General features: G+C 47.0%; 2 protein-coding genes and 1 pseudogene across 2 annotated transcripts; 2 read left to right on the top strand and 1 right to left on the bottom strand.

The window, feature by feature from the left end:
• The first annotated feature begins 138,899 nt into the window (after window positions 1-138,899).
• Window positions 138,900-660,618, top strand: SYCE2 (synaptonemal complex central element protein 2). Its single transcript, XM_086936443.1, has 5 exons — window positions 138,900-138,980; window positions 248,355-248,469; window positions 369,121-369,334; window positions 472,809-472,946; window positions 659,904-660,618. The coding sequence occupies exons 2-5, from the start codon at window positions 248,360-248,362 to the stop codon at window positions 659,991-659,993; spliced, it is 552 nt and encodes a 183-aa protein (XP_086792569.1). The 5' UTR covers window positions 138,900-138,980; window positions 248,355-248,359; the 3' UTR covers window positions 659,994-660,618.
• Window positions 506,267-532,836, top strand: LOC147748476 (uncharacterized; annotated as a pseudogene).
• A 127,197-nt stretch (window positions 660,619-787,815) lies between the features above and the next one.
• On the bottom strand, window positions 787,816-1,014,842 carry GCDH (glutaryl-CoA dehydrogenase). The gene is made up of 12 exons (XM_086962197.1): window positions 1,014,721-1,014,842; window positions 993,849-993,964; window positions 930,364-930,399; window positions 927,389-927,529; window positions 916,645-916,707; window positions 915,817-915,987; window positions 851,846-851,975; window positions 834,009-834,225; window positions 791,214-791,317; window positions 790,531-790,656; window positions 790,009-790,169; window positions 787,816-788,413 (listed from the first exon to the last, which is right to left on the bottom strand). The coding sequence occupies exons 2-12, from the start codon at window positions 993,949-993,951 to the stop codon at window positions 788,340-788,342; spliced, it is 1,326 nt and encodes a 441-aa protein (XP_086818323.1). The 5' UTR covers window positions 993,952-993,964; window positions 1,014,721-1,014,842; the 3' UTR covers window positions 787,816-788,339.
• Window positions 1,014,843-1,016,591: the final 1,749 nt, after the last annotated feature.

The following is a 1,016,591-nucleotide window of genomic DNA, read 5'->3' as shown; positions in this document are numbered from 1 at the left end:
GGAAATGCCTTCTATGCAGGAACGTCTGCCAAGCTCCTGAGATGGCTGCAACGCATCCAGAACGCCTCTACACGCCTGACCCTCAACGTCCCCCTCCGCAGCCACATCACACCACACCTGACAGACCTGCATTGGCTCACCGTCAACAAGAGGGTAACCTTCAAGCTCCTCCTCCATGCACACAAAGCTCTTCACAACACCGGCCCAGCATACCTCAACAAACGACTCAGCTTCTACACCCCCACCCGCCAGCTCTGCTCCACCGCCCTTGCCCTCGCCACAGTCCCACGCATCCGAAGAATGACCACCGGCGGCAGATCCTTCTCCCACCTCGCCGCCAAGACTTGGTACACCCTCCCCACCAACCTACGGCAGACCCAAGACCTACGGGCCTTCAGAAGACTCCTCAAGACCTGGTTCTTCGATCAGTAGCAGCACCCCCCCCCCCCAGCGCCTTGAGACCCACACGGGTATGTAGTGCGCTTTATAAGTGTCTTGATTGATTGGGCACCAGAGTCAAGGGCACTAATCAAAAGGAGGCGCAAAATGACTCGGCTGCAGCCCGCACCAATGTATCATAGCTAACGCTTCAGGTTTTATGTTATTTATTTTGGGAAGTTTTCCAATTGTATGGTATTTTTAATTTTTTTAAAATTTCTGTCTGTATTTATCCAGATTTATTTTTCGGCGTCTTACCAATAGTTATCCCTATTTGTTTTGTGAATAACTGAAATGTATGATTCCTACATATACAGAGTTATCCGATAAATGTGCACTCATACTTTGCTGCCCATCAGGTTTTACCATACTACGCAGCCAAATATAATTTAAAAAAGTAAGACACATGAACATGTTGGCATTACAGCACATACATGTTGAGAACTGTAGCCATTTAAAGAAACCTCATACAGTTTTTAACTCTCCATGCTGTCAATCAGCACAATTATTGCCATGTAATACTTTAATGGCAACATGTAGTCAATCAAAAGACAGTTTCTGCATTTTTCCGCAGTTAAAAATAAACAGAGGAAACATACTGTTTTATGTCTGTATTTATAAAAATCAGTAAAAACGGAAAACTGGGAACCTTAATCATAACTTTTGGACACATTGCTCCTTGCTCAGCTCAAATTGTGCCATGACCCCCCAACTTAACATTGCTTCCTCCTTGGCCACAGAGTGAGATTATGGTGCGAAAGATATAACAAAGTGATGGAGTCTGAGGACAAAATGTGTATGTGTTATATGTTAGTGTTTGTACAGCAATGGGGGTTTAAGGGGTCACATGGGCATTAAAGGAGGCGCCTGGACTGTTGTGGATATAAAAACAGGACAGGAAAATCTAGGAAGACCAAAAACTCACTATTAGGAGAGTGAATGTTCTGTTTGAATGCTTGTTAGTCTCCTTAGGTGGCAGTGCTGATGCATATGTGGGGTATAAAAGTAGCTCCCTTGCAGTAGGAGGGCAGTTTGATGGACTACATGGGCAGTACCTGTAATGTGATTAGCCAACTGATGGACAGGTGTGTGTGTGAGACCTGGTTCGGAGAAACCCAGGGTAATCAGAGATTACTGGGCTCCATTTGTGAAAACTGAGATAGTTTAAGACTGGTGTTCTAGGGGACACCTTATTATTGCATCTATAATTGATCACCAAGTAGCATCTAATAGAGACTTCTAGCAGCAATTTCTTTACATAGAATAGATATCCAAGCAATACCTTGCCGGAGGCAGGGCTGCAATATGAATTATATTAACAAGTCCTATCAGACCTATTAAGAGCATGAATCGGGAAGATCCATTCGGAATCTAAAACGCCATACAACACCCACTCCACTTTCTTATGTACGACTTCTACTAAATACTAAGTTCTAAACATGATAAAACGTATCCAAATACTATCTATACAACAAGTGTTTAAAACCCACCCAAAATACATAAAAATGCAATGGTAGCGGTTGGATATGAAAGGAGCATTTGTGCTGTACGCATTTAACCAATGCTTCATTCTAAGCATATAGTTGACATTTGAAAAAATGCTATCTGAATGAATCATGAAAATACATTCATGAAAAGGCTCATAAATACAGAATAAAAAGGTGCCAAAACTATTTCATGTCATATTACATATAACTGTTGGTATGAGGACAAGGTCAAATATTGTCTCTGGAAGTTTTTCAAGGAATTCTAGTTCTCTATGAATAGTTCTACTTTAAGCAGATTACTTTGTGCCCAAAAATGAAAAATACAAATTTGGAAAAATTAATAATTATAAAAAAAAAGAGTTCCAAAGTTCGAACTTTGTTTTTGAAAAAATCAAGGTAGAATTCAGAGTCTCTCAGAACACTGTGTGCCAAATCAAAAGTCAGTGTTATTGTTTGGAGAAAACATCAAATCTTCTAAGTCTGTAAAGAATGTGTCTATCATTTTGTAGGTGAGAGTTGGATTACCTCGTTAAGAAGATCAACCGCACAAAGATGTGAAGCATCGCCATCAGCATTGGTCGCATTAGCAATGTTCGTAATGGATGGTAGCTATGCACCTGTTTCCTCTCGTACCTCACCGTCAGCATTTTGCTTCTGTGAGATCTCAATGAATGCTGTCATCAGAATTGGTAGCCGCTGGGGACAACACAGTGCATGGGCCAATACTGGTTCAAGCAAAGTATCAACATCCGTTGGCATGACTGATGGGAGTGTAAGACATGTGTCTAGCATGCATTCTTCTCCGCATAGCAGGCAGCGCAGAACATGTAAGATGCAATCTTGCCAAATTGGTCTGAATGATAGAAACCATGTGGTATTCAATTCTCTTAGACGAGGTAGTCTCAAAATTTGGACGATGCGCTCACGACACTTCATCGCCAGTGGAGTTGTCACCATGGTGAACTGGGTGTCGCTTTTGGATTGACTTGCCATATCGCAGCAGTAGGAGCAAAAATAGTATCCCTGCAGCGAGTCCCAAAATGAGAGGCAATCCGACAAACACAGAGTGCACAAAGTTTGGAAATATTCCTAAGACTGCTTCAAAAGGTGCTAACAGTCCAGAAAATACTGTCTTAAATACTTGTTCAATACCACTCGTATCAGACATGTTTAAGATACGACTTAACATTTCCGAGAAATGTATAGGGTAATTTGTAGTTAAGAGGGCATGTATCTCTGCAGAAGTCCTCGTGACTTGCAGATTATAGGTTTCTTTGGCTGAGGTCAGTGGCACAGTTTTCTGTAAAAGAATGGCTTTCATTCTGCTTAAAGTATCAATTCGTATAGAAGAGATGTTCAGTGAAGGCCATAACGGCGACTCCCGGTCTGTCTTGGTTTTTGGAAACAATACTTGCATACAGCAGGTGACCCTGGCTGACACAGTAACTAGATAGGGTAAACCTAGCAACATGCCACAGCAGCTGTGATCGTTCAACATAATGTAACTTCCATTTTAAAGTTGTCCAAAAAGTGGATCAATCACTGCAGCCGGAAAACCTTGCAGGTGGCAGAATAAGTTGTTAGAGGAACCATTGCAGGCCCTGTGTAAATTAAAACCCTGACAAAGGAGAGAACCGCCTAGTGCGTTTTCACAATTATTACTACTAAGAAACACTTCTCTTCCCCCACTCCAACATCTGTGTGTGTACGGTAATTCCCAGGATGTCTTGATGTATTCTTTACCCAACCTTTCATATGTGCCTGCGGGTATGTGTTTTAGGCAATACTGAAAATGGAAAATTGTAACTGGCAGAGTGATTGTTCCATGTATAACCCATTCAGTGGCTGGCTTTTCAGGAACTGTAAATGGCAATCTTTCCAGTTTTTCAATGCTCAGCACCATATAGTCTGCCCCCCTCTGTGCCAGTTTGATCTGTTTATCAGTGAGATTGAATTCTGAAAACAGTGATGTCATATTGATTAAACGCCAAGGCACATAGCCTGAACGTAGGTTTTGTAACGTCCAGCCTAATAGCATGATAGAACGTAATTGCGACTGACCATGTTGCAACATGACCAAGTCCTGTTGCATGATGCCTATGGCAGAGGATACTATGCTGTCCCAAGAATATATCCTGGATGACAGAGTCGTTAACACATTCTCAACTACAGAGAGAGGTTTCTCTAAATTAATACAATCAATTTCTCATATTCTTTCTGCAGTCTCTGCTTGCGTAATCTTCCATGCTTCCTTATAAGCAGCATAGATACCGGCATATATAAAACGTTCATGATGCAGTTTTCTTGGTCCTGGCAAGAATTCCCTAAGATCAGCACCATCTTTAAGTAAAGATAAGTGTTGCTTTACATCCTTAAGTGTATATCTATGTAGCCAATCAAGGCACAGCGTTCCTACACTGTATGTTGTTACCATTCCTGGATGCTGTCTCTGAACATATCTTGGATCTGGCCTAGTGAATGTAAAACCCTGTGTTTTGTTCAGGAATCTATTTTGACAGTTGTTCGTGTCTGTGGGCCAGATTAACCATTTTTCCCAATCTGGATCTGTTCTGTTGTGATGCAAAATAGTATGTACATCGACCTCCCCCTCTGAAGTGTTATCACTAACAGGTGTAGGTGTAGGTATGGACGGACTGTTTAGGTCTTTTGTCTTGGATAACTCAAGACAAGATGTCTAATGGACAGTGTCATTCAAAAAAGTAATTTGCTCTGGGAAGATGCAGGCTCTAAATTAAGCTTCTATCCCCTGCATTTGCCAGTCTTTTGTGCCCCAGACAGTTTTTCTCTAAATGTGGTTATTCCAAAAGTCAAAACCTAGTGAAGACAGCTGAGCATAAAAGGCTGCAGAATACATTTGCTTGGTATTTGTCAACATACTTTTCATTCCTGTCTTATTAACAATGTCAAAGTAAAATGATTCCGGATTGGAAATATTAAAACCTGAAAAGTATGGACATTTTCCCAAAAATGTTTTTTAGCTACCCTTTGGTGGCGTAAGACAATGTTCCCATTGGTTATACATTAATACATTTCTAGGCATTGTTGATTTGTGCAAGAAATGGTGACCATAATGATTATAACAATACATTTGTTCATAATCTGATGAACCTTGTAAGTATTCATGATTTGTAAATACAGCAGACATTTCTAAGTCTGACATCATATTATTAACAGTCTCGAAGTCCCAATCATCAGAAAAGACACTAAATAAAACAAAGTCATTCAAGGAAATCTTGAACTGGTGTAGAATCTTCAACAGCTCCGCAGGGCCAAAAATGTCATAATCAGTTCTGTCCCAAGCTATACCCCCTGGAATAGGAACGGCTGTGATGTTCACTGATGACAAATCTCTTTGTTCACAATGAGATGATTTGTGTGGCTTGAGGAGTAAATTGATGTTCTTACTTGCTGTGTCCTTTTTAACATATCTTCCATTTATCAGCATTCCCAAAGTTAATACCAGAGTCAATCAAAGTAAAAGAAAAAGCACACCCAACACAATCCAAAGTTCAATCCATGGTGAAACCCGATAAGTCTTTTCCAAGTGATGAAAAAGGTTTGTTAGTTGTTCATTCAAAGTTCCCTTTACTGGCGTCATTTCAGGTTCGCTGGGATCCTCGGAAAACGTTTCAAAGTTAATGAAATAGCCAGAGGCAGTTCTGTCAATTGTTGGGATTGCATCAGGATTCGTTGAAATCGCTGGAACCACTTGATCACTTGATACATTCGTGTAGTCTGATGCTACTTCGTTGTATACAGGTGTTTGACAAACTGTTATTTGGGTCTCAAGAGGAACAGGTTCCTTAGCTTTGTTGCATATACCTTCATTTCGCGCTGCAGATTCGTCAAAGGTGATGAGTCTCTCAGTTTGAACCTCTTGGATAGTAGCCAGAACTAGGCGTCTGCTACATTGGCGGAGTCCACTTGGCCTACTGCTTATGATCGGTCAGATGATGTGGTTTGACCAGGTTGATGGTTCTCCTTTGTTCTCCTTTTTACCAGCAAGGGGCGGCAGTAATACTGTTCTTGAACCGTGGATTGCTAGGACAGGTACTCGTTGTTTGTAAGAAGGCCCAAATTCCTTCTTGTCCGCGATCTTTTCTCTGACCAGATCACCAAGCTTTGGGATCCAGACAGGCCTTTCTGGGACGGTTGGTTTCTCTTCAGTGGTGGTTGGCTTCAGGAACACGTTACTTTGTTTCGTTCTTATTTCATTTAAGTCCTGTAAAACAGCCAAACGGTCTTTGATAGCAAAGGGTTTTTGGTCTACCACTAAAGTCTGAGAATCGAGATCCGATACTAACATTCTGGTCCCAAAAAGAACTTCATATGGAGTGATACCCCCTAGAGAACTTCTTGGCAGATTGTTAAGACTACGTTGGACACTTATTAGATGTTTGACCCACCTGTCACCCAAGCCTAATACTCTAGCTGTTATAGATTGCTTTATGTCCCGGTTTTTTCTCTCCACTATCAAATTTCCCTCAGGATGGAATGGACTAGAGTACTGTAATGCAACGCCCAATTTGGACATGGCCTCCTTGTAAGCTCCAGAGCTAAACGCAGGACCCTGGTCAGAATGTAGCGTGCCGACTGAGTATGTGCCAATAAAGACTCGCAAATCTTTTATCACAGTTCGAGCGTCAGCCGATCGCTGAGGCCACATCCAAATGCATCTTGAGCACGAATCCACTGCGACCATGATATATTTATAGTTATCATCCCTTTGTAAGGGACCGCAGTGATCCAGGTAAACGCAAGCTAATGGTTTATCTGAAATTAACAGGGGCGTCAGCACAGGACGTTTCACTGTAGAGACTTTCATCTTTTGGCAGATTTTACATTCCAAAACATAGTTTCTGGGTTGTTTCCTCATGCGCAGCCATCAGTATCTCTGTTTTAATAATGATACTGTGGCGGAAACACCTGCATGTGCGGAGGCAATCCCTTCATGTGCTGCTAAGATTGGTCCTAATTGGAATTACCCTATCCCCCACTCCAGGGATTCGAGCAAACAGAACATTGTTCACATCAGTTATATATGAGTATTTGAGTGGAAAGCCTTTCGGTAATGTTTTACCACTGTCTTTGCTTGAAGCATTGACAGCTAGCATTATTTCGCTGTCTATTTATGTTTTTGAACGAGTGATTGCAGCTACGCAAGCCATTTGCACAGCTCCCTTTGCGGCTTCATCAGCCAATGAATTCCCTTCAATGTGAACGCCATCACGTTGATGACTCAGCGTATGTATCACGTGAGTGTTTTGCAGCTCCTGTCGTAACTGAACCACTTGTTCCCAAAGCAATTTAATGCTTGATTGTGCCACCTTTTGCATCTTTGTAACGGTTTTGAATCCAGTTTTGCAAGTATTCATTGTAAGATTGAACTGTAGCGGGTTGAGCTGATCCGTCAGTATAAATTATACATTCATACTGATCTAGAGGCAGAATTTCAGTAGGCAGAGGACATTCTTGTTCGTATTGTAGAAATGCTTGTGTTTTCAAATAAGGATCAAAAACGTATTCAATGTCTGTTGCAGCAAGAGAATTAACCCATTGTATCCATCTTGGATGTAAAGCTTTAGCATTTGGAATGTTCGCTTTTGTCACTGCCTCTAAGGCAGGTACAGGTGTAACGACCATAATGCGTTTACCCTGTGCGAGGGCTCTCTCTTTTGCAATTGCAGTTTGAACCGCTGTCAGAATTTTTTTCTGTTGAAGTGAATTTCATATCTGCTTGTGTGTAAAAATGTGATTTGTAAGCTATTGGTACTTTTTCATCTTTGTTAAAAGTTAAGTACATGAATCCGCATTGTCCTGGAATGATTCGGATCACTAAGTTGCGTATGTGTACGCGTGTTTGCAAATGTTTTGTTGCTAACATGTCTGTTAGCAATGAACGCTAAATTTCTGTGTGTTTTTGTGTCCAATTAACTGTTTTAAAATCAGGTTTGATTAGTTCGTAGAGATGTTTAATCCTTTCTGCCTAATTTAGAATGCATGTTCTTCCGAAATGTAGGAAACCTATTGACTGTAAGTTTTTCAGCGTTTTTGGAGGTTTGAGCAGCACAACTTTTGTCTAGAAAGTTTGCTGCCAGGCTTTTGCCTTCACTTGAAAGTTCATATCCTAGAAAGAGGACGTTTAAATGGGCAATACTAGATTTTTTGAAAATTAATTTGTACCCTTCAGAGGCGAATCTCAATAGATAGATGTCATCCACATATGATAATGCTTCATCATCATAAGTTTGCAGTAACTCTGTTACGGTATGCAACGTTTACAATGCGCGCATTACCACGACCTACCATTACCACGTGGTTGTAACAACGAAAGTTGTTACAACGAATTGGGCTGGGGGGCGCTCGAGGATAGTAAATCATTTAATTTACTATCCCAATACCTTCCCCACTATCCACGGGGACTGGTGTTGGAAAAGTAAATTAAATGTTTTAAATGTGCGCCCCCCCCAACGCAAGTCGTTGTAACGACTTGCGTTGTTACAACCGCGTTGTAATGGTAGGTTGTTGTAACGCGCGCGTGGTAACGTCATATATCCCTCTGTTACCCTTGCTGAGAATAACCCAGGACTAGTCTTGAATCCCTGTGGGAGACAACAGAAGTGACGCTGTGTCCCCATAATTGAGAAAGCGGTCAAATACCTACTTTCTGGTGCAACGTTTAGACAGAAAAAAACGTTAGAAATATCTAATGTGGGTTTATACTTTTTACGCACAATGATATTCGTTAATGCTGCACTGTGTGCATTTTGTACTGCAAAAGTTTTGCAACAAGAGTTTAAATGTCTGTAATCCAATACTAGACTATACGTATTGTCTGGTTTGGAGACGGAAAACAAAGGATTGTTCATTGACAAGGTGCATGTTTCAATCACCCCCTGGTATTCAAGTTGATCTAAGATCTCCCTGACCTGTTTTTTAGCTTCTTGCTTAACTGGATACTGCCTTTGTGCAGTTGGTTGATTTTTGTGTTGGATTTTATGGTGAGGAGAGTCCTCATCCCATCCTACATGATTTTTATATAATGCAGAGGCTTGGCCCACTGGACATTTCCTGGCATGAGTATATTTTAAATGAATTGGAATGTGGTAGGAGAAGGCTGGCATAATGATGTCTTCACCACGTGGGCCTTCCCTGACAAATTTTGGTGGCCAGTCTTGTTCAGCTCGAAGAATGTCATAACCCTTAGAGAGTCGCTCCCAAAAGAGGGCTCTTACTTTTCTTGGTATGTCCCCCTCCATCCGGAGTGTTATTTCATATAACTTATGTGGACAACTAACCCTGGTATCTGCAGTTTCAACTTGAATGAATTAATTCAAGTCCACTGTCTCCAGATGATCCTTCAAGTTCTTGCGAGCTATGGTGACTTCTGCTGCGCTGTCCAACATTGTCTGAGCCCATTCCCCATTCTTGAGTTATGTCCTCAAGATCCTCGGTATGTCTGATTTTTAGACCTGCTACTTTCTTTTTGGTGAATTGAGATTTCTTGTTTTTCTGAACGTGTTGATCGTCTTTGAACTTCACGCGTTCTTTCTTGCTTTCTGAACGTCCTCTTCTTTTGGATTTCTGTGACGAAGTCTGAAAGGTACAAGAGGAATGTGTATCAGTATCTTGATAGCTATCTGGTTTTCTCAAATTATCCCTGTTCCTGAGGTTATACCTCCTTTCAGAGGGCTCCTTTTGAGGAGACCTACCTCTGGAATGAAAACGCTTTTCTTTACAAGTTTGTTTGCTATTTTTGCAATTCTTTTTAATAGGAGTAGGAGTGTTTTACGTTTCGACTACTACGATCAATGATAGTCGGATTCCTCTGGGGCTCGGGCTGCCGACGGGTGGCCCTCAAGACCCTGATGAGGCCGAAGGATGAGGGTGGGCTTGCGGTGCCGGACTTTGAAAAGTATTATTTAGCGGCGCAGCTCCAGACCTTCACCCAGGAGATCGCCCGGGAATTCCGGGGCCCAGAAGACAGAGGGGGGACGGGTATGGCCAGGCATGTTCTCTCCTTCATAGCGCTGCGACAACGTTTGGCCCTACAGGACTTGTCGCTGGAGGAGCGGACCGTTCGCCTGTGTTGGAACCGAGCTCACGCCCGGGGCCATCTGAGAACACCGTATGCGCCCGAAATGCCTTTGGGGATGCTGACGGCCTTGCCCCATGGCGGCGATTGGTCACGATTGGCGAACTGGGAGGACGCCGGCTTACAGCTAGTATGGGACCTATATGAGGACGGGGCGCTCTTGCCCTTTCAGGAGCTCATTGATCGCTTCGAGATCCCCCGCGGCGACTTTCTGCTGCACTCGGCCCTTGTCCGAGCGATCCAGGCGCACTGGAAAAGCGGGCAGGAGGAACCCACTTTATCTCCGGTGTGCCAATACGTGATGATGTCTGCGGGCACGGTGAAGGCGGTCACTTGCCTTTACGGCAGACTGATCAACGAGGGGCTGGCTCCCCTCACTACTTTGAGAAACCGCTGGGAGGAGGACATTGGCAAGGAGATCCCGGAGACGACCTGGTCCCAGCTGGTGCGGCGAGCCTGGAAGGGCACACGCCACGCCCGCTTTCAACTGGTCCACTATTACGTGCTCCATAGAGCATTTCTGACCCCGGTGAAAATCAGGCGATATTTTGCTACGAATTCGGCGGACTGCCCCAGGTGCCCGGCCCAGGAGGCGGACCTTCTCCACATGCTGTGGGCCTGCCCGGGATTGTCATCCTATTGGGTAGAAGTGGGGAAGACCCTGGAGGAGGTGACGGGGAGGTCCTTATCGTTTGACGCGGCGGTGGGACTCCTGCACTGGTTCCCTCATACCCCCAAGAATAAAATATCCAGCAAATTCATCGACTTAGGGCTACTCCTTGCTAAACGAGAGGTGACCAGGAACTGGAAGGCACGAGTTGGTCCGACAGGAAGCCGATGGCACAGCGAACTCTTGAAGTGGGCGGCGGGGGAGAGCACGCTGAGATACCAGCTAGCTTGGAGGCAGCATAATGAGAAGGCGCAGGAGGCAGCGCTGGAGTGGGAGACGTTAGTGCAGGCCCTTAGGGATTATTGCGCCCCCAGCGACTCTGAAGGTGAGGAAGCGGCTCGCCCCATGTCCCGATAAACGATTGCACTTTCAGACCTGTTGCTTTCCCCATGGGTCCCTTAGCAGATCCTGTTGCGGTTGTTACCGTGCGCTGATGGCGGGGTTGGGTAGGGTTTTCTTTGGTTTGTAGCGTTTTTGTGGGTGGGGTTTTTCTTTCTGGGTTTATAGGCTTGTTTGGAAAAGCAGATGACGGACAGTGGATCATCCGGACCAGCTTCGACATCCTTCTGAGCCCCCATTGAATTTCACCGCCCGACCCCAGGGTTGTGGGCCGAATGGCTGTGTAAGAAACTTACGGCGGGGGGACGGAGGGTTGTATCTCATTGATTTTGCTTGTGCTATAATGCTGGTCGATTATGTAACGATTTACTGATTCCTGCAATAAAAATATATTTAAAAAAAAAAAAAAAAAAAATAGGAGTAGGAGTGTTTTTAGTAAAGACCTTTTCAGAACTTTCTGACAGTTGGGGTTTAACTGGTTTCCCACTCAAGCTGTATCTGCCTAATTTTTCATAGAATGTTTCCATTATTCTGGCCAGTTCTTGTGGTTGCTCAGTTACATCAAATTTCCTTAACTTTTGGCGGATCGCTACGGATGCTGTTTCACCTTTAATATTAGCTAATATTATTGTTGAGACCTGTTTGAAATCTTTCAGTAATTTCATACCTAGATTTAAAGCAGGCTCTGCCCGTATACATTTTGAATTTGTTTCAGGACGTCTGGTATTACCGCCATAGATGGAACACCAGGTGTTTTAGTGTAAATTGCAGCAAAGACTGTACCCCAAGTGTTGCAGTCCACCAGATGTGGTGCGATCCCCATTGGTAAACAGATTGTTAAAATTCTGTGTTTCTCATGAGGGGTAGTATTAGGAAATACTGCCTCGATTTGAGTAATTTTTTTATCGATCCAGAATGGAATTTGTTCCCGTTTTGCGGGTAATTTACCAACGACCGAATGTAGAGTCTGTGGTATAATTTTATTTGTATTCCCCTGGTGGGGGAAATGCTGTGGAATCATTATTGCCGGTTGGACTGTAAGAGTACGCATGACATATTGAACCAATTGTCTATAGATTTTGATTAGCTCTTTAAGTTGAGCTTGTAGTTCCACATCTGTCATTTCATTAATTTCAGGATGTGGGGTAAGCTGGCTAAAACCGGCCATGTTGCTCCTGGTCTACCTAGCGGACCGAGCCTGGTAATGTGATTTATATGTTTTAGGGCTCCTTCAAACCAGAGCGCATGCTCCTGGTATGTTAGTGGAATTTCAATATCCTCGAAAGGAATGTATTCCGCTGGTGGTTCATGTTCTTTGTAGAAGTGAAACACGTGTTCTTGGATCTGCTTCAGGGAAGACTATCCACAAATAGAATACCTATGTCGGGTGATATTCATGTGCCTCTATCACAAAAACTGCCCTACCACCTCTTGCTGATAGGCTTTGTTTTATAAGTTTTATAATGATGACTTTCCTTAAATTTAGAAGTATGCTTATAGCGTCCTCGTCGGTTTCTTGGAAACCTGTTATGTTAAAAGCAACCGGATCAGCTGCAACTCCACCGTTCTAGGTGTTGTTGCCGTTATTCGACATTTGTTTAATGAAAATTGCAGAGCAAGTTTCAAGGAAACAAAGATAAGCTGCACAATATTTTGGAACACTGTATCCTTCAACGTTGAACAAACCAAAAATGAATACATAGGATTTTCGTCCTACTCAGCTATGTCGAAAATTACCATTTACCCACTCCAGACGTCTATTGGGGTCTCTGAGAAAAGCACGACTGAGTTACTTTAGTATCTAGCGTTAAGTTAGTGCCTTACCAAATGTTGGGCGCCATGTAGTGTAGTTCCTAAATTCCCAATAGTCTCTTCGCATTGGAATAAAATATCCTGTAGATATGACGTAGGATTTAGGTCAGTAGGTCTCTATCGAATATACTAAACTTAATTGTGAGTGCCAGCTAGCTCAGAGGTCACTAGAAACTTTCTCGAATTCACAAGATGGGATTAGTTTCTGACAACCGCATAAACATGACAACTTTGTTTCCCTTGGACTGGAATAACTATCTTCAGAGTCGTAGAAACAATAGATAAGTATTTCACTCAGTCAATCGTGCCTGCTTCGTTTCTACAGAGTTTGCAAAAAAATATTGAGACGGGCGTTTTCAATAAAAGGTTTATTGAACAGTCTTCTTTCTCATGCAAGAGAGGTGAACTGCTACAATCGTTAGACAGAATGCAAAGTATAATGCGTACAGCGAGAATCAATACTAATATAATAAAGAGAGAGCCCAAACCTTTGAGGCGGGAAATCTCAGGAACCACAGCACCAATCACAACACCCAATACAGCTTTGGAAAGGTCAGTTGCAACAGAAGGACATAGGCTATGCAGAAGCCCACCATATACATTTAAAAGGTAAAAGAACCGTGCCAGCAAAGTAGTCTCTTGTGGACATGTCTACGTTGTGCTGTGGGCGTGTGCTGGGGGCATGACAAACGCTGGGGCGTGTGGTACGTTCAGCCCTTCATGCCATGTCTCATATCGTGTGCTAATCCCACCCTGCTCCCTTTAAATACCCCTGCACCCCATAATCGTAACCCACCCTTACTCCTTAAAATACCCCAACACCCTTAAACACTAACCCATCTTAACCCTATAAATATACCCTGTACCCCAAAACCCAAAACTATCCATACACCCTAAAAATACCCCAAAACCCAAACATAGCTCTGAACCCTATAAATAGCTCTGTACCTCAAAACCCAAACCTACCCCTGAACCCTAAAAATACCCCTGTACCCAAAACCCAAACCTAGCCCTGAACCCTAAAAATACCACTGTACCCCAAAACCCAAACCTACCCCTGAACCCCAAAATACCCCTGTACCCCAAAACCCAAACCTAGCCCTGAACCCTTAAAATACCCCTGTACCCCAAAACCCAAACCTACCCCATAACCCTAAAAATACCCCTATACCCCAAAACCCAAACCTAGAACTGAACCCTAAAAATACCCCTGTACCCCAAAACCCATACCTATCCCTAAACTCTAAAACTACCCCTGTACCCCATAACCCAAAACTATATCTGAACCCTTAAAATACCCAAACACCCCAAAACATATTCCCCTATACCCATACTTACCTTATCCAAACATTTTTAGAAAAACATGCTTTTACCATTCATGCATTTACAACGAATTTCATTGTAAATGTATTCGTGATAAGAGAATATAAAATGTAATGCCATGCGTTATAATGGCATTGCGGAGTCATGGTACTTTCGTAATGAAAGTATGCGGAGTGATGGTATGCGGAAAGAAAGTTGCGGAAAAATGGGTGTTTACCCTCCCCCGGTAAGTACATTGGTGGCACAGCGGCCCACATCTCCAGCAACATACTCATATTTTTTCACCACCCATTTGAAAAATGCACAGGTCTTTCTCATTGATGGCCAGCACCGACATACATTTTTAGACACACCTCCCGTCACAAGTTCTAGATTTTTTTTTTTTTTGTGTCCTCATATATGCCACCAGAAAGTATCAACTCTAGATGGGATCTCTCTCAGGGCCCCTGACACCAATCGATTTTTTTGATTCCGCCCCTGGATATAGTGCTAGGCCTGCAGAGGTCACCCAGAGGTAGGCTGTCTCCTTATCCAACTCCCATTACCGTTCCGATGTACCTTGTCCCTTGGGAAGACCGGACCACAAACCTCTGGCATAATCATTGGACTCTTTATTTATCCAACCATACTTTCAAAGCAGACCATACTTTAGTAGCGTCCTCTCCGCTACACAACATATCAGACTGACTAATGGCCATGATATTTCTTAGGCAATCAGCGAATCTCGGGACGGCCTCAGATTTCCACTCTCTGCATATCTCCCTCCTTGCAATGACAATAACATAGAATAGAAACTGTGTTGCACTGTCTGATGTTATATCCATGTGAGAGGCCTAAGAGAATCAATCTCGAGCTGCAGATAACTGGTGTTAATAATACCCACATGCCTCAAGTAACTATTGATTTCTGGGCAGTCCACAAACATATGTATGTCGTCAGCTGCTGGGAATTTACATCTTGGGCAATAATATGGATTCCCTGAGATCTTTGATAGTTTCGCGGGAGTCCAATATACTCTATATGCAGTGAACAGGTGGTTCCTTCTGAGGTTGGCAGGTTTTATGATCATCTGTGAGATTGTAAATGAGTCTATCCAAACCTTCGTCATCTCATCGGTATTATCGATTAAAAGTTTATCCCAAAGCTTCATAATTTCGGGCTCTACACTATCCTTTGCACCCACTAAAGAGTGGGTGCAAAGGATAGTCCCTCTATTGATTAGTCTAGGATCTGGATCTCATCCTCGTTCCCCCAACCCTGCCTCCCCCACCAAGAAGACAATTGATAATATTTAAATCTTGTGAGGGACCCCCCCGTTAGATTAGATAGAGATTCCCAGTCCATTAATTGAGAGTTGTTGCAGAGGTCACCCCATTTCATAAAACCCGCCTCCCTCAGAGGGAGGGCCAGTCGATCTAATAGACATTCAGGGGTGCCCGGGGAATCCCATATTGGCGCTTGGGCATTATAATATGGGATCCCCAGAATCTTGCATATAGACTGCCAGTTCTTAAGTGCCGCCTGTAATTGCTTCAAGCGGACCTTTATGTAGAATTTTTGATTCCCAAATTTGTAAAGGAAGAATTCTAGGCCTTGCGGCTGGTCAGATAACATTGCTCGAAAGAGACGGCCATGAGAGGAGGAGTCCAGGTTGTTTGCAAGGAGTCTAACATTTTTAAACTGAAAAGCATAACAGTAAAAGAGCAAATCAGGGAGAGCCAGCCCCCCACTTTTTACCCCCTTCTTAATTTTTTCCACGCAATCCGAGGGGATTTGGTGGCCCAAATAAAAGACCCGATCTTCCCCTGAAGACTGCCAATATCTTTGTGATTAAAGATCAGGGGAATATTATTAAATAAGAACGTGATTTTGGGGAGGATGATCATTTTGATCAGGTTAACTCTACCATAAATATTCAAGGGTAGACTGCCCCACCTAATTAACAACTTACTTATCTCCTTTACCACTATCTGCCAGCTGGTTTTTGGAACATCCGCTAGTTTCTGAGTGAGGTATATGCCCAGATATCTAATTTTTTGTTTAGCACCAGGTATCGGGGTAGGGCTATTCCAGCTCATTATATCAGTTTTTTCTTTGTTTATTTTATATCCCGACACTGTGCCAAATTCTTCTGCTAACTTAAATAGTCTGGGAATAGCCTCTGCGGGGTTGACAGTATAGAGTAGGAGATCATCAGCATATAATGCAGTCTTTAACACTAATTCTCCCATTTTAAATGGAATAATTACCAGGTCTAGTCTCAAAGAGCAAACAAAGGGCTCGATATATATATCGAAAAGAAGCGGGACCATGGGCAGTCCTGCCTCGTGCCTCTGGAGATATGAAACCAGTTGGTCAGGCCGCCATTTATCAAAACCTTGGCACGAGGGCTCCTATATAGTGATTTTATTCCTTCAGTAAAAGAAGATGGGAACCCAAACTTTGCCGTAGTCTCCCATAGAAAGACCCAATTGACCTGATCAAATGCTTTTGCAGCATCAATCGCTATGATGGTGAGCGGCAGTCCTCTCTCCTCAGCTACGTCTATTGCTCCAATCGCCTGAAATGTGAGCTCGTTTAGCTGACGACCAGGTATAAATCCCCTCTGGTCTGAGTGAATTATGGTCTTGATCACTTTAGCCAATCTAGTAGCTAATATTCCAGAGAATATCTTTAGGTCTGAATTTAGGAGGGAAATGGGTCTGTATGATTCAATCTTTTTAGGGTCTTTATTTGATTTTACTATCAGAGCGATGGTGGCTTCTGACCATGAGGGTGGAATGTCACCTCAATGTCGAAAGATTCTATTAAAGAGTGACAGTAGTACAGGTAGAATTTCCTCAAGATTATCTTTATAGGCCTCAGTCGGTAGCCCGTCTGGGCCAGCAGCCTTGCTTCTACTCATCTTGTTCACCTGTGCTCTTATCTCCCCCTCGGTGATATCACTGGCCAAGATGATCTTATCAGACTCACTCAGTTGGGGCAATTCCCTCGAATTCCACCACTGCTCCAATTCCTCAACTCCCGAACAGTTATTCTCTTGATATAATTCCATCATAAAACCTCTTGCTTCTTCCCTGATGTCCTCATCTTCCGTTAGCACCACCCCGTGTCTCGCTGGATTAAGGCGTTGATGTTATTCCTGCTCCTCTCAGATCTTGCTTTCCAAGCGAAAAGAGCGCCGCACTTTTTATCCATACTCGAAGTTCTTAAGCTTACTAATCTCCCATCTATCCTTGATTGATTTTTCAGCTCTAGCTTTAAATCGTGACTGTAGTTCTAAAAGTTCCTTTTCTAATTTCAGTATTTTTCCTCTATCTTCCAGGGCAGCCAGCTGTAGCTGTTGCTCCTTCTTTTTAATGCAGTCAAGGTCGTTGGAGTCCTTTTCCTTAATGCATCTTCTTTTATGGGCCATCAGAGAGCTCAAGATCCCTCTCATATAGGTTTTAAATGATTCCCAGACTATCTGTTCCGTGGCTGTGCCTATATTGAATAAAAAGAACTCGGATGCACTGTCCTTAACCTTAGCTATAATTTCCTCATCTAGTAGGAGTGTTCTATCCAGAGTCCATCTATAGTCTAAGGGTCTGGCCTTAGAATTAACCTTTATTTCAACCACAGAGTGGTCAGAGAGGCCTGCTGGAATATATGAGATTGAAGCTATGTCTGGTGTAAACACACGGTCCACCAGAAAGTAATCGATTCTGGAGTATTGCCTATATTTTTTACTGTAAAAGGAATATTCCCTCAAACCTCCATGCTTGGCTCTCCATATATCCTGCAGACGGAACTCCTTCATAATATTCCCCAGAGCCGAGAGAGAATTTCTTGGGACATTATACTTAGCTTTAGAGGTACGATCCAGCTGACTGTCTAAAGCTAAGTTAAAATCGCCTCCAAATATTAGTGGCGCTGTGTACTGTAACAGAACTCCCTGTAGCTTTAGAAGGAAGCTAGGATTATCCTCATTGGGGCCGTAGTATACAGCGCACGTATAAGATAAACCACCTATGGAGAGGACTGCCACCAGCCATCTTCCGGACTGATCGGTCTCCCAACTCTGGACCCTTATTCCCTTGTTTGCTTGAACAATTATGGCTACCCCCCTTTTTATACCTTTTTGCCTAGAGCATAACACATCCTGGACCCAACTGAGTTTCGCGAAGACTTGATTACATAACTCAGCTTCTAGATGTGTTTCCTGTAATAAATGGACATGTGCCTGAGTATTTTTTAAAAATTCACAGACCCTCATTTGCTTTTTACGGCTCCCCATACTGTTTAAGTTCCAGAAGAGAAATTTGATGCTTGCTACCATGCTACCAGCCATTATCGGGTTTAATCAAGCAGATGACCACTCTCAGTAATTTTATGACATATGAGGACATTTTTATTCCCCCCCCCACCCCGTGCCCCCCCCCCCCCCCCGAGGAACCCTCCCATTATATCCGGCGTTAATCTCGCCTTAGGGTGCCCCTCGCCCTCACGATGCTACCATGTGCAATGATGCCCTTCTTTTTTTTTTTTCTTTTCTCCTTTCCTCTTCCCTACTCTCTACCAGCAATTGTACCCAAGCTATCCTATTACTCTCTTAATTTAATAGCTATTTAAGAGGGAAGAAAGAAAAAGAACTAAGAGAGGAAATATATGTATTTATACATGTAACTTAAATTTCCTTATACATAGTAAGTAGTACATAGTAAGTAGGTAGGTGAATATGTAGTAGGGTTCCTGATCCTGGTTATATCTTACAGGATTAAATCTAACTATTTCCTCATTTTTAACAATAATTCGTCCACTTCTTCAGGGTGATTACAGTTGTGAATTTTATTGTTCCACATCACCTTCAATAAGGCTGGAAATTTCATTTGCACTTGCGCACCCAAAGATCTAAGTTCTGGCATTCTAGATCCCAATTTCCACTGTCTCTGAGCAGTCCGTCCCCTATATCAGATCTAATTTGATAAGGATTAGCCCGGTAGTGGAGGGAAGATCGTGCTAGACATCTGATTAGTATTAACTCCTTAACGCTAAAGGTTTGAAAGTTAACTAGGATCTTTCTAGGTGCCTTCCGATCAGGATGTAGTCTAAAGGGGTCTTTATGCACCCTTTGAATTTCAGCCTCAAGATCAATATCTGGCCGGTCCTTCAACACCCCCTCACATAAGAGTCTACAGACAAATCCTTTAATATCTTCCACCTCCTTTCCTTCTGGTATTTTTAAAATTCTGATGTTATTCCGTCGGGTTTGTATCTCCAGCCTTTCCATATCCATCATGAGGGATCGGTTTTGTGCTTTGAGAATGTCAATGTCTTTAGTGTTCCCCAAAGTGGTTTCCGAAAGCGTTGATACCTTACTTTCCAATGAGCTGGTCCGGATTGCTATATCATCTAATTTGGCTTCCAACAAATCAAATCTATCATGCAATCTTTTTTGGCTACACTCTGAGACTTCGAACCTTCCCAATAAGTCTTCCCGCAATGTTTGAAGTAGTGAGCCAATTCTGTCGCACTCGGGCAGATTTGTGGTTCTGGCTAAGTCATGGGTACCTGAACTGTTTTCAGGGAGAGACTGAGCTACAACAGGAGATTTTACCGGAGGTGGTTGAAATAGTTGAGGTATATTTTGCTCTCCCGAACTCGCCGAGGCTGAGGCCATGGAGGATGTAGAATTCATGAAGCCTGAGCCATCGGGAAGCCCTTGTGCTACTGGTGAAGGAGGAAAAGGAGAAAGAGAGACTTGGGAGTCGAAAATAGTGTCAGGAATAATGCTTGATGGCAAACTAACTCTTAGACGTTCTTGGAACTTCTGGAACCCCTGGGACCTCTGGGTCCTCTAAGCTCTCATTACCCTGGATGGTCTCAAGCGGGGCATATCTGTTCCTCAAAGTCGGGGAGGACGGAGATGCAGCCTGGTCTAATTGAGCTATATCAACTGTTTTATCCATACTCGAAGTTCTTAAGCTTACTAATCTCCCATCTATCCTTGATTGATTTTTCAGCTCTAGCTTTAAATCGTGACTGGGGGGGAAGGGATCCAGTGGGAGAGGAGATCTGCAATCGAGTCATTCGGCTCCTACCCACCCGCCTTCGCACAACTGAAACCCACATCAAAGCGAGATCGACACAACCCCCAATATCAGGAACAGGAAAAGGAATCGGCCATATTGCCGCATCTGCGGGCAGTCCTCATCTCCATCCGTTAACCAGTAGTCCGCCGAGGCAAGTCTGGCTCACCCCTGTCCTCTCCTGATCATAGCTTTAATGCGTAATAGAGTAGTAGGCAGCAAATAGTTCGGCATGGAGTGTACACAGGATCGAAACAAGTCAGGCCAAGGGTGTAAACCAGAGGACCCCAGTCTCAAACGGCAAAGCAAGCAATGGCAGCGGCAGACCAGACTTTCAAATAGCAACATCAGGAGCAGCAAACAGTCTGGGTGCGGTCCCGCCGCCCGAAAAAGCGAGGTCTCCCCCGCAAGGCAGCAGCGGGACCTCATCAAAGCAGTTCGTATAGAACATCCGCCGAGCTACCCAGTCAGACTGGCATGGACGGGCCCCGCCACAATCAAAGCTTCCTGGAGATTCAGGGCCGCAGACATACAGTCTTGTAAATGCACGGTGGCAGCACTCTTCGCAGCAGTCGAGGGGGGCAAAGCAGCACACACTACGAGTCGAGCCGCGTTCATGGGGGACGGTCCAACAGACATGGCGGCAGAACCGCTATCTTGCACAACAGCGTCGAAGGCCATGGCCGCACGTAAAGAACATAGGGCGGCAAGGACATCACCAATCGTGGGCTCACGCTCACAGGTCTCGGCCATCGTGTATTTCAGCAACCCAGGTTCGCCGCCCGAGCAGATCCGGGACTCAGGGCGCTGGCCGCCATCTTGCAAGTGCAGCCGTGACTCTCCGCGCCTCAACTTCTGGAGTGGGCTCTCAAGCAAGGCCCACCGCTGGAGTCCCCTCGAGCCCCAGTAATGGCAATCTTGGTGCAGAAAGAAGGGCCACCAAAAACGGGGGCCGCCGGCGCCACCGTCCCACGGACGCCGCCCGCCGAACTCGGGCGAAGGGCTTCAAGATGGCCGGACAAGGCAACAGAGGGGGGACAAGCCTCTTGCACGGTCTACCCCCGTCCGAGGCGGGCCGCGCCCTGCCACAGGGCCTCCAGGCCGCCAGACCGGGCCCGGTCAGTCGCCACCGGCACAACCGCACAACGGCCTCTTCAGCCGACCCCTCTCCTCCACCAGGGGCCGGCGCCGACACCCCACTCCGGCCGACCGTCACAGGCGAGTTCCCGACCTGCATGCCGCGGAGGCCCCGGAACAAGCAAGGGCACAACTCCAGATCCGCAGCACACAGGAGCCCCCGGGACAGACGGTAAGTGCGAGCAGTGTTTTACCTTCCCATTTCTTGCCGAGTGTGTTTCCCCGGGGCAGGATGAAGGTCAGGATATGCGTTCAGGCAGGAAAGTTGGCGGAGCCGAGCTACAGTGCGGCCATCGCGGTCGCAAGCTTGGCTCCTCCCCCCCCCTGTTGGTTTTTTTAAACTACCAAGGACACCACGTTAATAAAAGTACCTCAGACTGGATGCCCTTAGGTATTTTTAATTCACTTGCACGCACTACTTCACTTATATAGAAACCCTCCCATCCTCTTCTTCTGCCCCCACACCTGCATACACCATACGGCATTTTCTCTTTAAAAGATCTCCGCTAAAGAGATCCTTCGGGGGCCCGTCAGACATTCAACTGGTGCTTCTGAAATACGCCTACCTACCTAACCTAAGTCTAGTACGAGGGAGGGAGAATAAGAGGAGGAGTTTAAGTCTAGGGTTTCTTCTGCCAGGAATCTAATTCCAAGAATTCTCTAAGAGGGCTAATCAGCTCCGTACCTTTGGTTTCAGAATGAAGGAGGTCTTGTATCTCGTTCCCTGGACTCAATTTCCCAGATACCCACAAGGGTAAACTGGAAACACTGGAACTGGATTTCTCGGCGAGGAGAAATAGCAGATTCTCGCTGTGTGTCTGCTGGAGGGTCGGCTTTCCCCGGCACTTGCTGCTGCAGGGCGTCGGGCAAGTAGATAGTCGATCTGCTCCAAACCACTGTGTGTTTGATTGGGCAAATCAAGGCATATTTATACTTTGAAGGTGCCGAGTTTGACGCATGTTTGGACTTAATAACGTCACTCAAAGGCTCAATTCTTGGAAAATGCAGAGAGTTCTAGGAAAACTTAATATTCAAGCAGGGGGAAGTCCCGAGCTGCTGAAGGCGGGTTTTTCAAGAAAAAGTTGTTAATTCTTGGAGCTTAGTGAAAGTATCCCTGCCGTATTTGGGCTGTATGGTTTGGGCCAAATATGGTAATGATTTGTATGCCTTTATAAGGATATGATAAAATAGACCTATACAAGGGCATGAATCTGGATTTTTATATTAGGGTCCTAGATTCATTTACAACACCCACTCCACGATTTTAAGCTCAATAAGCTAACCATGTAGGCACTGAACATATCTAAAGCTAGTGTTTACAATCCCACCCCAAAATACATAACGTGCATTTGAACTGGTCATGCAGAAAATTATGTTTAGCATTTCTACAGCATGCAATGTACTTCAGAAAAGAATATCTAATCAAAAAATCATCAAACAATTATGCGAGCTGGAATATTCATGTCATTTACTTTTCTAAAATGGCTCTTAAATACAGAAAAAAATCGAGACCATTTTACTAACATGTCATATCAATACTTCTATAAATAGGAGACAGGGCCAAATAGTATTTCTCAGTCAATGTTCAAAATGAATTTCTTGTTCTCTAGGAATAGTTCTACCTTGCGCAGATCACTCTGTGCCACAGAAAAATCAATCTTTCTTGATAAGGAAAGAAATATTATGCAGAAGTCAAATTTTTTGTTTTGAAAATTGAACGCCGAATTTCAGAGTTCAGGGAACGCTGTGAGCATAGATCAAAAGTTATTTTCTGTGTCAGGAGAAAACATCAGGTCGTCTAGGCTGGCAAAGAAATCGTCTACCACAGTAGGTGAAAGAGGAACCACTTGATCCAGCAGATCAAATGTGCTCATATGAGAAGCATTGCTTGTTGATTCGTTAGCAATGGTCAGGTCAGATGTTACCTGTGTGCCTGTAGAATCTCGTATCTCACCTTCAGTCAGACTTAGTGGTGGGATCTCAATGAATGCCGTCAGCAGGATTTGTAGCCGTTGGGGACAACAAAGTGCATGAGCCGTTACCGGACCTAGAAAAATTTCGACATCCGATGGCAGGACTGATAGAAGTGTAAGACAGATGTCTAACACACATTCTTCTCCGCAAAGCAGGCATCATAGAACAGGTAAGATGCAATCTTACCAGATTGGTCTGAACGAGAGAAGCCAAGTTGTATTCAGATCTCTTAAACGAGCCACGCCGAGAATCTGTGTTATTCTCTCACGATACCTCTGCGCACGGACTGTTTGTTCCATGATGTTCTGGGTATCGTTGGTTACCGGACTTGCCATATCGGAGCAGAAGAAATAAAAATAGTATTCCTGCTACGAGTCCCAAGATGAGAGGCAGGCCGTCGAACACAGAGTGCACAAAATTTGGAAAAATGCAGAAGACTGCTTCAAATGGTGCTAACAGTCACGAAAAAACTGTCTTAAATACATGTGCGATGCCACTGGTATCAGACTTGTTTAAGATTTTGCCTAACACTTCTGCGAAATGTACAGGGCAGTTTGTTGATAATAATGCATGTATCTCTGCAGATGTCCTTGCAACTTGCAGATCATACGTTTCTTTTGATGATGTCAGTGGCACAGATTTTTGTAAAAGAATAGCCTTTAGTCTGCTCAAAGTATCAATTTGTATACAAGAGATATTCAGTGAAGGCCATATTGCCGTCTCACAGTCTGACTTGCGAGTTGGATACAATACTTGCATACAACAAGTGACCATGGACGACACACTAACCAGATAAACTGTCCTGGCACCATGCCACAGCAGCTGTGATCATTCAACATAACGTAACTGCCATTGGATAGCTGCCTGAAAACGGGTTCTATCCATGTGGAGGGAGTACCGTGCAGGTGGCATGGAAGGTTATTCGCAGAACCGTCGCAGGCTCCGTGTAAATTAATACCTTGGCACAGAAGTGTACCACTTAGTGAATTTTTACAATTTTTCCCACTAAGGAATACTTCCTTCCCTTTGTTCCAATATTTGTGTGTATATGGTAGAGTCCATGTTGACTTAATGTATTCTTTACCCAACCTTTCATAAAGGCCTTCTGGCATATGCTGTAGACAATACTGAAACTGGAAAATCGTCACTGGTATCATAATGGTGCCATGAATTATACATTCAATTACAGGTTTCTCAGAAACTGTCAATGGTAATCTTTCCAGTTTTTCAATGCTCAGCACTGTATAGTCTGCTCCTCTTTGTGCCAAAGAGATTTGTTTATCTGTAAGGTTAAACCAAGTAAACAATGACGTTGTGTTGATTAGCCTACATGGCACCAAAGTAAACAATGACGTTGTGTTGATTAGCCTACATGGCACGTAGCCTGAATGCAGATTTTGCAGTATCCAGCCTAGCTGCATTATAGAACGTAATTGAGACTGGCCGCGTTGTAACATTAGCAAGTCCTGTTCCATTATGTCTATAGCAGAAGATACAATGCTGTCCAGTGAATATATTCTGGAGGACAGAGTAGTTAACCCATTGTCCGCTACAGAGAGAACTTTCTCCAAGTTATACGATCAATTTCTCGTATTCTTTCTGCAGTTTCTAATTGTGTCACTTTCCAAGCTTTGTTGTGGTTTGCGAGGTCCCAATAAGAAATCTCGCAAATCATTGCGTTCTTTAAGTAAAGTTAAGTGTTGTTTAATTTCTGGAAGTGTAGAAGTTTTCAGCCATTCAAGGCATAGCTTCCCTACACTATATGTTGTCACTATCCCTAGATGTCTCTGGGAGTATCTTGGATCTGGCCTGCTAAATGTAAACCCCTGTGTTTTGTTCAGGAATCTATTTTGACAGGTATTGGTGTCTGTGGGCCAGATGAACCATTTCTTCTAATTAGGACTAGTTTTGTTGTTTGTGAAAACATATTGTACGTTTATCTCTCCCTCTGATGTATTATTATTATTCTCAGATATTGGCTTTGGTACAGACAGTTTATTTAAATCTTTTATTTTTGCTAATCCCAGACAAGATGTGTGTTGCAGGGTGTCATTCAAAAACATTATTTGTTCAGGTATAATACAGGCTCTGAATACAGCTTCTAGACCTTGCACCTGCCATTCTTTTGTGCCCAAGACAGTCTTTGTCTCTATGTTGTCTTTCCAGAAGTCGTAACCTAATGTGGACAACCTAGCATTAAAGTCTATAGAATAAATTTGTTTAGTATTGGTCAACATTGTTTTCATTCCGGTCTTATTCATATTTTTTAAATAAAACGTTTCTGGATCTGTAACATTAAATCCTGAGAAATAAGGACATTTTTCAATAAATGTTTTAGAACTGCCTTTTGGTGGTGTTGGACAATGTTCCCATGGATTATATTTTAAAACATTTTAGGCTTTGCAGATCTGTGCAAATAGTGATGACCAAAATGACTAAAACAATACATTTGTTCATAGTCTGATGACCCTTCTAAATAGTCATGTTCAGTATATTTTGCAGACATTTCTAAATCTGACATCATATTATTAATAGTCTCAAAGTCCCAATCATCAGAGAATGTGCTGGGTGTTACAAAGTCGTTCAGAGAGACCTTAAACTGATGTGGAATCCTCAGCATTTCCACCAGGCCATACATATCATAGTCAGTTTTATCCCATGCTATACCGCCTGGTATAGGGATGGCTGTGATGTTCACTGATGACAGGTCCCTTTTTTCGACATGAGATGATTTGTGAGGTTTTAAGACCAAGTTGATTTTCTGACTTGCTGTGTCCATTGTACTGTATTTTCCATCTATCATTTGTCCCAAGCTTAAAACTAATATTAGCCAGAGCAGGAGGAAAAATGCACCTAAACCAAACCAAAATTCAATCCATGGTGAAACCAGGTATATTCTTTCAAGTTGATGAAAAAGTTCTGTCATTTTCTCTTTGAGAGTTTTCTTTGCTGTTGTTTCTTCAGTTTCACTGGGATCCTCAGATAAGTTTATCAACAACAAGGGGGAACCAAGACTGGACGATATTTAACGGGGTCCAGTGTATATGTCCAAAAGACTAGTAACACAAGAGGGGTACAAAGTTCCCCGATGTGAGTGAAGAGGACAAGTGTGTGTAGAGCTTAGAAGAAGAGAAACAAGGGAGGGGAATTCCCTTTTTGGAACTAAAACCCTCACACACCTAGCAAGCTAGATGTCATGCTTCATCATATGGGTTCTGCTCCTCGTCAGACTGGCGCTGCAATGTCTGACGGGCACCCGTAAAGGGGCTCTTTATCGGAGATCTTTTGTTCCAGCCATATGGTGCATGCGGGTGAGAGGGCAAGTGAAAGTGTAGTCGTGAGATAGTGGTGAGTTAAAAAAGGTGGGTCAGTCCACAATGAACTTTTATTGGCGTGGCCGACACCCTTGATTAAAATAGTGGGAGGGGAGATATATCGTGAGGAGATTCAAAGCAAAATACCTACAACCCTCTGATCAGGTCAACATGTTTCTTGCCCAAATGGCAATTCTTCAGGACCTAGGTGTTCAGTACTACACAGTGAAAAACTAAGAATAAAAGTGTATTACAACCTTATTCCTTGAGGTCAGTCATTAAGCAGGCCAGCAGGTCCTGCCAATTTGATGCGACCCTAAGGAAAATCCTAAGGCGCTCCGCAGTCAGCTCCTGTGGGACTTGCACGTATGGGTCAGGTACCCGTTCGGCGTGCGGTCAGAGCCGATAACACCTACCCCCACCGTCTGGTCAGGACAGAGCGACAGGGCAAGAAACATGTTGACCTGATCAGAGGGTTGTAGGTATTTTGCTTTGAATCTCCTCAGCATATATCTCCCCTCCCACTATTTTAATCAAGGGCGTCGGCCAAGCCAATAAAAGTTCATTGTGGACTGACCCACCTTTTTTAACTCACCACTATCTCATGACTACACTTTCACTTGTCCTCTCACCCGCATGCACCATATGGCTGGAACAAAAGATCTCCGATAAAGAGCCCCTTTACGGGTGCCCGTCAGACATTGCAGCCGCAGTCTGACGAGGAGCAGAACCCATATGATGAAGCATGACATCTAGCTTGCTAGGTGTGTGAGGGTTTTAGTTCCAAAAAGGGAATTACCCTCCCTTGTTTCTCTTCTTCTACGCTCTACACACACTTGTCCTCTTCACTCACATCGGAGAACTTTGTACCCCTCTTGTGTTACTATCCTCAGAAAAGTTATCAAAGTTGATGAAGTATCCAGATGCTGTTCTGTCAATTGTTTGGATGGCATCAGGGTTTTTAGAAATTACTGGAACGGATCTCTCCTTCATCATATTAGTGTATTCTGATGCTACATCATTGTAGACTGGTGTTTCTGGTCGAACAGTTATTTGGGTCTCAAGAGGTACGAGTTCCATTGCTTTGTTGCTCAGTCCTTCTTTTCTTACTGCAGGTCTATCAAAGGTGATAAGTCTTTCAGTTTGAACCTCTTGGATTGTAGCAAGATTTGGCTGTTTGCTACATCTTTGGCCTACTACTTATTATTGGCCACATGTTGTGGTTTTACCAGGTTGATGGACACGACTCTGTTCTCCTTTTTACCAGCAAGGGGCGGTAGTACAACTGATCTTGTTCCTTGTATACATAAGACAGGTACTGCTTTTCTGTAAGAAGGCCCAAATTCCTTCTTCACCGCTATTTTTTCCCTGCCTAGATCCCCAATCTTTGGAATACAGACATGTCTTGCTGGGACAGGTGGTTTATCTTCAGTGGCTGTTGGCTTTTGTATTGTATTACTCAGACTTCTTCTTGTTTCATTCAAGTCCTGTAAGACAGCCAAACGATCTTTGATATCAAAGGGTTTTTGTTCTACCACTGAAGTTCGACAATCCAGGTCTTCGATTATCATTCTAGTACCAAATAGTAGCTCATACGGAGTGACTCCCCCCAGGGAATTTCTTGGCAGAATGTTAAGACTACGTTGGACACTTATTAGATGTTTGACCCACCCATCACCCAAACCTAATACCTTTGCTGTTATGGATTGCTTTATGGCACGTTTTTTTCTTTGCACTACCGCATTACCCTCAGGATGGAAGGGACTAGAGTACCACAATGCAACGCCCAAGCTGACCATGGCCTCCTTGTAAGCCCTAGAGCTAAACGTAGGACCCTGGTCAGAATTTAGCGTGCCAATTGCGTATGTGCCGATAAAGACTCGCAGATCCTTTATAACAGTTCTGGCGTCAGCCGAGTGCTGGGGCCACATCCAACTAAATTGTGTGCAGGAATCTACTGCGACCATGATGTATTTATAGTTTCCATCCCGTGTTAAGGGACCACAATGGTCCAGATAAACACACGCTAGTGGTTTATCTGAAATCAGAAGGGGCGTTTGTGCAGGATGTTTTACTGTAGAAACTTTCATTTTCTGGCAGATTTCACATTCCAGTACATAGTCTCTAGTTTGTTTCCTCATGCGTGGCCACCAGTATCTCTGTTTTAATAATGATACAGTGGCTGAAACACCTGCGTGTGCAGAAGCGAGCCCTTCATGCGCTGCCACGATTAGTCCTAACCTGTGTTCCATGTTTGGTATTGCCCTATCCCCCACTCCAGGGATTCAAGCAAAAGAAACATTGTTTGCATCGGTTATATATGAGTACTTTACTGGAAAGCCTTTCGGGAGTGCCTTACCACTGTTTTTCATTGAAGCAGTAACAGCTTGCATTATATCGCTGTCTATTTTTGTTTTTGACCGGGTGATAGCAGCTATGTAAGCCGTTTGCACAGCTGACTTCGCGGCTTCATCAGCCAATGAATTCCCAATACGTGAACGCCATCGCGTTGATGACTCAGTGTATGTATCACGTGAGTCTTTTGTAGTTCTTTCTTCAAAAGAACTACTTGTTCCCAAAGCAACTTATGCTTGATTGTGCCACCTTTAGCGTCTTTACAGCCGTTTTGAACCCAGTTCTGCAGATACTCATTGTAAGACTGGACGCAGTAATACGAAACGCACACTATTAGTTGGGGAATTCGCAATCAGTATTTTCAAGTGCCATCTTGAAAGCCTGTAGTTCAGTTCGCTGAGCTGACAAGTCTCCGAGTGATTGGGTTTTTGTGACCATAGGTCTAAATTTGCCTTCGCGCCAGCGACCTTTAACAATCGCGCACACAGCATTATAGGCTTGTTTACCCTCAATTGCGGGCTGTGTTGATCCGTCTGTATATATTATACAGTCGTAATGTTCAAGGGGCAGAATTTCGGTCGGCAGAGGAAATTCATGGTTATACTGGAGAAATTCTTGTGTTTTTAATTTCGGGTCAAAAACGTATTCAACGTCTGTTGCAGCAAGAGAGTTAAGCCATTGTATCCATCTTGGATGTAAAGCTTTTGCATTCGGGATGCTTGCCTTTGTCACTGCTTCTAAGGCAGGTACAGGTGTAACAATCATTATATGTCTACCCTGTGCAAGAGCTCTCTCTCTTGTTACAGCAGTTTGAACCACTGTCAGAATCTTTTCAGTTGAAGTAAATTTCCTTCCTGCTTGTGTGTACAAGTGTGATTTGTAAGCTATTGGTACCGTTTCCCCTTTATTAAAGGTTAAGTACGTGAATCCGCATCTCCCTGGGATGATTCTGATTACAAGGTTGCGCATGTTTTCGCATGTGTCTAATTTTGTTTTTGTTAACATGTCTGTCTGGACTGAACGTAAAATTTCTGTGTGTTTTTGAGTCCAATGTATTTGTTTGAAATCAGGTTTGATTAATTAGTAGAGAGGCTTAACCCTCTCTGCGTAATTCAGAACGTAAGTTCTTCTGAAATTCAGGAAACCTAGAATTGACTAAGTTTTTCAGCGTCTTTGGAGGTTTGAGCAGCGCACATTTCTCTAGAAAGTTTACTGCTAGGCTTTTCCCTTCACTTGACAATTCATATCCCAAGAATATGACATTGAGGTGGGCAATTCTTGATTATTTAAAATTGAATTTATACCCTTCAGAGGCGAAACCAAGTATTATGGTGTTCACCCGTTTTAAGTGTACCTCCAAATTATCATCCGTCAGATAGATATCATCGACATAAGATAATGCCTCATCATCGTATTTGTGGAGTAACTCTGTTACTCTTGCTGAAAATAACCCCGGGCTATTCTTGAATCCCTGGGGCAGACGACAAAATTGTCTCTGGGTTCCCATTATTGAGAAAGCGGTCAAATGCCTGCTTTCTGGTGAAATTTTTGACAGAAGAATCCATTTGAGATGTCTAATGTTGTTTTATGTTTTTTACGCACTATGTTATTCATTAGTGCTGCACTATGTGAGTTTTGTACTGCAAATGTATAGCAGCAAGAGTTTAGGTGTCTGTAATCCAATACTAGACGATATGTATTGTCTGGTTTGGAGACAGGAAACAAAGGATTGTTCATAGGTGAGGTGCTTGTTTCAATCACCCCTTGGTATTCAAGTTGATTTAAAATCTCCCTGACTTGTTTTTTTAGCTTCTTGCTTTACTGGGTACTGCCTTTGTGCAGTGGGTTGTTTTTTTAACTGGATTTTGTGGGGAGGTGAGTCCTCATCCCATCCTACATGATTTTTATATAGAGCTGGAGCCTGTGCCACTGCCCATTTTCTGGCATATGTATATTTTTTATGGATTGGGATGTGATTCGAGAAGATTGGCATAATTATATCTTCGCCATGTGGGCACTGCCTGACAAATTCAGGTGGCCAGTCTTGTTCAGCTAGAAGAATGTCATAGCCCTTAGAGAGCTTCTCCCAAAAGAGTGCTCTTATTTTTCTTGTTATGTCCCCCTCCATCCGGAGCGTTATTTCATATAATTTGTGGGGTACACTAACCCTGGTGTCTGCGGTTTCGACCTGAATGCATTCATTCATGTCCACTGTCTCCAGATGATCCTTCAGGATCCTGCGAACTATGGTTGCTTCTGCTGCGCTGTCTAGCATTGTCTGAGCCCACTCCCCGTTCTTGAGTTGTGTCCTCAAGATCCTCTGCATTTCTGATTTTTATGCTCGCTACCTTCTTTTTGGAAAATTTAGCTTTTTTACTTTGGTGAACGGGTTCCTTGTCTTTGGACTTGACGCATTCTTCCTTGTGTTCTGACCGTCCTCTTCTTTTCGATTTCTGCGAGGAAGTCTGAAAAGATCGAGAGGGACGTGTATCTTTATCATGATATCTGTCAGGTTTTTTCAAATTATCCCTATTTCTAAGATTATATCTTTTTTTCAGAGGGCTCCCTTTGGTGAGACTTGTTTATTACTCTCCCACTTCGTCTTTGGAGTTGTGAGATTATTTTTAATAAATGTTTTTTCAGGATTTTCAGTTAGTTGGGGTTTTAATGGTTCTCCCCCCCCAAACTATCTCTTCCTAATTCTTCATAAGATTTTTCAATTAGTCTAGCAAGTTCAAATGGTTGGTCTGCTATATCTGTTTCTTTTAACTTCTGGCGTATTAACACTGATGCTGCTTCACCTCTAATGTTAGCTAATAATATAGCTGACACCTGTTTGCAATCTTTTAGTAATTTCATACCTAAATTTAAGGCTGGTTCCAGACCATATTCATTCTGAATCTGGCTCAGAACATCTGGTATCACCGTCATGGACGGAACACCATGTGTTTTTGTGTAGATTGAAGCAAAGACTGTACTCCAAGTGTCACAGTCCTCCACATGCGGTGCAATCCCCATTGGTAAACAGATTGTCAGAATCCTGTGTTTTTCATGAGGTGTACTATCGGGAAATACAGCCTCTATTTGAGTGATTTTTTGTGCTAGCCAAAACATAATCTGTTCCCTTTTGGCAGGCAACTTGCCAATGACTGACTGTATAGTCTGTGGTGTAATTTTGTTTGTATTCCCCTGGTACGGGGTGTGTTGCGGAATTTTTATTGCTGGTTGGACTGTTAAAGTCCTCATGACATATTGAACTAATTGTCTTTGTATTTTAATTAATTGTTTCAGCTGTACTAAGAGTGCTCTTTCTGACATTTCTTCAATGTCAGGATGAGGTGTATAGCTGGCTAGTAGCGGCCATGTAGCTCCTGGTCTACCTAGTGGACCGAGCCTGGTAATGTGATTTTGATGTTTTAGGGGCGCCATTAAACCAGAGCTGATGCTCCTGGTAAGTTAGTGGAATTTCAATGTCCTCAAAAGGAACATATTCCTCTGGAGGTTTCTCTGCTTTGTAGTAGTGGAACTCTTTTGTTACTGGATTTGCTTGTGGAAAAGTAATCCAAGAGTAGAATACCTCTGTCTGCCGATATTCATGTGCCTCTATCACAAATATGACTTTACCACCTCTCGATGATACCCCATTTTCTATAAGTTTTATAGTTATGGTTTTTCTTATATTTGTCGGGATGTCTCTAGCATCCGGGTCTGTTTCTGGGAAGGTTGTGTTATCTAACACTCTTTGAGCTGCTATTCTAGCTCTCTCCCTTTCGTCGTCACTCATTTTTATTTACTGAGAGTTTTGCAGAGCAAGTTTCAAGGAGACAAAGATTAGGTGCACAATATTTTTGGAACAGTGTATCCTTCAATGTTGAATATACCAACTAATACATAGGATTCTCGTCCTACTTAGTTTTGGTGGATATTATGCCCTTTCACCCACTCCAGACGTCTATTGGAGTTTTTACGGGAAAGAGGGGTCTGTGTGAAAAGCACGACTGAGTTACTCTAGTATCTAGCGTTAAATTATCGCCTTACCAAACGTTGGGCGCCATGTAGTGTAGTTCCTATATTCCCAATAGGCTCTGCGCATTGGAATAATATATCCTGTAGCTTAGACGCAGGCGTGAGATCCCCTAGGTCTCTACCGAATATATTAGACTTAATTGTGAGTGCCAGCTAGCTCAGAGGTCAATAGAAACTTTCTCAAATTCACAAGAAGGAATTAGTTTCTGACAACCGCATAAACAAGACAACTTTGTTTCCAATTATTAAGAAAGCAATCTCTAGAGTCGCGGAAACAATAGATAGCTACTTCACTCAGTCAATCGTGCATGCTTCGTTTCACCAGAGCGGCTGAGAAATTAGAGAGACGGGCGTTTTCAATTAAAGAGGTTATTTATTGAACAGTCTTCTTTCTCAAGCATTGAAAATGAACTGCTACAATAGTAAAGCTTACTATGAAGTACAATGCATATAATATGAACAGTATTATAAAATAGTTCTGTAAAAGCATGATATGGGTGTTAAGCCATAAAGTGCATGAAAGGTATAAAATGTATAAAATACATACAGTAATAAAGGATGACTAAAAGTACTCAACTGGTGCTTCTGAAATACGTCTACCCCGGTGTACCTAACCTAAGTCTAGTACGAGGGAGGGAGTATAAGAGGAGGAGTTTAAGTCTAGGGTTTCTTCTGCCAGGAATCTAATTCCAAGAATTCTCTAAGAGGGCTAATCAGCTCCGTACCTTTGGTTTCACAATGAAGGAGGTCTTGTATCTTGCTCTCGGGACTCGATTTCCCAGATACCATCAAGGGTAAACTGGAAACACTGGAACTGGATTTCTCGGCGAGGAGAAATGGCAGAGTCTCGCTGTGTGTCTGCTGGAGGGTCGGCTTTCCTCGGCACTTGCTGCTGCAGGGCGTCGGGCAAGTAGATAGTCGATCTACTCCAAACCACTGTGTGTTTGATTGGGCAAATCAAGGCATATTTATACTTTGAAAGTGCCGAGTTTGACGCATGTTTGGACTTAATAACGTCACTCAAAGGCTCAATTCTTGGAAAATGCAGAGAGTTCTAGGAGAACTTAATATTGAAGCAGGGGGAAGTCCCGAGCTGCGGAAAACGGGTTTTCCAAGAAAACGTTGTTAATTCTATGAGCTTAGTGAAAGTATCCCTGCCGTATTTGGGCTGTATGGTTTGGGCCAAATATGATAATGATTTGTATGCCTTTATAAGGATATGATAAAATAGACCTATATAAGGGCATAATTCGGGATTTTTATATTAGGGTCCTAGATTCATTTACAACACAAGCGCTGCCTAGGCTCGACCTAAAAACGAGTGGATTATATTTTGGACAATGGGGTTAATAAAACCTTTTTCAATTTTATTGGCTGGGCAAGGTACATTAGTGAGAAAAAGTTATATTTAGGTACATTTTAGGTGTTGTACTGACAGTATGTTTAGCTCTTACAAACAATATACATAATACTTTAAAAAACTGTGCAAGATTCTTTCCAAAGCTGATCCCCACACGAGTTCCACATACATGGAGATCTGCACCACCTTCTGGAAAGCAAAGCACAACACATTCTCTGTATCTTTTAATTTTTGCTGCCATATAGTCCATAAATTCCTTCGATAACTATACATGCTCCCACTTCCATCTCACACATCACTGTTATCATCCTTGCTTCATAAGTCTCCTTGTTATGTGTTGTCCATATATCACAAACAATTGTTAACACTCACAGTGATATGTTCTTCTACCTTTCCAAATACTTCCAAATTATTGTTGCATAACACCACAAAGGTCAGTAGCAACACTTTCCCACTGCTTGATTTTACAGCATTCTTCAAAATTGCATCCATCTTCAAAGTGTCAGAAAAATACCCTGTCCTTTAACAACCCTTATGCTTTAAGCACACATTGTCCTACATTAAGTTTTAGATTTTTAACATCATGGGCCATCTGTATATACCTTTATGATAGCGATTTCTAAATAGCAATTTTTCCAGAATCGCTATTTGTTAATAGCTATTCTAAATGTATGAAAGTTTTATTTTTTATTTATCAATTCCTAGTCGGTCACAAATACACTTACCTCATTAAAATGAATGAGGTAGAATGCACTTTGAGACCCATTAGGAGTGACAACCATCACAGGTATGGTGGCCAGCTGAGGGCAACAGAACACCATGTCTGTGACTGCTTTTTAAATCAAGCATTTATTTTCTTATTAAATGCAACCCATTTTCCTTACAGAAAACAGGATGCATTTCAAAAAGAAAAATGAAAAATACAACTTTCATTTTTTAAGAGTAGGTAGTGGTCCTACTCCCAAAAATATTTTTTTAACATTCTCAAACGCGGGGGGGTCTCTTGCCCATTCATGACCGGGTTTCCACCACTTTTTTTATTAGTGGTAAAGTATTAATGTTTTGAGACCGGGTTTCAGTCGCAAAACATTAATACATATTACTGGAAATTGGTATTTGAAAGGCACACCCTAAAAAGCATCTTCCAAATAGCTAATGCAAATTGTGATTCGGTCACAAGCACAGAATCTTCTTTTGACTTTTGAACATTTAAATATGCTTTTTTAAAGTCGCAAACGGCCTGATTCTGTGAATCGGCTGTTTGCAACCTCAAAAAATCTTTGGACATCTGGCCCCATGTCTTGTATCACACTACTGCTTTTATATCACTTTTGCATTTTGTATCCTTTATTTTCCCCACCTCTTCAGGAGACTGCTTCACTAACTTAGACTCTGCCATCCATCCTGTTTTATAGACTGTAGGTCAAACATGACCCCTTATGGTGCTTAAGGGACTATGACCCCAAGTTTCATTAGGAGCAACCCAGTATTCCCATATTGCTCTTCTAAGCCCCTCTTTCCACTTTTGGTCAGTTTTGTGAGCCAACAGAATCAGTCCTTCTATTATTATTTTTTTAAACCTCTCCACTATAGCATTTCCACTATGACGGTATAAGAATTAAGATATGTGGCTTGATACCATTGCCACATAAGTAGTTATCCATTCTTCATGATTTAAATTGCACTCCATTGTCACTCAAAATACTTTATGGTAATTTGTCAATAATACACAAACATTTGTGTCATTATATTAGTCTAAATCTGCTAGGGTATCTACAAAAGTGTCTCATTTCCCAGAAGTTCTCTCCTTTTTGGTATTTATCCTGAGACCCTATGAAAGAAGGATAATCTTTGTATTTATTACCAGGGGAAATATCTTTGGTTTTCGAGCAGAACTCTACCTAGTAATGCCAAAACTTGTTGCTCTGGAGTAGGAAGAAACACACGAGGAGGGACCAACGTAAACAACAAGAGCAGAACACGGTATGCCGGATAAACAAATTCAGTATGCATACAGCTACAACAACTAGAGATAGTATTGTTCACAGTACTCTATTACCCAAATGACGAAATCCAATGACCGTGCTGCTGCAAGAGTGTTTGGAAATTACCAGAAATTAACTTCAAAGAGGTGGTAAAATGAAGTATTCATACCGCATTGTAATAAAAAGAAGAACAAGTGTTACATTTTATGTTCGATTGACATGTGTTGGTTTATGATTTTGTAACATAACCTCCAAATTGTAATACCATCACACCTTTTTTGGGTCTCGGCTAGAAGCAAGCGAAGCGCGTTATCGCCGAAGAACTATAGCTGTCGGCTCAGCCGACAAACGAGTGGAGACAAGAGCTGGCCACGCGCGCAGCATTGTCTATGACAGATGCGGATTCAGACGCGCGCCTTCGGATTGGCCGAGGGCCCCAGCGTTTCAAAGGGGGTGGGAGTGAAGGGGTTACTGGATGCAATGATAGAAACAGCAAAATACCAGTTGCTGCACATTATGGATGCTCAGTACATATTTTTTGCTTCAGTGTTTTAAGACACGCCCTTAATTACATCAGACAGGCCCCTTAGAGAGACCCCCCGTTTTTTCATCCCACTTAAAGCCTTGGAAACAACACCATGTCACAGTCACCTGAGGTCCTGGCACTGTGCATCATGCATGACTCATGACTTTCAAGTTTTCAGATTGCCTATGTACAGGGGCATAGTGAACCCTCCCCCCACCTCACCCCAACCCTTGCTTTAGGAAATACAGCAGGGGCTAAGTTCTTGATGGGCCTCTTCTGTCTGCAACTCTACAGACAAAGGCTTAGCTCGATGTGAGGAAGGACCCTTTGTTAGCCGCCATAATCATGAACTACACCGCCCAGAATGCCCTACAGGACAAAAGCGCCCTCATCCACAGCTGGGGAAAGGGAAACCAACATCCTCTCCTGTTTGTCCACAGAGGAGTCCGGAGCCAGAAGGAGGAGCCGAACCCGGAAGAAGACGCGGGACACCAATAAGAACTGCCGCAACCCAGGAAGAGGTGTCTTGGACCAGCAGGAACAGATAAGTGCCAATGAATATAGACTCAATCAGTACTATATTGGTGAAAACGTACCCAGCCGGGCAGAGGTTTTCAAAGTTTATATTTCAGTCAAGAAAATGTCAAACACATTAACACCTTCAACAAATCACGTAGGTGGGGCACAAGCCTGTACCCAACCACGAACATACATAGACAACAACATACACAAAGGGCTTGCAAGGCAAAACCAACAGTCTCTGTAAAATTCCAATTTTGAACAGAGAATTACTTGTGGGTACCATTACATAATTATGCATTGAGAGTTCCAAAAGTATATGGTACACAGTGGGTCGACGACGTTTCGGACCCCCTTGCTAAATAATGGGGTCCATCATCAGGACAAAGCAATGGTTGCCTTTTTTAGTTTTAAGCCTCTTTAGCCAGAATAATACTGGGCATGCTCAGATAAGAGCGCGCTGGAGGTTCGTTATATCCGGAAGGTAAGAATCCGGGGTGTGGGATTCTTCAGGGGTTAATTACACGTTTCAAGGGTCCAGGGGCGGAGGAGGATCGTTCCGCTTGTACCTTGTGAGCCGGAGATTGCCGGGAGCGCCGGATCGCGCTGGGGTCCTGGAACCAGGGGAGGAGCCGGATCAGTCGGCAATGCTTGACTTCCTGGTTCCAGGTACAAGCGGAACGATCCTCCTCCGCCCCTGGACCCTTGAAACGTGTAATTAACCCCTGAAGAATCCCACACCCCGGATTCTTACCTTCCGGATATAACGAACCTCCAGCGCGCTCTTATCTGAGCATGCCCAGTATTATTCTGGCTAAAGAGGCTTAAAACTAAAAAAAGGCAACCATTGCTTTGTCCTGATGATGGACCCCATTATTTAGCAAGGGGGTCCGAAACGTCGTCGACCCACTGTGTACCATATACGTTTGGAACTCTCAATGCATAATTATGTAATGGTACCCACAAGTAATTCTCTGTTCAAAATTGGAATTTTACAGAGACTGTTGGTTTTGCCTTGCAAGCCCTTTGTGTATGTTGTTGTCTATGTATGTTCGTGGTTGGGTACAGGCTTGTGCCCCACCTACGTGATTTGTTGAAGGTGTTAATGTGTTTGACATTTTCTTGACTGAAATATAAACTTTGAAAACCTCTGCCCGGCTGGGTACGTTTTCACCAATATAGTACTGATTGAGTCTATATTCATTGGCACTTATCTATTTTCTTGCCAGGGACCATTGTTGTGTTTATATGATAAGCTCCCCGAGGTCCCTCGCTGATACCAATTGGGGTCCCCTTGTTGTTTAAAATTGGACCAGCAGGAAGGCGGAGCTGAGACCGGAAGAAGACCCGCACGTGGAGAAGGACCCCGAGGATCGAATCCGGGAACAGAGCCAGGACAACGTTCCAGTTATCGAGGAAGCGGGGGAGACGAAGAACCCTGGTCGGAGGAGTAGTGGTATCCCCCGGAGGAAGCTGGAGAGCGAGCCGTGACTCTGGAGAGTTACTGCGGGCCGGTGAGTGACACGGCACCTGGGGAAACTGTTACGGGAGGTGGGAGGTACAGTCTTTATGCGGGTGAGGGGAGGGAGTGTAAGCGGGAGGATACAAACTCTTGAATTGCATGTATGTACGGCAAACACCTTACTCAGCCATACTATCCTTATGTTCTTGTACTATTCGTATTATTCAGTGTGCACAACTCTTGGCCTATGATAGTGGCATACTGTCACCCTCTGATATTGTCATACTGTCGCTCTCTGATTCTATCTCACGGATTTAAGGGAACAATTCCCCCCCTCCCCCGCCCCCCCTCTTCACACCTAGTCCTTATCTCCTCACTACCCCAACACTATCCTCTCAATTCCCTCCTGAGCACTACCGGGTGTAGGGGTCGGTTACATATCGTTGACCCAGAACACTGACAGGCTCCATTCTTTCTCTCCTTCTGGTGAGCCTCCGGGTGAAATTACGCCTTGGACGCATCAACACCCCAACAACCTCGTCTCCCAGCCGAAGAGGGAAGACCAACGCTGGCAACGCCGCCTAACCCCTCCAGAAGCGAGAAGCACCCAGAAAAAGAGACTTTTGACCCTGTAGTAAAACATAAATCTGTGTCAACTGACAATAAAGAAACTCCTATTCGTCAATACATCCAGCCTCCGCGTCTGTATATCCGCCCTGCCCTCCCACACTGATAATTAATGTGAAAAGGGGGTGAGTGAATAAGTGAAGGAATGGGCGAATAGCTGGATAGATTAGTGAAAGTATGAATGGATGAGTGAAGGGGAGAATGGAAGGATGAGGAAAAGGATGGATAGATGAGTGAATGAGTGGAAGGATGGATGAGAGAAAGGTTAAATAAATGGATGTATGGGTGGAATGGTGGATGTATGGGTGGAATAGTGGGTGGAATGGTGGATGCATGGGTGAAATGGTTGATGTATGGGTAAAAGGGTGGATGATGAGTGAAAGGATGGATAGATGAGTGAAAGGGTGGATGGATAATGAGTGAAAGTGTGAATGGATAATGAGAGAAAGGATGGATTGATGAGTGGAAGGATGGATGAGAGTAAATAAATGTATGTATGGGTGGAAGGGTAGATGGATGGGTAAAAGGGTGGATGGATCAGTGAAATGGTGGGTGGATCAATGAAAGGGTGGATGATGGATGAGTCAATGGGTGGATGGATGAGAGAAATGATGGATGGATTGATGTATTGATAAGTGAAAGGGCGAATTAATGAATAGATAGATGGATTGATGAGTGAAAGGGTGGATGTAAGGATGGATGAGTGAGTGAGGAGGGTAGATGGACAAAAGGATGGATAGAGGAGTGAAAGGGTGGATGAGTGGTCAATGGATGGATTCATGAGTGGGTGAGTAAATGGATGAGTGGGTGGATGGGTGAAGGGTGGATAGAAGGATGGGTGGCTATGTGAAAGGGGAATGGAGAGAGAAAGGAAGGATGGATAGATGGATGAGTGAAAAAATGGATGAATGATTGGCAGAATGGATGGGCAAATGTGTGCATGGATGAGTGAAAAGAAGAACATAAAGATGGATGAGTCAAAAAATGCATACATGAGTGAAAGGGAGGGTGGAGAGCAGGAAGAAAGGATGGATGGATGAGTGAAAGGTTGAATGGGTGGACGGATGATTGACTGGGTGGATGGATGAGTAAGTAAAAGGATGGCTGGATGGGTGAAAGGGTAAATGGTTGGATGGATGAGTGAATGGATAGATGGGTGGAAGAGTGGATGGATAGTGAAAGGATAGCTTGGGTGAAAGGGTAAATGGTTGGATGGATGGGTGGAAGAGTGGATGGATTAGTGAAAGGATGGATGGATGATGGATGGATGAGTGAAAGGGTGGATGGAGGGCAGGGATGGATGAGTGAAATGATGGATGGAAGGATAGATGGTGAATAGGTTTGCAAACGGTTGAAAAGATTTGGATATGGATGGGATACAGATGGAAGGACAGAATAAATGGTGAAAGAATTAATAGATGACAAAATGTACATGATAAATGGGGAGGGTTGTGATGACTTACTTTGCTTTCTTGGTGCCATAAGAGCTGTAGTTCAGAGTGGGGGGTATTTAAATTGTCTGGATACTCCCTTGCCTATGTGTTACTATTCTGTATTCTATGTGTGCTCATGTGTGGGATCTATACATCATGCATATGACATTTTGTGTGACACCCAACTGATACTTGAATGCAAAACCCGCATAAGCAAAGTCAGGTTCCATATTTTAAGTTCCACTTAATGAAACACCCATAATGTGTTCCCTATAGTGGGATCATCACAGCAATCCTCCCTTTAGTTCACTTATGCATGGTGCTTTACATCTTACAATTTATTTATTTATTTATTAAGGAGTTTGTGAGATTGGGTTCTCAGCCCTTGCGGTATTAAAGACTAAGTACCATTCAAGACTGGATGTGGAGCACAACCTGAGGATGGCAGTAGCAAAAATCCACCCACAGATTGATAGTCTAAATGTGGCTAAACACCGACACACCCGTCACATTAATGTTGGTGGTGTTATTATTAATCTATGTCCTGTGTAAAACAAAGCATCCTAGTAAAAACAATTTGCGCACATTTTATATTGGAAAATTATGTTTTGAGCTGTGTAATAAGCCTTTGTCATTTCACCACTCCCACTCCCAAACCTGCAGTTTACTAAACACTCTTATAGTGTTGAACATTATTTTCCGGATATGGCCTGTAATATGCGCGTGGCAGTCGATCATGTAGTGTACCAGATTCCAGAAATTTCTGTCAGGTGGTTGGGGGGGGGCCTAACATCTAAAAAATTCAGCTGGGGGGGCCCAACCTAAAAAAGTTTGAAGACCTCTGCCTTAGGGCATGTATGTGTGCCATATGCGCACACATGTAAATTTCAGGGGTGCATCAGGGTGTCCTTCTGACACCCTTGAAATTATTCTCAATTTGCGAGTCTCCAATTGCGAATCGCAAATTGAGAATAACTTCCCATTCATTCCTATGGGCCTCCTGGCCGACGGCAGTATGGAAGGGGTTAATTGAAATAAAATGAATGAAATGAAATTGAATTTGTAAAGCGCATGGCTCCCCGAAAGCGTCCCAGCGCTGTAGAACAAGGAGCAAACTGAAAGGGGGCACCGTTGATAAGGAGTCCTGGGGAAAGAGGAATGTTTTTAGGAGCTTTCGAACCTTCAGGTAGCTGGGTTCTGTTCGAATCCTAACAGGAAGGGCATTCCACAGTGATGCCGCATTCACAGAGAATCGACGACCCCCAGAAGGAGCCTTCCTCACTCTGATTGCGATTCGCAATTTGCGAATCGCAATTAAGGAATATTAAGAAATCGCTAAAAAATTGCGATTTTTTACATACATCCCTATTTGCAATTCTCAAATAGCGATTTCTAAAAAATTGCTATTTGAGAATCGCAAATCAGGATGTTGATACATATGGCCCTAGGGGTTTCAAGGGATGGTTGAGCTCAATGTATTAATGACTTGCCTTTTACACCTTACATGATAATTTATTTATATTCAGACATTCGTTGCCACAGAGGGGCTATGATTGCACACTGACAGCTACCTCACCCCGCCCGATGTCGTAATAAATAAGCTGTAAATGAACACCCACATGGATAAATTCTGCCTGGACCTAAAATGGCTGCTGGCAATCAAGCCCCGCAATAGTGTCACGCTCTTGGTGAATATATTTGCTGAGAGCCTTCCAATGCAACTGATGGGCATCGACTACACTGATAGCTGCCTCTCCCCATTTGATGCCGCGGTAAAGGGTTCACAAATCTTCTCGCACACCGAAGAAGTGCCTGAACCTAAAATGGTGGTCGGCAAACATAGCCATCAAATATTCCTGATTCTAGCTTACTAGAGGCTGACTTGCTGTCTGTGACGTTGATATGAGATCGCTGAACGGAGACCCACCTCGCTATAGATACCTCACTTCTCCTTTTACCTCCGTAAATGCTTTAATCTTCTGATCTTACATGATAATTTATTTACATTCAGACATTCAGTGCCACAGAGGGGCTATGATTGCACACAGACAGCTACCTCACCCCGCCCGATGTTGGGCGATGCTAATCTTAGCAGAAGTAAATAATGCTACCAGCAAACTGTTGTATGAAGGATACACGGAGAAAACCCCTGAGAAGTAAGGAACTATAGCAGTGAAGAGGAGAGCAGAAGTAATAAAATGGATAAAACCTAAAATCCTCAGGCCACCATGCCTTCACCATTACCTATCCTCCCAATCTCTCCAAAAATGCTGCAAAGAAGTTCAAGAACAGGCGAATGAAAACTCACCCTGAGAATCTTATTTCAGATCCATACTTCTGCATCAGCAAAGGCACAATATCCAATGGCTTCATCTTCCACACAAATAAACGTGCTCAGTGGAGAAATATCTTCTACTCTATGCTCTGAATCTCCAATGTGAAAAAAAAAAACATGCCCTCAAATTGTTGGTAACCGCCTCAGACTTATGCCCTGCGAATGCAACATTTCCATTTACAACAATGGTAATATCCTTATACAAGCCTCTAATTCCAATCTCGATACCATTGAAAAGATCTTCCCTAGGCTCAAGAATGCAGTTAACAGCAAGAAAATCACACTCCATGTAACTATTCAGCCCGAATATCCTGATGCGACCCCCAACTCTACTACAAAATCCAATAACTATTCAACTGAACCAAAATCTCTCCTCAGCCCCAACAAACCCTACCCCATCTCATCAGTCTCAAACACACCTAGGTCCACTAAGCTAGGAGGAACAGGGTTATTCTTAGCTACCTGGCACATCATTGTAGACATTCCACTGATATCCTGGATGCCCAGAAAGACCAAAAACCTCGACTGACTGTTGTACGAGGCAAGATGGCTGCTGACAGGCTGTAGGGAGCAGTCGCATCCTCTCCCCAGTATTTTCAAGTGCTGCTGTGAAATGCTGCTGCTTTACCCTGGAGTATGCGGTTTCTATCTAATCTAATTTAGCGCTTTCTGGACTGGCTGTCTAGAGATGAAATTAAGTTACCACACCAGCGTATTATCTCCTTAGCCATTGGAACAAAGAAGTATTATTCTGCTCTAAATCGCCGCAACTTGTTGCAAGCCATGGCGCCGAGAGGGTCAAAGCCGCAGAAAGATCAAAAAACAAAGAGAAGGACAAGGCGGCTCAAAGTGATCCTGGAGTATCGGCCCCGTTTCTGCTCCTAACCTTAGAGCAACGGTACAAACTCTGAGGCATATTGGTAAAAATCCCGACGAGACCCGAGAAGGATTTACCAGCGATAAATCAAAAGAAAAGAAGGATAAAGGGGCCACGAAAAAAGGCATTAAAACACGCCAGAATGAAGAAATCCCAGAAAAAGAAAACAATTTGCGGCAACCTACCCTGTATGAGTCTTTTCCTGTAACGCCTTCAGCAAATCCAGAGCCAAATCTAGAGGTGCCTCTCACCGAGAAACCCTGCTCAATGCGTAGGGTCTCTGGAAGGCAAGGAGAGCCGAGCGACGACAGCGCGGATGAACAGAGAGAGATTCTGACCGCGGATGCCGATACACGGATGAAAGCTCCTGAGGAGACCTAGCGGCTGGCGTTTTTTCCCACGGAGCAGTTTACAGCACAGACCAACCCTTTGGCAGACCCCTGGCAGACCCCCTGGCAGAACGGCAGACACCACAGGTACTGGGTGTTGGTAACACGGGGCCGGGGCCGGTTTTGCAATCACACATGCCTGCTGGAAATAATACGGGTAGCGAGGCGTATACTGACACAAGCAGTGGGGGGCTTACAGTGCTGGATAACAATACAACCAGCGCTGATTTGAACAATATCCTTGACACTAGTGCAGGCGCTCAGGTTAAAGAGATTGAAAATAATGATGGCACCAGAGATGCGGGGGATATAGCGGAGGAACAGATAACACAAACAAAGGAAAACACGGTCATAGCCAAAAGCAAGAGTGCCCCCATTAAAGACACGCCTCCCCCACAGAGAAAGGATCCTGCTACCTCTTTACCGGGATCACCCAGCGATGACTGTTTCTTTTCTGTGAACGATGACGATTCAGGTTCATCATCAATAGCAGAAAAGATCGGTATAGGAGACTCAGGTTTGGAATCTGACTCGTCGGCTGTAGAAAGTTCTCCAGTTCATAGGGCCTCTGCTCACCAAAAGTCTAAATATACAAAAAACAGATCTCGTAACCAGTCAAAGATGGCAGGGAGTCCGTCGCAGTCAGAGGTGGTTAAGAAGCTGGATTGGGACTACTCCGCTACCTTCCAGTTATATCAGGAGGGGGTGGAAGCAATGTACATCACTTTCATTCCACCAGCCCACCACAGGTCACCACTATGGATTTGTTATATAATACCTTGAAGCAAATGCAAGGGGAGGCTAGGTCTGAAAGCCGAAGGGCCAAGCAAGCAAATAAGAAAATACAGGGATCGCTAAGAAAAATGAACAAACTTTATGCAGACATGGCAGGCTGAGTCACTGAAGTGGAAGAAAGGACAGGGAAACTAGAGGATGAAGTGAGAAAGTGGCAGGAATTTAAGCAGGATCAGGAGAAAATCTCAGCGGATGTTCAGTGGAAACTCGAGGACTTCGAAAACCGTCAGAGACGGAATAACATTAGACTGCTTGGGGTCGCAGAGGGGAAGGAAGGGCAGGATGTGCGGGCATATGTCATTGCTTTGCTCAGGGGGGCTTTTCCTGACATAACAGCATGGAACTGGGAGAGTGAAATACAGCGTGCCCACTGGTTCCCTCTTGTCCAGAAGAAAGGATATACAGCGTCTCAGGCAGACAAGCCTAAGGCTATATTGGTCTATGTAGGGAACTACTTACTTAGAAAAGAGGTCATGGACAAGGCCAAACCTGAGGCCAGGCGATCTTACAATGGCACAACATTCTTTGCCCGTCCAGATTTCTGCCACGCCACAGTTGAGAGAAGGTGACGAATGAGACAATTAATATCTCAATTTCAAAATTTGGGGTGCGAGGCCTTTTTGATGTTTCCATGTCGTCTTAAGGTGGTGGTAAATGGCCAAGCTAGGATGTTTTTTTCTGAAATTAAGGCTCAAGCATATCCAGCTGAGCTAAGAGAGAAAAGGGGCCAAAATAGCACGACTGTTGCTTTGAGACAACCAATGCAGAAGGGTCATTAGTAATGATAAGTAGTGTTAAGGAGTTATGTTCTGATATGAGTTGATATGTTATTATGTTAGTTAGATGGAGCACTGGCATTAGCACCAGCACAGTACAAGGTTCAGAGTATATATTGGGAGGGGGGATGGGGCTTCCTGGGGCTCTAGCTGTCACATATAGGTCAGGATTGACCTATTTGCCTGTAAAGGGGGGGGTGGTCCTGAGGAAGGGGAACTGGGGGGGCACGGGTACAGAGCACGGCACATCTTTGCATTATTTTGCTCACAGAGAAGACATAACTTGGAATGTACAGAGCACATCTAATGTGGAAATAGACTTGGCTGAAGCAATAGAGGTTGAAGGAAACCTGAATACATTTTGGTTGGTTAACTGGTTAGGGCAGTCGCCGGATGTTTTTTAAATGGGTATTCGAATAGTCACACTGAATGTGTGTGGTTTGAATGATCGCCTCAAGAGACAACGACTAGCTACTTTATTGAAAACTATGTGTGTAGACTTTGTGTGTCTGCAGGAGATGCACATTGAGGGAACAAAAGGGTTCTTACTAGAACAGTTAGGATTTCACTTGCTCGCATATTCGAAACAGGGGGCTAGGACCAGAGGAGTGGCTATATTATCAAAACATAAGGACGTTACAATAAGGAAGAAGCTTGAAGATCAGTGGGGCAGATGGGTGTTGGTGGAATGTTTGCTTGATGGTGATTGGGTTACTCTGGGGTCAATCTATGGCTCAACGGAAGATCACTCTGAAATCTTTAATTTTCTAGATCTGGAATTGGCCACATGGTCCCCATGTATTGTTCTTGCTGCGGATTCTAATATTAATGGGGCGGGGGATTGGGCTTGGATTCCTATGGAAGATATCAGGGCCGGAAGAAGAGAGTTAGTCAAGCGATCCTCAGTCTCGCAAGAAATAATGCACTGGCGGATGTATGGGGAAGTTTAAAACCTAAAGATCAAGGCTTTACTTACTACTCGGCTCCCCACAAGTTGTGTGTCAGGCTGGTTTCTTTTTTTGTATCAAACTCTCTTTTATCCAAATCAGAAATTGAAAGACTCCCCAGGATCATTTCTGATCATAACCCTCTGATTTTAACCTTGGATGTAGCACCAAGATGAAGGCTGCAGCGGGTGTGGACTTTTGAGAGAGGGTTGTTGAAAGATGATAAATACACCAGACACATGACACAGTGGATTAAAAACGTCTGGGAGATTAATAAGGGTAGCACTGCACCAGGAATTGTTTGGGATGCTTTTAAGGTGGGTGTTCGAGGGGAGACAGTAAGCTTTAGTACCTTTAAACAGAAGCAAGAGCGGTTAAGGATGGTAGAACTAGCTAGGGTGTTATTAAATGCTGAAGAAGAGCTGGCCCACTGCGTGTTAACAGGTGTACAGCTGGAGCAGGTACTTATTAAAGTAGCTAGGGCAAAAGTGGAGGCAGATGAGAATATAGCTACTAAGGCTGCCAAATTCTTTTTAGCAAACAGAGAGCGCTGTTACGAGTTTAGTGAATCTGTGGGCCGTACACTAGCGGTTCGGGCTAGACAGAAAGCAGCTACAGGTGAAGTGAAGGAAATCGCTGACTCTGGTGGGCGACTCTTTACAGACCCTGAAGGGATATGTGAAGTTTTTAGACAGTTCTACCTCAAGCTATATGACGAGGCGCAAGCAAAAGACCCCTCTGAAATACAGTCATACCTGCAGGATATTCCGGTTTCTACTTTCCTTGAAGAGGATGGGAAGAGATAAGATGCACCGTTAGAGGCAGAAGAGATTATGGCCGCCCTCTTAAGTCTCCTCTCTGGCAAAGCAGCAGGGCCAGACCAGATACCAATTTAATTTTTTTAAACTTTATGGGATATCATTAGTCAGGATATAATTGCTACAAAACAGCAGGCACAATCAGTGGTATCTGTACCAGGTACCTGGGAAGGGGCAGATATAGTGATTATTCTAAAGAAAGGACAGCCACCTGCAGAACCAGGGTCATACAGGCCAATCACACTCATGAACACAGATGCGAAGATTCTTTCTAAAGCATTGGCACTTAGATTTGCAAGGATAATAGGCACATTGGTGAGCATTAATCAGCATGGCTTTATCCCAGGAAGAGGCACGACGCACCACACACGTAAGGTTATTACTTTTTTTGATACCATGGAAGTTTCAGGAGACCCGATGGCAGTTATGCCACTAGATGCCGAGAAAGCATTCGATCGGGTCTCCTGGGATTTTCTATGGTCAATTTTAGACGCGCAGGCTTCGGGGAGGGTTTCATTAAAGCAATAGAAGTATTGTATGTAGCCCCTACAGCTCGAATTCGAGTGAATGCAGGATATACAATACCGTTCCAGATTAAGCGAGGCACGAGGCAGGGCTGTCCATGTTTTCCGCTCCTTTTTGCCATGTATATGGACCCTTTAATTCACAAAATGGAGCTGAATGACAGCATTTCCCCATTAGATACCCATAGGGGACATTGCAAGATCTTAGCATATGCTGATGACGTGGCTGTCATTACCCCAGATCCCACAGAGACTATAAGACAGGTGGAGGCAGAAGCTCTGCGCTTTGGACAGGTCTCAGGATATGCCTTGAAAACTTCTAAGACGCAAATTATTAAGAATGGGAATGTAGAATGCTCCGATCCTCGTGTGGTACAATCAGGAGTTTATTTAGGGGTAACTATCACAGAGGATTCGGATAGATTAGTGGAGGCAAACATAGGGCCAATAGTCAATAAAGCTAAGAAGGCTCTGGATAGATTGCACAATCTTCATTTCTCCATAGTAGGGCATACCAACATTGTCAAGAGGATCCTCCTCCCAAAGTTTCTCTATTTATTTAGGGCAATACCGCTCATGTTCGAAACAAAGTGGTTCACTATTTTAGAACACAAAATAAATAGGTTCGTTTGGGCACATGGCAAGACTAGAAGAGCATTGAGGTACATGTTGCTTCCTAGGGAGAGAGGAGGGTGGGCTTTACCCGTACTATTGGGTAGCAGCCCTTCAATATATGACGGGAATATTGGGGGGAGCAGTGACCGAAGTGGAGGATGCGCTAGAAACTTTAGCTATATATGCATTGGTGTTGGGTGCTGCGGCAGAGAACGTCTTTTTGAAATATACTGACCCTAGCTATTTCAAAAGAACCAAATTCAAAACGGTGATTGCAGCACATAATATCTGGAAGGCTTTCATGAAAAAATTTGGCCTGGGGAGGTATAATGCTTATACTAGACTGATTGGTAACCCTACACTCCCTCTGGAGATATTCTCAGATGCTGTGTTTGTAAATGGGGGAGGCAGGGAATAAAGAAGGTGGGAGATTTGATGGGGCAGAGGGAATGATGCAATTCTCTGATATGCAGGCATCATATGGCCTTGACTCAAGGATTTCTTTTTAATTTTTTACAAGTTAGAAGTTTCCTACTGGGGAAAAAAGGTGGACCAGCTGGGTTTGGAAATAACTCAATCTTGGAAGTCATTCAAGGTGGAGTTGACTACGATAAAAAGATTTTATGCGGAACTGATGGAATGTAAGCAAGATGACTTGGTGAAATATGAAGGCAAATGGGCACATAAGTTAGGTATAGCACAGGAATGTTTTTGTGTTCACTAGATCTGGGGCAGAAAATGTTATGCTCGGCAGCCCTTCAGGCACAGCATTACAAAACACTCTACTCATTGTATTACACACCTGCAAGGATTGCGCAATGGGGAGGCACAAGTGGAATTAAATGCCCTCGCTGTGACAGCCTTGGGGCTGATATAGTACATATTTTCGCCACGTGCCCACATCTACAACCAACCCGGGATGCTATAGAAGCATTTTTTAAAAGGTCACTGAGAATAGAAATTACATTAACATCACCAACAATTTTGCTTGGGGTAAACAATGATGCCAGGCAGGTTCAATTCGGCCATTTAATATTTGTAGCTATGGCAGTTTTTCGGATGTGCATTGCCTTGGCATGGCTTGATCGACTTCCACCTACTTTTCATCAATGGCTGGCCAAACTCTTGTCGGCTTACAATCTTGAGAAGGCAATCTATGCAAGGAGGGGCAAAAGGGGAAGGAAACTAAGACTACAAATATGGGAACCCATAAAAAGTTGGAAGGAGAGCCAACCCTAGTTTGTTTATCATTTGAGAGCAACTTCTTGAGTAGATAAATGTGGTTAACATTTAAAACCATATGTGTGCTTCAGCTTTTGCATGTTTATGTATATGTATATGTACAAATGGGGGTGGGGTCGCACACTACTCACACACCGGCGGTGTCGCCCCTAAGGACTCTGGTCAATGTAGGAAAGTGTTTGCGATGCATCATCTTTCGATCTTCTGCTATCTTCGCTGTCTTCGCCATCCCTGGACACGTGTTTCGGGGTATTACCCCTCATCAGCAGGGATAGGCAGTGTTCTGGGGTTGCCGATGGCTGCCAATATCTGCCAGGTATAGTACCACTCCGGCGCGTAGGTGCGGGATCCCAGGCTCGTCAGCCCGCTGCTCAAGGGAGCTTTAAAGTTACAAATGGGGGTGGGGTCGCACACTACTCACACACCGGCGGTGTCGCCCCTAAGGACTCTGGTCAATGTAGGAAAGTGTTCGCGATGCATCATCTTTCGATCTTCTGCTATCTTCGCTGTCTTCGCCATCCCTGGACACGTGTTTCGGGGTATTACCCCTCATCAGCAGGGATAGGCAGTGTTCTGGGGTTGCCGATGGCTGCCAATATCTGCCAGGTATAGTACCACTCCGGCGCGTAGGTGCGGGATCCCAGGCTCGTCAGCCCGCTGCTCAAGGGAGCTTTAAAGTTACAAATGGGGCTGGGGTCGCACACTACTCACACACCGGCGGTGTCGCCCCTAAGGACTCTGGTCAATGTAGGAAAGTGTTCGCGATGCATCATCTTTCGATCTTCTGCTATCTTCGCTGTCTTCGCCATCCCTGGACACGTGTTTCGGGGTATTACCCCATATCAGCAGGGATAGGCAGTGTTCTGGGGTTGCCGATGGCTGCCAATATCTGCCAGGTATAGTACCACTCCGGCGCGTAGGTGCGGGATCCCAGGCTCGTCAGCCCGCTGCTCAAGGGAGCTTTAAAGTTACAAATGGGGGTGGGGTCGCACACTACTCACACACCGGCGGTGTCGCCCCTAAGGACTCTGGTCAATGTAGGAAAGTGTTCGCGATGCATCATCTTTCGATCTTCTGCTATCTTCGCTGTCTTCGCTATCCCTGGACACGTGTTTCGGGGTATTACCCCTCATCAGCAGGGATAGGCAGTGTTCTGGGGTTGCCGATGGCTGCCAATATCTGCCAGGTATAGTACCACTCCGGCGCGTAGGTGCGGGATCCCAGGCTCGTCAGCCCGCTGCTCAAGGGAGCTTTAAAGTTACAAATGGGGGTGGGGTCGCACACTACTCACACACCGGCGGTGTCGCCCCTAAGGACTCTGGTCAATGTAGGAAAGTGTTCGCGATGCATCATTTTTCGATCTTCTGCTATCTTCGCTGTCTTCGCCATCCCTGGACACGTGTTTCGGGGTATTACCCCTCATCAGCAGGGATAGAAAGTGTTCTGGGGTTGCCGATGGCTGCCAATATCTGCCAGGTATAGTACCACTCCGGCGCGTAGGTGCGGGATCCCAGGCTCGTCAGCCCGCTGCTCAAGGGAGCTTTAAAGTTACAAATGGGGGTGGGGTCGCACACTACTCACACACCGGCGGTGTCGCCCCTAAGGACTCTGGTCAATGTAGGAAAGTGTTCGCGATGCATCATCTTTCAATCTTCTGCTATCTTCGCTGTCTTCGCCATCCCTGGACACGTGTTTCGGGGTATTACCCCTCATCAGCAGGGATAGGCAGTGTTCTGGGGTTGCCGATGGCTGCCAATATCTGCCAGGTATAGTACCACTCCGGCGCATAGGTGCGGGATCCCAGGCTCGTCAGCCCGCTGCTCAAGGGAGCTTTAAAGATACAAATGGGGGTGGGGTCGCACACTACTCACACACCGGCGGTGTCGCCCCTAAGGACTCTGGTCAATGTAGGAAAGTGTTCGCGATGCATCATCTTTCGATCTTCTGCTATCTTCGCTGTCTTCGCCATCCCTGGACACGTGTTTCGGGGTATTACCCCTCATCAGCAGGGATAGGCAGTGTTCTGGGGTTGCCGATGGCTGCCAATATCTGCCAGGTATAGTACCACTCCGGCGCGTAGGTGCGGGATCCCAGGCTCGTCAGCCCGCTGCTCAAGGGAGCTTTAAAGTTACAAATGGGGGTGGGGTCGCACACTACTCACACACCGGCGGTGTCGCCCCTAAGGACTCTGGTCAATGTAGGAAAGTGTTCGCGATGCATCATCTTTCGATCTTCTGCTATCTTCGCTGTCTTCGCCATCCCTGGACACGTGTTTCGGGGTATTACCCCTCATCAGCAGGGATAGGCAGTGTTCTGGGGTTGCCGATGGCTGCCAATATCTGCCAGGTATAGTACCTCTCCGGCGCGTAGGTGCGGGATCCCAGGCTCGTCAGCCCGCTGCTCCCTTGTTCCTCAAGATAGCTAGTTTTTCGACTGTTTCATATATCTCTCTCACAGCTGAGGTCTTATGGACAATCCTTGGTTTCACAGGACAATCACATGCGTAATGTTCCCCTTTTCTACAGTAAAGACATTAATTGAGCTTTCTTCATTTTTCTCTTTCTTCCAAAGAAAGAAGACCTTGAATTCCTCCTATTTGCATGGGTTCACTACTTTCTTTACTCTCTCTGTCTTCTTTTCATTCGCCACGCAATACCACTAATCGAGAAAACTCCTTACGGGATTTCTCGCCTTTTCTTTCTCCCAGTCTATGGTCAAACTTTACAACGAAATTAATAAAGGAAGGACATTCTTCAGGAGGATCCACTATTTGGGATAAGAGATCTTTTAATTCATCTCTTAGTCCTCAATAAAACATAGATGTTCTTTTATCCTTGGGCCAATATGTTTCTGCTACCAATCGAATAAAGCTAGTAATGTAAGTAAGTAAGTCTCTTGATCCTTGTTTGAGACCTAAGAGTTAATTGTCACTTGCCTGCATAAATGTATGTTTCACAAATAAACCATCCTTCTTCTCTTTAAACAATCCTAAGTCATACAAATGGGATCATCGTTTTCTACCAATGGAACTGCCCAACTAGCAGCGTTACCTACAAGGTATGATATCACAAAAGCCACCTTAGCCGCATCATCTGGGAAAAGAAGCAAATTTACAGTGGAATTGGAGATGGCACTGATTCATAAACAAGCTGTTCTTCCTGCTATCTCCATTGAATCTTTCTGGTACGGCCAATTGTACTGGCCTGGGGATGACTACAGTTAAGTTGACAGGTTGTATGTCTCTCCCTCCAGATGTTGATGTTGCTGTGTTTGGTGCCGACACCGTGAAATGAGCAGGTTGAATGTAACTTTTTTGTTCTATTGTAGTGTACCTGAAGTTCATGAATCGGGAAGTTGATGAGCCCTGACGTTTACTAATTATGAGTGTAAGCGTTGATTCTCCACTCTATGTATTCCTACTACAGACTGCAAGTCTAACAACACAAAAGCTATTTCCATAGTAGGCTGTGTACCACTGACTGTAAGGCAGGGTCTACCATATGAGTACAAGCCCCTTCTCTATCCATCTTAGCTCAGGTGTAAAATATATAGTTGGTTTGGCTTTCTGTCAAACACAGGATAACCACTAATCAGGAATGCCCAGAATCCGTAGGAGCGAAGAGATGTCCCCCACTCTCTCAGACGACAGTACCTCTATGATATTTATTGTATGACTCAATCGCAGGCTACTCTCTTCCAAGAGACAGGGGAAGAATTCTTTATGGGACCACACCAAATAAAGACTGCTGGACTTTAGACTTCCAAAACGAGGCAAGGGTCCTTCCTCGTTCAAACTGAAACACATAAACAAAACAGCCTATTATTATGGCAAAGGTCTCCTATACTATTACCCTTGCCTTCCCTTATTAAAGTGCAATCTATATTCAGGGTCACACATTCACTCAGCATGAATTCTTCCCAGGAATACCTTCACAGAAATACAGGAGTTAAATCCCCTCCATGAAAAGCTTCCTTTGTATAAACGTGTTTTCTTCAGATCAGAAAAGTAAAGAACAAATTAGCCTTTTGAAAATGAGTAAGTCCAACATCAGAAACTATGACAACGCAACCAGAAAAAGTTTTTGTCAGTGCACTGACCTGTGCACGCCAACATCGTTCAGAAATAGACTCCAAGGAGGAGAAATGGAACCACAAAATCCAGCAAGGCACCAGGGGGAAAGTACGTAACCTAGAAGGTTACAGGGAGCAGGCTTCGTAAAGGAACCAAACAACAACAGCAATGGCACAGGAAATGCCAAGGGATTTCAGCCAAAAGCCGTTCGACCTAGAAGCAACTCTTCGCAAAGGTCAACCAGAACAGGGACAACAAACGGCAGCTGACACAAACATGGAAGCCATGAACAGAGAAACTGTGCGTCTTACAGAGACAAGGGGCGTGGTCTCTGTAATGTCGTGTCAAACAGACCAACCCACCAAGCAGTGTTGCGAGGGGGTGGTCCCTGCAAACACCCACAATGTCTCCCTAGTTAGGCTGGCCCAGCGTATGCTCGGCCAGCACGTTGGCAAATCAATAAAAGGCCCAGGGACACGGGCGTGGCTCAGCATTGAACTGGCCACTAACTTAGAACGTGTGTGCCCTTATTGTGTCTCGGTAGGCCCCTAACCCTACGACGCTACACTGGCCACGAGGTGGTCTGCGTACCACCCCGCTGTGTCTCTTTGCCACCTCGGTGCCCGCCGCTGGCACTTTCTACCCGGAGCGCCCCCTGCTCAGTCGGCCTTGCCTGAGTGTCAGCAATCGGCGCCGGCGTCCCTCGCGGGTGGAGCTGCCCCTCGAGTTGCTGTCCTGCGGAGCCTGCCCCGACATCGCCTGTGGCTGCCCGGTTGTACCGTCACCCTCCAGACGTGAAGCTCAGGCCGCGCGCAGACCGCGACGGCCTACGCACTGAGGACCGTTGCCGCGCGTGCGCAGCCGGCGCCGCCAGCTGACAACTGCAGTCTCGGCCCTCTGACGGTGCCCGTTTGGCCCGGTGAGTGCACCCTGTGGGCGAAAGACAACGGACGTTCGGGGGCAAGTTTTCTCAGTTTTTGTGCACCACCGCATGCGCCCAGATGTAAGCAGCGTGACCCTGAGGCTGCAGTAACAACGTCCAGGGGTATCTGCTCGTCCACGTGGGACTGCTACCATCCCAGCCACATGTTCGCCGGCACTACTGGTGCATTCACTCAGCATATCTGCCCTGACATTACCGAGTGGCGACCTGCTCCACCTGCCACGCCGTGTGCTTGGCCCCACCCACTGTCGCCCTGTGCACGCTCACCTACAGCGGCCCAGCCTACCACCACAGCCTGCCCGGACACGCATTGGACCTGCCCTGAGAGCCCTCTCTAGGTCATTCGGGGCGTGTTGGCTGTTACGCCCGTCATCGCACAACTGTCTGCACCATGGCCACAGTGCCCCCATTGGAACCTTTTGATGTTAATGGGCCCCGCCCTTTCAGGCGGCACGTTGGAGAGACTGGGTTGAGCGCCTTGAGAACTTCTTTGAGGCTGCTGAGATCGCCGCCCCGCGGAGGAGACACATGCTGCTACATCTGGGAGGGGCCGAAATTCATAAGATTTCAAAACGCATCAGAGAAGCTGGCCCTCCAAGGAACAACGCCACGCTACGCGACGCCGTTACAGCTTACCTTGAGCCATTCGCTAGTCCCGACTACGAACGTTTCCTACTCCGCCAGGCCCGCCAACTGCCCGAGGAGTCAGTGGACGTTTTCTACGCCAGGTTGAAAGAAATAGCAAGCACCTACACGCTTCCCAACGAAGATGATGAGATTCACGCCCAATTCATCCAAGGCTGCACGTCAGTCAAACTGCGCGAACGCATCCTGCAGGACGACAACATGCCAATGAGGGACATCCTGAGACTCGCCCGATCCAAGGAACTGTCGAAAGCCAGAGCTGCGCACATGGATCCCAAGCCAGCGGCTGTCGTTAAAGAGAAACCTGTGTGCGCCCTCAGCACAGATGTCCAGGAGCAGCGAGCCAGAACCACTCGGCCGAAAACTGCCGCACCCTCGCAGCCTTCCTGCGGTCGCCCCTGCGGTTGGTGTGGAGGCCCATCGCCGCACAATGGAGTCTGCCCGGCGCAAGGCCAAACCTGCAGTGCCTGCGGGAAAGTAAATCACTTCTCAAAAGTGTGTCGGAGAAGACAGGGTGGTCCACCAAGGAGAGTACGCGCGATTGAACCATCACACAAGTGTCCCGCCAGTAGTGACATGGATGAAGATGATGCAGATGCCGCCTCAGTACACGTGGTTTGGATGTTAAACACTCTCTCAGCTACCCAGCCGGCCACTCTGATGTGTGACGTCAAAGTACAGGACCAGTCAATCGCCCCCCTCATAGACACAGGAGCCGCCATCAACCTCATGGCAGCTAGCGTGTACAGGAGCCTACCAAATCCTCCAGCACACCGCCCCACCCGGGTACAGGTCTACGCCTATGGCACCAGGTCTCCACTCCGGCTATGTGGGGTATTCCAGGCTGATTTATCTCATGATGACACCTACCAACACGCCAAAGTGTATGTATCTCAGGAAGGATCCGGATTCCTGCTCGGCTGCAGAATAGCCCAAGACCTCAACCAGGTTGGTTTCGCGTTCACCATTCATGCTCCCAGCATGGGCAGCTTGCTGGATGGGTTCGAGAGCCTGTTCGAGGGGATCGGATGCCTGAGGGGTCCGGCGACCCGGCTGCATATTGACCGGTCTATTGCCTCTATTGCACTCCGCCACCGGAGGATTGCATTTCATCTCCACTCCAAAGTCGAAGAGGAGCTGCGCCTGCTAGAGAGAGCCGGGCTCATAGAACGAGTGCGGGGCCACACTCCCAGGGTGTCACCTATCGTCGGCGCGAAGAAGCCGAAGCAACCGGATACAGTGTGCATCTGTGTGGACATGCGAGTCCCCAACCTCGCCATCAAGCGTGAACGCCACCTGACCCCTACAGTTGATGACATCATTGGAGAGCTGTCAGGCTCCAAGTGGTTTTAGAAAATGGACCTCCGTTCCGGGTACCACCAAATCCCGCTTCACCCGGACTCACGCCCCATCACGACCTTCTCCATCCAAGCAGGGCTGTGGCGATACACACGACTGAACTTTGGGATCTCCAGTGCTGTGGAGGTGTTCTAAAACATCATCAAGTACGTCCGCCAAGGGCTGGATGGAGTTCTGAACGTCAGTGATAACATTCTCATGCATGCACCTACCGTGGAAGAGCACATCCAAGGCCTTCATGCAGTATTCACCCTCCTTCGAGACAGTGGCCTCACCCTCTACCGTGAAAAGTGTGAATTCTTACGAAGGGACATCAGTTTCTTTGGGTACCGATTTTCAGACAAAGGCATTGGTCCCGATCCGGACAAAGTAAAGGACATTCAAAACGCTCCTGCCCCTACGTCCGTGTCCGGAGTCCGCAGCTTCCTGGGCATGGTGACGTACTGTGGACGCTTCATTAAAACTCTGTCGGACCTAACAGGCCCTCTGCGGGACCTCACCAAAGCCACCAGCCACTGGATATGGGAAGCAGAACAGGACGAGGCTTTCCAGAGAACCAAGGTGGCCCTTCCTCCGATACCACCTTAGCATATTTCGACCCCCGGCATGAGTCCCAGCTGGTGGTGGATGCCTGTCCCATAGGCCTCGGAGCGGTGTTGGCCCAAAAGCAGCCATGCGGAGAATGGGCCCCTGTCGCCTACGCCAGCAGAACCCTTACTCCAGTGGAACAGCGCTATTCTCAAATTGAGAAAGAAGCTATCACAATCTTGTGGGGTTGTCGCCATTTCCACATCTACCTGTATGGACATCCGTTTGTGGTAATCACTGACACAAACCTCTTATCCCAAGGATCCTCTTCACGGCCCCCTCAGAGAATTGAGAAGAGGTTGCTACAACTTCAAGAGTTCCAGTTCACAGTAGAGTACAGGCTGGCAACCCGCAATCCCGCTGACTTCTTGTCCCGACACGCTCGACCAGCCACTGAGCCAGAGGCAGCTGAAGCCTCAGCCACAGAGGAGTACGTACGAATGATCGTTGAAAGGTCCCGGACTCTCCCCATCTCACTAGAAGAAGTCGAGCAAGCTACAAAGAACGACGATTGCCTCCAGCTGGCCAATGAGGCGCTCTCTTCAGGAGATTGGAGGTCACTCCAAAGCCCGTCATCGTTCCGCACTACCGAAGCTCAAGACACACTAAAAGCCCTCTACCATGTACGCAACGAGCTGTCGGCATCCCCGGATGGCTGTCTCCTGAGAGGTCCTCGCCTTATCTTACCCAAACACCTGACCCAGCAGGCCGCCCTACTTGCACATGGAGCCCACCAAGAAATCGTGAAGTCAAAGAACCGTGTCAGGAGCAAGGTGTGGTTTCCTGGCCTAGACCAACAGGTGGAGTCCATCATCCAGCAGTTCCCAGTGTGTCTAGCAACCGGTCTTCCCAGCCGCCCTGCACCGGTAATCACCGAAGTGGGCCCCTCCTCCCCGTGGTAGAAGGCGAGTGCAGACTTTGGCAGTCTCCCAGGAGGGAAATACATGCTGGTTGTAGTAGATGACTTTTCACGTTACCCCGAAGTAGAAATCGTCTCTTCCACAGCGACAGGAGAAGTCATCCCAAAGTTGGAAAAAATAATGGCAACCCACGGTCTAATGAAAGAACTCAAGAGAGACAACGGACTGCCCTTCACTAGCGCAGACCTCTCCGAATACTTTTCATCTCAAGGAATCAAGCATCGCCGGATAACTCCCAGGTGGCCACAGGCAAACGGAGAAGTAGAAAGGCTGATGCGAACTCTAAACAAGACCATCCAGATAGCCCCGTCTGAAGGTCAGAGTCTGGAGCATGCGATCTACCAATTTCTCCGAGAGTATCGCCTCACACCAGACTACACCACTGGGTTCTCCCCGAGCCATCTCTGTTACGGCAGAGCAGTGACTGATACCATCCCGCATCACCCAGTGTGGGCCCAGTGCCCAAATCCTCAAAACCAGTCTATGGCACGGCGCACCAAAACCAACCAGGAGGCATCTAGGCGGAGACGAGCCGAAGACAGCCCCATCGCTGTTGGGGACAGAGTACTGGTGCGTGACCGCCACCCGGGAGGAAAGTTCAGGATGCCTTTTGTCATGATCTGGGTCACCGGTAAAGCGCTGCCCTTCCTTGCACTGTTGCGGAGCCCTGAGCAAGAAAACTACCAATCCCAGCATGCCGAGCAGCACGTTGCGTCTGCAACGTGAGTCACACATCCACCGGAATCAAAACCTATGCCGGGGAAGCCGTCGCTGCCGATTATTCTGCTATTGAGTGGTTGATATTTGCTGGAAGGCGGTAAGAACTATTCCTTCATCTTGCCTTGATCTCGTTGTACCCCGTTCTGGATTTGGGTGCAGATTCCTCTGTAGTGCCGATCGGAACTCTCAGCGAGAGTTGATCTGGCACGCTTCCTGTTTTGTGTCAGGGGCTATCTCTCAGCATTCGAGCCTGCTTTCCCCGTTGGCCGAGTCGGGCACACCGCCGTCTCGATGCGGGGAGAGAAACAAGCTTGAGTAGACTCTCGTAGTTGGAGAGCCTTTCTTTTCCCGATTTAGTGGCGAGACATTGGTGGTCTTGCTGATTACCACGAGGAGTGTTTTTGGGCTCAAATCACTCGTTGGGTCATCCACAGATTACTTGGGGTCTTGGTCAGCATATAGGCAGCTGAACATATTGGCTCATAGTAGCGGTAGAACAGACGCCGTTAAGGTGTATTAACCCAGTCTGTTGTTCTTGTATGATTTTCTCCACAACCTTTTCTATCTTTGTCTAACATAGGAGAGAGAATCTAAGGGTGAATTGTCAGTGGGATTTGTCTACACACAGAAGATACTCAATCAATGTTAGGTATGTTATTGTATGAAACTCCCATGATTGCATAGCAGGTACATATTTAGAAGCTCCAATGTATTCTCTTGTTTTCCCATTACAGTCGACCAAATCCTTGGTTTCACCCTAATCTCTTCTTATATCAAGGCTTCAGTATTTTCCTTTACAGGTGGGAGTGTGGGCATACTGTACGTTGTATTAGGAGGGAGGGACAAAGAAGTTCTGAGATCTATGAGTCCTGTTGGTGTGTTCTAAGCATCTTCTATTGTCATTTCAGGTCTCCCTCCCTGCAGTCCCCTTCCTTTCCTTCCCTCACTGGAATATGCCGGCAGTCTGTGTATTTACACTTCAGACTCCGGGGCCGTCTTTTTAACATAACACCCTCTCCTGCTGTGTGCCTTTTTACTTATTAAATATTTCAATAATGAATGTACCATTTTTTCATCAAAATGTTTAACAAATTTGTCCAGTTATCCTGAGGATACATGTGGTTCTATTGTAAGAACTAAGAATCTAAAAAATAAGTGAGTAAGATTCAAAACAAAATCCCTTGTAGCTACTCTTTACCCTGATCACCGACCGCCCAAGCCTACAAGGGTATATTGGGTTTCCACATTTGTATAAACTGGGGTTAGGTAGGCATTATTGAGCTCATATAGTTCAATTAAGCAGATTCTGGCTGAGGTAGGAATGGTTTTGGGGGCCATGAGGGTATCACGCCAGTTCTCCTCCAGGGGGCCCAGCCACCTCTCCCATTGGGGCCTGAGAGAGTCGGCGTTGTTGGACCATTATTAGTTAGGGAGCCGTATATCCGTGATACTCCCCCAAGTTCCCCACATGACCTGTGCTTCCAGTGGACTAAATTCGGGAAGTGTGATGCCGGTTGATAGATGGGTGTTGAGGGCTTGTCATAGCTGTAAGCATTTGTAAAATTGTGAAGCATGGAGGGAGTGGTATCCCTGCAAGTCCTGGAATGTTCTGATGTGGTCACCCACCCATATGTCACCCAGCTGCGATATACCAATGTGGTCCCATCCTTTGAACCCTTTTAATGCTGCCATCTTCCCCAGCCACACACCCTGCCAGAGAGGTTTTTGTTGATTCAGCTTGTTATTCCACCGCATATGTCGAGTGCGAGGCCAGCAGAACCACTCGGGTCACTGATGGTAGTGCTCTGGCCACTGGACTGCGATATAGAATTGCCTGGATTTTAGGGAATCCCATGTCTTTTTATTCGGTTCTGTAGGCCGAGTCAGACCAGCCCCCGTTAAACCAGTCGTGGAGGACGAGCAGTCAGGTGGCTAAGTAATATAGATAAAGGTCAGTGACGCCCATGCATCCATTGAAGGGTGGGATCCGGCAGCGAGCAAGGGCTATGCGTGGTCTCGTTCCTCCCCACAGAAACTTTGTATCCATACTATCTAGATCTTTAAACTAGTTACATGGAAGGTTGAAGGGGGTGGTTTGAATAATATACAGGAAGCGAGGGAGGATCATCATTTTGAAAAGAGCCACTCTACCTAATGATTTAGTGGTAGTTTGTCAGTGTCTGAGATCCTCTTTAGCTCTCTTGATATGCAAGTGGTTATAAGCCCCCATTCTAGTTCGGGAAGTAATGCTATCCATATTCCCAGTTATTTAAATGACTGCTGCCTGATGGGGATGGTTGATTGCCAGTCGAAGCATTCCCTGGAGAGATGAAGGGTTACCAAGGTCAATTTTACCCGACACCTTCTCAAAGGCCCAGAGTACATCTGGGTCCGGTACGGGCCGGATCTGCCAGAAAGAGCAGAAACGAGAACCCAAGATGCATAATGCGTTTATTAAAGTGCTTAATACAAAAATGAGAGTTGACACTAAGCTCTCAACGTCTGGGATAGAGAGAGAGTGAGTTTACAAGAATAGTCTTGGTGCGACAAGCACCCTTACCCGACCTCTCCTCCGTCCAGCATCCTAATGCGTGTAGTTTCACTATAATCGTCCGGGATGTCGGCGCTAGGTCCGAGGTCTGACATAACAGCAGAACTTTACACAAGAGGGCTCATAGACAACCCTCACTCTGACACAGAAAAAAAGGTTCAATCACATTATAATCATAACACATAGTCCGCTGCTGTAATCGATTTACTTGATACTGTCATGTTAGGGACAATATTGAATGTTCTTCTATAAGGGCACGCTTGGTGTTCTGCTACAGATCACAGGATCGCTCCTGGACATCACACAGTCAGGGAGAGGCCTAGGCGAGGGGAAACATGGCGGCAGGCTGACGCCGGTCGCGGGAGCTCCCTGAAAAGCGCAAAGCATGAGCTGAAATTAAGTGTAATCTTTAAACGAAGATTCAGCCAGAAAAAGATGTAAAAACGAGACGTATAAGAACGGACAATATGGATATAATTAAACAGGACGGACCTCCAAAGAAAATAATTCTTACGGTCGGTTATATGGGTCAGGATACGGAGAGTCAGCTGGGAGGACGAGGGCAGCCTCTGTGTTGATTGGATTCTAGGCCGGGGGAGGCAGTGTCCGAATAAGACACTGGCCAGCAAGGGAGGCGGAAAAGCCAGGGAAGAGTTGAGGTGGGTGCCCTGGTGAGAAGCCCAGTCTGAATTTACAATCGGACAAACAGAGGTAATAGTAGCTCTTTCGATGGAAAGCGACTCGCTCTCCAAGACACTGCAGCACGACAAAGAGAGGGAGAAGGAGAGTGGTGACGTTATAGCCATAGAAGAAAAAGTTGGCCCACGGAGTGGGTCAGAGATCCTGGAGGGGGCAGGCAGGGACACCATCAACACATTTGCGAATAAGGGAGTCACACCAACTCAGACAAAAAAATAGAGATCAGCTAAGGTCCCACCCGACGTCACAAGTAGAGGATGCAAAAACTAGTGTGGGTAGAGAACAGATGGTTAGAGAGGTGGTACCAGTTTCCCCAAAAAGAAAAGTGACAAAATCTGGGGGGGAGACTAAAATGGTGTGGTGACAAGGGGGCGCGAATTTTGATAAAACCCACCCCATCTCTCAGCTCTTACTTTAAAATAATAGAGCATGTTGCAGCACCTAAGGGAGGAGGAAATAAGATTACCCAGCCAAACTCAGCCCCCCTACAGCTGGAAAATCGATTTGCACCATTAACGAGTGAACAAGGCGGGGATGGCCAGTGTGAAAGTCAGGGGGCTGATAGAAACGCCAATTCTCCCTCCACCATCTCCACCATGTCCACCGCGCCAACCTCAGGTGTCAGCCAACCTCAAGGTAGTGGCAGTGCCTTGGAGGGGGTAAATATGGAAAACACACAAGGAGTAGAGGTGGCAAAGAGTCAGGTTGAACTGATATATCCTCGCGAAATTTAAGATCTCTGAGATAAATCAGAAAGGGATTAATGATAAATGTGATGTCCTGGAAGAAAAGCTGGACGACATTGCACTGCAAACCGGGGCTTTGGAGATGGAGGTGAAGGTCTTGACAGAAGTAGTCGCAAAGAACACCAAAGATTTAGAGAAATTAAAAGCACAGAACAGGACCCTGCAAGAGGACATGGAGAGGCTTGAGATGCAGGCATGACGAAACAACCTAAGAGTCCTTAAAGTTCCGGAAGGCGCAGAAGGAGGAGATGTTAAGTCCTATGTATGCAAAATGTTGAGAGAAGGAATCTGTAGGAGAGTACGGCCTGCTTAGAATTTTGTGAGATGGTGCTCTGGCATGAGCTGAGCCCGTTTGCAGCTTGCGGAACCAAGTCCTAATAGCTGTTCCATGATAAAGCGTACCATATACTTTTAAGTGCATTATAATCCTCGCGGTTATTTGCCAACTTTGGTATCGCTTTATCAAAACATGTCGAGTATGGTGTCATACGATTTGGAATACTAACCCCTCGCCAATTCTGACGACGGGGTTAGCATTCCACCCTTCTAGAGGGACACGACATGTATGTAACTGTGAACCCCGGTTAAAGTTAACTGGAGCCTCAGCATCACAAAATGGATGCTGCCACCACAGACACAAGTCTGACCTCCTGCTGCTGGGAGTCCTTCCAGCGAGGAGAGTTTGGACAAAGGGTTTCCTGTCAGGGGCGGTGCTAGCACCATCCCAGACAGGGTTTTGTGTATCCCAGGTAGGCAGGGCTGAGAGGAAGGTGACTGCAAGTGGCACCCCGGTGCTCACTGTGCATATGCCGGCTTGAACCAGTTCCAGGGGCACACCAGCCCCTGAGCTGGGGAAAGTCCGGACAAAGGGAGAGGGGTGTAACCACCCCCCTTCCTGGTCCCACCCATGGGCAGGACCTAGTCGCGTGCCAGCCCCTTTCTTTAGTATAAAGGTAGGAGCGGGCCCCCTTCCCAAATTAGATAATTCTGAATCTTGATGACTTTCCACGAAAGAACTCTTGAACCTTTCTGAAGACTCTCCCTTGTGGCTAAGGAGTAGCCACCCTGCACCAGCGGGCACCATCTAAGCGCATGCAGTTTGCTGTAAGTCCATCCTCTGGATCAAGACTGCCCAGCTCGACGAGACCCGGATTCCCTGCCATCTCTGACCTCTACCTACATCATCAGCCCAGCTGAGATTCGTGGGTGTGACGAGACCCGAGGGACAGGCCATCTTCAGAACCTGCACGACGCTTATCCAGCACGACCGCCGAGGGATCCTCGAGTGAGTGCTTTGGGGTTTGAGAAGCCCTAACCCTGAGCAGCTCCAGCACCGAAGTCCAGCCCCCCAGCATCCACGAGATATGCGTGGGGCTTTTCTGCTCTTTGCTGCTCACCGCGTTGTCTGGCTACTTGACTGCTGGCTTGTGGCCCTCCTGACGACGAACCACGACACTTCCATCGCTGGTCTGGTTGCTCCAGACTGGCCCTTGCTCCCCTCCAACAGAGGAGCACCCCGGACCCTCCTGGTCCACTCCAGATGCCATCTTGAGTCCACCGCGTGGGCTTGCCTTTGCCAAGGCTTGTTGCTCCAATCCTGGTTTCAGCAGCGCCGACAGCAGACACCTTCGTGGGACAGCTCGCACCTCCATCCTGGTTGCCGACAACGCCTCCTGGTCCGAGAGACTGCAGAGCCCAGCGTCGCCCACTCACCTGGTCGAGGTGACTTCATCCGGTGCCATCCTGGTGCCCATCTGATCACTGGCTAGTGATCAAGAACTGAGTCCCCTCTGCTTTCAGGTCATCTTCAACTCCGATCCAGGCTTGGATCCCATCGAACTTCATCACTGGTCGCCTGCCAGCAACTTCTTCTTTCAGGCTCCATAGACTGTAACGAGGATTCCCGACATCTTTTGAACCCTATGCAGCCGCAGCCCCTGGGCTAGGTAACTTGAGCATTTCGGTGCTCCAACGTAGGTTCACTATCTAAGTGTCCAGATCCTTTTTCGTTTTCAGCCTAACTAGTCGGATTCGTCCGATAACACTAACTTTACGAAATCTAGCATCCATAGAGTTTGTCCCGCATCCCGCGTGAGAGTGCACACTCTGCACCCGAGTCCCCTAGGCCTCCTACTAGTAATCTGAAGGTTCAGTGACGTAGTCCTAGCGATCCTAAAGCCTCTGGATTTAGTTACTTACCTGCTAGTATTTCGCATTCCACTTTTGCAGTATATGGTTTTTCGGGCCCCTCGGGCATTTGTGTAAATTGTGCAACTTAAAGTATTTTCTTAAGAGTTTTGTTATGTGCTTAGCTCCCTGACTCATAAAGAGATCAGGGTAGACTTGTTATAAATAAATATCCTTTTATTTTCATAACAACTTGTGTGGTGTCCTTTCACTTGGTGTTCAAGGGGTATATGTGATGGTATAACAGCTGGCTTAACACGCCCTCTAGAGTTTAGCCTAAAGACTGCTCTTGTCCATGCAACTAGGATAGCTGGTCTATAAGGTTGACTTACAACCAATCATCAATAAGGGTCGTTTGGAATGATACATAGTGATCACTAGAATAGTGAGCACTGCATATCAGGCCAACTTCTCACAGAATCCTGAAGGATAGACAGGATATTGAGCTTGAGAAAGAGATCCAGAGATTCCACAGAGACCCTTTCAAGCTAAACCCGGCCAGGAAGGTGCAGAGGAAAATACTGATAAACTTCCTCACATACGCGGTGAAAGAGCTGGTACTGGGGAGAACCTTGAAGGAGACATCCTTAAAATACGAGTCATTCAGCTATCAAATTAGATCGGATCTTGGGAAAAGAACGGCTCAGAGGCAGTGTGAGCTGGGGACCAGAATGAGTGATCTGAGAAGCAGGGGTGCCCAGGTCCAAATGAAGTTCCCAGCCATGTTAAAAATAATGAGGCAAAACAAAATGCATAACATCAGTAGTCCAGAGGAAGTGGACACTTTTTTGGCACAGATGGAGGGATGAGTCTTAAACAGTCATATGAGGTTAGAAAGGGGGTATTGTCTGATACTGTGATTATTTAACAGAGAAAATTGGCTGATTCTTCATTTTCATGTTTAATGCTTCCTGCTAGGATGGGAGGGGCACGAAGGTGGGTTGAACCACCAAAGGAGTAAAAAGGGGGTTTCCTGGGGTGGTACACAGGGTGTGGGGAGCAAAGGGAAAAAAAGAAAGAATATAGTTGATCAAGTTGGGCCTTAGATTGGAGAAGTCAGGATGTTACAAGGATAAAAGCTCTAAATATGGATAAGTCGAACACAATCAAACTATTAACATGGAACGTGAATGGGCTGAGGAATAGGAGAAAGATGTTTCGGGTAACATAATTTTTAAAGAACAGTGAGACACACATTATTTTTTTTTCCAAGAGACTCATTTTGAAACCCAAGAATATAGACAAGAATACAGAAGTAAGATGGGTCCAGGAGGTGCTCTGTTCTGAGCAAATAGGAAGTACAAGGGGAGAGGCCCTAATCATAAGAAGCAATGCAGGAATAAAAGTAGTTAAATACGAGACAGATCAATCAGGAAGATGGTTGGTGCCTACTATATTGATTCCGGACAGACCCTTGGTGTGTGAAGTATATTATGGGCCGAATGAAGACAATCCAGGAGCACTTTCAAAACTTGAATCTTGCTTATTAGACAACAGCACAGATTGTTACGGGAGGGGATTTTAATTTAATTCTAAACAAAGAATTAGACCGTACCTCAAGAGTAAAATACAAGAGCCCCCCAAAACATTTGCAAGCTTAAAGAATATGATAAGAGAATTCAATTTGTTGTATATTTGGCGTAGCAAGAGATTTTACTTTTTATAGCAAAAAGTACAGACACCATTCGCGAATAGATTATTTCCTTATAGATTAGGAGTTGCATACAGAGGTGGAGACAGTAAACCATATCCTTGTGATATTATCGGATCACTCAGCAGTGACCATGACTTTGAGGTTTCAGCAAAAAGAGGGGCGGAGAAGGTGGACAATAGACAGGACTGAGGAAGTGATCTGTGATTTGGGGGAAAAAGCTGATGAGTATTTTCAATTCAATATGGGTTCAGCTAAGGATCAGATAGCTTGGGATGCTTTCAAAGCTTATTTAAGGGGGATAATCAGGTCCATAACGGGTGGAAAGAGAAAGGCTATTAAACAAGACGAAAAGAGAAAAATCAGAGAGAATAAGGAAAAAGAAGGAGAACTGCAGAAAGCATCAATAGAAGGCCTAGTTAGTTAAGAAGTTATAAGACAGATGGAGAACAAGTAAGCTTCAGCATTTCGCATATGGGGAGAAGTGCAGTTCCTTGCTGCTGTGGAAAACCAAAGCAGACAGGGCTAGAAATACGATAAGGGACCTAATAAAAAGAGGGTCAGGAGAAACTATTCGAGCGGATATGGATATTCGTAAAGAGGTTCAAAGCATTTTTGAGCGAACTGTATAGCGAAGATATAATACCAGCTCGAGAGTATAGAGAACTGGCTAAAAATGATAACACTCCTCCAATTAACAGAAGTTATTTTTAGAAGCAGGCATTACAGATATAAGGGTACAGTGCACAAAAATGGCAAGGGGAAGGCAGCAGGACCAGATGGTTTGCCAGTGGAGTTGTATTTATACATTTTGGACAGAGTGGTGCCAATTTCTAAAAACAATGTTTAATAAAATATATATATAAATGGGGAAATCCACCTAGCTCATGGGCAGAAGCTACAGTTACGCTAATTTAAAAACTGAATAAAGATCCGCAAACAATTGATTCCTATAGACCCATATCTTTATTATAGATTATTAGGTATTCTCAGTATAGTGGCATAACAGGTTGCAAAGGTTATAAAGGGGGTTGTCCACCCTGACCAGAGGGGCTTTATACCAGGGAGACAGCTCAACGAATTAACATTCCAGATAATGGGGGCTATAGATATGGCAGGAGTTAGAAAGATTCCATTAACTATAGTTGCAATAGATGCTGCCAAATCTCTTGATCATGTGAACTGGACATATCTGTGGGAGACGTTAAAAAGCTTTGGCTTCCAGAGAAACCTGGGCAAGACGGTGCAAAATTTATACCTAAGCCCTAGGGCGAAAGAAGATATAGCTAAGCTACAGGGAAAAGAACAATTGTTACTTACCTGTAAACCGGTGGTTCTCCAGTATTGGTGTTTTTCATAGATTCACATGCTTGAATATTCCCCGTCGTCGAAGTGGGAGTCCCACGGTACATAAAGATAGCAATAATGCTAATATTACCTACTGGCGGTCGCCAGTAGGTATATATAGTTAGGATTTTTTCTCTATGGAACTTTTGAAAATTCTATGTCTAATAACTTTGGCGTTTGTGGACGGAATCGGCTGAAATTATCAGGAAAATGGCACATTTTGTTTCTGAGCAGCCCCTGAAAATTTGGGGGGGTTTCGTCAAGGGGGGCCGAGAAAAAAGGGGGTCCCAAAACGCGTTTTTCCCATTCATTTTTCCATAGGGCGTTTGGCCTCACTTTTAGCTCGAACGGCTGAATGGATTTACACGAAACTTGGCAAAATTGTAGGGACTGTTAGCCCGATGTGCCTTTGCTGGGTCTCAATATATGTGCTCCAGTGGATTTCGAGAAATTAACGTTTAAAAAAACAGATATATCTGTGACAGCGTCCCGGATAGCGCTCCAGATCGCGTACTTTTCGCGTAACGGAGCTTTGCGAAGCGAAGCTGATTGGCTCTCCGGTGTCTGTCAACATTCTAAACAGTCCGGTGCGGCCGCCATCTTGTCTCTCGGTAGGATCGAGAGACAAGAGGAGGAGAAAAACAAAGGGGGAATTTAATGAAAGGGGGCAAGGTAGACCCCTCTTGACCCCCTAGGAATGATGTTGGGGTTATTAAAGGGTCCCGTGGGGCAAATAAAAAAAATTTAATTTTTCGCGGTAGAATCGCTTCCCGGTTCGCGAACCGGGTCGCAAACTGGTAGCTAAACGGGAATTCGCCATTTTGTGTTTCGATTTAATTAAATTACAAGATGGAGGAAAAACAATGTGAGAAATGGGTATAAGGGGGTACGGGAGACGTATCCTGACCCCCTATGTTTTCTGAGGGTGGTTGAGGAGGCTCATATCTGTTGATACTTGTCTTCCAGCGGCTGCGTGTGAGCGTTTTTTTTTTTTTTTTTGCTGCGTGACGTCTGTTGACGTTCGATTCGAAGGAAATCAGGAAGTGTTGACCGCCATTTTGACACTGCGAGTAAATATATTGTTAAAAATAATTGTTATAAATTAATCCGTATTGATAAACATTGTGTGCGCCATCTTGCTTTTTTTCCAATGCCACACTTTTGTCGTGCACGGCAGCCATTTTAGATGCTTTGACCAGACCCACTCTCTGCACGCTGCCGATCCTCAGCATGGCTCCCCACCCTTGCAAGCATCTCCCCCACGCACTGGTCACCCCCGCTCTCTGTCTTATGCATGGGCCATAAACCTCCCCCCATTTGCGCTGCTCTTCCCTGAGAATCACACCCTGTGCCCGTCCGACACCTCCCTTTCACCCTATTCACTACCGCACCCTCTGACACTCCTCTTCCTCTGTGTCCGATTGTCCAGGCCGGTCCCAGGCTATCACCTAGCCCTGCGGATGTAGTTTATGGCCTCAACTGTAAAGAATCACCCCTCTTCAAAGGAGTTACAGTAGATCAAGGCCCCCACCCGATGAAATCTGTCACACTACACGCGTTCCTACAATCTGATAACCATCCTGTATTGTGATTGGGGAGGGGATTCTCACTGTGAGGGTGTGTGGGACCGAGCATGAAGCGGAAGATTCCAGGGATGCCTTTTTGTAAATTAAAGTCTTCACAATTATGTCACATTAAAAATATATAGCACTCCAACAAAGTAGTAGGATTATAACACTTTAATAACTTATAAATATATACATCGCAACAAAAACAGTAAACACCTTAAAACATTTTTTATTAAAACAGAAGCAACAATGGTCAGTAGCGGTCTGTTGTGCGAATAGTCCCAAGGCAGCATATTTATCTAGAGTGGTGCTGTGTAGGACATTCTGAATGGAAATTAACCAGAACTATAACCATCTACTTCCAATAATATAACTGTTATGCCCAAATTACGCAAAGATTTAGCTAATCTGCTAAAGGGGGGAGTCGCCATTTCTTTACAATAATCAATAATGAAAAATCGACATCAATAGGGTTGTCCGTATTCCCGATGCAGCACTATAGTGCAACATACACAGCACCTGGGGTGTCAAGAGTGAACAGGTCCTAGCTGCTTTACCAATGACTGACAAATGCTATATTAAACACTTACTATGTATAATACTTGCGTTCACAATAGTTTTACTTTACAAAACAGAACAAAAGATGTCCCCTGTAACTAAACCCATATTAGCTGTTTCAGTTATTGAACATCCTAAGGTTTTATGACATGGGGAACAGTAGTGATATCCTGGGCGGGTGATGGACCTGGGTTTGTTAATGGAAAAACATCTACAGAAAAAACTATTGGTAAATTATACTTCTCCGGAAATTTAAAACTCACAAATGTTTCATTTGTGTAATCGTTTCATAAACATGTACATTAAAAAACTAAATACGCTTCACTGTTTTAGAAAATCTTTACAGTTTGCTACATCACCCTTTAAAGTTACAACTACGAAAACCTACTTACTTAAGCTGTTGAATTCGGCTTCAAATGTAAAGCATAAATTCAAGCTATCATATCATATTTTTAAAAGGTTAAACATAATTGATATGCAAATTTAAATACTACCCTTTCTTAATGGTGACACCTTATCTGTCCTATATCCCACAATTTCCATGAGCAAAGCAAAAGAAATTCTGAGGCCCTGAAGAAATAAGGCTTACTGTGGGGTTCAACTCAATCTGGTGTTTGGGCGCTTTCATGTTTTGGGGTGATATTCTGTGACAGGGTGCAGGCACCAGAAGAATTTTAGCCTAGTTCATCACATTAGAGAATGAGGGTCTGGGTAAATATCTAATCTGGTGAAGAACCATCCCTTTTTTAAACCCCATGGTGACCAACTATAGTTTATTCTCTATTTCGTTTCCTTGCCATAACAAAATAAAAGTCTTGGGTTATTTATGGAAGGGAAGACTTTTTGTTTCTTCCAATTTTTTTTAAAAAACAAAGGTTTAAGGAAAGGCAACCCTTAATGTGCATGTTTTCCACAGAAATTTGCCTTTGGAAACTAGAGGCAATAAATAAGGCCGAAATCTGTATTTTGTTTTTGGATACACGTGTTATTTGTGTCTGTGTATTCATTTTCATGCATGACTTTATATGGAATGGTTAAAATAACTTATGATGCAACTTAACAGGAAAGATCACAAACATTCCAATGAGTGCTATGTCCCAGGTTTTACACAAAGTAGTGTTTACCTAGAGTGGTGCTGTGTAGGACACTCTGAATGGAAATTAACTAGAACTATAACCATCTACTTCCAATAATATAACTTTTATGCCCAAATTACGCAATTACTCAATTTTCGATGATTAATCAAATGGCCTTTTTTCTGCTTCACTAGACATCCTTCATAGCCAATGACTGCATATTTTCCATTATTGAAAAAACTAAAGTGACAACTTCCTCATCCTTAATTTGTCTTTCTTTGTTCCTTAAGATGTCATCTGTGTCAACCTCTTCCGAGAATGCAGATGCGTTAGGGATTTCCTTGTGTTTCTTAATAGCATTGGTGTCTGCACACTTCTTTGTCAATTCTGTGAACATGACAGCTGCTTCATAGACAGACGATATCTTTGTTAAGTCATTAGTGTTAAGTGTGTCTGAAACTACAGTGACCTTCTCTGTTTTACTTTCCTCAGACACTATAGAGTTTTGTGTGTTGTTCTTCTGAGCGACAATTATTCCAGATGTTATTCTAGCGTTGTTCTAGCGTTTCACTTGCCATTCAGCGGTTTTCCGCCCGCTTTTGCTGCACTGTGTCTCGTCAGTAGCGGTCTGTTGTGCGAATAGTCCCAAGGCAGCAGAACGCGCTGAGATCTGGACGGCACCCAGGTCGTGTCCAGTAAGTTGCCGCACTGGTTTTGGTATCCTACAATGCTGTTCCGAAAAACGGCGTGGGGCGCCCCGGGGGGAGGGGGGGGTGGAAGGCGGCGTGAATGGGCCTCCCCAGGTGGAGGCTCGTCTGCTGTAGTGGGGCGCCCCTTTACCGTTTCAGTTGCCATTCCGCCCGCTTTTGCTACACTGTGCCTCTTCCGCCATTCAGCTGTTTACCGCCCGCTCTTGCAGCTACAGCGTCTCGCTCACCATGTAGTTGAGTTGCTTCCACTCTTGCGGTGCAGCGATAGGCGGCTGCCACAGGACTCTTAAAATGGCGGCCGGCTCTTCGGATTTGGGCGTGGTCCACTAAAATGGCCCTGGGACACCTTGGAACTCGGACGCTTGTCTGCTAGGGCATGGGCCCCATTCCCGAAAGCGTCCCCTCAGCCTTGAAGATTCTATAAAAGTCTTGGGGTCCCCCGACTCCCGCAGGCTTCCGGTGGGGAGCGGCTGCCATGATTGCTTGCGGAATAGCCACGACGGAGCTACGAGATGGTGGTGCTCTCATGCGGAGGCCAACTTCAGTCTGAAACATCCAGAAACACTGTAGACTATCAATTCGATGAGTTCCGGTGGAGCCCCAACGTGACCCGGTAGGGAAGAACTTGCCCTCCCCTTTTTTGAGTGATGGTTCTTGTTGCCTGTCCCCTCTGTTGTCATCTAACGGAACCTTTTTTGATTGCCGAGTGAGAAAAAAAAAGGTGGGTCTTTCATCGTTTGGGAAAAAAAATGTTTTAATCCAATGAAAAGTGTTATTTTTAGGTCATATGATCAAGCCTTCCATCATTAGGAAACCAAAAGTAAAATGAACCAATGAAAAGTTTTATAAACAAGTCACATGACCTGTTATGCGGCTTTGGGTTATAAAAAGCATACAAAACTCGTTGGCCCATGAGGCGGCGTCAGTAGCGGACCGATGTGCGAATAGGCCGAAGGCAGCACAACGCGCCGAGATCCGGATGGGACCGAGGTGGTGTCCAGCAAGTTGCCGCACTGGTGTGGCCATCCTACAATGCTGCGCCGAAAGACGGCGTGTCTCCCACTCAAAATACATAAAATGGCGAAAGACGGCGTGTCTCCCACTCAAAACATATAAAATGGGGAAAGACGGCGTGTCTACCACTCAAAACACATAAAATGGCGAAAGACGGCGTTTCTCCCACTCAAAACACATAAAATGAAGTCTAGACTAAAAGGCAATGATCATATTTTCTACTCTTGCTATAGTTGTTCATGCACTGAGGGTGCTGTAGAAAAAAATAGAAAAATGTACCCGATTCAGCACTATAGTGCAACATACACAGCACCTGGGGTGTCAAGAGTGAACATGTCCTAGCTGCTTAACCAATGACTGACAAATGCTATATTAAACACTTACTATGTATAATACTTGCGTTCACAATAGTTTTACTTTACAAAACAGAACAAAAGATTGTTTATTAGCATAGTGATTGGAGCAGTTATATACATATTCGGGCATAGCAATAATCAGAATGTCACATTCACATGTCTGCTCAGTGTTTACAGGTACTTAGTATCATTGATTTTTCATTTTCGTTCGGACCATGGTGACCAACTATAGTTTATTCTCTATTTCGTTACCTTGCCATAACAAACAAAAAAGTCTTGGGTTATTTATGGAAGGGAAGATTTTTTGTTTCTTCCAATTTTTTTTAAAAACAAAGGTTTAAGGAAAGGCAACCCTTAATGTGCATGTTTTCCACAGAAATTTGCCTTTGAAAACTAGAGGCAATAAATAAGGCCGAAATCTGTATTTTGTTTTTGGATACACATGTTTTTTTGTGTCTGTGTATTCATTTTTATGCATGACTTTATATGGAATGGTTAAAATAACTTATGATGCATCTTAACAGGAAAGATCACAAACATTCCAATAAGTGCTATGTCCCAGGTTTTACATAAAGTAGTGTTTACCTAAAGTGGTGCTGTGTAGGACACTCTGAATGGAAATTAACCAGAACTATAACCATCTACTTCCAATAATATAACTTTTATGCCCAAATTACGCAAAGATTTAGCTAATCTGCTAAAGGGGGGAGTCGCCATTTCTTTTCAAAATTTATTCACCCATCCGTAGCCTCTCTAATCTCCATTACAATGTGTTTGTTGCTATCGCTAGCTGATGAAAAAACTGAAGTGACAACTTCCTCATCCTTAATTTGTCTTTCTTTGTTCCTTAAGATGTCATGTGTCAACCTCTTCCAAGAATCATCAGCGTGCATAAATACGAAAATGTTTTTACTTACCACGTACTTGACATTTTACAGCTTTTCATATTTGCTATTAAAAAACCATTGAAATTCACTGAAAAAACCATAGGTTATAGACCATATATAGTTAGGAATTAGCATTTACAAAACCTTAATTTACTCGCACGAAACCATAGAAATTCGAATATATAGTTAGTTGCAATAACTATATATCGCGCACCCGCAATCCACTGCTGATGATGTCACATATTACATCATTCATGACATGGTCAGTGACATCACTGATGACATCACTGATGACATCTCAAATGACATCACTGATGACATCTCAAATGACATCACTGATGACATCACTGATGACATCTCAAATGACATCACTGATGACATCACTGATGACATCTCATTTGACATTACTGATCACATCACTGATGACATCATTCATGTGATAATACGATGAAGCTCTTCAGACTCTAATATAACCTTAGATACAATCAGTGTAAACAGACACTCACAGACTGTCACTCATCCATGGTGTTACTCAAACACCTAGTCAGTCATGCAAAGAATCAATCACACCTCCATTTCCTCAACTATACAGTTATACACACCTTACTTATTCAAACATATACTAACACATATTTACTCTCTTATACAATCACTGATACAAGTTCACAATGATCCATACACACATTCACTGGCTCTTATGCACAGTTATTTATATATGTCAACTCTCACATGTACTGTGTTTTACATATGTACTTACTTTGACATGTAGCACTGAGATATCCATTCACTCACCAATACACTCATGCACACAGTCAACCGCCCATGCAGCTGTTTCCACATGCACTTTTGAACCCATACATCTAGTGAATCAACTGCTCACACATCTTTGCACAGAGTCATACACCTCCCAGCCACTCATACACATACTCAGTCTCCCATACAAATACTTGGGCAACCAATGAATATCCCATATAGTTACTCATATAGCTACTGATTAACACATTCAGCAGTTTACAGAACAACAGACATAATGATGCACAAATTAAGACAGTTTAGTCACTAACCCATGCACTCAGTGAGACACATTTAATCACTCTCTCATACAGTCAGTCATGCACCTACTAAATTCTTCATCCAGACACTTATACATCCACTCATTCTTCAATATGTAAGACATATTTAAACACACAGTCACTGGATGATGTCATCAGTGATGTCATCAGAGATGTCACTGACCATGTCATGAATGATGTAATATGTGACATCAACAGCAGCGGATTGCGGGTGCGCGATATATAGTTATTGCAACTAACTATATATTCGAATTTCTATGGTTTTGTGCGAGTAAATTAAGGTTTTGTAAATGCTAATTCCTAACTATATATGGTCTATAACCTATGGTTTTTTCAGTGAATATATATATATATATATGTAATAACATAATACATAATAAAAATAGAGATAATACACACTGAAAAACCTCTACAATGGTTCCTCCATAGGAATGCATTATAAAGAGAAAAACTCATTTGTAACATATCAGTGTCATTATGTTAGTCCAAACTGCAGCCAATCAGGCTCAAGCACCCTCTAGAACCTTCTCCTCAGAAGCTCCAGTCCTCAGATTTTCGTAGCACCAAAGTGAAGTAGAGTGCATGAGGAGAAGAGAGCCTCTGAGGGGAGGACGGGTGGGTCGCATGTGAATCTATGAAACACACCAATACTGGAGAACCACCTGTTTACAGGTAAGTAACAATTGTTCTTCTCCAGTATTAGGGGTGTCTTTCATAGATTCACATGCTTGAATAGAATAGATAGCAGTAACCTCCTTAGAGCTGGGATTGCTAAACACATTCTCCAAACTTGAAGACAATAACATACAGCTTAAAAGCATATAGCAATCTCAGACAGAAATGGAGGAGGGAACAGAGGCTCACCTTATTTAAAAAGATGACGAAGCACTGCTTGCCCCACTGCGGTATCCGCTTCGTTGATGGCCTCCAAACAGTAATGTCTGGTAAAGGTGTGCCTGCTGGACCATGTCGCTGCCCGGCAAATCTGGTGTAGAGGCACCCCAGCAAACAAAGCGGTGGATAACGCCATCGCTCTCGTCGAATGTGCCTTCACTGAACACTGTAAAGGCTTGCCAGCTTGCTGGCGACAAAAGGATATGGCTGCTGAGAGCCATCTTGCAACTGTTTGTTTTGTCACTGAATGTCCCCTCCGCATCCGTCCATATGCTACAAACAGTTGATCGGATTTACGGAAAGGGGTAGTCCTTGAAATGTAAAATTTTAGGCAACGTTTGATGTCTAAAGAATGTAATCGTTGTTCTGCCGGAGATCTTGGATCCGGGAAAAAAAGTCTTTAAGAAGACAGGTTCGTTCAAATGGAAATCAGTAGGTACTTTCGGCAAAAAAGAAGGATTGGTACGAAGTGACACTCCATCGGGCTTAAATTGCAAATACGGAGGCTTGATCGTGAAAGCGTGAAGATCACTTACACAACGAGAAGATGTTAAGGCCAAAAGTAATGCAACCTTCCAGGTAAGATACTTGATGTCTGCTCTGTGAATTGGCTCAAAAGGAGGCTTCATAAGCTGAGACAACACCACGTTGAGGTGCCATGCCGGAGGAGGGCGCCTAACAGGAGGAAACTTCCTGAAGAGACCTTTAAAGAACTGTCGGATTATTCTGGATGAACAGAGAGACATTGAGCCATTGGGTCGAAAGCGCGAAATAGCTGCTAGAAAAACTCTCAAGGTGGCATGAGAGAGACCAGACTGAGCAAGGCTCAGAAAGAAAGGCAAAAGCTGCTCCGGAGTTGAGTTGATTGGATGGATATTGGATGCAGCGCACCAAAGACAGAAACGCTTCCATTTTAGCTTGTACGTTTTAATGGTTGATGGAGCTCTAGCAGACGCTAGAATGTCTCTGCATTCTTGGGGCATATCTAAATTTGCAAATTCAACGTATTCAGGTTCCATGCCGATAATTGAAGCGTGGATGGGTCTGGATGGCAAATTTGACCTTCGTCCATCGTCAGGAGGTCTGGACGTGGATGCAGATGAATGGGTGTGCATTGGGATAACAGAAGTAGTTCTGAGAACCATGCCTGTCTGGGCCAACGAGGGTAGATCAGTATTAAGTGGCAGGGTTGCCTGCGCATCTTCCACAACGTCCTAGGCACCAACGGGATCGGTGGAAATGCATAAGCAAACAGTCCGCTCCAATCCATGAGTAGGGCATTTCCGCTGGACTCTGGGTGGGGATGCCAGCTTGCGAAGGATCGGCACTTCCGATTTACTGGGGTTGCAAAGAGGTCTATCATGGGACGACCCCAACGGCAGAACACCAGGTCTAGAGTCGGCTGATGTATCTCCCACTCGTGAGTGGATGACGTGGACCTGCTCAGAGAATCCGCAAGGATGTTGGATACCCCACCGGCAGATGGACCGCCGTCAAAGAAATTTGGTGACGAATGTAGGAGAGTAGGGTCTGCAATCCTATGATCACCCCAGATTTTTGCTTTTTGCTTCACTGGTTTACGACTTCCCTGGCTGTGGGCCTGCTAAGCAGACCCACAGCCTAGCTGTTCTCTCACTAAATTGACACGTGTACCTTAGGTGCATTTACCAATTGGTACTGGGCCACCTTATCAGACCCTGTAACTCAGGGCATAGGTGCACCCAGGGCCTACCAGGGGCTGCAGCATGTATTGTGCCACCCCTGGCTGGCCATCTAAATCTGACACAACTGGCTGCACGACAGCTGGGGCAAGGTGGTGTAATCACCCTTTGCTTTAGATATAGTATACCTATATATAACCCTAAAATGGACACATATATTCCTATCAGTCACTCCTATGGCAGGCCTTGACAATCCTGAAGGCAGAGTGCTTGGAATTATGTGAGATGGTGCTCTGGCATGAGCCGAGCCCGTTTGCAGCTTGCGGAACCAAGTCCTAATAGCTGTTCCATGATAACGCGTACCATATACTCTTAAGTGCCTTATAATCCTCGCGGTTATTTGCCAACTTTGGTATCGCTTTATCAAAACATGTCGAGTAAGGTGTCATACGAATTGGAATACTAACCCCTCGCCAATTCTGGCGACGGGGTTAGCATTCCACCCTTCTAGAGGGACACGACATGTATGTAACTGTGAACCCCAGTTAAAGTTAACTCAAGCCTCAGCATCACAAAATGGATGCTGCCACCACAGACACAAGTCTGACCTCCTGCTGCTGGGAGTCCTTCCAGCGAGGAGAGCTTGGACAAAGGGTTTCCTGTCAGGGGCGGTGCTAGCACCATCCCAGACAGGGTTTTGTGTATCCCAGGTAGGCAGGGCTTTAGAGGAAGGTGACTGCAAGTGGCACCCCGGTGCTCACTGTGCATATGCCGGCTTGAACCAGTTCCAGGGGCACACCAGCCCCTGAGCTGGGGAAAGTCCGGACAGGGGAGAGGGGTGTAACCACCCCCCTTCCTGGTGCCACCCATGGGCAGGACCTAGTCGCGTACCAGCCCCTTTCTTTAGAATAAAGGTAGGAGCGGGGACCCTTCCAAATTAGATCATCTTTGAATCCTGAAACTACTTTCTACGAAAGGAACTCAAGACTTCTTCTTAAGATTTATCCCTTGTGACTAAGGAGTAGTCACCCTGCAGCAGCAGGCACCACCTAAGTATCTTGCGGTTTGCTGAAACGTCCTTCCTCCGGAACCAGACAGCCCAGCTCGACGAGACCCGGACTCCCTGCCCTCTCTGACCTCAACCTGCCTCTACAGCACAGCTGAGAACCGTAGGTGCGACGAGACCAGAGGGCCCGGCGATCATCAGAACCAGCACGACACTGAACCAGCACGACCACCGAGGGACCCTCGAGTGGGTGCACTGGGGTAAGAGAAGCCCCAACCCCAAGTAGCACGAGCACAGAAGTCCAGCCCCCCCAGCATTCACCAGATCTGCGTGGGGCCCTTTTGCTCCTGGGTTGCTGCTACATTGTCCGGTCACTTGCCCGTTGGCTAGTGACCCTCCAGACGACGTCCTACGTTTGTTTCACCGCTGGTCTAGCTCCTCTAGACTGGCCCTAGTCTCCTCCTGAAGGGGACCCTCTTCGGACCCTCCTGGTCCACTCAAGACGCCATTTTGTGTCGCCACGTGGGCTTGCCGTAGCCAAGGCTTGTTGCCTTCTTCACCGGATCCAGCATCGCCAGCAGCAGACATACGACGTGGGACAGCTCGCAGACCTCCAGCCTGGTCGACATCAGCGCCCTGGTCCGTGCAGCAGCAGAATCCAGTGTCACCTCTTCGCCTGGCTGAGTGACCTCGTCCGGTGCCATCTTGGGGCCCACCTAATCACTGGCTAGTGATTCAGAACTTGGTCCCCTCTGCTTACAGGTACTCTTCTTCAACTGATCCAGTCCTTGGATCAGCCCGGAACATCTTCACTGGTCGCCTGCCAGCAACTTCCACTTCAGGCTCCTGGTTCGTCAACGAGGATTCCCGACGGCACTTGAACCCTATGCAGCCGCAGCCCCTGGGCTAGGTAAACCGAGTACCACGGTGCTCCAGCGTAGATCCACTCTCTAAGTGTCTAGATCCACTTTCGTTTTTGACCTACCTAGTCGGGTTCGCCCGAGAACACTAACTTTTGCATTTACTAGCATCCATAGACTTTGTCCCGCATTACGCGTGAGAGTTCCCACTCTGCACACGACGTCCCTAGGCCTCCTGCTTCTAATCTAAGGGTTCAGCATTGTAGGTCCAGCGTTTCTAAAGTCTCTGAGAGTAGTACTTACCTGCTAGTAATTTCGCGTTCTACTTCCATAGTATATGGTTTTCCATGCCCCTCGGGCATTTGTGTAAATTGTGCAACTTTCAGTATTTCTTTAAGAGTTTTGTATTGTGCTTAGCGCCCTGTCCTCATAAAGAGTCCAGGGCTGTTGTGTTATAAATAAATATCCTTTTATTTTCATAATAACTTTTGTGGTGTCCTTTCACTTGGTGTTCAAGGGGTATATGTGATGGTATAACAGCTGGCTTAACACGCCCTCTAGAGTTTAGCCTAAAGACTGCTCTTGTCCATGCTACTAGGATAGCTGGTCTATAAGGTTGACTTACAACCAATCATAAATAAGGGTCGTTTGGTATGATACATAGTGATCACAAGAATAGTGAGCACTGCATATCAGGCCAACTTCTCACATCGAAGAGCCCAATCCCAAATCCTTTGAGCCAGTCGAGACAGTGGCTGAGATCTTGTGCCGCCCTGTTTGTTCATGTAGTGCATGCTGGTGGTGTTGTTTGTCTGAACCAGTACCGATTCCCCCTGCACTACAGGCAAGAATGATCTGAGCGCTAGGAAGATTGCCATCAACTCCAGCCGGTTGATATGCCAGGTTCGTTGTGTCGCCGTCCATTTGCCTTTGATGGAATGGTCCTGGAGATGAGCGCCCCAACCCTCCATGGACGCATCTGTAGTCAACGTCAGATCCGGAGACTGGGCTAGAAACGAAGTTCCTTCGTCCAGATTGGATGGTTGTTCCCACCAAAGCAAACTGTTCTTCATGCGGGACGTTACCCTCACCAGGTCGTTGAAAGACCCCGACACCTGGCGCCATTGCAGGTCTAATTCCTCCTGTATAGGGCAAGTGCGTAACCTGCAATTTGGGATCAGTACGATACAGGACGATGCCATCCCCAGAAACGACTTTAACGTCTGCACAGAAACTGACTGCTTTGACCTGATGAGCGAGACCAGACGGATTATCTTTTGATGACGTTCGAGGGAGATGAAGGCTTTTGACAGGTTCGTGTCTAGAATTGATCCCAGGAAGTTTCTCCTTTGCAGCGGTGCAAAGTGTGACTTCTCCATATTGATGGTTAACCCCAGTGACTCGAACGTCTTCTGACATAGACGTGTGTCGTGCGCCAGCCGTTGAGGAGATTGGGATTTTAGAACACAATCGTCCCGGTAAGGAAAGATCTGAACTCCCTGAAGACGCAGATGAGCCATGACCGGAGCCAGAACTTTTGTGAAGACACGAGGTGCTGATCGTAGGCCAAAAGGTAGGACCTTGAACTGATAGTGTATGTGACCCACGTTGAACCTCAAGAACTGCAGATGCCGATGGAGTTTTGGCACATGAAAATAGGCGTCTTGCAGGTCTATTGTTGTTAGAAAATCTCCGCTACAGAGAAGTCGCAAGACTTCCGATAGCGTCAGCATGCGGAAAGATTGTTGTTTTAGGAACAAATTGAGAGCTCTCAAATCCAGAATGGGCCGCCACTCTCCCGTCTTTTTGATAATGAGGAAAAACCGTGAGTAGAAACCTTTCCCTCGCTGAGATACAGGAACCACTTCGACTGCACCCTTTTCTATCAGAAGACGAACTTGATGTTGTAGTTCCTCGAGATGGGGACGTGGCGGAACTGATGGTGGAGAATTTGGAGTAATCTCTGTGAACTCCAAGGCATGACCCCTGTGTACAATGTCTAATACCCATTGGTTCGATGTTATCATAGACCACTGGGAATAAAACTGCGAGATTCGCCCTCCAACTCTCTGCAGAACTTGAAAGTCATTGACGTTTGTTGTTGGAGCCCCTATAGTTAGATTTTCCTCTATAGGGCTTGGACTGCTGCTGACGATTTGATTGCTGATTGGAGTAACGCTGGTTTCCTTGATTGTACTGGCGGTACTGGGACTGCCCTCCATGAAAAGTGCTTGAAGATGTGCCTCGTCCACGCGCACCACGAAAAGGCTGTTTTTTGAATTGCAAGGATCCAAGCGACTTTGCCATATCGGTATCCTTCTTTATCGATTCTAGTGCCTCATCGATGTGAGAGCCGAAGAGAGACTCACCGTCATACGGCATGTCGAGTATCTTCGACTGGATCTCCTGTCGAAACTATGTGGATTTTAGCCAACCCTGACGCCGGAGTGCCGCAGCACTGGCAAGGATACGAAAAACAGTACCCGCAACGTCCACAGCACAGTCAATGATCTCTTCTGATGCCCTCTTGCCATCTTGAAGGATCTGGTGCGCTTCCGCTCTGGATGTCTCTGGAATCAACGAGACTAGCACAGAAATGTCTGACCACATTTGTCGGTCGAAATGACCTAAAATGGCCAATGCATTAGCGGCACGGACTGAAGTAGACGCCATGGTTGAAAATTTCTTCCCAATCGCATCCAAACGTCGACCCTCTCTATCAGGTGGAGAAGTGATAGGAGTTGCAGGGTTACGTGCTCATCGTTGCGCTGCCTGGGTCACCACTGAATCCGGCTTAGGATGCGAGATCAAGCAAGCGGGCGAACCAGTCGGGGCCCTATATTTCTTTTCCAGCCGAGGGAGTTGAGCAGGTAAAGAGTTAGGAGCCTGCATGATCTTTATTCCCTCCTTCCACACAAAATCGATAATAGGTATGGTGTGGACCTGTTTATAAGGCTAGTTTTTAAAGTCATAGAGAAAGCAGTCTTTCTCTCGCTGCACTCTTGGTAATTTGAAGCGCTCTGCCGCCTTATCCATCAAAATATAGAAGCTAGCGATGTCAACCGGAGGTGAATCACCGGAGTCGCCCTGCTGAGGAGAGGGCGTTTGCATTCGATAGTCATCTAATTCTGCCATATCCGGGTCTAGGTCATCATCCGTATCCTGGGGAACTTCTCCTTCCTCTCTTTCCGGCTCTGTCTCATCCTCCACATCTTGTTGATAATTAGTGGGGATAGCTTGACGGAGCCCTTCTGGAAGAGCAGTCTGCTTTGAAGGTAGCTGCTGATGTTGAGTAGGCTCTGTTGTCTCAGATGTAGCCTGGCTCGGTGTACCCTGAGGCGTAGGAGGAAATCTCCTATTGTAATCATCCAGCATATGCTGGAGGTTGGAAAACAGAGATACTGGGAATGTTGCCAATGGAACCTGTACATATTGTTCCTCTTGCTGGTCATCGACCTCCTCCTCGTCATCTTCAGAACTAGTGTCCTGACACTTAATAATCAAGTCCGATGGACTGTGGGCATCACCAAAAACATTGTCGTCCGCAATGGATTCTGTTTCCTGGTCAGTAGCCAACATTGGTGAGGGTGGCTGGAGAGTAGGAGGTGGCAACTGGAGTGTAGAGTCCTGGATATTGCCCATGGAAGGCTCCGTAAATGACTGGAGAATTTGAAGTGTCCAAAGGCACTAAGTGCATAGTGGCGAAAGACATTGATCCTGATGTGGATGCTGCGTCTTCCTGCTGCGTTCCAGAATTTAAAGGCAAAACTGCAGTCGACGTAGCCGTCGCCGTCGATGATTTCGTCGACGTAGATGTTTTCCCTGGAGCAGCCGTCGACGATGATGACGTAGACACAGCTGTCGGAGACGGCGATTTTTTAGATGTATTCGACGACGACGAGTGTTTTGCCACAGCCGTCGACGGAGCCTTCGTCGACGGGAGCGTCGTCGACGAATCCTTGGGTGTTATCTTCTAAGTCCTCGACGAGCTGGTCGACTGAGCTTTCAGCGTTGACGGGACCTTGGTCGTCGATGAACTCGTCGACGGGACATGTAGCGTCGATGATGATTTCTTCGTCGACGGAAGCTTCTTCGCCGACGAGATAATAGGAATCGTCGACGAGACTGAGGAGTTTGAGGCTCTCGTTGACGTGAAAGCCGTCGACGAGACAATCGTCGACGACAACGAAGCAGACGTCGTCGTCACTGTAATCGTCGACGAAGCCACAGCAGCCAATTTCATCGATGGAATGGCCGTCGACGAGCCCGTCGACGACCGCGCTGACTGAAGTGTAAAAACACTTGTAGAGGCTGGGAATGATGCCTGAGAGCCAGGTCTCGTGGGCGTAGACACAGAAGTGACAGTAGCAGTAGGTTTTACTGGGGCTACTGTTTAGGCCAGCTTTTTCTTCTTCAGAAAAGGAGAAGGCAACTCCTGAACACTGCCACGCTTGGAAGCAGCAGTTGAAGGACCTGACTGGAAACGCTCTGCGTCAGACAAAACTGCGTCCTTGTCCTGAAGGCGCTTCAACCACAGAAGAAGACAACCTTCCCTGTCTCTGAGAGTCTTAGCAGGAAAAGTTCTACAGAACTTGCAGTCAGCCACCTTGTGTTCTGGATATAGACAGTAAATACACTTTTGGTGGGGGTCCTTCTCAAACAAACGCAGTTTCCCACAGGAAGAGCAAGGCCTAAACAAAGACTTCTTACTTGACATCTTGAGTAACAACTGAAGTAGTAGATATGAATGAAGAAAACTGAGCAGAGCTCAGGGAGATCCCTTCACACGACGTGCGGTAGAAAATCTGAGGACTGGAGCTTCTGAGGAGAAGGTTCTAGAGGGTGCTTGAGCCTGATTGGCTGCAGTTTGGACTAACATAATGACACTGATATGTTACAAATGAGTTTTTCTCTTTATAATGCATTCCTATGGAGGAACCATTGTAGAGGTTTTTCAGTGTGTATTATCTCTATTTTTATTATGTATTATGTTATTACATATATATATATTAGCATTATTGCTATCTTTATGTACCGTGGGACTCCCACTTCGACGACGGGGAATATTCAAGCATGTGAATCTTTGAAAGACACCCCTAATACTGGAGAAATAGGTAGCTTCATCTGGTCTTCGAAAGGTCAAAGAATAGCTTGGAAAAAGCTGAGAAGAGGGCTTGATGCGGGAGGATCGGCGTTACCGGATTTACTTACTTACTGTTATGCCTTCCATTTTAAACAAGCATTGGCATAGCCAATAGGTCTCACATTTGGGACCTTATAAGTGTTTAGCCATGCAACACTTGATGTTTAATCAAGGATATTGTGCTGGATAACTAAACACTTATAAGGTCCTAAAGGCGAGACCTAGTGGCTATGCATTGGGGGGCCTTATAAGTGTTTAGGTAGAGCTATTGGCTTTGCCAATGTTTCTAAGTTGTGCAGTAGAGAAGTGTGGCTGCTGTGCAGCATGCTGAGAAGTTGTAAGTAAAAAGTGTAAGAAGCACTGTGTGATGCTGTGGTGTTGTTGAGTGATGCTGTGCTGGCCCTGAGTTATGCTGTGGTGGCGTTGAGATGATGCTGTGCTGGCCTTGAGTGATGCTGTGGTGGTCCTGTGTGATGCTGTGGTGTTGCTGACTGATGCTGTGCTGTTATGTCTCTGGTTGCTTCTTTTTAAAAAAGGCATTGATTTATAATATATCAGCACACATAATAGCATTGGGATGTTACAGATGAGCAAACTGAAAACGTGGCCACTATGACATTTAGACCTCACAAAACCATTCACTTTGTTGGTTTGGTTCTCTTTAGAGCCTTCCAGGTCCTTGGTCGGACTCTTCCAATTAATTCTCTGGATGTTATTCTTCACACAGACAGTAACGTGCATACTTACCTCTAAAATCGTCACTCGCCAGACACAGTAACAGCTAATTACGTGCTCTAGTTGTTAAGTTGATGTATCTTTAGCAGTGGGCGGGCGGAGGACAGTGGGCGGGCAGAGGAGGAGGAATTCTTTCGCAGAAGGTGAAAAATATGCTTGCCCTACATCCTGCTGTCTTTCCTTTTATGTGGTTTGTCCTCCAGGAAGATTGTCACTTGGTTCACATTGTAAAAGTCCCCCATTTGCAACCATGGAAAGGAAGAGTACACTCATTTTGATCTCTGTAAGTGAACTCAAAGGAGATACAAAACCATAAAATTAACCTTAAAGTCCTCGTTTTATCATTCCCCTTTTGAACTTCTGCAGGATTATTGGAGGGGGGCGGGGGGCGGCGAGGTGGTGTGGGGTTGGCTGCACTCCCGGCACCCCACTTTTAGCGCCTCTGAATTTAACCCAGTACTTTATTGACAAGGCTCCCTCTGCCTGCGAGGCTGCTCATATTCCACTAGCCCATCCCTTCCCCAAACACGGGGAGGTTGCGCCTAAACCCACATGGTAGATGAGAACTGCAGCTGCCTGTGGCCCCCACAGGGGGCCACCTCGGAGGGCGGTCACCCTTAGTGCCATTTAGGCGCCTCCCCATTCGCTTTTGCTGGACTCCAGGAGGAGTCCCCTTACTGGGCGAGCTTGAAACATCATGTCCGACGTGCCGGGGGACGAGGAGGGGTATTTAGGCCTCCCCCGCCATTGTTGGGCCTCTTTGCTGCCCGACACGCCGTCATGCAAGGTCGTGTTGCTCGTCTGGTCGTCTCTGTCTCCAGGCCCGAGAGGCCTTCAGCTCGACAGTGAGCGCCGTCTGTGAGGTCCTGTTCTGCCTGTCTTCGCTGGGCCGCGTTTAGCGTCGTATTTGTGGTGAGTTCAGCTCGGCGACCCCCCTTGCCTCGTCCCTGGGCAGTACCAGGTTGTACAGGGACCATGGCACGTTCAGCCATGGGGGGTGTGCGAGCTCAGGGGAGGCACTTTCGCCTGCATGTTGTGTATGCCCTTGGGGGGCAGCGCGGGTCCTTGCGGGGCGGGTACACACGGGAGCTGGGGAGGGCCGGTCCAGGCCTCCGAGGGCGGTTCACTACCGGAGCATTGGTGGTCCGGTGGGTTTCGGCCGAGGCTCCCGACACTGTCTGCTCGACGATGGAGAGCATTAGGTGAACATCTAAGGTCCCTGGTTCGATCCCAGGTTAGCGGCGAGCTGTTTATTGCCTATAATGTAAAATGAACTATTACATATGTTCTAGTACATATGGCTTTAGTTATCATGGAATTTTGGCCAACCGACCCCGGCAGTAGCGCCGATGGTTGGGGAACATTAGCAGGGCAAGGCGCTGCTTTGCTGAGCTGGCGGAGAGCGGCGCTACACCCGCAATATGAGCATTAAAACCCACGCCCCCTCCCCCACCAGCATCTTTCTGAGGGGTGGGGATGGAGTAAAATGAGCCTTGTCCCAGCGTACAGTGGCTGGCTGTAGAGCCTAGTGCTGCGAGGAAGCAGCGGGCACTTTATTGCCCAGACTTGATACCCCTCCTACCGGACAATTTGTGGCCTAATTGGGCGCAGTGATTGTGAGAAGTTGGCCTGATATGTGATGTCCACTATTCTAGTGGGCACCCTGTATCACTCCAAACAACCCTTATGGTGATGGTTGTAAAGTCAACCTTATAGACCAGCTATCCTAGTGGTAGCATGGACAAAGCAGTCTTAGGCTAATACTTCAGAGAGCATGTGAAGCCAATTGTTTTACCAATAATAACCCCTTGAATACCAAATGAAAGGACACCACACAAGGTTTATATCAAATATATATGTATTTATTTCTAACACAACCCCTCTGCACTCTTTATGTGGTCAGAGTTCGAGATACAGCACAAGTTACTCAAATAGCATACTATAAGTTGCACAAATACAATTCTGCCCTAGGGGCCTCACAAACCATATACTAAAGAAGTGGTATAAGAGCCACTTCAGAACAGGTGAATAGGCCTAGGGCCTTGGGAATCGGTGGGGCTACACAGAGTAACCAAAGGTTATGAAGCAGGAGTAACACAAGATGCGTGTGTAGTGCTTAAACACACACGCGGGCTCTCATAGACTTTAAATGGGAACGTAAAGTTTAGAAACTAGTTGATTTTGGACAGTCCGGTTGGACTTACGGGAAAACCCAGTTAAAATAGGACACTTGGATAGCTATTGCCCATGGGAGCACCTGGGTACTCGAGTTACCTCACCCAGGGAAGCCGGGTGCATAGGTGTGAAGTTGTGTTGGGTTTCGTCGTCGATTCCTATGGAGAGCTGCAAGAAGATGCTGCAGGCGACCAGGAGGAAAATGTCCGGATGGATCCAAAGGTGGATCGAGGAAGTGAAGAACCTGAAAGCAGAGGGGACAGAGTCTGGGTCACTAGCCAGTGACCAGGATGGAACCAGGACGGAACCAGGTGATGTCGAAATGCAATCAGGTGAAGAGGCGAAGCTTGTCTCTGCAGCCACGTGGACCAGGAGGCGTCAACAACAACCAGGAGTTGGATACGGACTGTCCCACGAAGGCTCTCGCTGTTGGCGGTGTCGGCTTCCGGATCAGAGTCAACAAGCCTTGGCAAAGGCAACCCACGCAGGATGTGAAGATCGGCTTCTTGTACAGACCAGCAAAGTCTGTGGGGCTTCCCTTTCGCAGGAAAGCAGGAGCAAGCCCAGAGCAACCAGGCAAGCAGCGTTGTTTCAAAATGGAGTCTTCAAGATGGCCACTAGCCAACGGGCTAGCAACCGCAAAGACGCATGGAGAAGAAATGCAGGCAAAGGCCCCACGCGGCACTCGTGGATTGTGGAGGGCTGAGCTTCGGTGCACTTACTGCTCGGGGTTTGGACTTCTCAGGATCCAATGCACAACTTCGAGGACGCCTCAGAAGCTGCACAGTTAGCAAAAAGCATGTACTGCAGGTTGTCCGATCCCACGTCTCTCATGTCCACCACGGGTCTCAGCTTTGCTGTGGATGTGGGTCGGGGTCAGAGAAGTCTGGAAGTCCAGAGGCTGCTTCGCTAAGTCTTTGGGCTCCGGCGGGAGGGTCGACAAAGCAACCCGGCAAGTCACTGATGGTGCCTGTTTGCACAGGGTGGTCACTCCTTGACCACAAGTGAGATTCTTCAGTCTTCTAGTTGCAGTAGAATGTCGAAGGTCCAGAGTTTTGTTTCAGAGTTTCAATTCAGGATAATCTAAAGTCTCTAGACTCAGCTCCTAGCTTTATACAAATTAAAGGGGCTGGATTACCTGCTAGGTCCATCCTATGGGTGGAACCTGGGAATGGGGTGGTTACACCCCTTTCCCTTTATCCAGTTTCGCGCCAGAGCTGGGTATGGGGTGTGCCAGCAACTAGTTTGAACCGGGCTATGCATGGAGCACCTTGTGTGCCCCAGGCAGTGTCTCATTTCATTCAACCCACCCTGTCCCAATACACTATAGCCTGCCTGGGGAGGTGCTCGCACCTCCCAAGGCATGAAACCTATTGTCCAGGCCTCCCCTGCTGGAGTTTCGTCCAGCAGCAGGATGTCAGACTTGTGTCTGTGGCAGCAGCATCCATTTTGTGATGCTGAGGCTCTGTTTAACTTTAACCGGGTAAAGCTACAACTACATGTCTTCTCCCTCTAGAAGGGCTGAATGCTACCCCCGCCACCAGGACTGGCGGGGGGTAGTATTCCAAAGCGTATGACACCTTACACAACATGTTTTGATAAAGCCAAACCAAAGTTAGCATTAACCGCGAGGATTATAATGCACTTAAGAGTATATGGTATGGCTATAGCATAGAACAGCTATAAGGACATGGTTCCAAAAGCTGCAGACAGGCTCAGCTCATGCTAGAGCACCATCTCACATAAAACCAAGCACTCTGCCTCCAGGATTGTTAAGGCCTGCCATAGGAGTGACTTATAGGTATATATGTGTCTATATTTCTAATTTCTAATTTAAAACATTTCTAAAGCGCAGCGTACACCGTGCGGTTTCTTGGCGCTAGTGAGCAGAATTGGCAACTGAGGGAAAAGACAAGAGTGATAGGAATGAAGAGCTAAGCGGAGAAAGCCTGATTGAAAAGGAAAGTTTTTAAATCTTTACGAAAGGAGAGGTACTGGGTAGCAGAACGAAGATGGTCGGGGAGTGAGTTCCAAAATGTTGGGGCCAAGGTGGAGAAGTTGGCCCCACCCCACTTTTTACGTGTGAAGCGGGGGATCTGAAGAAGGGACTTAGAGGAAGACCGGAGCTCTCTTGTGGGAACATAGGGTTTTATTAAGGAAGAGATAAAAACGGGGGCAGTGCCCTGACGGGCCTGGAAGACCATGCAGCCAGTCTTAAAAAGGGAACGTTCTTTTATGGGAAGCCAGTGAATCTCCCTAAGAAGGGGGGTGGAATGGTGATAGCGTGGGAGGCCGTAAACCAGCCGGGCCGCCTGGTTCTGGATCGACTGGAGTCTTCGCAGACTGTTTGCTGGAATGCCATGATAGAGGGCGTTGGCATAATCCAGCCTTGATATCACCAGGGCGGCCATGATAATCTTGAGTGCCTGAGGGGAGAAGAAGCGGGAAACAGAGCGGATGGTGCGGAGAGTGAGGAAACAAGAAGAGACCACGGAGCTGATTTGTGAGTGGAGAGTGAGCTGGTGATTCATTTTAACACCCAGTGTTTTGACCGTGGATGAGGGGGAAGGTGCGGGCCCAAGAGAAGGGGGCCAGAAGAGAGAGTTCCAGGGGCTGGATGAACCACCGGTGAGAACCAATTTGGTTTTATCCGGGTTTAACTTAAGATGGTTGTGGTTCATCCAGTCCCTGATGAATGTCATAGTAGACTGGAAGTTAGAGATAGAGAGGGGAGAAGAGGACAGATCAAAGATGAGCTGGAGATCATCCGCGTAGTTGTACACGGTGACCTCCAGCTGCTGGAGCGCGAAGATAAGGGTAAAGATATAGAGATTGAAAAGTAGGGGAGAGAGAGAGGATCCCTGGGGAACACCACAAGTGACAGGGAGGGGAGTGGTAGAGAAATTGCCTAGCCGCACTGCCTGGGTGCGGTCCCTCAGAAAGGAGGAGAGCCAAACCAGGGCTGATCCCCCGATTCCAGCCGCCCTGACACGGGACAGTAAGATGGTATGGTCCACCGTGTCAAAGGCGGCGGACAGGTCAAGGAGGACCAGTGCCTGGTGTTTGTTATCATCCATGCCCTTTCTGAGGTTATCTAGGACTGAGACCACAACCGATTCGGTCGAATGTCTGGGACGGAAACCGGCCTGGCGAGATGCCAGCCCCCCATTGGTCTCAATATGGGCGCTAAGTACCGCGGTGACGTGGCGTTCCATCACCTTGCCCAAAAAGGGCAGCAGGGAGATGGGGCGATAGTTGGCCGAGATGGAAGGGTCCGCGCCAGGTTTCTTCAAGATGGGTACTATCGTGGCTGCCTTTAGTGCAGGGGTCACTACACCCTGTGCTAGGGAGCTGTTGAGGAAGACGATGGGGGGTTCAAAACAGCAGGAGTAAATTTGCTGCAGGATACGTGCCGGACAGACATCCGCCGGGGACCCCGACTTCACTCTGGGAAGAATCTCCAGAAATGATTCCTGAGTAAGGGGGGGAATGGAGGTGAGAAAGCATTGAACGGTGGGGGAGGAAGGATCAACAAATGCAGGTGAGGGTGGTGGAATATTGGCCTTGATGGTAACGATTTTATCCAGGAAATAGGTGTTGAGTTGATCACAAAGAAGCTGGGAGGGAGGGATTTGGGATGAGGTTCGATCTGAGAATGCCAGGTCATTCACTATGCCAAAAATTTCCCTGGGTTTATTTTCAGCAGACGCTATTTTAGCAGAGAAATGGGTGGTTTTTGCGGCAAGGATTGCTGTTTTATATTTGGCCAGTGATGTGAGGAAGTGAGTTTTTGATAAAGGACAGTAATTTTTCCTCCATTGCCTCTCCGCCCGTCGGGTGCTCAGTTTAAGCTCTTTCAGGTGGTCGTTAAACCATCTGTTAGAATCCTTGGGTCGACGGATGGAAATGCGACGTAGGGGAGCCATTGAGTCACAGCCACCAGCCAACCAGGTGTTTATGGCCTTGGCTTGAGAGGTAGATGATAAGCCAGAGAGGGTGGGAGAGGAGTTACGAAGCAGAGAGGTCAGGGAGGGAAGATCCAGTCTGTTCCAGTTCCGCGCCCTGGTGTTTTTGGCATGCGGGGTTTTCGATACCGGATTACGGCAATGGAGAGGGAGATGAGGGCATGGTCGGACCAGGGGCAGGGAGAGACTGCCGCTGAAGCCACTGGGAGATTGAGAGACCAGACCTGGTCGAGTATGTGCCCATGGGAGTGAGTGGGGACAGTTATATGCGGTGCAAAGTTGAGAGACAGGAGAGATTCTGTGAATTCTTTTGAGGCCGTACACTCATGTGGGTCTGAGGGCCAGTAATTAAAGTCTCCCAGCACCAAGACCGAGGCGTAGTTGATCACCAGGTTGGCCAACAGGTCTTGAAATGCCGGTAGGAACGAGGGAGAAGGCTGAGGAGGGCGGTACATTAAGAGACAAGTAATGGGCGGGGAGGATGAAAGAGAACGGACTACCAAAAAGTCAGCAGGGGGGATAGGGGGAAAGGGAAGTGATTGAAAGTTCAATTCCGACCGAGCGATTAAGGCGACCCCACCGCCAGCCCTGCCTGCTGGGCGGTCGGCACGTAAGGCCACATAGGAGGGGGGTAGGGTGGCCAGGAGAACAGGGAGGGAGGAATCACAGTACCAGGTTTCGGTCAAGAGCAGTAAGTCAGGTTTCTCTGAATCGAGTAGGACGAACAGCTCATGATGGTGTTTGACCGCTGACCTGGTGTTGAGTAGGAATACAGACAAAGGCGGAATGATGGGGTGAGGGTCGAGTGGGGGGGGGACGAGGTGACGGGGGGGTGTGCAACGGAGGGTGAGGTGTCGTGGGGGAGGAAGAGGAGGAAGCGAGGCCTAATGAGAAGACGAGCCTGCGGGTGGGATCGGGAAGTGGCCAGTGGCCTTGGAGGGCGATAAGTTCCTTTGAGGAATAAGACATCATTTTAGCATGGTGTCGTGCCCCTAGCCCCATCCGGCCGCGGATGGGCGCAGACGGGCTTGCCTTAGGCGCGCCTTCGGCGCGCAAAAGTCGCGCCCGCTGCGCTCGTCCGCTGCGCTTCCTACCAAGACACATACTTTATGCCGGTGGGTGGGGAGGTTGGGGGGGGGCGTGGCCAGCCGAGGGGGCGTGTCTCGCCTCGCCCTCGGGAATGGCGGCTGAAGGAAGGGAGTCGTTGCAGCGAGTAGCGCTGTTTCTAGGAAGCCAAAGATGCAGGTAGGTGGGGATGGCAGTTAAAAACACAGTATTCAATCACAAAATGCTTTTTAAAAATATTAGTCCCTGCTCCCGGCTTTTCGCCTCAGGAGCCAATCGTCAATGCAGCGCCTAGCGTCGGCGCGCTCTATTTGTAGGTTTGGCGGGGGGGCGTGGCCAGCCGAGGGGGCGTGTCTCGCCTCGCCCTCGGGAATGGCGGCTGAAGGAAGGGAGTCGTTACAGCGAGTAGCGCTGTTTCTAGGAAGCCAAAGATGCAGGTAGGTGGGGATGGCAGTTAAAAACACAGTATTCAATCACAAAATGCTTTTTAAAAATATTAGTCCCTGCTCCCGGCTTTTCGCCTCAGGAGCCAATCGTCAATGCAGCGCCTAGCGTCGGCGCGCTCTATTTGTAGGTTTGGCGGGGGGGGGCGTGGCCTGCCGAGGGGGCGTGTCTCGCCTCGCCCTCGGGAATGGCGGCTGAAGGAAGGGAGTCGTTGCAGCGAGTAGTGCTGTTTCTAGGAAGCCAAAGATGCAGGTAGGTGGGGATGGCAGTTAAAAACACAGTATTCAATCACAAAATGCTTTTTAAAAATATTAGTCCCTGCTCCCGGCTTTTCGCCTCAGGAGCCAATCGTCAATGCAGCGCCTAGCGTCGGCGCGCTCTATTTGTAGGTTTGGCGGGGGGGCGTGGCCAGCCGAGGGGGCGTGTCTCGCCTCGCCCTCGGGAATGGCAGCTGAAGGAAGGGAGTCGTTGCAGCGAGTAGCGCTGTTTCTAGGAAGCCAAAGATGCAGGTAGGTGGGGATGGCAGTTAAAAACACAGTATTCAATCACAAAATGCTTTTTAAAAATATTAGTCCCTGCTCCCGGCTTTTCGCCTCAGGAGCCAATCGTCAATGCAGCGCCTAGCGTCGGCGCGCTCTATTTGTAGGTTTGGCGGGGGGCGTGGCCAGCCGAGGGGGCGTGTCTCGCCTCGCCCTCGGGAATGGCGGCTGAAGGAAGGGAGTCGTTGCAGCGAGTAGCGCTGTTTCTAGGAAGCCAAAGATGCAGGTAGGTGGGGATGGCAGTTAAAAACACAGTATTCAATCACAAAATGCTTTTTAAAAATATTAGTCCCTGCTCCCGGCTTTTCGCCTCAGGAGCCAATCGTCAATGCAGCGCCTAGCGTCGGCGCGCTCTATTTGTAGGTTTGGCGGGGGGCGTGGCCAGCCGAGGGGGCGTGTCTCGCCTCGCCCTCGGGAATGGCGGCTGAAGGAAGGGAGTCGTTGCAGCGAGTAGCGCTGTTTCTAGGAAGCCAAAGATGCAGGTAGGTGGGGATGGCAGTTAAAAACACAGTATTCAATCACAAAATGCTTTTTAAAAATATTAGTCCCTGCTCCCGGCTTTTCGCCTCAGGAGCCAATCGTCAATGCAGCGCCTAGCGTCGGCGCGCTCTATTTATAGGTTTGGCGGGGGGGCGTGGCCAGCCGAGGGGGCGTGTCTCGCCTCGCCCTCGGGAATGGCGGCTGAAGGAAGGGAGTCGTTGCAGCGAGTAGCGCTGTTTCTAGGAAGCCAAAGATGCAGGTAGGTGGGGATGGCAGTTAAAAACACAGTATTCAATCACAAAATGCTTTTTAAAAATATTAGTCCCTGCTCCCGGCTTTTCGCCTCAGGAGCCAATCGTCAATATGTAATGGTAGGTATAGGGATACTACACCTAAGCAAGGGGTGATTACACGACCTTGCCCCAGCTGAGTGATCAGTCAGTTGTGTCAGTTTGGATGGCCAGCCAGGGGTGGCATAATACATGCTGCAGCCCCTGGTAGGCCTTGGATGCACCTATGCCCTGGGTACCTATGGTACACTATACAGGGGCTCACAAAGGTGACCTAATGTCCAATTGGAGATGTACCTAAAGTACATGGAGTACATTTTACAGTGAGAGCAGATAGCCTGGGGTCCTGATTAGCAGTATTCCAGGCCAACTAAGTCGAAAACCAGCTAAACACTAGGCAAAAAGTTGGGGTAACCATATAGTCAGATATCCACCTTCCTACAGTGATGGCGCAGGCCAGAGCTTTTGTGTGCATCTTGACCTCCGATTGCGGGCAACAAAGGCGCCCGCCCTCATGCAGAAAGGGGGAGTTCTCTGGGCGGTCTCCATTCCGTGCGAGCCGCCCCATTAGATCCATGCATGCCCTGCAATGAGCTTGTTGGTCAGGGAAGGGGCCGTGGGCCTCTGACGGGCATTAATCCATCAATGACCGTCACTGCATCACCCCGAGCAGATACACAGCTTTGGAGGCCTACTTGCAACTCCCACGGAGACGGTGTCATTTTCAAGGGGGCGGCACGGATCTGGCTGGCTTGGCCATGCAGCAGGCGCCATGTCGCGGCTCTCCCTAGGGATAGGCCGCTTTTTACAGCTTTTATGCCTGTGTGACGCTCGTTACACATTGGCTACCGAGAGCCTCATTACCACCCCAGGCAGGTATTGCGCGGCTCTCTTACGGGGCTAGGCCTCCATCCTCAACGCCTGTAAAGCTCGGGAGAGTAGCGTTTTCTTTCGATGCTTCGAGGGTAGCTCAACGGCTAGGATGGCCCTTTCTGAAGCCGGGGACCCCGGTTCGAGTCCGGTGTGAGGCACAAACATCGTGCGATTCACATCAAATCAATACATTAATGTGTGCCTCTAATGCGACTGGTGCGATTGGAAAGCACTCTGAGATCTCCGGGGAGTTTGCACAAAGTTTATTCTGTAAGGAATTACTTTTCAGCAAGTGATGTCTATTCCGTCATGACCAGCACCCATATGTCTTTGACGTCCTTTGGGGGACTAGGCCTCTTACACAAAGTACTGCCACGGCGCAGCGCCCACACGACTTTACGGCACTTCAATTTTGGATGAGCTAGAAGCCCAGCTATGGCGCCATAAACCGTACCAACAAGCGTTGTTGTCACCCGTGCCTGTGTTTATACCTACCTGCCCACGCCGTTACTGCTAACGACCATGACATGTTTAAGATGCAAGTGCGGGAGGACACTTATGCCAGAGCCCTGCTCCCTGCATTGTAAATAAGGCAGCCCGCTAGGGTGGTGATTAATGGTGTTGACAAGGTCGGGCACCGAGTTCGTTTCCACGGTGCTGTGGCGTGTTTCTCTGTACCATCGATGTTGACTCGGGATAGTGTTTACTATCATGGTCCCAACCTGTAGCTTTATCCTGGGACCCTGCCCAGGTAAAGCTCAATAGTCTCGACTGGTGTCCTCCCCCCTTTTGCAGTGCTGTGAGGCCCGTAAGGGTAGCTTTGTTAAATCTGTATGTACCACGAGTCGTTATTGTCCCTTGTACTGTCGTATCTCCGCCCCAGGGGCCTATATGGCGGCCCCCTCTGGGTGTTAGGCCTCACTTGTAGTGCTTTGAGGCCCATAAGGGCATCGCATCACATTTAGTAAAAGGACACTTCCGAAGAATGTTACGGCTTCCTCCTCGCAGCTCTACAGGCCCGCAAAGTCCTCCAAACACCCTGCCCCCACGCTGCGAAGTGGATAGGAGGCGCCTGATCACTTCTTAACATCAATTGTTATCAAAGTGTATGCCCCTTTGAAATCTGTGTCTGCATCCCTCACGGTTTCTAGAAGAGAGGTTTTAAACTTGGTGAAGCGTCAATTCAAACCAACAATGTGACTGCCTTCACCAGGGTCGGATTGGGATCACAATTCGGCCCGGGCACTGACGAAAAAAGTGGCCCATATTCAAGAGGCGTGGCCCATATTTAAGGGGCGTGGCCCACATTCATGGGGCGTGCCCTTTCATGAAACACCATTTGCACAGACAAGGAATGAAAGCGGGAGGATACTGTTCTTGCACGATGTAGTGCGGTTAGCACTCTAGTGGACGCACGCACGCATCCATGCATCCGCAGGCCAGGCGTGGCCTGCGGGGGTCAATAAAAGGAAGGCGTGCGCTCGGGCACGTCACTTCCGACTGAGGCGATTGTGTGTGTCTCACTGGTTGTCGCTGCGCGTTGCCACCCCTGCGCAAGCGACCGTCCAGGCCTGACCAGGCCCACACATCCCCACACAACATTGGCGACGAGCGGAGGGGGCCCAACCCTCGCCCGTACACCATACCCTGGGCGGAGCATTCTGCCCACCTCGCGGTGCATACCGCGTGTCTCCTGGCGCACTGTCCTGTGTCCCGGGAGCCGGCGTGCTCCTTCCTGCATGCCCTCTGCCAGCTACGGGACGACGATCATCCGTCCTCGCTGCCCTGCTCTGGGAGGAGTGCCCTGCGAGTGTGCCTGCTGCCTGCACCGGAGACCGCCGCCGAAGCCGAGCGGAGCGGTCCGACGGAGCGCACGTGGTGCCAACTACCACGCATCTCGCGTGGTACGCGAAGAAGCCGCCCCTGGTATTCCCCACGCATTTGGGGTGAGAAAACGGCAGAAGTCGCCAGAAAACGGGCTATCCACTACCCTGCCTCACTCCTACTGCACCAGTAGGCCTACTGCTGCCTGGCGACGCCCCGCTGTCGGTGTTTGCCCGAAGGGAAGTCCTGAGTGCCACAGTGACCACCACATCCCACGGACCACGTGACACACGACCCTGGCCAACTGAGGGAGAGACACCGTGCCGAGGTACAGTCCGTGCTGCTAACTGTGGGAGAGCTGGGGTGATTTGGAACTGTACTGCAGTAGTCCCTGCACACCACCACCATGGGGGATGGAGACGCTGTGGCCCCTATCATAAACATCCCATTCCAGCATGCTGCTGCCGGAGTACTACCGCCATTTAGTGAGGCGAGCGACCCGCCCACCGCCTCACCCCGCTGGAAGGTCTGGCTAGAAAGGCTCGAGAACTACTTTGTAGTCACAAGGGAGACGGACGACGCGGTGAAACGTTCACTGCTCCTACACTACGCCGGGGATGAGGTCTTCAGGCTCTTCAAACACCTTCCAAACCCGACAGGAGTGACCACGTATGCCGCCGCAGTCACTGCCCTAAACAACCGCTTTGACCCTCAACTCAATGTGGACTTCGAGGTCTTCAAGCTAGGGCAGGCCCGCCAGCGCGAGGGGGAGTCCATGGACCAATTCTACACCCGAGTCCGGGAGCTGGCTAGCTCCACGGACGAAGACCAGCCGAAGGCCATACGACGCCAGCTAATACAGGGATGCCGAGACAAGACCTTGAGGGGTCACATCTTGAGAAAACCAGGAATAACACTGGAAAACATCCTCATTCTGGCTAGATCACACGAACTTTCTGATGCCAGGGCAACAGCCATGGAGCAGGCTCTACATAAAGCTCCCGCCAAAACGGAAACCATTAAGGTTGAGCGTGCTGACGCAGTACGCCCACGACCACGTGGCCAGGGGAAAAAGGGGTCACGAAGAGACGCACCGCAAGGCCGCTGCGGATACTGCGGACACGAACCACACGCAGCAAAGGACTGCCCAGCCCAAGGGCAAACCTGCGGGAACTGCGGAATTCCCAACCATTTTGCGTCAGTCTGCCGCAGAAAGAGCCAACCCCGGAACGCCAAGAAGCCGTGGGCACCCACCAAAGCTGTCCGCCAATTATCTCTCACAGACCCACCCCCGGAGAGAACAGACAGATTCCTGCCAACAACCTATGACGAGTCGGATTCGGAGGACGAGGAGGCATACGTGATCTCTTTTGCCAGGGAGCTAAAGCTCAGACGCCGACCTCAGCCAACGTGCGTTGTTCAGGTGGGGGAGAACGAGGTGAAGGCCGTCATTGACACCGGGGCCACCGTCAACGTCATGGGGTTGCAAGAGTTCAACAAGCTACGCCCTCGTCCGGAAGTCCTGCACTCCAAGACCAGAATATTCGCATATGGAGCGGACACTCCCCTCCCTCTGAAGGGAAAAATCGTAATACCCATACGGGCCGACGAGGCCGAAGTGACAGCAACGATACACATCATCGACCGAGAAGCCGACACGCTGTTGAGCAGCCACACGGCGGAGGACTTGAAGCTGATCGCTTTTGCCAACCGCATCCGGGACCACCAGGTAGAGGAGCTACTGGAGCGCTTCCCCGAACTGTTCAAGGGTCTGGGATGCATCAAATGTGATCCGATAAAACTCCATATCGACAAGTCAGTCACCCCCACAGCCCTACGCCATCGGCGTATACCATTCCACCTGCGGCCGCTGGTGGAAAAGGAACTCGAGAAGCTAGAAAACATGGGGGTAATTGAAAAAGTAACGGGACCCACCCCGTGGGTTTCCCCTATGGTCATAGTCGAAAAACCCAAGCAACCGGGCGAGATCCGACTATGCATCGACATGAGGCTGCCAAATACCGCAATCAGAAGGGAGAGACACTTAACACCCACGATGGATGACATAATAGCGGACGTGAATGGATCGAGATGGTTCTCGAAAATCGACCTCAACGCGGGCTATCACCAACTGCCCCTTGCTGAAGAAAGCCGGTTCATTACCACGTTCAGCACACATCTCGGTCTCCGGCGGTACAAACGCCTCAACTTCGGAATATCCTCGGCAGCGGAGGTATTCCAGAATACCATCAGGGAGCTACTATCCGGACTGCCGGGGGTCATCAACGTAAGCGACGATATCCTCATTCATTCGGCCACTGCATCTGAACATTACAAACAGCTACGGGATGTGTTAAAAAGACTAAGCACCTATGGAGCAACACTCCACAAGGAAAAATGCCAGTTCTTCCAATCGTCGATCGAATTCTTTGGTTATGTGTTCAACCAGGAAGGGGTTCAAATTGACCCACGGAAGTCAAAATCCATCAAAGACGCCCCAGCACCGAAATCGCCAACGGAGGTGAGGAGTTTCCTCGGAATGGCCACGTACTGTGGCCGCTTCATTCCAGGACTAGCCACCCGCAGTGAGCCTCTCCGAGCACTAACGAAGACAGACGCTAACTGGACATGGGGCCCGAAGGAGCACGACGCGTTTCAGAGTATCAAAGACGCACTCCTGGAAAATGCAACGCTCTCGTACTTTGACCCAACCAAACGGACCGAGGTCATCGTGGATGCAAGCCCAGTGGGCCTAGGGGCAGTGCTGACACAAGAACGCGAGCCAGGCAAATGGACGGCCCTGGCATTCGCTAGCAAGGCGCTAACCCCAACCGAGACCAGATATGCGCAGATAGAACGAGAGGCCTTAGCCATCAAGTGGGCCTGCAGCCACTTCCATCTTTATCTACAGGGACAATCGTTCGTGATGGTTACTGATCACCAGCCCTTAGTGCCGCTCTTCAAGGGCACGGCTCCCCATCCGCCGCCACGCATTGAGAGGTGGGTGATCCAGCTACAAACATACGACATGGAAGTGGTCTACAGACCGGGAGCCAAAAACCCCGCCGACTACCTGTCGCGCCACCCTCTACCCCAAGAACCACCAGCAGCCGATGAAGGGTGCGAGGAATATGTACAGTGGGTAGCGCTCACATCATGTCCCCAGTGCATGACCGTTGAGGAGATCAAGGAGGCTACAGTGGACGACAACCCGTACATGCGGTCACTGCAAGCGGTACAAGAGGGAACCTGGACCGACTACCTACATCCCCCCAACACATGGACAGCATCGGATAAAGAGACACTCACCAAGTTCTGGCACATTCGTCACGAGCTCAGTGCCACGGAAGAGGGCATACTACTGAGAGGGAATCGGCTAGTGATACCAAGACGCCTCAGACACCGAGCCACCAGGCTCGCACACGGGGGCCACCAGGGTGCCACGAAAATGAAGGCGCGCATGCGCGAAAAGGTATGGTTCCCTGAGCTCGAGAACACTGTGGACGAGTATGTCAAGAACTGCATGTCCTGCCAGCTGACCAGCGATCCGGAACGACCGGTCCCCATAATCACCGAGGAGCCATGCACGACCCCGTGGTCGAAAGTCAGCGTGGATTTTGGAAGCTTCCCCGGAGATGGCCACACCCTGGTAGTCATTGACTCATACTCTAAGTACCCCATCGTGGAAAGAGTGCCTTCCACGGCGTTCACACACGTGGGGCCAGCGTTAGAAAAATATTCTCCCTGTTTGGACTGCCCGGCGAAATCAAAAGTGACAATGGACCACCCTTCCAGGGAACAGACTTTGCCACATTTCTGAAAACCAGAGGCATCATCCACCGACGCATCACCCCCCAATGGCCACAAGCCAACGGGGAGGCAGAAAGATTCATGCGGACCCTCAATAAAATGTTCAGAATTGCGGTGGTAGAGGAGGCCGACCCGGAACAGAGACTGCATGACTTTCTGAGAGAGTATCGCGGAACGCCCCACTGCACCACTCAGAAAAGCCTGTGGTCCCTAATGTTTCAGGGGCAACGCAGAGACCTCCTCCCCATGGTCACAAGACCGACATCGGAGAGGGGCGACATGAGGGAGGTTCAGGAACGCCGGCGCAGGAACAACATGCGAGCGAGCCACCGGCGCAGAGCGGCGCCAAGACAACTACACCGAGGAGATCGGGTCGTCATTAGGAACAGACGCCCAGGGGGAAAATTCCAAACATTCTATGAACCAGGACCATGGACGGTGACCAACACGAAGGGAACCATGGTGACTGCCAGCAAGGAGGGAGAAGAAGTCTCGAGAAATACATCATGGTTCAAGAGTGTCCCCCCTATCCCAAGCGCGAATACCGAAGCCACCGAGGAAACCATCGAGCCACCCCGAGCCGCGACACAAGAAGAAGGAGGCAGCTCACCACACGACATCGGGGAACCGGGAGCGGGAACGTCGGTCACGTCCACTCCCGTCCGGAACCCATGGCGCAGCGGGGATCGAGGATCAGGTCGCACCCCCCGATACAATCTGAGGCCCAATCCCCGCCCAAGTCAAAGACTCAACGACTACGCCTGTCAGCTGAGACCCTGAAGCCGTCATCCAAGGGACACGCAAGTACAGAGCGTCTGAAATGATTCATTGTGAACAGTTTGTTTTGAACATTGCCGAACATATGCATAGTTGGATAGAGATGTAGTGCGGTTAGCACTCTAGTGGACGCACGCACGTATCCATGCATCCGCAGGCCAGGCGTGGCCTGCGGGGGTCAATAAAAGGAAGGCGTGCGCTCGGGCACGTCACTTCCGACTGAGGCGATTGTGTGTGTCTCACTGGTTGTCGCTGCGCGTTGCCACCCCTGCGCAAGCGACCGTCCAGGCCTGACCAGGCCCACACATCCCCACACAACACACACGACACAGGGCCAAGGTGCCAATGGCCTACATGCTGAGCAACTAAAAAAAATAGCAAGGCCCATTTTTGTCACAAAATTATTCCAGCCCTCCAGCACAGGAGCACCTGAAAAGCAGCAAAGCCCCTGCTATTACTAACCTACTCAGCCCTCCCCAGACCTTCAGCTCAGGAGCACATGAACAGAGGTAAGGCCCCTGCAATTAGTAAATTAATCAACCCTCCAGGCCTTGGGAAAATGTCCTGGCAGGGGAGCACAAAACACAGCTTTCTGGGTCATCCAAGGTAGCCAGGTAGCCAGGGGGGAGGCTGAGTTGAAGCTGGTGCATGGGAAGTACCTTCCCAGTGTGTTCTGGCAGTCTGAGTATTTACCATTTACTGCAGTATTACCCTTGTACCTGTGTATGGTACCCTTTTGTAACTTGCACATGTCACTTTTCCCTTGTAACACACTGTTTGCTACCTCTCGCTTTTGTTTGCTTTAGATACTTGAACAAGTACCACCATTGCCTACGTAACGGTTGTTCTTGTGCTGGAGTGTCTGCCATTAATTGCAGTATTATACCTCTACTTGTATTTTGTACGCTTTTGTAACCTGCACACATATCTCTTTTTCCTCCTGTAATGTATCGTTTGCTCCTCTTGTATTTTGGTTGCTCACTATTGTCACTTTTGATTCATGTAACTTAACGTTTGCTTTTGTAATTTGTCCACTTGTAATTTTTCTCCTCATGTATTATTGCTGTTCCTAGTGTGAAGCACTCTGACACCTTCGGGTAAAGTCCGCTCTATATAAAATCGCATAAATAAATAAATAAAACAAAAAAATTCCAAACATCACCAGGCCCCCACAGCAAGATCCATTCTTCCTCGCCCACTATGCCCTGAATGTGAAGGGCTGTGGGCGAGGTGTTAAGACTAACACCGTTTCTGGGCTGCATGGACGCCAAGGGGCCGAGGTGCAAATGGCTCAAAGGCCTGAGAAACACCTGGCCCCCAGGGAGGCCGATTATTGCAAACAATCACCCCTCCCCAGCCCAGCCTCAGCTTGATTGCTTGGCAGGGTACGGGTGAAGGAGAGCCCACAGGCTGCTTTCATTTTCTCAGTCTCTGTCTCCGTGCACTCTGTGGGCCGTTTTTTTCCCTCCCCTTTCCTAGTCCACTCTCTGTGGACTGGGACAGGGGAGAAAACAAGCATTTACAATGCAATGGTTTTGCCTTTGGAAAAGTTAGAGCTATTGGCATTGTAAATGACAAAATTTGTATTTATGTGTTGGTTTTGAAAACAGATAAATAAATGGCATTGTCATTTACATTGCCATCTACAATGCAATGGTTTCGCCTTTGGAAAAGTTAGAGCTATTGGGCACACCAAACATCATATTAGCTCATTTTACTCCCTCTCATCCAACCCAACGCAATAGTTTCAACTTTAGAAGCATGGAGGTTTGTGCCAGACCTCATGAGACATATGAAGCGGAAGACTAGAACTCTGTGACAGGGGCACAAGGACACCAGGCGGAGCAGAGGCACCGGGATTTAGCTTCTTAAGAATGGAGCAATTAAAAAGCCCACTGTGGGCATTCGAGAGCTGTAAGTTTCCTATACACACCACTCGGCAAACAAACATGAACTACACAGCTCTCGCAGTTGCAGGCCCAAAGCATTAGCAGACACTGAATTTGTTTCATAATACTACGTCACAGCATGATATGGTGAGCTCACCCCGGATTAGCAGGCATTCTCTCGCTCCCATCTCTAGCGCACTCAACTCAGCTTCACTGCACCTCAACTAACCAGCTTCGCCTCCACCTTCCACCCCAGAACACCCTACTGAGCGGGCAGCGACAAAACGCGTTTGAGACGCTGGACTACTACTTGCAACCCTAGTGACAAAGAACATGCCACACCCTCTTACAAAAATTAAAATAATGATCCGCGTATTTTCAGTGTGATAAGATCAGATACATGTTGCTCTTTTTGTAATACGCCAGTCGTAACCTACCTACGAGCCTTCAGCGAACGAAGTGAAAAGCAGCAGAGAGCAGTGGTGGGTTTTCGTACAACATTTCATTGTGTTCTTACTTAGTATTATTATCAACCAGTAGTGTCACTGTGCTCCATTGCACTTAAGGGAACACCACGAAAATATCTATTCTTTTACCTACTTGAGAAGAACAACAGACTGAAATGCCTCTATCTGGATTTAAATACTTTGCCTGCAGGCTATTCCAGGATCTCTGCAGCGTGTGCATTAACCCGCAGATGTCAAGCAGCCCGCATCACTTGTGTCACCATTGCCACTTTTCTTTCAATAGAAGTACACTGTTCATGTTTGGACTTTTTAATTTAACCATGCTCTACTTATGGGTAATTAAGAGTATAATGGAGAAACTGCAAGTGATGGACCTGACCAAACGCGGCATACATAAAGCAAAGCCACTTAGTTTAAGTCACTGGTACCGGAACTCCCTATCTGAATAGTACAGGCAGTTCTGACTCCCTCAGTTATCGCTCCTCGCCTGGAACTCCTGAAATGAAGAGCTCGCTAAATCCTATTAGAAGTGACACTTGTGACCAAGTATGAAACATGTACATTCACCTTCCAATGTATGGTAACATTCATATAGCGCTTACTACGCCTGTGGGGTGGGGGAAGGGGCTGAAGCACTTGTCTACATGGGTAGTGTACATCGTGTAGGGTGTGTAGTTGAAGGGGTGTTTTCTTTGTTTACAACCTAAGTGTGAAGTGTTCCATGCCATGCATGGGGTCCACCGAGGTGGGGGTTATTGTGTTATTGGCCACTGCACTTAGCAGTGTGATGAATGAAGAAGTGTAGAGATAAGAGTGCAGTTTATGATCTCCAGTAAGCTGGAACCTTCGAACATCTCTGCATGTCCCAAATGCTATTACTTATTATCGCAGTACAGGAAACTGTTTATTTCATTGGGCTGTCCACGATTTTTGTTTAAAAATGTTTATGGTCTTAAGCAGGCAAGGATAGAGGAAGGGAGTAATGGTTGAGAGGTCTGCTGGGATAGACGTTGTCTCAAAATCCCAAATCTGATTGTCATTTTGAAATGTTATGTGGTCTTAGAATGTAACTGGTCGGGACAGCAGTGCTAGACTAAAATACACCAGTGCAATGTGATGGATCTCTTCAGCTATTCCATGTTGTTCATTTGGTGATAGGTGGTTTATTGCTGTGGACTGGTAGAGTGTGTGCGAGCATGTGTGTGTGTGTGCGGGGGTGGGGGGATGAACATGATCCATAACGTTTCTGTCTTGTGTGAGTGTAGAAGGATCAAGCAGTATAAGGCAGTTATTATGCAGTCGGTTTGAACCACAATTAACCGCCAGGCTGCTGAGCATCGTGGTCTTAGTATGTGTTAAAAGTCTAGAGGGTTATATTTGAATTGAAATTATTTAAATAACGACCTGGCTAGACAAAAATCAGCCCTTCATCACATAAGGATTATTACAATAGGTACTGCAAAATAATAACAATTCTGAGGTTTCAATTATGAGCATTTTCTGTTGCATTATTGTTATTGCAGTTTTAGATAGCGTGAGTACCAGTTTTCTTTCACTGAGCACCAGTTACATTACTCAAGGACACATTGATTTTTGTTTTTAAGGCATGGGGAGATTAAATGATTTGCCCAGAATGTTGAGCAGACACCGAGACTCGAACCTGGTTCCCCAGGTCCAAAGTGATGGCAGCTCTAGCCATAACGCCGAATCTCGTCCCATATCTCCCAAATCTTCCTTACTGCAGCTAACCCAACCCACCGAGCTATATTTCTGCCACGATCATAGCATTTAGGAAAGAAGGAAACAGGAGCACGTAAAGCAGAGTTCTGTTTCGTGACAATGGTGTGCCCAACACACGCTGGTAATTGCCAAGGCATCCAGAAGGGGCCGCGCCCTCCCCCTTTCAAGTCCAGCATGAACAGCAATTTAAGAGCTTCTTCTCTCAAAATGTAAAACTACGCTTCCAAGAAATTCGCAAAGAAATTGACCCCTCAAAGCCTACGGAACTCATTAGAACGCACCAACGTACACACCTTTTTCACAGTACACAAGAATAAGGGCCACTGCTCACCTTCAGAGATGTCCCTCCAGGCTTGGTCACAGGCTTTGCTGAGTGGAAGAGCAGTTCCTGCAACCTTTGCTCGAACCACGCCCTCGGGCTTGACACGTCAGATCTCTTTCTGGACGACTATTGGACAGCGGAGGCGTCCGTCAGAGACCAACCCTTGCAGCACATCCCGGAAGAGTTGTTGTGCTATTCTGTGGAGCTGCTGCAGCTGATTGTCCGCTGGGCCTGTCTGCAGTCACTCAAGAAAGAGGGGAAGGAACAGGCGCTCCCTCAGAAAGGCATAACTTTGGTTTTGAATGTTTTAACCAGGCACACATACTCACTAACTTGCCACAAGTCAGGGACAATAGGGACTAACTTCATTTAGAGGTGTCAGGTGCCCGACCGTATGCCCCCCTCGCCAGAGGATGAAGGATCGTATTCCTATTTATTCATTCATGCGTTTTTATATTGCGCATTCTTTACCCGAAGGTGTCAGAGCGCCGTACAATAGAACCAGTTACATTACATGACTCCAGATTACATGAATTACGTACAACATACGAAACAGATACATGTATCTAAATACGAAAAGAAAACGTTACAATGGTATGCACCTGAGATGTGCAATTAAAACTAATGGCGTAAATATAATCTGCCAACATTGGGAGTGAGTGAGCATAAAGAGTATTGGCGGGAAGTGAGTGGAAAGAACATAGATATAGAATAATTATATTATATAGCATAGCAATATGATTTAGACAGCTTGGTCAGTTTGTATGTCCAAAAAGCATCCAAGGGCCCCAGATCGCTTACCTGAAAGTCCTTAGCCACGGAGAAGGAGACCCGACACGTCACGGCAGGATCAAAATTCCACCAATGAGCAGCCACGGAGAAGGAGACCCGACACGTCACGGCAGGATCAAAATTCCACCAATGAGCAGGAAGGCAGGTGCCGGCAATGCCGGACCAGATTCGGGGGCGTTCCCGGCTTTTGGCTGACGTCGCGTGACGTAGCCAAAAGCCAAAAAATCTCGGGAAGCCCCCGAATCTGGTCCGGCATTGACGGACAGGCCCGTCTTCCAATGGCTAGCCTCCATTTATGGAGCTAGCCAATGAAAGACGGAGGCCGTTCCTGTCTCCCGTATTTATCTCAATAGGTTTTCGCCTGCGCGAAAAAGATGCGCAGAGCGCATCTTTTCGCCAGGCAAAACCTAAAAAACGGCCCACAGAGGGCACTGAGGCACCGGCCCTTCGGCCCATTCCCGAATGCCCGCCTTGCCAATCCGCCCCAGGCCTTCACACATGTGTACATGATAATTTTGGCACATGATTAGAAAAGGAATGTGAGCCAACGTTGAGCACCAAGTTTAGGGGAGAGGACTGCCGACTTTGGTACTGGAGACCAGGGTTCGAGCCTCGGGTCGGGTTCACATCCTGTAATTCGGGGCAAATAACTTATTCTCCCCGTGCCAGAAGGATGGATGATGTAAATACGGTGTTCATGTATGTGCTCCAACGTGTCTACATCCTGTAATTCAGGGCAAATCACTTAATCTCCCCATGCCGGAAGAATGTGTGATGTAAATAGAGTTCTCATGTATGCGCGCCAATACCCGCGGGTCGAGTTTGTGCAATATAAATATGCTTCCACCGCTGCTCTCCACTATGAGAAAAGTGCAAATGGGAGTTTTAGCAGAATCTCATGAGTAAGTATTACACTCTCTTGGGAAAATAATGCCTGTCAGAGCAGGAAATGCCTCTACTGACATGATATGCACAGAATTCTGCTGGCACAAATTAAACCATACAGTGGGTCCGATTCGGGGCATCGCGGGTTCGTCCCAGCCCCCATTCACCTATCAGGTGTATCTGTTGTGGTGCCGAATGCGCTATGGCTGCCATGGGATGAAAAAACTGGAGGGTCTCTCAAAGGGGGCATGCCCAATACAATTATGGGCGTGGCCTACAACCCACACTAAAAGTGGTGCTCAGCATAGTGTGTAATGCTGAGGGCATTACATATTTACACAACATGCATGGTCCGGTTGTCCCTCGGGCGGACTGAGCACCTACCCCTAGGGTGGCTAATTGCCCAGTGGATCCGGCGCAAGTACTAGGGGTCCGCGGTCACGATGTGCTTGCCCTCTAGGTGCTCTGTCATTGTGGGTGTGGACGCATGGGCTCCGATACAGTGCCCTCTTCATGGTTTTGTTTACGACTCCGATGCTGCCTGAGGGCAGTCGTGGCATAGATGATGGAGACGCATTTTGCGTAACAGAGAAATAACAGCAGGGCAAACAGAGGCTCTGTTCAGAACTTAAGTTGGTGGCACATAGGAGTGCCTGGGGGACCGAATCAGAACACAGATTGTGCGGGCGGAGATGTGGCTTTTGTTTGTGTCTAGTAGTTCCGGGTGAAGACTATTTAGTAGTGAGGAGTTTTGTGGATCCGGCCATTCAGGATCATGTCTCGTGTTTGATGGAGGTAAATGGTCAATATATTTCAGCCATGTTCATTGTCTTTGATCAACGATGCTTAGAGAAAGAGTTCAGCTACACCTACCGGGAGTGCTCTAGCTGGGCAGGGCCCAAGGGTGGTGCAGTCAGTTGGGACCTGCATGCATTTATTGCCACGTGCACGTGCAGGCCATGTTTAAAGGGATTTATAGGGAAAACATTCAATTGTTCTCATGGGCTAATGCTGAAGGGTCACTTGTTACTACCGCTGCTTGCTGGCTTGTACATCGAGGGACCAGGCCCCTGGGCGGGAGTCTGCATGTGGTGAGGCAGCAGCGCGCTAAGGGCACCCACCGAGAGGTACTCTCACCCAGCGGGGCTGCACCTGCTCTCCTAGGGACCCTAAGTATGGTACAGCAGGCCCATATTCAGGCAACGCTGCAGTAAGGTTGTAATTTGTGGCAAGTTGAAATAGGTTGTAACTTACGTGAAACTCATCATACATCGTGCAGTCCCTTCACAGAACATAAGAATTTTCAACATTCTTCAAGGAAGCCAGAGTTGTTGCTTAGTCAAATCATGCAGCTAATTAACTATGGATAAGGCAATTTTGTCTCCAACGCGGCGATTGTGCGCCGCCATTCCATTTTCTAAAGGGCTGCCGCTTTCTGGTTGCAGCTCCTGGCTTGTGCGCAGGTGACCTGTCTGGCTATTGCGTAAGAAGGGAGGGACTCTGGTGGTCTCTACATTGCCTGATAAACTGCTTCTAGTGGTGTCGTTTGGCTATGGCTCGGATTAGCGACCATGAAGACAAGTCTACATACGGGCTCTGCCCACACTAAAATAGGTCAGGATCACACCAAGTAGGTGATGAGAGATTGCGGTGGCAGTCACACATGTTGATTTATACTGGGAAAAGAATTAAGGCGGGCTTAATAACTCTGGCTTCTACCTGCATTGGCACGTCATGTTAGGAGTGATGGTAACATAATTTTGCACTATAGCCAGGAAAGGGTAACACCCATCCACACCAAGCCGATTGGAAGGTCACCCGGGGTCGCAGATGTCCAGCCCAGTATCCGGCCCCCATTGTGGTCAGTTTCACCCTAGTTGGAGTGAAAGTAAGGGTTGATTTAGCCAGCGTTTTGGAGTGCAATATAGCTCCCACACATTTTTGTTGTCACGGCTGTGGAATGCAGTTTTTGTGCGGTTGTGTGGTGCGAGGCAGCCTGAGGGGGTAGAAGCTGCACCCTAGTCCCGGCGTGAAGCCAATTGTACACATCACTATGGTGATAGGTGATGACTCAGTTGGGCATGAGGTACTTTGATATGAGTCCTGCTACAAGTGTTAGTAGGGGACACTGCTGATCGAGTGGATGCATAAGGTGTTATGCTAAGTTACCCTAGCCGTTCTTATATCTTTGAGGTCTTGGAATAGGCGCAAGTGTCACCCTTGCATGCGTGTCAGGGTTAGCAGTTGTGGTGTTACTATGGTTGGCAGCATGGCAGGAGCAAGGTGTGGTGCTAAAGAAGTGGTCGTCTGATGTGAGTCTTGGCATATAGTGGCACAAGTGTCAGGTTTTTCAGTCGAACTGCCTTAACAGCTCTAGGTCTAAACTTGTGTTTTACCCTGCCTTCATTTGGGGCAGTGCGTCAGTCTTGGCGGTAACCAGACAGGGTGCCCTGGGTCAGGCAAAACAGTATATCATTTTGGGGTTGAATATTCGTGTGTTGGACCAATTTGCATGGCCAGGGGGCCACAAAAGGGCAAGGCCACTTGGGGGCAGTGTTTTCCACTCAGCTGCACATGAATGAAGAATGTCTGCATTCACCAATACCAATAATGGCCATTGCTCCATCCTCAGCAAGGTAGACCAAAGCGGGTGATATGCCTTTAACTTTTAGGAGCGATTCATTCAATGCCTTTCTTTCAAGGAACTATTCTTGCCAATTTTAATTCAGTAGTTTGGATGGCGCCTATGTCTCGGATCCATCTATGTCATTGACATTCTGGTGACTGGAATTTAAGGGGGATGTCCATGTTTCTGTGTGCGGTGAAGTAACGTTTCCAGCCCACAAAGACACCTGTTTCTTAAGACTTCATGGTCCCATTGCTTCAGCCTTGTTTTAGTCGTGCCACAAGGGGGGCAGCACTTATGTAAGGTATGAACCATCGGTTGGCTACGTTATAAAGCGTGTTCTCCCACTGAGATTATCTGGAGCCTCCATAGCTGATAATTCAGAGGATAATTGGACAGTCCACTGCCCCCAGAGGGGTGGCCGCCCATTGCAGCAATAGGCAGATAGGGCATGGGTGCATGTGGCACATCTGTTAACGGTGCAGGAGGATTTTGGTTTTGCTTAGGATACAAGGATCCCAGGCCCAGGGTCTGTCTTTTGGCGGTCGGTTACCAATAATAAATGCTTTGGGGCACCTGCAGCAGTGAGGGATGCTTTCTGATTGCCTAGGACTTTAGGGTTAGTAGCACTCCCCTCCCCCAGGCTCACAGGGCTTTCAGCAGAATGGCCACAGGCTCGAGCTGGTCAAAGGGGGAGTCATGCGCAGTGCTTGTAGAATGTCACATACCATTAAGAGCATGTTGCTACTAAGTTGTCCAAGTTTTTGGGTCAAGCTGTGGGGGCAATACGTTAAGGCACAAATAGGCCACAATGTAATTTGGCATTCCCAGTATCAAGAAAGGGCAGGTATTGATACATATTGTTCCCCCCATATATGTTTCACATTTACCAACGTATGAAAGTTTTTTAGCTGAGGGTGCATAGTCTTATTCACATGCACAGTATTAATTTAATTAATCGCTGTATGGAGTAGTGCAACTACTAGACATTTACGCCCCAAGGCATCTTGCAGCGGTAAGGGTTGCCATGCTGTAAGGATATGAAGTTTAAAAGACGACTGCCAGGTCCCGTAGGGGAGTCAGCCAATTGGCCACTTTCGGGTTTCAAGCAACCTTTCTTCCTTCTGTGGTTGTAAAAATGAATTTCAGTAGCGGGGTAAGAAAGATCTCCGATCCAGCGGCAACATGCCTGCGGGAACGCTTGCACTTCAAAAATACACAAGCGTCATGCTCCAACAAGCGCTATACACATATAGCTGGGGAGGGAAGTAAGGCGGGCTGGATAATTTATTTCTTCCCCCTGCATTGGAACATCTTTTCAGGAGTCAAAGTTGCATTTCAGCCAGGCAATGTTAACACCCAGCCACTCCAAGTCGATTATTTAAGGTAATCTTGTGCCTCATATTCACAGCCCAGTATTAGGCCCTTGGGTTTGTCAGCATTGTGAATCGCTAAATTCAACTAAACAAGAGGCGTGAACGTGTTTTACACGAGCAGACATTTGGGAGTGCTAAACTCCACCTAGGGGGGTGGCTGGCTGAATTTGATGGACTAGTCCAAAGGTTTCACAGCAATTGCACGTGGGAGTGTCAGTTACTTATGCATAGTTCTCGCAGATACACCGTATAATAGTATTTTGTATGATTGCTTTAGTTGCAAGTGGTAAGCGTGAGAGAGTCTCAAATTTCAGCAACTGGTCACATTGTCAACAACGTAGCTGCCTGGGAGGTCTGGGTGCAGTCACCACAGATTACACTGAACAGGCAACAGCTTGGTGTAAAAGATGGGTGTTTCTGTCCTTACGGCGGTGTAGAGTATGCCCAGGTGAAAATTGTGTGCCACTTAAGGTTCTAATGACCAGTACGTTTGTGGTATCTTTTCAAGGGGAAGAGATAAATTAGGCACTTAAGCTCTTACAAGGTAGCACATGCAAGCGGGCGTGGTTTATTGCAAGTTGCAACAAGAGATTCCCTTAGTACGCCAGCAGCAGCGCACATGGCCAGCAATACACAGCCTGGGAATTCTGAGGGTGAATACCACAGATTAAACTGTAAAGGCAAATCACGGTATGACAGGAGGGAGAATGGCAAGTACACGAAGATTACATTGCTTAAAGTCACCTATTCCACGGCAGGATAGTCAACAATTGACACTGGGAACCTTTGATTCTAATAGTATCATTGGTAATATACACACAACTCCGTGGTCTTGTGGTGTATGTAGTCCCACTCTGGAGTGTAGAATGAAAAAGAACTGCATGGCCACTATTTCGAGTGTGACAAATGCAACAATTTGATCCTTGCCAAAGCAAAAAAAAATTCTTAAGGTCAGATGCAGATTTCTTAAGCCAGTATGTGTGCCGTGGCTCCAAGAGCGGCTGGAATAGTGTTTGGAGCACCATCACTGACATTTATAGAGCACACACTGCACCTCAGCCCAGTAGGTAAGGCCATATGCTCACGTGCAGCGTATCTTGTGGGAGGTAATATTCCCTGGAATAACCAAGTACTCTGTCATTAGTTGGGTTGAGCATCAAGGGTCACTGTGGGTTAGCAGGTATATGTGTATCTGTGAGCGAGCTTTAGTTAAGCAAGCCTGGTAGTTGCCGTAAGTTGGCTGGTCAACCATAACAAAGTAGGTGCACTCTGCTCCCAGGGCAGGTCATGGGCTGCTTCAGTGATGCATGACATGCCTCGTCCGCATAGCCAGAGTATATAGGCTGGTTGTGGAAGCGGTCTTCCTGGCAAGTGTGCTGATGTTCCATAAATTCGGAAAACAAGCATTAGGGAGCTCAAAATGCTAGAAGGGCTGCAACTACAGGTTACAGCAGGTGGAAGACACATCAGCTTGCAGGGTGACATAGCGATGTTTACGAGAGAGCGCCCTCCTGGGAAGCCATCACAGTCTTGCTGGGCATGTGATGCACTGGTACAGTCTCCAGAGAAGGATAACCCACTCCATGTGCAAGACGCTGAGCAAGGGTTTTGGCTTCAGCAGGCATGGGCTACGCCTGTCTTGGCACAGGGCCAAGTCTAATGAAGCAGTGGAGCATTCCCGCAAAGGGTGAAGAGTTCTATGTGCAAGCTCAGACCAAAAGAGGTTTTGGGTTTATCAGACATGAGCTGATACAAATGAAGGTGAGAGGCTATTTTGATGCCGATATGGTTCACTTGTCACAGGTTGGAATGGACCTGATCCTCTTGGACATACAAGAGACACTGGAAGGAGCCGGTTGCAAGTGAGTTAAGTGCTGTTTGGTTGGTGGGGTGCTCGGTAGGCGACGGGGGCTGCCTCCAGAGCTGTGGTGGAGTTACAGGGCGATCTAGAAGCAGTCTGGGTACAGGATACCTCTGCAAGAGCACAATAAGGGTGCCAGAGCCAAATCCCAGGAGCCTCAGGGGAGGGTCCTGGAACAATGACGTCGGCGCCCCATTAGTCCTTCGGGCGGTTGTGGGCCTGAACAACCGGGGGCTTGCCTTGCTGCGCTCCTCCCTGAAAGGGGCGTGAGTAATAAGGGACCAATGTGTCACGTGATCCAGTAAGGGGATCACCCCTATAAGGGTAGCGTTGATTGGATTTCCACAGTGCTTGTCTCATCAGGCGGGCAGGGTAGCATAGGTTAAGTACGGCTACCTGCCCTTGGATCGCCCGTAAGATAACCCACCATAATTTGCATACTGTTGTATGGAATAAACCTGCAGCCATGATTTCTCCAAACAAACAAGTTGTGTGGTGTATTTATTTATGCATGCCTTTTCTACTTTGGTGTGGGTGGGGATCATCCTGCGCCGGTAATGGAACTATGCGGCTGCCCGCGGCCACCGCAGGGGGCCACCTCAGAGGGCGATCACCCTTAGTGCTATTTAGGCGCCTCCCCATTCGCTTTTGCTGGACTCCAGGAGGAGTCCCCTTACTGGGCGCGCTGGGCACGTCATGTCCGGCTCGCCGGGGGATGGGGAGGGGTATTTAGGCCTCCCCCGCCATTGTTGGGCCTCTTTGCTGCCCGACACGCCATCATGGAAGGACGTGTTGCTCGTCTGGTCGTCATTGTCCCCAGGCCCGAGAGGCCTTCAGCTCGACAGTGAGCGCTGCCCAACACGCCGTCTCGCACCCTACCGCTTACCCGGCATGGGGCAGGCAAGGAAAGTTTGAGGATGTTGTAATGTTTTCTTTGTTGTTGCAGGCGGAGTTACAGGGCGATCTGGAAGCAGTCTGGGTACAGAAGGATATCTCTGCAAGAGCACAATAAGGGTGCCAGAGCCAAATCCCAGGAGCCTCGGGGGAGGGTCCTGGAACAATGACATCGGCGCCCCGTTAGTCCTTCGGGCGGTTGTGGGCCTGAAGAACCGGGGGCTTGCCTTGCTGCGCTCCGCCCTGAAAGGGGCGTGAGTAATAAGGGACCAATGTGTCACGTGATCCAGTAAGGGGATCACCCCTATAAGGGTAGCGCTGATTGGGTTTCCACAGTGCTTGGCTCATCAGGCGGACAGGGTAGCATAGGTTAAGTACGGCTACCTGCCCTTGGATCGCCCGTAAGATAACCCACCATAATTTGCATACTGTTGTATGGAATAAACCTGCAGCCATAATTTCTCCAAACAAACAAGTTGTGTGGTGTATTTATTTATGCATGCCTTTTCTACTTTTGTGCGGGTGGGGATCATCCTGCGCCGGTAATGGAACTATGGAAAAGAAGAGCTAGGTCCGGAGCTCACATGGAGCTGCGTAATTGTGGCACGAGTCGCAGCTGCTAAAACGTCTTCCACATTCTAAGCTCCCTGGAACCCAGGTGACGGTATTGCAGCATGAAGCTCGGCTGCACTAACAAGACACGCATGTGGAACTAATGGTTTCTTTCAGCATGTGCGGTTAAGGTAAAAAGTGTGCTTTTTTTTACAGACTCATTCAGGCGTTCGGAAGTGAAAGCATATCTCAGACTTTTCCACGTTTATACGTGCTTTCTGGCCTGTGTGGAACTGCCTAATGAGCTAACTGCTCCAGCTCTGGATTTGTGGATTTGTAATCATCATCATAAAATCTTTATTTCGGCAATTTTAGCCACAAAAGAAGCGAAACAGTTTAAAATACAGTATACATGGATGACAGATAAATTCAATTTACATACATAATGAGTTAATAGCATTACTGGGACAGATAAGTATATAAAAATAGGCAATTAGTACTAAGGTGTAAAAACATAAAACTTGCGATATGTTCCTTAGTTCATTTGGAGCTATATCTTACAATTAGCTACTAAACATGATTTATACAGTGGTAATTAAGCGCCTACGCTTATGCCACATAGCTTCCAGAAATTTTGATACAGCAAATACAATGGGTCTAGTTATCTCTGTTTTAAGTATTCTATAAGCTTGCGTGCAATGTACAAAACCCATGTTTTTGCACAGAGGTACAAGCCAATACCTCCTGGACTTGCAGTATGCTGGACAGAAGAAGAGAACGTGTAAATCATTTTCTAAGTCACAGTTACAACCAGGGCAATTTTTTAAAGAGGAGGAAGACCATCTACTAGTAAAGGCTCTTATCGGTAGAGTACCATATCTCCATTGTAAATACAGTTGCCTAGCTAAAACAGGGTAAATGTCATCCATGAAACACTCAAAATGATACGACTCTTTAAAACTTAAAAACAAGTCAGTTAAGGTGCCGGCTAAGGAATTATGAATAATGGCAGTGAGTTTGCTATCATAAAACAGTCTCGTTCAGTGTTTGTGTGAGACCGCGTTACAGCCGGACTCAGGATCAAACCACATCGCAGGTACTCCCAACCTCCCAAATTCATTCTTAATGTACTTAAGCCAAGGAATTTTCCCTGCATTAGGTAAGCTTAGTATTTCTTTAAGTTCCAGTCTGTAATTTAACAGCTCGGGTGTTGTCCAGAGCCTGCACCAGAACCTTAAGGGTTTGAGACCTAATTCCTCATCTATCGGTCTCAGACCCAAATCGAACCTCAGGGGTAGAAGTGGGGTACTAAGTGGTAGGGCCAGCAATTGTCTTAGGAATTTATTTTCTGTCTTGCTGATGTCAGACCTACATGCTGATGTCAGACCTACATGAATAGCTCCAAAGTTCACCACCATACATGACCGCCCTACTTGCTTGCATTTTGTAGATCTCTAGGGGTGGGCCGATAGGTTTAATGGTCTACGCATTGAAGGTCTTGAGAATGCCCCCTGCAATTTGGGCCAGTTTCAATTGGGACTTGATTTGCTTGGGGTCCCACGTCATGCTCTCATTTATAGTTACCCCAGATAATCAAAGATCTGGACCCTTTCCAATCTGGTTATACCTATGCTGGGGTTTGGACGAGTGGTGGCTGGGGGGTTGAAGATCATGAATTTTGTTTTGAGAGCATTTATCTCCAATCCCCGTCCACCACAGAATGCCTCAAATCCGTCCAATACAAGCTGTATCCCCATTGGGGATTTAGACAGCAAGAGGGTGTCACCTGCGAACATAACCGCAGGAACCCTACTACCAGCCAGTTTTGGTGCATCGGTGTTCATCACACCGTCCAAATGGGCAATTACCCCATTGACATAGAGGCAGAACAGGATGGGTGCCAAGACGCACCCCTGCCTTACCCCCCGGTCAACGGGGAAACTAGATGACAAGGCTCCATTATTTCCGCACCTGACCCGGGCGAAATTCGCCTCATCAGCATGTTCAGAAGTTGAGGCGGTATGCCCAACTCAAGAAGCACAGACCAACGTTTCCCTCGTGGGACCAAATCAAAGGCAGCGCGTAGGTCCACGAACACCATATAGAGGCTGCCACCCTCTATCCTGACCGTTTTCCAAAATAATAGGGTCAGACGGAAAATTTGGTCCATGGTGGATGTATTTTTCCTAAACGCTGCCTGATATGGGCTAAGAATTGAATGGTCCTCTATCCAGTCCTGTAAGCGATCTATAATTAACCTTGCAAAGATCTTCTGCGGTACATCGATGAGGCTGATGGGCCTGTAGTTGGCTGGGAGCAGAGGCGAACCCTTCTTAAATATAGGGACTATCTCTGCGCCCAGCCAAGTACAGGGCACCGCCATTCCTCTCAGAACTGCATTAAACAACGTCTGTAAATGGTAAATGGTCTAAATATCGATTCCAAAATATCGAGTAACCTAAATATCGAGTCCAAAATATAGAATGGACAAAATATCGACTGGACAGAATATAGACATCCAAAATATCGTTTTGAAAATAAGTAATGTAATATCGAATTAAAAAATATAGACAGTCAAAATATCGAAGTACATAATATAGGTTATTAAAAATATCGACTTTTTAATAATATCGAATTTTTTAAAGTGTTTTGTATGTTAGTATATGTGTGAAAAGTATATATTTATTTGTAATTTATTGTAAGTAATTAATTTTATGTTATTTACATTTTTGCGTAATTTAATTCTGTAGCGGGTTGTGGGTTTAAAGGGAAAAAGGGTGGGAAGTAATTTAATTATAATTAATTAAATATGTTAATTCATTAATTGGTATTTATTTTGAATAAATTGTCAATTAATTTTTAATTGGTAATTAATTAATTGTTCATTGATAATTATTTTTTAATTGATTAATTGATAATTATGTGAATAATATTTAATTTTTTGTAGCGGGTTGTGGGTTTATAGGGGAATAGGGTGGGAAGTAATTTAATTATAATTAATTAAATATGTTAATTAATTAATTGGTATTTATTTTGAATAAATTGTCAATACAATTTTTATTGGGAATTAATTAATTGATAATTTTTTTAATTGATTAATTGATAGTTATGTGAATAATATTTTATTTTCTGTAGCGGGTTGTGGGTTTATAGGGGAATAGGGTGGGAAGGAATTTAAATATAATGAATAAATATGTTAATTAATTAATTGGTATTTATTTTGAATAAATTGTCAATTAATTTTTAATTGATAATTAATTTTTATTAATTGATTAATTGATAATCATGTGAATAATATTTTATTTTTTGAAGCGGGTTGTGTGTTTATAGGGGAATAGGGTGGGAAGTAATTTAATTATAATTAATTAAACATGGTAATTATTTAATTGGTATTTATTTTGAATAAATTGTTAATTAATTTTTAATTGGTAATTAATTAATTCCTAATTGCTAATTCAAATTTATTAATTGATTAATTTATAATTATGTGATTTATAATCATTTATTTTCACTAGAGTGGGGATAGTAAAATGTACCCCTATGCTATCCAACGCTTTTTCTACCGTTGCAGTCTCTGGAGTAGGAATAGTAATTTTTACCCCTGCGCTATCCAACGCTTTCCCTACTGTTGCATTCACTGGAGTGGGAATAGTAATTTTTACCCCTACGCTATCCAACGCTTTCCCTACTGTTGCACTCACTGGAGTGGGAATAGTAATTTTTACACCTACGCTAGCCAACACTTTCCCTACTGTTGCACTCTCTGGAGTGGGAATAGTAAATTTTTACCCCTACGCTATCCAACGCTTTCCCTACTGTTGCACTCACTGGAGTGAGAATAGTAAATTTTACCCCTATGCTATCCAACGCTTTCCCTACTGTTGCACTCTCTGGAGTGGGAATAGTAATTTTTACCCCTACGCTATCAAACGCTTTCCCTACTGTTGCACTCCCTGGAGTGGGAATAGTAATTTTTAACTCTACGCTATCCAACGCCTTCCCTACTGTTGCACTCTCTGGAGTGGGAATAGTAATTTTTACCCCTACGCTATCCAACGCTTTCCCTACTGTTGCACTCACTGGAGTGGGAATAGTAATTTTTACCCCTACGCTATCCGATGCTTTCCCTACTGTTGCACTCACTCGAGTGGGAATAGTAATTTTTACCCCTACGCTATCTAACGCTTTCCCTACTGTTGCACTCACTGGAGTGGGAATAGTAATTTTTACCCCTACGCTATCCAACGCTTTCCCTACTGTTGCACTCTCTGGAGTGGGAATAGTAATTTTTACCCCTACGCTATCCAACGCTTTCCCTACTGTTGCACTCTCTGGAGTGGCAATAGTAATTTTTACCCCTACGCTATCCAACGCTTTCCCTACTGTTGCACTCTTTGGAGTAGGAATAGTAATTTTTACCCCTACGCTATCCAACACTTTCCCTACTGTTGCACTTCCAGGAGTGGGAATAGTAATTTTTACACCCCCACTATCCTACAGTAATAATATTGTGTATTTTTTATTATTATTATGTTTATATATATATATGTTTTAACAGATATGATTGTATATTTTTTTTTATAAGTTAAAATAATTATTTAATAATTTTAAGGTAATTTAAGTATTTTTAAGTATACTTTAGCAATTTATTTTTAATATTTTTGTAATTTTACATTATTTTTAACAAATTCGATATTTTTACAATGTATACATCGATAAACGATATTTTGGATTCGATATTTTTGTACTTACCTGTTTGTAGATAGGAATTCGATATTTTGTCTGTCGATATTTTGGCGTCAATATTTTGGGCAGTCTATATTGTGTCCGTCGATATTTAGTCAGTGATCCCTGTAAATATGGGGCACATATCTTTGGTTCGTGTTTGAAGAGGTCTCCCGGGAGTTTGTCCAAACCCGGGGCTTTTCCAGCTGTGAGTTTAGCAATTGCAATGCAGACCTCCTCACTCGTAAAGTCAACCACCTCATGCTGCGGGGTACAAGCCAACCGCATCAATTCTATTCCCCCGGCTACTATGCCATCCTCCGCTGAGTACAACGTGCGGAAGTGGTCTTCCCAAACTTCAGCCTTTATATTTGGTTCAACAGACTATACTGGCTCTCCAGAACCTGTACTGACTATTGACCAACATTTCCTAGAGTCTCTAGCTTCGAGGGCAGCAGTTAAGTTTGTCCACTTATCACGGTCCCACTCTGCCTTTGCATGCTTGGTCAGCTGTTTATAATCAGCTTTCCGGGAATGAATGTGAACTTTATTGTTGTTATACTTCAGGGCCTGTACTAGGTCTGCTTTGGCCTTTCTACAGGTTGCATTGTACCAGGAATTTATGTGGGCCCTTTTATTCCATTTAATCACCCGGGGGTTGAATACCTCAGCTGAAGTGCTTACTAGATAAGTATGGAGTATCTGCAACTTAGTGTGGAAATCTGGGGGAAGAGGTTGCGTGATTAAGGCACAAACCACTTCAAGTAAGGGTACGATCCTAGAGTATAAATTAGAAACTTCTTCTGGGTGTACTACCAATTTATCCCACCTGACTCTACGTCTATCGTTGGATAGGATAATCCCAGTGTCAGGATCCTCAGGTCCCATCATATTGACTCTGGTGACTTTGGGAGAGGTGAGTTCCAGGATTAGAGCGTTGTGATCGCTTTCGGCTCAAAGAGCAACCCTTAAATCAATAACTCTGGGCCATAGTCTTGTTTCCACTAATATGTAATCCAGCCTCGACTCTTGTCCAGGCTTATTGAACGTATAATTCGGTGGCATGTCCGATGGCATGCGACCGTTGCAGGCCCTTAATGAATGGTTGAGGGTTAGTGCCGTGATCTGAATAGCCAGGGGAGCCATGACCTTGGCGAAGGCACCTGAGTTGGTGGTATAGACCAGTAATCATCCTCTTCCAAGGATGCCCCGTCCCTTATGCCTGCCAGAGGCTCAAAATGACAATTCAGATCGCCCCCTACCAAAACGTGGGTGTCACTGCTGATGGTGTTTAGAAAAAGGGACAGCTCCTCAATAATTCTCGATTCACTGGTTATGCTAACTGGTCGAGAATATACATTGACCAGAGCAAGCTTGAAAGTGTTAGGCCATTCTAGAACTACACACTGAACATCATCAGAGTGAGTGTACAGTATTATCTTAGCCTTACAACCCAGGTGAGAGCCAACCCAGATAGTAAGACCCCCAGACGGACGTCCCTTCCCTCCCTAGCGTGCCGGTACATTAAATGATGCAAACCCCCGGGTAGTTTTTCCTCTCGGGCCCAAGTCTCTTGGAATAGGCATACATCATTTTTGTCTATAAAGGATCCCCACTCCGGGCAAGCCATTATGTTGGGCAGACCTGCTACATTCCAAGACAATATCGTTAGTATGCCTGTATTACCACTGCTAGGGGAACTGCCCTCCACACCCCTAAAGCCTCTTTCATTCAATTTCACACCAGTTTGGGGACCTAGTGAATTGGCCGACATATTTGGGCCTAGATCCGGGTTAATCAAACCTGTGGTGGAAGAAGGTATGGAGACTTGCAGGGCGGGTGACTTTAGAATTTCCAAGTTGCTGCCCTCAGTTCTATCTCCTTGATTATTTATTCCACTCCCACCAGATACAGTCGCTAAGTTGCTGGCTCCAGCTACTTGCCAGTGTCCCAAAGAGTCCCCTTGCGTGTGCTGCAGTCAATCGACCATTTCCAAGCAGCTATACTGATTATAAGTCGGAAAATGGGTAGATGTCTGGGGTTGTTCTAGCCTATCCCTATTTTTCCTACCCGCCCCTCTAGCTTCCACTCTCACCCAATCTGTTTCCGTCCCCCGTTACTGCACAAGGGTCCAGGTGGATAAAAGTAAGATAATGGAAGAGACTGTATAGCTGTCCCGGAATCACAATACAGCCAGTCACATATGTGAGCTACAGTCTTTGTGTCCCTAAAACTAACCAAAATATAGTCGCCGTTAATATTTTTTGGCCGATGACCCACCCAGGACACCACACGTACTATCAGAATCTCACTACTGTAGTGGCCTGGGAGCAGTCTGTTTTTATTCAGCCAATCAGCAACTTTATTTTTAAGTGACATAACGGGTTCCCTAGCCGGATCATTTAACTCGGGAACCCCAAATAGGACCACCATGTAGGGACTTGAATCTGGGGGAAGATCAATTCTGATTTGCTTTGTTGGTGCGCTAACCAATTGGGGTTCGTGTGGGTCATTGGAATGAATCTTTTTAGCCATTATTGGTGCATTATCAGGTAGAGCAATAGATAGGTCCCGTTTGGATGCCGTCACTGAAGCAGAGGCCAAGAATGGTGAAGGGGGTAGGCTTTTGTGGCAATGCCCCCCCTGAGCCTTTTTAGTCTGCCCACCACCCAGCATAGCTTTGTTGGTTTTTAAACAATCAACAGTAGCTAAGGATGATTTTTCGATTTCAGTTAGCCGTAGCTCTATCTGGGGGAGTCTAGTTTCCAGTGGGTGAAGCAAAGACCTAAGGAGAGTGACCATTTTTTGGGTGGATAATTCCTCCCTTGAAGGTGTTATGATACTAGTATTCACCTCCCGTGGAGTTGGTATGGGTGAGGTTAATAATGGAGTATTATCTGGTACTAAGGGTTCTATGGGAACCTCCATGGCCTTGCCCACACCCACAGGTTCTGGGTTCGATTTCGAATTGTTAGTGTGTTTAGCGAGTTTTGACTTCCTCCCACCAAATGTTTGAGCGCCACGCTTCCTCTTGAGTACCGCCCCCTCATAGCTGCCGGGTATAAGGCCTTTCTGGACTATCAACTACCAAGATATTAGCCGGAGTTGGTGGTATATTGGTCTCTGCTATAGGTGATAGCGATGTTTCACCTAGTGGTACTAAAGTACCCAAAGCCTGTGTAGTCTGTGTTTTGCAAATTTACCACGGCTTCGGGTACTTCGATGCGTGCATTCGCAATATGGCCCAGCGAGGATCTCTTTGCTGTCGCAATATCTTGAGAGAGCCGACGCTCCATCAGAATTATTTCGTGTTCCAGCAATGAGTTGGCTCTGATGATGAAATTGTCCAGGGTCCCCGCTACATAGCCACCCGAAGTCAATGCCTTGCTCCTACTTTCCCGCCCAGACATTTCCCCTAGAACAGATACAATAACAAGTGAGGACTTACAGAGAGCCTGCTCCACCTTGGAGTGGAAAATACGAGATGAAAGAGGGGTGGCCCGGTCCGGTCTCCTCCAGGCTACAACGGGCTCAAATGGGCCCGCCCTTGGCCCGGGCTTTGCCCGGCGCGCGTCCCCTGAAGCGGGATGCGTGCGCAAATAAATACAGCTTTTTCGGAAGGGCTGGAAGAGGCAAACAGCGTCAGGGAAACACGGGCTGATGGCCCTCGCAGTCCCGCCGATTTAAAAGCTGCCCCAGAGTCCAGAGTCCGCAACAAGCCACTACGAGCGGCTCCCGCGGAGCGGGGGCCACAAGAAGCTTATGTAGTCCCGGCGTGGGAGGGCGGGAAGAGGCACACAGGGTCAGGGAAACACGGGCTGCTGGTCCTCGCAGTCCTGCCAATTTCAAAGCTGCCCCAGAGTCCAGAGTCCGCAACAAGCCACTACGAGCGGCACCCCTGTAATCAGAAAGTGTTTGGTTTCAGAAAGTAAGTTTGAGTATGGCAGAAACCCTGGAACGGCAGAAATGCACGCTTCATTCGCACAAGCTGAAGTACAGGGCAGGCAGCACTATCGCTACCGTCACACATGCAGAACGTGGGGAACACAGGCAGGGCTTTGAGTAGGCCGTGGACTCAGTGGCATTGAGCACATTTTATGGAGGAGCTGGTTGGGGAGTGAGAGGGGCAACAAAGACACTTGAGGATTTTATTTTAAAGCTGCACTATGATGGAACACTCACCCACGTAAACAGCAAGGCCACACATTGTTTTTATTAGCAGACTTTAATTTGCTTCCTTGTGGCCTGTTAGAAGCACGATTAATGAGTCTACGACCGAGATAAGGCTTATAATATTTGTTCTAATTGGACAGCTGAAAAAAAAAATAATAATATATATATATATATATATATATATATACACAGGAGTCCTTCCCAAATGAAAAGGCAGAGGCCAACACGGGAACAGTTTCGGAAGCCTTTAATGGTCAACTCCACATCGGCGAATGCATTTCGGCATGTTTGTGCCTTCGTCAGCGCCATGGAAAATAAAAGGGACATGGATGCAGTTCGCACTTAAAGTAGTCCTGCCGCTGTTGGATTGGCTGCGGCTGCTCCTCCCCTAAATGGGCTCCGCCTGATGTAGTTAGTACTGTCGGTACTGGAACTACAGGACCCAGAATTCAGCATTCCGTTTCGAGGTCCCACGGCGTTGTTGACCGCAGGATGTGCCGCTTCACAGGACGGAGTGCGCTGTCACTTCAAAGTTCCCCCTCTTTTGTCGACTGTCAGGGCCTCCTTCTGTTCCCACCGCACAACCACTCTGCCCAGATATCAACTGCGCGGGGACATGCAGTGATACTGCTAGTCCAGCGCGAGGAACAGTTTCCTCATCACCGCGTTTCTTCTATCCGGGTGTTGTGGTAAGCCTGATACTGTCAGTTCGTGACTGGAGTAGAAAGCCGAAGCGTTGCCAGCAGAAAATCAGGCCACTAGATGTGCGGGGGCCCCCAAACACGCCACTGGCAGACGTGTGATTGATGCACAGGAGTCCTTCCCAAATGAAAAGGCAGAGGCCAACACGGGAACAGTTTCGGAAGCCTTTAATGGTCAACTCCACATCGGGGAATGCATTTCGGCATGTTTGTGCCTTCGTCAGCGCCATGGAAAATAAAAGGGACATGGATGCAGTTCGCACTTAAAGTAGTCCTGCCGCTGTTGGATTGGCTGCGGCTGCTCCTCCCCTAAATGGGCTCCGCCTGATGTAGTTAGTACTGTCGGTACTGGAACTACAGGACCCAGAATTCAGTATTCCGTTTCGAGGTCCCACGGCGTTGTTGACCGCAGGATGTGCCGCTTCACAGGACGGAGTGCGCTGTCACTTCAAAGTTCCCCCTCTTTTGTCGACTGTCAGGGCCTCCTTCTGTTCCCACCGCACAACCACTCTGCCCAGATATCAACTGCGCGGGGACATGCAGTGATACTGCTAGTCCAGCGCGAGGAACAGTTTCCTCATCACCGCGTTTCTTCTATCCGGGTGTTGTGGTAAGCCTGATACTGTCAGTTCGTGACTGGAGTAGAAAGCCGAAGCGTTGCCAGCAGAAAATCAGGCCACTAGATGTGCGGGGGCCCCCAAACACGCCACTGGCAGACGTGTGATTGATGCACAGGAGTCCTTCCCAAATGAAAAGGCAGAGGCCAACACGGGAACAGTTTCGGAAGCCTTTAATGGTCAACTCCACATCGGCGAATGCATTTCGGCATGTTTGTGCCTTCGTCAGCGCCATGGAAAATAAAAGGGACATGGATGCAGTTCGCACTTAAAGTAGTCCTGCCGCTGTTGGATTGGCTGCGGCTGCTCCTCCCCTAAATGGGCTCCGCCTGATGTAGTTAGTACTGTCGGTACTGGAACTACAGGACCCAGAATTCAGCATTCCGTTTCGAGGTCCCACGGCGTTGTTGACCGCAGGATGTGCCGCTTCACAGGACGGAGTGCGCTGTCACTTCAAAGTTCCCCCTCTTTTGTCGACTTTCAGGGCCTCCTTCTGTTCCCACCGCACAACCACTCTGCCCAGATATCAACTGCGCGGGGACATGCAGTGATACTGCTAGTCCAGCGCGAGGAACAGTTTCCTCATCACCGCGTTTCTTCTATCCGGGTGTTGTGGTAAGCCTGATACTGTCAGTTCGTGACTGGAGTAGAAAGCCGAAGCGTTGCCAGCAGAAAATCAGGCCACTAGATGTGCGGGGGCCCCCAAACACGCCACTGGCAGACGTGTGATTGATGCACAGGAGTCCTTCCCAAATGAAAAGGCAGAGGCCAACACGGGAACAGTTTCGGAAGCCTTTAATGGTCAACTCCACATCGGCGAATGCATTTCGGCATGTTTGTGCCTTCGTCAGCGCCATGGAAAATAAAAGGGACATGGATGCAGTTCGCACTTAAAGTAGTCCTGCCGCTGTTGGATTGGCTGCGGCTGCTCCTCCCCTAAATGGGCTCCGCCTGATGTAGTTAGTACTGTCGGTACTGGAACTACAGGACCCAGAATTCAGCATTCCGTTTCGAGGTCCCACGGCGTTGTTGACCGCAGGATGTGCCGCTTCACAGGACGGAGTGCGCTGTCACTTCAAAGTTCCCCCTCTTTTGTCGACTGTCAGGGCCTCCTTCTGTTCCCACCGCACAACCACTCTGCCCAGATATATATATATTCTGGCGAAGTACAGTGTCTTTAGTTGGTGTATTTTTGAAGTAATACCAAGCTGCACCACACATTTTCCTCAGATGGAAGAGTATGGTGGCCAGAATAACACATCACACCCAATTCAGGATGAGACTTGTGGAGAAAACATCCTTGGATGGGCTTTTGATTGATCTTTAATTCAAATCGGATAATAGCTGCTTTACCATTGTCTTCTGGAGCAGTTTGTAGGTTGCCAAATGCTCCAGAGCAGAAATTACTTTAACATTTTTATGTTACCTAATATAATATTTCTATTGAAGGTTTCTTATGAGAAGTTCCACACTCTAACTACCAAATGTAAATGTAAATGTAAATGTAAATGTACATGTATTTATATAGCGCAAATCGCCCACATCGCAGGCATCTATGCGCTTGCTTAGGGAACCCGTCCTGGTATTCCCCTGTGAGATACCCCGGCAGGGTATCCACAAGGTGAAAGCCAGGCATCCCGCCGCGAGGGGCCGTTGTGGAGATTAAGCAAGCTATTCCCCAGAGTCGCAGAGTGTGAACCCATGAGTCGAGTAGGCACCGGAGCGAGAATTATCGAGTCCGTGGAATTATTGAGCCTAACCCCCGTCGGGGCGGGGAATTGAACCCTGGTCCAGGGCCGATCTCAGCTTCCGGGTCAGCTTCCGGGTCTGCCGCCTCTAACCCCTGAGCCACAATTCTCCACTAACCCACCCACTTGTTCCTAATACCAACTATCTGGGGGGTCTGGGTGGGTGAGGGGGGTGAGGGGGTTGAGGGGGCACGGGGTGTGACCACGCAAGATGGCTGATCGACCGCTCTAAGCATTAGCTCTGCTGGCCGCAAATCCTATAGAAACTTTAGCAGCCCCCTCATATTCATAGCGCATTTAGTGAGCCCTGCACCCGGGCGATTACAGGTAACCGCTGTATCCCCGCAGAGCTCTGGATTGGAGTTTAGAGCTGGGGGTGAGGTGCGGCTTGCTCTGATGGCAGGCGGTGGCTGCTACAAAAGTTGCTGGCATACGCTGTGGTGTGACGGACCACAGTGGGCCCCATCTGAAGAACAGCCTTCGGAGCTCACCCAGGGCCAGGACTGAACGCTGAGCAGGGCCCCCCATGAACCATCCCCCCTGCCACCCAGTAGTATATATCGGGTGACATGCATGGAGACCTGAGAATCTGCACGTATCCGGCTAGGACAGATCTTCGACCTGCATGGTGCCTCCAGGGCACAACAGCAGAGGGTGAGACCGCACTCTGAAGGGCAACATTGTACAGACGAGTGCAGTGGCGACAAGGGACAGGCTGTAGCGGGCAGCGCCAGAAGACTGCAGCGTGGAAGTATGGAGAGCGTCCCAGTGTTGGGACCAGCAATGAAGGGGTCGACGGCGATCTTTGTCTCCCTTTCCCAAAGAGCCTACGAGTGGGGAGCCCGGGGCACAGAGACTCTTGACTCTATTGAGGACTGCCGCGTGATTTGGATGAGTGACGGCAAGGGCTGCCCAGTCCTGGATAGATGCAGCTCTGAGTTACGGGCTGCAGTGAAGGGTGGCAGCGTGCCCAGCTGGAGAGGCCCATTTGCCTGGAGGTAACTGGAGGCACAACTCCCCCTAGAAGGTGCAGGGGGGGGGGGTGGGGGTGGTATGCATCATGCACAAAAAGGTGCTGCTGTGAGGGCACGGGAAAGTGATCACGATGAGGAGGGAGAGGGAGAAGGGGTAGAGTAGGGGATTCATGCGCGCGCTGCACATCACTCCAACTGAAACAAGCGCACGCTGAAGGTGACGAGGAGGGAGTGGGAGGAGGGAGTAGGATGGGGGAGTGAGGGCGGGCACAGTGGTGCAGCCTCAGTTGTCAAAGGCAGGGAGAGGGTAAGACTAAGAAAGGATAGGGATCAAAGGGGAACAAGCGTGCGCTGAGGCTGACGAGGAGGGGAGGGGATTCACGCGCTGTAAAAAGCCAGATGGCAGCTATGCAAGTTGTGCGCATAACAGCAAGCTGGTGGCCGGTAAAGGTAGCACTTCGAAAACCCCTTACTAAAAGTCGAGCTGAACAAGCAGCGCATGCGCTGCTCTAGGCTCGACCTAAAAAGTTTGTATGTTGGCCAGTAAGACCGATAGATCATCATTGGGATTACTATTTGATGGCGTGTTAGGAGATGTGTGTCAAGATCAGCAACATTTTCTCTATAAACATGGAGATCCAAAGTTTTTTAAGAAAGTAAGGCTAAAGATTTTAAGGGCGGCCTTAGAAACCTGGGTTTTCGTAAGTAAGACATTGAAGTTCCCATACTATTCTTTGCGGGCTCCGATCTGGGAATCTCTAGGCACTCCTGAATGCTTGAGAGATCAACTTATCCAGCCTTTGAGACTGGGAGGCATATATTACTGGGCAGATCTCAAAAAGGAATCCAGTTTAGTAAGCTGGGAAGTGCTCAATAATCTTTCAAGGGGGAGATTAACCAGGTTTAAATATTATCAGCTGTTTTCTTGGTGGGTGACTCAAAACTGGCCCCAGGGGGAGGAAAACCTGAAACTGGATTGTGGCAAGAACAGATAAGAAGAAATAAATATCTTTTTGGTATTGGGCCCTTTTGGAAACCAAGGACAATGTAGAAACTGGAATTACAAAATTATGGGATAGAGAATATAGGTATTAATACATCATGAAACTCTGGTTTGATTCTTTTGGTATGTTACAGACAGTAGTAAAACCTGCATCACTTAAGAGGAACCACTTGTACACTGGCTACAGAGTCTACTGATCTCGACAAAGTTATCAAAAGTCACAGGTAACTCGTATAACTGCCCAAGGTGCCAGTATCCCGCAGAAGATGATATGCATTTGTTTATGGAGTGTCCAATAATTAAACCTTATTGGACAGGGGTGTGCAATTTTCTGGAAGAAATAATTGGGATACCAATGGAAGTAAGTACCAGTTTGATATTCTTTGAACTTACGAATGACTATTAGTTGAATGCACCTAGTGTTAAGGTAACGTTTTATGTGATAGTATTGGCGAGATTAGAGATATGCAGGCTCTGGAAATCAGAAACTCCCCCAACCTTTGCTGAATGCTTAAAGAACATTATTTATACCAGTGAATCAGACATGGCTTGCGATCCAAGAAGCAGAGACAGGATTTGGTCTGCACTGATGGTTTAGAGGGAGCAGACAAGTGAGTCCAATGATTAAGCCAAGCATGTTGTTGGTTCTGGCCTCTCCAGTAACATTCTGAGGGTACCCACAAGTGAAAAGGACATGGTAGTGGAAACGGCATTATCTTTGTGGGAATCTCTGCTCTCGCTAGCCTCCCGAGGGCCAGTACATGCTGGTATAGAGAGACAGGAGGAATCCAAACAAGAGCATTGGCATAATAAGGACTAAAAAAACAAAAGGAGAGGCCTAGGCCTCTGCGCTCATGCTAGATTAGCATGATGCTAAGGCCAAAAGAAAAGTCAGGATACCAGTTTCACATGGAGTCGGGCACTAAGGGCAAGGAACACGCCTGTATACCATCAAGGGGAGATTCCTGTTCCGGCACAGGTGATTGTCATTATCCTTATTCCTACTCATCCTCTTCACAGTAATTACGACTCACTCACCCTCCTGTGACTGCTGGCCATTAGCTGGCTTGGTAAAGTCTGGAAGTATGACGGGAAGGCTATGTTTAAGAGCCCCCTGATGGATGGAGTTTGGGCCTTCACTTTCGTTTTTTTCTCCTGTCTTGAGGTGGAGATCATCTCAGATTAAATGACTATGACGTGGATGAGTAGGAATAAGGATAATAAAGATTATTGTTCCAGTAACTGAGGCGTTATCACATTTCAGAAGAGACAATCAAATAAATAAATAAAAAGTTGCTGGCTAGCAAAGCAAAGTTAACTGGTTAGGTTTCTGTCTGCTAAATAATGTATCATTCTGTTCTGTGTGTAACTGAAACAACTAACAAAGTGACAGGAGAAAACATACCATTCGGATTCTATTCATGTTCGTTTATATTCTGTTCAAGTGTTTCAAGTTAGAGCTTCCATTTAAGGCTAGCAGCCCTGTGTGAAAACAATTTCCTGCAGCCAGAGGTTCTGCTGGAGGTACAGCAGCAAGCCAAAGGACTGGGGGAAAACATAACTCTGCAAGAGAAATTTATATGTTTCTAGTTCTGTAATCACAATGGGAATTACTTATGACATGATAATCAACCTTGCAGCAGAGTGGTTTGTAAAAATCATCAAAACTCCAGAGCATGCTAAATATTATATTTTTTCATATAACACATTTTGAAGCAGGAAAATGTATATTCAAAATAGTATTATGTAATACTGCAGTATGCAACGCTGTACAATACTACTGTCTATCCTCATTGGTTGAAATTACAGCTTATGTAATGAACACCAATTATAGAAAATAAATAATTTATAGTTATTTCATTCCAGTAAAATATTGGTAATAACAACTCTGCTGCAAGGACATTAGGTTGATCCAAAACCTAAAGTAACTTGACTTTCATCACTTATGGGTAGCTGTGATGTCACAACACTCCTAGATTCTCAGTACATGCACTTTAGACTAGTATTGTACTATAGCTACCAAGTTTTCAGAATGCTTATGTCTGTGATACTACTGTGATTTAAGTGTGCTTATATGTTTGCAATTCCATGTCTTATGTGTGACACAAAGTGAAACTTAATTTTGGTTAAATCTAAGCAAACAAAAATCCTGCATTATGATACCTATCAGAAAGAATCCCTGTTGACACAACAGGGAACTCTAGAAATAGTCTTGAAAAAGATGCAAGACCCCTGAAGTGCTTACTGTTGGGTTAAAACATTATTGTGTAGGTTGGCACAGACAGGTAACCTACAAGCAAATGCACGCTTTGTTCAATTTAACTTACTTGCACTGAGGCAGAAAGATGAAATGGACCAAATTGTTGCTTTCCCACTGTTCAATTTCCCGGTTTAGACCTTCTCCTTGGTCATCAAGTACTGACTGGGATGCTCTCTCTCTAGTTTCTAGCTATCACAGCTCCTACTTCTCGATTTATCCAAGTTGATGAGGGAGGAGTGGGACTATGGCGGTGTCAACCAGGGTGGCCAGTTCAGCTGAGCAGGGGAGTCTCGGGCATTAGGCTTGTGCTGTACCCCTCTACCACTTGTGCTGCCATGCTTACTCACTAAGGCAATGTTTCACAAACTGTAGGTTACAAGCCGATCTTTGGAGGGCCGGGAAAGTCTACGCAATACATAAAGAGGCTTTCAAATTCTGTTTTTATCTTGTCACATTTGCTGCGCTTCAAAGACAGAGGTCAATTGTCAGGCTACATCGTCTGACAAATTGGTGCTCATTATTTAATATTTGTTGCCAAACTCCTCTCACTTTGCAGTCAGAGAAAGAAAAGTAAAGTCAATTATGTGACAATCTTGTTGTAGGATGACATTTTTTGTAACACACAATACCATTTAAATACCTATAAATGAACTGTAAACATTCAGCAGTTAGGAAAGCAAAAATGAAACACACTTTTTTTGTAATTATGAAGTGTTGTTGGAAACAAATATTTTAATAGGATCAAAACACTTTACTTATTATTATTATTTATAGGTTTTATACAGCGTTAGCTAGATCCGAACGTATCAGAGCGCTTTACATATAATGCAGAAACGTTCAATTGAAGTACATACATACATACAGACCAAGAAAAACTTTGTGCAGTCAAGGTAGTTACAATATGAGGACATTAGAACAGCAAACGTTAATGGTGTGAATGACATAGAAGCTTAAACAATCAAATGACGGCCTCAAAGGGTCTAGTAGGATTGGGTGTGACCTTTGGGAACATAACTCAGTTTGTTTGCGTATTAAAGTATTTGTTGAGCAGTAGGTATTTAAGATCCCGTTAGCAGCAGGAAAAGGATGGGTTGCAACGGAGATCTGTAGGAGTGAGTTCAAATCCTAGGAGCATTTCCAGAGAATGAGGGGTCTGTGAGGATTTCTTTTTCAGTTTGGCGGTATGAGAAGTGAGTTGGAGCTTCGTAGAGCCTTGGCTCTTACTGCTTTGGAAAGTTTGGAATCTAGGTAGTTGGGGTTATGAGTACGAAGGGCTTTATGGGTGATGCAAGCAGTCTTGTAGATACATCTTCCTATGGCTGGAAGCCAATTGAGGTTCTTCAAGGCTGGCGAGATGTGCTTAGATCATTTAAAACCTGTTAGTCTCCGGGCAGCCGTGTTGAGAACTGTTCTTAAGGGGCAAGGTGAGTTTTCGGAGTTCCTGTGAGGATGTACTTGGTGTTGCACTAATGTTAAATATTCACTGAAACACAATTTTTCACACGTCATTTGTGTGATATATACAGTTTTCTCAGTAAAACTGTATAGGTTTTCAAATTTAGTGGCCATTTCAATGGAAAATGTGGTCTGTGCATAACAGTGTACTACCAAACAATGTTTTAGTTACATAAAAAAAATTGCCCACTTCATGTCCATTAAAGCTAGGTGCGTCACAAGTTTGTTATTCTAAAAGGTTGGTTGCTCATTTGGTCTCTCTGCTGTTAAGAGACATCAGCAGACCGTTAAGCCTGCTCTGTATCCACGTTGGATAAGAAGAGGTCCTCATTCTTGGAATTTATTGCAGTGTTTATTGCGCTTGATGAAAGGCCTTTACTTCCAACATGGGGGCCGCCATGTTTGAAGTCTGCATTGTAGTTATTTTCTCCTCGCGCTACTGCTAGGTTAACAACCGAGCACGAGGAGTTTGAAGTGTACTTCAACTGTAGTTTTCCTCGAGTGAGCTACTACTCGCGTTCGCTCGTTAAGGAAAATCTTTAATGAAAGACATTTATTTTTAGAAACTACCAAATCTGGTAATCTAAAGGAGAAGGGGGGTCAACCCAAGTCCAAAAATTGGTATAATAGTGTAGGGAGTAATATGGTCTACTAGCAGCAGCCATCAAAGCAAAGAACATGGATGCTATCAGCCAGGCGGAGTTACTCCAAAGCCAAAAACCAGGCCAAGGAAGAGTGGGACAATGACCACTGGCAGGATCTTCTAGTCGCCAGTAAAAACAAAAACCTGACCAAGTTCTGGCACATCGTGAAGTGGGGTAACTCTCAAAACTCACAGGTACCCGCAAACCATGTCCCTATAGACAGATGGGTCGAGCATTTTGAGTCCCAATTTTCAGGGTTAAACCTGAATGAGGCTGTCATTCCCCATGTAACCCAAGATATGGCCAGTATGGATGACCTAGTCTTCGAAAGTAGAGAAGTCGAGGAGGCCCTGAGTAAGATCCCTAGTGGAAAGGCCCCGGGTATTGACTACATTCCGGCAGACCTCTTCAAACATGATTTGGACAACTGGGTACCCTATATCACTTTTTTGGCTAATGCCATATCCAAGGGGGCTGTTATTCCTGAATCTTGGAGAGGCGCCGAGATATTGCCAATATATAAGAAGGGGGACCGTACAAACCCGGGTAACTATCGCCCTATCAGCTTGATAGATACAACCCAAAAAATCATTGCAAGGATGGTTTTGGCTCGAATACAAAGCGGGATGGAGCTTGAGGGGATTTTATCACCCCTCCAGGCTGGGTTGAGTTCATGCACCAGCACCATTGAACAAGTCCTTAGGTTCAAACTTATCTACTGGAAAATTGTCAGCCTTGGCGGTGGTACCCTGTTTGCCGCCTTCGTTGACCTTAGGTCAGCATTTGACCTTGTCCCTAGGGCCAAACTGTGGGGGGTCCTAGATAGTATGGGGATGCCCCCGGAACTTCTCAATATTGTAAAAAGTCTCCACGAGGCAAATTTCGCCCAAGTGCGATGGGGTAAGCAAGGGCAGGTCACAAGCAGATTTCCAATGTCAAGGGGTGTCAGGCGTCTTTGCGCCAACCCTGTTTCTGTTATACATTGACAGGGTTGTGCAGTACTTTTCAAACTTTTCAACTGACGCCCCCTCCCTGGGTGGGACCAAATATCCGCTATTAATGTTTGCGGATGATACGCTTTTATTGTCCCAGACGCAGAAGGGCCTGCATGCCGCCCTAGATAAGTTTGATGAATTTTGTAACAATCACAATCTGCAGGTTAATGTCTCAAAGACCAAGTTTATGGTATTGAACAGGGGTAGACCTGTTGCGGGCCACGTCACAATGAATAACATAAAATTAGAGCAGACTAACATAATGACATACTTGGGCATCGTACTAGAGAGTAAAATGAGTTGGAAGCCACAAATCAATACTCAAACTCTCAAGTTTGCCCAACTAACAGGGTGCCTGATAAAAGAACAGAGAACGTCTCAGACCAAAAGGATAGGCCCAGCTATGAAAATATATAACTCCAGGATAGGTTCAGCGATCCTGTACGGTGCAGACCAATGAGGTTTTGCTGACCTTTCCTCTTTGGTTAAGGCCCAAAACAAATTTTTAAGAAATCTAATAGGTCACCCCAGTTCTAGCCCCATGAAACCGTGATTAATGGACCTTGGGTGCCACGCCATAGATGACATTGCCCGCTTTAAACCACTAGCTCTATGGAGGAGGTTATGGTGTGCCCCGGAATTGGCTATGTATGCAAAGGCAGTGTTGGATGTACGTTCGATTATGGGTTCTGGAAATCTCCCATGGTTTAAACAGATCAGACTGCTCTTGGAGGCTATGGGATTGGGAAATTTGTGGTCTGACCCTGTTAACAGCCCTTTTCCACCAAAAAAAGCTATTTAAACAGCAGTACTGGACCATGATTAGTCAGAAACACTTCTGTCAGATGTCGGCCACCTCACTGTCCGAGAAGTTTCTGGAACTAAAAAACGACCCTCTATTAGAAGAATATTGGGATACTATTACTAGGTCCAGTGATAGGAAATTATATCATCAGCTTAGGGTTGGCTGTCTACCCATCCGTTTATTCACCACAAACTGGCGGGGACAGGTTGGTGATTCTTGTAGATGGTTTATGGATCGCAGGGAATCTATAGGCCATATATTTTTTGTGTGTCCTGCCTATGTGGCCCCACTGATTAAATGGTTAAAACCGATTTGTTGAAACCTGGGCACAAGGGTGGGATCCGAAACCTTAAGGGTCCTGTGGTATGACACTAGCGAACCTATTGTTATCGCCGTAGCAAAATTCCTAGGATGGGTATGGATCATTAGGGCCAGGCCAGAATCAGTGTAGCATTTTTTTAAAAGTTTTTATCTAGCACACAGTGTATATTGCATTTTAAATTATGTCTTACCATCGTTTATCTTAATTGCTAAGTGTCTTTTTTTTAGCTTATGGAAATTGTCCTTTTAACTATATTTATGATCTACTGTTTGTTTTCCCTGTGGTTGTACCTCCAGTACAAACTGTCTTTTATGATGAATTGAATCGAAATAAAGACATTTGAAATTGAATTGAATAAATTGAAACTACGTGGCTGCATCAGTTTAAGTCGGAGAGACCCGATGCAAACAGTTTCTCAGGTTAGTCGTTAGTTTCATGTGATGGGAGGAGGCAGAAGGAGTGGCAAGAAATCAATACAATGTTGCAGTGTCTTTTTGAAAACTACAAGACGCGGTGAAAGATCATCCTGCTCCTCGAGTGCTTCGAGTTTTCAAGCCCATTAGATGTCAACTCATTTTTAAGTGCAGACAAGTATTTTGCATCTAGTAGCTGTTAAAGGTTTAGAGTTTCGCTTAGTATGGAACAGTGTGCACACCAGAATAATCCTATCAAAAGATTGGAAGTCTAATTTGGTTGTGATGGTAAAGTTTAAATAGAAGATTCTGACTGCAGTGAGGAAAAAAGACTTTGGAGCATCTTCAAACTTGGAAACATCTTTTGTCAAGGGACAATAAGAGTCAGAGTGTTAAAAATGTTGTGCTGGAACTTTTTGAAAATACTTTAATTCTCAGCAAGTTATAAAGAAGTTTAAAGATTTAATACAAGAATACTACTATAGACAGTACAAGAGAGAGGCAAGCTAACTACCTAACTACCTACCAACTAACTACCTTTTCCAGGTAGTTAGTAGTAAAAATGTTTTAGACCAATTATAGAAGTTATAGAGTGGTCAGTAAGAGGTTGTTCAATTGTTCTTTTCATCTTCTGCAGGTGGGCAAGAGATTCCTTTCGCAATCTCAGATTGCTTCTTGCATTGCATTTAAGGAATTGCGATTCCCTAAATGCAGTCGCAAAATAGGTAATCGCAAATTTTGCGACTACCTATTTTGCTAATGGCTTTTGGGTTGATGCATCCCAAATGGCAAAATACCAGTCACAAAGGGGCCGATTCTTTGAATCGGCCCGTTTGCAACCAGTATTTTGCTTGATGCATGTGCCCAATATACCCTATTCCAAGGTATAGCTTTGTTAACTGTTAACCTCTTCTCAACCCTTTATCATCTTGTGGGCTGTAGACACTGGTAACAGCCAAATCTCAAAGTATTTTTAGCGCACTAGTAAATATTTTTTTACTCTGGCTTGCACACAAAGAATGACAGCTGCTGAGCTCAACGGACCTCCTCTAATTGCGTGGCAAAATATCCCAGTGTTGGAATAATTTATATTAGTCAAACATGTGATTCATAGCCCCTGGAAAGGATGCTGTAGCCAAAAAGCTCCTGGCTGCGATAATCTCTCAGTATAGCTATGCTTAGGACACATGCCCAGTCCCCGCTCTCAATCAATGCCCATTGGGTAAGGCCTGCAGTTGAAACCAATATGCCGTAATTATATGACCTGGTCTGCTCATAGTATACAGATTAGGTACTGGGTGCAGAATGATCCCATCAGTTGGAGTAACTTTCATTTGTTAGACATATCAAAATTATTATTGTCAGCTCATTGAAACCTTTTAGTGCTTTTCCGTTGCTACCCCATACACCTTCATTAGCTCATTTCTGCGTCTTGATAGCCCTTCTATATCCAAAATCCTGGAGTTGGGCCTGATTCAAAAGGATGAGGTTAGCGGTATACAACTTGAGTTGCCACCAACATTTTTTTACCGGTATAACCATCATTTTAATGTCCTAGCCGGTGCAAAAATTAGGAAAACTACCTCAAGCTATATTTTTTTCTACATATCAGCACGTATTTTTTAACCGTAAATATAAGAAAAAATCACTTTAAATGTTTTCCACAGCTGCCTTGATAATCCCTGACAGATAACTACGGTAAACAAAGACAGAAATGCCATGTCAACAATGAATAATTTAAATATACTTCTGTTTAATACTCATGTTTGGGCCTTTGCAGAATCTTTAAAAAAAGTGAACAAATCGCCAGTAGTTTTCTCTGGGAAAGGTGGCAACCCTGTAACATTAAAATTTTGTGGCATCCCGTGTGCTATTTCAATGAATCGTAATTCTACAAACTACTGCATATTTAAGTAACGTGGGGTGATCGCTTCTATCCCACCTGATTTGAAGTCTGCTTTAAGTTTATCTTTCCTTCTCACCAAGACAGCCTTTGTCAACCCAGCCCCAGCTTCTGCCCAGCCCAATCATAAACAAGACGCGGCGACGCAGGAAGTGCTTGTGCGCGCTTCTGCCCAGGCCAATCATAAACAAGACGCGGCGACGCAGGAAGTGCTTGTGCGCGCGCTTTGGGCAGGAGCTTGGATTCTGTTAGCTGGAAGGAAGTGATTGCGACGCGGGCTTCGGTGAACACTTACGTGGCACGTGGTGCGCGCGAAGCAAACTTTCCTCGTTGCGCAGGTAAAAAATATACGGTTGGAGGGCAGTGGTGAACGAATTTCCTGCCTCGAGGGGTCGTTTAATTAACGGTTCCTCTTGGAACGTCAAAAGGGACGTATTTGGAGATCTCCTGGCCCTTGAGAGGTAGTACTGGCTAGTTAATAGGCTGTTATCTAAGCCACTGTGTGAGATATATATATATATATATATACATACATACATACATACACACACACGAGAGTGGAAGGCTGTGTAAAATAATGTATTCAAAGTATATTACTGAAGTAATTAACAAGTAGGAATATGTGGGTGTTTCAGTAAAGCATTTTTAATTTTCGTATGTGTTTGTGGAGTTATGTTTAATAGTTTCAGAAATCGCATATTTGCTGAGTGCAACAGCAGAAGGCATGGATTTGTATTCAAATACTTTAGTTTTCCGGATTTTCCTAAAAAGCAGTGCCCAGTCTGTATTTGTAGGTCGCAGCCTACCATACAGTGCAGCTTGTGTTATGTGAAAGACATCTTGGGGAGTTTCAGAAAGCTGACCTGGGAATGCATTCTGTCCCTTTCTTGCCATTGGCTTTGTGGTTTGTAACTCATGTTTTCTTCTTCCCATTTGCTGGCTTTATTTGCTTTAGGCTGTCCACATTAAGTAATTCCTGCCCAATGAGAAAGCTGTGTTTACTGTATTCTTCCACAAACTCGTTTTCTGTCCACAGGCCTTTAACCCCTTCCATGCTGATGATGAACCCCAGCCGTCATGCACTACGGTGCTCGTGTGCTGATGACGGCTGGGGTTCGTCACGGCCCGCCCCTGTTCGTGCTGTTTACAGCACACCAGGGGAATCGCGGCCGCATGGAAAGGGTTAAATCTTGTTGTCACTTGTGCTTGGCATTCAGAGACCGAGGTCAGATGCCAAGGTGTGTTTTTGCGGGAGCCGGGTTATTTGCTTTCGGCTGCCTTCAAAGTGAGAGCATTTATAGGAAAGAGGAGAGCAGCATACTTTCTCCATGGTGGCATGCTTGTAACCTTTTTTTGATATTTTATTGTAGACATAGCCATCTCGAAAGGTATCTCGTTCTTCCTCTGCACAAAACATTTGCATGTTTTTTGCAAAATTCCTCTTCTTTGATAAATCTGTTTAATTTGTAAAACTGCCTTTTTAGGAACTAAGTACAAACCCACATTTCAGTCTGTGTCATAGTCATGGTGATCTTAGGCAATTTACACTGTTTATAGCCCATTTACTGTCCAGCACAGAATAAGATCTTTTCACAGGAAAGAGCCAGCAACATTGTAACACAATTTAACAATGCTTGTTTTTCGCTTTTATGTGTAAAGCATTTGCTTTATTTATGATGTCTGTGGCAACTCGCTTTGGAGAGTTGGATAAGTTTAAAGACACTTTTTATGAACATTTTGTGGTCATGTTTACCTACTCAATAATTATGTATGTATTCCATCTGCAACTGTGAACACATACATGGATATAAACAATTCCCTCATATGTCCTTGCAGGCACTAGGGCAATGATTTAAATGGTCCAGCAGGTGCTGTGGCATAGGGGTGAAAAGTTCTAGAAAACACACTGAACACTGATTATTGCTATATGTCACTACTAAGCAAGCAGTCACAAGTGCAGTTACCTTGCAGTCACTAGGGCCATAATTTGGATGATGCAGTAGGAGCAGGAGCACAGGGGCCAAAGACTCTAGGAAACCCACTGAACACTGATTATTGCTATATTTTACTACTGAACGAGCAGTCATAAGTGCATTTACCTCACAGGCACTACGGCGCTGATTTGAATGGTGCAGCAGGTGCAGTGTCTCAGGGGCCAAAAGCTCTAGGAAACCCACTGAACACCGATCATTGCAGTGTCGGCGGATAACATTTGAAAGTGGTAGGGCATAAAAATTGGTGGATGAGTGTTACATCGTGACTGAGCTCAGCTGGCAGGTTTTGGTGGGGTGGGAGTATTCCCCGTGAGAACATTTAGAACAAGCATTGGCATAGCCAATAGGTCTCGCTTTTGGGACCTTATAAGTATTTAGTTATGCAGCACAATATCCTTGGTGCAACAACATCAACTGTTGCATGGCTAAACACTTATAAGGTACAAGGATTAGATCTTTAGATCACAGACTGGTGGGGTGGGAACTGGTTTTCATGTGCTTTTTTTTCCAGACCCTAAACTCTAGAATGCGGTTTTGGATAGCGTCCCAATATCTTTTTGGCTCACAGGACTGCCAAATGAACACTACCCTCAGCTTGCAATCTTCTACAATTAGCACAAATGTCTTTTTTGCCACGTTATTCCCTACAAACATTTAAAACTACCTAGCCATCCATCATTATTCTGCTATAACATATACTGTACTGCTTAAACAATTAAATTGTCGTATTTAATGTTAAAGACCAACAACCGATCAAAACTGCTTAGATAATATAATTACTGCAACATGGACTCCCTGACGAAATTGTTTTTACAATAAGAGTTACACAGTCCTTAAATCACTCTTCCACAAAGGAACTCGGGGGGGAAAAAAAAACCCCACACAACTTCCCTACTGGACAGTCAGAGCGCGAGCCAATTTCCAGCGGTTAATGTAAATACTCCGTATCACCACCACGTCAGATAAAGCGAGTTCCTACACTGTGTAGCAATGAAAGTGATCCCTGTACCAGTTGAAAAAGCTTTATTCGAGTTATACACTCATAAAAGCACAGACATATAAATTCATACATTTTTAAAACATCAAACATTCAATTACAATAAAATTTATAATCGAGAATACATAATTCATAAGCATTAAAATTGTTACCAATTGGGATAAAATAAGCTTTTTCATGATATGCAAAAACTAAATGCATGTTGAGGTATAGGGACCTCCGCGTTACGGACCATTCCCGAAGTTTATACTATTAAAAACTCATACCATACATATTAGCCGCATTTTGTAATTAAAATTCATATGTATCTCCCAGTAGATGTTTGCAAGGATAAAACAAACAAAGGAAAATGTAAAATTCAAGACATATTGGGGGATAAAGCCCTCCGCCTTTATAGACCATGCCCACCCCAGATATTTTGCTGTTCCTACTACGATGGACATTTCAGTGGAGGAACAGATAATTCTCAGCCCCTCCACACCGCTTCGGACACCAAGATTCCTACATACTGGAGCCAACCAAGATTTCCTTGGAGTTACATAGGCCTCACATATAAAAAGAAAATGTGCGACGTTTTCATTGGGGGCCCCACATGACGGGCAGCACAAACCACTACTAGTTTTCCAGCTGGACGTCAGACTCCTCAGGGGGAGAGAGCCTGCCCTTAACTGGAAAAATAGTTTCCTGTCTAATGGGACAGTTATACTGTCCCAATACTTTTCTAGGGATGGTCTTTGCTTGATTTCCATAAATCTACCCCCCATGGAATCCGAGTTTGTGCTCCTCCAAAGTTTCTGGTCGATGTGATCCCAATATATTTCTTTGATATTGGATTTGCTAGGGAATACCTCCCCAAGGGGGTTTTCCCATAATTTGGAGAGCCCAAGTTCCGCAAGGACGTCCCTAAGCGTTTTTAGCCATTTAATTTTGCAAAAAACATCTAATTTGGCTAATGCTAGGAACCCCTCAGCGTAGTGTCTTATTTCCATGGTTGTCCATAGCCGTCTCCAGTAGAGGATAGGCCTCAGTCGGGCACGGTCCCTGAGCGATCTTCTGCCTAAATCAAGGCCAAGCGGTATTAGTGGGGTACTTTGGGGAAGACTAGTTATCCCTCTCAAAAACCTGTTCTCGGATTTTTGAACGGTGGTAAGATTCTCAAAGCCCCAGACTTCAGCCCCATAAAGGGTTGCGCCCAAAGCTTTTGCGTCATAAACCATAAGAACAGGTTTTATGGGCCTGGTCTTGGATTTTACTTGCTCAGCCCTGAGGGCTCCTGAGATTTGCTGATGTTTCAACACCGCCTTCTCTATGTGTCTTGACCAACCAAGTTTGCTTGATATCTCAACCCCGAGGTATGTGAAAACATTTACTAGCTCTAATTTAATATTATTCAAAAATACCCTAGGTTGAGATTGGCGCTTTTGCCCAAAGGCCATCAACTTGGTTTTATTTACATTTACCTCTAGACCCCTTTCCTTACAAAATGCGTCAAAAATATTCAGGGCTCGCTGGAGACCCGACGGGGTCTTAGACACAATCAAGGTGTCGTCCGCGAACATCAGGATAGGGACTCTGATGCCCGCTAACGAAGGTGCGTCAACCATTGCGTCCAATATCCTATCTACAATGCCATTAATGAACAGGGAGAACAGCAGGGGTGCCATTGCACATCCCTGCCGCACCCCCCGCTCAACTGGGAAATTGGTGGTGGATTCCCCATTCCTCCCCCACTGGACCTTGGCATAGTTGGTTTCGTGAAGACACATTATCAACGTGAGCAAATCAAGTGGGACCCCTATTTTGGACAGAACCTCCCACAGCGTGCACCTGGGCACCAGATCAAAGGCAGCCCTTAGATCTACAAATGCTACATAAAGGCTGCCTTTGCCCAGGAGTACAGTCCCCCACCGTAGCATGGTGAAGCGAAAAATTTGGTCGACCGTACTGGTTGCACGTCTGAATCCTGCCTGGTAGGGGGATAAGGCATTGTTGTCATCTACCCAGGCCATAAGTTTGTCGACCAGCATCTTCCCCACTACTTTTTGCATAGTAGCCAACAAACTTATTGGTCTATAGTTTGCTGGGAGTGACCGGTCGCCTTTCTTAAAAATCGGTATTATTATTGCCCCCTTCCATATATTGGGGATTTTTGCCCCTTTGGCCAAGCCATTTCCCAACAGGGTCGCATATTTTGCCCACTTGACCTTGTCATGTTTAAAGATGTCTGAAGGGATTCCATCTAGCCCGGGGGCTTTTCCCCCCTGCAGAGTTGAAATTACAAGTTCCGCATCCTTGGTTAGAAATAAATCGCCCTTACAAAAAACCATAGGGATTGGTTCTATGGCCACTATATCCCTACACTCAGCGTACTGGGGTTTAAAATACTCGACCCACAATGCCTCATCGACATTGTTGTCGGGATTATTGGGGGCACCCCCTCTTCCCCATTTCACAATTTTCCAGAACAGTCTGGAATCCTTTTGCCCTGAAGCCACCAGTAGCTCCTCCCAGTACTCCTCATCCCACTGCTTCTTAGCCTTTCGAATACTGTCGTTATAATATTTCCTGGTGGTTCTAATCGAGGCCTTGTCCCTGCTCTTGAGTGCTCTGCCCAGCCCCAATCTAGCTACCCTACACTGTTTGTTAAACCAGGTTGGCAATGTGACTGGCACTTTCCTATTAGCCTTCAGAGGCTTAGTAAAGTGCGGTTTTAACAAAGAGAAGAATGTGTCATGTATATCGGTTATTTGGACAGAGCCTGGTAATACAAGATCTACTTTTTCCATGGCGGCAATAGCATTGTCTACCTCCAAATTAATAGACTCCAAAGTGGCCAGATTAGCCAGGACATATGGCCATTTCACCCTTCTTGAGTCATTGGCCACAACAGGTACGCTCCCACTACCTGACACTGAGTTAACTCGTGCGGCCCTCCACCATGAGTGGGAGACACAGAGGGGGTTATGGTCGCTTTCTACTCTCCCCACAATTTCCATGTCGCCCACACCACACCATAACTCAAGACTAACGATGACATAGTCAATCCTACTTTTGTTATGTCCATTGTCAAATGTACAGTTACCACATTGGTCGCTTTTTGTCCTGCCATTAAGGGCCCTCAGACCATACTCCAAACATAACGCATTCAACAACAAAATATCTTTGGTCCACCGCTTCACAGGTAGGAGATTTAGGTTGGGGATGCCCCAGAGGGCATCTTCCTCTAGTCCTATAGGGTATGCAGTGTTTTCTAGAGGCTCAAATGTCCTATTCAGGTCACCAGCCAAAATTACTCTATGTCCAAGTGACTGGGATTCTAGGGAAGCGGATAGAACTTCTAAGGTAACAGAATTCCCTAGCCTCATGCCCCTGGCATATATATTATAGATGTCTATTATTGTACCCTTGGCTACAGTTAGTCTCAGTAATTGAATATCCTTGCAACTTAATTCAATCATTTTTGCCTTTGCGTTTGAGTTTTGCTTAATCCAGACTGTAAGGCCTCCCATAGGCCTACCCCTGGGGCCTCTAGTTGCCGGTATACAGAAATTTAGGTAACCCGGGAAGTGAATTGGCTCACATGCCCACGTCTCTTGGAATAGGCACATTTCAAACCCACTAACAAAATCAATCCACTGCTGTGACAACACTCTAGCCCCCAGCCCCGCAACATTCCATGACATAAGTCTCTCCAGGGTGTTTTCTATGCAAATCCCCTTTGCGTTAGGTGCTGTTGGTAATAAATCATCCTGTTTCCTACGGTCACAATCCTCACTTAAAACAATATTTACACGATTTGCATCTGTACCCTCCTTGGTGCAAAGAGTAGTTAGAAGATCCGGTTCACCCACACACCCCTCCAAACATGCAACAATGCCCCCATCCCTAACATTCGCCACTTCGAATTTTTGGCTCGTTTCATCGTGGGGTATCAATGTAACATCAGGGTTGATTCCCCCAACCATATCCTCTTCCAGTCGTAATTGTTCAACTGGTCTCTGTCAGCATCCCCACCTCGTCTGCCCCTGCCCATTATAGGGGTTAAATGCCTCTGTGTAGCAATTATTTGATCTAAATATGGGAGCAACAGGGGGGCCAGCCTCAACCCAGGTACAGAGACTGGGTCTTGGTTGCTCCCTGGAGCCCCCTGAGTAGATCACAGGTCTGGGGTAAAAGAAAGTGAGGTCCACAACCCCAATCCCACCGATATTAATGTTCCAACCTTGCCCCGTAATCAGCCCCACAACCCTTGGATCCTGGAAGTTAATTATAATACACTCACCCCCCTGTTTTTTTAAGGTATTCCCTATCCAATTGACCCTTCTGGCCCCAATTATCAGGCCATCTACTCCCCCTGGCAGTGGTCTATTGACAGAGAGCCAATGCATGGCCTTGTTTTTTAACATGTCATAAGTTTCTCTTTGACCCTCCGTTAGGGGTGGGACGTTAGTAAGTATGGCCACATATGGATAGGAGTCCGGGGTGAGCTGTACTGGGGGGATCCTAGTTGGCAATTTGGTTATTTGGGTCTGTATATGTGCTTGGTCTAAGGGAACACGACTCTGAGTGAGAGTGTTTTCCACTGTTACACAGGTGTTAATCCCATTCCCAGTACAATGAGCATTAATCCCACTGCCATTGCTAGAGTGGATTTTATCATTTCCCGCCCGTTGGACCATAGCTTTTCCCGATCCGGTCGTCAAAGGTGTGGCATTTTTGCTAGTTGTTGGAGGTGGATTTTTTACACTATCCTTGCTACCATTGTTATTGGTGTTATTGGGCTTAGGTTTCCCACAATTACTGATGGTTTTGGTGGACATTGGACCAGGTGCATTCTTGCTATTCCCCCCTTTGTTATCCTGTGCCGAAATACCACTTACGGGTGGGGATTGTAGGTCAACCAACACGGCACCTTGATCTTTATCGCCTGTCTGTTGGTGTTTCCCATTCTCACCCACTTTTTTCCCAGATTTAATTAGGGATTTAATAGAAAAGAAGTTATCTAGGCTAGCTTGTTCAAGATGGTCAAGTTGTTCAGCTAGCTTCTTAAGTCTTAGTTCTACTGGATTTAGAAGGGAACGCATTATTTTTTCCACTTCTATCAGAAGATTATGATTGGGAGATAATGACCCCGAGGGTACTATGGTAGTTTGATCTGGGACTGGCACCGCCAATGTTATCGGAGGCACCGTGATAATAGGGTCCACTTCCACAGGGGCAGCTTCGGCCTCCCCTATAGTCATTAGTACGCCATTCTTTGGAGGGACATGGCTAGAAGTTAATTTAGTACCCAACTTCCTGTACTTTCTTGCCGGTTTTAAGGGTTGTGATTTTTTTGCAGTAACTCCCCATTTCCTTTTAACACTGGGCTTAGATTTAGACGCTTCCATTTGTACACAATGATTTTCTAAAGCTCCTTTCCCTTTTATCGTTTGGCTAGGTACATCAAGATGCGCAACAAATGAGTTGGTTGCTACAATGTCCGGTGAAGAGTTAAATGCTAACTCATTGGGCAGAGACACATCAAATGATAGGTCCTGGGTGGCTGGTAAAACAATGGATGATAGTGGTGTCACCAGCGCAGGAAAGTTCAAACCTTGATTTTTGTCAGGTGGGTTTTTCAGAAGCTCAATCGAGAGCCTACGCCCGGCTCGTCTTTCCGCCAGAGCGATCTCTTTGTCAATATCCTGCGGCAAACGCTTGAAGTAGGAGTCAAGAGGGCCCATGACAGCAGGCTCAGCTTCCCCCGTAGGAGGCAGCAGGTTGGAAGTAGTTGTTGTGCAAGCCATAGTGCTAAAGACCCCCCTTCTACCCGCCTACAAGCAAGTAGTTCACAAAGCAAATACAAAAACAGTGGGTTGATCAGTACCTGGACCGTAGATGTTAATAAGGTGGCCCAGCCCGGCCTCCAGCGGCCCCGGACGGCCACAGACGGTCCCGCCCTTGTCCCGGGCTTCGCCCGGCGCTCCCGCGCAGCGAGGAGTGGGCGTTGATATATAGGGAGGGAAATAGGTGAGTAGGCGGAGCTTGCAGGGAGAGCGGCCCAGGTGTTCTCTGCCGGGCTATCAGGGACTCCTGGGATATGGAGTCCCTGACCACGCTGCTCGCAGCCCTGCAAGACTGACCAGCGCCCTCAAACACCTTCCACGTTCCCCCAGCGCACTCCTGTGTCCTGAGAGCGAAGCGGGACCCGCGGAGCGGGTCCGGCGAGGGGTAGGCGTTCCTGGTGTAGGCAACAGCGTTCCTCGGATAGGCAGCAGCTTACTCCACAGACGGGCAACAGAAACAAAGATAGAGGGTCCCAGTGAGGCTGTGAAGGCGAGGGCTTTTAGGTCCGTTGGTGAGTAGGCGGAGCTTGCAGGGAGAGCGGCCCAGGTGTTCTCTGCCGGGCTATCAGGGACTCCTGGGATATGGAGTCCCTGACCACGCTGCTCGCAGCCCTGCAAGACTGACCAGCGCCCTCAAACACCTTCCACGTTCCCCCAGCGCACTCCTGTGTCCTGAGAGCGAAGCGGGACCCGCGGAGCGGGTCCGGCGAGGGGTAGGCGTTCCTGGTGTAGGCAACAGCGTTCCTCGGATAGGCAGCAGCTTACTCCACAGACGGGCAACAGAAACAAAGATAGAGGGTCCCAGTGAGGCTGTGAAGGCGAGGGCTTTTAGGTCCGTTGGTGAGTAGGCGGAGCTTGCAGGGAGAGCGGCCCAGGTGTTCTCTGCCGGGCTATCAGGGACTCCTGGGATATGGAGTCCCTGACCACGCTGCTCGCAGCCCTGCAAGACTGACCAGCGCCCTCAAACACCTTCCACGTTCCCCCAGCGCACTCCTGTGTCCTGAGAGCGAAGCGGGACCCGCGGAGCGGGTCCGGCGAGGGGTAGGCGTTCCTGGTGTAGGCAACAGCGTTCCTCGGATAGGCAGCAGCTTACTCCACAGACGGGCAACAGAAACAAAGATAGAGGGTCCCAGTGAGGCTGTGAAGGCGAGGGCTTTTAGGTCCGTTGGTGAGTAGGCGGAGCTTGCAGGGAGAGCGGCCCAGGTGTTCTCTGCCGGGCTATCAGGGACTCCTGGGATATGGAGTCCCTGACCACGCTGCTCGCAGCCCGGCAAGACTGACCAGCGCCCTCAAACACCTTCCACGTTCCCCCAGCGCACTCCTGTGTCCTGAGAGCGAAGCGGGACCCGCGGAGCGGGTCCGGCGAGGGGTAGGCGTTCCTGGTGTAGGCAACAGCGTTCCTCGGATAGGCAGCAGCTTACTCCACAGACGGGCAACAGAAACAAAGATAGAGTGATCCCTGTATTAGAACACAAAGTTAACGTTGACGTGTGCCGGTAGGCTATTTAAACCCTCACACATACCATAATGGGATTAACATCCTCGTTCCAGTCTCCACTACCCCCTCCCTACACATAAGAAAGGTGTTAAAGCCTTGCTCTGTGTCAGAATGTTTAGATAACGCCTGCGTCGGGTCTGACCGCAAACGAAGCACAAAGAAACTATCATCCTACCAAAAGAAGGTAAAAAAAAAAACCTCTCCAAATAACTACCCCAATAACGTAATAAACGACAAATCGGTATAAATTAAGCCACCTTAAAAAAAATATATGTAATTCGCATTTAAAAATAAAAATCTATTTAACAAGTATACTTCTCTATCAGAAAGAGCTTCTCCTCACCCACATCAATCATAGTGAATTAAAAGTCCAACTATCTTTCTTTCAAATATGTTCAGTAAGGAGCATTATTCAAAGCAGCAACATTTTAACACCTGCAATGTGTCACGGAGACGTCGAATATGCAGTCCGTGCTGTAGCCACCGGTAGAATGTCAAGAAAGCCGAACGTCCCAAAAAGAAACCATACTTCGAGACAACCCACTAATGGCGCCGCAGTATTAGAATAGCGTTAAAGGCGTGCGTGAAGCGTCAACGACACAGATCTCTGAAACTGTATGCTACAATTGGGAGTAAATGCAATCTTCAATCTCGCCGTTCATCGCCCCTCTAACACATATCTCTCTCACTCGCAAGAACAAACAATACCAAGAAAAGCAAATAAGCGATGAGACCTCCAACACCCAGCTACTCCACACGATGACCGACGATGGCAACAGCCACAAGAGCACATGGAAATGACGCACGAAAAGGTGCGTGCCCGAACAACACCGTCATCATAGAAACATAGCACCTATTGGTGGAAATAAATAGGAAGTTCCCGACTTCAACATGGCCGTCCATTAATTGCGCACGGAATGTAGCAACCAAAGAAAACAAGGAGGGTCCATCCACTGCAATGCCTCCTTCCTGACCTTCCAGCAAGGAGAATGAGGCAACGCACGCACGTACACAAAATGAAAAAAGGGGCGGGAACAGGATACTGAATCCCGCCCCTCCAGGACTCCCTGACCTGCCTCATGGTTGCCAAGGCAATATTTCTAAAAATATTGTCGTGCTACCGTAAGGCAGGTCATGGAGTCCTCGAGAGGCGGGATCCAGAGCAGACAAATCTGCTAAACAGGAGCTTTTTCCAATGGCAGGCCTCCGTTTCCAGAGGCCTGCCAATGGAAAAAAGGGGCGTGGCTTCCCGCCATACTGAAATCCCCTGCTCACAATATCTCTTTGCCTGCAGCAGGGCATGCCCTGCAATGCAGGTTTCCACCTAAAAAAGGATTGGCAAATGGTGTATTTTAAAGCAAATGTGAAAAAGCAAGAAAAGCAATTGTGAAAATGTAGTCTTTAAATATTAAAACACATTAAAAACTGCCTCATAGGGTCTGGGAGGCCAGTTTTTACAATTGATTTCCGATATTAATAGAAACATTGCCTGCAGCAAGCACAAATGCATGTACTCTCCCCTACCTTGCAGCATACTGCCCCAATTTGAAAACGTTGCCCTCCTCACCCCTGTGTTTTTTAGCTATTAATTCAGTAATGGGCCCACTGTAATTCTATTACTCGTCCCAAGGCTTATTTTCTGTCTAGGTCTGACCATACCAGCTGCAATTATCCTTGGGGAGCTGCGAAGTGAGATGCATGCATTGCTAGCAGTATTCCAAGCTATATATTCTGTGACTGTTCGAGGGCTTTTAATTTCTTGAAGTTCCCATCAGTCACAATAGGATTTCATGTAAAGAGGATGAGGCTTCCTACCTGTTGCAAATGTATTTTATATTTGCATCAGGCAGCCTTGGACCGTTTTTTAGGTTTTGCCTGGGGCACGGAGCTTTAGCTCCGCCCCCAGGAGAAATCTGTAGTTTTCAGTATGGGTGCCTTGAATACGCCCTCTGTTCCATTGGCCAGCTCCATAAATGGAGGCTAGCCATTGGAACAGAGATCTGTCCGTCAAGGCCGGACCAGATTCGGGGGCGTTCCCAAGATTTTTTCCCTCTCCACCCTTTTTGCCTCGTCATCGGGCGGTGGGCGTGTTTATTTTTTTCTTCTTTCTGCAGCATCCTTCATCACACCAGCTGGACGGCTCTCCAGTTGAGGACGCAGACGAGGCCGTGCTGTCCCCCTTGTTTACGTAGGGACCTTGCCGCTATTGTTTATTTTCACCTCGAGGGAGCCCACCCCTCGGTGAATTCACTCCCCGCCTGCAGTGGCTGAGACGGGCCGCCGCGCTGCCCGCGACGACCCGGAAGCTGAGGGGGCGACCCGGAAGTCCCCCATCCCCCGCGCGGACAAGGAGAAGCAGCTGCACCCACCGGCAGGGCTCCATGGTGGAAGAGGAGCCCCGCCGCCGCCCGTGAGAGCACCCGGCCCCAAGAAGCGGGACCGGGTGAGGAAGAGCTGCTGCGTCCAAGTACCGGTGAGTAGCAAAATAGCATCGAAACGGCGGGATTCCATTCAGAACTGGTAACTCGACTTCTTTCTGCCGTGAAGAAAGGCTCTATTCCCACGCAATGGGGCGCTTTGTACCGAAGCACAAAGCAGCCCCTTCTCCGGTAACCCATCTCAAGTAAAGAGTAAATGTATGCAAACGCTGACATTTCCGAGTCAATTCGGGAAAGGACTGCGCAGATAATTCATACCTACCTGCGCATAAAACCACATTCAACCCAAAAGAAAAAAACGAAATGAACGAACTGCTCTGAGCCAAGCAACCATTGCATACCATGGTGCATCGAAACGGGGCTGTCGCGCGGAGCCGCAAGTTTAGCAGTGCTCTGTATACTTCACTGTTTTAACCTTTGAGTAAGGTGTGCTAAACGCCCCACCAACAGGCAAAAAAAATCCTAATTCAAACAATCATTCATTCATGCATTCGTGCATCCATAATTCTACATCCCTGTGTTACATTCGCGTTTGTTACTTCAACCTAAGCGCTAAAGGAGAAGGCGAATTCAAGCGGTCGCCCCCGGACAACTGCATTCTCAGGGGTCTTTTTGTTCGGCTTTTGAGTGCCCTGCATATAAAGACATGCGGGGCTGTCAAAACACGCGGGCCAGGCTGTGGGTGAGACGGGATATGACGTGCTTGACATCTGTCCAAGCACAGCGCACGTATTATTCAGGTCACTGGCTTCACGTGCTGAAACCTTTAGACCTCTTCTGTAACATTTGGAATGTTATTACTGCGGTAGGAAAAAAACCACAGAGAAAAACACATCACTCGTTATGGCTGCATCAATAGCTAATGTAGAATGAATGATCATTGTAGTACTGTCCTAGCCATCCATAACTAGACTGACTACCTATTGTATGCAAGAGCAGTGGTTCTACACCTAGGGTCCGTGAGGCCTATTCACGTGGGTCACAACGGTTTAACAAAATTAAATATGAAAATTAACACATTATAAACTATCTGTAAATAAAGAAGTAAAACTGAAAATGTGAAAACTTTCTATATTGGATTGTGAATTAGACATAATATTTGAATATTTGAGCATTTGTTTGATGTATACCTTTATGTATTGTTTTGAGGTTCAAATCATAGAAATTGCGTAGGCCGGGGGTCCTTGGCTTCTAATGAGGACTCAGTGCCAATTGGGTGGGGGAGGGGGTTCCAGTAATGTACAGTGCTGTTCTGGGTTTTTCTGGAGGTATTGTAGCAAATGCACCTTTTCACAGCAGTCTTTCCCGATTTTTTTGCCTGTTATGGTCCTCAGCCTTTTCAGATATTAAGACTGTGCACTGACAGTGTAGTTCAGTGAAACAGTGCATGTGATACATATCTAAACTTGTACTTTTTATTAGGCTCCACCCAACTGGATTGTTGAACTTTGGATTAAGGCCATGTTAGTTTGGCAGAGAAAATGCACTAATGCTGTGGAAGTCAAATGTCATATATGGGCTGGAGTGTGTATCTACACCACCCGGAATGAGCGTCGGTGCCAAAAGTTCCACTCGGACACCCCGGACTGGTGCCGTTAACGGTCAGCACGATGAATGCTAGTTTTGATTCTATCCCGTGGCTCTTTAATCCACTACCAGACGCCCTGCAACTTTATCTCTTGCAGATTCCTGCTCTCTCCCTTTGTGAGGGTGTTTCCATATGTCTCTTTTTTCCTCTTTCCAGTGGGTTTGTTTTACCCTCTCTTGCTCGTGGTCAATGTCTGATGAGGAAGAATAAGTGTCAGGCACAAAAAATGAATATCAGTGGGCTCCACCAGCAGCCACAAACTCAAATTAAGTACTGCCATCCACATATTCAACAAACGTGTGAGTCCAGAAAGCACTACTGTGCTATGGCTGGACTGCAGATTAAAAGCCCAGCAGGGTCACATGGCAAGAAACTGTACTTTGCCATGTAGGAAAAGCTGCTTTATATAATACCCAAGTCCCCCCTAGAAGCCCAACAGCACCCATTGGCATTCATTCTCACCAAGAGGCACGTAGGGATTTAGCGACGCTACGTTTAGATGTTGGTAGGAGAGGTTTGCTGCAACATCTGTCTAATGAGGGTGGCTAAGTATACTCCACCGTGTACTGCAGTGGGAAGACTGATCAACAACAGGGTGTGAACATGGCCCTTTACCATGTACAGTTACGAGAAGGAGACGCGTTAACCCGCTGAGCTACCTCAGTAACATTGGAAGCCGGGATCTGCCAGTTACACGGACTCTGTCCCAGCCCTGCGATATTTTCAGCGCTTCAGCGCTTCAGCGTTTCTGCCCCCCCCCCTCCCATTGTCACCCCCCCCCCCCTGGCTAATCACCCCTCCCCTGCCCCTACTCCTTCACTACTGCCGCCTTGATGCCGGATGCGCCCTCCCCCGCACATCTCCTGCCGAGGGGGGGCCCGCACACTGCCCCGCACTGCCTGGCTCCTGCAGCACTCTCAGCCACGAGAGGACCCCGCATCCGGCTCGATCCCTCCAGCGCCATCCAACCCCCACAAGGCGCTACACCCCCAGCACTCCGTGCATCGCCGGCACATCCTGGAGCCTCCAGTGACCCCCTCTTGCCCTGCACATCTCCCCCCCCCCCTTCCCCCCCCCCCCCCCTGCAGCCCACCCCAGACCCGCAGCCCTCTGCCCTCACCTCACACTCTGGAGACGCCACTTTTCTCCTGACAAAAATTCCCCGGACAGAAAGATCCCAGAGACACATGGACATAGAATTAAATAAATAAATACACACAGACACATCGGTGAGAAAGGTTGCTTTTATTTAAAGTTACAATTCGTGTCTCCCTGTTGCCTGCTTGTGCCTCCGTTTTCGTGTCTCCCTGTTGCCTGCTTGTGCCTCCGTTTTCGTGTCTCCCTGTTGCCTGCTTGTGCCTCCGTTTTCGTGCTGTGACTCTGTTGCCTGCTTGTGCCCCTGTTGCCTGCTTGTGCCCCTGTTGCCTGCTTGTGCCTCCGTTTTCGTGCCTGTGAGACTGAGTGCAGGCTGTGAGTGCAGGCTGTGAGTGCAGGCTGTGAGTGCCGGCTGTGAGTGCAGACTGACGGACTATGTGTACCTGTGTATGTGTGCAGCTATGTGTACAAGAGCTAAGTGATGCTGTGTATGTGTGTGTGATGCTATATGTGTATTATGCTATGTGTATGTGTGGGTCTGTAGCTGTGTATGTGTGCAGATGTGTCCAGGAGCTGAGTGATGCTTTCTGTGTGGAATGCTATGTATGTGTGATGCTATGTATGTATAATACTGTGTGTGTGTGTGTGTGTGTGTGTAATTGTGCATGTCTGTAGCTGTGTGTGTATGTAGCTGTGTATACAAAGCCTGTCAATGTGTGTAGAGGAGGAGCTCTGTGTGTGTGTGTATAGCTCTGTGTACATATACCTATGTGTGTATAAGTGCAAATGCAATAGGTCTCACATTTCGTAACCATAAAGCTATTTACTAGTAAACGACAAAGCCATTTGTTTATCTGTTTTACAAAAAAAAACATAGTTGTAAATTTTGACATTTACAATGCCAATAGCTCTAATTTTGTCAAAGGCAAAACCATTGCATTGTAAATGCTTGTCATTGTGGGCAATGAAACGCAAGTTTCTAAAATACTGCGATAAATGGGCGTTTCATTGCCCACGATGAGCAGAGGTCATGATTCATTTTGGGAAATAAGTCTGCGCCTGGTAGATTAAGACCCAATGCTGTAATGCAAATATAAAATACGGAGGAAATAGAAGCTGGAAACCAACAATGTAAGCATTCCCTAGTAAAGTGGCACACCAGGATGTTTTTACGATTTTAGTTCTTAAACATGAGAAAAGCTAGGTGCCACTTTTTTAAAGAATGCATTGCTTGCTTACCGTGATGGTTTATAGTTTCTGCTTTCCCTTGTACTACTATATTCGCATCAGGCTGCATTAAATGGTAATTTGCTCAGGCACACACTTATTGCCTGACATAATCATGTTGGCTGCTTATTGTGGCCAATGAAATGCCGAAAAGTAAATAGTCAATGTAGGGGGGGTGCAGGAGCACACCTGTATATGAATAGTTAGTTAATTTGTAAATTGGAGGTAGAATATTTTGTGGGTGTTTAAGGAAGGTGCGTGCTATTCCCAGTGGGAAAATGACCCTAATTTCCCATGTTAGGACATCAAAGCGGACTGTGGGAGAACCCACAGTAAAGGGAATGCACAGCTCTAAGACAAATTGTCTAAATCTCAGTTTTCAAAGGTAGTATATAATTCATAAGGAATGCTCTAAGGCAATCGGTTATTCATTTTATCTTCTGTTTTTTTTTACTGATGTAACAATATGCAAATCACATTTCATGAAGCATTATTAACATATACAAAAGCAATGAAGACTGTCCTTGTCTATTGTCAAAATAACATTAAACAAACAATGCATTTGTGTCATCTCTTTGCGACTAAAAAATCATAACATCCTCTGTACACAGGTCCCAATGCATTTCGGGTTACGAAAAACCCTTCGTCAGGGGAATGAGTTGAGAAATGAAAATCTTCACGTTCAATGTCGCCACTGAAAATTTAAACACAACAACATGCAGTAAGACTACTGCGCAGCTAATAGGATTTGCACCCCAAGTTGTGCACTGAAAGGAAGAGTGTGGACGAAAGTCCAAAGTAAATCCATGCATTATTGCAAAAGATGTGCTCTAAAATGAACAGAGTGAAAAAGTAAAGAACCTAAACCAGTGGAATCAAATAGTCATGTTTTTCTTGTACCTTCCAATGTATACTGGTCGGGACAGGCAGTAAAATACTGAATGTCGCTGTAGTCTGAGCAATGTCTGTAATAAAAACAAAGCAGTGCTAAGAAAAAAACTGTAACCAATGCGAGGTTCCTAAGTGGGAAAAGGTAAAGGATGTGTAAGTATACACATGAAGCTTACCGAAAAACGGACCGGGAGAGGAGTATATTGAATTCAGTTGAGGATCGTACTGCGGCGACCCAGATTGGGAAAACGATAGACGTTCCTTAATCAGTCACAAAATGTTATACCCGTGGCTGTAAGGGTAAAAGAGGGCGGACGCGAGGTTAGTGTCCTCCGTAATTAACAGTTATAACAAAAGACCGAAGTCTGAGTAAAAGTGGAGTAGACCTACCCAAAACGTGCTGAGTCCTAGGTCCAAAGGTTCTGTGAAAACCAACGATACTGGATATTGTCCAGAATGCTGTGCGCGAGAGGGGTGGATTCTATAAGAGTAATGTTAAGAGGTCTGCGTGTTATGGAAAACGGCCCTAATGTTAAACAACGATGATGAAAACGGGAGAAAAGGATGAATATCGAGTGTGAGAAAAAAGAGATGTGAAGAAGAGGTTATGAGTCCTGAAATAAACTGAAAGTAAAGCAGAGCCAATCAGTAGAAAATAATAATAAAAGATAAGGAAATTAAAAAAATAAACGTGTGTGAAAAAAATTATTAAAACGATTATTAAAAAAATCGGTACCCAAACAGAAAAGTCTGAAAGTAAATAAACAGTTGAAATGGGTGCAAATCCTGTACAATGTAGAACTGTACACAATGCGTTATATAAAACATAACATCTCGTAATGATCATTAAGCCCACTTGGGGCTACTGTTCTCAATGTTTTTATCCAATGTGTTTCCCTTCGAGCCAGTGTGATGTTGATATCTATGCCTGACACCTTTTTGACTTTTTCTAAGATAGTGAACCGTATTTGCGGTATAGTGTGTCCCGCCTTGTCCCAGTGTGTTGCCAGTGGGGATGTAGTGTTTTTGTTCCGAATACGGCTCTTGTGTTCTATAATGCGTGTCTTAATCTTTCTGCTGGTTCTGCCTACGTACACAAGGCCACATGGGCACTTGATTGCGTATATCACTTCTTCAGTGTTGCAATTGGATGTGTGGTGGAGTTTCACTTTAGTGCCCGTTTGTGGATGCATAAAAATGTCTCCTTGGATTACATTGCTGCACTGGCCGCAGTTGTGACATTTTGTCATTCCCTTGAAACCTCCTGTGGGTTTATCTTCTTGCGGTTTTAAGATTTCCCGAAGATTCTTTGCTCTTTGGTGAGCAAATAATGGAGGGTCTGAAAAGATACCACGAAAATCCGGTTCGTTTTCGATAATCTCCCATCTTTTCTTGATAATGGTTTTTATGAGAGGGGCTTGTGTGGAATGTTTCAATACAAATACCTCTCTGTGCGACACTGTTTTCACGGAGGCTTGTAGTAAGTCCTTCCTCAGTTTCTTTTCCACTTGTGCCTCAGCTTGATCAAGTATTTCCACTGGGTATCCTCTTTTTTGATATTTGCGTTTTTGTTCTTGAATCTTGTCTATGCATTGTTGGTTATCAGAGGTGATCCTTTTTATGCGCATAAACTGGGAGATTGGTAAGTGTTTCTTAAGAGAGAAAGGATGTGCGCTGGTAAAGTGCAGTGCACTGTTTACATCTGTGGGTTTTGTGTAAACCGATGTACTTAGGCCTGTGGCAGTCTTCCGAATTTCAATATCCAAGAAGTGTATCTTGTTTTCTTGGATGTTGTAGGTGAATTGAATCCTTGGATTATGCATATTTAAGGTCTTGATAGAATCTTCAAGTGTACTTTTTGGACCGTTCCATATGACAAGAATGTCATCGATGTATCGAAAGATTGATGCTGCATTGTTGATCCATATGGGGTTAGTGAGCATGTGTTGGTGTTCAAAGTGAGCCATATAGGTGTTTGCATACGAAGGGGCTCCGGGAAAGCCCATGGATGTTCCCGTCTTCTGCAAATAAAATTGATTCTGCCAAAGAAAATAACTGTGGTATAGCGAAAAGTGTAGCAGTTCAAGAAGAAAGATTGACAATTCAGATGGTATGGATGAGGTCAGCAACCTCCATTCCACTGCCTCTAGTCCTTCATCGTGTGCTATAGAAGTGTAGAGGGCCACGACATCTATCGTGCACAGTAAGGTGTCCTGGTTAATTTTGTGTTCAATGGCTTGCAACTTCTTGAGACAATCCGTAGTGTCACGTATATACGTGTCCCAGGTTTGAACTAATGGCTGTAGATGGTAGTCCACAAAATACCCGATGGCTTCATGTATCGAGTTGCACCCCGCCACTATGGGCCTGAAGGGTGGTTTCGAGGAATCCTTGTGCATCTTCGGAAGCATGTATATATGTGGAATTTTAGGTGTCTGATTTATGAGAAATTTACCAGTAGGTGTATCTATTGTACCTTCTTCTACAGCTTTGGTGACTACAGAAGTCAATAGAACAAATAGTTCTTCAGTAGGATCTTTATCCAGTACCAGGTAGGTGTCTGTGTCAGATAGGTGTGTTTTCACACTCTTGTTGTAAAATGAGGTGTCTAGTACTACAAGGGCGCCTCCCTTGTCTGCTGGTTGAAAGATAATTGACTTGTCTTTTTGTAGAGATCTCAAGGTTTTTTGTTCTTTTTCAGTCAGATTAGAGTGAGAGGATTTGGTGTATTGGATCTTTTCAAGGTCTTTCTTAACCAAATGTTCAAAGGTATCAAGTGATTTATGGGTGATAGGAGCCATGAATTTACTCTTCGGGCGGAATTTCCTTGATTCTTGACTCTGATCTTCAAGGTTGGGCAAGGTTGAAAAGAACCATCTCAAGCGTAATTTGCGCATGAATTTGAACAATGCTGTCTCGGTTTCTAATTCATTAGATGAATATGTTGGCACAAAAGAGATGCCTTTATTCAATGTGTTTAGTTCCACAGAATTCAATGTTCTGTGGGAGATGTTCATCACTAAGGATTCGGTTTCTTTACTGTTCTCTGTGGTCTTCCTGTGTCGGGCGCTTTTTTTGTTTTGTCCCCTTCTGGTGCGGGTTCTGATTGTGGTGTTGTTTTGTCCGGGGGTCCCTTGGTCAGTGGGCCAGCCTCTAAAAAAGGTTGTTGTTTGCTAGATGTGGATGGTTCTCCTTCTGTTGTCATAGTCTGAGGTGTAGTAGAGGGTGGTTTAGGACGTTGAAATGTGAGATCTTGGTCAGGTACCAGACTTTCCTCAGAAGAGTTGGTATTAGGTTTTTTAAAGAAGCGTTTTTGGGCGTAAGTCTCTGCCCATGAGTAAACCTCATCCAATTTATAGTCTATGGTGTCCCTACGGAACTTCCTGGTTTTGCGTTCGTGCACCTCTTTTGCATGTTTATCCAGATTAGTATTAATATTCTCCAATACTTTGTCCCAATCCTCGGTGTCCATTTTTTGTGAGAGGTCATCCTTAAGTCTATTGATGTCTTGTGTCAAATCAATCAGTATAGTGGAGATTTCTTCTATGATAAGAAGTATCAAGTCAAGTGAACATTTGTTCAATATGGCGTACCAGCGAGACATGAAATCTTTGTTAAATTTAAATAGCATAGGTTTTAAAGCTATTCGTAAGCCTCTTGGAATTCTTTTAACTTTGTGGTACTCAATCAGAGTGGTGGCGTGGAGGCGCTGATTTATTTCTTTCTTCAATAAATATTCAAGTTTTTGAAACATTTGGTTAAGAAAGACCTTGAAAAGATCCAATACACCAAATCCTCTCACTCTAATCTGACTGAAAAAGAACAAAAAACCTTGAGATCTCTACAAAAAGACAAGTCAATTATCTTTCAACCAGCAGACAAGGGCGGCGCCCTTGTAGTACTAGACACCTCATTCTACAACAAGAGTGTGGAAACACACCTATCTGACACAGACACCTACCTGGTACTGGATAAAGATCCTACTGAAGAACTACTTGTTCTATTGACTTCTGTAGTCACCAAAGCTGTAGAAGAAGGTACAATAGATACACCTACTGGTAAATTTCTCATAAATCAGACACCTAAAGTTCCACATATATACATGCTTCCGAAGATGCACAAGGATTCCTCGAAACCACCCTTCAGGCCCATAGTGGCGGGGTGCAATTCGATACATGAAGCCATCGGGTATTTTGTGGACTACCATCTACAGCCATTAGTTCAAACCTGGGACACATATATACGTGACACTACGGATTGTCTCAAGAAGTTGCAAGCCATTGAACACAAAATTAACCAGGACACCTTACTGTGCACAATAGATGTCGTGGCCCTCTACACTTCTATAGCACACGATGAAGGACTAGAGGCAGTGGAATGGAGGTTGCTGACCTCATCCATACCATCTGAATTGTCAATCTTTCTTCTTGAACTGCTACACTTTTCGCTATACCACAGTTATTTTCTTTGGCAGAATCAATTTTATTTGCAGAAGACGGGAACATCCATGGGCTTTCCCGGAGCCCCTTCGTATGCAAACACCTATATGGCTCACTTTGAACACCAACACATGCTCACTAACCCCATATGGATCAACAATGCAGCATCAATCTTTCGATACATCGATGACATTCTTGTCATATGGAACGGTCCAAAAAGTACACTTGAAGATTCTATCAAGACCTTAAATATGCATAATCCAAGGATTCAATTCACCTACAACATCCAAGAAAACAAGATACACTTCTTGGATATTGAAATTCGGAAGACTGCCACAGGCCTAAGTACATCGGTTTACACAAAACCCACAGATGTAAACAGTGCACTGCACTTTACCAGCGCACATCCTTTCTCTCTTAAGAAACACTTACCAATCTCCCAGTTTATGCGCATAAAAAGGATCACCTCTGATAACCAACAATGCATAGACAAGATTCAAGAACAAAAACGCAAATATCAAAAAAGAGGATACCCAGTAGAAATACTTGATCAAGCTGAGGCACAAGTGGAAAAGAAACTGAGGAAGGACTTACTACAAGCCTCCGTGAAAACAGTGTCGCACAGAGAGGTATTTGTATTGAAGCATTCCACACAAGCCCCTCTCATAAAAACCATTATCAAGAAAAGATGGGAGATTATCGAAAACGAACCGGATTTTGGTGGTATCTTTTCAGACCCTCAATTATTTGCTCACCAAAGAGCAAAGAATCTTCGGGAAATCTTAAAACCGCAAGAAGATAAACCCACAGGAGGTTTCAAGGGAATGACAAAATGTCACAACTGCGGCCAGTGCAGCAATGTAATCCAAGGAGACATTTTTATGCATCCACAAACGGGCACTAAAGTGAAACTCCACCACACATCCAATTGCAACACTGAAGAAGTGATATACGCAATCAAGTGCCCATGTGGCCTTGTGTACGTAGGCAGAACCAGCAGAAAGATTAAGACACGCATTATAGAACACAAGAGCCGTTTTTGGAACAAAAACACTACATCCCCACTGGCAACACACTGGGACAAGGCGGGACACACTATACCGCAAATACGGTTCACTATCTTAGAAAAAGTCAAAAAGGTGTCAGGCACAGATATCAACATCACACTGGCTCGAAGGGAAACACATTGGATAAAAACATTGAGAACGGTAGCCCGAAGTGGGCTTAATGATCATTACGAGATGTTATGTTTTATATAACGCATTGTGTACAGTTCTACATTGTACAGGATTTGCACCCATTTCAACTGTTTATTTACTTTCAGACTTTTCTGTTTGGGTACCGATTTTTTTAATAATCATTTTAATAATTTTTTTCACACACGTTTATTTTTTTAATTTCCTTATCTTTTATTATTATTTTCTACTGATTGGCTCTGCTTTACTTTCAGTTTATTTCAGGACTCATAACCTCTTCTTCACATCTCTTTTTTCTCACACTCGATATTCATCCTTTTCTCCCGTTTTCATCATCGTTGTTTAACATTAGGGCTGTTTTCCATAACACGCAGACCTCTTAACATTACTCTTATAGAACCCACCCCTCTCGCGCACAGCATTCTGGACAATATCCAGTATCGTTGGTTTTCACAGAACCTTTGGACCTAGGACTCAGCACGTTTTGGGTAGGTCTACTCCACTTTTACTCAGACTTCGGTCTTTTGTTATAACTGTTAATTACGGAGGACACTAACCTCGCGTCCGCCCTCTTTTACCCTTACAGCCACGGGTATAACATTTTGTGACTGATTAAGGAACGTCTATCGTTTTCCCAATCTGGGTCGCCGCTGTACGATCCTCAACTGAATTCACTATACTCCTCTCCCGGTCCGTTTTTCGGTAAGCTTCATGTGTATACTTACACATCCTTTACCTTTTCCCACTTAGGAACCTCACATTGGTTACAGTTTTTTTCTTAGCACTGCTTTGTTTTTATCACAGACATTGCTCAGACTACAGCGACATTCAGTATTTTACTGCCTGTCCCGACCAGTATACATTGGAAGGTACAAGAAAAACATGACTATTTGATTCCACTGGTTTAGGTTCTTTACTTTTTCACTCTGTTCATTTTAGAGCACATCTTTTGCAATAATGCATGGATTTACTTTGGACTTTCGTCCACACTCTTCCTTTCAGTGCACAACTTGGGGTGCAAATCCTATTAGCTGCGCAGTAGTCTTACTGCATGTTGTTGTGTTTGAATTTTCAGTGGCGACATTGAACGTGAAGATTTTCATTTCTCAACTCATTCCCCTGACGAAGGGTTTTTCGTAACCCGAAATGCATTGGGACCTGTGTACAGAGGATGTTATGATTTTTTAGTCGCAAAGAGATGACACAAATGCATTGTTTGTTTAATGTTATTTTGACAATAGACAAGGACAGTCTTCATTGCTTTTGTATATGTTAATAATGCTTCATGAAATGTAATTTGCATATTGTTACATCAGTAAAAAAAACAGAAGATAAAATGAATAACCGATTGCCTTAGAGCATTCCTTATGAATTATATACTACCTTTGAAAACTGAGATTTAGACAATTTGTCTTAGAGCTGTGCATTCCCTTTACTGTGGGTTCTCCCACAGTCCGCTTTGATGTCCTAACATGGGAAATTAGGGTCATTTTCCCACTGGGAATAGCACGCACCTTCCTTAAACACCCACAAAATATTCTACCTCCAATTTACAAATTAACTAACTATTCATATACAGGTGTGCACCTGCACCCCCCCTACATTGACTTTATACCAGACCCACTCAATTGCAGGGTTGCACCCATTAAAAATAATCCTCAACATGTCTTGGAAAGAGATAGCGGACATCACCACTAATCAAGCAACTACCAAAGCATATACAACAGAGGAAGCAGAGTCAATATACTCACTTATAAAAGAACCACGTGATTTTGGTGCCTCCACAGGAAATATTTCACAACAACTGAAACAACTTGAATATTTATTGAAGAAAGAAATAAATCAGCGCCTCCACGCCACCACTCTGATTGAGTACCACAAAGTTAAAAGAATTCCAAGAGGCTTACGAATAGCTTTAAAACCTATGCTATTTAAATTTAACAAAGATTTCATGTCTCGCTGGTACGCCATATTGAACAAATGTTCACTTGACTTGATACTTCTTATCATAGAAGAAATCTCCACTATACTGATTGATTTGACACAAGACATCAATAGACTTAAGGATGACCTCTCACAAAAAATGGACACCGAGGATTGGGACAAAGTATTGGAGAATATTAATACTAATCTGGATAAACATGCAAAAGAGGTGCACGAATGCAAAACCAGGACGTTCCGTAGGGACACCATAGACTATAAATTGGATGAGGTTTACTCATGGGCAGAGACTTACGCCCAAAAACGCTTCTTTAAAAAACCTAATACCAACTCTTCTGAGGAAAGTCTGGTACCTGACCAAGATCTCACATTTCAACGTCCTAAACCACCCTCTACTACACCTCAGACTATGACAACAGAAGGAGAACCATCCACATCTAGCAAACAACAACCTTTTTTAGAGGCTGGCCGACTGACCAAGGGACCCCCGGACAAAACAACACCACAATCAGAACCCGCACCAGAAGGGGACAAAACAAAAAAAGCGCCCGACACAGGAAGACCACAGAGAACAGTAAAGAAACCGAATCCTTAGTGATGAACATCTCCCACAGAACATTGAATTCAGTGGAACTAAACACATTGAATAAAGGCATCTCTTTTGTGCCAACATATTCATCTAATGAATTAGAAACCGAGACAGCATTGTTCAAATTCATGCGCAAATTACGCTTGAGATGGTTCTTTTCAACCTTGCCCAACCTTGAAGATCAGAGTCAAGAATCAAGGAAATTCCGCCCGAAGAGTAAATTCATGGCTCCTATCACCCATAAATCACTTGATACCTTTGAACATTTGGTTAAGAAAGACCTTGAAAAGATCCAATACACCAAATCCTCTCACTCTAATCTGACTGAAAAAGAACAAAAAACCTTGAGATCTCTACAAAAAGACAAGTCCATTATCTTTCAACCAGCAGACAAGGGCGGCGCCCTTGTAGTACTAGACACCTCATTCTACAACAAGAGTGTGGAAACACACCTATCTGACACAGACACCTACCTGGTACTGGATAAAGATCCTACTGAAGAACTACTTGTTCTATTGACTTCTGTAGTCACCAAAGCTGTAGAAGAAGGTACAATAGATGCACCTACTGGTAAATTTCTCATAAATCAGACACCTAAAGTTCCACATATATACATGCTTCCGAAGATGCACAAGGATTCCTCGAAACCACCCTTCAGGCCCATAGTGGCGGGGTGCAATTCGATACATGAAGCCATCGGGTATTTTGTGGACTACCATCTACAGCCATTAGTTCAAACCTGGGACACGTATATACGTGACACTACGGATTGTCTCAAGAAGTTGCAAGCCATTGAACACAAAATTAACCAGGACACCTTACTGTGCACGATAGATGTCGTGGCCCTCTACACTTCTATAGCACACGATGAAGGACTAGAGGCAGTGGAATGGAGGTTGCTGACCTCATCCATACCATCTGAATTGTCAATCTTTCTTCTTGAACTGCTACACTTTTCGCTATACCACAGTTATTTTCTTTGGCAGAATCAATTTTATTTGCAGAAGACGGGAACATCCATGGGCTTTCCCGGAGCCCCTTCGTATGCAAACACCTACCGTATTTTCCGGTGTATAAGACGACCCGGCGTATAAGACGACCCCCTACTTTGCCAGAAAAATTTTAGGTTTTGTGCTATACTCGCCGTATAAGACGACCCCCCACTTCCAGCGCAGCATAGCCATTCTGAGAATGTACCGGTATTTTGAACTTACCGTATTAGTCTAGTCCTCCTCCCTGTGGGTGAGCAGTAAGGCTTTATCAGTGGGCAGTGGGTACCTATAAGCGTTTATTTTACAAACTCAAAGACTGAACGCAAACAAATTGGTTGTATAAACAATCTTGCTTTACTCGGAATATTTTTTATTTAAAACCATATCAAAAACTGTCACTTCTGAATATACCGGTACGGTACGGCAAACATAAATTACGTAGTGCATGAAACAGTGCAAGTGGATTAAACGTTCCATAACTTCCCATAAATCCAAGCGATTTCTACAGGATTTACAACGTTCCCTTTAAAAGCCTTCAAAATCCTCCTCTTCGTCATCTGATCTCATAAGTAAGTCAATGAGATCTTGTGGTACATCTGTAAGGCAGTCATCGTATTGATCTTGTACCAATTCCGTATCAGATGATGTGGTCTCTTCTTCGGCATCCTCTTCACCTTCCCACAGATAGTCGTCCTCCATACCATCTAATGAATTTGATATGCCACACTTCTTGAAAGACTTTATTACAGTCTCTGCATCGATGTCGTTCCAGGCCTTTATAACAAAGGTGCACAAAACATCCAACTGTGGAGCACGCATGTTTCCTCCTTTTGTGAATGTTTTTTCACCGCTAACCATCCACTCATTCCACTGTTCTCGGATGCGATCTTTAAATGGCTTGTTTAGGCACACATCCAGTGGCTGCACCAACGATGTCAGTCCTCCAGGTATAACTGCAGCATCCGTTTTTAGTCTTGCCAGCCTTTGCTTGGTGCTGGGAGTTAAATGAGCCCTGAACATATCCCACACCAGTAGACTACGCCTTTGTAGAAGTCCACCTGGTCGCCTGCTCCATACGTTATCAAGCCATAGCTTTACCCCTTCTTCATCCATCCATCCTTTCTCATTCACATGCACAAAACAACCAACAGGAAACTTGAGTTTCGGCATTGTTTTTCTTTTAAAAATAACCATTGGTCTCAGTTTGCCACCATTAGCTGTGCATGCAAGTACCACTGTGAAACTGGACTTCTCATGTCCTGTTGTTTTTATTAAAATTGTCTTTTCGCCTTTTTGATGGACAGTTTTGTTGGCAATCATATCAAAATTCATTGGAGTTTCATCCATGTTTCCGATGCTACTTAGCGCATAGACATGTTCATTGCGCAGCCTAATAACGTAGCGATGGAAGCTATGCATTTTGGCATCAAGATCCGCAGGTAATTTCTGGGCAATTTTTGTCTTTTGCCGCAATACCAGATTATGCCTTCCCAAGAATCTGGTACACCAGGATACAGTGGCCTTAAATCTGTGGCTGAGATCTGGATTAGATTTGGCCCACTGAAGTGCAACCAATCGGATTTTATTTCGGGTCACGACATACCCGCTTTGCCGATGCTCGGCCACCATGTCTGCTACATGCTTTTCCAGTTCTGGCCAATGTGGGGTGCCTCTTCTTAGTGCACACTTGCCCCTTGGCATACTCCGCAATGCTTGCTCATTTGCTCTCCAGGCCCGAACCATCTTTTCTGTCACTCCATATTGTCTAGCAGCAGCACAGTTATTATGTTCCGTGGCAAAAGCCACAACTTTAAGTTTGTAACTGGCTTCATATTTCCTTCTTCTTGCCACTGCTGGAGCCTTGCTGAGTTCTTGACTGCCAGCCATTTGCACTGGATGCGCTGCTGGAGCCTTGCCGGGTTCTTCGCTGCCTGCCATTTGCACGGAATGTGCTGCAGGAGCCTTGCCGGGTTCTTCGCTGTCTGCCATTTGCACGGAATGTGGTGCTGGAGCCTTGCCGGGTTCTTGACTGTCAGCCATTTGCACTTGATGTACTGGTGCTGTACAGTATGAACAGGTGCAGAGACTGTCTTCAACACCACACGTACGGTACGGCAAATACGCTATCTGGTCACGAGACTGCCTTTCCTCTTCCCAACAACCAGCCAATCACGGCAAGTGCTCTACTGCCTTCGGTAACATTCGGGAACATTCTACAGTCCCCTTTCTATGCCACGCCCATGCCAAGGGGAGAGGTGCGCGTGCCAAAACGTGCCAAACGTGCCAAACGTGTCAACACACTGGGCGCTGCCTTCTTCGGCGCTGGCTGCCCATTACCATGTACCGTGTTTCGGACGTCCTGCTGCCTCGTCCTGCTGCCTCGTCCGCCTGGGGATGTGCAAGCGGTTGGAGGCGCGTGTACAGCGGCAGCGGCAGTCGAGGTAAGACTCATGGCGCCATTTGCTCGCTTGTGAAGCGGTTTGACACCTTCGAGTGAAGTCCTTGCTATGAAAAAAACGCTCACTTTCGATACTTCATGGCGCGGGGCCTAGGTGTGGACGTTGCCAGGGTCGGTGGCTGTATTTTTTGACATAAGGTGTGTTGTTTCTTGTTATTTCCTATTGTGAAGCGGTCTGACACCTTCGAGTGAAGTCCTCGCTATGACAAAAAAACGCTCGCTTTCGATACTTGCACAATTCATGGCGCGGGGCCTGGGTGTGGACGTTGCCAGGGTCGGTGGCTGTATTTTTGGACGTTGCCAGGGTCGGTGGCTGTATTTTTTAACATAAGGTGTGTTGTTTCTTGTTATTTCGTATTGTGAAGCGGTCTGACACCTTCGAGTGAAGTCCTCGCTATGAAAAAGCGCATGAAAACATACCATAAAATTTTGTACCCGGCGTATAAGACGACCCCCGACTTTCCAGAAAATTTTAAGGGGTTAAAAAGTCGTCTTATACGCCGGAAAATACGGTATATGGCTCACTTTGAACACCAACACATGCTCACTAACCCCATATGGATCAACAATGCAGCATCAATCTTTCAATACATCGATGACATTCTTGTCGTATGGAACGGTCCAAAAAGTACACTTGAAGATTCTATCAAGACCTTAAATATGCATAATCCAAGGATTCAATTCACCTACAACATCCAAGAAAACAAGATACACTTCTTGGATATTGAAATTCGGAAGACTGCCACAGGCCTAAGTACATCGGTTTACACAAAACCCACAGATGTAAACAGTGCACTGCACTTTACCAGCGCACATCCTTTCTCTCTTAAGAAACACTTACCAATCTCCCAGTTTATGCGCATAAAAAGGATCACCTCTGATAACCAACAATGCATAGACAAGATTCAAGAACAAAAACGCAAATATCAAAAAAGAGGATACCCAGTAGAAATACTTGATCAAGCTGAGGCACAAGTGGAAAAGAAACTGAGGAAGGACTTACTACAAGCCTCCGTGAAAACAGTGTCGCACAGAGAGGTATTTGTATTGAAACATTCCACACAAGCCCCTCTCATAAAAACCATTATCAAGAAAAGATGGGAGATTATCGAAAACGAACCGGATTTTCGTGGTATCTTTTCAGACCCTCCATTATTTGCTCACCAAAGAGCAAAGAATCTTCGGGAAATCTTAAAACCGCAAGAAGATAAACCCACAGGAGGTTTCAAGGGAATGACAAAATGTCACAACTGCGGCCAGTGCAGCAATGTAATCCAAGGAGACATTTTTATGCATCCACAAACGGGCACTAAAGTGAAACTCCACCACACATCCAATTGCAACACTGAAGAAGTGATATACGCAATCAAGTGCCCATGAGGCCTTGTGTACGTAGGCAGAACCAGCAGAAAGATTAAGACACGCATTATAGAACACAAGAGCCGTATTCGGAACAAAAACACTACATCCCCACTGGCAACACACTGGGACAAGGCAGGACACACTATACCGCAAATACGGTTCACTATCTTAGAAAAAGTCAAAAAGGTGTCAGGCACAGATATCAACATCACACTGGCTCGAAGGGAAACACATTGGATAAAAACATTGAGAACGGTAGCCCCAAGTGGGCTTAATGATCATTACGAGATGTTATGTTTTATATAACGCTTTGTGTACAGTTCTACATTGTACAGGATTTGCACCCATTTCAACTGTTTATTTACTTTCAGACTTTTCTGTTTGGGTACCGATTTTTTTATTAATCGTTTTAATAATTTTTTTCACACGTTTATTTTTTTTAATTTCCTTATCTTTTATTATTATTTTCTACTGATTGGCTCTGCTTTACTTTCAGTTTATTTCAGGACTCATAACCTCTTCTTCACATCTCTTTTTTCTCACACTCGATATTCATCCTTTTCTCCCGTTTTCATCATCGTTGTTTAACATTAGGGCCGTTTTCCATAACACGCAGACCTCTTAACATTACTCTTATAGAACCCACCCCTCTCGCGCACAGCATTCTGGACAATATCCAGTATCGTTGGTTTTCACAGAACCTTTGGACCTAGGACTCAGCACGTTTCGGGTAGGTCTACTCCACTTTTACTCAGACTTCGGTCTTTTGTTGTAACTGTTAATTACGGAGGACACTAACCTCGCGTCCGCCCTCTTTTACCCTTACAGCCACGGGTATAACATTTTGTGACTGATTAAGGAACGTCTATCGTTTTCCCAATCTGGGTCGCCGCAGTACGATCCTCAACTGAATTCACTATACTCCTCTCCCGGTCCGTTTTTCGGTAAGCTTCATGTGTATACTTACACATCCTTTACCTTTTCCCACTTAGGAACCTCGCATTGGTTACAGTTTTTTTCTTAGCACTGCTTTGTTTTTATCACAGACATTGCTCAGACTACAGCGACATTCAGTATTTTACTGCCTGTCCCGACCAGTATACATTGGAAGGTACAAGAAAAACATGACTATTTGATTCCACTGGTTTAGGTTCTTTACTTTTTCACTCTGTTCATTTTAGAGCACATCTTTTGCAATAATGCATGGATTTACTTTGGACTTTCGTCCACACTCTTCCTTTCAGTGCACAACTTGGGGTGCAAATCCTATTAGCTGCGCAGTAGTCTTACTGCATGTTGTTGTGTTTGAATTTTCAGTGGCGACATTGAACGTGAAGATTTTCATTTCTCAACTCATTCCCCTGACGAAGGGTTTTTCGTAACCCGAAATGCATTGGGACCTGTGTACAGAGGATGTTATGATTTTTTAGTCGCAAAGAGATGACACAAATGCATTGTTTGTTTAATGTTATTTTGACAATAGACAAGGACAGTCTTCATTGCTTTTGTATATGTTAATAATGCTTCATGAAATGTGATTTGCATATTGTTACATCAGTAAAAAAAACAGAAGATAAAATGAATAACCGATTGCCTTAGAGCATTCCTTATGAATTATATACTACCTTTGAAAACTGAGATTTAGACAATTAGTCTTAGAGCTGTGCATTCCCTTTACTGTGGGTTCTCCCACAGTCCGCTTTGAAAAGTAAATAGTGCCAGCTTTATCTGCATTTTATTGCCCATGACGAGGAGCCATCATGTTTAAATTTTGGGCAATAAGTGTGCCCCTAGTAGATTATTGTCCAAGGCTGTGATGCAATTATAAAGTATCTGGGAAAATGGAAGCTATAATCGAAGACAATGAGCAACAGCGGTATGCCCATGTCGATTCCACTGAGATACTTGCGAGGTGAGCCTTATACTACGGGGGAGTTTAGACTGGGGGAAGAACTAGCTGAGGCTTTAGACTTAGCTGTCCAGCCCTCTGTTAATAAGGCTCTTGCAGTTGCCCTTTAACCCTTTACTCGTCAGTTGCGCATGATTGTGAAGCGTGCCCCTATTCTGCCACCTCCTATTCCTCCACACGTCCTCAAGCCCTCTTCAAGCCCCTCCCAGGAGCACCACTCCTAGGCCCAAGGTGCTAAGCTCCCCCAAACTGACAGCTTTGCTTGACTCTCTCAATCCTTTTTAATGGACCGCATTTACAACACCCTTACTGTGTCCGACCCCTCCCTCTAGTACTCTTTCCCAGGACGGCGACGCCCAGTCCGACCCCTCCACTCCTCTGGATTACGGTCCTGTCCCGGCAAAAAGGAGCCGTACTGCCCTCTTGCAGGATTTGTCCCAGTCAGATCACCTTGATTTGACCCAGATGACAGAGGGCATTGTTCACCCCAGATCTAGTGACTGGACCGCACGACTCAAAGTTACTGCCTACCTACATGCCCACCTGCGCACACGGTTCGATGAGGACATAAGCGCTAGGCACAGGAATGAATGACCTCACCCGACCTTGGAAGACAGTCTCTGACACTCCTGAGGATGATAGCAACATGGGTATCCTTCTAAAAATATTCTCTAAGGACACTAAAAAGGCATTTATAGAGCCTGGTGGTCTTGTCAGGATTGCCGGTTAGATGTCACTGGACCGCTAGCAAAGATCCTTGAATTAGCGGATAACGCTATGGAAACAGGGAACCCCATTGATTCCAAGGTCTAGGCGGGTTGGGCCAGGCGTGCCATTTGCCAGGGCAGTGCTAACTGCAGTATACCTACTTAGGAAGTCAATACTGATTGCATAGACCTGAAACTTTCAGAATTAGGCTCTTACAGAAGCAGACCCTGTGGCAAACAGCCTCCTTGTTGGTAAGGATCTGGGCACATTTTTCAATACTTTCACAGCCTTGGACAAGGCGCTCCCTCAAAAACGTCTTTCACTCTAGTCTTTTTGCCAGGGCCAGTCGTCTCCAAGGTTGTTTGCCTAGCCGTGCCCACTTCAGAGGCCCCCAACGTGGGTTTGATGGTCGCCAGAGCTCCTCCTGGCAGGGTTATGGTGGTGGGACCACCTTCTATCCCCCCTGAGTCTGCTTCCACAAAGCCAGGCACAGGAAGGGTGGCTCCCGAGTCAGACGCATAGAGGAGTGCAGGTGTCAATTACATGTGATTTCTTCCTCTCTGGTATTTCTGAGGGTCGGATTTCTCTTTTTTTCACAACTGGGCTCAGATAACTCAGGATGCCTGGGTCCTCCAGACTGTCTAGGGCTATCAGATAGAGTTTTATGGGACACCATCCCAATAGGTCCCTATTAGTCCTCTTTCTTTTTCCCTTCCAAATCAAACAATCACAGACAAGAAGATTCAGAATCTTTTGGCCAAAGGTGCCATTTCCCTTGTGTCTCAGCATACAAGAGGTTTTTGTAGTTCAATCTTCTTGATTCCCAAGCGGGGTGGTGGTCACAGGCTGTTTCTCAACCTTAGGGACTTCAACAGCTGGGTTTGTTATCACCATTTAAAAATGGAGGGCATTCACCTACTCAGAAACCTCCTCAGAGAAGGTGGCTGGAGGGTCCGGCTCGACTTGAAGGATGCCTACCTCACCGTCCTGATTTTTTCTCCCCACCGCTGTTATCTACAGTTCTGATGGCAGAATGTCCAGTTCAAGTATTCTGTTCATGCTTTTGGTCTATTTTCTGCCCCTTGGTGTTTCACCAAGTTAATGAAACCTTTAGTGGAATTCTTACATGCTTGAGGGGTGCGACGACCTCCTTGACCATATCTGTTCTTCAACAGTTCGGTTTTCTTCTGAATTCTGAGAAGTTCTGGTTGATTCCTTCACAATCCATATCATTTCTGGGCTTCCAGATAGATTCAGTGATGGTGCAGTTATTATTTCCCCCTCAAAAAATCAAAGAAGTCAGGAGGGAATTGAAGTCCCTGGTATTTAAGGAGGCGGTATCACTGAGACAGGTGGATTAAATTGTGGTGTTGCTCACATCCTCTATTCAAGCAATTTTTTCGGTCCCCTTCATCATCAAGTTCTCCAGTGGCTCAAAATGCATCACCTCCAAAAGGGCCTCTCCTATTCGGCCTTAGTTACCTTGTCTCAGGAAACCAGGATGGAGATGAATAATGGCTGAGTCACATGTCGGCCTGGAATGTCAGAGTGAATTCTGATTCTCAGCCGGACATCCTCATAAGAGTCAGATGTGAGCAGGTGGGACTAGCGAGCATGCTACGGGTCAATCTCCACAAGATCCATTGGTCAGAGGAAGAGCTTCAGCTCCATATCAATTGTCTGGCACTTGTGGCGGTTTCGTTTGCCATCAGGGCTCTGTCGCCACAGGGGTTCTCTGGTTGCATCCTTCTGAGAATGGACAACGTGTCAGCGGTTCACTATGTCAACAAATTGAGGGCCACCAGATCTCGCATGCTGGTGGATATTTTCGAGGAAATTTGGCATTTTTTCCATGCAATGCAAGATCTTGATTATTGTAGAACATCTGTCTGGTCGTCCCAGTGTGATGGTGAACTAGAATTCCAGCACCCATAAGTGATATGCCTAAGCATGGCATCAATGGATCTGTCAATGTGATCCACAAGGTCATGGTTCGGTGGGTGCAGACTTATCCCAGGTAGTGAACTTCCTGTCTTCTCTTGTAGCAGATGGTATGGCTTATCGATCTGTGAACAATTTTCGTTCCGCCATTTCCGCCGGACATACTTCCCTGGATGGTAAACCCATTTGGAGAGCATCCCTTGGTTTACAGAGCTATTTGTGGCATTCCATTCTCGAAGCCTCCAAGGCCCCGTTATTTTCTGCTTTGAGACGTCAATATGGTGCGTAGATTCATACAGAGCTGGCCAGAGAACTCCCTTTTGTCACATAAGCAGTTATCGGCCAAACTGGCTACCCTTTTTTGTCTCATCTAATGCTGCAGTCTTGCAGGAAAAAGCTCTCGACGTTGCAGGTAGTATTTTCTCCAGAAGGAGTTTTCTTTCAAGCTTTCCAGGCGGACAAAAATGTTTTTATTTTCTACCTCACTTTTCCATACAATCCACAGTTGTCTCGTTCAGTGCCTTAAAGTTTACATACTGGCAACCTGATCAATCAGATGTAATCCTTTGAGGCAATTGTTGATTGCTTTATAGAAACCCTTTGGTACGGTGGCCTCTGCCACATTGGCTCATTGAGTCAAATGGTTGCTGGCAGAACCTGGAGTGGACTTGTGTGTGTTGGTGTGCATTCAGTAAGGGTAGCAATGGCATCTAAGTCCATTGTGTTGAGGTCTCGTTTGGAGGACATTATGAGAGCAGCTGATTGGTCATCAGAATCTACTTTTAAATGTTTTTACTGTAAACCTATTGTAAATGTTGCAACTGTGGTGTTAGATCAGCTTTAAACAAGCATTGTCTGATCCTCCATTTCTGACATAGAATGAAACATTCTCAAGCATCCGCTTCAAGAATTTTTAATTCAGTTTTGGACATGGAGGCGAGGATTATCCCACCCGTACAATTGATTAATTCATCACTGTATGATATTATATTGTTTGTGATTTTGCTTCCATCCTATATAGGTATTTTGTTCTGTGTGGCAGGGCTACCCGTTTCTTTTTTTTGTCAGGTTCAGCCCAAAAGCAGAGTTGAGTGTATTTGGGGCTGAAGGTGTAAAGTTTTAAGTTGCAAGTGTTGGCAAAGATCTTGTCAGTGTTTCCAAGTGTTCTTAATTTGCCTTCCTCTTATCTAGCGCTCGAGGGGGGGGGGGCTAGAGGATCTTTGGCCGTGTGGGATTTGTTGGAATATTCGGTTTCATGTATGAACTGGTGACTTGCAAGGAAAGAGTAGGAGTCCTCGAGGGTTGTCTATAATACAGGGGTGAGTTATCCCTGATTGGTGATGGCCTTCTGGGAAATGTAGTTTGTGTTTACTGCGTTTTTATTTGCTGCTGTAAGTTTTGCAGTAAAGATAGAGAAGCACAGTCCTTGCCGCCTTCATGTCCTTGATAGAGTTGAAAATTCTGGACAGGAATGCTTGAAAATATTTCATTCAATTTAAACCTAGGATAGCGATCCCTCATTAACTCAAATGGAGAAGCACCAGTGGCATTACATACAGATTACCTGTATGAGCACATAGATTCCTAATCTAAATCGTCCTATTGGCCAACTGCATAACACCATCATGAAACCTTTCCACCGGCATCAGCTATCTTGCCTCAACAGCTACAGTTGACCCTGATTTTGTGGTGGGCTGGCCCGGTGCCATACGGGAGTGAACGCGGCGCACCAAGAGGCCCTGGGTGGACTGATTTGACCCGGGTGGCGGGCCGGCCACCGCCGCGGCTGCTGTGAATCCGGCTAGGCCTACCGCAGTCAAGAAAGGCCGATGGTTAGCGACGCTGATCATGGCTTCCCGAACCGAGGTACCCGGAGATCGGGGGAAAGAAGCGACAGACTGGGCTGCGGAGGCTCCGATGGGAGCGAACTGGCGTTACCCCTTACAGGCTAGAGACGACAGCACTGTGGCGGAGCTGGGCTGGGCCACCATCTTGGGCGGACTCCCGTGGCGCCGAGCTAGACCGCTGATGGGGGCAACCTGTGTGGTGGCCTGCGGCCATTGGGGACCCACAGGGAGCCGGGGGTGACGCAGAAGCAGGCTTCCCTCGCGATCGGTCAGACTGCCTTGCTCTGGTGTCCTTTGCTGGCGGTGCAAGGCAGAGAAGAAGCTGGACCGCCATTTTGAGGCAGACGAGCTGTGTCCGGACTGGTGGACACAGCGGTACGGGTGAATGGATCGGCAGAGGCCTGAATGACCCGCTTTCCCACTGAAGGACAGAGGGAGGAGTGCGGTGCCCCTGGCGGTCCCTGGAACAAGACGGAGCAGGGGAGTTAGCCAGCTGAGACGGGACTGAGGATTAGGGGGCCGCCGAGGAGGACACCCGAGAGGGGCAAGATTGGGGCTTGTGCACACCGGCCTTGACCCACGCAGAGGCAGCTTTGCATACATTGCCAGGCGATAGTTCCCTCCGATCGGGAGGCGGCAGGGGAGTGCCCCGGGATAGAGCCTGCTGCGATTTCAGACGAGGCTTTGGGTGGCCTTGGTCGGAGCGGGCTGCCACTTCCCCCTCTTGGACTTTTCAAAGGCCCAGCGCTGCGCCAGGGGGCCGGAGGTTCCCAGGGAGAATGCCTGCTGATTCGCCGACGGAGTGTTCACGGAGCACCACCTGAGAAGGTGGTGGCCGAGCAGCCGCGAGCAGGCTGGTGTCAGTGTCCGGTGTCTGGTGCCCGGGGGACTCACTACGCCCATAGGGCCCAGAGAAACACCGGGGCCCAGGACGCGGATCTCGGCTGTGGCCGGGAGCAGACTGCGCAGCGGCTTATCGCCATCGGGGGCCGCGGCATGGACAGATCAGACCCGGCGCCCCCGGTAACAGATTGCTCTGGCAGGACTTGGTGCTCCGCGGGAGGCGAGATTAGATGGCAACCCAAGAAAGGAAAGATGGGGCCGCCATTTTGCGACGAGCCCACACCTCCCAGACGGCTGCAGGTATCAGCGTGGACCCAGGGACATCGTTGGTGAGCAGCAGGTGCCCGGGGGATACGGACCACTCAATTGGAGTGCTGGCGAGAGGAGGGCATGGAGTGCTGGTTTAAAGAGGATACACGTCCGGATCGGATGCTTGGTTTCCTGGCTGGTGCTTCGCTGGCTGGTGGACGATAAGGAGGGAGTAAAGTGCACTAGATGGCGGTGAGGTCTAGCGTGCCTCTACTAGTCAGGGGGTTCAGCTGCGTGGTCTCCAACTTAGGCCGGGAGGCTACCTGAAGTTGTGAGGAGCTGATCTGCATGGTTCCCCTCTTGGATTGCCGCCTCTGGGGTGTGTGGTGGCCATTTGTGCCGGAAGTGGCGGAGCTGGACTGAGCCGACGCTAGAGTGTCCAGAGCACAGGGCGGTAACAAGGTCCCCATATATTTCTAGCTCACCCGGGCGTACTGCCTCCTTCGTGGACCGGCGGAGTCCCCAACCAGGGTCAGCCGACGAGAGGGAGTCTACGAAAGCGACAAGGAGGGACCTCCCTAGACACACTTGCACTTAGCCGGAGAGCGACATGTCTGCCTCCAAAAACAGGAAAGAAAAGACCATTAAAGACTTGTTTGTTAAAGCGCAATCGGACCCCATGGCTTCCACCACAGCGGCAGGGTCATCAGGCCCGAAGCCAGGGAAGGAAGATGGGATGGAACCTAGGCGTTCCTCGAATCCATGTTTGCTGCTCTTAAGAGATGACATTCACACCCTCAAGCAAGAGTTCGCATCAGAAATTCGAGAGGTCAGACAAGAGGTGGACGGCATTGAAGAGAGGGTCGCTGATTTGGAAGGTAAAAGCTACGGGAAAGACGTGGAGATAGCGGCTCTGCAACAGGAGGTCCTCCAGATCCATGACCAACAGGTGGACCTCCAAGCCCATGTAGAGGACCTGGAAAGCAGATCCCGGCGCCACAATATACGCATCAGAGGGGTGAAGGTGGATGATGACTCGATGGATCTCTTCTCCTACTCCAGAGAACTTTTCATTCACATCCTGGGCAGTACTGAGTACACCGAGAGCACCGTCGGCCCCGCCGCCGGACATACTAGTCTGTGTTCAAGACTTTCGCACCAAAGAGGCCATCCTCCAAAAAGTGCGGCAGCTGCACCCTCTGCAGTTTTGGGGACACTCCCCTGTGCTTTATCAAGACTTATCCGCCCTCACCCTGCAGAAGAGGAGAACCTTCAAACCTATCACTATGCACCTCCAACAGCGCAACATCCCCTATAGCTGGGGCCACCCTTTCCGGCTGGTGTTCCGTATGGATGATAAGCTATACCAACTGCATTCTCTGTCGGAGGCTAGCAAGCTGCTGGGTGTCGACCTGCCGGAGTCGGAGGGTGGAGACGAGAATTCCAAAGAGAAGACTGATGAGTCCAGACCCGATGGCGTCTACAGGGCCGCAGGCGCCGTCTTAGGAAACCCTGAGCCACAGAAGTCATGGAGGGCAGGAGGTCAGCCTTGGAGGCGGTTTCTACTGATCTTTCCAGCACCCAGCCCAGCTGACTCTAGGCCTTTATGCCTGGCCGATTTTTTGATTTCCTACGGCCCAGGCCGTTTGCGGGAGGGAGGAGTATTCTTGTTGGTGACCCACCCCGATATTCTTTCACTGATCAACCATGGTTGATGGACAATGTGGTATTGCTTTCTTTTGTTTCCTTCACATGTTTTGTAGTTGGGGAATTGTTAGGGGGGTTGGGGGAGGGTGTCCAATGCTCCTCGTTCGCCTTTTATCAAGCGCTAGCGTCGCTCCATACGTAAGGGCTGCCCTTCCATATCTAGAAATTGCCTACATTAGCAGTACCAAGCGTAGCACCCCCAGTACAAACTTTTTCCTTTTGAATATTGAGTATGCCTGCTTCCACCCTTAGGATTCTTACCCTCAATGTGAGGGGCCTTAACAATCCAGTAAAACGCAAGGCGATATTGTCATGTTTAGAGAACACACAAGCTGACTTATGTTTACTACAGGAGACCCATTTGCTGACGTGCGACTGTCATAGGCTGCGGTCCCGCAGGTTCCCCATCCAGTACTTCTCCTCCTGCTCTACCAAGACGGCTGGGGTGGCGATTTTAGTGGCACAGCAGTTCAAGGGGGAGGTATTGCAAAAGGGTGCCGAGATTAAGGGGAGGCTCCTGACCTACCGCTTTGCCTTAGGCAGCCTGACGTTCACAGTTGGCTCCCTGTATGCCCCGAATGAAGGCCAGGAGAAGTGCCTACAGACTGCTCTTACTGAAGCCACATCCACTCCGGACCGTAACATCATCCTGGGGGTCGACTTGAACCTTGTGTTTGACAACCTTTTGGGCAGATCCAGTCAACGCACTAATCAAGTAGGTGCACTATCGGCAGAAGGACACGGGCGATTACATGACTTAGGCTTACACGACCTTTGGCGCAGTTTTCATCCCACGGATAGGTAATGCTCTTATTACTCTAATGCGCACAAAACCTATGCAAGACTGGACCATCTGCTGGCTTCGGCCCCAGTATGCCGGTTTACAACCACAGTCGAGATGGGTGTAGCCTCGCTTTCGGACTATGCCCCGGTAATGGCCACTCTCACCCTTCCACCCACATCGCGCCCATCCAAGGTATGGCGTCTTAGGTACACTCTCTTACACAGGACGGATGTCTTGAAGCATATACAAAGCACCATTACTGACTACCTTTCTCATAATGCGAACCCAGAAACGACCCTTGCAACCCAGTGGGCAGCGCTGAAGGCGGTGGTTAGGGGGGAATTTATTGCCCTTTCGGCTGCTGACAATAGGGAACGCCAGTGTAAGCGTGATGAACTTACGCAGCGCGTTCGGGAACTAGAACAAATGTACCAAAGGACCGGAGCCCCGGGAGCGTGGTGACAGCTTAAGACTATGCGCCATCAGTTGGCGGCACTAGACCAAGATAGAGCGGAGTATGCGGCCTTAAGATTAATACACGCTTACTACACCGAGGGAGACAGGTGCGGGCGCCTGTTGGCCAATAGACTGCGGGAGGTTCAACAGCAACAAGGAGTCAAGGAGATTGTCAGGACAGACGGGACTCACGTATCTGAGGACGCTGAGATAGCGGATACATTCTGTGATTTTTATGCTACTCTTTACGCTGGGAGCCCAGCTGACAGCTCTGCAGAAGTTTCCTTTTTAGACTTTTTGTTTCCCTGCCCTCTCTGACAGCGTCCCAGGTCGAACACCTGGATAGAAACATCCAAACGGAAGAGGTCATTGCTGCTAATTCTCTCGCCTAAAGCTGGCGAAAGCCCCAGGGCCGGATGGCTTCTCCGCTATTTTCTACAAGACGTTTTGCACAGTGCTTGCCCCACTCCTCTCCCAACTGTTTAACTCATTTGCTGAACTAGAAGCGATACCGAGAGACCTTTTAGGAGCCTCCATAGCAGTTATCCCTAAACCTGGGAAGGATAGAACTAAATGCGGGGCGTATCGCCCGATCTCCCTTCTCAATGTTGACCTTAAGCTGTATACAGGGATTCTGGCCGCTCGATAGCCCCTCACATGCCCGGCCTCATTGACCTGGATCAGGCGGGTTTTATACCTGAACGCCAGACGTCAGATAACACCAATCGGGTTCTCCACCTCATAGAGAAAGCTACTCGCATGCCCGGGGAATATATGATGCTGACCATCGATGCCAAAAAGGCGTTTAATCGCGTCCATTGGCCCTATTTGGAGCAAGTGCTGGAGAGGGTGGGGTACGAGAGAAATTTTGCACCTTTATTTTTAATTGCTACAAATTCCCAACGGCCGCGGTCAGAGTGAATGGATATACCTCCGCTAGTTTTTCTATTGAGAGAGGCACGAAGAAGGGGTGCCCACTATCGCCCCTTCTCTTTGCCCTGTACATGGAGCCCTTGGCCCAGAAAATGCGGCAGATTCCGGCAATTGAAGGGATCAAGTTTGGAGGCTATATCCACAAAATCAGTTTATATGCTGATGATGTACTGATCTCACTAACTAACCCGAACAAAGCCTTACCAGCGTGCATGGCAGACCTAGACGCCTTTGCCCGGGTGGCTGGATTCAAAATGAACACGGACAAATCGATAGCCTTGGATCTCTCGTTGTCCCCTACCACCCGGGAGTACCTGCAGAGAATGTTCCCCATTCAATGGGCGAGGGACACCGTCCCATATCTGGGGATGCAGCTGGCTTCCTCACTCCCTGCTATGGTTGCCACCAATTACGCCATCCTTCGCGGGAAAATCCAATGGGAGGTTGGGCGGTGGAAGCACTACCCTCTCTCCTGGTTAGGCAGGATCGCAGCGGTTAAAATGTCTATTTTACCCCAGATTCTCTACCTCTTCCGTACTCTACCTCTCCGACCGCCTGTCGGCTGGATCCAACAGACGCAATCCGAGTTGGTCCAGTTTATCTGGAATGGCCGGAAGCCGCGGATGCGGAGAGCACTAGTGACGCTTGCCCCAGAGATGGGAGGACTGGGAATCCCAGATCTCAAACTGTACTTTCAAGTGGCTCAATTGCGATACTTAGTTGAATGGAGTAGATGGGAATCAGAGAAACATTGGCAGTTTCAAGACCAAGCGGTGGCGGGAAGACCATTACAGGAAATTCCTTTCCTGCGCAAGCCCCACAGGCCCCCCAACCTGTATGCCTCGCACATAACCCGGGTTCCTCTTGAGGTGTGGGACACCACCAATATCTCTCATGACCTTACAACCTTCCCGTCTCCCCTCAACTCGTTGGTCGACAACCCTTACTTCACCCCGGGCGCAGATGAAGCGGCTTTTGCACACTGGAGGCCTGCTGGTTGTCGGTCATTGTATTACATGTATGTAGCTGAGGGGGTCGTTCCCTTTTCCCAATTTAGGCAGGAGTATGGCTTCCCGGAGACTGAACGACTACGATATCTACAGGCGAGGCATTGAGCGCTACACCCGCAGGTCCACGCTAGCGCAGACGATTATCCTCATACGAGAGATGGCTCATCACCCGCAAGACAGACGCCAAACTCATCTCTGACCTCTACAAGATGTTACAGATCACGCAGGTGTACACACATAATCAAGGCAGGGAGCGATGGGAGAGGTAATTGGGCAGTACTCTGAGCCACAAAGAATGGGGGGGAGATCTACTATAGAGCTAGACACTCTGCATACCACATGGGGCTCACAGAGACATTCACGAAAGTTGTGACTTATTGGTATTATACCCCAGACAGACTACATGCGATAGACCGCAACCAAGAGGCGACTTACTGGCGTGGCTGTGGCCAGATTGGCAATCTGGTGCACCTGTTGTGGGAATGCATGCACATTCAGTCTTATTGGGCTCAAGTGTTAGATGAAATAGATAAGCACTTTGAAACGGAAATCCCGCGCTTCTGAGCGTACGTGCTACTGGGTCTCCCTAATCCCTTGACTTACCCTCTAAAATCCCGCAGAGGCAGACAGAGCTATTGCACTAGGTTCGACGGTTCAAAATATCTTTACACATTGGCGTACCCCCATTGTATCCTCATTTGTTGCTTGGGATGGAGAAACTGTCACTTACTATGGCGGGAGAGGGATCCACATATGATGACCTGTGGCAGCCATTTCTCTCACTCTTGGCCACAGAATTCCGAGAAGTCACATGTCCCCGATATCTTAGACTGTTATGTCTCACAAAACCACAGCAGAAAGACTGTTAAATAGGTCACTGAGAGCTTGGCATAGGTGGGAGGAGGAATGGGGGGTTAGCGAGGGGAAGGAGCACTGGACGGGAAGAGGGTGCGGGGTACCTGTGAAGGGGGTTTCTTTTGTTTTGTTTTCCCTTTGTTTGTCTTTCCAATTTTATTCCATGCACGAGCAATTGGCCGACACTGTCTTGAACATTGTGCTCGTGCTCTCGGCTGGCATTGACAGGTTGTACGGTTTCGATCTCGTTGAAGACCGCTAAGTGTACATGGAAGTGCTTGCGTGTTTAAATTCAATAAAGATATTTGAACCATAAATCTTCTTGTCCTGTAAAACCATGCATTTGGCCCTTTGGTTTCATGTAGCACGGCGACAAATTATGGTAGCATTCTCATTATATAAGAGCTCTGATAATAGGTTCTCTGATTATGCCTGGGCTTCTACTATGGAAGGGTTTTAATTCTAGCAGTTCCCTTCTTTTGCCACCTTTCCACTGAACTACATCACTGGGGCTGGAGGTAGCAGTAATAGTTTCAGGGTTGGAATGCACTTTTGAATCTGTGCCAACCTACTAACTTACATCTTTTCGGGATTTTCACCAGCTCCTCTCTAATCTTTTTCTTTACTGGGAAAGGTTGAAAATGTACTCCTGACAAGGACCAAAGTAAAATTTCTTCCAGGGTTGAGACAAAATTGGTTTGAGGAAAAGTGAACTTGTAAACTCTCAACTGATTTTTGCATGAGCAAATCACACATCCATATTAGCCTGTGCTAAAATGCAGTTCACTAATATATTTCTAGGAGTACGATTTCCTGGTCTACTTCTGTAAATTATTGTGAATGAATGAAAGCCATAAATATGTACTAATGCAAGGACATATACCATGGTTGCATTTTCGTGACTTTATTTAAGAATTGGGCCACTCATTAGGTCTTGAGTTAACCAAGACTTTTTTGATTTTATTAAAATTCTGTCTATCTATCTATAGACTGGCATTAGTGTGAGTGACATCACTCTTCTCTTTCACAATGAGCATATCGGCACTCAAAGTAGTGTTGTTCAGTACCAGGGAGTTATGTGCTTTTTGAGAACAAAAAATATTATTACTTTTTGCCAATAATTGTTATGATAAAGGCCTGACCTCTCCTACAACAATACAGTTTTACTAAAGCCACGTCGAAACAAGACATGCATTGACAAAACCAAAAGGGTGACCATCAAAGGCAGACTTTTGTTGGCTTTGCCAGTGATTGTTTCTATTCATATTTTCCGTAATCTTTTAAAAACTGGTTGCACTGAATTTTCCTTTATGAATATTGTTTGGGAATACTCACATGTATCAACACATTTTACTAGATGAGCCTTCAAAGAAATAGTACTTAAAATTTCACAGTGGTTTAGCAAAATGTTTTTTTCTTTCCTAGTTGCATTTTTTTTAGAACATTTTATCTTGAAAGCAAAGACTCACTAATCCTGCTTTCAAGCTTCTGTAAGAAATAGCATCTAATCAGAGAGCATTCTGGGAGCATTTTAAGTAGCCTCAAATTGTTAAACTTTGCAAATGTGAATACACATTTTTATCCTGGAACATCTTTTAGCAGTGCAGTTTGAGCTTACAGCATTTCCTTAGAGCTCTCACCCTAATAATACACACTTTGCATTAATGAGCCATGAATTCAAGTTCAAACAGCTTTAACCTATGGACTCAAATGTTACCTTAACTGTAGACAATGCCTTTCCCTGATCCATGATGTGGTACTGTAAACTGGCAGCCAAAGGGTTTGCACTGCAGGGGATTGGGCCTACTTGTCATAAGGGCAAAATAAACATGGCTATAATATGTCCTAGGATATAGGAATTCCACACCCCTGAAATTGTGGACAATCTGTAACAGCTATGGGCATTTTCAGTGTTTATAGTGGCTTATCTGACACCTCGCATTTAACACATTCTTTTACCAAATGCTCAATGGCAATCTCCACACCAGGCCACTTATATAAACTTTCTCCAGCCACTAGGAGGAATCATACTTCCACATCTAACATTTATTTATTTGGCCAACCACGCTTAACAAACTTTAACCAAATACAAGGTTTTGTTACGCCTCTATTCAACAGCCCACATTTCTTTCTTGATAGCTAGTTCACTGTTGTCATTTACCAAGCAATTTGATTATTTACCCATTCATTACATTCACATTCTATAATTAGTATTAGCATTAGGGACAACAATCGGGCACAATATTCCTCTTTACAGGAACATATATAATCCTATATTTTAGCCCTGACATTGTTAAAGTGGTCTTACCCCAAACGTTTTGCCTGCTCGCCTCCAGGTTTGCTGAATTTTTGCTTCTTTTGCCCTTAGGACCCTGTGGCCTTTACCACTGTTAATCAGTGCTAAAGTGCTTGTGCTCACTCACCTAAACATGGTTTGATTGGCATATCCAAAATTTGTATATTTATTTTAGTTATAAGTCCCAAGTAATGTGCACTACCTGTACCCAGGCCCTGTAAAATAAATGCTACTATTGGGCTTGCAGCACTGATTGTGCGACCCTCTTAAGTAGCCCTGTAAACTTGTCTCAGGCCTGCCATTGCAGAGACTGTGTGTGCAGTATTAAACTGCCATATCGACCTGGCAAGTTAGGCCTTTTGCCAGGCCCAAACCTTCCTTTTTAGGTTTCGCCTAGCGGAAGCTGCGCTCTGCGCAGCTTTTCCGCGCAGGCGAAATCCTGTTGAGAAGAGTAGTGTGGCTTTTGTTCGGCCCTCGTCCTTGATTGGCTGGCTCCGTAAACGGAGCCTTGCCATTGGACGAGGGGCCTGTCCGTCAATGCCGGACCAGACACGGGGGCGTTCCCGACATTCTTTGGCTTTTGCCGACGTCACGGGACGCCGGGAACGCCCCCGTGTCTGGTCCGGCATTGCCGGCACCTCCCTTGCTGCTCGGGACGGGTGAGTGACCTTCCCTCCCTTTCTCCCCCTCCCTCCCTCCCTCCCTCCCGTTCTGCTCGATCCCCGCCCGGGGGTTTCTTCAGCCGGCCGGCCAATCCTAGCGCGGCCGGCCGGAAGCGCCCGTCCCCCCGCCGCCCGGGGGAAGAAGGAAGACGGCGGCCCACAAGCAGTATGGCGGGCTCCTCCAGCAGCATTGGCGGCGGCTCGAGGTTTCATTTTCGCCAGCTCGCCGCTGCTTCCTTGTTCCTGAGCTCTGGGATCCTCGGCGGTGAGTTGGTTGAAACTTACATTATGACAAGCTTAGTGCCGTTGTGTCTGGTATCAAGGTGTTATATTACAACTAGCTCCTAGATGAGTATAACATATAGTTTACTGACTGACGATGAAGTGAGCCATGTTATAGCAGAGGTGCACACTGAAAATTCCAATATCTCACATACATTCAGATGCACACGAGCCAAAGGGGCGCCGCAGATGTTACGGTGCCCATAGGTTGCTGGTCTGTGGCCAAAGCACGCTAAGAACACGCGAGTCTTAAACGAGTCCGGGACACACTCAACACGTTGTACTTGGGCCGTTTCGGATCTGGCTGGATTCTTCACGCAGATGTTTTCCCTCGTACTAGAACAAAATACGGCAAACAAAGATCTCGACTTTGTCAGTTATGCTCTACACACTCGACCTCCATATTAACACAAAGTGTACGAGAGTAGGCGTGGTTTTACACTGACGGAAAGGGAAGTCTTCTTGACCATTAAAGAAAAGCTTTTCTTCTCTTTATCGACCGGTACCCCTTTCACCATTTCTAAGTACCCCCGGGTCCTCCGCTTGTATGAGTCCCCCCAGGGTGCTGCAAAGAGTTCCGTACATTTGCTTAGTTCGTAGTCAGTTTAGCTCTGCCGGGAGTGTTGTGTAGCCTTCTCAGCCAAAAATCACTGTGGGTGTTTTTTTTTTAACATTGGTGTGTTATTTTCTTTTTTTCTCCCAAAAAAAAAAACGAATCCAAAGTAGGAGTGCAGTAGTGGAAACAACGTAACGGCAGCTGACAGTCAGCGGTTATGTTTATGATGCTGCATTGTTTGTGCCAGGTTGGAAGTTACCGGCTTCCGGGTGTGGGGCAGGACGTTCCAGAGAAGTACGATTCAGGTGAGGTACTTGCAAACAGACATCTCGTTTATGCATCTATTTCTGGGAGACCGGGCAGATTCGATTATTTGTAAAACACGATAGTAGCAGGGTTATACTTTTATAATACAACAAAAAGGCAATTGTTCGCAGCTTCGAAGCACTAAGCTTAAACTATCCTCTTGAGAAACAATTATTGTCTCGCCTTTGTGGCAGGTTTTCCGGTGATTATAGTGCTGTTCATTGAGTTGTTCGGTATTTTTAGTATAGTTGAAATCATCAAGCAGCGGTCAGTATTTCCATTGTATACGTTGACAGATGCATTTTGGTGATTACATTTTATCTTCACATATATCGAGAAGTGCATATCATCTGGACTTTAAATTGCTTCTCACATCTCTGTAATTTTGGTCAAGAAAGTCGCTTGGCAGCTTCCTGAAACCGAAATCTCCGTCTGACCAATATAGTGTAAAATGTGTGTTCCTTCGTGGCCTCTAGATTACAGGCAGCCTACCCTGGTGGTACGTATATGCATTTTTCCTGTTTTGAAAGCAGGACAAAGTGTTGTAAAATCTGAATTTAGCAGCCCACCATATCGCAGCTGATAAGGGTCAACGTTTTAAATATATGTGTTATATTACCTGCTTTGAGTAGGATGACAATGGTGAGTGGTCTCTAAGGGGGACGTGGCAAGAGTTAAGGCACCTTTATAAAAGGTGGGGCAAATACCTGTGAAATAGAATACTACGCCTCACAAATTCATAAACGGGGCTTCTGATCATAACAATAACCGGGATCAGTAAGCTCCACACTATGTAGCAGTTTGTATGGCAACTTTACCCTGGGCCATAAGCAATAATGCTGGTGACTGTAGCCTGATATTTCTGGCTTCTATTCTTCCACTGCTTACTTTTCAACCATTACTTTTTTAGGTTTCGGCTGCAAAAAAGCTGCGCAAGCAGCTTTTGCGCAGGAGAAATCTATTGAGTTACAGTATTGTGCTCGGCTGGGGACGCAGGGCACCGGACCGCCCCCTGCAGTGAGTATTGGAGGCACGGGAGGGGCGGGAAGCCCGGGTGTCGGGGATATTCATTGAGCATGGGTTTAGGGAACACGTCCGAAAAATGAGGGTGACCGATCGGTACTCTTTCTTACCACGTGACTGTATAGTGGGCCTTACTTTGCCGCCACCTCTTTGATTCCCTCACTATAATTCAATTGCTCCATTTTATTTATGCCAGTAGCGCATTCACCTGGAGCTTGCCAGTACTTATTTCTAGTAGTCACCGTAACCTACGCGATTTGTTTACTTTTTCCATGTCTATATTTCGCTGGTTTATTACACATGATTTGGGATTTAGGAGGGTGCACTTTAACTTCCAATGTGTGCCCTTGAGCAGAATTTTTTCTTAATAGTTTTATGTTCCTCTCCGGTTCCATTTGTCACGTAAGTCTTGACTAGCCATCATCGCTTTATTTTCGTCAGACTCCTGTATTTTTAAGTGTGTAGGTTTTGTCCCTTAGGCCTCGTTGTCTGGGGTTCTGCTGGCCCCATGTGTCTAGTTGCACGTGGCCAATGGGCATTCCCAATAGGAATAGATCGACCCAGATATGTACATACAATACCATATTGGACGGGTATATCCTAACTTTGTATCAAATGATTCCCCGTTGACTGCAAGTCAAAGGGACACAGCTTTGTAAGTTCTGGGATTTCCTTCATACAATCATTAGTTTCAGACGTGTTGGTCGAATTGAAGTGAATCAGGACTACACATCCCAGAATGCACACGTTTCTAGCTTCTGACTGCCCTCTACAACCAGCAGCGTGTTGCTTTGCCAGAGCCACTCACCTCCTCCTGACTCACCACCTGCAGCATGTTCAGCCGATTCTTGCCCATTTTTGTAGCATGAGCCACTTCTGCCCACCAGAGACATGCCACAAAGGGCGCTAAGATTCGAGCCGACGTCTGGGCTTCGAGTTCTCCTGTGCCTCAGTGAGAGGGTGCACGTGGATCGGTGTTACTCGTGTACACTCTGCGGTGGAGAGTTCCTTGCCTCGATTTACGCTATACATTCAGGGTCCAGTGTGAGAGCTGTGTGTGCTGTGAGAGCTGTGTGTGCTGTGAGAGCTGTGTGTGCTGTGAGAGCTGTGTGTGCTGTGAGAGCTGTGTGGGCTGTGAGTTGTGTGTGCTGTGAGAGCTGTGTGGACTGTGAGAGCTGTGTGGACTGTGAGAGCTGTGTGGACTGTGAGAGCTGTTGGCAATGTAAATAACAATGCCATTTATTTATAAGGAAAAAAAAAAAAAGAAGAAATGTCATGAGCAATGCCAATAGCTCTAACTTTTCCAAAGGCGAAACCATTGCATTGTAAATGCTTGTTAATACATATAAGTCACCCCTAGGATAGGCCCAGGATTGCCCAGAGGACAGGATCCAGCAAGAACCTAATGTCTAATTTCCAAACGGGAAAAAATAGACAACCCCTTCAAGTTTGGTGTCCATGGAATCACAATACAAAATCCTAACTTATGGTGAAGTCAGATTCAAAATTGAAATTCTAAAAATGCCACTTTTATAGAGTTGGTATTTTCTTGCTTTAGCCATTTTGTGCCTACAGCCTGTCTTTGATTACACCTCTTGAGTGGGTGACAGCTGGGCTTGTGTATTTCCCCAGACAGCCACACCCAATAGGAGCTTAGATAGATCATCCTAGCAGGATGGGAGGGAGGAGCCAGACCCAGCCTCACTTACACTTAAATAGACTGTGTCTTATCCCAACACAAACGGCTGCATACAACCATGTGATGAGCATGGAACCAGGCAGGAAGGGAGGACCTCTGTGTTCTTCAAAGGCTTGTCTTTGAAGTCTCCCCCACTTCAAAGGCACAACTGGGTATATGTTCTGGACCTCAGCCACACCACTACTGGACCTGTGGCCAGGAAGAAGGACTGCTGTGCAGATGAAGAACCGCCACTCTTTTGGACTGTTACTCTGGAAGAACAGCTACCCTCCTTGCATGGGTGAGGACTGGACCATCATCACTTAAATCCATAACCAACTGTGACTCAAAGGGCTAGTTGGCTGACCTCCTGATCTGAAGCCTCAGACTACCCTGCCAGGTGGTCACTTGGAAGTGGGCCTAAGGTGCTTCCCAGCAAAACCAATGCATCCTCTCTGCTAAGCAGCTCATCTTCCAGCCGAAGCTATGCATCTCCTCGGCTGAGCGTCATTTCATCGAGCAGAACAGATGCATCACTGCAGTTGCGTGGATTTGGTCCGGCACAGAAGGTCCTCATCGCCCTCGCAATCTTTGGAACCGATGTATCGCCGACGGCGCAGCGCATCTCCGATCCAAGGCCTCGCATCCCTCTTCAATGGTAGCTCAACGATGCCGCCGGATTCCGCATTGCAGCCCCACAGCTCCTCAGAACCGACGTATCACCTCAGCTGCTCGCTGCATCCTCGACAGCCGGACTTCACATTGGAAGCTCTGTCTAAGGGATCCTTGATGAAGAGGCACAGGGCCTCTCACCGCAGCCTCGCTGCATTTTGGAACGACCACATCGCCTTGACTACGCAACGCTTCTTGCCTTGGATCCACACAACGCTCTGCAACCAGGATTAATGTACTTTGGTTCAGCTGTCCTAACTGTGTCCCTGTAGTTGGCCCGCGCACCATCACAGTCTGCGTGAAGTTTTGACTTTGACCAGGTCCAGCGCGACCAGATATCCCAAATAGAGCTTTTTGCTTCTTGGTACTAATTTACTTACAAACATTGACAATTCAGTATCTCAAGTTCTGCTTATTGGATATTTGTCGTTTTGGTCTTGTTTTATTTATTAAATTACACTCTATACTCTTACACCAGGAAGTGGGATCTTTTTGTATGGCATTTTCACAGTTTTTACTGTTTGAAGTGTTGCACAAATACTTTACACATCGCCTCTGGTTTAGCCTGACTGCTCTGCGCCAAGCTACCAGAGAGTGAGCACAGGTTAATTTAGGGTTTGCCTAATTTAGGATTGTTGTTGCTGCTTCACCAGGGCTCATACTCCAGTCAACTAGAAACCCAATTTGTCTCTAACACTGAACATATAACCCTGTATGCGCATCAACATCCTTGCTAGTAGTGCTGACACATTCACTAATGTTTGAGTTATAAACAATGTAATTAAAGGTTTATGATCACATCTGATCTCCACTGTAGTACCCCACACAAATGTCCTAAGGTGATCTAAAGCCCACGTACATGCCAGAGCCTCACGTTCATTCCCAATATTTATTTTCCTTATGTGACCAAGAATGTGACCCAAAGGCAATAACCCATTCCTGGCCATCACTACCTTTCTGGCTTAATACTGCACCATTTCCAAATTACTAGAATCAGCAACAATGTTTAAGACATTTGGATGAAATCCTAGAAGTTCAGGTGTTTCAGCTATATCTCAAATGTACAAAAAAGGGGTTCCCCTGTCAATGGATACGTTCCTAAGTCAGGGCATGAACAACAATTGTATATATAACTATTTAGCCAACTGATGAGAATATGGGCAAATAATAGAAACTTAGATCAAAATCTATATTGAAAACAATTTATTAGTATCAAAAAGACTAAATATACAAAAATGATCAATATTCAATAAATATTTACATGATCCAAAAAGATATTTTCATTATTTTAAATACATTTTTTTAAACAATTTAGTCTTCCCTCTGTAAAATGATGGAACCAGCCTATATATTCAGCTATTCTTCAACACTCATCCTTCTATTATGAATGCAGTTAAATGCAATGGTTTATATAGGAAAACGACCTACTGAATATGCACATTCATATATGTTCTATATTTGTTTAAATAATTATGGATACAGATTTCAATTATGATAAATTATATTTTTGTGGCCTGCATGGACTCACATTTATTTTATCATGAATCAGTTTCTTTGAAGGCTGAACATTTTAATTCATTGTGGCTTGCAAAAATTAAGTGAGATAGATGGAGACTGAATTTTCATATACAACTCGGCTTGTTAGATTGAAACATGTGCAAATATAACAGGGCCTCAACAATCTGACCAAACGGAAAGTTATACTATCCTGCTTAGAGAATATGGGGGCGGATGTGTGCCTCTTGCAGGAGACACATCTTCTCCCCAAAGATTGGCATTGCATGAGGTCCAGGGCATTTCCCCAACAATTTCTCTCATCAAGACAAGAAGGCGGGGGTGGCCAAATTGGTAGCTAGGAACTTTGCGGGGAAGATAGGAGATAAAGTGGCAGACATAAGGGACGTCTCCTAGCCTACAGGGTTGAGTTGTTGGGCTGCAACCTGGTAGTGGTGTCCATCTATGCCCCTAATACGGGTCAAGAGAAAATTTTGAAGGCAGCCATATCTGAGGTCCAGGGGACGCTAGAGAAATGGGTACTCATGGGAGGGGACCTTAACTTAGTAGTGGACACAGGAGAACAGACCTAATTAACAATACGCTCAGACAGGGTCACTGTCACAGGACGGGAAGCAGTGATTGCAATCCCGAGGGTAGCAGACACCCTGTGAGTACTGGCTGTGGGATCTATGATCTTTGACATCGCGCCTGTCTTTTTTTCAGCCTTTTTAATACAAACACAGTTTAGCTGATCAAACACAAATATTATCCTCTTTGTTAGCCCTGTACACAGTCAACGCTGTTGCTGCTGTTTTTACTTATTTTAATTACGCCACTTGTATTTCTTTAGTTCTTAGTCCACCTACCTGTGCTAACAGCTGCCTGCAGTCCCTGGTCCATCACAGCTTGTGCTGATTGAACGGAGGGATGAAAAAGGCATTTACATCACTTCCGGTTTGCCGACCGGAAGTACAGTTGACGCACTAGCTCCCACAATCAGTCGTTAGCCCTACAAAAAGCGGGGCAGGGCGTGGATGCGTGCAGCGGCGCGCCGAAGGCAAGCCCATCTGCTCCCGTCCGCACCAGACCGCTGCCAGGACCCTTTCTCCTACCACACTGTCCCAGATCTCCGAACTGGTGTGTCTAATTGGTGAGTAATCAATATGGCACTGCTAAAATACTGAAGTCGAAGGTTAAAAGATCTAAACAATCTCCATTTCAGACCCTCAGTTACATTAGAAGATAAAAGCATCAGTAGGGTGCAAGGTATATCACGTCCAATTGAACCAGCTCTATCGAGCAAAACCCAAATATCTCGTGACCCAAACTTCACCAAAACTCCTAAATCACTAAGGGCAATATATTTTAACGCCCGCTCTATCCCGAAACATTCTGTAGAGATATGTAGCTTCATGGATATGGAGTCACCTTAAATTTGCTTTATCACAGAAACCTGGCTACATGAGCATGCCACTGCAGACGTAAAAATTGCTTTCCTACCTCAATATAACATAACTAGAGTAGGCAGAAAGGAGAAAAGAGAAGGAGGACTACTCCTAGCCACTATCCCTGGCGTGAGTATTACCACCTTAGAAACTATTAGCTCAGGCCAACTTGAACTATGCATTTTTAAGATAGAGGGATCATGTAGGGGCGCCTGGAGGGGAGCACTACTATATAGACATCCCGGCCCCAAAAACGATTTCTCAAACTACTTGAGACGATCACTTCGCAAGTATTGGCCTCTGACCTTTTTTTTTTTTTTTTTTTTTCAGAACAAAATTTTATTGCAAGTACTGACATTACACAGAGCATAAGGACATCGTCCCGCATCACAACGCCGGACCAATGAGCATAAGCATTTAGAAAAAAGGGTATGCATTCAGTACAAGCATTATTGCATTAAACACCCAACCCCCCAACTCCCAATTCCCTAACTCCCCTGACCCAACCCCGCCCCCCACCCAGTGTCTGCTAATCTCAAGGCATAGAGTATAATAAGAGCCAGTGTGCGTACTCCCTGTCGCCCAGGGTACAGCAGTTAAAGGTCTTCCCCAGTGTCCTGGGCCATCGGTGGTTCCAGCCACAGTCCCCTGTAGTCCGCCCATCTTTTCCATATCTTAAAATGCTTCCGGGGGCATCCCCTGGCCTCAAAGATCGGGCGCTCAAGTCCCATGCAAAAGTCCAATCCCCGTCTCCAAACCTCCAACAAAGGGGCCCTGGGGTCCTTCCAGGCCCTGGCTATATCCCGCTTGGCTACAGTGAGGCCTAGGACCAGTAAGTGACGCTTGTATATGTTGCCTCCCACCCGTTCCATAACGTGAAGCAAGCCTAGTTGCGGTGATCGGGGAAGGTCCCAGCCCAGAACCTCAGCCAAGCAGTCCCAGACCCCCACCCAGTACCTGGCCAAGTTCGCACACGACCACACAGTATGGAAAAACGTTCCAACCTCCCGGCCACATCTCAAGCATTCGGGGGAGGCAATCAAACCTGCCTTCCACAACCGCTCTCTGGTAAAGTAGGCCCGATGTAAGTATTTAAACTGAATAAAGCGGAGGCGCATCGCAATGGCCGCCCCCTTAGGGGCCTCCAGGGCCTCTCTCCAGTCCTCTTCTTCGAACGCACCAAGATCTCTCTCCCATGCAGTACGCAATCCATCAAGAGAGGAGGAACAGTGCGTGACCAGAGTTTGGTATATATTGGAGATCTTTTTCTCCTCTAGTTCCCCCATGAACACCAGGCCTCCAGGGGGCTAAACTCGGGCAGAGATTCCAAGCCCACCAGAGAGGGAGTTAGTGCATGACGTAGTTGTAAATATTTAAAGAATTGAGTTTTGGGCATGTCATATTCCTCCCTCAACATCTGGAAAGACTTAAGGGTGGTGCCCCTCACGACACAGCCGAGCGTGAAGATACCGATATCATCCCAGCCCCTGAATCCCTGTAGGGACGCCAGCACCGGGAGACGGCCGTTCTGCCACAGCGGGGTCTCCCTCGTCAATCTGTTCCACCATCCCATACGGCGCAAGGCGGCGCGCCACACCCGGAAGACCACCTGAGTGACCATGGGGAGTCGTTTCCTGATAGCCGCCGAATATAGAATGGTGTGGATCGTGTCTGGGTCCATCAGGTACCGCTCCAGGGCATAAGTCTGGTCACCCCGATCCCCATACCACCAGTCGTTGAGCACCAGCAAGTGCGCCGCCTGATAGTAAGATAAAATGTCTGAGGTGGCCAGGCCCCCGCAGTACGTAGAAAGAAAGCAGGTGCGGAGAGCCACTCCCCCAGCCCAAAGGAACTGACTTAGAGCGGCGTTCACTTGGCGAAACCACTGCGGTGCAATGGGGTATGGGTGGTTCTGCAACTGATATAGAAGGCGCGGCAGGGCCACCATTTTAAAGATCGCCGACCGGCCATATATGTTCAACGGCATTCTGGACCAGGTTTTTATGTCCGAACGCACCCTGTCCCACACAGGCCCCACATTGCGCTCCCATGCCAAGTCCGGAGCATCTGTAAGAAAGATACCAAGGTACTTGAGGCCATCCGTCGCGCTCTGCAGTGTCAAGGCCCAATCACCCGGCCCCTCCCCGCCGGCAAGAACCCACAGCTTGGACTTCCGCACATTCAGATGCAATCCTGAAATCTCCCCGAAGATTTTCATTATCTCCAGGACCCTGGGTCCAGACCTACTGAGGTCCGTGAGGAAGAACAGGACATCGTCGGCGTAGAGCGCAATACGGTCAGAGGGGCCCATGTCCCATTCCAGTCCCCGGAGTTGCGCATCCATTCTCACCCACGCCGCCAGAGGCTCCATGGCCAGGGCGAAGAGGTAGGGGGAGAGAGGGCATCCCTGCCTGGTGCCCCGTCCGATGGGGAAGGACTCGGACGCCGCTCCCGCCACCCGCACCGACGCGGTCAGGTCCGTATAGAGCAAGCTCAAGTACGAGAGGAAGACCGGCCCGAGATTGAGGCGGGACAGAAGGGCCCTAAGGTACACCCAGCTGAGAGAGTCAAAGGCTCGGTCGATATCTGCCAGGAGGAGCGCCGTTGGGATCCCGGCTGCCCGGGCTGTCTCCACCACCACCTGCGCCCGGCGAATGTTGTGCCGAGTTGCTCTATGGGGCATGAACCCCGCCTGATCAGGGTGTACTAAGTCAGTGATGTATGGGAGAAGGCGGTTGGCCAAGGCCTTGGCCAATATTTTCGCCTCGAAATTTAAGAGGGAAATCGGCCTGTATGAAGAATGCTGTTCCGGGGGCCTCCCTGGCTTACAGAAAACAACAATTTCGGTGTGTCGCAAATCCGCCGGTAGGTGTCCACTCTCCCTGGCCGCCTCCAGTGCCAACTGGTAGCGCCCCTCCAGCTGGATGTGAAAGGTCTTCATAAACTCGCATGGAAATCCGTTCGGTCCCGGGGCTTTGCCGGTGTTCAATTCCCCAAGGGCCGTGCCCAGTTCCTCCAAAGAAAGGGGAAGGTCCAGCCGATCCCTGGCCTCCTCTGGGAGTGCGCGCGGCGGGATATCCGTCAAAAATTTGTCTATATGCTCCGCAGGGAGGACCTCACGGGGGGCATAAAGATCGGCATAATACCTCGCGAAGCTGGCAGCTATGGCTTCAGGGGCCGCCAACTGGACACCTTGGTCATCCCAAATGCCCGGCAGAGCCTGGGGCCGGAAGGTGTGCTGGCAAAGTCTATACAGCATGGTACAGGATTTATCTCCCCATTGATAGATCCTGCTCTGAGTGGCCAGCCAAAGCTGGCGCGCCTCATTGTGTAGCAGGGAGGAGTACAACTGCTGTGCCTGCAGGAGCGGCCCCACCGCCTCGTCCGTGTCACTCACGGTACAGTCCCTCTCCAGGTCCCGAACCCGCCCCGCCACCTCATCCACCTCGCGCAGATGGGTCCTTCGGGCCTCCGCACACCAGGCAATGTCTACCCCCCTGAGCACCGACTTCATCGCCTCCCACTGGGTGACGGCGTCGACCTCTGGCCCGCCATTCTCTGTCCAATAATCGGAGATAGACTCGCGCAAACGTGTGCGGTATCCATCCTGCTGTAGGTGCCACGCGGATTGGCGCCAGCGAAAGGGCTGTCGCCTCCTGTCCAGCAGCAGGTCAAGGGACACGGGGGAGTGGTCCGAGACGCCACGGGGGAGTACGGCCGTGGCAGCGATCCTCGACAGCCAAGGAGTCGGTACGAACAGGTAGTCAAGCCTAGAGAAGGACTTGTGCACAGCCGACACATAGGAGTATTCTCGGCTCAAGGGATGCTGGTAGCGCCATGTATCGGTCCAACCCATGCCCTGTGCTAGGCCATGAAGCCTTGTCGGCGCCGCTGTCTGGGGTTCCCTACCGGGCCTGTAGCGATCCATCCGCCCATCCATCACATCATTCCAGTCTCCTCCCACAATCGCCAAAACATCCGGGATATCGATCCACACTTCGAACAACTTCTCGATAAGGGCATCTTGCAGCGGGGGCGGGGCATACACACTACCAAAGACCATTGGCTCATTCCCAATCATTCCTTTAACAAACACGTACCTACCATGTGCATCGACCCAATGTGTTTCGTGTACATATGAGAGCCTTCGGTGTATCAGGACCGCCACCCCCCGGGACCCCCTTGCAAACCAGGCATGAAACACCTGTTGATATCCATATCTCTGTAAACTGAGGGTCTAGGTGCCCTGAAGGTGCGTCTCCTGGAGGAGGAGTACATCCGCCCCCTCCCTCTTCCCCAGCTGCAGCACCGCCCCTCGCTTAATTTTATCCAGCATCCCCCGGACATTCCAGCTCACCACTCGCAATTTTGCCCTTGGTAGGCCTGACCGTTGGTGATCAACCATAGTCAATGGGGAGGAGATGTAAGGACCCGGGCTCTCGGAGCCACACACACACACAAGCAAGTAGCCTAAGTAATGCAGACACTGTGCCACCCTCCCCTACCCCCCCCCACTACCCCAACCCCAACCTGTCCCCCAGCCAATCTCCCCAACTGCCCCCCTCCCCCCCCCTATACCTCACCAAACATTGAAGTACCTGTCGCGATATGGGCGGCTTCGGGCCCAAAACAGAGCGCCCAAAGCCTACCATACCAATGGATCCCGAACACCCCCTTACTCTAAAGCTTCCCCCCTCCCCCTATCTACTCCCAACTATGCAGGAGGCTAGCAGCCCCTGTATCGGAGCACCCCGAACCCGTCCCAAAGTCTGAACCTGTTGTGGGACAGTTAGAAAACGTAGCAGTTAGCACATGATGCAGTCCTCAGGAATGCAAGGCACCGGTGGAGCCACTTCCACCGCTGGAGCGGCTGGTATCTGCAGGCGGTCAGGACCACCCATTGCACCTCATCCACTGCCCCCCGAATTGTCCGGATCAGCTGGCTCAGCGGTGCTGCGCCCAGTGTTGGAGGCGTTGCGGCGCCTGGACCTGGACTTCCTACTCTTCCGGCTACGGTCCCGGTGGTCACTCTGGGTTTGTGATGAATCACTCGTGTGGCCTGGATCGAGGCCCGGTTGGGGATGCGGCCTGACCCTCACTGTCTCATCTGTCCACCTGAAAACATCTTCCGGCGTCTCAAAGAAGTGAGTTTTAGACTGGAAGATCACCCGCAAGCGGGCCGGATAGAGTAAGGAGTACTGTATCTTTAGGCCCCGAAGCTTAGCCTTGGCGGCTAGGAAGGAGTGTCTCTGTTGCTGCACCATCTTGGTGTAGTCGGGGAAGATCATGATCTTGTGGGATTCAAATGAAAGAGAGTCCTTGGCCCTCGCCTCTCGCAATATAACGTCTCCATCGTGAAAGTTCAGAATCCTGGCGATCACCGGCCTGGGTCGTTCACCTGTCGGCGGTTTCTGCATCAGGGCCCGGTGCGCGCGTTCGACCACGAAACATCTGGACAGGGTATCCGGAGGGAGCCAGCTCTCCAGCCATCAAGAAAGGAAGCGGCACATGTCCCCCTTCTCACAATCCTCCGGAAAACCCACAAAGCGAAGGTTGTTCCTGCGCGCCCGCCCTTCGGCGTCCTCCACCCTAAGTGCTAGACCCTTCTGGATACTCTCCATCGCCGCCATTTTCTTCTTCAGGGGGCCAACATCATCCTCCACTACTGAGACCCTGGACTCTGCCTCCGTTATGCGCGCCACTGCGTTGCGCAGGTCCTGCCTTAGGAGTGTCACATCGGCCCCAACAGCCCCAATCTTAGTATCCAGCATGTCTCTCGACTGGGTGATAGCTGCCATCAGCGCCGCGTTGTCCGGCCCCGGTCCCTTGCCTCCCTGCGCTCCGGGGCCGCCATGTGGCTCCGTGAATTTGTCGATGGGCCCCTGCCTAGCGGGCCCACCACCCCCTCTGGTCATGGCTAAGGCTGAGCCCGGCTAAGCTGTCTCCAAAAGCGCCGGCGGCTGCTGACGGCGGGGCAACCTTCACTCCAACAGTTATTAAGGGCAGGGCACCCTCACAAGCGATGGCCTCCTCACGCCCCCGGCTGCCGTACACTCCAGGTGATAAAAAGGGGGGGGGGGGGTTGTTCCCCAGACTCGACTCCGCCGACCCTCGCAGGCCAGGTCCCAGCGCGTGTAAACCTCTCCCGGGGCACCTTCCCCTCTATGCCTGCTTACTTCGGTGTACCTCGTGTGTCACAGCGGCTGCCAGGGAATCCCCCAGGTCCGGCAGTCTGGGCCAGGCCCCCAATGACCCCCCCCCGGGCACAGCGTCTCTCAGCAGTCACCCCAGCACCATATGTGGGGGGGGGGGGCCAACACTCACGGTTCGTCGGGTCTTACTGAGGGTCGGCACCAGGTCCACGCCGGGCACCCCCAATGCGGCACGGGCCACTGCAGTCCAGGCCCCCGGGCTCCACAGCTTCGGCGATCCCCGGGTTGGGGGAAGACAGCCGACCAGGTAAGGCTCGCCACTGGCCCCTCGGTCCCCGGGGCTCCCAGGCGCCTGCACCTCCGGGCCAAGGATCTGTGTAGGCGATTCCGGGCAGGGGCCGCCAAACTCGAGGCTCCGGCTCCTCCATGGCCAGGTAGGCCGCAGCGTCGCCGAGGCACTCCTCAGCACCAGTTCTCCTCACTTGCTCTGTGTGGAAGGGCAGGGGAGCCCGTGATGGCCCGCCCGCTGCAGGCTGCGCCGGATCGTGGCAGGAAAAGCGGCGCCGCGGACCCCAGGACGAGCTCTCCGATCCGGGTGCGCCAAAATCGAGGCCCCGGCTTTGCTGACCGGCACTAGGCCGCCCGCCGCTCCAGCTCACTACACCACCAGGAAGGGTCACGGCTCGCCAGTCCCGGCACCGGAATGCACCCTGAGTCGTCCGCTATCTGTGCCCCACCTTTGATATTCTTTTCGGGTCCGGGGGCCAGGAGAATTGGTAGGATAATCGTCGGGCCGGCGGGAGCTCTAAGAAGCCACGTCCGCCATGATCGCCCGCTAAGCCACGCCCGACCTTTTTTTCTTAATAGGAGATTTTAATTATCATGCAGAGATATCACAGGATCCAGACACCGGACAGCTGATCACAAATATGAGTACACTGGGATTAGCCCAATTGGTAACAGATCCCACCCATATTGCTGGTCATACGCTTGACCTACTGTTTACGAAAACCTCAGATATCCAGAAGAGTCTCAATTTCCATTGTTATGGACTGATCATTGTTTATTAAAATGTGTTATTCCAGTACACATGATCAACACTGATCTTAGAAATGAACCAATATGGTGAAGGTCATGGCGTAAAGTCACTTTACCTCTTTTTGCAAAACATTTTAGCCCTTCCCAACAAGCAGCAACTGCCTTTGAAAAAGCAATAACGGTTGCCTTAGACAAAATTGTCCCCATCACCAGGGCTAAAGTTAAATCTAGGACTGCTCCCTGGTTTACGGAGCAACTAAAGACAGTGAAGCTCTCCTGCAGGACAGCAGAGCGGAAGTGGAGAAATGTAAAGATCCGACCGATCGCGAAACATATAAAAATATCCACCAAAGGTCTATGGAGGTCATTAGACAAACAAAAAAAATGTTTCTCAGATAGATGAGGCTTCGAACTCCAGTAAGGAGCTCTACCAAATTCTAAAAGAATTTACAGCACCTCCTACTCAGTAACTAATCTCTAACTCACAGGACTGGACCGACTCTCTCCCTAAATTTTTCGAAGAAAAAATCCTCGCAATTCATAACTCTTTTCCGCCCCAAATAATTAACAACCCTTTAGGAAATTCATCCATTGTGTCCCTAGGCCCCCCTCATATCCTGGACGAATTATCTCAATGCAATATAAAGCTAGTGGCAATAGCTATGCAGAAAATAAAATCGGGCTCGCCTATTGACCCTGTGCCACCAAAATTTCGTCCCATCATTGCACCGGTGCTGTTGGATAGTCTAACGGACATATTTAACAGGTGCCTATCGCAGGCCAGGGTCCCAAAAATATGGAAAGCTTCCAGAGTTAGGCCTATTTTAAATAAACCTATTGCTGACCCAAACCTCGCCTCAAACTATCGTCCCATCTTGTTGCTTCCTCATTTTGGGAAAATGCTTGAATCATTAGTAAATTAACAGCTGGTTATCCACATTGAGAGCCATGGACTACTGGACCCCTCTCAGTCGGGTTTCCGGGCCGCCCACAGTACAGAGACAGCACTGGTAGAGGTAACGGATAACATCATGCTAGCATCAGATAGAGGTCAGTCATCAATTCTTGTCCTACTAGATTTATCCGCTGCCTTTGACACCATCTCCCACAGCATTCTAGAACATCGGCTCTGGGAGATTGGTGTCAGGGGAAATACCCTAAAATGGCGCAACAGTTATCTAACAGACCAAGCTACAATTGTTCAGGTGGAAAATACTGTTTTATGTAGTAGACCAGTCAAAATGGGAGTGCCTCTGGGCTCTATTTTGAGTCCGACTCTTTTTAATCTCTATGTGACACCGCTTGCCAAGGTGATTAGATCTCAAAGCTTCGGTGTAGTATCATATGACGATGATACTCCGATCTTGATCACCCTTGGCCCAGATCCGGTAGCGATAAAGATGCGATTTAAAGAATGCATGTCCCAAGTCGATAAGTGGATGAGCACAAATCACCTTCAATTAAACTGAGGCAAGTCCGAGATTGTGCTTTTTGGCAAGGCTCATGTATACTGGTCACATGACTGGTGGCCCCCGAACCTTGGCCCCTGTCTAATTCCAAAACAGTCGGTACAGAATTTAGGATTCCATATGGACAATCAATTGTCAATGAAAAGCCAGATTAACCATATAATTGGCTCCTGTTTTGGCGTCATGCGTAGTCTACGCAATGTTTTTAAATGGATTCCGATGGAGGCTAGAAAACCACTAGTTCAGGGACTGATTATCAACTGCATGGACTACGGCAATGCCCTGCTGCCTTCATTTAATGAAGGCCTTCTTACAAGGCTTCAGATTCTGCAGAACACCATGGCCAGGCTGGTTCTCAATCTTCCGCCTAGATCCCCTTCGGCCCCCAGCCTGAGTTCCCTACACTGGCACCCTGTCAGAAAACAAATTTGCTTCAAGATTCTTTGTTTAACACACAAAAATATGTAAGGAACTGGCCCGGGGTATTGGGCCAAAAAGCTAAGTTGATACAAGCCTTGTAGGACCCTGAGATCTAGTAAGGAATCATTTCTTACACCACTCAGAATCTGCACCACTAGAAATGGAAGAAGCTTATTTTCTTTTGCCCCAGCTTTTTGGAACAAACTGGCCTCAAACTTAAGCACTATCACAGATCACAACTGCTTTCAAAGGAAGTCATGGCTGTTCGATAACTAAATTAGCTAGTTCTCCGAGCTGTTGTGAAGCACCATGAGACTTTTGAGTAATTTGTGCGCTGAAAAAATGTCCCTGATTTGATTTGAGGGCTTGTTTGCTTGGATCTGTGGCAAGAGGCGCACCCACACTCCTCACAATTTTCCTTTTATTCACACGCCCATGGTTCGTATGTGAGGCAAGACTATCTATGCACCTCAGAGCTGCAACGTCTCATCCAAGACGTAGACATTGTTCCAGTAGCGCTCTCAGATCACGATGCAGTCACTGTATCCCTAGAGATACCGAGACATAGACCCAGGGGCTGGCGATTGAGGAAAAATATGTTCAATAGACCAGAGGTAAGAGAACAGGTACTTGAATGCATCACAAACTATCTCACAATAAACGATTCCCCTGACGTTTACATCACCACTCTCTGGGGGACCCTTAAGGGGGTGGTGCGAGGAGAACTCATAGCGATAGCAGCGGCCAAGAACAAGGAGCGCAAAATTAAAAGGGAGCAGCTAACAGCACAGGTTCTTGAACTGAAGAGGGTGCACAGCAGGACGGGACCTCCGAGGGTCTGGCCGCAATTGAAAGCGGCGCGGGCCCAGCTGGTGGGACTGGATTTAGACAGGGCGGAATATGCTGCACTCCAGTTCAAACATTCTTTCTACATTAGGGGGGGGGGACAAAACGGGGCGCATGCTAGCGAGCAAGCTGCATACTCGCACTCAGTGCACAAAGGTACAGGCCATCAAGTCGACTTCCAAAGACGTAGAGGGGAGCAACGATGGGATCGCAGAAGCTTTTCGGGCATTTTATGCCGAGCTCTACCGGAGGGATAACCCGTCTCACTCTCATATTGCGGACAATCTGCGGGGTTCCCACACAACGGGGTTGCTCCCGGGTCAGGCAGAATCATTTGACTTCCCGATAAAGATAAGGGTAGAGGAAGTGATAGGGGGTGATCTCTCGCCTCAAGCTACTGGAGTCACCGGGCCCAGACGGCTACTCAGCTGGGTTCTATAAAGCTTTTTGCCAAGCCTTGGCCCCGGTTTTGACAAGGCTATTTAATTCATTCACAGGACCGGGGCAATCCCTTCAGAGATGCTGGCAGCATCTGTAGTGGTCTTGCCTAAGCCAGGGAAAGATGCAACGTTGTGTGGTTCCTATCGCCCAGTGTCACTCTTGAACGTACCTGAAACTTTTTACGGGTATACTTGCAGCCCGACTGGGCCCCCGTACATGCCGGGCATCATAAAACCGGTTCAGGCTGGCTTCATCCAGAACAGACAGAGTAGCGACAACACCAAACGCATCCTACACTTGGTCGATATAGCCCATCGTACGAATATGAACGCTGTGCTCTTGTCAGTCGATGCCGAGAAGGCATTTGACCGAGTGAACTGGGACTATCTAGATCAGGTTTTGATGCACTTCGGCCTCGGGACAGGTTCCGGGTATGGGTCTCGAGCTGCTATAATACACCCATGGCGACTATTAGGGTTAATGGGGTCTCACTCATCCTTTTGAGATCCAGAGGGGGACAAGGCAGAGGTGCCCACTATCGCCCCTCCTTTTCGCGCCATACATAGAGCAGTTGGCCCAAAAGATAAGAGACGACCCAGAAGTTCGAGGCATCCTGTCCGGGGGGGACAACATACAATTAGCCTTTATGCTGACGATATCATCGCATCCCTTGAAGACCCAAGACAGTCGGTCCTGGCGTTCCTAGCTACAACACAGAACCTGGTGGCAGGGATTATTGCTGCACTACCTTTCAGTTTTTAAGAACCGTTCCTTGGTTCCAGCCACAATACGCACTATTGCCCACCTCCTAAAACCAGCCACCTATGTTGGTCTTAACTATACTTCAAAGCTTTTTTACACATATGTGGAGAGGAAACGTGTACAATGCAAATTTTGGCTTCAAAAGCCGTACATAACATATAAATGGATGACAGGAGTGATGGATCTCCAAACAGATAGCGTAGTTTTCAAATGCTTTTATTGTGCTTCAAATATTCCTACAAGAACTGGACTCTTAAGACTGGTGTCGAGTTTCCGGGTCAATGTTGGGAAATCGATAGTCCTCTGGCAGAACTGACAGTGAACAGCGTTCACGCCGGGTGGAGAAACTTACAGGGGGCTACCAGTCGTGACGTCCATGCCGTACCTAGGCATCGAACTGGCGCTCTCAGTTGCACAAACCTTTAAGTTTAATTACTCCAGATTATACTCTCAGGTCAGTATGGAACTGCACCAATGGAAACACCACCCACTGTCCCTACTGGGAAGGGTAGCAGCAGTCAAAATTTCGATACTCCCCAAGACACTATACCTGTTTCAAACACTCCCAGCGTGACCCACACCGGGCATTCTTCATAAGCTACAGCAAGGAGTACTACAGTTCATATGGGCGCGGGCCCGACCCTGAATGCGCAAAGAACTGGGCCATCTCCGTCCTGATGAAGGGGGTCTGGGGATTCCAAGCCTATTGGAGTACTTCAAGGCGGCGCAGCTTCGGGTCTTCGTGGAATGGCACCGGCCAGAATCGGAAAAAAGGTGGCTGTTTCAGGATAGAGCGTTAGCAAAGCTCTCCCTCTGGAAAGTCCCTTTCCTCAAGAGAGCTGATCACCCCCCACCCCCAATCTACGAGGATCTCTCATCACTCACACACAACTTCGGGTTTGGAATGGAGTGGCCGTCCAGAAAGGGACTGACGTCCTTTCCCTCGCCTATGACTTCTTTGTTAGAGAACAGGGAATTAAAGCTGGGACTGGACGAACGGCAGTTCTTGGGGTGGAAGGGAACTGACTGCAAGGCGGCGGGTCACCTCTTTGACCTGGACGGAATAGTTCCCTTCCAGGACCTTAAAACGAGTTTTGGGCTCCCCGAATCGGAACGGTGGTGAGACAAAAGGTTGGTAAGAAGCTGACCAAATACGAAAAGTGGTTGGTGACCAAAACTTCGGATAAAAAATGATTTCTGAATTATACAATATGATACGCCCACAACCCCCTCACACCCAATGGCAAGTCAGAAGCGCTGGGCGACTGAGCTGGGTAGAACCCTTTCCCCTAAAGAATGGAAAGATATTTATTACAGAGACAACAACACTGCACGGAACACAGCTAGCAGGGAGACGGCAGTTAAGGTAGCCACGTACTGGTACCTTACACCAGTTCCCCTCAACAAAGGGAACCCAGACCGTAGCCTCACCTGTTGGGAGAGGGTGCAGGAAAATGGGTACACTGACGCATCTGCTGTGGGAGTGTAAAGAAGTGGAGGGCTATTGGCAAGCGATTTTAGACGAAGTAGATAGGTTCAAATCCCGAGATTCCCAGCTTATGTAATACTTGGGCTACCTAACCCCCTAACATACCCCTTGAGATGTAGGCGGGGAAAACAGATGGGCCTGGCCTTGGGAACTGCCCTTCAAAACGTCTTATTGCACTGGGGCACACAGATCAAACCGACATACCTAAGGTGGTTGCATAGGTTATGCTATATACTGGGGATGGAAAGGATTCAAGCCTCTCTCACTAATTCTGTGTCCACTTTTAACAACATTTGGCAGCCCATAGTGTCTCTGTTGGCCAATGAGATGAATGAGATCATGTGTCCAAGATACCTCCGCCTTACCGAGCCGACCACACCACTAACCGGCTCTTGAATCTCACCCTAGCCCCTGTCCACATAAAGATTCTTCTCCTCTGTAGGCCTCAAGCACACCAGGTTGTGGGAGGGAAGGGAGGGGGGAGGGTTCACTGTTCCTGTTTTTTTTTCTTCGTCTTGTCCTTTCATGACATGGCTGCTTTTCTAACATGGAATTCGCTGTTGGCAACCGCGGAGACTTCATGGACCTCAGATACAGGTCAAGTCTGACTTGATTCCAGAGACATTGATGTTTCAAATACTGAACCTGAGATAATTGTGTCCCGTGGGGCAGACATGCTGGGTGGGGTATGGTCACAGAGCTGTTGTAATTGCTGTTTTATTGCTGCAGAATGTCAATAAAAATAAAGTTAAACCTAAAACACGAGGTGACTTCAAGGTTTACAAGCAACCTCACCGAAAAGAGGAAGAGAAACCTGTGATGACCACGACAGACGACAGACGCCGGACACTAGGACCCTGTGGGTCACAGGGCGGTGACCAGGTCACCGGACACTACTTTCTGTGGACGGACAGGAAAGGCATTCCAGAGCAGGACGAGGACGAGGACGGACGTGCCCAGACGGACGGACGAGATACCAAAATAAAGAAGTACCTTTGCATGCAATCTGTGTCCTGTGTGGTTCCTGCTAGTCGCGCAACACGCAACACGACATCTGGCGACGAAGGTGGGTGGAAAACGGCAACACCACTGCGTGTGAACGGGCATGGGATCAGGTTGAGGAGCGCTGACGCAAGGAGCTACACGGGAGCCCACCCCGATAAGCGTCCAACAAAACGAGCAACGAGCGGTAAGGGGAGCCCCGTAAGCAGCGGCAGCGCCGGAGACAACAGGGAGATCGCGCTGGGAGGTCGCGCGCTCACAATTGAAGCGCGTGATATCGCGAGAGAAAAAAAACTCGCCGGCCATATTGAAAAGAGGCAGAGGGGCCAATAGAAACGCGGCAATAACAAGTCGGCCATTTTGAAGTCAGGCAAAAGCGAGATTTCGATCGCGAAATCTCGCGAGAGACAAGGCGGACATTTTGTGGGGGACAAAGCAAATAAACTGCAACAGAAATAAAGGGCAGCCATTAGAAGGGCAGGCAAAACACGAAGGAAAGCACCCCAGAGAGAAGTAAAGAAGCAACACTGTCACCAGAAGACAGGAATACAAAAAGAGAAATAAAGAGGAAAGACATTAACATAAAATAGCTCAAAATAAAGGAGCCAGACAAAGGTGCAAAGAGGAAACAAGAGAAATCCCAGAAACAAAGCAAAGTGCACAATACCGCAGACGGTGCCTTTCACGGTATCGGAGCCACAAGTGGGCATCCGGTGGGAAAAATGGATCATAAAATTTGAGCGATACATGAAGGCGACCGATGTGGTGAACGAAAAAAAACTGGATCTATTCCTGAACCTAGTGGGGGATGAGGTGGATGACCTCCTCATAACACTGCCACAGAGTGAATTAGAGACCTACGAGAAGCTAATAAAATGTCTAACGGCCAAATTCGACCCCCAAAGAAACATCGACTTTGAGAGATATTCGTTCCACATGGCATATCAGCAACCAGAAGAGTCAATGGATGACTTTGCAACAAGGCTGAGAAAGCTGGTAGCACATTGCGAATTTGAAAAATACGACAATGAACAGGCCCTTCGCCTCAAACTGATAGAAGGCTGCCGAGACACGGAATTTCGCACGAGGCTACTAAAAGAACCGATCACCCTAGAAAAAATTCTAGACCTAGCAAGGGCGGAAGCAAGAGCAATGATACAAGCGAGACAGATGGACCGAAAGGGAGAACAAATACATAGAATGTCAGACGCAGGCAAGAAAGGAAACTGGAAGGGAGGACAAAAGGAACAAGCGGCGAAGAAACAAAGTTCCCAATGCTACAGGTGCGGTCTGGAATTCCCTCACAAAGGCCCATGCCCAGCGTTCGGTCAGACATGCAGGAAATGCAACAGAAGCAACCATTTCGCTACCATGTGCCAAGGTGGGCAATTAAAAAATGAGCGTGGCAGGCCCGGAAGGCCAAGAACAGCAACAACAAGACATGTACGGCACATGGATGCGACGGAGAGGAGCTCATCTGGGGAGTCAGGAGGAGAAGAGGAAGAAGAAGAAACAACAAGAAAAGTAGAACGCCTATACCTCATGACCACAGATGAAGGGCATGAGGAGGAACACATCAGGCTAATAGACAGGAAGTCAATAAAGAAGACGGATTGGGTGACCATTGAAGTAGGGCCCCACCAAACAGAATTTGTACTGGACAGCTGAGCCACGTGCAACATCATGTGTGCCACGGAATATGATAAGATGAAGAGGAAGCCACCGCTACAACCATCCAGCGTAAGAGTATTTACATGGGGTGCACAAAATCCCGTAACAAACGTGGGAAAATTCACGGACACCATGACGCACAAGGGCAAGACTGTCACGGAAGAAATACACGTGTTACGAGGAGACATTCCCGCACCGTGTCTACTAAGCAATGTAACAGCAAAACTAATGGGCCTACTGAAAATGACGTACCACATGTCGGAAAAGGAGAACATAATACAGGAATTCCCACAACTAACGGAAGGACTAGGAAAGCTGAAAGGTAGACAAATAACGCTACACATAAATGAAGCTGTCAGGCCAGTAGCACAACACCACCGAAGGGTACCAATACATCTACAACCTCAAGTGGAGGAAGAAATAAAAGCCCAACTAGCACAGGACATCATTGAGCCAGCAGAAGGGCCAACGCCATGGGTGTCCCCAATAGTGGCTGTACCAAAAAAAGACACCACACAGATAAGAATTTGTGTGGACATGAGAATACCAAACACAGCCAGAAAGAGAACGGCATCCAGGGCCACATCTGGACGACATGATAAGTTGCCTGACAGGAATGAGAAATTTTTCCAAACTAGACCTGTGCAAGGGATACCACCAATTGGAGTTGGACGAACAGTCCAGATACATAACGACATTCTCAACGCACCTAGGATTGTTTCGTTACAAAAGACTGAGTTTTGGAATATCTTCAGCAGCAGAAATATTTCAAGAAACGATCAGGCAAATAATAAGACCGATAAAGAACAGTCTAAACTACAGCGATGACATTCTGGTCTTTGGGAAGTCAGATGGAGAACACGACACGGCACTAAGGGAAGTGTGCTCACGGCTAGTAGAGGTAGGCCTGACGGTAAACGAGAAGAAATGTGAACTGGGAAGGGAAGAATTAGTGTTCTTCGGACACATATTCTCACGGAAAGGAATGAGGCCAGACCGGAGCAAGATAGACACGCTAGAAAAAACGAGTGAACCAAAAGACGTCGCTGACGTGCGCTCTTTTCTTGGCCTCGCCAGCTACTGTGCGAGATATATAAAAGACTTCGCGACGGTGAGCACACCGTTGAGAGAACTAACAAAACAAGGACACACATTTGAATGGACCACAGAGTGTAAAAAGGTGTTTGAAGACATAAGAGCGTCAGTGACGGCAGTAGATCACCTAGCGTACTTCGACCCGAACTTATGCACTGAACTAACAGTAGGCGCCAGCCTGGTAGGCCTTGGTGCAATACTAGCACAACACAAACCTGGAAAGGATTCACCTCGACAGATAGTAGCATACGGAAGCAAGAGTCTGTCAGATGTCGAGAGAGCATACTCCCAACCAGAGAAGGAGAGTTTGGCAGTAGTATGGGCATGCGAGCACTACCACATGTTCATATATGGAAAACCGTTCACAATAGTGACGGACCACCAAGCACTAGTGACAATATATGGCAACCCCAATGCGAAAATACCACCAAGAATAGAAAGGTGGGGAATCAGGCTGATGGACTATAACTTCAAAATAGTACACAAACCGGGCAAAGACCAAAATCCAGCCGACTACATGTCACGACACCCGCTCCCACATCGGAAAGGTGTTACCACAATGGCAGAAGAATATCTGAACTTCATTGTGAAACAAAACACTCCAGCGTCAATAACGAGTGAAGAACTGGAGCGAGAGACAAAAAGAGACCCGACAATGAAGGCAATAGGAACGATAGTGAGGCTACAAAGATGGAGACATATTAACAGCAACACGGTCACAGAAGAAGGGGTCAACAAAGAAGAACTACTGGCGTTCAAAAAGATAGGCGAAGAGCTGTCTGAGACAGAGAACGGAGTCCTGATGAGAGGTCCAAGGATTGTAATACCACATCGGCTAAGGAAGAGAACAGTTAAGATCGCTCATGAGTCACATAGAGGAATTGTAGCGACAAAGAAGATGTTGAGAGAAAGAGTGTGGTTCCCAGGACTGGACAGCATGGTGGAGGAAGAAGTGTCACAATGCCACACCTGTCAAGTAACAGGGTCGTCTAGTAAGCCCACACCGTTGAAGATGTCGGAACTGCCATTGGCAGTATGGACTGAACTAGCAGCAGACTTCTATGGGCCACTGGAGACTGGAAAGTACTTGCTAGTAGTGATTGACGAATTTTCAAGATTTCCAATAGTGAGGGAAGTGTCATCGACATCGGCAAGTGCCACCCTACCAGTGTTAGACGACGTATTTGCTGCCTTGGGCTCACCACAAACACTGAAAACAGACAATGGGCCTCCATTCTCAGGAGAAGAATTCCGCAGGTTCATGGACTACCTGGGAATCAAGCACAGAAAAATAACTCCTCTGTGGCCACAAGCCAACGGAATGGCAGAACGATTTATGGGGACCATCAAAAGAGCCATCCAGCGAGCAAAATTAACACAGATCTCAATTGGACAAGCGCTTTGTCAAGTGCTACGAGACTATAGGAACACCCCGCACAGCACCACGGGCAGGTGTCCAGCAGAACTGGTGTTAGGAAGAGCAAGCAAGACAAGGCTACCACAAACAGAGGCCATAGCAGACACCAACAGAAGAGAAATTGCAGAAAGAGACAACCAAGAGAAAAAGAAAATGAAAGAATATGCTGACAAGAAGAGAAATGCAGCCGAACACAAGCTAAAGGAAGGGGATTTAGTAATAGTGAAGCAAACGCAGCAAAGGAAATCGGACAGCCCCTTTTCAAAAGATCCGCTGGTAGTGACTGGAGTAAAAGGGTCAATGGTGACTGCGGTCTCAGACCATCGGAAAATAACGAGAAACAGCTCACACTTCAAGGAGTTCAAGATGGAAGAAGGGGAAAGAGCGATAACAACACCGGACGTGGAAGAAAGAGAGCAAGGAACAAACGGAGAGATGACAACACACAAAGAAGAAGACGAGAACAAGCACAGAGCGGAGAACAAAGACCAAGACGAGAGTGCAAAAAGACAAAGAGACTGATAGAAGAAATGTAGAGACTATCTCTCTCTCTCTTTCTCTCTCTCTCTCTCTCTCTCTCTCTCTCTCTCTCTCATCAGCTCTTCACAGTATGGACAGTATACCAAGAATTTGTGCATGTAGAAAAGACTTTGTTGTGACAGGGGGGGAGATGTGATGACCACGACACACGACAAACGCCGGACACTAGGACCCTGTGGGTCACAGGGCGGTGACCAGGTCACCGGACACTACTTCCTGTGGACGGACAGGAAAGGCATTCCAGAGCAGGACGAGGACGGACGTGCCCAGACGGACGGACGAGATACCAAAATAAAGAAGTACTTTTGCATGCAATCTGTGTCCTGTGTGGTTCCTGCTAGTCGCGCAACACGCAACACGACAAAACCCACCAAAAAACGGTGATAAACACATTTCAAATGTTAGAGGTGAAAGAAAAGCAAAAAGGAGAGATGTACACAAGGTAGGAGCCGCTGCTAAGTAAATATAATATACTAAGGCAGCTGGAAAACCTATAATTAGCTGGCTTAGAGCAGCTGTAGTCCCAGCCGTGTTCGATGTGAACAGAGTTTACCACAGTGAACTCCCTGGGACACGTAATCTGGACAAAACGTGCGAGTCCGCTACAGGAGCCGACCATGTGGTAGCAATACCACATATGCAGAGTCGCTGCTCCAAGAGCGAAAGTTTCACCCACGGGCCAAAACAGTGCTGAGTGCCGAGTTTAAATAAAACAGGGAAAGCCCTCTATGTCGGTCACCTGAGAATCAGGTGTGTAAAGAGTCATAGACATACAAAGTTGTCTGTAAGATAACTGGTAAAATCGAGTGGGCCATCTTGGAGAGGGGATAGTTTCAGCTATATCTCTCCTGATCCTTTCAAAATCTGTTTGATATTTCTTATTCCAGTCTAGCTGCTTTCTACTTTTAACAACTGTCTAATATGAAATGTTTCCATTGAAAAATGTGAAACAAATTAAGCTTAAAATTCTGCCATACCTAAAAAAGGTCTTTACATCATCTTTGATGCCTCTACCAAATGAGTCGATTGTTTGCTGTTGTTGCCACTGACTTCAGGCCCTAAGTATGTCACTCTCTCCACTGTCATGTCATACTCATCAGTCAGACCTTTTTCTCTCAATCCACTTAATATTTTTTCTAAAGGTTCATCATATTCAAACATTTTTTTTACAGTTATCAAAATATCATCCTGAAAGAAGTAGATGCCCCAAAACGTTCCAAACAATCTCTAAAAAGCCACTGCCACAGAAGTCAGTCTGAAAAGCATACGTTTAAATTGGAAGCATTTGTGCAGAGTAATTAAATCAGTTGTGTGCCTACACTCAAAAAGAATCTGGTTATAAGCCTGTGAAGCTCATGAATGATAATTCAAGTCAATAGTTGAAAAATACTTAGCATTTTTAATCATGGCTAATATTTAAATGTTTTTGGGCAAATGGATACTATGACTATCTACAATAATATTATTGTTTAAATATCTGAGATCCTTTACAGATCTTTCCATTTCCATGCTGTGCTACCGTTATAGGGCAATCCAGTGTGAAGTTCTATTGGCTTAATTATGTCACTTTGAACAGGTTTCTCTAATTCCTTGATTCTTTCCTTAATGAAAAAGTAATATTATTTACCTTGTTTACCTTGGCCTGAGCATCATTTTTCTAAATTATTCTGTGCTGAAATCCCTTCTATGTCCCAATTCTGCCACTGAAAACCTTTTCTTAACATCTTTATTTATTGATTTTCCATGTTAACAGTTGTACACTGAAAAATCAGAGGCATAACTTAACAGCAGTTGTCCCGTTCACCCTCCAGCCACAACGGTCTCAAATTAATATCAAACAGAAATCATAATGCAGCTGACTACTATTGGCAACCTTGGTTAAATCAGCTGGAACTCAGTCTAAAGCTATTTTTTAGCGCCACAGCCATTTTGGCAGTTCAGTGGGTGTCATAACAATCAGTGACAGAAATGCAGTCAGGTGTGCCTCCCATGAAGGGAGACTCCCTGAAGTCTACCCCCACCGGTGGTATCCACCCCGACACAAGCAACAAACCACGTAGAGAGTGCCACTTCTCCAATTCTGAGTAAAGCATGGGTGACCTCTGCCCTGGTCTGCCAGGAGTTTTTCATCATGTCTCACGCTCCTGAAATGGGTTTCTTCAACCAAGGACATCTAGTTGAAAGTTAAAAGTTGAAAGGATTTGTAAAGCGCTCTGTTATCCAGCGGTTTCCTGGTGCTGAGGGATTGACAAGGGAGGGAAGGGGGAGCACCAGACAATTACTGTGAGGGAAAGGCTTGGGCAAACAGGTGGGTTTTGAGTGCTTTACGAAAGTGCTGGTAGCTGGTGATGGACCTGATGGTCAGGGGAAGGCTATTCCAGAAGCGGGGGGCAAGGATGGAAAACCTAGTGCCGCCCACTCTGGACTTCCGAAAGCGGGGGACGCTAAGGAGCGCCTGGGTGGAGGAACGGAGGTTGCGACAGGGAAGATAAGGGGTAATCATGGAGTTTATGTAAGCTGGAGCCGTGCGGGCGCGGGCCAAAAAGACCGTGCAACCCATCTTGAAGAGAGTTCTCTGCGAGATCGGGAGCCAGTGTAGGGACTTGAGTAGAGGGGTGATGTGCTGGAACTTAGGAAGGCGGTGAATAAGGCGAGCGGCCTGATTCCGGATGGACTGAAGTCGCCGCAGTTCGTCGGCAGGAATGCCCACGTACAGGCAGTTCCCGTAGTCCAAACGGGACAGAATCATTGCCAGGACAATAACTTTGAGGGCATCAAAGGAAAAAAAACGGGAAATCTTGCGAATAATTCTGAGGGACAGAAAGCAAGATGAGACAACAGAACTAATCTGAGGGCGCATGGAGAGGTCCTGACTGATTTTGATTCCTAAGGTTTTAACTGAAGCGGAAGGTACCGGGGGGAACCAAGGATGGGAGGCCAGAAGGCAGGGGTCCAAGGACTAGTAGGACTGCCGGTCAGGACTAGCTCCCTTTTGTCCGGATTAGGTTTAAGATGATTTTGATTCATCCAATTAGAAATAAAAATAAGTGTAGCTTGAAATTTAAGGAGGGAATCTGGAGAAGAAGAAAGATCAAAAACAAGCTGGAGATCATCCGCATAATTAAATACAGAGATCTCCATATTAAGCAAAGAAACAATGAGGGGGTGAATGTAAAGATTGAAAAGAAGAGGGGAAAGGGAAGATCCTTGGGGGACCCCACGGGCACCAGACGGGTAGGGGCGGTAAAACCCGAGAGCTGAACCGCCTGCGTCCGGCCTTGAAGAAATGAGGCGAGCCAAGTGAGAGCGGTCCCCCGGATGTCTGCTGCTCTGACACGGTCGAGAAGAATGGAGTGGTCAACCGTGTCAAAAGCAGCAGACCGATCAAGAAGCACCAAGGCTTGGGGAGAGTTGGAATCTGCCTTGCTCTTCAGCTCGTCCAAGACGGAAACGACCACAGATTCAGTCGAATGGGCCGGACGAAAGCCTGCCTGGTGAGAGGCCAATAAGTGGTTGTCCTCGATGTAAGCTGATAAACAAGAGGTAATATGGCTCTCTAAAATCTTGCCAAGGTAAGGGAGCAAGGATATGGGCCTAAAATTGGCAGGGAGAGTAGGGTCAGAACCAGGTTTTTTAGGGTAGGGATAACAGTAGTTGTTTTGAAAGAGGCCGGAACAGTGCCCTGGGAGATGGACGAGTTAAGAAGGGACAGGGGGGGATCAGGACAACCGGAGAACAACTCCTTTAAGATGTGTGCCGGACCGCAGTCGGCGGGGGAGCCTGACTTGACCTTTCTAAGCAGAGCAAGGAAAGATTCCTTGGAGATAGATGAAAACTGGTCAAGGGAAGAAGACAGTGGGGGAGGGGGAGGAAAGGGAAGGGGGGAGCGTGACAGAGGAATGTTCCGTTTAATATTAGCAATTTTCTCAAGGAAGAATTCGTTGAGAGAATGACAAAGGGCTTGGGAAGGGACAGGGTTGGGGTCGGCTCTGTTAGAAGCAGATACATTGTGAACAATGGAGAAGATCTTGGGTTTTTTGGCCGCCGATATGATCTTCCCAGAGAAGTACTCCGTTTTGGCTAAGAGAATAGCTCTCTTATAGTTGTTAAGAAGAGACCTATATTGAGCCTTCAGAGAGGGACAGTAATTGCGCCTCCATTGGCGTTCTGACTGTCTAAGAGCCAGTTCAAGAGTTTTTACGTCACTGGAAAACCATTTATTGGCTTCATGGAGGCGACAAAACCTGACCCTCCCGAGGGGGGCGGCCTGGTCGCAAGTAGTAGACAGCCAGCTGTTAACGGCGTCTATTTGGAGGTCAAGAGAAAGGCCAGATAAGTCAGGGGAGGAGGTCGCCAAGGAAGAACAAAGAGTATTAAGGTCCACCCGGTTCCAATTCCGGGCCAAGACGTTCATAGGCAGGGGGGGCTTATCAATAGCTCCCAAGTCAACGGAAAAGGAAATAAGCAAATGGTCTGACCAAGCACATGGAAGGGTAATTGGAGAAAGAATGGTACGGCTAGCTGACCAGATCTGGTCAAGAGTGTGACCATGCACATGGGTAGGGGCGTGAATGTGAGAGACAAAGTTGAGACAACGGAGAGTGTCAGAGAGGTCTTTAGATGTCTGGTCTTCCCTAGGGTCTCCAGGCCAATGGTTGAAGTCGCCCAGGAGGAGGACTGACGAATTGTTGACCACAAGGGTGGACAAAAGTTCCTGTAAGGCTGGCACAAAGTGAGACATAGTTTGAGGGGGACGATAAAGAAGGATGACAGTAAGAGGGACCATAAGGTTGACCGAGCGGGCAACGATGAAATCCACATTTGAAATGGACGAGTAGGAAAGGGGCTGGAACTGGAGGTTTGATCGGATGATCATAGCCACACCCCCACCAGTTCTCCCGTCAGGGCGGTCGGCACGGAGGGCATAGTAAGAATCTGGAAGTACGGATAAAACATCGGGCAGTGAAGCTGCAGAAAACCAAGTTTCCGTGAGAAACAGGAAATCAGGTGTCTCAGTATCCAGAAGGTTATAGAGTTCCAGATGGTTTGTAACCGCCGAGCGGGTATTCAGGAGGTAGGCCGAGGCCACAACCGGCGGCTGGGAAGGCGGGAAAGGGGAAGAAGCTGGGGAGGCAGGCAGCTGGGAACTGGGATGTAGGACCACTAGGGAAGGGGGGTCAGCGGAAAAGATGTCAAAGGCATGGATGCGTTCGAGCGTGGAAGAGTTAATGGGCCAGTTGCCATGTAAAACAAGAAGCTGTGCAGGTGAGTACCTCACAAAAGGAGCAGGGTCTATGGCCCCGGCTCTCGACCGGTCGCAGACGGGCGCAGACGGGCTTGCCTTTGACGCGCCTTCAGCGCGCGCGTCCGCTTCGCGGCCGGGAGGATGATGTCATTATATGCTGGTCAAGGGGGGGAGGGGCCGAGAAACTGCACCGGCAACCCCAGAGTACCCTCGAGATGGCGTCTGAACTCGCCCGTCCCCGTGACAGCAACCTGATCGGCTATGCGGAGGAGCGCTCGGTGAGTGAAGGCAGGGCAGCAATTAAAAGAATGACACACAGGTTACACAAACAAATACTTTTTTAAATGAGCAAAGTGTCGGTGCTCCCGGCTTCCGCCTCAGTAGGTCTACGGGCAATTGTCAATCATGCGCGCAGCGCTGGAAACGTGCCAGAAGTACTGGTCAGAGGGGGGAGTGGCCGAGAAACTGCACCGGCAACCCCAGAGTACCCTCAAGATAGCGTCTGAACTCGCTGGTCCCCGTGAAGGCAACCTGATCGGCTGTGCGGAGGAGCGCTCGGTGAGTGAAGGCAGGGCAGGAATTAAAAGAATGACACACAAGTTACACAAACAAATACTTTTTTAAATTGAGCAAAGTGTCGGTGATCCCGGCTTCCGCCTCAGGAGGTCTGCGGGCAATTGTCAATCATGCGCGCAGCGCTGGAAACGCGCCAGAAGTACTGGTCAGAGGGGGGAGTGGCCGAAAAACTGCACCGGCAACCCCAGAGTACCCTCGAGATGGCGTCTGAACTCGCCGGTCCCCGTGACAGCAACCTGATCGGCTGTGCGGGGGAGCGATCGGTGAGTGAAGGTAGGGCAGGAATTAAAAGAATGACACACAAGTAACCAAACAAAAACTTTTTTAAAGTTAGCAAAGTGTTGGTGCTCCCAGCTTCCGCCTCAGGAGGTCTGCGGGCAATTGTCAATCATCTCTGTTATATATGTCCTTCACCCACAGCTGGGGTACCAAGTCCCCAACCAGCTAATGGCTACTTGTTGTTTTTCCAACACAAGGGCCAGCTGAAAAAACGATATCCCATCTTCAGCATCCTGGGTCTCTGCATGATGCCCATCAGATATTGTTGTGTCGAGGCGCCAACTGCACCCCAGTGGCTTCGCCCAGTCTGGCTGTGACCAGTGCCTAGAAACATGCTAGGTCAGGGCATGACCAGGACAAATGTAAGAATGTGGCATCTGGGGTAATCTGCCGATTTTATGGGACATATTTTGCTTATGATAATAGGCCTAAGGTAGGTGCGGTGGAGAAAGTGGAAATGAATCAGTTTGAAGCGTGAATTACAAGACACCCCTTTTACCAAAGCAGAAGCCACCATCCAATCTCTTTTAGATTTGATCCCCAAGCTCTATCTCCAATGCTGGGCTTGCCCTCGTTGGAGCTTGCTTTTTATCGCAAAGCAAGGGCCTGTACATTTGAGGGATCATGTGTCTACTCGAGCCCAACTGCAGTATTTCCAGGTTCACTGTAACCAATGCTATCTCCTTGTCTCTGCCCCGTACATCATGCCGTACATGCATGAGCTTGTGAAGGTTCATGGCGGTACTACGTTCTGGGTTGAATCCGCATTGATCCTCATGAGCCAATAGACCAACTACACCTTGCTGTCTGCCTGCCAGCACTTTGCACCTGTATTGATTATTGTCGTTTGAGGACAGACAGAGCGGTATGAGGCTTTGTCGCCCCACTTTCTCTTTTTATTTTATTTTTTATTTTTATTGACATCACATAAGGATATACAAATCAATTCATAACATGAAAAATCGATATACGTAGTTATCTTTAAAGTACTTCAGACATATCCGAGTATAAATCCTAATCATCAACTAGTATAACTAATCAGATACATTCCAAATATTGAGCTTTTAAAATAAAGTCAGCTTTTTACTGCATCTTTTCAGACTTTTATACACAATAACAAAAAATAAATAAATACGTTTCTTTATCTTATTTAAGCTACATCGCAAGATCCATAGGACCCCACATTTTTTCATTCTTAACCATAGAACCTATACCCCTAGCCTTAGCCAGGGCAAAATCCATGTCATAAGTTTCTTTGACAATAGACCACCAATCCCTAATAGTTGGCGACAGCGGAGAAACTCACATCTGAGCGATAGCCAACCTAGCTACCACCATCATGATTGAGAAAGACTGTGCCACAGCTGGTTTATTCACCTTATAACCTAACATAATTTCTAAGACCGTCAAAGTAGGTCCCAATCCAAGTTTGCTATTGAACACTTGTCAGATCTTCTGCCAACAAGACTGCAATTTCGGACATTCTATAAACATATGAATGAGATTTGCAGCCTGAGTACCAAATTTAGAACATCTGGTCTTTTCCCCACCACTCCTGCCCATTTGTCAAACCTTTCAGGTGTATAATACAACATACCAATTGTACGAAATTGTTGTAATTGCAGACTCACAGAGTGGACTGAGTCCCCTATATTACCCAAAGCCTGAGTGATCATACCGGGTGTTATAGCTATATTCAGCATTTGACTCCAGCGTGCCGCTAATTTTACGCAGCCATCTACTTTTAAACTCATTAGCAGTTTATACATATTACCTATAAGGGGTTTAGTTTTCTCTGTATATAAAAGATCCCATATCAAAGATTTAGTAATCATATTTGAGTCCAAATTCTTCCGCAAGTAATCCCTTATCTGTAATTATTTGAACAGTAGGTTAGTAGGCAGTTTGTATTGTAATTGTAAAACTTCAAATGATTTAGGGCCAGATGTAGGTAATCCCCAAATACTGAGTCCTTAATAGCGATTTTTACCAAATCGCTATTAAGGACTCTGTATTTCCGATGTAGATAAAAAATCGGTAAAAAATACAGATATCGAATCGGTAAAAAAAATACCGAATCCCCATTACCGAATCGGTATTACCGAATCTGTAATACCGATTCGGTAATTAGCGATTCAGTAATTCAAAAATTCTGTAATTATCGAGTCAGCCAATCCTGTGCATCCACATGCCCTCACAACCAGGAAGTGGCCACACCCATGCAGGTGCACTGAATCTGTAGCTGTTGGAGAGACAGGGAGCAGGAGCAAGAGCAGAGGAGCTGCACAGCCACCACCCAGCTAACACAGAGGAACTGCACCATGGCCTCACAGGAGGGGAAGGATGCTGCCGGAAGGTAAAGGAAGCACAAGTTCAGTGAGAGGGAGTTGGAGGTCCTCATAGAGGAAGTTGTTAAAGACCATGACCAGCTCTTTGGCTAGAGATCACTGAACATCCCTGAGTCTCAGAAAAGGAGCATTTGGCTGGCAATCCAGCAGAAGATCAATGCGATTGGCGTCACACATCGCACAACGGAGGACTTAAAAAAGCGATGGTATGACCTAAGGGCACGTGCGAAGGAGAGATGGCTGACCGGCAGAGTTCATCAAGTTTTTAAATGCATTTTGCTTGCTCCACTTAGAGCGGTTTTTCAATATATTGGTATAGACAGCTAGATGCCGGAGTCCTTGAACATGACCAAGATTGTTTTTTTTCTTAAAAAGGGCAAAGTACCTACAGATTGTGGATCATACCGACCCATCTCCCTCATAACTACTGATGTGAAGATCTTTTCGAAACTTCTCGCAAACCGACTTGCCCCAATGATGTCAGGCTTGGTGTCCGATATCCAACACGGTTTTATACCTGGTAGAGATACTACAGCTCAAGTGAACATGGCCATTGGGAGACGTCCCCTAGTCACAGCTCCTTCGCCCGAAGGGGTATCAATTTAAAATGAGTTCCAATTAATCACAACGTTGTTTGGTTCACATTAGTTTATTTTTTCTTATTTTCAAGAATTATTCATTCTCTTAAATGTGTCTCAATTCCAAATCCAAGCGAGTTATGTTCAATAACATCCTTATAACATATCCATCCTCCAGTGCATTTCGGCTGCTAATGAGCCTTCATCAGGGATATATGTCTACAATCAAAAGAGTATGATACATGAGGTGACAGAAACTATTCGTCCAACATTTTATAAAATTACCGAAAAAGAAAAATGAAAAATGAAGTGGTGAATAGGCCAACACCCCCAGAAATAGGTTACCAGATACACAGAACCTAAATAATAAAAAGTAAACCAAATCACCCGTGACATATTAAAAAAACAGCAAATGAATGAATTCATTGAAATCGAGCATGTTCACATATTCCTATACTATAGATAACGTTTAGGGGATGTAGAGTTAAATGGCAACTTAGAATGTCATCGAGTTCAAGCAATTCAATTACGCGCTCGTCATATACCTATGAAGTAACTTAAGGAAGTCGATTACGCGCTGTAGCTGTTGCCACACAAGTTTGAAAGTCCATAAAGCAATTCGCGATTCTGAACAAATGTTCCTTAGATCTTATCCTACTAATAATAGGAGCTCTCATAAATCTTGGAGGAACTACATAAAGAAATAGTATCAATCACAGAGGAAATTAGTAAAAGCATGGCAACTGAAGATTGGGCTAAAATCTTAGAGGACATCAACATACAGTTGGCAAAACACACTCAAGAAATAAATGACCACAAAATTAGAAAGCTACGTAGACACAATGGATTACAAACTCGGGGAGGTGTACACCTGGGCAGAGGTATATGCCCGCCGCCGACAGCAAAAACCCTACACACAAAGTACAGACACATCTTCTTCTGATAGTGACCAACATTCCCGGCAGAGAACCACAGGAAAACCAAGACAACAACCTGTTACTGAACAAATATTAGTACCATCGGATCAACAAGCCACAACATCTAGCTCTAGCACAGAACGACAACAACAACAAAGAAACGGGGAGTCTTTTTTAGAGAAGAGCCACTCAGAAAGAGACGAAGCAGGAGGAGCAAAAGGAAAGGAGAAAGAAAAGGAGGCTCCAGCAACACGGAGTGTAACCAACAAGAAGAAGGACAAGCCAAAGAAAAACTAATGGAGACGAACCTAGTGATTAACATTTCGGATATTGCTTTGGATAAATTTACTGTTGAAGCATTACAAAAAGGATTATCATTCGTTCCAACAACTGAAGCAGATAAACTTGAAATGGAAGCGAGCTTCTACAAGCTGATGAGAAAACTTCACCTTCGTCACTTTTTTGATAATGTGGTAACTGATAAAAAGGAAGAAAAAGAGGATCAACTGCTGGGTCTATCACCCCATAGCACTTACATTGCTCCAATTTCACATAAAACCTTGGATACTTTTGAAAATTTGGTTAAACTTGAAATATCCAAATTGGGGTTTAGCAAGAAAAGCAGGAAACATAACTTAATCAACAAACAAAAAGACGCTCTCAAAAACATTGCTAATAATCCGGAGTTAATTTGCCAGAAGGCAGACAAAGGTGGAGCTATTGTAATAATGAAAACCTCACATTATGAACAAGAAGTTGAAGCTCACTTAAATGACAAAGCTATTTATTTACCGTTGGATAACAATCCTACAGAACTATTTTCTAAACATCTGGAAACATTGATTAACCAAGCTTATGAAAATGGTGTTATGAACGAGAGAACTAAAAAGTTTTTGATCACCTGTAATCCGTAAGTCCAATAATATACATGTTGCCAAAAATCCACAAGTCCTTAGAAAAACCTCCCTTCCGACCGATTGTTTCAACTGTGGGCAGCATCCACCAACCCATCGGACAACTTTTAGACAGGTATCTGCAGCCCTGTGTGATGGGAATGAGGACTTATGTCAGAGACACGACCCACTTTCTTAAAATCCATGAGCAAGTGAGCATCACTTCTGAAGAAGAACAACAAATTGTGATGTGTAGTATGGATGTTAAATCCTTGTACACGTCCATACCCCACCAAAAAGGCATAGAAGCCATTGAACGTGCCCTCTTGGAAACTCAACTAGATGAGCAATTTAAAGTGTTTCTTATGGAACTTCTCTATTTTACCCTGTACCACAGCTATTTTCGCTGGAAGAATCAATTCTATCTCCAACAGACAGGAACTGCCATGGGAAATTCCGCAGCTCCTAGGTACGCTAACATTTTTATGAAATCTTTTGAGGAAGAACATATCCTGAACCAAGAACCATGGAAATCACAAACTAGATTGATATTATGATACATTGATGATATGTTCATCATTTGGACAGGCTCGAAAGAGTCATTACTAGAAGCCATTACTATTCTAAATTCCAAAGATGAACAAATTCAGTTTACCTCAGAGGTAAATAGAGAGAAAATCACATTTTTAGACGTGCAGATTTCTAAAACAAATTCTGGGTTTGAAACTGATATCTACAGAAAAGCCACTGATCGCAATAACCTTCTTCATCATAAGAGTTTCCACCAAGATTCCCTTAAAAAACACCTGCCGTACTCTCAAATGCTTAGAGTTAAGCGTATTGTTTCCTCTGTGGATAAATCCGAAATAAGAATTCAAGAAATGGAAACGAGATTCAGAAAGAGAGAATATCCTGTCAAAGTTTTGGATGAAGCTCGAACACGTTGTGCAGCAAAAAGTAGGACAGAACTTCTACAAAAAACTCACAAGAGAAAAGAAACCACCAGGATGGTAGTGGTGACGAAATACACCACTAAAAGTAACACCTTCAAAAATATTGTCAAAAATCATTGGATACTGTTATCCCAAGAACCAGATTTTAACAATATATTCAATGAACTACCACTTTTCGCCTACCAACGAGCTTCCAATTTAGGAAGTTTAATTAAGGCTAAAGAATCTACTGAAACTCAAAATTTCAGAGGAACATTGCCCTGCTATAATTGCAGTCACTGCAACTGTATAATAAAAGGAAACATTATGACACATCCAAGCAAAGGATATAACATCAAGTTGAGAGTCACCGCTACCTGCGACAGTTCTAACATCATTTATCTTCTGAAATGTCCTTGTGGACCAGGATATGTGGGTAAAACGGAGCGCAAAATGAAGGTTCGCTTAAATGAGCACAAATCAAATATTCGCAACTAATCCACAAAATCTACAGTTGCTATCCATTTTCAGGAAGCTGCACATAATATCAGTCAATTTAGGTTTTTGATTTTGGAGACAACGAGAAGGAGTTGATAATAACAAACTACTTTTGAAACGTGAAAACTTTTGGATTTACAAATGAGACACTTTAAAGCCCAATGGGGTTGAGGTTTGTCCAGTTTGTTATTTTCACTTTCACGTTCCTAGGTAAGGGTGGGCCTTAGTGCGTCCATACCACCAGGGTTTAATACACCAATAAGTCCTGAAGAATGCCTGGTAACATTACACTGTTTCATGGCTGAAACATGTCGACTGATTTGTAAGGAAACTACCACTCAATTAATTGTGGACTCTTTTCCAAACACATAACATTTTAATAACCTGTCCTTAGTGATCAAAGAATAAAATTATTTCAGATACACTACTGACTTTTTAAACCCTCACCACTCACTAGTTTAATTTACTTTGCACAACACTTCTCAATCTCACTATCCTGCTCCGCAGTAGATCTGGCGTTGTAGCACACCAAAGAGGCACTCGGTCTCTTTGGTGGGGCCCGATGATGAAACATGTCGGATCTATGACAGAATTTCGACTACAAAAATATCGACCTACAAGAATATCGAGTCAACAATATCGAGGGCAAAAATATCGACATCCTATCTACAACATGGTAAGTACAAAAATATCGAAAAAATAATATCGTTGTAAAAAATATCGATGTTAAAAATATCGATTTTTTTTTTTTTAATATATAAATGTAAAAGTAAGTATATAACACTAATAAATAAAATATACATATTTAAAAGTATCTAATAAGGTTTAAAATTAATAAATAAAACATATATATTAATAATACATTAATTAAATATATACAGTAAAGATATAATATATATGTACTGAACAATAAGTATTAATAATTAATTTACTAATTTCTAAATTAATGAAATATATTCTAATTTACTAATACATGTACAAACATAAAACAATAACATACATAAAATGTAAGTAATATAAAAAATAAAATAAACGTGATATTTTAACAATTAATTATATAAAACGTTGGATAGCGTAAGGGTAAAAATTACTATTCCTACTCCAGAGAGTGGAACAGTAGGGAAAGCGTTTGATAGCGTAGGGATAAAATTACTATTCCCACTCCAGAGAGTGCAACAGTCGAGAAAACTGACCCTGAACCCAAAAACCACCCCTTTACCCACGAACTGAAAACTGACCCTGAACCCTAAAAATACCCCTTTACCCAAAAACTGAAAACTGACCCTGAACCCTAAAAATACCCCTTTACCCAAAAACTGAAAACTGACCCTGAACCCTAAAAATACCCCTTTACCCAAGAACTGAAAACTGACCCTGAACCCTAAAAATACCCCTTTACCCAAAAACTGAAAACTGACCCTGAACCCTAAAAATACCCCTTTACCCAAAAACTGAAAACTGACCCTGAACCCTAAAAATACCCCTTTACCCAAGAACTGAAAACTGACCCTGAACCCTAAAAATACCCCTTTACCCAAAAACTGAAAACTGACCCTGAACCCTAAAAATACCCCTTTACCCATGAACTGAAAACTGACCCTGAACCCTAAAAATACCCCTTTCCCCATGAACTGAAAACTGACCCTGAACCCTAAAAATACCCCTTTACCCATGAACTGAAAACTGACCCTGAACCCTAAAAATACCCCTTTACCCATGAACTGAAAACTGACCCTGAACCCTAAAAATACCCCTTAACCCAAAAACTGAAAACTGACCCTGAACCCTAAAAATACCCCTTTACCCATAAACTGAAAACTGACCCTGAACCCTTAAAATACCCCTTTACCCATGAATTGAAAACTGACCCTGAACACTAAAAATACCCCTTTACCCATGAACTGAAAACTGACCCTGAACCCTAAAAATACCCCTTTACCCAAAAACTGAAAACTGACCCTGAACCCTAAAAATACCCCTTTACCCATGAACTGAAAACTGACCCTGAACACTAAAAATACCCCTTTACCCATGAACTGAAAACTGACCCTGAACCCTAAAAATACCCCTTTACCCAAAAACTGAAAACTGACCCTGAACCCTAAAAATACCCTTTTACCCAAAAACTGAAAACTGACCCTAAACACTCAAAATACCCCTTTACCCAAAAACCCAAAAATGACCCTGAACACTAAAAATACTCCTTAACCCAAAGTTAAATAATATTATTTAATTAGCAATTAATAATTAATTAACAATAACAATAAAGTAAATATATTAGCACATAAGCTGTAATTAATATAATTTAATAATTAATATCATTTTTCCCCAATTAATTAATTAACAGTAACTAAAAATTATATATATAAATTACTCTAATAATGTAATTAACTAACTAATATTATTTAATTACCAATTAATTACTAATTTAAAATATGTAGCAAATTATATTAATTAACTAATATTAATTATTTGCCAATTAATTAGTTATAAATATTTAAAAACATATATTAATTAATTATTATTAAATTACTCCCCACCCTATTCCCCTATAAACCCACATCCCGCTACAGAAAATATATATCAATTAATCAATTAATTATTTCCCAATTAATCAATATTAATTAGCAAATAATTATAATTAATTAATTAATCCTACTAATTATTAATCAACTTACCATAATTAAATTACTTCCCACCCTATTCCCCTATAAACCCACAACCCGCTCCGGTACTAAAACATCAAATTTCCTTATAAATTTCTATATTATTATAGAAAATGTATACACATATAATAGTAATTATTTTAAATACTTAAATTAAACATATAACACATACATAATAAAAAACTATAAAATAATACAAATATCGATATTAGTGTCATCGAAATTATTAACATCGATATATATGCTATCGATATTACTAACTTCGATATTACTTACATCGATATTAAGTATTTCGATATTACTTACCTTGGGTCGATATTCTGTCCTACGATATTCTTGCCTTCGATATTATGCTCCTTCGATATTTCAGACTCGATATTATGGTAGGTCGATATTTCCAACTCGATATTTTGACTGTCTACCAAACATGTCATCACCAGGTGGTGAGTGAGGGCTTTCCTTAACGTCCTGAGTGAGGCTATCAACCCCTTTCTTAGCTGCTCCTGACTGTGGCCTGGTATAACCATTTGACACTCTTTTCTTATTATTCAACATGGCCATTGGGGCATTTAATTATGGGTCTAGGTATGATCCTATTGGACGCCAAAAAGGCCTTTGACAAGGTCGGTGGGAATTCTTATGGGCTGTACTGAGTGCATTTGGCCTTGGGAGGCAGTTTAGGCAGTGGGTGCGTGCCTTTTATTATAAACCTAAAGCTAAGTTTTTATATTCTGGATCACATTCTACTTCATTTGATTTTTCTTGTGGGAAGAGGCAGGGTTGCCCTCTTTCCCTGCTGTTATTCGCTCCTTACATAGAGCCGTTTATACGTTCTCTACAAGCTAATAAACGCATTAAATCGCTTGGAAATGCTACAAGCAGTCTGAAAGTAACAGCATACACGGATGACTTGGCAATCTTCTCTACTAATCCAGTAGAAGCTGTTCCAGCTATTGAGAGGGCTGCAGTTAAATTTGGATCAGTTTTGGGGTACAAATTAAACACTAACAAAACACAGGTTCTCAATAATTTTAAACCCAGCTCTCCAATTCTGGGGAGCTGTACTACAGCAACGTATTTAGGTGTTAAGGTCTCTACTAAGGTGGGCCAAATAATATCTCTAAACTATACTCCTCTATTAGATGAAACTGCTAAAAATTTCAAAAAATGTCATACACTCCCTATAGGGCTTTTGGGGAAATGCAATTTAATAAAGATGAAAATACTTCCCAAATTCTTATATTTGTTTAGGTCTATTCCCTTACGCCTCTCTAATACCTTTTTTGTCGCCCGACTTTCTCATCATGCATATAATCCTCCTCCTGCATAATGGTAGGTAGTATTCTTTTTTTGTTTAGTGTCTACATAGACCACAATTAGCTGCTACGAGAGCCGCAACGTGAAGGTCTGATACAGTTCAGCCAGTAAGCTTGTCGCTTTCCGGGCCCTTTCCCTTGGGCAAAAAGCCTTTGTTGTCCTGTAGCTCCTCTAGCGTAATCTCAGCCTCCAGTTCGTCATGCGAATCCTTCATGATCTGGAGGACCTCCATTGAGACCAAAAATGCCCGTATGGCAGCGGCTGCACCTGTCCCAGCTTCGCGATAAATATGGACCAGATGGCCCTAAAACATCTCCACGACCGTGACCTGCACGTGGGCAGGGATACCGTCCGGGTGTGTTAGTCATCAGACAGTGGGGATTTCAGTTTTGCTCCTTTGGATCTATGCCAGGGGTCTTCCCGGTTTGTCCCCTCCCTGTGAATACCTTGCTGATATTCGTTAAGTGTGAATTTGTCCAGCCTGCCGAATATCTCGGCCACTCAGATGTCTAGTCTCTTCTGCCTCCTAGCGCGCATCTTCATTATTGCCCTCCCTTCTCTGGCTGTCCTCCAACAATTAATTCTGCTTTGCCATTTTACACCATACCCATACATTCCCCACGAAGCATAGTCTTCATGACCTCCCTCTCCGTAGTCCTCGTCACCCAATTAGTCTCCATATAAATGGTCACGGTCATGTGCATATCCCTGCGTATCTCGTCTGTCAACATCTCTGGTACCATTCTCCATGCTTTGTCCGTTCCTGGCTTCACTTCCCAGCCCCACTCAAGCAGCAAAGGGTAGTGGTCATATAAGAATCTGCCATGGTATGGCGCTGACTTTAGCCATCCCGGGTGTAAGCCCACCACCAATATCCGATCCATGCAACTATCTGTGTTACGTGGTAGAGAATGGCAGATGTACTTGTGTGTCTATTTGTAGCATTCTCTAGGTGTCTATGTATCCCAGATTCTTCATGTCCTCTCTGAGCGCCCTTACCATCCCCGGTTTTGTGTCCAACCTTTGCGGGTGTCTATCTAAAGAACCATCAGGGGCACAATTAAAAAACCCCAGCCAGACGAGGGTATCATCCGAACAGTTCAACAGGAGTTCTTGTATTGTGAAAAAGTAAAGTTTGTCACCTACATTTGGGATGTAAATGTTCACAGAGCTCACAGCTTTACCATCTAAAGTGCCCTGTATAAAGACATACCGCCCCTCCATGTCCGCTTCTGAGTAGGTAAGGCCAAAAGGCACCCCTGGTGAGATCCAGATCAAGAGCCCTCTGGCATATGCGGAGAAGGTTACGTAATATAACAGTCCCTTTCATTTTTTGCCCACCCTGGCTGCCTCAGTATCATTGAGATGTGTATCCTTTAGGCATGCAATATCAATGTTATTTCACTTCTGAAAGGAGAGGACTCTATGACGTCTGGTGGTTCCTCCCAGGCCTCTAAGTTCCAACTGATCATTTCATAGCTGTTGCACCTCTGGTCTGTCATAACCTGCTATTTGTAATATGTCGGTCCTTCAGCCACCTTGGATCCCTCATTGGCTAGTCCAAGAACCCATGCCAAGAGGCCAGAGGAGAGACATACGTAGCAAAATCCAGTTGAAAATTTAAACACAAATACCCTGCCACAACCTCTCGGGTAATTATGGCATAACCTGGAACAACGACTACTATGCTTACCCTGTTTAACAAAGCCACCAGTACAGCACCCCATTGTTTAGAACCTGCAATGAAAACCAAAAGAAAATACAGTCCAAACCCCCCACCCCCCACTCATATGCAACTTATTAATGCTTGTTAATGACATAAGTAGGACAACTGGTCCACCCCAGAGCCCCTGTGACCGTCGACCAGAAGAAAGGCGTTGCAGGGGCTGCTCCTCAGCTACTGCACACCCTTAGAAGTAGGGGCACGTGACCCTAAGTCCATGCATTACATTCTGGGTGTGAACCACACATCCATGGCCAAATCTGATTGTCTGTACTATGTTCATCTTTTCCATAGATTGCACTGCCCCCCCACCTCCCTCCCTACACACTCCATTGTAAACACCAACCACTCCATTTAGGAGAAACGTATATGTCACCAATTTCTGTCTCATTGTCTCTGTCCAGGTTGGTGAGACAAGTAGGATGGACTGCCAGCCCCTGTGACTTCATTCAGTTCATAGCTGAGCTCGACCTCCCTCCATCTTACAGAGGGTGTGGGAGCCACTTGTCTCTTTAATACATCCACCATAGGCGTGTCCACATTCTCAGCCCTCTTGGAGCCATTGTCCCGAATCACAATCAGGGGAGATGCTTTGATAACGCTCCCTAGGACCATGCTGGTCCGCCAGCTCCCCACTGTACCATTGTGTCTGGAGCCGACGATTGGTCCGCCCACCCTCCTTGGCCCACATCTCAAGTCAACTCCAGACCTCCTCGGGGCATTTAAAGATGTGTGTTTTTTGCATTAGCCACTACTTTTAGGCGTGCCAGATATAGCAGCATATATTTCAAGTTCATGGCCCTGAGTTTCTGTTTGACTTCCAGTACAATTTTCTCTGTTTCTGCACTTTTTGGGTATAATCTGGGTAAATGGCTATTTTATGGTTTTCGTAGTGTGCTGCAGCTGTCTTCCTGGCAGCTTTTAAAATACAGTCTCTGTCTTAGTAGTTGAGAGTTTGTGCAATGTCCTCCTGAGGCAGGTCCTTCAGGTAGATGGGAGGGTCTGCAACCAGCCGCTTTTGTGCCCTTTCTATAGGAAACAGAGGCCTGATGTTTCAGCATGTCTTTCATACAGGTTTCCCTAGAGTCTGCACCAAAGGACCCTTCAGCCCTTTCAGTGAACCCCAGCAGGCGTATGTTATTCTGTCGGGATTGCCCCTCGGCGTCCTGTGCTCTAGCGAGCCGTTCAACATCACCCTGGCCATTTGTTGGTATATCATGCATTCCTCGACCACATGCACCTTCTCCATGACCCCTCTTAGGTCGGGCCACAGAAGTTTGACTTCAATTAAAATGGTTTAAATGTATCCCCCCAGTGCTAATTTAGAGCCATGAGTTGCAGCCTGTAATTCTGCCCTGGTTGGCTCATCAGGTGTGTCCAGGGGGACTCTGATGTCGAGCCCCTACCTGTCGAGTGGTCTACTGTGCTGGAGTCTCTACAGTAGAGTACTGCATGATGTGGATACCCGTGTGTGCCTTCGACACCTTGTCTTTACCCATTTGTGATGACCTGTGGGTACTGTATCTCAAGTCACACCATATATATATATCTATACTAATATAATAAAGAGAGAGCCCAAACCTTTGAGGCGGGTATTCTCAGGAACCACAGCACCAATCACAACACCCAATACAGCGTTGGAAAGGGCAGTTGCAGCACAAGGACATAGACTATGCAGACACCCACCATATAAATGTAAAAGGTAAAAGAACTGTGCCAGCAAAGTAGTCCCTTGTGGGCGTGTCTGCGTTGTGCTGTGGGCGTGTGCTGGGGGGCGTGACAAACGCTGGGGGCGTGTGGTACGTTCCGCCCTTCATGCCATGTCTCATATCGTGTGCTAATCACACCCTGATCCTTTCAAATACCCCTGCACCCCATAATCATAACCCACCCTTACTCCTTAAAATACCCCAACACCCTTAAACACTAACCCATCTTAACCCTATAAATATGCCCTGTACCCCAAAACCCAAACCTATCCCTAAACCCTAAAAATACCCTTGTACCCCAAAACCCAAACCTAGCCCTGAACCCTATAAATAACCCTGTACCTCAAAACCCAAACCTACCCCTGAACCCTAAAAATACCCCTGTACCCGAAAACCCAAACCTAGTCCTGAACCATAAAAATTCCACTGTACCCCCAAACCTACCCCTGTAACCCAAAACCCAAACCTAGCCCTGAACCCTTAAAATACCCCTGTACCCCGAAACCCAAACCTACCCCTGAACCCTAAAAATACCCCTGTACCCCAAAACCCAAACCTAGCCCTGAACCCTAAAAATGACCCTGTACCCCAAAACCCAAACCTACCCCTGAACCCTAAAATACCCCTGTACCCCAAAACCCAAACTAGCCCTGACCCTTAAAATACCCCTGTACCCCTAAACCCATACCTATCCCTAAACCCTAAAACTACCCCTGTACCCCATAACCCAAAACTATATCTGAACCCTTAAAATACCCAAACACCCCAAAACATATACCTCAGTACCCCAAAACATATACCCCTATACCCATACTTACCTTATCCAAACATTAAAAAAACATGCTTTTACCATTCATGCATTTACAAAGAATTTCGTTGTAAATGTATGTGTGGTAAAAGCATATGAAATGTAATGCCCTGCGTTATAATGGCATTGCGGAGTCATGGTACTTTCGTAATGAAAGTATGCGGAGTGATGGTATGCGGAAAGAAAGTTGCGGAATAATGGGTGTTTACCCTCCCCCGGTAAGTACATTGGTGGCACGGGGGCCCACATCTCCAGCAACATATTCATATTTTTTCACCACCCTTTTTGAAAAATGCACAGGTCTCTCTCATTGATGGCCAGCACCGACATACACTTTTAGATACACCTCCCGCCACAAGTTCTAAAATTGCGAACTTTAGAGCTGGGGAGCTACGTTCGAATCTCGACATCAGCTCAACATCCTGTGATTCCAGGTATATCGCTTTGTCTCCCCGTGCCTACCACAGTTGAATGTGTTCTTCTGTAATGTAAATTGTGCTCATGCCATGTTGTCGAGTTTGCGCTATATAATATTGCAAGGAAAAATAAAGTAGGGAAACTCGAGTTCACACACTACTGAACGCGCACTCTTACGTGCATCAGCAGTGCACTGTGAATCGGAGCGTTTCACAGGCCTGTCACAGATAAGAAATGCTATCAAAACGAAATCCTACAAAACAATATACTACTGGCCAGCAGCAATTCATACCCGGACAACGTCGGGACGGGCTGCTAGTATATATATATGCAGCACAAAACTCCGACCACTTCCAACACGCGCTGGCGAAGAAGGAGACTCAGACCACCACAGCTCTACAGACGAAGTTCTTTTGATTCAAAACACAGCCTGCAACGACGCGTTTCGGGCTCTGAAAGCCCTTGATCACATTCAGCTTGTTACTGCGCCATTGTTCTTTTTTTATATGCGTGTTTCGTGTACACCCCTCGCACTCATTCCGATCACATGATCATAGGCATAGACAAAATACTACTTTTCCTGATTTGTTAGGCAATTGCTTTTTGACGTTATAATGCATGTTCAATTAGTTACTAAAAACATCAGTGCATATTTAACAAAACGGAAACAAAGTAAATATATGAAAATTAATAATTAAACAATTCTCAATATTATATTGCTATACCTGGATAAATCCAGCATAAAAGTCTTTTTTTTGGAGTCCATTGTGCCTGCATGTAATTTATATACCAATATATGCTTTGAAATAGCACACTTTCTTTTGGGATAAATCCAAGTTCTAATCCATACTAATATAATAAAGAGAGAGCCCAAACCTTTGAGGCGGGTAATCTCAGGAACCACAGCACCAATCACAACACCCAATACAGCGTTGGAAAGGGCAGTTGCAGCAGAAGGACATCGGTTATGCAGACGCCCACCATATACATTTAAAAGGTAAAAGAACCGTGCCAGCAAAGTAGTCCCTTGTGGGCGTGCCTGCGCTGTGCTGTGGGCGTGTGCTGGGGGCGTGTGGTACGTTCCGCCCTTCATGCCATGTCTCATATCGTGTGCTAATCCCACCCTGCTCCCTTTAAATACCCCTCCACCCCATAATCATAACCTACCCGTACTCCTTAAAATACCCCAACACCCTTAAACACGAACCCATCTTAACCCTATAAATATACCCTGTACCCCAAAACCCAAACCTATCCCTAAACCCTAAAAATACCCCTGTACTCCGAAACCCAAACATAGCCCTGAACCCTATAAATAACCCTGTACCTCAAAACCCAAACCTACCCCTGAACCCTAAAAATACCCCTGTACCCCAAAACCCAAACCTAGCTCTGAACCCTAAAAATACCACTGTACCCCAAAACCCAAACCTACCCCTGAACTCTAAAATACCCCTGTACCCCAAAACCCAAACCTAACCCTGAACCCTAATAATAACCCTGTACCCCAAAACCCAAACCTACCCCTGAACCCTAAAATACCCCTGTACCTCAAAACCCAAAACTATATCTGAACCCTTAAAATACCCAAACACCCCAAAGCATATAGTATATAAGAGTGGAGAGGCGCACACAATGGAGTCAGTAGTACAAGCGAGTCCATAAAACATGTAGATCTTCTGTTCTTGTTTTTAAAAGTATTCTTTATTTTCACGTACAACGGCACAGCCAACGCGTTTCATTCCCATTCGTGCCTTGGGAATTTCATCAGGGCATATACTAGACAGTCAAGTCCGTGCGGTGATTCTCGATGTGGTTCCTCTTAGGAAATCGGTTTAAAGGACGATCACAGTAGATCACAGTGTGTTCCTGAAGAATGCTTAATACTCAATTCCAAGTGGAATGATGGTTCGAGTCCCCCGGATTGGCTGGTCAATGTCACAATGGAGAGTCAAGAAGGGTATTGATTCCGGACCCCTTGGGGGGGCTCCAGGGCGGAGGGGAGGTCAGTAAGCTCGGTAAGATAACCGGCTTCAGTGGGGTTGTAGTTCACGTTGTAATGCGACGGTACCTATGATATGGTCTCCGTTCTCCGCCGCTCCTCCTCATGGAATGTTGGATGCAACCCCCTCTGCCCTGGAGCCCCCCCAAGGGGTCCGGAATCAATACCCTTCTTGACTCTCCATTGTGACATTGACCAGCCAATCCGGGGGACTCAAACCATCATTCCACTTGGAATTGAGTATTAAGCATTCTTCAGGAACACACTGTGATCTACTGTGATCGTCCTTTAAACCGATTTCCTAAGAGGAACCACATCGAGAATCACCGCACGGACTTGACTGTCTAGTATATGCCCTGATGAAATTCCCAAGGCACGAATGGGAATGAAACGCGTTGGCTGTGCCGTTGTACGTGAAAATAAAGAATACTTTTAAAAACAAGAACAGAAGATCTACATGTTTTATGGACTCTCTTGTACTACTGACTCCATTGTGTGCGCCTCTCCACTCTTATATACTATTGATCAGTTATACATCCCTGGCAGCGGATGGTGAGAGTAGCCGCACCACTATATATTTCTGAAACAGACGAAGTGGATGTGCGAAACCCTGGTCGGCTGCTGTGTGCTTTTGTTCTTCGTTTAGTACCCCAAAACATATACCTCAGTACCCCAAAACATATACCCCTATACCCATACTTACCTTATCCAAACATTAAAAAAACATGCTTTTACCATTCATGCATTTACAACGAATTTCGTTGTAAATGTATGCGTGGTAAAAGCATATAAAATGTAATGCCATGCGTTATAATGGCATTGCGGAGTCATGGTACTTTCGTAATGAAAGTATGCGGAGTGATGGTATGCGGAAAGAAAGTTGCGGAATAATGGGTGTTTACCCTCCCCCAGTAAGTACATTGGTGGCACAGCGGCCCACATCTCCAGCTACATACTCATATTTTTTCACCACCCATTTGAAAAATGCACAGGTCTCTCTCATCGATGGCCAGCACCGACATACACTTTTAGACACACCTCCCGCCACAAGTTCTAGAATTGCGAACTTTAGAGCTGGGGAGCTACAGTCGAATCTCGGCATCAGCTCAACATCCGGTGATTCCGGGCAAATCGCTTTGTCTTCCCGTGCCTACCACAAATGAATGTGTTCTTCTGTAATGTAAATTGTGCTCATGACATGTTTTCGAGTTCGCGCTATATAATATTGCAAGGAAAAATAAAGTAGGGAAACTCGAGTTCACACACTACTGAACGCGCACTCTTACGTGCATCAGCAGTGCACTGTGAATCGGAGCGTTTCACAGACCTGTCACAGATAAGAAATGCCATCAAAACGAAGTCCTACAAAACAATATACTACTGGCCGGCAGCAATTCATACCCGGACAACGTCGGGTCGGGCTGCTAGTACAGAATAAAGTGCCTCAGTGCCAACAATCTTATTAGTACCAATACCAATATAAAGTGCAATTTAAATATGTGCGAAAACCGCAAAATGATATCAAAGTGTAAAGTGCAATAATAAATACTTTAAGACCAGAGTTAATACAATTATATCAAAATAGCAAACATGCATTTCATCTCATCAACAGTAAATTTCTCCAGCCGGATATGATACTATTAAAAATCTTAAAAAATGGTTAAAAAAGAGTTTGCTAAAATCATCAACAATATATATATATATAGCCATGAGGTGGGAAAACTCCAGGCGGCTTGAAATGTTACGCACCCACCCCAGCCAATGTCAAACAAAGTCACATCCACATCTGGGACAACCTCCCCACCCCCCCCTGCATTCTCATCCACTCTGGCAGGGCAGTAGCGACTGGTGACATTTGAAAGTGGTGAGGCGTAAAAGTTTATTGTGAGTGCCCGGTGGCGAGTTAGCCTAGCAAGTATCGCCTGTGTCCGTCTGTTTATGTGAGGCCTGTGCAAGCCAGCCTTGGTTTCTTGTATTGTCAAGCCCACTCCAATTACACTGGACAGCGTGCAAGGTCAGAATCAGCAAATTCCACCCTAAAAATAGCCGACCGCAGTTCCAGAGCCCGTTGGCCGAGAGGCGGTTCTACCTCACTCTGAGGCTGCAGGCTGTGGTTGAGGTGGATAAAACTTCTGTTTCCTCCAACTCAAACCTAACCAATCCTGCAGCTTGTCTCATACTGTTTTCTTTCAGCATGAGAGAAGCTGCAGGATTGAAGGGAGCTTGATAACTCAGCGCTCCGTTTGAGGTTGGGAACTTGCGTGTGCATTAAATTCACTGTTTAATACAGTGCTGGCAGAAGTGCGCATATCGGGTTGGCCGGCGCAAGAGGGCCGACCAAACCAACATGTGCACTCTGCACTTAAGGTGTCATCCTTGCTGCTGCTGTCAATCAGCAGTAATTACCCCCGCCCTCGCACTCACCAGTAGGTGGTAGCAACACCATTTTTAATAATGTTAATGTATATTCTTCCTCTAGGGCGGAGGAGCGTCACAGCAGGTGGGGCAACGCTCTTCTGCCCTAAAGAAGGCACCGCTGCTGTGGCAGGGCTTTGTGCTGACTTCACCACATGTGCCTCCTCACCTCTGGTGCGTGTATCCCACACTCCGCGCCGTGATTCTTAAATTGCGCTCAGGTGCGCGAGCTTAGATCGTGTGTATTCATTATCCCCTGAGGCGGAAAGCCGGGGGTTCTAGCCTGCTATACTACTTTTAAAACTGTGTTTTGTAATTATAGTGCTTTAGCCTTGTTTCATTTTTAATAATTGTATAATAGAATTTTAAACTCACTGCGCCCGGTCCCATAGCAAATTTGCAAACCCTGCTCCCCATTCAGAGGACTCAGCGCTGACACGCTTGCAGAGGGGGTACCACCATCTTGGGGGGAGACCTGGTTAGCGCACTAGTCGTTCGCTGCCTCCCGCCCTCCTCCTGCACCATAAAATGAACACTCCTCCCCGACGGCGCAGCGGACGGGCGCAGCGGGCGCGCCGGCGGCGCGCCAAAGGCAAGCCCGTCTGCGCCCATCCGCGCTAAGTCCGCGATGGCCGCGCACCGCGCCAATCTATTCCGACCTACACGTACTTATAATGGGAACAAGCTGCGTGCGTGGGATGATAGTGGTAAATGTACTGTTTGTCCTCGCATGGAGCTGATATGGGGACCCGTCTCATGCATCACTTGTAAATGGACCACACCTTGGCCACGCCATGAACCCATATTAGGCGTTAACACTTCGAGGGTTCGCCCCCTCACATTTAAGGGCGGCCTGATCAATGCACGCTCCCTGGGCTGCCATAGCCAGGATATCAGGGACCTGATCCTTGACTCTGATTTGGATTTTCTTTTTGTGACCGAGACCTGGCTCAATGACACTAGTAACCCTGATCTATCGATCGCTCTTCCTCCCGGCTTCACCATCTTTAGGCTAGATAGAGCGATTGGTAGAGGAGGAGGGGTCGCTGTACTTCTTAGAACCTCTCTTAAGTGTCATACTTTCAATTTAGGTCCCCTCAAAGGAGCAGGAGGTATGGGCTTCTCGATCATGTTAAATGCATCAACCTCCTTTTCGGGAGGACTGATATATCGCCCCCCAGGCAATGCATCTTCAGTCTTAGACTCTCAAGGTGATAGTCTAGGCCAGCTTCTACTGCGTTATCCTCATTTTACACTTATGGGGGATTTCAACCTGCAACTGGAATCGAAAATTGATGCTCAAGCAACCAATTTTTATCAGACCCTAGATATCTTTGGTCTGCATCAATCCGTAGTGCTACCCACTCATTCCGCCGGACATACCCTGGATGGTGTCTGTTCTAATTTTCCCGCATTGGAAACACACACCCCGATTCCACAAATCTGGACAGACCATAGTCTGATTCCTTTCATGATATATGTCTCTGATCCGGTAAAAACCTTGCCGACTAGTCAGCAGCCTACTTCTGACTTAAACTGGAAGAGAGTGGCTGAATGCATTAAATCCAATCTCCCCAGACAGTCTCAAGTTCCTAGATTATCTGGGGTTGCTACTCAGGACTCCAGAGACTTTCACTCTTGGATGTACCAAGTCATTGCAGAACGTGTCCCACCTACAAATCGTTCAAGCAAGGGCACGAGGAAAAAGCCGAATGCACCTTGGTATTCGCAGGCGTTAGCAGAAAGCCATTTACTTTGTAAAAAAAGCGAAAGGAAATGGAGAAAAACCTATGACCATTCAGTCAAAACCCTCTACTTACAGCATAGTAAATCCTACCTGGACAGTATTAAGCTGGCCAAAAATGAATATTACATCAATGCTATTAAAGAGGCAGAGCAGAAGCAATAGTGAAGTCCTTCACGCATCCTAAAGCTCTGGAACCGCAAATTACTCCTTCAGCAACTTTCTGCAACCAGATTGCCGACTATTTTGAGGAGACAATTGAGCAAATACTGAAAGATTTCCCAGTCCCTCCTCCCCCCCATGATAATAACCTTTTAAGGCTGAGGGAAAACAAACTTCACACCCTGAAAGTCTTTCAGTCGGCTTCCCTTATGCAAACCTGGGAGGTCATTCTGGCTTGTAAATCCGGAGCCCCCTCTGACTCATGCCCCCCCCAAATACTCCATCAGATAATTGATGTAATTAATCCTACTATTAATACGATAGTCAATGCCTCACTCAGCTCTGGAGTGGTTCCTCCTGACTGGAAAAAGGCAATTGTAAAGCCTTTAATGAAGAAATCCAACAAACCTACCACTGACCTATCTAATCTTCGACCAATATCCCTCCTCCCTATCTTGGGTAAAATTACAGAACAGATAGTTTACCAAGAATTGAAAACTTTTGTTGACACTCATAACATCTTACATCCTCAACAGTCAAGTTTCTGGCCTAAACACTCAACTGAAACTGCTCTTATCGAGCTTACTGATTCTATCAAATTCCTGCAGGATGAGGGCAAAAGCGCTGTCTTGATCTTATTGGACCTCACGGCAGCGTTCGACACCATCTCGCATGAGATCCTGCTTGACAGGCTGACAAGTATAGGTATAACAGTAGTCGCCCTGGCATGGTTAACATCTTTCTTGACCGACAGATCTCCAACAGTATCTTTAGGCCCTTTTTTATCCAAAGAAAAAAAAGCTCTATCTGGGCTCCCACAGGGCACCATCTTAAGCCCGTTATTATTCAACATTTATATGATCCCCCTTATTACACTAATAGAGTCACATGGGATACTTGTCACATCATACGCTGATGACACCCAGTTAGTGGTCTCTATGGATAAAAATTCCATAAATATGGAACAAAACTTTAGGAGCTGCCTGATGGAGGTCTTCCGATGGATGAATACCAACCATTTAAAATGTAACACCAACAAAACTGAGATTTTACCGCTGGGAAAAGATGTTCAATTCTGTCCCAAGGACTGGTGGCCTGATGACTCACCTGCTCCACCCCAATCAGTGGAAACTGCAAGAAACCTAGGGGTTCTATTTGACTCCGCCCTTTCCATCGACCAGCACGTAAGGAACACTGCAGGAAGCTGCTTCAGCATTATTAAATCTCTAAAAAAGTTTTTGGAGTTTCTGCCCACTGAGTCCAGAAAAACTGTGGCAGTAGCACTGATATTATCGCGTTTGGATTACTGCAATGGCTTGTTGGCCGGGGTCAAAAAATCCACGCTAAAAAAACTTCAAAGTGTCCAACACGCAGCTGCGAGATTGGTGCTAAAACTACCCAGAAGATCTTCGGCTATCAGTGCACTCAAGACCTTGCACTGGCTGCTGCTACACAAGAGAATCTTCTTTAAGATCTTGCTGACCTCTTTCAGAGCCTTAAACAAGATAGGTCCAAAGTATCTTGCGAAACGTTTTGTGAGCTATAACCCTTCAAGATGCCTGAGGTCAGCAGGCGGCAACCTAATTAACATCCCCAGATTTAATTCTAAAACCAAGGGAGGTAAGACACTTACTGTACTGGCCTCTAAGGCATGGAATGCCATGCCCAAAAACCTTAGACTTCTGACTCAGGAGAATGCCTTTAGGAAACAATTAAAAACTTGGATTTACAGTCTGTCAGACAGTTTTGTAATGGCTGCTATCTAGGTTTTAACATTGTTTTGTACACTGCATCAGCGCCAGGATGCTCCTTTCGGAGCGACAGTTCGCGCTTTATAAATTCCGCATACAAATACAAATACAAATTCTTTTCACCTTCCTGGCCCTCAATGCTGATCCAGCCTCTGATACAGAGCATTGTAGGCCCCTCGGTGTAGGACCAGGGACCATGGGCTGTAGAATGTGTCAGAACGGCTTCCTGACGCCCCCCCCCCCCAAGTATCAGCCACCAGCAGATCCCAATCAGTCTGAGTGCAGGTCCAGCAGTTTGTGGCCTCGTCAGAGAGATCATGCAGCCTCTCAGTCCCCTGCCGCACAGGTCCCTGCGCCTCAGGCCTCAAACAATTTAACATAAGGGCAGATATGGAGTGATTCCCAGTCTGTGGTTGTTGTATGGTCTCACAGGGGTGAAACACTTGCCCCTGCTGTGGGCACCTCAGTTTGTAGTATAAAAATACAGTTGCTGCTGTTCGCTGACCTATCAAGGAGACTGCACACCCTCCAGAGATGGTCTCTCTTCTCCAGAGACCCTTGGCCACACCTCCAATTCCTGCTGGACCTTCTATCTCCCTCCCTGTCCGCAAATGGTGGATGAAATCTTAGAGGCCTTCTCCCATTCCTTACTGGGTCACCGAGGGCCCCGAAAGTCGAGTAGCTGGCTCTTTATTCTCCCGTTCCCGTCTTCCTACCACCCTAGTATACCCTTAGACAATATGCAGTCATATTGAGCGTCTAAGTTATTTCCTGTTTGTTATTAGAAAATAATAATCATGAAGCGGAACGTTGTCCATGTATCAATATGACATTTTAATCCTATTGTACCTAAATGTTCCTCAGTAAGTATTTAAAATATGGAAGGAATAAACTTGTTAAAAGAAATGGAGACCACGCAGCCTCATAGTCCCCCACTGTACAAGTCCCTGTGCTGTTGGTGGTCCGAGGCTGCCGCTCCCACCGGGGCCCACAAGCGACAACAGGCAGGGTTCTACTCCTCAGAGGGGTGGAAAAGTGGTGAAACACAGCAGTGCAGGCCACACGCTGGCAGCCACTCCCTTAGCGTGCCACCTGCCCGTGAAGCTGCAGCTCCTATCATTCTCCTATCGGCCCGCTTCTTGTCGGGCAGTGGCCCCACACCGCTGCTCTGCAACCCTGGTGGAGACGTGCTCACTAGGGATCCATGAGTGATCAGAACCTAGTCTTCTTTGCCTTAGGCGACCAATGCCTTCTTACAGGAGGGCACCTATAGCATTCACTGCTTGATGACCACAGCAGTCTTAGCCCCCTGGAGCATCTGGAAACTAGGTGTGCCATCAAAAGGAGAACCACCTAAATACCCTTTGACACTGCTTTATATTTGAAGAAACTTGTAGATTTGTGGAGTCTGGGAGACTTAGATGGTGGAAACTTAGATTTGTCTGACCACCTGTTCCACTTGGATGACAAACCCCAAAAGGGAAGTTATGAGAGAGAGATGGAGAGATGAAGAGAGACTACATCTCTTGGAATAATGCAATTCTGTTTCAAAGAGAGTGCTATGCTGTATCCATTACTTTTTGTTTCCCTGATGCATGTAATATATCATCATACTATTACCAGCTAATTTACAGCTAAACGGGTTTGATAAGTGGCACACTGGCTTATTTTTGAATCAGCGATAAATAACTAGAAGTGCTATTTTTTTTATTTCCTCCCAGTTATAGGCCAAAGATGGCCATAACCACATTCCGTCTTGAGCAAAGTGTGTTTTCTGACAAATATGGGAGAGTGTGTGAACCCATCTACACTAAACAACGGAAAGTCCTAAAATATAAGGGCTCCCCGCACTTTTTACGTCCTGACGAAGGCCGTAGACCTGTAAAGGCTATTCAAGGCCAAAATATGTTGACCCGACCATGAGATGTTGTGGATTGGTGACTCATCCCCTTAACACTGCACTGTTTTTTAGTCTTACCCCTACCATACCTTTTTCCCTCAATAAAGATTTACCTATAGGATAGGAGGCAATTTAAATTCACTCATCACTGTCAGCATCCAGACAATCTCCCTCCTGGTGGAGGTTACAATGTCATTTGGAGAATAGGACACTCAAGTGACGAACCCAATGATGGCACTATTTAACGAACCACACTAAGCAGAGATTATATACATCGCAGACTGTGCACATGTGGTTGAGGGTCTCCGAAACAATATCCCTGAGAGTCTGGCATTAAGACTACTGTAGTTCATTCTCCCCCACCTTTTTGATCAATTGGCAAGTACTGCTCGGAAGCTGAATCAACCTCTGCTTCTCCTTCCCTCCAATTTTTCATTCAGTAACTAGTCCTCTTTTTCCATGTATGGGGATAGCGTAGAGCAGGACAACATTTTGGAAATAATGATTAGAAATAAAGACATGTTGACTGAGGATGTTAAAGTGATTGTTGTTGGGAAAGAGACTGACAAAGCGGACATAGCTAAAACAGACAAATTGAGGGACTCTCATTCTGATCGCCAATTGAGGAATGAAGGTCAAGAATATAGATAAAAATATTGCTATTATTTACTATAATGTGGTAAATGTTTAAGTCCAAATAATTGATGCTGACGTTACTTTGGCCCATGCTGATGCTCTCACCTCTAGCAAAGTCGATTAGCCCCTAATGCACCAATGCATCAAACGTGAACTCTAATGCCTGTATGGCAAGTGAACTGGAACAGTGGTGGATTAAAAATACTGCCTGTGATGAAGGGGCAAAGAAAAAGGACAGCAAGAGCATTAAAGAGTGGCCACAATTTGATCAAGCAAAGCAAAATACGAACATAAATATACCGCAAAATGTAATTGCAGGACGAGAGCTGTCTATCAATGCTAATGAGGATAACAAGGTGAACAGTGACAGTGTTCCTTTCAATCAGCCCCAAAATTTAAAGTGGCAGCTTGTGCTTCCGGGGAAGAGCAATAACGAACAGATAGACATACAGTACTCCAACTCTGACGCTTACAACCGATGCATCCCTGGAGGGCCGGGGAGCACATCTCGAAGGCCTGTCAGTACAAGGAAAATGGACTGCGGTTCAACGCACTTGGCATATAAATCGCCTGGAGCTTCTGGCGATCTTCCTGGCCCTGAAGTCTTTTCAACGGATCGTTCAAGGTCAATCTCTGCTGGTGAGAACAGACAACACCACCAGCATGCATTACCTGAACAAGCAGGGCGGCACCAGATCCCTTTTGCTTTCCCAACAAGCACAGGAGATATGGAATTGGGCAATTCATCACCAGATTCATCTCACTGCCATACATGTGGCGGGTGTTTCCAATGTTCTGGCGGACACACTCAGCAGGGCTTTCTCGGACAACCAGGAGTGGGAACTCAATCAACCAACTCTGGAGTTCATTTTCCCCCAGTGGGGCCATCCGCAGATAGATCTTTTTGCGACTATCACCAACAAGAAATGCCAACGCTTTGCAAGTCTTCATCCCCACAGAGAGTCGAGCGGAAATGCATTTTCGATCAGTTGGTTGAACGCATTCAGCTACGCTTTTCCTCGGCTTCCTCTGATTCCACGCTTGTTGCACAGGATGAGTCTTCAACCCTGTCAAGTCATCTTGATCGCACCCAAGTGGCCGAGGCGCCCATGGTTCCCGGACCTTCTCTTGTTCTCCCAGAGCGAGCCAATTCCGCTTCATCCGTTGCCTCACCTCCTCACGATGCAGCAGGGGCGGATTTGCCATCCGGATCCAGCATACCTCCAACTTCATGCCTGGAACCTGAGCACCATGAATCTCTGCTGGTGAGAACAGACAACACCACCAGCATGCATTACCTGAACAAGCAGGGCGGCACCAGGTCCCTTTTGCTTTCCCAACAAGCACAGGAGATATGGAATTGGGCAATTCATCACCAGATTCATCTCACTGCCATACATGTGCCGGGTGTTTCCAATGTTCTGGCGGACACACTCAGCAGGTCTTTCTCGGACAACCACGAGTGGGAACTCAATCAACCAACTCTGGAGTTCATTTTCTGCCGGTGGGGCCATCCGCAGATAGATCTTTTTGCGACTATCACCAACAAGAAATGCCAACGCTTTGCAAGTCTTCATCCCCACAGAGAGTCGAGCGGAAATGCATTTTCGATCAGTTGGTTGAACGCATTCAGCTACGCTTTTCCTCGGCTTCCTCTGATTCCACGCTTGTTGCACAGGATGAGTCTTCAACCCTGTCAAGTCATCTTGATCGCACCCAAGTGGCCGAGGCGCCCATGGTTCCCGTACCTTCTTTTGTTCTCCCAGAGCGAGCCAATTCCGCTTCATCCGTTGCCTCACCTCCTCACGATGCAGTAGGGGCAGATTTGCCATCCGGATCCAGCATACCTCCAACTTCATGCCTGGAACCTGAGCACCATGAATTTGCGTGTTTGACCATCGACGCAGACTGTAGAAAGGTGTTAGCGCACGCCCGTGCTCCTTCCACCATTAAAACCTATCAGTTGAAGTGGAAGCGTTTCTGTGTCTGGTGCCACACCAAGGCCTTGGATCCGATGACCGCTAAACCAGAACAGATTCTACCTTTCTTCTTATCCCTTGCGAAGTCAGGACTTTCCCACTCCACTCTGAAGGTCTTTCTAGCGGCTCTATCCCGCTTCCGTCATGATGGCTCTTCCTCACTATATTCGTCTAGAATTATTAAACCGTTTTTCAAAGGTCTCTTCCGAATGTTTCCACCCATTCGACGTCCTCCGCCTACTTGGCTCTTAAACCTGGTCTTGTCTCGGCTCCTCCTACCTCCTTTTGAACCCCTCCATTCAGTAAGCTTAAAGTTCCTCATGTGGAAAGTTGCCCTATTGCTCGCCTTGACGTCATCTAGGCGTGTCAGTGACATTCAGGCATTCACAATTCAACCTCCTTTTCTCCAGTTCTCAAAGGAGGCTGTTACACTACGTACTAATCCTACATTTATTCCGAAAGTTCCCAGTGATTTTCATCTCAATGAACCAGTCATTTTAAAGACTTTCTTTCCGGATCCACAAACTCCTGCGGAACGTTCATTACATTCCCTGGATATAAAACGTTGCCTCAAGTTTTATATTCAGCGCACTGCATCCTTCAGGAAATCTGATCAACTGTTCGTGGCCTATGGCCCGGCCTCTAAAGGACAACCTGTTACCAAACAAACTATTACTAGGTGGATTTCTTCCACTATTGCCTTTTGTCATCAGCGAGCTGGCAAGCCTCTTCCAGCTCCAGTACGTGCTCATTCAACTAGAGCTGTGTCAGCTTCTACTGACCTTTTTGCAGGGGTACCTCTGCGACACATCTGCAGAGCTGCGACAAGGTCGAGCAGCCATACTTTTACGAAGCACTACTGTCTGCAGTCAACAGATGCAGCAGTAGGACAAGCGGTGCTGCGGAATCTTTTCCATTAAAGGTGAGCCTCTGTTGCTACCCGCCTCCTGTCATGAAGGTTATCTCTCTTTAATATGATATGTCTATTATATACTCGAAATTACTGTTACCTTTATGACTTATATGACGATTACTGGTTTCTACTCTTATTCAAGCATGTGACTCTATGAAAGACACCCCTAATACTGGAGAAAAATATAAGTTACTTACCTGTAAACTGTGGTTCTCCAGTATTGGTGTCTTTCATAGATTCACATGCGACCCTCCCATCCTCCCCTGAGAGGCTCCCTTCTCCTCAGGCACTTTGGTTACTCTGTGCTACGAAAATCTGAGGTCTTGGGCTTCTGAGGAGAAGGTTCTAGAGGGAACTGAAGCCTGATTGGCTGGAATTTGGACCAAAACATAATGACACTGATATGTTACCAAGTTGAGTTTTCTCCCTTAGGCTTTCTATGGGCCTATTCAGTTCTATGGTACTTTTGAGTTTACTGTATTTTATATATATGTATATGTATTTTTTATAATTATAATAATTTTACTTATATATGCATATATTACTGCTATTTTATGTACCGTGGGACTCCCACTTCGACGACGGGGAATATTCAAGCACGTGAATCTATGAAAGACACCAATACTGGAGAACAACAGTTTACAGGTAAGTAACTTATGTTCTTTGTGTTGACCCGAAATGCATTGGGTGATGTAGAAAACGCATATGACCTGATGCAGGAAATCATGAAAAAACAATGAATTACAGAATTATCATGAATAAAAGAGCAATTGATTAATCTACAAGATGAACTTTGGAATGTGTTTATTACAATGAAAATATTTTTGTGAAGAAACAAAACACTTTCAATTACAGCAAGCGCAAGCCTTAGTGACTGGAGACTCCTTTCACACGTTAATGCTGTAAGAGAGTTGTGTGTCATAGGGGTACAGGGGCAACCAGACCCACTTCCAGGTTCAGTTTCCCAAGGGTGTTGTGAATCTTAGTGGTGGGCAAACTGAGCCTGGGCCACCAAGTAGTATAACTCAAATTTGGGGGCAGCAAGCCCTCCTAGTTTAATAAGCAGTTGCAACTTGGACCAGGCTCTTCTAGGCTGACCTTCGGCCGATATCAATTTAATCATAAGGGATTTTAGTTGTGTAAAAAATGATTTGTTTAGGGAAATTGGGAATAAAAAAAAAATTAGAGGAGTTTAGGCAGGATTACCATCTTCATGAATCCGTTCCAAGTTTAATGTTGGTTTTTTTACGCTTCGCAGAATATCATTCACATACATTGATAACAATGGTTGGTGTGTACCCAGTTGTATACCCCGGTGATTGTGGAATTCCCGAAGTATACAAGCCAGAGGCTCCATTGCAATGGCAAAAATAATGAGTGACGGGCCACCCCTGCACATCCCTATGCTTATCAGGAATGAAGGAGTCAACAAGGAATTTACTTTTCTCCTTGCTTGTAGGCCTGTATAAAACAATTCATTCCACTTAAGAACGTCCCTGCCCGTTCGTATTCTCTTGAGTACTGTAAAAAAAGATATCTCCTTTCAATAGATCCAAATACTTTGGCCACATGTAGAAATGCAGCTGCCACATGTATATCAGGATCCATTTGATTACTGGGGAACACTCTACGGTAAGGAATCTGTGGCTAGATGGAGTCTCTACCAGATAAGGAGTTATCAAAGGTAAAGTAACTGGTTCGTTAAGGGAAGTGCCATTTTAATGTTTGTAAAAAATAATCGTACAAACATTTGGGAAGGTGTGTGGGACATGAGTGTGTAGACACCCGAACGGTCAAAGGTTTAATAACAGTAGACTTCATAAGGGTGTGTGCTTGCTGATGTCTGTTAATTGATTTATTTTACCCACTTGTACTAAAAATGAAAATAAAGTATTACAATTGTCATTTAACTGCAAAGACCGAACTTTGGGCTTTCCAATGGCTTTTGATCGCTCGGTACAGCTCACTATCCTTTTTCCAGGAACGACACAATGTCATATATCCTTTCTGAATACCAGGTAATATACAGTAATGCTTAATTTGGATGACAGCAAATAGTAATATTGCTGTGAACAGATTCTAGGAAAAAGACTACCAACGGCATTGTTTTAAAAAACATTGTACTGAGGAAACATTGATTTACCTGGGTTTGTGGTCCTTTACTGTTAAGTTTGCACCTCACTAACATACCTTCATGAAAACCTGTCAGGTACAGTATTCCTGCTGAACTGTGTTTTTAATTTTTGTCCCTAAATGAAGGTGATGCTTAGTCGGGTGGGCAAAGAGGGGCGAGGAGAAAAACAGGGAGCCCACTTATGGGCATTGAGGGGAGAGCACATTGGGGCAAGTGATTAACAACTGGATCATTCCATGGGATAGGAGCAGGCAGGGGGACTCGGGAAAGGTTTTTGCAAAATAATGAACGTTAAAGTGGAAACCAGAGAGGTGAAAGGGAAAGTGTTCGATTTCACAGTAATTGAAAAAGTTGAGCCAAAAATCGAAGACATTTGAAGTGGGTTCAGTTTGACGGTTTCTACGATGTTGAGAGATGATGTAAATGCTGGCAAAATGTTCCTAATATTGTGGTGAACAGCTAAATATGAATGTACTTATGGAACAAACCCTGACAGAGCTGTTATTCATAATGGAGTTCCTGGAAATGTCATTCTAATGCAGTAACGCTGGTATGAGATTGCAGATCGTAGCAGGAAGTTGCGAGCCAAATATGCAATACATAATACAAGGCTCTTTCTTTTTATTTACGTCATAGTTCCAATGTCTGAAGCAGAATCTGGAGGCAAGGATGAGGAACAAGACAGACCAAGTAGCTCACATATTTCGCAAGTAGAAAGAAGCAGGCCAGCTTTCAGCGAAAGCAAAATGCGGTAAGGTCTAGTTTGACGAGGTATTGGAAATAGTTAATTACAATGCATCAAGCATTATTACTTCCTTTGAAAAACTTCACAAAATGGAGTCAGAAGTAGTGATTTACCAGTGCAATCACCGTAATGTTTCCAGTATTCACAAGGATCCACTTGAGTGAAATTCGAGAGACTCTGACAAAATGGCGATCTTTTAAAAGAGATTTTTGTATATTTCCAGGTATTAGACTCTTCAAGTTTGTGCCTCCCTCTTCCTGAGGCAGGCCAGCAGAAAGACTGGAATCCAAAATTCGTTTTTCACATTGAAGGGTTGCAATCGACGTTTTGTGAGAATTTTTTGTAACAATAAAGAGAATCGGTATGTTAACTTTCATTTCTAATTCACATTATCTCCCCCAGAAATCTAGGTGTATGTACACATCAAACTGTCCTATTTCCCAAGTTGGAAACCTTCCCTTTACTGACAGTTACCTTTATGCGATTTTATGTTGTATATGAGTTCCATACTCTTACAGTAGGAATACATTAATGCTATTTTTGTGAATAGACTGAGACAACTGTTAGGTCTCAGCAGTGAAAACATTTGCTTTTCAGTGCTGTAAAGTAATTGTGGTGCACTAGCAGCATTTAGAAATCTCTGTTCAAAACAGTGGTTGTGTGCGACCCCTAGTCCGGCCCTGCAAGATCATGGAAGGCCAGTTAGTGGCAGGATCAGCCATTCCCTCCACCACTGGCAAAACATCACATCAGACAGGTGAGTTCTTCAGATAGTCTGAAGGGGTTACTCCCTCCCCTTAGAACTATCCCTTGATGCCTCCATCTTAAGCCGGACTGACGGAGAGCCACCTGAACTTGCTTCAGGAGGAAGCCAGGACTCTCTTGGCCAAGGAAGCCATAGAAAGAGTTTTGGGGCCAGAAGTAGGCTGTGGTTGCTATTTCCGCTAATTTCTGGTCCCGAAAAAGGACAAGGGCTTTCGTTCTATCCTAGATCTGCGAGCCCTCAACTACTTCACCAAAAGGGTAAAGATTCGTCCTTTGGCTAAGGTCTTCTCTGCCCTAGACTCCGGAAACTGGATGGAAGCGTTGGATTTGCAGTACAAATATTTTTGTATTCCTGTCCTGCCTGCTCATCGGCTTACCTGTGGTTCACGGTAGGCTACAATCACTTTCAGTTCACAGTGCTTCTCTTCACCCCAGTGATGGCAGTGGTCGCAGTTCATCTGCTCAGATCTGTGTGCCAGTTTTTCCCTATCTCAACTACAGGCTGTTGAAGGCGAGCTCGCCCCAGGCTGTTGTCTTCCACCTCCAGACTACGTCAAACCTTCTGCCTTCCCTGAGGTTCACTATCAACATACCGAAGTCACACCTGACTCCCGCTCAGACGCTCCCTTTCATTGGAGCTGTTCTGAACACAGTTCAGTTTCGGGCCTATCCTCCTGAGCAGCGAGTCCAGTATATTCAGGCTATGATACCAATGTTTCAGCCTCTATCGTGGATTTCGGTGAGACTGACTCTGGGTCTCATGGTCTCTTTCATCCTGCTAGTGACACATGCCAGATTGCATATGCGGGCTCCGCAATAGAACCTGAAGTTCCAGTGGGCACAGCATTAGGTGAATCTCTACGACATGGTCCTGCTAGCAAAGGGAACAACACAGGACCTGCAGTGGTGGTTTACCAATCGCGATTGGGTTAAAGGCAGATTCCTCTACCTTCCTAACCATATCACACAGTAGTGACCAATGAGTCACTCCTAGGGTGGGAGAGGTGGCGATCAGAGGACTCTGGTCTCTGGCTGAATGCGATCTCTACATCAACTTGCTGGTGCTCCAAGCAATTTGCTTGCCATTAAAAGCTTTTATTCGTTCCATCAAGGGAAAGCTGGTTCAGGTGTTCACTTACAACACCTCTGACATGGTACTGCAAGAAACAGGACGGGGTGAGGTCTTGGACCCTTTGTCACGAGGCCCTGTGTCTCTGGACATAGCTGAAACAGCAGGGCATAGCCCTGGTGGTTTAACACCTGGAAGGTTCCTTGAATGCCAGGGCAAACAAGCTCAGCCGTCAATGTCTATCAGATCATGAGTAGCTTCTCCTTCCGGAGGTGGCGCAAGGTGTCTTTCAGCGGTGAGGAGAGCATTTGTTAGATCTATTTGCCTGTTCCGAAAATGCGCAATATCAGCCTGCTTTGTGCATTAGAGTTTCCATAGCGGCTTTCGCTCAGAGACGCTTTTTGTCTCTTGTGGCACTCAGGCCTCCTATACTCCTTTTTGCCAATACCACCCCTGCCCAGAGTGCTCAAGAAGATCAGGAGCGACTGGGCCCAAGTCTTTCTTTTGGCTCCGGGCTGGGCACGGAGAGTATGGTATCCTAAGCTTCTCCAGTCGAGCATCAATCCTCCGATTTAGGCTGCCCCTTTGGGAAAATCTTCTGCTGCAGCAGCTAGGGAGGATTCTCCCCCCCAAACCTGCCAACCCTATGCCTTCTTGTGTGGAGATTGTGCGGCGGCAGTTAATAGCATTCGACCTTCCTCCCGAACTAAGCAATGTTATTTTGGCGGCTAGACGGCCCTCCACCAAGACCGTGTAATTATGCCGGTGGAACAAATTTGTAAAATATTGTACAGAAAGGTTTATCCTCTTTCTGCTTCCCTCTCTCAAGTTCTTCTTTTTATTTTGTCCATTGCCTAGTAGGGCTCCGCTCTGGGCACTCCTAATGGGTACCTTTCGGCCTTGTCTGCCTCCGTGAGGCTGCCAGACCAAACCTCTTTATTTAAATCCCCTATTATAAATAGATTTCGCCGTTCCAGGTTGATCCTGAGTCCTTGGAGCAGTTTCCTTCTGGACTGAGATTGGAATCTTTTTCAAAGGCAGCAGTCCTACCTGGGTTTTCAGAGGTCGCTGGCTGCAAGACAGGTCGCCTTTTGGTTGCAGGCTCTTCGAAGATGGAGACAGGCCAGTAGGGCTGGGGCCAAGGCAATCGTCTTATTCAGCCTTCTCTGCAGGGTCAGCTTCCGGGGTGTCTTCTTTCTTCTTAGGTCGTCGCAGATCTGAGGATCAAGGTTCAGGGGTGCCCCTAAATACAGAATTTAGGGGCATTACAGGTACTGGTAGGTAGTAGCCAATGGGCTACTTACCTATAGGGTGACTACACCATTTGATTGATCCCTCCCATTTGGGAGGGGGCATCCCCTAACCTGATTGGCAGAAATCTTCCAATCCAACATAGAGGATTTTCAAAGGAGGGGGTCACTTCAGCTCAGGACACCTTAGGGGTGGTCCTGGCTGAGTGGGGACACACCTCTCCTGACTTCTAATTTCCGCCGACCTTGCTGCCAAAAATGGGGCTTAGTTAGGGTGGAGGGTATCTCCACTGGCTGGAGAGACCTCGGCTAGCATGACAGAATGCTAGCTCACCGCCATGAATGCTATTCCTGCTTAGGGGTAGGTGAGAAGCACCTCCACCCCAAGCATGCTTTGTTACTAAACCATGAGAGCACATGGGCTCCCACCTCAGGGGGTCAGAAACCGTCTGTGTGTGGCAGGCTGGTGCGGACCAATCAGCTGTACACTAGATAGTTGGTTGTTTTTCAGGGGGTATCTCTAAGATGCCCTCTTAGTGCATTTTGCAATAAATCCCACACTGGCATCACTGTAAGTTTATTTTGCTGGAAAATTTGATACCAAACTTCCCATACTTCAGTAAAGACATCATGGAGGTGTGGAGTTTGTGTTGACAAACTCCCAGCCCATGTACTCAAAATGACTTCACTGCACTTACAGTGTCTGTGAATGGCACATATACTGTAGGGGCATATTGTTCTTGCAGCTATGACCTCAGCTTGACATGTTGCACCCTGCCCTAGGGCTGTCAGGCCTGTTAGAGGGGTGACTTACCTGTACCACAGGCAGTAGTTTGTATGTATGGTACACAGGGATGCGAACCTGAATTTAATGATATATTCAACCATCGACCAATATTTGCATACACCAGGACTAAAAATATCAAAGAACTGTTAGCATCAAGCTTTAAAACAGATCTTGGAAATTTGTTGGGCATGCGAAAAAGTCACAATTGTGTGCACTGCAACAACGTGATAGTAAGCAACAGCATTACACACCCCAGTACTGGTGAAACAGTGACGCTCAACCATTTAGCCCTTTGTAATACCATGAACATCATTTATTGCATCAAATGTCCTTGTGACCTGTTATATATAGGAAAAACAGAAAGAAATATTAAAACTAGGATAACTGAGCACAAAAGCACTATTCGGATCAAGAATAAGAACTCGAACCTAGTGGTCCACTGGCTTGAACAATGCCACAATAAAGCGCAATTACGATTTCTTATATTAGAAATTGTATCTTTCAAAGCCCGAGTAGATTCCAATAAAACATTGTTACACAGAGAGATTCATTGGATTAAGAAATTCAGTACAATGACCCCTATGGGTTTCAATGATAAGCTACATATGAGTTGTTTTCTTTGAACATGCACGCACAGTTAAACGCTAGAGGCAGGATCTCCGCATTGAACATTATATTTTGACATGGATTCTAAGAGATTAGTTATGACATAAACCTGACTGGTGAAACATACATATCGACATTTATGAGAACTCATGCACATGTAAAAAGTCAAATGTATGAGTAGATTTTTTCTCTATATGATTTATCATGGATATGTATACAAACTATGTTTACTGTTTATATCTCTAATGATGTCCATTCTGTTTAGATTCTTGGAGACAGTACAGTGTTTTGGGACAGTTGTAGATCTGAGTTTCACCATTATGGTATCAATAGTGAGACAACAGGATGCATACTCGATTGGGATATTGGCCAGTGTTGACAGGTTTTCGACGGGATGGATTACTATTTAACATCTTAAGATGGCCGCCAATTTTACTGATCTATATGGTTGATGCAGTAGTCCGTTGTTGTTTTCAACTGGCAACGCATGCCAACTCGGCGTAACAGGTTATGAGGCTTTGGCGTTGTGTTGGCATGGGTAGATGACACGGTTAAGTTGTAGTATGAGGATCGGGTTCTATCACGGTCATTGAGGTAAATACATTTTGGATGCTGTGGACGCATGTGTGAGAAGTGGTAGTTGGGAAAGGCATTGTTACATTGAGTTTTGTTTCTTGTAGACTGGAGACTGAAGTGAAGTTGAGCTTGAACGTTTTTTGGCGTGTCCACAAATGGTAGTTGGAAGTAACCTGGTTGTAACAATTGAAGGTACGCAAAGACTTGCATGCATATGTAGATTTTGTTTATATGCAAACTGAACATTAAGAGATGATGTAATTTCAGGATCTTATCTGGACAGCTCAGTTTTTTGGCGTGAGTACTGTGTCATGACATATTGCATGCATAATCGTTTTTGGTGATTGTGACAATTTAATGGGGAGTCACACATGGGTTTAATGGCCATGGAGCACGTTGTGGTCTCACGGTGGAAAGGCCATGCATAGTTTGATGGATCCCTTTATAACTGTGTACTCAGTGTTTGGCTTGTATCCTTCTTGGTAACATTGCAAATAGAGGTTTTATTTTGGATGTTTGTTACATAACATTCATGGTCACTTGTTATTATTTTTTATTTAGTGACCCCTGAAGAAGGGACATTTGGTCCCAAAATGCATAGGGCGGCACAAGAAACCAAGTGGATCACAGTTGGGTTATGGAAAATGAATATATTTAAGACATTTTGTTCATGTTACATATGAATAATTTGATGTTGTGTTGATAGACTAAGTTGGTTTATTTTAAAGTTTGCTTGAAATGTAATAATTCCTGAAGTTGATGTACCAACCAAAAAATACAGGATTATGTTTGAAAACAAACTATGACGCATGTTGTCAATATTTGTTTGATTAATTAATATACATTGTGTATGTTAAATACAATTACTGTGCATACAGGTTATTTCAGGCTAAATTGGACCAGAATTTTTTGCCGTTAAACTCAGGGATGTGGCCCATGTCAACTCTTCAGTTTTAGCTGCACCTAAACACACAGTCTCCAATAGCAGTGTGTATGTGTTAGGTGAGTGGTCTCTTAGGGTGGCATAATACATGCTGCAGCCCTTGGAGACCCTCTATGGTCACAATGCCATTGGTACCACTGGTACCTTTTGCAATTGACTTATATGTGAGCCAGGGTGGTGACAATTGTGGAAACAATGGCACAGTTTATGGAAAAGAACACACGTACTGGGGCCTGGTTAGCAGGGACCCAGTACACACTCAGTCAATGTTACATCAGATATCAGGCATAAAGTGTAGAGGGGGGGGGGAGGGGTACGGCAACAGAAACTCATTTTCCTACAGCTTGTACATATGTTACCACCTGCCTCATTCATTATGCTTCTGCAGACCTTAATTTGGTTCTCACCTTCCTGATGTGTGCTTCGTTAGGACCTCTGCAGAACTTCACCCTCCGGCTGCTTACCATCAAAACAGCCTTTTTAATGACAATCACTTCTGCCAGGAGAGTGAGAGAACTGCAGGCTCTGTCATCCAAGCCTCCTTACCTGACCATCTTCCCTGATAATTTGGTTCTCGCACTAGGGCCTCTTTCTTACAGAAAGTTTTAACACCATTCCACTTGGGGCAATCAGTCACCTTGCCCACTTTCTATACACCTCAACACCCCTCTAAAGAGGAGGAGCGACTCCACCGTCAGGACACCAAAAGAGCATTGTCCTTCTACCATGACCTCACTAAAGAGTTCCAGGTGGACAGCCAACTCTTCGTGGGCTACGTTGGATCAAAGAAAGGTTGTGCAGTGCAGAAGAGGACCAACTCGCGATGGGTCACCCTCTGCATTAAAAATGGCTATGCTCTGGCCAAAAACAGTCTCCCGAAGGTTATGGGCTCATTCCACTACAGCTAAGGCTGCTACTACGGCATTGTAATGTGGAGTTCCAGTCTTCAACATTTGTCAGGCATCAACATGAGTATCCCTGCATACATTTACCAAACATTACTGCCTTGACAGTCAAGTCTGAAGGAACACCCTTTTTGGCTGCTCTGGCCTGCAGGACTCCCTGGTCTAAAGATTTCTGCAGCCCCTCCTCCAGAGATGGTATTGCTTGGGTATCTATTCAAAGGTAAGGAATCTGCATCAAGATGTCTCTATCAAATGGACAAGTTACTTACCTTCGGTAATGCCTTATATGGTAGAGACATGATCTAGCCACAGATTCCTTACTGACCCACCCAGCCTTCCCGCATTGTGGACAGGTTTTCAGGGTCAGGGCTGAGCCCTTTCAGGGTCCAAGTGAGCCACTTCATGGCTCCGTGCTCCTGCTGTGGAAATTCCTGAAAAGTAACTGACGTCAGCACAGCAAGGTGGATTCCAGCACGGACAACTTCACGCAGAGTTGACAGACACCATCTACCGACGCACAAGGGTATTGCTCAAGGAAAAGTCTACTGGATCCAGCTTGATGCCTGGGAAATTCAAAGGTAAGATATCTGCGGCTAGATCATGTCTCTACTAGATAAGGCGTTACAGAGATACGTAACTTGTCCATCATAACCTAGGAAAGGCTAGAGAACATGCACTTTAGTAACTTATACCTATAATTTAAAAGAACCAAAGTCCAGCCCATCAGGCTGCAGCACCCTGTGGAACACTCCCCTCAGAGGCTTCCTTTCCTCAGATTTTCTAGCGCATGTTGTGCTAAGAGAGTCTCCACTGAGCCTTGCTCAGTTGAGCTATACCTTTCCTAAATTTGAGAGCAATTACCAGCAGTTTATTACTTACTGAGAAAACTGACAACCTTAAATGTCACAATTAACTAAAAAGTACTTTTCAGCCCATGTGGAACCGGTGGGAAAAAGACACTGCATTCTGAAGATAAACATAAGGACTGCATAGACTATCTCTACCCATCTCACAAGGTAAAGTATTGTAAACTATATTGTACTTTTTCATCCAAAACCAAAGACAGAGAAGGGAGATTGTTTTCATGGCTTCAGAAGCTCAAAGCCAAAGATACTCCAGTTTCTGAGGAAAATAGTGAGGATTCTTAATAATCTATAAAAAGGTAATGCAAATGGTCTCGCATTTACGCGAGTTTAAGCTACTGGCCTTGTAAATGACAATGGGGCACATGCATCAAAGTAGGCTTTTGCGAGTCTTAATTGCGATTATTAAGGAATCGCAATTAGGGACTCTCAAAAGCCTATGCATGTAGAAATCGCTATTAAAATAGCAATTTCTAAACATTCCTTAATTGCGAGTCGCAATTAAGGAATGGCTTCCCATTAATTCCTATGGGCCTACAGGCCCATAAGAATTAATGGGAAATTGCATGCGCAATTTGCGAGTACCATTAGGTGCTCATAAATTGCGCATACAATTTCAAGGGTGCAAAAGTGTCAAAATGACACCCTGTTGCACCCCTGAAATTGTGATGTGCACCCATGTTGCACACATACATGCCCCAAGGGCATGTGTGTGTGTAACCTGAAATTTTGTTTGAAAAATGCACTTAAGTGCATTTTTCAAGGTTTATGCAAAATACAGACCAGAGTAATTTCTCTGTATTTTGCGGCCCCAAATAATGTATTTGTTAGTTCTAAGGGGTAAATGCATTGCCTGAATGCCTTTTATTTAGGTTTTGAGAACCAAAACCTAAATAAAAGGCATTGCCATTTACAGTGCCAATAGCTCAAACCTATTGCATTGCAAATGCTTGTTTTTTTATGTGTTTTCATATAGCGGACGAGCTGTCGCCATTGTGCAAAGGTAGCCGCTTGTTTATATTTGCATGGCGCTTTCGTTTTAAGTGAAAGCATAATGCAAAAATAAACATGCGCCACCATTTCCAAAGCCCCTAATGGAAAACAAAGTACACGACTAAACAAAGGAGACAGTATAACCGCGCCAGTACCCGATCCAGTCCAGATGGGCCAGCGAAAAAGGCGACAGGGCGGTAAGAAAGAAGAATGATTTCCAATTACGAGACAGCGTTTAGCATAAACGTTGATGCCAGCCAATCAAACAGATGAGCGTGGCTACAAGCCCACTGCAGAAATGTTAACAATTACAATAAGCCTCGCAGAGCAAGGAGCGCATGCGCGCTCCAGCGTTAGGTCTGCGAGACCTAAAAAAGATAAAGGCCCGAAGGTTAATTGCCTCAAGAACCACCAAAAAAGGCTTTGAAAAAAGAGCCACCACAGGTTTTCAAATGAGTGAAGCCATCAGAAGAATGCTTTCATAAGATTAAAAAAGATAATTTGTCCTCGCGAAAGTCAGAAAAATCTAAGCTTGAATGAAATCGATCAGAAGAATGTTCACAAAACCATAAAAAATGGGAATCTTCCACAGAAAAATCTGAGAAATCAGGAAATGAAAGTATGAACCTTCCACACCATCCACTAAGGTGCTGTTAGCATTAAAGAAAACCTACTTCAGCACCATCGACGGACTCCACTGTCAGTGAAAAAATTGTCTACGACATTGATCGTCAAATACCATGACAGCGGTGACTACCGTCAGTGCGTTGACAACAATACAGTAGATGTCAACGATGTCGACGATAAAGAAGGTAGTGTCCACAGTGTCAACAGTGCCATTGTTGGCGATGACACAGACAGTACCATTGACACAAAAACTCATAAGAACATAGTCAATACCGACAACATCGTCTGAGAGAGAAGAGAAGAATAGAAATGGGAAAGCATTCTATTTTTTTGATTCCAGAATTCCACATCTCCATGAAAAGTGTCCCCGCTGCCACCAAGTCATCTTCTTGATGAAGATGATTCTGATGATGGTGGGCCTCTTGGTGTGACACATAGTCCTTTTGAATTACATGTCAAATACCAGCCGGATGATGAAGAAAACAATTACTATGTAGAGAAATATTATTCTTCACACCCAGAAACACAACATACAGATGATTATCAGTCCTATTCACTACCACAATACCAAGAAGATATGTTGTATGTGCCAAAAGAATTAGTTACAGACTTACAGTACATGCTGACTGACTATTTCGAGAGGTTCTGGACACATTAGCATCAGATTCACCTAAATAAGTGTTAGTAAATGCTCAGTTCCCTCAAGGGCATTCATCAACTCTGCAAACTGTATAATTTACATTCTCAAGCCCCCACACCACAAGCTAAAGTTACTCGAGTAGAAGATAATATGTCTACGGATGAAGAGAGAGGAAGTAGAGGTAACGGAAGGGCGGAACGTCACTGCTGAATGGGATGACTATTTAATTCCAGTTCAGACTCCACCATGGCTGCAACTGATAGATTCTCCTCCAGAGGATATAAGGGGCTTTCACAACCTTTACAACCTTTTAGAAAGAGCACCAAAAAGATGTTATGTGCCTAAAACCACAAAACAAGCAGACTTTTTTTTATATTATTTTAAGGAAACCTCTCGCAAAAAAATCAGAGCAATTCCAATTTTTGATTAATTATGGGGAAAAAGCATTCAGACAATGAAAGATCCAGTGACTGTCACAACAATTTTGCCACGATTAGATAAGAATTATAAAGCGCCAGAGGATTCGCCAACCTGCTTAATTGGGCACCCGAAACCTGATACAGTGGTGATGCAAGCAGCTCAACGTTGATCAAAGAATCCATCAGCACCAATCTCTGCACCATCGGACAGAGATGGCAGGTGTCTAGATAACATCGGATTTTTTTTTTCCATATCAGCGATCACAATTAGAGCGACCTAATTCATTGACAATACCTGGTTGTGATGATTGACAGATATGGTTGGATATTGGACCACAAATTCACTGTCTGCTAGAGGACATTACACTGGAGGCACAGAAAATACTTCAAGAAGGAGAACAAGCGTCCTTAGAAGTTATAGACTGCTATGGCTATTGCATCCACTGGTTTCAGGCAATTAGGAGTTAAAAAGGCCAGGGTGGCTGAAGGCCACTTCTTTCAGGCCTGAAGTACAAAGTAAGATTTCAGATCTCCCAGATGATGGTGCGGTTCCTTTTGGAAAACATGTAGATGATGCATTACAATCAATAAAGTCAAATACTGATACTGCAAGATTTTAGGGTATGTTACAATGCTAAAGGTTGCCTTTTCGTGGATCAAGTTGAAGAGGGTAATTGACTTAAAGGGAAAGTTATCAGCCATACAGATATCAAACGAAGCAACCTACTCAACAGCTGTTTTGACCACCATAACCACAGAGACAGCCTCCATCGGCAGCTTACCCAAGACAACCTCAGAGAAAAAAGCAAGGCCCTCAAGGTAAAAACTCATGAAGACTTTGACAACGTAAGGGCGCCGGTTGCGCAAAAGTTGAACCCATAATTGGAAATCAATAACAATAGATTGCTGGGTTTTGACCAACATCTCAGAAGCATCTACGTGTTTTGAATTTGAAAATCCTAACCACGCTCAGCAAAAATAGAAAGAGTCCCTTGAAACCAGGAAGGAAGGGACTTCTACTCTCGATTCTTCTTGACAAGAAAAAAGTCAGGGGAATGGAGACCTATTTCGGATTTAAGAAACCTAAACAAATATTTAAAGAAACAGACGTTTCGCATGATGACGATTCAAGACATCCTTCAGCTTCTAAATACTGAGAATATGACAATACTAGCTCTCCAAGCTGTTTACTTTTGTATTACAATTGACCCAAAGCATTGAAAGTTTTTACGGTTTGTTGTAGCCGGCAGCCATTATCAGTTCTTCCATTTGGCCTAAAATCAGCTCCTGGGTATTTTTACGAAATACCTTGCTCCCGTGGCTCCATTCCTAAGACAGAAAGGTCATCAAGTCTTCCATATCTGGACAGTTTGTTAGTAAAGGCACCTTCCCACCTGACTGCCAAAATATCAACCATGGCATGCCTGAATCTTTTCAACAAACTGGGCCTTACTCTAAACTACAAAAATGTGTTCATCGACCATGCAGAAAGATAATGTTCCTGGATGCTACTCTGGATACTGTAAAGGACAAGGGTTACCCAACAAAAGAACAACAGACCAAGTTAATACCTTTGGCAAGCAGGCAAGCTGCAAAGAAAAAAGTCTATTAGTTCTCATCTTCAAATCCCTATCAGGAATAATTCTTTCATGCATTTCTCTTGTTTCCTTTTGCTGTTTTCGAGTTTCAGGAGGAGCTGGACAAGCAATGGACCCAAATTCTAGGATCTTTCAATGATATAATTCAGTTCACTCCAAAGATGAGAACAACACTTCCATGGTGGATGACGGAGACAAATCTGTAGTTGTGTCTGAAGTTCAAACTTCAGATCTCACATTTTGTAATTACGATGGATGAATCCCTAGAAGGTTGGGGAGCTCATCTTCAAGATCTGGAAGGCAATGGCAAATGGTCACATCAATTAAGCCTGCATGTCAATCTCCTAGAGCTCAAATCCATTGCACTGAGTTTACACGTGTTCCTCCCAAGGATAAGAGGTTCAATGGTACTTATATGTACAGACATTACCAGAACGATGTATTATCTCAACAAGCAAGGAGGTACTATCTCAAGAAGCACATAGAATATGGGAATGGTCAGTACAGCATCAGATAACTCCAAAAACAGAACATGTATCTTGAGGACACAATGTTCCTGTCGACACATTTAGCAGAAAGAGAAGCACCTGTCATGAATGGGAAATCAACCAGGAGATCCTGAACAGCATTTTGTGCTCGCTGGGGCAAACCATACCTAGACCTCTTTGCCACTCTCCAAAAGCTCTAGGCAAGCTGGCATCCACAACCAGGGTCGTGGGGGAATGGGTTTTCAACAGCATGGTCAGGAATCTTAGCTTAGCCTTTTCCTCCGATACCTCTGCTGCCGAGATTTCTCCGCAAGATGAAAAGGGAAGTATGCACAATGAATTGAAATGAAAAATTACATTTATAGAGCGCATATACTACCCTTAGGCCTCGCAGCGCTTTTAACTGATGTCCAAGGCAGCCAGCTAGGATGATTAACAGGCATTACTGAACAATTGGGTCTTTAGAAGCCTCCTGAATGCCATCCGGTTGTTGTTCTCTCTGAGTGTAAGCGGAAGAGAATTCCATATTCTCGCAGCATTGTGTGAGAATGAGCGGCCGCCCCAGCTAGCTTTGTTTATCTTGGTCGTGGTGGCTAGTTGCAATTAACTTGAGCGCAAAGCTCTGAGGGGAAGGTAAGGGGTAGATAAAGGGTGCATTATGGCTGGACCAGTTCTGCGGATTGCTTTTTGGACAAGACACATGGCCTTAAATTGTACCCTAGCTGCCACAGGAAGCCAATGTAACTTTTTTAAGGCATGTTTGGCCGACTGCCAGCATTGAATTTGAAAAAGCAGCCGGGCCGCACAGTTTTGGGTGACCTGGAGTTTATTGAGCACTGCCACCGGGGCTCCCAGATAGAGAGCATTACCATAGTCCAGGCGTGAGAGTATCAGGGCCTGGACCATGACTCTCCTCGCCTGGAATGGAAGCAAGGGGAGCACCTTCCGGAGCATTCTCATCAGCCCAAAACAGATGGATGCGGTTTTGGTGGCCTGACAAGTAAAGTCCAGTGATTTATCGAGCCACACTCCCAGGCTTTTTATCTCAGATTTGGGGAGGGGAGGGGGGCCTAAACATGTGGGCCAGAAGGAGGCCAGGCTGGTAGGTAAAGGGTTGCCCAGTAACATGACCTCCGTCTTCTCTCCATTCAATATGAGGCAGGAGAATTTCATCCATTTAGCCACTGCTTCTAAGCATAAGCTCAGCGTGCTAGACGACCCCTCAGAGTGGTCTAATGAGACCACCAACTGAGTGTCGTCTGCGTAGGTGACAATACGGATGCCAAATGGATGAACTATCTCCGCTAAGGGCCTTATGTAGATGTTAAAAAGTGTGGGGCTCAGGGCAGAGCCCTGAGGAACCCCACAACTGAGTGGCTGTTTGGTGGATACAGCCTCACCCTCAAACACCTGGAAGAAGCGTTCGTCCAGGAAGGATGCGAACCATGCCAGGGCCTCGCCCGACACTCCCATGCCCTTCAAACGATGTAATAGGGTAGCATGGTTAACCGTGTCGAACGCGACGCTGAGGTCTAATAATATGATGGCTGCTTTCCCTCCCTGGTCTAACACAGTTCGTGTTTCTTCGGTTACTGCTAGCAAAGCGGTCTCAGTTCCGTGTTGGGGACGGAATCCCGTCTGAGAGACACATAGCAGGCTATTAGATTCCAGGTAGTCTACTAGGATGTTGTTAATGTGTTGTTCTAGCAGTTTACTCGTCCAGGGTAACACAATTATGCCTATAACTCCAAAATGGCCAAAACAACACTTGTTCACTGAGCTACTTCTATTAGAGAAACATCACATCCAACTACAACCAGTTCCACCTCTATTATAAATGAACCAAGGTCAGTCCAAAGAGTGATTTTGATAATCTTAACTCTGGCATCCCTTTTAGTTACCCATCCCCTCATGATTCTTTTTATCCCTCCCTTGTATACCCCTCAGCACTGGTTTGCCCAGAGAGTGATTTTAATAACTCTACCTCTGGCATCCCTATTAACACTGCACCGCCAACAATTAAAGGACCTTGTGGGGCAGCCCACCCCAGATCAACCCAACTTGAACCATCTAGACAGTTTGTCAGGGTGATTGGAGAGGCCAACCAAGAATTACTTGGGGTCAGTGAAAGTGTAGAATGGAGAACCGTCACAACAGTAGACGGGTGCAGGGTGAGCCCGACCACAGAGTTAAGAGTAAAATGTGATGTTCGTGATCTAGTGGGAAATAGGGCCTTACCAACCAGTGATGGAGCTTAAAGTTACACATTAACGAGGGAGGCCGTCGACCGGGACGATCGAACCGTGAGTCCCTTAGTGAAACATGGGGATGGTGACCCAGTAGTAACTGATAGCTTGCCAATAGGGAGTCCGGACCCTAAGGAACTAAGTCTCGCCATGTCTGTGAACAAGTTGGCGATCCTATCCTGGAATATCGCCGGGCTGAGATCGAAAAGAGGGGATACTAACTGGGAGGCGCTTCTTAGAGCTTATCATGTTATTGCTTTGCAGGAAACATGGGAAGCCAGAGAAAGTTATTACCTGGATGGGTATCAATCATTTATTAAATTTGCTACTCCCAACAAGAATGGGGAGATCTAGGGGTGGCCTTATGTTGTTATTTAGTTTGAAACTACTATATAAAGCTGTATTAGTAGCGACAAGTTCCCCTAATATTTTAGCAGTAAGACTGGAGGGTGATAACCTGCCAAATATTTTAGTGGTAAACTTTTATAATTCCTTTACCAGGAATGATGAATTAGAACATGTACATGTACTAGCTGGGTTCCTGGATGATTATGATGATCGCAGCAACACCTTTTATTATTTGTTAGTGCTTGGTGATTTTCATACTCATGTCTGTCACACTAAATGTCTACAGAACATGGACTCCGAGGAAGACCCATTCGAGGCCACTCACTTCGAGCATACTAGGAGTGGGGTTTATCAGGAGAGTTTTTTTATCATTATATTATTTGTTTGCTTCAGCGCAGGGGGAAAGTCAGCACCCCGTTCCAACTTTTAATGGCCAAGGTAAAGAGTCTACAATTGATTATATTTTTGTGTCATGTTTGTTGAGGGATTCACTAGGTCCATTTAGTGTCACACAGAGAGGCTATAGTGATCACAACCCACTCATGTTGACTATCAATATCAAGGCACTCAATACTGAATCTGTCTCATCTATTATTTCAAACTCTAATATAGCCTCTAAATGTCAAGGCCGCAGGTTACGGTGGGAGGCGGTCACTCCTAGTGACTTTCTGGAAAACCTGTATAGCAGTAATAATGTGGATCTGACCACCTGCTTAGGAGGAAATTCAGATCCTATGGAGATCTTGTTCGCTTTTAATAGTATTACAGCACAGGTAGAAGTTAATCTGACTAGTAAAAGTAAAACAAGGCGCAAGAAACTGAAAAATTGGTTTAACCAAGCCTGTAGCGACTCCCACACGGCACTCTTAGAGGTGCTTAAAGAGCCTGGCAAGGACGCACAGAAGGTTGCGGAAGCAAGAAGGGCCTATAAAAAGGCAATTAAAGGAAGAAAATTGGAGTTGAAAGACATGGCATGGGAGGAACTGACCAAAGTGAGTGTACTGAAAAGTAGCACTCAATTTTGGAAAGTAATGAATAGCCCTTTGTTCAATGAGACAGAAAACTTAAATCAGGACTGCCTTATCCCTCCAGACAAGTGGGTGGAGCATTATGGCGGCCTCTATGCTGGAACAAACAATGTATCTTCTGTGTATCAATGTGATCTCACCCAGTTAGGGAAGATAGTTTTCTCAGAAGAGGAAGTTCTGAAGGCCATTGAGTCCACTGCACATGGGAAAGCACCCGCCCGGACGGGGTCCCGGCAGACCTCTACAGAGCAGACTCGCATCTATGGGCAAAGGTTTTAACCTCCGTTTTTAATACAGCTATCATAGTGGGTCCCTCAGCGTCCTGGGGTAACGCAGTCATTGTCCCAATATTTAACAAGCATTTACAATGCAACGGTCTCGCCTTTGCAAAAGTTAGCGCTTTTGGCATTGTGAATGACAAATGTTTTATTTATGTGTTGGTTTTGGAAACAGATAAATAAATGGCATTGTCATGAGCAGTAGAGAGTGAGTAGTAGAGAGTGAGTAGTAGAGAGTGAGTAGTAGAGAGTGAGTAGTAGAGAGTGAGTAGTAGAGAGTGAGTAGTAGAGAGAGTAGTAGTGAGTAGTAGAGAGAGTAGTAGAGAGAGTAGTAGTGAGTAGTAGAGAGAGTAGTAGTGAGTAGTAGAGAGTGAGTAGAGAGTAGCAAGTGAGTAGTAGAGTGTGTAGTAGAGAGTAGTGAGTGTGTAGTAGAGAGTAGTGAGTGTGTAGTAGAGAGTAGTGAGTGTGTAGTAGAGAGTAGTGAGTGTGTAGTAGAGAGTGTAGTAGAGAGTGTGTAGTAGAGAGTGTGTAGTAGAGTGTAGTAGAGAGTGAGCAGTAGAGACTAGTGAGTGTGTAGTAGAGTGGTGAGTGTGTAGTAGAGTGGTGAGTGTGTAGTAGAGTGTGTAGTAGAGTGTGTAGGAGAGTGTGTAGGAGAGTGTGTACTAGAGAGTAGTGAGTGTGTAGTAGAGAGTGTGTAATACAGAATGTGAAGTAGAGAGATTGAAGTAGAGAGATTGAAGTAGAGAGATTGAAGTAGAGAGATTGAGGTAGAGAGATTGAGGTAGAGAGATTGAATTAGAGAGATTGAATTAGAGAGATTGAGGTAGAGAGATTGAAGTAGAGAGTGTGGAGTAGAGAGTGGAGAGTCTGTAGTAGAGTGTAGTAGAAAGTATTGAGTGTGTAGTAGAGTAGTAGAGAATGTGTAGTAGAGTAGTAGAGAGTAGTAGAGGGTGTGTAGTAGAGTGTGTAGTAGAGCGTGTGTGTAGCAGAGTGTGTAGTAGAGTGTGTAGTGTAGAGTGTGTAGTGTAGAGTGTGTAGTGTAGAGTGTGTAGTGTAGAGTGTGTAGTGTAGAGTGTGTAGTGTAGAGTGTGTAATGTAGAGTGTGTAATGTAGAGTGTGTAATGTAGAGTGTGTAGTAAGTAGTGACTGTAGTAGATAGTGTGTAGTAGAGAGTGTCTAGTATAGAGTGTGTCGAAGAGAGTAGTGGCTGTAGTAGTGAGTGTGTAGTGAGTGTGTAGTAGAGTGTGTAGTAGAGAGTAGTGACTGTAGTAGAGAGTGTGTAGTAGTGTGTAGTAGAGAGTAGTGACTGTAGTAGAGTGTGTAGTACAGTGTGTAGTAGAGAGTAGTGACTGTAGTAGATAGTGTGTAGTAGAGAGTGTCTAGTATAGAGTGTGTCGAAGAGAGTAGTGGCTGTAGTAGTGAGTGTGTAGTAGAGAGTAGTGACTGTAGTAGAGAGTGTGTAGTAGTGTGTAGTAGAGAGTAGTGACTGTAGTAGAGTGTGTAGTACAGTGTGTAGTAGAGAGTAGCGACTGTAGTAGAGAGTGTGTAGTAGAGTGTGTAGTAGAGTGTGTAGTAGAGAGTAGAGTGCGTAGCAGAGAGTAGTGACTGTAGTAGAGAGTGTGTAGTAGAGTGTGTAGTAGAGAGTGTGTAGTAGAGTGTAGCAGAGAGTAGAGTGCGTAGCAGAGAGTAGTGACTGTAGTAGAGAGTGTGTAGCAGAATGTGTAGTAGAGAGTAGTGACTGTAGTAGGGAGTGTGTAGTAGAGAGTAGTGACTGTAGTAGAGAGTGTGTAGTAGAGAGTGTGTAGTAGAGAGTGTGCAGTGATTTGAGTTTTACATCAAATTAAAAACGGGAACGGAACAAACTCATCCTATACATTATTGTGGTAGGTGCCCACGCATATAGGGTTAAATGATGCGTTAGATGCCACAGGTCCCACCAACACGCTTCCTTTATGATAGGAGAATGCCCAACATCGCGGAGATTTGCTCTCTGCTCTTCCCGGATATTTGTATTTTCAAATGTATAATGTTATCCTGCTAAACGAAGACGATGCTCAAACTATAAAAGAAGAGGGTTTCACAGATATGTTAGTCCTTCCGGGCAAACGAAATGACCCAAAGAAAGATAAAGTGACAGTTTAGAGCTCCAAGTGAGTCTTAATAAAATCAGTGTCTGGAACGCATAGCATCAAAAAACGAGCGGGGCATCAAACTGCAGTGTCATTCAATCAAAGCTTCAAGGCTTCTGAGCGCTAGCCGAGAATTATTTTTTGTGAAGCACTAATCACTGTGGAAGGTGCCCCTGCTATCCCAGATGTGAGAAGTCAGTCTGATATGAAAATAAGCAGTATTTGGAATGAATGTATTTGGCAGGGGGAAGGTGGGGCGGCGCAAGACCGTACTGACGAGTGAACAGGAGCCATTTTGTACCGAGTGATTCTGCCTGTGTGCATGTAGACAAACCAGGCAGCAGCATGAGCATGTGATTCGGTAAAATAACAAGCATTTACAATGCAATGGTTTTGCCTTTGTTAAAGTTAGAGCTATTGGCATTGCTCTTGACACTCTGAAGCTCCACTCTGCATTCTGAAGCTCCACTCTGCATTCTGAAGCTCCACTCTGCACTCTGAAGCTCCACTCTGCACTCTGAAGCTCCACTCTGAAGCTCCACTCTGAAGCTCCACTCTGAAGCTCCACTCTGAAGCTCCACTCTGAAGCTCCACTCTGAAGCTCCACTCTGAAGCTCCACTCTGAAGCTCCACTCTGAAGCTCCACTCTGAAGCTCCACTCTGAAGCTCCACTCTGAAGCTCCACTCTGAAGCTCCACTCTGAAGCTCCACTCTGCACTCTGAAGCTCCACTCTGCACTCTGAAGCTCCACTCTGAAGCTGCACTCTGAAGCTCCACTCTGAAGCTGCACTCTGAAGCTCCACTCTGAAGCTGCACTCTGAAGCTCCACTCTGAAGCTGCACTCTGAAGCTCCACTCTGAAGCTGCACTCTGAAGCTCCACTCTGAAGCTGCACTCTGAAGCTCCACTCTGAAGCTCCACTCTGAATCTGAACTCTGAAGCTCCACTCTGAATCTGAACTCTGAAGCTCCACTCTGAATCTGCACTCTGAATCTCCACTCTGCACTCTGAAGCTCCACTCTGCACTCTGAAGCTCCACTCTGCACTCTGAAGCTCCACTCTGCACTCTGAAGCTCCACTCTGAAGCTCCACTCTGAAGCTCCACTCTGAAGCTCCACTCTGAAGCTCCACTCTGAAGCTCCACTCTGAAGCTGCACTCTGAAGCTCCACTCTGAAGCTCCACTCTGAAGCTCCACTCTCCACTCTGAAGCTCCACTCTGAATCTCCACTCTCCACTCTGAATCTCCACTCTGAATCTCCACGCTCCACTCTGAAGCTCCACTCTGAAGCTCCACTCTGAAGCTCCACTCTGAAGCTCCACTCTGAAGCTCCACTCTGAAGCTCCACTCTGAAGCTCCACTCTGAAGCTCCACTCTCCACTCTGAAGCTCTACTCTGAAGCTCCACTCTCCACTCTGAATCTCCACTCTCCACTCTGAAGCTCCACTCTCCACTCTGAAGCTCCACTCTGAAGCTCCACTCTGAAGCTCCACTCGGAAGCTCCACTCGGAAGCTCCACTCGGAAGCTCCACTCGGAAGCTCCACTCGGAAGCTCCACTCTGAAGCTCCACTCTGAAGCTCCACTCTGAAGCTCCACTCGGAAGCTCCACTCGGAAGCTCCACTCGGAAGCTCCACTCGGAAGCTCCACTCTGAAGCTCCACTCTGAAGCTCCACTCTGAAGCTCCACTCTCCACTCTGAATCTCCACTCTGAATCTCCACTCTCCACTCTGAATCTCCACTCTGAATCTCCAAGCTCCACTCTGAAGCTCCACTCTGAAGCTCCACTCTGAAGCTCCACTCTGAAGCTCCACTCTGAAGCTCCACTCTGAAGCTCCACTCTGAAGCTCCACTCTGAAGCTCCACTCTGAAGCTCCACTCTGAAGCTCCACTCTGAAGCTCCACTCTCCACTCTGAAGCTCTACTCTGAAGCTCCACTCTGAAGCTCCACTCTGAAGCTCCACTCTGAAGCTCCACTCTGAAGCTCCACTCTGAAGCTCCACTCTGAAGCTCCACTCTGAAGCTCCACTCTGAAGCTCCACTCTGAAGCTCCACTCTGAAGCTCCACTCTGAAGCTCCACTCTGAAGCTCCACTCTGAAGCTCCACTCTGCACTCTGAAGCTCCACTCTGAAGCTCCACTCTGCACTCTGAAGCTCCACTCTGAAGCTCCACTCTGCACTCTGAAGCTCCACTCTGAAGCTCCACTCTGAAGCTCCACTCTGAAGCTCCACTCTGAAGCTCCACTCTGAAGCTCCACTCTGAAGCTCCACTCTGAAGCTCCACTCTGAAGCTCCACTCTGCACTCTGAAGCTCCACTCTGAAGCTCCACTCTGCACTCTGAAGCTCCACTCTGAAGCTCCACTCTGAAGCTCCACTCTGAAGCTCCACTCTGAAGCTCCACTCTGAAGCTCCACTCTGAAGCTCCACTCTGAAGCTCCACTCTGCACTCTGAAGCTCCACTCTGAAGCTCCACTCTGAAGCTCCACTCTGAAGCTCCACTCTGAAGCTCCACTCTGAAGCTGCACTCTGAACGGTCAGACTCCAAAAATCGGCCCTAATCACAATAGTATTATTTCACCTGCGTGAATATAAGTCTTTGAAATTCTGGCCAGTGGTATTACACACAAGTAATATAAAATTGTTGTTCCAAAGAGCATTAAATGGAAATAAAACAAGTACCAGACCCATTGACGCCTGCACCTTAAAAGTGAAACTGACTGAAGCAAGCGCCAGGGCCACGTTGAAAAAAAAAGCCACACACATTAGATGCAGTCAAGGCGCGCTCACGAGGTCAGAAGGCACTCCACATGAACAACTACCAGACACATTGTTTCATTTCACTTTGAAAGTGCAGGCGTCAAAGTGAAACTGACTAAAGGAAGCACACGGCCCATTAGATGCAGTCAAGGCGCGCTCAAGGTCAAATCTCCAAAGGAGAAGCTCGTGACAGCCTGACTACAGCAGAAAAAGCTCGTAACAGTCTGATGTCCACAATATTCCCAGAAAAGTGGCAACATAAGTTGTCTCGCATAGACAGCAAAAGCTTCGCTTTTGCTTTCGTCTAGGCGAGACCTAAAAAGGGATCAAAAGAGGATCCGGCGTGTTATCGGCCCATCTCTCTTTTTGACCCAGCTGCCAAAATAATGGGAAAAGTAGTCTTGGAACGGCTGACAGACTGGTTGGAAGTGAATGCAATCATTTCAGACTTACAGTACGGGTTTAGAAAGGGAAGAGGTACTGCTGGGCAGTGCCTCAACTTACATCTTCTTATAGGGAAGTACACGGTCGCAAAGCAGGGGCATATACATCTAGCTTTTATGAATTTGTCCACTGCTTTCGACCTTGTAAATCGCCAGAAACTCTGGAGTGCCCTGTCTGACATAGGACTAGACCATGTCCTATGTCAGACAGGGCATATCCTTCCTAGCCGATATGCATAAAGATACCAGCGCATCAGTTCGCTACAATGAGGACGGGAGCCTGACAGACGCATGGCCGGTAAAACGAGGGGTAAGGCAAGAGTGTATCCTTGCTCCTCTGTTATTCACACTCTATATAAATAAATTGGGTGAAGCCTTGATTTTATCATGTAAGGACATCCCCAGAGTTGGTCAAAAAAAGATACCTGCATTACTATATGCAGATGATGCTGTACTAGTAGCTAGGACTGCACGAGGTTTACAATCCCTGTTAGACTTCTTTATTAATTTTATGGACTCCTTGGATTTAAAAACTAATTTTAAAAAATCACACGCTATGTCGCTAGGCAGCAGACGGGCAAAAGGGGCTTCGTTTGTCTGCAAGGGGCTGGAGCTCAGTAAAGTACCCACCTTCCCATACCTGGGTATAGTTTTTGATGACAGAAGATCATGGGCCACGCAGCGTGTGCTGAAAAAAAACACATTAGCGAGGGCGATAGGGGCTCTGTTGGGCTTTGCTAAACGTTTAGGCTGTAAGCCATTACGGGCCATTATGAAAATTTATAAAGCTAAGTGTTTGCCCATGGTGTTGTATGGGAGTGAGGTGTGGGTTATACTAACTCAAGTGAGATCCAAATGGCAGAAAATGTCTTCTTTAGGAAAGTTCTTTCGCTCTCTCAATCCGTAGCATCTTTTAATGTGCATGAAGACTTGGGGGCTGGTTATATCTCTGACCAGATTGCTGTAGCGCCGTTACTAGGGTGGCTAAGAATCTGGGCACAGCAAGCGCTGAACTTAAACCAACTAATTATCCAGGATTGCCTGTCCCTAGACAAGGCCTTGGCGATACCATGGATCCGATATATTAAAATGCAAGCAGACTTAATGGGTAGCCCTGACTTGTTCACAAACCCTAGGGCCCTAAGTAAAATCATGATTAAGGCAGTAAAATCCCAGTATTTAAACAGGTTGAAGGTACAGAGGGAAGAGGAGGAATTGTCTAAACCTTCGGCTAGAAAATTTGTTCTGTTAAGCACGGGGAGAGAGATCCAGCCGTACTTGACATATATAAATAAGCCATTCCACTTGTTTGTTCTGCTAAGGTTTAAACATGGTATGCTGCCTTGGCTGTTATCTTTCCCCAGGGGATTTGATAAAAGTGGGATGTTGGGGCCGTGTCCGTGTGACAATAAATCGGAACAAAATGCCCTTCATATGATCTTTTTCTGTAAATTTTATGCATTGCACTGAAATAAATGTATTCTCCCACTATTAAGAGGTTGTAATTTTGAACTGGCCAGACCAGCCCTGGTTTATTTGCAAATGTTAGGATCTGTTGTGATATGTTTTGGGGTGGAGAGCTACATCACAGGGGTTGTGAGATGTCGCAAGAAAATACTGCTACCATAATTACCCCCTTTGCATTCCTTGCACGTAGTTAATTAGATAGTTTTTATATAATTGTATGTGATACATTTTTGGATTCTTGAATTTGAAAAATTATTAACTCTCTGTTAGGTGACAAACTTTTTTATTGTATATATGTATTCACCAATTTATATTGTAATATACTTTGTCGTGTAATTAGGACCCAGTGACGTGATTAACTGTGAAAAGGAATTTATTGTGTATGCTTTGATGGTTTTAAAATTTTTATCCGAATAAAGCGAAATCATAACTTGACTTGACTTGAACCAAGGTCAAATACTGCACCTGGATCAGAAATCCTTATACTTGTCAGTTTGGCTCCTAAAGACAATGAATTCACCCCTTTAAACATTCCAAAAGAAAGTAAGGACATTTTAGCCAGAGCCGATAGCACAAACAAAACGTACAGCTTTAAATGCAAGCGTTTTTGTATATGGCATAACAAATCCAAAATTCACCCCATAACATCCTCACCAGAGGAGATACTACCTTAATTGTTACATTTAGCACAAGCAGATCTCAAGCATGCAACTATTAGAATAGATTTAGCATCCATATCGTGTTACACAAGATCTTCAGCGTCACAATCATTATGGTAAGAGAGGCTTATCAAACATTTTCTCAAAGGACTTTTTAGAGTTTACCTTCCAATAAAGCCTACTCTTCTTCTTTGGCCTTTGAACACATTACTCTCACTTATAATGAAAAGCCTATTTGAGCCCATTCATAAAGCAGAAATAAAATTCCTTTCATGTAAATGTGTGTTTTTGTTAGCACTAACAACAGCAAAGAGAGTAAGCGAAATACAGGCTTTCACCATTTAGGAACCCTTTTCTGCAATTCAGAAGTGATCGAATAATCTTAAAAACAAATCCAGAATTTCCGAAAGTACCATCTAAGTTTCATTTAAATGAACCAATTATTTTGAGGACATTCTTCCCAAATCTAAAGGATTTAGCAGTAAGGACTTTACATTCTTTGGATGTTAAGAGATATTTGAAATTTTACCTAGACAGAACAAAGCAGTTTCGTAAATCGGACTAACTGCTACTGGCTTATGGTGTTCCCAGGAAAGGTTTCCCACTTTCCAAACAAAGTATAGCATGATGGCTCTCGGCAGCCAGACAATTCTGTCATCAACAAAGTAAAGTACAAGCGCATTCCACAAGAAATGTGCCAACGTCTGCAGCTCTATTTGCTGGTGTGTCTATGGAGGATATCTTGAGCGGCAATGTGGAAAAATTAGACACACATTTACGCAGGACTACTTCCTAACTATGTCATTGCTGAAGGATGCTGCAGTAGGACAAACAATATTATGCCATTTATTCCAGTAAAGGTGATCTCACATTGTAAGTTCTATCCCACCATCCTCTATGACGTTATTCTTGATCATAACTACATATAACGAAATATATTATGATGTTCAACTGCTGTGTATTCGGATTCTAGCACATGAATCTATGAAAGATCCAGTATTGGAGAAGAAAAAAAGTTACTTACCTGTATCTATAGTTCTTCAATATTGGTATCTTTCATAGATTGACACGTGACTCACCCTCCTCCTCTGAGAGGCACACCTTATCAATGATGCTATGTCATGTTCATACTGGTGCTTGAAAAATCTGAGGGCAGAAAGCCTCTGAGGGGAGTATTTCATAGGGTTTTACAGCCTGATGGGCTGGAGTTTGGTACTATTTTTTAAATTATAGGGATAAGTTACTAAAGTGAATGTTCTCTAGCCGTTTTTTAAGTACTGCTTTCTAGTTTCACGGTGGGACTCCCACTTCGACAATGGGGAATTATTCAAGCATTTGAATCTATGAAAGATATCAATTCTGGAGAAATATATTTACAGGTAAGTAAATTGTTTTCTTCTTGGAGCATGCTCCCCAAAACCATCAGCCCCTACTTTGAACTGAATTGTAGAAGAGCAATGTAGATCCATGCATTATATGGTTTCTCTTCCATCTCCCAAATGCAAAAACAATAACTAACAGGCCTCAAGTCACCCAACCCATCAGTCTCTATGCCATCGTACACCCTCCCCTTCTGAAGCTTTACCATGCTCCCTCCTTCAGAGCCCTGTCCAAGCAGCCCGCAATTTCTTTATGACATTGCAACTTGCCATTTTTGTTACCCAGTGTTGCTGTATCGTAGCAGTGAATAAACAGACTTAGAATCTGTTCTTCACACTAGTGGCTCACAGTGAGAGCCAAAGATAACAATTAATGTGGCTCCATATAATGCAAACTACTGACTGCCAAGATTTTTTAATACAAGAGGCAGGTTTCTTTGGCAGTGTGGAACTGCCATTAAGCAGGCACTATCTGTCCCTGCCTGCGCCACTTTCCTGTGACTGGTCCTATGACCAGGTCTGGCACTTGTGGGCTAAGCTCCGATGCTGTCCAGGGATTCCAACCGCATACTCTTGCGCCCCTCCTCAATCAGGCTTGCCTCTCTTGCTCTTTCTCTTAAACTTTCTGTGACCGTTTTCCTCTCACTCTGCTCTCTCTTTCCCTCTGCTTTTGTTTTGATCTGTGACCGCTTTCCTCTCACTCTTTGCTCACTCATTCTCTGCTTCTGGTTTGCTCTATGACTGCTTTTCCCTCACTTTCTGCTCTGTTTTCGGTCTCTTTGCCCATTTGTTTCTTCTCACCTTTGCACACTCACTCCTGCTTGCTTCTCAGCCACTTTCCTTTCTTCTCTGTCTTTTTTGCCTTTTTTCTGAGACCTTCTTGCCTTTTTTCTGCTTGAGTTCCCCCTATTTCAGCCTTATCGCTTTTCACGCTAGTCTTCTGCGCCCCATTCTCCGTCTGAGGCCTTCCCACCTTTTTCCCCTGTGTCACTCACCCACCTGCTGTCCCCTCCACTGCTGCCAGCTGCTTCAGCTCCACCATTCACGCCCAGAACTCCCCTTCTCTTGATCCAACTTAACGGCGGCCACAGTGCAGACGCGTTGCTGCTACACCAAAAGTAGTCAGTCTGTTCCTGTGTGTGCCTGCCCCACCTGCACCCAGCACCATGACCCCTGGACCTCCTAACAACCACGGACCTCTAGATGGTACTACACCATAGCCCTCTACACCCTTGGCCACAGACTTTCCTCCCAGCACTGCTTCTGAGCCTCCTCAGGCGAACTTGTATTCTCATGTGTCACCTTCCATTTCTCCTGTGCTCTTCCCACTCACACTCTCAACTGCCTCCACCTCTTCCTCTCACCTCTTCACACCATCTCAGGTTTAGGAAACAGCTGAAAACTTTTCTTTTTGCTTGATCAACGTTGAATGAGTGTGCTGACAGGATGCGCTGGGATGCCCTATGGGTAGCCATGCGCTATATAAGTGCATATTCATTCATTCATTCACACACATGACCATGCTCCCCAAACCATCTAGCCATTCCCAACAATCCCTAACCGCTCCCAACCTTCCATGTCATGCCCTCCTCCTTCCACAACCGCTTGTTCTTCAGATAAGCCACCACAGTCTGAAACTTCCTGTACAACCGGTCATGGGACCTGCTGTTCCTGACTGAAACCTACCTCTCTCTGACATCACTGCAGTGATCACCCCCGGATACAGGATCATAAGACAGAACAAGACAGAACAAGGCCTGCTGACCCATCAGATGACTTGCCATCATATTCAAAGAAATCATGTAGTGGTCCACCATATCCACAAACGCCAGCAACAGCATGAAATAGCTGGATTCCAAATTACACATCTCCAACAACTCCACCCTGTGTGGCACCCTCATCTACCGGCCCCCGTGACCACGCACCAACTCCAGCAACACCATGAGGGACTTCATGCTCCCCAATGCTTGACTCCAGCTCCTTCATCCTCCTCAGTGATCTCAACTACCACCTGAAGGAACTCACCGACCCCAACACTAACAACCTCCTGGAGGGCCTGACCACATTCAAACTCACCCAGCGAGTGAATGACCCCAGTGAACATCTCCTGGACTCTATTTTTACCAACTTCAACAAAAGCACGGTGGCAAACCCCTCCTTCTGACCTGGACAGACCACACCTGTATCAATTTCAACCGTCTCATACAACATCACGAAGCATACCCTTGAAATCCACTCAATGAAATTGGAATAGAATCCTGGAAGAAAACATGGACCTTTAAAGCTCCTTGCTTGTCAACCACAACACCACAATGACCTTGCATTATCCATCACCCACTAACGCCTAAAATCTCCTGCATCAACATCCTGGCTCTGCTCAATCTTATCACTGCCGCAACAGAACCCAATGCCACTGCTAACAACCTGAATGCAGATGGATACAGACCCACAATGAAACTGACAAATCACCTACAAGTCAGCCCTCAGGTTCTACCATCAGCAAATCTGATTATCCAAATGATCAGCACTGAACAAACGCATCAGTAACAGCACAAACTGCGCGAAGGAAATCTTCATCATTGTGAAGGGTTTCACCACACCTGCTGCAAGCTCCACATTTATCAGTCAGTCATAGGACTTTTGCACTCAGCTCTCTCACTTTTTTCAGCAAAAGTTTCAGCATCTACAACAGATTCAACCCCCTGCTGACCCCATCCATCATTGTAGCTCACCTGTCAATGGATACAAATCCCCAAAATCGCACCATGACCACCAGGCCCACTTTTACAACATCAGAAACGGCAGCCACCATGCTCTCCATTCAATAAGGATTACCATTTGTATCCAGACCCCTTCACATCGTCACCAAAGTACTGGAACCATTACCTCAGCTCTTACCCCAATACAGAGCAACTCCATCTGTACAGCCAGTTTCCTGAATGCTTGAATAAATGTCACAATACTCCCTGCTCCTGAAGAAACTCTCAGCAGACCTGAGGATGCTGGACAACTACTGCCAATCTCCTTGCTGCTTTACCTTGCTAAATGTCCTTGAGAAAATCACCAACAAGCGACTTGTCAACCACTTAAACGACAACCACCTCATAGGCTCCACACAATCCGGATTCAAGCCCAACCACGGCACTGACACTGCATTCATACCTCCGCAGATGACATACAACTGATCATGGACAAACACAACAATGCAGCCCTCCTCTTTCTTGACTTATCCACCGCTTTTGATACCGGTTCCGACCCCATCCTCATTTGATGCGTCCACAAAGCTGGTATAAGACCCACACTGTGCAGGATCTGCTCCTTCCTCCCCTGCTGCACCAGTTAGTCAGCCTTACTCCCTACATCTCGACTGTCGCCAACCTCATCTGCAGAGTACACCAAAGATGGTACTTGTGGCAAACATCATCCAAACCCATGGAATCAACATCTACTCCTATGGCAACAGCAGCCACCTCATCTTCTCCCACTGGGACGAAACACTAAACACTTAGACCAACTTTACCTCTTGTATGTCCAAATTGGCTAGTTTAATAAAGGCCATCTGTCTTAAACTCAACACAGCAAACACAAGGAGATGATGGACGGAGTGCTGAAACTTTTCAGATGCTCACCCCCAGTCACAGATCTGGGTTGAATCCATCATCGTTCTTTAGTTCACTTCACCACCCCAGTTCAGACACAGCTATATGAAAATCAGTCTTGACCCTTTGCTTCCTGGGAACAGTCAAGCCCGAACTGCCAAGCGATGTCTTCCCTGGACCGTAAACAAGCATCCTGGAACCGGTTTCGGGGTAACACTCTTCAACAGCCTGGCTATCTTGAATCCAGTGGCAAAGTGAGCAAGGGACTAACGTCTGGGCATACCCTGCCTGCCAGATCTATGTACTGGGGTGAATGTATGACATTGTTCTGCATTCTGTCCATCAATTGTTCTTTTTGCATTTGTCATCCCCAGTGGGACTGGTATGCCCAGATGTGGGTCCCGTGCTCTCCATGCCACTGGAGTCAAGCTATCCTGGATGATGAGGGGTAAAACCCTGTGACCAGTCCTAGGATGCTTGTTTCCAGTCCAGGGAGGGCCTGGCCCGGCAAATCGGGCTGGATTGTTCCCATGAGGCACAGGGTCAAGACTGATTTGCATATGGCTGGGTTCAAAGTGGAATGGCATGGTGAGCAAAATAAATGGGTTTAGGCCCAGATCTCTGTTCTGGGGTGAATGTATGACATTGTTCTGCATTCTGTCCATCAATTGTTCTTTTTGATTTTGTCACCCGAGTGGGACGGTTATGCCCAGACGTGGGTCTCGTGCCCTCTATGCCACTGGAGTCAAGCTATCCTGGCTGATGAGGGGTGAGACCCCGAAACCAGTCCTAGGATGCTTATTTCCAGTCCAGGGAGGACCTGGTCTGGCAAATCGGGGTGGACTGTCCCCATGAGCACAGGGTCAAGACTGATTTGCATATGGCTGGGTTCAAAATGGAATGGCATGGTGAGCAAAATAAATGGGTTTAGGCCCAGATCTCTGTTCTGGGGTGAATGTATGACATTGTTCTGCATTCTGTCCATCAATTGTTCTTTTTGATTTTGTCACCCGAGTGGGACGGTTATGCCCAGACGTGGGTCTCGTGCCCTCTATGCCACTGGAGTCAAGCTATCCTGGCTGATGAGGGGTGAGACCCCGAAACCAGTCCTAGGATGCTTATTTCCAGTCCAGGGAGGACCTGGTCTGGCAAATCGGGGTGGACTGTCCCCATGAGCACAGGGTCAAGACTGATTTGCATATGGCTGGGTTCAAACTGGAAAAGCATGGTGAGAAAAAAAACGAAAGATTTAGGCCCAGATCCCTGTACTGGGGTGAATGTACGACATTGTTCTGCATTTTTCCTATATGATTTTAAATAACAATCTAGGAAAATTGTTAGAGCAACGCCTGTCGTAGATTACATCTAAGAGGAAGGAATTAAAATCATGAAAACTCCGGCCACAATTACTGCGATTTTGCCAACTATTGAAAAAAATGCAAAGCCTCAGAAGACTAACTGACATGTCTAGTTGGACATCCAAAACCGTACTCTGGTATTATGCAGGCTGCTCAGCGCCGGTCTACGAACCCTACGATTCTGCAGGATGGGGTAAGAAGCGCATCGGAGATCATAGATTGCTTGATGGACATAGTCCCAATAGATTTCCAACAGCTCGCAGGATCAGCTGTGTTTTACACGTCAGGATTGGCTCAAAGCTACAACTACAATGTTTCGGCCTGAGGTACAAACAGAAATTTCAGATATGCCCTACGACAGCGGTGCCTTGTTTGGCAAACATGTTGATGATGCCTTACTAGCGGTCAAGGCTGATACTGACACCGCTAGATCCTAGGCAACTTGCAGTTCTGAAAACACCTTTTAGAGGGGCTCGTGGAAGAGGTACCTATTATTATCGAAGAGGGTACCAGAGCTATCAGTCACACCAACCCTTTGAGCAGCCGTTTCGGTCTACCTACTAGCAGCACTAACCATATCTGAAACCCCCAGCGGCAGCTTACTCCAAGCAACTACCAAGAAGAAAGGAAACAACAGCAGACAGAGACTCTGGCAGGAAGCAGTGATGATATCATAGTGCCGGTTACGCAGTAGCGGGTGGTGTGTGGATAGAGTGGAGGGGTGGGGGGTGGAGGGTGGATGCGGACAGACGAACAGATTAAACATATTAAAAAAATATTTATAAAGCACTTACCTGCTGCATCATGCCTCTGTTTTCTGCCGCACAGGCTCCCAGAGAGCACTGCAGCCAGTCCTGATGCTGCTTTCATGCTGTTGAAAGCAGCATCAGGATTGGCCTGATGATTTGTACTCCCAGTTAGACCGGGAACCTGTGCCAGGTCTCTCCAACCCGGCAGCACAACTGGGGTTGGAGAGAGCATCAGTGTGAAAGACGGTTTGGCCAGTCTGAGACGGCCGGCTAGACCGTCATACACACCGAAAACACTTCCCTAGCCAGTCATCCCCCGGGCCCCTCCCCCAAGTCTTGGCTCCTGAGCAAAAATAAAACGACAAACAATGGTTTCTTACTGTTTTTTATGTTCTCTTTTTTCTGGCTGGTCAGGCAACGCTCCTCTGCCATTGCGGAGGAGCAGTTGCAGTGTCCACATGGGGCCCACCTGCTTCTTGCAGCTATCAAACCTTCCAAAAGGAACGCTAACCATGCCTGCTCAACTGCTGAAGATGTCTGCCGAGTGGTTGCCTGCAGTCAGCAAGGAGCCCACGGATGGAGTTTCGCTGAGCGCGCCTCTTTCAAGAAGCAGGAAGGACCAGGTACTCTGAAATGAAGCGGCACACTGCCTGAAAGGGCTTTCCCACCATGGATATTAAGGACTGAGCAACCAAAACTGTATGGGAAGTAAAACTACCACAATGTGGGAGACAGTGCAAATACTTTAAAGTGGGGCGTTTTGTACCTGAGCCATAATAGCAGTATTGCCTTAATCCCAAGGGGAGCCCCATAGACTGCAAGAGGAGAACTGGGGAGACGTAGCAGATAAAGGAACAAGCCTGCCCAACAGTGCCCAGTGCTTTTAATTTTGCTTTGCCTATGTTTGTATGTAGTATACTATTCTCATGTGCATCAAAGCACTTTTCTTTAATGAAAGGTGAGCATTGGATTGGATATTCAGTAATTGCCTGCTCTCCAGCAGCCCTACCTGCTTTTCCCTCATCCTGTCACGGTCCCAGCCCTCTTCAGTGGTAGATATTTCCTCTCCTCACTCTTTCTCTTTTCTCACTGCTGCCCCCTGCCAAATGTTCTGTCCTTTCTCCTTCACTTGTCCCTCCTCAGGCTGTCACCACCTCGTCCTCTCTGCCCTCACTGCCTCTTTCCAACCATTGTCCATGTTTCTCTCTTCTGCCTCTATTCCGCTGCTCTACCCAGTTTCTGCCCCCCCATGAACTGCCGCTTTATGCAGCCACTCCCACAAGGCTACGCTGTGGGATTTTGATAAATTAGCATAAAATCTGATGGGTTATTTCTCAATTACCCCAGTATTGGAACTTTCATAGATTCCCATGCTTTGTATCATTCCCCGTCGTCTGAATGGAAGCCTCGGTAAATAAAAAATATCATAACTGTGAGAAGTTGGCCTGATATATGATGCTCACTAATTCTAGTGATCTCCTTGTATCAGTCCAAACAACCCTTATGGTGATTGGTTGTAAAGTCAACCTTATAGACCACCTATCCTAATGGTAGCATGGACAAAGCAGTCTTAGGCTAAACTCTTTTGGCATGTGAAGCCAGCTGTTTTACCACATATAGGGCCAGATGTAGGTAAATCCCATTTACCGATTTTGAAATACCGAGTTTTACCGATTCGGTATTTCAAAATCGGTAAATGGGATGTAGGTACCAACTTCTGGATTTTTTACGGATACCTTGAAATTCGGTATTTACCGATTCGGTAAATACCGATTCGGTATTTGCTATTGAATCCTATGGGCCTTGAAGCCCATAGGATTCAATTCAAATACCGATTCGGTATTTACTGAATCGGTAAATACCGAGTTTGTCAAGGGTGCAGGGGGTGTCACTTTGACACCCTCTAGCACCCCCAAAATGGGCATGTGTGCAATGTGGCACACAGACATGCCCTAAGGGCACGTCTGTCTGTCACATGGCACATGTGTACATGCACAGATGTGCATGTACACAGGAATCGGTATTTTACCATGGATTTGTATTCCATGGTAAAATACCGATTCTGAAAGCCATGTGCCAATGGAAAATTGGCTACCCACATTGCATTTTCGGTAATTTTACCGAATCGGTAAATATTACCGAATCGGTAAATTTACCGATTCTGTAATAATAACGATTCGGTAAAATTACCGAATATGTGCCCCTACATCTCTATTGCCCTTTACCGATCGGAAACGGCCGAAAATCGGTATTTTCGGCCGATTCCGATCGGTAAAGGGCTACCTACATCTGGCCCATAACCCCTTGAATACCAAATGAAAGGACACCACACAGGTAGTTATGAAAATAAACAAGATATTTATTAACTAACAAACACCTCTGAACTCTTTATGAGATCAGATGGCTAAGTACATGACAAGACTCTTAAGAAAAATACGTTAAGTTGCACAAGTTACAATGTTGCCCTAGGGGTGCAACAAACCATATACTAAGTAAATGGTATAAGGAAGTCGATTAAAGGAATGGAGCTGTCCAGAGGCTGTAGGATCACTGGGACTACACTATCCTAACTTTAGGTAAGTAATAGGAGGCCCACGGAACGCGTGTGCGGAGTGTGAACTCACCCTCGAGATGGGAACAACGTCTATGGACAGTACAGTTCAAGAAAAAGGTGAGTACAGACAATCCTGACTAGATAGGACTAAAACGACTGTGGAACTGGACACTAGGAGAGTCAATCTACCCTTGAGCACCGAAATGCTCTTGTTACCTCACCCACGGGCTGCGGGTGCATAGGTGCGAAGGCGTGTCCAGTTTCTGCGTTGAAGTCTATGGAGCCTGAAAGAAAAGATGCTGCAGGCGACCAGGAGGAAGATGTCCGATGCAACCCAAGGGTAGATCGAGGAAGAAGAGGACCTGAAAGCAAAAAGATGAGAAAGGATGTTTCTGTTCCCTCACAACCATCTCTAAAAGTTAAGGAGAGCAAGAAACTTGTTGCTGCCTCTCAGGATGGAAAACCTGACAAGAAACAGCGTCCGTCGACGACGAAATCAGCAGGTACGTCGACGACTTCTTCTCAGAAAGCCCTGATTTCTAATGTGGCTCCGTCGACGGGACCGTTGACCGTGGCTCTGTCGACGTCAACTCCATTGATAGCATCGTCGACGTTTAAGGTGCCTTCTTGCTCGTCGACAATGGCTGTATTCTCGACATCGACGATCATGACAACGAGAGTAGTGTCGATGGCTGCTTCGACGACGAAGACTACGACGACGACGTAGACGACGGCGGCGGTAATGTTGATGACGACAAGTTCGTGGACGACGCCGTCGACGATCAATCCACCGTCGACGATGAAAGCTCCGTCGACTATCAATCCACCGTCGACGATGAAAGCTCAGTCGACGAGGACCACTTCTCCGTCGACGGTTCCATCGGCGGTTCGTTCGACGACAACTCCGTCGACGAGGTCGTCGACGATTCTGAAAATACCCATTTCCATGCGAAAGCAGCAGATAACTCCGGAGATGACTTCTCCTAGAAGAGTAACACCCTTACTCCCAACTATGTTGTTTGATGAGGAGTCTGATGACGATGAGGAAGAGAATCCATATGGGGATGAACTACAGTCCCTCGGACTTAAATGTGAAGTGTCAGGATACGGACACTGATGAATATTATGAACAACAATATGTCCAGCAAAGCACACCTCCACCAACCTTAAGACAGGACATGGTGGCCATGCCATCATCTCTAATATCGGACTTACAACTGATGTTGCAGGATTACAGGAGCAGGTTTCCAACTCCACCTATTCCACAGCAGGAGCGCCCTCCTTCACCGGTTAGACCTCCTACTCCGGCACTCATAGTAACGACGGTGGTCCCACGGGCTGTGCAACCAGAACCCAGAGAGGAAGTCCAAGAGGTAGTAGATGATGTTTCTTCTGATGACGATGTTCAGGAAGAGCCTACGCATGATCCAGATCTGGATTATGATGGTAGTGGTGTTCAAGATTCAGATGTGACGGGGCAGGATACTGCTACTTCTCCACCTGCTGACATTGGGGGATTCCATAACCTCATGGAGAGGGCCTCTGCAAGATTTGGTCTGCCTATCACGACTGTGCAGTCAGACTGCTTCCTATATGACTTTAAAGAACCAAACAAGAGGTCGGTCCGATCTATTCCTATCATTGAACATGTATGGTCAGAGGGAGTTAAAGTTATGCAAAATCCGGCGACAGTCATTCCGGTTCTTCCCAGGCTAGAGAAAAAATACAAGGCGCCGGATGGCAGTCCGGCTTGTCTACTGGGACAAACTAAGCCGGATTCAGTAATTTCTCAAGCGGCACAAAGCAAATCGAAGAATCCTTCCACGCCCCTTACTACACCTCCAGACAAAGAAGGAAGGCGCTTGGACAATGTAGGCAAAAGATTTCCTCTATGGCCAGTCTCCTTGTCCGTGCTGCCAATGCCCTTGCCATCCTCTGCAGGTATGATCGCCAGATGTGGTGCGACCTGTCCCCGTTTGTGGAACAGCTTCCAGAGTCTACAAGGGATGAGGCCAAGAAAGTCTTGATGGAAGGAGAGAGGTCTTCGTCGGAGGTAATAGATTGTGCTATGGACATTGCGTCTACTGCCTTTTGTGCGCTGGCTGGATCAGCTGTGCTACGGAGTCAGGGCTGGTTGCGGGCCACCTGGTTTCGCCAGGAGGTCCAGAACAAAATCTTGGACTTCCCATTCGATGGAGAAATGCTTTTCAGAAAGCATGTGGATGAGGCTCTGCAAAGCATTAAAAAGGATACAGACACAGCAAAGTCCTTGGGTTCGTTTAACTACCGTAAGGTTCCTTTTACAGGGGCGAGAGGAAGAGGTTTCTCCTCTTATAGGGGTGGCAAACAACAAAGATATTCATCCCAATCCTCCCAGTCGTACAAACCTCAGTATTCCAATCAACGTCAGGGCCAGTCGGCGTCTTTCTCTCGTCAACCGCAGAGAGGACGCCAAAATCGTCAAGGACGTGACAACTCCAAGAGGCAATAGCGGCCTCGCGGCTCTTTCTACTGTTCGTACCCCTCTGATAACATCTGTGGGGGGCAGGATATCTCATTGTCTACACAGCTGGAGACTAATCAGACCAGTGGGTCTTAAATATCATCAAGAGTGGCCATACATTGGAGTTTCAACATCTACCTCCAACCAGAGCTGCAGGCGCCAGTCAATCAAAACATCTGGGACTGCTACGTCTCGAAGCCCACTAGCTTTTCATCAAGGGGGCAATAGAACCTGTACCTCTCTCGCAGAGGGGGAAAGGGTTTTATTCCAGGTTCTTCCTGGTTCGCAAGACAACGGAAACTTGGCGCCCCATATTAGATCTACGAGAGCTCAACACCTATCTCATCAAACTATCTTTCAGGATGGTCACTGTTCAGGATATTCTTCGTCTTTTAAATCCAGGCGATTACATGGCGACTCTGGATTTGGAGGATGCCTACTTCCATGTGCCGATTCACCCAGCTCACAGACAATACTTGCGCTTCACAGTAGGCAAGAGCCATTTCCAATTCAAAGTACTTCCTTTTGGTCTACGGTCTGCACCGAGGATATTTACGAAGGTGTTGGCCCCAGTGGCTGCTTTCCTCAGGAAACAATCTCTGGAAGTTTTTCCCTACCTGGACGACTGGCTAATCAAAGCTCCAACTTTCCAGGACACTTCCAAGGGCATTACGACCTGCAGTCAATTGTTCAATCTCCTGGGCCTTCAACTCAACAAGAACAAATCAGTTCTTCAACCGTCCAGGTCAGCAAGGTTTCTAGGGGCCATTCTGGACACAAAACGCTGCAAGGCTTACCCTTCAGTCGATCGTCAAAACAAATTGATGCTCTTGGCTCACCAATTACTCAAAAAGAAATCTATGTCAGTACGACTCTACAAGTCCTTTCTCGGGTCGATCTCATCCTGCATACCATTAATTCCGCATTGCAGGCTGCAAATGCGTCCTCTGCAAGAGCAGCTCGACAAACAATGGTACCAAGCTGAAGGCTCTTTCGACGACAGGATTTCAGTAACACCAGAGATGAGAAAGGCATGTGACTGGTCGGTGGTGAGGAGCAACATCGCCAAGGGCTTGACTTTCATGCTTCCTCCGTCTCCCATGGTTCTCACCACGGACGCCTCGTTAGAAGGCTGGGGAGCGGTCCTCCAAGAATTACAAGTCAGTGGACACTGGGATCCAAGTCAGTGCCAGTGCCACATCAACCTGTTGGAGCTCAAAGCCGTCCAATTAGCTTTACAGGCTTTTCTGCCATGAATACAGAGTCAATCAGTGCTGGTCCGGACAGACAACACGACGGCCATGCACTATATCAAGAAACAGGAGGGAACAAGATCTCAAACTCTGTCCAAGGAAGCTCAATTGATTTGGGATTGGGCGATCCTTCACAAGATTGCGTTAACAACAGAACAACTTGCGGTTTCGCTCAATATAACAGTGGACGCACTAAGTCGCCAGAAATCGACCACTCACGAATGGGAGTTGGATCAGGCCATTCTGGAAATGGTGTTTTCGGTCTGGAGGACCCAGACCATAGACCTGTTTGCGACTCCGGAGAACACCAAATGCCGGTTCTATGCAAGCAGGGATCACCATCCGGGTTCCTTGGGGAACGTGCTTTCGATTGCCTGGTACGGCGCATTCTTTTACGCTTCTTCACCGATACCCCTCATTCCGAGGATACTCGGGAAGGTCAAAGCGGAGCCATGCAAAATGATCTTGATTTCACCGGCGTGGCCCCGGCAGTTCTGGTACACGGAACTCCTAGTACTCTCTCAGGATCATCCAATTCTCCTGCAACTGATTCCTTCCCTGTTGTCGAGGTCTCAGGGTCAAGTGCTCCATCCGGATCCGGGCTCGCTTCACTTAACAGCGTGGCTCCTGAATACAGGGAGTTCCGACATCTGAATCTCCCCAAGGAGTGTAGGGACGTGTTGTCTCAGGCTCGAGCTCCGAGCACTAACAAGACTTACAAGGCAAAATGGAAGAGGTTCTGCCTATGGTGTCAGAAGCAACGTCTCCATCCGTACACTTCAGCTCCACATCAAATTTTACCATACATCCTGTTACTGGCTAAATCTGGACTGGCACATTCTTCTGTAAAAGTTCATCTAGCAGCCATCTCAAGATTCAGATGGACATCTTCAGGTCCTTCTCTTTGGTCTGCTAGAATTGTCAAACAGTTTATGAAAGGCCTGTTTCGGATGTATAACCCAGTCCGTCCTCCGCCTTCAATTTGGCAACTTAATTTGGTGTTAGCTCAGATAATGAAAGCTCCGTTTGAACCTATCCACAAGGCCGACATTAAATACCTATCATGGAAGCTAGCTCTTCTGTTGGCTCTGACATCTGCCAGGAGAGTTAGTGAGCTTCAGGCGCTGTCCTTAGTGGAATCCTTTCTTCAGTTCAAGCTGGATGTTCTAATCCTTCGGACTAATCCAAAGTTCATCCCAAAGGTTCCATCTGAATTTCATCTGAATGAACCTTTGATTTTGAAGTCATTCTTTCCGCGACCTACGACTCCAGCAGAAAGATCCTTGCATTCTTTGGACGTTCAAAGGTGTTTAAAGTTCTATTTGGAGCGCACAAGATCTTTTAGGAAATCCTCACAACTGTTCGTACCTTACAGTGCTCCACAGAAGGGATTTCCTCTAACCAAGTGCAGCATTTCCCGCTGGATCTCCAGCGCTATTCAATTCTGCCATCAAGCAGCGGGCAAACCAGTTGCATCAAAAGTCCGTGCACATTCCACAAGATCGGTGGCATCTTCAGTGGCTCTATTTGCTGGAGTCCCTATCAAAGACATCTGCAGGGCAGCGACGTGGAGCAGTACACATACCTTCACAAAACACTACGGCCTTGAGTGTACAGTGAAGGACGATGCTGCTGTTGGACAAGCAGTCCTCAGGAATCTTTTTCAATAAGAGGTGAGCTTTCCCTACAATCCCTCCTTCCTGGGTGGCACATTTTGTATCACTTATCGTGTTATTTCTATGGTAACATGTTATGATTTGTTTCCAATGAGAATTACTACAGTCTCAGGTGATAGCATTCACGTAACAAAATGTGCTTTTATTGCTTACTGCTAGCTATTCTGATACAAAGCATGGGAATCTATGAAAGTTCCAATACTGGGGTAAGAAAACAAGTTACTTACCTGTAACTTTGGTGTGAGAAGTTGGCCCGATATGCAGCGTTCGCTATTCTAGCGACCGCTATGTATCGTTCCAACGACCCTTATGGTGTTTGGTTGTAAGTCAACCTATAGACCAGCTATCCTAGTAGCGTGGATACGAGCAGTCTAAGGCTAAAGACTCGAGAGGACGTGTTAAGCCAGCTGTTATACCATCACATACCCCTTGAACACCAAGTGAAAGGACACCACACAAGTGTTATGAAAATAAACAGTATATTTATTAAGAATCACAACAGCCCTGTACTCTTTATGAGGACAGGGTACTAAGCACAAACCAAATCTCTTAGGAAAATACTTCAAGTGCACAATTAAAACAAGTGTCCGAGGACACGGGAAGTTTAAGGTCTCGGGCGGACCCGATAAGGCAAGTCGGAAGCGAGGGACTCGGGACCCTAGAGGAAAGAGGCTATGCAGGCACCGAAATGCCGAGTTACCTAGCCACGAGGGCTGCGGCTGCACAAGTCTTACAGGCGTCGGGGTCTTCGCTGACGAGCCAGGAGCCGGAAGAAAAAGAGTTGCTGGCCGGCGACCAGTGATGAATAGTTCGTAGAGATCCAAGCCTGGATCAGAGATCGTTGATACCTGAAAGCAGAGGGGACCAAGTTCGTACTACTAGCCAGTAATCAGAGGGTACCAGGAGGGCACCGGTTGGCCGTCACCTCGACCAGGTGAGTGGGCGACGCTAGGCTCTGCAGTCTCACGGACCAGGAGGCGTTATCGGCGACCACGGTGGAGGTGCGAGCTGTCCCACGAAGGATGATGCTGTCGGCGTCGCTGGGCCCAGGATGGGGCAACAAGCCTTGGCAGATCTCAGGGCCACGTGGTGGGCCTAAGATGGCGTCTTGAGTGGACCAGGAGGGCCCGGGGTGCTTCTCGCAAAGATGGAAGCAAGGGCCAGTCTGGAGCAACCAGACCAGCAGTGTTGATTGTCGGATGTCGTCACAGAAGGGCACAAGCCAGCGGCTAGTGACCAGACAACGTGCTGAGCAGCGAGCAGAAGGGCCCCACGCAGATCGTGGAGATGCTGGGAGACTGCACTTCGGTGCTGGAGCGGCTCAGGGTCGGGGCTTCTCGGACCCCAGAGCACTCACCAGAGAATTGCTTCGATGGTCGTGCTGGTTAAGAGCGTGCAGGTTCTGATGATGGCCGGTCCCTCGAGGTCTCGTCGCACCCACAGATCACAGCTGAGCTGATGACGTGGGTAGAGGTCAGAGGTGCCAGGGAAGCCGGTTCTCGTCGAGCTGGGCCGTCGGATCCTTGAGGAAGGACTTGCAGCAAACCGCAGAGTTCTTTAGATGGTGCCCGCTGATGCAGGGTGACTACTCCTTAGTCACAAGGGAGAAATCTTGAGAAGAGTCTTGAGTGTCCTTTCGTAGAAAGTAGTTCTTGATTCAAAGATGATCTAATTTGGAAGGGTCCCCACTCCGGTCTTTATCCTAAAGAAAGGGGTGGGTACATGACTAGGTCCTGCCCTAAGGGTGGGACCAGGAAGGGGGGTAGTTACGCCCCTCTCCCCTGCCGGACTTTCCCCAGGCCAGGGCTGGCGCCCCTGGAACTGGTTCTGACCGGCAGATGCGTAGTGAGCACCGGGGTGCCACTCCGCAGTCACCTTCTCGCAAAAGCCCTACCTACCCAGAATACACAAACCCTGTCTGGGACGGTGCGAACACCGCCCTCGACAGGAAACCCTTTGTCCAAGCTCTCCTCGCTGGAAGGACTCCCAGCAGCAGGAGGTCAGACTCGTGTCTGTGGTGGCAGCATCCATTTTGTGGAGCTGAGGCTTTAGTTAACTTTAACCGGGGTTCACAGTTACGTACATGTCGTGTCCCTCTAGAAGGGCGGAATGCTAACCTCGTCGCCAGAGTTGGTGAGAGGGCAGCATCCCGATTCGTATGACACCTTACTCGACATGTCTTGATAACGCGACACCGAAGTTACCGATGTGGTACGCGTTATCATGGAACAGCCATTGGGTCTTGATTCCGCAAGCTGCAACCGGGCTCGGCTCGGGCCAGAGCCTAGTTCACACGAGCCCACGCACTCTGCCTTCAGGATTGTCAAGGCCTGCCATAGGAGTGACTGATAGGAACTCGGGTGTCCATTGTATGGTTAGATATAGGGCTACTATATCCAAAGCAAAGGGTGATTACACGACTTCGCCCCAGCTGTCATGCAGCCAGTTGTGTCAAATTTAGGAGGCCAGCCAGGGGTGGCATAATACATGCTGCAGCCCCTGGCGGCCCTGGGTACACCCTTGCCCTGGGTTACAGGGTCTGATAGGGTGGCCCAGTACCAATTGGAAATGCCCCTAGGGTACATGGAATCCATTTTAAAGAGAGAGCAGTAGGCCTGGGGTCCTGATTGGCAGGGTCCCAGGTCGACTATGTCCAAAACCAGCTAAAACACAGGGCAAAAAGTTGGGGGCAACCATAGTCAGGATGTACCTTCCTACATTTGGTTCCCCAGTATTGGTAACTTTCATAGATTCCCATGCGCCCACCCTCCTCCCCTGGGAAAGCTCGGCCTTTTTACTGAGATATTGGCTGTTTTCACAACGGCTACGAAAATCTGAGGCTCCGAGGCTCTCTCAGGAGGGTTCTATGGGGTGAGGCTGTTCTGATTGGTTGTTGCGGAAAGTTTGGGCTCTTTTACACAAAGAGGGTGATATGCTACAAAATGAGATGAGGCCTAGGCCTGGTTTTTCTCTTTTGTACCTTTGGTTATGATATTTTTTATTTACCGAGGCTCCCATTCCGACGACGGGGAATGATACAAAGCATGGGAATCTATGAAAGTTACCAATACTGGGGACCAAAGTTACAGGTAAGTAATTTGTTTTCTTTTCCTTCACTCGGAGGACCCATAATATGGCAGGGTTCACCAATTTACCCATCAAGAAAGGGTAATTTTAGCAGCATAATTTGACGCCGTTCCAGTTGTGTGACTTTAAAGCAACTGAATAATGCCTGGAAGAAAGTGTCATCCCCTTAGTACACATTTAACACCTGATTACAACAGTACCTGGAAGGTGACCTATTAACCTTTACATGGGGCCTGTCACTGCATATCACCATTATAGTAGCCGCGGCTTGAAACACACCTAAAATTGACTCCACGAATGCCAGGGTCAGCACCAGACTCGCAAGCTCTACAACACACTTACAAACACGCTCTCGCTCATGCTCATTTAAACTCACTCACACTCTTTCTCAATTCCATACTCGCACTGATTCATACAATGCACTATCTCTTTTCACTCATTGCCCTCATTCTCAGTCTCACATGTTCTAAGTCACAATAGCAGTCACTCACTCCTGTCTCTCGCTCACATTTTACACACCTGCTCACACCTGCTCACACACTCATCTACATGCACACAATGTTTGGCAGCTTATTTTTGCAGTTCCATGTAGCTGCCTGCCCTGGTTCACTCCGGCTCCTCTTTGGCTAGTGGTGAATGAGTTCTGAAGTCAGGCACTTAGCTTTCTCTGCATAGGCCTGTGCGGCGCACCGCAAAGCCTTTGAACAGTTACTGAGACGCATAGTCTTGCACCCGCACCTAGATGTGTGACTTACATGTGCTCCACTGCACTTTTGCAGTGGTGTGTGTGCTCCACAGCATTTGCTGAATTGGTGTGGGTGTTGTAGTTACATTTGCTGCGCTAGTGTACACTACTGTGATCTGACCTTGGATGGACCCAGGAATTGTTGAAGTGTGCTATTTGGTGTTACAAATCCTAGTGTGATGTCCACATTAGCTGCAATTTGGCTTTCTTCATTGTTTGCAAAAATGTGCGATCTTAGATTTCATTAGCAAACTGAATGCTCTTTCTGTCTGTGCGGGGTACCAATAAGAATAATTAATCCAAATGGTCACCATCATCATAGGCTGCTATTGGAAATTAACCAAAATAATAGATCCATCATTAGAAAGAGGATAACTTTTGTTCTTCTTATACTTGTCTTACCTGGATGTTTTGTGCTTCAGACTTATCCCGTGGAGGCTGTGGATGAGACCCGGAAGAAACCTGGATATACTTGAGCAAAGAAAAGAAGACCAGGAACTTTATACAGATAGAAAGACCTTTCTTATATATTTTTGTAAATTCTTCTCTTCTCCATCTGAATAATTCAGACGAGTGGAACTGATTTCCATCTTTATGATTGACAATGAAGAGATTCCTATTGCCCAGTTCGTGTGCGCAAATTGAAGTTGCAGGTTCTTCAGACAAAAAAAGAGGACGAGAAACTAAAAGCCAAGTACAGAAATTACGATGACAGGTATCTGGATTATGGTTTCACTTGTGTTCAGGTTAATGAGTACAGTCCTCAATGTGCAATCTGTTTAAAAGTTTTGGCTATGGAATCCATGCTTCCAAATAAACTTAAGCGGGATCTTGAAAGTCTTCACCCAAATGTGGTCGGAAAGCCAAGGGAATTTTTTGTAAGAAAAGATGCAGAAGCCAAACTACAAAAGTCCACTTTCTCAAAACAAAACAAAAATAGTAACGCCCTCCTGTCTTCATATAAAGTGGCCTATCTAGTTGCACAGGGAAAAAAAAACACACAATTGCAGAAGAGCTGATTTTGCCTGCTGCTGTTAATATGGTAACAATCATGCTCGGCGAAGAAGCGGGTAAACAGCTGCTGAAAGTGCCTCTTTCTAATAATCCTATCAGCCGGAGGATAAATGATATGGCTGAAGATATTAACGATCAGCTCAACTGTAATTGAAGAGGCAAAGACTTTGCACTCCAGTTGGATGAGGCAACAGACAACCACAAAGAAACCCATCTTATTTGCTATGTCAGGTTTCTATACAAAAAACAAATTGTTGAGAATTTGTATTTCTGTAAAGAAATCAAAGGTGGAACTACAGGTCAAGACTTGTATGCGGTTGTGGATGATTTTATGCAACAGAATCAAATTGACTGGGAGAGATGTGTTGGAGTTTGTACAGATGGGGGGTTTTCAATGGCAGAATGCTACCAAGGACTTCAAGCTCGCAAACGATCTAAAGCGCCTAATGCTGTTTGTACACACTGTATTATACACCGAGAAGCACTGGCAGCAGGAAACCTCAGTGAAATACTGCATGGTATTCTGAAAATAGTCATCAAAGTGGTAAATCATATTAAAACAAGACCAATGAAAGCAAGATTTGTTGCTAAACTGTGTGAAGACATGGGTGCCGAACACTCATGCCTCTTGTTCTACAGCAGTTCTCGTTGGCTGTCTCTTGGTAACTCCCTGCTAAGAGTGTATGAGCTGAGGAATTAAATATACTCATATCTACATGATGATGAACATTGTTTTGCTGACAAATGTATTAATGCAGACTTTCTAATACAAATGGCTTTTCTTTCTGATCTATTTGAAAAACTGAATGCACTGAACAAGTCCTTGCAAGGCAATAATACTAACATCTTCCAACTGTCAGACAAAGTTTCAGGCTCTAAGAAGGAAGTGATCCTTTGGTAAAGCAGTGTAAGCAAAGGTGACTATAAATGTTTTCCTTCATTGGGCCAATTTCTGCAGGAGAATGAGATGGTGTTAAAGGAGGAACTGCGGACAGTTTTTGTTCTGTATTTGTCTCAACTGAGTTTTTACATTGATAATTATTTTCTAGAGGATGAAGTGGAGCCAATAAAATGGGTGATAGACCCCTTCAATGCTGGGATACCTCAGCATTTCAACAATGAAGAAGCAGAACAGTTTATTGATGTTGCAAGTGACTCAGCATTGAAAGTAAGGTTCCAGTCCCAGTCACTGCTTGAGTTCTGGTGCCAAACTGGAGATGAATACCCAATGATAAGCAAGAGAGCCTTGCATGTTTTGATGCCGTTTGCTACTTCGTACTTTTGTGAAGCTGGTTTCTCAGCAGTTGCAGTAATAAAGTCAAAATATAGGGCAACAATTAACCTTGAAAAAGAAATGCGTGTTGCGATCTCAAAGATAACTCCAAGATTTCAGGAGCTATGTAAGGAAAAACAAGCACATCCATCTCACTAGGATTTTTATGGTAAATTCGGACTCCGTTGTTTTTCCTGTTCATTGAAAAATATATTTTATTATACAGAGGTTTTTAAACTATTGTTGTGTGGTTAAAATAAATTTCATGGATACATATTTGGCTATTAATCTTGTATCGTTTCTCACTTAACGAGTTTTTATTTAACAACTGTTATCTTCTTATTTTGTTATAAATAGGATTATAATACCTTCATTGCGTCCCAATTACTTTAAGGAAGACAGCAAGAAGTACTCCCGAGGTCGGGCTCACATCCCGCCCACTGGTAAAAAAATGGTGGGGAGCCACGGCCAACTGCCGTTTAGGTCAAGGGAGCTACAGGTCAAAAAAGTTTGGGACCCACTGACCTACCCAAAGCTACACTCTCCCATGCTTCAATAAAAGTACATCTTGCGGCTATATCAAAATATCGCAGAACACTAAATCATCCATTGCTTTGGTCGTAGAGGATCATAAAGGAATTCCTAAAAGGACTGTTCAGAGTGTTCCCACCTATTAAGCAGCTGTCCATTCCGTGGCAGCTCAATGTCGTTTTGTCACATCTCATGAACCCCGTTCGAACCGATTCACAAAGCTGAGTTACAGTTAGTCTCTTGGAAAGTGGCATTATTACTCGCCCTCACTTCGGCCAGGAGAGTTAGTGAGATCCATGCATTCTCTGTCTCAGAACCATTTCTTCAATTCAAGTCAGACAAAGTCATTCTCAGGACAAATCCTACATTTATCCCCAAGGTCCCTATGGCTTTTCATCTCAACAAACCAATTGTATTGCCTACATATTTCAAGAATCCTTCTTCGGCAGCGGAGAAATCGCTGCACACTTTGGACATCAGAAGATGCCTCAAATTTTATATTGACAAACCAAGATAATTTCGGAAAACAGACCAGATGCTTGTCGCCTTTGCTGGGCATAGGAAAGGCTTAGCTCTGTCAAGATCTACCATTTCAAGATGGATAGCCTCGGCCATCACTTTATGTCATGAGAAGGCAGGAAAGCCTTTGCGTGACAGAGTTCTCTCTCATTCGACAAGAAAAATGGCAACGTCAACCGCATTGTTCGCCGGAGTATCGATCCTGGACTACTGCAGAGCGGCAACTTGGACAAATGCACACACGTTTACCAGCCATTACTGTCTGGTTATAGCGTGGAAAGCGGACACCGAAGTGGGACAAGCTGTTCTACGGCACCTGTTTGACTAAGGTACCTCTCATTCTATGTATTGGTATGTTTTTATAGATTGTCAATACTTGGTTTCATATTAAATATTAACATGGTGACAAGTACAAAGACGTATAACTTTGTTTTTGGGGTAGTATAACACATTATGATATTCTAGCATTAGGAAGCAGAGCCCTACAAAAAGGGGTCTATCCTACAAACGCTACATGGGTTATGGACTGCTGACTATACTGATACAAGCATGTGAATCTATGAAAGATTCAATACTGAGAAAAAACTAGTTATCCGGTATAATGGGTGCCTTTCATAGATTCACATGCCTGAATCATTCCCCGTCGTCGGAATGGGAGTCCCCGGTATATAAATAAAGTAATGTCCTATAGACATATAGAGAAATAGGCCTATTGGCCTCACATTAGTAACATATCCATGTCCTTTTGTAAAAAGGACCAAACTCTAGAAAAGAGCCAATCAGCTGCAACCTCCCTCTAGAACCCTCCTGAAAGGAGCCTCAGTCCCTCAGATTTTCTACTGCACGTTGTGCTAAGGGAGTCTCCTCTGAGCTCTGCTCAGGTTTGTTTCTTAACAACTGGTTTCCAGTGTTTTGGGATATTTTTCTCCTGTTTCTTCAGTGACTACTTGAGAGTATGGCTGATACACCAAAAATGGTCTTTTTAGATCCTGTGGTTCTTGTGGAAAGAAAAGGCTATATATTGATGACCAGCATAAAGACTGCCTGTATCCGGACCATTCTGCTAAGGACTGCAAGGTATGTCGTACCTTTTCCACTAAAAGGCTCAAGGACCGTGAAGGACGCCTCTTAATTTGGCTCCAGAGGCTGAAGGACAGAGACCACCTTGATTCCTCTGAGGAGAGTGAAGGTTCTTCAGTCTCTTCAAAATTATCTCTGAAGAGACCAAGGGTGGCTTCTCCTAGCCCTACGGCTCCTCAAAAGAAGACATCAAAAAAGTATTCAGAGGTTCTGGCTAAGACAGCTTCTGTGAAGGAAGTTCACACCTTCAAGAAGCTGGTTTCGACATAGTCAACGACGATATCGTCGACGACATCTTCATCGTCGAAGAAAACCGTTCTGCAGCTTCTTATGTTTCTACGTCGACGATGACAGTTTCTGTTCATCACCACCCCCTTTTCTAAATAGTTTCTGCATCGACGGCATTTTCGTCATTATCATCGTCGACGACTACGACCCCATCGTCGACTGCAGGTAAAGCTTTGTCGTCGACGATAGCCATCAAGAAAACACCGTCGACGTCGAAGACCCTGTCGACGCTGACCTCGCCGACGACCGCATCGGCGACGACCTTGACGACGAAGCCAATATCGTCAACGTCGACTCCATCGACGAAAGCATCGTCGACGAAGGGCTCGTCGACGAAGACATCGTCGATGAATGAACCGTCAACGAAGACTCCACCGACTATGTCAACTGTCGACGCTCCACCGTCGACTATCATACCGTCGACGGGCTCGTCGACGATGATGGATTCTGACCTACAAGCAACAGGCGTATGCTGTAAAATCACAAAAAGGGCGCTGACGCCTGCGTTAACATCACCGAGCCGGGTCCAACCAATTCTTCCAGCATGTCTCCTCCAGGAGGAAGACTCAGACGAGGGTGACATGTTCCAAATGGCGACAAGTCCTTCGGAGCTCAACATGAAGTGTCAGAGTTCAGATGAGGAGGAAGATCAAGAGGAGGTATATTATCAGCCACCTACTCCTATGGTTTGTCTTCCAGCATCCTTAGTTACGGATTTGCGACACCTCATTCAGGATTATAAACAGAGGTTTCCAGAGTCTCCGGGTCCTCCGCCTGCCACAGTAACTCTGTCTCCAAGACCACGGCCTCCACCCTTAAATATTCAACCAGAGAGAGTTGATGTACCACATCCTCTGACTTCTGATGAGGGAGAAGAGGAAGACCAGAAGGAAGAGGGTGAGCTGCAGGATAGTCAATCTGTGCCTGATGACTGGGATGACTACGTCATTCCCTCTCCCGCATCTCCAGTGCCCGCGATCGCGGTGTAGGAGAGTGGGGTCTGCAATCCTATGGTCACCCCCGATTTTTGCTTTTTGCTTCACTGGTTTACGACTTTCCCTGGCTGTGGGCCTGCTAATAAGACCCACAACCTAGCTGTCTCTCTCTAATTTGACAACCATGTACCTTAAGTGCATATCTAATTGGATACTGAGTCACCTTATCAGTCCCTGTACAGTGTACCCTAGGTACCCAGGGCATAGGTGCACTCAGGGCCTACCAGGGGCTGCAGCATGTATTATGCCACCCCTGGCTGGCCATCCAAATCTGACACAACTGGCTGATCAATCGGCTGGGGCAAGGTGGTGTAATCACCCTTTGCTTTAGATATAGTATCCCTATATCTAACCCTAAAATGGACAAATATCCTCCTATCAGTCACTCCTATGGCAGGCCTTATCAATCCTGAGTGCTTGGAATTATGTGAGATGGTGCTCTAGCATGAGCTGAGCCTGTCTGCAGCTTTCGGAACCAAGTCCTTTAGCTGTTTCCATGATAACGCTATACCATATACTCTTAAGTGCATTATAATCCTCGCGGTTATTGCCAACTTTGGTATAGCATTATCAAAACATGTCGAGTAAGGTGTCATACGAATTGAAATACTACCCCCTCGCCAATTCTGGTGACGGGGGTAGCATTCCACCCTTCTAGAGGGACACGACATGTATGTAACTGTGAACCCCGGTTAAAGTTAACTCGAGCCTCAGCATCACAAAATGGATGCTGCCACCACAGACACAAGTCTGACCTCCTGCTGCTGGGAGTCCTTCCAGCGAGGGAGGCTTGGACAAAGGGTTTCCTGCCTTGGGAGGTGCTAGCACCACCCCAGACAGGATTTTGTGTATTAGGTAGGACAGGGCTGAAAGGAATGAGACATGCCTGGGGCACACAAGGTGTCCCTGTGCATACACCGGTCTAAACCAGTTCCTGGGGCACTCCAGCCCCAGCTCTGGCGCAAGACCGGACAAAGGATAGGGGATGCAACCACCCCCCTTCCTGGTCCCACCCAGAGGAGGGACCTAGTCATAGTACAGCCACCTTTAGCCGAATAAAGGTAGGAGCTGGTCCCATTCCAGATTAGATTATCCTGAACAACTTTACAAGAAGAAACTCTGGACTTCGACATTCTGCTCCACAGAAGACTGAAGAAATCTCCCTTGTGTGCAAGGAGTCTCCACCCTGCACAAGCAGGCACCATCAGCGTCCAGCGGCTTCCCTTTGTAGTCTTCCTTCAAGGATCCAGACTTCAGAGCCCGACGAGACCCGGATTCCCAGACCTCTCCGACCTCTACCTACATCTGCAGCACAGCTGAGATCCGTGGGTGCGACTAGACACGTGGGACCGTCCATCTTGAAAGAAGCAGCACTTCGCTCCAGCACGACTTCAGAGGTAACCTCGTCCAAGTGCTTTGGGGACTGAGAAGCCCCGACCCCGAGCAGCTGCTGCACCGAAGACCAGCCCTCCAGCATCCACGAGATCTGCGTGGGGCCCTTCTGCCTGTTTGCTGCTCAACGGTTTGTCTGGTCACTTGCCGGCTGGCTAGTGACCTCCTAGACGACGAACTCCGAAATCTTCACTGCTGGTCTGGTTGCTCCAGACTGGCCCTTGCGCCCTTCCAAAAAAGGAGCACCCCGGACCCTCCTGGTCCACTCCAGACGGCGTTTCCACTCACCGCGTGGGTTGCCTTTGCCAAGGCCTGTTGACTCCGAATCCGAAGCCGACACCGCCGACAGCGAGAGCCTGCGTGGGACAGCTCGTGCCTCCATCCTGGTCGTCGAAGACACCACCTGGTCCACGTGGCTGCAGAGACAAGCGTCCACCCTCACCTGATCGCAACGACGACATCTGGTTCCACTCCTGGTTCCACTCCAGTCACTGGCTAGTGCCTCTGAACATTGTCCCCTCTGGTTTCAGGTTCTTCTCTTCACTGATCCACCCTTGGATCACACCGGACATCTTCCTCCTGATCGCCTGCAGCATCTTTTCTTCCAGGCTCCATAGACTTCCACACCGGAACCCGACACGACTTCGCACCTATGCACCCGCAGCCTGTGGGTGAGGTAACACGAGCATTTCGGTGCTCAAGGGTAGCTTGACTCTCCTAGTGTCCAGTTCCACAGTCGTTTTTGTCTTACCTAGTCAGGATTGTCCGTACTCACCTTAGACACTGTTACGCATCTCGCGTGTGAGTTCACACTCTGCACCTGCGTTCCGTGGGCCTCCTATTACCTACCTAGAGTTAGTATAGCGTGGTCCCAGCGATCCTACAGCCTCTGGACAGCTCCATTCCTTTTATCAACTTTCACATTCCACTTACTTAGTATATGGTTTGTCGTGCCCCTAGGGCACCATTATAATTTGTGCAGCTTAAACGTATTTTTCCTAAGAGATTGTCGTGGGCTTAGCCCTCTGATCTCATAAAGAGTTCAGAGGTGTATGTTAGTTAATAAATATCTTGTTTATTTTCATAACAACCTGTGTGGTGTCCTTTCACTTGGTATTCAAGGGGTTATATGTGGTAAAACAGCTGGCTTCACATGCCAAAAGAGTTTAGCCTAAGACTGCTTTGTCCATGCTACCATTAGGATAGCTGGTCTATAAGGTTGACTTACAACCAATCACCATAAGGGTTGTTTGGACTGATACAAGGTGATCACTAGAACTAGTGAGCATCATATATCAGGTCAACTTCTCACATTGGTGTGCAGCGGTTGGGATTTGAGCTTGCTGTTGCTTATTCCAAATATAATCTTGAGATATAATTTGAAAGATCACATAAGGTACCATAGGTACATATAACAAAAGCTTCTCCAGTATTAGGGGTGTCTTTCATAGATTCACATGCTTGAATATTCCCCGTCGTCGAAGTGGGAGTCCCACGGTAAATAAAATAGCAATAATGCTAATAAATATATATATAAATATATAAAGTATCATATAAGTAGTAAAACAAATAAAATATGTACTGAAAAACCTTTACAAAGGTTACTACATAGGAATGCATTAGAGAGAAAAAACTCATTTGCAACATATCAGTGTCATTATGTTAGTCCAAACTGCAGCCAATCAGGCTCAAGCACCCTCTAGAACCTTCTCCTCAGAAGCTCAAGCCCTCAGATTTTCTACCGCACGTCGTGTGAAGGGAGTCTCTGTAGGAAGGGGGAGGCTCTAGTTGGCGCAGTGCAACACTAGCGACAAGCAGGGACTCTCTCTTCCTCGTCAGGGCTGAGGGTTACCTTCCAGACAACCTCTGCTTACCCTCTAGGTAGTGTGGCTTAAGCAGTCGTAGGCTAATCTTTGGGGCACATAGGGTTAAACACTTGCAACAGTACACCTTTACAACCAACCCACCACACAACGAGACCAGACTGTATTCTGTAAAAATATATATCTTTATATAGATTTTAAGCAGGCTTGCGAATACAGTCAATATACTTTATGAAGACGGTTGCAGGTTTCTTAATTCGGGTTACCACAGTTCTTATGCAGTTCTCTCGAGGCCCGTAGGCCGGTGTTACTCAAAGTTCTTGTGGAGCCGGCGGCTTCCAGGGGATCTGTCCCACGTCGCGTTGCCTTCCCGGGGTCGCTGATCGTTGCGGCTCTTCAGCCGAGCAGGTCACTGGTCATCCGGGGCAGCGGTGTTCTGTGGCGGCAGGGTCCTTTCCTCGTCGTCCGCTCCGACCCTGGAGGCGGCGGCTGTGCGGTGGTGGCAAGTGGCAGTACGGTCCCCAATTGCAGGACGTACCCAGCCAAGTGCCGGTGCAGCTGTGGGCTCACAGCTGGGCTGTCGGGCAGGCTACCGACCTTGCGGATTCTCGTAGGGCAACTGTCCGTCTTTGCAGGTGAGTGGCTGCTCGTTATGCAGTCACCTCGAGAGCTCGGACGGGTCCTCCTTTGCTTTGCTCTCGGGCTCCCGGTGCAGTTGCGGTCACGGTGTTCGGGCCAGTGGCGGCTGGTCCTCACTTTGCTTCCGCTGTGGCTTTGGGCCCCGGTCACGGTGGTCGGGAGGATGTTGATGCCTTAGAGGAGATTCCTCCGTCAGTGCTGCGGCGATGGTCAGCACCCGCAGTCACTTTCTTCCAAGGGGGTAGCGTCCACTGGTCCTGGGACGCTGGTCAGGGGGCAAGTTCAGTTGCAAGCCCTTGGAGATCTCTTTAGCAGAGTTTGGCACAAGTAGAGCAAAAGTCCTTTCGTAGTCTTTTTGTCTTCCTCTCCTTCAGCAGCAAGGCACCAGACACAGGCAAGAGTCAGCACCCTTCCTTGTCTCTCACGGTCCTTCTCGTAGGGCAGAGTCCTTCTGTGGCCCAAACCGGATCTAATTTTCAAGGAGCAGGGCTCCTTCTTTTATAGGCCAATTCTTTTGTTCTTGCAGGCCAGGGGGGCCTTTGCATAGCCACTCTCAGTTCTGGAGTACCCCCGCGGGTGTACTCCGGCTTCTGCTTTCAGTGTGAGGGGCAGGCGCATCAGACGCCCCACAGGAGGTGGAGCCAGCATTGTCCGGACAGGGGTGGCCAGAGTACCTTGTTGATGGGGGCTTCGCCCTTCCTGGGCCAGGTGCCGGCAGAGTCATCCGCCGCTCCCCAGGGGGGTGGAGCCAGCATTGTGGTGGCCGAGCACAGTGACAGTTCGAGTCAAGAGGCACTCCTACCTCCCACTAAGGTGTAATCTGCGCATTCACCACCTGTCATCCCTCCCGCCCTGTCACTCACACATCCCAGACAGTCAGATACACATACCAGCAGAGGCGGCTGAAATGGTTAAGCAAGCAAAGGCTAACTATCTAAAAGTAGCATTTGAAAACCCAGGATATTAAAATAAACTTGACTACAAGAAATATCTTATCATCCTGAGTTCAGGCATACTAAACATGACTCGCTACCATGCTCCTTGAGCCTGCGGGGATTATAGGGTGTAATAATCCTCGCAGCTCAGTCTGGCCTAATGGAGCAGGTAGCCTTCAATAGTGAAATACGGTCTTCGTTGTAAGTCACTACTAGGACATGCCGCGCACATCAGGGCTTGTCCTACCTTGCACCTACAACGCACCCTGCCCACAGGCCTACCATAGGGGTGACTAATATGTAGTCAAGGGAAGGGTCGGTGCTGGCAAGTGGGGACACTTGCCCAGCTAGCGTGACAGTACGAGACCGCACGCGGGTTCTGCGGTCGCAGTTCCCAGACACATCTTTACGGCTGCTTCGGTGGGTGGCGCAACCAGCGCTGCAGGCCCACCAGCAGTATTGGCATCTACAAGCCCCGGCACTCTCTCGTGCACTTTACTAGGGACTAACAGTAAATCCAATGCACCAATCATGGATACCAATCGTATGTACAATTTACAGTAGGGAGCACTTGCACTGCGGCACGGATCAGCCGTGGCGCAGTGCCCTGAGTATCGGAAAACCAGCAAAACATCGGAGGCACATCAGCAAAAAGTGGAAGGGAGACTCACGCCAAGGTGCCAGGTCTAACAGTCTCCCTGAGCTCTGCTCAGTTCTTTTCCACTTTTCTACTCTTCTCAGTTTTCACAAGATGTCAAGTAAGAAGTCTTATTTAGACCTTGTTCCTCCTGTGGGAAATTGCGTTTATTTGAGAAGGACCCTCATGACAAGTGTATTTACTGCCTGTATCCTGATCACAAAGTGGTTGATTGTAGGTTCTGTAGAACTTTCAATCCTAAAACCCTTAAGGACAGGGAGGGTTGCCTTCTATTATGGCTTAAGCGCCTTCAAGATAAGGACACGGTTGTTTCTGACGCAGAAAGCCTTCAGTCAGCTCCTTCTGTGGCTTCTAAGCGTAGCAGTGTTCAGGAGTTACCATCTCCTTTCCTAAAGAAAAGAAAGCTGGCTTTGACTGTGGCTGCAGTGCCACCTACTACTTCTGTGCCTGTTATAACTACGCCCACGAGACCTGGCTCTCAGGCGTCTTTTCCAGCTTCTATTAAAGTGGTTACACTTTTAACAGCGCGGTCGTCGACGGGCTCGTCGACGACCACTCCGACGACGAGATTGGCTGCTGTGGCTTCGTCTACGACTACAGTCACGACGACGTCGGCGTCGTCATCGTCGACGAGAGTCTCGACGACGGCTCTCACGTCGACGAAAGCCTCTGTTTCTTCAATCCCGTCGACGATCCCTATCATATCGTCGACGAAGAAGCCATCGTCGACGAAGAAACCATCGCCGTCGATTCCATCGTCGACGAAGACCTCGTCGACGGCTAAGCTCCCGTCGACGACGAAGCTCCCGTCGACGACGAGGATTCCGTCGACGGCGACGACGAAGATTCCGTTGACGAAAATTCCGTCGACGAAGGCGCCGTCGATGTCTAAGATGCCGCCTACAACACAATCACCGTCGACGGCCCAGTCGACGTCTACTACATAGTCGACGACAACATCGTCGACGAGCTCGTCGATGAGCACATCAGCGACAGTAGTGCCTAAGCCTTCTAGGTCTACGGAGACGCCTACAGACTCACCGTCTACGGCGACTGCTTCCAAATCGTCATCGTCTACGCAGGGCTCTGCGTTGACAGCAACTTCCAGTTCTTCATCCTACGCCAACATGCCTTTCTGCTGTACAGTCCTCATTCAATGAGGAGGAAGATTCCGCTTTCCACTTTCAATCCCCTGCTCTACAACCGCCACTTCTGTTGTTCGTGTCAGACCATGAGACTGAGTCAGTTCCGGATGACACTGTTTATGGGGATGCCCGGAGTCCATCAGATTTGATAATTAAATGCCAGGACACTACTTCTGAAGAAGAAGAAGAAGATGAGCAGGTAGATCAGCACGAAGACCAATGCGTGCAAATTCCAATGACGTCTATTCCAATGACGCTTTTCTCTAACCTCCAACACATGTTGGACGATTACAATAGACGCTTTCCACCTACCCCCCAGGGTACTAAGGTTCATGAATCTGCTGATGTAGCAGTTTCGCATCAACCTCTACAAACACCTCCTAGACAGTCTGCTCCGTCAGTACATTTGAGTGCTCCTCTATCTCCTAATCCACATATGGACACTGACTCAGAGCCAGAGAGAGAGGAAGGAGAAGTTTATCAGGATTCAGATGGTGAGCAGGATCCTTATATGGCGGAATTCGATAACTATCGAGTTCAAACACCCTCGCCACAACAGGGCACTTCAAGTGATTCACCTCCTGTGGACATCGCTAGTTTTCATAAGCTTATGGACAAAGCGGCGGACCGCTTCAAGTTGTCAAGGGTCCAGCGAGACGAAGAATGTTTTCTGTATGATTTTAAAAATCCGCCTTATAAGCAGGTGCATACCATACCAATTATAGAATTTATTTGGAAGGAAGGGCAAAAGATTATGAAGGCTCCTAACTCCTTGCCGGCCCAAATACCTAGATTGGAGAAAAAGTACAAGGCTCCAACAGGCTCGCCTGCTTGTCTGCTTGTCTGCTCTCTCATCCAAAGCCAGACTCTGTGGTGACTCAGGCAGCACAACGTCGTGCACGCAATCCTGCAGCGCCTGTCACTTCCCCTCCCGATAGAGAGGGTCGACGATTGGATGCAATCGGAAAGAAGTTTTCGTCCATGGCTTCAACTTCAGCCCGTGCTGCGAATGCTCTCGCAATTTTGGGTCGTTTCGACCGACAAATGTGGTCAGACATGTCCATCTTACTTGCGCAGCTTCCAGAGTCATCCAAAGCGGAAGCGCTCCAGGTCCTTCAGGATGGTCAAAGAGCTTCGGAGGAGATTATAGACTGTGCTGTGGATGTGGCGAATACTGCATTCCGTATCCTTGCCAGTGCTGCGGCGCTCCGACACCAGGGATGGTTAAAATCTACATCTTTCAGGCAAGAGGTCCAGTCAATGATAATTGACATGCCGTATGATGGCGAATCTTTGTTCGGTTCCCAAATCGATGCTTCTTTGGAAACCATAAAGAAGGATACCGACACGGCAAAGTCGCTTGGATCCTTACAATTTAAGAAACAGCCCTTTCGTGCAGCACGGGGACGGGGCACCTCGTCCAAGTTTTCCCGAGGAGGACAGTCACAGTACCGCCAGTACAATCAGGGAAACCAACGGTACTCAAATCAGCAGTCTTCTCGTCAACAACAATCCAGACCCTATAGAGGAAAGTCCAATTATAGAGGTGCCAACAACGCCAACAAACGACAATGACTTGCCAGTTCAGCAGGATGTTGGAGGTCGAATCTCGCAGTTCTACTCTCAGTGGTCTCAAATAACATCAGACCAATGGGTGTTGGACATTGTGCGCAAGGGTCACGCCTTGGAATTCACAGAGTTTCCTCCTCCATCTCCGCCTTCGGGTCCGCCACCTCCCCATCTAGAAGAACTGCAACATCAAGTTCTACTATTATTAACAAAGGGTGCAGTCGAAGTGGTTCCTGTATCTCAGCGGGGGAAAGGCTTCTATTCGAGGTTCTTCCTCATTCTAAAGAAGACGGGGGAGTGGCGTCCCATTATGGATTTGAGGTATCTCAATCTCTTCCTGAAACAACAGTCCTTCCACATGTTAACGTTGTCAGAAGTCTTGCGGCTTCTCTGCAGCGGCGATTTTTTAACGACAATAGACCTGCAAGACGCCTATTTTCATGTACCAATCATTCCTCAACATCGGAAGTACTTGAGGTTCAAAGTGGGACACAATCACTATCAGTTCAAAGTCCTACCTTTTGGCCTCAGATCAGCTCCTCGTGTGTTCACGAAGGTTCTGGCCCCGGTCATGGCTTATCTGCGTCTTCAGGGAGTCCAAATATTTCCTTACCTGGACGATTGTCTTTTAAAATCCCAATCCGCAAGCCAGCTGCATCACGACACACGTTTGTGCCTAACCCTATTCAATTCTCTAGGGTTGACCATCAATGTAAAGAAGTCACATTTCACACCTCTGCGAAGCAGGAAATTCCTCGGGGCTGTTATAGACACGGACGTGTCAAAAGCGTTCATCTCCACCGAGCGGAGACAGAAGATAGTTCATCTGGTCTCCACCATCAGATCAAAAAAGTCAGTTTCAGTGCGAATGTTAAAATCATTTCTGGGGATGGCATCATCTTGTATCGCACTGATCCCGAATTGCAGGTTACGTACCCGTCCTATTCAGGAGGAATTGGACCTACAATGGTGACAGGTGTCGGGGTCGTTCAACGACCAAGTGACAGTCACAGCTTGCATGAAGACCAGTCTGCTCTGGTGGGAGCAACAAACCAATCTGAGCCAAGGGGTCTCCTTCCTTACCCAGCCTCCAGATCTGACATTGACCACGGATGCGTCCATGGACGGATGGGGAGCCCATCTCCTGGACCTTTCCATCAAAGGAAAGTGGACAGCGACTCAGAAAACCTGGCATATCAACAGGCTAGAATTGCTGGCAATCTTCCTAGCGCTAAAGGCTTTCTTACCAGTGGTGCACGGAGAATCGGTGCTGGTTCAAACAGACAACACCACCAGCATGCACTACATGAACAAACAGGGAGGCACAAAATCTCAGCCCCTGTCTTGTCTTGCCCAAAAGATTTGGGAATGGGCACTTCGTCACCACATTTCTTTGACAGCAGTCCATCTGCCGGGAGCGTCAAACATACTGGCAGATTCCCTAAGCAGGTCTGCGTCATCCACTCACGAATGGGAGTTACACCAGCCGACTCTGGACCTCGTGTTCCACCAATGGGGTCATCCCAAGATGGACCTCTTTGCAACTCCAGTGAATCGGAAGTGCCAGACTTTCGCCAGTTGGCATCCACATCCGGAATCCAGCGGCAATGCCCTACTCATGGATTGGACCGGCCTATTTGCCTATGCGTTTCCACCACTCCCATTGGTGCCAAGAACATTGTGGAAGATGCGCAGGCAACCCTGCCGCTTGATTTTAATCGCCCCACGTTGGCCCAGACAGGCGTGGTTTTCAGAACTCCTTCTAATGTCCCAATGCAAACCCATTCGTCTCCATCCACGTCCGGACCTTCTGACAATGGACGGCGGACAAGTTTGTCACCCAGACCCGTCAACGCTTCAATTGTGGGCATGGAACCTGAATTCATTGAATTTGCCTCTTTAAGTATACCTCAAGACTGTAGAGACATTCTAGCGTCAGCTAGAGCTCCATCAACCATCAAAACATATAGGTTAAAGTGGAAACGTTTCTGTCATTGGTGCGCAGCATCCAACGTACACCCTATCAGTTCCACTCCAGACCAACTGTTACCGTTCTTTTTAAGTCTTGCTCAGTCTGGTCTTTCACATGCCACATTGAGAGTCTTTTTGGCGGCCATCTCACGCTACCGTCATGATGGCTCTACGTCTCTCTGTTCATCCAGAATCATCCGACAGTTCTTTAAAGGACTTTTCAGGAAGTTCCCTCCGTTAAGGCGCCCTCTTCCAGCGTGGCACCTCAACGTGGTGTTATCACAACTTATGAAACCTCCATTTGAGCCAATTCATCGTTCACACCTCAAGTTTCTAACCTGGAAAGTGGCTTTGCTTTTGGCTTTGACTTCGTCTCGTCGTGTAAGTGACTTGCACGCTTTCACCATCAAACCTCCATATTTGCAGTTCAAACCAGATGGAGTGTCACTTCGTACCAATCCTTCTTTTCTTCCAAAAGTACCTACTGACTTCCATTTGAACGAGCCAGTTTTCTTAAACACTTTTTTCCCGGATCCTAAATCCCCTGCGGAACAGCGACTACATTCTTTGGACATCAAACGTTGTCTAAAATTCTACATTTCTAGAACAGCCCCTTTCCGTAAATCCAATCAGCTATTTATAGCATATGGACTACTGCGCAAAGGACACTCAGTGACTAAACAGACAATAACACGATGGCTCTCTTCAGCCATATCGTTTTGCCATCAGCAGGCTGGCAGGCCTTTACCTACTCCAGTGAGAGCACATTCTACGAGAGCGATGGCGTCGTCCATCGCATTGTTTGCCGGAGTGCCTCTACACCAGATTTGTCGTGCAGCGACATGGTCCAGCAGGCACACCTTTACCAGACATTATTGTTTGGAAGCTGTCAACGAAGCGGATACCGCAGTGGGGCAAGCAGTGCTTCGTCATCTTTTCAAATAAGGTGAGCCTCTTTCCCTCCTCCATTCTTGAGATTGCCTTGCTTTTATGCTATATATTGTTCTTCAATTGTTTGGAAATATTGCAATCTCAGCTCTAGGAGGTTACTGCTATCTATTCTATTCAAGCATGTGAATCTATGAAAGACACTCCTAATACTGGAGAAGAACAATTGTTACTAACCTGTAAACACATGGTTCTCCAGTATTGGTGTCTTTCATAGATTCACATGCGACCCACCCATCCTCCCCTCAGAGGCTCTTTTCTCCTCATGCGCTATTATTACTAGTGCTACGAAAATCTGAGGGCTTGAGCTTCTGAGGAGAAGGTTCTAGAGGGTGCTTGAGCCTGATTGGCTGCAGTTTGGACTAACATAATGACACTGATATGTTGCAAATGAGTTTTTTCTCTCTAATGCATTCCTATGTAGTAACCTTTGTAAAGGTTTTTCAGTACATATTTTATCTGTTTTACTACTTATATGATACTTTATATATTTATATATATATATTTATTAGCATTATTGCTATTTTATTTACCGTGGGACTCCCACTTCGACGACGGGGAATATTCAAGCATGTGAATCTATGAAAGACACCAATACTGGAGAACCACCTGTTTACAGGTAAGTAACAATTGCTCTTATAAATACTCTGAGTTCTACTGAACCAGCTGTTGTAGTAGAAAGGGAGTAGCACACCCTGACTACAACTCTTAGCAAGGGATCAGTAGGAAAACCCATAGTGTAGGTAAGTGCACCACTTACACCTCACTAGAAAAGCATGTCTATAACAGGAGAGAACATAGTGGCTCCCCTTGTTGATATTGACCCTCCACAGGTCATGTCAAGATATGCAGCCCTTAGCTTCCAGGAGATGAGACAATTGTGTACCTCCAGGAAACTAAAACATCGTTCTAACCCTACCCTTCCTTTTCTGATAGGTCTCTTAGAGACATTTGATGCCAGAAGGGCTTCTAGTCCAGGCCCATTTGACCCTACAGAGGGAAACATACCCCCAGTAGAGGAGGACTCGAATCTCCCTGAAACTGAAGAAGTGGAGGAAGATGGAGACTCATCTGATGGAGAGGTAAACCATGGTCAGGGAGGAGTCAGCAGACTTACCAGGGCCAACTTAAGCATACATGAGAATGGAACTGGGGGAGCCCCAGGCCCATCCTCAGGCAGGCTTAACCTTGGGAATAGACAAGTTCGGTCTCACTCCAGAGGCTCTAACAGATCTATTCACACCCATGTCTCTCAGGCATCTTCTCAGAGAGGGATGACATCCCCTCAGAGAAAAGAGCATGAAGCTAAGATGAGGGATGTCAATCTGAGGATTGAGAGGGAAGAACTTGCCCTTGCCAAAGAAAAACTTGCCTTTGCCAGAGAGAAGAAATTGAGTGGGGCAGACCCCACTGGTGGCAGCATTATCCCTAGAGATAAAGACAGGAGTTTTGATACTAGACACCTGAGTAAGATAGTGCCCCCCTTTAAGCAAGGGGGTGACATCCACAAATGGATGACCGCTCTGGAGAGGGCCTGCACTGTCCAGTGCATCCCCCAGAGTCAGTGGGCAGCTATATTTCGGCTCTCCTTTGAAGGTAAAGGTAGAGATAAGCTCCTCACTACTAGAGCTGAGGATGCTAACAATTACCAAGTCCTGAAGAATACACTGATTGATGGGTTTGGCTTAACAACTGAGCAGTACAGGTTGCTGTTCAGAGACACCCAGAAAATTCAGTCTCAGGATTGGGCTGACTTTGTTGATTGTGCCACTAAGGCTTTTGAAGGCTGGTTACTGGGAAGTAAAGTTACTGATTACACAATATTGTATAATCTAATTATGAGAGAGCAAATCTTAAGTAATTGTCAGAATCAGTTGTTGCATCAGCACCTTATTGACTCAGATCTGACCTCTCCCCAAGAATTGGGAAAGAAGGCAGACAGATGGGTCAGGACAAGGGTCAAGCAGCAGAACCAGAACCAGGGTGGTGGCCAGAAGAAAGAGGACCAGAAGGGTAATGAGAATAAGCAAAATGACCAGAAGTCTTCAACAGGGCCCCAACAATCTCAGGAGGGTGGGTCCCAGAATTCCCAAAAGAAGAAGAATGATGGTCAGAGGAAACCATGGTGCCAATACTGTAAAAGTAAAACTCACTGGTTTAGTGAGTGCACCAAGAAAGGCCCAGCTCCTACCACTACTGCCCCTAAGGCACCTGCACCCCCTAGTACAGTTAGTAGTGGTAGTGCTCCTCCCAAGGCTATAGTGGGGTTAACTCTGGGAACTGAGGCGGGCTCTGACTTAGTCAGGGTACCTACTCAGGCTGTTCTTGTTTGTACTGGGGACATGGATATGACCCCTACAATAAGTCCCAGTACTCTGGGCAAGTACAGGCAAACACCTTTAATCAATGGAAAAATGGCTCAAGCCTACAGGGACACCTGTGCCAGTGTCACTATGGTGACACCAGCATTTTTGGACCCTGGACAGGTAATACTAGGTTCAGACTACCTAGTGACCAATGCTAGCAATGTCACTACCAACCATAGTATGGCACTTGTTAATTTCTCCTGGGGAGGGGTAACTGGCCTCAAAAGGGTTGTAGTTAGTTCAGACCTCCCAGTGGACTGTCTTTTGGGCAATGATTTGGAATCCTCCTTATGGTCAGATGTGGAGTATAGGACTCATGTGGAAATGTTAGGTTTGTCAGCACATGTCCTTGCTGTGACTAGGTCACAGGCCAAAAAATGCCCAGCTGAACAAGTGCTGGATCCTGGAACAATGGACCAGACACTTCCCAAGAGCAAGAGCAGTAGGGTTAAGGCAGTGCCTTCCCCCTGCCTCAAGGTGAAGATCAGCCCCCTCAGGAGGCAGACCCAAAGACCCCAGAAGGAACTGTCCTAGAAGAGCTTGAACCTGAACAGGTTGAGTTTCTTGGGACAGGGGGACCTTCCAGGGCAGACTTGAGGCAGGCACAGTTAGACTGTTTCTCTCTTGAACCCCTCAGACAGCAGGCTGCTGCTGAGGCTGCAGGGAATGCCACAGTACCCACAAGGTGTACTGGGATGATGGACTCCTTTACTCTGAGGCAAGAGACCCCAAGCCTGGTGCTACCAGGAGGCTGGTCATCCCCTTGTCTCTGAGAGGTTTCCTTCTTACCTTGGCCCATGAGATTCCCCTTGCAGGTCACTTAGGCCAGAACAAGACTTGGGACAGGCTTGTCCCTCACTTTCACTGGCCTCATATGTCTGAAGACACCAAAGAGTTTTGTCGCTCATGTGTCACCTGCCAAGCCAGTGGCAAATCAGGTGGCACCACAAAGGCACCCCTTATACCACTACCTGTGGTGGGGGTACCCTTTGAAAGAGTGGGGATTTACATTGTTGGACCAATGGACCCCCCAACTGCATCTGGGCACAGATTTATACTGGTGGTAGTGGATCATGCCACCAGGTACCCAGAAGCTATTCCCCTTAGGACCACTACAGCTCCTGTTGTGGACAGGGCCTTACTTGGAGTTTTCTCCAGAGTGGGGTTTCCTAAGGAGGTTGTCTCTGACAGAGGTGCAAACTTTATGTCCGGATACTTGACTGCAGTGTGGAAGGAGTGTGGTGTCAATTACAAATTCACCACCCCCTATCACCCACAGTGCAATGGGCTTGTGGAGAGATTCAACAAGACCCTCAAAGGGATGATAAAAGGGTTACCAGAAAAGCTTAGGCGAAGATGGGACATCCTTTTACCCTGCCTTCTGTTTGCTTACAGAGAGGTCCCACAGAAGGGGGTTGGCTACAGCCCTTTTGAGCTTCTATTTGGGCATCCTGTAAGAGGACCCCTGTGTCTTGTGAAGGAAGGATGGGAGTTACCTCTCAAAAAGCCTAAGCAAGACATAGTGGACTATGTACTTGGTCTCTGCTCCAGGATGGCAGAGTACATGGAGAAGGCATCTAAAAACCTTGAGGCCAGCCAAGAACTGCAAAAAGCTTGGCATGACCAAAAGGCTGTCCTTACTGTTTACCAGCCTGGACAGAAGGTGTGCGATTTGGAGCCAGTGGCCCCAGCACCTCTCCAAGACAAATGGTCTGGACCCCATACTATCATTGAACAGAAGGGAGAGGTCACCTACTTGGTAGACCTTGGAACTCCCAGGAGCCCTCACAGAGTACTTCATGTGAACAGGCTCAAGGCATTTGTCAACAGGGAAGACATGGGCTTGCTCATGGCTACAGATGAGGGACAGGAGGAAGAGAGTGTCCCTCTCCCAGACCTGCTCACTCAGAACCCTGATGATGGGTCAGTAGATGGTGTAGTCTTTTCTGACAGCCTCTCTGAACATCAGCAAAAGGATTGCAAACAAGTTCTTCAGACCTTTAGACAAATGTTCTCTCTGACACCCAGTCAGACAGACTGGTGCCCCCATGAGGTGGACACTGGTGACAGTCTGCCTATAAAGAGTAAAATCTACAGGCAACCTGACCACGTCAGGGACTGCATAAAACAAGAAGTACAAAAGATGTTGGAATTGGGAGTCCTTGAACCTTCAGAGAGCCCTTGGGCTAGTCCTGTAGTTCTAGTGCCTAAACCTCACACCCAGGATGTTAAGAGAGAGATGAGGTTTTGTGTAGACTACAGGGGTCTCAATGCTGTCACTAAGACAGATGCCCATCCAATACCAAGAGGAGATGAACTCCTAGATAAATTGGCTTCTGCCAAATTCTTGAGTACATTTGACCTGACAGCTGGTTATTGGCAAATCAGGTTAGCTGAGGATGCCAAGGCCAAAACAGCATTTTCTACCCCAGGAGGTCATTACCAATCTGTGGTGATGCCCTTTGGTTTGAAGAATGCACCTGCCACTTTTCAAAGGTTGGTGAACCAAGTTCTCACTGGGCTGGGTGACGTCTGTGCAGCATATCTAGATGATATTGCTGTCTTTAGCTCCACCTGGGAGGATCACCTGATCAACTGAGGAAAGTTTTGGAGGCCCTGCAAAAGGCAGGCCTCACTATCAAGGCTACTAAGTGCCAGATAGGGCAGAGTCAGGTTGTGTACCTGGGCCACCTTGTAGGTGGGGGCCAGGTTCAACCATTGGAGAGCAAGATACAGGCCATAAAGGACTGGGCTCCTCCAACCACCCAGACACAGGTCAGAGCTTTCTTGGGCCTGTCTGGTTACTACAGGAAATTTGTCAGAAATTATGGGACAATTGTGACCCCTCTTAATGACCTGACAAGTAAGAAAACGCCAAAGAAAGTTCAGTGGACAGTTACCTGTCAAAAGGCATTTGATGACCTAAAGCAGGCCATGCGCACTGCACCTATTCTCAAGAGTCCAGACTACTCCAAACCTTTCATTGTCCAAACAGATGCTTCTGAGTTGGGTGTGGGAGCTGTTCTATCTCAACTGAATATTGATGGTCATGACCAGCCCATTGCTTTTATAAGTAGAAGGCTGACCCCTAGAGAGAAACGTTGGTCAGCTATTGAGAGGGAGGCCTTTGCTGTGGTTTGGGCCCTGAAGAAGTTGAGGCCAATCTTGTTTGGAACTCACTTCAAGATTCAGACCGACCATAAGCCCCTCTTATGGCTAAATCAAATGAAGGGTGAAAACCCCAAACTTCTTAGGTGGTCCATTTCCTTACAGGGGATGGACTATACAGTGGAGCACAGGCCAGGGACTGACCATGGCAATGCAGATGGTCTCTCCAGGTATTTCCACTTAAACCAAGAAGACTCACCTGGTCATGGTTAGTTTAATGTCCCTAGGTTGGGGGGGGGGGGGTTATGTTGGAGAGTGGGGTCTGCAATCCTATGGTCACCCCCGATTTTTGCTTTTTGCTTCACTGGTTTACGACTTTCCCTGGCTGTGGGCCTGCTAATCAGACCCACAACCTAGCTATCTCTCTCTAAATTGACAACCATGTACCTTAGGTGCATATCTAATTGGATACTGAGTCACCTTATCAGTCTCTGTACAGTGTACCCTAGGTACCCAGGGCATAGGTGCACTCGGGGCCTACCATGGGCTGCAGCATGTATTATGCCACCCCTGGCTGGCCATCCAAATCTGACACAACTGGCTGATCAATCAGCTGGGGCAAGGTGGTGTAATCACCCTTTGCTTTAGATATAGTATCCCTATATCTAACCCTAAAATGGACACATATCCTCCTATCAGTCACTCCTATGGCAGGCCTTATCAATCCTGAAGGCAGAGTGCTTGGAATTATGTGAGATGGTGCTCTAGCATGAGCTGAGCCTGTCTGCAGCTTTCGGAACCAAGTCCTTTAGCTGTTTCCATGATAACGCTATACCATATACTCTTAAGTGCATTATAATCCTCGCGGTTATTGCCAACTTTGGTATAGCATTATCAAAACATGTCGAGTAAGGTGTCATACGAATTGGAATACTACCCCCTCGCCAATTCTGGCGACGGGGGTAGCATTCCACCCTTCTAGAGGGACACGACATGTATTAACTGTGAACCCCGGTTAAAGTTAACTCGAGCCTCAGCATCACAAAATGGATGCTGCCACCACAGACACAAGTCTGACCTCCTGCTGCTGGGAGTCCTTCCAGCGAGGGAGGCTTGGACAAAGGGTTTCCTGCCTTGGGAGGTGCTAGCACCACCCCAGACAGGATTTTGTGTATTAGGTAGGACAGGGCTGAAAGGAATGATACATGCCTGGGGCACACAAGGTGTCCCTGTGCATACACCGGTCTAAACCAGTTCCTGGGGCACTCCAGCCCCAGCTATGGCGCAAGACCGGACAAAGGGTAGGGGGTGTAACCACCCCCCTTCCTGGTCCCACCCAGAGGAGGGACCTAGTCGTAGTACAGCCCCCTTTAGCCGGATAAAGGTAGGAGCTGGTCCCATTCCAGATTAGATTATCCTGAACAACTTTACAAGAAGAAACTCTGGACTTCGACGTTCTGCTCCACAGAAGACTGAAGAAATCTCCCTAGTGGGCAAGGAGTGTCCACCCTGCACAAGCAGGCACCATCAGCGTCCAGCGGCTTCCCTTTGTCGTCTTCCTTCAAGGATCCAGACTTCAGAGCCCGACGAGACCCGGATTCCCAGACCTCTCCGACCTCTACCTACATCTGCAGCACAGCTGAGATCCATGGGTGCGACGAGACACGTGGGACCGGCCATCTTGAAAGAAGCAGCACTTCGCTCCAGCACGTCTTCTGAGGTAACCTCGTCCAAGTGCTTTGGGGACTGAGAAGCCCCGACCCCGAGCAGCTCCTGCACCGAAGACCAGCCCTCCAGCATCCACGAGATCTGCGTGGGGCCCTTCTGCCTGTTTGCTGCTCGACGCGTTGTCTGGTCACTTGCTGGCTGGCTAGTGACCTCCTAGACGACGAACTCCTAAATCCTCACTGCTGGTCTGGTTGCTCCAGACTGGCCCTTGCTCCCTTCCAAAAGAGGAGCACCCCGGACCCTCCTGGTCCACTCCAGACGGCGTTTCCACTCACCGCGTGGGTTGCCTTTGCCAAGGCCTGTTGACTCCGAATCCGAAGCCGACACCGCCGACAGCGAGAGCCTGCGTGGGACAGCTCGTGCCTCCATCCTGGTCGTCGAAGACACCGCCTGGTCCACGTGGCTGCAGAGACAAGCGTCCACCCTCACCTGATCGCGACGACAACATCTGGTTCCACTCCTGGTTCCACTCCAGTCACTGGCTAGTGACTCTGAACATTGTCCCCTCTGCTTTCAGGTTCTTCTCTTCACTGATCCACCCTTGGATCACACCGGACATCTTCCTCCTGATCGCCTGCAGCATCATTTCTTCCAGGCTCTATAGACTTCAACGCCGGAACCCGACACAACTTGGCACCTATGCACCCGCAGCCTGTGGGTGAGGTAACACGAGCATTTCGGTGCTCAAGGGTAGCTTGACACTCCTAGTGTCCAGTTCCACAGTCGTTTTTGTCTTACCTAGTCAGGATTGTCCGTACTCACCTTTTTCTTGAACTGTACTGTCCATAGACACTGTTACGCATCTCGCGTGTGAGTTCACACTCTGCACCCGCGTTCTGTGGGCCTCCTATTACCTACCTAGCGTTAGTATAGCGTGGTCCCAGCGATCCTACAGCCTCTGGACAGCTCCATTCCTTTTATCGACTTTCACATTCCACTTACTTAGTATATGGTTTGTCCTGCCCCTAGGGCACCATTGTAATTTGTGCAACTTAAACATATTTTTCCTAAGAGATTGTCATGTGCTTAGCCCTCTGATCTCATAAAGAGTTCAGAGGTGTATGTTAGTTAATAAATATCTTGTTTATTTTCATAACAACCTGTGTGGTGTCCTTTCACTTGGTATTCAAGGGGTTATATGTGGTAAAACAGCTGGCTTCACATGCCAAAAGAGTTTAGCCAAGACTGCTTTGTCCATGCTACCATTAGGATAGCTGGTCTATAAGGTTGACTTACAACCAATCACCATAAGGGTTGTTTGGACTGATACAAGGTGATCACTAGAACTAGTGAGCATCATATATCAGGTCAACTTCTCACACGCGGATTCACCACCAGGCGACATTGGAGGGTTCCATAATGTGGTTGAGTGGGCTGCTCAACGTTTTAAGATCGCAATTGTCTCTCAAGAACAAGACTGCTTCTTGTATGACTTCAAAGAACCTCTCAGAAAAGCAGTTATGTCAATACCTATGATCGATTATCTGTGGACCCAGGGGGTTAAGATCATGCAAAACCCTGCCTCTGTATCTCCAGTGATTCCTCGGTTGGACAAGAAGTATAGAGCGCCTGATACTGCACCTGCCTGTTTGACGGAACATCCCAAACCGGATTCAGTGGTAACGCTGGCGGCCCAGAAAAACTCCAGGGATCCTTCAGCCCCTTTATCGGCTCCTCCTGATAAGGAAAGAAGAAGATTCGACAACATTGGGAAAAGGTTTTCCTCAATGTCTGCGATGACAGTGAAGGTTGCAAATGCCTTAGCGCTCTTGGGACGCTATAATAGGCAATTATGGGCAGATATAGCCCCATATCTGTCAGAGGAGGTGAAGAAGATTCTGCAAGAGGGTGTAACATCGGCGTCAGAAATTATAGACTGTGCGATGGATATCGCTACAACAGGGTTCCGCCAGTTGGCGGGAGCAGCAGTCTTGCGACGCCAGGGGTGACTGAAAGCAACTTCGTTCCGCCCTGAGGTGCAAACGAAGATATTGGACATGCCTTATGATGGCCAGTTGCTATTCGGCTCCAAAATTGATGAAGCACTACAGAATATTAACAAGCATTTGCAATGCAATAGGTCTCGCATTAGGAAAGTTTGAGCTATTGGTATTGTAAATGACAAATTTTTCATTTATGTGTTGGTTTTGAAAATAGGGAAATAGCTTTGTCATTTACAATGCCAATAGGTATAACTATCGCAAATGTGACACCTATAGCATTTGTAATGCAATATGTGTTGTATTTACGTGACTTACATGTATTGATATTTATAAATAATACTTAAATAAAAGTTATTGTCATATATAATGGCAATAGCTTAAGCTTTTGTAAATATCTTGTGAAGATTATGTTCAGTGTATTTTATTGTGACAAAAATCCAAGAACAGAAGTGAAATATTAACATCTTTTTGTGACTTTTGTAATAAAGCTTGAAACATTGAGAGAACATATTTGAACCAGTTGTTGTTGAATGGTTTCACAGATTGATGCTGTGGTAGCGCTGAGTGAAGTTGTGGTGGCGAACGAGTGATGCGGTGGTAGCGCATAGTGATGTTGTGGTGCCCTTGAGTGATGCTGTGGTGGTGCTGAGTGATGCTGTATGCTATGCTAGGTTTTGTTTTGCTATCCTATGTTTTGTTTTGCTGTGCTATGTTTTGCTATCCTATGCTTTGATTTGTTATGATATGTTTTGTTGTGTTTTGTTCTGCTATGCTATGTTTTGTTGTGCTATGCTATGTTTTGTTATTCTATGTTTTTTTATGCTATGCTCTGTTTTGTTATGCTATGTATTATGTTATGCTATGTTTTGTTATGCTATGCTATGATTTTGTGATGCTATGCTATGTTTTGTTGTGTTTTGTTATGCTATGCTTTGTTTTGTTATGCTATGTTTTGTTTAGCCTAGCTATGTTTTGTTGTGTTTTGTTATGCCATGTTTTGGTGTGTTTTTTATGCTATACTATGTGTGTGTGTGGGGGGTTGTGTGTGTATGTAGTTGTGTGTGTGTGGGGGGGGGGTTGTGTGTGTGTGGGGGGGGGTTGTGTGCGTGTGGGGGGGGGGTTGTGTGCGTTTGGGGTTGTGTGAGTGGGGTTGTGTTTGTGGGGGTTGTGTGTGTGGGGGTGTTTGTGTGGGGGGTTGTGTGTGTGTGGGGTTGTGTGTGCATGTGGTTGTGTGTGTGGGTATGTGTGTGGTTGTGTGTGTGAAGTGTGTTGTGTGTGGGGTTGTGTGTGTGGGGGGGTTTGTGTGTGTGGTTGTGTTTGTGTTTGGGGTTGTGTGTGTGTGTGGGGTTGTGGTTGTGTGTGGGGGGTTGTGTGGTGTGGGGTTGTGGTTGAGTGTGTGGGGGTTTGTGTGGGGGTTGTGTGGTGTGGGGTTGTGTGGTGTGGGGGGTTGTGTGTGGGGTTGTGTGTGTGGGGTTGTATGTGTGGGGTTGTGTGGTTGTGTGTGTGGGGTTGTGTGTGTGTGCGTGGGAGGGTTGTGTGTATGTGTGTATGTGTTGGGTTGTGTGGGACAGTTGTGTGTGTGTTGGGGGGGGGTTGTGTGTGTGGGGAGACTGACAAGGAGGTCATTATGAAAATCCAGCAGCTGTAGCGCATCACACCTCATGCATGTTCCCTGGGAAGGCTGCAGTAGAATAATTCACAATGCTGTCACAACCCCTCCCTCCACAAAAAAATTACCTTCGTGAATCGTGGGAATGCACATTTTGTAAAATATGCACACCACCACAATGGTTCTATCAATTATCAGAATTTTCCTTCGACACCAGGGCATATTTAATATATTGTCATAAATATTCATGCACTGCAAATGGGAAACCGTCCAGAGGGGAAGACGTGAACAAAGAGACAGAGGGCAAACACAACACTTTCGACAGGATGATAGGAGAGAAGCAGAAAGCAGTGACATGCATCCAAGAAAGGAAAGAGGAAAGATCAGGAGATTACACAACGGAGGAGGAGACAGAGACAGTAGGAGATGGACGACACATGACCAAAGTGAAAATATAGAAAGAGAGCAAGGGGTGAGAAAAGGTGGCGGCAAAATAGGGTAAAGTAAGGGATTTTAGACAGACAAGAGAAGGCAGAAATGCGAAGCAAAGAAGATGGCACGGCACAAAGGCGCAGTACGTGAGAGGTGACGAACACAGGTTAAGAAATGCGAGGTGGCACAGAGGCAGCAGGAGGGGCGATGGAGGAGGAAGAAGAAATTAGCAAGTAAGGCATCGGGAAATCAGGGATGAGCAGTCGGTGGAAACAGAAGGACTGAAAAAGTGTGTGACTCAGTGTGGACGGAGAGAGATGAGAAGGAGAAAGGGATCAAGGACGGAGAGAGAAAGTAAAGCTAACAAGCTCTCTGCATTGCGTGGTGGGGGCTGGTTAGCGGCATTGTGTGGCTGGGGCGGGAGAGCGGCTTCCTTTGAAGTCTGATGGGGCGGGGAGGCGGGGGAGCGGCTTCCTTTGAAGTCTGATGCCGAGGCTCAGACAAATGGATGGTGTGCGATGTGGCTGACGATGTGCATGCACCTAGCTCACATGAACTGTACCGATCCGTAGTTTGGGTAGACTTTTGAAAGCCTTACTATAATCTCACAAAACAAGCATTGCTAAAGCAATGCCATAGGCAAGACCTAAAAACGAAGCTCTCACCAAAACCCAGCAAGGAACCAAGATAGGAAAGCAGTTCATGCCCTGGTGGGCTGTATAAAGAAGTACTGCAGGCAGAGTAAGGGGAACCACCGGGAGCTGTTGGAGCAGTATATTGTCTTTCAGAAAAAGAAGAAAAAATATTTAGCCTAGGCCAGAAGCGACCTAAATATTTATTTATGCCATCCCTCTCACAGGGGTTCGTCAATGCCTTTAGAGAGTGTAACAACAGTAGGATTACTTACAAGACCAATATCATCAATATTACTCAATTTTTACTTATATAGAACCCAAGATGACAGCTCTGTGACAGGAAGCGCCTTATGGCGAGCCCTTGTGTCACTGCAAGATGATGGTTCCGCACGATCCCTTAAATTAGTGCATTATGGGAGATTGGAACGATCTGGGTATAAGGGCTGCAAGGGTATCTAAGAGCTAAACTGGATCAGCATGTTGTGTTTGCTTGGGTACAGTGTTTGTAATATGACTACTTAATCCCTAGGAAGTCAAGCTGGTCTGTCTAAATGAACGAATCTCCACTAGTAAGTGCCTGTGTTAAGGGAGGATAATGACTATGCAACAAAGTCTGCAAACTCATGGAACAAACAGATATGAGAAGCTCTTCAACCTGCATAGAATATTCCTAAGGGTTAATGTACGAAAACAGACCCAAATGATTACAAGAATGGGGCTGTCAGACCCCATACTACATGCACAATTGTTGAAGTTCTGCTTTTGCAAAACTGCTATTGGGGGAGGGGGATAACTACAATAAGGTGAGAAGTGGCTTAAGCAGGAGCCAAAGACCCAGTACCAGGGAAGCCAACTGGCTTAACATTTCTGGCTGGAGAAAGCACTGCTGGGTCCAAATAAAAGTACAAAGGATGGTCTGGAAGCGTCTCTATTATCCCTTTTAGAACAAAAATGACAGAAATAGGGAATATCAGCAAATGGACTGTGGTGAGTAGCATTGACAGAGGAAGGGAACATACACCCAACAAGGCTTCCAAATTGCTCACACTGTTTGACGAGCAAATGTTATCCATCTGCGCTAACACTGTGATGTGATTCAGAAACAAACAGTATGATACACATTTTTTTGTATAGCTCCATTAATTGAGTAGGAGAATAATTAATTATGTAGTGGAGTTTTGCTAGCTACTTTTATACTGTCTGTTATTATCGTGGAATGCTCTTCTGCCTGTATGTGACATGCTGTTTTTTTTCCACTAGCTCTTTAGAGCTATGCATTTGACGTCCTTTAAGGGGGCCATTTTCAGGGTTTCCTTTTATAGAGTAGTGATTAGGTTTCTTGCCTTTAGGATAATTGAGTGTAGGATTGGGTGGCGTTCGACTGCCTATTTTTAGACGTGCATACTCATTTCCTGGCTGCTGTTTAGATACTATGATCTATTTTTTTGATTTTTGTTTAACTATTTAATCAGCTGTTTTTAGAACGGCCATACATTTTTCGCCCACTTATGGTAAAAAGTATTTGTTGACTGCTCTTTAAGATGAGGTGGTTTTGTTGAGTGTTTTTTCCGTGGTTAATTGTATCTGCCATTGCACAGCTGCTTTATTATTATTTTTACTTAATGATTTGACATTTAATACTGTAATGTTTTGTTGACTGTTTTCAAACTGTGCGCTTTACTGGGTTTTAGTTAGGGCCATTAAAATTATAGGACAGTGGAAGACCAGCTAATTTGGCAGGAATTAATACACGTTGATGCAGGCACACTTTTGCTGCACGTTCTCTGACTGTTATTATCTTGTTTTGTAATTTTAAAACATTTATATATAAGCATGGAGAAAGCCAATATGCCTTTTTTTTTTTGTTAGGAGAAGTGTTAACTTGAAGTTTTTCTGCGTGCTCCCTCCAGATCCCCCACAAAAAAATACATATAAAAGCAAAGTCTTGGACTACCCCAGCATGTAAGATAGTAGTAGAGCGCCCCGTTGCTGAACAGACAGCATTAGGAGAGGTAAGGTGGGCCATCAAAGATGTGTGTTATGACAAGGAATCAGAAAATGCCGTTGACCTACGAAGTGAAAAACGTAGAAAGTAAAAACAATACATTGCAAATTTGATTATTTTGACCATGGCCAGTATTTCATGATGGATTTAAAAAGTCTATGTATGCGTAGATGTTCACTTCTGTAACAAAAGAAAACCGCACTTCCAAAATGGTTTCATGCCAGCTAAGTAAAACAAACAAACGAGCAAATTACATCCTTAAACAGTGACCTGTTTTTATGACAGACTAAGGAATCCAAACAGCACGTTTCTGAAAACAAAAATGCCATAAATCAGCAACTGAAATCTCTATACAAGCACAGTAAATACATCAGAGAACACACAGCGGCTTGGAAACGCAAGATACACACATTGTCACAGATGCAGTTTAATGAAGCCGTGAGCGTGCACATCCCGAAACCGGAAGTTCGGGAGCGTCACGCCTGTCATGGGGCGGGACTTCCGTCTTCTGCGAGAAGCCCGCGCCCACGGAGTGGATGGCCCAGGAGCAGTGGTGACGCGGGGCTCCCATGCCTAAGGGAGAGCCCTGCGGTGGCAGCAGAAGTCAGAAGTGGTGGCTGAGGCCGCTGATGCAGTAAGTGGCGCTTAGTTGTGGGGGGAAAGGGGGCGTGGGGGGGCGGCGGCGGTGTGTATGTCTGTGTGTGTGCGTGGTTGGGCGGTGTTGGTGTGTGTGTATGTGTGTCTGTGTGTGTGTGTGCGTCTGTCTGTGTGTGTATGCGTGTGTGTGCGTGCCTTCGGCCGGACTTAGTAACGCTGTGTGTGTGTGTGCGCGCGAAGCGCGTCCACAGACCCTAAGCGGCTCGAGCACCGGTCTGTCTCCCTTGGGAGGCAAAACAACAATAGGTCTCGCTGGTGACAGCGCTTTCGCGCTGCAATGCCAGGCGAGACCTAAAATGGACACAGACACTGCGAAAGCTTTGGGCACTCTCCAGTACAAGAACCAGTCCTTTCGTGGAAATAGAGGAAGAGGACAGCCTTCCTATAGAAGAAATTTCCAATACAGGTCTTCATACTCGTCAGGCCAGAGTCGACCCCAATATCAACAGCGCCAAAAACAGAATCAGCAATCTTCTTATGGCAAGTCGTCCTTTCGGGGTAAAGGACAACGAAAAAACAACGGGCGTAGACAATGACATGTTTATTCAGCCAGTCCAGACTTCGTTTCACTCATTAAAAATTGGAGGAACAATTACCCACTTCTTGAAAATTTGGAAAAAGATTACCACGGACCGTTGGGTCCTTCAATTAGTGCAATTCGGCCATTCTATGGAATTCGTGCAAATCCCTCCCCAAACTCCTCCCCGCCTAATGCATCTCAAAAATCTATGGCTGCTTCTGCAAGAGATCTTTATTATGCTCCAGAAGGGAGCAATAGAGAAGGTACCTCCATCTCAAAGGGGAAAGGGATTTTATTCCCGCTTCTTTTTAATTCAGAAAAAAGAGAAGAAGTGGAGACCGATTTTGGACCTCAGGGCCCTCAACAAATTCCTGAAGAAGCAGTCGTTTCGCATGGTGACGATCCAGGAGGTCCTACAGCTACTGGAAGAGGAAGATTTTATGACGTATGTCGGGATCTAGCCCAACGCGCCTGCTTAGAAACTACAATCACCGGCAGTCCGGGGCGCAGGACTACAATTCCCAGAGTTCCCGGCGGGGATTCCGGGATATCTGCCGAGAGATCCGGAAGTCTGGTGTCAGTGATTCCTTCGGAACCCGAGGCAGCGGCTGCTCCTCGGAACGGCGCCTTTCCAGAGGCTCCGGGTGTTGCAGTCTGACCGGTATTTGAAGTAGCGGTTATTTTCTCTGAGAACGCGCTGGCTAGCGTGTGAGCAAGGTTTACTGTTACTTGATTCCGCTACTTGGCTCTCCGATTTAGCGCTGGCTAGCGTGTGGAGCAAAAGTACATTTTCGTGTTTTCAAAGTCACAAAGACTACTGTGTTTGGACATTGCCTCGCGGCTGCGAGGAACTGTGTTGTTTATGAACTGGCATATGAGCTCTCTGCTCGAGAAATCATTTGGGCATTGCGAGCGTTTCGCTCTTTGAGTATGCACTCCTAGTGGAGCGTGCATACTGGTGTGATTACAACCTTCGAGTGGCGGAGTGCAGGGGGGGAATTGTTGGACCTCCACACTGCCGTCACGAACCCAAGGCATAGGGTTTATGAACATTTTTTGATTTGTGGCAAAGCAATTACCAAAGCGGAGTGTGGTAGTGAGAGAACTACACACTGCTGTGTTTGGGTATTTTTGGCATCAGCAAGCAAAGAAGGATTTAATCTGTTTCTGTTCAGATCAGATAACATTGATAAAGTTTCAAATAATGTTTTAGCACGGGAAGTGCCATTTCACTTTACTTTTGGGATCCTTTTACAACTCAAACGTTTTCACAGTGGGGTAGGTTTAAATCAGTCATTTTAGGCTTTACGCTTCCCCAACCAGGCTTGATAGTAACCCTTTTCTTTTGTATTGATCAGGAAGGAAGACGGGAGATACAGCAAAGGGTGGTTAGAGTCATTTATTTACAGGTGAATACATGTTGGTGTGGTGTTAGTAAGAATTCATGAGAGTAGGATGTAGCCATGTACTAACCTGTGTATTCTTGTCTTTCAGTTTCTTTATCCCTGCTGCCCCTTCCTTCTCCTCTTTATTCTTTTGGGTTTTTTCCCCTTTTGGGGTTTTTCCCTCGCCGTATCGTCTGAACACCCTGTGTTTATACTTCAGGGTGTTCGGAGAGTCCGGAGGTGGAGCATTGTTGCTGCACGTGAATCCTGCGGAGTGCAAAGCCTTACAGAATCACTGACCCAAGAAATACACTCCGCCTGATTCATATGTAGCAACAATGGCGTCCATGGAGGACGTGTTACAAGCCTTGGTTTTGGTACAGCAGGAGCTGGCATCTTCCAAGGCTGAGACCGCAGCTTTGCGTGAGAAGGTGGAGCGTTTGAGTGGTAATCCGTTCAACGCTTCCGCATCGTCTTCTAATGTTCAGGTTACTGTACCCCCGCCCATTCCATTAGCTACTCCTGAAAGGTTTTCAGGGGATCCACGTAAGGTGCATGTGTTTATGACACAGGTGCTCATGCATTTTTCTTGTAAACCGTCTTCCTTCCCCACCAATCATTCAAGGGTGGCATTTTTGATTTCTTATTTGATTGGGGATGCAGCTGATTGGGTGGTACCATTGGTGAAACGAGATGATGCTCTTTTGTCTAATTGGGCAGAGTTTAAAAAGGAATTTGAGAGGGTCTTTGATCGAAGAGCCACCACCTTCTGTGCGGATCGTGAGCTATTGACATTAAGACAAGGTAGAGGAGAGTTGATAACATATCTAACGGCCTTCAACAGGCTGGTGGTAGAAGCATCATGGCCAGAGGAGAAAAAACTATCATTGTTTTATCAGGGGTTACATGATGATTTAAAGGATGTAGTAGCGCAGGTGGATCCGCAGCCCACTACTTTTGAGGACATGGTAAACTTGGTGTTAAGGTTAGACAGCAGATTAACGGACAGAGGTAGTAATAGGAGACGGTGGGAAAGAGGAGCATACTTTGTTGATAGAAACCCCAGAAAGACATCCGGGGGTACTGACGCTACGTCTGAACCGATGGAGATAGGGGCTCTTAGAGCACCCTTGTCTAGAGAAGAGAGAGAAGCAAGAAGGGTACAGGGCTTGTGCATGTACTGTGGTAAGAAGGGGCATTACGTCCGGGAATGTCCTTCTAAACCAAAGGCATCAGGGACTCTTAGTAGGTTTAAGAAAGTCGCAGTGTCTAAAACTGTACCAGAGAACGAACAGAAGGAGGACCGCACAGCGGGAGTAGACGGAGAACAAGCATGGAAGCTTACCTCCCTGTCATCCTCGGGCGATGAGGAAACAGAGCCTCACTTGGTGGTGGTGATGACGTTAGAATATGAGTTAGAAAGATGTCCAGTAATGGTGATGGTGGACTCAGGGGCGACTGGTAATTTTGTAGATAAGGGTCTGGTAAGACGTCTGGAATTGCCTCGAGTTCTTAGGGAGACACCGGAAGATGTGTTGGCAGTGGATGGGCAGCCTTTAACCTCAGGTCAGATAACGGAAAGGACTGGTGATTTGGGGTTATGAATGGTGACGCAAGGGTACGTGCATTCTGAGGTGTTAGCATTGAATATCATAGATGCTCCGCAGTACGAGATTATATTGGGCATGCCTTGGCTGCATAAACATAATCCTGTGGTGAATTGGCAGTCAAAATCTATACAGTTTGACCCAGAGACCTGCAAGGACCACTTAACTCCTTGTACGTCTGCTAACGTCTCCGTGTTAGCTACCCCATTTTTGGCAGCCACTGCTGCGGAAAAGGACGTCAAGCTACCAGTAGTATACGCTTCTTACAGTGATGTGTTTAGTGAGGTGAAGGCAGAATCTCTGCCCCCTCATAGGGAATACGACTGTCGTATTGATTTAGTGGAGGGGGCATCGTTACCATCTTGTAGAGTGTATGCTTTGTCTGTGCCCGAAACCTCCCATCTGAAGCAGTACATTGACCATTACACTCGTTTGGGATTTATACGCCCCTCTCGTTCTCCCGCAGCTTCCCCTCTTTTCTTTATATCGAAGGCCAATGGAGACTTGAGAGCATGTGTGGACTACAGGGCATTGAATAAAAACACCATTCGTAATCGATACCCTCTTCCACTCATTTCAGTCTTGCTCGACCAGGTGAGAGAGGCCAGGATTTACACCCGTTTAGATTTACGTGGGGCATATCACCTGGTTAGAGTAAGGGAAGGGGATGAGTGGAAGACGGCGTTCAAAACACGGTTTGGTTTGTATGAATACCTAGTGATGCCTTTTGGGCTTTGTAACGCCCCCGCTGCATTTCAGTTCTTCATAAACGATGTGCTAAAAGAATATGTAGATCAATTTGTGGTGATGTATATAGATGACATCTATATATATTCTCAAGAAGTTTCATGCCACACGAACCATGTCTGCAAGGTCCTGGATAAATTGAGAGAACACCATCTCTATGTAAAGCTGAGTAAATGTGAGTTCGGGGTGCATGAGGTGGAATTTTTGGGCGTGAATCTTAGTCCTGAAGGATTACAGATGTCAGAAAGGAAGGTACAGGCGGTGAGGGATTGGCCAGCCCCTAAGAACGTGAAAGAGGTACAGAGCTTTTTGGGGTTTGCCAACTATTATCGCAGGTTCATTGTACACTTCTCCCAAACCGCTGTCCCTATCACTAGGCTGTTAAGGAAAGGGAGGTTATTCGAGTGGACAGAGGAGGCTGAGCAAGCTTTTCAGGCGCTAAAAAAGGCCTTTACTACCGCGCCAGTGTTGGCACATCCTGTTCTGGAACATCCATTTATTGTGGAAGCTGACGCTTCAGATGAAGCCATAGGTGCGATCCTGTCTCAGAGAGACGTACATACTGGTCAGCTTCATCCTGTTGCCTATTTGTCGAAAAAACTGAGTCCGGCTGAGGTCAACTATTCAATCGCAGAAAAAGAACTCTTGGCAATTAAAAAGGCTTTCCAGGAGTGGAGACCGTATCTGTGGGGAGCAAGTCATGCAGTTACGGTGTACACAGATCACCGGAATCTCCAGTATATGTCCGCTGCTAGACACCTCACGCAAAGGCAGATGCGGTGGATGTTATTCTTTTCCGAGTATAACTTTGTTGTAACCTTTCGTCCTGGCTCGGAGAACAGAAAAGCGGATGCCCTTTCTAGACAGGGAATCCCCACCGGACAGAATGCCGAAGAACAGTCCATAATTCCTTCCACGAAGGTGGTTTGTGTAGTGAGAGCTGAGAAGTTTCTGGAGGATATAAAAGACTCTAGGACCACGGACTATTGGGTTCATTGGGCTTCTGCCAAACCAGACAGGAAGATTAGGCAGGGCTTACCCTTCTATGGAGAGCGTCTGTTTCTGCCTAACATGGAGATCAGAAAGAAGGCATTCAGTTGGTGTCATGAAGCGCCTGCGGCGGGACATCCAGGGATCACAAAGACTGTGAATCTCCTTAGGAGGCATTTCTGGTGGGAGACTCTGGTGAAGGACACCACTCAATGGGTGGGCAGCTGTGAAGTCTGTGCTAGAAGCAAGGGGGAAACATCAAAAAAGAAAGGGTTGTTAATGCCGATGCCCACGCCTGATCGTCCATGGTCAAATATTAGTTTGGATTTCATCACAGGCCTCCCAAAAGATCAAGGGAACACCGCAGCCCTGGTGGTTGTGGACAATTTGACGAAAATGGGCCACTTCGTACCTTGTGTGAACCTACCCACAGCTAGTCAAACAGCACAGATAATGGCATCCCAAGTTTTTCGTTTGCATGGCATTCCAAGAGTCATTGTGTCTGATAGGGGGCCACAATTCATTGCTCGATTCTGGAGAGTATGGTGTCATGCATTGGGCATAGAAACAGCATTATCTACTAGCTTCCATCCTCAAACTGATGGACAGACAGAACGACTAAATCAGACTCTAAAGAAGTACTTGCGATGTTACTCGAAGGAGGCACATGGGTCTTGGGTGGAGTTGTTGTGGATGGCGGAGATGGCCTACAACAACGCCTGGCATAGCTCCATAGGAATGTCCCCATTCAAAGCGAATTATGGGTATGATGTACGTACTCTGCCAATACATATACCGGAAGAGGTAAACGATCAACCCTCGGTAAAAGAGCGGGTGTTATTGATAAGAAAAATACACAGCACAGTGCAAAAACATTTGCTAAAGGCCAAAGAAACATACAAAAGGTGGGAGGACAGACATAGGATACCTGGTCCTCAGTTTGAGGTAGGAGACAAAGTTTGGCTCTCGACCAAATATATCCGATTCAAGCTCCGAAGCGTGTTTCATCCACGATTTATAGGGCCTTATCCTGTGGTGCGCCGCATCAATCCTGTGGCCTACAAATTGAAGTTGCCTAGCACTTTACGAATACACCCCGTTTTTCATGTTCAGTTGCTAAAAAAAGCTCTTACCTCACGCAGGACTGCACCTCCGGTGCTGGCTAAAGATGGGAATCTGGAGTATGAGGTGAGGTCCATAAAAGACTCCAAGTTCCGCAGAGGTGTCTTATGGTACTTGGTTTCATGGAAAGGCTATGGGGCGGAGGAGGACTCCTGGGAACCGGTTCATAATGTCCATGCTCCTCGAGCTGTGCGATCATTTCACATCAGACACCCCGCAAAGCCTGGGCCTAGGAGGCGCTTGGGAGGAGGGCGTACTGTCGGGATCTAGCCCAACGCGCCTGCTTAGAAACTACAATCACCGGCAGTCCGGGGCGCAGGACTACAATTCCCAGAGTTCCCGGCGGGGATTCCGGGATATCTGCCGAGAGATCCGGAAGTCTGGTGTCAGTGATTCCTTCGGAACCCGAGGCAGCGGCTGCTCCTCGGAACGGCGCCTTTCCAGAGGCTCCGGGTGTTGCAGTCTGACCGGTATTTGAAGTAGCGGTTATTTTCTCTGAGAACGCGCTGGCTAGCGTGTGAGCAAGGTTTACTGTTACTTGATTCCGCTACTTGGCTCTCCGATTTAGCGCTGGCTAGCGTGTGGAGCAAAAGTACATTTTCGTGTTTTCAAAGTCACAAAGACTACTGTGTTTGGACATTGCCTCGCGGCTGCGAGGAACTGTGTTGTTTATGAACTGGCATATGAGCTCTCTGCTCGAGAAATCATTTGGGCATTGCGAGCGTTTCGCTCTTTGAGTATGCACTCCTAGTGGAGCGTGCATACTGGTGTGATTACAACCTTCGAGTGGCGGAGTGCAGGGGGGGAATTGTTGGACCTCCACACTGCCGTCACGAACCCAAGGCATAGGGTTTATGAACATTTTTTGATTTGTGGCAAAGCAATTACCAAAGCGGAGTGTGGTAGTGAGAGAACTACACACTGCCGTGTTTGGGTATTTTTGGCATCAGCAAGCAAAGAAGGATTTAATCTGTTTCTGTTCAGATCAGATAACATTGATAAAGTTTCAAATAATGTTTTAGCACGGGAAGTGCCATTTCACTTTACTTTTGGGATCCTTTTACAACTCAAACGTTTTCACAGTGGGGTAGGTTTAAATCAGTCATTTTAGGCTTTACGCTTCCCCAACCAGGCTTGATAGTAACCCTTTTCTTTTGTATTGATCAGGAAGGAAGACGGGAGATACAGCAAAGGGTGGTTAGAGTCATTTATTTACAGGTGAATACATGTTGGTGTGGTGTTAGTAAGAATTCATGAGAGTAGGATGTAGCCATGTACTAACCTGTGTATTCTTGTCTTTCAGTTTCTTTATCCCTGCTGCCCCTTCCTTCTCCTCTTTATTCTTTTGGGTTTTTTCCCCTTTTGGGGTTTTTCCCTCGCCGTATCGTCTGAACACCCTGTGTTTATACTTCAGGGTGTTCGGAGGGTCCGGAGGTGGAGCATTGTTGCTGCACGTGAATCCTGCGGAGTGCAAAGCCTTACAACGTACCTAGACCTTCAGGACGCTTACTTCCATATCCCAATTCACAGGAATCACAAAAAATTCTTAAGATTTGCAGTAGCAGGCAGACATTTTCAATTTCGCGTCCTGTCCTTCGGGCTCAAGTCTGCACCTCGCATCTTCACGAAATGTCTTTCCCCAGTGGCGGCTTACCTCAGGCAGCGCCATAACCAAGTCTTTCCGTATCTGGACGACTGGCTGATCAAGGCTCCATCCTGAGAAGACGCGTCCAGGTCTTCCAACGCCTGTTTAAGGCTCTTCGATTGTTTGGGTCTTACGCTCAATCAAGAAAAATCAGTCCTGCAACCTTCTCAGTGCATCAATTTCCTAGGTGCAACCCTGGACACGCATTCGAAGAAAGCTTTCCCATCCCAAGAGAGGAAAAACAAGCGTATGGCACTAGCTGTTCTAGTGGCATCAAAGAAGGCCTTGACGGTCCGCCTTTTCAATTCCCTTCTGGGGATGATGTCATTGTGTATCCTCCTGATTCCTCATTGTCGTCTTCGGATGCAACCTCTACAGGAGGCACTCTCAAAGCAGTGGGTCCAATGCACAGGGTCATTCGACGACCTCATAAGTGACCCCCCAGATAGTCAAAGCCCTGCAATAGTGGACGTCATCTCGAAACCTTTCTCAAGGCTTGACATTCCTACTTCCAGCTGCTCCTCCTATTATCACAACAGATGCCTCCTTGGACGGTTGGGGAGCTTTTCTGCAAGAACTGCAGATAAGTGGGAAGTGGTCTTCCTTGGAGAGAGGACTTCATATCAATCTCCTGGAACTGCGGGCAGTCTTCCTAGCCCTTCAGGCTTTTCTTCCAAGAATCAAGAATTCCCTTGTGCTCATCCGGACAGACAACACTACGACGATGCGCTACCTCAACAAGCAGGGAGGGACGTGCTCACTAACACTCTCTCGCGAGTCGCAGAGAATCTGGAACTGGCTAATCACAAACAAGATATCTCTTCGGGCGGAGTACGTCCCAGGCATGGACAATGTACTCGCCGACTCATTGAGCAGACAGAAGACAACATCTCACGAGTGGGAACTGGAACAGGAGATCCTCAACCAAATCTTCTCGCGATGGGGCACTCCACAGATCGACCTATTCGCCAAAAGATCCAACGCAAAATGCCCACACTTTGCATGTTAGCATCCCTAGTCAGGGTCTCTAGGGAATGCATTTTGCGGACGCCTTTCTGCCATTCCCGATGCTTCCCAGAGTCCTCAGGAAACTGAAAGCGGAGCCTTGTACTTTCATTTTAATAGCCCCGACTTGGCCACAGCAGCATTGGTTCACGGAACTCCACCCCCTATCTCTGGAGCCACCGATCCGCCTGAAACAGTGTCCATCTCTGCTCACGATGAGCAACAAACAAGTCCAACATCCGAATCTGGCATCTATCAGGTTAGCCACCTGGCTCCTGAGTTCGGAGAGCTTCAGAATTTGAATATTCCACCTGATTGTAGAGCCATCCTAGCTCGAGCACGGGCAGATAGCACCAATAAAACATACTCTTTGAAATGGAAACGGTTTTGCGTCTGGTGTAAAAATCGAGGAATACACCCTTTCTCTTCATTTCCGTAATAATAATAATAATAATAATAAAAACATTTATAAAGTGCCTGGTTACACTAAAGAACAGTGTGTCCCCGCGCTGTGGATTCAGTCCACTAGAACCACTAAATGCAGACACACAATGAAGGGGGGAGTGGAAGGACAGAGGCCGGCCTCAGATTTTGTCTTTGGGGAATAGATAGGTCTTAAGTTTAAGCCGAAATCGAGATTCTGAAGGCTCCATCCGAAGTTCAATAGGAAGTTTGTTCCATTGTTTGCTGGCTAGGTACCTAAAAGAACGACCACCCATCTGCGCTTTATGGATACTGGGTGCCATAAATTGCATGCTACCCATGGATCTCAAAAGGCGTTTGGGGCGGTACATAGTCAGCATCTTTTGAAGGTAAATGGGACCTTTGCCCTGTGCAACACGATGGGCCATGCACATGGTTTTAAACTGGATACGTTCCTGGATAGGGAGCCAGTGCAGGGTCAGTAGAGCCCGTTTCCCGGACGACTTCCTAGGCAGATTCAGGACAAGTCTGGCAGATGCATTTTTGACGCATTGAAGTTGGTGCAGACCTTTTTTATTCAGGCCGCAAAGCAGAGAGTTCCCATAATCAAGATGAGAGGTGACCAGGGCGTGAACTAATGTTTTCCTAGCTTTGATGGCTAATAGATCCAGGATTTTACGAAGAACCTTTAGTATGCCATAGCATTTACCCGCCACATTTCCAATGTGTTGGGCATACGAGAGATTGGTGTCAAAAAGTACACCCAAGTTCTTTACAGTAGCAGAGGGGGTAGGTGTGGGACCCAGGTCAGAGGGCCACCAGGCCGACGTCCAAATAGAAGGTAGAGGACCAATTACTAGAAGTTTGGTCTTATTCTCGTTGAGGCGGAGGCAATTAGTCTTCATCCAGCCAGCGAGATCCACAAGACAAGCGGAGAAATTAGCTGCTGTCTCAACTGGGTTATGAGATAGAGTAACCACCAGTTGGGTGTCATCGGCATATGACCCGAATTCCCCCCCATAAGATTCCACCATCCTTGCTAGGGGCTCCATGTACAGATTAAACAAAGCAGGGCTCAATATAGATCCCTGAGAGACCCCTTGTCTAAGAGAACGGGGTGTGGATTTAAAAGGGGGCAGTGTACTTGAAATGTTTGTCCGCAAGAAAAGAGCCCATCCATTCATAGGCTGACCCAGCTAACCCAGCCTCACTCAGACGGGCAAGAAGCCTAGAGTGCGACACAGTATCAAAAGCCGCACTCAAGTCCAGCAATATCAAGGCGGCTGTCTGTCCCTCATCTACTTTTTGTCGAAGCAATTCTGTGGAGAAGAGAAGGGCAGTTTCTGTAGAATGTTTTGCTCTAAAGCCTGATTGGGAGAAATGAAGAAGATGACTATCCTCCACAAATTTCACCAGCTGGCTGTTGACCAATTTCTCTACCACTTTGGCACAAAAAGGCAGGAGGGAGGAGGGGCGTGGCTTAGCCGGCGATCATGGCGGTCGTGTAGAGCGTGAGCTCCGACCAGCCTAACTCTATCCTGACCATAGATCCTGGCCCTGAGCATTCACGAGGGCACCCATCGCTCCTGTACTGCTGCTGGGTCTGGCGGTGACGTCCGGCGGCGGCGGCTGCAGCCTTGTGGCGGCTCCGGGGGACAAGCGGTGGCCCGATGACACGGCGAGGCCTGCGGGGTCCGGCGGGGCCTATAAAGCTGGGACCTCGATTTTGGAAGTGGCCCGGGCCGGGCACGGCTGCTGGCGGTAGTCGTGGGCGGAGTGCATCTGGCGCACCCACCTGGGGGGCAGAGAGTAACTTGGGCCTGTGCTCCCCCGCTGGGGAGCCGCGAATTGGACAGCGGTGCCCTGCCTGACGGAGCAGAGGCAGAATCCTGGAGTTGCCGGCGGGAGCGGCCGCCATTTTGAGACACCCCTCCGCCGTTGAGTGAGCCCGCGGCGGGACGCAGCAGGGCGGCCATACTAGGCAGCAGAGGGCACCCCGTAGGAGCGGAGAGTGCGTGGGACCTGGCGGAGGCTTCCCGAACTGCGGGGGACATCGCTGTAGCGGTGAGTCGAGTGTGCCTGGTGGCTGGGAGCCTCGGGGGCCGAATCGGGCCTCGGTGGGGGAATCCTGCGGCACCTGGAGACCGGTGGAGGGTGTGTGCCTGGAGACCCCTGGCGCAGCTTGGGCATTGCCGGACGCAGGCGCCGGTCGCGCGTCCCCGCCTGTGGCTTTGCTGGTGGCCAGACCGACGGAGTGGGGAGTCGGTACTGGTAGCAGGTGTTCACGGACCCCGGGGCCTGCGATCAACGGCCAACGACCACTGTGCCATCCATTTGGCCGGCCCTGCCGACTCTGGGACCGCAAGATAGGACGGGCACCATAATAGGAAGCCTCCACTGCTTGGAACGCTCTCTGCGAGTAGGATGACGCGAGGTGGAGCCGGAGGAGGTCAGGGCAAGCAGGGGACGATGGACAAGTTTACGGTGGCGGTCGGCTCTGGGGGGGTCGCAGGTGCCCGTACCCGGCAACGCAGCATTGTTGGCAGCAATCACGCAATCAAAGGACATGGTGGACGCCAAAATTGGCGCGGTTGGGTCCGATGTCACTCTCCTCCGCCAGGACTTACGGAACGCTGTGGAGCGCATCACTGGTGCGGAGACTCGCATTTCGGAGGTGGAAGATGATTTGTCCGTTCTAAAGAAAAAAGTGGCGGCCATGGAGAAGGTACAAAAGGGCCTGGCTATGAGGGTCGAGGATGCAGAAGGGCGCGCCCGGCAGAACAACCTGCGCTTTGTTGGCTTCCCCGAGGGCTGCGAGGGGGACAACGTGGAGCGCTTCCTGGCTCAATGGTTGGAGGGCTGGATCCCGGCGGATGCTTTATCCTGATGCTTCGTGGGGGAGAGGGCCCATCGGGCGCTCATGCAGAAACCCCCAGTTGGAGCGCGCCCGCGGCCAATCATAGACAAATTCCTAAATTATTCGGATCGGGATACCAAACTGCGGCAAGTGAGAATGAAGGGTACACTTACACATGAGAACGCAAATATCCTCATCTTTCCGGACTACACGAGGCTGGTGCAGCAGCAACGCCAGTCATTTCTCGCGGCCAAGGCCCGCCTCCGTGGCCTCAAGCTTCAGTACACGTTGCTCTACCCGGCGCGGCTGCGGGTTGTTTACAAGTCCCGCACTCTGTTCTTCGACACACCGGAGGAGGTCTTCCAGTGGACGGACGAAACAGTGAAGATTCGGGTCAACATGGCCAAAGATGGAGAGTCGGACTCATCGTCAAGTGGAACAGCCCAAGAGGGCCTCAGAAGTCAGTCGGCGCCGCAGGGGATCGCGCTCGAGACGTGGCTCGCGCCCTGGCTCGGCCTCTTGCGGGGATGACCCGGCACAGGAACAGCAAACTGATGCGCCTTGACTGCTGTGGGACTTGAACATAGGCTTCTGTAGATGGTTGGTGCGGATGCTCAGGTGCACTGTTGATTAAGGCTGGGAGCCCAACCCGGTCTAAATGGGTGGGAGGGAGTGACAGCCTCGTTCATATGGGCTGTCACTGGGGGATCCATTGGAGGGGGTGGTTCTTGTTCCCCGGTTGGGGACTAGGCTACGATCCGACCGCAACAGGTGCTTCCATGTTTGGGAGGTACAGGGTGGGGGAGGAGGAGGGGTGGATGTTGGGGGTTGGAAGTGGGGGGTTTGTTTGCGCATGTTAAGCTGCTTGCTGATTGCCATGTATTGCACCGGCTGTGCCTTGGAGACGCTTGTTCTTTATATGCTGTATTGCTCAAATGTCCACTTTTGGGGAGGGAGGACGGGTAGGCCCTGGATTGTTACGAGTTTTGAGCTGGAATGTACGGGGGATGTTGGACAAGGTGAAACGGGGGGCGGTCTTTCAGTACGCCAGAAGGGCAGGGGTGGATGTCCTGTTACTGCAGGAAACTCATCTGCTTGGTACGAAGGCACTGTCTCCAGCGCTCTGGGTTTACGCACGCATACCACTCAGGCTTTACGTGGGACTCCAGGGGAGTACCGGTACTAATACACCCTAGGGTTCCTTACGTACACAAACGCGTTTGGGCGGATACACAGGGCAGATGCATCTTTGTGCAGGGTGAGGTTGGAGGTGATAAAGTGACCCTTGGTAGTGTATATCCCCCACTGCCGCTACAGTGGTCACTGGTGGAGAGGCTCATGTCCCTTTGGGGCTCTATGCTCGACACTCTGTCCATTAAAGGGGGGACTGGAATGACGTGATGGAGAGGAGCCGCGATAGGTGGCGGGGTACGGCAGATGCCCAGGACGGGGGGTAGGGGGACCCGCCATCAGACTGCATGCATTGGTCACGGGCCTTAACTGGGTAGACACTTGGAGATACAAACATGGGCCACGTAGGGGCTACACATACTTTTCCACAGCACAAGATTCCTTCTCCAGACTGGATTACATTTTTGTCCCAAGGGTACAAGCCCATAAAGTGTTGTCTGTGGAGATTCTGCCACGGGCGCTCTCTGACCACTCGCCAGTAACTGTCACATTTAGTGTAGGCCCGGCCAAACAGCCGTTTCGGTGGCGTATGTCGGCCTGGCACTTGATGCAGGATGAATACAGGGCGCACATGACTATCGAAATAGATCATTACCTGACCTTCAATGTAGGTTCAGTTGACTCCCCGGCCACCCTTCGGGAGGCTCTAAAGGCCACGTTGCGAGGCGTGGATATTTCCTGGTGCGCGGCGGCCCGGATGGAGAAACGGAAGGACCTGGTGCGGCGCGAGGCGGAGCTGGAGGCATTGGAGCGCAGAGGTCGGGAGGAGGGTGGTGGACCTGCCAGACAACAGCTAGTACTGGCGCAACAGCAGTATGCCACAGTGCTGATGGATTTAGCAAGGCAGGGTGGCTGGCCACCCGTAGTCGGATCTACCAGTGGGGTGACAAATCGTGTAAAATGCTACACCGCGTGTGTCAAGGCTACCTGCACGCCCAACCGTTGCCCCAGATCCTGGACCCCAGCGGGGACATCATACTCGAACCCACTGCGATTGCAGAGAGCTTTGCAGGGTACTATTAGTGGCTGTAAGCGCCCCGGGAGTGCCTGGAGGCCGAGGTTGTCCAGCGCTTTATAGATAATCTCCCCCCGAAAGCTGTCTCAGACGAGGTGCGGGACCTTTTGGACCGGCCCATATCGGATGACGAATTCGGCGAGGGATTGGGCGAGCTGAATCCGGGCAAGGCACCGGGCCCCAACGGGTTTCCTAGCGAATTCTTCCAGCGGTTTTCGGTACAGCTGGGCCCGTGTCTCAGGCCGGTTGTGGAGGAGGCGTGCGAGAGCGGAGCGCTCCTGCCGGACTGGCGACATGCCAAAGTGGTGGTTTTCCTTAAGCCCGGGAGACCCCCGGAGAGTCATGCGTCGTATCGCCCGATTTCCCTACTGAATACGGAGGCCAAGATCCTGGCTAAGGCCTTGACCACTAGGCTGGCTCAAGCCGTATATCCCGGATCTGGTCCACCCGGACCAGGCTGGATTTATGCCGTGGTGGGCTACTCGCCATAATATTAGGCAGGCCCAGGTCGCGATATTAGCCTGGGGGTGTTTGGGGAGCCGGCGGCGCAGTTCCTGGCGGACATGGACAGGACCTTTGATTCCCTGAGCTGGACATATCTGTTTGCCTTATTGCGACGTCTTAACCTTGGCCCACGCTTTCTGGCGTATGTCCAGATGCTGTATACGGACCTCACGGCCTCGGTGCGCGTCGGGGGTGCGGTCTCTCGCTCGTTTCCAGTCCAAGGTGGGACGCGGCGGGCTGTCCCCTCTCCCCGTATTTATTTGCGCTCGCTATGGAGCCTCTTGCTGCGTGGGTGCGTATAGACGCCCAACTTAAAGGGTTTCGGTGGTCGGCAGGCCTCGCTGATAAAATTGCGTTATACGCGGACGATGTTTTATTTTTTCTTACTGACCTGGACCGCTCCGGGCAGCGGCTGTTGCGCATTCTACGAATTTTTGGTGAAACCTCTGGCTTATATATGATCCCAGGCAAATCCACGCTTTGGACGCTAGGCGGTCGCCAGAGCATAGGAGAATGGGCATCGGGCCTTCAGTTGGCAACAGACGGGGTGAGATATTTAGGAGTCTTTTTATCTTAGGATGCGGCTGTCTCTTGTGATCGCAACCTTAACCCGGTCTGGGATCGCACACGCGAAGACATGAAGGTGTGGACTAGGATGCCGCTGTCTATACTCGGCAGGTCTGCTATCTTTAAGATGGTGGCACTCCCACGCCTGGTGTACCAACTGCAGAATCACCCGCATGCGATCTCGCCCCGCTTGTTCCAGCAACTTAATTCGGCGTTGAGTGGGTTCCTGTGGGAGGGGGGCATTGCGAGGGTGGCGTGGCGGACATGCTTTCTATCAACATACATGGGGTCTAGCCACGTCGGACGTGCTTTCGTACTATCAATCGGCGCACCTATTGGTGCTGAATGACTGGTGGTATGGCGATAGGGGTGATCCGGCCTATGCTGTTGAGAGGTTCCTGATGGGCACGGCGTCCTTGCATACGCTGCTGTATTCGGCGCCGCTTCGGAGAGCCTTGCCCCCGGCCACGCAGGTAATCTTTAGTGTGTGGAGGCAGGCGCTGCGTATGATGGGCTGGTGGAATGTGCTCACCCAGGAAACCCCTTATGGCGCAACGGTCGACTGCCCCAGATGGATACGTTGATGGGCTTTCAGGGATGGGATGCGATTGGCATCTCTACCCTCGGCCACGTTGTGTCAGGGTGCGCCCTCAAATCTTTTAAAGATCTACGGGAGGAATTCGGGATGCCCCGCACCCATTTCTTTAAGTATCTCCAGTTTCGCCATGCTCTGACACCCTCTTTGGAGGGTCTGGAGCAGCTCCCTGAGTTCAGCCCTCTGGAAGCCAAACTGTTCATGGGGGAACTGCCCGACAAGAAGCTATCGCGTATCTACCAGACACTTGTACGTCATTGGTCCTCCGACCTGCTTAGACTTAAGGCTGCATGGGAACAGGACGTGGGAGACCTGGATGAGGAAGACTGGGTTGAGGCCCTAGAGAGTCCCGGGGGGGCGGCAATCTCCACTCGCCTGCGACTGATTCAGTTCCGCTACTTACACCGCACATACTTCACCCGACAGCGCTTGTGGAGGGCGGGCATGGTGGCGTCCCCCGAATGCCTCCGATGCGGGTTGGATGTAGGTACACTGCTGCACACAATATGGGAGTGCTCAGCGCTGCGTAGATTCTGGGATGGTTCTGGCCTGGGAGCTCGAGAGGGACCCTAAGTTAGCTCTATTGCATGTTATGGCTGGAGCAGGGGGCAACAGGTACAAGCACCACTTACTGCTACTAGGCTTTACATTGGCGAAACGCGATATAGCCAAAGCGTGGAAGGCGCCCCAGGCCCCTTCACTAGCCGCCTGGAAGAATGGGATGGACTTCTGTATGGGACTGGAACAGCCCATATTTATAGCCAGGGGATGTCCTCGAAAGCATTATAAAATCTGGAAGAGGTGGGCAGACTATAGGGGTCTGGAACTGGACCCGCCGCCCGAGGAGGCTATCCTCTCGACTCTGATATGCTGGACTACGTGATACCATGGTTGATGCTTTGGTGGACATGGCAAACTCTGTATAAGAATGTATAAATGTGTGTGGATCTGCACACCTATTTTACTCACTAGTATAATGAATTAAAGTAAATATTTATTTATCACTGTTAGCGTGCAATGCAGTTGGGGAAAGTACCTGTCCCCCGGGAAAAGTTATTTTTATGTGAGTCTAGGGAAAACCCGTGACTGAAAGCAATGCACAGCTTAAGGGCACTAAGGCCTGGACTTAGTAATCAAAAGTTTTTACAATTTATTAAGCAAATTAGTGTTTCTCAATTATTCTCAAAAACATCAAATGTAAACCATAAAGCAAAATCCAATGTTAATACATGTCACAAAAATGTCAAAAGGATTTATCAGTATACATATCACTTTGGTTAATATGTCAAAAAACAATATTCATAAACAATTCATTAACAGCCCAATGCATTTCGGGTTCCTCCCGAACCCCTCATCAGGGGAAATCTAGTATATCAATATCCACATGTGTGTGTAGTTAAACTCCTCGGAGTCAGTCAGGTTGCGAATCTACAACAAAGACATACGGTAACCTTAGTTACTTTGAAAAAGGAATATATGCAAATAAAGTCCACATGTTTCATATTTTTGTGGGTTTTTACATTCTAAACAACGACACGAATACCAGGGGTTATTTAGTGAAAGAGTTCCAAGTGGTGAAAAACCAAATAGTAAGAACAAATATAAAAACAAATATAAGAGGTGCCTGCATCACAAGAGACAAAAGCCCAAAGACAGCCTAACACCAAATTTATTAGAAAGGGCTCTGACCGTGTACTCCATGTATTATGTTATTTAATCTCACACCAGTGCAATCAAAAGACTACCATCATCATAGTGGTACACCTAAAAAACTCATATATAGTACCTTCAATATCTTGCTGGGATAAATGATATTCCTCACATATGTAAAGAAAATAGCTGTTTCTCCTGTTGAAATAGGTAGGGTAAACACTTTTGCCTTTTCTTTAGTCAAAAGATTCAATGATAACCTCAAGCTAATTACTCACAATAGATTTTCGCTATCCGGTCCAAAGTGGCAATTCGAAGCGAAGATAAAGCTCTTCTGTCACTAAAGATAATAATGATAAAGAACCCATTATTAAGGTTCAATTCTGTTCAGATTGTTTCGTTACCTGCTTATCGCATTCAAAGCCACAGCGTCTTCGTCTTACCTCAAACGAACAAATAGTCTCCCCTTCCGTGTCTGTTATCTTAAGTTCAGGGGATGTCTGAAAGCCAAGTTTGGATCCTCTGTTAGGATGGCTAATACAAGTTTAAGTCTAAACTTAAATTTAAATTTAAAAATAAGGTTCCCCCTACCTTCCAGCTTTTTAAATTGCCGTCCATACATCTAACCGCTCCTCGTGTGTCTGCTACAGCTAGTTGCTGGTTCTAAATCCATGAACTAACAACAGCGACGGTCTGCCGCCCTCCATCTATCATAAACATGCTAAACAACGACAAATTTATATTTTTATTCCTTATGCGGCTCTTATGCTCCACTATCCTAGTTTTAACTTGGAACTCTTTACATATATGAGGAATATCATTTATCCCAGCAAGATATTGAAGGTACTATATATGAGTTTTTTAGGTTTACCACTATGATGATGGTAGTCTTTTGATTGCACTGGTGTGAGATTAAATAACATAATACATGGAGTACACGGTAGGAGCCCTTTCTAATAAATTTGGTGTTAGGCTGTTTTTGGGCTTTTGTCTCTTGTGATGCAGGCACCTCTTATATTTGTTTTTATATTTGTTTTTACTATTTGGTTTTTCACCACTTGGAACTCTTTCACTAAATAACTCCTGGTATTCGTGTCGTTGTTTAGCATGCAAAAACCCACAGAAATATGAAACATGTTGATTTTAATTGCATATATTCCTTTTTCAAAGTAACTAAGGTTACCGTATGTCTTTGTTGTAGATTCGCAACCTGACTGACTCCGAGGAGTTTAACTACACACACATGTGGATATTGCTATACTAGATTTCCCCTGATGAAGGGTTCGGGAGGAACCCGAAATGCATTGGGCTGTTAATGAATTGTTTATGAATATTGTTTTTTGACATATTAACCAAAGTGATATGTATACTGATAAATCCTTTTGACATTTTTGTGACATGTATTAACATTGGATTTTGCTTTATGGTTTACATTTGATGTTTTTGAGAATAATTGAGAATCACTAATTTGCTTAATAAATTGTAAAAACTTTTGATTACTAAGTCCAGGCCTTAGTGCCCTTAAGCTGTGCATTGCTTTCAGTCACAGGTTTTCCCTAGACTCACATAAAAAAACTGTATAAGAACACTATGTTGTTAATGGAACAAGCAGTAGCGCAGGAGGGGTGGGATGGTTGTGTTTTTCTCTTTTCTTTCATTATATTGTCTCTTTCTTTCCTAAAATTTCTGAAGCTATGACTGATACATTGATTATGGCAGTAGACGCTGGATGGCAGAGCTTTGCATAACCTGTGTGTTCAGACAATAAAATCTGTTTAAAACAACAACAAAAAGATAGGAGGGAGATAGGACGAAGATTGTCCAGCTGAGATGTGTTCTGGTTAGCTTTCTTTTTTATAGGAACCACCTGGGCTAGTTTCCATTCTTCTAGCACATGACTTTCTTGAAAAGATAAGGTAGCCAGATTACCTATATGGTCGCTCAGTTGTTCTAGATGACTCCTGAAAACATTAGGGGGAACAACATCCGTAGGGGATCCTGATTGGATACCAAGAATTAGTTTTAACAATTCCTCCCTCGGAGGAACCTTGAACTCGTTAAGACATATTTTCCTTGTGTGCCTCAGACAACTATCCGGGACAGGGATGTCATCGACCGGATTCTTCTGAAAGGACAAATATATCTTCTCCACTTTATTCACAAAGTGATCAGCAATGGATACACATATCTCGGTGGAGAAGAGGTCTTTTGTCACTGTTCTCGAGAGTGACGTTAGCTCCTTATAAATCAAGAAGAGCTCTTTGGAGGAATTCTCGGATGACTCAATCCTCTCTTTAATAAATGTTCTTTTTGCCTTCTTAATCAGACTATGGTACTCCCTTAAGCTGTTCCTGTATATCTCTTTACGGGTAGTATCATAGTCTTTGCGCCAAGAGCGTTCCAGACCTTTACATTCAGCTTTGGCTGCACGCAATTCCTCATTATACCATGGGGCTGACCTAGTCCCACCTACTGGGACTTTTTGGGTCCATTGTGCCACCTTATCCAATGCATTAGACACCCATTCGTCATAATTCTTCCATGCTTCCTTAAGAGTCATACTAAGCGGCAGGCTTTCCTGATTTAAAGCAAGTTCGAACGCATCATGGCTGAATTTTTTCCAAGTTTTACCTTATCTTCTCCACTTGGCAATGTCAGACCTTGCTCACTCCTCCATCAGGGTCCACTTGGCTGCAATATCCCGTTACAAGAGATCTTCAGGGTGTCCTTCTCTCTGGTCTCACAGACTGATCAAACAATTTTTTAAAGGATTATACAGGACTTTCCCTCTGGTGAAAATGTTGTCTCCTACCTGGCACCTAAATACGGTCCTTAATCAGCTCATGAAGCATCCCTTTGAGCCAGTGCACAGGGCTGACCTGAAATATCTATCTTGGAAGACAGCTCTCCTACCTGCGCTCACCTCCCCGAGGCGGGTGAGTGAGCTGCAAGCTTTCTCGGTTCAAGATCCTTTTCTGCAATTTAAACAAGACAGAGTGATTTTGCGAACAAATCCAAAGTTTGTTCCAAAAGTCCCATTGGATTTTCATCTAAATGAGCCTGTGGTTTTGCGTTCCTTCTTTCCAAATCCCAGTACTGCAGCGGAAAGGTTGTTGCATTCATTGGATCTCAAGCGGTGCTTAAAATTTTATATCGACAAGACAAAGGCTTTCAGAAAGTCAAATCAGCTATTTGTGGCTTACAGCACGCCCAGGAAAGGTCTTCCGCTCCCTAAACAGAGCATTTCCCGCTGGATCTCGGCAGCTATTTCTTTTTGTCATGAACAAGCAGGACATCCCCTGCACTCTAAAGGACAAGCTCATTCTACTAGGGCGATGTCCACATCCATGGCACTTTTTGCAGGTGTGCCTGTCATTGACATTTGCAGAGCGGAAACATGGAAGTCGCCACATACCTTCACTAGGCATTACTGCCTGGACACGGAGCTTATGAAGGATGCTGCGGTGGGACAAGCAGTGCTTCATCATCTATTTCACTAGAGGTGAGCCTTCTTTCATCCCTCCATCCTTTTCATGTACGCACTTTTCTCTGTTGTGTAATTTGATTTTATTTTTTTTTCTAATTATATGCTCCTGTTAGTCGCTTGATGTGTTTTTATCTAATGACTTGCATATACTGTACCATCCGAAATGTGCTTTGTGCATTGCTGGCTACTCTGATTCAGGCATGTGAATCTATGAAAGACACCCATAATACTGGATAAGAAATGCGTTACTTACCTGTAACTGCAGTTATCCAGTATTGGTGTCTTTCATAGATTCACATGCAACCCTCCGCCTCCCCTGGAAGGGCTCACCTAATTCTCTCAGTGATACGCCTGCTTAGCTTTGTGCGTACGAAAATCTGAGAGACTGAGGCTCCTTCCAGGAGGGTTCTAGAGGGAGGTGGCAGCTGATTGGCTCTTTTCTAGAGTTTGGTCCTTTTTACAAAAGGACATGGATATGTTACTAATGTGAGGCCTATAGGCCTATTTCTCTATATGTCAAGAGGACATAACTTTATTTATATACCGGGCACTCCCATTCCGACGACTGGGAATGATTCAGGCATGTGAATCTATGAAAGACACCAATACTGGATAACTGCAGTTACAGGTAAGTAACGCATTTCTTACTTACCTTTACACCAGGGGTCTCCAACGAGTAGCTTGAGAGCTACTGGTAGCTCGCCAGTACCTTCAAAGTAGCTCTCAGAGGGGAAGTCAAGCCCAGTATCAAATTCAGAGAGTAGGCGCCTATTAAAGAAGGCAGCCCTGCTCATCTCAAGACCCTTAGAGTGACAGCCAGCCAAACCTATGGCAGTAACTCATACTAAACACACACAGTATCGGCCTATAGGGCCTGCCACTTGACAGTCAGTATCCAATCTCAATATAACTAAGCCACAAGGAGATTGACCATGTTGTAGTCCCTGCTTTATCAGTCACAACATGTGTGTGAACAGTGGACCATAAAAGAAGTATGGCAGCAGTAGCCTGAGCAGTAATCAGTGCTGACCCACCAAAGTGTGAGATTGCAGGAGCCAGAGTAAAAATTTGTCAGTTTGGTGCATGATCAGCTCAAGACCTGAGGAGAACAGGGCATGATCCAGACCAGAGAAAATTAAGAGGCTCATCGGCAATTATGTGCGTCCATAATAAACACTATTGGTTCCTGAAAGCTATGCCTGGTGTCAAGGACCACCATATGTGTATGCTAACACCTTCATAAGGGTGTTATCACTGATATAATTGTGCCCATTCGTGGCATAATAGTGCCAATGGCATAATAATGGTCATCCTTGACTATTTTGGGTATTTTTGGTCTAGTTGTGGTATAGTGGCAGCCATCATTTACATACTGGGAGCATGACTGGCCTACATTTACCTATTCTTGACATAACAATGGTCATGACTGATATATGTTTCTGCCCTGACCCTTATGGTTTCCAGCCTTGGCACAACTGGGGTCCTGGTATAATAGTGTGGCATTATTGTCATAAAACAGGCATCCGTGGTGCTGTGATGAGCATCCACGGCATAAGACTTTAATACCGGGGTATTCAAAGAAGTCTGTCCTTATGAGGCATTTGTACATGGGAGTACTTGATGAAAATGATACACTGTTGTTTTGGGACTGTGCATTTCTTAAAATCTGAAAACTGATATTTTATTTCAAAAACAGGTTTTCTTCTGGGAAACTGAGTTTGTTTGCCCACAGTGGAAAGTGGCATTTGATAGAAAAATGTTCAATTTCAGAAACTGATAATTGAAGCTGAGCTGGGGAGACCTACTGCTGTACTTATATACTTTGTGCGGTAGGGCATGTCAAGATTTGAATGTTACTTCATAAGTCAGGTGGAGGCATTTTATATTGATGAACATTTCCTGGGATTTCTGCTGGTAACCGCATCAGGGGGGCGTATTACGTATTTGCATTGTTTAAGCCCGCCGCACCTTTGAAATGGTGCACCTGGCGCAAACAATGCCAATGCTCTCCGTTATGGGGAATGCGCTGCCCTGCAGGCAGTGCATTCATGCGAAAACATGGAGCAGCTGCTCCGTGTTTTCACAGTGCACTTTCAAAGGGGATGAGAGATCCCCTTGTAGGCGGGTGCAGTCAGGGACTGTACCTCTGCACCCGCCTGCAAGGGGATGTCTGGGGGGTCCAAGGACCCCATTTACCCTGTGCAGAGGGCTGCTCTCAGGTGGCGCACTGACAGTATGCCAACTTTTAAATGGTGTACTCTCAGTGCACCTTCTGAGGGCTTCTTTGTCTCTGCGCCAGTGTCTGTAATATGGTGCTGGCGCAGAGTCAAAGGGATTCCCTCATTTGTATAGGCACGCCCATATGCAAATGAGGGAACACCCTCTGTGGATAGCACTGGCGCTGTAAGTGTATCAGCAACATCGGTATTATAGAAGGGTACGCACAAGCGTCTGCGCCCCTTCTATAATACCAAAGTTCCCCGGGGGGCGTGCATAGCGGGCGCAAATGCCCCTTGCGCCCCCCGGGGCAAAGTATGTAATACAGCACCTGGAACACTTGGGTGGTAACTACTGATAATCCTGTTTGGGTGGCCATAGTGTAGTCACTATTTTACAGCTATAACATTTACTAGTAGCTCAGACAGACTTTCCTTGAGCAGAAGTAGCTCTCACTACAGAAAAGATTGGAGACCCCTGCTGTACACTATGGTTCTCCAGTATTGATATCTTTCAAAGATTCACATGCCCGCCCGCCTCCCCTTTTTTCTCAAATAGACCACTTTTATCTCTAGATACATGCTTGGCTCACTCTATGGGCTGGTTGGAAATCTGAGGTATGGTGGCTCTGCTCGGGATTGTGATCTCAGGGCTGGTAGCTGATTGGTTGATGTTTGGACCACATAATAATGGTGATAAGCTGCCAAAGTGTATACTTCCCTATGGGGTTTCTATGCAGTTTTTTCTTTTACTGCTACGGTTATTCTTTTACCGTTAGACTCCTACCATGACGATGGGTAAGATACATGCATGTAAATCTATGATAGATATCAATACTGGAGAATCATAGTGTAGGAAGGTGGATATCTGACTATGGTTGCCCCCAACTTTTTGCCTGGTGTTTAGCTGGTTTTTCGAGTTAGTTGACCTGGGGCCCTGCTATTCCTGACCCCAGGCCCACTGCTCTCTCTGTAAAATGGATTCCATGTACCTTAGGTACATATCTAATTGGATACTGGGTCACCTTATCAGTCCCTGTACAGTGTACCTTAGGTACCCAGGGCATAGGTGCACTCAGGGCCTACCAGGGGCTGCAGCATGTATTATGCCACCCCTGGCTGGCCATCCAAATCTAACACAACTGGCTGATCAATCAGCTGGGGCAAGGTGGTGTAATCACCCTTTGCTTTAGATATAGTATGCCTATATCTAAACCTAAAATGGACACATATACTCCTATAAGTCACTCCTATGGCAGGCCTTAACAATCCTGGAGGCAGAGTGCTTGGAATTATGTGAGATAGTGCTCTGGCATGAGCTGAACCTGTCTACAGCTTTACGAACCAAGTCCTTTAGCTGTTTCCATGATAACGCTATACCATATACTCTTAAGTGCATTATAATCCTCGCGGTTATTGCTAACTTTGGCATAGCATTATCAAAACATGTCGAGTAAGGTGTCATACGAATTGGAATACTACCCCCTTGCCAGTTCTGGCGACGGGGGTAGCATTCCACTCTTTTAGAGGGACACGACATGTACCTAACTGTGAACCCCGGTTAAAGTTAACCCGAGCCTCAGCATCACAAAATGGATGCTGCCACCACAGATACAAGTCTGACCTCCTGCTGCTGGTAGTCCTTTCAGCGAGGGAGGCCTGGACAAAGGGTTTCCTGCCTTGGGAGGTGCTAGCACCACCCCAGACAGGATTTTGTGTATTGGGTAGGACAGGGCTGAAAGGAATGAGAAATGCCTGGGGCACACAAGGTGTCCCTGTGCATACACCGGTCCAAACCAGTTCCTGGGGCTCTCCAGCCCCAGCTTTGGCGCAAGACCGGACAAAGGTTAGGGGGTGTAACCACCCCCTTCCTGGTCCCACCCATAGGAGGGACCTAGTCGTAGTACAGCCCCCTTTAGCAGGATAAAGGTAGGAGCTGTTCCCATTCCAAATTAGATTAATCCTGAACTGAAACTCTACAAGAAGAAACTCTGGACTTCGACTTTCTACACAGAAGACTGAAGAAATCTCCCTTGTGGGCAAGGAGTGTCCACCCTGCACAAGCAGGCACCATCAGCGTCCAGCGGCTTCCCTTTGTCATCTTCCCTCGAGGATCCAGACTTCAGAGCCCGACGAGACCCGGATTCCCAGACCTGTCCGACCTCTACCCACATCTGCAGCACAGCTGAGATCCGTGGGTGCGACGAGACACGTGGGACCGGCCATCTTGGAAGAAGCAGCACTTCGCTCCAGCACGACTTCTGAGGTAACCTCGACCAAGTGCTTTCGGGACTGAGAAGCCCCGACCCCGAGCAGCTCCTGCACCGAAGACCAGCCCTCCAGCATCCACGAGATCTGCGTGGGGCCCTTCTGCCTGTCTGCTGCTCGACGCGTTGTCTGGTCACTTGCCGGCTGGCTAGTGACCTCCTAGACGACGAACCTTGAAATCCAATCTGCTGATCTGGTTGCTCCAGACTGGCCCTTGCTTCCCTGCAAAGGAGAAGCACCCCGGACCCTCCTGGTCCACTCCAGACGCCGTTTCCACTCACCGCGTGGGTTGCCTTTGCCAAGGCCTGTTGACTCCAAATCCAGATCCGACACCGCCGACAGCGAGAGCCTGCGTGGGACAGCTCGTGCCTCCATCCTGGTCGTCGAAGACACCTCCTGGTCCACGTGGCTGCAGAGACAAGCGTCCACTCTTCACCTGATCGCGACGACAACATCTGGTTCCACTCCTGGTTCCACTCCAGTCACTGGCTAGTGACTTTGAACATTGTCCCCTCTGCTTTCAGGTCCTCCTCTTCACTGATCCACCCTTGGATCACACCGGACATCTCCCTCCTGGTCGCCTGCAGCATCTTTTCTTTCAGGCTCCATAGACTTCAACGCCGGAACCCAACACGAATTCGCACCTATGCACCCGCAGCCTGTGGGTGAGGTAACAAGAGCATTTCGGTGCTCAAGGGTAGATTTACTCTCCTAGTGTCCAGTTCCACAGTCGTTTTAATCCTAACTAGTCAGGATTGTCCGTACTCACCTTTTTCTTGAACTGTACTGTCCATAGACGTTGTTACGCATCTCGCGTGTGAGTTCACACTCTGCACACGCGTTCCGTGGGCCTCCTATTACCTACCTAGAGTTAGTATAGCGTGGTCCCAGCGATCCTACAGCCTCTGGACAGCTCCATTCCTTTTATCGACTTTCACATTCCACTTACTTAGTATATGGTTTGTTGTGCCCCTAGGGCAACATTGTAATTGTGCAACTTAAACGTATTTTTCTTAAGAGTCTTGTCATGTGCTTAGCCCTCTGATCTCATAAAGAGTTCAGAGGTTTTTGTTAGTTAATAAATATCCCATTTATTTTCATAACTACCTGTGTGGTGTCCTTTCATTTGGTAATCAAGGGGTTATATGTGGTAAAACAGCTGGCTTCACATGCCAAAAGAGTTTAGCCTAAGACTGCTTTGTCCATGCTACCATTAGGATAGCTGGTCTATAAGGTTGACTTACAACCAATCACCATAAGGGTTGTTTGGACTGATACAAGGTGATCACTAGAACTAGTGAGCATCATATATCAGGCCAACTTCTAACATTGGTGTGCAGCGGTTGGGATTTGAGCTTGCTGTTGTCTTTGCCAAATATAATCTTGAGATATCATTTGAAAGATCACATAAGGTACCATAGGTACATATAACAAAGCTTAGAAATACTCGGAGTTCTACTGAACCAGCTGTTGTAGTAGAAAGGGAGTAGCACACCCTGGCTACAACTCTTAGCAAGGGATCAGTAGGAAAACCCATAGTGTAGGTAAGTGCACCACTTACCCCTCACTAGAAAGCATGTCTATCACAGAAGAGAACACAGTGGCTCCCCTTGGTGATATTGACCCTCCACAGGTCATTTCAAGATATGCAGCCCTCAGCTTCCAGGAGATGAGACAATTGTGTACCTCCAGGAAACTGAAACAGGGTTCTAGCCCTACCCTTCCTTTTCTGATAGGTCTCTTAGAGACATATGATGCAAGAAGGGCTTCTAATCCAGGCCCATCTGATCTTACAGAAGGAAACATACCCCCCAGTAGAGGAGGACTCTAATCTCCCTGAGACTGAAGAAGTGGAGGAAGATGGAGACTCATCTGATGGAGAGGTAGACAATGGTCAGGAGGGAGTCAGCAGACTTACCAGGGCCAACTTAAGCAGACATGAGAATGGAACTGGGGGAGCCCCAGACCCATCCTCGGGCAGGCTTAACCTTGGGAATAGACGAGTTAGGTCTCGCTCCAGAGGCTCTAACAGATCTATTCACACCCATGTCTCTCAGGCATCTTCTCAGAGAGGGATGGCATCCCCTCAGAGAGGAGAGCATGAAGCTAAGATGAGGGAAGTGCATCTGAGGATTGAGAGGGAAGAACTTGCCCTTGCCAAAGAGAAACTTGCCTTTGCCAGAGAGCAGAAATTGAGTGGATTAGATTCCACTGGTGGCAGCAACATTATCCCTAGAGATAAAGACAGGAGTTTTGATAACAGAAACCTGAGTAAAATAGTGCCCCCTTTAAGGTAGGGGATGACATCCACAAATGGATGACTGCTTTGGAGAGAGCCTGCAAAGTTCAGCAGGTACCCCAGAGTCAGTGGGCAGCTATCTTGTGGCTCTCCTTTGAAGGTAAGGGTAGAGATAAGCTCCTCACTGTTAGAGATGAGGATGCTAATGATTACCAAGTCCTGAAAAATGCACTGATTGATGGGTTTGGCTTAACAACTGAACAGTACAGGTTAATGTTCAGGGACACCCAGAAAACTCAGGCTCAAGATTGGACTGACTTTGTTGATTGTGCCACTACGGCTTTGGAAGGCTGGTTACTGGGAAGTAAGGTTACTGATTACACAGGATTGTATAATTTAATTATGAGAGAGCAAGTCTTAAATAATTGTCAGAACCAGTTATTACACCAGCACCTGGTAGACTCTGATCTGACCTCTCCACAAGACTTGGGTAAGAGGGCAGACAAATGGGTCAGAACCAGGATTAGGCCTAAGAACCAGGGTGGTGACCAAAAGAAAGAATCAACCAAGCCTCAATAGAAGGGTGGGAATAAATCTTCAGATCAAACCACATCAGGGCCCCAAAGGGGCTGCAGCATGTATTATGCCACCCCTGGCTGGCCATCCAAATCTGACACAACTGGCTGATCAATCAGCTGGGGCAAGGTGGTGTAATCACTCTTTGCTTTAGATATAGTATGCCTATATCTAAACCTAAAATGGACACATATACTCCTATAAGTCACTCCTATGGCAGGCCTTAACAATCATGGAGGCAGAGTGCTTGGAATTATGTGAGATAGTGCTCTGGCATGAGCTGAACCTGTCTACAGCTTTACGAACCAAGTCCTTTAGCTGTTTCCATGATAACGCTATACCATATACTCTTAAGTGCATTATAATCCTCGCGGTTATTGCTAACTTTGGCATAGCATTATCAAAACATGTCGAGTAAGGTGTCATACGAATTGGAATACTACCCCCTTGCCAGTTCTGGCGACGGGGGTAGCATTCCACTCTTTTAGAGGGACACGACATGTACCTAACTGTGAACCCCGGTTAAAGTTAACCCGAGCCTCAGCATCACAAAATGGATGCTGCCACCACAGATACAAGTCTGACCTCCTGCTGCTGGTAGTCCTTTCAGCGAGGGAGGCCTGGACAAAGGGTTTCCTGCCTTGGGAGGTGCTAGCACCACCCCAGACAGGATTTTGTGTATTGGGTAGGACAGGGCTGAAAGGAATGAGAAATGCCTGGGGCACACAAGGTGTCCCTGTGCATACACCGGTCCAAACCAGTTCCTGGGGCTCTCCAGCCCCAGCTTTGGCGCAAGACCGGACAAAGGTTAGGGGGTGTAACCACCCCCTTCCTGGTCCCACCCATAGGAGGGACCTAGTCGTAGTACAGCCCCCTTTAGCAGGATAAAGGTAGGAGCTGGTCCCATTCCAAATTAGATTAATCCTGAACTGAAACTCTACAAGAAGAAACTCTGGACTTCGACTTTCTACACAGAAGACTGAAGAAATCTCCCTTGTGGGCAAGGAGTGTCCACCCTGCACAAGCAGGCACCATCAGCGTCCAGCGGCTTCCCTTTGTCATCTTCCCTCGAGGATCCAGACTTCAGAGCCCGACGAGACCCGGATTCCCAGACCTGTCCGACCTCTACCCACATCTGCAGCACAGCTGAGATCCGTGGGTGCGACGAGACACGTGGGACCGGCCATCTTGGAAGAAGCAGCACTTCGCTCCAGCACGACTTCTGAGGTAACCTCGACCAAGTGCTTTCGGGACTGAGAAGCCCCGACCCCGAGCAGCTCCTGCACCGAAGACCAGCCCTCCAGCATCCACGAGATCTGCGTGGGGCCCTTTTGCCTGTCTGCTGCTCGACGCGTTGTCTGGTCACTTGCCGGCTGGCTAGTGACCTCCTAGACGACGAACCTTGAAATCCAATCTGCTGGTCTGGTTGCTCCAGACTGGCCCTTGCTTCCCTGCAAAGGAGAAGCACCCCGGACCCTCCTGGTCCACTCCAGACGCCGTTTCCACTCACCGCATGGGTTGCCTTTGCCAAGGCCTGTTGACTCCAAATCCAGATCCGACACCGCCGACAGCGAGAGCCTGCGTGGGACAGCTCGTGCCTCCATCCTGGTCGTCGAAGACACCTCCTGGTCCACGTGGCTGCAGAGACAAGCGTCCACTCTTCACCTGATCGCGACGACAACATCTGGTTCCACTCCTGGTTCCACTCCAGTCACTGGCTAGTGACTTTGAACATTGTCCCCTCTGCTTTCAGGTCCTCCTCTTCACTGATCCACCCTTGGATCACACCGGACATCTCCCTCCTGGTCGCCTGCAGCATCTTTTCTTTCAGGCTCCATAGACTTCAACGCCGGAACCCAACACGAATTCGCACCTATGCACCCGCAGCCTGTGGGTGAGGTAACAAGAGCATTTCGGTGCTCAAGGGTAGATTTACTCTCCTAGTGTCCAGTTCCACAGTCGTTTTAATCCTAACTAGTCAGGATTGTCCGTACTCACCTTTTTCTTGAACTGTACTGTCCATAGACGTTGTTACGCATCTCGCGTGTGAGTTCACACTCTGCACACGCGTTCCGTGGGCCTCCTATTACCTACCTAGAGTTAGTATAGCGTGGTCCCAGCGATCCTACAGCCTCTGGACAGCTCCATTCCTTTTATCGACTTTCACATTCCACTTACTTAGTATATGGTTTGTTGTGCCCCTAGGGCAACATTGTAATTGTGCAACTTAAACGTATTTTTCTTAAGAGTCTTGTCATGTGCTTAGCCCTCTGATCTCATAAAGAGTTCAGAGGTTTTTGTTAGTTAATAAATATCCAATTTATTTTCATAACTACCTGTGTGGTGTCCTTTCATTTGGTAATCAAGGGGTTATATGTGGTAAAACAGCTGGCTTCACATGCCAAAAGAGTTTAGCCTAAGACTGCTTTGTCCATGCTACCATTAGGATAGCTGGTCTATAAGGTTGACTTACAACCAATCACCATAAGGGTTGTTTGGACTGATACAAGGTGATCACTAGAACTAGTGAGCATCATATATCAGGCCAACTTCTAACATTGGTGTGCAGCGGTTGGGATTTGAGCTTGCTGTTGTCTTTGCCAAATATAATCTTGAGATATCATTTGAAAGATCACATAAGGTACCATAGGTACATATAACAAAGCTTAGAAATACTCGGAGTTCTACTGAACCAGCTGTTGTAGTAGAAAGGGAGTAGCACACCCTGGCTACAACTCTTAGCAAGGGATCAGTAGGAAAACCCATAGTGTAGGTAAGTGCACCACTTACCCCTCACTAGAAAGCATGTCTATCACAGAAGAGAACACAGTGGCTCCCCTTGGTGATATTGACCCTCCACAGGTCATTTCAAGATATGCAGCCCTCAGCTTCCAGGAGATGAGACAATTGTGTACCTCCAGGAAACTGAAACAGGGTTCTAGCCCTACCCTTCCTTTTCTGATAGGTCTCTTAGAGACATATGATGCAAGAAGGGCTTCTAATCCAGGCCCATCTGATCTTACAGAAGGAAACATACCCCCCAGTAGAGGAGGACTCTAATCTCCCTGAGACTGAAGAAGTGGAGGAAGATGGAGACTCATCTGATGGAGAGGTAGACAATGGTCAGGAGGGAGTCAGCAGACTTACCAGGGCCAACTTAAGCAGACATGAGAATGGAACTGGGGGAGCCCCAGACCCATCCTCGGGCAGGCTTAACCTTGGGAATAGACGAGTTAGGTCTCGCTCCAGAGGCTCTAACAGATCTATTCACACCCATGTCTCTCAGGCATCTTCTCAGAGAGGGATGGCATCCCCTCAGAGAGGAGAGCATGAAGCTAAGATGAGGGAAGTGCATCTGAGGATTGAGAGGGAAGAACTTGCCCTTGCCAAAGAGAAACTTGCCTTTGCCAGAGAGCAGAAATTGAGTGGATTAGATTCCACTGGTGGCAGCAACATTATCCCTAGAGATAAAGACAGGAGTTTTGATAACAGAAACCTGAGTAAAATAGTGCCCCCTTTAAGGTAGGGGATGACATCCACAAATGGATGACTGCTTTGGAGAGAGCCTGCAAAGTTCAGCAGGTACCCCAGAGTCAGTGGGCAGCTATCTTGTGGCTCTCCTTTGAAGGTAAGGGTAGAGATAAGCTCCTCACTGTTAGAGATGAGGATGCTAATGATTACCAAGTCCTGAAAAATGCACTGATTGATGGGTTTGGCTTAACAACTGAACAGTACAGGTTAATGTTCAGGGACACCCAGAAAACTCAGGCTCAAGATTGGACTGACTTTGTTGATTGTGCCACTACGGCTTTGGAAGGCTGGTTACTGGGAAGTAAGGTTACTGATTACACAGGATTGTATAATTTAATTATGAGAGAGCAAGTCTTAAATAATTGTCAGAACCAGTTATTACACCAGCACCTGGTAGACTCTGATCTGACCTCTCCACAAGACTTGGGTAAGAGGGCAGACAAATGGGTCAGAACCAGGATTAGGCCTAAGAACCAGGGTGGTGACCAAAAGAAAGAATCAACCAAGCCTCAATAGAAGGGTGGGAATAAATCTTCAGATCAAACCACATCAGGGCCCCAAAGGGGCTGCAGCATGTATTATGCCACCCCTGGCTGGCCATCCAAATCTGACACAACTGGCTGATCAATCAGCTGGGGCAAGGTGGTGTAATCACTCTTTGCTTTAGATATAGTATGCCTATATCTAAACCTAAAATGGACACATATACTCCTATAAGTCACTCCTATGGCAGGCCTTAACAATCATGGAGGCAGAGTGCTTGGAATTATGTGAGATAGTGCTCTGGCATGAGTTGAGCCTGTCTACAGCTTTCGGAACCAAGTCCTTTAGCTGTTTCCATGATAACGCTATACCATATACTCTTAAGTGCATTATAATCCTCGCGGTTATTGCTAACTTTGGCATAGCATTATCAAAACATGTCGAGTAAGGTGTCATACGAATTGGAATACTACCCCCTCGCCAGTTCTGGCGACGGGGGTAGCATTCCACCCTTTTAGAGGGACACGACATGTACCTAACTGTGAACCCCGGTTAAAGTTAACCCGAGCCTCAGCATCACAAAATGGATGCTGCCACCACAGACACAAGTCTGACCTCCTGCTGCTGGGAGTCCTTCCAGCGAGGGAGGCTTGGACAAAGGGTTTCCTGCCTTGGGAGGTGCTAGCAACAACCCTTACAGGATTTTGTGCATTGGGTAGGACAGGGCTGAAAGGAATTAGACATGCCTGGGGCACACAAGGTGTCCCTGTGCATACACCGGTCCAAACCAGTTCCTGGGGCTCTCCAGCCCCAGCTCTGGCGCAAGACTGAACAAAGGATAGGGGGTGTATCTATCCCATAGGAGGGACCTAGTCGTAGTACAGCCCCTTTTAGCAGGATAAAGGTAGGAGCTGGTCTCATTCCAAATTAGATTAATCCTGAACTGAAACTCTACAAGAAGAAACTCTGGACTTCGACTTTCTACACAGAAGACTGAAGAAATCTCCCTTGTGGGCAAGGAGTGTCCACCCTGCACAAGCAGGCACCATCAGCGTCCAGCGGCTTCCCTTTGTCGTCTTCCCTCGAGGATCCAGACTTCAGAGCCCGACGAGACCCGGATTCCCAGACCTCTCCGACCTCTACCCACATCTGCAGCACAGCTGAGATCCGTGGGTGCGACGAGACACGTGGGACCAGCCATCTTGGAAGAAGCAGCACTTTGCTCCAGCACGACTTCTGAGGTAACCTCGACCAAGTGCTTTGGGGACTGAGAAGCCCCAACCCCGAGCAGCTCCTGCACCGAAGACCAGCCCTCCAGCATCCACGAGATCTGCGTGGGGCCCTTTTGCCTGTCTGCTGCTCGACGCGTTGTCTGGTCACTTGCCGGCTGGCTAGTGACCTCCTGGACGACGAACCTTGAAATCCAATCTGATGGTCTGGTTGCTCCAGACTGGCCCTTGCTTCCCTACAAAGGAGAAGCACCCCGGACCCTCCTGGTCCACTTCAGACGCCGTTTCCACTCACTGCGTGGGTTGCCTTTGCCAAGGCCTGTTGACTCCAAATCCGGATCGGACACCGCCGACAGCGAGAGCATGCGTGTGACAGCTCGTGCCTCCATCCTGGTCGTCGAAGACACCTCCTGGTCCACGTGGCTGCAGAGACAAGCGTCCACTCTTCACCTGATCGCGACGAGGACATCTGGTTCCACTCCAGTCACTGGCTAGTGACTTTGAACATTGTCCCCTCTGCTTTCAGGTCCTCCTCTTCACTGATCCACCCTTTGATCACATCGGAAATTTCCCTCCTGGTCGCCTGCAGCATCTTTTCTTTCAGGCTCCATAGACTTCAACGCCGGAACCCGACACGACTTCGCACCTATGCACCCGCAGCCTGTGGGTGAGGTAACAAGAGCATTTCGGTGCTCAAGGGTAGATTTACTCTCCTAGTGTCCAGTTCCACAGTCGTTTTAGTCCTAACTAGTCAGGATTGTCCGTACTCACCTTTTTCGTGAACTGTACTGTCCATAGACGTTGTTACGCATCTCGCGTGTGAGTTCACACTCTGCACACGCGTTCCGTGGGCCTCCTATTACTTACCTAAGGTTAGGGTAGTGTAGTCTCAGCGATCCTACAGCCTCTAGTCAGCTCTATTCCTTCTATCCACTTTCACATTCCACTTACTTAGTGTATGGTTTGTTGTGCCCCTAGGGCAACATTGTAATTGTGCAACTTAAACGTATTTTTCTTAAGAGTCTTGTCATGTGCTTAGCCCTCTGATCTCATAAAGAGTTCAGAGGTGTTTGTTAGTTAATAAATATCTTGTTTATTTTCATAACTACCTGTGTGGTGTCCTTTCATTTGGTATTCAAGGGGTTATATGTGGTAAAACAGCTGGCTTCACATGCCAAAAGAGTTTAGCCTAAGACTGCTTTGTCCATGCTACCATTAGGATAGCTGGTCTATAAGGTTGACTTACAACCAATCACCATAAGGGTTGTTTGGACTGATACAAGGTGATCACTAGAACTAGTGAGCATCATATATCAGGTCAACTTCTCACACTTAGTGTACAGGTAAGTAACTAGTTGGTTCGAGGCATGTGGGCTGCTGAATTCATATCTGTGCATAGATCGCCGCCTAGTGTTGGGTCCGGATGATTGCACATTGTTGTCCTGGAAGAGTCTTCGAAGTATCACGAGATAGGTGGCTCCTCCCCTGGACTACAGTGCGCATGGGCATCGACTCCATTCCCAGATTTTATTTTTCCGCCATTGGGTTCGGATGTGTTTCGGTTCCCTTTGTCGGAATCGATAGTTGTTTAACTTCTTTTACTTGAGACCAAAAGGTCTTTAAGACTCGCGTCGGTATTGTCTATCGTTCGGGATCGTTTGTTTCATCGACTCCGAGCCAACACTGCCCTTCCGCGTGCTTTCGGCGCGGACGGGCCTACACGACGCTCCAAACTACTTTCATCATGGAACGAAGTCCATTTAAGAGGTGCCCGGTGTGTGCCTCAAAGTACCCACATATCGACGTGCACCCAGTGTGCAATAAATGCTTGTCGCCGGACCACGATGAGGCCAAGTGTATGGCCTGCTCCAAGTTTCGGTCGAAGAAGTCGCTCAAGCTCCGCCGAGCTGCAAGACTGCAGGCCCAGCGATCGGCACCCCCTCCGACTGACATCTTCGACACGGAGGATGTCGGCGACGACACTATCCAGGATATCACGGAGTCTAACCCGGCGTCGGAGGTCGAGGAAGACTACGACGCGGAAGACGAGGATTTCGATGAAGTCGTCGAGGAGGTAGGGGACGACGACTGGGCCATTGCCACCGTAGAGGATAGCTCGGAGGAGGAGCTTCCTCACACTGACTCCGGGGACAGCCACCATTCTAAGGCCCAGGCCGAGGGATCGCCTTCGGGCCTTACCCAAAGTCTTGATTCCCGTCCCACGGCTCCGCCTTCCGGCCCGGCCACGGACATTGATACGGCACCACTTACGGTACAGAAACCGAAAGTGAAACCATCGGTCTCGACGCCAGACGTATCGAAACCGAAAGCGCAAGTCTCACTGGTCAGGTCGAAGGCTTCGGAGCCGAAGAAATCCAAAATGGCCGTCGAGCTCAAGAGCCACGCCGAAATGGCCGACCCGAAGACTACCGTGTCGAAGCCGAAGGTGAAGACGTCCGACGCGGCTGCGTCGGCGCCGAAGTTGGTTGACGCACTTAAAAGTCGCATCGATACCAAGAAGGTCGACGACCATAAGAAGACCACTAAGAAGCGGCAGGACGACCCCAAGTCTATCACTGCCCCGCTTCCAATCGACAAGGCCAAGGCAGCTGCGTCGGCTCCGAAGACTGCGGCCTCGGTCGCCGGCCCAAATTCTGCTTCAGAAGACTCTCTCGAGCCGGTGCGTCCCTCCGCCTCGCTCACTAAAAAGGTCACCGAGTCCCTTCAGCGTATTAGGGAGGGGACCGCGGCAGTCGAGCCGCAGGGCACTGTGCCGCCCAAGCCTCTCCAGAAACCGGCGAAAGCGCCCACGCCAATTCTGTTCACGTTGCCGCCGAAGACGGCGCCGAAGGCTTTCACAGCGAAGCCTGGGGCCGGGGTGCCCTTGAAGTTATCTTCGACGCCGAAGGCATCGTTGGTGGTTCCAAGCCCGCGCCACCAACCACTGGCAGAAGAAGAGCGTCGAGAAGTGATCATCGACGCCAACACAGGCAAGCTCTCGCTCCTTAAAAGGAAAATCACCCCTGAACCAGCTTTGGAGCATTTCCAAATCCCACTTAAGAAAAAGATGGACTCTGCTGGTGCCTCTGCCCCTTTGGAGCCTGCATCACCCCAAGGCCATGAACTTTCGCCCACTCATTCTAATGTTGAAGAGGGTGATGGTAACGACGAGGATGAGTATGCCTATCCAGTCTACTCAGACCCAGAGGATGTGACTGAGCCTTGGTCTGCTGGTGGGGACCCTGGGGATCTGCATTCAGGACAGGAGCCTCAGCTCTTTACAGCAAAAACTTCCCCAACAGAGGACTCTGCAGCTTTCAATGCTCTAATCGAAAGAGCAGCAGCCAACCATGACGTCGATCTCCATGCTGACCCAGTAGACGTCGATTTTCTTTTTGACACCTTTTCAGTCGCTGAAAAAACTGTAAAGACTTTGCCAATGCTAAAAGGGGTGTTGAAACATGCGCCAGAGGTCTTCAAGGAGCCCACCCGAGCAAGAGTTGTCAACCCACGTATTGACAAGAAGTACAAGGCGGCGCCCACTGATCCAACATACATCAAAGGACAGTTGCCTCTGGATTCCTTGGTTGTCTCCAATGCTCGCAAAAGAGCCAACTCACAGACTACGGGTGATGCTCCTCCCCCAGACAAGGAATCAAAAGTATTTGAGGCTTCAGGGAAGCGTGTTGCTGCGCAGGCAGCCAACATATGGCGCATATCCAACACACAGGCGCTGCTTGCGCGTTACGACAGGGCACACTACGACACGCTAGAGACACTTCTACAACACCTGCCAGAGCAATATAAGGAAGCAGCTGAAATGTTGGTACAGGAGGGGAAGCTTTTCACCAATGCTTCAATTAAGTGCGCTCTGGATGTGGCTGACACCGCCTCAAGAGCGATAAACACTAGCAATCTACTGCGTAGGCATGCATGGCTCAGAATATCCGGTTTCAAACCAGACATTCAAACTACCATCCTCAACCAAACTGTCAACCCAGCCCACCTGTTTGGCCCAGAAGTCGATACCACCCTCAAAAATGAAAAAAGACACCGACACTGCTAAGTCTATGGGTGCCTTGCAGTCCCAGCAGTTTCGGGGTGGTTCCTTTCGACGCTCCAATAATAGGCACCTCAAGGGGTCAAGTGTCACAGTCAACGCAATTCTATAAAAGTAACACCCAACCCTCCTATACCAACAAGGGTCGGGGTGGATACCGTGGCAACAACGTCAAAGGCAGAGGACGTGGTAATAACAGCTCCAGGTCCTCCACCGCCAACAAACAGTGACGCCTTGTCACTGCCCCCCGACCACGCAACACCGGTCGGGGGGAGACTCCAGCAGTTCCTGCCCGTGTGGAAGTCCATCACCACGGACAGGTGGGTCAGATCTCTTATCCAATATGGTTATTGTCTGGAGCTCACATCCACTCCACCCAACATACCCCCAAAGACCCGTCCTATGTCCGGCGAGCACTTGCACTTGTTGCAGCAAGAAGTCAACGTCATGCTGCAAAAAGGAGCAATAGAGCTCGTGCCCCTGCAAGAAAGAGGTACAGGGGTTTACTCCCTGTACTTTCTGATCCCAAAGAAGGACGGATCCCTCAGGCCCATCCTAGACCTCAGACCTCTCAACTTTTACATTCTGTCAGAGCATTTCCATATCCTCACGCTGCAGCAGGTTCTCCCACTGCTTCAGCAAGGGGACTTCCTAGCGACTGGACCTCAAGGATGCGTACTTCCACATTCCACTGCATCCTTCTCACAGAAAGTACCTCAGGTTCACCATTCAAAACCAGCACTACCAGTTCAAGGTTTTGCCTTTTGGGGTCGCCACAGCGCCCAGGGTTTTCACAAAGTGCCTGGCGACGGTGGCGGCGCATCTAAGACGTCAAAACATCCACGTCTACCCCTATCTGGACAACTGGCTCATTCAGGCAAAGTCGGCCCAGCTGTGCGCCGCCCACGTGTCCCACACCATTCGCCTTCTGCACGATCTGGGGTTCTCACTGAATTACCCAAAGTCCCATCTCCAGCCCGCTCACATACGGCAGTATCTGGGTGCGACCATAAACACTCTGGCGGCCACAGCACAGCCAAATTCAGTGAGAGTCAACAGCATTCAGTCGCTGATCCAAAGGTTCAGACCTCAGCACTCGCTTCCAGCAAGAGTGTTCATGCAGTTGATAGGCATGATGGCCTCCTGCATCTCCATAGTCCCGCACGCGAGGCTACATATGCGTCCGCTTCAGGAGTGCTTAGCACATCAGTGGACTCAGGCTCACGGGCAGTTGAAAGACCTAGTGTTGGTGAGCGGTCGGGCATACAACTCTGCATTGGTGGAATCCACGAAACCTTTGCAAGGGACGACCGTTTCAAGAGCCTGTGCCGCAGATTATCATGACGACGGACGCTTCTCTCCAGGGATGGGGAGCGCATGTACTCCAATACACTGTGCAGGGACTATGGACACTACAGCAAAAGAAGATGCACATCAATGTTCTAGAACTGATGGCGATCTTCATGGCCTTAAAGGCATTCAAAGTACATCTGTGCAACAAGGTCGTGTTGATCCGGACGGACAACATGACGGCCATGTACTACATTCAGAAACAGGGGGGCACTCACTCCCCGCAGCTGTCTCATGTGGCTCAGAGCAGGTGGAAGTGGGCCATTCAGAGGAACATCTTCCTCATGGCAGAGCATCTCCCAGGCAAGGACAATCAGATGGCGGACCTGCTCAGCAGGCACAGCCACCAAATGCACGAGTCGGAGATACATCCATCAGTACTCCAACCGTACTTCCAAAGGTGGGGTCATCCAGAGATAGACCTGTTCGCCACAAGGGAGAACGCAAAATGCCAAAGCTTCGCCGCCAGGTTCCCACACCCTCAGTCGCAGGGCAATGCGATGTGGATGAACTGGTCAGGCAGATTTGCGTACGCTTTTCCCCCAGCACCTCTGATACCGCTGGTGGCATGCAAGCTCAGGCAGCACTCGATGACTCTCATCCTAGTTGCTCCAACGTGGGCTCGCCAACCATGGTACACCACGTTTCTGGAACTTTCCGTGGTACCGCATCAAAGGCTTCATCTCACACCCAGCCTTCTGACGCAGAGCCATGGCGACATTCAGCACCCAGATCCGCAACAGCTCAACCTGGCGATCTGACTCCTGAAGTCATAGAATTTGGCTACCTTAACCTTCCTCCCAATTGCATGGACATCATTCGGGAGGCGAGAAAGCCCACTACTAGAGCATGTTATGCGGCAAAATGGAAGCGGTTTGTCATCTATTGCGCAAACCACAGCATTGATCCACTGGATGCTTCCATTCAGAACATCATCTGTTACCTGTTCCATCTATACACGTGTAATCTGGCATATACTTCCATTCGCATTCACCTGTCTGCGATGGCAGCATACCTTCAAAATAGGCAGCACCTTTCACTTTTCAAAGTGCCTGCCATCAAGGCATTTCTGGAAGGCCTCAAAAGAGTCATTCCGCCACGGACTCCACCAGCTCCGGAATGGAACCTCAATGTGGTTCTTACAAGGCTGATGGGTCCTCCCTTTGAGCCACTACATTCTTGTGAACTTCAGTTCTTAACATGGAAAGTGGCTTTCCTGGTAGCAATTACATCGCTATGGAGGGTTAGTGAGCTACAAGCCCTCACAATCCAAGAGCCTTTCTTCTAAGTTCTAAGCTCCGCACTAACCCTAAATTTCTACCCAAGTTAGTGTCTCAGTTCCACATCAACCAAACCATTGAGTTGCCGGTGTTCTTTCAAAATCCAGAGTCGCTGGCTGAGCGGATGCTCCACACCCTTGACGTTAAACGGGCCCTTCTGTATTACATTGATAGGACCAAGGATTTTAGAAAGACTAAGCAGCTTTTTGTTGCCTTTGCGCCACATCAAAAAGGTAACCCTATTTCCAAGGCTGGTATTGCCAGGTGGATCGTGAAATGTATTCAAATCTGCTATGCAAAGGCAAAACGCACTCTTACAATTCCACCGAGAGCCCACTCCACCAGAAAGTTGGGGGCCTCTATGGCTTTCCTTGGAAACATTCCCTTGGAGGACATATGTAGAGCAGCCACATGGTCTACCACACATACATTTACTAAGCATTACTGCACTCCAAACAGCAGGCAGCTGTAGGGCAGGCTGTTCTCAAGACACTTTTCCAAACTGCTGCAGCTGGCACGGGCGGCCGCCGCTAATGGAGGGACTGCTATGTATTCTATGCACAGATATGAATTCAGCAGCCCCCATGCCTCGAACTGCAAATGCTACCTACCAGTATGCATCTGTTCTTGGCATGTAGGGCTGCTGACATTCATATCGCCCGCCCTCCTCCCCGGCGCCTGTAGCAGCTGCAGTGTTCACATATCATTTCATGGCATGGTCATCATTCACTGAGTTTCACTCCATCTTGGCCAGAATGGCTAAAAGCAATCTGGGGATGGAGTGGATGCCCATGCGCACTGTAGTCCAGGGGAGGAGCCACCTATCTCGTGATACTTCGAAGACTCTTCCAGGACAACAATGTGCAATCATCCGGACCCAACACTAGGCGGCGATCTATGCACAGATATGAATGTCAGCAGCCCTACATGCCAAGAACAGATGCATACTGGTAAGTAGCCTTTGCATTACCCGGTACACAATGAAAAAACATTGCAAGGTGCAACTCAGTTATTGGCTCTGGGTACTTCAGGTTCTTGGTGAACCTACAAGCCTCATATACCCCCGCAACCAGAAGTGTGCCACAGATGTATTAGTATATAGCTTTCAAAAATCACAATAGAGAGAAGAAATTACAATTGAAAATATAGGCACAAATGGCTATTTTTTTCAACTACATTTCAATATTCTTTTATTTCAAATGTTTCTTTATATAAAAAAAAAAAAACCTGGAAGGATCTACACAAATGCCCCCTTGCTGAATTCGGAATTTTGTCTGTTTTCAGAAATGTATAGCTTTCCAGGATCCATTATTGGTTTCACACCCATTTCAACCACCAACTGGAAGGAGGTTTGAAAGCACAAAAAATCGGAAAAATAGGCTATGTCCCAGTAAAATGGCAAAACTGTGAAGAAATATTTGGTTTTCTGACGAACATTTTCTTGTTCCTGAAATCTGGGAAGATGATGATTTTAGCAGCACAAACCCTTCATTGATACCCTTTACAGGGGAAAAAACTGACACTTTCTTCTCCAGCACTTTTTCCCCATTTCCCCCCAAACCCCCAAATTTTGATGTATTTTGCGTAATTTCTTGGTCTCCTCCAAGGGAAATGCCCAAACGCTGGGTACCTTTAGAATACTCAACATGTTGGAAGAAAATGGCAAAAATTTGACGTGGATACCTTATATGGACACAAAGTTATGGGGACCTAAGCGCAAACAACCCCAAATAGCCAAAAAAAGGGCATGGCACGGGGGGGGGGGGGGGGGCAGGCCTAGCAGTGAAGGGGTTAAGTTTTTTTTTTTTTTTCCAAAACCAATTTTATTGAGCAGAAGAGTATCAAGAATGTGGTATCTTCACATACCAAGATCCCCACAACAGTATGAATGCACAGTGATATACTCGTTAATCCATGAATCAAATGATGAAGCTCAGCTTTAAAGACTTCCTAACTGCCCACCCCAACCCCAACTACTCCCCCACCCCTACCCAACACCCCCCCCCACCACACATGTACATAGGCAACATAAAGACGGTACACATAAAAGAATCAGGTACGATGCAACCAGGGCTTTGCCATTCGGGCCAGGAATGTCACTGCGATCAAATGTCCTCCTCCTGTTCCGCCGGGGGTTCCAAGGACAGGCCGCGGTAGTCGGCCCACCGCTTCCAGATTTTGAAATGTTTGCGCGGGCAACCTCGCGCCTCAAAGACTGGCTTCTCAAGGCCCATGAAGTAGTCTAGCCCAGCCTTCCATGCAGACAGGGGGGGGGCCCTTACAGATTTCCAAGCCCGAGCCAGGTCACGCTTGGCCACGACCAGGCCCAGGAGCAACAGGTGGCGCTTATAGACGTTACCCCCTACCCCTTCCATAACGTGCAGCAGGCCTAATCGGTGGGTACGAGGAAGATCCCATCCCAGGACCTCAGCCAGGCAACTCCATACTCCCCTCCAGAAGCCAGCCAGGCGACCACACGACCACACTGTATGCAGCAAAGAGCCAGGCACCTCCCCACAACGCAGGCACTCCGAGGACGCAATCAAACCAGCCTTCCACAGGCGTTCACGTGTGTAGTAGGCACGATGCAAGTATTTGAATTGTATCAGGCGGAGCCGAACCGCAACAGCGGTGCCACGTGGGGACTCCAGTGCCTCCCTCCAATCATCCTCGTCCAGGGCGCCCACATCCACTTCCCACGCTTCCCGAAGGGAGCTGAGAGTGGAGGAGCAGTGTGTAACAAGGGACTGATAGATCCTAGAGACCTTCTTATCTCCCAGGTCACCCATAAACACTTTCGCCTCAATGGGGCTGAACTCGGGCAGGGAGTCGAGGCCGGCGATACTCGGGCCCAGGGCATGCCTCAGCTGGAGGTAACGGAAGAACTGGGAGTGAGACATCTGGAACTCCGCACGGAGGTCCTCAAAGGACTTGAGGGCGGTGCCCGACATGACCTGGCCCAGTTGTGTAAATCCAATAGCCTCCCAGCCCTCAAACCCGGCCAAAGCCGCCAATTCCGGGAGCATGCCATTGTGCCACAGCGGCGTTTCGGCTGTCAGTTTGCCCCACCAACCCATACGGCGCAGAGACTGCCGCCACACGGCAAAGACCACTTTAGTGACCGACGGCAACCCACGGCGTATACGAGCTGAGTAAAGAATGGTGTGAAGTGTGCGATCTCCCATCAGGTGTCTCTCTAGGGCATAGGCCGGATCACTCCTGTCTCCATACCACCAGTCATTGAGGACAAGGAGGTGCGACGCCTGATAGTAGGAGAGAAGGTCGGACGTGGCCAAGCCCCCACAGTACGTGGACAGAAAGCACGTTCTCAGGGCCACCCTGGCAGCTCCGCCATCCCACAGGAAGCGGCCCAGCACAGAGTTCACCTGCCGGAACCACTCCATGCCAATAGGGTGTGGGAAGCTCTGGAGTTGGTACAGCAGCCTCGGCAGCGCCACCATCTTAAAGATGGCCGACCTCCCATAGATTGTAAGGGGCATCCTGGACCATGTTTTGACATCGGTTTGGACTCGGTCCCATACCGGTAAGACACTGCGTGTCCAGGCCACTGCCCGTGAAGTCGAGAGGAAGACGCCCAGATATTTCAGGCCGTCCGTCGCCACGCGCAAGTCGGCGGCCCAAGGATCGGCAACCACTCCGCCACGTAGAACCCACAGGGTTGATTTAGACAAGTTAAGATGAAGCCCCGAGACCTCGCCAAACCCACGCATGATCTCCAAGACTCGGGGACCCGAGCGCCGCAAATCAGTAAGGAACAGGAGGACGTCGTCAGCATAGAGTGCAATCCTATCAGTTAGATGGTCATTCCAGACAAAGCCACGGAGATGGGCATCCATTCGGACCCGCGCCGCCAGGGGCTCCATGGCCAGGGCAAACAAGTAGGGGGAGAGTGGACAACCCTGTCGGGTACCACGGCCGATCCGGAAGCGCCCAGAGACCGCACCGGCGACACGGACCGAGGCTGTGACATTGGTGTACAGGAGGCGAATGTAGGACAGGAAGACCGGCCCTATATTGAGGCGGGCCAGCAAGGCGAACAAATATGCCCAACTCACCGAGTCGAAGGCCCGGTCCATGTCCGCAAGAAGGAGTGCGGCCTGTTCATCCCTGTCACCCATAGCGTCGATCGCTGCCTGTGCCCGTCGGATATTATGTCGGGTAGCCCTGCGCGGCATGAACCCGGCCTGATCAGGGTGGACCAGGTCGGCAATGTGGGGCAGCAATCGGTTCGCAAGGGCTTTCGCCAGAATCTTGGCCTCTATGTTGAGGAGAGAGATCGGCCTGTAGGAGTCGTGCCGATCCGGCGCCCTGCCCGGCTTCAAAAAGACCACAATCTCGGCGTGGCGCCAGTCAGGTGGCAGCTCGCCCCGAGACCTCGCCGCCTCCAGAGCGGTGCGGAAATGGGGTCCCAGTTGAACGTGGAACTTCTTGTAGAATTCGGCAGGATAACCGCTCGGGCCGGGCACCTTCCCGGTGTTCAGCTGGCCAAGGGCCTCGCCAAGTTCTTCGGAGGTGAGCGGGGCCTCCAGGGCCGCTCTAGTCTCATCCGGGACTGCCCGTGGGAGTAGGTCATCCAAATATGAGGCTATGTCGCTCTCCACCACTGGGTCTCGGGGAGCATATTGTGCCGCGTAATAGCGGGCAAAGCTCGCCGCCAGTAAATCCGGGTCGGACATGACCGACCCGTCATCCGCCGCAAGGCCGGGCAGTTCTAGGGGTTGGAAGGTCGCCTGGCAAAGCCTATGTAACATGGTGCAGGACTTGTCGCCCCACTGGTACACCCTGCTACGCGTGGCGAGCCACGCCTGTCGGGCCTCCTCGTATAGAACCGAGGCATACGTCTGCTGGGCCTGCAGGAGCCGTCGCACGACACCCTCGTCGCCCCCGAGTCGGCTACGCTGCTCCAGGGCCTCCACTCGGGCCGCGGCGGTCACAATGGCCTCCCGATGCTCCCGCCGAGCGGCCGCACACCAAGCTATATCGATGCCCCGTATCGTAGGCTTCAGCGCTTCCCACACAACAATGGCATCGACACCCCCCACCAGGTTCTCGCGCCAAAAATGGTCGATCGCTTGGCGTATATGCGTCACGTATTCCGGCCGCTGTAGCTGCCAGGCGGACATGCGCCATCGAAATGGCTGCCGTTTAGAGGGGAGGGTCACGGTGGCCAGGACAGGGGAATGATCCGAGAGGCCCCTGGGGAGTATCGCTGCGTCCCTGACACGGCTCAGACAGGCACCCGGTACAAACAAATAGTCAAGCCTAGAGAAGGACCCATGCACCGCCGATACATACGTGTAGGCCCGCTCCGCGGGGTGGAAATGCCGCCACACATCAATCCAGCCCAGACTACGCACCGTCGCACACAACCGGGTGGGAGCAGCCGCGGGAGGGGGATCAGGCACCACATGCACCCGTCGCTGGCGGTCCAGGCTCACATCCATGACTTCATTCCAGTCACCCCCCACCATGGTCAGGACCTCGGGGATTTCATCCCACAGCGCAAACAACCGCTCAGACAATGCCCACTGCAGGGGGGGAGGGGCGTAAACACTTCCAAAAACCACCGGCTCGGAGCCCAGCAGGCCTTGAATAAAGACAAATCTACCCTGAGGATCAATCCACTGTTTCTCATGAACATAGGCCACCCTACGATGTACCAATATGGCCACCCCCCGTGAACCCCTCGCAAAGCCAGCATGGTAAACCTGTTGATAGCCGAACCTCTGAAGGCTGAGGGCCTTGGAGCCCAGCATATGAGTCTCCTGGAGCATAAGGACATCCACCATCTCCCTCTTCCCCCATCGCAGCACAGCCCCACGCTTGAAGGGGTTAAGTTTTAATTAACAATGTATATTGTTTTCTTCATAACCAAATAGTTAAGATTGTACTCTGTTTTGAAAGCATGTCTATCTGTTATATTTAGGAAGGTGTTGCAGGACTCGGGTCACACTGGAAGCAAAATGAGAAATCATGTATTACTTTTTAGGTTTAAGGAGGTATGCAATTGTCTACATTTCTTTTTCTATTATACTTTTGGCTTCAGGAATGCACCATCACCAAGTCCTTCACTAAGCTCCTCTCTTGGTGACTCAAACATGACTGCGATGGACACAAAGTCTGCTAACTACTTTGCAGCGTTGGATGCCAGCATCGAAAACTTGCAGAACCGAGCTCAGCAACTGATCGACAAGATTAATGAAAATCGCAAAAAAGACCAGAGCCTCTTGGGTAATTTCAGAGAAAGTTTAACGCTGAAGGTAAGGTATAAGTTTCTTCTACAACCCCCCTTTTCATTTTGTTGTACAAAATATCCAAACTAAACTGTAATTAGTATGGAAAATATATGGTCTAGAGGATGTGTGTGTTTGCTAATAACCTGGATACAGCAAATAAGTTGATACTGTTCATTTATGTGATATTACATTGATTGTTTTATTTCCGCATATTAATGAGGGATAACCCTAATGTTTACTAGGCTTTAAGCTGATCTTAACTCATATGCTTTTCCATTCCCACTGCAATATTGCTGCATTTTGGTAATGCATTTATATCACAATATATACAAAATATAATCCTAGAGTAGGCTAATGTTTAGGGACGTTCAAAGAGAATGGTTGAATCTCCATCTATGAACCTAGGAAAAAGTAAAAGCACTTTTTTCCAAAAAGTTTATTCTCCAATTAGAACTAAATGGCTCCATAGGGACGTGATAGATCCCACAGTTGGTCAGTTTTACCACCAATTACAGTGATGCCGTCATTGTACTCTGCCAATGTTTGTTTTCATCCAACTACTTGGTTTTTCGCAGCTGAAGGCATTATTAAAGACTGAAATGGTTTTGACTTTTTCCATCTATTCTCATGATTCCCTCCTTTAGAAGGCTGAAATTTTTTTAATGTGCAGTAGACAGATTACTGCACATATAACATATTCATCACATCTAGAATACTGTTGTATTATACTATTCTCAAAATGAGTTAATCACTTTTCTCCACAGGGCTTGAGGTAGTGTAGGATTGGACTGAACAACAAGGGTTAGCCAACAGAACATGTCGACCCAGACAACATAGACCTACACAACCGGTTCAGCGATTAGGATAACACACACAACGCAATACTCCCACAAACACGCCCACTACTTCGCCTAAACGATTTGGCATTGGCTGCAGCTGCCAGGATCAGTAAGGAGACACAGTTTCCCAGCTTTGAGGATACAGATTTGAACAATGTAGACTGAGATACACCATGGAGGATCAGGGATCAAAGAAGAGTGCTTCCCAAGATTACCCCTCAGTCTACAGAGGAATTGTTGTGACTTAAGAAAGGTATATATTGGGGACAATAAAATAATATTGATAGTGACTGGTTCAGATAAAGTTTGACATTTCAGATTTGAGTGTTCTCCCATTAGGAAACAATAGTTTGTGCTCCAGGGTAGGCTGGTAGGGAAGCCATGACTTGATGGTGCATCCCCCTAGTGCCTTTGAGCAGAGACCATTGAGCGCAAGGTACTACATGAATATTATATATAGTTATTTGGATAGAAGAATGTCTTGTAGTTATTTTTGTGTTCTTCGGTCCTTGGGTGGGAATTTGATGGATGTTTTAATTAGGTGGAGTTGGTGGTCTAAAATGTATTGGAATCCTGTGTCGCTGACCTGGTGGGGGTGAGGCTGTAAGGGGGGCAGCATATAAGTGGAATAGCAACACAACATCACTTAAGAAATATTTATGACATGTATCATCTGGATGATGAGTTCTCTATGTAAGAGAGCTAAAAGCTATTCGTATTTTAGCCGTAGGGGTCTCCAAATTGCCCTACTGCAGGAAACACTTTAAGGGTCAATGTTACAGAGGTGCTGGAACAAATTTGGTGTGCTGCTCATTCTGCATATGTTAGTGGAGTTGTAGTGTGTTCAAAGGAGGAGACTCCTTTGCGGCCGATGGTCGGTTGTGATAGAGAAAGATGGGCAAAAGGTATTTTTGAAGAGAGGCTAGATGTTGGCCATCTGGTACTGGACAACCTATATACTCCAAGTATAAACCAACCAGACTTTTACACATTGCTGACCCAGCAACTAGCACACTGACCACACCTCCCATTGTTCCTTAGTGGAGAATAATAGTGTTCTAGACAAAGTTCTTGACCTCTTCCACCCTCAATTTGCACACTTTGCCATGGGTAGAGTGGCTAAGGAACTTGGAGTGGCTGACCAGCTCTTCCCTGTTGGACTCTTGGAGAAGTAGACACCTCTTGGACATGGAATGCGCATTCTGTTTACTGGCCCATGACTTGCATGTGAGACGACCTCGTAGTATGTTCAATATCCTCACAAGCAGTGCTATATGATAATGAATTCTTGGAAAAAACAATCTCAAATCATTATCTCTTAACAGGGATCTGGTTTGGTTTATTGCTATCTCCATTCCAACATGGAAACTGCAGAGTAATAAGCTGGAGGATTCACCTTCCAAAGAGGCGGTGAAACTTCCAGTAGCTCACTGTAGAGAATAGCCCTATAAGATCATTGACAGCACTTTCATGAAAACCCCAAAGACAACCTCCTCTCTGTTGGTAGAACGGGAGTCCCTTAAAATGGTGATTTTAGGGAAGTGTGTCAGAGCTGTGGGGGGAAGCTGTAAAACTGAATTTCATGAGTTAAATATACTAAATGTAATTCTGTCAGGATTAGAACAGGAGATATAACAGGACTTCACAAACATGGACAGATTCATCCAAGGAAGAGACAACCATTCCTCCTTTAATGAAGGACTGTGTTGCTGTGAACTATTTCACTTACTTAGGAAAGTAGGATAAATAGACTACTTAGGTGGCTAATTAAACATGACCTGACCATTGCTACCATAACTATGATTAGAGACAAAAATGATATATTCATCACACATAAAATTAACAAAGTATTTTATTTTTAATGACTACTACTCAACCTTGTATTGGTGACAAATGCACTCTAGAGTGGTGGCCTACTTATCTGAGAATCTTTTCTCTAGAGCCCATGACATGAAGGAGTCTGTTTTAAAACTGGCTGATGGGAAAACACAGGGTTTAGACAGTCTTGTCTTTCATCTGAATTCAACTGAAATTTCCTGGACCAGTTTACACTGCGACTGGTGACATTTTATAATGCAGACTTTGAGACTGGTTATCTTCCCCAGATGATCAATGAGGTGCTGGTAGTCTGTTTGCCCAAACCCAAAAGAAACACTGTGGTGGTGACATCATGTAGACCCCTCTCCATCATTTTTGCACATTATAAAATATTAAAGTACTGTCCAGGAGACTACTACCAGTTCTGCAGGAGCTGGTACCCTTGGACCCAAATAGATTAGTTCTTAGTCGTTTTGCATGCCTAAATATCAGGAGGAACCTACCTAAATATCAGTAGGTGATTTAATTTCTTGGAGGGAGCATTAGCAGTGTGCCCTCACTATGTACATCTGACATTTGATATCGAGAAGGCCTTTGAAACATTAGGTTGGCAATATATATTCCAGGCCTGAAGAAGTTCAGTCCGGGACAGATGATGATAAAGTGGATCTCGCTGTTTTAAGTATGTCCTATGACTAGGGACCGCTTGGGCATAATAGTATCTAGCATGCATAGTGTGACAAGAGGGATGCGGCAAGGCTGCCCCCGTCACCACTTTTGTTTGCACTGGCAATGAAGTCATTCGCCAAATTGCTAAATGAGGGGGGACAACCAGGTATCCCACTGAACAAGGAGCGTCACTCTATGCATGATATGTTACTTTTTATTAAAGATGTAAAGGCTGATAGTTCAGCTATTACTACAGCTTTACACATGTTGAGATTGTAGTGGGCTTACAGGTGAATTGGTCGAAGTACTTCTTGTTCCACATGTATAAGCACTGAACCCTGTCTGCAATGGACCAGAATATCCTGATATAAAATGGGAACTGGAGATGTTTTACTATTTGGGTGTCAGGGTGTACCATAAAGACCTGAACACAAAGAACAGGATAATGGGTACTGCGATTTCGTGGCTGCTTTCCCAGCTATCCTTTTGGAAGATGTAGCTATGGTGGTTGGATAGATTACCTTGGCTAAGATAATGAAGCTTCCTTGCCTTTGATAATCTTTTATCGCTGTTTAGAGATACTACTGGTTGAATTGATATGGGGGAAAAGTAGACAATGGGTTGACTTGCTCAAGCTGGCACTCCGAGTGACACAGGGGATTGAAAGCACCAAAATCTGATCTATATTGTCTGGCAACCCAGCTCGGTTGGGAGGGAAAGTGGTTAAGTGGTGGATACCTTTCAGAAACACAAATCCTCAAGTATAAAATACTAGAGACTAGTTTGCATCATCCGTTCCTAAGGACCACCATCATGCCACAATCGACGACTGTTGTAATTAACATTGAATGGTATATAGTTAGCACTTTAAAAAAATATATTTGTTGAATTTTTAGAACAATCAAACAACATACTGTACATCTTCATGTCAACTAGGTGAAAAGAAATCACATTCAATCTTATACATCTGGGTCGAAGATATTTTGTCTACAACCGTTTCCAAGCAAGAGGAACATTGGTCTATATCCATCAAATAATGCATAGCATCGAGGATTGGTATACAGTGTTCTATAGCGCCACAACGCTTCCCTCTGTGAGGCTCATCTATTGGATCTGGAAGCATTAAGATGTCGACCATGTTGGTGCGTTGTGAATGGGACCCGAATATCGTTTGGCTTTTTTTACAGGCATTAAGGACTAGTATTCCAGTTGTACCTGACAGTATGCAGTATCTTTTTTCCAACATCCAACACAGGAGTGGCACTGCATCCCCAATGCATTGCCACCTGTCTTTTCACCAACAGTAGCATCATGGCCGTGAGTTTTCGTATACTAGTTGGGGCCTCCTTCAAGAAGACCAGAAAGGCCACCATAAGATGCCTGGTCAGTCTGACATTGGTTACCTCCTCTATTCATTCAAGGCCCAATAGTCAGCAATGTCCGGGCACCACCAGACTAAGTGCAAAAAGCGGCATCACTTTCACACCATCTCTTACATCTAGCATTGTCCTCAAAGCCCATTCTGAGTAGCTGGACAGGAGTTCGGTACAGTCTAAACAAAAAGGTAATTTGTGTGAGAGTTAGGGGACTGGGTACCAGTTTGGGCGCAGTAGTATGTCTATTGTTGGTCTGGAATATCCATACCAAACTTCCTCTGCCAGTCAAAAAGCACTTTAGATTCAACAACAGGTGCTTTGTCCTACTTAGTGGCATAGAGCCATGTAATCAATCTCCTGTGTGACTGTGAGCTCAGTTTGAAATCCAGAACCTGAAGACTAGCAGGCTCCTGCTCCTATTAGTGCTGTGCAGTTGATAATAAAGAAATATATCCAGTGGCATGCAGTCAGTGACAATTTGTAGGTCACATAGCATGATGAATGTACTGTCAGGTACAGATTCCCACCACCTCCTTTTATCCTGACCCTTAGCTGCAGACAGATAGATTCATCCAATGTGAGGGATAAGGTCGGGTTTTCTGCCAGGCACAAGCGGCTGGAGTATAAAATAGGCAGTCGAGCTCTTCGATGTAGCCAATTCCATGCCCACACGGAACATCTCACCATGTCAATCTCACTGGGATGTGTTACACAGTGCAGGCCATGTGATAAAAACAGGAAAGGCGAAATATGAACCCAGTGATGGATAAACTGTGCCTGTGCACAATAATATTAATGTTCCAAATAAGCAGCATGCATTCCCCCCTGTTCAAACCCTGTTCAAATGGAAAAGTTACCACCTCCCATGCCAGTCGTGGTTTGTGCACCCCAAATCAAAACGATCAGCAGAGACTTAAGGCAGTCAAAGAAGGATCTTGTTAGCTGCAGAGGGATATTTATAAAGACATAAAGGAACGTGGACAGTATGCCCATTTTAGCTATGGTAATTCAACCAGCCATAGACAAAGGCATTCTAGTACACCTGGGATCCGTTCTTCCAACCAGGTAGCTGCCCTACGATAATTCTCCTGCCATATCTCTTCCTTGTCCTTACTTACACATATCTACAAGTTTTTAACTGCAGAGATACAGCAGTGGGAAGTCTGTCAAACCGCGATGTGCCTGGGTCATGGGGAAAAGTACAGATTTGGACCGATTAAAGTTCACCAAATCTGGGGAACACACTTGTATCAGTGCCAAATTGACTTTGGGCTTTTTAACATATACAGTAACATTGTCAGCATACATCTAGACTACAGGCCTCCAAGAGGTATATCCTGCTTTCAGAATGGAGTTGCCGCAGTCGTGACAAGGAAACTGGAGGGACCGGGACTTAAGGCAGGTCCTGCATAATGTGCCCCTAGGTTAGATTTGTAAAACAAGAGGTGTGCAGTTCCTAGGGGGCGGAAAGAAAGTTCTAGGTTTTTACCGAAGGAGGGTTTCTCATTTTATGAACAAGGGCCCTCACACACCCAGGGGGTGTCATGCTTCATCATTGGGCAGCTCCTCATTGGGCCGGTGCTGCAATGCCAATGGGACAACGCGGGGGCTCTTTGCCGGAGGTCTTCTCTTTTTTACCGATGTGAGTTGAGTGGAGTGGTGGGATGTGTGGTGAAGGAGTCTGAGTAGAAGTGGAGGGAGTGTGTGTCAATAAAAATAACTAGAGGAATCCCAAATATTCTTTATTCACTGTGTTTCTTTGTTATGATTAAAAACAGAAAGTCAGGAGCATGGTATAATAAACCTCTCAGGCCCTAGTTAGTGTGTGTTGAAAAACAAAAGTGTCAACATGTTTCATGCCTTTGTTTATCCAAAGGATCACAGCATTTCATCAGGATCCTAATGTATTCATGTAGAGATGGTAGATTTGTGAATGTGTATAATACCATACCCTAAAACAGTGTAATTTATAGTATAGTATACCTTAGCCAGTATTATAGGTTTCTTTCATAGATTCACATGTCTGAATCATTCCCCGTTGTCGAGATGGGAGTCCCCGGTAATTAAATAAGTAATGTCCCATAGACATATAGAGAATAGTAGGCCATAAGGCCTCACTTTGTAAGATATCTAGGTCCTTTTGTGAAAAGGACTAAACTCTAGAAAAGAGCCAATCAGCTTTCCCCTCCCTCTAGAACCTTCCTGGCAGGATCTTCAGTCCCTCAGATTTTCTACTGCACGTTGTGCTAAGGGAGTCTCCCCTGAGCTCTGCTCAGGTGTGTTGATTTACAGCATTTTCAGCAGTTTTTAGGATATTATTTCCTGTTTTTCTCTTCAGAAAGATAGTTAATATGGCTGATGCTCCAAAGAAGGGTCTCTTCAGAGCTTGTACCTCATGTGGAAAAAAGAGGTTATACGTGGATGACCAACATAAGGACTGTCTGTACTGTCTATACCCAGATCACGTGGCTAAGGACTTTGAGGTATGTAGAACCTTTTCTACTAAGACTCTAAAAGACCGAGAAGGACGCCTTTTGATCTGGCTCCAAAGGCTTAAGGATAGAGATAATCTGGATTCCTCTGAGGAAAGTGAGGGGTCTTCAATCTCCTCAAAAGTGTCTCTCAGAAGGCCTAGGGTAGCTTCCCCTGGCCCCTTGGATACTCCTCAAAAGAAGGCAGCTAAAAAGTCTTCAGAGGTCAAGGCAAAAACAGCTTCAGAAAAGGAGGTTCACACCTTTAAGAAGCCTGCACCGTCGACGATGACGGCATCGTCGACGGCATCATCTGGGATGAAGAAAGCAGTTTATCCAGTATTGGGGTATCTTTCATAGATTCACATGCCTGAATCATTCCCCGTCGTCGAGGCGGGAGTCTCACGGTAAAAATATATACAATAGCAGTGCCTCAAAATTTCTTGTAGTAGGCTGGAAAAGACTAAAAGGCCTAACTAGGCCCAAAACTTAGCAGCCTGTCTACCTCATTATGTAAAAAGACCTGAAATAGTAGCCTCAGCCAATCAGCTATCCTCACCCTCTAGAACCTTCCCAGCCCCGGCAGTTCTCCTCAGATTTTCTCCGCACTTCGTGTGTAAGGGAGTCTCCCTGAGTGCCTACTCAGTTTTTGTCTCTTTTCTTCAAAATGTCTGAAAAGAAGGCTCTTTTCAAGGTTTGTGGAACCTGTAATAAGAAGAGGGTCCATGTGGATGACCAGCACTCCGACTGCATCTATTGTCTACACCTCTCACATGTTGTGAAGGATTGTAGAATTTGCCGTACCTTCCCTACTAAAACTATCAGGGATAGAGAGGCAAGGGTTCTTTTATGGTTAAAATCATCTTCCACAGATGATGAGGACAAGGCCTCTACCTCCAGCAAGAGAGCCAGATCCAGAGAGAGCTCTTCTCCTGAGAGGAAGAAAAAATATAAACCCTCTCAGAGAGCCTCAGAACCCTCAAGGAGTACCTTGTCTCCATCAAGACCGTCCACTGTGAGTACAGCCCAGACTAAGACTGTTTCTCTGGTGTCTCCTCATACTACTACTTTGACTTCTACCTCTTCAACTTCTTCTGCAACGGTCACCACTTCAGCTATTTCTTCTCCTTTGGTGTCTGCAAAAATGTTGTTGTCGTCTAAAAAGCCTTCGTCGACGAAAAGCCAATTGCCGTTGACATCATAGTCGACTATCCCGCCGACGACGGCTCCGTCGACGAAGATCCCTTCAGCCACGTCGACGAAGACCCCGTCGACGAAAACATCAAGCCCGTCGACGGCTGTTCCATCGATGAAGACACCATCGACTGCCTCGTCGACAAAGGATTCGTCTACAAAGACACCATCGACGGCCTCGTCGACGAAGGATTCGTCGACGAAGACACCCTCGACGAAGGATTCGTTGACGAAGACTCCGTCGACAGCCTCGTCGACGACATCACTGTCAACAGTACCGTCGACAACAGCTCCGTCGATGGTAAAACCATCGACAGTCCCGTCGACGGCAATTCCAGTGACGACACTGCATTCTATAACAAGCTCGTCGTCATGGTCTTCTACAAAAGCAATAGCATCAGCTCAACTGTTGCTCAACACACCTCCAACGAGAGTGCAGTATACCCGTTTCCAAATGAAAACTTATCAAAGACAGGACTACTCTCACATTTCTCCACTTTTACCATCTCACATTTTATAGACATATGTGGAGGATGATTCTGATGACGAAGAAAAGGATGAAGGCCCTTTTGGGGTTGCCCGTCACCCTTCACAATTGAACATTAAGTATCAAGAGGAGGAGGAGGATGATGAGCAAGAGCATTATGGCCACGTGGACTTGTCAGCGCCATATCATTCGCACCATACAAGACCTCCACGTTCGGAGGACTCAAGCCATCTGCCACCCACTTTGATACAAGACTTACAAGCATGTTGGCAGACTATCGCCAGAGATTTCCTCCAACTCCAGTTGCACCATTTGTGCCGCCTGTGCCAGTTGAGATGCCAAGGCCTCCTTCGCCGCAAGCTCCTTTGTCGCCAAGGCAGGATGCAAACCCTACACCCCAAGGTGACACGGATACCTCTTCTCCTGAAGAGGATGATGGCAGGGAAGAAGGCGAGTTGCCAGATGTTACACCTACGGATCCGTGGGATGATTATGTCATTCCCATACCTTTACCGCCTACACCACGCCCGTCAGATTCTCCGCCTGAGGATATTGGCGGATTCCATAGCGTTATGCAACGTGCGGCTACCAGGTTTGAATTGCCTGTCACAGTGGAGCAGTCTGACTGCTTTTTGCATGACTTTAAGGAGGATTATCGGAAGGTTACCAGGGTATCCCAATTAGTGACTACATATGGAAGGAGGGCCTCAACATCATGAAAACACCCGCTTCCATTCCGGCAGTCCATCCAAGAATTGAGAGGAAGTATCGCGCGCCACTTGATACTCCATCTTGTTTAATAGGACACACTCGGCCGGACTCTGTCATATCTCAAGCGGCACAACAGAGGTCCAAGAACCCTTCAGCTCCGATTTCAACGCCACCTGACAAGGAAGGCAAGAGACTGGATGCAATAGGGAAAAAGTTCTCTGCAAACGCAGCAGCCTCCGTTAAAGCAGCTAATTCGTTAGCAATTCTGGCTCGTTATGACAAACAAATTTGGTCAGATCTGTCAGAATTCCTCAATCTGATCCCGGAGGATCGCCAACAGAAGGCGCGCAAAATCGTGCTTGAGGGTGAAAGGGCGGCATCGGAGATCATTGATTGCGCCCTTGATATATCTAACACAAACTTTAGGCAATTGGCGGGAGCAGCAGTCCTCAGGCGTCAGGGTTGGCTCAAAGCTACCTCCTTCAGAACTGAGGTCCAAACGAAGATTTTGTACATGGCGTACGATGGGGACTCGCTCTTTGGCAAACACATTGATGATGCTTTGCTGGCTATCAAAACGGATACGGACACTGCCAAATCACTAGGTACCCTACAATACAGGAGAGGATCCTTTAGCGGAGCAAGTGGCCGTGGTTACTCCTCCAGGGGAAATTATTCCAACCAGCAAAATCGACAGTACCTGTCTCAGTACAAGCAACCGTACTATCAATCACCCTACAGACAGCCTGCCTCTGGTAGTTTCTCTCGTCAGGGAGGGAAACGGCGCTCAAACAATCAAGGGGGTGATTCCAACAAGCGCCAATGAGCTTTGCCGGATGTCAATCATTCATCCTCCCCTGCCCGTGGGCGCCAAGATTTCCGCCTTTTACCAACAGTGGCGGAGCATAACTTCGGATCAGTGGGTCCTGGATCTTGTCAGAAATGGACACACTCTGGGGTTTTTGCAAAAACCACCAACAGTGCCGGCCAGGGGTCCCCCTCCCCCTCGTCGTCACTTATTGTTCAAAGAGGCCTTAAAGATGCTACACAAGAATGCGATAGAACGAGTTCCCTCCACTCAGAAAGAGAAAGGATTTTATTCTCGCTTTTTCCTCGTAGAGAAAAATTCAGGAGAGTGGCGGCCAATTTTGGATCTGCGCAAGCTCAACAAATATCTGAAGAAACAGAGCTTTCGCATGGTAACACTAACAGATATTCTGAATTGTCTCAACAAAGGGGACTTTATGGCTTCTCTGGACCTGGAAGACGCCTACTTCCACATCCCTATTCATCCAAAATATCGCATATACCTGAGGTTTGCAGTGGCTGGCGTCCACTTTCAATTCAAGGTGCTCCCATTCGGCCTGAAATCAGCACCAAGGATATTTACCAAGTGTTTAGCCCCGGTAGCGGCCATGCTGAGATCACAGGGAATGCAAGTTTTCCCGTACCTCGACGACTGGCTCCTAAAAGGACCATCGAAGAACTCTACAAAGGAAGCGGTCAAGAGTTCCCTCTCTCTGTTCTCCAATCTGGGACTGACCCTCAATGCAAACAAATCTCAGCTCCAACCCCGGCAGGAATTAACCTTTCTGGGAGCGGTATTGGACACATGCCAGTGCAAGGCGTTCTTGACTCAATAGCGGCAAACCAAACTGTTAAACCTGGCAAAACAAATATTTGCAAGAAGGTCTCTTTCGGTCCGAACATTTGCTTCCCTTCTATGGATGTGCTCATCTGCAATCAGTCTCATCCCCATGGCGAGACTCAGAATGAGGCCACTGCAGGAAGAATTACATCGGCAGTGGAACCAAGCGGACGGGTCGTTCGACGACCGCATAAAAGTAACATGCAAGATGAGGCAGGCCCTTCTTTGGTGGTCGAAGAAACACAATTTGTCACCAGGCCTCACATTTCTCTACGACATACCAGAGTTCACCCTGACAACAGATCCCTCAATGGAAGGTTGGGGAGGTCACCTCCAGGACCTTCAGATTCAAGGACGGTGGTCTCATCAGTATCAGCAGAAACATATCAACAGCCCGGAGCTGAGAGCCATCTTTCTGTCCCTGCAAGCCTTCCTTCCACGGATTTTGAATTAGTCAGTCCTGGTGTGCACGGACAATACCACCAGCATGTATTATATAAACAAACAAGGGGGAACAAAATCTCTCTCCCTCTCGCTGGAAGCTCAGGAGATGTGGGAGTGGGTCATACACCACAGCATATCCCTCAGAGCAGAACATGTGCAAGGTGTCCAGAACTCTCTAGCCGACAACCTCAGCAGGACTTTTACAGGCTGTCACGAATGGGAACTCGAGCAACATCAAATGGAGAGAATCTTTCAAACATGGGGAACACCAACTCTGGATCTGTTTGCCACCCTGCAGAACCGCAAAATGCCTGTTTTACGCCAGCAGGTTTCCTCAACAGGGATCAAGGGGAAATGCCCTTTTAATGAGATGGTCCGGAATATTTGCATACGCTTATCCTCCGATCCCGCTCATTCCGAAGATACTGCAAAAGATTGCACTCCCATCCTCATTGCTCCCCGTTGGCCAAGACAGTTTTGGTTTCAAGAACTCCTTCAGCTCTCTCAGCAGCCTCCACTTTGTCTCAAGACGACAGTGTCGATGTTAACGAGAGAAGGAGGCCAGATCCGACACCCGGACCCTCAATCGCTGCACTTGCACGCCTGGCTCCTGACTTCCTAGAGTTCAAGGATCATAACATCTCCTCAGATTGCAGGGCGATTTTATCACAAGCCCGTGCGCAAAGTACCATCAAGACATATCGTTTTAAGTGGAAGCGATTCTGTTCCTGGTGTGGAGAAAATAATGTTCATCCACTCCAAGCTCCACCTGAGGACATTCTTCCTTATCTACTGCCTTTAGCTAAAGCAGGTCTGGTTTTCTCGTCCATTAAGGTACATCTGGCGGCAATATCCAGATTCAGGAAGAGTTCCAACAAACCATCATTATGTTCATCATCATTGATCAAACAATTCCTTAAAGGGTTATTCCGAGCTTTTCCTCCAGTTCGGCCCCCCCCTCCGGAGTGGGACCTCAATATTGTTCTGTCCCAACTGTTAAAGAGGCCTTTTGAACCTATTCACAGGGCGGAGCTGAAGTTTTTAACTTGGAAAGTGGCTATTTTACTAGCTCTGACTTCAGCTCGCAGAGTCAGTGAGATACAAGCCTTCACGATTACACATCCTTTCTTACAATTCTCTAGAGACTTTGTGACGCTTAGAACTAATCCAAAGTTCATCCCAAAGGTGCCGACCCAATTCCACATCAATCAGCCTGTCAAGCTCAAAACTTTTTTACCGGATCCTAAAACTCCGGCAGAAAAGGTATTGCATTCCTTGGATGTGAAACGGTGCCTTACGTTTTTTCTTCAAAAAACAAAGGACATATGCAAATCTAGTCAGCTTTTTGTTGCTTATGGTCAAGCCGCCTGGGTCAAGCTGTAACAAAGGCGACTATAGCTAGATGGTTGTCACCTACAATTCTCTTCTGTCACGAAAAGGCTAACAAACCTTTAACAAGAAAGGTTAAAGCACATTCCACCAGAACGATGTCAGCGTCGACGGACCTTTTCGCTGGAGTGACGCTGGAGAACATTTGCCGAGCTGCTGCGTGGAAAAGTGTTCACACTTTTACGAAGCACTACTGTCTGCAGTCGGCAACTCATGATGACGCAGCGGTTGGGGAAGAGGTGCTGCGGCATCTCCTTCACTAAGGTTAGACTTTTTATAGTCTTTTTCTTCATAATTTGACTGTTTTAAGCATACGTATTTCATTATAATGTTCTAATCTTTTCAAATGCTGTCCTAGTCTTTAATGTACTATATGAAGGTTTTTAATGCATATGTTATGTAAACATGCTTGTGCTCCATAACCTTCCAGGTTGTGTGGGGATGGATACGTTTTATTTTGTCTCCCACCTTCCTCTAACGACAGACATGATGTCACTGCTTGCTACTCTGATTCAGGCATGTGAATCTATGAAAGATACCCCAATACTGGATAAGAAAACAAGTTACTTACCTATAACTACAGTTATCCAGTATTGGTATCTTTCATAGATTCACATGCACCCACCCTCCTCCCCGGCAGGGCAGTTCTTTTTTATGGATGCTTACTTCTCACTTGTGCTGGGAAAATCTGAGGAGAACTGCCTGGGCTGGGAAGGTTCTAGAGGGTGAGGACAGCTGATTGGCCGAGGCTACTATTTCAGGTCTTTTTACATAATGAGGTAGATAGGCTGCTAGGTTTTGGGCCTAGTTAGGTCTTTTAGTCTTTTCCAGCCTACTACAAGAAATTTTTAGGCACTGCTATTGTATATATTTTTACCGTGGGACTCCCGCCTCGATGACAGGGAATGATTCTGGCATGTGAATCTATGAAAGATACCAATACTGGATAACTGTAGTTACAGGTAAGTAACTTGTTTTTATCTCCTGCTTATGCATCTACGTCGACGACGACAGTCTCGACAACGACAGCGTCGTCGTCATTATCATCATCGACGACAACTACCCCATCGTCGACGGCGGGTAAGGCTGTATCGTCGACGATTGTAATAAAAAGATCTTCGTCGACGACCAAGATCCTGTCGACGATAGCCTTGTCGACATCAACATCGACGACGAGATCATCACCGTCGACTTCGTCGCCGTCGACGAAGACACAGTCGACGAGGGCACCGTCGACGAGGGCACCGGCGACGAAGGCACCGGCGACGAAGACACCGTCGACGACGGAAACATCTATACCGTCGACGGCAACATCGTCGATGACGACGGCTGTCGTCCCTACTCCATCGACGATCTCACCGTCGACGGTGATGGATTCTGACTTTCAGTCAGCTTCGTGTGTCTGAAGATTACCAGGAAGACGCTAACGCCAGAGCTAACTTCCCCTAGCCGTGTGCAGCTATTACCACCAGCACGTCTACTTCAAGATGAAGATTCTGACTATTGGGATGATATATTCCAATTGGTGACTAGCCCATCAGAGCTAAATGTCAAATGCCAAAGCTCTGATTAGGAGGAAGTTGAGGCGCAGGTGGTCCGTCTACTACCTACACCTATGGTCTGCCTGCCAGCATCCCTGGTTACGATTCTAAGATAGAAAATACCAAGTTTCAAAGGAGGGTCAAGGGTAAATAGTTTAAAGACCATCAGAGTCAAAACCCCTACTCAGACTACAAAAAACAATAAAAAACTTGACGGTCTACAGTTCAGCTGAGTCTTAAATGTTCTCACCGGGAGCAATCAAAACTGGACATGCCCTGAGCCAGCCTCACAGTAGTCAAGAGACACTACTGATGTAGTCAAAGTCCTATCAGCCCACCCTCGTGGCGGAGCATCATCATTTAGGACATCTGAAACCTGGATGGTGTCTCCGTGCCTTGATGTATTGGCTGGATGACATGTGCCCAAGGTTCCAAGAGTGGTAGTGTCCTCGCCCCTGGCGGTGCTGGTACAGTGCAGTGCAGTGAATAAAGTGAGTGATATTAAAATGACTATCGAGGCAAAAATATATTTTATTGAGTATTCACCTAGACGTCAGGTTAAAAAGAGTGAAAGAACAGTGTGAAAAAATCACTGTATTCTTTGCTTAGTGGTCAAACAGGCCAACATGTTTCTGCCTTGTGGTGAAAAGTCCACCGGCATTCTTCAGGGCCAATGCTGTAATAATGCTACTGCAAAGTTATACTCAAACTTGAGGTGCAAAACAAATTAATGTGCAAATAAATGTTATAACTGGTATCGTCAATTGGACGATCCTACTGTATCCTTGTAAACTCTGTGGTAAATGGAGGATACCATCCCTGTGAAAAAAGAAAGAAACAGAGAAACACACCCACTCAATATTCTGTCGATGTGCATGTTCAGTACCAGGAAACATCCGGGTCCTGGACCCAGTTATAACGGCATTCAGTGAGAATCAGAGACTCAGCTCGGCCAATCATACATATGGCCAACAGTATAGAAATATCGGTTGCCCAGAGGGTCAACCATCATCATATGATTATAGAAATTAATCAACGAATTCACTTACCCAACAAGTTGTGGGAGTATAGCCTCACCTCACTCGGCAACGACTCGGAGGATGAGGCCCCGCTCTGTGCACAGGAAATACATATAAAAGACACATTAAGAAACCTCATAGGTGTCTTATACCATTGGTATATATTACTATGTGCATATAACTTGATTGTAATCTGCCCACAATGATCACTTTGCCGTGGCAACAAAGGTAAGTGTAGCATCCGATACTAGGTACAAAAAGCTCTATATAATACTGGCAGAGCAGGACCATGATCAATCCTGCAAAATAACGTGGAGATAACACTCAAATGTCTATCTTTGTTATCCTGACTTGAAAATGTAATTAAATTCTAAGACCCTGACTGAGGGAGAAAGCCATGCCCTCTATGCTGCTTGATGGTCAAGTAAGCTCCTTGTCATTGTCTTGATACATTCTGGAGGGACTAGTGTCTCAACAACTAATCAGGGGCAGCCAACACTTGGCTGTTTTGTAAGTCAGACAATGTCGAGGTCTAGATATAGAGAAAATCAGTTCCCCTAACCCTCAGGGACCCACAGGGGAAGAAAAGACTAATTAAATGCTCATGGTCATTACACCCCGCACCACACTCACCTCTCCGTCGGTACCTCTCGGCGTAGTCCTGAGGCAACCGATATTTCTATACTGTTGGCCATCTAATGTATGATTGGCCGAGCTGAGTCTTTCTGATTCTCACTGAATGCCGTTATAACTGGGTCCAGGACCTGGATGTTTCCTGGTACTGGACATGCACATCGACAGAATATTGAGTGGGTGTGTTTCTCTGTTTCTTTCTTTTTTCACAGGGATGGTATCCTCCATTTACCACAGAGTTTACAAGGATACAGTAGGATCGTCCAATTGACGATACCAGTTATAACATTTATTTGCACATTAATTTGTTTTGCACCTCAAGTTTGAGTATAACTTTGCAGTAGCATTATTACAGCATTGGCCCTGAAGAATGCCGGTGGACTTTTCACCACAAGGCAGAAACATGTTGGCCTGTTTGACCACTAAGCAAAGAATACAGTGATTTTTTCACACTGTTCTTTCACTCTTTTTAACCTGACGTCTAGGTGAATACTCAATAAAATATATTTTTGCCTCGATAGTCATTTTAATATCACTCACTTTATTCACTGTACTGCACTGTACCAGCATCGCTAGGGGCGAGGACACTACCACTCTTGGAACCTTGGGCACATGTCATCCAGCCAATACATCAAGGCACGGAGACACCATCCAGGTTTCAGATGTCCTAAATGATGATGCTCCGCCACGAGGGTGGGCTGATAGGACTTTGACTACATCAGTAGTGTCTCTTGACTACTGTGAGGCTGGCTCAGGGCATGTCCAGTTTTGATTGCTCCCGGTGAGAACATTTAAGACTCAGCTGAACTGTAGACCGTCAAGTTTTTTATTGTTTTTTGTACGATTCTAAGATACCTTATAGAAGACTACAAGCAGAGGTTCCCAGAATCTCTTGAACCTCAAGCTCCTGCAACGGCTCCATCGCCGAGACCAAGACCCCCGCCCCTAGTCATTCAGAAGGAACAGGTGGATGTACCATGTCCTCAATCTTCGGAGGGCGAAGAAGAGGAGGAAGAGCAGGAGGAACAGCAAGAGGAAGGAGAACTGCAGGATGACCAATCCGTTAATAATGACTGGGAGAATTATGTCACAGCTTCACCAGCATCTCCAGAACCTGCTTCATCAAATTCGCCGCCATTTGATTTTTTTTTTTTTTTAAATAATTTTTATTGTAGACATACCTGTACAGGCCAATACACACATTGCAGTAGCATCATAAGTGTCAGCAGATATATAATACATTCCTTCAATCAGTACACAGCCGTCCGGCCCACAACCCGGGGGTTGGGCGGCGTCGAAGCCTCTGCACATCCATGCCTGACGTTCCATACAGAGGAGTGGTTAGTGTCCGGATTAGGTGTATGTCTACTTTTATAGTCCTACTAAACTACGCGCTAGTCCCCAACTCCCCTCCCCTGCGCTAACCCATAAACTCCCCCCCATCCCATCCCGCGCACCATCACCCGCCTAAGGCCACGCTATTACTATCCCTGGGTTGCTAGCTTCATGCTCTCCACGTTCCCGCTGTTCCTGGGGCCTCAACTCGCCTCCTCCGTGCCCTCCACCCCGGGAGTCTCCTCCTCTGCGTCAGCTTCGCTATCCCTGAGTGCCTGCACCATTACTTCCCATGCGGTCGCAGTGTCAGCCGCTGTCTGGTGAGGGGTCCTGCGCGCAAGTTGGTATCTATGTGTGCTGTCAGCCGTGGCCCATTTCAGAAACTCCAGCCGCCACCTCCGTGGAGTAGGCCCCAGCCTCGCCTTCCAATTCTTGGTGATCTCTCTCTTAGCTACCATCAGCCCCATGTCGATGAACTTACTCGTGAGCTTATTTTTGGGGGTATGGGGAAACCAGTGCAAAAGACATTCGGCCGGTCCGTACTCTATCGATCGTTCAGTCACCTCATTCAGTACCTCCCCTACTTCCTGCCAAAAGTCCCGTAGGGCCGGGCACGCCCATAGCATGTGTACTAACTCAGCCCCCTCCTCCGGGCACCGGGGGCAGGTCGCTGTGTCATCGCCAAAATACCGCCTGATCCTACCTGGGGTCATGTACGCCCTGTGCAATACATAGTAGTGGATCAGCTGGAACCTGGCGTTCCTTGTGCTGTTGCGAGCCCTACGGACGAGTTATGCCCAGGTCGTGTCCGGTATGTCCCTATTCAGATCCGCCTCCCATTTGGTTTTCAGGGATGTGAGGGGAGGGATATTCTCCCTAACCATTCGATTATACAGGCATGTGACCGCCTTAATCGTGCCCGCCGCCATCATGGTGTACTGGCACGCCGCTGCCGTCTCGGGTTCCCCAAGCCCCGTGCCCCAATGGGCGTGCATCGCCCTGGTTACCGCTGCGTGCAGCAGAAATCCCCCTCTCGGGATACCGAAGCGGTCTATTAACTCCTGGAACGGGAGCAGTGCACCACTTTCAAAGAGGTCCCCAACTACCTGTATTCCCGCTTCCTCCCATTCCTGCAGGCTCGACCAGTCGCCGCCGTGTGGTAGTGCCGTCAGCATGGCCAGTGGTATCTCAGGCGCGTAAGGGCGCTGGGTACCCGCTCTCTTCTGGGTCCGGTTCCAGCATTGACGGTACGTGCGCTGTTCCAGCGACAAGTCCCGACTGTCCAGCTGCTGCTGGAGGGTTATGTACGCTAGGACGTGCCTGGGCGTTCCCCGCGAACTTTCGTCCTCAGGGCCCCGAAATACCCTCGCTACCTCCTGCGTGAAGACCTGTAATTGGGCCGCTAGGTAATAGAGCTCAAAGTCTGGCACCGCCAAACCCCCCTCATCTTTCGGGCGAGTGAGCGTAGCCAGCGTTACTCTGCATCGTCCCGCTCCCCAAATGAACGATGTGATCTGAGATTTAAGGAGCTTAAAGAAGGAGCCAGGTATCCAGATTGGGAGCGTCCGGAAATAGTACAGTAATCTCGGCAGGACTACCATCTTTAGTAGGGAAATCCGGCCCGCTACCGATAGTGGTAATGTGGACCAGAAGGACATACAGCCCTTCAGTCCGCGCACACATCGTCCCAGGTTGCCCTCAAGTAAGTCTTCCGGCTTATGGTAGATGTGGACCCCCAGGTATTTCATGCAGGTAGGGTTCCAAGTCGCCTCCGACTGGTGCTGAGGCTGGGCAGCGCCCTCCAGCAGCGGGAACAAGCTTGTCTTGGGCCAGTTGACCCGCAGGCCTGATATCTCTCCGAAGCTCTCAAGTAGAGCTTCCGCCCTCCGTAGGTCTTCACCGCCGTCGCAGAGGAATAGTAATAAGTCATCGGCATACAGCGAGATGAAATGGTGTCCGTCACGGGTCCGTACTCCGCGGGTGTGCCGTCCCGTTCGGGCCGCAGCCGCTAGCGGCTCAATAGCCAGTGCAAAAAGGAGCGGTGACAGGGAGCAGCCCTGTCGAGTGCCCCGCTCCACCGGGTATCGGAGGGACACCGCTGGTCCTACCCTTACTCTCGCAATTGCTTCCGCGTAAAGGACCTTAGTCCAGTGGCTATAGCCAGCTCCCAGGCCGAAACGCTCCATGACAGCATAGAGGTAGTCCCACTCGAGGCTGTCGAAGGCCTTTTCAATATCAACCGATAGGACCAGCTCCGTCCCTGTCCCCTCGGTCAGCCCGTCCATGATACGGATGAGCCGTCTGATATTAGCCGTGGTGTTGCGTTTCGGTATGAAACCGTTTTGGTCGTCATGCACAAGCCCCGCCATGTGAGGCAGGAGTCTCGCCGCTAGAATGGAACTCAGGATTTTATAGTCTGCGGTGAGCATAGAGAGCGGTCTATACGACGCAGGGTCATCACCCTCCCTGCCGGGCTTCAGCAGTGGGACCACTAATGCCTCCCTCATCGACTGCGGTAGCCGACCCGACGCCTTGGCCTCCTTATAAACAGTCAGGAGTCGCGGAGCCAGTATGTCTAGATATCTGTTATAGAACTCTATGGGGAGTCCGTCTATCCCCGGCGATTTGTTCCTCGCCATGCGCCTTACCGCTGACCGTATCTCACCCACGTCAATGTCCGACCCCAAGTCCTTCGCCTGCTCAGCCTCTATCTGGGCTAAGGGCAAATTAGCCAGGAAGGGACCCACCAGGCCCGCCCTGTCTCCCGGGGCACTCTTATACAGGCCCTCGTAATATTTCTGGAAAACGTTGACTATGCCTAGTTGAGTTTGATGTACCACGCCCATCATATCTCGCAGCTGGAGTATGGGAGCGCACCGCCTGGAGGGGTTCGAGAGCCACACTAGGAGGGTGCCCACCTTATCGCCATCAACGTGGGAGCGTAACACATAGCACTTGTAGTCAAAGGCTCGCAGCCTCTCCACCTCGACGGCTACCGCCTCTCTGGCCAAACAGAGAGATTCCTGTAGTTCCGGCCGGCCAGGCCGCCTCCTCTCCGCCTCCCTCAATCCAGCATCCGCCTTCGCCAAATCGCCCAGCAGTACCTTCCGCACGCCTACATAATCTCTAATACAGATACCCCTCACCACTACCTTGAAGGCATCCCACTCCGTCGCCCTTGATGTTGCTGTCCCTTCATTCTCCACGAAGTACGAGGTCATGCCTTCCGCTAGGGCCTCCCCGAAGAGGGGGTCCTCCAGAGTCTCAGGCCGCAGTTTCCAGAGCGGAACCCTGGGCTTCTCCGCCACCCACGCCAGCCGGATCAGGAGCGGGTTGTGGTCTGAGATTGTCCTCGACAGGTACTCTGAGCCAGTGACGCATGGTAGCACCTCCCGGGAGCAAAGTATGGTGTCCAAACGGACATGCAAGTCATGGAGACCTGAGAAGAATGAGTAATCCCGATCAGTCGGGTGTTGCCCTCTCCAAACGTCTACGAGTTCCCAGCTCTCCTGCCAATCCCTCCTACCCCTGGAGAGCCTGTGAACCGGGGAGTCTCGAAGGGGGGGGGGGTGAGACCTGTCCAGCAAGGGGTCGGCAATGGAGTTAAAGTCACCCCCCAGCAGGACCGGGCCCGCAAGGGAGTGGGCCAGCGTCCCTGATAGTGTAGCTAAGAAAGCTAATTGGTCCGTGTTTGGGGCATAGATGCTAGCCAGTACTACATCCCTACCTTCAAGCTTCCCCTCCACCACCACATATCTCCCTTCCTGGTCAACCCATTGACGTGTGAGTTGGAAAGGCGTGCCTGCCCTAATCCATATGAGCACCCCTCGCGCATAGGCCGAATAGTTGGTGTGATAAACCTGTCCCCGCCATCTCCTTTGTAGGGCCTCCCCCTCCCGCTTTGTGAGATGCGTCTCCTGCAGCAGCGCGATGTGTACTCCCCTCCGTACCAAATAGGCATGTACTTTGTGTCTGCGTTGCATAGTGTGTAGGCCCCGGACATTCCAGGTAATACAAGTCAAACCATTTACATTAGCCATTATCCCAGTGATCTGGTCGAAACCCTCCCTCCAGGTCCAGCCCGTTGGCGGTGATGGTGCCCCCTCTGCAAGAAACAAAACTCCCCAACAGCCCTGCCCATGGTATACCCAGGGTCAACAATATCAAAAAAAAAAAAAAGCAAACAATCCCCAACTGTGGAACCCCCCCCCCTCCCCCAGAACAGGCCCCAATATCGAAATACCAGTCCCCATCCAAACTCCCGTACCTGATGACCCAGGTCTCAACTACACAGCCGTAGCTGTGGGTGCCTTAAGGGCCTACGGAGCACGGCCTTGTCCAGAGGGAGGCTGCGCCGCCCATCTCCACACTCCCTCCCCAGTTCCACATGGTCCTTCTGCCCTGAGCCCCGCCATGTGCCCCGGCCCCCTACTATGTGCGGAGGCAGCGATCCCCCCTCCCGGTTCCCCAAACATTACCCATTCTACAACGACAGTAGTTCATATGTTGAGGATCTCGTCCGCCGTCTGCGGTGTCACCAGCGGCCCCTCCTTGCGGTGTATCCCCGACAAGTCCGACTCCGATCCAGAGGCCGATACATGTGTGTCCGAGTCTGTGGCCCCTCTAGATCCGGGACCTTCTGCTCGGGCGAGCTTCCCCACCTCCAGCAGCGCCGCCTGTCGTTCCGCCTCAGTTTGAGAGGCCGATGGGCCCATCTGCCCCCGTCCCCGTTTCCAGAGTCTCTTCGATTTCCGTAGCCGCTTGGGCGAGCGTTCCCGCTCTTTCTCTCGCTCTTCTCTCACCCTGGCTCCGTCAGTCCCGGCCTTGTAGGTCTCCCACCAGTCCCAAGCTTCCGCTGAAGTCGCGAAGAAGATCGCCTTATCATCCACTACCACTCGTAGCCTGGTTGGGAAAAGCAAGGAGTAGGGAATCCCTTCAGTCCGCAATTCCCTTTTGATCGTGAGGAAGGAGGCTCGTTGTTTCTGCGTGTCGAAGGTGAAGTCCGGAAAGAGTGTAACTCTACTGTTCGCAATCTGGAAGGGGCCATCCTCACGAGCCCTCCGCAGGAGCAGATCTCTGTCCTTGTGGTGTAGCAACTTGGCTATGATCGGTCTGGGTGGGAACCCGGGCTTGGGTGGCCCTGAGGGGACCCTGTGGGCCCGCTCCAGCGTGAAGAATGGCGAAAGTCCTTCCGGCGCCACCACCGTCTTCAGCCATTCCTCCATGTAGGCAATCACGTCACCCGTCCCCTCCGTCTCCGGCACCCCTACGATCCGTACGTTGCTGCGTCGATTTCTATTTTCGGCGTCCTCCGCCCGTCTCTCTAGGGTGCTTATGCGGTCCAAGGCCTCCGTCAGCTTACTCTCCATCGCCTTGTGAGCCGGCGCCATGACCCCGATCACCACCTCAGCCTCCTTAACCCTGTCTTTCAGTTTGTCATGATCCGCCCGGAGTAGGCCCAGCCCCGACGCCACCTGCGCTATGTCGTTGTGGAGCGCATCCCTGGTGGCCGTTATGGCGTCCAGTATTCGGTCCTGCAACCGCTGCAGGTCTGTCTGCTCCGCGGGGCCCCCCTCCACTGCGTTCGATGTTGCCGCCTCCTCCGCCTTGGTCCTTGGCTTCCCCATCGTGGTCGGCCCGCCGCTCTCGCTCTCCTAGTCTGCTTGCCGACCCCAGGTCTCGGCCTCGTGGACCACCCCTGAGCGCTTCGGGGCCTCGCTGTCCGTCCCCTGCGCCCCAGTGTGTGCGACCGTCGCGTTGTCCGGCCCCTGGGTACTGTGGGGTATCGTTCACTTCCCCCCTGAGGCGGCTTGGTGGGCCGGACGCCAAAGGCCCTTCTCTGCCTCGTGGGGCCCTTCCTTATGTCCCCATAGGTTGTGCGTGCCGCTGCTGCGAGGGCGAGGGGGGCCCAGGATGCGCTGTCGCGTGCACCGTTTCCCACGGATCTCCTCTCTGGGCGGCCCCCGCTCACCTGCTGGGTCGGTCGGTGCCTGGGGCCGGGTCGGGGCTCCGGTTCTCGTCTGCACGGCAAGGGGCCGTTATGAGTCCACGTCCGCACCGCCCACTTCCGATGGCTCCGCACACCACAGCCGGTCTCCGAGGAGCAATCTTCGCCGTGTGGGGTCCGTCGTTGCCGGCGATCGCGCCTCCACCTTGCCCGCCGGCAGTGCGTTCCTCTGGCAGTCCGCCGCCTCTTAAGGCATCGCCGTGGCCGCCATCTTGCTCAGCGCCTTTCTCCCCACCGCTCCAGAGGCCGCCGCGATCGGCGGTCGTTCTCGGGTCTGCGACGTCGCCGGCTGCCCAAATCTCACCCGAGCAGTCACCGCCGGGCTATCAATCGGCGCCGGGGCACACGCGGGCTCCACAGCCCCTTTATCAGGATTCCTGTGGGGAAGAGGCGCGGAGCTCCGGGCTCACGCCGCCATTTCCCTCGGCGCTCAAGCCATCTTCGCCGCCATTTGATATAGGTTGTTTCCATAATGTGGTGGAAAGGGCCGCTAAGCGGTTCCAAATTACAATGGAGTCTCAGGAACAGGAATGTTTCCTGTATGATTTTAAGTAGCCATTAAAGAGGTCAACGAGAACAATCCCTATGATTGATTATCTCTGGAAACAGGGGGAGCAGATCATGCAGAATCCCACTTCAGTTTCGCCTGTAATCCCTAGATTGGACAAAAAATACAAAGCTCCAAATTCTGCACCGGCCTGCCTGACAGGTCATCCTAAACCGGATTCGGTGGTAACGCAGACGGCCCAGAATAATTCTAGAAATCCTTTTTCTCCTGTATCGGCTTCTCCAGATAAGGATGGGAGAAAGCTTGACAACATAGGAAAGCGTTTTTCATCAATGTCGGCAATGACTGTCAAGGCTGCAAATGCCTTACCGCTGATTGGACGCTATAATAGACAGCTGTGGGCAGACATAGCCCCATACCTGTCTGAATTACCGGACGCATCCAAGGAAGAGGTGAAGAAAATACTCATTGAAGGGGAAACATCAGCATCAGAGATTATTGACTGCGCTATGGATGTTGCGTTGACAGGATTTCGGCAGCTGGCTGGTGCAGCTGTTTTAAGACGACAAGGATGGTTGAAAGTGACCTCATACCGTCCTGAGGTGCAGACAAAAATTTTGGACATGCCTTATGACGGCCAACTACTATTTCGCCCCAAAATTGATGAGGCGTTACAAAGCATAAAAAAGGATACAGACACTGCATGGGGCTTAGGCACACTTCAGTATAAAAATCAGTCCTTTCGAGGAAATAGAGGAAGAGGACAAAATTCCTACAAAGGAGGTTTCCAGTACAGATCCTCTTATTCGTCCAACCAGGGTAGGCCGCAGTATCAACAACGCCAGGAACAACAAGGCCAGCAGTCCTTGTACGGAAAGTCGTCCTTTCGAGGCAGAGGACAGAGAAGAAGCAACGGGCGAAGACAATGACCTCTTAAGTTGGCCAGTCCTAACCTCTTTTCCCTTATTAAAAATTGGAGGAAAAATCACCTATTTTCGAAAGAATTGGAAAAAGATAACTACGGACCGGTGGGTCCTTCAATTAATACAATTCGGCCACTCTATGGAATTCATGAGCATCCCTCCACGAACCCCGCCTCGCACAATGCATCACAAAAACCTACGACTGCTTCTGCAAGAAATCTCTGTTATGTTGCAAAAAGGAGCGATAGAGAGAGTTCCACCATCCCAAAGAGGGAAAGGATTTTATTCCCGTTTCTTTTTAATCCAAAAGAAGGAAAAGAAATAGAGACCAATCCTATATCTCAGGGCTCTCAACAAGTTTCTGAAGAAACAGTCGTTTCGCATGGTGACGATCCAGGAAGTTCTGCATCTTCTGGAGGAAAGGGATTTTATGGCGTCATTGGACTTACAAGACGCTTACTTCCACATACCAATCCACAAAAATCACAAAAAGTACTTGAGATTCGCAGTAGCCGGCAGGCATTTCCAATTCTGTGTCCTGCCCTTTGGACTCAAGTCTGCGCCCCGCATCTTCACCAAAAGTCTCTCCCCAGTGGCGGCATATCTCAGGCAATGCCGTCATCAAGTCTTTCCCTATCTGGACGACTGGCGAATCAAGGCTTCATCCTTCGATGACGCGGCCAGGTCTTCCAACGCCTGTCTGAATCTCTTCAATTGCCTGGGTCTCACCATCAATCAGGAAAAATCAAGCCTGCGGCTATCTCAAACTATCAACTTTTTGGGAGCAACCTTGAATACGACCTCCTCAAGAGCGTTCCCCTATCAGGAAAGGCAAAACAAGCTTCTCGTGCTACCGTCTACAGTAGCCTCAAAAAGAGTGTTGAAAGTCCGACTCTTCAAATACCTTTTAGGGATGATGTCATTGTGCATCCTTTTGATCCCTCACTGTCGCCTACGGATGCGTCCTCTGCAGGAGGCACTCTCGAGGCAGTGTGTCCAGTGCACAGGGTCATTCGAAGACCGCATAAGAGTGACTTCTCAGATGATCAAGGCCCTGAGATGGTGGATGTCTTCACGGAACCTATTCCGAGGTTTGACATTCTTGCTTCCAGAGGCTCCTCATGTTATAACAACGGACGCTTCCAAAGAAGGTTGGGGAGCCCTCCTGCAGGAACTGCAAATAAGCGGAAAGTGGTCAATTACAGAGAGAGAGCTCCACATCAATCTGCTCCAGTTGAGAGCAGTATTCTTGGCTCTACAGTCGTTCCTACCAAGAATCAAAAACTCCCTAGTGCTTGTCAGGACAGACAACACCACGACAATGCACTATCTCAACAAGCAGGGAGGGACACGCTCGCTGACACTCTCGCGAGGGTCGCAAAAAATCTGGAACTGGTTGATAAAGAACAATGTAGCCCTAAAGGCGGAATATGTCCCAGGGATGGACAATGTACTCGCCGACTCGTTGAGCAGACAAAAATCATCGCCTCACGAGTGGGAGTTGGACCAGAAGGTTCTCAGCCAAATCTTCTTGAGATGGGGCACACCACAGATAGATCTCTTTGCTACGAGGATCAACGCCAAATGCCCACACTTCGCAAGTTGACATCCACAATCAGGGTCTCTAGGGAATGCATTTTCCATCGCATGACGCAATGTCTTTGCGTACACCTTTCCGCCATTCCCGATGCTTTCCAGAGTCCTCAGGAAGATGAAGGTGGAGCCGTGTACTCTCATCTTAATAGCCCCAACGTGGCCAAGACAGCATTGGTTCACAGAGCTACTCCTCCCTGGAACCGCCAGTCCGTCTGAAGCAGAGTTCATCTCTACTCACTATGCACAGCCGGCAAATTCAACACCCGGATCTGAAGTCTCTCAAGTTAGCCGCCTGACTCCTGAGTTCCGAGAGTTTCGGGATTTAAACATTCTGCAGGATTGTAGAGACATCCTAGCCAAGGCGCGAGCAGATAGCACCACCAAAAGGTACTCCCTGAAATGGAAGAGGTTTTGTGTTTGGTCTGCAGATCATGGAATACATCCCTTCTCTTCTTCGCCGGAGCAAATCCTACCTTATCTGTTACATCTGGCGAAGGCAGGCCTAGCCCACTCTTCAATCAAAGTGCACTTGGCTGGGATATCCCGTTATAAAAGAACTGCAGCGGGACCTTCCCTTTGGTCAAGCAGATTTATCAAACAATTCTTGAAGGGACTATACAGATCTTTCCCTCCAGTGAGAATGTTGCCATCTACATGGCATCTGAATGTGGTTCTTAATCAACTCATGAAGCATCCATTCAAGCCGGTGCACAGAGCTGATTTGAAATACATCTCTTGGAAAACAGCACTACTTCGTGCGCTCACCTCCGCAAGGAGAGTAAGTGAGCTGCAGGCACTTTCAATTCAGGATCCCTTTATGCAATTTAAAAGTGACAGGGTGATCCTTAGAACCAGTCTGAAGTTCATCCCAAAGGTTCCGTCGGATTTCCACCTTAATGAGCCTGTGGTTTTGCGTTCCTTCTTCCCAAATCCCAGTACAGCAGCGGAGAGGGCATTACATTCTCTGGATCTCAAGCGATGCTTGAAATTTTACATCGACAAGACAAGGGGATTTAGGAAATCGAATCAACTTTTTGTGGCCTACAGCAGACCTAGGAAGGGTCCCCCACTTACAAAACAGAGCATCTCACGCTGGATTTCGGCAGCCATCTCCTTGTGTCATGAGCTGGCAGGACTGCCTCTACGCTCTAAGGTGCGAGCCCACTCCACGAGGGCTATATCCACTTCTATGGCACTCTTTGCAGTGGAGCCAGTGATTGACATCTGCAGGGCGGCAACATGGAAGTCGCCGCATACCTTCACTAGGCACTACTGCCTGGATACAGAGCTGATGAAGGATGCAGCAGTGGGACAGGCAGTGCTACGCCATCTATTTCAGTAAGGTGAGCCTTCCTCCGTCCCTCCATCCTACTCTGGTTTGCACATTTCTTTACTAATGCTTATCCAGTATTATGGGTATCTTTCATAGATTCACATGCCTGAATCATTCCCCGTCGTCGGGATGGGAGTCCCCGGTACATAAAATAGTAATGTCCTAAAGACATATATATATACTAATAGGCCAGAGGCCTCACATTAGTAACCTATCTGAGTCCTTTTGTAAAAAAGGACCAAACTTTGGCCAGGAGCCAATCAGCTACTACCACCCTCTAGAACCTTCCTGGAAGGAGCCCTAGTCCCTCAGATTTTCTACCGCACGTCGTGCTAAGGGAGTCTCCACTGAGCTCTGCTCAGGTTTCTGTTTTTTTCTGGATTTTATCCATATTTTTCACTTGATATTTACTCTTGTGAAGGAGGGCTAGAGTCTACTATGTCTACCACTCCTAAAAAAGGGCTCTTTAGACCTTGCGCCTCGTGTAAGAAGCTGAGACTGCATGTAGATGACAAACATGAAGACTGCCTCTACTGTCTTTACCCTGACCATTCTGCCAAGGACTGTAAGGTCTGTCACACTTTCTCTGTCAAGACTCTTAAAGACAGAGAGGGACGCCTGCTTCTGTGGCTTCAGAGACTTGAGGACAAGGATCAAGCAGTCTCCTCAGGTGAGAGCGAGTGTTCCTTTAGGAGCTCACACTCCTCTTCTAAAAGGCTGAGACAGACTTCTCCAGGTCCGTCTAATATGCCTCCTCAAAAGAAGACACCTAAGTCTTCAGAGGGTCGTCCAAAGACCATGGCAGTGAAGACTTCTCTTCAGGAAACTACCTTCAAAAAGCCTGTGCTAGTGTCTTCTGCCATGCCTGTGACAGCGTCGACAGTCACCATCTCTACGTCGACAGATTCTGCCTTCACCGCCTTGACGACATCTACTTCAACTTCGTCGTAGTCTGGTAGGTCTATAACGTCATCCGTTATTCCTGTCAAAAGATCGTCGACGATGCCTCCGTCGTCGACAGCTCCTTCGTCGACGAAGCCGAAGCCATCGTCGTCGACGAAAGTCCCTTCGACGTCGACGACCACCTCGTCGACGAGGCCATCGACATCGACACCAGCGTCGACGAAACCGTTGACGACAGTACCGTCGACGAAGACGTCGACGACAGTACCGTCGACGAAGACGCCAACACTGCCGTTGACTAAGAAAACACAGTTGACGACGATACCGTCTACGACATCATCGTCGGAGAAAACAACAGAGAAGTCTGCGGTGGCCGTCAGTTTCTCACCGTCGACGGGCCCGTCGACGGAAGGCTCTCCCAAGCTAAAGTATATTTATACACACTTCAAGATGTCAACGCATACGCTGATGCCAGAAGCAACGTCTCCTAGCAGAGTCCAGCCACTGCCGCCGGCCAATTTACTGGAGACTGAGGACTATGATGATGGCGCCATGTTCCCAACTGCAACAAGCCCATCACAGCTACTTGTTAAGGTACATGAGAGTTCGGACAACGAAGACATGGATCAGGAAGATATTCCATATCAAGAGGAATATCATTCGCCTCCTCCTTCACAGCCTATGGTGAGCCTCCCGGCTTCAATTGTCACGGACCTCCAATTCCTTATAGCGGACTACAAACAGCGGTTCCCACCTGCTCCGCCACCTCCAATGGTACCACCTCAAGCTGTATCATCTGCCCCTCCTCGCCATAGACCACCTCCACTGGTGATTACCCCAGATCCTGTGTCTCTGCCTCCGCAACAATCTTCGGACGAAGAGGAAGCAGTGGAAGAAGACGAGGAGGGTCAACAGGAAGAGGGAGAAATACAGGATGACGAGTGGAACAAATACGTCATCTCACATCCAGCTTCCCCAGACCAGGCACAGGCGGACTCCCCTCCAGAAGACATCGGGGGGTTTCACAATATTATAGAACGTGCAGCAGCAAGGTTCAAAATAGAAATGACCACACAACCTCAGGACTGCTTCTTATACGACTTTAAGGAGCCATTCAAAAAGACGGTCCGGTCAGTCCCGATTATTGAACACATCTGGGACCAGGGAGTAAAGGTAATGCAAAACCCCTCATCTCTACTTCCAGTGCCGGCCAGACTTGATAAGAAATACAAGGCCCCGAACAAGGCACCGCCATGCCTTACAGGCCATACTAAACCGGACTCCGTGATCACACAGGCCGCGCAGCAGAAATCCAACAATCTGGCTGCCGCACTGACTGCGCCTCCGGACAAGGAAGGCCGTAAACTTGATAACATCGGGAAGAGGTTCTCCTCGATGTCGGCCATTAACGCCAGAGCAGCAAACGCGCTTGCGCTCCTGGGGCGCTACAATCGCCAGATGTGGGTAGATGTAGCACCATACCTAGGCTCACTGCCAGAGGAGCAGAAAGAAGAGGTCAATAAAATCCTCCTTGAAGGAGAGGGGTCTGCCTCGGAGATTATTGATGTGGCGATGGATATCGCCTCAACAGGATTTCGCCAGCTGGCGGGGGCGGCTGTCCTTAGGCGCCAAGGCTGGCTGAAAGCTACATCTTTCCGGCCGGAAGTCCAAGCCAAGGTACTGGATATGCCGTTCGACGGCGAGCTTCTCTTTGGGAAGCATATCGACGAGATGCTCCAGGGTATCAAGAGAGATACCGAGACCGCAAGATCCCTGGGAACACTCCAGTACTAGAATACTCCCTTTCGAGGCTCCAGAGGAAGAGGCCAGCAAACAAGAGGTCGATACCAGGGGTACAAATCCACCTACGGCTCGTCCCAGCAATACAAACCTCAATACCAACAGAGGCAACAACAAGGCCAGTCTTCTTACAATAAGTCCTCCTTTCGAGGGAGAGGAGGAAAGAAAGATCCCCCCAGAAGACAGTGACTTCTTTCTCAAACAGGCCTCAGCTTCTTCTCCATGTTACATAGTTGGAGGAAAAATTTCCAACTTCCTCCACAATTGGCAAAAAATAACTACGGATCGTTGGGTTCTCCAACTGGTTCGGTTCGGGCATACTCTGGAGTTTGTGGACACTCCTCCTTCGAACCCTCCATGTCCCATGCCACACAAGAATCTTCATCTTCTTCAAGCGGAACTCTCACTAATGCTTCAAAAAGGAGCCGTAGAGAGAGTTCCCAGAGGTCAGAGGGGGAAAGAATTCTACTCACGGTTCTTCGTGATACGGAAAAAGGAGAAGAAATGGAGACCTATACTGGATCTATGGAACCTCAACACATACCTCAAAAAACAATCGTTCCGTATGGTATCCATTCAAGAGGTGTTACAACTACTCAATTCCAGGGATTTCATGGTGTCCTTAGACCTTCAGGATGCCTATTTCCACATACTCATTATTATTATTATTGCATTTATTGAGCGCACAGCTACCCAGAGGTTTCCCGGCGCTTGCCTTGGGAACCCGTCCTGGCTTTTCCCTGTGAGATAGCCCCTACAGGGCATCCCCAAGGTGAAAGCCAGGCATCCCGCCGCAGGGGGCCGTTGTGGAGATTAAGCAAGCTTAATGCCCAGAGTTGCAGAGTGAGAACCCATGATTAGAGCAGGCACCGAAGCGAGAATTATCGAGTCCGTGGACATTTGAGCTCAAGACCCTGCCGCGTCGGGAATTGAACCCTGGTCCCGGGTCTGACCTCAGCTTCCGGGTCTGCCTGCTCTACACCGTGAGCCACACTCATCCACAAAAGTCACCGCCAATTCTTAAGGTTCACTGTGGCGGGCAGACATTAGCAGTTCAGAGTGTTGCCTTTCGGCCTAAAGTCGGCGCCACACATTTTTACAAGATGCCTATCTCCAGTGGCAGCCTACCTTCGCCAGCAGCATCACCAGGTATTCCCCTACCTGGACGACTGGCTCATCAAGTCTCCTACTCTAGAAGGTGTGAACAGGTCTTCCAACGCCTGTCTTCAGCTCTTCGAGAGTCTAGGACTTACACTCAATCAGGAAAAGTCAGTACTGCAGCCCTCTCAACGCCTCACTTTCCTGGGAGCAATTCTGGACACACATCAAGAGAAGGCCTTTCCATCACAGGAACGTCAAGCCAAACTGAGGTCGCTGGCAGCAAACATTCAGCTCAAAAAGACCATCAAGGTGCGACTTTTCAAGTCACTGCTAGGAATGATGTCCTCCAACATCCTCCTAATTCCACACTGCCGCCTTCGTATGCATCCCTTACAGGAGGCATTATAAGCTCAGTGGATCCAAAGTACGGGATCCTTCAACGATCGACTCAGGATCACCCCGTTCATGGTGAAAGCCCTGCACTGGTGGCTTCAAATATAAAACCTGAACCAGGGCCTTCCATTCCTGCTTCCAGTCTCCCCACACGTGATAACAACAGATGCATCATTGGAAGGATGGGGTGCGTTCCTGCAGGAACTTCAGATACATGGTCAGTGGTTGCCAGCCGAGAAACTGCTCCACATCAATCTGTTAGAGCTGAAGGCAGTATACCTGGCTCTTCAAGCTTTCCTGCCCAGAATCAGGAACTCCCCAGTGCTTGTGAGGGCGGACAACACCACCACAATGCACTACTTAAACAAGCAAGGGGGAACTCGATCCATGACGTTGTCTCAAGAATTGCAGCGAATTTGGAAGTGGCTACTCCAACACAACATCTCGCTGAGGGCGGAGTACGTCCCAGGAGCAGACAACACCCTGGCAGACTCTCTAAGCAGGCAACGCTCCATCTGCCACGAGTGGGAGCTCGACCAACATGATGCCCTAGACGCAGTGTTCTCCAGATGGGGCAGACCTCACCTGGATCTGTTTGCGACAAAGATCAATGCAAAATGCCAACATTACGCAAGCTGGCTTCCCCAGAAAGGGTCTCTTGGGGATGCATTTTCGATGACATGGTGCAACGTCTTTGCCTACGCTTTTCCACCATTTCCCCTGATCCCCAGGGTCCTTCGGAAACTGAAAGCAGAGCATTGCACTTTGATCCTGGTAGCCCCAGCGTGGCCACGCCAACACTGGTTTACAGAACTCCACCTTCTATCGCTGGAGCCTCCGATTCCTTTCAGACCTTACCCGCATCTCCTCACCATGAACCAGGGGCAAGTCCACCATCCAGATCTGACATCTCTCAGATTATCGGCTTGGCTCCTGAGTTCAGAGAGTTCCAGGACTTAGATATCCCTCAGGACTGCAGGGTTGTCCTAGCCCGGGCCCGGGCTGACAGTACCAATAAGACATTTTCCCTTAAGTGGAAGAGATTCTGTTTATGGTGTAAAGCTAACAAACTGCACCCGTTCTCGTCATCTCCGGCACAACTGCTGCCCTAACTGCTTCACCTAGCCAACTCGGGACTGGCCCATGCCTCAATCAAAGTCCACCTGGCAGCCATATCTCGATTCAGACGCTCTTCGTCTGGTGCTTCTCTATGGTCCAATAGACTGATCAAGCAGTTTCTAAAAGGCTTATTCAGGACTTATCCTCCAGTGAGACCTTTACCACCTACATGGCAGCTCAACCTTGTCCTGGCGCAGTTGATGAAGCACCCCTTCGAGCCGATACATAAAGCGGATCTGAAATACTTGTCATGGAAAACAGCTCTCTTGCTGGCTCTCACGTCAGTAAGGAGGGTGAGCGAGCTACAGGCTTTCTGTATTCAGGACCCGTTCCTTCAGTTCAAACAGGAGAGAGTCATTCTACGGACTAACCCCAAATTTATACCAAAGGTTCCGTCTGCTTTTCATCTGAACGAACCTATTGTCCTGAGATCTTTCTTCCCTAATCCATCTTCTACAGCAGAAAGATCTCTACATTCCTTAGATCTGAAGAGATGTCTAAAATTCTACCTTCATAGAACAGAACAATTTCGCAAATCCAACCAATTATTTATTGCCTTCAGCAGGCCCAGGAAGGGCCTACCATTGACAAAGCAGAGCATTTCAAGATGGATCTCTGCAGCTATCGCCTTCTGCCACCAACAAGCGGGTCATCCTCTGCCAGCCAAGGTTCGGGCTCATTCCACTAGAGCGGTTTCCACCTCCATGTCGCTCTTTTCTGGGGTGCCCATTGTCGACATTTGCAGAGCGGCGGCATGGAAAACACCACATACGTTCACGAAGCACTACTGCTTGGATTCTGAACTTATGAAGGATGCAGCAGTGGGACAGGCGGTGCTCCGTCATCTTTTCCATTAGAGGTGAGCCTTCTTCCTTTCATCCCACCTTTCCAATTTTACTGATTGCACATTTCTTAACTTGCTACTGTTTGCAGTTTCTTTTGTTGCACTATTGATAAGTTATTATCAGGTGCCTTACATACTATATTATGCGAAATGTGCTGCCTACTACTCGCTACTCTGATTCAGGCATGAGAATCTATGAAAGATACCCATAATACTGGATAAGAAATGCGTTACTTACCTGTAACTGCAGTTATCCAGTATTGGTATCTTTCATAGATTCACATGCAACCCACCCGCCTCCCCTGGAAGGGCTCACCTTGGTTCTTTCAGTAGGTACTACTTAGCACGGTGCTTACGAAAATCTGAGGGAGTATATATATATGTCTTTAGGACATTACTATTTTATGTACCGGGGACTCCCACCCCGACGACGGGGAATGATTCAGGCATGTGAATCTATGAAAGATACCAATACTGGATAACTGCAGTTACAGGTAAGTAACGCATTTCTTATTGTTGATGTCTATTAATGGTTCATAGTCGCAGGATATGTATTATCTAATGACTTGTATATGCTATTCCATCCGAAATGTGCTTTGTTCATTGCTTGCTACTCTGATTCAGGCATGTGAATCTATGAAAGACACCTATAATACTGGATAAGAAATGTGTTACTTACCTGTAACTGCAGTTATCCAGTATTGGTGTCTTTCATAGATTCACATGCAACCCTCCCGCCTCCCCTGGAAGGACTCACCTAATTCTCTCAGTAACACACCTACTTAGCTTAGTGCGTACGAAAATCTGAGAGACTGAGGCTCCTGCCTGGAAGGTTCTAGAGGGAGGTGACAGCTGATTGGCTCTTTTCTAGAGTTTGGCCCTTTTTACAAAAGGACCTAGATATCTTACAAAAGTGAGGCCTTATGGCCTACTATTCTCTATATGTCTATGGGACATAACTTATTTATGTACCGGGGACTCCCATCTCGAAGACGGGGAATGATTCAGGCATGTGAATCTATGAAAGACACCAATACTGGATAACTGCAGTTACAGGTAAGTAACACATTTTTTCTGGGGAACCTAGAGAGAAGTGAAAGCAACAGAAAATAAACAAGACCAGGTCAACTGGCACATATAGTTGCCAACCAGGATATGCAAAGGCTGGCTGGTACACTAAGTTATTAGCCAGTTTGTATAGGAGCTGGCCAATCGCCACAATAAATAGTTAAAAACCACAATACGAGCCAATAATACACCCATGCAAGTAGGTTTGGACCATGGATGCAGTGGTGAATAAAAAAGGAATATTGACACAAGATATCTTGAGGCACCCGGGCGCATTCCTACCTAGTAAAGTGCCGACATGAGGGCCAGAAAACAGCCTTGTAACCTGTGATTTAGGCCCAGATCTCTGTACTGGGGTGAATGTATGGCATTGTTCTTCATTCTGTCCATCAACTGTGGTTTTTGCATTGGTAACCTGTGATAGCAACTTACCTAATAGTGAGGTCTACTGCCCCAGTCGTAAGGGCTAGGACAAACATTCATTGGTGTATCAATAAATCTGTGGGGTGAAATGAAATGATCAACTGTGTTTGTACAAGGTCCTTGACCTTGCCAGGTAGGTCGCTCTTCCCTGCTGCAGCTGCACCAGCCCTTATGCCTCGGACTCTTGTCTCCTGCTGCACCAGCCCTTGTGCCTTGCACCCTGGCTCCTGCTGCCCATTCCTGGGCGCCGTTTTTTCCCTCGCCCCCCGTGCCCACTGCCAGCTTTCCCGCCGCTGCTGCCCCTACGACCCCACCCCGCGCCCATTCGCTAAACCCGTGCCTCCCACGTCCCAGCTGCTCCTCCCTCCCAGCTCCCCTTATAACGGTGATGGATTAAACCCAGATCAGTTGACTGGGGGTGAGTGCTTGTATTGTCAACGCTCCGTCCATCATTTCCTTTGGTTCCCCTTATAATGGCAGCAGCTGCGTGGCCGTGCCGCTGGCGCGTCAAAGGCAAGCCTGTCTGCGCCCGGCTGCGCCTGGACCGCGCCCTGCGCCAGAACCCCTGGACCCGGCAAACGCCACGACACCAGACTCCACTACGACGCCAGCAAACTCCACGCACTCAATGCCGGCGGAAACCACACCTGCTTCTAGGCCGCCCCGAAACGGACCCACGGACCCTTCTCCTCTTGCACCTGCAGCTTCACCTGCGACAGAACCACCAAACCTCCAAGGACTGGACCCAACCACCTCCGCTGCATACTCCTCAACACCCGCTCCACACGCAAACACGCCATCGAGCTCTGGGATCTGCTCGACACCTCCGCCCCAGACGTGGCCTTCCTGACCGAGACCTGGTGGAACTACTCCTCGCGCCCGACATCACCATAACCATCCCGGACGGCTACAAGATCACCCGCAGGTATCGCGCCAGCGGAACCGGAGGAGGAATAGCCATCGTCCACAAGTCCACCCTCAAGGTCGCTACCCACGCAGACGACACCCTCAACGCCGCAGAACACTTGCACTTCCGGATCCACACCGACCCCAACACCACCCTCAGAGGAACACTCATCTTCAGACCCCCCGGACCCCGGGCTCAATTCTGCGACTCCATCGCCGACCTCGCCAGCACCCACGCACTCGCCTCCACGCTCTACAAGTACTATGATTGACTGTTTAGGAGCCAAATGGGGAGGGTTGAAAGGGGGCAGCGGGATATGTTGGCGATGTGGCCCCGTTAGGCGTGATGGTGGGCAATGGCGCTTAGGTTTGGGGAACGGGCTTGGATGGCTTAAATTCAGTTGCCGCAGTTGTGCCATGATTGCTTTCATGGCAATAGCATACAAAAGAGGAGAAAGCAAGCATCAATGTCATGTTGCTCTACTGATTGTGAAGGAGTGCGGTCCTACACCATTCACTATATATATATATATATATATATATATATATATATAGTGCTTTAGATAGTTAGCACAGCAACAAGTACACAAATTACATGTGGAATACATAAAATACATAGTAACAGTATATAAAGGAAATTTTCGATGGACAGTAGTATAGATTAACGAAATACAAACTGAGGTAGGGTATTGTGAAGGTGAGGAGAGTAGAGACACAGTTTTCCTTGAGGTGGTGCTGCTCAGATTCATTTTGAAGTTGTGGTGTATTAGCCAACAGACTGATAGTATGGTTTCTCCAGTATTGGGGTGTCTTTTATAGATTCACATGTCTGAATCATTCCCGGTCGTCGGAGTGGGAGTCCCACGGTACATAAAAAAGCAATAATATGCCTTTAGAAAAACCAAAACCTTGGTAATAACAAACCAGGAAGTAAAGTAGCCCTAAGCTACAGTGTACAAAACTTCCACACTCATGACTATCCTAGTCCTTTTGTATAGACCAAACTGCAACCAATCAGGCGACAGCACCCACCAGAATGTTCTCCTCAGAGGCTCAGGCTCTCAGATGTTCTACCGCACGTCGTGTGAAGGGAGTCTCCGTGAGCTCTGCTCAGTTTCTTCTCACTTTGGTTGTGGTTTTTACCTTCTAAAGATGTCTACTTCAAGATCCCTCTTTAGGGCTTGTGATTCTTTTGGGAAGCTGAGGCTTTTTAAGGAGGATCCTCACAAGAAGTGTATATATTGTTTATATCCAGATCATGAGGTAAAGGGACAGAGAGGGTCGTCTTCTCCTGTGGCTTCAAAAGATCAAGGACCAGGATAACTCCGTTTCTGAGGTAGGGAGTATAGCCTCGGGGTCTACTATGTCCTCTAGAAAGAGGAAGGCTGAGGTTGAGAAGGCTTCTCCTGGGGCAAAGGTGTTGAAGAAAGCCAAACCCTCTCAAGAGCCTGGGGTGCCTTCTACTTCAAAAAAGGCTTCTCCTCCTGTAAAATCTGGTCCTGGTACGCCCCCCAAGGAAAACTGGAAAATCATCATCTTCCAAGACAGCTTCTCAGAAAATTTTACCTCAGAGTAAGACTTTGTCCACTTCAGCGTCGACGACAGCTCCATCATCGACATCTCTTCCCGTCAGCGCTTCTTCAACATCTAGGGTGACATTCTCCTCACCAAGACCAGCTATGGTGATGTCTTCAGCCTCTTCACCGTCGACGCTGGTTCACGTATCAATTCGTCCCATCTCGTCGACGAAGCTAGTGCCATAGATCGTCGACACCCCTCCGTCGACGAAGATCCTAAAGTACCGACAACTGTCATACCGTCGACGAGCTCATCGCCGACGAAGATCACTCGCCCATCGACGTCACCCTCGTCGACGAAGATCACTCGCCCGTCGACGTCGCCCTCGTCGACGAAGATCACCCTGCCGTCAACGAAATCACCGTCGACGAAGAAATCGCTCCCGTCGACGACATTACTGTCGACGAAGAAAATACTTCAGTCGACGACGTTATCGTCGACGAAGATGATATCGTCGACAGCCAAACCGTCGACGAATGTTGCCGTTCCACAGACGGATACTGTTTTTTCTCCGTCCATGATATCGACGACGGTGGCACCGTCGACGCCTCCACTGTCAACTTGTACAGAACTGCAAGTGTGGTCAGCCAAGCCGTCTACAACTCCTATTCCTTCACCGTCTACTACAGCTTCATTGCTAGAGAGACGTGGATCATCCCTAAGAGCTCTATCTCCATTAAAATTGCCAGAGCAGTTGTTAGACTCTGAAGAGGAAGAGGAGGAATCCTACGAGGATGAAAGTTTTCGTGCAGCCAGAAGCCCATCTGAGCTGCTTATAAAATACCAGGATGAAGAACCTGAAGAAGAGGAACAATTCCTTGAGCCTTCTGGTCGGGCTCCTGTGTCGGTGCCTTCCGCGCAGATGCCATTGGATCTACTACATAACTGTGAGAAGTTGGCCTGATATACGATGCTCACTAGTTCTAGTGATCACCTTGTATCAGTCCAAACAACCCTTATGGTGATTAGTTGTAAGTCAACCTTATAGACCAGCTATCCTAATGGTAGCATGGACAAAGCAGTCTTAGGCTAAACTCTTTTGGCATGTGAAGCCAGCTGTTTTACCACATATAACCCCTTGAATACCAAGTGAAAGGACACCACACAGGTTGTTATGAAAATAAACAAGTATTTATTAACTAACATACACCTCTGAACTCTTTATGAGATCAGAGGGCTAAGCACATGACAAACTCTTAGGAAAAATACGTTTAAGTTGCACAAATTACAATGGTGCCCTAGGGGCACGACAAACCATATACTAAGTAACTGGAATGTGAAAGTCGATGAAAGGAATGGAGCTGTCCAGAGGCTGTAGGATCGTTGGGACCACGCTATACTAACTCTAGGTAGGTAATAGGAGGCCCACTGAACGTGTGTGCAGAGTGTGAACTCACACGCGAGATGCGTAACAGTGTCTATGGACAGTACAGTTCAAGAAAAAGGTGAGTACGGACAATCCTGACTAGGTAGAACTAAAACGACTGTGGAACTGGACACTAGGAGAGTCAAGCTACCCTTGAGCACCGAAATGCTCGTGTTACCTCACCCACGGGCTGCAGGTGCATAGGTGCCAAGTCGTGTCGGGTTCCGGCGTTAAAGTCTATGGAGCCTGGAGGAAAAGATGCTGCAGGCGGTCAGGAGGAAGATGTCCAGTGTGATCCAAGGGTCGATCAGTGAAGAGAAGAACCTGAAAGCAGAGGGGACAATGTTCAAAGTCACTAACCAGTGACTGGAGTGGAACCAGGAGTGGAATCAGATGTCGTCGTCGCGATCAGGTGAAGGTGGACGCTTGTCTCTGCAGCCACGTGGACCAGGTGGTGTCTTCGACGACCAGGATGGAGGCACGCGCTGTCCCACGCAGGCTCTCGCTGTCGGCGGTGTCAGCTTCGGATTCGGAGTCAACAGGCCTTGGCAAAGGCAACCCACGCGTTGAGTGGAAACGGCGTCTGGAGTGGACCAGGAGGGTCCGGGGTGCTCCTCTTTTGGAAGGGAGCAAGGGCCAGTTTGGAGCAACCAGACCAGCCGTGAAGATTTCGGAGTTTGTCGTCTAGGAGGTCACTAGCCAGCCGGCAAGTGACCAGACAACGCGTCGAGCAGCAAACAGGCAGAAGGGCCCCACGCAGATCTCATGGATGCTGGAGGGCTGGTCTTCGGTGCAGGAGCTGCTCGGGGTCGGGGCTTCTCAGTCCCCAAAGCACTTGGACGAGGTTACCTCAGAAATTGTGCTGGAGCGAAGTGCTGCTTCTTTCAAGATGGCCGGTCCCACGTGTCTCGTCGCACCCACAGATCTCAGCTGTGCTGCAGATGTAGGTAGAGGTCGGAGAGGTCTGGGAATCCGGGTCTCGTCGGGCTCTGAAGTCTGGATCCTTGCAGGAAGACGACAAAGGGAAGCCGCTGGACGCTGATGGTGCCTGCTTGTGCAGGGTGGACACTCCTTGCCCACAAGGGAGATTTCTTCAGTCTTCTGTGGAGCAGAACGTCGAAGTCCAGAGTTTCTTCTTGTAAAGTTGTTCAGGATGATCTAATTTGGAATGGGACCAGCTCCTACCTTTATCCGGCTAAAGGGGGCTGTACTACGACTAGGTCCCTCCTCTGGGTGGGACCAGGAAGGGGGGTGGTTACACCCCCTATCCTTTGTCCGGTCTTGCGCCAGCTCTGGGGCTGGAGTGCCCCAGGAACTGGTTTAGACCGGTGTATGCACAGGGACACCTTGTGTGCCCCAGGCATGTCTCATTCCTTTCAGGCCTGTCCTACCTAATACACAAGATCCTGTCTGGGGTGGTGCTAGCACTTCCCAAGGCAGGAAACCCTTTGTCCAAGCCTCCCTCGCTGGAAGGACTCCCAGCAGCAGGAGGTCAGACTTGTGTCTGTGGTGGCAGCATCCATTTTGTGATGCTGAGGCTTAAGTTAACTTTAACCGGGGTTCACAGTTACATACATGTCGTGTCCCTCTAGAAGGGTGGAATGCTACCCCCGTCACCAGAATTGGCGAGGGGGTAGTATTCCAATTTGTATGACACCTTAGTCGACATGTTTTGATAATGCTATACCAAAGTTGGCAATAACCGCGAGGATTATAATGCACTTAAGAGTATATGGTATAGCGTTATCATGGAAACAGCTAAAGGACTTGATTCCGAAAGCTGCAGACAGGCTCAGCTCATGCTAGAGCACCATCTCACATAATTCCAAGCACTCTGCCTTCAGGATTGATAAGGCCTGCCATAGGAGTGACTGATAGGAGGATATGTGTCCATTTTAGGGTTAGATATAGGAATACTATATTTAAAGCAAAGGGTGATTACACCACCTTGCCCCAGCTGATTGATCAGCCAGTTGTGTCAGATTTGGATGGCCAGCCAGTGGTGGCATAATTCATGCTGCAGCCCCTGGTAGGCACTGGGTAACTAAGGTACACTGTACAGGGACTGATAAGGTGACTCATTATCCAATTACATATGCACCTAAGGTACATGGTATCCATTTTACAGAGAGAGCAGTGGGCCTGGGGTCCTGAATAGCAGGGCCCCAGGTCAACTAAGTCGAAAAGCCAGCAAAACACCAGGCAAAAAGGGGCAACCATAGTCAGATATCCACCTTCTTACAATAACCTGCAGTATATGTTGAGTGATTATTACCACTGATTCCCACCTTCAGAATCAGGTGATTCACGCCTCTCAACGCCTATGCCACAAACATCTACGGCACCATTAAGACCACCAGGACAATCTTCTCTGCTGCCAACTTCGGAGACACAACCTACAATACCTCCCTCGCCAGTACCATCTCATCACACCCAGGATGATGTTACTTCTGATGAGGAAAGAGAAGAAGGCGAGGTAGACGACAAGTCAGTACTGTCGGAGTGGGACGACTATCAAGCACAAACTCCTTCTCCAGCTGGTCCACCTGCGGCGGACTCTCCGCCGGTAGACATTGACATTTCATCAAATTATGGACAGGGCAACGAAAAGGTTTCTTATCACCATCGGGACTAAACAGGATGAATGCTTCCTGTATGATTTTAAGGATCTACCACAAAGACAAGTGAAGACCATCCTAATAATTAACTTTATTTGGAAGGAGGGTTTGAAGATAATGGCCACGCCAAACTCTCAGCCGGCAGTTCTACCTCGAGTAGATAAAAAATATAAGGCGCCTCTCACTTCACCGGCATGCCTTATTGGTCAAGCTAAAGCAGATACAGTTGTTGCCCAGGCGGCTCAGAGGAGGGCCAGAAATCCTTCTTCGCAAATCACTGCTCCCCGGGTAGAGAGGGAAGACGTCTCTACTCAATAGGCAAGAAGGTCTCGACTATAGCAGCAAGTACTGTCCGTGCCACGAACGCCCTAGCAATACTTGGGAGGTATGACAGGCAGATGTGGTCAGACATAGCGCCTTACATTGAGAAGCTTCCGGAGCCTGAGAAGTCTGAGGCCAAAAAGATTTTGCACGAAGGTGAATGTGCATCGGCTGAAATAATTGATGCTGTAGTGGACGTGGCGGCTACAGGTTTTAGACAGCTGGTGGGTGCAGCTGTTCTGAGAAGGCAGGGATGGCTAAAATCTACATCCTTTCGCTGAGAGGTCCAGTCTAAGATCATGGACATGGCCTATGATGGAGAGTTCCTTTTCGGGCAACACTTGGATGAGGCTTTACAAGCCATAAAGAATGACACGGAAACAGCAAGATCGCTAGGAACTCTACAATTCCGTAAGTCTTCCTTTCGTGGTGCAAAAGGAAGAGGCAATTTCTAAAACAGAGGAGGTTACTCGCAGCAGCGTTCATATAACAACACGCAGGTTAACCAAAGATACCAACCGTACAGACAACAGACGTACGGTCAGAAAGGAAATAATTATTCCCAGACAAGAAGGAAATCCTCTTATCGAGAAAGAGACACCAACAAGAGCAAATGAGGAGTACAACCTGCCACCACCTCTACCCAAGCCAAATTTACAAATTGGAGGAAGAATATCCCACTTCTTATCAAATTGGTCCAAGATTACTACGGACAGATGGGTCCTGGACGTTGTGTCCAGGGGCCACATTCTAGAATTTGTCAAAGCCCCTCCAAATTCTCCCCCAAAGGGTCCACCGCCAGCTCATCTCAAAGAGCTGTTCTCCCAAATATATACCATGATTCGAAAAGGAGCAATCGAAAAAGTACCTTGATTGCAAAGAGGGAAAGGATTTTATTCGAGGTTTTTCCTAATTTGCAAGAAGTCGGGGGAATGGCGCCCCATCCTCGACCTGCGTGCCCTCAACAAATACCTCAAAGAATTGTCCTTCCGGATGTTAACACTTCAAGAAATCCTCCAGTTTCTCTCAGAAGGGGATCACATGGCAACACTCGACCTTCAGGACGCATACTTCCATGTACCCATTCTACCCAGACACAGGAAGTTTTTAAGATTCAGAGTGGCTGGCAGGGACTTTCAGTTCAAAGTTCTCCCTTTTGGACTGCGTTCAGCCCCCAGAGTTTTTACAAAGATATTAGCTCCGGTAGCACCTCATCTTCGATTGGAAGGAGATCAAATTTACCCATATTTGGACGACTGCCTTATCAAGGCCAGTTCTCTAGTCACAGCAGAAGCTCACGTTCAAAGGTGCCAGTCACTTTTCCAGAGCCTGGGTTTCTCAGTAAATTTGAAAAAGTCTCATCTGACTCCATCCCAAAGGAAGTCTTTCTTGCGAGCAACGCTGGACACGCAACTCGCCCGAGTGTTTGTTTCAAAAGAAAGACAGATAAAGATCCACAGGATGGCTTCCATATTGCTGAAAAAAGAGTGCGTTTCTGTTCGCAAATTCAAGTCTTTCCTAGGGATGATCTCGTCCTGTATCCCTCTCATTCCCCAACTGTTGTCTAAGGATGAGGCCCTTTCAGGAAGAACTCAGTCTTCAGTGGGTGCAAGTGGTAGGATCATTCGAGGACATAATCAGCATAACTCCTCGGATGAGGAACTCCATTCAATGGTGGATGCAAACGTGCAACCTGCAGGTGGGATGTGCATTCCTGACAGAGGTGCCCAGATTCATCATTACCACAGATGCTTCTCTGGAGGGTTGGGGCGCACACCTCCAGGGAATGACAATCAATGGGAAATGGAACGTACAACGGAAAAAGTGGCACATAAACCTCCTAGAGCTACGAGCCATCTTTCTCGCTATAAAGTCCTTTAAAGAAATCATCGATGGTTCCACGGTTCTAATTCGAACAGACAATACGACCAGCATGCATTACCTGAACTAACAAGGACGCACATGGTTTGCCGGTTATCTCGTCAAGCACAAGAGATCTGGAATTGGGCGCTGGATCACGACATCAATCTTTCAGCGATTCATGTTCCAGGGGTTTCCAATGTGTTAGCGGACTCCCTCAGCAGGTCTGCTGTAACCAATCACGAATGGGAGATCCATCAGCCAACCCTGTGTAGGAGAGTAGGGTCTGCAATCCTATGGTCACTCCAGATTTTTGCTTTTTGCTTCACTGGTTTACGACTTTCCCTGGCTGTGGGCCTGCTAATCAGACCCACAGCCTAGCTGTACTCTCTCTATATTGACATCCATGTGCCTTAGGTGCATTTACCAATTGGTATTGGGTCACTCTTGTAAGTCCTTGTACAGTGTACCATAGGTACAGAGGGCATAAGTGAACCCAAGGCCTACCAGGGGCTGCAGCATGTATTATGCCACCCCTGGCTGGCCATCCAAATCTGACACAACTGGCTGATCAATCAGCTGGGGCAAGGTGGTGTAATCACCCTTTGCTTTAGATATAGTATACCTATATCTAAACCTAACATGGACACATATCCTCCTATAAGTCACTCCTATGGCAGGCCTTAACAATCCTGAAGGCAGAGTGCTTGGAATTATGCGAGATGGTGCTCTAGCATGAGCTGAGCCTGTCTACAGCTCTCAGAACCAAGTCCTTTTGCTGTTTCCATGATAACGCTATACCATATACTCTTAAGTGCATTATAAGCTCGCGGTTATTGCTAACTTTGGCATAGCATTATCAAAACATGTCGAGTAAGGTGTCATACGAATTGGAATACTACCCCCTCGCCAGTTCTGGTGACGGGGTAGCATTCCACCCTTCTAGAGGGACACAACATGTATGTAACTGTGAACCCCGGTTAAAGTTAATGTGAGCCTCAGCATCACAAAATGGATGCTGCCACCACAGACACAAGTCTGACCTCCTGCTGCTGGGAGTCCTGCCAGCGAGGGAGGCTTGGACAAAGGGTTTCCTGCCTTGGGAGGTGCTAGCACCACCCCAGACAGGATTTTGTGTATTAGGTAGGACAGGCCTGAAAGGAATGAGACATGCCTGGGGCACACAAGGTGTCCCTGTGCATACACCAGTTCAAACCAGTTGCTGGGGCACTCCAGCCCCAGCTCTGGCGGGAAACCAGACAAGGGATAGGGGGTGTAACCACCCCCCTTCCTGGTCCCACCCATAGGAGGGACCTAGTCATAGTACAACCCCCTTTAGGAGAATAAAGGTAGGAGCTGGTCCCATTCCAAATGAGATTATCCTGATTTGAAACTCTACAAAGAAGAAACTCTAGACTTCGACGTTCTGCTCCACAGAAGACTGAAGAAATCTTCCTTGTGGCCAAGGAGTGTGAAGTGTGGAAGGAAGTGTGGCTCACTGATTAGAGGAGGCAGACCCTGAAGCAGAGGTCAGACCCGGGACCAGGGTTCAATTCCCGACGCGGCAGGGTCTTGAGCCCAAATGTCCACGGACTCGATAATTCTCGCTTCGGTGCCCACTCGAATCACGGGTTCACACTCTGCAACTCTGGGTATTAGCTTGCTTAATCTCCACAACGGCCCCTCCGCGGCGGGATGGCTGGCTTTCACCTTGGGGATGCCCAGTACAGGTTATCTCACAGGGAAAAGCCAGGACGGGTTCCCAAGGCAAGCACCGAGATGCCCCAGGGTGATTCGAGCGCTATATAAGAACATACAAAAAAAAAAAAAAAAAGGAGTGACCACCCTGCATCTGCAGGCACCATTAAGCGCCCTAGCGGTTCACTGTGTCGTATTCCCGAGTGGATCCAGACTTCAGAGCCCGACGAGACCCGGACTCCCAGACCTCTCCGACCTCTACCTACATCTGCAGCACAGCTGAGATCCGTGGGTGCGACGAGACACGTGGGACCGGCCATCTTGGAGAAACTGCACTTCGCTTCCAGCACGACTTCAGAGGTATCCTCGACTAAGTGCTTTGGGGATTGAGAAGCCCCCGCCCCGAGCAGCTCCTGCATAGAAGATCAGCCCTCCAGCATCCACGAGATCTGCGTGGGGCCCTTTTGCTTGATTTCTGCTCGACGCGTTGTCTGGTCACTTGCCGGCTGGCTAGTGGCCTCCTAGACGACGATCCTTGAAATCCACACCGCTGGTCTGGTTGCTCCAGACTGGCCCCTGCTTCCCTGAAAAGGAGAAGCACCCCGGACCCTCCTGGTCCGCACCAGACGCCTTTTCCACTCACCGCGTGGGTTGCCTTTGCCAAGGCCTGTTGACGTTGAATCCAGATCCAACACCGCCGACAGTGAGAGCCTGCGTGGGACAGCTCGTGCCTCCATCCTGGTCGTCGAAGACACCACCTGGTCCACGTGGCTGCAGAGTCAAGCGTCCAGTCTTCCCCTGTTCGCGACGACAGCATCTGGTTCCTTCCTGGTTCCACTCCGGTCACTGGCTAGTGACTGTAAACATTGTCCCCTCTGCTTTCAGGTCTTCATCTTCCTCGATCCACCCTTGGGTCACTCCGGACATCTTCCTTCTGGCCGCCTGCAGCATCTTTTCTTCCAGGCTCCATAGACTTCAACGCGGAAACCCGACACACTTTGACACCTATGCACCCGCAGCCCGTGGGTGAGGTAACAAGAGCATTTCGGTGCTCAAGGGTAGATTGACTCTCCTAGTGTCCAGATTTCCAGTCGTTTTAGTCCCAGCTAGTCGGAACTGTCTAATACTTACCTTTTCGTAATTTGTACTGTCCATTGACTTTGTTACGCATCTCGCGTGTGAGTTCACACTCTGCACACGCTTTCCGTGGGCCTCCTATTACTTACCTCAGGTCAGGATGGTGTAGTCCCAGCGATCCTACAGCCTCTGGACAGCTCCATTCCTTCTATCGATTTCCTTATTCCATTTACTTAGTATATGGTTTGTCGTGCCCCTAGGGCACCATTATAATTTGTGCAACTTAACGTATTTTTCTTAAGAGTCTTGTCATGTGCTTAGCCCTCTGATCTCATAAAGAGTTCAGAGGTGTATGTTAGTTAATAAATATCTTGTTTATTTTCATAACTACCTGTGGGTTGTCCTTTCATTTGGTATTCAAGGGGTTATATGTGGTAAAACAGCTGGCTTCACCTGCCAAAAGAGTTTAGCCTAAGACTGCTTTGTCCATGCTACCATTAGGATAGCTGGTCTATAAGGTTGACTTACAACCAATCACCATAAGGGTTGTTTGGACTGATACAAGGTGATCACTAGAACTAGTGAGCATCATATATCAGGCCAACTTCTCACACCCTAGATCGAGTATTCCGAGAGTGGGGTCACCCCGACCTGGATTTGTTTGCGACGAATCAGAACCGGAAATGCCCACGCTTCGATGAACTGGTTTCGGATATTTGCATACGCCTTTCCACCAATTCCTTTAATCCCCAAGGTTATCAGGAAGATGAAGAGACAACCAAGTTGTCTAATTCTGATCGCTCCAAGGTGGCCCGACAGTATTGGTTCACCGAACTTCTCCAACTGCCACAAATACCGAATCTCCTGACCAATCAAGGGGGCCAAGTGTGCCACCCGGACCCAGCTTCTTTGAAATTATCAGCTTGGCTCCTCAACACAATGAGTACGCCCACTTAGACATCCCTGCAGATTTTCAAGAAGTTCTGGCCAATGCTAGAGCGCCAGCCACGATTAAAACCTACAAGCTCAAATGGAAGCGTTTTTGTGTCTGGTGGTGCTCTGCTGATCTGCATCCCATCCATTCTAGACCAGAACAGATCTTGCCTTTCTTCCTTCATCTGGCTAGATCAGGTTTATCGCATTCAACTCTAAAAGTATTTCTGGGAGCCATTTCCAGATTCCCTCAGGACAGATCAAACTCTCTCTTTTGTTCAAGGATAATTCAGCAATTTTTTAAAGGACTATTCCGTATGTTTCCTCCAATTCGATGTCCACCTCCATCTTGGCATTTGAATGTGGTGCTCGCTCAGCCTATGCGTCACCCCTTTGAGCCCATTCATAAAATTGATCTCAAATCAAATCAAATCAAATAAGCTTTATTCGGTCTTTAAGTTTAAAACCATAAAAGCAACAGAAAGAAATACATACATGTATATAAGACTCAACAGTTCATTACAAGGTTAAGAGAAAACCGACTATTTAAAGCAAACTAAAATCAATCTAGTGCAAAATAATATCGCATGGTACACAGAGTCCCCTTTCACCAAGTGTTATAGTTCAATACTCAGGGGCCAGGATAAAAGTCAAACAAGTCCCAAATACAAATAGGGCCATCTCCAATTTTGGGCTGAAAAAATCTTAAATAGGGGACAATGTTCCTGTGTTTGAATTTAATTAATATCAAGTCTCCCGGAATGTCTTTGGGCAACATACCTAGCCACCCCACCCTCCTGACGCTCAGGATTCCGCCATCTAGAGCAGGTGGCAGCGGTCTGTTGTTAATAAGCCATAAGATGGCTTTATTCAGCAGGTCCTGGCGTGTTTCGAGTTTGCCCTGACTAAGTGCAAGGACCCCGGAGAGAACAGTCACGTAGGGGGCGGCTTCCGGGGGTAAATTAATTCGATGCCTTCTTTCTTGAGGAATCCTAGGAGCTATGAGAGGGACATGAGTGGGCTTAGAAGTAACATTGCGGCCACTTGGAATGGGTGTGTTAAGAAGGGAATCAATTGTTTGTGCTTTCCTGTGTGCAATGGACTTAGGCTTCTCAAGGTTGGTAGAGAGCGTAGGACATAAGGGAATAGCAGTATTTACAATTGATGGATAAATCCTTTTTACTATTTTTTCAATACTGGTCAACCTGTCCCCCAGATCCTTAATTTTTGTGACCAGGGGTGATAATGCTGCGTTCAACAATCGCTCGATGTGGGCCAGTAGGGTCGATTGGAGGGGGGATACAGAGTCATTTGTTCTAGTCCCCGCATTATACGGCGTTGATACAGTTGGGTTGGCGGGGGATAATGAGGGGCTACAGCACATTTGATCGACATTTGATGGAATCTCATCGATTTTCCTTATGCTGGTTGAGCCCCGGGGCAGTGTGTTAGCTTGAGACAGGATTATTTCAGGGGATAAAGGTACATCCTGGGGGTGCAGTTTATGAGGTCAGTGTCTCTGCCCACTGTAGGGGGGGTTGATATGTCAGGGGCATAGTTTGTGCCACACAAGGCATTCAGCTCCTCCCAGATAGACATAATTATTGGACTACAGAAACCCGAAAACGGCACTAGGCAGTTCAAACACAATAAAGATCAAAGGGTTAAGTGTCTCTGTACCTCCTCCTTTGATGGGGCCAAGTGGGGTGGCCCGTCCCGTCTTCCTCAGGGCCACAGAGGGCCCGCCCTTTGCCCGGGCTTAGCCCGGCGTCCCGCGGAGCGGAGCGGAGCTCTCCTTTTAGGCGCCTCCTGGCGCTTCCCTGGTGTGTCAGGAAGCAGCGCCGCCGCTAGGGCCGCCGGGAGATGTAGTCCCGGAGCGGCGGCGCTGTGGGCTGCACAAGTGGACTCCTGGCGGTGGCGGCAATAATGGGGGTCTGCTCTCCTCTCCCCTCCTCCTGGCCGGTAAGTGACAAAGATCTCAAATTCCTTTCATGGAAGGTCTCTTTACTCTTGGCTTTGACGTCAGCTAAAAGGGTCAGTGACATTCAAGCATTCACTTCAAAATCTCCTTTCTTTAAATTTACTTCAGTTTCTGTGGTGCTACGTACTAATCCTAGGTACATGCCCAAAGTTCCATCTGACTTTCATCTTAATGAGCCGGTGATTCTCAAAACATTTTTTCGAAATGCGCAATCAGCGGCTGAAAGAGCTTTACACTCTTTCGACATCAGGAGATGTCTCAAGTTCTACCTTCAAAGAACAGCCACTACTCGCAAGACAGACCAACTGTTTGTGGCCTATGGAAGACTGCGCCGGGGATGCGCGGTATCCAAACAAACTATAGCCCAATGGGTTTCCTCAGCAATTGGACTCTGTCATCAACAAGCAGGAAGACCCTTGCAGTCTTTACCAAGACCGCATTCTACAAGAGCGGTATCCTCTTCCACCGCTCTTTTCGCGGGTGTGCCTCTTCTTCAGATCTGCAGAGCTGCAACTTGGTCCAGCAGGCACACTTTTACCAGACACTACTGTTTGGACTCGGCCAGTGATGCAGATGCTTCGGTGTGAAGAGCAGTTCTTCGCAATCATTTCAAATAGGTGAGCCTCTGTCCTCCCTCCTTCTCTATGCTCTTTTTAGACGCTTCTTACATGTTATTTTTGTTTGGCTATTTATGCATCTATCCTATCATACAATAAGCGTCTAATGAGCATGATGTTCTTTTGTAATGCTATCTACTCTGATTCAGGCATGTGAATCTATGAAAGACAATACTGGAGAAGAACAATAGTTACTTACCTGTAACCAGTGGTTCTCCAGTATTGGTGTCTTTCATAGATTCACATGCACCCGCCCACCTCCCCTCAGAGGCTCCCTCAGGCAATTATTTGGTTTCACTCCTGTGCGAGAAAATCTGAGAGCCTGAGCCTCTGAGGAGAACATTCTGGTGGGTGCTGTCGCCTGATTGGCTGCAGTTTGGTCTATACAAAAGGACTAGGATAGTCATGAGTGTGGAAGTTTTGTACACTGTAGCTTAGGGCTACTTTACTTCCTGGTTTGTTATTAACAAGGTTTTGGTTTTTCTATAGGCATATTATTGCTTTTTTATGTACAGTGGGACTCCCACTCCGATAACGGGGAATGATTCAGGCATGTGAATCTATGAAAGACACCAATAATGGCGAACCACAGATTACAGGTAAATAACTATTGTTCTTAAGCATGAGGTTTTAGATATTTGTTGAAGAGAGGTTTCAGTTTCTTTTTGAATTGAGGGAAATCTTGACGCAGCAAATTTCAGATTCTAGGAGCCTTCCAGGAGAAGGAGCGGTGCAAGATTTCTCTTTCTTAAATTGATGAATTGATAGGAATCAAGAGTATATGGTATGTATGTATATCTCTCTTAATATATGTAAGTTTATATATATACCGGGATTTCCAGTGTCCACCTTCAAGCACGCGCGGCACGGGTGGAGCGAGGTATTCTACCTCCGACAGGACGCTATGCTCTATGGCTGTCCCTGCCCTATCGCCTACCTGGACTTGGAGGTAGCAGTGGACCGAGGGGACCCAAGGAGGGGTTGGTGGACGTTTGCAGACCCCTGTGCAAAGCCTCATCTCCCATCTGCACCACCCGGACTTTGCTTCCAGCCAATTTTCCAGCTTCCCCCACACCGCCAGCCCAGAAGCACTCACCCTGTGCATTCTGGGAGTTGGAGTCCGGCTTGATTCGCGGTAACCAACGGGTGAGCCTAATTGCTTGGGGAGGAGCTTCCAGACCTATATCCAAAGGGGCGCAGTAGTGGGACTATTCAGTGGAGCTGGTCACCCAAGACAGGGCGCTGAGGAAGGCTACTCGCCGAAATGCATACCCCAGATGACTGCGTTGCTTTTTCTGCTCAATAAAGCTGCTTTCTCCTTGGAAACCTCTCTGGCCTCCGCCCGTTTTTTGTGTGGAGGGGAGTTATTTCATGTTTTATGCTCCAGCCAGAGGAGCGTTTCGGATGGCCCTACTGCAGAAGAGACCTGGACTGTAACTGGCGCGTCATCGCTGGGCTCAGCGAAGTCACAACCCGGGGTACCGGGATTTCCAGTGTCCACCTTCAAGCACGGCGCGGCACGGGTGGAGCGAGGTATTCTACCTCCGACAGGACGCTATGCTCTATGGTTGTCCCTGCCCAAACGCCTACCTGGACTTGGAGGTAGCAGTGGACCGAGGGGACCCAAGGAGGGGTTGGTGGACGTTGGCAGACCCCTATGCACAGCCTCCTCTCCCATCTGCACCACCCGGACTTTGCTCCAGCCAATTTTCCAGCTTCCCCCACACCGCCAGCCCAGAAGCACTCAAGTCAAGTCAAGTCAAGGAATTTATATAGCGCACTGCATACCCAGAGGGTCTCAAGGCGCTTAGGGAGGGGAGGAGGATTATTTGTCAAATATCCACGTTTTAAGTTGCTTTCTGAATGCAAGGTGGTTCTGGGTAAGGCGAAGGTGAGTGGGGAGTGAGTTCCATGTTTTAGCAGCCAGGTATGAGAAGGATCTGCCTCCCATGGTTGTCTTGTTGATGCGAGGTATAGTGGCGAGGGCTTGGCTGGAAGAGCGCAGTTGGCGGGAGGGGGTGTAGAAGGACATTCGTGAGTTGAGGCATTCTGGTCCGATGTCGTAGAGTGATTTGTGTGCGTGGGTGAGCAGTCGGAAAGTGATCCTCTTGTTGACGGGTAGCCAGTGGAGGTCTCTCAGGTGACCAGAGATGTGTTCGTTACGTGGGATGTCTAATATGATCCTGGCTGAGGCTTTTTGGATTCGTTGGAGTTTCTTCTGGAGTTTAGCGGTAGTACCTGCGTAGAGGGTGTTTCCGTAGTCCAGTCGGCTCGTGACCAGAGCATGGGTGACTGTTTTTCTGGTCTCGGTGGGGATCCAACAAAATGTTTTTTTGAGCATGCGAAGAATGTTGAAGCAGGATGAGGATACGGCGCTGACTTGTCTATTCATTGAAAGTGAAGAATCCAGGATAACGCCTAGGTTCCGTGCGTGGTCTGTCGGGATGGGTGCTTTTCCAAGGGCTTCCGGCCACCAAGAGTCGTCCCATGCCGAGGGGGATGTGCCTAAGATGAGGACTTCAGTTTTATCTGAATTCAGCTTCAGACGGCTGTGTTTCATCCATTCGGCAACTTCTTTCATTCCTTCGTGTAGGTTAGTTTTGGCGGTGTTGGGGTCATTGGTGAGAGAAAGGATCAGTTGAGTGTCATCCGCGTAAGAGATGATGTTGAGGTTGTGTTGGCGTGCGATGGCCGCGAGGGGGCTCATGTATACGTTGAAGAGGGTGGGGCTGAGTGAGGATCCTTGTGGTACTCCACAGATGACTTCAGAGGCCTCGGACTTGAATGGTGGAAGGCGGACTTTCTGGGTTCTTCCGGTGAGGAACGAGGTGATCCATTTAAGTGCTTTTCCTTGTATTCCGATGTTTCTGAGGCGTTGTAAAAGGGTGCTATGGCATACTGTGTCGAAGGCTGCGGAGAGGTCGAGGAGGATGAGGGCGACTGTGTCTCCATTGTCCAGTAGAGTTCGAATGTCGTCTGTTGCTGCGATGAGGGCGGTCTCAGTGCTGTGTTTTGCTCGGAAGCCAGATTGTGAGGAGTCGAGGGATTTGTTGGCTTCGAGGAAAGCGGCGAGCTGGTTGTTGACGGCTTTCTCGATGACTTTGGCCGGGAAAGGAAGGAGTGATATGGGGCGGTAATTTTTGAGTTCGGTGGGGTCCGCTGTGGGTTTTTTCAGAAGGGCGGTGAGTTCAGCGTGTTTCCAGCTTTCCGGGAAGGTGGCGGAGTTGAAGGAGCAGTTGATGACGTCTCGGAGGTGTGGTGCTATGACGGAGTCTGCTTTGTTGAAGATGTGGTGAGGACATGGGTCTGTGGGGGATCCTGAGTGGATGGAGTTCATCAGGCGGATGGTGTCCTCGGTGGAGATTGGGTTCCAGTCGTTAAGGGTGTTCAAGGGGGGGGAAAGTTCATCGTATGGTTGGGTGGGTTGATCTCCGGGTTGGTTGTCGAAGCTGTTGTGGATGTCTGCAATTTTGTTGTGGAAGAATGAGGCTAAGGAGTCGCAGAGGGCTTGAGAGGGGGTGATGTCGTTGGAGTTGGCTGAGGGATTGGTAAACTCCTTGACGATGTTGAAAAGTTCCTTGCTGTTGTGGGCGTTGTTGTCTAGTCGATCCTTGAATGCTGTTTTCTTGGCCTTTCGGATTAGTTGGTGGTGTATGCGGGTGGCGTTTTTGAAGGCGTCTTTGGTGCTGGTGGTTGGGTCTTTTTTCCAGGCCTTTTCAAGGGAGCGGCAGAGTTTCTTGGACTTCTTAAGATCATTGTTGAACCATGAGGCCTTCTTGCTTCCAGGTTTGCTTTGACGTTTTTTCAGTGGTGCTAAGGTGTCGGCGGTGTTGGATAACCATAGGGTGAAGTTGGTGGCGGCTTGGTCTGGGTTAGAAGAGTGGGCAGGGGTGTTTAGAAGGAGCGATGAGGAGATCTGGTCGATGGTGATTTTGTTCCAGTTTTTTTGCAGAGTTGGTTGGAGGTGGTTGATGGGTTTCGGCTTGTTGTAGGTAAAGTGAACGCAGCTGTGGTCAGGCCAGAGGAGATCCGTAGTATGGCTGAAGGAGACATGATTGCTGGAGGTGAAGATGGGGTCGAGTGTGTGACCTGCGATGTGGGTGGGGGAGGTGACCAGTTGTTTAAGTCCAAGGTTGGCGAGGTTGTCCAAGAGGGTGGTGGTGTTGCGGTCGTTGTTCTTTTCAAGGTGAAAGTTGAGGTCTCCCAGGAGGATGTAGTCTTTGGAGGGGAGCGCGTGTGGAGTGATGAAGTCCGTGATGTCTTCACTGAATTTTGCGCGGGGTCCTGGTGGTCTGTAAAGGAGGGTGCCTCTGAGTGTGGTCTTGGGGTCGGTGTGGATCTGGAAGTGAAGGTGTTCAGAGTTGGCGAGGTTGACGTCAGAGCTGGTTGAGATGCGGATTGATTTTTTATGGACGATAGCGATTCCTCCTCCTGTGTGGCCGGTACGGTCCTTGCGTGTGATCTTATAATCTTCAGGGATGGCAATGGTGATGTCTGGGGCGGAGGAAGCGTTCATCCATGTTTCTGTTAGGAAGGCGACGTCTGGCGAGATGGTGTCTAGTAGGTTCCATAGGTCAATGGCGTGTCTGTGGACCGATCGGGTGTTGAGAAGGATGCATTGTAGGTGATTGGGGTCGGGAATCTGTGGTGTGGTCGTAGCGGGGATGTTGTCGGTGCCGATGAATTTGCAGGAGTGGCAAGAGAAAGGTCCATGAGTGTGTCCCTGTGCATTCTGGGAGTTGGAGTCCGGCTTGATTCGCGGTAACCAATGGGTGAGCCTAATTGCTTGGGGGAGGAGCTTCCGGACCTATATCCAAAGGGGCGCAGTAGTGGGACTATTCAGTGGAGCTGGTCACGCAAGGCAGGGCGCTGAGGAAGGCTACTCGCCGAAATGCATACGCCAGATGACTGCGTTGCTTTGTCTGCTCAATAAAGCTGCTTTCTCCTTGGAAACCCCTCTGGCCTCCGCCCGTTTTTTGTGTGGTGGGGAGTTATTTCATGTTTTATGCTCCAGCCAGAGGAACATTTCGGATGGCCCTGCTGCAGAAGAGTCCTGGACTGTAACTGGCGCATCATCGCTGGGCTCAGCGAAGTCACAACCTGGGGTACCGGGATTTCCAGTGTCCACCTTCAAGTGCGGCACAGGTGGAGCAAGGTGTTCTACCTCCGAAAGGTCGCTATGCTCTATGGTTGTCCCTGCCCTATCGCCTACCTGGACTTGGAGGTAGCAGTGGACCGAGGGGACCTAAGGAGGGGTTGGTGGACGTTGACAGACCCCTGTGCACAGCCTCATCTCCCATCTGCACCACCCAGACTTTACTCCAGCCAATTTTCCAGCTTCCCCCACACCGCCAGCCCAGAAGCACTCACCCTGTGCATTCTGGGAGTTGGAGTCCGGCTTGATTCGCGGTAACCAACGGGTGAGCCTAATTGCTTGGGGGAGGAGCTTCCGGACCTATATCCAAAGGGGCGCAGTAGTGGGACTATTCAGTGGAGCTGGTCACGCAAGGCAGGGCGCTGAGGAAGGCTACTCGCCGAAATGCATACGCCAGATGACTGCGTGGCTTTGTCTGCTCAATAAAGCTGCTTTCTCCTTGGAAACCCCTCTGGCATCCGCCCGTTTTTTGCGTGGCGGGGAGTTATTTCATGTTTTATGCTCCAGCAAGAGGAGCATTACGGATGGCCCTACTGCAGAAGAGACCTGGACTGTAACTGGCGCATCATCGCTAGGCTCAGCGAAGTCACAACCCGGGGTACCGGGATTTCCAGTGTCCACCTTCAAGCACGGCGCGGCACAGGTGGAGCGAGGTATTCTACCTCCGACAGGACGCTATGCTCTTTGGTTGTCCCTGCCCTATCGCTTACCTGGACTTGGAGGTAGCAGTGGACCGAGGGGACCCAAGGAGCGGTTGGTGGACGTTGGCAGACCCCTGTGCACAGCCTCATCTCCCATCTGCACCACCCGGACCTTGCTCCAGCCAATTTTCAGCTTCCCCCACACCGCCAGCCCAGAAGCACTTACCCTGTGCATTCTTGGAGTTGGAGTCCGGCTTGATTCGCGGTAACCAAAGGGTGAGCCTAATTGCTTGGGGGAGGAGCTTCCGGACCTATATCCAAAGGGGCGCAGTAGTGGGACTATTCAGTGGAGCTGGTCACGCAAGGCAGGGCGCTGAGGAAGGCTACTCGCTGAAATGCATACCCCAGATGACTGCGTTGCTTTGTCTGCTCAATAAAGCTGCTTTCTCCTTGGAAACCCCTCTGGCCTCCGCCCGTTCTTTTGTGGAGGGGAGTTATTTCATGTTTTATGCTCCAGCCAGAGGAGCATTTGGGATGGCCCTACTGCAGAAGAGACCTGGACTGTAACTGGTGCATCATCGCTGGGCTCAGCGAAGTAAAAACCCGGGGTACCGGGATTTCCAGTGTCCACCTTCAAGCACGGCGCGGCACGGGTGGAGCGAGGTATTCTACCTCCGACAGGACGCTATGCTCTATGGCTGTCCTTGCCCTATCGCCTACCTGGACTTGGAGGTAGCAGTGGACCGAGGGGACCCAAGGAGGGGTTGGTAGACGTTGGGAGACCCCTGTGCACAGCCTCATCTCCCATCTGCACCACCCGGACTTTTCTCCAGCCAATTTTCCAGCTTCCCCCACACCGCCAGCCCAGAAGCACTCACCCTGTGCATTCTGGGAGTTGGAGTCCGGCTTGATTCGCGGTAACCAACGGGTGAGCCTAATTGCTTGGGGGAGGAGCTTCCGGACCTATATCCAAAGGGGCGCAGTAGTGGGACTATTCAGTGGAGCTGGTCACGCAAGGCCTTGCGCTGAGGAAGGCTACTCGCTGAAATGCATACCCCAGATGACTGCGTGGCTTTGTCTGCTCAATAAAGCTGCTTTCTCCTTGGAAACCCCTCTGGCATCCGCCCGTTTTTTGTGTGGAGGGGAGTTATTTCATGTTTTATGCTCCAGCAAGAGGAGCATTACGGATGGCCCTACTGCAGAAGAGACCTGGACTGTAACTGGCGCATCATCGCTGGGCTCAGCGAAGTCACAACCCGGGGTACCGGGATTTCCAGTGTCCACCTTCAAGCACGGCGTAGCACGGGTGGAGCGAGGTATTCTACCTCCGACAGGACGCTATGCTCTATGGCTGTCCCTGCCCTATCGCCTACCTGGACTTGGAGGTAGCAGTGGACCGAGGGGACCAAAGGAGCGGTTGGTGGACGTTGGCAGACCCCTGTGCACAGCCTCATCTCCCATCTGCACCACCCGGACTTTGCTCCAGCCAATTTTCCAGCTTCCCCCACACCGCCAGCCCAGAAGCACTCACCCTGTGCATTCTGGGAGTTGGAGTCCGGCTTGATTCGCAGTAACCAACGGGTGAGCCTAATTGCTTGGGGGAGGAGCTTCCGGACCTATATCCAAAGGGGCGCAGTAGTGGGACTATTCAGTGGAGCTGGTCACGCAAGGCAGGGCGCTGAGGAAGGCTACTCGCCGAAATGCATACGCCAGATGACTGCGTTGATTTGTCTGCTCAATAAAGCTGCTTTCTCCTTGGAAACCCTATGGCCTCCGCCCGTTCTTTTGTGGAGGGGAGTTATTTCATATATATATATAAATATATATTCATACTTACTACATGATTAAAACAAGAAGAAACCTAAAATAAAGCATAAAGAAAAATAAAAAATATTATGTATAGCTTTATAATTATGTCCATATATATGTAAATCAATAACATATACCGTGTTGAATGTACGCCAATGGGTTTCATATCCTGTAATAACACGTATCTGTCTATCACAATGTGTAAATATGATTATAGCAATAGTATCTAAAAGTGCTTCACTATTGAATTATTAGGGGACAAATATATATATTTCTTAAATCCTTAATAATAAATTAAATAAAAAGGCCTTCATTTACAGAAAAAAATGGAAAGCCTGAGTTTGTATCTATTTATCCATGCTTGTACATATGGAACTTTTATCTAGTACAATTTTATATCTATCGATTGGTTTCCATCTGCGTAACTTGTTAAAATATCTATCCATATGTAACTTTTATGTGTACTTATTTATTTACATATTTTCCTCCCACTGCAGGGAAAAAAAGTTAACTAACCTCATCAACCCATCACTCTATGGCTCATCCTATTCCTCTTCCAAAATATCCCCTACCTCCACTCTCTGACTCATCCCAAACCTCTTTTTCTACTATGAACTCCCAAATAACCCTTTCTAAACTCTTCCCTCCTCTATCTATCCTTTATCCTATTCATCCAACTAACAGGCTCTCTAACTCATCCCAAATCTTCTTTACTACTATGAACTCCTTATTAATGCCTTCTAAACCTTTCCCTCCTCTATCCATCCTTTATCCTATTCATCCAAATAACACACTCACAATTTCTCCACTTTGGGTCCCGGAGTAGCATGCTACTTGCCGAAAAGCACTTTAACACCTCGTCAGAAGTAGTACGTGCTATATGCATACAAATACAATATGAAGTGATCCAATTTTTTTCTTAGCAGAGAAACAAAGATTTTAACAGCCCAGTCTCCGTCTCCATATCTCCATGCAGTAGCATATTTATTTAAATAATGAGTTAGCCTTTCAGTAACTTCACTGTAGTCTGAACGTTGATAACATATCTGAGTCATTGTAGAGGAAGTGTAGAGACTAAAGCTCCCGCTCCAACTGTCACAGGCCCCACAAAACACTTAGCTGTTTTGAGATGGACGTTCCATGAATGTAGGCATTGAAGGCCTACCAAACCACACCTGGGGGATGCGAAAGAGTCAACATTATAAGCAAATAAATTCTACAGTCTCGGTTTTTATGGGATAGTGTTTGGGGGGGGGGAAGGTGTCCAAGTGAAGGCATGGTCCTTTACGTCTTATAGGTCCAATGTCAGAACAATGGGTGCTTGGTCCGAGAACGTTCAAGGCATATGGTGAGCCTTTCTAGTCCAAGCTCCCACATCTTTTGTGACTAACCAGTAGTTATTCCTTGACCACGTATTGAACAAGGTTGTGATACATGTACCTTCAACCACCTTGTGATTTCTTTGTCAGATATCGAGCAGGTTGTAGTTAGTCATGATAGCTTGCAAATGTCGGGCAACGTGTGCATTTGTACACTTAGTGCTGAAACCATATGCTGCAGTGATTCTCATGTGGGTCTTCCTGGACACTAGGGGAATTATATTGCACAGAATCTTGGAAAATGAGAAGAGGTGGGGATTACTATCGTAGGTGATCTGTTTGTGGGGTAGTCCCTGAAAAAGGTTGACTCACTGATGAAGTCCAATAGACTTAACAAAGGACAAAAGCATAGGACACTGATAGAAGAGCTGAATAAAACATGGGTACGATTTTCAGAGCAGAAAACTATGACTGCCCCTGAAGTGGGCAAGAACAGGCAGAATAGTGTCACATGGTGTGGGAATGCCCAGTAATAACCAATTATTGGATGGAAAAAAGCAACATATTAGAGAAACATATAGGTTTAGAATTGAGAAGAGTGAAATGCTGTGTGCTGTGGCTTCTTAGTCTTCTAAAGGGAGGGAAAGACACATTAAAGTTTCTAGATATTTCAGTTTTGTTAACCAGAGGAACATTAACTATGTCTTGGAAAGTTTAAAATGGCTTCCATATCCCTGAATGGAGACAGACAGTTAAATATTGGGTATAAACTGAAAGCAGGATACTAAACTGAGAAGAGGGGCATAATGAAACACTAGGTAGCACACTGAACGGATAAGTTACTAATAGAATACATAAATATAAGTAGGAATATTGACAAATCCTAGTGAAGTTCCTATGAAGATACACTACATTATTTGAACTAATCGGAAGTGACCAATAAAGGCAAAGAAGTGACTGGTAAACACCAAGAGATGGTTGTATTAGCATTGATATAGAAATAGGATACCTGCCTGCATAGGTTATTAAATAGTTATATATTTTGTTTTTTAGCCAGAGGTTATAAGATTGTAAAAGACAAAAATTGGGAAAGTCTGGCTTATGTCAAAAAGCTGTCCCCAAAAAATGAAGACGGAAAAGTTTGTGGTGATGATTGGCGGGCGACGATCTAACAATAAGCCAACAATTGATAACACATGTTTAAGAAATATTTACTTTACGAAATGCCAAATTGACTATGTTGCAGCATTTGATTCTGAAAACTCTGTAGATATCAGTGAAGAATCCTTTATTTTTTGATAATCAAGTTTATTCGCATTTGAGGTAAGAAAACATACAAAGACAGCGTGAAAGTGCACAATGTTTCAAGTCCATCAACGGCAGACAACAGGAGACCCTGCCTAAATGTAAAGCCCTTGAACAAACCACCTTGTAAAAGCAATGTAGCGATATGAGAGAACAGTAAGCACAGAACTCAAAACAGTAGATTGAGCCATTTGTCCCAAACATATTCAAATTTTTCAGGACAACCGGGGGCCTCCAAGAAGGGTTCCTCCTGGGCTGTGCACCAGTCCACTCCCCGTCACCACTTACGTATGGTAGGAGGTTTGGCCTGTGTCCAAGCTGCGGTGATATCCAGCTTGGCCACCGCCACCTCAGTGCCCAAGAAGCGTTTATCAGCTCTAGAGCTGACCAGGCCATCAAACACTCCCAGGAGAGTGCGTTAAGGATCATGGGGGACATGCCACCCCAGAGTCTGCCTGAGCTCCTATTCCACACCTGACCAGAATGGAGCGAGACCAGGGCACAGCCAGACCATGTGGTAAAAATCGGCCGGGACGTGCCCACATTGTGTGCACTCTGGGGAGGGGCGTAGTCATGCCCTGTGAAAGCACGCGGGGGTAAGGTATGCCGTGTAAAAGTAATTAAGTTGGACGAGGCGTAGCTTAGAGGAGGTTGTCAGAGTTTGTGGGGCCATAAGGGTGTCTCGCCAGTCTGCCTCCTCTAGGGGGCCCAGCCATCCCTCCCAGCGAGTCTAAGGTAGTAGGGCCATTGTTCACAAGGGAGCGGTAAATCCGCAACACCCCACCCCCCCCTCCCTCTCTACCCAGGTTTCCCATCATGACCTGGGCTTCTAGCGGACTAAACTCAGGGATTGAGGGGCCCGGTGAAATATGCGTAGTGAGGGTGTGACGGAGTTGCAGGTACTTGTAAAATTGGGTGGTATGAAGGGAGTGGCGCTGCTGCAGGTTGGAGAAGGCCCTGACATGGTCTCCCACTCAAATGTCCCCAAGAAGTCAGATCTTGACCCGATCCCATTGCCGAAAGCCCTGAAGAGCCGATGCTTCACGCAGCCATGTGCCGTACCACAGAGGCGTATGTTTGGTAAGCCTCTTGTCCCATCCCGTATAACGCAGAGCAGATTGCCAAGCCGTTAGGACCTCCCTAGTGATGAGTGGAATAGTGTGTATCATGGGGGCACCATACAGGTAGGCTTGGATTTGTGGGAATTACATGGTTCTAAGCTCGGTTCGGTAAGCCGGGTTGGACCAGCCTCCAGCAAAACAGTTGTGGACGACAATGAATCAAGTGGCCAAATAGGAACAATGGAGGTTGGTCACATCCATGCCACCGTCAAAGGGAGGTATTCGGCAGCGAGCTAAGGCCATATGCGGTCTTCCGCCTCCCCATAAGAACCTGGTAAGTACTCCATCAAACTCACTGAACCAACTACCCGGGAGGTACTACCCGGGAGGTGAAAGGTGATATTTTGAAGAATGTATAAAAAATGGGGGAGGATCATCATTTTAAAAAGTGCCCCTCGTCCAAGGTGGTTGAGTGGGAGGTATTGCCTACGCTTAAAGTCAGCTTTGGCTTTCGTGACCAGGGGTGTTAGGTTGAGAGCCCATTCCAGCTCTGGAAGGAGAGTCACCCAGATCCCAAGATAATTAAACGATTGCCTCCTTAAGGGGATGTTCGATTGCCAGTCGAAGCAGGCTTTCGAGGAATAGAGGGGGATCAGAGTGGACTTTGCCGGATTGAGCCGTAGGCCCAAGACGGTCTCAAAAGCTTGAAGCACCTCCAGACAACGTGGGCCGGAATTTTCTGGGCCGGGTAAGAAAAGGAGGACATTGTCCGCAGATAGGACGAATTTATCGACCTGCTGTGGGTCCCAAGACCAACCTCTGATCTGGGGATCATTACGTGTGAGGCAGGCCAGGGGCTCCAGCGCAAATATTAGTGGCGAGAGGGGGCACCCCTGACGGGTGCCTCTTCAAATGGAAAACGCCTCTGAGAAGGCACCGTTGGTCAGGACTCTTGCCTTGAGGGTGGAATACAGGACACAGATGAGGCGCCTAAAATGGGGACTGAATTCCATCGTGATGGGAACGTCCTCTAAATAACTGCAGTCAACCTTATCGAAGACCTCCTCTAAAATCAATGAGAAGCAGGGCCAGGTACGGGGTAAGTAGATGGCGATGGGCCAAGGCATGCAGTGCCAAGTTTCGCGGGCAGTCATGAAGCCACATTGGTCCGAGTGGATCAATTGATGTAACAGGGGGCAAAGACATTGAGCCAGGATACTGGCATAGATTTTAATTTTGGTGTTAATGAGAGACATCGGGCGGTAATCGGCACAGGAGAGAGAAGGTAGCTGGGTCTTTGGAATGACAACAATAATCGCCATGTCAGTCTCCGGGGGGGAAAGAGCCCGTCTTGACTACATGTTGGAAGAGGTCAACCAGGTGGCGGACCAGTTAGTCTCGGTACTACGCATAGTATTCTTGCGGAAAGCCGTCTGGCCCTGGTGTCTTCCCAGAGTGCAATAAGGAGATCGCTCCATGTAGCTCCTCAGGGGTAAAGAGAAGGTCGAGCTCCGTCGAGTCGGCCTGAGGGAGTCAAGAGAGCTGGGCCTCCGCTCGCTCCAGCAAGTCAGCCAAAGAGGTCACCAGGGGGCCGAGCTGAGCATAGTAACCCGCGAAAGGCTTGGGCAATAGCTTGCGAAGTACAGTGGTGGTTACCTGGGGCATCACAGATTTCAGGCATAATTATGTTGGCCTTGGGGTACGAGATCAAATTGTGGAACATCTTACTATTATTGTCACCCCACCCGTAGGCACGGGCCACGGAGGAGCGACACAGCATCTTAGCAGCGTCCAGGGAGACCTGACGGGTCTCGTCCCGGATCATTGTGAGCTGTCTAGCGGGGTGGGTGTCCTCTGTGTTTCCAAGGGTCAACAGAGAATCCGGAAGACAACTCTGAGACGGGCCGGAAAGAGAAGACCAAATCGCAGTCCCAAGTTAGAAAACTTTTGTTTGACTTCCGTGTAAGTACGACGTTGGGCCTATACTTCTCTCCTGTAGTCTGGGAAGACCTTTATAGTATGATTTTGGTGTTTCAGGGGGCGTGGGCCCGTGCCTCCCGAAGGATCGTATCCCTGTCCCAGAAATTGAGGATCCTAATTATGAGGGGACGAGATGGTGCCCCGGGAGGAGGCTTGGGTGCCAGGGAGCGGTGGGTGCACTTGATGGCGAACCACGCCGAGAGGGCATCCTTGGGTATCCACGACTTCACCCAATTCTCCACAAAGGTGTCCGCCCGCCCCTGCTCAACTCCCTCAGGGAAACCTATGAGGCGCAAGTTGTTCCATCGGGAACGATTTTCGGCATCTTCAGCCCGCCGGTGAAGTTCCGAGGTTTGAGTCTGCAGGTGGCCCACTTGGGTTTTCAACTGACTCAGCTCGTCCTCAGCCGCGAAGAGGCGCGATTCAGCCTCCGAGATACTTGCTGTGGCATTGGTAAAGTCCTTGCGGATAAGGGCCACGTCTACCTGTACCTCGCCAATCTTGCCCTCCACCGAGGCCCGAGAGGTGCTAATAGCCTGCAGGTTGGTTGAGAGGTCTCCTCCGGCAAGGGGAGAACCACCAATAGCTTCTTCCACTGGATTCCGGTCAGCGGTGGTGTACTGGTCCGTCTTCGTTTGAGTCTATGGGGCGGGTGTCTTGGGGGTGCAAACTCGACCCATCTCTGCTGTGAGCTCAGGATACAAGTGTCCCTTTGGGCCGGAGGGGCAGGTGTAGGCTGGTGTTCTCCGGCGAGAGGGATTCAATACCCACGCCGTCAATTTTCAGGCCCGGGCACCGAATCCACTCCTGCACCAGCCCCCCAGCCTCGAGGGTCCAGTCAATCCAGAGACCTTGACCCTCGCCGACCAAGACGGTGGCCGAGTTAGGGGGGGACACCACCTCTTCAACCTCGGAGTGGATGCTGCCAGGCCAGAGGGAGTCGGGGGCCTCCCCGCCGCTCGAAGAGTGCAGTCAGTTCCACTGCGCCCTCTGGGCCGCCCGAGAGATGGAGGTGACCTTTGAGTCAGAACCCTCAGGTCCGAGGCAGGCGAAACCAGGCGACTGGTCAGCGGGGTCGGGCCGGGCCCTGCAAAAGGGGCATCCAGTTGGTCAGTTCATGGACGAGGGAAGGGCCGGCACCGGGAACCCCACGCCGCTTGATGGGGGCGGCCGATAGAGGCTGGTTGTTACAAGCCTGCGGGGCGCTCCAGGACCAGGGCACCAAGCCGAGAGTCGCTGAGGGGACCCACTACTGGGGCCCCCAAGCCGCCTGACCCTCAATACCTATGGGCGTGAGCTAGTAAAGAATCCTTTTATATATAGAATGAAGCTCACTGACGCTGCTCACCTGATTCCCGTTTCAGAGAACTAAGCATCTTTGATGGAACTCTTAGGCAGTGATCTAGCAGAGCTGCCTGAACTGGCCCCTCTCACCCACGTGATGAAACCGGACTCCCCAACCCAGATCCTGTCGACTATTTACAAACTGACCCTGGGGTATCGGGAAGACCACTATACAAAGGCTAAACTTGATTGGCAGGTAGATCTGGACGATATAACGTAGAGATATTGCTGCGAGAGCACAAAACGTATCTCCTTAAATGGTAGACACAGATTGATCCACTTTAAATGTTTAAATAGGGTCTATTATACTCCTGAGAGGCTCTGTAGATATGGGTTGAGGGACACTGCAGATTGTGAGCGATGCGGGGAAAGCCGGGCAGATTTTTTCCACCAAGCCTGGGTATGCCTAGGAATGGCCAGTTTCTGGGCCTTGGTTTTTAACACACTCAGAGACATTATAGACATGACACTCGCACCGGATCCTTCATTGGCCTTATTGGGATATTTCAAGCATCTACCAAAAGCAGTCAGGCGACTGGTAGATATGGGCATGTTGGTACGGGGGTCCGACCCCTACTATTGCAAGCTGGTCGAGGGATATGGTGTACTGTAGTACACAGACTGAAAATTACAGTGAACTTCGCCCCCGCACAGCCGGCCTAAAAAATTCTGGGCACTGTATTAGACATATCTGGCAACTAAAGATAACAAGACTAGGAGCATTGACGCCCTTGCGGAGGAGGGAGTGGGCCAAGGAGAAAATGGGTAATGGTAGATGTGGATTGTCACCAGGCAGGGACACTGTGTTTAGCTCACATAAAGCCTGATCTGCTTTGCGGAGGCGAACAGGGAAGGCAAAATGTGTATCTGCACAGTGTAACATATTGTAAAGAAATGTTTAGCAATGTAGCTAATGTTGCGAATAGTAAGATGTTGTTATGAAGGGCAGCCACCACTGGATATCAAATTGTATGACAGTCTGTGATATTGTATATTATGAGTTTTTGCTACTCTTCGCCACTGACGTACTGAATGGCTCTGTGTCTCTCTGTTATTAAGGAACTGTTAATAAAGGTTTAAAAAAAAAAGAATGAAGTTCACTGAAGTGGTCTGAGCAGATTTTTTCTGAACAACCAACAGGTACATCTGATAACATTTTATTCTCCAGTATTGGGGTGTCTTTCATAGATTCACACGCTTGAATATTCCCCTTAGTTGAAGTGGGAGTCCCACAGTACATAACATAGCAATATAGCCATAACACAAGCATATATACATAAAGAAAGCAAAAACCATAGAGTTTTCCCTAGATAGACAACATATCACTTCTATGATATATCATAGTCATTATGTTTTGGTCCAAATTCCAGCCAATCAGGCATCAGCACCCTCTTAGAATGTTCTCCTCAGAGACTCAGGCTCCCAGATTTTCTACTGCACGTCGTGTGAAGGGAGTCTCTCTGAGCTCTGCTCAGTTTTCTTCTCATTTCTTCTCAGAAATTTAATTTTATGATGTCTTCCACCAAGAAGTCCCTCTTCAGACCCTGTGGAAAACAGAGACTTCATTCGGAAGATCCTCGTAAAAAGTGCATACATTGCCTTTATCCTGAACAACAAGTTAAGGATTATAAGATATGTAGAACCTCTCTAAGAAGACTCTGAAAGACAGAGAAGGGCGTCTCCTTCTGTGGCTCCAGAAGTTGAAGATTTCAGAGAACCCTCTCTCTGATGTGGAGAGTGTGTCTTCAGTCAAGACTTCTTCATCTTTGAAGAGAACCAGTGAATATCAGAAGGTGTATCCAAAACCTAAAGTGGTGAAGAAACATCATATGGATCAACCTTCAACTTCAAGAGGGGTGAGTTCTCCCAGTCAAAGTATTGCTGCACCTGTTACGCCCTCGAGATCTGACTCTCAGGCATCAAAGACTCCTTCTACGCAGGTTTTACCTCAAACTGCTCATCTCGTCGACAAGCTTGTCATCACTTCTCCCGTCGATGAGAGCTGCCGTCGTCTTGTTTACATCGACGACTTCAACATCTACATCTATGAAGCCGGCTATGATCCTGTCTTCGGCATCTTCACAGTCGACGTTAATATCTGTTAAGGTGAGGCCTATTTCGTCTACGGTGCCTTTGACCTCGTCGATAGTGTCAAGCAAGCAGAAAAAGGAGAAGATTTCGTTGACGCATTCTTCATCGTCGACGGTGGCTTCATCGGCGGTGGCTTCATCGGCGGTGGCTTCATCGGCGGTGGCTTTGTCGGCGGTGGCTTCGTCTGCAGTGGCTTTGTCGGCGGTGGCCTCATAGACCGTGGCTTCGACGACGACTGTAGCAACTGCTTCCAAGGATTTAGTACCATTGAAATCTTCAAGTTCTCTACTTCAACGGCGACACTCTTCCTTGGATACACTAATGCCAATTCAAACTCCTTCTCAACCTCCTGCTGAGTTGTTATTTTGTTCAGATGATGAAGATTCTGAGGATAGTGATAGATTCCGGGCTGCTCGCAGTCCCTCTGAACTTCTTATAAAATGTCAGGACTCTGATGAGGATGAAGACCTAGACAAAGAAGAAGAAGATTATTCTACTTGTGGCAATGAACCTGAGCTAGAACCTCTCATGGCACAGATGCCTTTAACTCTCATTTCAAATCTACAATTTATGCTGGATGATTACTACTGCTGTTTTCTAAGTTCAGTACAGGCCTCTCCAACACCTCAAACACCTATTCATCTTCCTCCTACTAAAGATCCATTAATCACACCTGCTGCGTCGATGGCCAAGGATCAGCATCAAGATACTCCTAAGGTCGTAGAGGAGGACAATGACGATGATAATGATGATCACGAGGACAGAGAAGAGGATGAGCTGGACGACAGATCCATTCTTTCTGAATGGGACAACTACCAGATACAGACACTATCTCATACTCCAGCTCCTCTGGATTCTCCACCAGTAGACATAGGTGGTTTTCATTTACTCATGGAAAGAGAGGCAAAAAGATTGCAACTTCCTATGACAACAAGAGAAGAAGATTGTTTCTTATATGATTTTAAAGAACAGCCTCAAAAACAAGTGCGTTCTATTCCGATCATCGATTTTATTTGGCAGGAAGGGCTCAAAATCATGCAAAACCCCCAATTCAATTCCAGCTACTCTGCCGAGGCTGGATAAAAAGTACAATGCACCTACAAATTCACCTGTTTGTCTAATTTCTCAAACAAAGCCTGATTCCATTATTACTCAGGCAGCACAACGTCGATCTAGAAATCCTTCATCTCCGATATCTGCATCACCTGACCGAGAAGGTAGATTCCTTGATGCTATAGGCAAAAAGTTTTCCACTATGGCGGCAACTATAGTTCGTATGGTCAATTCAATGGCTATCCTTGCTTGTTTCGACCGGCAAATGTGGTCATACATTTCCTCTCTAGTAGAATGAATACCAGAATCTTCTAAAACAGAGGCATTGAAAATTCGTCATGAAGGAGAGAAGATTTCTTTTGAAATTATTGACTGTTCTGTAGATGTGTGTTCCACTGGTTTCCGCCTTTTGGCTGGTGCTGCAGTTCTCAGGAGACAGGGCTGGCTAAAGGCCACGTCTTTTCGTCAAGAGGTGCAGACGAAAATATTAGACATGCCTTCCGATGGCGAATCTTTGTTTGGCCAACATATCGACGATGCCCTTCAAACAATAAAGAAAGACACCGACACGGCCCGTGCTCTCTGAACTCTCCAATTTAAAAGACAAACTTTTCAAGGTGCAAGAGGTCATGGATCCTCATCTTCCTTTCGAGGAAATTCCAGTCAGTATTAACAAGGTCAACAACGTTACTCCTCTCTGAGTCAGCAATCATACAGGCAACAGCACTCTTCGTCCTATAGGCAATACAGAGGTAAATCCTCTTACAGAGGAAAAGACTCTTCCAAAAAACAATGACTTTCACCACTCACCATCCCTAACTCCGCCCGATTGTTCAAGGGTTGGAGGTTGAATCTCCCACTTTTACTCAAAATGGTCACTGATTACTACAGATCAATGGGTTCTGGATATTGTACGCAGAGGACATGCATTGACGTTTCTAAAGATTCCTCCCAATTCTCCACCAAAAGGTCCACCTCCTGCCCACCTGAAAGAACTTTTAAACCAACTCATAATTCTACTAAGAAAAGGTGCGATTGAAGTGGTACCAAAACTACAAAGAAGCAGAGGTTTTTATTCGAGGTTCTACCTCATACAGAAAAAGTCGGGAGAATGGCGCCCTATCCTGGACCTACGTGCCCTGAACAAATACCTCAAAAAGCAAACGTTTTGCATGTTGTCCCTTCAGGAGGTACTTCCTTTGCTATCTCAAGGAGAGTAAATGACAACTTTGGATCTCCAAGATGCTTATTTTCATCTTCCAATTCTGTGGAGACAGATGATTTCTCAGATTTAAAGTAACCGGGAAAGACTTCCAGTTCAAAGTTCTTCCATTCGGACTTTGTTCCGCCCCGTGTGTTCACCAAAGTCCTCGCAGGGGTGGCAGCTTACCTTCACCTGCAAGGAGTGCAAATCTTCCCATACCTAGACAACTGCCTGCTGAAGGCACGGTCATTCAAACAGCCATTCCAAACACACTCTAATCTGCAGGTCCCTCTTTCAGTCCCTGGGCCTTACATTCAACATAGAAAAGTCTCATTTTCTCCCTGTCAAAACAGACTGTTCTTGGGAGCCATTCTAGACACCAAGCTAGCAAAAGCTTTTGTGTCGCACGAAAGACGTCTGTGTCTTCGCAGCTTAGCGGCCTCCCTCCTATTAAAAGTGTACGCTTCTGTCCGACAGTTGAAATCTTTCCTAGGGATGTTGTCCTCTTGCATCCCTCTTGTCCCTCACTGCCGGCTAAAAATTAGATCTATTTAGGAGGAGTTGGACAAACAATGGGCTCAAGTTTCCGGAACCTTCAACGATATAATCAAAGTTACATCGTGAATGAAAAAAGCTCTCTTATGGTGGACTCTCAAGAAGAACGTCTTTTCAGGTTTTCCATTCCTAATGGACACTCAAAGTTTCACTGTCACAACAGATGCATCTAAAAGGCTGGGGTGCTCATCTTCAGGGGCTAACAGCAAAGGGAAAGTGGAACATTCAGCAAAAGACCTGGCACATCAATCTACTAGAGTTGCTTGCCATTTTTCTAACACTAAAAGCTTTCCGTTCCATCATACAGGGAGCATCAGTGTTGGTTCGAACGGACAACACAACGTGCATGCACTACATAAACAAACAAGGAGGCACAAGGTCCATCCTACTGTCCCATCAGGCTCAGCAGATTTGGGATTGGGCGATTCAACATCAGGTCGTCGTTTCAGCAGTGCACGTTCCGGGAGTGTCAAACAATCTTGCGGATTCACTGAGCAGGTCTTCCATAACCAACCACGAGTGGGAATTACATCAGCTCACACTGGATCACATTTTTCAAGTATGGGGTCGTCCGAATCTGGATCTGTTCGCAACACATCTGAACCGCAAATGCCTGTTCTATGCAAGTTTGTTTCCTCAACCAGAGTTATGCGGAAATGCCTTTTTGATGAATTGGTCAAAAATATATGCCTACGCTTTTCCACCAATACCTCTAGTTCCCAGAGTTCTTCGAAAAATCTTCTAACCATGGATCAGGGCCAAGTTTGTCATCCCGACCCAGCATCTCTACGCTTAGCGGCTTGGAGCCTGAGCACTATGAATTTCTGAATTTGAACATTCCTTTAGATTGTAGAAAGGTCCTGGAAAACTCGAGAGCAGCTTCAACTGTGAAGACATACAAACTCAAATGGAGAAGATTCTGTCTATGGTGCAATGATGCCCTAGTACATCCTATACATTCCACGCTGGAGCAACTTTTGCCTTTCTTTTTACACTTGGCAAAGTCGGGCCTCTCGTTTTCTACCTTAAAAGTCTTTCTAGCAGCAATCTCACAGTTCCGTCAAGATGGCTCTAACTCTCTTTACTCTTCCAGAGTCATTCAACAATTTTTCTGAGGTCTTTTTCAGATGTTTCCACTAATTTGTCAACCACCTCCTCCTTGGCATTTGAACATTGTATTGGCACAACTAATGAAACACCCATTTGAGCCAAATTATAAGGTCCCTCTTAAATACATTTCTTGGAAGACTTCTCTACTTCTGGCTCTCACTTCCTCGCGTCGAGTCAGTGACATACAGGCGTTTACTACTAAACTGACGTTTTTTCAGTTTACCAAGGACTCGTTCTTGCTCCGCACCAATCAAACCTTTATCCCCAAAATGCCATTGGACTTCCACCTCAATGAACCAGTTGTTTTAAGGTCATTTTTTCCTAATCCTCAAACACCAGCAGAAAGAGCACTTCATTCTTTAGATATTAAGAGGTATCTAAAATTCTACCTTCAAAGGACGGCTACTATCCATAAGACTGACCAGCTTTTTGTGGCCTACGGGCGGATGCGAAAGGACATCCAGTCACCAAACAAACAATTGCACACTGGATATCTTCTGGGATTGCATTTTGCCATCAGCAAGCGGGAAAACCACTTACTGCAACAGTTTGAGCGCATTCTACTAGAAAGGTTTCCTCTTCTACAGCACTGTTTGCTGGTGTGACTCTTCATCACATCTGCAGAGCTGCAACATGGTCCAGCAGGCACACCTTTACGAGACATTACTGTCTGGATGCTGCTGACAACGCTGACTCAGCCGTGGGACAGGCAGTCCTACGAAATCTTTTTAAATAAGGTGAGCCTCTGTTGCTTCCCTCCTCCTGTATACAAGGTACTTGTTTTCTTTGATATATACTTAAGTCTTTTCGTACTGTGTATTATTATTATTATTATTATTATTATTATTATTCTATTCTTATTCAAACATGTGACTCTATGAAAGACACCCCAATACTGGAGAAGAACAAAAGTGACTTACCTGTAAACTGTGGTTCTCCAGTATTGGTGTCTTTGATAGATTCACATGCGACCCACCCTCCTCCCCTCAGAGGCTGTCTCTTTATCTCTTGGCTCTATATTACTCTTGTGCTACGAAAATCTAAGGGCCCGGGCCTCTGAGGAGAACATTCTAAGCACGTGCTGACGCCTGGTTGGCTGGAATTTGGGCCAAAATATAATGACTATGATATATCATAGAAGTGATATGTTGTCTATCTACGGAAAACTCTATGGTTTCTGCTTTCTTTATGTGTATATGCTTGTGTTATGGCTACATTGCTATGTTATGTACCGTGGGACTCCCACTTCGACGATAGGCAATATTCAAGCATGTGAATCTATGGAAGACACCAATACTGGAGAAACACAGTTTACAGGTAAGTAACTTTTGTTCATACTACATATCAACATCTTAGATGGAGGTGCAAGTTAAAAAATTGAAAACAATGAGTAACTTAATAGACCTCTAATGTAAATACTGAGTGAAAAGAGTCTTGTGCCTTTAGGAACTCCAGAAGGTTTACCTCACCCTTTTTTTCTGGCTCTAGTGAGAAGGATCTGAGAGCATATTTGTGGTGTTAAAACCTCTGTTTTTGAGACAAAATTTGTCTTTTAGGCAACATTTCCTGTTTCAGCTGATTTCTTTTATATCTGGCTGTTAAGTGATAACAATTTTTTTTTCGTTTCATTATGCCTTCTCTATTTGAGAAGTGCCCCTCCTGTGACAAGAAAAAAACAGTCTTGGACCCTCATAAGGTTGTGTAGTGTGTCTATCTGCATCTCTTTCTGTCAAGGGCTGCAATACCTGCCAAAAAATGTCTAAGCACACTAATTAGGACAGGGAAGGCATCAGACTTCGAGGAATGATTGCAAACAAGAAATCAGAAGAACAGAGGAGACAGGAAAAGAGACTCGAAAACGCAACCTCGAGAAGTCTCTGACCAAAACAATTGTGCTCTGAAAAGAACTCCTTCAGAGGGAGATCCTCAGAGAGACAGTGAAGTGTACACCATCGATGTTGCTGCTCCTGGTATCATTCAAGATTGACGGAAAGTGGTCTAACATCAAGGGCATTGGCCCAAACGTATTCACTGTCAGAGGTGGGGTTAACATCTTTCAATCACAGGCATTGAGAGTGAGCAGTGCTCTTCATGTCAGGAGACACTGTTTTTGTTTTAAAAAAAATATGTTTATTAACCTTTTCTTACTTACAGTACAAAGATATTGTTCGGTAGCAAAATGTAGTAGCATAATCAGTGCGAGATCGACATTATACGTACACCACAGTGGTAAACAATAGAAGAGCTGCATCCTATACATATACATCATGTTAGGCCCCTTCCCATTTCGCAGCCCGTACACCCATCTTAGGAAATCATTGTGAATCAGAGAGCGAAAGTCCATAATGGGCAAGCCATGGTGTCCATATTCTTCAAAACTTCTTAGGACAACCCCATGCCTTATAAGTCGTCTTTTCCCCCAACATATACATATCCATACTTTTCCCCCATTCAATTAGAGATGGGATCACCACTGCCCTCCATTCCTTAGCCAGATCACATTTCGCCACCACCAATCCCAATTGAAATAGGGTCAGCCGTGGTTTGTGGAGATCAATGTCGGTGGATTTTCCCTGCAGGACAAACTGTGGACTGAGCGGAATCGTCTCTCCCAGGACATTACCCAACTCTCCCACTATGGTGGTCCAATACTGTTGAGTCTGAGGACAGTCCCACACTGTATGAAAGAATGTGCCCGTCGATGCCCTACAATGCAAGCAATCAGGTGTCTCCGCCCTTCCTATGCGGTGTAGTCTTGCTCTGTCATAGTATGCTGTCATAGTATGCTCTATGCAGGTACTTGAATTGAATCAATCGAAGTCTGGACTTAATAGCCACCTCTCTGGGGTACATCAGCGCCAGTTCCCAATCTACGTCGTCCAGCTCACTCAACTCTGACTCCCATTTCACCCGCAATCTCTGTAGAGTGTCTGGCTTAATATTAATTAATGTCCTGTATGTCCAGGAGACCGCCTTCTCCACTAGCTCCCCCATCAGAAGTTGCTCCTCCAGTGGTGCATACTCAGGAATGTCGTTGGTATCTATATGTTGCGCTCACCAGGCATGGGTCAGCTGTAGTTATTTGTAATGCTGAGTCTTGTTCATATCATATTCAGCCTGTAAGTATGAGAAAGTAACCATCTCTTTACGGTATAGTATGTCCTTAAGGTGCGAGATGCCCAGCAAATCCCATTGCCGGAAACGTTGCAGTTTTGTGATTTCCAGAAGTCGGTTACGCACCCAAAGTGGTGTTTCCCTAGTGATTCGGCCATCCCACTTCATCTGTCGCTCAGCCTGTTTCCAGGCTGTAGCCACAACCCGTGTCGCTGTCAGGAGTTGTGCAGCACCTCTTCCCCCATATAGGTAATGTGTATGTGGGCGCTTGGTAAGCTGAGTGTGTTCAAGTGCATATGTGGGGTGATCTCTCTCCACATGCTGCCATTCATTCACTACTATCAGGTGGGCTGCCCAATAATATGCACGACTTTCAGGTAGGAAGATACCACCATTGTACTGATTACGTTGCAATGTCGCCAGTGCTATCCTCAGCAACCTCCGACCCCAAAGAAACGTACGTAATAAATCATTGATTTTATTAAACACCTCAACCGGTATAAGTTGTTACGTATTTTGCAGTACATAGAGGAACTTGTGGAGCACTATCATTTTGTATAGTACTGCCCGACTCAGCAACGTCAGTAGCAGAGTCTTCCACCGTTCGACGTCCGCTCTAAAATCCCTGAGCACCCTGTAGAGATTGCGCTCCAACGCCATAGTCACATTCGTTGTGACGTAAATCCCTAGATATGTTATGCCCTCCCTTGTCAACTGGAGTTGGCTGGGACCGACAGTGGAACCACCTCTCCTGTCAACTGGGTATACGTAAGATTTCCCCCAGTTAATTCTATACCCCGCATGCTTGCCATACGTCCCACAACTGTCCGTTATGGCAGGAAGTGTCGTCTCCGGGTTTGTGACATACATTAATATATAATCTGCATACAGGGATATGCGTTTGTCAGTCTCCGCGTTCTCTCCACTCCTAAATCCCTCTATGTCCGGGTGTCTTCGGATCACCCACGCAAGTGGGTCCAGCACTAGAGCAAAAAGTAAGGGTGATAACGGGCAACCCTGCCGAGTGCCTCTGCCTATTGGAAATTCCTGTGACACTACTCCATTGACTCTGACCCTGGCCACAGGTCTCTCATAAAGGACAGCAATCCAACGCCTGAATACCGGACCAAACCCAAACTCTTCCAATACAGACATACGAAAAGGCCAGTGGACAGTGTCAAAAGCCTTCTCGGCATCAAGGGAGAGAACAAGGTGCGGATCCTCTCTTGTATTAACCACTTCTAACCAATTATGTAGTCTTCTCAGATTGAGCCAAGTCGACCTATTGGGCATAAAGCCGGTCTGGTCTCTAGGAATCAGGCCAGTGATTACTACGGCCAGCCTATGTGCTAGTATTCTAGCCAAAATCTTAGTCTCTATGTTTATGAGTGAGATAGGGCGATAGGAACTGCAAGCCTGCGGTGGCCAGTCCTTTTTGGGGATTACTGCAATTGTGGCAGTCCTCAAGTCCCTAGGGAGGCTTCCTGTCTTGTGCGCCTCCAAGTATAGGTGGAGGAGGTGTGGGCCAAAAAGCGTAGCATGTTGTTTAAAAAATGCTGGGGGTAACCCATTAGGTCCTGGGGCCTTTCCAGTTTTCATCTGGCCGATCACCGTCATAATTTCTTCGGTCGTGATCTTGTCATCTAATGTCTTGGACTCGTCGTCTGTCAATTTGGGGAGTTGTATCTCTCGAAGATACCCTTGGATGTGTGACAGCTCAGCTAAGGTACGTGGTGCGTAAAAGGCCTCGTAGTAGTCTGCGAAGGTGTTAGCTGTTGCGACTGGGGTCAGATGAGTTCGACCATCCCCCGTTTGTATCTGTGAAACCCATCTACTGTCAAGCTCTTTCTTGCTAAGCCATGCCAGCAATCTATCAGTCTTGTCACCTACATCATACAGACGCCGGTGCATGACGTTTTGGCCAGTGAAAAGTATTCTTGTCTGAGAAGTTGTATACTGGGTAATACCGAGGGATCACTGTTTGTGCTTGCCTGTGATTCAAGTTGCAACAGTCAGGATTCCAACCCCGAGATCACCTCCTCCTCCATCCGTTTTTTGTGTGCTATAATGTTCTGTGCCCTGTCCCTCAGCACTGGTTTGTAAGCCTCCCACAGCATAATGGCCGAATCTACCGACCCCACATTTTCGTTAAAATACAACTCTGAGTGCCCTAGACATCTGCGGGTCTTTAAGTTCCCACGGGTTCAACTTCCATTCCCCCTGCTGTCGACACGTACGGATACCCACCGTGAGCCACAAGGGTGTGTGGTCCGAGAGGCCCCTCGCCAGATATTCAACCTTGTGTACCTCCCCAAGGTCCCCCGGTGAGGCAACCACATAATCTATCATTGAAAGGCTTTGTGTGCCCCTGAATAAAAGGAATAGGCTATGGTCTGAGAGGGCTGCCTACGCCATAAGTCTGTGAGTGCTAATGTGTCTACAAACTGCTTGAGTGGTGTCTCCCTTGGATGTCCCTTTGGAACAGTCGTGCGGTCACACGTAAGGTCCACGTGCGGTCACACGTAAGGTATGTCTGACCCAGCCTCTAATAAAATCGCTGCAAGTTAGTCCATTGTTTGCCTTTGGAGCTTGGGTGGTGCATGTACACTAATGAAGGTGATGTTACGTCTATTCCATACCCCCTTGATCCCTACATATGTACCGTTGGGATCCGTCCAAGTGCGTTCTATTTGAAAGGGCGGGTTTTTCCTGATAAGTATTGTCATGCCCCTTGCCCCAGTGGAGAATTCGGCATGAGCCATAGTTTTGTATGCACCTCTGCCCAGGAACCCACAATGAGTACCCTTTAGGTGTGTCTCTTGCAGTAGAATGACATCAGGTTTCAACCTTTTGAAATATGCTGCCACTAGTCCCCTCTTAACCTTGCTCCCCATCCCGTTCACATTCCAAGAGAGGATCGAGTACATTCCTGTGTTAGCTGCAGCCATCATGGTGGTGCTTTATGTCTGACTCCTCAACTGACCTCTCCCTCCCTCCCCACTGCTGTCGCTTTCGCAATTTCACGATACATGCCATCTCGCTGATCCGCCACCCCATTTCAATATCCTTGTGTGTACCATTACTCAAAGCAAAACAAACCCTCCCCTCCCCCAAACCCAAAATCCATACCTATCGTACCCCCCACCCTACACTCTGCAGGCACCCACAACTCCCCTTAACTCGTCAACAGAATAACACTAGTGCGGGTAAACCACCCAGAGGTATGTAACCTGCCCCCCCACTCAACTATATAATACTACAAAGAGAAAACACACACACAACTCGCTGTACACTTCCCTTCTTCGCAACAGATGGTTCAAATGTCCTCAATGTCTTAGACAATACAGCCTCTCTGTGAGGGCGTCCGGCCCCTTTACTTCATTCCTCCTTGCATGGTGCGGGTGTTGCAGCAAGCCAGGGCCCCCGCCTGGGGTACCCGTGCCAGAGGCCTCCAGGTGCTGAATAGTCTCCAGAAGAGGGTGTGTAGCGTCCGAGGTCCTTGACACACGGTGGTCCGACTGGTCGGACTCCACGTGGCCGCTGGATCTCATGGAAGTCCTCGACGCACACTCCAAGGCTGTGTCATCCTCAGAGTCTGACAGGTTGGCCTTCTGGTTTCTTGGCCTTAAGGATCTACCCGGTGTGCTCCCAACGGAAGTCTGGCGTTTGACCTTTCCCCTCCGTCGCTTCGGCTGGGACCTTACCCAACGAGGACCTGGTTGCCTGCTAGCAGTCGAGGAGGCAGCAGGAGGCGTACCCCGCCGCAGCTGAGGCCGTTCCTCTATTCAAGACCACGCATCCTCTGGTGTTTGAAAAAAATGGGTGGTATCCTGGAAGATGACTTTAAATTTGGCGGGGAACAGCAGCATGTATTGGAGTCCAAGGGCACGAAGCTTCACTTTGACGGGATCAAAGGTACATCGTTGCTTTTGAACATCACGCGAATAGTCTGGGAATACCATTACTTTCGTGTTCTCATACTTGATTTCACCCTTTTTCCGCAGCTCCCAGGGTATCAGATCCCGGTCCTGAAAGTTCAACAATCGAGCTATTAACGGCCGTGGAGGGGCTCCAGGCTGTGGCCTGACCCCCGGCATCTGGTGTGCCCTTTCTATGATAAAGCAAGAAGAGAATTGCACTGCAGGAAGCGCATCTTTGAGGAAGGTCAGGAGGAAGTGCCCTGGATCTGCTCGCTCTGCATTTTCCGGAAAACCTTCAAAATGCAGGTTGTTTTTGCGGGCCCTGTTTTTGGCATCATCGACTCTCCAGGTTACCTCCTTCATTGCCACCTGAAGCTCTTTCACCTCCTTGCTTGTGGTGCGTGTGGTATCCTCAATCTCGGAGACTCGTTGTTCGACTTCTGTCACCCGTTCAGAGACCGTGCGCAAGTCTTGTCTCAGGAAAGAGACTTCCAATCGCACCTCTGCCAATTTGCTCTCCATGCTCTGTCAAGAGGCACGGATCGCCTGTAGGATTTCATCTGTATCTGGGCGGGGGGCCAGGCCCCCCTCCGCCCCGGCGGGCACAGGAAGAACCTTTGTATATTTATTATCCATCTTCCCCCTGCTTGGCCGCCTTGGAATCCTTCTCCCTAGCCATCATGACTAAACAGGGAGTGGACCAGCGCCAGTATCTAGGTCAAGGAACACTCAGAAAGGAGCGCCAGTAGAGCAGGGACCCCGTCCTGCAGTGCGCAGGCCTCCAGACAGTCCGAATCTCGGCCAGGGGACCGGCAACAACCTGCCTGCTGCACAACCTTTCAATGGGGTCGGTAATCCCGGGATGCAATATGGTCTTAATGTTCTGAGGAATCCAAAACAAGAAAGTCCACTCCATGCGCAGCTCCCAGGCCCTCCCGTAGGTGAGCCTGGGTCTGGCACCAGATGCTGGGGGACCCCACCTCTCGCGGCCCAAGCGACACCGGTCCCTTCCTCTGCAGTAAGTTGTTCGGGCTCACGTGTTGGGCAGTCCATATGACCCAAGCTAGTGTCCCATAGCAGCTATTGGCTCTCTGTGTCGCGGTGAAAGCGTATGCATCCTAAGCTAGGTGAACTTAGAATGGTTGGCCTCACTCCACTGTATTGTTATGTATGCAGGAGGAGGCAACACCCATCCTAGTCCCAGGAACACCGAGGGGCGAGAGGCCAGGCAGTGGGGGTGCACTCCCTCGCAGAGACCAGCTCCGTCAGTGTCTAGGCGCCAATGTAATCTCGACGAGCCGCACCTCAAAAAGGAGAATTCCCCCTCCTCCTCCCAACTGTAGTTGCATCGCTGTTTTTTTACACCTCCTTTGTTCCCCAACACCTCAACTCCTGCCTCTTTGCTAAGGCCGTACCAGGCTCAGTCCATGTCCAGGGGCTCCCGTGGGGATTACTGAATGCCTGTGTGGCACTGCATCTCACCAGCGTGCAGAGTGGCCTGCCTCCACCATGGCCTCTCCGTCCTCTTTGCCCCCGGGGGACTGCAAGGGAATCAGACGTCTCCCTGCTGGGCTCCCTCCGCCCCTCGCTGCAACGACAATCCTCCCCCTCTGCCTCAGCAGACACCGCGTGTCTCACCTCGCCAGCCAGGGGGTGCCACAGCGGCGGGCGAACTCCCTTCTCGGTTCTGCTCTCTCGCCGCCACTCCAGCCGCGAGCAAACCCAGGGCCGCCGCAATTCCCCGATGCAGGTCACAGCGCCAGACCGACCCGGCACATCACATCGTCCCGATCCCTCACTGCTGCTGGAGATCCTCGCCTTGCTGCACCACCAGTCAGGAGCAACAGTGCTCGGCCCTCAGCCTCAGTCACAGCACCGCGGCCGCCATGTGCAGGAGAAATCCCACGTCGATTCCCTCGCCGCTGCCAGTCCCGTGCTCCAAAATTACCGGACCGGAAAGCGTTCCGCTTGGTTCACTGCTACAATCTTTTGCTCCGCCACCTTCATTACTTTGAAAAACGGTGAGGAGGAACAGGATATTGCCAGGATATCATTTGGGGCCCGCGGAGCTCGTAGTGAACGCGGCTACTGGGCCATACTGTTGGCCACGCCCTCGTCAGGAAACATTGTTGATGTCAAAAGAATGGACATAGAAAACCAGACCGACGTCCAAGCACCACCGGCAATCCTTATCACTGCCATATCAACGAAGACCTGCTTCAGCATCAAAACATGAATGGTCGCTGACAGTACCTTCAATACCTTCCCAAGCCTTGACCTACCACATTGAGGAAGACACATCAAGAGATATCGCCCCACATTATAGTGGGTTCCCAACACTTTGCAGTGCAAATACTATTATGTTCACCATCAGTTGTGTGTTTTTCCACATTCTACGATCAGCTTATCTGTTGGATCTCCAGTGGCAAGCCCATCTTAATATACAACTTGCTCAGGAAAAAAGCATCCATCTGAAACATCAGCTAAAACACCACAGAGTGGAGGAGCCTGGCTAGCAACCATGATGGCCGCCTGACTCCTCGGCTCCGCTCACCTTCTTACTGATTTCCCGGTTTCCGCGATATCCTGTACACACTCCTCGGACTGCATGGCGCTGGCGGAACCGGGAGGAGAGCCTTATCCTGCCGCTGTGCTTTGAAGCCTGCTCCCGGCAGTGGAAGCGCCGCGACGCCCTCACCTTCTCTGGACGCTGCGAGGCTGGCTCGGGGTCTTTGTCCTCAGTGTGAGCCCAGCCCCGTGTGGAACGACGATCGCCTGGAACTGCTGGACGGGGCTGGTTGACGTGTCACCGCTGCTGAATCTCGATCCTGGAGTCCTGCCTGCCGCTCCCTCTGACCTGTGCGCCGAAGCTGCAGGAGCTACACTGTAGCACTCCCTCGGGCCCGAGTCGGCTCCGCCGCTACTTTGTTTCCCTGAAGTGCCGGGACGGGCGCCATCCTCTTGCCTGCCTTCATCCTCCGAGGGTGAACACCCGGGACTGGGTCTGAGAAAGCATTGCTGTGTGGGTGATGGAGACTGTTGCCCCTGCGACCCCCGTCCGGGCTCGCTCTGCTATGAACCAGCTGGAGGAATTAGGGAATGCTGACAATGAAGGCTATCGACCAACAGAGCGGCTCCGTGCACATTTGCCCCAACTGGAGGACAATGCTGCGCCCTCTCTCCCCACGGAGCCATTGCAGCTATGTGACATCCTGAGCGCCCTGTCTGCCTTGAGGGCTGACCTGCGTACCGTCGCTGGGGACTTGGGGGATCGGATGGACGCGATTCTGTCCGCGACCCCCCTGTCTGTCCGTGGGGGTCCGCAGCAGCTGGCCACTACGCCACACCCGGTGATACATCCTCGTGGCTCCTCTGCCCCGGTCGCCGCTGAAGTGGAGGCGGCGCGGGGCCCCAATCCTGCAAGTGAACTGGCGGGAACACCCCTGGGGAGATCCGGAGTGTCTGGGACTGTTTTACGGCCGGGGAGACAGCATCGGGCGCCATTTTTTGAAGATCCCTCAATGGCGGCTAGCGGAATGCACTTCCCTCTCTTGGAGCGGTGGCGAATGTTTGGACTGTCTGCACTTGGTGGACCATTACCCTGCGATGCCTCTTCCTGTATCATTGACGTTTTCTCGGCAGCGGCTTGAATGAACGTTTGTGACCATTCTCTTATCCTGACGAGGTCTCCTCATCCACTTATTTCATCAGCGTCGTTTTCTTACCAGTTGGACTGCGTCGCTGCATCTTACCGTAAGGGGCAAGGTTGAGGGTGTCCCCTCTCCCTTCGGAACTGTCTTCCTCGTAATGCTGGGACACTGATGGACTGCCGGTGGATTTCATATGTTGGTACTGTATTGGTGGTGGGGTTGGGGTAAGGGTGGCCGGAATAACGGACTTTGGTGGTTTTGGACATGTTCTTACGGCCCTCCCCCGGTCTTATGTGATTTATACTCCTTCTTTTTCTTTTCCTAACGGAACTCGTTCTCCCTTCTCTCTTTACTTGCTTCTACATTTCGGGTTCTCTTTTTGGGGCGACAGACACACTGCTGGGGGGGGGGGGGGTAGGCCATAGCCTCTGCATGCGTGTAGGGTGGGGGGTCCTCGTTGTTTCGCTCTTTGTTTTCTATGGGCCTTATTTTTCTTTATTCTTGTTTCTTCTTTTCTTCCCTTTTTCCTTCCTCTTGGGTCAGTAGGTGGTTTGGAGTTCGGTGGGTAGCGGCTGGCACGGTCCATTCATTGTTTGTCGTCATCCTGTTGTTTATCTCTGTGCCGCCATTTTGGCTATGTTTAATGCTCGCTGGAGTTCGCTGAAAGACATTGCCCGCTTCGTACTTAGATGGATGTACTGCGCACTGATCCTTCCTGTTTCTGTATCTCCTTATATAAAAAATTATTTGAAAATTAACCTTAACTCCTCCTGACACTCGGGGCACGTGGAATTCAGGGTGCAACTTATTGTATGCTTTTGTGTACTGACGTGCTATTGAGTTGACGTACATTTTTGCTGCTAAGCTTACGAAGTGTCGAGGCCGGCCGGATGGTTGTAGGCCCGTAATTGTTCTTTGAAAGTGCAAAATAAAGGTTTTAAAAAAAAAAAAAAAAACACCACAGAGTATGAGACCTCCCATAACACCAGACCCTCATCCTTTAACGATTATTCCTAAAACACCAGTTATTCCATTTGAAAGTCCGTTTCAAGAAAGGTTTCGGCCTTTAAATGTATCCCCTCAAAGAATGGTTTCAAGGAAAACCTCTATGTCTCCTCCATGTCTAATGCCAACTAGAGGTTTCCCTGAAAAATTGGATTCACAGAACTCCATTGAGATCATGCTCTCTATTTACGGACATTGACACTTCCCACTCCTTGTACACACCTAAATCTCTGCTGGCATCTCCAACTCCTGCTTCCCCGATGAATGACATCAACACATTTCATGATGTCTTAGCAAGAGGTGCATAACAACTGAATATTCCACTTGAAACCTCTAAACCAGCAGTGTCCATTATCTTAGAGGACCCTATGGTCTTGTGTGGCTCTTAGACCTCTCCTCCCTCTAGTTCCAAGTATTTAGACATTGCACAAGAAAATATTCTTAACACCAGAAATAATTAAATCTGCCACCCCAAGGCTTATAAGTATCACACCTGTCAGGCAGAGATATGCCTCAAATCTTCTGAATATCCTGTGAAGAAGAGCAAGAAATGGGATTTGACAGGAAAGGTTTGTGGAACAGCAGCAGTTCATTTTTAAAATGTTGGTGCTACGGCCTTATTGGTTTGTTATAGAAATATAACGATAATAGGGAAATAATGGACTGCATGAAGACATCCATTGATGATCTGCCAAACATTCTCAACAGCATTTTGTAGCACAATTGAGGGAAAGTTCACCTGGTTCTAATCTAATTATAAGAACAGGTGTGGACTCAGTTGATCTGGCATCCATCCACCTATACTGTCATGGTGTAGCCATTAGAAATCACCAATAGGGGATTTTTTCAGTAACCTTAATGGCCCTATCAACCCTATAATCAATACCAAAAAGGACAAAAATACCTATACCAATATTGCCAGATGCATTCACTGGACACTATCTTAACATATTCAACCCCCAGAAGAGGAATACACTCACTGGGGAGACAGTGACAACGTCCCCCTCCCACCACTCTCCCTCACCCTATTTCCTCTCCCCATCCCCGCTCCCCCACACTGCATCCCACACCGTAGGGTTACTCCTCATCTAGAATAGTGTTGCTCAGTCACCAAGGACAAGTAGGCAGTAAGCATTGTATCTCAAGGATAATACATTCACTTCAAAATTACGCCTCCTATGCAACCTCCAAAACATACCAAAAACACCTGATATGGATATTAGGGGAGAAGGCTTCCACACTTCTGTCGCAAAAAGCTATAGAGAAAAATACCAGGGAGAAAGCTTCCTCACTTCTGTCGCAAACAGCTATAGAGAAAAATACAGCTGAAACAAAGGGATCAAAGCTTATATTTAAGGTACTTCTTAATAAAAAGAATTTCAGAACAATCTTGGATATACGTCCGCCAAACAAATACATAAAAAATAAAAAACAAATTTGTCATGCTCACATTACATCGAATTGGCCCTTATCTACAGCAGTATGACTGGATGTGTCTAATAGGCTTGCAAGAGGCATACTTCCATGTCCAATAAATCCAAGTCAAAAAAAATTCTTGATATTTCTGGTCGGCCAACAACATTACCAATACAGTGTCATACCAGTTGGCCTGAATTCAGCACCACAACTTTTCTTAAATGGCATACCAGTGGTCGCTGCCCACTTGAGAAAACAAAGGATATACAATTGGCTTCCAAAAGCACTATTCCAATGAAAAAAGCACCAACATTTGGTACGAAGGTGCACATTGTTAAAACTTATGGGACTTCATTTCTATTATCCAAATTCTCAATTTTTTACAGTGCAAAGACTAACGTATTTGGGAGCCAATCTAGACACAGTAAAGAAAGGAGATTGCATCTTTTGGAGGACAGAGTGTTATCAATATAGAAGAAATGCAACACCCCATTGAATACAATCAGTCTGCCAGCAAGAGGCATAACGTTGATTAAGGTGTATATGGCGTCTTATATTTACATTGACCCAAATGCACAATTACATATGAGACTGCTACAACAATGTCTAGAAGAGCAGTGGAGTCAAAAGAACAACAGTTTTGAGGATCATCTGTCAGTCTCCACAGCAATGAAACAATATCCCAGTTGGTGGTGTAAGTGGTTTCTTTTCAGAAAGAAGTAACATCTTAGTATGGGGAGCCCATCTAGATCATTTAATTGTTCAGGGTCGATGATTGAAAAAGGAACAGACATCACATAAATCTATTGGAAATTAGAGCTATTCATTTAGCTCACAAAGCATTCTTTCCTTACTTGAAACCCAGGACCACAAACAGGATTCAAACGAACAATAAGACCAACATGTTTTACATAAATAACCAGGTAGATGCCAGAACAAGAACACCATCACTGGAAGCTCAAACAATCTGTCATTGGGTATTGAGGAGAAATATAAATATAACCGTACATGTTCCAGGAGTACTAAACTGTCAAGCATATTTTCTAAACCGGCACTATGAAGAAAATGTAACAAGTGAATGTTGGAGGAAAAACATTTATGAATAGCACATTCAAAGAATGGAGTGCTCCATTTATACACCTTTTTTAATACGGCAGAAGACTAACAATGCAGAGACTTTGCATCCAGGTGACCAGAAAACCGGTTGCAATACAATGTCTTTTTGATGACTTTGTGACAAGACTTTTTGTACGCCTTTCCTCCCCTTCCCCTGATACCTCAGCTAAATCAGAAACTGTCCAGCTCACCAGGGTAGGTGATCTTGATAGTGCTAGAATGGTCAAGCCAATGGTGGTTTACAGATCGCATGTCTTTATTGATCGCTCCACAAACAAAACTTCCACTGAAGCCCAATCTCTTATCAAGACTACAGATCAGGGGCACATCATACATTCGAGCCAGACATATTTGAATTTAGCAGCATGGCTTTTGATGATTACATCCTGAATGCATGCAGATTTCGAAAAGAAGCTAAATGCTCTGCTACCAGACAATATGGTATGAAATGGAACTAATTTTGCATATGGTGTCAAAACAATGGTCACAATCCCTTTGTATGGTAAGAATAAGTTATAATACTGTGTTTATTACATTTGTCGTATCAAAACTACAATTCTCTTTCATAAAGGTTCATCTAGAGTCCATTAGAGCCTAATGGAAATCGCCTCTCAAGACTTCTTTCTACAAACTACCAGTAGTTAAGGACTTTATAGAAGGCCTGAAAAAAGTATCCCCTCCTGTCCCCTTCCATGGGAACCTAATTTGGTCTTAACAAAATTAATGGGCCCTCCTTTTGAAACCATTCATAAAGCTACATTACATCTGTCTTTCTTTGGAAAGCTGCCTTTTTAATCGCTACCATTTGTGCTAGATTGGTTATCGAAATACGCCACTCTCCACTATGGAACCATATAATATTTTCCAATCTAATACAGTAGTTTTTTTTTTAACAAATCCTACTTTCATACCTACGTTTGTTTTAGAATTTCTTAATAACCAGTCTATCACTTTACCAACTTTTTTTTTCCCCAAACACTTCCACTCTGCCTGAGCAATCTTTCCACTCCTTGGATATTGAAAGGGTTCTAAAATGTTATCTCATTAAAACAAAGGAAACATGCAAACCTCATCAGCTATGTGTTAACTAATATACCATTAGACAAGGAAGGCCTGATACTCAAAGGTAAACTTACACATTGTGTAAGTTTACTCTTTGTCAGTATTCACAAACTAAAATGTATAGTGACTTTAGGATTGCAGAGACTCCGCATTTGGGGCTAAGAACTTCTCACATAAAAAGCTAGACCTGCCCTATCTTTTTAAGTGTGGAGTTCTCCGCCCCGACTGCGGAATTCCAGCAGCCGTAAAGTTACTGTTCAGTTGTTGTTTGTGAATATCGAAAAAGAGGAGACTTTCACAAAAGTGTAAGTTTACCTTTGTGACTCAAGCCTGGAGAGTCGACATCTAAACTATCTGTTGCTAGATGGATTGTACTATGCATAAAAAACGTGTTGTCACGTGTTATCAAGAAGCAAACAAATTGCTTTCAGGTAGACGTAAAGCTCATTTTACTAGGGCTAAGGCAGCTTCCATCTCATGGCTGTGAAATGTTCCTATTGCAGAGCTGCAACTTGGAAATCGAATTACACCTTTACTAAACATTATTGTCTTGATATAGATATTTAAGAAGATTTTAGAACAGAACAAGAAACTCTACGTACAAAGTAAAGAGTATTAAGAAACTATTGACTTTTGGGTAAGAACTTGGGGTATCAGTTGAGTTGGGCATGTGTGCTAATAATAGTAGCCACAATCCTTGCCAGTATTAGCCTTGAGAATCACAAAACTATCCTTTTCCCTACCCCCTGGTATTTATGGCACAGAGAAGACAGGCCAAGCTTAGAGGTAATTTGTAAAGTATTTATGCAGTACTAAAACAGTAATATTCAATACTATTTGTGGCATTCGATAGGGTGTCCCACTCTATCCTTGTTAATAGGCTGGAGTCAATAGGCCTAAAAGGATCAGCCCTTGGGTGGCTTCTCTCCAATTTAAAGGACAGTACGTTCCAGGTTTAATCATCCAACGGGAGGCCTCAAGCACAGGCTTTGACTTCTGGTGCCCCGCCTGGATCCATTCTAATCCCTTTACTGTTCAACGCATATGTACTCCCCTTGGCTAACCATTAGAGAGCTGTGGCCGCACCCTTTTCTCATATGCCGATGACACGAAGATCATCTTTTCCTTGTCTTCGGCACATAGCCATACTGCACCTTGGTAAAGTAGGATCTTTCTGGCACAGATAACCCCACGTTCTGCCTGGTGTCAGTGTGTTTTGACTCTAGCTCACTGGAATCATGCTAACCAGGACCCCAGTGACAGTGCTCTCTCCTCTAAATTATGTGGTAATTTCTTTGTAAACCCCACACTTGGCATGCTGGAGTACCATTGTAAGTCTCTTATATATATGATACTGAAGTACCCAGGGTATTGGTACAGCAGGGCTCTCTCATAGGCTGCAGTATGTATAATGCCACCCATAGGAGCCCATGCAAAGTGTGTCTGCAGAACTGCCATTGCATTTCACATATAAGGTTTCCCTTATATCTAAGTCACTGCACTTAAAACCTATAAGTCACCCCTAAGGTAGGCCCTTCAGTCCAAGGGCAGGGTGCACGGTTCTAAGCGTGTGGGTACCCCGGAATGAGCAGAGGTAACCCTGAAAACAGTGGACTCCATTCTCTGGGCTTTGTAAGTGTGGGACAGCCATTATAAGGTATTTAGTGGACATTGGTTAGTCGAGATGCCTAACTACATAATGGCTGCCCCGAACCTGGTCATGTTTGGTGTCAAACATGTTGGAATCATGCAACTGCACCAATTCCAGGGTTAGTTGCATGATACCATTTAAGTGGGCTCCTTAGAGGACTCCAATACCTATGTATGTAGCCTTACAGGGTCTGACTGTCAGCCCGGGCTGCTGGCGACCCTAGACCATATTCTGCCCCTCTGCTGATGAGCTTTACTTGGACAGGGAAAGGGGAACAAAGGATTTTCTGCGAAGGAGAGGTGAGACCACCTCTCATGTAGAATTATGTAGTTTGGGAGCGCTTACGAGCACCATCAGACTGCATTGAAGGGCTCATTTGGTGCCCTCCATGCATAAACCAGTATTGCCCAGCTAAGGAGCCCTGGGCTCCCGCCCTGGCACGAAACTACACAAAGGACAGGGGAGTGACCACCCCCCTGTCCAGCTCCTACCTAGGGAGGTGTCCAGAGTTCCTCCAGGTGGCCACTTTATTTTGCTTTGTTGAATCTTGGCCCCTGGGAGCAACTGACTGTCTAGGATAGCTGATTAGTGTCCCTGACCCCCCCCCCCCCCCCCCCCCTCTGATAGGTGTGTCACCACAGAAGAGGTCCTTCCCCTGTTTAGGGTTACTTAAGGACTTCCCTGAGGGTGGGTCTTTCGGTTTGTCCCGACAACAGCTTCTGGAACAGACTGCCTGTCGCTGAAGATTGTTCAGAGACTGTTCTGCTGGTGGACACTGTAAATCTGCTGTTCTTCAAGCCAGGACCCCTGACAAAACTGTTCTTGGTAGGAAGAATCCTGCTGCATTTTCGGCCCTGTCCTTTTCCAATGAACTGCAACTCCATGGCCATGTATCCTCAGAGTCAACAAGGACTTAGCCTGCATCCTAGCCTGAAGGAATCTCCCTTAAAGCGAAGGGGTCACTTCCCTGCATCTGCAGGCACCTCAACGTCGTTTTCTGATCCTGTGGTCCCACAGACATCACCCAGCTTTGCAACACAGGTGGTACTTTGTTGGTTCTCTAGAGGCCTGACCAGTCTTCCCTGCAAGTTGGGAGACTGTACTCCCTCTCTAGCCAAAGTGAATCACCTCCCTGTGCACCAAGTCTGTTTTTCATTACCAAGGCTTGTTGGCTCTGTCTATTACAGATCTTGAAGCTCCACGTAGCCCCTGCCTTCAGCACTACACAGCTCCAAGGACGTTGTCCTGCCTGCATCCGCTGCATTGTGGGCCTTTATCTCCTGTGTACTTCTGGGGCGTCCATGTGACCGCTTGTGCCTGCTGCCAGAGGGTCCTCAAGGGGGCTCCACCAATTCCACTTGGCTCTCTATCGTGCTGAGAGCTGGTCCTGACTTACCCTTGCTGGGTTAGTCCCTCAGACCTTGCTGGTCTGCAACCAAGCATCTCCTCCTGAGAACCGTTGTTTGCATTTGTCAAGGATTGTTGGTGGCCCTGCCGACCACTGACCTTCCTGCACATATCGACCGGTGTGGGACAGCTCATGAAAGGCTCCTTGGCTTCTACAATGTCGCCTGGTCTCCACAGCTGATGTTTCTTCTACTCTGTGCTATACCAAGAACCTTCAACCAGGGCTGGTATTGTGCTCCTGTGACTCCTGGTCACCTCTGGGTTGTTTGGACTCTGTTCCCTCTGCTTTCAGGTTCTTCTTGTCTAGATTCCTTGTCCTGGTTCCACCATCCTGGTCCACAAGATTCTGTAGCATCTGTGCTTCCATGACCCACCATTGGCGTCCGCTGAGGTTTCCGACACCACTTCACCCATATGCACTTGGGCACCCTGGTGCAGGTATCCATATCTTCTGGGTATCCACAGGTGGAATGGTTCTTCAACCTTCCTTGATCCAAGTGATTCCCTCAGGGTCCTTTGGGAAGGGTCCCAGAACTCTAATTTTCCAACCACGATCTACCCTGTGTTGTCCTATGGACATCTGAACCGGTGTAACCACTCTGCACCAGGGTGCCTTAGGGTCCCTGGCTACTCACCTTAGGTGGCTCCTTGCTTACCCTGGGGTTCTCCAACCTTGGGTACTAGTCCCGGTTTGGTACTCACCTCTCATCCCACTATTTTAGTATATGGTTTGGCCCCCCGGTTGGGCTCTATGTGCTTTCCTATGCTATTTACCTCTTTTCTAAGTATTCTATGTGTGTAATTGATATCTGTGGGTAGGAGATATACCAAGTCAGTGACTAGTGTGTAGTAATAAATATAAAGTATTTTTCTACTTGTGTGAAAAGATACCGACATAGTGGTACATACAACTGTTTTACACCCTACTGCATAAGCCTTAGCTGCTCTCCACAGCTACCCATTGAGAGCTTTGATTTTCAGGGACCTAAACAATATCTCTAAGGGTTGGCTGGACTCAGTGCACAGTGCCTCACCATAGGTGGACACTATATACTGAGCCAGCCTCCTACAGTATAATTCAGAGTGTTTCCTCCAGTAATGGCTCCTCCCCCGGACTGAATTGAATGTAGTTCTTTTTCAAATCATGAAGAGTTTCGAGCCTATACACAGAGCAGACCTTAAATGTCTCACATGGAATGTCGCATTGTTGCTAGCGCTCACTTCAGCCAGAAGGGTGAGTGAGATACAGGTTTTCACAACTCAAGAAACCTTCTTGCGCTTCACAGTTTATTCTGTCATCCTTAGAACCAATCCAAAATGTATTCCTAAGACCCTTCTGACTTTCACCTCGATGAGCCTTTTATATTACGAATTTTCTTCCAGAATCCAACTTCACCAGCGGAAAGATCACTCCATGTGCTAGAGAATAAAAGATGTGTAAAGTTCCACCTACATCGCACTAAACAACGGAGAAAATCTGACCTGCTGTTGGTCTCGTATGCACACACTCGTAAGGGGGCTGCAATCACAAAAGCAACCATTGCTCTATGGATCTCAATGCAATCCTGTCTTTTCCACCCGAAGGCAGACAAACCGTTGACAACAAAAACCAGGGCACATTCAACCAGGGCAGTGTCCACTCTACTTCTTTGTGGGAGTGCCTCTGGAGAAAGTATGTTTTGCTTCGACCTCGAAGAGTGTGCATACATTTGTGCAGCATTATTGCCTGGAATCCGCACAGCGCAGTGATGCAGCAGTTGGACAGGTTGTTTTACGCCATTTCCTTCTTTAATGTGAGCCTCTTTGGGTTCCATGTGTTTTATTCTATTTTTATGCAAACGATATATATATATATATATATATATATATAAATTCACTTAAAAAAACAAAGGTTACAGAGATGTTATAGTTAGGAATTAGCATTTAAAAAAACGTAAGCAATTCACTGAGAAAACCAAATGTTCTAGGGAAATTATAGTTAGGGTCAGATTTCACTCGTATAAAACCAGGAAAATTCAGCCGTTTATAGTTATCGGAATTAACTATAACTTGCGCCCCGCAATGCACTACTTATGACTTCACATATTACATCACTCATGACATGGTCAGTGGCTTCACTGATGACATCATCCGTGACTGTGTGTGTTTCTAAAAAGTTTGAGTGTTAAATATATATACACCAAGGTGTATTGATGAATCAGTGGGTGTATGAGTGCCTGTATGGATGATTTAGTATGTGCGTGGCTGACTGTATGAGTGAGTGATTAGGTGTCTCAGTGAATGTATGGGTCACTGAGTAAGTTGTCTGAATGTCTGTATCAGTCTGTCAGTTGGTGTCAAAGTGGCTGTATGGGTTGGTGAGTGGGTACACGTGTGGGTGTAATGGGTGATTGATCAGTTGTCTGAGTACCTGTATGGGTGCATGAGTGTCTGTGTGGGTGGGTGAGGGTGTGTGACTGACCGCATGGATGACTGAGTGCATGAATAAGTGGGTGTAGGGGTTGGTGAGTGTAAGAGAAGGGTTGTATAAGTGACTAAGTGTGTCTATGGCTGTGTCAGTGAGTGAATGGATGTGCCAGTGGTATGTGGCTGAGTAAGTGGATATGTGAAAGGCAGTATAGGTAAGTGTTGGAGTATATTAGTGACTGTATGTGTGAGTGAGGGATTGTGATAGTGGCTGTATGGGTTATTAAGTATGTGTGTGAGGATCTGTATGGGTGAGTGGTTATATGTTTTTGTCTGTCTGTTCCTCTGTGGTCTGTCTATGCCTTGTAACTGTTTTTGCCTCTTGTTGTTTGTCTGTGCCTTGTTGACTGTTTTTGCCCCTTTTTACCTGTGTGTGCCTTGTTGACTGTTAGTGTCTCTTTTGTCTGTCTGCGCTGTTTACACTGTTCACAATTTTCTCGCTGACTTTTCGCTCCTTCTCCCGCCTCTGCTGCCCTGTGGCCCCTCCCCCACTGCGTATTCCCGCCTCCAAGCTGCTCTCCCTCCCCCTCTCCCGCCATCTCATAGCAAACTGTAATGTCCCGGGGATGGGCACCCCAGGACATTGCTGGAGCTGGTCCTGAGGGGTGGCGATTCCCAAGAACATGCAAGGCTCCTGGAGGGGGGCTGCTCGCCCCCCCTACCATCTTCTGCAGAGCCCCAGGGAGATGGCAGTCCCTGGGGCTGCGGGGAGCCGCATGGCGCCGGCATTTGAAAGAATTAGCCCTACGTAGGTGGCAGTACCCTGAGCTATGTGAGGGGCTGGAGCACCCACGCATTATAATTTGTTATGGCCCCAGGGAAGTGGTGGTCCCCAGGGCAGCGGGGGCGCATGGCCCCCGCATTGTAATATATTAGCCCCGGGGAGGTGGTGGTCCGTAAGGTTGCGGGGGCTGCGTGACTCCCCACATGTTAGTAAATCAGCCCTGGGGAGGTGGCGGTCCCCGGGGTTGACGGGGGCATGCGCGGACCCCCCAACATAATTTTTTTATTGCCCCTAGGACCTGGCCTACCCGGGGGCCAAAATTAAACAAACGCGGGAGTCCGCGCTTCGGTTTATATAAATGTTAAGCCGGATTTGCCGATCCACCGCGACTCCCGCCGGCATTTAAAAAAAATGTTTTTTTTGGTTCTACCCTGCCCATCTTTACACTTTTTTAAAAAACTTTTGGCTTGTGACTCGGTTAAACAGAGTCACAAGATGACTGCCAACACTTCTTGGTTTGAAGTGTTGGCAGCCAATCAGATCTCAGGCACTAGATCGGAAGTGTTAGTGGATCACCGCGGCCACAGTTGTACATCTGAGAAATCTTTACATTTCTTAGAAACTACTGAACGGTTTTACACCATTTAGTGAAAAGAGTGCTTAACGGACCAAGAGCTACCTTTTTGCAAAATCTGGTGTAATTCCCTTTAACAGTTCGGGCTGTAGCTGCGTCTAAAGTTTCCTATGGAAATTAACATGGAGAAAAAGCGCTTTGGGACTCCCCCTTTTTCTCTGCTCCCACTTGATGGATCACCCCGAAAGTTTCAAGACTGCAGCTGACATGACTAACCCATTAGTTTATATATATATATATATATATATATACATACATATATACACACACACCAATTAATCCAAGTAAGATGCACACTCAGGGAAGATATTGCTCAGTACATGGCTTTATGTTCCAGTTACACGTTTCGACTACAAGAGTATTGATCACACACTATGTTACTTGCCAACTTCACTAACATATGGAATGCCAGAAACAAACAAAGGACAACATAGGTCCTTGAAGTTACATTGTGGGTTTCCATGGCAGGCATCTTGGAGTATGTTGCATCACCTACATACAGTGCCTGATGACATGTCTAACAGCCCCCAATTACACTTATGGTGTACCTCAAAATGGTAAGCGCGGGGGATTTCGGACAATTTAATCGGCAGCGTTAAAAACAAGCATCACCCACCAATGGGACAATACGTACCAGGCCAACACTGCACTACGAGGGCCAGCATGCACTTAAGCAAAGGTCAGCCAGTTCAGTTGACCACTAGGGGGCGAAGAGCTTTAAGGAGCAAGAATGGCGAGCGCACTGTTTAGCCGCTGGGATGCTGTGGCTTCCTCCCCTGAAGAAGGTCAAGGGTTGACTGAAATGCATCGGGACAATAATGCCATTGCTGCAACATGAAAATAAACGTTTTTAACTTGCCGGAATGTGTGCGGCTCACCTTGTCTCTGCGAGAGAGACCCAGTTGGATATTGTGAGGCTTGGTCCTGCCTCGAGTAAACGCACCGCCTTAAAATGAGCGCCGGTTTCTGCCTGAACTCGGACCACTCCAGAGAATCTGCGAAAGCATTCAGGGCAGAAGGCTGCCACCAAAGACTGGACTTTGGAAGGTCCCCAGCTGCCTCAAAATGGTAAGCGCGGGGGATCGCGGACAATTTAATCAGCAGCGTTAAAAACGAGCATCACCCACCAATGGGACAATACATACCAGGCCAACACTGCACTACGAGAACCAGCATGCACTTAAGCAAAGGTCAGCCTGTTGAGCTGACCACTAGGGGGCGAAGAGCTTTAAGGAGCGAGAATGGAGAGTGCACTGTTTGGCCGCTGGGATGCTGTGGCTTCCTCCCCTGAAGAAGGTCAAGGGTTGACCGAAATGCATCGGGACAATAATTCCATTGCTGCAACATGAAAATAAATGTTTTTAACTTGCCCGAATGTGTGCGACTCACCTTGTCTCTGCGAGAGAGACCCAGTTGGATATTGTGAGGCTTGGTCCTGCCTCGAGTAAACGCACCGCCTTAAAATGAGCGCCGGTTTCTGCCTCAACTCGGACCACTCCAGAGAATCTGCGAAAGCATACAGGGCAGAAGGCTGCCACCAAAGACTGGACTTTGGAAGGTCCCCAGCTGCCTCAAAATGGTAAGCGCAGGGGATTTCAGACAATTTAATCAGCAGCGTTAAAAACAAGCATCACCCACCAATGGGACAATACATACCAAGCCAACACTGCACTACGAGAACCAGCATGCCCTTAATCAAAGGTCAGCCCGTTGAGGTGACCACTAGGGGTGAAGAGCTTTAAGGACCGAGAATGGCGAGTGCACTGTTTGGCCGCTGGGATGCTGTGGCTTCCTCCCCTTAAAAAGGTCAAGGGTTGACCGAAATGCATCGGGACAATAATCCCATTGCTGCAACATGAAAATAAATGTTTTTAACTTGCCGGAATTTGTGCGGCTCACCTTGTCTCTGCGAGAGAGACCCAGTTGGATATATATATATCGGCATTTTCAGATCGGCCCATAAAAATCAAGGGGCATTTCACCTGCAAAACTGAATATGCTGTATATATTTTAACGTGTGTGTGTGGTTTAAGATACGTTGGAAGCACAAAGCTCCCAGTACAGGCTAGGATCCTACAAAATCTAAGGGCCACAGTTAATTCGGACCCTACATATCCTGTGGCAAGGCACGTAAAAATGGAACATGGTGGTAATCTCAATGTCCTTAGCTATTTTTTGATAGACCACATCCCCACTAGTAAAAGGGGTGGGGATAGGGAGAAACAACTCCGCAGGTTAGAAATTAGTTACATTGTAAAACTAGAAACCAAGAGTCCGCAGGGCCTTAATATTTGCGAAGATCTTCACCACTTCTTGGGATAACTCTGAGATACAGTAATTAAACGCTACACAGGATCATTTATTTACGATAAAATGTAAGGCTTCAAAAAATGTTCCACATCATTTTTATAAAATATGAAGAAAACTTTCTATTAAAGTAAATAATGATCTTAAATGTATTTATTTATTTATTTTTTATACAGTGTTCTTATCCTATTGGATACTGTGTAGTAAATGAATGTAATTTACTGTGGTTCGAACACATTAGATAAATCTCAGTCGTGTTAATAGAATATAAAAATCATAATCAGGTGGTGTTTTAGCTATACTTTAATGTAATTAGGGCAGTAATATGATTATAAGATTGGTAGTATGTACAATTAGGAAACCATCAATGTCTATAAAGAATGGTATTGTTTGATAATAATGTATTTCTACAGTTATTAATTTAAAATCAGATCATTCGTCTTCTGTCACTTTTACCCTTGACTCCCCCTCCATGTTTGTAAATTGAAACTATTGAGAAAATGAGGATTTAGCAAACTTCCGGCTGGAAGATGTGATCAATAGAACTTCAATATAAATTGACTTTTTAATTATTTGCACTTTGCACATATTCGGGTGTTTGCCATGAACTTTGGAATAATAAAAACGACGTAATGGCAATATTTTCATAAGATATGAGAATACATGATATTTGTTATATTTTCCCTAACAATAATGTACAAAATGTATTTCCGTTGAGCATGTAGACAGATCGCGTTATGAAATTACAAATGTGAAAATGTTTTAAATGTAAACTGGTAACATTCGATTAGATAGAATCTGTCTTCTAATTCATGCCGTCGGACTAATGCTCTTTGATGAAAGTACGACGTTTGTTTCTATGGTAAAACTTTGGCCAATCAAGATGGTTTGGGGTTTGTTTAAAAAATAGGAGGGTTTTCTTACGAATTACACCAGCGAGCAAGGCGTCAGGGAACGCCGAAACGCGTTTGGTTTTTTGGACACTGCAATGCACTTTAATATCTGATTAATAAAATACCTGCGGCTGCAAAACCGAAACAAGCGTCCGTTTGTCTCATTTTGGAAGCGCCGTGAAAAGAGCGACGAGGAGAGTGGATTTTCGATTCACATCAGCGAGGCATGACTCGGCCTCCTTTCAACGGACCCCTTCCCAAAAGAGTGGCGGGAACTTCAAACAAGTCGAATCTGGAGTGGCAGCTCAGGAGAGCTTTTTCCGTTCCCAGCCCCCTGCGTGAAGTGAGGAATCGGAGGATTGGCGATTAGCGAGTTTGGAGCATCACCATAGCCCGGCGAGTCGGAGGACAAGCGGAGGAGGTGCTGATGACACCGAACAGTGAGTTGTTGACCCAACGATCCGTGTAAAGACTTCATTAATAGCAGGAGGGGAGGAGGTTACAGCCCGCGGTTTCCCGTGTATTGAAGGTAACGGGATTAGAGACATTTGATATAGTGCTAATTACATTGCAGTGCCGTAATGGAATTTTCAGATGGAGAGAGGGACAAGGAGGCAGACGACCTTTTTGGAAATTTACCGGTTGTCGAGAGTAATCAGGGAGCAGTAACGGATAAAACTGATCAGCATCCTAATGTGAGAATTTTATTAAAACAGCTAGAAAAGCATCACAAAAGCGAAGTCACTAAATATTGGGAAGCGAAATCGCTAGAAAAGTACCATGAGGCGGGGCGCATACCCAGAGGACTTAGAATTATGCTTGCGCCGAGCTTTGAGAAACCCAATCCTATGCTGTTGAAAGAATGGGCAGAATCGAATTTGGAAGCCTCAATGCGACTAGTCTGCCTATTAATTAAATATGCACGAATAAATAGGGAAACGGATCTCAAAGAAATTAAAAGACTGAAAGTGGAAATTGATGCTCTCACAGATGCTAATAATAAAGACACCATAGAAAAACTGATCAAAGAAATACACGGAAGAAAAACAAAATTAGAAGATACAATTAAGAAAAGAAAAGTGTGGAAATTTAGTCGGGACAAAAATGATTACGACAGAGGTCAAGTTTTCACATTCGCGAAAAAATATGACCAGGTGAAAAGACAAAAATTGAATAAAACAACTCCTGGTATGCAAGGAAGCATTGTGAATACAAACCAGGCGTCAACTTCAACAGTGCCACCAGAGAGCTCCAGTTCCGATGGGAGTTTAATGTCTAGTGATGAGGATTCAGACAGGGGAAGCACAGGACAATCTTCTGAATCACTGGGCCCTTTATCATACGCGGAGGAATTGGAATATATTCGCGAACAAAGAATCCAGTCCCTCAGGCCGCGTTACCAACAGAAACAAAATGTTCAAACACCGAAAGGATCAGGAACCGCCGCTAACGCAGACAAAGCAACAAGAGGGCGCGGCAACTGGCAACAGAAAAGACGCAATTGGAACAAGTAAAAAAGAACATCAATACTGACCATACAGTTCCTGATGTTTGAGTTTGTGTCGATTTCATCTCGAAGTGGGTTCTAATTGTGTTAAGGTGGGGGGTGGGAGCTGACGGTTCGATTGCATATCTCCTCTCCCACTGGTTTTTTCTTCCCCTTTCCTTCCCTTTCTTTTAGTCTGTAGTGTTCTTTCTTTACTTTCTGATTCTTCTGTATTTCGGTTTCTACTTAGGGCGACAGGCACGCTGCTGGGGGGGTAGGCCGTAGCCTTCTGCAGGGGTGCAGGGTGGTGTGGGTGGGATGGGGTCTGTATACTGTTCGTTTTTTCTTAGTTCTATGGCTCTTTTGTATCCCTTTATCGGGACGCTATGTCCGCACGCATGCCCCATGGGGTGTTCGCTGACAGTGTAGGACGTGACTTCTGCGCGTTGATGATAATGATAGCACACTTACACATCCTGCTTGCCTTGATCCCGATTGTGGGTCTCGAGTATTGTGTGCCTTATCTGCCATGGGGCGCATACTGCGGCGCTGCGTTCTTTCTTCTTTGTTTTTCACATTCCTTCTTTTACCCTTCCTTTCCTTTTCCCCTTCTTGGGTTAGTATAGCGGATGGCTATCTTTGTGTTGCAGTTCTGACTTCTTTGATTGGTACCAGCACATATTCAAGTGGTGGCGGGTGGACGGTGGGCAGCCGTGGTAACTGATTTGCACAGTGGGAACTATGCGTTGCCTTCGCCAATTGTTGCTGCTATTTCTGATTCTCACTGCTTCTTTGTATTGCTGCCTCACCAACTGCCCGCCATAGGAATTCGGAAACTAACAGCTGCAATTGTTCCTGCTATACTTCCTATTATATTATAAAATTAACCTTCTCTTATCCTGCTCCTGGTGGTTATATTGGGACTTTTAATGTTTATTGATTGTTTATAGAATGCTGAGGAACTGCTGGAGAATTTCTATCCTGATTTTGTGCGCCCGTAATATGTCGTGGCCGGCCTGATTGGTTGTAGGCCCGTATTTGTACGTTTCTGCTTGCACAATAAAGGTTTAAAAAAAATATATATATATATAAATAAATACTGACCATACAATTATCAATCTGACGAAAATAGAGCTCAATGAGGCAAAAAAGCAATTATTAGCCCTGGGCTTAAGTTATTGTCCCGAAAGTAACTTCAATTTTGTCAAAACAAGAGTAGATGTATACAAATTCATCAGAAAACTAAAATTGACTAAATATTTTGCAATCAAAAAACCCGATACATCTGAACATCGTAGGACTCCAGAACAAAATCAAGAAACGGTGGGCCTTGCGGTAAGAGAAATTCCCTTACTAAGGACATTACGTAATTTAAGATCAGAAGAAACAAATGTTATGACCCCCAACACGCAAGATCTCCTACAAGAAGAAAATATTCTAGGAGACAAAGGTGGCAACAGTCCTTTCAAAGCACCATAAACATTCGTCCCAATAATGACTAGGGACGCAGTGGATGTCTTTCATGATAGGGTAGTGGATGAATTAAAATCTCTGTACAAGAAAACGTGCACAAGTAAATTTAAAACTGGAAATAAAGAGAAACAATACTTTCGACTGATGGCCAAACTAAAAAAAAATGACTCGGTGGTGATCAACCGGGCGGATAAAGGGGGCAATATTGTCCTGTGGGTCAAAAAAATTTATAGAGAAGAATGTTTCAGACATCTAAATGACATTAATTCTTACGAAATCTCCAATGGAGCAGCAGTCCACAAAGCAAATTACCTATACAAAAAAGATCTGAGTAAATGGACACGGGAAGGTTTAATTACAAAAGATGAAAATAAATTCCTATTGAACAATCACCCCAATCTGCCCACATTCTATCTCATCCCTAAAGTCCATAAGGGAACTGATCCACTTCAAGGGAGGCCGATTATTTCGGCCCAGAACAGTACCTTTGAAAATACATTTAAGTATGTGGACTTTTATTTGCAGGATTTTGTCAGGACATTGCCCTCTTTTATACAAGATTCTAGAGACTTTTTAGCCAAACTAAACGAAGTGAAATGGGAAAAAGACTACCTACTGGCAACGTTGGACATCAAATCTCTTTACACATGTATCAAACATATAGATGGCCTGTCAGCAGTAGAGTATTATTTGAACCTACGCAATATTGAATACTATGGTCATAACAAAATGCTGATCAACATGATACACTTGTGCATTCATAACAACAGGTTTCTATTTGATAGATCAATTTATAGGCAAAAACAAGGAGTGGCTATGGGGGCATGCTTCTCCCCCAGCTACGCATGTTTACATGTGGGCTGGTGGGAGGAGCATGTCCTCAGGGGGGAACACAAAGCCCTATATGACCGGCATATTGTACGTCTATGGAGATTCATAGACAACATATTTATCATCTGGAAAGGCACGGAGGGGGAGGCAATTGAATTCATTAAAGTTATTAATAACAACGCTTACAACTTGGAATTCACACACCATATTAATGCCACCACCATCAGTTTCCTTGATATTTTGATTAACATCAAAGCAGGGCTTATAGAAACATGGTTATTCCAGAAACCTACTGCAGGGAATACCCTGCTTCATGCCAGTAGTTTTCACCCGAGCCACACCATAGCTAGCTTACCTTATGGCAAATTCCTTAGAGTAAAAAGAGCATGCAGTACTACTCTTGGATGCGAGGAAGCTCTTAATTTAACCAAATTGAGACTGTTAGAGAGGGGCTATAGAGAAAAAAATCTAGCTGCTACTCTGCGTAAGGTTGCCTTAATCAAAAGAGAAACCCTGTTGTCACCGAGGGCAGTCCGCAATAGTGAATAAACTTCAAATATCCTTAGTACATGTGTAACAAAGGAGAAAACCAACAATACATGCAGATTCATTTCCACTTTCAGCAGGCAATCTAAAGTCATCAGAACAATTGTAAATAAAGAATGGCCAATTGTGATGACAGATGGTATCCTAAAGGATATTTATACTACCAAGCCCATCTTCACCTTTCGCAAAGTTCATTCTATGAAAACCGATCTGGTAAAAACCAGTCCTGAGGTTTTCAATAGAGATAACTGGCTTTCTTCCCGCAATGGCTTTTTAGTGCTCTTCTTGCCGAGCCTGCAAACTTGGTTCCAATACCACATCATACACATGTGCATTTTCAGATCGGCCCATAAAAATCAAAGGGCGTTTCACCTGCAAAACTGAATATGCTGTATATATTTTAACGTGTGTGTGTGGTTTAAGATACGTTGGAAGCACAAAGCTCCCAGTACAGGCTAGGATCTTACAACATCTAAGGGCCACAGTAAATTCGGACCCTACATATCCTGTGGCAAGGCACGTAAAAATGGAACATGGTGGTAATCTCAATGTTCTTAGCTATTTTGTGATAGACCACATCCCCACTAGTAAAAGGGGTGGGGATAGGGAGAAACAACTCCGCAGGTTAGAAACCAGTTACATTGTAAAACTAGAAACCAAGAGTCCGCGGGGCCTTAATATTTGCGAAGATCTTCACCACTTCTTGGGATAACTCTGAGATACAGTAATTAAACGCTACACAGGATCATTTATTTATGATAAAATGTAAGGCTTCAAAAAATTTTATACATAATTTTTATAAAATATGAAGAAAACTTTCTATTAAAGTAAAAATGATCTTAAATGTATTTATTTATTTTTTATACAGTGTTCTTATCCTATTGGATACTGTGTAGTAAATGAATGTAATTTACTGTGGTTCGAACACATTAGATAAATCTCAGTCGTGTTAACAGAATATAAAAATCATAATCAGGTGGTGTTTCAGCTATACTTTAATGTAATTAGGGCAGTAATATGATTATAAGATTGGTAGTATGTACAATTAGGAAACCATCAATGTCTATAAAGAATGGTATTGTTTGATAATAATGTATTTGTACAGTTATTAATTTAAAATCAGATCATTGGTCGTCTGTCACTTTTACCCTTGACTCCCCCTCCATGTTTGTAAATTGAAACTATTGAGAAAATGAGGATTTAGCAAACTTCCGGCTGGAAGATGTGATCAATAGAACTTCAATATACATTGACTTTTTAATTATTTGCTCTTTGCACATATTCGGGTGTTTGCCATGAACTTTGGAATAATTAACACGACGTAATGGCATTATTTTTATAAGATATGAGAATACATGATATTTGTTATATTTTCCCTAACAATAATGTACAAAATGTATTTCTGTTGAGCATATAGACAGATCGCGTTATGAAATTACAAATGTGAAAATGTTTTAAATGTAAACTGGTAACATTTGATTAGATGGAATCTGTCTTCTAATTCATGCCGTCGGACTAATGCTCTTTGATGAAAGTACGTCGTTTGTTTCTATGGTAAAACTTTGGCCAATCACGATGGTTTGGGGTTTGTTTAAAAAATAGGAGGGTTTTCTTACGAATTACACCAGCGAGCAAGGCGTCAGGGAACGCCGAAACGCGTTTGGTTTTTTGGACACTGCAATGCACTTTAATATTTGATTAATAAAATACCTGCGGCTGCAAAACCGAAACAAGCGTCCGTTTCTCTCATTTTGGAAGCGCCGTGAAAAGAGCGGCGAGGAGAGTGGATTTTCGATATATATATATATATATATATATATATATATATATATATATATATATATATATATATATATATAGCTACATGTATTTAAGCATATGTGTTTATTTTAAATTGCATAGGTATTTGTTATATATATATATATTTCTACCTACCATCCACTATTTGTGCTACTACTATAAAGTATACAAATACATTAACTGCTTGCTATTCTGATTCAAGCATGTGAATCTATGAAAGATCCAATACTGGAGAAGAAAACAACTGAGAGGCTCGCCTTATAGCTTGGGATTTATTTCCCACATGTGCTTTGAAACATCTGAGGGACTCAGCCTCTCTTGAGGGTGTTCTACAGGATGCTATCGCCTGATTGGTTTTAGTTTAAGTTTGCCCTTAAAAAAAAGGACACAAAAGGCTATTCAAGTGATTGTTCATTGCCATTATAGCCCATGATAATGATTATTACTGCTTTATTATTGTACTGTAAGACTCCCCCGAGGAATCATTGAAGCATGTGAATCTATGAAAGATACCAATACTGGAGAAATACAGTTACAGGTAAGTAACTTATTTTCATATCAAAATTGGAGAACCACAGTGTACAGGTAAGTAATTTGTTCTTTATCGAAACTTGTTATTTTCAAGCTTCCTTTATACACTCTTCATTTATACCTGTGAATAGTACTTTGATGCTGGTAGTATTTATATTAAAAATATATTAAAAACATTCAGTGCAGTGATACTGATTGAGCTGCAAATGAATGCTGAAAAGAGTGTGAGAAGAATACAACGGCACACAAAATTCCAGTTATTCATTTGTTTAACTTTCCCATTTTTTACAAGGTGAATGACCTGGCTCAGAAACTGGAGGAAAAAATGTACGAGCTGTATGATCATAACAACAAGCTGCTTCAGGACAAGCTGCAGGAGCTCCCCGAGATCCTGGAACGAATCAGTCAACTGGAGACCGAGCTGAAACAGGTGTGCCACACTGTCGTCACAGTGTACAAGGACCTTTGCGTGCAGACAGAGCTCTGAGCGGTGAGGGTAGGCTAGACCCATCATTGTCTTCTTGTCTCTGGTGGTACCTTTGTATCCACAGTCATTTAATCCTAGAGAATGAATGGCACCATAGGACTTGTACCCCCTTCTTCTATGAGATAACAAGAAGTAAATGCTGCTTGTAAGCACAAATACAACCATAAAAGTTTTAATAAAATATGTTAGCCTTTTCAATATATGTTATATGAAAACAATATTCTGTCAACTGTGGAGTTTTATGTATAACTAAGAAAGCAGTAAGCATCCTTGACTAACATACCAAAACAGTAGATTCCTTACTTTTAGAACAGCCCCAAACACCAGAGAACATCCGTAGAATTCTTTGATAATGCTTCTAGGGGCTGATTGGTGGTGCTCTGTGGCTCAGCAGTGACATTGTACTGTCCTGGAAGCGACTGAACAGAGCAGCATATAAAGCGCCACCGCGGTGCACTGACATCATTACCTTTCTTTCTGCTCCTTTCAGTGTGACACGGAGCTCCGCTCCAACCTTATTTTCTCGTCTGATGGCGCCTAAAACTTGTCTCAGTGCGCTAGTAAAAAAATGCCCCCACTGAATATGACAGCATTCAAGCTGTGCCAACATTGCAGGAATTAGATGTCACAAGGTATGTCTGTGGGGCTCAGGGTATGACTCTGAGTTGTGCTACAGGTGTAGCATTGTTCACTCCTAGGCAATTCAGAACGAGGAGACCACACTCTACATTGCTGAAAACTAGAATCAGTCGTAGTCGAAGCACAAGTCATAGGCCTAATCTTTGTCCCAAGCTTGAGGCCACTGCCACGAATAGTCCACTTGTCAGACTTCCACGTGATGTGTGCAGAAGATAACTCCTCAGGATCCGAAGGATGCACAAATAGGTCAACTCTGGATATCCCCAATTCTGTATACTAGAATTAACGGAGTGTTAGGGTGATCAAGTTGGGGAAAGGGATTAGAAAGGGAACAGCAAGGAAGAAGGAAAATACCTGAAAGAAGTAAAAGAATAATTACAAACAAGATTATGACTACTCTCGTAAACTCTCATTAATGAATGAAAACTTCATTACCTCATAAAATTTCCATAAAGGCAACTTCCTCATTCCTTCAAAACCAGAAAACAGAGAGACATTAGATTCCTCACATAATGACATGACTAAAAGAACTGAAAACATTCACTTATGCCTTTTGTATACATACCCAAAAATAAAAGTGTGAAATGAAACAAAGAAAACCAGAAGTCTTCAAAAAGTAAAGAAGATTTGCACTTCAGAGGAAATGAGCAGTCAATAAAGGTTTGTCTCTTGAATAAATCGATTCAGTGTCTATTCCATAGGATTAGTAAGGCTCCTGCTCCTCTGTTTTCCAAAAGGTAACTAATATTTAAATGACAAGTCAATAATAACACGAAAAGCAGAACGATCCCAGGTTATTATTATCTTGATGAAGGTAAAGAATGCCAATTTGCATTCCACCGTCACTCTACCTGAAACAGGAAAATGACTCCTGTTACCTCACAGCATTTGTCAGTAGTCGAGTTACTCTGGTAGTTAATTGTCCAAACCAGCCTAACACCTAATATACCACAGCGTACTAAGGAATCCAGCACTCCCTTTGATGGTAGTAGCTTAATAACAATGAGACCTTTTCCCACAAGCAAGGCTCTGAACTCTCCTCTGAGAGCAAGTTGAACAGAAACAACCCCTCCAACTGCATTGGGTCATCGGGGTCTAGAAATCAAGCGAGGCACTAGTATCCGCTAGTGAAATAAAAGTGAAATTAAAGAGATTCTCCTCCAGCAGGACGGGTAAATGAGCTTGGGATATCCCGAAACCAGAACAGAATTGTTTGAATTACGCACGCTCGCCGACGTGCTACGTCCGTTTTTACTCCAGTATTGGAGCCTTCATAGATTCACATACCTGAATCATTTCCCCATCGTCGAGACAGAAGTCTCTGGTATATAAAAAGCAATGCTTATCAGTATAGCTAACTGATAAAAGGCCTCGGCCCATTTCCCTTTTGTAACCCATAACCTTTGTTATGTAAAAAAGGACCAAACTTTTCCCTTAGCCAATCAGAGCTCCTCACCCTCTAAAACCCTCCTCAGAGAACCTTTTGCCCCTCAGATTTTCTACTTGCACGTTGTGCTAGGGAGTCTCCTTTGAGCTCTGCTCAAACTCTGGATTTCCAACCCTGTAAAAGATTGATGTCATTCTATTTTCTTGTGGATTTGAGAATCTTGTGACCTGTTTCTCATCTACATCCTGTAGAATATCTGGAAAAGAGAAAAAGGGTCTTTTTAGAGCCTGTGCCACCTGCTCTAAAAAGAGACTTTACACAGATGGCCCACATGAAGACTGCATATATTGTTTTTATCCGGACCACCAAGCAAAGGATTGCAAGGTATGTCACACTTTCTCTAGCAAGACCCTTAGAGATCGAGAGGGACGCCTTTTAATTTGGCTTCAGAAGATCAAGGCCAGAAAAGAGGTGGTTTCTAGTGATAGTGACCAAGAATCCTCCTCTTCGTCTAGCAGATCTCAAAAAAGAACAAGATCTCCTCAAGCTCATTCCTCAGGGGAACGTCCTGAGAAGGCCCTAAAAAAGACCACTCAAGGGTCTTCAGGGCGTAGTCCTTCCAGATCTCCTCAACCAAGAGAAAAGGAGAGCAAAGGACACACTTCTAAGGAAAAAATATCCAAGAGAGCCTCTTCTGAGCCTTCAAAGACACCACCTTTGATTCAACAGTCCTTCAAGAAGCCATCCTCTAGTATTCCTGAGGGGAAAAGCAAAAAATTGACATCGTCGACGGGATCGTTGACGAGAGTGTCGACGAAGAAGTCATCATCTTCGGCGACGACCACAGAGGTACAGAAGCTACCATTGATTGTAATAGTGTTGACGGCGTCAGCGCCGATGGGAGCGTCGACGCTAGTACAATCAACGCCGGTAACATCGACGACGACAGTGATGACGACGACCATGTTGGCGACGGGATTGTCGTCGACGGTGATGACAACCGGATCGACGACGGGAACGTCGACGCCGATTACTATATCGTCGGCGAGGAATGGTTCCAGTGCAGTGTCGACGACGACAACAACACTGTCGACGGTTGTGTCGACGGTGATCTCGTCGACGGGCTCGCCGACCAGAAAAACTCCAGAAAAACAGAAAAAGAAGATCAAACCAGCTGTGAATTCCCTGAGTAAGATTACTCCTCTGGTACCATCACACCTTTTGGAGGAGGAAGAGTCGGATGAGGAGGAGGATGACGGACCCTTCGGGTACGCCAGTATTCCATAGCAACTCCATGTAAAAGTCAGGAGGATGATGATGAAGAGGGTTATGAAGAATATCACAGCCTCTCACAGCATCGTTACCAGCAAGAACCTCAGGAGGAGATGGTCGCTATGCCATCCTCAATGATGATGGACTTGCAGTTCATGTTGCAAGATTATAAGAAGAGGGTTCCTCCATCAGTAGTCCCTCAGAAAGTTCCTCTTTCACGTCCCCGTTCTATTCCGGCTACTCCAGTCCGCAGCAGAGAATCGCTACTGGACACGACGCCTCAGATCCAACAGCACCAGGATCCGGTTACCACGGATGACGAGGACCATGAGGAGGGGGAGCTAACGGATCCCCACAAAGAACGGGATGACTATCTAATCCCATCTCCACCATCACTTACTCAAGGACCGACGGATTCTCCACCAGTGGATATTGGTGGATTTCACAACTTGATGGAAAGGGCTGCAAAAATATTTCAGCTGCCTATGAAGACAACTCAGGCAGATTGTTTTCTTTATGACTTTAAAGAGCCCTATCAAAAATCGGTCAGATCCATACCAATCATCAACCATGTATGGAAGGAAGGTTTACAAGTGATGACAACCCCAGCGACGGTTACACCTGTGCTCGCTAGGTTGGACAAGAAGTATAAGGCGCCTTCGGACGCTCCAGCGTGTTTGCTGGGCCATCCAAAACTGGACTCTATCATTTCGCAGGCAGCGCAACAAAAATCGAAGAACCTGTTTCTGCACCTCCGGACAGGGAGGGACGGCGTTTGGACAATGCAGGTAAAAGATTCTCCTCAATGTCAGCTCTCCTAGTCGAGCAGCTAATGCCCTTGCCATCCTGGGGAGATATGACAGGCAGATGTGGTGCGATATAGCACTATATGTTGACCTCCTTCCGGAAGACAGTAAACAGGAGGCAAAGAAGATTCTGCAGGAAGGTGAGAGGACTTCAGTTGAAGTCATCGAGTTTGCCATGGACATACCTACCACAGCCTTTCATTCCATAGGAGGAGCAGCAGTTTTACGGCACCAGGGTTGGCTGAGGGCCACTGCCTTTAGACCGGATGTCCAAAATAAGATTCTGAATCTACCTTTTGATGGGGAGGATTTATTTGGATGTCTGGTAGATGAGACCCTGCAGAGTTTTAAAAAGGACACGGATACGGCGAAGGCCTTTGGTACGTTGCAGTATCGGAAGGTGCCCTTTCGAGGCGCCTGTGGAAGAGGACAACCATCTTATAGAGGTGGACACCAACAAGGAAGATACACCTCCTATTCTTCCTCATCACAGCACTACCGGCAGCAATACGGCCAAACGCAGTCTGGAAACTACTCTAAGTCTGCTCCCAGAGGACGAGGAGGTCGTCCAGGTAAAGACAACAACAAAAGACAATGACAGTCTTCAAACTCCGGATTTTTATCCCCCTACCCCGTCAAATGTTCCCCTGGGTGGAAGAGTACCTTATTACTTACGTCAGTGGCAGGGAACAACATCGGACAAATGGGTCCTCCACATAGTAAAATTCGGACATACTCTAGAATTTCTACACTTCTCCTCTCACGCCACCTACGCATCAAGAAGACAAACACCTACCTCAAATGCGTCGGGTGATTCAGGCAATGCTCCATAAGGGAGCAATAGAACCGGTACCGAACTCCCAAAGAGGGAAAGGATTTTATTCCCGTTTCTTCTTGATCCGAAAGGATGCTCTCAAGTGGCGTTTGATCCTGGACCTACGGTCTCTAAATGCCTATCTCAAGAAACAGTCATTCAGTATGGTGACCCTCCAAGATATTCTGCTACTCTTAAACCCAAGAGATCAGATGATCTCCTTAGATTTACAGGATGCATACTTCCATATCCCCACCCATCCTTCCCACAGAAAATACCTTCGATTTACAGAGCCCAAAAAACATTACCAGTTCAAAGTGCTGCCATTCGGCCTCAAATCTGCTCCGAGAATTTTTACAAAAACACCAACTATTCCCATACTTAGACGAATGGTTAATAAAGGCACCGGACTTGTTTGCAGATCTGGGTCTGACTTTAAATGTAGAAAAATCATCACTTCATCCATCCAGAAGGATCACGTTTCTGGGTGCAATCCTAGATACGTCTCAAAACAAGGCATTCCCATCCATAGAAAGACAATTGGGACTCGTCACTCTGGCCAAAGAGTTCAGGAGAAGAAGGTGTCTTTCAGTCCGAAAATACAAATCACTTCTGGGGACGAAGTTAAGTGATCTTTTATAGCGCTCGACTCACCCGGGGGCATCTCGGCGCTGCCAAGGACTATTCCAGAGATTGAAAGGAGACAGAAAGAATTAGAAAAGAAAGGCTTTTAGCTGTTTTCTAAATATGCCATAATTGTCAATTTTACGAAGGGGAACTGGTAGCTGATTCCAGTATATTGGCGCTAGATACGAGAATGCTTTCCCTCTGGAAGGACACAGCCTTATACGTGGTACTTGAAGGAGACCCCGCGTCCCAGACCTCAAGTTCCTGTTAGGTACGTGTTTGATAAGTTTCTTTTGGAGGTATTTGGGACCTCTTCCGTTGAGTGCTGTATAAGTGAGGCAGCAGATCTTAAAAACAGATCTTTCTCACCGCTAGCCAGTGGAGTTCTCGCAAAAGGGGAGCCGAAGCAGAGCCCACTGGGCGATTCAGAACCATCCTAGCTGCAGTGTTCTGAATCACCTGCAGTTTGTTCAGCAGGGTCTCGCCTACCCCGGCCAACAGAGCATTGCCATAATCCAATCGCCTGATAACCATAGCCTGGACCAAGGTTTTGCGATGAACGGTCGGCATAAAGGGGAGGATTTTACGCGGCAGACGCAAGCTGTAATAGCAGGAGCTGGTCGTGGTAGTGATTTGATCTCTCATTGATAGGGACTAATCTAATTTTAATCCTAAATTTTTTACACAATGAGTAGGCACAGGAGCTGCTCCCAATTGAGTGGGCCACCAGTCGTCAGACCAGCTTGCTGTGGCTTTGCCCATTAACATTAACTCGGTTTTGCCAGGGTTCAGCGGGAGACAGTTCTGCGTCATCCAGCTGGAGATCTCGAGTATACCTCTGGCAAACCTTGCTTTCTCTGCTGCTAAGTCCGTACCAAATGAGAACATGAGCTGAGTATCATCAGCATAAGAGATGATCTCCAAGCCCAGCTGTTCCGCTCTCCTCGCTAGTGGGGCCATATAAATGTTAAATAAGGTAGGACTTAAGCAGGATCCCTGAGGGACGCCTCTATCTAAGCGGATTACATCCGACCTGTATGGACCAAGCATGACTGTTTGTGTCCTATCGGACATAAAATTACGTAGCCATTTTAAGGCTGTTCCTTGGATACCACACAACACCAATCTCTCCGCCAGCATTTCATGAGAGATGGTATCGAATTCTGCAGAGAGATCTAGTAGTATCAGGATTGCCGAACCGCCTTTATCTATTTGTCGCCTAAGCGAGTCCGTGACTGTTAAAATAGCGGTCTCCGTACTAAAACCGTGTCGAAATCCTGATTGAGATGGATCAAGAATTTCGTTACTCTCAAGAGTAACTCAGTTGTTTATTGATCATGCTTTCCAGCATCTTGCCCAATAGAGGTAGGAGGGAGATCGGCGGTAGTTACCAAGTTCTCGTGGGTCTACCGTTGTTTTTTTTCAGGATAGGCCGTACAAATGCTTCCTTCCACATTCTTGGGATATTCCCCAACTGTATAGATGAATTAAACAGTTTGAGAATTGCTGGCGCACAACTGGTGGCTAAGAGGGCCATCATCTTGGGAGGGCAAGGGTCCGTTGGTGAGCCTGATTTGGCTGAAATAAGTGCTTTAGTGACTTCTTCCAGGGTAATTGGGTCAAAACCGTCTAAGGTGCTATCTGTCCTTTTTTCCAGCTCCAAATGTCTACTAGGGTTATCAGAAACCTGTGCAGTATTAGATTGAAAATTAGCATAGATTCTGATAATCTTTTCTTGGAAATAGCTGGCCAGCTGATTACAGAACTCTTGGGTTTCAAGGGGGGATTGCCTGCAAGCGAGAGGATTTCTTCATGCATACCACTCATTCCCCTGTGTCGATTGAGAATGCGTCCGTTCCAAGAGGCGCTAGATCTACAGTGGTGCCAAGCAAAGGGATCCTTCGAGGACAAGGTCAAAGTCATGCAACCAATGTTGCAGGCAATAGCATGGTGGACTCACAGAAGCAATATCTCAGTGGGTCTTTCCTTCCTGACTGAACCAGCTCCACTAGTGGTACCACGGATGCCTCTCTCGAAGGATGGGGAGCAGTCCTCCAAGAGTTATAAGTCAGCGGTGATGAAACAAAAGGAACAACACCTTCACTTAAACCTGTTGAAGTTTAGGACAATAGAATTGGCATTGTGGCCTTCCTGCCAAGAGTGGAAGGAAGATCGGTGTTAGTGCGGACAGCCAACACGCCCGCAATGCACTATATAAACAAACAGGGGGGCACAAGATCGCTCTTTCTGTCAAAAGAAGCTCAGAAAATATGGAAATGGGCTATAAATCACAAGGTATCTCTGAAGGCTGTACATCTTCCAGAGGATCAGAACACAACAGCGGACACTCTCAGCAGGCAAAAGACGGCCTGCCGCGAGTGGGAACTCGATCAGGAAACACCACTGACAATCTTTGCCAAATGGGAAGTACCAACAGTGGATCTGTTTGCCACAGCCCAGAACAAGAAATGCCAATTCTTTGCAAGCTGGCATCACCAAAGGGGATCGTGGGGGAATGCGTTTTCGATGGCATGGTCAGGCGTCTTTGCCTACGCTTTTCCGCCGATTCCCCTCCTGCCGCGAGTACTCACGAAGATGAAGAAGGAACCGTGCAGGATAATACTAATAGCCCCCTGGCGGCCCAGGCAGCACTGGTTCACGGAACTGCTCCTTTTACAAGAAACAGACCCAATACGTCTACAGCCGATACCAGAACTATTGACTATGGCTCAGGGACAAGTGCGGCATCCAGACCCGACATCACTGCAATTAGCAGCCTGGCTCCTGAGTACAGAGAATTTAATCGATTAAACATTCCGACAGAATGTAGAGAGAGCCTGGCAAAGGCAAGGGCTGAAAGCACTAATAAGACATATAGGATGAAATGAAAAGATTCTGCTTGTGGTGTCAGGAGAACGACTTACATCCTCTGCAAGCAGAAGCACATCAAATCATCCCATATTTACTAAGGCTGCCAAAGTCTGGATTGGCCCATGCCTCTATTAACGTGCATTTGGCGGCGATCTCTAGATACAGGAGAAATTCGATGGGTCCATCTCTTTGGTCGGAGAGGATTGTAAAGCAGTTCATGAAAGGTTAAACACTATAAAAGCACAAACAGCAGACCAAGGTCTTGTATACCAGTTCATGAAAGGGTTGTTTAGAGTCTACACACACGAATGGATGAAAGAGGTAGCCAAATGGATGAAGAACAGCCGCCTGAAACTGAACTCGGACAAGACGGAAGTCCTCATCCTGGGATCCTCACCCTCCGCCTGGGACGACTCCTGGTGACCCCCCCCCCCTAGGCAGCGCACCCAAACCAACAGACCACGCACGCAACCTGGGTTTCATCCTGGACTCCTCCCTCTCCATGACCAGACAAGTCAACGCTGTCTCCTCGTCGTGCTTCAACATCCTACGCATGCTACGCAAGATCTTCCGGTGGATCCCCACCGAGACCAGGAAGACAGTCACCCAGGCCCTCGTCACCAGCCGACTGGACTACGGCAACTCCCTCTACGCCGGAACCACCGCCAAACTCCAGAAGAGACTCCAGCGGATCCAGAATGCCTCAGCACGACTCATCCTGGACATCCCCCGTCGCAACCACATCTCCGGACACCTGAGAGACCTGCACTGGCTCCCGGTCAACAAGAGAATCACCTTCCGTCTCCTCACCCACGCACACAAAGCCCTGCACAACCAAGGCCCAGTATACCTCAACAGCCGCCTCAACTTCTACGCTCCCAAACGCCAGCTTCGATCGACCAGCCACGCCCTCGCCGCCGTCCCCCGCATCCGAAGAGCCACCACAGGGGGAGGGTCCTTCTCCTACCTCGCCGCCAAGACTTGGAACTCCCTCCCGACCCACCTCCGCCTGACCCAGGACCACCTCGCCTTCAGAAAGCAGCTCAAGACCTGGCTGTTCGAGCAGTAGCGGACCCCCCCCCCCCCTAAGCGCCTTGAGACCCTCCGGGTGAGTAGTGCGCTATACAAATGCTTTGATTGATTGACCCACCTGTCAGGCCTCCACCTCCTCTATTGCAACTGAATATTGTATTATCACAATTGATGAAACCACCATTTGATCCAATTCATAAAACTGATTTAATATTCCTATCCTGGAAAGTGGCTCTATTAATAGCTCTGACATCAGCCAGGAGAGTGGGAGAAATACAGGCACTTACAACGCAAGAACTTTTCTGCAATTCAGAGAGGACAGGTTGGTGCTCAGAACAAATCCAAGATTTATTCCAAAGGTGCCAACGGATTTCCACTTGAATGGGCCATTGATCCTTAAGAGATTCTTTCCTCAACCATCTACAGCGGCAGAGAGAACTCTCCACACTCTGGATGTTCATCGTTGTCTGAAATTTTATTTACAAAGGCAAGAACTTTCAGAAAATCAACACAATTGTTTGTGGCTTTTAGTGCCCTGAGGAAAGGATTCCCGTTTTCGAAACGGGGAATTGCACGATGGATCTCAAACGCCGTTCAATTCTGTCATCAGGCACATTCAAGAGCGGTATCAACCTCTACTGCTCTGTTTGCAGGCGTCTCTATTCAGGACATCTGCAGAGCGGCTACCTGGAGGAGTACGCATACCTTTACCAGACATTACTGCCTAGACACCCACGCCAGAAGCGATGTAGCAGTGGGACAAGCTGTACTGAGGAACCTTTTCCAATAATGGTGAGCCTTCTTGTCATACCTCCTTCCTTGGTTGGTAAGCTAAGCGCATTTTATTATTGTACACTGTTTGTTATAATATTTATGAGCAATTGGTCTATGAACATTTTTTATGCAGCTATTGCTACGAGAGAATGACATGTGTTACCTGTTGGGGAGAAGTAGGTGACAAAACAAAATGTGCTATGATTTACTGCTCGCTATTCTGATTCAGGTATGTGAATCTATGAAAGCTCCAATACTGGAGTAAGAAAACAAGTTACTTACCTGTAACTGTAGTTCTCCAGTATTGGAAGCTTTCATAGATTCACATACGCCCACCCTCCTCCCCTGAGAGGCTCACCTCGGATTAGGCACAATGAGTGTTACAGCACAAGTGCCCGGAAATCTGAGGGGCAAAAGGTTCTCTCAGGAGGGTTCTAGAGGGTGAGGAGCTCTGATTGGCTAAGGGAAAAGTTTGGTCCTTTTTAACATAAAAAAGGTTATGGGTTACAAAAGGGAAATGGGCCTAGGCCTTTTTTCAGTTAGCTATACTGCTAAGCATTGCTTTTTATATACCGGAGACTCCAGACTAAGCATGGGCGAATTTTGCAAATCTCGCGTTCGCGAATTTTGCGGATTTGCGAACTCGCAATCCGCAAAATCCGCGAATTCTCGCGAATTTGCGGATTTTTTTTGTGTTCGCGCGGTTTTCTGCCAGTTCGCGAGGGTTTTGTAAAATTTCGCAAACGTGAACTTACCTGTCGGGTCGCAAGTTTTGAGAACTTGTTGTTTCTACGTGTCCAGCCTGTTTGGGACACTCTTCTTCATCACTGCCACTCTCTGACTACTCATGCCACCCTCTGGCCCACCCATGCCACCCTCTGTTTCATCACAGCACCCTCTGGTTGTCCAGTCAGTGTACATTATTGTGGCAAAGCAAAGCACACCTTCCCTGCCTCAAGTGACCTGAATTAATTTGGGGCTGATTAATGTGTCACAGAATATTTTTTTAGCTGGCACCTGCTTCCTTAGTGCTTCCTGATTAGTGATCTTTTGCACTTGCTAAGTGCTTTCATTGTTGCAAAATTAGTTACAACACCTGCCCTGCCCCAACTGATAATAATGAATTAGGGGCTGATTAATGGATTTGAACTTCCAGAACTTCCAGCCTGGCTCCTGCTTGTCTCCCTTAGCTGTAATTCAGGACCTTTGTGGCATATGTGTAACTATTCTGAGGTTCAGAGCAGGGTCACATAATAGTTGCAACTGGCAACTGAACTCTGGAGGGGCCCCTCAGGAAGCACTACAGGAAATGGCTACTAATGATGAGCCTGAACTTTTGAACCTGGTAAGTAGTTTCAGTTTTGCTAAGATCGTATTTCTGCAATTTAGCGCTTTTTCGCGGGGCGCAAAGTTGTACTGGGAAGCCGCGAACTCACGCGAACAGTGCGAGCAAGCTATAAAATCCGCTGCTCGCGGATTTGCGGATTTTGCGGGAGATTCGCGAATCTCGCGGATTGCGAATTTACCAAAAATCCGCAAAATCCGCGAGCGAAACGGATTTTCCGCCCATGCTTACTCCAGGCTTGACGACGGGGAAATGATTCAGGTATGTGAATCTATGAATGCTTCCAATACTGGAGAACTACAGTTACAGGTAAGTAACTTGTTTTCTTAATGGCCTAGGACATGCTGTATCAGAACTACAAGAGCTCCCGTTGCTTCATGGGAGGTGTAGTTTTTGTATTCGTAAAAACGAATAGAACCAAAGAAAACTTTAAGGCTTGAAGTACATTTCGGATTTACTTATGTATGTCTTGGAAGGCGCCTTGCTTTAGATTTCTGACAGTATACCCCTCCAAGGCACCTCCTAGAAGCCGGTGTTGAGGGGTGCATAAAATGGAAGGATTTCAAAGCTCTTGGAGCATGCACATTGGAGCTGGGTTCCAAAGAATCATCATCGAAGGTATAACCTTTCCATGAAACCAAGTACCATAATTGACAGTTCAGGTACTTAGAGTCCTTGATGCTTCGCATTTCATATTCCAAATGACCATCCTTCCTGACTGGTGGGACTGCTCTACATCTAGTTTTTCCTGCTGGCTTTAGCTGACTACAGTGAAACTTAGGGTGTATTCTCATGGTGATAGGGAGCTTTAATTTGTGCACCAGAGGGTTTATTGCTTGAGCACAGTGTAGGGGCCGATTTATTTAGGATGGAATACACTATGCAGGTTGAAACATATGTTTTTGTAGATACCCAAACTTTGTCACCGACTTGGAACTTTGGCCCTTCTTTACGATGTTTATCAGCCCACCTTTTATATTGTTCTTTCGCTTGCTTTAAGTGGACTTGTATTTTTTTATGTGTGTTCTTCATGTCTTTAATATGAGCACTTACAGACAGCTGTTGCACTTCTGTCAAAGGAATATTAATCAGAAGAATTTGAGGGTGAAAACCATAGTTAGCAAACAATGGAGAAACACCAATAGCTCTATGCACAGCATTGTTATAAGACAGTTCAGCCAACCATACCAAAGATACCTATGAGCCTTTAGCCTCTTCGGCATAACATTGTAGATATTTCTTGAGTTTGATTGAGCTTTTCGGTTTGATCATCGGTTTGTGGATGAAAGCTCAGACAGAGCTGGAGAGATCTGTAGGGTTTTACACCATGTTTGCCAACACCGGGACGTGAATTGAGGACCTCTGTCCGAGATGATAACCTTTGGTAATCCATGCACATGAACCAGGTTTGTCAACAGTTGATGGACTGTTTGTCCTGCCGTGGGTAGGTTACCACATGGGATAAAATGTCCCATCTTCGTGAGACTGTCTACCACCACTAAAAGGGCTGTATGACCTTGATTTATTGGTAATCCAGTGATGAAGTCTAGGCTTATGCCTTTCCATGGCTGATCAGGGATTGGCATGATATCAATTGTCCAGTGGTTCTTGAAATACTAGCCTTGGCCCACTCCAAAATCTTTTATCTAGGTTTGTACGTCAGCCCTCATGGATTGCCACCAAAAATAACACTCAATAAGCTCAATTATTTTTTTATATCCAGGGTGTCCTGCCATTTTTGATTTGTGACATTACTTGAAGGCTTTCAGTTGCGTTTCCCTAGCAGGTAAAAACAGTTGGTTTTTATGGAAAAGCAACCCTTGTTGGAGACTCTGATGATCGCCTTGTTTAAACCATAGATCCCAAGTGAAAGACAATTTTGCCTGTTTAACTGAATCCAGAAACTAGTCTGGTGAGTACACACAGCACCTTGGAGGGATGGATTATGGTTTCTATGGTTGCTTCCTGTAAGTTGTCATCGACAGATCGTCTAGATAAGTCATCTGCCTTTCTATTCTTTCTGAGTACCAGGACGGTAAGTGACTACAAAAATCAAAGTCTGAGAAAAACAGCATTCATCGCATCTGTCTTTGAGTCAATCGTCTCGCTGTTTTCATAAATTGTAGATTATTGTGGTTGGTGTATACTGTGACCATGTGCTGAGCCTACCACAGATATTGTCTCTATTCCTGAAAGGAACGCTTAATAGCCAACAGTTCCTTCTCGGCTATGGTGTAGTTTATTTCAGCAGTATTGAGTTTTTTAGACAGGTAAGCTATCCATGAAGCTGTCCTGTAGTACTGTCTCTTTGTGACAAAACGACTCCAACCGCCACCTTTGAGGCAACAGCTTCCACTGTAAAGGTGCTTAGGATTGGCTTGGCTCAATACAGGAGCTGAGGTGAACACACTGTTTAGAAAAACAAAGGTTTCTGCTGTATCAAGGGTCCAAAAAAAGGGATACCTTTTCTTAACAATCTATTGATTGGTGATGCTACCTGAGATAATGGTGAATGAATCTTCAATAATAGTTAGCGAACCCCAAAAAGGATTGTGCATCTTTTACACAATGAAGCTCAGGCCATTGTTTCCCCGCTTTTACTTTTCTCCCAACCATACGACAACCTAAGGGGCTCAACAAGAGCCCCAGAAACTCCACCTCCAACATGTGAAACTCATACTTACTAAATTTACAAACCAAGCGATGTTCTCTTAATTTTTTCAGAAGCAACAACACATGTGTTCTTCCTCATTAGCTGAGTATATTAGAATGTCATCTATAAACACAACTACAAATGTATCCAGATATTACATCAAGACAACTTTAAAAAAAGACTGAAATGCAGCTGGGGAGTTGCTCAGGCCAAACGACATGACTGTATACACAAATAGCCCATATCTCGTCTCAAAGGCAGTCTTCCATTCATCTCCTTCTTTCATTCGTACCAAATGATATGCTACCCTTAGGTCCAATTTTAAATACATGTTGGCCTCTTTCACTTGTTCCAAGAAAACAGAACATAAAAGGAAGAGCGTACCTGTTTTTGATGGTATTTTTGTTCAACATGCGAAAGTCTATGCAGATACGCAACTCTCCATTAGCCTTGGAGATATAAAAAAAGGGGAGAAGCAGGCAGGAGAATGGGAAGGTCTTATAAATGCTATAGAGGAGTAATGATCTAGATACTCTTTCAGATGTTGTGCTTCGGGTTCTGACAAGGCATATACCCTACAAGAAGGAAGAGTAGCACTGGGCACCAAATCTATTTGACAATCATACTCAATTTGCGGGAGCAATTTTTCTGACTGATCTTCGATAAATACATCACAATACGCTGCTTAACAACTGGGTAACACTGTTTCTTTCGCTGCCGCTGCGGCTATCTGAAAAGGTCGAAGTGATGCCAATAAATGGGCCGGGGTATCCTGTATGCATCGAGACTGGCATTCCTCTGAAAGGAATTGTATGGACTTATTTTTCCAGTCAATGGTGGGATTATGAAGTTGAAGCCAAGGCATACCAAAACTGATGTCATACTGTGGGCTTCTATGATATTCAAAGAAATGATTTCTACATGTCGTTGCATGCAATCCCTTACCTTAAGTGTGACTGAATCTGTTATGGGACCAGACTGCAACGGTTTGCTATCAACAGCTAACATCTTTTCTGGGAATGCTCGTGGGGCTTTGGTTAGAGACAACTTCTGCGCCAACCCTAAATCTATAAAATTCCCAGAGGCCCCTGACTCTATCATCTCTTCCACTTGATGCTGTTTTTCTTCTAACTTCAACACCATTGGAACCAATATGTGTGACTGTTCGGGAAGAGGAGGAGCAGACTGCTCGGGAGGAGGAGGAGCAAGATGGCAGATTTACGCGGCCACAGAGCACAGCCATACGGAGGAGTCTCCCACACCCTGCCATTCTATGTGCTAAATCTGCTAACAATGCCTAATTATTTCGCGAAACACTGACAGATAATAGTGGGAGCAAGTCACTTACTGGACAGCTTATGAAAAGCTTACGAAAACTTGAAAAATTCTAAAGCGAATGTGGATAATTGGCGTGGCTAAGGTCGGATGCTGGCTGCTTGCATCTCGGCTTGTGTCTTGGAGCTCCGGACACAGGTTTGCGTTTTTCAGGTCAAGACTGCTCCTGTCGGTAGCTCCGACGCTTGCTGCTGACAGAGACATAGCGCCGCCAAAAACTGCCCCAAGAAGCACACGGGCTGGACGAGCTCCTGCAGTAATCTCAGGGGTCGACACAGATACCACAGCAACGTGGAGCAGCGAGGATAAAACCAACACATCAGTAGTAGGTAAGCCGCTCCTACGATTATTTCAATCGGGAAAGGCAGCGAGACTTCTTTTCCACTGGGAGTTCTAATGAACTTTTGACTGGCAACAAGCTAACCGAAGTATTATTGGAGGCTATTCCGGTTTGCTACAATGCTGCTAAAGAATCGTCTCTGCCAGCGATAGTAGCAACGTGGGCGGCAGTGCTGAGACGGGCGGTGGAAAGAGGGGTGTCCAAACGAAGGTGCTTACAGCCCAGATGCAAGCCCAGACGCTTCCAACATCGGTTGACACCGTGAACCATGCACTTTACAAATGTTATATATATATATATATATATATATATATATATATATATATATATATATATATATAACATTTGTCATGCACTTTACAAATGTTATATATATATATATATATATATATATATATATATATATATATATATATATATAACATTTGTAAAGTGCATGGTTACACTATAATCAGTGTGTCCCCGCGCTGTGGGCACAGTCCAAAAGAAAAGCAGAGATTCAAACAATCAGCAAAAGGTGGAAGTAGGAATAACAAACCTCCAGAGTTTAATTCCTCGGGAAAAAGTGAGTTTTAAGTTTCTGGCGGAACCTGGTTTCCGAAGGCTCCATCCGAAGTTCAATAGGCAATGTATTCCACTGTTTGCTAGCTAAATATCTAAAAGAGCGACCTCCCATTTGCGCTTTATAAATACGAGGGGTATACAAAAAGAGGGGTCCCAGTGAACCGTTTTAAATTCATCACTTTTAATCACAATAGCATAAAATACATATACTCATCAGAGCGCATTGCTAATTAATCACAATGAGATAGATCGACAATACATTACAAAACAATAATAGTAACATATTCATCATAGTGCCCCATGGAAAGGAAAGAAGGAGTAACGTGAAAAAAGGAAGGAAATGTGCAAAGAAATAGTAAATGTGACCACAGGTTATTTCAAGATTGACATACAGAATAAATTGGCTTCAGAGCCCTGAGCCAAGAAATGGGATAACTAATTTCCAAAAGTTCATCACGGATCATGTATGTGACGCTGATATTCAATATCCAAAATAGGGGTGGCGTCAACTGATGTATAAGAAAGTAGCTGTCGACGTTTCGACCCCAAAACTACAACTGTAGGCGTAGTTGACACCTTACACCGGGGTCTTCATCAGGACAAGAACGTGAAACCCAAGGGTACACTATGTCTTCATGGTGGGTGGAATATCTAATTAATAAATACGAGGGACATGGAATTGCATACTTCCAAGAGACCTCAGAATGCGTTTAGGACTGTAGATGGTCAGCAAATTTTGAAGATGTACAGGGGCTTGCCCTGTGCAATGAGGTGGGCTATACACATGGTTTTAAACAAGATGCGTTCCTGTATAGGGAGCCAATGAAGAGTCGCCAAAGCTCGTTTCCCTGATGTTTTTCTGGGCAAATTAAGAACGAGTCTGGCCGCTGCATTTTGAACACATTGGAGTTGGTGAATCTCTTTTTTGTTAAGACCAATAAGCAGAAAATTCCCATAGTCCAGGTGAGGAGTGACTAGGGCGTGTATCAAGGTTTTCCTTGCTTTAATGGGGAGAAGATCTAAGACTTTTCGAAGGGATTTAAAAATGCCATAACATTTGCCTGACATAATTCCAATGTGTTGTTCAAACGAGAGAAGAGTATCCAGGTGAACAACTAAGTTCTTCGCAAGGACAGAAGGAGTGGGTGTGAGGCCTAGTTCCGGGGCCACCATGCCGACGACCAGATAGATGGCCTTTTGCCGATCACTATCAACTCGGTTTTATTTCCGTTGAGGCGGAGGCAATTATTATTCATCCAGCAAGCTAAAGCAGTTAGACAGGCGGAGAAATTGACTGCCGCCTCAATGGGACTTTGAGATAAAGTGATCACCAATTGTGTATCGTTGGCATAGGATACAATTTCCACCCCGTATGATTCCACAATCCTCGCAAGGGGATCTACATAGAGATTAAATAATGTAGGGATCAAAATAGAGCCCTGTGGAACCCCCTGCTTTAAACACTGCGGTGTTGATTTGAACGGACGGGAATGAATTTGGAAGCTCCTGCCTGCAAGGAATGAACATAACCAATTGTCGGCCTGTCCCTCCACTCCGACCTCATTAAGACGAGCTAATAGCACGGAGTGTGCAACAGTATCAAAGGCCGCACTCAGGTCTAATAATACTAAGCAGCTGTTTCACCTTCATCCACTTTTTGCCGGAGGATCTCCGTAGAGAAGAGAAGAGCAGTTTCCGTTGAGTGGCACGCCCTAAAGCCAGATTGGGAAGAGTGGAGAAGACGCCCTTCTTCCATAAATTTAATTAGCCGGATATTGACTATTTTTTCCACTACTTTCATACAGAAAGGAAGGAGTGAAAAAAGCCAGAGATTCTCCAATTGTGATATATTTAAATTAGCTTTCTTTTTTATAGGGATTACCTGAGCCCTTTTCCAATCATCAGGCACATAGCTTTCCTGAAAGGAGAGAGTGGCCATATGACCTATATAGTTAATCAGAAATTTCAGCTGGTTCCTAAAAATCTTAGGCGGAACAGCATCCGTGGGAGATCCTGATTGAATACTGAGCGCAATTCTCAGTAATTCCAATCTCGGAGGTACCTCAAAACAATTCAAGTGTTTGACCACTGTAGTCCTCTTACTATCGTCAGGGTCTGATAGAACCTTACCAGCCCCTGTCGGGAAGGATGCATATATCTTCTCCACCTTCTCTACCTAGTCGTCCGCAATAGACTCACAGATCTCTTCGGAAAAGATGTCTTGGGACATTGTCCTATTGGGCACCGTCAGCTCCTTATATATTGAGAATAATTCCTTGGAAGAGTTCTCGGCTGACTCAATTCTCTCCTTTAAAAATTCTCTTTTTACTTTCCTTATCAATTTGTGATACTTCCTCATACTGTTCTTATATTGCAGCTTTTGAGTAGTATCGTAATCTTTACGCCATATGCGTTCTAGATCTTTACATGCTGATTAGCTACTTTTAATTCCTCATTAAACCATGGGGCAGATTTAGCGCGCCGTGCTGGGGCCTTGTTGGTCCATGGTGCCACTTTATCTAGTGCTGTGGTCAACCAATCTTCATAAACTTTCCAATCCTCATTAAGGGTCCCTCTTAACGGAGGATAGGCCTGCTGTAAGGCAAGCTCAAATGTTTCCCAACCAATTTTCTTCCAATTCCTACGTTTGGGAAATGAGGGTTTCCGCGTTATTATCCCTGTAGATCTACTTAAAACGGAGAACGGACCCGCACTTCCCTCCGGCTGCCCGGACTCGAGCATTTGAGAGCTGGACACATGGAGACTGCAGGGTCATAGGGGACCTCTTCACTGGAGGCTCGCCTAAAACTTGGAATGACTGCAGGGAGGAATTCGGCATACCCTCGACCGCCGGCCTGCAATACATCCAGCTGCGCCACTGGACTATGGGTGACGACATGTACCAGGCGGCCACCAGGGCCTACACACCCTTTGAAAAACTAGCACGCTCCCTAGGGGGACTGAAGAGGCTTATCTCTCAAATTTATCATATACTGCAGCACCCTACCTTGCCGCCTGCACATCCCTATCAGAGACAATGGCAGCTGGTAGCAGGCGTCGACATTGAGCCCTCCCAATGGAACAGGCTGTGGACCGACATCCCCAAAATCTACCGCAGCATCCCCCAGAGGGAAAACGCTTACAAGCTGCTCACCCAATGGTACTACACCCCACTGCGACTTAGCAAGATGTTCCCCAACACCTCGCCGCTGTGCTGGAGGTGTGGATCTGTGACTGGTGACTTTGTGCATATATGGTGGGGGTGCCCGAACCTAGCTGTCTTCTGGAAAGAGGTACTTAGCCACATTAAAAAGGTGCTGGGCTTTCCCCTACCCGAGGAGGTGACCACGGTGTTGCTCGGCGTCCGACCCCCGCGCTTAGGGCCCTCACGCGCAGCGACTGGATCCTCACGCTCCACATGCTAGGCGCAGCTAAGCAACTCATCGCTTTGTACTGGAAGCGGGCCGAAGCACCGCCAATAGCTTCCTGGTTTGTGCGTCTCTGGCAGGTCCTGGCTATGGAACTGCTCACGGCGCGGATACAAGCGAGGGACACGCGCTTCAACGCTGTGTGGGAACCCCTTGTGCGCCACCTATGCTCTGTTAGTTACGCGCGACACATGCCTCTCAGACTCCGTGCTCTACACCTCTTTGAGGACGCCCTTATCCCTGCAGACTTCGCCAGGCTTTGCCCCTGACCACCGCCTTCCCCGCAGATGCTGTAGTGATCACGCAAACCCTTCCGTACTCCACCCACTGACCAGCCACACGATGCTGCCGCGCTTTCTCCCCGCCCCCCCTCTTCCTCTCCGATTGTTTCTTTTTTCCTACTTGGCACCCTGGCCCTCGCCTCACTACGGGGCAGTTGTGCCCTGTTGGGCCTTAAATCCCTGTGACATTACAGTCAGCTATCAACTATGCACCTCCCTAGCGTAGTAACGCACTATCCGCGCGAGACCAACCTCTGCGTCTGCCACCCTTAAGCCGCGCGGCCGGCCCCCCCGAGGGGTTGTAGGCAAGGCGCTGTGTTAAAACCTCTTCCTCGCCCCAGTTGGTATAAGCCCACGAGTTCTCATATGCGCGGCCGGCCTCAGCACGAGGTTGTAGGCTTATCGCTGTGTTCACAATAAAAACAGATTTGAACAAAAAAAAAAAACGGAGAACGGTACAAGGCTGTGGTCTGACCATGGACCCCTGATGGGATACTGAGCCTTCACTTCGTCCCAGTTGGAAAATATAGGGTCAAGAAGATGGCCCGTTTGATGTGTGGGTGTCAGTGAAAGAAGGTTAAACATCAAAGACTTCAAGGAGGCAATAACCCCTTAAGCCACTTTACAACTTACATCCTCAAAATGTAGGTTAAGGTCACCTAAAATTAGGGCTCTGCTATATCGTAGTGCAGGTTGGGTCACCACCTCTAACAAGCTGTCTATGAATTGAGTGCACATTCATGGAGGGCGGTAGATCAGATAGCCGTTTATGGTGTAATTGGGGGACACTTTAATAGAGAAGAAACCTGCTTCACTATTAATGATATTCACTGATTCTAGGGTGCAGGTTAGTTGATAATGAGGAAATAGTGGAGACTTGTGCTAAATCCTCTGAAACACCTCCAGGGAAAAAAGCGAAGGCCAAAGTTAAAACAAAGAAATCACCCCAAGGGCCTGACAATCCACTGCAGAATATGGCGCGGCAGAACACATCGCTTACAGGTGGGAAAGGCAATTAGGAAAATAGCCCCCTCCGCAAGTGAGTACAAGCGAAGGGGGGGGGTTAAGTCCATGGTATCTCGAATAACAGGCAATTGCCCAACAGAGAGCTGCACGATAAGTGGGTATCACAGAGAGAACAGAGTGGAGAGCGGGGATAGCTCTAAGCAGGGGTCCTCCTCAGTGGCAGAACAATCTCAGACGTCCGTACTGAATCCTATTAATATAAGGGACCAGCCAACTTATCAGCCAGCAGCCAGCTCTCTAGAAGGCACTGAGCCTTCGCTTAGCCTGATATTACAGTCTCTGAAAGATCAAAGATCAGAAGCTCAAGAGCACTATATGCAGGTTAGATCAGACATCAATATGATGCAACAGGCACTGCAAGAAATGACAGTAAAAATCAGAGTACTCACAAGGGATATGTCTGAGCTGCAACAGAGAGTTGCAGATAACGAGCAATTGGCTACTCTCACTGATACATTGGCACAGAAACATGATACTCAGATCTCAGGTATCCAGACTAAGCTAGAAGACCTGAAAAATCGCCAACGCCGACATAACCTTCGGTTATTCAGCATTCCAGAAGGCACGGAAGGCACAGATCCTAGGATATATGTTGTGCGGCTGTTCCAGAAAGCATTCCCTGACTTATCCGATTGGGATTGGGACTCTCACTTGCAAAGAGTGCACAGACTCCCATTGGGTCAGTATAATCAGGGGGGTCGATATCCCCGTCCGTTCCTGATTTTTTGGGGGAACTTATTGCTCAGACAGTCGGTTGCCTTGAAAGCTCAGCCTAACTCCCCTGTAACAGACGAATCAGTCACTTTTTTTGTCAGATCTGACCTTTGTTAAATAATGATGGACAGGCGTTGGAAACTACGCCAGTGAATTGATCCGTTAAAGACTCTTGTGGCGCAAGTCTATCTCCAAGAATTGTAGATTATTTTGCAAGAGCTCAAATGTTTTTCTTCATCATAGGTAAAAGGGACTATTTGGAAAGGAATAAAGCCTATTATAGCGAGGGTTAAATGCATGTCATGGAATGTGGCTGGTCTTAATAGCGCAAACAAGCAGCAATTAGTGTGGGAGGAGCTAAAAATATACCAACTACTTATAGTTTTAATCACAGAGACTCACTTGGCTTATAAAGATCGAAATTTGTTCAAAGATCTGGGGTATGAAACAATAGTCAGCACTACACAAACTATATCTATAAAAGGAGCTGTCATATTAAAGGACAAGAGGTTCGTTTGTAGAATAGTTAGGATATTGGCTGATCAGAGAGGGCGCTGGGCACTGGCTCAGCTTGAAATATGTGGCAAAAAATACATACTATGCTCAGTATATGGGCCTAATTTAGATGACCTTGCCATTTTTGATTTTCTCAATCTTGAATTGTTGAATTGGGAGGGGGAGCGGTTGCTTATGGATGACTTCAATTAAGTTACGGATTATAACATTGACTCAACGAGAAAGGGGGGTACTCCTAGAATGCAAAGGACCCGGGCGGCAATATTAGAAATGGCGAGACTTCAGTTCCTAAAAGATGCATGGAGACAAGTATGTCCAGTTATTCCTGGATATACGTACTATTCAGCCCCCCACAGGTCATATTCTAGAATTGATATGGCTTGGGTCTCTGATAGCTTAATTCTAGATTTAGACATGGAAATATGCCCCCGGGTCACATCAGACCATAACCCCATTTTGCTATCCTTTCTAGTCACAGCTGAGAGTAAAACAGTCAGACCATTTTCTTTTCCTAGGCACCTGCTCACAGATAGCGAATTTGTGTCCGATACTTTACAAAAGCTAGAGGTATTTTTTGGGGAAAATACTGGCACAGCATCTCCGCTGATTGTTTGGGATACGATGAAAGCTTTTGTCAGTGGCATTACCCAACAATATATATGGCAGCAGAACAAACAACGGAAAAGCGATATAGAGATACTGATCCGTGCCTTACGCAACATCGAAAATCAACATGTTGAGGCTGTGGCGCGAGACCAGAGGGCTCAGGATTGTCTGCTCTTTTCCCTAATAGATGCAAGCATGGTAGTAAAAAAGTATTTTAGGGGGAAAAATAGCTGCCAGATATAATAAGTACCGTACAGAGCAATATGAATATGGTGAGCAAATTGGTAAAGTCCTGGCTTATCAAGCGGCAGAAGCGAGGGCTAAAACTAAGATAAGTGCTATAAAGGGCGCAGATGGTATTTTACATACCCATTCTTCAGCTATTCTAGAACAGTTTTCTTTATTTTATCAGAAACGTTACTCATACACTCCTGTACCTGACAAAGACGACATGGCACAATATCTTGCAGACAGTTACCTCCCAGTTGTGAGCGAGGCAGATGAAGCTCTATTTGACAGCATAGTATCTTTGGAAGAGATAAAGATGGCTATATCGGCACTGCCCTCGGGGAAAGCCGCAGGGGAAGACTACATACCCATAGAATTTTACAAGGTTTTTAAAAGGGTATTGCTTATACCATTTAGTACGGTTATTCAATGTGTTGGCGCAAGTGGGAGGACACCTGAGTGAAGGAATATGACTCAGATAGTATTCTTTCTTAAGAAAAGCAAACCAGGGGCGCTAGAGGGCGCGCAAACGGAATGGCTGCCTAGCTAAGCAGCTCCCGTTCCTTGGTTTATTATCCTGAAATGATTTGCTGCCAAAGGCGAGTAAACTCGCGAAACAAGCTACCTTCCGATGCAGTGGACAGTCCCTGGCACTCGACCCGAAGTTCAGCCCTCTTGAGGTAGCGGGACCGCCGTGATCGGCGTCAGAAATTTAGCCGGTGGAGCCCTCGGAGCGTACTCCTCGAGGTGGCCGTCCGCAGGAGACTACGCAAGGCCGGGGCCTGCCACGAGGCGGCAGGCCTGATCAGTGCTCTTGGATGGGCGCCTGAGATGCGACTAATCCTGGCCTGCGGGGACACTTAGATTAGCGGATACTGCCAGCTGTGAACTGCCCGCCCCGCCGGCTTGACCCCGAGTGCCTGCTCTGCCGCTCGCGGTCGCTGCGGCTGGCGGGCGCTGCCGCTCTCTCTGTGCGGCCAGTGAGCCAAGGAGGCCTGCGGAGGTACGCCGTGACCGCTGCTGCGGCTCCCGCGAGCGCCAGGAGGTGCCGGACGACCATCGCACCCACCGTCACCACATGCCGGGTGAGGAGCCTCTATAATCAAACTGGCTGTGCACACTCCACTGTTAGGCGTGCTGCTGGGGGCAACGTTTGGGTCAGATAGCAGAGCGCATTACAGGGGCCCTGAGCCTAGACACATACTGCTCCTGCACGTTGGCGATCACCCTGCAACACAGGTGACACTACAGACATCGCGACGCTGGTGCGCATACTGAGGCCCGCTGCTACAGCATTTTGAAAGGTTAATCGGCTGTCACATAGGTTGGGAGGCTCTGTCTGACACCTGTGGCGGCCATATTCCTGGATCGATGATTTGCAACAGGGCGATTTCCTGCCGACCATAAGCCTACCCACACACGGAGCGATCGCGGACCACGTCCTCCACCGCGGGACACCAGTGCCTTGCCTCTGCACGACTCTTTCTTTGCCTCGGCGGCGCAGATCGGAGCTGGGGGATCATACCCCATTTGACATAGCCCCCTGCCGGCGCTGGGTGAGTTGGCGCTAGGAGACCTGCTCCTGAGACTACCTGCCTTTGGTTGACGACTCACTCCGTGGCCTCAGGCTTACAGGAGGCTGGTGCGGTGATACGCGGGGTGGCGGCGAGGACACGATCAGTGGCCAAAATGGTACGCCTGAAAATCGCCAAACCAAAATCAGCTTTGATGGCGCCAAGAAGGGTACAAAGTCAGCACCCTCTGAATCAGGGCTCAGTGATGCTACTTCATCGACTATTGCCTCCCCCGCCAAAGACATTGATCTGCCCCGCTTGTTCCAGGAGATGAGACAGGGGTTCGCCACGGTGGTGGAGAAGGTGGACGGCGTGACTTCTAGACTGGATGCCCTAGTCCATAAGGTTGATCGGCAGGAAGAACGAATTACGGCCACGGAACAGCGGATTTCAGACAACGACGATATCACCTCGTCCCATACCACACAATTAGCTCGTATGGACAACTTGCTCCGACTTATAGCGGCCAAGAACGAGGACTTGGAAGCCCGTAGCCGACGCAACAACATACGAGTCACGGGCATTCCGGAGTCCACAGACACGGGCAGGATGAAAATATATATCGAAAAGCTCCTCAAAAGCTCGATAGGGGAAGAAGCCTTCTCGCCGCAGTTTATAGTTGAGAGGGCGCACCGATCATTGGCGCCTGCTCCCAAGCCCGGATTGCCGCCTTCACCCCCTTAGTCCAAGAGGAGAGACGGAAGTTCCTTCATGTCAAAAAGACATTGCGTGAGGCTCAGCTGGAATACGCCCTCCTCTACCCAGCGAGACTGCGAGTCACCCACCGAGGGAAACATCGCTTCTTTACAAACCCCCAGAAAGTTGAGGACTTTCTGAAATCAATCAGCAAAGCTCGGCGAGTGGCCGTGACGATGAGGCAGATCTGGAGGAAGGCGACCCATCCTCAGCAGCGGAGAAGCAATAAATGTACGATCACGACGTGCCCTGACTGTTTATCGAACTGGGCATCACCGTCGACCCTTGCTTCGGGAGGGTGGGAGACGTAGACCCTGCACTACTGAACTGGACTACTTAAACTCACCGATGGTAATGTATTCCAAGGACCACTCCCCCTGCCCCGACCTCCACCGAGGGCGGTACAGATTGGGAGGTTGTTAGGCGGGAGAAGTGGCTGTGCGCCCTTGTAGTTGTTTCCCTTTCGAGTGTTCCCCATGCACAATGTTGGGATGCTAAAGTTGCGAGAAGGGGGGGGGGGGGCGGATGGGGGGAAGAGGGTGGGGACAGGTGGCTGCTGGCATGATTGGGATGCAGTAGTGGGAGGGGGGGCGGGCGGCGGCTGCTGGCTTGATTGGGATGCAGTAGTGGGAGGGGGTGTGGGCTGGTTCGAGGAGCCACGGATCACACATGAGATGGATAATCAAGTTGCAAAATGCTATGGTCAAATGTCTCGTCTGGATGGAACACTACCAGCTGTTTTACCACTCCTAGGGTGGTGTGAACTGATACACAGCCACCTATGGCGACTTTAGGGTCTGATACACAGTTAAATTGCATGTCATGGAATGTTAGGGGTCTCAACAATGCTAGAAAATGTCGTAATGTGATCGCTTATCTTAACAGACATAATGTTCATATTGCCATGTTGCAGGAAGCTCATTTGTCGCCATTGGTCAGGGCTACCTTTGCAGGCAAGTGGGCAGGTCTCCGTATATTCTCCTCTTACTCCACATACGCTAGAGGCGTGACTATCCTTCTTAAACGCACAGTGCCCTTCCGTAAATATGGAGACTTACTAGATAGCGAGGGGCGCTATGCATTATTATGGGGGCAAATGGACCACGACACAATTACATTCGTAAATTGCTATGCTCCCAACTTAGACGCGCCCTCCTTCTTTACCACGCTCTGGGGCAAGGTCATGAATGTGGGATCCCGCCACGTTATCTGGGGAGGGGACTTTAATCTGGCACTGATACCACATTTGGATAGATCAGACGGAGCACACCATTACAAACCGAGGGCCAGGGAGGCTCTGGAGGGTGTCATCATCGAGGGCAACCTCTTAAACACATGGCGACACCTACACCAGCTTCGCAGGGAGGGCACACACTTTACATCGCACATGGGCACGTGGGCACGGTTAGACTATTTTCTCATCACCAAAGAGGTTACTTCGGAGGTCCTGGGGGTTACACACTTGCCAAGGACATATTCTGACCACAGCCCTGTCCTACTACACACACGCATCCCTGGGTGGGACAACCCTAGGCCACGATGAAGATTGCAACCAACGGCGCTACTGGACAACCTGTTCCGAACCGAGTTAGGAGAGGAAATCGCCGCTTTCTTTCCCTGGAACAAGGGGTCGGTGGACTCAGTCGAATGCATCTGGGAGGCATTCAAGGTCACTATAAGGGGGTTCTGCATATCTAAAAGCTTCAGGGTCCTGCGAGATATACAGAACACTATTCGTTCATTACACAGGGACCTCAGAGAGTTAGAACTCCGCATGGTAGACGACGACAGTCCCGACATTCATGGGTAGTTCAGGGATAGGCTGTCAAAATATGAGGAAGAGGCCAATAGGGAAGCAAAATTCTGGAGGAAACATTGGCAGGCCAGAACATACTGCGAGGGGGACAGACCGGGGAGGGCACTGACAGTGCTTACGCGAGCCCCCCGGGACCATAACATTATCCTGGAACTCACTGACGACCAAGACCAAACAATTAGGGACTCTGATGCATTGCTCGATGCCTTTACGTCTCACTACCTCACACTTTACACCACTGATGCGACAGCTGATGCACCATACACTGACTTCCTGGGAGATGTGGCGCTATGTTGGCTTAGTGATGGAGATAGGGCCTTCCTGGCCGCCCCCTTCGAACTAGACGAGATCCGCGAAGCCATCATGTCATTGCAGAATGGTAAGGCACCTGGCCTGGATGGCATTCCCGCTGAGTTCTATAAAGCTTACATGGACATTATGGTCCCTGTCCACCGTGAGGTCTATGAGGAGTCGCTGGCTGATGGCATCCTCCCTTGCTCCATGCGAGAGGTAGTCATTACCTCGCTCTTGAAGCCTGGCAAAGACCCCAGCTCTGCAGTTCGTACCGCCCGCTTTCCCTATTGAACTGCGACGTCAAGATCCTCGCGAAAGTCTTGGCCACTCGGCTATCCCTCCTTATTACCAGGATTGTTTTGCCTGATCAGGCTGGATTTGTTCCGGGTCGGCCTACCTCTCATAACCTACGCACCTTGTTCTCCCTGCTCCGAACTATTCACCCTGACCTATCAGTCGCTGCCGTCTTCATAGACTCCACCAAGGCCTTCGACTCTGTCGAATGGCCCTACCTATTCTCGGTCCTAGCGAATATGGGCTTCCCGAAACTCTTTATTTCCTGGGTCCAATTACTTTATACACAACCCACTGCCAGGGTCCTCATCAACGGCCGCCTTTCACACACCATCGCCATTACCAGGGGTACGCGTCAGGGGTGCCCCCTATCTCCCCTCCTTTTTGCAATTGCGGTCGAACCTTTGGCCTGTAGACTACGTCAACTGCATTGAGAGGGCGCGGTACAGTGCCTTCAGCGCCGAATCGACGTTTCCCTATACGCCGATGACATTACCCTTTATGTCAAACACCCTGACCTCCACCTTAATCCCTTATTAAGAGAATTTGTAGTATTCAGCAGGATGTCGGGGATACACATAAATTGGTCCAAGTCGCAATTCTTTCCCCTTACTGATGCAGTGCCTGACTTTCCCCTTGACTATCCGCTTGAGTGGTGTCGGACGGATCTCCTATACCTCGGTATACAAGTCTCGCGTGACAGGGATGAAACTCTCCGCTCTAATTATGGAGTGGCAATCACGAAGCTTACAGCCACCGTAGATCGCTGGATCACACTGCCGCTCTCCATGGTGGGCAGGGCGTCCCTCATCAAAATGGTGGTTCTGCCCCATTTTTTATATCTTTCTCAACATCCCATACTACCCGGGTGCGTTCTTCTTCAAAACTTTGAAATCAGAACTTTGCCGATTGTTCTGGGGAGGTGAAAGCCCGCGGTTGAAGGGGTCCACGCTAATCCAGCCTTACGACATCGGCGTCTTCGATGTCCCTGACTTCGAAGCTTATTATCTCTGCGCACAGGTGCATTATGCATATCACTGGCTAGTCCCGACCCCCTTCATGCCACAGCTGGCGGTAGAGGACTGGATCGTACACCCCATTCCACTTAATGGCCTGCTCTTTTGCCCGGAGCCACTAATACAGACACCGAACACTTCGGTCTCCTGCACGCTGGATGCATGGCGTCGCATAGCTAAGAGGATGTCCTGCTGCCTACCATACTCCCCCAGAATGCCGTTGACGTTTCACCCTTCCCTCGCGCTACTACAGGAGCGAGGGTTCCGAATGCTCTGTGAGCGACTACGGATCACCTCGTGGGGCGATCTATTTGCGAACAGAGAATTCAAACCTGCAGAGACATTCTTCGCCTCCCAGGATCGCACCCCGCTGGATGCTTTTTACTACTTACGCCTCCGCCAGGGGATGAAGGACATCCTGCCTATGTTCCCTGAGGATCCCGAGATTTTTCTTCCACTCCACTTTCTGCTATGCTCACAGGACGGGGCTCACCTGGTTGCTGGCCTTTATCGCCGGCTCCGATCTGTCGCCACATTGCCGGATGCGAGAGCTCAGGCGCGTTGGAATGCTGATCTGGCCGCGGACCTTACCGACGACCAGTGGCAATACTGCTGCGCCCTAACGGCTCGAATATCAGCCAGTAGTAGATTCAAAATAATACACTACAAATTCTTGCACCAACTGTATTACACCCCAGTAAAAAAACACAGATTTCGCCTAGCCGACAACGACAGGTGTGAGCGCTGCCACGTCGAACGCTCAGGTTTTCTACACCTGGCATGGGAATGCCCCCCTGTTCATTTATACTGGCAGCAGGTAACAGACGCTCTTACAGCCATGACTGGGGAAACCATTGCTGCGGAGCCGCTTCTTGCACTACTCGGGCACACGCCTCATATTCCTAAATCCTGCAGGAAATTCGTAGATATTGCACTGCTTTTGGCGAAACGACCGGTAGCTTGTCGCTGGGGTAGAGGCAGAGCCCCTAAATTCAAGGATTGGTTGGCAGACATTACTTATTGTCAGGAACAACATACCACTTTTGCTGAACTGTTACCGATCCCTAGCCGACCCAATGATATATGGAGTCCATTGGTAGGCTATTTGCTTGCCCAGGCGGATGACGACGAACCTCCAGAGGAGGGAAGTACTAGTGACTAGCTTCATTTAGAGCGCTTACTCCCAGAGACCACTGCCCACTAACGCTTACACCACTCCCCACTTATCGCTCTACCACGCTGCCCTACACGTTGCCCTGTCGGCCATATAATTGCATGGCACCTCCCTCGCATATTATCCACTGACACTACATACGCAGATGTTGCTGCCGAACCCTTGTTTTTCCTCTACGTCCTACTGCTCTGACAAATCCACTCACCCCTAACATCAGACTCGTCATTACACAATGGCACCACACTTCACCCTTTTTCTCCAGATGACTATACTCCACCATAATTATTAATGTGTCAAGGCATAGCATTGAAAGACTTTTTGATATGTAATACTACCCTGCTGTTCCAGAATTCCACTCCAGAGTGTGTCCGTGAGACCTCACATTGTTGTTTAAAGTTGGAAACTGATAAAAAAGAAAAAAACCTTGTTCTACTGCAACACATTCTCAGACTCATGTCTCTTTGCACAGGATGTTAGACACTCACTGTATGCTGCTATGTTACGCTACCGGGCCCCCGGGATGCCGGTTCCACAGCTGTGTCATACCTGTTATAACTTCATCATATTGCTTGCTCATCACGCTGCCAGCCTCCGGGTTGTAGGCACATGAAGCAGTGTACTGTCTATTTTATTCAATAAAGCAGTTTGAACACCAAAAAAAATAAAAAAAGAAAGGCAAACCACCCACAGACTGCGGATCATACTGACCAATTTCTCTCATGAACGCGGATGCCAAGATTTTCTCGAAAATCCTGGCAAGCCGGGTTGCCCCAATTATGCCATGGTTAGTATCTGAAAACCAACATGGGTTTATCCCACTACTGCTCACGTCAACATGACCGTTGGGGCTTTTAATTTTACTGAGAAGAAAATGTTAGGTCTTGATATGATTCTCCTGGACGCCGAAAAGGCCTTTGACAGGGTCGGTGGGACTTCTTGTGGGCCACATTATCTAGACTCTGCCTTAGAGGGCAGTTTAGGCAGTAGGTGCAAGCCCTATATTACAAACCTCAAGCTAAACTTCCTTATTCAGGGTCATACTCAATTCCATTTGGTATTTTTTGCGGTACTAGGCAGGGCTGCCTCCTCTCCCCATTATTATTTGCTCTATACATAGGGCCATTCATCCGCATTTTGCAAGTTTGTATACATATCAAACCGTTAGTGTCTGAGATAACTAAGCTCAAGATCATAGCATACACAGACGATATCGCAATTTTTACAACTAACCCAGCTTAGACTGTTACAGCTATCGAGATGAAAACAACTAAGTTTGGGGCTGTCTATGGTTATAAATTAAACATCAATGAAACGCAAGTACTTATTAATTTCAAACCCGAATCTCCAATTTTGGTGGTATGCACCACACTCTCGTATCTGGGGGTTAAGATATCAGCTAAAGTTGACCAGATTGTAACCTTAAATTACATACCATCACTGAACGATACTACTAAACTACTGGCACAAGTTTCCCTTATCCAGTATTATGGGTGTCTTTTATAGATTCACATGCCTGAATCATTCCCCGTCGTCGAGACTGGAGTCTCCGGTACATAGAAAAGTAATGTCCTATAGACATACATAGAAAAAAGTAGGTCTAAGGGCCTTGCCTTAGTAGCCTATCTATGTCGTTTTGTAAAAAGGACCAAACTCCAGAAGGTAGCCAATCAGCTACCAACTCCCTCTAAAACCTTCCTGTCAGGAGCCTCAGTCTCTCAGATTTTCTACCGCACGTTGTGCTAGGGAGTCTCCACCTGCGTTCTCATCAGGTTTCCTAGTTTTATCTCTTTTCTTCTTGGAAAATTGATATTTCCTTCATTTATACACCATGGCTGACCAACAGGAGAAGGGTCTCTTCAGAGCTTGCTCTTCTTGTGGTAAGAAGAGGCTCCACGTCGACGATAAGCATGAAACCTGCTTATACTGTCTTTATCCGGACCATTCTCCTAAAGAGTGTAGAATTTGTAGAACATTCTCTACAAAAACACTAAAGGACAGAGAAGGCCGGCTGCTCCTCTGGTTGAACAGTCTGAAAACCAGAGAGGACCTGGAATCTTCTGAGGACGGTGAGATGGCTTCAGTTTCTTCTAAATTATCCTTGAAGAGGCCAAGGGTTACTTCCCCTAGCCCTACAGACGTTCCTCCTAACAAGACTATTAAAAAGTCTTCTGAGGCAAGATTTACAACGTCTGACAAGGAGGTTCCTGCCTTCAGGAACCCTGCGCCGTCGTCGACGAAATCGTCGACGATTACCTCAGCGCTGAAGAAGACTGTCTACAGTCTATGTTTCTACATCGACGACGACGGTGTAGACGACAATGGCGTAGTCAGCATTCTCATCGACGACGACAACTCCATCGTCGACGGCGGGTAAGCCTGTGCCGTCTATTATCCTCATTACAAGGCCCTCGACGAAGATCCCGTCGACGACATCAGCGTCGACGACGAAGCCGAAACCGGCGACGCAGTCGACTAAGACACCCTCGTCGACAGGGGTACCGTGGTCGAAGTCTCCGACGACGGTGAAGACATCGTCGACGACAAAGACATTTTCGACGAGCGCACCATCTACGACTGGGCCGTCGACAAAGGTACCGTCGACGAGGATACCGTCGATGAAAACTCCATCGACGACGACGAAGACCTCGTCGACGAGCGTGCCATCGACAACGGAACTGTCGACGAAGGTACTGTCGACGAAACCATCATTGTCGACGATTAAAACTCAGTCGTCGACGACACCGTCGACGACGCCATCGTCGACGCCATGGAAACAATTGGACTTGTTTTCTCCGTTGTCAGCTGCCAGCCAGCCGCCTACAAAAAAGAGCACGAAACAACCTATAACCCCTGATTTAACATCTCCCAGTAGGATGCAAAAGCTACCCCCCGTCACCTATATTACAGGACGAGGAATCAGATGAAGACCAGCACGGACAGGCCAACAGTCCTTCGGATCTCATAGTAAAGTGCCAAAGCACCGATGAAGAGGGAGATGAAATGGTTTAAACAGAAGAGTCTGAACATGTCCAGACGGAGGTTGCACCTATGGTATGCCTTCCGGTGTCTATAGTTTCAGACTTACGGTTCTTGATCCAAGACTATAAGCAGCGCTTTCCTGAACCAACCACTGCCCCTTCAATGGAAGCAAATCCAGTTACATCTGGATCAACACCATCCTCACGTCCTAGACCATCATATTTGGTGATCCGTCAGGAAAGAGAACCAGGGCACAATGTCCCGTCTTCTGACGAAGAAGTCGAAGAACCAGAAGAGGGAGAGATTCGGGACGACCAGTCCGACCATAGGGATGATGAGGACTACATCGCTCCATCTCCGGGCACTCCTGAACCCGCTACGTCGGACTCACCACCAGTGGACATTGGCGGATTTCACAATTTGGTGGAGAGAGCGGCCACGAGATTCCATATGAAAATGGAATCCCATGAAACAGACTGCTTCCTATATGATTTTAAAGACCCTGTTAGGAAAACAACAAGATCCATTCCTATCATCGACCACATATGGGAACAGGGAAAACAGCTGATGCAGACACCAGCCTTGGTCTCCGCAGTAGTACCACGGCTGGACAAAAAGTATAAGGCACCAACAACAGCAGCAGCCTGCCTTACTGGGCATTGTAGGAGAGTAGGGTCTGCAATCCTATGATCACCCCAGATTTTTGCTTTTTGCTTCACTGGTTTACGACTTCCCTGGCTGTGGGCCTGCTAATCAGACCCACAGCCTAGCTGTTCTCTCACTAAATTGACACGTGTACCTTAGGTGCATATACCAATTGGTACTGGGCCACCTTATCAGACCCTGTAACTCAGGGCGTAGGTGTACCCAGGGCCTACCAGGGGCTGCAGCATGTATTATGCCACCCCTGGCTGGCCATCTAAATCTGACACAACTGGCTGCATGACAGCTGGGGCAAGGTGGTGTAATCACCCTTTGCTTTAGATATAGTATACCTATATCTAACCCTAAAATGGACACATATATTCCTATCAGTCACTCCTATGGCAGGCCTTGACAATCCTGAAGGCAGAGTGCTTGGAATTATGTGAGATGGTGCTCTGGCATGAGCTGAGCCCGTCTGCAGCTTGCGGAACCAAGTCCTAATAGCTGTTCCATGATAACGCGTACCATATACTCTTAAGTGCCTTATAATCCTCGCGGTTATTTGCCAACGTTGGTATCGCTTTATCAAAACATGTCGAGTAAGGTGTCATACGAATTGGAATACTAACCCTTCGCCAATTCTGGCGACGGGGTTAGCATTCCACCCTTCTAGAGGGACACGACATGTATGTAACTGTGAACCCCGGTTAAAGTTAACTCAAGCCTCAGCATCACAAAATGGATGCTGCCACCACAGACACAAGTCTGACTTCCTGCTGCTGGGAGTCCTTCCAGCGAGGAGAGCTTGGACAAAGGGTTTCCTGTCAGGGGCGGTGCTAGCACCATCCCAGACAGGGTTTTGTGTATCCTAGGTAGGCAGGGCTGAATAGGAAGGTGGCACCCCGGTGCTCACTGTGCATATGCCGGCTTGAACCAGTTCCAGGGGCACACCAGCCCCTGAGCTGGGGAAAGTCCGGAACGGGGAGAGGGGTGTAACCACCCCCCTTCCTGGTCCCACCCATGGGCAGGACCTAGTCGCGTACAAGCCCTTTTCTTTAGAGTAAAGGTAGAAGCGGGTACCCTTCCAAATTAGATCATCTTTGAATCCTGAAACTACTTTCTACGAAAGGAACTCAAGACTTCTTCTCAAGATTTCTCCCTTGTGACTAAGGAGTAGTCACCCTGCAGCAGCAGGCACCACCTAAGTATCTTGCGGTTTGCTGAAACGTCCTTCCTTCGGAACCAGACTGCCCAGCTCGACGAGACCCGGACTCCCTGCCCTCTCTGACCTCAACCTGCCTCTACCGCACAGCTGAGACCCGTAGGTGCGACGAGACCAGAGGACCCGGCGATCATCAGAACCAGCACGACACTGAACCAGCACGACCACCGAGGGACCCTCGAGTGGGTGCACTGGGGTAAGAGAAGCCCCAACCCCAAGCAGCACGAGCACCGAAATCCAGCCCCCCAGCATCCACCAGATCCGTGTGGGGCCCTTTTGCTCCTGGGTTGCTGCTACGTTGTCCGGTCACTTGCCTGTTGGCTAGTGACCCTCCAGACGACGACCTACGTTGTTTTCACCGCTGGTCTAGCTCCTCTAGACTGGCCCTAGTCTCCTCCTGAAGGGGACCCTCCTCTGACCCTCCTGGTCCACTCAAGACGCCATTTTGTGTTGCCACGTGGGCTTGCCGTAGCCAAGGCTTGTTGCCTCCTTCACCGGATCCAGCATCGCCAGCAGCAGACATCCGACGTGGGACAGCTCGCAGACCTCCAGCCTGGTCGACATCAGCGCCCTGGTCCGTGCAGCAGCAGAATCCAGTGTCACCTCTTCGCCTGGCTGAGTGACCTCGTCCGGTGCCATCCTGGTGCCCACTTAATCACTGGCTAGTGATTCAGAACTTGGTCCCCTCTGCTTACAGGTACTCTTCTTCAACTGATCCAGTCCTTGGATCAGCCCGGAACATCGTCACTGGTCGCCTGCCAGCAACTTCCACTTCAGGCTCCTGGGTCGTCAACGAGGATTCCCGACGACACTTGAACCCTATGCAGCCGCAGCCCCTGGGCTAGGTAAACAGAGTACCACGGTGCTCCAGCGTAGATCCACTCTCTAAGTGTCTAGATCCACTTTCGTTTTTGACCTACCTAGTCGGGTTCGCCCGAGAACACTAACTTTTGCATTTACTAGTATCCATAGACTTTGTCCCGCATTACGCGTGAGAGTTTCCACTCTGCACACGACGTCCCTAGGCCTCCTGCTTCTAATCTAAGGGTTCAGTATTGTAGGCCTAGCGTTTCTAAAGTCTCAGAGAGTAGTACTTACCTGCTAGTAATTTCGCATTCCACTTCCAGAGTATATAGTTTTTCGTGCCCCTCGGGCATTTGTGTAAATTGTGCGACTTTCAGTATTTCTTTAAGAGTTTTGTATTGTGCTTAGCGCCCTGTCCTCATAAAGAGTCCAGGGCTGTTGTGTTATAAATAAATATCCTTTTATTTTCATAAAAACTTGTGTGGTGTCCTTTCACTTGGTGTTCAAGGGGTATATGTGATGGTATAACAGCTGGCTTAACACGCCCTCTAGAGTTTAGCCTAAAGACTGCTCTTGTCCATGCTACTAGGATAGCTGGTCTATAAGGTTGACTTACAACCAATCATCAATAAGGGTCGTTTGGTATGATACATAGTGATCACTAGAATAGTGAGCACTGCATATCTGGCCAACTTCTCACATTGGTGAGCAGCGGTTGGGATTTGAGCTTGCTGTTGTTTTACCTCACGTATCCTAAGAATATCATTTGAAAGATCACATAAGTACCAAGGTACATATAACTTAGCTTAGAATACTCTCAGTTCTACTGAACCAGCTGTTGTAGTTCAACAGGGCTTAGCACACCCTGACTACAACTCTTAGCAAGGGATCAGTAGGCAAACAAATAGTGTAGGTAAGTGCACCACTTACACCTCACTAGAAAAGCATGTCAGACAAAGGAGGGAACTCAGAGGCCCCCCTTGTGTCAGTTGACCCTCCACAGGTCATATCAAGATATGTAGCTCTTAGCTTCCAGAAGATGAGACAAGTGTGTACCTCCAGTAAGCTAAAACAGGGTTCTAACCCTACCATCCCATTCCTGATTGGTCTCTTAGAGACTTATGATGCCAGGAGGGCTTCTAATACAGGCCCTTCTAATCCAGATGGGAACATGTCCCCCTTAGAGGGAACCCTTGGGGACCCTGACCTCCAACTCAATGGAACAGTTAGTGAAGGAGAGGAGGAGGATCAGGAGTTGTCAGGGGATGAGGCAGACAAGGGTCAGGTAGAAGTAAGTAGACTCACCAGGACCAACTTAAGTAGGCATGAGAATGGACTTGGGGGAGCCCCAGGCCCACTCTCAGGCAGGCTTAACATTGGGAGTGGACGAGTTAGGTCTCTATCCAGAGGCTCTAACAGATCCATTCGAACCAATGGCTCTCAGACCTCTTCTCACAGAGGGATGACATCCCCTCAGAGGAGAGAGCAAGATTTCTCCCTTGTGACTAAGGAGTAGTCACCCTGCAGCAGCAGGCACCACCTAAGTATCTTGCGGTTTGCTGACACGTCCTTCCTTCGGAACCAGACTGCTCAGCTCGACGAGACCCGGACTCCCTGCCCTCTCTGACCTCAACCTGCCTCTACCGCACAGCTGAGACCCGTAGGTGCGACGAGACCAGAGGACCCGGGGATCATCAGAACCAGCACAACACTGAACCAGCACGACCACCGAGGGACCCTCGAGTGGGTGCACTGGGGTAAGAGAAGCCCCAACCCCAAGCAGCACGAGCACCGAAATCCAGCCCCCCAGCATCCACCAGATCCGCGTGGGGCCCTTTTGCTCCTGGGTTGCTGCTACGTTGTCCGGTCACTTGTCCGTTGGCTAGTGACCCTCCAGACGACGACCTACGTTGTTTTCACCGCTGGTCTAGCTCCTCTAGACTGGCCCTAGTCTCCTCCTGAAGGGGACCCTCCTCGGACCCTCCTGGTCCACTCAAGATGCCATTTTGTGTCGCCACGTGGGCTTGCCGTAGCCAAGGCTTGTTGCCTCCTTCACCGGATCCAGCATCGCCAGCAGCAGACATCCGACGTGGGACAGCTCGCAGACCTCCAGCCTGGTCGACATCAGCGCCCTGGTCCGTGCAGCAGCAGAATCCAGTGTCACCTCTTCGCCTGGCTGAGTGACCTCGTCCGGTGCCATCCTGGTGCCCACTTAATCACTGGCTAGTGATTCAGAACTTGGTCCCCTCTGCTTACAGGTACTCTTCTTCAACTGATCCAGTCCTTGGATCAGCCCGGAACATCGTCACTGGTCGCCTGCCAGCAACTTCCACTTCAGGCTCCTGGGTCGTCAACGAGGATTCCCGACGACACTTGAACCCTATGCAGCCGCAGCCCCTGGGCTAGGTAAACAGAGTACCACGGTGCTCCAGCGTAGATCCACTCTCTAAGTGTCTAGATCCACTTTCGTTTTTGACCTACCTAGTCGGGTTCGCCCGAGAACACTAACTTTTGCATTTACTAGTATCCATAGACTTTGTCCCGCATTACGCGTGAGAGTTTCCACTCTGCACACGACGTCCCTAGGCCTCCTGCTTCTAATCTAAGGGTTCAGTATTGTAGGCCTAGCGTTTCTAAAGTCTCAGAGAGTAGTACTTACCTGCTAGTAATTTCGCATTCCACTTCCAGAGTATATAGTTTTTCGTGCCCCTCGGGCATTTGTGTAAATTGTGCGACTTTCAGTATTTCTTTAAGAGTTTTGTATTGTGCTTAGCGCCCTGTCCTCATAAAGAGTCCAGGGCTGTTGTGTTATAAATAAATATCCTTTTATTTTCATAAAAACTTGTGTGGTGTCCTTTCACTTGGTGTTCAAGGGGTATATGTGATGGTATAACAGCTGGCTTAACACTTAACACGCCGTCTAGAGTTTAGCCTAAAGACTGCTCTTGTCCATGCTACTAGGATAGCTGGTCTATAAGGTTGACTTACAACCAATCATCAATAAGGGTCGTTTGGTATGATACATAGTGATCACTAGAATAGTGAGCACTGCATATCAGGCCAACTTCTCACATTGGTGAGCAGCGGTTGGGATTTGAGCTTGCTGTTGTTTTACCTCACGTATCCTAAGAATATCATTTGAAAGATCACATAAGTACCAAGGTACATATAACTTAGCTTAGAATACTCTGAGTTCTACTGAACCAGCTGTTGTAGTTCAACAGGGCTTAGCACACCCTGACTACAACTCTTAGCAAGGGATCAGTAGGCAAACAAATAGTGTAGGTAAGTGCACCACTTACACCTCACTAGAAAAGCATGTCAGACAAAGGAGGGAACTCAGAGGCCCCCCTTGTGTCAGTTGACCCTCCACAGGTCATATCAAGATATGTAGCTCTTAGCTTCCAGGAGATGAGACAAGTGTGTACCTCCAGTAAGCTAAAACAGGGTTCTAACCCTACCATCCCATTCCTGATTGGTCTCTTAGAGACTTATGATGCCAGGAGGGCTTCTAATACAGGCCCTTCTAATCCAGATGGGAACATGTCCCCCTTAGAGGGAACCCTTGGGGACCCTGACCTCCAACTCAATGGAACAGTTAGTGAAGGAGAGGAGGAGGATCAGGAGTTGTCAGGGGATGAGGCAGACAAGGGTCAGGTAGAAGTAAGTAGACTACCAGGACCAACTTAAGTAGGCATGAGAATGGACTTGGGGGAGCCCCAGGCCCACTCTCAGGCAGGCTTAACATTGGGAGTGGACGAGTTAGGTCTCTATCCAGAGGCTCTAACAGATCCATTCGAACCAATGGCTCTCAGACCTCTTCTCACAGAGGGATGACATCCCCCTCAGAGGAGAGAGCATGAGGCCAAGATGAGGGAAGTCAATCTGAGGATTGAAAGGGAAGAACTTGCCCTGGCCAAAGAGAGACTTGCCTTTGCTAGAGAGCAGAAATTGAGTGGGACATACCCCACTGGTGGCAGCATTTTACCTAGAGAAAAGGACAGGAGTTTAGACACTAGACACCTAAGTAAGATAGTGCCCCCCTTTAAACAAGGGGGTGATATCCATAAATGGATGACTGCTTTGGAGAGGGCCTGCACTGTCCAGTGTGTCCCCCAGAGTCAGTGGGCAGCTATCTTGTGGCTCTCCTTTGAAGGCAAAGGCAGAGATAAGCTCCTCACTACTAGAGCTGAGGATGCTAACAATTACCAAGTCCTGAAAAATACACTAATTGATGGGTTTGGCTTAACCACTGAGCAGTACAGGTTGCTGTTCAGGGATACCCAGAAAATTCAGTCTCAGGATTGGTCTGACTTTGTGGATTGTGCCACTAAGGCTTTGGAAGGCTGGTTGCTGGGCAGTAAGGTTACTGATTATTCAGGGTTGTACAATCTGATCATGAGGGAACAGATTTTAAATAACTGTCAGAACCAGTTGTTGCATCAGCACCTTCTTGACTCAGATCTGACCTCTCCCCAAGAATTGGGAAAGAAGGCAGACAGATGGGTCAGAACAAGGGTCAAGCAGAACCAGGCTCAGAACCAGGGTGGTCAGAAGAAAGCAGACCAGAAGAGTAATAATAAGAATGAGCAAAATGACCAGAAGTCTTCGACAGGCCCCCAACCAACCAAAGAGGGTGGGGGTCAGGCTTCACAGCAGAAAAAGAAGACTCAAGAAGGCCAGTCTAAAAGGTGGTGCCAAAACTGTAAAAGTAAAACTCACTGGTTTAGTGAGTGCACCAAGAAAGGAGGGCAAACTCCTACCACTACAGCCCCTAAGGCAACTGCACCCCCTAGTACAGCCAGTAGTGGTAGTGCACCTCCCAAGGGATTAGTTGGGTTAACCTTGGGATCTGAGGGGTATGACAACCTAGTTGGCACACTCACTCAGGCTGTCCTTGTCTGTACAGGGGATGTGGATATATCCCCTGATGCAAGTCCCAATACTTTGGGCAAATACAGACAGACACCTTTTATAAATGGAAAAATGGCTCAGGCCTACAGGGACACTTGTGCCAGTGTCACAATGGTGACACCTAACTTTGTGGACCCTGGTCAGATCATGCAAGGTACAGACTACCTAGTGACCAATGCCAGCAATGTCACTACCCACCATAGTATGGCAATTGTTGATTTCTCCTGGGGAGGGGTAAGTGGCCAAAAGAAAGTTGTGGTTAGTTCAGACCTCCCAGTTGAATGTTTGTTGGGCAATGATTTGGAGTCATCACGATGGTCAGAAGTGGAGCAGAGGACTCACATTGAAATGTTAGGCTTGCCAGCACATGTGCTTGCTGTGACTAGGTCACAGGCCAGAAGATGCCCCACTGAACAGGTGCTGGATCCTGGAACAATGGACCAGACACCTTCCAAGAAGAAGAGCAGTAGGGTTAAGGCATTGCCTTCCCCCTTGCCCCAGGTTGTGGATCAAGTCTCAGAGGAGGCTGACCTCAAAGAGCTGAGGGAAACTGAGCCTAAAGAACTTGAACCTGATCAGGTTGAGTTTCTGGGTTCAGGGGGACCCTCCAGAGAAGACCTGGGGAAGGCACAGTTAGACTGCCCTTCTCTTGAACCCCTCAGACAGCAGGCTGCTGCTGAGGCTGCAGGGAACGCCACAGGTGCCCACAGGGTATACTGGGATGATGGACTCCTGTACTCAGAGGCAAGAGACCCCAAGCCTGGTGCAACCAGGAGGCTGGTTATCCCCTTGTCTCAGAGAGGTTTCCTTCTTACCTTGGCTCATGAGATTCCCCTTGCAGGACACTTAGGCCAGAATAAGACTTGGGACAGACTTGTCTCACACTTTCACTGGCCTCACATGAATGAAGATACCAGGGAGTTTTGTCGCTCCTGTGTCACTTGCCAAGCCAGTGGTAAGTCAGGTGGCACAACAAAGGCCCCCCTTATACCACTACCTGTGGTGGGGGTACCCTTTGAAAGAGTGGGGATTGACATTGTTGGTCCAATGGAACCCCAGACAGCATCAGGGCACAAGTTTATACTGGTGGTGGTGGACCATGCCACCAGGTATCCTTAAGCTATTCCCCTTAGGACCACTACAGCACCTGTTGTGGCAAGAGCCCTAGTTGGAGTGTTCTCCAGAGTGGGCTTCCCTAAGGAGGTTGTCTCTGACAGAGGTGCAAACTTAATGTCAGGATATCTGACTGCAATGTGGAAGGAATGTGGTGTCAACTACAAGTTCACCACACCCTATCATCCACAGTGCAATGGGCTTGTTGAAAGGTTCAACAGGACCCTAAAAGGGATGATTCATGGACTACCTGAAAAGCTCAGGCGTAGATGGGATGTCCTGATACCCTGCCTTTTGTTTGCTTAAAGAGAGGTCCCACAGAAGGGGGTTGGCTACAGCCCTTTTGAACTTCTGTATGGGCATCCTGTCAGAGGACCCCTGTGTTTGGTGAAGGAAGGATGGGAGAGACCTCTCAAAAAGCCTGCAACCAACATAGTGGACTATGTACTTGGTCTCCGCTCCAGGATGGCTGAGTATATGGAAAAGGCTTCTAAAAACCTTGAGGCAAGCCAAGAACTCCAAAAAGCTTGGCATGACCAAAAGGCTGTCCTGACTGTGTACAAGCCTGGACAGAAGGTGTGGGTGTTGGAGCCAGTGGCCCCAGCAGCACTCAAAGACAAATGGTCTGGGCCCCACACAATCATTGAGCAAAAGGGAGAGGTCACCTACCTGGTGGACCTTGGAACTCCCAGGAGCCCCCTCAGGGTGCTCCATGTGAATAGGCTCAAGGCATATGTCGACAGGAAGGACATGAGCTTGCTCATGGCCACAGATGAGGGACAGGAGGAAGAGAGTGACCCTCTCCCAGACCTGCTCACTCAGAACCCTGATGATGGGTCATTAGATGGTGTTGTCTTTTGTGGCAGCCTCTCTGAGCATCAGCAAAAGGATTGCAAACAAGTTCTTCAATCCTTTAGACATATGTTCTCTCTGACACCCAGTCAAACCAATTGGTGTACCCATGAGGTTGACACTGGTGACAGTCTGCCAGTTAAGAGTAAAATCTACAGACAGCCTGATCATGTCAGAGACTGCATTAAATCAGAAGTGCAGAAAATGTTGGAGCTGGGAGTCATTGACCCCTCAGATAGCCCTTGGGCTAGTCCAGTAGTTCTAGTGCCAAAGCCTCACACCCAGGGTGGTAAGAAAGAGATGAGGTTTTGCGTAGACTACAGAGGCCTCAATGCAGTCACTTAGACTGATGCCCACCCAATACCAAGGGCAGATGAACTTATAGATAGATTGGCTTCTGCCAACTACTTAAGCACATTTGACCTGACAGTTGGGTATTGGCAAATCAGGTTAGCTGAGGAAGCCAAGCCCAAGACAGCATTTTCTACCCCTGGTGGGCATTATCAATTTGTGGTAATGCCCTTTGGTCTGAAAAATGCACCTGCCACCTTCCAAAGGCTGGTGAATCAAGTTCTCACTGGGCTGGATGACTTCTGTGCAGCATATATTGATGATATAGCTGTCTTTAGTTCCACCTGGGAGGATCACCTGGTCCACCTGAGAAAAGTGTTAGAGGCACTGCAAGCAGCAGGTCTCACTATCAAGGCCACAAAGTGCCAGATAGGGCAGACACAGGTTGTATACCTGGGCCACCTTGTAGGTGGAGGCCAGGTTCAGCCACTGGAGAGCAAGATACAGTCCATCAAGGACTGGGCTCCTCCAACCACCCAGACTCAGGTTCGAGCTTTCTTGGGCCTGACTGGTTATTACAGGAAATTTGTCAGAAATTATGGATCAATTGTGACGCCACTTAATGACCTGACAAGCAAAAAGATGCCAAAGAAAGTTCAGTGGACAGCAGGCTGTCAAAAAGCATTCGATGACCTAAAGCAGGCCATGTGCACAGCACCTATCGTAAAGAGTCCAGACTACTCCAAACCATTCATTGTCCAAACAGATGCTTCTGAGTTGGGTGTGGGAGCTGTTCTATCTCAGCTGAATTTTGATGGTCATGACCATCACCTTGCTTTTATTAGCAGAAGGCTGACCCCCAGAGAGAAAAATTGGTCAGATATTGAGAGGGAGGCCTTTGCTGTGGTTTGGGCTCTGAAGTAACTGAGGCCATACTTGTTTGGCACTCATTTCAAGATTCAGACCGACCATAAGCCCCTCTTGTGGCTAAATCAGATGAAGGGTGAAAACCCCAAACTACTTAGGTGGTCCATTTCCCTACAGGGGATGAATTTTACAGTGGCGCATATACCTGGCACTGATCATGGCAATGCGGATGGGCTCTCCAGGTATTTCCACTTAGAGCAAGAAGACTCACCTGGTCAAGGTTAGTTTATTGTCCCAAAGTTTGGGGGGGGGGGGGTCATGTAGGAGAGTAGGGTCTGCAATCCTATGATCACCCCAGATTTTTGCTTTTTGCTTCACTGGGTTACGACTTCCCTGGCTGTGGGCCTGCTAATCAGACCCACAGCCTAGCTGTTCTCTCACTAAATTGACATGTGTACCTTAGGTGCATATACCAATTGGTACTGGGCCACCTTATCAGACCCTGTAACTCAGCGCATAGGTGTACCCAGGGCCTACCAGGGGCTGCAGCATGTATTATGCCACCCCTGGCTGGCCATCTAAATCTGACACAACTGGCTGCACGACAGCTGGGGCAAGGTGGTGTAATCACCCTTTGCTTTAGATATAGTATACCTATATCTAACCCTAAAATGGACACATATATTCCTATCAGTCACTCCTATGGCAGGCCTTGACAATCCTGAAGGCAGAGTGCTTGGAATTATGTGAGATGGTGCTCTGGCATGAGCCCGTCTGCAGCTTGCGGAACCAAGTCCTAATAGCTGTTCCATGATAACGCGTACCATATAGTCTTAAGTGCCTTATAATCCTCGCGGTTATTTGCCAACTTTGGTATCGCTTTATCAAAACATGTCGAGTAAGGTGTCATACGAATTGGAATACTAACCCCTCGCCAATTCTGGCGATCGGGTTAGCATTCCACCCTTCTAGAGGGACACAACATGTATGTAACTGTGATCCCCTGTTAAAGTTAACTCAAGCCTCAGCATCACAAAATGGATGCTGCCACCACTGACACAAGTCTGACCTCCTGCTGCTGGGAGTCCTTCCAGCGAGGAGAGCTTGGACAAAGGGTTTCCTGTCAGGGGCGGTGCTAGCACCATCCCAGACAGGGTTTTGTGTATCCTAGGTAGGCAGGGCTGAATAGGAAGGTGACTGCAAGTGGCACCCCGGTGCTCACTGTGCATATGCCGGCTTGAACCAGTTCCAGGGGCACACCAGCCCCTGAGCTGGGGAAAGTCCGGACAGGGGAGAGGGGTGTAACCACCCCCCTTCCTGGTCCCACCCATGGGCAGGACCTAGTCGCGTACCAGCCCCTTTCTTTAGAATAAAGGTAGGAGCGGGGACCCTTCCAAATCAGATCATCTTTGAATCCTGAAACTACTTTCTACGAAAGGAACTCAAGACTTCTTCTCAAGATTTCTCCCTTGTGACTAAGGAGTAGTCACCCTGCAGCAGCAGGCACCACCTAAGTATCTTGCGGTTTGCTGAAACGTTTTTCCTCCGGAACCAGACTGCCCAGCTCGACGAGGCCCGGACTCCCTGCCCTCTCTGACCTCAACCTGCCTCTACAGCACAGCTGAGACCCGTAGGTGCAACGAGCCCAGAGGACCCGGCGATCATCAGAACCAGCACGACACTGAACCAGCACGACCACCGAGGGACCCTCGAGTGGGTGCACTGGGGTAAGAGAAGCCCCAACCCCAAGCAGCACGAGCACCGAAGTCCAGCCCCCCAGCATCCACCAGATCCGGGTGGGGCCCTTTTGCTCCTGGGTTGCTGCTACGTTGTCCGGTCACTTGCCCGTTGGCTAGTGACCCTCCAGACGACGACCTACGTTGTTTTCACCGCTGGTCTAGCTCCTCTAGACTGGCCCTAGTCTCCTCCTGAAGGGGACCCTCCTCGGACCCTCCTGGTCCACTCAAGACGCCATTTTGTGTCGCCACGTGGGCTTGCCGTAGCCAAGGCTTGTTGCCTCCTTTACCGGATCCAGCATCGCCAGCAGCAGACATCCGACGTGGGACAGCTCGCAGACCTCCAGCCTGGTCGACATCAGCGCCCTGGTCCGTGCAGCAGCAGAATCCAGTGTCACCTCTTCGCCTGGCTGAGTGACCTCGTCCGGTGCCATCCTGGTGCCCACCTAATCACTGGCTAGTGATTCAGAACTTGGTCCCCTCTGTTTATAGGTACTCTTCTTCAACTGATCCAGTCCTTGGATCAGCCCGGAACATCTTCACTGGTCGCCTGCCAGCAACTTCCACTTCAGGCTCCTGGGTCGTCAACGAGGATTCCCGACGACACTTGAACCCTATGCAGCCGCAGCCCCTGGGCTAGGTAAACCGAGTACCACGGTGCTCCAGCGTAGATCCACTCTCTAAGTGTCTAGATCCACTTTCGTTTTTGACCTACCTAGTCGGGTTCGCCCGAGAACACTAACTTTTGCATTTACTAGTATCCATAGACTTTGTCCCGCATTACGCGTGAGAGTTTCCACTCTGCACACGACGTCCCTAGGCCTCCTGCTTCTAATCTAAGGGTTCAGTATTGTAGGCCTAGCGTTTCTAAAGTCTCTGAGAGTTGTACTTACCTGCTAGTAATTTCGCATTCCACTTCCAGAGTATATGGTTTTTCGTGCCCCTCGGGCATTTGTGTAAATTGTGCGACTTTCAGTATTTCTTTAAGAGTTTTGTATTGTGCTTAGCGCCCTGTCCTCATAAAGAGTCCAGGGCTGTTGTGTTATAAATAAATATCCTTTTATTTTCATAACAACTTGTGTGGTGTCCTTTCACTTGGTGTTCAAGGGGTATATGCGATGGTATAACAGCTGGCTTAACACGCCCTCTAGAGTTTAGCCTAAAGACTGCTCTTGTCCATGCTACTAGGATAGCTGGTCTATAAGGTTGACTTACAACCAATCATCAATAAGGGTCGTTTGGTATGATACATAGTGATCACTAGAATAGTGAGCACTGCATATCAGGCCAACTTCTCACAGGCATCCCAAGCCAGATTCAGTTGTTACCCAGGCAGCACAAAAGAACTCAAGGAATCCGGCATCCCCATTGTCAGCTCCACCGGACAAAGAGGGCAGGAAGCTTGACAGTATTGGCAAACGCTTCTCCACCACGTCGGCCATGACTGTGAAAGTGGCTAATTCCATTGCGTTACTAGGCCGCTACAATAGGCAATTGTGGGAGGATATTGCCCCGTATCTGGCGGAACTACCAGATAACTTCAAAGAGGAAGTACAATCGCTCCTTAAGGAAGGCCAAACATCGGCATCAGAAATTATCGATTGTGCCGTAGATGTGGCTATGACCGGCTTCAGACAGCTAGCAGGGGCCGCGGTCTTGCGAAGGCAGGGGTGGCTTAAGGCTACATCCTTTCGCCAAGAGGTCCAAACCAAGGTACTGGACATGCCTTACGAGGGCCAACACCTTTTTGGGGAAAAAATCGATGAGTCCCTGCAAACGATCAAAAAAGATACGGACACTGCACGAGCGCTGGGCACATTGCAGTTTAAGAACCAGTCCTTTCGAGGGAGCAGAGGTAGAGGTCAATCCTCTTACAGAGGTTCTTACCAGAGCAAATCCTCATATTCCTATAACCAAGGCAGATCCCAATATCAACAGCAACAAGGTCATCAGACCTCGTATGTAAGGTCTAACTACAGGGGAAAAAATCAGAAGAAAACCGCTGGCGGACGCCAATGACCTTTTCCAACAGCCAGTCCGTCCACAATTTCATTTTTTCAAACTTTGAGGAAAACTAACACACTTCCTCGACAATTGGAGATCAATTACAACTGATAGGTGGGTGCTCCAATTGATCCAATTCGGACATTCGTTAGAATTCAATACAATTCTCCGACTCCTCCTCCTCGCAAGCTTCAACACAGGCGTCTACGATTACTCCTTCTAGAGGTCTCTTCAATGTTAAAGAAAGGAGCAATAGAGCGAGTACCAGCAGCTCACAGAGGAAAGGGATTCTATTCCCGCTTCTTTCTAATACAAAATGGAGGCCCACCCTAGACCTCAGGGCACTCAACACATTCTTGAAGAGTCAATCGTTCCGTATGGTGACTATCCAAGAGATCTTGGGGTCACTAGAGGAAGGAGACTTTATGACGTCTTTAGACCTGCAAGAGGCATACTACCACATCCCTGTTCACAAAGGCCACAGAAAACTTCTCAGATTCGCAGTGGCAGGTCAGCACTATCAATTCTGTGTCCTCCCATTCGGCCTCAAGTCGGCACCCAGAATTTTCACCAAGTGCCTCTCCCCAGTGGCAGCCTTCCTACGTCAGCAAGGACACCAAGTCTTCCCATACCTCGATGACTGGCTGGTAAAAGCACCATCTTTGAAAGGCGCAGTCAAGTCTTCCAGCGCTTGTCTCAATCTTTTCCAGCAACTGGGTCTGACGCTCAACCACGAGAAGTCAACCTTACAGCCCTCCCGAGTTCTTACCTTTCTGGGGGCGACATTGGATACAGAATGTTCAAAAGCATTTCCATCTCAAGAAAGGAAGCACAAGCTTATCACTCTGGCCACCGCAGTTGCCTCGAGAAAAACTTTGCCGGTCCGCACTTTCAAGTCCCTCCTGGGGATGATGTCTTCATGTATCCTGCTTATTCCACACTGTCGGCTCAGAATGCGCCCTCTGCAGGAGGCCTTGACCAGGCAATGGACTCAGAGCACAGGCTCTTACGAGGATCGCATTGTGATAACACGGCAAATGTCCAAAGCCTTGCTATGGTGGAGGTCGTCCTAAAACCTCTCGCAAGGACTAACATTCCTGCTGCCTGCAGCCCCACAAGTGATAACTACGGATGCCTCCCTAGAGGGTTGGGGAGCGGTCCTTCAAGAGCTGCAGATCAGAGGCAAGTGGACGGACCAAGAAAAGCAGCTCCATATCAATCTCTTAGAGCTGAGGGCAGTTTTTATATCTCTGCAAGCTTTCCTACCGCGCATCCAGAACTCCCCAGTGCTTGTCAGGACCGACAACACTACGACAATGCACTACTTGAACAAACAGGGAGGAACGCGCTCGCTCACACTATCTCGCGAATCGCAGAAAATCTGGTACTGGCTTGTGCTCCACAGTATCACGCTGTCAGCGGAGTATGTTCCAGGCAAGGACAACATCATAGCAGATGCTCTAAGCAGACAGAGATCGCTGTCCCACGAATGGGAGCTGGAACAAGAAGTGCTGGATCACATCTTTTCGGAATGGGGAAGACCACAGATCGACCTTTTTGCCCCCTGGGAGAACGCAAAATGTCGCAACTTCGCAAGTTCGCTTCCCCAACTGCGGTCCCTCGGAAATGCATTTTCCATTGCATGGCGCAACGTGTTTGCGTACGCATTTCCGCCATTTCCCCTGATACCAAGAGTCCTCCGAAAAATGAAGACAGAACACTGCACCCTGATTCTGATTGCCCCGTTCTGGACGAGGCAGCATTGGTTCACGGACCTCCATCGCCTCTCAGTCCACCCGCCAATCCGTCTGGGCCAACATCCGTCCCTGCTCACGATGTCCAACGGCCAGGTACAGCACCCGAATCTGAAATCTGTCAGATTATCGGCTTGGCTCCTAAGTACCGAGAGTTCTGTCAACTAGACATTCCGCAGGAGTGCAAAGATGTCCTTGCAAAAGCAAGAGCAGAGAGCACGAATCAGACCTATTCGTTAAAATGGAAACGCTTTTGCATTTGGTGTAAGGACAAAGATCTACATCCCTTTAAGGCTACTCCGGAGCAGTTACTACCATATCTGCTACGTCTGGCACAGGCGGGACTTGCGCATGCCTCTATCAGAGTACATTTGGCAGCAATTTCTCGCTTTACAAGAACTTCAAAAGGACCCTCTCTCTGGTCACACAAGTTAATAAAACAATTCCTTAAGGGGCTTTACAGATCCTTTCCTCGCCCACGGAGAATTCCACCAACAAGGCATCTTAATGTGGTCCTCAACCAGTTGATGAAGCACCCTTTCGAGCCTATTCACAGAGCAGATGTCAAATACATCTCCTGGAAAACGGCCCTTCTTTTGGCCCTGACCTCAGCAAGAAGGGTCAGCGAACTACAGGCTCTTTCAATACAAAATCCCTTCATGCAGTTCAAGGAAGACAGAGTGGTTTTAAGAACTAACCCTCGATTTATTCCTAAGGTCCACGCGGACTTTCATTTAAATGAACCTCTAGTCCTCCGATCTTTCTTTCCAAATCCAAGCACTGCAGCTGAAAGATCTCTGCACTCTTTGGACCTGAAGAGGTGTCTTAAATTTTACCTCGACAAGACAAAACATTTTAGGAAAACGAACCAGCTTTTCATCGCTTTCAGTAGACCAAGAAAAGGCATGCCGCTTTCCAAGCAAAGTATTTCACGATGGATATCTTCGGCAATTGCCTTTTGCCACGACAAAGCAGGACGTCCGTTACACTCCAAAGTAAGAGCTCATTCTACAAGAGCTGTGTCCACATCGGCAGCGCTCTTTGCTGGGGTGCCAATATTGGACATTTGCAGGGCAGCGACCTGGAAGTCGCTGCATACATTCACCAGGCAATACTGCCTGGATACGGAACTGATGCAGGATGCAGCAGTAGGCCAGGCTGTGCTTCGCCATCTATTCCAGTGAGGTGAGCCTTCCTCCTTCCCGCCATCCTTCGCTGGTATGCACATTTATTTACTTATTTTCTTGTTACTTGTTGATGGCTTTTAGTAGTATGATATGTATTATCTAAGACTACTGTATGCTGTTCCATCAGAAATGTGCATAATGTACTGCTTACTACTCTGATTCAGGCATGTGAATCTATGAAAGACACCCATAATACTGAATAAGAAATGTGTTACTTACCTGTAACTGCAGTTATCCAGTATTGGTGTCTTTCATAGATTCACATGCAACCCTCCCGCCTCCCCTGGAAGGACTCACTTCTTTCTCTGACAAGTATTACGCCTACCTAGCTTGGTGCGTACGAAAATCTGAGAGACTGAGGCTCCTGACAGGAAGGTTCTAGAGGGAGGTGGTAGCTGATTGGCTACCTTCTGGAGTTTGGTCCTTTTTACAAAAGGACATAGATAGGCTACTAAGGCAAGGCCCTTAGGCCTACTTTTCTTTATGTATGTCTATAGGACATTACTTTTCTATGTACCGGAGACTCCCGTCTCGACGACGGGGAATGATTCAGGCATGTGAATCTATGAAAGACACCAATACTGGATAACTGCAGTTACAGGTAAGTAACACATTTCATAGGGATCTTAGGGAGATGTAATATAATAAAAATTAAAATACTCCCTAGTTGTTTACATTTGTTTAGGTCAATCCCCCTACGGGTCCCTAATACATTTTTTTTTAAACTCGAGGGGATCCTTAGCAGTTTCATATGTGGGTTTAAGAAGTCTAGACGGGCGATTGATCTGCTTAAATCTCCTTATAATCAAGGTGGACTAGGCCTACCAGACTTTAAAATGTACTTTTGGGCTGCTTTTGCTGGACGTTTCCGCAGCCTCCTCGGTCTTGATCAGAAAGATTATTTTTACCGGTTGATTCTAGGAAACAATTGCCAACTATTTTTATACCGTACTAACGACCCAAACTACTTTAAGCAAGTTAGGTATAAGACAGTAAGGGGCAGTATTTATATATGGCAGACTATGGCTGCCAGAGGCAAACTATCGTTATTTCATGATAAACTCCCATTGTGGGGAATCCTATGCTTCCTGAGGTGTTCCATGACCATGCTGGTAAATCCTTGTTCAAGTATGGGATTACATGCTTAGGTGATCTGTATGATGGGAGTGGACTTAAGTCATTTGAAGGTTTATGACTTAATAATAAACTACCCGTCCATTCTTTTTTTAAATATCTGCAGCTCAGGGTCTACCTGGGGAAAAACTTGACATTGAACACGATAACTTACTCAATGATCAAGGACTGTCTATATGGGGAAAAAACGAAGTCCCTAATTGGCGATATGTACAAACATCTGCACAATCTTAGGTTGGTTGGAAGTGAAAAATTAGCGATGCGTTGATGTCAAGTATTGGGGGTAGACATAACACCTGGCGTGATTAAACAGGCCTTAGGAAACGTAGGTGATTCAGTCCACTCTGTGAGTTTACAATTACAACAATTTTGCACAATATGCATGTTGTGCTACATGCCTGAAAAGATCGCTGAATGTCCCAAAGGAACAACTTTGGTGATAAGATAACATGCCCTAAATGGGGGACATATGCTGCTAATCTTATACATATGTTTATAGAGTGCCCAGAATTGAAGGATTAGTGGCAGAAGATGGGCCAGGTGCTCCATCTTAAATTAGGATTGGATCCCTCATTAACAGTTCTGGAAATCATGTTAGGCTAAAAGGGAGACAAACCAGCACTGGCATGACTTTTTTCAATTCTGATGATCTCCGCTCGATTAGCTATCGCTCGAGCATGGGTCTCCCCGACACCGCCATCTATTGGCGAGTGGTTGACCATTATTAGGGAAACGTTTGGCTTTGAAGCTGCTCTGGCCAAAGCTAGGGGCGTCCGTTCCATGGTCAAACTAGAAGCAATATGGGGACCCATGGCTCTGGAGACATCAGACTAATCAAATAAGGAGGTGCATTTCTATTTCTATGTTATATCAATATCTCGATACGTTTGGGTCATTTGTGATTGCTTTTCTTGTAAATGCTCTTGCTTTTTTCTCACCTTCTCGATATGATAGAGTTGTCTTATTTGTCTTCCTTTTTTTTTTGATTATGATATGTTACTCATATTGATTTATGTTTACTGTTATTTGTCCTCTTGATGACAATAAAAAACATTTTTAAAAAAAGGAACCAATATGTGTGACTCGGTTTCCTCTGTAGCATTCAAGGAAAGAGAAGGTACTTTCCACTCTGGTTCTGGGTCTGACATGGGAGGTTTATTGGTTATAGACGTTGATGGTAAAACGGATACCGCAAGTTTCTTGTTCAGATAGGCCGAAGACTGTGTTTTGGGTTTGGTGGGACACTCCTGGACATAGTGTCTTTTTTTTCCACAATACATGCATTGACCATTGAGTCTACAAGACTCTCTTTCATCCTTAGAGAGAGGTGTTCCTATTGCTCCTAATACCATAGGTTCAGCAATATTCTCACTATTTACTACCAGCTTGTGGTAGCTTCTATCGAAAGAACCCACTGACCTCTCTCAACCTTTTTCTCTCTCCTGCTCTGTCAGTCAGTCTGTGATGAAGTCTTAATTTCAGTTGAGAATGAAAGAATGCTGGAGATGGCACGGGCATGGGTGGCACTGGTGGACTTATTAAAACACCCGACTGACGATGCTGCAGATGACCCAGGAAGGGCGGACTAGTTAGCAGGGGAGTGACTCCGGGATTATCCTGTTGCCTCGAGGGCCCCTCTAGGTGGGACTGCCATGCTACTCCTCCCATCTCTTGGTACCACTAGCTGAGGCATGGGACGTAGCGCCCGATACATGGTTGAACTGTCTATAGTTCAAATATAGATGATTTATGGTTTCAGCTGCATGCCTGGGAGTGGTGGGGGGTGATTTGGAGGGAGTTGGGGGGGATGGGAGGGGGGGTTAATGGAGGTTACTTATGCAGGGTCGCCAGGTTGGCAGGAGGGCTCACAGAGTGAACTAATATGAACTGCGAGATCCTGAACTGAGGGTAGGTACGGGTCTAAGTTGTGAATGCCTATATCTGAAGGATTGTTATGTACTGTTGTAAACCACAGTGTTGCGCACTGAGATGGACATTATGCTGACCCAGTGGCACTGTGGGCTGTTTTCACTGCCTCATTGCAAATTAATAAAATTTGTATTTAAAAAAGTCTTAATGTCAGAACCATTACATTTGTTCAATTTTCTGGCTGAGGCTCTATCTGAGCTAATATGTCCTCATGTAATCTTTAAGACCTTGGTAATATGGGCCAGGCCACCCCTGCTACTAACCGATTAAAGAAAGTCATATATCTAATAAGGTTTTGCCCTGTTACAATTCTAGAAGTTCTCTATCATTGCTAAACGTGGTAGCCGTGCTATCGAACACTGGTTCGAATTCGAAAAGGAAAGCGTTCCAATCTGATCAAACCGGATCATTGTTTTTACTAATAGGACGGCCCAATTGGCAGCATCCCCTGCTAAATATGAAATGGCAAACGCTACTATTGAATGATTATTTGGGAATGCAGCTGGTTTACATGAAAAATTTAACAAGATCTATGTTAAGAAACCTAAAACCTTGTGTGGGTCACCTGTAAACCTCTCTGGGGATGCTAACGAAACCTGCTGGGGTACATGAACCTGTATCTGAGAAGCAGAAGCATCAAATGGGTTTCTCTGCAATTTCTCTAACTTATCCTTAAGGGCAGCGTTTAAGCCCAAGAATTGATTAACTGTTGTTGTACCTCCTCTAATGCCCGAAGGACATCATTCAAGGTGGCCATGTTTGTAGGTCGAACTGATAGGGAGGAGATGAATTTGTGGGTGCATAGTTCTGTCACACTTGCACGGGATGTGTGCGGAAGATAACTCCTCAGGATCCGAATGATGCACAAATAGGTCCACCTCTTGATACCCCCAATTTCGTATACTAGAATTAATTGAGTGTTAGGGTGATCACTCGGGGAAAGGGATTAGGAAGGGAATAGCGAGGAAGAAGGAATAATACCTGAAAGAAGAAAAAGTATAATTACCAACAAGATTATGATTACTCTCATAAAGTCTCAATAATGAATGAAATAACTCCATTACCTCATAAAATACATTCTTATCCCACTTCTTCCATACTGTAAATGATGTTTCCCAAAAGGCTATTGTGGTGTCCTGTTGCCATGGAACTATGGCAACAGGGTGCCACGCAGTCATGGTTCCAATTAGAATGTGGGGAATAGGTCAGTTGGAAAATACGGTCCTCTGCATAGGACCTGTTCCTGTGTTCTCCCACTTGCTATTATCTGAATAAAATATAACTTACCTACTTCTTCTTGCTGTCCCTCCTTTACGTTTTGGCGATGTCCATACTTGCCTGCGGCAGCGCCATCTCAACAAGATGTCTCCTGTTCCTGCATGCCACCGTGGATTTCCTGCATGCCAGCACCGATGGAATTACAGGTGCCACAAGATTTCGGTAAGGTGTGTCGGGTCGGAAAAACACAGCAATAGCCCTGGGGAGTTGTACCTTGATGACATCCCCAGGTTTAAGGGATTTATCCCTGACCGCCAAAGGTTTCCTGCTGACCTGAGAAGCGTGGCAGGGACAGCGCATGAAGTAGCCATTATTCTGTGCTGCCTAGTAAGTCGGCCCGAAGTCCGCACGCATCCCACATGACTCCTGTTTGTGCCGTCAGCCGGCATACTGCTGTCTCCCGGGTTACGAGCTAAAGTTACAGCCGCTGTACAACCACACTGGAATGCACTTCGTTTGTGGGTTATGGTGCTATGTAACCGGCGTGTTGCACACCTATATTAGCATTCGGTGATGTGCACAGCTGCAGGCATATGTATTACGTTTAGCAGCAATTTCCTTGAGCATATTTACTCGGTGGCACGCACACCTGCGTGCACTTGCACATACTGTACCACTTTTTCACTTCTAGTGCGTCATTTTAATTATACGGTGATACACCTCTAGCCATACCAATTCAAACCTTATGCACTACTGTGTAAAATAAGGACATTCTGTGTTCTGTCAGCATTGTTTTGCTCTTGTTTCTGTTTCCTCTTCTGGCTAATTTTTGGGTATTTGGGAGGAATTTATACAGTTCTACGAGGGTGTACCCTTACAAAAATGTGTGCTCAGACCTTCTCGCTGACTACACCCTTGCTATTTCTACCAGCTTGGGGGGAACCACCCATGAAATGGCCAGAATGGAAGGAGTACTTTCTCAATTACATCAGTACCATTGAGGAAGGAGTTGATGAGTTTTCACCTAAAAGGAAGAATTTTTTTTTATTACATAATTTGGGTCCAGAAGGGTAAAAGTCTTTAGTCAGATGGAAACAAAAACTAGATCAGGTGCAGGGCAGAATGTATTTTTAAATACATTGGAGGATTTGGACAACTACTACCAACCCACTGTTTGTGCAGCCATAGACAGATACAATTTTTTCCAAAGGAAACAAGGCAAGACAGAACCTATTGATGACTTTGTTTCACTGCTCAAGAAATTGGCCATTTCCTGCAAATTTGGCGTTCTACACGATGAACTTTTGAGAGACCAAATTATTATGCACACCAATGATTCAAACCTTCAGGAGAGACTATGGGTGAGAGGTGATGCACCTCTCAAGGATATAATTGTGATTGCTAAAAAAAAAGTGAAATGTCTAGGAGGTGTGCTAAAGCAGTAGTGAATTCCACACCTAGGGCCCGATTATGATGGTGGACGGACCTGAGTCCGTCCGCCACCATAGAGTAGGAGGGACCGTCCGCAGGGGCTGCGGAGGTCCCTCCGTGCAGATTAGGATGTGACCGCCAGGGTGGCGGTCACATCCTCCCGCCGCAATGTTAAAAAAGCATGCACGGCATTTGCATGCACAAAGCAGCAGGCACCGCGCGGTGCCTGCTGCTTTGTCCACGCAAATGCAGGGGGGGTACCCATGTGCACCCCCCCACACCCCCGTCACCAACGGGCCCGCAATGGGCCCCAGAAGGCAATATCCGTATGCTTTTCCACGGCGGAAAAGCCGCTGTGGAAAAGCATATATTTTCCGCTATCCTAATATGGCTGGCGGTGTCTGACAGACACCGCCAGCCATGTTAGAGCTTTTCCGCCGCGGTCGGAAGGCGACCGCGGCGGAAAAGCAGCGGACGGATTTTGAGACCCGCCGCCATCCTAATTTGGCGGTGGGTCTTCTGTGCCTCCGCTACGATTTTTCCGCATCCTCCGGGCCGGCGGTGGCTTCCGCCGGCCCGGAGGATGCGGGAAAACCGCGATCCTAATCAAGCCCCTAGTTCTGAGTTGGGTAGCAACTGTGGTGGGGCAGTCTGTAAAGTCACCAATAAGGGCAAAAGCAAGGAATCTGAAGCATTTAAAAGGAAAACGAAAGAATTTTCCAGGGGAAAAAATGGTGTTATTATAGGTGTGGCAGCAAGGAGCACCTTGTTCAGGACAAGGGGTGTCCTTCTTTACAAGCAAAGTGTCTTTATTGTGGTATCATTTGGCACTTCACAAAGGTATGCAGAAGGAAAATGAAAAAACATTGCGTGGTAAAATTAATTGCGGACAAATCTGATTTCGAATAATTGGACGAGGATATCGGGAAGTGTGCTGTGCATTGAAGTCGCAGCTCTTAATTTAGGTGATTGTTCCAAATACAAACCAATGTGTGAAATAATGATTGGAGGTTTTGAGATAGCCATAGTATTCTCAGACACAGTAGGCAAGCTTAAGGACTTTGTACATCGTTTTTGCTCAAGGTAGAACCTGTTTGTCACAAGGCTTGGAACATACCTTTCTCATCCAGGGGATACTCATCATTAGTCATAATCTATGAATATTCCCCGCCTAAGTGCGGAATCCCGGATCATATAGAAATTTTCAGAAAATTCGATGTCTTCTGGGCTTGTAAGGCTTCTGCTTTGTTTTTTGTGGTGTTCCACAATTTTTTTTCGGTCAGAAGGCCTGCTTTATTCCAGAAGTGTCCTTCTTGTGACAAGAAGATGGTTCTGGCTCACCCACACTCTGTGTGCATCGTGTGCCTTCCTTATGCACATGACCCTGACCAGTGCCATCACTGTCAGAAGTTCTCTAGGCGGACTCTTCGCGACAGAGAATGCATTAGACTTCATTCCCTCTTGGAGAAAGACAAAAGTCATCAGGTGGGTGGCCATGGAGGTCCCCAGAACGTCTTCTTCAAGCAAGCATGCTCAAAAACGGCGATGTTCCGCATCTCCTGCCTCCAGAAAAAGGAAGTAAGGAAGAAGATCTCCGTCGAAGTCGCTGTCGAAGAGGCCCAGACGCTTTTCTGAATCACCATCGCAACGCCGAAGCCTCCGTCGCAGCCAAGTAAGTCGACGTCAAGACGCCACACTTCGGGCTCGAAGTCTGTGGCTGCTGATGTGTCCAAGTCCCTGTCGACGTCGAGGCTTCCGTCGACGTCGAGACACTCTCCGCCGCCCTCGAGGGGGTCAGCGTCGAGAATTATGACGGCTTCCAAATTTCCGCCGGCTGGCGTGCCGCCGTCGAGAGGGTCGTGGAGATCCCACCATTCGACGTCGAGGAGGTCGACACCTAGGCGACGTCAAGAGGAGTCGCCGTCGACACGACGTCAATGAAGGTCGTCGTTGACACGACGTTGAAGGTCGTCGTCGACAGGACACCATGGAGGTTTGCCTTCGACTCGACGTCGAGGAAGATAGACGTCGAGGTCACCGACTCGACGCCGAAGATCGCAGTCGAGATCGCCAAGGCGTGGACGATCGACGTCGAGAACATCAAGGCCCCGTTCGACGCCATTGGTCACACAAACGTCTTCGACGCCGAAGCTTTCGCCGTCGAGGGTACAGGACACGGTGATTGTGGAGTTTCCTGGCTCCAGGTCATCAGGGGACAGATCTTCATCTCCTCACTTGAACATCGTGGAGATCTCTCCAGAAGCGTCCCCCAGATCTGTGGACAAATCACGCAGTGTATCATCTCAGCATCCTCAGGGAGCTGTTTCGGGCAGTCGCAGTAGTCCGGGCTCAAATTACTCCCACACGTTCTCTCCGTCTGCTCCGAGGACAAGCACTCCGGTCAGGCCGACTAAGTCTCCTCCACAGAGGCCACGTCCTTCACCCAGACCAAGATCTCCTACCAGATCACGCTCTCCGGTACGGCCCAGAACACCTTCCAAGCCAAGACCTTCCCCCACACCAAGATCTCCGCATAGACATCGGTCTAGATCCAGGGGTCGGCACAGCAATCGAGACAGGTCTCATCACAGAGGACGCACTAGATCCCCATCTTGATCCTCTTCCACGAGGTCTACGGTCCGGGAGTATTCTCCGACCTTCTCCTCCACTCCTTTGTCAAGAACCTCACCTATTGATGACATCGCAACCTTCACAGATGTGCTGGGCAGGGGAGCAAAGAAGCTGAACATCTCTCTGCATACTCCTGTGGTCCCTACTTCTATAATTTTCGACACACTCCATCACCGGACAGCGCCTAGACCTCTGCTGCCTCTGGTGCCCGGCTTCCTTGAACCGGCAATGGCTACCTTCCTTACGCCTGCCGTGGTAGGTTCTGTTCCATCAAGGCTTGCCAAGAAGTACAAGGCGCCCGCAGAGGACCCCTTGTTCCTAAGATCGGACCCTCCGGCTGATTCAGTTATCGTGGTGGCTGCCATGAAGTCTCATTCAGCCTCTACCTCACCTTCGGTACCCCCAGAGAAGGACAGCAAACTAATGGATCCGTATGCAGCACCCCTGCTTCATATATGAAGGTGGCCAGTGCTTCTGCTCTACTTGGGAGGTACGATAGGTCCCTCTGGGACTCCCTTACTCGCTTCACAGAGAAGCTTCCGAAGGAAGATCGACAGGATTTTGTCGAAATCCTACAGGAGGGAGGACTCGTAGCCAACCAGGTCATTAGTGCCGCGGCAGATGCCTCTGACCTCGCGGCCCATGGCTACTCTCATGGCATCTGTTCACGACGTTCGGCGTGGCTCCGCCTCACGGGCCTCAAACCGGATGCCCAAAAGAAAATCTTGAACCTCCCCTTTAATGGTTCTTCTCTCTTTGGTCCACACGCTGACGATGAAATGACCGAAATGGACACTGTAAAGGCTGTGGGTTTGGAAAAGCGGAATTTAAAAAGCGCTTTCGTCAGGGGGATAAGCGTCCTTACCAGCAGAGGCTACAAACCCCTCAATGGTCTTCCCAAACTCAACAGAAAACCCAATTTCAGCAGAGGCGTCCTGGCAGAGGCAGAGGCAACAATAACAAGCAGCAGTCTGCCTCCAAACAGCCTCCCAAGCCCTGAGCTGTTGCATCCTCCTCAACTGTTCGCCACTCCGGTGGGAGGGAGTGTTTCTCATCATCTGGAAGAGTGGAGATCCATAACAAAGGACAGATGGGTGCTGAATATTGTGCAGCATGGTTACTTGCTGAGGTTCAAGTCCCCTCCTCCTCAGGTTTCTCCTCAAGTAAAGCTACTTCCCCGTTTCCACAGTCAGCTGCTGCAGGACGAAGTCTCTGCCCTCCTCAAGAAGAAGGCTATAGAGGAGGTTCCTTCCATGCAGAGGACTCAAGGAGTCTACTCCCGCTATTTTCTTGTCCAAAAAAGAGGAGCAGTCAAAGAATACAGGCCCATTCTAGACCTACGACTACTAAACAGATTAATCCGGAAAGAAACATTCTGCATGCTAGCCCTGCATCAGATCTTTCCCCATCTCCATCAGGGGGACTGGATGTGTGCCATCGACATGCAGGACGCTTACTTTCACATACCTGTCTCAGTGAGGCACCGAAAGTTTCTCAGGTTTCAGATCGGGCACCAGCACTACCAGTATTGAGTGCTTCCGATCGGCCTCAAATCCGTGCCACGGACATTCTCAAAGTGCATGCAGTGGTGGCTGCTTTTCTCCGCAGGGGGAAGATCTTCGTCTATCCTTATCTAGACGATTGGCTGCTGAAAAGCTCCACTCCGGCTCTGCTTCAAGACCATCTTTCGTTCTGTCTCAAACTGGTGAACTCATTGGGGTTGCAGGTCAACTTCAAGAAATCAGAACTCAATCCTTCCCAACGGATTCATTACCTGGGAGCTTCCCTGGACTCCGTTCAAGCAATCGTGTGTCCTTCGGAGGAGAGATTGTCATCCATGCTTCTGAAGTGCGATCTTCTACTGGACAATCACAGTCCCACAGCCGGACAAGTGTCTCTCCTGGGATCGATGGCCTCGTGCATCTACATCGTGCCCAATGCACTCCTTCACATGAGGCCTCTGCAGCAGGATCTCGAGGACCAATGGTCTCAGAGATCACTGGGAGGACCGTGTCTCTCTTCCACAAGGTGCCAAGGACTTAATCAAATGGTGGATGAAACTCTCCAACCTTCTCCGGGGAGTTCCATTCCATCGCCTTCTCCATCGCAGTCAGTGATCACGGATGCCTCTCTTCAAGGCTGGGGTGCTCATATGGACCAGCTTCGGGTTCAAGGCCTCTGGTCCGAAGTAGAGCGAGGCTACCACATAAACTTCCTCGAGCTTCGAGCCGTTCATCTGGCGCTGAAATCTCTTTACCCGTCTCTGCGCACCAAGTACATCCAAGTTCAGACGGACAACACGACAACCATGTTCTATCTGAACAAGCAGGGAGGCAACAGGTCAAGAGTAGTATCCCTGGAAGTGCAAGCCATCTGGCACTGGCTCCTGGCAGGAGGTCTATCCATCGTGGCAGTTCATCTTCCAGGAATAAAAAATGTCCAAGCGGACTGCCTAAGCAGAGACTTTGTAGAAGCGCACGATTGGGTGCTCAACAAAGAAGTTGCGCAGGAGGTCTTTCATCTATGGGGCGTACCAGACATAGACTTGTTCGCAGGTGCCGCAAATGCAAAATGCCCTGTCTTCGCGTCCAGGTTCCCCCAACAGGGCTCACGGGGGAACGCACTTTTGATCAGCTGGTCGCAGACATTGCTGTACGCCTTTCCTCCCCTACCTCTGATCCCGGCGGTGATTCAGAAATTCTTCAGGACCAACACCAGTTTGATCCTGATAGCGCCGGAGTTGCCACGCCAGTGGTGATACCCAGATCTCCTCCAGATGTCGGAAGTCCCGTACCGGCGACTCCCTTGCCGCCCAGACTTGTTGACCAAGGACCAGGGGAAGGTGTTTCATTCCAACCTCCCTTCCCTTCGCTTGACGGCATGGCTCCTGCGGTCATACAGTATGGACACTTAGACCTCCCAGCAGACTGCATGAACATTCTGAAAGAAGCCAAGAGACCATCCACTAGGAAGTCTTATGCTTTCAAGTGGAAGAGGTTTTTCATATGGTGTCTTGACAACTCTTGAACCTATCCACGGTCAGGAGCATGTGATTCTACCCTATCTGTTGCATTTAGCAAGGTCAGGCCTCAAGTACCCCTCCATCAGGGTTCACTTAGCGGCAATCACAGCCTGGAGGAAGTCACCTTCTCAGACATCATTCTTCCATATCTCTGTGGTTAAAGATTTCTTAGAGGGGCTTAAGAAAGTATTTACTCCCTGGGAGCTTAACATCGTACTTACTAAGCTGATGGGTGCTCCTTTAGAGCCTATACATAAGGCTTCTTTGCAGCACTTGACCTGGAAACCGCTTTTTTAGTGGCAATTACCTCCGCCCGTAGGGTTAGCGAAATCCAGGCCCTGTGTTGTAAGGAACCGTACACAGTGTTTCACGCCAACAGGGTGGTACTGAGGACACACCCAGGTTTTCTGCCTAAGGTAGTCTCAGACTATCAACCAGTGTAACACCCTACCTACCTTTTTTCCTCAACCTACCACTCCCCCGGAGAGGTCTTTACACTCTCTAGACCTCCGGAGGGTTCTGAAGTTTTACCTGGCTAAAACCTTTCCACTTAGGAAATCTGACCGGCTTTTTGTTCATTATGGAACCACTAATACCGGTCCGTCAGCTTCAAAAAGATCTATTTCTCACTGGATAGTCTCCTGTATAACTCTGTCTTATCAACTAGCTAACAAGGCTTTACAGGGTAGACCTCATGCGCATTCTACAAGAGGGAAAGCTTCTACTACTGCTCTCCTTCGTAATGTACCAATCTCTGAAATTTGCAAGGGGGCTACATGGCGGTCTGTGCATACCTTTACCCGCCATTATTGCCTAGACTCAGATACACAGGCCGATGCCCAAGTGGGACAGGCCTCCTCGAGGAATTTATTTGCATAAGTTGTATGTGAAATGTACAATTTTTCAATGTCTCTATGTATACTTTTTTGCTCGTCCGCAAGACTTTGGGTATGAGCTTGCTAATCTATTCATAGATTATAACTATTGATGAGTATCTCCTGGATGAGAAGGATTAGTTACTTACCTGTAATCCTAGTTCTCATCCAGGGGTATACTCATCAAAGTCATAAACTCCCGCCCACCTCCCCGGACGAGCATGTTCATAAAGTTATGAGATGTTTACTGTGGATCTACTCAGGTGTTATGCACCTCCAAAAAGAACTGATCCAACTGCCACCTGTGGTGCACCATGGGAGCAGGGGGTCGCCTTCAGGTCTTAAAGGCACGGTACCCCTACTCTAATGCCTTAAAGGCAACGTGTCAGTTTTCTTTGTTTCTTTATACTCTACTGCAGCCTACTGGCAAATGCCTGCAATATACACGTTTATACAGGTTTTCCCTTTCGAAATAAAAGCATTGTTGTATGCAAATGTTTACTGCTCTCTCTCTCTTCCTTAGGGGTTGGAAGAGTACTACTGTGCGTATGCTAATTTATGTATTTTGCGGCAGATTTGCCAGTTGGGAAATGTTTAGGCTGCAAATATATGTTTTCACATATATATTTATATGTATTTTCTATATGCTCCGGGATCCCGCACATAGGCGGGGATTATTCATAGATTATGACTTTGATGAGTATACCCCTGGACGAGAACTAGGATTACAGGTAATTAACTAATCCTTTAGCGTCAGGTAAGAAGTCGCAGAAGAACTTGAAGGGTTGTTAAGGAAGGGGTTTATTGAACAAGTGGACTGCTCAGAATGGCTTGCTCCCTTGGTTGTGGCTCAGAAGTGCAATGGGAAGATCAGGCTATACATCAGAGACAAACAAACCTTACCATTTCTGCGTCAATACCAAGCCACCAATACCCAAACTTTGCTTTGATTTAACAATGCCCAAATGCCCCTTGTGGTTTAACTCCAAGATTTTCAAGTGCAAATTAATGGGATGAACAATCCTGTTATCCGGTACAATGAAACCCAAATTCGACACAGCTAACTCCTCTCTCAACTCTCAGAAACTCTTGCACCCCTCCATGACATCACACTTTTTGGTCCACCCAACCAAAACATATTCCTTAACTTTCTCCAAAGTCTCATTGTCAATATACAGAGATTGCCAATCCTCCAACATAATAGCTTGCTTGGCAGACTCCGACTCAAAGCACGCCATGCTGCAATCCTCCCAAACATTCACTTTTTCATCATCTTCCAGAATGGCAACCGGTGACCTGTTCAAGAAATTAGCTACTACATTCTTACTGCCTGGTAAATATATATTGTGTCAAGATGTCTGACAAGGAGAAAAAAGCCCTATTTAAAGCTTGTGGAACTTGTGCTAAAAAGAGGTTGAATGTGGAGGACAAGCACGAGGATTGTATTTTCTGTCTGTACCCAGACCATAAGGCAGCACACTGTAAAATATGTCATACTTTTTCTACAAAGAGTCTGCGAGACCGGGAGGGGCGTCTCTTGACCTGGCTCCAGAAACGCAAGTCAAGGAAGGAACCAGTCTCCAGTGACAGTGATGAGGCATCACCTGCTACATCTTCCAGGAGGTCTGTAAAAAGGGGCAGAGCGTCTCCTTTGCCTTCTGAAGAACGTAGCTCTGTACCTCCATCTTCTCCTCCAGAACCTCCAAAAACTATCTAAAAGCCCTCATCTCTTTCTTCTGAGGTAAAATCTGTGAAGAAAGTCCACTTGACCACGCTGTCTACGACTCCGTCGACGAAATCATCAAAGGTAAAGTCTAAATCTTCTACTCTGGCTCCGTCGACGAGCCTGTCGACGGAGCCAGAGTTGAAAATGTAGGTTTCTTCGTCTTCCGGCGCTGACTCTTCAAGGTTCCGCGTCGACGACTTCGACGCCGGTGGTGGCTGTATCATTGCCGATGGTGTTGTCGCCGACGGCGACGAGGATGTAGATGACGATGGTGACGACGGCTATCATGTCTACAACGTAGGCGACAACGGCAGTGGTGACGACGGTCTCGACGACGGCTCTGTTGACGCCGTCCATTGCTTCGTCGACGACCTGGTCGACGAAGGAAAAAATTACCATTTCTGTCAAAAAGGGCCAGATTACACCAGATAGGACTTCTCCCAGGAGGGTGACTCCTTTACCTCCTGCACTCCTCCTCGAAGAAGAGGGATCTGAAGAGGATGATGGACTGTTTGCCTATGCGGATAGTCCTTCTTAATTACACGTCAAGTGTCAGGATACAGACTCTGATGGGGAATACGTGGAGGAGCAGCAATATGATCCTTCCTCGGATTATCAGGAAGACTACCAACAGGAGATGGCCTCTATGCCTTCCTCCTTACTGGCGGAATTGCACTCTATGCTTTTGGACTATACGAGGAGATTTGCAACACAACCTCCAGCTCCAGTTGTGGTGCCAGTTACAGCTGTTCCTCCTGCTCAACCTGTTACCCCTCAATTGCCACCACCTCAGCCAATGCTTGTGGCCCAGGATGTACCACCTATCGTGCCCCCCATTCAGGATGACATCTCTGATGAGGACCAGGGCAATGTCACAACACCAGATCCAGACACAGAGTTGGATGACTGTCATTCCCGATCCGGCTTCTCCTTCAATAGCACCTGTTGATTCTCCCCCCGTAAAAATAGGGGGTTTCCATTGTAGGAGAGTAGGGTCTGCAATCCTATGATCACCCAGATTTTTTGCTTTTGTTTCACTGGTTTACGACTTTCTCTGGCTGTGGGCCTGCCAATCAGACCCACAGCCTGGCTGTTCTCTTTCTAAATTACGATATGTACCCTAGGTGCATTTACCAATTGGTACTGGGCCACCTTATCAGACCCTGTAACTCAGGGCATAGGTGTACCCAGGGCCGCCAGGGGCTGCAGCATGTATTATGCCACCCCTGGCTGGCCTCCTAAATTTGACACAACTGGCTGCATGACAGCTGGGGCGAAGTCGTGTAATCACCCTTTGCTTTAGATATAGTAGCTCTATATCTAACCATACAATGGACACCCGAGTCCCTATCAGTCACTCCTATGGCAGGCCTTGACAATCCTGAAGGCAGAGTGCATGGGCTCGCGTGAACTGTGTTCTGGCCCGAGCCGAGCCGGTTGCAGCTTGCGGAGAAAAGACCCAATGGCTGTTCCATGGTAACGCGTGCCACATCGGTAACTTCGGTGTCGCGTTATCAAGACATGTCGAGTAAGGTGTCATACGAATCGGGATGCTGCCCTCTCACCAACTCTGGCGACGAGGTTAGCATTCCGCCCTTCTAGAGGGACACGACATGTACGTAACTGTGAACCCCGGTTAAAGTTAACGAAAGCCTCAGCTCCACAAAATGGATGCTGCCACCACAGACACGAGTCTGACCTCCTGCTGCTGGGAGTCCTTCCAGCGAGGAGCGCTTGGACAAAGGGTTTCCTGTCGAGGGCGGTGGTCGCACCGTCCCAGACAGGGTTTGTGTATTCTGGGTAGGTAGGGCTTTTGCGAGAAGGTGACTGCGGAGTGGCACCCCGGTGCTCACTACGCATCTGCCGGTTAGAACCAGTTCCAGGGGCGACAGCCCTGGCCTGGGGAAAGTCCGGCAGGGGAGAGGGGTGTAACTACCCCCCTTCCTGGTCCCACCCTTAGGGCAGGACCTAGTCATGTACCCACCCCTTTCTTTAGGATAAAGGCCGGAGCGGGGACCCTTCCAAATTAGATCATCTTTGAATCAAGAATGCTTTCTACGAAAGGACTTCAAGACTCTTCTCAAGATTTCTCCCTTGTGGCTAAGGAGTAGTCACCCTGCATCAGCGGGCACCATCTAAGAACTCTGCGGTTTGCTGTAAGTCCTTCCTCAAGGAATCCGACGGCCCAGCTCGACGAGAACCGGCTTCCCTGGCACCTCTGACCTCTACCCCCGTCATCAGCTCAGCTGTGACCTGTGGGTGCGACGAGACCTCGAGGGACCGGCCATCATCAGAACCTGCACGCTCTTAAAAACCAGCACGACCATCGAGGTAACTCTCTGGTGAGTGCTCTGGGGTCCGAGAAGCCCCGACCCTGAGCCGCTCCAGCTCCGAAGTGCAGTCCCCCAGCATCTCCACGATCTGCGTGGGGCCCTTCTGCTCGCTGCTCAGCACGTTGCCTGGTCACTAGTCGCTGGCTTGTGTCCTTCTGTGACGACATCCGAGAATCATCACTGCCGGTCTGGTTGCTCCAGACTGGCCCTTGCTTCCATCTTTTCGAGAAGCACCCCGGACCCTCCTGGTCCACTCAAGACGCCGACAGCGACATCCGTCGTGGGACAGCTCGCACCTCCACCGTGGTCGCCGACAACGCCTCCTGGTCCGTGAGACTGCAGAGCCTAGCGTCGCCCACTCACCTGGTCGAGGTGACGGCCAACTGGTGCCTTCCTGGTACCCTCTGACTACTGGCTAGTAGTACGAACTTGGTCCCCTCTGCTTTCAGGTTTCATCAATCTCCGATCCAGGCTTGGATCTCTACGAACTATTCATCACTGGTCGCCGGCCAGCAACTCCTTTTTCTTCCGGCTCCTGGCTCGTCAGCGAAGACCCCGACGCCTGTAAGACTTGTGCAGCCGCAGCCCTCGTGGCTAGGTAACTCGGCATTTCAGTGCCTGCATAGCCTCCTTACTCTAGGGTCCCGAGTCCCTCGCTTCCGACTTGCCTTAAACCTTTCCGTGTCCTCGGACACTTGTTTTAACTGTGCACTTAAAGTATTTGCTAAAGAGATTTGGTTTGTGCTAAGTACCCTGTTCTCATAAAGAGTACAGGGCTGTTGTGATTCTTAATAAATATACTGTTTATTTTCATAACACTTGTGTGGTGTCCTTTCACTGGGTGTTCAAGGGGTACATGTGTGGTAAACAGCTGGCTTAACACGCCCTCTCGAGTCTTTAGCCTTAGACTGCTCGTATCCACGCTACTAGGATAGCTGGTCTATAGGTTGACTTACAACCAAACACCATTAGGGTCGTTGGAACGATACATAGCGGTCGCTAGAATAGCGAACGTTGCATATCGGGCCAACTTCTCACATTGGTGAGCAGCGGTTGGGATTTGAGCTTGCTGTTGTTTTACCACACGTATCCTAAGAATATCTTGTTGAAAGATCGCGCAAGTACTGTTAGTACATATAACTAAAGCTTAGAATACTCTGAGTTCTACTGAACCAGCTGTTGTAGCTCCTCAAGGCTTAGCACACCTTGGCTACAACTCTTAGCAAGGGATCAGTAGGAAAACACATAGTGTAGGTAGGTGCATCACTTACACCACACTAGAAACAGTATGTCGGGCCAAGGAGGAAACTCTGAGTCTCCCCTTGTGTCAGTTGACCCTCCACAGGTCATCCCTTCAGGATATACTGTGCTGAGCTTCAAGGAGTTAAGACGACTGTGTCACTCCCGGAAGATTCAGCAGGGGTCTAACCCCACAACGTCCTTTCTGATTGGTCTCTTGGAGACTTATGATGCCAGGAGAGCTGAGAAACTTCGTAGCTCTTCTAATCCAGAAGGAGACATGCCTCCCCTCGAGGGAACCCGAGATGATCCTGACCTCATCCACCTCGTAACTGAGAACGAAGAGGGAGAGGAGGACGAGGATGAGGATCTCTCTGGGGACGAGGCAGATAAGGGACAGGTAGAAGTCGTCAGACTAACACGGTCCAACTTAAGCAGACACGATAGTGGTACTGGGGGAACCCCGGCGCTGCTGTCGGTTCCGCTTAACCTGGGGAATGGACGAGCCCGATCTCTGTCAAGAGACTCTGGCAGATCCCTTCATACCAACGGCTCTCACAACTCTTCTCAAAGAGGGATGACGTCCCCTCAGAGGAGAGTGTACGAAGCGAAGGAAAGGGCAGCTAATCTAAGGATCGAAAGGGAAGAACTTGCCCTGGCCAAGGAAAAGCTTGCTTTCGCTAGAGAGCAACAGTTAAGTGGGGCAATCCCCACTGGTGGCAGCAATGTACCTAGTAATAGGGAAAAGAGTTTCGATACGAAACACCTTGGGAAGATAGTGCCCCCCTTTAAACAAGGGGACGACATCCACAAATGGATTACTGCTTTGGAGAGGGCCTGCACTGTGCAAGGCGTTCCCCAGAGTCAGTGGGCAGCTATCTTGTGGCTCTCCTTTGAAGGAAAAGGAAGAGACAAGCTCCTCACCACAAGGGTAGAGGACGCTAATAATTACCACGTCTGGAAGAATACACTCGTTGAAGGGTTCGGCCTAACCACTGAGCAGTACAGGGTGCTGTTCAGGGATACCCAGAAAACGCAGGCTCAAGACTGGTCTGATTTTGTCGATTGTGCCACTAAGGCTTTTGAGGGCTGGTTGCTGGGCAGTAAGGTTACTGATTACGCAGGATTGTATAATTTGATGATGAGAGAACAAATTTTAAACAATTGTCAGAACCAGTTGTTGCATCAGCATCTTGTCGACTCGGATCTGACCTCTCCCCAAGAATTGGGAAAGAAGGCAGACAGATGGGTTCGTACGAGAGTTAAACAGAACCAGGGCCAGAATCAAGGTGGTCAGAAGAAAGCAGACCAGAAGGGTAAAGATTCTAAGGGGGAACAAAATGACCAGAAGTCTTCGACAGGTCCCCAACAACCCAAAGAGGGTGGGGGTCAGGCTCCCCAAAAGAAGAAAGAAGGCCAATCCAAAAGATGGTGCCAGTACTGTAAAAGTAAATCTCACTGGTTTAGTGAGTGCACCAAGAAAGGAGGAGGGCAGACTCCTGCCACTGCAGCCCCTAAGGCACCTGTGCCCCCTAGTACAGTCAGCAGTGGTAGTGCGCCTCCCAAGGGTTTAGTAGGGTTAACCCTGGGTTCTGAGGGGCGTGACAACTTAGTTGGCACACTCACTCAGGCTGTCCTTGTCAGTACAGGGGACGCGGACGTGTCCCCTGACATAAGTCCCAATACGCTGGGCAAATACCGACAGACGCCTTTCATAAATGGAAAGATGGCTCAGGCCTATAGGGACACTTGTGCCAGCGTCACCATGGTGACGCCTAACTTTGTGGACCCTGGACAGATCATGCCAGGTACAGAATTCCTGGTGACCAATGCAAGCAATGTCACTACCAATCACAGTATGGCAATTGTAGCTTTCTCCTGGGGAGGGGTAACTGGCCAAAAGAAGGTTGTAGTTAGTCCAGACCTCCCAGTGGATTGTTTGTTGGGCAATGATTTGGAGTCGTCACAATGGTCAGAAGTGGAGCACCGGACTCACATGGAAATGTTAGGTTTGCCAGCACATGTGTTCGCTGTGACTAGGTCACAGGTCAGGAAATGCCCCACTGAACAGGTGCTGGATCCTGGAACAACGGACCAGACACCTCCCAAGAAAAAGAGCAGTAGGGTTAAGGCTGCGCCTTCCCCCTTGCCCCAGGTCGAGGATCAAGTCTCAGAGGAGGCTGACCTACAGGAATTGAGGGAAACTGAGCCTAGGGAGTTCGAACTTGATCAAGTTGAATTCTTGGGCTCAGGGGGACCCTCAAGGGAAGACCTGGGGAAGGACCAGTTAGACTGCCCTTCTCTTGAACCCCTCAGACAGCAGGCTGCTGCTGAGGCTGCTGGGAACGCCACAGGTACCCACAAGGTATACTGGGAAGATGGACTCCTGTACACTGAGTCAAGAGACCCCAAGCCTGGCATGACCAGGAGGCTGGTCGTCCCCTTGTCTCAGCGTGGTTTCCTACTTACCTTGGCCCACGAGATTCCCTTAGCAGGTCACTTAGGCCAGACGAAAACGTGGGACAGGCTTGTCTCGCACTTTCACTGGCCTCACATGAATGAGGATACCAAGGAGTTTTGCCGCTCCTGTGTCACTTGCCAAGCCAGTGGTAAGTCAGGTGGCACGACAAAGGCCCCCCTTATACCAATGCCTGTGGTGGGGGTGCCCTTTGAACGGGTGGGGATCGACATCGTCGGTCCCATGGAACCACCAACAGCATCAGGGCACAAGTTTATACTGGTGGTAGTGGATCATGCCACCAGGTACCCTGAAGCTATTCCCCTTAGGACCACTACAGCACCTGTTGTGGCAAGAGCCCTGGTTGGAGTATTCTCCAGAGTGGGCTTCCCTAAGGAGGTCGTCTCCGACAGAGGTGCAAACTTTATGTCGAGCTACTTAACTGCTATGTGGAAGGAATGTGGTGTCAACTACAAGTTCACTACACCCTATCATCCACAATGCAATGGGCTTGTTGAGAGATTCAACAGGACCCTAAAAGGGATGATTCATGGACTACCGGAAAAGCTTTGGCGTAGATGGGACGTCCTGATCCCCTGCCTCTTGTTCGCCTACAGAGAAGTCCCACAGAAGGGGGTTGGCTACAGCCCTTTTGAACTTTTGTACGGGCATCCTGTAAGGGGACCCCTGTGTTTGGTGAAGGAAGGATGGGAGAGACCTCTCAAAAAGCCGGCAACCAACATAGTGGACTATGTGCTCGGCCTCCGCTCGCGGATGGCTGAATACATGGAGAAGGCATCCGAAAACCTTAAGGCCAGCCAAGAACTCCAAAAAGCTTGGCATGACCAAAAGGCTGTCTTGACTGTTTACCAGCCCGGACAGAAGGTGTGGGTGTTGGAGCCAGTGGCCCCAGCAGCACTCAAGGACAAATGGTCCGGGCCCCACACCATCCTGGAGAAGAAGGGAGAGGTCACCTACCTGGTTGACCTGGGAACTCCCCGGAGCCCCCACAGGGTGCTTCATGTCAACAGGCTAAAAGCATATGTCGACAGGAAGGACATGAGTTTGCTCATGGCCCTAGATGAGGGACAGGAAGAGGAGAGTGACCCTCTCCCCGACCTGCTCACTCAGAATCCTGACGATGGCTCGGTAGATGGTGTTGTCTTTTGTGGCAGCCTCTCCGAACATCAACAGAGCGACTGTAAACAGGTTCTTCAGTCGTTCCGACATCTGTTTTCTCTGACACCCAGTCAGACCGATTGGTGTATCCATGAGGTCGACACTGGTGACAGCTTGCCCGTAAAGAGTAAGATCTACAGGCAGCCTGATCACGTTAGAGACTGCATCAAAAGTGAAGTGCAGAAAATGTTGGAGCTGGGAGTCATTGAACCCTCGGATAGCCCTTGGGCTAGTCCCGTAGTTCTAGTGCCGAAACCTCACACCCAGGGTGGTAAGAGAGAGATGAGGTTCTGCGTAGACTACAGGGGTCTCAATGCAGTCACTAAGACTGACGCCCACCCAATACCAAGGGCAGACGAGCTTATTGATAGGCTGGCTTCGGCCAACTACTTAAGTACGTTTGACCTGACAGCTGGGTATTGGCAAATCAGGTTAGCTGAGGACGCCAAGCCTAAAACGGCATTTTCAACCCCTGGTGGGCATTATCAGTTCGTGGTGATGCCCTTTGGTCTGAAAAATGCACCTGCCACCTTCCAACGGTTGGTGAATCACGTCCTTACTGGGCTGGATGACTTCTGTGCGGCGTATCTTGACGATATTGCTGTCTTTAGCTCCACCTGGGAGGATCACCTGGTCCACCTGCGGAAGACATTGGAGGCGCTGCAAGCAGCAGGCCTCACTATCAAGGCCACCAAGTGCCAGATAGGGCAGACACAGGTTGTATACCTGGGCCACCTTGTAGGTGGAGGTCAGGTTCAGCCACTGGAGAGCAAGATACAGTCAATCAGGGACTGGGCTCCTCCAACCACCCAGACTCAGGTTCGAGCTTTCTTGGGCCTGACTGGTTACTATAGGAAGTTTGTCAGGAACTATGGTTCCATCGTGACACCATTAAATGAACTGACAAGTAAGAAAATGCCAAAAAAGGTTCAGTGGACAGCGAGCTGTCAAAAAGCATTCGATGACCTAAAGCAGGCCAGGTGCACGGCGCCTATCCTCAAGAGTCCGGACTACTCCAAACCATTCATTGTCCAAACAGATGCTTCTGAGTTGGGTGTGGGAGCTGTTCTTTCTCAACTGAATTTTGATGGTCAAGACCAGCCCATTGCTTTCATAAGCAGAAGGCTGACCCCTAGAGAGAAGAATTGGTCAGCTATCGAGAGGGAGGCCTTTGCTGTGGTTTGGGCCCTGAAGAAGCTGAGGCCATACTTGTTTGGCACTCACTTCAAGATTCAGACCGACCATAAGCCCCTCTTGTGGCTAAATCAGATGAAGGGTGAAAACCCCAAACTACTTAGGTGGTCCATTTCCCTACAGGGGATGGACTTCACAGTGGAACATAGACCTGGTACTGATCATGGCAATGCCGATGGGCTCTCCAGATATTTCCACTTAGAACAAGAAGACTCACCTGGTCAAGGTTAGCTAGTTGTTCCGACGTTTGGGGGGGGGTCATGTAGGAGAGTAGGGTCTGCAATCCTATGATCACCCAGATTTTTTGCTTTTGTTTCACTGGTTTACGACTTTCTCTGGCTGTGGGCCTGCCAATCAGACCCACAGCCTGGCTGTTCTCTTTCTAAATTACGATATGTACCCTAGGTGCATTTACCAATTGGTACTGGGCCACCTTATCAGACCCTGTAACTCAGGGCATAGGTGTACCCAGGGCCGCCAGGGGCTGCAGCATGTATTATGCCACCCCTGGCTGGCCTCCTAAATTTGACACAACTGGCTGCATGACAGCTGGGGCGAAGTCGTGTAATCACCCTTTGCTTTAGATATAGTAGCTCTATATCTAACCATACAATGGACACCCGAGTCCCTATCAGTCACTCCTATGGCAGGCCTTGACAATCCTGAAGGCAGAGTGCATGGGCTCGCGTGAACTGTGTTCTGGCCCGAGCCGAGCCGGTTGCAGCTTGCGGAGAAAAGACCCAATGGCTGTTCCATGGTAACGCGTGCCACATCGGTAACTTCGGTGTCGCGTTATCAAGACATGTCGAGTAAGGTGTCATACGAATCGGGATGCTGCCCTCTCACCAACTCTGGCGACGAGGTTAGCATTCCGCCCTTCTAGAGGGACACGACATGTACGTAACTGTGAACCCCGGTTAAAGTTAACGAAAGCCTCAGCTCCACAAAATGGATGCTGCCACCACAGACACGAGTCTGACCTCCTGCTGCTGGGAGTCCTTCCAGCGAGGAGCGCTTGGACAAAGGGTTTCCTGTCGAGGGCGGTGGTCGCACCGTCCCAGACAGGGTTTGTGTATTCTGGGTAGGTAGGGCTTTTGCGAGAAGGTGACTGCGGAGTGGCACCCCGGTGCTCACTACGCATCTGCCGGTTAGAACCAGTTCCAGGGGCGACAGCCCTGGCCTGGGGAAAGTCCGGCAGGGGAGAGGGGTGTAACTACCCCCCTTCCTGGTCCCACCCTTAGGGCAGGACCTAGTCATGTACCCACCCCTTTCTTTAGGATAAAGGCCGGAGCGGGGACCCTTCCAAATTAGATCATCTTTGAATCAAGAATACTTTCTACGAAAGGACTTCAAGACTCTTCTCAAGATTTCTCCCTTGTGGCTAAGGAGTAGTCACCCTGCATCAGCGGGCACCATCTAAGAACTCTGCGGTTTGCTGTAAGTCCTTCCTCAAGTAATCCGACGGCCCAGCTCGACGAGAACCGGCTTCCCTGGCACCTCTGACCTCTACCCCCGTCATCAGCTCAGCTGTGACCTGTGGGTGCGACGAGACCTCGAGGGACCGGCCATCATCAGAACCTGCACGCTCTTAAAAACCAGCACGACCATCGAGGTAACTCTCTGGTGAGTGCTCTGGGGTCCGAGAAGCCCCGACCCTGAGCCGCTCCAGCTCCGAAGTGCAGTCCCCCAGCATCTCCACGATCTGCGTGGGGCCCTTCTGCTCGCTGCTCAGCACGTTGCCTGGTCACTAGCCGCTGGCTTGTGTCCTTCTGTGACGACATCCGAGAATCATCACTGCCGGTCTGGTTGCTCCAGACTGGCCCTTGCTTCCATCTTTTCGAGAAGCACCCCGGACCCTCCTGGTCCACTCAAGACGCCGACAGCGACATCCGTCGTGGGACAGCTCGCACCTCCACCGTGGTCGCCGACAACGCCTCCTGGTCCGTGAGACTGCAGAGCCTAGCGTCGCCCACTCACCTGGTCGAGGTGACGGCCAACTGGTGCCTTCCTGGTACCCTCTGACTACTGGCTAGTAGTACGAACTTGGTCCCCTCTGCTTTCAGGTTTCATCAATCTCCGATCCAGGCTTGGATCTCTACGAACTATTCATCACTGGTCGCCGGCCAGCAACTCCTTTTTCTTCCGGCTCCTGGCTCGTCAGCGAAGACCCCGACGCCTGTAAGACTTGTGCAGCCGCAGCCCTCGTGGCTAGGTAACTCGGCATTTCAGTGCCTGCATAGCCTCCTTACTCTAGGGTCCCGAGTCCCTCGCTTCCGACTTGCCTTAAACCTTTCCGTGTCCTCGGACACTTGTTTTAACTGTGCACTTAAAGTATTTGCTAAAGAGATTTGGTTTGTGCTAAGTACCCTGTTCTCATAAAGAGTACAGGGCTGTTGTGATTCTTAATAAATATACTGTTTATTTTCATAACACTTGTGTGGTGTCCTTTCACTGGGTGTTCAAGGGGTACATGTGTGGTAAACAGCTGGCTTAACACGCCCTCTCGAGTCTTTAGCCTTAGACTGCTCGTATCCACGCTACTAGGATAGCTGGTCTATAGGTTGACTTACAACCAAACACCATTAGGGTCGTTGGAACGATACATAGCGGTCGCTAGAATAGCGAACGTTGCATATCGGGCCAACTTCTCACATCCATAATTTGATGGAGATTGCCTCTAAGAGGTTTGAACTGCCCATGCCCACAGTGCAGTCTGAATGCTTCCTCTATGACTTCTAGGAGCCTTTTAAGAAAGCAGTTCATTCTATTCCTATTGTTGGTGACGTCTGGGATGAGGGGTTGAAAGTAATGGGGAATCCAGCTTTGGTGCTTCCGGTACTGCCTCACCTTGAGAAGAAATATAAGGCTCCAGACAATAGCCCAGCCTGCTTGGTCAGCCAGCCTAAACTGGACTCTGTCATCTCTCAGGCTGCCCAAAGAAAATTTAGAAATCCTTCTGCTCCCCTCACAACACCTCCAGATAAAGAGGGCAGACACCTTGATAATGCGGGCAGGAGGTTTTCCTCCATGTCCAGCCTGTTGGTCAGGGCTGCCAATGCCTTCGCGATACTTGGTCACTATGGTCGCCTGATGTGATGCGACCTTTCCCCCTATCTGGACCAATTGCAGGAAGATGCGGAAAAAGAAGAGAAAAAGATTCTTCAGGAAGGAAAGGTAACTTCCGCTGAAGTCATTGTCTGTGCAATGGACATTGCAACAACTGCATTCAGCTCCCTTGCGGGCGCGGCTGTACCTCGGCGTCAAGGCTGGCTGGGGGCCTCATGGTTTCGTCCTGAGGTCCAAAACAAGATCTTGGACCTTCCCTTTGATGGGGAGGCGCTCTTTGGAAAACATATTGATGATGCGCTCCTGGATATCAAGAAAGACACTGAAACCGCAAAATCCTTAGGGACTCTGCAGTACCGCATGATCCCTTTCCATGGAGCCAGAGGTAGAGGTAACGCCACCTATAGAGGAGGATACCAGCAACAACGGTATTCCTCATATGGATTAAACTCGTAATCTTCCCTGCCGAATTATAACCAGAGGCAAAATCAATCATCTTTTTCTAGTCCGAACAACAGAGGAAGACAAGGACGCCAGGGAAGGGACTCCTCCAAGCGTCAATAGTGGCTTGCTGGCTCTTACTACTGTCCCATCTCCTCCTGTAACATCAGACGGATGCAGAATTTCAAATTACCTCCACAACGGGCAACAAATAACATCGGACCGTTGGGTGCTGAAGATCATTCAATGCGGCCATACTCTGGAGTTTGTCCATTCACCACCTTCCAAGCGCCCTCGTGCCACCATGTCAAGACATCTCTGTCTTCTATGGTTGGAAGTCCATCAAATGTTCCTCAAAGGAGCGATAGAGCCGGTTCCTCTCTCTCAGCACGGAGAGGGTTTCTACTCCCGGTTTTTCCTGGTCTGGAAGACTTTAGAAAAGCGGCGCCCTATTCTAGATCCGAGGGAGCTCAACACCTATCTCATCAAACAATCTTTTTGGATGGTTTCCCTGCAGGACATCCTTCGTCTTCACAACTCAGGGGATTATATGGCCACATTGGGTCTAGAGGACGCATACTTTCATGTCCCCATCCAGCTCACGGGAGGTTTCTGCGCTTCACTGTAGCCAAGAGCCACTTTCAGTTTGAAGTCCTGCCTTTTGGACTCAGGTCTGCTCCGAGGATCTTTACAAAGGTATTAGCTCCCGTGGCAGCTTTTCTGTGAAGACAACAGCTTCATGTTTTCCCTTACCTGGACGACTATTTAATAAAGGTTCCTATCCAGGAGATCTGCAGAGCAGCGACCTGGAGCAGTACTCATACTTTTACAAGACATTACTGACTAGATTCACAGAGTGACACATCAGTTGGACAGGCAGTCCTGAGGAACATATTTCAGTAGTGATGAGCTTTCTCTTTCACCCCTCCTTCCATTTTACTGTTTATTTCAGCTCTTGCATATTTTTGAACTTCATGTATTTATAATTACTAATGTTTCTAAGAATGTTTATTGACCATTGAAGTTGTCATTATGGTGAATTGGCTATTGCTTTGTTCTAGGTTTTAGAACGATCTTGGGTCTAAAACTGTGCTTATAACTGCTAGCTACTCTGACACAAGCATGGGAAATCTATGAAAGTTCCAATACATGCGACCCACCCTTCTTCCCTGGGGAAGCTCAGCCTTCAGCACATTCAGTAGTATGGTTACACAACGGCTACAAAAATCTGAGGCTCTGAGCTTCTCTCAGGAGAGTTCTAAGGGGTGAGGATGATCTGATTGGTTGTTCACTTTATTTGGTCTCTTTTACAAAAAGAGTTGGATATGGTACAAAACTAAAATTGGCCTAGGCCTTGTTTCTGTTTTGGTAATGGTTTCTATTACTATTTTATGTATACCAGGGACTCCCATTCTGATACAAGCATGGGAATCTATGAAAGCTTCCAATACAGGAGAACCAAAGTTAGGTAAGTAACTTGTTTTCTTCACCTTTATTCCACCTTTTCCTTCATCATTTCTTGTACCTCGTCCTACACCTGTGTTAGTTTCTGTTAAACTTCTTGTTGTAAATATATAAAGGGGGGAAGGTGTGTGGTGTCCTTCTGCCATGGAACTATGGCAACAGGGTGCCATGCAGTTATGGATGCAATTAGAATGTGGGGAATTGGTCAATTGGAGATTGCGATCCTCTGCGTAGGACCTGTTCCTGTGATGTCCCACTTGCTGTTATCTGAATAAAATATAACTTGCCTAATTCTTCTTGCCTTCAAAACCAGAAAACGGAGAGACATTACATTCCTCACATTATGACATGACTAAAACAACTGAAAACATTCACTCATGCCTTTTGTATACATACCCAAAAATAAAAATGTGAAATGAAACAAAGAAAACCAGAAGCCTTCAAAAAGTAAAGAAGATTTGCACTTCAGGGGAAATGAGCAGTCAATAAAGTTTTGTCCCTTCAATAAATTGATTCAGTTTCTATTCCATAGGATTAGTAAGACTCCTGCTCCTGTGTTTTCCAAAAGGTAACAAATATTTAAATGCAAGTCAATGATAACACCAAAAGCAAAACGATCCCAGGTTATTATTACATAACCTATCTCGATGAAGCTAAAGAATGTCAATTTGCATCCTACCGTGCCTCTGCCTGAAAAAGGAAAACAAATGCTGTTACCTCACAGCAATCGTCGGTAGTCGAGTACCTGTGACAGCCATTGAATTGTCCAAACCAGCCTTACACCAGAATATACCACAGTGCGCTAAGAAATCCAGCGCTCCTTTTGATGGTAGTAGCTGAATAACAATATGACCTCTGTGCCAAAGCAAGGCTCTGAACTCTCCTCCGAGAGTGAGTTGAACAGAAACAACCCCCGCAACAGAAGATCATCTGGGGTCTAGAAATGAAGCAAGGCACTAGTATCCGCTATTGAAATAAAGGCGGAATGAAAGAGATATTCCTCCAGCAGGACGGGTAAACGAGCTCGGGAGATCCCGAGACCAGACCAGAATTGTTTGAATTACGCACGCTCACCACTGTGCAACGTCCATTATTAATGACCTAGGATGTGTAGTTCTTGTATTCCTAAAAACAAAAAGAACCAAAGGAAACTTTAAGGTTTGAAGTACATTACTGAATTTCTTATGTCTGTCTTGGAAGGCGCCTCGCTTCAGATTCCTGACACCACTTCTTGCTCCAAAATTTCTGGTAAGGTCAAGTCAAACTCTTCCAGTAGGTCCCAGTAGAAGTCTTGACACAAGCACAAAAAGCCAAGTAAATTTCAACCTCATCCCACCACTCAAAGTCTAGCGAGAAGATACAAGGGCGTCATGATAAAGATTTCACTCCTTCAGTTTTTCCTGAACCCAAACCGATCCTGCACTTGATACTTGAGCCCCCAAATTCTCTGGGCCTTGGTCAGCCCTACAGCAAATAGCTGCCTTTAGAGAGGCCATGCTGTGGATCTTTGTCATGATTCCTTCTCTGTCTGATGTATCTTCGGACCCATGAAGTTGCAGGAGTCTCCAGTCAGATGTCTACCAGCAGGCCCACTTGCAATGTTGTTTAACACCACATAGCCTGTCACTGAACCTAATGCAACTCTGGCACTACTTTCCCAAGTCCCTGCCAGTTCCTTTCTTCCCAGCAGTCTAACATGGACTCCACTGGCACCAATCGATGATCCGATCCAGACACTGATCACTGAACCCAACCCGATGTCAGCCTATGCTAAACTGTGAAATTATAAAATGGCAACCAGTGATTATACAGCAGGAGTCCAATCCAGTACCACTGCCCTGACACCAATACCTGCAGAGGATTCACTCTATATTGTGCTTCATTGGCAGGGATGGTTTGGATGCATCTAAAGTACCAGAATTGTGGCGGCTCACTATGGTGACAAACACAACTCTATTCACTGAGATTATACGAGCAGAGTTAGCATAATCTGAGACACTAGTGCCATTTAATAAAACCCTTACTGATGCACTTCTGGCTACATGGTCCACACCATGCCCCTGCCTGTCAGTTAGTCGACCAGTTGCTGTGTGACATAGGCCAGCTCCTGATGACCCCTACTTCCTAAGTAAGTAACCTACATGGAGAGCCTGATTGTTCTATAGGTAAGGTTAATCCAAATTCATTTCTGACCAATCCTTCGGATAGGGAATTGAAAATAATTGATGCTTTCAGAAATAGAATGTTTTTTTTCTGCCAGTTTGGCACTCCAATCTATTGATGCAGTTTGCCTTTTGATGTGGTCTACCCACATAGTATGGAACATGGCCAACTACATGTTGCTCGCAGTCTTAAAGGACCAAAAGGCCTCACTAATCCAACCTGTACACAGTGGTCAACACACATCCAACTATGTGCTTCAAGCCAGCCTGGACACTACAGACTGCACTGACAGCGCTATTGGCACCTGCTTAGAAGGCACTCCTTGATGCAATCAACTGGGTTTTCTGCAGATAAGCAACTGTTTTTGATCAAGTGCGAGTCCACAGACCTCGGTCCTAGGATCTCACTCTCCCTGGCAGCTCCGCTGTGCCCTGTGTCGCCTCTGAAGCCACAGACCTCCGTTGCAGGGTTCGAGTCTACCCTGATTCCGGTTTCTCGCTGGTTGCGCATTGTGTGCCTAATTCTATCTGATTGGGCCTGCTGCTGTGTGTTTTGTTCTATTCCTCATTCCTCCTAGCTTTGTGCCCTTCTGTTTTTTTCCCGCCGCCACTGACTCATGACTCCTCCCCCTACCGTCCCGCTCATTCCTTACAGCTGCACGTCCCTCCCCCCCTCCCCTTCATAATGGCGGCCGCTGCACAGTCGTGCAGCAGGCACGCCTAAGGCAAGCCCGTCTGTGCCCGTCCGCGACACGATCAGCGCCAGGACCCCTGGTCCTCCCAGACCCCACTGCTACGACTCAACCACCCTCCACGCACTCAGCCCCGGAAGACTCGTGACTGCGCAAGATCCTCACCGAACACAACCTACGGGCAGTTCTCGTGCAGACCCTGACGCAGATCCTTCACCATCGACAAAGCCCCAACGACCGCCAAAGGCATGCCCGATGTACGCATCACCGAAACCCTGACTTGCATCCTTCTCATCGTGCGCTCCCTACAGCGACACGCCATAGAGATCTGGTACCTGATCGACACCCTCTCTCCCGACATTGCATTCTTAACGGAAACCTGGACCAATGCCACCTCCGGCCCGACATCGCCACTGCCATTCCCGATGGCTACAAGATCCAGAGAAAGGACCGGCCGCACCGCCCAGGAAGAGGATTCACCATTGCACGCAAGAACCCCCCTTCGACTCTCCACATCCAGCACGAGTGACCTCGACTCCAACACAGAACACCTCCACTTCCAGATCCAGACTAGCCCCAGGACCACGCTACACGGCACCCTCATATACAGACCGCCAGGACCGCGCACTCACCACGCAATCCCCATAGCCAAGCTCAACACACACCATACCATCACCTCCACGGACTACATTCTACTCGAGGACCTGAATTTTCACCTCGATAACGGCAAAGACCCCGTCTCCACCACGCTCCTCGCCAACCTAGGACTGAAGCAGCTCGTCAACACGCCCACCCACAGAGCCGGTCACACCCTCGACCCCATCTTCGCAGGAGGAACTAACATCCGCTTCAGCCATACCACACAGCCCCTCTGGACTGACCACCAGTGAGTCTACTTCACCTTCAACTCCACCACTGCATCCATACCCGCCCCGCGCCCGCTATGACGGAACTGGAGCAAGGTCACAGAGGAGCACCTCAGCACCACCCTCCGTCAAAACCCCCCCATCACCACGAACGACACCAACTCCGCAGAACTCATCACCGCGACCATGAAGAGAACCCACTCAGGAGCCCCAATGTACCCCTGCCCACCGCACATATTCCACAGGGCTGCCGCCGTCACCGCACCCGAACTAGGACGCACCATCAATTTCTCCCTCAGATCAGGCATCTGCCCAGACGACTGGAAACAGGCGGAGGTTAAACCCTTCCTTAAGAAACTAACGGCTGACCCTAGGGACCTGAAAAACTACCGGCCCATCTCTCTCCTCCCCTTTTCGGGCCAAAGTCACAGAGAGACTCGTAAACACCCAGCTGACCGCCTTCATAGAAGAGAACTCCATCCTGGATGCCTCCCAGTCTGGATTCCGCAGCAACCACAGCACCAAGACCGCCCTCCTCGCCGCCACCGATGACATCTGCATGCTACTGGATCAGGGACACACCACGCCCTCATCCTTCTAGACCTCTCCGCAGCCTTCGACACCGTCTCACATCGCACGCTCGCAGCCAGACTTCACGACACAGGAATACAAGGAGCCGCCCTCGACTGGATACAATCCTCCCTCTCCGGCAGAACCCAGAGGATCCAACGCCCTCCCTTCCTCTCCAAACCCATGGAAATCAGCTGTGGAGTACCCCAGGGATCATCACTCAGCCCCACGCTCTTCAACATCTACATGGCCCCCCTCGCCGCCATCGTCAGACAGCATGGGCTTAGCATCGTATCCTACGAGAACGACACTCAGCTCAGTCTCTCGCTCACAAAGAATCCCAAAGACACCAGACTCTCCGTCCAGGAAGGAATGAATAACGTGGCAGCCTGGATTAAGGACAGCTGCCTGAAGCTAAACTAAGAGAAAACCGAGGTCCTCATCCTCGGACCTTGCACCTCTGCCTGTGACAACACCCGGTGGCACTCCGCCCTCGGGAGCCCACCCAACCCTACAGACCACGCTCGAAACCTCAGTATCATCCTTGACTCCTTCCTCTCCATGAACCGCCAGATCAACGCAGTTGCCTCCACCAGCTTCAACTGCCTTCGCATCCTCCATAAGACCTTCAAATGGATCCCCCCGACTGCAGAAGGACCATCACCCACACACTCATAACCAGCAGACTTGACTACGGAAACGCCCTCTACGCCGGAATCAACAAAACTCTTCTACACAAGCTCCAAACCAACCAGAACGCCGCAGCCAGACTTGTCCTCGGGACACCGTGCCACGAGCACAAGACCCAACACCTACGAGGCCTCCACTGGCTCCCCGTCATAAAGAGGATCACCTTTAAACTCCTCACCCACGCCAACAAATCCCTCACCAACGTCGGACCCAAAATACCTGAATGAGAGATTATCCTTCTACGTACCCAAGATGAACCTCTGTTCCGCCGACCTCGCCCTGGCAGAGGTCCCCCGCATCTGCAAAAACAAAACCGGCGGGAGAGCTTTCTCCTACATCGCAGCGAAAACCGGGAACAAGCTCACTGTGAACATCAGACGCTCCCCGACCCGCACACGTTCAGGAGAGACCTCAAGACCTGGCTCTTCGACTGACCCGGAACCGCTGCCCCCCCCCCCCCCCCACCCCCCCCCCCCCCGCGCCTTGCGACCCTCATGGGTGAGTAGTGTGCTATATAAACCGCTGATTGATTGGTTGATTGATTGATCAAGGGCTCAAGGTTGTTTGGAGAAAAAGTTGATTTGACACTGGAATGATTCAAGGATAGTCGTGCAACACTATGATCTTTGGGGCTATTGACACCAGCAAGTAATTTCCCCACCAATACAGAAATTTAGCAGATATTCCTTTCAAGGCCTTGGACATGGCACCAGCTTTAACCGGTCAATCCAGCAGGGACAGCAGTACACCAGTTATTCATCGCCTACTATTGTCTCTACCAAGCTGCTTTAGTTTGCCCTCTCAGGCTCATGCCTGGCCGGTAGGAGCAGACTATAACCTTTCATTCCCAGCTTGAGATCTATCAGGTGGGCCTTACGCATTTTTTAAAGGGGCTCTCTCCTGGCTTTCATTTTCTCCCTGCTCCACCTTTTCTCCCACACCGGAGAGACTTTCAGAGGAGCACTCTGTAATTGTAATGCAGGAAATGAACCTTATGTTGCCCAAGGTTGCCATCCAATGGGTGCTGGACTTGGAGAGGTGAACACAATGCTTCTTTTGTTACTTCCTCCTTGCCAAGAAGGATGAAGGCTTCAGGCCTGTTATTGCACCTCTGCTGCTCAACCTCTTTCTGAGGAAGGACAGGTCCAAACTGCTCAATATGAGACTGATCCTGTCAGCTCTCGTCTCAGGAGACTGGATGGCATCCTTGAACTTTTTTATCTGTAGTTCAAGGTGAGCCAGAAACACATTTAAATTGCCATGATACCATTTGGCCCTACTTCTGCTCCTTGGGTGTTCATGAAAGTGATGTTAGTGGTTGTTGCCAATCTTCTGAGATTGGTAGACATGTTTTCCCTTACCTCGACAACTGGTTGTGAAAGGCGAGCTTGCAGCTGTCAGTCATGGATCACCTTCAGATGACGGCTGAACTGCTGCCATTGTTGGATTTCACCATCAACAGCTGAAGCCTCACGTGATCCCAGCACAGAGAGACTTCCATTCATTGCAGCATTTCTGGACATGTTGATGTTCAGGGCCAATGCTCCTCTGCAGCCAGTCTGGGACATTCCAGATATCGTCCCTATGTTTCAGGATCTGTCCTGTATATTGGTAAGAATGGCTCGAAGGCTTCTTGGTCTCCTAGCTTGGTGTGTCCTACTCATCCCAAGTGCCAGGTGAAACATATTGGCCCTGTAGTGGAGCCTCAAATGTCAATGGGCCCAGCATCAAGCAGGGATGCCTGTACAATTTAATTCAGATCTCAAGGGACAGAACACTAGATATGTAGTGATGACTGATGGAAGCCATCCCAGCCTGCAGAAAGCTGCTGTCTCTCTCTCACCCAGAGTTTACAATGGTGACAGATGTATCACTTCTGGGTTGGGGTCGCTTCGTGGGAGAGGTGGATTGCAAACCTCTGTGGTCTCTAGTGAAGAGCCAACTCTAAATCTGTCTCCTTGAGCATAGAGTGGTAATCTTAATATTGCTCCATGAAAGGGAGGCCAGGGCAGGACTCATGGACAATACGACTGGCTTGTGGTTCTGCACAAGGAGGACTGAGTGCGGTCAGAAGGGGATTCACCTGTGGATTTAACTAGACAGCCAAAACATCTTTCTGGTCACTAACCACCTCAGAGAGACTTTAAATTCCAGAGCAGACGAACTGAGCATGTGTTGTCTGATAGACCACAAGTCGCTTCTTTATCCCAAGGTGGCGAAGGGGTTTTTCGAGCCGTGTGGTACGCCCTGTTTAGATCCATTCATCACCATCAACAATGCACATTTTCAACACATTTACTCACTTGAGCGTCCTCCAAGGCACTCATTCATAGATCCATTCCATCTGGAATGGAAGGAATGATTGTTGTATCAATTTCCACTGCTACTTCTCCTGACTAAAGTTCTGAGAGATAAAGACAGACTGGATCAAGACACAGTGGTACTGAAAGTTCCTAAGCATTTGTCCTCTGGTCAGACTTCCACTTCGGTAGGAACTCCTGTCTTGGAATCAGGGCAGGCTCCTCTATCTGAAGCTTCACAACCTATAACTGCATGTCTAGAGATTGAGTTGCAGTCGCTTAATGAATTTGGCCTGCCAACAGGTAGATTCCATTCTTGCGGCCTGCTTCCCTTACATAAAGTCAATCTACACTGGTTCATTTTTTTCTTGCCTGGTGTGGTGCCTGAAACGCTGACCCCCATGCAAGCCAAACTTTCTAATCTTTTTTTTTGTTTCTTCTTTCTTTAGCCTAGCAGAGCCTTATGGTAACACAGTGATAAGATATTTATCAGCCTTTTCAGTCTTTCTGTGTTTACCTGCCCTACCTGGGGAGAGGAGTTGGCCTAACGGCTAGGAAGGTCTACCACGAATCTGGGGAACTGGGTTCGAGTCTTGGCAATGACGCTGAACATCCTGTGATTCTGGAAAAATTACTTAATCTTCCTGTGTCTAACTAAAATGGATGTGAGTCCACATGTAAAGTAACTGGTAAAGTGCTCTGATACATGATTCGGGTCAAGTTCGCACTATATAAAACTCTGCAAAAAAAAAAACTTTGTTTGCTTAAGTCACTGATTGTGATGCATTTTATAAAAGGTTTGATTCACATGTTTACCCAAAACCATTTGTTATGCCCCACTGTGACCTGAACTTGGTCTTGACATTTCTCATATACACGCCCTATGAGCATATGCAGAGCGGTTCCTTAAGGCTTTGGACAAATAAAACTGTCTTTCTCGTTGCAATTACGTAAGCATGCTGAGTGAGTGAACTGCAGGTGCTTTCGGTGCAATCGCCCTACTACGCTTTCTTTACAGACCAATTGGTCCCTTCCACTTTGGCCAGTTGATCACTCTTCCAGTGTTTTTTTGCCCCACCTCAAACCTTGAAAGAGGAGAGATTCCACTGCTTGAACTCTAAGAGGGAACTCAGGTTGTACATTTACCACACAAAAAATACCTTTGTGTGGTGGTAAGTTGCTTGTGGGGTTTTCTGGTGTAAGAAAACGCATGGTGGTACAAAGGGGGTTCTCAAGGTAGATAGTCCTCTACATCAAAATATGCTATGCACCCTGAAGGTATGTGGGCGCATTCCACAAGGGTTCAGACTGCTACAAAGGCTTTAGCGAGAGGGGGGATCTGTTCCAGAAAACTGCCAGGATGCGAAGTTGTTGTCAATGAATCAGTCAATGAAATACTAGTGCGTTGACGGGTCTGGCAGGAAAGTCACTTCGCCCACACAGTTCTTACAGCACTTTTTTGGTATGAGTTTCTACCCAGACCCTCTACCTTTTAATGTTACTGCTATGGTATCCATTCTAAAGGTGAGGTATCCATCAGAAGAACAAGTTGCTTTCCTTTGATAACACTCTTTCTGGTGGATGCTCTATCTAATTGCAGATTCATCTCTGCCCTCCCAGCTCCCCATTCTGTGGAGTGGAGTGGGCTCCTTAAAATCGAGAAAAGTCCCAAAGTGAAAGACCAGAAAACTGTCCCAGGTAATATGCTCCTCGTCTGAGAGTGCAGAGGGAGAAAAGATACAATAACCCTTTTGCTGCTAGGCCTTTCCCCCTCCTGTGCTAAGCCTTTCTTGTGGCTATTTGGGGTAGTTCACGCTTAGGACCCTGTTACTTTTTGACCACATAAGGTATCCACGCCAAAATTGCGTCCTTTTCTTCCAACATCATGGGGATTCTAAAGATACCCAGGGTTTGTGGATTCCCTTGGAGGGGTCCCAGAATTTAAGCAAAATACATACAATTTTTGTTTTTTTCAGAAAAATGGGAAATACGGGCTGTAGATAAAAGCCTCTGGGTTTTTCCCTGCAAATGTTATCAAAAAAGGGTTTGTGGGGCAGAAATCACAATTTTCCCAGCTTTTAGGGAATGACAGTCTTTTGTCAGAGAACCAACATTTTTCACACAGTTTTGGCATTTTTTGGGGACATAGCCTATTTTTGCTATTTTTAGTGCTTTCAACCTCCTTCCAGTTAATGGTAACAATGAGTATGAAAGCAATACTGGAAAGCTATACATTTTTGAAAAGAAGACAAAATACTGATTTCAGAAAGGGGTCATTTGTCTGAATCCATGAAGGTTTCGTTATAGAAACTAACAGTTAAATTAAGGAAAAATTGAAAAATAGTTTAAAAAACTGTCTTTTGTGTCAACGTTTTAACCTGTAACTTCTTGTAATTTTGACTGCTCCTGGTTGCGGGGATATATAGGACGAACCCAGAATCAAAAACTGAGCAGTAACTTGCAATGGTATTTTATTATGTACCGGGTATAGTGTAATTATTCGTGGAAAATGTATACATGGAAAAATCGGTAGGAAAGACACCTATGTATTTCTGAAATGGGTACAAATTATAGAGTTTAGAAACCGTACATATTTGCACATTTTCAAAATTGGGAGTACTCATACTAGCATGAGAATTATTGGTCATTTTTCAAAATGACTTATTTTTTACACAATGTCTTTCATTTGGAAGGGAGAAATGCATGAAAGCTCAATAGGTAATAACAGTTGATTTACAAATCTGAATTACCCTAAGTCTACCGATAAAAACGGTACCTCACTTGTGTGGGTCGGCCTTGTGCCCGCGAGAGGAAATGGCGCAAAACGCAACATGGTCACACCTCAATCTTGCAGTGAAAAATAACCCTTTTTTAGCACATTGCCTAGCTGTAGTTTTGGTACCCTAGCTCTGCCGGCACCTAGGGAAACCTAGCAAACCTATACATTTTTGAAATTTTTTAGGTTTGCAGAGGATTCTGGGTAACAGTACCTGGCGGGAGGCAGTCAAGTCTCCCCATCCTGGATTCCCCAAGGTGTCTAGTTGCCTGCGACAGGCAAGGGCCCAAAATATTTGCGCCTCCCACACAAGTGAGGCACCATTTTTATCGGGAGACCTGGGGGAACGCTGGGTGGCAGGAAATATGTGTGAGCCCGGTGATGTCACACTTTCCCACACGAAAATGTGTGAAAAAAACTGATTTCTTCAGCTAAAATTGAGGTTTGCGAGAGATTCTGGGTAAGGGGACGTTGGGGGATCCACGCAAGCCATACCTCCTTGGAAGCACCCGGGTGTCTACTTTCCAGGAATGTGTGCGTTTGGTAGTTTTCCCTAGATGCTCATCGAGCATGGGGCCGAAAACCCAGGCGACCCCCTTGCAAAAGCAGGTGGTATTGAGATAGGCAATTTTGATGTTGCCTCACTATAATTTGGGCCCTTGAATGTCGCGGGTACTTGCGCCTCCCACACAAGTGAGGCACCATTTTTATCGGGAGACCTGGGGGAATGCTGGGTGGTAGGAAATTTGTGTGAGCCCGGTGATGCCACACTTTCCCACACAAAAATGTGCGCGACTATTTAGAGGCGTGCTAAGCTGGGCGCCCTACGGCTCACACTGCTGGCGAGCAATTGATTTGGCCACAGCTTATTCCTTATCGATTTTAATTCAATGCTACCTGCTATTTGCACATTGCTCTGCTGCTAATCAGTTTTATAAAAAAAATCGATCTGCTTTTTAAACAAGGGGGGTTTGCTTTTTAATTGCACAATGTTTACTGGCTTCTGATTTTAAAAACAAGTTGGGTCTTTGGAACAGAAGGGAATATATTTGTGCATACTGTTTGGCATACTTACCCTATCTGAGGCTTCCCCGGTCCGCCACGGCTTTGCCGATTGTTGCGGAGGGAAGACCTCAGTTCGCCTCACTTTTGGGATCCTTCTTCCGGTGAGGTGAGCGTTCCAGTCGCCAGGCACGACTATTTAGAGCCGTGCTGGGCTGGGCGCCCTGCGGCTCACACTGCTGGCGAGCAATTGATTTGGCCACAGCTTATTCCTTATCGATTTTAATCCAATGCTACCTGGGCCGGCCGCGCTGAAGGCGCGCCTAAGGCATGCCTGTCTGCGCCAGGACCGGGCCCAGGGCCTGTCATGCTGCCAGTTGTGGACTAGAGGATACTGGACATCGGCCTTATAGCCGAGACACTCTTCTGGCCTGCAACCCTGGCTCTCATGTAGATCAGAAACGGTGCGACCTGGCCACTGACAGCGAATGGAAATGTCCTGACTGCAACTTCCCTTCTTTCCGGCATAAATCGCTAGCAAAGGATCAGCAAGCGCTGAACATATTGGCAGCCCTGATCAATGCACGCTCTATGGTGAAGCATGCAGTTCACATTTTTGAGCTTATAATTGATTACAAACTAGACATCCAGTTTATTTCGGAAACGTGGCTCAGAGAGTCATGTGCACCGGTGGTTTAACTAGCAGTTCCCCGTGGCTATCGTCTAGTGCGGGCCGATCGTAGCACGGGGAGAGGGGGAGGTACTGCTGTGGTGTTTAGAGAATCCTGGGCATGTGTCTGTGAAAAATCTCCGAGCATGCTGGAGTGCGAAGCTCTTGATTTCTCCTTTATCTTGACACCCCATTTTACGTTAGGAGGAACTCTGATCGATCGCCCGCCAGTGCAGATTGGGTCTTTTCTAAACTCTTTAGGTGACTCTCTGGTGGAGCGAGTTCTTCGCTTACCTAAATATCTCCTCCTCAGAGATTGTAATATCCATCTAGACTCCCCTGGGGCCCCTGATTCATCAGCCCTTTTAGACCTTTTGGGTGTTACTCAGCTGACCCAGTGGGTTTCCAAACCCACGCACTCGCAGGGCCACTTGCTAGATCTGGTGTGCTCCAACTTTACACTAGACATGTTAGACCCTCAGCCGGTGACTTGGTCAGACCACACCTTGATCACCTTTTCATGGGATTTGGGCAAACCGGTTCGTCAACCATTTCTTTCCTCAGGGCCTCTAGCCCGTAAGATCAGTATCCCAGGACTGGCGGAGGCCCTGTCTCACTCGCAGGTAGCCCCTGCTGATGATTTGGAAGGACATGTCGACCAATTTAACACCTGGGTCAGACATGGGGTCGAATCCATCTCCAAACCCGGGTCTAGAGCCCTGCTTCGGGAGCGGCCCTCTCAACCATGGTACTCGCCTACTTTAAAAGATTTGAAGCGGGACTGTAAGAAGTTGGAACGGCTATGGAGGCCGGCCTACTGCCCGCTAGCCAAATCTAAGCTTCGCTCCTCCCAGAGATTACACTGCGGTGAGGAATGCAAAGAGCGAGTACTATGCATCTAAAATTATGAAGGCAGACAACAATGGCAAAGAGATCTTTGCCATTGTACAAAGCTTTATGTCACCCCAAGCCGAGCAAAAATCTCTTCCGATTTCCGCAGGATGGTGTGAGGAGCTTTCCTCTTTCTTCATTAATAAAATCAAACTTATTGAAGAAGGATTAGCTCTGCCTGCCACATCCTTACATCTTCTCCCGGACGCTACTATCTGCTCTCCACCTAGTAGGTGTTTTTCCCACTTTACCCCAGTAGAACTGTCTGATACTCTCACCATCCTTAAGTCACTGAAATCTGGATCCCCATCAGATCCTTGCCAGGGTGCTGGCCGGAGTGGCGGACACCATAGGCAGGGAAGTTACCGATTTGGTTAACAGGTCGCTGCAGTCGGGTATAGTGCTGAGACAATGGAAGCAGGCTAAGCTCCTTCCATTATTAAAAAAGTCATCGGCTGATCCACTTATAACGGCCAACTACCGGCCTATCTCCCTGCTACCTGCTCTGGCCAAGTCTGTGAGAAGGTGGCCTTTCGCCAACTGAATGCTTTTGTCGAAGATTCGGGGGCGCTCCATCCAGCTCAGTCAGGCTTTAGATCTTCTTATAGTACGGAGACGGCCCTTGTTGAGGTGACGGAGGCCATCAGGGAATGTTTGGATAAGGGCGGCAGAGCGGCTCTGATTTTATTGGAACTTTCTGCCGCCTTCGGTACGGTACCTCACCAACTTCTCCTGGCGCGACTAGCATCCATCAGCCTCTCCGGTACTGTGTGGTCTTGGCTGGAATCCTTCTTGAAATCTCGGGCCCAGCAAGTCTGGATGCTCCCGTACTCTTCCTCGGCCAGAGAGGTTCAGACGGGGTCCCTCAGGGCTCAACACTGAGCCCGCTTCTTTTTAACATCTTCATGACCCCTCTGATGTTCCTGGCCGAAGGACTGGGCGCCAAGATTATGGCCTACGCTGATGACACCCAGCTTCTGTTTACCTGGGGCGACTCGAACGTAGATACAGAAGCAGTGCGAGGATGTCTAGCTGCCGTATTCACCTGGCTTGCCCAGGCGAAATTAAAATGTAATGAAGGGAAATCTGAGATCATATTATATGGGCAATTTCCCTCTCAGTTCACAGAAGCGCTGTGGCCCCCTGATTTTCCCCGCCCTCTAGCTGAGGGAGCTCCAGCCAAGAACCTAGGCATCTGGTTCGGAGAAGATCTGAGGTTTGCTGAACACATAAAAAGACTCACGGGTGTCAGCTTCGGAACCCTCAAGTCCTTAGGCAGATTTTTTCCTTTGCTTCCACAACCGGCTAAAGAAACGGTTGCCCGGGCTCTTATCCTGTCCCGCTTAGACTATGCCAATGCGCTGTTTCTTAGCATCCCGGCATATCTGACTAATAAGCTCCAACTTATCCTGAATGCTGTGGCGAGACTTCTCCTTGGCATTCCTAAACGAACCAGTATAAGATCGCAAATGTCCTCACTTCATTGGCTGCCAGTGGCCCAGAGGGTACAGTTTAAAGCCCTGGTTCTAGTACATAGAGCCTTACATGATTTGGGCCCCACCTACATTAAGAAGAAAGTGGCCTTTTACATCCCCCGACGATCTTTAAGGTCGACTACCTAGCGACTGATGGTAATTCCCCACTTTCGCCGAGTTAGAATACAGCCATTCTCTGGAATGCCCTACAAGTAGTGTTGCGGCACACTCAGGACTTAAGATGTTTTAAAAAACTCCTCAAAACCCACCTTTTTAATCAGGCCTATTAAATCATCTTCTAGCCAGCTATGTTTTATTGCTTCGCGCCAGGATACTCAGGAGTAGTTATGCGCGCTATAAATCCTGCTATAACATAACATAACATAACAAAAAACTGATTATTTCAGCTAAAATTGAGGTTTGCAAGGGATTCTGGGTAAGGGGATGCTGGGGGATCCACGCAAGCCATACCTCCTTGGAAGCCCCCGGGTGTCTACTTTCCAGAAATGTGTGTGTTTGGTAGGTTTCCCTAAATGGCCTCCGAGCACGGAGTGAAAAACCCAGGTGACCCCCCCTAGCAAAAACAGATCGTTTTGACAAAATTAGTTGTTTAGTTCTGCAGCGTGACAATTTTGGCACAATATTACAGGGAAAACTGTGACAGACATTGTGAGTTTTGCAGGATATTTTGGATAAAATAACTTGTTAGAATTCACCAGAGAGACATCACCATGTACTCCCATGGGTTTTCAACAATATCAACAATTGGTAGGTTATTCGTAGGTGGAATGTACACCTTGGCAGAGAGACTAAAAAGACAAATATTCCTGCACAGCCATCTATTCCTCAAACACACACACATACTGGTTGGATTTGGCACGAGGGCGAGTAATGGTTCAGTATATAAAATTTTATCAACAAGAGATTTCACAAAAATGAAATGCACTGTCAATTACATGGACAAAAAAAACGAACCAATGATTCGCAGCTCGTGAGCTGTAAAGCCACTTCAAGGCACCAACCGCTTTCCAGGCCTTTCACACACCTTTCATACTTGATACACAGAAGACCATTCACACCACCAGGCACGAAAGCAACACATCACAACATTCACAAAAAAGGGACAAGGGGCAGCGTGCTTCAAAAATACAAAAAAAAACAATTACTACACAGCCATCAATTCCTCAAACACACACACACTGGTTGGATTTGGCAAGAGGGTGAGTGATGGTTCAGTATATACAATTGTATTAGCAAGTGATTTCACAAAAATGAAATGCACTGTTAATAATTGAAAGTATGAGAAACTGAACCATTGACTCACAGCTCGTGAGCTGTAAAACCACAAGACACCAACCTCTTTACAGGCCATTCATACACCTTTCATACGTGTGACACATACAAAACATTCACACCGCCAGCTGCGAACCCATCACATTACAACACTTCCACCAGCAGACAGCGCCATTCAAGGGCCCATCACTTTCACACATCCACATTCCTGACACAGCAACTACACAAACTGATGGATTGCATGGAGTGGAGCTCAGCTAGCAGTGTGTGTAGTGACCAGCATCAAGTCACTACTCACACACTGCCTGCCGAGCGCCAGTCCACGCACACTGCCAGCCAAGCACCAGTCCACGCACTCCGTCAGTCAAATGCCTGTCCATGCACACCGCCAGCCAAGTGCGACTCCACGCACACCGCCAGCCAAGCACCAGTCCACGCACACCACCAGGCAAGCGCCAGACCACGCACACCGCCAGCCAAGCACTAGTCCACACACACCACCAACCAAACCCCAGTCCACGCACACCGCCAGGCAAGCGCCAGGACACGCACACCGCCAGCCAAGCACCAGTTTACACACACCGCTAACCAAACGCAAGCCCGCACACCCGCAAGAGAAAACGCCAGTCCACGCACACCACCAGTCAAGCGCCACTACACGCACACCACCAGCCAAGCACCAGTCCAGGCACACCACCAGCCAAGCACCAATCCAAAAACACCGCCAGGCAAGCGCAAGACAACACACACCGCCAGCCAAGCACCAGTCCGCACACTCCGCCAGCCAAGCACCAGTCCACACACACCGCCTGCCAAGCGCCAGACCACGCACACCTCCAGACAATCACCACTACACGCAAACCGACATCATATTTAAGATTTTTTTAAATATAAATAAGAAAACACAAACGAATTGCAAATTGATACAAATCTACTAAGACAACAACTAAAACTAAATACACTACACAAATGCCAACTTTGAAACTGAACAAAAATTATTAAAGAATAGAGGCCAGGCAGTTCACTTTACCACTCATGGATGCTCCCAAAAATTATTTTGCGTGTGGTACATTCTAAAACAAGCAGGCACGCACAGCCCAGGGTTAGAAGGACACTTGGGGCAGTACATACAAACCTCCTTCCGCAAACCTCTTCGCCAACAGACTCTACATCTCTGACTGGGAAAGTCTTTTGAGGATGTAGGAGGAATGTGATCAGAAAAGTGGCGATCTTTCAATCTAGCAACATCCTCCACCACTCCAACTCTAGGAACACTTGCCTGTTCCACTAAAACAAGGCTGCCTATTACAGACTCCTGAAACTTTACAAAAGTCATCTTCGACTGAGGACAAGATTCCTGGAACACAACAAAAGCATTGAAGGTTGCCAAGTGGAAAAGATGGATAGCCAACTTCTTGTACCAAATGTAAGCCTTACGAAGAGCAGCATACGGTTCCAACCTCTGATCTACTCTGTCAACACCACCCATGTGCCTATTATATTCTAAAATGCACACAGGTTTGCGCGCTTCAGCAACCTCACCCCAAACAGTCACTGGTTCATTGCTTTCATCATGGATGGTAGTCAACATGTAGACATCTCTCCTGTCTGAAAACTTCACAGCTAGAAGCTCCTCGCAATGCAATGCACTGCACTGTCCCCGGACAAGCTTTTGACAAACAAGTTATTTTGGGAAACCTTTACGGTTAGAGCGGATTGTGCCACAAGCGACAGTGTCCACTTTGGCAAATTCCCTGAACAACCGCACACCAGTGTAGAAGTTATCTACATATAAATGATGGCTTTTGTTAAATAATCCTCTACCAAGTTCCCACACAATTTTCTCAGTCACTCCAAAAGTGGGGGTTAATCCTGGATTCCTTACTAGTGTACACCCTGAAGTTAGAGACATATCCAGTCCGACTGTCACACAGCATATACAGTTTAATTCCATAGCGTGCCCTCTTACTAGGAATGTATTGCCTGAAAACCAAGCGGCCCTTGAACAACACCAAAGACACATCCACTGCAATTTCTTTCCCTGGAGCATAGATCTCAGAAAATCGATCAACAAAGTGATCAATGAGAGGCCGAATCTTGAAAAGACGGTCACAATCAGGGTGATCTTGTGGCAAAGCTAAACCATTATTGACAAAATGCATCATCCGAAGCAGAAGCTAATACCTATCACGACTCATGACTGCCGGAAATATAGCAGTTGCCATCAAGGGTCTAGTAGACCAATATGTAGCCATTGATGGCTTCCTAAGCAAGCCCATCAAAAAAGTTAAATCCAAGAACCTCTTCATCTCCAGATTTGTGGGAGTCCACCGGGTAGCTCTAGCGTGGGGCTTAAGGCTGGCACTGTTCTCCCTCAAAAACTGTTCGGCATACAAATTAGTCTGCTCAACAATCTCTGCCAAAAACACATCATCCATAAACAACTGAAAAAAATCAATCAGCAAAAAGTTTTCAGTGTTCACCCTACACCCTGGAACACCAGTAAAGTCTGGCAATGCCGGCTGCACCATGCCTGGGGCAACCCAGAGGACAGCATTTTCAACGGGAAGACTTGCAGCCCCAGGCTGCCTCCCAGCTGCCTCTTGACTCACCATACCAACGGGAAGTCTTGCAGCCCCAGGCTGCAACCCAGATGCCTCTTGTCTCACTATACCAACGGGAAGTGTAGCAGCCCCAGGCTGCAGCCCAGATGCCTCTTGCGGCACAGTAATGTCCTCCTCTAACACAGGCACTTCATCCACACCAAAGGTAGCTTCATCAGCACTCAGAGTATCTTCATCATCAGATAATGCCATGTGGAGAGAAAACTCACTTCCTGAATCTTCCCCTCCCACCTCTGCCACAGAATCAGAGTCAGTCTCTGGATCATGGTCAGAGGAAGAATCAAAAAGCATTCCAACAACTTGCTGAGCTGTAATCCGGCGGCTAGCCATTATCCTTACCAAGAAAGGAGACTGCACAAACAGGTCAACAACCAACACTGTGCAAAGTAAGTAAAAAAAGTGTGCCTTTATCACAAGGATCTATATACTGAAAAACTTTACAATTCACTTACAAGGGACAGCTACACTCAACAGCACCTACTCTGCAAAGACACAGCAAATAGAAAGAAGAAAAGAAAAATCTACAGAAAGCAAAATACACATCAAGCACACATGCAAAACATTTTTTAGACACACAAAAAACAGAAACAAAACATACTGGTATTATTACATACACACTTTGCAAAAAACACATTTACATTGAAATTGTACAAAAAAGGTCTCTTCCCAAACACATGCAACTACACAAACAGCAGAACCACCAGTAACGAAACCGCAACCTGCAACAGTCTAATGAGAAAATCTATCCCCAAGGGGGGGGGGGGGGGGGGGGGCAGAGAAGTCTACCAAATTAATTAGGCCCATAAGGAAGTGACCCTTGCCCAAGGGGTTGCATTCTGTTTCAAATTTAAAACACTCCCTGGTGTCTAGTGGGGTTTTCTGCCCACCCCTGGGGCAGAAAGGCCAAATAAAGAAACCGATCTGCCCCGGGGGGGGTTAGGCACAAACTCACCTCTTACTCCAGGACGCGCTGGAAACAAATGGTTTCCAGCGCATCCAGCACTTCCTGATGATGTTGTTGCGCGCTGTGAGCGCTGACGTCATCAGGAAGCGTGGGGGGCCGGGGGTGGCAGCGGAAACTCTTCCGCTGCCATCCCTGCTTAAAAGACTACAATCGATGCCGGGGGGGGGCGCCAGCACTTCCCCCGGGGGCTGTGCTGATGATGGAGCGGTTCCTTTATCAGCACAGCCCAACCGATTCTGATGACGGAACCGCTCCGTCATCAGCGTAGAAGGGGATAAACTGACATCAGGGCACTGTATGGGGCTAATATGCACGGTTTGAAGTCAGCATTGAGCCACACAACACCTCCTAGTGGCGTGTAGAAGCCTTTCTAAAGAGTTCTCCAGATCCAGTCTGGCACCTGGTGATATTTTAGAGATGAATCGATGGTAGGTAGTGTATCACATCAGAAAGAGCATTACTGAAGGTAAGCAAATTGCTCATTAGCTGTATATGTTGGTGGATTCACTTAATAGGAATATAAGAAACATCACAACTGTGAGATTTTGTATTAAAACATGGTTTTTGTGAGTAGAAATGGTCTATGCCATTAAAAGGAGCTCTATAGCTGAGGTGCCTTTTAGGTCAAGCGTCAGCGCGCAGGCACTGTCTGCAAGACCTGTTGTAGTCAGTATACATGTGTAATCCCACCTTTGCTTACCATAGGCTGACTGCTGGCCTGCCTTCTTGTCTAGCTTCTTATTGGTTGGAGCTCCTGATACATCACTTCCGTTGTATCGCAAGGAGCACCGACCAACTACAGTTTTATTACGCTGTAAATTTTGATTTGTTCTGTTTAGGGACTACTTCTTTTATTTTGTATTGTATTACCATGGTGCCAAGCATGGCATCCGATGTCATGTTTTTTTGTTGTTGTTATCACCATGGCGCCCGCTTCACGGGCCGCCATGCACATAACTTAAAATGCACGGGCATCGTGCTTTATATTTTAGCACAGCGCCCGCTTATTTTATTTAAATTTTTTCCTACCTCGTGTTTTTACATTTTTTTATATCACCATGGCACAGGCACCATACCTTATATTTTAGCACTGCGCCTGCTTTAATTATTTCCTGCCTCAGCTCCGTTTGCTCGGCGACTGCGTCCTCAATGTGTTCAAAATAGTGTCCCTTAGATTACTCTGCAGCAAATCTCGCAACCCCAACAAATGCGAGACTTGATAAAAACACCCTGCCTTTCATTACTGGTGGGATACTGGCTATGGTTCCCTAGGCCTCACATTCGGCTGCTGCTTTTGGCTGGGCAGAAAGTATGGCGATTGAACAGTGTCCAGCTGCTCAGGTGAGGGCACGTATTGGGCTCATGATTACGCTGGAAGGGACTTGTGGGAGGAGTTTCCGCCACCTCTTTGACAGATGAGGCATTTGTCACCTCTTTGCCTTTCTCCGCCCTAATCACCCCCTGTCCCTGATCACTATTGCCACACTGACAGCAAGTACTCAAAAGGCCACGTTATGTGACGCTCCTGATCAGAGTGCTGACAGGGAAGGTTGCGCATGCTCTGCAGGCTAAATTCATGGGACAGAGAGCTGTCAAAGCAAGTTTCTCTGTTTGATGAGAGAAAGCAACCATAAGTCTTGATTACAACGCTCCATAAACTGACCACATAGAGGAGCTTCAGGAAGTATGAGTATGCAGGTGCCACCTGGAGGCTAAATCATTTTCCATGAGTAGTTGTGGCTTACTCCAGCCTTATGTGTGAGGATATTCATGAGTTTACAGAGTAAGATAAGCTTCCTTATGCACCTGATTTTCAAAGTTTTATTTTTGAGTGGTTGTGTCTTACTCATGTCTTGAATGTGAATTGCATCATAGTATTCAGAGTGGATTCCCAAAACGTATTCTTTAAATAGGAGTGTCTTACTCCAGGCTTAAGTGTGACTTACTTGTGAATTTCTAGGAGAAATACACAAGTATGCATAGAAATGGGGGAATGGGAATGAGGAAAATAGGTAAAGAGACAAGAGGAAGTGCAGTTTTAAAGTTAGCCCTTGTTGAGGTTACCTAACAGGTAGCCTATTAAATCCAACAACTTACCATGCTTTTACAAAACTAATAATTATCCACCAGTTTCTGGTTACAGGAAGTAATTCCAAATAATTCACTGCAAGATAATTTGTTCTTTTCTCCAAGAATAAACACTAATGCATCATTCAAGAGAAGGTGAAGTTTACTGTGACATATACTTTCCTTTCTCTGAACACCCAAGACGTAGATAGTGATTTTATTTCTTGTTTTAGAATTTTCATGGCCCCCCTCGCCGCCATCGTCAGACAGCATGGGCTTAGCATCGTATCCTAAACGGACGACACTCAGCTCAGTCTCTCGCTCACAAAGAATACCGAAGACACCAGACTCTGCTTCCAGGAAGGAAGGAAGAACGTGGCAGCCTGGATGAAGGACAGCTGCCTGAAGCTAAACTCAGAGAAAACCGAGGTCCTCATCCTCGGACCCTGCACCTCTGCCTGTGACAACACCCGGTGGCACTCCGCCCTCGGGAGCCCACCCAACCCTACAGACCACGCTTGAAACCTCGGTATCATCCTTGACTCCTCCCTCTCCATGGACCGCCAGATCAACGCAGTTGCCTCCACCAGCTTCAACTGCCTTTGCATCCTCCATAAGACCTTCAAATGGATCCCCCCGACTGCAGAAGGACCATCACCCACACACACATAACCAGCAGACTTGACTACGGAAACACCCTCTACGCCGGAATCAACAAAACTCTTCTACACAAGCTCCAAACCATCCAGAACGCCGCAGCCAGACTTGTCCTTGGGACACCGTGCCACGAGCACAAGACCCAACACCTACGAGACCTCCACTGGCTCCCCGTCATAAAGAGGATCACCTTTAAACTCCTCACCCACGCCAACAAATCCCTCCCCAACGTCTGACCCAAAATACCTCAATGAGAGATTATCCTTCTACGTACCCAATAGGAACCTCCGTTCTGCCGACCTCGCCCTGGCAGAGGTCCCCCGCATCCGCAAAAACAAAACCGGCGGGAGAGCTTTCTCCTACATCGCAGGGAAAACCTGGAACGAGCTCCCTGTGAACATCAGACGCTCCCCGACCCTGCACACGTTCAGGAGAGACCTCAAGACCTGGCTCTTCGACTGACCCGGAACCGCTGCCCCCCCCGCGCCTTGCGACCCTCACGGGTGAGTAGCACGCTATATAAATCCCTAATTGATTGATTGATTAAGGGCTCAAGGCTGTTTGGAAAAAAAGTTGATTTGACTCTGGAATGATTCAAGGATAGTCGTGCAACACTATGATCTTTGGGGCTATTGGCACCAGCAAGTATTTTCCCCACCAATACAGAAATTCAGCAGATATTCCTTTCAAGGCCGTGGACATGGCACCAGCTTAAACTGGTCAATCCAGCAGGGACAGCAGTACACCAGTTATTCATCGCCTACTATTGTCGCTACCAAGCTCCTTTAGTTTGCCCTCTCATGCCTGGCCGGTAGGAGCAGACTATAACCTTTCATTCCCAGCTTGAGATCTATCAGGTGGGCCTTACGCATTTTTTAAAGGGGCTCTCTCCTGTCTTTCATTTTCTCCCTGCTCCACCTTTTCTCCCACACCGGAGAGACTTTCAGAGGAGCACTCTGTAATTGTAATGCAGGAAATGAACCTTAGGTTGCCCAAAGTTGCCATTGAATGGGTGCTGGACTAGGAGAAGTGAAGACAATGCTTCTTTTGTTACTTCCTCCTTGCCAAGCAGGATGAAGGCTTCAGGCCTGTTATTGCACCTCTGCTGCTCAACCTCTTTCTGAGGAAGGACAGGTCCAAACTGCTCAATATGGGGGGCGTGGCTGAGCGGCACCTAAGATGGCCGCATTCTAGCGCGGCTCCTGCGAGGATCTGCTGAGGCCCCCAAAATCCGCACATAATCCGGTGGCCTTACCGTCCTGGAGGCCGGAGCGGCTTCATTAATGGCTCCGGTGCTGGAGGGAGGTGCCCCGGGCTCTCTACCCGGCGCGGCTGCCTTGTATTCGGTGGCGGCGGTCCAGGGCCTGCTTACGGCCTGCACTACAAAAGAAGACACCGGCCTCGAGTGATCCCGAGGCCGGCCGTGAGGAAGCGCTGCTGGTGAGGGGCGCCGGCCGGGGGACGGACCCGGGGTAGCTCCTTGAGGGTCTGCGCGATCGGCGCTGGCGGGGCCTGATCCGGCTGCAGCGGCTTTGGCGCCTGTGACATCCCGCGACTTGGAGGGAGTCCCCGGCTTGAGGGTCGCACAGGCCAACCGCGAGTGAGCGGTGCTTGTTGGGGAAGCCTGTCGGGTACTGGACCCTGCGGCGATTCTCGGGCGCCCGGTGCGGCGCATCGGGCTCTGGTGGGGCTCGGAGGTCCCGAGCTGGCTGGTGGCGGCTTGGGGCCCGGTGTGGCCCGCATCGCAGTGGAGGACGCCGGCCTCGAGGGGTTCTGAGGCCGGCTGGAAATACATGGTGCCGGTGTGAGACGCCAGTTCGGGGGCGAGGCCTGCGGCCATTATTAACAGCCCCCCACACACAGTCTGAATTGGAGGGAGCGAACTGTCATGATCTGAGGCCTGGGGACTACCATCTGGCATTACTTTTGGCAGGCACCTTCCGCTGGGACTGCGAAGAGGTAGGAGAGAGCTTTTGGCCGGGGCTCTGGTGCTGGACGTTTGGGGGGCCCCACGGGCAGGTATTAACCGCCGACTGCAGAGGGTGCTGGCACGAAGCGGACTGGTGATTGCGCAGGAGTGTGGAAGGAGCACAGGCTGCGCTGCGACTTCTGGGGCACGTGGACATCGCAAAGTGGAAGGCGACTCCCTCTTCGGATAGGGGGGCGAGGAGGTGGTGCCCCCCTTCCATTGACCGGCGGAGTGTACGATCGGGACACGGGCCTCCGGGTGCGGCCCGGACGGTGGGGCGACACCGCGGAGAGAGAGGCTCCCCCCGTGCGTTTCCAGGGGAAGGCCCGGTGCTTGGGAACGCGATCATGAGACCCCCCAAAAAATCTATGATGACCCAGACTAATACTATGGACAACTACACTGCGGTGGCGGGTGGTGGAGCTGAGGCGCAGGCTGGCACCCTGACGGGCACACAAGAGCCGTCTCTAACTTCAATCATGAAGGCCATTCAGACACTGGGGACCACGCTAGAATCAAAGATCGATAAGGTCTCCATAGAAATGACTTGGTTACGGGCGGACTTGAATAAAACCTCAGAGAAAGCCACCCAGAATGCTGCAGACTTTGCGGAACTCCAAAGTACTACAAAACAATTACAGCAGCAAGTCCGGCGACACACACCAGCAGAAGGTTGTGGTGGCCAGGTTGGAGGATCAGGAATGAAGGGCCCGCCGCAACAATATACGCGTGGTGGGGGTACCGGAGAAGATGGAGGGGCCGAGCGTGTATTTATTTCTGGAAGAGCTTGTTCTCCAGCACCTGCAGCCCAGACGCCTATCGAAGTTTTTTGCTGTTGAGCGAGCTCATAGGGCTCCGGTCCCCCAGCCGCGCCCAGGGGCCCCACCACGAACGATAATCGCGAGGATCCTCAATTATAGAGACCGCGGCGCCATCTTGCAGGCGGCCCGCCAGCGGGGGGATTTCCATCTGGATAATGCAGTCATCAGGTTCTTCCCAGACTTTACGCTGAAGGTGCAGCAGGAGCGGCGGTCATTCGACGGGGTCAAGAAAGTGCTTCGAGAAAAAGGCATCAAATACATGATGTTTTTCCCGGCAAAACTCAAGATCCTAGTTGATGGTAAATCCATGTTCTTCACCTCACCAGAAGATGCACACTCCTGGTTGGAGGAGAGTGGGTGCGCAGCGGGCTCAGGACTGAGGGACAACTGGAGGAATATGGCGCCTCAGTCTCCAGCGTCGTCGGCTGGCTCTTTGGGGAGTGGACACCAGCGATGGAGGCATTCCTTGCCCCCCGCAAGACTCGAGGCCGGAGTCTGTCTGCCTCGCCGGACATGGGGTGAAGTGGCCAGGACTGTTGTGCAGTATGGAAGACGCCTTATGTGAACGTGATGTATTCTGACATTTTATGTTTTTGACTTGGGCTGTCACCGGAGGTGGTCATGGAGAATGCTCTAAGGAACGGGATGCATCAGTGGAGGGGGAGACTTAAACGAGCTAATGCCAAAAGTGTCCGCTGAGGGGGGCGGTCCTATATGATGGGAGTTGTCATGTATATTCATTTCACTTTGTCTTCATAGGTTGGGAGGCGGCCCGGGGGGAGGTGGGAGGCCTGGCAATGTCCTTTCCACAATTGTATTGTTCTGGGCTCTACTGGGCAGGCTGGGGCCAGTTACGAATTGTGATGTGGGGCCGAAGGCAGTCCTCAAGTTGCAGGTTTGAGTAACAGCTCACACCCCCCTGGATTTTCGTGTTAAGGGCTACAGGCGCTCTGCTTGTTGAGGGATGCCTGACCACGTTGGCGGGCGTGGCAGGGTTGCACAGAGGGGGGGTTGTTCTGGTTGATGGTGGAAGTCGGATGAGGGACTGTTCATTTTTCTTTGTTCTGTTTATAATGTATTTGGTTTGGCTCCTTTGGCACAGGTAGTGGACAGGCGGGAGGAGGGGGGGGGTTGAGCGGGCACCTGCCTTTACGGCTGATCGTGGTATTTACCCAGGATGCACACACCACACGCTTGGCACATTGGCATTCTATCGTGGAACGTTAATGGCCTACAAAATAAGAGTTTCCACCCAACTCCTCTCAAACAACACCTACCATACTCACAACTCCTTCGAGTTAAAAGAATTGTTTCAGACCCTGAGGAATCAAAGACGCAAGTACAAATCATGTTACAACGATTCAAAAAAAGAGGATATCCAGAGACGGTGCTAAATTCAGCATTGGAAAGAGTTCAACTAAAAGAAAGAAGAACACTACTCTCCACATCCAAAACCAAAAAAGAACCCAAAATAACGTGTGTAAGTAAATACTCCACGGTGAGCCCGTTGTTCAAAAGAACTATCAAAAAACATTGGCCAATGTTACAGACTGAACCTGATTTCAATAACATTTTTGCGGATGAACCAATATTCGCATTCACCAGAGCAAGAAATTTAGGAGAAATCATTAAGAGCCCGACCACAATTAAACCCAACATAAAATTCAAAGGCACAATTCCCTGCAAAAACTGTAGTAATTGCAACAACATAATGGAAGGCAACACCATCACGCATCCTATGAGAGGGAATAAAATCAAGTTAAAAGTAAATGCAACTTGCGACACGAAAAACATCATATACATGATAAAGTGCCCTTGCGGAAAAGCCTATGTTGGGCAAACGGAACGGAAATTCAAAATAAGGCTCACTGAGCATAAAAGTAACATCAGAACTAAGGTTTTAAAATGAGCAGTGGCAACCCATTTCATTGAACATAACCACCAAGTGAACCAAATTAAGGCTTGTATATTGGAAGTGGTGGAAAGACAAGAAGAAAGAGATAACAAAAAAACTCTTTTAAAACGTGAAAACTACTGGATATACCACTTACAGACTTTGTCCCCCAAGGGGATCAATGAACGGACAGAATTCAGTTGCTATTTATGAACACCATATATAATGCACTAATACACGTTTTGTGCTGTGCTAAATACCGACATTTTCCCAAGTTTTCATTTTGATTTCAAGTCATGTATAATGTAATAAGTAATGTTTTGTGCTGTACTTAATCATGGATTTTTTAAAGTAGTTTACTGTATTTTAATTTCATTGTGCACCCACCGGACTACCGATAATATAGATACATTTCATGTCGCCCCTTTAATATACTCCGGTATCTCAAGCGCTAGCATAGCGTACAGCCCCTTTAAACTTATGCATATAGCCCTTTAAGTAAACACGCGCGCAATCTTATGTTTTAAGCCACACCCCACGCGTCACACGCGAACTTCTCCACACCGAGGACAGCTTTCCATGCAGCGCCATAGGACGCCCTAAACAGGACGAACCCGGTAAGCAACCGACTAGGGGCTCATAAAAACGACAATTGACGCGCGTAACTTTTCATTAAGTTCGGGTAGGCTAGCTAGTAAACAACCGATGCGGGTTGATACATGTAACATTTCCTATGTTTTAGATACAAACACTCAGAGTTTTATTTAACCGTCATTGAACCCGCTTTACTTGACACATCTTTACACGGCGATGCGTTTTTTAACACGATTGATATCAGTGCAACATTGTGAAACCCCACAGGGAGGGTTGTCACATTAAACAGAATCCTTAAACATGGGTAGACAAATACTTGCTTAGAAGTGTGTGCAATGTATTGAAATTTCATATGTGTCATTTAGTTAGAACATTTAGGTTGGATTAAGACACTGTGTTATATATTATATGTACATTTTTTTTTTGTGTGTTGAAGAAAAAGAGTGATGGATGCATTTCTTGTTTCACAGACTTCCCCGATGAAGGCCCCTCGGCCGAAATGCATTGGAAGGAATGTGGTTTTTCATTTATAAAAAATAAGAAAGTTGAATATACCGATGGACAATCAATGAATGTGATTACGATATCATATTGAACAGATCACAACAGTATGAATAAAATACTTAAGAAGATACAAAGTGTAAAAAACTTTATTTAAAAAAAACTCTAATTGAAAAACTTTATTGATCACACAAACGCTGGATTTTTCAGCACCAATTTTTCAGTGCCCTAGGTGACACTTGCACATTTAGTGCCAGTGCTGTCTTCAATTATTTTCACATACTCCTGAGCGGGGAGTATCCCTAAGGAGCACGAAGTACGCCTTAAACCGCAGACATAATCACGCAGTGCACGGCCATCTTCTACACTACAAAATAAGATCAAACGCACCTTGGTACTTCAGTATCTACATAGATACGCGCCAGATATCGTCCTCCTCCAGGAGACGCACCTGCTGGGGAACCACTGCAAGGCCCTCAATAGATTTGGGTATACGATGCAGGCACATGCTGGCTTTACTACAGGCTTGAGAGGGGTGGGAATCCTCATTAGGAACACGCTACCTTTGGTGATCAGAAAACAATGGCTGGATCCCCTTGGGAGGTACGCGGCGCTCGCTGCTCAATGGGAGGGGAGGACTATTAATCTTTGCTCCTTGTATATCCTGCCTAGGTTACGCAGCGCTACTCTCCCCGACATCGGGAAGTTGTTGCTGGACATGCCACCAGGGATACTGGTCCTGGGGGGCGATATGAATGTCGTCATGGAAAGGGAGCTAGATAGGTCACAGACACTCCCTGTCAGGGGGGAGACTTGCCACTTTCGAGATTTTGTAAGAGCCATGGGGTTGGTAGATTTATGGCGGGCACATAATCCCACGACTCGACAATACACCCACATTTCGGCTGCTCATGGATCAGGGTCCAGGATTGACCACATTTTCACGCAGGTTGGAAGCATGGATCTGTTCCAGGGTGGGTGTCACAGAGCTAGGGGGATATCAGACCACTCCCCTGTCGAGGTGCACTGGTGCGGTCCGGACCGGGGCCGAGCCGGTCCTCCCAGGTTGGATGCCTTCTTATTCAAGGTCCAGGAGTTTCAGGAAGTATTTAGGGAACGGGTCGACCAATATTTTTTGGAGAAAGTGGGATCTGTCAGTTCTCCTGGGGTGGTGTGGGAGGCTTATAAGACGGTGGCTAGGGACTTTGTACAGACGGAGGTCGAGAAACGCCGTAAGGAGAAAACCGCACAAATTGACCAACTGGAACGGGACCTTCGGGCCCTTGAGACTGCGACTAACGAGTCCCTTGAGCAGGTTCGAGATAGGTTGCATCGGCAGCAGCTCCTCGAAAAGGAGATTAGAGATTTGCTTACTGATCAGGCGAGATCCCATGCCCTAGCAATCCAGAGACGCGTATATGATCTGGGGGACAAGGCCAACAAGATGATAGCCTGGCTAGAGAGGCGGGACAGAGATCATAACTGGATCCCGGGGATCCAACGGGCTGATGGATCTATGCGAGTCACGGGCGAGGAGATTGCGGTGGAATTCGCAAGGTACTATGAGGCGGTTTATCAGGCTCACTCGGCGCGTCAGGACCAGGAATATCGAGACTTTTTGGCACCCCTGCAGCTACCTACCCTGGAACAGGCAGATAAGGATATCCTAGATTCACCCATTATGGTCCAGGAGGTAGAGAACGCCATGGGTGACCTGCGGGTGGGAAAGGCACCGGGACCCAACGGTTTCCCGGCCGAGCCGTTTGGTTGTGTGTCGAGCCGCCTAGCACCTTACATGCTAAGTATGTTTAATGAAGCCAAGCAGGTGGGGGTACTCCCCAGAGACTTGCGGTCAGCAACGATCGTCCTAATTCACAAAGCCGGTAAACCGCAGGAGCTGTGCAGCTCCTACAGACCCATCTCCTTACTTAACTTTGAGACCAAGGTCCTCTGTAAAATTCTGGCCACAAGATTGGGGGCGGTCATACAGTCCCTGATGCACTCGGATCAGTCGGGCTTTATGCCCCACAGAAGCACCCGTCTCAATCTACGGCGCCTGTTTGGGGTCTTGCAAATGGTTTCTGCGAAGCCAGGGGTGCCGGCAGCCCTGCTATCTCTAGACACCCATATGGCGTTTTATAGTATCGAGTGGCAGTGCCTCTAAGCAGTTCTGGAAAAATTGGGCTTCGGAGAACACTTCCGAGCATGGGTGCAACTGTTATACACTGCACCACTGGCAAGAGTCCGGGCGAATGGAGTGCTATCAGGTGAGTTTTGCCTCTGACGGGGCACGCGGCAGGGCTGCCCCCTCTCGCCCACCCTGTTCGCACTAGCGTTGGAACCTCTGGCGCACTGGATCTGGACGGACCCCTTGGTGTGGGGTATCTATCTGGGTGGGGGATGGGAGGAGCGTATCTCCCTGTACGCGGACGACATTCTCCTGTATGTCCAGAGGCCGGCAGCCTCCATGCAGAGGCTGATGGAAATTATAGGAGAGTTCGGCACCTACTCTATATATCGCATAAACTGGGGTAAGTCCCTGGGGCATGTATTAGCGGGCCGCAGCCCCGACTACCGGCAGAATGCGGAGACATCCCCTGGAGGGATGTTTTAAAAGTATTTAGGGATCTGGATTACGCATTCTGAATCAGACTTCCTGCGTTTGAATGTCACGGCGCATTTAGATCGGCTGCGCGGTGATGTGGAGCATTGGAGAATGCTCCCACTTTCTCTGATGAGGCGAGCCGTCCTATTTAAAATGATAACCCTCCCGCGCTTGCTGTACGTTTTACAATGTGCTCCCTTTCTGGTCCCGGACCAGATCTTTCGGACGATTGAGTCTGAACAACGCTCCTTGTTGTGGAGCGGCGGGTGTCCTAGGATAGCCCTCAGAAAACTGCAAAGGGGCCCCTACGAGGGTGGGCTTGCTGTACCAGATATCCGTCTCTATTATTGGGCGACACAACTAGTCAACGTGAATGGATGGGTGTTTTCGCCTCTGGAAGAACCAGCCTATAGGGTGGACAGACTAGACTTTGGCAGCGACACATATCTAGCAGCTCTATATGCTAGAGGCAGGCGGGCCTTCCTCTCCCTCCACAAACGGCAGCGGTGGCCGCGGTCTGGAGAAAAGCGACGAAGTTGCTCGGATGGGAGGCAAAACTTACGGAGCAGACTCCTTTGTGGGCTGGATCCTTTCTACCAGCCGTGACGAAATTGAAAAACCTACGCCGATGGGGCCTGATAGGTATTGAGGTACTGGGGGACGTTTGGAAACGAGGAGAAATGGTGACCTTTGCAGGTCTACAGGCTGAATATCAGATGGCGGACGGAGAATTCCTCCACTACCACCAGCTTAAGTCTGCCTTGCGCCGGCACCTGGCCCCAGGGACGAAGCTGCCTGAGTATGCCCCGTTGGAGGACAGGTTGTTATTAGACCCCATGATCGATAAAGGAATCTCGCTCACGTATAAAAAAACTCAGCAACAATGTCCAAGACATGCTGGGGCCCTTGCGGGAACGGTGGGAAGCTGACCTGGGGCTGCTGGAGGATGACGACTGCGGGGAGGCCCTGCAGTGCCCAAGAGAGGTGGCGATTCGTGCAAGGTTCCGGCTGGTCCAACTTCGCATCCTGCACCGCTCATACACTCCACGTACAACACAGTATCGAATAGGGGATGCGACTTCCCGCTTCTGCCTCAGGGGGTGCGGGGAAGAGGGCACCTTCTTCCATATTCCATGGGACTGTGCAAAGATCAGGGCATTTTGGTCCAGGGCGACAGACATCATGGCCGAAGTGGTGGGAGCGGAGGTGCCGCTCGAGGCTAGGTGGCATGTGTTAGGAGTAACCAGTGATATCGCCTAGCCTAAGTGGGACATGGTATGGTTAGCCCTTGCGAGCATGGTAGCAAAAAGAAACGTAGCACGGTTGTGGGGCAGTGATCTAATGCCGACGGTGGAAGAGTGGGAGCGAGACTTAGATTGGTGCCAGCGGGCAGAGAAGGTAATTTACAAAAGCTGAGGCTGCCCTAAGAAATGGGACAGGATATGGGCAGCGTGGAGGCGCTACAGAGGGGAGTGGTTGGATTCACAGCCGAATGGAGAACCGATGTGAGAAGGGCGCAGGCTGGAGTGGGTGGCTGTGGGCTGTGCAGTGCCTCCACTGTAGGCATGTGACGCTACTTGCGCCCAGGTTCCCCGCAGTAGTGGTTGTCCTATGGGGTGGGGTGGGGCACTCAGGGTAGGGAGTAATATGAAGGGGGGAGGGGGGTTTTGTCCTTGACTGTCTGAGCTGGAGGGGTCCATTGGGGTGGTATAGTGGTAGGGTTGAAGTCCGGTGGGTGGGACTTGATGGGTTGGATGATTCTATAGCCATGATGGTGCTTGCTTTTATTTGTCCATGATTTGCTGCTGCTCACTGCTGTATAATGTTATGGAGTTGGTTGTGAATTTTTCTTTCAATAAAAAGATTTTCAAACTGCTCAATATGAGACTGATCCTGTCAGCTCTCGTCTCAGGAGACTGGATGTCATCCTTGAACTTTTTTATCTGTAATTCAAGGTGGGCCAGGGACACATTCAATTTGCCATGATACCCTTTGGCCCTACATCTGCTCCTTGGGTGTTCATGAAAGTGATGTTAGTGGTTGTTGCCCATCTTCTGAGATTGGTAGACATGTTTCCCCTTACCTCGACAAGTGGTTGTGAAAGGCGAGCTTGCTGCTGTCAGTCATGGATCACATTCAGTTGACAGCTGAACTCCTGCCATTATTGGATTTCACCATCAACAGCTGAAGCCTCACATGATCCCAGCACAGAGAGACTTCCATTCATTGCAGCATTTCTGGACATGTTGATGTTCAGGGCCAATGCTCCTCTGCAGCCAGTCTGGGACATTTCAGATATCGTCCCTATGTTTCAGGATCTGTCCTGTATATTGGTGAGAATGGCTTTAAGGCTTCTTGGTCTTCTAGCTTGGTGTGTCCTACTCATCCTGAGAGCCAGGTTAAACATATTGGCCCTGTAGTGGAGCCTCAAATGTTAATGGGCCCAGCATCAAGCAGGGATGCCTATACAATTTAATTCAGATCTCAAGGGACATACCACTAGATATTTAGTGATGACTGATGGAAGACATCCCGGCCTGCAGAAAGCTGCTGTCTCTCTCTCACCCAGAGTTTACAATGGTGACAGATGTATCACTTCTGGGTTTGGGGTCGCTTCGTGGGAGAGGTGGATTGCAAACGTCTGTGGTCTCTAGTGAAGAGCCAACTCTAAATCTGTCTCCCGGAGCATAGAGTAGTAATCTTAATCTTGCTCCATGAAAGGGAGGTCAGGGCAGGACTACTGGACAATACGACTGACTTGTGCTACTGCACAAGGAGGACTGAGTGTGGTCAGAAGGGGCTACACCTGTGGATGTAACTAGACAGCCAAAACATATTTCTGGTCACTAACCACCTCAGAGAGACTTTAAATTCCAGAGCAGACAAACTGAGCACGTGCTGTCTGATAGACCACAAGTCGCTTATTTATCCCAAGGTGGCGAAGGGGTTTTTCGAGCCGTTTGGTACGCCCTGTTTAGATCTATTCATCACCATCAACAATGCACATTATCAACACATTTACTCACTTGAGCGTCCTCCAAGGCACTCATTCAGAGACCCATTCCATCTGGAATGGAAGGAAGGATTGTTGTATCAATTTCCACTGATACTTCTCCTGACTAAAGTTCTGTGAGATAAAGAGAGACTGGATCAAGAGACAGTGGTACTCAAAGTTCCTAAGCATTTGTCCTCTGGTCAAACTTCGAGAGGAACTCATGTCTTGGAAGCAGGGCAGGCTCCTCTATATGAAGCTTCACAACCTATAGCTGCATGTGTAGAGATTGAGATGCAGTAGCTGAATGAATTTGACCTGCCAACAGGTAGATTCCATTCTTGCGGCCTGCTTCCATTACATTAAGTCAATCTACACTGGTTCATTTTTTTCTTGCCTGGTGTGGTGCCCGAAACGCTGACCCCCATACAAGCCAAACTTTCTAATCTTTTTTTTTTGTTTCTTCTTTCTTTAGCCTAGCGGAGCCTTATGGTAACACAGTGATAAGATATTTATCAGCCTTTTCAGCCTTTCTGTGTTTACCTGACCTACCTGGGGAGAGGAGTTGGCCTAAAGGCTAGGACGGTCTACCACGAATCTGGGGAACTGGGTTCGAGTCTCGGCAATGACGCTGAACATCCTGTGATTCTGAGCAAATTACTTAATCTTCCTGTGTCTAACTAAAATGAATGTGAGTCCACATGTAACGTAACTGGTAAAGCGCTCTGATACATGATTCGGGTCAAGTTCGCACTATATAAAACTCTGCAAAAAAAAAAAACCTTGTTTGCTTAAGTCACTGATTGTGATGCATTTTATAAAAGGTTTGATTCACATGTTTACCCAAAACCATTTGGTATGCCCCACTGTGACCTGAACTTGGTCTTGACATTTCTCATATACACGCCCTATGAGCATATGCAGAGCGGTTCCTTAAGGCCCTAGACAATTAAAACTGTCTTTCTCGTTGCAATTACGCAAGCATGCTAAGTGAGTGAACTGCAGGTGCTTTCGGTGCAATCGCCCTACTACGCCTTCTTTACAGACCAATTGATCCCTTCCACTTTGGCCAGTTAATCACTCTTCCAGTGGTTTTTTGCACCCCCTTACCCCTTGAAAGAGGAGAGATTCCACTGCTTGAACTCTAAGAGGGAACTCAGGTTGTACATTTATCGCACAAAAAATACCTTTGTGTGGTGGTAAGTTGCTTGTGGGGTTTTCTGGTGTAAGAAAACGCATGGTGGTACAAAGGGGGTTCTCAAGGTAGATAGTCCTCTACATCAAAATATGCTATGCACCCTGAAGGTATGTGGGCGCATTCCACAAGGGCTCAGACTGCTACAAAGGCTTTGGCGAGAGGGGGGATCTGTTCCAGAAAACTGCCAGGATGCTAAGTTGTTGTCAATGAATCAGTTCATGAAATACTAGTGCCTTGACGGGTCCGGAAGGAAAGTCACTTCGCCCACACAGTTCTACAGCACTTTTCTGGTATGAGTCTTCTACCCAGACCCTCGACCTTTCAATGTTACTGCTATGGTATCCATTCTAAAGGTGAGGTATCCATCAGAAGAACAAGTTGCTTTCCTTTAATAACACTCTTTCTGGTGGATGCTCTATCTAATTGGAGATGATTCATCTCTGCCCTCCCAGCTCCCCATGCTGTGCAGTGGAGTGGGCTCCTTAAAATTGAAAAAAGTCCCAAAGTGAAAGACCAGAAAACTGTCCCAGGTAATATGCTCCTCGTCTGAGAGTGCAGAGGGAGAAAAGATACAATAACCCTTTCGCTGCTAGGCCTTTCCCCCTCCTGTGCTAAGCCTTTTTTTGGCTATTTGGGGTAGTGCACGCTTAGGACCCTGTAACTTTTTGACTACATAAGGTATCCACGCCAATTTTGCGTCCTTTTCTTCCAACATCATGGGGATTCTAAAGATACCCAGGGTTTGTGGATTCCCTTGGAGGGGTCCCGGAAATTAAGCAAAATACATAAAATTTTTGTTTTTTTCAGAAAAATGGGAAATACGGGCTGCAAATAAAAGCCTCTCGGTTTTTCCCTGCAAATGTTATCAAAAAAGGGTTTGCGGGGCAGAAATGACAGTTTTACCAGCTTTTAGGGAATGACAGTCTTTTGTCAGAGAACCAACATTTTTCACACAGTTTTAGCATTTTTCTGGGACATAGCCTATTGTTGCTATTTTTAGTGCTTTCAACCTCCTTCCAGTTAATGGTAACTGTGAGAAGTTGGCCTGATATGCAGTGCTCACTATACTAGTGATCACTATGCATCAGTCCAAACGACCCATATGGTGATTGGTTGTAAGTCAACCTTAGACCAGCTATCCTAGTAGCGTGGATACGAGCAGTCTTCGGGCTAAACTCTAGAGGGCGTGTTAAGCCAGCTGTTATACCATCACATACCCCTTGAACACCAAGTGAAAGGACACCACACAAGTGTTATGAAAATAAACAGTGTATTTATTAGAATCACAACAGCCCTGTACTCTTTATGAGGACAGGGTACTAAGCACACAACGAAACTCTTAGGAAAATACTTCAAGTGCACAATCAATACAAGTGCCCGAGGGCACGGAAAGTTTAGTGGTCTCGGGCGGACCCGATAAGGCAAGTCGGAAGCGATAGGGACTCGGGACCCTTAAATAAGGAGGCTATGCGGGCACCGAAATGCCGAAGTTACCTAGCCCAGGGGCTGCGGCTGCACAAGTCTTTACAGACGTCGGGAGTCCTCGCTGACGAGCCAGGAGCCGGAAGGAAGGAGTTGCTGGCTGGCGACCAGTGGAGATAGTTCGTAGAGATCCAAGCCTGGATCAGAGACGGATGACACCTGAAAGCAGAGGGGACCAAGTTCGTAACTACTAGCCAGTAGTCAGAGGGTACCAGGAGGGCACCGGATGATCGTCACCTCGACTAGGTGAGTGGGCGACACTAGGCTCTGCAGTCCCACGGACCAGGAGGCGTTGTCGGCGACCAGGATGGAGGTGCGAGCTGTCCCACGAAGGTTGTTGCTGTCGGCGTCGCTGGGCCCAGGATTGGGGCAACAAGCCTTGGCAAATTCAGGGCCACGTGATGGGCCTAAAATGGCGTCGTGAGTGGACCAGGAGGGTCCGGGGTGCTCCTCTTTCAGAAGGGAGCAAAGGCCAGTCTGGAGCAACCAGACCAGCAGCGTTGGTTGTCGGGCGTCGTCAAGAAGGTCACCAGCCAGCGGCTAGTAACCAGACAACGTGTTGAGCGGCAAGAGCAGAAGGGCCCCACGCAGATCGTGGAGATGCTGGGAGGCTGCACTTCGGTGCTGGAGCTGCTCAGGGTCGGGGCTTCTCGGACCCCAAAGCACTCACCAGAGGATCCCTCGGCGGTCGTGCTGGTTTAAGAAAGCGTGCAGGTTTTGATGATGGCCGGTCCCTCGAGGTCTCGTCGCACCCACGGATCTCAGCTGAGCTGACGATGTGGGTAGAGGTCAGAGGTGCCAGGGAAGCCGGTTCTCGTCGAGCTGGGCAGTCGGATTCCTGAGGAAGGACTTGCAGCAAACCGCAGAGTTCTTAGATGGTGCCTGCGGATGCAGGGTGACTACTCCTTAGCCACAAGGGAGAAATCTTGAGAAGAGTCGAGAGTTCCTTTCGTAAAAAGTATTCTTGATTCAAAGATGATCTAATTTGGAAGGGTCCCCGCTCCTGCCTTTATCCTAAAGAAAGGGGTGGGTACGTGACTAGGTCCTGCCCTAAGGGTGGGACCAGAAAGGGGGGTGGTTACACCCCTCTCCCATGCCGGACTTTCCCCAGGTCAGGGGCTGGGGCGCCCCTGGAACTGGTTCTAGCCGGCAGATGCGTAGTGAGCACCGGGGTGCCACTCCGCAGTCACCTTCCTGTAAAGCCCTGCCTACCCAGGATACACAAAACCCTGTCTGGGATGGTGCGAGCACCGCCCCGGACAGGAAACCCTTTGTCCAAGCTCTCCTCGCTGGAAGGACTCCCAGCAGCAGGAGGTCAGACTCGTGTCTGTGGTGGCAGCATCCATTTTGTGGAGCTGAGGCTTCAGTTAACTTTAACCGGGGTTCAAAGTTACGTACATGTCGTGTCCCTCTAGAAGGGTGGAATGCTAACCCCATCGCCAGCATTGGTGAGGGGGTCAGTATCCCGATTTGTATGACACCTTACTCGACATGTCTTGATAACGCGATACCGAAGTTATCGATATGGTACGCGTTATCATGGAACAGCCATTGGGTCTTGGTTCCGCAAGCTGCAACCGGGCTCGGCTCGTGCCAGAGCCCAATTCACACGATTCCACGCACTCTGCCTTCCGGATTGTCAAGGCCTGCCATAGGAGTGGCTGATAGGAATTCGGGTGTCCATTTTAGGGTTAGATATAGGTATACTATATCTATAGCAAAGGGTGAGTACGCCACCTTGCCCCAGCTGTCGTGCAGCCAGTTGTGTCAGATTTAGATGGCCATCCAGGGGTGGCATAATACATGCTTCAGCCCCTGGTAGGCCCTGGGTACACCGATGCCCTGAGTTACAGGGTCTGACAAGGTGGCCCAGTTCCAATTGGTAATGCACCTAAGGTACATATGTCAATTTAGCGAGAGAACAGCTAGGCTGTGGGTCTGATTGGCAGGCCCACAGCCAGAGAAAGTCGTAAACCAGTGAAACAAAAGCAAAGAATCTGGGTGATCGTAGGATTGCAGACCCTACTCTCCTACAGTAACAATGAGTATGAAAGCAATAATGGATGCTGTAAAGCTATACATTGTTGAAAAGAAGACAAAATTCTGAATTCAGAAAGGGGTCATTTGTCTACATCCATGAAGGTTTCGTTATAGAAACTAACAGTTAAATTAAGGAAAAATTGAAAAATCGTTTAAAAAAACAGTCTTTTGTGTCAACGTTTTCACCTGTAACTTCTTGTAATTTTGACTGCTCTTTGAAAGCAATATACCGTTACATCCGCTGGACCTTCCTGGTTGTGGGGATATATAGGACTTGTAGGTTCACCAAGAACCCGACGAACGCAGAATCAAAAACTGAGCAGTAACTTGCAATGATATTTTACTATGTACCGGATATAGTGCAATTATTCTTGGGAAATGTATACATGGAAAAATCGGTATGAAAGACACCTATGTATTTCTGAAATGGGTACAAATTATAGAGTTTAGAAACCGTACATATTTGCACATTTTCAAAATTGGGAGTACTCATACTAGCATGAGAATTATTGGTCATTTTTCAAAATGACTTCTTTTTTACACAATGTCTTTCATTTGGAAGGGAGAAATGCATGAAAACTCAATAGGTAATAACAGTTGATTTACAAATCTGAATTACCCTAAGTCTCCCGATAAAAACGGTACCTCACTTGTGTGGGTCGGTCTTGTGCCCGCGAGAGGAAACGGCGCAAAACGCAACATGGTCACACCTCAATCTTGCAGTGAAAAATAACCCTTTTTTAGCACATTGCCTAGCTGTAGTTTTTGTACCCTAGCTCTGCCGGCACCTAGGGAAACCTAGCAAACCTATACATTTAAAAAAAAAATTAGGTTTGCAAGGGATTCTGGGTAACAGTACCTGGTGGGAGGCTGTTAAATGACCCCATCCTGGATTCCCCAGGGTGTCTAGTTGCCTACGACAGGCAAGGGCCCAAAATATTTGCGCCTCCCACACAAGTGAGGCACCATTTTTATCGGGAGACCTAGGGGAACGCTGGGTGGTAGGAAATTTGTGTGAGCCCGGTGATGCCACACTTTCCCACACAAAAATGTGTGAAAAAAACTGATTTCTTCAGCTAAAATTGAGGTTTGCAAGAGATTCTGGGTAAGGGGACGTTGGGGGATCCACGCAAGCCATACCTCCTTGGAAGCCCCCAGGTGTCTACTTTCCAGAAATGTGTGGGTTTGGTAGGTTTCCCTAGATGCCCGTCGAGCACGGGGTCAAAAGCCCAGGTGACCCCCTTGCTAAACCAGGTGGTTTTGAGATAGGCAATTTTGATGTTGCCTCGCTATGTTTTGGGCCCTTGCCTGTCGCGGGTACTTGAGCCTCCCACACAAGTGAGGCATCATTTTTATCGGGAGACCTGGGGGAACGCTGGGTGGCAGGAAATTTGTGTGAGCCCGGTGATGTCACTCTTTCCCACACGAAAATGTGTGAAAAAACTGATTTTTTCAGCTAAAATTGAGGTTTGCAAGGGATTCTGGGTAAGGGGACGTTGGGGGATCCACGCCAGCCATACCTCCTTGGAAGCCCCCGGGTGTCTACTTTCCAGGAATGTGTGGGTTTGGTAGGTTTCCCTAGATGCCCATCGAGCATGGGGCCAAAAACCCAGGTGACCCCCTTTCAAAAGCAGGTGGTTTTGAGATAGGCAATTTTGATGTTGCCTCACTACGTTTTGGGCCCTTGCCTGTCGCAGGTACTTGCGCCTCCCACACAAGTGAGGCACCAGTTTTATCGGGAGACCTTGGGGAACGCTGGGTGGTAGGAAATTTGTGTGAGCCCAGTGATGCCACACTTTCCCACACAAAAATGTGTGAAAAAACGGATTATTTCAGCTGAAATTGAGGTTTGTAAGGGATTCTCGGTAAGGGGACGCTGGGGGATCCACGCAAGCCATACCTCCTTGGAAGCCCCCGGGTGCCTACTTTCCAGAAATGTGTGGGTTTGGTAGGTTTCCCTAAATGGCCGCCGAGCACGGAGTGAAAAACCCAGGTAATCCTCCAAGCAAAAACAGATCGTTTTGACAAAATTAGTTGTTTAGTTCTGCAGCGTGACAATTTTGGCACAATATTACAAGGAAAACTGTGAAAGACATTGTGGGTTTTGCAGGATATTTTGGATAAAATAACTTGTTAGAATTCACCAGAGAGACATCACCATGTACTCCCATGGGTTTTCAACAATATCAACAATTGGTAGGTTATTCGTAGGTGGAATGTATACCTTGGCAAGGAGACTAAAAAGACAAAGATTCCTGCACAGCCATCTATTCCTCAAACACACACACATACTGGTTGGATTTGGCACGAGGGCGAGTGATGGTTCAGTATATAAAATTTTATTAACAAGAGATTTCACAAAAATGAAATGCACTGTCAATTACATGGACAGATAAAACGAACCAATGACTCGCAGCTCGTGAGCTGTAAAGCCACTTCAAGGCACCAACCGCTTTACAGGCCATTCACACACCTTTCATACTTTATACACAGAAGACCATTCACAGCACCAGGCACAAAAGCAACACATCACAACATTCACAAAAAAGGCACAAGGGGCACCATGCTTCAAAAATACAAAAAAAAAACAATTACTACACAGCCATCAATTCCTCAAACACACACACACTGGTTGGATTTGGCACAAGGGTGAGTGATGGTTCAGTATATACAATTGTATTAGCAAGTGATTTCACAAAAATGAAATGCACTGTTAATAATTGAAAGGACGAGAAACTGAACCATTGACTCACAGCTCGTGAGCTGTAAAACCACGACAAGGCACCAACCTCTTTACAGCCCGTTCATACACCTTTCATACGTGTGACACATACAAAACATTCACACCGCCAGCCGCGAACCCATCACATTACAACACTACCACCAGCAGACAGCGCCATTCAAGGGCCCATCCCTTTCACACCCCCACATTCCTGACACAGCAACTACACAAACTGATGGATTGCATGGAGTGGCGCTCAGCTAGCAGTGTGTGTAGTGACCAGCATCAAGTCACTACTCACACACTGCCAGCTGAGCACCAGTCCACGCACACCGCCAGCCAAGCACCAGTCCACGCACACCGCCGGTCAAACACCAGTCCACGCACACCGCCAGCCAAGCGTGACTCCACGCACACCGCCAGCCAATCACCAGTCCACGCACACCGCCAGGCAAGCGCCGGACCACGCACACTGCCAGCCAAGCACCAGTCCACACACGCCGCCAGCCCAACGCCAGTCCACGCACACCGCCAGCCAAGCGCCAGGCTGCGCACACCGCCAGCCAAGCACCAGTTCACACACACCGCCAACCAAACGCAAGTCCGTGCACCCCGCCAGAGAAAACGTCAGTCCATGCACACTGCCAGTCAAGCGCCACTACACGCACACCGCCAGCCAAGCACCAGTCCAGGCACACCACCAGCCAAGCACCAATCCAAAAACACCGTCAGGCAAGCGCAAGACCACACACACCGCCAGCCAAGCAGCAGTCCACACACTCCGCCAGCCAAGCACCAGTCCACACACACCACCAGCCAAGCGCCAGACCACGCACACCGCCAGACAATCACCACTACACGCAAACAAACATCATATTTAAGAATATTTTTAATATAAATAAGAAAACACAAACAAATTGCAAATTGATACAAATCTACTAACACAACAACTAAAACTAAATACACTACACAAATGCCAACTTTGAAACTGAACAAAATGTATTAAAGAAAAGAGGCCAGGCAGTTCACTTTACCACTCATGGATGCTCCCAAAAAATATTTTGCGTGTGGTACATTCTAAAACAATCAGGCACGCACAGCCCAGGGTTAGAAGAACACTTGGGGCAGTACATACAAACCTCCTTCCGCAAACCTCTTCACCAACAGACTCTACATCTCTGACTGGGAAAGTCTTTTTAGGATGTAGGATAAATGTGATTAGAAAAGTGGCGATCTTTCAATCTAGCAACATCCTCCACCACTCCAACTCTAGGAACACTTGCCTGTTCCACTAAAACAAGGCTGCCTATTACAGACTCCTGAAACTTTACAAAAGTCATCTTCGACTGAGGACAAGATTCCTGGAACACAACAAAAGCATTAAAGGTTGCCAAGTGGAAAAGATGGATAGCCAACTTCTTGTACCAAATGTAAGCCTTACGAAGAGCAGCATACGGTTCCAACCTCTGATCTACTCTGTCATCACCACCCATGTGCCTATTATAGTCTAAAATGCACACAGGTTTGCGCGCTTCAGCACACCAACGACGCCATCTGTGCCAGGCTGACCGGTATCTCTTAGTCGTGCTGTCCACCCATTTGATTTGATTTGTTTGATTTTTCTATTTATATAGCGCGCGAATGCCCGAGGGCGTCTTGGCGCTGAGACGTACCACTGGCTCTTGAAGATGTTGACTAAGGCTGTGCAGAGAAAAGCCATGTTTTAACTTCTTTTCTGAAGGATTTCAAGGATGGGCTGGTCTTTATGTCTAGTGGTAGTTGGTTCCAGATTCTTGCTGCGTATACCAGGAAGCTTCTTCCGCCCCAGTTAGCTCTCCTGAATCTAGGGACCCTGATGAGCTTCATCTGGCTAGATCTGAGAAGCCTGTTTGGCTCATATTGTTGTAAATGTGTCTTTAGAAATTGTGATCCAGTTCCGTTTATATCTTTGTATGCCAGGCACAGTGATTTAAATTGTATCCTATTTACAATTTGTAGCCAATGCAAGTTTTTTAGTTTGTGGCTGACTGTTTCGAACTTTGGTATTCCTAGTATCAGCCTGGCTGCTGCGTTCTGCAGGCGTTGTAGCTTGAGTAGGATTTTCTTCCTTGCTCCGGCATATAGGCCGTTCCCGTAGTCCAGTCTGGACAATGCTAGTGCTGTCACTACTGTCTTGCGTGAATCATACGGTAAGTAAGGCAGAATTATTTTGATCATTTTTAGGATGTACCAAAGTGATGAAGCCAGTTTACTGGCTTTAGCGTCGAATGAGAGATTAGTGTCTAACGTGATCCCTAGGTTTTTCACCTTTTCTGACGACTCGGGGCATCTTCCCAGATCTTTTGGCCACCATGAGGGGGACCATATGTTTGTGTCCCCTCCTAACATCATGACCTCACTCTTGTCACCGTTCAGTTTTAAGCAGTTCATTCTCAACCATTGGCTGATTTGTGCCATGCAGAGTTGGAATTTTTCTGCTGTGTCCTGTACATCCTTACTTATTGACACCACAATTTGGTGTCGTCGGCGTAGGATATTGGGATGAAACCACTGTTCCTTATTATTTGTGCGAGGGGAGCTACATATAGATTAAAAAGAGTGGGGCTCATCGATGAGCCCTGCGGGACTCCGCATGGTAGGTTGAATAGATTTGATTTTGTTTCTCCTGATTCTACTGAGAAGGTTCTATTCTCTAAGTAAGAGGCTATAAGGGCACAGGCTGAGTCATGTATATTTGCTGTTTTTAGGCGCGTTATAAGGATCTCGTGGCTGACTGTATCGAAGGCCGCCGATAGGTCGAGTAATATCAAGGCGGCCTTCGATCCGTTGTCCAGTATTTGCCTAAGTTCCTCCACTGCTGTAATCAGGGCCGTCTCTGTTCCATGTCCCACACGGAAACCGAACTGAGAATGGTCCAGCCAGTTGACGTCCATCAGATATTGAGATAACTGTTTATTTAGCAGTTTCTCCAGGACCTTTGCGGCAAAAGGGATCCTGGCTATGGGTCTGTAATTATTAGGAGTTTGGCAGTCTAGGTTAGGTTTGGTTATGCCTTGGTGAGCAAGTCCTCAGCCTTTCCTGAAAGGCCCGGGAGCAACCAGCGACGCCGGAGATCCGCCAGGCCATCATCCTCAACGTTCCGTCCGCTACCAGCCGATGGGGAACGAGATCAGGATTGAGGAGAATGTGGGGAAAGTGGGGGAGTCGGATTGGAAAATCCCAAGAAAGTTCCAGAAGAACTGGAAACCAGACTTGAGACCTACACCAAGGTAGGATCAGCACCACTTCTGCCTGCGAAGTAACGCGGACACTCGCGTGATCATGGAGAACAGGGAAAGGTATAGCCGTGCTCCCGCTGCCAGTCCTGGAGTAACGCATCTGTCGCCTCCGCCTGAGGACCTGGCCGCCAACTAAAGTACCTCGGTAACTGATGATCTAGCCATGACGCAAAAAGGTCTACCGTGAAGGGGCCCCATTTCTCTGACAACTGAGACAAGACCTGGTGGTCCAGCTTCCACACGCTGGCATCCAAGAGATTGTCGGGAGATTGACCTGGATCTGGTGCCACCTAGGTGGTTGATGTACCGGATCGCAGAGATAGTGTCCATACTGAGAAGGACGCAGGATTGTACCCTGTCCTTTGTCCAGCATTGCACCGCAAACGACCCTGCAAGCAGTTCCAGGCAGTTGATGTGCAATGATTGTTCGTGAGTGGACCAGGCTCCACCCGTGGAGAACTCCGCACCTTGCTCCCCAACTGGAGAGGCTGGCGTCGGATTCAATGACAATATCTGGCGCTGAACCAAATATGGCTCGACCATTCCACGCCTCCTTATGGGTGAGCCACCATTCCATCTCGTCCCTCACATCGTCCGTCAGAGGTATCGACTGGGAGTACATCAAACCCTTCCTGAGGTGATGCACCTTCAGGCGCTGCATGGCCCGGTAGTGTAAAGGCCCGGGAAAAATGGCCTGTATTAGGACCAGTGAAGACCTATAATATGCTCCAGTTGGCGCAAGGAAATCTGTCTTCGCCAAGGTCTGGTGCAATTTGTGTCTGATCTTCACCATCTCCCTGGTGGGCAGACTCAGAGTGGAAGACATGGAGTCCACATGGAAGCCTAAAAAGGTTGCACATTGGACCAGAACCAACAGGGACTTCTTCTCGTTTATGACAAACCCCAGTCCCTGGTAGTTAGGGACCATCAGGTACGCATCATTCAGCTCGAGCCGGACCATCCAGTTGAGTGGTATCAGCACATCGCGGAGGAGATGGATCCCTTCCATTTTGATGTGGCCGTAAACCACCCACTTGTTGAAACGTTTCAAGTTGATAACCGGGCGCTGGCTGCCGTCGAACTTGTCGACTAAGAAAAGATTGCTGAGGAACCTTTTTGGCGTAGGGCGAAGGCCTCTTTGCGCACAAGTATCATTTTTTTTTAAACTAGATTGTAATGTTACATTGTATGAAACATGTTAAAAGTATTTCTTCCCTCATGCCGTGACCCTCCACTTAATTTGGAAGTGACTGTGTGCTTTCAGTGTCGTCATGAGAAACCTACTGTAGATTAATTTAGAGGCACTTGCGTTGGTATTGTGGCTCAGAACGCGAACTGTATTTTTTTTAAAATTTACTAATAACCTATTTAAACATATACCATTGAGAAACACTAGGTTGGTTCTAATAGCTGCTCAGTGGTCTGGGTTGTGGCAATCTCTTACTGACTTGGGTGGCAATAAGCCACCACCTTGCTTCGATTAAGCATGTGGGCCTGAGAAACAGTGTTTGACACATTACCGTATTCCGGGCAATACTGCGTTCTTACACGCTTTCTGCTTATTTTCTCCAGGGCAGCAGTGCCCTCTATTTAACATCTAGCTGTACATCCTCATGGAATATAATCTTGTCACACACCAGATGTGAGTAGATTCGTCCACTCCTGTATCGGTCTTTAATTTAGGTACTTGATTTCCTCCAATGACAATGCAGGAAAGCAAGTTCTAGAGGGTAAATGTGTCACGATCCGACACGCTTCTCCTCGGGGCTGTGTTGAAAGTCCTAAGCCCACTCTTACGCAACCAACCCGTGACCTGGCAATAATCACAGACCAATAGGAGGGTTCCGCAATCGCGGGAAAGGAAGGGGACAGCGGGGAGGGAGATCTGAAATGATAAAAGACAAGGGATTTAGCTTCACACACCTCCCTATCTACTCTAGAATACAGAGACACCCTATTGGTGAAGTGAACTCTTTCCCCCCCCTCACTAGTATTCAAGCATACCTGAAAAGGAAAATTCTATGTCTTTAGATGCAGGAGAGGGAAGGAAGGTCCTATCAGTGTGAACAATCTGGTAAGGAAGGAACACAAAAAAAGGCACATGAATATACAACCGCGTATCATACACGATAAGCTTCTTACCACACCTCACATACCAATTCTTGCCAATTTTCTGCCTTGTTCCACTTTTCCGTTATACTAGGTACCCCCCTGGTTCCTCTCCTGCAGTGTGAAATAAAGCACAAACAAGTTGTCGAAAGAAAACATGGAAAAAAAACAATGAGCAGAAGGTTAACTGCACCTTCGTAATGTTTCTTCCCGCTGACAAATTATAATGTAGTATGATTGTTAGTTTGGCTTGCACTGGACTGCAAATAACAGTTATGTAACCCGCACTTCAATGTGAGTTTTGTTGATAGTCTCTCCTGGACCACAAACACTAATTGTTCCGTAATCCTTCTTTCCGAAAAGTTTATCTTGTTCTATCCCAGAGATTATCCCAAGTTTGAAGCGCAGCCGCGTTTCTCCGCCACTCGGGAAACCCAACACAGAAGCTTGCGAAGAAATCTAAGGAGGGGAAAACGGACGAACACAGCTGTGTCCGTCTATCCCCGGAAAAAGTACACCCACAGTTCCTGTTCAAGCGTTCTTCCAAATCTGTGTGTTTCCCGCCGGAAAACCACCCGGTAACGCTTACTCACGGTTACTTCCAAGAATACACGACCTCTCTTCTCTCCGGCTCACCAAAATTATCGGCTCCGTCTTTGCTGCGGATTTGGCTTATGTTTCCTGATTTGCGCGGACAACATCTCGCGCTACTTCACGCTTGGCCCTCTGGGATTTGTAGTTCGAAGAAGCAAAGCAAAAAACCCCACGCATCGCGCGGACAGCGGCCCTTACGGACCGAATCTGACAGTACACCCCCCTTCACAAGGGGCGCTGGCCAGGCGCCGGTTTATCAGGATACTGGTTGTGAAAACGGGACACCAACCGAGGAGCATGCACTGACCCCGCAGGCTCCCACGAATTCTCCTCAGGCCCGTAACCTTTCCATGAAAGCAGGTATTGCAGCCTCCCCCTCACCCATCTGGAATCCAACACTCGCAACACCTCGTACTCAGACTCATTCTGCACCCACACTGGTACTGGGGGACGATGGACAGGGCTTCGAGAAGGCTTCAGAAGAGACACGTGAAACACAGGGTGAATGTGTAAATGGGCAGGCAATCGTAGCTTCACCGCTACAGGATTCACCATTCTCACCACCCGATAAGGCCCGATGAACTTAGGGTTGAACACACTATACCTCCAGAATTTGATGTGCTTAGTGGATAACCACACCAGATCCCCCTGTTTGTATACAGGACTCGACCTACGATGCTTATCAGCCTGAGCCCTGTATCTCCCCTTAGCCTGAACCAGATTCTTGCGCGTCGCCAGGAGAATCCTGCGAATGCGCAACAATCGTGCCTTGACATCTGGTAATCGAACCGTGGGTCTGGGGAGGATTAGAGGAGTAACCCTAGGGTGGTGACCATAATTACTAAAGAAAGGAGAATGACCTGTCGAAGAGTGTAGTGTGCTGTTGTAGGCCAGTTCCGCCACCCACAACCAATCCACCCAGGAAAAAGTGTCTGCTTGAACATAGCAGCGGAGATACTGTTTTAAAGACTGATTCAGTCTCTCGGTTTGGCCATCCGACTGGGGATGGAAACTGGTTGATAAAGAAGATGAAATCCTCAACTCAGCACACCACACTTTCCAGAACCCTGCAGTGAATTGGGCCCCCCTGTCTGACACTATCACTTTCGGAAGCCCATGCAACCTAACTATGTGTGTTAACATGAGATGAGCTAAACGACCCGCAGTAGGCACTTTGTCACAAGCGATGAAATGGCCCATCTTAGTAAGGAAGTCCACTACTACTATGATGGCCGTCTTCCCTTGGTCTTTTGGCAAACCCACTATGAAGTCCACGGAAATGCTTTACCAAGGCATTTCGGGGGTTGGCAAAGGTAGCAGAAGACCTTGAGGTTGTTGTTGATCTGCTTTCATTCTGGCGCATTGCATGCACTGGTTTCCCCATCTTTTCAAGTCCAGCCGAATGGAGGGCCACCAGAACTGTCTCAATGCCTTTTCCAATGTTTTCACATATCCCATATGTCCTGCGCTTGGTATTTCATGGCACCATTGAAACACTCTACGTTGTAAGGCTTTAGTGGGCACTAGCACCTGTTTTCCTTTCATTGCCACCCCTTGTCTCAAACGCCATTCTGGATGATGCCGAAGCCAGGTTCTCCACACACATGATTGTATCCCGGAACGCAAGGATTGCACAAAATCGTTGGTTTGAGTCACACACACCACTTTAGAAGGATCTATGATTGATCTTTTTGGGGTTTGCGTGTGTAACACCGGATGTTCCTGCCGGGTTAGAGCGTCTGCTTTTTTGTTCATCGCTCCGGGCCTAAAAGTGACAATGAATCGATATTCTTCAAAGAAGAGCATCCAGCGTAACTGCCTAGGCGTCAGATGGTGTGCAGCTCTTATGAATTGCAGGTTGCGATGGTCAGTGTAAACCGTCACCTGATGAACAGATCCTAAGAGCCAATGCCTCCACTCCACAAAGGCGTCTCTTATAGCCAATAACTCCTTTTCGGCTATTGTGTAATTGATTTCTGCCGGGTTGAGTTTTCTGGACATATAGGCGATAGGATGCAACATGCCTGTGTCTTCCTGTCGTTGTGATAGAACCGCCCCCAAGGCGACTTCGGACGCATCCGCTTCGACAATAAAGGGCAAGGAGGGATTGGCATGTCTTAGGACCGGAGCCATGATGAATGCTTCTTTCAACCCATCGAACGCTAATTGTGCTTCAGTGTTCCAATAAAAGGGAACGTTCTACCTCGTCAGACGGGTCAAGGGGGTTACTAAGGCAGAGAATCTACAGATGAACCACAGATGAACCTCCTGTAAAAGTTCGCAAACCCCAATAGGCATTATACGTCTTTTACGGTACAGGGACGAGGCCATTCTTTTCAGCCATGACTTGGCCTGAAGGCGTAAGCATCACTCCCAAAAACTTGACGGTGGTTACATGAAATTCGCATTTCGTGATCTTACAATACAGATGATGTTTCATCAGAGCACCCAACACCTGTTTCACATGATCTTGATGTTCACTTGTCTTGGTGGAGTAGACCAGGATGTCGTCGATGTATACGACTACAAAGAGGTCTAGGAATTCCCTCAACACCTCATTTAAAAAGAATTGAAACGCAGCGGGGGCGTTGCACAGTCCAAAGGGCATCACTAGGTACTCGAAGAGCCCATACCGCGTCTTGAAGGCCGTCTTCCATTCATCGCCTCTTCTTATGCGGACCAGGTGGTAGGCTCCTCGCAGATCTAACTTTGTGTAAATGGTGGCCGTTCTGACTTGCTCCAGTAAGACAGGAATCAGTGGTAAGGGATATTGATTTTTTACCGTAATGGTGTTCAAGGCGCGATAATCTATGCAACACCTCTTGTCCCCGTTGGCTTTTGGTATGAAAAATAAGGGCGAAGATGCAGGCGACCGAGAGGGGCGTATATACCCTAAAGCCAAATACTTGTCCAGGTATGTTCTCAGATATTCATTTTCGGGTACAGTAAGGGCTTAGAGTCTGCCGTTCGGTATTACTGCTCCTGGAACCAGGTCGATGCGACAATCGAAAGTTCTGTGAGGCGGGAGTGCCTCCGCTTGCTCTTCACTGAAAACCTTTGCATACTCGGCATAACATGACGGGAGTTGTACTTCCTTCTCGGCCGCAGTGGCGATGTTGTGAACCCTTGCCAAGGTCTGAGAAGGACTCGCATTGGAAATCATACACTGTTCCTTACAAAACTCAGAGATGAAATCGATAGTCCTCGAGGTCCAATGGATGTATGGTTCATGTTTTTGCAACCAAGGTAGTCCCAAAATAATGCCATACTGCGGAGCTTGGATAATGTTAAAGGAAATGGTTTCTTGGTGCAAGTCATTACTAATGCACCGATATTCTGGCGTGTGGTATTTTATGGGTCCTGCAATCAGTTCACTGCCATCCACCGCAATACAGGTTCAGGTTGTTTCTTTTCAATGAGCAGGATACCTAGCCTTTCTGCCTCTGCATAATCCATAAAACACCCAGTGGCTCCGGAATCTACCATAGCCTTAACGCCGTGTTCTCCAGTTTCCAACACCAGTATCATTGACAGGAAGACGTGATTCTTTTCTTGTTCGCAACAGGCCATAATGGAAGGGATAGTGATTCGGCTTGAGGGTTCCCCTCCATTCACGCTCAAGCTTTGAAGTTTTCCGATTTCTCCTCCGAGGTGCCGGCTGCAGTTTGGCCAGTCCTGAACCTTCCGGATTTTGGCTTCACTGGACCCTCCCGTAGGTAATGCCCCTTCTTTCCGCAGTATAAGCAAAGTCCGTTCTTCCTGCGGTGTTCTTTCTCGCTGAAGGACAAGGAAGCCCTAATAGCCCCTATCTCCTTAGCTTCTTGAGCGGACGTAGTTTTTTCACTGTTCCCTCCTCCTCTCTCATGTACCATTACCACCGGCTCTTTCTTACGTAATTCACCTTTGCGCTCCCTTATACGGTGGTCTAGGCGAAGAGCGAGTTCTATGAGTGCAGAGCATGTACGGGGTTGAGGGTCTATGTGTGCCAACACGTCCTTCATTTCGTCGTTTAATCCTTCGTAGAATAAAGCGGACTGTTTGGCCTCGGGCCAGTCCGTTTCAGCAACCAGGCGACGCAAATTGTTCAAATAAGAAACCAGATCGGATGTGCCTTGTTTAAGAACCAACAGCTCACGGTCTGCTGAAAACGTTTCAGCTCTGCGGTCGAAGGTCTTTTCGAACTCCAACCGAAATTCATCCCAGTCGTGCAGGAGGGGATCATCTCTTCTGACTATAGGGACCGCCCACTGAGCTGCTTCCCCACCCAGATATGAGATCAAAAAGGCCACTCGGGCTTGATTAGTCGTAAACATCTTCGGTTTACACATGAAATGTAGACGTACTTGCGTCATAAACACCTGGACCTTTTTGTTATCCCCATAAAACCTCTCGGGGGAGCTAGCGGAATCTGTGTGGGCATTTCTACCACTAGGGAGTAGAAGTGCTAGCCCCTGCACTAAACGGATTTACTTGTAGACTATCTAAACGGGTTTTTATCTGAGCGTTCTCCGCTCTGGAAGCAGCGACCTCTCTATTGGAGGAAGCTAGTTCTGTTTGGACCAAAGCTAGGGCAGCCAAAACGTCATCCATAGTGGCCATTTTCTTTCAACACAGCCAAGAGGAGGATCGCTTCCTTGGGCCGATAATTCTGTCACGATCCGACACGCTTCTCCTCGGGGCTGTGTTGAAAGTCCTAAACCCACTCTTACGCAACCAACCCGTGACCTGGCAATAATCACAGACCAATAGGAGGGTTCCGCAATCGCGGGAAAGGAAGGGGACAGCGGGGAGGGAGATCTGAAATGATAAAAGACAAGGGATTTAGCTTCACACACCTCCCTATCTACTCTAGAATACAGAGACACCCTATTGGTGAAGTGAACTCTTTTCCCCCCTCACTAGTATTCAAGCATACCTGAAAAGGAAAATTCTATGTCTTTAGATGCAGGAGAGGGAAGGAAGGTCCTATCAGTGTGAACAATCTGGTAAGGAAGGAACACAAAAAAAGGCACATGAATATACAACCGCGTATCATACACGATAAGCTTCTTACCACACCTCACATACCAATTCTTGCCAATTTTCTGCCTTGTTCCACTTTTCCGTTATACTAGGTACCCCCCTGGTTCCTCTCCTGCAGTGTGAAATAAAGCACAAACAAGTTGTCGAAAGAAAACATGGAGAAAAAAAAACAATGAGCAGAAGGTTAACTGCACCTTCGTAATGTTTCTTCCCGCTGACAAATTATAATGTAGTATGATTGTTAGTTTGGCTTGCACTGGACTGCAAATAACAGTTATGTAACCCGCACTTCAATGTGAGTTTTGTTGATAGTCTCTCCTGGACCACAAACACTAATTGTTCTGTAATCCTTCTTTCCGAAAAGTTTATCTTGTTCTATCCCAGAGATTATCCCAAGTTTGAAGCGCAGCCGCGTTTCTCCGCCACTCGGGAAACCCAACACAGAAGCTTGCGAAGAAATCTAAGGAGGGGAAAAAGGACGAACACAGCCGTGTCCGTCTATCCCCGGAAAAAGTACACCCACAGTTCCGGTTCAAGCGTTCTTCCAAATCCGTGTGTTTCCCGCCGGAAAACCACCCGGTAACGCTTACTCACGGTTACTTCCAAGAATACACGACCTCTCTTCTCTCCGGCTCACCAAAATTATCGGCTCCGTCTTTGTTGCGGATTTGGCTTATGTTTCCTGATTTGCGCGGACAACATCTCGCGCTACTTCACGCTTGGCCCTCTGGGATTTGTAGTTCGAAGAAGCAAAGCAAAAAACCCCACGCATTGCGCGGACAACGGCCCTTACGGACCGATTTTGACAAAATGCAATAGCAAGACTAGATGAGTTAGTCATGGGAAAGGATAAGATGAAGTATGTGACTCACCATTCAAAGGAGAATTGATCAGCATGCTTGTCCTCTTCTTCGTGTATTGTATTGTAATTGCATTTATATAGCGCTTACTATAGCTGACAAGGCGTCAAAGTGCTTTTTCGGCGAGTATCACACTACTCTGTAATCCATAAAGGATTAGTGGTGAATTAGTATAGTGAAATATGAAAGTAATTTGAGTGCTGCATATGTTAGTCAGTTATTTGGATTGAGAAGGATTAGTGGAGGGATAGAGGAAGGAAAAGGTTTGCATTTGTATAGCGCTTGCTACCCTTGATGAAGTGTTGAAGCAATTTTTTGGCAAGTAGCACGCTACTCCGAAACTCATAAAGAATTAGTGGTGAATTAGTATAGTGAAATATGAAAGTAATTAGAGTGGTGGATATGTTAGTCAGTTATTTGGATTGCGATGGAAATGCTAAGGGTCTAGATTTTTTTTTTAGTTTTTAGCCGTAGGAGGGGGTTTTGGGTGAGTAAAGCAGAAGTGGAGGGGAGTTAGTATAGGTGAATATGAAGTGTGTTATTCTGTTTATTAGATTGAAAAGAAATAGTGGAGGGATAGAAGAGAGAAGGATCTAGAATCTTTTTTATTAGTTCATAACAGTTGGAGGGGGTTTGGAATGAGTAAAAGGGAGGTGGAGGGGGGAGAGTCAGAGGTAGGTGTTTGGAAAGGCTGGTTTGGGAGATCTGAATAGCAAAAGAGGTATGAAAGAACGTATGGAGGGGTAGAGGAAGGAAGAGTCTGGAAAGGGTTATTTTGGGTAAGGATGGGCGTAAAATCAGTTCCGTTCGCAGAATTTGCGGATTTTGCTGCAATTTCGCGGTCCGCGAATCTCACGAAATTGCAGAAAAATCAGCGAAATCGCGTGCGGGACGGATTTTCAAAAACGGAAGTACATGAAGCACTTACAGGGTTACAGTAGGTGCCCAAGTTGAAGCTAATTTCTTTGTAACCATTTACAAAATGGTTACAAAGAAATTAACTTCAACTTAGGCACCTGCTGTAACCCTGTAAGTGCTTCCTGAGCGGCGCCTCCAGAGTTGTTGCCTACTTGCAACTATTCTCTGACCCTGCTCTGACCCTCGAAGCAGTAGGTTACAAGTATGGCACAATGCTCCAGGCTGTCACAAAAATTAAACCACAACAAGAAGCACTTACAGATAAGGAAGCAGGTGCCGGACTTGAAGCTCAAATTCAGTAACACATTAACCAGCCCCCGGTTGAGGCTGGGCAGGTGTGCTTTCTCCCCATATCCTACAGTGGTGAACCAGAGGGTGCTGTGATGAAACAGAAGGTGAAGTTGTGAACCAAAGGGTGCTGTTATGAACCAGAGGGTGGCAGTGGTGAACCAGAGGGTGCTGTGATGAACCAGAGGGTGGCAGTGATGAACCAGAGGGTGGCAGTGATGAACCAGAGGGTGGCAGTGGTGAACCAGATGGTGGCAGTGGTGAACCAGAGGGTGGCAGTGATGAACCAGAGGGTGGCAGTGATGAACCAGAGGGTGGCAGTGATAAACCAGAGGGTGGCAGTGGTGAACCAGAGGGTGGCAGTGGTGAACCAGAGGGTGGCAGTGGTGAACCAGAGGGTGGCAGTGATGAACCAGAGGGGGACTGTGATGAACCAGATGGTGGCAGGTGTGAACCAGAGGGTGGCAGTGGTGAACCAGAGGGTGGCAGTGGTGAACCAGAGAGTGGCAGTGGTGAACCAGAGGGTGCTGTGGTGAATCAGTGGGTGGCAGTGGTGAACCAGAGGGTGGCAGTGGTGAACCAGAGGGTGGCAGTGATGAACCAGAGGGTGGCAGGGGTGAACCAGAGGGTGCTGTGATGAACCAGAGTGTGGCAGTGATGAACCAGAGGGTGGCAGTGGTGAACCAGGGGGTGGCAGTGGTGAACCAGATAGTGGCAGTGGTGAACCAGAGGGTGCTGTGATGAATCAGAGGGTGGCAGTGGTGAACCAGAGGGTGGCAGTGGTGAACCAGAGGGTGGCAGTGGTGAACCAGAGGGTGGCAGTGGTGAACCAGAGGGTGCTGTGTTGAATCAGAGGGTGGCAGTGGTGAACCAGAGGGTGGCAATGGTGAACCAGAGGGTGGCAGTGGTGAACCAGAGGGTGGCAGTGGTGAACCAGAGGGTGACAGTGATGATCCAGAGGGTGGCAGTGGTGAACCAAAGGGTGGCAGTGATGAACCAGAGGGTGGCACTGGTGAACCAGAGGGTGCTGTAATGAACCAGAGGGTGGCAGTTATGAACCAGGGGGTGACAATGATGATCCAGAGGGTGGCAATGGCGAACCGGAGGGTGGCAGTGATGAACCAGAGGGTGGCAGTGATGATCCAGAGGGTGGCAGTGGTGAACGAGGGGGTGGCAGTGATGAACCAGAGGGTGACAGTGATGAACCAGAGGGTGCTGTGATGAACCAGAGGGTGGCAGTGATGAACCAGAGGGTGACAGTGATGAACCAGAGGGTGGCAGTCGTGAACCAGAGGGTGCTGTGATGAACCAGAGGGTGGCAGTGATGAACCAGAGGGTGACAGTGGTGAACCAGAGGGTGGCAGTGGTGAACCAGAGGGTGGTATTGATGAACCAGAGGGTGGCAGTGGTGAACCAGAGGGTGGCAGTGGTGAACCAGAGGGTGGCAGTGTGTAGCAATCACGTTGACGAGGGGGCTACTGCCATACCATTCTCGTAGATTTCGCTGTTTCCCTGGTCGACATGATACGAGGGTAATCATCCGGAAAACTACAGCTACCAGCATGCCAAGGGGCAAGACTCATGAGGCTCAGGGCGGAACTTACTAAAGCACCTCCTTCACGATGAGAAGGTGCTTGTCAATCAATCTTGTTTCTTTGGGAATGGCGGATGGTGTTCCCCGCCGGATTTCAGCTTGAAGATTGCAGCCGTTGCTGTCCTGGACGCTTTTCTAAATTCCGTGTTGTTTTGGGAATTACATCAGGTACTTTAGCGGAAGGTGTGCGGGCTCGCCTCCTCTGAGTTCGCCTCGTGTCCTTGTGTGTTTTTCTGAAAAAAAAAGCCGCGGTGCAGTTTAAACGCGCTGCTTCGCGTTTACATTGCATTCTGCGGGTGAGGAAGGTTATTGCCACTGCACGCGTCTGATTCCTAAGACGCGTTCAGTGTAATATCGTTTCTAGCAGTGTTCCGGAGAAGTGGCCTTACCTTCAGTTATTCTGCCGATGAACTTTAGCCGCTTGTCCTATTTTCGTCAGTCACCTTGCATTGAACACTGTGGCTCAGTTTCTTCCTGCAATATCCGTTCAGAGTTCTATCACCAGAGGAACAGTACAATTGAATTAGCGTTGTGCCTTTTTAACAACGCTTGCATTCCTGGGAAGGAACTCTTCATGTGTATATTACTCCTGGGGTAACATTGAGATTCTTCACGTTTTCCAGCGGCAGTTGCAGACTGCTTTTGTTTGCATAAGCCAAAAAAGAATCATTTGGATTGGACTACATTATCCTTGTTTTTTAATTTTTGTTTTAAGAGAAGGGAAAGATTCACCTTGTCTAGCTGTAAGAATTTGGTAAGAAGGGAAAAATACATCTTGCATTTAGCTATTGCTATTCATAAGAGAATAGGTGTTATATCTTCTGCCTTGTCTTCCCCTTCTGCAGAGTGGACGTCCTTCCTGGTACCTAGCAGTTATTTTGACCAGACCTTGAGGGAACCACAGAAACCACAGCTAGTTTATTATTTTGTCCACTTCCCTTTTCCCCTAGGCACGAGTTCACGCAGAGGGTTTCAAGCCTCCTTTGTTGGGGATCGTGCCTGGGAGGAACTGGGGGGGCATTTCTTCAGACATCGTCTCCGCTGGTCACAAGGACAAGGTTAGTGGCATTTATTTATCCTTGAGCTACTGGCAATCCCGACAGATTGACAAGCCCAAGAATATACGCCCGGCCTAGACGATGGATATCGAAGTTGTGATGGCCTCTGTGGTGGAAAGCTTGGCAGCTTTACAACGAGAGGTGCACACTTCAAGAACAGAGTCCCAGATACTATATAAGGAAGTAGGTACCTTGCGGAGAGAGGTAGCAGGACTAACACGTAAAGGTACGGGAGGGGTTTCCTATAACAAACCAGCTGCACTGCCTCCTCCTGTTTCCACCACACATACACCCTCTGTAGGAGCCGAAGGGGGTGGGTTCGTTATACCTCCTCCTGCCACAGTTCCCCCTACTGACCCTGTTCATACAGTACATATTTTACAAAACATGGCAATACCATTGGCACCCCCTGAACGATTTTTTGGGGACCCCCGGAAGTTCGAGACCTTTCTAAACCAGTGCAGACTACATTTTTTAATGTAAACCTGGGGTGTTTCAAGATGACCCAGCAAAAACGGCATTTATGATGTCATACATGGGCGGCCACGCGGCGAGCTGGACTATTCCTTTATTGGAAAGAAATGACCCTGTGTTGCAGTTTTTCTGATTTTTATTTGGAACTCCGAAAACTTTTTGATAGGAAATCCCATATGATGACCCTTGACAGGGAACTGTGAACTTTACGTCAAGGTTCTCACGATCTGTTGACCTACATTACATCTTTCAATAGACTAGTGGTTGAAACTGACTGGCCTCCTAGTAAACGTATTACTCTGTTCTATCAAGGATTGAGAGAGGAGCTTAAAGACGTCCTGGCACAAGTAGTGCAGCTTCCTAACACCTGCAAAGAACTCATAGATTTGACTGTCCAGTTGGACCACCGACTCCTTGACCGAAAAGGGGACAGGAACAGGCGAGATGGGCGGTATGTGTACCCTCGTTTCAAAAACCCCCTTGAAGATCGTCCAAAAGCAGCAGAAGGAACTGAACCTATGCAAATAGGAGGCATCTGCGTTCCCCTTTCACAGGAAGAAAAGGAGAAAAGACGAAGACTGAAACAGTGTCTGTATTGTGGTAAAGGAGGACATTTCATAAAGGAGTGTAGAGCAAGAAATGCACTACCTGGACACCCTTTCGTGCCTCGTGTTCAGGCAATTGTACAAGCAGGAGAGCCGGCGGAAAACTAACAAACCCAAATCAGGAAGAGGTCTCTGCCTTGGGTTATCAACCTTCCACGATCTCACCAGTACTTGACAATAAGCTCCATCCAGCGGTCGCCCACATGAATCTCAAGGTCACGCTATGGGTAACTTCCCAAGACGCATTGGATATAGACGCATTATTGGATTCCGGTGCCACTGGGAATTATATTGATCAAGAATATGCCATGAAAATCTGAATCGTCTGCGAAAAGAAGGAAAAACCTGAGTTGGTGAAGGCAGTCGACGGAACCGTTCTGTCCTTTGGTCCTGTGTTGTGTCATACGTGTTCCTTATTAATGCAGACCATCCAAAACCATCACGAATACATCCAGTTTGATTTAATCGACGCACCTCAATTCCGGCTCATCTTGGGTATGCCATGGTTGACCCTTCATGATCCCAAAGTCAGTTGGGCAGCGCGTACCATTACACTATCATCTGACTATTGCAAGGAACATTGTAATTGGGACATTCCTGTTAACAACACCCCTGGCATAACGCCTTCAGTGTGTCTGGCGATGGAAAGTACCCAAGAACACTATTGTTGTGCCACCATTCTTCCTGAAGAGTACAACAAATATCTCCCTGTGTTCAATCAACAAAAGGCTACCACCCTGCCTCCGCATAGGGTATATGACTGTCGTATTGAACTGGTGCCAGGAGCAGACATCCTGTGCAGCCGAGTTTATGCCTTGACCGAGAAGGAGACACAGGACCTATATAGAGGAAAATCTTGCATCCAGCTTCATCAGACATTCAACATCACCAGCCTCATCCCCTGTGTTTTTCATTCCCAAGAAGGATTGCGCTGAATTAAGACCTTGCATCGATTATAGAGCCATCAATTGTGTAACAATCAGGAATAGATACCCTCTCCCCTTAATACCAGTACTGATGGACCAACTGAAGGGAACCCGCTTTTTCACCAAACTCGATCTTCGCGGAGCGTATCATTTGGTCGGCGTCCAAAAAGGGGATGAGTGGAAGACGGCGTTTCGAACAAAATTTGGGTTGTTTGAATATAGGGTGATGCCTTTTGGGCTGTGTAACGCCCCTGCTGCGTTTCAGTTTTTTATGGACGAGGTGTTGCGAGGATGTCTGGAAACCTTTTGCGTCATATACATAGACGACATTCTGGTTTATTCTTCTACTTTTTCGGAGCATGTAACCCATGTGAAAACAGTGCTTGGCAAATTACAACAAAATTCGCTTTATGCGAAACTTGAGAAATGCTTGTTCCATGCTCAGGAAGTCACTTTTCTTGGTTATGTCATCAATGCACAGGGTTTTCAAATGGACACAACTAAAGTCGATGCCATTACAAATTGGAATACCCCTCAGAATGTCAAATCGGTGCAGAGCTTCCTCGGCTTTGCAAATTACTATAGGAGATTCATTAAGGATTTTTCAAAAATAATACATCCTATTTCCAGCCTTTTAAGGAAGAACACTCCCTTTGTTTGGAGCAAGGAGGCAGCTAGTTCGTTTCACTTTCTAAAGAAACAGTTTACCCAGGCTCCTATCCTTCGTCATCCTGATCCGCAAATGCCTTTTATCCTTGTAACGGATGCGTCTCAAAATGTTGTGGGAGGTGTGCTATCCCAACGACATCCTGTGACTGGTCAAGTACATCCTGTTGCCTTCTTTTCGAAAAAACTCACGCCTTGTGAGATTAATTATACCATTTCAGACAAAGAGCTTCTTGCTATAAAAAGAGCATGTGAAGAATGGCGTCATTATCTCCTGGGTGCGGTGCACACCGTAGAAATATATACGGATCACAAGAATTTATTGTTTCTGAAAACCGCCAAGGCGCTCACCCCACGACAATTAAGATGGGCGTTGTTCTTTTCTGACTTTGATTTTATCATCAAGTATAAACCTGGGCTCCAAAACGGGAAGACGGATGCCCTTTCCCGCTTGGGAGAAACAGACGACCAGCGAGAATCTGATGACATCGAACCCCCTTTTATATTAAAGGATGTGGGCGATTCAACCCCATTGGTGGCATTGCTGTCCTCACAGAACTTCTTAGAGGAAGTGAAGGTTGCTCTAGCAGACATGAACTTGCAGGAATGGGTCCAGGAAGATCCGGAGCATCGTGCCGAAAAGGATGATCTTGTCTATCAGGATACTGCCTTATTTGTCCCGACGGAGGCGTTGCAACAGCAAGTGTTATCATGGGTCCACGATTCCACGTTGGGTGGACACTTGGGAATCTACAAAACCATTGCCAGTGTGGAACGATCCTTTTGGTGTCCCCGAGTACGAGATGATGTACGACACTACATTAAGAACTGTGCAATCTGTGCACAAGGAAAGGCTATCCATGCCAAACCTGTAGGACTCTTAAGACTTTTGCCTATTCCTCCACAACCTTGGCATACGCTATTGATGGATTTTATAGTTGAGATGCCACCCTGTGATGAAAAGACCGTGTTCTTGGTTGTTGTAGACCACCTGACAAAAATGGGACATTTCGTACCGTTGGTAGGATTGCCCACCACTGCGGAATTGGCAAGGGTGTTTCTCCAGCACATTGTACGGGCTCATGGTATCCCTTGTGTTCTGATAACCGACAGGGGGACTCAGTTCACGTCTCGGTTCTGGAGGGCTCTTTGTAAGACACTGAATATTGATGCACGACTCTCCTCCAGCTACCATCCCCAAATGGGTGGTAAAACAGAACGTCTGAACCAGACACAAGAACAGTACCTCCCATGCTTCACTGTGCAAAATAATCTGGACTGGACTACCTTGTTATGGATGGCAGAATTCGCTTACAATAATGCTGTGCACGCAACTCTGGGTTGTTCGCCTTTTTTTTGTCTCCAGGGCTATCACCTCAATGCTCTCCCTTTTGATTGGCCCGTTCGCTCTCCTGTGCCCAGTATACATGAACATCATGCACATCTTAGAGCGGTGCTTATAGCCGCTAAACACAATCTGGCAGAGGCTCATTCCACACAGAAAACTTTTGCAGACAAGAAAAGAACCCTAGAACCAGACTACAGGGTGGGGGATAAGGTATGGCTCTCCACAGAACATCTCCATATAAAAGGGATCACTAAACTGAAACCTAAATATGTGGGTCCGTACAGTGTGGTTGAGGTCATTAACCCTGTGGCTATGAAGCTCTCCCTTCCTGGTTTGTGGCAGATCCATCCTCTATTTCATGTTTCCCTACTCCGGCCATGTCCTCCCAGTATGAGACTACCCGAAAAACCACTTCCTGTTGAGGTAGATGGTCAGGAGGAATATGAGGTGCAGGTGATCCTTGACTCCCGAATGGTTAGAGGTAGGGTTCAGTATCTGGTGGATTGGAAAGGCTATGGACCCGAGGAAAGAACGTGGGAGCCTGTGGACAATTTGAATTGTCCTGAGCTGGTGGATCACTTCCATGCAGTGCATCCGGGTAGACCTGGACGACCGCCGGGTCGGCTGTCCTCGAGAGGGGGTTCTGTAGCGATCACGTTGACGAGGGGGCTACTGCCATACCATTCTCGTAGATTTCGCTGTTTCCCTAGTCGACATGATACGAGGGTAATCATCCGGAAAACTACAGCTACCAGCATGCCAAGGGACAAGACTCATGAGGCTCAGGGCGGAACTTACTAAAGCACCTCCTTCACGATGAGAAGGTGCTTGTCAATCAATCTTGTTTCTTTGGGAATGGTGGATGGTGTTCCCTGCCGGATTTCATCTTGAAGATTTCAGCCGTTGCTGTCCTGGACGCTTTTCTGGATTCATGTTGTTTTGGGAATTACATCAGGTACTTTAGCGGAAGGAGTGCGGGCTCGCCTCCTCCGCGTTCGCCTCGTGTCCTTGTGTGTTTTTCTGAAAGAAAAGCCGCGGTGCAGTTTAAACGTGCTGCTTCGCGTTTACATTGCATTCTGCGGGTGAGGAAGGTTATTGCCACTGCACGCTTCTGATTCCTAAGACGCGTTCAGTGTAATATCGTTTCCAGCAGTGTTCCGGAGAAGTGGCCTTACCTTCAGTTATTCTGCCGATGAACTTTAGCCGCTTGTCCTATTTTCGTCAGTCACCTTGCATTGAACACTGTGGCTGAGTTTCTTCCTGCAATACCCGTTCAGAGTTCTATCACCAGAGGAACAGTACAATTGAATTAGCGTTGTGCCTTTTTAACAACGCTTGCATTCCTGGGAAGGAACTCTTCCTGTGTATATTACTCCTGGGGTAACATTGAGATTCTTCACGTTTTCCAGCGGCAGTTGCAGACTGCGTTTGTTTTGCATAAGCCAACAAAAAAATCATTTGGATTGGACTATATTATCCTTGATTTTCAATTTTTGTTTTAAGAGAAGGGAAAGATTCACCTTGTCTAGCTGTAAGAATTCTGGTAAGAAGGGAAAAAAGACATCTTGCATTTAGCTATTGCTATTCATAAGAGAATAGGTGTTATATCTTCTACCTTGTCTTCCCCTTCTGCAGAGTGGACGTCCTTCCTGGTACCTAGCAGTTATTTTGACCAGACCTTGAGGGAACCACAGAAACGACAGCTAGTTTATTATTTTGTCCATTTCCCTTTTCCCCTGGGCACGAGTTCACGCAGAGGGTTTCAAGCCTCCTTTGTTGGGGATCGTGCCTGGGAGGAACTGGGGGGCATTTCTTCAGACATAGTCTCCGCTGGTCACAAGGACAAGGTTAGTGGCATTTATTTATCCTTGAGCTACTGGCAATCCCGACACAGTGACACTGCTAAACTGCCCGAGAGCCCTGTGGGTGTGAGCCCCCGTGCTGCTGAGCTGCCCAGGGGTTGTGAGCCCACGCGCTACTGAACTACCCCGGGGCCCAGTGGGTGTGAGACCTTTTGCTGCTGAACTGCCCCAGAGTCCTCTCAGTGTGAAAATCATTTGTGCTCAATTGCCTGGGAGCCCTCTGGGTGTGAGCACACATTGTGCTAAGTGCCCCCAGTACATATATACCCGTACCGCACAGCACCATTATGCTCTTGCACCATGAAGTCTGGTGCCTGGATGCTCCTGATCCGTGTAGGTGGTACCACCGTCTGGTGCAGTCAAAATGTAAAGTCATAACTGGCTACACAGCACCAATAAACACGTGTCCCCCCTGGCACCGGTATGCGCATGTACCAGGCGTGGAGCACCGCATGCCACTGCACCCTACTGCCCAGCACCAGCATATGCCTGTACGGGGCAGTTTAGTATGAGATGGGACATTGTCCAGCAGCAGCAGCTGCATGCGCCTGAACCCACTGAGCAGGATCAGAATGGCTTTGTACCAACACGCGCAGCCGAGCTATCTTGGACATCTGAAGGATTCTGAGGTCCTGTGCCAAACGTATTTTTGCATCCATGATTTTCCCGAGCGCCATCCCCGTGTAGCTCCTGTGACTAGGAGGCTGCTTTCTCCTCATCTGCTGCTCTGCTCGGTCTCTGACCCTTTATAAACAAGATGCATGTGAAATCGCATAGAAGCCCCGCCCGTTTGGCCCCGTCCACCACACACTAGCGGTATGAAACATCTTCCCGCCCATCCCCACTATAATTGCCAGCTCACTCAAGGGACCTCTGCGCCTTTTGGCGCGCTGGCAAAGTTACAGGCACACGTGGTCACATATTTGTGCAAATGTCACAAAAATCCGCGAGTTCGCTGAAAATTTGCGAACTCGTGGATTTTTTTGCCATTTCGCACGAATTCGCGGACCGCGAATTCGCAAATTTCGCCCATACTTAATTTGGCGGATCATAGTATTAGTATGGGGTTTGGAATGAATGAGAGAGTGGAGGTAGATGATATATTGATAGTTATAGGGTGAGAAATAGGGTATGTCATTGGAAAGAGTGAAAGAATGAGGTTTGAGATGAGTCAGAGAGTTGAAATAAAGGATTTATTGAGAAATAGGGTAGTGCATTGGAGATGGTGAATTAGAAGAAACGTAATACATATATAGATACATAAGTACATGGTAGATCTGATAGAGACATCTAGCTGCAGATTCCTTAACTTTTGAATTCTCCCCAGGCACCAGTCTGGATCCGGACAGTACATCTGCGTGCCGAGGGACGGTATCGTACAGCTCCGCAATTACATTGACTCCGGTCAGGATGGCATTGAAACAATATATGTCCCCTCCGGCATGTTGACGTCAGTTTCTTCTTTTCCGCATTGTAACGCAGATCAAGAGAAGCGGTTCCTTGGGTCGATTTTTTGACCTTCTGAGACTGTGTCAGTGGAACAGTGTGCCTTTGTCTAATTCCTATAGGTTTCTAACCTTGTGGGTCTTGTAGCAGACATAAGTTGGTGACGGACCCGCATACAATTTGTATGTGATGTTTAGATGAGCACCACAATGCCGAGGAGTGTGGCTCTTGCCAGAAACTAAAACTGAAGGCGTTAAAGGAGCGGCATTTGAAGTTGATAGCAGTGCATGTGTCACGATCCTCGGATGCTTCCCAACCTCTGTCTTTATCGCCTCGGGAAGAGCATTTGCGGGATCGATCTAGGAGCTGATGCCATTCTGGGGGACGTTGTTCTCCAGCGAAGTCAAAAGGCAAACATGTGAAGTTGCGTCATTCTCAGACTTTACCGCGTAGAGACTCCGTCTCCCATGGCTCCTCCCGTTCGATGGTTGAGGAGGCTGTACGCAACTCCACACCGTGTCTGCTCATGTTTCCTGAAGCCGGGGCGTCGTTGACTCAGATGAGGGAATATTATAATTCCTTGCACCTCATCTTTCGTATCCCATCTCCCCCTGGAGCGCCTTTAGGCCCCACGGAGGTGAGTGGGGCGCCGTCGGAGAGGTTTGCCCCTGGTGACGGTTGAGCCTGTGGAGTCAAGGGGTCGACACCGGTCGGCGTCACCTGGCACCCCTTTGGCGCAGGTCCACAGCCCTTCGGGATCTCGACCTACGACGCCAGACTTCGATCAGCCTACTTCGACACTGACTGCGGCGTTGGTCGAAGTTGCTTTTTCTCCTCTGTGTAGATTTTGTACAACATCAGATGCAGAGTCGACTATTCAGACTGAGGGGATTATGCAGGTTTTGATTCCTTCTCAGGAAGAGGTTGTGGAAAGACAGCCTGTGTCGATTGAGGCAGGGTCCTTCAGCCATTTCTGGTACAAAAGGGGGTGGTGATGGACGGAGCATCTGAATCAATCAAACACTCACACCCAGTCAAAAGATCTGGGTTTAATCCATCACTGTTCTTTAGCCCACTCTGCCACCCCAGTTCAGACATGGCTATATGCAAATCAGTCTGACCCTGTGCCTCATGGGAACAGTCCAGCCCGAACTGCCAAGTTATGTCTTCCCTGGATCGGAAACAAGCTTCCAAGGACCGGTTTCTGGCATTCCTGCCGTCTTCAGCCCGGCTTGCTTGAATCCAGTGGCAAAGTGAGCAAGGGACTCACGTCTGAGCATACCCTGCCAAACTTATGGCGGCCAAAAGCGGTACAAAAGGGGGTGGTGATGGACGGAGCATCTGAATCAATCAAACACTCACACCCAGTCAAAAGATCTGGGTTTAATCCATCACCGTTCTTTAGCCCACTCTGCCACCCCAGTTCAGACATGGTTATATGCAAATCAGTCTGACCCTGTGCCTCATGGGAACAGTCCAGCCCGAACTGCCAAGTCATGTCTTCCCTGGACCGGAAACCAGCTTCCGAGGACCGGTTTCTGGCATTCCAACCGTCTTCAGCCCGGCTTGCTTGAATCCAGTGGCAAAGTGAGCAAGGGACTCACGTCTGAGCAAACCCTGCCACACTTATGGCGGCCAAAAGCGGTACAAAAGGGGGTGGTGATGGACGGAGCATCTGAATAAATCAAACACTCACACCCAATCAAAAGATCTGGGTTTAATCCATCACCGTTCTTTAGCCCACTCTGCCACCCCAGTTCAGACATGGCTATATGCAAATCAGTCTGACCCTGTGCCTCATGGGAACAGTCCAGCCCGAACTGCCAAGTCATGTCTTCCCTGGACCGGAAACAAGCTTCGGAGGACCGGTTTCTGGCATTCCAGCCGTCTTCAGCCCGGCTTGCTTGAATCCAGTGGCAAAGTGAGCAAGGGACTCACGTCTGAGCATACCCTGCCACAGTTATGGCGGCCAAAAGCGGTACAAAAGGGGTACAAACGCTCCATCCATCATCCCCTTTTGTATCGCTTTGTTCGCCCTAAGTTGGCAGGGTATGCTCAGACGCGAGTCCCTTGCTCACTTTGCCACTGGATTCAAGCAAGCCGGGCTGAAGACGGCTGGAATGCCAGAAACCGGTCCTCGGAAGCTTGTTTCCGGTCCAGGGAAGACATGGCTTGGCAGTTCGGGCTGTACTGTTCCCATGAAGCACAGGGTCAGACTGATTTGCATATAGCCATGTCTGAACTGGGGTGGCAGAGTGGGCTAAAGAACGGTGATGGATTCAACCCAGATCTTTTGACTGGGTGTGAGTGTTTGATTGATTCAGATGCTCCGTCCATCACCACCCCCTTTTGTACCGCTTTTGGCCGCCATAAGTGTGGCAGGGTATGCTCAGACGTGAGTCCCTTGCTCACTTTGCGACTGGATTCAAGCAAGCCGGGCTGAAGACGGCTGGAATGCCAGAAACCGGTCCTCGGAAGCTTGTTTCCGGTCCAGGGAAGACATGGCTTGGCAGTTCGGGCTGTACCGTTCCCATGAGGCACAGGGTCAGACTGATTTGCATATAGCCATGTCTGAACTGGGGTGGCAAAGTGGGCTAAAGAACAGTGATGGATTCAACCCAGATCTTTTGACTGGGTGTGAGTGTTTGATTGATTCAGATGCTCCGTCCATCACCACCCCCTTTTGTACCGCTTTTGGCCGCCATAAGTGTGGCAGGGTATGCTCAGACGTGAGTCCCTTGCTCACTTTGCCACTGGATTCAAGCAAGCCGGACTGAAGACGGCTGGAATGCCAGAAACCGGTCCTCTGAAGCTTGTTTCCGGTCCAGGGAAGACATGGCTTGGCAGTTCGGGCTGTACTGTTCCCATGAGGCACAGGGTCAGACTGATTTGCATATAGCCATGTCTGAACTGGGGTGGAAAAGTGGGCTAAAGAACGGTGATGGATTCAACCCAGATCTTTTGACTGGGTGTGAGTGTTTGATTGATTCAGATGCTCCGTCCATCACCAACCCCTTTTGTACCGCTTTTGGCCGCCATAAGTGTGGCAGGGTATGCTCAGACGTGAGTCCCTTGCTCACTTTGCCATTGAATTCAAGCAAGCCGGGCTGAAGACGGCTGGAATGCCAGAAACCGGTCCTCGGAAGCTTGTTTCCGGTCCAGGGAAGACATGGCTTGGCAGTTCGGGCTGTACTGTTCCCATGAAGCACAGGGTCAGACTGATTTGCATATAGCCATGTCTGAACTGGGGTGGCAAAGTGGGCTAAAGAACGGTGATGGATTCAACCCAGATCTTTTGACTGGGTGTGAGTGTTTGATTGATTCAGATGCTCCGTCCATCACCACCCCCTTTTGTACCGCTTTTGGCCGCCATAAGTGTGGCAGGGTATGCTCAGACGTGAGTCCCTTGCTCACTTTGCCACTGGATTCAAGCAAGCCGGGCTGAAGACGGCTGGAATGCCAGAAACCGGTCCTCTGAAGCTTGTTTCCGGTCCAGGGAAGACATGGCTTGGCAGTTCGGGCTGTACTGTTCCCATGAGGCACAGGGTCAGACTGATTTGCATATAGCCATGTCTGAACTGGGGTGGCAAAGTGGGCTAAAGAACGGTGATGGATTCAACCCAGATCTTTTGACTGGGTGTGAGTGTTTGATTGATTCAGATGCTCCGTCCATCACCACCCACTTTTGTACCGCTTCAGCCATTTCTGACATAAATGTGCCTCAGATAGAGATGAGCTGGTTGTCTGCTCTGGGATAGGCTAGTGGCCTGGATTCTTCACCAGCTTCAGAGTTGCTTTCTCCTTGCTAGGGAGGCAAGTTCTTCCTTTGCAGACATGATAAGGAAAGTGGCTACAGTTTTAAACGTGTCACTTCCTACCGTGCCAAGGTCCACAGACCCTTTGATTGAGGTCCTTTTTCAGGGACAGACATGGAAAGAACCTGTCCTTCCTTTTGGGGAGGCCCCTTTTTGATATTTTCTGAGGTACTTGGGCCATGCCTGAGTCAGGGGTCCTCAGTGGACCGAGATATTGCATGTAGACACCTGCACCTGGGGACCCAGTTTGTTTTCATAGACACCCTTCCACCCTTAGCTTGGTGTCTTAGGTTGCAACTTCTTCACAGGATGTAGATTCTGTTCCTAAGACTCCAATGGGTAAGGAGTCTAGGAGTTGTGATGCATGTGGTAAACACATCTTTGCTTCGGCAAGTTCAGCCCTGAGATCCACAAATACGTCTCGTGTACTGGGGTGATATTCTCATGCTTTATGGTATTCGCTACAAAATGTGTTACCATCTCTTCCAGAGAACCTCCGCTCGGAGATTGAGGATTTGATTAAAGATGGTCAGCAGGCTGCTAAGCTTGCCATAAGGTGTGGTATGGACTCTACGGATCGCATCTGTAGGTCGCGCTATGGCATCGGCAGTAACATTAAGGCGTCGGACTTGGTTGGCAACTTCGGGTTAGTTGGAGGCTGTCCAGTCGACTTTGGTCGACATACCTTTTGAAGGTGCCCATCTTATTGGGAGTCAAGCTGATGCAGCATTAAGACACTTCCGTGAAAGACAGAGGTCTTCAGAGTCATAGCTTTTTGTTGTTTATTACTGGTGTAACTTGTATTTATACTTGAGAGCGGAAACCCTTAAGCCCTTCTTTGGATGTGGAGCAAGGGTACGACCTGATCTGCAAATGGATTTCAGATGCCCTTGATTCCCTTATACCTATGCGCTGGTCCAAATGTCATTCTAAGGCTCCCAGCCCGTGGTATAATGACTCTCTTGCCGAGCTTAAAAAACTCTGCCGGAAAGCTGAGAGGGAATGGAGGAAGTCCTATGACCTCAACCTGAAATCCTCTTATTTTGCCAAATTGAAGAACTATCACAGGGCAATCTGCAGAACCCGGGCCGCATTCTATGCCCATGAATTCCAAACTAGCACCAACCCCTCTAAATTAATTTTCAAGGTTACTTAAAGACCTTATGAATAAAAGAGCCACTTCGGCAGACTTCTGCACCGACTCTCATTGTGAGAGTTTAGCCTTCTTCTTTTTGGAGAAAGTGCAGGCTATCTACCGAGGATTTGACCTGTCTCTGTCTGATTCTGAGCCAGCGGACCCGAGTCTCTCAGACTATGAGACTCTGACTTCCATCCCTGATTTGTTTATGGAGGCCTTTGACAAACTGAGTCTCAGGATTAAATCGGGTTCCCCTCTGGATCCGCTGAAGCCTGCTCAAATTAAGCTGCTCTCCCCCTTGTGTCGGGTCCCGATTCTCACTCTGATCAACCTGTCGTTGTCTACAGGAACGGTCCCCTCCGCTTGGAAGCGGGCGGTAGTCACCCCAGTTTTAAAGAAGGCAAATGCAGACCCACTTCTGCCTGAGAACTATCGCCCCATATCTCTTCTCCCCTGGACGGCCAAAGTCACCGAGGCTCATGTCAATTCCATCTTGACTGACCATCTTGCCCATAACCATATCTTAGATCCAAGTCAGAATGGCTTTCGACCGGGACACAGCACCGAGACCGCCTTGCTCTACATGATCGAGCATTTGCGTCTGGTGCTTGACTCTGGGCGGAGGCCGGCGCTCCTTTTATTAGACCTGAGCGCCGCATTCGATACGGTGTCTCACCGTATTTTGATTCAGCGCCTAGAGGAAGCTGGAGTAGCAGGGACAGCTCTTCAGTGGTTCCGCTCGTTCCTTACTGACCGCTTCTTTAAGGTGGCTATACCACCCTGCCAGTCCTCCTTCCATCCACTGAACCTGGGGGTCCCACAGGGCTCCTCATTAAGTCCAACTTTGTTCAATCTCTACGTGAAACCGCTAGCTGCGATCGTCAAACAGTGGGGTTTGACGATGACCTCATATGCAGACGATACGCAGCTGGCGGTGACACTTAGTGGTGACCCTGAAGTGGATGCCCCCAGATTTCGTGCAGGACTTGTGGCAGTGGCAAATTGGTTAAAAACCAACTGTTTACAACTAAATGCCAAAAAAACTGAAGTTATGGTTTTGGGGAAACATGTGGAATCTTGGGGAGATCAGTGGTGGCCTCCAGAATGGGCGTCACCCCCATTCCTACTTTAGAAGTAAAGAACTTAGGAGTATGGCTGGATCCGGCTCTTACCTTTACGGGTCACACGAAGAAGGTTGCTGGCACCTGCTACGGTATCCTGCGAGGACTAAGGCCAATCCTTAAATTTTTTGACCCCCCCACCCGGCAGCTCGTGGTCCAAGCCTCAATCCTGTCTCGGCTGGACTACGGTAGCGCGCTGATGCTAGGGGTAAACCAGGCTGAGGCATCTAGGCTGCAAAGGGTACAGAATGCTGCGGCGCGGGCCATTGTTGGCCTTCCCAGGCACTGCTCGGCTTCCAGCACTATCTCTGCCCTTCACTGGCTTCCGGTTAGGCAGAAAATTAAGTTTAAGGCGCCCTGTCTGGCCTTTAAAATTTTGACGCTCTCCTCGCCGCCTGCACTGGCTAACCTACTCATCCCCTATGTTCCTTCAAGGTCTTTGAGATCGGAGGCCCTTCATCTTGCGGTCTGCCCCCGCTTTAAACTCAGCAGGATGGGTGGTCGCTCTTACCGAGTACTTGCCGCTGGGTTATGGAATTCTCTCCCGGTGCACATTCGAGCTCTGAACAATCTGTCCGCCTTCAGGCGTGCTATTAAAACTTTCTTGTTTCCTGCACTTGCTTAGCTGACTGTTTTTTATTCCCTTTATGTGTGTTATGTTTCGGTACTTGTTCAAGCGCCAGGACGCCCCTTTGCTGGGGCAGCTGCGCGCTGCATAAATAATAATAACATAACATAACATAACAGATGCAGTTTTTTTCTATAAGCGAGTAAGCTGTGTTAGGGCATTTTACATGTCCGTTATTGGTTTGACCACTTGGTGTCGAGCAAGAGCAGACGTTTTATTCTCAGTACCATTGTTTCCTCTTTTTAGGCTGGTTTTGATTTAGATGACCGTGGGAGGTTTCCCTTCATCCCTTGGCCTCTAAGGATGAGCTTTGTGCTCAAGAGGTTATTGTCAAGAGACGTGTCTTCTTTTATGGAAGATTTTCAAATGCAAGCTTCTTTGAAGCAGTTCAGTATGCTAAAATGTGCATGGTTTTGACTTTTATTTGTCTCTCATAGGGACATGTTGGGATGCCAGTGGTAAGTCTGGTATATAGGGACGCTCTGGTCTTAATTGTTAGAGTAATCAGCGTAGTATGTTCTCACTACTCTTGTGGTATGTATATTTATTATGGCACGGATGGATTCAGGGCCTATGTTTTGTATTCTTTTGAATACATGTTCTTGCGGTTCATCCTTCATTAAAGTCCTCTTGGACTTTGTGTTTTATGGTGCGGGTTGTGTTCTTCTTTTGAGCGGAATTCATATTTATATTTTTATTTTATGTGCTTCACTTTTTGGACTTTTTGGATATAGGCCGGCTGGCTCGGTTGGTTAGAGCGTGGTGCTAATAATGCCACGGTCGCGAGTGTGATCACGTATGGGGTCAATAGTTTATTTAAAATTGTGGGAGTAAATTCAGAGTTTATGGTGTAGTCTTTGGAAGATACAAGTTAGTTGCCTCCTCCTCTGTGGAAGGGATAGGTAATTTATTTGGCGCCCGAATAGGGACCCCTCCCCCATCTCACACGCCGGAGGTGCGTTGCAGGCCTAGCCCCCTGCCACAGCCGGACGGACAACTACGCGTACCAGCAGGATTTCCTGTATCGGTCAATATGAATTCCAAGTTTGAACATATAGGGTGAAATCTGTATCTTACGCTGTATGATAGGTAGTGTCGGAAACAATCTGATGCAGCAGCGGGTCGTGCAGGTAAGAGCAGGGGGCCCATTGAGGGGGATTTCGACGGATGATGACGAGGGAAAATTAAGTAAATAAGTAATTTTCTCTCATCATCGTCTGTCGAAATTCCCCCACCGCTCTTACCAGCATGGGCCGCGGCTAATCTGACGGAGATTTCAAGCTGCAGTTTCCTTACCTGTTTTCAGTCATACTATTTATGGTCGTAGTTTTTAGGCTTTAAAAGAAGCTCTTCTTGTTATTCTCTCACAATGCTTTTTGCATCTGTCTGGAGGTTATATATTACCTATCTTTTTGGGTATTTATCTATTTTTACTGTGTTTTGAAATCATGGCTGTTACTTCTTGAGACGGACTTGTGATCAAATTGTGTTTCGTATCACAAGTGTTGTTGCATGTGGTTTTTGCTAACTAGGATTTATTTTATATATTATTTCCTTTTAATGTTTCATGTTTTCCTTATTTTTCCCTATTTATGTTTTGATACTGTACTAATAGATGCATTCTCTTTTCTTCTTTCGCTTGCCTTGGTATTTTGAGCATGCCCACGGCTCAGAGTCATGTTTAGACTTTCAGACCATGACACTGAAGGCCATGCAGGCGCAGACTTTGTAGACACCTGCAGTTCTGCAGTAAATGTGGGCCAGCGATGCTCTATGTATTATCAGACCAATCGGAGTCTTTTGTGACACAATTTTATATATTTTATGTAGCGCACCCGCCGCAATGTTAAATTCATCTTTGTATTACATAGAAGCAATTCACAGTACATGGTGTGGAACAATTAGGGGGATGCAGGACTATCATCTTCAGTTCTGTGTGTCGTGGGGTTCATATATCGCCACGGTAGGAATTCCATAATCCCCAGACTTTGTTCCATTTCCTAGGGCACACCCTGGCGATGTATACTGACTTTTCCCTGAACATGCACCAATCTAGGGGCCTGATACTTGAGTCCGTCCGCGACCCCTGAGGAGGAGGGAACGTCCATAGGGGCTGCGGCGTTCCCTCCGAGCAGATTAGGATGTGACCGCCAGGGTGGCGGTCACATCCTCTATCTTTAACATTGCGGCGGGTGCAGCTGCAAGCTGCACCCGCCGCAAGGCTAAAAATGCATGCATCGCATTTGCATGCACAAAGCGGCAGGTACCGCGCAGTGCCTGCTGCTTTGTGCACGCAAATGCAGGGGGGTACCATAGGTACCCCCCATGTGCACCCCCCCCCCCCTTCATCCAAGGGGCCCGCAACGGGCCCCTAAGTGAAAGTCCGTATGCTTTTCCACGGCGGAAAAGCCACCGCGGAAAAGCATGTCTTTCCCACCATCCTAATATGGCTGGCGGTGTCTGTTAGACACCGCCACCATATTAGGGCTTTTCCGCCGCAGTCGTAATGCGACTGCGGCGGAACAGCGGCGGACGGAGTTCAAGACCCACCAGCCATCCTAATATGGCGGTGGGTCTTTGGAGGCTCCGCAGCGGTTTTTCCGCATCCTCCGGGCTGGCGGTGGCTTCCGCCGGCCCGGAGGATGCGGAAAACCCGCAATCCTAATCGGCCCCTAGGTCTTCTTTCCAAGTGGCTACCCTGGGTGGTGAACGGCTCCCCAGTGAATTGCAACGTTCCTCTTAGCAATCATTACTGCCAATGTAGCCCATAGCTTTGTGTATGAGTTGAGATCTGTATGCGCCCATATGTTCAGTATGCAACTGCGTCCCTCTGGTAGCAACTCAACAGAGAGCACCTCGCTGAGAACGTGGTGAATGGTGCACCAGTAAGATTGTATGTGGTCACATTCCCATAGTATATGCATGAAGGTACAGTCCTCTCCGCATTTACGTCTACATTCCCCACTTTCTGCTCTACCCATATGCACCAGGCACGTTCCGTTATGTAGATTCTGTGGAGAACCTTGAGCTGCACCAAACGCAATCTAGCCTGAACTGCCACCTCCCTCGGGGAAGAGACCGCCTCCTGCCAATCCTCATTGTCAAGTTCAATTCCGTCTCTCACCCATTTCTCTTTAAGGGACTGGAGTGGGTCTTCCATATTGTTGATTAGTTTTTTATAAATTAGGGAGATAGCCTTTTCGGGCAGGTGACCATCTAGTATCCTATCCTCCAGGAAAGAGGCATGTGGGGGTGAGGTGCCCCCAGTGAGATGGGTTCGGAGGGCATGACGGATCTGAGAATATCTAAAGCGTTCAGTGTCCGCCAGTTTATACTGCTGTTTGAGGGAGGCAAACAATATCACCTCATCCTTGACCCAGAGGTCCTTGATCTGGGAGATCCCGATAAGGTCCCACTTATCAAACCCGCAGGTCAGCCACAGGTTCCCGAGTTTCTCAGAATCCCACAAGGGGGTTGCCAGTGTGAGTATGCGGTCCCAGCCCAATTGTTAGTTGGCTGTGTGCCATATATGGACCGAGTGGGAGGTTGGACCTGTCAAGGGGTATTTACGGGGCCGAGAATAGAGCGCCCTATTAATGGTTCCCTCCCCTCATAGACTCTGCCATAGGACCCCTGGTTTATGGCCGCAAGATCGGAGGCCCAGTAGGACTTTTTAATACCTGGGAGACTAATGCCACCATCGTACCAATTAAGGGTGAGCTTAGCCAGGGCGATCCTGGATTGTCCGTCTCATATTAGGTCTCTCTGGAGGCTTTAGATGTCTTGGAAATATGATGTGGGAACTGGGTCTAGTGAGTTTTGGAGGGCATACAGGAAGCGGGGCAATGCCATAATTTTAAAGAGGGCGGCCTTGCCAAGCAGGGAGAGCGGTAAAGATTTCCAGCTCCCTATCTCCTGTTTCAGTCTTTGCAGAGGGGTAAGGAGGTAATGGAGCGTGTTATTAAGGGAGATGAAAATGCCGATGTATTTGGAGCCTTCTGTCGTAGTTTGTATTGGGCATTTCCGCTCCAGAGCCTTAGGCTTCACTTGGAGGACAGATATGATAGATTTGGTCAAGTTTATTATGAACCCCGAATATCTGCCAAACACTGCCAGAATATCTAGCGTACTTATCAAAGAGGCCTTCGGGGAGGTCAGGTATAATAGAATGTCATCGGCGTATAGGGATATCCTATCTTCTCACTCCGGGGACCAGCGCATACCTCGGATGACTGGGTCCTTGCAAATCCATGCAGCCAGGGGTTCCAGGGCGAGGGCAAACAGGAGTGGAGACGTGGGGCACCCCTGGCACATACCGCGGCTCAGTTGGAATACCTCAGATTTTCTATTGTTTATCACAACCTGTGCCAAAGGTTCTGAATATAGAAGTCTGACCCAGCCCATAAAATTGAGCCCAAAACCTATTTTGCCAACTACAGCAAATAGGTATGGCCATTCCACCATGTCGAATACCACAGTGGCGTCCAAGGATATCAATATCGCAGGTTCCTGGATTGTGGCGGTTCTTCCCAATAACCCGTGCAATCTGCATAGGTTTAAGGCTGTATTCCGATGCGGCATAAAGCCTGACTGGACAGGATGCATCAAAGTGGCGATCACTTTCACTTATCGAGTCGCCAGCAGTTTTGCGAGGATCTTGTGTTCTGCTTGAGGAGGGATATTGGCGTATACGAGGCACAGTTGTTTTTGGGCCTTCCCTCCTTGTGGATTACAACGATAACGTTTTTGTTTGAAACAATTCCCCTGGCATTTAAGAAAGATTTTGCTATGTTACAGAGCGAGATTAGCTCTTTTTTATGGGCATCAAAAGGGTCTCTTCTTTCCTGGAAAAAGTTAAGGAGAAAAACTGGTAAGGGGGGACTGGCGGCCCTTGACTTTCAAATTTATTCGTGGGCCTTTTTGTTAAAAAAATTGTAGAATGCTGTTGGGCACCCTGACTTCTTCAACGATCGTAGAACTTTTCTGTGCAATGCTTAAAAGCAGCAACTTTAATGAACTTGGTTTTTTGTACAAGTTTGCGGATCCGAAAATTTTCAAGAAGGTTAGGCTCAAGGTTTTACGTGATCTGGCGAAGCTGTGGTTTAAAATACGGAGGCTATTAAAAATCCCATATTATAGCTATTTAGCCTCGATCTGGGATGCTCCAGGGTCTCCGCTTTGGTCAAAAGATGCTACGTAGGTTTAAGGCTGTATTCCGATGCGGCATAAAGCCCGACTGGTAGGGATGCATCAAAGTGGCGATCTCTTTCACTTATCGAGTCGCCAGCAGTTTTGCGAGGATCTTGGGTTCCGAGTTGAGGAGGGATATTGGCCTATATGAGGCACAGTTGGTTTTTTGGGCTTTCCCTCCTTGTGGATTACAATGATATTCGCCACCCTTTTGGGAGCTTCCCCTGTTCCTTGCTGTCAATAAACATCAAGCAGTGATGTGTGGCTATCTTGTCAGGTCGGAGATTGTAGAGCTCAATAGGAATGCCATTAGGAACCGAGGCCTTCCCTGACTGCAATGACTGTATTGCTTGAGCTGTCTCATCATCCGACAAGTCAGCTTTGAGATAAGCGCGGTCTTCTTCTGCCAAGGTGGGAAGTGTGATGACGCGGATTAAAGCTCGGGAGTCTTCTTCAGTGTATCGTCCCTCCGTACAGTACACTGCCTGAAAATGATTGGCAAATCGATCGGCAATTGTCTGTGGGTCTCTCCCTTCAGCTCCGGCACTAGGCGGGAGCCCATTCCTTCCTGTCCAACCATGCTATCAGTTTCCCGCCTTATCCCCATGTTCATATATTCTACTTTTCGTGTCTCTCCCCTGTGCCCTGGCTCTGTCCGTCACTATTGCCTTGTATTAGTCTTTTTTTAGATGCAGCAGGTGCAGGTTCTCGGGATTCACTGCTCCGACTAATTCGTCCTCCAATCTGTGAACCTTGTCCTCCACCTGTATTATGTCTTTTTGCCTCTCTTTCTTCTTGACAGCTATCAAGGACAAGGCCTACTCACGGATTACTGATTTGTAGGCATCCCATAATGTTTGGGTAGAGTCCACTGTTCCCACATTCTCCTGAAAGTAGGAATCAGTGGCCTGGATAAGATCTTTCCTAATATCCGGGTCTCGGAGATACCACAGATTGATGGGAGCTACTCTCCCAATTCTCATCTGGCCTTTGACAACATGCACCCAAATCGGAGAGTGATCCGATATTCCCCTAGCTAAATGGCGGATTTCACGAATGCTGAGTGCCTGGGATGCCGAGATCAAGATATAATCAATGCGGGATAGGCTGTGGTGGGCCCCTGATAAGCAGGTGTATTGGATCCTATCCGGGTTGAGTGCTCTCCACCCATCCACTAATCCCATAGCTCAAAGAAAGTCAGGTAACCACCTATGTGCAGGTCTAATGTCTTGTGATGGGTGTCGATCCAAAGTTTCCGATACCACTGCATTAAAATCCCCCCAACCATGAGCAGGCCCTCAGGGAATGACAATAGAATCACCCCCAGATCCTTAAAAGTATCACCCTGGAGTCCTGCGGGCACATAGATCTACATAAAGGTAAGCGCTTTAGCCTCCCACAGTCCTGAGATTCCTATATATCTACCCCGATCATCTGACCATGTGAATTGAATAGCAAAGGGGAATGAATTCTTTACCATTATGCCCACCCCACGTGAACCTGTTGTGAAGCCCGCGTGTGCTAATAGTTTGTACCCCCCTATTCATTGTTTTGCAAGTGTTCCCCACTAGGTGTGTTTCCTGCAGTAGGATGACATCCGGGGCTTGTCTCTTTATGTATTGGTGTACAATGCTGCGTTTAACTTTGTCGCCCAGCCTGTTGGCGTTCCAGCTGAGGACCTTAATCCCCGTGTCCCACTGCGTACCCATTGGAATGTATGTTTGTGATCTGCTCCTGCGTCATGTTGCCGTCCGGTACGGTGGATGTGTCGCGTGTTGCTTTGAACATAACAAATAACAATAACAATGCCCCTTCCCAACCACCCTCCTCCCTGCATCCCTGCACTCTGGGCTTCAAACTGCCCATGATCCAACTTGCAGAGTGCCTGTTGCCCAAAAAAGGTTAACTACGTGTAGAAAAGTGGGGATTTGTGCTCCTTATCCCCCCCTCTCCCCTTCAGGCATAGCTGTAAGAAAGTCCCTTATGTGAATGCCAATACTGGCTTGAGTCTTTGCATTTGAGAGATTCTTTTCGTACTTATAGGTCTTACGATGCTCACCAGTGTCCGCCCCATGGTCCCGCCATAGTCAAACCTACTTACATGTAGGTTGGGCCCATCACCTTCGATTTTTGGCCATCTCCCGCCCCCCTCAGAGAGAGTCCACCCCACCAGAGAATATCGCAGGTCAGCGACTCTCCAACCAGTCTGCTGCTAACTCCAGGTGGTCGAAGAACCAGGCCCTACCATCGGCCTCCACCCAGAGTCTGGCCGGGGAATACCATTGCTTACTTGTATTCCTTGTCTCTTAGTGCTCTCTTGATTTCCAGGAAGGATCGACGTTGCTTCTGGACCAGTTGGGTGAAATCCGGGAGAAAGGTTATGTCTGCATTTCTGTAGAGGAGCAGTGGTCCTGTCCTGGCATGTTGTAGTATAACGTTCCTGTCTCGGAAGTTAAGGATTCTGGTCAGTATCGGGCGAGGAGGGGGGGGGGGGGGGGGGGCGGGCTTTGGGTGACCTCCAGGAACTCTGTGGGCTCTCTCAATGACGAAGAACTTCCCCAGCCCCTTGGGTTGCAGGTGATTTAGGATATGGTCTTCAATAAAGAGTTCAGTCTCCTCTGATTTCTCCGGGATCCCCAGTATGGGCACGTTTTTGCATCGTAGGCGTCCTTCATAATCGTCCCGCTTTGCTTCAGTAAACTTCCGGAAGGCTTCCATGTCTTTCACATCTGTCGGAAGCAGGGATGTGTCTTCCACCAGACTTGTGGCCGTAATTCCACCGGCTTGACTCGCTCCCTAGTCTTAGTGAGGTCTGCTTGCGGTAGGTTGACTTCAACCATGATAGCATCCATCTTTTGTTCCAGGGAGGTCTTGATTCCTGCTATGGCCTCCATGACGTCTTTGAGGGTAGGCTCTGGGTCCACCATCTCCTTTGTCTCCGGGCTTTTCACGAGTGATGGGGATCAGGTTAAAACGATTTGGGGAGAGTGTACCGGTCCAGTCTGTTCTTTCGAGTCGTTTTTTTTGCCTCTCATGGAGGACATTGCCCTTCACCTCTTTAGTCCCTGTCTAGGCAGTAGTGGGGAAGGCGATGTGGAGCAGAGCTCCTGCAGCTTCACCGATGGCGCCCCGGACACAGCCACAGACATCACCACACGGCCCAATGCCTCTCAGGAGAGACTCCAGTGGGCCCCCGAAGCTCTGCAGTCACAGCTGATGCTTCTGTATTCAGGCACAGTGTCTCATCTGCCGCCCCTGCCCAGCTTGAGGTTGGCTAGTGTGGAGACCCAGTCCGCAATGGCAGGAAGTCGTCGCACTGGGGAGATCAGCCACTGCCCCCCAAGTATGGTCTGTACACCTGCAGTCCTAGCCTTCATAGGCCGCACTCGATTTCCGCCCCTTTACTGTTGTTTACCGTCAGCGGGTGCGGCTTGTAGGGTGTGGACACAGCCGCCGGGGTCTCGCACCGCCTCCGATGGCGTTGGTTATGTTGTTTGCCTGGCTCTGCAGCACGATGTTCCATTGCTCCCCGCACCATCTTCCGGGGAAAACGGGTAGTCTGCCCTACGGTTCCCTTCAGATGGGATTCCCGTCTCATGTGTCTCTGATGTAGGGCGGCACGGCATTACCGGGGCTCGCAGCCCAGTTCGTCCGATTGCGTGAGCACGCACGCCGCCTCAGCTTCTACATGAGGTCCGGTGCGGGCACCCTCTGTAGGCCGCACTCTTCCGTCGTATGTATCTGGGCGCCCAGGCGGTCTCCAAGGTCCGCTGTCTCAGGAGCTGGCACCGGATGTCTCCATGCAGCTGAATCTCCGATTCTGGGTGACGGATAGATGTACGGATATGCGGGGGAGAGATGGGCTTCACGGAGCTCTGCTAAGCAGCGGCCATTTCTGTTCGCCGCTAAACCACGCCCACACTATCTCAGTTTATGTTGGAACTCAACAGACCACTTGACCTGACCACATAGATTTTTTTTAGATGTTGCTATACTGTCCATTTCCAAATGTGTGTGGTCAGTAGGGTGGGGGTGTTTTCTCTTTCACGCTGGATTGGACACCAGTAGGCCGTATTGATTTATTTGTTTTTCTTTGAAAGCCTTTGCTTGGTATCATCATACCTTGTATTGGCACTATCAATATGTCACATAATCTTGTGATTCAACAAACCGCTTGTAGTTGTTTTTATAGGTTTTGATTTGCTATTACCATGCCACTCATTACCACAGATTTTTATAAAAAATATATTTTTTGTTAATTCCAAATAAAGATAGGCAAAAATAATCAGAATACCAAGTCTAACAGGTGCTCATCTATAACATATTCTGGTTCATCCCAAATATAAATCACCTATCCACATCCAACAGATCCTATGTACCGTCCCTCAGAATAATAGTACCAGTGAGCACACAGGTTGTTGAGAATTAAACATAATAGGGACGGCCAGTTAGTAATAAGAAGCATAAAAGAAATACCTGAGCCACACACTGTAAGAGAACAAAGCGAGTCAAAAGCCCCTACCCCACCCCTTATACCTCCCCCCTCCCCGGCGTGTCACACAGAGCAAAACATCAGGGTGCAGCACAACAGTTCACAATGCAATTATCACATGTTGTGTACCAGGAAGTTCTGCAGCGACAAGGATAGTTACATTCAGGGACGTAATAGATATAGACTTTCAGATATGGGAAAGTACGTTCATGAGGGTAATACAACAGGTTCTCCAGCAATGGAATCCACTTATAGATCTGCTCCCGGGGCCTTCAGTAGGACTACCAATGCCTCCCAAGCCCTCGCCACCTCCAATGCTTTTTCACTTTTTGCGCTGCTAGCAAGTTGAAGTCTAATAATGACCTCACACTCCGCCCACTTAAGGAAGTCAGCTTTCCACTGCTTTATACTGGGGCCTCGATTGGATTTCCAATGTTCTGTAATATTTCTTTTGGCCAGTACAAGGCCCAAATCCAAGAATTTACTAGTGATCTTATTTTTGGATGTGTGTGGGAACCAGTGCAGCAGACAAGGGCCTATAGCGGCTTCTATCTCTCTCTCTGTAATATTGCACAATAGCGTAACCACCTCCTCCTAATACGACCCAAGCTGGGGCAAGCCCACATCATGTGGCGGAAATCCACATCCTCAGTATTGCATCGTGGGCATAGCGTTGTGTGTGAGCCGAAATATGCGTTAATCTTGGCTGGGGTGAGGTAAGCTCTACGTAGTATAAAAAAATTTACCCGCTGGAATCGGGCATTTCTAGTGCTTTTCCACGCCCATTCAACCAGTTCGTCCACACCTTCTCAGGGATCTCCTCGCCTAAGTCCTCCTCCCACTTCTGTCGTAGTACCGACAAAGGAGTCAGTGCCTCGCATGTCATGCGAATATATAGACAGGTAACTGCCTGAAAGGTACCCACCACTAGGAAATCGCTTGTTTGAACAACGGAAACGCCGAAACGCCGCCTTAGCCGGTCCGCCGAGGGATACAACACTAAAGCGTACCGACTACACGAACAACGGAATTGCCCAAACGCCGCCCTAACCGGTCCGCCAAACAATACAGAACCACAGCTGCCTCACAACGTGATATTACCTCTGTGTCAGCAGTACAAATATCGAGCCATACAGCCACAGAGAGGTTGCTCTAGCTAAGTTGTCCTCACGAATATTTGAGGCTCAGCATATCGGTAGGAATAATGGAGCATATTACTAACACATACTGGTAGCAGGTCGCCTATCTGAAAAAACCACTTAGATTTTTGACCGTATGTACTCCGAACCCTACTTGACCAGTTACCTGACAACAGCATTAATCAAAGACCTGTCCACCATTACGATTCAGCATATCCCGTTTCTTATACCAATCCTTTTTGTTACATCTAACCGCAGTAACAAGTGATCTTTAGTTCATTTCTGTCTGCACAACCGCACGATGGTACAGTCCTGAGGAAGGCACTTTTACAGTGTCGAAACGCGTAGACAGGAGACAGGAAACCATCTAACTAATTTTTAATGATTATCTTTATGATTGAAGTTATACATATGTTATAATGCTTTTTTATCATTTTGTATGAAATAATGTATCCATTTTTTATTGAATGTTATTCAAATGTGTATTAAATATGTAATTTGATATGTACAATTAGTAGTGGTATGTAATTCTTTTTGTGGATCATCCACCTCATATGTGTTAGTTGTTCTTTATAATTTGCCTGGGTGTTTACTTACATATGCAATTTGCCCTGACCCAGGAAATTGAACTGAATCAGGGGGTCCTTGTTTTGTCTCACAAAGACCCACCGCTAGGACTACATAATGACAAGCCATGGAAGTCCGCGGTTCGGACAGCCCTTCTCTCCAGTGCTTTTGAATGACCACAACGAGGGCTGAATGAAGCAGAAAGTCTACTTGAGGTAGATCGTATCTATCCTGTAGGGCATCAAAGGGAAGGAGGGTGCCATCCTCATACAGGTGCCCCATGGTAGACAGGCCCCTCTCCCCCCAGGCAGTCAGCGCAGTCCAGTTGCCCCTGTGCGGTAGAGTAGTACACATGGCCAGAGAGATCTCAGGTGCATACCCGTGCGCAATCTGCGCACTCTGCTGACTTCTGCTCCATCACAGTCGGAACGTTCGTAGCTCGCCAGTGAGTGTTGCGAGACGCAATGGCAGCTGCAATATAATACGAGACAACACCCGCCCTGATACCCGCCAATTCCCCGTTCATCTGGCCCCCAAAACTCCAGCGCTATTGCTTAGGTAAGCCACTGTAGTTGGGCCACTAAATTGTACGTCTCAAAGTCGGGCACCGCCAGACCTCCGTCCGCTTCTGGACGCATTAGAGTTTTCAGTGCCACCCTTCGCCTGCCAGTAGCCCAGAGAAAACCTGTGATCATTGATTGGAGCTGTCTAAAAATCGACGCAGGGCTCCAAATTGGGAGGATCCAAAAATAATACAGGAGCCTAGGCAGGGCTACCATTTTAGGAAGGGCACCCGTCCGGCCACCGAGAGGGGCAAAGTCCCTCAAAATTCCAAGCTACTTTTAAGGCCTTGGATGGCTCCGCGCACATTACCCTCCAAGAGGTTCGACCTGTGTATGATAAATACGGGTTCCCAGATACACCAAGCAGAGATATTCCCACTGCACCCCGTCAGCAATTAGAGGGCCTCCATCTGATGGGGCAGTGGGGAACAGGCAAGACCGCCCAATTTACCTTGAGTCCTGCAACCCTCTCATGATCTTGGAGTAAGCGCTTCGCACCGTCCTGGGCCTCAGCCGTATTCGCTAGGAACATGAGTAGGTCATCGGCATAGAGTGCAATGTAGTGAGTGAGGCCATGCACACAAAGCCCCTGATACCGCTGTCCTCTCCGAGCCTGGGCCGCTAGGGGCTCCATGGCCAGAACAAAAAGAGGGGAGAGGGAACACCCCTGCCGCCTCCCTCGACTCACTGCACAGGCATCCAAAATCAACCCTCCCGATTTAACCCGAGCAGTGGAATAGTTGTATAACAACGCCGTCCAAGCCACAAATGTATCGCCCAGGCCAAAGCTACGCATGACCTGAAATAAGTAAGGCCATTCTAGGCTGTCAAAAGCTTTTTTCAATATCTAAAGATAAAATGGAAGCAGATGCCCTCGGATAAGATAAGATCAGGCGCCTCACATTGATGGTAGTGTTCCTTGTCAGAATGACTCCAGCCTGGTCTCTGTGGACTAAGTGGACCATATGTGGGAGCAGCCGGGTCCCAGGATCCGACTCAGAATCTTATAATCCGTAGTAAGCGTGGACAGTGGCTGATAAGCGGTCCTATCTGAGGGCGACTTCCCTGGCTTCAGCAATGGAATAATAATAGCCTTGCGAGTAGTAACAGGTAGCTATCCCTCACTCCTTGCCTCGTTATAAAGCGTGAATAACTTAGTGGACAAGGGGTCAATGTAAGTCAGATACAATTCAATCGGTAGGCCATCCACCCCCAGGGGTCTTCTTCTTCGCCATGTGTTTGATCGCTCCCTTAACTTCCCCTGTCGTTATATCCTGGCCAAGCAACTCTGCCTGCATCCCATCACGTTTTGGACAGTCAGCTTCTGTTAGAAACTCCCCAAGAGCCTCATCATTCAACGGCACCTTGCTCTGATAGAGATTTGTGTAATATACATGAAATTGATCATTAATCCCCTGCTGGTATAACAAATCTCCCCCATTGGGCTGGTTAATTCTAAAATGACAGTCCCCTGTCGAGCGGGGTTGGCTACCCAAGCCAACAACGCACCAGATTTATCCCCCTCTGCATGCGTGCGCGCCATACATTTTTTATAGTCACAACAGCGCAGTCTCTCAACTCGTACGGCGACCTCCTCCCTCGCCTCCAACAAATCTTGTTGTCTGTTAGGACGCTCAGGCTGGTCGCGTGCCACCTCCCGCAAGCGCTGGTCCGCAACCTCTATATCTTGCAACAGGGTCTTACGCACCCCCAATATGTTGGCAATACAGTATCCCCTCACCACAACCTTAAAGGCATCCCACTCCACTGTAGAGGAGGACGCTGTGCCCGTATTTTCAAGGAAATAATGGGTAATACCAGCCCCCACTATCACCTGAAAGACCTGATCCTCCAGGAGCTCTGGATTTAAGCACCAATTTGGAATAGCGGGGCGTACCTGGGACCAGTGTAGCCGTAGGAGCAGTGGATTATGATCTGAGAGTGTCCTGGTTAGGTATTCGCTATGTTTGACCGTCGCATGTAGATCTGGGGAGCACAGTATTGCATCGAACCTAACATGGAGCTCATGGAGCACAGAGAAGAAGGAATAATCACGCTCCCCCAGATGATGCGCCTGCCACACGTCAACCAACCCCCATCAGAGCTGCCAATCCCTCCTGGCTTTAGAGATCTTATGAATTGGTGCATCTGTTAGAGATGAGAGGTTGGTGTGACCTATCCATAGAGACATCAGGAACGGAGTTAATGTCCCAACCCATAATCACTGATCCAGTCAGATATGACGCCAATTTCCCAGATAATTGTGTGAAAAAGGCCGGCTGTTCCACATTGGGCGCATATATACTGCCCAGTACCACATCCCTACCATTGAGCCGACCCGCCGCCACCACCACATATCTTCCCTCTGGATCTGCTAGCTGTTCCATAGGATGGAAAGGCACTCTTGCTCTAACCCATATTAAGACTCTCCGCGCAAAAGCAGAATAAGTTGTGTATAAAATCTGTCCCCGCCATCTGTGCTGCAGGGCGAGACCCTCATGGCGCGTTAAGTGTGTCTCCTGGAGGAAGGCGATTTGGATCCCTCTGCGCACTAAGTAAGCATGTATCTTGTGACGGCGCACCATAGTATGCATACACCTGACATTCCATGATATACATTTCAAATCAAGTAATGAACCCATAAGAAAGCTGTATACAGTCCCCTCATTGATAGCTTGGAGTCCATGGTCATTCCAAGGTTTCTTACTTCCTTCAATTCTTTAGCATGTGTTCCCATATCATCAGGCCAGGCGACCAGCGGGTCATAATTTTTCTAATTGCCATTGATCCATGGCACTGAGACAACTTAACAATGGTGACTTTCCAATGCCTGTGGGGCATTCTGTTAAAGGAGTATTTGTGTGTCATCTGCATTGTTATAGCATGTGAGGTGACATTGATTGATCAGTGCCAGTAATTACTTAATCAGGTTGAGGGCACTTCAGTCAGCCATCTAGGCTGTTGGCAGTCCATGTGCCAGCCTTCTTTGAGATTACAGGCCTCCCATTGTAACTTCCATCCTGTGTTGTAGTCTAGGCTCTCTCTACCACTGCTAACCATTGCCTGTGACAGGTGTTTTACACAACAGGTGTCAAAGTAACTTCCATGTATTAACTACCATTTGTATTTAGAAATAAGCTATGTTTGTAATAAAGAATGTTTCATTGCATTTCTATACCAAAGGAGCATTTACAAAGCTTGTAGACATGTCTTGGATGTGGGAAATTAACAAAAAAGGTTAAGTATTCTGCTGCAATGAAACCAAGCAAAAACAAATTATTGCTTTCTATATAAAATTCCTCTAGGAAATAAATAATTTAATAGGTGATGATTCCGCGTACTTTTGAAATGTAAACAAGCCTAGGCACTCATTAGGAGGTAGACCAATACACCAGACAGCCAGTATTATGCGGTGAGAGAAAATACTTTTCTGGTTGAAGCGAGCCCACTTTGTCTATATTTTGAAGGATTAGTAATAAAAGGTCTGCAGACAGCTGTGCTGTCAAGCCAGAACTAAAAAGACCTCTTCCTTTTGGGGAGAGCAGTCACTGCTACCAGGGAGTACAGTTAGAGGCTCCGCCTCCATAGAAAATGGGGGAAAAAAACTCCACCTATGGAGCTCCTCTTTTAGGAGACAAAATGAAAAAGTCTCCTTGGGTAGTGCAGGTCTGCAAAAGGTTTCTTAATGATTTAAAAAGTGCACCAGACTCACTGTAGAGCTAACTTCTTAGTCCCCATTACATAATATTTTCCATCTGCTGGGGCAGGTGATAAAGATTACTGCTTGGGTAGACAAAACAGTTATAGTGGCATTAGGAAACATAATGCTACTCCAAGCATTTTCCTTCCGGGCAGGGTGATTCCTGCAGGAACTCGGAGTAGCAGAAACAGACAGGTATTTTCTCTCCTTGTCCATGGACAGAACAAGGATTACTCCAGTATTGGAACTTTCATAAATTCACATGCTTGAATCATTTCCCGTCGTTGAGATGGGAGTCTCTCCCATCTTGACGACGGGGAATGGTTCAAGCATGTTAATCTATGAAAGATTCCAACACGGGAGAACGATAGTTACAGGTAAGTAACTTGTTTCTTACTCCAGTATTGGAACTTTCATGGATTCACATGCTTTAATCATTTCCCGTCGTCGAGGTGGGAGTCCCTCCCATCTCGACGACGGGAAATGATTCAAGCATGTGAATCAATGAAAGATTCCAATACTGGAGAACTATATTTACAGGTAAGTAACTTGTTTTCTTTTGGTGCCATTGGTGAAGTAACAATTTGCTGCCCCATCCACTGGTGGATACCTTTCACCTTGCTGTAGCACCCATCCTACACATTACTCCTGTACCCAGAAGAGGGGAGCCTTCTGGGCCTGCATACATGGGGGGTATCCGGGTTGCAATGGAAGCGTATCCTATCCCACAGCATGCCTGTTCTCTGCAAGACCCACAGGCGCAGCTCATTAACTCTCATAAACATGCCATCATTAAGATCAGAAAAATGTTGATTTAAACCTAAATGGTGTCTGATCTGTCTCTGCTGGTAATCTAGTAGTCAAATGTGTAATACAGCCAACAAAGCAAGGGAGTATGACTCTTAGCAAGTGGCACCCCCAAGCAAATAAGCCCTGCAAGCCTCAGAGATGTTTGTACAGGAACCTTCATGAATGCAGATGGTGGCTATATGAAGCTGGCTCTGTATATACTATAACAAAGTAAGGTATAGTGTGCACAAAGTCCAGTGGATACCCAAAGGCTGACAGAGGAAAAAAGTAGATAATACCTTACTCTCTATTTGTGGTAGTATAGGCGAGCAGTAAGGCTTTATCAGAGGGTAGTGTTAAGCATTTATAATACACACTCAGGCTAGAAATGATGTCACACACTCAAAGACTGAACTCAGACTCAGTATTAAATATTTCTTTAGTTGTATTTAATTTTTAGAACCAAGCAGGAATTGGTATAGGTAAGTGGAATTGCACTTTTCAAGACAGATTGATCAAAACAAGCACGCTGGATGAAATTGACTTTGTTACAGGTTTGTAAAATATTTCAGGACACTAGGTATTTGTAATTATTTGTGATTACTTTTCAGATTACTCTTCAGAGTACTTTTTGGATTACTTTTTCTACTCAGTGTGATATCACACTGGGACATTTCCTAGATAAAGGTAAGTAATAATGTTTGGCATTAAAACACAGTTGCTTAGGTTTCCATACAAACGCAACTCAACACTTACAATTTTTTCAGAGGGAAACAGTCAATGCAATCCAACAGAGAAAAATTAGGTTATCGGTTTGCAGGAAAGCAATTGGTCTTTGGGGGTTGAGTTTCTGGGGTTAGAACAAGGGTTCCCCAGGGTCAAGGATGCACTCAAAAAGCACCCTCAGTGGCACTAGGGCGGCTGGGTGCAGAGTGCTGAGTCCCAATGCTAGCCTATGGGGCTAGGGTGCCTTTGGTTGGTGGCTGCTCTCATTCAAGCCACTGGGTTGAGGGAACAAAGCTTCTAGGGTTAAGCTCTGAGCAAATAGAGGCCCAAGTTATCACACAAGATGCACCTACATCTGCACGGGCGGATGGGTGCAGAGTGCTGATTTCGCATTGGGTGCCTTGTTGTTTTCAATGGAAGTTGCCGGTTTTGGATGTTGGCTGCAGGCTTGGTCCAGGAAGTCTTCCGGGAGGAACCAACAGTTGGGCAGGTAAGTTGGAGTGCTCGGGGACGTACGTGCACCTCAGGTCCTCTTCTCCAGGGCGCAGGGTAGCTGGATACAGGGGCGACCTTGGGGGTTGTATTTCACCTTACTGGGCCAGTCGGGGTTGGGGGATCTCCGTGCAGAGGCTGCAGGCGACATCGGGGAGTCCTGAAGGAGTGAACCCATGGTGAACTCTGACTCTGGGACACCGGGGACTTCGCTGAGACTGGTGGGCCACTCTGACTCGGGCCATAGGCGACCGGTGCGGGGTTGGTTCCAGGTATCTGGATTCTTTGTCTTGAGCAGGTTCTGAGTCTTTCTTTAGAGATTCTTTTGAACAGAGCTGCTGGCCGCCGGAGATCCGGTCTTTGTTGAAGCCATTCAGTCCTCCCAGGGGTTCTGAAGGTTGCTGACTACAGGACAAGGCGACTTTAGGCGCAGGATCCCTGGAAACTGCAGACGGGCAGGTAGGGCTGGGGCCAAGTCACTTCTTCTCTGCTGTCTCCTCTGCTAAGCGTCTTCCTTCATTCTTCTTCTTCGTAGGTTGCGTGAATCTGCCTTCTGGGTTCATGGCTGCCCCCTTAAATACTATATTTAGGGGGTGTTTTAGGGGTCTTGCGGTAGTAGCCAATGGCTACTAACCTTAGGGTGAGTACACCCTTGGTGTGCTCACCCCACGTGGGGGTGTGGGCACAATCCTTTATCCTGATTGGAGAGTAGCTGCCATCTTCAATATGGCGGGCACTGACGATTGGGCTTCACCTCGCCTCCCCCACCTGAGGGGTGGGGTTGGCAGAGGTGGGCACACCTTCTGGGCTGCACTAATTTTTCCTGCCTGTCCTCCCGCCGAAAAGAGGAGAGACAGGAAGGGGGCCTGCTCCTGATAGTTCGAGAGGCTGCGGGTCATTTTACAAACTCTGCAAGGCCTTTGAACATCCCATGCCACAGGAGGCATTTTACTGACTTAGGAAAGGCTTTGTTTCTGTGCCCAGTGAGAAAAGGCTTCTACCCCAGGGGTCCAGAAACTTGTCTCGTGGTGGCAGGCTGTTCTCTACCAGAGGCTGGTTGTTTTTCAGAGGGCATCACTGAGATGTCCTCTGAGTGCATTGTATAATTTATTTATTTATTTATTTAATTTCTTCTATAGCGCCAGAATCGATCCCGGTTGGGGTATCTCCGCGCTTTGACCGCAAAGGTGGTGAAAAACAGGATCATTACAAATGAACTGAGATTACAGAAGAGGGACAGCAGATGGTTATACCTCCATAAACAGATTAGTTTTTAGCATTTTTCTAAATGATAAGTGATTGGAGATCTGTCTGAGGCTAAGGGGCAGATTGTTCCACAAAGTCGGCCCCACTGAAGAGAGGGCTCGGCCACCTTGTCGGGTCTTTTTAATAAAAGGTGGTTTAAGCAGGAATTGGTTGCTTGACCGCAGATCTCGGTCCGGTTTGTAAGGCTGTAGTTTTTGAGTTAAGTAGTTGGGGCCGTTTCCGAACAGGCATTTGTGGACAGTACAGCAGATCTTAAATTTAACACGTTGGCGTATTGGGAGCCAATGTAGTTCTCTCAACAGGGGTCCAGAAGATGTTCTTGAGGGAGCATTCAGAATCAGTCTGGTCGCCGTATTCTGAACCACCTGTAGTCGATTAATGGCATCCTCATTAGCTTGTATCAGAAGCCTATTGCAATAGTCTAATCGACTTATTACAAGGGCCTGTACAAGGGTCTTTCTGTAGGTGTCCGGTAAAAGAGGGAAAACTCGCCTGAGTAGGCCAATGGTGTGAAAACAGGCTCCTGCAATCACATTTGCGTGTTCTTTTAAGGTTACGTTTTGGTCCAGTTTCACACCCAGATTTTTGACGGTTGGTTTTGGGGAGGGTACAGGTCCCAAGTCCTGGGGCCACCAGTCGGGAGACCAGAGTATGCTAGCTTTCCCAAAGAGCATCACTTCTGTCTTCCCGACATTACACTGGAGGTAATTGGAAGCCATCCAGTTTGAGACAGCCCTCATACCTTCCGCAAAATTTTCCCTAACATTAGAGTTAAGGGCATGGAAAGGGTAGAGGAGTTGAGTGTCGTCGGCGTAAGACACTGGTGTGAATCCGTACTTCCTCACAATCTCAGCAAGGGGGGCCACATACACATTAAATAATGTGGGGCTTAGGCATGAGCCCTGTGGCACCCCCTTTGTGAGCGCCCTAGAGATGGAATGGTAGGGGCCCAGGCTGACAGATTGTGAGCGGCCAGAGAGGAAGCTTTCCAACCATGCAAGCGCCTGACCTCTAATGCCCACTCCTTGCAGTCGGCTCAGCAGGATTTTATGCGACACAGTATCAAAAGCGGCTGACAGGTCTAACAGCACCAGAATCATCGAGCCTCCTCTATCCTGTGACATCTTGATGTTGTCGGTCACGGAGAGGAGTGCTGATTCGGTGCTGTAGTTGGGCCTGAACCCAGATTGAGATTGGTCCAGGCCCCCTGTCGCTTCTATGAAACTGGAAATCTGGGTGTTAACAAATTTCTCAGCCAACTTGCTCAGGAGGGGCAAAAGAGAGATTGGGCGGAGGTTGGAGAGTTCCGTCCAGGGAGAGGTGGTATTTTTACGTATCGGATTCACAACTGCCTCTTTCCATTGTTGCGGGAGTTTACCTTCTTTAAAGGAGAGATTGAGGATTTTTGTGATGATTGGGCATAATGATCTGCTCAGGTTGTTAGTTAGTCTAGCAGGGAGAAGATCATGAGGGGAGCCAGATTTCATGTTGCTCAATAATGATAGAATATCACTCTCTGCGACTTCTGGAATGACTTTGAAAATCTCTGTGGGAATTTCTTTACATAAGGTACTAAGGTCATCCGAGTTATTGGGGTGTGTGGCCAGGATTTTATTGTAGATTGTGTCGATTTTATCCTCAAAAAATTGAGAGATGTTATTACACAACTCTTGAGAGAAAGTGTCAGGACTTTCACAAGCCAAAGGGTTGGTAAAAGTCTTGAGGATTTTATATAATTCTCTAGTAGAGTTGCCGGCTTCATCAAGCTGAGACAGCAAGCAGGTTTTTCTTGCCTTTTTGATGTTTTTGTAGTAGGTAGATATTGCCTGCTGATAAAGTTCCTTGCTGGCGAGAGAGTGATTCTTTCTCCATTGTTTTTCCAGCTTTCTGCATTTTTGTTTCTCTATTTTTAGTGATTCGGAGTACCATGTTTCTTTTTTGGTGGTCGAGGGTTTTTTGACAATCTTTTGTGGAGCTAAAGAGTTTATGGTATCCAGAAGGGTGTTGTTTAGTTTGGATAGAGCCGATTCAGTGTTATCAGAGTCAGAAATAATTGGCTCTCTCCAGACTTGCTCAAAAGAGTCCGGAGTGATTTTATGCCATGATCTCCTTTTAATGCTCAAAGTAATAGGGGGATCAGAAGGTTTAGCAAGTTGTAAAAAGGAAAATTCCAGCATGCTATGATCAGACCAGTTGATAGATTTGGGAGGGTGGCAGTGTATTGAGGGATGGTTGGTAAATATTAAATCCAGAGTATGGCCTTTTCTATGAGTGGGGCCACAGTTTCTTAAATGAAGACCTAAAAGGGCAAGGTCGGCTAGGAGGAGTTTGGTGTCAGGGTCTTCAGCTACGTCTGCATGAAAATTAAAATCTCCGAGTACGATAAAGTTTTCTTTTGCTCTCAAGTGTGGGGCTAGTATTTCGGTTAAGGCTAGTGAGAAGCCAGCATTGGGGCCCGGAGGTCGGTATACTAGGGCACCTCTCCAGTGGTCCTTAGTTCTGGTATTAATTTTAAAAATCATTATTTCCATAGTAGGCAAAATAGTTTGTTCCAGTACCGTAATATGGAGTTTTTCTTTGTAGATAATGGCGGTTCCTCCGCCAATTTTTACTGGACGGTCCTGTCTTAAAATTTTATATCCTTGAGGGATACCCAGAGTTATGTATGGAACAGTATGGGGCTTCAACCAGGTTTCCGTAAGGAAACATACTTCTGGTTTGAGACTCTGGATAGTATCCCAGATCTCGACATGGTGTCGGGGAAGTGATCGAACATTTAAAAGAAAGCTTTTCCAGCCTTTCGTTTTAGTGCTAGTATCAGTGGTCCTTGTGAAACCAGTGATAATGGAGTCAGAAGTGGCTTGGAATCTGCATTGAGGACAAGAAAACGGGCCTTCGGGGAATGGCCAGTTATTGCAAGCACACCTCGGTTGTCCCTGAGGTCGGAGAGCTAGTAGGGATTGTGGGGTGTACTTGAGGCGTGTGTCCTTTGTAGAGGCCATAGTTGGTAATGGAAAATAGGGTAGAGTAAATGGCCCCTGGCCCCGTCCTGTCGCGGGCGGGCGCAGACGGGCTTCTCTCTGGCGCGTCTCAGGCGCTTCGCTGCGCGCGACCGCTGCGCGTTCTCTGTGACGAGGGGGCTAAATACCCCTCAGCATGCAGCAACTAGAGCGCTAATCGCTCGCTGTAGGCGGAAGTGACCTGGCTCTGCCTGACCCGCCCTCCGCTCAACGGCACTGGTTGCCGAGTCGGACCGGGGCGGGCAGGACGATTGATCAAGCACAGGCTGGCTTAGATGGTAAGTTTAGTTATTTTGGCCTGCAAATGTTGCCCTGGGGCGTGTAGCGCTATTATAATACAAAATAGACTACAAGGGCTCCAACTAAATCGGCGCACTGGCATCAGTGTGGGTTTATTATGCTGAGACGTTTGCTAACAAACTTCCCAGAATTTAGCAAAGCCATTATGGGGCAGTGAATGAATGATTTTTTTATTTTTTTGCATAATTACTTAAAATCATTGTAAAATTGCAGTACATTATCCAAAATTACACTAAAATACGTATCTCACGCCATTATAAAACATATATCTGAACGTGTATAAAAGATTAGGAATGTCATTTGTTCAGTAATGCCAAACCGTATTTAAAATGTGGTTTTGTTCTTGAATTCATTGATTTAAAAATGAAATATTAGCAAAGTCTGTGTTCCCTATATTTTCGTGGGAAGTTTATTCTTAGTTCGTTGTGGGGCTTATGGATATCCTACAGTTCTTTCCTGAAAGGGGCTATTCACTGTTCTGCTCCTTCTGTTACTACCAGGGACTCAATAGTTGCAACTGCACGCTTTTCCTCTGTGTTGTTTTTGATTAGGGCCCTTCGTGTCATATTTATATATTTGCCAAATTTGGCCCGGTCTGAAGGCTCTATACTGGACTGAAGCAATGCCACTGCGTCGGCGCATTTTCTAGTCCCATGCCTTAGGAACATTGGTTTTAACAGTATACGTCAATGTTGTAGTAATGCAGGGCAGCAGCACAGTAGATGTGCCAACATGGTGCTGTGGAATTCGGAATGACAAACTCCCAGACCATATAATCCTTATGGCTTTACTGCACTTCCAATGACTAAGAATGGACTTAGTTATGTGGGTGCGTGAGGAGCACTCCCTTGGTTATCCTTGTTTATCACTTTTAAGAACCGGTGCTGCGGCTAATAAGGGTAGTCAATCCCTGTTCTGAATGTGAGTTATGATGGGTTTACAAACCCACCTAGACGCGCACTGTGCACTTGGTGTGTTACACCTTCACCCTTTTCAAAAAGAAATTTTCTTTGAACTCTAAACCAGAAAACAATTCTTTGTTTTAATTCATGATATTCATTGTTTACTGTACATACTTATACTCAATGTTGATTATTTCATCATATCAACAAATGCATCATGATATTTGATTTGACTTTAAATCATACATGTACATTATTACATTCCATTATTATTTTTGAACATTACAGTATTCTTATTCTGCCCTATGCATTTTGGTACACCATGGTACCTTCATCAGGGGCCAATCTGAAAAAAACGAAAATATAGTGAGTTGTAAGTGTATTGAAATTGCTAAGACCCCCATGGGTGTGGTATTATTAGTGTGCCAAATCATACCTGTATATACAAATCGCTGTGCTTGCAAGCTGAAATCAATGAAAAATGTGTAAATATTCGTGTTCTCTCAAATAATCTTACTACTACATGACTTTGGTAGCTCACTTTCTTTAAAAAAATATATAATGAAGCTTACCGCGTTCTTAACAGTGTTTTACTGTGGATAAGCTGCAAAAACAAGATAATCATAATGATGAACTCTATCTGATAACGTATGATATTTCCATATTGAATGCCTCCAAAATCAACCAAACCAAACATACCTGAACCGTGGCCGAACTGTTTTTAGTCCTGCAAAGATATATAACCGATGTTATGTTGACTCACGGGCCAAATAACCTTATGCTCAATGTTGCCATTAAGACTTATGTACGTACCTCAGTACTTGGATGTATAATCTACAAAATAAGCGGAAAAAGCGCCATGAGTTCCTACCACTTATTTGATCAATGGAAAGCTGAGGCTCTCTTATAAAGCCCCGCATATTCCGCATGTACCTGAGTACATGTCTATTCCCGCCTGCACTTCACCGGAGTATTCAGAGCCGCGTTCTAAATCGCCACCATTCCCGAATAGGTTTTACGTGGCTCTCATCAGTGCTCCGCCTTAAACATGAAGAACGGACTGAAAAGGCTATACTGCACTTAACGTTGGTATCCGTGGTCACCATCTTAAACTGGGTAATAGAGTCACCAGAGCCTAATGAAAGTTTATGCCTACGCCAACAGGCGGCTGTGCGTCTGAATGCAAAACTCCCGATGTATACTGGTTAAGCTTGTGCTGTTCTTGGGTAAAAAATTGTTGTCCACGTTCCGATGGGCAGTTCATGATATTATAATGTGAACGATATTAGAAAGTCGTGGGTGCGCTCCCATAGGAGTGCACGATCATAATATTTGTCTGCTATGGTAATCACTGCTCCCATGGGGAATTGTATTGCCTCTATATCCAGGTACTCCTAATCAGGTTGAATTTCAATGTGTGTGATATTCAGCTGATGTATGGTCGAGCTGAATGTGTTCTACTGACCGTGTTTCATGAGATGAAAGCATACATCGTAAATACATTGAGAAATATTACTATTGATATTAATACAATTTTCAAAAATAAAGGCTCAATGTTAATACAATTCTATTTGACAGTGCAGTTTTGTACCTTGTTGATGAAATGAGGTTAACTAACAATGGTCATTTACTGCTATATGATATTCACGACTCACCATGTACCTTGTACTTAAATACAACTAAAAGCATTCGAGTTTAGATCAAAGTTACATTCTTATGTAGTTTATGTTTGGAGATTGCATAAAAGGACCATATCTCGATTATGATGTGATCGACCAGATAAGACATTGTCTACTAACAAGTGCTAAGGTGTCTAGTTCGTCTTTTACATCATCATAATTCAACCGCTATCAGTGGTTCAGTCAATAAATCCAGCTGTCTGTATTTTATGTGTCCAGAAGCTATGTTTAGAGGTAAAACGATAAATCATACCTATCATTAAGACCAGTTGGGATCATAGTATTCAGATGTTTTATCCAATATAGTTCACGTTGTAGCAGTCTTTGGTCATTGTCTATTCCTGGTCGCATTTCAACTTTCTCGATGATAAGGAAACGAATTTGTGAAATGGTATGTTTCGCATCTCTCCAATGCGTAACTAATGGAGATGATAAATTTAGATTGCGTATTCTACTCTTGTACTCTGTCAATCTGATTTTCAACTTCCGTTTGGTTTTGCCAACATACATCATCCCGATTGGGCATTTGATACCATAAACAACATGCTGCACATTACAAGCACTTGTGTGTCTAAGTTTGATCTGTGCTCCTGTTGTGGGGTGTGTGAATGAATTTCCAGTGATCACATTGTTACAATGCGTACAGTTCTGACATCGCACTGTGCTTTTGTGAGATGATATTTGTTGCGTTGTTTGTTTCTGTTGTTGTTTCAATATTTGTCTTAGGTTTTGTCCTCTGGTATAAGCATGCATTGGTTTGTCTCTAAATATGTCTTTAAACTCAGATTCTGAGGACAGCAGTTCCCATCTTTGGTTTATGATACTTTTAATGGCTTTAGATTGTGTGGTATACTTGGTGACAAAAACCATTCTATCACTGGTTGTTTTGGTTTTAGGTGTGAGTAACTCTTGTCTATCCATCTTCATAGCTCTATCAATGTTTGCTTGTAGTTCTTCTCTGGGATAGCCTCTATCCTCATATTTTTGTGCTTGTTCTTGCAACTTTATTCCGCATGTCTTGGGTCTGAGGAAATTCTCTTAATTCTGATAAACTGAGAAAGTGGAAGATTCGTTACCAGACTCCTGGGATGAAAACTCTTATAGCTCAATGCGTTATTGCGGTCTGTAGGCTTGGAATACAGTTCAGTCTCAAATCCTGTTGGTTTCTTAATTATTCTGACGTCCAAAAAGTCCATCACATTGTTATCAATTTTGTGAGTGAATTGTATTCTAGGGTTCACCTGATTGAGTTTTAGAATCAGTTCTTGTAGTGAGTCTGTTGTGTCATCCCATAATAAAAAAATGTTGTCGATGAACCGACAGTACATTTTAATATTTCTCCATGCATTGGTGTTCATCAAATTGTCTGCCTCAAATTGAGCCATGAAAATATTGGCGTACACAGGGACCCCTGCAAATCCCATGGAAGTACCAGATAGTTGTGCATAATATTGATCTTTCCACTGAAAATAACTGTTGTGTAAGCAAAACTGAAGAAGTTGTAGTAAGAATACTTTATCTGTGGGTAAATCCTCCATTTTAAGCAGTGCCCACTCGATTGATTCTAAACCTGATGAATGTGGGATCGAGGTATAAAGCGCTACAACGTCAATTGTGCACAAAATCCAATGTTCCTGAAAAGCCTGTTGCATTGTAGATAATTTATTCAAAAAGTCTGTTGTGTCCTTGATGTAAGAACACCATCCTTGCACGAATTGTTGCAGAAAATGATCCAAATACCGTCCGAGGGGGTCGAAAATTGACCCGCACCCCGAGAATGGACTTAGACACTGTACGGGTACAGTGCTGATGCAACTGTACTGTACCCTCACCAGTGGTATTGTGCACCCAGATAGATTGGTGTCTATACCATAGGCAGTGGGATGCAAGCATGGCACAAAGGTATGTTGACTCTTCACTTTTCTCTAGAACCAAAAAGAGGCAGCCTGCAATGGCAGTGTGTGTGCGTTAAGGTAGAGGACCTCTCAGGGTGGGACAATATGTGCTGCAGCCCTTAGAGGCCTTCCCTGGTCACAGTGGCCTTGCTACCCATGGTACCTTTTACTAGGAACTTACATGTGGCCAGCAAGGTGCCAATTGGGGGTACACAGGTACAGTTTTGGGAAAGAACATAGGTCCTGGGAACCTGATTGGCAGGGACCCAGGGCACATCAAGGCAAAGTGCGTCAGAAAGCTGTCAGAAAGTGTGTGGGGGGACTTACTGTAACAGAACCCCACTTTCCTACACATGTCCCCTCTAGCCAGGATACTCAGCCAAACCTGGGAGTGTCTTCCTGGTCTTTCAGGCGAGGAAGAGTAGAGGAAGTGGTTTGAAAATTGCAGGGCCTACTCAGCCTTACTTCCTTTTGTCCAGGTCAGTCCCTTTGTGGTGCTGGCCTTCCTCAACAGTTTTAAGACCTAATTCCCAATGTTCCTTTCCTAGCTCTTTAGTGTCTTTAGCCCACCTCTTTAGTTGGGGTTCAGAGGTGCCTACCTCTGCAAATTCTAACTTAGCTAGGGCAAAACACAGCTTACCCACAGAGATTACCCACAGCTTGAGTAACCCCACCATGACCAATATGGTCAGGGGGCCTACCTTGCATATTTGGCATGGGGCTAGACCACCATGCCAAGGACACTGCTGCCATGAAGGCTAACCCCCAGCAGAGGCCTCTGACATCTGTTAGTAGCTAGAACCACACCTTTAGCTCACTGGTAGGTGAATGGGCTAACTTCCTTCTTCCACCCTCTGTTTTGTCAGCTGAAGTGCCACCAACTCAGGCTGGACAGTTGGCTGACTAGTCCGGTCTTTTTATGGACTAGGGAGGACTTCACCAGTGCCAACTTTGGAGTTTTCCTTTATTGGGGTAGAATCTCCCTGGCCTACTGAACTGGGGCTAACAGGTGTCCACCTCCCCTACACTGGCTCTTCTTTTTCTTGGGGGGCATATCTGCACTAAAGCAAAGAGCTCGGCGGCACCCTCAACCTCTGGGGGAAGGGGAGCCGGCCGAGCACTCTGCCAGGGCCGGTTTTGGTTCCCATTCCGGCCCTGACCCCACTCTGGCTCTGACCAACCTCTGGATGGTCATTACCAAGGAGACAATGAAGTGGAAGGTCTTTATTGACTACCACCTTTCTGCCGCTATGGGACCCAGCTATTACTAGGAGCACTACAGCCACAGGCCTAACAGTGACCTACCATGGAATAGCCCTTACTCTTACCCTGAAACATACTGGTTTGAGAGTACCAATCTGCCATGCACCACAGTGTGACTGGCACAGGTATCTCTGAGTGCAGTGGTTGGGATTCCATTCACCAGAAGGTGGTGGAAGTGTCTACTCCCCTCTGGAATCTCCAACCCACCAGTTGAGCCCATTTTCCGTACAGGGCTATGTGGACTTCCTCATCTGAGGAACTACCCCATAGGCCACACTGGCAACCCCTGAAGCTACACTAGGGGCTTTGTTTTTTGAACAGCTAGGGTCCTGGGTGTTATGTCCTGTCTTTTGACAGTTGTGACACCATATCTTTTTGGCGTCCCAATTTTTACCTTGGTACCCAGTTATAGGTTGTGAAGTGTCTTTGGGCCCACCCTCCTGGATAGGTTTTAGGGGGCTAACCGGGACGCCTTACTTTTATCTTTAAGATGCTCACTGTCTTTCCTCTGTGTAGGTTTAAAACCCCTTTCTTTTGGTCACCCCCAGTGGACGTCCTGGTCACCCTTGTCTTGACCCGGTGACCTGCCTTCTTTCCCAGTTCTTAGGGAGAAATTGCACCTAGGTCTATCAGATACTGAATGCAACTTTTCAACAATGGAATTACGTAATATGAGTTCTTTCATAAAAAATTGTATAATCTTGCACTTCCAATCAACTAGCCACCTAGTGTTTTCATTGAGCAGTCTACAAACAGGAAGTGAGGGGGGTTATAATAAGTTATCCTAATCTCCACCACTTCCTTCCCCATCTGAGAGGTCTTCACCTCTTTCTGATGAGTGGTCCTTAGCATACCATGCCAAGAGCTCCTGGAGCTTTTGCTTGGAGGGATGGAACTCCATTACAAGGTTTTTGAGTTTGCATAGAGACCTTAACTCTCCCATCCCTAGACTGAGGTAAGGGGTGAGGTCGAACTCCTCAACCACATTCTCTATATCACTTGGCATTTTTTCACTGATAGCTGGGATTTTTTTAAGAGACCTGAGAAAAATTTCGAAACCTTTAACTATGAGGAGTTTTTATTTTCTAAAAAATACTAAAGGGACTTAACCAAGGCCCTAAATACACTTTTAGAAATGTGGAAAAAATGTCAGTTCAAATATTTCAACATTTTAAAGACAATTTAAGTTCTGTCCTTTGATCAGGTGTTGACCAAGTTAGTCCAACAAATGCAAAGTTGTAGACCCCACCGCTGATCCACCAAATTAGGAAGCTGGCTCTGTATATACTATACCAAAGTAAGGTACAGTGTGGATCCCCAAAGGCTTACAGAGGTAAAAGTAGATAATACCTTACTTTCTATTTGTGCTAGTGTGGGCAAAGAGTAAGGCTTTATCAGAGGGTAGTGTTAAGCATTTATTGTACCTACTCAGGCAAGAAATGATGTCACACAATCAAAGACTGAACTCAGACCAATTGTTTGTTTAAAAAAATATATTTAATTGTATTTCTTTAGAACAGGGGTCTTCAAACTGTGGGGCGCGACCCCCAGGGGGGCCGTGGAGTGATGTGAAGGGGGTCGCGCCTTCACAGTCAGACTTCTACCCTGGCCTCCAGGGCTTCAGCTTCCCTCCTCCCCCTTCCTGTGTCTCAGCCCGGGCTGCTGCAGTGCAGCTCGCGCTCCTGGGGGCTCGGCTGGGCAGTGTCTGGAGTTTTATCTCCGGCACTCCCACATTTTTCACAGCTCTTTAAAGACCATTTGCATGAACGTTCAAGGACCATGTGTGCAGTGAACAGCATGAAGCTTCCGCTGAACCGGAGAAGATTCCATTGTTCCCACTAGTCAGAAATGGTTCCTTCAGAATCTTTTTGCGGCGGCATTAGGCATGTCGAAAATGGAAGAGGAATTCTGCTGTCCAAAAAAAAAAGCTTTATATATATATCATCAGAGTTAAAATAAAGTCAGCTGGGATTTTCTCCACATCAATACCATTTTTAAAAAGCCCATATAAAAAGTGTGGCCAGTGCGATCATTTGTGACGGGGAAGTCACCAGGGAACGCCGTCTATTTCTTATATGCAAATCGTGGGCATCTGGATTCGAAGAAATAAATTGCAGGCTTTTTGGGGCAGCATCCGAGCAACCAACACTACTAAGACCTGAAGCGCCGTGTTACATTATGTAATTTCAACCTCATATAAACGACTTTCACAGCGAATGCAGCAGTACAAACATGCATAGGCGAAAGCAGAGAAAACTTATGAAGGTAGTCATTCACATTTGTAATTTTACATTTTCTTTCTCCATTACATCTTAGGTCACGTCACAGTACATTAATAAGAGCCTGTTAAGGTTCTGTACTTAAGCGCTTTAAATGGCAAACTGCCAACCCGAGGCATTTAAACGAGTGTGTCCTCTATGAAACCGCGGATATGTTGATTGTAATTGAAGCCTCTTTTATTTTTTATTAAGCATTGGTGACCTATCAGAGGCCAGCATCTGCTACATCTTTATGAAACCTGTACCAAAAAACTGGTATCGTAGCAAGGATGCTATGAGCCCCGGTTCATGCAAGGAAAATGACCTGCCAGACTTCTGTTAGATAGCAACCTACACCATCTGTCAGGGTTCAATGGGCCCCTCAGGGCTCTGGACTCTGTTGGTACTGCACCTGCTGCACCAATGGAAGCAACACTCCTGAAAATTACTTTATTCTAGTCTTGTTGCAAACTCAGCACCGACCTGCAGTAAGACTATCACATCACCTTTCTACTGTACAAATGGATTACAGATCAGTCTTGAACGTTACAATGCTCATGGTCACAGCCAGCATGAAGTACGAAAAACAACTCCAACGAGAAGAACAGCAGCCAGTTAAACAAAAATAACGGATGATCAGATTTTTATCTTTCTCTGTTAGAAACATTCCCTGAAAATTGGAGACCTGATTCCCAAAAGTATTTCCGCCTGAGAGATTTAAAAGGGTCCACAAATATCCAAATTCACAAGTGCAATTTCACGTAAGTGATTAACAAAATGTGAATTTGTACTTGTAATTTCATTCAATTACCTCAAAAAACTATACAAAAAGACAGACATAAGTATACCTCAAACAAATACACACATTATGAAATCATTTCTTCAGTTTACAAACTAAACATATAAAAAACGACATTTTGATTATAATGGTAATGTTGGAGTTTTTCAAAATTTGGGAGCAATATACTAGGCAATATACTAGGCCACTGCAACTTTAACCACCCACCCATTGCCTTGCCTGCGCGGCCAATGAAAATACCTATGCAACTACCAACCATAACACTTGTACAAGTGTGACTCTTCAGATTATTTCAAGCCCAAAAAGCTATAAGAATGGCATGGGTGTCAGGAATTCATCGTTTTTAATGTATATTGAATTAATAAACAGCTGTTCTGCTCACCTCTAAATTACACAGACAGAGTCACCATGTGGAAGACGGTCAGTGCCAGTGTGCCCAATTAGGTGACAGTGCAGCTCACCGGAAACCACCTGCTCAAATTAGGTACTGGTGCTAAGGTTACAGGGGAGAGGGACGTTGGTTCAAGAAGGTGTGGAAGAACAAAGGGGAGATGTGAAAGATGAATGGGGACTGGAGAGGTGTAAGATACAAATAGACAAACTTTTGAATGGAGAGACTTGATGTGAATGAGAAGTGCTGAGGGACACAGGAGGTGATGGGGCCAGAGAGACCATGAGATAAATGCGGGGGACTGTTGGAGATGAGGGCAGTGAAAAGGCAGAATGGCAAGAGGTGATTAAAGGTGAAGTGAGAGGTTGAATGGGGAGAGTTCAGAAGTTGTAAAAAGGGGTGAAAGAAAATGGCCTTCAAAGTGAGAGAGGGATCCGGGGTTGGAAGAGAAGAGAGGGTTGGAAGGGAGAGGGTGAGAGGAAAGCGGCATGGGTAAACTGTTTAACTCTACACTAAACCGCCAGGGTTTTAAGGGACCCCTGCTTCTCCCGGCCAGGGCCATGTGAGCTAATGTGGCAGCACGTATTCCTGCGGAGTGGGAGGCCCTTCAAAGAGGTTGACTAGACATCTTTCTGATGTTAATTGCAGTATTTTGGTTATAAACTGGTACTTATGGGGTGAAATCTTTCTTCACTGTTATGTGTCTAAACAATGTCAAAATAACTACGCAATGCTATCCCAAAATATACGCAGCATCACATAACATTATTTACATTTTCTTCCCACACAATTTAGTCAAGCCTGTCGTGTAATCTGGTCCTCACCTGCCTCATAATTCCAGTAGCCCTGCTTACAGGTTTAGAATTTGTTGTCTGGAGGGGGTCCTTACACCTTAAAATGTTGACAGGGGGGTCTCGGCATCCAAAAGTTTGAAGACCTCTGCTTTAGAACCAACCAGGACTTGGTACAGGCAAGAGGAATTGTACTTTTTAAGACAGATAGATCAAAACATGAAGCTGGATGAAATTGACTTTGTTACAGGTTTATAAAATATTTCAAGACAATAGGTATTTGTAATTACTTTGTGAATACTTTTCAGATTACTCTTTAGAGTACTTTTTGGATTACTTTTTCTACTCGGCGTCATATGTCTAGATACCACACTGGGGCATTTCCTAGATAAAGGTAAGTAATACTGCTTGGTATTAAAATCCAGTTGCTTAGGTTTCCATACAACACAACGCAACACTTCGAACTTTTTCAGAAGAAAACAGTCAGTGCAATCCTATGGAGAAAAATGAGGCTATCGGTTTGCAGGTAAGCAATCGGTCTTTGGGGTTGAGTTTCTGGGGTTAGAACAAGGGTTCCCCCCAGTCAAGGATGCACTCAAAAAGCACCCTCAGCTGCACCAGGCCGGCCGGCTGGGTGCAGAGTGCTGAGGCCCAATGCTAGCCTATGGGGCTAGGGAGCTATTGGTTCTTGCTGCTCTTGTGCAAGCCACTGAGTTGAGGGAGCAAAGCTTTAGGGTTAAGCTCTGGGCAAAGGGGGGTCAGAGTAAGCACACAAGTAGTACCCATTGCGGCACAGGGGCGGCCGGGAACAGAGTGCTGATTTGGCGTAGGGTGCCCTGTTGTTTTCAGTGGGAGTTGCCTGTTTTGGATTTCGGCTGCAGGCTCGGTTCAGGAAGTCTTACGGGAGGAACCAACAACTAGGCAGGTAAGCTTGAGGACTCGGGATGTAGGTGCACCTCAAGTCCTCTTCTCCAGGGCGCAGGGCGGATTGATGCAGGAGTGCCGTTTGAGGTCGGATTTCGCCTTACCGGCCCACTCTCGGTTGGAGGGGTCTCTGTGCAGAGACTGCAGGAGACGTTGGGGAGTCCTGGAGGGGTCAAACCACAGTGGACTCTGACTCTGGAGCGCTGGGGGACCTCGCTGGGACTGGTGGGCCACTCAGACTCGGTCCGTAGGCGATGGGTGCAAGGGTGGTTCCAAGCATTAGGTTTCTTTGTCTTTAGCAGGCTCGGAGTCTCTCTTTAGAGATTTTTTTTAACTGAGCTGCTGTTCGGACGAGATCTGGTCTTTGTTGAAGGCAATCAGTCCTTCCAGAGGTTCTGGAGGTTGCTGGCTACAGGACAAGGTGAATTTTGGAGCAGGATATCTGGAAACTGCAGATGGGCCAGTAGGGCTGGGGCCAAGTTAGTTCTTCTCTGCAATCTCCTCTGCTGTGCGTCTTCCTTTGTCCTTCATAGGTTGCAGGAATCTGCCTTCTGGGTTCAGGTTTGCCTCTAAATACTATATTTGGGGGGATTTAGGGGCGTCTCAAGGTAGTAGCCAATGGGCTATTGACCTTAGGGTGACTACACCCTTGGTATGCTCCCTACTTGGGGAAGTGGGCACAAACCTTTATCCTGATATGAGAGTGCCTTCCATCTGTAAGATGGCGGGCACTGAAGAGTGGGCTTCACCTCGCCTCCCCCACCTGAGGGGTGGGGTTGGCAGAGGTTGTCACACCTTCTGGCCTGCTCTAATTTTTGCCGCCTGTCCTCCCGCTGAAAAAGGGGTAAGATATGAAAGGGATTGCTCCTGATAGCAGGAGAGAATGGAGGTCGCGTTGCAAAGGCTGCACAGCCTTTGAAACTCCCCTGCCACAGATGACTCTTCCTGACCTGGGGAGGTGTGAACACCTCTGCCCAGGAAAGGCTTTGTTTCTGGGCCCAGGGAGGGAAAGCTCCCGCCCCAGGGGTCCAGAAACTTGTCTCATGGTAATAGGCTGGTGTCTACCAGTCAGGGAACCCACCAGAAGCTGGTTGTTGTTCAGGGGGTACCTGAGATGCCCTCTGAGTGCATTGTATAATAAATCCCACACTGGCATCAGTGTGGGTTTATTATGCTGCGAAGTTTGCTTCCAAACTTCCCAGAATTCAGTAAAGTTCATAATGACAAACTCCCAGACCATATACTCTTTATGGCTTTACTGCACTTACAGTGTCTAAGAATGGACTTAGACACTGTAGGGGCACAGTGCTCATCAATCAAGCAATCAATGGGCATTAGTAGAGCACACAGCTACCTCAGCGGAGGTGTCCCGGCTCATGCAACTGTACCCTCACCAGTGGTATAGTGCACTCAGCCAGGAGGGTGTCTTACCTATACCATGAGCAGTGGGTTGCAGGCATGGCACACAGGTATGTGTGAACAATTATGGTGATGGGATGCACACCTATTAATCAATAATTCTCTGTTTCTCAAAGTTCTCCAAGAATATGTGCCTACTGGTAAACTGCCATGCCCAAATGGCACCTGGGTAAACAACTGCTCGTAGTGGGGCGTCATCTCGCCCCAAACCAATTGCACAGCTCAATTACGCCACATGGCGGTCTGTTTAAGTTTTTCTCCAATTTACTAATTATCTTCCAAGTATTCCATCATTTTTAATCTCACATTGTGTTATCCAACTCTGCTTTCATCCACATACCACTCTGTGTGTAGATGAAAGCAAAGTCAGATAACACAATGTGAGATTAAAAGTGATGGAATACTTGGAAGATAATAAGTAAATTAAAGAAAAACTTAAACAGACCACCATATGGCATAATTGAGCTGTACGATTGGTTTGGGGCGAGATGATGCCCCACTACGAGCAGTTGTCTAAACAGGTATGTGTGCCATGTCGATTCTTCACTTTTCTCTGCACCAAACAAGCAGCCTGCAATGGCAGTGTGTGTGTGTTAAGGTACAGGAATTCTAAGGGTAGCACAATAAGGGTTGCAGACCTTTGAGGCATTCCCTGGTCACAGTGCCCTAGATACCCAAGGTACCTTTTACAAGCGACTTACATGCAGCCAGAGAGGTACCAATTGGGGGTACAAAGGTACAGTTTTGGGAAAGAACACAGGCCCTGGGAACCTGATTGCCAGTGCAAGTCAAAGTGCATCAGAAATCTGGCAAACAGTGGGGGTGGGGGGGGGGGGTTTACTGTAACAGAAATCCCCTTTCCTACAGTGGGTGAATCCTCATGGTCCCATATATCTCCCACCTTTGTATAATATGAGGTACACTACTGCCTATACATAAGTGCATCATAGAACTCCGCACAGGGAGAATGGAATCTTCTGTGCAAATGGACATTTATTTAGGGCTCGCCTGAGGCAGCTCATGAGCTAGTGCTTGGAAAGGCATTTTGTTGTAGATTAAAGGCTAGAACCTGCCCATTGCTTACGATTGGTTGACTTCGTCGTTGCTTTCATTGCCTTTTCTTGCTTTTGATTAGTCAGCGTGGCCTGGTTTCCCTTTCTCTTTGTGTGTTTGTCCTTTGCACTTGTGGTGCACTTTCAGAGGTACTTTTTTAAGCCAAGCCTGGGCAGAGCACGCGCTGCTCTGTGAGGTATGCTGTATTAGGTATATCGTAAAACCAAAGGGGATGATAGACGGAGTGTTAAACATTGCAAGCACTCACCCCCAGTGAACTGATCTGGGCTTAATCCATCATCATTCTTTATCTCACTCCGCCGCCCCAGTTCAGACATGGCTATATGCAAATCAGTCTGACCCTGTGCCTCGTGGGAACAGTCCAGCCCGAACTGCCAAGCCATGTGTTCCCTGGACCGGAGAAGGTTGCATTGTCTAGCATTCCGTCTATCAATTGTTTCTTTTGCATATGTCGCCCTAAGTGGGAAGGGTATGAGCAGACGTGGGTCCCGTGCTCACTACACCACTGGATTCAAGCTAGCCTGGCTGATGAAAGGTGATGCCCTGAAACCAGTCTTAGGATGCTTGTTTCCGGTCCAGAAAGGACCTGGTTTGGCAGTTCGGGCTGGACTGTTCCCACAAGGAACAGGGTCAAAACTGATTTGCATATGGCTGGGTCCATACTGGGGTGGTGAGCAACAGAATGATGGATTAAATCCAGATCCTTGTGACTGGGGGTAAATGTTTGCATTGTCTAGCATTCCGTCCATCAATTGTTTCTTTTGCATATGTCGCCCTAAGTGGGAAGGGTATGCCCAGACCTGGGTCCCGTGCTCACTACACTACTGGATTCAAGCTAGCCTGGCTGATGTAGGGTGATGCCCTGAAACCGGTCTCAGGATGCTTGTTTCCGGTCCAGGGATGACCTGGTTTGGCAGTTCAGGCTGGACTGTTCCCACAAGGAACAAGGTCAAGACTGATTTGCATATGGCTTGGTCCATACTGGGGTGGTGTGGTGAGCAAAAGAATGATCGATTAAAACCAGATTCTTGTGACTGGGGATGAATGTTTGCATTGTCTAGCATTCCGTCCATCAATTGTTTCTTTTGCATATGTCGTCCTAAGTGGGAAGGATATTCTCAGAAGTGGGTCCAGTGCTCACTACACCACTGGATTCAAGCTAGCCTGGCCGATGAAGGGTGATGCTCTGAAACCGGTCTCAGGATGCTTGTTTCCGGTACAGGGAGGACCTGGTTTGGGCTGGACTGTTCCCACATGGAACAGGGTCAAGACTGATTTGCATATGGCTGGGTCCATACTGGGGTGGTGTGGTGAGCAAAAGAATGATGGATTAAACCCAGATCCTTGTGACTGGGGGTGAAAATTTGCATTGTCTAGCATTCCGTACATCAATTGTTTTTTGCATACGTATTAGGTATATGGGCTACCGGGGACTTTGAACACGCCCACCCCGTTTGGTTGATTAGTTGGGCTGATTTTTAAAATACCTTTTCTCTGGTTGGTTAATATTGTGCATCAGGCCTGCCTTTGGGTGCATGGATAACTCCCAGCGGACACAGGCCTCCTGAATAACGTCAAGGGAACCCGGAGGTAAGATTACATCACACAAGCATTTGCAAAGCAATAGGTCTCGCAATATGGAAAGTTTGACCTATTGGTGTTGCAAATAATAATGCAACACCAATAGCTCACACTTTCAGTAATGCGAGTCCTATTTCATTGCATTGCAAATGCTTGTTAATATTGCTTTGCTGGGTGTTGCCTTTTTCTCATTGCCTGTAAATGGGGGAAACTTGCTCATATTCCTTTTGCTACACAGATCTTTCAACTGAGACATTATTGTTTAAAAAAAACTTTGAAAAAGTAGCAGTCTTGGCCAAAGGCAGGATTTCATTGGGGTAATAAATCATTACCTCAAACGCATTTAATGCCCTTGCAAGTTATATCCATTTAATTAATGACAAGCGAACAAATCTCCCTTAATCAGAGTAAGCCTTATTAATTTTGTTTTATTGTGGCAAAGAAAAGTTGAAGTTGTTAAATTTCATGCGTAACGTTGTTCGTATTTTTTATTTAATTAAGCTGTGTGTTAAATGTGTGGACCAGACCCAAATGGGTCTTGGAGCCCTGTGAGTTAAAAGAACATTTATTATAGCCTTATAGCCCGCTGTAGCGGGCCATACTGGCTATTAATGGCCAGCTCCCACGTTAAAGGCCCGAGCCAAAGGCGATGGACTTTAACAAGGGACGGAACTTTAATAGTCGGTATAGCCCTGCTACGAAGGGCTATAAGGCTATTAGAACATTCTGCCACTAGAGGGCAGAATGTTCTAACAAATAGAACAAAGGCTTCTCGAAGCTCGAGGGGATGTAAATCCCCTCGAGCTCCAGAGGCCTTTGTGAAACAGTGGAATATTGCTCTGCAGGCCTTTACCAGCCCGTAGAAGCAGGGAGCACTCCATTGTCTTCAATGGCGCTCCCAACATTCCAGTATCTAATATACAATTCTGTACAATAAATGGAAGTATGGGCAGGAGTCACAGCACAGGGTTGGATAATTCAACACATGCTTATGTGATTTTAACGTTGTTTTCTTATAATACTTTTATTATATGTAAAATGGTGGGTGCTTAAGTGACAAAGGGTAGTGCATAATTATACGTAGAGAAGAAACTTGGGTATTAATTTGGTATTGCAACAAGTCAGCTGTACCACTTATTTAATTAGGGATCAGGAAGGTGGATTACAGAATTAGGGTGGGTGACAACTTGGTGCGTGGAGAGGGAGCAATAAACCGTAAAAATTAATCCTTGATTTGGAAAAAAGCAGATGAGTTATATGAACATCAAGGAAAAATCAGAAATGAGCATTATGTGGTCATCGATATAGGAGTTCAAAAGAGATTGACTACAGTACATGATGTTCAATATTTTGAAGTCATCTGTTCTAATGGGCCACTAAGACCAGATGTAATTTTTCTGAAATATAAGCTATTGCTTCCCTGTAAACATAGGTTAAAATCAAATGGGTCTTGATTAAATAGTTTATGTATTAATGTAATGGAAACCTGTTGAAACTTTGAATAAGATAATCATTTGAGAACTTTTGTTATGCAAAAGGCATATTCAATAAACAAAGTGCTGTTTGTTTTATTTTATCTTTAGAGGAATTTATCCATGTCTCAGATACTTCTGTGCTACAAGTCAGATGAACACGTGTTTATGCAACCCTCGAGCAAGCCAATCAGGATTTAGAGGTGCAATGGACTACTTGTGGCTGAGATGCACCCATAACAAAACTAAAGAATGGTAAAGTAAGGATGGTGGCTTTTAATAAAGGACGTTGTTGTAGAGGAGCTGAGCTGAAGCCAAACGTTGATCAAGCTGAGCTAGTAAAACAAGCAAATCTTTCCTTATTGGCATGTTGGATTATGATGTAGGTCTTGAACAGATTTGAGTATTTGGTCAACTCAAAGGGATGCTGTTGGTCACCTCAATGCAATGCTATGTTAAAGCGCCAACGTTTGATGAGCTGTAAATGGTTCTCTGATGTTATCAAAATAAAATGTGGTTTAGATCAATGCTGAAGTCTGCAAAATATATTTTCCATGGATGCTTTGTTTTGTTGTAAAATTATACACTGACATTAACCTAAATTATTTCCAACTTGCCTGATCAAACTTAGCTGTATTATTGTCTAAAAGGTCAGTGTTAAGAGAACCATAATTGTTTAAGTCGTGCTCACATAGAGATGTTATGTACTTACTGAAACTGGACTACTTTGCAAATTTGGCTTTGTGAGAAGGGAATAGGACAGGGAGGAGATAAACCTTTTTGAGACAACTGAGTAATATTGTCAAATAAAAACATTATAGTAATTATGTGGTTTGGTGCCTGTTAGACTTGACATCTTTTGGCGTGTTTCCCCTGTCTTTTTGCTTTCTAATCTCCTGGTTTTGACTCTGTTTTTTCTGGTTTAGTGTCTCTGCACACTTTCTCACTGCTGTTCAGTGTTAAAGTGCAAGTGCTCCTGTTATAAATTGTGTTATGGATTGGTGTTTCCTTGATTGGCACATTGGATTTACTGGTAAGTCCCTAGTAAAGTGCACTTAGTATGCCAGGGCCTGTAAATCAAATGCTACTGGTGGGCTCGCAGCACGGGTTGTGCCACCCACGGAAGTAGCCGGTAAAAAGGTAACTCAGACCTGCCACCACAGGTTCTGCATGCAGTTTGTAACTGCCATTTGCCAGGCCCTAAACCTTCCCTTTTCTACATGTTAGTCACCCCTAAGGTAGGCCCAAGGTACCCCTGTGGGCAGGGTGCAGTGTATGAGAAAAGTAGGACATGCCCTGATGTGTGTGGCATGTCCTGATAGTGAAATACTACCAATTTAGTTTTTCACTATTTCAAGGCTACCTGCTCCCATAGGACAGCATGGGGAGTTTGTTTATAACAGCTTATAAGCATAACTGGCCCTGGGAACTAGGTGGAAAAATAAAGTTTAGTATGCCTGAACTCAGAATCTAAAGATGCATCTTTTAGTGAAGGTGATTTTTACATTCTGTGTTTGAAAATACCACTTTTAGAAAGTATGTATTTTCTTGCTCAGCCATCCAGTAGGTCTCCACTAGGTTTGTGGATTGACTGTCTGGGTTTTGGATGACAGGGGGTGGGGAAGAGCTGTGCCTCCAGATAGTCTAGGTGGGTCAGGAAAGGGCTTAATAGACTTGTGCTGCATCTAGATTAGGGGGAGGAGATTTCCTGTCACCTGAATGGGCCTTGTCTGCCTCTGACAATGCCGTCAGGGGCGTAGCTAGAGCTTGTGACGCCCGGGGCTACCCCTCAGATTGCCGCCCCCTGGGGGGGGTGGTGCTGGTGAGAAAGGTGGGTGAGCACTTTAAAGATGTCTGAGTCTCCGAGGAGAGACACGTAGTATTGCTGCTAACGGTTTCCTCGATCATGCAAGTTACATGCACATACATGACACGGTCAAAGGTTAGACAGTTGAATACAACGGTGACTGGCAGTACAAAAGAGAACACACAGACTGCATGATCTATCTGGGGGCTCAGAAAACCCACATGTGACATCCATCAGAAAGCTGTGTGAACAATTACCCCTCAGCACAAAGCAAACATGCACATACATGACACTATTCAGGGATTCATCATCTACAGCTGACATTAAATGACCATACATCATAGTCCCCCCATTAAAGCAGTGGGGACTTGCACAAACGTGATGTGCTCTGGGGACCCAAAACCAACTTAACAGTGTCGAAGCCTCTGTTTCTTTACCTTTCAAAAACAGCAAATTAATTATTATCATAGGGACTGACTCTCTGTGTGCCCTTAGAACTAAACACAGCACAAAGGGGTCAGTCATCCACCTTGCCAACACAGACTGGATACACAGCCCACTCTGGTGGCCCAAAGGCAACAACCAGGGGTCGTACCCTGTCATTACTTATAAGCAGCAGCAACCAACTCCCTGGGAATGAAAAGACGTGTGCTCTTGGGACACAAAACCAGCTTGTAATAGTGCATCTCTCCTTCAGAGCAGCCTCAGCACAAAGAACACATAAGGTTAATATGACTTTATTCTTAGGTCTTGTAATAATATAAAAAATATTGTTTCAGTTTGCAGCCCCTCTTAATACACATCAAAATTACAACAAAAACTCAAAATGATGTATAGGAAAGTAAATGAAAACACTATGTTGAATTTTCAAGTGAAACTTAAATCCAACATTCTAAACCGTTATTTTTCTTGCTTTTCTATTAGCAAAATCATCGATGACATCATCAAAGTCTAGTTCATCACTCAGTTGCTGTTCTATAGACAGTATGGCAAGATTTCTTAAACGTAAGGCACTCATTGTAGATCTTAGGTAATTCTTAATCAATTTCCATTTAGAAAAACTCCTTTCACAACTAGCAACACTTACAGCAATTGTAAGGAAAATCCGCAGTAGTATTACAATATTTGGAACGAAGTTCTCAAGACTGTATGTTAGAATAAACTGCAAAAGTTCAAGGGGACTGTCCTTCCAAGTCTCTGTTTCGTTTTGTGTAGCAGCAACAGAAATAAAACTCTGAAGTCTTTTTCTCTCAACCAGGAACTCTTCCTCATTAATGTCATCATGATAATGATTTAGTTGACATTCGTATTTATCATCCAAAAGATTTGATGGAGTAAGGAAAGCATATGTTTCAGCAAGAACATTAAGTTGTTGAAATTTTGTGGTGATTTCTTGGATCACTCTGTCCAGTGAAGAAAACATTTCTCTCCTCAACTCAGTTTTGTATGACAATTCAGCACCTCGTGATTCTTCACCTGCCATTAGTTTCTTCTTTCTACTCCGACGATCCATGACTATCCCAAGATCATCACAAATTTCTTTGGCGTAATGATTGTAAAGCATTGAGCTTTATGTCACATTGTTGAATATTCAATCCTTTGGTTTGGAGGTAGACCTGAGTATTGTTAATTTCTACAAGGACAGATTCTCACAGTCCAATAAAGCACAGGAAGGAAAAAGATTGTAAAGCAACAAGCAGCACACCAGCATCTGACCTGGTAACTCTATTTTCTTCTTCACCAGTTAAACGTTCTACAGCACTTAAGATTTTTGAGTAATTCTTTTTTACAACACTCACAGCATCTCCACGTGCACTCCACCGAGTTTTTATTACACGCTTGACACTCTGACCAGTGACTGAAGTCAGAATATCCCAGCGATGGGTAAAGGAAGAAAGAAACGTGAACAAACGCTCCACAGTTCCCAAAAAGGTAACAGAATTCACAGCAACAGAAGCTGCATATAAACCAGCCAAATTCAGCGAGTGATTTTTACACGCAACAAATTCTGCTTTTCCATTAATTTCTCTGATGCGTCTTTGAACGCCAGTATGTTGACCAGCCATCACAGCAGCATTTTCATATGCCTGACCTCTACAATTTTGAATATCAATTCCGTTGCTTTCTAAATTCTGCAATATCATAGTTGAAATATTCTCAGCAGTTTTACCTTTAGTTTCAATGAAATCGACAAATGATTACACAACCATCACTTTATTTCCATTGATCATAACGTAGCGTAAAACTTGGCTCGTCTGATCCTTATGAGAAATATCAGGGGTGCTGTCGAACATCATAGAAAAATACTTTGCTTCTTCACTTGCTCAATAACTTTGCTTCTTACTTTTTCTCCCAAAATGTCTATAAACTCATTCTGAGTAGTAGGCGACATATATGATTTAGCATACTTTTTTCCCAGCTTAATTCTTACAGTATGCTCACGTAGCACTGGATCGTATTTTGCCAACAAATGAACTAATTCTAGAAAATTTCCTCTATTTCCTGTTGAATCAGGTTCATCATCAGTCTTGCAATGAATTCCTTCTCGGTGACCCCTAAAAGCCAAATTTTGTTTAGCTAGGAATCCAATGATATCCAACAATCTTGAAAGTATCTCCCTCCACTTCTTTACTTCGTTTTCAACTTGTTCTTGTGCCTTTTTATCAATTGTTGCTCCACATCGGATTCTAATTTCCAACTCCTTCCATTGCCATTAGGCTCCTTTTGATCGAGTGGCCTGGAACATCACACTTAAATGTAAATACAACAGAGACAAAAGCATACAGCTGGTTATCTCTTCACAGAGGTACTTAAGAGAGGCATGTTTTTGACTTTATTAGGCCTCTTTATGTAAGTGCATGTACTGAAAGAATCTCAGATGTGTAGGTCTGCCCCAGTATTTACACACAATGTAAATAGTACTATTTTACTTTCTTTTATAACGCTACACATCCCAATGCAGAGTGTCAGAGCGATTTTAATAACATACAGATTGAAAATAAATCATGCAAGCGTGTAAATCAGTGAGTGACCAAGATCTGTTATTGCATGAGTCAGTGAGGGTTAAAAGTAGTAGCAGTCACATATCCTACATAGCTCACTGTGCTATATTAAAAGGCTTACTATTTATAAACTGCAAGTAACAAAAGAATCTGACTGTGTTCAAAACAGTAACCTTACCTAGCTACATTAAAACAAAATATGTCACCAGCATATTACATGATGTGCTTTGCAGGCACATTAACCATCTATACTACTTCGAGTCAGATCTGAGACTACACAAAACAGAAATTTCTCCAAGAAATACTTTAACCTCCAGGGTTATCTCACCGATTGTTATTCCCTGATAGTTACTGGGTACCTCTGAAGCAGATGCCTTAACCCTCTAAAAATAATAGTGTTGGACTAGGCCCTTATGGCAGGTTCACCCCTAATCTTTTTGCTTTTAATATGTGATCTGTGTAGATGATTTTTGGACTCTGCGTACTTTTTCCCTGTGTCCCAGAGTAAAGTGCGTGCGTGTGGTAAGGCTGGCCTGCCCTCCCAATAGGAATGCATGGGGAATGTCTGTGTCCCTGGTAGTTCCTGATGGGTGGGGAGTGCAGGCTCGAGTTTGGTATGTGCGGACTCGTGAGAGTGAATGCTTCGCAATGATGTATATGGCATGATTGTGTCTTGTGTGGAAATGCCACTTCTAGGAGTTGGCATATTAGTGTAAAATGTGCCTGGCGTGTGATTGGCTGGAGCTGGCTGGTGAGCCTGGCTACAGGAAGTCTGGATGGGTCTGCCCAGTGGTGAGTGTGGAGATTAGCTTTCTGATGGCTGGGGAGGGCTGCACCTGGTTCGTGAATAGGGCTGGGCTTTCCCCACACAATGCTGGCTCCGCCCCCTGTGGTGCGACTGATGACCCTAGCCCTGCCAGTGAATAGAGTGAGGGGCTGAGCACATCAAGGGTGCTCCAAAATTAGCTGCAACTGGTTTCTCCCCTCACCCTGTGACAAAGACAAAAGGATTTAGTAATATAAGAAGGGGCTGTGTCCCCTTACAATTTGTTCTTTGCCAGGATCTTATCTGAGGGGGCTGCTGCTGTTGCTGGGGCCAGGTGGACAGCCACTTGGATTGTCTCCCTGCCTGGAGACCCAGTGAGCTGGCTCTGCCTGCCTCCAGACCCTTGCTGGAGCTCGATTTTGCCCATAGCGCTGGGAGCGCTGTAATTTGTCCTTGAGCGCTGGGAGCGCTTTGCTTCGCCTTTCACGGCTGCCCACGCTGCTTTTTGACGATTTTAGAGTCCCCTAGCAGGTTCCCACCCTACCAGGGACCATTGCGCTGTTTTTGGCCTAGCGAGTGCCTACCTCGCCTTATATTTTAATTAGAGAGGGTGCCTACCCCTTGTGTGTCTCCCCGAGTTCACAGCCGCAGCCCCAGAGTGTTTTTAAGACGTTGCCGGGCCGCTGCCTGGTGCGACCTGTAAGTGCCCGCCTCCCTGCTCGGGCCGCGCTGTCATTGGCGGCCACCCGCAGCAGGAAGCTAGGCGAAACGAGGAGGAGAGAGAAGGGGCGCGAGGCACAGTGCGGTGCCTGCCCCCGCCGCCGCCCAGGAGAGTAAGGAAAGAGCCCCGAGGAGCGGGAGCTCTTGGGCTGAGTGCCGCTGCCCAGGACCACCACTGGAGGAGTCAAGGAGTAGCCGGTGAGTGCGGGAGCGCAGGAGGCTCCGAGTAAATGTCAGAGCGGCCCCGGATGGCAGCGGGCCGCTCCAACGGTGTGTAGAGCCTGAGAGGCTCCAGCGATACCTGGGGCAGCTTGTCCATATCGAGCCCAGAAAGGCTCCAGGGCCCCACAGTTGGTTAGAGCCCGAGGCTCGGGAGTGCCGCATTTTTGGTGTTCGAGCCCTGAGAGAAGCTCGAGGTGCCATATTTGTACTTCAGAGCCCACGAGGCTCCCAGCCCATCATTGTCTAGAGCCCTGAGAGAGGCTCTTGAGTGCCCCATAATTGTTCTCGAGCCCCGAGAGGCTCACAGCCCACCTTGTTGGTTTAGAGCCCAGCGAGGCTCTTGAGGGCCAGTTGTTTGTTTAGAGCCCCGTGGCTCCCATGCTGTGTTTTGGCCTCCTCACCATTGTTGTTCTTGAGCCCTCGAGGCTCCAACGTTGGCATCATCATTGTTTAGAACTGCCGAGCACTTTGTGGGCAGTTGCCACGTTTAGGTTTGTGTTCTTGGCTGCCTGCGCAGCCTGCCCTGACATTTTGGACTAAGGGCATTTCAGCCCTTGCAAGGCCAGTTGGCCTGGGGGACAGTTCTAGTGTTGTGCCATGTGCACCTTGCGCAATTTATGTTATTACCTTTGCTAAATGTGACCTGCTTAGGTGATTGTTTTATGTTATTACCTTTGCTAAATGTGACCTGCTTAGGTGATTGTTTTAGGTTTCTTTACCTCTGCTAAATGTGACCTGCTTAGGTGATTGTTTTAGGTTTCTATAGATCCTGATGATAAGGTCCTAGTTCCCTGCGTGATTTTCCCAAGGTGGTTAGGGTTGGCCAGGAGGTATTTACACTTTACCAGTGATTACTGGTTGTGGTCTACATTTACTATTTTGGTGCTACAGTCATTATATGTCTATGTGCTAAGTGTTATACCTACAAGTATTATTACTCCTACAAAGTGCTAATTACAACAAGTACTAATTCTAAAAGTGCCTACCCCTGACTGTGGTCCATGTGGCCCTGTCCTGTACATAATCCCCTGTAAATTCTGCCCGTGCCTGTGTGTTTTATTTAATGTGTTTTTGCTATAAAGGCTATTTTTTATATAACCTTGTGTGGAGTTTACTTTGTGGTGGGCCTTGGGTGTTGTTGCTGGGTGTGCGCGCAAACGCTTTGCACATCGCCTCCGAGATTAGCCTTGCTGCTCGCATAACGTTACCTAGAGGGTGAGCAGGGGTTTTCTTGGTGTGTAACTCCCTTGCCCTGACTTAGGAATGGTGACCTCTGACTGACTTTGGCGCGAGCCTTGGCCAGCCATTGGTCCCGTTTCTAACAAATAGGAAATGCAGACTTGGGAAACAATTATGCATAAAAAAATCTACTTACATGCTTGTATTTGTTGCCAATTTCTCACCCATCCCACCGCAGACGTCCAAAAAAGACAGCATCCAACAACATCAGAGTCACTAAAGAGCCAGAGAAAGAGGTGCACAAAATATGTCTTTCTCCACCATTTTGTAAACAAGTCACTCTTAAAGTTACCTATGCAGCCCATTAAATGCAAGTCTGCTCTTTTTCTTGCTTTCCTCTCTGCTCTGAAAACATGCCATAGTCCATCCCGCCGGCCAATAAACAGCCCTGGGATGCTCTTCCAGTCGGGTGATCTTCGTACTATGTTTACATTTGCCTATTTTATAAAATATCCTTCCCAATTACGGCAGTCTATGTAAATGCACAGAAAAAATGGCGTATATATCAACTTCTAATATGCCCAATAACATTCACACTGATTGAAAAAATGTGCGAAGGCGAAATGACCCCTCACGGGCGAACCACCATCGGGATACCTGATAGGTACTCACCAGATAAGCCCTGTTATCATCATTGGCGGTCATTAAGCCAAATGAAAAAGTGTCCAACAAACCAAAGGTGCAGTGAAAAGGGTGCAGAACGTGAAAAACATTATTCAAAAAGTGAAGATAAAAATCAATAGGTTTGCAAGCTATTCACACTTTTATTCTTTCTTTGCGTGCAACCTATCCAATTAAAAAAGCTAAGGCTGGATGCTAAACATGCATACATTGGTTCATCATGGTAATGGTATGCATGTTTAGCAGCCAGCCTTAGCTTTTTAATTGGATAGGTTGCACGCAAAGAAAGAATAAAAGTGTGAATAACGTGCAAACCTATTTTTATCTTCTTCATTTTTTTTCACTCACAGTGTGAATGTTATTGGAGTGGACGTATTATAAGTTGATATATACGCCATTTTTTCTGTGCATTTACATAGACTGTCGTAATTGGGATGGATATTTTATAAAATAGGCAAATGAATGTGATACGCTCTACCCCAAACACATAAAGGATAGGGGAGAAAGTTGCCAGCCCTGACTCCACCTGTCGTCCTCGCCATGTGGGGCAACTGAAGCCTAGGTCGTCATGGTGTGGAGAGGAAGGAGCTGTGCCATCCATGAAGTGCAAGCGAGGGGTATATCTTGGCCCCGCAAGGTGAAGAGATGCGCCACCGCAGCTGCAGCAGCCCCCTGGTTTGCAAAGAGCCACGAGAGTTCCATGACCGACCACAAAGGACGACAACGACACTGCTCCACTGATGATGCAGCCAATGTGAAGACTCTGAATGGCTGGCTGAAACCCTGCAGCAATGACAGTGTGAAGAGCCCTATGGGAATGGGATCACTTCCAGGAGCGTGAGGCGAGGCAGGGCAGTAACACCACCGTGGGCAGAAGAGAGCCATGCTTCCATATGCCCTCTAGCGAGAGCCTGCATGCACATTTTAAATACTGGTGTGGTGCATGTCAGCAGCTGCTAGCACATGTGCATGTATGGCATATAAGGGAGTCAGTTGCAGGAGGCCAAAATAGAGCAGCAGGGCAGGCTCTGGACACTCATGGGAATTGAACTACAGTGACCGTCCACCCTCCTACTGAAAGAGCGCCTTAGCTGCCTGTCCCATCGCCCTCCAGCCTAAAGCACGGCCCATCAGCTACACCATGTTACTCCCCCCCCCTCCCCCCCCCCCCCAACCTCCCCTCTCCGAGAGAAAAGGTACTGCACTGTCTAGTCTTTCATTTTGTTAACAGACAGCTATACAAAAGGAGGGGGCACACGCACACGAGCAGCTCCTAGGCCATGATCATCACCTACTCTCAACTTCTTCAGGGTTGAAAAATAGCACATGGCTTTGTTAGTTACAAAAGGTGCACAAAAGAAAGCATAGACTGCATGTAAATCCCCAACAAATTATTTCTAGAAGGGCCCACCTTACTGCATTGTTTTAGTATCTAACCGAGTTACTTGTAACCTTGACACTGTTTTATTTGCTCAGTAGTTTCACACCCGTTTTCCTTCTCAAATGCAAACCATTCCCTCCTTGAATAATCAGTCTACATATATCTATCTTGTACCTGTTGCATTGCCTGACAAATGACAATTCAAACTCTTTTGTCTGCTTCCCACAAATTGTATTTTGCCCATGATTGTACTAATAATGCTGCATGTGCTACGTTGAAATGACGCACAATGTACAGAGCTCTCAAGTTTCCCAGATCCATATGTGAGTAGCTCCTCCAGTCGTGGTTTATGCTTTGCATTCTTGGACTTGTGGTCCTGACTTTACAATGAGCTAAACAGGACTACAATCCTGTAGACCGAAAGTCTATCAGACTTGAGTGTTTTCCATAACATCATCAGCTGAAAACTATATTGAATAACCTTATTGGTCTTCATAATGCAAAATCCGTAAGAGTTTGTTTCTTAATCAAATTTGAAGACAAATCCAATAAATAAACTACGAACTGCCCAAATTCACTTTTCATTTATAGACAGTCAAAAATGTCTAATTCTCAAAAAGTTTCCTATGAGTAAGTATTGCCTTTTCCTGGTAAGTATTGCCTTTTCCTGGTAATTCAAAAGTTAGACCTAAATCAATAGTAAAACACAACTGCTCACTGAAAAAGCTACGCAAAAATATGCCCAATGTAATTAAATGTTGACCTTCGCAAAGGTATCACCGGATGCCGAGTTCCACTAATTGTCAGCTCGTTTTCCAATTTGATACAGATCAGTTCATCACAGTGCAGGTTACATCTTGGCTGTTTTTTTCTTTTGAAAAAGCTCAAAATATATAACATGGTTAATCTGTAATATCTTCAGGTTCGATGTTTTATTCTAAAGGAAACTAGGCAAAATTGTTAAGGAGCAGATTTCAAGTAGCGGAAGTCACTGCGGTCTCACTGAGGGCAAGTGCCAACATCCTGACTGTGAATGCTTACATTGTTAGATTAGATTCGTTTTGATTAGTTTAGATTAGGTTAGTTTAGATTAGATTATTTGTTCTTTCAGTGCTTGATCTCCATCCACACAAGTTAGAGTAGAATAACATTTTTAAAAAATCATTAAAAACAATGTGGGATTCTATTTCGGTGCAAATGATATACAGCACAGAGATAGTCTGTTAACTTCAGCGTCGGCTGCAAACGCCCACCCACCCCCTTATTTGTCCTTCCCTCCGTGAGCCTGCCACCCTGGAACAGAGCTGCGGTGCTGCCCATCACTAGGTACCCAAGAAAACAAACACATCTAAGGCAACTTTTATTTCAACCAGACATTTTAACTTCATGCACCTGCCTCCAGCAACACCTGCATGACTTACTTACAGCACCATTGTTCCGTGCATTTCTTTCTAAGACTTCTCTACAAAAGAGCGGAACATTTACATTTTGGACAATATTCAAGGTGGGGCGTGAGGGGGGGCTGTGAGGTCATGTCGTGTGCTGCATATGAGCACAACCACTGGCAAAGCGAGTAGAAGTGAGAAGCTGAAGGACACATGTAATTTGGTTATTTGCCCCATAGGAAGGACAAACGTGATATGGAGCGGTGGAAAGAAATCAAGCAAATGAGAGTGACTGTGAAAGCAACAAATGGTAAGCAATGGGAGGAGTATGGGAGGGGCAGGTAGACAATATCCCTTTTGCAACCAGACATTTCCGCTGGCTGTTAGGCTTCGACCAAAAAACGGTATTCTACAACAAGTTTTGCATTTTGGAAACCAACTGGTTAACTTGTGTATCACCACTAATTCATTAGGCTTCCTCCAAATGCCTAGAGCGGATATGGTGACCACGTCCCTAAATAGGAGCGCTGTGCAGCAGTCATGCTACCATTCTCTAATAGTTTACTCCTATTACCTGAAATTTATCTCAGCTCCAGCCAAGGCCATAAGTGAAGGGAACTATAGTCATCACTGAGTGGTATCAGTGCAGCTCCTTTGCCACTACTATTAACCCTTGTATTAAACCTTAATATCAACATGCCTAAACACAGTCATGCAGAACAGAGGGAAATCAATATCAGTTGTTACAACTTTTTTTAAAATATATACATCCAAATTGAGATGACCCATTAAAAAGGTATCTTAAAACTTTGAAGGTATCCAACCTATAGGAGAAGATGGATATCTAGCTATGTGTTTGGACTTCGTCGGTTTCGATGCTGTTCTGATTGATTACATGTCTTTTATGTTTTACGGAAGCAGCTATTTATTGAGTTTCATCAATAAATAATTTTTTACACATGACTTAAGATCGTGCGGGTGGTTGACATGCAAAGGAGCGAGAAACTCAGTATGTATCAATATTATTGAGGAGCTGGATGTCAGTTACACTTCTACCACGGCTGAGAGTACGAAGTGGATTCAGTGCAATTGATATTTCGTTATAACTTTGGACTGGCTCTTGACCTCCCCTATCACTACTGTTCAGTCCCTTTAAATTCGCCAGTGTGATGTCTGATCTGAAAGGTAGGTTGCCCGTAACATTTTAGTTTCAGGTACACATAGTTGATGCTTATGGGCAATCAATGATCATTTCCTTGTTGTAAATACACATTTAAATAAACTTCAAATTAAAAAAGGTAGAACGGTGGGTCACATGCCATTTGACTGAATGCACTGTAATGCTAGTGATGGCCAAAAAGTGTGCAATGCAACTTCAGCTGCTTCTTTATTTTTTGGTAAAATGAAGCCATCGTAACAAAGAAACTTTGCCAAACTAATTGGTCTGCATGCACTCTGGGTCATGAAAAATATTTTAAAACACCTGCTATAGTGGGAAAAATAAATCAGAAAACAATTTCTTTCTGTATACAATGCACCCATAAGATCAATAATTTGCTTCGTGAATCAGTGTGCATTTGAGATGCACAGTTGCCCCTCATACATTGAAATGCAGGCATTCCATTGGAGAGAACGATGCGCCAAACAGTATGAGGAGGAGTGGGGGGATACTCCTGTCACTATGTACTGTTAAAACAATCGGTAAGCCGCTGCAGGCCCTCTGGTCAGTCTGAGACTATGAACTCCGACAGAGCATTGAATGTGCAGACAGATTCATCATGAAGGAATCTGGTGCTGCGGTGCAATCATTGTCGGTCCACCTGAATGATTACAATCATTGTAATCATTCAGGTGGACGGACCGGACGGTGGGACGGGCGGTTCTTTATTTCATTTCATTCTTCTCTCTCTCACCTGCTGAATTTATTAGTTGCGTGCCACTGCCGCCCGGCGCCCGCAGACACAGACAGTATAAAAGGAACAGGCTGGCTGTGGGCTTTAGCAGGGCCAAGCACGACGCACAACAACTTGAATGATGGTGGTCGGTGGTCTCAGTCTCTCCACGCACTTCTTCTCCGACAGCAGGACAACGGGAGGGGCGATGAGCGTGCACTTGCGCAGCACGTAACGCGCCGTCACACTGGCTGGCTACGGTGCGGCGAGGGCTGGCCCAACGGTCCTTACAGGGCCGTCATTGGTTGTGCTCGTGCACAACCAATGACCAATTGACGGTCCTGAGAGGACTAGTGTAGTGTGTGTGCACTCGAGGCTGGGAGGTGGCGGGGCCCCCAACAAAGGTCGGTGACGTCGGTCGACCCGATTGTTTAATTCCAGGCTGCTGCATCATGTATTCAATTTTATTTCAAGCGCCGCCACAGTCACAGGGGCTTATATTTTGTTTTGAGTATTTTTATGTGTTTCCTCGGGCGGTAAGCAGAGCACGCTGGCGTGAGCAGAAAAGAAGCAAGCAGTGCTGGGGGCCCTCGCTTCCGAGGACTAGGTATGACTGTGTCTCCGCTGATCCCTACACTGGAGCTTCAAAGGCAGGGCCACCGCGGCCGCAACGGGCCTTGGCTTGGCCTCCACTCCAGTCAGTGACAGTCAGTAGTGACAGTGTGAGTGTCGGGCCGGCCCGCGTGGCCGCGGCCTCCCCAATAAAGGTGCCGCCTGGGGCGGACGCCCCCCCCCCCCCTGGCTACGCTCCATCGCCTGCCAGGAAGCCACACCAGAGGTCAGAACTGGTTCTGGCTGGACACAGACACTCTCTGCCTGAGAGGACAAAGGATTTGGGGCTCTAAAAGGTGGGGCCCAACCCCTCAACTTGAGAACTCTTTTGGACCAAGACGACTGCCAAGAAGAAGAGCTGGAGAAGCTGTGAGGATGAACTACCACTTTGCTGTGTTGACCTGCAGTGGCTGTTCTATCTTGGGCAGTGTAAGGGCTGGACTGAACTTTCTGCAATCTCTTTTTTGTGCGTTTCTCCAAGGGCTTGAGGTGGAGCTTGCCCTCTGTTAAAGAAGTCTCAGGAACAGCAAAGACTTCAAGTTCTTCTGCCCTCGGCACTGGGGACTGTGTGTTTTGTGCTGCAACAGAAGAAAAACCAACCTGACTGTGTCTACGACGCCGCTGCGGACTCCGTGTCCTGAAGGCACCGCAACTGTTTGTTATGTGCAAATGCTGTACACACTGCCTCTAAGATAAGCCTGACTGCTTGTGCCAAGCTACCAAGGGGGTGAGCAGGGGTTATTTTAGGAGTGTAACTCCCTTATCCTGACTAGGAAGAAGGTGCCTATTTGGACAAAGGTGCAAGCCCTTGCCAACTAGAGGCCCCATTTCTAACAGTGCCTACTATTGATTTTGGATGAACTGTTTGATTATGAGTTAATGGAAAAGACCATTGGTGTGCATACCACAGTTAATCCTATCCTGCATTGGATGCTTCAAAGGTTGAAATATTTGGATATTTCCTGTGTTCGGATAACATTTGGGAATTTTAGAAACAACAGCAAGGTAGTATTTATATCTGCAGCCCGTCAACCTCATTATCTGGATTGTTCCTTTCAGCCAGTGTCTGGATTCCCCAAAATAATCCAATATTGATTATTTAATAGAATCACAAGCTTGAATCATTCCCTGGTAATCCCCGGTAACTTTAAATAGCAGAAAACAGTGTTAAAATAGCATCACCCCAAGAACAGTGTTTTCTAGTGGTGCATCCACCTTATTTGATGCAGCCGACACTCCAGCTTATGATGTGGGAGCGCTGAGCTCTCTACTCTCCCTAGTGGCCACTATAGCTCAGATTTCCTGCGCACATTGTGTGTGAGGGAGTTCCAATGGGGAGCGTTGTTCTTGCATAACTTTGACCTTACCCTTGCTAGTTTGTGACTTCTCCTTGGCTTTCCCTAAACTTCAGCCAGCCCTAACTTTAACTTCTACATACTCTGAGTTGTTTTAGGGGGTTTCTAGGTTTTTCCATCATCTGGCCCAGATTTACACTCTCAACAGTCCCTATGGAAGAGAAGGAAAAAATTGTCATAAATTCTTGTCAGACTCCGACAAAAGATTTACATAGGTAGTTTGCACAATTGCTGTATTTATTATTATGCAAGGCATCTCTCTGTGACCTTTTCTAAGGTATTTACCTGCAAAACACGTAGGGATAGGTAAAGTATGTTTGTTTTTTGTCATATGGAGAAATGAATACACCATCTTCTGGGTATGGTTCAGTGAAAATTGCTCCTCCACAAAAGCGGCACAAAAATAGGAAGTATGTGACGCCTCCTTGGCTAGGCTTTACTTTAAAAGCATCTGCATCCACCTACTCCAAAGACAAGATCAAGAGTTCATCAGCGAAGGCTTTAAAAAAAGGTGAGGAATAACCTGCGCTGAAAAGTGGCAAAGGTCCAGCTTCTCCGACCCTCCTGTAAGAAGTCCATCCTAAATTGTCGGTGATGAAAACACTTTCATAGTTGACTAAAAAGCAACTGTTGTTGACGACCATCCTATTGATGACGGCAAGCCTTGAGGCAGTGCCCCTTGGTTGTCCATCAAGATCCTGTCGACAACAACACCACTGATGATGACATGTCAACAGTCACCCCCTTGTCGACGAAGACACCAGCCCCAACCAGATCCTTTTCAGAGTCGCATTCCTTTAGACTCTGACGTCGATGATAACCACATTGTTGACAACCATACTGTCGACATTTCCAATGTTATCGTCAATAACAGAATTGCCTATTCTACCAGCTTTGGAAGCACAACTGTCCTATTTTCATTTACCATTCAAGGGCGTCTGCTTAATTGCTGGTACATATCTTGGAATCAGAGCTAGACACTGATATCAGAGACCAAGACAATTCTTTGGATATGACATATATCGGTGCTTCTTAATCTTTTGACTAATCTTTATTGGAATCCACGCACCCCAACCTAGTCATTACTGTAAGCTGGGGACCCTGGCCCAGGCATTTTCGATGATTTGAACCGTAAAAATATACACAAAAATACAGAAACAACCATTCAGCAAACAAATAAAAAATTAATGAAATATTTAATTTAATTCATGAACAAATATACAAAAATCTAAGTGTTAATTTTAATGTGAAGGTTGGAGCTTTTCTAAATGTAATGGAAGCCACTCATGGTCCATACTATATTCTGTTTGATGCAATTGCACTGCTCAAACAAATCTATCTGAGGATACTTAATCCTTAGCCTGTAGTTTTCAAATTCTTTCACATTTACAGAACGTTTTAACATTTTCAAAATTACATTTTGCTTCTTTATTTATATACACTTTATTACTGTGTAAATAATATTTCATTTGCTGAGCAGTTGTGGAAACCCTGATTATTGTTTACAAACCCCCAGTGGTCCGCCGGCCACAGGTTAAGAAACACCACATACTCTTGTGCAGCTGAATTTATGCTATTTTTGTAGAATAGAGGCAGTAGGTTATGAAGAGAAAAAAGAAAAATCAGATTGTCCACATAACTGTCGTGTTTTAACTGTCGTGTTTTTGAGCCCCTAATATTCCCATCTGAAAGTCCCAATCTGATACCATCACAGTGAACCTCCTACAAACATACACCAGTTGCCTTCATGCCCACATACACTGCAAAAGATACTAAACTTTCCAAAGGGTGACTGGTGGGTGGCCAGCTAAGATGGCCGACCGGACGTACCCTTAATGAGCTCTGTCTCGTTGTTAAATCCAGCATCATCCTGCTGTAGTGTACACTAAATTGTACCACCTGTCTGTGCCCTTTCTTCCCCACATTGCTGCTTTCAGGGGAGGCGGTATCAACTACTGCAGCCGAGGAGCCAGAGCTGGGTGCGGAGTGAGGACTGTAGACCGCATTGCCTGAGGCTTGGTGACGCCATGCTGCCACGACCTGCTGGGGACTGCCGGGGGGAAGCATGGGACGTCTCATACTGGTCCAGCTCGGGGCCTGTATTGTTATCGGGAACGTCCCCCGTTGAAGGCCGCAGGACTTGGGCTGGCTGCCTGAGCCGCACATGCCAATTCTGTGGCGGGGGCATGCGCGGGCCTCTGGAGGAGACTTATTGGGGGCTTTTGTTGAGCTTCGCATATGGGCTCTGTCGACCATGCGGCCTTCCTTCCTGTGGCGACAGAGGTGGGGACTTCCGGAAGGCTGGAGACTGAGTGGCGATGCCAGGGGCTCTGTTGGGCGGTCTCAGGTGGACTGAGACTTCGCTAGGGCCTCGTGCGAAGAAAGGAGGACTGCGATGACTCTCAGTTAATGGGGTGGATGTCACCATTCTCAATATGTATGGGCTCAACATTGATTAGGGGTCCTTATATCGTGCAGCATGTCCTCTAACCTGCATTAGAATCTTGATTTTTTTTGGCAGGGGACCTCTAACTATATACTAGATGGTGATCTTGCTAGGCTCCCTCCTCGTCATAATATTAAGCCTAGGATGACCTCCTCACTCCAGGAGGTCACTGCTCACTTGGGGCTCTGAGATATGTGGAAGGCTTTTCTTTGAGGGAATACACTTTCATAGATTCCCATGCTTGAATTATTCCCCGTCGTCGAGATGGGAGTCCCCGGTATACATAAAATAGCAATAAAAACCATTACAAACACAGAAACTAGGCCTAGGCCCATTCAAGTTTTGTAACATATCCACCTCTTTTTTTAAAAGAGACCACATAAAATCTACAAAAAATCAATTAGCCTCACCCTCTAAAACCTTCCTGAGAGAACCTCAGACCCTCAGATTTTCTACCGCACGTTGTGCCAGGAAGTTTCCACTGAGCTCTTCTCAGCTTTTTCCTTACAAACCTAATTTCTACAGTATTTTCAGTTTTTTCTACAAGAACTGCTTGGACTTTGTGTCAACATGTCAGACAAGGAGAAGAGGCCCTCCTTAAACACTCTGCAAACTTTTCTAAGAAGAGGCTTTATGTGGAGGACAAGCACAAGGATTGCATTTACTGTCTATACCCAGACCATAAGGCAGCAGACTGTAAAATGTGCCGGACTTTCTCGCCAAAGACTTTACAAGACCGCGAGGGACGTCTCCTGACCTGGCTCCAGAAACTTAGTCAAGGAAAGAGCCAGTCTCCAGTGACAGTGATGAGGCCGCCTCTGCTTCATCTTCTAGGAGGTCTCTGAAGAGGGGTAGGTCTTCTCCTTCACCTTCTAAAGACCGTCCCAGTAAAGCCTTCAAAAAGACCTCCCATATGTCTGAGAGCGCAGTCCTAGCAAATGTCCTCACCGAGGTGTAAAGGAGAGGGAAAGACTAACAACAGGAGTGGCATCTGAGAGGAAATCCAGCTCTGTTCCTCCGTCATCTCCGCCGGCACCAAAGGCCTTCAAAAAGCCCTCATCGGTCTCTTGTGAGGGCAAGCCAATAAAGAAAATTCACTCGTTGACGACTCTGTCTACGACTCTGTCGACGAAGGCTTCAAAGGTACAGTCTTAGTTCTCGTCGCCTTAAATTCTGACTCAGTCGACCTCGTCTCCGCCTGTGCTGCATGGTTCAGCGTCAATGGCATTGATGTCGGTGGTGGCAACTCTGTCGTCGACAATGGCGTCGACAACATCGACGTCGACGCGGATGACGACGGTTATGGTGACAAATGCGACCACGCCCGCGACGACGACGGCAGCTTCGGCTGTAGTGGTGACGACGATCTTGACAATGGTACCGTCAATGGCTTTTGTTGACGACACTTACATCGTCGTCGTCGACCCTGTTGACTACTTCGTCGACGAGAGAAAAAATTGCTATAACCATCAGGAAGCGCTAAATTACACCTGAGATGACTTCTTCCAGAAGGGTGACACCTTTACCACCTGCACTACTCCTTGAAGAGGAGGGTTCTGATGATGATGACGGCTATATGGGTATCCGCATAGCCCCTCTCAGTTGCAAGTTAAGTGCCAGAATACGTGTAGGAGCAGCAATATGATCCTCCCTTGGATTATCTAGAGGTCTACCAGCCAAAGATGGTTTCTATGCCTTCCTCCCTACTAACAGACTTGCAATTTATGCTTTCGGACTATAGAAGGAGATTCCCAACACAATCTCCAGCTCCGGTTGGGGTACCAGTTACAGCTGTTCCACCTGTGCTACCTTCTACCCCTCAATTGCCACTGCCACTACCACTGCCCATGGCTCCAGGTACACAAACAATCGTCCCACACATCGAGGATGATACTTCTGATGAGGACCAGGGCAACGTCACTCTTCCAGATCCAGACACGGAGTGGAATGACTATATCATTCCTGATCCAGCTTCGCCTTCGCCAGCTCCAGTGGATTCCCCCTCTGGAAACATCAGGGGTTTCCATAATTTGATGGAAAGGGCTGCTAAGAGGTTCGAGCTGCCCATGCCTACGGTGCAGTCCGAATGTTTCCTTTACGACTTCAAAGAGCCTTACAGAAAATATATTTGGACTATTCCTATTGTTGGTCATGGTAAGGGACGAGGGCTTAAAGGTGATGAAAAATCCAGCTGCGGTGCGTCCAGTGCTGCCTCGCCTTGAAAAGAAATATAAAGCCCCAGAGGATAGTCCGGCCTGCCTGGTTAGTCAGCCTAAACTGGACTCCGTCATCTCCCAGGCGGCTCAAAGAAAGTCCCAAAATCCTTAAGCTCCCCTCATGACACCTCCAGACAAAGAGGGCAGATACCTGGATAATGCTGGCAAGAGGTTTTCCTCCATGTCCAGCCTGATGGTCAGGGCGGAGAATTCCTTAGCAATACTTGGTCGCTACGATCGCCAGATGTTGTGTGACCTTTCCCTTATCTGGATCAATTATCAAAAGAGGCTAACGTGGATGCGAAAAAGATTCTTCAAGAGTGAGAGAGAACCTCTTCAGAAGTGATTGACTGTGCAATGAACATAGCAATGACTGCGTCCCGCTCTCTAGCGGGGGCTGCTGTCCTTCGTCGCCAAGGCTGGCTACGAGCTACATGGTTTTGTCCGGAGGTCCAAAACAAAATCTTGGATATTCCCTTCGATGAGGAGGCGCTCTTTGGCTGATAATGCGCTTCAAGACATTAAAAAAGACACGGAAACTGCAAAATCCCTAGGGACTCTGCAATACCGCAAGGTTCCTTTCGTGGGGCAAGAGGCAGAGGCCTTCCTATCTACAGAGGAGGATACCTGCAACAACGGTATTCTACATATACTTCATCCTCTCAATCTTATTGCCCTCAATATAACAAGCGGCAGGGCCAATCATCCTCTTTCTCTGGATCCAACACCAAAGGACGAAAAGGGCGCCAGGGGAAGGACTCCTCTAAGTGTCAATAGCCGCTTGCTGGCTCTTGTTACTGTTCCTTCTCCTGTAACACCAATGGGAGGCAGAATCTCCCATTACTTCTACAACTGGCAACAGATAACATTGGATTGTTGGGTTCTAAACATCATTCAATGCGGTCATACTCTGGAGTTTGGCCAGTCACCACCTCCCAGAGCCCTTCGCGCCACTGAGTCAAAATATCTTTGTTTTCTACGTCTAGAAGTCCATTAAATACTCCTGAAGGGGGCGATAGAGCCAGTTCCTCCCTCGCAACGGGAAGAGGGGTTCGACTCCCAGTTCTTTCTAGTTCGGAAGACCTTGGAAATGTTGCGCCCTATTGTAGATCGGAGGGAGCTCAACACGTACCTCATCAAACAGTCCTTCCGAAAGGTGTCCTTGCAGGACATCCTTCGACTCCTCAACTCAGAAGATTACATGGCCACATTGGATCTAGAAGACGCATACTTTCATATACCCATACATCCAGCCCCAGAAAGTTACTTCGCTTCACAGTAGCCAAGAGCCACTTTTAGTTCAAGGTTCTACCATTTGGACTCAGATCTGCTCTGCGGATCTTTACAAAAGTACTAGCTCCTGTGGCAGCTTTTCTCGAAAGCAAAGGCATCAGGTTTTCCCTTACCTGGACGACTGGTTGCTGAAGGCCCCTTCCATGCACGCGGCACAAGAATCAGTTGTGGTGTGCACACACCTTTTCGACAATCTGGGCCTTACTCTCAACACGGATAAGTCGACTCTGTGCCCTTCCAGGACAACCCGGTTCTTGGGGGCCATTCTGAACACGTCCCTCAACAAGGCCTTTCCGTCCCTGGAGAGGCAGGAAAAGCTGATAGCCATGGTCCGTCTTCTCATAAAAAGACAGTCACTTTCAGTTCGCCTCTACAAGTCCCTCCTAGGGTCCATTTCCTCCTGCATTCTCTGATTCCTCACTGCAGGTTACGGATGCGCCCTCTCCAGGAGGAGCTAGACTCGCAGTTGCGCCAAGTGGAGGGATCCATCGATAAGACAAGACAAGAGCTGCATGACCAGGTCAATGAGGGACGCCACATCATGGTGGACGAGCAAGGACAATATTTCTCAGGGCCTCTCCAGCTCCTCCAATCATAACCACGGATGCCTTGCTGGAAAGCTGGGGAGTGGTCTTACAAGACCTTCACGTAAGCGGCCGTTGGCTACCTCAAGATCGCCTTCTGCATATCGATCTTCTAGAGCTCAGAGCGATCTGCCTGGCCTTACAGGCTTTCCTCCCGCGGATAGACCAGTCTGCAGTCCTGATACGAACGGACAATACGACGACCATGCATTACATAAACAAAGAGGGCGGTACCAAGTCTCGACTTGTGTCAAGAGAAGCTCAGACAATCTGGGAATGGGTGATCTGGCATGGCATATCACTGAAAGCAGAGCATATTCCTGGTGTTCTCAAGGAAACGGCGGACACACTGAGCAGACTGAAGTCAGTCAGTCACGAATGGGAACTGGACCAGTCCACTCTGGAACAGGTGTTGCGCCTATGGGGCAGACCGTCCATAGACCTCTTTGCCATGCCGGAGAAAAAGAAATGCCGATTCTACGCAAGCAGGCTTCACCATGCGGGATCGTTGGGGAATGTGTTTTCAATGGCCTGGTCAGACGCCTTTGTCTAAGCTTTTCCCCTATACCTCTGATCCCCAGTCTTCTCAGGAAGCTCAAGACGGAACCTTGCAAGATGATCTTAATAGCTCCTGCGTGGCCCTGCCAATTTTGGTTCACAGAGCGGCATCTCCTCTCCATGAAGCGCTCACTTGCTTTGCAGCCGATTCCTTCGCTGCTGACCATGTCCCAGGACCAAGTTTGGCATCCGGATCCTCGATCCCTGCAGTTATTGGCATGGCTCCTGAGCACCGAGAATTTATTCGGTTTGACCCTTTCGGCAAAATGTAGAGACATACTTTCACAGGCACGAGCTCCAAGTACTAACAAAACCTACCGGCTAAAGTGGAAGCATTTCTGCCATTGGTGCCAGCATAAGGGCATTCATCCTCTTTCTTGCGCACCTCATGAAGTTCTTCCTTACATCCTTTTGTTGGCGAAAGCAGGGCTGGCTCATTCATCCATTAATGTTTATCTGGCCGCCATCTCGTGCTTCAGATGCACATCTTCTGATACTTCCCTCTGGTCGGGAAGGATAATTAAACAGTTTCTCAAGGGCCTTTTTAGAGTTTTCCCTCCAGTCAAGCCTCCGCCGCCTCTGTGTCATCTTAATTTGGTTCTCACCCAGCTCATGAAGCATCCCTTTGAACCTATTCATCAGGCGGACTTCAAATTTCTCTTCTGGAAGGTGGCTCTTCTGCTGGCCTTGACTTTGGCTAGGAGAGTAGGTGAACTACAGGCACTCACCATTCAGGAACCTTTTCTACAATTTAAAAAGGGGACAGTGATTCTCCGTACCAACCCCAAGTTCATACCGAAAGTGCCTTCAGACTTTCATTTGAATGAGCCGGTCATACTCAAAACTTTTTTCCCTCAACCGACTACTCCGGCAGAGAAAGCACTGCACTCGCTGGACATTCAGAGGTGCTTAAAATTCTATCTTCAATGTACTAAGGACTTCATAAAGTCACCTCAGCTCTTTGTGTCTATCAGTGCCCCTCGTAAGGGGTTTCCCCTTTCCAAGCAGGGGATTGCTCGTTGGATTACCAGTGCTATCCAGTATTGTCACTGAGCAGCGGGCAAGCCCCTTGAAGGTCAGGTCCGTGCTCATTCCACGAGGGCGATTTCTTCTTCGACAGCCCTCTTTGCCGGAGTTCCTATCCAGGAGATCTGCAGGGCAGCATCCTGGAGCAGTACTCATACATTTACAAGACATTACTGACTGGATTTGTCAATGCAGAGTGACACAGCAGTGGGCCAGGCAGTCCTGAGGAACCTCTTTCATTAAGTGGTGATCTTTCCCTTTCAACCCTCCTTCCATCCAATACTGGAGTAAGAAAACAAGTTACTTACCAGTAACTTTGGTTCTTCAGTATTGGAAACTTTCATAGATTGCCATGCGTCCCACCCTCCTTCCCTGGGAAAGCGCAGCCTTCAGCATCTTCAGTTATAAGATTACACAACGGCTATGAAAATATGAGGGTCTGAGGTTCTCTCAGGAAGGTTCTAGAGGGTGAGGCTAATCTGATTGGTTGTTCATTTTATTTGGTCTCTTTTACAAAAAGAGTCAAGTCAAGTCAAGTCATAAATTTGTATAGCGCGCTACTCACCCAGAGGGTCTCAAGGCGCTTAAGGGAAGAGGGGTTCGCTACTGATCGAACAGCCAGGTCTTGAGTTGTTTTCTGAAGGAGAGGTGGTTCTGTGTAAGACGGAGGTGTGTGGGGAGGGAGTTCCAGGTCTTTGCCGCCAAGTAGGAGAAGGATCTTCCTCCCATGGTGGCTCTTCGGATGCGTGGAATCTTGGCGAGGGCTTGGTTGGACGATCGTAGTTGGCGGGTGGGGGTGTAAAAGGTCAGGCGAGTGTTGAGGTATCTGGTTCCTAGGTCGTGCATGGCCTTGTGTGCGTGGGTGAGGAGACAGAACGTGATTCTCTTGTTGACGGGGAGCCAGTGCAGGTCTCTCAGGTGACCAGATATGTGGTTGTGGCGCGGTATGTCTAGGAGGAGTCTGGAGTAAGCGTTCTGAATGCGTTGAAGTCTATTCTGTAATTTGGCTGTGGTTCCGACGTAGAGGGTGTTTCCGTAGTCCAGACGACTTGTGACAAGTGCTTGGGTGACCGTCGTCCTTGTTTCGGTGGGGATCCAACGGAAGATCTTTCCGAGCATGCGTAGGATGTTGAAACATGATGATGAGACGGCGTTGACTTGTCTGGTCATCGAGAGGGAGGAGTCTAGGATGAATCCCAAGTTGCGAGCATGGTCCGTTGGTTTGGGTGCGCTGCCTAGGGCCGAGGGCCACCAAGAGTCGTCCCAGGCAGAGGGGGATGATCCTAGGATAAGCACTTCCATCTTGTCTGAGTTCAGTTTTAGGCGGCTGTTCTTCATCCACTCGGCTAAGTCATCCCTTCGTGTAGGTTGGTTTTGGCGGTGGTTGGGTCGTTGGTTAGGGAGAGGATCAGCTGGGTGTCGTCTGCATAGGAGATGATGTTGAGATTGTGTTGGCGTGCGATGGATGCGAGGGGACTCATGTAGACGTTGAAGAGGGTCGGGCTGAGTGAAGATCCTTGTGGTACACCGCATATGACTTCGGTGGCGTCTGATCTGAAAGGGGGGAGGCGGACTCTCTGGGTTCTTCCGGCTAGGAATGAGATGATCCAGTCCAAGGCCTTATCTTGTATTCCGACGTTCCTGAGACGTTGTACAAGGGTGCGGTGGCAGACTGTGTCGAACGCTGCGGAGAGGTCCAGGAGGATGAGGGCCACTGTTTCCCCGTTGTCGAGCAGTGTCCGGATGTCGTCTGTGGCTGCAATGAGGGCAGTCTCGGTGCTGTGATTGGCTCGGAAACCGGATTGTGAGGGGTCTAGGACATTGTAAGATTCAAGGAAGGCGGCGAGCTGACTGTTGACGGTCTTCTCTATGACTTTGGCGGGGAATGGGAGGAGCGAGATGGGACGATAGTTCTTAAGCTCGGTGGGGTCTGCTGTAGGTTTCTTCAGGAGGGCACTAAGTTCGGCATGTTTCCAGCTTTCCGGGAAGGTGGCGGTGTTGAAGGAGCAGTTGATGATGTCCCGGAGTTGGGGGGCGATGATGGAGTCGGCCTTGTTGAAGATGTGATGGGGGCATGGGTCGATTGGCGATCCGGAGTGGATGGAGTTCATCGTGCGGATGGTGTCTTCGGTGCTGATCGGGGTCCAGGCGCGGAGGGTGGTGGTGGGGGGCTTCTGTTCTGTGTTTGGGGGAGTGGTCAGGTCGCCGAAACTGTTATGTATGTCAGCAATCTTGCTGTGGAAGAATGAGGCAAGAGAATCGCAGAGGTCTTGAGAGGGAGTGATGTCGTTGTTGCCGGCGTTGGGGTTGATGAGTTCTTTGACAATGCTGAAGAGTTCTTTGCTGTTGTGGGCGTTGTTGTCTAGTCGCTCCTTGAATGCTGATTTTTTGGTGGTGCGGATCAGCTGGTGGTGTTTGCGGGTGGCGTTCTTGAGGGCGGTCATGTTGTTTGTGGTTGGGTTTCTTCGCCCTGCTTTCTCGAGGGTGCGGCAGTTCTTTTTGGAGTTCTTGAGGTCGTCTTTGAACCAAGAGGCTTTTTTGCTTCCTGGCTTGTTGGGAGGGTTTTTCAAGGGTGCTAGTTCGTCATCGCAGTGGGTGATCCATTGTGTGAGATTGATGGATTCTTGGTTTGGGTCCGTTGATCTGGCGGGAGGGTTTTGGTTTAGAGATGTGGTGAGCTGGTCGGTGGTAATTTTGTTCCAGTATCTTCGGGGAACTTGTTGCGGGTGGTGGTGGGTCGTGGTTTTTCTTAAGCTGAAGTGGACGCAGCTGTGGTCAGTCCAGTGGAGTCCCGTGGCGTGATTGAAGGAGATGTGCTTGCTGGAGGTGAAGATTGGGTCGAGTGTGTGTCCGGCGTAGTGGGTGGGGGTGTTCACTAAGCATGGGCGAATTTTGCGAATCTCGCGTTCGTGAATTTTGCGGATTTGCGAATTCGCAATCCGCAAAATCCGCGAATTCTCGCGAATTTGCAGATTATTTTTTTTTTGTGTGTTCGCAAGTGTTTCTGCCAGTTCGCGAGGATTTGGTACTAGTTCGCAATTGCGAACTTACTTGTCGGCTCGCAACGGTCGCGACTATGTTGTTTCTACGTCTGGTTCATCATCACAGCCTCCCAGCACCCTCTGTTTCACCACTGGCACCCTCTCTTTGACCCATGCCACCCTCTGTTACATCAATGCCACCCTCTGGTTCATCATCACTGTAGAAGATGGGAGGGAAAAGCAAGCCCACCTGCCCTGCTTGAACTGACATGAATTAATTTGGGGTTAGTTTATTAACAACACCTGCCCTGCCCCAACTGACAATAATGAATTAGGGGCTAATTAATGTGTCACTGAAAGAATTTCAAGTTCCAGCCTGGCACCTGCTTGTCTGCTCCTTTAGCTGTAAATCAGGACCTTTGTGGCATACAGTTAAGGTCAGAGCAGGGTCACACAATAGTTGCAAGCAGGCAACCGACTTCTGGAGGGCCCCCTCAGGAAGCACTACAGAGAATCGTTACAAATCATGAGGTTGACCTTTTGCACCTGCTCATTGCTTTTGCTTTTGCTAAAATCGTTTTTCGGTTTTTTCGCGCTATTCGCGGGGCGCGGCGTCGTGCGACCGCGGAAGCCGCCAATTCGTGCGAATGAGCATTTTATTTTTTTGCGGCTTGTTGTTTCGCGAGTTTTTTTGCAGTATTCGCGAGCCGCTTGCAGCGCAACGCGCGAATTTACCCCAAGGTCGAGTATGTGCGCGGCCATTTTGTTTGCGTGACGTGTTTCCGCCCGCTATGTATAATCTCGCGCAGTAAGCGCATTGCGAGTAGAGGTTCGCACGAGATCGCGCGGGAAATCTAGAGGTTCGCACGAGATCGCGAGGAAAATCTCGCGCGAACTTACTTTCGCGCTCGTGAACGGGCGCCGGCCATCTTGTTTTTCATTCATTTCCTGTGTCTGGGCATGGTGTTTAATCCTCTTGGTATCTTTGCCATCCTTTGCTTGTTTTCAGTTTTTTTTTTACGATTTTGCTTCTTATCTATCCCTCTCTTTTCCTAGCTGTATATTTTTGTCTTTTCTGCTATTTTTCTTTACTTTTAAACTACTTTTTTTAAACTCTTTTCTTTTCTTCTTCCCTATCCTATTCTTTCTTAATTTTCTACTTCTTCCTACCTTACCTGCCCAGACCATGGTCAAGCCAGGCGCCGTGAAGCTGCCCAGGCACTTGAGCGCCGCAGCGGCGGCGGGGAGTAGTGCTGGACCCAGTGCCAGGACAGCATGCGGGAGATTGAGGGGGGAGCAGGTGACGCGACGGGAGATATTCAGCCCGGAGGAAGTGGGCGCGCTGGTCTACTTCGTCCAGCGCCGCCTGCCCAGGACCATCGCGGGAGGCGGCAGGATCGCGGCCGGCGGCTACAACATGCGGGAGCGCCGGAAGCGGTGGGAGAAGGTGTGCTGGGCCATATCCCACCTCTACGGGGTCCAGCGCACCTACAGCCAGGTCACCCATCGCTGGACGGACCTCCTGGACCGCGAGCGCGACCTGCTGGACCAGCTCGGCTTGGAGATCCCCGGGCTTGGTGAGTAGTAGTAGCCATTTAATCACTCACTACTATGATGTTTTCTCCTGCTCTGTGTTGTTGTATTGCAAATATTTGTTTTTTACATGGAGCAAGCCAATAATGCCGCTGATGACGATTACATTGTAGTTAAATTATATTTCAAAATCTTCTGTGCATTTCAGGTGCACTGCTCTCCTTCTCAGTGGCGTTGCTACTATGCTTATTTATTTTCTATTTCGTGGTCTCATTGGCCTGAGTAACTATTATGTATGAGTGTACTTTACAGAACTGCGTAATGCTAGACACTAGGGGGCAGATTACATTTACAAGCCCCTTGCGCCACGTTTACGTTGCCTTGCGTGACGCAACAGCGGCGTAAACGTGCCGCATCCCTGCGAGTCATTTACAGCATGACGCATCTAGGGAGATGCGTCACGTTATAAAGCCATGGGCCTGCACCACAATGGGTGCGTTCCTAGTACGCAGGGTGGGCGGTCCGGCGGCTGTGCGCCTCGCAAAATTGCCTGCGTGAAATCTACAAGATTTAACGCAGGCACTTCTGCGACGCTGCTACGTCAATTCAATTCCTTATGTCTGCTCGAAGCAGGCGAAAGGACTGACACAGCATGTTAAGTATTGGGTGGCCCTGAGCATTACTGGAGTTGCATTGCGTTGGCGACGTGACTCCAGCGATGCGCAGCTCTTACGTGACGAGATGCGTCACGCAAGTGCCTACCCTTGCGCCAGGGCGCGCCGCATTGTAAATGAGGCGCATCTGCCGTGTCGCAAGGGTAGTTTTGCGTGACGCATTTGATCTGGCGCATCTCTGGAGATGCGCCAGAACGCGTAAGTAAGTATGCCCCTAAGGGGCAGAATTGCAATTACCGTCGCATCCCTGCAAAGTAGCAGGGATGCGCCATTAATTGTGCGGCCCGCTACCACCACCAAACATGGTGCGCCGTATTTGCAATGTGGCGCACCATGGGCCCAAAACGTCACCGAAGCTTTACTGCTGGAGTTGCGTCGCAACGATGGCGCAGCTCCAGCAATGCTCTGGGGTACCCTATCTCCCCAATGCTGGGTCAAGCCGTACGTCTGCTTCAAGCAGGTGCAGGGTTTGTGTGACGCATCATTGTCCTAAAGGTGACTGATTGAAATTTTGTAGATTTCCCTCAGCCACTTTTAGGATGTGTTCCAGCGCAGGAATGCACTCCCTTGCGCCGGAACGCCCCCTGATGGCGCAGGGCTTTATAACGGGATGCATCTCCCAAATGCGTCACGTTGTTATAATATTATACGCCGCACCATGGCGCCCTTTTTTGTTTAGCTGTTGCGTCACAAAAGTCACGCAAGAACGGCGCAAAAGAGCCGCAAGGGGCTTAAATCTGCCCCTTCCTTTGTACCCCTGACAATAAGAAAAATAGTGGCGGTGGATTGATAGTTTGACTATTTAAATGACTGGTAATGTAGCAGGCAACTGTTAGTGTTGTCACTGATCTGACTGAAATCACAATGGAGTTTGTCTGTCACTTTGCGTCTTGCCTGCGGACTGCTGCCTGCCAGTCCTAGGTGAACGTTTCAGTACTTTGTTTAGTGAGTTAAGTGACTTTCGAAGTCACAGGTCCGCAAATAAATGAAAACTAACCCTAATCAATATAATTTCGCGGAAATATTTTGTTATTGTTCTTTTGAAATGTTTGATTTGGTTGACATTGACAAGCAACAATCATCCATGTTTTCTGTTCTTTCTTTCATGTTGTACGTCAGCTCCCCCCAGGGGCGAGAGGAGGACACAGGAGCAGCAGGCGGCGGATGCTGTTCAACAGGGCCCGGATCGGGCAGGCGAGGGCTCCTCTGCTGGCCCCAGTAAGTTTTCATTTTAGACTAGTACCTATTTTTCCTAGTGTTCCTCATTTGACTTTTTTCAAAATTGTCTTTGATCTTCTTGTAGACTGTATCTAAATTCTTATCCTGCCTCTACTATGACTCCCTGTGGTATTACTAGATTATTCTTATTAGTCTGTCTGTGTAGCTAACTAAGATTGCACGGTTGGCGAAACTCCCATGATTCTAGTCAGCAATAGCTCTATCAACTTAGTGCAGTCCTCTGGGATTGTCCATAATGTCTTTTGAAGTGTTCTATCTGGACTCATGCTTGCAAAAATTGCAAAACCTTTCGCTCAGTCACTCTAGTCTGGACCAAAAAACACAGATTGTATTTAAGTTTAAAAGCTTTATTAAAAGTAAACACATTTATTAAAATGAAGTCATAATAAAACTAAACGTTTAACTGATAATGGAAAAGTGGTTAGTGCTGACGATTAATTGAAGACATTTCTTGTGGTCGAGCCGAGCTCTCACCTGGTTTCAACTTGATCTTGTTGTTAGAAGTCCATCTTCTGTCTGTGTGGAGAAAAATGGTGCGTGTTAAAAAAACAGCCTTCATCAGTTGTGCCAAAAAGTGCAGCAAGACAACCTTCCCTGGAAAAAGGGACATTTTTTTTAACTTTAAAGTAGACAGTCACAAATTACATTGTTTTCACATGTCTTCATTCCTAGACCAAAGACTAGTGAGTGCTTTATTCTAACATTCTTAAATGTACTTTGTAGGTGGAACATCTGGTGGCGGGGCCAGTGTGGAGGTGCTGGTGCTCGACACGGAGGCGGAGGGCGATTCTTCAGGGGAGGAGGCGGCGGCTGTGAGAGTTGAGACGGTGGTGGTGGCGGCCAGAGGTAAGCTCTTATATATTCCTTACTTATTGAGATTGAAGACTAGCTGGGAAGGCAAGAATATGAGATGCATGGCTGGGTGAATGATGAAGCAATGATGGGTGGAAGGACAACAGCCTGGGTGGGTGACACAGAAACTGTATGTGTCCATATACCTGGATCATGCTACTATCTAACTCTTAGATAGCATATGTGTATCTAGAGCAGGGGTACTCATAGTACGGCCCGTGGGCCGGTGGTGGCCCGGCAAGCCTTCCTTGGCGGTGCGCAGACCTTGCAGACAATCACTGCTCCCCCGGCCCCCACAGAGCAGAGGCTTTTTTGTATTTCACCTGTTAGCGCCCCTGCATCTCCACTCTGACAATCACTGCTCCCCCGGCCCCCACAGAGCAGAGTGGAGATGCAAGGCCACAAAGAGGTGAAATAGAACAAAGCCTCTGCTCTGTGGGGCCGGGCAAGCAGTGATTGTCAGGGTGGAGAAGCAGGGGCGCTACAACAAACAAAGCCTCAATAATATGTTAATGGTCTTTTAAAGACCTGTTAAGTACTTTGGTGTTGTTGTCTGTGTGTGCGCGTTGAGGAAGCGGTCTCAACCCGGGCTGAAGGCTGACACAGATAGACACACACACAGTGAGATGACAGAGGTGGAGGGAGAGGGAGGGCAGGAGGGAGAGAGAGATGGAGAGGGAGGGCAGGAGGGAGAGCAGGAGGGAGAGAGATGTATGTAAATGCTGGGTCTGGTGGCTCAGTGGATGAGGGCATCTGCTGCAGGGACCTTTGTGCAACCTCATGGTCACAAGTTATCGTTTTGCTTTAGCCCCGCCCCCTCTGACTCCGCCCCCACCAGTGCGGCTCTCGGCCACAAACTACACTGTAAATTTAGCCCCTGAGAGAAAGTTTGTGAGTACCCATGATCTAGAGAGAGTAGACGGTCAGTGGATGAACTAAGTGTAACTTTGAAGAGCATGTAACACTGCACCCGCACGTCCGTTCCAGTGTAGGAAAGGCAAGGAAAAGAAGTTTTAATTTTGTCCAAATACTACCATCAATAGTAGCAGTAGTTTGTATTGCAAGCACAGCATAGATCCGGTTATTACGGTGGCCACTCCCTACCTCTCTTAATAAGTTTAGTAGTACTCAGTCATTCATGTGTGGATGTATCACTGGTCACTCAATAAAAAGCAAAGCACCTAAAGTCATCCCATATATAAGCAAAAACATCCCATGTGAAGTGATAGATAATTAGATTATTTATCTTCTTCAATTTTCCATTTCTAGTACTCATTTCCACTGTAGGGTGAAAGTTCAATTAATTAAGCAGTAGCCCTTGAGTTGTAACAGACTATTCTCAGTGCCACCCGTAATAGAAAAGTAAGAGCTTCACCACCTGCATGTACTGGACGGGTACAGTAACGCAACGCAAGTCTAGGTCACTCCTCATGGCGTGCGGCTCTTTTTCTCGGGTGCAAGTTTACTGCGCTGGCATTATGCCGGCTTGCAGAAGATAACGTACCAATTTTCCTAAACAAGAGACAAGAAGAAGAATAAGACTGGTGTACTTTCATAGTCGACTCCAATGGAAGTCCATAGTGCTCGTAGAATTTGTTCCTTAAACTCCCACTAATGTTAGAGCAAGGATGAAGAAGTGTGAGGTTAGATAGATACTGGCCTCAATAGTTATGTAATGCGCTTGCAAGTTGCTAGTTGTAGTGCAACACAAATTTCTGCTGAATGATTGAGTTAATCTTAAAGAGCATTGGTTACAGACTATGTCTTTCTTTCTTCATATAGGTTCTCCTTCCAAACGAACAAGGAGGAAGGAGCTGGCTAGAGCGGCCCGGCAACGGAGGATCGATGCCACTGTGGCCGAATATCGGCGGCTGGTGGCCCTGGAGGACGAAGAAAGTGTGCAGTCGACCACAACAACTACGTCGTCTGCATCGGCCTCCGTTCCCCCACGGGCTGCCAGTGCCACCCAGCACAGTGGTCCACCCAGACTGAGCCGGGCTGCCAAAGCCAAACGCCACCGCCGAGTAGCAAGGACAACAGCTTCCTCTCACAGCCGTTGCACCTACAAGGCATTGAAGGCACGCCTGCGCCGCAGTACCCTGATGGTGTCCCGCCTCCAGCAGGAGCTCCACCACTTTTCAAAGGAGTTGGAGGGGCTCCACGTAGAGCACGCCTTGCTCCGCCAGGAGCATGATGCCCTGGCCCAAAAAGTTGACCGCATCCACCCATAGTGTCCCTTGCCCCTTTTTTAGAGACTTTTGGGGGGTGGGAATTGGGAGTTGGGTTTTTGGGGACTTTTGAAGGACAATCGTTGGGGTTAGGGAGGGTCTTGCGGGAGATTATTTTGTTAGGGATATAAATATACTTTTTCAAACTTTATCTGAGCATACCCGTTTCTTACTGCTTGCCTGGTGGGTTGGGGTTTAACAGTGACTTTGTTTTCCTGAAAGTTTAGTTCCATTTTCTTCCTTTAAGTGTAAATGCCCAAATGTTTTCAACACTAAGTGCCTCTCTCAGACTAAGTGAAGTGAATCCAAGAGTCCTAGGACTTTAGTAGGACTACCTTCAGTCTCTCGTCTCTCCTACTAATACTCCATTATACCCCCAAACCACCAAACGCTTATCTTACCTGTAATTTGTGTTTGAAAGTAGGGCTAGACCCAGGGCTGGCTCCACGGGAAACAGCGAATAAGGTTGGCAATCTTGGTCGGATAACATTTCCTCATAGCGGTGGTACTAGTGGTGTGACACAGTGGCAGTTGCATGCCTATGAAAAAAAAGAAAATGAAATCTGGTTTGTCCTCCTGAGCAATTCAACGGTACAACTGAGAATATAGCAGGTGACAGAAGTACAGTAGAACAGTGCCACATTGTAGCCTAACAAATGGTAAAGTATAACTACTAATTCGGTTGAAGTTCTTTCACATTAGCAATGGTTCTTTGTCAAGCAGAGTAAGAATATATCCTCGGATTTCTTCACCAGCCTGTTGCTATCACCTTATCCTCCCCAGCAAGTGTGTGGATTTATTGCTGTAATTTAGTCACACATCAATCAAAACCACACAGCCCGGGGGAAGAGGGTTAGGGTTTGAAAAATGGATGGGTACGGGGGTTTTCGGGAAAGGTTTTGGGAGACAAGAAAAAATAGCACAGCATAGACAAACAATTGTGAACATAAACAAATCTTTGGGTACAAACCTATCCATCAATCTTTGAAAGTGCATGCACTACTGCATGCATGTCAGTGAAAAGTAAGTAGTACATTCGACAACTGTGGAAGAAAGAATGCGACAGTACAGGGCCTGTGTGGAATTATTGATAACGATATTCAACATAAGGTCTCTGTAGCCAGATACCCGAGAGCCTTGCTGGTCACTATAAATACATTCACAACAACACTCAATGGGGTTGGTCTGGAAGGTATAGTAGATAGAAAAGGAGAAATTGCTTTTTTTCTAGGTGTCCCCTCACTCACCAGGGTTGCCCCTTGGTGACATGCTTCATCATTGGGGCCATCCCAGTCCTCTACGGCCTGGGCGTGCTGCGACTTGCGAATTACGTAGGAGCACTTACAAATGACTATGTGTGGTGCAGATGTGATAGTGGAGTGGACTAAGTGATGTGTTAAGGGATCAATTTAGAAGCAGAGAGAGATCCAAGAAATGCAGTCACAGTCAGAGAAAAAGGCAAGGGATACTGTATCTATGTGGTTGTAGTGGTCCTGTTGGAAGTGGTAAGTAAGTTGCCTGCAGAAAAAAAATCCTCCTATTAGCGGCACTCCTCCATTGCAGCCGACGCTTCGTCCATCGATGTTGGTCACCAGAAGACACCCTGTAAAAAAAAGCACAGCATAGACAAACAATTGAACATAAACAATTCTTTGGGTACAAACCTATCCATCAATCTTTGAAAGTGCATGCACTACTGCATGCATGTCAGTGAAAAGTAAGTAGTACATTCGACAACTGTGGAAGAAAGAATGCGACAGTACAGGGCCTGTGTGGAATTATTGATAACGATATTCAACATAAGGTCTCTGTAGCCAGATACCCGAGAGCCTTGCTGGTCACTATAAATCCATTCACAACAACACTCAATGGGGTTGGTCTGGAAGGTATAGTAGATAGAAAAGGAGAAATTGCTTTTTTTCTAGGTGTCCCCTCACTCACCAGGGTTGCCCCTTGGTGACATGCTTCATCATTGGGGCCATCCCAGTCCTCTACGGCCTGGGGCGTACTGCGACTTGCGAATTACGTAGGAGCACTTACAAATGACTATGTGTGGTGCAGATGTGATAGTGGAGTGGACTAAGTGATGTGTTAAGGGATCAATTTAGAAGCAGAGAGAGATCCAAGAAATGCAGTCACAGTCAGAGAAAAAGGCAAGGGATACTGTATCTATGTGGTTGTAGTGGTCCTGTTGGAAGTGGTAAGTAAGTTGCCTGCAGAAAAAAAATCCTCTTATTAGCGGCACTCCTCCATTGCAGCCGACGCTTCGTCCATCGATGTTGGTCACCAGAAGACACCCTGTCCACTGCCTGCCTGATGCTGAATTGTGGCTCGCTACTGTGAAGCCTGACTCCATCCTTTTTTCCCCATTGCAGAGACTGAAACCCGGCATGTAATTATTCAACGAAAAACAGGAAGTGATATCATATTACAACACCACTGATAAATAAATATAAGGTATGTAGGCTGTGGAGTGCAAAAAGTCACAATTTGATTTTCCTAGTAGACAGTACAATATTTTTGAAAGTGCGTACTCTGAGTCACCTTTTGAAGGATAAATAAGTATGGGCAAATTAATGTAGCGGATCTTTCCCCTCAAGCTAGGTGTACTGTAAACTGTGTTTTAGAACAAAATTAGATCTTCCTAGCAGTGCTCCCACCCAGACCCTTACTAAAGCCAGTCGCAAAAATGTAGAAGACCCCCAATCAAATCTCAAAAAACGAGGCCTAGCAGAAAACTGGTGACAAAACTTACTTTGAAAGTAAAAGTAGGCCGAAGTACCCCCTTCCTAATTACCCCTTACCCACCGTGGATTGCATTCAAACCACTTGCAAGCAACCAAGCAAAATTAGCCATAGCCAGCATCGCTCCAAGACTCGAAATCCCCCCCACTCAAACACATGCAATAGAAATGCTGCTAACCCTAACGAACCCTAAGTTAAGAATAGTGGCAAAGGCTTTCTTTAACTATGCCAAATCCCCCCTTTCCCACCATGGATTTTCTTCAAATGACTTGCAACCAAAATTACACATTCTCACGAGTGCTCTAAGACCCCAGAACTCAGTTGCAAAAATCTAGAACACCCCGAAACACATGCAATCCTGCTGCTAGGGCTAACCCTAACGAACCCTAAGTTACAAAAAGTGCCAAAAGGCTTTTCCGTGAGGATTTTGTCCCAACCACTTCTACCCGGTATTAGACCTTCCCAGGAATGCCCCAAGACCCGCCAACCCACCCGCCAAGAAGCATAACACAGGCCAAAAGCAAAATCTCATACTTGCAATATTTCTCGGCCTTCGGTCCAAACGCGCTGCGTAGCTAGGCCATAAGTCGGGGTTGCCACGACGGATTTCCTGAAAAGCAAATGCAATCAAGATTAGAGTGTCCCAGCAGTGCTCCCAGACCACGAAACTCACCCACAAACAGACGGAACCCCCCCCCTAAGAGCACCTCAAAGGCAAGCAAGTCATCAAAAACACACAAAAAATTCCGCCTGGGATTTGGTCCAAAACACTTTTATCCGGTATTAGAGCTTCCCAGCAATGGCCCCAGAGCCGTCAACCCAGGAGAAAACGAGTAGAAGACCCCCAAACAGCCAAAGAGCAAAAGTACAAAAATGGGGACTTAGTCAATTTTTCACAAATTTCCCAAATCACTCCGCGCGCGCTCTGCAGCTAGGCCCTAACTCCCCTCTGCCACCATGGATTTGCTTCAAACCTCTTGCAAAGTAAAGTATATATAGCCAGCAGTGCGCCCAGACCCCGAAACCCACCCACAAACACCAGGAAGCCCCCCAAACAGGCCCCCGAAAACGCTACATTGAGCAAAATGTCAGAAATAGCCAAAAAAAAATCGGCCTGGATTTTGTCCCAACCACTTCTACCCGGTATTAGACCTTCCCAGGAATGCCCCAAGACCCGCCAACCCACCCGCCAAGAAGCATAACACCCCCAAACAGGCCAAAAGCAAAATCTCATACTTGCAATATTTCTCGGCCTTCGGTCCAAACGCGCTGCGTAGCTAGGCCATAAGTCGGGGTTGCCACGACGGATTTCCTGAAAAGCAAATGCAATCAAGATTAGAGTGTCCCAGCAGTGCTCCCAGACCACGAAACTCACCCACAAACAGACGGAACCCCCCCTAAGAGCACCTCAAAGGCAAGCAAGTCATCAAAAACACACAAAAAATTCCGCCTGGGATTTGGTCCAAAACACTTTTATCCGGTATTAGAGCTTCCCAGCAATGGCCCCAGAGCCGTCAACCCAGGAGAAAACGAGTAGAAGACCCCCAAACAGCCAAAGAGCAAAAGTACAAAAATGGGGACTTAGTCAATTTTTCACAAATTTCCCAAATCACTCCGCGCGCGCTCTGCAGCTAGGCCCTAACTCCCCTCTGCCACCATGGATTTGCTTCAAACCTCTTGCAAAGTAAAGTATATATAGCCAGCAGTGCGCCCAGACCCCGAAACCCACCCACAAACACCAGGAAGCCCCCCAAACAGGCCCCCGAAAACGCTACATTGAGCAAAATGTCAGAAATAGCCAAAAAAAAATCGGCCTGGATTTTGTCCCAACCACTTCTACCCGGTATTAGACCTTCCCAGGAATGCCCCAAGACCCGCCAACCCACCCGCCAAGAAGCATAACACCCCCAAACAGGCCAAAAGCAAAATCTCATACTTGCAATATTTCTCGGCCTTCGGTCCAAACGCGCTGCGTAGCTAGGCCATAAGTCGGGGTTGCCACGACGGATTTCCTGAAAAGCAAATGCAATCAAGATTAGAGTGTCCCAGCAGTGCTCCCAGACCCCGAAACTCACCCACAAAGACCAGGAAGCCCCCCAAACAGGCCCCCGAAAACGCTACATTGAGCAAAATGTCAGAAATAGCCAAAAAAAAATCGGCCTGGATTTTGTCCCAACCACTTCTACCCGGTATTAGACCTTCCCAGGAATGCCCCAAGACCCGCCAACCCCCCCGCCAAGAAGCATAACACCCCCAAACAGGCCAAAAGCAAAATCTCATACTTGCAATATTTCTCGGCCTTCGGTCCAAACGCGCTGCGTAGCTAGGCCATAAGTCAGGGTTGCCACAACGGATTTCCTGAAAAGCAAATGCAATCAAGATTAGAGTGTCCCAGCAGTGCTCCCAGACCCCGAAACTCACCCACAAACACCAGGAAACCCCCCAAACAGGCCCCCGAAAACGCTACATTGAGCAAAATGTCAGAAATAGCCAAAAAAAAAAATCGGCCTGGATTTTGTCCCACTCCCAACCACTTCTACCCGGTATTAGACCTTCCCAGGAATGCCCCAAGACCCGCCAACCCACCCGCCAAGAAGCATAACACCCCCAAACAGGCCAAAAGCAAAATCTCATACTTGCAATATTTCTCGGCCTTCGGTCCAAACGCGCTGCGTAGCTAGGCCATAAGTCGGGGTTGCCACGACGGATTTCCTGAAAAGCAAATGCAATCAAGATTAGAGTGTCCCAGCAGTGCTCCCAGACCCCGAAACTCACCCACAAAGACCAGGAAGCCCCCCAAACAGGCCCCCGAAAACGCTACATTGAGCAAAATGTCAGAAATAGCCAAAAAAAAATCGGCCTGGATTTTGTCCCAACCACTTCTACCCGGTATTAGACCTTCCCAGGAATGCCCCAAGACCCGCCAACCCCCCCGCCAAGAAGCATAACACCCCCAAACAGGCCAAAAGCAAAATCTCATACTTGCAATATTTCTCGGCCTTCGGTCCAAACGCGCTGCGTAGCTAGGCCATAAGTCAGGGTTGCCACAACGGATTTCCTGAAAAGCAAATGCAATCAAGATTAGAGTGTCCCAGCAGTGCTCCCAGACCCCGAAACTCACCCACAAACACCAGGAAACCCCCCAAACAGGCCCCCGAAAACGCTACATTGAGCAAAATGTCAGAAATAGCCAAAAAAAAAATCGGCCTGGATTTTGTCCCACTCCCAACCACTTCTACCCGGTATTAGACCTTCCCAGGAATGCCCCAAGACCCGCCAACCCACCCGCCAAGAAGCATAACACCCCCAAACAGGCCAAAAGCAAAATCTCATACTTGCAATATTTCTCGGCCTTCGGTCCAAACGCGCTGCGTAGCTAGGCCATAAGTCGGGGTTGCCACGACGGATTTCCTGAAAAGCAAATGCAATCAAGATTAGAGTGTCCCAGCAGTGCTCCCAGACCCCGAAACTCACCCACAAAGACCAGGAAGCCCCCCAAACAGGCCCCCGAAAACGCTACATTGAGCAAAATGTCAGAAATAGCCAAAAAAAAATCGGCCTGGATTTTGTCCCAACCACTTCTACCCGGTATTAGACCTTCCCAGGAATGCCCCAAGACCCGCCAACCCACCTGCCAAGAAGCAGAACACCCCCAAACAGGCCAAAAGCAAAATCTCATACTTGCAATATTTCTCGGCCTTCGGTCCAAACGCGCTGCGTAGCTAGGCCATAAGTCGGGGTTGCCACGACGGATTTCCTGAAAAGCAAATGCAATCAAGATTAGAGTGTCCCAGCAATGCTCCCAGACCACGAAACTCACCCACAAACAGACGGAACCTTCCCTAAGAGCACCTAAAAGGCAAGCAAGTCATCAAAAACACAAAAAAAATTCTTCCTGGGATTTGGTCCAAACCACTTTTATCCGGTATTAGAGCTTCCCAACAATGGTCCCAGAGCTGTCAACTCACCTGCAAAGAGGTACAACAACACCCCCACAAGTGCTGAGTCTTTCTTCATTGGGCGTAAACCAGCCCTCTGGTTTGATGGAAATAGGAGTCTGGAGGAGGAGGATAGAGGAGCATGTTCTTCTGAACTTGTGAACCTGAGGAATGCAGCCTGCGGCAACTTCAAATCAATTAGCAAACCAGTGAAGACAGTTCTGCTGATGGGCTTGATTTTGTGATTATCTGATTAAAGTTTGAAATATATTAACTGCACAACAAAGAAAGACAGACACACAGGAATAAAAGTGAATAGGGACGAAAAAGAAAGTTATTGATTCGTTGTCTCATTTTCAGGGCTCGGTATCACGGTCCAGGAATAAGAATAAGGCTTCGTCATCATACTCTGCGAATTCAGGCAGGGTGAGCTCAGTGTCACCTGACAGAGTAGAAATTCCCTCATCTATGTTGCTGGCCACCTCCTCTTCATCCGGCACGCTCTCTCGTACTCTGAAATCTGGTGGTATGAGGTGCTGATTCATCTTGATCATTGTTAACCTCTCCACATTTTTGGGCGAGAGGCGGCTCCGTTTGGGAGTTACAATGCCACCAGCAGCACTGAAAACCCGTTCAGAAGACACACTTGCGAGTGGGCAAGACAAGTAGTTTAAAGCCAGGTTGGTGAGCTGTGGCCACAATTCTTTTTTCCCATGCCAATACGCCAATGGGTCAGAATTAACATAGACCTCTGTTGAGTCATTCAGATAGTCCTTCACCATCGACTCAAGGTCCTCATCCAAGGTTCCTCCACTTTGCTTAGCTCTTGCTGTGCCTCTGACCTTTTGAGAACCAAACCCACGCAGAGCTAGCCAATCCTCTTCAGCCTCCAATGTTTCTGTTGTGTTTTGTGCAGATGATCCGGTTGCCGGTGTCTTTAACGGCTGAGAGGTCACTTGTGCCACAGCCACAGGTGCAGAAGTGGATTGTTTTGACTGGGGATGGCCTGCTGATGTACTGCCATTTCCTTCAATTTCCAGCCGTTCTCTTTCAAACCTCTTGGCTGACAAGGCTAGCCAACGTTTGTACTTTGGAACATGTTCATCATCAAAAGGAAAGCATGCTTGGCCTGCCAGCGCCTTTTTGTAGCGTGGATCCAGAATAGTAGCACAAATGTAATGCTCTTCTGAGTGGATCTTTTTAAGACGTTCATCACCTTGTAGGAGCTCTAATAATTTCTCAGCCAGAAGCAAAGAGTCTTGGTTTTTGTCATCATCTGCAAACACAGAACACACCTCCTTCAGTTGGTCCTCCAGCATGTACAACAATGGGATAGCTTTTCCCAAATTAGAGTCCTCCTTGCTGACTGCACGCGTGAAGAACTCAAAAGGACGAAGCATGCGTGTCAGGCTTTGAACTATGTTCCATTGCGCGGCACCCATCCTCAGCTCCTCTGTACCCACTGTAAGGAAATATTGATCGAGTTCCGTATACTGCTCATACAGACGCTCAAGCATGTAGAAGGTTGAGTTCCAACGTGTTACCACCTCCTGGATGAGTGCTTTCACTGGCATTTGATGTTGATATAGCAGGCTCCTCAGCTGCTTCCGGGCCTTAAAAGAATGGCTGAAATGCTTGCACATTTTTCGGCAGGTGTCCAATACACTGTACGCTGCACTGCCTTTATTACCCAAGAATTTTTGGACAACCAGGTTTATACAGTGCGCCAAACACGGCACTCTGAAATAGTCACCCAGCCTCATGGCCTTAACTATATTGGCGCCATTGTCCGTGGAAACATAACCAACCTGGCGTTTTAGTGGGGACAGCCACTTAAAGACCTTTGTGTTAAAGACATCCAAAATGTTTTCTGCTGTGTGACGTTTCTCCAAACCAAACATGGCTAGTGTTGCATGTTTCCGAGCAGCTTTAAAAACAATGTCCGTGTCAACACCTGTGTTTAGCTTTGCTTTAGCCCCTGAAAAAGAGACCCAGTGTGCAGTGATGCACATGTAATCAGCGCCTGCGCCACTGGTCCACATGTCTGTTGTCAGATGTATAGTGTGAACAGCACTCTTCTGCAAAGCTGCCCCAATCACCTTCAGAACATCTTCATGTAGTGCTGGAACCGCAACTCGGGCAAAATAGAACCGGCTAGGAACCTTCCATTTAGGGCAGAGCGCTGCCACTAATTCTAGAAAACCAACCCCTTCTACAAAAGAAAAAGGGAGAAGGTCCAGAGCAAGCAGCTTATTGTTATACAGACGCGTCAGTGGGTGGTTGCGTTCATATTGCGCTTCTGTAAACAACATCTTTTTATTGTTGCCCTGGACCAAGGATTTACGGGATGATGATGATATCTTCGACCCAGTTACGCTCGCTGATGAACTTTTCCGCATTGATGTCTCACTCTCTCCCACACTCTTAGTGTGACTCACATGGGGTGTGCTGCTGACAGGGGTACTGGTTGTAAGTGAAGTGTTTGAATCGTCTTCTTCCTCCTCGTCATCATCAGATGAAAAATCAACATTTTCATTACGTGCAATTCTGGCTTGCTTAGACGCCTCTAGGTGCGGAAACCATTGGACAGCGTGCGCTCTCTCAAGATGACCTCTCTGGCCTCCGGTACCATAGTTAGAACCAAGCTTACCACGACCAACTCGAACCTTACAAATGCTACAAATGGCTACGTTTTCCATTTTTGGGCAAACACTAAAGAAGTCCCAAACTGGAGACTTGAAATGTCTTTGGGGGCCGGAGGAGGCGGCGATACTGGTGGTGGTGGTCCTGCTGCTAATGCCAGATGAAGTGGAGGATGTGGATTGCCGAACTTCAGTACGTTTTGCACTTTCACCACCACGAATTGAGGTCGAGGACGAGGTGGGTACCTTCTTGCGAGGAAGAAATATGGAAGCGGTAGGTTTTGGTGTACTACTTAACTCCAAATCTAATGATTCCATTTCCATTGCCTCCTCGCTGACATCATCATCACGCTCAGCAGCTTCTCGGGATAGGGTCAAAATGTCTCTTTGCTGCATGCCCGGTGGGGCTGCAGTGACCTTTGTGATGACTGGCTCGTCGTCATCGTGAGAGGCTTCATCACCAGCAGTATCCGTCACTTCTTGTTGAGCCTCATCACACTCCATAGGTATGAGTTTTTTGACAACCTTCCTTTTACGCTTAGGTACCTGTGTCAGATCATGGTGTGCCTCACTGTCAGACCGCAGTTGTGGTTCCCAAGACAGATCACTTGCATCAGAACGAGGTGGGCTTGAAGAAGATGTAGACACCCCCCTTGATCTTTTCCTTGCTAGGGATGTGGAAGACAATGAATGATCATCAGGAGGAGTGGCTTCCAATGATACCTCGGCTTCATTGTCGATTTCCTGATGTGCCCCTACTTCGGGAGGAACAACTATTGTGGGCACTTGTGAACCTCCATGCACCTTTGCTTGCGCATCTCCTTTTGCTGCCTCTCCTTCCACATGTACTTGGGCGTGTACTTGCACATGGTGTTGTTGTTGCGGCTGTGGTTGTTCAACACTTGTCAGATGAGTTACAACAACCTGTGTTGATTCAGGGACATTGCTGCTACTTTCTTGCGATGAGCCAACATCACTGGTCGATGGTGATTGGAGAAGTACACTGACTGCCTCTGAAGCACTCAAGGGCTTTGACTTAAGTTGGCGTGGTGGTGGAGGCACTGAACCCAATGGAGCAGGGGTGCTGCTCCCAGCTTGGTCCCCAGCAGATCCTGCTGCTGCAGGCGTACTTTTTTTTTTTCTCCCAAAAAACGTGGCGGGTGGCACACCAGCCTCCTTGGTAACTTGCTTCTTCTGCTCCTTACTAGCAACTTTCTTGCTAGAGGAGCTACGGAGACCTTTTTTTGGGGCCATCTTCTTCAGAGCAGGTCAGACAGCAGGCCGCAGTTGCACGAATTGTAGAGTTGTCTGAGGCCAGACGTGACGTCGCGTGACGTTATGCTGCACACACACACCGCTGCAGGACTTCTTCCTGGCACTGGTGGTTCTCTTGTGTCTTGTGCACCTAAAAACAATGGAAGACAGAGGAACATCAGTTCAGTTATACAGCACAAAAAAATCGAAAAACACTGCAAAATCAGCACAATCCCAATCCATCCATTCCCTCCATAATGTTTAAATTCAAGACAACCCACAGAAAGACTAGGCCCATGCAAGACTCACTACCCCTGGGCATAAATAAAGGTTGAAAAGTAGGCAAAATGGTTGCAGGCCTAACAACAAAGCCTGCATTCAAAATGGCCACTTGCCTGCCAGCACATGGCCAGTGCCTGTAGCTGCACTCAAAATGGCCACCAGCCACATGGCCTGTCCCTCCCCATGAACACCCCCAAAAATCGAAAAACACTGCAAAATCAGCACAATCCCATTCCATCCATGGCCTCCATGATGTTTAGGTTCAAGACAGCCCACAGAAAGACTAGGCCCATGCTAGACTCAAATACCCCTGGTGAAAAGGCCACAAGTACAGGCCCAAAAAACGAAAATCACTGAAAAATCAGCACAATCCCATTCCATCCATGGCCTCCATGATGTTTAAATTCAAGACAACCCACAGAAAGACTAGGCCCATGCAAGACTCACTACCCCTGGGCATAAATAAAGGTTGAAAAGTAGGCAAAATGGTTGCAGGCCTAACAACAAAGCCTGCATTCAAAATGGCCACTTGCCTGCCAGCACATGGCCAGTGCCTGTAGCTGCACTCAAAATGGCCACCAGCCACATGGCCTGTCCCTCCCCATGAACACCCCCAAAAATCGAAAAACACTGCAAAATCAGCACAATCCCATTCCATCCATGCCCTCCATGATGTTTAAGTTCAAGACAGCCCACAGAAAGACTAGGCCCATGCTAGACTCAAATACCCCTGGTGAAAAGGCCACAAGTACAGGCCCAAAAAACGAAAATCACTGAAAAATCAGCACAATCCTATTCCATCCATGGCCTCCATGATGTTTAAATTCAAGACAACCCACAGAAAGACTAGGCCCATGCAAGACTCACTACCCCTGGGCATAAATAAAGGTTGAAAAGTAGGCAAAATGGTTGCAGGCCTAACAACAAAGCCTGCATTCAAAATGGCCACTTGCCTGCCAGCACATGGCCAGTGCCTGTAGCTGCACTCAAAATGGCCACCAGCCACATGGCCTGTCCCTCCCCATGAACACCCCCAAAAATCGAAAAACACTGCAAAATCAGCACAATCCCATTCCATCCATGGCCTCCATGATGTTTAAGTTCAAGACAGCCCACAGAAAGACTAGGCCCATGCTAGACTCAAATACCCCTGGTGAAAAGGCCACAAGTACAGGCCCAAAAAACGAAAATCACTGAAAAATCAGCACAATCCTATTCCATCCATGGCCTCCATGATGTTTAAATTCAAGACAACCCACAGAAAGACTAGGCCCATGCAAGACTCACTACCCCTGGGCATAAATAAAGGTTGAAAAGTAGGCAAAATGGTTGCAGGCCTAACAACAAAGCCTGCATTCAAAATGGCCACTTGCCTGCCAGCACATGGCCAGTGCCTGTAGCTGCACTCAAAATGGCCACCAGCCACATGGCCTGTCCCTCCCCATGAACACCCCCAAAAATCGAAAAACACTGCAAAATCAGCACAATCCCATTCCATCCATGGCCTCCATGATGTTTAAGTTCAAGACAGCCCACAGAAAGACTAGGCCCATGCTAGACTCAAATACCCCTGGTGAAAAGGCCACAAGTACAGGCCCAAAAAACGAAAATCACTGAAAAATCAGCACAATCCCATTCCATCCATGGCCTCCATGATGTTTAAATTCAAGACAACCCACAGAAAGACTAGGCCCATGCAAGACTCACTACCCCTGGGCATAAATAAAGGTTGAAAAGTAGGCAAAATGGTTGCAGGCCTAACAACAAAGCCTGCATTCAAAATGGCCACTTGCCTGCCAGCACATGGCCAGTGCCTGTAGCTGCACCCAAAATGGCCACCAGCCACATGGCCTGTCCCTCCCCATGAACACCCCCAAAAATCGAAAAACACTGCAAAATCAGCACAATCCCATTCCATCCATGGCCTCCATGATGTTTAAGTTCAAGACAGCCCACAGAAAGACTAGGCCCATGCTAGACTCAAATACCCCTGGTGAAAAGGCCACAAGTACAGGCCCAAAAAACGAAAATCACTGAAAAATCAGCACAATCCCATTCCATCCATGGCCTCCATGATGTTTAAATTCAAGACAACCCACAGAAAGACTAGGCCCATGCAAGACTCACTACCCCTGGGCATAAATAAAGGTTGAAAAGTAGGCAAAATGGTTGCAGGCCTAACAACAAAGCCTGCATTCAAAATGGCCACTTGCCTGCCAGCACATGGCCAGTGCCTGTAGCTGCACTCAAAATGGCCACCAGCCACATGGCCTGTCCCTCCCCATGAACACCCCCAAAAATCGAAAAACACTGCAAAATCAGCACAATCCCATTCCATCCATGGCCTCCATGATGTTTAAGTTCAAGACAGCCCACAGAAAGACTAGGCCCATGCTAGACTCAAATACCCCTGGTGAAAAGGCCACAAGTACAGGCCCAAAAAACGAAAATCACTGAAAAATCAGCACAATCCCATTCCATCCATGGCCTCCATGATGTTTAAATTCAAGACAACCCACAGAAAGACTAGGCCCATGCAAGACTCACTACCCCTGGGCATAAATAAAGGTTGAAAAGTAGGCAAAATGGTTGCAGGCCTAACAACAAAGCCTGCATTCAAAATGGCCACTTGCCTGCCAGCACATGGCCAGTGCCTGTAGCTGCACTCAAAATGGCCACCAGCCACATGGCCTGTCCCTCCCCATGAACACCCCCAAAAATCGAAAAACACTGCAAAATCAGCACAATCCCATTCCATCCATGGCCTCCATGATGTTTAAGTTCAAGACAGCCCACAGAAAGACTAGGCCCATGCTAGACTCAAATACCCCTGGTGAAAAGGCCACAAGTACAGGCCCAAAAAACGAAAATCACTGAAAAATCAGCACAATCCCATTCCATCCATGGCCTCCATGATGTTTAAATTCAAGACAACCCACAGAAAGACTAGGCCCATGCAAGACTCACTACCCCTGGGCATAAATAAAGGTTGAAAAGTAGGCAAAATGGTTGCAGGCCTAACAACAAAGCCTGCATTCAAAATGGCCACTTGCCTGCCAGCACATGGCCAGTGCCTGTAGCTGCACTCAAAATGGCCACCAGCCACATGGCCTGTCCCTCCCCATGAACACCCCCAAAAATCGAAAAACACTGCAAAATCAGCACAATCCCATTCCATCCATGCCCTCCATGATGTTTAAGTTCAAGACAGCCCACAGAAAGACTAGGCCCATGCTAGACTCAAATACCCCTGGTGAAAAGGCCACAAGTACAGGCCCAAAAAACGAAAATCACTGAAAAATCAGCACAATCCCATTCCATCCATGGCCTCCATGATGTTTAAATTCAAGACAACCCACAGAAAGACTAGGCCCATGCAAGACTCACTACCCCTGGGCATAAATAAAGGTTGAAAAGTAGGCAAAATGGTTGCAGGCCTAACAACAAAGCCTGCATTCAAAATGGCCACTTGCCTGCCAGCACATGGCCAGTGCCTGTAGCTGCACTCAAAATGGCCACCAGCCACATGGCCTGTCCCTCCCCATGAACACCCCCAAAAATCGAAAAACACTGCAAAATCAGCACAATCCCATTCCATCCATGGCCTCCATGATGTTTAAGTTCAAGACAGCCCACAGAAAGACTAGGCCCATGCTAGACTCAAATACCCCTGGTGAAAAGGCCACAAGTACAGGCCCAAAAAACGAAAATCACTGAAAAATCAGCACAATCCCATTCCATCCATGGCCTCCATGATGTTTAAATTCAAGACAACCCACAGAAAGACTAGGCCCATGCAAGACTCACTACCCCTGGGCATAAATAAAGGTTGAAAAGTAGGCAAATTGGTTGCAGGCCTAACAACAAAGCCTGCATTCAAAATGGCCACTTGCCTGCCAGCACATGGCCAGTGCCTGTAGCTGCACTCAAAATGGCCACCAGCCACATGGCCTGTCCCTCCCCATGAACACCCCCAAAAATCGAAAAACACTGCAAAATCAGCACAATCCCATTCCATCCATGGCCTCCATGATGTTTAAGTTCAAGACAGCCCACAGAAAGACTAGGCCCATGCTAGACTCAAATACCCCTGGTGAAAAGGCCACACGTACAGGCCCAAAAAACGAAAATCAATGAAAAATCAGCACAATCCCATTCCATCCATGGCCTCCATGATGTTTAAATTCAAGACAACCCACAGAAAGACTAGGCCCATGCAAGACTCACTACCCCTGGGCATAAATAAAGGTTGAAAAGTAGGCAAAATGGTTGCAGGCCTAACAACAAAGCCTGCATTCAAAATGGCCACTTGCCTGCCAGCACATGGCCAGTGCCTGTAGCTGCACTCAAAATGGCCACCAGCCACATGGCCTGTCCCTCCCCATGAACACCCCCAAAAATCGAAAAACACTGCAAAATCAGCACAATCCCATTCCATCCATGGCCTCCATGATGTTTAAGTTCAAGACAGCCCACAGAAAGACTAGGCCCATGCTAGACTCAAATACCCCTGGTGAAAAGGCCACAAGTACAGGCCCAAAAAACGAAAATCCCTGAAAAATCAGCACAATCCCATTCCATCCATGGCCTCCATGATGTTTAAATTCAAGACAACCCACAGAAAGACTAGGCCCATGCAAGACTCACTACCCCTGGGCATAAATAAAGGTTGAAAAGTAGGCAAAATGGTTGCAGGCCTAACAACAAAGCCTGCATTCAAAATGGCCACTTGCCTGCCAGCACATGGCCAGTGCCTGTAGCTGCAATCAAAATGGCCACCAGCCACATGGCCTGTCCCTCCCCATGAACACCCCCAAAAATCGAAAAACACTGCAAAATCAGCACAATCCCATTCCATCCATGCCATCCATGATGTTTAAGTTCAAACTAGCCCACAGAAAGACTAGGCCCATGCTAGACTCAAATACCCCTGGTGAAAAGGCCACAAGTACAGCCCCAAAAAACGAAAATGACTGAAAAATCAGCACAATCCCAATCCATCCATGCCCTCCATGATGTTTAAATTCAAGACAACCTACAGAAAGACTAGGCCCATGCTAGACTCAAATACCCCTGGTGAAAAGGCCACAAGTACAGCCCCAAAAAACGAAAATCACTGAAAAATCAGCACAATCCCAATCCATCCATGGCCTCCATGATGTTTAAGTTCAAGACAACCCACAGAAAGACTCAGTCCACCCACCACTGAGTACCCCTGGGCAAAAGGCCCCAAAACAGCCCAAAAATCGAAAATTCCAAAATTTTAGTTGCAGCAACTGTAATGCCCCAAACAAACTTACTTGTAAAATTTCTAATTCAACAGTGATCCAAAGAAAGTCAAAAAGGCCTCAAATCCAAATATCCAGCAGCATCCACAAAATGTAATCCTTCCAGCTCCAGATCCAAATGAAAAGTGACCAGGAGATGGACAAAGCACTGGGAGGAGCCTGCTGGACAGGAACAGGAAGTTGAAGACTGTGGGGCACTTCCTTCCTCCCACCCCCCTCCCCCCCTCCCCAAAATGGACTCCTCGCTAAAAAAGTGCAGGCAAATGTCAACCTAAGGAGTTATTCAGATAAAAATCATCATTTCTAGAAGGTTTATGCTGCTTGCTGGTGGATTTCTTGTGCAGAATTGCAAATTTTATATTTTCGCTCGCCGCATCTCAAATCTCGCAATTGCGAAGTACCGCGAGACGTGATCTCGCCGTACTCGCGTTGACAAACTCTCGCTGGCAATCCGCGATGACGTTGCGCGCCAATTACCGCGGGATCACACAGCAAGATCCAAAATGGCGCAGCACTCGCAAACTATCGAGAAAAACAACCCGGCAAACGATGATAAACGCCGCGCGCCGCAAAAATTGTATCACCAACGCCGCGCGCCGCAAAAAAAATCCGCTGCGTGCGAATTTGCGGATTTTGCGGGAAATTCGCAAATCTCGCGGATTGCGAATTTCCCAAAAATCCGCAAGCGAAACGGATTTTCCGCCCATGCTTAGTGTTCACCAATTGTTTTAGTCCGAGATTGGTGAGGTTGTCCAGCAGGGTGGTGGTGTTGCTGTCGTTGTTATTCTCCAGATGGAAGTTGAGGTCTCCTAGGAGAATATAGTCCTCGGAGGGGAGGGCGTGCGGGCTGACGAAGTCAGCGATGTCTTCGCTGAATTGTGTGCGGGGTCTTGGGGGTCTGTAGATGAGGGTGCCTCTGAGTGTTGTCTTGGGGTTGGTTTGTATTTGGAAGTGGAGGTGTTCAGTGGCTAAGAAGGTGTTGTCGGTGCTGGTCGTGATGCGGATGGTGTTTTTGTGAACGATGGCGATACCTCCTCCTGTTTTGTTGATGCGGTCTTTTCGGATGATCTTGTATCCGTCCGGGGTGGCTGTGGCGATGTCGGGCGCTGATGAGGCGTTCATCCATGTTTCCGTGAGAAAGGCGACGTCCGGAGTTGTGGTATCGAGTAGGTTCCATAGTTCAGTGGCGTGTCTGTGGACCGAGCGGGTGTTGAGCAGGATGCACTTCAGGTGGTTGTTGTTGGAGCTCTGCTTGGCGTTTGTGGATGCAGTGTGGGTTCTGATGCAGCAGAACTTGCAGGTTAGGCAGGTGAAGGATCCGTGGGTGCGTCCTGGGGCGGCTTGGTGGCAGTCGGGGAGTCGGCCGGTGTAGGCCTAGGCCTAGTTTCTGTTTTTGTAAAGGTTTTTATTGCTATTTAATGTATACCGGGGACTCCCATCTCGACGATGGTGAATGCTTCAAGCATGTGAATCTATGAAAGTTTCCAATACTGGAGAACCAAAGTTACACGTAAGTAACTTGTTTTCTTCCCCTACTCACGTACCTACAGTAGACTAGATCGTATTTTGCTAACTACCTCACTACTGGGTTCTAGAGTCCTCACAGGGACACGCCTGTCCTGCTATTTGTCTGACCATGCCCCGGTCCGCTGCGAGATTGAGTGTGGGGAGGCAGTGCTCGTCCCCATTAACCCGAAGGCTCCCACCTGAGGTCATGGAGGATACTGGGGCAGGGAAACACTGGCTGGGTTGCTGGCTGATTTCTTCAAGATTAAATGGTCTTTACACGTCGTTGGTCGACTGAGTGAGACGCAATGAAGACTGTAATCAGGGAGCGCTGTATAGGCCTCTCCTGTGGGGTTAGGCGTACTCTGCAGGCCAAACTCATTCAGAAGGAGGATGCTTTGCAAAAATTTAGCTGCTTCCTCCTGATGATGAGGAGGGACAGCGAGGGAAGTTACTGGTTTAACTGCAGGTTGCTGATGCGAAGGACAGGCTGGAGAAATACACCTTAACATCGTATCATCAATTCTCCATTTGGGAGGGAGACCGCTAGGGCCAGTTGGCCTGGATTCTTATGCGGGAGACTTCCCTCCAACCTGTACTTCATAAGTGCCTTCAGGGGCAGAAAGTTCACACACAAGGGGGCATAGTGGATGGCCTTAAGTCTCATTTGGGGCAGGTGGATCATAGTCTGCATCTGCCTGATCCGGAGCGCATTGCCACTTTTCTGACCTCCTTGCCGTTCCCGCAGCTGGGTATGCCTGCTGTTCAAGATCTGGAGGCAGATCTCACCCCGAAAGAGATCTGGATAGCACTTGGGCAATTGCCCAAGGGGAAAGCACTGGGCAGTGATGGTTTCCCAGCCAAATTTAATCAGGCTTTTAACCCCATTCTTACTAAATGATTACTGGAGGTGTACATGGTGGCCAGGAACTCTGGTGGGCTCTCTCCATCCATGCAGGAAGGCTGCATATCTATAATGCTGAAGCCCAGTTCGGTTGAATAGGACCTGTACGCCTATCGACCGCTTATGAAGATACATTTGGATACAAAAATGCTTTGCAAGGCACTGTCCCTTCGGTTGCATCTGGTGATCTTGCAGTTGATTCACGAAGACCAATATGGTTTCATATCCGATCATAGAACCACCATGAACTTACGGCAGCTAATGCACATCCTGTATGAGGTGGAGGGTAGGGAGGAGTTACAGGCTGTTGTCTCCTTTGACATTGCCAAGCTTTTGACCCGGTCGACTGGCACTACCGTATGCGGGTGTTGGAGGCAATGGGGATCTGTAGGTACTTTCAAGCCAGGGTGCATCTCCTGGACACTGGTCCTACGGCTGGGGTATGAATGAGTAAGTTATGCTCTCATCCATGGGTGCTGACATGGGCACATGTCAGGGCTGTCCGCTGTCACCATCCTTTTTACCATCGCCTGGAGCCACTGACCATTTAGATCAGTAAACATTGTTTACCACGCATGCAACCCAATGTATGACATTACACCAACTGTGTTGTTACTTCGCATGCCATTACAACGCAAGTTGGAACAACGACTTGCTGTAGGGGTCAGAAGGAGTTGGATTTAAAATCCAACACCTTTCCTACTGTTGCACAGAATGGAGTTGGAATAGTAAATTATACTATTCCAACATCCAGCGCCCCCACTAGAGCAAGTCGTTATTCCGACTTTCGTTATAATGGCATGCGATGTAACAACGTGGTCGTTGTAATGACCGCTTTGTAATGGCATGCGTTGAAAAAGCATGCAATATAACATGAGATGTTCTTTTAGATCCGACAGGTTATGTCTGGATGGGAGATCAGGTTTGAGAGCGTTAATCACCTGGTGTCTGTATATGCTGATGATACCCGTTTCTATCTCTCGGCCCCTAGGCGGTCCTTTCCCCTTGTGTTGAGCTACCTGGATACTTTTAGGGAGCTCTCTGATCTTAAGATTAATCACAGGAAATGGTTGGTGTATCCTATTGAGCCCCTAGTCGTTCATGATCCGGACACATTGCCTGAATTTCCCATCCGTTGGGGGACTGATAGGTTCCGGTACGAGTGGGTGATGGTGGCCCACACGCCGCAGAAACGCTTGCAGTATAACATTGGGTGAGTTACGGAGGGCCTCCGGTCTTCATTGCAGTTATGGAATTCCTGCTTTCTCTCCCTCATGGGCCTGGTGGCCGTTTCCAAGATGGTGGTTTCATCAAAATGTTTATTACTCTATCCAACGCTCATTTGACACTCTTCCTCATGCAGTGTTTCAAATGGTTGCATTTCTTACTTACCACGCTGATATGGGCACGGGGAAGGAGTAGAATGGCGAGGAGCTTTCTGTTTCAGCCACTGGGGGAGGGTGGGCTGGCCGTTCCCAATTTGGACCAATATTACTTGGCCGCCCAGATCCAACACGTTGCAGCATTGGCTTGTGGAGGGGAGTAACTGGAAGAGTCTCTGTCACAGGACGCAACAAGGGGCCAATCTCTTCCTTGGGATGTGGCCCAGGTCACATACCTTATTAGATATAAGGCTTCTTTGTTGGAACGGACTGCCAGGGTGGTTCTGAGGTGGGCTCCTTTTGCCAGGGAGTTTGTTTTTGGGACTTGCCAGCATTTCAAGTCCTGGTGGAGTCTGTAGATGTGTTTACCTGGCGGGAGGGTGGTTACGAGACGTTAGGGGACTTGTTTCCCAATGAAGAGTTTATCATGTTTGAAGCGGCACAAGACAGTTTTCACATATGGCCGGTACAGTTCCTGCAACATGTTAATGTTAGTACCATAGTCTAGGATATATAGCCTTCCTTCACCACAGCTCCAGTCATGTAATTTAGTGGTGCGGATTTCCTTTAATGCGGAACCAGCAAAATGGTGTTTAAGTTCCTTGAATTTGTTGCTGCTACTGGCTAAACGCCGAGTGCCACTCACTTGGATGGGGCAGTGTGGAGCGTTGGGTGGCGAATGTGGATGAATGTCAGGGTCAGATTGGGATCACAATTAGGCCCAGGCACTCCCAAAAATGTGGCCCACATTCCACATCTGGTTAGTCGCACTGGAATCTGACTGGTTCTTTTGTGTTATAGTTTTGTATAGTGTGAACTTGGCCAGATAAAATCCCTATTGAAGTATACAAAATGTTTTCGGTATAAATACTCCCCCTTCTGCAAGATCTATTTTTGGATATCCAACATCGCGTAATACCTCCATTGTCATTGCAGGATACAGATGTTATAGTTTTTCTATAGAAAGGTAAACCCCCGGAACTGCCCTTGTCATATCGTCCAATTTCTCTTATGAATGCGGACGCCAAATTATACTCCAAAATTACGGCCACCCGATTACAAAAGAATATAGTTGCACTTATTTCACCATGGCAACATGGTTTTGTTTCTGGTCGGGGGACCACAGACCACAAGCGACGAGTAATATCTATATTGGATATCGCGGAGGTAGAGAAAAGAGCGGCGTCTGTGGTCCTCCTGGACTCAGAGAAAGACTTTGATTGGGTGGCCTAGCAATATTTATGGGCTATATTGGCAGAGAGAGGTTTTGGCACAGGATTTCTTAGGGCAATACAGGCTATGTATTATAAACCCCATGCAAGGATACAAATAATGGGGCATTCATCCAGGAGGTTGGAGGTAGAAAGGGGTACTCCCTAAGGTTGCCCCTGCTCCCCAATGCTGTTTGCGTTTTATTTAGATCCATTTATTTCCCAAATTTTGAACAATCAATTAATTAAACCGGTAGTTACTCCTAGGTATGAGACAAAAATCCTGGCGTAGGCTGATGGCATTGCCTTAATAACATCAGCTCCACAGGAGGCAAAACAGAAGTAGAAAAGATGGCAGAAAATTTGGAAGGCGTTTGGGATATCTTTTAAATAAATCAAAGATTCATATTATTTGCTCCTTTCACTGCTTGTTACAAGATTCTCGAGTAACTAACTCAGCAACATATTTAGGGGTTATATCAACATCTAAAATAACTAATCTATGGGCACTAAATATAGACCCAGTAAGGGGCTCAATTAATAGGGAGCTGAGGCGGATAGATCATTTACACCTTACAATAATCGGAAGGATTAATGTAATTAAAATGAAAATATTTGCTTAGATTTTATACCTAATCCGGGCTATCCCATTAGAGTTAGCAGCAAGTAAAATACACAAAATTGAGGGGATGTTTTCTAATTTTATTTGGAGCTATCAAAAAATCTGCCGCGCATATAAATATTTGACCCACCCAGTTGACTGGGGGGAGGGGCTGGAATGCCACCAATATTCAGCTATATTATTGGGCTACTGCTCTTCAACAATTAGGTACTCTCTATTATTGTGAAAATGAGCAAAGCGATATGCTAAAAGTACCAACTATTTATCAACAGGCGATAGGGGAAGCTGCAGGAGGAATATTTCAGCGTCAAGATGATATGAAAAAATATCAAAAGAAAGGCTATAAATGTATAGAGTGTGCTGAGAAAATTTGGAAAAGGATAGAAAAAATATGTAAAATAAGAAGGTACACTAAGTATACATAACTCTGGCAATCTGACCTTTTACACCTGACTCTATACGATGGTATGGCTAGGAAATGGGAACAAGGGGGGATCGTTACACTAGCCAAGGTTTATTCGAATCAGGACTTGATGGCATTTATTGAATTAGTTCAAAGGTTTGGCCTACAGCGGGACTGGTGCTTTAAATATTTGCAAATACGCAATTGTATAAAAGGTATCCCTAAAGATAGTATCAATCTGGGGTTGATACCAATTCTGCAGTTAATGGGTAACTCTAAGAGTAGAATTAAAGATTTCTATCAAGAGTTGCTAAAGTCCATACCGGACGATGTTGAAAAGATAGAGCTAAGTTGGACAAATAAACTAAGTGATGGGGAGGATGATATAGACACGGTGCTGGAGATTGGGAATAAAGTTTTTATGTCATCTAACTTAAAACTTCAGCAATACAAAACAGTTTATAATCTCTACTATACACCTTCCAAACTTTTTAAGTGGGGAAAAAGACAATCTGACGAATGCCCGAGGTGTCAAACCGGTCCTGCTGACATGGCACATATGTTTTACTTATGTGGAAAGTTAAATAAGCTAAAAGAAGGGATTGAGTCTTTTATGCTCCAGACATTGGGGAAAAACGTAAAAATCTCCCCATCACTGATGTTATTGGGATATGATTGCAGGCTGCAGCTTGACTCGGTACAGAGGGATTTTGTGTTTTTAATAGTATCAATTGCACTACTTTTGATTGCCACAGTATGGAAGGATTAGGAACCCCCCCCCCCCCCCATTTCATCAGTGATTGTATAGGTTAATATATATTGGGCGGCAGGAAATTGCCCTCTATAAGTGTAAAGGGCTAAAAACCATGAAAAAAGGTATGAATATTTGGAAGCCTTAATTGTCTGGATGGAGGAACAAAATAGACAAGGTGTTGGCTAATGGAATGGACTGCAATTTGCTGGTAATGAGTAATTTCGGAATAACTGTTGAAACTTGGTGATAACCTTGGGGGAAAAGCGGGAGGGATTGTTTAAGTGCAATGTCATACCAAGCTATAAGATCGACTGTGATGATCTTTTATAGCTGCGTTATGTTTTTTGTGCGCTATGCTTTCTTTTTTTCTTTTGTTTTTTCTCTTCCTTTTTCAAATACTGTACTGTAATATGTCTGATTTCAATAAAAAAAAAAAGAATATATTTTAGTATGTTTTTGTTATTGAGGTTCTATATTTGTGGATGTTTGAGTGTATGTGGACATGAATGGAGTAAGTATGTCGAGTCATTTATGTAACTTTCATCTTCTTTGTATTTGTTCGAAATAATAAAATATTTTTTGTACTTTTGTAAAAATGTGTTCCTTCAAGTTCATTGAATATTGATGTTCTTCTGAGTATTATTTGTGTTGCATTAGGACTTTGCACTTAAGTAAAGGCCTCAACCACCTTAGTTGGGCCCAGTAGCCCCTGTGCCTCTCTGAAAGGGGCTCTGACTCCTTCCTTTCATTTATCAAGGGGAGTCTACTTCAGCTGGACAGTACTACTCCCTTGTGGTACTGTAGCGGAGTGGGGTCCTGGGCCCTGTACCAGGAGGCTCTACACCTCTGGACATGGCTGGAACATCAGGACATTTTCCTAGTCATACAGCACAGGTGGGATCCCTAAATGCCAGGTCAGACGAACTCAGCCGGAGATGCCTCGTAGATCACAAATGGTGTCGTCACTCAGAGGTGGTCCAAGGCTTCTTGAACAATTGGGGAGAAACTAGGTTAGGTCTAGTTGCCACCCCTGAGAACACGCAATGTAAGTACTTCTGCAAGTTGGAGTTTCCAAGGTGGCTCTTGCTCAGCGACACATTTAGTCTCGAATGGAGCTCAGGACTCCTGTATGCCTTGCGGATACCACTCCTGCTCTGAAAAAGATCAGGACTGACCGGGCCCAAGTCAGCTTAATGGCTCCAGAGTGGGCACGGAAAATATGGTATCCTGAACTCCTGAGCATCAGTCTCTGTTCTCGGATCAGGCTGCCTCTACAGGAGGATCTTCTGTTGCAGCAGTAGGGCAGAGTTCTGCACTCAAACTGCATGGAGATTGAGCTGCTATAGTCAAAAGTGTTTGATCTGCCTCCTGAATTATGTATGGTCATCGTGGCAGCCAGGTGTCCCTCAACGAACACTGTATACACCTGCCGATGGGACAAATTTGTTGCTTGGTGTACTGTAAAATGTGTTTGATCCTCTGTCTGCAACCTTGTCTGAAGTCCCTTTGTCTACATTGTGCCTGGTCCAGCAAGGTCTTACTTTGGGCATAGCTAAAGGGTAGCTTTCGGCCATCTCAGCTGTTTTGCAGTAGTCGTATGAACCCTGTCTGTACAAATCACCTGTTGCGACACAGTTTCTCAAAGACATTCAACATTTGTTTCTCCTTACTCTGTTTATTATACCCAATTGGGACCTACATTTAGACCTCACTTTTCTTATGTGTTCTCCCTTTGAGCAAATATGGAGCTGTCCTCCAAGACTTACCATCAAAACAGTTTTGTAGGTAGCCATAACATTGGCCAGGAGTGTTGGCGAACTGCAGGCCCTCTCCATTAACCCCCTAATAACTACCTTCTTTCCACAGACAAACTGATCCTTTGTACCCATGCTTCCTTTCTGCCAAAAGTAGTAAAACACTTCCACGTTAGTCAGAACATCACATTGCCTAACTTCTTTGCTCCTCCTCACCCTTCCAAGGAAGAGGAGAGTCATCACCACCTGGATCCAAAAACAGCATATTTGTTCTACATTGACACCATAAAAGATATCCGGGTGGAGCTAAAAAAGGGAAAGCAGTGCAGAAACAAACCATCTCCAGATTATTTGTACTCTGCAATAAGATCTGCTACGCATTGGCCAAGAACCAACGCCCTGAAGGTTTGTAGGCTTATTCCCTTCTGAGCTAAGGCTGTGCCCGCTGCATCTGATAAAGACTTCTAGTTGCAAATGCTTTACCTTAGAATTAGTCCCAGGCATCAGACTGGATCCAGAAAGGTTTTCGTAAACAGTGCACCTGCAAACTAGGTGTTACAGCAAACAAATGATGGACAGAATGCTGACAATGCAAACATTCTCCCCAGTCAAATGATCTGGGTTAAATCCATTGTTCTTTTACTCACTACCCCACCCCATCTTGAACCCAGCCATATTCAAATCAGTCTTGACCCTGTGCCCCATGGGAACAGTCCAGACCGAACTGCCATGCCAGGTCCTTCCCTGGACCGGAAACAAGCATCCTGGGAACGGTTTCAGGGTATGTCACCATTCTTCAGCCAGGCTAGCTTGAATCCAGTGTAACAGTGTGCAAGGGACCCACGTCTGGGCATTCCCATCCCACTTAGGACGAAAAGTGTTACAGCAAACAAATGATGGACGGAATGCTGACAATGCGATCATTCTCCCCAGTCAAAAGATCTGGGTTAAATCCATCGTTCTTCTGCCCACTACGCCACCCCAGTTTGGACCCAGCCATAATCAAATCAGCCGTGACCTGTGCCCCATGGGAACAGTCCAGACCGAACTACCAGGCCAGGTCCTCCCTGGACCGGAAACAAGCATCCTGGGACCGGTTTCAGGTTATGTCACCCTTCTTCAGCCAGGCTAGCTTGAATCCAGTGGAACAGTGAGCAAGGGACCACGTCTGGGAATACCCATCCCACTTAGGACGAAAAGTGTTACAGCAAACAAATGATGGACGGACTGCTGACAATGCAAACATTCTCCCCAGTCAAAAGATCTGGGTTAAATCCATTGTTCTTTTGCCCAATACGGCACCCAAGTTTGGACCCAGCCATATTCAAATCAGTGTTGACCCTGTGCCCCATGGGAACAGTCCAGACCGAACTGCCAGGCCAGGTCCTCCCTGGACTGGAAACAAGCATCCTGGGACCGGTTTCAGGGTACGTCACCCTTCTTTAGCCAGACTAGCTTGAATCCAGTGGAACAGTGAGCAAGGGATCCACGTCTGGGCAGACCATTCCCACTTATGGCGAAAAGTGTTACAGCAAACAAATGATGGACGGACTGCTGACAATGCAAACATTCTCCCCAGCCAAAAGATATGGTTTAAATCCATTGTTCTTTTGCCCACAAAGCCACCCCATTTTGGACCCAGCCATATTCACATCAGTCTTGACCCTGTCCCCCGTGGGAGCAGTCCAGACCGAACTGCCAAGCCAGGTCCTCCCTGGACCAGAAACTAGCATCCTGGGACCGGTTTCGGGGTATGTCACCCTTTTTCAGTCAGGCTAGCGTGAATTCAGTAGAATAGTGAGCAAGGGACCCACATCTGGGCATACCCATCCCACTTAGGGCGAAAAGTGTTACAGCAAACAAATGATGGACGGAATGCTGACAATGCAAACATTCTCCCCAGTCAAAAGATCTGGGTTAAATACATCTTTCTTTTGCCCACTACGCCACCCCAGTTTGGACCCAGCCATATGCAAATCAGTCTTGACCATGTGCCCCATGGGAACCGTCCAAACCAAACTGCCAGGCAAGGCCCTCCCTGGACCGGAAACAAGCATTCTGGGACCAGTTTCAGGGTAGGTCACCCTCCTTCAGCCAGGCTAGCTTGAATCCAGTGGCACAGTGAGCAAGGGACCCACGTCTGGGCATACCCATCCCACTTAGGGCGAAAAGTGTTACAGCAAACAAATGATGGACGGAATGCTGACAATGCAAACATTCTCCCCAGTCAAAAGATCTGGGTTAAATCCATCTTTCTTTTGCCCACTACGCCACCCCAGTTTGACCCAGTCATATGCAAATCAGTCTTGACCCTGTTCCCCATGGGAACAGTCCAGACCGAACTCCAAGGCCAGGTCCACCCTGGACCGGAAACAAGCATCCTGGGAACGGTTTCAGGGTATGTCACCAATCTTCAGCCAGGCTAGCTTGAATCCAGTGGAACAGTGAGCAAGGGACCCACGTCTGAGCATACCCATCCGAAACCGGTCTAGGATGCTTGTTTCCAGTCCAGGGAGGACCTGGCCTGGCAGTTCGGACTGGACTGTTCCCATTGGGTGCAGGGTCAAGACTAATTTGCATATGGCTGGGTCCAAACTGGAATGGCATGGTGAGCAAAAAAACGATGAATTTAGGTCCAGATCTCTGTACTGGGGTGAATGTATGACATTGTTCTGCATTCTGTCCATCAATTGTTCTTAGTGCATTTGTCACCCCGAGTGGGACGGGTATGCCCAGATGTGGGTCCCATGCTCTCCATGTCACTGGAGTCAAGCTATCCTGGCTGATGATGGCTGAAAGCCCAAAACCTGTCCTAGGATGCTTGTTTCCAGTCCAGGGAGGACCTGGCCTGGCAGTTCAGGCTGGACTGTTCCTATTGGGCTTAAGGTTGACTGATTTGCACATGGATGGATCCAAACTGGAATGGCATGGTGAGCAAAACACTTTGGATTTAGGCCCTGATCTCTGTACTGGGGTGAATGTATGATATGCTGCATTCTGTCCATCAATTGTTCTTTTTGCATTTGTCACCCCGAGTGGGACAGGTATGCCCAGACGTGGGTCCCGTGCTCTCCATGCCACTGGAGTCAAGCTATCCTAGCTGATGAGGGCTGAAAGCTCGAAACCCGTCCTAGGATGCTTGTTTCTAGTCCAGGGAGGACCGGGCCTGGCAGTTCGGGCTGGACTGTTCCCATTGGGCGCAGGGTCAAGACTGATTTGCATATGGCTGGGTCCAAACTGGAATGACATGGTGAGCAAAAAAACAAGGGATTTAGGCCCAGATCTTTGTACTGGGGTGAATGTATGACATTGTTCTGCATTCTGTCCATCAATTGTTCTTTTTGCATTTGTCACCCCGAGTGGACAGGTATGCCCAGACGTGGGGCCTGTGCTCTCCATGCCACTGGAGTCAAACTATCCTGGCTGATGAGGGCTGAAAGCCCAAAACCGGTCATAGGATGCTTGTTTCCAGTCCAGGGAGATTGTGTGGGGGGCACACTAGTTGGAAGCAACGCAACATTTTAAACGGTGGATTGTATTTTAAAAGTGGTGATCCAGATCCGGTAAACACAGACGGTATAATCTTAACCGCTGTCCTATAGACATCATTGAATCTAGGTAAGGATTTGAGGAGGAGGCTCAACTTGGAAACAGGTCTATTGTTGTATATGAGATTTTGAGTGGGGAATGACCTGTTTTCTACCCCTATAGCTCCTTTTTGTATAAGGTCCAGTCCAGGGAGGACCTGGCCTGGCAGTTCGGTCTGGACTGTTCCCATTGATCGCAGGGTCATAACTGATTTGCGTATGGCTGGTTACAAACTGGAATGGCATGGTGAGTAAAAAAAAGATGGATTTAGACCCAGATCTCTGTACTGGGGTGAATGTATGACATTGTTTTGCATTCTGTTCATCAACTGTTCTTATTGCACCTGCAAACTAGGTGGCATCCATGGATCCATGGGCGTCCGCAGGGGGGACGCTTGCCGCCTCTCCCCCCCCCCCCCCTCCCCTCTCTCCCCCCCCCCCCCCCCCCCCCCCGGATTGCCAGTGCGTCCGGTGTGGGCCCAGTCCATCATGCTTTTGAAATGGTGCCATTGTTCCAGGTGGCAGCCCCCTCCATTGGGTGGGAAGGGTTCAAGGGGGTGACGGAGAAGGGTGCAAGGCAGAGGGAGAAGGGTGCAAGGCAGAGACGAGAAGGGTGCAAGGTAGAGAGGAGAAGGGTGCAAGGCGGAGGGGAGAAGAGTGCAAGGCAGAGAGGAGAAGGGTGCAAGGCGGAGGGGAGAAGGGTGCAAGGCAGAGGGGAGAAGGGTGCAAGATAGAGAAGGGTGCAAGGCGGAGGGGGAGAAGGGTGCAAGGCGGAGGGGAAGAAGGGTGCAAGGCGGAGGGGAAGAAGGGTGCAAGGCAGAGGGGGAGAAGGGTGCAAGGTTAAGGGGAGAAGGGTGCAAGGCAGAGGGGAGAAGGGTGCAAGGCAGAGGGGAGAAGGGTGCAAGGCAAAGGGGAGAAGGGTGCAAGGCAGAGGGGAGAAGGGTACAAGGCAGAGGGGAGAATGGTGCAAGGCAGAGGGGATAATGGTGCAAGGCAGAGGGGAGAATGGTGCAAGGTAGAAAAGGGTGCAAGGCGGAGGTGGTGAAGGGTACAAGGGAGAGGAAGAGAAGGGTGCAAGGGAGAGGAAGAGAAGGGTGCAAGGGGGAGGGCGAGAAGGGTGCAAGGCAGAGGGGAGAAGGGGGCAAGGGGGATGGTGATGAAGTTAAAAATGTGCCTCCCCCAGGAAACATTTCTATGGACGCCCATGGTGGGATCGATAGGCTTTGCGTGGCGTTGTCGAAATCGTCCGCGCTGGATGTGACGTGTGAGGTGCCTCTATATGTGCCACCCCAGTGCGCTGACGTCAGATCTTTTCTTTCCACGATAGTCAGCGCTGATCTGGAGAGAGCTACCCCTTCAGTCACTTTTTAACTGTGCTTTTTCGATGTTTCCATATTTTGTTGGAGTTTTTTGGAGAGAAGTGTAGGAAGGTGGATACCTGACTATGGTTGCCCCCAACTTTTTGCCTGGTGTTTTGCTGGTTTTCCGACTTAGTTGGCCTGGGACCCTGCCAATCAGGACCCCAGGCCTACTGCTCTCTGTAAAATGGATTCCATGTACCTTAGGTACATATCCAATTGGTACTGGGCCACCTTATCAGACCCTGTAACTCAGGGCATAGGTGTACCCAGGGCCTACCAGGGGCTGCAGCATGTATTATGCCACCCCTGGCTGGCCATCTAAATCTGACACAACTGGCTGCACGACAGCAGGGGCAAGGTGGTGTAATCACCCTTTGCTTTAGATATAGTATACCTATAGCTAACCCTAAAATGGACACACAGATTCCTATCAGTCACTCCTATAGCAGGCCTTGACAATCCTGAAGGCAGAGTGCTTGGAATCGTGTGAGATGGTGCTCTGGCATGAGCTGAGCCTGTTTGCAGCTTGCGGAACCAAGTCCTAATAGCTGTTCCATGGTAACGCATACCATATACTCTTAAGTGCATTATAATCCTCGCGGTTATATGCCAACTCTGGTATCGCTTTATCAAAACATGTCGAGTAAGGTGTCATACGAATTGGAATACTAACCCCTCGCCAATTCTGGCGACGGGGTTAGCATTCCACCCTTCTAGAGGGACACGACATGTATGTAACTGTGAACCCCGGTTAAAGTTAACTCAAGCCTCAGCATCACAAAATGGATGCTGCCACCACAGACACAAGTCTGACCCCCTGCAGCTGGGAGTCCTTCCAGCGAGGGGAGCTTGGACAAAGGGTTTCCTGTCAGGGGCGGTGCTAGCACCATCCCAGACAGGGTTTTGTGTATCCTGGGTAGGCAGGGCTTTAGAGGAAGGTGACTGCAAGTGGCACCCCGGTGCTCACTATGCATAGGCCTGCTAGAACCAGTTCCAGGGGCACACCAGCCCCTGGCCTGGTGAAAGTCCGGCATGGGAGAGGGGTGTAACCACCCCCCTTCCTGGTCCCACCCATGGGCAGGACCTAGTCGCGTGCCAGCCCCTTTTCCTAGTATAAAGATAGGAGCGGGCCCCCTTCCAAATTAGATAATCTTTGAATCCTGAAACTACTTTCTACGAAAGGAACTCTCGACTTCTTCTCAAGATTTCTCCCTTGTAGCTAAGGAGTAGTCACCCTGCACCCGCAGGCACCACCCAAGAACACTGCGGTTTGCTGCACGTCCTTCCTCCGGAATCCGACTGACCAGCACGACGAGACCCGGCTTCCCTGGCACCTCTGACCTCTACCTACCTCTACAGCTAAGCTGAGAACCGTAGGTGCGACGAGACCTCGAGGGATCGGCCATCATCAGAACTGCACGACTTCTATCAAGCACGACCGCCGAGGGATCCTCGAGTGAGTGCTTTGGGGTCCGAGAAGCCCCGACCCCGAGAACCTCCAGCACCCCCCCAGCATCCACGAGATATGCGTGGGGCCCTTCTGCTTTTTGCTGCTCACCGCGTTGTCTGGCTACTAGCCCGCTGGCTTGTGGCCTTCCCGACGACGACCGACGACATCAACCCCGCTGGTCTAGTTGCTCCAGACTGGCCCTAGCTCCCTCCCTAAAGAGGAGCACCCCGGACCCTCCTGGTCCACTCCAGACGCCATTTTAGGTCCACCGCGTGGGCTTGAATTTGCCAAGACTTGTTGCCCCAATCCTGGGTCCAGCGACGTCGACAGCATCAACCATCGTGGGACAGCTCGCACCTCCATCCTGGTCGCCGACAACGCCTCCTGGTCCGTGGGACTGCAGAGCCCGGCGTCGCCCACTCACCTGGTCGAGGTGACTCCATCCGGTGCCATCCTGGTGCCCATCTAATCACTGGCTAGTGATTCAGAACTTGGTCCCCTCTGCTTACAGGTGTCTTCCATCTTCGATCCAGGCTTGGATCCACCGAACAATCTTCACTGGTCGCCTGCCATCAACTTCTTCTTTCAGGCTCCATAGACTGCAACGAGGATTCCCGACGTCTTTTCAGACCTATGCAGCCGCAGCTCCTGGGCTAGGTAACTTCGGCATTTCGGTGCCCCAGCATAGCCTCACTATCCAAGGGTCCAGATCCTTTTTCGTTTTCAGCCTACCTAGTCGGAGTCGTCTGATATCCTTAACTTTGTAATTCCTAGCAACCATAGACTTTGTCCCGCATCCCGCATGAGAGTGTACACTCTGCACCCGAGTCCCCTAGGCCTCCTGCTAGTAATCTGAAGGTTCAGTAGTCAAGTCCTAGCAATTCCAAAGCCTACTAGTCCAGTACTTACCTGCTAGTAATTTCGCATTCCACTTTTGTAGTATATGGTTTTTCGTGCCCCTCGGGCATTTGTGTAATTTGTGCAACTTAAAGTATTTTCGTAAGAGTTTTGTTGTGTGCTTAGTACCCTGTCCTCATAAAGAGTACAGGGCTGTTGTGATCTAAATATATACACTGTTTATTTTCATAACACTTGTGTGGTGTCCTTTCTCTTGGTGTTCAAGGGGTATATGTGATGGTATAACAGCTGGCTTAACACGCCCTCTAGAGTCTAGCCTAAAGACTGCTCTTGTCCATGCTACTAGGATAGCTGGTCTATCGGTTGACTTACAACCAATCATCAATGAGGGTTGTTTGGACTGATACATAGTGATCACTAGAATAGTGAGCACTGCATATCAGGCCAACTTCTCACATTGGTGAGCAGCGGTTGGGATTTGAGCTTGCTGTTGTTTTACCACACGTATCCTAAGAATATCATTGTGAAAGATCACATAAGTATTTAAGGTACATATAACTTAGCTTAGAATACTCTGAGTTCTACTGAACCAGCTGTTGTAGTTCAACAAGGCTTAGCACACCTTGACTACAGCTCTTAGCAAGGGATCAGTAGGCAAACAAATAGTGTAGGTAGGTGCATCACTTACACCACACTAGAAGCATGTCTAACCACGGAGAGTCTTCAGAGACCCCTCTTGTGGTTGTGGACCCTCCACAGGTCCCTTCCAGATATGCTGCTCTTAGCTTCCAGGAGATGAGACAAGTCTGTACATCCAGGAAGCTAAAACAGGGTTCTAACCCTACCATTCCTTTTCTGATTGGTCTCTTAGAGACTTATGATGCCAGGAGGTCTGCCAACACAGATCCTTCTCATCCAGATGGGAATCTGCCCCCCTTAGAGGGACCCTTTACTAACCCTGACCACCCCCTCCAGGCAGCAGATGATGCTGAGGAGGAGGAGGAAGAGGAGTTATCAGAGGAGAGGCAGACAAAGGTCAGGTAGAAGTCAGTAGACTCACTAGGACCAACTTAAGTAGGCATGAGAATGGATTTGGGGGACCCCCAGGGCCACTCTCAGGCAGACTTAACATTGGGAATGGACGAGATAGATCTCTATCCAGAGGCTCTAACAGATCCATTCGAACCAATGGCTCTCAGACCTCTTCTCATAGAGGGATGTCATCCCCTAAGAGAAGGGAGCATGAAGCTAAGATGAGGGAAGCCAATCTAAGGATTGAAAGGGAAGAACTTGCCCTGGCCAAAGAGAGTCTTGCCTTTGCTAGAGAGCAAAAGTTAAGTGGGTTAGACCCCACTGGTGGCAGCATTCTCCCAAGAGAAAAAGACAGGAGTTTAGACACTAGACACCTGAGTAAGGTAGTGCCCCCCTTTAAGCAAGGGGATGACATCCACAAATGGATGACTGCTTTGGAGAGGGCTTGCACTGTACAGTGTGTCCCCCAGAGTCAGTGGGCAGCTATCTTGTGGCTCTCCTTTGAAGGCAAAGGTAGAGATAAGCTCCTCACTACTAGAGTTGAGGATGCTAACAATTACCAAGTCCTGAAGAATACACTGGTTGATGGGTTTGGTTTAACCACTGAACAGTACAGGTTGATGTTCAGAGACACCCGGAAAACTCAGTCTCAGGATTGGGCTGACTTTGTTGATTGTGCCACTAAGGCTTTTGAAGGCTGGCTACTGGGAAGTAAGGTTACTGATTTTAAAGGATTGTACAATCTAATTATGAGGGAGCAAATCTTAAGTAATTGTCAGAACCAGTTATTACACCAGCACCTGGTAGACTCTGATCTGACCTCTCCACAAGAATTGGGTAAGAGGGCAGACAAATGGGTCAGAACCAGGGTCAGGCCTAAGAACCAGGGTGGTGACCAAAAGAAGGAATCAACCAAGCCTCAAGAGAAGGGTGGGAATAAATCTTCTGATCAAACCACAGGGCCCCAAAATTCCTCTGAAAAGGGTGGGTCCCAAACTTCTCCCAAAACCCAAAAGAAACCTTATTGTCATACCTGCAAACAGGTAGGCCATTATAAAAGTGACAGCCACTCAAATAAGTCCCACAAAATGAAAAAAAACTAAGAAGTCAAAGAGGTCTTTGACTTCACCTCATCCGTTGGCCAATGAGACGAGGGAGCTCTGTAAATGTAAATGTAAATGTAAATTGATACTTGTACCTGGCATTCGAGGCCTGGCTCCGTGGTTGAACCAGTGCCTCGGTCTGCTCTGTATTTCAAAGAGTTTCCGGGAGCCGAGCAGCCCCACTGAACTCCACAAGTTTTATTGGGCCATGCACCTCATATTTGAGCACCTCTCTCCAACCGTCGCACCTTTGTGTATCGCGGGTTCGGGCGGGTCCCCCTACTGGTTCCACACTGGGGGCCAGTCATTCCCCTTGGATCCACAGATGAATCCAGACCGGCGCTGGTCGTACCACGTCAACCTTCCCTGGTCCCTATGCCGACGGTCCAGGTGTCACCAACGTCGTCCCCATTCTGATCCGCAACTCCGACACAGTCCTATTCCTGTGGGACAGGACATGGGGAGGCTTGGGAGGGGTCGCTGGACCCTGAGGAATACGAGCTCTTAGATTCACAGATGGACAGTTGTGAGGACTTGGCAGAGGCCATTGAACTGGACTCCCCCCTACAGTGGTTACGGAGGAGGAAAAAGCATCCTTTACAATGGTGGTGTGTAGGGTGGCCAAGGTCCTGGACCATAGCCTACTCTCAGTGGCAGTCAAGCTGAACATCTTCACCGAGGTACTTAAGCTGAGAATGACCGCCTGAGACACGCTTCTCCTTTCAATGAAGCCCTTACTGATGTCCTGCTTTGGACCTGGTCCAGGCTCAACACAGGGGCTTCTGTGAACAGGATGAATGCCCACCGCCACTGCCCTGCCCTGCCCCAGGGGACCCTAGTTTCTTCACACAACACCCTACCCCAGAGAGCTTGGTGGTTCAAGCCTCTACCGACCATGTAAATCCTAAGGCATTCCCTACCACTTTACCAGATAGGAAATTTAAGGGCTGAATACCTTGGGAAAGAAGATATTTTCTTCCACCAGCCTGGCACTGCGGTCCGTGAACACTGCATGCCTTTTGGACCATGACTCCCATACTTTATGGGACTCAGTTCCACTGGTGTGGCCCATGGTACCAGAGGAGGCCCGAACCATTCTCTCCCCGGCTGTTGCAGATGGCAGATATGCAGCTGATTTCAGTAGCCGTCGAGGACTGGATACCACCGACTCGCTGGACAGAGCAATATCATCAACAGTGGTCTTAGGGCGCCACACCTGGCTGAAGACAACTGTTTTTCAGGGTATGTCCAAGCGTCACTTATGGACATTCCCTTTGATGGCTCTGGTGTCTTCAGAGACAAGTTGGATTCAGCTCTGGAATGCTTTGAGAACAGCAAGGCTACGGCCAGGTCCTTAGGCCTTTCCATGGCCCCTCACCTCCCCCAATTTGCTCTTTTAATGGCTACGGAAAGGGCTTCCAGCTGTGTCTATACTTAGCCACCGTTATGCACAAGCGTCTCAACCTCTGCGTGGCCAAGGACACGGTGCCCACAGGCCTCGTGGGCCAAGCCAGTTTGAATGTCACAGCCTCTAAACCCTTATAGTTTACCCCCTTACCTTCATAGGCACCCAGTGGGAGGCAGGATACACCATCGCCTTCTCCACCAGAGGCCTAGAACATCAAACCGATCGGTTCTGCATATTGCCCAGAGGGGCTACTCCCTCTTCTTCAAGACTACACCTCCATGCAGGCCACCTGCATGCAACAGGCTTATAGAGGACCATTTTACCTTGCTCCGCCAGGAAGTGACAGCGCTCCTGGCCAAGGGAGCCATAGAGAGGGTGCCGAGTCAGAAGTAGGTCGTGGTTGCTATTCCGGCTACATTTTGGTGTCCAAGAAAGACAGAGGCTTTTGTCCTATTCTAGACCTGCTCCCTCTCAATTTCTTCCCCAAGAAGGAGAAGCTCAGAATGCTCATGCACGCTTAAGTCTTGTCTGCCTTGGATCCAGGAAACTGGATGATAGCATTGGACTTCCAGGATGCATACTTCTACATCCCCATCTTGCCTATCTACAGGCGTTACCTGCGCTTTCCCCAATTGGCAATATCTTTAGAACCCCTGTAAGTTCTTAGTGGATGGTACCCCTTGTACCTAGGGCATAGGTACTAAAGAGGGTTTCCCAGGGCTACAGCATGTACAGTGCCACCCTAAGGGACCCCTCACCACACTCATGCAAACTGCCAATGCATGCTGCGTGCCATAGTGCAGACAAAAGTGAAAACACAACATGGCACACCTCCTGTGTGCCATGCCTGCAGACACTGCAGGAAGTATACGTAAGTCACCCTCCAGCAGGCTTTACAGCCCTAAGGCAGGGTGCATTATTTTACCTGTGTAGACATATCCGGTAAACACAGACGGTATAATCTTAACCGCTGTCCTATAGACATCATTGAATCTAGGTAAGGATTTGAGGAGGAGGCTCAACTTGGAAACAGGTCTATTGTTGTATATGAGATTTTGAGTGGGGAATGACCTGTTTTCTACCCCTATAGCTCCTTTTTGTATAAGGTCCAGTCCAGGGAGGACCTGGCCTGGCAGTTCGGTCTGGACTGTTCCCATTGATCGCAGGGTCATAACTGATTTGCGTATGGCTGGTTACAAACTGGAATGGCATGGTGAGTAAAAAAAAGATGGATTTAGACCCAGATCTCTGTACTGGGGTGAATGTATGACATTGTTTTGCATTCTGTTCATCAACTGTTCTTATTGCACCTGCAAACTAGGTGGCATCCATGGATCCATGGGCGTCCGCAGGGGGGACGCTTGCCGCCTCTCCCCCCCCCCCCCCTCCCCTCTCTCCCCCCCCCCCCCCCCCCCCCCCCCCCCGGATTGCCAGTGCGTCCGGTGTGGGCCCAGTCCATCATGCTTTTGAAATGGTGCCATTGTTCCAGGTGGCAGCCCCCTCCATTGGGTGGGAAGGGTTCAAGGGGGTGACGGAGAAGGGTGCAAGGCAGAGGGAGAAGGGTGCAAGGCAGAGACGAGAAGGGTGCAAGGTAGAGAGGAGAAGGGTGCAAGGCGGAGGGGAGAAGAGTGCAAGGCAGAGAGGAGAAGGGTGCAAGGCGGAGGGGAGAAGGGTGCAAGGCAGAGGGGAGAAGGGTGCAAGATAGAGAAGGGTGCAAGGCGGAGGGGGAGAAGGGTGCAAGGCGGAGGGGAAGAAGGGTGCAAGGCGGAGGGGAAGAAGGGTGCAAGGCAGAGGGGGAGAAGGGTGCAAGGTTAAGGGGAGAAGGGTGCAAGGCAGAGGGGAGAAGGGTGCAAGGCAGAGGGGAGAAGGGTGCAAGGCAAAGGGGAGAAGGGTGCAAGGCAGAGGGGAGAAGGGTACAAGGCAGAGGGGAGAATGGTGCAAGGCAGAGGGGATAATGGTGCAAGGCAGAGGGGAGAATGGTGCAAGGTAGAAAAGGGTGCAAGGCGGAGGTGGTGAAGGGTACAAGGGAGAGGAAGAGAAGGGTGCAAGGGAGAGGAAGAGAAGGGTGCAAGGGGGAGGGCGAGAAGGGTGCAAGGCAGAGGGGAGAAGGGGGCAAGGGGGATGGTGATGAAGTTAAAAATGTGCCTCCCCCAGGAAACATTTCTATGGACGCCCATGGTGGGATCGATAGGCTTTGCGTGGCGTTGTCGAAATCGTCCGCGCTGGATGTGACGTGTGAGGTGCCTCTATATGTGCCACCCCAGTGCGCTGACGTCAGATCTTTTCTTTCCACGATAGTCAGCGCTGATCTGGAGAGAGCTACCCCTTCAGTCACTTTTTAACTGTGCTTTTTCGATGTTTCCATATTTTGTTGGAGTTTTTTGGAGAGAAGTGTAGGAAGGTGGATACCTGACTATGGTTGCCCCCAACTTTTTGCCTGGTGTTTTGCTGGTTTTCCGACTTAGTTGGCCTGGGACCCTGCCAATCAGGACCCCAGGCCTACTGCTCTCTGTAAAATGGATTCCATGTACCTTAGGTACATATCCAATTGGTACTGGGCCACCTTATCAGACCCTGTAACTCAGGGCATAGGTGTACCCAGGGCCTACCAGGGGCTGCAGCATGTATTATGCCACCCCTGGCTGGCCATCTAAATCTGACACAACTGGCTGCACGACAGCAGGGGCAAGGTGGTGTAATCACCCTTTGCTTTAGATATAGTATACCTATAGCTAACCCTAAAATGGACACACAGATTCCTATCAGTCACTCCTATAGCAGGCCTTGACAATCCTGAAGGCAGAGTGCTTGGAATCGTGTGAGATGGTGCTCTGGCATGAGCTGAGCCTGTTTGCAGCTTGCGGAACCAAGTCCTAATAGCTGTTCCATGGTAACGCATACCATATACTCTTAAGTGCATTATAATCCTCGCGGTTATATGCCAACTCTGGTATCGCTTTATCAAAACATGTCGAGTAAGGTGTCATACGAATTGGAATACTAACCCCTCGCCAATTCTGGCGACGGGGTTAGCATTCCACCCTTCTAGAGGGACACGACATGTATGTAACTGTGAACCCCGGTTAAAGTTAACTCAAGCCTCAGCATCACAAAATGGATGCTGCCACCACAGACACAAGTCTGACCCCCTGCAGCTGGGAGTCCTTCCAGCGAGGGGAGCTTGGACAAAGGGTTTCCTGTCAGGGGCGGTGCTAGCACCATCCCAGACAGGGTTTTGTGTATCCTGGGTAGGCAGGGCTTTAGAGGAAGGTGACTGCAAGTGGCACCCCGGTGCTCACTATGCATAGGCCTGCTAGAACCAGTTCCAGGGGCACACCAGCCCCTGGCCTGGTGAAAGTCCGGCATGGGAGAGGGGTGTAACCACCCCCCTTCCTGGTCCCACCCATGGGCAGGACCTAGTCGCGTGCCAGCCCCTTTTCCTAGTATAAAGATAGGAGCGGGCCCCCTTCCAAATTAGATAATCTTTGAATCCTGAAACTACTTTCTACGAAAGGAACTCTCGACTTCTTCTCAAGATTTCTCCCTTGTAGCTAAGGAGTAGTCACCCTGCACCCGCAGGCACCACCCAAGAACACTGCGGTTTGCTGCACGTCCTTCCTCCGGAATCCGACTGACCAGCACGACGAGACCCGGCTTCCCTGGCACCTCTGACCTCTACCTACCTCTACAGCTAAGCTGAGAACCGTAGGTGCGACGAGACCTCGAGGGATCGGCCATCATCAGAACTGCACGACTTCTATCAAGCACGACCGCCGAGGGATCCTCGAGTGAGTGCTTTGGGGTCCGAGAAGCCCCGACCCCGAGAACCTCCAGCACCCCCCCAGCATCCACGAGATATGCGTGGGGCCCTTCTGCTTTTTGCTGCTCACCGCGTTGTCTGGCTACTAGCCCGCTGGCTTGTGGCCTTCCCGACGACGACCGACGACATCAACCCCGCTGGTCTAGTTGCTCCAGACTGGCCCTAGCTCCCTCCCTAAAGAGGAGCACCCCGGACCCTCCTGGTCCACTCCAGACGCCATTTTAGGTCCACCGCGTGGGCTTGAATTTGCCAAGACTTGTTGCCCCAATCCTGGGTCCAGCGACGTCGACAGCATCAACCATCGTGGGACAGCTCGCACCTCCATCCTGGTCGCCGACAACGCCTCCTGGTCCGTGGGACTGCAGAGCCCGGCGTCGCCCACTCACCTGGTCGAGGTGACTCCATCCGGTGCCATCCTGGTGCCCATCTAATCACTGGCTAGTGATTCAGAACTTGGTCCCCTCTGCTTACAGGTGTCTTCCATCTTCGATCCAGGCTTGGATCCACCGAACAATCTTCACTGGTCGCCTGCCATCAACTTCTTCTTTCAGGCTCCATAGACTGCAACGAGGATTCCCGACGTCTTTTCAGACCTATGCAGCCGCAGCTCCTGGGCTAGGTAACTTCGGCATTTCGGTGCCCCAGCATAGCCTCACTATCCAAGGGTCCAGATCCTTTTTCGTTTTCAGCCTACCTAGTCGGAGTCGTCTGATATCCTTAACTTTGTAATTCCTAGCAACCATAGACTTTGTCCCGCATCCCGCATGAGAGTGTACACTCTGCACCCGAGTCCCCTAGGCCTCCTGCTAGTAATCTGAAGGTTCAGTAGTCAAGTCCTAGCAATTCCAAAGCCTACTAGTCCAGTACTTACCTGCTAGTAATTTCGCATTCCACTTTTGTAGTATATGGTTTTTCGTGCCCCTCGGGCATTTGTGTAATTTGTGCAACTTAAAGTATTTTCGTAAGAGTTTTGTTGTGTGCTTAGTACCCTGTCCTCATAAAGAGTACAGGGCTGTTGTGATCTAAATATATACACTGTTTATTTTCATAACACTTGTGTGGTGTCCTTTCTCTTGGTGTTCAAGGGGTATATGTGATGGTATAACAGCTGGCTTAACACGCCCTCTAGAGTCTAGCCTAAAGACTGCTCTTGTCCATGCTACTAGGATAGCTGGTCTATCGGTTGACTTACAACCAATCATCAATGAGGGTTGTTTGGACTGATACATAGTGATCACTAGAATAGTGAGCACTGCATATCAGGCCAACTTCTCACATTGGTGAGCAGCGGTTGGGATTTGAGCTTGCTGTTGTTTTACCACACGTATCCTAAGAATATCATTGTGAAAGATCACATAAGTATTTAAGGTACATATAACTTAGCTTAGAATACTCTGAGTTCTACTGAACCAGCTGTTGTAGTTCAACAAGGCTTAGCACACCTTGACTACAGCTCTTAGCAAGGGATCAGTAGGCAAACAAATAGTGTAGGTAGGTGCATCACTTACACCACACTAGAAGCATGTCTAACCACGGAGAGTCTTCAGAGACCCCTCTTGTGGTTGTGGACCCTCCACAGGTCCCTTCCAGATATGCTGCTCTTAGCTTCCAGGAGATGAGACAAGTCTGTACATCCAGGAAGCTAAAACAGGGTTCTAACCCTACCATTCCTTTTCTGATTGGTCTCTTAGAGACTTATGATGCCAGGAGGTCTGCCAACACAGATCCTTCTCATCCAGATGGGAATCTGCCCCCCTTAGAGGGACCCTTTACTAACCCTGACCACCCCCTCCAGGCAGCAGATGATGCTGAGGAGGAGGAGGAAGAGGAGTTATCAGAGGAGAGGCAGACAAAGGTCAGGTAGAAGTCAGTAGACTCACTAGGACCAACTTAAGTAGGCATGAGAATGGATTTGGGGGACCCCCAGGGCCACTCTCAGGCAGACTTAACATTGGGAATGGACGAGATAGATCTCTATCCAGAGGCTCTAACAGATCCATTCGAACCAATGGCTCTCAGACCTCTTCTCATAGAGGGATGTCATCCCCTAAGAGAAGGGAGCATGAAGCTAAGATGAGGGAAGCCAATCTAAGGATTGAAAGGGAAGAACTTGCCCTGGCCAAAGAGAGTCTTGCCTTTGCTAGAGAGCAAAAGTTAAGTGGGTTAGACCCCACTGGTGGCAGCATTCTCCCAAGAGAAAAAGACAGGAGTTTAGACACTAGACACCTGAGTAAGGTAGTGCCCCCCTTTAAGCAAGGGGATGACATCCACAAATGGATGACTGCTTTGGAGAGGGCTTGCACTGTACAGTGTGTCCCCCAGAGTCAGTGGGCAGCTATCTTGTGGCTCTCCTTTGAAGGCAAAGGTAGAGATAAGCTCCTCACTACTAGAGTTGAGGATGCTAACAATTACCAAGTCCTGAAGAATACACTGGTTGATGGGTTTGGTTTAACCACTGAACAGTACAGGTTGATGTTCAGAGACACCCGGAAAACTCAGTCTCAGGATTGGGCTGACTTTGTTGATTGTGCCACTAAGGCTTTTGAAGGCTGGCTACTGGGAAGTAAGGTTACTGATTTTAAAGGATTGTACAATCTAATTATGAGGGAGCAAATCTTAAGTAATTGTCAGAACCAGTTATTACACCAGCACCTGGTAGACTCTGATCTGACCTCTCCACAAGAATTGGGTAAGAGGGCAGACAAATGGGTCAGAACCAGGGTCAGGCCTAAGAACCAGGGTGGTGACCAAAAGAAGGAATCAACCAAGCCTCAAGAGAAGGGTGGGAATAAATCTTCTGATCAAACCACAGGGCCCCAAAATTCCTCTGAAAAGGGTGGGTCCCAAACTTCTCCCAAAACCCAAAAGAAACCTTATTGTCATACCTGCAAACAGGTAGGCCATTATAAAAGTGACAGCCACTCAAATAAGTCCCACAAAATGAAAAAAAACTAAGAAGTCAAAGAGGTCTTTGACTTCACCTCATCCGTTGGCCAATGAGACGAGGGAGCTCTGTAAATGTAAATGTAAATGTAAATTGATACTTGTACCTGGCATTCGAGGCCTGGCTCCGTGGTTGAACCAGTGCCTCGGTCTGCTCTGTATTTCAAAGAGTTTCCGGGAGCCGAGCAGCCCCACTGAACTCCACAAGTTTTATTGGGCCATGCACCTCATATTTGAGCACCTCTCTCCAACCGTCGCACCTTTGTGTATCGCGGGTTCGGGCGGGTCCCCCTACTGGTTCCACACTGGGGGCCAGTCATTCCCCTTGGATCCACAGATGAATCCAGACCGGCGCTGGTCGTACCACGTCAACCTTCCCTGGTCCCTATGCCGACGGTCCAGGTGTCACCAACGTCGTCCCCATTCTGATCCGCAACTCCGACACAGTCCTATTCCTGTGGGACAGGACATGGGGAGGCTTGGGAGGGGTCGCTGGACCCTGAGGAATACGAGCTCTTAGATTCACAGATGGACAGTTGTGAGGACTTGGCAGAGGCCATTGAACTGGACTCCCCCCTACAGTGGTTACGGAGGAGGAAAAAGCATCCTTTACAATGGTGGTGTGTAGGGTGGCCAAGGTCCTGGACCATAGCCTACTCTCAGTGGCAGTCAAGCTGAACATCTTCACCGAGGTACTTAAGCTGAGAATGACCGCCTGAGACACGCTTCTCCTTTCAATGAAGCCCTTACTGATGTCCTGCTTTGGACCTGGTCCAGGCTCAACACAGGGGCTTCTGTGAACAGGATGAATGCCCACCGCCACTGCCCTGCCCTGCCCCAGGGGACCCTAGTTTCTTCACACAACACCCTACCCCAGAGAGCTTGGTGGTTCAAGCCTCTACCGACCATGTAAATCCTAAGGCATTCCCTACCACTTTACCAGATAGGAAATTTAAGGGCTGAATACCTTGGGAAAGAAGATATTTTCTTCCACCAGCCTGGCACTGCGGTCCGTGAACACTGCATGCCTTTTGGACCATGACTCCCATACTTTATGGGACTCAGTTCCACTGGTGTGGCCCATGGTACCAGAGGAGGCCCGAACCATTCTCTCCCCGGCTGTTGCAGATGGCAGATATGCAGCTGATTTCAGTAGCCGTCGAGGACTGGATACCACCGACTCGCTGGACAGAGCAATATCATCAACAGTGGTCTTAGGGCGCCACACCTGGCTGAAGACAACTGTTTTTCAGGGTATGTCCAAGCGTCACTTATGGACATTCCCTTTGATGGCTCTGGTGTCTTCAGAGACAAGTTGGATTCAGCTCTGGAATGCTTTGAGAACAGCAAGGCTACGGCCAGGTCCTTAGGCCTTTCCATGGCCCCTCACCTCCCCCAATTTGCTCTTTTAATGGCTACGGAAAGGGCTTCCAGCTGTGTCTATACTTAGCCACCGTTATGCACAAGCGTCTCAACCTCTGCGTGGCCAAGGACACGGTGCCCACAGGCCTCGTGGGCCAAGCCAGTTTGAATGTCACAGCCTCTAAACCCTTATAGTTTACCCCCTTACCTTCATAGGCACCCAGTGGGAGGCAGGATACACCATCGCCTTCTCCACCAGAGGCCTAGAACATCAAACCGATCGGTTCTGCATATTGCCCAGAGGGGCTACTCCCTCTTCTTCAAGACTACACCTCCATGCAGGCCACCTGCATGCAACAGGCTTATAGAGGACCATTTTACCTTGCTCCGCCAGGAAGTGACAGCGCTCCTGGCCAAGGGAGCCATAGAGAGGGTGCCGAGTCAGAAGTAGGTCGTGGTTGCTATTCCGGCTACATTTTGGTGTCCAAGAAAGACAGAGGCTTTTGTCCTATTCTAGACCTGCTCCCTCTCAATTTCTTCCCCAAGAAGGAGAAGCTCAGAATGCTCATGCACGCTTAAGTCTTGTCTGCCTTGGATCCAGGAAACTGGATGATAGCATTGGACTTCCAGGATGCATACTTCTACATCCCCATCTTGCCTATCTACAGGCGTTACCTGCGCTTTCCCCAATTGGCAATATCTTTAGAACCCCTGTAAGTTCTTAGTGGATGGTACCCCTTGTACCTAGGGCATAGGTACTAAAGAGGGTTTCCCAGGGCTACAGCATGTACAGTGCCACCCTAAGGGACCCCTCACCACACTCATGCAAACTGCCAATGCATGCTGCGTGCCATAGTGCAGACAAAAGTGAAAACACAACATGGCACACCTCCTGTGTGCCATGCCTGCAGACACTGCAGGAAGTATACGTAAGTCACCCTCCAGCAGGCTTTACAGCCCTAAGGCAGGGTGCATTATTTTACCTGTGTAGACATATCCGCATGAGCCGATATGTCGATTTGATATCTAAGTCGATTCATAGACATTGCTGTGTACAGGGAAGCCATCTTAAGTACATGTACTGGACACTGGTGACATGTGGCTTCACTTAAACCAATCATGTTTGATATTAAACATCTTGTATTAATAAATCCACAGTGATTCCAGTGATGGATTTAATAATACATGCACCCAGAGGGTACCTTAGAGGTGTCCCCTGGAACCTACTAGTCCACTGGTGTGCTGGCTGACTGCAACAGTTCAGCCTGCCACCACAGACACGTTTCTGACCCTGTAAGAGGTGAGATCCCCACTCTCAGAGGTCAGGAACAATGCCTACTCTGGCAGGAGTGGTTTACGCTTTCTCCAAAAAGAATGGCTAGCAATCAGCATACCAAGTCTGGAGGCTTCAAATGTCTCTTACGCCTTTGATATCCGACCCCAGCATCCCCCAAACTTGGGAGATGCTCCCCTTGCCCTGAGGCCCATTTGGCACCAGGACAGGCAGGAAATTATTATGCTAATAGGCGTAGAGCACAGCCAGGTCAGACCCACCTCTGAGGTGAGTTGCCTGATGTTCCCCACTCTAGGAAAATTCTGCCATCTTGGTGGTGGCAGAATTTAGGAAACCGTGACAGGCTTATGCCCACTTCCCACAGGAAGTGGTCATTTAGGGGGCGTAGTGACCCCAACGGTAGATAGCCCATTGGCTACTACTTTTCACTACCCTCACTCACCTACATTTAGTATTTAGGTGGCCCTCTGAATCCAGAACTTCAGATTCCACTGACTACAAAGAAGAGGACACTGAAGAGCCAATCCCCACAAGAACTGACGACTGCTGTGGACTTTTGGCACCAAACCATGCCTGCCGCACAGAAACTCGACAATTTCAAAGACCTGACTCGTCCTGCAGCTGTACATCCTCCACAAGCCCCAGACGGTTGCCAGCACTTCGCCAAGCAGCCAGCATCTCCCTTGCTTAGAGGGGTTACTCCCCTGCAGCCTACAGGCACAGACTGTGACATCCGGTTAAAGGAAGCTGTTGTTCACTGTGTTCACCAAGCAGTAGCCACCCAGGAGAAGGTCAGCACACTCGAGGGGGTCAGATCCTTCTTCCTGCCAAGCCTGAAGACACCAGGACCTCCACAAGCCTTTCTACACCAATACTCAGGGGACCTGACCCCTTGCACGACCAAACCTTGTTGAAAGACCAGTCAGGACTCCAACTACATCACGGACGACCAGCTGACAAGGGGCATCAGCACCAAGAGTAGCCTAGTTGTCCTGATTTTATCCCCCTTGCATGTCCTGACTGACAACAGTGAGCACCTTGACACACGAGAGACAGCTGGCCACAAACACTCTGCATCCGAGCCTCCCGGCCTGAGCCTAAGGAAACCAACTGCTCCCCATGCTCCCAGGACCCTCATGACCCAAGCCCCCCATTCGGAGCTCCCAGACTTGTCCCTAAGTCTCCCCTTGTAAGCTATTTCCAAGTGCCCTCCTCCTTTCTACTGCACAGCGTGGAAGGCTACCAACCTGTCCAGCACCTCTGCACCCGGACTGAACAGGGCATACAAGACCAATATGCTGGTGGAACTTTGGTCCTTGTCCTTCCACCACCCCAAGACCGAAAGGGGTCCAGCGAAAAAGTATTGCAAGTATATGTAAGCAGAGAAAGTTCTTTCTCCCATAGGAAAGCATTACATGTAAAAACGCACTGTTGGTTAACAATGCTTAAACTGTAAAATGTCTAGCCTGAAAAAGTACTTATTTGCGAAGTTCTTAATTTCAAACTATATATAAAAATACCTGTTATTTTTCTAAATTGGTATGGATCTCCTTTTTGATTGTGTGCATCATTTATTGACTGTGTGTGTAACAAGTATCTGACACCCTTCTCTGATAAGCCTGCGGCTGCTCGACCACACTACCCTCAAAGGAGCGCCTTGGGATTGCTGGAGCAAGCCCCTGTCCACTCGTAAGGGATACCTGGACTCTTTACATAGCATACCTTTTTTTTGGTACACTATATAAAGAACGTCCTACGTAGCTGGTGCAGCAGTGGGATACAAGACTTGACATTTGCTGTAACACTCTGTTAATAAGTGATTTCCCTAAGGAATCCAAAATTGTCTTTAGCTAAAAAAAAATATTTATTTATTGAATTTGAAATTTTCTCTTAATTGTTTCAAAATAACTGTTAGGGCCTTGTGTTAAGTCCCCCAGTCCAAACTGTTTAAAATTTAAAAAGCATACTAATAGTTAGGACTACAAATCTATTTTAGAATTTCTGTTGTTTTTCTAAAAAGGTCCCAACTTTAGGAAACAATGAGCTCTACAGGGGACATGGCTCTGATACTCAACCTGGCCACTTACCTGCTGCCTAGCTACCAGCTGTTAAGAGCCCTCTGTAAGAATTGTAACAATATAAATGGCTCACACCCTACCACTGCAACACTTCAAATGCTTTTGGCAGAGTATGAGCTGGCCCATCCATGGGATGACACCACTTTTCCCGAGGACAAGGGTGGATATGGTGGGAGTTAAGATGAGCTTGAACCTCATCCCCTAGAAAGAGAGGTTGTGGCTCAGGTACCAAACAACAGAGGAACTGTGCCAAGAGAGACTTCCTCTACTGAGGAGAGATCAGGCCACTCAGGGTTCGATAAAGAACTTGAGGATAAGATTCTTTTTCAAAGACCTGTCCTTAGGATAGCCCGGTAGGACAGGATACTGGCCATAGAAAGGGAAAAGGCTGAGATGGGTTGAGCACCCATGAATGGTGGCAGCAAACTAATAAATAGAGACAGAGAGGAAACCTTCGACGCTAAAATCCCCAAATACATGGAGGGTGATGATATTACCAAATGGCTCACAGCAGATTTCTTCAAACTTTTTTGCCCTTTCTTCCAGACCTAGAAGAGGATAGCTGCTTTATATGATGATAGATCCCTTACTCTAATCCATCTATTGCATATTGGCTTTGCCTTTCATTATTTTGCCTATAGTAGAGGGTGGATCCTGTGGTCCTGACTTTATATTACACATTAGTATGTTTTATGTAGGTACTCTGACAGAGCTAAGGGTTATTTCATCCTTCTCAGGCCTACAAGGCCCAGAACTAGAGAGACTCCATTTTGCTTTCTATCCCTGCAGAGATGAGATGCTTTAAGGGAAAAGGTAATATTTTGGTTTTGAGCTGTTGTTCGCCCTAAGCGAACCGGAGAGAACCGGCCAGAGCTGAATCTAATCAAGAAGTGTCCCTGGGCTCAGGTCTCTAGACGAAACAAGCAGTTGACCACTGTGGGAGCGTCTGGAGCAAGGAGCCTGGTGCATGGGCCTGGTGGGAGGAGGCTGATGGCTGGAACTTTCCATGAGGAAACAGCATTCCATAATAGTGAAGTGCAGAGGCGGAGTCAGTTAGTTGAGTTGAATTGGAGGAGCGGAGAGTGTTGAGTTGAATTGGAGGAGCGGAGAGTGTTGGTAGAGTTGGAGGAGTGGAGTTGCAGGAGGAGAAGAGACAGAAGATGCTTGGAACAGAGAGAAGACAAACAGACAGTCAGTGAGCTGGAACTGAAGGAAGCAGTCAGAAGCAGTTACTTATCAGGAGGAGGTGTGAATAGCTGGAGTCTGAAGTAATGCCTTTTTAGAAGAGACTGAAGTTATATCGTGGATTAATCTGTGGGAGCAGCTGGAGTTAATTGGACATTGGCACAGAGACATTTAAACAGAGTGAACAAGCTAGTGAAACGAACGATATCAGAGCGGCAGAAACCATTAGACTGAAGTTGGAAGGTGGAGAGAGTCCGTGGGGGAGAGGAGTCCAGTGCAAAGTGATCAGCGCAGATGTGTGTCCAAGAGTGGAGGAGAGAATCTAAGACGAGCTAAGGCACAGACGAGAGAGGAGCCCAGATGACAGCTAGAGCAAGATTCCATGCTAATCAGGTGATGTCTTTCCTGTTATATTAGTGCCTTTATTCCCTAGGATATTGTATGTCAAATCCCTTTTTCTTTCAGCGGTGTGTTATCAAGAGACCCCGCAGATAACCTTGTCCTCATACTGTATGTCTAATCCTTTTCTTTCAGCGGTGTGTTAAAGTTCCTGTTAGTTATAGGGACCCCGCAGATCTGTGTATGAAACCTTTTCTATTGTTATTGTAATAAAGATACCCCAGTTCTTAGTGAACTAGTGTGCATGTGTTGTTCTTATGATAGAGAGCGTTTTTACTCCTGCATACAGTGTGTCCATTATTCTTCAAGCACAGGTAACCTTTCCTTCTAGTCAGGCGTTACAGCCAGAACAGATGCTGCCCCTGATCCGGTAAGTCTGAATAATTAGGGAGAGAGAGGAGCCCTTGAGCTAGGGAATTATTGACACTAAGTGATTCGGCCATCCCACAATATTATTGTAGTAGCGAACCCTTAGTGAATAGTGAGAGAGACTTCCCAACATAGACAGAGAGCTGAAGGTATTCATAGGAAAGTGGTCGTCATTGGTAAGTGGCGTTAGTGAGAGCACTGATTGTGGTCAGTGTGTAGATCCGCCGGATTGTGGATCATGTTGTAAGTGAGTGAGCACTGGGAAGGAGACCAGTGTGTATACCCACAGGATTGTGGCTTGTGTAAAAAGAACAGTCTTACGGGACTCTAAAGATAGAGAACAGTCTTACGGGACTCTAAAGATAGATGGGCTTGAGTGAGCACTGAGGGTAGTCAGTGTGTAGATCCGCCGGATTGTGGATCATGTTGTAAGTTAGAGAACACTGGGGAGGACACCAGTGCTTAGGTCCGCCGGATTGTGGACCGGATTGTGAGGAAGAGAGCACTAGGGCTGCAGCCTAGTGTGTAGACACGCCGGATTGCGTGTCGAGTGAGCACTGAGGGTAATCAGTGTGTAATGGTAGATAATCAGAACTGCCCCAGGGTAGATTAGTCTGGACCCATGTGGTCGCGAGACTATGAGGTATGAGTGTGGTGTAGGGCATGGATGTCCTTAGTAATCAGTGAGTAGTCCTAGTAATCCCTATAGATTTAGTGGTGTTTCTGATGATATGAGCTTGTATATTGCGAGTTCCCCATCCTCAGGTAGGTACCCAGGTGCCTGGATAGATGGGTCCTGAGAAGGGAGGTGGTTACGTTCCGGCTGGGTTGGAGGGGCTCCAAGGAGCTGATCCCATCTGGTCTGAGAACCCGGTCGTTACAGGCCATTAGTCTGATGCCGAAAACAATACTGGCACAACAAGAGTGCACTAAGCTCTAATGCAAGAAAGGAATGAGTAAAGCAGCCATAATAGGGGTTTAGTTGGGCCCTCACACTGCTGGATCCTGGTGCCACTGCACCTGCAGCACTAATGTTATGTTATGTTAAAATCATTTGTATAGCGCACTTACACCAAGCGGTTTCATGGCGCTGTGTGCGGGGTGCAGCCGTGGGATGGTGACAAAAGCGTACTCATATTCCTGCGAGAACAGATGGGTTTTTAGAAGAGTTCTGAACTGAGTAAAGGAGGTTACTGATCTGAATTCCATAGGGAGGGAGTTCCAATATTGAGGGGCCAGAAAAGAGAATCTCAGACCGCCATGCTTCTTTCGCTTGACAAAGGGGATGATAAGCAAGTTCAGATGAGAGGAACGGAGTTCACGGACAGGAGTATAACAATGTATCAAGGAAGAAATAAATGCTGGTCCATGGCTGGCCAGAGCTTTGAATGTGGTACATCCCAGTTTAAATACACAAAGTTTAGCCGCCAGTGAAGGCTCTTCATCAAAAGGCGGACATGTTGGTGTCTGGGTTGATGGAAAGTTATCAGGGCGTATGATGACTAAGGTGCCAATGTTTTTTTAAATTTAAAAAAACTGTTCCCATACTTTTTGTTCAAAACAACCAACTCATATTTGTTCATGGGGACCTGGAGTTACCGCTGTGTGATATTTAAAGGCGGGGGTCTAAAGTGATTTAATTTATGGAGTAATTTGAAGCATCATGATGACAAGAATGAATTCTTTTTTTAGAGGTAATGTAAGGATGCTGAGTTTTGGAAAGTGTTCTTTTAATTGACTTATGAAAAAAACCTGCACTAGGTACAGTCTGGTTAGCTATTACTTATATGTATTCTTTGAGAGCACTTGTTTTATCTTATAGAGGGCCACTGAAATTATGCAATTCTGCAGCCGCTGCATTTTTCACATAATCATGGATTTGCCGCATTTGCCACATAATCTACCATCTGCAGTATAATATGCAGAATTTAACAAAAACAATTTTGTTTCTAGCTCAAACTTATCAAAGGTTACTAGGAAAGTGGTGACGTGTTTGCGCACAGTGGGAGCCCTTCGCAAAGGGTAACTGGTCATCTTTCAGTTGTCTATTTCTCTATGTGGCAGTTTAATCGGGACTGCTGAGGTGAAATATTTGTCCAGATACTACTTCCATGTGAAAAACTGTCAAAATAATTATGTAATACTAGCAAAAGATGTGCCACATTATAATGCATGAGTTGCCTTTTCTTGCCGCTTAATTTAGTAAACCCTGCTGCATAATTTGGTGCTCCTCTGACGCATATTTACAGTGGACCTGTTCAGAAACACGAAATCATTGCGTGGCAGCCTATCTTATACAGTGTTTAATACAATTGAATACAATTACATGCTGGGACCTTTTAAAACTACAAATACACACATCACTATTATGCAATGCACCAACCAGGATTCAGTTCTGTGACTCTCTGGGCTCACAGACCTCTGAAGTGATCCCGTTAACCAAGTTTTATAATGTGAAGAAGTGCATTTCCAATCAGTTGGTTTAATGGGCATTTTTTTACAATTCATTTTACACTTTTAAGTGTGTGCAATATTTTAAAGGCAGTTGCTATGAACGAGTAACTACAACAAAATTCTTATAAAATATTTTATTGTTTAATGCCAAGCCATTGACTCCGCCCATCCCAGGGCTCAGAATCACACCTGCCTTACTTTTTTTTTTGACCCTTCAACTGCCATAAATGAAGACTGCCTAGAAACGTAAAAAATAAACAAAGTTGTGCTTCCAGGTCATCTTTATTCACAAGTACTTAAAGAGGCATTTGCATCCCCCTAGGAACACCGCCAAGGACCCACAGGGGGGTGCGCACCCCCAGTTTGAAGACCTCTGGTTTACAGCCTTTGAGAGGGCTCTGTACTTTGAAAGCTGTTCTCAGGAAAGTGCAGGGATATACTCCTGATACTTATGAGGCAGATGCTGAGTCCTATGATCTCAAGAAAGATACCCTGATTGAGGGATTTCGACTCACCACTCACAAAACCTCGAGCCAGACTTGAGTAAATTTCATTGACTTCTCAATCAAAACACTAGGTGGCTGGTTGAAAGGTAACCAGGTGCAAGACTAGGATGTTTTTTTTTTTACAATTTAATTATGAAAGAGCATTTGTTAAGTAACTGTATTTCCGAAAAACTAGGTCCAGTCTCTCTCCAACATTTGGGAAAGAAGGATGACCATTGGGTCAAGACTAGGGTGCCCAAAACGTTTCATGGAGGGGGTGACCAAAAGAAAGGGGTTGTTAATCCCCCAAGGGAAAGAGAGTGGTCAGTCTAAAGAAAAAGACAAAGTCCTCTAAAGGCCCCCAAAACCCTATTCAGGAGGGTGGGCCCAGAGACAATACACAGTACAAGGGTAAAAACTGGGATCCAAAGAAGGCTTGGCGCTTTTATTATAAGGCTAATGGGCACCGAACTGGAGACCTTAACTGTTCCAAAAAGGCACCCCCTAGTGCACCTGTAGTTCCTACTGCAGTGGTAAATCTCCAGATGGGATCCTTGGTGTGCCCTGACCACATCGGAGAGCACACTGAGGCCACTTTAGGCTCAGAGGGTGGGGTGAATGCAGCTGCCCTGGCTGTCTGGCCCAGTGTCCTGGAGAAATACAGACCACAGCCACATATCAATGAGGTTAGAATGGAAGCACTGGGGGATACAGGTGCAAGTATCACCATGCTGACTAAAAAAACTGATATCCCCAGACCAGTACTTGACTGGAGAAACCTATCCAGTCATTAATGCTGATAACCAAACTTTGGTCCATCCCATTGCAATGACGTCCTTAGAATGTAAGGGGTTAGTGGCCAAAAGACGGTGGTCATATCCTCTGCAAATCCTGTAGCCTGTCTGCTAGAAAATTATCTATAGTCCTCAGCTTGGACTGAGATATAGCTGAAGTCCCATGCAGCCATAATGGAACTACCTGAATGGGTGTGTGTGAAAACCTGAGCACAAAGCAAAGCCCAGGGTGAAAAAGAGGAGTTGGGGCCTGGAATAATGTTTCAATCCTCCAAGAGAAAAGGTAAGAAGTCTGAGAAACCAACTTCTGAACAGCCAAAAGCTTGGTTCCACCCTCCTCAGGGAGAAGAACTGTCAGTCCCATTGTGTATTAATAAACCCACAGTGATTCGAGTGATGGATCTATTAATATATGCACCCGCAGGGTACCTTAGAAGTACCCCCTGAAACCTACAAGTCCAGTGGCGTGCTGGCTGACTTCTACAGTCCAGCCTGCCACCACAGACGTGCATATGACCCCCTAGGAGGTGAGAGCCCCGCTCTCAGAGGTCAGGGACAATGCTTGCTCTGGCAAGAGATGTTTAAACCTCCTCCAAACAGGATAGCTAGCAAGCAGCATACCAAGGCCGGAGGCTTCAAAGGCCTCTTCCGCCTTTGATATGCGACCTCGGTATCCCCCAGACCTGGGACATGCCACCCTCTGCCCTGAGGCCCATTCGGCACCAGGACAGGTGGGAAATTTGTATGCGAGTAAGTGTGGCGCACACCCAGATCAGATCCACCCCTAGAAGAACATTTTTCGATCTTGGTGATGGCAGAATTTAGGAAACTGGGACAGTGCTTTGCCCACTTCCCACAGGAATTTGTCATATAGGGGGCGTAGTGACCCCAAGGGTAGGTAGCCCTTTGGCTACTACTCTTCACTCCGCTTATGCCCCTAAATTTAGTATTTAGGCGGGCCCCCTGAAACCAGAACTTCAGATTCCACTGACTACAAAGAAGAAGAGGACACTGATGAGCTTTTCCCTGCAAGAACTGAAGACTGCTGTGGACTTTTGGCGCCAAGCCCTGCCTGCCGCATAGAAAATTGACAATTGCAAAGACCTGCATCTCCCTTCAAGTAGAGGAGCTACTGCCCTGCAGCCACTGACCGCGAAATACGGTTTAAAGAAGCTGCTGTCCACCGGATCTATGAGCAGTAGATGCCCAGGAGAATGTACACACTTAAGGAGGTCAGATCCGTCTTCCTGCCAAGTCTGAAGACGCCTAGACCTCCACAAGCCTTCCTGCACCAATACCTAGGGTATCAGACCCCTTGCCATGACCAAAGCTTTTTGAAAGTCCAGTCCGGACTCAAGTGACATCATCGATGACCAGCCGACGAGGGACTTCAGCACCACAGAGGCCAGCAGAAGAGCTGCCCAGTTGTCCTGATTTTGTCCCCCTTTCAGGTCCTGACCGGCAACAGTGAGCGCCTTGACGCACAAGAGTCAGCCAGACACAAACACTCTGCACCTGAGCTGCCCAGTCCAGGCCTAAGGCAACTGACTGCTCCTAAGTGCTCCCCGGACCCTCACGACCATAGCCCCCCATTCGGAGCTTCCGGACGTGTCCCCAACTCCCCCTTTGCACCCTTTTTCAAAGTGTCCCAACTCCTTGCTTCCACATAGCACGCATGGCTACCGACCCGTCCAGCACATCTGCACCAAGAATCACCAGGGCATTTAAGACCGATCTCCTGGGGGAACTTTGGTTCTTGTCCCTTTACCACCTCACGACCGAAAGGGATCCCACAAAAAAGTATTACAAGTATATGTATGCACTGAATGTTCTCTCTCCCATAGGAAAGTATTATGCGTAAAAACACACTGGTGGTTAACTTTGCTAAAGCTGTAGAAAGTCTGTTCCGAAAAAGTACTTACCTATTTATGAAGATCTTGGTATCAAAATATATATTAAAATAGTCAATAGAAACATCATAGTCCTATCTCCTGTCAAGAAGTCATGTTGGCTTTTTTGCAGCACCTAGCTGTGAGGAAATGCACTTTTTGTTAAAGGATCACCGCCACTTTTTGCTGAATGCTGCTGATTTTCAACTCAGATGTGAACTGTGCCCTGCTGACCAGGCCCCAGTGCATATGCTCTGGCACTTGAAAATGTATGTACAATTAACTAATACACGAATGGCATATTTAACTTACTTATACTAATTCCCTAGGACATCATACAACGTTTACGCAGGGCTAGTAGATTAAATGTCACTAGTGGACTGCAACACTTAACTTTGCCACCACTGCAGTGACAAAGTGAAACATGGCTCTAGGGCTTCCATTGTAGCTTAGTCTGGCAGCTTTTAGGCAAAAGTGCCAACTCGACATCGCAAAATAAACCCTTTTTCAAAGTCCAAACCTTACATTTTTAATATCTATAAATGAGCTATAAGGAATGCCTTGGAATCCCATAAGGCAGGGTGCTAAATATTATAAGCATTGGCACAGCCAATAGGTCTTGCCTTTGCGAAAGCGAAGGTTTCATCTATATTAGGTGTGTTATACAGCACTGTGGTTGTACAGTATATAAAAAAAATTATTATAAACTGCTATAAAATGCCCATTCTTGTTTTATTATTTATTAAGGTGTGAGTGGTGGTGTCAGTTAAGAATTAAAATCTGAAGAGTACAGTAGAATGGTACAGAGTTGAGTGGAGTGAGGTAGACTGGAATGGTGCAGAGTAGAGTGCAGTGGCATAGACTAGACTGGAGTAGAGCAGTGCAGAGTGTATTGGCATAGAGTGCAGGTATAGACTGTAGTGGCGTAGAGTGGGGGTGCAGAAGTCAGTGATGTTGAGTAGACTAGGGTAGAGTGCAGTGGCAGAGTACATTGAGGCAGAATGGATTATAGTGGTGTAGAGTGCATTGGCATAGAGAATAGTGGAATAAAATGTACTGCATACAGTGGTGTAGAGTTGCGTTGTGCAAAAGGTCAGGAATTTAGGAATCATATTCGACGACAACCTTAATTTTTCCAACCATGCCAACCAGGTTGCGTCGTCTGCCTTCCACAAGCTTAAGATCATTAGAAAAATCCTGCCCTATCTTCCGGAGAGTACTGGGAAAACAGTGGTGAGTTCCTTGGTACTCTCAACACTTGATTACTGTAATGGATTGTTTGTAAATGCCCAGGCACGGGTGGTGGCCAAACTGCAGCTTATACAAAATGCTGCCGCAAGGCTACTAGCTGGCATTCCTAAGTTTCAGTCCACCAGGCAAGCGATAAGGAACTACCACTGGTTAACAGTGAGAAATCGCATTAGATTCAAGACCTTGTGTCTCACCTATAAAGCCCTCAAGGGTCTTGGACCAGCATTTCTCAAACAGAAACTTTGCTACTATTTACCAAAAAGATCCTTACGCTCCGAACAGAGACATCTACTGGCAGTGCCACGCACTAGGACGGTGACATGGGGCGACAGAAGCTTTACCAACGCTGCTGCCAAACTGTGGAACACGCTTCCAAAGGAAATAAAATTGGTACCATCGCTACTGCAATTTAGGAAATTGATAAAAACCTGGTTATTTGACCAATAAACTGCTCAGGACAACACTTTTTATGGTAGATATATGTCCAATCTGGGATCTTCAGTAAAGTTATAGCGCCAAGACACCCACGGGTATAAGCTGCGCTTTATAAATTTTTAAAATAAATAAATAAATAAATGAGATAGAGTGCTGTGGCATAGAATACTATTGCATAGAGTAGAGTGGTGTAGTCTCCAATGGTATTGAGTGCAGTGGCGTAAAGTCTAGTGGCGTTAAGTGAAGTGGTGTACAGTGGAGTGCAATTATGTGGAGTTGTGGTGTGGAATGGAATAAAATTTTATGGTGTGGAATTGTTTTTGATTGAGTGGAATTATGTGGAGTAGAATTGTGGGGTATTGAGTGTAGAGGAATTATGTGGAGTGGAATTATGTGGTGTAAAATTGTGTGGCATGGAGTGGAATTATGTTGCGTGAAGTGGGATAATGAGCCATGGAATGGTTGGAAATGTGGAGTGGAATTATGCAGCATGGAGTGAATTGGTAATCTGTTCACTGGAATATGTTGTGGGGTGGAATTATGTAGCTGGGTAGGATGTTGCGGAGTGAAATTATGTGGCATATACTGCAATTAAGTGGAGTGGATCTATGTGCAGAGGAGTGGGTTTATGTGGTATGGAATTACATGCGATGGAGTGTAATTATGTGGCAAAGCGTGGAATTCTGCCTTGGAATGGTGTGGCATGGAGTGCAATTGTGTGGAGTGGAATTATGTGGTGTGAAGTGTAGTGAATTATGTGAAGTGGAATTATGATGACGATTTCTCACTGTTGGACAACTCTGCCTGCCTTTTGTAGAAAAGTGTATGAGCATCTTTTCTTCTTCACTTCACAAATGCTGGTAGGTCTTTTCCTTTAGTTAGTGTGTGGCACTTGTGCATTTTACTTGTGCTTCCTAAAATAATCCTTAAACTTGCCCTACCTGTGTCCCTCTAAAAAGGTCGAAGAAATAGTCAAGAATCTATGCCTAAGACATTAAAGAAATGTTTTGCTCCACCTGTGTCTAACTCCTCAAGACCTCACATCCTATCAAGGTCATACCTGATGGGACTGTGCTTAATCTGGGCTCTCAAACTCCATCAGTTGATGCTTGTTCTTCAATCTTCTTACCCATCATGGCTGGAGACTAACGGCACATTGGCACGTGCTACAAATCTTAGTGAAACTCGATGACTTACTTGAATTTCCCACCACTATTGCTTTTACATCGACATGGAGGTGATGTCGCCTAACGGACCGAAATGACAACTTTGCACCTTGGGAATTAGGTTGGAGTCGCGGCGTCGGTTCAACAACCTGCGATTTGGGGCAAATCAGTTAATCTCAATGCGTAAAAAAAAATAATAATAATCCGCCCGCTTGTAATGCAATGTGGTACTCATTTAACACGCTCTTGTGGCCTTGGGCTAAATTCACGCTATATAAAACGGCAAAAAACATATCTCAGCTCTCTTTGGAAACATGTCATTTTTTGTTATACGTGAACCTCTAATCCCTTTTAGATGTCGATGGTACATGCGAGGGTTTTACTATTTCAGATTTTCATTACCCTTTTCTAATTATTAAACACAATGTTATTTCAGAATCTATGTATACAAGTACACGAATTATGTGTTTTCGTTTAGTATATTACCAGCCTTTGTATGACACATTTCAGCCATTTGCATGGTCTCATAAAAATTTCCGAGACTGGGCCCGCAATCGATATACATACTGTGAGAAGTTGGCCTGATATATGATGCTCACTAATTCTAGTGATCACCTTGTATCAGTCCAAACAACCCTTATGGTGATTGGTTGTAAGTCAACCTTATAGACCAGCTATCCTAATGGTAGCATGGACAAAGCAGTCTTAGGCTAAACTCTTTTGGCATGTGAAGCCAGCTGTTTTACCACATATAACCCCTTGAATACCAAATGAAAGGACACCACACAGGTAGTTATGAAAATAAACAAGATATTTATTAACTAACATACACCTCTGAACTCTTTATGAGATCAGAGGGCTAAGCACATGACAAGACTCTAAAGAAAAATACGATAAGTTGCACAAATTACAATGGTGCCCTAGGGGCACGACAAACCATATACTAAGTAAATGGTATAAGGATATTGATAGAAGGAATGGAGCTGTCCAGAGGCTGTAGGATCGCTGGGACTACACTATCCTGACCTGAGGTAAGTAATAGGAGGCCCACAGGACGCATGTGCAGAGTGTGAACTCACACTCGAGATGCGTAACAAAGTCAATGGACAGTACAAATTACGAAAAGGTAAGTATTAGACAGTTCCGACTAGCTAGGACTAAAACGACTGGAAATCTGGACACTAGGAGAGTCAATCTACCCTTGAGCACCGAAATGCTCTTGTTACCTCACCCACGGGCTGCGGGTGCATAGGTGTCAAAGTGTGTCGGGTTTCCGCGTTGAAGTCTATGGAGCCTGGAAGAAAAGATGCTGCAGGCGGCCAGAAGGAAGATGTCCGGAGCGACCCAAGGGTGGATCGAGGAAGATGAAGACCTGAAAGCAGAGGGGACAATGTTCACAGTCACTAGCCAGTGACTGGAGTGGAACCAGGAAGGAACCAGATGCTGTTGTCGCGATCAGGTGAAGAGTGGACGCTTGACTCTGCAGCCACGTGGACCAGGAGGTGTCTTGGACGACCAGGATGGAGGCACGAGCTGTCCCACGCAGGCTCTCGCTGTCGGCGGTGTTGGTTCCGGATTCGGCGTCAACAGGCCTTGTCAAAGGCAACCCACGCGGTGAGTGGAAAAGGCGTCTGGTGCGGTCCAGGAGGGTCCGGGGTGCTTCTCCTTTGCAGGGAAGCAGGGGCCAGTCTGGAGCAACTAGACCAGCGGTGTGGATTTCAAGGATCGTCGTCTAGGAGGCCATTAGCCAGCCGGCAGGTGACCGGACAACGCGTCGAGCAGCAATCAAGCAAAAGGGCCCCACGCAGATCTCGTGGATGCTGGAGGGCTGATCTTCTGTGCAGGAGCTGCTCGGGGCTGAGGCTTCTTAATCCCCAAAGCACTTCGTCGAGGATGCCTCTGAAGTCGCGCTGGAAGCGAAGTGCAGTTTCTCCAAGATGGCCGGTCCCACGTGTCTCGTCGCACCCACGGATCTCAGCTGTGCTGCAGATGTAGGTAGAGGTCGGAGAGGTCTGGAAGTCCGGGTCTCGTCGGGCTCTGCAGTCTGGATCCACTCGGGAAGACGACCAAGTGAACCGCTGGAACGCTTGATGGTGCCTGCTTGTGCAGGGTGGTCACTCCTTGGCCACAAGGGAGATTTCTTCAGACTTCCGTGGAGCAGAACGTCGAAGTCCATAGTTTCTTCTTGTGGAGTTTCAATTCAGGATTAATCTAATCTGGAATGGGACCAGCTCCTACCTTTATTCTCCTAAAGGGGGCTGTACTGTGACTAGGTCCCTCCTGTGGGTGGGACCAGGAAGGGGTGTGGTTACACCCCCTATCCTTTGTCCGGTTTCGCGCCAGAGCTGGGGCTGGAGTGCCCCAGCAACTGGTTTGAACCGGGGTATGCACAGGGACACCTTGTGTGCCCCAGGCATGTCTCATTCCTTTCAGCCTGTCCTACCTCAATACACAAAATCCTGTCTGGGGTGGTGCTAGCACCTCCCAAGGCAGGAAACCCTTTGTCCAGGCCTCCCTCGCTGGAAGGACTCCCAGCAGCAGGAGGTCAGACTTGTGTCTGTGGTGGCAGCATCCATTTTGTGATGCTGAGGCTCAAGTTAACTTTAACCGGGGTTCACAGTTACATACATGTCGTGTCCCTCTAAAAGGGTGGAATTCTACCCCCGTCGCCAGAACTGGCGAGGGGGTAGTATTCCAATTTGTATGACACCTTACTCGACATGTTTTGATAATGCTATGCCAAAGTTAGCAATAACCGCGAGGATTATAATGCACTTAAGAGTATATGGTATAGCGTTATCATGGAAACAGCTAAGACTTGGTTCCGAAAGCTGCAGACAGGCTCAGCTCATGCTAGAGCACCATCTCACATAATTCCAAGCACTCTGCCTCCAGGATTGTTAAGGCCTGCCATAGGAGTATATGTGTCCATTTTAGGGTTAGATATAGGTATACTATATCTAAAGCAAAGGGTGATTACACCACCTTGCCCCAGCTGTGTTACCAGCCACTTGTGTCAGTTTTGGATGGCCAGCCAGGGGTGGCATAATACATGCTGCAGTCCCTGGTAGGCCTTGGGTGCACTTATGCCCTGGGTACCTATGGTACACTGTACAAGGACTTACAAGAGTGACCCAATACCAATTAGATATGTACCTAAGGTACATGGAATCCATTTTACAGAGAGAGCAGTGGGCCTGGGGTCCTGAATAGCAGGATCCCAGGCCAACTATGTCGAAAACCAGCACAACACTAGGCAAAAAGTTGGGGGCAACCATAGTCAGATATCCACCTTCCTACACATACTTGTCTGCTTTCTCAATAACCGGTGTCATCGTAATCTAGAGTCATTGTCCTCCCAGCTTTACGATTTTTATACCATATGCCTCGGATTTTGGGAATGGAGGTAATCTCGCAGTTAGTCAATGCTAATATTGCCAGGAGTGCAGTGCTGGCCTTTAGCATCAGCGAGCTAGGCCCACCACTGGGACAATTAGACAATTAAAGAGGACCAGTGGGGGCGGGCATCAAATCTGGTCTCGCCCAGAGCGCTTTCTGAGCAAAGGCCAGTTTTGTTGCTTTGCACTGTGTTTTATGATCGAAGTACTAATACACGGTGCTCTGATGTCCGCTACGTTCTGACCCAGGTTGTAGAGCTCTCTTTATGGTGGTGAGACTTTTTGCTACTTGTTTTTCTGTTGTCCATGGGATGAAAAAGGTGGGGGTGTGGGGTCCCTGAAAGGTTTGCGGTATATATAATTAAGGTAATTGCTTAAACATATACACGAAGATTTGCGTAGATTGCCACTCTACCCACACATTTGCATAGAAAAACAACTGCAACTGGCATACGTGACCATTGCTCTGTGTGCTTTACAGAGAGAGGCCAAGAACTGGACGGCCATGTATTCGGACACTTTTGCCCAACTGACAGGCAATGGGAGAAACTCGCGCTACCTTCATTCACAACTCAATTGTGCCTTGTTATAAACACCTGGATACAACTCAATTAAAATTATGCACTAGACGAGTAATATGCTGCAAAAAAAAGTAACAACCTGCTGGATAAAGCAAACACTCATAGGGAGTGTAAGATTAAGTACAACATGGGAAACATAAGCAGGAACGACATGAATTACCTCAACGTTTTTTACACTCATTGTTCAGAAAAAGATCAGTGTTTTTGCATGAAAAGTTAAGAACATGAATACAGGGCCCGAAATGTTTTAATGTCTGTTTTAAATCACTACCGGGTCTCAAACCCGAAGGGACCCGGCCCATTTAAAGCTCTGGTGTTGCCTTTGTCTATACATCATTACTCAAAATGTATTGTTCGGTGCTGTTTAAAGCCTCTCAGAAAAAATAAACAAAGGAATTGGCTCATATTTGTTAAAATTAAACAACTGACAAGGACAGTTATGCTTTGCTTTTACATAAATTTATGCTGGTACTATAGATATTTAAAAGGAATATGCTACTTACCAGTATGCATCTGTTCTTGGCATGTAGGGCTGCTGACATTCATATCTGTGCATAGATCGCCGCCTAGTGTTGGGTCTGGATGATTGCACATTGTTGTCCTGGAAGAGTCTTCGAAGTATCACGAGATAGGTGGCTCCTTCCCTGGACTACAGTGCGCATGGGCATCCTCTCCATCCTCAGATTGTTTTTTGCCATTGTGGCAGAGATGGAGTGTGGTACAGCAAGAGATGTCCAGGCAAGAGAGTAAGAATGAATGAATGCTATAGCTGCGACAGGCACCGGGGAGGAGGGTGGGCGATATGAATGTCAGCAGCCCTACATGCCAAGAACAGATGCATACTGGTAAGTAGCATATTCCGTTCGAGGCATGTGGGCTGCTGAATTCATATCTGTGTATAGAATGTATAGCAGTCTCTCCCCTAGCGGTGGCTACCTGTGCCAGCTGCAGCAGTCTGAAACAGAGTTTTTAGATCAGCCTGTCCTACAGCAGCTTGCTGTTTGGAATGTACATCTACACAATAGTGTTTTGTGAAAGTATGTGTGGTAGTCCATGTGGCTGCTCTACATATTTCTTTTAGAGGAATGATTCCTAGGAAAGCCATGGTTGCCCCTAGTTTGCGTGTAGAATGCGCTTTTGGGGGAACCGTTAAAGTGCGTTTTGCTTTTAGATAACAGATTTGAATGCACTTAACTATCCATCTGGCTAACCCAGATTTTGAAATGGGGTTGCCTTTGTGTTGTGGTGAAAAGGCAACCAACAACTGTTTAGTTTTCCTAAAATCTTTAGTTCTATCAATGTAGTATAGCAGAGCTCTTTTGACATCTAGTGTGTGTAGAGCCCTTTCAGGTACTGACTGTGGATTGAAAAGAACACTGGCAGTTCTATTGTCTGATTGATATGAAAATGGGATACCACTTTTGGCATAAATTTTGGTTTTGTTCTAAGAACTACCCTATTTGCATGTATTTGGATGAATGGCTCTTGAATAGTTAGGGCATGCAGCTCGCTAACTCTTCTAAGCGAAGTAATTGCTACAAGAAAAGCTACCTTTCATGTTAGAAATTGTAATGCACATGAATGCAACGGTTCAAATGGTGGGCCCATTAGTCTGGTTAAAACGACGTTTAGGTTCCAGACAGGTGAAGTTGGGTGTCTTGGGGGGATTATTTGTTTGAGTCCCTCCATGAATGCTTTAATTGCAGGCACTTTAAACAGTGAAAGATGTTGCCTGTTTTGAAGATAAGCTGCAATGGCAGCTAAGTGTATTCTTATAGACGAATAAGCTAGATTGCAACGATGTAGGTGCAAAAGGTAGCAAATGATATTTTGCATGGAAGGATCAATGAGGTTTATGTCATTATTATTACAGTAAATGACAAAACGCTTCCACTTTACTGCGTAACAAGCTCTGGTAGTAGGTCTTCTTGCCTCCTTGATAATGTTCATACAGTCTGGAGGTAAGTTTAGGTACCCAAACTCTAGGATTTCAGGAGCCAGATTGCAAGGTTCAGTTGTTGCGGATGTGGGTGCTGTATGTCTCCATGGCTCTGAGTGATAAGAGTGGGTGTTAGCTGCAGTCTTTGATGAGGCACCACGGAAAGTTCTAGAAAAGTTGTGTACCATGGTTGTCTCGCCCATGTTGGAGCAACCAGGATCAGTGTCAATGAATGTTGGCGTAGTTTGCGTGCCACTAGCGGTATTAACGGTGCTGGGGGGAAAGCGTACGCAAATTTGCCTGACCAGTTCATCCATATCGCATTGCCCTGCGACTGCGTATGTGGAAACCTGGCGGCAAAGTACTGGCATTTTGCGTTTTCCTTTGTGGCAAACAGGTCTATCTCTGGTTGACCCCACTGTTGGAAGTACGGTTGTAGCACTGTGGGATGAATCTCCCACTCGTGCATTTGTTGGCTGTGTCTGCTGACTGTCTTTGCCTGGGATGTGTTCCGCCATGAGAAAAATGTTTCTTTGAATGGCCCACTTCCACATGCTCTGGGCTAGATGTGATAGCTGTGGAGAGTGTGTTCCTCCCTATTTCTGTATGTAGTACATTGCTGTCATGTTGTCCGTCCGGATCAACACAGTCTTGTTGTATAAATGTACTTTGAACGCTTTCATTGACAGAAAAATTGCCATCATCTCCAGCAAGTTGATGTGCATTTTCTTTTGTTGTGTCGTCCATAGGCCCTGCACTGTGTACTGAGGGACATGGGCTCCCCATCCTGTCAGGGATGCGTCTGTTGTCAACACTATTTGTGGTACAGGCTCTTGGAACAGTCGTCCCTTGCAAAGGTTTTGTGGATTCCACCAATGCAGAGAGTTGTATGCACGACTGGTCACCAACACTAGGTCTGTTAATTGTCCTTGAGCCTGGTTCCACTGCTGACTAAGCACTGTTGTAGCGGACGCATGTGCAGTCTTTCGTGAGGGACTATGAAGATGCACGAAGCCATCATGCCTATGAGTTGCATAAACACTCAGAGCGAGTGTTGGGGCTTGAACTTTTGGATCAGCAGTTGCATACTGTTTATTCTTGCAGAGTTTGGGTATGCTTTTGCTTGCAGAGTATTTATTGTTTTGGTTTTTTTAAAACAAATTTTATTGGGTTTTTTGTCACAAAACACACATCAATCGTTGCATTTCCTATAGCACCCCATCATAATTAAGTGAGTCTTTACAATGGAGTCCTAAATAGTGGACCCCAGTATGAACAGGGTCAAGGGTATAGAATCTCAAGAAAGGGTAGTCCTGCCCTATCTTGGCCCCAGTATTCCAGATCTGCTAAAGTTAACTCCCCCCCACACACCCCCCTCCTCCCCGGTTCCCACCATCGGTGCATGGTTTACATTGCAGTCATTGTGGTTCTGAAGCACAGGAGCCGACAGGTAAGGGTTCATGCAATGCACCTGTTGTGTTGCAGGGGTATAGTCCAATCATAGTGTTAGTCCTCCGGGTCGTGTCGTGTGTCATAGTCACGCAGTGTTTGTACCAGGACCTCCCACGCTTGTGCCATTTCCAAAGCCTTGTCATTCTGCTGTCGTCGTGCAGATTGAAACCTCAGCGTGCTCTCCCCACTAGCCCATTTAAGGAACTCATTGCGCCATCTAGCACCCGCAGGATCCGTCGGTGCCTTCCAGTGCTGTGTAATTTCGCGCTTCGCAAGGATGAGCCCCATGTCTATGAATTTGCTTGTAATCTTATTTTTAGGGGTATGAGGAAACCAATGGAGGACCCCAACCGCCATGTCAAACCTCAAGTTTCGCTCTGTCACCCCATTAAAAGTATCACCCACTATTTTCCAATAAGGGTTTAGACTAGGATATGTCCATAGCATGTGATCGAGCTCTACATCAACTGCCTTACATCTGGGGCATCCCGCGGAATCTACAGCAAAGTATTTTTTTATCTTTCCCGGGGTCAGGTATGCTCGATGGAGGATGCAGAAGTGGACTAGTTGAAATTGCGCATTACGCGTGCTCTTCCAAGCCCTTCGCAGCAGTTGTGTCCATACTGTCTCAGGAATTTCTCTCCCTATATCAGCCTCCCATTTACCCTTTAGCGTCTCCAGAGGAGGCAATCCCTCGTTAGTCATTCTGGAGTAAAGGCGCGTAACTGCTTTAACCGTTCCTGCTGCCATCATGGTGTATTGGCAGGCCATCGTCGCTTTTGGTTCGTCGAGCCCCTCCTTCCAGTGTGCTTGTATTGCACGTATGAGTGCCGAATGCAGCAGAAAGTCCCCCCTGGGTAGTTCATATCGATATAAGAGTGTCGGAAACGGCAGTAGTGTTCCGTCTTCATAAAGGTCTCCCAGGACTTGGATCCCCGCCTCCTCCCATTTCTGCAACTGTGACCAATCTCCGCCATGTGGCAGTGCTGTTAACATTCCCAGCGGAATTTCGGGGGCATATGGGTGGGTCACGCCCGCCCTACATTGTGTCCAGTTCCAGCATAGTCTAATTGTTCTTTCCTCTTGCGTGAGGTCACGAAGGACTAATCTTTGCTGCATTGCTATATAAGAGAGCACATGTCTAGGTATTCCCAGGCCCCGTCTATCCTCCGGTCCTCTGAACTCGGGTGCTATTTCCTGGGTGTATATCTGTAATTGAGCCGCTAAATAATACACTTCAAAGTCGGGGACAACTAATCCCCCTTCTGATTTAGGTCTCATCAGTGTTGTAAGAGCTACTCTGCGTCGGCCCGTTCCCCAGAGAAAGGACACTATCATAGATTTCAGGAGCCGGAAGGTAGCAGGAGGGATCCATACGGGAAGCGTCCTAAAATAATATAGTAGCTGCGGGAGCGCCACCATTTTTAGCGGCGCTATTCGACCCGCTACCGATAGTGGGAGAGTGGCACAGAAGGACATACTACCCTTCAGTGCTCTGATACTGCGGGGGATGTTGCCCTCCAATATATCGGCTGGGGTGTGGTAAATATAAACCCCTAGATATTTCAGGCAGTTGGGTTCCCACCTGATTGCCCTGATTGTGGTGGGCTGGATCTCCCCTTTGCGTACTGGGAATAAACATGTCTTGGACCAGTTTATTGCAGAGTATTTATTGTTGCTCCCAGGTACTGCTGTACATGGGACGGCTGGAGATGAGATTTGGGGTAGTTCAACGTGAAGCCTAGACTGTGTAGGAGGTGAATGGGTTTGTACATGTGGCTGGCACATTGCTGGGCCGACTTTGCTTGTATTAGCCACTCGTCCAGGTACGGATAGACGTGTATATGTTGTCTTCTTAAATGTGCAGCTACTGTCGCTAGGCATTTTGTGAACACCCTTGGGGCTGTTGTTACACCAAATGGAAGGACTTTGAATTGGTAATGTTGATTTTGTATTGTGAACTGGATATATTTACTGTGAGCAGGATGTATTGGTATATGGAAGTATGCATCTTTGAGGTCTAAAGTTGCGAGGAAGTCTCCTTGTTGCAGCACTGGTAAGACTTGTTGTAGAGTGAGCATATGGAAATGCTCTGATAAAATGTATTGATTTAGGGGCCTGAGGTCCAATATGGGTCTGAGAGACCCGTCTTTTTTGGGGATGAGGAAGTATAGTGAGTATACCCCTGTACCCTGATGTTCTAATGGTATTATTTCTATGGCCCCTTTTTGCAGCATTTATTTATTATTTATTTATTTACGGATTTTGTAAAGCGCACGGCTACCCCCAACGGGGGTGTCCCGGCGCTAAAAACTGTCAGCAGGAGGAGAAGAAGTAATCTAGATAGATGAAAATAGCCACGTCTTCAGGCGTCTGCGGAATAGCGCTTCAGATGGGGCAAATCTAAGATCGATCGGTAAACTGTTCCAATATTTGGCTGCAAGAACAGCAAAAGCTCTACCACCCATTCTTGTGCGACGGAATCTTGGCACAGACATGAGACGCAGATTGTTGGAACGAAGATCCCTAACCGAGTGGGACAATCTCAGTCTCTTTCTTAAATAATCTGCGCCAGTTCCATTCAAAGCTCGAAAGGCGAGGATGAGCGTTTTGAACTTAATACGGTTGGCTATAGGCAGCCAATGAAGCTCTTTACGAAACGCTGAGATAGGATGTCTGTAAGGGATATTGCCAATCAATCTGGCTGCAGCGTTCTGAACCACCTGGAGACGTTCAATTTGGTATAGAGGGGCCCCCGCATATAAACTGTTGGCATAATCCAGGTGGGAGGTAATTAAGGCCTGGGTGACAGTTCTGCGTGCCTCAATTGGCAAAAATGGAAAGATCTTCCTCATCATTTTTAATTTACCAAAGCAGACCGAAGTGACCTTATTGATTTGAGAGCTGCAGGATAGCGTATCATCAAATATAAACCCCAGATTGCGGGCAGAGTGAACCGGGGTGGGGGGGGGGGGGGTTGAGTATCGTTGGCCACCATAATGAAGGTGGGATGGTCATTTTTTGATTAAAAAACAAAACCTCCGTCTTATCGGTGTTAAGTCGCAGGTGGTTCGTGGACATCCGAGAACAGATTTCGCCAAGACAATGGCGGAAACTGGAGAGGCTGGAGTCAGAGTGATCGCTAAAAGAAAATATCAGCTGCGTGTCATCAGCATAAGAGATCACTCTGACTCCGCATGCCTCTACTACCTTGGCCAACGGGGCCAGGTAAACGTTGAAGAACAAAGGACTTAACGCTGAGCCCTGTGGGACTCCGCGTACCAGAGGTTTACATTCTGATTTGAAAGGTCTGAGAAGAACCCTCTGTGATCGTCCTTGGAGGAAGGAACCCAACCACGATAGGGCAACGCCGCTCCATCCAATCTGCTCCATTCGGTCAAGAAGGATTTTATGGGACACCGTATCGAAAGCGGCGGATAGGTCGAGGAGGACCAACATGGCCTCCTCGCCCTTGTCCACACACTCTCGCACAGTCTCCGATACTTCTAGCAGTGCGGTCTCAGTACTGAATCCAGCACGGAAGCCGGACTGGGAGTCATGCAGAAGGGAGTTGGTCTCTAGGTATTCTGCGAGTTGTAATTGGACTGCCTTTTCCAAAACCTTCGCGGGTTTCGGAAGGAGGGAAATAGGCCGATAGTTACTGAATTGCGTGGGGTCAGCATCAGATTTCTTTAAGATGGGCACAAGCAAAGCTTCCTTCCAGGCTAAGGGGAATTGGCCTAGTTGTAAAGAGGCGTTCCAAATGGAAGTGAGTGGCTCTAACAGTAAGGTAAACAACTCACTCATGATTTTTGAGGGAACCGGGTCCAAAGGGGAGCCAGATTTGCACGGTAATAATAGTTTACGTGCAAGATTAGGAGTGAGATCCTTAAAGGCCACTAATGTAGGAGCAGTGTCCTGGTTAGTTGAAACCGGGGAAAGGGAAAGGTCAGGAGCTCCAGCTGGAGGGAAGGAGGATGCGATTTTGTCAATTTTTTCTTGAAAGAAGTCTGATAGTCCATTACAAAGAGACTGACTGGCTAGATTGTTAGGTGTCATAGCAGGGGGTTTTACAAAATCCTTGACAATTTTAAACAGTGTTTTTACCGAATTGTCTGCATCTTTAATTTGTGAGGCAAATCGAAGCATGCTGATGACTTCTTGCTGCAATAAGTTTAGGTGTTCTGCAGACATAGGACGGTGTCTTGGTGGTATGTTGGGTGGTGTGGAGGTTAGCTCTAGGCAATAGCCATCCTGGATAATTTGCCTTACCCACTTGTCTGTAGTGATGTTTTGCCAGACTGGTAGGAACTGCTGTAATCGCCCCCCGACTGGTGTTGTATGGTCTGGGGGTAGTGGTAAGAAGTCACTGTTTTGTGTTGGTAGAGGATCTGGTGGTGTTATTCCCTCGTCCTCTGCCTTTGTTGTTATTGCCGCGGTATCCACCTCTATTGTTTTTATTGTAGGTGGTTTGCGTATTTGCTTTGTAGAGTGAGGTCTGCTGTGATGAGCTACCTCTTGCAGCACCTCTGTAATTGGAGCGATGAAAGGAGCTTCTATACTGTTGGGATTGTAAGGCTCCCATATACTTAGCTGTTTCAGGGTCCTTTTTCATTTTGTCTAGGATTGTATCTACAGCTGGACCAAACAAATAGTCAGGATTTACTGGCTAGTTTAATAAAGTAGACTGGACTTCGTTTTTGAAACCTGAGATGCGAAGCCACGAATGCCTCCTGAGCATAACACTGGTGTTAATTGATCTGGCTGCTGTATCTGCCACGTCTAGGGCACATTTAATGGAGGCGTTAGTTATTAGCTTTCCCTCCTGTACAAGGTCTTCAGCCTGTTCCTTGTAAGGTTCAGGTAAATATTGGAGAAGTGTCTCTAGGGTGTCATAATGTGCCCTGTCGTACCTAGCTAACAGGGCTTGTGTATTAGATATTCGCCATATATTAGCAGCTTGAGCTGCTACCCTTTTCCCTGAGGCCTCCAAGATCTTTGATTCTTTGTCAGGAGGTGGAACTTCTCCAGTGGTTTGTGAGTTTGCACGTTTACGTGCATTGGATACCACTAAGGAATCCAAAGGCAGTTGTCCCTTAATATATGTGGGGTCTACTGGTGCTGGCCTGTACTTCCTCTCTATTCTGGGGTTAATGACTCGTGCCCTAGTCGTTTCTTTAAATATGTCACCTGCATGTTTAAGTACCCCTTTTAACATAGGTAGTGTTTTGACAGATCTTGCAAAAGTGTCAAAGAGGAAATCCTCGTCAATGGGGTCTGCATGCATCTCTACATTGTGATGGAGGGCTTCCCTATCTATAAGTGCATTAAAAGCAGCTGTATCCTCTGTAGGAGAATGCTTAGCAGGGTATGCAGGTGCATCTGGAATGGGCTGAGAATGTAAATGTAAATTGATACTTGTATAGCGCACTACTCACCCGCAAGGGTCTCAAGGCGCTTGTACGAATACCGCTGTGGAACCCATCCTGGCTTTCCCTGTGAGGCGTCCACTCCTGGGCACCCCCAAGGTGGAGGCCAGGTATCCTTAGCGTTGTGGGGGCCGTTGTGGAGATTAAGCAAGCTATTGCCCAGAGTTGCAGAGTGGGACTCCATGATTGGAATAGGCACCGAGGTGAGAATTATCAGGTCCCTGGAATTTTGAGCCCAAGACCCGCCGAGGCGGGGAATTGAACCCTGGTCCTGGGCTAGACCTCTGCATCAGGGTCTGCCGCTCTAATCATTGAGCCACACTTCTCCACAAATCCGAATCACCAGGATGTACTGGGTCTGCCCATGGTTGAGCTTGACTTTCTTGGTCAGGGTCTACTGTGTATTTGTATTCCTCATTATCCTCATAATCCACCTCTTCATCTGAGGGTGTGGGTGTATGTGAGTACGTGTTAGGTGTAGTTTGTTTTATTGGTTCAAAAAGAATAGGTGAAGTAGCACAGTCCCTTTTCTTTTTGAGTGGGATGACATAAGTCTCTTTTTCAGTTTCTAGTCTGATTTTTCTTTTGTAGAGAGTGACATTGCCAGAATTAGGGTCAATGTAAAGTTTTGACTGTTCTTCTGATGAGGGGTCTGGATATAAGATCTCCTGCTCAGTAGTTCTTGGTTGTTTTGCCAATGTCTTTGGTTTAGTTTATTTCGGGTTGATACCGGTTTTCGGGTCGACTGCCTTTGTTTTAGAGGAAATTGGTAGACCAAATTTGATCGGTCCGAGAGTTTTCTGTGTTTCGACAGTCTTTTTAGGTTGTGCCCGTTTCTTTGGAGCCGATGTTTTTATTGTTTCGACATTTTTTGTTGAGTCAATAGTCCCCTTATGACTCTGTAGCATCTTCGGAACCGGTGTCTTTGGACCGATGATTTGCTGTCTCGGCTCGATGCCTTTCTTCAGGTAGATTTTCTTCGGCTCGATATGTTTTTGTTGCACAGCCATTGGTTTGTCGATTATTTGTTTCGGTTCGATAACCTTTTTCGGATCGAGTCCCTTTTTTGTGTTGTCGACTGTTGGCGCCGATCTCTTCGGTTCGACGGCCTTCTGTTTTGGAGTGGATGTAGGTGCGCCGGCCTTCGGCTCGACGACCCTTGTGTTTGACTCAGATGGATCGACATAGTTTGGTCCGAAGACCGTATGGTCGACTATTTTCTTTGGGATCGATTCTGATGGATTGACGTAGTTTGGTCCGAAGACTGTGTTGTCGTTCAGTTTCGGTTTCGTTTTTGGTTCCATAACTTTTGGTTTCGATATCAACAACTTCGGGTTACGTTGATCCGATGGCTCTTTTCTAATATTCTTAGCCGAGCTGTATCGCGGGGCTATAGAATGTGTTTCAAGATCTTGGCTAAGGCCTTCCGGCGATGCCTCGACCTGAGCCTGTGGAACCATAGAAGTGTTTGTTTGGGGCGTTGTACTCACGGTTGACCCCGATGTAGTTGGCCCCGTTTCATCACTGGAGTCGTCTTCGACGGCCCCGATCCCTTGTTCGTCGTCTCCTACCTCGACGATGTCTTCATCTTCGTCGACATAGTAGTTGGAGTCATGCTCTGAATCTTGATCCGACTGTTGATCTGAATCTTCGGCCTCGATGAGATCTTGTTCATCGTCGAAGATATTTTCCGGCTTCGGCGCTGGTTTCTGCATGATTTGCCTTGCGGCCCGTCGAACCCGAAGTGTCTTTTTGGATCGAAATTAGGCACAGGCTAGGTAGTCGGTTTCATTATGTTCTGGAGATAAACACTTGTTACATACAGGTGTTTATCTATATGTGGGTATTTAGAATTACAAAGAGGGCATCTTTTGAATGGACTTCGTTCCATTGACGATCGGTCTTCTTGGCGTCGAGAAGGCCCGCGGCCCAATTCGACGTCCTGAGGTGAATAAACTGTAAAAAAGCTGTCGGCACCGATCGAAACTATACCGACGAGTCCGAAGGCCTTTTGGCCTTTTAGAAAAGTTTTTTTCTATTCCGAACTTCGAGTAAAGGAAAGAACATGCGAACCCAATGGCGGAAAAAAACAATCTGAGGATGGAGAGGATGCCCATGCGCACTGTAGTCCAGGGGAGGAACCACCTATCTCATGATACTTCGAAGACTCCTCCAGGACAACAATGTGCAATCATCCGGACCCAACACTAGGCAGCGATCTATGCACAGATATGAATTCAGCAGCCCACATGCCTCAAACCTTTATTTTTAATTAACAGAAAAACGAAAGTGATAATGTTTGTCTTTTTGACAGCATTGCATAAACGAGTATCAGCTGAAAATACCCTATAATAAGGGACACTGCACTTATGCAGCAAGAAAAGGCAAATCTGCTTAGTATTTGTCCTCAATGATTAAATGCCCTGAGGAAAGGGAGTCTGCCGAGAAGAGAGCCAGTAAAATTCAGCACACCTCTCTTAGTCCTTATGTTGGGTGGCATATTCCCTAGAGTAGGAGCCTGACCGAGTGTTGACTGAACGCTGGAATTCGAAGGACTTTGTGAAACGTCTCTAGCTAATGAAAAAGTAAACAAATGGTAGCATCCGGCCGGCACACTGGTTCACTCCAGCTTTGTCCCATATCCTAAATACCGTGGGATAAATTGAAATGAAGACGAGCAGATGAAAGGGGGGGGAGGGAAACAGACATGTGGGTGGAGGTAGATGTAACCGGGTGGGTGGGGGTAAGATGAAGCAGGGACAGGAGTGAGGGGAGAGATGTAACGGATTAGGGAAGGTGGTTGGGAGGGAGAAGAAGCAACATGAAGGGGATATGGGTGTGCCTGAAAACACAAGCACTGATGTGGAGTACTTGAGAACACATAAAAAATTAGCTCTAAAAACAGGAGCAGTGGAAGGATACAAGTACTTAGTCCATGCTCCGAGGGTGGGACAAACTCAAGAGACGATATGACACACGTATTCCATGCCAAATAGGAAATAAGCAAATGTGGGCCAGGCTGAGGCTAACCAGTGTTAAGACTAAGGGGCAAGCTGTAGCCCACTAACTGTAAACAAAATGTTTCGACCTAAAAAGCAAGTGTTCTTTTCGGGATTGCCAAATATAACACGCCAAGGTATCAAATTATTTATTACATTAAACCTGACTTAATGCTGAAGTCAGGTTTAATTGGGAACAAAAGGGGTTAGGTCCTTTATTTGGTGAGGGCTAGACCTAATATCAATAGTAAACAACACAAAGTACCCAAACCACAGTGACTCAATAAGTTTTTTTGATACAGGGTAAGAAACCAATTTATTGTCGCTTCCCTAGACACCATTATTTTGTGTCAATCATTTTGTATTTTTTATATTTTCAAAGAATTGCTGACAAAAAAAGACATTGATTGCAAATATTTACAAGGCTAAACAAACTTTAACAAACATTAAAGGCAAAGACTATTTACACATTTAGAAACCATTATGTCACACATTAGAAAGTATTCTCACATCAGACATTAAATAAAACAATTATTGAAAAAATAATACAAACATTTTTATCACAAACAACAAAAAACTTGCAAACACTGAATGAGAGAAACTAGGGGTTGGGAGGATAAAATATAAGTAATTAAATGACTTATCTATATTTTAATGCTGGACCAGCTGGTCCTAGCTTTTGTACAACAATGATACTTTGTATCTCCCAAACAACACTGCCGACGCGTTTCTAGACCAGACTGGAGTCACTGGTCTGTCATCAGGGCTGTATGTGTCTTGTATCTGTAGGATACAAAAGCAATTTTTTGCTTAGTCTAGTGTGTGGGCTCCTTATTACCATGAAGTAGCTATAATGACGGTGTGCGCTATATACCAAGGCTGCTCAATGTAGAATTTCAGAGGAGGTCTTTTGGAGGTCCGTTTAAATGAATAGCGTGGCCGAACAGAGAAGCATAGAAAGATTTTATGGATGTTTTTTAATTACATGATTGATTCATTCAATGTGCTAATGGCTGAGTCAGTTTGGGGAAGTGAAAGCGTACCTTTTACTTTGGGTAGTGCCGAGTGCTGGCAGGATCCATTAGAAGCGGCGTAACCATCAATTTGGATTCTGAGATATGGGAGAGATTGACATTCAGAGGCTTAGCGGCGTGCAAATGGTGTTTCACACTCGCTTGGAGAATTCGAAGAAAGGTTGCCTACCTTGATTTGATCTCTCGTTTGCGCATGAATGGGGTTGTTAATTTCAGTGTTCTAAAGAGAAAAACAAAGTGCGACCTTAGTGGGATTTTTTTTAGCTAGTTCAGCACAAGGCAAGCGCGTGTTAGTGCAAGTGGGGCAAATACCTGTAGCTGGAGCTGCTGCTCTGTGCTGCTGGATTCAAATTTCTCTCAAGAAAGATGGCCGCCGCTGTTTCCTGTTTGTTATATACAGAAACTGTGCTGATGCATTATGGGGCATGTAGTCCCATAAATCGCAATTACTTTAAAAAAAAATTGTTATTGTCAGAAAAATCATGAATAGGTGCTGGGCATATTGTCGTCAACACCGTATCGTAGTTTGGAGGTAATGGGTACATCACTCCCAAATATTTGATGTATTGATTGTTTTAAGGCAAAGAATGACTCTGCTAGGGTGTGCTAGCGTTTTGGGTGGCTTCTCGGGGCCAGGGACCTATTCTCATGAGATAGAGGACCAAGACCAGCGGGCAAACCAGGGATGTCTAACCGGTGCAAATCAGGACAGATGTAATTAGATATGCGCTATCTCAGACAGGTGATTGAAACCAGTCTGTGCATTGTTAAATTTTAAAATCAGATTTTGTAACAGAACGCGCTCAACGTCGTGGCATTTTGACCTGGAATTTATAGTGTACAGAACAGACCATTTGAATTCTTGTTCATTGTGGGACTTCTCACAGAAATGCTCCACCATTGGAGCAGACATCACCTTTTTCTTAATTCGCGATCGCTGCTGGCTTATTCTTTGGTTGACTTGCTGACTGGTTTTTCCAATGTAAATTAATTGGCACGGACATAGAATCATGTACACAACGTTCTTTGTTCTGCAATTAGAAAATTCTTTGTGCTTCCACTTGATCGCATGATGTACAAACTCGTCGCCTTCTATTGTGCTGGAGCAGGCGAAGCAGTTACCACACTTGTGGTGGCCCTCGATAGACTTGAGATTCCATTGCGCCAATAAGTCGCTCTTGGGATTAGGAATAATCACATCAGCTCTGATGAGTTCCTGGCCAATGCTGTGTTTTTTTCTGTAGGTAAAAATGGGTTTGGGGAACGGGCAGCTCAACGCCTCCAACAAATGCCAATTCCTTAATACAGCCTGTCTTAGTTTGTGTGTGTCCTGGCAGAAGGTGGTGACGCACACGAGTTTCTCCAAAGGTGCGCTCTGTTTGGTTTGTAATAAACATTCTCTAGGCGTATATTTGGCACGCTTAAGAGAATGTTTGAGGAGCTTCCGTGGATAACCACGCTCTTGCATATCACAGCAAAATGCTTGGGCATGCCGCTCATAGTCTTGTATTAATGGATCCTGCCAGCACTCGGCACTACCCAAAGTAAAAGGTACGCTTTCAATTCCCCAAACTGACTCAGCCATTAGCACATGGAATGAATCAATCATGTAATTAAAAAACATCCTTAAAATCTTTCTAGGCTTCTCTGTTCGGCCACGCTATTCATTTAAACGGACCTCCAAAAGACCTCCTCTGAAATTCTACATTGAGCAGCCTTGGTATGTAGCGCACACCGTCATTATAGCTACTTCATGGTAATAAGGAGCCCACACACTAGACTAAGCAAAACATTGCTTTTGTATCCTACAGATACAAGACACATACAGCCCTGATGACAGACCAGTGACTCTAGTCTGGTCTAGAAACGCGTCGGCAGTATTGTTTGGGAGATACAAAGTATCATTGTTGTACAAAAGCTAGGACCAGCTGGTCCAGCATTAAAATATATATAAGTCATTTAATTACTTATATTTTATCCTCCCAACCCCTAGTTTCTCTCATTCAGTGTTTGCAAGTTTTTTGTTGTTTGTGATAAAAATGTTTGTATTATTTTTTCAATAATTGTTTTATTTAATGTCTGATGTGAGAATACTTTCTAATGTGTGACATAATGGTTTCTAAATGTGTAAATAGTCTTTGCCTTTAATGTTTGTTAAAGTTTGTTTAGCCTTGTAAATATTTGCAATCAATGTCTTTTTTTTGTCAGCAATTCTTTGAAAATATAAAAAATACAAAATGATTGACACAAAATAATTGTGTCTAGGGAAGCGACAATAAAATGGTTTCTTACCCTGTATCAAAAAAACGTATTGAGTCACTGTGGTTTGGGTACTTTGTGTTGTTTACTATTGAAGTCAGGTTTAAAGCAACTTTTCATATAAAGGTGACTTTAGTAAGCCACCACTTTCTTGCCCCAATGTTTCAGCTTCATTGAGTTTACCACCTCTGATAGGCAGATACAAGTCACACCTTAGCTTTACCGCTCCTTTGTGCAGGTAGACAGTGTGGCATCTCTTCCAGAGGGGTAAATCCACTGCAGAGCGGGTTATCCAGGTGGGGTGGCTCATTATACTGGACACATCTCTGGGAAGTGCCAATAGCTCTGACCAAGGGAAGGAAGATTCTGACATCTTGGATTTGAGCTGAGAGATGCACTGTGGGGTTGTTTAGTGCCAATTCCTCCAGAAAGTCTGGGAAGAGTGGGTAGGGAAGCCCCACAGGAATGTTGCCCCCCATTTGTTAGGGAGTCCTCCCCACCCACAAACTTGAATTTGGCATAAAAGTGGCACCCCTAGTTTTCAGCCCCAGAAGAAGAACAGAAGAAGGGCTGCACCTGCGGGACCTGTGCACATCAGAAAGAGAGGTTGCACCAAGAAGGACTGCACATGGTGAACCAAGACAGGACTTCTAAAAAAGAAGGGATGCAGCTGCTGTTGAGTTCATGGATAGAGATTCCAAAGACTGGACCTGCTCCCACTTGTGCAGAGGACTACTGAGTGTTCTCCAAGGGCTAGTTGGCTAGCCTCCTGTTAAGCTTCAGGGACACAAAAGCTAAAGAATCCCTTCACCTGCAAAGTGCCCAGCTGACCAGCTACCACTGTACTTGCCATGTACTCTGCTGGTACAGCTTGTGAGTTCGAGTCCTAGACCCCAATAGGTGCCTCCCAGGTCCTGAACTCTTGGCTGGTGCTGGAGTGTACAGAATTGCATTATGGGGGCCTAAAGCAAAAGCTAGTTGTTTAGGCACAGATTTCGAGGCTCAAACTACTGCAACTTGCCGGTTCGTAGGGAACCTCGATCACAGTCGAGATCCAAGGTTTTCTCCGTACTGGAGCTATAACTAGAGCCATAACTTGTGCCGTTAAGTAACTCTAGGCCACAAGTTTTAGTTACTTAACATAAGTATAACTATAACTGCTGAATTTCTATCCATGGTTAGTTCCAGAACCACATTTTAACACTGTCCTAATGCGTTTTGGTCTAACGGAGACCTTGGTTCTGGAACTACATATGGATTTGTATTAAAAAGAATCATAAACCACCTCTGAGTGCGCCCCAATTCTTTCCATCTGTAAAGCTGGAGGATATTTACGGAGAGGCTCTGCCGTTTATTGGTAACGCAACGCCACAGATCGCTAAAACATCCACCAAGATCAAGCCAGCATGGGAGATATATATATATACACACATATATATATATTGTGCTCAAAATTTCCTTTTCGTTCCTCAAGGAAAAGGATAGCAGCACTCAAGAGGATACGGGTGTCCACATATTTTATTTCGTGCAGGAGCTACACACACACATATATATATATATATATATATATATATATATATATATATATATATATATATATATATATATATATATATATATATATATATATATATATATATATATATATATATATATATATATATATATATATATATATATATATATATATATATATGTTGGTAATGGGAAGAACAGTACGCAAGTTGGTAATGGGAAAAACAGTATGCAAGTTGGTAATGGGAAGAACAGTACGCACAAGGCTAATTCGGAACTTTAAAAATAAAAGCAAGAACTGGATTGTGCCGAGTGAGCACCACCGGAGTATACAGGAGGCGCTGCCACTGATCTTTGGGAGGTCTGCGGGCCCGTGATATTTTGCCACTCCAGTGTGTAGCCAAGGTTTGCGTGAGAACATACTCCTGCACAGTCGGACCCAGGGAGCCTACAATCGCCAGGATGCCACACTGTTTATTCGAACAGTTGGTAATGGGAAGAACAGTACGCACAAGGCTAATTCGAAACTTTAAAAATAAAAGCAAGTACTCAAGAGAAGGGACTTGTCGGGGCATTCATCAATGCTTGCAATGAATGATGGACCTTGCAGTCCGGAAATGCCTTCAACTGAACCGAAGGATGACATTTAAACACCGAAGATACAATTTGCACTGCTGCCTTTAAAATGAGTAAGAAAGGTTGTCAAATATCCGGAGGTTTGTGACATTTGCAATATGAAACGTAAAGTTATTCTAACAATTTGCTTTGAACTCGATCCACAAGTCCTTCTTCACTCTTTGATTAATGAAATGTACTTAAGCCTTACTCACCTGTTCTCCCGGGATGCATATGATTAAGACCTGTTGAGGTCGAAACCGGTAATGCTGTTTCCTGCCGAATTAAAGAGGTTCCCACGATAAACCGAATGGTGGGCTTTATTTTTGCGCTGCAAGTTGCGTGAAATAATTTTGCTATATATATATATATATATATATCTATAGCACTCGTGCTCAACCGCACGCAAGGTGTGCACCCCCCTCATTGGCGTTTCCTTTTCCAGGACAGTCTGAAGTGCGAGGAAGGGGGAGAGGCATGTGGAAAATCATCACCTAAGCCCAGAACAATTGCCACAGCTCTCGCCGGACGACATGGCACATCGGCTGTTGACCCACCAAGAAAATCGAGCCGGTAATTGGTATCGCCGCCGGCATGCATACACTGCTGCATGCTGGGAAATGCAGTTTACTACCAAAGGCAGAGGCGACTCCATGCCGTGTTTGTCAGGCAACCCACACTACTTCAGAAGGTGGGACGGACATTTGAATCTAACTTTGAACTGCAGGCAACAGAGACACAAGTCGACCAGGGGGGCATTTGATAAAGGAAAAAACCCCGAAACGCGTCATGCCCATGGTCTGAACAGAAAATAAAAGGTTGATGTTCCACGAGCCCCGTGTGCTGCCTGTTTCTTTCTGCTGGAAGAGACATCTTGGGTAAATTCAGCGTGTCGCCAGTGTTTAGCACTCGTGCTCAACCGCACGCAAGGTGTGCACCCCCCGCAAGTGTCTAATGGGGTCGCGACATGGAAGACCCTCTGACTACCCCGCATCAAGCCTGTAATGGACAATGCTGTAAATACAGTCCATACCTGTATGGAGCTACGCCCCTACTTCATTGGCGTTTCCTTTTCCAGGACAGTCTGAAGTGCGAGGAAGGGGGAGAGGCATGTGGAAAATCATCACCTGAGCCCAGAACAATTGCCACAGCTCTCGCCGGACGACATGGCACACCGGCTGTTGACCCACCAAGAAAATCGAGCCGGTAATTGGTATCGCCGCCGGTATGCATACACTGCTGTATGCTGGGAAATGCAGTTTACTACCAAAGGCAGAGGCGACTCCATGCCGTGTTTGTCAGGCAACCCACACTACTTCAGAAGGTGGGACGGACATTTGAATCTAACTTTGAACTGCAGGCAACAGAGACACAAGTCGACCAGGGGGGCATTTGATAAAGGAAAATCCCCCGAAACGCGTCATGCCCATGGTCTGAACAGAAAATAAAAGGTTGATGTTCCACGAGCCCCGTGTGCTGCCTGTTTCTTTTTGCTGGAAGAGACATCTTGGGTAAATTCAGCGTGTCGCCAGTGTTTAGCACTCGTGCTCAACCGCACGCAAGGTGTGCACCCCCCGCAAGTGTCTAATGGGGGTCGCGACATGGAAGACCCTCTGACTACCCCGCATCAAGCCTGTAATGGACAATGCTGTAAATACAGTCCATACCTGTATGGAGCTACGCCCCTACTTCATTGGCGTTTCATTTTCCAGGACAGTCTGAAGTGCGAGGAAGGGGGAGAGGCATGTGGAAAATCATCACCTGAGCCCAGAACAATTGCCACAGCTCTCGCCGGACGACATGGCACATCGGCTGTTGACCCACCAAGAAAATCGAGCCGGTAATTGGTATCGCCGCCGGCATGCATACACTGCTGCATGCTGGGAAATGCAGTTTACTACCAAAGGCAGAGGCGACTCCAGGCCGTGTTTGTCAGGCAACCCACACTACTTCAGAAGGTGGGACGGACATTTGAATCTAACTTTGAACTGCAGGCAACAGAGACACAAGTCGACCAGGGGGGCATTTGATAAAGGAAAAACCCCCGAAACGCGTCATGCCCATGGTCTGAACAGAAAATAAAAGGTTGATGTTCCACGAGCCCCGTGTGCTGCCGGTTTCTTTCTGCTGGAAGAGACATCTTGGGTAAATTCAGCGTGTCGCCAGTGTTTAGCACTCGTGCTCAACCGCACGCAAGGTGTGCACCCCCCGCAAGTGTCTAATGGGGGTCGCGACATGGAAGACCCTCTGACTACCCCGCATCAAGCCTGTAATGGACAATGCTGTAAATACAGTCCATACCTGTATGGAGCTACGCCCCTACTTCATTGGCGTTTCATTTTCCAGGACAGTCTGAAGTGCGAGGAAGGGGGAGAGGCATGTGGAAAATCATCACCTGAGCCCAGAACAATTGCCACAGCTCTCGCCGGACGACATGGCACTTCGGCTGTTGACCCACCAAGAAAATCGAGCCGGTAATTGGTATCGCCGCCGGCATGCATACACTGCTGCATGCTGGGAAATGCAGTTTACTACCAAAGGTAGAGGCGACTCCAGGCCGTGTTTGTCAGGCAACCCACACTACTTCAGAAGGTGGGACGGACATTTGAATCTAACTTTGAACTGCAGGCAACAGAGACACAAGTCGACCAGGGGGGCATTTGATAAAGGAAAAACCCCCGAAACGCGTCATGCCCATGGTCTGAACAGAAAATAAAAGGTTGATGTTCCACGAGCCCCGTGTGCTGCCGGTTTCTTTCTGCTGGAAGAGACATCTTGGGTAAATTCAGCATGTCCCCAGTGTTTAGGACTCGTGCTCAACCGCACGCAAGGTGTGCACCCCCCGCAAGTGTCTAATGGGGGTCGCGACATGGAAGACCCTCTGACTACCCCGCATCAAGCCTGTAATGGACAATGCTGTAAATACAGTCCATACCTGTATGGAGCTACGCCCCTACTTTATTGGCGTTTCCTTTTCCAGGACAGTCTGAAGTGCGAGGAAGGGGGAGAGGCATGTGGAAAATCATCACCTGAGCCCAGAACAATTGCCACAGCTCTCGCCGGACGACATGGCACACCGGCTGTTGACCCACCAAGAAAATCGAGCCAGTAATTGGTATCGCCGCCGGCATGCATACACTGCTGCATGCTGGGAAATGCAGTTTACTACCAAAGGCAGAGGCGACTCCATGCCGTGTTTGTCAGGCAACCCACACTACTTCAGAAGGTGGGACGGACATTTGAATCTAACTTTGAACTGCAGGCAACAGAGACACAAGTCGACCAGAGGGGCATTTGATAAAGGAAAAACCCCCGAAACGCGTCATGTCCATGGTCTGAACAGAAAATAAAAGGTTGATGTTCCACGAGCCCCGTGTGCTGCCTGTTTCTTTCTGCTGGAAGAGACATCTTGGGTAAATTCAGCGTGTCGCCAGTGTTTAGCACTCGTGCTCAACCGCACGCAAGGTGTGCACCCCCCGCAAGTGTCTAATGGGGTCGCGACATGGAAGACCCTCTGACTACCCCGCATCAAGCCTGTAATGGACAATGCTGTAAATACAGTCCATACCTGTATGGAGCTACGCCCCTACTTCATTGGCGTTTCCTTTTCCAGGACAGTCTGAAGTGCGAGGAAGGGGGAGAGGCATGTGGAAAATCATCACCTGAGCCCAGAACAATTGCCACAGCTCTCGCCGGATGACATGGCACACCGGCTGTTGACCCACCAAGAAAATCGAGCCGGTAATTGGTATCTCCGCCGGCATGCATACACTGCTGCATGCTGGGAAATGCAGTTTACTACCAAAGGCAGAGGTGACTCCATGCCGTGTTTGTCAGGCAACCCACACTACTTCAGAAGGTGGGACGGACATTTGAATCTAACTTTGAACTGCAGGCAACAGAGACACAAGTCGACCAGGGGGGCATTTGATAAAGGAAAAACCCCCGAAACGCATCATGCCCATGGTCTGAACAGAAAATAAAAGGTTGATGTTCCACGAGCCCCGTGTGCTGCCTGTTTCTTTCTGCTGGAAGAGACATCTTGGGTAAATTCAGCGTGTCGCCAATGTTTAGCACTCGTGCTCAACCGCACGCAAGGTGTGCACCCCCCGCAAGTGTCTAATGGGGGTCGCGACATGGAAGACCCTCTGACTACCCCGCATCAAGCCTGTAATGGACAATGCTGTAAATACAGTCCATACCTGTATGGAGCTATGCCCCTACTTCATTGGCGTTTCCTTTTCCAGGACAGTCTGAAGTGCGAGGAAGGGGGAGAGGCATGTGGAAAATCATCACCTGAGCCCAGAACAATTGCCAAAGCTCTCGCCGGATGACATGGCACACCGGCTGTTGACCCACCAAGAAAATCGAGCCGGTAATTGGTATCGCCGCCGGCATGCATACACTGCTGCATGCTGGGAAATGCAGTTTACTACCAAAGGCAGAGGCGACTCCATGCCGTGTTTGTCAGGCAACCCACACTACTTCAGAAGGTGGGACGGACATTTGAATCTAACTTTGAACTGCAGGCAACAGAGACACAAGTCGACCAAGGGGGCATTTGATAAAGGAAAAAACCCCGAAACGCGTCATGCCCATGGTCTGAACAGAAAATAAAAGGTTGGTGTTCCACGAGCTCCGTGTGCTGCCTGTTTCTTTCTGCTGGAAGAGACATCTTGGGTAAATTCAGCGTGTCGCCAGTGTTTAGCACTCGTGCTCAACCGCACGCAAGGTGTGCATCCCCCGCAAGTGTCTAATGGGGGTCGCGACATGGAAGACCCTCTGACTACCCCGCATCAAGCCTGTAATGGACAATGCTGTAAATACAGTCCATACCAGTATGGAGCTACGCCCCTACTTCATTGGCGTTTCCTTTTCCAGGACAGTCTGAAGTACGAGGAAGGGGAAGAGGCATGTGGAAAATCATCACCTGAGCCCAGAACAATTGCCACAGCTCTCGCCGGACGACATGGCACACCGGCTGTTGACCCACCAAGAAAATCGAGCCGGTAATTGGTATCGCCGCCGGTATGCATACACTGCTGTATGCTGGGAAATGCAGTTTACTACCAAAGGCAGAGGCGACTCCATGCCGTGTTTGTCAGGCAACCCACACTACTTCAAAAGGTGGGACGGACATTTGAATCTAACTTTGAACTGCAGGCAACAGAGACACAAGTCGACCAGGGGGGCATTTGATAAAGGAAAATCCCCCGAAACGCGTCATGCCCATGGTCTGAACAGAAAATAAAAGGTTGATGTTCCATGAGCCCCGTGTGCTGCCTGTTTCTTTTTGCTGGAAGAGACATCTTGGGTAAATTCAGCGTGTCGCCAGTGTTTAGCACTCGTGCTCAACCGCACGCAAGGTGTGCACCCCCCGCAAGTGTCTAATGGGGGTCGCGACATGGAAGACCCTCTGACTACCCCGCATCAAGCCTGTAATGGACAATGCTGTAAATACAGTCCATACCTGTATGGAGCTACGCCCCTACTTCATTGGCGTTTCATTTTCCAGGACAGTCGGAAGTGCGAGGAAGGGGGAGAGGCATGTGGAAAATCATCACCTGAGCCCAGAACAATTGCCACAGCTCTCGCCGGACGACATGGCACACCGGCTGTTGACCCACCAAGAAAATCGAGCCGGTAATTGGTATCGCCGCCGGCATGCATACACTGCTGCATGCTGGGAAATGCAGTTTACTACCAAAGGCAGAGGCGACTCCAGGCCGTGTTTGTCAGGCAACCCACACTACTTCAGAAGGTGGGACGGACATTTGAATCTAACTTTGAACTGCAGGCAACAGAGACACAAGTCGACCAGGGGGGCATTTGATAAAGGAAAAACCCCCGAAACGCATCATGCCCATGGTCTGAACAGAAAATAAAAGGTTGATGTTCCACGAGCCCCGTGTGCTGCCGGTTTCTTTCTGCTGGAAGAGACATCTTGGGTAAATTCAGCGTGTCGCCAGTGTTTAGCACTCGTGCTCAACCGCACGCAAGGTGTGCACCCCCCGCAAGTGTCTAATGGGGGTCGCGACATGGAAGACCCTCTGACTACCCCGCATCAAGCCTGTAATGGACAATGCTGTAAATACAGTCCATACCTGTATGGAGCTACGCCCCTACTTCATTGGCGTTTCATTTTCCAGGACAGTCTGAAGTGCGAGGAAGGGGGAGAGGCATGTGGAAAATCATCACCTGAGCCCAGAACAATTGCCACAGCTCTCGCCGGACGACATGGCACTTCGGCTGTTGACCCACCAAGAAAATCGAGCCGGTAATTGGTATCGCCGCCGGCATGCATACACTGCTGCATGCTGGGAAATGCAGTTTACTACCAAAGGTAGAGGCGACTCCAGGCCGTGTTTGTCAGGCAACCCACACTACTTCAGAAGGTGGGACGGACATTTGAATCTAACTTTGAACTGCAGGCAACAGAGACACAAGTCGACCAGGGGGGCATTTGATAAAGGAAAAACCCCCGAAACGCGTCATGCCCATGGTCTGAACAGAAAATAAAAGGTTGATGTTCCACGAGCCCCGTGTGCTGCCGGTTTCTTTCTGCTGGAAGAGACATCTTGGGTAAATTCAGCATGTCGCCAGTGTTTAGCACTCGTGCTCAACCGCACGCAAGGTGTGCACCCCCCGCAAGTGTCTAATGGGGGTCGCGACATGGAAGACCCTCTGACTACCCCGCATCAAGCCTGTAATGGACAATGCTGTAAATACAGTCCATACCTGTATGGAGCTACGCCCCTACTTTATTGGCGTTTCCTTTTCCAGGACAGTCTGAAGTGCGAGGAAGGGGGAGAGGCATGTGGAAAATCATCACCTGAGCCCAGAACAATTGCCACAGCTCTCGCCGGACGACATGGCACACCGGCTGTTGACCCACCAAGAAAATCGAGCCAGTAATTGGTATCGCCGCCGGCATGCATACACTGCTGCATGCTGGGAAATGCAGTTTACTACCAAAGGCAGAGGCGACTCCATGCCGTGTTTGTCAGGCAACCCACACTACTTCAGAAGGTGGGACGGACATTTGAATCTAACTTTGAACTGCAGGCAACAGAGACACAAGTCGACCAGAGGGGCATTTGATAAAGGAAAAACCCCCGAAACGCGTCATGTCCATGGTCTGAACAGAAAATAAAAGGTTGATGTTCCACGAGCCCCGTGTGCTGCCTGTTTCTTTCTGCTGGAAGAGACATCTTGGGTAAATTCAGCGTGTCGCCAGTGTTTAGCACTCGTGCTCAACCGCACGCAAGGTGTGCACCCCCCGCAAGTGTCTAATGGGGTCGCGACATGGAAGACCCTCTGACTACCCCGCATCAAGCCTGTAATGGACAATGCTGTAAATACAGTCCATACCTGTATGGAGCTATGCCCCTACTTCATTGGCGTTTCCTTTTCCAGGACAGTCTGAAGTGCGAGGAAGGGGGAGAGGCATGTGGAAAATCATCACCTGAGCCCAGAACAATTGCCACAGCTCTCGCCGGACGACATGGCACACCGGCTGTTGACCCACCAAGAAAATCGAGCCGGTAATTGGTATCTCCGCCGGCATGCATACACTGCTGCATGCTGGGAAATGCAGTTTACTACCAAAGGCAGAGGTGACTCCATGCCGTGTTTGTCAGGCAACCCACACTACTTCAGAAGGTGGGACGGACATTTGAATCTAACTTTGAACTGCAGGCAACAGAGACACAAGTCGACCAGGGGGGCATTTGATAAAGGAAAATCCCCCGAAACGCGTCATGCCCATGGTCTGAACAGAAAATAAAAGGTTGATGTTCCACGAGCCCCGTGTGCTGCCTGTTTCTTTTTGCTGGAAGAGACATCTTGGGTAAATTCAGCGTGTCTCCAGTGTTTAGCACTCGTGCTCAACCGCACGCAAGGTGTGCACCCCCCGCAAGTGTCTAATGGGGGTCGCGACATGGAAGACCCTCTGACTACCCCGCATCAAGCCTGTAATGGACAATGCTGTAAATACAGTCCATACCTGTATGGAGCTACGCCCCTACTTCATTGGCGTTTCCTTTTCCAGGACAGTCTGAAGTGCGAGGAAGGGGGAGAGGCATGTGGAAAATCATCACCTGAGCCCAGAACAATTGCCACAGCTCTCGCCGGACGACATGGCACACCGGCTGTTGACCCACCAAGAAAATCGAGCCGGTAATTGGTATCGCCGCCGGCATGCATACACTGCTGCATGCTGGGAAATGCAGTTTACTACCAAAGGCAGAGGCGACTCCATGCCGTGTTTGTCAGGCACCCCACACTACTTCAGAAGGTGGGACGGACATTTGAATCTAACTTTGAACTGCAGGCAACAGAGACACAAGTCGACCAGGGGGGCATTTGATAAAGGAAAAACCCCCGAAACGCGTCATGCCCATGGTCTGAACAGAAAATAAAAGGTTGATGTTCCACGAGCCCCGTGTGCTGCCTGTTTCTTTCTGCTGGAAGAGACATCTTGGGTAAATTCAGCGTGTCGCCAGTGTTTAGCACTCGTGCTCAACCGCACGCAAGGTGTGCACCCCCCGCAAGTGTCTAATGGGGGTCGCGACATGGAAGACCCTCTGACTACCCCGCATCAAGCCTGTAATGGACAATGCTGTAAATACAGTCCATACCTGTATGGAGCTATGCCCCTACTTCATTGGCGTTTCCTTTTCCAGGACAGTCTGAAGTGCGAGGAAGGGGGAGAGGCATGTGGAAAATCATCACCTGAGCCCAGAACAATTGCCAAAGCTCTCGCCGGATGACATGGCACACCGGCTGTTGACCCACCAAGAAAATCGAGCCGGTAATTGGTATCGCCGCCGGCATGCATACACTGCTGCATGCTGGGAAATGCAGTTTACTACCAAAGGCAGAGGCGACTCCATGCCGTGTTTGTCAGGCAACCCACACTACTTCAGAAGGTGGGACGGACATTTGAATCTAACTTTGAACTGCAGGCAACAGAGACACAAGTCGACCAAGGGGGCATTTGATAAAGGAAAAACCCCCGAAACGCGTCATGCCCATGGTCTGAACAGAAAATAAAAGGTTGGTGTTCCACGAGCTCCGTGTGCTGCCTGTTTCTTTCTGCTGGAAGAGACATCTTGGGTAAATTCAGCGTGTCGCCAGTGTTTAGCACTCGTGCTCAACCGCACGCAAGGTGTGCATCCCCCGCAAGTGTCTAATGGGGGTCGCGACATGGAAGACCCTCTGACTACCCCGCATCAAGCCTGTAATGGACAATGCTGTAAATACAGTCCATACCTGTATGGAGCTACGCCCCTACTTCATTGGCGTTTCCTTTTCCAGGACAGTCGGAAGTGCGAGGAAGGGGGAGAGGCATGTGGAAAATCATCACCTGAGCCCAGAACAATTGCCACAGCTCTCGCCGGACGACATGGCACACCGGCTGTTGACCCACCAAGAAAATCGAGCCGGTAATTGGTATCGCCGCCGGCATGCATACACTGCTGCATTCTGGGAAATGCAGTTTACTACCAAAGGCGGAGGCGACTCCATGCCGTGTTTGTCAGGCAACCCACACTACTTCAGAAGGTGGGACGGACATTTGAATCTAACTTTGAACTGCAGGCAACAGAGACACAAGTCGACCAGGGGGGCATTTGATAAAGGAAAAACCCCCGAAACGCGTCATGCCCATGGTCTGAACAGAAAATAAAAGGTTGATGTTCCACGAGTCCCGTGTGCTGCCTGTTTCTTTCTGCTGGAAGAGACATCTTGGGTAAATTCAGCGTGTCGCCAGTGTTTAGCACTCGTGCTCAACCGCACGCAAGGTGTGCACCCCCCGCAAGTGTCTAATGGGGGTCGCGACATGGAAGACCCTCTGACTACCCCGCATCAAGCCTGTAATGGACAATGCTGTAAATACAGTCCATACCAGTATGGAGCTACGCCCCTACTTCATTGGCGTTTCCTTTTCCAGGACAGTCTGAAGTGCGAGGAAGGGGGAGAGGCATGTGGAAAATCATCACCTGAGCCCAGAACAATTGCCACAGCTCTCGCCGGACGACATGGCACACCGGCTGTTGACCCACCAAGAAAATCGAGCCGGTAATTGGTATCGCCGCTGGTATGCATACACTGCTGTATGCTGGGAAATGCAGTTTACTACCAAAGGCAGAGGCGACTCCATGCCGTGTTTGTCAGGCAACCCACACTACTTCAGAAGGTGGGACGGACATTTGAATCTAACTTTGAACTGCAGGCAACAGAGACACAAGTCGACCAGGGGGGCATTTGATAAAGGAAAATCCCCCGAAACGCGTCATGCCCATGGTCTGAACAGAAAATAAAAGGTTGATGTTCCACGAGCCCCGTGTGCTGCCTGTTTCTTTTTGCTGGAAGAGACATCTTGGGTAAATTCAGCGTGTCGCCAGTGTTTAGCACTCGTGCTCAACCGCACGCAAGGTGTGCACCCCCCGCAAGTGTCTAATGGGGGTCGCGACATGGAAGACCCTCTGACTACCCCGCATCAAGCCTGTAATGGACAATGCTGTAAATACAGTCCATACCTGTATGGAGCTACGCCCCTACTTCATTGGCGTTTCATTTTCCAGGACAGTCGGAAGTGCGAGGAAGGGGGAGAGGCATGTGGAAAATCATCACCTGAGCCCAGAACAATTGCCACAGCTCTCGCCGGACGACATGGCACACCGGCTGTTGACCCACCAAGAAAATCGAGCCGGTAATTGGTATCGCCGCCGGCATGCATACACTGCTGCATGCTGGGAAATGCAGTTTACTACCAAAGGTAGAGGCGACTCCAGGCCGTGTTTGTCAGGCAACCCACACTACTTCAGAAGGTGGGACGGACATTTGAATCTAACTTTGAACTGCAGGCAACAGAGACACAAGTCGACCAGGGGGGCATTTGATAAAGGAAAAACCCCCGAAACGCGTCATGCCCATGGTCTGAACAGAAAATAAAAGGTTGATGTTCCACGAGCCCCGTGTGCTGCCGGTTTCTTTCTGCTGGAAGAGACATCTTGGGTAAATTCTGCATGTCGCCAGTGTTTAGCACTCGTGCTCAACCGCACGCAAGGTGTGCACCCCCCGCAAGTGTCTAATGGGGGTCGCGACATGGAAGACCCTCTGACTACCCCGCATCAAGCCTGTAATGGACAATGCTGTAAATACAGTCCATACCTGTATGGAGCTACGCCCCTACTTTATTGGCGTTTCCTTTTCCAGGACAGTCTGAAGTGCGAGGAAGGGGGAGAGGCATGTGGAAAATCATCACCTGAGCCCAGAACAATTGCCACAGCTCTCGCCGGACGACATGGCACACCGGCTGTTGACCCACCAAGAAAATCGAGCCAGTAATTGGTATCGCCGCCGGCATGCATACACTGCTGCATGCTGGGAAATGCAGTTTACTACCAAAGGCAGAGGCGACTCCATGCCGTGTTTGTCAGGCAACCCACACTACTTCAGAAGGTGGGACGGACATTTGAATCTAACTTTGAACTGCAGGCAACAGAGACACAAGTCGACCAGAGGGGCATTTGATAAAGGAAAAACCCCCGAAACGCGTCATGTCCATGGTCTGAACAGAAAATAAAAGGTTGATGTTCCACGAGCCCCGTGTGCTGCCTGTTTCTTTCTGCTGGAAGAGACATCTTGGGTAAATTCAGCGTGTCGCCAGTGTTTAGCACTCGTGCTCAACCGCACGCAAGGTGTGCACCCCCCGCAAGTGTCTAATGGGGTCGCGACATGGAAGACCCTCTGACTACCCCGCATCAAGCCTGTAATGGACAATGCTGTAAATACAGTCCATACCTGTATGGAGCTACGCCCCTACTTCATTGGCGTTTCCTTTTCCAGGACAGTCTGAAGTGCGAGGAAGGGGGAGAGGCATGTGGAAAATCATCACCTGAGCCCAGAACAATTGCCACAGCTCTCGCCGGACGACATGGCACACCGGCTGTTGACCCACCAAGAAAATCGAGCCGGTAATTGGTATCTCCGCCGGCATGCATACACTGCTGCATGCTGGGAAATGCAGTTTACTACCAAAGGCAGAGGTGACTCCATGCCGTGTTTGTCAGGCAACCCACACTACTTCAGAAGGTGGGACGGACATTTGAATCTAACTTTGAACTGCAGGCAACAGAGACACAAGTCGACCAGGGGGGCATTTGATAAAGGAAAATCCCCCGAAACGCGTCATGCCCATGGTCTGAACAGAAAATAAAAGGTTGATGTTCCACGAGCCCCGTGTGCTGCCTGTTTCTTTTTGCTGGAAGAGACATCTTGGGTAAATTCAGCGTGTCTCCAGTGTTTAGCACTCGTGCTCAACCGCACGCAAGGTGTGCACCCCCCGCAAGTGTCTAATGGGGGTCGCGACATGGAAGACCCTCTGACTACCCCGCATCAAGCCTGTAATGGACAATGCTGTAAATACAGTCCATACCTGTATGGAGCTACGCCCCTACTTCATTGGCGTTTCCTTTTCCAGGACAGTCTGAAGTGCGAGGAAGGGGGAGAGGCATGTGGAAAATCATCACCTGAGCCCAGAACAATTGCCACAGCTCTCGCCGGACGACATGGCACACCGGCTGTTGACCCACCAAGAAAATTGAGCCGGTAATTGGTATCGCCGCCGGCATGCATACACTGCTGCATGCTGGGAAATGCAGTTTACTACCAAAGGCAGAGGCGACTCCATGCCGTGTTTGTCAGGCACCCCACACTACTTCAGAAGGTGGGACGGACATTTGAATCTAACTTTGAACTGCAGGCAACAGAGACACAAGTCGACCAGAGGGGCATTTGATAAAGGAAAAACCCCCGAAACGCGTCATGCCCATGGTCTGAACAGAAAATAAAAGGTTGATGTTCCACGAGCCCCGTGTGCTGCCTGTTTCTTTCTGCTGGAAGAGACATCTTGGGTAAATTCAGCGTGTCGCCAGTGTTTAGCACTCGTGCTCAACCGCACGCAAGGTGTGCACCCCCCGCAAGTGTCTAATGGGGGTCGCGACATGGAAGACCCTCTGACTACCCCGCATCAAGCCTGTAATGGACAATGCTGTAAATACAGTCCATACCTGTATGGAGCTATGCCCCTACTTCATTGGCGTTTCCTTTTCCAGGACAGTCTGAAGTGCGAGGAAGGGGGAGAGGCATGTGGAAAATCATCACCTGAGCCCAGAACAATTGCCAAAGCTCTCGCCGGATGACATGGCACACCGGCTGTTGACCCACCAAGAAAATCGAGCCGGTAATTGGTATCGCCGCCGGCATGCATACACTGCTGCATGCTGGGAAATGCAGTTTACTACCAAAGGCAGAGGCGACTCCATGCCGTGTTTGTCAGGCAACCCACACTACTTCAGAAGGTGGGACGGACATTTGAATCTAACTTTGAACTGCAGGCAACAGAGACACAAGTCGACCAAGGGGGCATTTGATAAAGGAAAAACCCCCGAAACGCGTCATGCCCATGGTCTGAACAGAAAATAAAAGGTTGGTGTTCCACGAGCTCCGTGTGCTGCCTGTTTCTTTCTGCTGGAAGAGACATCTTGGGTAAATTCAGCGTGTCGCCAGTGTTTAGCACTCGTGCTCAACCGCACGCAAGGTGTGCATCCCCCGCAAGTGTCTAATGGGGGTCGAGACATGGAAGACCCTCTGACTACCCCGCATCAAGCCTGTAATGGACAATGCTGTAAATACAGTCCATACCTGTATGGAGCTACGCCCCTACTTCATTGGCGTTTCCTTTTCCAGGACAGTCGGAAGTGCGAGGAAGGGGGAGAGGCATGTGGAAAATCATCACCTGAGCCCAGAACAATTGCCACAGCTCTCGCCGGACGACATGGCACACCGGCTGTTGACCCACCAAGAAAATCGAGCCGGTAATTGGTATCGCCGCCGGCATGCATACACTGCTGCATTCTGGGAAATGCAGTTTACTACCAAAGGCGGAGGCGACTCCATGCCGTGTTTGTCAGGCAACCCACACTACTTCAGAAGGTGGGACGGACATTTGAATCTAACTTTGAACTGCAGGCAACAGAGACACAAGTCGACCAGGGGGGCATTTGATAAAGGAAAAACCCCCGAAACGCGTCATGCCCATGGTCTGAACAGAAAATAAAAGGTTGATGTTCCACGAGTCCCGTGTGCTGCCTGTTTCTTTCTGCTGGAAGAGACATCTTGGGTAAATTCAGCGTGTCGCCAGTGTTTAGCACTCGTGCTCAACCGCACGCAAGGTGTGCACCCCCCGCAAGTGTCTAATGGGGGTCGCGACATGGAAGACCCTCTGACTACCCCGCATCAAGCCTGTAATGGACAATGCTGTAAATACAGTCCATACCAGTATGGAGCTACGCCCCTACTTCATTGGCGTTTCCTTTTCCAGGACAGTCTGAAGTGCGAGGAAGGGGGAGAGGCATGTGGAAAATCATCACCTGAGCCCAGAACAATTGCCACAGCTCTCGCCGGACGACATGGCACACCAGCTGTTGACCCACCAAGAAAATCGAGCCGGTAATTGGTATCGCCGCCGGCATGCATACACTGCTGCATGCTGGGAAATGCAGTTTACTACCAAAGGCAGAGGCGACTCCATGCCGTGTTTGTCAGGCAACCCACACTACTTCAGAAGGTGGGACGGACATTTGAATCTAACTTTGAACTGCAGGCAACAGAGACACAAGTCGACCAGGGGGGCATTTGATAAAGGAAAAACCCCCGAAACGCGTCATGCCCATGGTCTGAACAGAAAATAAAAGGTTGATGTTCCACGAGCCCCGTGTGCTGCCTGTTTCTTTCTGCTGGAAGAGACATCTTGGATATATATATATAGCGGAAAATGAACTGTGGCCAGAGCGGCAGAGGCTCATGCAACGACGCACCTTTGAAAAAGTTCCTAGCCAGGAACGAAACTAGTCAGGACAAGTCGTAAGAACCTGTTTGCAAGGCGTCATTAAACTGAGGTAAACTCAAGCTCGTGTGTGACTCCTGGTTTCCTTTGTGAAGAGGAAAAGTTGTTGGAATATAATATCGGCGTGGTTCAGCCGAAGAGAACACACCGCCACAAGAGCGCCATTAGTCTCGACCACGAACCATATGGTTGGAATCTGAAACGAATAGAGACTAGGTGCCCCCGAGGACTGGACCTCGGTCGTGGATCCATTCTCAACCGGAAAAGTCGGCTGAAAACGGGGAACTTGCCAGATTTGACGAACAATTGCGGTAACAGAGAACAGCATCTTTACCCTAACATCAAGCCAAAAGCATACTGCCGAGACGAACTACGGTTCCCACAATGCTACTTAAAAGGAAGTGATTCCATAAAACACCGCCACTGGAGGCATACAAGCATAGCGGAAAATGAACTGTGGCCAGAGCGGCAGAGGCTCATGCAACGACGCACCTTTGAAAAAGTTCCTAGCCAGGAACGAAACTAGTCAGGACAAGTCGTAAGAACCTGTTTGCAAGGCGTCATTAAACTGAGGTAAACTCAAGCTCGTGTGTGACTCCTGGTTTCCTTTGTGAAGAGGAAAAGTTGTTGGAATATAATATCGGCGTGGTTCAGCCGAAGAGAACACACCGCCACAAGAGCGCCATTAGTCTCGACCACGAACCATATGGTTGGAATCTGAAACGAATAGAGACTAGGTGCCCCCGAGGACTGGACCTCGGTCGTGGATCCATTCTCAACCGGAAAAGTCGGCTGAAAACGGGGAACTTGCCAGATTTGACGAACAATTGCGGTAACAGAGAACAGCATCTTTACCCTAACATCAAGCCAAAAGCATACTGCCGAGACGAACTACGGTTCCCACAATGCTACTTAAAAGGAAGTGATTCCATAAAACACCGCCACTGGAGGCATACAAGCATAGCGGAAAATGAACTGTGGCCAGAGCGGCAGAGGCTCATGCAACGACGCACCTTTGAAAAAGTTCCTAGCCAGGAACGAAACTAGTCAGGACAAGTCGTAAGAACCTGTTTGCAAGGCGTCATTAAACTGAGGTAAACTCAAGCTCGTGTGTGACTCCTGGTTTCCTTTGTGAAGAGGAAAAGTTGTTGGAATATATATATATATATATAAAAACCGCCACCTAGAAAAGTGTGGGCCTTTTCTAGATTAAGGTTTTTATATTTAACGCTTCTAACCTGCACCACTGGCGATCTGGATGCACTCCAGTACTTCCATGAAAACCCAGAATAAAAAAAACAACCATATATATATATATATATATATATATACACACACACACACACATATATACACAGACAACAAGAATAGACGCTCACTCAGGATACATGGACCATCTTTACTTCAACAAGACGCGTTTCGGCCAACAATGTGGCCTTGTTCATAGGTACATATAAGCAAGGCCATTCTGTTGGCCGAAACGCGTCTTGTTGAAGTAAAGTTGGTCCACATATCCTGAGCAAGCCTTTATTCTGATGGTCTGCTGATTATGCGCTGGGTGCTCGACTGACATTTGCACTTCACCCCTCACATGCTTCAAGTCTCATATTCCAGAGCGGCAACCTACACACACACACAGTCTCTCTCTCTTTGTATCTGTGGATATAGTCTTCTGAGGTCCCTGCATGCACCACTAAATTATTCTAAAGTTCATGACTATAATGATGACTGTGCTATGCAGGACTAGAAGTAATCATTTCTTCTTCACTCCTAAAACCCACATCTTGAACTGACCACCTGAGGCAAAAAAGCTAATCTCGAAATAAGGATTGCTGCAGAATGCATCACTAAGCCTAAAGAAAGGCAAGGTAAAACTGTTTTATTTGGAAAGGACTGTTACATTTTCAACCACTTGAGTCTCTTTTGCCATAATTATTAACTGCAGCGTGGCTCTTAGATGCAAAGGCTTCTCTGTATATTGTTACCACTCACCAGACTTCTAGATGTAAGTCAAAGGGTTCCTGTTGATAATCCAATCAGTTTTCACAAGTTTCCCCCAAAAGTGGTCAACCTAAAAGCCAATATTTGCTGACCCACATTTATTTCTAAGATCTGAATGCCTCTCGAAAAGTTATTACACCTGACAAAGATAAGTGAACCACGGTCTTAGAGGGGAAAGTTGCTGGTTTTGCACATCCTCGATGTGGGGAGTTGAATAATTCACAGAAACAGCTTGTGCTTCATCCTACTGTTGAACCATTTAGAGGAAAGTTCAGTCTTCGTCCTGCTTGGGTGAAAAACGTGACTGCTGCAAAAACCTGACCTCTTGATCCACCAAAAAGTGCTGCAGATAGAATCTCTCTTCAAAATTATTATTTTTCAACTGTGAACGCCTGCAGGCCTGTGATCGCCCTCCCAAGGATCAGTGCGTGCACATCATGGGTCCCTGAGAGGAAAAAAACAAAAATAAAAGAAAATTATCAACTGGTTATTTCTTATTCTCTGTGAATTAAATATTTTAAACTTTAGCTAGCTACATCACAGATACCTGGACATAATACAACAGCATACTGAGCAGAGTGGTGTGTGCTTGAGTTATGTAAACAAAGCAGATGACTGTGCATTTTTGATTGTTCTCGAAGTTTTTAAGAGGAATGGACACTTGCTTATGGTACAAAAACTTTATTTTGAGGTATATGTTCAAAACCCTACAACTTTTAGGGGGATATTATGGAAAATGTTTGAACGCTCTACCAAAAATCTGTCACTGTGTATCGGAAATCGAGACTAACTGAATAGAGTGAGGCTGCCCCTCTATTAAGCTTCGACAGTGATGTAACCTGGGGAGAAGATATACAGAGTCAAGCAAATGTTATTTGCAGTTAAATGAAACATTACTAGCGTTAGGTTTTGCAATCTAGCCTGACACAGATGCATACAGAATCACTCCACTACAATAGAGGATTCTCATGATACCTGTAATAAGTAGGTGGCAGTGAGCAAAGTCAGAATTTCTCTTAATCGGTAGCCCAGCTATTAGGGATAAAGGCCATGGTTTTTATTGATATAAGCAAATCCAATATTTAAATGTTCCCTTTGCCTGGGGGAAAAATCAAAAAGATGTGGCACAATCTCACCACGTGAAGACAAGTTTTGTGATGCTGGATAAGCTTGTTTTATTTTTAAATACCCATACTAGTGTACTGGCTGATTAATTGTATCCTGTGGTTTATAACTCTGCAATAAAAATATATTTAAAAAAAAAAAAAAAATACCCATACTATTGTTTATTTCTAAGCTAAACTATTCCCCTTTCTGCCCAAGATGTGTAAATGGCAAGGGACATTCATGGTTTGTGCTTGGCTGTGCTGCAAGCTAGGGAAGGTATTTCAATTTTGCCCAGGTATTCCTTCTTTCCATGAGTGGCACTGCTGCATCCTTTCCTGTCTGAGTGCTTCGGAAAGAGAAGTGGAGGGCACTAGATACAGACCGCCCCTCTTTGACAGAGGTTTGCGTTATTGCTCAGGAACAGCTAGTTTTATTGAGGATGGCAGGTTGCCCAATTATCTGGAACGTATAAGTGAAGGGCCATAGGAAGGTAAATGTAAATGTTTTTGTATAGCGCACAGCTACCGCAGTGGGTTTCCCGGCGCTTGTACGAATACCGCAAGGGAACCCTTCCTGGCTTTCCCTGTGAAGTGTCCACTCCTGGGCACCCTCATGGTGCAGACCAGGCATCCCTCGCGTTGTGGGGGCTGTTGTGGAGACTAAGCAAGCTATTGCCCAGAGTTGCAGCGTGGGACCCATGATCAGAATAGGCACTGAGGCGAGAATATCCGGTCAGAGGAATTAATGAGCCCGAGACCCGCTGTGGCAGGAATCGAACCCTGGTCCCTGGCCAGAGCTCTGCATCGAGGTCTGCCTGCTCTAACCATTGAGCCACACAGTGCATTTGTTGTGAAAACCAGAGACTTCCTCACAGCCCCATATTGCTGACTTCAGATGAATGTCCAGGATTCAGAGTTTAGACACATGACATACCTTCATAAGTGTTAACTGCTTCCAGGTTCATGACATGCCTGATTACATGGTACTCGTCTGAGATCCCGTTACCACCAAGCATGTCCCGGGCTTGACGGGCAATGTCGAGGGACTTTCCGCACGAATTCCTCTTCAGCATGGAGATCATTTCTGGTGTGGCCCTGGAATGAGGCAGCAGAAGGGAGTTAAACAGATGACCCAACACTACATCCACCTGGATGGGCACTGAAAGTGGCCTTGCCAAAGCACATGCACTAAGCATCATCACCAGTTCACAAGGCTATGCAGGTACAAGTCAACATTCTCTTCTGCATCCAAACTGACCCTCGCCGGCATTTCATCATCTGGGGGGCTTACTGAGTGCAAATACCAGACTTCCGCAAGCTTCCTTTCAAGCACCCAAGAATGCTTGCCCAATGGTATTTAAACAGAAACACCCCAAATCAGACAAATACACATACTAAAGTTTTGTTTGTGACTGCATAGAGCCGCAGACATTACATCACTACACAAAGAGCATACTTCTCTTCATCCTTCAGACGTCCCAGCTGCAGGCAGGCTTGGAGGCCGATCGTGATCTCTGTCAACATATCTGCCAGCTTTTTCTGGATGAGCTGGTTTCTTGCTAGGGGTACGCCAAACTGGATCCTAGAAGACAAACTCCACGATCACTGCTGCATCACCTCTGAAGAATTATGTTCAAGAAATGCCCCAATGACTGCACAGGTCATGCATTGTCTTACTCCATTTGTGTCTAGCAGTCCCCCTCTGGCAATATTGCAATATGTATACTAAACTAGTGTCCAAGCATTTAAAAGGGAACGGCAGCTGGAGTCATTATACTGGACAGCTTCGGTGTTTTTGAGTTAGTATGTAATTATTTGTTGACAGTCCATGTCTTGTGTAAAAGACAACCTAAGTGGAATTATAGGGCACACAGCAAACATTTGAGACATCAAGACAGATTCCCCGGCCCGCATTAATTTCAGGAACCTTAACTAGCAGTGGCAGTGCACTACATTGAGCATCTTGAGAAGTTCTGATATTTCAAAAAATGTGAATATTACAGTTTATGTAATTTAGAACAAGAAACCGCATAAAAGACACCAGACGAATCTAGTTCACCCCTGTCCCAAATAAATCCATGTATGAAGGAATCCTCAAAAAATAAAATGCCAGCCTCCTTCTGTGTTTTTCTTTTTTACCTGTCTAAGGTGTACTGCCTCGCTGCGTGCAGACAGAACTCTGCTGCACCAAGTGCTCCCCAGGAAATACCATAGCGTGCATTATTCAGGCAACCAAAGGGACCCTGTGGAAGTAAGAAAATGACCTTAGCAAGGAGTTTACTGTACGCACAAACAGATAATTAACGAGAGACCTTAAAATTGACTACACCATGCAAGCCCTGGAGACGTCATGCAAGCCACTGGAGACTTTAGTAAATAGTACCCGCATTTGCCACTAGTAATTAACTTGACGTCTTACCCATGGGTATGCTGTGGATGCCACGGGATAAGAACTGCATACCACTGAAAATACCTGAAAACCCACCAAATAACTACGTTGTGCAGACAACTGGAAAAAGACTAGATACCTTACTTACGTGCTATTACACGGCACACTAATGAACAACTACTGGAACTAGTGACCTTACATATAAGTACAGTGGACACACCACTCAAAAGAACTGGAAAAAATCAGCAGAGCAGCCAAGATTTAAGGTTAATGCTCCTAATGAGTAGCCCTGATGTCGAAGACATGCATGTTCGTTAACAAAAAGTTATTAGGGTAATGGACCAAAAGTACTACAATAATTTCTCTCCACAGTTTACATGTGCTGCTACACAGAGACCTCCATTTAACCGAATCCACGGCTATTTCCCCCTCCTAATACTGTCTCCCAGTCCCTTCATGCCATCACACATCACAGTTCTGCTAAAAGTGTACCTAGAATCACTAAATTCCAGGCCTCATTTCAAGTTGCTCCAATCTGAGAAGTGGGAATACTGCACATGGTATTACTGATACCCGAGGCATCAGTAATGAATCACAAGACGATCCCCTATAGAATACTTTACAAAAACTGGTGCTGCAGCACAGATTTTCCCCTGCCAAATTGTAATCCCATTGCTTTTACCATCGAAATAGTCATCCAGCTGTGCCCTTGAGGATTTGTTCCCTGTAAACGATACAGCATTACTGTACTCAAGTACTCCTGGGGCAGTAATATAGCACCTCTTGTGATTCTTGATTGAGATGGTAACAGTAGGTACCAGCCCCCTCAGGGAATAAAGGGCCCTTGTCTTACAAGATGAAGAAAAATAAAAAATATATATAAAGAAATATTAGTGAACAAAGACCAATCACTCTAGAGCCTTTTGGGATAGACCAACTTCTCCAAAACCAAACATACCAGGATAAATCTCCAAATAATTATTGCCCTAGAGCAGTGGTTCCCAAACTTTTTCGACCCATGGCTCCCTTGACCCATTGGCCATTGCCCGTGGCTCACTTTCCACAAAAAGGGGCGAGGGTCTACTATATACAACTCAACCACCCCGAACCCCCAAAAGAAGATACGTAAGCACACAAGGAGGGGTGGAGAGAACGAAAAACACATATAACAAAAACAGATGGAGAAACTCATCTGTTTTTTAAAACTGCCCTCACTCACACACCAAAGTGTGTGACATGCTTCATTAACGGGTCTTCTTACAAAACGCCCTGATGTAGCCACGCACAGGGCGGAGCATAGGGGAGGAGGTAAAAATAATAAATGAAAAGACCACAGGACATAACACAAAACACACGTAACATATAAAGTGATATATCAGTGCATATCACCCTGTGATTTAAACTGGTTAAACGACAAAAGTGCAGTTAAGGAAAAAGTGATTTAAAACTGGTTTGAGGATACCAAACAAACCTTTAATACTGGGTTCCACAACCAGGATTAAGAGAAAGTAGGATGGGTCCTGTTTTTGAAAAGAAATTTAGGATTCTCAAAACACCCCTCCTGGTACTGCTTATGCCAACATGTTTCGACCGACTTACTGTGCCTCAGGAGGTCACCCCGGTCTTCTTCAGGACGAATGTCATTCCCAGTAGCACTTGGGGCTCAACCGTACTTCGGTCAAAATCCCACGATAAGGCCGGTCTTAATAGATGCTGGCTCCTTCACATGTGGAGAATGTTCCCAATGCAATAGGAAACTTAAACGAGTTTATATAGTATACAAACTCGAAATGATGTCCGGCAGGAAAGCCTTCAGGAACACAACTGCTCCGTAGGACCGGCCTCTCTTCAATGCCTGCTTCTGGAATACCGCGTAAACCTGTGGCTCCGCACCGAAGGAAAGACTGGATCCTGTTCTTCAAGGTGGTCACATTCAGTCCCTTATCTTTTAATGATAGAACTCTGAACCACAAAGCTTTACTTTAGTGCCCTTCCACAGCCTCCTGTGCTTGTACCTTGATTGCTTTCTGTGAGCACATCCCAGTAGACCAATTACTTCCATTCTAAACAAGCATTGGCATAGCCAATAGGTCTCTCCTTTGGGACATTATAAGAGTGTTAGCTATTTACAGTATGTTTTTTGTAATTTTTCATGTCACATGTTACTCTTATATGGCACTTCATCTTAAAGAGCAAAAAATAATTGACAGTCAGTAAATAGAAAGCTCATAGATGCTCCAACCTACGGTTGAGCGTCACACTATGGAACTCAGAGGTGACTTTACCTGTTCAAACCCCCCCCTTAATTACAAAGGCCCGCACATTTTAGGAACCGCCTTTCCCCTCGCCACTTTTTTTCCACCCGTAAAGCCCTGTTTGTTAGGTCTGAGGAGTTACTGACACAAACTAAAGTGAAATATAGTATCCCTAGGGAGAACGCCCAGTGGTGCCTGGGGTAGCATGATATCAATAACTACTGTGGAGCCCTGGAACTGGACCATACCCTGGGAAAGTACAGAGAGCCTGCTGCAACATTGCAATAATGTTCACTTAAAGGTACGCAGGCCCCAGAAGGTGCCAGCAGCGGCCCCCTAAGTACAAAGGTCCTGTTATGTTAATTGCCAAACCGCACTAAAGATGTAAATAACGCTTAATAGCATTCCACATACTGCAGTTCATAATCCAGTTGTCCTATTGTGCAATTGTGAATGATGGCTTTAATTGAAAGACAGTCTGGTTCAAAGTCCATCATAGTCCGATCACACCTGATTATGCAAAGGCACATCGCTTTCACTTGAAATGTCTCTAAGGAATGCTAAGGATCAGAAACAGTCAAGAGAAGTTACGTAAACCATCTCTTGTTCCCTTTCTCACCTTACGCAAAGTCATCTTCTAATAATCCTTTACTTGCGTTATGGTGAGAGGGTCATGATCCACAAAACACCTCAGAGGTTATGGGAGCCCCCGACCCTACCGGGCGGCTGCGGTAATGCAGACACGGAGCAGCCATCGTTAAACACACCAGAAGAAACAAGGAATGTCAGGAATACAGCTGGCATCTGGCCGCGATGCTGCTCCCTCCCGAGCTCCCTAGGCCAGGGGAGTTAATGTTTAGGGAGAAGGGGGGACATGCACCTACCTTTGGCCAATTGCGGGCTTTCAATTTTTGGAAGCCACAATCAATGGCCAATCACTTCAGCTTTTCAGCAAACTCGTGCGTGTGGCTTTTTTTTAGCCACACGCACGAGTTTGCTGAAAAGCTGAAGTGATTATAAGAGGTCCTTTTCAAGAGCAGCGCATGAGCACTGCGCTAGTCTCGACCTAAAAATAAGGAACACAACGAAAACTAATATTGGCCAACAGGCGGGAGATCAATGAGAACTAACTGGAGACTAAATGTGCATTCCCTATCTAATCCCGTTCAAAAGAGCAGGCGAGTTGCTGCCTGCACTATGAAAATACGGAGTGGCTGTAAAGCAGCCGCTCTCTTTTTCACCTAAATGCGCTGCCCTAGGGGCAGATGGAGTTTGAGGCTGCCCCAGGGGCAGCACATTCATCGTAATAGGGAGCATTTGAATTGTTTATGCCGCTTCAAACAAGGAAAATACGCTTTATGTGTAATGTTGCCCCTGGGACTGCATTACACATGCAGTGCACTTTCCTTCATCGCGCCAGGCGCACCTTTAAAAAGGTACGTCCAGTGCAATGAAGGTAAGTGCACCGCATTATGGTGAATGCACTGCCCGAGGGAAGCAGCGAACTCGTGCTGCCCTCGGGGCAGTACATTCACGTGAAATACGGAGCGGCTACTTTACAGCCACTCTGTGACTCACTGTGCAGGCGGCAACCTGCCTGCACTTTTAAAGGGGAATAGAGATCCCCTTGCAGATGGGTGCGATCAGTGACAGCACCCGCCTGCAAGGGGATGTCGGGGGGGGGGGATCCATGGGACCCCCTTTACCTCCTGCAGAGGGTTGCTCTTAGGACGCGCACAGACAGTGCACCACCTTTTAGGTGGCACACTGTCAATGCTTCTTTGCCTTTGCGCCTGCGTACGTAATACGACAAAGATACAGAGGCAAAGGGATTCCCTCATTTGAATCGGGAACGCCCCGTTGAAGATAGCGCTGGCGCTTTATGTGCGACAGGACTATTGGTATTACAAAAGGGGCTGCACATGCGTCTGTGGCCCCTTTTGTAATACCAAAGTGCCCCACGGGCACGCTAAGCGGGGGCGAACGACTTTTGTGCCCCCAGGGCATTTTAGGTAATACGACCGCAGATAGACAAAGACGCTTTACCAATTGTAATAGTAGTCAACTGATCTATCTAATTACCTGTCCCTGTTCACTCAGGTACGTCGGGATGACTACTCGGAAAATTAGAACAAGAATTTCCGAACATAAGAGCACAATTAGGTGTAATAGACAGGCTACCAGACTAACAAACCACTTCATAGAAGCAGGGCATAAACCAACTGAATTTGAATGGACTGTGTTGGAACAACCAAACATCCCGGCACATATAACGGACGTGTCTAAACATCTCTCCATGATAGAGCAAAAATTGGTCTATAAGTTAAATTGTGACAAAGCAGGCCTCAATGAAGACATCCCTTGGATGTCACTATGAAACGACAGTTTCAAACTAACCTTTTGTGTAATTGAACGAAAAATACCCCTCCTGACATATCACCATAAGAGGACAGACCCCACTGTGTAACAACCAAGCTGTTGTCTATCTTAAATTATAACGATTGATCCCAACAATACACAATATAGGTAATCATAAATACTCTTTTGACCCCTGCCTCGCTAATTCATGTAAAAATGTGGTCTTTCATTTGGTAAATTTCGCTTGAAGCCTTTCATTAATTTTCTATAATATTCATGTTGTAATTCCATAAGGAAACTATGGTAACTAAGATCACTGGCCATCACGTATTAATAAACAGGAGTGTAATTAATTCATACACATGGTCAGTTGGAATAGTGAAGAGAAGGGTGACTTTGTGGACAACATCTCCCAGAAACAACTGCGAGGTCATGTGGGCGGCGACATCCAATGGGAACTGAGCCATAGTTAATAAGGAAGCGACAAACCTCTGCTGCGGTACCTCCCCAAACAGCCCAGAAGGCTGCCAGGAGTACCGACGGAGAGGTAAGGAGAATATTATGGGTAGAGATTTCTACAAAAATGCGCGCTAGAAATGCAGTTCCTGTTTTGTACTCTGACACCAACCCGAGTTTAAAACTTCCTTCATAAAGCGCTAATAAGGTTTGCTGTGCACACTTACACGTACCCGAGTTCATAACTTACATCATAGAGCACAAATGCGGTCTGTTGTTTAAACCCGAGCATCAGGCGATTTATGCTTCTAAACAATAGTCAACATTTCACGCGGTCTGTTGAATGCGCGTAAGAACCAAGCACTCTGTCAGAGGGGTGAGAGGTGACTGGCCTCTGATCACCACACGGGTTCGCTGCCAGGTCACAATATACAAACCGCAGCGTTTCAGTAAGAATGTATGTAAAGAACCGAGTTGTATTTATTTAATTTGAAATATGAATGAAGTCGTACTTCGACAGAGGTTCAATATTCAGAGCCTTGCACATAGTCGTTGATTCTTTCAGGACAACGCCTTTCTTAAATAAACGCTTCGTGTAAAGTACACGATAGCCTACAAATAAATAAAAAGAAACTGCATCACTCTACATTATAACAAGAAACGGGCGCATTAATGAATTGGTCTTTTTTCAATGAACAGAAATCATTACCTCATCCAATAATAAGACAGGCTTTGCACACAATAAGATCTTCCGCCACTTGAAATCTTGTTTCAAAGAGTTAATAAGCCCAGGAGTAAACACAGGCCGTTCCCTTTATTTTTGACCCCATGAGTTTCTAACTGCAGGGCGACCACACAGGTTATCACAAGCTTATTTTTTAAATAATTTTTTTGTACTATAGAGCGGGGCTCCATTATCTTAAGCTGCTTGCCAGGTGAGGCGGAAGCACTTCCCCCTTGAATCAAAGGTGAGCCTATGTTGTTTTGATAATACTCAATTCAATTGCCATGCAAGAACAATACTCTAATAATTATGGTGGTAATTCATATTAATGATGGTATGTTTTCCTATTTTTGTCCTTGCTGTCTATGTGTGTGTGTTATGGCAACTCGACATCTGGAATTCTTCTACTTTACCAGGAGGGAATCCAGATGTGAACAGGTGACATTTACCATTTTGTTCACGATTGTTTTTCATTTATCACATAAGCAGTAGCAACTAATTATGGGTCCTGAGGAAGCGGCAGGTACCAATGTGGACCTTTAAATGTCCGCAGAAACATGTCGACAAGATAACCCAGTCATTATTTATTTGTTAAAACTATCTGACTTGTTTGCACTCTATTTGTTTTTATTGTTGGAAGTGCACGGCTCCAGAATAAAGGTATATTGCGTTCACTATCCAATTTTACTATAAACACACCCCTTTTTCATCACTATTCACTAATCACTTTTGCACTGCTTTCAGTTACAAACAACATCTACCTATCACCCTATAAACTACCTCATCAACATTAACCATCTCCTAATAACACCTTGGATTTGGTTAATTCGGACTACCTACTGTGAAGTAGACCATATGATGAATTGGGCGGTACAGGAAGAGTAACTGATGGACACTTACTCACAATAGGTAATTGTCCAGTAGTTTGCTTATATTCTAAGCTTACACATAGCCATTTCCACACACATAGTTGTCTTACATTTCAAGACCCACAGTTATTCTTTGTGTTTTTCATAGTCTGAAGGGGGATTATAACTGTGCTTAGGTCGTTAAATATTCCCTCTGACCCTCTCTTCAATTTTTCTGTTTATTGTAAAGCAGCAGACCCACCACCACCTAGAAGAATTGTTACTGATTCTTTGGAACCTTTCATATTTGTGCTGCTGTGAATAAGAAGCTGAGTTTTCGGTGGAGTGGGAAAAATTTCAGCCAGAGGCGCTTTATTGAATAAATATCATTAGCACGAACAACTGCATCAACTTTAATGGCCAGTGTGGTCTCATACTATTATTTGAGCATTGACACAGTACAGTCAATGAGTAAACTCCAGCCCTGCCCATTGCCAAACCGCACTGTGCAGTATACAAGTTACAACAGGCGGCATGAGACTATTGAAACAAGCATTGGTGAAGCCAATAGGTCTTGCCTTTAAAATGCCCAGCTACTGGCTTTGCCAATAACTGCTTTGCTTTTGTATTAGCAGGAAGGGAAAGAAAAGTTGAATTCTAGACTTCTTAAAGTACTCATCAATGGATGGCATGTAGGTGTACACATGGACAGATAATAATAAAGCAAATACATCTAAACCATTGCAAAATGGCTGACGATGTGTGCACCTGCGTGCAACTGTATTGCAGCAACTGCCATTTTAGCATATTATGTGAAAGTGTTTATTTACAGTTCCAAGATTGCTGACCGCTACTTAAGAACAATACATTAAAAAAAGTTTGTACGATCCTGCTTAAAGAGTGGCCTGCTAGCAATGCTCTACTAATGTTGGGCCCTCGCTGAAATAAAAAAAACTGAAAAGTGTGGGGAAGTCAGAGATAAATGACAAATGGGGAAGTGAGCAGCCTGGTAGCAGTGTGAAGCTGCTGGGCCGTCATACAAACTTAAAATTAATAAAATGACGCTGGAGGGAAGAGGGAAAAAAGGATAAGCGGAGCGTGGAAGGTGATCTGGAATACAGAAAAAACAAGCATTTACAATGCAATGGTCTTGGCATTATTAAAGGTAGAGCTATTGGCATTGCTCATGACTTTTTTTTTTTAATCATAAATAAATGCCATTGTCATTTACATTGCCAATAGCTTAATCGTTAAATAAATGGCATTGTCATTTACAATGCCAATAACTTAATCGCTCGCAAATGCATGACCTATTGCATTTACACCCACACAGAGACACACACACAGTCATTCACATAGAGCCACCTACACAGAGCCACCCTCACACAGACAGAGCCACCCACACATAGAGGCACCTACAAAAAAATCTATCCACACAGAGCCACACACACACACATACAGAGCTACCCACACAGAGCCACCCACACAGAGTCATTCACATAGAGCCACCTACACAGAGCCACCCTCACACAGACAGCCCAACAACTAAAGCAAAACAATAGAGTCAGGTGGGCACTAAAACACAGTATGCTACCACTAGAAGCTATTAACCAGTAATATAATATATTATACCTACTTCGCCACCCCTGCCCATAAATATAATCTTTTTCGAGTCAGGGGCCCTGTGCTGAACGGTGCGTGAGGCCCGTTAATCTTTCATGTAAGCATCTACGCCGTTTGACTTGCTGGACGAGCTACATATTGTCTTCTTCATTCAAGGTTGCCCCCAATCTACGGCTGGGACGGGGGTCGATTCTTCGTTAACTTCGCCCTCACCAGGGCACAGGTCATTGGGTCGCACTGGTATGCTTTACATGCATTGTACTGTTATCCCTGATGTGGGGACCATTCATTTTTTAAATTATTTTCAAACGCATAGTCAGTAGAACCCGAACATCCACTCATTATAAACTAGATGCGAATCCACCCACCCACCTGCCGAAACTATTCAGTGTTTGTTTGTTTTTAGTGTAAGAGGACATTGAATCACACAGAGCGTCAATTAGCATCTGGGATCCTTCCGTGTGCTCTCTGCTTCAAATCAGTACCGCATTTCTGAGAAGAAGAACAAGGCAAAATCCCAGCGCACTCTATAAAGTAACCGGGAATGTAATCCGTTTACAGAGACGTGTTTGGTACCAGGGAGGTTCGTAGTAGAACTCCAGCTGTCCTGTTCGGAAGGCACCTCTCCCTCTACATGTGCCCATGGGGGTAAAGTGTGTGTGTGTCTGTCTTATCTGCCCACAGGAGAAAATGTTAAACTTGGAGGTGGTTTCGGCACCCTACTGTGAAGTGGAGGTAATAAAAACTCCGCTCTCAGGGTCTGTGCTTAGGTGTTGCCTGACACTTATCTTTGAGTTTGGGGGGAGATGTTATTCCGCCCTGCCCCCACCTCTCCCATCCGCAAACTGCCTTCCCTTCCAGACATATGCTCCACACGTTCACACAAGGGGGGCGGAATTGTGGCACAGGCTTCACAGGAGCTTATTGTCTACAGAGCTCTGGTGCAGCCATCCAGGGATCATGTGATCTGGAAATCCAATGAGCTCGGGGATCTATATGGGACACTCTTGAAACTTACTTCGGCCCGATAAGGACAGTGAATGCATCCGACTTGGTTATCCCCTGAAGCATCATCTCGTAGACGCTTGCAAATGGCTGCCACCAGGCCGGAACATCCTACTAGGTCTCAGCATTAACCTCTGTATCCTGTACTGCTGTTCTTGTATGTCTTCTGTCTGGCTTTTGTTTACTGGTTTTGTAATGTTCTTTCGCAAAATGAATGACCTGCAAATTCTATGCAGTATCGTGACTAGAACATATAAATGCAATTACAATTAGAATTACTTGTGAAAGTTATGAGCCGGACAACAGTTCTCTTAGCCACAGGTTAATTGGCCTTTATCTTCCCGTCTGTCCCTGGTTGTTTATCGTTCTGTTTCTTAGCCACGATGGCTTTGTGTGCCTATGCGCTTCTCAGGTCTCAAGCTCCGACGGCTATTTTAGTGATGAAGAGAAGTTGTCTCCATGTGCTTTTAAATACAGACCTTCCCTTTAAGTCCGGACCGGAACTACCCTTTCTTCCTGGCAAGAGCTCTGAGTGCCCCTACTTGTAAGGTTATCTCTGGAACACTTAGCTCCTCGGCCAAAGCTTTGCTTCCTATTTTTCAAGACACACAAGATCAATCTGGTCTTTCTGGGGTCACGGAAGGGTCTAAGGCAACTAAAGTGGGCCGTGTTTTGGCTATTGGGGGGGGGGGCAGCAGAGCAATTAATGCCTAAATACACCTAGACATGTGTGCCCCCCGCAGAGAACAGGCGGGTCGGTTCTGCGCCCTATTCGGCCCTTAAATGAGCCATTCATGCTCTTAAAGACCCCACCCCCATGTTTCACCACTTTAGGCCTGGGTTTGGGATTACATCGTAATACAGGTTACGAAGAAAGTGTTCAAGTCTGAAAGATGAATCATGCGGCTCTAGAATTATTCACCAATATCTGAGCGCGTTTCTGTGTGTGTGTGTGTGTGTGTGTGTAGGAGTAGCTTGTTGTATAAATACGTGGTTCGATTTAAATTCTAGTGCGATCAAAAGTTGCTTATTTCGTGTTAAGTTTCTCAGGTGTCACCATGCCAAAGAGGGCACCATGTTTCCAGTCCAGAACTGTCGCGTAACAGCTGCATTCTGGGGCTTGTAGTGCTGGCCTAGTGGAAATGAAACAACTTTACCAGATGGCAGTGGTTTGTAAAAAGAGATTCCAGGGTTGGCCACTCTGGGTCAATCCCTTGTGACAAGGAGTCTTTTAGCAAACCTGTACTACAACACCCCTTCTGGTGCATGTTTGGAAGGGAGGGTACCCCCCGGATCGCTTTCTTTTTGTGGCCTGCAGTGTTGTTGGGGTCAGGCAGGTAAACACCAAAGTTGTAATTTCTCGACTCATAGCAGGTACCGTTCGACATTTGCATATTTTTTTAGGGCCATAGAGCATCCTATGTGTGTAGGAAAGTGACAAAAAGAGGGAGCCCGTGAAAGGCCTGGGGTTTGCTTTGTAGGAAAGTTGGCGGACCAGTTGAGGCCTGGTGTTGCTTGCCTGTCACCCATCAGAAAATAACTCGACAGGTTCAGCAAATTTAACATACCGATGTTTGGTTTTATCTCCGCAGATTGGAGTCCCCACAGGCCCGTGTTAACGTACTAGATGCACAGCAAATCCTCAACACTTCAAACAGTCGGGAGAACGAATTGTTCTCTGCAGGGACCTGTAGATCCACTGAGTTATCTCACCTTAAACCCGTTTTAGGGAATCAGCAGGATGGTCTGACCTTTGACCTTTTAGATTCCGAGCAAATAGATTAGGCCAGCTACCTCGGTGGATGAAGATAGAGGCCCCGGGTCATCAGAAGTGTCAAGGCCTTTCTTGCTGCCCTGCCTTCTTCCAAGCCACACATCTTGTTTTCATGAGGCCAGCCTTAATAGAGTGCGGGCGAGCAGGGTGCCACATGCCGAAATGGCCATTTATCTGTTCCGGGTACTCTGTGAAGTGCTCTCAGTTTGCCAGAGAAGCTTTTGACACTGGAAGCAGAATGCAGAGAATTGTGTTTTGTGTGGGTAGGTGACGTATGCTGTAAACGCACCTCCCTGTGCCGACCCTCCATTGTCCTACCCCAGCCCTACGGCCCCTCAGCCCCCGTGACGCCGGTGTCCAGCGCTGCCATGTCCGAGGCTCCCCTCTTCTCCCCCCCGCCAGCCCAGCCCGAGGCTCACCTGGGATTCCTTCGAAGCTGACAGATGGGGAACCGGTCCCGCAGGTTGCTGTGCCTCTCACGGCTTACATGAGGAGCCCGAAAACGGCAGAGACGAGATGGCCGGCGGGCAGAAATGGCTACCGCAAAGCTCCGAAATTTTCGGAATCGGGGGTGTGTTTTTTGGTGAGTGACAGATGACGACACAGATAGAAAGAACCGAAAAAACACAGCCCCGAATCCGAAAAAGACGGGGCTTAAAGGGAGTGACGCCCCTCTCCTCCAATGGCTGGCCAGCATTTACGAGGCCAGCCAATGGAGAAGAGGGGCGGGTTCAAGCCCCCTAAAACTAAGAAACATAAAATCTCAGAGCTCTCCCCACTGCTTACGCAGTGCGACGGAGTCCTCAACCTAAAAACATAAGCTCACATGATTTGCTAAGATCTCCATGATGTCAAAAATGGAAAGATGAAACTCATCCAGTCAAATAAATGCCAAAGAATACATTCTCCAAAGGCAAAACAAACACAAGGAATAGATGCACTAATACATCTACTCTAAGAATCTGTGCTTGACCTGTTGGTGATAGAATAAATAACTCACCATCTGGTAGCAGAGGCACTAGTAATCAGCCACACATTATCTTAGTACTCACAAGTAGTGAAAGATTATACCAAGTCATTCACAAGTGCACGAAACCAGTGACCTACCACTACTGTCTCCCAACATGAGACAAAAAAGTATTTTTTCTACTTCAAAACTATCAAAAACTACCTCCCAATTTCGACCCCCTTGAGCTCAATAGGCAGTGATTAGTCAGTGGTTCCGTGTTCCGGTTCACACTTTTCGCGTCTCACTCCACCTACTCAGCTCTGCGACTCCATCGGCGGTTTGTTCCAGCGACCTATAACCCGGCTCGCCCCCAAGCCATGTTAAGCCAAGCGGAGCAACCCGAGCAGTCATCACAGGTTCTCACGGGAGGAGGTACACGGCAGCAGCCAGGGGAGAGAGGATCAATCGCAACAGGGCATTGCGCCAACAGCTGCGGAAGGCGGTAAGGCCGACAAGAAGGGTCAGACACATGGTCTCTGCTGGCGTGGAAGCAGTCAGCGTTAGGCCTATACAACTGATACAGTGCAAAGAACTGCAATGCGGCCCAACCTAAGAACTCATAGACTGAGGGGGAGGGGGGGCGCCGGACTAACCGCCAGGCTAATCCACATCGCTTTACAGCACCGCTCATATTAACTGCCACGACGGCTGCACAGATTGCCGCACTCGACCGGGCTTGGTTTCCTTGCAGTCTTGGTACTGGGACCGCTCGGAGCCACTAGAATAGGTGAGAGGAAAGCAGCAGAGGGTGATATTAGCTGGAGTAATCCAACATTGCACACTGGACAAGCGGGCATTGTTGGGCAAGCAGGAACTGTAATGCAAAACCTTGGCATCAAAACACTAAGGTACACGCTGGCAAAGGAATAGAAGCTTGTGTGGGATCTTGGGTCTTGGATACACACTTTCAGATAATTTTGCTAATCTTCAGCAATAGCATGCTCGTACCCCCCTCACATCCTTGGTGGGGCCTGCAACAGAGGGGGGAGGCGGAACCTGTAAAGTTTAAGTCCCTAGCATGGCTTGGGGGTTAGTGCTAAAGCAAGAAGGCAGAAACTAACATCAACCCAACGGAAAATAGTCAAACTAGTGAGAGTGGTAGTTCACCTGCCCCCAGTTATTCCATACCCCTACCACTGCGGCAACCCTTTCCCCGAAAGCGAAAGAATATTCAGTACTCAGCCCTTTAGATCTATAATTGACCAACACTTGAGAAGAGGGCAAAGGACAGCAAACAAGAAGACAAGCCTTTCTGAAGATAATTGGGACAGTTCACCACATTGCCTGGTCCAAATAACTAGTGGCTAGATCCCAGCAATGGTCAGAAAGCAGCAACTACCTTTCAATAAGGCACTCAACAACACAAGCATTATGAGATCAGGTAGGGTGAGACAACAGACAGCAACAAAATCCCCAAAAATACCTGATGCAAATGGCAGAGGACAGCACCTTAACCCCACTGCCCCAACCAAGTCCACAAGCATCTCAAAAGATGATGAATATAGACAGCCAACCAAACATATACCCAAAATGTACCTTCTTAAAAGATGCAGGGGCGGCGTTCAATTCAACCAACGCAGACACCAATGGCCCGCCTTCACCGCTGCAGCTAGAGATAATTCAACAACAGCAGCCCAGTAGTAACCAACAGACCAATATCAAGGAGAACAACGAGAACCCGATGATGGGGTCCGAAACAGCCCCTGATAATGATAATACCATAAGCCAAGCATTTCAAGACAGCAGTCATGAGAACAACGCAGCATTTCAGGGGCCTCACCCAACTACCTCCAATGCAAGGGATAATGCAGAGGGGGAGGAGCAACTGCGTCTATGAACCGAAGAGTCATCCCCCTACCCTCCTCAGAAAAAAGGCTCAGGACCGATGGCAGAAAGACAGTATCACTGGAACCCAGGGCTCCTCAGGGGCTGGAGAATACAATAAGGGTTTTTACTTAAAGGAAGAGCAGGCATGGCCACCTCTCAACCTCCGGTGGGCACAATTATCTGATCCAGAAGGCCCACAAGTGAATTAAACCCCCAAAATCTTTAACCAGGAATAGCCCATACACCAGAGCAAGAGCCCGAAAACTGGCTGGCTCACCCAACAATACCTGCAACACTATTAATACCAGGACCATCGCGCGAGAAAAATACTCTCAATAAGAAGGAGGTAACTACCTCAAGAATACTACAGAGGAATTCAGCCGACTCCAACCACCAAGTAGAACTGGGGGATATAAACAGCAAAAATAAAAAATCTAACCTGGGAGCAATACAGACTCGATTCTCATCTCCAGGCAATGCCTCTCACTGTAAATCCCCCACTAAGAATATATAGTTACCTTGCACTCAGGATTCCAGTCAAGACAATTTAGACACAAAAGCTGGTAGCCTCTTACACTCCACAGCCATCAGAAGCACGCAGGGAAAAAATAATCAGGACACCCAAAACGAGCACCAAAGAAGACCGCACAATCAAAGCTGACAACATATGGATCTCATTAAATACATTGCAAATGTCAGTTAATGCACTACAATATCAATCCGACAAAATGGACTTACAATTATCAGTCTTAAACTCATTGTCAATATATGTCTCCAACATGGATTCCTAACTGTCCAACCTCAACAACTTGATTGGGCGGGCCCAATACCTGCGTAGCAAATTGTAGACAAACTATCAACACTCACCATTTGAATACCAAAGGATGTTAGTCCAACCCTCAGACCAAGTGACCAAGGAAAATAACAAGGGAAGCCCTGACACAAATCCAGGAGTCAGAGCAAACCTCGTAATGGATGAAGCCCTGAGCAATTTAGATAACCGAAAACATGAAGAGCTGCCAAATCTCAAGTCTGAGGAAGGCGACCACTGGCAGCGCAACCTCTACAACTCAGGGTAACACCAGGATTAGTGACCCCCTTAACTCTAAAAAGGGACGGAAAAAGAAGACCGACATAACTGCATATTTTAACTGCGGCCCAACAGTTCAATCAGCAGCAGATTGTCCTGGGGGCATTAGAGGATAAGTCAATTAACGATGACCAAGATGCAGACCTTTATCTAAATGTACCCAGACAAGAGATAGAAAAATAGGGGGGAAACCATCCCTGCAAAAAACTAAATGGGCTGGGGGAAGGACTCAATCACCCAGCAAGATCTAGGACCAGCTACCGGGTTAGATCTAGACGCTGCACACGCCGGTCCAGCGCTTCCCCAATCTGAGAGAACAGGGGGAGAGAACTCGGGGAGAGAACTCCTTCAAGCAACAAAATGCACAAATACAAGACCACAAAAAGAAACTCAGGGATGGAACCAATCAATCAGCAAGATCCAGGACCAGTTACAGAGAAAGATCGAGATTTATTACACTTCATCTCAGAGCCTCCTCAAGAACCTAGAAAAAGGACTCAACAAACATTAAACTTCAGGGGGTCGCAGATACAACATGATACCTTGTTCTATCCAGAATATAAGTCCAAAGGAAGAGGAGACATCTTAAACAGAGGAAACATCCTATGACTTTTAACGGCAATCAGAAGCTTGGAAGATCTAAGGTCAAGTGATTTGGAATCTATCAAATTTGAAGAACCAAATAATTGGTTGGGGAATGAGGCAACCAAGGCAGTCTGGACTTCAATCGAGATAGCCAAAAGAATACTAAACGAACAAGAACACCTAAACGCCTGGGGAATCAAATTAGATTAGACTACACTACCAACCAAAATACCTAGAACCCCTATTGGCCAGACTCAAGGGTCTCTCAGATACCAGACACTTTTAAAGTAAAATATTTTCTCTGTGTTAAGGGGAGCACGCAGTACAAACCCAACCTGTTTAGAGAAAAACGCACAAACAGGTTCAGGCACAAAAGCAGCGGCACATACTGCACATTAAGATTGGGGCTGGTTAGCCAGGACAATGAACAAACAAAGCAAAGACCTCATACAATCTAAGAAGATTTCAGCGAAATAAAAAAACATCTTGAGGCTTTGCTCCTGGAATAAAAATGGAATGGGGAATAAGATCGGAGGCACCAACTTACTTCAATATTTCCACATGTTTGATCTTATTATTTTACAAAAAACTTGGCTGGACCAGCCAACTCATCTACAGGGATTTAAGTTATATCATTTACCAGAAGTTAAAATAGCCAAATGTGGTCATTCCAAGGGAGGACTAGCAACTTCTACTTTCATCAAGAACATACACACAGTTAAAGAGCTATCAATTAAGTTAGCATTATCTAATGCAACGCAAGCTCTGAAACTGACAATACAAGGCCATCGGAATTCTTTCAACTAATAATAATAAATGTATATCTGCATCTATGAGACAAGGCCAGGGAAATTAAATATATAGAAGAGGAACTAACTAGAATCTTGACGGAAGGGAAACTTCAAACATTATAATAACAGGAGATTTTAATCTGCATATGCTGGGCACAACAAATGAAGAACACACATTGGAAGCTCCAGCTTTGGAACAGCAAATCCCTCTTCAAACTAGAAACAACTGGGGAAAACAAACCAAGACTGCAAAAAAACTCTTAGTAATTTTAGAAGACCTAGGGTTCCGAGCTCTAAACAGAGTGCTTTGGAAGTCCAAGGAAGACAAAGTCAAGAATCCCGTCCTTAAGGAAAGCAAAACGTCAGGAGGCCAACGAGACCGCGCATCGCCCGCCACTATCCAGGAGGAGGGTGGCTATACAAGGTACGGTCCAGGCTACTGGGCCTCTCAGGGCACTGGGCGGAGTAGGGAACGCTGTAACGGGAGGACACCGTAACAGCGTCACACCTGGTGCTGGGAAACTGGTGAAAGCCCATCACGTCCCATACCCTGTAAAAGAAGGGCTATAATCCCTCCGACTGACACCGGTTTAGTTTGTTGTTTTTAAGTCTCGTAGCGAAAACACAGCGCGTAAGCGCTGTGTCTCGCCAGAGATCTTTTGTTGCTGACTCTGCTTCCCAGGAGACAGAGATGGCCGCGCGCATCTCGCAAAAGGCGATCGGCGCAGGCCACGCGCGCGCGAACGCGCTCGCCGTGTCTGTCTCCTGGGAAGCGCATACATACACAGGCACACTTCCCCCTGCACGCATGCGCACACACAGACACACACACGAGCGCACATACACGCACGCACACATACAGAGACCCCCGTCGCGCACACACACACACGCTCCTCCGTCGCACACACACACGCTCGCACACACAAGCGCAGCGCCCCCCGTCCCACTTACCGCCAGTCCGGTCTTTCCCCTCATCTCGTGCACAAGCTGCGCTGGACACCAGTTTATGCATCCCCTCTCCTCGCGCGCCACAGTCCACGTCGTACGTCATAACTTCGGGGCGGGGCTATCGGTTGGGGGCGGAGTCCGGCAAGGCGTGGCGCGTTAGAGCTTTGGGATTGTTGTGACGTCACCAACCGGCGCCGGACCGGAAGTAGACGAGGCGGCCGAGCTGTGACAGGTGAGATCCCAGGGAGAGCAGCTGGGCACGGGGCCCTTCCTGGACACTTGTTTTCTTGGCGCTGGCATCAATGCATGTAGCGCCTCTGGGCTGCTGCCTCTCTGCAGTAGCTCTGGCTGCTGTCCTGTGCCGGGTGGTGGAAATCAGTGCTGCGCCTCTCGATGGCCCTGGATGCGCCAGTCCCCATCACTCGTTCGTTCCCCTGGGTGGGGCTCCTGTGTACTGCTCCCGGGGTAGACCTTGCTCTGCGCGCTCATCGCCCAGGGCCAAGGGAAGGAATGCGGCCTCTGAACCGTGGAAGAGGGAGGGAGCGGAGCCACATACCTGACAACACTGGCAGCCCGTCCCCCCCCCCCCCCCCCCCGCAGCCCCGCACACACGAGCACCCACAGTGCTGTCACGGTCTGCAGTTACAATCCGATGCCATCAAACCCGCACACCGACACCCACGCTGTCTTTAAAACCATGCCACCCTTCACACAGACACTCCTACACAACTCTCAACGATAACCTCGACCTACACGGAAGCACCTTTCCCCCTTCCACTCAGGCACCGCAACCTGCACGCTGGCGCCCCCTGACTACATCCTACACACAGAGTAGCACTGACAGACTCTGATGCACTGACTGGCCACACTTCTACACCATTGCCATAGTATCCCTCACCCAACCAGCACTAACAGCCCAGGCAACACACTTCCCCCTCGCACTCTCCACACACTGAGCCACTAGACCCTGTCACTGCACACCGACAAACCCCACCTTCACACCTCCCTATCACTGACAGACTCCCCAGACTACCACCCTGTCACCTGTGACCCTGCCACCCATCAGTATGCTCGCCGGATGACAGCCTCACCATACCTCCCTACTTCATGGAACACGAAAAAACGAGCATGGCACAAGAGTGAAAAAATAAACCCAGCAGCCATGTCTCAAGTTTTCAACAGCCAAGTTATTCTAAAGTGTCTTTCTTTATTACTGCAAAAAAGCAACACCACAGGGCAATATTGTACACGTGTTTACAGCAGCATCCCTAACCTGTGCAACAAACTCACACAGCCCCCTCCTCCCCCCAGTATTTCCCAGTGGCCCCATCTTCTTTATGCAAGCCTCAATAGTAGCACAGCAGCGCGCAGCCCCCCCTCCCCCGCACAACATCACACTTTACGGCTGATTCGACAGAACGCAGGCATGTACCAAACAATACATTCAGTGCACGCACTTTCAAACAGCATCCTTCCAGTTCGCACTTACTGAAACAGTGTGCATTGCTGCCCCTCGCAGAATGCGACGGAGATCAGTGTGGAGTGACTGCTCGTAACATGCATATGCCGATATATCCATGATTGATAAACTCGATAAGATGCCGAAAGCGGTGACGTACGAGTCATTTGAGGTGTATTTCAACTCTGTAGAAAAGGGACAGTGCGCCGTGAGGTGCATCATCAGAGCTGTGTGAATAATAACAGCTGTGAGCCCATGCCTGAGGTCCATCATCAGAGCTGTGTAAATAATAACTGCGTCAGTCCCGTGCGTGAGGTACATCATCAGAGCTGTATGAATATTAACAGCTGTGAGCCCGTGCCTGAGGTGCATCATCAGAGCTGTGTGAATAATAACTGCGTCAGCCCAGTGTCAGAGCTGTGTGAATAATAACAGCTGTGAGCCCGTGCGTTAGGTGCATCATTAGAGCTGTGTGAATAATAACTGCGTCAGCCCCGTGCTGAGGTGCATCCTCAGAGCTGTGTGAATAATAACAGCTGTGAGCCCGAGGCTGAGGTGCATCATCAGAGCTGTGTGAATAAGAACTGCGTCAGCCCCGTGCGTGAGGTGCATCATCAGAGCTGTGTGAATAATAACAGCTGTGAGCCTGTGCCTGAGGTGCATCATCAGAGCTGTGTGAATAATAAGTGCGTCAGCCCCGTGCGTGAGGTGCATCATCAGAGCTGTGTGACTAATAACGGCTGTGAGCAACAGCATACTCTTGCACACACTCTCACTGCTCATCAATTCAAAGTTTGCTAAAAACTTTATGCAACTCATTGTCATACACAATGCCAATATCTCAAACTTTAATGCTGCGAGACCTATTGCATTGCAAATGCTTGTTCTTGTTTTCGCTCATCTTTCACGAGAAACGGATGAAGACCAGTGAACTCGGGATACCTCGGGGAGAACCTTGGTGACTACGGGACTGCTTCTCTGACCAGAACTCTTCAGTTATCTCAAGTGGCTGTTGCATACAACAATAAAAGGAGTTAAAATACAGAATAAACACGTCTCTTTAACACCTTGGCTGCTATGGGTTTTCCCCTCCTGTGCTTATTTGTGAGCTTTCCCATTATACATGACGAGCTCAGCTCGTCATAAGCACAGCTCAACCGTGCGTCATGACGAGCGGAGCTCGTCATGAGCAGGGAAGGGGTTAATGTCCTTTGCCTTCACAAGAACCCTCCTCAGGAAGGTCCTGTGACAGTGTCTTGGTGCTCTGCTGCCTACGGGCGTTCAGAGAGGCAGGATGGATACCAATTGGCCTGGGTTTAGAAGAACCACGTTATTAATGCTTTCCTGAACTGTAGAAGAGTCTGGGAATATTTCAGTTACAAAGGGAGTGAATTCAACAATTTGGCAACAATGGTCACAAAGCTTTTGCCGGCCTAACAGCAAGTCTGAAATTGGGCACCACAATATTTTTCAAGCCCGAGAAACGTAAGAGTCTAGGAGGTGTATACCAGTTAAAGCGTTGCCTGAGGGCAACTGGTGCAGTACTGTGTAGTGCCTTAAAGGCAGTGCACAAAGCATTAAAAGCAATCCATTTTTTCACAGGTAGCCTGTGCAGTTGGTTCAGTGCTACAGATGCGGAATAAAATTTGGGGAGATAAAAAATTAGATGGGCTGCCACATTTTGTAGTGTCTGAAGTTTTTATATCATTTTTTGTTTTAGGCTGATATTCAATCCATTGCAATAGTCCAATATGGACAAAATCAGTGCTGACAAGATCAATTTTTGGAGATTAGAGGGGGATAAATGGTAAGACTTTTCCTCAGGATTTTCAAACAAAAGAAGACTGAGGTGGCTATTTGATTAATCTGGTTCTCAAAGGAGAGCTTTCTGTCAAAAATGACCCCCAGGTTTCTAACCATTTCCACTGGGGATGGGGGATGTCCCATGTCTGGTGGTCACCAGTCTGGGGACCGAAAGGTGATGTTATTTCCGAAGAGCAAACCTTACCCGAGTTTAAGCTTAGGCTGTTTTTCGCCATCCAAATATTGATATTTTCCATACAGAGGCGGAATTGAGAGGCTCTATGGACGGGATTTCCTTAGGAAGACACTACGATTTGTGTTTCGTCTGTGTAGGAGACAACTGAGAACCCAAAGATTCTGATAAGTTTAACCAGGGGACTAATGTATAAGTTGAATAGGGTGGGAATTAGTGACGCCCCTTGGGGGACACCACAGGGAAGATTCCATGTTTTGCAGCCACATTTTTCTAGAGTGGTATATTGTTGCCTGTCTGCCATAAAGGATGTTAGTAGGGCGAGAGCTTTGTCTCTGATTCATAGCAAATGCAAGCGATCAATCAGAATGTCGTGATTGACAGTATCAAATGCAGCTGAACGATCATAAACTCATCAGTCGCACCCCAGTCAGCCTTCAACATCTGCTAGATTAAATACAAAGCTTCTCAGAAGAGAATACAATGACTATAAATCTGGACAAATCTAAAGTCATGAGTTTGAATCAGAAAAAGTGAAAAAGAACAAATCCATGGTATTTGGCTAAACAACCACTGGAAGTTGTGTTAGAATATAAATACCTAGGAATCATCATAGATAGCAAAGGACCATTTGCTGCCCAAGAGGAGGCGATAAAAGAAAAGGAACGACGACTGCAGCAGCCCTGAAAAACATAAAAAAGAGGATTGCCAGCACTAGGTTTTCATAGCTGATCCAAGTGATGTAGGCGAAACTCATACCGGCAATAACTTATGAGAGTGTGGCCATGAGATTATTGATCACACATGATCAATGAGGCAGAGCAGCTGGCAGTGACTGCGCCATCTTGACAAACCCACCGGAACTTAGCAAGGCACGTATTACTCAATGCTGGCACCACTTAGGCAAGTCCTAATTAATGACTTCAGTACAAATGAGAGCAGGGAGGAGTGGTGGGGAGCTGGAAATAAGCACCATGAACAAAGTGGAGTAGGGAAGAAAAAACAGTACCTCAACCATGTCCCAAGCAGCGGGCTGGCACTAATTAGGTTTAATCAATCTGTGCATGGTCCGTGCTCCACAGAATGCAATGGAAGTGATGTTTGGCCTGCTCTATCTAATTAGGAGGCAGCAAAGAAGAGTGGCACTGAAGCCAACAAATGGTAAGCAATGGGCGGGCTATTGTGAACAAGTGTCTGGAAAGCAAGAGCGCACATGTGTGGTCGCAGGCTTGACCTAACAAGCTGAGGATCAACAGGCGCGAAACAGCGTGGCGGGCGCGCACGAGACGCAGCGTGGGCGTGCACACCAGCTGAAGATCCCCGGAGAAGACACCGAGTCTGCCTGCTGCCATGACTGACCCACTGCGAGGGAAAGAGCCCGGTGAGTGGGGGTCGAGGGGGGGCGGCAGAGAGGGAGTGGGCAGAGAGGGAGGATGTGTGTGTGTGTGTGTGAGTGTGCGTGTGTGTGTGAGTGTGCGTGCGTGCGTGAGTGTGTGCTTCCGTGAGTGTGAATGTGGAGCAAGAGATGTGCACGGCTCCAGGAGGCTCGGCGTGCGCGTCCACGAGATGCAATCGGCGCTCGTTCACCGCTCTGGCTCCGTTGAGAGTGAACTCCGTGACAATAGGTCTCGAAGCCGAGACCTAAAAAGTACTGAAAAGGCAGATGCCTGTGGGGGTGAGGCTGGAGATCAGCTAGGAGGAGAGAAACCACCCAATATAAAAAAACACAGAAACATCTCAAAACTATCAAAATATCACTTTGTGTTTCCCTCCCTTCCCCTCTCAGTCCATGTGGACCAGACGCTTATCAAAGTAATGAATAGATAAGGCAGTGCCTCACCAGAATAGTCTTAGAATTAAATAATTCAAGCAAATTTTAGTGACCGATCGCTACTACCATACAAGATTATTCTAACTCATAAAATAAAATACTCGGACTGATACAAAATCCAACCTGCGCCCCAAACAAGAATGGGTAGGGAAGGTGCAGTGGAAAGTGCCATTTTACCCCCACCCTGCCCAAATATTCAACATAGCCTTTACAACTATGCTCACTAAATATAGCCTAGATTTTAACTATAGGTACAGGTACTGTATCTGAAGTCTGGCAAGTTGCTGAAGCAACTGATAACCATGGCACATAAATGGTAATAACAGAAACCACGCTGGTAGTGCTTCTGGCAGATGGTTTGAGAGAACCGGGTAAAGCAAAAGATGGCCTATCACGATTGGATGGCTGCTGAAATCTATTTTTTTTTTTGTTGCAGCTGAACAATGATTTATTAAGGTGAAGATGGTGATATATTACTAGCTGAAAAGGAAGGATGTTTATCACTACACCACATACAGTTCACTGTCAATACATCAAGGCCTCATGTACAAAACCATTTTATGGTCAGTAAAGCTCCGATTCTTAAAATCAGAGCCTTTCTGACCGCCAAATGGATGGTTTTTTCTAACAACATATTTTATTGATTTTCTGAAGTACCAAATGAGCCAAGAAGGACAGGCAACATACAGTTGAAGGGCATATTGTGAAAACTCTAGGTACTGCAAAATTTTCTCCCAGAAGGTCTGCAGAACATCAGACCGGAAACAGCCCCCACCCACCTCCCTCAACAACGCGCCATACATACCCTCGACAACATAGCACATACACATCGAATGAATTTCCATCCACATTTGTATGAGTCCATCACATTAAACCGGCAGGTCATTTACCACCAGCTGTTCAAGAGGATCTTGGTTCACGGGCTGCACCATTAAAGACAAATCGATACCCTGATATTTGGCCCACCTGGCCCAGATCTTCCCATGCTTTTGCGGGCAACCCCTAGCCTGAAACACTGCAACCTCTACAGACATACACCTAACTATGGCCTTCTTCCAGTTCGCTACACAGGGTGGGGACGTAGCCTTCCAGTGCTGTGCAATGTCACGCTTTGCCAAAGTAAGGCCCAAGAACAGAAGGTGTCTTTTATATCTGCACCCCCCCAATGTCTTCTGTGCTGTGAAGGAGTTTCAATCTAGGGTCTACTGGAATCTCCCATGCTAATACCCTCCCCATGCAGGACAGGTCACCCGACCAGAAGTGTTGCAGTGCCTCACCACTCCACACCGTGTGAAGAAACAACCCTTCGTCCGAGTCACAGCGGAGACAGGCAGAGGACTCAATAGCCCCCATCTTCCAGAGGCAGAGGCGTGTGTAATATATCCTGTGGAGATATTTAAATTGGATCAGCCTGTATCTGGTGGAGACCGCGGAGTGCCAAGGGCTAGCCAGCGCCTCGGTCCAATCGTCATATGTCAGAGATGGCAAGTCTGCCTCCCATGCCGCTCCTGTCCTATGTATGGTGGTTTTTGAACGTGTGGTGAGCGTTTGGTAGATTTGCCGGATTTTGTGGGCCCCCAGACCACCCATCAACAACCGACCCTCCAACGGGTGAAACTCGGGTAAAGACGTGAGGCATCGTATCAGGGGGGACAGGGCATGGCGTTGCTGCAAGTATCTATGAACTGTGATTTGTGGAGGTCTAAATCTTTCTGCAACCTCTGGAAGGACTTGAGCGTGGATACCTGCAAAATATCTCCTTGAGTGGATATCCCGATATCATCCCACCTATGAAATCCCTCTAGTGACGAGACAGGCCGGAGGTGAGATCCCTGCCAGAGGGGAGTAGCCCCGATCAGCATACCCCATCAACCCATAGACCGGACCACCCGCCTCCATATCTGAATAACTGTCCTGCATGCCGGAGGAAACGCCTCCAGGGACGAGCTACTGTACAAGAGGTGAAGCAGCGGGGTATCCGCCATGAAGAGCCTTTCCACGGCCTAGGCCTGGTCCACCTGAGAACCATACCACCATTCATTGATTACCAATAACTGCGAAGCCCAGTAGTATGCCCGTAAATCGTCCGCTGCAATCCCACCGCAGTACCTAGACTGAATACACGTTGTGAGCGCCACCCAGACCGCACCCCCTGCCAGAGAAACCTATTCAGGAGTGCATTCATTCGAGGAACCACGATGGGGGGGATAGGATAGGGATAATTCTCGGCCGATAGTACGCGCAGTAAAAACAACATTTTAAAAATGGCAGACCTACCGTATAGCGATAGGGGCAGTTGGGACCACACCGTCGTCTCGTCACGGACCGTCGGGAGCAGCTGGGCTACATTGCGCAACCAAGCCTCATTAGGACAACGCGTGATAAACACCTGAGGTACTTAAAGCCAGCGTCAGTGATGATTAGTTGCGAAGCCTAAGCCTGGCTCCTTTGCTCACTGCAAATGCGGAACAGAATAGATTAGGATGGATTAGCGCATAACCCGGAGGTCTCTCCAAAAATCTGCAGGATTTGGAGCACACGTGGCCCATAAGGCCAAGGATCTGAAATGAAGAATAGGGCGTTGTCAGCATACAGCGCGATCCTGTCTGAACACTCCGGCGACCAATCCAGTGCCCGGAAGACAGAGTCTAGGCGCACCCACTAGGGTAATGGCTCGATCGCCAAGGCAAATAACAGAGGGGAGAGGGGGCACCCTTGTCTAGTTCCCCTGCGAATGGGGAAGGGGGCCAGGCAGTGTCCGTCCACAAGAACCGATGCCGTAAGGTCCGTATATAATTTTGTCACTTGGGCCCGGAAACGTGGTCCCAGGTTGACGGCCTCTAAGAGTTTAAAAAGATAGGTCCAGCTCAGAGAATCGAACATCTTATCCATGTCCGCCAGCAGGACCGCCGTAGGGCGACCCAGACAGTGTGCTTCTGCCTCTACGTTCTGGGCCCGTCTGATATTGTGTCTGGTGGAGTGTTGTGGCATGAATCCAGACTGATCTGGATGCATCGAACCCTGGATACACGTGCGGAGGCGGTCGGCGAGAGCCTTCCCCAGCAGTTTAGGCTCAAAATTAAACAATGAGATGGGGCGATACTAACCTGGGTCTTCAGGAGGACGGCCCGACTTGAGGAAGACTACAATTTCTTTCTGTCGCCAATCCGGGGGCAGAATACCCTGCTCTGAGGTCTTTTGAAGCGCCTTAAGCAGACAAGGTCCAGTCCCCATGTGAGGGCGCAGGAAGTTTGGTCCCGGCGCGGAGCCGGGTGCGTATTGAATAACGCTGCCTGAAGCTCGTCAAGGGATATGGGTGCGTCCAGGGGGGGCGCGCTGCTCGTCCGAAAGGCGACGAGGAGGGATATCTGTTAAAAAAGTCATCAATAAGGGATTTAGCAGTGACCTTGCGTTCTTCATATAGCTTCGCGTAAAAATCGGCAAAGGCCTGAACCACAGCCTCGGGGAGACACACATGTCAACTTCTGAGGACCTCAGTAGAGTTACCTGCGTGGGGACACTCTGGCTTGGCAAAGCCTATGAAGCATCTGGCTGGACTTATCACCCCATTGATATATCCTATGTTGGGTCGCCAACCAGGCCTCTTTAGCACTATCTGTATGCAGCGGATGGAGTTGCTGCTGCACATGAAGTATGTTGCGACGGGCGCAGGAGTCTGAATTCTCTATAATTTGGAATTGCAGATGGACCAGACGGTCCTCCAGGTCTGTGCCAGCAGGCGCTGCTTCTCCCCTGTACAATAACTGATGTCTGCCCCCCTTACATGGGCTTAAGAGCCTCCCAGAGAGTGATCTGGGACGGGGAAGTTACGGTATTGAAGCAAAGATAGTAGACAATTGCCCGGTGTAGCATCTCCTGGTACTCGGCACCCCGGAGCAGCCATGGAGACATGCGCCACCGATATGGGGCTCGACGAGTCAGCAGGCGCAGCTTGAGTTGAACCGGCGAATGATCGGAAAGACCCCGAGGCAGGATGGATGTGTGTGTCACTCTGTGTACATAGCTGTGTGGAAGGAACAGATAGTCAAGGCGTGAAAGAGTGGGGTGAACTGACTATGAATAAGTGAACCCTGCGTCTGAGGGGGTAAAGGCCTGCCAAGAGTCTGCCCAGCCCAGTGTACTTGCCAGTGTGTGCAATTTGGATCTAGAGGGGGGTAATTCTGGCGGCCTAGCTTGCCAGCTATCTAAGGGATTCATAACGTCGTTCCAGTCTCCACTCAGTATCGTTAGGCTGCCCGGGAGATCTGCCCATAGTTGTGTCAATTTGTCTATGAATGTCTGACTGAGTGGTGGAGGGGCATAGACACTCCCAATTGTGATCTGTTCACGGTCAATTTGCCTGAGATAACTGTAAAACGGCCTCCGGGGTCTGACCAATGCTGTGTAACCTGGAGCGGAACTCTGCGGTGAATAAGAACTGCTGTGCCTCGCGCTCCCCTAGTGAAGCCAGAGTAATACACTGTGGTGAACCCATAGCGGGAAAGGCAAGGGGCTTCGCTGCCTAGTAGATATGTCTCCTGTAATAGCAGGACATTATCCGAGTAACGCTTTGCCACATGGAGTACCGCCCCGCTTAACATTATTCAGTAAGCCCTGCACATTCCAGGCTGAAATTTTAAGTTTCCCCATTAGAGAGTTAGCTGTAGTGTGGGCCATTCTTAGGTATTAAAGTGTGTAGTGTTGGACGATGTGATGGTGACGAAGCAAGGAATTGCGTGTATGGTGCATAAAACGTAGAACTAACAACAAATAACTCCCTGAGACCCCACCTGCCTCCCCCCACCTCCCATACTTCCAGACACATGAAGTGTCTGTCGCAGTGGAATCCCGTCCCAGGCCCCAAACATGATGGCCCAAGCGGTTCCTCCAATGGATCCCCCCCACCCAACATTACCCAAACCAGTCAGGGTGTGCTGTGTCCGACACCTTCCAGGGCTGGAACGAGACCCCAACCATAGGATCGAGAGCAACCCAGCGCTGGGCCAACTCCACGTCTTCGCACATCTTATTGAAGAATAACAGGATACGATAGGTCTGAATGCTCAAGCTGCTCCAACTCCGGGGCCTGTGTGGCTTTGGGCACGCCAGTTGGATTGTGATCTATTGCATCTCGTAGCCGTGTCTCTGCCCTGCCGGCCACTCCAGTGTGAGCCCTGGGAGGAGTCCAAGTCTACAGGAGGTGGCGAGTGAGGCTTGAGGTTTCATCTTCATCTGTCCACACAAAGACCTCCTCTGGGGTGTCGAAGAATTTTTTGTTGTTGTAGATCACTTTCATCTGGGCGGGAAACAGCAGCGCGTAGGATAAGTTCAATTCTTGAAGTCGTCGCTTGGCCGCCACGAAGGACTGGCGCTGGTGCTGGACCAGCCTAGTGTAGTCCGGAAAGACCATGATGGGGTGAGATTCAAAAATCATTTTGTCCTTGTGGAGCCGGGCAAATCGGAGGATGGCATCCCGATCGGCATAATTGAGGAGCCGAGCAATCACCGGCCCCGGACGCTCTACAAGCGGCGGCTTCTTGGCCAGAGTGCGGTGGGTCCTCTCGATCACAAAGCAGGAGGACATGTCTTCGGGTGGCAGCAGCGCCCTGAGCCAACCCGTGAGGAAGTTATCCATCTATGTCCCCTCGCAACCCTCCGGGAAACCCACCAAACGGATATTGTAGCAGCGGCCCTACCTACTGTATCTTCAACCCTCGCCGCCAGCTCCCGTGAGACCATGGCACGCTTGTCTACTTTCTGCCGGAGGGTGGCTACTGTGTCTTCCACAGTGGAGACCCTTGTCTCCGCTTCAATAATCGGATCTACTGCATTCCGAAGGTCTTGGAAAGACACCTCTGAGCCCCCGGCCACAATCTGGGCCTCTAAAGCAGTCCACAACTGGTTGATCGCCACCTGCAACATCGCTGTGTCGCAGTACAGACCCTTCGCAGCCTCCTTCCCTGCGGGGATGGTGGTATAGTGAGCCATACGCTCTGTTTGGGAGCCGCCGCACCATGCTTATCCTTGCCCATGGCGGCTGAGATTGCAGAGCGCAGGGACCCCCAACAACCAGCCCCAGCTGCGGGCAAGAACAGCAAGAAAGGCAGCAAGAGACAGGCGGGCGGCAGTCAGCAGTGTGTATCGAACCACCCCGGGTCCATTCGTGAGGCTCCGTACCGGCGACCCCAGCAGTCACACCTCCCAAGGCCTTCGGTGGATGTCCGGGACCAGCCCCCAGCTGTCCCATGTGGGCTGGGGAGAAACCACTGCCAGCTCAGTTCTGACGTTGCAGGGAGGCTCTCACCTCAAAGAAAGAGGCGGCCGCGTTTGTAGGAATCCAGCTGCAATGGGCATCAGCCGTCGGACGGCCTCAGGAGCCCAGGCCGCAGGCCGCACCTCTCGTTCCGGGGAGCTGGCGAGGAGGGCAGCTGTGGGGCGCCACACAGCGGGAAAGAGCCACAAGTCCAGCCATTCACTGACAAGGCCCAGAGCCGCAGGTAAATTCAACTCTGCGTCCCCGTGGTAGCCGGTTCAATGTACCTAACTACGGTCAGGCACAGACGTCAGTGATCGGCGTACTGGATCATTAGGCGCTCCGCTGCCCCAGCAATTGCAGTCTCAGCGGCTCCGGGCACGGTGATCCGCCCCAGGCGGCATTCGGGGCATACCAGGCTTAGCAGCGGTCAAGAGCTCCAGGCCCCGTACAGGCCCGCCAGGTCTGGAGCACCTCTCTCTCATGCGCCGATGCACAGGGAGGCAGGGGAGGGGCACCGCAATGGCACTGAGGCAACAATGTAGGCCCTCCGGCCAATCCGTGAATATCAGCCACTTCCCAGGAGCTGGCCCGCTACAAACGCTCCTCCGATGTCGCGCAGGACAAGGCCGCCGCCTCCGCAGCCGTCCCGCTGGCGAGAAAGATGATCGGCGACCGTGGCAAGCATCCTCCACCCATGGCCCCGCACACAGCCGCCACAGGTCAGTCACAGATCGGGGCCTTCCAGGCCTCCCGCCACGGCTGGATCTTGTCAACAGGATCGCGGTGTGTTCCGTGGCAGGTGACCCACTGTGGCAGTTGTTGGGGTCCAGGATTCTGCAGGATATTGGCCCTGAGAAGGAGCGAACTGCGGAGCTCTAGGAAGACGCATCCACCATGTTTGGCTTCTAAGCCACGCCCCTGAAATCTATTTTTACATGGATATTCCCAGTAAAATGAGGAGACTTCCTACAATTTTCGGGCTTATCAGCAAAATCTGCTCATTGGTGGGCATTTCCGAAACAGGCCAACAATTGGTTTTACAGATATTGAAGAATGCCTCAGTGAAGCAAAAAAGGTAGCTGCTGTCTCCAGCCCCCCCTATCCCCGAGGCTACACAGCTTGTTCCCCAACTAAAGCTTTTCCTTAACAAGAAGGACTACAGCGTGTGTTAAGAAACATAGAGAGCCCACCAACTTCCACTGTGGACACTAAAAGACGCTAATAATCAATGTGCATGATTGTATAGGTCTTTAGGACCTTTTGTCTAGGAAGGCAGGTATCCACAATCCAGCAGCTATATACAATATTTCTAGCTTGGTCTTTTCACACATTACTTTAGAGAAACGCTCGTCCCTGAGAGGTACGACTTGCAAGTGCCTGATATTACAATTAGATGCTAATTTGCAAGACCCTGCCAGATTGAAAGTGACTTATAAAGGGCAGGCAAGAATCGGCCATACAGCACCGATGACAAGCAGTAAGCTAGTGAGCGTTCAGAAAAACAAAATGAAAAGCCAACAGAGCAGGTCTAAGGTTGACTGATGAATCAGGACTGGGTGGTACACTTTACTGCTTTTCAGTTATTGGTTAAGGTCTGTCCAGCAAGGATCAGCCACCAAACTGGTACTGCTAGTATAACTGCCTATAAAAGGTGAGGTAACCTTATGCGTGAAGGGTTGCCATGTCGACGTATAATAGAATTTCACATATTTAGGTTGTTTTATGACAGACATGGAACGTCTATTTTTGCTGAATAAGATCTGATTCAGAACATGAACAATGACAGGAATCTTGGAGTAGTTTATAAGTGCTTAATTATAGTTGCTTAGAAGGAACAATAATGGAGAATGAGCATGATGCGACCACTAAGCACTATATGTCAATTAGGAACCAATAGGTCGATTCATAATTAATCAAGTGCCCACGTTATTGTTGAAAGTCATGCCAAATACTGCCCGACATAGGGCTCTATAACAGCGTGAGAATATGCTTTGTGACAGATTGTGGGAATGGAGCAATATGCTCAGAATCACTTGGAGTCCATGTGTACCCTTATGAGAGGGAACTCTGAGGCACGATGGGGAATATTTTATTTTATTTTGGCGACCTGATTTACCTTATTTACATTCAGAAATTAGTGGGGGCTTCCAAAAAAACCCAGTTCAAGACAGTTCCCTGTATTTTTAAGTGTGTCCCGGCATCAAGAACATTCTCAAAATACTGCTGAGTGCATGCAGCCAGCATTCCACAGGGTCCTATGGACATACGAACAATGTTTGACGAAGCATATTGCTGTTACCGACAGGAAGTTCAAGCGTAGAGTAAACACAAATTTTCTCCAAGCATCTGATGTACTTGATTCAATTAAGAGAATACATGCACTTTAAAATGTATCTCTCTTAAACATTGACAAATCAGCGACTATATGAGCAAGGACTCCTTGAAACAGGGGAGGTGCTTCTCTGTGAGTCCCTTCAATAAATTATTTCTTCTGTCAGGCAGCTTTAACTAGTTTAAACTTATGTAACTGCGCAGGAAAGGACAGATGACTTGACAAGCTGGGTAGAGAAGGTGCTAAATTTGATATGGACACCAAACTATCAAAGCAACATAAGGGAACCTTGGTTGAATGTTCATAGAGCTCTTAAGCCGGTCACTTAGGGCCTTATAAGACTGGCCACTTTTAACTTTTATATGAATGGTCAAATGGAGAACATCCATTTCGGGGCCCTCGGTGTGGCAGCCGACAGAGTCGACATGTCTGCTACATTTCCAGAACAGCAGATATTTTGAGACAATATCCTCTTTGTATTAAATGACCAAAAGAAGCAATGAGCTAGGACTCTGTTGTCATTCTTATCTGTGACAACTACAATCCTTTAGAGTCCAAGTCATTGAGGATTTGCTAGAGGGGATGGAAAATATATTCCCTCCAGTTAAGGGACCACTTTCTTCCAGGGAACTTAATGTAGTTCTTTCAAAACACGCAGGCATCGTTTTGAGCCTATCCGAAATGATTTCTTACAGCATGTCTAATAAAAGAACAAGGAACAACTACCCCAGGACACTCAGTAATAGAAATCCATGTTTTTGCTCCCAAGCACGCTACTCTGTATAAGAATAAGGTGGTCATGAGGATGCATCCGCGTTTGCTTCACAGTGTATTGTCAGATTTCTATAGTAATTAGCCTATTTCACTTCTAACCTTCTTAACCCTTTCGCTGCGGCGGCTATCCCGCCGCAGCGCTAACGGTCGCGGGGGGGGGGGGGGGGGGTGACAGAACCGTTCCGTCACGGCTCGCGATGAGCTGTGCTCATGACGGAATGGTTCCTTCACGGCCCTGCCCGCTCAATTAAACGCGCCGCGCAGGCGCGGCGGCCGGGCCGTGACAGAACCGTTCCGTCATGAGCACAGCTCACCCGCGAGCCGTGACGGAACGGTTCCGTCAATAGCCTCGAAGAGGTTAAACAATCCCTCCTCTAATGCAGAAAGATCTTTGTACATTTTAGATGTTTGCACAATGCTAACATTTTACTACAGAAGACTAAAAACATTCGAACAGTCAAGCACTTGTTCGTATACGACAGGCCTGTTTGAACAGTTACTTTCTAGGGAATAGTCTTGTGCATTTTTACTTTGTTATTAAAAAATGAAACCATATCCTAGTATATAAATCAAATTATCACCCCACTAGAGGTACATCTCCAACTACTGCTTTGTTAAGAAAGGCCCCATTATAAAGATATGCAAGACAGATACTTTAAGGTAATTCCTTCTGATCTTAACTCTCCTTACGGGGAATTTCCATTAAAATCATAAACAACCTTCCTCCCTACGGAAGAAAAGAAAACGTTTGTGCTTCGATAGGAACATATGTCCCTGTACAACTAATACTGATTATTCATGAAAGCATACTGGTGGTATGTTATCCCTTAGCAGGAGCAGCCTCAGTTATCCAAACGTAATGGGCTGTAGTCTACCTAAACACACTGCCCATCTTTGCTCACATTTTTTCATTTAAAAAACAAAGCTTGTAAACAAGTTTTGTCACTTTTCTTATCATAGTCACTATTTTAAAAAGTAACTGGCTTTTTTTGTAAAGAAAATAAGTGGAATTCGGACAATATAGGATTCTAATATTCTTGTTTCAAAGCTGGGTAAATATTGACAGTTGTACCCTCAGTTTCCATTTTTGCAAGAATGTTTAATCATGGGTATCACCAACAAAGAAACTGCTGAGTTCCATATGTCACTGCAAATTCCTTGTGTACCAATAACATGATCTTCTAAATTAAGGATAGCTTGCTACAGTCCAATGCCGAAAATGTAGGTACATACAACGGCATTTAGAGGTTTGTTATGGAAGGTGTTCTCTACTACCCTATGATCTAAGAAAAGTACCTATTATAAATATTTTATTAAAGTGTTGCAGAATTCTGCCCATTGGAGGAACTAGTCAGAGCTTGTGTTTTCAATGGAGATTCCCTAAAAGAAAACTAGATGTCTGGTAAGCAACTTCCCCATAAGGGGGCCTGTGGACAACAAGCCTACTGTATATCTGATCTGTTAGTCCTGTTGATTAAAGACAGAGCGTTAAACATGGGTTGAACTCTGCACATGTATACGGGAGGGATGTGATATGCTATATTAGACTTGCGCTTTTATTTAAGCCTTGGGTTAAAGCCTTCTGTTTAAGGCATTAATGTAAAGCTTTGTCTAACTTTAGGGATACTTCTACGTTGTTTGGGGCTTGATTCTGTGAGGTCTTGTACCCGAGGAACTGCTTTGCTGTCTGAGCACTACAGGTCTCTGTATCCTGAAAGAGATTTCAGCTATCTCAGCTTGAGAGATTTGTGGAACAGCTCTGCTGATGGATTCAAAACGATTGACATAACCTGAGTAAGAGCTCTGCTGACTAAGCCCTGTTATGATTAACTTACCCAATGTCATCCATCATTTCTTGTTTTATACACTGTGAGATTTGTGGCACTTCGAGTATTGTCATGCAGTCTGAACCTGTAATAATTGTTCACCTGGAATGAACTGCTATCACAGGCCTCAGTCTCTACTATTCATGTAACCTAAAGATAACATTGGCTATTCTAGGTAGTGCTGTAGCCTCACACAATGATGCAAACTGAAAGTCAGCTATTGCATCTGAAACCTAATCCTGAAAGAGCAATGTATCGTTAAGTAGATCTATGATGTTTGAGATGTGGTTCTGTGCGATCTAGGTCATCTCAGAGCTCTCTCTCATGCATGACCTAAAAAAATAGGTCTGCTATGCAAGGACTGAGTCCGAGTGATCAGTGTAAAGTGAATGTTAGCACAGCTCTGCTGTTATAAATCTTGTCTAATACATGAGCATGTGAAATCTGTAACCCTTGACGGCCAACCCCAGCTGCATGTTACCAGAGGAAAGCTCACCTGAGAGACCCAAATCTGTACATTTAGTGCAGTCTAAAAGATTGTTCTTCTGTTTGTGTTACATAAATGATTGCTCTATCACCGGTCCTGAATCTCAGTAGCTCACCTGTCTTGACACACATTGGCCCCAGATCCCCGAACGTCTATTTGTTTGATATCAAAATGGGTGCTGTTGCTTGTCGGTGAAGGTTTAGTATCTGATGCCTTAGCCCGGAAGCAGTGGAAAGGCTCCTGCACTCCACACTGTGGCAGCCAGAGGCAAGGGAAAACCTATGCACAGTACAGGATGTCAATGACCAAGTGCTGCACTGCTGAAGCTAGTGAAGCTGCAGTTTGCCAAGGCAGGATTTCGTGGAGACTGGAGGAAGCGTTCAGTTTAATGGTACAAGGATAGGGTGACCAGGCGTCCCGGATTTGCCAGGAAGGTCCCCGTTTTTCCCCAGCTGTCCGGGCAGATGTCGAGAAATTTAGTTCATGTCTCGGTTTTTTGGAAAGGGTCGACCAAAAACGGGGGAAGGTGTTTTTTGTTTGTTTTACAAAGCGGGGATTGTTAGCAGTTGTTCCAAGAAAGCAATTTAATTCATAGGCAAGCTACTGGGTTTAAAAGTAGCATCTTATATATGTTCTTACTGCCTGTTTTGTAATTCTCTGCTGAGGAGCGCTGTCATTCTGTGCGGTCGCTTGACGTAAAATTATAGTCCTCCTTCTATTTTTGTGAAATGTCCCGTATTTTTTGCTTTAAAATTCTGGTCACCCTTTACAGGGGCCATCTGTTGGTGTTCTGGTATTGGGACTACCTCGGATACCTCTGCCTATATGAAGAGCACTGGATAAGCTTAAAATACTGTACACCCAGAGGAAGGTCATTTTGGTTTCCTGCTGCCGATCCTGACCTAAAAAGATGTTATATAACAATGGGGATACCCAATAGGCTACTAGACCTGGGTTACTTGTACAGTACAATAGGAAATGGTCAATGAGCACGTATTTACCAAAAAGAAATGTTTTGCCATTTGAGGCAAAGCAAACGCATTCACAAAGCCAAATTCTTTGCATTGCACACTCACAGTTAAATGCAATTTATTTGAAATGTCAAAATTATTCAAAACCGTGATAACACAATAGCTATTTTGTTGCAATTGAAAACAAAAACATACATTTGCGAAATTTGGTGCTCAGGTTTCGGGAGAAGGGAAAGGAGTGTGGAAGTGATTATCGTGAGCAAGTGGAGGTGGATAAGGACAGGGTAGTGTGACATGTATACATCATCCCAAATTGGTGCTGATCCGGCCTTTCTAAAAAAAGGGCAAATCGTTCCATCGAACACATAGCCCTATATGAACACTGTTGCAATGATTACAGTTGTCCTGGCTTGTGTAGCAAGTGCGACGAACCGACCCCTGTGGATGTGCTAAGTAGATTCGACCTTAGAATGGGGTCTTCCTCAGGCTCGTGAAGCGAAGAGCTATTGTGTTATCACTGTTTCAAATAATTTTGACATTTCAAATAAATTGCATTTAACTGGAAATGTGCAATCCAAAGAATATGGCTTTGTGAATGCGTTTGATTTGCCTCAAATGGTAGAACATTTATGTTCGAGGCATGTGGGCTACTGAATTCATATCTGTGCATAGATCGCCGCCTAGTATTGGGTCCGGATGATTGCACCTTGTCCTGGAAGAGTCTTCGAAGTACACGAAATAGGTGGCTCCTCCCCTGGACTACAGTGCGCATGGGCATCTTCTCCATCCTCAGATTGTTTTTTTCCGCCATTGGGTTCGGATGTTATTCCTATACTCCAACTTCGGAATCGAAACAAAACTTTTCTAAAGGCCAAAAGGCCTTCGACTTCGACGGTATTGTTTTCGCTCTGTACTTTTTGACTCGATCGAACTTTCCATCTCGAACCGGTCGTCGACGCGGGCTGTTGGGCCTTTTCGACGCCACGTGGGCCTGCTGCCGAGGGAAAGGAGCCCGTTCAAAAGGTCCCACAATGCCACTCCAAGTTCCCGCATACTGACAAACACTCAGTATGCAACAAATGCCTATCACCAGACCATAAGGAAGAAACCTGCCCAGCCTGTGCCCAATTCCATTCGAAGAAAACCATATGGATTCGACGGGCTGCTAGGCAGAAGATGCAGCGACAGGCACCGGAACCAGACAACATCTTCAATGATGACCAAGAACTTCCAGAAGCTGAAGATTCAGACCTAGAGATCGTCACCATCGAGGACTACTTGGCCTCCGACGACGAGATCCCACCGGGGCAAATCGTGAGTACACTGCCACCGACACCGATTACCCCGTTACCGAAGGCTCCGGTCGAGGAATCGCCAAAAGGCATTAGCCAAGATCCGAAGAAACATTCGCCAGCCCCGCCGTCCGGCTCGGCTCCGAAACCGAAACCTAAGCCTTCAGACACCCCAGAGCCAAGTAACGAGATCCCAAAGAAGGTTCCAGAGCCCAAAAAGGTTGTCGACCCGAAGGGCGTCGAAACGAAAAAGGCCGTACAGCCTAAAAGCGTCGACCAGAAGAAGGCCGTCGAACCAAAGAGCGCCGAACCAAAGAAGGCCGACGAGCCAAAAGGCGCCGAACCTAAAAAGACTGTAGAGCCAAAGAAGGCCACCGAGCCGAAGGGCGCCGACCCGAAGAAGGCCGTCGAGACAAAAAGCCTGATGTGCCTAAAGTCGCCGAACCAAAGAAGGTCGCCGACGTAAAGAGTGCCGTATCGAAGCCTGTGATCCAGCCGGAGAAGGCTATCGAACCAAAGACAAGTGCTCCAAAAAGACCGGTCGATCCCAAAAAAGCCATCGACTCGACAAAGGATAGTCAACCGAAAAAACCTGTCGAGCACAAAAATCGTGTCGAACCGAAAAACCCGGTCGCTCCGAAATCACTCGTCGACCCGACCAAAGAGTCTGAGCCGAAAAAAAACAATAAGCCACCAAAAGTCGTCGACACAGAAGGGGCCAACTCACAGACAACAGGGGAGGCTCCTCCTCCTGATAAAGAGTCCAAAGTACTAGAGGCCTCAGGTAAAAGAGTAGCTTCACAGGCCTCCAATTCATGGAGAATTGTGAATACAAACGCTCTGCTAGCTCGTTACGACAGAGCACACTATGACCTGCTTGAAAGCTTAATGCAACATCTGCCTGAGCCTTTTAAAGCCCAAGCTAATGACCTCATACAGGAGGGAAAATTTATTACAAACGCCTCCATCAAATGTGCGCTTGACGCAGCCGACACCGCAGCCAGGTCTATTAACACTAGCGTTCTACTACGACGATATGCATGGCTGCGTATTTCGGGCTTTAAGTACGAGGTGCAGTCCACCATTCTTAACCAGCCAGTCAATCAAGACTTCCTTTTTGGCCCTGCAGTTGACACCATTCTAGACAAAATGAAGGACACAGAAACTGCAAAATCAATGGGTGCATTGCACTTTCAGCAACACAGAGGTTCCTTTTGACGCTCCTCATACAGAGCAGCTACACGAGGCAATACTTCTACCCAAGGTTCCTTTAACAAGAACTCCAACAGAGGAGGTTATAGGGGCAACAATAACAAGGGGAGAGGACATGGAGGCAATAACACCAGAGCCTCCACTGCCACAAAACAGTGACTTTGTCACGCTACCTCCAGACCACCTAACACCGGTCGGAGGCAGGCTCCAACAATTCCTACCTGTCTGGAACGCAATTACCACGGACAGGTGGGTGAGACAAATTATCCAGTATGGTTATTGCCTAGAACTCACCTCTACCCCACCAAACATACCACCCAGACATCGTCCTATGTCCAAAGAACACATCACTCTGCTACAACAAGAGGTGAAATGCATGCTGGAAAAGGGGGCCATAGAGCCAGTCCCTTTCCAACACCAAGGGACAGGAGTATTCTCCCTATACTTCCTTATTCCCAAGAAGGACGGTTCACTCAGACCAATATTGGACCTCAGACCCCTAAATCAATACATACGGTCGGAACACTTTCATATGATCACACTACAGCAAGTGCTCCCGTTGCTACAGCAAGGAGTCTTCCTAGCAACATTGGACCTCAAGGACGCGTATTTTCACATACCCATCCATCCAGCTCACAGAAAATATCTCAGATTCACGATAGAAGGTCAACACTACCAATTCAAGGTTCTCCCCTTCGGGGTGACCACGGCTCCAAGAGTGATTACAAAATGCTTAGCGACAGTAGCTGTACAGTTCAGGAGGCAACACATCCATGTGTTTCCGTACCTAGACGATTGGCTGAAACAAGCAAAATCTTACCAACAGTGTGCAAGAGACACATCTCAAACACTTCAGCTGCTACACAGCCTAGGGTTTTCCATAAACTACCCAAAATTGCATTTTCAACCATCCCACATACAACAATATCTGGGAGCGACAATAGATACCTCAGTGGCAAAGGCATACCCAAACTCAGCGAGGATAGCCAGCATGCAGATGCTCATTCGCAAATTTCTGCCACAACACTCTCTTCTAGCTCGAGTCTTCATGCAGCTCATAGGCATGATGGCCTCCTGCATATTCATTGTTCCCCATGGCAGACTTCACATGCGTCCATTGCAAGAATGCCTAGCACGGCAGTGGAATAAGGCTCAAGGACAACAAAAAGAGCTAGTGTTGGTAGACAGTCGCGCTCACAACTCTCTGCAGTGGTGGAACCCACAAAACCTTTCCAAGGGGCGTCTGTTCCAAGAACCGGTTCCACAACTGGTACTAACAGCGGACGCATCACTGACAGGCTGGGGAGCCCACCTCCTTCACTGCACAGTACAAGGGCTCTAGACAAACAAACAAAAGAAACTGCATATCAACCAACTAGAGTTGCTAGCGATATTCCTCGCCCTGAAAGCATTCCAGAAATACTTGTACAGCAAGTCTGTGTTGATCCGGACGGACAACATGACAGCAATGTACTATATCCAGAAGCAGGGAGGAACACACTCTCCACAACTGTCCCACTTAGCACAGAGCATATGGAAGTGGGCAATTCCAAAAGATATCTTTCTCCTGGCAGAACACCTCCCTGGGAAAGACAATCAGATTGCAGACCTGCTCAGCAGGCACAGCCAGCAACTACACAAATGGGAGATTCACCCCCAAGTTCTCCAACCATTCTTCAGGCAGTGGGGACACCCAGAGATAGACCTGTTTGCCACAAACGAAAACTCAAAATGCCAGTACTTTGCCGCCAGGTTCCCTCATCCGTTGTCACAAGGCAATGCGATATGGATGAACTGGTCAGGCAGATTTGCGTACGCTTTTCCCCCAGCACCACTGATTCCTCTGGTGGCACGCAAACTGCGGCAACAGTCACTCACACTGATGCTAGTTGCTCCCAAATGGACGAGACAGCCATGGTACACAACGTTCCTGGAACTTTCAGTAGATCCTCATCAAAGGCTGCGCCTCGCGTAACATCTTCTAACTCAGAATCATGGAGAAATCAGACACCAAGATCCCAATCAGATGAACCTAGCGATCTGGCTCCTGAAGTCTTAGAATTTGGATACCTTATCTTGCCTCCAGACTGCATGAACCTCAATAAAAGGCAAGACGAACAACTACAAGAGCGTGCTATGCAGCTAAATGGAAGAGATTTGTTATTTACTGCAACAATAACCAAATCAACCCTTTAGATGTTTCCATACAGAACATTATATGTTACCTGCTGCATCTTCAAAGATGCAACCTAGCGTACTCTTCCATAAGACTACACCTAGCGGCTATAGCAGCATACCTTCAAAACAGGCAACACCTTTCACTGTTTAGAGTACCAGCAATAAAGGCTTTTATGGAGGGTCTTAAAAGGGTGATCCCGCCAGGACACCCACCTTCCCCAGTCTGGAATCTAAATATAGTACTTACCAGACTTATGGGACCTCCTTTCGAACCTCTACACTCATGCAAACTGCAATTCTTAACATGGAACGTGGCATTCTTGATTGCCGTTACCTCACTCAGGCGAGTTACAAGCACTAACAATTCAGGAACCCTTCATGCAGGTACATGCTAACAGGGTGGTTCTTAGAACAAACCCTACTTTTATGCCAAAGGTTATATCCAATTTCCATATTAATCAATCAATAGAACTGACAGTGTTCTTCCAAAATCCACAGTCAGTAGCTGAAAGAGCCCTACACACACTGGATGTAAAGAGAGCTCTGCTTTATTATGTGAACAGAACGAAATCATTTAGGAAAACAAAGCAATTATTTGTTGCTTTTTCACCACAACATAAAGGAAATCCAATATCAAAGTCAGGAATAGCCAGATGGATCGTTAAATGCATTCAAATATGTTATCAAAAAGCTAAACGCACTTTTACTGTCCCCTCAAGAGCACACTCTACGCGAAAAATGGGGGCATCCATGGCTTTCCTAGGGAATATTCCTCTTGAAGACATATGTAGAGCAGCCACATGGACTACCATACACACTTTCACAAAACACTACTGTGTAGAGGTGCAAGCAAAGCAGCAAGCTGCTGTAGGCCAGGTTGTCCTCAAAACTCTTTTTCAAACTGCTGCACCTGGCACAGGTAACCACCGCTAGAGGAGATACTGCTATTCAGTCTATGCACATATATGAATTCAGCAGCCCACATGCCTCAAACGGAATATGCTACTTACCAGTATGCATCTGTTCTTGGCATGTAGGGCTGCTGACATTCATATCGCCCACCCTCCTCCCCGGTGCCTGTTGCAGCTGCAGTATTCTCTCTTACAGTATTCTCTTTTGCATGGCCATCTCTTACTTTACTATCTCCATCTCTGCCACAATGGCGAAAAACAATCTGAGGATGGAGAAGATGCCCATGCGCAGTGTAGTCCAGGGGAGGAGCCACCTATCTCGTGATACTTCGAAGACTCTTCCAGGACAACAAGGTGCAATCATCCGGACCCAACACTAGGCGGCGATCTATGCACAGATATGAATGTCAGCAGCCCTACATGCCAAGAACAGAAACATACTGGTAAGTAGCATATTCCATTTGGTAAATACGTGCTACTTGACCATTTCTTATTGTACTGATCCTGAAATAAAATGCATTAGAACAGTCCTAGCATATATTAAGAAGCTGTCTTTCTCCACTCTAGTTTGCTTCCTCTTCCTGCAATTATCTTTTAGCCAACCTTTACCTGCTTTTCCAGAGTTCTCTTTCTCAGCCGTGCTCAGTGCCGATCCACCTGCTGTTTTCCAGTCTGCACATTTTTGAAACAGTATTTAATATTCCTTGCTCCAGGTCATCCTTATCCCTAAGGATGGGGTGGGAATCATGAGGGGCTGCACTATCAAGCACCGTCCCAACCTCCAAAACAGTAAGCCACATCACATCATTCCAGAACTGACATCTGTCTGAGGACTGAGCCTGTAAGATCACTGTAAACAGGTCATCCTGGGACACACTGCTTCAGCCTGGGACAGCTCCTTGTGGCCAGTCGCTCAAGGATACTCCCCCCTTCCCCCGCCCCCGACAGACCATGCATGCAACTTCTGTATCGTACTGGACTCATTGCTCACAATGAACTGCCAAATCAATGCAGTTTCCTCAGCCTGCTTCCACACGCTCCACCTGCTTTGAAAGACATTCAGATGGATCCTCACAGAATCCAGAAATGCAGAAAGAGGGGCACCCATGCACTCATTACCAGCATACTCGACTAGGGCAACGCACTCTACGCCGGCGTCACCCAGAAGCAGCTCAAAAAATTACAGAACGTTCCAAACGCCGCAGCCAGACTTGGCCTCGACATCCCCTGCTGCAGCCACATCATGCAACACCTCTGACAACTCCACTGGCTCCCAGTTAACATAAGAATCACATTCAAGCTCCTCACTTATGCTTACAAAATTCTACTGGATGCACTACCGCCTAGCATTCCACATACACGCCAGACAACTCCGCTCAACTCACACTAGCCTCCACAAGACCAGAACCGGAGGAAGCTCTTTCTCCTACCTCGCCACCAAGACCTGGGACACCCTGCATCTCCACCTCAGGCAATCCGTGCTGCTGACCCAATTCAAGAAGAACCTTAAGACCTGGCTCTTAGAATGATCCTCCATCCAGTGCGACCAGCAGTCACCCACCCCTAGCGCCTTGAGTAGCAGCGCAATACAAGCCCCTGATTGATTGATTCATTAGAGAACGTTCAGATTTCTTAATAAATTCGATGTTAAATTGTGCAAGATGATCAATGCATATTTAAGAGTCAAAAGAGGTTTGGTTAGGCTGTTGTACAAAAGTTTAACATACGCCAAGCCCAACCACGTGGGGCAGCAGGTTTGCCTCTGGCACTTCTACATCTTCCATCAGTATCATGCCTGTGGCAGAAGCTCTCAGGGAGAACTTTCCCTCGATTTTGGGGGTAGAAAGCCCTTTCATTCCCTTTTCCAGGATGAATCCCCGCACTTTACCATCTTCACACACAGCCCACACTACACAGATATCCGCCATCGGAGAGTTGGTGATCCTGAAATAGATAAAGAGACAAAGAAGCAGCAGCTTACTGGTGCATCCCATGTTCAACATTTTATGTCAACAGTCGATGACAACAAGGTAGCTCGTAACACTGCATACCAAACTCCTCACTCCTTCCTACAGTGCAGTCTCACAGTTAAACACCATACACGCTGAGGTCCCCCACTTTACTCTACGCTGCATTTGATTTGTTAATTGTTTTCAGAAAAGTGGATATGTAAGGAGAAGATAGGGTGTAATGGCTAAGTTACCTACTTTGAATCCTGGGAACCGTAGCTCTTATCCCCAGTGAGCACGACTGTGCGATCCCTTGCAAATTTTTTATCTCCCTTATTCAGTTTCCACATAAAACAAGATTGACTGAGGAACCATGTATGAAGTTCCACACCAGGTCTTTATGGCACAGATGGCTTGCTGATGCAACTCTTTTATGCACGGGAAAAGGTACAGGGTTAGTCTAGCTACCCTCAAACGGGAAAGGGCAGCATGAAGTCCCAGACCTAGAGCTATATTACTTAGCGACACACCTTTAACATACCATTCATTGGTTTGATGATGATGATAATTGAGAGAAGTCCCTTCTAGCGTGCACGCATGATGGGCACGAATTGAGTGTGCTGCTGATGAAAGGCATACATGTCCCTGATTCAATGCCCCATGTAAGGCGGCTGCTATGCCGACTTTGGGAAAGGACAGTACGGTGGGTACTACAATGGGTGCCTAGCGCCCCAGACATGGATGTATGGGCCACATACTTCAATCCCCAGGTTCTTTGCAGCAAGGAAGGGAGCAGAAGGGGGGGCCTTTTGAACTGCATTGGCTATAAAGTGCTCTCAACATTCCTGCTGGGCAGGACACAAGAGACTGCATGGGTCCAAGAGACTCCAATCTCAAGAGTTCTTTACAGCAAGGAAGAAAGGAGGAGGTGGGCCCTTTGACCTGGATTGCGCTATAAAGCGCCTTTAACATCTCCGCTGGGTGGGATGCACCCAGTCCAATGGCAGGCCTATCTTCGCCTGTCATCGCCAAAAGAGGCCAGGTCACCCCCCCTTGGCACCTGCACTTGAGACTTGCGTGGACTGTCCGAAATGTTTGTTGTGAGAACTGAACACTTGAAACAAACTACAGCTGGAGGTTTTATTTGGAAGGTTGGTAGTCGCTGAATTGTATATGGAAATATTTTCCTTGGAGAAGTCTTAGATTTATTTGTATCTATCTAGACAACTCTAACTTGCTGTTTATCACTTTTACTAGGACCCAAAATTAAATCACTATTGTATGTACCACTGATTTATCATTCTTCAAAAGTCCTTAGTCTTGAGATGGGGGAAAAGAAAAGCTGCTGGGCTCCTGCAAGGGATAAATAAATTGAAAAAATCATCTAAAGTGGAACCGGTGAGCTGCACATTAGAGGTAACTGAGGTAATAATTGATGGAGTGGAGTCAATAAATAACTGTGTAAAAGATCTTTCAAAGCATCAGCCAAAAAAGAAAAAACGAAGGTAGCAGGAATATTTAAGCAAGAGGCTTTACCACCTATTCCCCCCACCAATTTAGTGAAGTCCGTAGACCTAGAGGGTTCCACAGTTGATTTATCCGCTTTGGCGGATAGGGACAGCCAACATGGGTCATTCCAAGAGCCTTATCCTTCTAGAAGTTAATGTCATCTGCTAGAATAGATTCACACCTTTACAATCAGTGGGTGGGCGCAATGAGGTAGCTAGCATGCAGGTTGTAAAAGAGAATTGTGAGAAGAGGGCAGATGGCAAGCCCCCTGAGAGCACAATGATAGTACTATTTATGGAACTAAAAGAGGAGATAGAAGATCTAAAAGTAATATTATCCTTATAGGTTGCCAATTGGATCAAGAAACTAAAACAGCCGTTGCCTTTGAAAGCGGCACCGAGCAGTCCATGACTTTTTTCTTACACAAAAAGCTGTCCAGCTTTGCATGCTACCTCAAAATCTCAAGCGGTAACAATCCAAGGAAGGCTCCCGCAGGGCAACCTACAAATGCTAATCAGTCAAAGGGCCTTAATCAGCATGCCAATTGCGACAATTACCCATCTACGACCATGCTGCCACAGGATTGCTTAGTAATGCAAAAAGGTAATTTAATGTTCGTAGGCACACAGTTCCACTCTATCATAATAGTCACACTGCCTCTCCTGCACAGAGTTCTTATGGCATGGCAACTGTCAGACCCACCTAGCATAGCAATTTTAATCATACTATTTCTAGACGGGTGTTTATGCCATTTTGTAATGTTAACAGTAAACCCGAGTTCTTAATCCATGTTCCCAAATTACCTCATTCAGCGAGGGAGGACAAAAGCTCACTAATTAGTACGTCTATTCAAGGGATCCAGGGCGTACGTCACTGTCACTCCATTATCCATTCTGATATTTTGAAAGCATTCTTTCATTCTACCTCAGGGAACAAGTATGACAATACAGAGCTACTTCTTGCTGAAGGGAACATAGTTGATGGCCTGGTGGGTCTTGAACTACGCCACGGTATTTCTAGTAGCATCCCAAACCAGTTTAAATACAGTCTTCTGACCCCGGAGGTCCGTTTAGTACCAAACAAAATAGTCCCTAGTATTCTGGGTCAAATACTAGAAGTGTGTGAGATTAGGTTTTTGGTGGAGTGGACTGGCTGAGCCAGCCCTGCATGGGTATAAATGTGTCCGAAACGAAGGAAATTGACAGTAGGGGGGCAATAAATAATTGTATCGAACATGACAGAGATGAAGGCCAAAGGTTCAATTGCATACAGGTTTCCAGTGGGACAAGCATTATGTTGCCTGGGGAGCATAATATCACCCAAACTTTGATGGCAACTGTCCCCAGTCAGATGAGTATCCTTTCTTGGTATATTGCAGGGCTTCTTCCAAAGATGGCTGACCTGGAATGGGGCGCCTTTAGAAGCAAATTTGACATTTGCTTATTTCAGGAAACCTGGTGTTTGACACCCTATTTTTGGCCAGGTTACATGAATTATAGTTTAAATGCACAAAGAAAGGGGATGGGTTGGCTTTTCAGGGGCCTTATTATATGGATTGAAATCTCTTTAAATTGTAAAGTTAACATGTTAAACGTTTCTTCATCAGACATATTGGGCTTCAAATTAACCTCTGGCACAGGGCAGCAACTGTGTCATCTTTAATGTTTACAGTCGTACTTCCAGAGAGAACAATGGCTCTAAAACTCTAAGACAGCTTGCATTTTTGATTGAACTAATTGATGAAAGTCCCCCTCTTATAATTGCTGGTGACTTCAATACAGCTTTTGAACTATTGGTCATCACTGGCTTCTCTAATATAGAATTTTAAGAAGTGCTGTGGGCTATACCTGATTCACAGCTAGCACCCATTAAGAGATGGACATCAATGGCTATTCAACTGCAATGAACTTACTTTATCTCTAGGGTTTAGGGCCTACAATGAGCATACACATTCTGACAGGATTGGAAAGGAAAATGCTACTTATCGGTATGCATCTGTTCTTGGCATGTAGAGCTGCAGAGTTACACACTATGCATAGATGGCCACCTAGTGTTGGGCCCGGATGTTTGCAGTTTGTTTTGTTATAGAAAAGTCTTTGGAAGTCACGGGATAGGTGACTCCTCCTTTGGATGATACTGCGCATGGGCATAAGCTCCATCCCCAGATTGTTTTTCGCCATTAGGGAAGTGATGCAGCTGTACAAGAGGTAGTGATGTCCATGTGATTTGTATCTAATTAAGATAATACTGAACAGATAAGGGTAGCCGGGGAGGCGGATGGGTGTGTGTAACTCTGCAGCTCTACATGCCAAGAACAGATGCATACTGGTAAGTAGCATTTTCAGTTCGAAGCATATGAGCTGCCGATTACATACTATGCATAGATTGTATAGCAGTACCCACACCTAGCAGCGACCACCAGTATCTGTTGCAGTTGTTTTTAGTACAGCCTGGCCCACAGTGGCTTGTTGTTTATTTTGCACATCTACACAGTAATGTTTTGTGAATGTGTGTGGTGTAAGCCATGTAGCTGCTTTGCATATATCATCTAGGGGAATGTTCCCTAAGACTGCCATTGAAGCCCCTATTTTCCTTGTAGAATGGGCTTTTGGAGGAATTGTTAATGTACGTTTGGCTTTGTGGTAACATATGTGTATGCATTTAACAATCCACCTAGCGATCCCTGATTTTGATATGGGGTTGCCTTTAAGTGGCGGTGAAAAAGACACAAAAGGCTGTTTTGTTTTACGAAAAGTTTGTGTCTTTTTGATATAGTTATAATCCAAAGAGAGGGGCTTGTTGTTACCCAAAGGGAAATCGAGCACCAATATACTATCAAGTAAGGAAAAGTATTTTCCCTATGGGAGATCAAGTTATCTCGGATCCAAACGGAATTCAGAGACCTATCTCACTCAGTCTGCATCATTCACTCAACTCTCAATCTTTGGCTCGGGGAACACTCACCAGAAGGAAAAAACAATATTTATGTAAAAATATACAATTTATTTCAATAAAAAACATATGAATTCTTATGTAATTCTAATTAAAAACACATACATTGTACAATAAAAACCACCTAGTGTGTAAATGGAGAAAGTATGGGAAAAGACACTAGTATTTGTCTTAGTCTTGTCACTTCGGAACCCCTGTTTGACAACACTGGGAGGAATTGTCTTTCCTTATAACTAAAATGTTTGTTGGCAACTCCGAATTTGACTCTTTATAAATGCGTCGACGCGTTTCGGAAGCCTTGAGTGATTATGGCCCCCTTCTTCAGGACAGTATCTATGATTTTCTCCACAAACTGTATATCACATAATGCACAAATAAAACATAGCTTTTAGCCCACAGTTTGCACATTTTGACTTTACATATTATTATTACTATTCCAATGCCATTACAATAAAGTTTAGTCTAAACTGTAAGGCCTATACACCATATTGATACAGTTCCATAAATTACTGCTGGGACTTTTATTTTCTAAAAAGGCTATCAGATTATCCAAGCCTAATGTACAATAAACACAACCGAACCTATTTCAAAACAATAATTCATCATTAATTTCTAGAGCATGATTCACGTAACTCATGGCATTCTATATGTCACCTTTTATCATCACTAGGGTGTTTATTTCACCTGTATATATATTACAAACTGTAGCTCTTCTTGGCTTTCCTATAGTTCAATTCATACAGTTTACATAATTTGTCAACTGTGTCCCATGTGCCCAATCTATAATTCATGGACTGTATGGTCATTATTTTTATACATCCCCTTGTTTTTTACACATATGGTTATACACCTCTTCTGTCTAGTTAGTGCTACCCCAGCCTTTCTGACACTCTTTCACACCATTCATGCACCATGTGTTCACATTCACTTGTTACTCACCTATGCAGTTGCATACAGTCCATGAATTACAGATTGGGCACATGGGACACAGTTGACAAATTATGTAAACTGTATGAATTGAACTATAGGAAAGCCAAGAAGAGCTACAGTTTGTAATATATATACAGGTGAAATAAACACCCTAGTGATGATACAGCATGGTGTACCACCGTTGTCTGGCCCAAGTTGGAGCGACTAGAATGAGCGTCAGGGAATGTTGTTGTAGTTTGCGTACCACTAACGGAAGTAGTGGGAGAGGAGGAAAAGTGTACGCAAATAGTTTTGGCCAGTTCATCCATACTGCATTGCCTTTGGACAATGGGTGTGGGTATCTGGCGGCAAAGTTTGGGCATTTTGCCTTTTCGTGGGTGGCAAAGAGGTCTATCTGAGGTTGTCCCCACATTTGAAAGAACGGATGAAGAACTTGCGGATGAAGTTCCCACTCGTGAATCTGCTGTGTTTGTCGACTTAGCAGATCTGCCATAGTGTTTTGTACTCCTGGGACGTGTTGGGCTAAGAGGAAGATTTTTTGTGGTATAGCCCATCTCCATATCAGCTGTGCTAACTGAGAGAGCTGCAGAGAGTGTGTTCCCTCTTGTTTGTTTATGTAGTACATAGCTGTCATATTGTCTGTGCGGACTAAGACAGCTATGCCTGACACTTGAATTTGAAATGCTTTTAGGGCTAGAAACACAGCTAGCAACTCCAAATGGTTGATGTGGAGTAACTTCTGTTGCGGTGTCCACCTGCCTTGCATGGTGTGATGCAGTAGGTGAGCTACCCAGCTGGAGAGCGATGCGTCCGCTGTCATGACTATTTGAGGAACTGGCTCTAGAAACTGTCGCCCTTTGGAAAGGTTTTTGGTGTTCCACCATTGCAGAGAACGATGAGTCCGACCGTCTACCAACACTAGGTCTGTTAGTTGACCTTGAGCCTGGTTCCATTGGCGTGCTAGGCATTCTTGAAGTGGACGCATTTGCAGTCTTGCGTGAGGTACTACAAATATGCAAGATGCCATCATTCCTATGAGCTGCATGAACACTCGAGCTGGTAGCGAGTGTTGCGGTTTGAATATTGTTAGGAGAGTTTGTACGCTTGTTATACTGGCTGGAGAGGGATACGCTAGTTGTTACATTCTGTGTCTTCTCTATCATTTATTTATTTATTTCTGCTTGTATGACATCAGCCTGTTCTTCTGATGTCTGCTCTACACACCATGTTATGATTCCAACAAGACCTGGAATTCTAGAAGGTGTAGAGGCAGAGAGGCAGTTTTACATTGTATCTGTAGCTGTGTACTTGCTGATGCTGTGCTGGACATTAAATCTTCTTTTCAACAATACTTGATTCCTGTATGATTTCAACACTAGTGTTAGTTGGGTGCTTATTGTAGCGCCGAGATACTGTTGTATGTGCGAGGATTGCAGATGCGATTTGGTGTGATTTACTGTGGATCCCAAGTCGTGAAGCAGTTGAATAGTGGAGTGAGTGTGTTGTACACACTGGCTGTATGAGCTGGCTTTTATGAGCCAGTCGTCTAGATATGGGAAGACATGAATATCTTGTCTTCTTAAGTGTGCTGCTACTACTGCTAGGCATTTGGTAAACACCCTTGGCGCTGTTGTGACTCCGAATGGGAGCCCTTTGAACTGGTAATGCTGCCCGTCTAGGACAAATCTGAGATATTTTCTGTGCTCTGTGTGGACGGGAATATGGAAGTAGGCGTCCTTGAGATCTAGAGTGGCAATGAAGTCGTTTAGTACCAGAAGTGGAAGGACTTGTTGGAGTGTGACCATATGAAAATGGTCCGACTGTATGTAAATGTTTAAAGATCTGAGTTCTAGGATGGGTCTGAGATCCGTCCTTCTTTTTTTTTTTTTTTTTTTGGAAACCTTTATTGTGCAACAGCAGCATACAGGTACGGGCCTACAACCATTCTGGCCGGCCTCAAAATCAGTTTGTAGCACAAAAAGCAACCATAGAACAGCTCAGCAGTCCCTAAAGATGAAAAGCAGCAAATATTCGAAATATCACATATGGGAAAAGCAACCGCCGAGTACAGGATAAATTAGGTTAATTTTTAAATTATAAAATAAGAAGGATCAGACGCCATTCAATCCGCCGAAAGCACATAGTGGGCAATGAACACAGCAGGTTATCAACGAAGCGAATAGTCACAATCGGAAGAGCGGCACAAAAATACGCTTAGCAGGATAAAAAGCATATTTTCACAGTACATACTGGTCATTACCCACCCCATAAACGTGGAACATCCTAACTAATGTTAGCGATAACACTAACAACAGAAACGATAGGCAACGCTACACCTAGCCACCATACTGACCCAAAAGAAGGAAGAAAAAGAGAAAAGAACCAAGAAAAGAGAAGAGAAAAAATAAGGCCCATAGAAACTAAGACAAAACAAAAAAAGAACCCCACCCTGCACGCATGCAGAGGCTACGGCCTACCCCCCCCTAGCAGTGTGCCTGTCGCCCGAAAAACAGGAGCCCGAAATTTAGGTACAGAAAAAAGAAAAGGAAAAAGAAAAAAGTTATATAATTCCGGAGGAGGGCCACCCCAACAGGCTCCCGGTCTCCCCTTCCACGAATGTAATCTCCACCCCAAAAGCAACAGTCAACAGCAGCAATCACTTAATGCAATAAAAATGGGGGTGAATCATCACGTAGTGCGCTATTAGGTGTATCTTAAGAACTCGCCAACCCGCTTCCCCGCCAGCCACACAGACATCAAACATTAAAGAGAACCACTTAGCCCTGGCCCGTTCTTGTAAGTCCCCCATGGCACGCCCGCAGAGGAGATCCCGTCTCAGCAGACACGTGAAGACAAAATGTCCACGCACGGCAGAGGCGCAACTTGCTAATACAAAATGGACGTCGCCGACCACCGACAGAGTCTCCTTCACTTAAGACCATCACTCCCAGTTCCGATCCAGGAAACGCATTCCATAGCAGAAGTACAGGGGCGAGGAAAAAGGAAGCAGTCATAGGAGGCAACAGTAGCTGAACCAGTGTCCGAGTCATCAGCGACGCTACAGTGAACGAGGCCACCATCCAATGCTGGGAAAGGCATCCTTCAGCACAATAGAGACATGTGGGCATTCTGCCACAGGCACCAACACTGTCCGGGATCATCCGTTCCCCTCCGCGTCCATGTGTAAACACAGTACCCTCCTCAAAGATAGGCGGGGGCAATTCCTCGCGTACCTGGGGGCTATCCGGATGCAGTCGCCCCAGTGTAAGCGCAATATCATCCAGCTTTCCACCAAGCGCTCGGGAGCCATCCCTCCAAGCGGACTGTAAGTCACCCAGAGCAGCAAGAATATCACTGCGAGACGGCATAGGCTGTATCTCCCACATCACAGAACTACTCGGTGATTCGCACTCGCCCTCACGCAGCACTTCAGTAGGCAGGGTATTGTACTCCTTCTGATTCAGGCATCCATCAGGCGTTTCCAACTGGTCGGGAGAACGAAGGCAGGGCAGGGACGAGTCCGGCTCAGGCAGACCACAGCTGGAATCCCGGGGCCTTCCAAAGTATAAGCCTGATAAGCAATCTACGGTTATGGCCATCCCCTCTCCGACTCAGCACCAGTCACAAATTCGGGAGCGGCCCGCGAAAACCGGGCAGGATCAAAGACAAAGCTGACAGGCTCACCTTCCGCACTCCGCAATTAGTAGTAGTTCCACCGAGCCTCCATGTCTAGAATGCACTCCAGCCGCGTCGTGTGACAACCAGGGCACCTTCAGAAAATTCCTCTCTGGGGTTGCTGCGTCCCGGTGGGCCGACTCCGCCCAGGTCTAGCTGGCCGGCCATGTTTACCAGTCGAGGTCTCGGCTCAGGGTAGTTTAAGGCCACCAGTTGACTTCGTGAATATCTCCGTCTGTAGGGCCGGTAGAGACGTCGGGATCGCGCAAGCGATATCTGCGCGCATTCACCGTCGCCCCGCTGCCATGCAGTACCAGGATCTTGTGCAGGATTTCCTTGCGGGGCTCGGAGGCTTACGGAGCCGGGAGCCTACACTTCCATGCCGATCGCCATCTTGGCTCCTCCCTCCGTCCTTCTTTTGTATTAGGAAATATAGGGAGTATACTCCTTTATTTTTCTGGTGCTCTGGAACTATTTCTATTGCATTTTTCTGCAGGAGGGATATTACCTCCTGTCTGCGAAGTGTTAAATGTTCTTGTGACATTGGACGTTGCTTGGGTGGTATGTTTGGGGGGGTGGATGTTAGTTCTAGACAGTAACCTGACTAAATTATTTGGAGCACCCACCTGTCTGATGTTCTCCCAAGCTGGCAGGTATTGTTGAAGTCTTCCCCCGACAGGAGTGGAATGGGACGGGGAAGGGGAAGGGAGTCATTGGGCAGGGGTAGAGGCAGAGTGGGAGTTGTTAATTTTACCTCTGCCTTTGTTATTGTTACCTCTTTAACCACCCCTTTGGTAGTCCTTGCTGAAAGTGGACTGTGTAGGGGCTTTGTACGAGGTAGAATCTGTGTCTGAAGAGTATCCCCTGGTGGCACCTCGATAGGATGAGCGACGAAAGGAACGTCTGGGAGCCTGCAATTGCAGGGCTCCCATAGATTTGGCGGTATCTTTATCCTTTTTCATTTTTTCAAGTGATACATCTACGTTAGGTGCGAATAGGTGTTGCTCATCAAAGGGTTGATTAAGAATGGCACTTTGTACTTCAGGTTTGAACCCTGATATGCGTAGCCAGGCATGTCTACGTAATAAGACGCTGGTGTTAACTGCCCTAGAGGCAGTATCTGCTGCATCCAGTGCACACTGGATAGAGGTGTTTGTAATGTTTTTCCCCTCTTGGATAAGCTCATTTGCTCTATCCTTGTACTTATCAGGGAGGTGCCTCATTAATGATTCTAATTCGTCATAATGTGCCCTGTCATATCTGGCTAATAATGCCTGTGTATTGGCAATACGCCACATGTTTGCTGCTTGAGACGTTTTTCTTTTCCCTGATGCATCAAGTAGCTTAGACTCTTTATCTGGTGGCAGAGCTTCACCTGATGTTTGTGAGTTTGCTCTCTTGCGTGCATTGGAAACTACAAGTGAGTCTAGTGGTACTGGACCTTTAATATATGCTGGGTCTGAGGGAGCAGCTTTATATTTTTCCTCTATGCGAGGGTTAATGAACCGAGTTCTGACTGGGTCTTTTGAAGACTTCAGGAGCATGCCTAATCACTCCTTTAAGCATTGGTAAAATGGATGAGAACCGTTGTCCATTAAGAAGTCTTCATCTACAGGGTCTGTATGCATGTCTACCCCATGATATTGCGCAGCCCTGTGAATCAATTGATTGAAACCCATAGTGTCTTCTGGTGTGGAAGGCCTTGAGGGGTATATGTCATCCTGAGGGACATTTGGGACATCTGGGGTGTTATAATCATTCCACGGGTCAGGTGATCTTGTAGGAGTAGCTGGATCAGGTATGTTACCCCCATATCATCAGAGCTATCATCCCTGTTGTCATCGTCTGGTATGATAGAGGATGCTGGAAAATGTTGTGGTATGGGAGGATGTGGTGATGATACAGGTGAAAGAGAAGGGGAAGGCAGTCTTAAGGGAGAGGTAGCCATGTCCTTCTTCTTTGAATGCGGAGCAGGAGCTGGTGTGTCCAGTGGTCGCTTTTTTTAAGCCAAAATTAGCTGTCCAGTGATTGGATCTTTAGCTATAGTCTTCTGAGCAGGGTCTGGATAAAGTAAGTCCTTTGCAGGAGGCCGATCTTTTGGTGCGGAGGAAGGTTTCGGCACCGGAGTGGTTTGTTTTGGTTTTTTGGCAATGTCTTTAACCGGAGTAGCAGGAGTCTTTTTCGGATCCGAAGCTTTTTTCGGCTCCGAGGATTTTTTCAGCTCCGGTACATTTTTTGGATCCGATGTTTTTTTTCGGTTCTGGTGGTTTTTTCGAATCCGAAGCGGGTTTGCTTGGTTCCGACCTGGGTTTCGGTGCTGAAGGAGTAGTAGTAAGTTTTGGCGCCGATGGTCTGGGTGTCGGGGTAGCCGGTGAAGTTGTCTTTTTCGGTGCTGGTAAGTGTGCGCCGGCACCGTGCGAAGGCCGACTCGAGGCCGAGTCGCCTGAAGGCTTAATTAGCTTCTTAGCCGGGCCCAAAGGTGGGGCAGTAGAAGCAGTGTGTCTGTGTGCACCCGAGGGCGAGGGTGTGACCGGGGCCTTCTTTGGGTGTGTCGAGGAGGGGTCGACGGTCTTACTTACGACCCGCTGTCCTGGAGTGATGTCCTCGACTTCGGAGTCTTCTGCCTCGGAATTGCTGACAACATCGTGTTGTTCTGGAACGTTGACGCCTTCTTCAAAGATGTCGTCCGGAATCGAAGCTGAAGATCGAGCCATTGTTCTCCTCGCTCTTAGGTCCCGGATAGTCTTTTTGGAGTGGAAAGAGGCACAAGGGTAACAGTCTTCGGCCTCGTGCTCCGGTGAGAGGCAAAGGTTACACACTTCATGAAGGTCGGTGTGGGGAAACTTCGAACCACATTGAGGACACTTTTTAAATGGCGTCCTTTCCATGAGCTGGTCGAGGCCTAGTTAAGGCCTAAAGGCCGTCGACGACGACCGGAATCGAAGTTTTGGGTGTTGAAGAGTAGCGTCGACTGGAAAAGCATTCCAAACTTAATTTCTGTAAATTGGTGAGGATTGCGCGCCGAAATAAATCGGTTCCAACACGGAGCGCTGGAAACACATCCGAGCCCGGTGGCGGAAAAAAACAATCTGGGGATGGAGCCGATGCCCATGCGCAGTATCATACAAAGGAGGAGTCACCTATCCTGTGACTTCCAAAAACTTTTATACAAAAAAACAAACTGCAAACATCCGGGCCCAACACTAGGTGGCCATCTATGCATAGTGTGTAATCTGCTTAAACCATTCCAGTAGAATCAATTATATCCTATTAGACCTCAGGCTTTTTATGGTAATTGTAAAACACAATGATAGCGACCATAATGCTCCCCATCTGACTGTCTTGTTTACCTCTATGTCGGGACTTAAGGAAAACCAGCGGTATTAGAGTTCACTGTCTAAAACAACAGGTGTTGGAGCTCTCTAATGCAGCAACCCGATATGTTAGCCAATATATATATAAGGAAGTGGCCGATAGTTTAGATTCCATGGTACATACACTTGATAACTCCATCAATGTTGTTCAAGCACATGTTGATCTATTGAAACAACTGGGAAACATTTTCAGTAGAGAAATAAGACCGGCTCACCATAACTCAAAGACTAGTTTTTGGTCCTATGAGGATTGTAATGTGGCAAAGGGGGACCTAAAGACTGCAACCCACTCGAAAAACAGTGATAGTATAAAAGCTGCGACAAACAAATACAAGAAGGTCCTAGGTAGAGTTAAAAGAGAGTGGAATGATAACAGGTGGTTCACCCTTACCATTGCACCAAATGCTAAAGACGCCAGGTTATTTTGACACATAGATGCCCATGGTAGCTGTCATGATCACACCACTGTGGATTATTTCAATCAGCAGAAAACCTAGGTTGACCATTTTACCAACTTGTATTCTAATATCAATGATCAACGCAATACAGACCTTAGTTTGTAATTCTATACTGACAGGAACCAAGTTACCAGCTACTTGAGCAAGAGCTGAAATAATCCCAGTTTTTAAAAGGGGTTCAAGGGAATGTCGGAGTAATTATCGGCCCATAAACGTTATCGCTAGTAGACAAAAAATCTTCTATTGACAGATTCTCTAGAAGCTACATGATTGAATTCAGGAGAATAATATCCGATCTCATCACCAAGCTGGCTTCAAAAAAAGGTTTGCCATTGTGGATCAGGTTTTAACATTTTTAGATTTTCCCTAATATATTGTAAAATGATTTTATTGGAGAATGGTCATTCATGTCGCCTTTTTCGATGTCAAGTCAGTTTTTGACCTGGTACCTCGCCCCAATTTTTGGCCTATCCTCAAGTCAATGGGTCCAAGAAAATCTGTTGCCCATTTTGATAACACCGCCTGAAGAGACATAGGCACAAGAGAGGCGGTGACACCTGAGCGAGCTACACGTGGGCTTCCCCATTTTGAAGGGGGTAAGCCAAGGTGGTGTACTTGCCCTAACATTGTTTAGGCTCTATATAAATGGAGTAGTGGATTATTTAAGTGATTGTTGTAATAACGTATCAAAATTATATAAATCCTTGGTTTCAACACTTTTGTTCGCAGACGACAAGTTATTGATCTCCAAGACACTTATGGACTTACAGACTCTCTTAGACTGGTTCATTGTCTTCTGCGTACACAGGGGGTAGGAGGTTAATGTTGCTAATACCAAATTTATGTCACTGAACCTGCATTGGGGTTACTGAGGTGTACCTGCTTCGGATGGTATTAAACTAGAGAGGATGAAGACCTTTGATTACTTTGCATTACACATTGTCTGACAATATGACATGGAATTTGCAGATTAAAAGAAGTGCTCTAAAGCAGTTGCAATATATTGGCATATTGAGGACCCACAAAACCACTCTAAGTCTGTAATGCCAGCTATACATATATATATAATACGCAATCGGTGTGAGCTGCTTTATATGGTGTGGAATTGTGGGGTCATCTGAATGCGCAATGATTGACTATAATAGAGAGGAAATTTCGAAGGGCTCTCTTTAAGTAATCCTAGAGTTCGCCATTACACCAAACATAGATATGGGTATAAACCGAATCAATTCAATTCAACAATTCTCTATTCGATCTTTGAAAAAGAGCATAAAAGCACATAGTAAAAAATACAGTAAAATTCATACATAGCTTATTTTCACGAATATCAAGCTCAGTAAATACAGATGTTTAAAAACATTTAAATCATAACAGTTGAACAAATACTAAAAAGGTAAGTCCCTACAAACAAGTAAAAGGAGCCCTTATGCCTCCCGTCCATTAATTTTCTGCTACGATTGGCCATCTTAAAAAAAACAGCAGACACCATATCAAATTTCTGGGCTGTATAACATTTGAAGAGAAGTTAACGCCACTTTACAATTCCGGAAGGCTAATTTTCTCAATATAGATTTAAAATATAACTTTAAAAAATGACGATAAAGGCCACAGAAAAACAAAATGTAACAAGGATTGTTCCTCCCTACCATGCGAGGGGGAAGCTCTTTACTCCAAACACCTGCCGGTTCGTAAAAACAAACCAAATGCCATTCCGACCCTGATCTTAATCTAAATAGGAATGATCTCTCCTAACCGGTTAGCTCTAGCGTAAGATACAGAGGGATGTCAACCATGGCAAGCGTAGTGTGATAATAACTGACAGTATGTTTGATTGCAATCTCCTGAGACCGCTTGTTAAAAGGATGATCAGTAAATCTCTGTTTCACTATAGTTTTAATATATTTATTATTTAAACCTGGAATGCTAAACAATTCTAAAAATGCCGATATTGCCCAAAGAATTTTGTACAAATTGCAATCAGGGGATGAATAAGCACTCAGGCAATTGTTCATAACTGCCCTATTAAAAATAGCCTCCTTTTTGCTCCAAATATTGATCTAGAGCAGTGGGGGGGGGGCAATCTAGCAGTGTCAAGTATGTACTCTAAAAGTAAAATAAAATTGCAAAAGTGGCACAGGAGGAAGGGAGATTCAACAGTCTTCTGCAGATTCTGTTTTCTTCCACCTGGACGGGGTGGCATTACAAACCCCCCACACCCAAGTTTCATAAGTGGCCATGGGGACACACTGCATTTTATATAGTCTAAAAAAGGAGAACGTAAAGGTGGACCTAACATCCCTCTTAGCCAAATTTAAAAGAGATCTCTCTGCCCTCCCTAAGTTTCTACCTGCAGTGTTTACTTGTGTCTGCCATAAGTTACTAGCGTCAAACGTCAGACCTAGATAACAAAAACTTGTCACTCCACTTAGTTGTTTATCTCCCAAGTTTAGTACTAATAAAGCTATCTTTCCAGGACTGCATGCCTTAATATGAGTTTTTGTTTCATGTCTAATGTGTTCATTAAGATTACAAATGAATCAACCAAATTACGAAGGGCACGTGGTGTTCTAGCCATCAATATAGCGTTGTCAGCATAAAACAAAGGCGGGACGGCTAATTTATCAATTTTCGGCACATCATTAGTTGACCCTGATAAGCAAACCCCCAAATTGTTTACGTACGAGATGAAAAGCAATGGTGCGAACACACACCCTTGACATACACCGCTAGCTAAGGGAAACAAATCAGACAGTTCTCCTGATAGACCACATCTAACTCTGGCACTGAGGTTTTTATGGCGATCGTGCAAAAGCTGCACTAGCGCAATGTCCAGCCCAGATTGCTCAGCATCTGCAATAATTTGGTTCTATTTACACAATCAAATGCGGTAGAAAGGACCATAAAGGCAAGGGACAGTGGGCAGCGCCTGGAGGCAGTATACTTGCTTACTATCAGATGTAAATTCAGGCACTGATCCACTGTGCCCAGCCCAGGACGAAAGCCGTATTGGTGCGTAGATAAAATCTTATTGTCCAAGGCCAATGTTTGTAGATGGTTAAAAATAGCTCTCCCCAATCTCTTTACTGTGCTATCCACCAGCGAAATTGGTCTGTAACATTTTAGGGACTCCCCTGTCCTCTTTTTTTAAAATTGGTACCATTATAGACTTGGCCCAAGACTCAGGGATATTATAAAACAGAGAGTATAAACCCAATCCTACAGAGAGCAAAGCTTAGATCATTGTTATATAGGAAAAGCTTATGGTACATGGAGGAGCTGACTATGCATAGAAAGGCTTTAGAAGAGATGTTGAACCCGGATGATCCTGGTAGCATATTCTGGCTGAAATCTGTACGAACTGAATTGCTTATGCTTGGCTTAGGTAAATTGTGGAAGTCCCCAAGAGAGGTTTATCCACTTTCTAAAGCTCAGATTAAAGAAAAGTACTGGTTATATACACGAGAATATGATCTTGTAAATCTGCGATATGGCTCATTGACCTCTAAATTTGAAAACCACAAATGTGGCGTCAAATTCGAGCCCTTTTTAGATTCTATTACGCTACCCCTGGCCAAATCCCTGTACTTCAAGTTCAGATATAGAACTTTGTCCATAAACACCTTTTGCAGTAAGTGGGCAAATACTCCCATTACTGAAGTTACAGCTGCTGATTAATTATTTCTTTGTAGCTCATATTCTGGAGCCAGCAAGAAATAGATTGTTTCAATTTGCACACAGAGATTCACCAATATTGCACACAGCTAGAGATTCACCAATATAAAGTTGCTTTGAGAATTTTAGGAACTGACACATGTCAATCTATTGTATAGAGTGTATCAAGGTTTTTAACCTCAATGAGACATATTCGAAACACGATTATAAGAAAGGAATTGTAATATTATGTCTTTTTTATTTAGACATATTTGTGATTTATGTATTTATAGTTTGAATGTTGTGCATATGGATGCGTTTTAAATGTGTATAGTTTTATGTGGTTTATCCCCGAATAAAATTGAATTGATTGATAGATTGAAATGTCACTGAACACAATATTTATCCTTATGCGATTAACTATCAACAGCCCAAACCCACGCCTGTACAGTGACTTTCCCATTGGTGGTTCAGTCCGTCATCCATATCTGCTGTATCAGAGTCTAGAGCTAAACAGGTTTTGGTACATAATGATCTCAATGAACAATAACTGCACTTGGTCTTATAGTGTTTAAGGACCCGACACAAACAACATTTTAGTAAAAGTGGCAGCAAATATTAGAACTGTGTTATAACGTACTTTAACACAAACCTTCTAACTAGTTGTATCAAATCTATCGTTTCCTGCTCACTTTATTTGACATTACTTAGTACAAGTTTCACATAGCCTAAAGCAATTCAATTCTAGGTTTGCTTGCTAATATATAAACTGGAAGCTTTCATGGAGTGGGACATGGCTGAACTAGATAAATGGTGGATGCTACTCTCGCCACAGAGGGAACAGTGAATGGACCCAGGTATGGCAACAGGGCCAAAGAGCAAGTGATCTCAGAGAGTTTGGGTGCAACCACTGTTAGTTCCAGCACCAACTACTGTGTGCACAGAAGTAGCAAAGCATCCCACAGGTGCAGCCCGTGAACACACCGGAGGAAGAGGCAATTGAGTGCATGAAGAGTGCATGAAATGCCTTGACAGTGGCCTCCGTAGATATCGGACTCTCTCTTACCAGGTCTTGGAGCCGTTGAGTGTGTAGGTGCTGCTAGTTGGGTTGTAACGAGCCTTTGTCTCCATACTACTCGGATCACTGCCATGATTTGGCTCAGTCAGACCGAAGCAGCCAAGCAATTCTCCTCTGGCTAAAAGAAGAAACACAAACAACTTACAAACAGTGATTTGCATGGAAAGCCTCTTTTGTGAAGTAGGCATAAATATCTTCTGGTTGATAGGACGTGTGTGGTGACTTCTTGTTGGAGTCTTGTGTGATGTGAGTACTTTATTCCTTTTTTGTGTTATGTAACAAGAGGGTTGGCTGGGCCAGTGCTCTTCTAGTTCTGCTCAGGTGTTTCATTTGTAACCCCAAATAAACATTTATGGCAAAAATCATCTTTGTAGATGCTTAGCATCATATTTTCCTACCATAGTAGCAGTTTTATCTCATTAAAAAAATGTAAAATGCACGATAGAACGTAAATGAACTTACTGGCTGTCCTCGGACCTTGTCACTGGAAACCATACCCCAACCAATATAGGGCGCTGGCAATCCTAAAGCTGCTACCTCTTTTTTGGACAGGATGACCTCTTACTGTAAGAACGGTAATGAGATTGTGGGGGAGAATGGATTCTTGCTCTACAATAATTCTGCATGCCAGGATGCACATGTGCCCAATTCAAGCGTGCCTCATGAAGCAAAGGTCACTAGTAGAGGGTCAGTGGGAGGATGAGGAGTTTGTAAAGGCAAAATCTCCTATGGTGGAAGAAGCAACAACTTGTTACTCAGCAGCCCTTTAATCGACCCCCTTCCACAGATTACCATTACTACAGATGCCTCACTCTCAGGGTGGGGAGCTCACCTCTATCACATGATGGTTCAGGGCTGGTGGACCTCACAATACCAGGCAGTCACATCAACTACCTGGAGCTTTTGGTCATCATTCAAGCCCTAATAGCTTTCCTCAAACTTATCTTAGCAGTCTCATTTTCTCGACTCTCAACAGGCCGGGTTTAGACCCGCCCACTCTACAGAGATGGTCATACACTCTGTCATGGAAGAACTGCGTAGGGGGGCCGACTCTAACATCAGTCAGGCACTAGTGCTCCTGGATTTGTCAGCCGCCTTTGACACGGTCGACCATGTCATCTTGGTCGACCGTGTCAGGCAGGCTGGCATCAGGGGCACTGCCCTGGACTGGGTTCACTTGTTTCTCACCAGCCGCCAACAAGCGGTCCGGCTTTCCCAGTTCTCCGCTGACAGGGTGGGGTTGACCTGTGGCGTGCCGCAGGGCTCTTCTTTATCCCCGCTCCTTTTTAATTTATACCTTACCCCCTGATCCGGTCTCTCCGAGATAGGAATGTCACCACGTTTAATTACGCGGATGACATCCAGCTGGTCTTCAAAATCGACTCCTCGGACCAGTCGGTCTCAGATTTTCAAGTCACCCTTTGTCACATCAGCAACTGGATGGGGGCAAATCACCTTAAGCTTAATCCCGACAAGACCGAATTGGTTCTTGTCGGGGGGCCTTCCAACCCTTGGAATTCCAATTTCTGGCCTGCTAGCTTGGGTCTTCCCCCTCGTCCAGTTGACTCAGCCAAAAGTCTGGGGGTTATCATCAGTAAAGATCTTTCGATGAAGCCCCGGATAAATGCCACTGTCTCTTCTTGTTTTTACCAACTGCGCAAAATTCGGAAAATCGCGCGGTTTCTTACCACCGAGGCTCTTACCTTAGCCCTCTTGGTGTTAGCAGTCTCTAGGATTGACTACGCCAATTCCTTGTACATAGGCATCCCAGATTATCAACTCAAACGTTTGCAGCTTGTCCAGAATCAGGCGGCACGCCTCATCTTCCATCAACCGAGGCACCATCACGTCCGCCCCCTGCTAAGATCTCGGCACTGGCTCCCTGTTTCTGAACGCTGCAAATTCAAGCTGGGCTGCCTTGTTTTTAAATCTCTGGCTGGCCTAGGTCCTACTTTTATCTCTTCCCTCATTCATCCCTATGTCCCCTCTCGCAATCTTCGCTCGGCTCACTCGGCTCTACTCAAAGTCCTGAGAGTCAAGCGTAAGAAATGGGGAGGTTTAAGATTCTCATTCCTTGCCCCATCTTTCTGGAATGCCCTCCCATTGGACATAAGGCTTGCTTCTCCCTATACCCGTTTTAGATCCCTCCTTAAGACTTATCTGTTTCGCATTGCGTACAATTAAAATGCTTTCTTCTTCTCCGTTCTCTTTTCCTTTTTTCCCTGTTGCTTCTGTGCACTCCCTTGTCCTGTCCAAGCGGTGCCCACCGTCTTTCTCTGCCCCAGCGCCAAGAAACTGTATAGTGTATGCTGCACTTTACAAATGCCTTTCACATCACATCACATCAAATATCTTGGACAAAACATTACTCATAAAGACAGACAAAATAACGGTAATTTACTACATCCAGAAACCCGAGGCATTCACTCCCCCCCAGCAGTCTGAATTTGCACAAGAGATTTGGTATTGAGCTTTTCGCAACAAAATTCTTCAGTTAGCAGAGCATTTGTTGGGGACAGACAATGGTTTTGCAGACCTTCTAAGCATCACGCAACAACACGTCCACAAATGGGAACTGAACCCACTAGTCCTTCAGTGGTGTCTCTATCAGTGGGTGCCCCGACAATCAACTTATTTACGCAAAATGCCAAACCTTCACCTCCAGGTACCCATGGCCATTGCACTAACATAACATGTGTAGTTGTAAAGCGCACGTTCACCCTCGGGTATCTTGGCGGTGAATGACAGATGTTTATTGTTACCCAACTCCATGGTACTCATTTTATCGACCTCAGATGGATGAAATGCTGAATGGACTCGACGGGATTTGACCCTGTGACTATGAGGTCGAACCAAGGCCCCTGCAGTGGATGCATTAGTCCATTGAGCCACCAGACCCGGCTGTGGATGACTAGACCAGAATATTATTATTCTCATTCCACATATTGTGTGGAATATGAGAGCGGTATCCATGACCCTCACCCTAGTGGCTCCACCCTGGGCCAGGCAACCCTAGTACTCCATGCTCTTGGAGATTTCGGTCATCCTATGCAAGAAACTGTAGCTGAAAACAGACCTTTGCACTCGGCATCAGGGTCAGCTCAGACACCAATTCCCAAACAGCTCATCCTACCAATCTGTATGTAACGGACTAGAATTTGGATACCTCAGGCTCCCAAAAGAGAGTATGTTCTTTCTGCGCAAGTAGCCCAAACCCATTATGCATGCAAGTTATGCTGCAAAACAGAGCATGTTTGTCCACTATTGCATCAATGAACACATGTACCCCCTTCACTGTCTCTGTACAAGACACCATCTGTTAACCGTTACAACTCCTAAAAAGCATGGATTGCATATACTGCCATATGTCTACACATGGCTGCAGTTGCAGCATACATGCAACGTAGGGAGCATGCTTCCTTGGGAGACTGCAGATTTTTCCCCTCTTATTTCCAACTTATATTGTACAGTGCACACTACACCTGTTTGTGACACTATACTCCACAAATGTTCAGTAAGCGAATGGCCAAAATGATACCCTTCTGGTAGCTAATAGATACATTCAAAGATTGTGGAACTAATTCTAATCCTAACTGGATTCCAGTCACACCGAAAGGTAACATATGGAGAAATGTCATCAAAAAAAGCAAGTGGCATGAAGCCCAATGAATGATGAATGCCTAACAACTGAAAAACAAAACAGTCAACAGAAATGCGTCCAGGTACAGGACAAATACTACCGAAAAACAGCATTCTGAGATTTCTGAAATTAGGTGTACTTTATGATGTTATTTGTGAGGTTATCTGTGATATTCTATGCTCAATCAAAGCAATGCCTTGTAAGGATACTATAGATGTGTAGCTGACCTTATGGTGGAATCAGAGTACTTTTTAGGTTTTGGTTTGTAATCATATAGTACCTTCGGTATATATATTTTATGGAAATTCTAATTGTTTTAACGTTAATTGGCTACTAGTCTTAATACACAACTGTAAGGCTCCTCAGCGGAAGTGTATACAATGTTTAATGGTTTTCTAATTATATAATTAACAGGCACCCTTAACTTCTCTATCCACTGGCATTAGTACATGCTGCCGTAAGACATTTGGCTAAACTCTCTTCTTAGTCTTGCAGCTCAAAGCCTGCTGGACACGGCCGCCCAGGCTGTTTCCAAAGGCCATGTTCTATATCCTGCTTACTGGGTCTAGCTGTGGGCAGATTATGTAGGATGTGGCCTTAGACAAGTACCCTGTCCAGTGCCTCTGACCGAAGTATTTCTAGGAACACAGTACTCCTTTATTCATTGTGGGGTTTCCCCCTTTCTCAGTACCTCCATGTTTCATCATTTTAGTTCCCTTAGTGCAGAACGATTTTTTCTATTTTAACTGGTTCACAGACACCCAAGTCTTACCTTTCACTTTAGTTCAACAGACAAAGTAGGAATTTTCAGCCCTCTGGGGTATGTGTTTACTGGAGTTTGAGTGCACCCACCTTAAACCCATTTGGTTCCAGCAATATATATTTTTAATGGGAAATTTGTGACCAAGTAGAGCTAGTTTGTGAACCAGGTCATGGCTGCCCAAACTAAAATAATCCATCTTCTCAGTCATATTGAGCGTCAAGACTCCCCCAATATATCAAAGTTTCTTGGCGACCTAGAAGCTTGTCAGCTTCGCCAACTGATTGTGGGACCCTCTCATCAGGCAGGCCATCTCCTTGATCCAGTTTTTACTAATATTGAGGAAGTTACAGCAGAATCCCCTAGCCCTCTTAGCTGGACTGACCACTTTTTGGTGTCCGTTTCAGTTAGGATTCCAGTCAGTGGTAGGGAGATCCCTCCTCCCTCTTTTCGGAGGCGTCCCTGGAACAACCTAGATAAAGTTCAGTTTGAAGCTAGGCTTAACCAGACCCGTCCTGTGTGGTCAGGTAACATGGATGAAGCAGATTATGCTTACAGAGAGTGGATAAATAACTCTCTAGACCATTTTATCCCCATGAAATACTCCAGACCTAGGCGAGTTCAGACCCACCCCTGGTACTCGGAGACTCTTACGGAAACTAAAAAACACTGTAAGCTCCTAGAACGTACCTGGAGACGATCGTATGATCCCCTAGCTAAAACTAAATTCAGAATGGCCACTAAAGCTTATCATAAGCTTATAAAGAAAACTAAAGCCAGTTACTATACTGACCTAATCATTTCAAGCACAAATCGCTCCAAAACGATTTTTTCCCTGGTAAAAGACATGACTAAAGCCCCGGGAGGCACAGGTAATCTGATAGTGTCTGACGCACAGTGCGAAGAACTTTCTGGCTTCTTTATAAACAAAGTTAAAGGGATATATGACTCTTTACAACTGGACAGCCCGCTGGGGTCCTCTAATCCTGGCAAAGTCATTTCTGACCCTCCTTACTCCCTCCTGAGTTTCCCATCTATAGATCAGTCAGGGATGGAACACCTAGCCTTAAGAGTAAAATCAGGCTCTCCGGATGATCCCATTAAGCCGGATCTGTTCAGAGCACTTCATGATTCTGTCCTGCAGGAAGGGCGGGAGCTGATTAATCGATCTTTACAGCAAGCCGAGGTTCCCAAATCCTGGAAACATGCCAAAGTACTACCCCTCTTAAAAAAACCTACTTTGGATCCCTCAAGGCCAGACAGTTTTCGACCTATCTCGCTGCTTCCCTATCTTGCAAAAGTAGCGGAAGCACATATCAATTCCATTCTGACTGCCTACTTAGAGTCCAATGGGATCCTTGATGAGTCCCAGCATGGCTTCCGTGCTAATCACAGTACGGAGTCTGCCCTGTTAACAGTTACAGAACATCTAAGGGCCTCCCTGGACACGGGCGCAACCTCTATCTTGGTTCTGCTGGACTTGAGTGCGGCCTTCGACACGGTCTCCCACAAGATACTACTTGAGAGACTATGGGAGATCGGAGTCAGGGAAACGGCCCTGGATTGGTTTGCGTCTTTTTTATCTGATCGCTCCTTCCAGGTGCACGCCCCGCCGTACTCATCCAGCAAGCTCCCTCTTGAATGTGGAGTGCCTCAGGGGTCTGCGCTCAGTCCCACATTGTTTAATGTGTACGTCCGCCCCCTGGCCTTGTTGGCCCGGGAACGTAAGATCTTACTAACATCATATGCGGACGACACGCAACTTATTTTCAACTTCTCCAACAACAATGTGGAGGACCAAATTAAATTCCAGGAAGACATTCTGGCGATCTCAAGGTGGCTATCTAACAACTGCCTTCAGCTTAATGCCTCCAAAACAGAGGTTCTCCTGATTGGCAATGGCACGCAGACTTGGGAAGAGCACTGGTGGCCTCTGGCGCTGGGACCTGCTCCTATACCCAAGGAGTCAGTAAAAAACTTGGGGGTGTTATTGGACAATACACTCAACTTGGAGTCTCATGCTCAAAAAGTGGCAGGCACCTGCTTTGGGCGTCTTCGCTCTCTTAAACCCATTCTGGGTTTTTTTTAGCCTACCACTCGCCAGATCATAGTCCAGGCTTTAGTTTTATCTCACCTGGACTATTGCAATGCCCTCATGCTAGGATCTAACAAGACTGCAATAAACAGGTTGCAAAGAGCACAGAACGCTGCCGCCCGCGTTCTATTTGCTCTACCTAAAACCTGCCACACGTCCCCCCTTCTCCGTCGACTACACTGGCTCCCTATACAACAGCGCATTCACTTTAAAACCCTCTGCCTTACCCACAAAATCCTGTATAATGTTGGCCCCCATACTCTGCAAGGACTGTGCTCTTTCTATACTCCCACGCGTGCACTCCGCTCAGCGGACCTCTCACTGGCCTGTACTGTCAGAATTCGGAGGAGCAGAGCTGGTGGCCGCTCCTTCAGGTATCTGGCCCCTAAGCTCTGGAATTCTATCCCCCCTAAAGCTCGGGCTACTTTAAATCATCTGCAATTTCGAAAACTTATAAAAACTTGGTTGTTTGCATCCATCTAGCACCTCCTGTACCTTCCTGGATCTGACATGTCTGCAAGCGCTGGGACGCCCCGTCGCTGGGGTAGCCATGCGCTATATAAGATCACATAACATAACATAACATAACATATTGGAAGCTAAGGTTAAAATGTCAGTTTATGAAATAAATTCACAAACCCACTGTGTAAATTATCTCTATATTTTCCTGCTTAATGTTCTCATGTAGCACTGAACGTTTTTACGCCAAATCAAGCATAGACAAAAGTATCATCCTCGTGCCAATCTTTTGGCGATTCCTCTAAGCAGTTTTATCATAGCAGAGTGGAGAATTCCGGTTAGGAATCGGAAATGCGACTTGTGGAACCCCTCTATACCTCCCTCCCACGTGATGAATCTACACGAAACGGTTCAGGCTCGACTTTACCTGCATTTAAATGTATAGCTTGGATTGTGCAGATTCGTAAAGTTATCTGTATTTTTAGGTAAATTGTTACAAAGACGAATCGCACGCAGGTAACAGTAGAACCGTCTTTATTCTTCCACCACCACAGTTCCAGTCAGCTGGAGTCAGTTGTGGAATGTTGACAACGGTCCATTAAGAGGGACGAAAAGGTGGGGAACGGAATGGACTAAGTAGATTATAACACAAATACATAAAGAGAGGGATTACAGAGCTCTAGATGACTGGGAGACACAATCAGCATAAATATCACCATGCTGGGGGGGGGGGGGGGCTTTTTGGAGGTCCTAAAGCAGTCAAACGTTACCAGGCAGTCTCCGTTAGGTATACTGTTGTTTACCGCTGGTTTCCTAAGGCCACAACACTGTTGACTTAATTACTAAATATTCCCTTTGAGCATTTGACTTTTTTGGGGGAGACTCTACCAGGTAAAGGGGTCAAGTAGCCTGGGCTTACTCCAGAAGGTGGTGTGGGGATCGAAACAGTGTAATTCTGTAAATAGCAGTCCGTAACTGGAGTGCCCAGTCAGTTTTTAACTACTCAAAAGTAAATGACTGTACTACATGTAAGAAAATCATAGCATATTTAAAAATAGAAGACACAGCGAAAAGCAGAAGTGCTTTACACCTTCTTGACTGGAGACTCAATTCCAATGGTTATTATAGCTCTCTCGTGCCAAGTGTAAAAAACAGATTAACATTGAGCCGGCTTCCAATGTTATTTTATGAAAGATGATTCAGATCTTCTTATTACATTTCAAATGCTCTGTCATCATATCTCTAAAAATAAAGGGTTTAATAGGGGTATACAGGTAGGGATACCAGTACTCAGGCCATAAATACAGTTGGAGGGAAAGGGGACATTTTTTTGTAACGGACAATATCTCGAGAACCGCATGGCTAAGTTCAAATGACTGGATTCAGGAAGACCTACCCTAGCTACTTGCTGCAGCGTCAGGTGTCAGCAGTGGTGTTTTTCAACATTCACAAAGACCCACATCAGCGAAAAAGGAAGCAGGTATAGCCACCCCAAGGAAGGGTCAGGTATGATGGTGCCTCACCCTCTTAGACGTGTGAAAGTGTTGAAGCAGCCCCTCCCCAGGTTTTTTGTTTTTTATCCTGCTAGCTTGGCCAACCGCTAGACTTCTGGGAACTCTCCGTCTGTTGAGCTGTCCTCCCAACCAACTGTCCGCCCACGCATCTCCATCGTCAGCTGGGCCTTTCCACTCTTCCTTTGGGTCACGTTATTTCCTTCTGGAAGGCACAGTCCAGCATCTTGTGAAGGCAGGGGGTCTTTCTTCAGTTCTCTAGGCGATCCTGTAGGTTTTCCCAGACTCAGGCCCAGGCCGTCGGGAGAGTGGCAACTCAAGCAGACGTTCCAATCCTGACTTTTGTGCTCTCCTCGCTTGGTGCACAGAACATACTCAGTGCCGAGTTGAATCAATTAACAAGTTCAAGTTCAAGTTCAGAAATTTGTATAGCGCACTACTCACCCAGAGGGTCTCAAGGCGCTTGAGGGAGGGTGGGTGCATTACTTATCGAATAGCCAGGTTTTTAGCTGCTTTCTGAAGGAGAGGTGGTTCTGTGTAAGGCGGAGGTGAGTGGGGAGAGAATTCCAGGTTTTGGCCGCTAAGTAGGAGAAGGATCTTCCTCCCATGGTGGATCTATAGATGCGCGGAATTGCGGCGAGGGCTTGATTGGATGAACGTAGTTGGCGGGTGGGTGTGTAGAAGGACAGTCGTTTGTTGAGGCATTCGGGTCCTAGGTCGTAGAGGGCCTTGTATGCGTGGGTGAGGAGACAGAACGTTATTCTCTTGTTGACGGGAAGCCAGTGGAGATCTTTCAGGTGACCGGAAATGTGAGCTTGACGGGGGATGTCCAGTATGAGTCTGGCTGAGGCGTTTTGGATGCGTTGGATTTTTTTCTGTAGTTTGGCTGTGGTTCCGGCGTAAAGGGTATTTCCATAATCTAGTCGGCTAGTGACCAGTGCGTGGGTGACTGTCTTTCTTGTTTCGGTGGGGATCCAATGGAAGATTTTTTTGAGCATGCGTAGGATGTTGAAGCATGAAGATGAGATGCCGTTGACTTGTCTGGTCATCGAGAGGGAGGAGTCTAGGATGAAGCCCAGGTTACGTGCGTGATCTGTAGGGATGGGTGCTGTACCCAGGGCCGGTGGCCACCATGAGTCGTCCCAGGCAGAGGGGGATGATCCTAAGATGAGGACTTCCGTTTTGTCCGAGTTTAGTTTTAGACGGCTGTTCTTCATCCATTCGGCTACTTCTTTCATTCCTTCGTGTAGATTGGTTTTGGCGGTGTTAGGGTCTTTGGTGAGGGAGAGGATCAGCTGGGTGTCGTCTGCGTAGGAGATGATGTTGAGGTTGTGTTGTCGCGCGATGGATGCGAGGGGACTCATGTAAACGTTGAAGAGGGTGGGACTGAGTGATGATCCTTGTGGTACGCCGCAGATGACTTCGGTGGCCCCTGATTTGAATGGGGGGACGCCGACTCTCTGGGTTCTTCCGGCGAGGAACGAGATGATCCAGTCCAAAGCTTTTCCTTGTATTCCGACGTTGCTGAGGCGTTGTATGAGGGTGTTATGACAGACTGTGTCGAAGGCGGCGGAGAGGTCAAGTAGGATGAGGGCAACTGTTTCTCTGTTGTCCAGTAGCGTTCGGATGTCGTCTGTAGCAGCGATGAGGGCGGTTTCAGTGCTGTGTTTGGCTCGGAAGCCGGACTGTGAGGGGTCGAGGGAATTGTTGGATTCAAGGAAGGCGGCGAGCTGACAGTTGACGGCTTTCTCAATGACTTTGGCCGGGAAGGGGAGGAGTGAGATGGGGCGGTAGTTCTTAAGTTCAGAGGGATCTGCTGTGGGTTTCTTCAGGAGGGCGCTGAGTTCGGCATGTTTCCAGCTTTCTGGGAAGGTAGCGGAGTTGAAGGAACAGTTGATGACATCGCGGAGATGGGGTGCGATGATGGAGTCTGCTTTGTTGAAGATGTGGTGGGGGCATGGATCGGTTGGTGAACCTGAATGGATGGAGTTCATCAGGCGGATGGTGTCTTCAGTAGTGATTGGGTTCCAGGCGCAAAGGTTGTGAGAGTGCTGTTTTGGTTCGGAGGTGGGTGGAGTGGACTGTTCTTCGGACTGGTTTTAAAAACTGTTATGTATGTCGGCAATTGTGTTGTAGAAGAAAGAGGATAAAGAATCGCAGAGGTCTTGGGAGGGAGTGATGTCGTTGGTGCCGGCGATGGGGTTGGTAAATTCTTTGACGATGTTGAATAGTTCCTTGCTGTTGTGGGCGTTGTTGTCGAGTCGGTCCTTGAATGCTGATTTCTTGGTGGATCAGATCAATTGGTGGTGTTTGCGGGTGGCTTCCTTGAAGGTGGTCAGGTTGTTAGTGGTTGGGTTTTTTCTCCAGGTTTTCTCGAGGGTACGACATAACTTCTTGGATTTCTTAAGGTCGTCGTTGAACCAGGGGGCCTTTTTGCTATCTTGTTTGATCTGGTGGTTTTTCAAAGGTGCTAACTCGTCAGCGCTGTGGGTGATCCATTGTGTGAGTTTGGTGGCAGCTTGGTTTGGGTCCGATGATATGGCAGGAGGGTTTTGGTTAAGCGATGTGAAGAGTTGGTCGGTGGTGATTTTGTTCCGGTTTCTTCGAGGAATAGGTTGTGGGGGGATGTGGGTCGTGGTCTTTTTGTAGCTGAAGTGAACGCAGCTGTGGTCCGTCCAATGGAGAGCTGTGGTGTGATCGAAAGAGATGTGTTTGCTGGAGGTGAAGATAGGGTCGAGCGTGTGTCCGGCTAAGTGGGTGGGGGTGTCATCAAGTTGTTTGAGTCCGATATTGGCCAGGTTGTCCAGAAGGGCGGTGGTGTTGCTGTTGTTTTTCTTTTCCAGGTGGAAGTTGAGGTCTCCCAGTAGAATGTAGTTCTCGGAGGTGAGGGCATGTGGGCTGATGAAGTCAGTGATGTCTTCGTTGAATTGTGTGCAGGTTTCTGGTGGTCTGTAGATGAGGGTGCCTCTAAGTGTGGTCCTGGGGTCGGTGTGGATCTGGAAGTGAAGGTGTTCGGAGGCTGCGAGATTATCGTCGGAACTGGTCGTGATGCGGATGGTGTTCTTATGGGCGATGGCGATGCCTCCTCCTGTTTGGTTGTGCGGTCTTTTCGGATGATCTTGTAAGCGTCCGGGATGGCTATGGCGATGTCGGGAGCTGATGAGGCGTTCATCCAGGTTTCTGTAAGGAAGGCGACATTCTGCGATAGAGTGGCGAGTAGGTCCCAGAGTTCAGTGGCGTGTCTGTGGACCGATCGGATGTTCAGTAGGATGCACTTCAGGTGGTTAGAGTCGGAGCAGTTTTTTGAGGAGGTGGATTTGGTGTGGGTCCTGATGCAGGCGAACTTGCAGGAGTGGCAGGCGAATGGTCCATGGGTGTGTCCTGGGGTAGCTTCGTAGCATTGTGGTGTGCGCCCGGGGTTAAGGGCAAAGAGGGTAGCGCCGTCATACGTTATGCGGGTGGAGTGGGTTTTGCGGGGACCAGGGGGTCTGGCGCTGGCCGTATAAGTACTGGTCTCCACAGTCAGTACAAAGTACTGACTGTGGAGACCAGTATTTATACACCTCTGATGACCGCTGCAAGCCAACTAGGGAGGCTGCACCTTTTGAAATGTCCAGCTGGTCCTCAAATCCCGTGTTATCATTTGTCGTGCTTCTAGTGAACAAATTAGCAGGCTACCTGTTATGCTGTCCCTTCTGAGACCAAATTACAGTGGATGTGGAATATCTCTGTTAGCGGAGCTATTTCACAGGAGGACGGTGGTCATAGGAAGGGTGGGTTTTAGTCTGACATAGGAATCTCTGCTACATTAAAGAAGGGGGATAACACTGTCTAGTACTAATGATAAGCAGACATTTCAGACAAAACACCAAGGCCCTGATAACAAGTTGAAGGGAGTGGCATTCCCGTGTGGAAAACAATCCCCCATCAGTCATGACTGGCCCGGTGTTTCCACAACAGGCGTTAAGGTTCGGGAGCACCAGACCCTATTTTACCAGCCAGTAAAATCTCTTGAGGCTTTGGTTGCCACAGTAGCCTTGCCTCTGCCCCCAGCACCGTCTGACCTCTTTCTGTGGTGGGGGTGGAGTTGGGAGAATGCATAAAATGCTCAGTACACCCCTCCCCAACGAGGGCACTTTTTTGGCTTTCCTGCCACACACCAAAACTCCCCTCCCTCCACAGAGAAGCCCATGCTCTCATGGGAGTGTTAAGCCCCTGGAAATAGAAAATTAATTGCGGCAGTACACACAGTAGTTCCGTAGTAGTTAAAAAGCAGCCCGCGCCTGCTCCCCCACCCATGAGCCGTGCCGGCTGACCCTGACCAGTGCTTAATTTGTAATAAAATTTGTCCCAGGGCCCTCACCAGTAGGCCACTGCAGCTTTAACCACCCATTGCCATGCCAGCGCTGCCAACAACAAAACCTATGCAACTACCAGCCACAACACTCCTATGTGCGATCATTCAGACTATTCCAGGCCCCCAAAGCTATGGGAATGTCTTGGGTGTAAGAATTAACCGTTTTTAATGTATATTGAATTCATAAACAGCCTTCCAGCTCATCTCTGAATTACACAGACAGCGAGCGCCACCATGTGGCAGACTGTCATAGTGTCGGTGCTCAGAATTAAGTGACGGTGTCAACTACCGGCACAATAGGAGTGGGCTTTCCACCCTACCAGTACCTTGCAGATTGTAACTGGGACCTATATGGGTATTTCTAGACAAAGACAGTCTTTTAAAAAAAAAGTCTTCAAGAAACTGATAGGAAGCTAGCTACTGTCCAGAGAATACTTGTCCGTAACAATACTTCTTGTGTACCAGGAATAACGATTTGTATTTAATGCATTCAGAAACAGGAAGCAGAGCTGCAGTGAGAGCACTCGAGTTTCAGAACAGGGGTCCTACTGCCTTATCAGCATTTATGAATTGATTTATATCACAGCCTCTCATAAGGTCCATTGCAGAAATACTGATAAGAGGATACAATGGCGTTTACAATAAAGACTTTGGCCCAAATTTAGATCTTGGCGGACGGGTTACTCCATCACAACGGCGACCGATTTCCCGTCCGGCAAATATAAATCACATAGGATATAATGGGATTTATATTTCGGCAGAAGGGATATCGTCACGGTTGTGACGGAGTAGCCCATCCACCAAGATCTAAATCAGGCCCTTAAAACCTGATTACGATCTTGGCGGACAGGATAATCCGTCGCAAATGTGACGATGTCCTGCCACGGTATTACAATTCCATTCCAGTGCTTTAAATGGGCCGGTACTCACCGGTACTGAGTACCGTCACTTCTTCATTTTCTCCCCTTGAGTACCGGCACTTTTTTCTAGGAGAAAGAGAGTACCAGTACTCATGGGGATCTGGCTTTAACCGAGGCAGCGCGCTCCCTTTATCCCTCAAGTTATACTACGGCAGCACCTTTCAAGCATGAACAGAATCAATCAATGGAGCTCGTCACCAGGACCCAGCGTGAAATGCTTTGTAAATCAGAACAGGGGTGTGTCTGCTGAGTCATTTGCTTATCCAAAGATCTTTCACAGTGGGCGCTAAGAGGGGGCTGTAAAATCTAATGGGTGGCGGTGGGAGGCACTATTCAGGACATAACAAAAGAACGTATGGGAAGGCTTTTACAGTCGCCACGCATCTGAATTGCTTTCTTGCACACTTCCACTTCCACACTCGCTGATTCCTATTTCATCGACCTTGGACAGACCTTAAGACCAATAAAAAATGTGGAGATTGGCACCTGGTTCCCCAGTACAGACATTGTCAGCTCTGGCCCTAACTCCGGTTTACAAATGTTCCAGGAGAGACTTGTTTATTTATTTTATGCGTTTTTATATAGTGCAGACTTTACCCGAAGGTGTCAGAGCGCTTCACAATAGGAACAGTAATGATACATGAGGAGAAAATTATAGGTGAACAAATTACAAAAGCAAACGTTAAGTTACATGAGGCAAAAGTGACAATTGTGAGCAAACAAAATACAAGAGGTAGCAAACGATACATTACAGGAGGAAAAAGTGATGTGTGCAGGTTACAAAAGCATACAAAGTACAAGTAGAGGTATAGTACTGCAGTAAATGGCAGACACTCTAGCACAAGAACAAACGTTACACGAGGCAATGGTGGCACTTGTGCAAGTATCTAAAGCAAACAAAATGTAAGAGGTAGCAAACAGTATGTTACAAGAGAAAAGTGACGTGTGCATGTTACAAAAGAGTACCAGTACTAGACAGGTTTCTCAGTGGGCTGTAGGCCACCAGTTCAATTTAAGTCAGGCTGCAGCAGCATGTAATCCTTAGGCAGTTGATAAAATGCATGCAGATTTCGTGCATACAACCTTGGCACGGTCAAAAAGCTAACTCCGCCCCTTGTTCCCCCTTAGCCCCGCCCTAAACTCCACCCACTGCTCCTTTTGGTGAGTACCTGCACTTATTTTTTTCCATTTAAAGCACTGATTATATCCTATGGAACTTGCAATACGCAGACAGGATATCCGTCATGTTTGTGACAGAGTATCCCTTCTGCCAAGATCGTAATCAGGCCCTTAGTGTGAGAATGCAAAAAAGTGGACAAATGCCTTAGGATGTGAAGGTGAGAATAACAGGATTGATAAAACACGTTAGTCTGTAGAATGAAAGTCAGCCCGCCATTTATTTTCAGTCTAAAAATTTTAACTGTGATGACTGACAGAAACGGCGCTCTAAGTTATGCATTGTAGGGTCTCTTTTGATAGTCCTAAACAGTAGTATTTCCTGCCTGGGTACAAGGATCCCGAAACACTTTGTAACATATAAACATACATCTAAATATTAGAAATGTTGTATTTCTTAAATGCATACGCACCTAAAGCAGCCTATCTAAGGATAAATTTTCAGAATTTACAAATGTTTCCTTTTCCAGTGAGAGTTAAAAAGGTACATAAGAGAACACTGCAGCAGAATCTGTAACCCTGATGCTGAAGGGAAAGCAGGAAAGAAGGAAAACACAGCCGGATAGGCTGTATTCATAAAAAAGATTCTCCTTTAAAGAGTCAGCTGCTTACATATTCCCATCATTACTTATATTGGCAGATTCGCCATAGGCAACTACCTTTTTCCTGGTTTGTGTGAGAAGGATCCCAGAACACTGTTAAGGTGTTTTTCACACTTTATGAGAGTCATTTTCTCTCAATTACCTGGTTTTACTTGACATTCTCAGTGCCTTAGATTTTTTTTTCAGAACCTTTCCATGCTTTTGGCAGCTTTTTTACCACAGGGTTGTCATCATGCCTTTACTGTTAGTCAGTGGCATAGCAAGGATGCCATGGGGTCTACTGCATGCAAGAACAAGCATTTGCAATGCAATCGGTCTCGCCTTTGGGACCTTATATGTATTTAACTATGCAGCACATTAGCCTGGGTGCTGAAACATCTACTGTTCTTTAACATGGATGGAAAGTAAGCACCAAACTGTGTGACACGCCAGGTATGAAAACACATGGAAAGAACTATTGCCTTTCAGCAGGAAATGGTATAGTTCAAGGATCAGTTTTGAATATAAAAGCAGGGCCTTGGGTGGTCATATATCTGAAAATACAGGATTTGGAAGAAATATTATTGTCTACGGGTGCTCATAGAAGAAAACTTCTAGTGAGTCTGGTATTTTACTGACCTCTGCTGCTCGTTTTCTATCAAGTATGTTAAACAGAGGCAGTTGTCAGAAAGAAAAAAAAGAAAGTCCCTCAGCAGAAAGTAATTCTGGTATTTTATTGACCTCTGCTGTTCGTTTCCTATCAAGACAGGGAGAGTGATCCTAGCTAAAGTAACTGATTGGGTGAATGAAAATGAGGTGCTATCTAATCTTCAATATGGCTTCAGAGAAGGTAGAAGTACCCTGGATCAATGCCTTAACTTACATTTAATTGTAGGCAAATATACATTATCCAAAGCAGGTACAGTAGAGATGGCCTTTATGAACCTTACTTCGGCCTTCGACCTGGTGAATAGATCAAAGCTGTGGTCTATTCTGCTAGACATGGGCTTGGACCCATGTTTAGTTTATTATTTGGTGGATATACACAGGGATCTCTCAACCAGAGTCAGGGTAAACCAAGAAGGAAAATGCACGAAGCACTTTAAAAATGGAAGAGGTGTTCGTCAGGGATGCATTCTGGCACCTTTACTTTTTACTCTATATATTAATAATTTGGATACATTTTTAGACTCAGCTAGTTTAGACATTCCTCGAGCAGGGGGAAGGAGTATCCCGGTTCTTCTTTACGCGGACGACGCTGTTTTATTAGCACGCACAGCTTTAGGTCTTCAGAGGTTATTGGATGCCTTTGGGGCCTACATGAAGTCTTTGGACTTAGTAGTCAATACAGGTAAATCCCATATTAAGACTATGGGCCAGAAAAATAAAAAAGTAAAATCTTTTTATTGTGCCTGTGTAGAGGTGACCAGGGTGCTTTCCTTTACCTACCTGGGGGTACTATACGATGAGAGGAGATTGTGGGGGCCCCCAATAGAAAATCAAAATAAGTGCGATGGTAGGTCAACAGCTGCGGTTTATGGTTTTACAAAGCGATTGGAGGCCAGGCCCATCGAAGCTATGCTCAACATCTATACTTCTAAGTCCCTGGCTATTGCTTTGTATGGCTCAGCCATCGGGGGTTATAAGTATATGGAGGGGGTCCAGAAAGTTGAAAATACATTTTTGCTTACCCTCTTATCGGTCCCCCAATCAACTTAAATTTTTGTTATTCATCAAGAATTGGGGGTTATGTATTTGTCAGATTTGATGAGGTTGGCTCCGGTGGTCTGTTGGCTCAAGACCTGGCTTAATTTAGACTTAACACTGAACCATCAAATTATTAGGGACTGCGTTACTCTGGAGAAAGCTAATAGTATTCTGTGGCTTTATTATGTTAAGCACCCCTATCAAAATTGGGACGTCTAGATCTTTTTAATTCACCGGATATGATCAAAAAAAGAGGACCTGACTTGGGTTAAAACCCAATTTTTGAATGTCCTGTCGGTGGAGCGTGAGGAGCGGGAGCTACTGAAACCTTCAGTAAAGGCTTATTTTTTGTTAAAACCTCCCCTCTGACTGAACCTTACCTGAGAACTGTTGCCAAACCCTTCCACCATTTGCTTTTAACTAGGTTCTGTTTTAACCTAATTCACTTCTTTTTAGGTAATTCACAAGGATCGAGTAGGCAAGCAGATTTGAGCCTGTGTACCTGTGACAATGTTTCACCACAGGACACTCTGCATTTTATAATGTTTTGCGACCATTATACTGTGATTCGCAGGAAGTTCTTAGTTCCTATTTTAAGAGAAAAAAGAGTTTTTACAGGTTAAACCTGCTTTAATTTATCCCTAAATGTTGACTGATCTATGGGAGATATTTAACATTGTAAGTTTCTTAGTGGCAGCCGTTCGTCTCAGACAAAAAAGGTACCCTATGATAAACGCTACATAAGCATTGACTGAATATATATATACAATGATCATATATATATATATATATATATATATATATATATATATATTCACTGAAAAAACCATAGGTTTCACACCGGTTATAGTTAGGAATTAGCATTTAAAAAACCTATTAAATTCACTGAAAAAAACATAGGTTTCACACCAGTTATAGTTAGCTGGAAATTTTACTGATATAAAAACCATTGAAATTCCCACGTTATAGTTAGTTGGACTCACTATAACTTGTGCGTGCAATGCACTGCTGATCTGATGACATCACATATTACATCACTCATGACATGGTCAGTGACATCACTCATGACATCACTGATGACATCTCAAATGACATCACTGATGACATCGTCCAGTGAATGTGTGTCTTTCTGAAAAATAAATATTTTTTATATATGTATATATTAAGATCGATGGAAGAATAAATGTTTAAATAAGTGTCTAAATGGATGTTTTTTTAAAAAAAATTGATTGGTTAACTGGCTTATTAAGTGTATCTTAGTGAATACATATATTAGCGAGTAATGTTTAAATATTTAAATATATGTATCAGTGTTTTACTTTGTGTATAAGTGGCTGCATGGGTTGGTGAGTAGCTACATGTGTGTGTATATGGGTTATTAGATGTTTTTTTAGTATCAGTATGAGTGTCTGTATGGTTTGGTGGGGCTGTTACTTAGCACATAGATGCATCAATGACTACCTCACTGTTTGTATGTGTTTTGAAGACAGCATTTGTGTAGGATTGTATGGGTGGATGAGTGTGTATATGTGTGTGTTAGAGAGTGAATGCCTCTCTCACTAGTGTCTTTATGAGTAACTACATATGTTTTCATCTTGTATATATGAGAATTGATGTATATAAGTAAGTATATGTGAGAGTGAGAGATTGAAAGAGTTCCTGTTTAAATAAGTATGTGTTTCTATAAGTGATTGTTTAAGAGAGTAAGTATGTGTAAGTTTCCTTAGAAGTAGTGTGCTAATGTGTGTATAGTTGTATATGCAAATAAATGGATGTTTATTAGTTTATTTGCATGTGTGAGTATATGTATGAGTAAGTTTTTGATGACTGTCAGTGTGTAACAGAATGAATAGGGGTATCACTACATATGATGAGTGAGTATATGTATGAGTGAATACATAAAACTGTTGGTGAATGTGTGAATTTGTATATAGATGGTGAAATTACTGAATTGGTTGTTGTAACTGGTATGGGTAAATCCACTTTTTTGTTAATGTTAGTTTCTATTTTTGAATATGTGTTTCAAAGGTTACTTTACAGTGAAAGGAGGTCTGTCACTGTGTTACAAGGATGGTGTCATCAGTGATGTCATGAGTGATGTCACTGACCATGTCATGAGTGATGTAATATGTGATGTCATCAGCAGTGCATTGCACGCGCAAGTTATAGTGAGTCCAACTAACTATAACGTGGGAATTTCAATGGTTTTATATCAGTAAAATTTCCATCTAACTATAACTGGTGTGAAACCTATGTTTTTTTCAGTGAATTTAATAGGTTTTTTAAATGCTAATTCCTAACTATAACCGGTGTGAAACCTATGGTTTTTTCAGTGAATTTCATAGGTTTTTTAAATGCTAATTCCTAACTATAACTGGTGTGAAACCTATGGTTTTTTCAGTGAATTTCATAGGTTTTTTTAATGCTAATTCCTAACTATAAGTCTCACTTTATAAATAAGACTGTTAGCACTCTAGTTGTTCTTTAGAACACTCTGGTACATTCTGTCATTGGGCTACAGTTGGGCTACATCTAGTTGAAATTTGGGCTACATTTACATTTTTTGGTCTCTGGTGGCCATCTTTGGGCTACATTGGACTACATTTGGGTTACATTTTGGCATTTTGGCATATATATATAGCCCAATGTAGCACAATATATATTTTATCAAAGTTAATTTTCGTAAAAACCACTTAAGAATAGGGCTACCAGTCCCTACAATTTTTCCCATTTTTTATTTTTTTTTATTTTTTGCTTTTGAGCGCTCCCGGTGCGCTTCCCGGGGAGCGCCCCGAAAAGCGTACTTTTATAAAGCGCCCCCGGGCGCGCTCCGAGGAGCGTCCCGTAAGCGCCAATATCGCGAACGAAAACATGATCATGACGTATCGCGTAGCCGCGTCCGCGTGATACGCACGGCGTAAGCGCACCCGGAAGTACTCGAGCGAATACGATCGCGCAACGTAAACATCCGACGCGCTTACGCTACGCGACCCAGAGCGCCCCCAGGCGCGCCCGGGGGCGCGTAGCGTAAGCGCGTCGGGTCATGTGACCTGAAAATAACACTTTTCATTGGTTCATAACAGTTTTAGTTTCATAATGATGAAGCCCCTGGTCTTGTGACCTGAAAATAACACTTCTCATTGGTTCAGGACAGTTTTTTTTCTAAATGATGAAAGACCCCACCTTTTTTCCTTATTCTGACTTTGTCCTTTGACTGAGGAAGACCTGTTTGTACATCTCTGTACCTTTTTGATATTAATAATGGCTTCAGTAGCAGCAGCAGCTGGTGCATCTGCCCCACCACCACCACCACAACCACCAAGAGGACCACCTCAAGATTATATTGGTGGTCAAGAACAGGAGGAGGAGGAAGAGGAAGAGGAGGAGGGGAGGAGAAGATGGCTGCCTGAAGAAAATACTCCATACAAACCCAAGCCACACATTATATGGGAGTTTTTTTCAATCCCAGAGGGCAAGAAAAAAGTTAATGCGCCCAAGGTAACTTGCCTAATCTGCAATGATGAACTTTCACGGGGCAACCCAAACAAAAAATATTCATTTGGTAACTATACCATGATTCGTCATATGACCAGAAAGCACCCAAACAACTACTCTCGTGCTGAGTTCAGGGAACTGGCCAGTAACCTCCCCAAGTCGTCAAGGACCACCTCCCAAACAAACCAACCCACTTCATCAGGACCAGAAACATCCGAGATGATGCCTTGCATTCAGCCAAGATTTGCTGATTTTAAAATCACTTGTTCTGCATGTGGCAAGCTTATCGCCTATGGTGAAAAAAGCGTTAAGCTCATCGTCCTTGCAGGTGATAATCACAAGTGCCCCAAAAAGAAGTAATTTTTGGGGTTTTTTATTTTTTTGCTCCAGTTGAGCCAGTTTCAATTCCCTTTTTTTGTTTCTCCCCCTAAAAAAATATAAAAAAAATATAAAACTGTTTTGAAAAGCCAAAAAAAGTTAAAAAAGTTCAAAAAACACAAAAAAAATATAAAACAAAAAGAAGCATAAAAAAAAGTTCTTTTTAGAACTACCTCCAATTTCTAAATAAAGGCTTCTTTTTTTTATAATCTGTCATCTTTTTACCTCATTTTACGCTCCCCGGTGCGCTACCTGGTGCGCGTACCGGGCGCTTCCCCCGCGCAAAACGAAAAAAAATAAATATTTTAAATGCCCCGCGGGGCCCTTTTATAGCCCCCACATCAAACCTAGGGGGTCAAGGGGGGGTCTACCCTGCCCCCTTATGGTCATTTCCCTCTTTGTTTTGCCCACCTCTCGTGTCTCGATCCTACCGAGACACAAGATGGCGGCCACTCCGGACTGTTTCGAATGTTTACAGACAACTGAGAGCCAATCAGCTTTCTGCGCGCAAGTCGCGTGGCGCGCCTGGAGCCCTCTCCGGTGCGCGCACCGGAGAGCGCCTATAGATATATATATTTTTTTGAACCTAAATTACTCAAAATCCACTGGAGCACATATCTTGAGACATAGCAAAGGCACATCGGGCTACCAGTCCCTACAATTTTGCCAAGTTTGATGGAAATCCATTCAGCCGTTCGGGCTAAAAGTGAAATCGACCGCCCTATGGAAATTAACATGGGGAAAACGCGTTTTGGGACCCCCCTTTTATCTCGGCCCCCGCTTGACGTATCCCCCCCAAACTTTCAAGGAAGAACCGGAGCTCGACTAGGCCATTTTCAGGAAATTTTCAGGCAGATTCGTCAACCGGTGCCAAAGTTATTCCAAATAGAATTTTGAGATTTAACATTGACAAAAATCCTAACTATAACTACCTACTGGCGACCGCCAGTAGGATATATATATATATATATATATATATATATATATATATATATATATATATATATATATATATATAGATAGATAGATAGATAGATAGATAGATAGATAGATAGATAGATATATATATGATCATTGTTTTCCTTTTCTGTTGTCTTTCTTAAAAATACCCCTAATGTGGTAGTCCTTTTGTCTATATTTGGGCTATTGGCTATCAGGGTTTTTATGTACCTATGATTTTGTAACATTGATTCTTTTTTCTTTTTGTTGTTGTTGTGATTTAGATTTGAAATGTTTTTGTTGTGTACTGGGTTATTAGAATTTTACTTGTATGGTTTTAATTAATCGCATAAAGTGGTTTGACTGACTGACTGACTATCAAGACAATTAAATAGAGGCAGCTGAACAGAAAAAAAAGCCACTACGCGGAAGCAGACAAGTCCTAGGGCTGATCTCCAGAGCTCACAAAGTACCAACACATTTAAGTATATACTAAAGTATATACTTAAGTTTATACAAGAGGTCTGGAATGCTCGACCTAAAAATGACCCATTTGACTGCTGTTGGGGTAGGTAAATATAGAAACTATCAGAGTTCAATGGGACCCGGTGCCACTGCACCCATTGGACTAATGGTGTATATGCCCCTATTGTTCATGAAGTGCCATTCCTGTGGGGAAAAAAGCTACTAACAATCCACATGCAGTATGTGATGTTTGCCTCCTTTTCCTCATATTTAGTTAGGGATGTGATTTTTTTCCAGAAAATATCTGAAGACCAAGAAAGGACTTAGTGGGCGTTCACCTCATGGAAAGGTGGAAAATATAAGTAGCAAGAAAGTGCAAAAAGAAAGTGACAGAATAGCGGACACATGCTAGAGCCTCATCTCACATAAAACCAAGCACTCTGCCTCCAGGATTGTTAAGGCCTGCCATAGGAGTGACTTCTAGGTATATATGTGTCTATATGTAACGGTAGGTATAGGGATACTACACCTAAGCAAGGGGTGATTACACGACCTTGCCCCAGCTGAGTGATCAGCCAGTTGTGTATATGTGAGTGGCCAGCCAGGGGTGGCATAAAACATGCTGCAGGCCCTGGTAGGCCTTGGATGCACCTACACCCTGGGTACCTATAGTACACTGTACAGGGGCTCATAAGGTGACCCAATATCCAATTGGAGATGTACCTTAAGTACATGGAGTCCATTTTACAGTGAAAGCAGATAGCCTGGGGCCCTGATTAGCAGGATCCCAGGCCAACTAAATCGAAAACCAGATGAGCACTAGGCAAAAAATCTGGGGTAACCATAGTCGGGTATCCACCTTCCTACATAACCCCCCCCTCTCCCCCCCCCCCCCCCCAAACGAAAGGAGATAAGGCTATCCTTGACCAGGTAAGCCTATATTGCCTAAGTGGCCATATAAGGAAGTACCTGCACTATCATGGTTACCCCCTGTCTCATGGTCCACTAAGCAATCCCTTACCCTAAGGGTATCATAGGGTCTCCACCATAGGGAATCTCTACCTGTGGTGTGTTTTAGCAAAGTAAAAGGTTGGTGTTGAGATGGAGTACTGAAGTGAGACTCCTCTAATTTAGGGCTCAGCTTCCTCCAATCATCTTCCACCATGTGTGCCTTTCTTTCCAGGACTGAGTTGCACTGTGCGCTCAGGGTCAACCTCTGGCTGCCTACAGCTGGAGGCTGGGTCCCTTTTGTTGGCTTACTGGAGGGACAGGTCAGGTTTGGGGCCCTTAGGTCCCATGTTTGGCTGTGCCCAACAGAATCCTTCTGGGGTAGGTTCCTAACTAAGTGTAAGGGAGATTCCGCAGGTGTTTTTGAAATTTTCACCTTGCTAGGGCTGCTAGCTTTGATGCCCCTAATCTGCTGATGGGGTGGTTCTTGTGGACAGGGGGCCCTCTGGGTCCACCACTGGCCTCCCTGACCACTGCAGCCCTGGGCTGACTGAGGCAGGGTAGAGAGGGGCAGGTTACCTGCTCCAAACTGGGTCCCACCTTGGAAGGGTCCACTAACATTAGGGGCTCTGCCAAGCTAGGCCTGACTACCTCTAGGGGAAGCTCTTTCACAAGGGATAGGGTCAGTTCCCTGAGGAGGCTGACTCTCGCCTAATGTCTGGTGGGAGGGAGACTTTTCTTCCTCCCCAATGCTCTCTGTCTGAGTGGGGTGATCCATAGTTTCAGGCTTCACAACACTAAAATCTGTTTGAGTTTGGGCTGTGACCATCACAGCCCTACCAACCTTTTCAGGAAGGAACTCTGTTTGGGTGTGGGCTGTGACCATCACAGCCCTGCCAACCTTTTCAGGGAAGTCTGCCTGAGCTTGGGCTGTGACCATCACCGCCCTTCCAACCTCTTTAGGAAGGAATTCTGCTTGAGCTGGGGCTGTGGCCATCACAGCCCCACTAACCTTTTCTGGAAGGCCTACCATTTTGGAATGGGTTTCTTGTTCTACCCCAGCCCAGGCTGAGATCTCTATATCATTCCCCGGTAGACAATCTACAGGCAAGTTTGTAGACACTGCCACTCTCTTGGGGCCAGTGACACCTCCCCATCTGAGATAAACTACTGCCATGGGATGATTGTTCTGCACTCCATCAATGTTGATCACCTGATAGGTGAACCCAGGTAAAAAGTTGTACTGAGTGAACTAGACTGTCAGTCACCATAGTGATGCTAGCCCCTGTGTCTCTGTAGGCTTCAACTTTCTGGCCATTGATGTGGGGCTCCTGCCTGTACTTGCCCAAAGTGTTGGGACAAGCAGTGAAGTTGGCAAAGCCCATGCCATTTTCACAGACAAGAGTAGCTACATTAGGGGACCTGGTTAGGCCAGAGTCCACATGAGTTCCCAAAGTAAACCCAGCCAAATTGTTGGGGGCACTCCCACCACCTGGGGGATTACTACTAATAGTAACAGGAGGTCTGGGAGTATTACTTGGGGGAATGTTTTCCTTATTGTTGGCCCTTGGGCAACTGCTGTCAGTCTTCCAGTGGCCAGGCTGTTTACAGACATGGCAATAAGGTTTCTTAGGGTTAGAGGAAGTGTTTTGGGTCCCTGTGGAGGACTTGTCTTTTGATTTATCCCCGCCTTTCTCTTGAGGCTTGGTAGAATCTTTCTTCTGGTCACTACCCTGATGTTTAGGCCTAATTCTGGTTCTGACCCATTTGTCTGCCCTCTTACCCAATTCTTGTGGACAGGTCAGATCTGAGTCCACCAGGTGCTGGCGTAGAAGCTGGTTTTGACAATTACTAAGGATCTGCTCCCTCATAATCAAATAATACAATCCTGTATAGTCATGTACTTTGCTGCCCAATAACCAGCCCTCCAGAGCCTTAGTAGCACAATCTACAAAATCAGTCCAGTCCTGAGTCTGTGTCTTCTGGGTATCCCTGAACAACAATCTATATTGCTCAGTGGTTAAGCCAAACCCATCAATCAGAGCACTCTTCAGGGCTGAGTAGTTTTTAGCATCCTCATCACTAACTGTGAGGAGCTTATCTCCCTTTTTCTGAAAGGTAGAGCCACAAGATTGCTGCCCACTGACTTTGGGGTACCTGCTGTACTTTGCAGGCCCTCTCCAAAGAAGTTATCCATTTGTGTATGTCATCCCCATCTTTGTAGGGGGGCACAATCTTACTTAGGTTTCTATGATCATAGGACCTATCTTTATCCTTAGGGATATTGCTGGCACCAGTGGAATCTAATCCACTTAACTTTTGCTCTCTTGCAAGAGCAAGTTTCGCTTTGGCTAAGGCAAGTTCTTCTCTCTCAATTCTGAGATGGACTTCCCTTATCCTAGCCTGGTGTTCTCTTCTCTGAGGTGAAGTCATTCCTCTCTGAGAACCCCTTGAAGCATTGGAGTGGAGAGATTCCCCTGAGTGGGATCTGTACCTCCTATACCTCTGGTTAAGTCTACTAATAGGTCTGTATGGGGCTGCCCCCTCTCCAGCCCCATGTAGGCTTAGGTTAGCCTGGCTAAGTCTCCTAACTTGGACCTGGCTGTCTACCTTATCCCCAGAATCTTCCCTAACCTCATCCTCATCATCTATGACTGGAGGGTCAGTGGCATCATCTGCTGGGGGTAGGACCTCATCTGCATTCCCTGTAGGGCCTGAACCAGAGGCCTTAAGAACTTCAGATTCTTCTAGGAGTTCTATCAGTTGCTGAAGGGTAGGGTTAGAACCCTGTTTCAACTTCCTTGTGGTACACAAGTGTCTCAGCTCTCTGAAGTTGAGTATATCAAATCTGGAGGGTGCCCTTGGAGGGTCACCTCCCACAGGTAGAGACACACTAGCTTCACCTGTGGCAGACATGATCTAGTGAGGTGTGGTGTGTGCACCTATCTACACTGAGCGTTTCCTACTAAACCTCTCTAGGAGTTGTGGTCAGGGTGTGCTAGGTCCTTTGGTCTACAACAACTAAGTTTAGTAGAACTTAAGTATTGCCGTGACGCGCTCCAGATTTCTTTAAAAAGGCCTCACTTCCTGGAAACAGGTTAGCTTCTTCACCCTCTGAGGCGGAAAGCCGGAGGTTCTTACGCTTTTCCTGTCTTGATTGCCAGCAGCGCTACGCTACGCTTGAAATAATAAGCATTTTATGTTTGTTTAAACTTGTGGGCTAATTTACCTCTCGCTTGATTTTAATAAGCGCTTGCACTTGTAATTGTCTCCTCACCTCCCTTTGCCGTCTGGGCCACTCTCAGCTGAGTATTGACGCTGAGAGTTGGTCCCGGGGAGGCGAGGGCAGGACAGCGGCCATATTGGGTCGGGCTGCGCCGTGACGCGCTCCAGATTTCTTTAAAAAGGGAAGGGCCTCTCCGCGTAAGCGGACGCGTTGCGGACGCGCCGGATGCCCGCCGGAGTCACGCCAGAGTCCAGCCCGTCTGCGCCCGTCCGCGCCCGTCCGCGCTAGGCCGGGCTCTGGGCTCGGGCATACTCTTCTTCTGGTGAGTAAAGCCACTATTTCCATCATGGTTCTCGCATACTCATTCGAAGAGTTATATGCGCTACGTGGTACTCCCAATAACAACTGTTCCATCTACCCTTTCCCACCTCATAAGTTTAGCTGTCCTCGCTGTAACTTCTCATTAAAAACTCCTACCAAATGCAGATCCCTGCAATATCTAGGCAGATGAAAAAGACAGGGATGCTCCAGGACAGTTTCCCCTCGCCCCCCCCGTTAAGTTTCTGGAGTATAAACTGCAGATCCCTGCCACAACATAGATACAATATCCATGACTTTCTTGTTGAACATCAACCTGATGCGATATTCCTGACCGAGACTTGGCTCAGGGACTGCTCAGGTCCGGATATTGCAGATGCCATTCCCTCCAATTATGCTATTCTTCGCCAGGATAGAGTTTCTGGCAGGGGTGGTGGTATTGCAATTATCTACAAGATCGTATATACCTGTAAATTGGTAGATGCCACCCAAAAAGACTGCGAATCAGCCCTATTTAAATTGTCCATAACCCCCCAATTTACGCTGTCAGGTTTATTGGTATACCGTCCTCCTGGGACAGCGAGTTCATGGATAACATCATTACCGGACCTCCTAGCTCCGGTAATGCTGAAAGCGTCAAATTTTACAATCTTAGGGGACCTAAATATACATTTAGATGATCACGAATGCCCTTATAGGAATCAGCTCCTCTCTACCCTGGAAGCTTTTAACCTTCAACTACATAACACAGGTCCTACACACTGTGCTGGGCATTTACTGGACCCAATCCTATCCAATTTGTCCCTAGACTGCTCTCGTGAAGCTCTACAAATTGCTTGGTCCGACCACTCAGCTGTCCCTTTCTCCTTAGATATGGCTGAAACAGCAATAAGACCTGAGGTGGAAAGCCCGAGGCCAGTTCGGAATTGGGGGAAGGTCAACATACCAGAACTCAATAAACTACTGATCAAAACACTCCCGTGACGATGCACCAGTTGCTGTTCTCAACCGTGCCACTGAACTCTGGCTAACCAATGCTGTCAATCGGGCGCTACCAATGATATCAAAGTCCGCAGTTTCACACCATCCTCCGGCCCCATGGTACTCGGAACAACTTAAAAGCCTTCGCTCACAATGTAAGACCTTGGAGCGTAAATGGAGACAAGGCTACTCTCCTTCACGCAAAGTCATATACAAAGAAGCATTAAAAAAGTACCACAATAGCTGCAAAACTGCTAAAGCAAATTACACTAAAAAAACAGTGACTGATGCACAAAACTGTCCTAAGGTGCTATTCTCCGTTGTAAAAAAACTGACTGGTGTTAATTCCACTCGTCCTCCTCCGGCTCTTGATGCCGCCCAGTGTCAGTCCCTAGCAGATTACTTCATAAACAAAGTTGATCTTATTTACGATCATTTTACTACACCTTCAGAGACCACTCTCACTGCCCCTGCTAGGGTCCAGGAATTGGTGAATACCACCACCGATGCAGTAATTACTACCTGGCAGCCTTTAGATGGCACTTCCTTTGTGTCCTGCTTAAACAGTGTGAGATCAGGCTCCCCACGGGACGCTCTCCCGGCCAAAATACTAAAACAATTAGATTCCCGCACTCACCCTATCCTTATTAAATTACTAAATGCTTCTCTGAGTGAGGCCCAGGGCCCCCAACCTTGGAAACACGCCATGGTGGTACCTTTACTAAAAAAATTGGGTGCAGATTCTTCCAACCCTGCCAATTTTCGCCCGATATCTCTGCTGCCAATCTTCTCGAAGATACTGGAGAGACATATAAATTCCCAGCTTTCTAAACTGGTTGAAAACACTGCTTTTCTCCATCCTTCCCAGTCGGGATTCCGGCCTAGGCACTCAACTGAGACAGCTCTCCTGGGGGTAACAGAGAGTCTGAGGCACGGTGTCGACCAAGGCAACACCATGGCGCTCATCCTGCTGGATTTGAGCGCAGCGTTCGACACCGTGTCACACTCCATCCTTATCGACTCTCTGAAATCTCTAGGTGTGGCAGGCTAGGCCTTGGCCTGGCTGGTGTCTTTCCTCAATGACCGAAGTTTTCAAGTGTTCTCTCCTAAAGCAGCTTCCACCATCTGTCCATCTACCCGCGGCGTTCCCCAAGGCTCAATCCTTAGCCCTTTATTATTTAACATTTATGTTAAACCCTTGGCAACCATTGTTGAACAGGCTGGGCTAACCCTGTTTTCCTACGCAGATGACACCCAGATTGTCTTCTCCCTATCAGGGAGAGACGAGAACAACATCTCCGCACTCAAGTCGGGCCTCACCCTTGTGGCCGACTGGATGCGGAGAAACTGTCTCAAACTGAATGGGGAGAAGACCGAGGTGGTCATCTTGGGTCGGAATAAACATCTCTGGGGTCCTCGCCATTGGCCCATCGAACCGGGTAATGCGCCAATACCATCTACGGCAGTTCGTAACCTGGGTGTCATTATTGACGACAGGTTAACTATGAGACAACAGGCCACTAAGGTTGCGGCCATTTGCTTCTCAACGCTGCGGTGGCTTCATAAGATTCTGTGGATGCTCCCCCTCTCCTCCCGCAGAACCGTAGTCCAGGCGCTTGTAACATCACGCCTGGACTATGGCAACATTCTCTACTTGGGCGCAGATAAAGCCACCTTACATGTGCTGCAGGTAGTGCAAAATGCGGCTGCGCGCCTGCTAAAAAACATCCCTAGATGCACTTCAGCTAATGCCGCTTTGCGTGACCTTCATTGGCTGAACATCCCTGAACGTGTTAAATTTAAGGCACTCTGCTACATGTTCAAGGTTAAGCAGGGCAGAGCCCCAGCCTATATCCAAGGGCTGATAACACCCTACAGACCCCTACGTCCACTAAGGTCATCGGACACGGGCAACTTCACAGTGCCAAGATGGAAGCTGACAAAAATGGGAGGCCGTTCCTTTTCTACTCTGGGCCCCAAATATTGGAACTCCCTCCCATTGGCATTAAAATCAGAGACCAACCTACTACGCTTCCGTAAGGCTCTGAAGACTTTGCTTTTTACTCAGCGTGGCCAATAGTCGGTTGTGGCTTCAAGTCAGGTGATATACCCTCCTTTCTTCTATAGTCTATCCCTGGCGCCGGGAAACCCATTGTGGGTAGCTGTGCGCGATATAAGCTTAAATAATATAAAAATAAAATAAATAAGTCTTGTTATATGTACCTATAGGTACCTAATGTGATCTTTCAAATGATATCTCAAAGATTACAATTGGTAAACCAACAGCAAGCTCTTATCCCAACCGCTGCACACCAATGTGAGAAGTTGGCCTGATACGTGATGTTCACTATTCTAGTGGGCACCCTGTATCAGTCCAAGCAAACCTTATGGTGATGGTTGTAAAGTCAACCTTATAGACCAGCTATCCTAGTGGTAGCATGGACAAAGCAGTCTTAGGCTAAACTCAAGAGGGCATGTGAAGCCAGCTGTTTTACCATATGTAACCCCTTTAATACCAAATGATAGGACACCACACAGGTTATATATAAAATATATATGTATTTATTTCTAACACAACCCCTCTGAACTCTTTATGAGGTCAGAGGCACAAGCACATAACAAGATTCTTAATTATCATACAATAAGTTGCACAATATACATTAGCACCCTAGGGGCATGTCAACCCATATACTAAAATAGTGGTATAAGAACCACGTCATGAACAAAGGATAGGCCTAGGGAATCGCTGGGGCTACACTGTACTACCAAAGGATAGGAAGTAGGAGGCCCACAGGAGGCGTGTGCAGTGTCTTTACACACACGCAAGTTATCATAGAGTTAGAATGGGAACAAAAGAATTGGAAACTAGTTCTTTTAGGTCACTTCCGGATGGACTAGGAAAAAGCTATTGAAAACTGGGACACTAGGATAGTTAATACCCACAGGAGCACCGGAGTACTCGCGTTTCCTCACCCACAGGAAGCGGGTGCCTAGGTGTCAAAGTGTGTCGGGTTTCGTCGCTGAATCCTATGGAGCCTTGAAGAAAGATGCTGCAGGCGACCAGGAGAAGTGTCCGGTTGGATCCAAGGGCAGATCGAGGATGAAGAGTACCTGAAAGCAGAGGGGACAGAGTCTGGGTCACTAGCCAGTGACCAGGAAGGAACCAGGAAGGAACCAGGCGATGTCGCGAAGCAATCAGGTGATGTCGTAAAGCTTGTCTCTGCAGCCACGTGGACCAGGAGGTGTCGACGATGACCAGGAGCTGGGCACGGACTGTCCCATGAAGGATCTCGCTGTCGGCGGTGTCGGCTTCTGGATTGGAGTCAACAAGCCTTGGCTAAGGCAACCCACGCAGGAATCGAAGATGGCTTCTGGATCAGACCAGCAAGGTCTGATGGGCTTCTCTTTTTCAGGGAATCAAGGGCCAGCTTGGAGCAACCAGGCCAGCGGTTTAAATTTGTAGGTTCGTCGTCACAGAGGCCATTAGCCAACGGGCAAGTGACCGGACAGACGCGTCGAGCAGGAAAATGCAAAAGGGTCCCACGCGGCACTCGTGGAGTGTCGGGGGCTGGTCTTTGGTGCAGATGATGCTCGGGGCTGGGGCTTCTCAGTCCCCAATGCACACCTGCGAGGGTGCCTCAGCAGTTGCACGGAAAGCAATTAGCAGGCTTTCGAAGATGGCCGGTCCCACGTCTCGCGTCGCCTCCACGGGTCTCAGCTTTGCTGTGGCTGTGGATCGGGCTGAAGGAAGTCTGGAAGTCCGGGTCTTGTCAGGCTCGGTGTTTGGGCTCCGGCGGGAGCGACGACAAAGCAAACCGTTGATCGCTTGATGGTGTCTGCTTGTGCAGGGTGGTCACTCCTTGACCACAAGGGAGATTCTTCAGTCTTCTATCTTCAAGTAGAACGTCGAAGGTCCAGAGTTTTGTTTCAAGTTTTCGTCAGGATAAATCTAAAGTCTCTAGACTCAGCTCCAACCTATATATTAATCTAAGGGGCTGGATTACCTGCTAGGTCCCTCCTATGAGTGGGACCAAGGAAAGGGCTGGTTACACCTCTTTCCCTTTGTCCAGTTTCGCGCCAGAGCTGGCGCTGGAGTGCCCCAGCAACTGGTTTGAACCGGGCTATGCATGGGACACCTTGTGTGCCCCAGGCAGTGTCTCATTTCATTCATCCCTCTCTGCCCCAATTCAATATGGCCTGTCTGGGATGGTGCTAGCTAGGCATTCGCAACAGAACCCTAGCTGAGGTGGGAGAGAACTCATACTGGAGGCTTTTGGACTTGGAAGAGACTGAGGCACTTTAGCTGCATTTTGACAGCGCCACTGGGAAGAGAATACCTAAGCTCCTCGCATTTCAGCACCTGGTAAAGCCTGACAACCTGAACCTTTACCTAACTTTTTGGGCAATTTTTGGAGAAAAAACAAGAGGCCCCAACCTCCTTTGCTGCTCTTTCATCCAGGCTACGACCCAGCAAACAACAGTGTTCAAGATTTTCTACAAGCTAACTTTGGAATCTTGAAATTTGAATATCTAATTTTAAACCAGTCTAAAACTGTTTTACAGCTTTATAAAGAAATATGATGGTAAAAGTCCTGATGAAGGCATAGTGTATATGTCGAAACGCGTCAACAGGAAACCATCTGTTCTTCTTATCATATAACTTTTTATTGTGACAACATATGTATTAGTACAATGTTATTTTATCAATTTGGATCAATGTATTGATTTTTATTATATGTCTCTATCATATTAAAAATGTATTTTTTCATATTGAATTAGTTGTGTGTTTGCCTTAATCTATTTTGCCTTTTTCCCTTAATTGTATGCCTGGGATTGTTATCTCACATATATGCTAGCACCTCCCAAGACAGGAAACCTATTGTCCAAGCCTCCCTCGCTGGAAGGACTCCCAGCAGCAGGAAGTCAGACTTGTGTCTGTGGCAGCAGCATCCATTTTGTGATGCTGAGGCTTTGGTTAACTTTAACCAGCTTTAGTGGGAACAACATGTCTTCTCCCTCTAGAAAGGTGGAATGCTAACCCTGTCGCCAGAACTGGCGAGTGGGTAGTATTCCAAAGCGTATGACACCGTACACAACATCTTTTGATAAAGCCAAACCAAAGTTAGCATTCAACCGCGAGGATTATAATGCACTTAAGAGTATATGGTATGGCTATATCATAGAACAGCTATAAAGACATGGTTCCGAAAGCTGCAGACAGGCTCAGCTCATGCTATAGCCTCATCTCACATCAAACCAAGCACTCTGCCTCCAGGATTGTTAAGGCCTGCCATAGGAGTGACTTATAGGCATATATGTGCCTATATGTAACGGTAGGTATAGGGATACTACACCTAAGCAAGGGGTGATTACACGACGTTGCCCCAGCTGAGTGATCAGCCAGTTGTGTCAATGTGAGTGGCCAGTGAGGGGTGGCATAATACATGCTGCAGCCCCTGGTAGGCCTGGGATGCACCTTTGCCCTGGGTACCTACAGTACACTGTACAGGGGCTCATAAGGTGACCCAATATCCAATTGGAGATGTACCTAAAGTACATGGAGTCCATTTTACAGTGAGAGCAGATAGCCTGGGGCCTTAATTAGCAGGATCCCAGGTCAACTAAGTCGAAAACCAGCGAAACACTAGGCAAAAATCTGGGGTAACCATAGTCAGGTATCCACCTTCCTACACTGACTACAACCAAAGTGGTGGTGCCTGGACAACTGAATAGATGCAGGTCTGCAAGCCAGGTCAGCCATGTGGTAGGTCTGATCCAAATCTAGTTTCAAGGATAGTCTCAGTGTTAAGGAGGAGGCATGTTTCAGCTTCCATCTATGCCTGCTAAAACCAAAAGATAAGATCTAGTTTAGAGAGTACTGCAAAGAAAAATATATTTTTAAGTCCCAAGACAAACACAGAGAAAGGAAGTACCACCTGTTGTATTAGCAAAGGGTTCAAACCGTCACTGATTGTATCAGCAGTAACACTGCCCTAAAACCAGAAAAGGAGCAAAGGATTTCACCAACAGTGGTCCTCTTCAGGGATCTCTCCAGCCAGCTTAAGGCACTGACTTACTCCACTTAATTTCCACAGGGCGAGGTGGAAGTAACTATTGTGAAGAGTGTCAAAGAATAACTAAAGGGAAATTGGAGCTGAAAACTGTGCAATATGGATATGCACTTGGTTTCAGATCTTCATCACTGATGGTGAGAGGGCACAGCTGGGTCTCCTGGTGCTACAGGATTTCCTGTCACAAAAAGAAGGTCGATATCACATCAATCCACTTAGTCCTTAATCCTTTTTTATCCTATCTGATGATCAGTAGGATTCGATTCAGATAGACAATACAACCATATACTACTTTAATAAACAAAGGGTCATCAGGGCCTGAACACTTTCAACAGAAGCCCTGAGGATATGAAGGTGGTTTCTTTGAAGTAATTATTGGTAAAGGTAATACATCTCCCAGGGGTAGACAACTTTTAGGCACATGAAGTCAGTGCACTATATCAATAAAATCAGAAATGGGTCATCAACAGCATTGTTCAAAGTATCTGTATTGAGTGGTAATCTGCTTCATTAGAATTATAGGCCACAGAACAAAACATTTAGGCTTCACGTCCTGTTTTCAAGGGACAATGATGCACTTCAGATGAATCGGTCAGGACAATTTCGGTACAATTTCCTCCTATTCCCCTATTACCAGTTTTTTATAGCATGGACTTGTTCCAATGAGTAATAAGTAGTCAAAGGGGGGCGTGGCCAAGATGGCGACGGAGTGAGACGCACCTTGCTGTCCCTCCGGCGCCGACCTCTGAATAGCTTCGAATAGCACCCCCGGAACCGTACCTTGCCGACGGGTCCGCTTACTGAGAGGAACCGGAGCACGGGGGCAGGTTCCTGGCGGCCGCGGACGCACCTCAGGGCCATCTGGAGGGCGAGACCCGCTGCGGAGAAGGAGGCGGGGGAAGGCCTGGCTGACCCCGGACTTGCGTTGCCGAGCCCGCCGGACCGGAAGTGCAGACCGGCGGCGGACGTCCAGGATGGAGGCCGGGTCCGCTGGCCAGCGCGGAACCCTGAGTAGACGGCGGCTCTGCTGGGGGGCGGTCTCTCCCCCCCCGTCCCACCCCTGCAGTGCGGGGCCCCCGCGGTGCTGGAGCGTGCCGCAGCGGACCGCAACTCGGCGGAGCGGAGGGATCTACGAGCGGGCGGAGGTGAGCGACCTGGAGGGGGTCAGGAGGAGCACACACCCCCGGCCTGGTGAGCGGTGGGGGCCCCAGCGGCGCGCGGCGGACGCTCCGTAGGAGCGGAACTTTGATCTGGCTGGGCTGTCCACGTGGGAAGTGCCGGTGGGGGCAGCCGTCCTTGAGGGGCATAAGGCAGACTGCGGCCGTGAGAGGCCTTAACACAGGAGCTCCAAGGACAGGCAGGACCTGCTATCGAGGGGGTACCGCCACGACCTCCCTGCTGCTGCGAAGTGAGGGTCGGGAGCGGTAGCCGCCATTGCAGCCTGGGCCCACACATTTGACCGGGGGCTACGCACGTGGCGCCAACACTAGTGAGGCCCGGTGGAGGCACAGCTTCAAGAGGATCCCCTTTACGGGCTGGGCCCCTATGCGCACGTGGCGCCAACAACAGTGAGGGCCGGAGGAGGCATAGCTTCAGGTGGACCCCCTTCACGTGCTGGGCCCCTACGCCCCGACGAGTGGAGACTTGGGAGGCGATACGGTGGGGCTCGGGTGTGACGGCTGAGAGACCCACACGGCGGCTGGCACGGCCCCGGAACACTTGGCGGGCTTCGCCTGGCGTTGTGGTCCTCATACGCCTCGGTGAGGCTGCGCACGTCCGCCGCCGGGGGAGCGTCACAGAGCTTTGGGGTCCCAGGATGGCGGGCAACCAGCGGAAAGGGAAGAATGGCAAGGACGGCCCGACCAGGGGATCTCAGCATCCGCCGTCCCCAGGAGCGAGCTCTTCGTCCGCGTCAAAGGACGACGAGGCGCCGGCTACCAAAGCCTTCATGACAGAGCTTTTCGCATCCATAAAGGCGGACATCTCTGACCTGCGAGATCAACTCGCATCAGACCTTAGGGAGGTGAGACGGGATCTGGATGGTGTCGGCGAGAGGGTGGCCACCCTAGAGGACCATGACCTTAATGTGGCGAATGACGTGCACCAGTTGCAACAGGATGTGCTCCGCCTCACGGAACAAAATCTGGATTTGCAGGCGCATGCGGAGGACCTGGAGAACCGCTCCAGGCGGAACAACATCCGCATCAGGTCGGTGCCATGGGACGGGGAGTCTGGCGACCTGAGGGGCTATGTCCTAGCGCTGTTTCAGCAGGTTTTGGGCGACGACGAAGTTGGCGACATCAAGATGGACAGGGCTCATAGGGTTGGGCTTCCCAGGCGTGGTGGGGGCCCTCCACCAGACATACTGGTCTGCGTCCATGACTTTCAGCTGAAGGAGCGCATCTTGAAGAAGGCACGGGAGGCTCCATCACTCCAGTTTCGTGGTCATCACCCTCAGCTGTACCAGGACTTGGCTGCTACCACTCTGCGGAAGCGACGTGAGTTCCGGCCTGTGACTGCATTCTTGAGGGAGCGCAACATCGCCTATTCCTGGGGCCACCCATTCCGCATCATATTCAGATTTTATTACAAAAAACAGAGGTCCGTAGGATTAAGTTATCAAGAGGACAAATGCAAATATAGACTCCAATCAACTCTATATTTTGTTTTTCAGTACCCAGCCGGGCCTGATGTTTTATTCAAGAATATAAGCAAATTTAAAAGACCATCAGAGAGGTCTAATGCAAACATTGATAGGGTACAAGCCTGTACCTATCCAAAAGTATACTCAAAGAGGATTGAGAGAAAATAGACAAGAAAACAAGGAAAAGGGGGTAAAGAATATCAGGCAAAAAGAACATGGGAGCCAATTGTCCCTTGCATCAGTGGCAAATTTGCATGGCAAGTTCAGACAACAAATTCATGTAACAATTTCAACAAAATGGTAAGGTTACAGAATTTGACAAAGTGTCGACGACGTTTCGATCCCTGGCTCCTAATGAACTGGGATCATCATCAGGACATAAACAATGTTTTGCCTGTATGTGCTTTTTCTGACAAGAGTAACATTGAACATGAATGGGAAAAAAAAAAAAAAAAGGGGAGAAAAAGAATATGTTTAAATATGGCACTAGTTAAAGTTGTTCTTTACAGGTGAACTGCACAAACCATACATTGATCTCATGCCATTGTGACATTGAATTCAGCCAACCTATATTCCAATGTGCCAATCACATGCTGTGCAAATTGGTGAAAGCGGTTTGGTTCGGATTGTGGCACCGTGTATATCTAGGCGCTAACGTGGTTATGGCAGGCGTTGTTGCTCGGTGCCAGTCGTGCCGGGACATGCTAGTAGGGGTGCCTAATAAACGAGTCCGGACGAGAAAATAAATCTTATACGTGTCATGCACGTGGTTGTGACAGGCGTTGTTGTATAGTGCCAGTCGTGCCAGGACATGCCGGTTAGGGTGCCTAATGTGCGAATCTGGACAAGAAATTAATTTTATACATGTCATACATAGTGTAGATGGGTGAGCCAGAGGTTTCTATATACCTCATGATATAGAAGGTTAAAAGTAATAAAAACGAAATGCGCACCTCTGCAGACGATCCTCCAAAATCTCCTAAGATATCGGAGAGACTGTGGGGTGGAGGTTGGTGCCTAAATGAAATAGAATAAAATGAGTCTCTGGGCTGAAGCCTGTGAGTGTGCCCGTGAATCTATGGCGAGTGAGAGTATAGAATTACCTCGAAGTCCTGTTATACTGAGAATAACATGATGGCCATGAGTTCCTTTACTCATTGAAGGTTTCCGCTGGAAATGGCCAGTATGTTAAATTAAACCAATTTGTTCTGCGTATGGTAAAATTCCTGAAAATAAACAATGGGCATTTCAGGTTCGTGAAGGGAAGGCACCACGGGTTCGTGGCAGACAGGGCGAACGCGAGGTCAGGAACCCTTACCTTTACGTGTAGACGGTGCTGCTTCACTCGCAATCCGAGCAAAGGACGGGCGGTGTGCTCAATGGCAATCCGCCGGCTTCCCAGAATCGTGGAAGTGAGCGTCAACACAGAGACGCGAGTATTAATTGTTGACGGACCTCGAGGCAGAAAGGGGAGTAGGAGTGGCGAGGGAGTGAATTCCCGATGGCGGCCATCTTGGAGTGGTTTAGATCAAGTGAACGTTGTGGGCATGCTTATACAGTACCTTCATTCATTCGTGCCAGCTTGAACGTTTAGCATACAGTCACACGAAATTGGCATTGCGTAAAAATAAATATCGGTTGGTGTACAATTAACTGGCAATCTCAACAGTTACTATAAGCATAGAAGAGGGATTGCAATTTAAACTATGGTTGTTCAGGCGGCGGCCATCTCACATTGGTATTATATGAGTAAGCCTGTTGAACACATAGCTACTTAAGCAATTCTAGTGCAATTGGTGATGGGAAGACAAGGGAATATGGCACATATTCACAAGGCAATATTAACATGGAAGAGCAATGACAGACATGATGTTAAAAAAAAAAAAAACCTTTTTCCGATCAGCGAGCAGAATTACATTCAGATCCATTGTGCTTTTTTTTGAACAGTCAGTGACAATTTATAGCAATCCTGCCCAGTCCTCAGTCCGGTTAAGACCATTTTGTATTGTGTCCAACAATATGATGCATTTAAGTTCCTCCTTGTTGAGAAGCTGAGCCATACAACCTCCTCTGGGTGGTAACTTTAAAGCCTTCAGCACAGTCCACTTTAAGTCATTTTCTGAGTGTTTTGCATTGATGAAATGTTCCACAAGGGGGGCATTCTGGATTTGGCAGCGGATACGACTCTTGTGCTGGCAGATCCTTGTTTTCACCTTCTGTGAGGTTTGGCCTACATACAATTTCAGACATGGGCATTGAACCAAATATACCACATTGCAAGTGTTACAGTTTGATAGTGAGGAACTGGTAAAAGTGATGTTATTAAATATCCTGGTTCTTCCTTCAATAGTTATGTCACATACACTTTCTTTGAAGTAGTCCTGCCTACACGAGCAGTTTCTTCTAATTCGCAGGAACTGTGAAAATGGTAGCGAGTCCCGTAAGGCTCTGGGGTGGTTGCTGGAATAATCTAATAGTGTATTCCGCTCTGTGGTTTTTCTAAACAGGCGCGTCAATAGGACTCCCTCCTGGTGGAAAACGGAGAGATCCAGGAAGTCAATGGAGGTTTTGTTAGATGTGAGGGTAAAGTGGAGGCCACAACAATTATTATTCATCCAGTGTTGGAAATGGCGCAGATCATTGACTTCACATTTCCAAATCATGAAAATGTTGTCAATGTATCTGCGCCATAGTCCAATGCCCGAGTGGAAGGGATTGGAAGGCAGGAAGTTTTTCGTCAAACAGATTTCAAGTAACTGTAGAATGAATGATGTTGGTATTGCATGGGGGCGTGGACGTGTGTCTAAGGTTTTTTGGATCACCTTCAGGGCCGCTACCTGAGGAATATTTGTATAAAGGGACTCCACGTCCATGGTGCATAGAGTGTCTGTTGTTGGGTCAAAAGGTAAATTCTCTACCAGTGAAATCATGGACATGGAGTCTCTAACATAGCAAGGAGTGGAGGGGACAAACTCCTTTATAAAGAAGTCTATGTAGGCTCCCAATGGCTCTAAAATTGAGCCGCAAGCGGAAACAATGGGACGTCCGGGGGGTGCAGTGAGACTCTTATGGATTTTTGGAAGAGTATATATCACTGGTGTCCTGGGGCTTTTTATATTCAAGTAGTTATACTCTTTTTTGGATAAAAACCCTTCAGTCAGTGCATCCGTGGTGACTTTCTTTATCAATTCTTGGATTTCCTTTGTGGGGTTGGACGCTAGCCTTTGATAGTGTTCCTTATTATCCAATTGTCTTAATATTTCCGAAGTATAGGAATCTAGATCTTGGAGAACAATTCCCCCACCCTTATCTGCACTCTTTATGACCAAAGAATTATTCATTTTTAGTGTGGTAATAGCCTGCTTTTCTTTGAGCGTGATATTGTATGGGATGAAGGCATGAGAATTTTGTAGTAGTGAGAAATCTTTCATTACCAACTTCTCGAAAGTGATTATTTCAGGGGGAATCATCCCTGAAGTGGGGGAGAAGGTAGATGGTGGACGGAAAGGAGTTAAGGCATTACTCTCCTGGCCCGGATGTAGTTGGAAGAATGCTTTTAACCGGATCCGTCTAAAGAACCTCATTAGTTCGGTTTGTAGTTCAAGAAAGTTGGTAGGGGTAGTGGGCACAAAAGTCAATCCTTTTTTGAGAAGGGAAAGTTCCTCTTTTCCTAGCACATAGTTAGAGATGTTAAAAATTGGAATTGCTTCTATGGCTGCGGACGGAGACTCTACCATTGATAGAAATTGTTCCTCGTCCGACGTTCCCCTGGTGGGTTTACCCATCTCTGGGTTTTCTTGACTTTTCCTCTTTGAGGGGTGCCTTGTTGGCCTCTCTGTAAAAAAGGATTAGTACCACCGGACTGGTGTGACCCGCCCCTTCGAGATGTGCTACTACCTTCGCCTGCGTCCGAATTGTCGGAGGATTCGGCTGAGGTTTCTGAAAAATTTACCAAGTTTCTCCGTCTATTGTACCTGCCCCAGGGTCTGTACTGTTGAGGGTTAGAGTAAGTTCGGTTGATATAGAAGTCCTTTTGTAGATAAGGATATGTCACTTCTATATTGTATGATTTTATATCTTTTTTAATTTTATTTGACTTTTTGTTTTGTTCTATTCTCTGATACTCTGCAATAGTTTTTTCAACTTGTTCTAGGAGTTTCTTACTATCCTCAGTAGAACCCGAGTCTTGGATCTGTTTTAAAATGTCCGAGATCTCAGTTTCAAGTGATTTTAGCGTCTCAACAGCAGTATCAATTTTTTAATGTTTTGCATTAGGCATGGGCAAACTGCGGCCGTGAGAGGCCTTAACACAGGAGCTCCAAGGACAGGCAGGACCTGCTATCGAGGGGGTACCGCCACGACCTCCCTGCTGCTGCGAAGTGAGGGTCGGGAGCGGTAGCCGCCATTGCAGCCTGGGCCCACACATTTGACCGGGGGCTACGCACGTGGCGCCAACACTAGTGAGGCCCGGTGGAGGCACAGCTTCAAGAGGATCCCCTTTACGGGCTGGGCCCCTATGCGCACGTGGCGCCAACAACAGTGAGGGCCGGAGGAGGCATAGCTTCAGGTGGACCCCCTTCACGTGCTGGGCCCCTACGCCCCGACGAGTGGAGACTTGGGAGGCGATACGGTGGGGCTCGGGTGTGACGGCTGAGAGACCCACACGGCGGCTGGCACGGCCCCGGAACACTTGGCGGGCTTCGCCTGGCGTTGTGGTCCTCATACGCCTCGGTGAGGCTGCGCACGTCCGCCGCCGGGGGAGCGTCACAGAGCTTTGGGGTCCCAGGATGGCGGGCAACCAGCGGAAAGGGAAGAATGGCAAGGACGGCCCGACCAGGGGATCTCAGCATCCGCCGTCCCCAGGAGCGAGCTCTTCGTCCGCGTCAAAGGACGACGAGGCGCCGGCTACCAAAGCCTTCATGACAGAGCTTTTCGCATCCATAAAGGCGGACATCTCTGACCTGCGAGATCAACTCGCATCAGACCTTAGGGAGGTCAGACGGGATCTGGATGGTGTCGGCGAGAGGGTGGCCACCCTAGAGGACCATGACCTTAATGTGGCGAATGACGTGCACCAGTTGCAACAGGATGTGCTCCGCCTCACGGAACAAAATCTGGATTTGCAGGCGCATGCGGAGGACCTGGAGAACCGCTCCAGGCGGAACAACATCCGCATCAGGTCGGTGCCATGGGACGGGGAGTCTGGCGACCTGAGGGGCTATGTCCTAGCGCTGTTTCAGCAGGTTTTGGGCGACGACGAAGTTGGCGACATCAAGATGGACAGGGCTCATAGGGTTGGGCTTCCCAGGCGTGGTGGGGGCCCTCCACCAGACATACTGGTCTGCGTCCATGACTTTCAGCTGAAGGAGCGCATCTTGAAGAAGGCACGGGAGGCTCCATCACTCCAGTTTCGTGGTCATCACCCTCAGCTGTACCAGGACTTGGCTGCTACCACTCTGCCGAAGCGACGTGAGTTCCGGCCTGTGACTGCATTCTTGAGGGAGCGCAACATCGCCTATTCCTGGGGCCACCCATTCCGCATCATATTCAGATGGCAAAACAGGCTTGAACAGATCAGGTCCCTCCAGGTTGCAAAGGATCTCTTGGGCATCGACGAGCCGGGATCTTCGCAGGGCACTGAGAGCCCTTCTACGAGGGGACGGCGGAGGTCCCCCTCGTGGCACAGGGTGGGGGGGGAGGCGGGGAGAGGGGTGCCTGACAGGACTACCAGCCTACAAGAAAGGGTTGACGCGGTGGCCTCGGTTGCCTCTGCCACGCTCTCGGCCTCCCAGCTTGGTTCCGGGGCGGCGTGATTGAAGGAGGGTGACTTGTCGGACGCCGGAGGGACACGACCAAGCAGGTACCGTGGGTCCATTTGTACTTTGTGGGAAGACACCCCGGTATGTGGTCTTGGGGAGGCACCGGCTGGTGTCTCTCCCCCGGCTCCTGGAGGACTTGTTTGGAACTTCTAATCTGTTCCGGGAGGTTTGGTCCTTCATTCTTGTGTGGTTTGGTTTGTGTATTACTGTGTTGGGGGGTTTTTCGGGGAGGGGAGGGCCTTGGGGGGCTGGTTTTGGGAGTTGCGGGGGAAGGGTGTGCCGGAGGTGGTGACGCGGATGAGTTGTGGAGGGTGATGTGTGACTGTGTGAAGGAAGGGGTGGTATCCCTGTGGTGGGGGTGGCGTGTGACGGTCTTGCAGTTGCTTCGAATTTGGGCTTGCGGGGCTGGGGGGGTGTCTGGGGATCCATCTCTGTGTTGCTTGTGGCCGGGGGACCTTCCGATGAGGGAGGGGGGTCTGACGAGGTGTCCGTAGCTAGTTCCTGTTTCATGCTTTATTATGCCTGTTAGCATAGGGACTTGGAACGTTAAGGGGCTGAACTCTCCACAAAAGCGGCAGAAGGTGTGGAAATACATAACTGACCACCAATTGGATGTTGTGGGGCTCCAGGAGACTCATCTAGCGCGCAAGGATGAGCTGCGCCTTAAGCATAGGGCTTATCCCCTAATATACAGATCCTCTGCATCCACGAAGCATCGAGGGGTAGCTATCCTCTTCCGCGCTGCGCTGCACTTTCAACCTATAGAGATACGCACCGATAAGGATGGCCGTTGGCTGATGGTGAAGGGGCTTGTACAAGGGAGGTTGTGTACTTTTGTTGTGGCGTATCTCCCCAATGCCGGTCAAAATAAGTTCCTGCAGGGCTTGCTGCAAAGGGTGGGTGATTTTGTTGACGGGCACTTGTTTCTCATGGGCGACTTTAATCTGGTATGGGATGGGGCGATGGACTGCTCCGGCGCTCACAGGGCGGATACTGGTGTGTTCTCTACTGTGTCGCGGCAGGTGGTGGGGGAGATGGGGCTGGTGGATGGGTGGCGTTTCTTCCATCCCACCTCACGGGACTACACATTCTTTTCTCATGTACACCACTCATACTCACGACTGGACTATATATTTCTCAGCCAGGCTCTTAGAGGAGATGTCCTTGACTCTGCCATTCTGCCTCTTTCAGTTTCTGACCACAGCTTGCTGGTGCTTACTTTGCGTTGGTCTTCGACCGGCGACGGGCAGCGAAAATGGTACTTCCCGGCTTCGGTGGTCCGGGACGATACCTCTAATAGGGCATTACGGAAAGCTATAAGGGAGTTCTTTGAACTCAACCCGGCGTCGGATACCTCAGTCCCCAATACCTGGGACGCCTTTAAGGCGTCCATCAGAGGCACGTGCCTGGGCCTCAATGCGCAACTCAACCGGTCGCGGCGCAAGGAAAGGGAAGACCTGGAGGCTGAGCTGGCCTCCCTCGAGCAGGCGCACAAACTCAACCCCTCAAGGGTGACCCTTCGACCACTGACGGCGATACGGGGGAAACTGAGAGCACATTATAATAACAGGGCTGAATTCACCCTGTTGAGGTTAGGTCGCCAATCCTACGCTTGTGGGAACAAGGTGGGAAGACACCTGGCCCGCCAACTGCGCGATAAGAGAGAGCGTGAATATATCGGCGGGATCCGCGATGCGGCGGGAGAGTTGCAACACCGGGATGAAACGAAGGCGGCCATTTTCGGCCGCTTTTATTCGGACCTCTACGCGGGGGACGGGTTAGATGCGGTAGCCCAAAGGGAGTACTTGGAGCGACTGCCCCTTCCACAGGTATCAAAGGAGTGGAACGAGCTGTTAGGAGCCCCAATCACCAGGGAGGAAGTACTCGATGCCATCAAGAACTTGAAACTTCACAAGGCTCCTGGGCCGGACGGCTATGCCGCCACTTTTTATAAATCATACGCTTCCGACCTTTGTGATTTTTTGGTGACCCTCTTTAACGACATGGCCATGTCCGGCTCTTCTGCTGGTTCTTTGGCAGAAGCGGTAATCACAGTTCTGCCTAAACCGGGGAAGGATCCCGCCCAGTGTGCTTCCTTCCGCCCGATAGCCCTTCTTAATATAGATGCCAAACTTTACTCGGCGATCCTGGCGCGTAGATTACAGGACCTAATGCCAGCGATCATACACCCGGACCAATCCGGGTTCATCAAAGGGCGCCAGACCCACGACAATACGCGCAGGGTGGTGCATCTCATCGAAAAGGCAGACAGATTTCATATTCCCGCGGTCCTTGTGGGGCTAGACGCCGAGAAGGCCTTCGACAGAGTGGACTGGGGTTTCTTGTTCAATACGATGACGGCCTTCGGCTTCTCGGCGACATTCATTAAAATGGTGAGGGCTAATTTCTGCTGCCCCCGGTCACGGGTCGCGGTGAATGGCCATTTATCGGCGTTCTTTCCACACTCACGCGGCACTAGACAGGGGTGCCCTTTGTCCCCCCTCCTGTTCGCATTGAGCATCGAGCCTTTGGCGGTGGCGGTGCGTGAACATGAGGGGATCCGGGGTTTGCCATTCACAGGGGAGCAGCATAAGATCTCGCTCTTCGCGGACGATATTTTGTTCTCTATAGCTGACCCGGAGCGCTCACTGCCGTGTGTTAGGGAGATCCTCTTGGAATACGAGGAGGTGGCCGGCTTCAAGGTCAACTACAGCAAGTCGTATATCCTGAACCTTACTCTCTCGCAGACCGAGGTGGCTCGTGTGCGGTCATTGACGCCGCTGGCTTGGGCCGCCGGATCGATCGTCTACTTGGGGGTCCATTTGACTCCGACAGTGGGCGGACTGTTCTCGGCTAACTTCCCACCCCTGCTGGCGAAATCCCGGGCGGAATTGGATAGGTGGAAACCTAAATTTTTGTCCTGGCTTGGCAGGATCCATGCCGTAAAGATGGTTCTCCTCCCCAAATACCTTTATCTGTTCCAAGCACTGCCTGTCCCCTTGGACGGCGATTTTTTCCGGCGGCTCAAGACTCAGATACTGCGTTTCGTGTGGCAGGGGGGTCAGGCGCGCTTCTCCTTTACGGTCTTGCGTCGGCCGAGGTCCGAGGGTGGGGTGGGCCTTCCTGACTTGCAGCTTTATTACAAAGCGGCTCAGCTCAGAGTGTTGGTGGAATGGTCGCAGCAAACATCCGAGAAGCATTGGCTGCATATGGAACGGAGCGTGGCAGGCAGGTCGATCTGGGACCTGGCCTGGAAACCAAAAAAGGACCGCCCCCTCAACGCGTATATTAGTACTCCTACGAGTACGACATTGAAGGTTTGGGACACCCTCGCCGCGGACGACCGCTGGACCACATTCCCCTCGCCCTTCACGCCCTTGCACTTCAACCCGGCATTTCCACCGGCGCTGCGGGAGGGGCCGTTTGACGTGTGGCGGGAGGGGGGTTGCAGGGCCTTGACCCATCTGTTTCATGGCCAGGACACTCTCACGTTTGCTAATTGTATGAGGGACTATGGAGTCCCCCGGACCGAGCAATTTCGGCATGTTCAGCTGCTTCACTGGGCCACGTCGCCTGGGGTGTTGGAGGCGGCTACGAGACCGCCGACGCCTTTTGAGGCCTTCATACTGCGGACTTCTGCCATGAAGGGGGTCATCTCCTTCCTGTATCAGCTTCTGCTCAAATCGACAATAGCGCCCCGTCCTCGCTACATGGGGCAATGGGAGGAGATGTTGGGGAGGGAGGTGTCGGATGTGGAGTGGTCGGCGCTTTGGCGGGACTTGACGACCTTTAACCATTCGCTGCATCTCAGGGAGGCTCATCTCAAGACGGTCATGCAATGGTATATGTGCCCGACCAGGCTACACCGCATTTATCCGGCCACCTCTGATAAGTGCTGGAGGGGCTGCGGGTTCCTAGGGGACTTCCGCCACATCTGGTGGGATTGCCCGGTGATCCGACCGTATTGGGAGGAGATTCTCTCGCACATCAGGGACATCCTTACTTACCCCATTGAGGACTCCATGGCCTATGTCCTGTTGGGACTGCGGGAGCCTGGACTTGAATACCAGACCAGGGCAGATAAAAAGATCTTGTGGCTCTGCCTCGGGGCAGCTAAGCTCACATTGGCTGCTGCCTGGAAAAAGAAAGAAGCACCGGCGATCTCTTTGTGGCATGCGCGACTCTGGAGGCTCCTCAGCTTGGAAAGAGTGGCGGACATCTTCCTTGGCCAATTCAAGAACTTCCAGCACCAATGGGGTCCATTGGTTACTTTCCTCTCTAAGGGGTTACCCTCGGCTGTATGCCCTGCGTCTTTGCGGTCACTACACCTCTTTCAAGTATAGTATGGTTGCGGTATGAATGTTGGTATGATTGGCGTCACCACCTGGGGGGGGAAAGGGAGGGGGGGGAGTTTAACGTGTTGGTTTCCGGGCTGTGGTGGTGTTACTATTCGGGTGCATAGCCTGACTACCTAGATATGCAAGTTCGAGGGCCAGCCAGTTATTATGCTGTCTATCTGCATTGCACTGGCCCAACTGTCAGGCTTTCCGGGACTTTTTACACTACCACATTGGCGCTATGGTTCTTCGCCCTCGGAATGGATCTGCTTATGTTGTTTTGGGACACTATTGATATGTGCCTTTTGATTTGGCCCCCGTGTGGGGTACTGTGCTGCGCCTCCGCAGCCCCATGTTTGTTTTTCTCTGTAATTCAAAATAAAAATTTTACAAAAAAATAAGTAGTCAAAGTACTAGTTTGGGTTACAAGAGAGAGAATACATGTCATACAGGTCTTGTTAGGGGGTGCTTCCCTTAGCATAAAACATTAGCAAAGAGTTGTTTACTTATTACCTAATAAAACAATTGTAAATCCATTAAGAATTACAGATTTAGAGTTTCCTGGTCAAAGCGCAATCACCACTCCTATGTGTCACGCAGGTTGTGATGTGACGTTGGGCGCCATGTAGCAGGGTTTCCGTTCTCCCACAGAACTGTGCATAGAGATCTAGAACCTCAGTGAGTTAGGATGATCCAAAAACTCATCTCAGTGTCAGAAATCTCTTTACCTAGCTAGCTACAGTGTCTCATGGATCATTATGGAATGATCCATGTCTTAGACAAACCAGAACATGATCTTTAGAATACCTCAGGAGTCGTGGAACACATGAACACTCTTTCGTTAGATAATCATTTCAAACCAAAACTGAGAGTCAAAGAACACAAGTGCAAGTTTGAAATATTTATTATTCAATGCAAAGTTCTCAAACGCAGTATCTTGTATAATACCAAAATGCAGATTATAAAAATCAGAGTCAGCAGCATAGTCACTAATCCATAGTAAGCAAAAGGTGCTAGCATGTTATAATGCAATTTCTATAGAAATCTATATCACCTATATTTCGCGCACCCTATCTAGCATATTATATTATATCTAAGAAGGTCTCATTCGGGCTTTAGCAGGGCGGCCCCATACCTCTCAATGTCAGTAGGAGCAGTTCACATCAACAGCTACCAGCTCTCTTCATGCGCAGCACCAAGTGTCTGCGTTCATTCCGTGTAACTCTATCTTAAACCCGCGTAGAGCCCAAAATGTTGGTATCAACATTATTTGTGTTATGTCTAATGTCTAAAGTGGTGCGAGGATCAGACTTCCCAGCAACCTTGTGTTAGGTTAATCTTAGAGTGTGCAGCTCTCAGTGTGCAGACAGTTGTACCAAGTGTACAAGGCAAAGCTGATAGCATAGGAATAACATATTATTCTCAAATAAAACACCTCACCGCTTCTAGGGTGAAAGCTACAACAACAAGTACGTGTCGTGTGCAAAACTGAAGCCGAAGGCAAAACGGCTGTTTAAACATGTAATACACTCATGCTAACTTAACGCAATATATGTAATGAAGTATCCATATGACAGTTGCAGCAACAGATATTTTAACCTTTTAAATGTTATCACAGGAAGATAATGTCTCAATAGCTGGAGATAGATGTAAATGTATGAAATGTATGAAACTTATATAGCGCTGGACTTACCCTGGGGCATCTCCGCGCTTGCTTAGGGAACCCGTCCTGGTATTCTAGACCAAAGGAGCACAGTCAAGGAAGGGCTGATTTAGTGTCTTTGTCTTTTTGAAAGAAGAGGGAATCCAAGCTCCCGAGTCAGACTGGACTGGCCCCTCAGAGATGGACAGTTTCTGGGCTAGATAGGAAGGGGGACCCGAATGGAGTGCCTTATTGGTGCTGCAGGCTAGCTTACGGATGCTTATTGCCTCAAAAGGCAGCCAGTTCAGATTGGATTGGTGAGATAACAATCACAGTTTCTAGTGCCAGTAGCCAACTTGGGTAGTACATTTAGCACCGCTTTTAGAGTGGCTTCATGCCATTTGGTGGACTCCAATTAGTAATGAGTTTCCTAGTCAAGTTTCAAGAGCACCAATATAAAGGGGTTAAGAAGAAAAATACTCGGGGACTTATTTAGAGATTGGTGTACAAGATACTCTGTCATAAGCGGGCGGATTTCCCATCCACTATATTACCAGTACATTATAGCACATGGCGGACATGGCATTCGTCACATTTGTTCTCTTTTACCAATTTTAATTGTTTTGCTGTGTTGTTGCTTATTGCATTTTTCTCTTTTCCAAATTTGTTTGGGAATGTTATAGTGTTGAGCCCTTGACTTTACAATTGTTGGTACTGCAGCTTAAGTTTTACTGTTTATTATTCTGTTTTCTATGCCTTATAACATGAAGGGACTGATACTCCCACTCACCATGTAACAAATCCTCATTCTCTATCTTCGGAATATTTTCTCTCCTTATTTTATCCACATGTGGATATGTATTTGTTTTATCCTTTGCTTTATTACCAAATACAAATAATAACATTTAACACAAAAACTGTGGGTATTGCTTAAACGTAACAGCCATTTATCTGGGGAACTACCTGCTGCTTGTGTCATAGTTACCAGGAGCTGATCAAAGTTTCATTGATCCTTGTACTAAGACTTAACCGAGATGTTTTTTTTAAGTTGGTAAAGCCCTCATCCCACCATACTGTCCAAATGAATAACCTATTTCTGATACAGGCTTAAAGGTGAGGGGTTATGCTGCAATGTAATTTTTTTGCCAGCCAAAATCAAAAAAGTAATCAAACACTTGTAAATCTGGGAAACAAAATCCTTAGATAGAATGCGGAGTGAGTATCTGCATTTAAACAAATGCCAGATTTCTATCATTTAAAGTGAGGGATTATATATCGCCAGTGGCGTAGCGAGGCCTATTGCCGCCTGTGGTGGTCCCAGCCTTTGCCGCCCACGTTGGCCGTAAGAGCGGGGGTGAATCCCGATTGCCGCCCAGGGCAGAGGGGGGTGGGGGGGGGGGGGGGCAGGCCCCTTTGCTACGCCACTGTATACTATAAAAGTGTTTGAGGATGTCTCAATGCAAGCAGACTTATTCTACTGTGTATTATTTTAATGCGGATTCCAATCGAGCAGTACTATGATTACAAGTAAGTGACTTTTCCTTCTTTCGGTCAAAGGTTTTCTAAGAATCAAGATTCCCTTTGCTATTGAATGCTTTAGACAAAACAGCCTTATAGCCAGCCATTCACATTTTGTGGTGTGCAGAGGTATGAAGCATTTTAACTGATTTCTTTGGAATTATGTGCAGTATAATTGTAACCAGGCGATGGAAGGAGTGCGGTGTAAAACTTCATAAAGGCACAATGTTAAAAACCCTCGAAATTTACTATAAACACTGACAAGGGGCACATTAAATTTGCTAAATCTTAAAAGTCCAGAAATTACCTTGTTAAAGTATCATGTATCACAGCAAATATCACTCCTGCCCGTGTCTACCACAGCCATCCACCATAAGCAGCTGCTACCTATACAGCAACTGTAAATGTTGTGTAACTAATATACACATAACAATAATACGCATAACACACGTGTAAAAACAGGGCTTTTATAGTATGGTACCTTTAATGTTGCTGACTTTACTTGTGATTGTCTATCACCTGAGTGGTAGAGGTGTCAGGGACATCTTCCTTCTCAATGTGCACGGCCCCTTGGTGACTTTAGTGAGCTGACAGACTCTAAGGAGATGCTCTCCTCCGATGATTTGCAAGACAGTGGTACATTTTAGAACAGCTCCTGATCCTCCTTGTTACACTTTTCCCACCATCATAAGCACCCTCAAGAGTTTTTTTAAATGGGATTCACCATTATTTCCCTTCTATGGTTCGCCTCGTACCTTTGCAAGGGACACCAGTATGTTCAGATGGCCACTTCCAGTACAAAAAGGATACGTATTATTTGTGGAGTCCCCCAGGGATCCATACTGTCTTCTTTCATCTTCCAACATCTTCAGGGAGCCGCTTTGATGCTCTATTCGCAGATAACACCCTCAAGATTCACCAATAAGCGTGTGATACACGACTTGACTTGAATATCTGTTTCAGATATTCATTGCTTCAAACACTGCATGCACATCATCCTGGCCTGGATGTCTAGCACCTACCTGAAGCTCAGCCCAACCGAGACATAATTAGTGTTATATGCCGAAGATAACAAACAAGAAACAGTACACAGCTGGCTCAATAATATGAGCTTCAAACTCCAACTTTTACCACATGCCAAGTCACTCTGATTCACCCTGGACACCAACCTCACCCTTGAGACAAAGACAGTCTGGTACCAGCTCTTTCGTCTAAAGAAAGTGAAACCATTTCTTCCAGTAAGCGATTTCAGAACTGTTGTTCAAATCCTTTCACTCTTACATCTTTATGGTCATAACACCCTGCTTCATCGTCTTCCAGATTCCACACTGACACACATTAAGGTACCCTACACCCCACAGCACATCTCATCAGGGCCTGAAAAATATGATCACTGCGCCCCCAACCTGATAGCCGATTTGGTCCCCTTGCCAGCCCTCACCATCTTCAAAACCAGCTGCATCATTTAGAAAGCCTAGCACCCCGCTTAACTTCCAAGCAAGCTCACCACCTTAGGTGGTTCTCGGCACATCCACAGCCAGAAAACCACTGGAGTGCAGCTTAAGAAGTGTAAAAAAGAGATCACAACAGGTCTTTTCCATCTATGCACCCACATCTGGAACAACATCCCAGAATCTATGAGGACCATCCCAATGCTGCTCCTACTTAGAAAATAGTTCAACACTCACCTCTTTAGAGAAGACTTCAGCCCAATTCATTAACTGTTAGCAACCCAGCTACATTAACTATCATTTATTGACTTGATGCTCGTCTTTGATCTTATACAGCTGCCTTTTGGCTAAGTGTGCGCTATACAAATACTATATGCATCCTGAGTATCACCCAATCTTTATGAACCTGAAAGAAGGGCTCTTGTAGTGTGAGGGCTTGCAGCTGACAAATATGTCTAAGAGATGATGTGGCCACAAGACAAGCTACCTTCCAGGAGAGGTACTGGAAGGGGCTACAGAGCAGAGGCTGAAAAAGTAGCCCCATGAGTCTAGTGATAACAATATTAAAGTTCCAGACTAGTGCAGGGGAATTCTGGGAGAGATTATACTTATGAGGTTTCAAAGACTGGTAAGCGGAAAAGGGAGGAATGCTCTGTTTTACATGTAAACAGTTATGGCTACTAAATAGAGCCATACGGAATTATAGGGGAGCCTTGACTTTTGCAGGTAAGGCAGATAGCAATAAATGTCCTGGACTGAGTGATTTAAGGGATCTAGGTGTTTGGGGATTCAGTAATGGACACATCTCTTTCCACTTTGATACGTAACAGGCTTGTGTGGTAGGCCTGTAGGATTCCAGTAGAATGTCCATGCATTTTTATGGAAGACAGAGGTAGGCAAACTCTAGGACCTCAAGTGCCAGATCGCTTGATTGAGCTGTTTGGGTACAGAAGTCCCATCTGCATTTGACTTCCAGTGAGAACGTACAGCATGTTAAGAATCCTCCCGGGAAGGCTGATTGACATCTCGAGTAGTGCTGATTACCAGAGCTATTTGGCCCAGGCTATGGCTATTAGGAGGTGAGTCTGAGAGCAACATCTACCGAGCCACGAATGGAAGGAGTGGGAGAGGCAGAAAAAGTAAGCAAAGATCCATAACCAGTTGAGTGAGTACTGCCCTATTTCTGGAGGTAGTGCATGCTTTTCATATTGTCTGTTTTGATTAGAACTACCGTGCACAGAATGAGGGGAATAAAGCCTTTCAGGGCAAGGTGTAGAGCAAGAAGTTTGAGACAGTTGATGTGGTACCCCTGGTGATGAGGAGCCCATATGGCTTGTATGATCCTGTGTTCGAGATGCGCTCCCCAGCTGGCTTGAGATGCATCCATGGTGATTGTGACTTGTGGAATGGGTACTAGGAAGGGCTCGTTCTGCAACAGATTGCCACTGCTCCACCACTGCAGACTTGGGTAGGCTTTGTCAGTGAATGAGTTTAGCACAGCCCATTGAAAGGGCTGATACATTTACTTTGAGCTCAAGGCTGAGTAACAATGTGATGGTAGGACAAGTATTGGTTAGACACCATTGCTTGTTTGCGTTCTTGATCAGCAAAATTGTCTTAGTAGGCGGACATGTGTATAGCCCCCTTTTATAAGTAGGGAGCTCCTCCAGCTAGGCATCTGGTGAAAACCCTTGGAGCAGTTGTGACGGCAAAGGAGAGTACCCTGAACTTGTAGTGAAGACTACTTACAATGAAGCAGAGATAAACAATGAACGAGATGGATGTGGAAGTAGGTGTGCTTGAGATCTAGTGCCACCTTGCAATCGGCCTTCTTGCACTATAGGGATGACATTCTGAACTTCATCATATGAAGAGTTCGGATAAGATGGAGCGATTTAGGGGCCTGAGGTTCAAGATGGATCTGAGGACATCGCCTTCTTGGGGATGAGGAAGTAAAGATAGTAGACCCCCTCACCTAGCTGGTAAGGTGACAATGGCCCTAGCTCTATAGCTCTTTTTTGGAAAAGTGCTTGTATTTATTCCTGCAGACAAATGAAGTGATTGCTGCTGAGGGTGTGGGTGCAGAGGGGAGGTTGTGTGAGAAGTTCCAGCCAGTAGCTGTGGCAAACCACTGCCAACACCCACTGGTATGATGTGATTAATTGCCAACAAGGGAGGAATTCCTGCAGTCTCCCCACAGACAGGTGTTGCGTGCTAGGGGTGCAGAGAGTGTAAGTCAAAGTTTAGAGGTGGAGGCCCCTTTTCTGGAAACGCCTTTGCCACTGCCCTTGTTATTGTTGCCACTCTAAGCACCCATGGTGTACCTTCATCCCGCTTGTTGGTGGTATGACTCCTGCTGCTTCTGGTTTGAGGGAGGTAGGGTTCAACAACGCAACATTGGAGCCTGCCTTGTTTTGTTGCCTGCAAAAAAGAGGCTCTAGGCAATGGATAATGCAAGGGGACCCATGGCTTAAGTGATGTCTCTGTCCTTTTTAGGTCTTTGCCTGCAAAACTTTTTGTTAGCTTAAAAAGGGCTTAGAGCTTGCCCATTGCTTATCTATGGTTGGCTTGCTTGGAGCATGGCTAAATACTGCTTCAGTGTCCAGTGAGTGTCCTTCCGCTGCTCGTCCTTTTGGTCCTGTGCTACCTTTTCCTTTTACTTCTAGCTGTGCATATGCTTGCAGGCCCCCTAACTCCTGTCCTTCAGCCTTCCACTCTCCACCCAATGTACATCATGTTCCTTGCCCCTTCCTTCCACCTTCCTCCCCCTGTCCCTCATGTTGTCTTCCCCCAGCTGCTCTGTGCCGTTGCTTTTCCCATCCCCCACCCCCTCATGGGTTGTTGTCCCAACATTATTGCTTGCCCAGTACCCCTTCTGCGTTGTTGCTTTACCTGTTCTCCCCTCCCATGCTTCCATCCCCAGCCAATGCTTCCATCACCCCCCTGTTGTTGCTTGACCAGTTCCCCTCCCATGTTGCTTTACCCTGTCGTTACTTGCCCCGTCCCCACCCACCAGAGACATATTGGTGAAATAATTATCATTCCAGCTGAAGAACAAAATTATAAAAGAGGTGAGGAGATCAGAGGACTTCAGCTTTAAGGACTCCGTCAGATCTCTTCAAAGATCACTCTTAATAAACTGCACACACTGATTCCCATCAAGTTGGAACTCTGCAAGAGACAGACTAGATGTACATTGTCCTTCACTTTAGTATTAAGGTTACAAATGTGACTCTAAGACTCATACAGTTTTCGCAGTAGATGAAGGATGTGAGGATCTGGGAAAGAAAGACACTACTCCGCTGTCAGTGTCTCAGGAGTCACGGCTGCACGCATCTGATCACTGACTAGGTGTGAACAAATAAAGCTTCTATAGTTGTTTAGTGACATAAGGCATAGGCTACACATAATTAATGCACCAGCTTGCCATTTGGGGGCGGGGAGGTGGAAAGTGGCAGAAGGAAAGTCCCACGGAGAAAGCTCTGTCATGGTGTGTTTCACCTATTCTTCAAGGATGTATCTAATCCCTTCCCATGAGTGTTGTCCCACTTTCAAGACTGTCAGATTGTTCTGTACAATTTGGGCCAGTTCAAAGGGAGAGGGGAAAGAGAGGGAGTTCATCAACAGAATCTGGGCTTTACTGTAGATAAACAGACAGACATAGTTAGCAATCATTTCTCAAGGCTTAGCAAGACAGTGCTTTATGAAGATCCTAGTGAGATGCTACCATGGTTAAGATAGTAACTTGGAATGTTAAAAGATTAAATTCGCCTGTTAGAGCAATAAAAACGGAACTTTCAGATATAATTTGCCTCTAGAGATCCTGCCTAATTAATGCCATTTCACCAAAATTAGATATAAGCTATGTTCCTCCCAATGTTTTGCAAAAACAGAGGCTAAGAAATGTGGGGTTATGTTGGCACTCTACAGATCTTGATTAAGAGCACAATAAACTCAAAAGACGGGAACTTCATCAATGTATCAAGTGAACTAGGTGCAAAAGTAATATCAATTCTAGACACATATGCACAAAATGTTGGCTAGGAAAGAGGCCAAGCTCAATAGACCACAGGACAGGTACCGTCAAGATGCAATGCAATGCAACAAACTGAAGTGGAAAACTGCAGGAACAAAGTTTATGGACATCTGGTGTGAAATGCACCAACAAGAGCGGAAATGTTAATATTTTTTGCAAGTCAATAGATCATGTTCACAAACAGATTTGACACAAGACTACCAATCCTTATTCCTGGCGACTATCAGGATAGAAATGGGGGCGATAGCACTCTCAGATCATGCATTGCTTAAATGGGAGGTCAACTTCGGTTTGAAGTTTGACAAAAGGGATAATTGGAGATTTGCCAATCACTCATGAAGGATAAATTGGTAACTCAAGCATTGAGGGTAAATATTGTTGAATACTTTGGAGGCAACGAGACTTGTGAGGTCAAACTTAGCACTTTATTGAATGCCTGTAATGCAAGTGGTAGAGGACAATCAATAGCTGCACGAACAGCTCAAAAAAGAAACTGGAATTTGAGTAAACAAAAACTAGAATAGGACTTGACGAAAGAAGGCACAAGTCCACAGGTTCTCCTAAATCCATTAGATCTTTAATTTCACTCAAGGGCCAACTGACCCTTTTAATTTAAAAAAGATCACAAAAAGTACTCTTATACGTGAAGCAAAAGTTCTATGAGAGGGCCTAGAAAGCTGACATTTTAGTAGCAAGGTACCTTATGATAGATGCCACTTACTATAGAATTATGAAATGAACATTAAGGAATGAGCAAGGAGCAAAATGAGATTTTTAGAGATTATTATAAGAAGCTCTATGTGGAGAATCCTGAAAACCGGAAAAAGCAGGATACTTTTTTATATTCTTTAATTATCGGTTAGGCACCCCTAGCATAAGGGAAGCACTAGACATCTAAATCACAACTGAAGAGGTTTCCCCTTCAATTAGATATTATGGGCCTGATTTACAGTTTAGCGGATTGGATACTCTGTCAAAATGTGTTGGATATCCTGTCTGCCATATTACTAGTGCCATAGGCTTTAATGCACTTATAATATGGCAGAGGGGACATCCGCCACATTTTTAAAGGAGAATCCCATCTGCCAAACTCTAGATCAGGCTGTAGACCTTAATAAAACTTCAGGATCGGATGGCCTGACTAACATTTTTTATAATCGTTTTCAGTTGGTACTTGTCCCACATCTAGTGAAGGTTTTCAGTTCCTTTCTTCAATCTAAAATGGTAACACCAACAACAGAAGCAATATTACCTTAATAAATGTGAAGTCTTTGCGAACAAATTAGTGCTTACCCTGCCCTCCTTGATTCATCTGGATCAGTCAAAGTTCACCCAAGGAGATAAACATTTGCTATCAGATGTGTTTTCGACCTCATTGAGAAGTTAAGGGAAGATCCCAATGGCTATATTTACACTAGATGCTGGAAAAGCTTTTGATAGGGTTAATTCGTTTTTTTATGAGTCTGATGTTTGACATCATAGTGTTGGGACCAAATATGAGGATGTTTATAGAAGCCAACTATAAAACCACAAATACAAAAATCATAATCAGTGGAACCGAATCGGAGGCTTTCCACTTACTTAGGGAAATAAGGCAGGTGTTCCCTTTCCTCCCACTGCTGTTCGCCTTGATAGTGGAACTGCTAGATATGAAAATCAGGGAATGTGAGGAAATCAAAGGCGTGCCATTTGGAGGTGTCCAACACAAGGTCCACCCGTTTGCCAATGACATTTTATTAACAACGCTAAGATTTAGACCCATCCATTAAAGCTGCGTTGATTCTATCTAGCCAGAGTTAGATTTCCCAACATACAATGTCCACTAGTCTCCTTTTCTCTTCTTTACACTTTGTCTTTTATTTCATTTCTCCTATTTCCTCCCCTTTCCTTTATTATATGCAAGTTTTTCTTCTTCATATTATACTATGTATGTTAAATACCTGGACTTTTATGGGTATACTATAATGTATTATACTTTTATGAATGTCCTTTAATCTCTCAATAAAGAATTACGACACAAAAAAAAGCTGCGTTGGACATTGTGCAAAAGTATAGTGAGGTCTCTGGGTTCAAGGAGAACCTGGACGAATCAGAGTTAATAAGCGTGGGATTAAGTTACAATGTGAAAAAAACGGGTGGCTGAAATTTCTCAATATCAGTGGGCAAATGTAAAGATCAAATACTAACTTGGAAAACCTTTCAACCCTTCCCACTATTAAGGCAGACTTGAAACATTAACAACTACCATTCACCTCATGGGTAGGCAGAATAGCTACAATTAAAATAAACCTGCTACTCAGACTAATTTAACAAGCATTTACAATGCAATAGGTCTCGCAGCATTAAAGTTTGAGTTATTGGCATTGTGTATGACAATGCGTTGCATAACATTTTTAGCAACCTTTGAATTGGTGAGCAGTGAGAGTGTGTGCAAGAGTATGCTGTTGCTCACAGCTGTTATTATTCACACAGCTCTGATGATGCACCTCAGAGACGGGCTCACAGCTGTTATTATTCACACAGCTCTGATGATGCACCTCAGCACGGGGCTCACAGTTGTTATTATTCACACAGCTCTGATGATGCACCTCAGGCACGGGGCTGACACAGTTATTATTCACACAGCTCTGATGATGCACCTCAGGCACGGGGCTCACAGCTGTTATTATTCACACAGCTCTGATGATCCACCTCAGGCACGGGGCTCACAGCTGTTATTATTCCCACAGTTCTGATGATGCACCTCACGCACGGGCTCACCTATGGACACAGGTGGAAAGTTTGCCGTCTTTGTAGAGCCAGCGAAAGAGTACTCAGTGCATAGCATCAGGCAAGTCTGCAGGTGCATGATGGGAGGCTGCCATCTTCACTGCAAGAACGTTCCTCCACGGCGCACTGAGACATCTCATGTCATCTGTGCTGGCATGGATTCTAGACACGAACAGGTGCAGCGGCGCTAGCAACTCCACACCCGAGGACACAAGCTGATGAGCAGGACTAGTCCACTTTGCAAGCCAGATCATCTGCGATCAGATTAACAAGAGGCAGGACCGCACCTGTCTGCAGTGCTCAGGGCCAGCAGAGCAGCTAACCATATCAGAAGCAGTCACGCAGCAGAGGAGCGCCATTAGGTGGCTATACCCCCGGCATGTGGTTAACACCCCAACCATGGAGCACCCTAAACTAAAGGCAGGTGGAGACATGCTGTGTACCCTCTTTTAAAGCATCTTCAGGACACTTTGTTGAAAATAATGCGATCTCGGGCTGCATGACATCCCTGATCAGAACTCTTCACAGGCATTGGGAGACTAATTTCCTTGAATACATCAGTGAACTGGTTATTTGCGTCAGACACCAACCAACACTCGGAGACAGGCAAGCTAAGGATGACCACTAAGGGTCTAGTAATAGCAACAGGGGGCAAACCACTAGTCGTGGCGATGCAGCCAATAAGACTAGTGACCAATGCCTCATTGCATCCTGTCTTGTAATAGAGGGCTTTAGAACGTGTTTACACAAAAAGCTTGACAAAAAAAAAACTCCAACCAGAAGCGGTGCTTCATCAGGGACCAGATAGCCAACATGTGGTCCCGAGCACATAAACCGAACACCAGTTTTTGGGAGCAGCAGTGCCGAGTGTGATGGAGGAGCCACACAACATTCTGCACCAACTGTCTCAGACCAGGGCCAACTGCGGAATAATGCCAGGAGCGTATGTGTTGCCGGACACGGCCAATTAGCAAATTTCTTATAAGCACTTTGTGAAAAGTTCACCGGCTTTAGTATGCTCTCAGCTCGGTAAATATAGCCGGAGCAGTGTATGGCCTTTCAGGAATGTGTTGGAGCAAGGCCTAATTCCAATACATCCTATGTTGAACAAGACGTGCGCGCGCACTCCCAAAAACGAAACCTATCGTGGGGCGGGAATTTCGTCTTGTGAAGGCCGCACACGGAGTGCCTGGAGGAGCAGTGGTGACGCGGGACGCGGGGCTCCCATGCCCGAGGGAGAGCCCTGCGTAGGATGCAGATGTCCGGAGTGGCGGTAAGTGGGCCTTACTTGTAGGGGGGGCGGCAGAGGGGGTGTCAGTGCGCTCGTGTGTGTATGTGTGCGCGCTTGTGTGTATGTGTGCGACAGTGGGGGGATGTCTCTGTATGTGTAGGTGCGTGTGTCTCTGTGTGCGACGGCGGGGGTGGGGGGTGTCTCTGTATGTGGGCGTGCGTGTATGTGCGCTCATGTGTGTCTCTGTGTGTGTGCATGCGTGTGTGTTGGAGCTTCCCAGGAGACAGCAGCTGGCCACAGCGAGCGCGTTCGCGAGCGCGTGGCCCGCTCGAATCGCCTTCTCGGAGAGGAAATGCGCGCGGCCAGGTGCTGTCTCATCGAAAGCTGCATCGCTCACAATAGGTCTCTGGCGAGACAGCACTTCGCGCTGTAATCGCCACAAGACCTAATAAAACGCTTTAAATAACTTTCAGATATTCATCAAATGTTGGGCCTGTCTGTTTGGGGGGAAAACAAGCATTGGCTAAGGCAGTCGGTCTGGCTTTGCTATTGTAGAGAAAGTGAAAAGAGGAATTTTCCCAATGCCCAACAAGCCATGTTAAAAGTATATAAAGCAATGAATACACTTCTTCCTATATTTTCAAGCTGCCCACCAAGTTGTGTGATGCAATACTGTGGCCATCTTGAAAGTACAGAAAACATTATTTTCTATACTTTTAAAATGGCCGATCTTAGATATTGTCTTTGTTAATGCCAGTGGAGTTAAAAATCCTCCAGCACGCGCAAAGCTAATAGCGGCTACTACCAAGGAGAGGGGCAGCAATAGACAATGAATTGAGACAACATCCAGGACATCACAAGTGCTGCTATTCACAACATGGGTGGGATTAAAGAAACAGGATAAGGAGAACATTCAGGGCCTCACCAAAGCCAGGATCTGGCATGGCACCAAACAGCATCTGGGGCAGGACAGGAGAAGAAAGTTGGGTGAAAGAGTAAAGCCTGCAAGCATGGTCTGAAAATCAAGACATGCACTCCCATGGAGTACTAAGGAGATACTGAATTTTATTTTAAGTTGTACAATGGGAGTAGGAGTAGATGGCTACACTGTAGCCAGTCAAAAATAATGGTAAACAAGCTATGCTCCATGTGGGAGACAAAACACTTAATAGTGAGGAAAGCCACCAATAAAAAGCAGATTGACAAGAAATTAATCTATTCATGAGTACAGGGTGACCGTGCAGTATAGCATACAATGCTGTCTGAAAGCGGCCCCGCTTAGGCAGGCAGGCGGGGAGTCATTATCCGAGGAGTGGGCTCCCTGGAGATAAATAAATATAAAAATAAAAGCGCTTATTAAGCGCGTGGGGCAAAGTACAGCGCTCCTAGCGCTGTAAGCACACATAAAGCGCTCTCAAGCACTTGGGGGCAATACAGCGCTCCAAAGCCAGGCATCCAGGGGCTGGGCAGCGCCCGCCCCTGGTAGATTCAAGTCAGAAACAAGAACATTTTGGTAGGGGACACAGTCCCTTCTTATACAGAAAAAAGTCTTTGAAGTCCTTTGAAGTCTTTTGAAGTCTTTGTGTAGGCAGTGTGAGAACCAGCTAGAACTGGTTATAGGGAAGTCCTGTCAGTATCAGGGACAGAGGTGACAGTCGCCCAGCGGGGGGTGGAGCCAGCATTGTGGTTTGGCAGGCACAGCCCTTCACTATCAGGTGCCATCTCCTCCCACTTCCCTGGCAGCAGATGCTGCCTTTCATCCATGAGCTGACTCAGACAACCTCCTGGGCTCTCCAGCCCCTGTCACCCTCAAACCAGACAGTCAATCCACAAGCAGGCCCAGGCACTCCTGACCCAGGCTCACCAGCCAATCACACGCCAGACACAAATTACACAAATATGCCAACTTCTAAAAGTGGCACTTCTAGACTAGACACAACCATGCCGCATATACCATTTCGCAGCATTCAGTCTCACAAGTTCTCTCATACCAAACTCGCCCCTGCACTCCCCACACATCAGGAACTACCATGGGCATACATATTCCCCATTCATTCCTATGGGAGGGCAGGTCACTCACCACACATACACAGAGAGCTCAAGCACTTTACACTGTACCACAGTGAAAAAGTGCGCAGAGGCCTAAAATCACCAACACCAGGTCACAGAAACAGGCTAGCAAAAAGTCTAGGGGTGAACCTGCCTAAAGGGCCGGGTCCAACAATATATATATATATTCCTGCGGCCTAGCACTACTAGTAATCACATATATGTTTACCTAGGATTGATTGAATAGCCCAATATAAATGGAACTTTCACTTTAGATCACAAGAAAATGACTTTGTAAATAAGATATGACATGTATTTACACACTTGCTGCATGATTTTGACAGCAATTTCTTATTTTTTTTTGTGATTACTTTTGAGATTATTTGTTGTAAATATCATTTGGTGTGCTATCCTGACAGGTTAGTCTCCGGACTACAATTAGTTGTATGTTACCGGAGCTATGCCGATCCACGGCTTGATTGTTCTCTATCTCTGATGTTGATTATGCAGCTTTGCGCAACTTGGTATTAGAGTTATCTCTCTTGGGTTATGTAGTCCAGTGCAACGCCGATCCACGGCGATATAGTCTTGTTTCTCTGGCAATGGTAAATAGTCAGTATAAGACACACAATTTACTCATTTACTTTCGCAATGTTGCGTTTTTTAAATGTTTATATGAGAGAAAGAGCATGTATATATATTTTTTTTAGTATATGCACTCATTGTTTATAAATGTCTTGTACAATATGGCTGCCACATCTAACCCATTTTTTCAATCACACGTCTATAATGTTTTGTTTAAAAAGTCCGCCTTTGGTTTCTGTGGGACGTCATAAAAAAGCGTCACAGAATCAATGCCGGCGACACTGAAGAAGGACTATTGTCCAAAACGCGTCTGTCATCTGCGTTGCCGTGTGTTAAATAAACTTGTTGCCAAACCTGGAGTGCTTCATCCTCTTTCCGAGACGGGAGGGAGATTTAGGAATATATATATATATGTGTGTTACACAGTGGGGGTCTCCACTGTGTAGTCATAGGTAGGTGAGAGTTTCCACAGGAACAGCACTTTTTAGTTTTGCTAGTAACTTCGCGCCCTTTGATGAATCGGCATGAAACTTTCCAAAAAACGTTAATTCAATTAAGTTCCATCCTGAAAAGCTTTAGGCTGGTCCGTCAAGTGGCGGACAAGAAACAGAGGGGTGTGTGGGGGAAACAGAACATTGCCATCCTATGTAAATTCCTAATGGAAATCTTGGGAATTAAAACAGAAAAAATGGCTGAATGGAATTACCCAAATTTTGGAAAAGGTTAGAGCGTTACTCAGAAAGCATGCTTTTCATTATTTGGCTTAAATCTATTTGTTCAGCCTTTCTCCAGAAATTTGAGTGTAAAGAGGTGCTCGGGTGGTCATGAAGGTGCCAAAAATATAGTGGTATCTGGATAGTTGGCCTGCGGTACCATAAATTAAAAAAAATACGGGCAGGTAATGCACCGAGGGAATTTTTTCTCTTATCTGCCTTTTTGGTACCAAAGGACCTGTTCCAGTCCCTTGGTACAGAGCAATCTGATTGCCTTGCCGCAACTTAGAGTACAACGTTGTGGCCGCCATTACAGGTTATGGGAATGTATAGGGATACTCTCTCCCCTAGCACTCAAGGGGTGACCCAAAGGGACCCACAACCAGGGGCAAAAAGACAAACGAAAAGAAATCATACGCAGTACTCTCATGGGACCCAGCACGGCCCTCATGTAAGGTACTGCACTACATAAGTACGAGCCATACTGCAGGACCAGGCAAGTTTCAATGGATGAAGTTTGTGCAGTCCCAAAGTACTATGAAGCTGACGCTAATAAACTTGTGGGGAGGGGTTACCTGGAAAGGGGGGGGGATTGGCATCAGACAGCAGTTGGGCATCTTGCCATAGTGCTGATCATGCCACCCATTCAAGAATTTAAAACTTTTTAATAAATAACATCAACCATAAAAAACCTATATGTGGCCTTGGAAGCGGAATTTTGGTAGGGAAACTGGAATTTCAAACTCTCAGGCATGACCTAAATAAAGCAAATGAATTAATCTTATTTCTTGTACAAATGCCACTATTTAGAAATTGGGAGTTTTACATATTCATACTCTCCATATGTAACAATGCAGTCCATATATACATTCTACCCCCAGATGAAGTAATAGTAGTTGCATTAGAATATAAGATGCTTACATATTTCTTTAAGAGTAAAATAAATCGTTACTGCACTAATAACAACCAAATGCAACCATACTCAAATGATCAATGAAAATCCCAGCACTGTATTAAAATGATGCCCATGTAAAAAAATGATTGGGTGAACACAAGCAGTAGAAAGAACTATAGAAATATAGATAAACTAACAGCCCACCCCACACTTCAATAGGACTGAAACCATTTCCTCCCTCACCTAACTTGGGGAGATATTTCTGTTTTTGCTCTTCAGTTCCATAGGCATAAATCGGGTGCATGACCAGGGAGGACTGGACGCTCATCACTGACCGGTAGCTACTATCCACTCTCTCGACTTCCCGGGCAAGTAGACCATAGGCGACATACGAGGTCCCAGCACAGCCATACCCTTAAAGTAAAGGAACAAAGGAAAAACAAAAGGAATCAGCACTTAAAACATATTTTTACATGCAACGGTTTGAGTTGTTCTCTTTTCACAGTGATTTGGTGAGAAGACATTACGCCATGGTTGCGGTGATTTCCGCCTGTTAGAATGAGTATCTTCTCCTAGATGCAAAGGAAGATTTGCTGATCTCCTTATGCTGATGATCTCTTACTAGGTATACCCAAAGTAACTGTTTTCTTGCAATGCGGTGATGGTCTGACAAGCTAAGCCTAAAGTAATCTTCTCCTCCTGTGATGTGCTGCACTTCTACAAAATAACAGTTGAGTGGTTGTAGTCGTTAAAGTGAGTGGTGGGCTGACAAGTCTGGATTCTTGTTTCAACCCCAAGGATATCATGTGACCCTAGAGGAATTTTACTAGGTTGTTTGTATTCCTCTGATGATGTACAAGCACCTACCAATAATGGCTGCAGCACTTGTCTGCTTCACTGACTAGGCAGTCACCCACAAGTGATTATCTCTACTGTTGAGGTTTGAGGCAGCTTACTTCTTCTGGGTTCAGAAGAAGTAAGCTGATGCCTAATGGACAAAGGGACTGCCTTTTTCCCCCTCTGCTTAACACTGTTAAGTCTCCACTTGGAATGATCTGTAATATGTCTTACCTTTAATGGTGGATCCTAAGACTCCAAGTTCGCCAAGTTCAGAAATGATTTCACGATGAAAGACTGAAATATTTAATAAAACACATATTAAAAAACATGCTCCCACAATGTAAACATTACAATTTATGGACAGGCATATGGACCACAAGAGATGGAACAAAGATGTACATTTAAGTACTCACCTACATATTCATAAAAGGCAGACTTTTCCGGTGTACTTGTGGAATCCTAGATCACATTTATTTATTTTTAAATCTTGTTTTCAAATATAATATCTAACTACAGACATATGCAGCATATTCAGAGGAATAAAGATGTACTTTTTAGTACAAACAGGGTATTTTGCTGAAAACTCAACTGAACTAAAATTTTAGAGGAAAAATTAAAGGAGGACAAGAAGCCATAATACATCTCACTGTAAAAAATGCAAAATATGCAAAACTTTACTTTACCATTCTTGCGAAATGCAAAACTTTACTCTACGATTCTTGCGAAATGCAAACCATTACGCTACGATTCTTGCGAACTGGATCCAAGACTTGCTGCCAGATCTCGTCCACCCGATCAGTCTGGCTTCATAAACTTCATAAAAGGTTCGTAATCGACAGGTAGGGAGTAGGAATTCTGGTCAATTCAGTTCCCTAATCTTAATATACAGTAATCAAGTGAAAGAATGGACATTCTCTCACTTGATTCATAAAAGGTTGCCAGACTCACGAGAATATTAGACACACCATCCATCTCATTGAAAAAGCCACCAAAAGGGAGATCCCGGCGGTCCTGGTGGGGCTGGACGCCGAAGCCTTTGATCGGGTGATGGCGCGTTCCTCTTCTGCGTCCTCGCAGCCTTTGGTTTCGCCAACAAATTCATTTGCATGATCAGGGCCACTACCTACAGCCCGCTCCAGGGTCCAGATCAATGGCGTGCTGTCAGCCCCCTTCTCCCTTATGAGTATTGAACCGCTAGCAATGACCATCCGAAACAATTTGGCAATTACTGAGATACCCTTTGGAGGGGATACTCATAAATATCTCTCTTTGTGGAGAATGTGCTCTTGACAGTCACAGATCCCTCACATTCACCCCCACCTTGCAATTAGAACAAGCCAAATTTGAGGTCTTAGCTAGCTCCAAGATCAACCTTGATAAATCATACATACTTAACCTTACCCTCCCTGTTGCTGAGGCCCACAAAATCCAATCCCAATCTCCATTACAATGGGCTAGCCGCTCCTTTCAATACTTGGGGATTCAGTTGACGCCACACGTGGACGGGCTCTACAACGCGAATTTCCCGGCCACCCTTCTCCAAATTCAGAATGACCTTAAGAGATGGAAGCCCCTATTCATTTCTTGGCTTGGCCGCATCCATGCAGTCAAAATGACGCTACTACTCAAACTGCTATACCTTTTTCAGGTCCTGCCCATTGAGTTAACAACAACCTTCCTACTTAAAATCAAATCCCTGCTGACTCGTTTAATTTGGCAAGGAGGGCGGGCTCGATTATCTTTTTCCATCTTGCGGCGTCCTCGAGCGGAGGGAGGGGTGGGTTTGCCAGACATAGGTTTATATTATAAAGCTGCCCAACTGCGGATAGTGACAGAATGGTTTAAAAGGGAGTCGGAGAAACACTGGCTCCATATGGACAGGGGTGGACGATATTGGACCTCATCTGGAAACCCATGAAAGATCAGCCAGTGAATGCATACATTAGCACCCCCATGCGCACCGTATTGAGAGTGTGGGACTCAGTGACAAGAAGTGAAGGTTGGACCACGTTTCCTTCCCCATACATCCCGATTCACTTTAACCCAGCCTTTCTACCGGCCATGCAGGAAGGCCTCTTTGATGCTTGGAGAGAGGGAGGCTGCCTTATGCTTGACCACTTATTCCACAACCACAACATCCTCACCTTCGATAGTTGCAGACGTGAATTCCATTTAACCCCAGTCGAACATTTCCATTACCTTCAGCTTAGGCATTGGGCTCTCACCCCCCACATACGTGACTAAGGTACAAGGGAGAAAACAAGCTTTGAGAAATATGTGAGAACAGTGGGATCAATGAAAGGGGTGATTTCCTTTCTTTACAATCATCTGCTCTCCACCACACATTCGGCTTGACCGCGGTATATGTCCATGTGGGAGGGAGTGTTGCAGCGGGACATACAAGACGGGGAATGGACAGCACTGGTCCGATATCCAGGGCACAAGTCGTAAAAAAAGAAGTGGGGGGACACTGTCACCGGAAGTGACGTCATGACAGGAAGTGACGTAATGAAAGGTGCTGAGCTCCTCGTCCCAGAGAGGCCATAGAGTGAAGTCCAGCTGTTTGGCAGGGCGGATGGCGTCCCCCCGGTAAAATAAGTGGGGGGACGCCGTCCACCTGCGTGGTACCCCGACTCAAGCCCTGCTGATATCTAAAAATGTAATCACTCCTTGGAGCTTAGGGAAGCACACTTAAAAACCCTAATGGACTGGTACCTACATCCTGCCAAACTCAAGGGAATCTTTCCAAACACCTCAGATAGATGTTAGAGGGGATGTGGCTTACTTGGTGACTTAAAGGGGTTTTCTGTTTGGGAGCAACTTCCCAGTTGGGAGGTCCGAGTATACTTTTTGTCACTGCGAGAGGGACGATGGGACCACAACTCGGAGTTGAGGACACTCTATGCCTACAAACTATCTGAAACTGTTCTGAACACTACAGCTTTTCTTTACCGACTGGCATGGATATGTCTGTACTCTTGCCCCTAGCCTTGTTCCTTCTTGCAATCCAATTTAGTATACTCTTTGATATTGATACTCCTGCTACTGTATTGCAAGCAATGTGTATTCAACAAAATGCCAATAAAAATATGTTTGAAAAAAATAAAAAAGTGCAAACTGACCCTGCCAATTTAAGAACTTTATCTTTATGACTAATAGAGCTACTATCAAGACATCAGTGGGGCAGTGGAGTTTACTCTACTTCCTGATCAAAAAGAAGGGCTCAAAATTGGAGTTCAAATCCAAAATAGTGAATACGCGATTCAAAAAGGATTGATTCAGGATGTTGGCGCTTTCTCAAAATTTCCCTCCTCTTTAGTTGGGGGAAAGAACTTGTGCTCTAGGATGCATGTTTTCATATGTCAACATTTGTGAAATCAGGATTTGGGAGACAGTGGGGAGTCCAGAGTCAGCAGAATCATTACTAGTAAAGAGTACTTCCCTTTGACCCTAAGATTACCCCTAGGATGCATATTTTCATATGTCGAAATTTTTGAAATCAGGATTTGGGAGGCAGTGGGGGGGGGGCAGAGTCAGCAGAATCATTACTAGTAAAGAGTACTTCCCTTTTACCCGGAGACTACCCCCAGGGCTTTTTTCAAATGAATGGCAGTATAACCAGCTTTTCTTCGCAGAACAGGAGTTTTCATTGACTCATATTTAGATGACTAACCAGTCAAGGCTTTTTGGGCTAGATGTACTAAGCCTTTTTGCGGTCCCAAACTCTGTGATTTCCAGACTCGCAGGGTTTGAAGCCACAAAAGTACCATTTCCAATTCATAAAACCCAGTTTATGAGTCAGAAAAGTTTTTCTAACTCGTAAAATGGGTTTTGCAACTCCTACCAAATTACAATTTAAAAAAGGCATGAAAGGCATTCCTTCCAAACTGTGATTCAGTGATCTATTTATCAATTGTTTGGGACTGCAATTACAGTCGCAAACCACGGACCAGTTACTGACTCCTCAAAGGAACGGATTCACAGAGGGGAATGAGTGCCCCTAGGAAGCTATTCTCCTTTGGGATTCGAGGTGACAGCCTCTGAGAAATGAGGCAGGGGCCCGCTGCCTCCTCCTTCTCTCCTTCTGACGTTTTCCTAATTTGTAAACTTACATTTTTTTAAATGAGTGTTAGCTCCTTTGAAGACCTCAGGCTGGTAAAAAAAAACAAAGCTTCCCATTTGAGAATGCCAACACAGGGTTTATGCTTTGCTGTCCCTTGGAGGCCGCCATCCCTGTGTTTGCAGGCAGCCAAAGAGGTCACAAATTGCAATCTACCTAATGAATATTAATTAGACAGGCTGTTCTGCACCCTCCAGCGAATGCTGATTTTGCAAACTGACCTAACAGTAAATTAGTTAGTTCCCTAAAATCGTTTGTGTGCAATTTGTGATGGGTTTTGTGAATGTAATCTTTGTACATCTGGCTGCTTTTGTTAAGGAAAAGCTGATGATGGTTGCCTGTCAAAGTATCATTTTTTAAAAATTTGACCTACAGATATATCGAATCCCGACTATTAAAATGTTGTATGGTGATGGTATGAATATATAGATAGGTATCCACATCATCAAACCTTGATGCGTACATTGTCAAGGTACGTAAATGTTGAATTAAGAATATTACATTTATAGTTACCTATTATATTTCCCTTGACTATGTTGTGGTAGTAAGCATTCTGGATTCAATATTTTTGAACACCAAAATGAAATAACTCAATACAGTAGTCACACAGAGGAGTATAAGCCATCCTGTCCTGCCCTGAAACATTTCTTACAGTTAGCAAGATCTTCACTATTCTTCTGCACACAGACCTTCAGGGCTATTCACAAAGGTAACTTACACTTGTGAGTAATTTACATGTGTAACTCACTTTTACACCTTTGAGTATTTTTCTTTTGACTGTTCCTAAAAACTGAGTGTGAAGTTACTCAAAAGTGTAGACTTATAAGTCTCCAGCACTTTAAAAAGGGGTTGGAGCACCCATAGTGGTGTCAAAGTGTGTGGACTACTTAGCAGCTTTGTAGACATACAAGAGTGGTATGTTTCCTAGGAAAGCCATTGCAGGTCCTTTTTTGTGAGTGGAATGTGCTCTAGGCACTGTAATGAACAGTAAGTTTGCCTTTATCATAACATCCCTGAATATATTTAACTAGCTGTCTTAGAAGACCTAACGAGGAAATGGGATTTCCTGAGGATGGTTTTGCATAACAACAGTTGTTTTTTTGTGGCTTGATTTGATACAGTCTATGTAATACACTAGAGCTCTTTTCACATCTTATGTATGTAATACCTTTTCCCCCACTGTCTGGGGTTGCATAAAGAAAATCGGCATGTCAGTGAATGGACGGACATGGAATGAGGATATAAACTTAGGTAGGAAATGTAGATCAGTCCTTAGGGCAACTCCAGCGTTATGAACCGAAAGAAGCTGCAGAAAGAAAAAAAACTGTTCAATGGTCTGATTCTCATGGAATTGAGAAATAACTTATGACAGGAAATGTGGATTCATCCTCAGGACAACTTGGTCCTTATAAACTTGATGGAAGGATCCTTCACTGACAGGTTTCACAGTGATTACTACCTGAAAGATGCTTTCCATGAAAGGTGCTGCATTTGACACAAAGCTAATAGCTCAAAGAAGATCCCAAAGTATTGCTAGGACTACATTGAGTTCCCAGTTTTGGACCAGCGGAGTTCTATGAGGAATAACCTTTTTAAGACCCTCAATGATGGCTTTGACTGCGATGTTCTTAAAAAACTATGTATGTTTTGCATGCAAGCAGCTACCATTTAACAGGTAGCATATAATGTCCTGGATCTCAGTGTGCAGCGTTTGTGTTTGCCTACTTATCCAGAAGCAGGCAAATCGTTTTCATTTTGTTGCATAACATGATTGAGTGCTTGGTCTTCAAACTTCTAACAAAATGAGCATACACTCCTCTGGGAGCTGTAAATAACCAAACTCTTTGACCTCATATGCCAAACTGCAAGGTTAATTCCCCTAAGATTCAGATATCTGAGCTGATCCCAATGCTGTACGAGGAGGACTGCTTGCAAGGATAATCTGTGGTGTGGGTGCACAGAACTTTCGAACAGCATTATTTACTATGGCTGGCAAGCCAATGTTGGAGCAGCCACAATAAGCATCATGGACATCTGGTTTAACATTAGGACTACATATGGGATTTGAGGTAGGGGAGAAAAAGCATAGGCAAATGTCCCTGACCAATTCATCGATAGTGTGTTACTCATGGGCTGTGGATGGTTACTTGGAGGCAAAGCTTAGGCTTTTGGCAATTTCTGCAATGGCGAACAGATCAACTGTGGATGTTTTCCATTTCTTGAAGTATTTTGAAATACTTAGGGACTAATCTCCCACTTGTTGATGCATCCTACTTAGCAGGTCTGCATGTTCATTCTCTCAATGGCAAAACAGCTACGACAATGTTGACAGTTGAGATTAGCAAGTGCCTCCCTGTTTTTTGATGTAGCATATTGCAATCATGTCGTCTGTCTTCAATAGAACAGTCTTGTTGCATATCTGTGTATAAGAAGGTTCTGATTCAAATCTGTGTATAAGAACTTTCTGAGTTCCATTTAGACTGCTTTACCTCTAGGAAATGTATATGCTTTTTCTGATACCATCCCATTCAGGTATCTTTTTTTAAATTTCTTTTTATTGCAATTTTCAACATTTCCAACCATAAAATAAGGCCACATTTACCACTCTCATGTCACATTTACCCATGGCATTGTACCCCTCAGAGTCCAAATTCTGCTACGATAAAATGCCATGTGTTGCAGATTAACTTACATTAATCATATGCCTAAACTATTTTATGCTGATTCATTAATCTACATATCTTCCGGTAAGGCCCTTATCTATCTGGTAGGGTCTCAGCGCATCTAGGCATCTTGAATTGTGAGACCGTCTAGATGCACTCCAGACCCTTCAAGGGAGGCATCTGTGGAGATGGTTACCTGTTGTTGAGGGTCTACAAAAAATATTCCCAGTGACAAGTTCTTGTTCTACCAAAAAGCATGCACTAAGCCTTCATGTCCCACAGTTTCTTGAAGATTTTACTGATAAATGACCTGGCTCTGATAAAGGGGAAGGAGTCTATGAAATGCCACGACCTTCTCCTTCTTGTGATAGATTTTGCATGTACTAGAGCTTAATCTCACCCCTACGAAGGGCTGGAATTTCTGCCGGCAAAGATGTGATTTTTTTGGCATTGACTGTCACCCTTAATTTGTACAATAGTGACATGGTGCTTTGAGTGTGTGCTTGGCTTTGCTGGTAACTGCGGTGCTCTTTAGGTCTAGCCTGCGTATGTGCTGCATAGGAGGACCTTTAGCCGTCGCTCTGCTCTTTTTGGAAGCACATACTCGTGCTTGTGGCGGCATCCACCTTGTGGGACCGAACAGGGGCGTGCCTCAAGCGCATGTGTATGTGCTTCCATAAAGAGCAGAGTGCGCGCGCACGCACGCAATACTCCCGGGCTTGTCTGCATGTAGCTCAATTCATTGCCTTTTCTTGCCAAAATCCATGCCCTCCGTGGATTGCTTCTTAGGTTGCAGTAACGTTAGTGATTTTGACCAGAGCATGTCTCTCCACTTCTGATCCCAATTCTAGGCGGTTTCAACTGTAATAGTGCGGACTGTCTAAAGCGGGTAAGAGCTCATGCATCCCTCACACACATGCTTAATTTGCTGAATAATTAGTGCCAGTGCTCCAAGTTTTTCTCGGAAGCCCCGCCCCTCTGCTGAATGTTGGAGCTGCTGAATCCAGCGGTGCTTTTCCTCCACCACCAGAACCTCCGCCCCCTTTATCTCCTCACGGTTCCTTTTAATCCATGCTTTCTCCCATCGTTGCTGTTTTATCGTCACTCTTTTCCTCCTTCTTTCCCCTTCTATGTCTCTCTCTCACTGTTTTAGTTCAGGGTCTGATGATGAAAAATAAGTATAGGTTCCCTAGAATGAATGGCAGTAGGCCCCACGTTCAACCACCGGCTCAAATTGAGCACTGCCTAAATACTTCACCACCATATTGTCTGGTTAGGCTGCCATTGTAAATCCCCTCTTAAAATACTGCTTGAAAAGCGATAGTCACGCGTTTCTTGGTATATGGCTGTGCTTTACGCACGTCTCCTCACCCACGCACACAAAGCCCTCTACGACCTAGGACCCGAATGCCTCAACACGCGACTATCCTTCTACACCCCAACCCGACAACTGCGATCGTCCAATCAAGCCCTCGCCGCAATTCCGCGCATCCATAGATCCACCATGGGAGGTAGATCCTTCTCCTTCTTAGCGGCCAAAACCTGGAATTCTCTCCCCACCCACCTCCGCCTTACACAGAACCACCTCTCCTTCAAAAAGCAACTAAAAACTTGGATATTCGATAAGTAAAATACCCCCCCTCCCTCAAGCGCCTTGAGACCCTCTGGGTGAGTAGTGCGCTATACAAATCTTTGAACTTGAACTTACCACAAACCTGAGTTATCAATAATATGCTGGAAGAATGGGGACATGAAAGTAGGCGACCCTGTGATCGAGTGTTGCCATGTGATCATATGATCTCCTGTGCACTGCAGCAGAATTGTGTCCTTGAGGATGGTTCGTTTTAAGTGATCCAACAGTTGTGTGATGCTTTCGAGGACAGGACACAGGGCGTCATCCTTCTTTGGGATGAGGAAGAATAGAGATTATAATCCCTGACACCGCTGGAGTGAGGGAACCAGTTTAGTTGCACCCTTGCTGAGTAGAGCTTTGACCTTCTTTTGCAGCCATTTTTGATGTTCCTAACTGACTGACTGATTGACTGACTGTGAGGTGGGATGTTTGGTAGGGTGGTGTGAAACTTAAAGCTGCATGCTTGCTTGAAAATGGATAGAACCCATTCGAATGTGGTTATTTCCTCCCAGTGTGGACAGGGTAACTGATTCTTTCCCTGACAGATATTGTGTGATTTGGGGAAATGGTAGATAAGTTATTGCTTGGAGGAGGAGATGCCTCTTTCTGGACCGCCTCTGCCTTTTGCTTTGTCGCTGCCCTTAAAGCTACTAGAAATGTAGGATTTTTGAGTTGGTTTCTCCTGAAAAGGCTGATGCTGCTGGAAGCCGGAATGTGGCTCTGTTGCTGCAACTTTTGCACCCCATTGTAGCTTTTGTAGCTGAAATCCAGACTTGCCAGTTTTTACTTGGAGTGCTCTCTTGGCTTTTGCTATGTCTGTGCCCTTGTTGATATTTTGCCACCATAGGGTCTAACTGTGCCCCCAACAGGTGTTCGAAATCAAATGGGATGTTGATGATGTGCTTTAGACTTCAGGATGAAATCTGGACACACGGGACCAGGCTTGCCTTCTAGGGATGACACATGTTCATCACCCTTGATGCTGTGACTGCAGCATTCAATGCACAGTATTTGCATTGGAAATGATTTTCCCCTGCTAAATGTTTCCTCCCAGTGTTACCTGTCATAGCTTGAGAGGAGGCCCACAGAACTGGCCATATACTATGCGTTGCAGCACCTACAAAAATAAATTCTGGCAGTATCTATCTTGATTATCTCCTTGTCTGGAGGTGGTGCATCTCTTGTCACATGAGGGAATGTCTGCTTCCTCGTCTTGTAGACAACAGTTTGAGCTCTTCACAGATAGGCTCCTCAAAATGTGAGTATTCTTTTCTTTACAGGCATAGATCGCCTTCCTCTTGTGGAGGTTGAGCCAGACTCTTCCCAAATGTGGGGTGGATATAGACATCCTTTGCCTGCTGTCAGGTTGTTCCAGAAGCTCGATAACCAGTGTTATGTCACTTGGCATCGAGGCTGGTATCAAAATCCTTTTTTCAGCTGGCTTCTGTGTTTACTTTGATGCCTTGTGGTCGGGGAGGCTTTCAAGCTCAGTGCTGAAAAGGGATCACGCTAAGTGCTTGGCTCGAGACCTGCAGAGTCTAAATGTGCTCTTGGTGCTGAGCGTGCTTGTGGGTAGTGGCCAGAGCCAACTACTGAAGCCTTTATGACATTTTTTCTGGACTCAAAGCATGACTGCCTTGAGAGATGTGCTGAGGGTGAACTCAAGATTTTTGTTGTTTGATTGACCGCCAGAGCGTGGTGGGTGAGGTATCAGTGTCTTCTGTGCAGTCTGTATCGTGGATGCAGGTTTGTCTCGAGTCCCCAAAGGCTACTTTTCCTCGTTGTCAAATGAGCAGAGGGTTTTGAGACTCCAGTCTGGTTGAAGACTCCTCCCCCAAAATTCGGGAATAGCCTTCCCCTTCTGAGTAGGTCTCCTCAATTTCTTTGAAAGAAAGAACAGTGCCAGGCTTGTAGGATCCTGACACTTCATGCTATAATTCACCCACCGACATCCTCAACTGTAGTATGAAGCCTTTTAATTGTTGAAGGCCTGATACGCTGAAAAGGTCAATTCTTCATGATCCCATGGTAAGCAGAAACTGGAAACCTAGTAATGGTCCGACAACGGGGACTTAAGAGTTACATTCAGGGCAAAATGTAATGAGTATATTCTCCATAATCCACCTATCCACAACTTAATCTTATATGACCTGACACCGAGAGAAACTTTCTGGTCTCAGAAGAATTTGAAGCATCGTCAGTTGTGGGTTTTTCCTTTCTGTGTAGATTCCACTCCCTGGAACTGAATGCCTATTGACTGCAGTTTGACAATCCGGGAGCCAAAGAAATATATCTGAATCTGATGGCGAGTAAAAAAAACAATCTGAGGTTGACTCTTTGCCTGGCGCATTGTGAGCTTCAGTGAGCAATCATAAGTTATCCGAAGACCAAAACTTGTACTGCAAAGAAAATCAACTTTCAATGTCTGCACCCAACACAAGATGGCGGGAGTATGCATAGCCTGTTATCTACAGCTACACCTTCTACAAACACACAATTACGTGAGCAGCTCCAATCAGTTACATGTGATGTAACAAAGCTGTCTGTTTTTCTCTGTACCTTCGTTGCGATTGGCCATAAGTATCCGCGGCATGAGTTTCTGCTGGCAGTAGCTGCGAAACGTGTCTCGGATCATCACCTCCTCCTCAGTCAGCTGACTTTCCAACAGCAATGGGTCCCGCCAATCAAATCGAACTCGTTCTGCAGGAAAAGAAGAGAATTGTATTTAAATTTTAATACCATGTCCAGCATTCTGATTATTTGTAAAATATATACAGAGCTTCAGGATTGGGCTCATGTAGTTCTGTATCATAGATTTAAGAATAGAAATAAGTGAAATCTTGAGTGAAGGATGTATTCGCTTATTGACTAGGTCCCATAACTGACATTCATGCCATGTTGTAAGGTCCAAATGCAAGATCGCATTCTGCATTAATTTAACAGAATATTCCTAAAGGTTGTCATTTAAAATAACATGTTCTGTTTCTCTGGTAAGTGCGACTGCATGTGATTGCCGTCCGCTAGGGTATAGCTGCATATGTCTTTGAAGCAACAACCTTTTTTCAAGAAGACTCTCCTCATGCAAGCCACTTTTTCAATACTTCCAGGTAGGTAACCAAACATGTTAACACTAATACTTTCAAGTAGAGTATATTTCCTTAAAGAAAAACAATACATTGGTATAAATGAGAAAAACATAGCAATACCAAATTTTATACCAAAACATTTTTATTCACAATAAATTAAGATAAAAAACGTATTTAATACAATCTTATTCCTGACTGTACTAAAGATCTCCTTCTACAAGACTGCTAGTTAGTTAACATTCTGAACACACAAATCAGAATGCATTTCAAAATGTCAAATTATAGGATCATACATCAATCTACTATAGATCAAGCCAAAGTGTTCAGGTCGACATGATGACTAAACAGTATTCTTAGCTTTGTTTTCCTTGAATTCACAACATGCCCAAGAACTTATCAAATACCATGATTGTAGCGCAACACAGAGCCACTCATAGATCGAGCCAACACATTTTGCTGCATCCTGCTACTTCCTTGTGGCTCTGTCTTACATATAGGCTCTAAAAATCAAAATGTATTAAGTCAAATAGAGTCCATGTTCTGCTACGTTTTTAGGCACCTATTTTCATCATATTAGTATTATTGTCTTTAATTAATTTCTCTGCAAAAAATACAAGCACTCAAACGTTCCATGGAAAAAAAGCTTGATGCCGCGAAACAGGCTGGCTCGATCTATGAGTGGTTCTGTGTTGCACTATGATCATGTCCTTTGATAAGTACTTGGATATGTGCTGACCTCAAGGAATGTAAAGTTAAGAATACTGTATAGGAACGATGTGGACCTAAAGGACTGAAGTTTGAGCTAGAATAGTGTGAGGTTGATTATAATCATATCAATTGAAATTCTGAAATGTATTCTGATTTGTGTGGACTTCATCAACACAATGTTGACGACACGGTCTATCTGTGTGTAGAAGCAGATCCTCAGTAACTTCAGGAATAAGACTGTTTTTAATAGAATTTTAATCTTAATTTCTTGTGATAAATCATATTTTTGTGTAAACGTTGGTATCTCTATTGTTTTTCTCATTTATACCAACGGAATGCTTTTTCCTGAAATATGCTCTAAGTGGAGTTGTACTTGTATTCTGTAAGCCAGAAGGGTTACTGGCTGTGAGGGTTTGAGTTTAGCGCTGGACTATGCATACAGGTCTAACCCCTACTTTTGATATAAGTTGACAATGTCACCAACGATACAGCAAAGGCATGGTTTGACACGAAATAGAATGACAGCATTTCTGTGATAAATGCAAAAAGAACAACTGATGGACATAATGCTGAACTGTGTCAAAATATCTCCCCAGACTAATGAGGGATGTTACCCCGAAACCGGTCCCAGGATGCTTGTTTCCGTTCCAGGGAGGACCCGGCTTGGCAGTTCGGGCTGAACTGTTCCCATGAGGAGCAGGGTCAAGACTGATTTGCATATGGCTGGGTCCAAACTGGGGTGGCATAGTGAGAAAAAGAATGATGGATTTATCCCAGATCTCTTGACTGGGAGTGAATGTTTTATTCATTCAACATTTAGTCCATCATTTTTTGCAGCAGCGCATTTCTGTGATGTCATAGTTACTGAGTTCATTATCCAAAGGAGGGAGAGAAGGTACTTGGACAAGGTCATTTACACTACAGTCTAACTTGTGTCTTTGTAACATATGTTACAAGAAGCATACACGTTTTACATATTGTTGTCCCTCATAATAGTGCTTTAGTTTCTGCTCCACTCACCCATCCAAAATTCTTCCCATCTAAATCCTTTTTAACTTTTTTTGTATTAAATTCTTTTTTTAGGTTGTACACCATTCGGAAGACTATCCCAACTTTTGAAACAAAAAATTGAGTGCAGCGTTAACGTTCCAGAAACAAAGGATCATTATAAAAGGCTGCCCTTTACTGTTATTTCCACCAAGAAAATGGAATATATATCTGTGAACGTTTGCCACTGTAATTGATCTAGACACCTCACTTCCTGTCCAGAAGCTGATGCCACTTCCGGTTTCAGGGTGGAGGCAGTGAACAAAATGGATTTCACATTAACTAATAAAAATACTTAGAAATCATTACAAATAATATATGATAAAATAACTTTGACTAGGAAATCAAGCAGATGACAAAAATGTAGTAGTAGGGAACAACATGTTCATGTTTGTAAAAATGTATGTACCCTTTTCTTAGAGACTACCTTCCACATGATATGTTGAATTATTCCATCTTTATTAAGAAGAACGCAGGTGAGTAGTGTCATTGGCACACCACTAAACACATCTGTTTAAAGCGATTACCGTTAACATTTCTGTTCTAAGAGACACGACTCAATGTGATCAACTCAATCCTCACCTCCCTTGAGGTCTAACCAACCAGCATCACAGTTACAAACAAATGTGCCCATTAACATTTGCTGTTTATTAACTTCTTAATCAAAGACAATGAAAAAAAGCAGATCCTTACCTTTCGTGGCTTTTGCAGGAGTTACAGATGGGGCCACTGTATAAAAGAACACACCATGATTTTTGTTAATTTTTTAATGACAAATTCTATTCAGTGTAAGAAATGGAGACTTATTTATTCCACCTGTCTGATATTCAATTATATAGGTGTTTCTTTAAATTAGTTTGGCAGTAGAAAAGATCCATCTCCATAACAAATCTGAATGCTGTAAACTCACCATGCCCAATTTGTTATAAAGTGGTGTGCTCTCAGAATGAATGCACAAGCAGCAATTCACACTTTTAGTTTGAATGATTCGTGGCAAAAACTCTTCATTTAACTTACAGTCAGATAGGTGCCACTTTAACTTCAACTTTGACAGCCAATGAGCGAGATTTCTAAAGGGGCCTCATGATCACAGATATTCAGCAAAACAGCAATCTATATTTTGAAGTAAGGGCATCAACAGTAGTCTCGGAGTGTTCCGACTGCGAAAGACCATCAGGATTTCCACATCATGTTAATTTATGTTGAAAGTTTTTGCAACAAGATACATTTCTTATAAAACCATATATATTTACATAAACCCAGGGCCAGTACTTCTATATTGCGATGTAAGACTGCAGCCATACCACAATTCCTAGTGCAGTACCAAATTATTAGAATTAACCTGAAAATGGCCTATATTTGTCTATGGGACTGAAAATCCTCCCTCTGCTCATGCATACAGCAACCCTAAGTGGAAACCACTGACCAAGAGAGTGATTATCTGAAAGTCTGCTATGGATCTAATGGCTTCCCCCATTCTTAGCTTGTCTATGCCATATGGTTAGCCCACTTTGGTAATTGCACAGATTAACTTAAAAAAACGTGACTGCACTCTGAGTAGTTACGAATGATCAAATTAATGAATTTTTTTGTAATCTCTTTTTTTTGCTAAGTTAGAGTATCACTTCAAATAGACACCACTTCTGCAATTGGCAACCTGGCTCTTCAGCTCATGTAATATGGTTATCGAACGCTACCTCAAGACTGCATGGACATCCATCCACTAGGATGACATCTCGTGAGTAGAAACGAGATTCAATTGTAGGCAAAGTCAGGGCTGTAGACTTTTAAAAATAAGAGGGATCTGCAGCGGAGTGTTTAGAAACTTCCTCCATAATTTTTTTTTCAGGCCTTTATAACTAATGATTTTTTTAATGAATCAAAACATATTTCCTCCAATCAGGCTTGCAGGGAGATACTTATAGTACTATCATGGCTTAAGCACCACCAATTTACGAACTATCCATTAAGCTTAATTAAAGCACCTTACCTTGAAAGCTATCCTTATTGTGGTGATCACTTCAGGATGTAGGGTTAGAAAAATGCAAACATTTATGCTCCCAAAAAACATATACTATTTTTTATGAGAAAAGAACGGTTATGAGACCTCATCCAGGCTTCCTTCCCAAGTGAATTTCAGACTTAAATGTTAATCTGTTCATTCTCTAACTTGTGTTTCAAAACTCTTCTTGTCCATCAGAAAAGGTTCTAATATGCTGGATATCAGGAAAGTGTTAAGATTTTATCTAGATAAAACTAAATATCTTGGGAAGCGTCAGGCTATATTTTTTAACTGAAGGCATGTTCACACAGGTTTAACCATGTTCGAATAGTCTAGATGGTTGCCTTCAGTTTATTCTTCACTAAAATCGTCACAAACTCTCCCTTCTTCCTGGCGGAGGGACCAGCAAAGAAGTGGTTTATTAGAAGGTTCCTAAGATTCCATATAAACTCTAGTGAAGGAAACTACCAGAGACAGAGGATGGTGGGATACTGGTGGTGCATTTTCTCACAAAGGAACAGTGTCAATTTAGTGTTCTAAATGCTGCAGTTTATGTAGGTACATATATGCCATATAATTCTGTGAATGTTGTTTCTACTCTTAAGTTTTAAATCCTATTTACTTTTTTTTATATAGATGGGCTTTTTTTTACTCTAAAAATAAATTACAGCTGTCTGATATAGACTGAAGTTTTACTGACAAAAGTTATTTTGTGACTTTCACAAAGTTAAATGAATCTCCAGCATTGAATCTTTCATAGATTTACAAGCCTGAATTTATCCCAGACTTAGGCTGGGAACCCTTAGTAGTCAATTTTAATACATCAGCACTCCAATACAGCAACCATCATTGAAAACAAATTAAAACCAATCATGGACATTAAGTAGCCCATCCACCTCATTTTATGTCCCAAAGTCTAGCCAATCAGCCAGCCGCTGCCCATGCAGGTAAGAGCAGTAGGGCAGTGGAGCCGGATGGGGGGTATTTCGATGGACGATGACGAGGGAAAATGCATCATTTATTTATTTCCCCCTGTCATCGTCAGTCAAAATACCCCCTACATCGCCCCACCGCTCTCACCTGGACGGGCTGCGGCTGCAATCAGCTAGATGAGCTCCGAACTCCAACCCTCATCACAAAGAACAACTGTTAGATTTTCGTGTTTTGTCTCCTGGAGTTAATGTTAGAATTGGATGAAGGGTGGGCTCATTTGAATCTATGAAAGATACCAGAGCTCGAGAAATGTATTTATAGGTAACTTTATTCTTCTCCAACACTGGATCTTTCATTGAATCATATGCTTGAATTAAGATTTACAGAAAACCACCACTGGTAGATCCACGATTTGTTGGATGGAGTTAATCTATTTTTTATTCATTTATTTTATTTCATTGTTTGGTTAAATTTCACCAAATTCATATTTTAAACATTTATACAAACATCTCTACAGTAAATACAAAATGTAGTACATTTTCATAAAACAACACCCACTGCATATTCTTATTCATTCCATACTCACAATGATTCCACACATCAAACATTCAGTCTCACACATACACAACTCCCACAAAATATTTACAATTAAATCTTCATTTACAGTATTCACAAAACACCATAGACAGTAGATATATCAATCTTTTTTTCGGAATTTGGAGCACTCTTTAAAAAGACAGTTTTTTGTGGTTTTATGGCTCAACAAATATGGTCTACCCATTTCGAACTCATTATCAGTTTGGAGTTCTCATCAGGACCGAAGCTCTAATTAAAAGAGCTTTATGTAGATACTCTCGACGCTGGACTATTTGCTTGATAAAGTCCACAAGCATGCATTCTTTGGTTGTTTTGATTGTGTGCCTGGGCCTTGTATCCAAGGTTCACACAATGTAGAGGGCTGACAGATGCTTGCACTCAATGACAGCCAGCAAAAAAAAGCCATAGTGGCTGCCATGACTCTCATCAAGTGAATTTCCACCTTTTGTTGTGGAAGTGACCATCCTTGAATGACAGAAGGTTGTGCCGGAAGAAATATAGTGTGAGATTACCTGCTTTGAAACGCCTTTAGTCTTGTTGTAAAATGATACAAAAGGTTGGTCCAACTTACAAACTGTTGCAAAATTAGACAACAAATTATTGGACTTATGGAACTGACTGGTTTCATCTATGAAGAATTTTAAACATTGTTTAATGTCTAAAGTATGCAGTGCACTTTCCTCTATAGTGGAAGGTTGAGTGAAACATGTTGGCAAATGAATCTTTTCTTTTTGTTGGAATTTCGAAGGAACTTTTGGAATGAAACACAGATTGGTGGGTAAGGTAACCTTGTCTTTAGAGAATGTCTGCAGAGGTTATTTCAGCTGTAAAGCAATCTTCAATGAGAGCATCTGATTTGAAGATTTGTATAGCGGTTTGAAAGAACTTCTCATTAGAGGCCCCTATGCAGTGGTCTGCTCCCAGGAAGTGAATTGTTTGATTAGTGCAAGGAAAAGTCTGACTAACCTCTTCATAAATCTCTTTACTATTCTTGAAGTAAAGGCAGCCTGTTTCGATTATGGTCGTTAGATACTGGATAAGGCTGCCAAATTAACTACTATTAAATTGTGTAAAAACAAAATCCTCATTCAGTTAGTTGGAGTAGAAATTGCAAGGAAACCACAGTACTCTTGTGGAGTGGACTCAATTTGTGTGTGTCTGCCCAGATGCAGAATCTTTTCCACTTCAGTGTATGTGTTTTATTCATAGAATCATTCCGTGCAGCTAGCAGTATATTAAGTCTTTATGGAGGTATATTCAGTCACACAAATTCTGTGTCTGAAGAAGCCAGTCAGTTAAGTTGATGGTGGTGGGTTGTGATATAACAACTGGCAAGGTCTTTCGTTGAAATTGGTAGATTTGTCCAACAATAGGTCCCACAGAGGTATTTACCAGAACTGTCTAGCTCTCATCAGAGCCACTACAATGAGGGGGCAGTATTCCCATTTGACCTTCCACAGGATCCTAGGGATCACTGGGATTGTCAGAAGATTGTAGGCAAATATCCCTAACCATGCCATGGAAACAGCTTTCCCTGGATTTGTGCTCACCGTCATTTGCTTGCGAAGAGTGGACATTTTGCATTGTCTGGCATTGGAATTCCCCATCTTGGCAACACTAGCTGTAGTTGTCCAGAATCTAACGCCCTTCCATGGCAGTCTGTGGCCTTTCTGCTAAGAGCATCTTCCCATACGTAATATAATCTGGGTAAATGTGCTTAAGTTAAAGGGACCCCATGACGCATTGCCCAACAGGTGTTGTGCTTCCTATTACATGATTTGAGATCCTGTAATGTACAACTGCCATTCTGTCTGTTCTTATCAATACTTCTTAATTCTGGACATGTGGCAGGAAGGCTTTCAAAATCAATCTTCCTGCTCTTAGTGCTAATTCATTTATGTGGAGAGACTCCTCTTGTTGGTTTCAAAGTGCACTTGTTGCCAGCTCCTGAAGATGAGTGTTCCACCTTTTTAGGAAGGCATCCGTTCTCAAATGAAGCTGTGGGTTCTGAACGTGCAGATCTTGTCCTACAAAGACCGTCTTGAAAACATCCACTACAACACGTCTTTCTTTATGAGTGAAGTTTATCAGTATGGGCTTGTCTGAAAGATTGCTGACTTGCTGCCACTGAAGATCTAAATGTACCTGTAAAGTGTACATTCACAAGTTGCACAAAAGCACGGGGGGATACATGAAGACATCATGCTTAGCAGCAATAATTCAAGCCTGTGACTCTATTAAAGATATAAATGCTGGAGAACTTTAGTTACAAGTAAATAACTTTTTTCTTATTTGTTGTCATTTTTTTTTATGTCCTGAGGGATCCTGCTAGTGGGCAGAACTACAAGTGTTTACGACTTCAGTGAAGAATATCCCGGAAGAGAACAAAGATCTCAGTTCAGTAACCCAATCTAACTCATAATAAAGTCAAAACATGTTCAAGATGTAAAATTAAAATAAACCCAATTGGCCATTTCATGTCTAACTAAATTTGTTCTAAGTTTGAACGTGACAGGAGGTACTTTCAAGTCCAATGTGAAATTTCAGCCAGGCTCTTGGTAATGTGCTAGACGTCCTCTCCTACTACCAAGAGTTCAGACCCTCTAATAAATTATTTGGCTTTTGCTTCGATGTATGCTCCTAAGATAAATATCGGTTGATAGAAAAATAGCCAGGATGGTAGAACTTCTTGGAGATTTTGGTCTCCGGCTTAAAGAAGTGTCTCAATTTTTTAATCTACGAGGCAGTGAAGGAAAGGTAACAGATGTGGTGATATTTTTCGGTCTCATCTAGGCAGCGTTTGCGCTGCTCTTCGAGACATGCTTTATTGAGGTATGGAATAGAAGCTTTGCCCATTTCCCGCCCATCTTTTCAATTGGCTCCTGTTACTGTCATTTCTAAATGGTTGCTTTTGATTCGTGAATAGGCTTAGTAGTCCCTCCTTAGCACCGCCTTGTCTGCATTTGTAACCTCCCATGAGGAGTGAACTTTTTACTGTGCTGTTACTCAGTGTGCTCTAATTACATTCTGCGAGCACTATTTAATTGACTTTCTCCTATCACCAGCTGCTGGCAGGGTTTTCACTTCCCAGCTAACACACACAGCATTCCTTTCCTGTTCATGCACTTGCAGAGGCCGCCTCACCGCCCCGAAGGGGGGGGAAGGCTCGAGGGCCGGCGCCATAACCTGCATCGTGCCCACAGGGGAAAAACGGTTCTGGGCACTTTAAAGCGCCCAGAAGCAAACCAAAGGGGGATGCCTCCCGCCAAAAGGGAGAGTGCCCGATGGCGCCAAAAGGTGACCAATGGGCAGGTAGCGCTAGGTTCTAACCCTCCAATCAGGGGGCGCTACCTGAGCGCGAAGGTGGTAGAATTTGCGAATATAAGTCGCCGCTCGCCCAGGTAGCTCCTAACTTCGTGGAGCAGGGCGAGCGGCGCACCAACGGATTTCTGAGAGGGGACGAAGCTTTATGGGACGAAGCTCTGTCGGAGGGAACGATCGTCGGACCACGCGACCAGTGGACGAAGAAGCTGTACAGACCAAGCTCTTGCAGAGGGAACGATCGTCGGACTACTCGACCCGGGGACGGAGCAGCAAGGAGCACGGTGCGCCTGCCGGGCGAACGGTACCATCATCACACCGAAGTCGCCCGACCTACCCACAGTACCGAGATCTTAACCCGGAGCTTCCCTCGATTTGTCTCGCTGCGGCGGGTGGCTCGGCTCAGGGGGGCAGTGAGGTGCGCGACGCACCACGTCTATTGAATTCCCGGCTGTCTGTTATTCGGAGGTGGCGGCGGGCCCGTTGCGCCGCGCCAAGAAGCCTTAACGGGCCGGAGTCCCGAGTGAGCCCAATAGCTCCTCAGTGCCAGGGGATTAGGTCCGCGCTCGCCCGCCAACAACGGCAGCAGCGGAAGGAAGGAGAGTTCCATGTGAAGCCCCTACGAGCCTACAGAAGCGTCGTCCTCTTGGCAAGGCCTAAAGGGTGAGTCGCGGAATCAGGCAGCAAGGCCACACGAAAGGCGGACATCGTGAGCGAGCGGCGGAAAGCCCTCTGAGAATAGCCTCCCCCCCCCACCAACAACGTCGCGTGCGAGGGCACAGGCCTTCCGTCAGACCCGCGCCGTCAGGAGCTGCGCCCAGCACCGCGAGCAGCTGCTCGATAAACGGGGGAGCACACAGGCAGGGCAGAGCATCGACGGTGGGCAGGAACAAGGGATCCTGACAGGCTCTTCACAGAGGGAAAGCACGGGCTGGACTGCTCGGCTATGAATCAGCCACCACAGCTGCTGATCGCGGGCAAAGAAGAGATAAGGAGAGCTAACAGTCATCAGCTGGCACAGGGACCGGCGAGCTAAACAGCGGACCAGGCACAGAGTAATCTGCGCATAATAACTCTTGGTGCATCCAAAGGCGGCAGGACCCCGCCAGGAGTTATGGCTGAAGGGCAGCCAGAGGAGCTCGCGGAGCTGCTCAAGCGTATCCGCGAAGTATCAGCGGTGCACGGCAACAGCTGGCTGCAGCCACACCTGGAGCAGGCTGGAGGCGATGGCCCACGAAGGGATGACGAGCCCGGTCCTTCATCACCCAAAAAACGCAGGATCACGCCACAGAAGAAAGTCCCCAGGAAGAAGCCCCAGAGGAGAGTGCGGCCGACCGGGGGTTTGCCGGCAAGGGCAGAGGGCAGAGGACCACAGCGAAGCTTCCAGCGGTATAGCGAACGGTGAGCATATTACCAACATTGTGAAAGAGTGTCTGAAATCAATGGCTCCTATGTTGCTGAAAGGTACAGGGCAGGGGGCAGAAGGGTCAGAAGAGCAGCGCGCAGAGGAGACATCAGGTCTGCCTTGGCACCTACTGGACCCAGGCTGGTCGCGACAGGCGAGAATACAGGGACACATAAGGCAAACTGCAAAGGGCGAGCAGGGATCTCCAGTGGCAGCATGGGGGTACAGTAATACTACAGGTACCACAGCACACGAGGGTTCTGTTCCTGATCCATACACCAGGCCATCCCCTGGCCCGGCGTCGTTAACCACAAGAGCCACCGGCTTGGCTTGTCTAATCCCCCTGGCAGTCAAAGAGAGAATATGGCGTAAAGAATTTATAGATATTTTCTCCCTCCTTGAGATCCAGCTTGAGGGGCTAGACCTCACAACTTGCGACAAGAAGGATGAGGACAGAAGGGAGAGGCGCAGCGCTAGGAAAGAGAGGAACTGGCAGGGTTTTCACTTCCCAGCTAACACACACAGCATTCCTTTCCTGTTCATGCACTTTCCCCCTCCCACTACATTCGCCGCTTATTATCTTTTGATGATCACCGATCCTGCAACTGTCAAGGGTCAACCATTGTTTACCATCTGCATATTTTTTATAGAGCCGACACCAAGGCTTGAACCCGGGTACCCAGGACCAAAGTTGGCAGCAATGCACATAAATAAACAATAAGAACAAGAGTCTCACGAGGCTGGGGTTCGTGGCCAGGTAAGAGTCCCACGAGGCTGTACATGAATTATATTTGTTACATTTATTTAATAATACCAGCAGATTTGTATAGCGCCTACGAGGTGGCACGAACCCGGGTCCCCAGGACCAAAGTCGACATCTCTGTTAATTGAGCCACATCCCGTACTCGCGAACCTATTGTTGAAGTGAAGGGCACATGTTCCATGCACTACCCCACTCCCTTTGTTTTTCAGCTCAACGAAGCCACGATAATTTATGAGGCCTGTCAGACAGCAGCGCTTCACTCTGACAGACACCTCTGGGCACCAAATGGCCTTTTGATACAGCGGACGAGAGATCTTGAAATCCATTACTGGACAGCAAGCATACCCGCGCAGCAGCAGAGGAAAATATTAGTCTAGAAACAAAAACATGTGATTTGTCAAGAAAGAACAGGCGCGTCTAATGGACGCCTCTCGCTTTACGCGAAAACTTCAGGGTCCAGAATGCAATGGGAGGCGTCATGTTCTAATTCCATGGGTGGGGTCACAGGCGGGGCCCCCAGCACTGGTCTGTGGGTCCAAGATGGCTGTTGCATGGAGTCACAGGCAGAGCCCGGGGCAGCAGGGGCTGCTTTCACCTGAGTGCGGGGGGAGGTGCTGGCTGTGACCCCCCCCCCAGAGCTGAAAACTCTTCATCTCAACCGAGGGGCCTCCTGCCCCTGCCCTTGAATAAATCTATTTCACACCCTGCTGTGCTGATTGTTGTGTGTTATCAACAACAGGGGGGACTGTGGTGGACTTTGTTTAACGGGGTCCAGTGTATAAGTCCAAGCAACTAATAACACAAGAAGGGTACAAAGTTCCCCGGGGAGTATGTGAAATAAGTGTGAGTGTAGCGTAGAGAAAAAAGGGAGGGGGATTCCCTTTTCGGAACTAAAACCCTCACACACCCAGTGAACTAAGTGTCATGCTTCATATGGGTTCGGCTCCTCGTCACACTGGCGCTGCAATGTCTGACGGGCTCCCGAAACCGGGGCTCTTTATCGGAGATCTTTTGTTCCTGCCATATGGTGCATGCATGTGAGAGGGCAAAGGAAAGTGTAGTCGTGAAGTGAAGGTGAATTAAAAAAGATGGGTATGCACAGAATTACAGGCTGCGGTGCTGACGCCGAGACTATGATCTGATGCTCCAAAGTCTCCCGCTCTGGCCGTGACGCGACACGCTCCCTCACAGCACGTTATACTGCCACTCGCCTCCACACTATAAGCCGATCTGCATCCGCCCTCTCTATCCCTGGCCCTACAGCGGCACAGCTCCTTCCCCTCCACTGTCCCTACGAGGATGTGCTTGACTAGTCCCCACCACACTCTCCATCACCCTCCACAGGTGAGATCTTCACTCCTCGCCTGCATCCTCCACTCTCCGCCCTTAACATGTCCTCTCAACCCTACAGATGCACTGCACTCCCGGCCCTCCACCCTACACATGCACTCTCTGCTCTCCACCATACACGCGCACGCACTCTCTGCTCTGTCATCTTTAGTTACAGCTTAATATTTTTTGCTGTTTGTTTTGTGCATGATGTTAAAGCTGCTGTAATGCCGCTTTAATGTAATTTTTTTGTTAACGTTGCATTTGTTTCTTGTTTGTAGGTGCTCAACGAGTTTTTTGCAGCTCCTCCTGTCTGTTAATGCTGCTGTAATGTTGCATGGGTTTATATACTGTTTAAAGTTATTAACTGACAGGGAGGTTGCGCTTTTTGAGCGTAATTTTGTTTGTGTACGGATGGAAGTGTTTTTGGGGTACGGAACGGATTGTGTTTGTGTATTGTTTACGTATCTAGATTTATATTTTATATCGTAATAATGTGCTTACTTTTTAGGTTTCGCCTAGCGGAAGCTGCGCTCTGCGCAGCTTTTCCGCGCAGGCGAAATCCTGTTGAGAAGAGTAGTGTGGCTTTTGTTCGGCCCTCGTCCTTGATTGGCTGGCTCCGTAAACGGAGCCTTGCCATTGGACGAGGGGCCTGTCCGTCAATGCCGGACCAGACACGGGGGCGTTCCCGACATTCTTTGGCTTTTGCCGACGTCACGGGACGCCGGGAACGCCCCCGTGTCTGGTCCTGGCATTGCCGGCACTCGAACGGGAAGGCGGCAATTAGCGGTGTTAAAAGTAGCAGCGCCCGAGAGCCGGCCGGCTCCGGGCGGAGGCTGCCAGCGGGAGCGGCAGGTAATTGGAATGATTCCGAGCACGGACTGCTCACACTTTTCCTCGACGAGAGCTGCAACCGGTTTCGCAACACTGAGTCTTGCTGTTCCTGTGAGAGCCAGGGACTGCGCTGCACAGGGCCGCCGAGTACAGAACAGGGCATCGCGGAACGCATACAGGTAACGAGCGGCAGGAGCACCGTGCACCAGCCGCCGGGAAAACAAACAACGCCATCTTACTGCTTGGAAGTGTGCGAGGCGCCCCCCTCCGTTAAAATGGCGACGGCCGCGGGGGCGCAACTTGTGTTCCATGCCCAATGAGCTTTGTGAATGGGGTATCATCCCGGACAGAGGGAGGTTGTTTACTCCATGTGTAGTGTTTTGGATGTGTTTCTTCCTCACCGCAGCTTACCTAACACGACTTGGCTGTTGAAAAACAAACGACGCCATCTTACTGCTTGGAAGTGTGCGAGGCGCCCCCCTCCGTTAAAATGGCGACGGCCGCGGGGGCGCAACTTGTGTTCCATGCCCAATGAGCTTTGTGAAGAAAGACCCGAGCTTGTGGTTTGTCTGGCAACATTTCATCTCAAACGATGAAACTTAAAAGAACAGATCTACTTTCATAACCAAGCGAACGTGTTAATGTAATCTTCATTCATAGTAAAACCTACACGTGCTCGTACACAACACCCTGAAAAGCAAGACGCCGGTTGCATATTCATGTAGCGGCGGGGATCGCCCTTTTTACGCATCGGCAGAAAGGTCGTGGCAGAGGTCATCCTCCGAGGGTCATTGCGTAGAGGGGGCAGAGGGACCAGCGGGGGCTGCCGGCCGATCAATGGCTGTCACTCACCAGCAGATCTCTGCGGTAGGCAACCTCGGGCGCGCCTGCAACTGGGGCAGCGCCGGCCGAGGGAGCAAGTGGCACAACTGGTAAACGGAAGGGGGGCCCCAGGGGAAGTAATTATGAGACTCAGACTGACGCTGTGGGGAGGGGGTGGGGGGCTTCGGAGGATCCCGTGGCGAGGGCTCAGTGACACGCCTTGAGCACGGAGACTAAACCCCCAGTGCAAATAGATTTAACAAAACACAGAAAACAAAGAACAATGTGAGTTGAAACAAATAGACCTCCGTGGGGCAGGAATACTTTTTTATTACTAGTTCAATAAAGCTTAGCAAATAACCCAAGTTCAATTTTTAAAATATACATTGCAACAGAAGGTGGGCAATCTACATGTAGCTCGCCCATGTCACTAAATATAACTGAGGCACGCCCGATGCCCGCCCAAGGAATGGCCAATGGCCTGGTCCATGCAACATATTTTGTCTGTCCATGCTGATTAATCTATATACAGTGAATCTACATAATGTGACTATGGTGAGAACTTGTCAAGGATCAGAATCAACCTTGAGCATTCAACGAAAAAATCTTCAAGAAGGGAAGATGCGCTAGAGATGCCCGATGAGACAGATCTAGCAGATGTGGAGTGTGAACGTTCTATGACGTAAAAAAAACAAATGTGATGATGAGCAGGTCAAGTTTTTGCTTTACGTTGTTAGAAGGCAGAACAATGGGATACGCGGCGAGCCGGGTATTTTTAGGGACGTCACGCCGTTCGTGGCAGGTGACATGCGCCGAGATGTAATCTGCTGCAAGGGTTGGAGCCCTTTTGTGTTTATTTAGCAATGCGCAGCGATGACGTCATTGTTACACGCGTCACTATATCTGAGGTGACCTAGGGAATACGAGCACTTGTACAGGACTCGGTGTACTGTTGTGTCATTAGAGGACACCGTGTACCTTTAAGTACGGTTATTACTTTGACAAATAAATAGAATAAGTGCTGGGGCCCAACGCATTTTTTTAGTAGTCTGCTGCTGGTGCCGAGGACTGAAAAGATTGCCAACTTGTTTTTTTTCACACCACCTTCCACCTGGCCCCTCGCTTTTGATGGTGTATAATGCCAGGTTAGCCTCTTCCAGGTCTCCGTCTACCAGCTAAAAGTTAAAATAGAGCCCTTTCCTTATCGGGTGACAAATTAATTAAACAAAAAAAAGATTACATATTTTTACACTGGTGTAATACTAGAAGCAGACAGCGATGCAGCAGCATCAGTGGAAACCCTCTAATACTCTTTATCGCATCTTACGCCCACTAATAAGGGCCATGTTCCCAAGAAAACTATTACTGGCTGTTTGACTCGTTGAAAAGACTGAAGGGTCACATCACAGGTCTGAAAAGATTAAACCAGCTTTGTTCCTACCCATTGACTTGATGAGTCTCACTTCTTGCCTAGTGCTACTTTTAGCTGACTTGGGTATCCATGGAAATACAACTTGTATAGGCAACTTCAAGATTGTTTTCGTGCCTCTGTTGCCTGCTTGTGACCCTGTTGCCTGCTTGGGACCCTGTTGCTTGCTTGTGACCCTGTTGCTTGCTTGTGACCCTGTTTTCGTGCCTCTGTTGCCTGCGGGGGGGCTCGCAGCGAGCCCACAGTGTGTGGGGTGGGGCTCGCAGTGTGTGGGGGGCTCTGTGTGGGTGTGTGTGTGGGGGGGCTCTGTGTGGGTGTGTGTGGGGGGCTTTGTGTGGCTGTGTGTGGGGGGGCTCTGTGTGGGTGTGTGTGTGTGGGGGGGGGTTTGTGTGTGTTGGGGGGGCTCTCTGTGGGTGTTGGTGTGTGTCATTTGCAAGAGATAAAGCTAGTGGCATTGTAAATGACAATGCCATTTATTTATGTTAAAAAAAAACATAAATAAAAATAATGTCAAGAGCAATGCCAATCGCTCTAACTTTAACAAAGGCGAAACCATTGCATTGTAAATGCTTGTTAAACACTGATGTCGCATTTGTGTTTTTCTAATTGTGTTGCTTTTTTGAAAACTTGAATCATTTATCTGCTTTGTAAGAGGGTGTATGGTAGATTTAATTTTTCAGTATGTTTATATGGTGTTAAATGTGTTTCATTGGCATTGGAAAGGTTGGGTGGCTTTCTATTTAATTTATTTATTTATGGCACAATTCGTTCCAAACCTAAAAAAACACATTGTGCCACAAATAAATGTATTAAATGCAAAGCCACACAACCTTTCCAATGCAAATGAAACAGATTTTAACCGTATAAACGTACCTAAAAATAAAGTCGATCTTTCATCCCGGTTCGAGGTAGATACATCATTAAATCTTTAAAAAAACGAAAACAATTAGAAACACACAAACGCGGTGTCGACGTTTGAAAAGCAAATGGCTTCTTTGGAAATAAAAGGATTTATAATTCCTTTATTATGGAGCTCGTCGGAAAACAGTTTCTCTCACCCATGGCATGTTTTTAGCTTTACTCTTGCCTGCGTCATTAAAGTTGTGCTCCCATGCACAAGCATCATATCAGTGATATGTATGCCATATTACACAACGTGAGATACACACAAGTAAAGCTCATCTCCATCTCGCATGTACGGTAATAATTCTTAATGAGCATATCACAACTCCATGAACCGGGCAAAAAAACGTGTGCCTACCTGTTAATTTATCTGTTCAGCAACCTGTCCACCCACCTAATTCAACAGTCAATTCACACATCTATTGCTATGTTTCTGGCTATCCATCCATGAATCATTTCATCCATAGGTTTATTTATGTAGCCACTATTTACAGTTTCATCCATTTTGCCAGCCAGCCAACTTACTACTGTGCAGAGCAATGGGCGGACTTGAAGGCCACAAAGTGTAATATTTGTTTTTGTTAACAGAGCGTGGGTGCTTCTGTAATATATAGTTTCATGTCCGTTATACCAGCTATTTAAGTAATATAAATCTTTGTGTGTCTTTTCCGTGTGTTATGGTTTAAATCCTTTTATTGAAATTTTCATTATACACGAAAGTATTCATGCAGGTTTAGTCGTCATGCCGTTAACATTGCTAAATTCATGACCTAAAAGGGTCAAGCCAGGTCCGCTAGTACGACAATGGGTCCGTGCCAAAGTAGAAAAACCTTACATTAAATAAAATTAGCAGGAAAAACAAAACAATACAAAAATGTCGTGAACCCCCCCTCCCCTCCCCCACCCGTGTTCCATGTCCACCACCTAAGCTGTCTAAGCTATACTTGGTCTCAATCACTGTTCCGCCTGTTGCGTATCAGAGAGGCGCAGTAAGAGGAGATATTGGGGGCAAGTAACTTCCCGGAATTCAGAGCCTGATATGGATAGAAAGGGTTGCCATGATTCGACGTCCTTGGATCCCTCCCTTGCTATTTTCAGTGTTAGCTTCTCCATTCCAAGTACATGCTACAGGCGGTGTAGCCAGCCTGTGAAAGTTGGGATGTGGGAGGTACGCCAGTGTGTAAGTATATTTTGCATCTCTGACCCTAACGCAATTGCTATCTGGAGGCCTCTACGGGAGCGCAGTGGATAGGTCAGGGGGTTTGGAAGGCCCAAAAGAACATATGCTGGAAAACGTGGAATTTCTGTATCGAAGGGTTTATCCACTTCGTCTAGCACCTGTTTCCAATAAGGCTGGATGTGATCACACTCCCAAAATAGGTGTACCAAAGTGCCTATGTGTTCGCAGCCCCGCCAACATGTCGCTTCTCGAGCATGGTCTATTGAGTGAAGACGCTCTGGGGTATAATACCAGTAGGTCGCTACCTTTGTGAAGTATTCAGTGAGTCCCATGTGATAGGCTGAGTGATGGGCCCTATAGTATATCCCCTCCCACTCTTTGTGACTGAGTGTCCCTCTCCCAGCGCGCCCGTCCGGAACTGTAAGTGTGAGGATGTCTGGCCTGCAGCATCTTGATAAATCGGATATTAGCTTTTTATCTGTTGTGCGCATAAGCCACCGCTCATAGGGGAGAAGATGTCTATCAGCCACGGAGCGGACCTGATCATTGAGCGCCCAGTGCAGAGCTTGCAAATACCGAAGTCTCTTTGTTTCAGGCAACCCATATTCCTGTTGATAAAATGGGATAACTCCCTCCGTGGTCTACATAAGACACAGGTATCGGCACCCAGAGGGTCGCCATCTTGCAAAGGCTACCGCGCATCCATACCCGGGGTGAAATCGGGGTTGTCCATCAACGGGGTGAGCGGAGATGGGAAAGTGGTAAGTTCGTGTTTGATGTTGGTTTGATCCCAAATCTCCACGGGGACTAGCGTGAGGTGTGAAGCATATAAATTAGGGGGCCTATGGCGTTTGCGGAGAAAGGGGATTTCCTGTAGGGGCCTGGCGGCCACTGCCTGGTCTTGGAATAACCAGTGTTTCTCCGACTCCCAACGACTCCACTCAACCAGCTGGCGCAGTTGGGCGTCCTGGAAGTAGATCTGTAAATCAGGGAGCCAGAGTCCATCTCCCTCTGGAGGGAGTGTCGTCAGTCTCTGCTTCAGGCGTGGCTTCCGACCATTCCAGATGAACTGGGCAAGTTCTGATTGCGTCTGCTGTATCCAGCCTGGAGGCGGTCGGAGAGGGATAGTACGAAATAGATAAAGGATCTGGGGTACAATGGTCATCTTGACTTCTGGTACTTTTCCTAGCCACGAAAGTGGGTAGTGTTTCCACTGTCCCAGTTCTCGATGGACTTTCTGTCGCAGGTGTGCGTAGTTAGTAGTAACTGTTGAATCGAAATTTGCCTAGCTTACGTAACGGTAAGTTTCAATTCTATTAAGGACACGGAGGCGAGGATTATGCTATATCTTCCTTCGCTTTATTAACATAAAGAAACCACAGCAGCTTAGGAAAAGATATAATAAGAACAAAAAATGCTTTAAACATAAAGCATTGACGTAATGTTCAACAAAAAAAATCAACAACAACTCCCAAGAGTCTCTTTGTTATAATCATAGTCCACAGTCCTTTGTCACTGTTCATCATCCCTATATAACCGGACTTCCCATCATCTTCCTCCTCTTTCTTCGCGCAGATCACGCTAAGCCTCATTGGTCCTGTTTAGCACCGTCGTTGCCTGCCAAAAAAGGAACAGCATCAGCGAGGTGGCCCAGGAAAAGTTACAACAAGGCGAGGAGCATTCAGTGAACAACACAGTACAGACAACGCAAAGGAAAACGCTTTACTTACTGCCATACGGGTGGGTAGAGACACCACTGTAGTCCGGGTGGGATAATCCTCGCCTCCGTGTCCTTAATAGAATTGAAACTTACCGTTACGTAAGCTAGGCAAATTTCGATTCTATGTCAGGACCGGAGGCTTCAGATTATGCTAGTTTAAAGCTTACTTACCACCAACTGAGCTAAATCCACCACCGGCTTAAAATAAAACCTCTTGAAGGTGGAATCCGAGGACCAGTCCGCCGCTCGCATAAGGTCCTCCAGACGAGCACCCACCGAGAATGCCTTAGAGGCCATGGCCCCCCTGGCGGAGTGTGCTCCAAAGAGAGAAGTATTGATGCCCGCTTCTTGCATGACCCAACGCACCCACCTAGCGATAGTGGGGGAGGAGACAGCTTTGTGTGGCTTCCGCAGGGCAATCAACAACTGACGCTCGCCCGGAGGGCGAAGATCTAATGTCAGGTCCTCATATGCTTTGAGGCATTGCACAACACACAACTTAGGAGTGTCAGTAAAGGCTGGATAAGAAATGGAACGCGACGACGTCTTAGTGCGTCGACCCACCGTAAAAGTAACCCCCTCCGGGGAAAAAATGCGTGCAGAAACATCCAGCGCGCGCACGTCCGAGACGCGCCTACAAGAGACCAGACATAACAACATGGCTAATTTCGCCGAAAGCTCCTTCAGAGACAGATAAGAATTCGCTGGCCACGACAGGAACAGGTTCAGGACCAAATTGACGTCCCAAAGGACGGAGTACCTGGGCTCTGGCGGCAGCGCGAGGCGAACCGCTCGCAGAAGCCGGCACACAAAAGGGTGTTCCCCTACCGGATGGCCATCGATGTTATCATGGCCCGCAGAAATCGCCGACCGGATAGCATTGATCGTTCTATACGCCAAACCCTTGTCGGCCAAATGAGCCAGGAAATTCAGCACGGGAACAAGGCCGGCGACCATGGGATCCAAATCCCTTCGTAAACACCAACGCATCCACTTAAGCCAAGCGGATCTGTAACGCTTCGTCGTACTATCGGCCCATGCTTTGGAGAGCAAGTGCTCAGCCGACCCCGAAAGGCCCGGGAGCGTCCAGCGTCTCCTGAGAGCCTCCACGCCACGAGGCGGAGAGTGTTCTGCATGACGAGAGGGTGAGGTTCCCGATCCGGGCTCGTCAGGAGCAGAGGAAACAGGGGGAGTAGGATTGGAAAATCCCAGGAAAGTTCCAGAAGAACCGGAAACCACACTTGAGACCTCCACAGCGGTGTAACCAACACCAGGTCCGCACCCTGGCGGCGAATTTGAGCCGCCGTTCGCATGATCATGGAGAACGGGGGAAACGCAAACGGCTGCTCCCGACTCCAATCCTGCAAGAACGCGTCTGTGGCCTCCGCCAGAGGGTCCGGCCTCCAGCTGTAAAACCGCGGCAGCTGGTGGTCGAGACGGGACGCGAAGAGGTCCACCGAGAAGGGGCCCCAAAGGGAGTGTAGCCACCGGAAGACTCCCGGATCCAGTTTCCACTGACTGGCATCCCTGAGATGTCGAGAGTGCCAATCCGCTACCTGATTGGACTGGCCTGGCAGATACTCCGCCGTCACCGCAATGTGACGAGACAGGCAATAATCCCAGAAGTCCTTCGCTAAATCCGCCAAGGCGCGGGACCGAGGACCTCCCAGGTGGTTCACATATCGGACCGCCGAAACATTGTCCATCCGGAGCAGGACACAAGCCTTGACCGAATCCTTGGTCCAACAGCGAACCGCGAAGGAGCCCGCAAGGAGCTCCAAACAATTGATATGCAATTGTTGTTCTTCTGACGACCAGGCGCCGCCGGTGGAAAAATCCCCGCACCGGGCGCCCCAGCCCGACCTGCTGGCGTCGGACTCTATAATTAAGTCCGGAGCCGACCCGAAGATCGCTCGCCCATTCCATGCCTCCATGTGAGACAGCCACCATGACATCTCCTCCTTCACTTCGTCCGTGAGGGGAACCCACTGGTCGTAACACATCCCACGGCGCAAATGCTGTGCCTTCAGGCGCTGGAGAGCCCTGTAGTGCAGCGGGCCTGGGAAAATCGCCTGGATGGAGGACGATAGAAGGCCCACCACTTTGGCGACATGGCGCAGTGACGTACGATCCCTCGCGATCGTCTGCCGAAGCAGGTGTCGTATCTTTGCGACCTTCCGACCCGGTAGGCTCAAGACCGCCTGCACCGAGTCCACCACGAAACCTAAAAAGGTGATCTGCTGAGTGGGAACCAAGACCGACTTGGAGCCGTTTACAACGAACCCCAGTCTCTGGAGCAGGCCGACAGCTTGACGCAGCTGACCTGCCAGCACCTCTGGGCACTGTCCCATGAGGAGGATGTCGTCTAGGTATACTATCATACGGACCCCCTGGCTTCTGAGAAACTCCACCACCGGGTGAAGGACCTTCGTGAAGCACCACGGGGCCGAAGAAAGACCGAACGGCAGGGCGGTGAATTCGAACACCTTGCCGTCCCACAGGAATTGTAGGAAACGACGATGAGGGGGGTGGATGGGAACGACCAAGTAGGCGTCCTTGAGATCCAGTCGCACCATCCAATCCCGAGGGAGGAGCACGTCCCGAAGGAGGTGGATCCCCTCCATCTTGAAGTGACGGTAGACCAACCACCCATTGAATTCCTTGAGGTTGATCACAGGCCTCTTGCCCCCATCCGTCTTGTCTACCAAGAAGACGTTGCTGAGGAACCCATGCGGGTGGCGCGTTGATAGGCGGATGGCTCCCTTGCGCAGCAAGTCCGAGACCTCTCCGTCTATCAATCGCGCGTCGGAATCTGAGAAAACCATTGGGCGCGGGGGCCTCACCTGAGTTGGCTGGTCGTGAAACTCTATATGGAAACCTCTCACAGTTTGCAAAACCCAAGCATCGGCAGTGAGCAACTCCCACTCCCCGTAAAAGCTTGCCAGCCGCCCCCCAATCGGAACTTGATCCAAGCAAAGTACACTTACCGGGGGCATGTCCTTGTCCGGACTTCTTTTGGAATCCTCTTCCACCATAGCGTTGTCCCCTCGTGGGGTAGAAATTGGTGTAGTTGGCCAAGGTCTGGTACTGACCTCTTCCGGAGCCTTGTCCACGGTTGTTGGTCTGCTGACCACGGCCGATCGCGCGGCCCCTGCCGCGACCGGCCCCTCCAGAAAAACGCTGGTGAAACACCCTCTTGATGCTGGACTGGGCCTTGTCCAGCGACGTGAAAGTGTTCACGAACTTTCCAAGCTCGCGGATGAAAGGTACCGAAGAGGCCACCCTGGGCCACTGCACCTGCCTCCGACGAGGCCAGGTCCCCCAGCTTCGGGTCCAGTTTAATAAGGAGCGACCGCCGCCGCTCCGTGGACAGGGCACAGTTGGCGTTGCCCAAGAAGACGATCACCCTCTGGGCCCAGTTGGAGAGCACCTCCGGTGAAATGGCGGTGCCATTCGCTCGAGCCTCCTCCGCCATATCGAGGATCTTCGTGGCGGGCCCGACCGCATCCAACAGCTTGTCCTGGCAGGCCCGCCAGGACCGATCGATCCCCTTCCTGGGGTCCTTCATGAATTTCGCCAGGAAGGTGGCCATCTTGGGGTCCAATTCTGGGGTCATAGCCACCTTCCCCTCCAAAGTAGGCCGAGGGCATTCCCCGCGCAGGCAACCCCTCGCCTCCTTCTCCAGGGGCTTGCGCAGCCGGCCCGCGACAAACTTCGCCACCGTCTCCCCCGGGGCCCAGGCCGCGGATCGGGGGTGGACGATCTCGTCCGGGTCCAGCATGCCCGACTCATCTCGGGGCATCTCCTTTCCCGAAGGCGCCGGGAGCCAAGACCGGGTCGACTCCCCGTCGTCATCCGTGTCCGGAGAGTCGTAGATCGGGGAAGCGGGCGCCGTTGACAGACCGCCCGAAGTGCCAGGGTCCACCAAGGGCGTCGGAGGCACCGCCGTCGCCTTGGCCAGGAAGGCGTCACGAAGACGCTCGAAGGCGTCCTTATCCACGCCTTGGGCCTCCGATGAAGGCCCCTCACCCCGGGGTCTCTTCGGAGCGGGCGGCAACCCGCCGGACGTCCCCGGGAGCTCGGGGGGCGGCGGCACCTGCGCCGCTGCCAGCTTGGCACACTCCTCTACGATGCGGGCCGAAAGGCGGTCCTCCATGGGCCCTACCACCTCCGTCACACAACGATAGATGGAGCTGTCCACCGCCTGATAAAACTCATCATCCTGCAGATAGGGGCAGGCCTCCTCATCATACTCCCCTTCCATGTCGGAACCAAGGGCAAATGCGGGGCACCCAAGAGGGCGGCAACCGAGAAAGTTCTCGGATGTGGGCAGGCCCAGCGGCTGCGATCACGTTTTGGGCCAGCTGACGTGGCAGGTGGGCTGCACCAACCCCCAAGCGCGCAGACCCTCCTCGCCGGGACCGGGTCTACGTACCCCTCAAGCGCGCTAGGCCACACACTGTTAAAGAGGTGCACAGATCTCGCCCGAAGGCGATTCACGCGGTCAAAACCGCTATACAGACCCCAGAGGGCGTCAAAATTGTGAAAGTACAGACCCGGATCACCAGGTGTCAGAGGGGTACGCGAGGGTCGGCCCCTGCGCAAGCAGACCCCACGGCGCGGCTCCTCGTACTGCGGAGGCGCGCCGGCGGGTCGGCGAGGCGACAGGCCGCCCCCTTGCGGTCTATGTACACACCGCACACGAGTGGGAATAAAGTCGCGTAGGAACGATAGAACGTTCCCGCAACCCGGGACTCTGAAAGGGAATAAACCATACAAGGAGTCCCCAAAGACCGCAAGACAATCAAGCACAATAAAAGAAGACAAAATAGAAAAGCACTTATCTGGCTGCGGGAGCAGCGAAGAAAGAGGGGGAAGATGATGGGAAGTCCGGTTATATAGGGATGATGAACAGTGACAAAGGACTGTGGACTATGATTATAACAAAGAGACTCTTGGGAGTTGTTGTTGATTTTTTTTGTTGAACATTACGTCAATGCTTTATGTTTAAAGCATTTTTTGTTCTTATTATATCTTTTCCTAAGCTGCTGTGGTTTCTTTATGTTAATAAAGCGAAGGAAGATATAGCATAATCTGAAGCCTCCGGTCCTGACATAGAATCCCCAAATACGGGATTGCGTCCGTCGCCCATTGAATAGGAAGCAGGCTTTGAAGATATTCACGGGTGTGTCGTGTCAGGGAGAGATCTAGGGCAATCGACTTATCTATATTCACTTTGAACCCTGCAACCCATGCAAAGAGATCTAAGTCTGCTAGGCATGCCGGTAGCGCACCCTGTGGGTTAGATAATGATATCAAAACATCATCGGCGTAAAGGCTGATCGTATGAATATAGCCGCCAAATTTGATCCTGTTATTCGATGGATTGTGCCGCATCTTCTGGGCCAGCGGTTCCATATAAAAAGCAAAAAAGAGGGGCGACAGAGGGCACCCCTGTCTTGTACCTCTCTCAATGGGGAATTGGGAGGTAAGGCCAGTGAACTCTATCGAACGCCTTTTCGGCGTCAATAGCGAGCATTCAAGGATGTGGAATTCAAATAGCCCGACGCCCAGGACATATTGTTTGGGGTCAAGGGCAACAAGTTTTAATGTGCATTTTGTCCTTGGGACAAGCAGGCCCAACCCCTTGCAGCGCAAACCCTTTGGCTGCCAGTTTGCAGTACCACATTAAGGATCAGGGAAGGGCACTGCCTGCAGTTAAGTTAATATTTGTGTGCATATGTTAATGCTGTTCAAACTTGTATTTATGGTTCATTAATTGAGAGCCTTTATTATTAGGCTGAGCGCTCTCAGTAAATGTAAGTTCTGACTGCACTACTGACAGTGGTTCCAGCATAAAAATGAGGACACACGGTTTCAAAGTTTAGCAATATGAGGCTGTGTATAATGCTCCCAGAATGCTCTCTGATTAGATGCAAATATTTGCAGAGGCTTGAAAGCAAGATTAATGATTCTTTGCTTTCAATATAAAATGTTCCTAAAAAATGGAAGTAGAAAATATATGTTTTTGCTTAACTACTGTAAAGTTTCAGTTACCATTTCTTTTCAGCAATATTTTGTAAAATGTGTTGATGCATGCTAGTATTTCCGCAAAATATTCATATTAGAAAATCAGTGTAACCAGTTTCAATAAGATTTTGGGAAACAAAAACAAACAAGCATTGGCAAAGCCAGTAGGTCTGACCTGGTAGTCAGCTTTTTAGTTTTGGCAATGCGTGACTTGTTTTGGCGTGCTTTTTGTAAAACCTTATTGATGTGAGCGCTGCCGGACCATCACCAATATAACAAACATTGGCAAAAGCAAAAATTGTTTTTGGTCTCAAAAAAGCACACACTGCCACATTAGTTACTGTCACTGAACAAAAACTACTTTGTGTGCCGATATGCTCCTTGTGAAAGAGCAGAATGCTGTCACTCGCCGTGAAGCCAGCAGATACAGAGTGAGAATTTTAATAAACACAAAAGGTCATGGTTAACGCTGGACCAAATTAGGGGCCCAATTATTAAAGAAAGTCTCAAAAGTGCACCCTTGGTATATGTCCTTGCATTAAGGGCAGCTATATGGCTTTCGTGAATTCACAAGAATTTACAGCAGTAGGGCAAGAAATAGTACTCCTAGAAAATATCTGTGAACTGCATTTTAGCATGAGCAAATATGCATGTGTAGATTTGCTCATGCGAACACCTGAGTGTTTGCAAGTTTATTTTCCCTCCAACCACTTTTTTCCCAACTCTGGCAGAAGGTTTACATCTGCCATTGTCAGGAGTAAATTTCCAACATTTCTCAGTATTGGAAAAGATTAGAGAAGAGTTGTTGAAAACCCTTAAAACATGCAAATTAGTAGGTTTGCACAGAAACAAAAGGACATTCCAACCCTTGAACTATTGTTTACCACTGCTTTCAGTCCCAGTATGTAGATCTGCGGAAACGTAGCAACATAAAGGGATTGCTAGTATTCAAACACTACTATGGTATGAGCCCTGGCATAATCTGAGAGGCTATATAAGAGCTCTTATATAATTAGATTGCTGCCATAATTTGTCGCCGCCCAACATGGCACCAAAGGGACAAGTGGATTTTGTTACAGGACAAGTAGATTTATGAAGCAACCTGCCCCGTGGACAAGTAGATATTTTAATAAATTCCACACCCCTGATCATGTATTCTCCTTGTGTGCGCGTGGCTTTCTCAATGAGGTGCAGGGCTCGTTTCGTGTTATCAGAGGTTTGGCATTCAGGGATGAAGCCCGCCTGATCCAGATCAACGAGACCAGGCATATGAGCGTGTTATCAGAGGTTTGGCATTCAGGGATGAAGCCCGCCTGATCCAGATCAACAAGACCAGGCATATGAGGTGCAAGGCAGGCGGCTAGATTTCCTGTGTACAATTTAAGATCTATATTAAGAAGGGAGATAGGGCAATATGCTCTACACTGAGTCTTATCCTTTCCTGGTTTGGGAATCACCGCTATGGAGGCCTCCAGGAGATCTCCCGGGATAGAACCGGGTTCGGGGAAGGAATTAAAAAGTTGAGTGAGGAGAGGGGCAATCTGGGCACAAACGTTTTATAAAAAAAAGCAGAGAAGCCATCCGGCCCGGGGGCTTTTGCTGGTTTGAGGCGAGCAATGGTAGCAATGACTTCTCCTGGTCGAATGTCTCTATCGAGGTAATCGGCTTGAGCTTTAGTCAAAGCCGGCAGAGTAATGGAATCGAGGAAGGCAGCCCTAACTGAGCTCTCTAGTGGAGAGCTGACGTAAAGGTTGGCGTAAAAATCGCAAAACGCCTCGGCGATGTCTCTGTCCTCCGAGACACATCCACAATCCCGCCGGTGAATTTCCTGAACACTCTGGTCTCGCGTAGCTTATGGGCGAGAAGGCGCCAGCACCTATTTCCCCCTGTATAGTGAGCATACTGAAGTCACAAGGCCGCAAATTCTGCCCTATCCTGGTCGAGCGCCGCGAGTTGTTGGCGCACGGCCTTAAGTTGCCTCCACACCCGAGGGGCTCCCGTTCTCTGATGCATCTGCTCCAACTCTCTAGTTTGTTAGGCGAGTTCTTCCCGCTTGCGTCTACGCTCTACATTGTCTTTAGCTGAGATGGCTATGAACTCCCCCCTAATTACTGCCTTTAGTGCGGCCCATTGTGTTGCGAGGGTGGTGTCGGTGTTGGCATTGTGAGAGAGGTAGTCCGTGATGGAGCGCTGTATCCCCTTAACCACTTCCTCACGATGCTGTAGTGTATCCCTGAGGCGCCATGTCCTAGAGGGCTGGCATATGGGTGGAAGGGTAAGAACTGCTGTTACCGGAACATGAACGCCTATTTCTACCCCTGTCGTTAGCGCGTGTACGGGTGTGGATGCCAAAAATAATCTAAACTGGCGTATGTTTTATGCGCGCAGGAATAGTAAGAGTATTCGCTGCTTTGAGGGTGGAAGCTACGCCATAAGTCGCTGAGACCTAGGTCATGTAAACGGGTCAGTCCCTCTGTGGAAAGGGCGTCTGTCTGATGTGTGCGCTGACAAGAACTGTCCAGTGTGTTATCAAGAACTAGGTGCAGATCCCCCCACCCCAGAAGAATGTGGCGATCAGACCTGGCTGTTGCTTCAATGACGGTGGAGTGTAAGAATCCTTCTTGGCCATCATTCAGGGCGTACAATGAGCCAATGGTGAGCGTTAAGTTACCTATGGCAAATCTATAAGCCATTAGTCTACCCTTTATTTCGGCCTCCTTGTGTAAGACCTCCCCTTTAAACCACTGAGCCACCATGATAGCAACCCAGGCTGTTTTAGTTGGGCCTGAGGACTTCCAGGACCAGAGGCGGTGACAATCCTTAGATAAGAGGTGCGTTTCCTGCAATAGGCAGATATCTGCTTGGGCATTTTCCCGACATGAAAGAACCGCTCTGCGATTCACCAGGTTATTAAGACCCCTCACATTTAGGGTAAGTATTTTAAGAGCGGCAGCAGGTATTTACAGTGGTAAAAATACAGAAGGCAAGGGTAAAGCGCCGGATCCGATACTACAGAGGCGCGGGCGATCTCTCGCCTTAGAGTTCCAAGGTGCCATGGATCTATGCTAAACATGAAAGGAAGGTGGATAAGGAACACTGGATCCCCCCCCCTCCCCCCCCCCCAAGAACAACCCCAAAAGTATAAAAATTGAAAAAAGAGAACAATAACATATTGTCCATCATCCGTAGATGATTGGAAGTAAGACAAATTGGGGTAGTTGACCAAGAATAAGAAAGACCCCCTCCTGCCAACGGCTCAGGGCACAAAACAAGCAATCAGTCGGCTATTTGAGACAATAGAGTTCAGCCAGGTTGGGATGTGGCCAGTTCTGCTGAGGCAGTTTCAAGAGCGGCCTTCTGGCCCTTTGTTATTTCTGCAGCAAGAGGTTTCCTAGGGCGACGTCTTCGGCCCTGTTGGCGCCATCAGGGTTTGGAGTCGTCCACATCCATTTTGGGGCCCTCCGCACCATTCTCCTCCGCAGGGGGATCCACACCCAGCAAGCGACACGCCTCCGACAAGGATCGTAACTGGTACAATTAATTGTCCATGCGGAACACCAGACGGAATGGTGGCCCCAGCTGTAAGAAATATTGCGCAGTTGTAAGTGAGCAGTGATGGGTCTGAAGGTTCTACGTTTTTGCAGGGTGAGTGCTGACAAGTACTGGTATAGGACCGGTGTCTGATTGCGAAACGTCAGAAAGTGTAGCTGGCGAGCTTTTTGGATGAAATCTTCTTTGGTGCGATAATCTTGAACGCAGACCTAAATGTCCAACAGCTGAGCAGATGGGGCCCGCGGGGACCCACCCCATGTGCTCGGTCTAGGCGTAGCTCCGTCTCTAGGGGTCTACCTAGGATGTGATTGAATAGCTCCCTTGTGTACCTGAAAAGGTCTTTAGTGTCGTCATCTAGTTTCACTCTTCGAATCCGGATATTATGGCGCCGGGAGTGGTTTTCCAGGTCTTCGAGGTTTGTCTGAAGGTCAACCTGTTGATCATGAATCCTGAGAACCTCCTGCTGCAGCGCTGCTAGTTCTGTGTCCCTCCCATCGCTTTTGTCCTTTAGATCGGCGACACATTCGCCGATGCCATCCATGTCCCTGCGGACCTCCTTGATTTCCTCTGCAAATTCTCGCTTGAGTGTTTGGATATTTTCTCTCAGCGCAACAAATATGGATTTCCGCAATGCCTTGGTGATCGGTTCCGCCCCATCATCTCGCTCAGATGCGTGCCGGGTAGTGCTTGACGCCATGCTGGTAGTCTGTTGCCCTGTCTGTGCTTTCACGAACAAGTCCTTCGGGGTCTTATCTTTGCGCCCCAGGGAGGAGGACATATCGCGTCACCAACTGAGTCCCAAGGGAACTGTAAGCTGACCGCGTTCCCACCGTGGCACCGTGTCCACTACCCCAGGGATCGCTGGATTCTGGGGTGTCTGACCTTCTCGCTGCACCTAACGGTTTTGGGTGGCAGGGCACAAAAGTAGGCGGATCAGGGTGGTGCTGTAGTTGTGCGATCACTAGCGGGGAGCTTGGCGTCTCTCTCCGTATGACACCCCCAGTAGGCCCAACTTCCCGGCTCCGCGCTGTCGTGCACCCCAGTCCGCTGATGGCTCACCGATCGCAGAGGTAATCTCCCTCGCCGCTCTTCCCCGCCACAAAGCTGCGCTCAATAAGCAGCACTTGCCTGAAGTCGTCTGCAGTTACTGCCAGTCCGTGTGGTGCTCCGTGGGGCCGGTTCTCCCTATGCTAGGGCCCAGTAACAGTATATCCCAGTGCAGGGGGCTCCCCCAGGCACTCAGGACCCCTGTTAGCTTTGGGCCTGTCCCCGTCTCTCCGGCTTGTGGCTCAGTGGTTGGTGTATGATGCTCTCTTCGTGTCCCAGCCGGGGTCCCCGACTTCCCCCCGTGTTGTGCACGCAGAGTCAGGCTGCGCTGCGCTTCCACGTAGGGATTCACCCGGCGGGGGTGTCTGAACCCGGCCGCAGGGCTCTCACATACCGCGGTCGCACCGCAAGTCCCCAGTTGCGGTGGTCTCGTCTTGCTTGGCGGCACTAACGGCTCATGTGCCGCTGCTCACATGCGGCACAGTGGGTGTCTATTCAGGGGCAGATGCTGCACAGACAGGGCCTCAGGGTGCGCGCTCCGATCGAGGCCTCTCGCACTCACCTAGGTCCCGACGTCGCAGCTCCGGTGATCCGCTATCGCCCAGCCTTCCACCTCTCCCGAGCCCCACCAGGCCTCACAGGCAATGACTTCGGACGTTCTGTTAGCCGCGCCGCCAAGGGAGGGCCCGACACTGCGCGCGTGCAGTTGAGCCGTGTGGGGGACATTCGCAAGATGGCGGCTCGTCACCTTCCTTCCGTGGCAGCAGGACCCCTACCGGCGCTCTCCTCAGGCTCGACTGCCTGCTGCCACTCCTTTAACGGCACGGGGCCCCCGTCGTCTTCCGCTGCTCTGGTCGGGTGTCCCGGGCTTGCCACATCGCTGTCTGGACAGTGCCACACCCCACCAGGGATCGCAGGGCCTCTCCTCACGGCTCCTAGGAAGGGCGCACTCTCGGGCGCGCACCCTACGCCACCAGAATTACGCTCTCCGGGGCCTCGTCACGTCATCCAGGTCTCGCCTCTCAATCCCCATGACAAAGACGGCTCCGGTGCTGAGGTCAGTGAACCCTTATTCGGCTAAATGCCGGTGCTTTAGCGGGCCGTCGGCGGGAGCGTTAGAGCAACACGTCTGCTCACGCCGCCATCCCGGCCATGCCTCCTTTCCCTTGTTTTAAACTTAACATCCAAAACATGTGCAAAAAGCCCTGCAAATATGGTGCAATACAAACAAACAACACCGGAAAGCAGGGTGGGGTCTGTGTGAAGCTCAGCATCTGTACGTTTCGGCCACATCACTCACTGAACAGATGCTGGTCACAACAAAGATACGAATCTTTCGGACTATGTAAATTCTCTCTTGGTTCAAGAATAGCGGTCTCCTAGCTTAACACATTTACAGATTTTTTAACTCTTTCACACCACTCCAGACTTCCTGGTGTTGTTCAGTGGTCCTTTTCAATCCTAAAACACATTGAGCCATAAATAAATATAATATATACAAGGTTGCACAACCTTTCTAATGAAACACATTTTACAACTTATAAACATACCTAAAAAACAAGTCGGCCTTTTATCCTGCTAGAAAGCAGAGGAATCTTTTAATGTTTTCAAAAAGAAAACAATTAGAAACATACATGTGACGTTGCCATTTACAAAGCAAAGGCACTATTTTGAAATAAAAGAAATTAAAATCCCTTTATTTTGTAGCGCGTCAGAATACCGTTTTTCTTGCCCATTACTTATTTTTAGCTTCACTCTTGCCTATTTTTAGTGGGAAAAAAGGACTCGTTTGTTTTGAAGTTTTGTTACCTGCTTCACTGGGCTTTGAAGTTACCAAGTGAATTAAACATGCTGCCCTCAGTGCAACACCTGGGATTAAACACAGTTCAGTGAACCCCTTGTAAAAGACGGGCCCGCTTAACCCCTTCGGTGCTGATGACGTACCCCAGCCGTCATGCACTACGGTGCTCGTGTGCTCATGACGGCTGGGGTTCGTCACGGCCCACCCCTGTTCGTGCTGTTTACAGCACACCAGGGGAATCGCGGCCGCATCGAAGGGGTTAATGGGCCATGTGCCCTTAGTGAGACGATGGATCGCAGAAAGTGACTGTATTCCCACAAAACTGTCATTTGCCTCCCTAACCTCCCAGCAGCGAATCCCCTTTACACGGCAGGGAAGACAGTGGTACTTGGAGCTTACAACTAAATAAAATCCCTACAGGGCAAAACTTTGATTGGATAATTACAAATATCTGCTTTGTTTGAGGTCATCGGGGAGCGGGTGAGAGTTGGAGCTGGGTAATATATCTAGCGTCTGGGATGGGAGCTGCCTGCTCACACACACTAAGCTCAGTTTCTTTCACGTGCCTTTTCATGGTTTCCATCTCTCAAACCCACACTCTTTTCCTCTCCTTAGGGTGTCTTCTGTGTACACAGGTCCTCTCTCTATATGTGTCTGTAGCCTGCTCTCCCCTTCTTTCTCTCTTTCTCACACACTCTTTCTGCACCTCTGTCTGGAGGTCATTCACCACCACCTGATAAAACTGTCTACCCTTCTCGATCATCCTCTCTATCTATTCTGTGCAACTCTCACCCCTATCTATTCACCATGCCACATAATTCCACCACACAAATATACTCCACACCACAAAATTCCACCCCACACAATTCCACAACTAACAATTCCAATACAACCCACATAAATCCACTACGCACCATATACATCCCCTACACTCCAAACCAAAACACATAGGTAAAAGTCATTGTCATTTACAATGCCAATACCTCTAACTCTCACGAATGCAAGACCTATTGCATTGCAAACGCGTGTTCTTTTGTTTAGGGCGGGCATGCACTGCCACCAAAATATGAAAAAATGTCCATAGGGTGATTGTGAAGATGTGTCTTGTTTATCAGTCCTTACATTCCACCTACCTTATACTGAAATATACAGTATTTATCCCACTGCTACTGTCTACATATCATTGGTTTGACTTTGTTTGTTTGAAATAAATTTCAATCACACACTCAAATCACACGTAGTAGGAATTCTAAAATGAAATGTTTTAAAGTAGTCAAAAGGTTACGTTAAAACATATATAATACTTCATAAAAGGAAATATAAATGGCCCAATATAATTTTCAATCAATCACAATTCCAACTTACATTATGACTTATTTTCGTACAAATACAAGAGAAAAGCCTGTGCACCCAAGCCCAAAAGAAACATATTTTCTCCCAAATAACCCTACGAGCAAAATAACAAAAACGCTAACAATGCAAAGATATGCTATGACACCAGTGGTCGAAGTGGGCGGGATCGCAGGGCACAGCGTGCCCCTACTTCTTTAATTCCATGGATTCTGTTCCCCAACTTTTTTATTAGGTCTCTCCACATCCGCAGAGCTAAACATGCATGCGTAGGGACAAAAAAATGCACACGCATGTGGACAGCCTGACGCCATCTTTGTGCACATGCGCGCGCATTTTTTTGTCCCAACGTGTGCATGTCTGCTTGCAAGTGACAGACGCTGCGGTCTTGAATCAAACAGACTTTCTGCCATCCTCGGAGAGCCCTGTCGCTCTAGAAACTGGATCCTTACAATAAATTAATTACTGGCGCTCGAGCGTGATGCGTAGCCTCCTTATTTTCTGCTCCCATGGCCACCCAGTGATTCTCATGAAGCAGCGAAACACAGAGGAGAGCAAGAACAGCGCGGGTCCATCTTGCACTGCCCCGTCCAAACTGCACGCTGTTACTCACTTCGAATAATCAAGCTTAGACATGACCATTGCAACAGCGATTGGAATTTAAGGGCCTCATTAGGATCGCGGACGGACTTGCGTCCGTCCGCGACCCCAGAGCAGGAGGGAACCTCCGCATGGCATGCGGAGTTCCCTCCTGTGCAATTAGGATGTGACCGCCACCCTGGCGGTCACATCCTCTATTTTTAACATTGCGGCGGGTGCGGCTTCAATCTGCACCCGCGGCATTGTTAAAAATGCAGGTGTTGCATTTGTATGCAGAAAGAGGCAGGCACCGCGCGGTGCCTGCCGCTTTCCGCATACAAATTCAGGGGGGTACCATAGGTACCTCCATGTGCACCCCCCACCCCCCTTCACCTAGGGGGCCCGCAACGGGCCCCCGCAGTGAAGTTACACATGCTTTTCCACGGCGGAAAACCCGCCGCGGAAAAGCATCTGAAACAGGCCATCCTAATATGGCGGACGGTGTCTGACAGACACTGTCACCATATTAGAGCTTTTCCACCGCGGTTGTAAGCCAGCCGCGGCGGAAAAGCTGCGGACGGAGGACACACCAGCCATCCTAATGTGGCAGTGGGTCTTTGGTGGGTCCGCTGCGGATTTTCCGCTTCCTCCGGGCCGGCGGTGGCTTCCGCCGGCCCAGAGGATGCGGAAAATCCGCAATCCTAATAACCCCCTAAGTTTGCGTTTTTTCAAGGATATGAGAAACCAGATTTTATGGCATCTGAAGCCTAGGTGGCCAGTGCTGGGGAAAACAACAAAAACACATCTTTCTCTACTAGTGCTTGCATTTGGCGGGATTGGGCAAGTGGTTTGATCCCCCGGGATATTAATGCATTTCCAAATACTAGAACCCCCATCTTTGGACTATTTGTTTCCCTCGTTACTGGGCTAAGCACACTTAATACTGTAATCTCACAGCTATCATCTGTTCCCTAGGGACCTGTGAGTACTAGAGGGGTTCTAAAGTTGGGATATAGTTGTGCTGTTAGAACTGTGATGAATCTACACGAGTTACCTTTCAGGGAAACGATAAAGACAAATAGCTGCTTTGGGGCCAAACCTTTATTTTATTCATGTACAGGCAAAAGCTATTTTGGCGACATCTTGAGGAATGTTACAGCTTTGCAAAGTAAATCCTACCCTTTTACATGTACTATCCAAAGTTTAGAAAGGTTTTTAGATGGACAAACTCTACTTTTAAACTTAGAGGGCTTCTAAGAGTGATATACTGAGGAAATATCGGTATCGTAACCATGATGTTTTTGTTTTGTAAGCCAGTGTGCATTCCATCGAGGTGAGTTCCTATTCTTTTTCAACTGCCACTGTCTGATAACTGCTTTAAATGTAGGAAACATTTGTGCATTTCTAAGACCCGCATGGGATCAGTTTGGACCTCCATGAACGCCATAAAACTCATAAAACTGAGTAATGGTGTGCATTTTCCTCTGATTCTTTCAGCAACAGCTAAACTCTAAAGCACATTTTTAGGTCATGAAACAGCAAAGCACAGAGGAGAGCAAGAACAGTGCAGGTCCAGCCTGCACTGCCCCATCCAAACTGCACAATGGTCTTGCCCGTCCCACCCCCTTCCCGGCTTCCAAACCACAAATGTTGTAGCCCTCCAACCTGGCAACTGCTTTTCCACGCGACACTGGAAAAGTACCTCTTTACAGCCTCCACCACCACAGTACAGTTTGCCAGCAACCAGTAATCATGACATGCCGTGCAAAAAAGACTTGCGCTACACGCTTTACTGCTCCAGTTGCCAATGTGTTCATAAAACAGCGCTGAAGCAAACAGATTATCTTTAATAAGTGTAGCGTTCTAATCTAGGACCCTGATCGATACTGTGACCTTATGCCCCTATACGGCTATAAATCCATTTATTCCCTATATTGGCATAACCGATCAAATGCAATATTCAGAAACTCGTCTCTGGCCTCACACGAACAGAGCCACATTTCAGAATTGCTTCCTCTGCCACTTCCTTTGCAGCTAATTAGTGCAATGACATAGCAGAAGTTACTATCTAAGATTCCTAGATTAACACTCCGAGTTCTTCAACAAGATAAAAACTCAGCAACCTGGGAAAGCCCCGCTTGCTATGTTTTGATTAGTAATAGAACTCTAATGAGCACTGATAGACGATCACTTCCTAGTGACATCTTTATTGACGTCTTATGTCCAAAAACTTACGTCAAACAAGGCACGTTCCAGGTATAAATATTACCAACATTGCCTTAAGCAAACGCTGCTGTTTTCGCTGAAGTTGCTGCTGTTATGCTGATGATACCATAGCTGCTATCGCTACTGCTATCGCTGCTAATGAGCGAACGATGGTGTGGTGAACTTAGGAGCAGAACAGCCGTCCCCCTGCAAGAGCCCAGCAGATGCAAGCTGCCCGCGGACGCTGCCCCTCCTCTTCCTCGACGCGCTGAGAAGAGACGCTGTCTTTTCTCCTGCAGAGAAATCCAGCTCCGGCGTTTCCAGGCTACCCTTGTGGGTGACTGGGATATCGACCCCCTAAAGGAGATACCAGACCTTCATCATTCTATTACAGAGGTATGGTGTTGACTAAACCCTTAGAGAGAATTCTTGAAGCAAACCTTGGCAAAACCAACTTAACTTAAAGCTACTTACTTACTCCCCTCCCAAGTATTTCATTTCATTTCAATCTTTATTCGGTTTAAAAAACCTTGTAAGATACAATACATAAAAAATCACAATACATCATTATAATACATAGTAAGTAGCAACAGTGGGTAAAAATTTATCATCACATCTTGTTTGTGCAAAATACGCAAAAGTCATCCACTAGTTCCTGGTCGGTCCCCTTTCTATATGGAGCACTAGCTAATTATACACAGAGGTAAAATAATAAATTAAATATCTGTTATGTTTAAAAAGTGATATACACCATAACAATAAGACAGGCAGCATTATACTAACAGACAGTCAATAACATAGCCCCTTTATATTTAAATTCTCTGATTTTTCTTTTTCCTAATCAAGGCAACACATAGGAAAAAACGACTTAGGCTAAACACAATCGGTTGTGCAGTATCACCTTTAAATATTCTTAGACCAACCTTGGTTTGTCTAAGGCCTAGCCTATTACAAATCGGCTTGAGCCATTTTTTCCTTGGTTTAAGGTATGCTGGGCATATAAATAAAACATGGGACTCATCTTCTTTCACCCCCATTTCGCATGACTCACATATGTTAGAGCCCGCAACCCCAGTCAATCCCTTATTACAATTCCAGCCAGTTGTTCTATCTTTTAATGGTAAAATGCCATAGCGGAATTTTAGGTATAGGCTTTTAGCCAATGGAGGGTGGATTTCGTCCATAAAGGGCTCTAATTGCATGTTCATTTTAATTTCAAAAAATTTTGAAGTTAGAGTCCCTGTTCTGGGATTAGCAAGCACTGAGTCTCTAATATAGTCCCAGTACCTTTGCTTCAAGATATGCTTTGAACTACTTGTAAGGGAATCGGGGTCAAACCAAAAATCGCTTAACCCTAATTTTTCGAACCATTTTTTTACGTACTCTAGCCATGGCAAAGGCGTGATGTTCTTTATTGCCAATATCTCTTGCAAAGCTTCTCTATAAACAGCCAGCTCCTCCGTGGACCATAGACGGACCCAATAGAGTAGCGGGCGAAGAGAAGCATAATCATCAGTACGCCTAAAATTAAGGTCCCATAATATGGGCGTCATTGGAGTTGACCCAGGTATCCCTAGAAGTTGTCTAATAAAGGAATTTTATCTCACTCGGAAGGTATCCTTTAAAGCATAAGCCCAAAGGTCCGCACCATAAAGTGAGGAAGATTGCACTTTATATTTGAATAATTCAATAGCCGGTGAGACCGCATTGTAATGGCTATTCTTGTGTTTCCTTAGGATTGGTGCCTGATTTTGGGTTAGCCTTAGTTTTGAATTCTCCAATTGCGTTTTCCATGTGACGTCACTGCCTAAAATAACGCCCAGGTATTTAAAATTAAGGACTTCTTCAATAGGTTCGTTGTTTATTTTAAAAACCTTATTAAAACCTTTGTGAGGGTTGATTGTCATGATTTTAGTTTTTGAGGAATTAATTTCTAATTCTTTATCATGACAATACAAACTGAATGTATTTAAAAGGTTTTGGAGCCCCCTAGGTGTCTGAGAGATTAAAATTGTGTCGTCTGCGAATAATAGTGCCGGAACGGCTTGCCCACTCAATTTGGGAGAGTCATGCTCGCAGCCCAAAAGAGTATCAGGGATGTCATTAACATATAGAGAAAATAAGGTAGGTGCCATTACGCACCCTTGCCTTACCCCTTTTGCTATCTTTATTTTCTCTGTGACATCTCCATTCGGTCCCCATCTTACACGTGCATAATTGTTCTCGTGGAGTCTAATTAAGATTTGAAGGATATTTCCAGGGACACCCATTTTATTTAATGTCTTCCATAGGGCTGCCCTAGGAACCATATCAAAAGCTGCCTTCAAGTCAACAAAAGCCACGTATATATGGGAACTCCTTATAATGGTATATTTCCAGACTAAACATAAAAATCTAAAAACCTGGTCAATAGTACTTATCTTACATCTAAAACCTGCCTGATATTTTGTAAAAATAGAGTGCTCTTCAATCCAGGAGGTAAGCCGACCAAGAACCTGTCGTGCAAAGATTTTTTGTAAAACGTCAATAAGGCTGATAGGTCGGTAATGCGAGGGATTTGACCTATCACCCTTCTTGAACAGAGCCACAATCTCTGCCCCCTTCCAAGTTTCCGGAATAGCAGCTCCTTGAGCGATTTCGTTAGATAATAAATTGATGTAAGGGGCCCAGATGTAGTTTTCGTGTTTCCAAAGATCACCTGGTATTCTGTCAGGGCCTGGTGCTTTCCCTGACTTAACGGCCTTAATTGCAGAGATAGTTTCTGTTAAAGAGAATACAAGAGGTACATCATGCGCTACCAAGGGGGCCTGCAAACTATCCCATCCTCCACTTTCACCTGAGCTTGTACAAGAATATAGCATAGTAAAGTGCTCGACCCATATCTTTTCCTCTAAAAATTTATCTTTACATTCTGTCACTCCCCTCGTGCCTCTAGCAATGCGGCTCCAAAAAGTGGTCTGATCTTTGCATTTGCATGCATCCAGTAAATCGGACCAAACCCTTTCGTCCCATTCCTTCTTGGCCTTTGATAAAATTCTTTTGTACTGTGCTCTCTTAGTTCTTACGATGTCCGTTGAACCCCCCCTGACTGCTATAATTAAATCTGTCTTGGCTTTCCGGCAGTCCTGGTTGTACCAGGTAGCCCCAGTTTGTTTGTTCTTTTGGGCATTGTGTGGTCTTTTTATTGCCCTGGTCAGGATCCCGCCAAGTTGGTTAGTTAGATGTTCATGGGATTCTATCAAACTAAGATTTTTAGTGACCGTGCTATTACCTAAGAGAGAGGACATATGATTCACAAAAACATTATAAATTTGGCTAATGATTTTGGAATTGTCTAGTACTATTGGCCATTTCAGGGATCTGCGATTGTTTGCCACTAGAGGATCTTGTGGCAAGGACATTGTACTATTAGCGCTTTTATCAGGGGTTTTAAAAGTCTGGGTTTTGACAGATAAAATCAGAGGATAGTGGTCGCTTTCCGTGCGATTGTCTACCAGTAGATCGATAGTCATAGGCCACAAATTCAGAGAGACTAATAAATAATCTAAGTGGCTGGAGTGTGCCCCTCTAATAAACGTCGGTCTACTGGGGCAGTCTGAGGGCAACCGCCCATTACATGCACGTAAGCCTAATTCTAATGTCAAGTTCAGTATTTGTAAGGCGCTCACTGAGCAGGGTGCTTTGTACTTTGTATCTACTAAGGGAATGTTGTTTACCATATCCTCATCCTTATGGATGTCTTCCAGTCCTATTATGAGTTCAAAGCCTCTGTTAAAATCACCGCCTATAATCATTTGTGCATTTTGATCAAATCCCGCCACAAGGTTGCTCAGCTGGGTTACAATAATTGATTCTTTACATGATCGATGAGGTCTATTGTAAACATTGATCACGTAAGTGCAGCGACCCTTTGTGTCTTTTAACTCGAGCAATAAAATGTCGGGATTATTAATGTCAATTTGCTTAATGGATAGGCCACCTGTGATTTTCACCCAAATTGTTAGTCCGCCAGAGGGTCTCCCCCCGTTTGTGTTTACTGCGGGTATAAAAAAAGATTTATAATTCACCTTATAGTAGTTTTCGAGCCCCCATGTCTCCTGAAACATGATGATATCCCCACCTGAGATGTAGTCATGCCAGGATGGGTCTAAAAGGTTTTTTTTCAGACCTGCAATATTCCAGCAGATGATTTTTATGCTTCCTAAAGCCCCTTCTGTTTCTGTTACCTGGCAAGGTGGAGTTGCCCTAGGTATCTCTGGGAGCAATTGTTGTGTTGTTGTTTCAACAAGATGTATTGGCTGTTGCAAGATTATATTAGGTGCAATATGCTTTGAATTGGTTTCAAGACATGAACTAGGGTATGTGTGGTTGATGCTGCTTGGCGTTGTCAGGGCCCTACCCTCAAGTCAGTCGCAGTCAGCTAAACCAGCTAGAGCTGCAAACCTATTCGACGTGCTAACTCCCAAGTTATAGGATGGAACCCCAAAGCCCCAACCATTTGTGGGGGCATTCCATCTAGGTGCAGGGGTAATGGGAAGGGGTGGGTTCTGAAAAGGGCCCAACCATCCTCCGTTAAAATCAGTATTACCTATGGGTGCTGGGGTATTAGAATACAGTACATTCTGCTGCATGCCTGGCCATCCTCCATTATATTTAGCATTTCCTGTAGGCCCACAGTTATTAGTTATAATACCAAGCCCTCGTCTGCCCATTTGATTCCAATTTTGCCCTGGGGTAATGTTTGGGAAAATATTGTGGTGGTATGGTAGCCATGGGCCTGCCCTACTTTGAGGAGCGTAATTCATGTCAGGAGCTGATGGACCCCCTCCCCAACCATGATCTCGCATTGGCCAAACTGGCTTCCGGGGTTTTTGGTTGTTGGCTTTTTGTGAATCAGTGTAGAAAAATTCTAATGTGAGAGGGATTATAGAGCTACTTCTTTTTTGTGGTGGAAGGATATTTTGCAAAATATCAGGAAGAGCAGCTGCGGTCGAGAAATTTAATATCACACAGTCGCCCTTCCATTTTTTTTGTTTTTTTCCTATCCAACCTACCCTCCTTGCTGTTTTGATTTCATCAGCTAACCTCTGTTCACCCCCCTGTGCTAGCTTCATATTATTTGAAAGCCAATATAATGCCTTACTTTTAAGTGATGAGGCTGACTCAGTTTGGTCCGGTAATAGGGTTGGTGTATTGGCTAACACTAGCACTAACGGTGCAGCTTCAACTACAAATTGTGTCTGGTTTTCATCCAGACTGGTGGGCACTGTAGCGTGTGTTGAATCAATTTGTCGGACAGTTGGGGCATCCAATGGCAGGTTATTAATATTTTGACTAGAAGTTTGTGGGTCTTCTACAGGGGTTACCCCTGGAGGAATGACATCTGATGTTACCCTGGATTCACTATCATTCCCTGGGGGATCATTGCCTTTATTGACATTACTTAAGGCATTACCTATTGCATCTACTAAAACATTTTGAGTACTTTCAAGTTTCTTTATCTCTGCAGAAAGTTTGTCAATCTTGCTAATAAGTGGCTTAACAATTGTCTGTATTTTTATTTCTAACAGCTCCGCTATTTTCGACATTAGGTCCTCGTCCAAAAAGTCCCTCAAATTATTAACCTCCTTGATCTGGCAAATGTTTTTGTCCTTTAGTGGTGATATAGTCTTGTTTTTTCCAGAACGTGCCCCCCCACGTTTGCTTTGCAATCTACGACTGGCTCTGACTGCCCTTGAGGACTGCTTGGCCGGTGGATCATCCTCCGTATCTTCTTTATCGTTGTTTTCTTCATCCTCAATGACTAGCTGTGCATCTGAGTCAATTACCGCATGTTGTTCAGTGTCCCCCACATTCACTGTACTGACATCAGTGTTGATAGTGACTGGGGAGGCTGGTGCATGTAAATCGTTGTTAGAGTCTAGCAGCAGCGACTCATTGATTTGCGAGGAAGTGGGTGGGCTCATAGGAGGAAGAATAGGGGACTGGGACAGACCTAACGATTGTCTTCGTTCGCTGTTTATTTTGCTAACCACTTGGACAAGATAATTTTCCATGGTGTTCTTTGGTACTTCGAGTGCCGTGTGTGTATTTTTTTTGCGCATAATTTTGCAAGGTGTATGAAAGTCTTATACCCACTGTGCAGATAATTGACAAAATGTCACTCCCAAGATAAGAACAATAAAAGTCTTACTTCAAGCTTGTGCAGATGTCAAGTTGACTCCTTTCCACATTCGTCAGTGTAATGGCGTTTCACGTGGGCCCCCTTCCTAAGCCAGGCTCCTGGGCGATTCGATAGAAGCTGTATGGCCTGCTTACCGACCCCCGTCTGGATAGCCTGTGCGCAAAGAAGGCGGACGATCAACGTCTGGAACGCCACTGCTTGATATGATCACTCACACGATGGTTTCCTGGTGCACAAGGATGTAAAATTAGAGGGGTGGCCTAGCCTGGCCGACTTGTGCCGATGAGGGCCGTAGAGGGCCCGCCCTTTGCCCGGGCTTCGCCCCGGGCGTCCCGCTCGCGTCCCGCGACGCGGGGGTGCTCCTCCTTTTGTGCGTCTTGGTTTGCGCTCACAGGGCGCTGCCGCTTCACTCTGACGCGCCGCCGCGTTGCCTGCCGGGATTTGCAGTCTCCCGGAGCGGCGGCGCGGAGTCCGGTTTTCCTTGACTCTTGGCGGTGGCGGCAATGTGGGCAATGTGCTCTGCCTTCCTCAGTGGCCTGAGAGGTAAGTGAAGCTGACTCTCGGCGGTGGCGGCGGCTGCGTTGTGGTCTCCCCCGCTCTGCCAGGGTGCTCCTCCTTTTGTGCGTCTTGGTTTGCGCTCACAGGGCGCTGCCGCGTCACTCTGGCGCGCCGCCGCGTTGCCTGCCGGGATTTGCAGTCTCCCGGAGCGGCGGCGCGGAGTCCGGTTTTCCTTGACTCTTGGCGGTGGCGGCAATGTGGCCAATGTGCTCTGCCTTCCTCAGTGGCCCGAGAGGTAAGTGAAGCTGACTCTCGGCGGTGGCGGCGGCTGCGTTGTGGTCTCCCAAGTATTAGGCTTAGGTCAGGTACACTGGGGTAGGCGTAGTTAGAAGCACCAGTTGAGCATTTTAGCCTAATGTTTATATGAATGTATATATGTTTTATTCATTTTTAAACCATTGTATGGCTAAGAAACCATATCAATGCTTTTACAGTATTATTTCGCAATACTCATCTTACTGTACGTACTTTTTATAATAACAAGTCTTGCAATTGTGGCAATTCATTTCTCTTGTACGAGAAGAAAGACTGTTCAATAAATGTTACCCTTTATTGAAAACGCCCGTCTCTCTATTCTCTACATATTGTGAAAGTAAACTGCACAACCACTGACTGAGTAAAATAACTGTCTATTGTTCACACGACTCTAGAGATTGACTCTTATCTGAGGAGCAAAGTTGTCATGTTGCACGGTTGTTGGAAAACTGAATCCTTTCTTGTCTGTACCAGGGAAGCTGATCACTTCCTATTCAGTCAAGAAAGTTTCCAGTGACCTCTGAGCTAGTTGGTAACAAACCCAATTAAGTTTAGCATAGTCAGTAGAGGCCTGGAAGATCCTCACTTCTACGTCGATACTACTGTTTATGTTATTCCAATGCGCAAGGCCTATTGGGAAAATAGGAACTACACTACATGGCGCCCAACGTTTGGTAAGGCGATAAACTAACGCAAGACGTTAGAGTAACTCAGTCGTGCATTTTTCACACAGACCCCTTTCTCCCGTAAATACTCCAATAGACGTCTGGAGTGGGTGAAAGGTCAAAATCCACCCGAACTCAGTAGGAAGAGATTCCTATGTAAAGCTCTGGTTTATTCAACCTTGAAGGATACAGTGTTCCAAAATATTGTGCACCTAATCTTTGTCTCCTTGGAGACCTACTCTGCAAAACCTGCATTTATAAAATGTCAGTAGAAAACAACGGAACTGATGCCGCAGCAGATGCGACTCAGCAGGGTCCCGACGGGACTACTGAACCGGGTGCAATAATTATCCCGGCACATTTAAGAAAATCTATAACTATATAAATCTATAACTTTAAAACGGTGTTAAATATTGCGAGATTTATTCTGTTGTGCGGAACATTATGTGGCTGTAAGCTGTAGCATGGGATTGACATCAGTGTGCATCACAATGTTGTTCCTTTATAAACCATATTTAAAATATTACCATATTTAAAAGTTAAAAAAGATGGAGAAATATTGCACTTTTTTTAATAGGATTTTTCCCCTGCATTTTTCGATTCACCGGAAGATTGGAAAGCATATGTCGCCTGTAGAATTTAAAATTCTGGTAAAGTGTGCCCTGCTCACAAAGAACTATAATATTTGTGGGGGAAAACTATGTGTTCTCGTGGGTCTGTCCCCACATTCTCTCTTCGCTCAGTGTGTAGTGGCAGGGAGGGATAGTGAAGCCATATATCCAAAGCGTAACTGCCAGCTCGTCATATTTTTGGCCAGTTTAAAAAAAAAACTAAGACCACTTTGCAAAACACGTCAGTTGCGTTTTAGGTGTTTTAAGGACGTTACATAACAAAACAAGCATTGGCATAGTCAATAGGTCTCGCCTTTGGGACCTTATAAGTGTTTAGCCATGCAACAGTTGATGTTGTTGCACCAAGTATATTGTGCTGCATAACTAAATACTTATAAGGTCCCAAAGGCGAGACCTATTGGCTATGCCAATGCTTGTTTTGAACATGCGTCCCAGGACAGCAGGAATAGCAAAGGCCTAGAGAAAAGGCTTGGCGTTTGTGGCCGTTCGGGGACGGACGGGGTGGGCAGAGAAGGAAGAGGACTCTTTTCCTTCTGGCCCCACGAAGACAAGGACAGTGTCCAATTCTGCTCTGCTGCTGGCAGCTGCCCCTCTCTCTTTCTTCCTCTTATTCCCTCTCATTCGGTCTAGCTTCTCTTCACTTACTGAAAACCAGGACTTCAAGAAACTGTTCTCAACCTCTTTCCTCCTTTCGTTTATTTGTTCCCCTGTGAAATGGATCCAAAAAAGTAAGACACTTTTCTTTTCTAAAGTGCGGAACAAAGGGTTAAAAATAATGAAAAAAGAAATAAATAACTACATAAAACAAGACAGAGTGATCGTAAAGTGGCCAGATTGATTATATGTGCACCCTAACACATCCGCGTCACTTGACAGAGTTTGCCATGAAGCGCTACTTTTATTTTCTTGTCTTTCTTTGAACAGCATTGTTTTACCCGGGTGGAGAAGTGCACCAGTCCTGGAGGTACTGAAGGACTGGGTTCTTTGGACCCAGCGGTGCCAGGGCACAACACCTGAAACCTTCGTGGGTAACCTGCTCCGGCGTACAAGTCACAGAGACACGGGACACTTCCTTCGGCGTCAAAGAGTCAAGGTTTATTTACTGCAGGGAACACAGAAGTCACAGGAAGTACATCGAGTGTAGTTCGGGGAGACTGCTTCAAATTGTATTTGTGGATCGCTCCTTTTATACAGTTTTTACCCATAGGATAACATGATACACAATAGTTTACAACCTGGTTCCCACAAGTCGCTCTCAGAGGGGTCGCTTAGATCACTTTGAAACACACAAGATCCGGAACATAAGTGCGGAAACATTTGGCGATTCCCAACTGTAAAAACCCATCTTCCCACCATTAGCAAATTCCAATCAGCAGTAAAGTAGATCGAAATAGGAACGAAGACAGGTGCAGAGGAAGACGGAGACAGTAGGGAGATCGGAAAGGGTGTAAAAGGGGAGTGTCGAGAAGCACGAGATACAGGCATCAAAGGGACGTGCCTAATGAGATGCACGACTGAGACAATAAGCCCGTGCGGCAAGATGAGCCTCGAGCGGCGCCATCTGCCTTACAGTAGCATCCCCCTCGTCATAAAGACACTTACAAAGAACATGCGTCTTCCGCCATATCTTGGGAGTCCCAGGGTCGCGAAGCGGACAGCGTCCGTTCGCTGGCTACTTGAGGGCAAGAGACAAAATGGATGCCGTATCTAAGATGGAACCCGTGGGTACAGATGACAAACCCACATAACAAACGAACGGTTTAAGTTAGCACAGCGAAACTGCGCACACTTACAAAACTCGTCATTTGCGGTTCATAGATACTAGACTCGACCATATTCGTGCGAGTCAAAAAACACCACTTACAATCGTCACGGAACCTCAGACGCTCCTTTTGCCCTCATGTAGGCAAGCACTAGTCGGAATCATATTTGATATTCATCAGACCATCAAGATGTCGTTGTAGCATAGCTCTGTCCAACCGAGTCCCCTTGGTAACAGATGGTTGTCTCATACACGTTGTAGCACAGAGGCCACATAAGGCAGGACCACACTGCACACAAAGGCAACACGTGAACAGGAACACTACCACAACCCCGATGATCGTCAGAATCTTCCAACCCCAAGTCGACATCAGGCCCCAAAACCAACCGAGTAGCGTCCAATCCCCTACATCCACGTGTATGGATTCGGAGATCTTGTGCAACTTCGAGATGGCTTGATAGACAGTAGGAGCATTATCTGGAATGAAAATGCAACAGCTCGAATGGATCACTTTACATACCCCACCGCGATCTGCTAAGACAACATCTAAAACCATACGGTTTTGTAATGTCATAAGTCTCTCCGCCTGAAGTTCTGTGGTGATATTACCAAGGGCACTGGCAGTAATGTTAGCTGTCGATTCTACCACTCGAGTCAAATGTCTCAGGTTCCTACTATTAACCATAGGTCCCCAAAACGGGAGGAAACCCTTGAAAAAGTCTCCTGCCTCTTGACCGGCAGTATCCTCTTCGCTAATTACGCCTCGTACAACTCTAGTCTTATGATAATCGGCATCTACAGTAAACGTCGGAGGCAACAGATTTGCAACAAAACATGAGCCCATGAAGTCTGCGGGCAACCATGTATATGCACGATCATGACAGATGAAGTACGTACCCTTGGCAGCCAGAAGCACAGGGATCGGGGACATTGACAGAACGTAACTTTCAGTGCACGCACTTACTCCAAGTGAGGCTTGCGAACCACGACCCACAAGACAAAGATTACCAGTGTGGGGTACGACCCATATTGGAGGCGAGCTTTTAAGCTGCTTTTCATTAGTGAACGTACTATATTCCCCTCTATCCGGTGCCCTATAGGCTTGTACCTCTGCCTTAGGGATGAGAAAAGCATCATAGATCTCATCTTCCAAATCCTGTATTATCATCGATACCACCCACTGCCACGAGGTAGGACCCGGTTTGGGGGAACGTTCTGGAGAGGGGTGGAAACCTAGTGCGCTTCGAAGCATTGTTTGGAATGCTCGAGCTGACCCTTGGGAACTATACGGTAACACCAGATATGGAATTCCCTTACCCGTAGTATGTGGCATCAACCCACACACCCAACAATTAGTAGTGTTAACCACTAACTGATGCTGATGGAGGAGCTGGATAAAGGAATTGTTGCGGAATTCTACACGTCTAGCCTGTTCGTGTTCTGGTAACATATAAAAGGAATGAGGAGAAGCAGTAGAAGTAATGTTAGGGTAAGGAGTAGGAGTAGGGGTAGGAAGTAAGAAGTAAGACATAGTGTAATACACCCCACCCGCCAAAAATGCAGAAGCAGTTAAAAACAAAACAAACAACTGGGATACAAAACATTTCGTACGACTAAGTTTCTGCAGCTTGACTCTATATGCCTGAGCTCCTTCCAAATCGTTCAGCTTTGAAAATGCCATTTCCCTACGACCGTCCGCAACGTTTCTTGACGCACTTCGTTCTGTGCAGCAATAGTCAATCCCCAGGAGTTCCTAGGAACCGACGGTCTTTAACCTAGTGTCAAGACCTACTGTCCAGAAGGAAGTACGCGTGCGGCCCTACGGCCCTCAATACACAATATGTATATATTAGCACAATAATTCAGCTGTGGAAGGAAAAAGATACAAGGAAGAAGCTTGATATATATACAAAACAATTTTCAATGATACGATTGTTCAAAGTTGATCATGGGAAACGAAGATATTGCAGTTATCAATTTCAGCAAAGCAAGCAAATTTTTTATTTGTCCTTAGTGTGAGATCGCAAAGAATATCGATGTTTCCCGGGACGTGTCTGCACGTCGAACAAAGGATCTGTCGAAGAGACAGCGTCCTGCTGATCAGTTCGTTGGTCTGGTCTTGAGTCTCTTGCTGACAAATGTTCAACAGTGGCTTTCTGCTGCGCTGAGGGTTCTCCAACAAGCTGTGCGTCGCTAAAAGGTACAAACGCCGGCAATGTTTCTGTTTCCGTTGACGCAATGCCTTTCCTTACCCACGGGTCCGCCGACAAAGGAATAGGGACTCGCTTACAATGGGTAGCATGTACCCAATTTTTCCGCCCCTCAAGACGAACGGCAGTCCTCGTGGCCAGGAGCACCTGGTAAGGTCCGGTGAAGCGAGGGTCCAGATTGTTTTTTCGTGAAAAATTTCGGGTAACCACCCAATCTCCGGGCTGGAGCCGGTGGCCTGGACCCTCCGTCTGCGTCGGCAAGGCGTCGTAAACCTGTTGATGAATTAACCTCAGTTTAGCAGTCAAGTCATGTAAGTAATCAATCAACATCGGAAACTCAAGATCAGAGAATATTCCTGGCCTAGGAACCCCCCACACATTCGCAGGACGGCCGAACACTATTTCATAGGGACTGAGCCCTATTCGGGAGTGTACAGTCGCCCTAGTTGACAGTAATGCTAGAGGCAAAGCATCAGGCCACGAAAGTCCAGTCGTAGCTTGAATCTTCGCTAATTTTAGTTTAAGGGTGCCATTGTACCCTTCAACCAATCCAGCTGACTGGGGATGATTGGCGCTATGGAATTTCTGATTTATTCCAAGGCCCTTACACACACTCTTCATCACACTTCCAACAAACTCACTTCCGTTATCTGACCACACGACTCTAGGCATTCCATACCGAGGAAAGTATTCCTTCAGTAGGATTTTCGCAGTAGACAAAGCAGTATTGTTTTTGAGGGGATAGGCCTCGATCCATCGGGAGAATGCGCAAACCACAACCAAAACGTATTTCAGGTTATTGCATCGCTCCATATGGATGAAGTCCAATTGGATCACCTCAAAGGGATACAAAGGAGGAGCAAAACTGCCAGGGGGAGTTGGGGTTCCTTTGCCAGGATTGTACATTATACACACCATACAATTCTTCACCAAACGTTCAGCACACTTAGTAATTCCATCATTCTTCCACACATCAGCCAACAACTTGCAAATACCTTTCGCGCTAATATGTGCTAACCCATGTGCCATTTGCACAACGGCCAGTACATACGCATCAGGCAACATCCATCTTTTCTGATCTGACAAATCAATCCAGCAACCATTCACATCCAACCTTCCCGTACTTTCTTTCCACTTCATCTTTTCAGTGTCGGTGGCCTCATTCTGAATTGCTTTCACACTCTCTATAGTATTCTCACACATACTTGATTCTGTAGGCCACCTAACCGAATTCGTCACATACATTCGAGTGCTAAGGTTCCGGGCAGTCTCCTTAGCAATCTCATCTGCAAACGCATTACCACGACCAACATCATCCGTCACTTTACGATGCGCACTACATTTAACAATTGCAACTTGAGCAGGCAAAGTCAATGCATCCAAAAGATCGTTCACAAGCTGGCCATGCTGTATTTTCGTGCCATGTGACGTCAAGAAACCACGTTCTCGCCACAATCGTCCGAAACTATGCGCTACACCGAAAGCATACTGACTATCGGTGTACACATTCACACGTTTACCTTTTGCTAATACACATGCTCTAGTAAGAGCGATCAGCTCTGCAGCTTGGGCAGAATTCTGACTCAATCTCGCAGTCTCAACAACAGTATTCAATGTCACCACAGCATAAGCAGTAGTCACATCACCATTCGGCAATTTAAAACATGACCCATCCACATACAGGATGCCATCCGGGTCTTCCAATGGGGTGTTTTTAAGGTCCACACGACCTTTTGTTTCCTCCTCTGTCCGCAAGTAACAGTCATGTTCTGTTACTGCATCTGACTCTGCACTAATTGGTAACAAAGTTGCCGGATTTAGGACATTACAACGTTTTATCTGAATGTGGCTTGCCAAGAGCGTCAATTCGTACCCAGATAACCTCGCACTCGTCAAGTGCTGAGTTTTCGTACGGTTCAAAAGAGTATCGACTGCATGCGGAACCATCACCGTAAGCATATTATCCATGACCAATCCTGCTGATTGTCGGATGGAGACCGCAGCTGCCGCAGTTGCTCTCAAACAACTCGGCAATGCTCTAGCTACTGGGTCTAAGGTCGAGGAAAAATATGCACATGGACGTTGCTTACCACCAAAAGGTTGCGTTAAGACGCTTAAAGCACAACCTTCCCTCTCGTGAACATATAACGTGAACGGTTTACTGTAATCAGGGGTACCTAACACAGGAGCCGAACACAATGAATCACGTAATTCAGAAAAACTTTTCTGACATTCTTCCGTCCATGGTAAAGGAATCGAAACATCCTTGCACGTAAGAGCCACCAATGGTTTCGCCAGCAATGAAAAATTAGGAATCCACTGCCTGCAGTACGATGTGATACCTAGAAAGGCACGCACATCTCTTTGGGTTTGTGGCACAGCCATGCGCGCAATCGCTGCAATTCTCTCAGGGGTCAATCTCCTTCCCTCCTTTGACAATAAGTGACCTAGGTAGGTTACTTCTTGACAACAATATTGGAGTTTAGAAGGTGACACCTTGTGGTTTAACTCACAGAGATGTTGCAGCAACGACACTGTAGCAATTTTGCAAATGTCCTGAGTATCAGCAGCCACCAATAAGTCGTCGACGTATTGGATTAAAGCCGCACCAACCGGCAACCTAAACGCATCTAGTTGACCCTTCAAAGCTTGACTGTAAATCGATGGACTTTCACAGTAGCCCTGAGGAGCGCGTTTGAACCGGAAGCTACGTCCACCAAGAGAGAAACCGAAAAGGTCCCTGCTCTCTTCGGCAATCGGGATGCTGAAAAACGCATTTTTCAAATCAATCACCGAAAACCATGAAGCTGTAGCTGGAATCAGAGTCAGTAGCGCCGTAATGTCAGGCACAACAGGGAATTGAGGAACCACAATTCTATTTACCTCCCGTAAATCGATAACAAAACGATAAACAGGCGGTTTGGTAGGATCAGTACGTTTAAGAATGGGCAGTACAGGACTATTGCACACGTTTCCCCGAGTTTCTTCAATGACATCTTTCTCGATCAAATCATAGATGATCGCTAACAAAGCTCGTTCACCATCAAGGGAGATACGATATTGGGGAATACGTGGCAATCGCACATTCGATTTCAACTGAACAACATAAGGGGAGATATCAAGTAGGCCCACGTCATTTGGACCCGTCGCCCACAAAGATGCAGGAAGAGAACTCAATTCCGGTGGAAGCTTATCGAGGGACAAGTACATGGGAGAGACTACCCTCTCTCCTAACGTAAGCTTTACACCCGCAGGAGAACAATACAAAGTCGCATACAAGCGTTTAAGCAAATCCAGACCCAAAAGATTTTCGCCACAACCAGTAGACAAAATCAATGGAGCTTCGAGCTCACGTGGCCCAATTTTAAGGGGCAAAGGGCGCGAAACTGGATTGCTAACGGGGGCGCCAAAGAATCCAACGGAAACATTTGTTAAGCCAGACAAAGGTGCGCCAGGGAGTTTCGAATGCATGATAGAACTTTTCGCTGCACCAGTGTCCAACAGAAAAGGCTCAACGACGCCCGATGTAGCAACTGCGACGTAAGGCCCTCTCTGATCAACCGGAACTGATACCACTCCATCTCCTTGTCTTTGGCTGTCCTAGTAATTACTATCGTCAGGTCCCTGATCGACGTAATAATCGTCTACATTGTACTGCGCAGATCGTCCTTGCGATGATCCACGTTGATCGAAACAGTTATTAGAATTTGATGAATGGTCAGAGCGATCATTCTGAGCACCACGACCTCTACCACGTGATGCGTGCTGTGCACCACCACGACCTCCTCTAGACGGATTACCACCACTACGGTCATTTAAAGCAGGACAATTGAATTTAATGTGTCCCTCCTGTCTACAATAAGCACATTGATTGTACCCTAATGAAGATCTCTGAAAAGATGAATCATTACGCGGCTGCGATTGATTCGATTGCGACTGCGATCTATTCTGCTGAGGCGCATTCTGATTAGAACGCGGCGGATATGCTTGTTGTAACAACACTTTAGTTTTCAGCTCTTTCGTCTTTTTATCGGCACGGTCATTTTCCTCTTTTTCTCTATTTTCGTAATATTGTGCCGTAGCCAATATCTGAGCTGAGGTAGAAACGGCCCATGAACTTTCTGAATTTTTCAATTTATGGCTCAAGTCGGGCAATAAGTTCGATACGAATTTATCCACAAACAACCTCTGTCCACCCTCAGTACCCATATCCTGCCCACTATGATCGACGAATGTTTCCTCGAACCTCGTAAAGAAGTCTGAAACACTCTCATCTTTCTTCTGCTTACAGGCTGACAACTTGTCCCAATTTACCCTCATAGCTGGCATAAGCGTTTTCATTAATGTAATGATTCGCTGGGGAAGAAGTTCAATCAACTGATCGGGTTTAGTAGCAGCCACTTGTCCAGCGTCTGCCGCTGTAATGGCAGCCCAATCACCACCTAATTCATTTGCGTGATCTTGGTGACGAATCTTGGCCCATACCGGTTGCGGTACGACATTGCCAAACAACATGTCGATATCGGCCAGATTCATTATCGTAGCGTCTACGAGCTGCGATAATTCTTTGTAATACCCCGCAGGATTTTTGCGAGGATCAGGCAAAGTTTGTTTCACCTGAAGCACTTCCGATCGTTTCCAAGGGAGGTGTATCCACACTCTCTGGAAATGTGCTGGTATTGGAGCATTAGCATTAGTATTATCAGCGGGTACCCAAACTGGCGGAACTTCACGCATAGGATATTGGCCAGACCCATCTCGTTGTTCAATGTCCTCAACGAACAATGCATGAGGAATAGGAGCGGGACGAAGAGATAGCAACCGCTCAATAGCACGTCGGACATTAGTGTCGACTATCAGTCCAGTTGCGAACTGAAGCCGGAGTTCAGACAGGGCGGTCAGCACCTCGTCAGGCGCATTGGCCGCTATCTGATCATGTAAGAACTTGCACATTTCATCAAACACATATCTCTGAGTAGGTATGTTGAATTGATCAAACGTTTCGAGGACAACACGAGGTGGATTTCTAACAGGGTTTATCATCCAACCCATCGCCATATTGTATAGCGCAACACGTTCTCTATTACCAGGAAGCTGGCTACGTCTCTGTGGACCATCAGAACCTGCAGACCCAAAAACAGGTCCGAGCGACTGAAAGAAGTTTGTCGCAAGGGGAGAATCACGATTACGAGTAGAGGGAGAAGAGTAAGACACAGGACTAACAAGAGAAGGAGTAGAGACGTTAGCAGCAACAGGGGTTAACAACACAGGAGCAGTAGCGTGAGCAGTAGCGGGAACAGGAGTATGTGGGAGCGGAGGAGCAGTAGGAATAGAAATAGGCAAAAGAGCAGGAACAGTCGGAAGAGCAGGTGCAGGTTGAGGAACTGGTGGAGGAATTACAGGTGGAAGAACAGGTACGGCAGGGACCACAGGAGCTGCGGTACCCTGTACGTACGGAGGTGGCGACTTCATAAGATAGGACATTAAAGAATCCTCAACTGCCTCTTCCTTCTTATCCGACTCCGTAGGCAAAACAGGATAGCATTTGTCTATGGACATACGCTGTAATCTCTCAAACACTTCCTTATCCTTATCCTCCTTATCACGCTGAAACTGCTCAGCTTTCTTCACTATAGTAGCAACAGTATCTCGCTGACTACGTTTATTTTGTCTGATCTCTTTCTGTCGGGCTTCTTTGCGCCAGAACCGAAAGGCATCAAACATGGCCGGCCTTGATTTACGTTCGAACAACTTTATTTCCAAATTATCTAAGATCGACGCTTCGAAGCTACCGTGAGGTGGCCAACGAAGATCGCCGTCTTTCTTTGTATATTTGATCCAATAATCGTTAAAAGCAATCGGGCCTAGCCCATGTTTGCTATATAAGTCATATGTAGGAGTTCCAACCGGAGGTATCGGACACGAGTCCTCCAGCAGGGAATCCGCACCACAAGGTCTAAAGCAACTGAACAAAGTACTGCGACCAGGCATCTCGCACACTAGCCGAGTTTCACAAACTTCAAGGGTTACGGGATTTCGGGATTTACCAAGTCCCAGCAAAGAACTAAACCCTCGGTCTTTGGCGGCTGCAGTCGTCAAACAAATACAACAACAACAAAGTACGCTAGCAAAGTGTCACCGACAAAAACACTCACACAGCGTGTACAACAAAGACACCCGCTAAAGTGTCTACAACAAAAACACTCGCTAAAGTGTTTACAACAAAGACACTCGCTAAAGTGTCTACAACCAAGAACTCTGGGAGCGACCCACAAATACTTAACTCAAAGATCAATGGCGTCCTCAGGAAGGCCCGTCAATCGTCTCGCTATACCAAGGTCTACGCCAGGCGCCAAAACAGGTCTACAGTCAGGGCAGCAGTCCGTCGCAGCCGTTAGGAGGCGGGAATCTTCGCGGGAAAAGTCTTCGGGCCACTTATTTCGACAACAGGATCGATGAAGCGGGGTGCACCTTCCCTCGGAGATTTCACACGAAGTTCCTCACGATCGTCGGGCTTGGACCGGTACCACTGATGCAGCCCCACGTTGGGCGCCAACTGAAGGACTGGGTTCTTTGGACCCAGCGGTGCCAGGGCACAACACCTGAAACCTTCGTGGGTAACCTGCTCCGGCGTACAAGTCACAGAGACACGGGACACTTCCTTCGGCGTCAAAGAGTCAAGGTTTATTTACTGCAGGGAACACAGAAGTCACAGGAAGTACATCGAGTGTAGTTCGGGGAGACTGCTTCAAATTGTATTTGTGGATCGCTCCTTTTATACAGTTTTTACCCATAGGATAACATGATACACAATAGTTTACAACCTGGTTCCCACAAGTCGCTCTCAGAGGGGTCGCTTAGATCACTTTGAAACACACAAGATCCGGAACATAAGTGCGGAAACATTTGGCGATTCCCAACTGTAAAAACCCATCTTCCCACCATTAGCAAATTCCAATCAGCAGTAAAGTAGATCGAAATAGGAACGAAGACAGGTGCAGAGGAAGACGGAGACAGTAGGGAGATCGGAAAGGGTGTAAAAGGGGAGTGTCGAGAAGCACGAGATACAGGCATCAAAGGGACGTGCCTAATGAGATGCACGACTGAGACAATAAGCCCGTGCGGCAAGATGAGCCTCGAGCGGCGCCATCTGCCTTACAGTAGCATCCCCCTCGTCATAAAGACACTTACAAAGAACATGCGTCTTCCGCCATATCTTGGGAGTCCCAGGGTCGCGAAGCGGACAGCGTCCGTTCGCTGGCTACTTGAGGGCAAGAGACAAAATGGATGCCGTATCTAAGATGGAACCCGTGGGTACAGATGACAAACCCACATAACAAACGAACGGTTTAAGTTAGCACAGCGAAACTGCGCACACTTACAAAACTCGTCATTTGCGGTTCATAGATACTAGACTCGACCATATTCGTGCGAGTCAAAAAACACCACTTACAATCGTCACGGAACCTCAGTACTGCAATGCCTGATTGATTGGTAGTTTAGAACCCAAATGTGTACAGCGGCGCTGTATTCATGGGTGTGGTCTTTTTAAAAGCAATGGACATTACAACGGGTCTCTTCCTGTCCTTAACTTTAGAGCGTTAAGGTAACCATGTTATTCCTGCTTACAATTTCACATGCTTTACTTAATCTGCATTCCCTATTAGTGTTTTCTTTTTTCCAGGATGTTTTTACTTTTTTTTTTAGACAGCATATTACTCATGTCTAGTATGTAATTTGAATCCAGCCGCATCCAAGTGTTTATAGCAGGGCACAATTGTGTTGTAGTTGAAGTCAGTGCGAGTTTTTCTCATTGGCAGAAAGGTGTTCAGGGGGAGAGGATATGGCACTATGGGCAGATCTACAAAATTTGGAACTGGGGAACCTGGTTCAGCCTTCATGATTAGTCCACCAGACTAATCTACAGAGGGAGCATATTCCCATGCTAGACCTTAGAAGGCACTGCAAGGCCTTAGTAGTCCTAGTGTCTTAGCACCAGTAGATGGACCCTAGTGGTGGCAAGTCTGAGTTAACCTTGAAGGCTTGTCCACCACAATCCATACTGAAGTTCACCTCCAGTCTAGCGGACAGGCTATCAAACAGCACACTCTAGAGTGACAGTGACTCTGTCACTGAGATCAAAGGACACTTGAGAAGGGCCGGCTCTAGGGCGGTACAACCGCACCTGGCGCTGACTTTGGGTGGGGGCGTCGTGTTTTCAAGTATATTGTTCCTAAAAGCACTTGCTGCCTCCTTCCTGGCCTCCAGCAATTTTCAGAAACAAGAAAAATGTAATGATAACTCTGGTGATTAATGTTCTTCCTAGATAGAGGTCGCAGTTTTGTCTCAAGTTTTGACTCATAGAAAAGTAGCACAGAGGGTTAATGTGCCTGCTGCAAAGAACATGTACCATGCAGATCAAAAACGGCACATCATGTAAATAGGTCAGTGGGTAACTGCTTTTGTCAGAGAGATCCTTTTGTAACTTGCAGTTTATAAGTTAAAATCCTATCAGAACAGTGAGCTATTAACTATCATATAAGAGCTGCATGCAAACTGAAAGGTATAAATTGGAGTGTTATGGTTTTTTGCCCCAGTTTTTGATTATCCTAGTGTTGCAAAAAGTGTTCATCTGGATCGAAATCAATTCTGATTATTAAAGAGAACCCCAAACCATGGTATTGTGTTTTAAATTCTGAGTTTGTGTTTCTCCAGATCAATCCCTATTAAACTATACTGCCTACTAGTATGGTTGTCATGCGATTTCTACACCTTGTAGCCCTAAGTCTCACATAACATTTCCTATACAGTGATTTTATAATGTATAATTGATTGTCTCTGTGTATTGAGTGTGATGTAAAGTGCTTTGACACCCTGCACTGGTATGAGTGGTGTTGTAAATCAAATTGAATGCATCTGAGAGTGTGGTTATGGAGATTTGAGGGGCCCTGTTAAAGGGTGATAGTGAGGGAATCGGTGTCAGGTGGTCACTGGGGGGCACCAACGAACATTGTTGCACAGGGAGCCACCAGCGCTAAAGCTGGCCCTACCCTTGAGGCCAGTCCGCCTCCCCCATTGGTACTTCCATAGGCCCTGTTTCAGCAGTAGAATCTGCAACTCACCAGGGATTGGCAATGCAGGACTTGCACGCACACCAAACGAAGTTTGCAAACTTCACAGCCTCTTTGCTTCATGCACAAGCACTTTTAACATGTGAAGCCTGCTTTGGGGGCACTGGAATTATGCATCAAATGAGGACAAATGACGCCGCAGTGTAGACTAAATTATGCAACAAAAAAAAGGCTGCCGCGTAATGCAGTATTTTTTCTGATACTTTATTTTGACATTTTTACACATGTTACCAGTCTCTGGAAAGATTTTGCCTTATTAGTACCAGTATAACATACAAATGCAGCAGTGAGAAAGGTCAACCTTTGCAAAGGGCCGTCCACTTCGCAGCAACACAAGGCACATTCTTTTGTAACTTTTGATCTGTTTGAGCTACAAATTAAAATTGTCAGATTATGAAGCAGATGATCTATTTATGTGTCAAATATGGCAGAGCCATAATTATATAGAAAACATTAGCAAACTAGGATATTTTGCAATTCATGTTTGAACTGCTCTTGTGGAAAAAGGGAGAAGTGCCGATGAGAGCAACTCCATGGCTTGCACTTCCACTTTTAACAGTATTTGGGACATTCTGCGATTGGAAACATATCCCACTTTGTGAATGTATTTTACTGTCAATAACTCATATTAAACCTTGAATAATCATGTGTATCCATTGGTTGAATGTAATAACATAATAAACTGTAACTGGTGAGTGAAATATCAAACAATACTAAAATTTGAAAGTTTAGCGCATTCTGGCCACACCTCTGACTCCGCCCACTGATCCCAACTTCGGGTTATTCCCGCCCTCTGATTCTCTGCCCACAGATCTCCTACTTTTTTCCCCCACTGTATGACACAAACAGGGGATAATAACTTACTTTCGAACCATTAGAGACGATTCAAAGGCCTTTGACAAAATTTAATTTTCTACCTTTTCACAAACAATTAATTATGGGAACAGTCAATTTCTGAACTTCTTTTGGAAGAAATGGGTGTATGTATAGTATTATCACGCATTTATGTTTAGGCATAAAAACTTTTTGTAATGTTAGTGTTATTCTGCTTGCATGGTTCATGGGCCGAGAGATGCTGGTTTTGTGGATTGCAGAGTCATGAGGTTTTCCCCTCTCTGACTACGAAAAGAAGTCTTAACACAAAGAAACAGACCCAAAAATATTCACACACAAGATAAAAAAGGCCTTGCGGAGAACTTTTCCTACAGAGCATAAAAAAGCAAAATGAATTACCTCAACAGGTATGTGCAGTGCGCCCCTCACTTATACTGTGACTTAACCCTTTCGATGCTGATGACGAGCTCAGCTCGTCATCACCCACGGGTGTCGTGTGCTGATGACGAGCTGAGCTCGTCATGGTGCCACTAAAATGGCATTTTCCAGCACAGGGGGGGGAAAACGCCCAGCAGCCATGTGGTTAATAAAAGGACACAAGTCTACAATTCTCAAAGAACAGGAAACATTTCTGCCCATATGAGGTTATAAAATACCTCTGGTACACAACTTGCTACCTCCCCCAAGTTACTCAAGGAGTCATCGTTCAACATTTTAAAATAATAAGACAGTATTTTTAATATTGTAACGTTCCATATTTTGCATACTGTACCTCTCTTTGACAAACATGTATGCTATAACTAAAAGGAACAGTGCATGTGATTCAGCATTAAGCTTCTATAAAATAAGTGTATTATTTCCAAATGCTTAATACTGCATGTTTTTAACTGAGCTGCTCTTCATTTCTAGTACGTCCAGGGCACAGTAATCAGGGAAAACCATGTGACCAAAAAACAAACAAAAAGCATTGGCAAAGCCAATAAGTCTAGCCTTGGCAATAGCACAATGTTTTTTCCAGCCATAAGCATATGTTATAGAAATTTAAAAAAGAAAAGTTAAAAAAGTAAACATGGTGTCATCTAAAGTTGATGGGCATATGCAGTCAAGGAATATAAGTATATAAGCATTGGCAAAGCCAATACGGCACGCCTTTGAGAATTATTGGCTTTGTCAATATTTTTTAGCCATGCTCTACAGCTTTCCCAGTGATGTGCATACATGGCAAAATAAATAAAATATATATAGAAAGGTTTGTTTCCAGTCCGAGTTGGATCAGCATTTAAATGGGGAAAAATGTGTGAAAGTGTTTTTTTGAATCGTAATTAGGAGGGCAACAACGAGGGCATATGTGTTGGAATCTTTGTGGTAGTGGAGACGAGAAGCAGCAGGAGAAAGAGAAGGAGGATGTGGCAGGGAAGCAACACAGAGGGCGGGGTGTGGAGGAGCAGCAAAAGGTGAGAGCAGTGTGGAGCGGGTGGGTCAGAAGTACACAGGTGAGAAAATAACAGGGGAGGACACAAGAGCAAGCACAATACGAGGGAACAGAGAAGCACATGGGCAGGGAGCAACACGGAGTGCAGGGGAGAGAAGTAAACAAGGGAGACCGCTGGGAAACAGAAGCACTCTCATGGAATGCTTACACAAAAGAAAAATGTAGTGCATGAAAAGCAAACAGTGAAAGCATAGAAGCCAGCCAATGAATAGAGATGGTAAAGAGGCTATGCTCCATGGGAGAGACAAATCAAGATTGACAAGCTGGGACACAATACGAATTATTTATTTATTTTATTTTTTACACTTGTAAGGCGCACAGCTACCCAAAAAGGGTTTCCCGGCGCCGAGACACAGCACAGAAGAAAAAGGTAGAAGGTTCGCATGGTCGTTCAAGTTATTGTTCAAACAGCCAGGTTTTGATGTTTTTTCTGAACCTAGCGTAGTTTTCTTCTTTGCGCATGTGTGGAGGGAGTGCGTTCCAGAGCTTAGGTCCTAGCTGTGCAAAGGATTTCCCTCCCATTCTTGCAAGTTTACACCTGGGCACACAAAAAATTGGCTGCTGATTGTGACCGTAAAATGCGTTTGGGAGTATAGGGGTGGGCTAAAGCTTGCAGGTATTTAGGTGCCGTACCTGCCTTTATTTTAAACATGTAACTGAGAGCCTTAAATATAATCCGGTTCTCTACTCTGAGCCAGTGTAGGTCACGAAGGCATTTTGACACACTGGTGGTTTTAGGAATTCTGCATAGCAGCCTGGCGGCAGAGTTCTGGACAAGTTGCAGCCGCCGAACTACAGCTTTGTTTGAGCCAAGGTACAGGATGTTTCCATAGTCAAGCCTAGATGTAATGAGGGCATTGACCACGGTTTTTTGGGTGGAGGTGGGCAGCATCCACAGGATTTTCTTCAGCCACTTTATGATTGTGAAACAGAGGACAGCAACTTTGTTGGCCTGTTGCTTCATAGAAAGGGGGCTGTCCAAAATGACCCCCAGGTTGCGTACCCGAGTGGCTGGTGATGGGAGGTTTCCCATCTGGGCAGGCCAATGGACGGAGTTCCATAGGTCCCGTTGTTTACCCAGCAGGAGGATCTCCTTTTTTTCTCCGTTCAATTTCAGCTGGTTGGTGGTCATCCAGCTAAAAATGTTGTGAAGACCCTGATTGAGAAGTGACGGGGCTAGTGGGCTAGATTCTGACAGAGAAAACATTATCTGCGAATCGTCGGCGTAGGTCATGAGGGTAAGTCCTGAGCGGTCCGCTAGATCGGCCAAAGGTCTAAGGTAAAGATTAAAGAACAGCGGGCTTAGGATAGAGCCCTGGGACACTCCGTGTGGGGCACTGGAAATTCCAGAATACGCAGAGGAAGATGTGATCTGGAAGGTTCGGTGGGTCAGAAAAGATCTGATCCACTCTAAAGCAGCACCACAGATCCCATTTTTAGGTCGAGCCTAGACGAAAGCAAAAGCGAAGCTTTTGCGGACTAGGGCGAGACAACTTATGTTATCACTTTTGGGGGAATGTGGACAGCAGACTGACACGCGCTTCTCCTGCCGGAGATTTGACCTCGTGGGCGCGCACGGCGCCGTGCCCCATTTTCCCATGCGCAAAGACAGTCACACAGCCACACTCACGCGCACATACACAGCCACACGCATACACAGGCACACACACGCACCCCCCCCCCCCCCGTCGCCGCCACACCTGCACACACACTAGCGCACCTACACGCACACAGAGACCCCCCACACACACACCAGCGCACCTACACACACGCACGCACACATACAGAGACCCCCTCCCCCCGCCGCCATCGCACACATACACACACAAGCGCACCCCCCTCCCCCCTAGAACTAAGCCCCACTTACCGCCATTCTGGACTTCTGTAGCCGGGGCTCTCCCTCGGGCATGGGAGCCCCGCTCTCAGGCACTCCGTGGGCGCGTGCGCGGGACTTCCGAAGACGGAAGTCCCGCCCAAAGGAACTGGCTCGTACAGGCGTCTCCAGCAACTTCCTTCACTGCTAGTCCTCGTTCTCTTTTCCATTTCTACTGAAAAGTCCGTCTTCTACGTCTACTGGTGACCCTTATTGGCTGGTCCGCGCGCACAGTATACAGGAGACGACGCACATCCGCCCTTCGAATTTTACCAGCTCTGTCGTCCTGTATTTGTGCAGCACGTTGGGGATTTGTACCTAGTGTTACCCTTACGAAAAGGTAAGTAATTCCTTAGGTGCCTGCCTCGTGGTTAGGGGCAACGATCAGCGCTGACTGCCCATGCCTTTAGAAGTTTCTAATGCGCATGTCCTTACTTTTGCATAGTGCGCATGCGGGAACAGAAAACACTTTCTTTGGGCGGACAGTACTGACTGATAAGTCATGCCTGATGTTGCCACAACTCTTCCCCACGGCAGGAAATTAATGCCCATGTGTCTTTTACTTGCGGAAGCACGCATTGCTTCAATACATCCTGGCACTGCTGCCCATGCAGAGGGATTAGAGTAGTGTCCCTCCCACAGAGGGCGGGCTATTTGTTTGACCCCGGAAATTATATCCCAGTGCTCTTCTTCATGCATGTGGTGGTCTGTGGCTCCCAATTCATGGTGCTTGTACTGATTTACCACCTAACTCCTGTAAGTGGTGTACACATGTAACTCCAGTTAGGATGCCCCACTGTTCTAGCTGGTCTCTTTGATGGATCCCAATGCATGATGCTGTCACTCCCTGGGCTATTCCTTTCCATTCAGGCATTGTAAATTTGTACAGACGGGCTTAATGCCTTTTGCAATAAAGCCAATAGACACAGCTTTGCAGCTTCACATTTGGGAGTTAGGAATTGCATTCAAGAAAAAAATAAGAAATACGAGATGTAGGTGTGCTTCTAAATGTTGTGCTTCTGTGCAACCCTAAATGATGGCACTCGAGTTTCACATACTTATTTATGATTTTTTAACTTTTTGTAAGTAACTTGATGCATAGGTGAAGAGTCCTGTGAGCTTAATTTACTTAAAAAGGTCAGCGACAATCATATTGTCTGATATTGTTATGAAGTAGGATTTGTTTAAGTGTTTTTAAAACCATGCTTCACTCTCATACTTTGATGAAGATGTTAAGTATGGAGGAAACACCATGAATTCTAATCAAGCTGCCTGAAGCAGTGGTGTGTCCTGCCCGAGTATCGTGTTTAGTGTCTTCACATATGATCTACAAGTTTGTTTCAAGTTTTATTGCAAACGTAACAAAAAGATGTTAATATTTCACTTCTGTTCTTGGATTTTCGTCACAATAAAATACACTGAACATAATCTTCACAAAAGTGATTTACAAAAGTTTAAGCTATTGCCATTATAAATTACAATAACTTTTATTTAAGTATTAATTATTTTAAAAAATTAAAAGCCATTGTTATTTGTAATATCAAAACATGTATGTCACGTAAATATAACACATATTGCATTACAAATGCTATAGGTGTCACATTTGCGAAAGTTATAACTATTGGCATTGTAAATGACAAAGCTATTCATTTCGCTATTTTAAAAAACAAAACATAAATAGAAAATGTGTCATTTACAATACCAATAGCTCAAACTTTCCTAATGCGAGACATATTGCATTGCAAATGCTTGTTTCTTAGTGTGGTTAGTAGGCCTTCGTGCGATATGGTGTCAAAGGCCGCACTCAAGTTCAAAAGAATGAGTGCGACCGTTTGACCGTCGTCAAGGAGTTTCCGAATATTCTCGGTGACTCCCAGCAGAGCCGTCTCTGTGGAGAACCCTGCTCGAAAGCCAGACTGTGACAGGTGGAGAAGGGAGTTTTCCTCAGTGAAATGAGTAAGGGAAGAATGGACATGTATTTCCAGTAATTTGGAAAAGGCGGGAAGAAGTGATATGGGCCTGTAATTAGATAGCAACTCTGGGTTTGCGGCAGGTTTCTTCAGTAGTGGACTGACCATGGCGTGTTTACAGAGCGCGGGAACTGTAGAGAATTCAAAGGAGGAATTCAGCGTGTTAACAATGATTTCCAGAGAGGGGGCGTCCAGTTATTTCAGTACTTTAATAGGAATAGGGTCGCAAGGGGAGCCAGATTTAATTGTCTTGAAGATGGATCTTAGTGTGTCAATTGTGATGGGAGGCCAGTGATCCAAGGTGTTTTTGACTGTGGGGACAAAGTCCTCATGATCTTGCGGGGTGGTGTGTTTTTTATTGCTATTGATGTCAGTGATTAATTTGTCAATTTTCTCGGAGAAGAATGTAGCGAGACCCTGACATTGTTGTTCATTTAATGGACAGGCAGTTGCTGTGGTTTGAGCACCTGCTAATTCCTTAACTGTGTTGAACAATATTTTTGACCTATTAGTTGCCTTCATAATAGTGGTGTTTACATACAGGGCACGGGCTTTAATGCAAGCTGCATGGTATTTATTTCTTGCACTTTGATAGCCCGCTTTTTTGTCAGGTGCGTAATCCTTCCTCCACTGCCTCTCCAATACCTTACATTTGGTTTTCTCCATTTTTAGTTGATCATTGAACCATGGGGCTGGGGGGCGGTGACTATTTCCTCTAGTGTGAGGAGAAGGTAGGCAAGTGTCAGCGGCGTTACTAAGCCATTGTTGTGTTGCATTAGCAATGCTTTCCATGTTTTGGCCCGGTTTAGGTGGGTTATTTCTGAGGGCTTGATGAAGTTGTACAATGTTAAGATTTTTCCGATTTTTCATAGATGTGGCGGGAAAAACATCCTGCATGGGAGTAGTTGCTGGTATTCTCAGGCTAAAGGTAACTAGGGAGTGATCTGACCAGCAGATGGGGGTTGTGTCCTGCCATACTAGTTCGGTGAGATTAGTAATGATTGGGTCTAGTAAATGCCCCGCCTTGTGAGTAGGTCCGGTATTTAATAATCTCATGTTTAAGGCTGTCAGGTCTTCTAGGAAATTGGTACATATGGAGTTAGCTGTGTCGTCCAGATGTAGGTTTAGATCTCCAATTAGTAAAAAAAATTTGGAGGCTAGAATAAAAGGGGGGATGTAATTCGCTAGTGTGGAAGCCCATACGGTGGAGTTTCCAGGAGGTCTATACATCAGTATACCTGATAGCGTGAATTTGGGCTTTATGGTAAGTTTGAACAGGCCAGCTTCACAGCCTGGAATGTCAACAGGATCGAAGCAGCATTTTAGCTCTTTGCTAAAAATGATAGCAATACCACCACCAGTTTTGTTCGTTCTGTCTTGCCTAGCAATCGCATAATTGGAGGGGAGGGCTGAAGCTACGTCGGGGCCTGCACTGGCGTGAAGCTAGGTTTTGGTTAGGAAGAGAGCACTGGGTTTTTCTTTGAGTAGCAGGTTAAAAATGTCTAGCTTATGTTTGGGTAACGAGCGTCAGTTAGTGCTGCAAAACAGGAAATCTTGTGCCTTGGGACTCGGTTTCTGTCTCCGCTTTGTGTTTCTATTTCTGTGGTCAGGGCAGGGTTGGAAATTAGTAAGTGTGAAGTTACAATGCGTACAGATCGCATTGCCAATTGGGGGTACTTCGAGTGTAGCACAGTTTACATGTGTTGTGGGGCAAAGTGCTTTTAGCGAATCAGAGGATATTACCAGTTTGTTCTGGGTCGGCAAAGCATAGCCCTCTGCCCCGTGCCCCGTCCTGGCCGGGCACAGACGGGCTGGTCTTTGGCGTGTCTTCGGCGCTTGGATGGCGCGGACGCTGCGCGCATCCGCTGCACGTATTAGGGGGCATCAGGCTTATGTAGAGGACGGGCTAGTATTCAGCTCCGCCTCCACACACTCGCCCAATCAGTGCCTGCACCGGGAGGGAACCCGGAAGAAGGTACCGCCCTGCACCCTCCACACAATCAGGCCTAATGCTTACGGTGGACCGGGGTTGCAGGGGCGACAAGTGCCTCAATGGTGAATAGTACAATTTCAATTTAAAAGGTACAAGGTGCAATTTTTAAAATCAATCACACAGCAAAGTTTAAAATGTTTTCAGGTCGCGCTGCGAACATACGGTCGTTCAAGCGCGTGTCATCAGGCAGAGTGTCGAATGAGGCAAATGAGAATGACAGGAAAGCTAAACAATGGTAAGCAATGGCCGGGCTCCAAGCCCCTGATGTTGGCGGGTTCCAAGCCCCTGATGTTCTTGCTAAACCCACAATCTGTCTTTTGCAACTAGACAACTGCTCTATTGGGAGGCTCGATCTTAAAAAGGAGTCTGCAGCTGTCCACCAAGTTGGCAAACCGACAGTGGCATTGAAGCACGCCATTTTCTAGATGGATGTGCACTTGTGATCAAGCTAAATGCTGTCGCTCAAAAATGCAGACAATAGCTGAAATGGACTGACCTATTGGACAACACTGAATACTGCTGAGGGTGGAAGCAAAACATGAGTGTCATTTGAACAGATCAGTAGATGAAAAGGACTGACCCGAAGCCACACTATGTGTGTACTGTTGAGTGATTTATTATTATTACATATGGTTAGCGTGACCAATCTCTTTGTACATCACACATAAAAATCAGGAGGTGGGCCATATTCCTATTCCTCCCTCAGCTTCCAGAAGAACACGGTTACTTTCACAGAAGATGAGACTAATGTACTAAAAGAGAGGCTGAAAGACCACATTAAAACACAAACGCTAACTGCTGGTACACTGCTCCATACCTTTCTGACTGACAGCAGTGTTCTGAGTCCGAGTGAAACCCATCATTACCCCACTGCAGCGGGCTCTGTTCAGGAACCTCCATGTCGCCACTGGCAGTGCCATGTTTCTTACGTTCCTGCAAGGGGTAAAGAAGTTTTGTAAGATTGATTTGTCACATAATGTATCAATAACTCTGAAGTTTTTTTTCCTCTGCCCATCTTTGTAGTGAGAAAAATAGCAAACCATCCATTTCTTGTCGAAGATGATCTGTTCTTGACCTAACATAATATGCTGGCCCCAGAGGCAAACATTTCTGGAAAAACTATGCTGCAGACCTGTTTCAGATCTAACATAAACTAGACCCCTGTTTATTCACTATCTCACATAGACTAGATCCCTGTTTATTCACTAACTCCAATTTACAAATATCCATCTGTGTCTGCAAGTGGGGGAGGAAATGTTTTTCTCTTGCTAGTTATAAGTGAGGTAATTTGGTCGAGCTGCAATTGTATATTAGAAGGTGCAGCAGGATAGGCTTGAGATACACTAGCAGAACTTGAATTCAAAAAAGCATTTGTCATAAAGTACTCTTAAATAACTACCCTTTCTCATCCAGCCTCTGAAGAAAAAAAGAAGCGCTCAAAACTGCAGGCAGACTTTGACTTTAAGTTTATTTTTAACTATGCACCTGACGTACATAGTGAATGATTATAAGTGATCCATGAGGTGCGTGCATAAATTCAGATTATACTAGTGTTACTGTTGGCCTGACAGTAGTAAAATCACAACTGCACAACCCCACAGTAGACTTCTAAGGTCCAGGGTTCACGAGCAGGAGTTTCTCCCATCAAGTATTTTTGGCACGTAGACCTCAGTTGATCTGTCTCTTAACCTTTATTTCAAATAGCTGGCTCTGTCACATTGTATATAATTAGCTTGAAGTTCTGCGAGACTTAAAATTCAACACTGGTGAGTAATTTTCCAGTTCCACACCTACACAACCAATTTTCCATCATGGTCAAAATACACAGATATTTAATCATCCTACGAGGGTAAGTACAACTTAATTTCAAGGAAGTCTCAAGCAACAAGCAAAGAAATCACAGTGGATAGGTAAAGCAAATCAGCTAAATAAATGTATTTTACAAACCAAAACTTACTAATCAATCACCCAGAGAACTTATGTTAAACTGTAATCAGGCTGTGAAGTAACATTGTTGCTGCTTGCTCAGTGAAAGGGGATGAAAATGGACTTCGCCTCAAACTTAGGGCCTGATTAGGAGTTAGGCAGTCCGATAGACTGCCAAAGCCACGGTGGCGGTGCAGCAACTACCACACCAGCGGTCCGACCACCGTATTATAACTTTGGAGGTTAGACCGCCATAGGAATGCTGCTAGCACCAGGGATTCACGATCCCTGGCTGTCTGGCTGTCTTGCAGCGGTCTGAAGCCACAATATGCTTGGCACTGCTCTCCTTTTCATGACTGTGAGCCCACCATGAAAAGGGTGAGGAAACATAGGGGGCCCTACAGGGTCTCCTGGTGCCTCGGGGCACGGGGTGCATGCAGGGGGGCACATGGTGTACCCTCCTGTCTTTCTACACCGCTAGTTCTTGCACGGCATGCACTTAACAGTCCATGCCGTGCTGGAACATGCTATGGTGTTCCGTGGCACTGCCTTTCTAAGGCTCTCCTATCAGCCTTTGAAAGGCCGCACAGTGGGCCAGCCGCCGCAGGACAGCCTGCCCAGATTACAACGTGTAATCCAGCGGGCAGTCAGCGGTAGAGTTTGGCAGTGTGGGGGTGGTGGCATGCCACCCCCCCCTCCCGCACGGCCAAACTCATAATCAGGACCTTAGTCTGAAGCATTGAATCCATTTCTCCTTACTGTACCTTCAAAATCAATTGTCTTCGTATTTTTGGCCTTGCACAAAATGTAGGCTTTAAAAAAATCCACTTTGTTTGTTCTAGTGTATTTTCCACAAGCAGCAATGTTGGAAAATGTCTGTTCTCCATTTTTTACACAAATACAGAGCTTTACGCAATATGTCACTGTATGTCCATTATGGTTCGATATTCAATTTTTGTCATAAAATATTACAGTAGCTTTTTCATTAATATAACTGTTATTACAATGAGTAATAATTTTTAGAACCTATTGATGTTGCCTGTTGTTGATGTGTTATATGTATACTCTTCTGTAATTTCCATTGTGTGTGATATTTTCTAATCGTTATGTAGTCAGTCACTTGTGCTTCTCTTTTAATTGTATTTGCATGAATTATTTGTCTGTTAATGTATGTGGTGCTCACTAACTCTATTTATATGTATGTTGATTAAAAATCACTTATATGTTGAAAACAAAAAACAAAATGTCGTATCCAAGTCTAATAAATTATAAATGTAACTGGGCTGATGTATGGTATTTGTATATCATAAAGGTATTGTTTCCTATATGCAGATTTTGGAGACGTTTTTATGTAATTTTGCTACTTGTATCCTTCCCTGGATTCTTCCCCAAATATATCTAGCCACTCAGGGACCCTCTTAGTGTTTTTGAAGTTATTCTCAAATATCGACATGTAATTCAGCATCCAAATTGTGGCAGAGAAGGCTTCAGTACCCATGGATGTTATTGGCCTTGATTCCATCCTTCTTAGGTTCAGTTATCGAATGCCCCCTCGTTCTCCAGCTCTGATGTGTTTGTTTAATACCAAAACAGGTCAAATCTTGTATCTTCCCTTCATGTTTTTCCCAAACGTGCATGTGAATTGGATAGGAGTCCTGAAGTTTATTGAACATAAGTGTTGTAAGATTCTCAGTTTTACCTTGTTTGTAGTACTTCTTACATATGATTTTCCACACATGCAATGTAGGACATAAACTACATAATTGGTTTCACAGGTTATATGTTCCATGATTTCCTATTCTTTTCCATTGAACAGTTTATATGATATTTTGTTAAATCTGTGTTTGCACGATTTGCAATTTGGGCATTTCCAAAAGCCAGGTGTCTGTAACCAGTTGTTATTGTTTTTTTGTCCTTGTTGGTAAATGACTCTGCACAGGTATATCTCCTAGGGATGATACTTTTCAGGGCTCGAAAAATTCATTCACATTGTTGAGCAAGATTTATTCAGGACAAGCTATTTTTAGGGACTACTCACCCTTTCTGGAGTTGTAAATCCTCTAACTTCAGTCACAAAACAAAAAGTAAATGTAGGAAGACAACCTGACTTTTGACCTCTGTCTCTGAAAGCAGAGCAAATGTGACAAGATAAGATTTAAGGGCATCTTTATTGCTCACAAAGTGAAAGAGCAATGCAAATGCCTTCAAATCTTTTTATCTTGTCACATATGCTGACTTTCAAAGACAGAGGTCAAAAGCCAGTTTATCTTCCTACATTTATTTTTCTTTATGTGACTTAACTTAGAGGATTTTGTAAAGTGAACAGTGTGACAATTGAACTGTGCAAAGCATGTTAAATGAATGGCTGTAAGATGTTGGGCTTTTTCCTAACACAACACTAAAATAGCTAAGTGAACTGTTCAACCATTTCAAATATATTTCACTAGATATGAAAACCCATTATGTAATTCTATGGTAAAAAAAATATTTTTATCGTCTCAAAACAAATTTTAACATTTTACTCAGTGAAGTGCAATTTCTAAATATGTTTGCTGAAACTCAATTTCCAAACATTGTTTATGCGCTATTATTAGTAAAACTACTTGCTAGTGGTAAAGGTTTGTGACCCGTTCAATGGAAAATATGCTATCTGCACTACCACGTCATGCTTTGGTAATATATTTATGAAAAGTGAGTTTTTAAACATGAACTGGGAATTATTACTGCTTCTGCCCAGATGACGATGCTATTAGTGAACTAAGAGGATGGATGTGGTCTTACGGCTAGAGCGGCCAACCTCAACGCTGGGGAACCAGGTTCGAATCTCGGCAGGGACACTCAACATCCTGTGATTCTGGGCAAATCACTTAATTTCCCCGTACCAACCAAAAATATGAATATGTCCTTGTGTAATGCAACAGGTGCTCATCTAAAGCGCTCTGATAGCCAAAACCTTCGGGTCAAGTTTGCGCTATATAAAACTCTGTAAAAAAAAAAATAATAAGAGGCAAGCCTGGGATCATGTATACCCTATATATGGGCTTGATTCTTATTATACATGGAGCAAACATTTAGACTAGTAAATAAAGAGTTTTTTTGTACAGCAGAAATAGTGAACTTGCATATCTGAAGGTGCTCTCTTATGTGATAAAGTATGTGATAATAAAGAAATAGGCAGCTGCTTAAGACAACATATTTGCTGAGGATCATGCAATTTGAGACCAGTTCACGGGTCAAGTACATTACAATTAGGTCGAGTAGACCTGCAGTTCTAATAATATTTTTATGATTTTTTCGAGACCTGCTTTTCTGAATGGTATTTTAGGGAAGTTAGATAAAGTCTCTTTTAAGGTCTCATTGCATGATAATATGTTCCGATTTCTATGAAAGATATTTCTTAGTTCTTGATATTTGATATTATAGTCTATAATCAATCGGGATTCATTGCCTTAGGTTTCTTTTTTTCGTTGTTACCAATTATGCTTTTCTTTTCTTCTTCATCACTCTATCTTTTGCACTCAATATTACTTCTGTACGATATCCCCTTGCCTCAAGCAGGACAAACAAAATTGCAAAGATTAGTTTTCCATAATTACTTTTCTTTCATTTTGCCAAGTCTTATTTTCTCACTTTGCACAAATATTTTCTTTTGCTTTTGCTCATGGGCGCTGTTCTCAAAAGATGAGGATTATTTTATTGCAAAGCGTCATGGTTTCTTTCTTATGTGAAATTTCTGAAATTATGCTTTAACACGTAATCTACCCCACTCCAAGCCAAAACAATGTGCCCCACTTTAATCCAAAACAATCTACCCCCACTCCAAAACAAACTGCCCTACTCCAATCCCAAAACAATCTACCCCACAGCAAAACAATCTGCCCAACTCCAAAATAATCTGTCCCATTTCAATCCAAAACAATCTACACCCTTTTAAACAATCTACCCAGTATAAAACAACCTGCCCCATTCCAGTCCAAAACAATCTGCCCCACTCCAATCCAAAACAATCTACCTCACCCCAGTCCAAAACAATCTGCCCCACTCCAATCCAAAACAATCTGTCCCACTACAATCCAAAACACTCTGTCCCACTACAATCCAAAACAACCTGCTCCACCCCTACCAAAACAATCTGCCCTACTCCAATCCAAAACAACCTGTCCCACTCCAATCCAAAACAATCTCCCCCACTCCAATCCGTCCCACTCCAATCCAATCCCTCTCACCCCAATCCAAATCACCTCACCTCAATCCAATCCAATCCACCCCACCCAAATCCAATCCAGCCAAATACAATCTACCCCATCCCATTCCACCCCACTCCAATCCACCCCACTGTACTCCAATCCACCCCACCCCAGTACAGTCCACCCCATTCAATCCACTCCATCCAGGCCCCTGCACACCAATCTACCCCCAGTCAATCAACACCCCATTCTAATTCACCCCACTGCAAACCACCCTACTCTAATCCAGCCCACCCCATTCCACCTCAATCCAATCCACTTCACCCCATTTCATTAGACCCCATCCACCCACCCACTCCAATCAACCCCACTCTACTCAATCCAACCCACTCTGCCCAAAACAATCCACCCCAATCCAATCCACCCACTACCTAAATCCACTCTAACCCACTCCACCCTACTCCCCTCCCTCCCCCCACTCCACTCTACGGCACTCCACTCTAGGACACGCTCTGCCACGTAACTCTACTTCATTCTACTAAAATCTACAACACTCTACTCCAACATATCCACTCCCCCCCCCACTCCACTCTAGGACACTCCACGCCACTAACGTTTAGCTTTGCTGAACAGCAGCCACACTTGCGTAAAACATGGCAAGAACACATTGCCAAAGTCAATAGCTCTTGTATAAGCAAGACCTATTAGCTTTGCCAGTGCTTATTTTGTCTATAGCCACTAGCATGAGAGTTGAGGAAAAAGGACTTTGCAGCTGCAAGGAATTCCATGCTTTCTTAATTTGCTCATGCGGCAGATGGGGCACTCTGAATGGTAGTGAGCGGTATGGTTTTCAGAATCCATAGTTTACTCTGTGCTGTACTGGGGCTCAACGTTTTTACTGAGTAAATTACTGCCCATTTCTTACATTTATGAGATCCTGGAAAGGCTTCCAACTGGTGCTTGAATATAAATGTGCGTAAAATTCCTTCATTCGTTTTTATCGTAGCAATGCACCCCGATTTCATTTAAAGATCTTTTAGAAATACTTCAGAAACTCTAAAGAACATTTGAAGTGTTTCTTTATGTAATTGCTGTTCTAACTTTGTCACAAGGTAAAGTTAAAACTGTACCCACCCCCAATCGTTTTACTGGCCTTGAAACAAAAATGCAGGCCAGGTCAATAAAATACTGGGACGGTGGTGATCTACTGACTAATGATTAATGAGGAGACTGGTGGTGTAAGGAAATGGGCCATTAGTTGTGTGGCCTACATAAGTAATGGCCACAATTACCACCTCGCTGGGAACCAAACACCCCATTATAGCTCTTGACTCTCTCCCAGGGTAGCAAAGTAGTGCAGTCCAAGGTGTACTCAGGGGAGGTAGTGTGGGCCACTAGCCACTATTATCTGGCAGGCAATAATAACATACAATACATGATTGTCCAGTCTGTGCTTTTTCTTTGGAAAAGAAAAAAGTATATTTATTAGGCAAACACTACTGAATACTATGCAGTAATTATAATTATACATAAGGTTGGTGGAAATACTTTTTTTAACTTTACACTTGACCCCAAAAATCACAGTACCCTCTTCCCTCTACAATATAGCACATAACCATGGGATGTGGGGGTCACTTGGCTTTGTCAACGTTATCATACTTATAGACCAGAATCACATATCCTATTTCATCACTCTATCGCTGACTTCAGTAGTCATAATCCATCTGTAATCCGTATAATGAAGCATTGTAACCATCTGTAATTACTAGAATTAATAGAGAATTACAACCTGTCCTAAAAACTCATTACTGTCAGCATTTATAAGACTTTTGAATAAAAACTTGCAAAATCAAAAAGCATATCTCTGTTTTTTTTTCGACCATCTCAGGCCACAAAACATAGAGCCATAAAAACAACCAACAGAGATCGCTACATCCCCAGGCAGTAGAACAAAAGTTCCAGCCTTGAGAATTTTCAAACTAAAGCTGAGAAAGCCAAATGGGTCATCTTTTCTCTGACCCTGCAGAGTTAGTACTTTAAATTCCTTGGGAGGGCGGGGCTGCTGCACTCTTGTAGCCCTACCCAACTCCTCTGGAACCGTTGGTGATTTCCATAAATTCTTGGGGCCACCACATACTGGGGAAAGTCTGGGCATTCTTAGCCCTGCAGGGCATTATGGGGTGCTCTTGCAAGGGAGCATAAATATTGAGTGGACAGTGTTATGTTCCAGATAGGTACCCCAACATAGGCTCAGGTAGTCCCCTAACACTTCACCTATATTCTATGTACCATTACATTACATAACAGTTCTTAGTACTGAGCTTTTACTTAGTTACGGTAATGTCCAGAGATGACATGGGGTTTTCTCAGAAAAGCTTAAGCCTCATTCATTACGCATAAGGATTCTTGGAATCACAGCAGGCTTAGCATCGCCTGCATAATAACTATGTACAAGGGCCATTCCTTCTGTCATTCTAGTCCGACATGACACAGCAAGGTATATCCCCAGGTGGTACCACTTTGGGTATATATACATCATCTCTTGCTGAGATAGTCAGAGGAGAAAAGGACTTCCATGCCGACATACTGACGCGAAACGCTGAGGCTCCTGCACGCAGACATTCCACCTCGCAGTGGTCTGACATCCCTTGCGGGGTGTCCCTCTCGAGACCAAGACGGGTACCACAGTCTCTCACTTCAGGTAATGGGGTTGACTTTATCATAGAGGGATTCTTGGCTTTACACCCACATATATGCTAGGTACACTTTGGTACATCTAGTTAGGGTTGCATCATAGGTGTACACATTTTATTCTCATGTATTCATTGTTTTAGCACAATGGTAGAAATCTACCATCCTTTTAGTCTGTTAGTGCTCATATTCATTTATATCTGTTACTGTCTAATGGTTGTTTCAGCACATCTATTTTAAGCTAGAATGACGATGGTTCAATAAATGCTTATTGAAAAATTTCCCCACGGTTTATTCTGTGTATCTCTCTGGGAAGAACTGAGCATGAGTGACTGAGCGAAAAGTAGTACACTGTTTCCACGATCTTGAGGGATCAGTGTTGTCTTGTTCGATAGTTGCCAAGAACTATTCTCTCCTTGGTAACAGGAGTTTTTAGTGGCACTGTGAGCTAGCTGGTATATAGGCTAACATACTCGGTAGGGGTGTCTAGAATCAGTCTGACCCCAATTCTACAGTGTATGTTGTCTAAATGCGCAGATCCTATATTGGTTTATAGGCACTACACGACAACAGCTCCAGCTGAATTACTCCAAACGGTTTCTTTCTTTTTATTCGGTGGGGGTGCCCACTCCCACCTGGGCACCACACCTTGCTCCCTCCTGTAAGGCTGCTCAGAGAGCCCACTCCCGGTTGCCCCAGCCAGCTTCACGCCCGGCTGGCATTTTCCACTGCTGGCGTGGGAACCAGCAGCGGGATTCTACCCTGACCCCTCCATGTGGGCAGGGTTTATCTTTGTGTTGGCCACCCTGCTCCCCCCAGACACATGCAGCAGGGGACAGGCCTATCACAGCTGGGGGTGCATGCCAGCCCTCTTCCTTGATCCTTTGTTATTGGGGGCTCAGGTAGGGTCTTGAGCCACTTTGCTCTTAATTGGGGGGCGCAATAGCGCTCCCTGATCCTCCATGTGGCGGATGCCTAGAGATGGAGTCTCGAGCTTCTCTTCTCTTGGGCCAGGTGGCTCTAGTGATGTATACCTCTACAAGAAACTTGTATTTGTAGGGTAAAACAGCTGGACCTACAAGCGCAGAGGAAGGAATTTATACAACTGGGCGCAGAGGCGATGCTGATGTACCCAGCAGGACTTAAATGAACGAAGAGTGCATATATTAGGGAAAGCTAACAGCCTTTATGGTGGACTACAGGAGATGGCATGCTCAAGCAGGAGCTGGTTTATATGTCTAAGGGGCACCGCTCTCAACCATTTCACTACTTTGTGAGATTATGTGACGATTCTTCCACCATTTATGCAGTAAATACACAATTATATGGTAAATATGCAGCCTCACAGTCGCCTTAAGCCACTGCCCTCATCCTTGTCCATTGTTTTATTAACAAACGTAAACCCAGCCTAAGCATGTTAATTCCATTCTGAATCCAAGCAGTGCTCATTGTTTCCTGCATTTTAAAGAAAACCGCTATTTCAAGCTAACTACCCCAAAATAATCATTTAATATAAACAAGCATTGGCAACCCCAATAGGTCTCACCTATGAGAGCCATTGGCTTTGGCAATGTTTTGTGACCATGCTTCACAGCAGCACAGATGCTTTGCAGCGTGGCAAAAACCAATTTTTTAAAAGTGATATGACGCAGACAGGGCTAATGCACTTTAAAAAAAAAAATTGAGTGCATCAGCGCTAGACGTGTCACAGCCCTTTTGTCATTACTATCTTTACCCACACTGCTATACAGCATGGCTACAAATCATTGCCAAAGTTGTCGTACCCATGCTGTACATGTACAAAAGACAACGGCAGAGCCAATAGGTCTCAAAGACGAGTCCTATTGGCTTTGCCAGTGCTTGCTTTGTGTGTGTAGGGTTTCTGGAAGGAAGTTTATTCTGGGATTGGAAGGCATTTGTAACCAATGTACACATTTCATATACTGTACCTATTGTAATTTATGTTGCTTTGTCTTTTTTGTGGAAAGTTATGAATCTGTGAGTTGATTGGATGGGAATGTAGAAAGGATAGCTGAAAGTGAGCAGCTATGTATTAGTCTGAATTGAAAATAGAGATCGCAATATGAATCAAAAGTAAGCAGGAGACATCCATTATTATTATTGCATTGTGATCAGAGGAATATCTTTCAATGCAAGCATATGCAGTGTCCCAAACAGCCCAGCTATCTATCAAAGTGCTTTCAATGAAGACAAGACAGAAGTACGGATCTTTCGCAACAAGACCTCCCCGTGGGGCTCTATCCCATGGCTGTCAGAGGTAGGACCAACACCCATACCCACACCCACAAAGCATGCAAAAAACTCTAGGGATCGTTCTAAACGACAAGCTGAACTTGACGGCTAAAGTCAACGCAGTGGGCACCTCCTGCTTCCACATCCTATGCGTACTGTGAAAGATCTCCAATAGTAACCTCAGAACACCAGAAGGACCATCACGCAATGCACTCATCACAAGCAGACTGGACTACTGCAACACTCTCTACGCTGGAATCTCCAAACTCCAGACCATCCAGAACATTGCTGCAAGACTCATACTCTACCTCCACTAAAGGCACCCACATCACACCACACCTCAGGAAGCTTCAGTGACTCCCCATTCACAAGTGCAGCCAAATCAAACTCCTCATGCACAAGTACAAAGCCCTACACAGGACCTGAACAGCCACATACACTTTCACTAACCCATCAGCCACCTATGCTCTGCTTCACTCTCACACACTCCCCGCATCTGCAAAAGTAAAACTGGAGATTGCTTAATCACCTACATCGCACCCAAGACATGGAACGACTTCGCTCAACACATCAGACCCTCCTCCTCACTCCTTGAGTTCCGCAAGAAGCTGGAGACATGGCTCTTCATGTTAGCACCTTGGTGATCACTCAATTTCCTGGATACCCTCTTGGGTGATTAGTGCGGTTTATAAATCAACATAACATAACAAAGGATAATGAAGACATTTAACCTAGTCCATGTGCAGATTTTAAGTGCAACTTTCTCTGCTAAGCATTGTGTGCTTAATTGAAGGTAAGATGTCACAGGGAAGAGATGTAACTTAATGGACAAACCAGTCTACATTGGAATGGGGGAACGTGGATCCAGTCTGTGTATTATAAGCAAGTCAGTTAATCTACCCATGTGTTAAGAAGAAAAACAAAATATGCCATTCAGCAAAAAATCCTATCACATAAAGAAAGCAATTGCACCCATGTCTATGTCTTAGTGGAAATAGATTTGGAACCAGATAACATGTGTTGTCACAATAAAGATCAATTTCAAAGGGGAGAAGGGCTTCTTTGAAGCGCATGTGGAATCGTAAAACTGCTACAAATTGCAAGAAGTTCAACAAGGAGGATAGGGGGAAAAGGACAAATAAAAATAGTACCTCAATCACAGTTAAATCAGCGTAACGTCAGCAATAAAGCTGAAGCAATTAGTACTTGGTCCTTCTCCAGACGAAAGAAGAGGCAGTGAAGCCAGCACATACTGGCTAATTAAAAGGCAGCAAATAAGAGTGACAATGAAACCAACAAATGGTAAGCAATAGGTGGGCTTCAAGCCATTTATGTATACACTATCTCTTGCAAGCGAGACCATATACTGTCGCAGGTGGGACCTAAAAACACACAATGGGTACTATGTGTAAAATGGTCCTGTTTTATCATCTCTGAGTTCTGGTGACATACAAACCACTTGGCCTTCAAGCTTAAGATGACAACAGAACCCCTTGATTACAATTGTGGACCATATTAGATAGATAGATAGATAGATAGATAGATAGATAGATAGATAGATAGATAGATAGATAGATAGATAGATAGATAGATAGATAGACAGAAAGACAGACAGAAAGACAGACAGACAGACAGACAGACAGACAGACAGACAGACAGACAGACAGACAGATATGGAAACCACTTTATCTGCGATATTGACAATTATTTATTGCATTTGCACTTTACGGTTGTAGGAAGCTGGATCTTTACGTGATATATCAAAAAGTTGATATACAATGCAAAGAGTCCAGGGGTTCCTTTACGAGCAGACAGGGTTTGCTAAGCAATCTCAAAGTCCTCAGTTAGGGGGTGGTGTGGTCAAGCAGCCTTAGGCTTAACACAGAGGGGTGCAAGACATTTGCAAATACACACAATGATCAATAAATGACAATACGACTCAAGAAGGAGATCCACACCAATTAATAAAAATAGCAAATATCTTTATATATGTTTAGGCATCAGAGGAAAATCATTCAGGAAAGTACATTTTCAAATATAAATTATTTTCGGTTCAAAAAGTGGACACAGTGTAGTTTTGGGTTCTGCAATGTTATCCTATGGAAGGAAGAACAAGTTCTGCAAACAGGTACAGTACATCAACTTACAGGACCAATCTACACAAGTAGCACGAGGGAGGCCAAGTGCAGGATGCTAATCAGCGTTGGGAGGTCAATACGTTTAAATGGGGATCGGTCACTGTAAAAAGAGGCTGCAAGTTCTGGCTAGGAAGCCAGTCGGGCTGAACCAACAGGAGGACATAGGGCCACCTGGGTCTGCTTCTCCACAGCCCAGGAGCAACGGGTGCAGAGGTGTCTTTAGGCCTTGGGTTTTCTTACCGGGAGCAGTCGCGGTGGAGGGGGCCTGCCGGCAGAGGCTGCAGGTGACGTCAGTGAGTCCACAAGTGAAACCAGAGTGGACTCGAGCTCTGGAGGGCTGGAGAACCTTGTTGGCACCGCTGGCCCACTTCAACTCGGGTCATAGACGACGGGTGCAGTGGTTGCTTCTTGGCTTCTTGTGTTAGGTTTGGCAGTTCTGGAGGCCTCAATGTCTTCTCCTTTGGACTTCTTTGGAACAAGTCCGCTGTTCACAGAAGGTATTGAGCCTTTTTCACAAACAGGAGGTCCTCACAAGTTTCTGGAGTCACACCTGCAGGACTGGTTGACTCTGGTGCTGTTTTCGATGAGTGATGCACACAGGCCAGAAGGGTTGGCAGCAGGTCAGCTGTTTCTTCTCTCTTCTCAGCTTTTGCAGCTCTTCGGTGTCCTCTCTCTTCCTAGGTCGTCAGGATCTGCTTCTCCAGTGCCAGATCCTGAAACGCCCCTAAATACTTAATTTAGGGGCGTTTAGGGTAGTAGCCAATGGGCTAATGACCCCGGGGGTCATTATGCCCCCCTATATGACCTCTTCCTGTGGGAAGTGGGCATAACCCTGTCCCAGAATTCCAAAGTAGCCATCACAAAGATGTCTACTTCTGAAAAATCATATCCACCTCACAGTAGCCAACCTTGGGGGTGGTACTAGCCTGGAGGTGGCATGCCTGACTAACTAGCTAATTTTCCCACCTGTCCAGGTGCTAAGGGGGCTATGGGCGGGGGTACCTTCCTCTCCTTTGAGGGAAGCCCGATTTACATTCCTAAGGTGGCAGTTTCTTTGAAGCTCATCAGCCCACGGAGGCTAATCAGCAGGTCAACTTGTGGGAGCGGGATGTTACACCCTCTTCCTGGACAGGCTTTTGTTATGTGTCTACTGAGAGCAAAATGCTCTTACCCTAGGAGATCACAACAGCTTCTCAGGTGGCAGCCTGTCAGAAACCAGTCAGCAATGACACCAGAGGCTGGTAGATATTTAGGTGGCACCTCTAAGGTGCTCTCTGAGTGCATGTATTGGTAAATCCAACACTGGCATCAGTGTGGATTTACCAATAGGAGATGTTTGATACCAAACATCCCTATTTTCAGTGAAACCATTGTGTAGCTGGGGAACTCGTTTTCACCAGAGTCCAGTACGTATGAAAATGGCTTCCCTGGTAACTTATACTGGCACTAATATGACTGACCAGAACAGGGGCATATCTGCTCATGCAGGTATGCCCTCATGTGTAATATTCAGCACCCTGCCTTTGGGCTGTCAGGACTGCTATAGGGGTGAATTACAAACTGTACAGTTTTGGGAAAGAACACTGGGACTGGGGACCTGGTTAGCAAGAACCCAGTACACTTCTGTCAAAGTTGACTTAAATACCGGCAAAAAGCGGGTGGGGGGTACTGCAACAGGTACCCAGCTTCCTACAACAGTAAATTGGAGTACATTTGCATATATTGCACAATGACAGGGAAGATGTCTGGTTGAATGAGTGATAATACTTGCACATTAGGATTCTTTGGAGCACTGTTTAATTATATTGCAAATTGCTCTGAGATTAGTAAAGTGTTTTATAATGGATGTATTTGCTCTTTAAAAAAATCTGAAGTACTGTATGATTATATTGCACGATGCTCTGAGATTGTCAGTCATGGTACTTAAAAAACAGTGCATTGGTCCTTCATTAGCATTTTACACAGAACAGGACTGACAAACTGGTTGGTAGCATTTACATTTGCTTTTTAGACAATATGGAAGTTTTGCTCAGGATATGGCATATTGTCATAGAACCTTGAAATAGATATTTTTGAAGTACTGCTTACGCACTTTGCACAAGTAACACTAGACCATGAATTTTATTATTTATTGTGGTATGGTTCTCTATTAGCATCTTATATTTGACAATATAACATCAGTCCCTTCTGAGACTGTTTGCACTTGCAGTTTAGAGAGAAAAAGGGGAAAAGTTAGCTGTGACCTTTGCACTTCATAATAGGACCAATATTTTCAGCATTCGAGTAGTGAAACAGAAATTCCTTATTAGTAAAATTATTTATAACATATCCGCATTTTGAATTATTTCCTGACAGTGACATCTATTTTGAAACACAATGGGATCACATATGAGCAGGGGCAGCTCTTCCGTTATGGCGGAGCTTCGCCCCACCTGCCGAAGTTAGCGTGGGGACGGGCCTTCCTGCTGAGCGTCATGCTACAGGAGGAATGTTGGACACTTGTAATTTTGCATATTTGTTTGCCGGGCCCTCTCAGGCCAGCCAAGCAGACATGTTTCTCCAACCCTGCTGTGTTGCAACAGCCGGATTGGAGAAAAGCCCCAGGCTTGCTGGGACTGAGCATCAAGTCAGCCTGCTCAGGGCAATCACAGCCCCAGTGATTGCTTCCTGGGAGCTTGTGCAGCATGACCAGTGTAGGAAGAGGAGCACCAAGGCAGCGGGCGCAGGAGCAGGTACGTTTTTTTTATTTTTTATTATTTCCTCTTGCCCCCCGCGTTGCCTCACCAACCCCAAAATTGAAGCAGCCGCCAGTGCCTATGAGTCATATCAAAGATATTGCCATTCATTCGAAGCCTTGTCACTAAAATTACACCAGTGATTATATCATTATTATCGCCGCAGTACCATCATATGCTGTTTCGTACTTCAGCGAGACATGATATGTTATGTTTTTTAATTTATAACGTGCACGAATCACCTTGGGAGGGTATCTCGGCGCAATACCAGAATAACAGGCAGAGAATAACAACTAGTATAGGCTAGTCTTAAGCAATTTCCTGATTTGGAAATTATCCTTGCAAATTCGAATTTGAGGAGGCAGCTTGTTCCAATAAAACGGGGCTAGGAAAGAAAACGACCTGACCCCTGACTGGGACTTTCCCACCCTTTGATTAGTAAGCAGAGCTTGTCGCAAGATTTTAAAAATCTTGAGGGGGAATAGCGAGTAAGCATCGAAGATAGATAGGTAGGCCCTTTCCCAAATAGAGCTTTGTGAGTTAGACAGCACATCTTAAAGAGAATTCTATTTCTCACCAGTAGCCAGTGTAATGTATGCAGAAGAGGGGAAGATGAGACTCCAAGGGTCAAGTCAAGTCAAGTCAATAAATTTATATAGCGCGCTACATACCCAGAGGGTCTCAAGGCGCTGGAATGAGGGTGGGGAATTACTTGTCGAATATCCATGTTTTAAGTTGCTTTCTGAATGCTAGGTGGTTCTGAGTAAGGCGAAGGTGAGTGGGAAGTGAGTTCCAGGTTTTAGCTGCCAGGTAGGAGAAGGATCTACCTCCCATGGTGGTTTTGTTGATGCAGGGTACAGTGGCAAGGGCTTGGTTGGAAGATCGTAGCTGGCGGGAGGGGGTGTAGAAGGACAGTCGTGTGTTGAGGCATTCGGGTCCGATTTCGTAGAGTGCTTTGTGTGCGTGGGTTAGGAGGCGGAAAGTAATCCTCTTATTGACAGGGAGCCAGTGGAGGTTTTTCAGGTGATCAGAGATGTGTTCTTTACGCGGGATGTCTAATATGAGCCTGGCTGAGGCGTTCTGGATGCGTTGGAGTTTTTTCTGGAGTTTGGCAGTGGTACCGGCGTAGAGGGTGTTTCCGTAGTCCAGTCGGCTCGTGACCAGAGCGTGGGTGACTGTTTTTCTAGTTTCGGTGGGGATCCAGCGAAATGTTTTTTTGAGCATGCGAAGAATGTTGAAGCAAGATGAAGAAACGGCGTTGACTTGTCTGTTCATAGAGAGTGAGGAATCCAGGATGACGCCCAGGTTCCGTGCGTGGTCCGTCGGGATGGGTGCTTTTCCAAGGGCCTCTGGCCACCATGAGTCATCCCAGGCGGAGGGGGAGGTGCCTAGGATGAGGACTTCTGTTTTGTCTGAGTTCAGTTTCAGACGGCTGTGCTTCATCCATTCGGCTACTTCTTTCATTCCTTCATGCAGGTTGGTTTTGGCAGTGTTAGGGTCTCTGGTGAGTGATAGGATCAGTTGAGTGTCGTCGGCGTAGGAGATGATGTTGAGGTTGTGTTGGCGTGCGATGACCGCGAGGGGGCTCATGTATACGTTGAAGAGGGTGGGGCTGAGTGAAGATCCTTGTGGTACGCCGCAGATGACTTCAGTGGCTTCTGACTTGAATGGTGGAAGGCGAACTCTCTGGGTTCTTCCGGTGAGGAACGAGGTGATCCATTCCAGTGCTTTTCCTTGGATTCCGACGTTTCTGAGGCGTTGTAAGAGGGTGCTATGACAGACCGTGTCGAAGGCTGCGACAGGCGGCGGTGTTCTTTGGCACCTGAAGTTTAGATAGCAAAGTCTTGTTTGCTGAGGCCAATAGCGCATTACCATAATCCAGGCAGCTGATGACCAACACCTGGATCAAAGTTTTCCTTTCTGTGGGTGGTAATAAAGGAAAGACTCTTCCTCACAAAAGCATTATGTGGAACCATGAGCCTACAATGGACAAAACCTGTTATTTCATGGTAAGAGATTGATAAAACCAATTCTTGCACAGGGAGATTAGCAGGTGTGTGTCGTACTCGTATGATATAATATCAAAGCCAAAGGCTCTGACAATTTTGGCAAGGGGGGCAACATAAATGTTAAAATGTGTAGGGCTGAGAAATGAGCCCGGAGGTACCCCCCTGTCCAATGTCATGGTACGAGACTTATAGGAGTCCAGAATAACAGTTTGAGTCCTGTTGGAAAGGAAATCAGCAAGCTATTGTAGAGCTATTTGGTGAATGCAAATCTCATGCCACCTACCAAGTAACCTAGAATGAGACACAGTATCAAATGCTGCGGACAAGTCCAGCAGCATAGACGGTATATAACATGCACCATTCTTAGATCCTTGTTGCATGAATGAAAATTCCTCAATGGAATACAATGGACATATGAGTCCTCTTATGGTACTTAACCTGCATCGGAGCTTTATGCATATTTGAATTGATGAGTATTTGAATATGGATTATATAAAATGAAGAATGATCGCAAAGTGGTCTAATGTATTGATGACATTTTCATGTATTTTAACTTACTGATACTCCCTATCCACAGGAGTAGAGTACGCCATGTGAGAATCTTCAACAGTTTATAATGTTACAGAGGAAATGGAGGTCAAAATGCAACATAATATTGGAGGACTGGAAAAAACATGCGAGCAGTCTAGTTGTTCTTTTTTAACAAAATGGTGGTGTGGTAAGGGATTTTCCATATAAATGTACACTTTACACGAAGCAACTCTATGATCCTGTTGAAGGCAATGGCCAAAACGCGTCGGTCTGAAAGTATTGTTCATAAAAGACAAAGTTGTGCCGCCAACTTCCTTCCTGCGTTGTGATACGAGATGATTTGACAAATGTGGAGCTGTGTGAAGTCTTCATCGATATTGTATTATTGTCGACAAGCTCCCTCTCAATATGGCTGACAAACTAGACCCAGGAAAACCTATATGGAGCATCCCAGATGCCAGGTCTCAAAGAACACTGACGTCAGAGCCAGGAGGTAGAAATCGAACGAGGGTTTAGACTGAGAGAGGGGCAAGCCGGATGAAAGGAGTGCAGTTGAGTGAACGGAGGAGCGAGAGGTCAAGACGTCAGCAGAGGAGCACCAAACGCAGGACACCGAGGCGCCAGTAAAGGAGCACGAGACGTGGAAGTCCAGGTCGCCACAAGAAGGAGACCGAGCACGGGAGACTGAGACACCACGAGAGAGACACCCAGAGCGAAGGTTCAGTACGAAGACATTAGAGCCCAAAGAACACTCCAAAGGCCGCCCCTCAACCCCTGGCAAGGCACCACGACTCCTTCATTGGGCCGTGGCTACAGGCAAGTGCCACGCTGGGCATTCTTGGGGAGGTGGTGGGGTCCAGCTTAGGAAGCTAGCTCTTAAAAAGGTGAAACGGGGAGAAGAGCTGCCGAAGGGAAAAGGTCACACAACATCACATTTATTTTGTTATTTTTTGAATGCCAACTAGTTTTCACAGGGGTGGTGAATGCCTGATGAATTAAAGCTGTTGCAACCTCAGAGATTCTCTCTAGGTTTGTTGTTTGAGGCTAACAAGAGGAGAGCATCCTGTCTGGTCCACGAAGGGTGATATTGATTCAGCGTCCTGTGTCTACACCTCATAGGACAGCAAGAAGATTTTTGGAATCTCCAGATATAGGGGGGAGCAATAGAGTCAATAGAAGGAGAAATAAAAAGAAATAAAAACACACCAAAGTGTGCCAGTATTAAACTAACCTTCTATACAAAGGGTACTGAAAGTAACTTCAATTAGTTGGACTCATTTTTGCTCTCTTTACAGATTATATATATCTCGATCAGGTGAAACGTGTCCAGCTGTGGTCTGAATAAAGACACATTATTATTAATCTTGGTGTGTTAACAATTCTTCTTTTGTGGAAGTCTTTGACTTGGATTCCAAAATCTGCAGTGTGAGCACCAGAGGTGTAAACAGCATTGACTGCAGGCTGTTTGAAACTATTTATAATACAACTGAAGCAGTTCTGTAAAAATGACAAGAGAGAAACAGCATCCAAGGATCATGTGCTATTGACTTTTCACAAGGAAACCATTCCAATAGTCACAATGCTTATTCAATGTAATGTTATCTTTTGCACAAATGTAACCCCTTGATTCCTGGTTAAATGCATTTTTTTAAAACAAATCTACATAAAAATGACATGACACAAACACAAAGCCTACCTGCACCACTGTGCTGGCTCCTCTGTTCCCTGGAGAGGCTCAGCGTAGGAAGAGTGTCATAGGCCCCAGTGCTAGCAAGAAAGATGTGTCCTCAATCTAATGGTTGAATAATATGACTGAGCTTGGGCGCAGTCAGCCCCTAAAATTCCTGAATCCGGGTGACACTGCACCTGCTCCACTATTGATAGTTATGCCACTAGAGAAGCTCGCTTAACTTCTCCAGCCACAAAGGATCTCCAGGCTGCAACCAAAGTTCCCTTCGTACTAGAAGAGAAATCATCAATAGCCCCAGTCCAGAGTAGCTTCTGTCGCTCTTTGCATCTACCCCGCACTCCCTCAGGTTTATCCTCTCTGTCTGGTGAAGAAGGGGCATAGTTTTGGAATAGGATGGGTTGGAGATGGACAATCACATCATGAATTTCATTTTGAAGGAACTGTCCATGAAAGTACTCCTCTAGACAATATACAGAGGCAGAATCCCTCCAGACAATATACTGAGGCGGTATGTTACTGAGTTTACGCTTTTTGTGTATTTTATATCAAAGTTGTTGAATAAAAAAGAGAACTCAATGTGTAATGTATGCTGCAAAATCCCTTTGAACGGCTACCTCTCACCCAAAACTGAACATCAGAGTAGGCAATGGCACTCCTGCTGCAGCAAAAGCCAAAACTCCCATTGGAATATAGTTAAGAGTCAATAAAATGGGCACTGGGCATGGTCAACAGTGATTGCACTAGATCCAAGAAATGTAACTTTCTCTTTTAAGACACCCATACTGTTGCCAATTTCTCAACAGCAGACCTACTAAAACAAGTTGTTGATATTTGCACACTTCCCCCATGCACCTTCATGGCCCACCCTGGCGTTTTAATAGCTCTCCCAGATCAAGCATTCTAGAGCAGAGCCTGCTACAGACCCACTAAGATTTGCTCTGCAGATCTAACATATACATGCCAACTGACCCGATTCAGGCGAGAAACACCTGATTTTAAAAGCCGAAATGGCTTTATTTGAGCTGTCTCCCGCCTGAAATAGCCTGTGCTTCAATTTAAGTAGTTCTCATATCTCCCAGTTTCCTGTAGCAAAAATTATGCAAGAACGATAATACTACTCGACTCTGAAATAATTTCAGATAACACGGTTTGTTGTTAAAGGATTACATATGCCCAAATGCAAGACTAGACAAAACATAGCTCTCCTAGTGACGCTTACTGTGAAAATTACAGACCCCAAAGTGCCTCTGCTAGTCTGTTTTTTTTTCTTAGCAGTTTTTGTAGCGCTATACATGAGCACCAGTTTGATCACACGTGGCCACATTCATTTTTGTAAACACAGGGAGATTAAGTAATTTGGCCAGAATCACAGGGTTTTGAGTCGACGCTGCGACTCGAACCTGGCTCCCGTTCCAAATTCAGATACTATGCCCGTTACCCTCTCCCTCTCCTGCTTTGACTGGTAAATTACACATTTTTCAGGACTGAAGAGTCCAGAACACTTTCAAAGAGGCACAGGGTCTTCTCACCTGTAGCGCAGTTCTTTCTGATGCCTCCTGAACTCTTAAGTAACAGTGACAGGAGGAGATTCTACGCAGCGTGCGGCTCGGTCTAGTGACGTCATTCACACCAGGGAGGCAACTACGACCGCCATCTTGAGTGTGGCAAGACCTCCCTTGGCACCTAAACGTGTGCTGCTGTCAGTCGCTTGCTCTGGCACGATATGAATTAGCGCGCTGTGTCCTGCTCTGAGATGTCAAGAAGATGAAACGTTTGCCTGCCCGGATCTGTCAGAGGCCGTGTCACGTGTGATATCTTTATACATTAGATGCGTCCTTTGAATGGTTTCTCCTGTAAAATTGTAAACATATGCAAGGAGTCTAGCATGTGTTGTAAGATAAAGAGCCAGGAATGGTTAGTATTTGTGTTTGTTCTTTTTTAACTGTAGCAGCGTTCCGAGACTTGAGCTCTCAAATGTCTTACTCATCTTGTCGAAGTTCTTCGTGTGCATTCTGGGGGTTGGAGTGTTTGTTTTTTAACGGGGTAAAACGAGGTTCCAAGTTAAAATTTGACCTGGATGAACTTTTCACGCATTGGCCTAGGAAACTTCACAGCCTGGGTGAGGGTAACAGCATTGAGAACAGCATCGAGAAGCTACATTACAACACTTTAAACCAGCTTTACAATTTTGGGGGGAATTTGTAATGTTTTACACACTATCACAGAACTGACATTATAGTTAACGGCTTCCTGTACTGCTTTGGGGACTCAATGTACTGCCTGTATGCAGCTGCCGCCCACTGCACAGCGGCCCCCCCACCTATGCTCCCTTGCACAACCAACATTGCCACTGATACTGCTGATGATCTATGCCACAACTATTATGGCAGCCCTCTCTGTCCATGTACCCGAGGGCAAGCGTCAGCAATGCCTTTCTCGCAGCTGATGTTGTAAGGGGAGTAATGTGATTGGTTCCCATCGGGGGTGTGTGGGTTTGTGGATTTTCTCGAAGGGTAAGTGGCGTACACAACTTGATTAACTATTTTTAACAAGCATTTGCAATGCAAAAGGTCTCGCTGTTATGCGTGTTTGAGCTATTGGCATTGAAAATGGCTATGCCTTTTATTTTGGTTTTGGTTTATAAAACAAAAATAAAAGCTATTGTCATTTACAATGACATTAGCTTAACCTCTCATAAATACGAGACCTATTGCATTGCAAATGCTTGTTAATATTCTGTAGAAGCATGGTGGCAGAAAATGAGTAGCAGTGATTTAGCCTGCTCCGCTCCGGCAGGGGTAGAAAGTACACCATTCCTTCCAGTGCTTAATTTGAACCAATGATTGCAGGTGCTTGCGCGCTGACTCAGGCTCGACCTAAGTAGTTTACAGAAATATTGAGCTCTCGTATAGCACTGAACACGCTCCTGTTTGTCGGTCACTCGCAGACTGCATGTCTGAATGCTTGCAGTCTCAAATCACACACCACCTCACAGAAATATCTTGGAATGCACGCGTTTTAGCTAAACCAAAAAACATACATCACAAACAAACGAAGGCGCAGACACTCTAAAAAGTTAAAATTTCCAATGAAGAACATCACACTTTTCCTGTCAGCTCACACCTTTCTGTTTTCATGCACAGTTTATTTGACTGTTTGGTGGCACTTGGCGCTAAATATGTTCTTTATATCTGCTTAGTACCATCTGGGAAGATTTGCATATCCTGTAATGCCTTGATGTGGGCACCCTAGCTGGAGTATCCACAACTAGTGGTTTGGATGAGATCACAAAGAGGCAGTGTCATAGCTCTTAGAAGACGGGAAGATAACGATGTTGGAATCTGTTAATACGGTCATTGCCACAGTTAGACATGGCGCTCAGAAAACTGATGACAGCAGT

This window comes from Lissotriton vulgaris, chromosome 1_1 (genome assembly GCF_964263255.1).
Source record: "Lissotriton vulgaris chromosome 1_1, aLisVul1.2, whole genome shotgun sequence".
Taxonomy (NCBI): domain Eukaryota; kingdom Metazoa; phylum Chordata; class Amphibia; order Caudata; family Salamandridae; genus Lissotriton; species Lissotriton vulgaris.
This window is presented reverse-complemented; position numbering and strand designations above follow the sequence as displayed.

Bases quoted from the DNA above. Each gene is read 5' to 3' on its own strand.
- GCDH (XM_086962197.1), bottom strand. From the start codon at position 993,951: ATGGCACTGCCAGTGGCGACATGGAGGTTCCTGAACAGAGCCCGCTGC. The intron at 791,318-834,008 runs GTATGTTAAACT...TTACTTCCACAG, and splicing joins CCCACGTGGTTGGGCTTGGC to GGTCCCTTTGGTTGCCTGAA. The intron at 788,414-790,008 runs GTATGTCATGTG...TTTTCCTCTCAG, and splicing joins AGCAGTTAACACTTATGAAG to GGACCCATGATGTGCACGCA.
- SYCE2 (XM_086936443.1), top strand. From the start codon at position 248,360: ATGTCTGAAGCAGAATCTGGAGGCAAGGATGAGGAACAAGACAGACCA. The intron at 248,470-369,120 runs GTAAGGTCTAGT...TTTTGGCTTCAG, and splicing joins TTCAGCGAAAGCAAAATGCG to GAATGCACCATCACCAAGTC. The intron at 369,335-472,808 runs GTAAGGTATAAG...ATTTTTTACAAG, and splicing joins GAGAAAGTTTAACGCTGAAG to GTGAATGACCTGGCTCAGAA.